The 1,112,934-nt window shown below is 48.0% G+C and overlaps 1 protein-coding gene across 6 annotated transcripts; it reads left to right on the plus strand.

Moving 5' to 3' along the window:
* Window positions 1-187,720: 187,720 nt before the first annotated feature.
* HBP1 (HMG-box transcription factor 1) lies at window positions 187,721-923,067 on the plus strand. 6 transcript variants are annotated; one of them, XM_069629135.1, is made up of 13 exons: window positions 187,721-187,819; window positions 201,729-201,835; window positions 292,046-292,159; window positions 350,474-350,666; window positions 376,004-376,238; window positions 414,232-414,367; window positions 414,570-414,681; window positions 414,772-414,881; window positions 469,442-469,598; window positions 593,471-593,615; window positions 662,053-662,376; window positions 766,971-767,112; window positions 921,319-923,067. In XM_069629135.1, exons 3-13 carry the CDS (start codon window positions 292,136-292,138, stop codon window positions 921,334-921,336), a joined length of 1,596 nt encoding a protein of 531 aa, XP_069485236.1. In that variant the 5' UTR covers window positions 187,721-187,819; window positions 201,729-201,835; window positions 292,046-292,135; the 3' UTR covers window positions 921,337-923,067. The 6 variants fall into 6 exon arrangements, with proteins under 6 accessions (XP_069485236.1, XP_069485239.1, XP_069485237.1 ...); XM_069629138.1 differs by lacking the exon at window positions 350,474-350,666 and having other exon boundaries at window positions 187,755-187,819; XM_069629136.1 differs by lacking the exon at window positions 201,729-201,835 and having other exon boundaries at window positions 187,764-187,819.
* Window positions 923,068-1,112,934: the final 189,867 nt, after the last annotated feature.

Here is a 1,112,934-nt window from a genome sequence, read left to right on the forward strand (position 1 = left end):
TAGTGACCGTCACCAACAGGTAATGACTTGGGAATCGTGGATGCGGGCAGCGTTATGCACTCTCCTAATTCAGTGACCCAGAGGAGCTAGGCCTGCGGAATTCGGCGGGAGAATGCACGGGACCACATGCAAGCGATGTCCCAAGTTTGGGTTTGCCCTTGAGATGGCGGCGGTGCTGCGGGTTACCTTGAGGTAGAGCTGGACAGTTCGCGGTATGGCCCAGGAACACTTCCGAAGGGGCACGTTTGGTGGGTAAGCAGAGGGCATTGATAGTAGTTGTTCCCACTACTCCAAAGGAGCGAAGAAGGCCTTCTTGATCGAAGAAGAATGCAGAATGCAGGGGTCCAACGGGACAGCAGAGGGTGAAGGGTGCCAAAACCTTCCAAAGTGTCTCCAGCGGTTTCACAAGTCTGTTTCTTCATGCAGGAGACTTGGCTCCATCTGTAGTTCGGTGAGAACACAGGTGATTGACCAGGAGGGTGCAGTTGTGCCGTAAGGGAGTGCGGGGGCACCTCTCGTAGTCCCATTATCTGGAGGAGGCCCGGACGGGGGACCCAGGGTCATATCGTGACCATCTGGAAGTGGGGGGGCCTATGTGACTGCCTCCCCGGTCCTGGACATTTGGAAATTATGCTCCTGGCGTGTGGGGCATCGGCTGGGTCGGAAATGGAGGTGGGTGGCCCTTGGCCCGGGGTGTGAGCCACCTCGGCTGCATGAGGCCTGCCAGCGGGGAGTTGCGCCTCGAGGAGGTGCGGTGTGGACGCCAAGGGAGTGGTGACAAGCAACCAGGGAGTCGCCTGATGCAACACAGGCAGGAAAGTCAAGAGGAGCCAGTCGGGGAACAGGATAGAGGCCTGCCTACCTCCAACCCTGAGCCAGAAGGAGCCTTCACTGTCCGTGTCCTCTCGTGGCCCCTGTCATGATGCCTACCCCCAGGCATCCGGACCAAGCCCATCAGCCCCGGGAGCAGGCATCTAGACATTTAGTAAAACCTCAGCAGCCCCGGCTATGGGTTACCTGGGTTCAGTCCTGGCACCTAAGGCGCCAGGCTCATAGTAGGAATCAGTCCTGGTGCCTAAGGCGCCAGGCTCATAGTCATTACTTACCTCAGGCAGACCATGCTGCAAATGACTCCAATCCAACATGAAGCCTGAAAGGGACTATTTTTCTACAGTGACTATTTTTTACTCGGGTGTGGTTCTAGGGACTTCTTACCTGGGACTACTTTTGAGGCTATTTAAACCACGCCCGACCAGCAACACACGCTTCGCGTTATTCTGCATCCAGCAGCGTAAACCTCACCGTGCCTGCAGCCTGCATCGTCTTCTGCCACGCCCGCCTCGAAACCGGAGTACCTAAAACAAAGAGGAAAGAAAGGGACAAGGTTAGAAAACAAACTTATTTCGATTCCACACCTGATTCTGGATCCATCTTGTCTCCGGACCTGTAAAGAACATCATTTCTGCACGCGCCGCACCTCCAGCTGCAGCCCCGCGCCATACTCACCAGTCTTCACAGCATCCTTCGGGTCGGCGCTGCCTCCATCATTTCTTCGCCGAACTTTGGCACCTAGGAGACAAAAGAAAACCACAAGGTGAGCCGAGGGAACCAACAAATATAATTTTTACCACCATAGACTTACCTGATTTACCACCGGAGGCATCCTTTTGTGACTCTCCATATTTTCACGTGCCGCATCTGTAAAGAGAGACAAAACAACACGTTTTCCTCATGCAACATTTACCTGACAGCGCCGGGCAACCAGACTCTTACCTGAGCGCCAACAGCTGCCAAAAGAGCATCTGTTCACGAGCCAGCTGCAAGACAAGAAAGGAAGGGGGGAACAAGAGTGAACATCGGACATATTGAACTCTATGAACTTAATACTTACTGGTCCTCACCAGGAACCTCAGAGTCAATACTCTCCGGAACTCTCCGGAGCCTTCAAACCAGTGAAGTAACTGGAATCGACGCGCCCCTGGAAATCCACACAGGATGGAGAGCTCATCTTTCAAGAATATAAGGTGAGATTGCTGTGAGGGCATTTCGGAGGTGATTAGTTGGGGAGGACTGTGGGGGTGCCATCACTTGAATCCACAAGTGGCTAAATCCATCTCTCCACTTGCAGGAGAATATTTCTACGGGTTAAGCAGACAAGATTAGGAGGGCAGATCCAGTCAGTCATCGCTGCAGTACACATCACGTGGGTGGAGACCGCAGCTGTCCGGGTCCGACCGACGCCCCTGTGGGAGCCAGGTGAGCGTAACAGAATGTGAAGCCTATCTACAAATCCCCACTCGGGCCTTATGGAAACCTCAGAAACCGACCAACTAGCCCTATTGTTAGGGGAACTTAGGGCAGAAGTGCACCCCACGCTCCAAGAGACTAATGCCCTCAGGAGAGAACTGATTGTGTCAAAGGAGCGCACTGATGATCTTGCTAGACAATTACTGCAAAACCAAGCTGGGCAAAAACCATTACCTGGACTCGGGGGGAATCCAACTCCTGTTTCATCGAGCAATCCTGTGCAAGTGGTTCTACCAGGGAGCATTCCTTTAGCTCCACCCGAACGTTTTGCTGGGGACCCAAAAAATTGCCGTGTTTATGAACCAATGCCGCTTGCACTTTTTATGCAGACCTGGAGCTTTTCCGAACGACCAAACCAAAGTAGCCTTTGTACTATCATATCTTAATGGCAGCGCAGCGGATTGGTCAATTCCATTAGTTAACCAGGAGGACCCTCTTCTTCGGGATTTTCAAGGTTTTCAATTGAGCATGGAAAGACTATTTGCCAGACATTCACAGGGACAGGCCCTGGATAACAAACTTTTATCATTACGACAAGGTAACCAGGATCTACTAACTTATATCGCCACTTTCAATAGGTTAGTGGTGGAAACCGGATGACCAGAGGTAAAATGAACTACATTATTTTATTGTGGACTTCAGGGTGAACTCAAAGACGTTTTGGCCCAAGTTGTGAACCCACCTCAGGATTGTGCAGAATATATAGACTTAGTGGTCCAGTTAGACCACCGACTTCAGAAGAGAAAGGCTGATCGAGCTAAGTTCGAGAATCGGGTATTGGTTAAACCCAATGTTACCCTCAAAGGAACAGATGTATCAGAACTGATGCAGATCGGGGGGGGGTCAAGGGACCCTTAACTCAAAAGGAAAGAGAAAGAAGACGGCAGATGCAATTGTGTCTGTACTGTGGGGCCTCAGGATATTTTCTACGGGATTGCCCTATAAAACATCTAAAAAAGTAGTCAGAGTTGCTGATAAAAGTCGAACAGAGCCTGATTCGGGAAACAACCACGCCCGACAAGCGTAGAGGTCTGCTTGCCGAGCTTGAAGAATGATACTCAGACCTCGCACTTCATCATACCAATGGTCCTTATAGATCCAAGGCAGCCATCACGTATGCACGCAGTGAGGGCATACATTGATAGCGGGGCCATAGGAAACTATGTGGACCACGAGTTGGCTTCTAGGATGAATCTATCTCTCTGCAAAAAGACCACTTCGGATGTCATCACCACAGTCGATGGAAATGAAATTGCCTCTGGGCCTGTAACTCATTCCACCGCAGAGATGACACTATTGGGTCAGGATGGGCATCGAGAGACTATTGTGTTTGATTTAATCAAAGCCCCGCAGTTCCAAATAATACTGGGGATACCTTGGTTGGAAACACATAATCCTTGTATTGATTGGCGAGAGAAGAAAATAACCTTCCCGGATTGTGCACATACTTGTTACCCAAAAAAACCCTTGAACCAAGGCCTGGCCACAGTCGCTACTCCAGTCGTGCAGTTACCTCAGGAATATCAAGAATTCCAGGATGTTTTCCAAAAGGAACAGGCAAACACCCTACCACCTCACAGATCATACGATTGTCAAATCATTCCCGGTGCACAACCTCCATTTAGTAGAATCTATGCCCTTACGGAACCCGAAAACCTTCACCTACGACAATACTTGGACCAATACCTTGCTAATGGCTTCATTTGTCCATCCAAGTCCCATGCATCTTCAGCTTTGTTCTTCGTGCCTAAAAAGGAAGGTGACCTCAGAACGTGCATAGACTACCGCGCATTAAATCAGATCACGGTTAAGAACCGATACCCATTGCCTGTGATCCCCGAATTACTAGACCAAGTAAAGGACACTTGCATCTACACTAAATTAGATCTCTGAGGGGCATATCATCTGGTACGTGTAAAGAAAGGCGACGAATGGAAGACTGCTTTTCGCACTAAGTACGGGTTATTCGAATACCAGGTGATGCCCTTTGGGTTGTGCAATGCACCAGCAGCCTTCCAGTATTTTATGAATGATGTCGTTCGTGAACTCATTGACGTCTGTGTTGTTGTATACATAGACGATATTCTAGTGTACTCCTCTTCAGAATCAGACCATGTGAAGCACGTTCGTGCAGTCCTTGAGAAACTACGCCAGGACAAGTTATATGCAAAATTGGAAAAATGTGTTTTTCATGCTACGCAAGTTGAATTCATTGGATTTATCCTGACTCCAAAAGGAGTCCGAATGGACTCTCGAAAGGTGGACGCAATCCTCAAGTGGCCATCACCCAGTTCAGTTAAAGGGGTACAAAGCATGCTCGGATTTGCTAATTTCTACCACAGATTCATTCCGGATTTCTCACATGTTGTACACCCTATCACAGCACTTTTGCGAAAAAACAAACGCTTCTTGTGGACCGAAGAAGCTGAGAAGGCCTTCCAAGAGCTGAAAGCGAAATTCACGTCTGCACCTGTCTTAAAGCATCCACGCCCCGAACTTCCATACATAGTTGAAACTGATGCATCCAGTTTAGCCATGGGAGCTGTCCTGTCCCAGAAGGATCCTGAAACCGGTCAACTTCACCCAGTGGCATGTTGGTCCTGAAAGTTCTCAGCACCCGGGTTAAACTATGCGGTTACCGATAAAGAATTATTAGCCATCAAATCCGCCTTCAAGGCTTGGCGGCATTATCTTCTCGGTGCCAGGCATACAATTACGGTAATCACCGATCACTGGAACTTGCAGTATTTAAAAACAGCCAAGGCCCAATCGTCGCGTCAACTTCGATGGGCATTGTTCTTTGCCGAGTTCGATTTCGTGATCATTTATCAACCAGGTTGTAAAAATGGCAAGGCAGATGCCTTATCCCGAATAGGGATGGGAGAAGCATACGCGAACCCGGAACCGGTGCCTATAATTTCAGAACAAAGAATTCTTGGCATAACCACTCTACAGACACTAGAGGATATTCAAGTAAAGATCCAAAAACTCTTCGATCCAACAGCCCTGCAGGACTGGGTGAAGAAAGGCCCGGACTACTCAGTCATCAATGACCTACCTTATTATCAACGGCGACTATTTCTACCACACAAGGAACTACTAGAACTAGTCATCGCCAATTATCATGACACCCTGATGGAAGGACACCCAGGTATCGCAAAAACTGAAGCTAAAATTAAGAGACAATTCTGGTGGCCCACCTGGCGAAAAGACGTAAAGTCATTTGTAATGTCTTGTGGCATTTGCGCCCAAAACAAAAGTCAGAAGAAAAAACCAGCTGGCCTCTTACAACCTTTGGATATTCCACCTACACCATGGCACACTGTATTGTTAGACTTTATTACAGATCTACCTCCATGTAATGGATTTAACACCATTCTAGTTATTGTGGATCTTTTTTCCAAGATGGCCCACTTTATTCCTCTAAAGGGATTACCTTCTGCTTCAATTCTGGCCAAGGAGTTCCTCGAAAACATTGTTCGAATACACGGATTTCCTTCCGTATTGGTCTCTGACCGAGGTAGTCAATTCATTTCACATTTTTGGAAGAAATGTTGTCAACTGGCACAAATCGACAAGAGGTTATCAACCAGTCACCATCCCCAGACCGATGGTCAGACGGAGAGGACCAACCGGACCCTTGAACAGTACCTACGTTGCATGCTACACCAGACCGAAAGTAATTGGAAAGATATTTTATGGATTTCCGAGTATGCATACAATAACTCTGTACATTCAGGAACCGGACAAAGCCCCTTTTATACCATATATGGACATCACCCTCGAACCTCAGAACTAGATTCGCCTCAGCATTTAGAAATGCCTGCAGTTAGTCATTTGCATTCTACTATTACACAAGCCTTTAAAGAGGCAACAGAACATTTGAAACAAGCAAAAGAGAAATATAAGAAACATGCTGATCAACATAGAAGTGAAACTCCACAATACCAGATTGGGGATCAAGTTTGGCTGGCTACAAAACACATACCTCTGCAGGGAACTCGGACTTTTAACCCTAGATATTTGGGACCTTACACTATTAAGGCCATTATCAACCCCGTAGCCGTCAAATTGGAATTACCCTCTAATATGCGCATTCATCCTGTCTTTCACGTTTCACTTTTAAAACCAGTTCAACCAGGAACAAGATTAACCAAACCACCCGACCCCATCTTGATAGATGGAGAACCTGAATTCGAGGTAAAAAATATCCTGGACTCCAAGATGGTTAAATCAAAACCTTTTTATTTAATCGATTGGAAGGGCTACGGACCACAAGAAAGGTCATGGGAACCTAGTGACCACGTCCATGCACCTCGGTTGGTAAAAAGATTCCATCGGAACTTCCCAGACAAACCAGGGCCCAGGGGAAGAACGACTTTAGATGGGGCCTTGGGGGGGTGCTGTCATGATGCCTACCCCCAGGCATCCGGACCAAGCCCATCAGCCCCGGGAGCAGGCATCTAGACATTTAGTAAAACCTCAGCAGCCCCGGCTAAGGGCTATCTGGGTTCAGTCCTGGCGCCTTAGGCGCCAGGCTCATAGTAGGAATCAGTCCTGGCACCTAAGGCGCTAGGCTCATAGTCATTACTTACCTCAGGCAGACCATGCTGCAAATGACTCCAATCCAACATGAAGCCTGAAAGGGACTATTTTTCTACAGGGACTATTTTTTACTCGGGTGTGGTTCTAGGGACTTCTTACCTGGGACTACTTTTGAGGCTATTTAAACCACGCCCGACCAGCAACACACGCTTCGCGTTATTCTGCATCCAGCAGCGTAACACTCACTGTGCCTGCAGCCTGCATCCAGTCTTCTGCCACGCCCGCCTCAACGCCGGAGCTCTTAAAACAAAGAGGAAAGAAAGGGACAAGGTTAGAAAACAAACTTATTTCTATTCCACACCTGATTCTGGATCCATCTTGTCTCCGGACCTGTAAAGAACATCATTTCTGCACGCGCCGCACCTCCAGCTGCAGCGCTGCGCCATTCTCACCAGTCTTCACAGCATCCTTCGGGTCGGCGCTGCCTCCATAATTTCTTCGCCGAACTTCGGCACCTAGGAGACAAAAGAAAACCACAAGGTGAGCCGAGGGAACCAACAAATATAATTCTTACCACCATAGACTTACCTGATTTACCACCGGAGGCATCCTTTTGTGACTCTCCATATTTTCACGTGCTGCATCTGTAAAGAGAGACAAAACAACACGTTTTCCTCGTGCAACATTTACCGGACAGCGCCGGGTAATACAGACTCTTACCTGAGCGCCACCAGCTGCCACAAGAGCATCTTTTCACGAGCCAGCTGCAAGACAAGAAAGGAAGGGGGGAACAAGAGTGAACATCGGACATATTGAACTCTATGAACTTAATACTTATTGGTCCTCACCAGGAACCTCAGAGTCAATACTCTCCGGAACTCTCCGGAGCCTTCAAACCAGTGAAGTAACTGGAATCAACACGCCCCTGCAAATCCACGCAGGATGGAGAGCTCATCTTTCAAGAATATAAGGTGAGATTGCTGTGAGGGCATTTCGGAGGTGATTAGTTGGGGAGGACTGTGGGGGTGCCATCACTTGAATCCACAAGTGGCTAAATCCATCTCTCCACTTGCAGGAGAATATTTCTACGGGTTAAGCAGACAAGATTAGGAGGGCAGATCCAGTCAGTCATCGCTGCACTACACATCACGTGGGTGGAGACCGCAGCTGTCCGGGTCCGACCGACGCTAAAGGGAGGTCTGAACCCAGGGGTGCTTCACCTAGGTGCCACAAAGAAAGACATTGCATTATTGCTAGAGGAAATCAGGGGCATGAGAGCCGACATAGGGGGCAAAGTCTGCAAGAGGTGGAGCATAATCAGTCCTCCCTGGACACTCTCGAAACTGATATGGTCCTGAAGATAGATGATTTCGAGAATCGTGAGAGGATGAACAACCTCTGGTTCTTCGGGATCCCCAGAGAAGGAGGGGGAGACGGAAAGAGATCTCAGGTAAGCTATACATGAGATTACGAAACTCCTCTTCCAAGACGACTCAATTGATGAGACAAACATTGAGAGGGTCCACAGAGCCAGTGGCCATCCCGGAGGCCCATAATCAGTGCTGGCACGATTCCACAATAACCCAGTTAGGCTTAAAATTCTTCACAAGGCTAAGAGCAGGGGCGCAGTGATGATGGGTAGGGCAAGAGTCACCATCTTCCAAGACCTGTACTCTCTGACCCTCTCGAAGAAGCGAGTGTGCCTACCCCTGACGAATTGGCTAACTGCAAAGGGGGTGCAATATCGATGGGGATTCCTGTTCTCCATCTCCTTTGAGCTTGATGGGCAGAAAGACAGGAGCGTGACTGAAGAGGAGAAACATAGAGCCACAAAGGAGATGCCATCAGATGAAGGAACGGCCTCAGGTCCACAGGGAGAGAATGATAGCGACAGAAGCTGGTGCATCAAGGGACCGAGGAGAAAAAGGATCCTCTAGGAAATTCATGAAGTTGAACACATTTTGGTTTGGAAAGGGCTACATATGGAAGTAACAAAGGTTTAGTCTGATGCAGAAGGGAGATCAGTGTGGAATTTTGGTTTGATTGATAAAATAAGGGTCACCTTCAAATCAAGGCCAGAAGAGATTTTTGCAGAGAACGTTAGAGAAAATAATAAGTGAAGGCCAGGGACACCTCATCCTGGGAGGGGACTTAAATGTGTGGCTGGACGCAAGTTCTTTTCCATCAATGACAATGGTGAAATGGGAAAGGGGACGGTATGGGACGCAGCTAAGGCCACATGGAGGGGTTTGCTGATCAGGAAGGGGGCCTGCAGGAAGAGGGAACATACACTAATTGAGAAAGAACTCAGGGGCAAAATAGGTACTCTTGAGAGACATGCTTAGCCTTCCCCCGTGGATAGGGAGGACCATATTCAGGAGGTGAGGGATGTGAGGGAAGAGTTCAAATTGATAGAGGAAGGGATGGTGGTTCGTAATCTGCAGTTCCTTAAGCAAAAAGGTTACGAGAAGGAAGATAAGGCGGATGCACTCCTCGACGCAAAGCTATGGGGACAGTGGGCAGACAGATGGGTCACAGAGGTCAAAGGAAGGGGAGGCCAGTGAGAATACAGAGGAAGGGATTCAGGAGACATTTGCCACGTTCTATGAGTCCCTATGTGAAAGTGGAAGGAAGGCCACAACTGGTGAGATCAATGCATACCTTGGGAGCCTCCCTTCGTCTCTATCTGGGGCTGACTCGGGGAACATGGATGCCTGAATTCTGGGTGAGGAAATTCCGAACGCCACAGGATGCCTCCAGTTGGGAAAAGCACCTGGGGATGACGGGTTCACACCGGGCTTCTATAAGACCTTCTCACCGGTCCTCATTCCTTTTCTGACACTACTTTTCAATGATATCCTGGACACAGGGAGAGCACAGACTTATTTGCCCAGGCCGCTATTTCGGTGAAACCAAAGGAAGGCAGGGTCCCTAGTTCATACCGCCCAATCTCACTCTTAAAAATAGATGCCAAGATCTATGCTAGGGTCCTGGCAGTCAGACTGGAGGGGCACCTTCTGAATCTGGTACATTCAGACCAGGTGGGGTTTGTGGCTGGGCATCAGATACTATGAGGAAAACACTCCATTTGATCAACGAGCCCCAGACACTGCAAGGTGACCCCACACTTCTGTTTGTTGATGCAGAAAAGGCCTTTGACAGGGTTGAGTGGGACTTCTTGGAGGCGGTACTTACTAAAATAGGGTTGGACAGAGATTTTTAAAAGGTATCAGGGCAATCTATTCCTCCACAAGGGCCTGCATAGCGGTGAATGGAGGATTCTCGAGGTGGGGAGGGGAACGAGACAGGGTTGCTTGCTTTCCCCCGCGCTCTTTGTGCTTTTGCTGGAGCCCCTGGCTCAGAGACAGAGACAGGACCCACGAATTGAGGGGTTTACTGTGGGAGGTATGGCCTATAAATTGGGTCTCTATGCGGATGACATTCGACTACATGTAGTGAACCCAATGACCGCAGTCCCATCAGCAGTGGAGTTGATTGAAGGGTACAACCAGTTGGCAGTGTTCAAAATAAATACTGGCAAGTCAGTCCTCTTCCCTTTGGATAGAAACAGGGATTGTGAGGGGGGCGATTCTCCCCACCTGGGCATGAAGGTGAGCTTGGGAACATTGAGGTACCTGGGGATTAACGTCACGAGAGAGCTAAAAAGCCTCTATGAGGCAAATTTCCCCCCTCTGACAACAAAAGTGGAGAGAGACCTAAAGAAATGGAACAAGTTGACTGTATCATGGATGGGCAGGCTGAATGTAATTAAAATGGTTGTACTCCATGTTCCTATATTTATTTCAAATGCTCCGATACAGATCCCGACGCCTTCTTTAGAATGACCAAGGGTACTCTCACATGGTTCCTCTGGCAAGGGAAGCAACCAAGGGTCTGTAGCATGACACTGAGGGCCTCATTACAAGTCCGGCGGTAACTGTGCTGGTAAAACCGGCAGTTTGCCGCTGGACTTGCAATATTTACCGGCATCTGGCTTGCAGGAAACACTGGGGGATTACAACCCTGGCGTTCCGGGAAGTCAGCCACTGGCAATTGTAAGTCTCCATTCCCATTGAGTCCCACAGGACTCAGTGGGAATGGGGTCCACAGAAGCAACGGCACCCTTAATAAGGGTGCTGGTGATTCCGTGAAACTCTGCAGGCAGGTGCCATTCCACCCGACTGCAGAGTCATACTGTGTCGGTCCGGTAATAACGGTGCCAGTAGACTTACTGGCACTGTTGTTACCGGACCGACAGAGCATAATGAGGCCCTTAGTCTCTCTAAGGATAGGGAGGGAGTGGGTCTCCCAGACCTTCAACTATACTACAAGGCCTCCCAGTTTATGATCCTGATTCCACACCTCAGAAGAGTGGACAATTTGCAATGGGGGGCCTAGATAACTATCACTTAAGGCCGGTGATGGTGGGGGAATGGTTGTGGGTCCCCAGTGGTAAGTTATTGAGGAAGATTAGAGAACACCCCATTTTGGACACTATATGGAGTGTCTGGCACCCAGGAACACGCCATTCGAGAAGATTCTAGATACCACCACAGGCTCAAAGGGATTGATTGGTTCTCTATACAGGGCCCTGGTGGACGCGAGAATAGGATCCTCCGACAGGTTGAGACAAAGATGGGAGGGAGACCTTGAGGTGGTTGTTTCCCCCAGATGGAGCAGAGAACATGCCGGGGAGCCTCACAGGCTTCAATCTCCTAGCAGTACAAATTGAATGGCATTAAATTATTACACAGGTGGCAGTACGACCCGGTCAGGCTGGCCAACATTTTCCAAAGTGTGAGCCCTATTTGTTGGCATGAGTGTGTTAAGAGAGACGATTATTGGCATACGTGATGGGGTTGTGAAGTGGTCCAGTCCTAGGGGGATGAAGTCCTTAGCTGGATCAGACACCTGGATGGGATCACGAGATGTAAAACTCTGCCTCTGATATTGTTTGGGCTAGAAGAGCAGGAGGGGGAGTATATATGATTACCGAAAATGGTGCACGGTCTGCTTCTTGCGGGGAGGGCATGCCTGACCACACAGTGGAAGAGAGAGCTACCTCCTTCTAAGAAAGAATGGGTCAACACGGCTAAGAATTTATATCTGATGAAGCGCCTAACGGCTACAATACATAGTGACTCGAGGTCTCTGCAAACTGAATTAGCTGACTTCTGTGAAAAGTGCCTGCAATAGGTGAACCCGGGTATTGTCCGGCTCACGGGGGAGAGTGCAGTCAGGACTGTGCACCATGCCGATTAATGGGTCACCACGCACAAACTGAACGCCACACTAATCATAGAGACTGTGGACCCCCTCAGGAAAGGATTTGAGGTTTAAGTGAACATGGTAGAGCCATTATATTGTTAAGCAGGTTACGGTGGGGGAGTGTGAATAGTTTGGGGTGGGGACGGGGGGAGGCTAAAGTATGTTTTGATGATATTTATGTTGTAACCTTTTTCTGTTGTCCTTACTGAAAATTCAATAAAAACTGAAGTTTTAAAAAAAAGAAAAGAAAAGGGACCCCAGCGCGCAGTACCGGTAGGGACATTGTGCACTGTTAAAAAGTTAACAAGATAGGGGGGGCGCTGTTGCGCACATCATGAATGGCTGCCTGAAAGGAGAGCTCTGGCCTGAAAAAAATCCTGAGCCAAACTGATCCTACCAGAGCCGATCCGTACATACCATCCGGTAGAGGAAGACTCGTCGAACAAGTTTTCCAAAATCTGGGCACACACATTGTGGGGCCGCAGAGAAATCCTGCCCGAAACCTGCAGCGACCCAGAAGCTGAGACGCGGCTGCCCGACGACTCCATGAGACATCCGTGGTGAGCCGGGGAGGCGGAGACCAGCAGCAGGGCGAGTTGGGGGAGGGGCGCCACAGCTGCAGTGAGTGGCTGCCCCCCCAGTGAGGAATACCAGCAACCGGCGACTCAAAAGAGGTAAGGTGGCCGCAGGGAGCTGCAACAACAAGGGCAGCGCAACAACAACAACCTGGAAAACAGTTTCGGAGAGGGGAGCCCCGTGGAGTGGATGGGTGACGGCACACCTCTCCGGGCCGGGACGCGATTGTGGGTGTTGCATGCGCCTCGTGCGCCTGGCTTCCCCCCCCTTACACGGTGGCACACGACACTGATCTGTGAGGCCCAGAGCGCCGGAACACAGCACGGCCATCGTGCCGCTGCAGCGGACCAGGAACAGAGGCACGTGGGAGGAGCAGTCATCACCCCCCCTCCCCGCCAAGTAAGTGGTACGCGACGGGGGGGGCTCCTGCCAGTGCATGCACACTTGGAATAAATACTCTTCATACGATCCTTAGAGGGGGGTCGTTTGGGAGGCCCACGTGGTTGAGGTTATAAACAAGGACTGGGGACCCACAACGGCGCGGTGATCAGAGCCCACATAGATGCTGGCAAGATAAGCAACCAGAAATGTTGTAATTGCCTCAGCATAAGCTGTAAAGATTGGGGCAGCTGTCTGCACCTACAGTTTATTCAAATACTGTGAATATATTCAGATAGCCCCCCCAGGCGACACTTCCACCAGTACTTCTGTGGGGCCAACCACATAACCAAGAAGTGCGCAGAAGTGTGCTCTATTAAAGCCTCAACAAGGTAACAACTTGCACGGACATGGGAGTGCACCGAGGGAGATTCAGGTGTCCTGAGCTAGGTGGGGATACAGGGGGACCCCCCCTTTTTTCTGGACAATATCATGTCTGACACAGATACGTGGGAGAAAACAGTCCACCCTCAAACGGATAGCTGCAACACATGGGCCGCAACGAGAAGAAGGGAACAGGAGGGAAAAGAACCGGCCCAATGGACTCCTTTGCCAGTGCATGGAGCGGCCGGGGTGGCGCCACAAACGCCTGACCGACAAAAGGAAGGCCCTTTAGACCCCAGAGAAGACCGCCTGGCACACTGGTGCAAAACGGATTGTTGGTGGTTAATGTCAAGTTGGATGACATAGTAGCGACAATCGGATCTTTGAAGGCACGGGTGGTGAAGGAGAGCACGCGTATCATGGAGGCAGCGAACAGGTTAATTATGAACGAAGACGCAATTTCACCTCACGGCCGCGACATAGCCCAACTCAGAACTGAACTACATAAAACTCAGAACAAGTGCGAAGATCTCCAATCGAGATCTCGGAGCAATAACATCCAGATTGTCGGGGTCTCGGAAAACCATTGGCAAGGGACCCATGGAGAGACAAGTGGAAAACCTTTTGAAAACCGTCCTGGGAGCGGAATCCTTTTTGGACCAGTTCCTTGTCGAGAGGGCCCACCGCACCCTCGCACCCCCTCCGAGGCCAGGTGCTCCACCCTGCACCATAATAGCACGACTCCTTAACTATAGGGACAGAGATACAATACTCTGATTATCCAGTGAAAAAGGAACCCTACATTATGAGGAAAACAGAATACAGATATACCCAGATTTTTCAGCCAATATACAAACACAGAGAAGGTCCTTTAAGTTGGTCAAGGAACCACTACGGATGCGCAATGTACCCTATGCCCTCATCTTCCCGGCAAAAATGAGAATCCAACATGGGGGAAGAGCTCACTTCTTCGAGAATCCTGCGGAAGTCATGGCGTATGTGGAAGCCTCCATCCCACTCCCTCCCAGAGATCGAGTGATCGATCAAAACGCTAGACCAAGACCGGGAGAGGAGAGACGAGATTCCGCAGACTGAAAAAGGCACGCCATGGACCCTACATAACAATGGTAGAGAAATGCTAACAAGGATGGCCTGGACAAAAGATCATTGATAATCGGGCCATGAGCCTCTGACAAGGTCAGCCAGATGGCTACAATGGTCGACCCTCAGGAAAGTTCCACTAATTCAAGGGAATGCCCAAGGGAAAGGTTTCGAGAGTTACTGGGCAGCATGGTCAAGTTGGGGGAGATGATGCGGGTGGGGGTCAGAATACCAAAGAATTATTAGCTACGTTGAGCTATATGGGAGTGGGGGGGAGTGGTGTTTTGGGACCCAGTTGGAAGGGTCCTGCAGGTTAAAACTTGTGGTTACGCTACTGCACATGATACATTCCTAAGAAACATGGAGATGAGAGACATAATAATTGTACGCAAACATGGCACACGGAAGGGTGATGGTTAAGGGGCAGAGGCTAAAACTCCTTACATGGAACGTCCGAGGCCTCAACAATCGAATAAGTCAAGTAAGGTGGGGGCCTATGTCACCAGACACCACCCCCAGGTGATTATGTTACAAGATACACATGCACTCCGGAAGGTGAAAACTGAGCTCTTGAGGGGTTGGGGGCAACAAAGGTACTATACTGAGTACTCATCACAGGCAAGGGGAGTCGTCACCCTGATACACCACTCCCTCGGTTTCCGATTTGGAAAAAGCAAAATAGACCCTCAGGGTCGATTTGTCAGAGTATGGGGTAGCATTGCTGGGAAAGAGATGGTGCTTGTAAATACGTAGGGACCAAATGTTGATGACCCCGACTTCTATATGAATGTGGTGCACGAAATAGGCCCCATAGAGAAGGAGCAGATAATGTGGGGGGGGGGTGATTTTAACATCATTTTGGATATCGCCTTGGACAGCTCTACCACCAAACATCGAACTCCCAAAAAACATCCACCATGATACGGCGAATCCTATCGCAACTGACTATGGTGGACGCCTGGAGAACGCTGCATCCACAAAAAAGGCAATACTCATTCTACTCCTCAGTGCATGATACCGAGTCCCGCATAGATTACTGGCTGGTATCTGCGTCCCACATAAACCAGATTAATAATTGTGAGATACTCCCCCGCACCCTCTCAGACCACTCCTCTATCATTATGGACATAACCCTAGAAGATGTAAAACCCCCTGCCAGGAGATGGAGGATGCCACCTGAGATCCTTAAAGACCCAGTAGTAGCAGATGCTTTACACATAGAGGTGGAGCACATCCTTGAAACTAATAGGTGGTCGGTTAACAAGAACGCAATCCTATGGGAAACCTTTAAGGTCTGGGTGAGGGGGATCCTAATCTCCAAGTCCACAGGACTGTTGAAGTCAGTCAGGGCAGAACTGGCAGAAGTGGAGAAATGTCAATACAATTAGAGTCACATGGGTATCTGGATTCTGTCTCCCCCAGTATATTCCAACACATCACAAACAGAATCTATTTTGTTAAAATAATTCAAACCTATAGCTTAAGTTCTTAGCTCAAACTAAATGTCCCTATGGAGGAAAGGAATATGTTCCTGGATGCATCCAGAGAACAGCCAAAGGGGCACTTGCCCTGTCCTGGCTCACTACCTTCATACAATTGCTAAAATGAGGTGCACGCTTTTGGGAGTCAACAAACTTCTTTTAATCATGTCGCTAACCCTCGGTGTGACTTATGTATAAAAATCACAGCGATCATTGGTCCAGAATCTATAGGTCCAATCACTGCTGCGTACTAAAAATGCAATGGATATTATTTTCAGGCTCATATATTACTTTCTTATGAGACAAGTGGTACAGGTCATCACCCTGAACCTATATTTGTCAACCGGTTTCAGCGGGGAAATATAGTTTGCCGCCTTCTTCAGGACTATAGAGATATTTTTTGGAACTCTATACATTCACAAATAGACAGTGAAAATTCTCTGTCTTTCAATTTCTTGATCTGGATCCAGCGTGTTCCATTTCTAGATGGGACATCTCATCTGCGTTTCAGCTCCCTGTAAGGGAAAATGCACACATCAGAGGCCTCGAGGTATATGACTACTATACATTCTATGGTACTCTTATTCGTCTAGTTTCTTACCACTATCTTTTGTCTGTTATGATAGGTCTTCAATTCAGGTCTTCTTTTCCTCTCAGGAGTTGTAATCTCTAGTGAGTAAAGAATCCCTGATCAGCTGTGTTTCAAAACCCCCCTGCATTAATCCAGTGTAAGATCTAATACTTCAATTTTATCTCACTTACCGTCACTTAGTTTCCAGTGCACGGTAAGGCGTCTATTTTTGTTTTATTCTTTTTTTCTTTTCCTCTTTCTCTCACAGGTCTCATGTGGCAGTGCAGTTATTCCTGCAGAGTTTTAGAGAGATAACATTGTTGCAGGTACACATCCTACATATCTTTCCCCAAACCACAGTCATCATTTCCATAACTAATTACAGTGTATCAAGTATTTCGTTTCCCCGACCAATGTTCGGTCGCGAGTTATGCCAAATCTCTCGTTGTTTAGGCTACTGTTGGGTTTCACTATTCCCTGTCTACAGCCGAAACGGCCGGATCTGTTCGCCGCGGCGCTTCCCTGTGTTAAGAGAGAGGAGCCGCGTGTGTTGCGCGTTGCTTACGTGTAACTCTAACGCTTTTACAGATGAGTGCACAAGTAGCGCACCTATAATGCTGGTGCGTATTTTTAAAAGACGCAAAGAGCTTTCTCAGATCAGGATGCAACAATTGTGTTTCTTACCTGGTACTTCTTATTCGAGCTCTTATCTGGATCCGTTCCCTCGTTTTAAACGCGGCCGCCATCTTGGGGAGGATTATTTATATTATGGCCGGGTCCCCTGGTCCTTCCTTTATTTTTAGCATTATTATCTTTTGTCATTGTGGCAATCTCTTACGTTACACATTATTGCCTGGTGTGTATATCTCAGCTATATTAATGGTGGCTATACCAAGGCAGTCAGAGTACTGCTATCATTGTGGCATATCAGTTTTACATTATTCTGCCATGCTTAATGGGCCGGGATACGGGCCATCTATATTTAATCCTGTGTAAATGCTGGAAACAAAGGGGGATTTATTTTTGAACTGCTAAAGTTTGCCAACATATACCTTCATTGAGGCCAGTAATATGGCTTTTTAATCTGAAAATCCACAATTGTTCTCGTTTCAATAACATGGCTGCTAGATCTCCACCCCTCCGTGGGATATTAACTTTCTCAAGGATAGTCCAGTGTATGTCGTTCTCAGAATGTTTATGCAACATATAGTGTTCCACTAGTGGTGCAGTAATTCTTTTTGTCCTGATGTTCGATCGATGTTCGCCTATTCTCGTTTTTATTTTCCTAGTTGTCATCCCGATATAGATCTTATTACAGGGACACTTAATGAGATACACTACATTAGAGGTGTTGCAATTCGTCAGCGTCCTTTGATTCCACGGCGTATTCCAGCCAATGTCCACAGTTGTGGATCGATCTGTGAAAGGACAAGCAGCACAGGTTCCACATGGTGTATGTCCCGTGGGCTTCGTTGTATTCCATACCCTTAGTTGGTTATCATTTTCTTCCTTATAAGTGTGTACTAATAGATCCCTTATATTCCGTCTCCTCTTGATGGCAAAGGTAGGTGGGTCCAAGATTCCGTCGCCCACATTCAGAATGGGCCAGAGTCTTTTGATTTCTTTTTTTATTCGATTTATTATAGGAGAATGGCTAAAGACCGCCGTGATCTGATTGTCATCTTTATCTTTTCTAGGGTGCTGTTCCAATGTTGTTTCCCTTGGAATATTGCGTGCCCTTTTCTTCGCATATCTGATGATCTTTCGGGGATAATTTCTTTCTTGCAATTTCTTAGCCAAATTCTCTGCTTGGATGTCATACTCCATTCTTGTGGAGCAATTACGCCGAAAGCGTAAAAACTGTCCAAACGGTAAGTTTTCTTTTAGGGATCTCTGATGGAAACTACTAAATTCCAGTCAACCATTCTATAAATTCTTTCAGTGAAACTTCATTTCCTTCAAAGAGCAACAAAACGTCATCAATATATATGTTGCATAAACATTCTGAGAACGACATACACTGGACTATCCTTGAGAAAGTTAATATCCCACGGAGGGGTGGAGATCTAGCAGCCATGTTATTGAAACGAGAACAATTGTGGATTTTCAGATTAAAAAGCCATATTACTGGCCTCAATGAAGGTATATGTTGGCAAACTTTAGCAGTTCAAAAATAAATCCCCCTTTGTTTCCAGCATTTACACAGGATTAAATATAGATGGCCCGTATCCCGGCCCATTAAGCATGGCAGAATAATGTAAAACTGATATGCCACAATGATAGCAGTACTCTGACTGCCTTGGTATAGCCACCATTAATATAGCTGAGATATACACACCAGGCAATAATGTGTAACGTAAGAGATTGCCACAATGACAAAAGATAATAATGCTAAAAATAAAGGAAGGACCAGGGGACCCGGCCATAATATAAATAATCCTCCCCAAGATGGCGGCCGCGTTTAAAACGAGGGAACGGATCCAGATAAGAGCTCGAATAAGAAGTACCAGGTAAGAAACACAATTGTTGCATCCTGATCTGAGAAAGCTCTTTGCGTCTTTTAAAAATACGCACCAGCATTATAGGTGCGCTACTTGTGCACTCATCTGTAAAAGCGTTAGAGTTACACGTAAGCAACGCGCAACACACGCGGCTCCTCTCTCTTAACACAGGGAAGCGCCGCGGCGAACAGATCCGGCCGTTTCGGCTGTAGACAGGGAATAGTGAAACCCAACAGTAGCCTAAACAACGAGAGATTTGGCATAACTCGCGACCGAACATTGGTCGGGGAAACGAAATACTTGATACACTGTAATTAGTTATGGAAATGATGACTGTGGTTTGGGGAAAGATATGTAGGATGTGTACCTGCAACAATGTTATCTCTCTAAAACTCTGCAGGAATAACTGCACTGCCACATGAGACCTGTGAGAGAAAGAGGAAAAGAAAAAAAGAATAAAACAAAAATAGACGCCTTACCGTGCACTGGAAACTAAGTGACGGTAAGTGAGATAAAATTGAAGTATTAGATCTTACACTGGATTAATGCAGGGGGGTTTTGAAACACAGCTGATCAGGGATTCTTTACTCACTAGAGATTACAACTCCTGAGAGGAAAAGAAGACCTGAATTGAAGACCTATCATAACAGACAAAAGATAGTGGTAAGAAACTAGACGAATAAGAGTACCATAGAATGTATAGTAGTCATATACCTCGAGGCCTCTGATGTGTGCATTTTCCCTTACAGGGAGCTGAAACGCAGATGAGATGTCCCATCTAGAAATGGAACACGCTGGATCCAGATCAAGAAATTGAAAGACAGAGAATTTTCACTGTCTATTTGTGAATGTATAGAGTTCCAAAAAATATCTCTATAGTCCTGAAGAAGGCGGCAAACTATATTTCCCCGCTGAAACCGGTTGACAAATATAGGTTCAGGGTGATGACCTGTACCACTTGTCTCATAAGAAAGTAATATATGAGCCTGAAAATAATATCCATTGCATTTTTAGTACGCAGCAGTGATTGGACCTATAGATTCTGGACCAATGATCGCTGTGATTTTTATACATAAGTCACACCGAGGGTTAGCGACATGATTAAAAGAAGTTTGTTGACTCCCAAGGGCGTGCACCTCATTTTAGCAATTGTATGAAGGTAGTGAGCCAGGACAGGGCAAGTGCCCCTTTGGCTGTTCTCTGGATGCATCCAGGAACATATTCCTTTCCTCCATAGGGACATTTAGTTTGAGCTAAGAACTTAAGCTATAGGTTTGAATTATTTTAACAAAATAGATTCTGTTTGTGATGTGTTGGAAGAAGTGGAGAAATGCCTGGGAGAACTAGAAACACGGTACTCAGCCGCACATGAGGATAAAACCCTGGCGGACACTAATAGTAACTTACAAGAGTTCAATAAACTAGCAACCAGGGAACTACTATACATGGTAGCCCCGCTCAGAGCATGCGGCTATGGTGAAGGGAACAGAGCAGGCCGCTTCTTGGCGAACCTGCTAAAGGCCGAGAGACAACATACACCAATTTCCAGCATATTAGCGGGAGATGGCACAGTAACCACCAGCGAGGAAGGCATTAATAGAAAATTTACACATTTTTATTCTGAACTATATTCTAACCATGACTTGAAATCAGCCACCAAAATAAGTGATTACCTACGCAATATTACACTCCCGAAATTGTCCATAGAGAATAAACTAGCGTTTGACCAACCCCTAACAATAGAAGATATTACTGAAGCAATGAAGTCACTGGCTAATGGAAAAGCACCAGGATCAGACGGACTGGGAGCAGAGCTGTACAAAGAGCTCAACGCTGAGCTGGCCCCAGTACTGCTGTCGGTGTGGGAAGAAGCAATATAACTGGGAACCCTGCCAATATCTATGGGAGAGGCCATAATACCAGTGCTTCCGAAGCACAGACGACCGGCCAATAAGATGTCCTCATACCGGCCCCTGTCTTTAATAAATTGCGATGCAAAAATATTCGATAAAATCTTAGCCACGAGACTCTTACCCAATATGCCCATGCTGGTACACCCGGACCAGTGCGGCTTTATTCCAACCGTGTCGACGGCACTGAATCTTCAGTGATTGTTTGGAGTCATGGCCCAGATAAAACCTGAAGCCCAAGCAGTGGCCATATCCCTGGACGCTGAAAAGGCATTTGATTCAGTGTCATGGGTGTACCTGTTTATAGTACTCGAGAAATTTGGAATAGGCCCATACTTTCTAAAATGCGTCAGGCTACTATACTCTAACCCAGGAGCTAGGGTATTGAATAACCGCGCCATGTCCGACTGGTTTAGGTTGGGCAGGGGTACGAGACAGTGCTGCCCGTTCTCCCCCATACTGTTTGCCCTTACGATAGAACCAGTCGCAGCAGCCATAAGGGAACATCAAGGGCAGAGGGGTATTAGGATGGCCGGCCTGACCCAGTCAATATCACTATACGCGGATGACACATTGCTGTATATCCGAGAACCCGACGTACACCTGGGGCCAGCAATGGAAACCATACATGTATTTGCAGAATACTCAGGCTATAACACTAACAGCTCTAAATCTGAAATTTTTCCCCTAAGCCCTGCCACTAGATGCCCGAACAGCACATATGGCCTGCAGTGGTCACCCACTAAAATAAGATACCTGGGAATCATCGTGTCTGGTGACAGGACCTCTCTATACTCAGACAACCATGAACTATTACTAAACACAATCTCGACCAAACTCTGCCTATGGGCTAAACTCACTATCTCACTTATGGCCCGGGTTGCAATACTGAAAATGGATATCCTACCAAAGCTACTATATATATTCACTAACATCCCTATATGGCCAGGCGGGACAGTTCTTCAATACCCTCAAATCCAAAGCTGCAGAGTTTGTCTGGTGTGGGGTGGGCAGCCAGAAAGAAATGGGAAAAAATGGTAGAGCCCTATGACAAAAGGGGCATAGCAGCATCTGACTTCGAACTATACTATCTGATGGCACAGGCTCAGTTTGTCAGATACTGGTATGATACCCTAGATACTGCACCACATATCTGTATAGAGAAACACTCAGCACACCCAACCGATTTACGGTCCGTTAACTTTAAAACAAAACATAAAGATGAATGTCCGTTCGACCCAGTCAGTACAACGGTACAGGCGTAGTCCAAGGTCTACCATAGACTTAAATTGGAGACACTGTACTATTCGGAAGCCCCTCTCTGGAACTTTCCCGGCATAGCACACTCATATGATACCGATGTCCAGAAGACATGGGACCCAGATGGGGAATTTAAAATAAAGGAAATATTCCCCAACGGCAAATGTATTACCCTGGAAGAATTCAAAACTGGGATGAGGGGGACCAGCTGAAGATACTACAGTATCATAGGATGCGAATGGCCTTGAAGGCTAGATGGCCACTGTTTCCGGACGAACCCCCACCACACGCATGCCTCATATCTCTATGCACCCGATCAGGCACCAGTGTCTCTGGTCTCTACACCAGTGTACAGGCATACACGCCGACAATAAACATGATCAAAGCTTCCTGGGAGACCGACCTGGGACAACTATAACAGATAAGAAGGTATCCATCAACGCAGGCCTCCGGCTAATTCAATTCAAAGTATTGAACAAGCTCCACTATACACCAGCAAAAGTTGCTAAATTTACACAAAACTGCCCCAGTAGCTGTCAGAAATGCGGGTGTGATCACGCTGACTCATTCCACATGTACTAGAACTGCCCACTCATCTATGGGTTCTGGGGGGAGGTGGCGAGAATTCTGTTAGTAATCACACAAGTCCCAATAGACCTTACACCCCAAAATTACCTGTTTGGAGATATAGGAAAGATGGCTGAAGAGACAAGAAGACTCTTTAATGTTACATGTGCAGTGCCCAAGAAGTGTATAATACAGAACTGGAAAAGCACACATGCGCCATGCATAAACCACTTCCTTAAAGAACTGACATATGTTAATGAGTGTGAGGAACAGTGTGTAATGACACTCCCGAGGACAAGCAAACCAAAGGACATCTGGGCCCCGTTCAGGGTGTATTTGTGTGAGCTGGGATCGGCCGGTAACAGCCCGACAAGGCCCAGAAGTGTACCAGCTCTGTAATGTCATAAGTTATGTTAAAAGATTGAATTAGATATCTCAGTCAAGGAAATGTATGGAATGTTGTGTTGTTGCAGTGACGTGTATCACAATCAATAAATAAAGTTTTTTTTTTAAGTTACCAAGATATGGCAACATAATCAAAGACTAAGGGAAACATAGTTTCCCAGTACTGATAGTCTGAAGGACGTGTCAGTTTCCCTATAACAAGTGAGCAAATGCCCAGGGGAGATGAGCTGAAAGCTGGGCTTCACTGGAAAAAGTCAGGTTAGGATAGCCAAACAAAAACAAAAAGTTTGGGGAGTCCATAAATGGAGGGCTAATTGCACATAAAGGAAATCTTTCCTAACAGATTTCTTGTTACATTGCCTTCAGCCAAAATTGAAGTAGCCATGGTATTCTTCATAGAAGACAGTCCCATATGTTATGTTGGCAGGGGTGTGACAGGGGCCCCCGCCGTCATTCACACGTGCGCTCACACACTCGCACAATGAGCCACGCCGGAGACATGTGACTTGCTTGTGTCCCCGGCGGTAACTGCCAGCGGACCGTCTTTATTCTCAACTGCGCATGGTGAGCCTCGATCCCGCCCGTGCATGCGTACATTGGCGTATTCACTACGCAACATCCCTCCCTTTTCCCTTGAACAACAAACATTATCAAACATTAGAATCAACAGTGTTCTGTTCAAACTGCAACTGACAGTGTGTCACGGGTTACGAGGCAGGGTCCATGATAAAGTCTTGGAACATCTGCGGCGGCTTGCGCCCCGCCCGGCTCGGGTACCTGCGTGCCTCAACATTGGGCGTCTCTGGTGTGCCAGGAGTCTCTGGCGGTCCATCGTTTCCCTGTGGCACTTCTGTGTCCGGACCTGGGCCTTGCGTGACGACTTCTTCCAGGTTCGCCGCTCCTATTCGCTTGAAGAACAATACGTTCCTGGTAACTGTCCCTCATGTATTGGCAGCTGTAACCATAGTCCCCTTGACGTGCGTCACTCCCAATGGTTGTGTTTCGTAGGGCAGCGACAGCTTTCGTTCAGGTCTCCGATTTCGCACCAGCACGATGTCGCCCACCGCAATCTCTTTCTCTGGTAATCCTCGCCGTATTGTCTCTCTTTCGTTCTGAGCGGCCCTCTCCGTTCGCACGTGGTTGTTGTCGATCTTTCCTGGACATCGCCCTTCCACTTCCGGTAACAGTCCCCTTGGTACCCGGTTGAAATGGGCCTCCTCAGGAGCGACTCCCGTGGACTGGTGCGGCGTTGTGCGGTATTCTCAGAGAAAGTCAAACAAGTTGCGTCGGAGCTCTTCCCCCCCCGTTCATCGATATGCGGAACACTTTGTTGAGCGTTCGCATGAAGCATTTGACTTCTCCGTTCGCTCTTGGCCAAAGGGGAGTGAATTTGCGATGTTTTATCCCCCTTTTCTCACAGTAGCGAGCAAATTGCTGTCCTTTGAATGGTGCCTCATTGTCGGAGCATATCTCAAGGGGAAAACCATGGGTGGCGAACATCTTCTCCATGGCTAAAATGGTGTGGTCACTGGCCGTGGATTCGACCAGCTCCACCTCTGGATATCGCGACCACTTGTCTGTCACCACCAGGAAGTGTGTTCCTCTGATGGTCTGCCTGCATGAGGACTGCACCCAGCCCCACCGGGCTGGCATCGACCACGATCTCCGACTCGCGGTCTGGGTTGAAATAGGCCATGGTCTCTTGTCCGGACAGGGCATTCTTGATGACTGTGAACTCCCTCTGTTCATTTCCCGTCCAGGTCCACGCTACGTCGTTTCTGGTCAGAGCCCTCAGGGGTTCCGACAAGGAGGCTAGGTCACGAATGAATCGTCCGCAATAGTTGACCATCCCCAGGAAGCTCCTTATTTCTGCTGGGGACGCTGGCGGCGCTGCCTCTCGAATGTCTTTCACCTTTTCGGGATCTGGGGAGATGCCGCCAGCGTGAAATATGAATCCAAAAAATTCCAGCCTGTCCTTCAAGAATTCGCACTTTTCTTTGTGCACAGTCAGACCGAGGCTGCAAAGTTTCTCGAGGGTGTTTTCCAGGCGCTTTAGATGTTCTGCCTCCGAGCGTGCAAAGACCAGGATGTCGTCTGACATATTTATAACCCCCTTGAGTCATGACAGGGCCCCCCTGATGGCATTTTGGAAGACCTCTGCTGCGGACGAGACCCCGAAACTGAGCCTTTTGTACTGGTATAGCCCCTCGTGAGTTGTAAAAGTGGTAATATACCTCGACTCGGGGTGAAGCTCTAACTGGTGATAACCAGATCTCAAGTCCAGCTTCGAGAAGACCTTCGCTCCCTGAAGTTCGCCAACAATGTTGTCTAGGGTGGGCGTACGGTGGTGTTCTCTCTTGATTGCTACATTGGGCAGCCTCATATCCACACAGATGTGTACTGCGCCCGGCTGTTTGGGCTTTGGGGCCACCACAATTGGGGAGACCCACAGGGTAGATCCTTCCACTCTTTCAATAATGTCTAAGTCAACCAGTGACTGTAGTTCTTTTTCGACCTGAGCCCGCAGATGGAATGGGATGCGGCGATGTTTGAGCGCTGTCGGTCTCACTGACCCATCGATGTGCAAACGTATGGGGTCGCCTTTAGTTTCCCTATGCCGACGAAAATCATCTCAAAGCGTCGCAGCAGACGTTCCAGATCGGCATGATATACCGCCAAAGTGAAGTGCACAATGTTCAGCGCTTCTGACGCGGCACAACTTAAAAGGGAATGTGGGCTTATGCTGGTGACGAAGAACCTCGCTTTAATTCTGTTCTGCCCATGAGATACTGGAGCTACGAACACTCCTTGGATGGGAAGGGGTGCATCTCCTCCAAATGCGTATATCCGTGCTGTGGACTCAGTCAAACTTGGCGGGCCTGGGAGTGCATTGTAGCGTTCGGTAGCTAGCACACAGACAGATGCTCCGGTGTCTATGAGGACCGGAGTAGGGACTTCTCAGATGAGTACTGTACATTTTGGTTGTCGGCTTTCGCCAGGGCCTTTGGCAATGCTGGAGATGAAGAAAATGTCCTCTTCTTCCTCTTCCTCTTCTGCGATGTTGAGGTCTTGCATACCCTGTTCGACAGCTGATACACCCCTCACTCTCCGAGCGTTGCTTCTGCCAGCTCTCTCTGGCCCCCTCGAGGCCGCTACTGGTGTTGCTGCCCTCAACACCCTCGCATAGTGTCCTGGTGTGCCACACCGGCCACATACTCTTGATTTAGCTGGGCACTCACCCACGTGCGGCAGGTCATACCCACAGTAGGAGCACGACGGAGCAGTGCTTGGTGTCGTGGAGCCGTCCCCACTCTTTGGTGTCCACCTCGCTCTCCCTGGACCAGAACGTCCGATCGCAAATGCCTCTTCCTCCTTTCTCGAGTGCGTGGCTGCATCCATCTTCGCCCCCCTGGCCTCAGCCAGTTCGTAGGCTCTCCCCGTGTCCAAAATCTGCTGCAGCGTCAGCCCAGGTTCTCTCAGGACTTGTCTCCTCAGTTTCCCGGAACTGCACCCTTGCAGCAGCTGGTTACGAACCATTTCTTCTTCATTCGCCCACCGGCAGGAGCTTGCTAGGTGCCTTAGCCGCGCACAAAACTGGTCTAGCGAATCTTTTTCCAGTTGCTTTTCGGCGCTCATGACAAACCTGTCAAAGTCTACGTTTGCCCTGGGAAGAAAATGGTCTCTGAGCGCTTGTTTTACTGCGTCATATGTGACTACTGGGATGTTGAGCGAGTCATATATTCTGTGGACCTCCGTCCCTGCCGAGTATACCATGATGGCTATCTTCGCCTCATCCTCCGTTTCCCCCGAGGCGCTCAAGAACATTTCTAATTTCTTGACCCACAGGAACCATTTCGGTCCTAATTTGGATGGAGGGCCCGTGGTATCGAATTCGGGCATGGGAGCCAAAGTACTGTGCATCCTGCGTGGGACCGGGACCATGGCACCCTCTTGCTCTCCCTCCTCACCCATTGTGATGTATGGTACTCACAGGGGAAAGTAGTCCTTCGTGGGTGTCGAGGTGGTCTGGCTAGGTGGGCCCACTTGCGACACAGTGTCCTCCTCCGGCACTCCTTCCCGACTGGTTCACTATTCTTTAATGCCACAGCTCTATGGCAGCACAGGATGTGTAAGTTCCACAACTTGGTCTCAAAAGACAGACGAAATGCAGCTGGCGCACGAGCACCCTCACGGGCCGCAACCACTGCGATCTGCGTGTGAAGCAAAATGGCGGCCGGCCGTGCGCGTGGATCCGTGCCAACACGGAGCAACGTTTTTCCCTCCAGCGCCGTCTGAGTGGAGAACTGCTCCGGAGTCGTCCTCGTCGCCAATGTTATGTTGGCAGGGTTGTGACAGGGGCCCCCGCCGTCATTCACACGTGTGCTCACACACTCGCACAATGAGCCACGCCGGAGACGTGTGACTTGCTCGGGTCCCCGACGGTAACTGCCAGCGGACCGTCTTTATTCTGAACTGCGCATGCGCGAGCCTCAATCCCGCCCGCGCATGCGTACATTGGCGTATTCACTATGCAACACCATATATGCGGCTATTGTAGTTGCCTTAGGGAGTTCCTCACAGGAACGGAAGTCCTTATCACCAAAGTGGAAGTCTCTCCTGGTGAGGTTCCACTTGCCTCGAACCCTTGTGGGGGTTTTTGCTGAGTGGGCTCCCCTGCCCAGCTTCATAGGGGGTGTATCCCCCTAAGGAAGAAGGGATGCATTTTTACGATTCATCACACTTTACAATGAGCTAATCTAAATATAAAAGGAATATCCCTGAGTCAGATTCCTTGATCCAAACCCTGGATGACCAATTACCCTTTCAATAGGAAGATTCTTCATTAGACTATCCAAGAGTGCATCTTTACAGAAGGTGCCTCGATCTTTTCCACGATAATATATAACTATTGTTTAAGCACCTTCCAATTGAATTAAAAAGGTGGGCTCCTCATGATATTTCTTTTTTTACTCAACGTGTTGTTTTTTGGGCATTTGTAAAGCATGTAAGAACATGAGAACAAAAGAAGAAACAAAAAAGTAAATTATGGGCAAGTTTGCTGGAATAGCCTGATGCAACAATTAGGGCAATAAACAGAAAAGAGAAAAGACATCAGCAAATCGGGCAAAGCTAACTATGATTTATAACAATTTCAGGGGGCGTGGCTAGTGCACATGGCGTGAGGAGGTTGCTCTGCTGAGCTCCCGTCCGAGACCTTAATTTGATCCTTTATTTGCAGTGCAAGATCAAATTGTCTGCAACTAAATGTAGCTTCAGGTGGGAGAACCTCTTCCCCACCACCCGGAGTGCCTTTGGGGGTGAATCGGACTTGGCTTCTACGGGACCCCCCTGGGTCCCAAAAAATGGCACCGCCGGAGATCTGAGAACGCTGAGTGACGGACTGGCTTGTTGGCACCAGCTGGGCCTCTGAGGACGGGGCGCTGAATGGAGCTTCCACACCTTGGCCCCTGTGGCTCCTTGACTTGATCCACGCCGCCCTGCATCCCGGCCCCCTTGATACCTGCTCTGTGATATGACGTGGGAATCCACCTGCGACTGCCCTACCTTCGTGGGAGTCACTGCGGGATATGCTGAGCTCAGCCCGAGCCTGCACCAAGCGGACAACAGGACCCGGCACCGACCAGCAAGCCTGCGAGCCGGAGGGCACCTTCATACGCCAGGTCGCATACTGAGCGCTCAGAGACAACCAGAACATCAGACAGCAGGACGCCAGAAGCCAGAGCTCGCACTGAGGTACGTGGGCCCCAGCTACGTCTCCCGACTCTCGATGGTGCGGCCCGCCATGACTCCTCGCCCCTAGACTACTCTTGAATCATGGCGGGCAGACCTCTCTCGCTCAGCGAGCCCAGCCCCAGTTTCACCGGACCCCCAGGGCATTTAAATATTTTAACCACCAGCAGCGTTGGGGCTGCTCATACAGACACGACCTTTGGGGGCCTCCTGAACCTGTCAACACTCCAGGGAATCATCTCGTGCTCTGGGCTCTGGGAGTTCACCCCCACTGATGACTACCTACCTCCCCCCTGATCCTGTGCCCTATGTGGCGGATACCATGAAGAGTGGCCCTTCGTTCCCGGTGACCAGCGAGCCTCTACCCTGGAGCTGAGGGCTCAATCTGATGCCACAGGCGACAAGGTGAAGACTCCTGGGGGGCTGAGGCAGTTGGCTGCACCCTGATCCAGGTGGGCTACCACTAACACATTGGCACACCCCGCTCAACAGTCAGCAAGCCACCTTGGCAGCTGGGGAGCGTCCAAGATGCCTGCACCCCCTAAATCCACTGCCTTAGACCACCCACTTGACTCAACTACATCTGTGACCACCGATCATCGCCTCATAAGTGCCCAAACATCTTGCTCACATTTCTACCAAAGCACTGGCGCACACCATAGGCACAGCCGGTATCGAGTTGGGTGAGCATGCACTTCCACGAGATCGGGGGCCTGCTGCACAACCCTGCACGTAATGCAGCGACATACCTGGCAGACGCCATTGAAGTGACCCAAGTGATCCAAATAGGAATGTCCCCTTCCAAGAACAAACCTAAGTCATCAATAATGGATTCCTTCACAGTGGCCAGGCCCAAGCAGCAACGGCAACACAAGACCACCAAACAACAGGAATCACCCACCTCCGATGACAATCCTAAGGACACGCAAGTACTGCAGCCATCACAGCGCTCAGATCGTTTATTGACACCAAAATAGACAAGGTCAAATCAGACATGCAATTAATGTGACAAGATGTTCGCAATTTGACCGAGAGAGTGACCACGGCGCAAGCAGGTCTGCAAGACACTGTTGAGACCACCTTGGATCTGAAAGCTAGGGTCCAAGAGTTGTAGATGAAGGTGGCACGACTCGAGGCACGATCACAATATGCGGAGGGGCGAGCCTGCCGCAACAATATACACATACTAGGAATTCTAGAAGATATGGAAGGATCAAACCCGACTGAATTTGTGGAGACCATGTTACAGCAAGAAATTGGGGCCGGAAAACTCTCCCAAGGATTCTCAGTGGAGAGGGCTCATAGATCTATGCAAAAAAGGCCCCCACCAGGATCATACCCACGCCCAATGATCGCGAAAATCCTACATTTTCAAGACAGAGAAATGATACTTAAATTCTCGAGGGAAGGAGGAGAGATTAAATGAAATGATTCCAAGATCGTCATGTATCTGGATTATACCCCTACTGTGCAGTGTGCAAGGAATTCATTTGTGCCAGTGAAGGCTAGGCTTCGGAAACTCAACATCAAGTACATGCTACTATACCCATTACGCCTCAAGGTGCTCTAGAAGGGAAAAGCGATATTCCTGGAAACCGCAGCTGCGGTCAATATGTGGCTGGAGCACAACAATGTGGCCGGAGACGAGGAGCCCATTACATGAGCTAAAGGTAGATGTGGGGACTGCTGGTTCCACATAACTAGCGGCTACACGACGTGGCCGCAAGACATAGAACTATTATGACCACCTACCACTGCAATGCCATTAACTGCTACTGTGGACGGGAGTCCACGGAACCACACATGCAATCTGCTACAACCCACCCTACCGGAAATCGTGCGGGCCTGTTGCCGGCACACCACCCCCACCAAATGACCTGGACAGGCCTAAATGGCGCGGGAGCTCCCGAGCGTTGCCTCTTCGATGCAACTGCTGGGGGTAGTTCTATGTTGTTATGGTTTGTTCTCTCATTCACTGGAATTAATGTTAAAATAGTTCAAAAGTCTCCAAAAAATGATGCAATGGTCTGAGGGAGGCCGCAGAGGGGAGGATGGGCAGGCCGGAACCGGGTGTCAGGGACGCAAGGCGCCCGTACTCCTTGAACACCACGAGACACGTGAATGGCAGAGGGAAGGTAACCCTAGAACTCTCCCCAGAATCACTATGGCAGCACGCTTTAATGTAGTAACTTGGAACGTGCAGGGATTAGGCACTTATCTTCGCAGAAATAGGATTAAATCTTACCTGCACAGGAAGAACATTGGAATAGCCCTATTGCAAGAAACTCTCTTAACGAGGGAATCAATGACCAAGTTGCAGGGACACTGGGGCAGGCAGGGGTTCGGGGCGGCCTACTCCAAGTATTCTAGGGGGGTGTTCACCTGGATCAGTCCCCAACTCCCCTTCCAACTAACCAAGACAGAGACGGACCCAGAGGGCAGGTATGTGATACTATGGGGTTGTATCGAACAAACTGAAGTATGCATTGTGAACTCATATCTCCCCAATAACAATATCCCAGCTCACCTGAACCTAATGTACGCCAAGATTACACAATACAGGAATGGGTTTTTTATCTGGGGGGGAGACTTTAGTTGTGTAGGTAACCCAGAGTTGGATAGATCCACAACCCTTCTTAATGGCCCGACAGCGGCCACTACCACACTGAACACCATGTTAGAACGCCTAGATCTAGTAGATGTCTGGCGAGAGTTACACCCTGGGGAAAGAGGCTACTCCTATTTCTCATCCCCGCACAACCTCTACACAAGGATATATTATGTTTTTACTGGCAGGGAACACCTACCCCAGATGGAAATGGTGCAATATTTGGGCAGCTCCATTTCAGAACACTCGCCCCTACTGGTGGAAAGGAGCATCACTGGTCCCAGATCCCACATAGCGACATGGAGAATGCCCACAGAAGCATTGAAAGACCTGGCATTTAGAAATGACCTTAAGGACTCCCTAGAGAATTATATTGAGGCAAACATGAGAAGTGTAGACCACCTAAGCACAGTGTGGGACGCCCTGAAAGTAGTAATGTGAGGAGAAATCATAGCTAAAAGCAGGTGGTATCAGGAGGCTATTACGAACTGAACTAGAACAACAGGAAAAAGACGAGAGACTAGAATCCACCACCCAGGGCACTCAGCGGGAGGAAGACAAGCTTAGAAAGATCAGAATCAAATGCAAAGAAGCCTGGGGCAGGCTTGCTAAGTTCGACCACACCACTAGAACCACAAGGGCACACATAGAAGCAGATAAACCCAGCCGCCTACTAGCCTGGCTCTGTAAGAAAGAACATCCTAGGCATTTAACCACCGCACTGAAAGGCGACAATGATACCCTGCACCAAACGCAACAAAGCATTAATGAAACCTTTAAACATTTCTACTCCCAGTTATATTCACATGATTCCCAGGTCCCCCCAGACGAGATTACAGACACACTAGATGAAATAGGGCTACCCAGGTTATCGCCTACACAAAGCGAAGCCTTAGACGCAGACATCACCATAGAAGACATATCGGAGGCAATTAAATCCTTGGCTACATGTAAGGCCCCTAGCAGTGATGGGCTACCCCCAGAATTTTATAAAGCCTATGAATCATCCCTGACAAAGCTTCTACACAAAGTCTTTCAAGAAGCATATGATCAAGGGGTCCTACCAGAGAGCATGCGTGAGAAACTTGTGGTCCCGATGCTTAAACTCAATAAACCTGCAGACGATTGTGACTCCTACCGCCCACTCGCAATGCTCAATTTTGATGAAAAATATTGACCACGATCCTAGCAAAGAGGCTCTCCAGATTGATAGGCGGGATAGTACACACAGATCAAAACGGCTTCGTGCCAGGCCGCAACACCACTGCGAACCTTTGCAGGCTCCAGCGCGTTATATCCCAAACCAAACTAAATGGAGGTTATTATGCACTTAGACGCCATAAAAGTATTTGATTCCATCTATTGGGAATGGCTACTGGCGGTCCTTAAGAGTTTCGGTTTTGGGGGGAAATTTATCAGATGGGTGGAAGTACTTTACACCAAGCCAAGGGCACGAGTGAAATCCGGGAGGTTTGTTTCTGCGGCATGGGACATACGCAGGGCACTAGACAAGGCTGCCGGTTGTCCCCCATGCTTTACATGCTGGGATTAGAACCCATTGCCATCTACTTTAGGAAACAGTTTTTTGATGCAGGCATACAATTAGGTGGGGTAAGCCATGTCCTCCTACACGTTAGGGACCCACACCTGAATGTACCAACCATATTAGAGGTCCTGGATAACTACGCCAAGGTTTCTGGAATACAGTTCAGCAAACAAAAATCCTGCCTCTTCCCATTGGTGGACTTGAGAGACAAAAACATTGAATACCTAACTTCAGTGGGCGTACAATGGCAACTGACCACATTCCAATACCTTGGGGTCAACATAATGCACACTCCTGAACTAATGCATGAATATAACACTATGGCTGCGCTACCTGCCCTACGCAAATCGATAGGCTTCTGGTCTAAGCTTCCCTTGTCTATGATGGGTAGAGCATCCATCATCAAAATGATTGTCCTTCCCAGGTTTCTCTATGGGTTTCAGAACGTACATTGCTACATCAATGCCCCCTTTTTTCGCCTGCTTGAGACGTTATTCCGGGAGTTTTTATGGGGGAAGGGCAGGCACAGGATGGCGCTATCCACACTAACCCTCCCATATAGACAAGGCGGAATTCAACTCCCAGATCTAGAGAGATACTACTTGGCAGCCCAACTCAGCTTCGTAGCCAAGTGGTTGGCGGACAAAGTCACGTCCGAAACTGCTTTACTGCAACACTTAATCACCCCGGTACGGCTGAAGGAACTCATCTGGGCGCCCCAACACCTCTTGAGTGTAGCACCTCTACTAGCTACCCTAGGAAGGAAAATATGGCATATGGCCAAGACACTTTTGCACCTAGAACATTCATACTCCCCTGAAATACCAATGATCTCAGATCTATGCAAAACCAACGTCGACCTAGCGACCATTAGACTCTGGGAAAGAAAAGGAGTTAACACATGGGGCGATTTACACGTAGGTGTCACTTTCCGTGATTTCACCTCACTGCAGTCCGAAGATGACATACCTAGCAGTCAATTTCTATGGTACCAGAGGATCCATAGGGTGGCACGGGCCAAGTGGGACGTATGGCCTGAGGAACCAGAAGCAGACCCCTTTGTGACATTACTATACAACCTTGGAGAGGGCTGGAAACCGGTGTCCCAAATATATGGCCACCTAATGTACAATCCTAACCCCCGCAGCTCTGAATCAAAATTTAAATGGGAGAAAGATCTAGGGCTGGAAATGACTGATAAGGAGTGGGGCAGGGCTCTTGCGTTCCCTAAAGAGGTGTCCACGAATTTCAGGTTTTGATTAATTCAACTGTATGTATTATATCGCTCATACCTAACTCCACATAGAATGGTGAAGTTCAACAAACAAGCTCATCCTAACTGCACTTGGTGTAACGCTGACAAGGCAGATCTCTTACATATGTTCTGGGAATGCACCAAGGTGTGGCATCTTTGGGCTGAGGTGGAGCAGACTTGCAGGAGGGCAGGCATGTCCCGATACGAATGGTCCCCCAGTGAATGCCTCTTAGGAACTTACCCCAGACTAGCTAAAATTAAGCACACTGTAAAACTCATGTACATGGCGTGTGTACTAACCAAAAGGACCATTGCAATGGCATGGAAGCGACCTAATGGCCCACAATACAACACATGTTATGGAGAGTTGGAGCGCTGGGTGGGAGCTGAAACCAAAGCTTGGGAGGACAGTGTTGCTAGATCGCCTGATGATGCAAGTATTGCGCTAGACGCCTGGAAATCCCTAGCGTGGACTATGTTTCATCCCTCTGATGATAAACCCCCTTGAACAATTTGCTCCACCGTTATTGGAACTCATCACCTACAAATGCACCCAAAAACAGGTTATTCCCTGAACCCAAATTTGTCCACATCCTTCCCCCCCCCCTTACCCTTACTCCTCACGCCTTGCTCCCTCACTGGTCCCATTCATACCGAACTGCATCATCAATCACACAGAGACAGTTAATGTTGGTTTAATGAAGTTGTACTGTTATTTAACATCTGCAATACTCAATGTTGTAGCATGCTGGCCTAGACATGCTACTGCTGTAACCTTAAGAAATGGCAATAAAGAAATTTCAAAATAAATATAACAATTTCACCACATTTAATCAGGGAGGGAGAGGAAAGACAACAAAGGAGATCGGGTACTACAAACGATACACCTCCTTGCCATGTGCCACCCGCCCGACCCAGGACCAGGCCCAACATCTGGCCGCACGCAGGAACCACACAGTTTCCCCTTTGTGAGAAAGATCATGACTCCCTCTCAAATTGGACCCACTTAGGTCTAAAGTGATGAGAGATGCCGATGTGTAGTTGTCTTGGAGGGATGTCTAATGTGTTCTGGCATTATTCGAGCCAAGAGAGACATATTTTAGAACATTTGGGCAGAAATTTGTTCAAGGTGAACTTGAGTTTTCCAGCTGCCCAATTTTCACATATCACACTCCACCACATGCTGATTATGGGAACATTGGGGGATTTCCGTGAGTGGGCGAGGGTCAGCCGAGCTGCATTGAGAATTTGAGTTATCACAATGTAAGGTACAGCACGTAGGCGTAGGTACCTTCTTGGTCCGTATTGCCCAAGATGAGGATGAGAGGGTTCATGGAGAGCCTAAAAGCAGTGATAACCCTTTTCCTGGAGAGAATCTCCTTCCAATAGTATGTACTTCTAATGTGCCTATCACACCACAATCTCTCCAGCAGATGGATGAATTGCCAGGGGAGATTATGAGGAGACTCTGTGAAGACGATGCAGAGAATAATGTCAGTGCAACATTCTTTTATAGGAGTTTTCCTTGATTAGTGTTCATTTGTGAATGTTCTGTGCCCCTATCCGTGACCTTGAATCTGGTAATATCCACCCGGAAGCCCTTTTCCCAGGCCACCATGCATGGTAGTTTTCTTCTGGGTAGAATCTGTGAAGTATTTTGTAAGTCTATGAGATTTCGCACTTGCCTGTTAAGGCAGAGATGAGCAGTTCTATGGTGGTTCCCAAGTTCCAGCTAAGCGTATTTCAGGGTTTGGGATCTATTGGTGGATCTAACAGTAGCATAGTCTTTCCCCTTCTGGCATGGGAAATGTGTTTTTTAAATCCTCAAAGGAGCATGGGCACCCCTGTGATTAGCAATCATAGAGGTTTCAAATCACTCCACCAAGCATAGATGCAAGGTTCTAAGCACGGGCCCGGTTGCGCAGTCTGCATTCCCGAGGACTGTTGAGAGTGGGCTAAAGCCTGGTTTGGTTTGATACCCCAGGACTTTTTTGCCATATCCTAGTAGGATAAATTCACTCTTGGTGACTCAAGGGAGCCTCCTGAATTTCATTTCTGCTTCCCCATGGGTATCAGCAAGAGTAAAGGGAAGGCTGTAGTGGGGGTGGTACTCAGCAGGTGGATCTCATGGGGAGGGATTCCCCCTCTTGGATACAGGTAGGACATCAGGCGCCAACGCAGTACAACACACCTTCACCTACCTTTCTTTCCTCATCTTCTTTGCCTTCCCCTGATCCCATAGGTTCATCTGTGTATGTCTGTTATAGCAGTGGTATTACTACTGGGACGAGGAAGATTAGGGCTGACTCCACTGAGCTGTCCCCTCAAAGCACTGAGATGAGGAAGATCAGGACCAACTCCAATGAGCTGTCCCCACAAAGTACTGAGAGAAGGGAGATCAGAACCAACTCGACTAAGTCATCCTCTCAAAGCACTGTGATGAAGAAGATACACAGAGCCCTAACCAACCTCTCAGAAAACCAGACTGAACGGTCTAGTTATCCAGTCTCAAGTAGCTTAAAGATGGAAGCGTGACTAACACTGTGGTCAGTCCCTCCTGGGAGGCACCACAAGCAGAGGTCCTTGCCTACACCAGGAAGAGCTCAGATGACAGCTGCTGACTGGTATAAAACGGGGAGAGCTCCAGATTCACTACCTGCTTTGCCACAGTGTGACGGACAGAGACCGGGCAAGACTGAAGGGCCGGGCGCAAGAGAGCGCTGCACTATACAGGCGAGCAGGTATGCTCTGCACGGCTCCACCGGAGTGTGGTGGAGCTGCTGAATCCAAACACGAGAACAGGAAACAGCCAAGCAGAGCTGCACAAAAGCATGCCTCTTGTGTGTCCGTCTCCTCCTTCCACACCCTCACAGTATCGAGTTGGGTAAGCTGCTAAGAGACAGAGTAGTCTTGGGATTGTATTCATTGTTATATATCCTACCCAGGATATAACAAGGGGTAGCCATTTGGACAGATCTGTAGTGAGTTTTCTTAAGGGAGGTGGTGCATTTTGTTTAAATCAATCTTTCCTAAAGGGAGTGAGAGTAACGCCCAGGTAGTCGAGCAGTGTGTTCGACCATTTTAGGGGACATTTATCTTCCAACTGCTGAATCACTCCATCTGCTTCTGATAGGGGAAGGTCTTGGGATTTTGTGGAATTTATTGTGGATCCAGCTGTCATACAAAATTGATTGAGTTCCTGCAACACTGCGGGAGGGATCTTTCAGTGTGTTTGAGAAATAAGAGGATATCATCGGCATACAGGACCATTTATGGTTGGTGGATTCCCAGTGATTCCCCGGATTTTGCTAGTGAGGATCTCAATTGCAAGCGTAAATAAGGGGAGCTAAGTGGCAACTCTGACGTGTGCCCTTGGTCATACATATAGGGTGCAAGACCTGGTTGCTAATTCTTATTCTCATGAAAGGTAACTACATAGTAGCTAAAACCCAGGCTCTGAAGTTGTGGCCAAACCCAAAAGCTAAGAGAGTTTCTTCAACAAAACCCCAGTCCAACCTGTCAGAAGCCTTGTTGGCGTGCAGCACCAGCAGGGAGAATTTTTGATTGTTCTTAAAAAATACATCAAATAGATTGATTTCCAATCTAATATTCTCCTGGGTTGATCTATCGGTAATGAAGCCAGATTGCTCCGGGTTTATGATGGAAGGGAGGACCTTCGTATGTCTGTTGGCTAATATTTTCCCATTTGTTTTAGCGTCCAAGTTTGGGAAGACGATGGGACGGTAGGAGTCGCAATCCGCCTCCAGTTTCCCGGGCTTGAGAAGTAAGACAGTAAACAATTTCACAACTGTCTGGGACACTGCAGTAGAGGACAGAAAGGAGTTGAACAGGTTGGTTATAGGCACAATTAACTGGTTTTTAAATTGCGTATAAAACATAGTTGTGAAGCAGTCTGGGTCAGGGACTTTATTGGGAGGGAGCAAGGTTATTGCTTCATCTACTTCCTCTTTGGGTGTAGGGTGGTACAATAGATCTCTATCAGAATCGGATGTTAAAGGGAGGTTGACGTTGAGTGTGTAATTTTTCTGGGCCTAACTCTCCAGCAGTGCCCCAGTCGTGAGTTGGGGAAAGTACTGGAAAACAATATTTGCATTTCTCATCTTCCCCATATTGCAGCGTATTGGTCACGTCCTGAAGCTTGGGAATTCTGTTTCTTGTTTTTAGGCACTTCAGTTTGGATGCCAGTAACATGTTAGCCTTGTTGCCTTGGGAGTAACATTTTTGTTTGGTCAGCGAGATAGCGTGCGTAGTGAGGACAACTAGGTGTTCCTCTAATTTTGTTTGTACCCCCGTTAGGTTTCAATGAATTGGATGATTTGTGAGTTGTCTCAAATTTCTTGACTTCACCTTCCAACTGGTACCTAACAGTCTCTTTAGATTTGACAAATGTGGATGTCAGCGATATGAATTTTCTCTTTAGAGTGGCTTTGAGAGCATCCCAGATAGTTCTCCAGGGCATTTCCGGTGTTGTATTGGTCAAAATGAATGGACCAATGAGGACAGCAAGTTCAGTGCGATGGTTGGGGTCCCACAAAAGTGCTTCCTTCATGTGCCCTGGGGGCTCGAAAGCAGGTGTTAGCCGGCATATTTGTAAACCCCTGTAACTGGAGAATGGTCTGTTAAGCATCTGATTCAGATTTCTACCCCTGACAGGCAGGCGACCAGAGTTGGGGACATCAGCAGCAGGTCGAGACGAGAGTGGCCTCTACAAACGTGGGATGAATAGGTAAATCTTTCTTCTCCGTGTGTGGCACTCTTCAGATATCCGCTGTGTTCAATTCATGTAACAGGCATAGTAGGGCTAGGGCATTCAGAAAATCTGAATGGTAGGTGTTAGAGTTTTGTCTTCTATGGGGTTAGGTGTAGCATTGAAACCTCCGCCTACAATGGTGAGGCTCAAGAATAACTGGAAATGATGGTGCAGAGCTTGCTAAAAAAAAAAGCTTCTTGAGGTTCGTCAGGAGCATAGATTGATGCACGGGTCACCAAATGTCACCATAGAAGCCCCTTGATTGAAAGAAAGTGGCCTTCGGGGTCTCTGCAGATTGCCTGCACTGAAAACGGTAGGTCAATGGCTATGAGGGTCCCCACCTTCCTCTTTTTGGAGCTATGTGATGTGAAGTATTGCCTTGGAAAGAAAGGGTGTCTGAGACGATGTTCGTCTAACTGTACCAGGTGTGTTTCTAGGATGAAGATGAGACTTCCCTCTATGTGGCATAGGAGTGAGAGAATTCTTCCCTTTTCCTCTGAGAATTCAGCCCCTGTACATTTAAGGTGACAATAGGGTTGGAGGATTGAGGCCCTATAAGCCTCAAAATCAGGTATGGGTGAATGTGAGAGACTTGGACATGTGTGCTATGCCTAGTGAAGCCTTTCCATAGCCTTTGAGTGGCGCAGAAATGAGTAAGAATAAAGCTGGTACAGATACAACATGAATTATGAATCACTTGAAGTTGTGATGATGATCTATGAACATATATTAGTGGCATAATAAACCGGACAAACAGCTGGGGCATTTGTAAAGTTACGCCCAATATAACAGAAGAAGCATGAAATAAAGAGCCGAATTAGAACAATTGGGAACCAGCAGATGAGCACTGCAGACTTCTGAATATGACCAGCATTTTGCAAACAGATCTCAGGTTGGCAATGGGTTATAGGCAGTTCGCTTCGGCTGGGAGTCCGGTAGACCTGGATGTGAGCCTTTACCCTGAGCAGAGTGAGGTTTCTTGGATGCCGTGGACCATGATCAGGTTTCGGGAGGAATTCGGGGCATGCGATGGTGATGGGCCTGTTTGGAACTGTGGCCTGCTGCCTCATGGGCAGCTGCGGTGTCTGGGATCAATAAAGGTTCTGTATGTTTGAGGGAGGAAAAGTTCCAGGACTTGTTCTTGAGTGTGAATTGACGTGAACATGAGAAGCTCCACCAGTTTTTAATATTTTTGTTTTTCAGCCAAGGGACCACATTTTTGCAAGCAATGTGTTTCACTATTGTGGATGGGGCCACATCTTGGAATAATTGTAGCTAAACGTCTTTGTAACATAGCTCAACCTTGGATCATGACATTTTTAGAATCTCTTCCTTGACCTTGTATTAGTGGATTCTTGTAAGGACAATGGGGGTTGAATTATTGGATATTCAGAGGGTTGAGTACACCATAAGTGTGCAATCCAGGACTGTCTGTTTCTTGTCTGGAACCATAGGGTTATTGTTAAAGAGGACCTGAACAAAATCCTCTAGCTCAGAGACAGGGGTCACTTCATCCTGGGTCTGGATGGAGTGCTCACAGATCCGACATGCCTCAGGGCTCCTCCTCCCCTTCTCGCCCGAGCCCGGCCACTGTTCAACGCTCGCTCACTATTTGCTTGCTAGGCCCTCATTATCTGAACCTCCTTGCAACTCGGGCCATGATCCAAGCCCTCTCCTCCACCTTGGAATGAGTTCCTCAAGCACCAGCTGGATGGCAGAGTAACTGCTGGGAAATGTTACGCTGGTTTACTTCAGCATCCGTAATTGTAAAGGGCACACGCTTCAGAGCCTTACAGGAGAATGGCTGTCATGTTCATCGTTCGACCATCCCCCTCCTCAGGATATTTCATGGGTTGGCCAAAATGAATCACTAAACATGAACATAGTCAGGAGACTCCTCTATGCCTTCTGCAGCCATCCCATTGTAATACGTGACCATTTACTCACAAGATTACAATTGAACATTTTTTCACTTAATATGGGCCGGAAAAGCTCCCTGAATCCCTCGTAAGTTGCTTTTTTGCTCTTCATCAGTGGGTGACTTTGGAGCTCCCTCCATTCGATGACACCTCTGGGCAGCCCAGATTTCACATATTTTTGACTGGCTTTACCCTTCAGGCGAGTCCAAATAGATGATGCAAATAGAACAAGCAGCAATCCTGAAAAAGTTGGGTGATCTGCAATTTTTGGGCGGTTGTTCCCCTTGACAATGGCTTCTGCCAATGATTCATGGGAGCCCTTCCCTATGAGGCTAGGGAGGTGAGCCAGCTATGGAGCAATTCCCCTGGGATGGTGGATTGTGGGATCTCACAGGGAGAGACTCCCCTCATGGGGACAAGGACTCCCTTTCTGTGATGGAACTCCCTAACCCTCTTACATTTGACAACATGCAATCCTCAAGATCATCCAAGAACCAACCTGAGAAGACTACTGTCTGTTATTGTAATACTCCCTCCTTTCCTTATATAAAACACAACAATACCAACACAAGGAGGAATACACAAGGTGGTCATGAGTCATATCTCAAAAGTACTGAGAAGAGGAAGATTGAAGGAGTGATGCAAACTACTCCTTTTCTAAGTATCAGCAGTAATGAGAATAGGTGGCCCCAAGGAAGCATGAATAATGTCTCATCGACACAAAAGAGAGACTATGGCAGTCCGCTGGGGAGGACCCAGCTACAGACCATAAAAAGCAAGAAGGGACTTACTGAAACGAGAACCTGGCGTGAAGCATGTCAAACCCGGAATGTTCAAACCTGAGAATGAGGAAGCGAGCAGAAGAAGCTGGTCCTTGGACTTGAGGACATTGTGGAAGGCCCGGAAGAACTCCCCATCATGAAGTGGAGAACCAATCTAGGCAGAAGCTGGAACCAGGCTAACGGTGGCGTGACCTCTGGGAGGTGGACTCTGCCGTCCTTCAACTACGCCGACAACGAAATGCCTGGTAAGCCGCAGAGCCAACGCGGAACAGCAGGGACCGGAGAGAGAGACGCTGAGAACCTTCAGAAAGAAGATGCAAGACCAACACCCCAAGAAGAGCCGGTGACGTGGCCCCATGAGAAAGAAGGTTACAAGAGTCATGGGAGACTTGGTAGGGGTTTGGACAATGCTAAAGAGTACCTCAGGAGTAATCTCCTTCATCACAGTAATTAAAGAGAAGGTATTAAGGTTGAAGAACACCTCAGGAGTAATCTCCCTCATCACAGTAATTACTGAGAATGCATCAACATTGAAAAACATCTTGGGAGTAATCTCCCTCTGCAAAGTAACAGTGATAAAGACCTCAGAAGGGAAGAGTGCATCAGGAGTGATCTCCCTCATCACAGTAGGAGTGTCAAAATTACCAAGAGTGAGGATGGCATCAACAGAAAGCTTCCTCATCAAGATAATCGAAAGGAAGATTGCGATAGCGAAGGGTGCTTCGGGAGAAATCTACCCCATCACAATAATCATAAAAGAGACATTGAGAGCCAAGGAAGTTACAAGAGCGGTCTCTTTAACAATTGTGCTGTTGAAAATAGTGGAAGAAGCCAAGGGTACTTTGGGAGTGATCTTCCTTGTTTCGTTGCTAAAGGAGAAGATCAGAGAAATCTGAGACTGTACATTATATTGAAAAGGAAGAACTGTTGGACATTTGGTCATGCCAAGAGAAGTCTGTGGAAGGAACTACAGAGACTCTTGAAGGCTGTCACCAGAGACTATCCAAAAACAGCCTTTTAGACTGATACAGTTTGACCAGGAGAAGGGAGTAATTCTCCTGGTCTCACCTTTCGTTGAATCAGAAGCTATTTCAAAAGATTGTTAGGGGGGCGTGGCTTGGAGCGCCAACGATGTGGCTGCTCCCCTGAGGCCCGCCGTGCGAAGCCCGCCGTTTCTGGGCCCCTAATGCGGCTCCGCGCCTCGATACCGGAGCCCAGCTGATCCCAAGGACGTCGGAGGACCTGGGGCCCATGCAGGCCGAAGCGGAGACCATGACGCCCGACGGGGACGAAGTTATCCGCCCCGGTTCCCCGAGCCATCCTCAGCAACGACCCCCTAAGATGGCGGCCGGGCTCGTTTCTCGACCCAGAAGGGCGGGGAGAGCCTCCTGAAGCCGCTTCCGGACGCGGCTTAGCTCCTCGAGCGCCCGGGGCGCGGCGGAGCGACATCAGCCCCCCCGGACTTCTCCTCCGGTGGTCTCCCCGAAGCAACCCTTGCACAGCTGCGCCGCCCGCGGGGGGCCCCCGCTTCCCGCACTACCGCTCCAGGCCTGCACACGACTGCCTGACGAAGAACGGCACGGACGGTGCCCATCAGGTAGGGGTTGCTGGAGGTGAGGACCCCTCTGAGGCCACACGGGTGAAGCCCTCCGGATCTGCCACAGCGCCTGAGGTGGGGGCCGCGCCATCACCACCCTCCCCCCCTCCGCCCTCCGGCGGGCTCCTGCCTCCACTCCTCTCTGCCCAAGACCTAGAGATCCAGACCCCATACGCCGCACTCCTGGGGCGCCCCGGCCCATACCATCATCTGGGGCCTCCGCTCAGGCCCGGGACCTGGAGGTCCCCTCCCACTACCATCCCCACTCACAGCTGCAAGCCCCGAGCCATCCTCAGCAACAACTCCCTAAGATGGCGGCCGGGCTCGTCTCTCGACCCAGAAGGGCGGGGAGAGCCTCCTGAAGCCGCTTCCGGACGCGGCTTAGCTCCTCGAGCGCCCGGGGCGCGGCGGAGCGACATCAGCCCCCCCGGACTTCTCCTCCGGTGGTCTCCCCGAAGCGACCCTTGCACAGCTGCGCCGCCCGCGGGGGGCCCCCGCTTCCCGCACTACCGCTCCAGGCCTGCACACGACTGCCTGACGAAGAACGGCACGGACGATGCCCATCAGGTAGGGGTTGCTGGAGGTGAGGACCCCTCTGAGGCCACACGGGTGAAGCCCTCCGGATCTGCCACAGCGCCTGAGGTGGGGGCCGCGCCATCACCACCCTCCCCCCCTCCGCCCTCCGGCGGGCTCCTGCCTCCACTCCTCTCTGCCCAAGACCTTGAGATCCAGAGCCCATACGCCGCACTCCTGGGGCGCCCCGGCCCATACCATCATCTGGGGCCTCCGCTCAGGCCCGGGACCTGGAGGTCCCCTCCCACTACCATCCCCACTCACAGCTGCAAGCCCCGAGGAGGGCCTGACCAACGCCGCCCACCTGGAGCCCTAGCCCGGGGCTCTCTCTGACGCCTCCCGAAGCGCCTAGGCTAACCCCCGGGCCTGGCCACACTTCCAGCCCGGGCTATCCCTGACTCCGGAGGGGTAGCCCCCTTCAGCCTCGGAAGCGACCCGACGGCGTATTTCCTGGGGCGCCCCGGCCCACTGCTTTACCCGCTCTGTTCTCTCTGGCCCAGTCCCAAATAGGCGCACATCAATCTATCTGCCTACCGGATCCTTCGCCCCACTCATTTGCCTACCACCAAGACTTGAAGAGCTCACCCCCTTGTCTGAAGCCACTGTGCACCGGCCAAGCTTGGAACCAGCATTCCCTCTCCGCAATCAAGAGCCTTGACACTCATCCACAGGGTGGGCCTTCCAAACCATCTCCCCACCCACGATTCGCCAACATGTCGAGACAGTCGAAAGTTATTAAAAACGTGGACATTGCTACCATGCTCACCGCTCCTGACAAGGGAAAGAAACCGGACTCAGTTACCCCCACCCCAATGATCTCCCAGGAGGTGGGTGACACCCCAGCTACCAGAGGTGATCTACTGGCGTTTATGGCAGACATCAAAGCCGAGTTTCGGTCCTGCATGTCGGAACTCACCTCCAAATTGGAACAAACGGACCACAGGGTGACCGAAGTGGAGCAGAGACTGAGTGAGATCGAGGATCGCTCCCAAGACCAAACAGCTGCCATGGGAGATATTCAGCAGACAGTAAGAGCCCTCCAAGACAGGTGCGAAATCCTCGAATACAAACAAGAGGACCTGGAAAACAGAGCTCGTCGGAATAACCTCCGAATCCGGGGAGTTCCGTCCTCAGTCCCCGACCAAGATCTTGCAGGCTACATAGGAGACCTCTTCCAAACCCTCCTCCCACAACTAGATAAATCCCAACTGCTGCTGGACCGGACTCACAGACTGCGTCCGCGTCGGGGAGTAGACTCCGACCAGTCCCCGGATGTCATTACGAGAGTTCACTATTTCTCCACAAAAGAAGCTATCTCCGCTATCAGTCGGTCCGGAGATGAACTCTCCTTTCAAGGTCACCCTCTTCAAATTTATCAGGATCTCTCCCTCTCAACCCTTCAGAAAAGAAGGGCTCTCCGACCTTTAACCCTCTTCCTTCAGGAGCGTAAAGTCAAATACAGATGGCTCTTCCCCACAGCATTGCAATTCTCGTATAATGGCTCCCTCCGGAGAATATCCCACTTAGAAGATGCCGCTAAAATCATGCAGACGTCCTCCTCCCCTGAAGGAACTACCTCCCCGGACTTGGAAGCCTCGGGGAGCCCTACGTCAGCCCTCCCTCCCCAACCCAGGCGTCCTCCATGGTCCAAGGCCTCCCGAAGCAGGAGAAGATAGCCCGAGTCCGAGCGGCCCTGGGTGTCCTCCGCTCCTCCGGCGTCCCGGACGCCCAACGCCCTTTCAGCTAAATTCAGAAACAGTAACTCCGGCCCAACACAGTCCTACGTTCGCCCAGCGCGGCGGGCTTCCTTCACGGCCTATGCCCCCCCTCCAAGGTCCGCTCCATCTTAGAGTCCTTGGATGCAAACGTTACTTTGCCAGATACGATTGGCCCTGTTGGCCTGGGGTGGGGTTACACCCACAATGTTTCCCACCCCGCTAGTTAAAAAGTTGGCCTCCCGTTGGGGGCCTCTGTTAAAACTGCAAGTGCGGTACAGATCACCTCTACACCCTCTACACGATGGCAGCTAATGGACAACCTGGAGTCCCCCCTCCGTCCCCCAAGCAAGGAACCTCTGGCTCCCCGATCCCGGAACACCAGACGCTGAGATGCCTTTACTGGAATGTTAACGGACTCAACTCTCCCCCCAAGCGCAAATCGATTCTCCAGAAGCTACAAGATGAGGAGGCCGGTGTGGTGTTCCTTCAAGAGACTCATCTCCTCCCGGCAGACTTTGGCCGGCTCCGATCTAGCATGTATCCACGCCAGTTCTTCGCCTCAGGGAACTCTAAAAAGGGGGGCACAGCAATTATATTTCGGAAAGACCTGCACCCCCAGATCTTGGACTCCATGATGTGCCCGGAGGGCCGCTTCGTGGCCATCAAGTGCCTCCTGCTGGGGGATCTCTACACCTTGGTATCGGCATATGCACCCAACTCGGGACAGGCAACTTTCTATGATTCCCTGGGCTCCTCCCTCTCAAGCTTTGCGGAAGGCCAGACAATAATCGGAGGGGACTTCAACGGGGTTCCAGACCCCACTAAAGACAAATCCAACCCCCCTGCTCTTGGCGAGTTCGGTCAGGCCCTCAGTCTGCTACGGCTCTTCAGAACCCTGGAGGTGGTGGATACATGGCGGGTGCTTCACCCCACCGAGAAAGACTACTCTTTCTTCTCGGGCGTTCACCGAACTCACTCCAGAATTGACCTCATTCTATCTTCCCCCAAACTCTCGCCCTCGCTAATGAAGTGTCTATAGGCCAGCGAATTCTATCAGACCATGCTCCGATAATAATGGAACTAAGCATTCAGAACACCCACGCTAAGGCGACACGCAGATGGGCGCTCTATGACCCAATCCTCAATGATATGTCAATCAGAGACAATATAGCCACCACCATCAAGAACTTCTTTGAGGAGAACCCAGCCGCGGACACCTCCCTAGCCAATAACTGGGATGCAATGAAAGCTGTAGTTAGGGGATCCTTGATAGCCCAAGGCGTAGCATACCATCGAAACCGGAAACAGATCCGCCTATCCCTGGAGGAGGACTTGCGAGCAGCTGAGGAAGCCCAGAAAAAGAGTGGCTGGTCTCCCAGAACACAGAGAGCGCTCCGCTCGGCCAGGAAGAAATTGGAGGCCCACTATGCAGAACACACTGCGCAACTCTTGGCGAAGACCAAACAATTTTACTATGCCAAAAGCAACAAGGCCAACAAGTTACTGGTGGCCAAGCTAGCTAAAACGAGACGGACCAACACAATTATAGGGCTCCGAGACCCACAGGGGGTGATACACCACTCCGAACAGACGAAACTACAACTAGCTTCGGACCACTTAACCCAGGTCATGACAGCACCCCCCCCGAGATCGGTCCAGGCAGGAGGCATACCTGCGGAACGCAGCCTTGACACGTCTCTCAGATTCCACACGAGAGCAGTTGGAAGCCCCGATAACAGATGAAGAAGTTGACGAAGCCATCAAGGCCCTCAAATCGCGGGCCCCGGGCCCAGACGGATTCTCCCCGAGGTTCTATAAGATATTTAAGCTCCAACTTATCCCCCATATGGTGGCCCTTTTCAACTCTTTCCAGGTCTCGGGATCTGTGACCCCCACGATGCAAGAGTCGGTGACGGTCCTCCTTCCTAAGCCGGGGAAAGACCCGAGAGATCCGGCGTCATACAGACCCATCGCCTTACTGAATATCGACGCCAACCTGTACTCGAAGATTTTGGCTAACCGCCTGGCACTTATCCTCCCGGAAATAATCCACCCCGACCAAACAGGCTTCATTCTTCACCGAGCAGCAGGGGATAACATCCGGCGGACTCTGAACCTAGTGAACATCGCCCACCGCAACTCCCAAGGCCTCGCCTTAATGGCCCTGGACGCAACCAAAGCCTTTGACAGAGTCGATTGGTCCTATCTGGAATGCACCCTGGAAGCATTTGGGTTCGGCCCCACAGCCCAAGCCATGATCCTGGCGAACTACAAGCAGCCCAAAACCATCCTCAGGATCAATGGCGCCCACTCAGCCCCGATACCTCTGTCTTGTGGGACAAGGCAGGGCTGCCCGCTGTCACCCCTACTCTTCGCCCTCACAATGGAGCCCTTCGCCCAGAAGATCAGGCGGAATGAATCCATTAAGGGACTTCAGGTGGGCCCGTCCCACCACAAAATCGCTCTCTACGCGGACGATGTACTATTGACACTTACGGAAGCCAGTACCTCAGCGAAGCACGCCCTGGCCGAAATAAAGGAATTGGGGGAGGTCACCGGCTTTACTATCAACTTCGCCAAATCAGTGGCCCTAGGAATCGGCCTCCGCCCAGAAGAAAAAGAGGCGTTAACGGATCTGTGCCCGATCGAATGGAGGGACCACTCAATCCCCTACCTAGGAGTTCTCATCCCAGCGAACCCAAAGGAGACCTATCAGGCGAACTTTCCCAAACTGATCAAGGAGCTGGAGGGGGACCTGAAGCGCTGGACCACGCAAGAGATCTCACTAATGGGCCGGATCACAGCCGTCAAAATGAACCTGCTCCCTAGGTTCCTCTATGCCTGCTCATCCCTATCGGTGCCCTTCCTGGCCCAGACCCTCCACGACTTACAGAGGAAGATATCGAAATTCATATGGAAAGGCAAAAAGGCCAGGATCCCCCACAAGACCCTGATTGGTAATGCCAGGCTAGGAGGCCTAGGGGTCCCGGACCTGCAGGCCTATAGGACAGCGGCGCAACTGTCACACCTACACGCCTGGCAGTCGAACACGGCCCGCCCCAGATGGGTGGAACTGGAGCAAGCCCAGCTTCCGCTCCCCCTCCGGTTCCTCCCTCACATCCAACCTTCTCTCAGGGCGCGCTGGAAGGACATCCTACTGACAACGAAGCAGACCCTAAGCTCCTGGGACTGGGCTCTAAAGCAGAAGGGAATCCCGAGGGGCCGGGGCCCCCTTTCGCCGATCTTTCACAACCCCGACTTCTCCCCGGGATCTCTCCCCCGCAACTTCCAGAATTGGATAGACGGGGGCCTTGAAACCCTGGGGCAGATGTACTCCGAAAACAGACCCCGGACCTTCGAACAGTGCAAGGAGACTTTTCGGCTTCAAGAGAGGGACAGATTCACATACTGCCAGCTCCGCCACTGGTGTTCACACCCCCAGACCCTCCAGGCGGCAACTCGCCCCCCGACTCCACTGGAGCTAACTCTCGCGGATCTGCCGGCTAGAGGAAGAACTTCAGCCATATATAGATGCTTCTCGAGGGACTTTCTGGCGGCAAAAACTCGATCCATGGCTCAGTGGGAGGCGGACCTAGGCCATCCGATTGATGACCAAACCTGGGTAGACATATGGTCCCGCACCCACTCCTCCTCCACCTGCGTCACCAACAAAGAATGTGCATACAAACTCACCCTGCGCTGGTATTACCCCCCTCTCAGACTCCACCACATGAATCCACAAGTGGACCCCGCCTGCTGGAGAGGCTGCAGTCAACCAGGCTCTTACTTTCACATGTGGTGGACGTGCCCCAAGATCCAGCAATTCTGGACCAGGTGTCTCTCAACCATTGAACAAATCACCGGCTCCGCCCTCCCACTGGACCCTGAGACAATTCTACTGGGGATCCCGATCCCCGGAATCTACCCCCGCTCCGGCAATAGGGCTAAGCTCCTCACACAATGCCTCTTGGCGGGCAAGACAGTTCTGGCCCGTTTCTGGAAGTCACAAGACGGCCCCTGCCTAGCCCACTGGTGGGGAAAATTGTGGGACATCTTAATAGCGGAAAAGGTCACCGCAGCGAGAGCAGGGACTCTGCACCGCTTCCAGAATATATGGGCCCCAGTGCTGGACTATGATCAGCGATTTCCCGCAATGACGTTCAAACCAATCAACGCCCGTTGGGCCCTGAGGGACCAGGAGAGTACGCACCAGGCGGGGGTGATAGACTGAATCTCTGGCCCGGGAAAACCGGAATGATGGGGGGAAAGGGACACAAAGCCAAAATCTTTTCTTTGCTATATTATACTGCCATCCGATACTGTATGTAACCTATACTGCCTTGCTATAAATAAACATATTTAAAAAAAAAAAAAAGATTGTTAGAAAACAGCGCTAAAGCGGAACCAGCTGACCCATGAGAAGGGAGTTATTCTTCTGATGATCTTCTGTTGTTTAGAGTTTCTTTTGTTAGTGGTAGGGTCAGAGTAGGAGATTTTTGGACAGAGGACAGACACTTTAGTAGACAACCACGCTGACGACGAGCACCCAAGTTAGAATTCAGTTAGGTAGGGAAAGCCCTTCCCACAGTGATCATAACGGATCGGTTCTCTCAGTTCACCTCCCACTTCTGGAATGCTCTCATGCATCCAATTGGGATAGATGGACATTATTCATCTGCCTATCACCCACAGACGGGCAAAGGGCACGCACCAATGAAACAGTTGAATAATGTTTCCATTGTATGTGTCTCCAGTACAAATAAACTTTGGTTTCTATGTTGGTCTTTTCCGAGTTTGCTTATAACAACTCTGTCCGCTCCCCTGTGGGTTGTTCACCTTTTTATGTGATGTATGGGTTACCTCAATAGTGTCTACTGATACTTCCACTTGCACCCTCCAACATTCCTGCGGCATCTCACTGCATACAACATCTTGAACAAACACAGGCTTCAGTAAAGGCACATGCCAATTCAGCCCAAGAAAACCACTGTCGATGAGCCAAACGTATACGTTGACCTTCCCCCTATACGCAGTAGGGGACCAAGTGTGGTTGTCAACATTGAATTTGCCATCCCTACACCATCACTCGCGCAATTAACCCAGTAGCAGTCAGGGTCAATCTTCCCCTGTCTTGGAAGATTCATCTCACAATCTACATATCCCTGCTAAAACCCTGCTCACATCACAACGATTTACCCCAAATCTGCCACTGGTAACTGTGCAGAATGAGTATGAAGTCCACGAGATCCTAGAATCCCCAGGTCGTAAGGGGGTTCTTCAGTATCTCATTGAATAAATAGGTAATGGACCAGAGGACAGAATGTGGGACCCTGCTGATCACATACATGCTCCTCGTTTGCTGTCTTGATTCCATTGTCTACATCCTGGTCCCTCATGTGGTACCCATACCTTGCAGAGGGGGCCTGTCAGGCTTCTTCCCCTCAGTGGAAGCACACGTTGGCCATATAAGCTCCCATGGCGGCTCTGTGAGTGAACACCACCCTGGGAATTTCATTACCCTGGTCGCCATACGGTAGCGACATCAACGCGCATGCCCAAGCACTCAGATGTTGGACGTGTATGGCTGCGATGGAGGCACAAATATTCACGTTCATCCCTCTGCCATGCTTCTCAAGGTCTCTTCGGTAGGGCGAGTAGCTTTTGACACGACTCCTGCATTTGGCTCGATTTCTTCTGCATTCCGACCTTTGCTTCTGTACCCGTATTCTGCTCCCTTTACGTGATTCTGCCATGACGCCTGGTGACCTTTTGAATATTGAACCTACGCTTCTATTTTTTGGAATGCTGCTTCTGCTGTCTGATTCTGCTGAAATGCCTGGATTCTTCTGGTACCTTTTGTTTATGGATTGTGTTGCATTCCCTGCAGGCCTTTCTTTGGATTAGATTGCTGCTAGTTTGGGATTTTCCGTTTTTTTCTTTTGGTTGCTTTTAAGACTGGATCCTGGAACTTTGTGAATTTGCTTCCATGGTATTGTGATTCTGGGGCTTTTCAAGGACATTGGGACTCTTTTCTGAACGTCCAGTGACTGAGTATGTCACTGTCGCAGAAGGAACCAGGAGAAGACTGTCAGACCTTTTTCTTGCCTTCCCTTAGGTACACCCTCTTGCGGGTGGGTTAGCTCCTTTGAATTGTTGTTTTTCTTTTATCTCTTCTTAGGGAACGGATTTTGAACAGGTTTTCCTTCATCTTCATCTTCCTTTTTTCCTTTGCACATATCCTTGAAGAGACAGGTAACATAGGAAACCTATGGCTGGTAAGGGGGAATTTATGACCTGATCGATATCACTATTATAATATATTTCGGTCTTCTTTTTCAGCACCAAGAAAAGTGCCTTTGGGCACTCTATGCCTTTCCGTCCTATCCCATTCCACAGGCATATATATAAGGTCTATGTAGTATGGACAGGACAAAGTTATGTTCCCTCCCACCAGACCCAAAGACCTCAGATCTTGACAAATATGTCACAGATTGGCCATTTGGGACCAAGGGGTACCCCAATACCAGATTCTCACAAAGTTTACACATCCTGTAGGAAGGCCTTCTTCTGCAAATATTTCTCACAACGGCCTTCCCAATCTCAGGATGAGTGATCAGGCTTCCGTGTCTCAGCCACCACAGTTCCAAAGTTCAAGAGGAGTTGCCTCACTCCTCCCTAATGAAAGATGCTTAAGGATGAACCAAGACCTTCTTCTGCCTTTGAGACTAGGTGTGGGCTTTCCGGGGACCCGTACCCCAAGACTAAGCCAGTCCTTGATGTTCTGCAGGACCCTCGTGGTTCTCTTAAAGATGGCATTTGGGTCAGCTAGAAGCGAGGCAGAAGGTACTACCTCCAATACCCCTCTTCCTGATTCTGTTCTTCCCACATCATCTCTGAACTAACGCTAAGCTCCCTGACCCCCCTGGAGCCTACTACCACCTGATAGAACTGTCATGAGCCTGAGCGTGCCCTCCGGAACAACCTATCACTAACTCACTAACCTGCTCTGGCTCTTCGCATCACTTTTTCAAGACATTCTTAAACACCTGATGGTTTTTCTCTATTGCTATATTTTTTCTCTTCCACTACTCATCAACCATTGGCCAATCTTCTTCACTATCCTTATCTGAAAACATATCGGTCTCAGTCTCCTAACTCTCACCTATCCCTTCTTTTGCTGATCCGTCACTGCTTCCTTACTATTACCTTGGGCGGTTCCTACCATCTCTTCCTTTTCTTTTCAACTTACAGCCTTCTTCACTCACAGTCCAACCACCCCCTCTACCACATGCTCCTGGTCACCTCTTACCTCTACTTCTTTTGTTACTGTTTCCACCTTCCACTCCGCTCAGTTCTTTCTTGCTCCCTCCAGCCTTCTAATATTACTCATTCCCTCAAATCTGCTCCAGGTTTTATTTCCTCCCTCCTTCCCTCTGCTCTGGTCTCCTCCTGTCAATCCACTCTGGGTTTTACTTTCTCCCTCCTTTCTTTGTTCCTATTGCTGCCTTACACTGCACCCCAGGTCTTCCTCCCTCCCTTGCGCTTTTCCTACATCCACTCCACTCCTTGTTTTACTTCCTCCCTCTTTCCCTCATTTTTACCCCCTTTAACTGTCACCACTTTATTGTCTTCTGTAGAGATCGCCTCTTCCTCTCTTCTGCTGCCACCTCGCTAGCTCTCCTCTGCAGCAGTCTCCAGTTCCTTACTTCTGTGCAGCACCTCTCTTCTTCAGCAATCTTCCATTTCCAGCCTTTTCTAAACAGGCACCGCCTGCTCCTGTCAGCACCACCCTGGCCTAGGCCACCTCTGCCCCTGATTGGAACCAAGGCCAATGGTATACAGATGTGAGCCTAAAGGGTGTTAGGGTTAGTGAAGCCTTTCCATAACCTTTGAGTGCCCCAGAAATGAGTAAGAATAAAGCTGGCACAGATACAACATGAATTATGAATCACTTGAACTTGTGATGATGATCTATAAACATATATTAGTGGCATAATAAACCGGAGAAACAGCTGGGGCATTTGTAAAGTTACGCCCAATATAACAGAAGAAGCATGAAATAAAGAGCCGAATTAGAACGATTGGGCACCAGCAGATAAGCACTGCAGACTTCTGAATATGACCAGCATTTTTCAAACAGGCCTCAGGTTGGCGATGGGTTATAGGCAGTTCACTTCGGCTGGGAGTCCGGTAGACCTGGATGTGAGCCTTTACCCTGAGCAGAGTGAGGTTTCTTGGATGCCGTGGACCATGATCAGGTTTCGGGAGGAATTTGGGACCTGCGATGGTGATGGGCCTATTTGGAACTTTGGCCTGCTGCCTCATGGTCAGCTGGGGTGTCTGGGATCAATAAAGGTTCAGTATGTTTTAGGGAGGAAAAGTTCCAGGACTTGTTCTTGAGTGTGAATTGGCGTGAACATAAGAAGCCCCACCAGTTTTTAATATTTTTGTTTTTCAGCCAAGGGACCACATTTTTGCAAGCGATGTGTTTCACTATTGTGGATGGGTCCAAATCTTGGAATAATTGTAGCTAAACGTCTTTCTAACATAGCTCACCCTTGGATCATGACATTTTTAGAATCTCTTCGTTGACCTTGTATTAGTGGATTCTTGTAAGGACAATGGGGGTTGAATTATTGGATATTCGGACGGTTGAGTACACCATAAGTGTGCAATCCAGGACTGTCTGTTTCTTGTCTGGAACCATAGGGTTATTGTTAAAGAGGACCTGAACAAAATCCTCTAGCTCAGAGACAAGGGTCACTTCATCCTGAGTCTGGATGGAGTGCTCGGACATCCGACATGCCTCAGGGCGCCTCCACCCCTTCTCGCCCGAGCCCGGCCACTGTTCAACGCTCGCTCTCTGTTTGCTTGCTAGGCCCTCATCATATGAACCACCTTGCCGCTCGGGCCATGATCCAAGCCTCTCCTCCACCTTGGAATGAGTTCCTCAAGCACCAGCTGGATGGCAGAGTAACTGCTGGGAAATGTTACACTGGTTTACTTCAGCATTCGTAATTGTAAAGGGCACACGCTTCAGAGCCTTACAGAAGAATGGCTGCCATGTTCACCGTTCGACCATGCCCCTCCTCAGGACATTTCATGGGTTGGCCAAAATTAATCCCTAAACATGAACATAGTCAGGAGACTTCTCTATGCCTTCTGCAGCCATCCCATTGTAATACGTGACCATTTACTCACAAGATTACAATTGAACATTTTTTCACTTAATATGGGCCGGAAAAGCTCCCTGAATCCCTCGTAAGTTGCTTTTTTGCTCTTCATCAGTGGGTGACTTTGGAGCTCCCTCCATTCGATGATACCTCTGGGCAGCCCAGATTTCACATATGTTTGACTGGCTTTATCCTTCAGGCGAGTCCAAATGGATTCAAATAGAACAAGCAGCAATCCCGAAAAAGTTGGGTGATGTGCAATTTTTGGGCAGTTGCTCTCCTTGACAATGGCTTCTGCCAATGATTCATGGGATCTCGCCATTTCTCCCCAGAGGGGAGCCCTTCCCTATGAGGCTAGGGAGGTGAGCCAGCTATGAAGCAATTCCCCTGGGGGGTGGATTGCGGGATCTCACAGGGAGAGACTCCTCTCATGGGGACAAGGACTCCCTTTCTGTGATGGAACTCCCTAACCCTCTTACATTTGACAACATGCAATCCTCAAGAGCATCCAAGAACCAACCTGAGAAGACTACTGTCTGTTATTGTAATACTGTGTCCTTTTCTTATATAAAACACGACAATACCAACACAAGGAGGAATACACAAGGTAGTCATGAGTCATATCTCAAAAGTACTGAGAAGAGGAAGATTGAAGGAGTGATGCAAACTACTCCTTTTCTAAGTATCAGCAGTAATGAGAATAGGTGGCCCCAAGGAAGCATGAATAATGTATCATCGACATAAAAGAGAGACTATGGCAGTCCGCTGGGGAGGACCCAGCTACAGACCATAAAAAGCAAGAAGGGATTTACTGAAACTAGAACCTGGCGTGAAGCATGTCAAACCCGGGATGTTCAAACCTGAGAACGAGGAAGTGAGCAGAAGAAGCTGGTTCTTGGACTTGAGGACATTGTGGAAGGCTCAGAAGAACTCCCCATCATGATGTGGAGAACCGATCTAGGCAGAAGCTGGAACCAGGCAAACGGTGGCGTGACTTCTGGGAGGTGGACTCTGCCGTCCTTCAACTACGCCGACAACGAAATGCCTGGTAAGCCGCAGAGCCAACGCGGAACAGCAGGGACCGGAGAGAGAGACGCTGAGAGCCTTCAGAAAGAAGATACAAGACCAATACCCCAAGAAGAGCCGGTGACGTGGCCCCATGAGAAAGAAGGTTACAAGAGTCATGGGAGACTTGGTAGGGGTTTGGACAATACTAAAGAGTACCTCAGGAGTAATCTGCTTCGTCACAGTAATTAAAGAGAAGGTATTAAGGGTGAGGAACACCTCAGGAGTAATCTCCCTCGTCACAGTAATTACTGAGAATGTATCAACATTGAAAAACATCTTGGGAGTAATCTCCCCCTGCAAAGTAACAGTGATAAAGACCTCAGAAGGGAAGAGAGCATCAGGAGTGATCACCCTCTTCACAGTAGGAGTGTCAAAATTACCAAGAGTGAGGAGGGCATCAACAGAAAGCTTCCTCATCAAGATAATCGAAAGGAAGATTGCGATAGCGAAGGGTGCTTCGGGAGAAATCTACCCCATCACAATAATCATAAAAGAGACATTGAGAGCCAAGGAAGTTACAAGAGCGGTCTCTTTAACAATTGTGCTGTTGAAAATAGTGGAAGAAGCCAAGGATACTTTGGGAGTGATCTTCCTTGTTTCGTTGCTCAAGGAGAAGATCAGGGAAGGCACATCCCGATTCAGCCCAAGAAAACCACTGTCGATGTGCCAAACGTATACGTTGACCTTCCCCCTATACGCAGTAGGGGACCAAGTGTGGTTGTCAACATTGAATTTGCCATCCCTACACCATCACTCGCGCAATTAACCCAGTAGCAGTCAGGGTCAATCTTCCCCTGTCTTGGAAGATTCATCTCACAATCTACATATCCCTGCTAAAACCCTGCTCACATCACAACGATTTACCCCAAATCTGCCACTGGTAACTCTGCAGGATGAGTATGAAGTCCACGAGATCCTAGAATCCCCAGGTCGTAAGGGGGTTCTTCAGTATCTCATTGAATAAATAGGTAATGGACCAGAGGACAGAATGTGGGACCCTGCTGATCACATACAAGCTCCTCATTTGCTGTCTTGATTCCATCGTCTACATCCTGGTCCCTCATGTGGTACCCATGCTTGCAGAGGGGGCCTGTCAGGCTTCTTCCCCTCAGTGGAAGCACACGTTGGTCATATAAGCTCCCATGGCGGCTCTGTGAGTGAACACCACCCTGGGAATTTCATTACCCTGGTCGCCATACGGTAGCGACATCAACGCGCATGCCCAAGCATGCAGATGTTGGACGTGTATGGCTGCGATGGAGGCGCAAATATTCACGTTCATCCCTCTGCCATGCTTCTCAAGTTCTCTTCGGTAGGGTGAGTAGCTTTTGACACGACTCCTGCATTTGGCTTGATTTCTTCTGCATTCCGACCTTTGCTTCTGTACCCGTATTCTGCTCCCGCTACCTGATTCTGCCATGACGCCTGGTGACCTTTTGAATATTGAACCTCCGCTTCTATTTTTTGGAATGCTGCTTCTGCTGTCTGATTCTGCTGAAATGCCTGGATTCTTCTGGTCCCTTTTGTTTATGGATTGTGTTGCATTCCCTGCAGGCCTTTCTTTGGATTAGATTGCTGCTAGTTTTGGATTTTCCGTTATTTTCTTTTGATTGCTTTTAAGACTGGATCCTGGAACTTTGTGAATTAGCTTCCATGGTATTGTGATTCTGGGGCTTTTCAAGGACATTGGGACTCTTTTCTGAACGTCCAGTGACTGAGTATGTCACTGTCCCAGAAGGAATCAGGAGAAGACTGTCAGACCTTTTTCTTGCCTTCCCTTAGGTACACCCTCTTGCGGGTGGGTTAGCTCCTTTGAATTGTTGTTTTTCTTTTATCTCTTCTTAGGGAACGGATTTTGAACAGGTTTTCCTTCATCTTCATCTTCCTTTTTTCCTTTGCACATATCCTTGAAGAGACAGGTAACATAGGAAACCTAGGGATGGTAAGGGGGAATTTATTACCTGATTGATATCACTATTATATTATATTTCTCTCTTCTTTTTCAGCACCAAGAAAAGTGCCTTTGGGCACTCTATGCCTTTCCGTCCTATCCCATTCCACAGGCATATATATAAGGTCTATGTAGTATGGACAGGACAAAGTTATGTTCCCTCCCACCAGACCCATAGACCTCAGATCTTGACAAATATGTCACAGATTGGCCATTTGGGACCAAGGGGTACCCCAATACCAGATGCTCACAAAGTTTACACATCCCGTAGGAAGGCCTTCTTCTGCAAATATTTCTCACAACGGCCTTCCCAATCTCAGGATGAGTGATCAGGCTTCCGTGTCTCAGCCACCACAGTTCCAAAGTTCAAGAGGAGTTGCCTCACTCCTCCCTAATGAAAGATGCTTAAGGATGAACCAAGACCTTCTTCTGCCTTTGAGACTAGGTGTGAGCTTTCCGGGGACCTGTACCCCAAGACTAAGCCAGTCCTTGATATTCTGCAGGACCCTCGTGGTTTTCTTAGAGATGGCATTGGGGTCAGCTAGAAGCGAGGCAGAAGGTACTACCTCCACTACCCCTCCTTCCTGATTCTGTTCTTCCCACATCCTCTCTGAACTAACGCTAAACTCCCTGACCCCCCTGGAACCTACTCCCACCTGTTAGAACTGTCATGAGCCTGAGCGTGCGCTCCGGAACAACCTATCTCTAACTCACTAACCTGCTTCTGTCTCTTTGCATCACTTTTCAAGACATTCTTAAACACCTGATGGTTTTTCTCTATTGCTATATTTTTTCTCTTACACTACTCATCAACCATTGGCCAATCTTCTTCACTATCCTTATATGAAAACATATCAGTCTCAGTCTCCTAACTCTCACCTACCTCTTCTCCTGCTGATCCGCCACTGCCTCCTTACTATTATCTTGGGCGGTTCCTACCATCTCTTCCTTTTCTTTTCATCTTACAGCCTTCTTCACTCCCAGTCCAACCACCCCCTCAACCGCATGCTCTTGGTCACCTCTTACCTCTACTTCTTTAGTTACTGTTTCAACCTTCCACTCCGCTCGGTTCTTTCTTTCTCCCTCCAGCCTTCTAATATTACTCATTCCTTCAAATCTACTCCAGATTTTATTTCCTCCCTCCTTCCCTCTGCTCTGGTATCCTCCTGTCACTCCTCTCTGGGTTTTACTTTCTCCCTCCTTTCTTTGTTCCTACTGCTGCCTTCTACTCCACTCCAGGTCTTCCTCCCTCCCTTCCGCTTTTCCTACATCCACTCCACTCCTTGTTTTACTTCCTCCCTCTTTCTTTCATTTCTACCCCTTTTAACTGTCACCACTTTATTGTCTTCTATAGAGATCACTTCTTCCTCTCTCCTGCTGCCACCTCGCTAGCTCTCCTCTGCAGCAGTCTCCAGTTCCCTAATTCTGTGCAGCACCTCTCTTCTTCAGCAATTTTCCATTTCCAGCCTTTTCTAAACAGGCACCACCTGCTCCTGTCAGCACCACACTGGTCTAGGCCACCTCTGCCCCTGATTGGAACCAAGGCTAATGGTATACAGCTGTGAGCCTAATGGGTGTTTGGGTTGGGATCGGCTAGGCCAGGGATCTGCAACCTGTACCTCTCTAGATGTTTTGGACTGTAATTCTCATGATCCCTCACCATTGATTATTCTGGCTGGGGCTAATGTGAGTTGTAGTCCAAATCATCTGGAGAGCTACAGGTTGCAGATTCTTGGGCTAGGCTCTCTCACTTAATGATGGTCAGAATGAAGCTGAAAGAGCTGAGCTAAATCTATAAAAATCTGTGTGCATGAAGAGGCTGGACATGTTGCTTGTGTGGAGGCTATGCTGCTGCACTGCTGTTGTGAATGCAAGTGTGTTAGGGGCGCTCTATGGTTGTTCAGGTTTCCATTGGGGTCTGACTGTCCTTGAAGGGTTCTTCTATGGTCTCCCTCTCCACGAATGGAACATTTAATTTCCCTGATCCATTTCAGGTTGTCTGGTTAGGAGAGAGGGGCATTTTGGGAGATGTAGTCCATCTGAGGATGGTGTGCCTGTGACAGGTTTCCTAATGTCTTCCCTGGCTTAAGTGACCTGACTGGGTATTTTGCCAGGCTTACCCTCTACCCAGCCCCTAATTCTGCTTCCCTGATCCAGTCTGGGTTTTGTTTCAGTTCCTGTGGGGCATTATGGGAAGTACATTTTTCTCTAACTTGCTTGGCTAAGTCCCCGGCTCCCTGAGTCACCTGGCCCTGGTCACCAGATGAAGTTCCAGCCAGGGAACATTGTCACAACAGTGAATGAGGAGAAAGCAAGGGCACTGGTTGCGTGACACCTTGCTGTGGAATCCTCCAGTGTGTCCTGCTTACCTCTCTCTCAAACTTCTCTCCTTTCGGGCTCTTCGTGTGTGCCCCTCGTTCTCTCTCTGTGTCATGTGAATGAAACACCCTCACAAGAAGTATAGAGCGAAAGAGGACTGCACTTCACATTCTATAGACTTCATAGTTACTTACCTTCACTGGAGCTGTCCTGTTCCTTTGTGATCTTCGGGCACTTTGCTGTTCCACAGGAAAATACTCTGCTTCTCCTAAGTGGAGACATGGTGTCACTTCCATCATGAGTCTCACACTCTTGCATGAGTTGCTGCTCATCTGGTGCATTGTCATTTAGTCTCATTCTTGTACTGGATAATCTTGTTCTTCACCCTCTTGACTGTCATCTTATCTGTTTGTTTCTGTCTTGTATCTTCTTTTGAACACTGCCACTCATTCGACATTCCAATGCCTTCTGTATTCTGTAAACACATACGGGCCGATTCATAGAATAAATGTGCGCCGAAAAAGGGAGCGCAAGCGTGAAAATCGCAGCGCAAGTGTGAAAATTGCAGCGCACACGTGCCAAAGCCACGCACATCGATTCATGGAATTCAGTTTGCATGTAAATCCTGGGATGTGCGCTAAATTTGTGGGTGGCACACGCGGGCGCACACGTCACTAAACGGCGTGCGCTACTCGCACAGGGAAACCGCACACAATAAAAGTGGGCGTAACACGCAGAATGGGGAACAACGCGTGAAAATGTGGGCGTTACGGGGAAGTACAGGAGGTAAATGCTCGCAACGCCCACACGTGCGCTAACAACATGTATTCATGGAATCGAACAGGGAAAGGCGTGCGCCAAAAAAGACGCGCTAATCCGGAAACACGTACGCCAGCAGGAAGCAGGCGTAAGCAGCCCCGTGCAGCATAAAAGTGCGCGCAAACAACAAACAAGCTCAGACACTACGATGAATATACCGTTTCTCGCAGCAGTGGTCGTGGGACACCTCAGGACCAGCCTTTTTGGGATGCCTGATGACCAGGTGTATGGGAGGTACAGGTTTCCACCACACATAATCCTAGACCTGGTGAGGGAGTGGAAGGATGACCTCACATCACCCACCCTGTGCTCGCAAGCACTGAGCCCTTTGGAAAAGGTGCTCAATGTACTGCACTTCTTGGCTACTGGTTCATTTCCAGTGCCATAGTGGGGGGTGTGTCACAGGCCACGCAGTCACGCTGCCTACACCAGGTGTTGGCCATCATGACTGCATACCCCTCGGTCCGCAGGCACATATACATGCCCAGAACACCTGCAGAAAGGCAGGCTGTGGTCCAGGACTTTTACGGGATGGCACACTTCCCCAAAGTGGTAGGTGCCATTGATTGCACCCACGTGGCTCTACGTCCTCCCAGGGCCACTGAGCACATATATCAAAACCGCAAGCACTGGCATTCAATCATCGTGCAGGTAGTATGTGATGCCAAGGGAATCATCACTTCAGTATATGCCAACTATGCAGGGTCAAGCCATGATAGTTTCATATTCAGAATGTCAGCCCTCAACCGGAACCTGGAAGCTGGGCGGCATAGCGACACATGGCTGATTGGTGAGTATAAATGCCTCTGCACATGCATGCATGTCAGACACTGAGTAATGTGAAAACCCCACTAATGATAGCCATTATCACCTCCCCAGGGGACAGTGCCTACCCTCTGAGCACCTACATGATGACTCCAATTCGGAACCCCACCACACCATCCGAGGTAAAATACAACACAGCCCATATTGCAACCCGGGGCATAGTGGAGCGCACATTTGGAGTGCTCAAGTCACGCTTTCGCTCCCTTGACCGCTCTGGTGGGCAGCTGCTATATGCACCCCCAGTAGTGTGCAGGAACATAGAGCCCGCTGCGCATGGGAGGTGAAAGGGCACGTGGCGAGGCAGCCAGTACCCAGTTTATGGCAAATTACTTCACCTAAAATCCCACCCCTGCGGAGTGCACACAGCCCTGGCACATACCAGCTGACAATCAATGATGATGACAAAAGGGACAGTCAACTGTCACAACCATACCAGCCTGAGATTGTTCACCTGGAAGTGTTACATTGTGTGCATCCCTAGCTACTTAAAGACACCCAATGCTGTGTCACAAAAAGACACACATTCATGCAGCATGAACAACTACCCCCTTGCTAAATACCACATCAAAATAGTGCCATGTCACCCAATCCCTCCCCATCTCAGCTACCCAACACACCATGGCATGGCATGCAATGTGAAAGCAACCAAATGAATGCAAAACACATGACACAAGTGTCACAAAGTGCACTGTCCCTAATGGAAACAGGCCACAGACAATATGCTCACAGTAATCAATAAGAAACAGCACACATGAACAAATACTTACCAGCAACACAAAATATCCGTACAGGATGAAACAGTGGCAATATATGACAGTAAAAAATTAAAGTAGTGCAAGTGTCACAACCTGACTAAGCCAGCACATCGACCCCTTCCAACTGCAGAGTGTTGCTGTCAGGCAAATGTGTCAGTGTATACTGCATACAACATGAACTGCATCTGCAAAGGAGATGGGCTTGTTGAGACATGAAGATGGTACATGTATATAAGGATAAAGACATGGATGCACAAACAAATATCAATCTACCATGCAGTGGAGAATCAGGGATGTACACACAGTTTTGACTACAGACTGGCCACACAACTCATGGGAGCCCAATGTCACTGTGTAAGTTACCGTCACTTGGTCACACCCTTTGCAAGCCAATGGAAAGGGGAAGCCGGAGGGGTGTGTGTGTCAGGAACCCAAGCATCTAACCCAAAGACAGGATAAGCCTGCATGTGCCCAGCTGGAATACACAGAGGATGCCTACAGGAGCCACACAAAGCAACACAATGTAAAAGAAAAAAAATAATAAATTAAAAATCAAAAATGGCCATGTGTGGACCAGGGGGGGGGGAGGCCACCCAGGAAGAATGAGGTACAGGGTGCACCCTAACACCCACATGCGTGGATGTTGAGAGAAAAAAAAAAAACTTCCATGGGCTCATGGCCTGCACGGCTACGCTACAGTGGGAGAACTGTCATTGCTGTCATCACCCTCTGCTGCTACATCAGGAGGTGGCCGTGATATGGGAGGCAGACCACACAAAGCCCTGGTATGGTCCTCCATGGCTGCAAGCATGCAGGTCTGGAAGGTTTGGTTCTGGGGGATAATGGTACGGAGATCCCCAAGCAGCACCTCACTGGTAGTACGCATTTCTGCCTGCATGGCCTCGTGTGATGCCCGGATCTCCTGACGGGTTGTCTGGAGCTCAGCTGACAGTGTACGTGTCAGCTGCTCCAGCTGCTGTTCTGCCCTTGTACTCTGGGACACCTCAAGTTCACCCAGAGTATCTCTGAGGGACCTGTGTTCTAACCTGAGGGCTTCCCTGTGGGCCTGTGACTCTACAGATATGGTTGTGTGCAAAGGCGCCAGTCCAGCCCGTTGGTCCCTGTCAGACGCCAACATGTCCTCCCTGTGTGAGTGGCAAGTGGAGTCTGTTGCCTGCTATTGGAGCTCCATCTGCCTTTCAGGGGGGAGAATGGAAGTGGCCGCCCTATCCATTGCCTGAGCCATCATTTCACACGATGCCCCCTGTTGTGCTGCTATACTGTACATGGAGTTCTCCCACACAGTATTGCCTGGTGGCGCACGGCCACCGTGTTGGCGGGCACCACACCTGTTTGGGGCAGCAAGGCGATGTGCACCTTGTTGTGCTGGCACTGCCTGAGGCTGCAGGACTGCATTCCTCCTTTGATCTGCTGGCCCAGGAACAGGAGCAAATATTGTGGAGTGTGACCCTGCAGCCGTAACCGCCACAGGCGGACTTTCCAACACTGAAATCCCCAAAGAGGGGTCCACCCCTGGTGCAGGTGGGTTGGACAGAACAGCATCCCTGCCAGAAACACTCACCTGCGACGGCACATATGTCTCAATGTCCGATTCAGCACCTGATTCATAGAGGTCTCCGGAGGTGTACCCAGAGACACCCGTGGACAGCTTGGTCTGTAGGAGAAATGGGTTTTCACCCACCACCACCCCACGTCCTCCACTGGTACCCGGTTGTGGCTGTGATTCCTCCTGGGTCTGCACCATCTCCTCCTCCTCAACAGCATCAAGTGCCTCATCACCTGCAAAAACATGAAAGATAACAAATGGAAACAGGCATGAGCACCATATCACACACACATAGGCCTGACGAGGCAGAGATCCAGTACATAAATGACACATGTCCCACATGACAATAACCCTGGTATGCATGCACTGTCAATGAGTTGGAAGGGGAGGCAAAAAGCAGACACTGAGGACTCCAAGATGGAAAAGCAACACATGTGCTGCATGCTGGATAGCACTGGCATCACACATTAGCCTGTGAGCGGCATGTCCAATACACATACATGACACATGCCAGCACACAGATGGCACGTAGCATAGCCATGGTACATTTGACAAGTACAGCCATATGGTAGGAAATAAGTACTGTCCATCCATGTGAGATGGACATCATGAGATAAAACATGCAAAATAGTGTGACAAAACACGCATGTGCCACATGCTGCAACAAATCCAGTGTTCACTGATGCAGTGATGGCAGGCACATGGATACATCAATGGTTGGTCACTTCAACATGACAGAAGACAACAGTCATGTTGAACATTCAAACAGGGCCCAAAAATGATTGTGTGCAGGCCATGTGTAGGTGCACATTACTCAATCAGCCTGAATGGTGAAATTATTCCCATAACAAGGTAATAAATGTGGTCCATTGTGGGGTGTAATGTATAACTGAAGTATGTTACATTTGTGGCAGTACAGCAAAAAAATGTGTGGTAAAAATGGCAAGGATTAAAACAATCAGGCTGAATGAACAGGAAAACATTTTGAACAATGTTGTTGCAAGATGACAGTTGAAGGGCAACTGCAGTAATCAGGTGCAAATTGGCAACTGTGGTCAGAAGGGATACTGTCATACCCAAACCCAAGGCCGGGGAATGGTTTGGATGGACCACATGGGTGACCCATACCAGTCATGGCTACACAGCCTCACCTGGCACTCAGGTAGAACACATCACCCAAGCAACATACACATGGATTGCACACACATGCATGGGGACTCACCGGACAATGCTTCAAGATCTGGTAGGTCTCCCACCCCTCGGATCTGATCCTCTGTGATGAAGCCTCCAGCGACAGACTCATGTTCAGTGAGTTGGTCGTCCCTTGTGGAGACCCACCGCCAGTCACCAGAGTAGAGGCATGATTGGAAGCCAGCTTGTTCTTTGCTCTGCGTTTCAGGTCATTCCACCGCTTAGAGCAATCATCAGCTGTGCGCTTCACAAATCCAAGGGAACTAATGCGGTCCGCGATGGTCTGCCATTGGGCCCTACCTTGAGCAGGCGTAGTCTTGCACCCTGCAGTCATCACCATTTCGCGGCTATGTGCCAACACATAGGCCACAAGTGTATCTAGTTCGGCATCATTGAAACTAGGCTTCCTTGATGTGCCGGAGTATGTAGCCGTGTCTGGGGTTCCAGCCTGTACTGCAAGAGCACCCTTCTTCTTCTTGGAAGGTGGTGTGGACCCTGAGTTTGGTAGGGGCAGAAGCGCAGGTGGACTGGACCCTGGAAGTTTCCAAAGGCACAATGACCAAAGGTCTCACTGCAGGCATTGGCTGCAGGGTGATGTTAGCAGGACCAACCGCGGTGTGATGGACTTGGACCGACACTGTCCCGGCTAGGAGACTCGGAGCTGGGGTGGATTGAGCTGTAGCTGCCCCTGCAGCCTCCTCACCCTGGCTACTTGGGGCAGCAGATGACATTGCTGCCCCAGATCCACGTGGCCTGGTGACAGCAACTTTCACCGCCACACGTGGCTTATACTTGTTGACACGGAAGTCAGCCTGGGAGTCATCCTGTGCCGGTTCTGTTGACAATATGGGCCGGTTTAACAAGGGCTGAGCTGGGATGGTGTCAGCTACATTTCCCCGAACCATTGGTGGGGGGGCATAGGTGTCCCTGATTGGTCCTTCACACATTGGCCTCTTTGGCCACCCTGCACTTCCTGGCCATGTCCCCTACCGCGTCCACCTCTTTCACCTCGACCACCTTTGCCTCCCTTACTGCTTGGTCGCCTCCCAACCATGGCACTGATGTTGTTGTGCGTATGGGAGTTGCAGTAAACAATTGTCCTGGGCAATTGGGGCGAAAGGGGTAGGGTACTAGATGGAATTCGTACCCTAGTGCTCTAGCAAGGCTGTCTGTGACCCCTGGGGGAAGATGACGGGTCACGCAACACACAGGCACCCCGAAAACAATATTTAACATGCACGCAACCGCTGGAAGACCATGTGCGTGGAAAAATGACCCCGCAGTATGCTGTGGCACCCAGAAACATAAAAATAAGCGTACGCTTGATACATGCAGCCTACAATGACCTCTGAAGAGGTACGCGACACACGGGGGCACCCACAGTTCGAATATACGTGCGCGACTCACCGTCTGCCTGGAAAAAAAACGTGAAAAAGACATGCGTGTGTGCGTTGGCAACACCCCTGCCAAAAGAAGAATTGAACGCTGTCTGAGTAAACAAGGAGTACGAACTGGAACCGTTGTGAAGTAATCGCGTGTGAACTGACAAGAAGTACAAGAATCACCCGCTCGCTCTCCACAAAAAGCACATACAAGAAAATGGCGTCCTACGCATACCTTTTGAGGCAGCCCACACGTGCAACGTCACTTATGCATGTACGCGCTAAGGCCCTTTCCTCCAATTGCACGCAGTGACACACTGACATGCAGTTTTTGCACGTGTACAATGAACATGCACTCGTGTTGAGGGAAATGCCCTTGCGCGTCACGTCACAGACGTGCTTACGGGCTAAGGGCCTTTCCTCGAATTACACGCTGACGTGCAGATTTTTCACGTGCCAAATCACTCCGTATCAAGCTGGCCACGGGACAACACACGGAAGACCACACTCCTGCCCAAAAGGCCATTTACCTGCCCCCCAGAGCCCCGAGCACACTCCCACCTACCATCTGCTGCTGCCTGCCTGCCTGCCTGCCGCCCACGTGCCCTCTGCAGGGGTCCAGTTGCTGTGTCCACCCCTGCTGGAACAGAAGACTCCCAACTGGGATACCATCGCTCCACAGCCTAGCCCCAGGACCCAGTTGCCCACCCACACCTGCCTCGGGGGTCACCATGTCGGGGCAAACACCATCCGAGACCACTGGTGACCCCCAGCCAGAGAGGCAGAGGGCTACCAGCTTCACCAATAAGGAAGTTGGTATGCTGGTGGAGCAAGTTCTGGGGCATTATGATGCCCTCTTCACACCATCGCGTGCCAACAAGGAAGGACGGGAGAGGATCTGGGAGGACGTAGTGGTTGCCATCAACGAGGAGGGGGTGGCAACCCGCGACATCAAGCACGTCCGGAAGCGCTGGGAGGACTTCAGGTCCAGGACCCTCAACAAGGCCCAGCGCCTCTTGAAGGCCGAGGATGCAGAGGGGTGCCGGGTCAGCCTGAGCAACATCCAGATGAGGGTCCTGGAGCGCATAAGCCCAGCGCTCCACGTCCAGATCCTTGAGAGGCAGACCCGTCTGGAGTTGAGCGGTAAGTGGTCATGCATTGCTGTGTGAAACAGAGCATGTTGCAGTGTGCTGGTAGTCAGCTACTTGGCTGTATGTGTGACATAGGCCATGTATGGATGTGTGTGTGCAGGGACATCATGGTAATGCATGTGAGACCAGTCATGCGTGAACCACATGGATGGTGCATGTGTTCCAATGCGACATGGGGAGCTGCATGCGGAATGCACACATGAATGCATGCCTGTCTCTGTTCTTGGACATGGATGGGGTGTTAGAGATGGGTGCTGCTCTCATGTACATGTATGGTGTACATGTCTGTGTGTCTGAGTAGCGTGTGTGAGACTTTGAAACGCCATGGATGCATGACACATGTCCGTGATGATGTGTTGATTCACTTATGCAGTCTAAGCATCCTTGTATCCACTGTGTCTGTGGTGTACGAGCCTTGATGCATGACCCTCCGGTGATGTGTGTGCATGGGATCAGTATGAGCCATGATGCATGTGAGTTTGAAGCCAACATTTATGTCAATAGAGGCCCCTTGTACATGGATGCTGATGTTGATTGCATGCGCCGTGCCTGTTTCTGCATGTGTGTTGCCTGCATTGACCCATGTGTTGTGGAGGGACAGGATGGAAGTAACGTTTGACAGTGCCACTAATGTGTTATTGCTTCCTAATGTTTGTGTTCTATGTCTCCCTCTACGCAGCGTCGAGTGAAGAAGAGGGCGGAGACGGCGCTGTGGAGCCAAGCGGCGAGCATGCCTCCACCGGGCGGCGACGCAAAGCCCAGCCACCCTCCCAGGAATTGCCATCATCTGGGAGCGAGGGGACTGGTGCCGCGTCTGCCACTACGGCTGTAGCGGAAGGGCCGGGTGAGCCCCCACAGGGGCTTGCGATGGCAGAAGACAGTGCGGAGACATCCAGGTTGGTGGTCTCCACAGAGGAGGAGGAGGCCGCTGTTACACTCACCTGGCTCCCACAGAGGCGTCGATCTGAACTGGACAGCTGCGGTCTCCACCAAAGTGACGCGTAGGGCCGAGATGACGGACTGGACTGGCCCACCTAGCTTCGTTCGCTTGGCCCATAGGAATATTCTTCTGCAAATGGAGAAAGGGAATTAACCACCCGTGGAGTTGAGCGTAACTCCCCCCACCCTCCCTGTTCTCCCCACAGATCACCTTTGATGTCCCCTCTTATAGTCTCACCTGATGGTTTGAAAAGATGAGCTCTCCAACCTGCATTGAGTGCAGGGGCGCGTTGATAACCAGTTGCTTCGCTGGCTCGAAGGAATTGGTGAGTTGCAGAACAATATTGACTCCGAAAAGTATGTAGTTTGTAAGAGTTCATATGTCTGACTTTCACTCTTGTCCGATTCCTTGCAGTTTGCAGCTTGACTCCAGCGAAGAGTTCCTTGTGGTAGCTGACGAAGTTCAGGTAAGGATTTGGCTTATCCTACACAGTTCAATAAAATAAAGGCCAGAATGTAACCTGTTGCTTGCTCCCTTATTCAGGTGTGGAGAGAAAATATGAAGTTAGGGGAATAATGCCTCAGGCGGTAAATTAGGTAAGTCTATTGCGGCGAGAAGAGTTCCTCTTGTTTGTCCCTTTGTCTCACCTTGTTGTCCTTAGGGGCCGGGGTACGGCAAGGATGCAATGGAGACTGCGCCGACCCATGAAGAGGAATAGTACCCCCGGCGGTAATCAGGTAAGTCTATGGGGTAGTTACTATTGCCTCTGTTTATTCCCTTGGCTCACCTTTGCTGTTCTTGTGTTCCCCTTAGGTGCCAGAGTGCGGCGGGAATGTGCAGAAGGATGCTGTGGATCGTGAGGATGCTGCGAAGGCCGGTGAATGCAGCGCGGCGCTGCAGCAGGCGAGGCAGCGCGCGTAAAATGCTTCTTTCTTCCAGCTCGAAGGTGCGGGGGGTCCGGAATTCAGGTAAGGATCGAAGGTTTTGCTCTTATTCTAACCTTTTCTCCTTCTGTTCCTCCCTTTTTCTAGGAGCTGCAGACTCGAGGGGGCGTGGCAGAAGACTGGATGCAGGCTTGCAGACACGGTGAGCGTTACGCTGCTGGATGCAGAATAACGCGAAGCGTGTGCTGCTCTTCGGCCGTGGTCTCAATAGCCTTCAAAGTAGTCCCAGGTAAGTATTCCTCCCCAGCCCCACCCGAATAAAAAATAGTCCCTAGGTAAAATAGTCCCTTCCAAGCCTCATTTGGCTTGGAGTTCTGCAGCATGGTCTGCATCAGGTAAGCTTGCAGCATGGTCTGCATCAGGTAAGTTCTACTCTATGAGCCTGGCGCCTATGGCGCCAGGACTGACTCTCCATATGAGCCTGGCGCCATAGGCGCCAGGACCGCACACAAACAGCCCCTAGCAGCGGTTTTTGGGCTTGCTCAAAATAACTTGATGCCTGCTTCCGGGGTTGCTGGACCTGGTCTGGTTCCCCCGGGGGCAGGCATCATGACAGCCGCTACTGAGCCGCACATGGGGCCTAGTGGGGGTAGTACCACTGGTGCAAGTGGTGCAGTCCAGGGCCAGGGGCAGGAGGCAGCACAGGTCGCCGCGGAAGGGCCTGTGCATGTCACTGTCCCTGACTCTGTGACTGCACCACCATGCACCAGCAGGGATGCTCTGTCCCAGGCCCGTCCGCAGGTAGGGGGGAGGCCCACGTCATCTGGCACTCCACTACCTGCGGCCGAGGAGACCCATGACCATATAGGGTCCGTCCTGGTTGGTGTCGCGTTGCGCACGCGTGTCATTCGTGATGATGTGCGTGCTTCCTGGGGGGACCACACACACCATCACGAAGAGCTGTGTGGCAAAGTGGCACAGTTGGGAGGGGCCCTGGTCGGAGGGTTCCTACATGTGTCGAGCACTCTGGCGGCCCTCTCCTCCTCTGTGGAGACTATGCGCCAGTCGTTCTCCCTGCCGTCTTCCGGCCAGATTCCACCAGGGCCCCCTGTGGACCTGGCCCAACCAACACAGCCAGCTTGGTGGAGATCATATCCCTGCCACAGTCGGGAGTCAGAGGTCCAGCAGGGGTGGACACCCCACCAACTGGAGACCAGCAGATGGAGGATGTGCCGGCATCATCGGGCAGGGCACATGGACAGCAGCAGCAGGCTCAAGGTGGGAGCGATGATGGCTCGGGGCCATCTACATCAGAGGGGCAGGCATCGGCCGGAGGGCAAGAGGACCATGGAATGGGAGTGTCTTCCGTGTGGCAGTGGTTGGGCCAGTGGATAGACGCGGAGCGGAGGCGGGCGGAAGAGGTACGGCTCACCATGGTCAAGGCGGAGTTCTCCATGCGCAGGGCGTTGAGGCGGGCTGAGTGCCTCGAGGCAACTCGCAGGGAGTTGGAACAGGCCATGACTGCATCCCTGCGAGACCTCGGGGCCAGGGCAGATGCCCGCCTCTGGGACATCGACATGGAGTTTGCTGATGCCCTGGCACGGGACATCACAGAGTGAGCCGTAGGACTTGCCTGCCGCCATTGTAAAGAGTTAGTTAGTGTTAGGTTTCCTTTCTGTTTTTATTTCTGTTGGGGCGCTTGGAAAATGCCCCACCTTTTTGTATATAGTTCTTCATTACGTAGTGTTTTTGTAGGTTTCATTTGAATGGTTGGGCTCATGGACCCTGGATTTGTACTTTGTAAATAGTTCTTCACTGGATTTGCCTTTTTATTTTTCCATGGAGCAATGGTTTTATCTTCTTTTTTCACTTTGCATTTCTTTTGCGGGACTGACACTTTGGACACGTGCTTTTGGATTGATTTGGATTCTGCTTTCCTACATTTTTATTTTTTATTTTGGACATGCAGCTTTTTATTCATTATTTGCATTCTTGTGTGTTTCATTTAATTCCCTTGCTTTTGTGTTTAATACATTTTTATTTCCTACTTTAATGTGTGGTATTCTCTCTTTGGTTTCATGCATGTCACAATGTGTGTTTTCTCAATCACATGCACCCATTGTGTGGGTGTGACGGAAATATGTTGATGTGCATACTTGCCATTTGGGATGTATCATGTGATGGGGATTTCATTGTAGGGTGGATGTAATCCCTGGTTGTGTGTTTGGACTGGGGTGGCGTGGGGTGTGATAAGGCCCATGATTGTGGATCCTCATGAGGTGTTGGGGCGGTGGACATGAGTCAGGGCCTGCTGGCAGGTGCCTGTCACTGCTGGGTGGGTGAGTGGGTGGGGGGACATGAGTCAGGGCCTGCTGGTAGGTGCCTGTCACTGCTGGGTGGGTGAGTGGGTGGGGGGACATGAGTCGAGGCCTGCTGGCAGGTGCCTGTCACTGCCGGGTAGGTGAGTGGGTGGGGGGACATGAGTCGGGGCCTACTGGCAGGTGCCTGTCACTGCCGGGTGGGTGAGTGGGTGGGGGGACATGATCACTGCTGGGTGGGTGGGTGAGTGGGTGGGGAACATGAGTCAGGCTCTGCTGGCAGGTGCCTGTCACTGCTGGGTGGGTGGGGGTTCAGGGAGACATGTGTCGGTGCTCACTTGTGCATGGTGACATGTGGGCTGGCTGGGGGCCATGGCCAGGTTGGATGGACTGCCTGCGGGGCATGGCCATGGGTGCAGGGTGGTCCCCTGTGTTGTGGACTGCCTGCAGGGCCTGGGTAGGGGGGAGAGAGCACACCTGGGAGGACACACACTGCCAATTTGTGTTGGAGCAAAGCAGGAATACATGCACCCTTCCTGCGGCAGCGAAAACACGCGTAAAACTCCCCGCGCAGCCCTCGGAATACACGTACCCCGCTCGCCCAAGGCCTATCGCATGTGATTCTCCCGACGCACCCCCGAAATACACGTACCCCGCTCGCACAAGGCCTATCACGTGTGATTCTCCCCGCGCACCCCTGAAATACACGTACCCCGCTAGCAAAAGGCCTATCGCGTGTGATACTTCGCGCGCACCCCCAAAATACACGTACCCCGCTTGCATAAGGCCTATCGCGTGTTATTCTCCCCGCCCACCCCCGAAATACACGTACCCCGCTCACACAAGGCCTATCACGTGTGATTCTCCCCGCGCAGCTCTCGGAATACACGTACCCCGCTCTCCAAGGCCTATCGCATGTGATTCTCCCTGCGCACCCCTCGGAATACACGTACCCCGCTAGCCCAAGCCCTATAGCGTGTGTTACTTCACGCACACCCCCGAAATACACGTACCCCGCTCGCACAAGGCCTATCGCATGTGATTCTCCCCACCCACCCCCGAAATACACGTATCCCGCTCCCCAAGGCCTATCGCGTGTGATTCTCCCCGCACACCCCTCAGAATACACGTACCCCGCTAGCCCAAGCCCTATCGCGTGTGTTACTTCACGCACACCCCCGAAATACACATACCCCGCTAGCACAAGGCATATCGCGTGTGATTCTCCCCGCGCACCCCTCGGAATACACGTACCCTGCTCCCCAAGGCCTATCGCGTGTGATTCTCCCTGCGCACCCCTCAGAATACACGTACCCCGATAGCCCAAGCCCTATCGCGTGAGTTACTTCACGCGCACCCCCGAAATACACGTACCCTGCTCGCACAAGGCCTATCGCATGTGATTCTCCCCGCGCACCCCTCGAAATACACGTACCCTGCTAGCCCAAGCCCTATCACGTGTGTTACTTCACGCGCACCCCCGAAATACATGTACACCGCTAGTACAAGGCCTATCGCGTGCGATTCTCCCCGTGCACCCCTCGGAATACACGTACCCCGCTCCCCAAGGCCTATTGCCTGTGATTCTCCCCGTGCACCCCTCGGAATACACGTACCCCGCTAGCCCAAGCCCTATCGCGTGAGATACTTCACGCGCACCCCCGAAATACACGTACCCCGCTCGCCCAACACCTCTCGCGTGTGAAACTTCCCGCGCACCCCCCAAATGAACTGTGAACTGGTGCAGGGTTAGCGCGGCCCTTTGCGCTGCATTGGGGATTTCAATGCCTTATCCTTGAGCAAGGGGCGTTCTTGGGGCGTAACTGGCGCTGTGGGATGTTCTCTGCGCCAGCCCTCAAAATGGCTTTGATATTCCATGAATACGCGGTGCGCCAGAATGCTATTTAGTGCACACGGCTGGCGCACACTGGCGCACACTAGCTTTCTGCGCTGCTCGCGTGCGCTACCTCTGCACTGAAATATATGAATTACCCTGATAGTCATTGCCAGCCTTCTCCATGCATACTGGTCTGGTGTATGTGGTGAGAGTCTGTTTGTTCTTGTTCAATTTGATTTTAACCACATCTTAACCGGTATCCAGTGATGTTACCGAAATGATAATAACAAATTAATTACCGAAAAAAATAACGAAAGGTAAATATAAAGGGGGTGGGGGTAATGGGTTAAAAGGTGTGGGGAGGGGTTGAGGGTGGGGTAACAAACATGGGGAAATTGAGGTTTGGGGGGGCAATATTAAAAAATAAATATTCGATAATTAGTTAAAAATAAGAATGTATTTATTGATATTGCTCTAATATTCTTATTGTGTCAGTTCCTTATTTTGGTTTTTTATTGTATTTATTTGTTTCTCCTTGCACATTTTAATAAAGTGATTTACAAAAAAAAGAAACAAAAAAAAGAAATCCTTTCGGTAAGATCACATGGAACCATCTTAACCACATCCCCAGGTTGTATGGTGGGAGCAACTGTGAATGTGGGCATCATTCCTTTCTTTCCTCTTGGCGCGTTTTTTATTTCCAGTGTATCAAATCTCTTGATATAGTCAGTGAGTTCTGTCTTTGAAGTTCTACTGCCATTTTGGGACTAACCTTCTATTCTTTCTTCTGCCCCCTTATTCTCTCGAAAGGAGGTACTCCTGTGATGGAGTTGGTAGTGCTCCTGTCTGCAGCTAGAGCCTCCTGGACCATCTACCTTTCATCTATTCCTGAGGTGGCACCTAACTGCCGCCATTCTTTGATTAACTGGTTTCGCCCTCTCCACCTGGCCACTGGCCTGTTGGTGGTAGAATGCAGCCCGGCATGGCTTGACATTGTTAGCTGTGGTGACCTGAAATGAGGAGTCTGACCAGGTGCCGGCATGGTTTTGATTATAGACTTTTAGTAAACAGCAAATGTGTAATCTAGCTATCCCTAACTAGAAGTGGTTTCCCTACCTCAAAAGAACTAAAACTTGGGCCTGTCAGGAAGTCCGTAATTTCCAAAATAAAGGTACTGTCCTAGTCAAAACTCCTACTCTATCCCTGTCACTTAAACCCAAATCACTTAACTAAGGGAAGAGTTATTATCCCATCCCAGGAGAATGCCTCCATTCTTCTGTGTGGAAGCCTCTCAAAGTTCTTTTTTCTTTAACAGTTCCACAAATACGCCAGGACTAGAAGAATGGCTCCCGTCTCCTAGTTTACATCCATTCTTTAGCAGCGTGTTCTTGAGTTACTTCAACTTTCGATCCTTCATCAACTCTTTTAGTTTTTTACACAGAGTTTGTATTATCACTGTTTGAACATTGTCCTTCAACTTGCCCACACCAGGACGAGGGAGCCACTCCCAGAGCTCTTGTTGATTCAATACCACTGTCTTATAGAACCGACATGGGAATTGCCTCACAAAATGATCTATCTCTTGTCTTTGTGTTTCACCCTCTCAAGTGTTCCCGGCCTCCTCCCAGACTTATTATTGTTCCTGTTACCTTCTCTCAGGGAACTCTTCACCAGTTTCACCACGGGTCGTGGGTTTGTTACTTCTCTTTCTTCGACTGCTTTTATTCAGGCTCCTTGACTTCATGCCCCATTACTGTTGGCGGTCAGGGCGCAAGTTTTGGACCGGCCGATCAACCCGTTACAAGTCGTGCAACCACCACAGTTCCTCATACTTCCCATGCAACTGCCTACATAGCGCACAATAAGCTAGTGTTGGTGGTATCAGTATTGTTCTTTACCACCCATCACAGATCATGCCACCACCACATTGACTCTCAGCTTCAAGGTTGTTGACCCGCCTTCTTACTGATGAGACACTTTCCAGGCTTCCCTCGGTTCATTCTCTCGACTACACACTGCTGCATTACTGCAGCCTTCCAAAGCCCTGTTACAAACTCGCAGGCTTTTTGGTGGCCTCATAGCTAGTTGACTTCCCCTTCCAGATGTTGCTTCCTCTCCAGAGGTTGCTGTTCTTGTCCTTCTTTGCTGTTTAGCTTAAGTAGCTGGGACTGCCCCAGCGTAACATCAGTTATCAGTTTCATTGATAACAGCTGGTCTAACACTCTTCATGCTTGATGGTAGCGTTCTTTGGTTTTTCTACGTCCCAGTACCTAGCACAGTGAGACTTTCTGACACATTAAAGTAACACGTCTCAGATTTTAACATGGGTGAGGAAGGGTTGGATATTGATTTTATACTGTGGGTCGGGAGATAAAGGGGATGTGTCCCAGATGTACATCCCTGTCCCCAGGAGGTAGGCCCTCCCCATGAGATCCTCACAAATGTTACCACCCACTAGGGGGACTATTGATTAACATCCTCACCTCCCTAGCCTCATGTAAAGGGGCTCCCCAATGGCGAGAAGTGACATCATCTGGAGGATCCTCACATAGCCCCGAGAAATTTCTGCATGTCATACAAAGTGTGTTGCACCTCATTGTAGCCAATTTGGCTGGGAAACCCTCTCTCCTGAATATCTCTTCCAGAAACTCAATAGTGGACTTATGATTGATATCTGGGACACACCTCAGCTTCCTCCACTTGGACTTACAATCCACAGCCGCAATGCCGTACCTGCTTCCCTCTTCCATCTGATCCAGTGGGCCTATAAAGTCCAGCCTTGCTTTCTTCCAAGCTTGCTCTGGAAATTCAATACTTCTCAGTGGTGCCTTCCTAATGTGCAGTCAGTAGTCGCTGTTGGCACAGGCACAGGCATTGTATTGTATTGTATTTTTCATTTATATAGCACCCTTTCCCCATTTGTATGGCCTCAATGCGCTTTGTGGTTGGAACACCCTTGGGGACCGTAATCCGTGTGTGGGAGATTCTAAGAGTTAATTTATAAGATGTGTGTGTGTATTTCGCCAGGTTAGGACTTAGGTGGCCTGGTTAAGCTGCAATAAGCTGTCCGGAGGTCAGGCATGTGAGCAGGTGCTGTCAGTGGTTTAGGATAAAGCGCTAGTGCTGAGCTAGACCGACATTTTTCATAGGTTGTCGCTGTATACTTATGGCAGAGATGTTGAGGTACGTCAGGGGTTTCAGCGTTAACCGATATGCAAGCTGCTAGACCGGAATAGCATAGCCATAGCTGCATTCTAAAGTGCATGGATGGGCAGCCGGGCCTGCGGCCTGTGTCCACAGACGTGGTGCAAGGTATACATACCATAAACTCAGATGGAGTTCATCTTCAATGTCGTTTTTCTAGGTCCAATGCGGTTGGTTGTTCTCCCCAGTTGTGGTCTCCCTAGATTGAGAGCCTGAGCACACATGCATGGACGGTGCAGCTGGGATCAGGTGTGGGAGTAGGGGGGTGGGTCTGGGTGGTAAGTGTCGAAACATAACACCTAGATAGAGACACCTGACCAGAGGGAGTCACATCCAATTGGCGGCACAACATTAAAAGTAGAACCAAGATTTGAGATAGCTGGGTAGAGGGAGAAACGCCCAAAATGGGGGCACAACAGTAAATGCAGTAACACCTAGATTTGAGATACCTGGGTAGGGGGTGAAATGCCTAAAATGGGGGCACAACATTTTATCTAGTTGTCTATGCAGTAACACCTAGATTTGAGATACCGGGGTAGAGGGTGAAACACCTAAAATGGGGGCACAACAGTAAACGCAGTAACACTAGATTTGGGATACCTGGGTAAAGGGAGAAACGCCTAAAATGGTGGCACAACAGTAGATACAGTAACACCTAGATTTGGGATAACTGGATAGAGGAAGAAACACCCAAAATGGGGGCACAAAAGAAATGCAGTAACAACTACATTTGGGATACCTGAATAGAGGAAGAAATGCCTAAAATGGGGGCACAACAGTAAATGCAGTAACACTTAGATTTGGGATACCTGGATAGAAGGAGAAACACCCAAAATGAGGGTACAACAGTAAATTCAGTAACAGCTAGATTTGGGATACCTGGAAAAAAAGGGAGAAACGCCTAAAATGGTGACACAAGAGTAAATGAAGTAACAGCTAGAATGGGGATAACTGGCTAGAGGAAGAAAAGCCAAAAATGGGGGCACAACAGTAAATGAAGTTACACCTAGATTTGGGATACCTGTATAGAGGGAGAAATGACTAAAATAGGAGGCACAACAGTAAATACAGAAACACCTAGATTTCAGATACCTTGATAGAGGGTGAAATGCCTAAAATGGAGGCAAAATAGTAAAAGCAGCAGACAGAAGTGTAGACAGAAGAGAGGGGTCAAAAATATTTAAATATATCCACCTGCTGATCAAAAGCTTGAAAATGTTCAATTGGTTATTTGTCTTAGTTTATTCAAACAACGAGTGGTACACTATTAGCTTTACAGACCATGCCCTCGGTCCGCACCGGGAGTTATGTCCAGGCAGTTTTTGGATTAACTATTATATATGTGACATACCAGGGATCTACCATCTGCCTCTCTCCATATGTTTTGGACCATGATTCCTTTCCAGAGTCGTTAATGGATAGGGGTGATGGAGTCCAAAACAACTTGAAAGTCAAAGGTAGTGGACCACTGTTATATGCTATCACTAGTGATGCAGTACAATAGCTTATTGGCCACTAACTCGGGCCGTACTGGGAGTTATGGGCCTGTAAACCTCATTAAACGCCCTTGCTGAGTTCAGGACTTCAGGTGGGGTCCAGAAAGCTTAGTTGAGGAATTTGAGTATTTATTTTGTATAATTATATTTTGAGAGAATGAGCTTAGAACAAAAACACTTACAAAATAATCATACTGCAGTGGGGGCAATCCTGACCCCCAGGTGCCTTACATTTGGGAGAGGAGGGTTGGTAAAGAAAGTACTGGTGGGTGAGGGCGGTTAGTGGGGAGCTCAATCTGGAAAGGGAGGGTGAAATGTCAAGGTGGAGATGTCATTTACGTGACGAATATTGGTGATATTTGCAAGTATCAGGCGGTAGGCAGCTGTCAACTACTAATTGTATTTCTGTGTCTATCTCTGCCCACCAATAGCTCTCGATGATTCTCTCTTTAGTCAGTATGGTTCCCTGATGGCTTTCATGGGCGTTGTCCATTATGCACTTTCTCATGCCCCTCAGTTGGATGAATATATGTCGGTAAATCGAACTATTTCCATTGGTCTGTGATCTGGTCTGCTACCTTTCAGCATGGCTGGATTGAATGTGGTAGTTTCATTTTATTATTGAGAGCTTGAGAAAGTTTGGATCCTTTCCATCACTGCATTGTCCTCGTCATAATGCATACATGCGCTTGGACTGATGTTCATGTCCCATTCTTCCCTGAGGTTCTGGAGTTCTACTATGCATTTATCATTAAGGAAGCCTTAATTGCAGACTGTGGTTGTAATGGGCAGCCTTGACATGCAATCTACCATTTTACGTTTTCACACTGGGATATGTTCTATTTCATAAGAGTGTTCTTGCATCTTGGCCGCAAGCCTAGCTAATCTCGGGGTTGAGGGCTTATGTGCTCCTGGATGCAAGATGCTGACAAGAGGCTTGTGGTTGGTAGGTAACCAAAATGTCCTCCACCCACAGGTAGTGTCTAATATGCTGCCCTTCGCATGTGCAGGCCAGCATCTCTTTCTCAATGATGAATAGTTAGATTCAGACCTTGTGAGGGACTTGGAGACATAACCACGATAGGCCTCATTACAAGGATGTCAGGCTGGTAAAATCGATGCCGGTATGTTAATACCGGCATCGTTTACCGGACCAGAGTACTACGAGCTGCAATGCCGGTGACACCAGCATTGGCAGGGACCCGCTGTGACCGGGCTCTCCCTTGCCGGCTTGTGCGTGGACACGCGGCAGCCGTGCCGGTAACACCGGCATGCCGCAGTGAAGTGCACATTAAGAGTTGCACAGACATGCAATTACTGGCATGAAGATGCCGGTAATAACGGATACCATGATGCGTTACCACCGGCATCGTGGAGCAGGCGTTAATAGGAATCTGCTGTGCAGAAACTTGCCACAGGTGCACACAATCAGTACAGGTGGAGGCAATGGATTCTGCCACAGCACAAAAGGAGCACTCCCACACAACACACCCCTCCCAAATCCACAATGCTACCATTAGCATTTGCAATACTGGGGCTTCAGGACATATCTGCACTGCTACTCCTTGAGCAGGCAGTGAACCAGAGAATGCAGCGGAGGCACAGGAGGTGAAGGAGGGCGAGACTGGGCCAGCACATACCAAGAGTGATGGCAGTTGTACCCCACAGGCATCTACCAATCCCTTGCCTAAGGGTCAGTCCATTTTACCTAACCCCTGCACAGATCCACACCCTGTACCACCTGGACAGGGGCACCATCATCACAATAGTGGACCTCATTCATGATGACCTGGTGAGCCTCATCACAATCCGGACAGCCATCCCCCCTTGCTGAAGGTAGTGTCTGTGCTACACTTCCTTGCCACAGGCACCTATCAGCACACAGTGGGGCAGCTGCATGGAATCTCACAACCCTGTCACTCCTGTGTGCTCAACCAGGTGGTAGATGCACTCCTGAAACACGCAAGGGGCCACATCAAGTTACCACGGACTGGGGAGGAGGTGAATGCAACCAAAATAGCATTCTATGCACTGGCAGGCATGCCAAATGTAATTGGTGCCCTCGACTGCACCCATGTTGAGCTGGTAGTCCGGCATGCTGTGGAGGTAGTGTACTGCAACAGGAAGCTCTACCATTCCCTGAATGTCCAGATGGTGGGCGATGCATGCAAAATCATAATGCATTCCTGTGCAAGATTCCCAGGCTCCACACATGATGCCATGGTGCTGCGCAACTCCACGCTTCCCGCTACATGGCATGACACGCTGCACAGCGTACCTGGCTGCTGGGTGATTCTAACCCCATGACGGGTGTTGATTGGGGGGAGGGGGCACAAGCATAGGCAACCTGTCTGCTGGCTGGGCCATAAGGGGTGTTGATTTGGGGGGGGCAGACCACAAGCATAGGCAACCTGTCTGCTGGCTGGCCCATGCAGGGTGTAGGAACATAGCACCGGATGGCATGCATGAGCAGCAAAAGTGCACACCACATGCATGAATCCATAATCACCCCTGAAAATAGGCATAAGCATTACCATGGATGCAATGAAGTGCAGATAGACTGTGTTGGGCAATAGAAGTCAAAGTCGCATGGGGAACCAGACCTACATCCCTAACCTGCACAACAACAAATCACACACATGGAACAAGACCACACACAGCATCAGGGGTGCCTAATACCGTGACCCTAGTTAATTCAACAGAATGTGGGACACAGCCAGTGGATGCAGATGTGGCATGCCTACACATATGTGCGTACATGCAAGCAACATACGCAGTGCCCACACCAGTTCATGCATCAGGTACATCATATGACATGACCCACAGGTACCACAATGTATCACCCTGCAGTCACAATGCATGAAATATATGAGCACAGCAAAGGAAATAACGAGGCATGATGCCATGGCAAAGCAAATTTCAACTGCCACACAGAGAAATCTCAGTCACTGCACTCACCCCAGAGGTACACCGCAGACCAGTATACATGTCCAGTCACCTTAAGGGACAACTCCAAGTACAATGGGTGAAGCCTGGAGACTATTGCAATCATCAAGCAGTTACCACCACTAACATATGATTGAGAGGTGCAGGACTCATCCAAAGTACTTCATTTCTACTATGGCAGTACCCACCCAGCCTTGTCACAGAAATGGAACCCTTCACCGGCAGCCCATACCACCAATATGAATGTGCCTTAGTCATATGGGGGAAGGCGTTGATGGACATGTACATGGTGACATCAAGTAGTCGAATGCATGATTTGTAAACCACTGTGTTTCATGAAGCACATCAGGCAAATGTGTCATTATGCACTGTACATCCATATTCCATTCTCATTGCTAACACATCCATCAGATTTGAGGACATCATGGCCTTTTGACTGCATTTGTGAGAGTGCTGTTTCTGATTGAAAGGTCCTTGAGACGTGGACAGCACCCATCCCCCCACAATCATGCATCATCCATGAGTAAACTTACCTGTGTCTTTGAATACGGAACATGTCATGTGCAGTCATGAATATTCTGTTGCATGTAATTATGAACACTGTACTGGCAGTGCTTACAAGGAATAACCAAATTAATCATAAGTACACTTTCTATTGCTCCCATGCAGGTGATGCTGGGTGTCCCCTGAAGCCGTGGCTCCTGACCCCCATCAGGCCACCAGTCAACAGGCACGAAGAGGACTGCAATCGTGCACATGCACGCACTCATGTCACAATTGAGCAGACCTTTGGGCTGTTGAAGGCCCGTTTTCACTGCCTCAGCAGGTCGTGTGGGGCACTCGTTTATCGGAGAAGGTGGGCAAGATTGTGTTAGTATGGGCCATGCTACACAACATGTGCATCCGGCGCAAAGTACCCTCTGACATGCACATGATGCCACCTGAGGATGAAGATGATGATGGGGAAGATGCTGGAAATCTTTCGCGGCACAATGTGAATGGGCCTCATTCCGAGTATGGCGGTAAGGGATAGCGGCCACCGCTAACGAGAGCGGTGGCGGTAATCCCTTACCGCCATACTCCGAGTTCCCTTTGCGCCATGGAGGTTTTAACACCTGCTTTTAGCAGGTGTTAAAAACCATGGCGCTAAGGGACCTTGATGTTAATTACGCCACCGTAATTTACGGTGGCGTAATTAACGCCTTCCCCACTCCCATTATGCCCTATGGGGCAAAAATGGGAATGGGGAAGGGTAAATGGGGATTGGGGAATTACCGCCCCGCCACCCTTGGAATGGGGCGGTAATTCCGCCATCCACCAAGGCGCTGCCGGTCCGGGTACGGCGTCAACCAAGGCATTAATAGCGCCATTGGTTAGCGCCGTACTCAGAATGAGGCCCAATGAAGGATGTGCGGCACGCCAAGATTTGATTGCCCAATACTTCTGATGGACTGGAGTACACAAGGCACTGGAAATGGGGCACACTGGGCACTGCACATAATTAAATTGACACAAACTCAAGAAGCAATGTCCACTCATGTGTTTTTCTTACTCACACCAGCTGTATTGTTCAAATATTAACTATGTACATATTACCAATACTTAACGTGCACCACTATCCCAACAAATTGACCACACAACCCCTACACCCACTGCTCCCACCCCCACTACTCCCACACCCACTACCCCCCTATGCTCTGACACCCAATACCCCAATACCCGAACACCCCCACCCCCAACACAACTACCCCCACTTCAACTTCACTAATACTCCCTCCCAACATGCACTTGTGAGTATGACTACTCACGCGCCCTTTTTGGAAGAGGGGGTTGAGCGTCAGTGTGGCGCAAAACTCGCTGTGAGCGACGCACCGGACTTGTCTGTGTAGAACTGGCTGGCCGGTGTCATGCTCGATGATGGAGCGGGTTGGGGGGTAGTTTTGACATTTCTCTGCTCTGCCATAGCGGTCGCCAATTGCGTGATGGCCTGGGCCATGGCTGCCATCCCTGTGTTCCCTTCCCGCACGTGCCTGGCCACACGGTACATGGCCCGGCTGACAACCCTTGCATTCTCCTGTAGGGCTTCCTGCAAGGCCTGCCGTGTTGCTTCTGCATCGGCTACGTAGTGCCTCACCATGGCCTGCTGCCGCCCCTCCATGCGTGCCAGCCACCCCTCGAGATCCCTCATGCTTGGTGCAGCAGGTGCTCGCACGGGAGGTGGGGTGTGTGGGCTTCCAGGGCTGGACACAGCTTCCCCGATGTCGCTGTCAGGGCCAATGGGCTCCACTGTGCTGTGGCCACCTGAGCCATGTACTGGTGAAGCACGTGGGGTTGCCTGCCTGGGTGGAGATGTTTCGAGGCCCTCATGCTGGCTGTGGCCTGGGGTGTCAGCCTCCTCCTCACTGTGTAGGGCAGATTGAGCCGTCTCCCGCTGCTCACTCTGCTCTGCAGATTGTGGCTCCTCTAGGTCACTGGTCACAGGTGATTCAGGCTGTTCCACTTGAAGTGGCTCCTGTGCCACAGATGCAGATGTTTTGCGGGGGCATGGGTGCCAGGAGTGGATCTTAGCTGGATGTCCTTGCTGGCAGCAGTGGATCTTGGCTGGGTGTCCTTGCTGGCAGCAGTGGGTCTTGGCTGGGGGGCCTTTCTGGCAGCAGTGGGTCATGGCTGGGTGTCCTTGCTGGCAGCAGTGGTAAGTGGTGGTAAGTGGTGGTAAGTGGTCCCTGCTCGGCCTGCTGGGCAGCCTGTGTGTCCTCTTGGCAAGGTGGCTGTGGCGTGGAAGCTGTGGTATGCTTCAATCCTGCCCTGGAAGTGGAAGGCTCCTGGCTGGAGGCGTTGTGTTCTCCACTGGGCCGAAGTGCAGCGGCTCTATGGGGTGTTGGGGCGTGTTCACCCTCGCTGTCTGTTCCTGTGCGGGACAGTGAGGCAGGGCATTAGTCATGAGTCATCATACATCCTACGTACATTGATGCTAGTACATTCAGATTAATGCGCATTCTCATGGACATGTTTGAGGGCCAGCCATGATGCACACAGGAATGGGGGCGGGGATGCAGTGCCGGAGTATCCTTCTGGTGCGTCCATGTTGTGCATGGTGTCTGTTGGGTGTCCTACAGGTGTCTAGTAGTTTGTGTGTTGTGGCCATACCACATGGGCTGTGTGCCATGTGGTGTTTAAATGTGGGACTGATGTGCTCCCATTCTGTACGTAGATGCATTGAGGTTTACACTGCGTGTATGGACATGGTGGGTGTGTCAGGTGTGCACGTGGCGGTGGTGATGTGTGCATCGTGTCATGAGATGGCATGGTGGTGAGGCCTGCATCTGTACAGTGGTGTGTGTGTGCGTATGCAGATGGTGCTTGTGTTGGCAATTAAGGGCTCATGCGGGTTGTGTCAGTGGGGTTTGTTGGGTGTGTTCGTGGCAGGGACATTGTGGTTATGTCAGAGGTGGCTTTAGGTGGGAGTAGATGCGGCATGAATTTGCTCCCATCTACTTGCCATTTGGACTTCGCCATTGACGCTGGGGTTGAAGGTGTGTGGTGTGACTTTGGTATTACAGAAAGGGACACTCACCATCATCGTCCGAGGTTGCAACTCCCATCTTGGCATCCCCAACGCCCTTGATGCCCTCTATGTTCATCACAGTGCTGCATGTCTCCTCCCATGTGGCAAGTTTTATGGGGATGGCGGTCCGCCACCTGTGCCCATCCCCTCGCTGCGCCCAGCAGAAAGTAGGTTGCGGACCCGCAGACGGAGATCGTCCTATCGCTTGTGACAATCGCGGACAGTCCGGGGTGTTGTCTCCACCACTGATACCTTGCAGGCAACCTCCTACCATACGGCTTTCTTCTGCAGTTGGGCTGCCTGCCACAGGTCGGGACTGACCACAACGTCTGCATGTTCAACTAAGGTGTCGGCCAACATGTTCAGCTCTATGTCGCTGAACCTTGGCTTATGGTGGCAGACGGTGCCTTGTTTGGTTGCCATCTTCCTCAGCTTTCTTCCTGACTGCTCTGTTCTCCTGTTCAGATGCTGTAGACTGAGGATTGCAATGGATTGCGTTTTTAAAGATGGCCGCTGGTGCATTTCCCGTTCCGGCACAATGACGTAGTTTCCGGTGCCGGCATTACCGGCATCGGGGTGCCGGTAATTACAGCATCGTCGGTGCTGGTGCCTGCAGCATCGAGGATGCAGTATCAAGGGTTTGGGGGACATTACCGGCATGCCGGTGCTACCGTTACCAGCATGGCGGAATGCGCGTGCACGCTGACTCAGAATCTACCGTAGATTGCGGCAGCAGTGCTACATGGACACGGTAGCACCGACATGCCAGTAATTTTGTTTTTTTTACCGGAAACCTTGTTCTTCATGAACTTTCTGTTGTGTAAGAGTTGGCCCGATGCCATAGGAGCTGGCATCCACTGTTACACTTGTTTTCAGGTCATTATTCAAAGGTTTAATGCATGGGACATGAGCTATTTCACGCTTGAGCAGTTCGGATGAGTTCAAACAACTGTCAATAAAGTTGAATGGCACTCCTTTTTTGAGTAACCACCTCATCAATTCCGTTTTGCTGGAGACGTTTCTCATAAATGTAGAATAATATTCTGATAGCCCCACAAATCATTTAAGATGATCCTTGTCGCTGGGAACTGGTGCTTGTCTGATGGCGGATACCTACCAGGTGTTCTTTTGGTCTTATGCCCTCCTTGGATATGGTATGCCCTAAATACTTAACCTTTGATAAACCAAAACACTACACGACTGCACTCTTGCTCTCACTGTTCAATCTGCTCAGAACCACATTTAGGGTTCTGGTGTGGGTATCCGTGTTATCTTCAAACAGCAAGGCATCATCTTGAAAATGAATTATGTTGTTGACATTCTTGAGAAGATGATCCATAAGGTGTTAAAATACTGAGGATGCCGATGAGAGACCGAAGGGCATCCTGGTATGCCTTATTAGAGCAGATCTTTTTAATAAAAAAATAAATAAATACATATCTGAATAAAGAATGAGGGGCAGGAATTTGTCTTGCAGGTGGACTCTGAAGATATAAGTTAAAATAATTTGTATCCCCCACGTATTACATCATATTGCCCATATGCCCTAGAGTTTTTTCCTTTTAGCTGACATTATACATTTCCACCTTCCCCTTTTAAGCTTTGCCATAGTTTGCTCTCTCAGTGGACAATAAATGAGCATGTTCCAATTCATGGACTGAAAAGTGATGTTTGACAGAAACTGGTTCCAAATTTGCAGATGCCCATGTGATCAGGAGAACTGGTTAAAACAGATATGGACAATGGAACTGCACATTCCTGACTAGAAGTGGTCATGGAAAGCATCAGGTAACATCATAACCTTAATCGGACAATGAAGAAGGACAGTTTATTTATGAATGGAATCATTGTTTTGGCGGGAGGCATGATGAGAGTGCTGGAAGGCCTAGTCATAGTACTCTCAAACATTCCCTAGTGAGGTGGCCAGTAATCTACAAAGGTTAGGGGTCTGGAAAGCGTGACAGGTCAGTTAAGTTAAGCAGGGTCACGGTTAGGTGCAGGATGCTGTTTTCCTTAATGTGCAAGCCAATGAATAAATCACCTATGTTTACCATTGCTCAAAAGTGATGTAACAATGTAATTTCTGTAAGGGTGCAGAAGAAGGCAACTGACCAGAAGGTGTCATTGTTGTTAGCAAAGACCGTTATTGAATTCAAAAACCTAACTATCTCTAACTCTAAGAGGGGTTGCCCTGCCTCAAACTAAAAACTAAAGGGTCTGTCAGATTATCCATAACTAAAGAAAGCACTGTCCTAGTCAAAACCTTATCACTTACCCTTACACTATAACCAAAAGAGTCTTAATCAAAAGTAAAGTTCTCTCACCAGGATAATGACTCCCTTCCCCTGGTCTTGGTTTACACAGTTCCAGACGTTGCCAGGCAGGATGACTCCTTTCCCCTGGATAATGGTTTCACCAAAGATCCTAGTGGGTCCAGGGGGAATGACTCCCTTTCCTTGGAAGTTAGTAGCAAAAACGTTCCAATTATGTCCAGGGGGAAGGACTCCCTTCCCTGGATGTCAGTAACAACAAAGTTCCAATTGTGTCCAGGGGGATGTCTCCATTACCCTGAATGTCTAGTTCCAACAAAGTTCCAGTTAAATGAGCTGGAATGGCTCCCTTCCCCTGTCTTCTTAGGTAACTTCTTCAACAGTTCCAGGCTCCCCTTAAACCCTCAGGGGTGTTTTCCTTACCACTCTTTAGAGGATTCCTTCCTCTGATATTTCTCTTGTGTTTATTTGGGTTCCAGGCCCTGTTCGCTCGCCCCTTATTGTCAGGTCCATTGGTTCACTCTGCTGATATCAGTTACTTTGATTTGGGTCCCAGACTCCAGTTTCTATTCTTCTTTCATCAGGCCCACTTGGTTCACTCCCCTGCCAAGTACTGCCTCGGAGATGACTCGGATCAACATAGGCTTCACCTCTGTTCAGGTCCCAGACCCTTGGTTCTCTATGCTTATTGTTAGGCCCACTTGGGTGACTCTCTTTCCAAGTACTGCCACAAGCAAGATGCTTCTTATCGTTAGAGATTTCACCTTGGTTTGGGTCCCAGACCCTTCATTCTCTTCCCTTCTCACTAGGCCCACTTGGGTGACTCTCTTCCCAAGTACTGCCACAAGGAAGATGCTTTGTAACTTTATCCCCATGTGGTTTGTCTCTCTCCCGCACCTCCAAGCCCCTTCCGGTCCCTGTAACATGCTTGTTACCTTTGTTGGCTCAGAGACTGGGACAGTTCTTACTGGGTGCTTTCATCTTCTTGCCAGGATACAGAGCCGTCTCTGGCTTCTGCTGCTCTCGCTCCACGCACCTTCTTCCTCGTCCCTTATCCTGACAGTATGGAGGGCGTTACTGGACTACTTTGTCCACCTCCCCAAGGTCGTGCCATCATCTGCCAAGCTCCAGACACAACCATGACCTGCTCCACAACACAGGGTGAAGGACACCTGTTGTCAGCCTCTTGCCTTTGTGAGCAGACTGCTCCTGGCTTTCCCACCACGTTCTCCGTGTCTCCTTTGAACTTCGCTGGCTGGACTGTCCTTCGTGCTGGTCTGGGGCTTCCTTTCTCTAAGTCCTTTATCAGTCATTATGTCATTTTCATGATGACTCTCCTGCAGAAGTCTATACCATTCCTGTATATTCTCTGAGTCATTCTTCATGGCTCTTGGTGGCCACTTGGTCTCAGTACTGTCCTTGCTGGTAATCATCATGCTTTGGATGATCTTTTTCATGCCAGAACTAGAGTTAGTCATACTATCTGTATTGTTAGCAATCGTCTTCGTCTCTGTAGAAATAACTGGTACAATAACAAATAGAAGTGCTATCAACGGGGTGGGGGATTGGTGGAAAGGTTGCAACGAGCTTGAGAGGGTTAGGTTCGGGGTGTTGTGCCGACTTTTACCGACAAAGTCATCCTTACTCCCAGAAGGGGAGTCCCTCCCCATGAGGTCTTCCCATATTAAACCACCCCTAGGGGGAATATTGGGTAGCGGCCTAACCTACCTAGCCTCATAAGAAGGGGCACCCACCTGGGGAGAAGTGGCGACACCTAGTGAATTGTCACATTTCACATTCATGATTTTCAATAAAGGTCTACATGTTTTGAGTTTAAAGTTCACCAATTTCGCTGACTGGCATCACTGCCTTCTTCAGGACCCAAATGTTCAAATATTTAGTTTGTGTCATAACCAATTTCCTTTTGAGGTTCACATTTATGTGTAGCACATTAATTTGTTTGTAGGTAAAATAACGTAATAGGCACTCTTATTCTTTCAATTCATAATTACCTAACAAATACATTTAATAACATTCTAATTATTCAATATTTAACTAAGTGGTTCGTAAATTAAAGAAATTGATTATTCGAACTACACTACCTAGCTGTTACCATGTCGCTAATAAGACATAAATAACTACATTTCTATGATCATGGCTTTGTTTTTCCACTTATTTAAAAGGACTCTCCCGCATGGCAGTTATCTGTCTCTATTCCATTTATTTGTCAGTTTAGACAGTGGACATGTTCCTATCCCTGTGTAGTTAAAAAACATTATTCATAAAACTTAAATACACGCTATATGTTTAATGTTAATTATATTGGGAGATCTTTCATCTCTGTGTTTACCTCAGAAACTGATCATTTCTACGTTTTTGTTGATTCTCAATCTTTCTATGACATCTGTGATGAACCAGAAGTACGACTCGGACCAGAGGACATGGTTCACTGTGCTTTTATTTAAAATAAAAGGAATAATGCCTAACTTGTCCTGTGCTAAAAGCGGATTCCCTTCCTACAAAACTAAAACTATGGTGCTTGTTAAATTGTCAGGATAACTAAGAAAACTGTCCTCCGTCCTATCCTGTCAAACTATCTGGCCCTGCCACTAAAGGAAACAAAACAAAACAAAGATACAGGCTTTCACCCTGGGTTTGGGTCAACCACTCTAGCTGACCCCACCTCTTCTTCAAACAGTCTCTTAATGATTGTTCTCCCCAGGCCACTCCTAGGCTTGGTTCATGGTAACAGTTCTAATGAAGCCAATCTTGATCCCTCTCAGTTCCTCATCACAGTTCACAGTTCTTATAATGGCAAATGTAGATTCCTCTAGGTTCCTCATAAATAATAACAAAGGTACAAAGACCCTCACTGACTCAGCTCATCCAATCTTGTATTGCTTGTACCCAGAGGAGTATTTGGCTAATTCTCAAGCCAACCTCGTTCCCTTGAGATTTCCCACTCTGAGGTAGCGCAGACTTTACACTTTGTAAATTAACTGTCTCAAAATGTCAACATTCTAGTGTCAGTATCACGCCTTACCTTAGTGTTGGAAGAGGTTAGGCATGGACGAGGGTAGCTAGCCACCATGACCTAGGATTGGAACTAGGCCTTGGCTCTACCTAAGGGGTGCAGAGCAAAAGAAGCAGGAAAATACCCCTATTCAGGGCAAAGACTTGCCAAGTTTCAAGAGCAGAGATCCCTGAAGAGGACGAGGAGCAGCCAGTAGGAGGAAGAAATATGACCAATCACAGATGACCAAGGAAGCAGGCAGGGTACTGAGAAGGAAGGCAGCCAGCGGGGTGGGCAGGTAGAAGGAAGAAGCAGGAATAACAAGGAAAGGAGGAACATGGCAGCGTCCTTGCAACCGAGAAAGGTTGCATAGTGCCGGCTTACTAAGAGAGCCAGTATATGCAGCAAGGTCTACCGTTCCAAAATTCGGTTCTGGGTAACGTGTGACATTGTGAACACGCAAAAACCTACATACACAGCCTAGCGTATCGCAGCCCTCTATTTTGTCTTGGGCATTGGAAGTGCCAGCATCTCCATAGCGACCAGGCCGTCAGGTCGCGGCTGTGGCAGTGATTCCTAACATCATGCCCCTTCCAAAGCCGAGTACCTCAGGATTTCCAAGGGCAGAAGCGATTACATTTCCGTAGTAATAAGGGGGCATGTATATGGCTGGCAGGTTCCCAAGATCTTTCATTTGCCAGACAACCTTTCCAATTGACAAGTGTGGCGAATCAAGGTTTTTCTTTGACTCACATAGATAACATATCTCTGCAACCCTGTGGTGGCGAAAGGAGAGGAGCTGCTGATCAAGCTGGCAACATGCAGCGAGACACACTGCCAGCATGGAAACGGAAAATCACTTCTCAGCTGCAGGGAAAATAGTTCAGCCTCCTTCACCAACCCATAACAGTACAGCTAAAATAGCACAGTGGTAGAATGGTTACCTCCCCTGCAGAAGACCCAGGTTCAATTCCCCATTGACCGTGGCAAACTGACTCTAAATTGATTGATTGATATTTTATTTCTATCGCACTCGAGAGATAGACAATTGTAAGGGCACAACCTGTGCAATTGATTTAATATTCATTTTAACTTGTTTTAACCTCGCCGTGCTTTGATTTTAAAACTGCTGCTTAGCTTTGTTTGATCCCGTGTAATTTTATGTAATTGGCCTCACTTCCTTGCCGGTAACTAGTTGTGCTCAGCTGCCTTGGTGTGTGTTATATCCGCCCTCCGCCCCGCTACGCGGTGACGTAGGGCGTCTTATTAAAAGCCCCGCCCCCGCGCAAGGGAGGCAGTTCTGGGCACAGACTACAACAACGTGTGTCGTGTCTTTCTTTCGCTCCGGCTGGAGCTGCGTCACTGAGGCCTACCTCCGAGGCCTACCACGTTCTGCCTCCGCGCGGGGCCGGAACATAACACTGGTGACGAGGGAAACGGGACCCAGCACGAGCGCTCGGCGCCCAACCATCTCATTCCTCCTGCATCGCACGACTAGCCAGTTTTTCCTGCGAGCCGATGGCACCGCGACGCGTGGGCCTACCGCACATGCTAGGCGCACGTACGTTCACGGCTGTAGACAATTGAAGAGAGGCAGCGGCCCTATCAGCCAACGGTTCCATAGGTTGGCCTCAAAAGGGACCTTCAGGGGACGACGTCACACGACATGGCGACCGGCACGTCCACCCCTGGGCCTAGTACGCCATCCAGAATCGCGGCAAATCTGTCGGTCTCGCCACCGCCAGCTCACCCACAAAGCTACTCGACCACGATGATTCAGCCATTTGTTCCGTTCACGTATCCATCCTCGGTTGGCCCCCGCTGGCAGCTATGGCTCCAAAAATTTGAGATGGCTATGGAGTGCAAGGACGTAACCTCGTCTAGGAAGATAAGATCGCACCTACTTTTGAACGTGGGGGACAAGGTGCTACTCATTTTCAACGCATTAACCATCGCGGATGGCCTGGACATCTACCAACGATCGAAGGACGCTCTGACGGCTCACTTTCTCCCACAACTCAACCCTGACTATGATACATTTATATTCTGCACCACGTTTCAGGTGGAAGAGGAGACCTTGGATGCCTATCACACCCGGCTCAGGAAACTAGCAATGTCATGTGAGTTCACGGATGTGGAGAAAGAGATCCGGAGACAACTCATCAATGGCATCCATTCTGAGAAACTAAGGAGGTTGGTGCTGGGTGAGAGGGGCATCTCTTTGACGCGCATTCTGGAGCTGGGTCGTCAGAGGGAGCTAGTGCATGCAAGGGCCGCTAACATGGGTTTGACTCTGCATAAATTACAGCCGGCCCTCGCGCCATCCATGGTGGCCCAGGTCACGAACAGACAATCCACAAGGGATGAATCCGGTGGTAATTACGCACCACCCAGATGGCAGCCACGGATCCCGGGGCCCATGGAGTGTGGATGGTGTGGTGGACCGCGTCACGGATGGCGAAATTGCCCGGCACAAGGCACAACGTGCGGGGCATGTGGCAGGAAGGACCACTATGCAAAGGTGTGCCGTTCTTCAGGCGCTCCACTACCGCCTCCGCCGAACCCTCAGGAGAGGAGTGGAACAAAGAAGAAGAAACAGGGAGTCTCGAGGCGCTTCGAAGCGAACAACTCGTCGACTGAGGAAGACGGAGATGACATCACAGGAATTCCACTAAACCCCGGCAGAGAGCAGTGGACCAAAGGAAGAAAAGTCTACCTAGTGTCAGCCCTGGATCGAGGGTGTGACACGCAGATGAAAGGGCTCCGGAGGCGAAAATGCCAGGTCACCCTCCAAAACCAGCAGATATGGATGACCATTGACACGGGAGCCTCGGTGAATGTCATGCCCACATCCACGTTCAAGACATTGCAGCCGCAACCATCCCTCAAGAACACTGACACTCTCCTGTCCGCGTATGGCTGCAAGAAGCCGCTACCGGTAGTTGGCAGATTCTGCACGACCCTCAGCCATGGTGAGAACAGGCTACCGTCCAAAGTGTACGTAGTGAATGCGGGGATTGAATGCCTTCTGAGCGGTGATGCGGCTGAGGACTTAGGGCTTGTACAGTTTGTCAATCAAATCGGGGAAGCCCAAGAGGTCGAGAAACTCCTGGCGCAACATCCCAACCTGCTGAACGGGATTGGGTGCCTGAAGGGAAAGACGATTAAACTCCACATTGACAAGTTGGTCCAGCCAAGGGCCGTCAGACATCGGAGGACCCCATTCCACATGCGCGAGCAGGTGGAGATTGAACTAAAAGCGCTGGAAGAAGCAGGTATCATCGAGGAGGTGACGGGGCCGACACCATGGGTGTCCCCCCCGATGGTGGTCAAAAGAAAACCCAAACAACCGGGCAAGGTCTGCATTTGCATAGACATGCGCCTCCCGAACACTGCCATCAAGAGGGAACGCCATATCACGCCAACCCTCAACGAGATTGTGGCTGACCTCACAGGATCGAGGGTCTTCTTGAAAGTTGACCTGAAAGCAGGGTAGCATCAGCTGAAGCTACACAAGGACTCTCGGTAGATAATGCCTTTTTCCACACACTTGGGTCTGCGAAGATACAAGCGCCTAAGTTTTGGCATATCTTCGACAGCCAAAGTCTTCCAACAGACCATCCAAGAAGTCATCCGGGACATCCCAGGTGTCCTCAATGTCAGTGACGACATCCTGATCCACGCCCAGGACAAAGGAGAACACTCGAGAAGGCTAAAGATGCTCTTGGACCGTTTGGAGGCTGCGGGCCTAACCGTCCACAAGGAGAAATGCGAGTTTTTCAAGACAGAGATATCCTTCTTTGGCTACTAGTTCAGCAGCTCTGGCATCTTGCCGGACCCCCAGAAGGTCGCTGACATACAGGCCGCAAATCCGCCCAAGACACCCACCGACGTCCGCAGCTTCCTGGGGATGGCCACGTACTGTGGAAGATTCATCCGTAACCTGGCCACATTGTCGGAACCCCTTCGTGAACTCACAAAGCTCAACGCGAAGTGGCAGTGGGGAAAAGCTTGCCAAGATGCCTTCGAGAGCATCGAAGAGTCGCTGTCCGTAAGGACGAGAATGGCGTACTATGACACCGCTCTTCCGACTGAACTCTACGTGGACGCCAGCCCTGTTGGCCTGGGGGCGATCCTCATGCAGGTCACCAACGAAGGCGAGAAGAGACCCATCGCCTATGCGTCGCGTGCCCTCACAGCGACGGAGCAGAGGTACTCTCACATCGAGAAAGAGGCGATCGCCGTACTGTGGGGGTGCCGCCACTTCCACCTGTATCTGTATGGCCGCAAGTTCACAGCGATTACGGACCACAAACCCCTCTTACCCATCTTCATGGGCACTTCCTCGCACCCACCGGCCAGAATAGCCAAATGGCTGCTACACCTTCAGCAGTACAATTTTGAGATGCTTTATCAACCGGGATGTGGCAACCCGGCAGACTTCCTCTCTAGGCACCCGAGAGCGGCAACGCCACAGGAAGTCCAGGTGGCCGAAGAGACCGAAGAGCACATCTGCCAGATGGTGCGGGCAATGAGACCGAAGGCGGTCAGCATTGAGGACATCGCGGAGGAAACATGCAAAGACCCCTGCTGCGATTTGGTGAAAGATGCCATCATTTCGGGCGACTGGAAGTCATTTATGAAAAACACGCACAACAGGACGGAAGAGGCAAAGGCGTTCCTCACGGGAACATTCACCGTCCCCCAAGCCTTGTCGATAACAGACCAGGGGCTGCTGCTCCGCGGAAATCGCATCGTCATTCCGCCAGGCCTGCACGACCGGATAGTGGCACTCGCCCATGAGGGCCACCAAGGGATGGCTCGAACGAAGGCTCGCATTCGACACCGAGTGTGGTTTCCACGGATTGACGAAAAAGTGGAAAAACTTGTCAACACCTGCCTGCCGTGCCTCATAACCGGAGCCCCACCTGATCCGGAACCCATCCTATCGGCGGAACGAGGCTCTGGCAGGTGGGTAGCAATAAGCATTGACTTCTGCAAACTACGAGAGGGCCTGTACCTCCTGGTGGCAATCGATGACCACTCCCGATAACCTGAAGTCGAGGTGGTCGAGTGCACGGCAGCGGAAGTGGTCATCCTGGCCATTGAGAAGATGTTCGCGACACATGGACTCCCAACCATGATCAAAAGTGACAATGGAGCACCTTTCCAAGGGGTGGAGTTCAAACAGTACTTGCAAGATCTGAACATCCGGTATCACCACATCACGCCCAGGTGGCCCCAGGCTAATGGGTATGTGGAACAATTCATGAGAACAATTAACAAAGTGTTGAGGCTATCGAAGGCAAATGCCAGCCCGTGGAAGGTCGACCTCTATCGGTTCCTGAGGAACTACAGGGTCACCCCGCACTACACAACTGGCGTTCCCCCAGCGGATCTCATGTTCGGCACCGTCATTAGATCGTCCATCCCACATCACCCCAGCAGAGGACCGGACGAGCTGGACGAGGGGCGCACTGATAGAAGGCGAAGGGACGCGAATGCCAACATGAGTGCCAAGAGGAGGTTGCGACCATCCAACCACCAGGTGGGGGACCAGGTGGTCATGTTACGGAACCCGACGAAGTCCAAAATGGATTCCCGCTACAAGACTCTCCCATGGACCGTCCGTGAGACACGAGGGACCATGATAACTGCACAATAGAGGCATCGTCAGGTGACGCGCAACGCGTCGTGGTTCAAGGCGGTGCCGCGCAACCTCTGGACTGATGGGGACTGTCCCCAAGAAGATGAGGATTCGCCGCTGATCGAGGACGGACCCGAGGATCACCAGGGCGAAAAAAATGCAGGTGACAGAACATGGGAGCAGTGGAGCGAACAGGACCTGGGTGAGCCGGAGGCGGAAGGTGAGAGATCTGATGAGACTGTAGAAACCACCTCACGGGGTGGAAGATATGGCCTGAGAACTACCACTCAGTCGCCATCTCGGCTCAAGGACTATGTGTGGTAGTGTGGACTTTGAAATTTGTAAAAAGGGAATTGCGTTTGTATTTTGTTATACTCATAAGTAGAAGCCCACTCGTGTGGGTGTGTTCCGTTGTTGTGTTTTGTTTATAATAAAGGAGAAATGTTATATCCGCCCTCTGCCCCGCTATGCGGTGAAGTAGGGTGTCTTAATAAAAGCCCCGCCCCCGCGCAAGGGAGGCAGTTCCGGGCACAGACTCCAACAACGTGTGTTGTGTCTTTCGCTCCGCTGGAGCTGCGTCACTGAGGCCTACCTCTGAGGCCTACCACGTTCTGCCTCCGCGCGGGGCCGGAACATAATAGTGTGCTTGAAGATAGACTGTAAGCACAAGGCAGCTTTGTACGGACAGGCACCTGAAAAACATCAGAAGCCTGCGACTTAAATCAGACTCCACGATTGGACGTCTGCACGCACGCTCCGAACTACAATTCCCTAGGGGATTGTAGTCCGGAAGGGTTTTTTCCCTTGAAACCCGGCACGAACGCACCGGCGCGGATGGGTTGGGGCCAGTCTGAAGCAGTATTTAAGGCAGCTGGTGCCCTCTCTCCCCCAAAGATAGCCAACTGTAAGGGCACAACCTGTGCAATTTATTTAATATTCGTTTTAACTTGTTTTAACCTCGCCCTGCTTTGATTCTAAAACTGCTGCTTAGCTTTATTTGATCCTGTGTAATTTTATGTAATTGACCACACTTCCTTGCCGGTAACTAGTTGTGCGCAGCTGCCTTGGTGTGCTTGAAGATAGACTGTAAGCACAAGGCAGCTTTAAATGGACCAGCACCTGAAAAACAGAAGCCTGCGACTTGAATCAGACTCCACGATTGGACGTCTGCACGCACGCTCCGAACTACAATTCCCTAAGGGATTGTAGTCCAGAAGGTTTTTTTTCACTTAAAACCCAGCAGCAAACGCGCTGGTGCGGACGAGTTGGGGCCAGTCTGCAGCAGTCCGTGGCAGAACGCGGCTATACCCCCAAAACGCTGCGCTCCGGATCAGGCTCGGTGCTGTTGGGCACTGTCAGAGCATACCAGAAACATACATCGGCTCAGTTGAGACGCCCTACTTAGGTAGTGTTACGGCTCTCTGGCTAAATACTAGAAACAGGCTACAAGGTAGTATAGAGGGGAAGAGATGGGGATTACCAAGGTAAAAAAAACACGAAACTGCCCCCAGTAAGACACCAATAATAAGGGAACAGACAGGGGCCCAGGAGTCTACGCCCACCCAATATAGGACCTCTGCCGATAGACCACAGGGCCCCCACAACATTAGCTATTCCCAACAAAAAAGATACCATAAAGCAGATTAACCTACAACTGCAGGTCCTTAGGACCCTTAAAGTCTGCTTACTGAACACCTGGTCCCTCAGTAAACACTCAGAGAATATCCACAATTTCATTATGGGGGAAAAGCTAGACATGCTATTCCTGACAGAAACTTGGCTCAAGGAGCCAACTGGACCTGTATGTAATAAAGCGGTCCCAGAAGGATATACTATCTACCACCAGAACAGGGATAAAGGGGAGGTAGGTGGGGTAGCCATAATTGCAAGAGAGTCATTTAGTCTTTTTAAAGCCTCAATGTCCTCCACTGGCTGTGAAACCCTTCACCTCAAATACTCCCCAACCCCTAGAGTATGCATCAATTTTATTGTGCTTTACAGACCTCCCTCCCTCATTTCAGACTTTAGTTGCGAGATCACCCAGCAGCTTATTGCACGGAAATCTACTAACTCCTCTTCAATCCTGGTTGGCGATCTCAATAGATGGTTAGAAACCCTCTGGATACAGAAGCCACCAGCCTTGAAAAGTCTTTAAGAAATATTGACTTTTCCATCCAGAATAATGAACCCACCACTGTGAAAGGTAATCAGTAAGATTGGGTTGTAACACACAATCTCACTATTCAGAACATAATAACCCAGCCGTGTATCTGGTCCGACCATATCAAAGTCATGTTTGAAATGTGTTTACAAGATGCACCCAGACATAAACACAGCCTCCACATTAGGACTAAGAGTAGAAATTTCAAAGGCATAGGCCCATAACAATTTCGAACCCTGCCTTCGCCAAATAGGAGAGTGCTTCCAAACCGGGGAGTCCTGCGAGCAATTGCTGAAACCCTACACCAATGGAGATGGTAGATCAACATGCCCCGCTTAAATCTAAAATGGTTAGAAAAACTAGTAACCACCAAAGCTGGTTCATTAGTACATTTCACGATCTTAAGATCGACAAAAGACAGCTGGAAAGAATCTGGCAAAAAGATCTCTCACCTGAGTCTAAGGAACAATGGAACCAGGCTAATGTCAAATACAGAAAGGGCATTAGAAATGGTAAAGTAGAACATTATAATAAGTTGATCGAAGCCGCACCTAATTCGGCAAGTAAGCTCTTTGACATTCTCAAACTGCATAAGAAACCAAAATCCATGTCCCCTCCCATACACACCTACGAAGGAGAACTGTGAAATAGTAAAAAAAGGCCTTCGCAGACAAAACCCAAAAAGCCAGAGAAGCTATCATCCAGGCTAGAGAAACCGGCAAGGAGATTAATCTTCCTAATGCGGCTAAACTACAATCCTACGAACTAGACAACTTTAATTCCAACCCATCTCAGAAGCTGAGATGGTGAAGATGACTATCCTCTTGCGCCGAAAATCTAATCCCTCCTAAAATAATCGTGGAAAATAAAGAACTGTTTGCCCCAGTGCTGTCCAAGATAATTAATGCATCTTTTCACGAATGCATGATTCCCCAAACCATAAAGAAGGTGACCATTACACCACTGTTAAAAAACCAGGTCTGGATCCTAAAGATCCCAGTAATATGCGCCCAATCACTAACACTAATTTTGTCCTGAAAATCATGGACAAAATTGCCACAGAACAATTGCAGGCACATGTAGAAGCCAATAACATCCTGCATGAGCAGCAGTCGGGCTTCCGTGCTGCTCAAAGCACACAAACTGCAATGTTAGATCTTCAAATGTGAATGCTCTCCATAGTGGACAAGGGCAAGACAGGGATACTAATGCTCTTAGAGCTAAGTGCTGCTTTTGATCTTGTTGACCATATACTGCTACAACAAGTACTGGAGAAAACAGCGGGATGCTCCAAGGGAGCTCTGGCGTGGTTGGCATCTTTTCTTACAGACTGTGTAGCCAGAGTACACTGGGAAAGAAGTTCTCAACACCAACCCCTATAAGTGCAGAGGTACCACAGGGAGCTAGCATATCCCCTCTTCTTTTCAACCTATTTATGAAATATCTATGTGTACTCTTTGAATCCATCGGTGTACATTTTACTAACTATGCCGATGACACACAGCTAGTGCTTGAACTGGAGGGTGACTATCACTTATATAAGGAGAAGATCATGAGCGTCTATAATCTGATAGGCGAATGGATGGAAGACAACTGGATGTGCTTGAACAGCAAAATAAATGAGCTTATGATTTTTGGCTCTGATCAAGCAAGGGGTAAGCTCGGTAAAGAATTTGAAGAGTTTACAATCAAAGACTCACGTATCAAGGTAGTCCCCTATGTAAAAACACTTGGGATGATGATGGAGTCCACTTTGGGATCGGAAGCTCAAACAAACTACCTCCACAAAAATAATGCCTATTATATTAGGCTCCTGAGAGCTATCCACCCTCTTCTTAAAGAGAACAATGCGGCCACAATAGCCAGGGTCATTATACTAGCACGCCTTGACTACGGCAATTCACTTTTGTTGGGAGCATCAAAAAAACGCACCAACAAATGTCAGAATTATGGAAAATAACGCGGTCTGGGTTATAAAAGGGATCAATATAAGAGACCATGTGACAGAGGCCAGAATATCCCTCCATTGGCTTAGAGTTGAGGAGCGAATCCTCTTTAAATCTATGACATTAGTGCATAGATGCTTGTATGGAGCGGCCCCGTCATACCTCAGATCCAAGGTCAAACGATACATCCTGGACAGGACCCTAAGATCACAAACATCAGGCAAGCTACAGGTACCCCAGGCAAACCGAGCCATGGGTGCTGGGAAATCTTTTCCGGTTTAGGCTGCTTGGCAGTGGAATAACCTTCCAGTAGCAATGAGAGTAGAACCAAATTATACAATTTTCAGGAAAAATCTGAAGGCCCACCTCTTCAAATAACTTCCCGTCTTCCTAGCCATCCCTTCTGCACCTTTACTGCCTAGTATGAATCTGTCTCCCTGCGCCCTGATGCCCGCGGTTTACCAGCGCATTACAAATAAACATAAACATAAAACACAAGTGTTTCAAAGCGCGACAAAAGAACAGGGGAGAAGAAAACAACGATCTTACTAGGCCCAGTGACATTGAAAACATGCAAGTCCATGGGAGGGTGAGAAGTGGAAAGTGCGGAGCAAAGGAGAAACAGATAAATTATGATTAATAAATCAATAATAAAGGCACCAAACAGTGGTAGTGCAGCCAGCAAGTGGCAAGTGCTGGGTTTAAGGCAGCAGACCTGGTAGGTCTGATAAGTGCAAGAAGAAAAAGGTGGGGGGACTGTATAGGTACAGATACAGACCCCAATGCAAGGGGTGGCCCGTAGGCAGTGGGGGAGGGTGGCAGGGTGAGCAGGTACGTGGGCCCAGAGGACAGAGGGTGGCCAGGTACATGGTGCCAAGAGAGAACAGATCAGCAGGGGAGAGGGGGAGCGAAGGCAGAAGCAAAGAGGAAGGTCTTGAGGTGCTTCCAGAACCGGAGATGGTTGTCCTCAAGTTTTAGAGTGTGTTCCAGAGGGAGGTCCAGCGGAAGACAGGGATCTACCCCCAGCTTGTTTATTTGAAAAACGACTGACCCTGAGGGAGTTAGAGGTAGAGGAGCGAAGAGCTCGATAGGGGAGGTATTTGCAGAGGGATAGCTGAAGGTATTTTGGACCCAGGCCTCAGAAAGCCTTGTAGACAATGCAGAGGGTTTTGAATTTAAATCCTTGCACCCACTGGGAACCAATGGAGAGATTTCAGAGCTGGAGAGATACGATCCCAGGGCTTGAGGCCAAGCACAAGTCCCGTAGTCCTGTTCTGGATAAGTTGCAGAGGGCAGAGAGTAGAGGCAGGTAGATTTAGAAAGAAGCTGTTACAATAGTCCAACCTAGAGAGAACCAGAGCTTGGGAGACAGTGAGCTTTTTGGGAAGGAGAGGAAAGGCAGAGTACCTCTGAGGAGGTGCAGTAGGAAGTGTGACTTTTCAGAGACATCAGAGATGTGGGCGGAGAAGGAAAGTTTGGAGTCAAAGATGACCCTGAGGTTCTTAGCTTCGCAGGTGGGGGTAGGAGGAGGGCCAAGGGATGCCGACCAGAGAGTGAGGGGAAAGGATGGTGAAGGTGTGCCGATGAGGAGGATCTCTGTCTTGCTGGCATCCAGACAAAGATCATTGGCGGCACACCACTCCTGAATGGCAGTTAGGCAATCAGAGATGAGAGAGGGAGAGGAGGTAGCCGAGGGCAGCCTGAAAATGAGTTGAGTTTCGTCAGCGTAGCACTGGAAAGTTGAGCAGAAAATGGCAATGCAGTGGGCGAGAGTTGCCAGGTATTGGTTGAAAAGCAAGGGCGAGAGGTTAGACCCCTGAGGAACACCACAGGTAGAGAGGGAGATAGAGGATAGGAAGGACCCAAGTTGGACCTGGGAGGGCCGATCAGAGAGGAAAGAGGTCAGCCAGGCCAGAACCTGGCTGACAAAATAACATCTACAGCACCACAAAGGCATGGGGAAATAAAGTAAAACCTTCTTTCATGGAGCAATAGGAACACAGAGAACCATATCCAGAGTCTACCCGGGAGGAGAAAACCAGATAAACTGGAGCAGAGCTCTTAAATAGGAGAGTTAATTGGAACTCCTAATTGATCTAACTGTCATTCAAACTGACCAATAGGGCATGATCTACGCTGGGAAAATATGCCGTAAGCACTACTTCTAACAATGGTGAAGCAGACAGTTCAACCAATCAGTAGTCAGCTATGGGGAGAAAGGACTGAATAAAAGGAGAACCTGTTCAGTTGCATGCTGTCGGAACTGGGGACTAGTTCCCTGTCTCGCTGGTTAAGGGAAAGCAGGGGAGAAGAAGCCTGAAGCAGGGGAAGGAAGGTTGCCTTGTGCCTGGTAGCTGCCCTGCTATGCTGAAGAGGGATAGCACAGATGAACCCAGAGGGGGAGAAGAGGCCTGCACCCTTCTGATCCAGGAGCCCAGAGAAGCTTGAAGAAAGGCAGTCTATGCAAGCCTATGGAAGGGGCTAGGCAACGCAAAGTTACCCAGTGAAGAAGGGTCTGTGGCCAGCCTGACTACTCCTGCAGGGGTAGGGGTGAGCCAGTGTGAAGGAGTCATGTAAGAGACTCATCCCCTTTGTTAACCTAAGAGAGTGAAGATAAGAGAGGGGGCGTGAGAGCGAGGATACTCTGAGAGAAGGGAACGAGAGTGAAGTGACCTCAAGAGGAGAGGAGAAAAAGTGAGAAGGGCAGCCCAGTTTGAAAGAGTTGCATAATAGACTCAACCCTGAGCGGGCACGCAGGGATGGCAGCGAATGCCGCTTTGCTTCCGAAACAACTGCCCCTAAGGGGATTTGAGCGTCCCCACCCCGTTGGAACCCATGAATCTGAGCCCCCAAACCCAGAAGTAAAGCTCTGGGGCACATCTGATCAAAATGTTGTCCCTGTTGGTGACCGGGAGCTAGAGATCTAGGGGTCTGAAGGGGGCCTGGCCAGATGAGCAGTTTTGAGCTGCAAAGCAGCTCCATCGAAGTTCACGCGGCTTGGAGTCCACAAAGTGTGAAGTGCAGGTTGTTCTCCACCACCACCCCTGGAGTCCTCACTGGTGTGGATTCTGGTCTGCGAGCTCATCACCACAGGGACACATCCTCTCACCCCTATGCACTTACTCTATCAGAATTGTCCCTGGACCTAGTATGATAGCAACCTCATCTGTCTCCTCCCCCTTCCCCTTACTTGTTTCCCGTTTCCCCCTCCAGCACTATCTGAAATGTTGTCAGGCCTAGTACGATAGTCGCTTGTTTTGTTCCTCCACTCCCTTTTTGCACCCCTCTCCCTCACCTTTTGTTTTCTCTGGCTCTACCAGAAATGTCATCAGGCCTAGTACGGTAGTCGCCTGTCTGTTTCCATTTCCTTCCCACTCTCCCCCTCCCTTCCTTCTCTATGTCTTAGCTCTTGCACTATCTGAAATGTCATCAGGCCGAGTAGAATAGTTAATTTCACATCATTATTGTTCATGGCCTGTAATAATGTCATTGAATTTTCCCTTGATCCCTCCCTTGCCTTGAAGCGCTTTGAAACACATTGTGTATAGGCACTATATAAATAAACTATCATATCATATATTGAGAAAACGACAACTTTGTGTCCCTCTCTCATTTCCGACGCCTCACAAGACACACTGGATGACAGACTGCAAGGGCTGTAGGCCGACCAATCATCGGTCGACATCCTAGAATCCCAAATGGATATGAGACTTTCGGAACGTGATAGAAGAGAAGGTCAGATGACGCTGAAAATGGACGACTTCGAAAAAACAAAGAGCGTCGCTACAAGCTTAGGTTCTTTGGATTCCCGGAGAGGGACAGTGAGACTGAGAGAGATATAAAAAGGGCCATATGAGATGTAATCAAACCCGTATTCGGGGAGGACACAAGGGCTGTTTGTCTTCCCTCTCTTCCCCATCCCTTGCCTCGTTGCTCCTTGAAAGACTTGTGTATAGGCGCGTTATAAATGCCATATCATATCATACCATAGATCAGGCCCATCAAGCGGGCGGAAGCAACATAGGGCCCAGAACTGTTATTGCCTGATTTCACTATTACTCGGAAAAGGCTAGGATCCTCGATAAGACGAGAAAAGTGGGCCCTGCAGGATATGTGAATGCCCAGATATCCATCTTCCAGGATCTATCTACCTTCACCCTGACTAGTTGACGGATATGTGCTCCTCTCATGCAGTGGTTGAAGGATAAAGGCGTACAGTACTGTTGGGGGCTCCCCTTTTCCTTATCCTTTGAGTATGTGGGCCTCAAAAACAAATTGGCGATGGAAGATGACAGACAATGGGTCATGGGTATACTCCTGGGGAACCCAGATCAGCGAGATCGGCCCTCGGACATGTACCAGGCACCCAGACATTTAAAAATGGAACACGCCCCCTTAACGGTAGATTTAAAGCTGGTTGTTCTCTAGAGGGAAGTTCCATAGTGTCCACGGTCAAGTTGTTTGTGTTCTTCGATGATGCTCGGGGAATCTCGATCCATGTTTCCATTTGCGGGTTGAGGGGGTCATTGATGGGAGAAGTGGGGACTGCATGATGTTGTTGAAGGGGGGCTCAAAACAGATTGTACAATGTAACTTCAGACTGTTGCGGTACCCACTGGCGGTCTAGTCCTATTCAGAGTTTTGGTAATGTTCGGGACTAGACGCTCAGGGTTGGGGGAAGAGGGAGATCTATGGGGGAAATGTCAGGGAAGGAATTTTTGGAACAAAGGTTCTGCCTTTCTTGGTTTGTTTTTCTTTATCACTCAGTCTCAACATATGGTCAAGTCCTGGTGTAGAAATGGAGGCACAGAGTTTGTACAGTGTCAGTGATACAATCCCGATCCAATGTTAGCTGTGGGTTTTGATTTCACTAGAAGCTCCCTAAATGCAAGGGGTATCAACTCTCCAGCCAAGAGATCAATTGTTGTTAGGGAATTTCAGAGATCCGACCTTGATATCCTGTTACTGCAAGAAACTCACTGGCAGAAGGCCAGGGAACCTAGCTTAAGAGCAAACTCAGTAGGGGACATGTTCAAGTCATCAGCCTAGACCAAGAAAAGGGGTGTGGCTATCATCCTCTCTAACAGATTGAGGTTTAAGGTGGAAAATGAGCCCCACATTTGTGAAGAGGAGGGTTAAGGATAGTTTAGTCTCAATTGGCTCAGTGTACTGCCCAAACGTACAACAAATCCTGTTCTGGGTGAGTGGGAGGGATACATTGATATTGTTTGTGGAGGGCAATCTGCTAGTGTCAGGGTACTTCAATATGGTCCTAGACCAGTGGTCTTCAAACTTGTTTGACCTGGGCCCTGCTGAGCAAAATGTGTGCAGGCCGGGCCCCCCAAAAATGTGAAATGGGCAGTAAGTCCAAATGGCTACAAAGTATCGAGTGCCGCCACCGCACCCTACTCCCAGTATAGTTCCCGGGCTACCCCACCTGCTCCCATCACAGTCTCTTGGCTCCCTCATCCTACTCCCACCAATGTCCTTGGGCTCACGCCACCCTGCTCCCACCACTATGCCCTGGCTCCCCCCATCCTGCTCCCACCACAGTCTCTGGGCTTGCCCCACCCCACTCCCAGCATAGTCCCAGGGCCAGTGGCGGCTGGTTAATTTTTTAAGTGCAGGAGCAAGATATGCCATAGCAACCGAGCATAGTACGGGAGCCCGAGCCAATCAAGTAGGGATTGGGGGCGGGGAGGTTCTCCCCCAGGGATAAAAAAGAAAGAATGGGTTAAAATGTGCCTTTTAGAGCATGCTTTTAAAAAACATTGGGGAAAAGCCAAACAGTTTGCAATTGGCGCTGGGGGGCACAGGGAGCAGGCATGGTATTTTTTTTAAAAGATGCCATCCTGTCCCCAGGGCCTCACAGCGCCTAACACACTCACACAATCAACGTGATAATGCGTGTATGCGAGGCACTCAGAGGTACAGGGGGGAGGCATGGTATTCTTCACTGGACATCTATGATAGATGTCTACTAAAAAGATATCATCCCTGTAGTCTGGGCCTCATAGCGCCTAACACACACACACACAATCAAAGTGATTATGTGTGTATGCAAGGCGCTGGGGGGCCCAGGACGAAAGCATGGTATTTTTACTGCACATCTATCATAGATATCCAGTAAATAAATACCATCCATGTCTCCTGGGCTCCACAGCGCCTCAGAAGGAGAGCTGATTTTGGCAGGTGGGTAGGGGGATTGTGCAACAAAGGCATTTTTTGTACAACCCTCCCCCCACTTGCCAAAATCAGCTCCAAGGACCAACACAAACCCACACACACATTCACACAGCAAGCACTCTGTCGTTCACATGAGCACCCATCATCATACACTCACTTATAACACAAGCATGTACGCATCCTTACATATAAATAAATAAAATATAAATGAACATAAACGTACCTTCTGCTCCGGTCCTAAAGTTTCCTCTGCAGCGCTCCATCTCCTGCATCATAAACAGGGCGCAGGAAGCAGGAGCTTCCTAGTTCCTGCATGCAGGGGCCAGAGTGTGGGCTCTGAAAAGCCCAGCTCCAGCCTGCTCTGTCTGTATGAGCGAGAAGGCGCAGGAGTTCCCTGTCGCACATAAAGACATGCAGTTCCCCAGCCAGCATTTCCAATGAGCTATGCAAGGCTGGCGAAGCAAAGCGCCCCCAGCCTTACATGGCTCATTGAGCATGTGCGGCTGGGGAACTGAACTGCCAAAGGGAAACAGTGTTTCCCTCTGACAGTTCAGTCAGTCCAGCAGCACTCCCGCAGCTGGAAAAAGTAGGTGAGTGAGCGCTCAGTGTTTCACTGGGCTGGCTCCTTGGTTCCTCCATAATGGGTGAGGGGCCACTGGGTCGATGCCCCCCACCCATTATGGATGATTGACACCTGCCCAGGGCTCTCCCAGCCCTGTTTTTTTCTTTCCTCCCTAAAAAAGGTTCCAATTTTTTTTAGATTTCAGGCTGGGGTGCCCCCCTACTGGGAATGTGACTGCGCCCGCCTGGGGTTGGGGGGGCACCCCACGAGTAAACACCTCTGTCCTGACCCCGTACGAGACTGAAAAAGACTAGGGGAGGCAACTAAGGCTGAGCTGAGAGATAGTGATCCCAAATGATTCCAGGGAGTGAACCGGGATTTAGGACTCACAGACTCCCTCATTGAACCCGCTGTAGGGGATAGACCAATTCATACTCTAGAATAGACCTTATACTGGTGGACGATTCCATAAAGGGGCTAATTACCGACTCCCAGGAAGTTCCAATTCCGTGGTCAGACTACGATTTGGTGAGGATAGGGTAGGTAGCTGGGAGAGTCTCGCAAAAAGGGGTAGGTGAAGGTGCAACAATTTCCTGCTAAAAGATGGGGAGAAAGCCTGAACTATCCTCTCAGACATCAAAGAATACTTCAAACACAACAATAATAGTGAAGTTGGTGTTCACACCCAGTGGGAGGGATTTAAGACAACAGGTAGGGATATTCTAATACGTTTGGGCTCCTAGAAAAAGAGGAAAAGAATGAAAGAAGAGGGGGAACTTAAAAACCAAATATCAGAGATACAACCGGGAGGAGCGCCTGGGAAGTGTCTCACCCCAACTGGTGCTAGCAAACTAAAACTTTACAAAGCTAAGCTCAGGACCCTTCTCATTCAGGACACAGAGAAAAAACTGTCCCTTCTTAAACAGAAACATCACAAAAAAGGGGACAAAGCTGACAGTCCTTTGATTTATGATTCTGAAAAAATCAGGAAGGAATTGTCCATATATTATCAGACCCTTGTTTTCTCAGAATTTTCTGGGGACCAGTCTCTAATAACGTCTTTTCTTGATCGATTGCCAATCCCATGTTTCCCTCATGACTTGGCCTCCACCCTAGATTTGCCCATCACACCCGAAGTCATTCACACAATCAAGAATATGAAGTCAAGCGTGACCCCTGGTAGCAATGGATTCTCTATGAAATTTTATAAAATGTACCGATCGACCCTTAGCACCCTATTTGGTGATAGCCTTCAACACGGCCCTAGCAGGCGACAACCTCCCCGATACAATGAAGGAAGCTATAATTGTGGTTATCCACAAGGAGGGTAGGAATCCATCACTCTGCTCCTCCTATAGACCAATCTCTTCGTTAATTAACGATGTAAAAATACTAGCAAATATCCGGGGGAATAGACTTGAATTTCTGCTCCCTTCTCTTATCCACAGACATCAGTTCGGCTAAATCCAGGGAAGGCAGGGCTCTGATAACATTAGAAAAACTATCAATCTTATGCAACACGCAAGATCGGTAGGCCTGGATGCCGGTCTTGTAGCGATAGACTTGGAGAAAGCCTTTGATCGGGTTGAGCGGCTTCATATGATGAAATCTCTTGACAAAATGGGTTTAGGGGATAACTTTGGAATTGTGATTGAGCATAATACAGATCCCTGACTGCAAGGGTACAGGTCAATGGAGTAATTTCTGATTCGTTCCATTTATCGCGAGAGACGCAACAGGGGTGTCCTTTATCGCCTCTGCTGTACGCCCTATCTATGAAACCATACGCTATCTCTAATATCACGGACATCCGTTCTTCTCGCCCTAAATTTCTTCTCCAAATTGAGAGGTTTGGACAATTCTCTGGCCTAAAAATAAACATTGGCAAATCCTGTCTTATGCCTATGGGAGAGGGTGCTTCTCAGTTGTAATTCTAATTGGTTATTTATAACGCACTTAATACCCAGAGGTTTCTAAGCGCGTACCCGGGCATCAAACTGTGTTGCTCCATGTCGTCTTGCTTCCAAGGCAAGCGCGTTACCCCTGAGCTATCCTCCTGAGACAAGAGTTGGATTGCAGAACATGATTTTGGGTATGAGGGTGGAAAAATCATCCATTAAATATTTAGGGGTCTGCCTCACAAGAGATCTAACGAATTTAAGACAGGCCAACGTTACCCCCTTCTGGAAGTCATACAATCTGACCTGAAAAGTTGGGACCCAATGATACTTTCCTGGTACGGTCGTATGATCTCCGTCAAGATGAACGTTCTCCAGCGCCTTCTTTAACTGTTACAGCTCTTCCGACCATACTCCTGCAAAGCTTCTTGAATGAGCTGAAGAACTCGGTTAGTAGGCTAATATTGCGGAACAAACAACCCAGGGTGAAAACAGCCACTTGCACACTCCCAAGGGACTATGGAGGCTTTGGTTTTCCTGACTTCCTCCTTTAGTACCAATCCTCCCAACCATGGGTGCTACTAGAACACACGAGGGAAGACCTTAGATCTTATTGGACATATTTAGAAGATTTAGAAACTCATTCTCATAAAGTGAGGGATCCACTATGGGCACCCCATCACAAAACATCTAGCTGGCTAAGGAAACACCCCACCCTGGGAGTGCTCTGGACAGTTTAGAAAAAGAACTCCTCAGTTAATAGAAAGGGGATCCTCTCTAAATTATGAAAAAGCCCTTATCACTGCAGACATTACAGGTAGACAGACTTTTAAGAGATATTGAATGGATCTGGCTGGGGGAGACATTTTAGATGAAGATTGGGCAAAGATCTTTAAGATTACTTTTCACAGGAATCTCATCACACACTCACATCTTACATAACTTTAAAATACTGTAAAGCTGGCACTGGGATCCCTCACATTATCTATGATGTTCCAAGGAGTCTCCCCACTTTGTTCCCAAGGTTGTGGTCAGGTAGGGCCGCTTTCCCATATGTGGTGGCAGTGCCCGTGAATGCACATTTTTTGGGACAAACTCTAACTGGATAAGGGAGATAACAGGGGAACAGCTGACTCTAGACCCAATCCAGAGGTTGCTGGGCATTCCGTGAGCGACACAGAGGAATACATATTTCCCAGGATGTGGGAGGTGATGCTCAGGGCGGGGAGGCTTGTGATTAACCAAAGCTGGAGAAATGAGCGGGTCCCCTCCAATCAGAATGGGAGAAAAAACTCCAAGAGATTATGGTAATGGAAAAACTAACTGCAACAGTGAACGATCACATGGGATCTTTTCAAGTAGAATGGGGCCCCTTGATTACCTAGTGCGATGAGAAAGCAGGTGGATGCCTGGCATGAGGCAGGCACTCTGGGTAGGAACCGGGTGGGTGGTTGTGAAGTCACGCACGGTGACCCCACCTTTGTTCGGGTGTTACCTGGATAAGGGGCATGTATTTTGGAATAGGTTCAAGAGTTGGGGTGGTTGGGAACAGCCCATCCTGTGGGACGCAAACCCTCTTACCATTGGTGTGCAATATGGGAGCCTATGTGCCCTATTAGAATTGGAACCTAATGGTCTACCCTAAATGCTTTGCGATTGTTGTTGACCATAATATTCATGATTAAACTTGGATGAGTGTTAAGAGGGGCCGGGGGAGGGATGGGAAGGGGAAGAGTTTCACTAAAGTATTTTTGGTGACTTAATGATGTTTATACCAAGAAGAAAATGGCAATAAAAATGTATGTTTTAAAAAAAAGAGACATAACCCCTTGCTCAGCGTGAAGAAACCCTGAGAGAAGGAGTGAGAGTGAAGATACCCTAAGAGAAGGGGACGAGAGTCAAGAGAAGGAGAGAAAGTAAAGTTACCCCAAGAGAGGAGAATCAAGAGACCCCAGAAGAGAGGAAGAGAGAAAAGATATATTGGAACAGGGATGAAAGAGAGAAACAAGTGAGAAACCATGAGTGGAGTCAAAGAGTTTGTGAAGCCCTGGAAGGGAACTGAAACATTCCGGAGTGGGATAAACAAGGGAAAATGGCACCCTGAGGTGTCAGAAGAAAGAGAGGCTGAAATACCTCAAGTAAGATTTTATTTGGAACTAAATTTGGATTAGTTCTTTCAGTCAGTCCATTGGTCTCAGGATGATACATGTAGGAGAGCGACCTACGGATCCCTAAGGCTTTGCATAATGCTTTCCAGAATTTAGAGGTGCACTGTGGGCCCCAATCAGATATGATATTGTGAGGTAGGCCATGTAGACGAATTATTTCCTTTAGAAAAACGTAACTCATTTTGTCTGCTGTTGGTAGTTTCTTCATGGGAACAAAGTGATCCATCTTAATGACTACGTCTATGGTGACCATGATAACAGTACATCCGTTGGGTGGGGGAAGATCCACGATAACATCTGTAATCATTACAGTGGCACCTAAATAACTTTATATCCAGGAGAGAATCCCTGAAACAGAAGCAACAGTCAAGCATCTTTAAAGCATTTAGATTCACGTGTGCTCGTTTTTCTATAAATCTCTGGTTAGTATAGGATTTGGGATAGGGACTTTATGTTTTGGATTCATCCTAGCAATAATATCCTTTGCTTGGGCTTTTGAGTTTTACAATAGGAAATATATCTCTCAGAGTTACTTTTCAAAAGGTCAGATTAGTTGCAAAAGAAGATAATAAAAATCCTGTCCTACTTCTGGTTCGCCACGTATGGTATTAAAGCACTTCTCAATGGAAGCGAGAGTCACAAATGTAATCGATTTCATATTCAAGCGAGGAGCCATTGAGTATGGGTGGAGGGGGAGGTTTAGCCTGCAGGAGCGTGGGAGCAGCGATGTATGATTTGAGTAAAGAGGCATGGAAGAACAAATGTATCCTCTTTCAACTAACAGGTAACTTCAACTTGAAGGCTACTGGATTGATCACCTTTAGAATCCTGAATGGTCCATAGTATCTTGGTGAAAACATTGTTGATTTCAGTCATGTAGGTAAATGCCAGGAGGCTAACCACACTTGATCACTGATTTTGAACCCAGGAACTTCACCGCATTTACAAAGAGCATATTTCTTGATATACTCCTGAGCTTTCCTTAGATTCTCTAAAGCCGTCTTTTGCATTTGATGTGTTGTCGTTTCCACTGACAGTGCATTGGTACCGTGGGACGGAGGTGTAGGTTACCATCGGGACGGAGCCTGTGTGAGCAAAAGAAAGGACTCATATATAAGTGGTATGAATTAATGTAGGAGAATTCAGCTGTTGGTAACAAGGTAGCTCAATTGTCGGAGGTAGCTGCGGCAAAACAGCAGAGGTATTGCTCTAAGGTGTGCTTAGTTCTTTCAGTCAGTCCATTGGTCTCAGGATGATACATGGAGGAGAGCGACCTACGGATCCCTAAGGCTTTGCATAATGCTACCCAGAATTTAGAGGTGCACTGTGGGCCTCAATCAGATATGATATTGTGAGGTAGCCTATGTAGACAAATTATCTCCTTTAGAAAAACGTAACTCATTTCGTCTGCTGTTGGTAGTTTCTTCATGGGAACAAAGTGATTCATCTTAATGACTACGTCTATGGTGACCATGATAACAGTACATCCGTTGGGTGGGGGAAGATCCACGATAACATCTGTAGAGATAGTGTGCCACAGGCTTGTTGGTAGTTCTGCTTGGGTTAGTTTCCCGATAGGTCGTTTATAGGAAGAATTGGCTTAAGCACAGATTTTGCATGAATGGACATAGAGTTCTGTGTCCTTGTGCAAAGTAGGCCACAAAAGGGACACTTGAGTAGTTATTTTGTGGCGAGTATAATGTGATTTCCTGCAATGTAAGAATTGTGACATCGTTCTAGGTGTTCGCATTGTAGTTCTGTGATGGGAAGAAATAATTGATTGCCGTGAAACAGTAGATCCAACTTCTCTATTAAGACATCAGGTATGGTATAAAGCATGGGTCTACTAGATGGTCGAGTAAGGCCTTTCGAATGCAATGAAGGAATGTGTCTATTACTGAGACGAATGAACTCCATGGAAACATGGCTCAGTTTCTGAGAGTGTTATCAATAGGTGTCCACTCGCTCCGAAGCAAAAAATCAGCTATAACATTTTGTAATCCTGGAATATGTGCAAGTAAATCATAATGATGAAAAGAATTAGCCCATCGGGCATGTTGACTATTTCTGCATTTCAAATCCTGAAGAAATTTAAGATTTCAATGATCTGGGTGGACCAGAGTAGAAAATCTCACTCCCATCAAAAGATGTCGGCACTCCTGACAGGCAAATTTAACCGCAGGAAGTTCCTTTTCCAAAACTGAGTAGTTCTTCTCTGCTGGAGATAGGGACTTGGGAAAAAATGCACTGGGGTGTTCTTGTTCATTTTCTTGTGTTTCATTCAATACAGCACTGACGGCATAGTCGGAAGCATCGGATTCCATGGTGAAGGCACAATCCATTCTGGATTGACAAAGTATGGGATCAGATGTAAACCTTTCTTTTAATTTGTTGAAAAAAAGAACATAACATTCTTTTTGACAAGAAAGGTAATGGGAAAAACATTGCATGAGAACCGAAGTATACATTTGCAGTCAAGCTTTGCTAGGCCCAGAATCCTCTGGACACCTTTAGCAGATCGGGGGGCTTTCCATTCCAAAACAGCCTTAACTTTTCTGGGGTACATGGAAATACCTTTATCTGACAGTATATATCACAGGTAGGTGACCCCAAACACACATTTCTCCATTTTAGTTTTAAGATGATGGTTCTGTCAACATCGGAGAACCACAGACGTGTCTGTGGTGTTCTTCCTGATTTTGCGACAAAATCAAGATATCATCAAGACAGACGATTACGATGTGGAGAAGTAGGTCTGTGACGATGTGGTCCACAAATCTCTGAACTACTGCAGGAGCACTGGGCAGCCCAAATGGCATCATGCGATATTCATAGTGGCCAAAGGGTGCGCAGAAGGCTGTTTTCCATTCATCACCTTTTCTAATCCTTATCTAATGTTAGGCGCCTCTTAGGTCCAGTTTAGTAAAGATTTTGTCTGTCTGTATGGCGTGAAGTATATCTTGAATAAGAGGAAGAGCAGATTTATCATTCTTGGTACAATCTGCGGTAGTGAATACAGGGTCTTAATTCAGATGTCTCCTTTTTGGAGACGAAGAAGAGAGATGCTCCTGCGGACAACTTGGATTCCATTATCAGTCCATTAGTTAGGTTTTCTTGAAGGTATTTCTTAAGTACTTCCTTTTCAGATGGAGATAAGATGAACATCCAGTTGAACGGAACCTCAGTATTGGGCAATAGATCCAGGGCACAATCCTCTAGCACCTTGAAGCGTCTGTTGTGCTAGATGGAATTACCAATAAAGATCTCACATTAAATAACCAGTGACTAATGGAATATGGCAAAGTACTACTTTATTCTCAATTTAATAAAGCAGGGTAAACTGGCAGACATCGGACTGATGCTCGCACATTTACAAAAAACTTGATTACACAGAGGTCTTATACCCCAATATGTGTCATCCATGATGTCATCCTACACGGCGGGAGGTATTGGTTAGGGGAACACATCTACTTACAGAATACATATCGGTTAGTACTTCATTAGCTGTCCCTTATCTGTAGGACAAGCCTTGAACTACCTCTAAATACGTATAATATTGATAATAGCAGACAAAATGACAGTGGATTGGTCTATGCAACATTGTACAGCAGGTAGCCCCATTTATCCACTGATTGGTTGGCATTCCCACCCAACCTTGGACTTTCGGCTCGGCTAGCAGCATGTAAGGAAACTGAAACCCAGGTGCTTGAGTCACGTCAAATTAGTCCCCACTTTCCCAATTAATCCATCATCTCTCATCAGTCTGACCATATGCCAAGTTTTCCTTCTGTAGTTGACCTTGTAGTCTTCTCTCTATTCTGGGACATTCAAGGGATTATGAGAATATCACAATCTTCAACCAAGGCTTAATGAATAGCCCAGGTTTTCGACTTCTACATCACATGCCAGGAGATCGCAAATTTGTCAATTCCGACCTCCTATTTGTTACTTGATTCAATTATGCTGGGCGTCATTGCCCCTTTTTGGCCTCTAGAGACTTGCTCACTCCATTTTATAGGAGCCTTATTCATTGTTAATTGTCCAATACTTGGCTCTTGCAAATGTTTTCTTCTTCTTTAATCTAAGAGAAATATGTCTCACGTGCATGGCTTATCCGTCTGCCGCCCTTTGTGCTTTTCCGCTTTTCCCTGAAATAGCATCCCTGATCCCAGGCCAACATAAGACTCCTTTTTGTTTGCACACAAAGCTGTTTTCTAGTGTCTCCTGACTCTGCAACCCTGGTCTGTTTTTGAGGTAGCTAGAATGAATCTTTGCACGAGCCAACGCCCATTTTCCGATCATGGCCGTCCTTGCCACATTATATTTTCCTCTATAGCAAGCTTTTATATGTCTCATCTAGCTTGCATTACTGCTTATTTACACTTATTAGTCATCAAGTTACTTTATCTTCTTTTTGCATACATGATTACTTTCTCATTGCGTACATGTTTCTCTTGTCACTTCAGTTACATCTTTACTCTAGTATTTTCACCTCGCTTCAGTATGTCCTTGTATATCTTCTATGTGACATCACACTGCCCTCGTCAGAGTTCACTCATTGTTACATAATGTCCAAAGGTTTGTGCACACTGTCATGATGCCTACCCCCGGGGAACCAGACCAGGTCCAGCAACCCTGGAAGCAGGCATCAAGTTATTTTGAGCAAGCCCAAAAACCCCTGCTAGAGGCTGTTCGGGTGTGGCCCTGGCGCCTATGGCGCCAGGCTCATATGGAGAGTCAGTCCTGGCGCCATAGGCGCCAGGCTCATAGAGTAGAACTTACCTGATGCAGACCATGCTGCAAGCTTACCTGATGCAGACCATGCTGCAGAGCTCCAAGCCAAATGAGGCTTGGAAGGGACTATTTTACCTAGGGACTATTTTTTACTCGGGTGGGGCTGGGGAGGAATACTTACCTGGGACTACTTTGAAGGCTATTTAAACCACGCCCGAAGAGCAGCACACGCTTTGCGTTATTCTGTATCCAGCAGCGTAACGCTCACCGTGTCTGCAAGCCTGCATCCAGTCTTCTGCCACGCCCGCCTCGAGTCTGCAGCTCCTAGAAAAAGGGAGGAACAGAAAGAGAAAAGGTTAGAATAAGAGCAAAACCTTCGATCCTTACCCGAATTCCGGATCCACCACGCCTTCGAGCTGGAAGAAAGAAGCATTTTACGTGCGCCGACCCGCCTGTGGCTGCGCCTCGCTGATTTCACCGGCCTTCGCAGCATCCTCACGATCCACAACATCCTTCTGCACGTTCCCGCCGCACTCTGGCACCTAAGGGGAACACTAGAACAGCAAAGGTGAGACAAGGGAATAAACAGAGGCAATAGTAACTACCCCCCATAGACTTACCTGATTACCGCCGGGGGTACTATTCCTCCTCACGGGTCGGTGCAGTCTCCATTGCATCCTCGCCGTACCCCGGCCCCTAAGGGGAACAAAAGGACAACAAGGTGAGACAAAGGGACAAACAAGAGGAACTCTTCTTGCCGCAATAGACTTACCTAATTTACCACCAGAGGCATTATTCCCCGAACTTCATATTTTCTCTCCACACCTGAATAAGGGAGCAAGCAACAGGTTACATTCTGGCCTTTATTTTATTGAACTGTGCAGGATAAGCCAAATCCTTACCTGAACTTCGTCAGCTACAACAAGGAACTCTTTGCTGGGGTCAAGCTGCAAACTGCAAGGAATCGGACAAGAGTGAAAGTCAGACATATGAACTCTTACGAACTACATACTTTTTGGAGTCAATATTGTTCTGGAACTCACCAATTCCTTTGAGCCAGTGAAGCAACTGGTTATCAACGCGCCCCTGGGCTCAATGCAGGATGGAGAGCTCATCTTTTCAAACCATCAGGTGAGACTATAAGAGGGGACATCAAAGGTGATCTGTGGGGAGAACAGCGGGGGTGGGGGGATTTACGCTCAACTCCACGGGTGGTTAATTCCCTTTCTCCATTTGCAGAAGAATATTCCTACGGGCCAAGCAAACGAAGCTAGGTGGGCCAGTCCAGTCCGTCATCTCGGCCCTACGCGTTACTTTGGTGGAGACCGCAGCTGTCCAGTTCAGATCGACGCCTCTGTGGGAGCCAGGTGAGCGTAACACACACATCCTACCACTCTCTTGGTATGAGGGTACCTGTGATACAGTTGTCTGAGTGCATATCCTCTCTCATACACTCGATGCGGAAAATTCATCGATATTGAGATCACTTTGAGGAATCACCAATGCTTGAATATGTATTAATACAATGGAACATATTCCTCCCCAATTTTTAGGCAACTGCATATAAACTCTCGATCCACGGGCCCAATATCGGTCCATCAATACTGCAGTTCCTCCATTCATTCCTAGGACTTCGAGCACCTGTTTACATCCTTTATTCTCTCCAACCAGAACCAAACTTCCATTCCTGAAGCATGTTGTTTGTTGCATTCTTCAATGTTATTATGGATACTGGTCCTGCTTCATTGTCAACCCATGTTAGTAACTTGGAATACTTGGCCCATGATTCTAGGCATCTGTCATTCACTATTTGCACTATGCCTACTGTTTCTTTCTTCAATAAGTGTGCAGGGCAAGATAATAGTCCTTCTTCCCATCTGGTACTGATGGCAAAATGCCCATAGACCAATTGCTGAGGTCTCTCCCACCATCCTGGCTCTTCTGATCTTTCAGTCATATCTGAGCAACCCATCCTCTTCATCCCAACAGTCTTCATTCACTCTCCAATCTGAGATGGATACATTCTTTTTTGCTTGTCCACCCCACCCTACTTTCCATCCTTTTTCTCTTCACATAAGTGTCTTCATATGGAAATGTTCCTCTTGATCGCCATAGTAGTCACCCATTTTCCTTCGAATTGCCCTTTGGTTGTACACGCTACTAAATGACTGAGACATATTGCATCATGTGCGGGCATCTCTTTGGCAATAAATGTCCTTGCTGCATTCATGGCATACAGTATTAAGGAACAGACATAGTAGCTTTCATCTGACGTTCTCTCTCCCATCGCCTTCATGTGCTGATACCATAGGTTATTTTTTAAATGAGCCACATTATCGAGATATGTGTTTATATCTTCATGGTCTTCCCCAACATCCCTTTTAAATCAAAATAAATGCCCAGTTAGATTATAAAGGATACTTTTTGTGCTTTCATCAGGGACAACAGCAACTGTCTCATTGTCCCCCACCATATCAGCATTGTTTTTTATAACATGTCTGAATGCCATAATAATCAGAAGAAAAACACAAATCATAATACAGAATGATATCACAATTATTATTCCATGAAAACTCATCGATTTTCTTGATGGCAATGAGCCTCTTATATTCTGGAGCCTCTTCATCTTGTTTCATGCTGAATATATATGTTTCATTCTGAATATATATGTAAGTCTGTAATTTTAGATCAAAAACTGCAAGATGATTGCTATAATTATTCAGAAAATAATATAATTATTCTTAGAATTGCCAAAAAACGTTACTATATTCACATGTCTTCTTACGTAAACTGGATAGGACTGCAATATATTAGTTAAGACAGGAAATGTTTGTATCATTATTATAATGGGTAACATAAAATAAAATGTGCTCCTCGTTTTTCAGCTTTGATACGTTAGAACCATTGTTCCTTGAGCCTATCTAAAATGTTCCAGGATAACTGCAAGTATATTTATTCCTTATCGAATGTTGAAAGATATACATTTTTATTTTAAAATGCTGCATTGCATTTTATTTTCCTTGTCCTTGCTCTTTGCCATTGAATGTGTCTGCATGTACGGAACTTCTTATCTTGCTTCATTGTCCATGCTTAGAAACCTCTGGGTATTAAGCACGTTATAAATAACCCATTACATGACAATTACAATTACTGTCAGTATTTGCCGGAAGGGTCTGGTGTTCTCCTTTATATGGCTTGATGTCGTGCAAATGCAGCCACGTTCTTCTTCCTTTCAGCCTGGCAGCTGTAGGGGTAACCTCTTCCACCTTATTTGGTCCTTCAAAGCGGCACGTGTTCCAAGTGCGTACAAACCTTCGTAGCAGCACCTGGTCCTCTGGGAATAGGCTGGGTTGTTTTAACAAATCTTCTGCTTCAATGGATTGATCGTCTTTGTCGCTTCTCTTTGACTCCTCCCTTCGATTCTTGACCTGTTGAGACATGAAAGAAACATCTGGAGTCATTGCTGTTAGGTAATCATGCATCTCGTCAGTTAGTGTCTTCGCTACACTATGGGCATCAGTTTTTAACGTAGTTGGAGGAGCAAAGGTGGGTTCTCATACGGCGTCCAGTCACCAACTCATGAGGAGTTAGATGGTAATCTGAGCCAGGCTGGTTTCTTAGGGTGTATAAGGCTAGAGGTAGGCAATGTAGCCAACTCTTCTTTAGAGTCATCTTGATTTTTGCAATCCTTTCCTTCAATAATCCATTTAATCGTTCACAGACTCCATTCACCTATTGGCGATACGCAGAGGAAAATAAATGCATAATGCCTAATAGGAGAGCTATTTTTTCGAACAGTTAATTTACAAAATGTGGTCCATTGTCAGACGGCAAAACCTCACACAAACCCCATCTTGGAAACACTTCACGCAGAAGGAACTTGGCAATTCATGTGGCGTCAGGGTGTGTGCATCGACTTGCCTCGATCCATCTTGAAAAAGGACATACCACGACCGGCATAGATCTGTAACCGTTGCATGTCTGCAGCATATCCACATAATCTATTTGTAGGTGCTGAAATGGGCCATTGGGTCTAGGAATTGCTCATCTCACTGTTCGCAAAGTGTGCCCTACAGTACATTTCTGGCACATAATGCAATTTACAATTAACTGTGCCACATGCTCTAACAGATTTGGCGAGAAGCACTCTTCTGCAATTGTAGCAGGTAGACTCTCTCGAGTCGTATGCGTGGGGTAGTGGAGTTGCTCAATGCTACCCTCAATAATGCTAGAGGCATAACTGGCTTTGCAGTGCTATCCTGTCTCCAAATTGCCTCAGTGGGGATAAAGAACTCACCCGCTTTTTCCATAAATCCTTTTCTTCATGTGGTGTTTGACCTTGTATCTCGAATTACTGGGCAATAGAAAGCATGTTAAAGCCCTCCTTTAACAACATGCATCGTCCTGTTATCTGTTTAATGTTTCCTGTTTCGAAATTAGAAACTGTTGGGAAATAGGCTTCCTTTTTTACTTCTAGGTCTGTGGTTTCGTTTCCACAGGAAATTATGTCTTCTCTTTTAGAATAGGCTGCACATGTTATGACTGCTAGAGTCAATGGGAGTGCTAATACTTCAAGAAGTGTATCCAATGGGGCTGCATGTTGCAACAGAGTGCCATCTGCAAGGCGGAAGCCCCTCCTTTTCCAGCATGACAAACCTGCGTATACAGTTGATGTCACATAGGTGGAGTCAGAGAACACTGTCACTTCCTTATCTTTTTAAAAAAAACATTCTTTATTGAGACACTTGACAATACACAACACACCGCCAAGTACAAATCAAGTACTGTTTGCTGGGTTTGCTGCCTGCCTTTATCATTGACTGTGGACCGATCTGTGAGGAATACGGGCGAGCACTTTGAAGAATCGAACGTGTGAGAGGATCCTGCCGACTGGAGGACGTCTTAGGCGGATACACCAGGATTCTGCCTGACTTCCTAAGAATCAGGCTTCTTCCGGAGCGGAGGCTCCGCCTCCTACAAAGGAACGCCCCTCTCTGCCTCTACAAGTGGACCGCTCCCAGCGCACCGCGCGCGCACCGCCAAGTACAAATCAAGTACTGTTTGCTGGGTTTGCTGCCTGCCTTTATCATTGACTGTGGACCGATCTGTGAGGAATACGGGCGAGCACTTTGAAGAATCGAACGTGTGAGAGGATCCTGCCGACTGGAGGACGTCTTAGGCGGATACACCAGGATTCTGCCTGACTTCCTAAGAATCAGGTGACTTCCTTAAATATATATCCTATTCCGGAGGCACGACCCCTACCACCTCCGACTAGCAAAAAAAGGTGGCATAGGGAGTAGGTGTGCACAGTGCACACAGTGCCCACAGTGCGCACAGGGAGCGCACTGCTTACCAACCTGTGGAGTTGTGTTGTTAGTACAGAGCGTGGACTTACATGGACTTGAAGTGTGTTGCTCGTAATCATCTAACACAAAGTTGTCTGCTTCTCACTTAGGCTTCTTCCGGAGCGGAGGCTCCGCCTCCTACAAAGGAACGCCCCTCTCTGCCTCTACAAGTGGACCGCTCCCAGCGCACCGCGCGCGCACCGCCAAGTACAAATCAAGTACTGTTTGCTGTTCGCGGTGCGCGGGGACTGGCGAACTGGGAGGCCGGAGGGGTACGTTCCAGAGTTTTGTGGCCCAAACACCCCTCCTTGAATGAGATGCGCCTGTAGGTAAGGGGGGTCGCGATATTATGAGTAAATTGTGAAATTCAATCAATATTGCACGTGGCACTAATCTACCTGGTTTGGGAAGATAACCCCTTTTCAGAGGCTAACACGCCTGAATAGCTATAAAATATATCTAGGATAATATTCTGGCTTGTGATCTATCATTATTTTGAATAACATCTGGGTTTCTTGCTGCATACAAATGATGTCTTCTCGACTACGGAGTGGGCTAAAGGAAACGATTAGCAATCCGAAAATACGTACCAATGAGGCCACTATAAAAAAATTGGATGATATGCACGAAAATACAAACCTTGTTGTATTGAATAGCGATAATACGAATGACAATATAATGCATGAAACTAGTGCTAATCACAAACACGAGAACCCTATTAATACAAATACAACAAGGAGAAGTTTCTTAAGTGTTCCTGAGATAGAATCGGTGAACAATCAAGCCTTGGCTAGTATGGAAGACACTAATATAGGGCCACCATCCGATATCTCGATCCTGGCTCCCGCTGTACTAATGGAATTAGAAAAGCGGATCGTAATGTCAGATGGCCCGTCAACACCAGTGACAGCACGGCTAATTGGCAAACACCAAGTACATCTTCATTGTGATATCCCATGTAACTTGGTATCAGAACCTTCCAACTCTTATAATCTCGAAAATTCAGCCTCTGAGCAGGTCCCTATAGATCTGCATAACGATGGCCCTTCACAACTAAAAGGGGGAGTGGTATGCTCTTCACCTGATATGCGAGAATCCACCCATAATAGATCACTAAAGACGGAAATACACGAGAATTTTCAAGCTAAATCTAATTCTGATGTGGAGGATCTCCTGAGCTTTGAAGCCTCTTATCCCGTAATGTCAAGGATCCTTAACTTACTGGATAAAGGCCATGAGTATACGCATTATGAACTCCGTGACTTAAAAACAGCGTTGCTCAGCATATCCTCCAAACTCAACAAATTGGAGGGTTATATCTTTGCTGAGAACTACAAAAAGGAGAAAGGCTGTTATTCACCTAATATTCCGTGTAGATGCACCGCTACTACGGCATCTCAAACAGAGAATTACAGTAGACCATCACAGGACCTTTCCAAAGAGAATGGGGGGGAACCAGTTTATAGCTTTCACTCGACTTTTGCCCAGATAGCGAATGTACCAAAAAACACGGAGTCGATACAAATTTATTCGCACGTGCAGCTTTGCCAAATGGTAAAGCAGAACTCAGAGAAAATTGATCAACTGATGTTCTTTAACCAGCCTAACGATGTGATAAAAGACCCAAATGTACAGACCCAGTTGATTGAATCGAATACTGTCTCAGAGCAATCACCTGACAGTCCATCTGACCTAATAGAACTAATAAAAGAGGAAAAGATGCAGGAGGGTGAAAAATTGATACCTCCGCCGCAAGAGGCAGATATTGAGCCGCTAGGGCCAAAACAATTCCTATCACGCAAACAAAAAAGATTGCATATTCGTGCAATAAATAGATTAAATATAAAAAATAAGAAAATATTGGAAAAACAAAATCTCAACCAAAAACAAAAAAAAATAATACAAATTGAACAAAATGCTAACCTGGATCCAAAATGGAATGTTAAGGAGAAAGGAATTGAGGGGAACATTGATGCCTCTACTGGCAATATAGTTCTAGATGCAACGATTGATGTAGACGAACTTACCATTGCAAGTCGTCTTGCATTACAACTTCAAGCAAATGCTGATTCCAACAATGAAATGAACCAAGCATCTGTGACTGACAAATCTATCTCAGCCAAACAGAAGGAATTTACGGCTTCACTGTCCTCCTCTCAGCAATCGCTGCTATCAGCATTCTATAAACCCATTCCCAATAAGAAAACAACTGAACGGACCATTATTGGAGTAGACTCATCAGAAGACAATAGGGTATCATTGGGAAAGCTCAATGACAAAGTCATACCCCCACAAATGCAAGTTGACCAAAGCTGCACACCGTACATGGAGAGATTGACAATAAATACAATAAAAAAAGGTATCTCCTGGGCAACGGGAGGAAGATGGAACAACAAAGCAGTGGAACCCACAACTCCTGACTGGGTCGGGAGAAAAAAAATATCAAATTGAGGAAGAGGTGGTGCGGAAAAAATCTGTCATTACGGAGAGCACTATTGATGAAGACATACCGGTTAAGCCGATATCAACTATTTTGGGCTGGATTAGTGCTCCTGAAATTAATGGTGACCAAGATCTGAATAGATCATTTATTTTACACACTTTTAAAAAAATTCCCGCACTAAGAACGCTGGTGTCAAACGACATTATATGGATTACTCTTCCATCCATAAAAAATCATAGGATGGTCTTAGAACTTCAATCCTCAATAATTGCTGAATTAATTTGGAATCATAGACGAGAGTTAAAAATGTTAGGATTGACAGTATTCCAAATTCCTACTATTGATGAAGCTAAAATCTTTAATGAGGTAATTCCCTTAACCAATACAAGCAAATACAGTCATGCATCTATGGGCAAGGCTGATAATTTAACGGATAAGGCACTATTGGAACAGTTAGTTGCTATTTCTGCTGTATCTAAAGATTGGTCCTGGCTACCGACTATATTGGGGAATCGAAAGGAAGAAACAACGATAGAGCACTCGTAGTAGCAAAAAACTCCTTCGAGTGATATCATGGAACTCATGCGGCTTGAAAAACTTAAGGACTTGGACAACCAGATATGCCCCGCATGAGCTTGTTGATATCGTATTATGCCAGGAAACCATGGCTTTAAAACCATTTGAAATCAGAGGTTTTACAGCATACTCGAAACCTGCAACCCGAGTACATAGAGGGCGACCGTCAGGGGGAATCTCCATTTTGGTAAACACTACCCTGATGTACTCCCTGTTTTCAACTGTTATAACTACATCCTATATTGCAATTGTAATTAAGACAGGACTATCTTCTATGGACTATGTTTTAATAGTATCACTATACTTTAACCCATTAGGTACCGCAATGGACTCATTACTGAACGATCTCGATATCCTGTTTGATGAAGTTTTTTGTAAGTGGTCTAATGTAAAAATAATCATAGGAGGAGATTTCAATTCTAACTGCACGGAAACTCCCCCAAATGAAATTCAATTGAATGTACAAAGCCAACCCCTGACCTCAAGGAGACGGGGAATATGCTTAACCCAATTCTTTAAACACTGGAATATAGACTTCTTGCCCTTTAATACAAAAGGAAAGGCGACCACATGGTCGCGAAATAATAGGGTCTCATGTATTGATTACTTTGCGGTATCTGGGGAACTAGCATCTGATTGCAAGGGAGTAGAGCTCGTAACTAATGAATTGAGTGACCATTGTATTCTATACGTGGCTTTTCAACTAATGATTCCAAAATTGCAACTAGATCCATTGAGCATATTTATAATGGAAGATCGTCCAGGTGTCTCCCTACGATGGAATACTGGAACTTGCAAAAACTTAAATGTAATCATTAAGTTGTTAATAGATAGCGCTAGAAATAATCACCCTCTACAAACAATTGTTTTGACGATCAGACAAATTTCACTAATTATGATAATAGCGCTCATATATGTGGTATTTCAAAAAACAAAAGCAATAACAAAGCCGCGGGTAGTCGACTTAATGGCTACCAGAATTGCAATTCTAAAGAAACAAAAGAATCATGAAATCTTGCAACTAACTAGAATGTGCCTGGCAAACGGTGAATATCACATACAGAAACGAAAAGTACTTAACAAATATTCCAATCGTGTAAAAAATTACAGGATTTATCTGCATAACTCAATGAATCAAACAATGATTGCCGCATTATGCAAAAATGACCGGCGTTCCATATGGGCACTCCTAAGGAGTAATGACTTACATCAAACGGTGAATCAAAGCTCTACTATAAGTGCCGAAATATGGATACAATATTATAAAAAGAAATTTGCTCTACCGGAACGATTTAAAGCACTTGCTGACAAGTTCTCCAACAAGAGGCTGAATGAACTTGAGGGTTGGTCACTTGAGGATATTACATGGGCACTTGGAAAATTGAATAAATCAAGAGCGCCTGGTCCGGATTGCATTCCACCTTGTGCCTTGAAAGAAAATATCCAGCTATGGGCCCCGATATTAAAAATTCAATTCGACGAGATTACTCGTTCTTCTATTATTCCTCCATCCTGGCTACAATCGATTATAGTCCCAATTCACAAGAAAGGTGATAAAACAAAGCCAAGTAACTTTCGACCGATTGCCTTGATGGACGCAAGTGCCAAGACCTTAGCAATCTTGTTGTTGCAACAGCTGAAGGCGGTTATTAAACAACGGAACATTTTAACGATGTTTCAAATTGGGTTTCGCGCCGGAATGGGAACAGCATTAAATGCAACTGTTTTAGCACACCTAATTGCACAGACGAATTCGATGAATACGGGTCCATTATACATGGCATCCGTGGATTTAACAGCAGCTTTCGACTGTGTAATTCGGGCTCTTCTCTGGACAAAGATGGATGAAATGGGATTTCCGCCTCAGTTAATTATAATGTTAGCCAAATTGCATGAGAACACCTCATATCTAGTCCGTATTAATAGTTCTGGTTCTACAACAATCCCGATTACGACCGAAGTGGGGGTTAAGCAGGGGTGTAATTTGGCAGCTACTCTGTTTAACTTATACATCTCTGACATTGAGACAATATGGAACTCGGAATTGAGCTATCCAGCAAGACTGGCACACTTACGTATCCAATGGATTGCATTCGCAGATGATGTTTTAATTTTTGATCGAACCCCTTATGGCCTACAAAGGAAACTTGAAATATTTGAAGCTTATCTTTTTAAAAATAATCTTACATGTAACGTCGAAAAGTCAAGCATCTTTATACTAAAAAACCTAAAAAAAAAATATCCCAAAATGCGATGGTCAATAAATTCTATTCAGATGCCCATCGCAGTAAATATGAGATACCTGGGGTATGATGTTATTGACTCTCCTTCTAGAAAATCGTGGTTCACTAACTTAAATGCAAAAAAAAATGTTCTAGCGACTCAAATGCGGATGGTATTTATAAAGCACTGCAAATTTTCAATGGAACCACTCTTTCAATTCTATATGCTGAAAGTGGAAGCAATTCTACTTTATGGATTAGATTTATGTCTTTGTAATATTGATTCAATATTAGATCAAATTCAAGGGCAATTGTGGAAAGCAACTTTGAGACTGCCAAAATCACTCCCAAATTGTATTTTACGACAAGAGCTAGGAATATCTGCCCTATCAACCAGGTTCCATTGGCGACAGCTAACGAATTATGGAAAGATGATCTTTCCGCAGAAACAGTCATTGTATGGTGAACTTTCAATCATGATTGAGAATCGAGTACCTAAATCATTGTTGAAGTTCTCGGAATGTATGATAAAAAAATTAGACGAATGTGGTTTGAAACCAATGGATTTAGAATATCGTATGGGACATGTAAAGAAACGCTTATACGAGCAAGATTGGTTACTAACAATAGAAGATATGCAAGATAAAAAATCATACTCTGAAGCTGCAAAATTTGTAACATCAAGACTGCCTCGTAAATCCTATTTGATTAAATTCCCGGCGAATAAACAGAGACATTTCTATCTGAGATTCAAACTTAATCTGTTTCACACCTATGAGAAAACCATTAAATGGGAAAAAAACTCTAATGTTGGACTTGAACCATGGTGTAGATTTTGCGAGGGCAAATACTGGATAGAAAATCTGAAACACCTTACATTATACTGTGAGCATTTTGAAACCCTGCGATATAATTTAATCGGTCCACAGGTGCTGGGTATGACTCAGGAAGCAAGGGAATGGTGTTGGAAAAAATTCATGTGGGGATACTCAACGAAAACAATTGTTTTATTATGCGCATTTCTCGAAAAACTGGAACTTGAATTAGATGCGAAAGAAAATACGAAATAAATCCTAATGTTTAACTTGGCAATAGTTTAAATGTATGGAAAAAGCACGAATAAATCTTATCTATTGGTAGCTTAATCGCATGGAAATAGTATGAATTTAGCTTATTCACTAAAATTTAATCCATAACATGCAACATGATATGTAATGATGAATTCAAACTAATATATTGTGAATGTAAAGTAATTTTCTATGTAATGATTTTAATAACTGAATTTGACGATGTTGTAAATGTTTGTTAATCAAACTTTAAATACAACTTTTTAAATAAAAAAAAAAAAAAAAAAATACACAACACAATGGAGGTCATTAAGACTATGGCGTTAGCCGTGCCGGTAAATCCCAGCACCGGAGTCATGAATTTTCCAGCACCCAGGAATGGGCAATTACTGGGGCATTACAGCCCCGGCGGACCAGGTAATTGCCCATTCCCGCGCGCCTGAAAATATTACTCCCCATTCCCATTTGAGTCCCATTGGACACAATGGGAATGGGGAGGAGGGATGCACCGGCACCATTCATGAATGGTGCCGGTGCATCCATCAAGGTCTGCGAATGGGTGCCGTTCCGCCCGCCAAGTCAGACCTGGCAGGCTGTAAGGCGCCCGATTGCAGAACTCGTAGTTTGCCGGTCCGGAAACAACAGTACCAGCAAGCTTACCAGTACCATTGTTTTCCGGACCAGCAAACCTATAATAAGGCCCAATATATTAGGATAACTCGTACAGGTTCAGTAGAGGTGAGGTGGGCACAGGAGTACAAGAACAATGCATACAGACCTTGGCAGGGTTAACATACGTATACAAAAGGCTAAATCAGAACAACCCTTGCGTGAGGGAATATTGACCTCAGAGGGAAAGCTCAAGTCGAGTCTGTGGCTGTGCGCTGAAGGTACACTCTGAGGGGGCTCCAAATATCCTTTGGTCGTGACTCGGGCGGCTGCATGGGTGCCCAGTGTTCTTCCATGTCGTTAGCCCATGTCACATCCTTCACCCAGTGATCACTGTTTGGTGGGTGAGTGCTTGCCCAACGTAAAAGAATACAGCGCTTGGCCAGAAGGAGACATAGCCGTATAAATGTATCAACAATGCCAGACAGTGAATCTGAGATGTGAAACAAGCACAGCAAGGGAACAGGGGGACATTCGAGCCTATCATTTCAGACAGCATTGCGCACAACCCTCCCCAGAAAGCCCTGGGCAACGGGCAGTCCCATGACCTGTGAAAGTATCAAGCATGAGGGAAGTTACATGCGCCATTTATCCTGAGTATAGTGAAATAGGTGCAGTATCAAATGAAAACGAGAGTTAAATGGTACTTTATGGGTCTGAGTGCACGTCAGACCAGAGTTCATCGGTTATGTCTAGCTGGAGATTCACCGCCCATTTGGCCCATATCTTGTCTTGAGCAGCCCCCAAATGAGTTTGGATTAATCGATATAAGGACGACACTCGGCTACGACTGACGACCGCTGTCACGGCGAACCCCAGCAGTGCGTTGTTATTAGGGCTGGACTGGAAAACAGCTCCACTGTTTCTTAAATTCTCTCTGCAGGCCTGCATAATGCAACCACTGGGAGGACACACTGTGTGCAAGTCCTGGGATATCAGAGAACGAAATGAAATTTTCCTCCTGATACAGCAACCCTAGCGTATGGAATCCCCGCTGCACCCAAGCCACACGCAATCCAGAATCAATCTGTGGCAGGGACGGCACACAATTCCATAGGAGAAAGTCTTCATGGAGAGGGGCGTGCACTCCAACTGCCTTCCATATTTTGCGCCAAGCCAGTGCTGTGATGCTAGCAGGATCAAAACAGCAATCGTCTATCACTCTGGTGCACATGCCTCACTGTCCAGGCTAGACTACTTCTTCCTACCGCTAAGTAACATACATGAAGCATGTGAAGCACAACTACTCCCCATATATTTTGGACCACTCCCCACTTACAATAACGATTAGAACCAACAGATCAATCCCCCCACCCATCTGGGGATTAAACAGCTACTACCTAGGATTCCCAGAACTGGTGGAGCACATACAAAAGGCCACTGACACATACCTTGAAATAAATACTGACTCTGTAGACAGCCCAACAACGCTATGGGAGACACTAAAGACAGTACTAAGCGGTGAAATCATAGCCTGGACCACAGCCCACAAGAAAAAACATCTTGAAGTGATACGTGAAGCTGCAGCAGAAGGTATAGAACGCAGAGGTTGATCACCTATTCCATAACCAACCCGAGACACAACGCGCGCTACAGCTAGCACAAAAACAACTACAACACATAGCCTTAGAAAACGCAAAACAAGCGCATGCAGCAATGCGAGCAAAGGTATACGAAACGGGGGACAAGGCAGGGAAAATACTGGCATGGTTAGAACGCAGATATTTAGGCCTCACCCAAGTCAGGAAACTAACGACGGAAGAACCAGAACCACTAGTAACAGATCAGGACATAGCAGAGGGGTTTGCAAAGTATTATGCTGAATTGTACAGAGCACCATCCTCACCGCTACCGACTGATATCTTAGAAAAAATCACCTTCCCTACCTTAGATGAGCAACAGGCTGACCTATTAGAACAGGAAATTACAGAGGAAGAAGTAACTTGGGCTATGTCAGAACTCCAATCAGGAAAAACCCCATGCCCAAATGGCTTTCCCGTCGAAATATGGAAGAAAATAGGCACAAATGTAATCTCCCCACAACTACTGTGCCTATTTCAACACTCGCACTCACAGGGTTGCATCCACCCAGACCTCAGGAAAGCCACAATAATAGTCTTGCCAAAAGCAGATAAACCACCTGACAAGTGCAGTTCCTACAGACCCATCTCCCTTATAAACTACGAGGCTAAAATACTTGCGAAGGTATTGGCCAATCGGGTGCAGCAAGTCATACACACACTGGTACACCCAGACCAATGTGGGTTCATGCCACAAAGATCCACCAGGCAAAATATATATAGACTGCACACAGCATTAGAAAAAATACCCAGGCTACAGAACCCCCTGGCCTTGCTGACCATAGACTTTGAAAAGGCTTTCGATTCTGTGCATTGGGAAGCAATTTGGGAAATTATGCGACGAATGGGTATAGGCCCATACTTCATGAGCTGGGTCAAGTTGCTATATCACCTTCCAGTAGCAGTAACAAAAGTAAACGGGTACATTTCAAAGCCCTTCCAACTAGGTAAAGGCACGAGACAAGGCTGCCCCCTATCAGCCTTGATTTTCGCATTAGCAATCGAACATTTAGCAATCCTGTTAAGATCCACACAAACATGGAGTGGCTTCAGGTAGGCGGACGGCTGGGAGGACAAGGTGTCCTTATACGCAGATGACCTGCTAATATACCAGGAGGGCCTACGAGTCTCCTGTCCTGTTGTGATGCATCTATTAGAGAGATACGGCATGTTCAGTGGCCTTCGTGTCAACTGGTCAAAATCCATACTGTTCCCAGTGAAACAGATAGATAACACGATACCAGACGAATGCCCCTACCGCGTTGAAAGGGAGCAATTCAGATACCTAGGTATACAAATTACGCATAAGCTAACAGACTATGGCCCTCATTACGACCCTTGCGGAAATCGACTGACCGGAGCGCCACAGCGTAAATAGCGTTTCCGCCATTGCACGAAGGAGCAAAGTGCGGCCTATTCCGACCCATCGGGCACGAGCACCACGGCATGGCGGAAGTGCTAAGTCCGCGATGGCGTAAAAGACCCCAAAACGGCCCACACTGCCGCCGTACGGGGCCCCAGGTGCAATACCGCCACCCCTCCTAGCGGTCACCGCAGTGTGCGCCTACCGGAAAGTACGGTGGCCGGAAATATACGGAAACGGAAGTTAAAACACGGGCCCGGAACGGGAAACATCCCGGCGTACACCTATAAATACACTAAAACCACACAACCACTAAAAACACTACCCTGAGACACACCCCACCCCGTCAACCACCCTAGCGAAACCAAGAAAAATGGGAAAAGCAGCGAAGAAAGCGTGCGACCGCAAGCGGCAGGTCCACTTCTCCCGTGAGGAACTCCCCGTGCTAACAGAGACCCTCCAGGAGAATGCTGCCGTCGTCTTCTCCACGCAAATGACCAGGACGGCACTTGCAAACAAGAAGGCCATATGGGCTCTGGTGGCACAGCGGGTAAGTGCGGTGGGGACCGCACCCCGCACCCCACAGCAATGCCGCAAGCGATGGGACGACCTGCGGATACGCGTCCGCAGCATACTCTCTGCCAACCGCAACATTGCCACAGCCACCGGGGGAGGTCCTGAATCACCCATCAAGTTGACCCCCTGGGAAGAAATCTGTGCCTCCACCATCGGAATGGAGAGCATTGAGGGAGTCGGAGGGATGGAGAAAGGAGTGCAGACATCCGAAGATTCAGGTAGGTGGGCCAGACATAACAAGCCACACAGTCCATCCATGTGAAGCACCATGCGTCCACATAGTGCAACAGAAACACATGTCCAGGATAACGTCCACACACATCGGCCTGATAGCGCACGTTAAAACCCACAATAAATACATAAATAATTAAAAACCCCTAATACACGCACTACACGTGCAGCAGGCACACCCAAACTGCAGGCTGCCAAACAACTGCACCCTCACTCCACACACAAATGAAAGCACCTCCAAGGCCCCGACCCAAATCACCCTCAGGTACCACCCCAAAGCATGTGATACAATGCCATTCCAATTCCCACAGACCCATCAATAACCCTCGCCCTCCTTTACTCCACCACAGGGTCCGATCCAAACGACGAGCCACAGGACACCCCTACCAGCACACCTGCAAAGAGGGCCAAGACCAACGGCCAGAGACCCTCCACCTCACCTGCACGCATCAAGACACGGCAGCAGCACAAATCAGGTGGTAGCACAGAGGAGGGAACATCAACAGGCACCCCAGCAGCCAGCATGGCCACAACACCACCACCACAGGTCCCCCCAATGGATGCCACAGAAGGCACTGCCTCTGGTGGCAGCAGCACCATAGGTGACACCCCATTGATGGCAGCATGCTCGGACACAGAAGACGGGGATGTCGAGGTCAGATCCATCCATGACCTGTCCCAATCCCCCTGTCTGTCCCATCCCGTACAACATGAGGATACCACGCAGGGGCAGCCACAAGACGACGACTGGCCATCCCCCCCAAGCCCTGTGGCAAGGCAACATGAGGACAACAGCCCCTCTGTGACACCCCCGCAAATGGGCATGGCCCAGCAGAGGCAACAGTCCCTCGACAAGTTAATCGTCCAACAGCAGCAAATGGCCACACTCCTCAAGGACCATGCCGATGAATGTGGGGGCACCAAGGCAGACATAGAAACATCAACAGAGACACTTAGGGCAGAAATGGAGAGATGTACAGAGACGCTAAGGGCACAAATTGAGAGTAGCACCGAGAGCCTGAGAGTCCAAATGGAGAGTAGCACCGAGAGCCTGAGAGTACAAATGGAGAGAAGCAACGAGAGCCTGAGGGGGCAACTGCATGCGACGTCCAAAGACGTATGTGCCGAACTTGCCGCAGTGCGCCGTGTGCTCACTGAGCTCTCGCAAACCCTTAGGGACATGCATGGACGTGAACAGGCAGACACATCATCCGTTGCAAGTTCCGTCCAGGGCAGCCCCCAACGTAGATCAGGGAGGAACCTGCGCTCCACAGGCAGGGGTGCCCCTGATACCCGCAGAGGGGGCTTGCAATAGCGACAGGCCACTGACAATGAGCATCTTTGGACACTGGTGTTCGGGTGGGAGGTAGGAGGGTGGAGGGGGTGTGTTGGGCTCACTTGGGTGGCGGGTCGATAGGGTGTTCAACATGATATCACATATGCCATAAAAAGTGCACGATCACCCAATGAGATGTGTGGACATTGATCTTTGTGTACTAGGCCATCATAGGCGTACAGTCCATATTGTGCATGTCCCAGACACACGCAGTGCCACGAGTCCCGTGTCCATGTATCAGCCCCCATGCGTGAGTGCTAGAAGCATACATCAATGAGATGCTGACGGATGTCACGGCCCTCCGGTGCCTCGCAGACTCCTTGAGGTGCTGCCACATCCCCACCCTCATCATGACCATCATCCGGTGCTTGCAGTTCAGCGTCAGGGGGCATGGGCACATTTCTACGTACGCACATGTTGTGGAGCATGACACATGCCATGACCATCTTTGCAACCTTCTCATGGCGGTACAGGAGTGCCCCGCCAGACCTGCTGAGGCAGCGGAAACGAGTCTTCAGTAGGCCGAATGCCTGTTCTATGACTACACGGGTACGTGAGTGGGCATGGTTGTAGTCCTCCTCATGCTGGTCCCGTGGGTTCCGGACTGGTGTGAGGAGCCATCTCTTCAGTGGATATCCAGCATCACCTGTATGTGGACGAGAAACGTAGGATGTGGAATGCCATTGATACGTACGCACACCCCCCCCCCCTTCCTGCCAGTACATTGCCAAATCACATACCCCACATCATCATGCATGCAATGAGACTCACCGAGTAGCCAGGATCTGTACCCTGCGTGTCGCTCCATGTAGCGTGGTATGGTAGAGTTCCTCAAGACCATGGAATCATGGGTTGATCCAGGGAATCGGGCACAACAATGCGTAATGATCCTGTTGGAGTCACACACCATCTGTACATTCAGGGAATGAAATTGTTTTCGGTTGCGGTACTGGGCCTCCATGGCATGTGGGACGACCAATTCAACATGGGTGCAGTCGATGGCACCAATGCAACCCGGTATGCCGGCAAGTGCATGGAATCCCACTTTTGTGTTCGTAATTTCCTGCTCCGAGCGTGGTAGGGAGATGTAGTCGTCTGCGTGTTGCAGGAGGGCATCGAGCACTTGGAATAGTGTACGTGAAAACAGTGGCTGTGATATGCCATGCAACTGTCCGACTGTGTGCTGGTAGGTGCCTGTGGCCAGGAAGTGGAGTACAGACACCACCTTCAGTAGGGGTGGGATTGCGGTTGGGCTATCTATCATGCTGACTAGGTCAGCCTGTGTCATGTCCACAATGGCGGCTATGGTGCCCCGGTCCAGACGGTAGAGGGTGTGGATCTGCTCATCAGTGAGGTTGAACGGATGTGCTCGGAGGCGTGGGATTGCGGGCTGCCTGCGTGGTGGTAGTGGCTGTGCTGCTGGGCCTTGCTGGCCCTGCCTTGGCCTCCTCCTCCTCCTGCGTCTCCTCCGTGCGGCTGGTTGTAGTTGTTGTTCGTCTTCTTCTTGGAGTCGGAGCACTTGCAGTGCTATCAGGTCCCCCAGGGCCAACATCGCGAGTCCTGCCGGTAGCATTTCGCTGTGGTTGTGGGAGGAGACTGGCTGTGCAATTTATGTGTTTTCAGGCTGTATGGCCTCCACCTGTGGTGATTGATTCCACCTGTGCAAACGGCTCTCCCCTTTGGCCGAGCACGTCCCGCGCACTACGCTGCAATTCGGGTAATGGTATCTTGCTATTGCAATCATGTATTTGTACCCGATGGGCGTGTAAGATTGGTTGATCTGTTCATTCTGCTGTGGTCCCATTGTTTCCCATACTATCTGTGCAGTCGCGAACAGACTTGTGAAGGGTCAGTGGAACGTAGTACTCGAGTAACGGTGGGCCCTCATGCATCACTGTACCGAGTTGCAACGACGGGCGGGGCGTCCCATTTGTGGGTGAAGGCAGTTGCCATTTTCACACACAGCCGCACTCGATGGAATAATTAGTGATTTCAAACGGCCACAGATGCCTTTTCGACGTGATGTTGCAAATGAGGAATTCGAAGGGCGGCGCTTTCGGTTTCCAGCTAGCGGCGAGGAGATGCCCACAGGTCTGACTGCAAATGTAACGTTCTATTGTTCTATGTCCTTGAGACAGGGCCCATGGCGAGGGAGCAATGATTGATATGAATAGTTTGGGATGCGCAATAGCTACGTGGGCGATGAGGCCGGCCATTCCCAAATACATGTTACTTCACAACACTGGATTTACGGGCTGGGGCACTGTGGATGTAGCAGGCTGCATTACGCACAGACTCAATGGACGTTTCTAATGTCATGTGAGTAATTATTCTGGCGTTTTGATCCCGGGATGAGGGAATGATGAATGGATGCATGGGCAGGTGATTTGGTGCAGAGTTTGCCATGTACAGGGCTTCTTGGGATCTATCCGCCTCCCCTACGCTATGTGATGCAGGGCTGCCATAGTGGGACCATCGTCTATCTGGCCTTGTTGAGCCCTCCCTGTCTCGACGCGCCCTCAGACACTTGTGTCCATGCACGTTAACATTCCCATCAGATGGATTCTGTTTTTGCAGACGCATGCACAGGTACACTCGTTCGTGATGGTGTTTACACCTAGGTATAGATGGTTATGAGTCGCAAGTGGCTTTGGGGTGTTGATGATCCTTTGGAGTGGGCTGGCATGCATATGGCTGTGGATTTTGTGTGCTCATTGAAGTGAGTTGTTCGAATGTAGTTCTGATGGCCATTCTGTTCTTGTTCTTTTCTTTTGGTTGACAGGTATCTCCTCCCCTTTTGCCACTGCCATCTGTATGCCACTCCTGCAGATGGATTTTACTCCCGACACCTGCTGCTTCGTGTTAATCGGTGGAGCAGCATTACGATCTTATGGGACGATCGCCAGTGGCCCACATGCCCTTACGCAGTACTGGTGGCTCGGAGCAACATTTCGGCCTTTCAGCTGGACTAGTGCCTCCCCATTGGGACGGCCCTGCGGTTGTGTGCGCTTCCTTTTTGCCTTTTCGTACGTGATTGTGGCTCTGTGTACCATGATGGGACAGGGCGTCACACAAGTAGTGGCTGGTCTTTTCTTGCGGATGCAGCCCACAATGGTGAAATGTGTTTTGGAGTTCATGGCCTGATGGCTGTATGGGCTTGGTGATTTTGTTGTGCATTAAATTTCTATTCTGATTTGGGCCGTGTAGCGTTTTTCTTTGCAAGTGATGTGGCATGTGCCTATATGTGGGGCGATGTATTGTGAGGAGATCTGCATTGGGTTCCTGCTTCGGGGTTTAGTTGCGTGGTACTGTGCTGGGCGCGTTTGCCTACTGAGCCCGTGAGGTCAGGGATGGGGGCTGCCTATATGACAGTTTGGATGTTGTCATGCTCAGGGGCGGGGGATTGGGTTTTGTGTGACAGATGGCGGTCAGCCAGGTGGACTGGTGGAATGATGTTATTTTCGGAATGTTGCTGGTCACAGGTGCCTGTGTTTGCGTGCGTTTCGGGGGGGGGGACTGTGGTCATGTCCATTGGGATGGCTTCTGTATTCGTGCCATCTGTGCCCTGCAGCTCCCATTGGCCCCTGTTGTGTTTCTTTTGTTCGTTGGCATGCATGGGTGCTTTGTACATTTCAATGGTTGCATTGTGACTTCATTGCACCTACAGGGAGTTGTACTTTGTGGGCAGGGAGCGGTGTACAGGCACTCAGTGGGGCCGTTTACGGTTGATTCGCGATGCCGTACTTCTCGCCATGGCGGAATGGTCCATTCCGCCATGCCTGATGGCGTTAGGTACATGTCCGCTAGGGTCGGAATTGGCGTACCGTTGCACCATGGTGGTGTTTGCGGTTTGGCATGGCGCGCGCGCGCGTGCTTAGTGCAGTTAGCGTTGGCGTTCACTACGGTGTCGCTAATGGCTTCGTACTTTGCGGTGACGGGTCATAGTCGCACCGAGCGCTATTCGATGGCGGTATTGCATTTCCGCCATCGTTTTCCCCTTTCCGCCAGGGTCGTAATGAGGGCCAATGTGGTAAAAAACTTACACCCAATAACGACAAGGTTCAAAGATGATGTCCGCCACTGGATGTCCTTACCATTCACACTACTGGGACGCACTGCACTTTTCAAAATTATGGCTCTTCCCCGTTTTCTTTACATATTACAAAATGCACCGCTACCCATAGCGCCCAGTGAGTTTCACAGGATAGACCAAACGCTTAGGAAATTGTTATGGAACGGGTGTCACCCACGACCAGCACTTACTACCCTACAAAGATCCATATGGGAGGGTGGAATTGGACTCCCCCGGCTACAAACCTACTACTGGGCCAGTCAAATGGCAATAGTAAATGATAAACTGCACAGGGACACCGCTCTGCCGCACAACAAAATACAAGACCCAGACACACAAGAAAGGCCCATCACGAACCACCTCTACCGGAAAACGGATCGATCTGCTACCCCATCCATGCTGTCACATATAACCCTAGTATGGACAAACACACACAAATACTTAGGTTGGGACAAAAAACTAACCCTAGCACAACCACTGTGGAACAATAGACTCCTCCCGGAAGTGAACAAACTCCCTAAATGGCAATCGTGGGCCCAACTAGGCATTACAAAAATTGGAGATGTAATAAAAGAAAACAAAATAATATCATTCGTGGATCTAGCTGCCACCTTCGCACTTCCTCCCAATGAGCAATACCATTATATGCAATTCAAACACACGCTGCAGGCCCATCTCCCCGAAATGATTGACATGCCTGACTATTCCCCGTTGGAACGTAACTTATTCCCAGAATTGATCAAACATAAAGTCACGTCCACTATGTACAAGGTCATAAATTTCTTTGCTACCAAAGAACTGGCAGGTTTGAAAGCCAAGTGGGAGAGGGAGGTAGGTGCCATACTTCCAGAGGAATGGGTAACCGCATTAATGTTCCCCAGAGAATCGCCTATCTCCTCCAGGCTTAGATTAATTCAGCTGAAGATATTGCATAGAATTTATTATCCAAGGGTGGCATTGTTCAATTGGGGGAAAACCGCTGACCCATACTGTTTGAGATGCAAGAGCGAGGAAGGCTCCTACTATCACATACTGTGGGAATGTGCCATCATTCAACAATACTGGCAGCAGTGCTGCGATGAACTGTCAAGGGTAATGGGCAAGAGGATACATGCAAGTCCAAAACAACTACTGCTGGGGATAGAAGAAGACATTGAACTAACACGGTACGAAAAGGCGTTCCTATCCACCACCACTGCGATACTCAAGAGGAATATAGCGCAACTTTGGGGCTCTGAAAGGTCACCAAACTATGCACAATGCATCACGGATGTGGACATCTGTATCGCAATGGAAAAAAGGGTTTACACTGCCTGGGGATGCCCTGAGAAAGCTCAGAAAATATGGCAAAACTGGAAAGATGCGCACTGAACAGTAATCTATAGCAACAAACCGGAGTGCCACCCAAGGATTTGCAAGTGAACCAGGTTGTGTGATATTAAAGTAGCAAAGTGTCAGGCCATATTAAAAGAAGCCTTAGTATAAGACCATGGCGGGGAATTATTGGTGGGCGGGAAAGGGAAGTTTTGCTTACCCCGTTGTACGGGGCTGTATGTTTTTCGTGTTACTAAAAACAATAAAATGTTTTATTAAATAAAAAAAAACAGCAATCGTCTGCAAATATCTCAGGGATAACTAGTGAGTGCAGGTCCCTGCCACCGGCCGAGTGTCTGTCCAGCACCACATGGGGAGGGGGACGGCTGTCGTCAAAACAAAGGGCTGAATACTGTGCTTGAGCAGCCATTCAGTAAAGGTTCATGTTGGGGGCAGCAAAACCCCCCTATCAAATGGCTGTGTCGAGAGAGGGCGCTGTTGCGCTGAGCAAAGATGGCCGCCTGAGTATAGAGCTCTGGACTGGGGGAATCCTTTAATTGAAATATTGCCCAAATTATCAAGTGTACTCTCATTGCCTGATTGCAGCCTGCGGGGAGACCCCCATACTACACCCCCGCCGTCTCCGGAGGCTGGTAGCCCTGTGTGGACAGAGAACGGACGAGGTGAAACCCGGCGCCTTGTATACCTATCCCGCGCCGTGCAGCAGCTCCGACGGCCGCGGCCCCTTCGCCCACTCTGTGCCGAGGCGCGGCAGGCCCCTGTGGGGGAGGGGTGACTCGCCCCTGAGTGTGCGCCATTCGCCGAGACACACCCGGGGGGCACCACACACCATCCTGCGCAGTGCGGGGCTGGAGGACCCTGAAGCAAACTGCTGTGGGCTCCAACCAGCGGCCCGAAGAAGATCCCCTTTCACCGCGGGTCCCTCCCGCCGGACGGACACCTCGCGGGCAGAGGCGCTGCAGAGGGACCGCAACTCTGAGCTGAACTTGCACAGCGGTGTACAACGCTGAGCCCCCCTGCCGCCTGCTGCCTGACTTCCGTTCCGCGGAACGCTGATGAAGAGGACGGTAAGAGCCCTGGGGACGGGGGGGGCCTGGTGGGTTGCGCCTGCACCGCGGCGGTGCTTGTTATCACGGCCGGGAGACCTCCTCACTCCTCACTCCCACCCGCCGGGGCTCGAGGGCCTGCAGGAGTCACCCGTGGAGTGTGGATTGGGGCATAAATAGGCATTAATTGCCCTGACTTCCTGGACAATAACCCTGTGCCTGCAGTGATACTTGGAGCTGCCCCCCCTCCTGATAACAATGCTCTGCCCCCTCAACACAGGCTGCCTGCTCCTGCCCTGATTTCAGTAGTGTGGTGGTCACGGACTGAACCCATTCCTGTGGTCCAAGTCATACATACGCCGGTACCGCAGGACTTGCGGACCACCCCCTGGGCACTGCCCCCTGCGAACAGTTCCTTGGCTGGCTCCCCCTCCGGGTGCCCCCCCCCACTACTTCGGCCTCAGGGACATCTTGATATAGCTGAAAACACTGGAGTCTGGAACAGGCCCATAAGCAAATAAGGCAGTGTTGTAATCTATACAAGGGTACCTTCATAAACCTCTAATAGCCTGGAAACACTTCCAGCCACTCCACAGGGCCCAGTCCATTGGTAGGGGGCCCAGCACTTACCGCCAGCGCCTATCCTACATACGCTTGGCTACCTGGACCGCCGACGAACAGGTCCCCCGCTCCACACTCCTTGAGGGGTACCCTGCCGCCACACCCACCGGTGCGGCGCAACTGAACCTGCAACGCCGGCATCTGGGGCGATTCTGTGGCCGTCAGGACCTGGAACACTACTGTTGCTGAGTCACGTTTGCAGGAGCCAAATACTGCTGGGTTCATAAGTACACTAGCAGAACACGATCCCGCTTTGTAAAGGACCCGTGAGACCAGCGCGCACGGATACCCCACTCCACTGGGCAACACAACGGAATTACAAGACCGCTAGCCACCCATGCATACCCGCAGTGCTGGAACCCTCCGACGTTGACACCATGACCAAAGGGGCTGGCGCAGGGAAAAAACAGAGCTCGCTGAACATGTTTAGAAAAACACCTGCCAAGTCGGCGGGCGAGGCCCTGGAGGATGCGGCCACTGCCCCTCCGGTCCCAGACAACACACAGAAGATGCTGGAGTTTATTTGTGAGGGCTTCACAACATTGCACACCAAACTCGATGACATGAATGGCACCATCTCATCCATAAAAGCTCACATCGAGAAGACTGATGGCCGGTGACCGAGATTGAAACAAGAGTGGGAGCCACCGAGAATGATCTGAGCTCCCTGCGGGCTATGGTTTCTACATTATCCAGCCGGGTAATGGCGGTTGAAAAAAAGAATGATGATCTTGAATCCCGCTCGAAAAGTAATAACCTACGCATAGTCGGGGTGCCTCAAGATAACATCAAAGAGCCCATGGAGGACTATGTGGAACGTATTCTCCTAACACTCCTTGATACGCCTAATCTGTCTCCACAATCCGCAGTAGAAAGAGCCCACTGCTCTCTAACCATGAAACCCAGACCCGGAGCGCCTCCACAGCCTATCATAGCCAGAATTTTTAATTTCCGGGACCGGGATGCCATTCTGAGGGCGGCCAGAGCCAAGGGGGAGCTACTTGTTGGAGCGGTTAAAATTCATCTCTATCCGGATTTCTCTGTTTCAGTACAGCAGGAACGCAAAACCTTCGTGGCAGTGAAAAAGAGACTCAGAGATTTAGGGGTAAAATACTGCATGCTATTCCTTGCGAAGCTGCGGATTGAACACTTAAATCAAACATTTTTCTTTCCGATACCTGAAGAAGCTTCGGAATTTATTGATGAACATTTCCCCGGCTGATCCCCCATGGTGACGCTGGCACTGTTACTGGAGCCTAATAACCCCTGCTGAAATGGTCCTGTATACTGCTGTGCGCACGGCTGCAGCTCCACCTCACAAGAACACATTAGTTGGTGGTCTTGCTCTTTTTCTGATCTGTTGATCCTCAAGTCATGTGTTATCATATCACCTATACTGGTTCACATTGGTTAGTAATGCAAATATCCTTATGTATCCCCAGTCCGAAGAGGTAACGCCAGGCCAGTTCTCAGGTGTAACGCTCACCTGACTCCCACGGAGGCGCTGGCCTGGTTCGCGCTGTTGTGACCTCGTCTAAGGTGATGCGCAGGGGTCGGGAGACGGACTGGACCGGGCCCCAAATCTGGCTTGTCTGACTCGCAGAAGTATCCTTCTGTAGGTGAAAATAGGGGGTTAACTGTCTGCGGGGTAATGCAATCGGCCTCCCACTTACCCCTCTCACCCTCCTCAAAACCCTTCTGTGCTTCCCCGTAGCGTCTCACCTTAGGGTCTGGAAGGACGAGCTCTCCATCCTGCTTCTGATGCAGGGGCGCTGGTATCCAGTTACTTCACTGGATTTTCGGATTGGTGGTTTCAGATGCGGGGGCGCGTTGGTATCCAGTTACTTCACTGGATTTTCGGATTGGTGAGAACCAAACTTGCTTGGCTTCCAGGTAAGTTTTTGATAAGTGGTTCCCCTTGAGTCCATGCATTAATGTTCTAATGCTAGTGTCTTTTTCCCCATAGGGGCCGGGGTACGGAATGCCGGGGAACAGGCACCGACCCGAGATGAGAGGTGAAATCCTTGTGGAAATCAGGTAAGTCTTTAATGAGCGTCTTGGTAATGTCTTTTCATTCGCTCATTAACGCTGATGTCTTTTTCCCCTTAGGGGCCGGGGTCCGAAAATGCCTGGATGCGGCGCGGACCCGAAACGAAAAGGGAATGACCCAGCAGGTAAGTCTTAACATGGAGATTTAGCTCCCCTTTTCCCTTCTTTCTCTCACCTTCGTTATTGTCTTTTTCTCCCTAGGCGCTGGGGCGCGACTGTGAATCCGGATGGTCGCTGCAGAACATGGAAGCGCCCTGTAAGATGAGTAGAATGAGGCGCTGCAGCGATCGATGTGATGTGCTTTTAAAAATAAATGTCTTCCTTTTCAGGATCATTGGCGAAATGTCTCCGGGATGCAGATTTAGCAGGTAAGGCCTTTTCCTTCTTCTGTTCTCTTGTTCCCTTCCTTTGCAGGTGATTCAGGATGCTGGCAGGCGTGGCAGAAGTCAGGATGCAGGAGCAGACACGGTGAGCGTCCAGCTGCTAGATGCAGAGCAACGCGAAGCACGTGTGGCTGATCGGGTGTGGTTTAAATAGCCTTGGAAGAAGTTCCTAGAATGTGTCCTTCCTCCAATCAGGTATGTATCCTTCCCCGACCACGCCCGGGTGGTAAATGAGTCCCACAGGTAAAGTAGTTCCTTTCAGGCCTCAAGGAGGCCGGGGTTCTGCAGCATGGTCTGCATCAGGTAAGTGCACCCAAACACTTTCATAATGAGCCTGGCGCCTATGGCGCCAGGACTGACGTTTTCTATGAGCCTGGCGCCATGGGCGCCAGGACGCTGTCCAAAGGGCCCCTATAAGGGGTTGCTGGGACCTTCCCCGGGGACTTGATGTCTGCTTTCGGGGACGCAGGGCCTGAGCCGGCTCCCCAGGAGTGGGCATCGTGACATCAGGCCCCCAGGCGTAGATGCCGTTGATCTGGTTGTTATTAGGGTCATTTTGGATCCATGTTGGGCTATCATTCCTCTGTTTGGGGGAGGGATGTGGGTGGGGGGATTGGGAGTTATGTAAAAAAAAGGCTTGACAACCACAAAAGATGCCACAATCACTGCTATATTACATCATGGATTTGCGGGAGGTGTGCTGTACCCACCCCAGCTAGGCTGGAATTGGCTACCACCGGTCCCGAGACCGGAAGTCCATCATCACCCCCACACAAATGGCGGATAGTATCTTAGCCTTCATGAGCTGGAATGTAAGAGGCCTAGGTAACCACAAAAAGATGAGACAGATACAATTGTATGCGGAACGCCATGGCATTAAAATCCTATGCCTTCAAGAGACCCACGCCTGCTCTGAACAATGCGAAAAGTTCACTAAACAATGGGGGCCTCAGAGGTTCTTTACCAATTACTCTACCCAAAGTCGACGTGTCCTGACTCTGATACACAAAAGTCTTAGGTTCTCCTGCTGTCACTCACGGATAGATCCACAGGGGAGGTATGCGCTAGTCCTAGGTAGTTTGCAAAATCAAGAGGTGGCCATATTAAATATCTACGGCCCGAACATTGACGACCCAGATTTCTACCTACACCTGGCCTCAGTATTGGAAAGCTACCCCCTGGTACCGATCATATGGGGTGGCGATTTTAATACGATACTACATGTCAACCTAGATAGATCAGGCTCTAGACCTCGTCAATTATCCAAGGCAGCCCACACTATTCTAACAACGCTCCCTCGTTTGGCCATAGTGGACGCCTGGCGACTCATATATCCGGAATCCCGCACTTACTCCTACTATTCTTCCGTCCATGATTTACATTCTAGAATAGATAGGTGGCTTATATCAGACATATTGGTCAGGTCCCTATCCCACCTGGCGATCCTGCCTAGAACTTTATCCGATCACTCACCGGTGATCATCTCATTGAACTGGGGTCAAGACTACGATAAAATGAGACAGTGGAGAATGAGGCCCCTTGCCCTACTCGACCAGGTCTTCGCATCTGAGATCGAGACTTCCATCGAGGAATTCTTTGAGGTTAACACTAATTCAGTGCCATCACAAGCCACCCTATGGGAATCCTTTAAAGCATACATCAGAGGTATTGCCATCTCCAAGGGGTGTGGTATCCTGAAAGAAATCCGCTCAGATATCGCCAATAGCGAATTGACACTAGCAACACTTGAAACTCAATATGCCCTGGATCAATCCCCTGAAATATTAACACAACTTGGGGCAGAACTAAACACATTCCACAGCCTAGCTGAACGGGAGGTCAAGTTCCTGGATAGCCCTCACTCGGTAAGAAAATATGGTGAGGGAGAGCGTCCAGGCAGAGTGCTTGCTAGGTTGATACGCCGTGAATTTGGAGCTCCCAACATACCAGCGATAGAGAGACCCGATGGAACACTGGCCACTTCACCACAAGACATTAACTCGGAATTTCTATCATTCTAACCTCCCTGTACTCCAGAGTTGAGGGCCCCGAGATGGCAGAAAATGATGCCTACTTAGAAAACCTCCCCCTCTCGGTCCTATCCACTGATGCCAGCACTTCTCTCGAGAGACCTTTCACTCTTGAAGAGCTTACGGAAGCCATTGAATCGTTGGCATCAGGTAAAGCCCCTGGCCCGGATGGCCTCCCAATTGACTTCTATAAACAATTAAAATCTCTCTTGGCCCCACATTTGCTTGCCCTATGGGAGGAGGCATGTGAGAAGAGTATTCTCCCCCCCCACGCTCCGAGAGGCAATGATAACAGTTCTTCTTAAACCTGGCAAAACCCCCACCCAATGCGGCTCATACCGTCCCCTCTCAATTATTAATTGCAATGTCAAAATATATGCCAAACTACTGGCCACCCGACTAGCCCCATTCATGCCCCATATCATACACCCTGATCAAGCGGGATTTTTCCCGGGTAGATCCACTTCTTTGAACCTGAGGAGACTCTTTAATGTAATCAGAAGGATCGATCCGGAGGTGCAGGCGGTAGCGGCCACCCTAGATATGCAGAAGGCATTCAACTCAGTGTCGTGGGAGTATCTGTGGCGAGTCCTAGAGAAGTGTAACTTTGGTCCCAATTTCCGCAAATGGATTAAACTACTCTACAACGGCCCATCAGCCAGGGTCCGCACTGAGGATAGGTGCTCCTCCCCCTTCCAAATAGCCAGAGGAACACGACAGGGCAGTCCTTTTTCCCCTTTAATATTCGCCATAGCCACAGAACCCTTTGCCGATATGATGCGCCAGTCACACTCTCATAGAGGCTTGTGCACAGCGGGGCAGGATGATGCCCTGCTATACATTCGCTCCCCAGAAATCAACCTTGCTCCAATCCTAAAAGACGTGATCCAATTTGGATACATATCTGGGTTAAAAGTGAATTGTTCCAAGTCTGTCCTATTCCCCCTTACGGATGGGACGCTACCCCCATTAGACCTGGGAGGATTAACATGGTCCCAATCCAATATTACATACCTTGGGGTGGTGGTCTCCCGGCAAATGGCGAAGCTATGTGAAGACAACTACCGGAACTACCTCACAAACCTAACCACTAAAACTGATAGTTGGGCTAGACTTCCCATCTCATTAGCGGGTCGGATAGGCATACTAAAAATGGTGGGACTGCCCCAACTCCTGTACCGATTTACTAATCTCCCCCTGTGGCCGGGGGATGACTTCTTCCGATCGCTACGCCGCATAACTAACACCTTTCTATGACACTCTGGCACAGTCAGACTCAAATTAACAACGCTGACCACTCCTATGGAGCTGGGCGGGTTTGGCGCCCCAGACTTTGCCAGATATTGGTTGGTTGCCCAATCCCAATTTGCTTCCCACTGGTTTAATACCACCGACCCCCACCCCATGTCCGGCTAGAGAAACTAATGGTCAGTGATCGTGTAATCGGCTCCCTTATTCTCAAACCCGTCCCGGCTGACCCGGACTCAGCAAACCCTGTTGCCAGTACGTCCTTGGCTCTCACTAAGATCTGGAGTCTGGTGAAGACACCTCACCCCTTCCACAGAGACCTACCGCTCTGGAACTTACTCCCTGATGTCCCACACGTCCCTCAATCCATTGTGGCTCGCTGGGCTGATGAAGGCTTCTTGACACTCAGGGATGTATATGAACAGGGCAACTTCCTCGAATGGGCAGACCTCCCAAGCCCCCCTCAAACGTAGGCCATCAGCGTGGCTGCAATACTCTTCTCTGCGGGAGAGTCTCAAAGCCAGATACCCCAACTTCCCTACAATACCACCTGACAAACCCATAATTGCGGAGCTGTGCTCCTTTGATTCCTTTAAAGGGGAAGTATCGCGACTTTACACTTCGCTGCAGACCAAAGCAGCCCCCTCCTTCACTAAACTAAGGCTTAGGTGGGAAGAGGACCTTGGACTTGAGATCACTGATGAACGCTGGTGCGGATGTGTGCTCGCACTCACAACGTATCATATAACTCACGGTTTAAATTGATACAATTCAAAGTGTTGCATAGATACCATCACACTCCAGACAGACTACACCATATGTTTAGTGAACTCTCGTCCAGCTGTCCCAGGTGTGGTGCGGATCAGGTCCCCTACATTCATGTGATCTGGTCCTGCCCATGGCTGTCGCAATTCTGGTCCGAAGTATGCTCCACAATTTCTGCTATATTAGACCACACCACAGACCCATCCCCAATGCGCTGTCTATTCCATGATTTTCCCCAACTGGGGCGTGACTCAAGGAAACTGGCTGTTCTTTGCATGGTACTAGCTGTGTGCTGCATTTTGATGAACTGGCTCCGGCCTGGAGTACATACATATATGCAGTGGCTCAGGACAGTCACATGGGCGCACGATACTGAGGAGAACTGGGGTGCACTGCAACATCCGCTCTCGAGACCAAGGGACATCTGGCGGAAGTTTCGTAGTTATATGTCCAACATAACCCTGAACTCAGACACTGGACCCTCTACCCCCATCCTCTCCCCCAAATAATGCCATCCCTAGAATTGTGTCTCTTAATCATATAATCAGGATGTTGCCTAATTGTCAACCTCTCAATGCACTTGTAATGCCAGCAATGTCTTGTATGTGTTGCATTGTGTAATGGTGTAATTTATTGCCACACTGTGAGCATCTTGATTTGTTTGTGCGTTGTCAAGTCAAATAAAGGTTTAAAAAAAAGGGTAAAAAAAATGGCTGTGACAATGTGTCCCACTTCTGTTGCACTGCCCCAGAATGCCACACAAATTTCGAAATTTCACTCTCCCGTTCCTGAAAAAATGACTTCCCTGGCCATAACGGAATATTAAGGAAAAGATATAAAAGTTAAGGCAAAACCGTCATTTTAAGAAGTGCAATCTTGCCTGCTATTGTGATAGGGAGGCAAGCCCACCCCGAAAGCTTGTCCCGCAATTGTGTCATATATGTATTATAGTTGCAGTCATACAGTATGGGGCCGTGTCTAACCACTGTTACTCCCAAATAGCGCATAGTTGTCGGAGCCCACTTGAATCCCTGTAGGTCGGCAGGTGGGGCTATGATATCCATGAGTGAAAAGAGCTTAGATTTACTACAATTCACTTGGAGCCCGACATTTTTCCAAAGTTTAGGATATCATCCATAATCGGCCGTAGATGTTCCTGTGGGTTCCGAATGAAAACGAATGCATCATCCTCATATAGAAAGATGATCTGCAGCTCTCCCGCCATCAGGACCCCATGATGCCCATGCTTAAGTCTTATTAAATCTGCGAAATGTACATTATAATGGCAAATATTAGGGGTGACGGGACAGCACTGACGGGTGCCACAACCTATCATAAATTGTGGAGAAAGCAGTCCATTTGTACGGACCTTGGCCACTGGAGCTGCGTAAAGGAGATGTAAGGCCTCGAGGAATCCCCGACCGACCCCACACTTAGATAATACGAGGTGCATGAACTGCCAAGAGACGGAATCAAATGCCTTTTTGATGTCCAATGTAACTGTTACCGCGACGGAGGTTAAGTGCAGTGGAACTACCCGGGATGAAACCTGATTGATCAGGATGGACGACGTACAACATTCCTGGCATCAGGCGAGTGCCCAGGATCTTCACAAATATCTTCACATCAGAGTTAATTAAGGACAGGGGGCGGTATGGGCCACATTGGTCCACAGGTTTGCCTTGTTTCAACAAGACTGTGAAGACCGCCTCACGCATGGTGTCTGGAAGAGACTGGGTCTCGAGAGACTCATGTCAGACCTGAAGGAGGTACGGAGCCAGGGTTTCTTTATAGTGCTTATAAAACTCAGTGTTTATGCCGTCCGAGCCTGGGGCTTTCCCAGTCGGCAGGTGTTCGATTGCCTGGGTGATGTCAGCTATCGAAATTGGAAGATCTAGCAGGGCCTGGTATCCTGTGAGATGTGACTAAGTGGAAGAGTGTTGAGGAACCCATCAATCTCCTCTCATGTGCGTGTATCTTTATTGGTGTAGAGGTCACAATAGAACCCTGCAAATACCTCATTGATGGCAACTGGCGTATGGACTAAGTCACCCGCTGTGTCCCATATGAGTGGAATGCATCCACTGCCATTCTCCTGCCGTGCCATCTGCGCGAGCAGTTTACCAGGTCTTTCTCCCTCACTGTATCTCCTAGCGGCCATGGGGATATTGAAACATTTTACTTTGCGTTCTGCATGGGTCCTGAAGGCGTCAACAGTTTCACTAATCTGTTCTAGTTTACGCAGCCTGCCGTCACATTGCGCTAAGCTGTGCTAAATTGCCTTAAGTACACTGAATTCCGCCGGCATATCTATCCCCCGAATATAGACCATAAAGGCTTCCCAGAGTGTGCAGGCTGAAGGCACTGAGCCCACGTTCTTTTAGAAAAACAGCTGTACGTGGTCATCAATGGTGGACGCAAACGCAACATCCTGCAAAACTAACGGTTTAAAACACCAGTTGTTACGGGGGCCTGGAAAAAGTGGGCAGAGTCAGAGAAGTGACTGGGGAGTGGTCTGAATAGGTGCAAGGGAGAATAGTAGCGTCCCGACCCCCCTCTCCAAGTAATGACTTAGAGATGACCCACATATCAATACGGGAGAGGGTGTCGTGGACAGTGGAATATAAGGTGTAGGAGTGGTCCCTGGAGTGTAGCGCCCGCCAAGCATCCACAAGTTCCAGGTTGTGAATGCCTTCCTTGATTGTAGAGGCAGCTCATGAGGGGGCTCTGTGGGCTTGGGTGGTCCTACCCAGTTACAGGATAGTGTTGAAATTCCCCCCTCCCCACAGAATAGGGACCAGCGGATACCGAGCCAGCTCATGCAAGATGTCCACATAGAATTGAGGGTCATCCACATTAGGACGGTACACATTTAACAACATTATCTCCCTACCCGCTAGAGTTCCATACACCAAAACATATCTCCCAAATGGGTCGACTTTCGAGTGATTGCTTTGAAATTGGAGAGACCCATGCACCAGGATCATAACCCCTCTAGATTGCGATGAATAGGACGCATAAAAGCAGTTCTTCCCCCAGTTTTTAGCAAATCCGTCACGAACCGCTGAGAGGGCCAGAGTCCCTTGCAAATACAGGATTTGGGGCCTATGCCTCTCGACATACAGGAGTATTTTCCATTGTTTAACTGGGTTACCCAAGCCGTGGACATTCCAGCTAAGACATGTTATGTCACCCAATCGGGCACAAGGCAATTCACGTTTCTTCCCTTCAAATAATCAAGTCCAACCGTGTCCCCACTATCGACCCTCCCCTCCCCCACCACACGCCATTAGTCATAAGCATTGTGCATGTCAAGTGCATTTTTAACAACCCCAACTGCCCCCTCCCGTACCCCCTTAGAAACCAGGATGGTGCAACCCCATGGATACCCCCAACTTAATAACGCAACCTTGCATGGGGGAAGCTGACACTCAGACCTTCTGAGCCAACTGCGGACTAAGACACTGATAGAAGGATAAGTGTTCTTATGCTTCTCACAAGGATAGCCCCCAATGGGGTGGCATGTATATTATCGGTTGAAACCAGATGAACAGAAAAGTATACCCTCGCAGCATTTCCAGGAACACCAATGCAGTGACAGAAGTATTTGACAGTCAGTCAGGCCGAACAAACGGCGGAACGTGCAAGTATAAGAAGGAGCCAGGCACATCTATAAGACACAAACGTAGGTTATGTGCACGCCAGTCAGGGCCCCGGCTGGGCTCCGGCAAGAAACTTCATAGCTTCCTCAGGCAGTGTAAAAAAGTACATTTTGCTGTTCCATTCCACATGCAGTTTTGCCGGGTATAGCATTGCATATTTCAGATTGCCATCGCAGAGCCGCTTCTTGACCGCTAGAAAGGATTTCCATTCCTGCTGGACGACCACCGAAGAGTTAGGGTAGATGTGTATCCTGTTTGAGCCCAACATCAGGTCTCCCTGCTCGCGAGCCACCTGAAGGAGTACGTCTCGGTCCCGGTAATTGAGAATGCGGGCGATGATTGGTCGCAGAAGCGCACCAGGTCTGGGTTTGGGCGCCAGGGATCTGTGGGCCCACTCTATTGTGAACTGTGGTGATAATGGTGGGTTCCCTAGGAGTTGGAGCAAAGTTTATTCGATCCACTGCTCCAGAGGTGCTTCCATGTTGCTCTCGGGGACACCAATGATGCAGATATTATTGCGGCAGGAGCGCGACTGTAGGTCTTCGTTCTTCTTCTCCACTTGAAGCACCCTACTGGTCAGAGTGACAAGCTCAGTCCTCATGGTGGACACCTCATCCTTCACTGTGCCCACTCGTGTCTCAGCATCCGCCAGTCGCTGGTCAGTCTTGTCAATGTGTGTTTTTCTAGCATCGATGTTGCTGGTTATATCGTCGAGCTTGCTGTGCACCTTCGCGAACCCTTCTTGCATGCAAGCCATCATGCGGTGGGTGTAAGTGGGTTACGTTGGCAATGCTGCCGCCTCCATATCGACAAGCGGTTTGCTAGATGAAGAGGGTTTGTGGGTAGCTTTAGCGTACTGGCTCATGGAATGCTGGTTCTTGCAGCTTCCCTTGGTCATATTGTGCAGGGGCTACAGAGTCAGCCAGCAGGTTGGCCCCCTGTGTCGAGGCGCCTGTCTGCGGGTTCTCGCGCTGCATCACTCTAGTAATGTTCAATAGACAATGTTGCCCAGAGTCCCTCAGGCCAAGCCAAATCCACACCCCCAGTTCAAGCCTCAGCAGTGGAATGGATCACTGTGTTGGTGTCGGTGACACAGAGGTTGAGGCCCCAAAGCACGGGCCGGGCCACCCAGTGTATGCCAGCAGCTCTACGGTAGCCGAAAGTTCAGTGGGGCAGTACCGGGGAAGTTTCAGCGTATCAGGCAGCACTGGTCAAAGTCTGCTACATGTCAGTGTGACCAGGTGAAGCCTGTCCCAAAGGGCACGCGCAGCACGGAAGATGCAGGTTGAAGGATGATGCCAGTTGCTTGGTACAAGTAGTGTGAAGTTTAACAGTTCACATGGATGTGGCATAGTAGATAGCCATAAAGTGGCTGCTGGAGCAACAGGGCCCGAGTTGCTCAAGGGTGCATCAGAGCAGTGGCGCAGATATCCTGCAAGAGCTCCAGGTTGGCCTTCACCGGCTCCAATTAGTAATAATTAAGGGGGCCCACACAGCTTTGCAGGTCCGAGGTGGACACACAGGGCAGCTCAGGCCGGAAGGGGCCCAGTTCCAGAGGCAAGGATGGGGACAGTAGTCAGGATGGTGGAAGTGGCCCGAACAGTTGAGCACGCCGGCAAGGCGCAGCCAGTCCCGGTGGCCTGCACTCGCCTCGCAGGGCCCAGCCGCCCATCCGGATGTGTCTGATGTCGTCCCAGAGTCATGCCGGCTCCACCCGGCAGGCAATTGAAGGTAGAGGGCAGTGCAGGAAGATCCAGCGGATGCAGCCCACCCTCAGCAGTGGGGCCGGGCAGGTGACACAGGCCCCTGTCCACGGGCCTACGAGGGCACACCCTGGAGTTCAGGGAGGATGCTGCAGCAGGCAGAGCGGGGGATCACGTGTCGGCCTCCAGGCCAGGCCCTCAGGAGTCCCAGGCAGTAACCGACCCCCACGGGAAGGAAAAGAAGGGATTGAGAGACTTGGCAGAAAAGGACAGGCACCACTGGCCACAGCATGTGTCTCGCCAACTCCCACCATCAACAAGGCACAGCAGCCGCACAGCACATGTCGTCTCCCACGCGCCGGGATAGCAGGCACCCAGTCTTTGCACTCCGGGCTTGTATTAACACCGGACTTGGACCAGAATGTAGCTGGGGGTGCCGGTAACACAGCTCAAGCGCTGAAACAGCCAAAGCCTTTGTGAAGCAGGGATGATTCAGTCCAGGTCGGCCACAAACTCGGAGTACTATCCAATAGCTGCCATCTTGGTCTTGATGCAACAGCGCCCCCCCACTTCCTCACCTTTTAATCTCTGAAGAGCGGCAATACGTGCCAGTAATTCTGCAGCATGTGCTGAGCAATGCAAAGCCAATATTGCGCTTGTCACTACCTCAAATGTACCCTCTCGGTTCAATTTTATTACCGCTGATCCAGTATGTCTTTTGCCAGTTGTTTCGTCAATTTCTGAAGAACCATTAATAAAAACAACTTCCCCCCTACTGAGAGCATTTTCTCTATCTTGGGAATTTCATTATAATTTTCAGTATAGGTTGTGCAGTCATGTACATAATCATTCTCCCCTACTGGTTCAGCTATGAACGTTGCTGGGTTTACTGTCTTTTAATTTTAATGCATGCTCAACACATAATGTTACAGAACACCCCATTGTTTTACTTGAAGCATTTTCAAACGAGTATGCAGCAGCAGCTAAAGACTGCTTCTAGGGATAGTGCCATTTCGTAACTGGATCTAAAATCCCATTATAATAGGCCAATGGTTTATGTCTGTGTCCTAATGTCGTTTTCTGTTTAAGAACTGCTCTCATGACTTCTCCATTTGAATGAGAGAATAAGTAAAACTCTTCATGATAATCTGGTATTGCCAACACAGGGGCTGTACTCATAGCATTTTATAACTCTTCAAATCCCTCAATCATCTCATCTGTCCATGTTATTTTTCTCTTGCCCACATGTGCTTCTCTAAGCCCTTTTAAAAGGGGTCAAATGTATGTACTGTAATCAAAAACCCAGGTCCTACTATAGTTACACAGGCCTATGGTTGCATTTCCCTCACTGTTCTACGCTCTGAGGTTTTCACAATTGCTTCTGCTCTCTCAAGTGCCACTTTCCTGCCCTCATGAGAAATCAACTACTATATACAAGACACCCTTCTGGCAATATTGTAGCTTCTCCTTGTCCACCTCACACCCTTTCTCTGAGAGTATGGTCATGAGATTAACTGATTCTTCTCTGCATCTTTATTCTGTCTCACTACACACCAACATGTCATCCACGTATTGAACTATTGCACTTTCTACCAGACATTACCCAGGTCTATCTGAAGGATCTGTTAAAGATTGAAGGAAACTCACAGTACCCATGGGGCAAACAAGTATGTTTCAGGCGAATATTTATATACGAAGATTAAGGCAATCCTGTGAGTCTTTGTTAAGTGGAATTAAAAAGAATGTGTTTTTTAGGTCTGTGACTATAAAATACTTGGCCTTGGATGGGATTTAACACAATATTGTCACAGGGTTTGGAACCAAAGAAACCTAGCTTCGACTATACTGTTTAGGGGGCGAAGGTCCTGTATACGTCTCCACGACCCGTACACCACTGATTTTCCCACTGGGTGTACAGCCGTGTTACATAGAGCATTGGATGGTACCAATATTCCTTGCTTCATTAGAGCAGAGATGGTCTCAAATATACCTTCATATGCCTCTCTGGACATGGGGTATTGTTTTGCATGTTGGAAAAGGGCTCCTGGTTTGAGTTTGATTTTAACTGCTCCTACTCCTTTTAATAAACCCAAAGCATATGGACTTGTGGTCCATAAAACATTTGGTACTCTTTCTAAATCTTCCTGGAAGAATTACAGTGTCTTTTTAACCATCACCATTCTCTGCGGTATTTCTCTATTCTCTACTTTAATCCAATAAGTAAGACATATGAAAAATACTAACTCATCATCTGAATATTTATCCTTATACAGCTCTTCGTCCGTCAAATCTGTCAACCTATAACCTTCACTGAGGGCTATCACTGTTCTCCAACCTCTTCCCTCATCATCTGTTGCATGAAGAACAACTCTTTCCTCTCGGACCACTGCTACTTTTAACTCCAAAAGGATAATCTGCCCTTCTTCATCATCCACAGGGATAACTGGTCTGAACAAAAACTCGTCAGGTATTCTTAATAGCGTATCTATCAATCTGAGCAAACACGATAATAAAGCAATCACTCCATACAAGAATACTTCCGTATCTAAGGGAACGCACTCTCGTTTTCATGCCCTTATTGGTATGACATCAATATATCCCAGCTTGTATATTATCCTTTTCTGCATCAGCCAGTTTGAGTCTACTTAAAGGCAGCTTTCTATGCTCATCTGTTATAAGTTCCTCTGATCTTCCTCCCATTTCCCTCTATAAAGATCCTTCTATGTGCTCTTGGTTTTTACACTCTTCTTTATCCCTCATTTGCCTATAAAAAATCCCCAAGTCATTTCTCTATGCCTTCTTTATCTCGCACATCAGCCCATGTTGGTATTCCTGGCATCCCCTGCAGCTCCCCGCAGGGCTGTTGTCACCCTCTCTCTTCCACAAGTCATTCTTGTGCTTCAATCGCACTATGCTTTTATGACATCGATACTCTATCTCCTCATTTTTTAGGCCCCTACTTCTGTTTATTTCTTCTTCCCTTCTCCTCATCTCCCTTAATTCATTTTCCTCTTGCCTTCTTTGCAATTTACGTACTTTCATTCTATGTGCTTCTACCTCCTCTTGTTTCTTCTCTTCTAGATTTTCCTTCTTTGCCTCATACCTTCTTCGTTCTTCCCTTTACTTGCATTCTCTTTCATTCTCTTCTTTATATGCTCTCTCTTCTTCCTTTTCTTTCTTTTCCCACTCTTCTCTTTCTCAAACCCAATCAATGCCCTTCTTGTCCAGCTTGAGTATTATTTGTCCTCCCATCCTTTCATTCTGTACTATTGTTATTCCCTTAGTGTTGTCCTTTATTTCCTTCTGTTTCTTTGTTTCTTCCTCTATCTCCATTTATCTTGCTTATCCTTCCTCTCATCACATTGTTTATTTTGATTGAGTGTCAATATATATTTGCGTTCTCTGCTTTTGCTCTCTTCCACATTGTCCTCACTGCTGAAAGCGGGGGGCTCATATGTCGGATTCACGTACCTTGCTGCTGCTTTCAATTCCCTTAATGGATACAATCCCTTCTCCTCTGTGTCTATGCTCTTTTTTCCATGAGGGGAAAAGGAAGCTGAAGGCATTACAGCTTCCACTTTATGCTGATTAAGCATTCACTCCTTCTAGGCTGGATCTTCTTTCTCACTCTGATACATCTTCCATAATTCTAAAATAGTCAAATGTTTCTGTTGTTTCTTTCCCCTATATGTCGCATGCAAATACGTTGACATATGTCGCAATACTGTTTTTGACAACAAACCCTCCTGAGGCCACGGAATAAGTGTCTTATTGGTTGTGCCTTGAACCCACTACTTCCTTATCTTAGCTGTATAACTTTGCAAAGTCCTGCATAGGTGTAGAATGGAGTTTCCCTCATGGTGACAAGTCGATCCGGACTGTCTATACTTACCCGACTTTTTATTCTGTTCTTTATTTTACCAAATATACCACACTAATCAATTTGAGCAGGGGCCATCAATTGCTGCTTATTTATTTGAAAATCAAGAAATTGGGCCTCATTACAAGTCTGCCGGACTTGCAATATTTACTGGCGCCTGTAAATGTTAATCCCCATTCCCATTTGAGTGCCATGGGACTCAAATGGGAATGGGGACCACAGAACCACTGGCACCGTTAATAACTGTTAAACTCTGCGGGCGGGTGCCATTCCACGCGCCAGGTCTGACACTGGCGGGCGCGACGGCACCCGCACGCAGTGTCGTACTATGCCGGTCCGGTAACAACGGTGCCAGTAGGCTTACCGGCACCATTGTTACCGGACTGGCATGGTTGTAATGAGGCCCATTTTATCCACTTTTAAAAACTCTATGCAACTGTTACGCTCAACTGGCTCCCACAGGGACGTTGATATGAACTGGACAGCTGCGGTCTCCACCAATGTGACACGTAGTGCCGAGATGACAGACTGGACTGGCCCACCTAGCTTTGTTTGCTTGGCCCGTAGGAGTATTCTTCTGCAAATGGAGAAAGGGAATTAACCACCCGTGGAGTTGAGTGTTAACCCCCACCCCCGCTGTTCTCCCCACTGATCACCTTTAGTGTCCCCTCTTATAGTCTCACCTGATGGTTTGGAAAGATGAGCTCTCCATCCTGCATTGAGCGCAGGGGCGCGTAGATAACCAGTTGCTTCACTGGTTCGAAGGAATTGGTGAGTTCCAGAATAATATTGACTCTGAGATTTCCGGCGAGACGCCGTAAGTATATAGTTCGTAAGAGTTCAAATGTCTGACTTTCACTCTTGTCCGATTCCTTGCAGGTTGCAGCTTGACCCTAGCGAAGAGTTCCTCATGGCAAAAGGTAACATTCAGGTAAGGATTTTTATTATCTAACACAGTTCGATAAAATAATGTCAGTATGTAACCTGTTGCTTTCTCCCTTATTCAGGTGCTGAGAGAAATTATGACGTCTCGGGGAATAATGCCTCCGGCGGTAAAATTAGGTAAGTCTATTGTGGTGAGAAGGATTCCCCTTGTTTGTCCCTTTGTTTCACCTTGCTGTCCTTTTGTTCCCCTTAGGAGCCGGGGTGCGGCGAAGATGCGCTGGAGGCTGCGCTGACCCGTGAAGAGGAATAGTACCCACGGCGGTAAAATCAGGTAAGTCTATGGGGGGTAACTAATATTGCCTCTGTTTATTCCCTTGGCTCACCTTGCTGTTCTTGTGTTCCCCTTAGGTGCCGGAGTGCGGCGGGAACATGCAGAAGGATGCGGTGGATAGCGAAGATGCTGCAAAGGCTGGTGAATTCAGCGCGGCGTTGCAGCAGGCGAGGCGACGCGCATAAAATAACTTCTTTCTTCCAGCTCGAAGGTGCAGTGGATCGGGAATTCAGGTAAGGATTAAAGGTATTGCTCTTGTTCTAACCTTTTCTCCTTCTTTCTCCCTCTTTCTAGGAGCTCCAGACTCGAGGCGGGCGTGGCAGAAGACTAGATGCAGACTTGCAGGCACGGTGAGCGTTACGCTGCTGGATGCAGAATAACGCGAAGCGTGTGCTGCTCTTCGGGCATGGCTTAAATAGCCTCCAAAGTAGTCCCAGGTAAGTATTCCTCCTTGACCCCACCCGAGTAAAAAAATAGTCCCTAGGTAAAGTAGTCCTTTCCAAGCCTCTTTTGGCTTGGAGCTCTTGCAGCATGGTCTGCATCAGGTATGTTTGCAGCATGGTCTGCATCAGGTACGTTTTAATCTATGAGCCTGGCGCCTATGGCGCCAGGACTGACTCTCCATATAAACCTGGCGCCATAGACGCCAGGACTGCACCCAAATAGCCCCTAGCAGGGGTTGTTGGGCTTGCTTGGAATAACTTGATGCCTGCTTCCGGGGTTGCTGGACTTGATCTGGATCCCCGGGGGTAGGCATCATGACAGCACTCCCCCTCAAGGCCCCTCCTAAAGTCGTTCTTCCCTGTGGTTTTGGTTTGTCTGGGACATTTCGGTGGATTTTTTTCACCAATCGGGGTGCATGAACGTGGTCACTAGGTTCCCATGACCTTTCCTGTGTTCCGTAACCTTTCCAGTCAATTAAATAAAAAAGCTTCAACTTCACCAGCTTGGAGTCCAAGATGTTCTTAACCTCAAATTCGGGTTCCCCATCTATAAGGATGGGGTCTGGTGGCTTGGTTAGTCTTGTCCCTGGTTGCACTAGCTTCAAAAGTGACACATGAAAGACGGGGTGAATTCGCATATTAGCAGGTAAGTCCAACTTGACGGCCACTGGGTTGATAATGGCCTTAATAGAGTAAGGTCCCAAATATCTGGGGTTAAAGGTCTGTGTTCCCTTTAGAGGTATGTGTTTTGTGGCCAACCATACTTGGTCCCCTATCTGGTATTGTGGAGTATCACTTCTATGCCGATCAGCATTTTTCTTGTATTTTTCTTTCACTTGTTTTAAATGTGCAGTTTCTTCCTTAAAGGCTTGTGTAATCGTAGCGTGCAGATGGTCCACTGCGGTCATTTCTAAGTCTTGGGGCGAGTCAAGGTCTGAGGTTCGAGGATGGTGCCCATATAAGGTATAAAAGGGGTTTTGTCCAGTTCCAGAGTGTACTGAATTATTGTATGCATATTCGACGATCCAAAGAATGTCTTTCCAATTACTCTCAGTCTGATGTAACATACAACGCAGGTATTGTTCAAGAGTCTGGTTGGTCCTCTCCGTTTGACCATCGGTTTGGGGGTGGTGACTGGTCGATAACCTCACATCGATTTGCGCCAATTGACAACATTTCTTCCAAAAATGTGAAATGAATTGACTGCCCCGGTCAGAGACCAATACGGACGGAAATCCGTGTATGCGAACAATCTTTTCGAGTAACTCCTTGGCCAGGATTGAAGCTGAAGGTAATCCCTTTAAAGGAATAAAGTGGGCCATCTTGGAAAAAAGATCCACAATAACTAGAATGGTGTTAAATCCATTGCATGGAGGTAGATCAGTAATAAAGTCTAACGATAAGGTTTGCCATGGAGTAGGCGGAATGTCTAAAGGTTGTAAGAGTCCAGCTTGTTTTCTCTTCTGACTTTTGTTTTGGGCGCAAATGCCAGAAGACATTACAAATGTTTTAATATCCTTTCACTAGGTGGGCCACCAGAATTGTTTCTTAATTTTAGCTTCAGTCTTTGCGATACCTGGGTGCCCCTCCATTAGGGTGTCATGATAATGGAAAATGACTAGCTCTTGTAGTTCCTTGTGTGGCAGAAATAGCCGCCCTTGGTAATAAGGAAGGTCATTGGTGACAGAGTAGTCCGGGCCTTTCTTTACCCAGTCCTGCAGGGCTGTAGGATCAAAGAGTTGCTGGATCTTTACCTGAATGTCCTATAGTGTCTGTAGAGTAGTCATGCCAAGAATCCTTTGTTCGGAAAATATAGGTACTGGTTCTGGGTTCACTTCTGCCTCTCCCATCCCTATTCGGGATAAGGCGTCTGCTTTACCATTCTTGCAACCTGGTCGATAGGTTATGTCGAAATCGAACTCGGCAAAGAACAATGCCCATCGGAGTTGGCTTGACGATTGGGCCTTGGCTGTCTTTAAATACTGCAAGTTCCGGTGATCGGTGATCACAGTAATGTTATGCCTGGCACCGAGAAGATAGTGCCGCCAAGCCTTGAAGGTGGATTTAATGGCTAATAACTCCTTGCCGGTAACCGCATAGTTTAACTCGGGTGTCGAGAACTTTCTGGACCAAAATGCTACTGGGTGAAGCTGGCCAGTTTCAGGGTTCTTTTGGGACAGGACAGCTCCCATGGCTAAACTGGATGCATCAGTTTCCACTGTGTATGGAAGTTCAGGGCGTGGGTGCTTTAGTACAGGTGCAGACGTGAATTTCGCTTTCAGCTCTTGGAAGGCATTTTCAGCTTCTTCAGTCCACATAAAGCATTTGTTTTTTCGCAAGAGTGCTGTGATGGGATGTACAACATGTGAGAAATCCAGGATGAATCTGCGGTAGAAATTGGCAAAGCCGAGCATGCTTTGTACTCCTTTAACTGAACTTGGTGATGGCCACTTAAGAATTGCGTCCACCTTTCGTGAGTCCATTCAGACTCCTTTTGGACTCAGGATAAACCCAAGGAATTCAACTTCCGTGGCATGAAAAACAATTTTTTTCCAGTTTTGCATATAGTTTGTGCTGGCGCAATTTCTCAAGGACTGCTCGGACGTGCTTCACATGGTCAGATTCTGAAGAGGAGCACACTAGAATATCATCGATATATATGATAACACAAACGTCAATGAGTTCACGAAGGACATTGTTCATAAAGTACTGGAAGGCTGCTGGTGCATTGCACAACCCGAAGGGCATCACCTGGTATTCGAATAACCCATACTTAGTGCGAAAAGCAGTCTTCCATTCGTCGCCCTCTTTCACACGTACCAGATGGTATGCCCCCCGGAGATCCAACTTAGTGTATATGCAAGCGTCCTTTACTTGGTCTAGTAGTTCGGGGATCAGAGGCAATGGGTATTGGTTCTTAAAGGCATGGTCTAGTAAAAATTTGTATTGTCCCTACGGGTCGGCCATGTTTTTTTAAGCCCAAGTGGCTCGATTTTAGAAAACTTTCCTATGGACCTTACCCGAGTTTTCGTCCATTAAATGCACGCGAAAACAAGCACCAGGGCGCCGCCATTTTCTGATAATCCTATCATTTCCCCCATCGCCCTGGCTGACCTGCTTTTGCGGCACTAAATCAATTCCCCCGCCCCTGAGCCTGACATTATCCAAACATTCATATTCCCCACCTCTCTCCGTGACGTTACTGTGCTGCGTAGGCAAACGCGCCCAGTCGTCTTCTACGCGACTCCACACAGAACCCGGAAACCAACACAGACCATCTCACAACACAGCGCGCCACAATTCGGAATATGAAACTGTACTTTAAAATCAAACAGCAACACGGTACATTTGGTAAAGTACATTTATTTTACATTAAATGTTTAGAGAATATTCAGCAATTGCCATATGAACTCCGAAAGCCATTTATTTTCTTTTATCTGTATCCGCCATTGTACACAGGGTGTTGCTTTTCGTTAAAAGAAGCACTTTGGAAGCACGGTGAACCGCAAGGCTGTTCCATCAACTAGGCACTAGTCCATCGTAAAGGTTGATATGTTGCTTCTAGCCACTAGTACAGCGTAAGGGCATGTGGGCCCTTGGCGATCGTCCCATAAAATTGGCAGTGGGCTCCAGTTGTTCACACGAAGCTGCAGGTGTCTACTGTAAAAGCCATCTTTTGGTGTCTCAAACCGATGGCAGTAGCAGAAGGGGAGCAAATACCTGTTATGAAAACAAAAAAATTATAATTAGTCTCGCCAGCCGATCTTCATTAATATTACTTATTTTATTTATTACAGTCGATCAGAAACTATTTGCTTGCAAGGATAGTTCAATGGAGTATGTTCGGCTCTAAAATCAATGCGAAAAGTAACAAAATAAATCGAGGCCAACACACAATGATAAACGACAATTAGTCTACATGCGTGAGGAATGATATGATATATGATATGGCATTTGTAACGCGCCTATACTCAAGTGTTTCTAGGCGCGACGAGGCAGGTTGGGAACAAGGGCAGACAGACAACGATCCTACTAGGCCAGGTGTCTTTCTGATCGCGCATGGGGAAGGGGGCAGGGGGGGAAGTGCTGTACATGGTTAGTTGAATACAAATTAAATAATAGGGCCAGCTGGTGGCAAGTGCAAGGTAAATGCCGGGAGATGGGGCTGAAGGATACAGAGACAGTCCCGTAGTGCAGGTAGGCAGTGCAGGGAAAAGTGGCTGGGCCAAGGACCGAGATTGGTGAGACCAGTGGACCTGCATGCCCCTGTGCCCACTACGAACACGTTTTCCTTGCTTTTCCTAGCTCTTCATTCATTCATTTATTCATGCATCCATTCATTAAATCTTCATTCCGGTATAAAAGCGTGTAAACATTTACTTACATTATATTTGAAATTTCCATTGTGTCTCTTCGTAATGCAGTCTGTAAAACGGACCGTGCTCTTGACAACGATTTTTCGAATATTGAACTAAAATGAAACTCGGTCTAGTTTCACAGATTTCACAGAGGATATTGGGACCATATCTAAATTCAATTTCCCACAGAGAGGCTACTGGGCGCACTATTAAAATCCATTTTCCAGCAAGGCCATTGGGAATACTTCTAAATTCAATTTTCCAGCGAGGTTATTGGGAACACTTCTAAATTCAATTTCACAGAGGGTTATTGGGCACACTTCTAAATGCTACTTTCACAGAGTGGTTATTGGGAACACTACTAAATTCACAGCAAGGTTATTGGGCACACTTCTAAATGCAACTTTCCAGAGTGTCTATTGGGTACATTTCAAATGCAACTTTCCAGAGTGTCTATAGGGCACACTTCTAAATGCAATTTTCAAAGAGTGGCTATTGGGCACACTTCTAAATGTAACTCTCACAGAGGCTAATGGGTACACTTCTAAATTTCACAGAGGGGTTATTGGGCACACTTCTAAATGCAACTTTCACAGAGTGGTTATTGGGAACACTACTAAATTCGCAGCGAGGTTATTGGGCACACTTCTAAATGCAGCTTTCCAGAGTGTCTATTGGGTACATATCTAAATGCAACTTTCCAGAGTGTCTATTGGGCACACTTCTAAATGCAATTTTCACAGAGTGGCTATTGGGCACACTTCTAAATGCAACTTTCGCAGAGGATCTTGGGCACACTTCTAAATTCCATTTACCAGAGAGGCTATTGGGCACATTTCTAAAATTCACAGAGAGGCTATTGGGCACACTTCTAAATGCAACTTTCACTTCCATTTGCCAGAGAGGCTATTGGGCACATTTCTAAACTTGACGGAGAGGCTGTAGGGCACACTTTCTAAATGCAACTTTCACATGCTAATATTCACAGTTCCATCTAGATGCGACGCAGGCCAATATTCACAATTCCATCTAAGAGTGGACATGCTAACTTTCACAGTTCCATCTAAGAGTGGACATGCTAACTTTCACAATTCCATCTAAGAGTGGACATGCTAACTTTCACAGTTCTATCTAAGTGTGGGCATGCTAACTTTCACAATTCCATCTAAGAGTGGACATGCTAACTTTCACAGTTCTATCTAAGTGTGGGCATGCTAACTTTCACAATTCCGTCTAAGAGTGGACATGCTAACTTTCACAATTACGTCTAAGAGTGGACATGCTAATTTTCACAGTTCCATCTAAGTGTGGACATGCTAACTTTCACAATTCCGTCTAAGAGTGGACATGTTAACTTTCACAATTCCGTCTAAGAGTGGACATGCTAGCTTTCACAATTCCGTCTAAGAGTGGACATGCTAACTTTCACAATTCCATCTAAGAGTGGACATGCTAATTTTCACAGTTCCATCTAAGTGTGGACATGCTAACTTTCACAATTCCGTCTAAGAGTGGACGTGCTAACATTATGGCAGTCTATGTTATTTGGAGGTAAGATAGAGTGGCATGGGCTTTCTGGAGTGGAGTGATTGCTCTACTCCCCCACCCATACCACACTCACGGTTTTGGTGGTGTCTGTTAGTTGCTGGCTTCATTGACTTCCCCTGCGGACACCTGCAGACACATCTTGGAGCCGCCTCTGTTGGAGCCGCCCTTGGCCTTGGGGCCCTTAGCCGCTCGGGCGTGCCGGGCAGAAGGCTGCCCTGGGAGGACCAGTGATAAAGGTCGAGGGGCCTATCAGAGGGGGGGTGGACGGGAGGGATGGAATCAGGAAGAGGTTTTAGAGGAGGGGAAGTGGGGACCGACTCCTAGGATGGGAAATAGGAGCAGGTGCAGGAGGCGGGTCGGTACACCGACGCTGCCTCGGTCGCAACAACCAATCAGGGGCGGGGGGGCGGGGGGGCGGGATGGGAGGCGGAAGGGAGAGGGGAAGAACCAGCAAGCGGGGCTGAGGAGCTCGGGGCACGCGGAGGCCTGGGGCGCTTTTTGGGCTTAAAGAACGCATGGAAAGGGTCGCGCAAGGGGAACTGACTCACCTGCTCCTAGGATGGGAAATAGGAGCAGGTGCAGGAAGCGGGTCGGTACACTGACGCTGCCTCGGCCGCAACAACCAATCAGGGGCGGGGGGGCGGGATGGGAGGCGGGATGGGAGGCGGGAGGGAGAGGGGAAGAACCAGGAAGCGGGGCTGGGGAGCTCGGGCACGCGGGGGCCTGGGGACACTTTTTGGGCTCAAAAAACGCATGGAAAGGGTCGTGCAAGGGGGACCGACTCACCTGCTCCTAGGATGGGAAATAGGAGCAGGTGCAGGAAGCGGGTCGGTACACTGACGCTGCCTCGGCCGCAACAACCAATCAGGGGGGGCGGGATGGGAGGCGGGAGGGAGAGGGGAAGAACCAGCAAGCGGGGCTGGGGAGCTCGGGGCACGCAAGGGCCTGGGGGCACTTTTTGGGCTTAAAAAAATGCATGGAAAGGGTCGCGCAGGGGGGACCGACTCACCTGCTCCTAGGATGGGAAATAGGAGCAGGTGCAGGAAGCGGGTCGGTACACTGACGCTGCCTCGGCCGCAACAACCAATCAGGGGCGGGGGGGCGGGATGGGAGGCGGGAGGGAGAGGGGAAGAACCAGGAAGCGGGGCTGGGGAGCTCGGGCACGCGGGTGACTGGGGGCGCTTTTTGGGCTTAAAAAATGCATGGAAAGGGTCGCACAAGGAGGCCCGACTCACCTGCTCCTGGGATGGGAAATAGGAGCAGGTGCAGGAAGCGGGTCGGTACAACGACGCTGCCTCGGCCGCAACAACCAATCAGGGGGGGCGGGATGGGAGGCGGGAGGGAGAGGGGAAGAACCAGGAAGCGGGGCTGGGGAGCTCGGGCACGCGGGGGCCTGGGGACACTTTTTGGGCTCAAAAAACGCATGGAAAGGGTCGTGCAAGGGGGACCGACTCACCTGCTCCTAGGATGGGAAATAGGAGCAGGTGCAGGAAGCGGGTCGGTACACTGACGCTGCCTCGGCCGCAACAACCAATCAGGGGGGGCGGGATGGGAGGCGGGAGGGAGAGGGGAAGAACCAGCAAGCGGGGCTGGGGAGCTCGGGGCACGCAAGGGCCTGGGGGCACTTTTTGGGCTTAAAAAAATGCATGGAAAGGGTCGCGCAGGGGGGACCGACTCACCTGCTCCTAGGATGGGAAATAGGAGCAGGTGCAGGAAGCGGGTCGGTACACTGACGCTGCCTCGGCCGCAACAACCAATCAGGGGGGGCGGGATGGGAGGCGGGAGGGAGAGGGGAAGAACCAGCAAGCGGGGCTGGGGAGCTCGGGGCACGCAAGGGCCTGGGGGCACTTTTTGGGCTTAAAAAAATGCATGGAAAGGGTCGCGCAGGGGGGACCGACTCACCTGCTCCTAGGATGGGAAATAGGAGCAGGTGCAGGAAGCGGGTCGGTACACTGACGCTGCCTCGGCCGCAACAACCAATCAGGGGCGGGGGGGCGGGATGGGAGGCGGGAGGGAGAGGGGAAGAACCAGGAAGCGGGGCTGGGGAGCTCGGGCACGCGGGTGACTGGGGGCGCTTTTTGGGCTTAAAAAATGCATGGAAAGGGTCGCACAAGGAGGCCCGACTCACCTGCTCCTGGGATGGGAAATAGGAGCAGGTGCAGGAAGCGGGTCGGTACAACGACGCTGCCTCGGCCGCAACAACCAATCAGGGGGGGCGGGATGGGAGGCGGGAGGGAGAGGGGAAGAACCAGCAAGCGGGGCTGGGGAGCTCGGGGCACGCAAGGGCCTGGGGGCACTTTTTGGGCTTAAAAAAACGCATGGAAAGGGTCGCGCAGGGGGAACCGACTCACCTGCTCCTAGGATGGGAAATAGGAGCAGGTGCAGGAAGTGGGTCGGTACACTGACGCTGCCTCGGCCGCAACAACCAATCAGGGGCGGGGGGGCGGGATGGGAGGCGGGAGGGAGAGGGGAAGAACCAGGAAGCGGGGCTGGGGAGCTCGGGCACGCGGGTGACTGGGGGCGCTTTTTGGGCTTAAAAAATGCATGGAAAGGGTCGCACAAGGAGGCCCGACTCACCTGCTCCTGGGATGGGAAATAGGAGCAGGTGCAGGAAGCGGGTCGGTACAACGACGCTGCCTCGGCCGCAACAACCAATCAGGGGCGGGGGCGGGATGGGAGGCGGGAAGGAGAGGGGAAGAACCAGGAAGCAGGGCTGGGGAGCTCGGGCACGTGGGGGCCTGTGGGCGCTTTTTGGGCTTAAAAAAACGCATGGAAAGGGTCGCGCAAGGGGGACCGACTCACCTGCTCCTAGGATGGGAAATAGGAGCAGGTGCAGGAAGCGGGTCGGTACACCGACGCCGCCTCGGCCGCAACAACCAATCAGGGGCGGGGGGCGGGATGGGAGGCGGGAGGGAGAGGGGAAGAACCAGCAAGCGGGGCTGGGGAGCTCGGGGCACGCAGGGGCCTAGGGGCTCTTTTTGGGCTTAAAAAACGCATGGAAAGGGTCACGCAAGGGGCACCGACTCACCTGCTCCTAGGATGGGAAATAGGAATTTCCTATGTAATCGTCTGTACGCCCCTGGTACCTATCAGAATGGTTTAATACTATACATTCGATATGGTTTGTGCTGTCTGGTCACATTGTATCAGATGCTAGTGCATGGTGCCGGTCTGGCCACATAGTAGCCAGCGCTAGTGTATAATGCAGAACTGGATGCATTGTATCAGATTCTAGTGCATGGTGCAGGTCTGACCGCAATGTCTCAGATTCTAGTGCATGGTGCCGGTCTGGCCACATTGTATCAGACGCTAGTGCATGGTGTAGGTCTGGTCACATTGTATCAGATGCTAGTGCATGGTGCAGGTCTGGCCACATTGTATCAGACGCTAGTGCAGGGTTCCGGTCTGGCCACATTGTATCAGACGCTAGTGTATGGTGTAGATCTGGCCGCATTATATCAGATTCTAGTGCATGGTGCAGGTCTGGCCACATTGTATCAGATGCTAGTGCATGATGCCAGTCTGGCCAGATTGTATCAGACACTAGTACAGGGTTCCGGTCTGAACACATTGTATCAGACACTAATACATGGTGCTGGTCTGGCCACATTGTATCAGACGCTAGTGCATGGTGCAGGTCTGGCCACATAGTATGAGATGCTCGTGCATATTGCAGGTCTAGCCGCATATTATCAGATCATAGTTCATAGTGAAGGTCTGGCCGCACAGTAGCAAGTGGGCAGGAGCATCGGGTGGGCAGGAGCCCAGCATGCATCAATCCAGCCAGCTGATCTGCAACGACCGAGCCGCTGCAGAAACTAACGCCGCATCCGCATCCAGGAACGCATATCAGAACAATCCACTGCTGTTTTACTACACGATCCCAGGAGGGTTCAGGTATCCATTGCCACGTTATTTCTACTGCCCCAAATTACCAGAATCCACCTTATCTGGGCTGCATCTTTATTTACAGGCCACGAGGAGCCACCAAATGGCCACCACTGATTTTGTTTGTTAGGTTGCCTAGCAACCACACCGCAATCCCATTGGCGCGTCAACACCTTTTGTTGGGGAGGCCTGCCGGAAGGCGCGAGCTGGTGTAACATCACTTTTTGCTATGTGTCAAAAAATCCTACCCTTCTGTCAGTCATTACTTAACGGATAGTATTATTTGACACCAGGAATGTGGTGTGCCTGTCTTTCTGGGGTCCCGAGGGTGCAATACGTTTAACTTTATGAGATCCAGGCTCACTCAAATAACAGAACATGGTGAAGCAGTGTCACTACCAACTCCAAAACGGACGTAAAAAGCACGAACCCAGCGGACGAAAGAACCTGAACCCAGTGGACACTTTGTTTTATAAGCTCCCAGGATTCTAGTAAGCAGTAAATGTGCAAAACATATTAAAGAATCCATAAAAAAATGTATATCTATGTGTATGTGAACAAAGTGCATTATTAACGTGATAATAATGCATTTAGTTCGCATACACATACATATTCGTGATAAGTCCTGCTGACTGCGCATGCATACTCATCCTCAGCGTGTGCAGGAAGCCTGAATGCACAGTGCGCTCTGCGTGCATCTCTCAATAAGCCTCAAGGATACAGGTCTCTGTGTACAGCTCTGAACTTGCGCTCTCAAGCCTTCACAATAAACACAATGTTCAGTGAACATGAGCAGCCTTCATAATACACACACACCACTGAGTATACAGTCTTGACCATGCACCGTGTACACACTGGCAAACTTCACAACATAGTCACACATAACTCTACACCAGCCTTATGTATGCATTCCTCCTCACTGTAGTGTGTAACAGCAACATTCATAATACACAAATCATTCCGTGTACAGCTCTGACAGTGCACACAGTGCTCAGGAGCCACCAGCAGCTTGCACCATACAGACAGTCTTTACTGCCTCAGGACAGAACAGTTTTCACAGTACACACAACCCTTGACGTACAACAGTAGAACGCACAGTGTTTGCCGTTGCCAACTATGGGCACGATTCATTGAATTTTTTGCATGCTTCAAACTGACTTTGCACTGCTGAAAGTGACTTTGCAGTAGTGCAAAGTCACTTTGAATCATGTAAAATAGAAGAGACTCCAGGACTCAGCGCCATCAAAAATGGGTGTATGTTATTATATCACATATTCACACTTCTTGAACAAAAGCCCATAAACGATAACATGTTTCGGCTCTGCTGAGCCTTTTTCAAATCTGGGCCTTAATGGCTTGTAATAAATCCATAGGACTGTTGTCCCCGTAGTAATAACTGGGTATAATCCCCAATAGGAAGTCTGATTCCTACGGACTGAAAAATAACACGCGTCGGCATCCCTGCCGATGCAGGGGATGCAGGCACAACAATGGGAAGAACACGGGCAGGGCGTGGAGAGGGAGGACGAGACTAGGAAGAGGGTGGACAACACTGGGACGAGGAGTCTAGGCAGGACGTGGATAGGGAGGACAGCAATGAAAGGATTTAGGCAGGGCGTGGAGAGGGAGGACAACAATGGAAGGACATAGGCACGGTGTGGAGAGGGAGGACCACAATGGAAGGACAAAGGCATGGTGTGGAGAGGAAGAATGAGACTAGGAAGAGGAGGAGGGGATGGACAACACTGGGACGAGGAGCCTAGGCAGGGGGCGTGGAGTGGGAGGACAGCAATGGAAGGACATAGGCAGGGTGTGGAGAGGGAGAACAACAATGGAAGGACAAAGGCAGGGCGTGGAGAGGGAGGACGAGACTAGGAAGAGCAGGAGAGGGTGAACAACACTGGGACGAGAAGCCTAGGCAAGGCGTGGAGTGGGAGGACGGCAATGTAAGGACATAGGCAGGGCGTGGAGAAAGAGGACCACAATGGAAGGACAAAGGTAGGGTGTGGAGAGGAAGGACGAGAATAGGAAGAGGAGGAGAGGGTGGACAACACTGGGACGAGGAGACTAGTGAGGGCGTGCAGTGGGAGGACAGCAATGGAAGGACATAGGCAGGGCGTGGAGAGGGAGAACAACAATGGAAGGACAAAGGCAGGGCGTGGAGAGGGAGTACGAGACTAGGAAGAGGAGGAGAGGGTGGACAACACTGGGATGAGGAGCCTAGGCAAGGCGTGGAGAGGGAGGACAACAATGGAAGGACATATGCAGGGCATGGAAAGGGAGGACAACAATGGGAAGAGGAGCATAGCCAGGACATGGAGGGGGAGACCACCCTGATAAGAGGAGCATAGGCAGGGTATGGAAAGGGAGACCACCCTGATAAGAGGAGCATAGACAGGGCATGGAGAGGGAGACCACCCTGATAAGAGGAGCATAGGCAGGGCATGGAAAGGGGGAACAACCCGGACGAGAGGAGTAGGGTGTGAAAACGGAGGACAATGCTGGCAAGTGGAGTATGAGCTGGGTGAGGAGAGGAAAGACAACACTGGGAAGAGTAGGATAGGCAAGGTGTGGAGAGATGACGTCCACAATCGTAGAAGCATTTCCGGGGCATGGAGAGGGAGCACAACAATGGGAAGCGGGCATATATAGGGCACAGAGAGCAAGGACAACACTGGTAAGAGATGTATAGACAAGGCACAAAGAGGAAAGACAGTGCACAGAAGGACATAAGCAGGCAGCAGTACGGGGGCAGACGCGCATAGAGAAGAAGCATAAGTAGGGAAATGTGGTGGAAGGCAACATAGGACAGCACATAGGCAGGGTGTGGCAAGGACAATACTGGTGTTCAGGAGGAGAGGAATTCACTGACGGGCCCATTGGTCAGTGCTCACCCTCTAGAACTTGTAAGACAATATAGCTGCACCATGTGAGGACTGGGGTCACTGACTCCGACACGACTCAATAACAGGGACTCAGTAGTTTGGCAAAGGGAAGTCCGTTTAATGACAAGTACAGCAAATATAGAAAGAAATGGAAATCTGCAGTAGTGCGATCACCTGTCTCGCTCCGACTTCCTCGAACTTCAGTTGAACAGCAATTCTTATAGGCAATATTCATCATCATTGACGTCTAACTCTACAAAAACGCGACATGCAATATAATTGGTTAAGAAAGGTAACTTAAGTATAGGTGCTATATCTGTATATGATAAATGGTCATGCGGATTGGATAACTCTAATCTGGTGGCCGTCTACGCCCATCCCACTACATCACACGTGATTGACGTCACTATAAGTACAAAGTCTCATTGGTTCTACTATCTATAGGACTCCAGATAACTTGGTCCATTGTGATTGGGCAGGTTACACCCCTAGACATTAATCCCCATTTTAATTAGCAGCATGCAGAATGGACACCCAAGGACCTGGTGTACCAGGTTTCACCCTGCATCCCTTTCAGCAATCAGTTTCTTAGGGCTATGTGTCAATTAGCTGGCTGGTTTTGTCCTCGGGACTGTAGCCTCTTATCGGGAAAAGTTATGGCATTCTGGGTTCTGGATGACATCAGGCGATGGTACCTCTTTGCGCCTGGCTGGTCATGTGTCTGTTCACCATGAATTTGCTTCAGTTTCCACCTTTTATTGTATTTACTTCTGCTTCGGCCCTGCCACCTGTTTGGGCCTCTCTTATCTTCACCTTCACGGGCGAGCTGGTATGCTCTGAAGTTTGGTTCTTGCGAGCTGACGCTCTCCTCCCTTTCTCTGGGTGACCTCGATTTCCCAGGCATGAGCCGCTCTCTGTCGAGTTTCGATTCCGCTCTTCCTCTCTGTTCTGGCTGGGTTGTGAAACTTGGCCTGTCAGGCTTCTGGTAGCCTGGGTACATTTCTGCTTTTACAAAATGGAGTCGCACTTGTATACTGTGCCTTATCGAGGTAGATATATGGTTGGCGCTGGCCGTTCTATCTTCTACTAAGCATTGCAAGCAGTATCGATTACTTAGCATCTTGCGTTCCAAGCCTATTTACACACGGTTAACAGGTCGGTTGCTTCCATCTTGTCTTGTAGCACCTTTTTCTCACGTTTTAACATTGTCTCTTCTTTGTATCCATTACATTTATTTTCGAATCACTTACACTGGCGTGTTATATTCGATAGTGGCTTTTGTTCATTCACGAGTCTGTTCAGGCCCTTGTGTCATTTCCACTGGCCTTCCATTAGGGCTCTTGGGGTCTCTTCGTGGACCGTATGTAGGCACTCCTCATTGCGTATCAGCGGCTGGTATGGCTGTCTGATAGGGTACCGTGCCGCCCAGGGTTGTCTGGTTATGGGTGCTTCAACAGGTACGGATCTTCTAATGTACACTGGCCAGAGTCCTAGTGCAGCTCTCTATTGGTTCATTTGCTCTTTATACGTCACGTGCCTTGGCGAGTACCTTCCTGGTAGCTCGAAATGAGGGGCAGGGGTGCAGGTCATGTCTGGGACCTCCTTTACACTGGGATACTGTCATGATGCCTACCCCCGGGCCTCAGGACCAAGCCCATCAGCTCCGGGAGCAGGCATCTGGGTATTTATCAAAACCCCAGCAGCCCCGGATTGGAGCTGTCGGGGTTCAGTCCTGGCGCCTTAGGCACCAGGCTCATAATAAAAAACAGTCCTGGCGCCATAGGCGCCAGGCTCATAGACATTACTTACCTCATTCAGACCATGCTGCAAATGAAGCCACAGTACGTGAGGCCTGGAGGGAACTACTTTACTACAGGGACTATTTTTTACTCGGGTGTGGTTCTGAGGAACTTCTTACCTGGGACTACTTTGGAGGCTATTTAAACCACGCCCGAACAGCAGCACAGGCTTTGCGTTATTCTGCATCCAGCAGCGTAACGCTCACCGTGCCTGCAAGTCGGCTTCCAGTCTTCTGCCATGCTCGTCCTGAATCCGGAGCTCCTGGAATAAGAAGAGAGAATAGAAAAGGTTAGAAAAACGAACATTATTTTATTTCTCACCTGATTCCGGATCCATCACGTCTCCGAACCTGGAAAGGACATTATTTCTGCACGCGTCGCATCGCAAGCTGCAGCGCCGCGCCATACTCACCAGTCCTCACAGCATCTTTCGATCCGGCGCTGCCGCCATCATTTCTTCGCTGAACTCGGCATCTAAGGGACAAAAGAAACAACAAGGTGAGCCGAGAGAGCCAACAAATACAATCTCTTTTACCATCATAGACTTACCTGATTTACCACCGGAGGCATTATCCTTAACACGCCACATTCTCTTACGCCGCGCCTGTAAAGAGAGAGGAAAACAACAAGTTATATTCATGCATCATTTACCGGACAGCGTTGGGTAATACAGACTCTTACCTGAATGCCATCAGCTGCCACAAAACCATCTTCTCCCTTGACTCAACTGCAATGCAAGAAAGGAAATGAGACAAGAGTGAACAACGGACATATTGAACTCTTTGAACTTTATTTTAACGGTTCACGCCTGGAACCGCAGAGTCAATACTCTTCCGGAACTCTTCCAACGCCGTCGAACCAGTGAAGTAACTGGAGTCTACGTGCCCCTGCATCCCACGCAGGATGGAGAGCTCATCTTTCAAGAATATAAAGAGAATACTCCTACGGGTCAAGCAGACGAGATTAGGAGGGCCAGTCCAGTCTGTCATCTCTGCACTATGCATCACGTTGGTGGAGACTGCAGCTGTCCGGGTCCGATTGACGCCCCTGTGGGAGCCAGGTGAGCGTAACAGATACAAAGTATAAGAAGAGTGTGAGTAGTTAGGACCACAAGAGGAAAAGGAGTATAGGCAGGGTGTGGAAAGGGAGGGGAATATAGGGAAGAGACTAGCCAGTGTGTGGAGAGGCAGGATAGAAGGAAGTGCATAGTGGGGAACACAGGCAGTGCTTGAAGAGATGTGGACAGTATTGGCCCGCACCACAGCCTGGTTTGGTCCATCGTAGGGAGAGGGCTGCAGGCAGTGCTTGGTAGGGGTCAGAATATGGGGAGGAGCACAGTCAAGTCTTGGAGATACATTAGCATAATTAATTTAGCGCATCCAGTACTATGGAGGCGTGCTTATTGGCAGAGGAGCACATCTAGAGCTTGAAGGGGTGGGATTATTGCTAGAAGAGAACATGCAGTGCTATGAGAGGCACTGTTATTGGTGGGGTACAGTGTTGTTTGGAAGGAACCTCACTGTACTGCTCCTGAAACGGTGTGATTGATAATGTAAATGCATCTGTCAGATAGCTCAGTGAGTTCAGTGCTCTCTGCTGAAAACTGTGCTCATCCTCAGATCTGCCAAGTCTGGCCAAGCCAAGATCAGTCAGAGTCTTCAAGACAAGCCCCTGCTGGGTTGCTACAAACCAAATGTCCTTACACTTCCCCTGTGAAGGCGTGGGGTGGAGTGCGCTGAAAGCTGATGCCTTGCTTTCCACTGCAAGCAGCGCTTAAAGGACATGCCCACCCTAATAATCATGCACACCTCACCCTAGCATCTTCTAGCACCCCATCTAAACACCTATGATATGATATGATATGGCATTTATAAAGCGCCTATACACAAGTGTTTCAAGGCGTGACAAGGCAGGGAGTGGGGGCATGGGGAAGACAGACAACGATCTTACTAGGCCAGGTGTCATTCAGATCGCGCAAGTGCATGGGAAGGGGGAAAGGGAAAGTGCTAGGGGCAAGGGAGAGGGGAAAGTGCAGTACATAGGATAGTGGAAAATAAGATAAATAAATAAGGGGCCAGCTGGTGGCAAGTGCAAGGTAAGTGCAGAACAAATGCTCGGAGGGGGGCTGTTGGGATACAGAGACAGTCCCGCGGTGCAGTGGTTGCCAGGGAAGAAGTGCCAGGGGCAGGTGGCTGGGCAGGGGACCGAGATCAGTGAGAGTGGCCCGGTGCCGATTCAGTGCAGTTTCAATCCGGAGTTTAGCAGGGGAGAGGGGGAGAGAAAGCAGAAGCAAAGAGGAAGGTTTTGAGGTGCTTCCGGAACCGGAGATGGTTCTCCTCAAGTTTCAGGGAGGCAGGAAGGCTGTTCCAGAGGGAGGCCCCTGCCGCGGAGAGAGATCTACCCCCAACTCGTTGCTTGGAGAAGCGGCTGACCCTGAGGGTGTTGGAGGCGGATGAGCGAAGAGCTTGGAAGGAAGATATTTAGGAAGGGAGAGTTGAAGGTATTTCGGCCCCAGGCCCCAGAAGGCCTTGTGGACAATGCAGAGGGTTTTGAACTTAATCCTCGCAGCCAGTGGGAGCCACTGCAGAGATTTCAGTCCTGGAGATATACGGTCCCTGGGCTTGAGGCCAAGAACAAGTCTCGCAGTCCTGTTCTTGATGAGTTGCAGAGGGCGGAGAGTAGAGGCAGGCAGATTTAGATAGAGGCTGTTACAGTAGTCCAGCTTAGAGAGAACAGGGGCTCTGGAGACAGTGAGCTTCTGGGGGAAGGAGAGGAAAGGAAGAATACCTCTAAGGAGGTGCAGCTGGTAGTGTGACTTCTTAGAGACGTCAGAAATGTGAGGAGATATGGAGAGTGTGGAGTTGAAGATGACCCAGAGGTTTTTTGCCTTGTAGGTAGGAGCAGGGAGAGGGCCTAGAGAGGCCGGCCAGAGAGCTGCAGGAAAGGAGGGAGTGGGAGTGCCGATGAGTAGAATCTCAGTCTTACTGACATTAAGGCAGAGGTCATTGGCGGCACACCACTCCTGGATAGCTGTCATGATGCCTACCTCCAAGGAGCCAGGTCCGACCCAGCGACCCCAGAGGCAGGCATCATTTCCCCCAGGGGAGTGCCAGCGGGCCCAAGCTGGGGCCCTTTGGACGCAGTCCTGGCGCCTTTGGCGCCAAGCTCATGTTGGACCTCTGTCCTGGCGCCTAAGGCGCCAGGCTCATAAAGCTAGACATGTGTTCAAGTGTTTTAATGTGCACTTACCTGATGCAGACCATGCTGCTACATCCAGGCCCTCTTGAGGCCTGAATGGAACTACTTTACCTGTGGGACTACTTTCCACCCGGGTGTGGTCGTGGAAGGATACATACCTGATCGGAGGAAGGATACACACTTGGGACTTCTTCCAAAGCTATTTAAACCACACCCGATCAGCAACTCACGCTTCGCGTTGTTCTGCTCCTCGCAGCTGGACGCTCACCATGCCAGCTCCTGCATCTGGACTTCAGCCACGCCTGTCAGCATCCTGGGTCAACTGCAAAGGGAGACAAGAGACCTTACCAGCTAAATCTGCACCACAGAGACATCACAGACGATCCTGAAAGGGAAGACAATATTGTTAAAAGCATTTCGTTACGATCGCTGCAGCGCTGCATTTCACTCACCTTTCCTGGGTTTCTCCATTTTCAGCAGCGATCATCCGGATACACAGCCACTTCCCAGAGCCTAGAGAAAAAGACAAGAATAAGAGGTGAGAGAAGGAAGGGAAAAGGACTTACCTGTTGGGTCATTCCCATTTCATTTCGGGTCTTGCCGCTTCCAGGCATTTTCCGGACCCCGGCCCCTATGGGGAAAAAAGACAAAGACATTGAATGAGCGTATGCAAAGACAGTTCCCGAGCGCTCATCCAGAACTAACCTGCCATTTACTGGAACTGGAACTGCACGTTTCACTTCGGGTCGGTGCCATATCTCCGGCATTCCGAACCCCGGCCCCTAAGGGGAAAAAAGACATAAGCATTAGCGCTTGCTGCAAAAAGACAATGAACATTATTATTAAGCTTGGACTTTTGAACTTGCAACAGAACTTTTACAGAGCCTTACCTGAATAGTCAAGCTTACCTGAACTCCCATCAATCCTCAATCCAGTGAAGTAACTGGGTTTCAACGCGCCCCTGCATCAGAAGCAGGATGGAGAGCTCATCCTTCCTGACCCTAAGGTGAGACTTCACGGGGAATCGTGGAAGGTTGGAAGAGAGTGGGAGGCTTGAGCATAACTCAGTCAGTAGGTAATACTCCCTTTTCACGCACAGGGGAATATTCCTGCGAGCCGGAGAAGCCAGAGTAGAGGGCCCTTCCTGTCCATCTTCAGAGTCCTGCGCTTCACCATTGAAGAAGCATCAGCACTCGAAGCCAGACCTGCGCCTCCGTGGGAATCAGGTGAGCGTTACAATAGCAGACAGACAGTCAGAGATGAGGGAAGGAGAGGAGGCCGAGGGTAGCCTGAAAATGAGTTGGGTCTCATCCGCATAGCACTGAAAGTTGGGGCAGAGAGCGGCGATGCGGTGGGCAAGGAGTGCCAGATATTGGTTGAACAGCCAGGGAGAGAGGTTAGACCCCTGGGGGACACCACAGGTAGAGAAAAAGTTGTCAGAGAGGAAGGACCCAAGTTGGACCTGGGAGGGTCGATTGGAGAGGAAAGAAGTCAGCCATGCCAGAGCCTGACCAGTGATACCCAGGTTATCACAGAGACGGTTGAGCAGGATGGCATGGTTGACAGTGTCAAAGGCAGAAGAGAGATCAAGCAAGATGAGAACACACGGAGTGTTAGTCAAGGTTGGAGAGCAGGTCTTCACGGATGTTCAGGAGAGCAGTTTCCGTGCTTCTGGCTGCTCTGAAGCCAGACTGATGGTCATGAAGACAACCCACAGATTCAGTGTGGCGATTAAGCTGGGAGATGGCCAGTTTCTCCAGGAGCTTGCCCAGGAAGGCAGTGATGGAGATGTGGCGATAGTTAGCTGGGCAGGAGGGGTCGGAAGAGGGTTTCTTAAGAAGAGGGTGCACAAGGGAGTGCTTAAGGGGGGATGGGAAGACTCCAGTGGCAAAGGAGGGATTGCAGAAGTCAGCCAGGGCAGGAGCCAGGGAGTCGATGTGGTCCTTGATAGTTTTGGAGGAACAGGGGTGAACCAGTTTTGATGAGACCTTCATAGATCGGACTTGTCTGGAAACCTCGTCAGCAGAGAAAAGGGGAAAGGCAGAGAAGGAGGGAGGGGGGTGGCTGCAGAAGAGCCGGCGGAAGAGCAGGGAATAGGGGGAGGGAGGCGGTAGGAGAAAAGTGAGGACAGGATGACCTGAGTTTTTTTAATGAAGTGAGAAGCCAGTGCCGTGCAGAGGGCCTGGGAGGGGACAGGAGAGGTAGAGACTGTGGCAGGATTGGCCAGTTCCTTGCAGATTTTAAAGAGTTCAGCCGAGTTGTTAGATGCCGCAGAGATGCAGGCTTGGATGTGAGTTCTCTTCTTGGTGAGGACAGAGAGCCAGTATTGTCTTTGCAGCAGGCGGCAGGCCAGTTTGTCAGAGGATGAACTTGAAGCACGCCATTTCCTCTCGGCCGCCCTACACTTGCATTTTAGGGAGACGAGGTCTGTGTCAAACCAGGAATTACACTTGGCTTTGGGCTTTGGGCTGATTCTCATGGCAGGGGCAAGGATATCAAGAGTATCAGATATAGAAGAGTGGAGCGAGGAGAGGGCTGTGTCAGGGTAAGAGTCAGCCAAAGGGGGAGGAGAGGGTGAGTAGGTGGTGGCGAAAGCCTCAACTGACACGCGCTTCATGGGTCGGATGACGGAGAAGGTGGGCGGCAGTGATGGAGGAGGCTTGGCCTGAGCGGTAGGGAGGGTGAGGTGGGAGGATAGGAGAAAGTGGTCCCTCGAGGAGAGAGGACTGGAGAGAGGGGCAGAGAGGGGAAGGTCTGAAGAGATCAGAGCATCGAGAGTGTGCCCTGCAGAATGAGTCGGGCCAGAGGGGAGAATGGTTAGTGAGAGAGAGTCGCAGAGGTCACAAAAGTGTCCAGAGGGGGGACAGGAGGCATCCAGGTGGATGTTGAAGTCTCCAAGAAGGAGGAGTTGAGTGGTAGAGGCAAGGAGTGAGGAGGAGAGGTCCGCCCACTCAGAGAGGAAGGGAGAAATCTGACCAGGTGGCCGATAGATAGTAGCCACAGTAAGGGAATGGCTAGGGGAGAGAGAGTGCCTGCAGACGAGGCATTCAAAAGAGGAGTAGGCCTGTGTAGGTGTGACAGAGGCAGGAATCCACTCGGGGAATATAAGGGCTACACCCCAACCGGAGCCCCACCGGAGCGGTTGGGCCTGGGTGCGGAAAGGATCTTGTAGCCGTCAGGAAGGAGCGTGTCGAAGCTGGTGACAGAGCTGGCAGTGAACCATGTCTCGGGAACACCGAGGACATCGAGGTCAAGTTCTTCGAGAAGACGGCAGATGTCGGAGGAATGCTTGATAGCGGAGCAAGAGTTAAGAGTGGCAATGTGGAGAAGGTTTGCCTCCTTGAAGGACTTCCGGGGAGGGGTACAGATCAGAGGTACGCCCTGCGGAGGTGTCGATGGAGCCCGAGAGGGAGGGGGAAGGCAAGGTAGCCAAGGAAGAGGGAGGGGGAACAGCAGGAGAAGAGAGGAAGTTGATGAGGCGCGGGAAGCGTCTATTAAAAAGGTGCAGGTTGGCCTGAGGGCCTTGGACCAGGACGGTCCCATTAGAGTAAACATTAATGATGACTTTGGAGGAGAGGAAGGAGGCCAGGAGGGCGTCCCAACGGGTGCCACCATTAATGGGAGAAGAGGCGAAAGGTGAAAGCACAGAGACCATATGAAGGATCCATAGGTCCGGCGAAGGCACGACAAAGAGGATGTCGGTGAGAGTTTCCTTGGAGGAGGCACTGGTGTAGGTGTCAGCGATAGGGAGGCCTGGGTTGGATACCAGGATGTCCTTTTTAAACTTCTTCCTACCAGATTTAGTGAGGAGAGCAGGATGGTCAATAGAGAAGCAGTTAGAGAAGATAGGAGAGACAGAGAGCACCATAGGTGGGGCAGGAGAGGAGAGAGGTGAAAGGGAGAGGGGGAGGCACTGGTGAGGATGAAGAGTAGGCAGGCAAGGCAGCGAGAGGTAGGCAAGGGCCAAGGTGGCAGCACTCAGGATAAGGAGCTAACAAAAGCACATTATTGCTAAAACAGGTGGGGCACAACTAGGGTTGAGATTCCTGAATGGGAGACAAAAGGCCTAGTATTCACAGCGCAGATGTTAAGTTTTTAAATACTGGTACAGTGCAAGTTATAGCAATAAGTAGAGAAAGTACAACTAAGTTTGAGATTCCTGAATGGGAGAGAAAAGGCCTAGTATTCACAGCGCAGATGTTACTTTTTTAAATACTGGTACAGTGCAAGTTATAGCAATAAGGAGAGAAAGTACACCTATCGTGCACCTCAGCACAGAACCCCACCCACTCTGGTTTGCTCCAGCTCTACAATCCACACCTTCAAGCTCACCTCAGCAATGAACTATCCAAGCGCTCTTGCCACCCACTACAACCCTAACTCACTGAAGCACAACAGCTAACGCCACCCAACCTCCCCACACCACCCACATAACCCACCCAAGATACCTCAGCCTGCTTCCTGACCACCTCACCAACATCACCCCAGCCACCCTTAACCCACCACCTTCCCCACTCCATCCACTCACCAAAGCTAAACGCTCTCTTGCCTCATCCCACACATCCTTACCACACCACTTTGCCCAACATGCACAGACCCTAACTCACCACAGTCCACCACCCATTCACCTTACCTCACACAAACACACCCACACCATGTCGTCCCAGCATGCTACCCACCCTGGTTTGGCGCAACACACCAACCTGCACACCCAACAAAACTTACCCCAGAACACCTCAAACGACCCATCCTACCTCATCCCCAGCACGGTATAGTCATTCCATCTCACTGCCTCCCACCGTAGCTTGACACAGCATACCTCCCAGCAACCCTTGATCGCCCCAGCACAACATCAACCATTCTAGATAACCCCAGCAGCTCATCCTTCCACACTAGATCACCCCAGCAGCTCATCCTTCCACACTAGATCACCCCAGTAGCCCAACCTCCAGTATACACTCACCCTACCGCCCACCCTTTCATCCTACCTCACCAGAGCACTCCAAATGGCCGTGAAACCTAACAGCACCCCCTTTACTCACCCACCCTAGCATGCCCTGGCCTGCCACTCATTAACCCAGCCGAGCCCCACCCAAAATCCCAAACTTTCACTAGCCCCTCAACCACCAACCAACCCTTGTTGACCCCAGCTAACCTACTTCAACCTAGCACCCCATCTTAGATCGTCTCGTCACCCTGCCTACTCCCGAAACACACCTAGCCTAGTTTACCTTAGCACTGAAGTCCACTCGCTCTAGATCACCCCAGTAGTGAATCCCAACCATCCGAGCACACCCCAGTCCTATGTTATGTTATGTTACTTGGCATTTATATAGCGCTCTATATATCATTGGTATGACCTCAAAGCGCCAGTAGGTTTGCCCTTTCTCCACCCATGCACCCTAGCACATACCAGCCTAAAGCTCACCACACCCAACCCCACCCGACTTCACTTCATCCACCCAGCCTGTCCCAACGACCTAACCTCACCCTAAACCCTCACCCAGAAATCTCAGACCACCCACAATCACCCCACTAATACACCTAATTCCACCCAACCACTGCCTCAACAAAGCAAACCCCCACTACCTCACATCACCCCATCAACAGCACCCACCCAACTATGTCACCTGCTCACCCAACCTCATCACATTAGCTCGCCTCATCCACCATAATATCACCCCACCACCTTACTGACCCCAAGACCCCTCCCACCTAGGCTAACAATAGCACATACGCTTGAGGACCCTAGCTTACTCTAGCACGATACCCACCTACCCTAGCTCATCTAGGCACAACAACCCATTTTTCATAACTAGCCCCAGAACACCATAGCTGACCCCAACACCCCACTCACACACGTTAGGTCACCTCAAAATAACACACCACCCACCCAACCCAGCGTGCCCCAGCAACCCACCCAAGCATCTCAACAGCTCACCCACACTTGCTACCCAAGGATCACACCTAACCATCTACCCACCGTTCCTCACCTAGAATCCCCCCTGCTGGTTGCAGCATCACACCAACACACACACACCCGAAGAACCCAGCCAAGCTCACTCCCAAACCCTAGCCCACCCCATGCCCTATGACTCCCTGATCACTCCCAGCCCGGCTACATCACTGCAACACATGCGGCTCACCCCAGCACCCCAACCACCCTTGCGCACCTTAGCAAACCCTAGCTCACCCCAGCAAACCTACCTCACCCCAGCACAGCAAAAAAGCAAAAAGTGACGTTACAGCGGCTTCTTTATTATGGACTCTGCCCCGTAAAAGTATGAGAACCGGTTGGGAAGTCCCAAGTTGTATTTGTTGTGTGCCAATGTTACAGTTGTTTCTTGTTTGGGGAAAAAGGAGGGATGTTGCGTAGTGATTACGCACATGCGCAAGATAAATAAAGACGGTCCCGGTAGCCAGTTGCCGCCGGGTCCTGAGCAGGCAACACGCGTCCCGTGTGGGTCCTTAATGCATAGCTCTCAACTCACACGCTTTTGGCGGGTGTCACCCGACTTATAAAGGGCTGACTCACCCGCCAAGCCTCCTGAACGCCCATTCATTTCAATGGGCGTCTGTCGTATCCCCGGCCTAGGGATAAGCGCGCATGCAGGTCGCGGCAATAACAAGGCCGACACGGAGAGACGCTAGTAAACTTCCTTCTTTATTCGTGCCTCAACTGTAACTAACTTGCCCCCGCCCCTCCCACGTCACTTCCCCTCTTTCCCCCCCCCGGGTCCCTCCCGCCCCCGTCGTCCAGGATACGTCAACATGACATCTCCCCCCTTTTTAAACCATTACCACACTCATCGCAACAGGCGATGATCTGGCAAGTCACTATTCCATTTCCTCGATCCACCGGCGAGGTCTGGTCCGAGCTCGCTGTGGTCGGGTCAGCTCGGCCCGGGGTGACGATCTACTCACGGTCGTCTCGGTATCTGGATCTTGATCCGATTCGTCGGCATCCCACGGATCCTCTCCTTGTTGATCACTGTATTCTTCCTCCGGTGGAGCCTGTACCCTTCCACTCAGGCGTCTTGTTGCGGGCGGTGGGAGTTCCTTGAAATGGAACGAGTTCCGGGTTATAGCTCCCGTGGAGCCTTGTGCAGTGATCATCGACCCCTTCTTCTGCGTAACGAGAAGGGGCTCTTCCCGAAAGGCAGGCGTGTGCTTGTGGGTCGAGGGTTGTCGAACGGCCACCACATCCCCTATGTTTATTTGGGATGTCTGGGCTCTTCGGCGGGCGTCGGCATATTCTTTCATTCTGTCCTTTGCCGCTTCATCCCGCTCTCGGACTTCCGCATCCATCGCTGGACGTGGTGCACTTGTCTCTGCTTGGGGAAGTCGGGTTTGAGGGTTGCGCCCAAACATGAGTTCGGCAGGGGTCTTCCCTGTGGTGCTATGGGGCGTTCCCCGGTAGTCCCGCAGCAGTTGGTTAAGCACCTGTTCATATGGTTGTTCCGTGATGCGGGCAATTTGCAAGGCCCGCTTGAGATTTGCCATGAATCGTTCGATCATTCCGTTTGCTTGTGGCCACAGCGGGGTCACCTTCCGATGTCGGAACCCCAAGTATTCCGCAAACCTGGCAAACTGATGTCCACAGAACGGGGCCCCGTTGTCGGTCTTGAGTACCTTGGGCACTCCGTAGGCAGAGAATATGTGGTCCAGTGCTGGGACGATATGATGTGCGGCCGTGGACGAGATCATCTGGACTTCTGGATATCGGGAGTATTCATCCATCACTGCAAGGACATACTTCCCCCCTTCGATGGGTCCAAAGAAGTCGGCGGCCACCGCTTCCCATATGTTCTGCGGAAGTTCGGACATTTGCAATGGCTCCGGATTTCGGTTTGGGGTAATGATGCAGCAGGTGGGGCAAGTTCTCAGGGCGGCCTCCACTCGGGCATCCATTCGTGGGAACCACACCTTTTGGCGCAGCATGCGCTGTGTGGAGACGATGCCTCGATGGGTCTCGTGAGCCAGGTTGATGACCTTCTCACGCAGGGTTGTTGGGATCACCAGCTTGCAGTCTTTGAGTAGTAGTTGGTCTTCTGATACTGCCAACTCTTCTTTCACAAGGAGAAGCCGTTCCACGTCTTCCCATGTCTGGCCCCCTGCCGCTTTACCTCTCTCTTTAGCCCTTCTCCATTGTCCGGACGTGAGGCCTTCACATATGATGCGGCATGCAGGGTCGTTTTCAGTTTCTCTTGCCAGTTCTTCTATGTTAACCCCCTCCGGCGTGGTTTGGTGAATCAGGTATCTGAGGTAGCGGTCCGCCACCGACGGCTCAGGTCTGCTCTCGTCTCTCGGTCTCCTCGACAGGAAGTCAGCCGGGTTTTCACCCTTCCCTGGTCTGTGAATAATGTCGAAGGCGTAATCTTGCAGGCGCAGCCCCCACCGGGCGATCCTCGGGGGCATTTTGGCTTGGGGATTTCCATAGAGAAACAGGAGCGCCTGGTGATCGGTGACCACCTGAAATGGCTTTCCATACAGGAATAAGTGGAAATGTTCACATGCCCACACCACCGCTAGTCCTTCTTTCTCAGCCTGGGAGTAGGCTCGTTCAGTGGCAGTTAAACTGCGGCTGGCATAGGCAACCACGTGTCTCTGTTGTGGGTCTTTGGGATCAACTTGAGCCAGGATGGCCCCTAATCCCACTGGACTCGCGTCCACTGTTAGTTCTGTTCTCCGGTTGGGGTCGTAGTAGGCCATGTTTTCTGCTTTAGCAACCCTCTCCCTGATGGTTTCGAAAGCTACTTGACATGCACTGGTCCACTCGAATTTCTCGTTCTGGTGCGTAAGTTTCCACAACGGTTCACTGACCGAGGCAAAATCCTTGATGTACCTGCTGCAGTAGCTGGCTAGGCCTAAGAACGAGCGAAGTTCTGACACGTTGAGTGGTGCAGCTGTGTCATTCAGGGCATAGACTTTGTCTGGATCTGGAGTCATCCCCACCTCCGAGAACACGTGGCCAAAGAATTTTAGTGTGCTCTTCCGGAACTCGCACTTGTCCTTGTTGAGTGTGAGGTTTGCATCATGCAGGGCTTTACACACCTTCATGAGGGTTTCATCATGGTTCTTCACGTCGGTCCCAAACACCAGAATGTCGTCCGAGTAGTTGAGGCAGTTGGGGATGTGCTTTATGATGTTATGCACCTCAGCTTGGAAAATCTCGGCGGCCGACGACACCCCAAAGCTTAGCCTTTTGTATCTGAATAGTCCAACGTGGGTGACAAATGTGGTTATGTTGCGACTCTCGGGGTGTAAGACCAGCTGATGGTATCCCTTCTGGAGGTCTAGTTTCGAGAAGACCTTGGCTCCGTTTAGTAGATGTATCATGTCCGTTATGCGTGGCGCAGGGTATCTTTCCCTGCGGATTGCTTGGTTGGGACGTCTCATGTCGACGCACAACCTGATGGTTTCAGATCCCTTCTTCGGGACAGGGACGATCGGAGAAACCCAGGTAGTTGCTCCCGAGGCCTTCTCAATAATGTCCTGTTCCAGCAATTTCTGTAGCTCATCCTCCACCTTTTGTTGGATGTTGACAGGGATCCCTCGGTAGGGCTGGGCTACTGGGCGTATGGAGTCGTCTATGTGTAACTTTACTTGTCGGTTCTTGAGTCTTCCAACCCCTCTGAATATTTTTGGGTACAAGTTATTGATCATGTCACTCGGGTCGATGTACTTATGAACCATGATGTTGTATAGGACGTGTATCAGGCCCATATCTGCAGCGGCCTTGAAACTCAGGACACATCCACTGTCCGTTTCGGTGGCCAGGACGTGGATTGGGACCTTCATCTCTTGGCCCTTGTATCGGCATAGCCCGCTGAACCTTCCTACGCACTTGAGAGGAGCTTTCGCGCCATAGGCGTAGATGTCAATGGCGGCTGGCTGGAGCTTTGGTTTCGGGTTTAGTTCGGCATATACCTGTTCACTCACCACGTTGACGGTGGCGCCAGTATCGATGAGGAATTCCGTTGGTCTTTCCTGCAGCTTGATGATGAGGGTGGGGCTATGAGCGGTGGCTGTGGGATTTCCTAGCGCGTAGACGTACGCCTTCTTTTTGTGATCACTCCCGGAAGAGCTAGGGTCTGATTCTGTGAGGGATTGTTCGACTAGATAGCGAACATGGCGTCTTGACCTTCTTTCGGGTTTGGCCCGTGTCACAAATCTTCTTCTTTCTCTCCGCTTTTGGCGGTCGTCGCCGGAGTCCTTCTCTCTCTGGTCACTTCCGAGTTGACTTGGAGGGTTGGAGGTGTTACTTTGGGTCGGGCGAGTGCTCTGTGTTCCCCCATATCGACTCCTCGAGCGAGTGGTACTATCTCGTGGCCTCTCTCTCTCTCGATCCCTGAACAGTCTGCACACCGCTTTGAAATGGCCTTCTTCACCGCATGTGGTGCAGCGTTGTCCTATAGCCGGGCATGTCCCTTCGTGTGGATATTCGAATCCACACTTGTAGCAGAACAGTTCCTCTGTCCTTTTCTCTAGATGTAGTTTGTTCAAGCTTTCGCCCAACGGCGTGCTCCCGAAACTTTCCACTTGACAGTCAATGGCTCTTTCGACCCTGGCCAGTGCCAGTATTTCCTCGAGCGTGCGGGACTTTTGGAGCAATTTCCTGCGGAATGTTTGGGACTCACACCCTGATATTATTTGCGATCTGAGGGCTTCAGTGTTCGAATAGTTTGCGAAGTCGCAATGTTTGAGTTTTGTGCGGAGTCGCATTACATATGCGTCCATGGTCTCCCCTTTTGCCTGCTTTGTGATGTGGAACAGGTGCCTTTCATAGTCAACATTGGTGTGAGGTGCGAAGTATACTGCTAGAGCGTCCTTTAATTTTTGTATGGAGTCTATGGAGTCCTGGGGCATCTCGTCTATGATATCTCGGGTGGCGGAGCCAACCGCTAGCTTTAGGAGGCACACTTGCCTTGCATCCGCTACTGGCCCCGTGGCCCCCATGTACAGGTCAAAGTCTCGAATCCATTTGGTCCACCTGGGGCCCATGTTGCTCGTGTCCGTCACGTCGAAGGCTCCAGGCATCTGGGCGGCCAGTGTGTCCGGCAGTTGGTAGGGCACGTGACCTGGCATTTGGTCTACGGGTGCTGGGGGCCCATTTCCGGCCGCTCCCGCGCCCTGGTTTGCATCCTGATTAGACATGGCGCTGGGAGCGTGGCTTCCTTATGCAGGCTTCCGCTGTCGTGGTGCGATGGCCGCCTTGGAAGGCACGAGCACCATCGATGAGCACCACGCCTGTTGAAGACGCTCCGGCGTGAGCCTGGCCCTTCGCTTGAGCCGGCACCGTCGCTGACGCGTATTACCACGCGCACGTGCGCTCGCCTGCTCCTCCGTGCTCACCGTCGCGGCCCAGATCTTCTCTCCGTCCTGTCTGCCAGGTTCCTGTCCGGTTCCGCGACGCCCCCACGCTGCGGCGACACCCTTCGCTTCTGGGTTGCTGTGGGCGTCGGTCAGCGGGCGTTCTCATCGCTGTTGCGTGTCGATGCACGGCGCTCGTCTCCAGGGACCTGCCTCTCAGAATCCCATCCTCGTCGCCATTGTCGTATCCCCGGCCTAGGGATAAGCGCGCATGCAGGTCGCGACAATAACAAGGCCGACACGGAGAGACGCTACTAAACTTCCTTCTATATTCGTGCCTCAACTGTAACTAACTTGCCCCCGCCCCTCCCACGTCACTTCCCCTCTTTTCCCGCCCCGGGTCCCTCCCGCCCCCGTCGTCCAGGATACGTCAACATGACAGCGTCTCACCCAAAACAAAATCGGGTGATTTCACCCACCTTTGCAACAGAAATGGTTGAGAGCGATGCCTTAATGAGAGTGTGTATGCGCGTGTGACTGCAGGCGGGGGCCCAGGAGGTCCCTCGCCTCACAACAGTGGGTGAGAGCCCATTGAAATGAATGCACGTGTAGGAGGCATTCCTTCCAACCCCACCTAAAGCGAGTGAGTTGAGAGCTATGGGTCGAGGAAGAGAGGACGTGAAGGTAATGAAAGAGGCTACACGTTATCCACAGCTATAACTGTACTAAATATTAGTCTAAATTTGGCCCGCCACCTCTTTGTATACCCGAAACAACACTTTAATACACGTGCCGCATCTACTCTTGTTTACAATCAATAGCTTTAACTGCACATCATTCTGGGGAATGTAGTACTGCAGGCTAGACTCCCCTACAAGGCGCCATTTACCTGTGACCCCACAGAACCACAATTCCCAAGATACAAGGCTCCTCGAAATGTGCTCTATAACTCACTGTATCGTGAATAGGCAACGAATTGAGGAGTGCGCTGGGCTATGATTGTCGGCTCGGCCAATCAATCGAAGCTGTCGTCACAGCTCCTCCACCTCTGTCTTTTTGTAACGGGCTCTCACAAGTCTCTGCCCAATTGAAAGTTGTAGCTGAATGACTGACATACAGCTTAGCCAATAGGAATGCTGATTTACATTTAACCAACCCCCCCTAAGGGAAAGAAACAAACAAGTCAGGCAAAGAGTTGGTAATGGCGACGGGTTTGGTGAGTGGCAAAAACTTTTTGTCAGGGGATGGAAATAACATAAAAGTGCATTGAGAGGGGTGGTAAGGTAGGGTCCGGAGCTGCGATGGGTGGGCATGGAACTACCTGGTAAAATTGACCGGTGACGCAGTTTGTTTTGCCTTTGCGGCTATTCTTGTTTGTGGGGCTTCAGCTTCCTGCTCTTCATTCATTTCTAAAGGTCGCATCGCAACTGCACAAACTGTCCATCTAACCTTTCTCTTTGGAGTACACCGTAGAATGGGGGCGGGTAGAGAAGGTTACACAGCGTTGTTTTAATTCAATTACATTACATTTTATGAGATAGAGCCAGATTGCGGTCGAGTGCTTCCTTTGCATATCTGGGGAGACGTGAAATAACTCTATCTTGGCCGCGGAAATACATTCCCACGAAACCCTGTTTTGTGATACAAACGTTAGATGAGCCATCTGCTCGTTCTTTCCATTAGGACCTGGTGCAGAGCAGGGAACGTAAGCTGCACAATAGTTCCTTACAGGCGTACATATGTAGATGCTCAACCTCCCCCTATGTAGGCATGTCTTTTTGACATTTCGGAAATATGCTTTTGTTACGCAGCTGGGAATGAATGGATTAGTGTGCGCATGAGCAGTGTCTCGGGAAGCGGGGCACAACTGGTTCTGTCTAAAGGAGATTGTCACGTGACGTATATCTTTAAATGACAGCGAAAGAAGGCGGTGCTTCCAAGGCTTGCTGCTGACTGACTTGCTTTGGGTTAATCGTCAGAAAGGCAAATGCGTACCTTCCAAACAGCTGTTACACTAGCAGTTCTTTTTAATTGTTTAGTTCAGTACTTGGTCGTGGTAGGCAGATTAGAAATGGGGTTTTAAAAAGTGAATTGGGTACATACTCTTCGTCCCAAGCAGAAACACCCCGCATCAGTGCTTTAAGTGGGGTCTGAAATCGAGGGGGGCTGTAATGCATCCTGTGCCATATATGGGGGCGTAGCAAAAAACGGTCTTGGCGCAGCCTCAAATATCAACCTTTAAAAGTGGTAGTGCCTGAGCAATTAATAGTGCCAATTGAGTTTTGATATGTGCAGTGAACATTAATACATAAAGATGCATTCAAATATAATGAATGTGTGTACAATATTGACAAAAATAATTATATTCATATATATATATAACTAAAACATCTGTAGGGAGCTCGCGAGAGGCGGCATGGCTGAAGTCTCGTGAGACTTCCCCCCGGAATTGCTGACCGCTGTTTGAAGCGGCGTGCTCCCAGCACTCCTCCTGAATAGGGATAAAAGACTGCCATAGAATCATCAGAGAAACCCAAGACACCCAGGTCCTCCACTATCCCCACCCAATAGCCCATGGACATTATATGGACTTGATTCAATGTTACATACCTGTTCTTATGCTGCAGCAAATAAAGTTGGCACTTCAAGTAAGCAGAAGAGTTCTCACCAAATTACAGGATGCTGGAGATATGCTGAGATATGAAAAGTGTGTCCTGAGGGCACAAGAAGTCGAATATCTGGGGTATAAGATTTTTGCCCGTGGCATAAGCCCTAAACAAAAACCTGGTGCAAGCCATTGTCAAGGCTCCAGAGCCGGCCAGCAAGGATGAAGTAAGGTTGTTTCTTTGACTGGCAGAATATTACGGCAAATTTATTCCGAATCTTTTTTGGAAGTTGCTACACTGTTGAGGGACCTGCTTAAAAAGGGTGCATAGTTCACATGGTCCGAGACCCAGAAGGAGGCTGTAGAGAGCCTAAACGGACGTATAGTGGAAGCACTGTGCCTACAGCCGTTCAATCCAGTGTGGGATACAGTCATCACCACGTATGACAGTGTGTGTGGATTAGGTGCCGTACTCACCCAGAGGAAAGGAGATACAGAACACATGGAACGAGCGGACCTACTCTACAGTGGAGAAAGAGATGATAGCCTGTGCATGGGCTGTAGAGCGTTTCAGGACCTATGTATGGGGCACTAAGTTTTTAAATTGGTTACCGACCATAAGCACCTCATCAATATGCTCAGTCCAGGAGGGACAAAATCACAGACACACCATTTGGCACGCATCACAGACAAACTTTAGGAATACACGTTTGAGATAACCCACATAGCCGGTTGGAGGTAGGAGGTATGAAACCCATATACCCGGTTGGAGGAATGCCCAGGCAGATTGTATGTCAGGATTACCAAAAAAACAAAGAGAGAGCCACCACATTTCTGAAAGACGAATGCATCGTTGCGCCCATCCAAGACCTCGGGGGTCCAGAGTTCCTAGAGTTGAGTGAAGGACACTGGAACGAGGAGGACAGTAAAGACCCCATCATGGTGAGACTTAGGGAGTGGGTCACGCTTGAAGACCAGACAGGCCCCGATGATTCCTTTGGAAATCCCCGAAGCAGTGTGGGGCTGGATTTCATTGGGAGCCTTTGCCTCCAATGGTCTAAGTATCGGTACGGCATAGTGATGGTAGACTACCTGTCAAAATGGGTAGAAGCAAAATTTGTCCCCAACAAATACGACTGCCACGATCATAGGTCATAGAAGTCCTCGCATCCATTTCTCAGAGGGAAGGCCTCCCCAAAGACCTACCCACAGACAATGGGGTGCAACTAATATCACAGGAATTTGAATCTTTCCTGCAGAGACATAACATAAGGCAGAGAAAGCCTGCTTTATACCCCAGCTCACAGGGAGTGTGCAATCAGTGCTCCAATGTGCCTCCCAGCGCAGTGCTTTTTAAAAGTCAAACCGTTGCATCATTTAATAATGCTGGGTACATTTACATGAAGCTCCTGTAAACTTCAAAGGACCCTCCAACGTGAGCGCATACAATGCGTGCCGGGCCTCTAGCTCTCCGCTGTGACTCTCTATACGCCAGTGAACACGCCGCTCAATGCCGGCACCCCCAGGCAAATGGACCAGTTGAGAGGGCAAATCCTGTTAGCAACAGCTTCTGGTATGGATCCCCTTAAAACCGTCAAGGAGGCCGCCGTAGCGGCCCACAGATTAACTCCCAATGGCATCACACAAGTGTCACCGTTCCTCATGCTGAGGGGGATGGTTGAACAGAGTAATAGAAGATGATGAATTGAACGTGGCAGAGTTATTTGGAGGTTGGAAAACAGCAAAGCATGCATGAATAAATGGAGTGATTGGAGAAGAGCGACCCTAAGTCGTGAAGTCATGGAAGGCGACTGGATCAAAATACGCCTACCGTGTAAAGATCAAACGACAGGGTCAAAGTTCAGCCAACCCATAAAAGTCATACACAGAGGGACAAATCATGTTCGCACAGAATGGCAGCACGTGGAACATGGAACGTGTAGCAATGTTTGAGAAGCATCGAACAACGGCGAGAACGCAAGATGAGTTCACTCCTTGCAAAAGCCCAGACAAGGATGCCACGAGAGAGCAAGAACTAAAGGCTTCAGCAAGAGCGGTCATGGAAAGAGATGTCGGAAGAGTCCCAAGAAGCAATGCAAGTATCGGACGCTGGCTGTACAAAGGAAGGTCGTCTGAGTAGAGAGCACAGAAGACCTGTGAAGTACTTTATTATGGAATAAACTTTGTTGTGTTACCAAAGAGAGGTGTGCAGGGAGCTCACGAGACACGGAATGGCCGAAGTCTCGCAAGACTTCCCCCGGAAGTGCTGAAAGCCGTGCAAAGCAGGAAAGAGGAGTTTTACGGCACCAACGTCACTGAGCAAGTTGTGCTCCGGGCGCTCCTCCTGAATAGGGATAAAAGACTGCCATAGAACCACCAGAGCAGCCCAGGACAACTCATGGCCTCCACTATTCCTACCCAATAGACCATGGACATTATATGGACTTGATTCAACGTTCTTTACCTGTTCTTATGCTGCAGCAAATAAAGTTGTCACTTCAAGTAAGGTGAAGACTCATTAATTATACTACAGCATCAAATCCAACTAGGTCAGTGCACCCTGCAATTCCACAGTCCTTTTGAAAGAAATCCATGATTCTTTTCTACTAATTGAATCATTCTAATAACAATACTTTAATACAATGTTTATCAAAAACTCAAACAATGTGTTTTCTTATAATTACCCCTTTGTGTTTAAAAACCACCTAATTTAAAATTTCTGTAAGCAGGGATTGAAGGCCTGATAAAAGCAGCTTCTGAGTATCCAGCATTTTTTTTTATTTTTATTTATTGAATTTAGCTGAGAAACTCAACTTTTATCAAATGCAAAGCTTAATTCATTATATCTTCATTTCAAAGAACAGTACAGTTAAGAAAGAAATTTTACAAATTACTAAATCAAAGACTACATAAGCACATATTAAAAAGAGGACGACATGTCCAAGCTTTGGATATTAACATAACATAAAACATCAATACGTTAAAAGTAAGATAAAATGCAGGTGGACTAACACATTTCCCCTTCTCTTGACCCTATATAGATTCTGCGCATCAAAGTTTAAAGACACCGCAACCAACATATTTTCGCTGTACAGTTCACAACCTTACATTTAGGTCAGTATTCAATTTTAAGGCATTCAAAAAATTCTATGTGGCAATGCGGATACTAATGATTCTTGTAGCTAGAATAGTAGTCCATCTGTGCTCTTCTGCCATCCAGCCAAAAAGGGTTAGATGTTTCCAAAAACACTTGGCTCTGAGATCTATTAAAGCTGGACATTCTACTATTAGATGTTCTAATGATTCTTTAATGTTTTTATTTGTGCAGAATCTACAAAAATTCAGCTCATTCTCAATTTGTCGCCTCCTTAGCAACACATCTCTTGTTGGAAACAAATTAAAGCGGAGACGTAAGATGCAAGATCGCACTTGCGGCGTTGGAGACCTGAATAAATAACTTTCCAGTTCTCCCAACTTTTTATTAGAAAAGGCACTGCTATTGAAGTCCTTATATCTAAGGCAGAGATTTTGGGTCTCAATCCAATCCCTCTTATGGATTTTGTCTTTAGCCTTGGTTGGATTCATAACAAGGAGCTCTATGCTTATGTCAGCATTGGCCAAGATTCGCAAAATGTATTTTGTCCAGGTAGTCGCAAATTTGTGTGACGATGTTAACATATACTTGGACAAAATGGTTAGATTATCCGTATGTGTATGTACCAAACATTTGCGAAATAGGGCACATAATCGCCACTCATATTCCGCTAACAGCGACGTGAGGCCCAGCTCGTGTCTCACCCACGGGCCTGGAACACATGGAGGTAAACTTAACACGGCTCTCCAAAATTTAGATTCCAATGTTGTTAGGAAGGCAGATTTAATTATGTTCAACGTTTCCAGACCATACAATAGTTTGGGCAACACTTTTTGTCTCCAGAAAATAATTACACAACTGATTGAGAATTTACCATATTTATATAGTAGAATTCTGGACTGAGAAATTGCTGACACCAATTTATTCTCAAGAGCTCTCATCTGGGAATCCATTTGTGTGGTTCCATCAACCAAAATGCCCAAGTATGGATAGTTCACAGCCACCTCAACACTGATACCCTTAATCATCCAGTTCATTCTCGTTCTTTTAGTCACTCTGGGTGCATAGTACACAATTTGTGTTTTTTTCATATTTATAATCAATTCATTATCATCCAAATATGAACCCACAGCGGTTAACAGACGTTGTAGACCTATCAGTGTTTTAGAAATTAAGACTAAATCGTCAGCATACCATAAGGCCCTAAAAGCAAAGCCATTCAACTTCGGTGAATCAGATGCGACATGATTAATAGTGTGCATCACATCATGTATAAAAAAGTTGAAAAGGGCCGATGCAAGAATACAACCTTGCTTTAAGCCTCTGAAGGTATTGATGGCAGCTGACAACAAGCCTAATACCGATAGCCTCACCTTAACCAGCATTAACCTGTGACCAGGAGCTAACCCTGGGAACCAAGGAGCTAGCACACAGCCTTCTGCAAATCTAACTTCCACATAAGATGCAAACATAGCAGTCTGTATGTTATTTATGACCCTGTATGCTTTAAAAGTTGAATAGAGGTGACCTAATGCTTATTTATAGATTGTCCCAAATGCACATGCAACATACGTGTGTTTGGTTATCATTTGGCCTTGTGAGCCAAAAGTAGCTCTTGGTACCTGTTGGTTTCAAGCTAACCATGCTCTTCTATGCCATAAGCAGGCGCTAAATAGCTTGCAGCTCCACTCATTTTCGAACAGTGACATCTGTTGGTTAAGAGCAGTATTGCCACTCATTTTATTTGCATTACTGTGGTGAAGAAATTGGGTCAGGTAAGTCAGTTTGGAGAGCCCCAGCAGAGCCCTAGCACAAGGGCCTTATTTGGAGCTTGCACACTTAAAACCCTGGCTCACGTTGCCTGTGGTGATGCAACAATGTTCAGTGTGGGGGTGCTGGCTTGATTATTTTTTCCCAGAATCAAGGAGGTTGCCATCCAGTCTGATGTTATTTGAATGTGGACAAGTGGAGTGCGGACACAAGTGCAGGTGGCTGCAGCTTCCCAGGTATTTTTTTTTCTGCTTTTTTGGCGTTCGAGCACAGCAGTGCTGCCATTGGTGTTTACTTGGAGAAGGGGCTCACCGTTTAAAATACCTGTCCCTTCGCGGTGCGGACACAAGTGTAGTCGGCTGCAATCTGCGACTGTTACGGTGGGCAGCAAGAGATGGACTGTGTTCTAGATCATCTTTAGTTCTATAACTAGCCTGAATGATCCGTTATTGACACAGAGAACAAAGTGGTGGAAATGTGCGGGTGCTTTTTTTCATTATATCTGTGTCGTGGGCTTTACTCGGCTATAGTACAATCAACGCTTACTAAGGGGAGTCATTTACCTCTATGTATTGTTTTTACAATGTACAACCTTACAGTAAGCCACGTGAATGTTGTAGCAAATTTTCTCCGTCCCACATCATCATTATTCAAACTCTGATTCTCTTTACAAGGAAAGCCGAGCTAAATTTACAGATTGTTTTCATCATGAAGGTCCCTCAGTGGAGAGATCATGTGACTCAGTAAATGATGCGCTCAAACTTAGAACCAGCACAACCCCTGAACCACTTCAATTAGCCGGTGCATCTGGTTCTCCTAAAGCCTCCAAATTGTCAGATCATTTACGCAGCTCTATTTTCTCTTCTCCCTCTATTATGCAAATTGTAGAGGAGGTACATTTGACGAAAGAGGTAAACGAAGCCTCAGTTCAACTTCCTTCCCTCGATTGTTCTCCGTCTCTGTTTCCTGAGCATCAGGAATCGGTTAATAACTCTACCTTTGCAGGATATTTCACTGTGTGAAATGTTGGAATCCTTAAGTGATTCCCTGGAACAGGGCCCTAATTCGTTTGCAGCTCTGATTTTGTCCTCATTGGTCAAATTGTATGACATTATTTTCTCTGAGGTTAGAGGACACTCAATAATGTTGATCCGGATTGAAGATAGCCTTGGGGAAAATGAAGACCCTGCCTGAACCATCACTGTCTGTATAACTCTCAGCCTTGGAGCTCAAACCTCTGAAGTGTGTGTTACTGGGTGTAGTACTCAACTCCCTTCTGCTCGTGTTATACTAGATTTTTTAGACACTGGCCCAAGTTGTGACTCACCTATTGAGTTTGATATTAGATGCCCTGACTGTCGGTGCTGTAAAACAAAAAATTGGTCTAAAACAAATCTAAACAATTGTAAAATCTACAATCAAGGCAGCAGAAATCTTCAAGACCATTTTTATGTACTATTATTGACAATTTTTATGTACTATTGTTAACAGAATGGCTTCTGAAGATTGTCTCCATCGGGACTCGAATATAAATGATGACCGTGAAAATACATCTGCTATTAATACCAAGCCTAAGAAACGAAAAGAAAGAAGAACTTGGTTCTTTCTGTAAAGTCTACTGTTGATGTGGGAAGAATTACGCATTACATCTAGTAAATCTATGGTTGCTCCACTTGGTAGGTCAATCCTATCTGTACATTCCAACTTAGCACAGGATGTGTTGTTTGCTGAGGAGCCATTTGTGGGTCAGGATATTACGCATCCTAGTGAAACTCCGGTTATGGTAGTAGATTCTCACAAAATGACTAATTTTGAACAACCAGGTGCTGCTCAACCTCTAATCCCTTTAAGACTAGGTTTACAATCGCTGCTTCCAGCATCTGAATCTGTGCTTCTCGGTAGATCTAACATATCTTTATTTTATGAAATCCCAGCCCTGCTGTGAAATCTTGATTCTAAGCATATTGATGTATTTCAGTTTGTTGATGAACGTACTGCTTGCATTTGTTTACATTTGAAGTCCTTAATAGTTTGTTCTCTACTGTTGGAGGAAGGGGAACGACTTTTAATATTGGGTTATGATTTATTTTACCTCAATGAGAGAATGTCTTTTGAGGGGAAACTCAAAGAAACAAACTGTTACCCTAGCTCAATCAAAACAGTCTAATCTGCAAATCTCTTGTCCTATTATGTCGACGAAGCGTACAGTCCATTTCGAGCGGGACTTCAAGGCAGGAGTAGAATCCTGCTGCACTTCATGCGCTTGAGATTACGAATCCGAGATGCGTTGTCCTGCTTCTCCCACTCTCTAAGAGTTTGCGAAAATCATGCCATAAGAAGGACTGCCAATTGTTTCTTCAATGCAGGATCTAGACTCTCCTATGGCACTCATGATGTCTGTGAGCGAAATTTGTAAATTCTGCAATCCCAACCCCGTACACACCGTCGCTGGGGTGTGAGATGTGGAGGACGGGGGCCCGCTCACAGTGTATTGGTCCATTTTATTTTGGAGACCCGCTTTCTGTAATTTATCCTTGACCATGGCGCAACACCTGCTAGACTCAGGGAGCAGATCTTGCTCACAACAGCCTTTTCATGCCTGTCTGATCCTGACGTGCATGCTCCTGGGATTTTAGCAACAGAGGGTCCAGTGAGGTTTGTCTATTGCAACCAGTCAATCACCATCAATTTATGTCGCAGTCGTGCAAAAAAGTGCTCCATTGTGATGTTTTCCACTCTGCTCCTGATCAACAATGCAGCGCCACGGTGTGGATATTTCACCTACGCTGGTGGGGGTCCAAATGTGGGGCCCCAAACACTTAAGACGTGCCATCTGCCGATGCTCCAGTATATATGACTGACCCGTAGGGACTGCGCCCCAGCTCACAAACTGTGACTTTTGATATCACTGTTCACATGTGCCTTCCAGCAGTATGCTTAAAAGTCAACCTGGTGCAGCCATCACTCACACTAGGTATATTTTCATGAGGCTCTTGTATATAGGACTGACCTAGGGGGTAGAAGTACACCCCAGCTCACAGGGAGTGTGCAATCAGTGCTCCAATGTGCCTCCCAGCGCAGTGCTTTTTAAAAGTCAAACCGTTGCATCATTTAATAATGCTGGGTACATTTACATGAAGCTCCTGTAAACTTCAAAGGGCCCTCCAACGTGAGCGCATACAATGCGTGCCGGGCCTCTAGCTCTCCGCTGTGACTCTCTATACACCAGTGAACACGCCGCTCAATGCCGGCAGGCCCGGTGTTTGCTTACCTTGCTGTCACTTCGGAGACCACACTCTGGTGCTCCCAGCGAGTTCTGGGCTGCTCCACAGCTCTCCGCCTCATGTTGCCGGCACCGCTCCTTCTCTTGAGCGTACAAGTGGGCTTTCTGTCACAGGGCTCGCCCCACTGCTACCACGCCAGCTGCCTCACCAAGATGGTGCTCTCCGAATTATGTGTTGTCCCGGAGTTCCCCGGTGTAGATTTTGCTAAAAAAATAAAGAGGGATGCAGCAGATACCTTCCACTTTTGAACGTTGTTTAAATAGCTGCAGGATGTATACTTAAAGCATGATTTATACTGCAGGGTATCGGCGGAGCGACAGAGGCCCATGTCTCGCCGCCCCTTCAAACACGTGATTTATTGTTAACATCTTGGAATTCACGAAGGCACAATGAGCTATTTTTCCCATTAATATGTTAGGAGCTTACTTCTTATATCATTATTGCTACAAGAGGTGTGGATTACTATCTGTCCTGTGTTGGATGGCTTCTCTTCCTTTCTCCAATCTGCTAAAATAGGTTTGAATGGTAGACTGGCCAGTGGCAGCCTGATCTCGTGTAAAAACGCTTTAATAGTTTTGAAAGATTGCCATCCAGTAATCCTGTAATTTTGGCAATAAGTGCAAAGTCTGTTAGTTTAGGTCCCTTCCAAATTTGTTTAATAATAAACTTATATTGGAACCCTGCTTGACAGGAACTGGATGACATTTTGGACGATCTTTCTGATATACTCTCATTATGGTTTGAATGCAGGAATCCAGACAATATCTTTGTTGGAGGAGATCTCAATAGTTACTGTTTAGAACTAGAGACGAAAATGTGATTGGGGATATCTAAGCCACTAACTAGGAACTCGAAGGCTCTAATGTGAAACGGTTGCAAGTGGGTCAATTTCTTCCAAACCTGAGGACTGATAAAAATAAATGGAAATATGCCAGGAAACATACCTTCCGCTCTTACGTGCCACAATCGTCCTATTCACATATGTAATAGCCATACTGTTCTGAGTGATTATAATTTCTTTCAGAGCCAAATTAAACATGTTCATTTGGCTATACTATGTCCCATTATGGCATCCAATACCTTTCAGGTTTCTGCTCGGGGTAACCGGTTGTTTTGGAATTTTAGAAATATCCCCGATCTCAAAATCGGAGTTCTTCCCTGAATGTGGAAAATTAGACAGCAGCTAATGACTTCTTACATCCCACAGACACAATGGATACACGTTTTTAAAACCTTTATTCAATGTTTTGGGATGGTAGAATTCCTAAGTGCCCCTAACTCTAAAGTGGGAGTAATCTTGACCATTAAACAATAACCAATACACCCAAGTCGGTCTGGTCAAGATAAAAAGGCCTATACTATGAAATCCTAATCTTGCCCTCCTTCTTAAAATAACAAAAGGTGGTAAGGAAATATAAAAGGAAAACGGTGTCTCAAAAAGAAATGTCAGCATGGCTTCAGTGCTAGCTCCCGTCCCCAGGTTCAACTCCACGGGGTCTAGAGAGTCTTTTAAGAAAGACAAAAGATAGGTGGATGGCACAGTTCTCTCAGTCTTGCACACTTTGGCTTACTGGCACAATTCAACAGTTCGCTTTTAGGCTTTACATTTCTTTGTTTAGTCTTTGCCCGCTTTACCATCAATACTCAGTTCATATTTTTCTCAACATCTCACAGTTCTGCACAGGCTTGCCTCTGCCGGGCTCGAGCCTGTCTTGTTTCACTTTGTTACACAATTTCTTAAAGTTGTGGGATTTCCATTCCCCAGTTTTATCTTCGATATTTTCCACTTTCGAAACTGCAAGGAATCTCCACAGACCTCTGCATGACGACTTCGACCTCTCTTTAAACAATCTTTCAATTTACAATCTTCTCTTGCAGCACCAATACCTCTTGGTACTTGTTGTTATTATTCTCGTTCACTTGCCTTTGTAGTTCTAATATTTTGCTTTTGCCTTCTTGGGATATTCGCAGTACACATTTAAATATTTGCCTTCTTGGCATGTTCACATATTTCAAACTTTGCTTTCTTGGCATATTCACAATTCACATTTTTCGTTTTGCACTTGTTTACCTTTCTTTCCTTTGATCTCTACTGTAATATCTTTCACAATTCTTCTCATTTCACAGAGACTTTCGAATGTGCGATTTCACCTCGCAGGACCACTCTGCTACTTTGTATCTTCAATTTTAACAATGGTTCTCTTCATTCGTGTTTTATCGGTACACGCGCAACCTTCAACTTGCAAAATTAGTCCCTTTCTCTTTAACATCAACCAGACTTTTGTTCCCCTTGATAATACACCGGCCGTGTTAATAGAATGTCTTTAATCTTTTCTTGCTGCTCAAGGCCGTTTACCAACACCTCCTCTGCTCCTCCTCAACTCTGTCTTCACCTGGGATGGGCGCGTGCCGCTTCCCAGCAATCTGAAGGTTTCTTTCCTTCGCTCGCTAGGCTTTACGTTTTCGAACACTCGCGGCTTCCTGAAAGCATGGAAATCTTGCCTGGCCTCCACTTGGTCCTGTCAACTGTAGATCAGCCCGCTGGTCTTCCAGCTTCCACCGTCCGGTCCGCATCAGCCTTGGAAGAGCTGTTCCTTCTCGCGCCCAGCCTCGCTCAAAATGTACTCGTGCGCGCCACCTTTATTTTCATAGGGAGTGCTAATAAGTGGCAGGTGTCAATTGTTAAAGCTACGTGCCTGACTCTGCCTGGCCATATTACAGGGACAGGGCCAATGCAAGTCAGGGGAGATAATCTCTCCAGCCTTATTCCTCATCTTCTTTTGTGCAGTATTTTTGTCAAGACAAAATGGGGTGGAATTATGGGAGTTGTAGCTTCCTGCAAACTATGCCGGTATAGGAGTTAGATGAGTTGTGGAAAAAGGGGGGATACCATGTCTCACCATTGTGTTTCTCCCCCACTCCCTGAGGACCCCCTACCCAGGTGATCTTCCCTCGCTTTTCCACCCCCAGGGTCGGGATCCAAAAGTGATGGCCTTTCCCTGGCCACCTGAGTATGGGATCCCCGGGGACTAGGTTGTGAAACACACTCTGGTTTTTCACACTGCCCAATTCCATTGCCTTATTAAAAGTAATGCTCAACCATTGATATCATCAAATAGGGGTGGCTCAGTTTTATCTGTGACACAAAAGAGACGGCACCTATATGATGCTGCTATATAGAGCATAACAGAATAATTCTACAGGCCTCTCTGAGGAGACTGAGCGCCTCTGCTGGTGTGGGTGAGCTGGTGTTGGTGATTCTTGGTATCTAAACTCTGCATTATGCAGCATTATAGGAACTGGCTAAAACATCATGGATCTTATCTTTATAATAAAGCTAGCCAATGTATGCTCTATTAGTTGCCATGCAAAAATCCTGCAGAATTCTGGAAACGTACAAATCTTGAAACTGTAATGCAACAGACAATGCAGGTTGATCCCATTTCTGAAGATTCTTGATGCAGTCACTTTTCCCAATTGTACGGCCCCCTCTTGAGATAATGTGGCTACTGCACATGTACCAATGTCAAAGAAGTGGTCTTTTCTGGTAGATGTAGAATTGTTTGAGATGTTCATTACTAAATCAAAAGATTCTAGGGCGGCTGGAGCTGATGCAATAGCCAATTTGGTTATGAAGGCTGACCTCTGAGTGTGGTCTAAGATTCTTGGCACTTTATTCTCTAATATAATACAATCAAAACAGATTCCACCTTCTTGGCCAGAAGCCTTTATAATACCTTAATCAAAAAAGGCAATCGACTCCTGCCTTCGAACTACCGTCCGATTGCGTTGTTGGATTTTTGTAGTAAGTATTTTACCTCATTACTCTTGCGTGAATTGGAAGCTTAGGTGTTTAACACTGGCAGAATTGAGACATTTCAAACAGGATTAAAAAAAAAAGCTATAGGGACTTGGCTCCATGGCTATATTCTGCTATGGCTCCAAAATAAAGCATGGCAGAAAAAGGCAAACGTCATATTTGTGGCAACTATAGACCTGACCTCGCTTTCGATTTCGTAAATGGGGAAAGACTGTGGAATACATTGGCTGTCTGGGGCCTTCCCTTAAATTTGTTGGATATAATAATAAAGCTACACACCAACTCATCTATAAAGGTAAGGTTAGATAAATTAGGGAGGTTAACTGACTCGATTCCAACACTACGGGGTGTGAGACAGGGTGGCATACTTGCTCCCTCCCTATTCAGTTTTATAAATCTCTGACTTGAGATTTTTGATAATCGGAACATTTCCCCTGAAGTTAGCTGTCCAGCATATCTAGTGCATTGCCTACTCTGATGATATTCTGTTTTACGATCAAACTGCGGTGAGTCTACAGCGAGCCCTAATTACCTTACTTGCTTATCTCTTAGAAAATGAATTGGTGATCAATGTAGAGAAAAGGAAAATAATCCATTTTCGCAACACTCGAAGGCATGTGAGCTTCAAATGGTCGCTGGAAGGAAGAACTGTTGAAAAGGTGAATCATTTAAAATATCTGGGTTCACATATTTTTGGTAAGCCGTGTGGTTATTCATTATTCCCTTTGTTTAAAAAAAAACGTATTTGCTTCTCAACTGCGTAGACTCCAGTTTAGGTACTATCGCTTCTCATTTTTACCTTTGGTTAAATACTGTAAGGGAAACATTGTACCTAGTATTACCTTTTTGGATTGGAGCTTTGGCATTTGGTAGAATGGCCCTATTTGGCAAGCTTAAGGCCTGTTATGGAGGAAGTCATTATTGCTTCCCAAATTGGTTCCAATAGCTGTCATTGGGTACGATTTTGGGCACAAGTTCATTAAGCTCTCAAATTCAGTGAAATATGTTATCCCTATATCGTAAAATCATTGCCTATGTCTATGTTTGTGATCCTACCAGTGCTCCAGATAGGATTTTGGAGTGAGAGAATTTTACTCCCAATATTTAGAATTGGAGGGGAAATCCAATTTCAAGAGAGTAAAAATGTGTTTCCATCTTCGCAAGAGAGTAACAAGTGTCTGACAACTATCCAATTTTTGCGTACAATTAAAACTGTTTGAAAACATTAGTGACAAAACAGCTGTATTTCAAAGGTGTTCTAAATAATGTATTGCACCTGATGTGGAAAACATTTTCCCCACACATGAACTTTGTTGATGCATACTACCCAGCTTCATCCTCATGATACTTGGACACAAACTCTGTTAATGGCTACTACTGATGCCAACTAGTTACATCGGCTGATTCATAAATTAAGTCCCTCACTCTACCAGCATCACTTCCCTGCCTCTTGGGCCTACTGTTGCTGCCTGGCACTACCTGCTTGACAGCCGCTCCATGTTTGTGCTCCATCTCTCCTTCCCTTTGCTACTCTGATTCCCCTGTCTCTCACTTTCTGACGCTCTGCCTCTCACCCTTAAGTGTTGCGATGCCATGTTTTGCGGTCTGTTTCTCTCTGACTCTGCCTCTTTCATCTCTGCATTCTATTGTTGCTGTTTTCCGCCTATATCTCGCTGTATCGGTTAATATAGCTCCTCTTCCTCTCTCATGTCATTACTCTGGCTATATCTGTTCTTTCTTTTGGTTGTGCTTGCTACTTTTTTTGATTATCTTTCTTGCACTGTCTCTTATGCTATTGTCCTGCCCTTCTCTAGTCTTGCTTTACTATGTCTATCTCCCACCCACCAGCTGTTGATCTGTGTTTTATTTTACTGTCTCTACATGTCTCTTTTGCTCTGCTTCTATCCCTCACTCCTATTGTGTGTTTGTCCTATTATTAACAGTGTATCCTTTCTCACTTTCGCTTTTGCCCTATCATGTAGCTCATTGCTCTCTCTTCCTGTTGCTAAAATTCCTGTTTTGGATTGTCTAGTATGTTCTGTCCCTTCGCAAACCCCCCCGCCCCACACCTTTGTTCTGTATTTCTTAGGAACAGAGTTGCTCTTCCTCTCCTGTATTTGTTTGTCTTTTAACATAGCACCAATACATATCCAAAAAGATGAAAATGTCTTTTCTATTTAGAAATCTAGTGCAGTTTTACCATTGGGTGCTCCTTTTAGATGTGTGCAAACCTTCATTTAGCCATTAGGCTGGGAATTATAGAGGTAGAGGTTTGTCTGACCAGATACAGCACTTGCTTGAATGCAGATGCGTTACCAACACTGCATGCCATTACAAGTATAACAGCCCACATGGGATGTGTCTGTTCTGAGCCATTACAAGTATAGGGTAATGACCCAAAATGTCGCCCTCATAATTGCGATGGCCGAAATGTCTGACTTTTTTTTAACACCACCCCCCTTACACCACATATATATGTGGGGAGTATGTGATATTATAGTAACTTGTGGGATTGGGGGGGGGCGGAGGGGGTTTCCCCCCGCATATGTATGTGGTATAAAGGGGGTTGAAAGTTTTTAAAAGTCAGCATTTTCGGCCTTCGCAATTATGGTGGTCGCAGTGATCACATAGATCCCAAGTATAGCAGCCCTGGAGAGCTGAATATTCTGAGACATCGGGCCCTGATGAGGTGTGTGTTGTGAGCCATTGCAAGCATAGCAGCCCTGGAGAGTTGTGTTCTGAGCAATTGCAGGTATAGCAGCACTGATGAGTTGGTATCGGGTAATAATGTCGCCATGAAAAAAGTCATCAGGTTGGCGACTTTAAAAAAAAATGTTCATTTTGTTCATGTGGGCAACCTACAGATTTGGGCCTAGGGTGTCGAAGCCAGCAGGGAAAACAGGGAACCCCATGCATTTCCCAAAAGAGGACACCTGTGGGAATGCACAGAGGTCTGACTTGCGCGAAGCAGCCCAGAATTTATTACCCAGACCTCCGGACAAAGTGAACATTGTGTTTTTTCCCCACCAAATATCACACTTTGTCGGGGATTGTGGCTGATAAAAACTGGGGCAATTTGCGCAAGGCAGACCTCTGTGTATTCCCACGGGTGTGCTCTTTTTGGAGATGCATGGGTTTCCCTGTTTTCCCTGCTGGATTCGACACCCTGGGCCCAAATCTGTAGGTTGCCCACATGAACAAAATGTGCTGTGCCGAAAGGCTTAGGGTTACCAGTGGGTTACCTTTTTCCTTTTGCGCCCCGGTAGGTGCACCCACACATGTGAGGTACCGTTTTCATCGGGAGACGTGTGGGGACGCGGGAAGGTAGGCCATGTGTTGTTGGCGGTGTGTTTCTGTGGGTGGCCAGAGCGAAATGTCTGAGAATTGTCTTTATTTCCAGCCACTTTCAGAGACATTTCCCTCTGTCCACTCACCGAAAAAGCTCTGAACCGGTGTTCAGTGCAAGGGTTTGTGCACATGGATGCAGTTGGTGTTGCACAGGGTAGTGTCCCATATATTGTATGCTTGACCCATCGTTTGCTGTCTAATGAGACGTTCTGAAGATTCATTAATCAAAAAGTGCCCAATGTTAAAGCCTGACAGAAGTACGCATTATGCTGTTGCAGCAGGCAGGATAATTGTCAGCTTCAGGTGGACAAGATGACCGTTGCGGTCACTGAAATGAACTGTTTTCAATGTAGTGTTAAATACCACTTTCGAGGGAGGGCAGTGCCCCTAAAGGTTCTCCTGCGCAAGCACAGCATTTTAGCCCAAGCACCCATGAAAGCAGTATTTATCTCTATTAGCATTCGGACCCCAACCTCTGTGCTGCAAATACTCTATTCTTTTTTTGTTTTTAAGGGAACTAGGCTTTGCACAATTCATGCTTCCCTTGCAAACATATAACACACATGTCTGCGATTGGAAAACAATATTTCCAGGACCTGGAGGTGCCCATGTGAGTGAGTGGGTGGTGGGAGGGGGTAATCTAGGTGTGGCATACCAGTGGAGATTTCACCTGGGGCATTACCTCCAAGGACCGAGTGAAGGCTAGGCAGAGACCCGGCATGAAATACGGGTGGCTACTTGCAAATTCTGCTTGTTTTCCCGATCTCCGGATAGGCCAACTCTGTATCGCAGGTGGTAATATATAATGCAATCATAATTGTTGAGCAAAGCAAGCTCTGGGGTGAGGAACATCTAGAAGAAGAACCTATAGAAAGACCCGATAAGTGCTTGGGGGACCCTAATGCACCTGTTAGCTGGCTGACTATGAAAGAACACTTGCTGCGGGACCTTGCAGCATGTTCACACGCCGAAGATCTCCAGTCATGGTTGGTATCTGTGGGCCCAAATAAATCCATGCTACATCAGTCAGCTCTGCAGAAGCCTAGTCTAAAGGCTCCTAAAGGGATTGAACAGGCCTCCCAGACTCTCATCCCTCAGAACGGGCCACATCAGGGCTGCCAAACAGACCCCATAGATCTGTCACAAAAAGATCTGTTCTTGCAGATGAAAATTGCTCGTCCTGCCGCCTGCCCAGAGGGTGAACTCCACTGGAGGGCTTGCGGCCCCTCTTTAAACCGGTTATTTCATCGACTATCACCCTCTCTAAAGACATTTGTTTAAAAAAAGGATCAATGGCTGAGATTATGGACCCCAACCTACGGAGCTTTGTTCTGGATTCGAGAAATATTATTATTACTAATGTCGCCAAGCCCAGTTACCCTGAATCAAGGGAGGAAGTAAAGAACACAATTTTAACTTGGCTTAATCAGAAGGTAGGATATAACTGCATTAGAACTCGGGACCTGAAAGTTCTCCATAGAACTCAGATTGATAACTGGTGTTCCACCGATAACACTGATTGTATTATTATAAGTTGTGGTTTCAGCAGCTTACCCATGTTTCTGAAGAAAATCACAAAACTACAGGATTCGCCTTCGTCCACTAAGCTAAGGATTGTCCTGAATTGACTTTTTATTTGTTTATGTTTTTCTTATAATATTTGCTGTTTGGTTGATGACCGGTGATGTTGCTTAACATGTTTTTGTTTTTGGATTTTATGTTAATTTCCTGCTCTCCTGATTTTATTCTGTACTTGTTTGTATGTCGGCGCCCTTAAGCCTCTGGGTCAGTGGTGCGCGGTATAAATAAAATTAAATAAAATATGGTATTGCAGTAGATGTATAGACTGGATGGAACTGTTGGTCACTACTTTGCAAACACATCTAGCTAGCTTTGTGTATTCATTTTGTAGGAGGAAAGAAAGTAAGAGACTAAGCAGAGTGAATGGCACTGCAGGTAGAGAACTGTTCAAACTAGATGGAATGTTGTATTTTGTGACATCGCCCTTTTAGAGTAATTGGTATAAAACAACAGAGTGATAAGATAGAATGTCAAGGAGTTTGGGGTTGGCTCATGGGTTCAGCACCGGTTGCATAGATGTATGCAACCAGCGGGTCACAACTAGGTTTGTCATCAACAACATTTGGCTGTGTGATCATGTACGTTTTCAAAAGTGTTCACTCGTCAGTAGGATGCACCCCACCCCCAACCAAATATAATATAGTTGACACTAGGACATTTACATACACTAACCTAAACAAAGACCATGCAGTGTTTTACAGTAGAAACTACGTAACGACTGTGAGGAACTCATGGTGACAACAGTAAAGACAGACACAAGTGATCACAGTTCAAAGGTGTTTATTTAAATTGTATGTAGGTTGAAAAAAACGCCTAATCTAAACCTAAATCTAAGATGGGGGCAAGTGTCAACCATCAAATGAAAAATAAAGTAGTCCTAGTGGCGTTGTCAAATAATAAGGGCTTATACTAAAAAAAAAAACCTATTGCCAAACCTCACAACTAATACAAAAAGGGTGTGGGATAGTTTTCAGGAAAAGAAAGAAGTGTTCGCAAATAATATGTCAGGATGCGGTAGCCTGGGACTCCCTTCCCAATGTTTTGTGCATGGGGTAAGATGGGAGCTTGGAGCTCAGCACACACTCCAGCTTTCCCAGCATGAGTTAACAGTTCCAATGACAGCAATCAGGACCGTCGATGGCCAAGTCCTGTTCCTCTTCAAAGTCTCTTGCCTTTGAGGGCCTGATGTATTCGCTAACGAAACACACACACAAGGGTTTTTTTCTGCAGTTCACGTCGGGTGATTCACCCCTCAGCCCCGCTCTTCTGGGCGCTGACCCCTTAACTATTTCCTATCGATATCAAGTACGTTGGGGCAGCGGGCTCCTGATCCTGGGGGCCTGATAGGTTTACTGAGAAAAAACACCAACCAAACATAAAAATTCTGCTTCATGTATTTTCATGGTGTTAGCTTTCCACCCCTGGATCTCCCTCGGCCAGGCTCGGACCCTAAATGACAAGCAGGACAATGTACTTCTCCTGTCTTACAGTGTCTCTTGGTTTCTCCCTCGGGTAGGCTTGGATTCCTGGCGACCAGCGGGACGGTGTACTTCTCCTGCCTTCTCTTTAGCGGGATTCACTCCCCTTGGCTTCTCAATGTCTTTTCAAACAGTTCATAGTGGACATCCCTTGCCTTTGTCAACATACTGAACCTCTGCACTTTAGATTTTGCCCCCTCTTCTTTAGTACCCCTCTTTTGGGTTCACTCTTGCCAACATCACGTTCATAGTTGCTTTCACTGTTTACAGGATTCATTTCCCTTACTTTCTCTTGTTTGTAGATCAGTCTTTCGATTGTACAGGGATTTTGCTAGATCTCCTATATAACCACTTTGACCTCTTCCGGCGGCTCTCCTACGGCCTTCTGGTTTGACACTGTAGTTTTACTCAAACGGTGATCGATAAGAGTCTCTTGGAGTAACATCCATGTGGTGTTGGTTCCCTGTTTGGCTTGTCTCCCCTCAACACTTTTACTGTTCCTTGAACTTAGTTTAACTTGCCACTTTGTGACTTTCACCACAGCCCGGCTCTTATCGGTTCTTCCCTCGACTCCCCGGCTGTGATGAACCGCTTGGCTTTCTTCGTAGCTGGAGTCAAGGCGGGTACCACGGTAGCAGGAGTTTCCCTCGCTCCCACTCATCGGTGTCGATCAGTGTCGACACGCTCTCTGTACCGTTGACATCTGCTGGAAGACACTTGGGCTATTGTTCGCAGTCTTAGGCTCTCTTCCACGAAGGTTCTGCAGGCCTGGGACAAAAGGGGCAAGCTCACTTCTCTCCTCGCCGCCTGCTTGCTTCCTGCCGCTTTACTCCTTCTCTTGAAATTGCCACACCTGGTTATCCGTCTCGTCCTGCTGTCTGCCGTGCTCATACTTTCCTTGCTTGCTTCAGCTTTTATCCCTGTACGGAGAAAGAAGGGACGTCGGGTGTGTGCAATTTAAGTTAATTGCCTGACTTTGCCTGACCCCTGTGTCGATCCATGTCAGTAAAACAGATTGTCCTAAGGGATAGGATATGGCAACAGTGCTATATGGGATTACAACCCTCGTTTGAGAGGGGTTTTTGGAAATCTCAGAGTGAGCTGTGCTTTCATTGAATAGGGTAATTTAAATAGCTAGTTGTGTTACATAGGTGTCAATTTAATTAGCAAACATACAAAAAATTGCTTAGCAAATTGCCATACGACACTGCTTATTTTATGCCTTGACATATCTCGTCTGTTTGTTTCCTGTATCGATTGACGTGATCGCTTGATTTTGAGACTACGTGTGCTTTTCTGGCCACGTGCTCTCGGGAACTGGTCAGTGATTTGTAGCACATCGCTGGTTGTGAAATCACTTTCTCACTAAACTGCTGCCTTTCTTCGAGCTAGAACTGTGAAAGAATTTTTATTTTTCCTGTGTGAAAACTGCTTAGCTACCTATGTATATTCGAACGGGTTCTGCAAGCTGCTCTCAGCAACAATAATCATCGCACAGGAGAAGGAACGCGTTACAGCTTTTGACAAAGCGGTCTGAGGTTAACATGAGTGAGCCAAAGTGCCCACTGGTGGCATTACTTCGCTTGATCCCTCATTACTTGAGGAGGTGAACACTGGATCTACTTTGACAACAATTCTCTGTTGAATCGGTGTTATTCCCTTCAAAATGAAGTTGGAGCAGTGACTGAGGCTGTTCCATCGCAACCATGTTGTTGGTAAAACACCAGAAGAAGATAATTCAAAATTGTGTCAGATACACACACCTCGCTTATCCACAATTCTGAACCTGGTTGTGGCACAGGAGATATTTGCGCAATCTGCTCCTGAGCATCTGGTGTGGAGGAAATTCAGTCTCTCCACCCTCCATTTTGCGGTAGGACACATGAGTTGGTAAACTTGATAACTTGATAAATCTCAGCCTGAATGGAAATCGGCCTTTACAGAATATGGCTGAGGTTGATCCCCTGATGGGGGTTGTGGATAAAGTCCCTCCTATAGAAGATTTGAACCCCGTGGCCTTCCAAGATATTGCTGACATCCACCTTTCTCAGAAGCAATGTCAGAGACGGAAACCTTGAATCAAGAAAATAAAACCATTTAAGTATTGAGTGATGCTGAAATATCAATCTTTCCTTGCCTGTTGTGGAAAATAGTCACACAAAGAAGGGTAAAAAGAAAGTAAAGCAAAGGCAAACTAGCTGGCTGGTTAAAGAGCCTGAATCTAAAGAGTTGGCAGTGTTGGAACTTTTTGTACCGATGAATCTAACAAGTGATGAGGTCCTTAATGGTTGAACCTCGCTGTAACGACAAAGAATCCTCTGGGATGCTATACTGTAATTCTTTTACAATAAGAAGCCTTTTCCCATAAAGTAAAGCTAAACCCCTCAACCGTTCTGATCTTTTAAATCTTTTTAAATTAATTCCTCCTTTAAGCATTTTTAACTCTGGTGATTTCAGCTTTGTGGAACCTCCTTGGACTATGACAACGAGACCATCTCACATGTCCATTGTTATAGGATGGAAACAGTAAGGACAGTTAGAGATCAGTTACAGAGCTTTTTGCAGTTGGCTTATGATCTGGACTCGCCTCTTTTCCATTATGTAAGACCTGTAATGGCTAACCATAAATTATCTCTTTTGTCTGTTAAAAATTAAATATTGGAAAAAACAACCGCCAAGCCCAAATCCGGAGATGGTTGAACAGGTTTTGAACTGGCTCACAAGTTTCCTTCCATCTAAGATGACGGGACCTTTAATTTATACTATAGTGACATGGAATTCGAGAGGCTGCTCACGTTGATTGGCTCCCGATGGTTCTCTGGGTCTTCTCTGTAGTGATGACATTATATTTCTGCAAGAGACTTGATCTTCTGCCAATATATACTTGGACGTCTGAGATTTACCAAATATTTGCCAGGCAGGGTTTGATAGGGAGACCAGTGGGGGCTCGTTGATTGAGGTGAAACATGATATTCCCTCTTCCATAATCACCAGTGGTAACGAATGTCATAATGTTATGATGGTGGAGGTTTGGCTAAATATGAAAGGTAAACGTTGTTGTTTGCTGATTCATATTTGCGATTCCACCCCATGCCCCCCCAGGTGGTCTATATACCAAAGAAATTATGGACACGATTGTTGAATCTATCACCAACTGGCATGTTGAGGATAATGACATGCTATGGGTTATGGGAGATTTTAATGCACAATCCACTGGCTGTCCTCTTGATATTGTATGGAGAAATTAGAAGTGAGAACTGTGTTGAGGCAAAAAAAAACGAACTCCCAGGATAGCAGGTAGTCATTTTAATTTTTTTAAGAGGACTGAAAATGGATAATGTTAAAGGGGAGAACTAAAGGCCATCTGCTGGGCTAATATACCTGGAGAAGTGGAAATCAACTGTAGATTATATTTATTGTGATTACGGGTTGGCACTGATAGTGGAGAGTATGAAGATCAGTCATAATCAATATAGTGATCATGCCATGTTGCGCATTCTTTGTAACTGGGGCTAATTTGACTGAAAGCCTGCCCCTTATTGGAGCTGTGACTGAAAATGCTCTGGGGAATAGAATTGTATGGATGGATACAAACATTGCCATGATTAAGTCACATGTTTCTCGATTGGGCAAGCTTAATTTTTATATTTTATATGGTTTGAGCTGTAATGAGATGGTGGACAGAACTATTTACACTTAGGTTTAATCCCCAGAAAGCAGTGTGTATATATATATATATATATATATATATATATATATATATAAAACATTTGAGGACGAAAGTGCTGGTAAACCATTGACTGTAAAATAAGAAATGAAAAAAGAAGAATGCATAGAGTTGTAAGACAGATTGTGTACTGATCGTGTAGCAGGTGTGAAAAGGCTGAAAGTAAAACTGGTCAAGAAAAGATACCGTAATTGGGTACATTGGTGGAGGGTATCCAAGAAAAATATGATTTGTACCCTGCCTGAGAGCGATTCCAGGTCTATATGGAGACTGTTGGGAATGTTTAGAAACACCAGGGGGAAAAATGAATTCACCCTATTAGCGAGCCTATCTGGAAGGAATTTATTTTAGCTCAATTTGGAGGTGGTTCCTTTGTGAATGAGGGGAAGGTGTGTTGCAGATCCCAGTGGGCTGGGGCTTCTATTATGATTGATAAGGTGACAATATTCTCGCTTATTAAAAAAACGGTCATCTAGAGCTCCGGGGCCCAATGGTCTGACAAATGTCGTACTAAAAGCGGATCCAGAAACTTGGGCCTCCCTTATCAAACTTCTTTTTGTCTTTTTGAACAGGCTCTTGTGAAAAAAAATATTACCAATATTTAAAAAGGAGACCGCTTATGTCTGCCTAACTATAGACTTTTTTTCTAGGTTAGATGTGACGAGCAACAAGAGGTGAATCGTCCACTTGAATAACCACTTGTAATTCCACTGGTGGTAATTCCACCACAAATCGCCAATGGAGTCTTATGGACTTCAGAAAATTGAGATTTACAACGCCTACCCCACTTGTAATCCCGTGGTAAAGCCACAGGATCAAGTGGTGGTAACTGTAAATCTATTTGGTGCTATCTCAGAGGATTTACCTCAAATACCTCCAAACTTGTAATGAGGCCGTGGTGTTCTAGCTGATAGGAGGCATTGTCGGATATGTAAGCTGAGGCCAGGCCTCCAGATAAGGTCCGTACTAGGCCTTTTTACGCATGAAAATCTTGTAAATACGACAACTTTATTATTTTACTGTGTACATTTACACACAGGTTTAGAGCAGAGGGCAGTGCAAAGATCAGGTTACTTGACAGAAACCAGAAGGCTGCTTTTGATTTTTATCTACATGGATGTAATTGCAAGCCACCTCTGAAACAGAATGTATTTCTCAAGTCTTTCAAAAAAAGAAACTGCAGACTGTGATAAAATGAATGGTTGGAGCAAACAGAAGCACTGTGCATATTTACTTTCCTAGAATTTTAGGATTGCATAATTAATAAGATGGAAAACTAAGTTCCAATTGAGAATTAATATTTTGGAACAAATGATGCTTTTTTTCCCAGTGAAAGCAAACCAGTATTGCACAATAGTATTTTTCAGAGTTCCGGTGCTGTGTGCATAATCATACAGAGGCACATCATTTTGACTTTTACAATCAATTTACACTCTAATTATGAAAACAGTGTGTATAAAGATGACCATGCATAGTCCAGTTTACATCCATTCAACCTTGCAGTCAATGGGGTGCATTACTATAAATGGTCAGTAGCAGCAGAGTCTTTGCTCAAGGATGAGTGATTGGTGTAATGACAATCACAGTGTTCTAGCCTCTCAAATCTTCAAGACTACAATTAAAACATCCACCTGACTCTCCAGGAAGTGCAAGCTCTGTTCAAAAACAAACAAATTAAAGTTTCATTGTTAATTGAAATAGACACTCTGCAAAACCTGTCCCTGTGATAATCCAGATAGTCAACTTTATGTAGCGCTTCATGAATGGTTCGTCCAACATCTAGGTACTGTGATTATTATACCTCAGTCGATACTCAGTTAACCGACCTCTGAAGGATGTTAGCCAATAAGATAACTCAGCCGGTTGAGCACTCGTTGCTGCAATCTGTGCGTGATCTGTAGTTTGCTGGTTCGAATACCGGCAAGGCCAATTCAGCCTTTCATCCTTTCGAGGTCGATAAAGGAGTACTGACTTTGGTTTAGTGATAATTGTGATAAATATGTTCCATGTACAGCGCTTTGCCAAACGCGCTATATAAATAACCATTTGACCATTAGATTAGATATAGAATTTAGCATGGAGTCCTTGCCTCTAAGCACTGTTGTATCATAACATTGGCATACCATTAGGTAGTAATAGCTCCAGGAAATGAGGACTTTCATGAAACATCAAAAGACAATTCTGCTATTGAACCTCAAAACACACAATACAATTCATGTTTGCTTTACTATGTAATTGGCTAGGTTTTTGTCATTTCAACATTTAAATACATACAGTAGAGATCAAATGGCCAGACTTTACAGAAATAATGAAAGGTATATTCTGTCAAAATGCAGAAAGCTGCTGCATGATTTCCATACAGTTTTTGCACACGTCGGCTGGATGTCGCACACATTTTACTCTCTTGCAAAGGAGAAAAGTAATTTTTACTCTCTTAAAATCACATTTACTCTAGAGAGTAAAATACTCCCCACCTCAAACTCTTATCTGGAGCACTGGCTGAGGCATTTTTCTAAAACTCAAAAGCAGGTTATAACCGGATGTCCTAAAATGGGAGTGATTTATATGTTAATATTAAAGGTATTTGTACCACGCACCGTCGCCACCAAAGTGGTCCCCAGGTGCTCTGGCAGATCTAAAAGAACAGTGTGGAAAAAGGTAGCTTGGTGGAGGGTTAGTAGGGTGTAGTTGTGTATAGGAAAGTGAGAGTTGATGTTGTGTTGGCAGCTTCAGTTTGGTTTGCACGGTTCGCTGATCTTAAGTGCGGTTAATGGGTCTGTGCGAACTCCCATGTGCTGTTAGTCTGTTATTGCAATGTGGTGACGTACGTGTGGATTGCTGTGCAGAGAAGTGGTTGTCTGGTTTTCTGTATGAGACTTCTATGAAGAAAGTTGAGAGTTGGGTAGCAGGTCTTTTATTTCTGTTATATTTTTATTTTATTATTTTTTTCCATGTCTCTCCCTCTCTTACCTCTTTGTCTTTGCTTTTCTGCGCTCCCTCATCCTGGGTCGGTGATTAGGTTAGATGACTCCAGTTCCTCCCTACCCGTCCCGTGTGGTGATCTTGCCTACCTAGGCTTCATCTGTGCGTTAGCGTTGTGGGGCATGGGTTGTCAGGGCGTCCCCTCCGTCTTATGCTTCGGATGAGAAGTTTTGGGGTTATGATTTTCTCCCTCGGAATCTTGTTTCCCGATGGGTCTATGTTTCCTAGATGTCCACTTGTTTCTGGAGCAAAGAGCCAGGTTTTGAATCATTTTCTGAATTCCAGGCGATCCTTTTGGTTGCAAATGTTTTTTGCTAGATGATTCCAGGATTTTGCTGCCAGATGAGAGAACGATGATCCTCCGAATTTTCTTTTCTTGTATGGTTTTGGTTCTAATGTTGTTGCTTGATGTGATTGGTCTTGTCGGATGGTAGACGGTTATTTTCTCCTTTAGGAACTCTGCTCCTTGGCTGTGAATTTCCCTGTGTGTTATGCACATCGTTTTTAACATTATTTGCAGTTTCATTGGTCGCCAGTCTAGCAGTTTCAGCGCTAGGGTAATGTGTTCTCTTTGCGGTAGTTTGAGCAGCAGTCTGGCTGCAGCGTTTTGGATGATTTTTTAATAGTCGTTAATAGTCGTTCTGGCATTCGTAGGTATGGGCTGTTGGCGTAGTCTATTCTAGACATGATGTGAGTGTGTTGTAGGTGAAAGAGAGGAATGGTAAGATCCTTTTTACTGTGTGTAGCATGAAGAAACTTTTCTTGATTATAGCGTTTACTTGTGGCTCCAGTGTTAGTTTGTTGTCCATTAAAACTCCCAAGTTCTTTACTGACGTTGTAGGAGTTGGTGCAGTTGCCAGTTGCGTCGACCATGGGATGTAGTGATTGTTTTCCCCATTTTTGGATAGGATTATTTCCGTTTTGTCTTTGTTGAGTTTGAGGCAGTTAGTGTTCATCCAGCTGTTGAGCTCTGGTAGGCATTCTTCCAGTGTTTCCTTCCTGTGCGTCTTGTATTTTGTAAACTATCTGTGTATCATCAGCATAATTGTAGCCAGAGAGGCTATGTTTTTTAATGAACTTCTTTAGAGGCATGAGGTATATGGTGAAGAGCAGTGGGGAGAAGGGATCCTTGTGGTACTCCACAGGTGTATTCCCTTGTAGTGGATTTGGAAGGCTTGATCCATACGGTTTCTGTCCTGGTTGTTAAGAAGGATTTAATCCATAGTAGGGCTAGGTCAGTGATTCCTATTTCTTCCAATCTCCTGATGAGGATTTCATGGTTGACTCTGTCAAATGCTGCTGAGAGTTCCAGGAGTATTAGAGCTGTGTTTTTGGCAACGTCTTCGTTAGTCTTAAGATCGTCCCCGATTGAAAGCAACGCTGTTTCCATTGCTCTCAACGGTCTGAAGCCTACTTGTGCCTTGTCCAGCAGTTGGTGCTCTTCTATGAATTCTTGTGTTATTCTATAAACTTATGTTTCGAGTATTTTCGCTGGGTAGAGGATGTTGGAGATGGCTCTATAGTTGGCAATGTCCTCCACATTGCCTGCTGTGTCCGTGAGAAGAGGTTTGATGTATGCCGATTTAAATGATTGTGGTACTTACCCTGTTTAAGTGATTTGTTGAAGAGGTTTCTGTAGTATTCCATTGGCATTCCTTGTTTGAGGATTGACTTGTGTATGTCCGGGGGGTATGGATCCATGGGGGAGCCTGATTTGTTGCATTGCTTACAAGCTTGACAAATGTCTCCACTGATATTTGGGGGAGTTTGTTCTGGCGTTCCTTAGGTGGCTGGATGGGGTGGCATGTTGTATTTGCTTGGTCTGCTTTGTATGATCTGTTGTATGGTGCAGTTTTAGTTAGTGGTCTGCAAGGTCATAACATAGTGTCATTGAGGGTATTGGTGTGTTTTTTCATCCAGGTGGGTTTCTCATTTCGTTTATGATTTTAAATAGTTATTTTTGGGTGTTGGCGGCTTTGGTGATTCTGTTATCATAGTATTTATTTTTGGCCTTATGGATTTCCTTTTTGTATCAGCGGGTTTGCCGTTGGAGTTGTAATTTCTTTGCCTAATTGTTATTTTTCCTCCAGTCTAGTTCAAGTTTTCGGTTCTGTTCTTTCTTTTCATGGTGTTGAGTATCCGGGCAAACCATTTTGGTGTAGCTCTTTTGTGTGATGGGGTGAACGGTTTTTCCTTGGAGATTTTGTTGATTGTTCCGGCGATCCAGTTATGAAGTAGTTCTGTTTTGCTGTCGACGTCAGCTTCGTCCAGGGTCGTTGTAGGAGGTTTGTTGATTTCTAGTTGTTCTGCTAAATTGCTGTCTTTGATGGCCCTTCAGTTCCTTTTCAAGGTAGTCGGCAGTTTGTCGGGTTGTCTGTCGTCGTGTGTAGCGTGATTACGAAGGGGATGACGAGATGGTTGCTTCAAAGGATTTGTAGTGGTGGCGTCATGGTGATGAGGTTTTTGTTGGCAAAGATTGCATCTAGCGTATGTCCCGTCATGCGAGTTGCTCCTTTTGACTAGCTGGTGTAGTTTCATTGTTGTCAGTTGTTTGGCTAGTGATTTTTGTGAGTTAGCTGATACTTCATCAAACCAGATGGTTGGGATTGTTTCTTTTTTGTTTTGTCTTGTGGTTGTTCTGTTGAAGTACTTCTGTGATGATGTCACAAATTGGGCGGTAATCCTTGCAGTCAACTCACTCCCTTGCTGAAGCGATCTGTTGGATTGATTCTTGGGTTGATAAGTTCTTCTGATTCTTCATCTTCTGTGTTTTGATGCGGTTGCAGTCGCTACCCTTGTATTTTTGTGATATTTGGGGTTGAGGGCGTTAGTTTAGTTCCTTTCTCTTCTCTGGAATTATCTTTTTTTTTTGGGGGGTTCTACTGCGTTCTTGGCGTGCCTGGACAAGTTGTTGGTGTTGAGGTGTCGAGGCGGTGAGGCATTTTAAAGGTACAGGGTCTCGTATGGGGAGTTTTCTCTTCTTGTGGCGTTTGTTCTGTTTGCTGGATTGTTTTTAGGGGTGTGTTCTGTATTTGTGGCCGTTTCTGCTGGTAGAGGGAGGGTGTGTATCCGCTTGGGTTGTTCCTTGTTCCGTTTCTCTTTGTCGGCGTCCAGCTCTGTGTCGGGGCATCTTGCAGTTCTTTGTGGTTGGACGGTTTTGAAATTTGGGGTACAGGGGCTGTAGCCCGCCTGTAGGACCTTGTATGTTTTAGATGGTGTTGTATCCCCTTCTTTCTTATCTGTTGGTTATGATCCAGGGGTGGTGGTGAATGTTGACCTTGTATGCTTTGGGTGGTATTGATTCTTATCCTCTTGCGCTGTGATAGTGGAGTGAACTTCTGCGGGCTTCTGTCTTGTACGTTGGTTATGATCCAGAGGCGGTGGTGAATATTGAGGCTGCTGATGTGGGTTGGCTGAGGTGTCTGCGTAAGAATGAGATGCAGATGTTGGAGTGGTTCCGGGTTGGGTTGTTCTATGCTGCACATAGTTAGCTCAGGGTTCCGTGTGGTAGGGCAATCAGTGGATTATGTTCCTAGCTTTCTTTCTTCCGTGGGTGGAGGGTGTAAGCAGGGCGGTGTCCGTGTACTAATCGTTGATTGAGTGTAGTGCAGTAAGTATGAACTGGGTTTCCCGAGTTGTAGGACGGGTTTGACTTGGCTCTAGGTAGTTGTTTCCAGCAACTGTTAGCTGGGTGAACCAGGACAGTTAGACGGACTAGGGCTTCATGGTGGCACACAGGAGTGGCTACACCTTGATTTGAGATTCCTGTAAGCGGTATAACGATATGAGTGGAGAAACCTAGGTTTGAGATTCTGTATACTGGGGGGAGGTCTAGGTATCCAGGACAATCCAATAGGCTGATATGGGAGGAATGCCTGGATTTGAGCTTCTTGTTTAGCTGTAAAGGTGCCTAGGTTTCACCCCACAATACAATAGGCGCTTAAGGGTTTGACACCTGGATTTGAGATTTATGTATAGTGTGGGAGAAGCTTAGGTTTCACAATACAATGCCATAGGCGATTGGAGGGGAGCCAATAAGATTTGAGGTTCCTGTATAGTGGGAGAGGGGCCTAGGTTTCACAATAAAATACAATAGGCTGATAATGGGGGGGGGAGCTAGATTTGACGCTTCTATATAGTGGGCTGAAGGCCTGGGTTTCACCCTAGATGTGACGCAGGCCAATCCCCCCCAACTGTCTCAATATGACACACGCCAGTACCACAATTATGTCTAGATGCAGCACAATGCTAACCCTCACAATTCTGTCCAGCTGTGACGCAAGCCCACCTCCACAATCCTATCTAGGTGTGACGTAAGTCGACCTTGACCATTTTGTCTAGATGCGATGCAAGCCAGTACCACCACTCTGTCTACATGTGACATAATGTCATCTTCACAATTCTGTCTTAGTATGACGTGAGCTAGTATTACAATTTTGACTGGCTGTTACGGTATTCTAATTTTCTGAATTTTGTCTAGATGGCACGCAATGCTAATTTGTACAGTTCTATCTAGATGTGATGAAAGCTGACCTTCACAATTCTGTCCAGATGGTACGCAAGCCAGAATCACAACTTTTTCTACATGTGATGCAAGCTAATCTTCACATTTCTGTCTTATGACGCAAGTCGGTATTACAATTCTGATTGGCTGTAACGTAATGCAAATTTTCACAATTCTGACTAGATGTGATGAAAGCTGACCTTCGCTGTTCCGTCTAGATGTGAGGCAGGCTAATCCTACAGTTGATATGACGCAGGCTAGTCTTACAATTCGGTCTAGATGTGACGCCGTGCTAATCTTCACAATTCTGTCTAGATATGACGCCAGCTATTCTTCCATTTCAGGTCTTGTGTGAAATGGGGCTATCTGGCGTAGTCTGCTAGAGTGTGAAGTGGGTTATCTAGAAGCAATATATGGCTCAGAGGCTCAATCTATCTAGATGCAATATATTACTACGGGGCACAGTCCATCTAGATACAATATATGGCTAAGGGGCACAGTCTATATAAATGCAATATATGGATATGGGGCACAGTCTATCTAGAAGCAATATATGGCTATGGGGCCCATACTATCTAGATGCAATATATGGCTAATGGGCAACGTCTACCTAGAAGCAATATATGGCTAAGGGGCAAAAACTATTTAGATGCAATATATGGCAAAGGGACAGTATTGTCAATACAGTCAGACTCAAATTGAAAATAGTATAATTTAGATGTGTTGGTCAGTTTGGTGGGGAGAAGTAATTCAGTAATTGCTGGTCCCCCTCTGTTCAGACCACACCTACTTCTCTGGTCGCTGCTGGATGACGGCTGCAGGCGTCACAGGCTAACACGGGCCAACACGGTCTGGAGTTGTCTCTGCAGGCGCCGTCCTTTGCCTTTTGTCCTTTGCCGCAGGGGCTGCAACAGGCAGTGGGCTGCCCTAGCATGATGATTATTAGGAGGGTTCTGGGCCAATCACGACTGGGGGTGGGATTAAGCCTTGGTAACCAATCAAGGCTCAGGTGAGTGATGGAAGGTGGGAAGAGGTCAGGAAGTGGCAACAGGGCTCGGGAGAGGGTCAGGGGTTGGGTCGAGCGTCCTGCATAAAGGAGCAATAGGAAGGTGCTGAGGACTCTAAAGGAAGCAAAATTGCCAATTACGGTAACTTTGTCCACTATTAAATCGATAAAAAGTGATTTGTGATTGCATTGTTTACATTCAAACAGTGGAGCTCTGCACCTTGCACTTTATAGAGTATTAATGAATTTTTATTTGAAATCTATTTTTACATTTGTATAGCGCACAGGCAGCCCTTGGGCATTGCAGCGCTGTTACTTAGTTACATGGGAATAGTTGCAGGGTTACAGGGGATTAGAGTACACATAGCAGCAACATGTCATACAATATACATTTTCCTACAGGTATAATTCCAGGCTAGAGGGGGTGTAGTGAGAGGTGATCAAGCGAAGAGCCACGTTTTTACAGCTTTTGGGAATGCTAGATGAGTTTTCAGCACGTACTGGTGGTGGAAGGGCATTCCAGTGTTGGGCTGCTAGGTAAGGGAAGCTGACCCCTCCCTCTCGGGCTCTCTTGATTTTGGGTAATTGAGAAATTGGGAGAGATTACTTCTAATTTGTGAATTCTTTGATTATTCTGTACTCTGTGTATTTATAAATGCCACATCATGTATCATATGTCATGTCATCCACATCAAAGTTTAATAAACCTTTCAATAAGGGGCGAGAAATAGGAATAATGTTATTATATTGTTCATTGTAGTATAGAGTTTCTATGGCAGCTACCCAACATGACTCAGAGATGACCTCCTACAGTGGAGTGCCAGCAGTGTATGTTCTAATCATAGACCAGAACCTCTTATTATCATTGGTGCGCAACAGGTTGAAGAGCAGCATCCAGTTGGCACTGTGCAGAGAAGTCTTATGAGCCTTTAACCATTTTTTGTTGCAAGTGAGAATATTCCTTTTCAATCTGTCCTTCTCAATATTAGACAGCATAACGTTCTTCTTCACCTGCACACAGGCCAAACAACGCTCCCTTTTCCTGTTATTTACCAACACAAAAAATAAGGAGGGCCCACCACAGGCAAAGCATCCTGGCGTCCCACTAGTGAGATGAAACGTATGCTTCAGAGAGCCTAGCATCTGTTTGAAATCCCAGTTGTTACTGGGTAACCACAGCGATATGCTCCTTTCATTGTTTAGAATAAAGCTGGTCATAATGTTAATGTTCATCTCTGTCCAAATAAGGCGGGTACCCTGGAACTTCTAGAATTGACAGGTCCTTCGGGGGATCTAGTGTTAGAGACCACTTCAATATGGCATGGTCGCTAAGGCCAGTATGTTTTAGAAACGGTTCCCCACGCTTCATTTTTGTCCCTTGGTCAGTGAAAACATAATCCAAATGAGAGAAGGATATTCCAATGGTCCAAGTAGGCCCAACTTGCTCACCAACCAAGCTTCCTAAATTGAAACATTGGAAATCATATGTATCAATCAATGCTCTCCACTTCGAACGTCTAAGAGTATGCTTATTATGCATACTAGATGCCACCCGATTATACTAGTTTTCATTGACCAAAGTGAAATAGTCCATTCGCGTTGGTCAGTTAAAATCGCCAGCAAGGGTTACTTTCCTATGGGGGTTTGATTCCAACCATGCACAAGATTTCTTCAACTGTACGCTGCACATTATGGGGACCAGTATCTTCTGGGGGGTCATGAACATTAATTATTAAGATCAGGACTTGAAGACGTTTTGGACCGCTGACAATTGCCGAAAGTACATAGGTGGAATAACAGCCAATGTCATAGATAATTCGATTGTATTGCACCTGTAAACCAATAGCCAGGCCCCCCCATTGGCCTACCCCCCCAGTCCACTAGTCTTGTGATGACATAGGATTTGATAACTGTCCATATTCAACCAGGTTTCTTGCAGCATGAAGACTTCACTGCCCTTGATATGTGAGACACCCAAGGGCTGGTCAAGAAATGAACGGTAGCCCCTGGTGTTCCAACACAGCCAGGACAGGTCATACCGAATGTGTGCTTGTCACATAATCTGTTTACACTCATTTCAGACGCCCAGTTTACCACAGCCTTTGTTCCCTCATACGAGGCCTGTTACCATCTATCACAGCTCGCAAACTAGCTCTCTCATAGACGGATATCCCCAAAAGAGTGGCAGGATCATCTGACAATATTCTGGTCTCTAGCCCGTTTCCCATGGCACAAGCCATGACATGTTTTCTGCAAACCGTGAGCACAAAACCTAATCTGCAGAGCTCCAATGTGCATGTACTCAGAAGTGCAACTACTGCTTGAGGGATACATTCAACAAGGGCCCAGTTTGTGGAGCTATCAACCGTAGGTAACTTTATATGGGTCATGTCTTTTGAGCACAGGTTGATTAAACAAAGTATTCTAGGCCACAATTCAAGTAAGAAAGTACGATTCATGATAGGGCTGGCCCTACCCGGATTGAGTTCCGCACTTTTGGTCCATTTCCCTAAAGAGAGCAGCCCTCCTTGCTCACTATGATACTGAATATTCAGAGGAGTGATGGTAACATTGGATGCTACATTACTGACAAAGTGAGCTTAATTTACAGTAGTATCAGGGTACAAACTATGTCCCTTGAGGAGTCAGAAGCCGTATTCAGCTTACATGAATTAGCCTGGATATTCTGATGTTCATAAAGGGGCCAAGGTGCCTGCTAAACCAGACTTGAGGGCTCCTCGATTAGAGTGGGCACCTCCCAAAGAGGGGCTGCAACCTCTTGTTGCGACTGAATATCTGTTTGATACAGAACACTGAGAATAGGAATTCAATAGAGCCAGGTACATCTGGCATAAAAGTATACAGTATGGCTGCAGGAGGGGGGTCGCGGGGTAAAGATTCTGTAAACCAGAGACAAGAACATTAGTATTACCACCATCATCACTATAATGAACCTGTCTCCTATGCCAGCCACTGAGGGCCCAAGATGCACAGCAGAATGTACCCCAGCACACGCTGTGCTCTGAGCATCAGGGCGAATCTAGGCAACAAGGGGGCCCTGAAAATGCACCCTTATTATAGTGCCATCTCCTTGTTCTCTAGAGACCCTACTAGGTGCCTCAGTGATGGAATTAAAAGTAAACAAAGTGCAATCCTGTTGGTCAACAGCATGGGTGGTATTAATTTCAGAAATGCATGCCCCCTGTGTGGGAAGATCTTTCCTTGGGCGTTTGATTTGCTTAAGTCTGAGGGGACGTGTGAATACCTCTGACGGGTTTTCCGTCCTTGTTGCACAGGACAGAACCTCCACCAGAGCTGGGTGGAGAATCGGGTGGAGGGGAAAAGGATGAACTAATCTGCTGCAGCCATGTAATTCTAGAGCAGGGAGACAAGAGGCCAGCAGGGGCGGGGAAGGGGAAACGATTTCAATGGGATCAGAAAAGGTTAGTAAAACATTATCAGAATCGGTACTGTTCATCAGAATCACATCTACAACTTTCCTCAAAATAAACTCGAGCTCTCGCTGCTCTCCTGCAGTGGTAGAGCATAGAGATATTAAAGACTGAATTTGAGCCAAAATAGTGTTCAATGATGCAGATGGCGTTGAGATCTCGACATTTTCTGCAGGAGGACAAACGCCTGGGACAAGGTTCATTGGTCGAATTGGGGTAGGAGGAATCAGAGGAGTATAAGTCTTTTGAAGATCAGGGGTGGCAGCTAATTGGGTACCAGTCATGTTGTCCAAGCCCAAGGCTGCTGAAATGTGTTGCTGCGTGCCTCCCAAAGAAAGTTTCTGCAGTCCAATACACATTTTAAGCAATGAATTGTAATTGTCAATGGGAGGCAAACTGGTAAATGATTTCTCATCAAGAGAGACCTGTGTGATAGATTGACGAGCGGGTGTGTTTGCTCCCATTTCTGCCACAATTTCTGGTGTAATGGCAGCAAAAAAAACAGGGATCTTAGACTGCCTCTCTAATTCCAGGTCGTGCTTATCTTTTTTCAAAAGGGGGTGAAGGGGCCGTGGGTTCTTTCACCCAAGTTGGACTACGGATTCTTTTGCCCACCTGCTGTGCCACACTTCGCAGAGCATACTCCGATGTCAAGTCGTTTTCATTATTGGAGAATATAAGCCATACATGCCAACATTCTGTGACCAAAAATCTATAGGAATCTTAAAGTTTTCAAAAATAGTAACTAGCGTAATGATGATATCCCATGAAATGATGTCATATGAACTTTGGCCTTCAGTCATCACAGAAAATGACCTGAAGTGACACATGGCCTTGAAGAGATCACAGGAAAAGACTGCCTGGTGTGGCCAAGCCAAAAATCCTCTGACCCATCATTAGAATGAGCTGTGAGCAGTGTGACTAGCTTCTTCCTCAGTAACACATATTTTTCTCTTCAAACATACCCGCTGATGATCACGAGATGGCCAGCCAGCATGGAGCTGAAACACAAAATACCCACTGAAAAGCTATAAATCCTTCTATTTTGAAAAAGTGCCTGCTGTGGAGGATCTGGTGTGAAAAGATAACAAGGTGATAACACTTCTGTATACCCGAAGGGAAGTGACGGACGCAAGGACTCCTGCAAATGCAGCTTGCAAGGCAAGCCCCAGAACAAAAGTAACATAGAGAAAAATATATTGCTGTGTAATACAATGGCTGTGTGTGTGTGTGTCCGTGTGTCCCCCCTGACTACACATGGTAATTTTCGCAAGTGCTATCCTTTGATCTGCCACCCTCATTTTTGCCTGAACACTTACAAAGTAATAATTCACAAATGTTACCTGCAGAAATTTGGGAGAAAACAGGTTTGCAGCTCAGCTGAGCCGAGACCAGCGAAGAATTTCTAGTGAGAGACGCCAGCTCAGAGCTCACAGCACGACGATGAGGCAGAGAGCAGCCTCTGCCCAGAGAATGTCACGGCATGCCAATGGCAGGTGTCTCACGCTGACAGTGACTGCATGGACTATGGGGTGCACAGGGCAGTGTAGAGCAGTGGTCTTCAAACTTTTTTGGCCGGGGCCCCCCTGAGCAAAATCTGGGCAGGTCGGGACCCCCCAGAAATGCCAAATGGACAGTATACATTGCGCGCCGTCACCTGCTCCCATCACAGTCGCTGGGCTCCCTCATCCCACTCCTACCCAGTCCCTGGTCTCTCCCCATCCCATTACACACCCTGGGCTCTCCCCACTCTGCTCCCACCACTATCCCATGTTTCCTGACCATTGTGCTCCCACCATAGTCCCTGGGTTCCCCCCATCGCGTTCCCAACACAGTCTGAGGGCCAGTGGCGGCTGGTGATTTGTTTAAGTGGAGGGGCATAACTATTTCCCCCAAAAATGCCATAGTGACCGAGCATAGTGAGGGAGCCCGAACCAAAATGGAGGAATCGGGGGGCGGTTAAACCCCTGTGAATTCTTTTAAAATAAGGGGTTAAAATGTTGCATTGTAGAGCATACTTTTAACAAAAAAATGGGTAAATAGCCAAAAAGTTTGCAAATGGTGCTGGGGGGCCCAGGGGGCAGGCATGACATTTTTTACTGGACATCTATGATAGATGTCCAGTAAAAAGATACCATCCCTGTCCCCTGGGCCCCACTGGACCTAACACAATCAACATGATTATGTGTGTATGCAAGGTGCTGCACATTCATACAGCAATCACTCTATCATTCACACGAGCATCCATCACCATACACTCACTCATAACATAAGCATACACGCATCCATACACATGTTTAAATTAAAACAATTAGCATAAACGTATCTTCTGCATTGGCCTGCGTGTGGGTGCTGAAACGCCCTGCTCCAGGCTGCTCTGTCCGTATGTGCGAGGAGGCGCAGGAGCTCCCCCTCGGACATACAGACATGCAGTGCCCCAGCCAGCATTTCCAATGAGCTATGCAATGCTGGCAAAGCAAAACGCCCCAGCACTTGCATGGCTCATTGAGCATGTGCGGCTGGGGAACTAAACTGAACTGTCACAGGGAAACAGTGTTTCCCTTTGACAGTTCAGCCAGCCCAGGAGCACTCCATCAGCTGGAAAAAGCAGCTGAGGGAGTGCTCACTGTTTCACTGGGCTGGCTCCTTAGCTCCTCCATAATGGGTGAGGGGCCACTGGGTGGCGCCCCCTCGCCATTATGGATGGCTTGCCAGCCTATACCAAAAATGTAAAATGCTAGAGTGGGCCAGTCAAAATGGGCCACCATTTTGGCTAATGTGGGCTAGTTTGATGAGTTACTTAACTATGCAGTTAGTAATTTTGACCATTGTTGCTGAATATATCACAATTTACTTACATTTTAACACAAAGCACCCCCTTGGGTACTATTGAAACAGTGGGCCTCATTACAACCCTGGCGGTAGCTGTGCCGGTATAACCGGCACGGCTGCCGCCTGAGTTGCATCCGGGTCCGGCACCCGCGAATGGGCAATTACCGGGTCATGCAGTTAGGCGGACCTGATAATTGCCCTTTCGCGGTGCCGCTACCGGTAGATCCCATTCCCATTGAGCCCCATAAGCTCAATGGGAATGTTAATAACATTAATAACGGTGCCGGTGCATCCGACGAGCTGTGCTCGCAGGTGCTGCATGGCCTGCCAGGTCAGACCTGGCGGGCTGTCAGGCACCCGCAAGCGCAACTCTTACTATGGCGGTACGGTAGCAACGGTGCTGGTAGCTTACCGGCACCATTGTTACCGTACCACCATAGTTGTAATGAGGCCCAGTCTGTGACTAAAGGAATGAATATCCATTTACAACTGTGGGCCACTTTTTAATTGTTGCCTGAGACAGTTTCATGCTTCAGCCCGACCATGTGAGCCACCCCTGCCCATTTCTTCCAATCTAAAAAAAAGAAGAAAAAAACAAAAATGTCTTTTATATCTCATGCTGAGGTCTCAGGGCCCCCCAGGGATGCACCCACGGACCCCTTGGGGGTCGCGCCCCACAGTTTGAATACCGCTGATGTAGAGTGTCTTTCACACTGGCCAGGCATGCAATGATCAATCAAAATGATGGGCCATTAACACGCCCACCAGAGGATGCTGATCATGCTGTGCCGGGCCTCAGGCAGCCAGGGCAAAATAAATAAATACAAATCGGTATTTGCGGTATTTGTTGCCACTAAATCGGTAGATGGTAGGACTTCTTAAAAAGCGGTATCCTACTGCCTAAATCGTTAGGGTTGGCAAGTATGTACAAGGTACGTGAAGTTGACACACAGTCGGCAAAGACAATTTGTGAACAACCTGCAACAAGGCGAGGCACTCTAGTCGGCGGCAGAAGAAATAATTAAATATGTAAGTTTAGACAGACTTAAAGGGCTACGAGCCTGCTGTCAGGGCACACACTCCTGATAACTCATCAGCAAATGGTAGGCAGAAACGGGGTAAGTTCATACTCGCCAGGAGAACGCGTTACACAGCAAATAGGGTATTCCCCACCAGGACAGAGAAAAATGAGGGTAATGGGGTAATGTCTCCAGCCACCAATCACTGCACACTAAAATATCTAAAAACACTGCTTCACACACTGTGCAGCGGTTTTAAGCAGAAAGTCCTCCTGAGATGAGTTGCAGGAAATAGAAGTAGGACTGCGAAATCCAAAATCACTCAGAAAGACCAAAGTTTGCTGCCGATTCCGCCGCCACCTAAACACAATGCTTCACACACCAGTGATTTGTGTAAAGTTCATTTCGAACTGAATCACAATAAATACAATATTATGGAAAATCTTTAAAATGTTCTCTTTATTTGTGAGTGTTAAATGTTAACTTGTAAACTATAACCCACTATAATGTGCTTTTTTTTTTTAATGGGCGGGAGTAGCAAATACCCTAATCCCTTCTGTGGAAATGTGTTTGGGTAGGGATTTTTATTTCTGAAGCACATTTCCCCAATACATGGGTGAAATATAATCGGATATGGTCTGGACTTTTTACAGAGGAAACTGAAATGCTCTTTTGGTGCTGAGAAATCACCAGAAACAACTGGGCAGCTGACTAAGTCTTACTATAGGTTTGGGAGACAGTAGTGCCCTCTCCCTTAAGAAAATGTAATGCAATAAATACAGTGAATTCTGGAGAAGTAGAGCAGAAAAGCATATAACAAGACAGTGGATCGTCTTCCTTTTATGTGGCCCTGTTTATTTTTAGGATTATTTGTAAGAATATTTCTCTTCTTTTTTTTTCGTTTGGATTTTTTTTTTTTAATTCTCTTTATTAAATTTTCCAACAACTGTAACAAGCCCCAAATACCTCCCTCCTCCCTACCCTCCCCCCCTCGATGCTGATGCAAGGATCGTGTGGTTAATTGTCCCATCTAAGCGTTCATTCAGAGTCAATCCAGGTCCAGGAGTCTCAAGCGCTTGTGCCTTTCCATCTTTGCACGATGATTGTCATTGCCGCCAAAGTAAGCATCACCTTCGCCCTCTCCCTACCCCTTGGGCCGCCTGTCGCTGTTGCTGGCTTTAATCCTAATAGAGACCATTCTGGGGGTATGCCTCCCTCTGCCCCAAACGCTTGTTCCATTGCCTGTTTGATGTCTTCCCAGAACGGGGCAATTTTCGGGCATCTCCACCAGATGTGTTCCGCAGTCCCCTCCTGACCGCATCCCCTCCAGCAAGTTCTTGATGACCCTGGATAAATCCTATGCAGGTGAGCTGGAGTGTAGTGCCACCCGTACAGTATCTTGTACCATGTTTCCCGGGTTTGTGAGGCTCTCGCCAATTTGGGGATTTTCCTCCATAGCTTTTCCCACTCCGTTTTCTCTATTTCCCTGCCCAGTATGCTTTCCCACCTTCCCATATACGCCCATTGCGGCCTAGGGGTTGCGTCATCCAGGATCTTGTAGAGCTGCGAGATGAGGCCCTTCGAGCCATCACTGGTCATCAAGAATTTCTCAAAAGGAGTCGGCGGTCTGATGGCCGCTTCCCTGTTCGTGGGGTGTAGGAGCCAGTGCCGCAATTGAGAGTATCTCAGCCTTTCGCCCTCCCCCACTGTGAAGTCCCTTTTGCACTCCACAAAAGTGCTAATTTCCCCTCCTATGAACATGTCTCGCACCCACCGGCAGCCTCCCTCTCGCCATTTCCTGAATGCCCCTCCCTCCAGCCCGGGGGTAAAGTTCTTATTATTAAAGATAGGAGTAAATGGGGATGGATAAGTTGTGATTTCCTTACGTTGGACCAGTCTGTCCCAATTGTCCGCAACCAACCTGGTGATAGATCTCAAGTACATATGGCCTGGCCGATGGTGTTTGGGTAGCCACAGGACCTCCCCAAATGCATGCTGCGTGACTGCTCTGTCCATCTTGACCCAGTGTTTTCCCTCCCCTTCCCGAAGCCATTCCCTAATTACGCTTAGCTGGGCCGCCTCGTAGTATTGACGGAAGTTGGGAAGTGCCAGTCCTCCACCCCTTCTTGGAGCCATAAGCAGCTGTCTGCTGACCCTTGCCCTTTTCCCCTCCCATACAAACTCGTTCGTTATCGACCGGAGCTCCTTAAAGAAGCTGGCCGGAACCGCCTGGGGGATAGCCTGGAAAAAGTAAAGGAGTCTCGGGAGAGTGACCATTTTTATTGCCTCCAGCCTCCCCAGCCAGGAAATTCAGAGGTTCCTCCACTTAATGAGATCCTTTTTGATTCTCTGCAAAAGAGGGGGATAGTTCGCCCCATACCACCCCTTAAGAGCCGGAGTGATTCTCACCCCCAGGTACGTGATTCCGCCCGGGCGCCAGGCAAAGGGCGTTGACATTCTTAATTCCTCCCTCTCCTCCCTTGCCAGCGTCAGGTCCATTAATTCGGACTTGTGCATGTTAATGCGCAGACCGGATGCTTCGCCAAAGTCCTCTAACAATAGCCTGCATCGCTGACTCGATTCTATGGGGTTGGTCAGGGCGAGCAGCATATCGTCTGCGAAGGCCGCTACCTTGTGCTGTCTCCCCCCAAACGGTATCCCCTGAATCCCTTCCGATTCCCGAATTGCCTGTAGGAGGGGTTCTAGGTAGATCACATAGAGCAGGGGCGATAAGGGACAACCCTGCTTTGTACCCCGTTGGAGTTGGAACGCTCTAGATAGGGTTCCGTTGACCACCACCCTCGTCCGAGGCCCCTCATAGTTCGCCTTAACCATCTGAAGATAAGCGCCTCCCAGCCCCAATTTTTCCATGACCTTGAAGAGGAAGGACCACTCTACCCAGTCGAACGCTTTTTCCGCGTCTAGGGAAAGCAGCACTGCAGGGGTACCAGTCTTTTCTGCTTTTTCCACTAGATGGGCCACCCTTCTGATATTATCCGCAGTCTGCCTCCCCTTCACAAATCCCGCCTGATCCTGGTGGATCAGGTCCGGGAGGAGCCCCTCAAGCCTATTCGCTAGAGTTTTAGTGTATATTTTTGAGTCCACATTAATAAGTGCTATTGGCCTGTAGGAGGATCTCTCGAGAGGGTCCTTGCCCGCCTTCAGAATCAGAGAGATCTTGGCTTCTTTCATAGATGGAGTGATATGCCCGCTACCTTTAAAGGAGTTGAAGAGGTAGGTCAACTGTGGTACCAACACCCCCGCAAAGGTCTTGTAGAAAGACGCGGAGTACCCATCCGGGCTTTCCCTGCGGGTAGCTTCCGCATGACCCCCCTCACTTCCTCCTCCGTTATGTCTTGCTGAAGACTGGACTGGGCATCCTCCTCTAGTGTGCACAAGTTAACGTCTTGCAAGAATTTTTCCTGGGCCTGGTCGCAGGGGTGCTGCGATGTATATAAGGTCTCGTAAAATTCAGCCATGGCTTCTCGAACGTCTTCTGTTCGAGTGACCCTGCCCCCCATATCTGAATTCAACGCTGTGATTGTATTCCTTGAGGCGGCTCCCCGAAGGAGCCGGGCCAGCAGTGCATCGGCCTTGTTCCCGTTAGCCTAGAATTTTTGCCGCACAAAGAGTAGGGCCCCCTCTGCTTTTTTAGTACGGAGGACCCCTAGCTGTCCCACCGCCCTTCTATAGTCCCTCTGATTGGACCTACTGGGATTCGTTGCCACCCTACCCCTCGTCTCCTCGACCTCTGCCTCCAGCCGGGACTCCAGTGCCTGGAGCTGTTTCTGTCTTTGTGCCTTGGCTGCTATGATTTCTCCCCTCATCGCATTTGGATTTTTTATGTGGCTAAAGGTTGTCTTTTTGTATAAACATTTACAAGTCACTGAAAATAAAAGAAAATAATTAAAAAAAAATGCAATACATAGGATCATTGAGGGCCATGTTTGTTAAGTCCATCATATGCTGTAAACACTATTAATTATGTTTGTCCTATAGAGCTCTTAACTAATATAGCAGGCTCCAATTAGGGGTTTCCTCTGATACTATTGTAAAGGAAGACGTGACCACCCATACGATAAAAATAATCAAAGAGACCAAATAATCACTGCACCTCTTTGCAAGTAGAACCGTACTGACAGGGAGCTTGTCCCGCCACAAGAAGTTACAGGTTATCTAGTGGAAAACCACAAATTAGCTTAAATAGGTTGTCTCCCGTTGTTTCAACAAAGTAAATCACTTTGTGGTAATTTACTTTATTGCAAACACTTCAAATTACTTTCGAAATGTGTTTTTAAGGGGTAGGGCAGAGGTTTGGGGACTTGGGTGTAGGGGTTGGGTGTGTAGGGGGAAATGGCAGGGAGGGAGCACCCAAAATACAAAAAAATTAAAAATGTCAAAAACATTCTAAGTGATTGCAATGAAGTAAATTACCACAAAGTAATATACTTTGTTGTAATAACTTAGAACCACATAGGTTACAATGTCATCCCACCACCCTCATTGGCTACCACCTAAAGAACATGCTAATACCCCCGTATAGCACCTGGACCAATTGGCCACACCTTATCTAAACCTAGTCTCCTATCCACTTGGCCCACTACATCATCACTATTGATTCCAGGTATGGGATTGACTAATTGATACAGTAAAACATTGTGATGTGCACCCCTCCGACCTAGACACGTTCAAAGTAAGACTGGCGAGGTCAATACTACTTTACTAGGACAATGGGCCTTCTCATTGTTACAGATGCCGAGGCTCACAAAGCTGCCCCCCGACCTTGTACTGGATTTACTGGCATCACCTCTGCTCCTCCTATCCCAAATCATCCCAGACATGGCTCCCCATGATCTCCTTCAAACCCCTGGTGCCCAGTAATGACTTGATCAGGGTACCGCTCCCGAATCTGAATTTCAGGCATGTATTCCCTTTGGTTATGCATCTACTTGTGTTCTAAACCTTCGCCTGGTGTATTGGCATCACAAAACCTTGTGCCCTATTCTCATGAAATTGTCCTTCAAAGGGCGCATCCCTACCTGTCCTCCCCACAGCTAACATTCTTTTCCCACCGCATTCAGGCTCTGCAGGTGGATACAATTAGTGTTTATCTGTGTACCGCGGGAGCCTCTGACCTCAGCTTCTATCTTCGGGAATGAAAAACTGATTTGTCTTGGGACCAAGCTAAACAGAGCTGCAGCTCCACATCAGGGCCTACATTCTATTCTGTTCATTGTGTAATAGGCCTTAAAATCCAATATGGCGGCACTGCCATGTTAACACACTGACCTCGCTCATACCACAGTACTGTTCTGCCTCCATCTTCCACTTAATTCAGCTCTCTTGTAATAACTCACTGGAAACTGTGTACTACTTCTAAAAACAGGGCCTATACCACACTGCCCTATCTATAACCTCTGCAGCCACAGCATTAATATATGTGATGCTCCTTCTGTGTTGCTATGGGTATCTAATATGTGTCAAAACAAACTACAAGTGATATGTGCGCCTTCTGCCGCGAGAAACTCACCCTGCTCAGACTATGGTAAATGCTAAAAGGTTTTTCTCAGCCTGAACCTTTTTGTTTGCCTGGGACGCTGCAAGTGCATCACAGCACTATCAAAGGGAGAGTTATGTGCCGGACAGCATTTTTCTTTTATCTGTCTGACCACATTGGCACTAGTGTGGCAGCACTGTGTCATGGTGACAGTGACTGCATTCCTGCATGCACATTTCTGGTCATCGCCCTAAGTTGACATTGACAGGATGGAGGTGATTCTAGGCACTTGTATGTTTATATGATAAGGTAAGTATGCAAAAGCATAAAAGAAGATCCAGGACATTGCGCCTTATTTAAGGTGATTGTAAATATATTTTATTCTCCTTTCTCAAAAAAGTTGCCCTTGTAATTACACGTGTTTCGTCCCCTGACGGCCTTTTTCAAATTGGGGCTAATGTCTCGAGCTAAATAAAAAACAAGATTAAATATATAAAACAATTAACTGCGTCATACATATTCAAGGTAAAACTAAAAACAAGAAACAATAAATGCATTGAAAAAACCCATAATGCGAAAGTCATATATGGTCAGAGCAGGATCATCTAAACGTCAGGCTTGGGAGATGAGGTTTTGTGAAGATACGTTGAGCACTGAACCAGTGTTCATCATACCTGCTTACAAGTAGAACAGACTAGATTGCACTACATGCCCATTTAATTATTAGCCTCTCCACTTAGACTGACAATTAGTGTCACAAACTAAAGTAAAGCATTCCTGCTGAGAAGTCATTTTATGTTCTAATAAGAGTATTAGGAATCCTACTGAAAAGTACTGGATTTTTCCATAAAATGTGTAGCAGCCCTGCTAAGAAATTGTGATGCTGTTCCTTCACTGAAGTAACAGCCCTGCTAAAAAGTGGCATGATGTTCAACTAAATGCATAGTAGCCCTAATGACCAATGCTGTTATCGCCTGTATAAAGGTATAGTAGCCCTGTGGGGAAGTGCTAGTATTGTCGAAATATATCTGCACAGTTCCGAAGTGCTTGTAATGCTCCATTAAACAAATTGCAACTCTTCTTCTGAAAGGTACTTTTACAGAGCTACAAAGGGAAACATTGAGATCATGGAGTATTATATCAGAACAGTCAACAATACTACATACAGACCAGTGTTCATCATGCCTGTACAGACCAGTGTTCATCATGCCTGATCAGGGGGGCTAGAAAAGAATTCTGCCAAAAGACCCATTCTGATCTTTAACTTGCTGCTGACATTGCAAACATGTCATGGTATTGTGCCATTGAAAGTGCAGCAGCTCTTTTGAAAAGTGATTGTGTTCATCAACTAAAAAGTGTGTCAAACATGTGTTATTAACTTTACAGCAACTGTTCTGAGAAATGCTGGATTCATTTAATCCGCGGTGGACTGCAGGGCAGGCAGGCTGTTCCCCGGCTGGGCGCCAGTGGCTTTGGTGACCTCTTTTGATTGGAGACCTAGAGGCTGCTGTGTGCTTTGCAGTTTTACCTCCATGGCTAAGGAGACCAATTGAGGCCAAAGGAACCTGCTAAAACGAAATCTAACCATTTGTCCTGGAAACTAATACCAGACTCTGCATCCGACTTTTATAAATAGCACTCCAGGAGCGGGTGACCGCAGACTACAGATGGGCTGGAAGAATGGGAGTAAGAAGGCACAAGTAATACTGCCGGGTCGTTTTTGCTCAATCTTATTGATATGGCTGACAATGACATTAATGTCTAACATCACTAATAACATCTATAGATATTCATAATGCCCACTAGGCGCTGTCACTGTACTGGAAACTGACCTGCTTCTGTGGTTTTTGTTTTAATATGGCTTCGGGAGTCTGTTACTTTCCTGCTCGATTGACAACGCCGATTTATTCTAAATTCTCCTTTTTTTTCGTTGGGCGACATGTGAGGTGACCGGAGCAATCTGGCGCGTTTGAAGCACGTACATTCCTGGAATAAACCTGGAGTGGAATTGAATCTAAACTTGCACTTGCAAACATGAGTTGTTTTTTTGTAATTGTTATTAAAATGTACACCTGCGTTGTTTCACTGTTTTTTTTTTTTGTTTTTTTTTTTGCACATAGTACCAGCCTGACATTAATATTTGATAACGGATGGCTAATTGTTGCCGCGAGGGGAGGAAACGGACTTGTGCAAGCCTCCGCATAGCAGTATTTTAGCAGCATTTTTTTTTTAACCCTCCTGTATCACGTTTTGTGGTGGACAGGGGAGTCTCGAGCAAACCACCTGTGCCAGTCGCAGGTTCCCCCTTCCACTTGTGCCAACACACGTTTTTAAGCCGTATGGCTTGGATCACTCTGTGATGTTTTTATGAAGGTCGGTTAGAGATTTTCATATTTCTACCTTGAATTGTAAGGCATTTTTGCAAAATGTTTGTATTTTACAATGATCTTTAGTTAAGTTCGGCAAAGAACATACACAGCAACCGGGACAAACCGTGTCTACATGTCATCACAATTCATACAACACAAGTCATGCTATCATGTTGTAGCATTCCCCCCGCCCACCTGCGGGTTCCCACTCTTCAGCCAGCAATGCTCTAAATTCACACCATATGTCTCTAGGACGTGACCTTGTTGGCTGCGTTAGGCATAAGCGTCTTCACACTTGTTGACCCATACCAGTTCTTTTAGCCATTTCCGTGTGCTCAGAGGCTGATGATCTTTCCATTGCACTAGAATGCCCCGCTTTGCAACCATGCAGCCCACATTCAACAGGAACCGCAGTCGTCTCTGTGGAATATCACCTCACATCCCGAACAGTTGTTCTCTCCAGTTGCTTCCCAACTACCCCATACTGTGTTATGTAGATATTCCCAGTAGTGTAGCAGCTCTGGGCAGCTGCACAACATATGCACATACCCAGCGTTTGCACTCCCACAGCGCGGGCACCGGCCTTCGTTCTCAGGGTATATTTTGTTAAGTCTCTGTGGTGTGTATGTGTAGTGTGTTATGTGCAGGATCTTGTATTGGATTAATTCCATCCTCATATTCATGGATACTGACTTGTTGAACAAGCACATTGCCGCCCACTGCCCATCAGTGATCCCCAGCCTGAGTTCTGCTGCCCATATCTCCCGAGAGGTATCCCGTATGGGCAAGATCCCAGCTAATATTTAGCTATACAAGGTGACCAGTATTTTCCGGCATCATACGAGTTACAGGTAAGGACCAACAGTCTATTTTTGAGGGCTCGAACAGGTTGCACGCCTGCCTTTTTTGCACCTCTATCCTCAGTCTATATAGTTTTAGCATCTCAGTAGATGTGTCCCTCTTTCCATGTCTGTAGTGTCGGGCACTGACCTTCTGGCAACAAGTCCCTATGACTCGCTATTCTGTGCTACCCAGTGTGACTTCAGCGCAGAGTCCCACGTAGGGGAAAAGTTCTACAGTGACAGCCACCAGTAATATGGGTTCTTCACTCCAATGTTCGTGAAAATTGCTCTCCAGGCTACCCCTGTTGCCTGCACAGGGTAAAATGGACACTCCTCTTTATAGGCTCTGCCAAGCATCAACGTTCTCATATCCGAACTACCCGCCACTGCCCCCTCCAGTTTAACATGCGGTGGAGTCCCCTCTATCCCATACCATTATGTTGCAAACAGCGCCTGGGCCGCCAGCCAGTACACCTCCATGTTTGGATTGGTAAATCCTCCCCTACTAAACGTTTGCACCATAGCCTTCAATTCTTTCCATACTGTGCTCACGTGCCATGTGCCACAGGAAGCAGGATATGTCATAATGGAAGGTCGCAAAGTATTGTTTGCCCGACCACACTGGTACATTCACCAAATATATACAAGAATTTAGGTGCCAGAATAATTTTAATCAACGCAAGACTGTCAGCCAGCAACATCGGGACGTGTGTCCATTGCAACATCTTTGCACGTGCATAATCTGCATGGGACATATAGTTGTCGGTCAGTAGTGAACTTTCTGATTGGAGAATAATCTCTCTGCCCAGGCAAAAATGCCAAAAAGCTTTTGCTAATATGCATGAGCGGGGGTCCCCCCTCCATCCTGTTGCTATAGTGTAATACTGAAATGTTGTCCGTTCTCAGAAGAATGCAACACTTCACTTTGTTTTTCACTAGGCTCTTCAGAGCAAAGGAGTTATTTTATCACTGTGAAGCTCGCTTTGCCATTCCATGCCTGTATGTGATGTAACCGCAAATGTAACTCCATCCTGGCTTCTGACGAGAGTTTCATCTTGTCCGTATAACTGAGACCCTTTCTGAGGTGTACAGTTTTCAATTTCTGCACAGTCCGATAATGAAGAGGGCCTGGAAATATTGCTTGAATCGATGCTGATTTCAGGCCCACAAAAAAACATGTTCTAATGATCGTAGGGATATTATGTGAGCTTTCAGAATTGATTTGATATCTTTTTTTGATGGACTTGATTTTGGAGAGGGTACGTTGTAGTGAGGTTTGTATCGTCTATCTGAAAACCCAAGAACTCTATTATCTGACAGGGTCTATCTATCATGAGATTTCTTCAAATTTTTAGACAAACCACATTTGTTGAATGAGATTTATGGGGATTTACAGGTGTTGGGATGCTAGTATTTGGATTAAGACATCATTAAAATTTCATCCAGGTAAATAATGAGGCCATCCCCCTTGCTTTCAAAGCTGTTACCACCGGTTTCATCATCTTTGGAACACCACGGAGCTGATGACAGACCAAATGCAAGCCCCACAAATCTCCATTTCTTGTTGCCCCAGAGAAATCGAAGATAGGTGAATAGTATGGTCAGATAAGCATCTTTGAGATCTAATCTGGACATCCAATCCCCTGGAAGCAGAGTATCGCTTAACAGGTGAATGTCGTCCATTTTGAAGTGATTGTACTGTAGGAAACTGTTGCACTCCATTAGGTTGATCACCGGACAAAACCCTTCCAACTTTTTTTTGACTAGCAAGTTGTTGCTGAGAAACCCTGGAGTGTGTATGGGTACCTGTTCAATGGTGCCTTTTACTAAAAGGCCTTTATCTCCTGATTTAGGAAATATGTACTTTCTCTGGAAAAAACAATTGGATTGGGATGACCAGTCTAAATTGGTGTTGTGTAGAATAGAATGTGAAAACCGTGGATGGTCTGCAGAATTCATGGGTCTCGAGTGATATTCCACCAAGAATGGAAAAGATTTGGGAACGTGCTCCCTATCTTTCCCTGGAAAGAACATTGACAGGACAGAAGAGGACTTGCCTCTATTAAACCTTTGTTGTTGGTAACCCCTGTTGTTCCTGGATCTGGTGCGCCAGACTCTTCAATGCTGGGGGTAAAACGTGGATGATAGGATGTCATCCTGGATATGTTGAGCAGGACGTATTTCTCTTTGAGCACCTCAGCCTTTTCCGACCCATCCAAAACACAAACTCCAAAAACTCCTTTCAGAGAGGCTTGGGCCTTATCTAATGAAGTATACATGCCCACATACTTGGAAATATCTTTAATCAAACGATCTCCAAATAGCATAGAACCTGCATCCATGCAAGGTTCCTTGGAGGCGAGATCTGCAAGTTTGGGATCAAGTGCTAGTAGGATCCCTTTCCTATGTTAAGCCGCAATTGCCATTGCCCAGGAAACCTATTGTTCTTTGGACCCATTCAGCAGGACCGGATCCACCGATTCCCTCAGTTGCCATAGCTTCTTTGGCTAATTCAAAATGTTTTAACAATGGACCTGACATGTCTAACAGTTTCCCATATATGGTAAAAATGCCAGTAAAATTGCTGGGAAATTCGGCACCGGCATTTTACCGTACCGGGGAGGCACACGTTTGCTGGTGGAGGGCACAGATCTACCGCCAGGCCTGACCTGCTGGTGAATCAGGCCCCCACGGGCAATAAAATGCTGCAATTAACAGCACCAGTATTACTGGTGCCGGTAATAGCAGCAATCCCCTTCATGGAATGGGGATTTCCTGCTGTTGCCGGTATCTGGAGTATCCTGGTAATACCGGGATATCAGGAAATGGTAACAGTAGGGGCAGTTTGCCAGTATCCTGACGGAATTACCGGTTGGATGCTGGCAAACTTGTAATGAACCCCCTTGTCTTGAAATAATTTAAGGGCTCAATCTAAACCTTTTTTTGTGGTTTCTGCTAGATTTTGCCATGAAAGTGACTGGATCTAACTATGGGGTAACAGTGACTTTCTTTTACTAGTAGACTGTTCGGGGCACTCTGACATGAGTTTATTCTTTTGCTCTCTAGATATTTTCTCAAATATACATCCAAATACTTTGCCACAAGGGGCATAGGAGTCCATTCTCTGGACCATTGGTGATTTCTTTCAGAAGGATTAAATGAGGGTTTGCCTCTGAGGTCTAACGTTTCCTGTGTAACTTCAGATACTTCAACATTAGGGGAAGCATGACCCTCACCCATGAGAGGTGCAGAGATATATTTACACCGCTTTTGGTTCTCTGAAACCAAAACGAGGTTGGAGGAATCTGCTGCAGATCCTGAGGTAGATGAAAAAGTTACTTCACGTTTCCTTTTAGCTGAAACACCTTTCTTCTTAATGGTTGCAGTAAAACCTTTTGTGTTAGTATGCTGAGGGTACACTGCTTAATATGTTGTCTTTCGCACCTTTTGAGGGACTTGTGTTGTGAAACTGCCTCTGCAGACTTTGTAGTAGGTGCTTCAAGTAAAGATTGCTCCGTTTCGGAAACAGCCGACCAAAACTGCTTCTCACCTTCAGGAGATGTAATAACTTTTTTTTTTTTTGGTAGAGGTTCTGACATAGAATTCTTTGTCATGTTATTAGATAATGATTGCACTGCCCCTAAAAGGGATGAGTGCAGCTGAGCTAAATCATTAATTGTATTTGTATTTATTAGGTTTATATAGCGCTTTACGCCAAAGCCCTTTACAATACAACAACAAGAATACATAGTAAACAAAAAGCATAAAGTTACAAAGACATGAAACAAGCCATCAAAAACAGTATGTAGATCGATTGACCAGTTCTAAAGGAGGAATGGATAAGAGGAAGAAGAAAGGGAAGTAGAAAGGGAGGTCAGAGCGGGGGAAGAATACAGAGATAACAGGAGGAGTGAAGGAGGTAGGAGAAAGAAAGGGAAGAAGAGGGGAAGTAGGAAGGAGGGTAGAGATAAAGGAGGGAGATAATAGGAGAAAGAGGGGAGTTAGGGCGGGGGGTGAAGAAGGAAAGATTTCAAGGAGGCACGGAAATTGGTCTTGAGTAGTGGCACAGGTTCCCTCTTCGGGGTCTGACTCTATCCCCAACTCCATTATATCTAAATAAATATGAAAGAGAAACAAATGAATATTCTAAGGAGTTAATTTGCCTGTCGTTAAAAGCTAAAGTTAAGCGTTGAACAGAACACTGAGTGACACAAAGTATCGCTGTATGCTGGGAAGGAATAGAGGACGTGGAGAAGAAAATGGGACTTGAGAAGCCGTGCATCTGAATCTGCACGCATTACAGAAAACCTTTACACGAGTCCTGAATTACTGGTCTAGTTGTTATAAGCAGCTCGTTCGCACTTGTTAGCCCCCCGAGTGCGCTAATATGAAAGTATAGGAGAACCGCTAAGAGGCGGAACACACCTCTCTGCATTCAAGAAATGCAGCAACCCGAAGCTGCTGCGTGAATGAAACACAAGCGCTTGGTCGTAATTGATTATCCCACTTTGACAATATGAAACATTAATAACATGCTGAATGAACTATGTCGACCGCCTTACATGCCAGTCGGCTGCAACTTTGAGACACCAGTTAATACAAGGCACTAAACTCGATGCTGGCAGCAGCAAAGAAAAGGTAGTGTTATGGCTGCACAAACTATTTAGGGTTTGAAATTAAGATTGGATAAACAGGAGATAAAAGTGGCTCTTGGGTATCCCTCATTAACCAGTGACCAGGCACGATCACTGGGGAACTAGGAGCCAGTACATAATATTCTCAAAATTTAACTGTCTGCGTTTGTTCAGCATCAGTTGGTCTGTGAAGCCAAAAGTAGCTCCCGGTAGCTGTTGGTGCTAAGTTAACTAGGCTCTACTAGGCTCCAAGCAGGAGCTAAATAGCTCCCAGCTCTCTGATACTCTGCTAATTATACTGTGATGCACCTGGGACCATGTTGGCCACGTTCAGAGTGCATTACTCTGTTTTTTCCTATTTACATTTATAGCAGTGCACCAAGCCCTCAGGCATATGGGCGCTTGTTACATTGGGAGGTATGGTCCAGTTGGGAGATACGTGAGTGGAATTAGGCGAAGAGATGAGTCTTTAGGCTTTTTCTGAATCGTTGGTAGGATGTCTCAAAGTGCAAGTGGGGTGCTAGGTTGTTCCAGAGGTTGGCCACGATTGTAGGGAAGCTGGAACAAACTGCTTGTTTACGTCTGAATCTGACGGTCAGTAAGTGCTGGCTGTTGGATGATCTAAGTGGTTTGGCTGGTGAGATTTTTTTATCCTCTGGACAAGGTAAGAGGGGACTTTGTTGGTCAGGCAGCGGTGTGCAATCGTGAGGATTTTAAATTTGATTCTTTCCCGGATGGGGAGCCCAGTGGACTGATCGCCTTACCTTTGAGATGTGATCATTTTTGTTCAAGTCTAGGGCTGCAAGGAGAGCATTGACCATATTTGTATTACATGCAGTCTGTGTCTGTAACCAAGAGACCACTGGTCGCCCATTAACACGTGAATCAAAATATCTTACAATTTCTTGTAACAGCGCCTCGATGCCTCTCGGCTGCAAGTGCGCTATACAAATGCAACTAAATAAATTGTTTTAGATGACCTGAAGTCTACTCACGTTCTTGTCTGAGATGCAGCAGAGAAGGGCGTTGCAATAGTCAAGTATGGACAGCACAAGAGCACAGGAAACTGTAAGGTGGTTGGTGGTAGAAAGGGTCTGCTTGCTCGGAGTTTTGTGGTGTAGGCTGTTCCAGAAGTGATGTTGATTTGGCGGGTCAGGTTGATTGAGGCATCCTGGTAAATTCCCAATGTTTTGACTGAGGTAGAGACAGTCACTTTGTGACCATCTATAGTGAAAAGGTGGTATGCAGGGTTGAGGTTTTCAAGACTGTTTGACGGACCGAATAGGAGTAGGAGGCGATGTTTGGCCATCCAGGTTTGGATTGTCTTATAAATGGTGTTTATACAGTTATGCACTCCTGGTCATAGGATCCTATCGATGTGGTCAAATAGTGGCTTAGTGTAAATATTTTACAGGGTTGGGGGGAGGCAGGATCCTTGTGGAGCCCCACAAGACATAGGGGTGAGCGTGGCTGCTGCTTCACCAACGAAGACTCAAGATGTTTTGTGGTCCACCAGATCGACTGTGGTGGACAGGTCGAGTAAGCTCAGGAGGGAAAGTTTCCCTGCATCGTTGGCATTGTCTAGTTGATTCTTTGGGTGGAGAAGGGCTGTTCCTGGACGGAAGCCGGATTGGCGGGGGCTGAGGATGGAGTGTTCTTTCAAGAATGCTTGAATTTGGATATAGGCGATTCTATCCAGGATCTTCAGTAGGAATTGCATGGCAGGGATGGCTTGATAGTTGCTGTAAGTGGTTGGCACAAGCAGGGTATTTTTTTTTTAACGAGTTCTAATCCAAGATTTTTAAAGGCAGGACCGGACAGTGTTGGAGGTGAAGGAGGCATTGATAACAGGGGTGAGTGGCTCCAGGCATTGTTTAACCGGGCAGGTGTCTCCTTTGCACCTGGCGGGCTTTAGGCCCTTCACTTTATTGGCTAAGTCTGATTCCATGATAGGTTTGAACTCGAAGGTCTGTATTTGGGCGGGAGGTACATTAGTTAGGCTCTGTGGTAGGCCGAGGGCCAAGTTGCGTGATTTGGGTGTGATTTTGCTTTGCAATTTTGCCAGTAAGGCTATTTTGAATGTTGCTGCACCAGGTATTATCTGGTGGGTGTTTCTAATTCCCAGAGGATGATGAACAGTTCATGAGAGTTTGAGGCTACTTCTAATTGTATGAGGCTGCCTTGATGGTCAGGATGATGTGTTTGTAAATGCTAGACTGTTCTGAGAAGAGTGATTTGTTGGAGGTGCTTGGCTCCTTCTACCAGGCTGCTTCGGCAGCTCTTTTCTTTTTTTAGCTCGTAGAGACTGGAGTTGTGTGGTAAACCAAGTGTTTTTGTGGTTAGTATTCCTTTCTTTGCACAACTTGAGCGGAGCTAAGGATTCCACTGCGTTCAAGAGTAAGGAGTTGTACTGTTCCACTAGGTGGTTCATGTTGTGGAGCATAGGTAGCTTGGTTGAGAGTGGGGGTAGTGGTCGATCACTCGTGAGGTTCTGTGTGCTACATACTACTGTTGGAGATGGTCGTGGGGTCAGGTTGTTGCATTTCTGAGGCATGGGAAGGGCGAAGGTTACACAATGGTGGTCTGTCCAGGGGCATGCAGCATTAGACATTTATTGAGGTATTACATTTATGGTCTAGTAGCCAGTCTAGTGTGCCGCCTTGGGTGTGAGTGGGGTGTAGGATCTGTTGGGTGCAGCCTAAGGCAGTGGTGGCTAAGGGCTGAGGCATACGTGTCCAGAGGGTTGTTGAAATAGAGATTGAAGTCTCCTAGGACTAAGAGCTGGGTGTGAGGCTTGATGCAGGCATGTATGTGTTGGAGAAGGTCCTCTTTGAAAGTACCAGGGGGGCCAGGAGACCAGTACAGTAGGTGGAGTGATCGGGAACAATTAGGGGAGCAGCTGAGTTTCGTGGCTATGGTTTCACAGTTAGGGGTGGGGGTGATAGTGATCTGATGGAGTGGTATGTAGTCCTTGTAAATGAAGGTTACCCCTCCTCCTTTGCTGGTTGTTCTGCCTTCTCTGAGATTAGTTTAGCCTGTGGGGATGGTGATAAGCCGGGCTGGCAGAGGAGTTAAGCCACGTTTCAGTAATGGCTAGAATGTCAATATCATTTGATGTTATAAGCTTCTGAATATCAGGTGCGTGAGTAGTGACTGATCTGGCATTGATCAAAGTACATTTCAAGGTTGGGGGAGACATGGTGTTTTTCTTTGAGTGCTGTGATAGATGCTTGGAGGGTGTCCTAAACTTGGGGTGAGGACAGTATGCTTGGGTTTCGGAGGCACAATCTTTGCTGCTGGCAATCCATTAAAGAAGTTTAATGCAAAATCACACCCTATGTGTTTTGACCTAAACCTCTGCTTTAATCTACTGCCCCACCAGCTCCCCTGGTAGTATTACTAATGGATGTCCCCAAACTCGAACCCTGCCGCACAGAAGATAATTAATCTTTGACGAATAAAGTGACCCATTGCATTCGTAAAATCTGTGGGATAACTTACTTTAGGGGGAGGAATCTCCTAATAGCAAAACACTCCCAATCGGTAGGTCACCGGGTCAAGGACATAAAGGGGTATTGTGTCACCATTACTTTAAATCGCCCATCAAAGGGGACAGATCTACTGTGGTGGACGTTACATGCTCAACAAGTCAGACATTTGCTTTTTCTGCCTCCCCGTTTTTATTTTTGTATATATGACTGTGTGGCCACTCTGAGCGCCGTTTGGTTTACAATCCCTTTTAGTAGGCCTTATCAAGGAACAGGGTTTCCCAGAGCCTAGGCCTGGAAGGATGGCCTGATAGAGCTGAGAATGGGGTCTCAGACATCACACTCACAAATAGATTTCAGTGCTTGGCTGGGATGGAAGAAATTGACTGACTGGAGGCAAATACCAGGATTCCTAGTGTTATGGTGGCTATAGAATCGCAGAATACGGCAAACCAGAACATTGGGTGTAGAAAGAGGGTTGAAGTGGAAATGGCTCCCAAGTTGATGGATGCAGAAGGGGGAAAACTGGGACTCAAGATTGTGGTTTGGAATATAGCTGTTATAAAGAATAATCTAAACGATCCCACTTTGTGTGATTTTATCAAAGACTGCCAGGTTATACTAGGAAACCTGGTTGACTGAGGTAATACTTACTTGGCTACCTTGTATGCCACAACCCAGCTATCAAACTGTGGAAAAAGGGATTCCCATTGGGGGCGTTTAGCAGCTTCTATAGCATTCGACCTGGGGTGGGATCTCAAACCGACCAGGGCATCCAAAGCAATCTAATATTGTATATCTAATGCTAAAACTACAAGGAGCAACTACATTGGTTTTATTCATTTTTACAATAACACAATGGGAATGTGTTTAGCATAATTCAGGACACTGAAACATCTTCTGATGAATAATAGCAACCCATTGGGCTGTGAATAATTGTGGGAGGGAGGAGGGTTTTCAACCTTCAGATTCGGTACTGGTGGAGAATTGAGTGATAACGAGGAAGACATGACCCTCTGTGCTAAAACCGATTTCGGTTGATCCCTTAACCAATGACTGTGCACTTATTTTATGGGATATATTGGTGGTAAGTGGATACAGAGCAATAAATGACAGATTTCATTCAAATACAGCAGGGAACTATATGTTTGACAATGGAAGATGCTGCAGGATCATTGATTATATAATAATCCCAATGAAATGGTGGGGCTGCATACACAACTTGAAAATACTGATGAAATGAGAGATTGATCACATTCCCCTTTCACTCACTTTGGCTGATGATGGGCGGCCAAGTGGAAACTGGCATATCCATAATTCAGCATTGACAAAGGGGAAGGGTGTGAGATTGCTACGTTGGAATGAACAGAGGGGATACTGCGTTACTGACCAAGTGGTCAGCAGAAATGGAGAAGTCCTCATCTATTCAACTACCATCCCCGTGGAGATTATTGGTGCTTTTAATATTTTTACAGCAAACCGCAAGAATATTTTACTACTATCAAGTCAGCTGAGAATTTCATCTTTGTTATTTGACAGTTGCAAAAGGAAAAAAGAATGCTCTTGGAAGCCTTAAAAGAAGTCTGTCCCGATATAAATGTTACCAGGCAGAGGCGCTGGGACTATAACAATGAATTGACCAAGAGGAAGGCAGATATTGCCTTGGATAACTGGGAGGTTCTAGGTGAGGCTGCTAATGCCATGCACTCCATATTATTCTGACGAACAGTAGCAGTACACTTTTCAGTTCAGTTACTGGAAAAAGTGCTAAGTAGACAGAATCACTTCAAACTATCAGGATTTGCCGGGGTACCAAATGATCCTGCCCCATGTACCTCTGGACCTCCTTTCTGACTCGATTTGTCTGTGCGATTATTGTAACTGGACTGGTCCCCCAGAGCTGAAAAACTAGGATTATTGTACCTATTTATAAAAGGGGATTATGTCCTTTCCTTCGTTTTATTGTTCAGTAACTTTACTGGATGGTACATCCAAACTTTTCTTGGGGATTGTACTAAGAGGATTAGAAGACACAGAACATGACATCCTCTCTGATTCCCAACTGGCTTTCAGCGCAGGTATGGGGACTGTAGATCAGTGTCTGAATCTGTAGTTCATTTTAGCACATTACATTTTAAGACTGGGAGCTCTTGTCATCGTGGCCCTTATGGACCTTAGTACGGCCTTTGACTACGTGTACCAGAGTTTCCTCTGTCGTACCTACGATATGGGACTTCCAAATCCTCTTTTGCAAATGCTAGAATTACTCAATGCTAACACACAGGTTCGGGTACCATATGGCAAGGGAGTGAGCTAAGTGATCCCATTGAGGTACAGAATGGGGTATGACGGGGGTGCATACTTGCACCCCTTCTGTTCAACCATTAGGTGAATTCTCTGGAAGCCTTCCTGGTATCCTCATGGGTCGGTTTGCTTCTGTGAAAGCAGGCTGCTTCTGGTATTGAGCTATACAAATGATGCAGTATTGCTGGCCAGGACCCTGAGATATCTCCCTCTGTTGGTGAGCAAATCTGAAGAATATTTGTGGCCTTAACGTTCATGCAACCAAATGCCATGTAATGTGTTTTTCCAGTAAAAAGTTTTATGCAGATTACTATGGCATGTCATGGGTTAAGTGCATGTAATCACTTACACTACCTAGAGGTAAGATTAAACGAGAGTAACATGTAAGGACACAATTGGGAAACAAGGAATAAAGATGAGGTAGGTCATAGGCGGTCTTTTTAGATTTGCCAGAACCATTGACCATATGCTGACAATTTATTAGAGCAAGGGAATTGCTGTTGACGCTTATCAGAGTGAGTTGTGGGGCTCTGGCAATTTGGCGCCATTACAAGCAGCTGAAAATCACTTTCTCGCTCGACTCATGGGCGTTCCATTATCTATATCGTCCTATGTTATGCATTTGGAGACAGGCTCTCTCTAGCTCACTGGTTTACTTTCCACTAAGGCCCGTTTTACTATGGCATACCCTATGGTCGAGGGAGGATGTGTAACTGACCAAAATCCTATTTGGAAATAGGCTATCATTGGGAAATCAAAGCAAATTAGGCTGGCTATGGCATATCGATAATGCCCTGCAGAATGTCGTTCTGGGTACTTGTTTTGAGATGTCTGAAAATATTGCAAAAGCCCCAAAGCATGTGCTGAAATTGAAACTCAGGAATTTATAGGTGCATACCAGTGAAGAAGCAAATATTTCTGTTCAGTTTTTTTGTTATAAATTGTTTACATCCTTTTATATATGTTTTTCTTATCACATATATCCTGTGACAATTTTCAACAACAAAAGTAACAATAAAGGAATGGGTACAACAAAGGAATAAACAATTGGGGTCTCTGCTGATTTGGAATACAAGTTTGTTACTCTAGTTCTGGTATCTATTAAGTCCCTGCTCACTCTGCTCAGAGAGGTGCAGCTTCACCTCCCTGATGAGGCCCAACAAGGCTGAAACACGTGTATGGGGTTGCTGTTGGTACTCTTGTTCAGAGAGGAATAGCCATTTCGGTGCTGGACTGCCCCAGTGGGCGGGACAAAGACTGATATGCAAATAGTTATTTCCCATCTGTGAAAGGTACAGTGAGCAAAAAGCGTGTGCTGCAAACTCTCATCTCAGAACAGGTTATCATGCTTTCTGGAGAGGTCGCCTGCTACCTTTTTTGAAATAACTGCAAGGAACGTGGGGTTGGTCACCCTAAGTTACCTGGGGGCAACCAGACGTGGACTCCCTGCTCACTGTGCTCAGAGAGGCGCAACTTCACCTCACTGATGAGGCCCAACAAGGCTGAAACACGTGTATGGGGTTGCTGTTGGTACTCTTGTTCAGAGAGGAATTGCCATAGCATTTCGGTGCTGGACTGCCCCTGTGGGCGGGACAAAGACTGATATGCAAATGGATATTTCCCATCTGTGAAAGGTACAGTGAGCAAAAAGCGTGTGCTGCTAACTCTGATCTCAGAACAGGTTATCATGCCTTGTTCTTTCTGGAGAAGAGCGCCTGCTACCTTTTTTGAAATCAAGTCCATAATGTTATAGTGCACAGAAGGTGGGCTCCCAAAAGTATTCCACCTCACAGCAATGAAAAGTTCTCAGCATGGAAGGCTGAAAAAATATGCTTGCCTATCTTTCACATAATCTACGAACGAAGACCAGATATTGCTGATACTGTCATGATGCCTACCCTCTGGCATCCGGACCCAGCCCAGCAGCCTCGGGAGCAGGCATCCAGACATTTATTGAGACCCAGCAGCCCCAGCTGGGAGCTATCTGGGTTCAGTACTGGCGCCTTAGGGACCAGGCTCATAATAGACATCAGTCCTGGCGCCATAGGCGCCGGGCTCATAAACATTACTTACCTCCTGCAGACCGTGCTGCAAATGAATCAAAGATCACGTGAGGCCTGGATGGGACTATTTTATTACAGGGACTATTTTTTACTCGGGTGTGGTTCTGGGGTACTTCTTACCTAGGACTACTTTGCAGGCTATTTAAACCCACCCGAACAGCAGCCCATGCCTTGCGTTATTCTGCACTTCAGCAGCGTGACGCTCACCGTGCCTGCAGCATCCAGTTCTCTGCCACGCCCACCTCGGACCTGGACACCATCCTAGAAGAAAGAGAAATAAGAACAAGAACTTACCTTTTAATCTTCATCTGTTCCCGAATTCGCCGCACTTCAGAATTGGAAAAGACACGTCGAAAAATAGAAGAATCGTATCGCTACCAGGCGCGCCGCACCATACTTACCAGTCTGCATCTCCCCGGTTCAGCGCTGCAGCCATCATTTCATCACGGCATCCGTGGAACCTGGAAGGGACAAAGAGAACAAGGTGAGCCGGGTGCTAACAAGGACAATCAAAACAACCCTATTATACACACCAGAGTTACTGCTCCCCTAGGCATCTTTCATTGGCGTTCCACCTCTTTAACGCCGCATCTGTGGGAGGAAAGAACACTTGTTAATGACATTTATTTTGCTTTTAGCGGACAACGCTGGGCAATACAGACTCTTACCCAGGCGCAACCTGCAGCATTCAGGTGAACTCTTCTCGGATTAAGCTGCAATACAAAATGGATAAAAACGAGTGAATAACAGACAATTGAACTCTGTAGACATTATACTTACGGCTCCTAGCCATTTACCACGGAGTCCAACACGTCTGGAACTTGCCCAAAATCTTCAAACCAGTGAAGCAACTGGGATTCTACGCGCCCCTGCGCTCAGTGCAGGATGGAGACCTCATCATTACAAACAATAAGGTCAGACAACAAAAGGGGAATATCGGGGTGCTTAGAGGAAACAAATTAAACCAGTGTTTCCTTGTATCCACTGGGTGGCTAATTCCCCTCCTGCTTTTAGGAAACTACTTTTACAAATCAAGCAGACGAAGCTAGGAAGGCCGGTCCAGTCAGCTGTCTCTGCACTACGAATAACGCTGGTGGAGACCTTAGCAGTCCAGTTCCGATCGACGCCCCCGTGGGAATCAGGTGAGCGTTACAGATACTTGTTGGCTGCCAGAGAGGAGGTTTTCTCCATTACTAGAATCCCCCAAGTTTTTACCCACCATATTGCTACAGAGGGCACTGCCACATCGTTCCACTGTTGTGCCACTGCAGTACTGCTGCTTGAAGCAGATGAGTTGGTCGGAAGCGCTTGGGTTCTCACATCGGATATACATTCTCAGAATCTGTTTCCTAATATTACCACTGCTCGGTCTAGCGGGATCAGCCATCGCGTTATTGATTTAATGTGTGACAGGACCTCCCTCTTCCCTTTGTCCAAATAAGTCTTGTTTCAGGGAATTCCATGCAAGTAACTTAAGTCCACTCTCTCCTTCCCCACTCTGCAGCGCCCTTTTCCACACTGCCGTTTCCGCTTCCGCTACCGACCACTTCCTCAGGTCGGCCCACCATGAGTCTATACTTGGTCCTTGTGAAGAGGAAGGACCTCTAGCTCACAACAACCGGCAGCCGGTTGGCGAAAGCGGTCACGAGTCGGTACCCAAATGTGGCCGCGGCTGCGAGTTGCTTGAACGAGACCGCCAGACAAGCAAACCTGGCCACGACTCAGAAAGGAAAGGCGTCCGCGGTTCAGAAATTGACCGCGTGTCAGAACTTGGCAAGGAAGCAAACGGCTCCCGCGGTACAAAATTCGACCGCGGGTCGCACTTAGACAACGTGTTGGATGAAACCGATAAGAAACATAACACACCCAATACGGCCACAAGGACTTGGGGTTGGTCGGATTGCACGGTTCCCGACCATGAGGCAGCAATAATACCCTCTCCCCGGGCCTGTTACTTACTACACTCACCTGAAGTTCTCCCCAGCAACAATCAGAACCAGACAGGAGGGACATGGGAGAATGTAGCGGAGCAACCCTCGACCAGAGAGAAAGGGGGCGGGGCTTGGGGAATATTTATAGACATGACAGCATAGATGCCTCTGATTGGTTGATTAGTGTTTTTATATATGAAGGACAGTGTGTGTTTTTTCCACGCTCTTTCAGAACATTCGACCTGAGGGAGAGAGAGTCACACCAGAGAGGCTCTGGGCCTATGAAGATTGAAAGGAGGAATTTGAAGACTCATCCATACCGAAGAAAACTGAATTAGTTTTTTTTTATTTTTATCTTCTTCCACCTGAATAAAGGATTTTAATTTTCTTCATCCCTGCCTTCCTGCCTCATCCTTACAAATTTGGTGGCAGCGGTGGGATAAGGCAACGCAATGGAGGCTATTATAAAAGCGCTGGCGGAAGGACAACAACAACTGCAGCAGGCAATACAAGTGCACTCTCACCAAGCCCAAACTGATCGCCAGGCGTTGCAGCAGGCTTTGCAATTACAAGTCGCCAATCAAGATGCCTTAAAAAAAGTGACGGAAGCGGTGGATGCTAGAGGAAACCCCACTGCGCCAACAGCAGTCTTACAAAAATTCCAACCTGGCGAGGACCCCTGCTATTTTTTTACTAACTTTTAGAGGGTTGCCAGGAATGCTCAGTGGCCAGTGGAGAAGTGGGGACACTTCATAGCGCCATTGCTAACCGGAAGCATACAAGGGACCTATCAGGCAGCCAACCCATCAGGAGATACATCCTACAGAGAGATAAAAAGGACAATGCTAGAAAGGATGGGAATGGATGATGAAGCTTATCGGATAAAACTATGGGAGACCGAGCTTAAGCACAAATCCCAATTAAATGTGAACATGGGGATATTAAGACCTACCCCTCGAAAGAGGTAGTCATAGAGGTAAAAGGGGTTGAAAACAAGATAAAGGTTACCACCATGCCCCACTTACCCACCCCAGTTTTATTAGGAACAGACCTCGTTTCTTTCCAAGAGTGTTTTCAAGAAGTTGAATGGTTACAAAATGCTCCCTTCTCCCATGTAGACATCAGGGGTAATCCCACTTACAGACCCAAGAAAAGCAGGAGTGAAGTCAGACGAGGGAAAAGGCAGTGGGCTGGAGGAACCAAATATACAGGGTTCATAGATTGGATGCCAGAGGCCAAGTGTCCCACATACCACAGTGAATTAAGAACCGACCCTACCTTGAAGGTGGCATGGGAGCAATCTATTCCCTATCCCGAGAAGGGACTAACCTATCCCTGGTTCAAATCCGCAAAGGGTTTATTATATCGAGTGACTAAGGATCAACCGGATAGCGAATTTGAACAATTATTAGTGCCCCTGAGTTACCGAAAGACCGTAATAAAACTGGCCCATGACTACACTATGGGAGGCCATCTGGCCAGAGAAAAAACCTTGGAGAAAGTGTTAAAAAGGTTTTACTGGCCAGGACTCTATAGGGACATTGGGCGGTATTGTGAAGAATGTGCAGTATGTCAGAAGGCCAATCCCAGGCTACCTCGTAAGGTCCCGTTACAACCTATGCCGTTGATAAAGGAACCCTTCTATAGGATTGGGATTGATATCGTGGGACCTCTGGAACCTAACGGTCACGGCCACAAGTACGTCCTCGTCCTTGTAGACTATGCCACGAGGTACCCCGAAGCCTTCCCAATGAGAGGCATCAGTGCAACTAATGTGTGCAACGTCTTGGTACCTTTCTTTGCCCGGGTTGGGTTACCGGCGGAAATTATCACTGACCAGGGAAGGAATTTCGTCTCTGGAGTCATGCAGGCCGTATGTAAACAACTGAAAATACGGCAATTCAAGAACGTCGGTATACCATCCTCAAACAGATGGTCTTGTAGAGAGATATAACAAAACTATTAAAAATATGTTAAAGAATATCACTGAACCAACAAGTGCAAATTGGGATAGAGTTCTACCATGGGTACTCATGGTGCTCAGAGACACTCCTCAATCCTCCACAGGGTTTTCTCCGTTCGAACTGTTATTTGGACACAAACCCAGAACAGTGTTGGACATAGCAAGGAGTGAGTGGGAAGACCAGGAAGAGGAAATACCACTTACCGATTATGTCTTAGAATTGCGAGAAAACCTGTCCAAATTAAGGGACCTGGCACAAGATAATCTGGGTAAAGCCCAGCTAACCCAGGAGAAATACTACAACCGTAACTCCAGAGTACGATCTTTTAAAAAGGGGGACAAGGTGTTGGTGTTGTTACCTACATCCTACAACAAAATGTTGGCCCAATGGAGAGGACCTTATAAAGTATTAGATGTTTTGGGCCCAGTGAACTACCTGATCGAACAACCTGACAGAAAGGAGAACTAAAAAAACTACCACATAAATCTGTTAAAGGAGTGGAAAGAAGGCTCGGACAACCCTAGTGGCGTCAAAACCATGAAGTTGACGCAGGCCAGTAATATGCACAATCAAACAGCACTTCAGTCAGTTCAATGGGGACTGAATTGACAGAAAAGGAAAAGAAAGAACTGCTGGAGGTACTTGCCCCGGTAGAAAATGTATTTTCCTTTGTACCTGGAAAAACCCACCTAATAGAACATAAAATAGAGACCCTCTCAAACCAGTTTGTGAAGGTACGACCATATAGGTTACCCGAAAGCAAAAGAGAGGCGGTCCAGAAGGAGGTGGACGAAATGTTGAAAATGGGAGTCATTGAACGATCCACAAGTCACTGGTCATCCCCAATCGTTCTAGTTCCAAAACCGGACAGATCCACTCGGTTTTGTATGGACTACAGAAAATTGAACGGCATATCAACATACCAAGCCTACCCTATGCCCCGCGTAGACAAGTTGTTGAAAAAGCTGGGCGCTGCACACTATCTGACTACAATAGACCTTACCAAAGGTTACTGGCAGATCCCTTTAAGACCGGAGGACAAAGTCAAAACAGCCTTTTCAACACCATCAGGGTTGTATCAGTTCACGGTCTTGCCGTTTGGACTGCATGGAGCGCCGGCTACGTTCCAATCCCTTATGAATCAAATATTAGCACCACATGGTGAATATTGTTCAGCCTACTTGGATGATATAATTGTATATAGCACTTGTTGGAACGACCATCTCGTACACCTTCAAAAAGTAATAACGGACCTCGAGGTGGCAGGGTTGAAAATCAATCCCAAGAAAACAACTATAGGGGCACAACATACTAGGTATCTCAGGGTACCTGGTAGGGGGAGGAAAAATTAGACTAAAGTTGGACAAAGTGGATGCCATCCTAAAACTTCCTGTACCGAACAATCGCAAACAGATACATGCCTTTCTAGGGTTCGTAGGCTATTACCGGAGGTTTATTCCCATGTTCATCAATAGCAACGCCCTTGACAGAAGCCTTGAAATCATCCTACAAACGGGATATTCACTCCGATCCTAAAGCGCTCCAAGCTTTTCAACTATTGAAACAAGCCATTTCGGTGTTACCGGTTCTCAGATGCCCCAACTTTAAAGAGGAGTTCTTTTTACAAACAGATGCCTCAGGTTCCGATCTAGGAGTAGTACTTTCCCAGGGCACTGAGGAGGACTTCTGTCCCATTGCTTTCATAAGCCGAAAACTCCTGAGACATGAGGAGACTTATTCTACAATCGAGAAAGAGTGTCTAGCCATCAAATGGGCAGTGGAGACTTTGAGATATTATCTGCTGGGCCGAACATTCACAGTTTTTACGGACCACGCACCCTTATAGTAGCTAGCAGTTCAAAAAGATTCAAATCAGCGTTTTCTGCGGTGGTTCTTGACTCTACAAGCGTTTTGTTTCAAAACCATTCATAAGCTCGCTACCTTCCAAGTGGTCCCAGACTATCTGTCCAGAAGCGTTGATCGTCCCTACCAGCTCGATTCTTCGGGGAGGGTTTGTGAAGAGGAAGGACCTCTAGCTCACAACAACCGGCAGCCGGTTGGCGAGAGCGGTCACGAGTCAGTACCCAAATGCGGCCGCGAGTTGCTTGAACGAGACCGCCAGACAAGCAAACCTGGCCGCGACTCGGAAAGGAAAGGCGTCCGCGGTTCAGAAATTGAACACATGTCAGAACTTGGCAAGGAAGCAAACGGCGCCCGCGGTACAGAATTCGACCGCGGGTCGCACTCAGACAACGTGTCGGATGAAACCGATAAGAAACATAACACACCCAATATGGCCACAAGGACTTGGGGTTGGTTGGATAGCACGGTCCCCGACCATGAGGCAGCAATAATACCCGCTCCCCGGGCCTGTTACTTACTACACTCACCTGAAGTTCTCCCCAGCAACAATCAGAACCAGACAGGAGGGGCATGGGAGAATGTAGCGGAGCAACCCTCGACCAGAGAGAAAGGGGGCGGAGCTTCGGGGAATATTTATAGACATGACAAAATAGATGCCTCTGATTGGTTGATTAGTGTTTTTTCCCTATATAAGAGTGAAAATGACAAAGGACGGTGTGTGTTTTTTCCACGCTCTTTCAGAACATTCGACCTGAGGGAGAGTCACACCAGAGAGGCACTGGGCCTATGAAGATTGAAAGGAGGAATTTGAAGACTCATCCGTACCGAAGAAAACTGAATTAGTTTATTATTATTTTTATCTTCTTCCACCTGAATAAAGGATTTTAATTTTCTTCATCCCTGCCTTCCTGCCTCATCCTTACAGTCCCGAACCAGAGTTCCACGCCATGGCTATTCGGCGCTTTGACAGAATGCATACCAAGTCCTTCATCTTGGCCAGATGTGTCCTCTGTCAGTCTCCTCTAGGAAAAAGGCCCAATAGGTAAGACTCTGGTGTCCATGCCTGCATGCGGATTCCACCCCTTGCCACCCTCTCCTTGATTCCCTCCCAAAAGATCTTTATCATTGGGCAGGTCCAAAACATGTGCAGTATGTCCGCTTCCTCTGCGGCGCACCGTGGGCAGTTCTGGGGTTCCCTATCACCCCTCGTAGACATTCTCCTGGGTGTGCGGTATGCTCTGTGCATGCGGTAAAGCTGTGCTTGTCTAAATCTTGCATTTCTAGACACTTTCTTAGGGTATCGCAGGACTCTGGACCTTTCCTGGTCAGTGAAGGGTCTCTGTAGCTCCTCTTTCCATCGTTCTCTCATTCGCAGTTTCCCCTCATTGTTGGTTTTCAGTAACTGTTCATATAGTCTGGAGACCGAATGTCCCCCTTCCGACACATCGTACAACGCATCCAGCATCCTCTTTGGATCATCGTCATCTGGCAGTTCTGGCCATCTCTTCTCAATTGTCTGGACCATGCGTTTGTGCAGTATAAATTGGCCACTGTGTATATCGTGCTCCTCATCAAAGTCTGGAATTCCACCCATTGTCCTTCTTTCCACAAGTCTCCAATTTGAGCTACACCTTTGGCTTCCCAGTGGGTCAGGTACATTGCGAGGGTCCCAGTGCCCGTGCCAGCAAATCTTGTGAGGGGGATCAGCGCGGCTACGGGTCCTGCACCCCCTCAATTTTCCATGCCTTTTTCCACAGGATCAGGCCCAGTTTAACCATATTGGGTAGGGTTCTGGTCAGGGACTTGTCTATCCATATCACTTCTATCAGATAGTACTGTTTCTTTGCCGGCTGGAAGAGCAGCAAGTCTATTGTTGTTTCATCCCCAAGCCATCGCACCACAAATTGAACGATATTACCTTGCAGGACAATTGCAAAGTCCGGCAATCTGATGGCTCCCGCTTTGTAGTCTCTTTGCAGAGTTTTCAGGGCAATCCTGTCCCCCCCTCCCCCCCACAGCCCCCCCACAGGAATTCTCGTGCCATTGTGTTCAACTATGCAAAGAATGCCTTGGGTATGTCATATGGGATGTTTGTGAAGTAGTATAGCATGCGTGGCAATACCGTCATCTTAAGCAGGGCCACCCTCCCTATCATTCCTAGCGGAAGCATCTTCCAGAAGGCCATGGCTTTCTGTGTCTTATCGAGGGCTACCCGTGTGTTGAATTTGTGTGTATCAGTGATGTCGTGATGCACCTCTATCCCCAGATAGCGGAACGAGCGCAATGCCCATGTGAGTTCCAGATCTGGCAGTTGGTTCGGGGGGACCCATCTCAGATCGGCCAAAGGGAATAGGGAGGATGTATCCTTGTTAATAGCTATTCCTTATGGTGCAGGCATCTATTACTTCTAGTAGGCATAGCAGATTCACCCATGGGTTCCCCACAAAAAGGAGCATGTCGTCTGCGTATAATGAAGTTTGGTGTAGAACACCATCTACGTCTATCCCAGTGTCCCTATATTTGGCCCTGAGGAAGACTGCCAGCGGCTCGAGGGCCAATATGTACAACATCGGTGATAGTGGGCACCCCTGCTTTGTGCCTATGTAAATCCTCCAGACCTCCGAGATGTGCCTTGCAGTTTTCACTCTTGCTCTGGGATCTTTTATAAAGCAGCGTAATCCAGCGGAGGAACCCCCCCCCAATCCCAAAGTGGGTGAGGACAATCGGCAGCCACTCCCGATTCACAGAATTAAAAGCTTTAACAGCGTCCAGTGATGCTAAGGCGCATTCGCATCCTCTGTGATTCATCTGGTCCACCACAGTGGAGTCTCCTCAGATTCCACGTCGTGTTCCGTCCCGGGACATAGCCTGTTTAGTCCGGATGGACCAGCGTGGGTATCACCCGTTTAAGCCGATTGACGAGCACTGCCGTCAGGATTTTGGAGTCTTGGTTAAACTGGGAGATCAGCCTAGCACAATCTAGTGGTGATTTCCCTGGTTTAAGGATAGGTATTATGACAGATTCCGAAATGCTGTCCGGCAACTGTCCTTTGTCGTACGCCTCTTCATAAGTTTCCAACAGTCTAGGTGCTAGGGTGCCCTTATACTTTTTGTAAAACTCGCCTGGGAGCGAATCGGGTCCCGTGGATTTGCCAGATGGGAGTTCAGCAATTACGGTCTCCAGTTCCTCTACTGTGAGGCCCCGAGTATTTGGGCCTGCTCTTCCGTTAACTTTGGTAGACTGATCTCGGCCAAAGCGTCGGCTATATCGCCCGTTTCCACCGCTGGGTTGGGGGCGTACAGTCGCTCATAGAATTGTGAGAATATTTCATGAATACACTCTTGGGTCCTGATCTCTTCCCCCGCTTTGTTTCTTATTGCATTAATAGGGTATCTCCTACTTTCTTGCTTGGTAAGCCAGGCCCGGAGCCTGCCAGGCTTATCTCCCTATGCATGCAATCTCTGTATGTACTTCCCGTAGTCCAGTCTCCCCAGTTTCTCTCAGATTTCGGCGCATCTGTCTCATCGTTGTAAGATCCCCCGATTCCTCTCCGGTTATACCTGCTCGGCATTCCGCTAGTTCTATCTTCCTTTCTACTTCCCCAAGATCCGCCAGGGTGCTCCCTCTTAGTCCCCCCGTCTTCCCTATCGCCGTCCCCCTGATCATCACTTTAAAGGCATCCCAAATCATGCCGCTGCTCTCTACACTTCCCATATTTTGCTCAAAGTAATCCTCTATCGTATCTTGCAGATATGCTTCAAACCCGCCCTCCATCAATGCCTCTGCCCTCAACTGCCACGTTGGTATAGGGTCCTTCCTATATGTATGTGCCCATGTTGCTAGTAATGGTGTGTGATCTGATAGTGTTCGTGCTTTGATGTTGATCCTTGTGAACTCCCTCAGAGATTCAGTGCCCGTGAATAAATAGTCTATCCGTGTGAAAATCCCATGGGGGGCGCTATAATGTGTGTACCCCCTCCCTTTTCCATGTACCTTCCTCCAGACGTCCGCCAAATGCAGTTGATCCAGGATCTTTTGTTAAGCCTAGGCTCGCGGTGCCGGTTCCCTATGCTTGTCATCCGATCTGTCCAGAAGCGGGTCCCGGGTGCTGTTGAAGTTGCCTGCCTAGATGAACGTTGCCCCTCTGTATGGGGCTAGTTTGGGTGCTATTTTCCTGAAGAACTCTGTTGCGTCGTGATTCGGGGCATATGTATTTATCAAGCATATTTCCTTGTTCTCCAACATTCCGTGTACTATCACAAGTCTGCCCTCCGGCTCCCCTTCATGTTTTATCGGCTGGAATGGGACCCCCGGGGTGATCCATATCAGCAAGCCCCCAGCGTAGTTGGAGTATGTTGAGCTGTTCATTTGGCCGCCCCATTTCTTGGCCACTTTGGTTTGTTTCTCCGACGTTAAGTGAGTCTCTTGCAACATAGCGATTTTCACTTTCATCCTGTTCAACCAGACATATATTGAGTCTCTTGACATAGGCGTTGAGACCCCTAACATTGCAGGTTGCAGTAATTATTTCTTCCTGACCGATTTGTCTGGTGTGCCCTGGGGCCCGTCCTCTGCCATGGCCTTATGCGGGCCCGTTTGCCTGACTTTTGTTGCTATGGCCCTGGTCCGTGCTGTCTTTCCCCCCCATAGGCATATCTCCTTTTACCCCCTATTAATGGTGTTCTGTACCAATGTCACCTGGGACCTCGGAATGGGGATACTTTTCTGGCCTCTCCTCATTTTGATCATTGTCGATTTCATCGCCACTTGCGTCTTGCCATCTTCTACTTTGTATGCTGCTTTTTCCACTTCTCGTGCCTTTCACCAACCAAACAAACAACTGACTAACTACAACTATTAAACAAACGCCCAGCCACCCTCCCCTGCCCGGGCCTCGCTGCTTCTCTTGCACTGCAAAATGGAAGGGGCCGGCCCGCCGCAGCGTGATGCCTTGAAACTGTCATCTGATTATTTAAAGTACATTGCTTTTGCTACTGTAGTTCGTGATGAATGTCACTACTTGCTTCTTGGGACATTGTTTTCCCTTCACATTACGTCTGTCTGTATGAGTTTATCCCTAGTCCTTCTCTGCAACTTCCTGGTAGCTTCCGTTATATAAACATCACTGCACCCTTGTTTAACCACAGTTAGTTCTTGTCTAAAGACTACATCCTCACTACAGTTCCATCTAATTGCTAGTCTGCTCAAATAACATGTATAGAGACTAGACGTCAAAAGTCTCAAGTAATAGCTGGATTCCCATTCTACTGCATCAATTATCTGTATAATGTTCTTTGAATCTCGGACATATGATTTCAGTTTGGTTACGAGTGGTTGTAAGAATTGATCAATGTATTTGGATACATTCTCAGAAATCCAACCATTTCCACTAAGGATCGGTCTAACCTCTGGTAAATTCTGAATTAATATTTTATGTATTGTGGGAAGAAAATACATTGTGAACATAACCGGATTCTCCTGCCATAGATATGTTCGCCCCTGCTCTAATAGGATACCTTGTCCATGCCATCGTAAAACTAAGCTGTTGTATTCCAATAGACTTGGAGCAGTTAGATTGCCATTCAATTTAATGTAACAACCAGGTGGGTTCCGATGTTTAGTTCCCATCGTAGTATAATCTTTCCTATTGAGAATAACAATATTACCTCTTTGTCTGCCTCCTTAATAAAATTGAGAAACATCAGTTGATTATAATTAAGTGCTTTAAGTGCTTTTCGTTCTAATAGGGATACGTTATTAAAAAGCCAATTTGGGATCTGCCACCAGGGGGTGCACGGATAGGTTTATTTTCTGTGTAGGCTCCGCGCAAGGGTTCCGAAAAGTGGATTGAGCCCCCACCACGAGACCCCCCCCGGCTACAATATCGACGGAAATTAGTGTCGGAAGTGTTCAGGACACACTGGGAGAAAACCCAGACTGAAACAGAGCTTATTTCGTGGAGAAACCCCCTCTGCATGATTGGGTGCGCAAAGGCAGAGCAGGCCTGCGAGTTCCTGTCGCGCCCTCCAGCGATCGCAGAGCCGTGATACGCGCGGAACCAGGGAGAATTCAGCGACGCACACCGCTGCCAGGGCCCGCTGACAAGTACGAGCACACAGGTACGCACACCCCCACCTCCGAGAGCCGGGGACCCGGAGAGGGCCCGCTCGAGCACCGGGTGCGCCCGTGGGGGGACTGCTGTGGAGCAGGCCCAGTTGACGCGGTCTCCGCTGTCGTTTCATATACGAGCACGTACCCCGGTCACGTTAGACGGAGACGACCGGCTCCATCCGCTCGAGTTGTCCCGGCGGCTCTTCACGTCTGGATTCTCCTCCTGCATCACGAACAGAGAGGGCGGCGGACCCTCTCCCGAGTCGCAACCTGGCTGGAGGGCTGCACGGAGCACCTGGACCCCAGAGAGATTGAGCAAGCCACTCCGCCTTGGGTTCTATTAAGGGCGCTAGAAGATCTTAACCAGGCTACAAAGGTCTGAGGGTTGGGCCCCTGTCTGTCAGGGTGTGTGCCCTCCTCGGATCCCACGCATACTCCTAAGCTTACCAGACCCAGGAACAGTACCCCGGCACCTCGCCTGGTGTGGGCTGCGCAGGCCTCAAACTGATCTCTCTCTTCCTTGGGAACCTTCCCGGAGCCTTTTGATGTCCTACACCACCGGAAGCTCCCCATTTGGATAAAGCAGGAAGAAGAAGAACCGAAGGGCACTTAGTCACATAAGAGAGGCTATCTGTTATCGGAGCTTTTAACAACATCCCCCCGTCATGCTTCGCCACCGGAGGACAAAGTCTGTATATACAGGCGTATACTTCTCAATAGGCCATTCTGGCGGGGATAGCTGGGACCCACACACCTCGCCACTGAGGTCCCGCCACCCATGGACCTTAGGGGCAAATTGGCGAAATATAGGTTTACACCAACCCACGAATCCCTGAGGCCACCCGCCGAGTCCAAGATGTCGACTGCACGGTCTGATGCTGCTGCCACCAAGGCGGATGTTGCTGACCTGCTTACCGAGATGAAAAGCATGAGAGCAGATATAGGCAGCAAAATTGACAAAATTGCACAAAGAATGGACAAAATGGATGACAGGCTGGAACAAGTCGAGCACAACCAAACCTCCCTGAACACGTTGGAGGCCCAAATGGACCACTGCATTGCAGAAATAAAACACAGGGAAGTGGAAATACGCCTAAAGGTTGATGATCTCGAAAACGGGGAGCGCCGTAACAACATACGTGTGTTCGGCGTTCCCGAAAAGGAAGGCGAAACCGACCTTGACCTAAAACAAACCCTGCACACCATTCTGAAGCTCCTCTTTAGGGATGAATCAGTGGATGAACCCAAAATTGACTGCATCCATAGGGCTGGAGGCAGACCAGGAGGCCCGAGATCAGTACTGGCTCGTTTTCACAATTATGCGGACAGAGCTAGGATCCTAGAAAAGGCCAGACATGCTCCACAACTTTCACTGGGCGAAGCGAACATTTCAATCTACCAAGACTTATCATCACTCACGTTGGCAATGAGGAAGAAATGCTCCCCAATTACAAGGATGCTGAAGGACAAAGGTATCGGGTACCGGTGGGGTTATCCGTTCTCACTCACCTTTGAGTGGGAGGCCTCGACAATTAAACTTGTTTCGGAAAAGGACATTGCGAACTGAATAGCGGACCTGTTGGGTCCCCAGGGAGAAGGATCCTCCCATGCTAAGTTGAAAGGAGGGGAGGGTGAGTGGCGCACTAAGGGCCTGCGGCGCAGGAGGATTCAGGGATCCAGAAAATTCCAGAGAATGAACAATTCACAGGACATGGAGCATTAACCCGGATTCCAGGCTGTCACGTTAAGCTGCACGAGGCAAAGTAACAATGGGGTGAGTGGTATGGCTGAAGCTGAGGGCTCGGGCGCCGCCCAGGAGAAAGTGGAGGGTTTTCGGTTATGACGGATGGGGGAACTCAAGCTCAGCAGGCGCCAACGGTGCACCCAACCCCAGGGTCAGACTTTAGATCGAATTGTTTAATTTCTGTTACACAAACGACAACTGGGGCCTGCATGTTTAGGATGCCTTGGTGGAAATGTGGGGTAAAACGGACACTGGAACGATGCCTAAGAAGGGGGTCAGAATTAATACTTGTAAGTTGCTTTTGCAGGGTTATGAATACACGGTTGGGGGCTCACTGTTAAATATGTTTACATTAGGATAGGACCGCTTGTTTCGCGGTTTCCATTGGTGGTCCGAGACCGACTGGGTGATGTCAACCTGGACGGGTCGGACGCTGAACGTTGGGGGTGAAGGGGAGGGAGGAGAGGGCGGGCTGGGATGAAGACATATAATCCATCAGAAGATAGACCTGGGGGGCGGAAGAACACAAAATGGGACTATGAAGGGTCAAAGCGCGAACTGGAAGGGTCATCCCTTGGCCTCTTCAGGACTCGCGGAGACCCGATTCACAAGAAATTAACCATACATTGCATTATCAAACACGACATGGACCATGATGCAGATGACATGGTCGCTTAAACACTCACACGACGCTCAAGATGTCACCTATACTCTCTAATGACACACTACGCATATGCACACTTAATGTGAAGGGATTGAACTCCCCCACGAAACGATCCATGGTGGCCAGAGAATTCAAGAGGTCAAACGTAGATATTCTTTTTCCGCAGGAGACACAATACCAAAAGGGGGAGGAGAGGGTGATTCCATCACATGAGGTAGGCCCTTCCTACTGGACCTCTGGTTTCTCAAAAAAGGTGGGAGTGGGGATTCTAATTCGCAGCGGCCTCCGGATGACGACTCTTGAGACTTGGTCAGACAAGGAAGGAAGTGCTCTTGTGGTTGTGGGAAACATTCGAGGCACAATTGTCACCCTTGCCATGCTCTGTGCACCTAACCAAGGGCAGAATAGGTTCCTCCACAAAATCACTGAGAAGGTTTTTAGCATGGCCAAGGGACACATAGCTCTAGGTGGAGATTTTAATACATGGATGGACAGCTCTGTGGATAGACAGACTATATCCGATGCACATGACCTCACACGTATTGACTACATTTTCCTCTCCGATGGCCTCCTGCGAATATACACCCCACGGCATGGTCGGATCACGACATGGTTACGGTGGATATATGCTGGAACGACCTGGCCCCCCGGAATACTAAATGGAGGTGTAATGACTCCTTATGGGCTGACTCGGTTTTCAAAGAAACTCTTGAAACTGAGATCGAGCAATTCTTTGCTACTAATGACACAGGAGAGATTGGGAAGACGTCCGTATGGGAAGCAGCCAAGGCCACTTGGAGGGGGGTGCTCATTAGGGAATGGGCCCTAAAAAAAAATAGAACATGCCCTGATAGAAAAGAATATTGGGGAGAAGCTCTCTACAGCCCAAACATTGGCACAGTCCTCCCCATGTGAGAGACCCAAGTATATTGCCGATGCTAAACAGCTCAGAGAGGAGCTGAAAATACTTATCGTGGGCAAAACAGCTCAAACCCTACAATACCTCAAACAAAAATATTTTGAAAAGGGCGACAAGGCAGATGCCCTCCTTGCGGCTCGTCTCTGTACACAGAAGGCAGAGAGATGGGTCGATCTCATCGAGAGGACTGACGGCACCCTCACAGACACGATAGTAACAACCCCCAAAGGCATACAAGAAGCATTTGCCTTCTTTTATGAAGACTTATATACATGTGACCCCCCCTCTCCTCCCGAGAGTATTGACACATACCTCAAAGAAGTGCAGATCCCCACGCTCACATCTATGGAGGCCGAATCCTTAGATACACCAGTCACAGAAGAGGAAGTCACGGAAGCCATAAAACGCCTAAAGACGGGAAAGGCCCCTGGGGATGATGGTTTCACGCCTGGTTTTTATAAGACATAAGACATTCTCCGCATTCATCGCCCCCTTCCTTGCATCCTTGTTCAATCACATCTTTGACACAGGCCAAGCCCCCCTGTCCTTCTCTCAGGCCCTTCTCGCTGTCATTCCAAAGGAAGGTAGAGACCCCAAATATTGTAGCTCCTATTGCCCCGTCTCTTTTCTCAACATTGATGCTAAAGTATATGCTAGAGTCATTGCGGCCCGGCTTGAAATGCACTTACCTCGACTAATACACTCCGATCAAGTTGGCTTTGTTATTGGGAGACAGAGCGCGGATACCATGAGGAAAACACTTCATTTAATTCATGAGGCACAGGGAATGGGAGGGGATCTGTCTCTTCTGTCATTGGATGCCGAGAAGGCCTTTGATAGGGTGTCGTGGGACTTCCTAGAGAGGGTTTTGGTCCGGAACGGGCTCGGGCCGAAGCTCCGCCGCGCCATCAAAGCACTGTACACATCCTCCACAACGTCAGTGGCAGTGAACGGAGGCTATTCACGTTGGTTTCCCTTGGAAAGGGGAACGAGGCAAGGCTGCCCACTATCGGCAATACTATTTGTGCTGTCCCTTGAGCAGCTGGCGCAGAGGTTAAGCAATGATGGTAAAGTTAAGGGAATCACAGTGGGTGATCGTGAGTATAAACTAGGCCTCTAGGCTGACGATATCTTACTACATCTAACTGATCCCCTAAATTCTGTCCCAGCTGCCATCAATATAATCGAAGAATATAGCGAACTGGCCGGCCTGAAAATCAACACTGGAAAGTCTATCCTCCTCCCAATTGATAAAAGTAGAGACTCCGAGGCGGAACGCTTTGCTCCTCTAGGAGTAAAGGCGAGCCTCTCCACACTCCGATACCTCGGCATCAATGTTACTCATGACTTGGATTCCCTATACGAGGCTAATTTCCCCCCTCTATCACTTGCCCTTCAAAACGATATCCAAAGGTGGTCCGGACTCACCATCTCCTGGCTGGGCCGTTTAAATGCAATAAAAATGGTGATTCTCTCCAAAATACTTTATTTGTTCCAAATGCTCCCCATCAGAATGCCCCAAGAATACTTTATGGATACTAGAAAGTCCCTTTTAACCTTCCTGCGGCAAAATCAAAAGCCTAGAGTCCCCAGATCTTTGCTCCAGCTTTGAAAAGACAATGCAGGGGTAGGCCTCCCGGACATAGAAACATATTATAGGGCAGCCCAGCTGCGTGTCCTTGTTCCGCATGTTAGGCAGCAGTCAGATCCACAATGGATAGCCTTGGACAATTACCATCTCCGCCCTTTCATTTTGGGTGAATGGCTATGGGTTCCGGGTCCCCAGCTACGTAATAGTGTCAAAAATCACCCCATTATTGGAACAATATGGGCAATATGAAAGCCAGGCAAGAGAATGGTGGGAGTTATGACATGGCCCTCCCCGTTGGGACACCTCTGATCCAGGGATCCGGGATGCAATCCCAGACCCAGGAAGCTTTGAGACCCGGTATGACGCGGGATTGGAAAGGGCTGGTCAAGTCTGGAGAAATGGCACCTTCATCACTATCCAGGAGCTTCAGGAGGCACTCGGCATAGGCCCGCTATCGGTCTTACTCTACCTGAGACTCAAGGGGGTGATGACAAGGGCGATATGGAAAGATCAGCTACAAAGGGACCTCACCCCATTCAAGAGAATTCTTGACACCTGTACGAACTCTAGAGGTTTAATAAGTGCAATGTACTCGGCGTTGATTGAGATCGATATTACACCATCCCTCACACTCAAGAGCAGATGGGAATCCGATATGGGCAGGCAGATCTCACAAAACTTATGGCTACAAATTTGTAGACGAATGGCGAAATCATCTATATCTTGCCAATACAAATTACATGCCGTCAAGTTGATGTATAGATGGCAGTATGATCCGATCCGGCTGGCTAAAATGTATCAAGGGGTAAACCCACACTGCTGGAGGGGTTGTGGGAAGCGAGCAGACTATGTGGGGATGTGAGGTGGTCGAAGCTTATTGGTCAGAGTTTCACAGATGTATCAAGGAATTAGATGATGATGTATGGGAGAAACAACCACTGCTGATTCTGTTCGGCCTGGTTGAAACGGACGACACGACCTTGAAAGCACCCAAAATGATACAAAGCCTTCTTATGGCCGCAAGAGCCTGTCTCACCATGGCATGGAATCTGACTGCGGCCCTAAATGGGGAACGCACCACAGTTGAGAATGCATGGTCTGAATTTTGTGCCAAATATGTCACATAAACAGAATGTGTGCAAAGTGTTACTACACTCAGAGACAATCTACGCGACGGTTCACGTTGTCTGCTATATCGAATTCACAGGTCATTTTGTGCTCATGTGTCCTATGTTATAAATATGAGAATGGTTCTAATGTAACATCTGGTTTCTTCTAGCCCGTCAGACGGCAATATGGGAATAAGGGGGAGGGGGGCGGGGTGTAGGCAATTGGTTTGGATGTTGCTGTTGGAAATTTATGTGATCTGCAAAGACTTTATATGTTCTATACACGGTTGCTCTTTTTGTGATAATTTTTTATCTGTCTTGTTGGTAGAAAATGCTTGTAAATGATTACCAAACTTCTACTTTTTGAAAACTAATAAAACTGAAATTTCAACAAAAAAAAAGCCAGTTTGGATATTTACATTTCTTTCTATCTATTGCTCGGTGTAGGTCCATTGGTGTAGCTTTCTAAAAAGTCTCAATCATACTGTCGGGGGCTGTAGGTGGTAAATATTTAAATTTGCATGTCAGATTTGAGTCGAATATAGTGTCTGATTCAATCTCCAAATCCCGAATAATCTGTAATTTGAAACATTGGTCTCATCATCCAATAAAGGTAACAATAATCTAGTATCTTCTATATCTCCTTTGAGGGGGGAGCGGTGCTCTTCCATCTTTGCGCTATTGCCACCCGCGTTGCCCTCAGCACCGTCTCGTATACTCTTGGAAGGCGACTTTCCTCTCTCTCAGCTTCAGGGACTCCCAATAGCATTTGTAATGTATCCAAGGATAGGGATATTCCCTCCCATTTCTTTCATCCAGCTAAGGACTTCAGACCAATACACCAGGATTTTGGGGGAAAGTCCACCCATGTGGTATGATGTACCTATCATGCCACATTCCCTGGTAGAGAGGGGGGAGGCCCAGCTAAACATTCTAAACAGTTTCTGGGGGGCTAGGTGCGAGCCATGAAGCCTTTTAAAGTTATGTTCTATTGTTGCTGTAAATGGGTTCCCATGAAACCATAATCTGATAAACCTGGTCCCAAGTCTCCTCAGAGATCTCCCTCCCAATTTCCCCCTCCCACCTTTTGTTTGAACTTTTGCCGCCCTTCTAAGTCTGTTGTAATCATAACTCTATACATTTTGGACACAATCTCTTTCCTGGTGGTGGCCTCGCTAAACACGCGTTCAAAGGGTGTTAATGGATGGTAGAGATTCAAAAGGACCCCGGGGGCCGTACACACACCCTTTAACCGTAGGTAGTCGAACACTGTTACATCCTCCTCTCCCAGCACTTCCATCACCTGATCTATATCCTTGAACTGTTCCTTTTGGAAGAGTTGCCCCGCCCTCTCTAGGCCTTTGTCAGACCATAGCTGTGCCTTTTAAAATCCCCTTTTACCTCAGTCTTTGGGAGGCCCCACAATGAGCTCAGTGGTCAGAGTCGGACGCACTTGCATCACAGGAAATATTTTTCTTTTTGTTCCCTTGTCCTTCATTCCTGCTCCGGTTCCATGGTCATCTCTTCTTCCATCTATGCCGGAGCATCAGGGATTCGTGTCCTGTTCATCCTGTGAACGTTGCTTCGCGAGGGCGGAGCCCCACTCTCTTTGCCTGGAGTGCTTAGGCCCGGGAACACCGTTGGGACTCGTGCTTCTAGTGCGACTCCCTCTCTGTACGGGCACTCCAGCGTCGGCTTGTCAGGTGGGAGGAAGTGTTTCAACGCGTTCCTCCAGCATATTTACAGCAGTTCATTTAAGAAAAAAGGAAACGACTGGCAAGTTGGTTCCTTTTCAGGGCACCCCAGCCAGGAGACTCCTTCCTGGGGTCTTTTGGGTCCGGGAGGGGCTTAAGTGGCTCTAGCGGCTCAAGCGGCTCATCCCTGCACCTGCCTAGGAGGGCAGGCGCCCCCACCAACCCAGTGCCAGCTTCAGGAGAAGCATGATGCCTTTTGCATCTGCTGAGGAGGGCAGGACCCCTACCAACCCAGTGCCGGCTTTAGGAGAAGCGCGCCGACTCTTTGCATTTGCTGAGGAGGGCAGGAGCCCCCACTAACCAAGCACCGGCTTCAGGAGAAGCGCACTGTACCTCTTCATCTACCGAGGAAGGCATGAGTCGCCACCGACACCAGTGAAGTGCGCCCTGGTAGATCCCAGCTGACTGCTCTGCTTCGTTATTTGTGGGCTAGCTCATCACCAAAGAGCCATCCCCCTGCTTTCCTTATCTTGCCCATCCGTGGTGAAAAATCACTCGCTTACTTCCACTCACCGTGTGGATTCCATTCCACTTACTGTCTTCACCGTTCAGAACATGAGGAGCCTTACAAAATGGCAGCCCGTGTAATGCTTTGGCGTTACTAAGCAACCCACCCTGCGGCGGATTTGCTGCTGATCTGCATATTGTGGACACGGCACCACCAGAAGGCGAGAGCCCGTCCACCCTCCTAAGGGCCACCTCTTAAGTGTGACTCTCGTCTGTGTCTGTCCGTGCCGGAACGGCCGGAGGGCGCGCTGCTCCTCCTACCCCGGTCAGCCCCTACTAGGTCTGCTTGCTAGCACAAACTCCTGCTACATATTGCCTATTATATCTTATCAAGCCTGTATCACTACAGTACTTGCGGCTGTAAGTGTGCCTCTCCTATCTGGCACTGAAATGGTCTGGCATCGTCACTCGCCGCCCAATCTAAACAATACACACCATGCCGGACCCTGATTCGCGGTACCGACTCAATCCTGTAGTCCTACCACCAATGGTATGTAACATAGTACTGCCAGCCTAATTACCTTGACATTATAGCATAATTTGTCAGAAATGCTAGAAGTCACAAATAAGTTTGCCTAAACCTGCATATTGTATTTTAGCATGCCCTAACTTCTTGAGTATTACAGTACTGTCTGCCTGTACCTTGTGCAACACACTATATATATATATATACTCTGCTTATATGTGCAGCCATTGTATGCCAACACTAAACTGCTGTGTCACTCCGATTCATAGCCATCCTGCTTGCCTTACGCCATGTACTACTCCACTCTGCTTTTAGCCTGCCGACACTGATACTGTGCTGTCACCGATTGCCATACATAGATTGCCGATTTATTGCACTGTTAGTGATATAGTAATGCCTGTCCGACGATATTCGCAGAACCCATGCATTCAGCCACTGAAACGTACTATTTGCGTCAGATTGCCCAGATATTGTACTGATTGCCCATCCTGACCAGCTTTCGTACTGCGCGTGACTGCCTCCACTATTCCGACATCAAGTGCTCCGATCTTGAGTGCCATGCATGAATGCTCCACTATTTGTACCAGTGTCACAAAATGTTCCTATTAGCCTACTGTCAGTACCAATCTGTCCATTACTGTGATCACTGGCCTAACTCGCATCTTGGACTGACCTTTTGACATGATCACCTCTGACATGATCACTTGCTGTTGAACCACACCACTGCTGTGTCCACAAGCCTAATTACTATTTGTGTTAGCCTACTATTACACCGACATGCTTGATTGGCTGTTTATACCTGAACTGGCTCTCGCCAGTGCTTACTGACCTATTATACGTAATAATAGTCCATTAGACTAACTACACCTGATTATTGTGCCCATGGGCCATTTGCCTGCAAAGCCTGCACCTGAACTAGCACACTGTTGGGTCACCGGCCCAACGGCACCCTTACCAGCCTTCTTGTTGTGATTACTGTGCGTTATTGCACATTATACCAACCTATGGTTGTGCTCACTACCCTTACTTGCACTATTAAACGGCCAAGTACACTATGTCCGACAGCACCTGCCTACACATCCTTGACATTAGGACAGCTGTCCTGCACAAGAGTACACAACCTCACCATCTCACTTTACTCTATAATGGTAAACCTGAGCATACCTAACATGGGGACTATACCCAGCGCCCTACCTCAGTTAAACTATGGTGCCCAACCTAGTACTCCCACCAGTCACCCTATATGCCCCCACTATACCACGCCCAACCTACATCCACCCACACACCACACATCGCATCAGGGCCTAACCACAACCAACCTCCCATGCCATACTCAATTACATAATATCAGGATCCGCTCTAGACTGACCAGACTTCACAAGCCCCCAACCAGATCCTTAACAGACTATTCATACCCCCAGAAAGAATGCCTACTTAAGAAACATGACACTAAGGAAACTAAATACACTGTTTGTACCCCTACCACCACCATTCCTAATGATCACTCCCTCAGAACACACCTGCTGAAGGAATCCATTACTCTGCAACCTGCCAAAGTAGCCAGCCAGCGCAAACCTGCAATCCTTCCGACTAACAATAATATTCCCAAAATCAAAGGCGCACTAATCCACGCCAGATTCCTAGTAGCACACACTATTGAGATAGCTGATATAATACGGGCAGAAGACTACGACTTCCTAGCCATAACAGAGTCATGGCTTCATGCGACTGCAGGTCTTGCCATTATTCTCCCAGTACCAGACAATTATGCTATTCTCAGAGTAGATAGGACAGACTCCAGAGGAGGAGGAATAGCGCTTATAGCTAAATCTAACCTAGACATAAGACTAGCCCCCACTCTGGACATCAAATCATGTGAATTGCTTACTGCCAAACTCCCTATATCTGACTCCCAAACGGTCACTATCCATCTTATTTATAGACCTCTGGGCCCCATCAGTGCTTTTGAGGAGGATACCGCCATAATATTATCTGACAATATGAAGACCACCTCTCAAATACTTCTACTAGGGGATCTAAACCTGGGCTTTAATGACCTAAGTGACCAGCAAGCCACAGCTATTGCAAATATGATCACAGAACTCGGCTTCACCCAAAGGGTGACCCTGCCCACCCACAACAAAGGTAGATCGCTCGATTGGGTAGTAGAACTGAACTGCAATGCTTTAATCAAATCCATAACTCCCCAACTATGAACAGACCACCACCTCCTACCTTCAATCTTGCAGTGAAAAATCCTACCCCTATAAACAACCCAGTAGCTCCCCCCCACCCTCACCAGGAATAAAAAGAATATCACGGCAGATAAACTCATACCACTCATAATTCCTATCCTTAACGCATTACCGGATACCAATGACCCAGCTAGTGTAGTTGATGATTACAACAAAACTATGACTAAAGCTCTTAACAAGATTGCCCCTTTAAAAGCAAGGAGAAGCAAACCTAGAGCCCATCTAAACTCCTGGTTTACCCTACACCTCAAAACCCTTCGAGCGGAAAGAAGAAAACGTGAAGTCGCCTGGAGACAGTTATCTAACAACGAAAACAAAATCAACCTCCTCAACATCTCCGCTTTATATAAGAAAGAAAAAAATCATACAAAAAAGGAAACCTATAATAACAGGATCCTCCAAGCGAATTTCAGCACAAAGGAATTGTTCATAATTTTAAAAGAGTTGGAAGCTCCCACTCCACCAATCGACAACTGTTTGAAGGACAAACTCTGGTGTTCCAATATACAGCATTCTCTAACTAACAAAATTTCCCTTCTTCAGAACAAGATAGCGGAGAGAAAAAAGCAAACATCCCAAACCTAGACACACCTTCTAATACCTCTCTGAATACCAAGCATACCACCAAACCTCCCCAACGCTTCAGCTTCTCTGCATTCTCAATCCTTGAGGTCGAAAAAATCATCTTATCACTAAAACCTTCTAACTGCCAGGGAGACAACTGCTCAGCCCAAATCATGAAAGAGGCAGCAAGAGACCTCTCACCCTACATTACCAAATTAATAAATGCCTCCTTCGATACGGTACGATCCCAAGTAACCTAAAAGAATATTGGGTTCTTCCCCCTCCTCAAAAAACAATCACTTGACCCATCCATACCGACCAACTACAGGCCCATCACTACGGTGCCTTTCTTACTCAAAATCTTAGATCAAGTGGCTTACTTGCAGATCCAGGATTACCTAGAATCTAATCAACTCTTGGGAATCCGACAATCCGGTTTCAGGACTCAACACGGCACTTAAACGGCTCTGATTGATCTAAAAACACAGATCGATGAACTGAAGGACAAGGGGCAAACAGCCCTGTTACTGACCTTTCGGTTGCCTTCGATCTGGTAGACCACAAAGTACTTTGCAATCACCTGGACTCATCGTCCCATTTCAAGCATGATGCCATAGTATGGGTCCAGTCGTTCTTGAGCAACAGGACTATTAGAGTTTTCTCTCCCTCTGCGGCGGCGGATCTTATCCCTTTTACTTGCGGTGTGCCACAGGGCTTGTGCGTCTCGCCTACCATGTATAATATATTTACTAAGCCCCTATTTGATGGTCTGTATAGTCTGGGCATCACCTGCACCAATTATGCAGATGATACTCCGATTCTCATACCACTTACTGGGGATTATGACAAGGATATGGCCTTAGTAAATAGAATATATCTCATTATTTAAGCATGGATGGCTGCCCATGGACTATGCTTGAATGATGACAAAACGGAGATCCTCATTCTAGGAACAGCTCACAACCTCAATAAACTTGGACCAAATTATGCCTCATTTAATATCGACGGTAATATTATCAAAGTTGCCAAAGAGGTAGGTTTTTACCTGGATTCCACCCTCACCTTCGCTAAACAGGTCAATAATATGCCTTCGGCCTTGGCATACACTTGTAAGCTGATTAGATCCGGCAAACCTTTTCTATCCAAAGACAGTTGTACCACTTTGGCCAGAGCATTCATTCTTTCTAAGGTGGACTACTGTAACTCACTGTACCTGGGCACCAGAAAACGTACCATCAATAAGATCCAAATTCTCCAGACCAATGCCTTGAGAGCAGCACAAGGCATTGCTAGAAAAGATCATATCTCTGCAGTTAGGCAAAATAACTGGCTGTCCATCAAAGATTAAATCTAGCTTAAAACTGCCTCCTTGACTCATAAATGCCTCAATAATGCAGCCCCCCGCTATCTCATGGAGAGAATCAATAGAAGAACTTCTAGCCGTCCCACCAGGTCTACTAACTCAGATTGCCTTCTAGTGCCAAGGTTTAAACGTACAAAAGCAGGGGGATTAGCTTCTCAGTCAAAGCAGCGCAGTTATGGAACTCCCTCCCCCCATCAATCAGGGTGGATCAAACCTTTCCTAACTTCAGAAGCAAAACTATTAAATGGCTCAGAGATAACAACCACTAATATCTTCTACTTCTTGTCCGTCACATGCTTACACTTTCACATCACCCACGGTTCTGTCTGTATTACTTGCCCACCAATATTAGATTAGGCCAGTATCTAACACTGTAAAATGTGTACTGTCCTACATCTACATTCATTTTGAGTCCAATTGTAATATAAGGCAAATGAATATTTGACCTCCTTGTATGTATATAATGTTATGTAAAATCATATGTAATTTGTAATATTGGACTCCAATGTCCTTTCCGTGTATATATACACTGTTAAATATGCTTACACTCATCCTATCTCCCCCAATGCTACCTCACTGGTGGGAACCTTTTTGCACATTTACTACTGTAACCTATGCAACCATAATCTGAAAGTATTCTTGTATCTTCTTGCATTCTGCGCCCTGATACCTCCGGGTCTGGCGCGCATTACAAATAAATAAATAAACAAACAATTACCAGGGATCTCCCAGACCTAACAGGCGCACCAGAGGTTCCTCCAAGGACCCCTGTAAAGGGGCTTTCAAGACCGGATCTTCATCCGAGGTTCCCCTTTTGGGGGCTAAAGTTAGGCCCAGTTCTTCTGGCGCTGTTTTCACCAGGGTCAGCCCTGAGGTTTCCACGTCTGGAACTAACTGTACTGAGTCTCGGCACCAGGCCCCTCTCAAGGTGCCTAAACATACCAGGATTGTCCCCGAAGTTCCCCTTCTTGGGGCTATATCTAAGACCAGCAGGATTGAGGAGCCCTTTGGGGGTTTTAGCTTCAGGGCTGACTCTAAGCCTTCCCACACTCAGACATGTGGTAGAACCGATCCTGCTGAGGGGGCAGAGGAGCCTGCTAAGCACCGTAGTTCTTCCAGTACCGGCTCCGCCGAGGTTCCCCTTCTTGAGGCTAATTCATCAGCAGTCGTTAAGGTGTCTCATAAACACTCTAGTGCTGCTAGCACCGGCTCTGCCGAGGTTCCTTGTCACAAGGTTAAAATGGAACATAAGACCCCTGACTCCCCTGTGATTACTACGGCCTCACACCTGTGACAGTTTGCCTCAGGCGTTGACAAAATGGTGGTCCAACCCCCGCATCCACGGCAGCCATTTTGACAACCTCTCTTAAACCAACGTTCGGCACGCCTCCTGCTGAGGGGCCTGTTTTTGGGGCAGAACAGCCTTTTTCTGTGCTTTGCGGATAATAACGTGTTCCACCCTCCAATGGATTGGCGTGATCGGACTCTGCTGCTGCATACAGTCTTGCTTTCTCCTACGTGCATGCCTTTGATCTACGTAGATCCAGTTGGTGGGGGACCATCCTGGATCCTCTTTGCGATCCTGTGGTTATGCCCCTTCCGAGCGGCCTCTGCCCACTCCCGCACCTAGACCTTCGTCTGAGAATGTGTTTTTTTGAAAGTTTTAGATGCTTATGCGTTCTTCCCATGAAGGCGTATGTTAAGGATTTGTTTAAGGAAATGTACCCTATACCGCCTGAACCGGAACCTGCTCGGGCCATCCCTGTGCAGGTTCCGGTAGTACCACTTCCGCCTTCACTCCATGTGGGGCCTCCACCTCCAGTGCCTCCTCTTTCCCCTGTGGAATAGACTCTGGTTGCTCTTGTCAACCACACCTTCGGGCCCTGAGGCTCCTCGTGCGGTGGATCATACTTCTGCTCCTGCCTCATTGGATGAGGACCAGGCGGACCAGGATGACCCGCCCCGCTCTATTCGAGCCTACACGACTGGGTGCTGGATATGATGGCATTGCTAGACATCCCAATACCCAAGCCCCCAGCTCCACATGAGGGGTTACTTTCTGGTGCCTTCACTCTCCCGACACAGGAGCGCACCGGCCTGTTCCTTCAGATGGACGTTCTGGCCAAGGCCTGAAAGGTCTGGGAAAAACCTCATTCTGGGCAGCACCTAAACAAGGAAATTGACGCTTGTTGCAAGCTTCACGCATCTGAGGATGTACCCTTGTCGGCATGCCTGCTCCCCTCTTCGACAGCGGTGGCAGCAGCTATGCTCCAGTCGAAGCCTCCTTCTACATCATCTTGGATCCTTTCCAAGGAGGGGTAAGCTTCTTGATGCCATTGGGAAAACGGCTCTTCAGCTGCGTCAGACTAATACCGAGCTTATCCCGGCGGCTACTAATGTCAAGCTGTGCAAGGAGCTCTGAGTTCCAGGAATGTATTCCTCCTGATGAGCTCGAACTAGGGGCTATATTTAAAACTGGCAAGATCGAGGGGCCTCCTCCGAGGGCTCTGTCTACCGGTGTGACCCTAAGCTTTTCCACAAACAGTCTTGTGGTCGAACCAATCCTGCTGAGGAGGCAAAGAAGGAGGGCAAAGGCCCTAAGTCTTCAAGTACCGGCCGCGCCGAGGTTCCCTCACCAAGTTCTAATTCTTCTGCAGAATTCAAAGGAGCTCAAAAGCGCTCTAGTTCTGCCAGTACCGGTTCTGCCAAGGTTCCCTGTCACAAGGATAGAATGGATGGATAAATAAATAAATACAAATAAAACAATAAAAAGCTCCTGAAACAAGTTCTTTCCTTTTTAGTGTACCCCTGCCAGGGGACTCCTTCCCAGGGTCTTCTGGTTCTGGGAGGGGCCCAAGTGGCTCTGGCACCAGGCTTCTCCATGACGTGTCCCGAAGAGGATCTAACTTGTATTCCGGAGTTCGCTCGGAGGGCCCCTGTCAAGGGGCTGTCAAGACTGGATATTCACCCGGGATTCCCCATCTGTGGCTAAGGTTAAGCCCAACATTTCTGGGGCTGTTTTGATCGGGGTTATATTTAAGGTTTCCAAGCCTGGAACTACTCTAAACATACCAAACCTAGTCTCGAGGTTTCCTGTACAGTGACTAAAGGCACCGGGGTTACCCCTGAGGATCTCCAACTAGGGGCTATATTTAAAACCGGCAAGTTCGAGGGGCCTCCTCCAAGGGCTCTGGTTTCGGGGGGTGACCCTAAGCCTTCCCACAGACAGTCTTGTGGTCGAACCGATCCTGCTGAAGGGGCAAAGGAGGGCAAAGTCCCTAAGTCTTCAAGTACCGGCTGTCATATATGCTGGAGAACAGGCTGGGGCAAGATGGGTTAGAGCCTGGCAGACTAAACGCCCCTTGCAGGCATCCAACATCCTTTTACCACACTCTTGCAATCCGGTGCATTTCACAGTTAGTCCCTGACCCCTTTGGGGAATCTGATTGGCTCAAGCATACTTCCTATACACTCAAGATGGCCCCTTGCAGACTTCCTGTGAATCCTGAGTATGCAAGGGCACGTTCTTGCCCTTGGGCGTGGTTGGCTATATAAACCACGCCCAAAGGCAGACCTGTGCTTCGTGTTGCAACTGTGGCTTCGAGCAACACGCTTACCGCGATCCTCGACTTGTTCCTTTCTCGCTTCATCCGCGCGCCTGTCCTGGATCTCTGCATCAGCATCTGGAAGTGAAAGAAGGCATAAGAAAACCAGTCACTGTAAGCGCCTTCGCTGCAATCTAACTTCTTCAGCAAGTGCGCGCGCAGTTAACAGCATCACTTACCCGCATCTTCTTGGCGGTAGCAGTCAGAGTTCTTGCACACGTCTTTTTCGGCGGATCTCTCCAAGAATCACCTGTGAAGAAAGAAAGAACAGGATTAGAACTGGCAATCACAGTTGTCTACAGCGCGCAGAACTCGCTGCATAGCATGGTCCCTTAGTTACGCACAGAATAATCAGAACCACACCGCAAACGGGGACTAGAAACTTACCTGCAAATATATCCGATCCGGTGAAGTAACTGGAACTAGAACCTACCTGCAAACTGGAACTAGAACTCACCTGTAAGTAATACGAACCAGTGAAGCAACTGGAACTAGAACTTACCTGGCACTAGAGCACACCTGCAAGTTAATTCGAACCAGTGAAGCAACTGGAACTAGAACTCATCACTGGGTGAAGAAACACAGTGAGTGGCGGAACAGAGACTTAATCAGGACCTAAGGAAGTTCCAAGGGTCTCAGAGATACAGCGCCCCTGCCTGGTCCAGGACGGAGAGTTCGCCCAATCTATCTTAAAGGTGAGCCATACTCCTACACTTCCATCACAGCACACACACGGGGAGGAGGGAGAAAGGGGGATTGGGGCCCATATCCAGGTAAACTAAGCAGCTCCCATCTTTCTCAACAGATACCTGTAGTACCACTCGACTACTCCTGGGAAGGGGTCTGGAAGACTTCATTGCTCCTGCAGAGACCCAGGTGAGTGTGACAGAACACAAAGCCATTTTGAAACACTCTGCCTGAGTGATGGAGACTTCCGAGGTTGACTAGTTGGGGCAATTGTTAGGTGAATTGCAGGCCGAAGTGCATGCGGCTCGTTTGGAGACCAACTCATTGCGACGAGAGTTGGTGGTGAATCGAGATAAGACTGAGGATTTGGCTAGGCAGTTATTGCAGACACAGGCAGGTTTGTCCCCTCTTCCCGGTGGGGTTCCTCAAGGGCCGAGCCCAGTACCATCATCCCGGGGAATATACCCTTGGCCCCCCCAAAGAGGTTCACAGGGGATCCCAGACGGTTTGGAGCTTTTATGAATCAGTGTCGACTACACTTTTTGTGCAAGCCCGGACTCTTTCCTACAGATCAGTCAAAGTAGCCTTTGTGCTCTCGTATTTAGGGAGTCATGCAGCAGATTGGTCAGTCCCATTGGTCAGTAGAGACGACCCTTTACTACGGAACTATGCTGGTTTCCAATGAGAATTGGAGAAACTCTTTGCCCGCCGCACACAGGGTCAAGCACTTGATGAGGAATTATTGTCCCTCCGGTAAGGTAGCCAGGAACTTATCAATCGCCTGATTGCTGAATCGAACTGGCCTGATGAAAAGTGTATTACGCTGTTTTACCGGGTTTTACGAGGAGAAATCAAAGACGTCCTTGCCCAAGTAGTTAATCCTCCGGATGACTGTGCTGAGTATATAGATTTGGCTATACAACTAGACCACCACCTACAGAATCGTAAGGCAGATCGGGCCCATACGGAAAGTCGGACCATTTACGTGCGGCCTAAAGAAAACTCGACCCGGCAACACACGGAATCACATTCTGAACCCATGCAACTGGGGGTTCTTCGCAGACCTCTTACTAAGGCTGAACGTGAGCGAAGACGCCAGGAACAACTATTTTTGTATTGCGGCCAATCAGGTCACTTTCTTCGAAACTGTCCCGCAAAGCCTCCACGGAAGGCAGTAGGTGCTACGGACAGTACCAAAGGGAAAGGTGAGGAGGCGGGAAACGCTGATGTCTGGCAGACTTAAGGGCGGTTTGTCGGGCACCAGAAAGATTAATCTGACCTCCCACTTTGCAATTCCAATGGTCTTGGCATCCCAGCAACAACTAAACAAGATGCATGCACTCAAAGCGTTTGACAGTGGCGCTATCGGGAATTACATGGACCTGGAGACTGCAGGCAGGATAGGGTTGCCCATTTGCACGAAGAGGAACGCTTAGAATGTGACAGCAGTGGACAGAACTCAATTGCTTTCTGGCCCAGTAAGTCAATGTACCGCCGATATTACGTTAATTTGCCAAGACGGTCATAGGGAAAGCATCCCGGCATACCCTGGTTGGAACTGCACAATTCACTTATAGATTGGCGCGGCAGAACTTTAACCTTCTCCAGGGAATGTACTTGCTGTTATCACCAGGACCAGGAAGTGTGACGCCCACTGCCAGCATCCTTTAAGGAAATCTCAGGCTTAGGTATGATTGGAACTTACCTACGGAGTATCAAGAATTCCAGGATGTTTTTGCCAAGGAGCAAGCCAACACCCTACCTCCTCACAGGGTTTATGACTGCCAAATTGATCTGATTCCCGGGGCACAGATACCCTGTAGTCAGATTTACTCCTTGACCAAAAAGGAAAACGCTCATCTAAAGACCTATTTAGACCAATACCTGGCAAACGGTTTCATCAGGCCCTCTAAGTCCCCAGCAGCCTCGCCGCTTTTCTTCGTTCCCAAGAAAGAGGGCGACCTACGCACGTGCATCGACTACAGGGCTCTGAACCAAGTAACGATGAAGAACAGGTACCCATTACCATTGATCCCAGTACTACTCGACCAGGTGCGACGAGCCAAGAATTTCACGAAATTAGATCTTTACGGCGCCTACCATTTAGTACGCGTCAAAGAGGGCGATGAATGGAAGACCGCTTTCCGGACCAGATACGGTCTATTTGAATACCAAGTGATGGCCTTTGGGCTTTGCAACGCACCAGCAGCATTCCAACACTTCATGAACGATGTTCTCAGAGAACTGCTGCAAGTTTGCGCAGTTGTATACATCGACAACACCCTTATATATTCAACCAGTGTGCAAGAACACGTGACACACGTAAGAGCTGTGCTTCAAAAGCTAAGGGAAAACCATCTCTACGCCAAACTCGAGGAATGTTCGTTTCACATCACCGAAGTAGAGTTCCTTGGTTTGGTATTATCACCAGGTGGAATTAAAATGGACAACCGAAAAGTGGAGGCAATCGTCACGTGGCCGTCACCGACATCATTAAAGGGAGTGCAAAGCTTTCTTGGTTTTGCAAACTTTTATTGATGGTTTATACCTGAATTTTCACATCTTGTTGATCCAATCACCTCCCTGCTATGCAAATATCGAAAATTTGAATTGACACTAGAAGCAGAAGAAGCTTTCTGAGCCTTGAAGGACAAGTTTATCTCGGCACCGGTGCTTCAACACCCACAACCAGACCTTCCGTATATCGTGGAAACAGATGCCTCCAGTCTAGCTATGGGGGCTGTCCTATCTCAACAAAATCCGAAAATGGGGTGCTTACACCCCGTAGCTTTCTGGTCCAGGAAGTTTACTTCAGCAGAACTTAATTATGCAGTTACAGACAAAGAACTACTGGCCATTAAAGACGCCCGTCTGAATGGAGACACTACTTACTCGGGGCCAAGAACACCAACACCATCACCATCATAACGGATCACCGAAACCTACAGTATGTATGCTCTGCAAAAGCACAGTCATCCCGGCAGCTCCGATGGGCCATATTCCTGTCCGAATACGACTTTGTGATTACATATTGACCCGGAGTTAAGAACGGCAAGGCTGATGCCCTCTCTCGCATAGGCAAGGGCGAAGACGCTTACATCACCCCCGATCCGGTGGATATCATTCCCGGTCATAAAATTCTGGGGCTTTGTGGAGGATCTCCCACGTCGTTAGAACTCCTCTAACAAACCGCTGGAGATACCTTCCCAGAAGACGAAAAGATGGCCCTGGACAAAAGAGGAGAACAGTTCACTATACACAATGGTCTACCTTACTACCAAGGTCGTCTTTTTCTCCCAACTTGTGCTCTTCGAGAGAAAATTATAACCAACTACCATAACTCACCTCTGGAAGCCCATCCAGGAATTACAAAGACCCTTGAGAAGGTCAAGAAACATTACTGGTGGCCAACATGGCGGGAAGATATGACTAAGTTCGTAAACTCTTGTGAGATCTGCGCTCAATACAAAACATCAAGACAGAAACCAGCTGGTCTGTTACTACCCATGGCGATACCACCGGCACCTTCGCATACAATCTCAATGGACTTCATTACGGATCTACCTTCGAGCTCTGGATATAATACTATACTAGTAGTCGTCGATCTCTTCTCTAAAATGGCCCATTTCCTAGCGTTAAAAGGAATCCCTTAAGCAGCAACCTTAGCACAGGTTTTTCTTGAGAACATCGTAAGGGCACATTGATTCCCCTCGGAGATTATTTCAGACAGGGGAAGTCAATTTGTGTCTTCCTTCTGGAAAAAATGCTGTGCTCTGGCTGGGACCGAAATCCAATTGTCAACCAGTCACCATCCCCAAACCGATGACCAGACTGAACGCACTAACCAGACCCTCAAACAGTATCTTCGCTGCCTCTTACATCAGACCGATCTAGCTTGGACCGAACTCCTATGGATGGCTGAATATGCCTAACTCAATCCATACTTCAACACAGCAGACTCCCTTTTATACTTTGTATGTCCGTAATCCACGAACCTCAGTGTACGACCCACCAGAAATAAATAAAATGCCAGCGGTAAAAAAGTTACATGAGCGAATATCTCAAGCAGCACAAGAAGCAACCAGACATTTACTGGCTGCCAAGGCACAGACTAGATATGCAGACCAACATCGGAGGAAAGCTCCAGATTACCAAGCAGGGGATTCTGTGTGGTTGGCGACTAAATTTATGGCCCTGAAAGGATCCAGGAAATTTCAGCAAAAATACATCGGCCTGTTTACCATTGCAAAAGTAATCATTCCCAGAGCCATGAAACTAACCCTACCATCTAATGTGCGAATACACCCAGTATTTCACCTTTCGTTATTAAAACCTGTACATCCAGGCAGTAAAGTGCAGGTTCCCCAGACACCAATGGTGGTCGAAGGAGAAGAACCCGAATGTGAGGTAAATGTATCCTGGACTCCAAAATTGTCAAGAAAACCCTACATTATTTGGTAGATTGGAAGGGGTATGGACCCCAGGATAGGCCATGGGAACCCACAGAGAACATTCACGCCCCTCGTTTACTCTGCAAATTCCACAGGGACAATCCCACCAAACCCGGGGCAGGGGGTACACTGTTAGGGGGGCCTTGAGGGGGAAGACTGTCATATATGCTGGAGAACAGGCAGGGGCAAGATGGGTTAGAGCCTGGCAGACTAAACACGCCTTGTAGGCATCCAACATCCATTTACCACACTCTTGCAATCAAGTGCATTTCACAGTTAGTCCCGGCCCCCTTTGGGGAATCTGATTGGCTTCGGCATACTTCCTATACACTCAAGATGGCCCCTGGCAGACTTCCTGTGAATCCTGAGTATGCAAGGGCACGTTCTAGCCCTTGGGCGTGGTTGGCTATATAAGCCACACCTAAAGGCAGACCCGTGCTTCGTGTTGCAACTGTAGCTTCGAGCAACACGCTTACCGCGATCCTCGACTTGTTCCTTCCTCGGCTTCATCCGCACGCCTGTCCTGGATCTCCGCATCAGCATTTGGAAGTGAAAGAAGGCATAAGAAAAGCAGTACCTGTAAGCGCTTTCGCTGCAATCCAACTTCTTCAGCAAGCGCGTGCACAGTTAACTGCATCACTTAGCCGCATCTTCTTGGAGATAGCGTTCAGAGGTCTTGCGCACGTCTTGTTCGGCGGATCTCTCCAAGAATCGCCTGTGAAGAAAGAAAGAACAGGATTAGAACTGGTAATCACAGTTGTCTACCGCGCACAGAACTCGCCGCATAGCAATGTCCCTTAGTGACGCGCAGAATAATCAGAACCACACCGCAAACGGGGACTAGAAACTTACCTGCAAATATATCCGATCCGGTGAAGTAACTGGAACTAGAACCTACCTGCAAACTGGAACTAGAACTCACCTGCAAGTTAATTCGAACCAGTGAAGCAACGGGAACTAGAACTCATCTCTGGGTGAAGAAACACAGTGAGTGGCAGAACAGAGACTTAAACAGGACTTAAGGAAGTTCCAAGGGTCTCAGAGATACAGCGCCCCTGCCTAGTTCAGGATGGAGAGTTCACCCAATCTATCTTAAAGGTGAGCCATACTTCTACAGTTCCATCACAGCACACACACGGGGAGGAGGGAGAAAGGGGGATTTGGGCTCATATCCAGGTAAACTAAGCAGCGTCCATCTCTCTCAACAGATACCTGTAGAACCACTCCACTACTCCTGGGGAGGGGTCCGGAAGACTTCACCGCTCCCGCAGAGACCCAGGTGAGTGTGACACCGGCCCTGCCGAGGTCCCCTCACTGAGGACTAATTCTTCTGCAGAATCCAAAGGAGCTCAATAGAAAGCGCTCTGTCTGCCAGTACTGGCTCTGCCAAGGTTCCCTTTCACAAGGCTAAAATTGATTTAAAAAGCCCCTGAAACTCCTGTGGGGACATTGGCCTCACTGATACATGTGACGCAGTTCACCTTGGGCAGTTACAAAATGGTGGTTCAACCCACACGGTCTAAGGCGGCCATTTTGATGAGATCTTTCGCACCAACGTTCTCAACGGCTGGTGCAGAGGGACCTATATTTGGGGCCGAGCTACACTTTCCACAGATTTTGAACAATAGGAATCCTTTCCGCCCTCCCAATGGATTGGTGTGCTCGTTTTCCTCCGCCACACAGTCTAGCTCGCTCCTGCGTGTCATTCTTCCAGCGGCAAATCTCAAGCTGTTGAAGGAGCTCCCAAGTTCAGGAATGTATCCCTCAGGACAGGCTGGAAGATTTTAAAGAGGTCCTATTCGATGTCAGAGTTCTGGCCAGGAACTGCTGGATTCCGCGGCCCATCATGTAGACACTTCTGCTCGGGGCCTTATGGTTGGAGTAGACATCTCCCGCCAAGCGTGATTGCATGGAAGGAGGTTCGGGATTAAGTAGTTGAACTTCCCTTAGAAAGTACAGAGCTGTTCCACTCCTCCACCAATGAGCAACTCAATAAAACAAAGGCAAGCCCGCAAACGGCCAAATCTTTGTTGGTCCTTGCCAAACCCCCAGTTAAGGCGGCCTATACGCAGAGGCTGGGGACCCAGACAAGGTCCTTCCCAGGTTTCAGAGGGTCGCAGGAGCGTCCAGCACGCCAGGCAGGAGGCTCCTCTGGTGCACCCCTGCTCAAGCAGCAAAGGAAAAGTGGCTGCTTTTTTCTCTCGGTCATTAGCCTCCTTTTTCGGCAAAAGGTGGTCCCGCCCCCAATAAGTCACCAAGACTCCGGTGGGAGGACGTATATCATTTAATCAGGAGGTGTGTCAGACCATCACAGAAGATCAAATGGGACCACAAACACCGGTTTTCCTCTGAGGTTCCCCATCTGGGGGCTAAGACTAAGCCCAACGCTTCTGGGGCTGCTTCAATCGGGGTGATTCCCGGGGTTCTCAGTCTGGGACTAAACATACCAAGCCTAGTCTTGAGTTTTCCTCTTAAGTGACTAAAGGTAATGGGGTAAAACCCTGGGGATCCCCATTCAAGGGCTCTTTCAAAGACCAGTGGGATTGAGGAGCTCCATTTAGGGGGCTCTGGCTACCGGGCGTGCCCCTAAGCTTTACAACACAAAATCTTGTGGTCGTACTGGTCCTGCTGAAGAGGCAAAGAAAGGGTGCAAAGGCCCCAAGTCTTCAAGCACCGGCCTTGCCGAGGTTCCCTCACTGAGGGCTAATACTTCTGCAGAAACCAAAAGGGCTGAAAGGTGCTCCAGGTCTGCTAGTATCGGCTCTGCCAAGGTTCCTGTCAAAGGGTTAAAACCGATCCAAAAGCCCCTACAATCACTGTAGGGACAATGGCCTCACTAAAACCTGTTACACAGATCTTTCAGGCAGTGACAAAATGGCATTTCAACCCACATGGTCTGAAGCGGCCATTTTGACAAGCTCCTCTACACCAACGATGCCGAGAGGGTTTTGCACAATCTAGACGTCAGACGTGCTGAAGTTTTTCCTCGACAGAACAGGCGAACTTAGCTCTCCACAACTTTGTTACGTTTGATAACCCAAAAGTGAAACCAGCCTTGAATGCGTCCCTCTCTCGTTGGATAGCTCATGAATTTCCGAGGCATACAAAATTCAAGGCCTTCAGCCCCAAAGGGCATTCATGCACATCTGGTCCGTGGAAAAGCAGCTGCTATTGCCTTCCAAAAATACATCCCTTGGGAGTCCATAGCCAAGACTGCTATGTGGGCTTCACCATCGGCTTTTTGCAGACATTATTGTCCTGACCTGAGCCCTGCGCTTATGCCCAATTTGGCCAGGCAGTTCTTAAGAATTTGTTTTAATAAAGGAATTCCCATCCACCTGTATTTCCTATGGTCAGTATGGAGGAAAGGGGACGGGATGTAGGAGTATGACAAAGTTACTCACCGTAGTGACTACCTTACTCCTAGTCCATAATCCCCTTTTCTCCCTACTCCCGCCCGCTGTAACCTCTAGTAAGTATCCTCAATTGTTGCTATATGGTCCTGGATGTGGCTGTAGAAAAGGACTGAAGGGCGATGCGTGGAGCGGAGCTTCCGTAAACAGGGCTACGATCACGTGCAGTGGCCTTGTGTAACAAAAAAAGGACAAAAAGTAAAAATGTATGCTTAAAAAGTGCTCCGGTCCCATCATGATGGATGGAATGTCCCACAAGTATGGAGGAAAGGTTACTATGGACTAGGAGTTAGGTAGTCACTATGGTGAGTATCTTTGTCAATCTATCCTTGTGAAGTTATTATGGACCTTTGAGTGAAATGTGTACACTGATTCAGGTTTTCCCTCCTGGGCCATTGCATCTGTCTATTTGGGCAAAGTGTCGGGCCATTTTCCGCTGTGTGTTTGAACCTGTTATTAGTGTTGCTCCCTTTCTATCTGTTGCCGGGTCAGGGACCATGTCCCCCAATGAGTAGATGCCCTTCTACAAAGGTTTGAATTTTCCCCTTTACTTTCTCCCAGAACTGGGCGTGTCTCTCATTTGGGCAGTAGATTGAAGCTAGGGATACTTTATGCCCTTTTATCATTCCCTTCACCAGTATGAAATGCCCCTCTGGGTCTTTGAGGGAGTCGAGTTCTGTTAAGTCCAACCTGCTGGCAATAACCACCGCTACCCCTCTCTTTTTGGATTCTCCCGAGGCATGCTTTATTTTATCAATCAATCTCACATTCATGGCTGGTTCCTCCCTCCCTCTTCCAATGGGTCTCTTGTAAGAACATAACATTGAGTTTTAGGCGGTTGAATTCTCAAACTGTCAAGGTTCTTTTTGTTGGGGAATTTAGGCCTCTGGTGTACAGTGAGCCCAAGGATATTTCTGTGGTCAAGTCAGCCATACTGGCATTTGCTTCAGTATCGGATTTAATTGCCGCCCCTATGGGTCTCTGTATCTAGAGCCGACTGACTCCTATCTCTACTTTTCCTGATGTTTATCCTGTGTTGTGTTGTATTAAAAAGCTTAATGTACTCCCGCCCCCGTCCCGTGGACAAACTGCCAAACTTTAATCATAACTTTCCCCCTTAACCACCTATTTTCATCACGTCTGAGCCTCTGATGAGATGACCACCATCATTGGTCCAGACAATCAGTCCCCCCCCCCTTTTCCAGGCATAGCTTTAGCCCTTAATAGCGCTCCATTGAGCCCCCCTTCATTACTTGCACATTATATTAGATATTTTGTGTGTTTTGTGTATCACCCTTCCCCATCCCCCTTCGTTCCCCCCCAGACCTCCGATTGGTTTATGGTCCCTTTCTTCGAAGGTTTCGTTGTTTCCCCCTCCGGAGGCGGGTCTCCCTCCCCTTTTCGCTGCAAGTACTGTGTGTCAGGCGATCTCGCTTAGATCATTTTCCTGCTTCCTTTTTCAAGATTGTGCTGGGAGGGAGGATTCAACTTCTTGAATTTACGGAATCCCCTAATCAGTTGCCTGTTGTTGGTCCTGTCAGCCTTTAGGTTTCTTGCTCGTCCCTCCTGCGCTTCCGAGGAGCCTACGGTCTGTGTAGGGTCTCCCATTAAGTCTTGTGAGACCCTAGCAATGTCATCTTAAGTAGTCAAACTATACTTGTACCCCACATGAAATTAATCGAGAATGGGAAACCCCATCTGTAGAGGGTGCCTTTCGAGTTGAGCCATTTTGTCAATGGGGCAGAAAGTCGACATCTAGACAGCGTGAATGAGGACAGATCCTAGTAGATGGTGATCCTGGATTCTCCCCAGTCTATTGGGCCCATTGCCCTGGCATTTTCCAGAATTTTTTTTTTTTTTTTTCGGGGTAGTAGTGGAACCTTGCTAAAACGGCCTTGGGTTCCTCCCCCTGCTCTGTGGGCTCTGTCTATGGTGGGTTCTGTGGTGTTCTCATCGTTCAAGTTTTTTAATGATTCCGTTGATTGCTTGCACAATGCCTCTTTGTGTTTCTTCCTCCTTCTCGGGAAGTCCAAAAAAGCAGAGGTTAATGCGGAGCTCCCTAGTCTCAAAATCAACAATTTTTAGGGCACTTTCTGCTTCCCTTCTTTCTAACTCTGAGATCCTCATATCAAGCTGGGTTTCCAGGACATCAACTGATGACTGGTTGGCCTTTAACCCCTGAAGTCTCTCCTCCAAATCCTCTACTTTTTTATCTAATCTAGTCTGTCCAGCCTATGGGTGATGTCAGACCTGAAGCCTTTTAGTTCTTCCAGTATTGCTGCCATGTCCCTTTTCATTGATGACACGTCGTCCACCATGGCCGACTTCCCCGGGGGCGACTGGGCTTGCAGAGGTTTGGAGGTTGGAGTGATCTTAAACTCCTGGAGCGTGGCCGCCCAGCTCATGGGATGAGAAAGGGATTTGCTTCTTGGATTAACTTCTTGGTTCACTGAGCCTTCACTGGCCGAGGGGAGCTTACCCCCCCTCCCCGACGCTCCGCACAATTGTGTTCTTCCTTAGGTTCTTCGTTGTGTTCTTAGCTCCTTAGATGGATGTGTTAGGGTAGGGAAGGTCTGGTCACTCAGACTGCGCCTTTGCTGTCGTGGGGGGGCCTGTGCCTCCTCGTTTTTTATTGTGTGGTTCACACCTCAAATAGGTGTATTAGGTTAGAGGACATCAGGCCTCTCTCTTGCCGTGGGTTTCTCTCTTCACTGCATGAAGCTGGTGTTGTCGTGGGCTTTGAAAACAAGGGGGTGCCCAATCCCCTCTGTCCGGGTGGGCCCCACTCTTCCTGGGTTATAGAGGTCGCACATGAGCAGCGACTGCGAGGGTTTGGTTTTTTTCTTGTTCTGGTTATTAAATATTTATTTCCTTGATTTTGGGGCACTTTGGGGCCTGTTGCTTGCTGTCCTTAAACTGCTGGTTCATCAAATGGAGCCTGAGGGTGGGTGTATCCTATGCGGCTGTATAAGGCCTTTCTGTGTCTTTGCTGCGCTCCCTGGACCAGGACACTGGCGGAAGAACGGGACTCTGCTCCGCGGAGTCTTCCCGGCGTGGCTCGCACTCTCCCCCCTACCACTCCTTGGTGTGTGCTGGGATTTCGATGGGCCTCCCAACGGAAGGGCGTTGGTGGGTTCTGGCAGCTGCTGAATCTGGCTTATGCTGGTTAGTGGGGAAGTGCTCACCCCTCCATAGGATGTGTAGATGACAGGGGGGGGGGCACATGTCTCCCAGGCCTCTCCCTGGGCCTCTGCCACCCTTGGAGCTGTTTGGGCAGGGTGGGGTCAATGTACTCACCTCTGCCACCGGTGCCAATGCTCCTTGTATGTGTCCTCTGGCTTCCCGCTCTCCCTGTTTCCTAACATGGGACGGATGGATAACGAGTCACGAGATCCCTTCATAGACAAGTCTCCCTCTGTGTGATGCTCTCCAAGTGGTTCTGTGGTTCCACAGCGGCTCTACCTTGTTGCTGGCTGGAGCCGTGGCATGGCACGGAGAAGTCTCCTTCACCGCTGCAGCTTCTCAACGAATTTTCCTCGGTTTTCTGGGGATCTCACAGTACGTTTTTGCACCTCCACGTTACCTAATATTTCAGCCGGGTCGAGGTAGGGTCAGCGTTGTCTTCTGTGGGCTAAATGGGATGGCTTATCTCCCGTTTGTGCCCTGCCGGAGGGAAGGAACACAGGAGTGTCTGCACATCTCTATGCCCCCTGGTGGCCGATCTGAATAATCCATTCTATCATGTTCCTTGAACTAGTGCCCAGATTGCATTCCCATTCATCAGCAAGTTCTGTATCTGCTGTATTACCAAAATATGGCATAATACATATCCGAACACCTCTAGATATTTTATGTTGTTCATATTTCCTCATGGCACCCCGTCACGAGTATTGGGACACATTTGTTAAATTGCAGAGTCTAAGTGTTTCCTGTGCTCCTAAATGCATGCTCTGTACTCCCTATGGGAGCATATAGAGCCTCAAAGTCCTCATCCATGTTTATTCAGGAAGGCAGTGACCCCCCTATCTGCTTACATTTATATAAAAAGACCGAATTTGTCAGATTAAATGGGTGTCAGATTTAATATGGGATGCACCAATTTACCAATGGTAGAATATGCTATTTTATTACAAGAGAGGGCTGCTGCCTTCACAGAGTTAACCTACAACTGCAGGCTAAGTACATTGTAAACGATTAATAAAAATGTCACAGACAAGCACTCCTCAATTGAAAGTCAAAATCATAGTTAATGATGATATTTATAGCTTTAATTTGAGAAATTACTCAGCAACAAAAAGACAAATTCAAATGAAAGTATTGTCTCTTTATAACGTTAATTGTGTATCTTAGTAAAATCGAACGCATAAGCTAAAGCATGATATGCTAGAAACCACATACTTGGAGCATAAAATATACGAAATCACAAAATATAAGTCACCTAAAGCATACGATATGCTATATCACAAGTAGCCCAAATGTTGAAAGCATTGGATATGCTAGAATGAAAGTTGCCCCAAAATATGTCACATAAAGCATACGATATGCTATATCACAAGTAGCCCAAATTTTGAAAGCATTAGATATGCCAAAGTGAAAGTTGGCAACTGCATGGCCATCAGTTTCGTCCCGCTGGGGGTTTTCTCAAGGCATATGCTCAGTCTCAGTCTCTAATTTCCATTCAGAGTTAACTTGAGGGTGGTGAGGGATCGGGATATGCACATAACAAATTAGTTGTCTATCCAATGCACCAATATTTAAAAAACAGGGAAAGAAAAAAAGAAAATGAGACATAAAAATCATTAGTAACATTGACACAATGGTACGAGGAACATGAACAAGTGACAGTAAAATGTGCCATGACTAACCTCTGTATAAATCTTAATCAGTTTGTCCCATTTAAAGCATTGTGGGTATTCTTTTGAATCCAACAGTTGCCTAAAGACAATGCTTATATGCATAACGACAAAATCAAACAAAAATCGTGTCCACAGCCAATCCACATTTATTACCTCCAAAATTCTCCTTACTGAATACTATAGTTGTATCCTGGGAGAAACATTACTTCAGTTTGATTGCCATCAAAAGTCCATCCATCATCTCTATCCATCATCCCTAACTAAGGTACTATTCGCTAATGAGCTTCATACTCCCAGTGTCACCAATATATTCCTAAATCCCATGATTTTCTTGCCTTTTATGTAACTGTACATGTGTCCGCTGTATCGGCTTACCTAGTATCAAAGATAGATCCCCACAAGAACTTCAAAAAGTCGGTCGGTGTTCAGCGTGGTGGCGCCATTTTGTTTAGAAAAAATAAATAGCTTGTGACCTCATCACATACTAACGTGATGGAAAAGTGACGTCCACTGTAAGCAGCCGGGTACAAAATGAGCAACTACATACCTATCCAAAGTGCTGTCCGATATAAACCACAGATATCTAGATATGATCAGAATGCTTCTGTGCATACAGTACTTGTATTAATCAAATGTGCATAGAGCACATTGCAGCATTGCATGTTCCCGTTATGGTGACATGACCGCATCACGTAATGAGCATTTGACATACTCTGTAACAGCCTGTGTATGAAATAAGCAACACTTCCTAACTTGACAAGTGCCGTCCAATATGAACCACATGTGTCTAAATGGGAATCATACTGATTATGTGCCTACTAAATGCGTGTATAAAATAACCAAGCACTTCTGTTCTCAACTCACAACTCACAGTCCAATCAAATCCATTAGTCTGTTCGTTTAAAAACCCTCTTCATAATTAATGTGTGATACTAGTGCAACCCCTCTTAGTGGTGATGCCAGACTGCCTACTACTTTGCCTTTGGGACCGGTTTGATTCCCTTGGTAGACAACCTTTTAATTCACTAATGAAGCTTTTCTTACACTGCTTAATGGATGAATCTCCCTAATGCACACTCCTTCGAAAGCGGCTCTATGTGCATGCACAACTCTCTTAAGCAGCATCTCTGGCTTTAACTTTTTGATGTGATCTGCAAATCTGCTATTTGGTCATCCCCTTCTGTGTTCTACAGATACTTCACCCTGAATTTCAGTTCCAGCGCAGATACTCTGTTTAGGCAGGTAGTTTTGAAAAATCCTTTCAATTAAGAGAGGGTTAGGACCACCACCCATGATATTATGTCTGCATTCCGTATGGAAAAAGACAGGTAGATCGTAGGGGGGCATGTCAGGTGGTGCCTCGTTTGCGGTTACCGCAAATGCATCCTCGCTTTACTTTTATGAGACACTTTTGCATGAAAACAACTCTGGTGTCATTTGGGCCCTTCATACAACAAGTATGGAAGTATCAGGAAAAGGGGATGAGGAAGGGGTATGTTTGTCGCATGACTAACATTTCATTATTGGAGCAGTGATGCTCTTCAGCATCCCTGCTTCATTGCTCTTAGCTGTCTGCCTATAGAACCACATCTAACTACAAATGTACCCAATCTTTTAATATTCACAATCTTTAATATATGTAAGGGCTGTCTAATTTACTCAAACATAACTATTCAATGATTCAAATGCTGAACTGTGATCTAAAATCTGGGAACTAAAATTTCCTGTTTTTATTTTAGTATACGTTTTCAACAAAAGCTCAAGGACTTGATATGGGACTAAATAAGCAGCTAGATTTTCAAGGAGTGACTGCTGTTGCACAATCCCCCAGTGATGTAATATTCACTTAGTGCAGATCTCTGTTACCTTTTAAATTCTAAGCAGCCAAACCCTCAGTTTATTAGGGTCTCCGTTTTTGTATGCAGGCACTGATGCAACCTGATGGCAGGAAACGGGACTGGATCCGGTTAAAATTATGGCCTTTGTCACCAATCTTCTAATCTGTGCCCACCAAAATGGATCAGCAGAACAATTTGAAGGTAGGACATTTGGTCTAGCTGTCTTACCTATTTATCTATATTTTATAATACATGGCAGCCTGCAATATATGTATAAATGCCTGTCACTATTTTTGTAACACCATTATGTACCTGTAATATGAAAATGACATCACTATTGTAACAGTAATACCTTATTACATTTAAGATATGGGGTTACTATAGGTGATAGCTGCCAGTGTAGCCCTTAACAGCGTCTAGCATTTCAGATTCCTTCCTTCTAAAATGTCTTTCTGTGGCACTTTACAGCCATTCATTGTGTAGAACCGTTTATGGTAGTATGTTTATTTTGTGCACTGCTTGAGTTTAGCACAGCAGAGTAAGACTATCTGCATCTGATTTGGTTATTTTATGCTACAAATGGACTTTTAAATGCATTCCATTAAACTGCTTAATGTTTTTGTAAGCTATTTCAGGTTTCATGTTACTATGTTTTTAATCCATATAAATTCCACATTGATGGTGTGTCAAGAAGAGCTCTTGCATAAGACCATGCAAGAGACCGTTTCTAAACAGGATGACAGTGCGGCTATGTATTATAAGGAGGAAAGTACCCTCTAGTGTATGCGAAAGGGATATTGCATGTCACCTCAGAGTTTAAGAAACTCCCATGTCATCGTCAGTCTCTTTATAACACACAGAGGGTGTTCAGCGACCAGTGAGAGCTCCAGCAATGCCACCCTCATGCAGATGGGGCCCTTGGAGCTTTGGAAGTGAATTTACTTCAGATTAGGAGATTCTAGAGGATCAGAAACGAGAGACTGGCTGCCGTTGCTTGGGATGTAGGATTCCCAAGTCATCTTCGGCACAGAATCTGGCTTCTGAGGAACCCAAAGTAGAACGGATAATGAAGAATAGCCAAAGAAAGTACTTTAAAGAGGAGTGATCTAGTTGACATTTGGAGGATAACACACCCAACAGGGAGGGCATTTACATTTTACTTGCCTGTGTACAATTTGTATTCATGTATCAACTATTTGTTAGTTTCAGATAGGCTAATTAGTCAAACTGTTTGTAATGAAATAAGGGAGAGTGAGATTTCAGGTAATGTGCTGATTGATTTACAGTTGCATCTTGTAGATATGGGAACTTTTATTGAAATGTATTTAAATGAGAATAACGATGCAACTGATATACTTGTGGTTTGGGATTGTTTTGTTTTAAAGCAGTAGTGAGAGAGGAATTGATTAGCAGATCATTTCATACAGGAAGGTAGGGCTGAAGGAGTTGAAATTGTTAGAAGATAGTCTCAAACATCTGCAACAGAGATATGCTGTATCGAACTCAAAACATGTCTGATTAGAATTGAAGAGAGTCAAAGATACTTCAGAAAATAAGATGGATATACTGGCTGAGAAAGGGATTTTCTTAGTGAAACAAACATTCAGGGAGGCTGGTGACAAATGTGGGAGGTTATTGGCTAACAAATTTAGAGGGATTGTTGAAAGAGCTTGTATTAGATGTATAGAGGCTCCAGATGGAAACATGTTGATATTTGTGACTGTTTTTGATCATTCTATGCACTATTGTATAAAGAAGATAATTTTCCGAGCCATATAGATCTGGACACCTTTTTCAACAAAATTGAACTCCTAATCCCATCTGCTGAAGGAAAGATTGATGCAGCAATTGACATTACTGAGGTCCTCGCTGCTATTAAGCAACTTAATGCTGGGAAATTGCCGGTTCATGACGGTCTATCGACCGAATTTTGTAAATATTTTGCAGTCCAATTGTTTTATGTGACCTGTTTAATCACTTTATTTAACTGGACCAATGTGCTAGACAATGAAGGAAGCCTTAATCACACGGATTCCAAAACTGGGTAAGGACAATAGACAATGTGGTAACTACAGGCCAATTTCGTTTTTAAATGCAGATGTTAAACTCTTTACTAAAAGATTGGCTAATAGACTTATTAATTATATCGGCGGGGCTGACTGAGAATTTCAGGTGGGCTTTATGTCAGGTATGTATGGTTATGATAACATTAGGGCATTTCTGGATGTACTGTGGGTTTATGTCAAAGTGATGTCGATCTGCGTTGGCTTTTATTGATGCAGAGAAGGCATTTGATCAAGTGAATTGGAGGGATTGGAGGGTTTGGAATATACATTACGTAGAATGGGATTGGGCCCGGTGTTTATGAAGGCCGTAAACTGCTTACATTGGAATATATCGGCAAAAGTCCAAGCCAATGGTATAATATCGGATTCGTTCCCGCTGTCGTGAGGCATAAGGCAGGGATGACCATTATCACCATATTTGTTTAATTTAGCCTTACAACCATTAGCAGCTTAGGTTCGGCAGAACAGGAGAATACGTGGGATTCATGTGGGTGATCAAGAGATTAAGATATTAAAATATGCTGCTAATATAATGGCGCTCCTCTCTAATACAGGAGATTGCATCTCACTACTCAAGTCTGTTTGAGGATGTAGGGAAATTGTCAGGACATAAAATCAATTGGGGTTAGGCTGAATATTCCCTCTCTCAATCACATGTGATAGGTGAATTTTGTTGTCATGGAATTGCAGATGGTCGCCAGTTGTGGTGAGAGATGTAGGGGTACACATCCGTGAATTATTGAATTTAATGTAGATAAGGTGGTTGAGAGAATTCAATAAACACTATACAACTACAATAATAAAGGCAGTCTGACTTGCATATGAAGAGTACCGTTTAGGGCAGGCTATGTCTGAGCATGCGACTTGGTTGAATACTTAGGGAATACAATGTGTGAGGTGTCCGATTTGTAACTATTACTGTTCTCTTGCACATCCATTTTGCAAATTCTGCTTGATTGCCTTATTCCTAATCTAGTGTAACAGTGATTTTTGCAAAACCTGTCTGATTTTATTTTACGTGAAGGGCAGTGATATAGATCTTTTTGGTTGATTTGCTCTAGACCCCTGCACATTTGTCTTTCCCCTAGTCAGGCATAATATTAAGCCTGGCAAAGTGTAGCTCTGTACTTTTGTGCTCTGTCTTCAAAATCCATATTACTCTTAAGTCGTGGGGACCGCAAAGGTAAGGCAAAGTCTTCAAGAAAGAGTTCCCTCTCTGTATTGGTCAAGGTGTCAGGCTAGTGGTGGCTTCTTTGTCTGTGTAAAATAGTCACACTGTGTCAATTCTATTTTACCTGGCTGGGTCCTTTTGGTCACCCTCCTAGATTCATCAAAATGGAGATTGCATTTGTTTGCCTCATGACCATCATGTGCTCCTCTGTGCGTGTCCGAGGAGGCCACTCACATTACGGCTGGAACGCCGAGCCTGCACTCTGTAAGGCCTGCTACGTGAAGGACTAAAGCTGTGCACCAGGACCCTTTGACATTCCTTAGAATCTACCAGCTCTGTCTGTCCAACGAAGACCAGAATGAACCCTCTGCAGGACTTGTTTCTCCAGATCCGGTGGGGCTAACTGGCTCATAGCTCCTGCTACAAGGCCTTTTCTCTATGAAGCTCCCGACCATGACTGTATCGCCAGATCCCGAAGTAGGTGCCCCTTTGCGGCCAGGAATCTGAAGAGTCTTGGAGCTCAACTGACAGGAGACTCTTCACAACAGTATCACAGGCAAGTGCTCTCGTTCAGTTTCCATTCACCTGGGAAGCTCTGGCGTGCGTGCTGCTTCCCATTCTGTGACCGCACCACCAAACCTAGGTTACCGGTCCCTCTTCCGTGGATAACTTTTTTTTTTTTTTTTACATTTATTTATTTATAACAATGTATCCATTCAGTATATTTCAGGGCTCGAAATTAATATTGGATAAGCGCTATCCGGCATTGACCAGGAGCTACCACTGTGGAACAAAGAGCTAGTGCATAGGGTTCCCCAAGTGTAACTTCCACATACAATGCAAACATATCATTTTGTCCATGATTTATGACCCCTTATGATTTAAATGGTAGGGTCTGGGGGTCCTCTCCTACACCCCACACCCCCATTGCGTTTGGCCTACTGGCCTGCTTTGCACCATGCTCTCCTCTGTTCGATCTGGAGATGCAGGTGAGTGTACCCCCTCACCCCCCCGACCCTCTTGGGCCCTGGTTAGCAGAATTCGGTAAAGTATTCTGGCCCCAAGCCCTGTTTGCTGTCCTCGCCTTCCCCAGACCCATCCCGCTTCCTTATCCCTTCTCCCGCCTCCCAGCCCACCCTGTCCCCTGACTGGCTCTATTGATGATCTTAACCGACCTTCCCAGGGCAGCTCTCTGCCTGTGCAGCCCCTGTGGCTAAGGGCCCCAAGGCATAGGGCGGCTCGTACATTGGCGGCTCCAAACTGTGTCTGCAGGTGTCAGCAGGGGAAGCCAGTGGCCTGCCGTCAACCAGCAGCTACAATCAAGGTAGGAGTGGTCAGGATGAAGTATAGAGCATTCACTCTACCCTGGAACCCCTACCACTTAGCAAACTTACCTACATTGTGATAGTATGGTGATTGCTAGCATGTGCCTTACCAATTGTTCGGATTGACCCGATTCATATCTAGAAGGCTCCACACTGTGATGGTACTGTTAATGTTAGCCTGCACCACACTTTTTAGCATTATGATTACTAGCCTCCATCTCTGTTTAGCATATGGTGAACCTACTGCGTTGTGAAACCTAGGCCTCAAATCTCAAAACTAGGGGTAGCTTCCATCATTGTTTAGTATATAGTGAAAGCCAGGCCTCTCTCCCGCTATACAGGACTATCAAATCTAGGGGTAGCTTCCATCTGAAAATTGTATTTTATTTTGAACTATATACAAAGTGCTATACATTAAACAAACATATACATTCAATACAATTTATCCATAATACAATAAAATCAAATCCATCCCCCCCAAAGTTCACATCTGTATTCTTTCAGCTCATATAAAGTAAGAAATTTACCCCAAATCTTTTCAAACAGTGTCACCTTCTTTTTCCTGCGGTAGAGAACTCTTTCAATATCAGCCAGATTATGCATCTCTCCAAGCCACACTGCAATGTCAACATCGTCTGCTGTCTTCCACCCTCTCAAAATTGTTTTTTTGCCTATCATTGCACTTCTGAAAATCCATTTTTTCTGACTTGTAGTTAGCTCGTCTAACATCAAATCACTACCCAATATCAGAGTTTTGAAATCATATTGTAGTCCCTCTCCTATAACCTTCACACAGATGCCATCATATTCTGACCAAAAACCTTGAACACAGGTGCAGTCCCATAACATATGTTCTAGGCTCCCGGGTTTCTGTACACAGGCCCAACTGTCTGAATTATCACTCATACCTCTCTTTTGCAATCGCTCTGGCGTCCAAAAAACACGGTTCAAGATCTTAATCTGACTCAATCTCTCTGTTAACCCCAGCGAACACAGTTTGATGTTTTCACACATGCGAGACAATTCACTCTCATCGATCTCACTTCCGATTCCTCTGCTCCATTCTTCTCTTAATAAATCATTTCCTTTGTATGCAGCCACAACCATTCCATACACACGGCTGGCCAATCCACCCTCCTCCCTTTTTTGAGTATTCTTGAATAGGGGTAGCTTCCATCATTGTGTGGTATATGGTAAAAATACTGCATTGTGAAACCTAGGTCCCTCTCCAACTATACAGGACTCCTCAATTTAGGGGTAGCCTCTATCTTTGTTTAGCATATGGTGAACCTACTGCATTGTGAAACCTAGGCCACTCTCCCACTATACAGGACTCTCAAATCTAGGGGTAGTTTCTATCATTGTTTAGTATATGGTGAAACTACTGCATTGTGAAACCTAGGCCTCTCTCCCACTATACAGGACTCTCAAATCTAGGGGTAGCTTCCATCATTTAGTGTATGGTGAAAAATTCTGCATTGTGAAACCTAGGCCTCTCTCCCACTATACAGGATTCTCAAATCTAGGGGTAGCTTCCATCTTTGTTTCAGTATATGATAAAACCTACTGCATTGTGAAACCTAGGCCTCTCTCTCACTATACAGGATTCTCAAATCTAGGGGTAGCCTCCATCTTTGTTTAGTGTATGATAAAACCTACTGCATTATGAAACCTAGGCCTCAATGGTAATGGACTCTCAAAGCTAGGCCAATTTCCTCTGCTGCACTGGACAAAGATCGCCCCCCACCAGAACACCTCGAAGCTTACGGTACGTATATCTCACACCACCAGTGTGGACACAGGCCATAGGCATAGCCAAGCCTCCATGCACAATAGAATGCTGCTATGGCTAAGCACATCCGGTCTAGGATCGCATATAGCTGTACAGACTGAAACACCTGACATACCTCAACACCTCTGCCACTAGCATACAGCGACTACCATCCGAAAGGAACTCAGTACAGCTGGCCACACATCAACTCTCAACAAAAGCAATGTTATTATTATTATTTTGTTTTTATTGTATTAGCTGAAATTAATCAGCTTTTCAACACAAAAATGTACATCAAAGAAGAAGAAACAAAAAAACCCGAATAAAATACAAGAAAATGTGTAAAATAAGCATATACATATACTTAACATTTCATTCTGTGTTATCATCACCATATTATAAAAACAGTCCATTATTAGTATCCTCTATAGCACCAAAAAGAACATACATAGCAATTTATAGGGTGTTATCATTAACTGGAAATACAGCAGTCCGTTATTTGCATTAACTACCAACATTTACACTATACTTGTTATTTTACTAGGACTGTTATAGTTTTCTAAATTCAATGATTCCAGAAACTTTACCAACGCTATCTGTATTATGTTTTTATCAGAACATAAGAAAAAAGACCAACGTAACTCCTGTTCGACATGTTCTAAAATTGAAATTGCATTTGCGAAATGTATTACTCTTACATCATTTAATGCTGGAAAATGGCATACTAGATGGTCCAATGATTCCACTACATCCGGATTGATGCAAAATCTACAGAAAGTTGCATTGTGGGGTATCTGATTCCTTCTGGCTTGTACTGACTAGTGGCCCATAAGTCAAAGCGCACTCTTAAGAATGCTGATCTGAATGCTACAGATGGAGACTTCAAGAGCTATGATTCTGTCATTTTGACTTTTTTATGCCAAAATCTGAACTTACATATCTGGCGATACTTTAAGCACAGCGTTCTCGTAGTTATCAAATCATACTGATAGATTAAAGCTTTAGATTTATCCAGGTTTGTCACCAGCATGTCAATGTATACACTCGCATTAGCCAGACTTATAAGAGTTTTCTCTACCCATCTTTTCGCAAATTTGCGCTTGAAGAGAACATATAGTTAGCAATCACTTGTAACATATTTGTCTGATGGCTTACAACCAAGCACTTGCGAAATAAGGCACAAAGTCGCCACAGGTGAAGAGCATGAAGGGAAATCAAACCCAATTCATAGCGCAGACACCCCCCGGTACGCACTGTGGCAAATACAGCACTGACCTCCAAAATTTAGCTTCCATTCTGTCCAATTTTGGTATTTGCCAACTCAGTAGAGTTTCCGTGCCATATAAAATTGTTGGAATAGCTTTCATATTCCAGAAGATGATAGCTGGTTTTATCGTAAATTTGCCATATCAATGCAATAGAATTTTTGTTTGTGATATAGCTGTGTTAAATTTCTGCTGCATGCTTTCCACTTGGCCCTTTGGATTGCTTACACCCTCGAAGATCATGCCCAAATAAGTATATTTATTGACTACCTCAAGTATAGATTGATTTATAGTCCAAATATATGTGTTCCGCTTATTCTTATTAGCTAAGTATGTCACTATTTGGGTTTGTTTGTATTGATATTTAATTGATTCGACTCCAAATATGAGTTGAATGGACAAAGCAAATTTTGCAAACCCACCAGGGTTTTGGAGATAAGAACTGTATCATCCGCATAATTTAGATTGGTGATTTTTTTCCCCATTAAAAAGGAATATCGGAGATCTTGTTTGAAGTAGTCAAAAATTACTGATGCTAATAAACAGCCTTGCTTAAGCCCACGACCTGTCGTAATTGGGGCGGATAATAATCCTTCCAATGTGAGACGAATGTGGATAGAATTGATATGAAATGCATGAATAATGTCCTGTAGGGCTGATGGACACCTGTCTCTTTTCAACTTGGCCATGAGGAGGACACAGGAGACGGAATCAAAAGCTGCGTGTAAATCCACAAAGGCAAAGAATACTGATTGCTTGGTAATGTGACAGTGTGCTTTTATAGCATTAAGTGATAAAAGATTAACATTTGTTCCTAATCCTGCCACAAACCCAGTTTGTTCTGGGTTCCTCAGGCCAAGTGATTTTGTCCAAGCATCAAATTCACATAGAATTAATTTAGCAAAAAGCTTACCTGGCGCATCTGATAGCGCAATTGGGCAATAGTTTTTCGGGTCAGTGCGATCGCCTTTTTTATATATGGGCACAATAATCAATGTTTTCCAAGATGCTGGTAGCATACATCTTACCATAATTTCTTTGAAGATTACAGAGGAGATATTTGCCCAAAATCTCGGGTCCTCTTTAAACAAAGCATTATGTAACCCATCAGGGCCCGCCGCTCTTGAAGAGCTTAGCTTTTTTATTAGCTCTTCCAGAATCGCTGGCGAGCATTCAATTGACCATTTTGATGTTTTGTTTTATGTACTCATCTGCTTTAAATTCAGTATCCTTATACAAGGCTGTGTAGTGAGCTATCCACATCTCTTCCAGTACTGCACTCGTTTGGACATATGCTTGGTTTAAATCCACTCGATGGTTAAGGAGTCTCCAAATCTCCGCAGAGTTTTTGGTGCCTAAGACATTTAACATTTGTTCACTGTCACGTTGGAAGAACAGAGAACGTCGGCCACGTATCCAATTAAGATATTTACATTTGGCTGTTCTCAAAGCTTGAATGGGGTTGTTTAAATTTGTAGCCAATATTGACCTTCTTTCTTGCGATACTCAGTTTTACGCAGCTTAATTCCGGGGTCAAAGCAGTGAGTATGAACTCTCTTACTTTGTTCTGGGACAATCGTGTTCTTAAAAGGTTCTTAAAAGGTTCCAATAGATCTGTATAGTGAATTAACATATATGAATTTGAAAACATGTTAACTGATTGTGAGAGTTTCAGCAGGTTATTTTGTGACCATTTAAATCGAGTTTTTGTATTATTAGTAACTACCTGTTGCCTCATCCACTCGCAATTCAATTTCTCTGTTGGCCAATGGATATGCAGCGATAGTAAATGGTGGTCACTTTGTGTTTGAGGGATTACTTCAAATAGGCAAATTTTATCAAACAATTGTTGATCTACATACATGTAGTCAATCGTACTTCTACTCGAATTACGGTGCCACGTGTGTTTTGGTGGCATATCACCCTCTACTGCTCCATTTAATATACAAAAGTTTGTCACTCATAAAATTGGACCAAGTAGATACATCTTTAACATTTTGTTTATAAATGGTGGATAGGCAATCTAGATTTAAATCCCCAACCAAAATAGTGTCCGTGATTCCCACAGTCATGGTTATCAAATCCAATAGTTTTGTCAAACCCTGGTAAAAGGCTTCATCTGTCAACCCCCCCCCCCCCCCCCCGACTTACGATATAAGTTTACAAATGCAATAACGTCTTGTGGACATGTTATTTTTACCAGTTGTATATAAATACTGACATTCCCCCATGCTTCAATTTTAAGGCCATGATTTAAATGTAAAGCTACTAAAAGCCCCGAGGAGGGGCGGCCTCTCAGGCCCGCTCTTGCAGGCAGAAGGGCCACCTCATAATTGTCCCATGTTGGAATCTCAGTATACCATGTCTCTTGTAAGGCAATTATGTCATATTGTTCTGCAAATTGTTAATGGAGGCTTGCAGATGACGATGTCCTCGTGAGTTCCAACTAGCCACCCTAAATGGGGGAGGTGGGCTGAGGGGCTATTAATGGTTATACTTTTGATGCCCAATCCAACCCAGAATGGTCCTCATTACGAGAGCCCACATAGATCTTGTCTTGTGACTTATGTGTCTCTGCTCTCAATGCCACACGCTCTAGGTCCTGAGCAATTAAAAATCCCTTTTCAAACAAAGACATTTTTGCTTTCCATATAGCGTTTAACACTACTCCCGAGGGTATCCACAATCTCACTATTGAGGTGACAGTGTCTGATAGGTATTCTACCTGAGCAATGTCGTGAGACACTAAATCTTCAAGATCCACAACGTCACCAAAGATGTTAAGAACACTTTGTCTGTTTAGATTATCGAGTCATATGGACCCGCCCGTCATTTTAGAATTGGAGAATGACAGTCCGACTGTAGAGAGAGGGAATGTCGTGACACACTGGAGCTCAATTTTGGTATGTTGCTGTTAATAGTGTGGTTAATAAATTCCTTAGGCCTATGCTTTAAACTTTCAACATTCTGAGAGGCAATGTTCTGCATTGATCTTTGGGGGATGTTGTCTATTCTACTTGGTGAACTCAAACGCTCAGCTACTATACTAGGCCAAGATACCGATTTAGACTGCATTCTAGGCCCATTCTTGTTTTGTTTAACATTCACACCTTGCATGCGTTCGTCCAAATAGGAATCAACTGCTTCACGCAGTTCAGTCAACATTACTGATCTTTCATTAATTAACTCCCTTGCGCATAGCGCCTCATTAGGTCTTATGTCGGCCACCGGTGCTTTCTGATGGTGTAAGGCCATATGAGCACTCAAATTGGCAGCACGTTTAAGCTTGCATACCAAATCGTCCAGTGACGCATGAGCCGGCCGGGAGATGGTATCATCTGTATCCAGGCACTTAGCTGCCTGCGGAGCAACGATCACTTGTTCTATTATTGGATTGTTGCAAATTAAGGCATCACTCGTTTTAGTTTTGATTAGAGTCATTTTTTTAATGAAGGAATTTAGAAAGCTTTGGCGTTTCTTACAGACGGCATGTTCTTTGACTTTTTTCACCGTAATTCGGACACCCTTCTTTTTTTTGTTAATTGAGTGTCACCAATGTGTCTTGGTCCGTCCCCCATCGGTGGACGCGGTGGGCCAGAGTCCATCTCTTCACATTTTGCTGGTGAATCCAGCACACTGGTCCAAGATGCATTAGCCACCTGAGAGAACGATAAGTTTATGCCGTCCATTGGCGGCATGATTATATGCTTAATCACCGGCAATGCAGTCAGAATCACCTTATCTATCGCACCTGATCCCAAATCAGTTTGCACCGCTGAAGGCGCATTTACCTTAATGCTTTCAACTTGAAAAGGGATTTTGTCAGAACATTTAGGTCAGTTATTCTTATTTTGAAGCCAATTCGATAAAAAATCTACTTTTGATGCTTGTTTCGAAATGTTTACATCAATAGTTTCGAACAATTTAAAAAGTGTCAATGAAGTGGTATTGATAGCAGTTAACGCTGTTTGAATCATCGGGGTCTGTGTTTCTATACTCTCACCCAAAGTTCTCACTATTGCGCGTCGCGGTTTAGGCTGCATAAAGGATACCGAAGATATAGATTGATCTTGAAAAGAAGAATCTATTACAGACACATTTCTGTGATTGTTTTGTGAGCTGAGAATAGAAATAGGAGATTCACATTGACTTGCATACAATAAAACCTCCTGTTTATACTTTCAATTGATGAGGCTGTTGTATGTAGACTGGTGGACTGATGTCCCCATTTACGGGTCGGGATGGGACAGGGAGAAGCTAAGATAGTGTTATCAGATAATACTTGGGGAACCCTAGGCCCTCCCGCGCTCCCCAGTATGCACTGATATTTTGATGAATCAGCATTTAGGTCGCTTTGTGGCTACATTGGCAATTGGCATCCTACCCGTATTTGTAGATTTTGGGGTAGACAGCCCTTGAGGTTTAAAGACAGCACCACCACTACCATGAAGCGAAACAGGTGAAGGATTGAGAACAATCGATTTATGAGTCACATGTAATTTCTTATTTGCCATTTTTTCCAAGGTGTTACATAATCCGACTGCCTTTGGCATGTCGGATTTTAATGAATATAATCTTCCACGTACATTCATTCTGGCACACACAACAAGTATATCAGTCTTCACCTGATCAAAATTGGTTTTGCAGCCCGCCGACTGCCGGCCACTCGGCTAAGCGGTACTTAGTGCGAGTACTTGTTTGCGAGTGCGCGCACGCGGTGCGCGTGCATACTCATATATATGGGAAAAGAATTTGGTTGGTGGACAAAAACGAAGACAGGACCTAGGAAAGTGAAAAAGAAAAAAAAACTGTTGGATCACGGCCAAATAATCAAGTTGCCATCGAGTTGCCACAGAGTTGCCAACGGACAACCGCCTCTTGCTTACTTCTTGCTCAATCCAATGTGAGTCTCTTAAAGAAGCCACAGTGTTCATCATGGCACTGGAAACGGCCTCAAGCAATCGACACACTCCAGGCACCAACGAACGGCGCCAAGTCCACAAGTTCACAATCCACAAGCGGCCAAGCGGTACTGAGTGTGAGTACTCGTTTGCGAGTGCGTGTGCCTACTCGTATATATGGGGAAAGAATTTGGTTGGTGGACAAAAAAAAACGAAGGCAGGACTTCTTGCTCAATCCAATGTGAGTCTCTTAAAGGAGCCACAGTGTTTATCACGGCACTGGAAACGGCTCCAAGCAATCCACACACTCCAGGCACCAACGAACTCCGCCAAGTTCACAATCCACAGAATATCACTCATCCCCAAGGTACCCCTCACAATCCAGCTACGCCAATGCAAACATCTGTTCTCAATTTGGAACACTGGTTTATGCCACATTGACGTATCATAATGTAGCCATAGAGGCTGATCATTCTTCACAAACCATGTCACTAAAGCCGCTCTTGTGGCAATCTAAGGTAGCAGTCTCATTTTCATTCCTCAGTTTTTCCATTGAGCATAGATTATCCAGTGCATAAAGCTTACATATTTCTCTTTCCAATTACAACCAGAGTGGTTGCGTAGCACCACATAATTAAAAATAGTGAGCTGCCTTCTTAAGTAGGAATCCTCTGTGATATTTCACAAGATCCGGGTAGCCAAAAACCTTCTCCTTGATGCTACGTAATAAAATACATCTAGGATTTTTTGCACGTTTATCAATCCCCACAAAAGATTTTTGAAAACCTTATTAATTCTCTGCAACAACATTTTGGAGAATTGTAGCGGAAGCTATTGGATTATATATAAAACCTTTGGCAACAGCATCATCTTTATATCGTTCGCTTTGGCCCCCACACTCGAGGTCAGTCTCTCCCATTTTCTAACATCATTCAAGATTCTCTGCAAAACTTTGGAAATTACAATACCATATTTTTGACTTTAGTAGTTGAGTGATTGGGTCCATCACAATCGCAGTTTCTAAGCATGCTGTAGCATCAGCTTCCAAATATACTTTGTTAAATGTATGCTGGCCCTTGATCAGGTGAATTATTATTTGATCTTTTCTTGTCATTGAGAGGTAGGGTTTTGTGTTGTCACTTACGCAACGCCTATGATTTATGCGTGGTAATGACTGGTTCTAACCCGAGTTCTCCCACCTGTCTGAGATTGAGTAGTCTTGAGTAGTCTTCCTGCATCCCCTCCCCCAACTTCAGTTTTCTTATTTGACAAATGTGGAAATGCTTAGAAATGAACTGAACACCTGTTGGAATGGGCAATGCTAGGATAGGCAGGACATATGGGTAAGGTACACATTACTAACTTTGGAATCAGAATATCTGGACCCTAGTCCTACTTTCTATTCTTGAGCAAATGGTTTGATCTTGGTTTCAACACTATCCCCTTGTGCTTCAGCTACCCTTTTCTGCCATGGTTTCCACCCTCCTGCGTACAGTCATGTCTTCAGTGCTCATAAATGAGCAACTTTGATCTCTCTATTTTAAATGTTAGTCTGAGATAAGCTAACATTATCATTTGCCACTGCCTTTGAGCAGAGCAGACTGTCATGAAGATCTTGCGGAATATCACCAGGCATGCAAGTGAGGTTCAAGGATACTGCCCTTATCAGGGGCTTAGAACAAATCGGTACAGGGAAAACATTGGAGCACTTAGAATGGGGGTAGAATGCCACAATTATGCATATGGATCATTATAGTCCCTTCATGTGTGTTTAAATTAGTTTGAACTGGCATTTACTGGTTCCAAACTAAACTGGCCAGCGATTCTCTTCTTCTTCAGAGTGTTTATCTGTGATTAGAAATATCGGTGGTTATAACAACCTTCCACAATCTGAGGCTTGTTTTCTGTATAATGTATTGATATAACATTTTATATGAACCCATTTTACTGATTATTGCAACGAAAGTCATAGAATTGGTAGTTGAAATCAAGACCACAATCAAGACCACAAAGGGACCTTAGTTTTCATTATTTTGCATAACCTATGAACTTCTTGAAAAGACTCCAGGAACGGCCTTTGTTAAGCGTGGGGCTGGGTGCGCATGGCAGATATTTGCGAGCATGGTCAGAGCCATTTACATGCCACTATCCCTATTATCATTATCAAAAATTGTCACTCACTAATGAGCTTCAGAACCGAATCCTACCAGAGGTGAGACTAAGATGGTCCTCGAACAAGAATTTCATTTACGCGATCATCATTCGTATCACATAGTGAATGCTTATAGATCAAATGTGACCATTACATTACGCACAATGCGCAGGGACGTAGAGCAGTCTGCCGAACATGGTTACACGCAAATAAAAAAACAAATTTCCTTTTTAACCACAGTTTTTAAATCCCGTAATTGACTGTCAAACCTTTTTTTCCTTTTACAATATTTAGAACAAAACAATAAATATAACCTTATTCCTTATTTACATATCCAAGTAATGATCGTTCTTACTAACCGAGTTGGCTTTAACACACTTTTACTATACAGACCGCACGCACCATAATAGGAAATCAGTACTTTTTCTATTTTCATGATAGGTATGCAGCCGACGTAGTTTCTATGGAGTTTATATCAACACGCTTCTCTGCTTTCGCCAGCAATCACGGACGAAAGTCTGTTTCACAACATTTTGAACCAAAGGGTAAGAGCGCTCTCCCTTTTGATATTTTCAAAAATAACAGATCGTTTAAAACAGTGGATCATGACCGATTCACTTGGTGTTTTTATCCTGTTTGACCTACCTAGTTACATTGTGCAGTGCGTTAACATGCGCACGTCCTTATCTTCATCTTTTGATTTTATATCCGATTCTCGTGCCTCTAAGGGGCAGCTATATAGGATAAAACTGCATTTTAGTGTACACACTTGTCCAACACAATACAGTAAGAATGTTACTTTGGTTCGGCATGCAAGATAACTTTCTATAAATAGTGGTTTATTTGACAGCCAACTTCTTTTTGATCTGTATTGAAGGTAGAGGGGAGAGCATAGAGGAAAAAACGGACCCCTGCGCTGATCTTTGTAGAGTTCTGTTGAGGTACAGGTAAGAAGGGGAACTCAGTTTTGGTTGGCACTGGGTGCCGATGGAATTCACTGGGTGTGTTGATGCGTCTAGCACAGGCAATTGGTGAGTCTTGAAACTGGGTTGTACGCGTATTGGTGTTTTAATAGGCATTTTTTCGAGGATCGCTGTGACCGCTCATCTTGCTTCCTGAGGCCTTGGTGGCCTGAAACTTTCTAATCAGCTTCCTTAACCAAGGAACATCAACCTAGAATACTTATCTGCCTTGATAAAGAGCCGTTGGTCAAAATGCATGTTGGCTTTTTCCATTTAAATGGCACCACAGGTGCTTCTCAGACTGTGGTAACTGAATGCCTATTAAAACACCAATACGCGTACAACCCAGTTTCAAGACTCATCAATTGCTTGTGCTAGACGCATGAACACACCCAGTTAGTACCTTTGGCACTCAGCGCCAACCAAAACACTTGTGTACGAGCGCAATAGAAATAAAATATCAAAATCAAAACGGGGTTGCCCCTTCTTACTACTTTCGGATCTGCTTTATTTTCATATTTTAAACTGCAAAAGCAGAGGACCACAACACCCAGAAAGTAAGACATCTAATAGAAAAGCTCTGCCCCTTCTCCTCACTGATGGCACACGTGCACAACTTTTCACTGATTAGCCAAACTAACACATTGCATGGTCCTCGCATGCCGGACACATATTTTTGACCCAGACATACATATATTTGTTGTATATTTCTGATTCTCCTCTCTTGATTAGTATTCTTTAAATAGCAATTGGCAGTACAGAAACCGATTTTTGAAAATGAAAAGATTAGTGACTCTAGCAGCAAATGGTATCCGGCTCCTCTCTTTGCTCTGCAATGCTCTCACTCGAGCCCGGTGCTTGCACAGTTTGTTTTTTGGGTTGCATGTAGTATACACAGTTTTTGGAAATTTCACCGGCGATCAAGGCTTAACTGGAATAAGATGTATCAGTTTTTTATCAGCTTATTGATGATGTTAAATTGAACCAATTGTTCTGACCAACATTTTGAATTTTAACGCCTTTTGTTGATCTGTTTTTGTTTCTCTATGTGCATTCTCCTCCTTAAAAATCTCCTATTGTACTCTTAGCATGGGGTTTTCCTTTGTTCCCCTCAATTTTTGACTTTTGTCACATGTGATCACATTTCCGTTTGGTTTGTTTTACCAACATATTTATTCATGATTTGTCAAGAAGGAAATGTAATTTGTTATTTCAGAAACTGATTTTGTTATGAATTTGTTTCAAATTAATGTAACCTTTGGAGCTGAGGAAGAACCCTTAGACTCGAAACATGTGCTGGCTTTGCTCTTTTGTGACAGGCTTATCCTTCTGTGACACGTTTCTATTTCTATTTGCCAGTGTTTCGGTTTGAATCATTTCTGAATATATCATAATATTTACAAACACAAAGTTTATGATTTACCTGTGTCAGAATTCTTTATCCAGAGATACTTCTCAAACCCAGCTTCTGTATAGTGTTGGGATGCACGTTCAGATCCCAAACGCCCCCAAACGATTTTGACTGTGGAAAGTATGCTGAAATGTGGGAAATACACGTGAGCGGGTCTAGGGGACTGGGAGGGTGGAGGGGATTCGCATGTATAGGTTAATGGCACAGGGTATGCTTATCATAGTACTTTATAAGGCAAACCACCAACCAGCTGCATAGAATGGTAGGTGAATACATTGCATGTGCTCAACATACATATAGAATGATCTTTGACACCATATTCAAAGTTAAGTCTGAATTCTTGCATGCTTTGATGGAAGCACGAAACCATAAAACCTTGTGGTTGAATATTCCTTCCCCACCCCAGGCGAAATAGGGAGCACAAACACACACATATGCATCCTGTTTGAGCTTTGCGAAATTAGAATGCAATTTGAGCGGCCCAACACGAGTAAAGGCTTTCGGCCGGGTGTGAAGGACAACTCCATGGGAGCCAGGGCAGAGGTCTTTAGCTGCCAAAACGGTGCCCCCCAGGATAATGGTCAGCCCATTTGAACTACCAGATCCATGAGCAAAACTCCGGAATCCTTCACTATTTAGATTGATTAGTGGGACGTACAGGAAACCCACGCCTGTCCCTTGGGAGGGGTAGTTAAGGGGGGAGCAAAGGACAACAAAGCCTGTGATTTGTATCTGGGAGAGCAAAGGATGATGCCAACTCTTATACAACGGGGATGCATGATGGGGGTGCTTGCGTGTCTGGGAGAAAAGGGATGCTTTATTTGCAAGGACTAAACTGACCTCAAAGTTATCCACTGAGCTCATGTTGATGGCGAGGTGCACATCACGTGATTAGGTTTTAGGGCAGTGTTTTCAGAAACCTAACCAATCTCTTTACAGTGATCCAAGGTGAAGAGATCATCACCCATCTATGAAGACGTGGAGTCAGAGGACGTGACCAATGAACTAGGGGTCTATATGTGATTTGTAGTATGTAAATAGGCAGCGGCCAATGAGAGTGGGGAATGAACACTGTATACGTAACAAATGACGATTCTCGCAGTAATAACGTGCTGTTTGCTTTGAAGAAGAGAAAGAGAGCTCTATGGCAGTGGACTTGTAATACTCTGTCTCCTTTTCCTTTTTATATCAAATAAAGCTCTTGTTCTTCCCACAAGGGTGCACCAAACCTTTTTTCCTAGAGGGTTGTTATTTCTTTATCTGGTTGTCGAGAGTTTACTTTACAAATTGGTGACCCCAACGTGATTTCAGACTCCCCGATGAGGATGGAGGATTCTTGGCAGTACATCTGGAGGGGCCGTGCCCACCTGCAGCGACCCGTCCCTTGTGCGCACCTTGGAGAGGTGTACAAGAGCCATGCTATCCGAATTCCTGTCTGTTCTTTATGTCCCCAGATTGTGCAGGACGTTGATAAGACCCTGTGACAAGATTTTGGGAGCGCATGTAGATGTAAGTGCATCTTTTGCGGAGAAAAACAAGTGGGGTAAAAGAGGGGAGTGTGAGTGTTTGAGGGCATGAGGAATGGTGTGAGCGCAGTGAGTGATGAGCGAGTGGAAAGTGTGAAGACCCTGTGGCATTGTATATAGGTTGGTTTGATTATAATATAGAGGATTGTGGTGAAAACAGGACCCTTTTCTGTTTTACTAGGGAAGAAGGCAGCGCTGTGTAACAAAGAAAAAAAGATATGGATAAAGGCTCTGTATATTCAGTGAGCCTGGGATCCCTCCGTCCAGTATAAGGGGGGCGTGAGGACGAGCAGTAGTTGTGCAAGAGGCCCCTTCTGGACATGGGATCTCCTCACCCGATATAAAGGGGGTGTTGTAACCACATTTTATTGTGATTTCATTGTTAGCTTTATTGTGACAAAGAGAGGCCAAGAGAATGCCAGACTTTGCTGTGTTAGAGAAGATTTGCGGGCAGTGTCAAGATATGTGTTAGCGTAGTGCAGGAGGTTTTGAGTGAGGGTAAGTGTGGAGCGTTGGTAGAAGGGAATTGTAAGAAGGGGTAACGGATGAGTACTTCCCCGCTGGTTTGGGGCGTGGCAAACAGAAGTATTGTATAACAGTGATAGAGGGGCGGCTACAATGGAGCCGGTAACTGCATGGAGCACGTCTGTAAAGCTCTTTGTACTGAGGAAAACATTCTTAAATACCCAAAAGAATGGCTAGCAGTGACTAAAGGGGGGGGTGGGGATATACAAACCATGGCCGGAACAGGGAACAAACAATAAAGGTATTTTGAGTCATATGTATACCTTCTTGGTAGCTGAGAACCCATGGAAAAAGTTGAAAAACAGTAAAAGTATTGGCGTCGTGGAAGATGTCCCTATTGATCCCCCCCTAAAACAGTTAACGTGCCGCCAACAACCTGTGTCCCGACGCAACTATGTCTACTGTCCTGAATGCTCCAGTAACGTCTGCCCCAGTATTCCCTGCAGGAACATATCAGCCTTCTTGTTTGTGGAGGCGAATACTTTTGGAATGGTGGGTACCAGCCTCGGTACCAAGGGGGATTTCCAGCCAGGTGTCAGCAAGGAAGAGGGGGATTTTCAGCAGCACAGGGAGGACAAGGTGGGTTTGGAGGAATGGGGCCACAACAAGAAGGAGGGGACAGTGTTGGACATGGGGACGGATGGGCCATTTTTCCAGGGAGTACAGGAGTAGACAAATAGTTGCATAACAGCAGCGGCAGCCATACCCATATCCGCAGGGTGGCACGGCCCCATGCCCCCGCCTTATATGCAAGCACCCCCAGCAGTCGCATATGGTGTGCCACTGTCCACAGCCCTGCCTGCTTTCCCACCACAATTTCTGTAGGTGTGAGCTCCAGGCTCTGGTGGTGCACCAACATATGTTGTACACCCGGGCCAGCAGCAATGCCAAGTGCAGAATTGTAACGCAGTACCCAGTGGCACAGTGACACATTACCAAGGGGCCACTGTTGGAGGAAACACATTCATTTTTTCAGAAACAAACACATATCCAGACTAGGGCAGCCCACAGAGAGCTAGTTCTATCGGTCCCTGCCAGCCCAGAAGAGGACTGTTGGTAGGCATGGCGATAGGCAACAACCCATACATTTTCATGGTGGATACAGGGTCAGTGAAATCGTGCATTAATAAGGGAGCATTTCCTTTGTCAGGTGTGGTAATGGACACAGAGGGCTTCTCTAGGGCAGTACAATCGGTTCCTTTTACAAACTAAATACCCATTCAAATAGGCGACAGTGATACAGGCCCGATTGTTGTTCTCCACCGCGACCCCCATCAATCTGCTGGGCAGAGACATCTTAAGTAAGCTCAACATGACCATCTCGTTCACTGAGATGAGTGTGGTGTTTTCTTTCCCCGGTATTTGTTATGTGAGGGTCATGTTGGTCGTACATGCTTTTGGAAATGAAGTGGTGGTAAGAGGAATACCAGTGGCCCCATTATGGGATCACAGTACTTCTTAGTGCAGTATTGCAGGTGGCCAATCATTATTGGTGGGTGCCCTCAGAATTTTTGTTCAGACCTGCTCAGCCCCAAGAACTTGTTGCAGGGACCATCATCATGCTTGACATAAGAGTGTTGGTGTCAAAAGAAAGGATTGTGTTTATTGACACAGGAACAAACGGGGGAGAGTGGCATACAATTTTGTGTAATTTCCCAACCCAGACCTTGAGACCTAACTGATGAGGAACTTTTTGAGAACAAAGATAACGATTGGGAGATAATATTGGAATTTGGTGTCCCTTGTGAAATAATGATACAGTATCAACACGTTCCATGTCCAATATTATTGATAGGGAGTGCCCCTTCATTTGCCCAAGGAGATTTCTCTTGGGTACCTGACAAATTATGCACAAGTAACCCTCATGATGTAGGTCTCGTGCGGAATGTTGCACCAACTCGTATTATATGGAAGCCAGGCGTGGTGTTATCCAGAGTTAAACAGTACCCCCTATCCAAGGCAGCTGAAGAGGGAATTTATGACACCAGTTTGGCCCTTTTACACCAGGGCATTATAGTTAAATAGCTATTTATCCTGTGAAGAAAGCGAAGGGGGAAGTTGGAGATAGATCCAGGATTTACCCCACCGTAATGATGTGGTACAGGCAGAATTTCCTGTGGTTCCTAATCCTCTCACGATATTGTGTAACATACCCATGGCGGCCACACGCTTCACGGTCTTGGACCTGAAGAACGCCTTCCTCTTGGTCCCATTACATCCTGATTCTCAATATTCACTGCATTTATTTTTGCCAGGAGGCGATGCCAACAAGCTAGACTCCCACAGGTGTACTGCGAGTCCCCCAATATTTTTAACAGGGTTCTGCTTGAAGATTTGGGAAATGTTCAAGTGCCCAGTACCATCATTCAGTATGTGGATGACTTATTGGGGTGTAGTGACATTGAGCAACAGTGTAGGGAAGATTCCCTCATATTATTGCAGTTGTTGGCCGACAAAGGATACATGGTGGATAGCGCGAAATTGCAGTATTGTCAGCAGGAGGTGTTGCATTTAGGGCAATTGATGTCAGTCAACAGTAAGAGAGTGACTCCAGACTACGCAGCAGCGGTGTGTGGCACGCTCCAGCCAGTAACTGTCAAGGATATGCAATAATGCCTGGCGTTGTGTAACTATTGTAGGGCGTGGATTTTCGACTATTCATTATAGACTAGACCACTGCTGCAGGCCCTTACAGAAGCCCAACAAAAAAAAAAAAATATTTGGACTGATGAGATGCTCACCAGTTTTCAGGAATTGAATTTCTACCACACCTATTTTAGCAACCCCTGATTATAGTAAAGAGTTTTACCTTTTTTCACACACTGACGGCCAAATGATGACTGCAGTCCTGACACAACACAGCTCTATGCGCCATACACCTCTGGCGTACTATAGTGGTACATTAGATTCTGTCATGCAAGGACAGTTCCCCTGTGAACAAGTGTTAGCCGCAGCTACTTTCGCTATTGGGAAGTTTGGCACCATTGTCAAGGGGTGCTCAGTAACTCTGTATGTAGAACATGCAATATTTGCGATACTCGAATTCCAAGTCCACATTAACCACACAGAGGGCCTGAGCATATGAAGTTATCCTGTCTGGTCCATCTATTCACATTGTTCGCTATAAGACCATGAACCATGCCACCTTTTTGACAGAACCCATTACTGAAGATAATGATAAACAATTTCGGTGTTGTTTGTTCAAAACATACTTATACATCACAATTTCTTAACATCAGTCTATACTCACACACAATTTCACACATACAAAGAATATCTCATCTATTTCAGCAAACTGTGAAACATGAATGTTCACACATGAACATAAACAATCCCATCAATTTCCAGTATTGCTCTTCTGTATGTAAGTGTACATCTGGTGTTCACAGAATAGCTACAATTGCTTTCTATCAGATCTACATATGTTTTGGTCGTGCTTGGACCCAACTAGGCCCATTGATTCTCTGTCCTTCCTCAGGATCAGGGAGCCACAGCTATGGATTCCCAATATAACATAATGAGTGATGTCTTCTGGGATATATCTATAAAATCAAACAAACAAAACACATCTATTAATCTCTAACCTCTTCACTAATTCAGGACACAGCTAACTTGTCTGTATCCATCTATTTGATGGTACTCATCCACACTCGCCTCTAACCTAGACCGTGTCAGGGGTAGTGTTGATGCCGGAAAATGTATCCGCCAGGTATCTTCCGTTAATTACAAGCACCTGAAAGTCAATATTCAAAAAAGAGGATCTAAATGTATCCATAACCGGGTCTCTGTATATGATTACTGAGACCTATTGAGTATTGTGTGCCCCAGAGTATATACATGACTTACATTAGTCCTTTAATCCTCATGGCCCATGGGTCGCATGCCTCTATGGGACTTCACTTTGAATAGGTTCTTTCGGTCCACTCGCGCGTGGTATCCAGTATCAAATCCACTACAGAAAAACCAAAAAACCGCAAATCACTTGTGCGTGACAATAATGCTGCATCATAAATTAACTATTCCCCACAGTTGCAGAACACACATTTAAAACTACATTGTTGCTTGTCCCATTTTTACTCACCCTATGTGTGGCTTGAATCATGCGAAGATACGGAGCAGTAATCAGAATTTTATTTTTGGATATGAATTTATAAAAACGGTATTTTTTAAAGCATTTTCTCTAGCCTCATTTGTGCCTAGGTCCATTGTCTTCTTTTTTACATACATATTTACCCGGAGGACCTATGGTATTTACAAGTACCCTTCTATTTAACCTGAAGATAATGATATTCATGGCTGTGTCACGTATGAAGGACCGGACAATGGCATTCTTAAAGGGCGAGAATATACCTTAGATGATGGAGAGGTGTTTTTTTGTTGACGGTTCATCAACTATTGCTCAGGAGACTGGCCAGCGACATACTGGGACAGCAGTGGTCCGATTGGTTGGTGGAGAGTACAAGGTTTGTATCCAACAGAGGCTACCAGACCATTACTCTGACCAGACAGCAGAACTGAATGCTCTTAATGAAGCGCTAGAGGCAGCACATGAATGCCAAGTAAGGATCTATTTGGCGTATGTGACGACAGCCGGGATTGTCGAGGTGGATGAGAGGAGGGTTTCGGAGAGCTGATGGATCCCCAGTACAGCATGCAGCCCTCAGACTGATTAATACTTTCTCGCAGCCAACACTTGCAGCAATCGTCCAGTGTGCCGCCCATACCATGGCAGGGACTTTTTCTCTTGGCAACGAAGCAGTGGACACGGCCGCAAAATTGACTGCCTATTTGCCAGTGCCAGGTATCCCTGAACATTAGCACTTGTTGGTATGCAATTACAAATACAGGTTCTGTATACTGCGTTACCCATTACTGAAGTTATTGAATTACAGGCCCAAGGACTCCAGAGTGAAAGGTTGCTGTGGGAAAGAAGGGGGTGTGCACAGTTTCCTACGGACCTAGTTTTGAGACCGGTTTGTACAGGGAATGTGGTCATGCCCCAAGAATTGGTTATCGTAGCATTTGTTCAGTTGCACTGCCACTCACATGTGTCCAAGCAGCATATTGCTGCTGATATACAGGACGACTGGTATGTGCCAAATATACAGGAACTCCTAAATCTGTTTATATGCGATATATTTGATTTAGTGTTTCAGAGCGCAGAGCTTACATCCAACTGTACGATTTGTCAGCCATGCACCACTGGACACACCCTAAGGACATTGAGGGGCAAATTGCCCCATCCAATTGGCCTGTTTCGGGACCTCCACATCGATTTTGCAGATCTCGGATAGCGGTGCAATTCCTTTTGCTATCACATAGTTGTGGTTTGTCCCTTCTCCCGTTGGATTGAGGCTGGTACATGCGAACATCCTGATGCCAGGCCGGCAGCTAAATCTTTGGTTAGAGAAGTCTTTCCCTGTCTTAAAATTGACAATGTTTCCCTCTCTTAAATGGCTCGCTTTTTTTATCATCCCCACGCCAACGGCATTGTTGAAAGGATGAACGGCCTCTTGAAGGCTAAGCTGTCCAAGTTGTGTATTACACTTAGAAAAAATGGGTCCATTGTTTACCTTTTGGCTCTTTTCAGTTTAAGGACCCAGCCCTGCAAGGACCTTCACCTCTCCGATATAGTGACAGAAGACGTATGCACATGCCACTACCCCCTGTGCATAGCGCGTCTGATGCTCACAGGACAGTGTCCATTCTAGGAGACCAATTAAAATCCTACTTCACGGAATTAACAAAATGTATAAAATGTCTTTTTTGACAGAATGTGCCACGATGAGTGGAAGAGGACAACAGCACTGCAACAGATTATGCGAACTCGCCACCATTCCGGTGGACGTGGTCTGTCAGAAATGTCCTCAGGTGGAGTGAGCCTCATCTATAACGGACCTTATACGTTAGTGTATGCCACTCCACTTGCGATCAAGGTGAAGGGACTACAATATTGGGTACATCTTTCTGATGTCCGGAAGGCGCCTCATACATCACCTGCTTCCATGAGTATATTGTCTGAGTGTTTTTTGTAAATACTGATACGAAGACGGAAACCAAATTTGTGGTGACTACTTCATTGTTATAGTTTTTTTACCCTTCTAACACAGTTGTTGATTCAAAATATATGTATATCTGTGTAGAATGGTACTGATACATTGTTCTTTTCAGTCATTGTGTTAGTTCTAGCACAAAAATGGCTTTTTCCATTGATGGTACACGGTTTAATTTGTCTGCTTCCAGTACACTCAAGTTGTTTTTTAGGTCTTGCTCTGGTACAGTTCTTTTTTATCTTGGCTGTGGGTTTCTGTCTGGTATATTTTTGTATTTGCTAAGTGAGTTTATATAGGTAAGGCATATAAATGGTAGGGTGAGTGTATAATGCAGGGGGATGTGGAAATAGGGTATTTTCTGATGTCACAACACCTACTAATGATTCTATGACCACTGTAGTGAATTTATTTTAAAAGACCACACACACAGGACACAGTATTATGGTAATTAAAGTTGTGGTTTAAAAGGGGATTTGATGATGAAAATTTGTATGCTTAGTATAAAGGATTAGTTCTTGGTACAGTGTCTGATGTGCACCATCCAGAATTTAGTAACCTGTGGTACAGCCACATGAACTCGATGGTGAAACCGAGGTATAACGGGAGCTGTTATTTGAGCTCCCTCATTCCCCACGCGTCGGGGGCGGCCAAAATGTTAGTACCCCACGAAATGTCCTTGGAAGCCCAGTATTTAGTTCATCTGGCACTGTCAGGTTCGCCGTCTATTCCAGAGGCACAAGGTGCAAGTTATACTAATGGACAAGCATGAAGAACATTTTTCCACAGAAGATAGTACCCCTCAATGTGAGCCACGACCCAGATGCCCCCTGTTTTGCATAAATTAACTTTGGGTCTCACCCTAAGTTACCAGGGCGATCCAGAAATGGACCCCTTGCTCACCATTCTTAGAGAGGGACAGCTTCACCTCACTGATGATGCCCAACAATGCTGAAACACATGTATGGGGTTGCTGTTGGTACTCTTGTTCAGAGGAGAATTGCCTAGTATTTCGGTGCTGCACTGCTCCTGGGCAGGACAAAGACTGATATGCAGGGAAATTTCTTCTCTGTGAAAGGGACAGTGAGCTAAAGACTTGGTAGAGTCTCATACAGGGGTTATTCACCCAAGAACAGGTCATTGGGCTGTGTTCATGCTGGTAGAGAGATTCCCAGACCCCCCTTGTTTTTCTCGGCGCCGATGCCGGTTCTCTCAGCGCCGATTCGCTAGACGCCATCGACGCCTTTCGTGTCGGAGGTACCCCGTGGCACGGGAGAACCCCCTAGGAAGGCTCTGGTTAAGAGCAAGCACTCTCGGGTGCCTTCTTTTCGCCACCTGGACTATATTTCAGAGGCGGATGAGGATTCTGATGGCCTGGTTCCTAGTCAGGTTCCAGATGAAATTGTCTCGGGCCATAGTCAGTTTGACGATTTGAGACAGTCCCTGCATGATGCCAGTGGACTGGACACCTCTCCGGAGGTGGAGTTTTGTAGGCCTGAGCCTGGCTCTCATGCCGATTCCTCTTACCGGCGCCTTATGGCTAGGGTTGCTGAGTACTTGGGATGGTCTGCTCCCCCAGGGGAGTTTGTGCAGGATGATCTGACGGACATCCTTGTTGTTGGTCCCCCAACTGACCCGGTACTGCCGTTCCATATGGCTTTACAGAGAAGGGTGGCGGCGGCTTGGACTGCTCCGGAGAGTCTCCCGGCGGTGGGCAGTTCCTTGTCGCGAAAATACCGTCCAGCCAGTAGCGACCCCTGCTACTTGACCAGGCACCCCACTCCGGAGAGTCTGGTGGTGCAGGCGGCCACGGCCCCGGCAAAGCAGGCGTCGTACCCTACCATCCCTCCTGATAGGGACGACAAACGTTTTGATGGCTGGGCGAAGAAAGTGTTTTCTTCTGGTGGTATGGCGCTTCAGGCGGCCAACTCCATTTGTGCCTTGTCTCGTTTCACACACACTCTGTGGAACTGTGTTGCGTTGGCGGCTGAACATATTCCCGAAGGGGACGAACGGGATGGTTTCCTTGCTATGGTCCAGGATGGTAAGGATGCCATGTGAGAGTCCGTTCAGTCGGGTTTGGATTTAGCTGAATGCGTCAGTAGGTCCATGGCGGCGAGCACCGTGATACGCAGGTTTGCGTGGTTGCGGAAGTCGGGGTTTGCTCCTGATGTGCAGTCCCGGCTCCTCAACATGCCCTTTGACGGTGAACACCTTTTTGGCAGCAAGGCTGACGAGAGCCTTGAGAGGTTGCAGACCTCAAAAGCTGCAGCGAAGTCGTTGGGCGCTGCAGTTCGCCAACCTCCGCCTTTTCGTCCTAGGGGACAGCAGTGGAGGGGTGGTTCCTTTCGCTATTACTCATCCTTCAGTAAAGCGAGAGGAGCTGGCAGTCAAAGAGGCCATCGCAGGGGTACCAGATGTGGACGACAGGGTACCCGTGGTGCCAAGGCCGCTCGGGCAGTTGCCTCTTTGCCCTCAGGTAACGCCGCAGCCGCTCCCACTCAGTCGTGAGGCCATGTCCCATGGTTCGCCGGTTGGGGGAAGGCTGGCGCAGCATCTTGTAGAGTGGCAAGCCATTACTTCAGATGTGTGGGTTCTGGAGATCATAACCCACGGCTACTGTCTTCCCTTTCGACACAGGCCTCGCGACAATCCACCGGGGAACCTCTCTTTGCAGAGCCCGGATCCGCTCCTTGCGCAGGAAATTCAAGCCCTGCTGGAGAAAGGCGCCATAGAACTGGTGCCTGTAGCGGAGAGGAACAAGGGATGGTATTCGCCTTATTTTTTGATTTCGAAGAAAGACGGGGGATTGAGACCCATCATGGACTTGCGCGGTTTGAACAAACTCCTCAGGAAGGACAAGTTCAAGATGGTTACTCTCAAGTCCTCCAGGCCCTTCAGCTTCAGGACTGGTTGGTGTCACTCGACCTCAAGGATGCTTACTTCCATGTGCCGATCCATCCCAAGCACAGGAAGTACCTGAGGTTCGCGGTTGGCGACTCGCACTTTCAGTTTCGGGTCCTGCCGTTCGGATTGACCTCCACCCCGAGGGTTTTCACCAAGCTCATGGTGGTGGTGGCAGCGCATCCCAGGCAAAGGGGGATTCACGTCTACCCTTACCTGGACGATTGGTTGATCAGGGGAAGCTCTCCCGAGCAGATCCTGGATCATCTGTCCGTCACCTGCCGCTCCCGTCACAGGCTGGGCTTCTCCCTCAATTTAAAGAAGTCCCATTTGACGCCAACACAGCGGCTCCAGTACATCGGAGCAGTGCTCGACACTTCCCTGGGGCAGTGTTTTCCTCCCCAGGTGAGGGCTCTTCACATTCAGCAGATGGTGCACAAGTTTCAGCATGCCCAGACGCTCCCTGCGTTCGAGTTCTTGAGGTTGCTCGGCCTCATGGCATCCTGCATTCTTCTGGTGCCAGAGGCTCGCCTGCGGATGAGATCTTTGCAGTGGGCACTCAAGACGCAATGGTCGCAGTCCTCCGGCAGGATGTCGGACCCGGTTCAGGTGCCGCCCTCGGTCGCCCGGGATCTTCTGTGGTGGGCCGTCGAAGGCAACTTGATGAAGGGGGCTCCATTTTGGCTTCCCTGGCCGGAGGTGACGATCGTGACGGATGCATCCCTCACGGGATGGGGAGCTCATGCCAACGGGCTGACAGTCAGCGGTCATTGGTCTCCGTCGGAGTCCAGACTCCATATCAATCTTTTGGAGCTGAGGGCCATCAGGCTAGCCCTGAAGGCTTTTCTGCCGACTGTGCGAGGAAAGAGTGTCCTGATCCTGACGGACAATACAGTGGCCATGCACTACCTCAACAAAAAGGGGGGGGCAGGGTCACTTCCTCTGTGCAGGAAGGCGATGCAGCTCGAGTTCTGGGCCATCCAGCAGGAAGTTTCGATCTCGGCAGTTCATCTGGCCGGAGACGAGAACGTGACGGCGGACGCTCTGAGCAGGCAGAGCGCAATCTCTCACGAGTGGGAGCTGGCTCAGGAGATTCTCCTGGAGATCTTTGCCCTTTGGGGGACCCCTCAAGTGGATCTCTTCGCCTCCAGTGTCAACCGGAAGTGCGAAAGGTTTTGCTCGCGGGAATTTCCTCCAAAAGGAGCCTTAGGAGACGCGTTCGTGGTGGAGTGGTCATTCCCGCTGCTGTACGCGTTTCCTCCAGTCCCCGTCATCCCGCAAGTGCTGCGGAGGTTACGCAAGTTCGGTTCCCGGATGATCCTCATTGCCCCGGCGTGGGCTTGGAGGACGTGGTACCCGGACCTTCTCGACTTATCCATCTGCCCTCCACGTCGTCTTCCCTACCGAGACGATCTTCTCTCACGGGAGGGGGGTCAGGTTCTCCATCCAGAGGTCAGATCCCTCAACCTTCACGCTTGGCTTCTGAAAGGTTGAGGTATAAGGATTGGGACCTCCCTGAGGACGTGATGGAGGTGTTGCTTTCGGCCCGAAGGCCAGCAACAAAGTCTCTGTACCGTTGCCGTTGGCGTAAGTTCTGCGACTGGTGCAGAGTTCAGAATGTGGATCCTTTTGCATGTGACATCCCCATGGTTCTGTCCTTTTTGCTTTCTTTGGCCCACAGGGGCTTGTAAGTGGGTACCGTTAAAGGTTACCTGGCGGCGCTGTCCATCTTTAAGCGCTCGTCTGAAGAGTGTTCTTACTTTAAAATCCCTTTGATTTCACAGTTTCTGAAAGGGCTCACTAATGTGTTCCCTCCGTCACCTTTCCTGGTGCCCGGTTGGGATTTAAACCTTGTTCTTAGGTTTCTTATGGGTGCTCCGTTTGAGCCTTTACATTCTTGCCCTTTGAGACTGTTAACTCTGAAAACTGTGTTTTTAGTTGCGGTTACTTCCGCTCGCAGAGTGAGTGAGTTACAGGCACTTTCAGTTAAGCCTCCCTTCACTGTATTTCACAAGGACAGGGTTGTCCTTAGAGTTCGTCCTTCTTTTCTTCCGAAGGTAGTGACGGAATTTCATTTGGCCCAGAAGGTTGTTCTTCCGGCATTCTATCCTCCTCCGCATCCTGGTAAGGAAGAGGAGAGGCTCCATAGGCTTGTTCCTAGGAGAGCTTTAAGCTTTTATGTTTCACGCATGTCCCGGGTCAGAGTGGACGATCAACTCTTTATTGGTTACGCTGGAAAGCGTTTGGGGCAAGCTGTGACGAAACAGACTTTGTCTCGCTGGATTATTTTGGCCATCTCGGAGTACTAACGCTTGGAGGGTAAGGACCCACCGGCTGGCTTGCGGGCCCATTCTACCAGGGGTATGGCTGCATCTACTGCCCTGCAGAGGGGTGTTCCTATTCGCAACATCTGTGATGCAGCCACCTGGGCTTCAGTACATACATTTGTACGTCACTATTCCCTCGATTCCATCCGAGCACAGGATCGGGCCTTTGGCAAGGCGGTCCTTTGCTCTGCTATTTGATTGGCTATTCTAAATCTTGGTTCTAAATTCTTTCCCTCCTCCTTGCTCTGGTACTGCTTTGGGAGTCTGTCATAGATATGGAATACGTCGGAGGACCCAATCCCCTCGAAGAACAAGTTACTTTCTTACCTGGTAACGTTCTTTCGATGGGATGGTCCGACGACGTATTCCATATCGCTCCCGCCCTGCCTTCCCCGCTGCAGAATTTCTTTTGCGATTGCAGCTTACGTTCCGCAAGGCTTTGTGTCTGACTGGCAGTTGACTAGTGTCACACGTTCTGGGGGAAAAAACTACAACTGAGGCTACGGGCGTCGTGCGTCCTACTTATCACATCGGATGACGTCGGACGTCGGAGGAGGCCCTCGACGACGGCGCATCGACGTCATCGACGCAGGACGCAGACGCCGAAAAAAGTTTCCGAAGCAGCACAGCTGTGGTGATTACATGTCATAGATATGGAATACGTCGTCGGACCATCCCATCGAAAGAACGTTACCAGGTAAGAAAGTAACTTGTTCATCTCTTTTTATTTTATAATTCCTCAGCATTATCAACTTTATCACAATAAACAGCGTTCCTCTTCAAAATCTGTTCTATGGCTGGAGCATTATTAGCCACCTCTATTAGAAATTTCCATCTTAGTTAAACATTACCACGCATTGTTCTGTAGATCGTCTAAAAATACATTTTTTGGGGCTTTTCCAAAGTTCTTCACCAGTAAGTTTCGTAATTTATTTTCCTTGCCACTTGACTTCACTATCTTTCGGTACAAAAGGGTTCTTTGTATCATCCATCTGGATGTCAGTGATTGCACTCCAAACTCCAACCTTAGTGCCTCCACCGGCACTGAAGTTGAAGATTGATAATTTAGCGTAGCATTCTTCCCTCTTGTTTCTCAAACCATTTAGTGTGTTGCTGAGAAAGTGCAGACAAGGCATAGAGAATAGTGGGAATAATGCTCACTTGATAGATCTCCAAGGGACATATAGTGTTTAGCTGCTTGCCATTTCTTTCAAACCTTAGATTTGACGATTTCTTCGTAATAATCGCTAGGGGGTTTTACTTATGTTAAATCCAAAGTAGACGTAGTCTTCCACTACCGTGAGCATGGTTTGATTTCAATTCCAGGAAGGCATACCTTTTTTTGATGTACACCCCACCCCCAGGCATAATACCTTTGTTTTGGATATGCTGATAACTGTTTGTTTTCATCCCACATAGTCAGTGCGTCTATGGAGCATTGAAGGCCAATAAGGGGTCTTGTCGAACAGAAAAGAATTATCGGCATAAGTCAAAGACGGGACTAACTGACCACATTTTTTTGGAGGAAAATTACGAACTGCTCCAATAAAATCTACCATATGCGCTACATACAGATTCTAGAGCATGGGTGCCAATGCACATCCCTGCTTCAGCCATGGTTTATTCTTTCATAATCTGTATTTCGAAGGGATTGTGTCCTCCGACGTATTCCTCATCTTAGATATATATCCTTCCAGCTCTGCTGGCCTCGGAACATTTTTTCTCCAGAGGGCGCTGCGCGTCGACGTCCCTCGAGTCGATGACCCTCGACAGCCGCCGTATCGACGCTCGACGTCATCCTGCCTATAAAGGCCGCGCGCAGCGTCCGTTGCTCAGTTCTGTTTTTCCGCGCTACTCGGTGCCTCGGAATACCGTTGCTCAGTTCTTAGTACTATTTACTTCAAGTTATTCGAATCGTACTCGATGGCTTCCTCGTCGGAACCGACAACCCCTCGATCCGGCTTCAAAAAATGTCGAGATTGTGGGAAAAAGATGTCGTTGACCGATCCTCACAGAAATTGTCTGTGGTGCTTGGGAGCCGAACACCATTGTTCGGAGTGCGAGGACTGTATGTCCATGACAGCTAAGGCCCTGAAGGAGCGTAGGGGGAAGCTGGAGAAAGGTAAGACTTTTAAAGCTTCTTCTTCTTCGACGAAGTCGAGACATTCGTCTCCTTGTCACCATTCACGCTCCAGATCTCGGAGTGGGTCTCATCACTCCTCGAGATCGAAACACTCGAAGAGGAAACGTCGAAGATCCCCTTCTCCGGCTTCCTCTTCCTCTGTTTCGCCAAAAAGAATCCCTTGCCCCACGAAACATAGTTCCCGGGCTGAATGGGAGGAATTCAGAAAAAACATGATGAGCGTCTTCGAGAAAGCGGCCTCGACCCCCTCGAAGACTGCCGAGAGCGATGCTCTGGTCGAAAGACCCAAAGGTCAAAAACGCCGCGAGTCGCAGTGCCCGGCGAAAGAAACCTCTCGAGCGCGTCTCGAACCCTCGAGTAGGACTATGACCTCCAAACCTTCCTCGAAGGTTCCGTCGACGAAGGTTCCGTCGACGTCGAGGTCTTCGACGCCGTTGTCGAAGGGACCTTCGACTCGCAGGTCTGTCGACTCGACGCCGGCCTCGACACCGGCGTCGACGCCGAGAAAAGTCACGATGACCACACATCCAGTGACGATTCCCAGGCCCTCGACGTCGATGGCGTCGATATTGTCGAGTAAAATTCCAATTCTGTCGAGGTCCTCGAGGCCTCCACCTCTGTTTTCGACGCCACGCTCGAAGCCTTCGGCGTCGACGACATCGACGCTTTCGAGGCCAATAATGACAAGTTCAGCACCCTCTGCCTTGGAAATGGGATTTACTCCCTTTATTAGTTCAGAACAATTGAGAACTATATCCTCAATTTTAGAAGAGGGTGATTTGTCAGAACAAGATGAGTTACAGGGACCTGTAACCCCAGTTAGAGAGGAATTTTCCTCTGAAGAGCGCAGATTAAAGGATATTCATGATTCTTTACATGAGGCAAGTGGTTTAGACACTTCCCCTGAGGTGGATTTTGCTAAACCAGACCCGGGGGAGCATGCTGAAACCCCCTACAGAGCCTTAATGGCCAGAATTACAGAGTTCATGGGGTGGTCTACACCTTCACAATCTTTCCAGCAAGATGACCTCACGGATATTCTTGACAAAGGCCCACAAGAGGATCCAGTGGTGCCCTTTCATAAAGCTCTTCAGAGAAAGATCATGACAAACTGGGAAACCCCAGATGTAATACCAGCAGTAAATAAAAAACTGTCTGCAAAGTATAGGGTATCTTCCACAGACCCAGAGTTCTTGTCTAAACATCCATCCCCAGAAAGTCTGGTGGTACAAGCAGCATCCTCTACCGACGTCAAGACGGCTTATCCTACTGTCCCACAGGACAGGGACGATAAAAAATATGATGCTATGGCTAAGAAAGTCTTTTCAGCATGTAGCATGGCGTTAAAGTCTGTTAATGCTACTTGCACCCTTGCTAGGTTCAGCCATACACTTTGGGAGTGTGCTTCTACAGCGGCTGACTGCATCCCGGAGGGAGAAGAAAGGGATGCGTTCCTGAATATTATACAGGACGGTAAAGACGCTATGTGCGAATCCCTCCAGACGGGCATTGATTCGGCTGACAGTATCAGCAGAGCAATGGCGGCAAGTACATCAACCAGGCGGTTCGCTTGGTTGAGAAAGTCGGGTTTTGCCCCAGATGTGCAAGCCAGGCTCTTGAACATGCCATTTGATGGCTCTTCTTTTTTCGGGGAAAAGGCGGATGACAGTTTAGAGAAACTGCAAACTTCAAAAGCAGCAGCAAAATCCCTAGGAGCTGCAATCCGTCAGACTCCTTTTCGTCCCACAGGAACCTCTGCGAGGGGCAAGTCCTTTCGCTTCTACTCCTCATTTGGAAGAGGTAGAGGACGACCGGCTCAAAGGGGTCAAAGAAGAACTACCCGAGGTGGACGGGGTAGATATTCTAAAGCCGCAGCAACAGCAGGTGCCTCTTTACCATCGGCATCTGCATCAGCCGCCCCAAAACCACTCTGAGGACTTCCCTCACAGGACACCTGTAGGAGGCAGGTTGACTCAACATCTGGCGGAATGGCAGGCTATCACGTCAGATGCTTGGGCATTGGAAACAGTTGCCCAAGGTTACTGCCTGCCTTTCCTACGTATACCTCGGAGTCATCCACCGGGGATCAGCTCTCAGAAAGCTCCAGATCCGCTCCTCTTGCAGGAAATTATAGACCTGCTAGAGAAAGGTGCCATAGAACCGGTACCTGTAGCGGAGAGGAACAAGGGCTGGTACTCTCCTTACTTTCTCATTCCAAAGAAAGACGGAGGACTGAGACCCATCTTGGACTTGCGAGAATTGAACAAATTCCTCAGGAAAGACAAATTCAAGATGGTCACTCTTTCTCAGATCCTCCAGGCCCTTCAGTTTCAGGACTGGTTGGTATCTCTGGACCTTCAGGACGCTTATTTCCATGTGCCTATCCATCTCAAACACAGGAAATACCTGAGGTTCGCAATTGGCAACTCTCACTATCAATTTCGAGTACTGCCTTTTGGGCTGACCTCCGCCCCGAGGGTCTTCACCAAGTTAATGTCGGTAGTGGCGGCAAGTCTAAGGAGGGAAGGGATTCACGTCTACCCCTACCTGGACGATTGGCTGATCAGGGCTGTTTCTCCGGAGCAAGCTCAGATCCAGCTAAATCACGTATGCTACTCCCTTCACAAGCTGGGCTTCTCCCTCAACTTAAAGAAGTCTCAAATGATACCATCGCAGAGACTCCAGTTCATAGGAGCGATCCTGGATACTTCCCTGGGAAAAGCCTCGCCACCAGAGGTGAGGGCTCAAGATATTCTACAGATGGTTACCAAGTTCCAACTTGCCCAACGTCTCCCAGCTTTTGACTTTTTGAGGTTGCTAGGCCTCATGGCATCCTGCATTTTCCTTGTGCCAGAGGCTCGCCTGAGAATGAGATCCCTCCAGTGGACACTGAGGACTCAGTGGTCACAATTCTCAGGGAGAATGACAGATCTTCTTCAGGTTCCCGGCAGGGTGGCTCGAGACCTTCAGTGGTGGGCCTGTCAGGAGAACATTCTGAAAGGAGAACAGTTTTGGCAACCCTGGCCGGAGATAACAGTAGTCACGGATGCCTCACTCACGGGGTGGGGAGCCCACGCCAACGACTTGACCATCAGCGGTCGTTGGTCTCCATCGGAGTCCAGACTACACATCAACCTGTTAGAGCTGAGAGCCATCAAACTTGCGTTGAAGGCTTTCCTGCCAGTTGTACAAGGGAAGAACGTCCTGATAATGACGGACAACACGGTGGCCATGCATTACCTCAACAAAAGAGGAGGCGTAGGATCACTACCCCTGTGCAGAGAGGCGATGCAGCTCTGGTTTTGGGCAATCCAAGAAGGAATCTCTCTATCGGCAGTTCACCTAGCCGGAGAGAAGAACTTGACAGCGGACGCTCTGAGCAGGCAGAACACAGTCTCCCACGAGTGGGAGCTAGCTCAGGAAGTCCTTCAAGAGATCTTCCCCCTTTGGGGAACCCCTCAGGTAGATCTGTTCGCCACCAGCCTAAACAGGAAATGCGACCTGTTCTGCTCAAGGGAATTCCCTCCGAGAGGAGCTCTGGGAGACGCGTTCATAGTGGACTGGGAGTTTCCGCTTCTGTACGCGTTCCCACCGGTCCCTGTCATTCCTCAAATGATCAGGAGGTTGAGAAGATTCCGGCGAACCATGATCCTAATTGCCCCGGATTGGGCCAGGAGAACGTGGTACCCGGACCTTCTAGACTTGTCCATCTGCCCTCCATTTCGACTTCCTCTCAGAGAGAACCTACTCTCACAGAAGGGAGGTCAGGTTCTCCATCCAGACATCAAAACCCTCAACCTTCACGCTTGGCTTCTGAACGGCTGAGGTACAAGGATTGGGACCTCCCTGATGATGTTATGGAGGTGTTGCTTTCGGCAAGGAGGCCAGCAACAAAGTCTTTATACCGCTGCCGTTGGAACAGATTTTGCAGCTGGTGTAGAGAACAGAATATCGCCCCTTTTTCATGTGGTACACCAATGGTTTTGTCCTTCCTACTATAGTTGGCTAATTCAGGCCTTCAAGTTGGCACAATTAAGGGCTATCTCGCAGCGCTATCTATCTTTAAGCGTACTGCGGAGGAACCATCTTATTTCAAATTACCCTTGGTAATACAGTTTCTAAAGGGGTTAACCAATGTTTATCCCCCAAGACCATTCCAAGTTCCCCTATGGGATTTAAACTTAGTATTAACTTTCCTGATGGGGACACCTTTCGAACCTCTCCATTCTTGTTCGTTAAGATTCCTTACCCTTAAGACTGTTTTATTAATAGCACTTACATCTGCTAGAAGGGTGAGCGAATTACAAGCTCTTTCTTGTAAACCCCCTCATACAATCTTTCACAAAGACAAAGTTGTCCTGCAAGTGAAGCCTAATTTCCTCCCAAAAGTAGTCTCTGAATTCCATATCTCTCAGAAGATTATCCTACCATCTTTCTATCCTCCTCCTCACCCGGGGAAAGAGGAAGAGAGGTTACACAGACTAGACCCTAGGAGGGTTATAAGTTTTTACATTAGTAGACTAGGCAGGATAAGACAGGCAGACCAGCTGTTTGTAGGCTACGCAGGTAACAAGCTGGGGTTACCAATAACTAAGCAGACCATTTCCAGATGGATCATTCTAGCCATTCTGGAATGTTATAAACTGGCCGGGAAAGAGCTCCCTCAAAACCTTAGGGCTCATTCGACCAGAGGTATTGCAGCTTCATCGGCCCTCAAAAGAGGCGTGCCGATTAAAGACATATGTGCGGCCGCTACATGGTCGTCTGTCCATACCTTTACACGTTTTTACAATCTGGATTCCTCCTCTAGTCAAGAGACTAGGTTTGGAAGGGCTGTACTGCATTCTATTCACCAATAGAAGACAGCGTGAAGTCAGTACTCCCTCCTCCGAATATAGAATACTGCTATGGGAGCCTATCTAAGATGAGGAATACGTCGGAGGACACAATCCCTTCGAAGAACAAGTTACTTCTTACCTTGTAACGTTCTTTCGACGGGATGTTCCTCCGACGTATTCCTCATCGACCCTCCCATCCATCCCCGCAGTTTTACTTCCCTTGTTGTTGCAGCTTACGCTCCTTCAGGGTGATTAGTCTAGTCCAAACAGTAATACTGTGGGCTACAAAACGGAACTGAGCAACGGACGCTGCGCGCGGCCTTTATAGGCAGGATGACGTCGAGCGTCGATACGGCGGCTGTCGAGGGTCATCGACTCGAGGGACGTCGACGCGCAGCGCCCTCTGGAGAAAAAATTTTCCGAGGCCAGCAGAGCTGGAAGGATATATATCTAAGATGAGGAATACGTCGGAGGAACATCCCGTCGAAAGAACGTTACAAGGTAAGAAGTAACTTGTTCATTTACCTTCTTGACCCAGTCTAATTGAAACTGTTTTATGTGTGTACAGAGATTGGATTTGGTATAATAATGTTGATCAATCCCCCAACGCTCTAACATTTCCCAAAGCAATGGGGGCGAAAAATTAAATCAAACGCTTAACTGTAATCTACGTAACAGTATAAATTGTTTTTTCGTCCACTGTCTACTTCGGCCATTAGATAACGTATTGCACAAAGGTTATCTATTGTGCTGTGCATTTTCCTAAATCCTGTCTGGAATATACTTAGAAAATTGCATTGCTGGGCCCATCAAGTGAGCTTTCTGAGAATGATGGAGGCAAATATTTTCTGGGAAGAGTCCATCATAGCCAATAGGCGATATTTGGCTGGGTTAATCCTTTCGCCTTTTTTAAAAACTGGAATTAAGATGGACTTGAGCCAGCTATTGTGGCTATTTCTGGTATACTCTAGTTCCCTATATATGTTATACAAGACTCTAGCCCATAACTGAGGGTTGGACTTAGAGAGCAGAAACGTCCAAAAAGACTGTGTTAAAAATCTTGAATGGGATATTTGGCCGAATTTCAGCCGCTTGAAAATTTCGAACGGCCGCAAAGTTGTAGTAAATCCCCCATTCAGGGGCAAGGGCTGCGAGAGCTGCAGGGGTGCCCCCCGCACCCTTGGTCACTATTTGTTCACTATACTGTGAGTGGGGGTCGCAGGGGTGTCCCCCGCAGCCGGTTCCCGTAAAAAGTTTTTTAAAAAAAATTAATAAATAAGGAAAGGACCCTGCGGCGCTGGTTCCCGATCACGGAAGTGAAAGGGAACAGAAATCAAGTTCATCAATATCATAATCCAACTGGGTGGCCCTCCATCTGTAAATTGAACAGGTCGACTGAGGATTTTCCCTTTCCGGTACTGTATATAATTCGTATATGTACGAGCTCCATGTTTGTTCAGAAACCTGGTTGAGCTCTGCGAAGGCTGGGGAAATGTGGAATTCATTAAAACGTGCCCAAAACGTATCGCTATTTTTTTATTCAACCAGCCAGCAATAACCAATCCGATATCGTGTGGCTACCTTTTGTTAACTTTTTGTATTTTTCCTTCTATGTCCAGTTTATCTGCCTTCTAATCTCTGGCCTAGCTTTTCGGTAAATCAGTTTTTGCTGATGTATTATTATATCAAATACACCCGGTTGATTTATTCCATGTTTCCCCAATCTGGGCATTTTCTCTACTTGTATGTTGCTGACAATATTTCTCAGTAATTCACCTGTATTCCACCCCTCCCTTGCGCACCTCTGCTCTAGTTCTATATAAATGTCCTCCAATATATTGTTGATCTCTTTGATCATATTCCCGTTCCATAGTATACCATTTCCCTGTTTGTTGACCCCCACTTTTTCTTTCCTAAAAATTGCAGGGCACTGGAACATGTTGTCGATAGTCCAGTTTAGGGTACAGGCGTGTTATAAATGTCATATATCATACTGGTGATCATATTTCTGAATTGTTAAATAATGGGAGTTGGCATGGCATTATACTTTGAACACTTTCGTTCTCTTACAGTTAAATTGTTGACATGAAACTAAGGAATTCAGAGTGTATTTTTGCCAAGTTGGCAATATCTACCACTCACATTTTGTCAGTAATGCTTGATCTGTGAGGATGGTAACTCCAAATATTGCCCCATCCCAGGACAGTTTGCCTAGACCACTCACTCTTGACATGTTTTCTCCACATTTGCACATGTAGAATTCAGAAATAATTGCTTGCTATTTTAGTTACTTTTTAAAAAATGTTTATTGTTGAATATATATTTTACAAGAAACCTTACACAACATGATTCATTAGAAAAGAAAACAAAAAAAAACTGATGCAGAGTAATATTGAAACAAAAACAATCAATATTCCCATAAAAGCATATACAAAAGAGGAAAATACATAAATCACATATCAATTCAACATATACAGATTATTTACATAATATAATTCATCTTTCAGAAATAAAAAAAGGTTAAATGAAATGATTGAGAAAACCCAGGCTAGAACACAGACTCTTCAACAAAATCAATTCAGATAAAAATACCAATTTTTAGGTTTTTCTTATCCAGCTCAGAACTAAGAAAGTAAGTAAGAAAGAAATTCAGAGGTAGGACTAAAGAAATACTAGTGCCCCACATACAACACCAAAACAGGTTCCTGAACACTTCTGAACAATCAAGGATATCTTGGAAGGACTTGGCATGTTCCTTAACAAAAAACAAGCAGACAACAACCAAATGCTTCAGGGTCTCTCGTGAGTCAGTAACTCTGCAGAACCTGCAATTGCTCTCAGATGCATTCAGAACAACCATGGTGTACGTTTTACTCCCATGTTTGATCTTCTCATAAACAAGCAGTTGATTTAACCTGAAACGCATTTAATTCATGCGTATATTGAACAGGGAAATTGCTGAAAATACATCGGTAAACATTCCCTTGCATGCACAAACTGAGAATATTCCTCGTAACTGACATATGTTGAAATGCGATCCACTGTCTCACCAGTCAAACCTAAACAAGAGCTTTTTAATGTGCCCCGGTCTTAATCCCAGATCTTCATGGGAGCCATTAATACAAGACAGTACTGCATCCGATCTCTAAACTCTCCAATGGATGGAACAGTACCGTCAAGCATAGCAGAATTCAAATTCTCATATAGGGAATTCTTGGTGGGGGCAATCATTCTACGAAAGAAAGAAAGCTGTCTCCATACGTACCTGGCCTTCAATGACACCAGGCACTACTCGTGTCTAATGATAGCATTAGGTATAGCCATTGAAAGGCCTAGAACGTCCTTCTAAATCATTCCCTGGAGAATGTTTAAGATGTCGCCCATATTGTCAGGCCTCCAGATAAGGTCGGTACTAGGCCTTTTTATGCATGAAAATCTTGTAAATACGACAACTTTATTATTTTACTGTGTACATTTACACACAGGTTTAGAGCAGAGGGCAGTGCAAAGATCAGGTTACTTGACAGAAACCAGAAGGCTGCTTTTGATTTTTATCTACATGGATGTAATTGCAAGCCACCTCTGAAACAGAATGTATTTCTCCCAAGTCTTTCAAAAAAAGAAACTGCAGACTGATAAAATGAATGGTTGGAGCAAACAGAAGCACTGTGCATATTTACTTTCCTAGAATTTTAGGATTGCATAATTAATAAGATGGAAAACTAAGTTCCAATTGAGAATTAATATTTTGGAACAAATTATGCTTTTTTTCCCCAGTGAAAGCAAACCAGTATTGCACAATAGTATTTTTCAGAGTTCCGGTGCTGTGTGCATAATCATGCGGAGGCACATCATTTTGACTTTTACAATTCAAGTTACACTCTAATTATGAAAACAGTGTGTAAAAAGATGACCATTCATAGTCCAGTTTACATCCATTCAACCTTGCAGCCAATGGGATGCATTACCATAAATGGTCAGTAGCAGCAGAGTCTTTGCTCAAGGGTGAGTGATTGGTGTAATGACAATCACAGGTGTTCTAGCCTCTCAAATCTTCAAGACTACAATTAAAACATCCACCTGACTCTCCAGGAAGTGCAAGCTCTGTTCAAAAACAAACAAATGAAAGTTTCATTGTTAATTGAAATAGAAACTGAGCAAAACCTGTCCCTGTGATAATCCAGATAGTCAACTTTATGTAGCGCTTCATAAATGGTTCGTCCAACATCTAGGTACTGTGATTATTATACCTCAGTCGATACTCAGTTAACCGACCTCTGAAGGATGTTAGCCAATAAGATAGCTCAGCCGGTTGAGCACTCGTTGCTGCAATCTGTGCGTGATCTGTAGTTTGCTGGTACGGATACCGGCAAGGCCAATTCAGCCTTTCATCCTTTCGAGGTCGATAAAGGAGTACTGACTTTGGTTTAGTGATAATTGTGATAAATATGTTCCATGTACAGCGCTTTGCCAAACGCGCTATATAAATAACCATTTGACCATTAGATTAGATATAGAATTTAGCATGGAGTCCTTGCCTCTAAGCACTGTTGTATCATAACATTGGCATACCATTAGGTAGTAATAGCTCCAGGAAATGAGGACTTTCATGAAACATCAAAAGACAATTCTGCTATCGAACCTCAAAACACACAATACAATTCATGTTTGCTTTACTATGTAATTGGCTAGGTTTTTGTGATTGCAACATTTAAATATATACAGTAGAGATCAAATGGCCAGACTTTACAGAAATAATTAAAGGTATATACTGTCAAAATGCAGAAAGCTGCCGCATGATTTCCATACAGTTTTTGCACACGTCGGCTGGGTGTCGCACACATTTTACTCTCTTGCAAAGGAGAAAAGTAATTTTTACTCTCTTAAAATCACATTTACTCTAGAGAGTAAAATACTCCCACCTCAAACTCTTATCTGGAGCACTGCATATTGTGGGAGCAGAGGTCAAGTCCGTACAGACTGATAGATTCAAATTTGGCCAGACAATAACGCCTCAAGGGCAGCAAAAGAAAATTTACAGACCACCTGCTTTAGAAACTGTAAAGACTGGAGGGGGGGGGTCTGTACCTCTACTCTCTATATGGCAGAGGAGAGGCACAGAGGACCCCAGCCAAGATTCTCTATTATTGGTACGTGGTTGAGCAATCAAGGCCTAGCTTCTCAGGAGGTGATGCGGGCTGGTTCTTAAGTACAGTGTAGTCCCCAAGCACCCACAAAGGAATGTCCACACACTGTATTAGTTAAAACCAGTCTTTATATAATTAATATTCAAGGTTATGTACACTATCACAATAACTCACTTTGTGCTCAGAAAATCTACAATGGCAAATATATAGAGTTCTAAAGTGGTACCACAATTATTATCAGATCTCATTAAAGTGCATCAACTATACTCTGGTTAAATGTCACACAGATCATTTAATAAAGGAAACCAACAATAGAGTTAGGTGGAAAGCCGTTGGTTAGAACAATTGGCATAATACTGGCCCCTACCACTAGACACAGTTCTGTGTGGAGATCCCCCCATCTGGGCAACCTGTAAATAAAGATATCATACAAGCCCAGTCCATATATTGTTCACAAGAGTCTTATTTCATTCTAAAATAGTCCTACCACCCCAATGTACCTGGAATAGCAGAGTTCGTCGTCAGGTCGTCAACGGATCCTTCTTGAGCGGCTCCCTTTAAGGCAGGAGCCACTGATCGTTGAGATCCCACGAGGAAAAGGGTTGAACGACGACGGTGAGGTGGCAGCTTCGTTCCTGGGGGGTGCTCGTCAACGACAGAGCGTTGGCGTCCTGACAATTGTTCAGGACCACAAAGAGTTTGAAGAACTGTGGCCCAGCAAGGGGGTCGAGTCGTCGGTGTCTCTGTGGTCTTTAGGTGGTGGGAAACCCACCGGCGGATGTTCCTGGGCGTGTCGGCGGCCTCGACTTTCTCCAGCGGGACAAAGCGGTTGACGGTGCAGGCAAGAGCGTCCTTGGATCAAATGTTAATTAAGCAAAGGGAGCACAGCGGCTCCAGTCGTTGATGGCGGTCGTCGACGGTGATGGACAACAGTGTCTGGGCGCTTCTCCTTGTGATTCCGCGGCGGTCCCCATCTCCGGTCGCTGCCCGTCATAGGTCTGTCTACCAGGGAGTGCTGGCAAAGATTAGCAGTGCACGGTGGTCCCTCGTAGCTCGGGAAGAGGGCGCCTAACCAGGTCCTCTCTGGGTCAGTCCTTGGGAGACACAGCAGCTTTCAGATCGATGAAGTAGAGCAGCAGCAAAACTTCTCTTCCAGCAGGGCTTCAAGGTTAAGCTTCAGGTTTACTCCAGTTACTCGTCATAGTGGACTTCAGCTTCTGAACACAAATTCCAGCAGTGAGAGGCTGTCATGATCTCTGCTTCCAAAAGGTCAGGACTTACCCAACTCCCTTGGAAGCAGACCCATAACCCAGCTTCCGAGTGCCAACCAGTCCCAATTGGGACCTTTTGGACCCTGTCCTGGCGCCAGTGGCACCAGGCTCATAAATATGCCCAGTCCCAGCGCTGGAAGCGCCGGGCTCATAATGCTTGGGTGGACTTACCTGCAGCAGACCATGCTGCTTACTTACCTGCCAGTTGAGCCTCTAATCCTCTTCTGTTTGGGACTACTTTTCCTGTTGGGTGGGGCAGGAGCCACTCCCTAGGTTCAGAACACTGGAACTCTTCTGGAAAGCAGGAACTCTTTTCTTACCTAGGCGAGGCTGTGGAAGGAGACACCTAAGCACCACAGGAGGCTATTTAAACCACACCCGATGGATGAATCTTGCTTTGCGTTATTCTGCATCCTCTGCAGCAGAACGCTCATCGTGTCTTCTGCATCTGATCCTGGGCCTAAGGGAAAAAGGCTAAGGGAAATCCTGAATCCAGTCTTCAGCAACACCTATAAAGACAAGAAAGAACAGGTTAGCATTACGGTCTTCAGTGACAGCGCTTCTCTTACCTGGTCCATCGGCTGTCACCAACGCCTCGCGCTGCATTCCGGCATCTGAAAGACAAAGGCTTACCTACTCTTCGCGTGCTCCGGAGGTCTTCGCACTGCATTCCGGCATCTGAAAGACAAAAGCTTACCAACTCTTCGCACGCTCCGGAGGCCTTCGGCGCTGCATCCCGCATCTGAAAGACAAAAGAAGGTGCGTTTAAAGACATTGGGTAACTTTATTACTCACGTGCCATTACTCCTTCCCACGCTGAACCCAGTGGGTATTCCGGCACCCTTCAGCAGCTCCGAACTTGTACCTGCAAGATAAAAGGACAGTTAGTGCGCATCGTGAAGCAGGCAACAAGCGCTTACTTACGTGCTTCCAGGCGCTTCTATTCCTCACACGGGTTCCATCCTCAACTCACTTCAGCCCGTCATCTGCCATCGCCGGAACCCTGCAAAACAAGAGACATCATTACAAAAGACTTTTAAAGACATTTGAAATACTCGGAACTTACAGTTCGTGCAGTAAACGACGGACAGCAGTCCTCTGAGGTCAAGAGGCCTGCACCCTTATCCAGTGAAGAAACTGGTTACGGCACCCTGCCCCGAGGCAGATGGAGAGCTCGGCGTTCACTTACCTAAGACATCTTACTCTTCGAGTCAGACATACAGTGCACAGAGGTCCAGCCCAAAGAGCCAACCGTGTGTTACACATCACCTTTGAAGATACGGTATTCGCCCAGTCAAGACCGGCGCCTCTGCGGGAATCAGGTGAGCGTTACAGAGGCCCCCAGATATACTAGTTGATCTCCCATTAATTCTGCTGGGTCACACTCAGGCAACCAAGCGGTCAGAAGGGCATTCATGCAGGCAGGCAACCAATCAGGTGCATAGTGCATTCAGGCCATTCACTTCTCTCCAGACACTGACAACAAGTTATGTGTATTGGGACAAGTACCCAGCCATTCGACACTCCACACTGCATTCATACCAGTTTCGGGCAGGGCTGTCTCAGTCATTGTGTCAAACACCAGAAACTAGACATCCACAACAAGAGTGCATATTGGTCACACACTCCATTCACCCAGGTCCCACCCACAGGGTGTGCCCACACCATACAGTCACTGGGAAGGATCCAGCCAGTCTGGCCTGGACTTCACAACAGCACCATATATGGAACTTTCACCCAACAGCCGGTCAGGGGGAAGGGACAGAGTTTGGGCTTCCCAGGACTTTGGGAAAACATGGTAACGGGCAATAGAAAGCAAGATGCCACAGGGGCCATCTTGTTTCCTATCAGGAATCAACTGATTCCAACGCCAGGGCCTGGGTATCCCAGAATGGAGGATACTCCGAGCACCTGTCAAATTCAGCATGGAGCTGCCACCAGCCCATACCCTGCTCTGTGGGCCGCACAAAGGTGCCCAAAAACATACACTAGGGGTACAGGGTTGTACCCCCACCCTGGGTGCCATAAGGGTATCTCATGGGTCTGTACACCAAACCAAAAGAGAGAGCTGCACCACATGAAATCCTGCATGGAAACCACGACAGAACACACGATAAAAAGCAGTAAATGACAAGGATATGGAGGCCCTGTCCCTCCGATGCATTTCCAGTATCACAGAAACTTCCTTTGAGCAGAACGTTTTTTTAGCTTTATCAGCCAAAATGATTTTCCAATAATCAATACTGACCCTATTCGCCAAATGGTAGCCCAAATAAATGACAGTCTTGACCTGCTCCACATTATCGGGTCCCAGAGTCCAAACCAAATGTTGACCCTTAGTTCTATGAGACAGAACCAAGACCTAAGACTTTGAGGCATTTGGAAAGAAGTTGTTATCCAGGGCATATTTAAAAAAGGGTTGCATTTTCACTCTGAGACCATGCAGTGTTATGTCAAAAAGTAGAAAATCATCCTCGAAGGCCATCCACTCCAGCCTCACACTCCCCAACCTAGCCGGAGCGATGGAGGGACCCTGCCACAGTCCCTCAACATCGCAAACGTATAGGTTGAAGAGCGTCAGTGCCAGGGTGCACCCCTGTTTGACTCCCGTATAGGTATCTATTTAAGGTGACAAGACACCATCCTCGGACAGGCAAACTCGTACGGTTGTGTCTGTATGTAATAGAGCGTTCAATTGAACCAGTTTACGGGGGAAGTTTAAAGAAAGCTTTTTATACCAAAGCCTGGACCTAATAACGCCATCAAAAGCACTAATCGTATCCAGAGAGGCTATGTAAACTTCCCCCCACCTGAGAATGATGAATATAATCACTCAGATGTGACAAGATGGAAGCGTTGAGTTAGGTACCCAGCTCTTCTCGAAACCCCACCTGCTCTTCTCGAAACTCCACCTGAAACCGACTAAGACGATTAAGTTCTCTGATGGCACAATTAAGGTCCCATAATAGGAGAATGGAAAAGACCTTACTTGTGGCATCGGTCAATGCGATAGTTCGATAGTTGGACAGGTCCACTTTATCACCCCTTTTATAAATTGGTGCAATGATGGATTTAACCCAAGAAGCAGGCACAGTATGAGATAGAAAAATATGGTCAAATATTGGTTTTAGAAGTTCAGCTCAGAGGTCCGGATCCTGTTTAAGAACAAAAGGAGGAATACCGTCTGGACCCGGGGCCGGCTTGAGCCGACCAATAGCCCACACGATATCCTCCCTATTCCAAGTACATAAACCCATGACAGGAGCGGCCAAAACGGAACCCTCGGAAAACCTGAAATCATCAGGTAAGGCAAATTTCTCAGTATGGAATGACACCCAGCTAGCGGAGTCTATGGGGCAGTCCATACTCCCTTTTACGTTCCCCATAACCTGTTAACAGACGACCAAAATTGGCCGTCTTTGCCCTTACACAAGTACTCCAGCATATGCTGATGACACAAAAGGTGAGCGTCCATCCTGAGAGACTATACATAGTTCTTGGTGTATAGTCAAAAAGTCGAAAACATAATGTCGAATAGCAAAAATGTCGAAAAAAAAATGTCGAATGTAAAAAAGTCGAAAAAACATACATATAATAGGAAAAGTCATAAATTCGAAAAAAAAATGTCGAAAAAAAAATTGAAAACCCAAAACACTCTTTTTTTTTTTTAACCCAGATAGTAACATTTATTATGGGGGGGGGTCCCCCCCAACCCCCCATCCCAAACCCCTACCCCAACCCCCCCCCTCCTCCCCATCCCCCCCACCCCCCATAGATATACCTTTAATTATTTTAAAAAAATCTTTAATATAATATTAAATAATTAATTAATTATTTAAAAAACCATCCCAAACCCCTATCCCCAACCCCCCCCATCCTCCCCATCACCCCCACCCCCCATGGAAATACCTTTAATTATTTTTAAAAAAAAGTTTAATCAAAAATTTATTATTAACACATAAAATCGAAAAAAGTCGAAAAAAAGTCGACATTTTTGTTTTTCCACATTTTTGTTTTTCGACTAAATATTTTCGACATTTTTACTTTCGAATATATTGTATTCGAAATTATGACTGGATACCATAGTTCTTGTATCTCAGAAGGAGTCTGCGCTTGCGCGTAGCATACTCGGAGGCTGACAGCCCCAATCTCTTCAGCTCAACCAGTTCCCTTCTTTTGCGAGACTTAGACTGAGAGATTCCGTCATCGCTCACTTAAACTCTCTTACTCAAATTCCCCAAGCTGGGATGGGCTCGAACTTGACGAATACAAGAGAGAATAGAATTTTATATGCAGAGGCCATACCTCCATCCATTAAGTCACCACCAGGGGTGGCAAGGACTGCTTACTTCAGAGACACAAGCAGTAGCTGGTTAAATTTGTAGACCGTTTTCCTATTTCACACCACAGTAGTTCCCTTGTTGGAGTACAGACCCGCCATATCCGGTTGTATACAGGGGATAGAAATGGAAATAGACAAGGAAAAGGATAATGGTAAATGGTCCCCCAAATCAGATGGAAGGTGGCTCAGGTGACTGCAGTGATTCCTAATACCGTTTGAAACATAAATGAAATCTATCCTGGAAGACGACTCCCCTCTATGCCAAGTGAATTTGGGTGCAAAAGAGGCTGGCGGGTGATCTAATAAGGACATATCCCAATTCCCCAAAAGGAAATCCCACCAAATACCTCTTCCTATATTCACATGCTGCTTAGTGGGTAGAGCCCCATGGATTTCCATTGGGCCCCATCTGCACAGAACAAATTAAAGTCACCTCCCAAAATCACTTGATTACCACATCCCCTCTGAATACAATCAAACATAATTTCCCCCAGGCCATCCTCTATAGTGTGAAATTTAGTAACAAGATTGGCGTAAGGCCAGGCCCTGAGTTCAGCCCAATAGCCAAAAGCTGCTCTGCACTAAATAAGATCTCCCATGAAAGCCCCAAACTAGAATCTATAGCAATTGAGAGGCCCCCTCTCGGACGCCCCTCCTCACCTCTTGTAGCAGGACAAGAGATAGTATGAAATCCTTCAAAAAAAAGGATTAATCATAAGCATTGTTTCTTGAAACAAATCTTTGGAAATCTATTGCCTGCGGGTTGAGCATAACTTTGTATAGATTAGAGCTGCCACAGGTATTCCAGGAGATGACTTCAATATCAATTCTGACATGCATGTCCCGGATCATGCCTCAAACTCTCTAAGGTCTTGAGAGCCAGCTGAATCCAAGACCAGTCATGGCCATTCCCCAGAAGGTTAGAAACCAGGGACAACACTATACCAGAATCACACGGCAGTGCGGCAGGAGACCTTAACGTTGAGACAGGAGTCAATGCTACAGGTTCCTTAAAACTGAGAAATGTCTTAGCATCGGCCAAACTTTGCAGTTTCACAAGGTCAAACCCCATGGCCTGCAGATGAATCTGTTGGTCCCACACCATGGTAGCAGCCCTGACCGAGTGAATATCACTAACAATTCTCATTTCTAGATAGAGATATAGCATCTAGATCGTCTGTAGTTATTGTTCTCAAAAGTGTGACCACCTTAAATATGGTCAGTAGCCCTGACCTGTTAAGTGTTGTCCCTTTCACAACATTTTCATTGGGTAACTAGCCTATGATTTTGCTACTAGATCGCCTTGCTATTTTAGTTACTCATTTTTAATTTTAGCTATAAAATCGGGCTTACCACCCTATTAGCCGAGAGATGGCATATTAGGAGGGAAATAATGCTTTTAGGTGTTTGGTTATTTTTTATCCACCCATTGACTTCCCATGGCCATGATAATCCCTGTGGCCATTCCTACCTGCTTCCTGCCCATCCCCACCTAAAACACACCCTTCTGGGATCTTTTTGTGCTAACTTTACAAGCCTTAAAATCAAACTTTGCACTCGATATTCCTCCCAGGGTTTTTTTCAAAGCAGTCTTCTAAAAGCTAATGGTTTAATTGGTGCTCTACTGTGTAAAACAAATGTCTTTAACAGGTCTTACTTTAGCCACTACATTTATAAGCAGTATGTGTGTCCTTCACTGAAGAACTGTTAAAAACCAGCATTAGAAAAGTCGCCTTGTGTATATGTATTAGATGGGCATTTGCCAGACACTGCTATCATACGCCCAGGTACGTGCACCATTTTCAAGCTGTTACCGTTAATGACCATTTAATACCATGACAGCAGTGTCTGGCAAATACCTTTCCCATAGCTACACAAAAGCCCAAACTGTTGGCATTGCCAATGTTCGTCTTCTTTGGGGTCGCAAAATGCTCAATGTGCACGTGTACGTCTGTGCCATGGGTTGTTTCTGTTTTTATACAAATGCAACAATTACATATTTTTCCACTTTGTCTTTGAAGTCAAGAAAAAGCTCAAGTAGTGTATTTTCTGAGGGACCTAAACACATTGCCCATAGAGTGAGCGCCTCATCTCCATTTCCTCTTACATTGCCCATAGCTGCAGTGTATGCGTTATTCGGTATTTACTATCCAGTATGATCGCATAAACCTTAGCTACTGCGGATCTCGCATTTTGTGTACTGGAAAACCACATTCATAGTAGCTCTCACTTCTCCAAGATTAAACAAGCTTGATGTGCTATATTCAGAAGAGACTTGCGCGCACCGTAGCAAGTACCTCCAAGTACTGCTTGGCCGCTCAACATTTGTCTCCCGAATTGAAAAAAGACTTTGAATCCGAGCTCAAGGACTTTTATATATCAAGGACTGCGTTTACCAGCAGGCTTTGTGTGCTCTACTGCTGCCACGCCCTTTTGAAGGCGTGTATATAATCAGTAGGGCGCGCTGACCGCACGCGTGCTCTGTAGCAAGTACCTTCAAGTACCGTTTGGCCGCTCAACTTTTGTCTCCTGAATTGAAAGACTTTGAATCTGAGCTCAAGGACTTTTATATATCAAGGACTGCATTTACCAGCAGGTGAACACCCCATTATCCAGCCTTAAGGAGTAACTAACGTTGACCTGATATAATTTTATAACCGCTTTTTTTGTTTGTTTAGGCTTTGTGTGCTCTACTGCTGCCACGCCCTTTTGAAGGTGTGTATATAATCAGGAGGGCATGCGCACCGTACCAAGTACCTTCAAGTACCGCTTAGCCGCTTAGACGCAGAGCTGCGGAGCTACGGTCTGTTACTACGGTTTAATAGTCCCATATGAGCAAGTAGTGATCATTGTATTTTACCAAATCCTATGTATAGTATTACAGGAGAAATAATTATTGATTGCGGTTTTTAATTACTTCATTACTTAATATTTATTTTATTATTTTACTTAGTTTTCCTTTTACTACTTTGTCCATTTTTGTTAAGTGGAGGATCAGAGTAAAAATTATGTCAATCAGTCAAATATCTTTTATGCAAGTATACACGCTTAAATCCAATATGCCGGCCTTACCGGAGCTCCCACTGACTCCATCGGCAAACTCATCCAAAACCTCAGCAAAACCGAAGCGTGCATCTTCACGCAAATCGATAACGCTCACGCCAATAGCACGGGCGCCGAGTCTCAATAAAGACATACGGTTGTTCTGCGCCCTGCCGAAGAGCATTGCCAACGCATTGAATGCTGTCCAGAACAATGTTGATATCGAATCGAATGCTGACAAATGTAACGCTGAAACAAGCGTCAAAGTTAAAACAGATGTAGGAAAAGAACTTCAAGGCGAAAAGCAACTCATTTCAAATAACACAATTTTGCAAATAATGAAATCACCCATCAATAAGAAAACGCAAAGGCCGCAATTAAAATGTGTGGAAGAAATTACAGAAAGTATTGAGGTGGTCTCAGACTTTTCAATCCAGGCTAGTGTTAGAAACATAACCACTTCTTCAATCACAATATCCCCAGATTACAACGCGCGATGTTCCATTGACTCCAGTATTTCATCTACTGCCTCCTATATACAACCGACCCTGAGGCGTCGTTTGCTATCCATGGAGCAAATTACAGAACAAACTAGCGATGGATTGATTGAAATTACTCTTACTGCAGTGAACACAAATATTAAAAGCTTATTTAAGTTGTTTGAATCTCTCAAGTTTAAACTCAAACTTCAATCATGCCAAATTCAAAAAATTGTAGACTGGATTGAAAAAAAAAAATCGTTTGCCCAGTCCCTCAAAGCCAGTCCTCCAACCTATGGAAGGTAGAGATGTGCTAATAAAGAGCGTACAAAACACTATAAAATGTGCTGCAGTGTCTGCTTTACCGACATTTACACGACTAATTTGTCTGGTGGAATGTGGAGAGGTTGTAGCTGTCGAATCGAACTCGTCCTGTATTAGTATAGAAAACCAACCTACTGACCTTCAACCACCACCTAGTCAAGAAATCTATGACGTTTTTAATAAACGTTCCCGTGCCAAAGGACGTCCGAGACATTTAATTTCAAAACCCTATAAAAATATCTCCAAGCCAAATAGAACCATGAAGGCCAAAACTCAAACACCAATGATAGATCTTACGAAACCCGTTTAATTTTGCCACAAACCCGACTCAATCCCAAATGCGGCTCTAAAAGTTGATACGCCTTCGAAAAGACCTCCAGATGAGCTCATAATGAATCAACAACCTCCAATAAAGATGCCACCTTCAGTTAACTCACCACTGGACCAATTAGTTGCAATCACTGAGAGATCAGTGGCCGAGCGAGTAAACGTGCTAAAGGAGAATGTGTTGCCGAAGAAAGCCGCTACTACACAGTTGGCGGCGCCAACAATAAAAGCCTCAAAGGAACCACAAGAACACCTAAATATAGATGATCGTACAGGACTCATCAAAGCAGCGGTAGATACCTATCTCTTACAACGGTTAAATGACATAACCTCAACTGCCACTATGAAGACTGCTGCCATAGAAAAACCTCAACAAAATTTCAGAGTTGATCATCATTTAAATATAAACCAACTAAAGACCACGGCGCAAGATCATAATGCAGCCATACATTAATCAATTCCTCCCAAGATACAAGAGCGATCCAGTACAATGGAGACAGGCAGTCACGATCAAACAAAAAGAGATGGCTATGAAAAAGTATCCAATACAATGGAGAAACTTACGCACAATCAAATAAGAAGAGATGGCAATGAAAAAATAACTAGGAACGAGCATAAAAAAAACAACTTCTTAAATTATCCTACACTGATACTTAAGTGTCGCAGTGCTCCGTATGAAAAATATGACCTATGTAGAAGTAGCATTTTGAACATATTCAATGAGATAGATGAATTGGAGGATTTCACGTCTGTTGACATTGATCAGGTCGAATTCGTATGCGACAGCAACTTATCGATCGTGCGTTGTGGATCAAGTCAGGACTAGTTTTGAACACCCTCTGGAGGGCCAAAATGGTACTCTTCGGGATGGGATTCCTGTTGGCACAAGATCCGGAACGACTAGTCCATGAGCCTAAGGATCTGACATCTACAAGAGACCAACCACAATCATCACAGACAACGCAACCAGACTGCCAGTGTGCATTTTGTGAACTCGAACCAAAAGCATAACCATTGCCTGATGCGCCGATGAAAATTGTGTCCCTACTTAGTTGGAATTCCAGAGGAACCGACCACCTGCAATTGGACCAAAACAAAGGCATAAATGATTTCGAGATAGTCGCCCTTCAGGAGACGTGGATGACAACACCGCCGATTTGGGATGACCATGAAATAACTTTATTACCTGCGATACCTGCTGTGAATGGATGATCGATGGCAGGCCTTTTAGTTGCTGTCAAAATCAGTGCAGGTTTCACACTGCAACCTTGGGCGTCTCCGAACAATTTTACCCAATTGGTTAAAATATCAAATGGTAGTCAAGATATAGCTTTGATCAATCTATATAGAAATCCAGTTGCCATCTCTGATAACATCTTCTACAAAGATTTATCCACATTGCTTGAAACTATAGCCAAAACAAATAATATCATGGGGACCATAGTTGTAGGTGATTTCAATCTTAATAGCGTGGATCCAGACAAAAGAAATAACCTACAAGGAATTATGAGACTGCATAACTTTATGCAAGATGGATGCCTCAGAAAGGCGAATGGCTCTCTGCCGGGAGAAATACTGGCTCAGCCCACATGGCAAAGAGGATCCGCGAAAAGTATCATTGATTATATATTCCTCCCAGAAGATCTGTTTATGAGGGTAACGAATTTCGCAATTATGAATCAGACTACAAGTGACCATCATATTTTAACTCTAACCTTGTCTTGCGATGATGATTCTAATATACAACAACAACAATGGATGACAAAGAATCTCATCATTAACAACGCCAAATCTCGCTTTAGGTGGACACATGACAAACTAAAGATGCTGAATGCTGCACTACAAATTTATCAATCGGGACCCGATTTTGAGTCGTATGTGGGCACATTAGAGCCGTTCAAAAATCTGAATAACCTTCAAGACCTCAGGACAAAGAAACATAGTCATACTTATGACTATCATCTTCAACAAATAAAGACAACTTATAGAAAGGCTTTAAGATCTGTCTGCAAACTTCCATATGACGAAAGACAACAAGCTAAAAAATCTATCAAATGCAGATATAGAAATTGGATTCGTTCGTACAAGGTTAATATGTTTAAAAAAGACAGCAGAACTTTGATGTCTTCAATCTCCAGTAAAAATGCCTCACAAATATGGATGCTGCTAAATGAAAGAACAGGGCAAAAGCAAGTGGACACTCGGCTGAATGGTGTATCGGAAGCTCAATGGGTAGCACATTTTTCTGCATTATATCTAGATGAAAAATGTGATAATTATCAATACATAAGGCAATCTGACTCATCGTGGAGCCTGGAATGCTCGGAGGAAATCATAGAAGGGTTAATAATAAAATCCTCAAGCTCACGTGCAGCAGGCCCTGATGGCCTCACAAATTATATGTTAAAAGAACATCCGAAACAGTGGACCATCATCCTCAACAACATTTTTAAACATATACTTCAAACACAAAAGATCCCAAATTCATGGTGTACATCTCTCATTGTCCCCATTTCCAAGAAAGGCGATCGAGGAGTGCCGTCAAATTATCGCCCGATAGCACTCCTTGACACTCCTGGGAAAATCTTTACACGCCTAGTATTGTGCGATTTCTATCTTTGGTTAGATGAAGCCAAACAACGGGATCCAAACCAAACAGGATTTGTCGCAGGTATGGGGACCGCGATAAACCTACTTGCATTGAATGCACTAAAAAAAGGCCCATAATTCTAAAGTTCCTATTTACTTTGCTTTCATTGATCTGCAATCCGCTTTCGATTCTGTATCGAGAGTAAAATTAATTGAGAAACTTATCAAAGCACAATGTCCACCAAGTCTAACAGATATCATTTATAAATTGCACTCTGCTACATTGGTGCAGATTAGACTATCAATAATGGGCCTTCTGTCATCAGCAATTCGAACTGCAAGAGGGCTGAAGCAAGGTTGCATACTTGCCTCAGCCCTATTTAATTTTTTTTATCCACAATGTAAAAGCAATCTTTGCGAGTATTGATTCTGATTCTCTGAAGATGCACAAGGTTGTGATACAAACTCTTTGTATGCAAATGATCTTGTCTTAATATCAAAGACCCCGACGGGGCTTCAGAGATTACTGATAGCTCTTACTCAATACTTTGACAACAATGAACTTGTCATCAATTTAAAAAAATCTCAAATTGTTAATTATGCACCTAAATGCTCATCTCGAAACAGGATGGAATGGAAAGGCAAAAATGTGAATTAAGAAATTGTACCTAATTATACTTATTTAGGACTTGCCTTTGATGGCATCCCAACTGCTAATTCACAGAGGATCATTATTGAAAACAAGGTGACCTCAGCCATATCTCAAACCAAGCTAACCCTATACAAGTTTGGCAAATTTTCCATCAGTCCAGCAATTCTATTTTGGCGTCAGAAAATCACTCCAACATTGCTGTATGGCCTTGAATCAAGTAGTATCATTAAAGGTAACTACTTTAACAAACTTGACACCAAATATTGGTGACAAATTTTAGGTGTCCCCCAAAGTATTCCGGGACCTCGACTGAGATATGAGCTGGGTCTCACGTCGTTACAAGCCAAATACCATTGGCAACTATGTGCCCTCTTTCGGAAATGCCTGGTATATTCTAAAACTGATACACTATTAACAACACTTGCAAATTACATGTTTTCATCTAAGCATCAATTTGTACAAGAATGGACAAGAAATGTTATGGAAATCATGGCGATTGCCGATGTGTCTTTGGAAACTTTGATTACCGACCATGATAGAGCCAAAAAGAAGATCTTTCTACAAGACTGGATAATCACACAATCAATTTGTCTAACCTATAAACATTTTATTCAACAATGTTTTGGTGAAAAGAAACTTGGCACTATAGAGCCCTATTTGTGCAAGGCTCCAAATGCTCAAATACGTTCTGCCATCTTGAGATTACGTGAATCTATGGCCCACCCGTGATATCATGGCACAACGGAAACAGATTAGTCAAGAGGAAAATTATTGTCGATTCTGTGCCAATGCATCAAAGAGACTCTTGAACATCTGGTTACAGTTTGCATAGCACTGTCTGATTTGAGATGTAAGCATTTTGTAAAACACATGGTTCAGATCGCAAATGTGCCCCCTGAATATAGATGGGCCATGATAGTAGCAACAGGAAATATGAGCATTCGTATAGCCACAATCAATTTCCTTAATGCATTGCATTTGTATGATGAGAATAACACTGCAGAAATGTAAAAACCACTAGGTAAAGACATTAATATCATATGTATAATGTAATCATTATACATCTATACAAACAATAAATGTGATGAAGAACCTGTTCTAATAGCCCTGAGTGATTTTAGTGATGAGAAATATATAGCACCAAGTAAACTTAGCTTGAAGGATCCTATAACTTTAATGTTATAATAATTAACATCATTCTTATTAATCATTCATTTACCATTTGGATATGCTGCTGTATTTTTGTCATCGGGATGATCACGACATCATTGTAAGATAACAAGTGCGATTTCTTTTAATTTTTATTGTAGTGCATCTTTTGTATAAATTGAAAAGTTGAGAGATCAGCAAAATCAATAAAAAATATTTTAAAAAAAAAATAAAGAGTCTTGCCGTTTTTCACAAGTTCAAGCTGGCTCCAACAATACACCCGTTTTTCTTTTTTTTGGTGAAGGTTCTGTTGGACTTTCATATTAATCAGGAGCTTTTTCTCCCTTACCTTTATCCTGGTAACATCGGAAGGAATGTTGAACATGTATATAGAGCACTTCCTGTTTCTGTTGGAACTAAAGTAACTTTTGGGAGGCTGATTGCGGCTGCTTCAGCATCTAAGTCAACTTAATAAACTGGGCTGTGTCTTACCTATTTCATTGCTATTTTGTTAATGTTTGTTCACCTCCACAAGGCATCCATGCTCATTTGGTTAGATCTTAGGTGCCTTCACAGTTCCTTTTTAAAGGCATATTCTTTTAAATTACAAGATGTACATGTCAGCATTAAATTGCACCCATGTTATAGCCATCGCTCTCTAGATTTCAGTTTGGAGGCAGGGTGTAACGTTTAGTCATTCTATTATGTAGAACCTGTGTTGCTCTGCGTTGTCTTGCTTTTAAGACGAGCATGTTGCCACTGAGTTGTACTTCTTGTGCTATACGGCTGATTTCTTTTTCTTGCAAGTTATTTTAAGCATGTTTCTTACAAAATAGTTTTAAGTGGTTAGGGAGCTTGCAATTATTTTATTTTTTTAATCATTTTGAACCAGGAGCCACAATGTTGTTTTGAGCGTTGCAGGTTTTCTGTTGCAGGCAACTGTCAGGACTTCTGCTGAGGACTTAAGAATTTGGTACCAGAATGCGATTTTCATAACGTGTTGGAGACTTTGTCGTATTAATGGCTAAACTTTTTCATTATTGCGAGGTTAAATTCATTCTTGAACAGTTTTTTTTTTTTAAGGTGTTTGAGGACCTCTAAAATCATGTGTGATGTACATGGGAAATTCGTTTAGTTTAGTTTTACAATTTTTAGCTATGTTTGTTTATTATGATACGTTTTGAGTGCCATACAATTCGAACACTAGCGCCCATATTATGGAAATGTGTCCATTTGCGTGGATGCAAATTTCTTCAACCAATAGGACTATTTTTCGCTCTGTGTTGTACTTTTCAGATGAATTCATTGTGGAAATGAGATTGTGGGAAGATAGAGGGGAGACCATTGCAGTCCCCTCAACCCCTCTGTGAATGGTGGCTCTTTGGCCCTCACGGCCACCCCTTGTCCCATAAACCACCTGGTGTTTGGGAGTACTGGGGGAAAGACCCTTCACTGCCACCTAATTAGTAAAGAGTTTTTAAACCGATCTTAATTTGGCTGGGGTTTCTCCTTTCCCACAGGCTACTGTCATGCTATAATGACTTGCAGTACTGCTCATAAGCAAATGTGTTTCAGCAGGGTAAAGGGCAGGTATCCACTGGTTGGAATATATTGACCAGCATAGACCTACGTTCTGTTCTGCCTATCAGATCATCATGGGGATATAGTCTACGCATGGTGAAGTTGTACCACTCATTCGTGAATTTTTGGCTTTAAGCTGTATGGTAAAATGGTTTTATCCTTAAGTACTTCTTTTTTTTTGTTGTAAAAAGAAACTGTTTGCGTATGATATATGGTAAAACATGGAAAGGAACTGAAACATATTTGGCCTTTTTATTGTATTTATTTTCTTTTAGTCCAGTCTTTTGAAATATTACAACATGGTGTGGGAAGTTAAAACAGATGAAATTCCCAGCTTAGTACAAAAAGTGCAGTTATTGGTGGATAAGACCTCATCAGGACTAAATAGCTCACTAGAGATGCTGAAGTGTAATGAAAATCTTCCATCTTCACCCGGCTATGAATCTTGTGATGATCAAATGGAACTTGGTAAGTAATATTGTGTCTAGACATGACAATGATGTGAAATGGTATTGTGCTCTAGGCGTTAATATTTGAAATCCTAATTATAAATCATCCCTTCCATAAATCTATCTGCAACAAAATCACTGTACCTATGCTAGTAATGAGAATCTAATCGCAAACCACTTTTACTCTCCTTCAGGCTACAGTAGTAATGTCTTATTTGGAATCACCCAAGATTATCACATGGAACCAAAGTAGACGGAGCATTCTAGTTGGTTACTTCTTTTTCTGTTTGTATCAGGGGTTGTCTCACTGCATCCTGACAACTTTTGGGCTTGGGTGAAGGTTTCGATTTCCAGTGTTAAAACTATGTGTAGTCAACAGGTAACTCTCTTAACGGGAAATTAAACACCCCCACCCATGTTTAAAAAAAAGCATAAGAAATTTAATTTGTACTGCGCAGTTGAATTCTTGTTCAATGATGACAAATATATTTCCCTTTTCATGTTTTTTTTCCAAACTTTACTTTTATTATTGACTTCTATTCCATAACAATAGAAAGACTCAAGGGATTTACTCAGCCCACAGTAGACTGATATGCTTGGTAAATACATTATACACTGTGCTTGGAGACCACTGTTTATTGTAAACCCATCTGTTAACTCATACAGAGAAGAGTCCATTTGGGCCAAAAATCCTCTTTTACCGAGGATTCACAGCCTGACGATGGGGATAATGTTAATCCATGCCAGACCCAAGCTGGAGAACACTAACAGGTAAGTAACTTGTTCCTTCTTCTACACAGGCCTTTTCGGCTTTAATAGTCTTATCTTGAGGAGGCCACCAGGGGGTGCTCTCATGATAGCAGCCTGAGCACGTAGCTCCTGTGTTGCTGGGCCGTTGGGGGTAAAGAGCCCCACCTAACCCCCCCCCCCCCCGACCCCAGGCTGACACCGGCGGCACCACTGGGGTGTGAAGCCTTGAGGCGTGTCCTCCCAAAGTTTCAACGAGTTTAAGTGCTTCCAGACGGAGGTGCAACGGACAGAAGCCAGCCACGGGAAAGTGAAAGTAACTTTACCGATGCAGCGTTAGCCCGCCTGAGCAGCGAGGTTGCAGGAACAACATGGGGCCTGTGTGTAGTGACCCGGGCCATGGAGAGGTGCGTACTCACCAGCAGAGGTGTGAACCTGGGACCGGAGGGGTTGCTGGCATATATCCGGCTGGCCCCAGAGGTGAGGAACCTGTGAAAATGTGGTGCAACTGAGAAGATGGGGCCTGCCTGGAGATACAGAGGCCCGGCAGGGGATGGAGGCCCGCAGCAAGAACTGGCTCCCGGAGAGGTGAGACCGCAGTGAGAGTGGAGTGGGGCAACGGCTGGACCAGAAAGGAGTCGGGTGGGGGGGGCAATTGGGGGGGATCCTCCTCCCATCACCCCGGAGAGTCAGGGTAGAGCCTGAGAGACAGGGCTCTGCCCCAATCTAGGGAGGTGTGGGCCCTCAAGCTGCGGCCAGGGGAGGCCCCAAAGTAGGGACGACAGGCAGGTGAGCAGCAGGCGAAGGCCTATCGGAAGAGTGGAGGGTGCTGCCCCAGGGTGCAGTGTACTCTGTGAGAGGGGCTTCATGTGAGGAGGAGCTGGCTCGGGAGAAGCTTGCATAGAAGTGCACCGACAGCCCAGGCCCCGGACTGAGCAAACACCTGCAAAAGGGGCCCTGGAAAGGACATTGGGACCAGTGGGTGACGGGAAGCCTGCAAAATCGGGAGGCACAAGGGTGGACCTGGTGGCTGACGGGAACCCGGCAGAATCAGAAGGCACGGAGGTACAAGGGTAGACCGCAGTGTTTGGGAAAGGCTGGTGGCCAGCACCTCCCCCCGCCCCCGACTCTTGTCAGGAGGCACCCCCGCAGAAGAGTGAAGACTGGTGGGGATTCCTACTCGAAAGGGGGGGGGGGGATATGGTTGGAGAGGGGAGCAAAGAGTTTGTTTTTTTGTCCTGGGAGGTAAATGCTGAGTACTGGATGCGATCTGTCCAGAGGTTGGGAATTGATGTAAGAGAATGGTATTATATGATATGGCATTTATAACACCTATACACAAGTGTTTCAACCTGAATAGGGTAGAAAGGTATGATAGTCTCTGAATTTCCACACTGAATATTTAAAGGGCTGAATTCACCAACTAAACGGGCCTTAGTGGCCAGGGTGTTTACTAGAATGGGGATGCATGTTCTCTTCCTTCAAGAAACGAGGTTCACCATTCCATTCCATGCAGATTGACCGGTCAGATATTCTGGGGCTTGGGGAATGCGAAGAAGGGGGGGGGGGGCATTCTGATAAATTAGCGGCTAAAAATGGAGGTTGAAAGGGTGTGGTCTGGTGATGTGGGGAGGACGATATTGCTGGTGGGTTAACTGAGGGGAGTCTGATTCACCTTTGTGGTACTGTACGCCCCCAACCAAGGGCAGTTGCACTTCCTTAAGCCCATGTTGGCCAAAGCCTTGAATTATGGAGTAGGACATTTGGTGCTGGGTGGAGATTTCAACATGTGGGCGACCTGCAGTGGGATAGGAGTTTGATGGGACAGACAGGAATGGTGGTTCCCTCATGTGCGAAGGGAGGCTTGCAGGACTGTATGGATACGCATGGCCCACGGGATTTGTGGCAATTTTTTCACCCACAAGAGAGGGGCACTGGGTTCTGAGATCCACCAAGTTGCCTGGTCCTACCATGACATGGTATCCTTAGACCTGTCTTGGATGGACCTAGGCCCCAACAACTCAAAATGGAGATGTCATGAGTCCCTGTGGAAGGATCCAGTGTTCGGAGAGGAATTTGAGGGGGAGATAAGGGACTATTTCCTGCAGAAAATGCGGGCGAGGTGGATCAGGGGACGGTATGGGATGCTGGGAAAGTGACTCGGAGGGGCCCGCTCTTTAAAGAGGGAGCACGCAGGAAGCGAGAGGACGCTATAGGAGATTAGGGACCTGGAAAGACAAATACAGGCAGCAGAGGAAGGAACGGGGGAGCTGATAGAAGAGCTGAGAGGGAAAAGAGAGGAACTGCGGCTGCTGGAGGTGGGCAGGATAACCCGGAAGCTTCAGTTTCTGAAGCAGACATACTTTGAAAAAGGCGACAAAGCAGATGCTCTCCTAGTGGCGAGGCTACAAGGTCCACATGCAGATGGATGGATAGTGGCGGTTGAGAGTCCAGGGGTTACGCTGGAGACGCCTACAGGAGGAGTGGTTGAGACTTTTGCAGATTTTTATTAGGGTTTATAAAGGGGGGGGAAGACCACTTGGAGGGGGATGCTCTGGGAGCCTATCTGGAGGAGGTGTCCCTACCGAAACAGATCCCCGGAAGAGTCAAGCGAATTGGATGCTCTCATCACAGGAGATGAGATTACAACAGCAATCCGTGGGTTGCAACTGGGAAAGGCGCCAGGGAAAGATTGGTATACCGCCAGCTTCTACAAAACATTTGCAGGCATCCTTGTTCCACAATTGGTCAAAGTATTCAACCATATCCTGGAAACTGGAAGGGCCCCAAAGACATTTGTGAGGGCTCTCATAACGGTGATACACAAAGAGGGTAGGGACCCCAGGGTGAGTGGGTAGTATCACCCAAACTCACTCCTTGATGTGGATGCATAAATATTCACCAGTGTCCTAGCGACGTGAGTCGACTTGCATATGCTGAGACTGGTCCACTCCGATCAGGTGGTTTTCACAAGGGGGAGACAAGGGGCCGACACGATGCGCAAATCCTTGCAGAAGAAGCCCGGAGCGGAGGGGGTAAGCCCACGCTCTTATCTGTGGATGCAGAAAAGGCATTCAACAGGGTGAACTGGGACTTTGTGTAGGCAACGCTGGTCAAGTTTGGATTGGGATTGGGTTTTTTATGGGGTTTATTGTCTTTATACTCAGACCTGAAGGCATGTGTCGCTGCCAATGGGAATTTCTCACGTTGGTTCAGACTGGGTCGGGGCACGAGACCGGGCTGCCCCCTCTGGCCACTACTCTTTGCCCTCTCGCTGGAACCCTTAGCCCAGAAACTACGGGACGACCCTCGAGTAGAAGGGATTCATGTGGGGGTGGAACGTGAATTATATCTTGCTGCACCTCAGAAATCTGGGTTCCTGGGTCTCTATGGTGGTTCAGATAATTGAGGAATACTGGGCACTTTCAGGTTTCCTAATCAACAGGGGGAAATCAATCCTATTCCCGTTGGGCCAGATGGAATCGAGCGACAGGCAGGGTCTAGATACATTGGGGATGAGTGTAGAGGAGGAAAGTGTTAATGTTACAAAGGACATACAGGACTAAGCAAACTTCCCGTCACTCCTAGCGAAACTGTTCGAGGACTTGGAGAAATGGGGGAAATTGACGAATTCCTGGATGGGCCGGTTAAACACCATGAAAATGAACTTCCTCCCAAGAATCCTCTACTTATTTCAAATGCTCCCGATCCAAATTCCCCCGGCTAGGTTCTGAGAAATGAAGAGCTGTCTCCTGAAATTCATGTGGCAGGGTAAGAAAGCGAGGGTCGCTTACAAGGTCCTCGTGCTTCCAAAAGAAAAGGGAGGGGTGGTATTACTGGACATCTTCTGCTATAACAAGCCAACGCCGCTGAGGTTCTGGTCCTGCACTTGCAGGAACAGAGGGATTGTCGGTGGCTGGAGTTGGAGAACTCTCATCTCAGACCGGCGAGTGTAGGAGAATAATTCTGGATGCCGAGAGACAAACCTCCGAGGAGGATAAGGGAACATCCATTGCTAGGGGTCATCGGGTATCTATGGCGGAAGGGAGATGAAAGAGGTCACGACATGGCCCTTCCCTTTGAGTCATTTGTGGGCCCCATGGGTAAGGGACCGCATCCCAAACCCAGAGAGGTTCCAGACTTGGTTTGATGCCAGCCTCACAAGGATTGGTCAGTTATGGAGAGCGGGCCAGTTTATCTCACTGGTTGTTTTGGCGGGGGAACTTGCAATAGGAAACTTATCAGTCTTTTCTCACTTGCAGTTGGGGGTTCTCACGGCCAACGATTAGAAAGACAGAGTAGAGAGGGACTTAACGCTCTGGGAGAAGGTCCTGGACTTGGATGTGTCATGAAAGGACTGATCTCTGCCTTATATGGGGCCTTGGTGGAGGCGGGCAGGGGAAGTACAGAGAAATTTAGGAGTAGGTGGGAGAAAGACCTGGATGGGGGAGTGGACGAAGCGGTATGGCAGAGAATGTGCTGTTGGGGTGTACAAGACCTCTAATGCTTGTCTGTATAAACTTCATGTGATTAAATTGCTCCATAGGTGGCAGTCCAACCCAGTGCGATGTTCCCAGGGACGAGTCCTCTATTTCGGTAAGATTGTGGGGAACGGGCGGATTACTGGCATATGTGGTGGGGGTGTGTCAAGGTCCAGATGTATTGTGATGAAGTCCTTGGGTCAATCAAAGAGGTGAAGGGGATCCCCAGATTGAAAACACAGTTCCTGGTTCTATTTGGTTTGGAAGGAAAAGAGGGGGAATACAGCGGCCTACCTCACTTGTCGCACACACTGTTGCTGGCAAGAAGGGCCTTCCTGGCGATGCATTCGAAAAGACCTGCCCTCCCGAGTAAAAGGGAATGGATAAAAACGGGAAAGAATATATACGTGAGGGAAAGGATCACGGCAGCCATACATGGTAGGGGGATGAACTGCTTGACGGAATGGTCGCAATTCCGGAATAGAGCCCACGGAGGCATAAGCCGTGTAACTTGGAGGTTGATCACGTGGGGCAGGGGAGGAGAGGAAGGTGTGCAGGGACATAGAGGATATTGTGCAAAGGTTTGGGACATTCATATTTTTTTAAATAAGCGAGACATTAAAGTGGTCAAGTGTGACAGATGGCATGGAACAGCAGTGGTTCTCCTCAGGCCAAGTGGTGAATTGAGATGGGGTGTGGGTGGGGGGGGGGGAGGGGCACAGAATAACAATTATGAGTAAGGTTTTCGTTGGCTAGTAGAATGTTGATTTTTTTTCTGTTCATGTTCTGTGATGGGCCGTATTGTATTGCATTATAATGTAAAATCTCAATAAAGCAGAATTTACAATAGTCTATCTTGAGATAGTGCCTTGTAACGTAGTTAATCAGTTCCTTTAATTCCTCAAGGGCACTCTTCCACCTTCTCTAAAGCCCTGTCTAGACAGTTCCTTGTTTCCCTCCTCTAGGCTCTTGACCTTCATTACATTAATATCTCCATTTGTACCCGTTTCAGTCTCTCACTCCCCAGAGACCAGTGTCCCAGGTTTGTTTTACCACTTTGATGTCATGTAAGTACTTTCCTTTTTGGGAACCACTAAGTTCTTCTGTTCCTCTTTGCTGTTGTCTTGGTCTTCCCAGCCAGTGACTCAGTATTACCAGTCTTTTGACTTTCTTACCCATCTTAACTGCTTTTGTAATCACTGGGACGACTGTGATCAGTCCCTCTGGATTCGATATATACTCTCCTGCTTTTGCATTTACTGGGACGTGTATGAATAGCCGCTTTGCATCCGTTATTCTCTTAGCTGTTTTCACAGTTACTGGGATGAGTATGATGAGTCTCTGTGTTCGTTATACTCTTTGCTACTTTTGCAGGTACTGGGGTGAGTATGATTAATCATTTGATATCCCTGACACTCTCTGCTGTTTAGCGTCTGCCCATGGCCCCTCCCGAGTCTCCCGTCGTTCCCTTCACCTCTAGCTTGCCAGGTTGGCGTCACTGTGAGGTCAGGATCACACTGTTTCGAGGAACGCTTTCAGTGTCTTTCTGTCTTTCTTTCCTTCTCTGCTTTGGTCTCTACCGCTCCGTAGAGTAACTTCCTGGATTGTCTCAGCAGTGTTGCGAGACTACGCGGTCCACCTCCTTGAGGTCACTCCACCAACTGGCAATGCTTGAAGCCCCCCCCCCCCTCCCCAGGTTCCTGCACTGCTTTGCTTCTTCGTTCTCCATCATGTCCTCTTGACAGAAAACCTCCCGGAAAGCCCTGGCGCTCCCTCTCCCCGATTTGAACTTCCCAGGCATCACCTTCTCGGTGAACACGCCTATCTAATGTAAGTCCTTCTTTGGTTTTTATGTGTTTTAGCTGGGTCCTCCCTTCTCTTTCTCTGGAGTATTCTTTCTTACTTCATAGTTACCACTCTTCACAGTAGTTTCTATTTCTCATAGAGGAGCAATCAGCATTACTCCTCCACTCTTCTTCTCATTGGATTTGTGTTGGGTTTCTAATATTGGAAGTGGTATCACAATAGCACACAGTGAATACTCTGTTCAGGTTGTGTCTTCTGAGGAAGTGATGGTCTGAGGGGTTCATACGAAAGTGGGGCAGGTATTTACTTCACGGAACGGAGTCCTTGTCCCCAAAAGGGGAGTCTCTCCCTGTGAGGTCCCGCTGACCGCCACCCATAGGGGGAATGTTGCATAGCAGGCTCAACTCCTAGCCTCATACGTAAGTGCTCTCTCTGGGGAGAAGTGACAAGATCCTGTGAATCGTCACAATAGCCACTGGACACCACATCTGCCCGGCAACAGACATTCATGCACCAGAGATGTGGATTGGGACTAGGCAGTCCCTGAACACTTTTCTGGCACACACAAACTGCTGGTTAGCCCCTGAAAGCCACAGCTTTCCCTGTGAAAGGATTTTCATGAGACATTTTCTGACCTAAGGAAACGGGAAGAAAGCCAAAGAAATATATGACCAAAGAACAATCAAAAAACCTCATGGCATTGCCTTCTTAGGGTACTACCTACCTTTAGTAGCCATTTGTAGTAAATGTGAAAGTGTACGAGTAAAATGTAACAGAAAACAGTAAAAATATCACAACTGCCACCAGCTCTTCTATCTCATTGTAATATCAATCAAAAATCCATTATAACAAAAGATGCAAGGATACAAAGTATCCTAATGTAAGCTGATGTGTGCAATTGTAACAATACAAGAATTCACAAAGACATAGGCCCTCATTACAGTTTTGCCAGTATTACTGGCGGGATACCCCTGAAACTGCCTTACCATCTTCGCCGTCCGATATCCCGGTATTACCGGGATATTACGGACAGCGGAGACGATGTTAAGTTCCCATTTCATCGAGTCCCCTAGGATTTAATGGGATGGGATTGCATGAATCACCAGCACCGGTATTACCGGTGCCAATGATTCAGACATTTCTTTGCCGGTAGTGGCCTGATCTACTGGCAGGACAGGCCTGACTGGAGATCCGTGGCCCCCACAGGAAAACTTGTTTTGCCAGTATGGAAAAAATGGCAGTGCTGTAATTACTGTCATTTTTTCCACACTGGCAAAACACATGTTTTGTTAAATTGGGAGGCCGCCAGGGGGCACGCAGTTGATGGCTGCCTAAACCTTACTGCTCCTTGGGCGTTGGACACAAAGGGGAACTGACCCCATGACCCCTCCACCCTTTGACCTCCCCATTTGCAGATCTGACGTTTGTTCCGGGACACTCTGGCTCCAAATTTGGAGACTTTTGGCGGGCAGAAGCCGGAGTTAGTTGTGTGCGTAGTTGGCCCGGCTGTACGTGCAGTTCCGGCTCGAGATGGAGCTCTGTTGTGTTTCATGCGATGTTGCGGCTTGAAGGCTGCCCCTATGGGAAGGTTGGACCCACTCAAGGCACTTGAAGGGAAGCCACAGCCCATAAAATCATGGCAGACGTGGATCCCATATAGCCCCACTCTAGAAGTGTTCAACTAAAGCAGCCCTGAGAGCAGCGCAATGGCACCGAAGAATTGAGGTGGTGAGCGTGTTGAATGGCCTACTCGGCTACCTAATAAGAACCCCCGAGACGGGGCTAGGCGTTTTTGTCCGCACAACAATGGCGTCCAACACATTTGCCTGTGAGGGGTTAACATGGAGTGAGACATTTCGGACTCTAACATATTGGATTTATCTAACTGGAGCACACACAAAGAAAAAGGGGTCTAAAGTGGGTGTTCTCCCTGCAATTGGGCTCCCTGGAATTTTTACGTAAATGAACAAGCCATTGCGTCGGGTCATAGAAAGAGGAAGATACAGCCGGCTGATCCAGCAGTACCGTAAGTGTGTTCATATTTGAGAGGCTTCCCCTCTAGCAGCACAGGGGCTCATTAGACAAGGCGCCACTGGATCATGATTAATCTGGGCTACTTGTACTCTTCAGTCTAACAGGCCTTGGGCGCACCTATCCAAAAACGTAGCTAGAGGGACTGAGTTCTGACACCCCCAATGAACTGGCTTTCGCCTTTCACGGCCCTGTCTGCGTTTGGGCCCGCTTCGCAAGCACAACTGCACTTCCCATGTTCCCGGGGGTGCTACGGCCCTGAATAGCTATTTTTCGAGACAGCAAACACTCTTGTGTCACTCGGGGCCACCCCTTCCTCCGAATACCCCTTTGCTGCTTGACTGCTGATTCCGGTGTTTGGGTGTTCGGCCCATACCGTTCGCATGTTCCCGGGGGTGCTACGGCCCTGAATAGCTATTTTTCGAGACAGCAAACACTCTTGTGTCACTCGGGGCCACCCCTTCCTCCGAATACCCCTTTGCTGCTTGACTGCTGATTCCGGTGTTTGGGTGTTCGGCCCATACCGTTCGCCCAGGCCTAACGCTTGTGCGCCCATAGGGAGCCTTTCCCCAAGGTTCGAGAAACGTTTTTGACACACAAAAGCCTTTTATTGCAATTGGGGAATATTCTACAACATTGCCTTTTCTACTGCTGTGCCTTACCTACTTTACCTTTAATCTGACCCAAGATAGGGATGGACTGCTAAAGCCTTAAGGCATATGTATTCACTGAGTTCCCTCCTCCCCCACTCAGCACTTCTCCCCTCCCACTTCCGTGCACTTGCGCAATCTGAATGACACAAGAGTTAGTAAGATCGTTGTTTTGTCCTCCCTCTGTTTCGCCCTCCTTGTCTTGTCGCACCTAGAAACACTTGTGTACAGGCGCGTTATAAATGCCATATCATATCGTATCATTGCACTTACAGCTCACATCTCCCTCCTAAAATAAGCCTGGCTGCTCTGCCCTACTTCCAAAACCTTGAGTAGTACAGACTTATTTGTTTATTTTAATTTTTCGAACGTGCCAACTCGCCACAGGGCGCACAAATAACAGACAAGACAGTAACCGGAGAGATCTACAACAGACAATGAAACTAGATCAGGATAGCATTGAAGAGGAAAGTTTTCAGCTTTTCTTGAATTCTGAGAGAGAAACAATCTTTTTCATTTCAAGCGGGATAGCGTTCCAGGTGGCAGGGGCCAGTACAACAAAATTCACCTTCACATAATTGGCCAGGCTGAATCAGGGCTGGCTAAGCTTAGCCTGGTCTAGTGACCTGAGAGAGCGCAATGCACGGTATTTCTGGCTTCGGTAATGGACGGTCGCCTGGGGGTACCCAGCACTGCTCTGACAGCACCATTCTGTGTGACCTGGAGGGCAGCGAAGTTGGACTGGGTTGTGCCGGCCAACAGACTATTGCAATAGTCGAGGCGGGAGTTAACCAGGGCAGCTGCTAAAATGGACAGATTTCTTTGTCGTAAGAAAAGGCTGCATGTGGCCAAGAAGTTTATTTATATGGCCACATGGGGCACGGGTCTTGGCAACATGCTGCTTCATAGAAAGTTCGGGGTCCAGGGTGACACCTAGCATTTTCACATTCTTCGCCACTGGGATTATGGTATTGGCTATAGTAAAGCTGGCGTATTCCAGGGCTAGGCTTTTCAGCATATGGCTGGAGGCAGTGATAAGAATCTCTGTCTTCTCCGCATTGAGGGCCATGGAGTTTGCAACCATCCAAGCATGTATGGTTGAGTAAACCGAATAGATAGATAAAGAATCCTGGGCAAAGATGCCTGAAAGCTGAAAGACAACCTGGGTGTCATCTGCATAATTCGTATACCTGACACCCAGGACATCAAGAACTTAAGAAGAGGGAAAATGTAGATATTAAACAGTGTAGGAGAAAGTGAAGAACCCTGGGGAACACCATGTGTGAGCAAGACTGGGGAGGAACGGGCATTGTCAATGGCAACCCTGGCAGTGCGGGGACCTAGGAAAGAGGCGAGCCATTGCGTGGCTGTGCTGGAACAGCCCACCAATGTTTGCAACCAGGCCATCTATATTCCATGGTCGACCAGGTCGAAGACGGCCGACGGTTCGAGCAACATAAGAAGGGCTGGGTGCCCCTGATCGATGATGGCAGAGAGATTGGACTTGATGTCAAGCATGGCGGTCTCCGTGCCATGTTGTGCCCGAAAGCCGGATTGCCGCTGACCCAAGAGGGTGTTTTCCTCAATGAATCGCTGCATTTGTAGGTACGCAACCCGATCCATCACCTTGAGGAGGAGCGGCACATTAATGATGGGGCGATATTTTTTTGCTGTCTAGGATCGAGGTTGTCTTTTTTTTTTGAGGAGAGTAGAAAACCAGGCCTCTTTAAGATCCCTCGGAACTAAACCCTCAAGGAAGGATTGATTGACGAGTTTAGTGATCTAGGGGCCGAGAATATCAAGACAACCAACCAGGAACCTTGAGGGACAGGAATCACCCTTGCAGGTGGTAGGCCTCATATTAACAATGATCTGGGTGATTTCTGATTTTCCGCCTACGTATATGGAGTGAAGGAGAAAGCAGGTTTGGTAGAGCCGGGAGAGTTAGTAGGGGGGCTGTATGATGGAAAAGATGTGGGAGTGGGGGTGTTAGGCAAGATTGTGTGCAGTACCCTTTGGGAGACTACAGCAACCTTGACCTCCTGGCAATAGGAACCCGATCTATGGTATACTTCTGTACTACACAGGTTGGTAGTGTGGCTGAGCAGCCAGTTATCTCAAGAGGGGTCAATGTGAGCAGTAGGGTTTCTACACAGAGATTCACAGTGACAAGTATTCAAATAAACTCTTACACTCAAGGTTTCTTGATTAAACAATTATTAATGTATTTAAGTCATTTGAATAAGCCTTCTTCAGAAGGGCGCAATATACAAGTAACACAAAATACACTTCAAAATACACACTCTTAGTTTCTCTAAATCAGAAAGTACCCATTTGGGATGGCACACATATGGTTCCTACACCCTGAGGTGACTTAAATAACTAGGACAATGTGTACATTATTATGTCACTGGTACATTTAGAGCATTACTGAGTTTGTTGTCAAAAAAGGGTTTGGAAATAAGACAATAAACAAATATTCTGAAGCAGGTATGTACTTTATGAACCCCCAATGCAAAGTAAATTAACCCTTTCCTGGAGGAAAGGTCAAGCACAAAGTCAGAGGTAAGAAGAGTCTTTCAAGGAGCGAGGCCAGCCAATGTTAATTGAGCAGAAGTCTAAGTGAGCTGAAGCACTTCTTGCAGGTAATCAAAAGTCTTGCACAATTTTTTATAAGTCTTTGTAGAAAAAATAGAATCACTGTATGGACACAAGTTGGGAGGCTTGTGAGGGGCAAAGCTGCAAGCAAATCTGCAAAATCAACCAAGACAAGTCTCAACTGAGAACAAGCAAGACTACACAACAAGTGGAAAGTCCCCTTAGTTTTACAGTACCTTTGGTTATAAGAAATTGGTTCCAGCTGGCTTCTGTTCCTGTGTAGGTCTGCAGGTCCTGTTGTTCCTGGGCTTCAGACTCCTGCACTACAAATTGAAGGTCAGCGGCAAACTTCAAATCAGCTGCACTTTGCGGTTTCAGCTCCTCATGTCTCTCGCAAATAGCAACACTGCGGTTCGGATACCACTTTGGACTTTCTTCGCATCTGGGGTCCAGCACTCTGTTGAGGTGGCTCAGGCTTGGGCAGTCCTGCTTCCTGGGAGTCCGGAGGATCTTCCTGGAGCTCGGGTCCGACTTAAAGACACTCACTCAATTCTGGTGTTCCTCTTCCTGGCACTTCAGTTCCTGCAGCAGCAAGGGAAGTACAGCCAGCTTCGAGAGGATTTCCAGATGAGCTCATCTTGGGATCGATTGGTCCCACCAACCCAAGGGGAGAAGTTGTCCTTTGCAGGTCTTCTCTAGTCGAGACAAATTTGGAGCTTCAGCACTGCAGAAGGGCTTCACCGGGCAAACCAACGGTCCAGGAGTTGCAGCAGGCGTCTCTTCCAAGTTCTTCTTTGGATTCCTTCGTCCAGTGAACGGCTCTGCCTTCCAAGCAAAAAGCCTTGCCCTTTTATGCAGGTTTCTCCCATTCATTCGCAGCCTAGCTGTCACTCACACAGCAGGGAGGACAGCCCTCCAGCCAGTCACCCTTGGGTGCATTCCTGTAATCAAGGAGACTAAGCACAGGAAGTTTCGAGCACCTCCTTCGCTTCCTGCCCTGTTGGACACGCTGGAGCCAGAGGCAGGCTTCCCTCGTGAATCCCGCCAAAGACAAAATGAACAAAGGGACCAAACCTGGTTCGGCGTGCAGAGTAAATCTCAAGAAGGACCTTTCCAACAAGAAATGGTGAGAAAAGAAGACTGGGGCTATTTTGACAAAATGGGCACCCATGGGTGTCTTACTGCAGCTGCAATTGTAGCCTGCGGTAAAAACAAACAATGGTGGTAAAAAGTAAACCACTGCCACCAGCCATTAATTGTAGAAAAGGCAACATTAAAATGTTACATGAGAAACTAGACAAAGGGGATACTAAGTAATCCCTCCAGCACCCTATTGTAAGATAGTGTGTGCTGGGTCTAGAAAGTTACAAAATGTAAGTAAAGTCAGTTTCACTTCACTGCTCTAGGAAACAGTAGTTTAACCAAGAGAAGGTATTTAAACCTTTGGGAAATCTAAAACACGTCCCTGTGCCACTGCACTGAAAGTACTGTGTGTCACAATGAAAATATATTGCCTATGGAGTTTGTCAGACTCCAAATTCAAAAGAAACACATAGATGCGAAAGTGGGAGAAAGGTCTCACTTTCTCTAGGTTAGAAATTGAAAGTCCTGAAGTCCAGCAAAAAGAGCTGGGGGTGTCTAAGGTAGAAGGGAATTAGCACATTTCTGAAAATCCTCCCTAATAGGGGGATGGGGGGCATTATGGGAGATGCTGGACTGCAGTTGGGAGACAACTTTGCCAATAAAGGTGTCGTGAAGGGTTTGACACCAGGCATTGTCGTGGAATGGTCCAATTGTGGTGTGCGGTTTGTTGTTGAAGTCCCTTAGAATGGCAAAGAGTTCATTGGAACTAGACTGGGCCTGTAGGATTCTTTTATTATAAGAAGAAGATTTACCATGGGTCACGGCGGTCTTTAAGTTTTCATCGCCAATATATAGGAGGCTAAGGTAACTGGTGTAGGCTGTTTACACCAGGCACGTTCTGCTGCTCTCCTAAGATGTCTAAGGGCAAGAATGTCTTCGCTGAGCCAATGGTGGGAAAGGGTTTCAGATTTTAAGCACCTAATGGTAATAGGGACCAGTTCATTGATGACTTTGTCCAATGTTCTAATACTAGAAGTTGGGGCCTGTATTCCAAGGGATAGTTTTATAAAGTCTTCCCACCAGGAAGACTTTAGGAAAACTCCCCTAACAGGGTTCCCCGAGAGAGAATGGGAGTGTGAGAGAGACATAGAGATATCTACAATGTGATCAAAACCTTGTTGGGGATGACACAACAGATGAACCCACTATAGACCGAGCCCATCACGCTATTGGGGGCACTAGAGTCCCAAGAACAATTCTCACCCGATTTCACTACTACTCAGAGACGGCTAAAATCCTCGACAAGGCATGGAGAGAGAGGGCCCCATAGGATACGGCAATTCACAGATAACAATTTTCCAAGAGCTTTCTACTTTTATGCTGGCAAGAAGAAGGTTGTGTGCTACCCTCTGAGTGGCTGAAAGAGAAGGGAGTGGATATTGATGGCAGTTCCTCTTCTCTATCTCCTTCGAAAACAAGGCCCGCAAATCCCCACAAATCTAAATTGGTATCTGAAGACGCTGTACAAAGGATTAAAGATGATTTATTGGGGAAATCAGAACAACGAGAACGTGTCTCAGATGACAGTAACAGGGATGTGCCAAGGAAAGGGAAATTGGGGAACAGAAGACGTATGCCCGGCTCGCGAAGGTTTAAAAAATTTAGTACTTCCCCTTTGGGGAAGAAGTGAACACTAACCTTATCCTTTGGGGAGAGGTAAAGTAATTATGGAGAGTATGTCGTTATGGTTTTTGTGATTCCTCTCAGAGACCTAAAGTCACTTTCCTTTGGTGGAGGGTAAGAGGAAAAGGGGCTCAGAAGAGGTCCTATTTAAGACATATTGGTCCAAAGTTCTGGGGACCAAAGGCGGTGCGGTCCTGGGCGGAATATGGATATCATTCATAATTGGACGCTTAGTGGAGGGGGAGGGAGGGTGTGGTTTTGTTGGGGGGACATGATTGCGAATGAAAGTTACAAGTTTGTTCAAATGTTTCTGTTAATACGGTTTTATTCGTACAATGGCACAGTTGCAACATATGAGCCTTGCTCATCAGAGGTGGAGGCGCAGGGATGATGAACCTATTAGGAAGTGTACACAAATAGTTAATCGGTACAGGCTATGATTTTATGATGGGCTCCCTAAATGCAAGTGGTGTCAACTCTCCAGCCAAGGGATCCATAGTCCTTTGAGAATTTCGGAGATCTAAATTGGACATCCTTCTACTACAAAAAACACATTGATAGCGGGGCAAAGAACCCTGATTGAGAAAATCAGTGGGCGGAGTATACATGTCGTCAGGCCAAACCAAAAAAAGAGGGGTGGGTATACTTTTCTCAACTCGTTTGGGACAGAAGGTGGAAAAAGAACCACTTGACCCGAACGGTCGATATGTGTTCGTAAAGGGGTGTATGAATGGCAGGAGGGACACAATTTTATCAGTTTACTGCCCAAACTCAGAATGAATGCCATTCTGGGAGGGGGTAAAGGAAAAAGGAGTTCTGTTTGTTGAAGCGAACCTGATAGTGGGAGGAGATTTTAACATGGTGTTGGGTCCTTTTAAAGATTGGAAAAGGTTGGGGGAAGCTCCAATGGCCCTGCCGAGGGACAGCAAATCCAAACCTGTTTAGGAGGGTGAACCGAGATCTGGGACTCAGACATCGAACCCACCGAGGGAGACCGGCCTTACACGTATTATTCACAACTCGTACTCGAGAATATAGACCTGCCTTTTAGTGGACAAAGATCTAAAGGGTCTGATCTCGGAATCTCAGGTGATCACTGTGCCCGTGGTTGGACCACAACTTGATTAAGATTGAAGTAGGGAACTGGTTGAGATAAACAACGAAGGGCTGGTGGAGGTGTAATGATTTCCTGCAAAAAATTCATCTCGCCCAGGTCCTTCTTACAGAGATTAAAGAGTACTTAGAACAAAACAACAACAGGGAGGTTGGGGTGCAAACCCTGTGGGAGGACTTTAAGGCTACCGTAAGAGGGGTCCTCATACGAATGGGTTCTCAGAAAAAGAAATATAGGTCGAAACAAGAGCATCTGCTCAGGAAGAGAATAGCTGAAATACAGCCGGGAGGGGCTTCTGGTAGCTATCTCGCCTTGTCGAAGGCCAGCAAATTTAGATTATAAAGCAAAGCTCTAGACAATCTTGATTCAGGACACAGAAAGTAAAACTGTTATTCCTGAAGCAGAAATATCACGAAAAAGGGGACATATGTGGCAAAATTCTGGCGTTGAGACTAAGGGAGGAGAGGAAAAGAAAAATGGTAGCCCCCATAAGATCATCAGAGGGACCCATGATATGACATTGAAAATATTGGGAAGGAATTTACCAAAGATTACGAGGGATACATTGCTACAATTCCCGACCAATTACCCATCCCGGGTATTTCTCGAGATGCAGCCTCCACCCTAAATTTGCCCATTACGCCAGAAGAAGTTACACAAACTATTAAAACAGGCACTGCTTCAGGAAGTGATGGTGTCTCAATGAAATTTTACAAAATGCATGATCAATACTGGCTCCCCACTTAGTGAGAGTGTTCAACGCGATTTTAGCAGGGGGCGATCTGCCTGACACACTGATGGAGGCCATTATTGTGGTTATCCACAAAGAGGGTAAGAATCAGTCATCCTGTTGTTCTTATAGACCAATCTCATTATTGAACAGTGATGTAAAGAGATTAGCAAATAGTTTAGGAACTAGACTTGAAATCCTGCTTCCTTCCATCGTCCACAGAGTTCAGGTGGGCTTCCTCTGGGCTAGGTGTCCCAATAATAATAGTAAGACCATCTACTTTATGCATCACGCCAGGTCTGTCGACATTGATGCTTGCCTTGTAGCGATAGATTCAGACAAGGCTTTCGATAGGGTGGAGTGGCTATACATTACAAACGTCTTTGAAAAAATGGGTTTGGGGTCAACTTCCTGAAATGGGTTTTTGTCTTATATAGTGCTCCCACTGCAAAGGTACAGGTGAAGGGAGCATTGACTGACCCTTTTAGATTATCGAGTGGGACATGGCAGGGATGCCCTCGGTCACTGCTGTTGTGCACGCTTAAAATGGAGCCTCTGTCCACACCCATTAGATCGAACCAGTCAATCAAAGGGATCAAGTGTGGAGATGTGGACTTTAAGTTGTCCCTCTTCGCCGATGACATTTTGGGCCATCTGACCGACGTCTATTCCTCCCTCCCAGAATTGCTATCTCAAATCTCAAGCGTTGGTCGCTTCTCAGGCCTACACATAGATGCATCTTGTGGAATGCCAATAAGGGATGAAACATCCATCAATGACTCTAGAACAAGAATCATGGGAATGAGGGTAGAAATGTTGAGTATTAAATACCTAGGAGTTCACCTTACCAGGGATTTAATGACCTTGATGCCTGTAACCTTCAATCCACTGTTGAAAACAATAGATTTCAAGCGATCACACCCGTTGATTCTATCCTGGTATTGGCATATGACTTCAGTTAACGTTGTACCCCCGATTTCTTTCTTTTCACAGCGTTAGACCGCCCATGCGCCTGGAAATGGGGTTTAACAAATGGGGAGCTACAAGGCTAAACACATATGGGGGTAGACTATCATAGTTGAAATTATCATTAGGCCACTAGAGCAGAGGGCGGACTGCAAAGAACCGCTGGATTGACTCACATATGCACCCATTCAACTTGCACGGAGGGAGTGCATCCAAGGACGCAGTATTGTACTCTTTAGGAGAACCCGGATGCCCTCACGATTTCTGTATTTGACAAAGTTAAAAACTGAAATATTTGTACTGTTATTAGGGGGAGGGTGACGGGACAGGACGCAACTTACTTGTGTTGATGTGAATGTGGTTGATTTTTATTTGCATTTTATTCTCCTTAAAAAGTAAAAAAAAAATGTTACATTGAATAAATTCTAATGTTTAATTGTTGAGCAAGAGGTTTTTTGAATGACCGAAAACTCATCAGTTCTATTTTGATATTTTTTTCCAGTTATAACCAGGTGGAGTAATTTACTGAAACCTCAACTTGTCCTTAGAATCTGGCCCAAGAGGACTGAAGTACCATTACAGTCCTGTAAGACAGAGGGGTCCTTGCGTTTCCAGATAAGGAGCTTTATTATTTAGTAGCACAACACATTTATGATTCTGGTGCTGTCAGGCTCCTGATCGACTGAATATTCATAAAGGGGCGATTGGTGCTCCTCCTGCCTGATAATGTTAGGGAGTTAGGTAGGACTTTAGAAGACTCACACTTGGGACACAGGGCTCCAACCCTTAGTATAGGCCTGAACCACACACATTTTATTGATGGCAATGACTGAGCTGCTATGCTTATCTTAGAAGGGCGAGAGGGCTGTAGGAAGTGTGAGAGACCTGAGGGCATCCTCACACCTACTCCCCTTGGATCCTCTTCCTGGGTGGCCAGGGAACGGCCATCGCTTTTGGATCCTGACCCTGTGGGTGTTGAAGCGAGATAGGATCACCTTGTGGAGGCTCCTTGGGGGATTGGGAAGAGGATATCCACAGGCGAGACATGGTATCCCCTTTTCTTTTATGGCAACCAAACTAACCCTCCCCTGGACTTTAAAGGCTGTTGCTGAACATTTCCCCTCATTCAACCCACTATAGTACTGGGACGAGGAAGAGGCGACAAGGAGTAGTGAACACTAGTAAGCCATTTCACCACTCTAGTACTGAGACAAGGAAGAGGCCTGCAGAGTGTTGTAAAGGTCAGGCTTTTTTCAAGAGCCCCACTAATTGCAAGCATGCAATTACAATTTGCAACTCACACTGTCAATTGGTTGCAGGTGTGTAAAACGGGAAGAGACTAGCAACAGAGAGATCAGCATGGACTGCTGTGTATGAGGAGGCAGCAAAGGTGGGTCCTGCAGGAGAGCCAGGATGCTAGCAGGCGACACCAAGAAACTGTGGAGCCAAGGGACATGCGGTTGCGAGGCGGCCACAGATGTGGGAACCTCATTGCATGGAGGAATGCAGCCAGAGTTGCGGACACAGAAGAAAGACGCAAAGTGACCAACAGTGTCCACAGAGAGAAAGCAGAGATGCCGGTGGTATACGGAGAGAAACTGAAGTGCAAGCGGGGCTCCCGGTCGCAGGGAACTGTGTCTGTGGAGCTGAAAGCACAGCTGCCTGGAGGAGACGCAAGTGACCGTTGAGTGAAGAGGGAAGATCACTTGAACCGGGGTGCTCCTGAGAGCTGTGGGGAAACCGAAATGAATGCTGAATGAATGAAAAAGCATGCGCACAATGAAATGAACCCAAAGCAGCAGGTTGAAAGAAAAAAAAGGACAATATAACATGCACAGAGTGAAAGATCACAAACATTGAATACTGAACTAAATGAAATTCTTTGGCAAAGCGATAACCTGATGACAATTGTGTATGAAATTCATATACTGCCTATTTGAAAGCAAAACACGAGCCATATGGAAGATTGCGAGAGAGCATGAAAGCAAGGTGGTGAAGGAGCAAAATCACTACAAAGTGAACTATATTCGGAAATACAGCGTGCCAAGGCCTGGCAAAGGAAAGAACACATTATGGCAAAGCCAAGAGGCTGACCACGAGAAGCCAAGAGAGTGTGAACCAACACACAGGTGCAGAAGAACCTGTGTGGGCTAGAGAGCCTAGGGTTACTGGTTGTGCGACCTGTAATGGGTGGACCATAGGGTCTGACAAATGCCCCTAGACCTGTGGAACCCCAATTGTGAAAGCCAAAGAGGTTGCTGAAGTGACACAGGAGAAAGCAATCTGATTGAACTGTTAAGAAACCAAAAGGAGTGTAAAGCTGGTCAGGAGCTGTTTTTGAACATTGAAATATTGAGAATAAGTACAAGTCGAGTGTCTTGACCATGTGGAAGGGAACCCTGGGGTTTTGTGGAACTGTCTTGACCTTGGGCAACGGAACCCTGAGGTTTTGTGGAACTGTCTGGGTGGGGGGTGGGGTGGGGTGGTGGAGGTGGAGGTGGAGAGAGAGAGAAAAAGAGAGAGAGAGAGAGAGAGAGAGAAAAAACAAAAAACAAACTGCGGTTGCAACGCGCTGACCGCCGGGAGCAGAGTAAATAAAAAGCTCCTGCCGGCGGCCATGTTGCCCAACCACTAGACGGCAGCACAGGAAGCGTAAGTGCCGTGACGGCACATTCAATGGCGGCTGAGCCTCCATTGGTGCACCAGGCTACCTGGCGCATGACAGTAACACTCTTTGTTGGGGAAAAGGTTCAGGGACCTTGGGAAAGGCTCCCTGAAGACACACAGGCTTTGGGCCTGGGCGAACTACCAACAAATCAACACTCCAGCAACACAAGAGCAGTGAAACAACTCTAGGTAAGTTCTACCAAGAGTCTCACAGTACCTTGGAAATGAAGAAGAGGATGCAGCAGGATGACCTTTGATGCAGTAACGGCAGACCCGGACACCGGATTTTTGGTCAGGCAGCCGAAAGAAGGGACACTGTAATGGATCTCGCAGCAGCAGACAAGTGAAGATGCTACAGGAAAAGGATTCTTCGTGGTTCTGTGATTTTGGCACCCTTTTCAAAGCACCAGTGAAGAACGGTTACCACCCGGTGGATTTGTCGCGCTTTCTCAGTCCATCCCTCTGGTTAGGAGACTTCAAGGAGTGTAATCTTACCTCTGGAGGTCTGGAAAGAGTCCACCAATGTTTCAGGAGGATTAGATCTTTAGAAGTTGACCACAGTTCCCAGAGTATTGGTGGTTTGCAGCCGTTGAAGATCCCAGGTCATCGTGGGATGTCTCGAAATGCAGTCTGTCTTGAGACGGATTGCTCCCACCAGTCTAAGGGAAGGAGTCCTCCTTTTCTGGGCTCTCCTGATACTTGGAAAGATGGGTCACACAGCAGCAGTTACCCAGAAGGCATCTCTGGTCGTCTGGTCTGGCAGTGGCTGCCAGCATCTCTCTCCTCTTCTTCGTCATCGGTTCTTCAGTTCCAGCGGTCAGCTCTCCTTCAGCCGCAGGACCCATGCCTCTTATGCAAGAACCCAGCGAATCAGCACTCGTGCACCATTCAAACTTTCAGAACAGCTAGCCTCCTAATTGGAACTGGTTCCAGGAAGGCACAGCAGAAGACAAAGAACAGCAGAGTTTCTCTGTCCTCCCTTGTTGCCTGTCCTCACAGACACACTGGCGCCTTGGCGGGCTTTCATATGGAAACCTGCTGAAGACAAGTCAAAAAAGGCCTACCCAACCCTGCACGGTAGAAGGACCAAGAAAAGGACAAGCCATCTTGAATTGGTGACAAAAGAACACTGTTGCCATTTTGGGTCAATGGTGATCCTTCTGTGTATTACCGTGGCTGTGAGCACAGTCTGTGAGTAAATTACACAAGTCGGTAGGATATAACCACGGCCACCAGCCATTCAGATTAGCTTGTCACTGTAAACAGAAAATTACAGGAGCAGTGAGAAAAGGGATACAGAGTAACCACTCAGCACTCCACATAAGGTGGAGTGTGCTGATCTCACAATAGAAAATATAGGAAGGATACAAAATATCCCACTGCCCTTGGGAACATATGTTCTCACAAGGATAATAACTCGGGAAGCCCAAGGTTCTGCCAGCAACACTGCGCAGAGAGCGCTGTGTGCTGCAAAAGTCAATGACAAATGCCACAAAACTTGGAGGAAAGCATGACTCCAAGAAAAGGGTATTAAAAGAAAAATAAAAGGTTTCCATAGATAGAGTAAAAGAATGAGTGAGTGTGGAAAAAGGTTCCCATTCACTCAGGAGAACTGACCAAAAAATCCTGTAGTATGGCAAAAAGTGCTCGGGGGGGACTTGCATGTGAAGGGGATTTCACATAAAAATGAAAGATCTACTTAACGGATATCTCATACTCCATGCAGATACCAGTCAGCATGATGAGGTGTCTCATCATTTCCTTAGAACAAGGTATGCTTTTCAGCCATGGAAAAAGTGGGGACTGTGTGCAAGTTATGGCTCTTGGTCATTGCAAAGGAGTTTTGAAACTTCATGTGTCAATCCTGACTCTAGTTTTTTCTGAACTATAGACTGAAGACTGAACTTTGGTCCCTATTCCACAGCTTCCCTACTCAACCCACTCCTTAACCTCCCCTTGACTATGCAATTTCCGGAGCACTGGGAGGGCAGATTGGTTTCCATCTTACATGCAACATCACTAGCCAGTGCAGGAAATCCCATAGGGAAAATACGAGGTTAACGTTGCCATGTCGAGAGATTGTGGAAAAAATTGATAGAATGGATGGCATGGATACATGCGGAATGAATGGAATGTATGTATATGGAATGGAGGAAATGGATGGAATGGATGAGATGGGATGGGATTGGATGGAGGGGAGGGGAGGGGAGGGGATGGATTGGATGGATGGATCCATTGGATGGATGGATGGATGGATGAATGGATGGAGTGGACGGAATGGATAGATGAAATAGATGGAACGCTTGAATTGAATGGCATGGATGAAGTGGATGGAGTCCTTGGAATGGATGGAATAGATGAAGTGGATGGAGTCAATGGAATGGATGGAATAGATGAAATGGATGGAATAGATTAAATGGATGGAATAGATGAAATGGATGGAATAAATGAAATAGATGGAATAGATGAAATAGATGGAATGGAGGAAATTGATGGAATGGATGAGATGGAATTGGATGGAGGGGATGAATTCGATCGATTGGATGGAGTTGACGGAATGGATGGATGGAATGATGGAAAGGGTGGAATAAATAAAATGGATGGCCACAGGCGGAAAAATCGATAGAATGGATGGCATGGATACATGCAGAAAGAATAAAATGTATGTATATGGAATTGATGGATGGAATGTATGTATATGGAATTGATGGATGAATGGACGGAATGGATAAATGGAATGATTGGATGAAGAAATGGAAGCAATAGAATTATTCATCGATGAAATGGATAATCCCCATATGTGACCACCCTACACGTGCCTCTGTATACCCTGCCTTCTTGTCCCCCATGCGGTTGCTGTATATCCCTATGTCCCATCCTAACGCTGTAAACCCAGCCCTTGTCACTGTGTGTCCGTGTGTCGCTGTGCTCCCTGCCATCCCGTTCCTGTGATGTCGCTATGTATCCCAATGTATTACCCAACCCTCTCGTGCCCATGTGTCTCTGTGTCCTCTGCTTTCAGAAGTATACTTGTCCCCCATGCTGTTACTATATATGCCCATGTGTCACTGTTGTCATCTGCTTTCCTGGGTTCCATGTGTAATATACCCACTAAAATATCGGCATACAAAAATATCACCATATTTTTGCGGTGATATTAAGGCATGGAACCTGCGGGGGACACCCCCACACCCCCTGTATTATTTTAAAAGGAGCGGAGGACACCCCGCAAATCCCGCTCTCAAAAAACCCATATATTATCCTCACTAAAAATATCACCTATGGCCGTTCCCGACGACCATATATATGGTGATATTTTTGGTGGGGATAATATTACCCAATACCCTTCCCTGTCCCCCATGCTATTGCTATATATCCATATGCCCCTCCTGTCACCGTAACACCAACCTACTGTCGCTGTGCGTCAGTATGTCGATGTGTTCTCTACCATCATGTGCACTTGCCTGGTCACGGGCGCTTTAAAGATGAACCATCATACCATATCACATCACTACGCCTACTCTCGACTGCACCATCACACAACTAGAACACAGCTATACCCCTGATAAATTCGGCCTAGCTGTTCACATACGAACACTACCCCATGAACACCTCATCACCTAATAAAACGCAGCTTTCCCATGACATTCCGGCCTAGCTGCTCACATAAGCGTCCTTCAGGCCTAACGCAGCCAAACCCAGTCTGGATGTCCACCCACCAGACTGCAAACACATTCAACTAATATGCTCAACACCACACCGAACGCTAGGATGCAGCTACCATCCGACAATTACATCAGCTGCCCACATAACAGGTGCACCCACGCACCCTTTGACACCTTCTCTTTCTACTAAGCTGAATTACGGTTCCTGGGGGCGTTCAACCTACCAGCGCTTTGAGGTTATACAAATGATATATAGAGCGCTATATAAATGCCAAATAACATAACATAGAGCAAAGATGTGTCAGCAGACAAACACAATGACTTTAATTTACAGTTTAAAGTGTATTCATCAAGTCTATCAGACTCCACACTTTATCTACAGTGGCTTCACTGATGTTCTAGCAAGTGTGGCCATCAGGATGTTCACCTCTCTTACCTGGTGTGGACGTGGGGTTTAGAAATAATAGGTTCAATGATTTTTACGTCCTTGGAGATGCAACACTCACTAGGCCTAGGGTACAACAAGAAAGTGCATTTGACACAGAAAGTTTGAGCGTCTACTAATGGGGCTTGTCAGGCAATGTGTTGCTGTTTCTTGGATAAAGGGTTTGCCACCCTCTAGTTGGGCAATGGCTACGGGATATAGCCTTCTGTAAAGATCAAGATGAGGCATTTGGCAATCTGGTGGCTCTGGCTTCTAGGCCCAGAGACACATGTATATACTATAAATATACCTGTTGGGCTCACCTGTGAGGCAAACTTAAAGCTGCTTTTTGGTAAGGCAGGTGGTTCTGCAAGAGGAAGAGAAGCCCTGGGACTGGTGTAAGCTGCCTTTTTACGAACTGATTTTATTGCCCAGTACCCTTTTAGCAAAATTACAGAAATTGCTTGATATTGTTGTAAGTGTACTTTACTCGATGTGCCATTGGATCTTAAAATGCCTTTCGTACATCTCCTTACTAGAATGAAAAGTAAACTTTAGAAAACACTGTTGGCTTACTGTAGTCTTTAAACAAAATTAATTGAACCACTTAAAAGTATTTATTGTGCATCATTTAACAATCCAGTTTTTCTAATGTATTGACGTGTTTCTATTATGTGACCTTCACTCAAACAGTACTTTTTTTTTTAATAGATGATCTTCCTGAATTGCAAACCGTCCAGACTGATGACAACCCATCTTCTATGTACCACCTGAGTGCAGATATTTCACATCAGGAGTATAGCAGCAGAACTTCATGGAGCAAAAATACCTCAAATAAGGCTGAAAGTGCCTATTTACATGACGGTGGATTGAATTGGCTTACTGAGCTAGCAAATATAGCCACTAGCCCCCAGAGTCCCCTTATGCAATGCTCATTTAATAACCGGTAGGGATTAATGCAAATGTATTTATTTTAAAGAAGAGATTAACCTTTTATATGCTGTTAAATACATTTGTTATAGTAGTAGTCGATGGTTAGGTTAAAGCATGTACAAAATATAGCAAATAACTAGACAAAGTATAAAAATGTCACCAATTCTTGGCTATGATGGTCCGGTCTAACATGGCAACATGTTAATTCAACTTGGTTTTTTAGTTCAGCTTATTTCCCAAAAAATGTCTCCCTAAGGTTGCATCTCACTCGGTTTGTTGTTTAGCCAAGAGAAGACCACATGTAAGCAATAATAAGAAATGAGAGACCCAGGATGAGACTGCACCCAGTTTTACAAAGGTGGTTTAATATATGGAAATGCCCCTTATGATCACACGTGTTTCGGTCCCTTTATAGACCTTTCTCAAATCAGGACTAGTTAAATTCTATAATCAAAAAGTAAGTTTCAACATCAACAGAAACATTATGTTAAATCACATAATTTACATTGAGAGATGCATGTGATACAATGAAACATATTTGGTTGATAGAAATCATAAGACAAAAAACCCAAAACATAAAAAAGCATAAAAAAAGCAAAAGAGCCAGACAAAAATAGGGTGGGGAGTGGGAGGGACAGAGAGGGTCAAGAGAGAAGTACAAAAATCCTAGTTATTAAGTGCTTCATAGATGGCCACATTTTTTATTTCACGAATGTATATTAAGTATTTCTGTTTTTACCTTGGTTTCTCTGAATGCCCCTTAATTATGTTTTAGCAGAGAAAATCTGCTCTTCCAATGTCGGGTTAGAATAAATGTATCATTTAGCGGTAATACTGCCTAAAATGCAAGCTTATTATTCATGTCGGGGTAGGCAGGTTCCACCATCAATCCATAATTCATTGTTATGATTACTTGGCGTGTGTTAAGACACTCGCATTAAGAACCATACTACTGATTTGGTCCATTGTTCTAAAATTCAGTGCCCAATGGTGTTTCCAAAGATTACATACCAAAATCTATGTTGGCATCTAAATATTCACGTGACTTATATTAACTCATTCTATATATTGGCCTTATAGTTTAAAAGGTTAGTGCTCGCATGCCTTCCATCAAGCGTGTGCTGTTCTTTAACGCACAGTTGAGCTCGCGGCATTGAGATACAAATGAAGTAAATCCGCCGCACTTCTGAGACGGTCTCTTACCTTGAACTATCCGTCTCGCGTTCAATCGCGTGCAGCTGGGTGTCCGGAGGGGGCGTCTGATGGCGCCCCCTTCCTTGTTGTTCTATGGCTCGGTCGCCATGACAGCGTACTCGAGAGTAAGTCTGTTTACAATGGTGAGGGCCAGTGTTTGAATGTGTGATATGGCGGTCATTTTGAAACGATGTGTTTTACCATACTTATTGCTTCCTAACATATCCAAATCTCAGTTCTTATTCATTAAGATGCTGCTAAAGTTTACCTATTAATTAGCTTTACAAATAACAAAGAAAAACAAATATAAGACCAATTAAAGTCACTTGCTTGTGGTGAAACCTCCTACTAAAAACACAAATGGCTGAGTATCTTAAGAACAAGCAGGAAGAAACTGCCAATCTATTTACACTGAAGGGGAATATGAAGCATGCCTTCTTCAATCCCATACAAAAACAGGATGATCTTAGATCTTTATTCTACAAACTGGAGAGACTTTTGAAGAAGGAAATAGACAAATACTGGGAAATAGTATCCCTGGAGAATTACCTTAAAAATGAATTAATTCCCAGAGGTTTACGTATTCTGATCTTCCCGAACTTTAATAATCATTCAGACAACGATTTGGCGGAGATGTGGGAGAAGAACCTCAATGGTAGCTCTAACAAAAGCTTAGCAACAACCCATGATCAAACACTAACATCCAGGAAGAAAGTGACATAAGAACCCAAGATTGGCTTTATCACTAAATATAGCAGTGATCATAGAACTCTATACAAAATCTTAGCCAAACATTGGCATCTTCTCAAGCTTGACGAAAACATTGCCAAGAATGTGGATGAGAAACCAAGGATCATCTACAGAAAGGCACAGACTTTGAAGAATAAACTAAATCCCTCAAACCGACCAGACCCACCTAGGGAGGAACCATCGACCTGGTTAAAAGCACCAACGAATGGATTTAGGAAATGTGGGTCATGCACAATGTGCAAATATGCACACAACAAAACTGACTCGTTCACTGGCACCAACAATAGAACGCTAAAAATTCTACAATCTATAAACTGCAGGTCAAAACATGTAGTTTATGGAATTATATGCGTATGTAATTTGGTATATATCGGCAGCACGATCAGGGAACTAAGGATTCGGGTCAGAGAACATCTAGCAAAAATTGTCAGTCAAGACCCAAGATTACCACTGGCATGCCACTGGCAAGAGAAACATCAAATGGATAATAAGACGGACGTAAAATTCATTGGTCTCCAGAAAGTCTTTTTGGGTAAAAGAGGTGGCAACAAGGAAAAGAAACTGAGACAAGCAGAGGCGAGAATAATTTGTAAACTGAGTTCTCGGCTTAATACAGACAATGAAATGGTGTCTTTTCTTTAAAGGGACCTGATTGGATTTGAATTTAGATTTTATTGTGGTGCACTTTAGGACCGTACTATTTAACTGAATCGTCATGACAAAATGTCTTTTCTCTTTCTCTTTTATCTTAACGGAATGTAATAACTCATAGTCTGGCTAGGATACAGGATTAAACTTTTTGGGATTTAATGAATTTAATACAATAGAAAATATAATGTTTAGGGCCATTAGATTGGCGTTATGATGGCACGCCACACTAACTATGCGTACATTTGCAGCACAACCATACCCGACAGTTGTCGGGATCCTAATTTGGCAACAGGGACTATGTAAGTTCGCAAAATATACTATATGCTGCTTATATTAGGGGGCAGTGCCATGTCACAACCTATGAATAAGATAATATACATCGTTTTCAGTAGGAGGTTTCACCACAAGCAAGTGACTTTAATTGGTCTTATATTTGTTTCTTGTTATTTGCAAAGCTAATTAATCGGTAAACTTTAGTAGCATCTTAATGAATAAGAACTGAGATTCGGATATGTTAGGAAGCAATAAGTATGGTAAAACACATTGTTTCAAAATGGCCGCCGTATCACACATTCAAACACTGGCCCTCACCATGGAAAACTGACTTACTCTCGAGTCCGTTGTCATGGCGACCGAGCCATAGAATAACAAGGAAGGGGACGCCATCAGACGCCCCTTCCGGACACTCGGCTGCACTCAGTGCGGCGGATTTACTTCATTTGTATCTCAATGCCGCAAGCTCGAGTGCACGTTAAAGAACAGCACACGCTTGATGGAAGGCGGTGTGTATGCGATCACTAACCTTTTAAACTATAAGGCCAATATATAGAATGAGTAAATATAAGTCACACGCGAATATTTAGATGCCAACATAGATTTTAGTATGTAATCTTTGGAAACACCATTGGGCACTGAATTTTAGAACAATGGACCAAATCAGTAGTATGGTTCTTAATACGAGTATCTTAACACGCACCAAGTACTGTAATCATAACAATGAATTATGGGTTGATGGTGGAACCTGCCTACCCCGACATGAATAATAAGCTTGCATTTTAGGCAGTTTCACCGCTAAATGATACATTTATTCTCTTAAAGGGATTTAACCCAACATTGGAAGAGCGGATTTTCTCTGCTAAAACATTATTAAGGGGCATTCAGAGAAACCAAGGTAAAAACAGAAATGCTTAATATACATTCGTAAAATAAAAAATGTAGCCATATATGAAGCACTCAATAACTAGGATTTTTGTACTTCTCTCTTGACCCTCTCTGTCCCTCCCACTCCCCACCCTACTTTTGTCTGGCTCTTTTGCTTTTTTATGCTTTTTTATGTTTTGGGTTTTTTGTCTTATGATTTCTATCAACCAAATATGTTTCATTGTATCACATGCATCTCTCAATGTAAATTATGTGATTTAACATAATGTTTCTGTTGATGTTGAAACTTACTTTTTGATTATAGAATTTAACTAGCCCTGAATTGAGAAAGGTCCGAAACACTTGTCGTCATAAGGGGCATTTCCATACATTAAACCACCTTTGTAAAACTAGACAAAGTAATCCTACTTTGGAACGAGAAATGAAACATTGAAACATTGAGGCATTGTCAACTGATCTTGTTCTTCTTTACACCTTTGATGTCATGGCATGGAGGGCCCCACTGGTGCCATCACCTCTTTCTCCAGACTTTAATCATTCTTTACGGTTCGATGCAAAGCAAGTAAAGATATCTGGTCAAACCCTCTAATTTTATTTACTGTATTCCATTTCGGTCCAGTATACACTTCAAAATTCTCTGCCTTAGCCTTTTAAGGTCAAGAGGGCAAAAGGCATGTCTTGTGTTGTATCACTATATTTGCAAACAGCGCGCTGGGCAGGATCAAAATATGTTTATTGAAGTATTTGTATTAGCACGTAACAGAGATCCCTACGATTATAAGAGAATTGGTCAAAATCCAACTGACATTTCCCAGTTTTACATGGCTACCTTACGCTGATGTCATCCAGTGGAATCGGAATACATCTGCTTGAGATCCCATGGCCACCGAAAGGATTCAGAATCATGAAACGTGCAAATGAAAGCAATAAACACACAACCCAACACATCTCCTTCATGAAGGAAAAGAAACACAAAGGACCCGGTTAGTAAGGTCTACTGGGAGGAATCTGAGGGCATCCTTCCATCTACTCCCCTATTTCCGCACAGGTGGCCAGGGAAGGGCCATCCCTCTAAGATCCCCAGGTAGGATCACCTGGTCAGAATACACCCTAACCTTCCTTTTGTAGGTTATTGTTAATCTTCCCCACTGTCGCACGCACCAACTGACCCATGTTCATATCCCTTTAAGACTGGGACGAGGAAGATGCAGCTAAGAGTATGCACACTTCTCTCTGTGCACAGCGCTCTGGTACTGGGATGAGGAAGAGGACTGTGGAACACTACTAGTCAGGCATGTCCCATTGACAGAAATAATTATCGTCAGACAAAGGACTTGCACCTGCAGCCAATTGAGCGGCAACACGTGCATAAATGGAAGAAAGCGGTGTGGAAGGGGAGATCTTCATGGGAAGGAGGACAAAGCAACCCGATGCGGAGCAGGCGGTAGAGGGGCCAGTGAAAAGGATGCTGGCAACTGCAGGAGAGCAAGAAAGATGATGTGGCCAGCGCGGGCCTCAAGAGGGTCAGGAGCGCTGCAGAGCCCTGAGCAGTGTGTCCCCTGCTGGAGCTGGGGGACACAGGTCTCCGGGAAGGTTCGGAAGAGGTGAGCGCTGCTCGCCGGAGCTCCCGACGAGAGCGAGCGAGAGCCAGAGAGGAAAGCAAAAGCACCCGGCGGAGCGGCCGTACACCGGTGAGTGATAGACCACTCATGCTGGGGTGCTCCAGTGGCTTAACATGGGCAAAGGAAGATACTGATCGAGTGAAAGCATATAGTGAATGGGTCTGGAGACCAAATGTACAATATTGAATACCAAACAAGCTGCAAAGTACATAATGAGTACTCCTACATCCTGTCCCCTTTCCTCCATACTGCATGGGCGTCCCTCACTAGGGACGGGAGACAGAAACTTTTTTCACCAGAAAAAAAATACTTCCTCTTTAAATTTAGAGGCGCACAGGGGTGCAGCCCTGGTAACATGCGCTCCCCTGACTTCGCTCACTGGCGCCACATTTCCCAGTCCCCTTTTCCGCATCGACAGGAGCAGGCCGCTTTCACCAGCACTCATGGGTTTGGCTTCGGCCTTGTAATACCACACGCTCTTCCCCCGATACTTTCTTCTGTCTTTTGTCTTCGGTTTTTTGGTCTTAATCAGGTACTCGGTCCTCTTGCGCCATGCTCCTCCCAGGCGCATGTCGACATTGGCAGGCTTCAGCAGGTGTCCAGCCTGCGAAGGGCTCTTCCCTATGTCCGACCCCCCCACGCTCTTTGCCACCGCTGCCTTGCCCCGATCACGGCTGAGAGGGTTGTACCGCGTGTGACGCGCTTACACCGCGCGCTCTGAAGAACAGGTTAGCTTGTTCGAGGGAGCTCTTCGAGAAGTCGTCTCCAGATGACTTGAAGGACTTCGTCAGATGCAAGGCAAGGCCCAAAGTACGGCCGCCTTTTTCCATCGTACCTCGCAAGGGTGACTCCTTCCCAAGGAAACGTCTGAGCGGGAGGGACCGGTCCGGTTCTTGCACCAACACAGGTACCGAGGCTGCTTCAGCTACTGGCCGCCAGACCGAGGGGTCGTTAGATCCTTCCAGGGACGGTGCTGAGGGACCGCAAGGTTCTTTTACCGGGTGTCCACACAAGGGACTACGCCCTTGTACCGGACAAATGCATGAGGGGTCACCTATACGCAGAATTACCGGCGACTCAGCCGAGGGCAATATGCCTACCAGGCCCCATCCTGAGGTGCAGGGTAGTTCTCATGCTCCACCGCCAAGAGTCCTGGAGGAGGCCGGGCCCAGTGAGGCAAGCACCACGATTTTGGCACGTAGCACGTTGCCCGAAAAAATGGCCGCCGCGCCAGACAAAATGGCTGCTCGTCCGATACGCCCCTTGGTGCGGAGCAGGTGGTAGAACGAGTTTCAAAGTGGGGCAGGTCTCAACCAGGTATGTGGCATACAGCTTATCCATCAGCATCGCAGGGCAGATTTACCCTGCAACCGGCAAGAAAGAGTATGCTCCGGCCACAGCAGCCGTCTGCTACCCAGTTAATACCACGTGCCACCCCACTGGCCTGTGAGGATAGGTTTATTTAAAAGTTCCTCTAACCCCTGAGGTTTCGGGATGTGATCAGGGACATGCTCCCTCCGGCCCCTGTGCCTATAGTCATTCCTCCTATGGCTCCAGCACCGCAGGCCCCCGTGCAGCCCCTGCTGCCTTTGCCGGGTCCTTCAATTCCGGCTCCCCTGCCTCCCACAGTTCAGGCGGTTCTACACCAGCCTCTGCAGCAGCCACCGGCTCCGGTTCCTACACCGCAGCCCTGGGCGCCCAGCACTCCTCCACCTGCTCCAGACGAAGTGGATGTCCTAGTGGACACAGACGAGGAGGATTACCCCGACACGCCGTCTTCAGCCAAGGCCTTCCATGAACGGCTCTCAGGTTTGGCAGAATATTTGGGGCTTCCTCAACCCGAGGCCGAACAACCAGAGGCGGGGGTCCTGGCCGAGGTCCTCAGTCTACGCCCCGCGGCTAGAGCGGGGATCCCGATGCAAAAGGACGTTGTCGCCTTGGCCAAAAAGGGATGGATTAAACACCATTCGGCCTAGCCTGTCAATCGGCGCCTCAAGGTCAGGTATAGGCAATTGGAAGGGGATCCACTCTTGCTGTCGGCACACCCTCAACCGTACTCTTCGGTGATCGCTGCTGCGTCACTCTACTCCAAGCCTCAGTCGTCCTCAGCCACCTGCTTCTAGGCAAGGAGGAGAAGATCTTGGAGGCTCTCGCAGGCTAATCTGGAAATCATTCAGGGCACATGGGACAAGGCTACCAGGGCCCAGTATAAAAGCAAATGGACCAGATTCTGCCACTGGGCATCGATCCACTGGCATGTACTTTGGACTATGTGCTCTTCTTCTCGGCGCACCTCGCCCACTCTGGCGTGCAGGTTGACACTTGCCGTAAATATGGAAGGAGGGGATCTTCTTCTCCAATCCTATCGTCAAGAAACATTTGACGTGGCTCGCGAGGCTCTACCCGCCCATCAAGAGGCCGCACCCGGTGTGGGACCTCAACATAGTCTTGGGCGCCCTAGCGCACAAACCGTTCGAGCTAATGGCGTCCGCGAACATCAGGCTGGTCACCATCAAGACGGCCTTGTTAGTCGGACTCGGCTCGTTGAGTCAGCGACATCCAGGCGCTGGTCACCTCGGAACCATATACTACCTTTCAGAAGGACAAGGTAGTCCTGCGGACACACCCAGCATTCCTGCCCAAGGTGCTGGCTGATTTCCATTTGAACAAGGAAATAGTCCTTTCTATGTTTTTTGCCGATCCCAATGATGAAGCACAGAGAGTGTTGCACTGCCTGGATGTCAGGCGTGTCCTGATATTTTACTTGGACAGGACCAAGGGCTTCCGCAATTCAGACACCATGTTCGTCACTTTCGGAAGCCAGGCTATCAGGCCTCTAAGGCTTCCATATCCCGCTGGACGGTCTCTGCCATCAAAGAGGCATACGAGGGCCAGCACAAGCCGCTTCCGGCAAACATGCATGCCCACGCAGCCAGGGCCAAGGCAACAGCCATCGCATTCCAGCTCAATGTGGTACTTACTAGGCTCATGGGAGCTCTGTTCGAGCCTAAGCATTCTGTTCCACTCAAGTTTCTGTCATGGAAAACAGCTTTTCTCGTGCCCATCACCTCTGCACGACGAGTGGGGGAGATCCAGGCCCTATCCTGTAAACCACCTTACTTGACGTTCCACGAGACGAGGTTGGTGCTGCGGACGCACCCCTCCTTCATGCCCAAAGTCCCATTGGACTTTCATCTAAACAGGTCCTTGGTTACAAGAGCCTTACCCAGAGTCTTTAGCTCACTATCTTTCACAGAGAAGAAATATCCCAAACATATCAGTCTTTGTCCTGCCCTTGGGCAGTCCAGCACCGAACTGCTAGGCAATTCTCCTCTGAACAAGAGTACCAACAGCAACCCCAGACACGCGTTTCGGTCTGGTTGATCTTCATCAGTAGGGTATAGCTGTGCCTCTCTAAAAATAGTGAGCAAGGGGTCCACGTCTGGATTCCCCTAGTAACCTAGGGTGAGACCCAAAGTTACTTGAAATGTGCAAATAACAAGGGGGGTCCTGGTTAGTCCTCTGGATAAGGCTCTTGTAACCAGGACTCGTGTCTGGCAGAGAGTCTCCCAGGACCCCCCTTGTTATTTGTCTTGGTGTGACCTGTATTTTTTGCGACGCCTTCGTTGCCGGCTGAAAGGACTTTGCACTCACTGGATGTGTCAAGACTGCTGCAGTTTTATGTGGCTCGCACGAAGAGTTTCCGGAAAACCTCCCAACTTTTTTTGAACTTTGGTCCTGTGAACCATGGGAAGGTCCTGTCCAAGGCTTCCATTTCCAGGTGGCTCTCCGGCTGTATCACTCCCTGTCACCGGTTAGCCAACCGATCACTGCCTGGCCGCCCAAGAGCCCATTCCACCAGAGCGATCGCAGCTACCACGGCGTTCCTATCTGGTGTGCCCTTGCTGGACATCTGCAGGGCTGCTACGTGGAGGTCGACGCACACCTTCACGAAATTCTACTGCGTCGATCGGGATTCCAGGGAGGAGTCCAGGGTCGGCCAAGCAGTGCTGCGCAACCTGTTCGCCTAAGGTGAGCCTGGTGAGGAGGTAAGATTCGCTTAATGTTGAGTTTGATGCAATGCTTAATGTTGAGCCTTTGCCACCTCCCGTGGTTGTGCATGTGTGTACTGCTATGTATTCTTTATTCATGAGCATGTGAATCCATGCCAGACCCCATGCTGGAGAAGGAACAAGTTTCTTACCTGTAACTGTTGTTCTCCAGTATGGGTCTGGCATGGATTCACATGCGAACCCTCCCGCCTACCCCTCTGCGGCTCTTCACTTGGTCATACTGCCACTTCACGTGCTACCAAATCTGAAGATGGCTGCCAGAGGCGGGGCTTAGGTAGAGGGCAGTCATTGGCTGTGGTCAGTATGACGCAGAGATCAGTGATTGGTTACTACTACGAAAGACAGATCAGAAACGAAACTGATACTGGTTTTTTCTTTACCGAGGATTCCCAGCCTGTCGACGGGCAATATTCATGAGCATGTGAATCCATGCCAGACCCATGCTGGAGAACAACAGTTACAGGTAAGTAACTTGTTCCTTATGCAGGAACCCAGCTAATTAAACAGACATGCAACATTCATGCAGGGGGCTTTGGCAGTCCTTTCAGGACAGCCAGCCTCCCAGTTTGAACTGGATTCTCACAGACAGGCTGGAAGACAAAGGGCTACAGAGCTTTGGACTCCTCCCTCACTTCAGGCCTTCACAGACACTCTGGAGCCTGGGCGGGCTTGACCAAGGTCTTTCGCCCGAAAGATAACAATCACACAGAGTAATTTCCCGCCCTGGAGGGCAGGGGAAAGGCCAAGAAAGGCACAAGAACGGCGAAAATAGCAAAAAAAAGAAGACTGGGCCATTTTGGTAAAATGGGTGCCTTTACCGCAGCTGTGACAACAGCCTGTGGTAAAGGTGCACCAAATTTGTAGAAAGGTTCACTGCCACCAGCCATTTAAGGAAAGCATGTCCCTGTAACAGAATTGCTACATTTCTAGTGAGAAAGGGGTTACACTGTATCTCCTCAGTACTCCACACAAGATGGGGTATGCTGGTTTCACCTAACAAAATACATAAGGGGTAGAAATATCCTTTCAAATGGATTGTGTCCTCCAACGTATTCCTCATCTTTGACATGTCATGTCCAGCTTCAGCTGCTTCGGAATTTGTTTCGGCAGAGGGCGCCCTGCGACGATCGAGTCGTTGTCCCTCGAAGGCCTCAGTCGAGGGTGACGCCATCCGATGTTATAAGTAGCATGCACGGTGCCCGTTGGCCTCAATTACATTTTTCTGCAAAGGTGTTTGCTACGTGAAACACAGCGCGCCTCGTACTTCTGAAGTACTGCTGTTATCTCTTTACGAAACAATGTCTTCATCTTCTACCCCTACAACTCCTTGTTCTGGGTTTAAGAAATGTAAGGAGTGCGGCGCCAAGATGTCGATTACGGATCCGCATTGGGTCTGTCTGTGGTGCCTGGGCAAGGGCCACGAGACAATACCTGCTCAAAATGTCAGTCCATGACGGGATAGGCCTTACAAGAATGACCGGGGAAGTTAAAGGTAGGCAAGGTGTCCAAGCCCCGAAAATCCCGACTGACTGGGCTTTCGACTGACAACTTGAGGGGCGACTCTCCTAGTTGGAAGAAAGCAAAGCGCTCACGGTCCCGTAGTGGTTCCCGCCACTCTTCTTCCTCCTCATCGAGGCGTAGGCACCGCCGGTCGTCTTCCTCGTCATCTTCGTCGAGAAGTACCCCCAAGAGGGTGACCTGCTCGTCCAAAACGTCTACACCGGCAGAGTGGGAAGCTTGCCGGTTGGAGATGGTTAAGCTTTTTGAAAAGCAAGGCAAGGCTCCCGTCTGCGCCTACTGAGGAAGCCAACAAGGAGCGGTCTCAGCCTGATACTCGTGCGCCCTCGAGCCTAGGTTCATGACGTGATCCACATCGAGAGCCCTCGAGGCTGTTAGGGACAATTCTCATTTATGGCTAATTTCCCTCACCTAGTGAGTCCCCCAGCAACTTTGCTGGACTTCTGGAGTTTATTTTTTCCAACCTGGTAAGAGTGAGAGCTTTTCCCCCACTCTTACCTGTGTTTTGCTATATGTTTCCATCTGTTTTTGTGATTGTGGACTCTGAAGTACATCACTTCAGTAGCCCCCTTATTTGTGTGTGTCACACAGCACCTTCAGTGCCGTGGCATAGGGTTGTCTTTGAGAATTCCCTCGACTCCATTTCTGAGGCGACTACTGTCCCCCAGAAAAGGGTAAAGTTACCATTAACTTTACTTAGTCAATCTATCACAGATCCAGTACACCCCATCTTCCATGGAGTACTGGAAAGGGTTAACTCGTATCCCTTTTTTATCTGTACCTCCTAGAGCATTGTTTAGCTCTTTTAACATTTAGACTTTGCTGGTGGCAGTGATATCTACCCTAACTTTTCTACCAAGATTATATTAGATAAACATGGTACTGTTCTTGGCTATTATATTAGCCTCAAACATAAACCCGCTTGACCAAATCGTCTTTCTTTTGGCTCCAGTTGGGTTTATTCGCCATTTCTTTTTGTTAAAGTCCTTCTTGTGTTTTACTTTGCGCGGCAAATTAGGTTCGCCTTCTTTGTTCACTGTCTTTTGGCGGGCTTCTGCCCAGAAGCCCCCCTCAAGGCGCCTGGGTGTCTAGGTGGGCTGAATGCGAGGGAGGGGTGTAGTCAACCCCTGCACAGGGTATCCTAGGAAACCCAAGTCGCACTTTGTCATGATTGGCCAGGGTAGTTGTCCGGGCTGGTCAACCCCCCTGCTGGGTGATTGACAGCCAGGCTGTGTGAATGGGGGTTTTTCGCATAAAAGGCAGGTCTCTTGGGCTAGAAGTCAGAGAGTCGCCACTGGAACTACAAGGAACCGAAGAGAAGCGGAGAGAACGGCGGCTGCTGCAACTACCCCGTCCCGGTGAAGCCCTGCTGCAGTCCTGAGCCATCTGCCCTTCAACGACTCAGAGAAGATCCAGTCCAGAGTCTTCTTCCTTTGAGCTTGGTGGGGTTAACCAGCTCATCTTCTAAAGCCAGAGGATCCTCTTCCGTGGTCGAAATCGCTGCACACTGCTGTAGTGGTCCGGATAGCCACCTGAAGAGCCTCTCCTGTTTTTAAGGAGCGCACCTTTTATTCCGTGTCGCTGCTGCCGGCCTCATCTTTGTGTGGTGCAGACCCCCTTCAGATGTCCTCCTTCTCGACGAAGCTCCAGGAATTGTGGGTCTGTGGGAAACCAACAGGAACAACTGCCAGGTCACCAGCTGCACCATTTGAACAAGGTACTGTGTTCTGTTGAGGAAACTGGGTGAATCCCTTTTTCTTTATTTTGAAGGCCTGACCATGTCTTCCCTCCTTCTTATAACTTTTGCTTCCGAACATTGACAATATCCAAGTACTTTTGGCTCCGTTGAATCGTGAACTGTTAGACTGTGTGATCTTCGGCAACTGGCCCCGGTGTCTTCGACCCTGGCTCCGGCCCTTTGACTTTTGAACTCCTGTCTCTGAGCGGTTCTTGATTCTGCCTGCCTAACCAAAATATTGCCTGTGATTTTTGCCTCCAACTCCCTCTGGGTATCTCAGGTGCTAAGTGTGTTTTTGCCCCAGTAACATTTCATGTCACAGATACGCGTTTGTTTAGTAGACCGAACTGTCAAAAAGTGATCGCATTCGTATTCGCGGTAACGTGTTTTTGTGCCTAATACCGGTCCATTCCAACGTGAATTGGTTAGTTGTAGTATATTTAACGTGTGGTTTTTATTGAAGTTTAATAGAAGTGTTGTGTTTAGAATTAATGGTTTAAAAATAAATGTACTTATATTTTTCTACCTGAAACCTTGAGTCAGTGTTTGCTTGAGTCACAGTAATTGTGGTCCCTTTGTGTAATCTCTGCTACTGCTCATATACTCTTGAGATAAGCCTGGCTGCTCCGCCACTGCTACCACTATGACATAGTAATACAGGCTTGTACCAAAGGTAAAACTTGTATCACCACCGGTAGTCTTAATTGTGTGTAGTGTTCCCTAAGGGCACTGCACAGGATTCTGCCTAACAGGCCTCCAGAGAAAGTGTCAAAGAATCACTCGAGGCGGAGGGAGAGATCAAGATCTGTCGTCATCGAAGTCTTCAACGCCATTAGCGTTGTCGTTGGTGCGCATTGGGTTTTCGACGCCAGTCAAGCCATAGGTGCCTTCGGCACAGTAGCTGTCGACGCCGGTGGAGCCTAGTTTACCAGTTCAGCCCTCCGGTCCAGTTGGCCTGCCAACGAAGGCTCTGGCTAAGTCTAAGTCGCATCTTCAATGCCTTCTAAGCCTCTGGGCTCTATGCCAGAAAGGTCTTTTTTTTTTATTTATAGCTCAGCACACAGGAGAATATGTACAATAACAACTGTTTATCCCCTCTCAGCATACGTCCGGCCTATAGTCCCACCACCCCTCCCCCAGAAATCTCAATCGGCTTTGTTCTTGGCCCTCATTCGGTTGAGCCCGGCGGTGAGTGTTCACTGGTGGCTTGGAGGGCTCTCGCAATCAAGCGTGGTTTGTAGGTCAGGGCCGGGTAGTTCAGGTCATATTCTATAACTGGTGCCCAAATGTTTGTAAATCGGTGGAGCAGGCCCGCTTTTGCTGCTGTGACCTTTTCGGCTATTAAAATGTCCCAAAGTTTGACCCACCAGAGGGTCATCACGGGCCCCTACACAGACTTCCAGGTGCGGGCCACCGTGATTTTGGCAGCCAACAGAAATTGAGATATTAGCCTTGCCCTCCTTCCCGATCTTGGGTACGAGTCTGGGAGCGGGATCCCCAAGAGGATTTGTTTGGGCGCTAGCGGTAATGCCACTTGGGTAATGTCTTTTATTGTGGTCGAGACATTGGGTCCAGAACTCCCTTACTTTGGGGCATGTCCACCATATGTGGAAGTAGGATCCTGTGTGTCCGCAGAGTCGCCAGCAGTGGGGGTCTAAGGCCTGCTGAAAGTGATGAAGACGGGGGAAGGGGTAGTACCAGCGCAGGAGCAATTTGTGGGCGCATTCCCGGTTGGTAATGCAGCGGGATGCCGTGCGCGTTCTTCTCCAGATGTCCACCCATGTCTGGTCCTCTATCACGTGGCCCAGTTGGGGCATATAGGAAGGCTTAGTGTGGAGGGGGTCCTCTTGCAGCAGTTTATAGAGGGCTGAGATCTTACCTTGAGCTGGCAGGTCATTTACTGTAAGCTCCAGTGGTGTAGGGGGTTGGGTTGCGGCCGCTCGGGTCTGAAGGTGGGAGCACCAGTGCCTTAATTGGGCGTAGGTAAATCCGTCTGTCTCCTCTAGGTGGAATATCGTTTTACATTGGTTGAAGGAAAGGGGGGAGTCCCCTTCGTAGAGCTGCCTCAGCGATTCGAGGCCTCCTGCTACCCAGTTCCTGAAGTTCATTGGGTGGGCTCCCGGGGAGAAGGCAGGGTTAAGGAAGACTGGGGAGAATGCGCTCAGGTCTCCTGGGATGCCTCTATGTCTGCGGGCCCACAATTGTTTTGTAGAGGTCAACAGTTCTGGCCAGCTCCGGCCTAGTGCGACAGGGATAAACGGCAGGAAGCGAAGGGGGAGCGGAAGACGAGATTGATCGATCCCAACCCATTTTGGGTGTCCTCTGGCGACACCCCATGCTTGAAAGTGGGCCAGCTGCACTGCTATTTGCTATTTGCTAAGGTCCGGCACCCCCAGTCCTCCCAGTCTCGTGCTGGCCATCATGGTTCTCCGAGGAATCCGCGCTTTCTTGCCTCTCCAAATAAAGTAAATAATTTTCCTCTGGAGCTGCTGTAGGGGGCAAGGGGAATTAATGTTGGGAGGGAGGAGCAGGCGTAGAGGAATCTGGGGAGGAGTTTCATTTTGCATGTCGTGGTTCGGCCCAACAGAGAGATCTCCTGTGTCTGCCAACGAGTAAGGTCCTTTTCCAACTCCTCAAAGAGAGGGGTGGAAGTTTGCCTGGTAGACCTTTGCGGGGTGGGCGGGGATCTGAACCCCCAGATATGAGATAAATTGAGTGCTCCATTGGAGCTGGCTTTGCTTCTCCAGGGCTTCCCTCTCGCCTGGGCCCGGGCCCACTCCGAGGGCCATCAATTTTTGGAAATTAATGGTGAATCCCTGCTACATCCCCGAAACCACGGATTTCGGTCAGAGCTGCGGTCATGGAAGCCTTGATGTCCGTGATGGTTAATAACATGTAATCCGCGTAGAGAGCAATTTTATGTTGAGTAGTGCCAATCTGCAGGCCGCTGATCCGAGGGTGTCGACGGATTCGTTGAGCTAACGGTTCCATGGCCAAGGCGAAGAGCAGAGGGGATAGTGTGCATCCCTGTCTCGTTCCGCAAGAGAGATGGATCGGGTCCGATAGGCGGCTGTTGCCCCTCAGCCAGGTTTTAGGGGCTTGGTAGTTTGCTAGGACCATTTTCTTGAAGGTCGGACCAAAGCCGAAAGCCTCGAGGGTGAGGCGCAAGTAAGCCCAGTCCACTTTGTCAAAAGCTTTGGTTGTGTCTAGCGCCACTAGGGCCAGTTGTTGGGAATCCTGATTGGCGACCTCTATTAGGTCTAGTGCTCTGCGGATGTTGTCTTTTGTTGACCTATGGTTTATAAACCCTGTTTGGTCTGGATCTCTGATGCTCGGCAGGATAGGAGCCAAGCGATTGGCCAGAATCTTGGAGCAGATATTGGCATCCAGGTTCAATAGAGAGACAGGTCTGTATGAGCTATTGCCTTTGGGATCCTTTGCAGGCTTGAGAATGAGGACTGTGGTGGACTCCTGCTGGAGTGACCGTGCCCGAGGCCGCGAACGAGTTGAAGAGACGAGTTAGGGGGGCCACCAGTTGGGGCCGGAAGAGTTTATAGAATCGGGTGGAAAACCCATCCGGGCCTGGGGCTCTAGGTTTCAAGCTTTTTATGGCTCCCTCCACCCCCTCAATTGTGATGGGCGATTCAAGTGCTTCTCTCTCCGCGGGTGTCAGGCGTGGGAGAGCTGCCTCTTGGATGTATGCCCGCTGTTCATTTAGGTCCCTCAGGACTGCCGTCATTATATCTGAACGGTGGGCTGCCGCTAGGCGTAACTTCTCACGATCCGCATAATGGACCACCCCCTGTGGGTCGCGGAGGCCTAGGATGGTGTTTCTTTTCTTCTCTTTGGCCAGCTTGTTTACCAGCAGCTTGTTGGCTTTGTTATTATGAACATAGTACCATTGTTTGGTTTGTGTTAGTAGGTTTGCCGTGGCATCGGCATGGTTTGCCTCAAGCCTTTTCCTTGCCATCTGTAAGACCCTATAAGACTTTGGGGACCAGCCCTTCCGTTTATGAGTGGCCTCGGCGTCACAGACTTCTGCTTCCAGCATAGCACGGGTTGACTTATTTTGTTTGTGAAAGGCTGCGCCTTGGGCAATCAATTCCCCTCTGAGGACCGCTTTCATGGCGTCCCAGGTGTTGGCTGGCGAGGAGTCCCCGTTGCGGTTTACGGCAAAGAAGTTTCTAATAGTTCTGGCCACCGAGTCTCTTACTGCCATGTCACTCAGGATAGGGTCGTATAAGTTCCACTGGCGGCGAGGGGGAGGGTGGGAGGGAGGAGCGTGGTCCGAGAGGATTCGGGGGCCAATAGTAACGTCGTCTGTAAAGGTCAAGATCTGTGGGGAGGCCAGCAGCAAATCACTTTTGGAGAAGGAGCGGTGCACATACGAGTAGAAAGTAAAGTCTTTCTCATCCGGCGATAGCACTCTCCATGTGTCGACAACATTCAGCGTACGGAACAGATGGAGCAGGGCTTTTGCCAACTTCAGGTCCCTGGCTGTTGGAGGGTGGGATCTATCTTGGAGGGGGTCCGGAACCCTGTTAAAGTCTCCTCGAATGACGAACCCTATGAGGGGTTGGCTGCCTTCGGTTCTCCTGTGGCTGAGGGTTTTTAACTAATCTCCAACAGGAGATGCAAACTTCCAACGTCGGCCTCCAACGGGAGGTCCAAATGGGGGCCAGGGGGACCCAATTTGAACTGTCGGTGACGCCCCTAACCGCCCAGGCTGTCATCAGGCAACACTGTCGAGATACACTCCAAGGGTAAAGTGGTGACATCCGCCTCGGAGGAGGGTATGGGCCGCATGGGTACCGCGGCAGGTGTTGGTAAGCATGGTTCCGATGCTATGTGTTCTTCGGGTGTTTCCCTGGACTTCATGAAGCAGTGACATCCCCCTTAGGGTTGGGTGCGGACCCCGTTAGGCCCGCGGCAGGGTAAGGCAGTCAGGGTTCCGATGCCATGTGTTCCCTGCACTTTATTTTAGCCATCATTTGTGTTTGCGGGTTTTCTGCACTCTTGTCCAGGGTGTACGCCTTGGCTTGGGGGAGCCGGTGCTCGGGTCAAGAGATCTCCATCTGGGGGCGGAGGACCCCGCTGTCCCCGGGGAACATGTGCGCAGGATTGATGCTGCGTCGTCGAGATGACTGATGGTCCGCGGGGTGCCATTATGAGTGAACTGGAGAGCCGCCGGGAACAACCATCGATAGCGGATCTGCTGGTCTCGGAGGAAAAGAGTGAGAGGGCGCTTCTGTAGGGTCAGGGGGGAAAGATCTTGAAATATTTGGAGAGGAGAGCCCTGGAATGATAGTTCATCGCGTGAGCGACCAATTGCCGAGATAGCTTCTTTGGTGGTGAAGAAGTGGACTCTCGTGATCACATCCGGGGGGGGGGGTCCAAATCCGTGCCTCGGCGTGGGCACAATCTGTGCGTGCGATCAAGCAAGAGCTGGGCGTCATCCAGATCTGGTAGTAATGACCGGAAGAAATTGCTCACGTATTGGGGCAGGGCTTTGTCAGGGATGGAGGAGGAAACATCTCGGATAAGCAGGTTATTGCGACGGGCGCGGTTTTCTAAGTCTTCCTGCTTAAATTGGAGGATTTCAGTTCTGTCCATGAGGGTCTGAATTGTGTGTTGCACCTCCACCAATGTGTTGGAATGTTCTTGAGCTAGGTCTTTCGATTCCCCCATCCTGTGTTCGATGTCACTGACTCTTTGCTCTGTTTGTTCCATTTTTCTGGTGAGTTCTAGCATGCAGGATCTAAATTCCGCTTTGATGTCAGACATGAAGGCTTGGAGGTCCTCTTTGGTTGCGTGGGGTCTTTTCTCCTCAGGTGCTTTTCGGGGCGTGAGTTTAGGAGGGTCTACTTTCTTCCCTTTCTCCGTTGACAAAAGCAAGGTGGAAATATCTGCGGATTTGGGGGGTTTCAGGGATTTAGCCATGGTTCCAAGGCGGAAAACAGTTCCCACCGGGAATGTGTCAGGTTGCAGTTGTCGGGCTGTGGGTGGGATGCTGATTGACCAATAGATAGTCCCAGGATGCCAACCTAGGGTCCCTGCAGATTTTCTCTGGTGGCCACAGGTAAGTGACGTGGGCAGGGGCACCCCAGGAAGTGGCCGGACCAAGTAGCGCTTGTAGGCCCTTTGCTGCGGTAGGGTAGTGGGAGGCGCACGATGGAAGGGGCTTAAAGTGGTCCAAGGTTTTGATAGCAGTACGCGTTCAACTCACCGCTTGTTGGGAGCTTCTGAGAGGAAGGCGGGAGGGGGGAAACAATCCTCTGCGTTCTAGTGGTGGTAGGAGGTGGGCAGGGGTGCCCCAGGAAGCTGTATTAGTAGATACTGTCAGCCAGGACCGTCCAGGGGGCACCTGGAGAGTCCAAGATTCCATAGAGGATGAAGGTTAGGCCCTGGGGGGAGCAAGAGGTCTGTCCTGGGGGCCTAAAGGATCCGGGCAGCGTCCCTCAGTGGTGGGGAGCTCTTATGATAGGCTGTGGCCCAGGCGGGCTTGGCTGTAGCTGGAGGTCTCCGGGCTGGAGGGGGCCGATAAAGCTCCTCGTGGTCCTCTCCCCAACGTTGGCCCCTGAGTCAGGGCCGCCGTCTTGAAGCGTATGGGGGCAAGAGTCTTAGTGAAGTGGGGGCCGCGGTTGTGGAGTGCCATCCCAAGCTGTTACACTGGCAGGAGAGTAGGAGCGGGTGCTATTTCCAGCATCCAGATGGGGAATCCAGTAAGAGGGCCTCAACTGGTTCCCACCCCGCAGGGGGAGGGCCCCTGCTCCGGGGCCACAGCTCGGGCACAAACAGTGGGATGCCGCAGAGGCCGAGGAGAGTCTTCCACCGCCTCCCAGGCCAGCGGGGGGCAGATCAGCTGCCCCGGAGCGCGGGCGTCCGTCGAGGCCCCTCAACTCCGTCACGGGTAGCCAGCGGCTCAAGGCCCCCCCAGGAGTGGTCCCGCGGCTATGTCTCGGACCACTCCGGATCTGGGGAGGGGCCAGCAGCCCCGCCGGCAAGGCCGCCGGATTCAGGTAGGTCGGTGGCAGCCCACCAAGGGTAGTAGCTCTGCTCTCGGCGGGGGGGGGACCAGCTCCTCCCGGGGGTGGCTGTTGGAGAAGCCGGGAACCCTAAGAACATGAGCTGGTTACAGGTGCTGGGGAGGAGGCACCCCGCCGGGTCACGATCAACGTTGCATCCGTGACTCGGCCCCGCAGCACGGGGTGGTGCCGGCGAGCCCCGCTGGAGGGCAACAGAGGGTGTCAGGGGTCAGCGGCTCCCCAGCATGGATCCGGAGTCCGCAAGAGCTGGTGCCTTGTCGCAGGAGCTGAGCCAGCTAGTTGGACCGCCATCTTGGTTTTGCCCAGCGGGCACCGCCGGCCGAACCCTCACCGCGTTTACAGGGTTCCCGGCTGCGTTTCCAGTCAGGATCTCTGCTAGTAGGGCCCCCTGCCCTCGCCACCCGAATCAAGCTTCTAGAAGGTTGGGTCATAGCTGGAGCATGGAGTTTTTGGTGTTCGCCACGGCTCCCATGCGGAGGCGATTAGAGGAGCTGCCTCATCGCTGGCGCTCCAGGCCACGCCCCCCAGAAAGGTCTTTTGTTACCCTTCCTAAAAAGGATTTTTTTAGGAACCTCACTTTAATTTTTGAGGAGGAGGAACTTTCGGAGGCGGAGGATGCCCCCTTTGGGTTCCAGTATGGGACTCCAAATGTACCAGAGTGCCTCATTTCAGAGGAGAGCAGGATGCAGGACCTGTGCGACACTTGGCATAACGCAAGTGGTATTGATACATCTCCGGAGTTGGAGTTCGGCAAGACGGAACCTGGGGAGCATGGCGACTCTTCATATAGGCACCTTATGTCTAAAGTGGTGGAGTACTAGGGCTGGTCCAGGCCTTCAGCGCATTATGATCAGGATGATCCTAAGAATATTTTGTACAAGGGTCCGTCTACGGATCCTGTGTTACCGTTCCATGTGGCTCTTCAAAAGAGGGTGGCCAGAAATTGGGAGACCCTGGAGACCAACCCGGCGGTGAACACGTCTTTTACAAGAAAATACTGCCACTCCAGTAGCTACCTCAGCTATCTGTCCCAACACCCCACTCCCTAGAGTCTGGTGGTCCAGGCAGCTACGGCTACCTCGAAGCAGGCCGCATACCCTACCATCCCTCCAGATAGGGACGATAAGCACGTAGATGGATGGGCGCCGAAGGTATTTTCGGCGGGGAGTATGTCGTTGAAATCGGCCAACTCCACCTGTGCGCTTGCAAAAGTTTAGTACACTCTGTGGGAGTGCATCTCCATGGCGGCAGAGCACATTCCAGAAGGGGATGAGAGGGACGGCTTTCCGGCTATTATTAAGGACGGAAAGGAAACCATGTGTGAGTCCCTCCAGTCTGGATTGGATTCTGCGGATAGTATCAGCAGGTCCATGGCTACGAGCACCACAATACGCAGGTGTGCGTGGTTGCGGAAGTCGGGTTTTGCACCCGATGTGCAGGCTCATCTTCTCAACATGCCATTTGATGGGTCTCATTTTTTTGGCAGCAAGGCTGACTAGAGCCTTGAGAAGTTACAAACCTCCAAGGCGGCTGCCAAATCTTTAGGTGCTGCTGTTAGGCAACCTCAGCCTTTTCGTTCCAGCAGACAAAGTGGAAGGGTAGATCTTTTCGCTACTACACCTCATTTGGAGGGGAGAGAGGAATGGCCAGTCAAAGAGGCCAGCAAATGTTCCCTTGTGGTGGACGAGGTAGAGGTGCCAAGTCTGCTCCAGCAGCAACCTCTTTACCATCGGCCGCTGCAACAGCCGCTTCAAAACCGCTCTGAAGGCTTCAGTCACAGTTCTCCAGTGGGGGGCAGACTGTCTCAGCATCTCATACTTCAGATGCATGGGCTCTGGAAACAATAGCCCACGGAGACTGCCTTCCCCTTCTAAGGAATCCTCGGACTGCTAATGAAAATGCAGTAGAAACTCTGATAGCCCCGTCATAGACTTTCCAGTACTACATTTTACACTTGCTTTACCTACGCAAAGAGTAGAACCGAGTTATGAAGCCATCCCGAGTCCTTCTGTACAGAAACAACTGGCAAGTTGTTCCGCACCGTGACCTTGTGTCTCGGAACCAAAATAGTGTTCCCAAGTACACCTAATTTGAATATTTGGATTTTTCAGCGGAATACAGAGATGACATGCTTACAGCAAAGGCCAGCTCTACGCTTATGACCTACATATGCAAATGGAGGCAATTTTGTGTTTGGTGGAGAAGAAAAGAGCATATGGCTGTTAACAAATATTCCTGTACCTGTTGCTACCATACCAGCTGCATTTGGTGAAAGCAGGCCCGTCGTATACTTCCTTATGATTCACCTTGACTTCAATTTCAAGGTTTGCAAGGAAAACGGACAAACCTGTACCCACAGCGTAGTCAAGGAATTCATTAAATGGCTTTTCAATTTGTTCCTACCTGTGACAGTAATCACCACAGCTGTGCTGCTTTGGAAAATCTTTCGGCGTCTGCGTCCTGTATCGATGACGTCGATACGCTGTCCTCAAAGACCTCCTCCGACGGCTGACGTCACCAGATGTTGTAAGTAGGACGCACGACGCCCGTAGCCTCAGTTCCGTTTTTCCGCGAACGTGTTCGCTTCGGAGATCTCAGCGCTTCGACGATCTCAGCGCTTCGACTCTTTGGAGTTTCTGTTCTTTTGGTTCTTCAAACCTGTTCGTTTTGTGAAGTATTCTCGGGATGTCTTTCTCTTCTTCCACCTCGCGTCCGGGCTTCAAGAAGTGTGGGGACCGCGGGTCCAAGATGTCGGTGACAGACTCGTACGACGCCTGCCTCTGGTGCCTTGGGGAGGCCCACGACACAGATGATTACCTCCAAGGCCTTGCGGGAACGTAAGAAGAAGCTGTCGGTCGGTAAGGTGTCCAAGCTCCGGAAGGTGAGGTCCACTGGGCTTTAGACGGATGATTCGAGGGGCGACTCTCCGCATTGTAGTCATAAGTCTAGGGGGTCTCGGTGCTGGAGTGGGTCCCGCCACTCTTCTGCCTCTTCGAGGCACTTCCGGAAGCGCCGGCATCGGTCGCCTTCCTCGTCCGAGGACTCCGCCCGTCGGCGGGTTTCTTATCCGACCAAGCGTTCCTCTCCGGAGGAATGGGCTTCCTTCGGGAAGAACATTTTGGCGATTCTTGAATCGCAGGGCTCCGGTCCGTCCGCGCCTCTGAGAGGGGTCGGTCGTGACCGTACTGGAGACACCGCTCGTACGCCTTCAGGCTCTGGTGGTCGGCACGATTCGCGGGAGAGGTCCCGCTCGGACAAGGGGAATCTTTCCAGTCATGCCCGTTCCAGGTCCCGGCCCTCAACGCGTGCGAGCCCATGTGCACCTGTGAAGTCTTTGAAGAAGACGTCGACGCCAGTGGCGCCGAGGTCATCGACGGACTCTCTCTCGGCTCCGTCTCCGAGGAAGTCGTCGACGGCATCAGCGCCCAGGCTATCGAAGGACACGCTCAGGGCTCCGCCCTCGAGGCCTGTGTCGAAGCCGTCGATGCTGTCGGCGCCGCGCTCGACGTCGACGCCGTTTCACTCGACGACCTCGACGCCTTTCAAGGCTGTGGTGTCGAAGGTACTCCGTGGCACGGGGGAACCCCCTAGAAAGGCTCTGGCCAAGGCAAAACATGTCTTTCCCTTATTCATTGCCCACTTTCCAGCCTATGGAGTATATTTCTGAGGTGGAAGAGGGTTCTAAAGATGGGTTGGTTCCGGACACGGTACCAGATGAGATTCTTTCTGGTCATAGCCAGATTGAGGACTTGCGTCAGTCACTGCATGACGCCAGTGGTCTGGACACCTCTCCGGAGGTGGAGTTCTGTAGGCCTGAGCCTGGCACCCATGCCGAGTCATCGTACCGGCACCTTATGTCGAGGGTCACGGACTACTTGGGGTGGTCGGCGCCCCAGTTGATTTTGTGCAGGATGACCTGACAGATATCCTCGACCAAGGTCCACCCACTGACTCGGTACTGCCATTCCATGTGGCTCTGCAAAGAAGGGTGGCAGCGGCTTTGACTGCTCCGGAGAGTCTCCCGACAGTGGGCAAGTCTTTGCCGCCAAAATACCGCCCAGCCAGTAGTGACCCCTGCTACTTGACCACGCACCCCACTCCGGAGAGTTTGGTGTTGCAGGCGGCTACGGCCGCAGCAAAGCAGGCGTCGTATCCTACCATCTCTCCTGATAGGGACGACAAGCGTTTTGATGGTTGGGCAAAGAAAGTGTTTTCTTCATGGGGTATGGCTCTTCAGGCGGCCAACTCCGTATGTGCCTTGTCACGTTTCACGCACACTCCGTGGAATTGTATTGCCTTAGAAACTGAACATATTCCCGAAGGGGACGGACAGGATGGTTTTCTTGCTATTATTCAGGATGGCAAGGATGCCATGTGTGAGTCCGTTCAGTCGGGTTTGGCCATGGCAGACTGTGTCAGCCGGTCCATGGCGTCGAGCACCGTGATGCGCAGGTTTGCGTGGTTGAGGAAGTCGGGGTTTGCTCCTGATGTGCAAACCAGGATCCTCAACATGCCCTTTGATGGTGAACAATTTTTTGGCAGCAAGTCTGACGAGAGCCTTGAGAGGTTGCAGACCTCCAAAGCTGCAGCGAAGTCGTTGGGTGCTGCAGTCTGCCAACCTCTGCCTTTTCGTCCTAGGTGACAGCAATGGAGGGGAGGTTCCTTTCGTTATTACTCATCCTTTAGTAAAGTGAGAGGAGCTGCAAGTCAAAGGGGCAACCGTAGGAGTGCCAGAGATGGAAAACAAGGTACTCGAGGTACCAAGGCCGCGCAAGCAGTTGCCTCTTTGCCCTCAGGCAACGCTGCAGCCGCTTCTGCTCAGTCATGAGGCCCATGCTTCGCCGGTTGGGGGAAGGCGGCGCAGCATCTTGTAGAATGGCGTGCCATTACTTCAGATGTGTGGGTTCTGGAGATCATAGCCCACAGCTACTGTCTTCCTTTCCGGCAGAGGCCTCACGACATTCCACCAGGGAATCTCTTTGAAGAGTCCGGATCCGCTCCTTGCGCAGGAAATTCAATCCCTGCTGGAGAAAGGCGCCATAGAACTGGTGCCTGTAGCGGAGAGGAACAAGGGATGGTATTCCCTTTATTTTTTGATTTCGAAGAAAGATGGGGGATTGAGACCCATCATGGACTTGCTCGTTTGAACAAACTCCTTAGGAAGTACAAGTTCAAGATGGTTACTCTCTCTCTCAAGTCCTCCAGGCCCTTCAACTTCAGGACTGGTTGGTGTCTCTCGACCTCAAGGACGCTTATTTTCATGTGCCGATCCATCCCAAGCACAAGAAGTACCTGAGGTTCGCGGTTGGCGACTCGCACTTTCAGTTTCGGGTCCTGCCGTTCGGATTGACCTCCACCATGAGGCTTTTCACCAAGCTCATGGTGGTGGTGGCAGCGTATCTCAGGAAAGGGGGGATTCACGTCTACCCCTACCTGGACGATTGGTTGATCAGGACGCGCTCTCCCGAGCAAGTCCTGGATCATCTGTCTGTCACCTGCCACTCCCTTCACAGGCTGGGCTTCTCCCTCAACTTAAAGAAGTCCCACTTGACGCCAACTCAGCGGCTCCAGTACATCGGAGCAGTGCTGGACACGTCCCTGGGGCAGTGTTTTCCTCCCCAGGTGAGGGCTCACCACATTCAGCAGATGGTGCACAAGTTTCAACATGCCCAGAGACTCCCAGCGTTCGAGTTCTTGAGGTTGCTTGGCCTCATGGCATCCTGCATTCTTCTGGTGCCAGAGGCCAGGTTGCGGATGAGATCTCTGCAATGGGCTCTCAAGCTCCAGTGGTTACAGTCCTCCGGCAGGATGTCGGACCCCTGTTCAGGTGCCGCCCTCGGTCGCCCAGCACCTTCTGTGGTGGGCCGTGGAAGGCAATCTGATGAGGGGGTCTCCGTTTTGGCTACCCTGGCCGGAGGTGACGATCGTGACGGACGCATCCCTCACGGGATGGGGAGCGCATGCCAACGAGTTAACAGTCAGCTGTCGTTGGTCTCCGTCGGAGTCCAGACTCCATATCAATCTGTTGGAGCTGAGGGTTGTCAGGCTTGCCCTAAAGGCTTTTCTGCCGACTGTGCGAGGAAAGAATGTCCTGATTCTGACAGACAACACGGTGGCCATGCACTACCTCAACAAAAAGGGGGGGGGGGCAGGGTCACTTCCTCTGTGCAGGGAGGCAATGCAGATCTGGTTCTGGGCCATCCATCAGGAAATTTCGATCTCGGCAGTTCATCTGGCCGGAGACGAAAACGAGACGGTGGACGCTCTGAGCAGGCAGAGCACGATCTCTCATGAGTGGGAGCTGGCTCAGGAGATTCTCCTGGAGATCTTTGCCCTTTGGGGGACCCTTCAAGTAGATCTCTTTGCCTCCAGTGTCACCCGGAAGTGCGAAAGGTTCTGCTCGCGGGAATTTCCTCCAAGAGGAGCCTTAGGAGACGCGTTCGTGGTGGAGTGGTCATTCCCACTGCTGTACGCGTTTCCTCCAGTCCCTGTCATCCCGCAAGTGCTGCGGAGGTTACGGAGGTTCGGTTCCCGGATGATCCTCATTGCTCCGGCATGGGCCCGGAGGACGTGGTACCCGGACCTTCTAGACTTGTCCATCTGCCCTCCACATCGTCTTCCCTACCGAGGCGATCTGCTCTCACGGGAGGCGGGTCAGGTTCTCCATCCAGAGGTCAGTTCCCTCAACCTTCTCTCTTGGCTTCTGAAAGGTTGAGGTATAAGGATTGGGACCTCCCTGAAGACGTGATGGAGGTGTTGCTTTTGGCCAGACGGCCGGCAACAAAGTCCCTGTACCGTTGCCGTTGGAGAAAGTTCTGCGACTGGTGCAGGGTTCAGAATGTGGATCCTTTTTCATGTGACATGCCTGTCGTTTTGTCTTTTTTGCTTTCTTTGGCCCACAAGGGCCTGCAAGTGGGTACCGTTAAAGGTTACCTGGCGGTGCTGTCTATATTTAAGCGCTCGTCTGAGGAGTGTTCTTATTTTAAAATCCTTTTAATTTCTCAGTTTCTGAAAGGGCTCACTAATGTGTTCCCTCGTCACCTTTCCAGGTGCCCGGTTGGGATGTGAACCTTATTCTCACGTTTCTAATGGGTGCTCCGTTTGAGCCTTTGCATTCCTGCCCTTTGAGCCTGTTAACTCTGTATTTTTAGTTGCGGTCACTTGCACAGGGTGTCCTTAGAGTTTGTCCTTCCTTTCTTCCGAAGGTGGTGTCGGAATTTCATTTAAGCCAGAAGGTTATTCTTCCGGCATTTTATCCTCCTCCGCATCCTGGTAAGGACGAGGAGAGGCTCCGTAGGCTGGATCCTAGGAGAGCTTTAAGCTTTTATATTTCACGCATGTCCCGGGTCAGATGGACGATCAACTCTTTATTGGTTACGCTGGAAGGCGTTTGGGACAAGCTGTTACTAAGCAGACTTTGTCTCGATGGATCATCTTGGCAATTTCTGAATGTTACCGCTTGGCGGGTAAGGACCCTACGGTAGGCTTGCGGGCCCATTCTACCACGGGAATGGCTGCCTCTACTGCCCTGCAGAGGGGTGTTCCTATTCTTAACATCTGTGATGCAGCCACCTGGGCTTCGGTCCATACTTTTGTACGTCACTACTCCCTCGATTCTATCCGGGGGCTGGATTTGGCCTTTGGCAAGGCGGTCCTTTACTCTGCAATTTGATTGCGCATTCTAAATTTGTATATTCTAAATTCTTTTCCCACCTCCTTACGTTGGTACTGCTTTGGGAGTCTGTCATAGATATGGAATATGTCAGAGGACCCAATCCTCTCGAAGAACAAGTTACTTTCTTACCTGGTAACGTTCTTTCGATGGGATGGTCTGACGACATATTCCATATCGCTCCCTCCCTGCCTACCCCGCTACAGAATTTCTTATGCGATTGAGGCTTACGTTTCCGCAAGGCTTTCTGTGGTCATACTGGCAGAAGAATGGTGCCACACGTTCTGAGGAAAAAACTACAACTGAGGCTACGGGCGTCGTGCGTCCTACTTATAATATCTGGTGACGTCGTCCGTCGGAGGAGGTCCTCGACGATGGCGTATCGACGTCAGCGACGCAGGACGCAGACGGCGAAAGATTTTCTGAAGCAGCACAGCTGTGGTGATTACTGTCATAGATATGGAATACGTCGTCGGACCATCCCATCGAAAGAACGTTACCACGTAAGAATGTAACTTGTTCTACTATTGGTAACACCTCACCACAAAAGATGGAGGAATACCTCTTTGCTGTATTTGCATTTATACGAGAATCAGTTTCAAGTTGAAGAGAAATGCTTTGCGAAATGAGCAATAACCGAGAGCAGAGGCAGGCCTAGCAGTAAGGTGTCTTTACATATGCAAAGTCCAAGATAAGTCAGGCCAGGCCAGGCTGTACTGCGCCTGAGGTTCTAAAAATGATATTTCTGATGCTTGTTAATCTGCTTAGAATCACATGCTGTGCATATAGTCCGACATCCAGTGGTCACTGCGGAGTATTGCATCCTGTCTTTCGAGAATCAAAAGGGTACGTTGACATGGGCATGCCTGTAACACTATCCCTACGTGATGTGTAGTGTACCCAAAATCCCTCATGCATTGAGGTCTCTTAGATTATTTTTTTCCGCCCAGCAAACTGGTCGCCTTATGCAGAGCTCGTTCAGAGACATTGCTATTGTTATCCTCGACCTTTGTTCGTATATTATTTTAATTATTTAATACTATCCTACCGTCCCTTCCATCGACGGCTGTTTCCAGGCTCCGCCGAAGACGGTTCCACAGACGTTCGACAGTCAGTGTTCCGGTCGGCACTACCTACCACGTGGCCAGGCCTTCTGTCCGGGCTACATAATATGGAGAGTGGGGTCAGGGTGGACATTTCCTTTTCTAAGAATGCCTTTCCCTTTCCTTTCTCTTTGTTCCCTGGATCTTTTTGTCACTGTTTATTTCCTCTGCTATGGAGAGGACCCCGTTTAGGTTTTGTCCTTCTTTTAAGGCCAAATTCCCTTGGAAGGATAAACACTGCAAGTGTAATCAGCGTTTGCCCCTTAATCACGACGAGACGGTTTGTGCGGCTTGCAAGCTCCTGCGTCCGAAGACACTGAAGGAGCGCCGTGTTAAGCGGTGTGCGGCCTATGGAATGTCACAGGCTGAGTCTAGTTCTCCCGCTGCCACAACCGCTGATTGTGACGAGGGGCTGAGTGATGAACAAGCCTCCGATTCGGAGGCGATTGACCTCTCGGCAGAGCACTCTCGCTCCGCGTCGTCTGTCCCCGACCCCACTAGGCAAGATTCACGTCCTGCTATGGGGGCTGTACACCTCGGCGACAAAGACGCACACGTTTCACACATTAAGAACTCAACCTCAGGGACGTCTTCGACGAAACAGTCGAAGCAGTCCATAGCACCAACGGGCACACCGATAACTTCGGCCTTGTGTCGATCGTCAGCCCTCCCCGCAAACACAGGTGCGCCTTGCGACTAGGCTCTCTAAATCGAAGGGCGCTGCCCCCAATATTCAGGAGTCCTTTGAGGCGCATCGGAAGAAAGTGTCCACGGCTGAGAATGTCCCGGTTCCGCCAAAAGCAACCGCACAACCGCAGGCCCGAACTTTAGAACTTCTCGATTCTGAAGTGATTACCGAAAGCATTGCTAGGATAATTTCTGCGGATTGTCCGAAGCAACGGTCCATGGATTCATCCAAACCCAAGGACAAAAGGATCCGTCTAAATCCAGGGATAGGCCGAAGGATTCATCGGAACTCACGGAAAGGACCACAGACAAACAGGAGGACACGCGTCAACTGTCGTTCCCACAAAAACACTCTTCGGAAGGCACTGGAGGGATTCCTTCGACGTTAAAGTAGAAATCTCAACATTTGGCGAAGATCCATCACAAGATCCCTTTCGACCCCTGGACCGCTCTGGTACATCTGTTTGGACCAGAGAGAAATTTGAGGGATGTATGGATAGGCTAAAGAGGTTTGTGGACTTCTTGGAGAAATCCACACCCAAAAGACCTAGAGAGGGAAATCCTCTCCCTGTGACTAAGCTTCAGAAAGTCTTTGACCCTTCTCAAGATGAAGAAGAAGAATATATTTATGACCTCACTGAGGAGGAGGTTCAAGATGAAGATCCCTTTGCTGACATTGAGAATGTTCATTTGGACCCCACAGAGGGTTGGGGAGACAACCCCGACCTCATTGATGCTCGCCCTTGGCAGTCACCTACTCCAACACCGGAACCTGATGCCTTGTGCTTGGACTTCCCCACAACCACCCCCACTCGGCAAACGTCCCCGCTTGACGACCAAATGGCGTTCAACGCCATATTGAGGAAAGCAGCCTAGCATTTCCATATTGCTACCCAGGAGGCTGTTCCAGAAGCTGATTTTGTGGAGGACATTTTGAAAGAAAAACCACCGGCCAGCCAGGCTTTCCTCTGTTAAATTCGATCAAGAAGCTGTTGACCCCTTCTTTATTGATGCCTTCCCTTACTAGAGCAGTAAATCCTAAGGTAGAAAAACTGTTTCGACCCTCCTCCTCTGACACCCTTTACATCAAGGGGTCATGCTACTCCGGATTCACTGGTAGTATCAACTGGGGAGGCACCCCCTGACAAGGAGTGTAAAATGCTATACGCTCTGGGAAAAAGGGTCACAGCGGCTGCATCTTATTCCACTTGCATCGCAAATAATACAACCTTGTTGGTCAGCTATGTTGATGCACAATGGGCCATGCTACAGGAGGACCTTCAAGAAGTCCCTGAACCGCTGCAAGCCTGTCTGCTCTCCACAGTAACAGAAGGCAGACAAGTTAACCAGAGTATCCTAAAAAAATAATTTGGATGCAGCAGAGACAGCCGACAGGTCCCTGGCTCAGGGTACTCTCCTGAAGGAGCACGCATGGATAAGGAACTCTGGTTTCAAACCAGAGACCCAAGCTTCACTTACAAATAAACCGGTGGAAGACGCTAATTTATTTGGGAAGGCAGTTGATGAAGCCCTCGAAACTGCAAAAAAGGAGCAGGACACCTTTAAAACTCTGGATCAAATCCCCCAGAGACGTTCACAAAGGAGGCAGAGTGGGAATAGACGTTCCTTTTGTGGCCAACGTTTCCCTCAAAATCAAAACGGTTCGGGAAATAATTGGTCCTCTCCCCAAGGAACCAGCAGCTACACCACCCCATATCCCACAAGAGTTCAACAATGTGGTAAAGGAATGGGCCGGAATTCTACCCCTCGAGGCTCCCCGGCCTCAGGCCAAAAATGACCTCCAGATCCGTGTCCCCTCCCATGCATCCCCCGGTCAGGGGCTGGCTAACATCATTTCTTCAAGCATGGGAGGGAATAACTACAGACCAGTGGGTACTCAAGACTGTTGCCCACGGGACTGTATAGAATTCTGCCGGACCCCCCAATTCAGACCGCCACGATCAAGACTCCTGATGCCAGAACATCTGCGCATCCTGCTACAAGAAGTCGAGACCCTGCAGGAAAAGGGCGCCATAGAAGTCGTACCTCTTCTACAGGTAAACAAGGGTATTTATTCAGTGTACTTCCTTGTACCCAAAAAGGATCTCACCATGCGCACTGTACTATATTTGCGCCCAGCGAACACATTTGTCAACCCCAAAGGTTTCGTATGGTCACTCTGCAGGAAGTAATTCCCCTGCTCACACAGGTGGATTACATGGTAATATTGGACATGAAAGATGCATACTTTCATATTTCAGTGTTGCCCTAGCACAGAAAAAAACTCAGATTCATGATACAGGACAATTACTATCAGTTCAATGTACTACCCTTCGGTATATAGCCTCTGCACCAAGGGTATTTACAAAGGTATTGGCAGCAGCACACCTGTGCAGGGTATCCATCCTGGTTAATCCTTACCTCGACGACTGGCTCATAACAGGGGACTCCTACGAGACGTGCCTGTCAAATACCCAAAAGACAATAGACCTTTTGTTTAGCCTGGGATTCTCCATCAACGAGAAGAAATCCAGCTTCGACCCCAGTCAGGTCAAGCAGTTCCTAGGGGCTCTAATTCGAACAAAGGACGTTCTCCTCTTCCCCTCCGAGAGGGTCCAAAACATGTTGTTTCAAATCCCTCAATATGTAGCCAGTCAAGAGGTGACGGTACGCAAAGCTATGCGACTGTTAGGAATGATGGTGCCATGCATTTATTTGGTTCCTCACGCGCGCTAGCGCCTGCTTCCAATGCAGGAGTGGCTCAATAGCCAGTGGTGTCAGGCCAGTGGACAATGGGACGATCTAATAGTTGTCTCACCAGCCCTCGTTCTTTCGCTGTGGTGGTGGTTGAGGGAGAACTTCTTAAAGGGAAAATCCTTCAGCACTCCCGCAGTGGAAGCCACTCTCACTACAGATGCATCTCTCACAGGGTGGGGGGCTCACCTTCTTCAACAAACAGCGCACAGAGTTTGGTCGTCAGACATGGTGTCCAACCACATAAATCTGTTGGAACTGTTAGCAGTGTTCAAAGCACTGAAAGCCTTACAGACACAACTGCAAGGGAAGACGGTCTTGATCCTCACAGATACCACCACGGCCATGTACTATCTGAACAAGCAAGGTGCACTCACTCTCCAGGGCTGTCCAAACTGTCCCAGAACATTTGGAAGTGGGCTCTCAAACACAACATGTTCCTGTTGTCACAACATGTTCCAGGGGAACTCAATCTTCTGGCAGACGTACTCCGCAGAGATTTCCAGCTACCCATGGAGTACGAAAGGCGATTACACAAAGACATTGTCTCCAACATTTTCGCAGAATGGGGCTTCCCAGAGATCAACCTGTTCGCAACTCTGGAGAACGCTCAATGCCAAGATTACGCCTCCAGGTACCCCCAGACCCGTTCCAAGGGCAACGGGCTCTCGATCACATCGTCAGGGAAATTTGTTTACGCTTTTCCCCTGACTCCCCTACTCAACAAGATAGTGCACAAGATGCACCAGGAACCAGTCACCCTGATATTGGTGGGCTCCCATGTGGGCCTGCCAACCCTGGTTCGCTCATCTGATGGTGATGTCTCTATCTCTCCCAGTGAAACTCCCTTGCCCGTACAACATGTTGTCTCAGGACAAAGGGAAGATACTTCACCCAGACCCACAAACTCTGAACTTAACGGCCTGGCTCCTGAGGTCATAGAGTTTGGACACCTTCAACTCCCTCAGAGATGTATGGACATACTCGGAGAAGCAAGAAAACCCAACACCAGATACTGCTATTGCAGTAAATGGAAACACTTTGTTATCTGGTGTAATGCCAAGGGCGTCAATCCCATTGACTGCTCTCCTACTCACATTGTGTTGTACCCGACCCACTTACTGGATTCAGGATTGGTTTTGAATTCACTGAAGGTTCACTTAGCTGCCCTCTCAGCCTACACTACGTCACAGCAGAAGGTGTCATGGTGGAAAATACCAGTTATTAAGGCTTTCATGTAAGGGGTTAAAAGGATTCATCCCCCCATTTCTAACCCAGCTCCTGGATGGGACTTAAATGTGGTTCTAACTAGACTTATGGGATCCCCCTTTGAGCCTATGCACAAGGCTAGTCTAAAAGACCTCACCTATAAAACAGCCTTCCTAGTGGCTATCATTTCTATAATAAGGGTGACTGAACTACAGGTTCTTTCAGTACTAGCCCCTTTTGTTACTGTTCACAGAGACAAGGTGGTTCTGTGCACTCATCCTAGATTTGCGCCCACATTTATCTCCAAGTTCCATGTGAATCAATCAATTGAACTGCCTACTTTCTTCCAGAACCCCATTAACATGGCAGAAAGAAGCCTACACACACAAGATGTGCGTAGAGCAGTCATGTTTTACCTGGACACAACTAAACCACTGAAGAAAACAAACCAATTTCTCGTTTCAATGGCAGCGGGTAGAGAAGGGGATCCTGTCTCTAAATCAGCAATCTCTAGATGGATTGTCAAATGCATCACACTCTGTTACACTCTTGCTAAGAGAGAACTGCCCTTCAAGCCTAGAGCACATTCTACTCGAGGCACTGGGGCTTCCATAGCATTCATTGCAAACGCTCCCCTAGAGTCCATTTGCAAAGCGGCAACGTGGAGTTCTGTACACACCTTTACAAAACACTATTGCCTAGACACTCATTTTAGGTCTGATTCTCAGGTGGGACAAGCAGTACTAAGACATCTTTTCACTACTGTTCCTTCTCACAACCCACCTCCAACTCCAGGTACTGCTCGCCAGTCTATGGACAGAATGTGATTCTAAGCAGATTAACAGGCATCAGAAGACATGCATTATTTACCATAAAAGCATTTCTGAGGATTGCATCTGCTTAGATTCACATGCGCGCCCACCCTTCCTCCCTGCTCGGCTGGAAGAAACATAGACGTCTTACTACTTTCGCTCTTTTCTGTACTCACTCACGTTTGTCATAGGCTCCCTCGCGGCAGAAAAAATACAATCGGAGGGACCTCGACGCGTGAGGAATTTTGGGTACACTACACGTGACATAGGGATAGTGTTACAGGCACGCACATGTCAACGTCCTCTTTTGATTCTCGAAAGACAAGATGCAATGCTCCGCGGTGAGCACTGGATGTCGGACTAGACGCACAGCATTTTAATCTAAGCAGATACAATAATCAGAAATGCTTTTACGGTAAGTAATGCATGTCATACCTGAATAAATAATCAATATGCAGAAAGGCTGCTGGATGTTCATTATTTATTCAGGTATGACATGCTTTACTTAACGTAAAATCATTTCTGAGGATTGTATTGTGATGCTGGAAATGCATCAGAGTGACAGGGCCTCCGTATCCTTGTTCTTTGCTGCTTTTTATCGTGTGTTCTGTCTTGTTTTCCGCGCAGGAGTTCATGTGGGACTCCTGGCGGTGCAGCTCTCTTTTGGTTTGGTGAACGGACTTGTGGGATACCCTTATGGCACCCATGGGCGGGGGTACAACCCTGTGCCCCTAGTGTATGTTTTTGGGCACCTGTGGGTGGCCCGCAGAGCAGGGTATGGGCTGGTGGCAGCTCCATGCTGAATTTGACAGGTGCGCGGAGTATCCTCCATTTTGGGATACCCCGGCCCTGCCATTGGGATCAGTTGATTCCTGATGGAAAACAATATGGCCCCGGTGGCCTCTTGCTTTCTACTACCCATTACCTTGTTTTCCCAAAGTCCTGGGAAGCCCTGACTCTGTCCCTTCCTCCTGACTGGCTGTTGGGTGGAAATGCCACATATGGTGGTGTTGTGAAGGCCCGGCCAGACTAGCTGGAGCCTTCCCGGTGATGTATGTTGTGGGTACCTCCTTGTGGGTGGGACCTGGGTGAATAGAGTGTGTGACGAATATGCATTCTGTGTTGTGGGTGTTTAGTATCTTGTGGTTGACACAATGACTGAGACAACCCTGCCCGAAACCGGTATGAATGCAGCTTGGTGTGTTGAATGGCTCGGTACTTTTCCAAATACACATAACTTGTTGTGAGTGTCTGGAGAGAAGTGAATGGCCTGAATACCTCGTGTGCCTGATTGGCTGCCTGCATGCATGAATGCCCGTAGTTGTGATTGGATGCTGGAGTGTGACCCAGCGGAATGAATGGGAGATCAACAGTATATCTGGGGACCTCTCACTGCTAGGAATCGTGTTCAGAAGCTGAAGTCCACTACGACGAGTAACTGGAGTAACTGACGCTTGACCTTGAAGCCCCGCTGGACGAGAAGAATTGCTGTTGCTCTCCTTCACAATCTGAAAGCTGCTGTGTTTCCAAGGACTGACCCAGAGAGGATCTGGTAAGGCGACCTCTTCCCGAGCTACGAGGGACCATCGTGCACAGCTGATCTTTGCCAACGCTCCCTGGTAGACAGACCTTCGACAGGCTGCCGACCCGATACGGGGACTGCTGCGGAACTCCAAGGAGAAGCACTCGGACTATTGTCCGCCACTGTCGACGACCGTCGTCTCCGGTCGGATCCGCCGTGCTCCCGTTTGCCTAAGAACTTCCATTGATCATCGGACGCTCTCGTCTGCATCGTCACCCGCTTGTCTCCCGCTGGAGAAGGCCTGACCGTCGACGCGCCGAGGAGCATCCACCGGTGGGTTTCCCGCCACCTAAGGACCACAGAGACGCAGACGACTCTACGCCCTTTCTGGGCCACAGTTCTTCAACATTTCTTTGCGGTCCAGAACTATCGTCACCGAGGTGCCCCGCATGCCTCTCTCTTGCAGGACGCCAACACCCTGTCGTCGACAAGCACCGCTAGGAACGAAGCTGCCACTTCCCTGCCGTAGTTCACCCTGTTCACTGTCGGACGTTCGACGACCCGTGACTCCCGCCTTAAAGGGAGGGCACTCAAGAAGGGCCGTCGATTCCCCGACACCGAACGCCAAGTTCCCCGACACCTATCGACGATCCGTGGCTCCCGCCTGAAAGGGAGGCACTCAAGAAGGATCGGTCGACACATCGTCTGAGAACTCTACTCCACCAGGTACATTGGGAGGGTAAAACCTCAATAGGAAGAAGTGAGACTATTGAACATATGGACTGGGCTTGTGCGATATATCCTTATTTTACAGGTTGCCCAGGTGGGGGGTCTCCACACAGAACTGTGCCTAGGGGTAGGGGTCAGCATTCTGCCTATTGTTTCAACCATCTTACGTCCTGCCTATCTCTATTGCTGGTTTCCTCGTTATTAATCTGTGTGACATTTTAACCGTACAGTTGATGCACTTTAATGAGATTCGATAACATTAGTGGTTTCCACTTTAGAATTGTATATATTTATCATTATTGACTTCCTTGTACAAAGTGCGTTATTGTGATCGTGTACATACCTTTGAATATTAATTATATAAAGACTGTGTTTTCAGTAATACAGTGTGTGGACATTCAGTTGTGGGGGTTCGGGGACTACACTGTACTTAAGAACCAGCCCGCATCACCTCCTGAGAAGCTAGGCCTTGATTGCTCGACCACGTACCAATAATAGAGAATCTTTGCTGGGGTCCTCTGTGCCTCTCCTCTACCATATAGAGAGCGTAAGTACAGACATCCCCTACCAGTCTTTACATGTATCTGCTTAGATTCAATGTGTAGTAGGCTGTGCCCAGCGCCTACTCAGTAATGCTCAAAGCGTACACACTGTTAACTGTGTGCATGCCCAACTAATATTCAAACACAAATAATGAGTACAATCTTGATTTAATGAAAGAAAAATAACAGCAAAACAGATTCTTGCCCCAGACAACACGTGTTTTAACCATTAATGACAAGTGTATCTTTTACATTTTTGGTTTACACACAGCTCAATAAAGTTGTTTGCACAGAAATGTCTAACAATCTCTTATTGGTCATTAACTCATACGTGTAAAGCTTGATTCCAGTGACACAGTAAAAGATATGCAATTTCATAATTGGACATTTAATGATAATATATATACATTTTCTCTGAAAAGTGCATGAACCCTAATAAAAAAATGAACCAAAGCAATACTGAGTGAGTACAAATTCTCACTCGGTCACTCCCAGAAGCTCTGAGCCAAGATATCCTCATCCATGTTAACAAAATTCAGAAACTATTGCAATTGCAAAGACTAGGTAGCTGGACAATATGAAATGGTATTTATTTATAACAATCGATCAGTAAATGCTTTAGCGTTTGACCAAACCCCTTGTTTTTACAAAGATGACCGTGAATGGATTCAGTAGGGAGGCCCCTAATGGGACCCCATAGTTGCAAAGTGCCTAATAAATTAGATCTAAATCGCACGAAAACCTTTCGCAAAAAACGGTCAGGTATACTATGTATTTTGAAAGAGTACCCAGAAGTCTATGCAGGCTAACAAACGCCTCATACAAGGAGTACCTGGAGATTTGAGTCTTGATACAGACTCCATTCAGTCATCCTAATATATAAGTTCTTGTAGGGTTATCTACTAAAGTTTGACTCCGAGAGCTGATATCGTTCAAGAAATTGTCGCACCATGATGGAAAAAGCTCTAGTCGTTTGAATGATACTCAAAGCAGAGTGTAAGGTGATGTATGAATCATTTCATGCTTTGTGGCTCAGTAAGAATGTTTACTACACACAGACATTGTATTGGAAAATGTATACAGCTTGTAGACACCAAGCATGCAAGTAATTGAGTATTCTTTTCTGTGTTTTCTTTGCTTATGTTGCAAAATAGTTTTTTGCAAATGTGTTCTTGTTTTAAAAATGTCACTTTAATATTGCTTTTTGTTTGTTTTTGTTTCAGATCATCTCCTGTTAACATAATTGCTACTAGCAATAGTTTACATTCCTATGCTCGTCCTCCCCCAGTTACTTCCGAGTCTGAGCCAAACTTTTCTAAGCATCATTGGAAGGTGGAAACCCCAATAAAGCATGAGCGGGTGAGGTTTTGTGTGTCATCCACATCAGTACCAAAACTTTATTTAAACATTTTCTAAAATGCACATGAAATTATATATTTTTTTAAATAATTACCAAAAATTCAGATTCTAAAATGAAAACGTAGAAACATATAAGGATAGAATAGGTTTGTGTTCATTCACATTCAATTTTATAAAAAAATTATTTTTATTTTTTTAATAGGCAAGCAGTGAATCAGAATCTGGTATTTTTTCGTTGTCTTCACTATCCGATGATGATGATCTGGGATGGTGCCATTCTTGGCCTCCGACAATTTGGCACTGTTTTCTAAAAGGTAAAATGGTTGCAGTATAATGCAGATTACCTTTAAGATCATATGGACATGGAAAGCTTTTAACTTCTGTTTGTATTGTTTTAATATTAGGCACCCGTTTGCACTTTCATAAAGGATATAAAGAATGGCAGGATATTGAAGAATATGCTGCATTTGACAGCTGTGAGAATGAAGAGGATGTTGCAATTGGCACCTATAGGGTAACTATTTAACATCAATCTATTTTTTGGCCTTTGACCTGTTCTTTTTTAAACACAAATTCAACTTTCCTGGAAAGTATTAGTTTGTGTTCCATATAAAAGTAGTAAAGTCATCAAAGGTTCGAAACTGCAGAAACTTGGAGTGATTTCTTTCTTTTGCTTAATCTAAAATGCAATGCATCATGAGTAACCATCCATGGTTTAAAATGTTTGACAACACTGTGTCTGACAACCAACATTGTTTAGACAGACTCACATTTAAAATGTAATTTATTGCATGTTCTCTAGCATTGACTCTTTTATAGATTCATATTTCAGTTTTTTCCATTGTCGGGCTAGATATCTTCAAACTAGATTTACGTATAACAAATCTTTAGAGAAATGTTTCCTTTCTTCTCGACCATAGGATATTTGTTTCCTTCAACAAAGTACATCAATAACTCACTGTATGGATTAATACATTGGAGGGTTTGCAAATTCCGAAAAACAAGTATTTTCTGCTGAGAACTGGTTTACTTATTAGTCGACCTGGCCAAGCTTATTGTCTCACGGCCAAACCACAGTGGGAATTGTTGGTGAATAGAACTGCAGCCTCCTTAGATATGCAAGTGCTGAGGTTGAGCTGGAAATTTGTGAATATGCCGACCTCTCTTGAGACAGTCTAGTGGCGCGTCCTTTTTCTCCCACCTTGAGTTAGAGACATAGTTCACATCACTGGCATAAGCCAGCATACTAAAGGAATTTAGGGGCTGCGATTACATAAGTTGACGGGATTCAAAAAGAATAGATGTCCCCAGCCTTGTAGCTGACATTGGAATATTCAGCTTAAGTAGTGGCTCTTTTCTGAACTTCAGCAAACGTCAGAATGTCAACCATCAGGGACATCTGTCGAGGAAAAATAACTGCAGATTTTGGTGAGCAATCAAGGGGTGGATTCTGCCCAGTAGGAGTAAAACACCTTTGCAGTATCAATGGTCTCAAGTAGGTGAGTCAAGGTTTATCTTTACTTGGTGTATGTTTCTTGGGGCTGACCTTGTTCTCAGAGGTTCTTGATGGCCGTAATAGGTACATTTTTGTTCGGGGCTTCAAAAATGTGTGCATCAACGTCCAAAATCTTGACGTTGTCATCCCTAATGCCCAGTGGTCTTATGTCATGACATTGACAATGATATGAAGCTACTAACAGTGGTGGTCTCGACGTTGATGGCGAGCTGTTCACAGATATGATCTTCAACATCAAGCACTCGATACCAAGTGATGCTAGGAGTGCTTACACGGACACTGTGTTGCTAGAGGGCACTCCCTTGGAGCTAGAAATATAAAGAAAATATGTTTCTGATGCTTGTTAATCTGCTTAGAATCACATGCTGTGCATAGGTCCGACATCCAGTGGTCACTGCGGAGTATTGCATTTTGTTTTTCGTAGTCGAAAAGGGACGTCGACGAGGCGTGTCTGAAATACTATCCCTATTGTGACGTGTGTTGTACCCACAATCCCTCACACGTCGAGGTCCCTCAGATTGTTTTTTTCCGCCCAGCTACTGGTCGCCTTTACGCGGAGCTCCTCGAGAGACATTGCAGATTCCTTCTCCTCGACCTTTGGTCGTTTTTTCCTGTTTAAAGATTTAATATATCGATCCCTCCCTCGACGCAGTTGTGAAGCTGTCTCCGCCGAGCAAGATCTTCGACGGAGGGGACGAGCGGAGGAGATTTTTCGGCGTTGCCGAACACGTGGCCTGGCCTCGCAGGCCAAATACAGTAGGGAGAGTGGGGTCGTGGGACATCTCTGATTCTTTTTCTGAGAATGCCTTTCCTTTTCCCCTTCCTTTCCCTTGGGGTAGTTATCACGGTTTATTGCCTCGGCTATAGAGAGGACACCCTTTAGGTTTTGCCCACTTTGTAAGGGCAAGTTTACTTGGAAGGACAAGCATTCACGGTGTAACCGCTGCTTGCCCCTCGATCACAAAGAGGAGGGTTGCTCGGCTTGTCGGCTTCTAAAGCCAAAGACTCTAAAAGACCGTAGGGTCAAGAGGTGGGCGGCCTACGCTATGTCGAAGGCCGGGTCTTCACCCGCCGCTGCGATCACCGACAGTGACGAGGAACGTGATAACACGACCTCCGCTACGGAAGTCGTACACCCCTCTAAAGAGCGCTCGCGCTCTTCGTCGTCTGTCCCCGGCCCCGACGGGCTCGGCTCACGCCCTGCTTATGGGGATGAACACCCCGGCGACACTGACGCACACGAGACGACACATAAACACACAACCCATAGCTCTTCTTCGTCGAAGACGAAGAGAGCATCAGCGCCCAAGGAGACGCAGGTTACACCGGCGGCCTCCTCGGACCGTTCAGGTTCGAAGCCCCTCTCGCAACCGCAGCCGCGACCAGCGACTGGGCTTTCGGCAAATAAGGGTGCCGCCCCCAAAACCATCGGCCGGCGCGCACCAGCAGAGAGCGCACGCCGCCGTAGAACGATCGACACCCATAACGTCGAAACCCCAGCCCTCCGCTGACAAACGGGTCACAGAGAGCTTGTCGAGGATCGTGGCAGCCGACGCCCAGAAGCGTACGCCGAAGGACACGTCGAGCGCTACGCAGAGGTCGAAAGACACGAAAAAGCCCGAAGACAGACAGGGACTACCCCCTTCAGTCGGGGGGACCCCCAGCACTCCGGAAGGCTTTTCGGAGGGCAACGGGACACTTTCCCTGACGTTATGGGAGAGGTCGAGCCGTTTTCAGCTAGATGACACTAATTTTCCCCCGCTAGACCACTCAGGGGTACCCCATGAAACCATGGAAAGGCTCCATCTCTGCATGGAGAGAATGGAGAGGTTTATGAACACCCAGAACCCTCCCACTCCCAAGAGAACAAGAGAAGGACCTCAGGAGGACCCCAGGGCCAAATACCCGAGGCAGGACACAGCCTTAGACTTCCATAATGTGTATGACCTCACGGGTGAGGAATACTTAGAAGAGGAGGATGATTTTGTGGACAATGAAGATGGACAGAACCAAGAGGAAGGTCTGGAAGACAGCCCAGACATGGTAGGAGAAGGCTTCGGAGAAAATCCAGAAGAAGGACCTTCTCATCCCTGGCAATCCCCTTCAGTATATTCGGACACTGATGTCCTGAACCTAAATCCTCCTGACAATTCACCTGTTAGAAACACATCTCCCATTGACGATCAGCCCACATTCAATGCCCTGTTGCGCAGAGCAGCAGCACATTTCACACTGGACACTGGGGAGATCTCTCCGGAAATAGACTTTGTGGAGAGAGTAATTAAGGAGAAACCCCCAGTCAGCCAGACCATTCCCCTCCTCGCTTCAGTGAAGAGAAGAATCATCCCTTCGCTATCCACACCCGCACTAATCAGAGGAGTTTATCCAAGGATTGAAAAACTTTTCACTCCTTCACCCTCAGACCCGCTGTACATCAGGGGACATTCCATTCCGGATTCCCTTGTAGTAACCAATACAAGGAAGAGGGCAGGGGTGCCGCTGTCCACCAGTGAGGCACCACCTGACAAGGAGGGCAAGAGATTATATGCCCTTGCTAAAAGAGTCACATCCTCGGCTGCCTTTTCGGCAAGAATTGCGAACAACAATTCTTTGCTAGCTAGCTACGCGGACGCGCAGTGGGCCAAACTGCGCAAGGACGCCGAAGAAGCGCCGGAACCACTACGTACACGCCTGCTATCTACTATTGGCGAAGGAACCCAGGTCAACCAGAGTATTGAAAAGAACTCTCTGGATGCTGCTGAGACAGCGGGACGTTCCCTGGTTCAGGGAATACTCCTAAAACGCCATGTATGGCTGCGCAACTCGGGGTTCAAACCGGAGACACAGGCGTCTTTAATAAATAAACCTGTTGAAGACTCAAACCTCTTCGGGAAAGCAGTGGATGAGGCTCTGGAAATGGCTAAAAAAGAGTTCGATACTATCAAAACTCTTGACCAAATCTCTAAGCCCACTACCAGACGCGGCTATGGCAACAAACGCTTTTTTCGTGGCCAACGCCAACAGCAGAGTCAGCAGCAACAGTACCCTGCCACCAGTTACCAGGCCAATAGTGGGCAGTACAGCCAAAGAAGCCAGCGCAGGGGCAAAGGGAGAGGTCGGGGGTCCACCCCCAGAGGCTCCCAAGCCCCCAACAATACCAAGTGACGCGAAGATTCGCGTCCCCTCCCATGCAACACCGGTCGGGGGCCGGATAACATCCTTTCTTCCAGCATGGGAGGGAATAACGTCAGACCGCTGGGTACTTTCCACCGTAGCCCACGGATACTGCATCGAATTCAACAGTTCCCCAACATACAGACCCCCGAGGGGACGACGCATGACACCGGAACACCTTGCTATCCTTCTCCAAGAAGTACAACAGCTGCTGGAAAAAGGAGCCATAGAGGTCGTGCCTCTATCTCAGGTAACGGAAGGTATTTATTCAGTGTACTTCCTTGTACCCAAAAAGGATCTAACCATGCGCCCTGTATTAGATCTGCGCCCAGCGAACAAGTTTATCAAACCCCAGAAGTTTCATATGGTGACCTTACAGGAAGTGATTCCACTGCTAAATCAGGGAGATTACATGACAACATTGGACATGAAAGATGCATACTTTCATATTTTAATGTTGCCAGCGCACAGAAGATACCTCAGGTTCATGATAGAGGGCAAACACTACCAGTTCAGAGTGCTACCCTTCGGCATAGCATCAGCACCAAGGGTATTCACGAAAGTACTGGCAGCGGCCCACCTGCGCAGGTTGTCCATCCCAGTTTACCCTTACCTCGACGACTGGCTCATAACAGGGGATTCTTACGAAACATGCTTCTCCAATACCCAAAAGACGGTAGACCTTTTATTCCAGTTGGGCTTCTCCATCAACGAAAAGAGGTCCAGCTTAGACCCCAGCCAAGTCAAACAATTCCTAGGGGCTCTAATTCAAACAAAGGACGGCCTCGTCTTCCCCTCCAACGAGAGGGTCCAAAACATGCTGTTTCAGATCCCTCAATATGTGACCGGTCGAGAGGTGACGGTACGCAAAGCAATGCGCTTGCTAGGCATGATGGCGTCGTGTATTTATTTGGTACCTCACGCGCGCCTGCGCATGCGCCCTATGCAAGAGTGGCTCAACAGCCAGTGGTGTCAGGCCAGCGGATTATGGGACGATCCAGTGGTGGTCTCGCAGGCCTTGGTTCTCTCGCTACGATGGTGGACAAAGGAAAACCTGGAAAAAGGGAAACCCTTTGCTACACCCGCGGCGGAAGCCACTCTAACCACAGACGCATCCCTAACCGGATGGGGGGCTCACCTATCCCATCAGACTGCTCACGGAGTGTGGACTCCGAACGTAGCATCCAAACACATAAATCTCCTGGAGCTACTAGCTGTGTTCAAGGCGCTAAAAGCCTTCCAGGAACACCTACAAGGCAAAACTGTGTTGGTCCTTACAGACAGCACCACAGCCATGTACTACATCAACAAGCAGGGGGGCACCCACTCTCCAGGGCTGTCCAAACTGGCCCAGAATATATGGAAGTGGGCTCTCAAACAAAACATGTTCCTACTGTCAGAACATGTACCAGGGGAACTCAATCTGCTGGCAGACAAACTCAGCAGAGATTTCCCCCTGCCCGAAGAGTACGAATGGCGACTGCACGAAGACATCGTCTTCGACGTCTTCACACAATGGGGATTCCCAGAAATAGACCTATTCGCAACCCTGGAGAACTCACAATGCCTAAGTTACGCCTCCAGGTACCCCCAGAACCAATCCAAGGGGAACGGTCTGTCGATGCAATGGTCAGGGAAATTTGTTTACGCTTTTCCCCCGACTCCCCTTCTCAACAAGGTTGTGCACAAGATGCACCAGGAACAAGTAACCATGATACTGGTGGCCCCAATGTGGGCCCGACAGCCATGGTTCGCTCACTTGATGGAGATGTCCCTATCTCCCCCAGTGAAACTCCCCTGCCCGTACAACATGCTGTCACAAGACAAGGGCAGGACTCTGCATCCATGCCCCCAGAACATGAACTTAGCAGCTTGGCTCCTGAGATCATAGAGTTCGGACATCTACTGCTCCCGCAGAGATGTATGGACATTCTCAGGGAAGCCAGAAAACCTAACACTCGCCACTGCTACTCTAGCAAGTGGAGGAGATTTGTCATCTGGTGCAGAGGGAAAGGCATCAACCCAATTGACTGCTCTCCCACACATATTGTTCTATACCTGACCCACTTATTGGATTCAGGTCTAGTGTTCAATTCCATTAAAGTCCATCTAGCGGCACTTTCTGCATACACCACTTACCAACTCAAAGTGTCGTGGTGGAAGATCCCTGTTATAAAGGCCTTCATGGAGGGAATAAAGAGAATACACCCCCCGATAGCTGACCCAGCTCCCGGATGGGACCTTAACGTGGTACTTACCAGACTCATGGGCTCACCTTTCGAACCCATGCACAAAGCATCTCTTAAAGACCTCACTCTTAAGACTGCTTTTTTAATAGCTATCACCTCCATCAGGAGGGTAAGTGAACTACAGGCTCTTTCTGTTCTAGACCCCTTCGTTACAGTTCACAGAGATAAGGTGGTTCTACGCACACACCCAAGGTTTGCTCCGAAGTTCATATCGAAATTCCATGTAAACCAATCTATAGAACTGCCAACGTTCTTTCAAAATCCTTCCAACTTGGGAGAAAAAACTCTGCACACACTAGATGTGCGCAGAGCGGTCATGTTCTACATGGAAAGAACCAGACCACTGAGGAAGACTAATCAGTTCTTCGTCTCGGTGGCAGCAGGAAGAGAAGGGGATGCAGTTTCAAAGTCCACTATTTCTAGATGGATTGTTCAATGCATCACTCTCTGCTATACTCATGCTAAGCGAGAACTGCCCTTTAAGCCTAGAGCACACTCTACTCGAGGCATGGGGGCATCCATAGCATTCATTGCAAATGTTCCCCTTGAGTCCATTTGCAAAGCGGCTACCTGGAGTTCTGTGCACACCTTTACAAAACACCACTGTCTAGATGCACACTCGAGATCTGACTCCCAGGTGGGTCAGGCAGTATTAAGACATCTTTTCTCTACTGTTCCTTCTCATAACCCACCGCCAACTCCGGGTACTGCTCGCTAGTCTATGCACAGCATGTGATTCTAAGCAGATTAACAAGCATCAGAAGACAATGCATTACTTACCGTAAAAGCATTTCTGATGATTGTATCTGCTTAGATTCACATGCGCTCACCCTTCCTCCCCGCTCGGATGGAAGGAACATAGACTTCCTTTTATATCTCTCTCTTTTTTCTGTACTCACTCACGTCTAGAAGGCTCCCTGAGGGCAGAAAAATACAAACAGAGGGACCTCGACGCGTGAGGGATTGTGGGTACAACACACGTCATTATAGGGATAGTATTTCAGACACGCCTCGTCAGTTATGGCGAACAGGAAGCTCTGAGAGTTTAGCCAAAACCCAATCACAGTAGCAATGGAGAGCCGTCAAGGCCTAGTCTTTGGAGAGTGAGCCTGGTCAGAGCCCCTCAAAGAGTCCACACAGGATAGTGCACACAAATTCAGCTTAGACAGCTATAAAAGTCCAGTTATTTATTTAGGCCTTTAGAACACACTGAAAAATGAAATTAGCAGGTAGTATTATCACACAACACTATAATACAAATATATACAATCGCCAGTAAGTCATTCCCTATACATCGTCAAATAACTTTCAAGGTAAAACGGGTAAGTAATGCAGATGCAGTTCAAAAGATGAGAACCAGAAGATGGATGGGGCCTAATGCTCAAACCTCAAAAGTTCCAACACAAGATTTCTCACAGGTATGTGCTCTTTAGAAGTTATTTTATTTATTAGTACTGCGCTGTAAACCCATAGGCATCTGGGCGCCACAGAAACACAATAGAACATAACAAAAAACAGGACACATTGATAACCATTTTTCTGATGTTTGTTAATCTGCTTAGAATCACATGCTGTGCATAGGTCCGACATCCAGTGGTCACTGCGGAGTATTGCATTTTGTTTTTCGTAGTCGAAAAGGGGACGTCGACAAGGCGTGTCTGTAACACTATCCCTATAGTGACGTGCGTTCTACCCACAATCCCTCACGCGTCGAGGTCCCTCAGATTGTTTTTTTACGCCCAGCTACTGGTCGCCTTTATGCGGAGCTCCTCGAGAGACATTGCCAAATAGTTTCTTCGACCTTTGGTCGTTTGTTATTAATATCAATAACGATAGATCCCTCCCTTGACGCAGAGCCGTTTCTCCGCCGAGCAAGATCTTCGACGGAAGGACGAGCGGAGGAGATCCTTCGGTGCTGCCGAACACGTTGCCTGGCCTCGCCGGCCATACACAGTAGGGAGAGTGGGGCTTTGTGGTCTTTCTTTCTTTTCTTTAAGAATGCCTTTCTCTTTCCCCTCCCTCTCTTTCTAGGTCGTAGTCACACCTATTACCCTCAGCTATGGAGAGGACGCCATTTAGGTTTTGCCCGCTTTGCAAGGGTAAATATACCTGGAAGGATAAGCATAAACGGTGCAACCGTTGCTTACCCCTCGATCACCAGGAGGACGGCTGTGCGGCCTGCAAATTACTAGAGCCCAAAACTCTAAAGGACCGCAGGGTCAAAAGGTGGGCGGCCTATGCTATGTCTAGGCCTGACTCCTTGCCCACTGCCGCCGCCGCCGAGTGTGACGAGGATAGTGACTACACGGCCCCCGTAACGGAGGCTGTAGACCTCTCAAAGGAGCGTTCACGCTCCTCGTCGTCCGTCCCCGGCCCCGACAAGCCCGGCTCACGCCCAGTTTATGGGGATGAACACCCCGGCGACAAGGACGCACACAGAAAAACACCAAAGCACATACCCCCAGGCACACATTCGTCGAAGACGAAGACAGCCATAGCGCCAACGGGGACGCCGGGCCCACCGACGTCTTCCACCGACCGTAAGGGTCGTCAGCCCTCCCCGCCACCGCTTCCGCGACAGGCGACTGGGCACTCTAAAAATAAGGGCGCTAACACCAAAATTTCCGGCGACACGCATCGCAAGAGCGCTCACGTTGCCAACAAGGACTCGACGACCAATGACTCGACGACCAAGGACTCGACGAGCAAAGGCTCGACGCTCCATAGCTCGACGGCGATCGATCCCTCGGAAGGGAGAATGATCGCTGAAAGCCTCGCGCGCATAGCATCTAAGGACGGCCAATGATGTACGGCGAGTGAAACGCCGAAAACCGCGCACAAGGCTAAAGATACGCCGAAGGCGCCGGTAAACAGATCAGGTCAGTTCCCGACGCCGTCGGAAGGCCCTAGCCAGCAAGAAGGATACTCAGAAGGCGAAGGCTCTCTTTCTTCGACGTTATGGGACAGAACCAGACAAATACAGGAGGAAGAAACCCCCTTTTCTTTCCCAGACCGTCCTGGCTGACCTCAGTGGACCTTTGAAAGGTTCCAGACCTGTATGGACAAACTAGATAGGTTCATGTCCATCCCAGAAGACAGGGCGCCCAAGAGAGGCACCCCTTGAGAGTCCAAGGGCTAAATACCAGAAGTTTTATAACCCCATACAAGAGGACATAAACTCTTACAATCCCACTGAGGAAGACACCTTCTTCCAAGAGGAAGATGAGTTCACCTATGTTGAGGACCAACAAGAAGAGGAATGTTTTCACGAGGAAACTAACCTATGTGAGGAAGGATTCTAGGAAGACACAGGCGAGGGCGACCAAAATCCCTGGCAGTCACCGGCTAGGTCGACTGACACAGACAGTAGCAGTATAGTCATCAGGTCTACTGAAACTACACCAGTCAGGAACCCTTCGCCTGTCGATGATCAACCCACCTTCAATGCACTGCTGAAGAAGGCAGCAGTGCATTTCGAAATCGAAACTGGAGACGTCACGCCAGACACCGATTTTGTGGAGAGGATTATCAAGGAAAAACCCCCCACTAGCCAGGTTATACCTATCCTCGCCTCAGTTAAGAGACGTATTACACCTTCTCTTTCCACTCCTGCATTGGTGAGAGGGGTCAATCCGAGGATTGAGAAACTGTTCTCTCCCTCTGTCAGACCCATTATATATTAAGGGACACTCAATCCCGGACTCCCTGGTCGTGACCAACACCAGAAAAAGGGCAGGAGTCCCACTATCTACTAGCGAGGCACCCCCAGATAAAGAGGGGAGAAAGCTGTATGCCCTAGCCAAGAGAATCACCACCTCTGCAGCATTCTCTACCAGAATCGCCAATAATAATACCCTATTGGCAAGCTACGCCGATGCTCAATGGGCTAAGCTCAGACAGGACATCGAAGAAGCTCCCGAACCCCTAAGGACTCGTTTACTGGCTACAGTTAACGAGGGCTCTCTGGTCAATCAAAGCATCGTCAAGAATACCCTCGATGCAGCAAAGACGGCTGGCCGCACTTTGGTACAAGGAATTTTACTGAAGCGTCACGTCTGGCTTCGCAATTCCGGATTTAAGGCGGAAACACAAGCATCCCTTATTAATAAACCCATAGAGGAATCCAACCTCTTTGGGAGAGCAGTGGATGACGCGCTGGAGAACGCGAAAAAAGAATTTGATACTATAAAGACCTTAGACCAAATTTCTAAACCTCCTAATAGGCGGGGATTTGGTAATAAGCGCTTTTTTCGTGGACAACGCCAGCAACAAAACCAACAACAAGAGTACTCTGCCAGCAACTACCAGAGTAATAGCGGCCAGTACAATCAGAGGGGTCAACGTTGTGGCAAGGGAAGAGGCCGGGTTTCCACCCCCAGAGGCTCCCAAGCCAACAACACCACCAAGTGACGCGAAGATTCGCGTCCCCTCCCATGCAACGCCGGTCAACATCCTTTCTTCCAGCATGGGAGGGAAAAACATCAGACCGCTGGGTACTTTCCACCGTAGCCCGCGGCTACTGTAAAGTGTTCAACAGTTCCCCAATGTACAGACCCCCGAGGGGACGCCGCATGACACCAGAACACCTCGCCATCCTTCTCCAAGAAGTGGACCAACTGCTGGAAAAAGGAGCCATAGAGGTTGTGCCTCTATCTCAGGTAATGGAAGGTATTTATTCAGGGTACTTCCTTGTACCCAAAAAGGATCTAACCATGCGCCCTGTATTAGATCTGCGCCCAGCGAACAAGTTTGTCAAACCCCAGAAGTTTCGTATGGTGACCTTACAGGAAGTGATCCCACTGCTATCACAGGGAGATTACATGACAACACTGGACATGAGAGAATGCATACTTTCATATTTTAATGTTGCCAGCGCACAGAAAATACCTCAGGTTCATGATAGAGGGCAAACACTACCAGTTCAGAGTGCTACCCTTCGGCATAGCATCTGCACCAATGGTATTCACGAAGGTACTGGCAGTGGCAGCGGCACACCTGCGCAGGTTATCCATCCCAGTATACCCTTACCTCGACGACTGGCTCATAACAGGGGATTCTTACGAGACATGCTTCTCAAACACCCAAAAGACTAGACCTTTTGTTCCAACTGGGCTTCTCCATCAACGAGAAGAAGTCCAGCTTAGACCCCAGCCAAGTCAAACAATTCCTAGGGGCTCTAATTCGAACAAAGGACGGCCTCGTCTTCCCCTCCAACGAGAGGGTCCAAAACATGCTGTTTCAGATCCCCCAATATGTGGCAGGTCGAGAGGTGACAGTGCGCAAAGCGATGCGTTTGCTAGGTATGATGGCGTCGTGTATTTATTTGGTACCTCACGCGTGCCCAATGCAAGAGTGGCTCAACAGCCAGTGGTGTCAGGCCAGCGGACAATGGGACGATCTAGTGGTGGCCTCGCAGGCCTTGGTTCTCTCGCTACGGTGGTGGACAAAGGAAAACCTGATAATAGGGAAACCCTTTGCCACACCCGCGGTAGAGGCCACTCTAACCACGGACGCATCCCTCACAGGATGGGGGGCTCACCTATCCCATCAAACTGCTCACGGAGTCTGGACTCCGAACGTAGCATCCAAGCATATAAACCTTCTGGAGCTACTAGCGGTGTTCAAAGCACTAAAAGCCTTCCATGAACACCTACAAGGGAAGACCGTGATGGTCCTTACAGACAGCACCACAGCCATGTACTACATCAACAAGCAGGGGGGAACCCACTCTCCAGGACTGTCCAAACTGTCACAGAATATATGGAAGTGGGCTCTCAAACACAACATGTTCCTACTGTCACAACACGTACCAGGGGAACTCAATCTGCTAGCAGACGAACTCAGCAGAGACTTCCCCCCTGCCCGAAGAGTACGAATGGCAATTGCACAAAGACATCGTCTTAGACGTCTTCACGCAATGGGGATTCCCGGAAATAGACCTGTTCGCAACACTGGAGAACTCACAATGCCAAAATTACGCCTCCAGGTACCCCCAAAACCAGTCCAAGGGGAACGGTCTGTCGATTCAATGGTCATGGAAATTTGTTTACGCCTTTCCCCCGACTCCCCTTCTCAACAAGGTGGTGCACAAGATGCACCAGGAACAGGTTACCATGATACTAGTGGCCCCAATGTGGGCCCAGCAGCCATGGTTCGCTCACTTGATGGAGATGTCCCTATCTCCCCAAGTGAGACTTCCCTGCCCGTACAACATGCTGTCACAGGACAAGGGCAGGACACTGCATCCATGCCCTCAGACCATGAACTTAGCAGCCTGGCTCCTGAGATCATAGAGTTCGGACATCTACTGCTCCCGCAGAGATGTATGGACATTCTCAGGGAGATCATAGAATTTGGACATCTACAACTCCCGCAGAGATGTATGGACATCCTCGGGGACGCCAGAAAACCTAATACTCGCCACTGCTATTCTAGTAAGTGGAAAAGATTTGTCATCTGGTGTAGAGGTAAGAGCATCAACCCGGTTGACTGCTCTCCCACGAACATTGTTCTGTACTTGACCCATTTACTGGATTCAGGTCTAGTGTTCAATTCCATTAAAGTCCACCTAGCGGCACTTTCTGCATAAACCACTTCCCAACTTAAAGTGTCGTGGTGGAAGATACCAGTTATCAAAGCCTTCATGGAGGGGGTAAAGAGAATACACCCTCCGATAGCTAACCCAGCTCCCGGATGGGACTTAAATGTGGTAATTTCTAGACTCATGGGCCCTCCCTTTGAACCCATGCACAAGGCAACTCTTAAGGACCTCACTCTTAAGACTTCTTTCCTAATAGCTATCACCTCCATTAGGAGAGTAAGCGAACTACAGGCTCTTTCTGTTCTAGACCCCTTCGTAACAGTTCACAAGGATAAGGTGGTTCTATGCGCACACCTAAGGTTTGCACCAAAATTCATCTCGAAATTTCATGTAAACCAGTCAATAGAACTACCAACGTTCTTTCAAAACCCTTCCAGCTTGGGAGAAAAAAGTCTGCATGCACTAGATGTACGCAGAGCTGTCGTGTTCTACATGGAAAGAACCAGACCACTGAGAAAGACTAACCAGTTCTTTGTCTCGGTGGCAGCAGGAAGAGAAGGAGATGCAGTCTCAAAGTCCACTATATCTAGATGGATTGTTCAATGCATCACTCTCTGTTACACTCTTGCTAAGAGAGAACTACCCTTCAAGCCAAGAGCACATTCCACTCGAGGCACTGGGGCTTCCATAGCGTTCATTGCAAATGTTCCCCTGGAGTCCATCTGCAAAGCGGCTACCTGGAGTTCTGTGCACACCTTTACAAAACACTACTGTCTAGATGCACACTCTAGATCTGACTCCCAGGTGGGACAGGCAGTATTAAGACATCTTTTGTCTACTGTTCCTTCTCATAACCCACCGCCAACTCCGGGTACTGCTCGCTAGTCTATGCACAGCATGTGATTCTAAGCAGATTAACAAACATCAGAAGACAATGCATTACTTACCGTAAAAGCATTTCTGATGGTTGTATCTGCTTAGATTCACATGCGCCCACCCTTCCTCCCCGCTCGGATGGAAGGAACATAGACATCTTTCTACATCTCTCTCTTTTCTGTACTCACTCACGTATAGAAGGCTCCCTCAGGGCAGAAAAAATACAAACAGAGGGACCTCGACGCGTGAGGGATTGTGGGTACAACGCACGTCACTATAGGGATAGTGTTACAGACACGCCTTGTCGACGTCCCCTTTTCGACTACGAAAAACAAAATGCAATACTCCGCAGTGACCACTGGATGTCGGACCTATGCACAGCATGTGAATCTAACAGATACAACCATCAGAAATGCTTTTACGGTAAGTAATGCATTGTCATATCAAGAGCTGCGTCATCCCTGACTATGAACCAGCAACTTATTTAAAGAGAATCGTTTTTAGTGACGGCCATAAAGGTTTTCACATTGCTGTCCAACCTGAGAGTGCTAGGGAGAGAGTTACATATCAGTGCAGCTTGGTTGGGGAACGCCTTCCCTAGACCAACCACCATTTTGAGTCTGTCTGTTAATTGTTCCCGAATTTGCGGAACTGAGTGCGCGAGTGGGTAGCTATTGAGTGATGCAGCTTTTCAGGTACGCTGGTGCCTTTCCGTATAAACACTTGTGCACTAACGTTGCAACTTTAAAGTGGATATGGGCCGAAATAGGGAGCCAGTGTAGTGATTTCATCCCAGATGAAATATGATCCTGTTTGGGGCTGCCCTTGATGATACGAACGGCATCATTTTGAACGATTTGCAGACACTTTTTACTGGCCCCTATCAGCAATGAGTTGCAGTAGTCTAGGCGGGAGTGAATGATGGCTCGATTGATTTAGGCACAGTTGTCTTCTGAAATAAAGGGCTTAATATTTCTGAGAAGTCTTAGGTAGTAGTTAATTTTTAGAGATGTAACTAGTCTAGGTCTCAGAAACCCAGTGTCAAGTTTAGGAAGACCCACAGAGTCTTTTTTGAATTTTTTTTTGTTTAAACACTTTATTTATAATTTCCACAAAATATATTACAACCATGCATTGATTCCGAAGAATGAATGATTACAGTAAAAATACAAAAACAAAACAAAACACATGCAACAACAAAGCAAAGTAAAGATCCAACATATCAATTTGAAATCACGTGTGAGTTAGATTCACTAAAGTGTCATCGAACATTACAGATCAACAAGAGAACAAGACAAATCAGGACAAAGGACAATACATAAAACACACTCCCCCATCCCAACCCCCCTTACTTAAAAGAAAAAATAAAGCCATTCATCTCATACTATGACATAAAATCATCTACTCCCATAAAAATCATTGAAGTGTCCCCAAATTTCTTCATATACTCGAAATTTTTGCTTCCTAGAAAATAAGCATTTCTCATACCTTGAAAGTATCTTCATTATCACACAACCAACCCTCCACAAGAGGTTTCTTCCTCGTTTTCCAGACCCTTAACACCTGTTTGACAGCTACAAGTAAGCATTTGTTAATCCAATTTCTAGTCCCATAAGCAATACTGCGCCCACATCTTGGAGATCAGTTTTTGCTCTGTTCAAACGGAGACAATTTTCCCTCATCCACTGTTCGATGAGTCCATAGATGGCGTTCAGAGTCTTGGTGTCCTCTTTATAATCCCCAATGATTTCCAAAATCAGCTGGCTGTCATCAGCGTAATTTGTAAAAGAGGCCCCATAAGTCTCTAACAGGTGGCAGGGAGCTCTGATGTATAGATTAAAAAGTGTGAATGAAATACAGGCACCTTTGGGGACTACGCAGGAGATGGGCGCAAGTGTAGAGGAGGCACCTTCCCAGCAGACCGACGATAGTCTGCCCACCAGGAAAGATTTAACCCAACTAGAGACTGGTGGGGAACAGTTCCCTATGTCTGAGAGGGTGTGGATCAACCGGTCATGATCAAGCAAATCGAAAGCCGCAGACAAGGCGAGCAGTTCCAGGAGGCCGGTTTTCCCTTCATTCACCATCTCAAGCATATTAGTCTGCAGGTCAAGGAGTGCAGTCTCTGTATTATGATCCGCTCTGAAACCCGATTGTTTGCTCTGGAAGATAGAGGCTGATTCAAAGTGAGCTTTAAGTTGGTTAGTGGTCACTTTGTCCAACACCTTCGGCAGGAAGTTGCTGTTAGTGATTGGTCTAACATTTTTCTGCATCTTTTGGGTCCAGGCCTGCCTTCTTCAGAAAGGGAGTAACAGGAACTTCAATGTAGTCGAAAGACACATTTACCAGTCTAGAGAGAAAAAGGCGCGAAAATACCTTTGTTGTCCAGAATTAATTTTACCGGGATGATGTTTTCTCTGCAAGATGTCGGGTGCATGAAGGACAGGTTTGAATCCATCTCCAAATTGGTTACATGTCTGAAATGACGTAGGTCTTCATGTTGCTTGCGCATAGACGCAGGCAGGTCTTGATTGATTGTGCCTTTTTCCAATTCTTTTGTTACGAGCTATGGTGATTTTATTAGCAAATACTTTCTGAATGTTGTCACAATCTTGATTTGTTGGGTGAACAGGATGTGCTAAAGCTTTCGGTTTTTCTAGGAGTTTCAGAATCTTTCTTAGAGTTGTTTTTTGCCCCAGCAATTTCTGCATTGGCAGCTATGCTTTTAGATTGATATGATGCTTCGAGGGACTTCCAGTTGTTTTTTTATTAAAGGCTGAGGGGTGTTTTAACCACATTTGTTCAGCACTTCTTTTAAGTTTCTTTAAGATTGAGAGGTCAGGTGAAAACCATTTCTTATGGTTGGAACACTCTCGTACAGATTTCTTAGTCATGGGAGCAACTTCGTCCAGCAATTGCTCAAAGCGTAGTTGTACGTTTCCACCAATCGTTCAGGTGAGTCTGTGAGGTTGGGGTAGGACATAATGTATGTGAGACAATTCTGAAGACGGTGGGGTATTACCTTTTTAAAGTTGCGGTTGTATACAACTATGGAGGTTTTGTGTACTTTTCTTGGGACTCCTTGTAAATGAACAGTAACATTGATTAAGCAGTGATCGTACCTGATGCGTGGGGAGGTGTTTTTCATAACCACATTCAGATACCTTGAGATCACCTAGTCAAGGATGTCTCCGGATAATGCTGTGGGTTCACTGTTCTCTAATTTATAGTCATTTTCAAGGATAGCTGCTTCTAGGGACACTGCCTCTTTGTCTCTCGGATTGGGAAGCCATCTATTGAGGTCGCCCACCACCAAGGTAGAGCAGTTTGGACCAGAAGGGTTTTTAAGGTTTGCAGCAAGTCCTCGTTAATGTTCCCCATTTCATGTGGCGGACGGTACATCACTATAACACTGAAACTGCTACAGGGAGTGGGTGTGAGTTTTAGATGTAAAATTTCACAATTGTCGCATGTACAGGGGCTTTCAAAGAAAGGAAATCGTTTTTTGCAATGACTGCTAGCTGCTGCCCTCCCATCCCACCCCGGCTACTCAGTTCTTACAAATAATAAAGTATCCTTCTGGGATCGCCATGTCCAGGGATGGGCCCTTGCCTCTGTTAACCAAGTTTCAGTCAAACAGAAAATGTCGACATTGTGTAGGGTGAGATAATCATGTGTATCTAAGGCATGTTTTCTTAACGATCTTGTATTTAGTACTGCAGTTTTTATGTCATGTCCGCCAGTCAAGTTGGCAATGTACATAGGTGGTTTGGAGTTGTTACATGTAGCTATAGAATTAGCACTCTGCACGCTGGTGAGTACTTGTGATTCCTCCAATGTTTGAGGCGTAGTAAGTGATATCTCTAACTCAACTGGGCTGCTAGGGACGGATGCAGCGGATTTGTGGTGGTGATTCAGAATTGTTTTGAACTATATAAAATTTCTACAATTTATCAGAAGACCGGTATGTTCTACTTTCTCTTCCAGACTCAAGGCTTGTCCATGTTCGACAACCAAAAGAGAGATGGGAGACAAAGGGACATGTTCCCAATGTTATCCTATGGAGGGCGGGGGGGGTAGGGCGAAAAGGCACAGTTCTCCAGCATGGGGTCTGGCATGGATTCACATGCTCATGAATATTCCCCGTTGTCAGGCCGGGAATCCTCTGTAAAGAAAAAATCAGTATCAGTTTCATTTCTGATCTGTCTTTCTCAGTAGTAACCAATCACTGGTCTCTGGGTCATACTGCCCCCAGCCAATGACTGCCCTCTCCCTAAGCCCCGCCTCTGGCAGCCATCCTCAGATTTTTAGCGCACGCTCAAGTGTTGGGAGTCCTCGTGTTTAGATCTCAAGCTTTTGCTGCGTTTTCGCGCTTTTTTCAAAGAGAGTTTCTCATTTTTCAGTCAAATAGAACCTCAAGCTCCCGTCTCTACATCCGATTAACGGGGATCCGTGTCGGATTTTTCAACGCCCCTCCAGGGTGAAGATTTCGGCGAGTTACGCTTGGCCCAGGAGAAGGGAAGCTCGACGCCCGGAAAGCTGTTCAGGGTTTGCCCTGGATGCCAGCTGCAGAATGTGTTCAAGGAGGACGAACACTCGAAATGTCTCTACTGCCTTCATGAGGACAAAACGCACGTGGAGAAGGATTGTGCGTTTTGCAGGAACATGTCAGAACGGACCATCAAGGACCGACACCTTCGTCTCTCCAACTGGCTGGAAGGAAAGAGCCCGTCAGGTGAGAAGAAGAAGAAGTCGCCGAGCGGTCTTCTAAGTCCTGTGAGGGCACCCCGGCGACGGGGTTCCAACAGAAGGCAAAGCACCGCGAGTCCACGGGCACCGGGAGCGCCGAACGGTCGGGCTCCTCGGCTGCCAGGCAGGGCGCATCCTCTCCAGCGCCATCAACCACAAGCCAATGCTCTGGCTCAGGGAAGATGAAGGCGGTTAACCCGGCAAAGCTTCTGGAGAGGCCCCGGTCAAGCTCGAAGGATCCAGCCGAGGGGGAGCGAGGCGGTGACCCTCCGCCCAAGGTGAAGGCCACAGGCCCACAGAAGGTGGTAAAGGCCTTGATTCACCCGGCCAAGGCCTCTATCGAGGAAGTCGCGGTGGCCCTGGCGCAGCCTGTGGAGGCTACACCAGTGGAGGTGACCTCGGGGCCCAGAGTCTCCCTGCCTCCACGGAGGGAAGCCTCTTTCAGACCCATCGAAAAGACCCCCGTGAAGACCCTGCTGGAAAAAGAGGGGGGGCGGTGGCCATTGTGGACACGGACACAGCATCCGAGGAGGAGCTGGTAGAAGTCTTAGAGGGCCTCGGCAAGGGCGTCGAAGAGGCCCATTCCCACGGAAGGGATCCTGATGAAGGGGACGACGAGAGCGACGGCGGCACCGGCGAGGGTCCTAGTCACTCCCGTCGCTTCCGGAGCCGCAGGACTAGGCGGCCATTTTGTTGGCAATACAATCCTTATGTTCGGAGATAAGGACGAGATTGCCCTTACCACCGACGGAGGAACCGGAACCAGGCTCGAAGGAGGAGCCAGAGCCAGGCCCAGCGGGAAGAACCCCAAACAAGAGAAGACGGATCCATCCAGCCCCGCCTTTTCAGCCCTCGCGGCCTACTCAACCTTTGCCCACGTCCCCCGTCCCTGGGGATGACATAGGAACAGTAGGAACAGACACGGCCACGACGGGTACCGACGACGGCGGTGACGACGGGCCAGAGCTCCCATCGCCACCAGCCCGGGCCTCCCCGCCCGACGAGATTGGATCTTTCCATGCAATGATCACCAGGGCATCCAAGCTTTTCCAGCTCAGCCCCGAAGAGAAGAAGGAAGGTTTCCTTTACCAACGGCGCGAGGCCAAGAGGAAAACAGTCCTCGGCGTGCCTCTGCTGGATGACATCTGGGACGAGGGTCTCACCCTTCTCAAGAACCTATCTACGACGCCTGCCAAGAGGGATCGGTACGAGAAGAAGTACCGGGTCCCCGACGCGGCCCCTTTGTGCCTTAGGGCACAACCGACCCCCGACTCAGTCGTCTCAGTGGCGGCCAAGAAGAAAGCGGGGGGGGGTCATCGGCCTCAATGTCAACTTCCCCGCCGGATGGCGAAGGAAAGAAGCTGGACGCAATGGGACGACGAGTTATCTCGTCGGCGGCAACAACGATTAAGGCGGCCAACACCCTTGCGATCGTGGCCCGCTACGACAGGGAGTTATGGTACAAGATCGCCCTCCTGTTGGACTTCCTACCGGACGACAAGAGGGCCGAGGCCCTGGAGATCTTGCAAGAAGGCGAGGTGGCGTCGGACCACGCCATAACGGTGGCAACGGACATTGCCGACACCGGTTTCCGCCAGCTAGGCAACAGCGTTTGCCTTAGACGAGGGTGGCTCAAGGCGACGGATTTCCGCCAGGACGTACAAGCCAAGGTCTTGGACATGCGGTTCGACGGGAACAATCTGTTTGGGAAAACAGTGATGAGTCCCTCCAAGCCATCAAGGCGGACACAGAGACAGCTAAGGCGCTAGGCGTTCTCCGGCAACGAAGGCTGTCCTTTCGGAGCACCGGAGGTAAGCAGGGTGCCTCCAAGGGATTCGGTGGTGGCTCCTCTACGTACCACCAAGGGCAAGTCAGGTGGACCCCGCCGCCGCCGCCGTCGTCGCCAGGATGGCCAGGGCGGCAAGGCTTCCTCCAAGCAAGATTGAACCGACCGTGGTTTCGGGGCCCCCACCGAAGCACCCCGGTGGGAGGCCGGCTGGCAAAGTTAGTCAGCGTATGGGAGTCCATCTCCACCGACCGTTGGGTGCTGGACGCCCTGGCCCAGGGGCACGCCCTCGAATTCCTAAAAAAGTGCCCCCGCATTCCACCCGTGGTCAGGAAGGAAAATCACGTCCCTCAACTGTATTGGAGGTAAGGGCGATGCTCAAAAAAGGTGCCATCGAGCTCGTCCCGAAGAGGCTCCGGAGTATACTCCAGGTACTTCCTCGTGAGAAAGAAGACAGGAGGATGGCGACCCATCCTGGACCTGCGACGACTGAACAAGTACATCAAGGCACAGAAGTTCCGGATGGTCACCCTCCAGCACGTGCTGGGACAGCTGGAGGAGGGCGATTTCCTGTCGTCGTTGGATTTGGAGGATGCATACTTTCACATCCCCATTTTAAAAGGACACCGAAAGTTCCTCAGGTTCGTGGTCAAAGGGCGGCACTACCAGTTCAAGGCCCTCCCGTACGGTCTGAAATCGGCACCCAGGGTTTTCACCAAGTGCCTCACTCCAGTGGCGGCGCGGCTGCGCCTACAGGGGATCCACGTCTACCCCTACCTGGACGATAGGCTCATCCGCGCAAGAACAAGGGAGCTCGCCGTGGAACACACAGCGAAGACCGTCCAGCTACTCACGGACCTGGGGTTCTCCATCAACTTCTCCAAGTCCCACCTGGTCCCCTCGCAAGTCGCACTGTTTCTGGGAGCCAAGCTCGACACAGTGGCGCGTCTGGCCTCACCGTCGGAGGAAAGGACAAAGGCCATTCTAGGCAAGGTACAGCGTCTGCTGGCCACGGACGTGGCCTAGGTGAGGTCCATCAAGTCCCTCCTCGGGATGATGTCCTCTTGCATATATCCCGTGCGCCTGTGCAGGCATCGGATGCGCCCTCTACAGGAGTTCCTCGACGCCCGCTGGATACAAGCAACGGGCAGCATCGAAGACAGGATCCCTGTCAACGAGACCTTCCGTCGAGCGATCCAGTGGTGGGGCACCTGCGCTCATCTGGCGGCAGGAACAGATTTTCAGACCCCCGCCCACCAGGTGACTGTGACGACGGATGCCTCCCTGGAGGGGTGGGGAGCGCACACCGGAGATCTCCACGGGAGAGGCCTTTGGCTCCCGGAGGAGAAGCCGCTCCACATCAACATCCTGGAGCTCTGGGCAATGTTCTGGGCCCTCAGGTCCTTTCTCCCGTCCCTCAAGGGCAAAGTAGTGAGGATCTTCACTGACAACACCACCACAATGTTTCACATCCGGAAGCAGGGCGGAACCAGGTCCCCAGCCCTATCCAAGAAAGCCCAGGATCTGTGGCATTGGGCCGTTGCTCAAGGGATGTTTCTGGTGCAGTTTCATCTGGCAGGGATAAAAAAACACCATCGCCGACTCACTCAGCAGAGAGCTGCGCTCGTGCCACGAGTGGGAACTACGTCAGGACCAAGTGGACCGACTCTTTCAGCGATGGGGCAAACCCCAGATCGACCTGTTCGCGACGGCGACGAACTCCAAGTGCCAGAGGTTCGCCAGCAGGTTTCCCCAACCGAGGAGCATGGGCGATGCTTTCTCGTTCCCCTTGGACAGCCTGTTCCTATATGCGTTCCCTCCGTTGCCGTTGCTGCTCAGACTCATCAACCAGCTCAAGAAGTCCCGGTGCAGAATGATCTTCATTGCACCGGCGTGGCCGAGACAGATCTGGTTCCCGGACCTTCTGGACTTGTCAGCGTCCCCATCAGTCAAGCTGTCGACGGACGCAGATCTTCTCTCCAGAGAAGGAGGAACCATTCTTCATCGCGACCCAGAGTCGCTGAACCTGCAGGCCTGGCTCCTGCATCACTAGTGTTTGGAGGGTACGATATCCTGGCTGACTGCAGAGAGGTTCTTGCGAAGGCCAGGGCGTCCTCAACTCTCAAGTGCTACGGACATAAGTGGAAGAGGTTCTCTATCTGGTGCCGGGCACAGAAGATTAACCCTCTGCGGATTACGGCCCCTCAAGTGTTGCCGTACCTACTGTCGCTAGCCAAAGCTGGACTATCTCACGCTTCAATAAAGATACACATCTGGCAGTGATTTCCCGATACACCAGGACTACAGGGCGGTCATCCCTGTGGTCTCATCGCCTGGTTAAGGAATTTATGAAAGGACTGTTTCGATCATTCCCGCTGGTGAAGGCACCAGCCCCGGCGTGGGAGCTCAACGTGGTGCTGACCAGGTGTAACGCTCACCTGATTCCCGTAGAGGCGCCGGTCTTGACTGGGCGTATACCGTATCTTCAAAGGTGATGTGTAACACACGGCTGGCTCTTTGGGCTGGACCTCTGTGCACTGTATGTCTGCCTCGAAGGGTAAGATGTCTGCAGATAGAAAATATGGGATTAAGGAACTGGGTTATTGAATGTCTCTCTCTTCTTCCCTTTCTCTTCTCCTGTAGAACCCCAAAGGTTAACGCTCTCACCTTAGGTAAGTGAACGCCGTGCTCTCCATCTGCCTCGGGGCAGGGTGCTGTAACCAGTTTCTTCACTGGATAAGGGGAGCAGGCCTCTTGACTTCAGAGGACTGCTGTCCGTCGTTTACTGCACGAACGGTAAGTTTCGAGTAATTCTAATGTCTTTAAAGTCTTTAGTAATGATGTTTCTTGTTTTGCAGGGTTCCGGCGATGGCGGATGACGGGCTGAAGTGAGTTGAAGATGGAGCCCGTGTGATGAATAGAAGCGCCTGGAAGCACGTAAGTAAGCGCTTGTTGCCTGCTTCACGATGCGCTCTAACTGTCTTTTTATTTTGCAGGTACAAGTTCGGAGCGGCTGCTGGGTCCCGGAATACCCACTGGGTTAGATGTGGAAACGAGTAATGGCACTTGAGTATTAAAGTTCCCCAATGTCTTTAAACGCACCTTGTTTTGTCTTTCAGATGCGGGATGCAGCGCCGAAGGTCTCCGGAGCGTGCGAAGAGTTGGTAAGCTTTTGTCTTTCAGATGCCGGAATGCAGTGTGAAGACCTCCGGAGCGCACGAAGAGTAGGTAAGCCTTTGTCTTTCAGATGCCGGAATGCGGCGCGAGGCGTTGGTGACAGCCGATGGACCAGGTAAGTGAAGAGCTGTCACTGAAGACCGTAATGCTAACCTGTTCTTTCTTGTCTTTATAGGTGTTGCTGAAGACTGGATTCAGGATGGTAAGCCTTTTTCCTTAGGCCCAGGATCAGATGCAGAAGACACGATGAGCGTTCTGCTGCAGAGGATGCAGAATAACGCAAAGCAAGATTCATCCATCGGGTGTGGTTTAAATAGCCTCCTGTAGTGCTTAGGTGTCTCCTTCCACAGCCACGCCTAGGTAAGAAAAGAGTTCCTGCTTTCCAGAAGAGTTCCAGTGTTCTGAATCTAGGGAGTGGCTCCTGCCCCACCCAACAGGAAAAGTAGTTCCAAACAGAAGAGGATCAGAGGCTCAACTGGCAGGCAAGTAAGCAGCATGGTCTGCTGCAGGTAAGTCCACCCAAGCATTATGAGCCCGGCGCTTCCAGCGCTGGGACTGGGCATATTTATGAGCCTGGTGCCACTGGCGCCAGGACTGGGTCCAAAAGGTCCCAATTGGGACTGGTTGGCACTCGGAACCTGGGTTATGGATCTGCTTCCAAGGGAGTTGGGAAAACCCTGACCTTTTGGAAGCAGAGATCATGACAGTACCCCCCCTCAAGGCCCCTCCCAAACCGGGCTTCTCCGGGGGTTTTGGCTTGTCAGGAAATGTTCGGTGAAATCTTTTGATTAGGCGAGGAGCGTGGACATATTCAGCAGGTTCCCAGGATCTCTCTTGGGGGCCGTAGCCTTTCCAGTCAATTAGGTAAAATAGTTTAGATTTGGAGATCTTGGAGTCCAGAATGCTTTTGACTTCAAACTCGAGTTCTCCATCAACTAGGATAGGTTTTGGAGATTTAGTTAGTCGGGTTTGAGGTTGCACGGGTTTTAATAGAGAGACGTGGAAGACCGGATGTATCTTCATGTGCGGGGGCAAGTCCAACTTGACCGCTACTGGGTTTACTATGGTAGTGATGGAATAGGGACCAAGGTATCTTGGGTTGAATGTGCGTGGCCCTTTTAGAGGTAGATATTTGGTGGATAACCAGACTTGATCCCCTACTTGATATTGAGGGGCTTCCTTCCGATGTTGATCTGCTCCTTTCTTGTATTGTTCTTTAGCCCTTTGAAGGTGAGAAACAGCTTCCTTAAAGGCTTGGGTGATTGTAGAATGCAGGTAGTCTACTGCTGGTGTTTCAAGATCTTGGAGGGGATCCAACTCCGAGGTTCGAGGGTGACTGCCGTACAAAAGAAAAAACGGGGTGTTCCCAGTTCCCGAATGGACAGAGTTATTGTAGGCATATTCGGCTATCCAAAGGATGTCTTTCCAAGTTTTTTCAGTTTGTTGCAGCATGCAGCGCAAATACTGTTCCAGAGTTTGATTGGTCCTCTCGGTTTGTCCGTCGGTCTGAGGGTGGTGACTGGTCGATAGTCTCACATCAATTTGAGCCGACCGACAGCAACTTTGCCAAAAATGAGAAATAAATTGACTACCTCAATCCGAAATTAGAACCGAAGGAAAACCGTGCAGTCGGACGATGTTTTCGAGAAATTCTCGGGCCAGAGTTGCTGCTGTTGGCAAGCCTTTGAGCGGAATGAAATGCGCCATCTTGGAGAATAAGTCCACGATTACTAGAATCGTATTGTATCCGGAGCATGGAGGTAGATCGGTGATGAAGTCCATAGAAAGCGTATGCCAAGGGCGAAGTGGGATGTCAATAGGGCGTAAGAGGCCTGCTGGTCTTTCCTTCTGACTCTTGTTTTGGGCGCATACTCCACAGGACATTATAAAGTCTCTGATATCTTTTTTCCAAGACGGCCACCAGAAGTAGCGCTTGATCTTTTCTGAGGTCTTGGCCATACCGGGATGTCCTTCCATTAAAGAATCGTGATAACAAGAGATTACTTTTTTCTGTAAATCTGTGCTGGGTAGGTGTAATCGTTCTTGGAAATACAATAAGTTGTCCTTTACTGCAAAGTCCTTTCCCTGCAGATGCCAATTCTGTATGTCTGCTGGAGTTACAAGTTGCCTGGCTTTATCCTTAACTTCCTCTATGGATTCTGTGGCGATTACACCCAGAATTCTTTGTTCGGGAATGATTGGTACAGGTTTAGGGTTGATCAAGTGTTCTTCCACTCCCATCCGAGAAAGGGCATCAGCTTTACCGTTCTTTGTACCAGGTCGATAGGTAATTATGAAGTCAAACTCGGCAAAGAATAATGCCCAACGGAGTTGTCTAGAGGATTGGGCTTTTGCGGTTTTCAAATATTGCAGGTTTCGGTGATCCGTAATCACAGTAACGGTGTGTCGGGCCCCCAGCAGATAATGCCGCCAAGCCTTAAAGGCAGACTTGTGATAGCCAGAAGTTCCTTGTCAGTTATCGTGTAATTGATTTCAGGAGGTGAGAATTTGCGGGACCAAAATGCCACGGGATGCAACTGATTGGTTACCGGGTCCTTTAGTGATAGAACTGCCCCCATGGCAAGGCTTGAAGCATCAGTTTCCACGATGTAGGGGAGTTCGGGGCGAGGGTGTTTTAAGATTGGTGCAGAGATAAATTTAGTCTTCAAATCCTGGAAAGCTTGTTCCGCCTCGATAGACCATTCAAAACGTTTGTTTTTCTTTAACAAGGCAGTGATGGGCTGGACTATTCGAGAGAATTCGGGGATAAACCTGCGGTAAAAGTTAGCGAAGCCTAACATGCTTTGCACACCTTTTACGGAGGATGGTGATGGCCATTTGAGAACTGCATCGACCTTCTTTGAATCCATACGCACTCCGCCAGGTGATAATATGAATCCCAAGAATTCAACTTCAGTCACGTTGAAAACACATTTTTCCAACTTAGCGAAAAGTTTGTGTTGACGCAATCTTTCGAGGACCATTTTCACGTGTTTCCGATGTTCAGATTCCGATGAAGAATAAACGAGGATGTCGTCAATGTAAACAACAACACACACATCTATGAGCTCTCTGAGGACATTGTTCATAAAATATTGAAAGGCGGCCGGGGCATTGCAAAGTCCGAAGCGCATGACCTGATATTCAAATAGCCCATACTTGGTGCGGAAGGCCGTCTTCCATTCATCGCCCTCTTTTACTCGTACCAAGTGGTAAGCTCCTCTAAGATCCAGCTTTGTATATATGCATGCTTTTCTGACTTGGTCCAGGAGTTCAGGGATCAAAGGTAACGGATATCTATTCTTAACGGTGATCTGGTTCAGGGAGCGATAATCTATACAAGTTCTAAGGTCTCCTTCCTTTTTTGGAACGAAGAACAAAGCTGAAGAAGCAGGGGACTTGGAAGGACGAATAAACCCATTTGCCAGGTATTGATCCAGGTATTGTCGAAGGTGAAGATTCTCAGGCTCGGTGAGGGCATAAATTCTACTACAAGGAGGAGTAGATCCAGGTATCAGGTCTATCTGGCAGTCATAAGACCTATGAGGAGGTAGAGAGTTAGCCTGATCCTTCCGGAAAACATCTTGGTATTCTAGGTATTCGGGAGGTAACTGGGGAGTCTCTGAAGAAATTGCTGCCAGTGCAACACCAGGTGGAGGGTGACAAGTAGAGACACATTCTGGAAACTGGACCGTTCTTGCTCACCAATCGATCTGAGGATTGTGTTTCTCTAACCAAGGTATTCCTAGAATAATCTGAAACTGAGGGGCCTTGATCACATCGAACACGATCTTCTCATGGTGTCCATCTTGACTTACTAGCGTCACTTCTTGAGTGGTATGCGTTACTGGCCCGGAGGCTATCTCCGTACCATCCACCGTAGTAATGACGTCCTTTACAGCCTTGGGACAAAGAGTTAGATTCATCCTCAAAACCATTTCATGATCCACATAATTGCTGATGGCACCGCTGTCGACGTAAGCTTCAATTGCATGTAATCGATCCGGATTATCAGGGCTAATGAGGACCATAGGTATCACGAAATGCGAGGTCACGGAACTGGTTTTCACGCTCGGCAAGAGGACCTCTATTCTTGTCGGGCGAGGTCGTTTCCCTGCTCAGAGTTTGTAACTTTGGTAACTGCAGCTCCTACTGCCTTCTTGGCAGGTTTCACCGGACAGTCTCGAAGAAAGTGCCCTGAGTTTCCGCAATAGAGGCATAATTGCAACTGTTTTCTCCTTTCCCGCTCCTTTTGTGTTAGAGGACCTTTCAGACCCCCTATTTGCATGGGTTCCCCGGAGTCTACTCCTTTGGAAGGAGTTGGCGGTTTGGAAAATACTCGAGCATCAAACTTGGAACGATCGGCCTTCCTGTTCTGCAGTCTGTGATCTATTTGAACGACTAAGTCTATATAGTCCGAACAATCTTGTGGGGGATTCACTACTTGGGCTAACACATCTTTGAGCTCTCCACGTAGACCTCTATAAAACAGCGTAGTCCTTTTGTCCTCAGGCCATTGAGTTTCCACTAACAGTCTGTTGAAAGACGCAATATAAGCCAAAAGGTCTTGATTACCTTGTCGCAACGAAAGAAGCTCATTGTCCAAGGCCTGCCCCTGTGAATGTCTTGCGAACAGTTTTTCCATACTGAGCTGAAAAGCTTGAAAATCATGGAGGACCGGATCATCTTGATTTACTAGAGGGATCGACCAGTCTGCCGCATTGCCACTAAGGTACGAAAGCACGAAAGCTACTTTAGCTTGATCAGTTGGAAAGGCTGCTGGCCGGCATTAGAAATGCAACCGGCACTGATTGATAAATACTGCAAACCTCTTTGGGTCACCAGAAAATCGTTCGGGCGGAGCCAGAGGTACATTCCCAGGTAGGTTGATCTGCACTGGATTCATAGAGGATGTAGAAGGAAGATTTCCCCCAGATGCGGGTAACGGGGTCTGTCCGGCTTGTGACTGTAGCAATTGTCTAGCGAGATCATCTGTTCGCTCCTTGGAAATAATCAGTTCCCTTCTTAGAGCGTTCGTTTCCTGACGGGCTGCATGCACTTCTGCCCTTAGTTCCCCAAGTAACTGGGCTAGCTGGTCGGTATCCGAGGTTTCCATAGCGCCTGGACGGGAGTTTTGTGGTAGGCTTTGCGTTCTGTAACGCTCACCTGATTCCCGTAGAGGCGCCGGTCTTGACTGGGCGTATACCGTATCTTCAAAGGTGATGTGTAACACACGGCTGGCTCTTTGGGCTGGACCTCTGTGCACTGTATGTCTGCCTCGAAGGGTAAGATGTCTGCAGATAGAAAATATGGGATTAAGGAACTGGGTTATTGAATGTCTCTCTCTTCTTCCCTTTCTCTTCTCCTGTAGAACCCCAAAGGTTAATGCTCTCACCTTAGGTAAGTGAACGCCATGCTCTCCATCTGCCTCGGGGCAGGGTGCTGTAACCAGTTTCTTCACTGGATAAGGGGAGCAGGCCTCTTGACTTCAGAGGACTGCTGTCCGTCGTTTACTGCACGAACGGTAAGTTTCGAGTAATTCTAATGTCTTTAAAGTCTTTAGTAATGATGTTTCTTGTTTTGCAGGGTTCCGGCGATGGCGGATGACGGGCTGAAGTGAGTTGAAGATGGAGCCCGTGTGATGAATAGAAGCGCCTGGAAGCATGTAAGTAAGCACTTGTTGCCTGCTTCACGATGCGCTCTAACTGTCTTTTTATTTTGCAGGTACAAGTTCGGAGCGGCTGCAGGGTGCCGGAATACCCACTGGGTTAGATGTGGAAAGGAGTAATGGCACGTGAGTATTAAAGTTCCCCAATGTCTTTAAACGCACCTTGTTTTGTCTTTCAGATGCGGGATGCAGTGCCGAAGGCCTCCGGAGCGTGCGAAGAGTTGGTAAGCTTTTGTCTTTCAGATGCCGGAATGCAGTGTGAAGACCTCCGGAGCGCACGAAGAGTAGGTAAGCCTTTGTCTTTCAGATGCCGGAATGCAGCGCGAGGCGTTGGTGACAGCCGATGGACCAGGTAATTGAAGAGCTGTCACTGAAGACCGTAATGCTAACCTGTTCTTTCTTGTCTTTATAGGTGTTGCTGAAGACTGGATTCAGGATGGTAAGCCTTTTTCCTTAGGCCCAGGATCAGATGCAGAAGACACGATGAGCGTTCTGCTGCAGAGGATGCAGAATAACGCAAAGCAAGATTCATCCATCGGGTGTGGTTTAAATAGCCTCCTGTAGTGCTTAGGTGTCTCCTTCCACAGCCACGCCTAGGTAAGAAAAGAGTTCCTGCTTTCCAGAAGAGTTCCAGTGTTCTGAATCTAGGGAGTGGCTCCTGCCCCACCCAACAGGAAAAGTAGTTCCAAACAGAAGAGGATCAGAGGCTCAACTGGCAGGCAAGTAAGCAGCATGGTCTGCTGCAGGTAAGTCCACCCAAGCATTATGAGCCCGGCGCTTCCAGCGCTGGGACTGGGCATATTTATGAGCCTGGTGCCACTGGCGCCAGGACTGGGTCCAAAAGGTCCCAATTGGGACTGGTTGGCACTCGGAACCTGGGTTATGGATCTGCTTCCAAGGGAGTTGGGAAAACCCTGACCTTTTGGAAGCAGAGATCATGACACCAGGCTCATGGGTCCGCCATTCGAGCTGTCGCATTCGGCCCTGTTGAAGTTTCTGTTGTGGAAAACAGTGTTCCTGGTGGCCATCACCTCCGCACGACGTGTGGGAGAGATCCAGGCGCTATCCTGCAAGCCTCCATACCTGACCTTTCACGATACGAGGGTAGTGCTGAGGACGCACCCCCTCCTTCATGCCCAAGGTGCCGTCGGACTTCCATCTCAACGAGCCCTTGGTGTTACCAGTCTTTTTCCCGTCGCCTTCGTCACCGGCCGAGAGGACTTTGCACTCGCTGGATGTAGCTAGAGCGCTGAAGTTCTACGTGGACCGAACAAAGAGTTTTCGGAGGACATCACAGCTGTTTGTGAACTTTGGACCTGTGAACCAAGAGAAGGCTCTCTCGAAGGCTTCCATTTCCAGATAGCTCTCCGGCTGCATCATGCACTGTCATCGGTTGGCAAACTGACCGTTGCCCGGCCGTCCGAGAGCCCATTCGACCAGAGCTATCGCTGCTACCACGGCGTTCTTGTCTGGTGTGCCCCTGCTGGACATCTTGTCTGGTGTGCCCCTGCTGGACATCTGCAGGGCTGCTACGTGGAGGTCGACGCACACCTTCATGAGATTCTACTGCATCGATTGGGATTCCAGGGAGGAGTCCAGGGTCGGCAAAGCAGTGCTGCGCAACCTTTTCGCTTAAGGTGAGCCTGGTGAGGAGGTAAGAAATGCTTAATGTTGAGTTTTGATGTAATGCTTAATGTTGAGCCTTTGCCACCTCCCGTGGTTGTGCATGTGTGTACTGCTATGTATTCTTATATTCATGAGCATGTGAATCCATGCCAGACTCCATTCTGGAGAAGGAACAAGTTACTTACATGTAACTGTTGTTCTCCATCATGGGTCTGGCTTGGATTCACATGCAAACCCTCCCTCCTACCCCTCTGCGGCTCTTCACTTGGTCATACTGCCACTTTACGTGCTACCAAATCTGAGGATGGCTCCCAGAGGCGGGGCTTAGGGAGAGGGCAGTCATTGGCTGGGGCCAGTATGACCCAGAGACCAGTGATTGGTTACTACTGAGAAAGACAGATCAGAAACAAAACTGATACTGATTTTTTCTTTACCAAGGATTCCCGGCCTGACGACAGGGAATATTCATGAGCATGTGAATCCATGCCAGACCCCATTCTGGAGAACTGTGCCTTTTCGCCCTACCCCCCGCCCTCCATAGGATAACATTGGGAACATGTCCCTTTGTCTCCCATCTCCCTTTTGGTTGTCGTACCTGGTCAAGCCTTGGGTCTGGAAGAGAAAGTAGAACATACCGGTCTTCTGATAAATTGTAGAAATTTTAAATAGTTCAAAACAATTCTGAATCACCACCACAAATCCGCTGCATCCGTCCCTAGCAGCCAGTTGAGTTAGAGATATCACTTACTACGCCTCAAACATTGGAAGAATCACAAGTACTCACCAGCGTGCAGAGTGCTAATTCTATAGCTACATGTAACAACTCCAAACCACCTATGTACATTGCCAACTTGACTGGCGGACATGACAAATGCTGGAGAACAACAGTTACAGGTAAGTAACTTGTTCCTTATGCTTACTTACCAGCCTAACACTGATTTTCCAAAGGATCCAGATGTGTTGACTAGGGGTTGCTGGGAGCTCATTCTTCCGTCCTTTATTCCATTGAGAGGTGGGCAGGGGTTGCAGGTTCGATGATTCTTCAGGTGGGGGGGCAACTGCAAGATCCAATCCCTGTCGATCTAAGGAATGCAGATTTCAACGATGCAGACTTCTTCAGGACACTTCAGAGGATGGAGGAAGGTGATGATTACCGTTTGCAGGTGATGACGGGCGTCCTTCCAGTTGCAGTCCCAGGAAATGCTCCAGGACAGGCTCCCTTGAAGATAGGAAGCTGACATTCGGGGAGAAAGCGACTAGTGGCACAAGCTGGTGAATGCGGAACGGCGACGGTTCTGACGAGGTAGCCTAAGAGGGCGCTAGTCTGTCCAGGGGCACTTCTGAAGACTATGAGGGGCTGGACCCTCAAGAAGGCGCCTCAAGGCTAGTTGGTCCCACTAGTGCAAGAGCTGAAGCACTGACTAGGGGCTTTGCGGATCGGGCAGAGGAGCAGGGCTTCACCGGGCAGGTCACTGGAGAGGTTTCTGGACCACTGTAGAAGTTGTCCTCCGGTCATCAACGGGCTGCTCTTCTTCGAAGGATTCTTGGCCTTCAACGTGGATCTGAAGAAGGGCTGCAGGAGTCCTCACCTTATCCAAAATCCGAACTGACAGCAAGTCCAAGCCCACTGAATGGTTAGGATCTGCATCATTCAAACAGCCAGTAGTTGTCAATTCAGGGACAACTACTGGTTTCACACTTGCTCCAGTAGCAGACTTTCTGGCACCTTTGATGTGGACTGGGACTAGACAGTCCTAGCCAAATTCCTGAGCCACACACACAAAGGCTCACCAGCCCGCAAAAGCAGCAGTTTCCCTGGGGCAAGTGCATGACCATAATAAGGACTTTTCTGACCTGAGAGGACAGGAAGAAGGCCAAACTACAATATGGCCAAAGAACAAACGAAAATGTCATGGCACTAGCCATATTTAGTAGCCATACATGGTAAACGCAACTGTGCACACCCAAATTAATAATGCAAAAACTGTCCAAATGTATCTGCTGCCACCAGCTTGTCTGTAGGAAAAATGTAAAAGTAACAAAAAATCCAATGTGTAAAAAGCTAGGGTGATACAAACGTATCCCTGTTGCACTACACTGTAAGGTGCTGTGTGCAATGTAAAAATACAAGAATTCAAAAAGGGGAACAAAGTTTCCCTTTACTGATGGCGTAGATGGCCACTGCACATACTGAGACCACCATGCTTCAGTGAGCTGGCAGAGAATCGCACGGCCATGATCCTTTGGGCATGACTGAGCAAAAGACAGACACGTTTCTGTCTATAGGCTGCACTGTTCAGTCTTCAGATGCCGATCCTCCGGCCTCAACCATCCCTTCCAAGGTGTTGACGGACGTTGGTGACTCTAGAATTCTTCGGGACTATGCCCCACTCCTTAGAGGTACATTCATGTACTGCTTGGAGGACATTTATGAGGAAGGGGTGTTTATTCCTTTTGGTTTGGAACCCCTTCACCCCAGGGAAGTCTAGGGAGGTTGGGGACTTCCTGGAGGAGCTTTATGCAGAGGATGGTGACTCCTCCTAGCCTTCCGCAAAGCACTGAAAACCACCCTCTTCTCATAAGGTCCCTCGCAGCTGCATAATACCAACCATATGACCCACTGCCTAAATTGTATTGACCAACCGCATAAGCTGTAATGATAACCTTGCTTGTTCCTATCTGTATTATGCCTCTTACTTATACCATGTCTGTAACTAAGCTCATGCAAGTAACAGCGCCTCAATGCCCCTGGGCTGCTTGCGCGCTATACAAATTTAAATAAATAAATAAATTGAACCTTTGTGCGGACTTGCAGGACACCAGTGTCCTGGACACCTTGCAAGATAGATATTCTCCCTGCTCCTAACCCAGACAAGCCTTTGGCTGCTTTTCAGCACCTCATAACCAAGCTGGTGGATACCCAAGGCTTATCAGCCCTCTCCCGGCTCAAGGTGCAGTATGAACTAACCGACATCTTATACTAAGGACCCTACTGTTGTTCAACCAAGCAGTTAGAGGTTCCTCTCCTTAAGCTATGCTCCAAAGGGGCCTCCATTCTGTGGACTGGGATCTGGCCAAAGAGCACAGGCCAGCAACCTCAGACATCCTGTCCCCGTCTACTCATGCTTCTCTGAGAAGTTTGGCTGCTCAGGTGGCCACGGCTAACCTGAAAACCATGTATTTCTCCTCTCAGCCCCCTGACAGGCTGAGCCAGAGATTAGATGCATGGGGAGGAAGGTTTTTTCTTTTGCAAGCCTTGGCCGTGGATGTATAAACACATTTCTATTTGCGATTTGGTCCCTCATCTCGCAGGCAGCCGAACACATCCGGACTGTGAAGTGTTAGATGGTTTTGAAAACATAGTGAAGGATGGCAAAGCGTGCTCCCACCAGATCCATCAATCAGGCTGGATACAGCGGACTGTGTAGCCAGAACGATGGCCACCAGTACTATGGTTAGGAGATACTCGTGGCTGACAATCTTGTTTTGCGCTGAATGTCCAGGAAAGGTTCTTGGACATGCCAATTGACGACAACAACCTGTTTGGAACAAAGGCAGACAAATCCCTGCAAACATTCCAGTCTCCAAAGGCAACTGCAAAATCACTGGGACTGCCGGTCCAAAAGCAACAACCGGCTAACCCAGCATGCAGGGGTTTTCACCCCTTCACCTCATATGTCCACAGAGGAAGTAGTCCCCTCAGGCAAATGTGGGCACCAGGGTAGAGATGCCCCCAGAGGAGCTGTGTACGCCTCCATTGTGCCCTCCACTGACTTTGGTGCAAAGGCTGTTTGAATCATACTTCCATCTTCCCCTGTGAGAGGCAGAATATTCTAATTCTGCAAGGAGTGAATTTTTACCATGTCTCATGCCTGGACCTTACAGACCATTCACCAGGGATACTGTCTCCCTTTTGCTCATTGCACTCCAGACCATCCACTGAACAACTAGTGCTTGCCTCCAGATCCTCTCGTATTGGAGGAGATCTAGGGCCGTAGACCATGTACCCTGATCGGAGCAAGGCAAGGGCTGGTATTTGACCTTTTGTCTGGTGCTGAATGAGGACAAGGGCCACCGTCCCATCATGGGTCTGAGGCTTTTCAATTTCTACTTAAACAAAGGACAAGGTAAAACTGGTCACTCAGGCACAGATCCTTCAGGCTTTGGACCCTCAGTATTGGCTGGTCTCCTTGGATCGCCAGGATGCATACGTCCATGTGGTGTTCCACAGGAAGCACAGGAAGTGAGATTAAAAGTGAGAAACGGCCACTACCAATTCAGGGTCCTTCCGTTCAGCCTTTCTTCGCCACCTAGGGTCTTCAAGCTGCTGGTAGTTGTTTCAGCTCACCTGAGAAGGGAGGTGTGACAAATCCTGGGAATGTGTCCCTTCTCCCCAAGAATGACCCTCCCCCCCCCTGTAAGACTAGGGAGTTGAGCCCGCTCCACAATGCTCTCTAGGGTTAGAGGCAAGTGGGACCTCACCGGAAGAGACTCCCCTGTGGGTACAAGGACTCCCGTTCTCATGAGAAACACCCTAGAAGACCTTACAAAATAACATCTTCAAACCTTTTCTGGTAAAAATATATTTGAAGAAACAACCAGTATATGTTTTTGCCAACAAGAAATAGAAGAGTTTCCTTTAAGTCCCCATATCACTGGGACGAAGAAGAGGAGGTATGGAGGAGAAGAGATCCGCAAGAGAAATAGAAGGAACACAGGCTTACCCAGAGGAAGCCCGATGGCTGCACAAGCCTAAAAAGGGGAGGAGCCTGGAGAAGCATAGAGCGATCCCTTGAGTTTCAAAAGGGTTTAAGCCTTAGCTCCAGGGAAGATGAGCAGAGGCAAGACGCACCGCGTCCTGCAATTGTAGGATAACAAGAAGTACCAGATGCGCTACAGTCGGTAGCAGGAGAACCTGGAGAAGTGTAGCTGCACACGTTACATCCTAAGAGAAAAAGAGCCCAGGAGGTTCATGGTGGACCGAGGGTCCTCGCAAAAACGCCAAATCCATTCTACCACGGCAGACACGGGACAAGCCGATATACAATATACCGTCCAGCCATCCAGGACAACCCAACAGAAGAGAAGCTGGCGAAAAGCTATGAGACGCCAAGTTAGTGGGAGAAGGAGCCGCCCTCAAGAACCAAAAATCCCAGTGACGTTAACCCTGCGAACGGAAGGTAATAGGGACAACAGCAGACCCGGGTGTGTGAATGAGAATCATTATTGAAATGCTCATACTTGTCACAGACAAGAGAAAGATAATATAACAATACCCGAAAGGAGAGTAAATGAGAATCAGTATTTGAATACCCCTACTTATCTCAGTCAACAGAAAAGTCTTGTCAAACCAGTACAAATAGAAGTGGATGAGAAACATTGTGGGAGTGACCCAATTCATACCAGTCTGTATCAAGAAGGCATATTGCAAATAAAGGATCAAGTTATAAAAAGGAAACCTGAGAACCAGGTAAACCTAGTAAATATATTTCGAAGGGATTGTGTCCTCCGACGTATTCCTTATCTTAGATATCTCCTTCCAGCTCTGCTGGCCTCGGAAATTTTTTCTCTAGAGGGCGCTGCGCGTCGACGTCCACCGAGTCGATGTCCCTCGACAGCCGCCGTATCGACGTCGACGACATCCTGCCTATAAAGGCCGCGCGCAGCGTCCGTTGCTCAGTTCCGTTTTTCCGCGCTTACTTAGTGCCTCGTAATACTGTTGCGCAGTTTTGTCAGGTTAATCCTATTTACCTCGAGATATTCGATCCGTACTCGATGGCTTCTTCGTCGGAACCGACAACTCCTCGGTCCGGCTTCAAAAAATGCTGAGATTGTGGGAAAAAGATGTTGCTGACTGACCCTCACAGAGTTTTTCTGTGGTGTTTGGGAGCTGGACACCATTGTTCGGAGTGCGAGGACTGTATGTCCATGACAGCTAAGGCCCTGAAGGAGCGTAGGGGGAAGCTGGAGAAAGGTAAGACTTTTAAAGCTTCTTCTTCCTCGACGAAGTCGAGACATTCGTCTCCTCGTCACCATTCGCGCTCCAGGTCTCGGAGTGGGTCCCATCACTCCTCGAGATCGAAGCACTCGAAGAGGAGACGTCGAAGATCCCCTTCTCCGTCTTCCTCTTCCTCTGTTTCTCCAAAGAGAATCCCTTTCCCCACGAAACATAGTTCCCGGGCTGAATGGGAGGAATTCTGCAAAAATATGATGTGCGTCTTCGAGAAAGCGGCCTCGACCACCTCGAAGACTGCCGAGAGCGATGCTCTGGTCGAAAGACCCGAAGTTCAAAAACGCAGCGAGTCGCAGTACCCGGCGAAGGAAGCTTCTCGAGCGCGTCTCGAACCCTCGACTAAGGCTATGACCTCAAAACCTTCTTCGAAGGTTCCGTCGACGCCATCGACGAAGGTTCCGTCGACGCCGAGGTCGGTGTCTTCGACGCCGTTGTCGAAGGGACCTTCGACACACGGGTCTGTCGTCTCGACGCCATCTTCGACACCGGCGTCGACGCCAAGAAAAGTCACGGTTACGACGCACCCAGTGGCTATCCCCAGGTCCTCGATGACGATGGCGTCAAGGTCGTCGACTTCCTCGAGCAGAATCCCAATTCTGTCGAGGTCATCGAGGCCTCCGCCTTTGTTTTCGACGCCACGCCCGAAGCCTTCGGCGTCGACGACATCAATGTTTTCGAGGCCGATTATGACAAGTTTGGCACCCTCTGCCTTGGAGATGGGGTTTACACCCTTTATGAGTTCAGAACAATTGAGAACTATGTCCTCAATTATGGAAGAGGGTGAATTGTCTGAACAGGAAGACACATTTGAGTTGCAGGGACCTGCAACCCCAGTTAGAGAGGAGTTATCCTCTGAAGAACACAGGTTAAAGGATCTTCATGATTCCTTACATGAGGCAAGTGGGTTAGACACTTCCCCTGAGGTGGAGTTTGCTAGGCCAGACCCGGGGGAGCATGCTGAAACCCCCTATAGAGCCTTAATGGCCAGGATCACAGAATTTATGGGGTGGTCTGCACCTTCAGTCTTTCCAACAAGATGACCTCACGGATATTCTTGACAAAGGCCCACAGGAGGATCCTGTAGTGCCCTTTCATAAAGCTCTTCAGAGGAAGATTATGACGAACTGGGAAACCCCAGATGTCGTCCCGGCAGTAAATAAAAAACTGTCTACAAAATACAGGGTATCTTCTGCAGACCCGGAGTTTTTGTCAAAACACCCATCCCCAGAAAGTCTGGTGGTACAGGCAGCATCTTCTACTGACGTCAAGACTGCTTACCCTACCGTCCCACAGGACAGGGACGATAAGAAATATGATGCTATGGCAAAGAAAGATTTTTCGGCATGTAGCATGGCGTTAAAATCTGTTAATGCTACTTGCACCCTTGCTAGATTCAGCCATACGCTTGTGGGAGTGTGCTTCTACAGCGGCTGACTGCATCGCAGAGGGAGAAGAAAGGGAGGCGTTCCTGAATATTATACAGGACGGTAAAGACGCTATGTGCGAATCCCTCCAGACGGGCATTGATTCGGCTGACAGTATCAGCAGAGCAATGGCGGCAAGTACAACAACCAGGAGATTCGCTTGGTTGAGAAAGTCTGGTTTTGCCCCAGATGTGCAAGCCAGGCTCTTGAACATGCCATTCGATGGCTCTTCTTTGTTCGGGAAAAAGGCGGATGACAGTTTAGAGAAACTGCAAACATCAAAAGTAGCAGCAAAATCCCTAGGCGCTGCAATCCGTCAGACACCTTTTCGTACCACAGGAACCTCTGCGAGGGGCAAGTCCTTTCGCTTCTACTCCGCATTCGGAAGAGGTAGAGGACGACCGGCTCAAAGGGGACAAAGAAGAACTACCCGAGGTGGACGGGGTAGATATTCAAAAGCCGCAGCAACAGCAGGTGCCTCTTTACCATCGGCATCTGCATCAGCCGCCCCAAAACCACTCTGAGGACTTCCCTCACAGGACACCTGTAGGAGGCAGGTTAACTCAACATCTGGCGGAATGGCAGGCTATCACGTCAGATGCTTGGGCATTGGGAACAGTTGCCCAAGGTTACTGCCTGCCTCTCCTACGCATACCTCAGTCATCCACCGGGGATCAGCTCTCAGAAAGCTCCAGATCCGCTCCTCTTGCAGGAAATTTTGGACCTGCTAGAGAAAGGTGCCATAGAACTAGTACCTGTAGCGGAGAGGAACAAGGGCTGGTACTCCCCTTACTTTCTCATTCCAAAGAAAGACGCAGGACTGAGACCCATCTTGGACTTGCGAGAATTGAACAAATTCCTCAGGAAAGACAAATTCAAGATGGTCACTCTTTCTCAGATCCTTCAGGCCCTTCAGTTCCAGGACTGGTTGGTATCTCTGGACCTTCAGGACGCTTATTTCCATGTGCCTATCCATCTCAAACACAGGAAATACCTGAGTTTCGCAATTGGCAACTCTCATTATCAATTTTGAGTGCTGCCATTTGGGCTGACCTCCGCCCCGAGGGTCTTCACCAAGTTAATGTCGGTAGTGGCGGCAAGTCTAAGGAGGGAAGGGATTCACTTCTACCCCTACCTAGACGATTGGTTGATCAGGGCTGTATCTTCGGAACAAGCTCAGATCCAGCTAAATCACGTTTGCCACTCCCTTCACAGACTGGGCTTCTCCCTCAATTTAAAGAAGTCACAAATGATACCATCGCAGAGACTCCAGTTCATAGGAGCGATCCTGGACACTTCCCTCGGAAAAGCCTCGCCACCAGAGGTGAGGGCTCAAGATATTCTACAGATGGTTACCAAGTTCCAAGATGCCCAACGTCTCCCAGCCTTCGACTTTTTGAGGTTGCTAGGCCTCATGGCATCCTGCATTTTCCTAGTGCCAGAGGCTCGCCTGAGAATGAGATCCCTCCAGTGGGCACTGAGGACTCAGTGGTCACAATTCTCAGGGAGAATGACAGATCTTCTTCAGGTTCCCGACAGGGTGGCTCGAGACCTTCAGTGGTGGGCCTGTCAGGAGAACATTCTGAAAGGAGAACAGTTTTGGCAACCCTGGCCGGAGATAACAGTAGTCACGGATGCCTCACTCACGGGGTGGGGAGCCCACGCCAACGACTTGACTATCAGCGGTCGTTGGTCTCCATCGGAGTCCAGACTACATATCAACCTGTTAGAGCTGAGGGCCATCAGACCTGCGCTGAAGGCGTTCCTGCCAGCTGTACAAGGGACAAATGTCCTGATAATGATGGACAACACGGTGGCCATGCATTACCTCAACAAAAGAGGAGGGTAGGATCACTACCCCTGTGCAGAGAGGCGATGCAGCTCTGGTTTTGGGCAATCCAAGAAGGAATCTCTCTATCGGCAGTTCACCTAGCCGGAGAGAAGAACTTGACAGCGGACGCACTGAGCAGGCAGAGCACAGTCTCCCACGAGTGGGAGCTAGCTCAGGAAGTCCTTCAAGAGATCTTCGCCCTTTGGGGAACCCCTCAGGTAGATCTGTTCGCCACCAGTCTCAACAGGAAATGCGATCTGTTCTGCTCAAGGGAATTTCCCCCGAGAGGAGCTCTGGGAGACGCGTTCATAGTGGACTGGGAGTTTCCGCTTCTGTACGCGTTCCCACCGGTCCCTGTCATTCCTCAAATGATCAGGAGGTTGAGAAGATTCCGGAGAACCATGATCCTAATTGCCCCGGATTGGGCCAGGAGAACGTGGTACCCGGACCTTCTAGACTTGTCCATCTGCCCTCCAATTCGACTTCCACTCAGAGAGAACCTACTCTCACAGAAGGGAGGTCAGGTTCTCCATCCAGACATCAAAACCCTCAACCTTCACGCTTGGCTTCTGAAAGGCTGAGGTACAAGGATTGGGACCTCCCTGATGATGTTATGGAGGTGTTGCTTTCGGCAAGGAGGCCAGCAACAAAGTCTTTATACCGCTGCCGTTGGAACAGATTTTGCAGCTGGTGTAGAGAACAGAATATCGACCCTTTTTCATGTGGTACACCAATGGTTTTGTCCTTCCTACTATATTTGGCAAATTCAGGCCTTCAAGTTGGCACCATTAAGGGCTATCTCGCAGCGCTATCCATCTTTAAGCGCACTGCGGAAGAACCATCCTATTTCAAGTTACCCTTGGTAATACAGTTTCTAAAGGGGTTAACCAACGTTTATCCCCCAAGACCATTCCAGGTTCCCCTATGGGATTTAAACTTAGTCCTAACTTTCCTGATGGGCACACCTTTCGAACCACTCCATTCTTGTTCGTTAAGATTCCTTACCCTTAAAACTGTTTTATTAATAGCACTTACATCTGCTAGAAGGGTGAGCGAATTACAAGCTCTTTCTTGTAAACCCCCTCATACAATCTTTCACAAAGACAAAGTTGTCCTGCAAGTGAAGCCTAATTTCCTCCCAAAGGTGGTTTCTGAATTCCATATCACTCAGAAGATTACCCTACCATCTTTCTATCCTCCTCCTCATCCGGGGAAAGAGGAAGAGAGGTTACACAGGCTGGACCCTAGAAGGGCTTTCAGTTTTTACATCAGAAGACTAGCCAGGATAAGACAAGCAGACCAGCTGTTTGTAGGTTACACAGGTCACAAGCTGGGGTTACCAATAACTAAGCAGACCATTTCCAGAAGGATCATTCTAGCCATTTTGGAATGTTATAAACTGGCAGGGAAAGAGCCCCCTCAAAACCTTAGGGCTCATTCGACCAGAGGTATTGCAGCTTCATCGGCCCTCAAAAGAGGTGTGCCGGTTAAAGACATTTGTGCGGCCGCCACATGGTCGTCTGTTCATACCTTTACACGATTTTACAACTTGGATTCCTCCTCCAGTCAAGAGACTAGGTTTGGAAGGGCTGTACTGCATTCTATTCATCAATAGAAGACAGCGTGAAGGTAGTACTCCCACCTCCATTAATAGAATACTGCTATGGGAGCCTATCTAAGATGAGGAATACGTCGGAGGACCCAATCCCTACGAAGAACAAGTTACTTCTTACCTTGTAACGTTCTTTCGATGGGATGTTCCTCCGACGTATTCCTTATTGACCCTCCCATCCATCCCCGCAGTTCTACTTCCCTTGTTGTTGCAGCTTACGCTCCTTCAGGGTGATTAGTCTAGTCCAGACAGAAATACTGTGGGCTACAAAACGGAACTGAGCAACGGACGCTGCGCGCGGCCTTTATAGGCAGGATGATGTCGACGTCAATACGGCGGCTGTCGAGGGACATCGACTCGGCAGACGTCGACGCGCAGCGCCCTCTAGAGAAAAAATTTCCGCGTCCAGCAGAGCTGGAAGGAGATATCTAAGATAAGGAATACGTCGGAGGAACATCCCATCGAAAGAACGTTACAAGGTAAGAAGTAACTTGTTCTTCTGGAGCTTGTGATCTGCTTAGATCACATGCTCTGCAAATTCTGACATCCAGTGGTAGTCGCGGAGTATTACAAGATTTGTTTTCAAAACTCGAAAACCGACGTCGACAGGGCGTGTTAGTAATACTATCCCTAGTGTGACGTGTACTGTACTCCTGGTCCTTCACGCGTCGAGCCTCCTATTTTATTTTTCCGCCACTGAAGTCGTTCACAAATGCAGAGTTTTCTTCCAGGCTGATGCCTTTTAATTAGCTGAAAATTTACTTGTAAACTCTTTCTTTACTTATTGTTCGCTTTGACGCACGGCCAACAGACTGCTCGACGAACAACCTCAACAACTTGACTGATCGACGACCAGAGGCTGCCTACAACGCGCCTCTTCGGGCTTCGGCCCCTTACAGTAGGGAGAAAGGGGGGAGGTTCTTCATACTGATCTCTTTAAAGAATGCATATTCTGTCATCCCCGTCCCCTTTACTAACCAAACTGCCCTTGTAATAAATAATAGCCAAAATTCCCTTTACATTTTGCCCTACCTACCACTGAAAATTCCTGTGGAAGGACGCGCTCGAGCTCAGCGCAGTGGACCTGGCCCTCAGGGCGTTTTTTGCCGCTCATCAGGGACAAGTTGGTTCTGGTCAGGACAGAAAATTCTACTACAATGTTTTACCTGAACAGGCAGAATTCCCCATCCCCCTTCCTCTGCATGAAGGCGATATCGATCTGGACATGGCCCTGACGGAGGGAGTTTGAATTTTAGTAGTCCACCTCCCGGGTGACAGCAGTGCAGAAGCGGACCACCTGAGCTGAGTGGGAACTGGACACAGGCTCATTGTGGCCCCTGTTCCAGCATTGAGGGTTTTGTGGACTCGGATTTGTTTGCATCCCCTCTGAATTCCAAGGGCCTCTAGTTTGCTTCATGGGCAGGACTTGGTCAGGGGGCTCTGGGAGATGCCTTCCAGATCTGCTGGAACAGCGGCAGGTGTTATGCGTTCCGCCCACCCCTCTGCTCCAACGGACCCTCTGCAGGTTTCAGGCTTCGGTGGGTTGCAGCCTCATCCTGATTGCCTCACACTGGCCTTCGAGACCCTTGTTTTTTGGATCTGCTGCAGTTGTGCTTCCAGGGTCCCATCCACCTTCCGATCTTCAAAAGGGGATTCCTGACGCAGCAGGGCGTGGCAGTGGAGCATCCAAACCCACACAAGGTGGCGCTGGCAGCCTGGTTCCTGACCACCTGATGCTTCAACATGCTCAATTTTTGGATGACAGCTGGGACATCATTCAGCAGGCAAGGAGGCTCTCGACTCGGTCCCAATATAAAAGTAAATGGACTAGGTTTTGCCTTTGGGCTCGGGACAGGGTCTGTACCCCGTCACCTGGCCTCTGAATGACACACTGGCTTTTTCAGCACACCTGGCTCGTTCTGGAGTTTAGGTGGGTACTTGCTGCACTTATTTGGCGGGCATCGGGGCTTACAAGAATTTCCCTGTGCATGTGTTTTCTGCCAACAACCCGGTGGTTAAGGTCCACCTTAAGGGGTTGTCTGGGCTTTTTCCTCCAGTGCATAGGCCGCACCCGGTTTGGGACCTCAGTGTAGTTCTTGCAGCACAAGCCTTTTGAGCCAATGACCTCTGTGGACATCCGCTTGGTAACACTAAAGACAGTTTTACTTGTGGCTCTCACCTCTGCGGGCAGGGTTAGTGAGCTGCTGGCGTTGTCCTCGTGCAAGTCCGTCACCACGTTTCACAACGACAAGGTCATCTTGCGCACCACCCAAACTTCTTGCCCAAGGTGGTCTCTCCATTTCATCTGAATCAAGAGATTTGCCTGCCAGTGTTCTTCCCGACCCCACTGCCCGAGGCAGAGAGGGCCCTGCATTCCCTGGTCCTCAAGGGTCCTCAAGTTTTATCTTTCTTGGATGAAATCCTTCAGGAAGTCTGAGGTATTGTTGGTGACTTTTGGGGGCTCCTCCTCCAGCTCTCAAGCTACAAAGTTTTCCATCGCCCGTTGGATGCTTCAGGCCATTTCAGAGGTGTACACGGCCATGGATAGACCTGTTCCTGAGGGGATTCATGCACTGCACAGTCCTGGCCGTTACTTCATAAGCTGCCCAGTAGTTAAAGCGGCAACTGACACAATGCAGAGCAATTGGTGGGGTGCAGGATTCAATTATAAAAGGATCACAGTGCAGTGCACAAAATGGATGCAAGATGAAAAGCACACCCACCTAGATACAATTTTAAGAAGGATCACAATGCAGGGAACAAAATGGATGCAAGAGGAAAAAGCTCACAATGCAGTGCAGAAAATGGATGCAAGATGAAGCGCCTACCCACCTAGATGCAATTTTTGAAAAGGATCACATTGCAGTGAACAAAATGGATGCAAAATGAAATGCACCCCCACGTAAATATGATTTTAAAAAGCTCACAATGCAGTGCACAAAATGGATGCAAGATGAAGAGCACACCCACCTAGATACGATTTTAAAAAGGATCACAGATGAATGCGGTGCACACAGGGATGCGAGATGGAGAAGAAAGAAGCACAACCTGAATGGTAATGTTTGGTTTATAGTGATAAAACCGAATTTAGAAATCTCGAGAAAAAAAAGGTCGAAAATAAAAGGCCGGAAAAAAAAATCTTGAATTTTTTTTGACGTTTTTTTTTTCGAAACCCCCCTTTTTTTTTACCCATTTTTTTTTATTCCCGGACCCCAAAATAAATATATAATTAAAAAAGAGGGAATTCGAGATTTTTTTTTCGGCCTTTTTTTTCGAGATTTTTTTTTTCGAGATTTCTAAGTTCGGGATTATGACTGACCACCGAATTTACCTTTGTAGTACACAGAATGGAGTGAAAGAAAATAGGTGTTTGAGGGCGGAAGGCAGAATAGGATTGGCACAGTTATGGTTTTTTTTAAATTAGGAGATAGGTGGAGGAGGCAATAGGACAGTTCAGCCATCACTCACAATTGAGCAGAAGGGAGCCTGGAGGTGCTCTGGTCTATGTTCGTGCTAGAGCAGGACGTGCACAAGAGGCTGCAGCATTGTTTGTAGAGGTGCACAGAGATTGGGGCCCTTCCGAGCCCTTCCAGGCTCACACAGGTGCCTGAGGAGTGAGGCCTTTGGTGTATGGACCGGCTGAAGCCTGCCTGCTTCTTGGCTCAGATGAGGAGGAAAGAGCTAATCAATGCAGGAACTGGCTGCAAATGACAATCCAGACCAGTTCTGTTCCCTGGGACGGCCATATTGAAATGGCAAGGAGGTGAGCAGGAAGGACAGGAAGAATGGGTACTTACTTAGGCAGTCGATAGAACCTTCAGAGTAGTGACTAGCCGTCGAGCCCGGCGCTGACCGGCGAAGAACGGGATTGTCTCAGGTGCGCCAGCGCTGGTGCGCCTGGCCACCCATGTCTCTCCCCAAGCAGCAGATGTCGTGTGTTGCCAGCCCCAATGCTGGCAATGAACGAGAAGGAGAAATTATGAAACACAGGGGAGGGCTTTGTTGTATGGGCTGGCTGCAGCCTGTCGGCTTCGGGATTGGCTCAGAGGAGGAGAAAAGAGCCAGTGAGTGCAGGAACTGGCTGCAAATTGAAATCCAAACCAGTGCTGTTCCCTGGGACAGCCATATTGAAATGGCCAGTGAGGAAGCACAAGAGTGAGGCGCCATGAAGGAAAATCAAAATCTTCAGAGTGAAATAGCCTTTTCAAGGTTTAAATTCAATTAATTGGCTATGTCGCGGTATTGCGCTAATCATGGTGCAATAATTCCCCCTGAGTTCTGGAATCCCCGTAAGGCCTACCTTTGCTTTGAGAATGTCGTGGTAGTCCCAGGAAGAACTGGGGAGCCTTGTGGTGAGGAGAGGCTCTCTCTCCAAGCAGCAGATTTGACACCCTCAATGCCGGCAATGAGAGAGAAGGAGAAAAGTTTCAGCTCCTCCAAATTGCCTGCACCTGGGGGGGTCTTTTATGCTTCCCAGGTTCCTTCAGCTGTGTCTGTTAGGCTTTATTGCCTGGCTACTGCTACAGCATGCCTCTTCAGTCATCTTCCTCGTCTCAGTACTCATGGGATTATGGGACTCTTAACAACAAAATTAGTTCTTTTAAGATAGATTTATTTCTCTTAGAATCATTAAAAGATGAACCGTTAGAATTGGTTGTTACAGAGGAAGACAATTGACATGAGCAATATTGCTAGATCCTTTTACCATATACATTTGGGGAGTAAGGAGGGTTATTATCTTGAGGTGCTTTGAAAGATCTTTGTTATTAAGGTTTGTTCGGGTTTCATGGTACTTGTGCCCAGAGCAACATATTTTATGTGTGCTTCAAATACATCATAATGGCAATACGCCATTATCTTCTTTGGCAATCTTGAAAGGTGTTCTCTTTCAAAGGACACATACTGCGTCTCATCCCACGGAATCTCCTCCCCACCCTGGACTGTGTCTCCTCCCAGGTGATCCTCCCACAGTACACCACCCCTAGGCCAGGTTCAGGAAGCGTCTGCCTTTCCCTGGCCACCTGGGAGGAGACTTTAGGCAGGGGTTCAGTCAGGGATCCGTAGGATTCTTCACAGTAAAGGAAACAAGAGAAGGGACAAAAGCTCAAGACAATAGTGAATGAACAGTACGAAATGATAAAAGTAGCTACTAGAAACCATGTAAAGATCATCTATTGAAAAGCAGTTGGTGGAAAACCAGCAGATACCAGGAGACATTCTCCTGACTTTGAGGTATAGGGTCATATAGGCTTAGAGTTGGACGACGGACAATTTCTAGACATTCACCGACAAGCACATTAGCTAGTTTTGTTAGGTAGGAAAACCCTGCAGTATAGGCTTCATTAATTTTCTTTAATACATTTACCAGTGAAATGTCTAAGCAGAGTCTGTGTCCTTCTTTTGACCTATCAGAGAGATCATTCATTTTTTTCTCTATCTGGACGACTGGCTCATCCATGCTCGTTCACCAGACCAGGCCTTGTGCAGAACTGTACCATATGTGCAGCCTGTTGCACAGTTTGGGCTTCTCCCTGAAATTAAGGAAGCCCCAGGTTTTGCCGTCCCAATGCCTCTGGTGCAATCGGGTGGTCTTGGACACTTGCCTGGGCCGGGCCTTCCCACCTGAATGGTGAGCATCTTGAAGATGGTACATGTCTTCTAACCACTGGGAAAAGTTCCTTCCTCTGCTTTTCTGCGCTTGCTGGGACTCATGGCCTTCTACATGCTTGGAGTGCCAGAGACTCGGCTACGCATGAGGTTGCTCTTGTCACTTATCAGTTGCCAGTGGTCTCAGTTTCAGCGACGTACCTCAGATCTTCTTCAGGTCTCAACAAAAGTGCCCAAAGACTTGAAATGGTGGTCCCAGAGACAAAATCTACTCAACTGTGTTGTTTCGACAACCTTGGCACCAACTGACTGTAGTCACTGACTCATTCCTGAAAGTCTGGTGCACTCACCTAAAAGACCTGACAGTATTTTAGGTGAGTGCGTCTGTGGTATCCATCGAGTCTCAGAAACACATTAAGTTGCTGGGGTTAGGACCGATCCGACTGGCCCTGCTCCTTTTTCTACCTGCAGTATGAGGCAAGACTTTATTAGTCCTTATTGACAACATGGTCGCCATGCACTACCTCAACTAATAGGGTAGTGTGGGCTCCTTGCTTCTATGCAGAGAAGCGATGCGTTGTACTTTGGCTTTGGTGAAAGTTTCTTTGCCGGCAGCTCATTTGGCCGGCAACGAGAATGTGGTAGCTAATGCCCTGAGCAGACATTAATCTGTCAGAGTCTTGGAAAAGGTGTTCGCCCGTTGGGGAATTTTTCAGATATGTTAAATTCCAGATTTCGAATGGATTGTGTCCTCCCACGTATTCCTCATCTTAGATAGATTTGTCAGCTTGCTGCTTCTTTTGGAGAAAAAAAATCACCAGAGGGTGCTGTGCTCGAGGCCGCGTAGCTGGGTCCCTCGAAGGCTGCCGTCGAGCGTCAACGTCATCTGTCGTATAAAGGGCTTGAGCCGCGCCCGTTGGTTCAGTTCCCTTTTTCCGAGCTTCTGCTTCGTGTATCGAAACGGCGCGTCAGTTGTTCTCATCGTGAAATGTCTTCTTCCTCAACCCCGACAACACCCAAGACGGGTTTTAAAAAGTGTCTCAAATGTGGAAGAAAGATGTCCATTATGGATCCTCACCGCAATTGTCTTTGGTGCCTTAGTCCTGATCACCAAGTCGACGAGTGTGGGTCGTGTTAGGCGATGTCGAACAAGGCTCTTAAGGAACACCAAGGTAAGCCACCGGTTGGGGAAGGGTCTTTAAAGTCTGCAAAAAGGCTAAAAGACTCGAGAATCGAGAACTAAGTCGGGGCGATCGAGGTTGAAAAGTCACTCGAGGAAGCCCTCTTCCTCGTCATCGAAAAAATCAAAAAGCGACGTCATAGATCTTCGTCGTCTTCTTCCTCACCCGACAGAAGGTTAATTTCTTGTCCTTCGAAGCATGATTCTCCAAAGAAATGGGAGGCCTTTAGGGCTTCAATGCTAAACATTTTTGAGAAGGCGGCCCGACCCCCTCAAAAAAGTTGCGTTAAGAGCATGCCCCTGCCCACTCTAAGGGTGACAGAGGGAAATCTAAAACGTCTCATGCTAAATCCGACAAAAAGTCGAGGGCGTCCTCGTACAATGATTCTCCAGCGCCTCATGAGTCTATACAGAAACCTTTGGTGCATAAATCGAGGTTGCCTGAGGATAAAATGGCGTCCTCATCGTCGAAGTCAGCTATCGACCCGATGCGCCCTTCGACGACGCTTTCGAAGCCAAAAATGGCGTCGATACCTTCGGCCTCGGCATCAAAGCCTTACTCGACATTGAAGCCCTCCTCGATAACCTTGGGGTTTCCTTCGAGAGTGTCGAAGCCGGTATCGATTCTGTCGACGCCTTTGTCTGGGAAATCTTTCATACCGGTTCCCAGGACGACAACTATGGCTAAGGCTAGGTCTGTTCCACCTTTACCAGAAAAATGTTTCCACCCTCCGCCCAGGCAAGAATTTTTTAAGTCTATGTCTATTTTTGAGGAACAAACCTCAGATGAGGAAATTACATCAGCTGGTGTTCGATTTGGGACAAGAGAAGTCCCTGAGGAACTGGTAGATCCTAATTCAAAAATGTCAGACCTTTATGACTGCCTACAATCGGCCAGTGGCCTAGATACCTCATCTGAGGCCTGACCCCACAGACCATGCTGAACCGGGGTATAGGAACCTCATGGGAAGAGTGATAGATTTTATGGGGTGGGAGTCAGTGTCCCCAAGATATGACCAGGATGGCTTAACGGATATTATTGATGAAGGGCCTCAAAGACTCAGTCCTTCCCTTCCACAAAGCTCATCAAAAGAGAGTTATGACAAATTGGGAGACACCTGAATCTCTACCAGCTGTAAATACGAAATATGTAGGAAAGAATAGACCTGCTCCCTCGGATCCAGAATATTTATCTAAGCACCCTTCGCCTGAAAGCTTGGTGATTCAAGCTGCAACTGCGAGCAGACAGTCGGCTTATCCCTCTATGCCCCCTGACAGGGACGACAAAAAGATTGATGCCTAGGCGAGGAAGGCTTTTACTTCTGGTAGTATGGCCCTTAAATCTACTAATGTGACTTGTACATTAGCTAGGTTCACTTACACCCTGTGGAGCTGTTTAGATGTAGCGGCTGATTACATCCCGGAGGGTGAGGAACGGGATGCTTTCCTAGCGATAGTAAAGGATGGGAAGGAGGCTATGGACGAGTGCCTGAAGTCAGGACTGGATATTGCAGAGAGTATAAGCAGATCCATGGCATCTAGCACAGTCTTTCATAGGTTCGCATGGGTAAGAAAATCTGGTTTTGCATCTGATGTACAATCCAGATTACTCAATATTCCCTTTGACGACTTGAGGTTGTTTGGCAGCAAGGCGGACGAGAGCTTGGAGCAGCTGCAGACCTCGAAAGCAGCAGCAAAATCACTCCGCGCCGCTATAAAGTAACCTCAACAGCACTCTTACGCAGGGTCATCTTCCTGGAAGAGTCGCCCTTTTCGCTTCTATTCCTCTTTTGGAAAAGGGAGAGGGCAGGCCAGTCAGAGGGGACAACAAAGAAAACCCTTTTGTGGTGGAAAAGGGAGAGGTGCTAGATCAGCCACAGCAGCGGCTACTACCTCCTCAGCCACTGCTACAGCCACTGCAAAGCTACTTTGAGGCCTTAACCCACAAGACCCCGGTCGGAGGCAGAATCACTCAGTATCTGGACGAATGGTGGGGCATTAAGTTGGATACCTGGGCACTAGAGATAGTGACCCATGGTTACTGCCTTCCTTTTCATCAAAGGCCTCAAGATCATCCACCAGGAGCCAACTCTGTAAAAATTCTAGATTTTAACCCTGCTAGAGAAGTGTGCAATAGAACATGTACATGTAGCGGAGAGGAACAAGGGTTGGTACTCCCCTTATTTTCTCATTCCCAAAAAGGACGGAGGATTGAGACCCATCTTGGACTTGAGAAATTTGAACACATTCCTCAGGAAGGACAAGTTCAAGATGGTGACCCTTTTTTAGATCCTTCAGGCTCTTCAGCTCTTCAGCTCAGGACTGGCTGGTTTCATTGAACCTTCAGGATGCTTACTTTCATGTGCCAATCCATCTCAAACACAGAAAGTACCTGAGGTTCGCAATTGGCGGATATCATTATCAGTTTCGAGTTATGCCATTTGGGCTGACCTCCGCCACAAGGGTCTTCATCAAACTAATGGCGGTAGTGGCAGCGAGTCTCAGGAGGGAGGGGATTCACATCTACCCTTATCTGGACAATTGGCTACTCAGGGCAAGTTCACCCGAACTGGCCCAAGAACATCTGGCCATGACCTGTCACTTCTACACAAATTGGGCTTCTCCCTCAATTACAAGAAGTCACAAATGATTCCGAGCCAAAGATTCCAATTCATCGGAGCGGCCCTGGACACCACCTCAGGCAAAGCCTCACCTCCCGTGGAAAGAGCTCACCACATTCTGCAGATGGTAACAACATTTCAGAATGCCCAACATCTACCGGCGTTCGACTTCCTAAGGTTGCTAGTCCTCATGGCATCCTGCATTTTTCTGGTGCCAGAGGCTCGACTGAGGATGAGATCCCTTCTATGGGCCCTCAGGATTCAATGGTCCCAGTTTTCAGGAGAGATGTCAGATCTTCTACAAGTCCCGTCCGAGGTGGCTCAAGATCTCCTATGATGGGCTCACAAGGAAAATATCCTCAGAGGGGAACCTTTTTGGCAACCATGGCCGGAGATAACTGTAGTGACGGACGCCTCACTCACAGGGTGGGGAGCCCACACCAAGGATCTGACAATCAGCGGTTGTTGGTCTCCATCGGAGTCCAAATTACACATCAACCTTTTGGAGCTGAGGGCAATCAGACTAGCTCTGAAGGCCTTTCTGCCCTCTGTACAGGGAAAGAATGTCCTGATAATGACGGACAATACAGTGGCCATGTACTACCTCAACAAACGAGAAGGCGTAGGATCACTCCCACTGTGCAGAGAGGCAATGCAGCTCTGGTTCTGGGCAATGCAAGAAGGAATCTCTCTGTCGGCAGTTCACCTAGCCGGAGAGTTGAACACGGCCGCGGACGCTCTGAGCAGGCAGAGCACAGTCTCCCACGAGTGGCGACTAGCTCAGGAAGTCCTTCAAGAGATCTTCGCCCTTTGGGGAACCCCTCAAGTGGAACCGTTTGTGACCGGGGCCAACCGGAAGTGCGATCTGTATTGCTCAAGGGAATTTCCCCAGAGAGGAGCTCTAGGGGACGCGTTTGTAGTGGACTGGGTATATCCACTCCTTTACGCGTTTCCTCCAGTCCCTGTGATTCCTCATGTAATCGGGAGGTTGAGAAAGTTCAGGAGAACCATGATCCTAATTGCCTCGGACTGGGTCAGGAGGACATGGTACCCGGACCTTCTGGACATGTCCATCTGCCCTCCAATACATCTTCCACAAAGAGAGGATCTTCTCTCGCAAGAGGAAGGTCAGGTTCTCCATCCAGAGGTCAAGACACTCAACCTTCACGTCTGGCTTCTGAGAGGTTGAGATATAAGGATTGGGACCTCCCGGCTGACGTTATGGAGATTTTGTTTTCGGCCAGAAGGCCAGCAACAAAATCCTTACCGGTGTTGTTGGAAGAAATTCAGTAACTGGTGCAGGGATAGGAATGTGGATGCTTTTCAATGTACCACTCCCATGGTGCTTTCCTTTTTATTACATTTAGCCAACTCGGGGCTCCAAGTTGGAACTATTAAAGGATATTTTGCAGCGCTATCTATCTTCAAGCACTACTCAGAAGAAGTTTCATATTTCAAAATGCCATTAGTTATCCAATTTCTTAAAGGGTTAACAAATATGTTCCCTCCTACAACATTCCAAGTTCCCATTTGGGATTTAAATGTAGTCTTTCTTATGTGTGCCCCTTTTGAGCCTTTACATTCTTGTCCTTTAAGGCTCCTAACTTTAAAAACGGTTCTACTAGTGGCTCTAACTTCAGCCCGAAGGGTGAGTGAGTTGCAGGCGCTCTCTTGCAAGCCTCCTCACACGGTTTTCCACAAGGATAAAGTTGTTTTAAAGGTCAAGCCTTTTTTCCTACCTAAAATAGTTTTGGATTTCCATCTGTCACAGAAAATCATTTTACCATCCTTTTATCCTCCTCCGCATGCTAGTAAAGAGGAGGAGAGATTCCACAGACTAGACCCTAAAAGGGCTCTCCGTTTCTACATATCTAGGCTGGAAAGATTTAGACAAACAGATCAGTTGTTTGTCGGTTATACTGGACACAAATTGGGCCTTGGTGTGTCCAAGCAAACTATATCCAGATGGATTATCCTAGCAATATCTGAATGTTACAAATTGGCTGGGAAGGAGCCTCCAGATGGTTTAAGGGCTCATTCAACCAGGGGCATAGCATCTTCCACGGCTCTTCAGAGGAGTGTCCCAGTGCAAGACATTTGTGCTGTGGCCACTTGGTCATCAATGCACACTTTTACAAAACATTATTGTTTAGACACCACTTCTTACCAAGGATGCCTTTTTGCAAAAGCCGTCCTTCATTCTGTGCATAATTGAAGAACTATGGTACTCCCTCCACCTCTAAATTACAACTGCTATGTATGGGAGTCTATCTAAGATCGGGAATACGTGGGAGGACACAATCCATTCGAAGAACAAGTTACTTACCAACTGTAACGTTCTTTCGACTGGATGTTCCTCCCACGTATTCCTCATCGACCCTCCCAACGTACCCCTCCGTACAGTTCTTTCGCTTGTTGCACTTGTACTTCCTTAAGAGCCTGACATCTGCCGACACAGAATACAACTGATGCGACCATTAACATCGAAAAAACAGAACTGAACCAACGGGCTTGGCTCGAGCCCTTTATACGACGGATGACGTTGACGCTCGACGGCGGCCTTCGAGGGACTAAGCTACGCGGCCTCGAGCACAACGCCCTGTGGCGGATTTTTTTCTCCAAAAGAAGCAGCAAGCTGACGGATAGATCTAAGATGAGGAATACGTGGGAGGAACATCCAGTCAAAAAATGTTACATTTGGTAAGTAACTTGTTCTTCTCTTTGACTCCTGATAGCGTGTTTCCAAAATGCATATATACACTGCTGAAAACAAACCCTCATCACATAGATGAGAATCTAAGACTCTCTCAAAATGCAAAAGCTGTCTAGAAATATAAGACTTTCATTTCTCTTGGGAAAGAAATCCCTTGAGTTATAAATGTCTAAAGACAGGTAGCTTGCCTATATTAAGACACACATCTAACGTAAACAAAACATGCCCTTTAAGGACATGCTGAGATCAGGTACATTGGCTACACCACACACCTTTTACAGGTATTATGTTTTTGGATGTATATTCTTGAAGCTGGGTAATTTGTGGCTTGGATTTCTGACAAGCGTCTGGCTTTTCTAGGCTGAGCTAGGACACAAGACCGAAATAAAGTACATTTGATTAGTCTTAAGCGCTACCCTACTACCAAAACCTATCCTTTGCACGATTGGTCATGTTTGTCCACCTTGAAGGGAACAAAGCTGAGTGCACGGAAGCATGTGGGAGTGAAAATGGTCTTGTGTGCTGCACGCATTTGTTGTGCTGGGTGTAATAAAATACCAATCTATGTATAAGAAAGAGCTATTGGCCCATCTCTTCAGTGTCGCTAGATCATATATGCCGGCTACAATCACAAAGCTTTGCCTTGGTAGTAAAGTGCGAGAGATGTCATATAGATAACCTTTTCTTTTTCTTGCACATTTACTTTTTCAGCGGTATGGCTCTGATGGTCTAAAGTTGATGTTGCATGAAGAAAGTGTTTCATTTGGTGAGTCAATGTTGAAGCTGACGTTTGATCCCGGAACATCAGAAGATGACTTGCTTACAGTCCAGTGCAGATTAGACCACCCATTCTACGTTAAAAATAAAGGTACGGTAACACTGTGCATCCAGATAAAATTATTGATTGATCACAATGACTAAATGACATTTAAGTAAATAAAATGACTTGGTCCCAAACCCCACGCCTAATTCGTTTTTATTGAAAATTGGGGGGGGGGGAGGGGAAAGAAACGTGACAAATAATCTATTTTTATAAATAACCCTATTCTGTATATAATAAAAGATCAGATGTAGGTTTGTCTGATGCCGGCATGTGCAGTAGAGGCTGCCCGACTGCTCAGAATGCTATGCTAGAGGGAGCTGTTGCCTTAGGAAATACAGTGGTCCAATTTGCATAGCTTCGCCTGTTCTCACCACTAGAGGGAGCGGTAGGCTTATGATATATTGTTGTCCTACTGTGTTTATGAAAACCTGCACTTTGGCCCATGTACACAACTGGCCTGTACACTAGTAAGTTCATAAATCACTAACAGAAGTAATTGTATTCCTCCTGAAGTGGGCTCACAGTAACATGTGGGTCCTTATGAAACACTTTTTTTGTTTAAACATTTGGTTGTGTTTTGTTTGCCCATTGGGCTTGCTTGCAGTGTCTTTTGACTGTCCTTTGTTTTTCTGTGATCGGTCCCTCTTATTTTAATTCGATGTTGCTCCTACGTATGGACATGGTACTCTTTCGACCGCAGATCCAAATGTTCCTTTGCCAATGTTATCAGATGGCACTAGTCAAATGCATGCCCAGTTCTAGTGTACAGAATTTGTGAGGGAACTAGTGTAGTACAGTGCAGCGCAGCAAAATTATCATTGTTAGGTTACATTTTCATTTCTATGCTAAATCTCTCTCCACTGTGAGACCCCCAGCACTTTTTGGCCTGTGGTTGGCCTCCTTCCTGGTCTCCTTGGAGAGTGGTTGGCCTCCTTTCTCCTGCACCGACCCTCCCAGGTCCAACTTGGGTCCTTTCTCTCCACCACCTCTCTCTCCACATGTGGTGTTCCCAGGGCTCTATCTTTTCACCCTGGCTCTTCATTGTCTACTTGGCCCCTTTGGCCCACCTGATCTCTACCATCTCCTCTAACTTTCAGTGTTATGTGGATGACACCCCGCTTTCTTTCAGGATCCCTACAGCCTCCTCTCCTCTCTTGCTCCTTCCTGACTGTCTATCCATGATTCAGGATTGGTGCGCCTCCAGCGGTCTCTGCCTTAATGCCAGTTAGACTGAGATCCTTCTCATTGGGACCCCTGCTTCCGCTTTCCCTCTCTCACTCTGGCCGCCCTCCTTGGGCCCTCTTCCTTCGCCTTCCTGTGAGGCAAAAAACATTGGTGTCCTCTTCGATTCCACTCTCTCTTTCTCTCTTCACATCACAGACCTTGCCAAGAAGGCCCACTACCAGCTGCACCTTCTCAAAAGTATTCTTCCCTTTCTTACTTTCCCCCAGAATCTCACTGTCTACAGAGCCCTGATTCTGTCTAGGCTGGACTACTGCAACAGCCACGTTCTCAATCTGCCTTCCGCTACTCTCCGCCCTCTGCAACTAATTGTAAGGAATTCATGGGGGTAACAGTAAAGACAGACACAAGTGATCACAGTTCAAGGGTGTTTATTGAACTTTATAATGGGTGAGATAAATGCCTAATCTAAACCTAAATCTAAGATGGGAGCAAGCTACGACCATCAAGTAATAATAAGGCAGTCCTAGTGGTATCTTGTGAAATAAGTCCTATACCAAAAATAACGATTGCCAATCCTTACTAATAAGTTACAAAAAGAGCGTGGGATAATGTTCACCAGAAAAGAAAGAAGGGTTCTCGGGATGGTACGGCTGGGTCTCCGTTCCCCATGTTTGAGGCACGGGGACCAGGCAGAACTCTCGAGCACAGCACACTCCTGGGCCTCGACATCACAAGGTTCACAGTACAGTTCAACGGTATTAAAAACCCTTCGGATGCTCAGTCTCTTTCCTGCAAAAGTCTCTTGTCTTAGAAAATTTGCTGATGTAAAGTAACAAACGTACGTTCTGTGTTCTTGCACCTTGGGCGATTGTTCTTCGCCCCGATTTCACAATGACAAACTTACCAGCTCGCCCTTTGGATCTCCCTATGCCGGGCTCGGATCCTTCTTACTCAAACTGGCCTCCCTCAGTCTGGTTCACTATGGCCTTTCTTCAACACAGTTCATGGATTCTTAATACAGTTCATGTTATTGCTCAGTTTGATCAGAAACAAGGGTTTTCCTTTCTCTTAGCTTTCTTTCGGCATCCCTCTGCTGGGTTCACATTTGCCAATTATCACAGTTCACAATCGTAGTGGAAAGTGGGGTTCCTTTCCCCTAGCTTTCCCTTGGCAACGGGTCAGAGACTTTCAATTGTACAACGGATTGGACGTGACCCTTGGAGGACCACTCTGACGCCTCACGCCACTCTTTCCTAGGGCCTTCTGGTTACTTTAGTTTCAAAAACAGGTCCCAGTCTTTCTAATGAGGCCCACGTGGCCCCGGCCCCCTCTGCACCTGGACCACGCACACACATTCGTTCTTCTTGCGTTCAAAATGTTGCTACTCACAACCTTGGGCATGACATTCCTCCGACTTACCGGTTGTGCTGAACCCGTTGGCTTCTTTGTTGTCTGAGTCAAGGAGAGTATCAAGGTTGCCAGCTTGCCTCTTCGCCTGCGTTATCTATGCGGTAGGCCTCCCATGTACCATTGACGTCTGCTGCTTTGCATGCCAGCTGTATCTCCCGGTCTTATGATTTCCCTTCTGGAGGCTTTGCAGGACTGAGTTGAAAAGAGCAAGGGCAATTCACCCCTTCGTCGTCCTTTCACGTCTCACCGCTTTTCTTCTTCATTTGTACTGCCGGTTTGGTGTAATTGTCTTCTCGTGCGTTCGGCCTTGCTCGAAGTGTGCGTTCGTGCTCTGCCTTTTATCCCTTTGGGAAAGGTAAAGAGCCGTCAGGTGTGCGTGGTTATTGTCAATTGCCTGACTGTGCCTGGCCAGAGTGTTCGGCCATGTCAGGTAAACGGCTCTGGTGTTAGTCTGTTGTCTCTTACCGGGTAAGAAAGTGTTTGTGTGAGAAAAGGGGTGGGGGGTTAGAGTTTCTAAATATCCTACAGGGTAGGATGGGGGAAAAGCTGTTAAAGGGAAGGGGATACCGCATCTCAACCCTCGGTGTCCCACCTCTACTCCCCGCCGAAGACCCCTTGTCCAGGTGATCCTTCCCCACTAGTCCACCCCAGGAACTGGATCCAATAGCGATGGCTGTGTCCTGGCCACGTGGACGACAGATATCCGGGTACTTGCGGGTGAGACACCTTCAGGTTTCTCACATAATCCAGAATAGGACTGCAAGACGTATCCTTGGCCTCAAGCTCATTAACTGTATCTCTCCAGCCCTGACATCTCTACACTGGCTCTGGGTGGCTGCAAGGAACAAGTTCAAGACCATCTGCATTGTCCACAAGTGTTTCTTGAGCCGTGGCCCGTGCTACTTCCAACTCTCTTCCAAAATACCTGCCTTTGCGAGCCCTTCACCCAGCTACCTCCAACTCTCTGAGTGTCAGACGCTTCTCCAAGCAGAGAGTGGGGGTGGATCTCTCTCCTCTGCAGGTGCCTCCCTCTGGAATGTCCCTGTCCCTCTCAAACCTGAGCTGGACCACCTGAAGTTCAGGAAGCTGCTCAAGACTTTCCTCTTCTCTGCTTTCTCACTCTCTCTCCCCCGCTAACCTACCTGTCGGCTGCTCCGACTGATTGCTTGGTGTCCCAATGGGTACCGGGCACCTCCATGATCAGTCTCCCCTGCACTGCCTCTGGGCCTAGCGCGCACTTGGGGGCTGTAACTGTAACCTCTACAGCCCCTGCCTCCTTGCACTTACCCAGAGCTGCCCTTACTGAGCTCACTCAGAGCAAAGCTGCCCTGATTGCACTCTCCCCTCTTCCATCCCCCTGCACTTTTTGCACTGTCGCTCTTGCATGATCTAAATGACACCAGGCCTAGTAAGATTGTTTGTCGTGTTCTTCCCATGCCCCCCACCACCCCCATTGTCTTGTCGCACCTAGAAACACTTGTGTACAGGTGTGTATAAATGACTTATCATATCTTTACTCTCTGGAACTCTGACTTTCCTGCATCTGAGCCCTATCTTGACTACTGTTGACCACTAGTGCCCCTCTTCATGCCTTAGAATAGGGAAGGACTCTTAAGTATATGGACTCTGACTAGAAAATATAACAAGTGTTGCAAAGTACTTACTTGTAAAAGTGTTGGTGTGTCACTTTGATTACTGAAAGTGTTACTATGTTCTTACTTACCTTTGAATTGTTTGTTGCCCCTCTGAAAAGTATGTTATTTACTTGGAATGAATTAATGAACATATACATATACAATCGCACTGCGCCGAACAATCTTGAGTTTGCGTGCAAAGTTGCACACATTTTTTATTCCATTCAAAAATCAGCCTGACACGTGTTTCGAGCTTGAGCTCTTCCTCTGAGGCTGAAAAAGTTCATCCCATACAATTTGAGAATTGAAACACATTTACAAAGGTAAGCCAATATAAATTAGACAGGCGAAAAACACCAAGGTTACACAAAAAAGGTTTGTAACAAACATAATACAGATAACCAAATGACCAGGTATTAATATACATACCATAAAAGGTAAATAATGAGTCATAATAAAGACAAGAAAGAAAAAACAAGAAACAGAAAATCACACAGAGAAAAACACAATTAGTGAATATTGATTGTTATATTAATGACATACAAAATTTATAAAAATAGTCATTTGGGCGGTGGGTCACATCACCTATGCCTCTTAAACAGTAATTACCTTGCGTTACTCGTGAATTCACTAAATAAAAGGAAACCAAAATATAAAAAAAGAAAATGAATAAACAAATGATATTCTTGTTTGCTAAAAGTGCATATATCGCCAACTCAATATTACCACTAACCATAAGCGTATTGCCTTACTAGTCAATTTGAATCAAATAAAGCACCTGCAGGTGAGAATCAGGATATATTACACCGTCTCCATATGATGAATTATAGTTATTAATTGTGTAATCACCCATAATAAGAAATCAAATAAATACCTTACTATCGCAACGCTGTTGTATCTCACGAATTTTAATTGCTCTGTTCTGACCAAAAAATCCAGTTATGCGTTTATTATTTTGGTCAAAGTAGTCCCACATCATGGTAATAGAGAAAAAAAGATTTGTGGATCCAAAAGAGGGAAAAGACAAAGAAAAAGAAAAGCCAACACAATTGATTTAATGTGTATTTCCACTCAACCTCAGTGTCGGTCTGAAAAAACCAAACCCCTAACCGTTGTGTTGCCCCCCCTTTTTGGGCAAGCACGCTCTCCGGTCTTCAGACAATCTTTGACAATCTCCTATTGGGGGTTATGGATCACTATACCCCCCCCCCCCCTTGACTGCATTCGTATCAGGCCCTATGTGCACTGTGATACTTACACAAATAACAAATAACATTAAGACACAAAGAAAACACAAAGAATCTATTCCATTTATAACAATAGGATACATTTATTTATATACACACAGCTAAGCATAATACATAACAATGCAGGCAGTTCTAATGCTATGTCTAATTTGCACCTTTTATACTTCTGGTGCAACGCTACCATGCAGTAACTATGTAAGCCTGTGCTGCAAGTGTGTGGTTCTAATGCAAGCGCAAGCATCCATCACCTTCATGGGTAAATCCACACCATCAATCCACACTCTCCTCTCCCAAAGGGGGATTGTGTGTGTGTGTGTGTGTGTGTGTGTGTCCCCTTGTGTCCCCTTATCAATCAATTTAAGCCTAGGCCAAACCCATACTTCCCATTCGGCTGTCTTTCCTGGCAGGCCTCAAGACTGCCAAGCTCTCTCTCTGCCTCATCGATCTCATTAAGGCCCATCAGTCTGCTGCACCATCTCCAGCCAAGCTCTCTCTCTGTGGCTCTCCCGATCTCTCTGGCCAACTCTCGATCTCTCGTGCAGACTCCCACAACTCTTCAGTCCTTTCTCTTCAGCCCTCCTGGTTATAGTCTCCAATGACGCACAGAATGTCTAAGAATGTCTCTCCCTCAGCGTTTAGCAAAATGCCTGCCTGTCTCCTTGCGTGTTACGTCTCGGCATGTCCTGTTACTTCCTGTCAATGTGACATTGGAACATCATATCTTTCTTTCATTACTTTCCGAGTATGTTGCGAAATACATCATCTATTCCCTGTTTCTCCATTCTCTCGACTGTAGGCTTCACTCTGTATTACAAAATGCACTCTTAGGCCCCGTCCCTCTCATACAAAAGCACTCTCTCCATCTCTCCATGTCACTCCCTTCATGGCCCCAACACTTGTGGTTCTCTCCGCGAAGCACACCAACTAAGCTGATAAGCTTCCTAGGCCGTCTCTACTAGGACAAGGGTCCATGTTATCTGTACTCTCTGCCAATGTTCACAAAACAATTCTCCGCACTGCGCCCAGTGTCTTCTGTCTCTCTCCATCAGAAATTGGATTCAAATGCCAGCCTAATGCTTTCTAGCGTTTACGATTTCTCTCACAATACAAGCACTACATAATGCTGACTCATTCTAAGTGACTCAACATACATACATGACATACCAAACATATCTCTAAATGTGTCTCTACGTGCATTTCCAATATGACAGTGTGTGTGTGGTGCAAGCAATGCATTTTCTCTCTCAGCCTAAGTGCTATTTCTAATGCAAACATAGATGAACAGCAAATCATGGTGAGTATATGTTGTGTCTCTAAAACACTACATGTCACTTCAAATATGGGCAAGTGCAAGTGTCATTCTATTTCAAATGGCAAAGTGCAAAGTGGCAGCATGTTTCTCTCCTAATGGCAAGCACTATATGCATACAGTATCATTCTATAAGCAAATCTGCAAATGCATACAAAGGTGGCAGTCTTATATTGGATAGTGTCTACTTGAGCAATGTACTAATTAGAACTAAACAGAATGCAATAATGGAATGATTCCATAGCAAAGATTCTAATGATTGTGTAATGGTGTCTCTTCTACAAATAATACTATGATTTCTTCTAATGGGTGTTATGATTTCTAATGATAACAATTCCATGCTTCTCATTTTATCCAATTCCACATCAGAACCAATTCGATAAGTCCAAAGAAGAAATGGGGTCAAACAGCATTAGATGCGTTTTAATTTTTGAACAACGACCCTCAATTGGATCAATTATAGCCCCCCTCCCAGGGACCATGCCAATCAACCTTAATTAACAAAAAGCTATTCACCTCCCAGGAACCATGACAAAGTCTGCAGAACTACTGCCTACCTGGTCTTTCGGCATCCGTCTGACAAGGTTACGCTTCCGTGTACAACCTAACTTGATACATATGCGGTTGTCTGTCTCTTGAGGCACCGTCAACTAGACCGGTCCCCAACTTCCTATGTCCACCATCTTGAATGTGTTTGACACTGCTATACCTCGGGTTAATAGGGCCGCTCACCTGTACATTAAACTGACCTAAGAATGTGTTATGATGCCACTGGACATATACGTTCAAATCCATATTTCTAATCTCAACGCCGTAATTGCATTGGGCACGTATTACTGCCGTATTTGCAGGCGATATCTGCTTGTGTCGAAAATTGCCAATTAAAGCTAGTACTGCCGTAAATGTATATTTCATTAATAGTAACAGTGCTCAATCCAATGTGCAGGTATAGCTACCAAATATACATGCAGTTATTAATTACGTTGAATATTGCCACTTGTAACGTCTGCTGTTATTATTATTTTTCTTTTCAAAAATAGTTTTTATTGTTTTTGGCACAACAAGCTTTGCAAATATTCAAGTGTTACATGATTTTGAGGCTTGTAATGGCACAAAAGAAAAGAAAACTGCAGTTAATAAAACTGAATCATAACAAATCATACATTTTCTTAAGAACAGAACATATAATAACTAGAGGGGGGCAGGGGGCAAGGTTCAAGGTAGGAACAGGAAGACTGCTTCTTTCACAGTTGGCGTATTGTGAAGCTGCCGGTATGTCTCGGTGCTTGGGCTCAGGATGGGTTCTTCCGGGAAAGTTTCTGTGGATTTGTGCAACCTAGTCTACACAGTATTTAGCGACTCGGTTGTAAACAGGAGTCTTTCGATTCACCGGCTGTTTGTTATGCCCCTTTCCTTTCAGTCCTGGGTTTCCATCCAACGCAGCGCGGGGGTCCGTCTTGCCATGTCAGGGGATTGTTGTGCATATTCCAGGAAGGGGGCCCAGATACGCTCGAATTTGGTTCTGTTGTCGAGTCTGATGGCCATGACTTTTTCGGCTGCTACGATTTCCCAACATTTGGACCACCACATTTGCTTAGATGGACCTTATGGGTTTTTCCATAGTCTCGGGATGGAAATTTTGGCGGCTGTCAGGAGGTGAGAGCAGAGGTCCGCCATGCAGCCTGTTAAGTGGAATTGACCATCCCCCGTCGCCCCCAGCAACACGATTCCTGGGTCCCAGGGGATAGTAAGCCCACGTATTGTTTTGATCTGTTCAAGGGTGTTTCGGGCAAGTCCAAAAGAGGTGGAACAGGGTTCCTCGGTCCGGGCAGCCCCTCCAGCAGTGAGCAGGGATGTCCGGATTGCACTTGTTCCGGATCTCAGGGGAGCGGTACCACCTGTAGCAAACTTTGAACGCCCCTTCTTTGTTTGTCACACATTTTGAGCTTTTGTGCGCCCGGGTCCAGATATGATTCCATTCCTCCGGTTCGATCATTCTTCCTATGCCGTCTTCCTATTTTAGCATGTATGGCTCTTTTTGGGTTGGGTCTGTTCTGTCCAGTAATTTGTATAATGTGGCGATTTTCCCCCTCGGAGGGTTGGCAGTGAGAGTGTGTTCTAGCGCTGTCAGTTCTCTGCTGCCATGCTTCTTGGCTAGTTCACTCGAGAGCCAGTGCATCAGTTGCGTGTAGCGGAACCTTTCTGTTCCAGGGACCTTAAATTTGGCTTTGCACTCCTTGAAGTTTAGTGGGCGTCCATTCTCAAAGAAGTCTGTCATGGTCTCCAAGCCCCCGTCTCTCCATTTCGCGAAATTATTTGGTGCAATTCCCGGGGAAAAGTCTGGGTTGTCCCAGATTGGTGTGAGGGGTCCCATTGTGCTTCTGCACTTCATAGGGGCCGGCTGCCTTTTTCTAGCTAGCGATTGTATTTCTCGTTGAGGACAGAGGGCCCGAGTCTTGGGTCCCCTTGGGTTCTTTGATGTGGGGCAACATCTCAATTGGTGTCTTGCTCCAATCTACTTCCATTTGTAGCCACCGGGGTCGATTAGCGAAAAGTTTCCATGTGAAGGCCGGGGCTAGCTGAGCTGCGAGGCAGTACCTGGCCACATCCGGGACCCCTAAGCCGCCCATCTCGGCACTCCGGATCATGATGCGCTTCGGGATGCGTGACTTCTTTCCTTCCCAGACAAGATTCAGTATGTCCCCTTGCAGCTTTTGGAGGGCTTTTTTCCGGATAGCCACTGGAAGGGCGTGTGCGAAGTATAGCAACCGTGGGATTAAATTAATTTTTATCGCCGTGATCCGACCAAACCATGAGATTTCTTGTTTTCTCCAGCGTCTAATGTCGTTTTTTAACTCTTTAAAGAGTGCGGGAAAGTTTATCTTGTACAGCTTCTCCGTTTTGCTGGGTATCTGGACTCCTAGGTAATTGATACTCCCCTTTGCCCATGGGATCCACTACTCAGCTTCCAGCACCGTTTTGAGCTTTTTTGGTACGTTGATGCCCATCGCTACAGATTTTGAGATATTTATTGTGAACCCAGAGGCTGTTCAGAACTCTTCCAAGGTTTGCCATAGGGCCCCTATGGACTCTTTCGTTTGGGTGAGTGTTAGCAGCACATCGCCCGCGTATAGGGCCACTTTGTAGGATTCCCTCTCGATAGTGAGACCTTGTATTTTTGAGTTAAGGCGGACTCTTGTCAGCAAATGGCTCCATAGACAAGGCAAAAATGAGTGGGGAAAGGGGAAACCCTGCCTTGTGCCTCTGGTTATGTTGATTCTGTCGGATTTGGCACCATTTAAGCATAGTCTCGTGGAGGGACTTTGGTAATTGGCTAGGACCCATTTTTACAAAGTTCGGGCCAAAGCCGTAATGCAGCAGGGTTTCCTTTATGTATCCCCAGTCGAATGCCTTATGCGCATCTATGGAGAGGACTGTCAGCTTCGAGCCCATCCTGTTTGCAGATTCTATTATGTTGATAGTTCTGTGGATGTTGTCTTGAGTACCCCGCCCTGGAATGAAGCCTGCTTGATCTGAATGGATGATGTCTGGGAGGAGTGGGGCCAGCATATTTGCCAATATTTTAGCAAATATTTTAGCACTCATTGTTTAGAAGAGTTATTGGCCTATATGATGCGCATTGCGTCTGGTCTTTCCCCGGTTTTGGGATTAGCACCGTTAGAGATTCGTTCATGGCCGCAGTAGTGGAACCAGTAGAGAGAAATGAGTTGTATAGGTTTGCCAGTAGGGGTGCTGGAAGGTGACCACATTTCTTGTAAAAATTTGAGGTCAGCCCGTCTGGTCCGGGAGTAGTGTTTTTTAGGAGGCGGATCGTCTCGATTACTTCATCCACTGAGATTGGGCGCTCTAGGTCAGGCATTAGGGGGTGTGGTTGCTTCTTTGGGATCGGGGCCAGGAATTGGTGTCGGGGGCCCTGCCATGATTTCCTCGTGATGCTGAACCATTGTCTTGAGCTTTTCTATTTCCATGTGGTGCGGGGTGCCATTTTTGTCGACCAGGCATTGGATGTAGTTCCTTGTTTGCAGTTTTTTCAACTTATGCGCTAGGAGGCGGTTAGCTTTGTTGCTATTGAGGTAGTAGAATTGCTTAGTGTAGGTTAGTGCTCTGGCAGCCAGGTCTGCTAGGTGTATTTCCAGCTCCCTTTTCACTCTTTTTAGGTCTCGGTTTGTTGTTTTCATGTGGCGCTTCTTGAGCTTGTTTTCCAGTTTTACAACCCTCTCCTCCAGCTTTCGTTGCTTCAGCAGATTTTGTCACCTGAGTCTAGCTGTTGTCCATTGCCCCCCCCCCCCGAATTACAGGTTTCATAGCGTCCCACACAGTTGCCATTGGAGAGTCTGGGGTTGTGTTTTTTATTAAATAATTCTGAAGCGCCTCAGCGAGGTCAGAGCTGGCGGCTGGGTCAGACAAGATATGATCCTGCATTTTCCATTGCCGTTGGGCAGGTTCTGGAACTCCTTGCAGAAGCAGATTCATTGTGACCGGCGCATGGTCAGAGATTGCTATGTGCCCAATTTGGATTTCCTCCACATAGGGGGCCATCGTGTTTGCGACGAGCAAGTGTTTGATCCTCGAGTACCCTCTGTGGACATGGGAGAAGAATATATAGTCCCTTTCTCCCTGGTTGCGCAGTCTCCATATGTCAATCATCTCGGTTTCCCGTAGGAATTCGGCCATGGCCAGGGCTTTGCTAAAGTCTTCCCTTGAAGGTGGTAGGGTCTTGTCGAAGCTCGGGTTTGGGGGGAGATTGAAGTCTCCTCCGATTAGTAAGTGGCCGGCGGTGAAAGCAGCGATAATCGGGAGGAGGTTGCGAAGAAACTGGTCTTGCTCTTTGTTTGGACCATATATTGCCACTAGGGTGATTGGGAGTTCAACTAGTAAGCCTTTTAGGAGCAAGTATCTCCCCTCCGGGTCTCCTTTGGTAGTAATCTGAGTTAATGGCAGATTTTGACTCACCAGTATCGCAACTCCTCTTTTTTTCTGTGCGGCAGAGGCGGAGTAGCATTTAGGGTAACGTCGGAAGCGTATCTGTTTTTCATTCTCTGCTACCAGGTGAGTTTCCTGAAGGTAGACTATGTCGGCTGCTAATTGATCCAATCTATGTTCCACCGATTTCCGCTTTCTTGGGGCATTAAGGCCCTGTACATTCCACGTTGTGATGTAGAGTGTTTTATCTAGCGAACCCATCCTTTGAGCACATGATAGTTCAGTTTGTTGTCTTCCCTGGAGGTTACTTGTTCTCAACTTGTCGGTTCCTTTTTCCGCAATGCCCCCCTCCGCATGGGCCCCCTTCCCTCTACGAACCCCTCCCACCCCCCCCCCCCAAAAATAACAGGTTTTCTGGACCAGCCTTCAACCAACGGGGCAACTGGCCGGACTGGTGTGTTAACGCTGATGGAGGCGACTGCGCGTCTTCTGCTACACAAGTTTGAGAATATTCAGCTTTCTGATCTTAGGCGGAACAGTTACAAATTTTCTGAAGGTGTTCAGGCCTTCTTCCCCGGGCCAGGCGTCCTTTTGGATCGATTGATCATACTGGCCTGAGGGTCCAAGAAGATAGAGTCCGTGGTTTAGGTCAAGCGGCAGCTGTCTCGGACTCACTCCCCGCCAGGTTGGCGTTCGGAGGCCTAGAGGGGGACCTGTTGACTCCCCCAAATTGAGGTTGTAGTTGGAGGGGCTTCTTTCTTAGAGGTTGTTATTCCTCCTATGTTTGTCGGGGGGGGGGGGCCTGTAGTCTGCGGCGACCCTCTACCCTAGTCCAGAGCCTGGAGTAGTCCCTTTGGGTCTTTCTGTGTCTTCTGCGGGCCCCCCAAAATCCCCCACCTCATTGTCCGGGTTCATGAAGCGCTCGGCTTCCTTGGGTGAGGGGATTAGTCGTGGCTTGCCATCCCATGTGAAAATGAGAGCTGTGGGGAACCCCCCATCGATAGGTCGTCTTCCTCTCCCGCAGCCATTCGGTCAGTGGTTTAAGGGCTTTTCTTTTTGCAAGGGTGGCCGCTGCTAGGTCTTGGTAGAGGGATACTGAGGCATCTCTGAAGCCAATTCGAGCCGAACTTCTGGCTTTGCGCATGATTACTTCCATGACTCTATAGAAGTGGACTCTCGCTAGGACATCTGGTGGGGAGATTGCATTCTGTTTGGCTCTGACCCTATGGACTCTGTCCAGTTCTAGGGGGGCTTCATCTGGGAGCGTTAGAATGAAGCGGAATAAGTCATTGACAAATGCATTTAGTTCTTCCTCGGGGACAGAACTCGGGATTCCTCTTAGGCGGATGCTGTTGCGCCTTGACCTGTTTTCTGCTTCTTCCTGATTGTTTTCGAGGGCATCACATCTGGCCTCCAGCACAGTGAGCCTGTTGACCCCTTCCCCAATCTCGAAGTTTTGCTCATACAGAGTTGTTTCAATTTCTTCTGTTCTGGCTTCAATTTCGCCAACTCTCTTTTCTAGGGACGAGATTTTGCTTTTTAGTTCTTCTGTGCCTTTTTGGTATTCCATGGTTATTGCAGAGAGGAGCGCTTGGAGATCTGCTTTTGTGACTGCTTGGGTTGGCAAATCGGAATTGGGTTCAGGGGGTGTGTATTGTCATTGCGTTCCCCTTTCTTTGACTTCTCCCCCATGGTATTAGACAGCAGGATAGATATATCGGCCTGTTTGGAAGGTTTAGGGTTTCTGGACATTGTTCTGTGTTATTGTAGCGGGGATCTGGTTCAGCCCTTCACGTCCAATGGGCAGATTTGGTTCTAGCTCAGACTCCAAATTTCGCACCCTGGAGGCTTCCCAGGGTTGTTGTGTGCTGTTTGGCAGCTCTGCCGTGCGGCACTGAATCATGGCGGTCCTCGGTGCTCTACTGTTGTGCTGGGGCCCAAGGGGGGTCCTTTGCTGGAGAGGAAGGCCTCCGGCTCCACCCGGGGAGTGATAAGGACGCAATAGGCGCCCAGCTGAGTTCTCTCCTGCAGGGAGCTGGATGGAGTTGTTGGGGGAGGCATGTCCCCTGGCGGCCCTCGAGCTGCCCGCTCCCGGCCCCCCACTGGGTCCGCAGCTAGCAGGCCAGGACAAGGAGCACCGGCCCGACTTTGGTCCCCCCCCCCGGACGGAGCTGAGTGGGAGGGACGCAGTTGCCTTTCTTGGGTCCAGATGGCCTGTTGATTAATTTCGGGATGCCATCCTAATGTGATCCGGGGCACGCCGGACCCTCCTTGCCGTCAACGGAGAGATGGAGGCTGTAGAGCCAGCGTGTGGGGCTACGAGGGCCTGGGTGGTGCAGCAGGTGCCGCCCTACCTTTGTCCGGGTGCGGGTGCAGTAATCAGGATGTAGGGCCGCTGGAAGTCCGCCTCCCACGTCGGACGAGTGCTGGGAACAAGCCGGTGCAGCGGGACGTGCTGAATCACCGAAGCTGCTCGGGGCGCTGGTTGCACTGGACTGTCAGCAGAGGCCAGCAGGGGGCCTCCGGCCCAGAGATGTGGGCAGAGGAAGGTTGGTTGGTTGGAGGGACCAAAAGGAGCCTTCGCTGTGTTGCTTTGTGGTGGCACCCCCTGCGCTGCAGTTGGCCGCCTTCGGTCTTGTTTAACTGGCGTTTTGTTAGCCGGAGCGGCTTGGTCCGCTGGGTCTCGGTGGGTGTTGGGTCCGTGCTACACCCGTACACGCCGGCTGCTGCCCATGGTTGAGCGCACCCCCCGGAAGTTGCTCACAGATTTGTCCAGTGTCGTAACAGGGGATTCACCGCCGCAGTCCTCTAGGTTATCTCTTATTCCCCTGCCAGGGCTGATCGGGCTGAGGGGATCAGTTTAGGCGCCGCTGCTGTCCCTGCTGTCCGCCATGTTGGGATCCTGTCAGAGGCGCCAAGCCGCCTCGTTAGGAAGCCCGGCCAAAACTCTGTCTCTGCCGGGCCAGGAACGTTGAGATTGTAGCATGAGCTGCCTGAGCCTTCCGGCTCTTCAGGGCGCCGAGTTTTTTGTTTTTTTAAACTTTATTTATTCGACTTGACAACACACAGAACAATACATCAGAGAAGAGCACATCATGCCATCAAATTACAATTAAAACAAGAATTATCAACAGTACAATAGGAATTAGAATGCAAACCACAGGGGATAGATGGCTAGGGATGGATGCATTGCGAGCGGGGCTAGCTAGAGTGTTAAAAAGTGGGAGGGATCATTGAGGGGATTGGGAGGGAGGAGGGGACTGGGTTCGAGGACAAGGCAGACATGTAATTACGGAAGGGACGCCAAAGGTCCCTTGGCCTCGAATGTGAATGCTGTAGAGTCCCCCAGGTCTCCTCAGTGTCATGCGCCCAGGCGACTGCCCTAAGCCACTGCGTGTGCGTGGGAGCATTGGGACAGAGCCAGCACAATAGTATACAGCGCACTGCAGGCACAAAACATAGACCTGCCAGTTTTTTAGAATCCTGTTTCAATCCGTTTAGATCATGAAATAGGCAGCGCATAGGAGAGGGGTCAATGGTGTGGTCTAGTATGACAGATATAGTAGAGCATATGTCACGCCAGTATTGCTCCAGGCTTGAGCAGTGCCAGATCATATGAATATAGGTAGCTTTGTCCGTTCCACATCTGGGGCAATTAGGCGACTTTTCATGAAACATATGATGCAGGTTAGTGGGCGTTTAGTGGTATCTGTGCAGAACCTTGAATTGCAGTAACTAAAACCTTGAAATATAGGACAACTCCTGGGTACGCACGCACATTCGGGACCAGCGCTCATCAGTGATCTCGGCACCGAGATCTTCCTCCCATTTAAGTCTAAGTTTAGAAAAGGAGGGGGCGGCTCTGGTTTGTAGTAGGTTAAAGAGTCTTGATACCTTACCTCTGAAGGAATCGGAGGAGCATAGTTCTGTGATTATGGGATCGTCTGGTGGGAGTGTGGGGAAATCGGGGTATCTGGCCTTCAGATTCTTGCGAAGTGAGGAGTATTGCAGCCAGGTAGATGGTTTACGCTTGAGGGAGAGAGGAAGGTCCGACTACTCAAGGAAGTTGCCTTGTACAAAGGCATCACGAAGCGTCAAGAGACCTGCCTCCGCCCAACGGGCTACAATGGGCTGAGGGATGTATGGAACATCTGGGACGAAGTTCCAGAGTGGGAGGTCCCTGTGAAATGGGTGAGGTGTGGCAACCATTGCCCATATTTTGGTAAGTGGTAGGGATGTGCTAACTACGGGGTCTGCTGAGTCCAGATCAGGCGGGACGGGCTTTAAAATAATGGATCCAATTGCACGTTCACTAACCTTCCGCTTCTCAAGTCGGACATGGGGAGGGGGGGTCAGTGGTGTTGAACCAATAGGATGCAAATTGGGATTGGGCTACCGCCCAGTACCTGAGAAAGTCAGGGGCGCTGAACCCACCTAGTTCCTTGGGGGTAGTAAGAGTAGCCAGTTTGAGACGGACCGCGCCGGAATGCCAGAGAAAGGTGTTTGTGATACTGCGTAGCTCCTTAAAGAATTTGTTGCCCGGCCATAGCGGGAGGCTGGTGAAGCGGTATAAAAGTTGAGGCAGCACTACCATTTTAAGTATACCGATTCTACCGGCTAGGGAGATGGGGAGTCTAGTCCAACTAGCGGTTTTAGTGGCCAGGTTGGTTAGGTAATTTTGATGGTTATCAATACACAGCTTCTCCGTGTGTCGAGAGACCAACACCCCCAGGTAAGTAATATTGGATTGAGACCAAGTGAAACGCATCAGGTCAGAGGGGGGGTAGCTTGGTATTCGTCAGCGGAAATCGGGCCGATTTAGAGCAGTTAACTCTCAGTCCAGATATGTGCCGAATCGGGCTACATCTTGGAGGATTGGGGCCAGGTTGGTTTCGGGGGAGCGGATGTACAGGAGGGCATCTTCGGCGTAATAGGAAACTATGTCGGCCTGCCCTGCCGTGCGTAAGCCTCTGTGAGAGTGTGACTGACGCATCATGTCTGCAAAGGGTTCCATAGCAATTGCAAAAATTAGCGGTGAAAAGGATTCTCTCAGAAAACGCTTAAGGACCGCAATTGGCGGTTGGAGTGCTGGCTGAATGAAGGTATTTACCCTTCATCTGAGGTTGGATCGGTTTCGTAGCCTGGCGTCTGAGAGACCCGTTCAAACAGTTCCTCGCCGGTCGGTGTCAGCTGAACCACCGGCTAAGAAGTCTCGACCTTCTGGTACATAGAAGAGTGGTCGCGCCTCTTTGGGCAAACACCTGCCGAAGGGGGTGCCGTCGTCTTCCAAACATGGTTGTTTGGACCAGTCCCATGGGTCGGAGGGAAGGCCCGAAAAAACAACTTCATTGATGAAAGACAAGAAGGACTCTTCCAAACGCCCCTCGTCAGTAGACCTTCGTAGGTCATCCTCAAGTAGAGAGTCGTCGAAGCATCGAACCAGTGGGACCAAACGGGCGGGATCGCCTGAAAAAAACTACGCCACAGGTGGCGGTTCCAGCTACGTCATCGTTGACGGGAGTCCCGTCGTCGACGGTTTCGCTGCCAGCTACAGTGCCTGCCTCCACGATTGTGTCTTCAGCTCCGTCGGCTGCGATTGAACAAGGCCAGAGGTTCTCGTCGTCGACGGACAACTTGTTGCCGACAAGTGGGGCGTGGCAGCCTCCTGCTTTTGACGCCCTTCTGCCTGACACGCTTCTACAGCATGAGGCGGCCCTTTCAGTGTCATTGGGGGAGGATGAACAGGAGCCGGTGGTCAATCCGACGGGCCTTGGCTTGCAGTGTGTTGGCCCTTTGACGTCGATGGGAGTGGGATCTGGTCCATCCAGTTACCCTCTGGTGAACCCGCAGGCGATTGTGTTGCTCCAGGTCCTGTCTACACTACAGTTCTTGTTGGGTCAACTAGATTCAAGATTGCCTCCTCTGAGTGTGGCCCCGATGGCCCCTATCGTTGATGCGGCAGGTGTCCCTCTGCGTTTGACGGCTGCAACTGAGTTGCCGACACCTCGGCCGATGAGCGAAGAATGCCCTCGTTCCCATCCTGAAGAGGGTGAGCTGCCGGACTCTGATTCGGACTGTGTGCCTGTCTAATGTCTCTTTGTCGCCGTCGAGAGATCCTACATGGGTTTCGGATGTGGAAATGGAAACGCCTCGTAGTCCAACACAACCGTCTCCTCCTGATGATGTGGGGGCGTTCCATGCCATGATGGCAAAGGCTTGTATTGAATTTGGTCTGACTCCGGAGGAGGAACGAAAGAAATGTTTCCTGTTTGACCACATGGACAAAAGACGGAAGGCGGTGTTCGCCGTTCCAATCCTGGACCATGTATGGCAGGAGGGCCTACGCACAATGCGCCCAGAACCAGCAGTTAAAGGGAGGCTGGAGAAGAAATGTAAGGCCCCGGAGTCTACGACGAAGTGCTTGATTTCACAGCCCACCCATGAATCGGTGGTGTCGGCGGCGGCTAGCGGAAAAGCCAGAACCCAGTATAAGTGTGCTACACCTCCTGATAGTGACGCCAGACGACAGGATGCCTTCAGAAAGAAGGTCTTGACTGTGGGAGCGACACCGGTGAAGGCGGCCAACTCGTTGGCAATCATGGGTCGCTACGATCGCGAGATGTGGCAACGGCTGGCCCCTCTGTTGGAACACCTACCTGAGGAACACCGAAAAGCTGCCATGCTGTTGGTGCGTGAAGGTGAGGAGGCGCCGAATCACAGTATTAACATCGCTGTGGATTTAGCAGAATCTGGTTTTAAACAGATTAAAAATGGTGTGGTACTACGTCGACAAGCCTGGCTTAAGTGCACAGACTTTTGGCCAGAGGTGCATTACAAGGTTTTGGACATGCCCTGTGAGGGGGAGCAGTTGTTTGGGCAGAAAATGTATGAGGCCCTCAAGGGTATGAAGGAGGACTCCGATACAGCAAAATCATTGGGGGCTTTGCAGAGTGGACGCTCGTTTCGCCCCTTTCGTCCCTTCTGTGGACCACCAGGAGCTGCCCGATTTGCTGCCTCCAGAGACCGGGGTTACGGTTGGTCTGGATACTCCTCACAGGGATATAGACGGGCAGTGCAATTGACGCGAAAGAGCCAAGACTTTAAAACATCCAGAAGAAGAGGGGGACAGGCCTCTTCCTCCAAAGGAAGACAAACTAAATCACAGCAATGACTGTCTTCGAAGAAATGTGCCGGGGGGCACAGTGGCACTACACGTGGACGAATGGGGCAAAATTACATCAGACCGCTGGTTATTAGAGACAGTCTGGTTGGGCCATTCTCTGGAATTCAAGGGCTCACCGGTTCCCATTCCTCCCGTATATACCGTGCAACCTCGTCTTCACATCTTACAGCAGGAAGTTGTACTTATGCCACAGAAAGAGGCTATAGAATTGGTTCCAGTGGCCGAAAAAGGCCAGTGGGTTTACTCATGTTACTTCGTGGTGAAGAAACCCAACGGCAAGGGCTGACCCATTCTGGACCTTCGTGTGTTGAACAAGACTCTGCAACGCCTGACGTTCAAGATGCTCACATTTCAAGAAGTCATTCGGTCGGTACAGCCGGGTGAATTTCTGGCCTTGTTGGATTTACAGGACGCATATTTCCACATCCCCATGCGTCGACGACACCGCAAGTTCCTGCATTTTGTAGTAGGTCAAGATCATTACCAGTTTCGAGTGCTTCCGTTTGGTTTAAAATCGTCCCCCAGGACGTTTACGAAATGCTTGGCACCGGTGGCGGCGTGGCACCGGCAAGAAGGTCATCACGTCTACCCTTACATGGACGACTGGCTGGTACGGGGCTCATCTCCGGGAGCGACGCAGGCAAGTCTCAGCGCTACCATGCAGCTGTTGCAACGACTGGGCTTCGCAGTCAACTTCGAGAAGTCATTTCTATCTCCTTCCAAGAACTTGGTGTTTCTAGGGGAAGAATTTCAGACTCAACTGGGCCTGGTGAGGCTCTCTGTCGAGAGAGTTCAAAAGCTCAAGCAGAAAGCGGCACAGTGGAAGGTTGGTACAAGAGTGTCCGTCAGGACATACATGTCACTGCTGGGAGTCATGGCGTCCTGCATTCCGTTGGTGAAGAACTGTCATCTCATCATGAGGTCGGTGCTGAATTCCTTGCAGACCGGTGGGCTCAGAGTCAAGGATCGTGGTCCGACAAGGTGGTGGTCAACAGCGACTTAGTGGAAGCTCTTTGATGGTGGCAGTGCTCGGACCATCTGGATCGGGGCATGCCGTTGCTGGAGCCGGAGATTCAGGTTACACTTGTGATGGATGCCTCTCAAACAGGATGGGGAGCGCATCTCGAGGACTCCCAGGTCCAGGGTCTGTGGTCTCAGCTGGAGTCAAGGCTTCACATCAATGTGCTCGAGCTGAGAGCCGTACATTGGGTCCTAAAATCGTTTCTGCTGCGCATATGCAGCTCTGTGGTAAGGGTGTTGACAGAAATACCACCACAATGTTTTACCTCAGAAAACAGGGGGGCACTCACTCCTGAGTGCTTTCGAAAGAAGCTCAAGAACTTTGGCATTGGGCCCTGTTAGACGACATCAGTATTGTAGCGTTTCACCTGCCAGGAGCGATGAATGTGCAGGCAGACTCGCTCAGCAGGGAGGTAAGCCAGCTTCACAAATGGCAGCTGAAGGACCAAGTGTCCATGATCTTCCGGAAATGGGGTCGTCCTTCGTTGGATCTCTTCGCAACGCGGGAGAACAAGAAGTGCAAGGAGTTTGCCAGCAGGTGGGCTCACCCCGGGTCGCTGGGGGATGCGTTCTCGTTCCCGTGGACAGACTGATTCGCTTACACTTTTCCTCCCTTTGGACCCTCCAGTGGATTCGGAGATACCCAAGCTGTGTGATTCTGATGGCCCCGTACTGGGCCAGGCAGCCGTGGTTCTCGGACCTGCTTCATCTATCAATGACGGCGCCGGTTCGGTTGCAAGCGACGCCGCACCGTCTGTCTCAGGACAAAGGCGCTGTCTGGAACCACGATCCAGGGTATCTCAGCCAGACGGCTTGGCTCCTGTTTTCTGCGAGTTTGGCCTGCTGAACATTTCTGGTGACTGTCGATGCATTTTGGAGGCAGCTAGAGCTCCGTCCACAAATGTCTCCAATGCGTGTAAATGGAAAAGGTTTTGTGTGTGGCGTAAGGGCCAGCCTGGTGTGGAACCATTGAACATTTCACCGGAACAAGTTCTACCCTACTTATTGCACTTGGCGAATAAAGGTTTGGCGTTTTCCTCCATAAAAGTACACTTGGCAGCAATTTCTAGATTCACTCGGAAGCGGCATGCTATGCCTCTGTTTAGTGATCGTCTCATCAAGCATTTTCTGAAGGGGTTATTTCGAACTTTTCCTCCAGTCAAGAAGTTCCCTCCGGGGTGGAGTCTCAATGTAGTGCAAGTGCCAACCCCTTTTCATACATTTTCTTCGATGGTGTTACCATTGTTCTTCGCCTCTGCTTCCACGTCAGCCGAGAGAGCGTTGCATACGCTGGATGTGAAGAGAGCATTGAAATTTTACCTGAGTCGTACTCGGGAGTTCAGACTTTCTAGACAGCTGTTTGTGGCTTATGGACCCTCCGTCAAGGGACGGGCAATATCCAAGCAGGGACTGGCTCGCTGGGTGTCATCGGCTATCTCACTCTGCCACACTAAGGCGGGAAAGCCGCTGGAGAGAAGTCCCAAGGCACACTCGACGAGGTCTACGGTTTAGTCGGCGGCATTATGGTCAGGGATTCCACTAGTGGACATTTGGCAGGCGGCCTCCTGTTCTGGAGCCGCATACCTTTACTCGACATTACTGTCTGGAACAGCAGCATGGTGCGGATGTACAGGTTAGACGTGCAGTCCTACAACGCCTGTTTCAATAAGGTAAGCCCCGCAGCTTCGGGGTATCTATTTGAACGTTATCACTGCTGGGTTTTTCTGGTCTCATGTATGTAATCCTGTGATGTATTGGTTTGCATTGCACACCTCCATGCATGATTGATACTGCTATGTAATCTATTCACAGCATGTGAATCCATGAAAGATCCAATGCTGGAGAAGGGAGTAGTTTCTTACCTGTAACTCCATTTCTCCAGCGTTGGTATCTTTCATGGATTCACATGCGCCCGACGGCCGCCCCTACTTGCAAACCTGGTTCGGGTTTCCTCTACTTTGGAGGTTAAAATCTGAAGGTAAGCCGCGGGGCGGGGCTATTTATACCTTACGTCCTATTGGTGGTGGCTAAAGCACCCAAAAATACGTTGATAGGACACTAAAGTATCGAAGTTTTCCAGGGGAAAATGCTATTTAAAAAATGACTGAGGTTCCCAGCCTGACGACGGGGAATATTCACAGCATGTGAATCCATGAAAGATACCAACGCTGGAGAAATGGAGTTACAGGTAAGAAACTACTCCCTTATCTATCATTCAGGTACTTGGTCCTCAGGCGTCACGCTCCTCCCCGGCGCATGTCGACTTCTACAGGGTTCAGCAGGTGTCAATCCTGCAACGGGCTCTTCCCAACGTCAGACCCCCACACCCTCTGCCTATGTTGCCTTGGCCCAGACCACGGTTGGCAATCATGTTCGGCTTGTGACTCGCTGTCCTCGAAGGCGCTGAAGAACAGTCTAGCCAGGTGGAGGGAGCTCTTCCAGAGGTCGCCTCCAGAGGATCTCAAGAACTTCGTGAAGCAAGGCCCAAGCTAGAGCCGATATTTTCCAGCGCACCCCGCAAACGAGACTCCTTCCCAGGGACTCTCCCGCGTGAGAGGGACTGCTCAGGTCCTTCTACCGGCACGTGCACTGAGGCTGCTTCAGCTACCGGCCTTCGGGTCGAGGGACCCTCGGATCCTCCCGGGCGCAGTGTTGAGGGACCGGAAAGGTTCTTTTACCGAGTCTACACGCGAAGGGCTCCGCCCTCTTACCGGCACCATGGCCGAAGGGCTATGCCCTAATACCGGCAATTGCTGCACCCTAATATCGGCAATACGTCCGAGTGGGTGCCTAAACGCAGCTCTACCGACCCCCGGGTCGAGGATGTCCCACCTAACGGCCCGAGGAGCAGGGTATGCCTCGTGATCCACATGCAAGAGTCTTGGATGAGGCCGGGCCCAGCGGTCTGAGCACCACATGGCAGGCACGTCGCAGGCAGCTCAACAAAATGGCTGCCACGCCAGAAAGAGGCTTAAACAGACCCGACAAAAGGGAACTCACGCTGTGGACAGTCCTAAATTCTGTCGAGTATTTAAGTCAAATCTCCATAATAATTCAAGGATAATGCTTGCAAAAAAACTCACTAAGGGTAAACCAAAGAAGAAGTCTAGAGTACTGGAATAGATTTATTGTTAAGAGCACAGTATTAAGTTATTCAGAATTGTTTACAAAGATTAAATAAAGCAATTGAAAAAAACAAAGGAAGACATAAAACAACATTCATCATATATACATAAAATGCAAAAGAGCAACATGTTCATCAAATAACAAAGTGGATTGTTGGGGAACACTTAGAGAGATAGAACAATCCTTGCAGGATACCAATTATTCCTACAACATAGAGGCTACCAGGGTGTATTAATAATTGCCCTGGTAGGTATAGAGAAGGAGTATTTAATTAGCTAAATTTGCATGGTTGTCTGCCAACGTGTATGAAAAAATCATAGACTTGTTCCCGGAGGGAACAACACACATTGATATCACGTTTCGGCGTGCCAGACTGGCATCAATAGTAGAGGCCTTCCTCAGGGCAGGATTGAAGTGATTTAGTAGCATCACCCTTGGGTATCCTCTGGCGGATGTGAATTCATACAAATCCTGCAAGGGGTATCTTTTGAGTTTTTGTATTGTGATGAAATGGCAGGAGAAGACACTCCACACGATGTTGCTCAGAGGGGTACTGTGTTCAAAGTGATGACAATTTCATCTGATGATTCGAGGAAACGTCAGCTGCAGGGATAGAATCCTCTGCTCTTGATCTCCTGGCTGTCACACACGAGAATGGGGAAAGAGACACCTGTCCGACGCCATTCCATGATTTCGGCAAAGAACAAGTGTCAAGGTGAGACTGGCCTCAACCAGGTACGTAGCATACAGTCTACTCCTTATTTGCAGAGCAGCTTTCCTTTGCGTCCATATGGACAGGGTATGCAGTGGCTTCAGCAGCTCCCTGCTACCCCGTCGGCACCCACTGCCACCTCTTTGGCCAGTGAGGAGGTTCTCTTCGAGAAGTTTCTCGGCCTCGTGAAGTCCGCTCAAATGGGGTGTATCATCAAAGACGCCATCAGGGAAGTCCTCCCCGCAATGCTAGAGGCACCACAGATGCCTCTGCCGACGCCACAGGACCCGGCGCAGCCACCTCCTCTGGCTCCCCAGCCGACTCCACCGCCGCCTCCGGCCGCGGGCTCTGTACCCCAGCCTCCGGCGCCAACTACTACTCCTCCTCCACAGGATCCTCCAGATCCACAGGGTACAGATGAGGAGGAAGATCCGGACATGCCATCCTCAGCCAGGGCCTTCAACGAACTTCATGCTGGTCTGGCAGAATACCTGGGCCTCTCCCAACCAAAGGTCGAGCAGCCGGCAGAGGGGGGTTCTGGCTGAAGTCCTCACCCAATGCCCCTCTGCCAAATTGGGGATTCCTATACAGACTGATGTAGTCTCCCTGGCAAAGAAGGGCTTGCTCAAACCCCACTCGGCCCAGCCAGTCAATCGACGCCTGGCCGCCAAGTACAGGCAGATGGAGGGGGATACACTCTTGCTCTCTGCCCATCCTCAGCCACTCCTCGGTGATCGCAGCGGCATCACTATACTCAAAGCCTTAGTCGTCCTCAGCCTCCTCCTCTGCGGCACTGCTAGGCAAGGAGGAGTAGATCTTGGAGGCGTACGGCAAGAAACTCTATTCCAACGCATCCTTGCATCTTCGTCAGGCTAACGCAGATGCCATGCTGGCTGCTGCCAACCAAAGATTATGGCGGGAAATTGCGGACTTCTCCAGCATGGGGTCTGGCATGGATTCACATGCTCATGAATATTCCCCGTCGTCAGGCTGGGAATCGTCGGTAAAGAAAAAACCAGTATCAGTTTCGTTTCTGATCTGTCTTTCGTAGTAGTAACCAATCACTGGTCTCTGCGTCATACTGACCACAGCCAATGACTACCCTCTACCTAAGCCCCGCCTCTGGCAGCCATCTTCAGATTTTTACCGCAGGTTCAAGTGTTGGGATCCTCGTGCTATTGCTCTCGAGCGTTAGTGCTATTTTTTCACGTTTTTTCTCAAAAACTTCGATTTTTTCGGTCAAAAAGAGCCTCAAGCTCCACCGTTTCTTCATCCGATCAACGGGGACCCGTGTCGGATTCGTCTACGCCCCTCAAGGGTGAAGATTTCGTCGAGCCACGCTTTTGGAGGACTCCAGAAGTTTCTCAGGCCCATCTCGGACATGGCCCAGGAGAATGGAAGCTCGACGCCCGGAAAGCTGTTCAGGGTCTGCCCTGGATGCCAGCTTCAGAATGTCTTTAAGGAGGACGAACACTCCTTTTGTCTTTACTGCCTACATGAGGACAAGACGCACGTGGAGAAGGACTGTGCGTTCTGCGGCAATATGTCGGAGCGGACCATGAAGGACCGCCATCAACGTCTCGCCAACTGGCTGGAAGGGAAGAGCCCGTCAGGCGAGAAGAAGAAGAAGAAATCCGAGCGGTCTTCTAAGACCTTTGAGGACGCCCCGGCGACAGGGGTCCAACACAAGGCCAAGCACTGCGAGTCCGCTGGCACCGGGAGCGCCGAACGGTCGGGCTCTACGGGCGCCAGGCAGGGCGCATCCTCCCCGGCACCATCAACCACGAGCCAACGCTCTGGTTTGGGTAAGAGGAAGGCCGAGCACCCGGCGAAGCTCCTGGAGAGGCCCCGGTCGAGCTCGAAGGCCCCATCGGAGGGAGAGCGAGGCAGTGTCCCTCCCCCCAAGGAGAAGGCGGTGAGCGCACCTAAGGTGGTGAAAGCCTTAATCCATCCGGCCAAGGCCTCTATCGAGACAGTCGCGGCGGCCCTGGCTCAGCCTGTGGAGGCTACACCAGTGGTGGCGACCTCGGGGCTCAGAGTCTCCCTGCCACCGCGGAGGGAGTCCTCTTTTATGCCCATCGACAGGACCCCCGTGAAACCTCCCACGGAGAAGAAAAAGGGGGGGCAGGAGGTCGTCGTGGATTCGGCCTCAACCTCTGAGGAAGAGCTGATTGAAATCTTAAGCCACGGCATTGGCGTGGAAGAAGACCAGCCTGTCGGGAGGGATCCCGACGAAGGAGACGACGATAACGTCGAGGGTGCCAACGGGGCCCCTGACCGCCCGTCGGACTCCCCTCAACCAGCGCCGCAAGACAACTCGGCGGCCATTTTGTTGGCTATACAGTCATTATGCTCGGAGATAAGGATGAGACTGCCGTTACCACCAGCGGAGGAACCGCTCCCGACGGGGGACCCGGAGCCAGGCCCTTCTGGGAGCCCTCCCCCTAAGAGAAGAAGGATTCATCCTCCACCTCCTTTTCAGCCATCGCGCCCTGTTCAGCCCTCCTCCCCGTCCACGACTCGTGGGGATGATACGGGGACTGACACGGCCGCGACGGGTACGGACGACGAGGTTTACGACGAGGATCTGCCGTCGTCACCTCCCACCCGGGTTTCCCCGCCCGACGAGATTGGATCGTTTCACTCCATGATCGCCAGGGCATCCGAGCTCTTCCAACTCTGCCCGGAAGAGAAGAAGAAGGAAGGTTTCCTTTATCAACGGCGTGAGGCCAAGAGGAAGACGGTCCTCTCCGTGCCTCTACTGGACGATCTTTGGGATGAGGGCCTCGCCCTCCTCAAGAACCCATCCACGACGCCGGCTAGAAGGGATCGGTACGAGAAGAAGTACCGGGTCCCGGACGCGGCCCCCTTGTGCCTCCGGGCACAGCCGACCCCGGACTCCGTCGTCTCCGCGGCGGCCGGGAAGAAAGCGTGGGGGGGGGGTGCGGCCTCTACGTCGACTTCCCCGCCGGGCGGCGAGGGAAAGAAATTGGATACGATGGGACGCAGGGTCATCTTGTCTGCAGCGACGACGATTAAGGCGGCCAACGCCTTGGCTATCGTAGCCCGCTACGACAGGGAGCTGTGGTACAAACTGGCCCCCCTGCTGGACTTCCTACCGGACGACAAGAGGGCGGATGCCCTAGAGATCTTGCAGGAAGGAGAGGTGGCGTCGGACCACGCCATTACGATTGCGACGGACATCGCTGACATTGGATTTCGCCAGTTGGGCAACGGCGTGTGCCTTAGGCGGCGTGAATGGCTCAAGGCTACTGACTTCCGTCAAGACGTGCAGACCAGAGTCTTGGACATGCCGTTCGATGGAAACAACCTGTTTGGGAAAACAGTGGACGATTCCCTACAAGCCATCAAGACGGACACGGAGACGGCCCGGGCTCTTGGGGTTCTCCAGCAATGGCGGCCGCCCTTTCGGAGCGGTGGAGGCAAACAGGGTGCCTCCAAAGGTTCCGGCGGCGGATTTTCCACCTACCGTCAAGCGGCCCGTTCGTCGTCGCAGGAAGCTTACAGGGGACGAGGCAAGTCAGGCGGACCCCGCCGTCGTCGCCAAGGAGGTCAAGGCGGCAAAGCCTCGTCGAAGCAGGACTGAACCGGCCATGGGGTCGGGCCCCCACCGAAGCACCCCGGTGGGAGGCCGGCTGGCGAGCTTCGTCAGCGTGTGGGAGTCCCTACCCCGGGGTCACGCGCTCGAGTTTCAAAAAAGGTGCCCGCGCGTCCCCCCTGTGGCCAGGAAAGAACATCACGTCCCTCAACTTCTCTTGGAGGTAAAGGCGATGCTCAGGAAGGGCGCCATCGAGCTCGTCCCAAAGAGGCTTCGGGGCTCCGGAGTTTACTCAAGATACTTCCTCGTGAAGAAGAAGACGGGAGGATGGCGTCCCATCCTGGACCTACGACGACTGAACAAATTCATCAAGGCACAGAAGTTCCGGATGGTCACCCTCCAACACGTCCTGGGTCAGCTGGAGGAGGGCGATTTCCTGTCGTCGTTGGACTTGGAGGATGCCTACTTCCATATTCCCATCCTAAAGGGACACCGAAAGTTTCTCAGGTTCTTGGTCCAAGGGCGTTCACTATCAGTTCAGAGCCCTTCCCTTCGGACTAAGGTCGGCACCCAGGGTGTTCACCAAGTGCATCGCACCGGTGGCGGCGCAGCTGCGCCGAGAGGGGATCCACGTCTACCCCTACCTGGACGACTGGCTCATCCGAGCCAAGACGAGGAAGCTCGCCGTGGCGCACACGGCAAGGACCGTCCAACTCCTCACGGACCTGGGATTCTCCATAAACTACGCCAAGTCCCACCTGGTGCCCGCGCAAGACGCACTGTTTCTGGGAGCGAAGCTCGACACAGTGTCGCTTCTGGCCTCTCTGTCGGAGGAAAGGACGAGGGCCATTGTGGGCAAGGTGCAGCGGATGCTGGTTGCGGACGCGGCCAGAGTGAGGTCCATCAAGTCCCTCCTCGGAATGATGTCTTCTTGCATTTACCTCATCCCCCTGTGCAGGCTCCGGATGCGCCCGTTGCAGGAGTTCCTGGACGCGCGCTGGATCCAGACGACGGGCAGCTTCGAGGAGAGGATCACACTCGACGAGAGTTTCCGACGAGCGATCCGGTGGTGGGGCACCCGTGCACATCTGACGGCGGGCATGGACTTCCAGACCCCCGGCCACCAGGAGACAGTGACCACGGATGCCTCCCTGGAAGGGTGGGGAGCGCACACCGAAAATCTGCACGCGAGAAGCCTTTGGCTCCCGACGGAGAAGTCCCTCCATATCAACGTCCTGGAGCTCCGTGTAGTGTTTTGGGCCCTCAGGTCCTTCCTTCCGTCCCTCAAGGGCAAGGTGGTCAGGATCTTCACCGACAACACCACCACCATGTTCTACATCAGGAAACCGGGTGGAACCAGGACCCCTACCCTGTCCAGGTAAGCGCAGGATCTGTGGCATTGGGCCGTCGCCCAAAGGATGTTTCTGGTGCCGTTTCATCTGGCAGGGATAAAAAACACCATCGCCCACTCACTCAGCAGGGAGCTTTGCTCGTGCCACGTGTGGGAACTACGACAGGATCACGTGACCGCCTCTTCCGACGGTGGGGCACACCCCAGATCGATCTGTTCGCGACGGCGACGAACTCCAAGTGCCGGAGGTTCGCCAGCAGGTTTCCCCAGCCGAGGAGCATGGGCGATGCTTTCTCATTCCCCTGGGAGGGCCTGTTTCTATACGCGTTCCCTCCATTGCCATTGCTGATCCGGCTCATCAACCAGCTCAAGAGGTCACGGTGCAGGATGATCCTCGTCGCACCTGCGTGGCCGAGGCAGATATGGTTCCCGGACCTTCTGGACTTGTCAGCGTCCCCGTCAATCAAGCTGCCAGTGGACGCGGATCTTCTCTCCAGGGAAGGAGGCGCCATCCTCCATCACGACCCGAAGTCGCTGAACTTGCAGGCCTGGCTCCTGCAGCGTTAGAGTTTGGAGGATATGACATACCGGCCGACTGCAGAGAGGTTCTTGCAAAGGCCAGGGCGTCCTCAACTCTTAAATGCTACGGACACAAATGGAAGAGGTTCTCTGTCTGGTGCCACGCACAGAAGATTAACCCTCTGCGGATTAGGGCTCCCCAAGTACTGCCGTACCTACCGACGCTGGCCAAAGCTGGACTGGCGCACGCGTCCATCAAGATTCATCTTGCTGCGATCTCCCGATACACCAGAACCACGGGGCGGACGTCTTTGTGGTCTCATCGTCTGGTGAAAGAGTTCATGAAGGGACTGTTCAGATCATTCCCGCCGGTGAAGGCTCCGGCCCCGGCGTGGGAGCTCAACGTGGTGCTGACCAAGCTCATGGGACCTCCGTTCGAGCCTCTGCACTCGGCTCCGTTGAAGTTCTTGTCGTGGAAAACAGCGTTTCTTGTGGCCATCACCTCCGCACGACGGGTGGGAGAGATCCAGGCCCTTTCCTGCAAGGCCCCGTACTTGACTTTTCACGACACGAGGGTAGTGCTCAGGACGCACCCCTCCTTCATGCCCAAGGTGCCGTCGGACTTCCATCTCAACGAACCCTTGGTGTTGCCTGTTTTCTTCCCGTCGCCTTCGTCGCCGGCTGAAAGGACTTTGCACTCGCTGGATGTGGCTAGAGCGCTACGTGGACCGCACGAAGGGTTTTAGGAAGACGTCACAACTCTTTGTGAACTTTGGACCTGTCAATCAGGGGAAGGCTCTCTCGAAGGCTTCCATTTCCAGATGGCTCTCCGGCTGTATCATGTACTGTCATCGGTTGGCAAACCGACCGCTGCCTGGCCGTCCGAGAGCCCATTCCACCAGAGCGATCGCAGCTACCACGGCGTTCCTATCTGGTGTGCCCTTGCTGGACATCTGCAGGGCTGCTACGTGGAGGTCGACGCACACCTTCACGAAATTCTACTGCGTCGATCGGGATTCCAGGGAGGAGTCCAGGGTCGGCCAAGCAGTGCTGCGCAACCTGTTCGCCTAAGGTGAGCCTGGTGAGGAGGTAAGAATTGCTTAATGTTGAGTTTGATGTGATGCTTAATGTTGAGCCTTTGCCACCTCCCGTGGTTGTGCATGTGTGTACTGCTATGTATTCTTTATTCATGAGCATGTGAATCCATGCCAGACCCATGCTGGAGAACAACAGTTACAGGTAAGTAACTTGTTCCTTCCTCCTGGAACTCCCCACCCAGAGCCAATCACGCTTTAAGGCGGGGCTAGCTGAAGCCAAGCTCATATCGATACCTCAGGCCGGGCCATCTGTATTACCATGGACATGAGAAGAACAGCCTGGCTCCGTGCAACAAAATTCAACCCAGATGTCCAGGGGCGCATTCTAGATCTACCGTTTGAGGGGGGGGGCCTCTTCCACTCCTTTACAGATGAGGAACTGGACAAAAAGAAAAACAGCTCACAAACAGCAAAGTCTTTACCCACCTCACAAAGACCACGCCGAAGTCGTACACCCTATCTCAGCAGCGCTCGGAAAGAGGTTGTACATATGGAGGGTTCCGCGGCTTCCAGGAATGCAGATCCAGGCAGCCGGACCGCTTGCCGTCTCAGAGCCGGCACAAGCAACAAAAAGGGGGCAGGGGGGCAAGGGCTTTTTCCAATCCTTCTCTTCAGCGTCAGCCTCTGAGGGAAAGAAGGCATGACACGCCCCTTCGGGTCCATGTATCTCTGGTGGGGGCCAGGCTTGCTCTCCATGCACAGTTCTGGTGCCAGAATTTTGTGGACCCCTGGATCCTATCCGTAGTATCCACGGGGTACCGCCTTCCTATCCCAGCCTCTCGTCCCTCCTCCCCTCCCACAGGTTGGGACAGCAACTCATTTGGCGAAGATCCGGTCGCTCGTAGAGAGCCAGGCAGTGGAGGAAGTCCCAGCCTCCCATCAAGGCTTTGGCTTTTACTCCAGGATTTTCGCCATTCAGAAGAAGAACCAGGCGGGCCTGAGAGTTGTGCTGGACCTTTCCACCCTCAACCTCTCCTTACCCCTACAAAAATTCAAGATGTTTACGCCAGCTTTTATAGCGGAGACATTGGACAAGGGAGACTGGATGTGCTCCCTGGACCTGAAGGACGCGTACCTACACGTCCCGATTTGGCAGCCTCATCGTTCTTTCCTACGGTTCAGGATCATGGGCTACCATTTTCAATACAAGGTCCTTCCTTTTGTCCTCAACTCGGCCCCAGGGTCTTTACCAGACTCATGAATGCCGTGAGGGCCCTCCTCAGAGTGCAGGGTCTCCACATCTACCCATATCTCGACAGAAGCGGTTCACCTCTCTTCCCATGCACTTACGAACACACTACACGATCTGGGCTTCTCGCTCCATCTCAAGAAGTCACAGCTGCAGCCCACGCAGACTCCGACCTTCCTGGGCTTCATCTAGGACATGTGTTCAGAGAAGGTTTTCCCGTCGGAGGACAAAATCTCGGCCATCAAGAGGGCCACCGCCCGCTTCCTCAGCAGAGAGGTGACCTCGGCATGCTAGTGCCAACATCTCCTGGGTCTACTTGCAGCGGTCCAATTAGCCGTTCCGCACACAAGACTAAGGAAGAGGAGGATCCAGCTGCACCGCGGCCTCATGGAACCAGGAGAGGGGCTCTCCATCCGAGATCATCAACGTCCCTCCATCTCTCCACCCGGGCCCAACATGGTGGTCCAGGGACTGCAACCTACGGACAGACAAGCCCTTTCGGCCGCCCTCCCCGCAGACCACCATCACCACATTCTCCTTGATTGAGGGCTGGAGAACCACCCTAGACGGCTTCTCAGTCCACGGCATCTGGACTCGACAGGAGCAGGAGTACCACTTCAATTGGTGGTGGCTAGCGCTCAGAGCATTCCTACTGCTTCTCAGGGGCAAGGTTGTCCTTATCCAGACAGACAACTCGACCAGCATGTACTACGTCAACAAGCAGGGCGGCACCATATTCGCTCCTCTGTTCAGACTGGCGATCAGCATGTGGGAATGGGCCCTAGAAAACGTCATTATCCTCACGGCAGTCCACCTCCTGGGGGAATCCAACCTGGAAGCGGACAGGCTCAGCAGGCTGGGAGCAGACAATTATGAGTGGCAGCTAAACAACCTTGTTCTTCAGGAGATCTTCAACAGGTGGGGTCACCCCCACGTGGATCTCTTTGCCACCTGGCACAACAAGTGTCCCCAGTTCGCATCCTGGCAAGGTCAGGGCCCCGGCTCTCTGGGGGGCAGGTGGAGAGACCCTGACCTCCAATTACCATCCCCCTTTAGCTCCTGCAGCTCACAAGGCCAGAAAATGCCATTTCGGAGAGCTGTAAAGTGGGAGAGAAATGAGTCCAGTGCATTTTGGGACTAAAGTCCCAAAACCTTTTTATTGCCAATTGTGAACTTGGAAAGAATGCTCGAGACCGGCTGAGGGAAGTCTTTTTAGGGAACTGTTGCATGAGGGAAGGCTCGAGCCTGGCTGAAAGAAGCCTTAATTTATGAACCTTGAGCGCTGGAAAAGAGGTGAACCACGCCTTACTGAAAACAGTGCCCAACAAAGCGGCGGCTGAGGAGACGGCACAGCCGGTGAGTCGGTGGCAGATCAGTTTATGTTTGAACCAAGGTTACAAGCAGCAATTTTGTATGAAGAAATCCTCAAAGGACAGTGTTTGAAGCGCATGTAATGAGAGGCGCGAACAAGTGGAAACCAAAGGAATGATGTACTTTTGCGTGGGTGCTCATTCAAAGGTCTCTGTTAGGTATCCAACTGAATGGCTCAAGTTTGTAAAAAGGAACTTTATTTCTAATGGTTGTTATTCTGCTTAGAATCACATGCTGTGCATATGGTCCGACATCCAGTGGTAACCGGGGAGTATTGGATCTGGTCTTTCGGGGACCGAAAGGGGACGTCGGCATAGGCGTGTTTGTAACACTATCCCTATCGTGGCGTGTAGTGTACCCAAAATCCCTCACGCGCTGAGGTCCCTCAGATTGTTTTTTCCGCCCAGATAACTGGTCGCCCTATAGCAGAGCTCTTACATAAGAGACATTGTTTATCTTTATACCGACTTTGTCGGTTATTCCCTTATAAGTCATTTCGACGGCTATTAAGAACTTCGACGAAGACTGCAGGAAATTTCTACGGGGGTGGATTTCGGTTCCTAAGATCTGGCGACTGAGGGATCCATGTGGCCAGGCCCTCTGGCTGGCCTACACAGTAGGGAGAGTGGGCTCGGGGTGGCCATATCTTTCGTTATGTCTTTCCCCCTCTTTGCCCTCTAGGTCTGGTCCTCTTTGTTTATACCTTTTGCTATGGAAAGGACTCCATTTAGGTTCTGCCCTAAGTGTAGGGTCAAATACCCGTGGAAAGACGAGCACAGAACGTGTAATTCTTGTCTCCCCTTAGATCATGACGAGAAGCGGTGTGCGGCTTGTAAGCTCCTTCGGCTTAAGACCCTTAAGGAGCGCCGTGTAAAGCGGTGGGACGCGGACAGTATGTCGTGGGCTGCGTACGGTATGTCTCGGGCTGAACCCTCTTCCCCATCCGCCACACCAGCCGAAAGTGACGGGAGCACCTCTGATGACCAAACAGCCGTATCGGAAGTCATAGACCTTGATGCGGACACTTCTAGGTCCGCCACGCCCGTCCCCGACCCTTCAAGGCCTGACGCAAGTCTCGCTTCAGGGACAACACCTGGCGACAGGGGCGTACAAAAACCACAACACACTAAGCACACAACCCCAACACCGATTGCGACGGTTCAGTCGAAAAAGGTGAAAGCACCAACAGGGCCGTCGAAAATTTCGGCGGATTCCTCTGATCGGGCAGATCAGCAACCTTCCCGCATCTGCAGCAGCGTCTTGCGTCTGGACACTCCAAAAACAAGGGCGCTACCCCTAAATCAGGTTTACACGTCGAAGCGCGGTCATTCGACGCTCCGACGGTCCATGAAGGCCTGTTAGGCCCAAAACCTACTACTAGGCCTCCAGGCGCAAAATCTACTGCTAGGCCCTCTAACGCCACGGTAGGCGGTAAATCTTCCGATAAGAATTCGAACCCGTTAACTCACGCCAATTCGGCAGAGATTGAAGACAGTATCGCGAGAATTACTTCGGCAGTTGGGCTGGTACCTACATCGTCGAAACGCATGGGGCAGGCCGCGGGCAAGTCTAAAGACAAGCCATGGTGCCCCAATACTTGCGAAACCTACGAGGACAGTCAGGAGCCTCTGTTCAACACCCTTGGAGACACATTTCGAGGCCAAAGGGCGGAAAATGACGTTTTTCCACCTTTAGGCCCTTATGGTTCCTCTAAGTGGACAATGGAGAAATTGGAAGGGTGCATGGATCGTCTTGAAAGGATTGTCTCGCTTTCTGAGCATCCTTCCCCTAAGAGATCTCATGAGGACCCTCTTTTAAGATCAGCTTCACATTTCCAAGAAAATCTTGACTCAGCCCTCGGTTTCTGTCCACCATGAAGATGTGGTCCAGATGGACACTTACCAGGACATATACAGCGAAGAAGAAGACCCTTCCTTTCTGCAGGACTACACTGAGGACCAGGCGGATGCCATGGACAACTGGGAGATAACCCAGCAAGTGGAAACAGAGCCATGGATGCTCACCACGCAAGATCAGGACACTGATGTTCTATGCCTGGATTCTCCTCAACCACTCCAGCTCGCCAGGCCTCGTCTGTAGACAGCCAAATGGCCTTCAATGCCATATTAAGGAAGGCAGTAGATCACTTTCAGATCACTAGTCAGGAGGCGGTACCCTAACAAGACTTTGTGGAGGACATTCTCAAGGAGAAACCCCCCTCAAGCCAAGCCATTCCCCTCCTAAATTTGGTTAAAAGAAGATTGGCCCCCTCCCTGGTCATGGTCACGCCAGTTTAGACCCAGGCAGTGAACCCAAGAGTGGCAAAACTATTTCGGCTTGCTCCTTCGGACCCTCAGTATATTAAAGGCCACGCCACCCCCGACTCCTTGGTAGTCACTACCACCTGGAAACAGGCAGGAGTACCCCTTTCTACAGGGGAGGCCCCTCCGGATAAGGAATCCAAGAGGTTGTACGCCCTAGGTAAGCGTGTTACCTCGGTAGCTGCATACACCACACGCATAGCGAATAACACCATGCTGCTGGCCAGTTATGCAGACACATAATGGAACCTGGTACAAGAGGGTCTCCAGGATGTTCCTGAACCCGTTAGGTCGAGGCTTCTCACCATTGTGGCCGAGGGCAGGCAGGTAAATCAAAATATAACCAAGAACACTCTGGACACTGCTTAGACAGCAGGCAGGTCTCTGGCCCAGGGCATTCTACTCAAGTGTCACGCTTGGCTTCGCAATTCGGGGTTCAAGCCTGAAACACAGGCAGCTCTTATCAACAAACCCATTGAAGAGACCAATCTCTTCGGGAAAGCGGTCGACGATGCCCTGGAGACAGCCAAGAAAAAGCATGAGACTCTTAAGTCCTTGCAACAAATAACTCAGAATCCTTCCACCCCCCCCCAAAGGGGAGGTGGTTCTCGTCGGTCCTTTCGAGGGCAGTCCTGTGCAAGTCAGAACAACTACAGCACGGGTAACTATAGCTCTGGACAAACATCAGGAAGCCCCGCCTACTACCCACATATGGGTCAGCAACACAGCAAAGTAGAGGTAGAGGCCCCAATCCCAGAGGAGCCACAGCCTCTGGTCAGAAATGACCAACAGATCCAGGTCCCCTCCCATCTCACCCCTGTCGGGGGGCGTTTAACATCTTTCCTCACGGCATGGGAGGGGATAACTTCAGACCAGTGGGTTATAAAGATGGTCGCTCACGGGTACTGCGTGGAATTCACTGGACCACCACAGTTCAGACCGCCACGTTCACGACGCCTTTCACCGGACCATCTACAGATCCTGAATCAAGCGCTGCTGGGAAAGGACGCCAAAGAAGCTGTCCCTATTCTTCAGGTAAACAAGGGTATTTATTCAGTGTACTTCCTTGTACCCAAAAAGGACCTCACCATGCGCCCCGTTCTAGACCTGTGCCCAGCGAACAAATTCATAAAATCTCAAACGTTTCGTATGGGAAACGCTACAGGAAGTGATCCCACTGTTGAAACAGGGGGGACCACATGGCAACATCGGACATGAAAGATGCATACTTTCATATTTCAATCTTGCCAGCGCACAGGAAATATCTAAGGTTCATGATAGAGGACAGGCATTACCAATTCAAAGTGCTCCCATTCGGCATCGCCTCAGCGCCAAGGGTGTTTACAAAAGTCCTGGCAGTAGCTGCAGCACACCTGCGCAGACTGTCTGTCCCGGTTTACCCTTACCGCGACGACTGGCTCATAACAGGGGACTCTTACAACACATGCTTTTTTAACACCCAGAAGATCGTAGACCTCCTGTTCAGTCTGGGATTCTCCATCAACGAGAAACAATCCAGTCTAGTCCCCAGTCAAGTAAAACAATTTCTGGGGGCTCTAATCTGGACGAAGGATGGCCTCCTCTTCCCCCTCCAACGAGAGAGTTCAGAACATGCTTTTTCAGATCCCTCAATACGTAGCCAGTCGAGAGGTGACGGTACGCAAAGCCATGCGCTTGCTATGTATGATGGCGTCATGCATATACTTGGTTCCCCATGCGCGGCTGCGCATGCATCCCATGCAAGAGTGGCTCAACAGCCAGTGGTGCCAGGCCAGCGGACAATGGGAAGATCTGGTAGTTGTCTCGCCAGCCCTCGTTCTCTCTCTGCAGTGGTGGTCGAGGGGAAACCTCTTAAAAGGGAAAACCTTCACCACCCCTGCAGTGGAAGCCACTCTCAAGACAGATGCATCTCTCACGGGGTGGGGGGCTCACCTGCTTCAGCAGACAGTGCATAGAGTGTGGTCCCCACAGGTAGCATCCAACCATATACATCTACTGGAGCTATTAGCGGTGTTCAAAGCACTGAAAGCCTTTCAAACGCAGCTACAGGTGAAGACAGTCCTGGTCCTGACAGACAGCACCACAGTCATGTATTACCTGAACAAACAAGGGGGCACACACTCTCCAGGGCTATCCAAGCTGTCCCAAAACATTTGGATGTGGGCTCTCAAACACAAGATGTTTCTGTTGTCCCAACACGTTCCAGGGGAAATCAATCTTCTGGCAGACGTGCTCAGCAGAGATTTCCCATTGCCCATAGAATACGAATGTCGTCTGCACAACGACATTGTGTCCAACGTCTTCGCAGAATGGGGCTTCCCAGAGATGAACCTGTTCGCAACTCAGGAGACCGCCCAATGCCAAGACTACGCCCACAAGTACCCCCAGAACCGCTCCAAGGGGAACGGTCTCTGGATAATAATGTCTGGGAAATTTGTTTACGCTCCCCCCTCCCCAAAACTCCCCCTGACTCCCCTACTCAACAAGATAGTGCACAAGATGCATCAGGAACCAGTCGCCATGATATTGGTAGCCCCCATGTGGGCCCGCCATCCCTGGTTCGCTCATCTAATGGAAATGTCCCTCTCCCCACCAGTAAAACTACCCTGCCCGTACATGTTGTCTCAGGACAGGGGGAAGACCCTACACCCATGCCCTTAAACTCTGAATTTAGCAGACTGGCTCCTGAGGTCATAGAGTTTGGACACCTTCAGCTCCCTCAGAGATACATGGACGTTCTCAGGGAAGCTAGGAAACCTAACACCCGCTATTGCTATTCCAGCAAATTGAAACTGTTTGTCATCTGGTGTAATACCAAGGGCGTCAATCCCTTAGATTGCTCACCCCCACACATTGTGCTCTACCTAACCCATATGTTGGACACAGGATTGGTCTTCAATTCCCTAAAAGTTCATCTTGCTGCTCTCTCAGCCTACACCACGTCACAACAGAAGGTGTCGTGTTGGAAAATACCGGTGATTAAAGCTTTTATGGAAGGGGTTAAGAGGATTCATCCTCCCATTTCTTGGATGGGATCTAAATGTGGTTTTAACCAGACTCATGGGACCTCCCTTTGAGCCTATGCATAAAGCAAGTCTAAAAGACCTTACTTACAAGACTGCCTTCCTAGTGGCTATCACTTCTATTAGAAGGGTTAGCGAAGTACAGGCCCTTTCTGTTCTAGACCCCTTTGTTACAGTCCACAGGGATAAGGTAATTCTGCGCACTCATCGCAGATTTGCGCCTAAATTCATCTCAAAGTTCCATGTGAACCAATCGATCGAACTACCTACCTTTTTCCACAATCCCACTAGCATGGCCGAAAGAAGCCTACACACACTAGATGTGTGCAGGGCACTCATGTTCTACCTGGAAAGAACGAAACCACTGAGGAAAACAAACCAATTTTTCATTTCAGTGGCAGCTGGTAGAGAAGGGGATCCTGTCTCTAAATCAACTATCTCAAGGTGGATTGTCAAATGCATCACACTGTGTTACGCTCTTGCTAAGAGAGAACTGCCCTTCAAGCCTAGAGCACACTCTACTTGGGGCACTGGGGCTTCAATAGCATTCGTTACAAATGTTCCCCTAGAGTCCATTTGCAAAGAGGCAACCTGGAGTTCTGTGCACACCTTTACAAAACACTATTGCCTAGACACTCATTCTAGGTCTGATTCTTAGGTGGGACAAGCAGTACTAAGACATATTTTCTCTACTGTTCCTTCTCACAGCCCACCTCCAACTCCGGGTACTGCTTGCTAGACTATGCACAGCATGTGATTCTAAGCAGATTAACAAGCATCAGAAGACCTGCATTACCCACCGTAATAGCATTTCTGATGATTGTATCTGCCTAGATTCACATGCGCCCTCCCTGCCTCCCCGCTCGGGGTGGAAGGAACATAGATGTCTTACTACTTCTCCAGCATGGAGTCTGGCATGGATTCACATGCTCATGAATATTCCCCGTCTCGGAGACGGCCCGGGCCCTAGGGGTACTTCAACAAAGACGGCCCTTTCGGAGCTTGAGGCGAGGGGGATGAGGGGTCCACAGGCCTTGTGGGCACGAAGGGCGGAGTGGGATGGACTCTCCTCCGCTTGTTCGGGCGGCTTCCCGACGGTCCTGGCTCAGGATCCTCCGTCGGGGTCCGTGGTAACCTCGTCCTTATCTCAGTACATAAGGATTGGATTGCCAACAAAATTTCCGCTGAGCTATCCTTAGGCTCTGGCAATGGATGCGACGGGAGGGATGGTTGCCCCACCGGGCCTTTGTCGTCGTCGCCATCTTCGATCTCCTCAGCAGGAACCTTCCCCTGGGATCGAACTTTCTCAAACCTCTTGTTGAGGCCCTTCACGGTATCCACCAGATCCTCCTCAGAGGCTGATTCCGAGTCTGTAATGGCCACCGCCCCCCACCCCTCTTTTTCCGCCGGGGTCTTAACGATGGGCTGGAAAGAGGATTCCCTCCGCGGTGGCAGGGATACTCTGGGCCCAGAGGCCGTCTCCACTGGCGTAGTCTCAGCCGGCTTTGCCAGGGCCGCAGCGACCACTTCGATAGAGGCCTTTGCCGGCTGGATCAAAGCCCTCACCACCTTAGGTACATCCTGGGCCTTCGCCTTGGGGGGAGGGTCAGCACCTCGCTCCCCCTTGGGTCCCTTCGAGATCGACCGGGGCCGCTCCAGCAGCTTACCCGGGTTCTCAGACTTCCTCTTCCCCGAACCAGAGCGCTGGCTCGTGGTTGAACGTGCCCGGGAAGTTGCGCCCTGCCTGGCAGCCGAAGAGCCCGACCTTTCGGCGCTCCCGGTGCCTGCAGACTCGCAGTGCTTGGCCTTCTGTTGGGCCCCCGTCGCCGGGGCGCCCTCACAGGACTTAGAAGCCCGCTCAGACTTTTTCTTCGCCTTCTCACCTGCTGTGCCCTTCTCCAGCCAGGCGGCGAGGCGGGAACAACGATCTTGCTTGGTCCGTTCCGAAAGGTTCTTGCAGAACGCACAGTCCTTCTCCACGTGCGTCTTGTCCTCATGAAGGCAGTAGAGACATTGCGAATGCTCGTCCTCCTTGAAAACATTTTGTAATCCGCATCCAGGGCAGCACCTGAACAGCTTGGATCCGGGCGTCGAGCTTCCCTTTTCCTGGGCCATGTCCGTTGAGGTAGGCCGCAGATCTTCCGGAATCCTCCAAGAAGCATAAACTCGACGAAAACTTCACCATTGAGGGGCGTAGAAGAATTCCGAAACGGGTCCCCGTTATCGGAAGTAGAAACGGTGGAGCTTGAGGCAAGATTAAACAGAAAAAAAGAGAAAATCTCCTGAAAAAGCGTGAAAACGCAGCAAAAACTCGAGAGCTAAAGCACGAGGACTCCCAACACTTGAACGTGCAGTAAAAATCTGAGAGGGCAGTCATTGGCTGGGGGCAGTATGACCCAGAGATCAGTGTTTGGTTACTACTAAGAAAGACAGATCAGGAACAAAACTGATACTGATTTTTTCTTTACCAAGGGTTCCCAGCCTGGCGGCGGGGAATATTCATGAGCATGTGAATCCATGCCAGACCCATGCTGGAGAACAACAGTTACAGGTAAGTAACTTGTTCCTTTCTCTCTTCATGTACTCACTCACAATAGCCTTGGTCTCCCTCATGGCATAAAAAATACAATCGGATGGACCTCGGCGCGTGAGGGATTTTAGGTACACTAAACGTCACGATAGGGATAGTGTTACAGGCACGCCTATGCCGACGTCCCCTTTCGGTCCACGAAAGACAAGATGCAATACTCCGGGGTTACCACTGGATGTCGGACCATATGCACAGCATGTGATTCTAAGCAGATTAACAAGCATCAGAAGACCTGCATTACCCACCGTAATAGCATTTCTGATGATTGTATCTGCCTAGATTCACATGCGCCCTCCCTGCCTCCCCGCTCGGGGTGGAAGGAACATAGATGTCTTACTACTTCTCCAGCATGGAGTCTGGCATGGATTCACATGCTCATGAATATTCCCCGTCTCGGAGACGGCCCGGGCCCTAGGGGTACTTCAACAAAGACGGCCCTTTCGGAGCTTGAGGCGAGGGGGATGAGGGGTCCACAGGCCTTGTGGGCACGAAGGGCGGAGTGGGATGGACTCTCCTCCGCTTGTTCGGGCGGCTTCCCGACGGTCCTGGCTCAGGATCCTCCGTCGGGGTCCGTGGTAACCTCGTCCTTATCTCAGTACATAAGGATTGGATTGCCAACAAAATTTCCGCTGAGCTATCCTTAGGCTCTGGCAATGGATGCGACGGGAGGGATGGTTGCCCCACCGGGCCTTTGTCGTCGTCGCCATCTTCGATCTCCTCAGCAGGAACCTTCCCCTGGGATCGAACTTTCTCAAACCTCTTGTTGAGGCCCTTCACGGTATCCACCAGATCCTCCTCAGAGGCTGATTCCGAGTCTGTAATGGCCACCGCCCCCCACCCCTCTTTTTCCGCCGGGGTCTTAACGATGGGCTGGAAAGAGGATTCCCTCCGCGGTGGCAGGGATACTCTGGGCCCAGAGGCCGTCTCCACTGGCGTAGTCTCAGCCGGCTTTGCCAGGGCCGCAGCGACCACTTCGATAGAGGCCTTTGCCGGCTGGATCAAAGCCCTCACCACCTTAGGTACATCCTGGGCCTTCGCCTTGGGGGGAGGGTCAGCACCTCGCTCCCCCTTGGGTCCCTTCGAGATCGACCGGGGCCGCTCCAGCAGCTTACCCGGGTTCTCAGACTTCCTCTTCCCCGAACCAGAGCGCTGGCTCGTGGTTGAACGTGCCCGGGAAGTTGCGCCCTGCCTGGCAGCCGAAGAGCCCGACCTTTCGGCGCTCCCGGTGCCTGCAGACTCGCAGTGCTTGGCCTTCTGTTGGGCCCCCGTCGCCGGGGCGCCCTCACAGGACTTAGAAGCCCGCTCAGACTTTTTCTTCGCCTTCTCACCTGCTGTGCCCTTCTCCAGCCAGGCGGCGAGGCGGGAACAACGATCTTGCTTGGTCCGTTCCGAAAGGTTCTTGCAGAACGCACAGTCCTTCTCCACGTGCGTCTTGTCCTCATGAAGGCAGTAGAGACATTGCGAATGCTCGTCCTCCTTGAAAACATTTTGTAATCCGCATCCAGGGCAGCACCTGAACAGCTTGGATCCGGGCGTCGAGCTTCCCTTTTCCTGGGCCATGTCCGTTGAGGTAGGCCGCAGATCTTCCGGAATCCTCCAAGAAGCATAAACTCGACGAAAACTTCACCATTGAGGGGCGTAGAAGAATTCCGAAACGGGTCCCCGTTATCGGAAGTAGAAACGGTGGAGCTTGAGGCAAGATTAAACAGAAAAAAAGAGAAAATCTCCTGAAAAAGCGTGAAAACGCAGCAAAAACTCGAGAGCTAAAGCACGAGGACTCCCAACACTTGAACGTGCAGTAAAAATCTGAGAGGGCAGTCATTGGCTGGGGGCAGTATGACCCAGAGATCAGTGTTTGGTTACTACTAAGAAAGACAGATCAGGAACAAAACTGATACTGATTTTTTCTTTACCAAGGGTTCCCAGCCTGGCGGCGGGGAATATTCATGAGCATGTGAATCCATGCCAGACCCATGCTGGAGAACAACAGTTACAGGTAAGTAACTTGTTCCTTTCTCTCTTCATGTACTCACTCACAATAGCCTTGGTCTCCCTCATGGCATAAAAAATACAATCGGATGGACCTCGGCGCGTGAGGGATTTTAGGTACACTAAACGTCACGATAGGGATAGTGTTACAGGCACGCCTATGCCGACGTCCCCTTTCGGTCCACGAAAGACAAGATGCAATACTCCGGGGTTACCACTGGATGTCGGACCATATGCACAGCATGTGCATCTAAGCAGATACAATCCTCAGAAATGCTGTTACGGTGAGTAATGCATGTCATCAAAGTGGTCCTGCGACGGATCAAGCTTAAACCGTGTGCACATTCGAAAGTCTTCAATAACTGTAAAGTGTACTGCAATTGGTTCGATCCCGGCTGAGGGAGATTAATTGAATACAGAGAAGGGAGCTGAGCGCAGCTGAATGGGATCCAGGTTGACCCGTCAGTCACCCGAGAAAGAATATTGTCGGAACTTTAAAATTAGGGGATCTGATCCCAGAAGAAGGGGAAACACAGTAGCGGAAAAGGGATCTGAGCCTGTGTTAGGCAAGATTGGGTGCAGTACCCTTTGGGAGACTACAGCAACCTTGCCCTCCTGGCAATAGGGAACCCAACCTTTGTTATAAGTCTGTACTACACAGGTTGGTAATGTGGGTGGCTGAGCAGCCAGGCGTTAGGCAGAATCCTGTGCAGTTCCCTCGGGGACCACTGCAAGAAGATTAAGACTACAGGAGTAAGCAGTAAACCCAATTGGTAGCAGTCTGTACCACCCAGATTTACCTGGTAGCTGTGGCTGAGCAGTCAGACTTCTCTCAAGAAGAGTAGGGCAGCATACAGAGGATACACAATAGGGCTAAAGACACAGTAGAGCACGCAAACACTGACCAGAGCTTGGTATCAAAAGTATATAATTATTTATTTAATACACACTTAAGGAAATACACTAGCACTATAAATCAAAGCAAGTTCAAACACAATCAGAAAAGTATACACACTTCCCTTGAGAATGATTAGACAAGTCTAAGTCAAAACACCACTATTTGTAAAAACAGATGCGAGCGCGTAACTTAGATGGCAATCCAATAATTAAGTTAAAGGGAGAGAAAAGGGCAGGTCATGAAAAAAAAACAGTTCCCAACACTTTTCTAAGACCAAAACAAGTTAGTGAAGGCAGAATCTACTGTAGAGCCAAAGTTCATAGGCCAGGTCCACTTTAAATGGAGCAAGGTGAAATGTGCCCAAGATCACACAGTTTAGAAATGCATTCAAGTCTTTGTAAAAATGTTCAAAAGAGGTTGGGTTGATTCAGAAGGTAAAGTTAGAAGGTCTGGGAGCCAACCCAGTTGGAAAGCCAAGGATTTAAGGGTCACCTTTAGCAAACCGTAGAAAGGGAGGCCAGGTGGAACACAGTACCTTTAAAGTTGCGGAAGCTCCAGCGGTGGCATTTGTTCCTGGCAGCGGGTGCAGTTCGTGGTTTCGACCAGTTGAAGAGAAGATCTCGTCGAGGAGGAAACTTGAGTCGTTGCACTGCCCAGGGAAGAGACCAGCCGCGGAGTTCATCGGTTAAAAGGTGTGTTCCTTTTATTCGCAGTCACAGTGGTGAAGCTTGGCTATCCGGCCGCCGGGGTGCTTGGCACGGGCGATTCGACCAAGAGACGTCCTGGAAGGCGAAATGGCGAACTGGTTGATCCCACCAGCTTAGAGGAAGAAGACTCTTTCAGCAGAAGATCTTCTCTTGTCGGGAAAGTGGTGAGGTCGTTGCAGCAGGGCTCCACCGGTGGTGTCGTCGTTGCAGATGGCTCAGCTTCTCCCCTCTTCGTTTTTCTTAGGTCCTGTGGCGACTTCTGAAGTTCCAGTCCCAAAAGCCCTGCTTTTATGCAGAAAAACCTCCATTCAACAGCCTAGCTGTCACTCATACATGCCAAGTGGTGAGCCGGGAGGCTCACCACTGGGCCAATCAGAACAGAGTGCGACTTGAATTTCTAAGGCAATGCAGTCCAGGGTGCCCATTCCCCCACCCACACATCCTGTGGAACCCAGACAGAGTGGCACCAGTTGGAGGGCTTCTGTGGAGAAGCCCGCCAAAAAGTAGGACAAAGGGCCCGACCTTGGTTGGAGTTACAGAGACGGACACAAACGCCATTTTAGAAAAGAGTTCTGGAGAAAAGACCCAACCGGTGATTTTATATTAAATAAATAAACCGGCGGTATCTTTAACATTGCACCAAAAAGTGGTGCGTTTAAAATCAATGGGAAAATCCCATAGGAAATATTCTGGTGGAATATTTTGCGTGGTAACCACTGCCACCAGCCAGAAACTCGACAAGGGGGGACTGGACAGTGCCCCCTTGAAAACAGACCCAGGGGCAATCGAATTAACCCCTTCCAGTACTTCCACAATATGATGGTTTGTACTGGTTCTGTTCACAATTTTGGACTAGTAAAGTCAATGGCGACTTTACATACCCTGGGAGACAGTAGTCAGTCCAAGGGTATGGAGTCTATGTTTGGGGGTCACTATGACACCCCTGTGTTACTGCACTGAGGGTGCTGTGTAACACATACACTAAAATAGATGATACCTTATGGAGTAAAAGACCCCATAGCCCATAAGCAGACAATAAGTCAAAGACATACCTCAAATCAGAGTGGGAGCAAAAGAGTCTCACACTTAGCAGGAGAAAAAAACAAACCCCAAAAATCCAGCAAAGCTGCTGGGGGACTCACTAGTTTCTGAAAATTAGCCTTATAAGAGAATTCTCCCTATCACCAGGCGTATCTCAAGAGGGGTCAATGTGAGCAGTAGGGTTATTACACAGATATTCACAGTGACCAGTATTCAAATAAACTCTTGCACTCAAGGTTTCTTGATTAAACAATTATTAATTTATTTAGCAGTCAGTTGAATAAGACTTCTTCAGGAGGGAGCAGTATATATATAAGTAACACAAAAATGCACTTCAAAATACAAACACTTTCTCAAAATCAGCAACGACCCATTTGGGCCTGGCACACAGATGGATCCTACACCATGAAGTGACTTAACTAAGTAGGACACTGTGGACATTGATCTATCACTGGTACATTTAGAGCAATACTGATTTTGGTGTCAAAGAAAAGGGGTTGGGAATAAAACAAAGGTTAAACAAATCTTCTGAAGCAGGTAAGTACTTTTGAACCCCACAATGTAATGTAAATTAACCCTTTCCTGGAGGAAAAGGTAAAGCCCAAAGTTGGAGGTAAGAAGAGTCTTTCAGGGAGCCAAACCAGCCAATGTTAATTGAACATAAGTGTAGGTGAGCTGAAGCACTTCCTGCAGGTAAGTAAAGGTTCTGCACAATGTTTCAGAAGTCTTTGTAGAAAAATAGAACCATCTGTAGGGCCTCAAGCTGGGATGCTGTAAAGACTGGAAGTGGGTGTCTGTACTCCTGCTCTCTGTATGGCAGAGGAGAGGCACAGAGGACCCCAGCCAAGATTCTCTATTATTGGTAACGTAGTCGAGCAATCAAGGGTTAAGCTCTCAGGAGGTGATACAGGCTGCTTAAGTACAGTGTAGTCCCCACCCCCCACACAGGAATGTCCACACACTGTTAGTGGAAACACAGTTCTTTACATAAATAGGTTCAAGTTATGTACACAATCACAATAACACACTTTATGCTTAAGATAATCTAAAATGGCAAACATACAGTTTCTATGTGGTGCCACAATTATACTTTGATTCCTTTAAAATGCACCAACTGTACTCAGTTCAAATGTCATACAAATCAGTTAATAAAGTGAACCAACAATAGACATAGGAGGAAAGCAGGTTGGTTAAAACTAGGCACAGTTCTTTATGAGTACCCCCCCCCCACCTGGGCAACCTGTAAATAAAGATATCTTTTTTATTGTATTTGTTTCTTACAAAACTTTGTACAATGTTCCACTCTTCATATCATAGCATTTATCATTTAAAAGAAAGAATGAAGAAAAAAGAACTCTTTCAATCTTTGAGAGCATCACGTCACTTTTAAAAGTCTGTCTAAAAAGTTAACAGTAGCACATGTCAGCATATGATTGGTTCCTGAGAGTAATGTTGACCACCAATTGTCCATATTATCGGATAGAGGAGCAAACTTCCCCAAGATCAGCGTTCTTTCATCTTTTAGGAAATGGCACTGTCACTAGATGGTGTAAGGATTCCACTTGTTGTGTACAAAATCGACACCAGTTGTCAGTAGTGCTCTTGTCATGTTTTAGAAATAACAGGTCCTTTGTCGGTAGTAGATTCAGGCATAGCCTCAAAAACTGGTTGCGATGTAATCTTGAGGGGAATTGTTTTAGGTATTTAGGTACCTGGTTTACAGCACGGGCATCTCCAGTGTGCGATAAGCTCGATTTTACCTTTTGTCTGTTATTCATAGTTGTAATCCAGTCTGTCGTGCTCACCTTTTTTTTTTTTACAGCACAGGGATTGTCTATTAACAGTTGGGGAGTGGCTCCAAATTGGTCAAGATTTTCCAAAATTTTAGATGACCCTTCGTCCAGTAGGCCTTGAGGTGACTTATCACTGTTTTTTTTTCAGAATCGTATATGGCGTTGTCAATCCGGGAACAATCATTTTTCGATAAAGGGAGAACGATTTCCAAAGAACGGATGCAGCGAGAGATCAAGTCCCAGCTCATAACGTATTGCCGTGATTGAGATGTTATTTGGACGCCGTAGCACCTTTCTCCAATATCGACCTTCTAGTAATTTCCATATGTCAGGGTCGATATTGAAACCTGCCTCACTGCCAAACGTGATTGTCGCAACTACTAGCCGGTCAAGTGGCACAGCGAGTAGAGCGCTCGCTTTGACATCCGTGCAGAGCTTGCCAACGCAGGTTTGAATCCCGGCAGGGCTATACTCGGCCTTCCATCCTTCCGAGGTCGATAAATGAGCACCACACATCGTGGGTAATAATAAGCAGCGCTCAGATACCTGAGGGTTCGTAGCGCTATATAAATGCAAAATTATTATTATTATTATTATTACTTTTTAGCGATAAAACAAAATGGCCGGTATCAGTGTAAATTTGCCGAACTCCCGATTTAGTTTTGCCCCTTGTAAGGCATGAAGATATAAAACAAGCCCAGTCCATATATTGTTTCTATTAGTCTTATTTCCTTCTAAAATAGTTCTACCACACCAACGTCCGGCGTCTCTGCGGTCTTTGGGTGGCAGGAAACCCACCGGCGGATGCTCCTCGGCACGTCAGCGGCCGCAATTTTTTCTACGGCGGGACAAAGCGGTCGGCGGTGCTGGCGAGAGAGTCCTTGGATTCGGCAGCTCAGCATCAAGTGGTTCCCGCGTCTGGGCAACACCACTTCGACAGGCCTCCACCGGTTATAGCAAACCTGTGAACCCTGGACAACTACGGTGGACGGCTGTCCGGTGCTTCTCTTCGCTCTCCTCGGCGGTCCCTGTCTCCGGTTGACAGTCTTACAAAGGCTGGCTTCCAGGGCGCTTCGGTGAAGGTTAGCGGTGCACGATGGTCCCTCGTAGCTCGGGAAGAGTCTCATAACCAGGTCTTCTCTTGGATCAGTCTCGATGTCACGGCGGTTTTCAGATTGCATTGAAGGTAACAGCAGTCAACCTTCTTCTGAGGGCTTGGCGGTCGAGATCAAGCATCCGTTTCGACTTCTGCTTCTGAACGATTTCGACCAGTGAGAGGCCCCCAGATATACTGTTTGGACTCTCATTCATTCTGCTGGGTCACACTCAGGCAACCAATCACTCAGAAGGGCATTCAGCAGGCAAGCTGCCAATCAGGCTCACAGGGCATTCAGGCAATTCTCCTCCCTCTCAGACACTCACAACAAGGAATGTGTATTGGGACAAGTACCCAGCCATTCAGCACTCCACACTGCATTCATACTAGCTTCGGGCAGGGCTGTCTCAGTCTTTGTGTCACTTACCAGAAACTAGACACCCATAACAAGAAGTGCATATTGGTCACCCACTCCATTCAGCCAGGTCTCACCCAAAGGGTATACCCACAACATACAGTCACTGGGAAGGCTCCAGCTAGTCTGGCCTGGACTTCCCCACAATACCATATATGGGACTTCCACCAAACAGCCAGTCAGGGGAAGGAACAGAGTCAGGGCTTCCCAGGACTTTGGGAAAAACAAGTTAACAGGCAATAGAAAGCAAGAGGCCACAGGGGCCATTTTGCCTTCTATCAGGAATCAACTGATTCCAATGGCAGTGCCTGGGTATCCTAAAATGGAGGGTACTCAGAGCACCTGTTAAATTCTGCATGAAGTGCCACCAGCCCATATCTTGTTCTGTGGGCCACACACAGGTGCCCAAACACATACACAAGGGGTACAGGGTGGTACCCCCACCCATCATTCCCATAAAGGTATCCCAAGGGTCTGTACACTAAACCAAAAAGAGGAAGAGCTGCACTGCCAGGAGTCCCACATGGACTCCTGTGCAGAAAATAACACAGAACATACACAAAAAAGGACTACAGAACAAGGACAGGGAGGCCCTGTCCCTCCAATGCATTTCCAGCATCACAGAGGCTTGTGAAGGGCAAAGCTGCAAGCAACTCTGCAAAAGCAAACAAGACAATTCTCAACTGAGAACTAGCAAGGCTACACACCAAGTAAGTCCTCTTAGTTTTACAGTACATTTGGTTAGAAGAAATTGGTTCCTGCTGGCTTCTGTTCCTGTGTAGGTTTGCAGATCCTGTTGTTCCTGGGCCTCTGTCAGGGTGAATTCTCAGAAATGTGCTAGTTCCCTTCTACCTTATAGACCCCCAGCTCTTTTTGCTGGACTGGAGGACTTTTATTTTATAACCTGGAGAGATTGAGACCTTTTTCTCCACGCTTGCATGTATTTTTCTGTGATTTGGTCTCTGTGTTTCTCTTGACTTTGGAGTCTGACAAACTCCATAGGCATCATCTTAACATTGTGACACACATCACCTTCAGTGCAGAGGCACAGGGAAGTCTCTTAGATTTCCCAAAGGTTTAAATACCTTCTCTTGGTAAATCTTCTGTTTCCAAGAGCAGTAAAGTGAAATAACTTTACTTAAATTTTGTAACTTTCTAGACCCAGCACACATTATCTTTGACTAGGGTGCTGGAGGGGTTACTTAGTATCCCCTTTGTCTAGTTTCTCATGTAACATTCTTATGTTACCCTTTCTACAATTAATAGCTGGTGGCAGTGGTTTACTTTTTACTACCATTGTGCGTTTTTACCGCGGGATGCAATTGTAGCTGTTGTAAGACACCCATGGGTGCCCATTTTGTCAAAATGGCCCGGTCTTCTTTTTTCAACATTTCTTGTTGGAAAGGTCATTCTTTAGCTTTACTCTACGCACCAAAACAGGTTTGATCCCTTTGTTTATTTGGTCTTTGGCGGGATTCAGGAGTGAAGCCCGCCTCTGGCTCAAGCATGTCTGGCAGGGGCAGGAAGTGAGGGAGGTACCCGAAACTCCCTCTGCTTAATCCCCTTGGTTACAGGAATGCACCCAAAAGTGATTGACCGGCTGGCTTTCCTTGGAGGACAGCCACCCTGCTGTGTGATTGACAGCTAGGCTGGAATGAATGGGAGAAACCTGCATAAAAGGTGAGGCTTTTTGGCTTGGAAGGCAGAGTCGACTGGACGAAGGAATCCGAAGAAGAACTTGGAAGAAACCCTAGCTGCAACTCCTGGGCCGTTGGTTTGGCCGGTGAAGCCCTGCTGCTGTGCTGAAGTTCTGAATTTGCTTCAACTAGAGAAGACCTGCAAAGGACGACTTCTCCCCTTGGGTTGGTGGGATCAATTGACCCAGGACAACCTCATCTGGGAATCCTCTCTGAGCTGGTTGTACTTCCATTGCTCCTGCAGGAACCGAAGTGCCAGGGAGAGGAACACCAGAATCGAGTGAGTGTCTTTAAGTCAGACCCCAGCTCCAGGAAGATCCTCCGGACTCCCAGAAAGCAGGACTGACCAAGCCTGAGCCACCTCAACAGGGTGCTGGACCCCAGATGCAAGGAAAGTCTGAGGGTCCAGCTCGCCTTCGTTCTTCTCTTCTCCACGGCGGTGCCAGCATGCAAACCGGTCTGTGCTGTTTACTTTCTAGGGGGGGGCTCCCTGCCCAAGCTCAAGGAGCCCACCAGCGTTGCCCAACGTACACTCCTCTCCTCGCTGTTGAACTCGCTCCGGTCCGGAGGCTGCGCCTCCAATGTCGTTCTCCCTCAGGCAACTGCCCACTGCCTCCACGGGCACCTTCGAGCCCCTGCAATGCTCCACAGGATTTCCGCGATCCAGCTCCTGCCTCATGCAGCTGGGGGGTGGTGGGGTCTCCAGGTAAGAAGCCTCAGAGCCCGGAAGCAGCCGTCGGCACGTCTACTCAGTGCCGGTGGCCAGCTTGGAATCTTTTTTCCCCTTTTTAACTAGCATGCTCTGCTTTCCCAAATCAGCCCATTATGTAGAACTGCAATAGTGATCGAGTAATTCGGGCAACCGTGTTGTTTAAATTAATGGCAGAACTAGCAGTTGTGCCAGAGTACAAACTACCCTTAGTGCAAGAGCCCAAATGCTTTTACTTCAACAGCAAAAGTAAAGATATTCAAGGTTCTCTAACGCACTCACGACTATGAAGCTGCGCAGTACAGCGACAATAGACAAGGCAAAGGGCGCAGAGGGAGATGGGTCTTATTTAGTTGATGGAACAACTGGAACCCCCTCTTCTTCCATTGCAGAGGTAGCCCTCTTGGCTAAAAATTGCCTTCAATCAATTCAGGCTCAACTTTGCGCTCCATCGCAGAAGAGCCACTTTGGGGCAGGAGAAATAAGGCAGAATGCTGACTCTGAACTAGTACAGCATTGGAAACGGGGGTTGGAATACACGGTGACCACAACAAAAAACCATAGGAAAATTAAAGAATACTTTGGAAAGAAGAGAAACAAAAGCTTAGACGATGTGGAGAGTGAAAGTGAAACTCCATGGGTAGTGCCGAGCACCCCAATAGACTGCTCAGAGGGCCAGTTATCAGCAGTGACACCATAGAGGGCTCAATCTTTGGCACTCACTGGAGCCAGAAATCTGTCCTGATCCAGTAGCCCTCCACATTGAAGCTGCGTTATGAAAACATGGGTCATTGGAAGGCTGTGTTAATAAAGGGTCCCCAGTAGGCAAAGATGATTTGAAAGGGGGGATCCTTAAGGCTTTGCACTTCGTACTTAACGCTTTAGTATCAGTGTTCGAACTCTTATAGTGCAGGCTCAAGCAGGAATAATGTTGGAGCTCACAAATGAGACAGCTGAATGTGAGTCTTCTTTAGAGGGGTTGGGCTCAGCGATTAACAACAATGTATCCTCCTCCCACAGAGAAATGAATCTCGAGTTAGTCAAGCAAGGTCTTGACATCTCCTCTCTTCAACTGAGGTCAGCCCCCTCAGCAAGGGCAGAAGCGGAAAGGAATGGTCTCTTAGAGGAAATAATTCAACTTCTGAAATGCAGGCAGCTACGGGATGAAGAGAAAGAAGAGGGAGTCAATGTCCCAAATCAATGTTTTGATGATACTCCTCTTTCGGAATCTACACTGGAGGAGTTCCGAAGACTTGCGAACATAGGGGAAGATGGGATGAAAGTCCAAGCAGAAATCCCTTCTAAGGATTTAGAGACAATTTCAGAAAAGCAGTTGGCCCCTTGGAAACCAGCTATCTCGCAGAGTTACAGAGGCCGCAGGAAGTTAAGAAAACATCAAGCAGAAAGGAAAAAAAAATCTAAAACCCCTCATTCAAGGTCAAAGAGAAACCACAAAAGACGGGGAAAAAACAAAAACTGGGAGCATCGCCTCGAGTAGAAGAGATTGTAGTACGAGAGGATTTGAGCTCCAAAGGTTCTGAAGGGAGAACTCTGGTGCTTGTATGTAGCTCACCGAAGCTTCCTACGCTGCCCTTGAAAACAAAGGTTATGGGTAAAGTGGGAAAATCTTCAAAACCAACACGGACCACCTCTAATCGCCCTTCAGAGGACAATAGTATTGAAGCAACAAGAGTGAGCATAGGCCTACAAACGGAGCTGGAGGATCTCCATGGAAATGATTCTCAAAGGAGCAACTTGTTGCCATTGATTCCAGCTCTCAATAACAGAGTACTGAATGCAGGCCCAGCTGTCGGTAAACAATCTACGAGAAATAACTCGGACAGTGTAAAATGGGCTCCTATATTCTTACAAAAGAAATCTTCGGTATCCAAGCGACCTCAGGAGAGCTCCAAGATTGGGGCTAAACAGACTGGAGCAGTTTTGAAGCTTGCCCCTATCTTCCTAGCAGCAGGTGGAAAAATTAAAATGAGAACGCGGGCTGGACCAGAAAGTCGAGGTCCTTCACCAAATACCTCCTCAATCCAGGGCAGTGTTTTAAAAACACCTAGCATCCAGAATGGTCAGAGGAAATCATCTACGATAATATTACAATCTGCCAAATCGGATTGTGCGACGGAGCTATATGCAAGTGCAAGTCAAGTCGCAACGTCTGCTTCAGAGAACATTAAGGAACATTAAGGACTTTGCTATTCAAAGGGTCTGGTTAAGACATATTACAAATACCAGGCAGCATAAGTCCTTGAATAGAACATCGATTTTGGGGATTTGTAAGAAAGTAGACGATTTGAACCACCTTTCTTCTAAAGATATTGAGAATGTTTCCTTTCCTATAGCACAAGATCCTTATTTTGTAGAAATCTCACTCACCTTAGCGATTCTGAATGCTTCAAGGGAGTTGGAAACACATGGCCTCCAAGTCTCAGTCAATGAGTCTGGGGGCAGCGGTAATACTTTCCATCAAGACAGGGGGGCAACAAGATTGGGTCTACAAATGGGGGGGGGCTCAGCAAACGAGGGAGCCAGGGTGCGATGGGAGGGATCTCCTGGGTCTAAGGCTCAGGAGGATGCGTTAACTTTACTTTCAGAAATACTCTCCCAGGTTCTAGTGAAGTTTGGTATGGGTCCCCAGCAGCTTTAGGCAAAAAGTACTAAATGTAGTAAGTTGGAACACGCGGGGTCCCAGTGCTTTTAAGGCTAGAGGAATGAGAGACTACCTTTTGATTTTGGCGACATCATTTTATTACAAGAAACCTGGTTAGTAAATCCTATAAGTATAGAGGGTTTCTCAATGTTCTGCCTACCAGCTCTGCATAAGGCAAAGGGTAGATATTTAAGAACTAAATTGGAATCCAGGCCTGCAGAATACTCCCAAAAGGAGATACCTCGGGCTTACCGTGGACGATAGTAGTCATATACTGGAACCCCGCCTGTTCAGAACTTCGAGCCTTTCTAGCAATTTTGGATTATTTGCTGGAAAGAATTAAATTGGTACCAGGTGGGACTAATATTATATTAGCGGGGGACCTAAACACAGAATGTGTAGATATAGGCCGAGCCCTGGAGCAAGCTCCTATTCGTAAAATCTCAAAAAATAAGAAAATCTGGCCTTTTCTGAAATCTTGGGACCTGAGTATGGTAAATGGGAAGGCAGAGGGTGAGGTGGGCCCCTCTATGACCTGGCATAGAGGAAACTCATCGGTTTCGGATTATATCTTCCTATCTTAATCCCTCTTTTCGATCGCTTCTTCCCTAGTGATAAAACAGGGAGGTGGGAGTGACCACTGCAGATTGGAACTATCATTCCCTAACCTCCCGACTTCACTATTGGGTACAGGTCAACATGACCTTGTAGGACTCAAGGGGAAAATAAGGCTTGTGATGTACCAGGAGTGTGCTCTAAACTGAATGCCCAGTTGAAAAAGGTCCCTAGGTTTATTTGGGAGACGCAATGTCAACCGGCAAACTTTACTCACTTTTTGTGGACTACCGCGGCTACAGGTTCTCCAAGGGGTAGATTTACACAAAAGCACCTGCATTGTTTTGATGAGGAGACCCAGAAAAGGAAAAGAGAACTGAGAAGTTCTCTACGTAAGTTAAAATTAGCTGGGTTGGATCTAGCTAAGTTTACAGCAGAAGCTAAAAGCTTTAAGATCAATTACAATTCATGGTCGAGAAATCATAGAGCCGCCAGGATGAAAAGAGACGGGGAACACATGCTAGAACTCCTAAGGGAAAAGAACTCCAGGAATTTATGGTCAATAGTTGGCCAGTTAGAATCGGGTGACAATAGTTCTCTTTGTAATTTAATGCCGGAGGCAGGGTGGGTGGAGCACCTGACCAAAACCTTCAGAAATTCGGGGCGTACGATCTCCAGCTATAGGTCAAGTGGGCCTTGGACACTATACTTTGAAGAGGAGGACATTAAAGACTTAATTCTTAAATCCTCCACATCAAGGGCAGCGGGCCCTAATGGTCTCACATACCAAATTCTTAAAAGTGAGCCAGAATTATGGTCCCGATAGCTTTTTTGCCTCTTCGAAGAGATTTTGGAAAGCCAAACTTTTCTGACATCCTGGAAAACAGCTTTGGTCATACCTCTCTTTAAGGGAGGGGATCGTTGAGCAGCAATAAACTACCGCCCAATTGCTTTGCTCGACATTGAGAGCAAAATATTCATGAAGCTGTTTTTAAATGAAATCTCAGCTTGGGTTGACCGCCATACGATTCTGTCCCACCTCCAGACTGGCTTCAGAAGAGGCCTGTCAACGGCTCTAAATGGATTAGTATTGAACCTGGCAAGTGAGCATACAATGACCAAGGGGTCCCTTCCGTTGTATGGGGCCTGGGTCGATTTATCCAAAGCTTTCGACCAGGTTAATGGAAACCTGCTTTGGAACAAACTTAAGAGTTGGGGCATGCCGGCTTTGTATTTAGCCATGCTGGACGAATTGCATAAAGATACCTCTATTAGAGTCAGGTTGGAAGAATATGGCCATTTGTCAGAGTCCATCAGGGTTGAGAGGGGGGTCAGGCAGGGCTGTTTGGGGGCCCCTCTATTTTTCAACCTCTTCTTAGCAGACATGGGGTCTTTTTGGAGCCGTCTGCATTGGCCACCCTGGATTTAAATGGAAAGAAGGTCCATTGGCTGGCTTATGCGGACGGCATTGTGCTGTTAGACAGAATAGCCATAGGGCTGCAGCGACTCCAGACAAAGTTAGGGGATTATGCAGAGATTAAATGATCTCACTATCAATCTCTTAAATCAAGAGTCGTGGTCTTTAGGCACCCGCAGAAGAAGATACATTTTTCAAATTGGTTTCTTGGGGGCCAACTGATCCAAAGAGTTGAGGTTGTAAAGTATTTGGGCTATAACATATATGCCTCCCCAGCGCGCCATAAACTGGAAGCGGATGTGGCCTTAAAAGCATCTCAGTTGGCCTCACAAATGCTAAAACTAAATGCTAAATTTTCAGTTTTACCGCTAATAAAATTCTAATTAGCAAACGCAGTCCCTGTAATCCTGTACGGTTTGGAGACAAAGCTGCTTCTTTGGTCTTCAGAATGGAGTGCAATCGAGAGCCGAATATGGAAGAAGTCGCTGGGCCTGCCTTCATGCTCTCCGGGGTGGAGCCTCAGATTTGAGCTTGGTCTCAAATCGTTAGATTGCATGGCAAACTGGAAGCTAGCTTCACTTTATAGGGAGGTTATTACTGGAAAGGGCTCTACGTTATATGCGGACATTAGATTCCATCTGTAACAAAAAGTCACCTATGCTGCTTGACCTGGAAAAAAGGGTGAAAGTATTGCTGGAAATCTAGAATTTGACACCCTTATCGCAAACCTGCTAAAAGTAAAACATAAGCTTGAATTAAGCGATTGGATAGAGACCACCATAAGAGAAACACCATATGCAAACCCATTCCTCTTGGGGGGAAAATAAACTTGGTTGCCTATCTTTTGAAGTTCCCTGACAGGATAGTAAGGAATGACTTCCTTAGGATTAGGCTAAATTTGGTACATTGTGGAGAAGTTCTGGCAAGGCGTCAACAGGGAGATGAGGCTGTAAGATTGTGCAATATCTGTGCTATTCCATCTAACCAAACACTAAGGCACCTATTGATGGAGTGTGAGGGAACATGGGCATCCCGATAGCTGTTGTTCAGCAAATTTGTATCTCGTAAGGAAGGGATTGGTGCAGAATATTTTTGGGATTATTTGGTCTCTGGATTTAATGTAGCTTTAACAGCATCGATAGTTCCGGTTTTAAAAATGTGCAATATATTAGAATGTTTTTTTGGAGCAGTAGACGCAATTCATTGGAATTTTAGGTTAGTTCTTTCTGATCAATGTATTTATGGTGGAAATGTGTGTTTTTGTATTTTTTTAATTTGCGTTTAGTAGGTCAACGTTTTTTCTTTTACTTCTGTAAATATAATTTGGTTTTAATGTTATAGGTTTTTTGTGGTTCTCTTCTTTGTAAAGGTTCATGCTAGAACCATATACAAAAAAATTAAAATAAATAACCTTTCACTGTGGACATCCCTCGGCCGAGTTCACTCTTGTCGACACTATGTTCACAGTTCTATTACTGTTCACCTCAATTTGCAGGCATCCCTCAGCCGGGTTCACATTTGCCAGATCTACAGTTCACTTTGCTTCATCACAATGCAGAATTCACTCTTCTTAGCTTTCCCCTTGGCATGTCTGTCTGGTTCACATAGCCATTTTTTTTTTCATATTCAATTTTATTGATTTTTAACATCAGAAGTGAACAGCTGGGTGGGTACATAGTCAATCATACATAGTTACTTCACAGGATCCCTGCATCCCACCTTAACAACATTTTAACAATAAGATACACGTCCCTTTCTGATGGACGAATAGTATAACTCCCTTTTCCCCCCTTGTCCTTGCTCATAGAACTTCCAGGTCGTGGCTTTTGTTATAGTGATCTAAAGTGGGCGGTGTGACGTTGATCGATGGTCGTTGTTGGTGTCTTGAGTTACAGGTGTAGTTAGAGAAAGGCTTGATTAGTAGGCGGTATGATGTTCAGTTCCTGGTAGGGCAGAGTGGTTGGCATTTTCAATGTCGTGGTGAGTCGCTTGCGAGCAGACCTGTAATGTAATGCCCCGTGAAGTCACTCCAGGCTTCCTTGTGTTGCGCTGCTTTGTCATGGAGGGCCGCGGTTATTTTCTCCATTGTGTATATGTTCATGGCAATTTTCAGCCAGTCCTTTTCGTCTGGCAGTTTTGAGGATTTCCACTTGATAACTAGGCCTGCTCTTGCTGCCAGTAGCAGTGGGGGACACTAGTCCTTTCACCCGCACCAATTCGTCGTCCATTTCCTCAAGGCCAAATAGCATCAAAAGGGGGGATGGTTCTCTTTCTATGCCGTCTATTTGCTTAATCCATCCCAGGACCTCTTGCCAGTAGATGCGCACTTTAGGGCACTTCCACCACATGTGCCAATAATTGGCGTCCATAGCACATTGTTGCCAGCATCTCGGCGCGGGATTTGGAACATCTTAGACAACCTGTGTGGATCGTACTGCCAACGATGGAGTAATTTCACAGCATGCAATTTGTATTGGGTGGCAATTGATATTTTGGCTGGCGTTTCGCAAATCCTATCCCAGGTTTTTTGGTCAAAGTCTCTGTTAAAATCTCTTTCCCATTTTTCTTTGAGGTGGAGGCTCAGAGTTTGGTCTTTAGTGATTAAGGCCTTGTACATGTGGGTTATTAAGCTTTTAGTTGTGTTGGTTGTGTCCCAAGATTGTCTCAAAGGGTTTAAGCTCTCTTCGCGTGGTGGCCTTCCATTCTCCCCTCGATAGCACCCCTTTCAATAGTAGGCACAAGAAGATCCGAATCGGGTGAATTTGGAGGGCTTCTTCTAGTTCCGAGATTGAGATGAATTTCCCTTTTCTCCACAGTTGGTCAACTCTCTCCAGTCCAGCATCGAACCAGGCTTGATATCTGGCGTGTTCAGGGATTTCTTCTCGGATCCCGGGGGACCAGAGATGGCTTAGGGAGGAATGCCACGTCGTGACTCCAGTCATCCCTTTCCCTTTCTTCCAGATGCTCCACATAGTACCCAGTATTGGGTGGTCGCGCAGGCGTCTCGTAAGCTTCGATCTGGGGACCCATAGCCACTCTGCGAGGGTTATATGGACCAAATTATCGTTATCTAGCTGGACCCATTGAAGGTCCTTTCTATCACGCACGTGTGAGATCAGGATTCTAAGTTAAGTTGCCTGGTAGTATCGTTCTATATCCGGGAGGCCTACTCCTCCCAGTTCTTTCGGAAGTATCAGCATATCGTACGATATTGAGGGTTTCTTTCCCTCCCACAAGAATTCCAACATGACCTTCTTGACCTGTCTAAAAAAGTGTTCTGGGATTGTTATGGGCAAGACCTGGAAGGGATATAGGAGGCGTGGGAGGCTCACCATCTTGATCGCGTTTAGGCACCCCATACAGGAGATTGTGGGTGATTTCCATTTTGAAAGATCAGCCTTGAGGGCATGTAGGAGTTGTGGGAAGTTTGCCTCGTAGAGCTGTGCTAGGTCTCTTGTTATGTTGATCCCTAGGTATCTCAGTGTGGGGCCCGCAATAGTGAGGCCAAGGCGTTCAAGCTCTGCCTGCTGTTCTGGGGAAGGTTTGTGGAGTGGGAAGAGGATAGATTTGGTCTTGTTGATTTTGAAACCGGAGAGTGTCCCGGATTCCTCTGAGGCGTATCGCCCGTGGGATTGATGACAGTGGATTCAATACATGGAGCAGGATGTCGTCTGCATACAAGGCCAATTTATATTCTCTATCATTTACTCGCATTCCTTCCACGGTGATGTCCGCTCGGAGGGCTCGGGCGAGTGGTTCTAGGGACAGTGCAAAGAGTATTGCCGAAAGGGGGCAGCCTTGTCTCGTTCCTCTACTGAGCGGGAACCAGCGGGAGAACTCGGAGTTCACCATTACAGAGGCTCTCGGGGTCGAATAAACAGCTTTGATTGCTCATCGAAGGGTGGTGCCGAGGCCTATTTGCTTCAATGTAGCCTCTAGGAAGTGCCATTAAACTCTATCAAACGGCTTCTCGGCATCAATCGAAAACAATGCTGGCATGTTCGGTGATGTTCTATACTCGTGTATTAGGTGGACGGTCTTGCGGGTGGAGTCTGCACCTTGCCTGCCTAGGATGAAGCCTACTTGGTCGTTATGGATTATTGCAGGCATGTGTGACCCTAGGCGTGCAGTGAGAACTCTTGTGTAGATTTTGGCGTCAATGTTCAGGAGAGATCTTGTGCGGTAGGAGGCACACTGCTGAGTGTCCTTTCCCTCTTTGGGGATGACTGTTATTAGCACCTTTGAGAAAGATTCGGGCGCCACACCAGATTGGAGGATGTTGTTGAAGAGGTCAACCATGAAAGGGAGTAGGGCATTCTGGAAGGTCTTGTAGAAGCCTGCCATGTATCCGTCGTTCCCGGCAGCCTTCCCAGCTCGAAGTCTTTTGATAGCATCCTGATTTCCTCTGCTGTGATGGGAGCGTCCATGGCTTGTGCAATTTCCAAAGGGAGGGTCGGCATGGATACTTTGGACAGATAGTCTGTAATCGCCTCTGCGTGCAGTGCGGCCTGCGAGGTGTATAATTTCTCGTAAAAGTTGGCGAAGGCTTTGGGGATATTGGGGGGGCGATGATCATGGGGTGTTTCTGCGTCATGGACCGCAGACACCCATCGCTCTCGACGTTGGTCGCGGAGTCTTGCGGCAAGTAGAGCCCCGGCCTTGTTCCCATGTTCATAGTGTTTTTTGTTTCAAATATTGGAGTTTGTGCACAATGTCCCCTGTTTCTAGTTGCCGTAATTCTTCCCTTTTGACGTTGGCTTGTTTGATCCTGTGTAATCTGTCGGAGCCCGCAGATTGGGCCATGAGATCGAGTTGGGTGATTTCATTTCGAAGTCTACTTTCTATGAGTTGGCGCTCTCTTTTCTTTGCCGCTCCCTCCCTGATAAGAACTCCCCTCCAAGTGGCCTTGCCTGCTTCCCAGACAATGTTCGTAGAAACGTCACCTGTATTGTTTTGCTCAAAATAGTGGGTGATGTCCTGCTCTAGTTGTTCCCGGAAGATTAGATATTTGAAGAGCGTCTCATTGCATCGCCATTTGGAGCTCTTCCGGGGTAGAGCCATCTGGTCGAGGGTGACCGTGACCATGTCATGGTCCGACCATGTAACGGGTGATATGCTAGATTCTGTCGTTGCTGCAGTGAGTGCCGGGGTTAAGTATACATAATCAATTCTGGAGTATGTGGCATGTGGAGTAGAGTAGAAGCTGAAGCCTGTTCGGTTCGGATTTACGTGTCTCCATGCATCCGTAAGATTGTAGGTGTCCATCATGTCTGCAATCTGCGCACGTCCAACGCCAGATGGGAGGGGTGTGGGCGGATTGCCTGTCCATGTCTGGATCCATCCATGTGTTGAGATCGCCTCCTAGGATCACTTCCCCTTCCGCCTCGTTCATAACCTTGGGGATTGTTTGTTGGAGGAACCGGGACTGTCCGGCGTTGAGTGCATATACGGATGCAAGTGTAATGTTGGTGTCCTGTATCTTGCCAACCAATACAAGTGCCCTGCCGCTCATGTCTGACCAGAACCTCAGAAGCTCAAATCAGATTGTTTTGTTGACCAAAATGCCAACTCCAGCTTTCTTTAGGGGGCCAGAGCCCCAGTATTGTGTGCTGAGTCTGGCATACAGTACCTTCCGTTGTTCGCCTTTGCTGTATCGGGTTTCTTGTAAGAAAAGTACATCTAGATTTGCTCTCTTGAATTCTCGGGATACTAGCGACCTTTTGGTGGGGGAATTGAGCCCCTTGACGTTGAGCGTGCCAATTTTTTTTTTTTTTTGCAACTTGTATTTATTAGTTTTACATATATAAAGCAGGGTATACAACATTAAAACATTATAACTTTCCCTTCTCCCTCCCTCCCTTCGGATCGGATGAGTCATATTGTCCCGTTTTCTTATTATGCGTTGAAAAGGTCTGATACTTTGATATTATGGGGGCACCATTGTTCCATAAAGTCTGACTGGAGATATTGCAAAGTCCCTTCCCACTCTTTTACAAATTTATCTCCAGTGCCTTGAATTTTGTGGGTGATTTTCTCCATTGTTATATGGGTCCAAACCCTCTGTAGCCATGTATAGATCAGGGGGGTATTCTTATTTTTCCAATTTTGTGCTATGGTGGTCCATGCAGCTATAAGTAGTCCCATAAAGCTTCTCCATTGTGATTTGCTGTATAGCCTTGCAGTATCATCTCTTATTCCGCAGAGCCACACCTCCTCCCCCATCAACCCCACCTCCGGGAACATTTTGCCCATTTCGCTTTTCACTTCTTCCCAAAAGGGTATTATGCCTTTGCAGTCCCACCATATGTGTCTCCATGTTCCCACTTCGTTACAACCTCTCCAGCATTGGTTTGTTGTGTTTGGGTACATTGAGTGGAGCCTCTCTGGAGTGTAATGCCACTGAGTCATAATTTTGATCCACATCTCCCTGGTTTGTGCCGAGCGGGTCATTCTGGGGATCTGTTTCCATAGGTCTTCCCATTGTCCCTTCGTTGGTTCCTCCCCTAAAGTTTTGCCCCATTTAATTCTGTATGACCATTTAATGCTTTCCCCTTGCGAGTTTATGTATTTGTACAGAGTTGAGACCCACTTTTTTCCCCCGGTGTTGGAGATGATGTATGTCTCGAATCCTGTAAGATCCCTGGTTGCTGCCTCAGTGATGACTGGGTGTTTAGCCAGTGTTTTAGCTGCTCGTATCTATATCTGTCACTTTTGGGGATATTCATGCCTCCAAAGCAGGATTCAAGGGAAATGATTTCCTTATCTGTGAACATCTCACCTATTTTAGTAATGCACACCTTTTCCCAGTTATCATATGCCCCTTTTTCCATCCCCGGTGGAAATTGTGGATTTCTGCAGATGGGCGTAAAGGGTCCTAATGCCGTGGTCATTATGCCTTTTCGTGTTTGGTGGTCCCATGCTTCCAAGGTGGTCGTCATAATTTCACTTATTCCTAAGTTTTCATGTCTGTGCTGCCTCTGTTTCCAGAGGAGTTCTACCAGTGGGGTCCTCGCTACTGCTCGGTCTTGTTTGGCCCATATCTGCTGCGGATTCTCCCCCACCCATTCCCTCAGGACTTTAAGCTGTGCTGCGTGGTAGAATTTTTTTAAATGGGGGAGCGCCATCCCTCCTTCTCTGGTTGGGGCTGTGAGAACCATCCTGGCTATTCTAGGCATTTTCCCCTTCCATACAAAGGACGATACTACTTTTGTTAATGTTTTGAAGAACGTGTCTGGGACACCTACCGGGAGAGCCTGAAAATAATAGAGAACCTTTGGGAGAATGGTCATCTTGACAGATTGAATTCTACCCCACCAGGAAATCTGTAGTGGGTTCCATCTGCCTAATTCCCTCCGGATGTTTGTAATTAGTGGCGGGTAGTTTTCCCCATAGAATTGCCCTATTTTTTGGGGTACAATTATTCCCAGATACTTTATACCTCTCTGTACGATCTTAAGGTCCAGTAGTTTTGCTTCCCTTTCTATGTTTGCTCTATCCCCAGCCAGAATCAGGATCTCTGATTTTTTCCTATTAATTTTTAGGCCAGAGATGGCCCCGTAATTTTCCAGTTCTCTCACTGCAGCTCATAATGAGGATTCTGGGTCCTCTAGGGTTATTAACATATCATCCGCATACGCGATCACTTTGTGTTGCTGACCTGCCATATCTATCCCTTTTATGCGTATTGATTCCCGTATTTTAATTAGGAGGGGTTCTAAGAACAGGGCTTCTCCAGCATGGGGTCTGGCATGGATTCACATGCTCATGAATATTCCCCGTCGTCAGGCTGGGAATCCTCGGTAAAGAAAAAACCAGTATCAGTTTTGTTTCTGATCTGTCTTTCGTAGTAATAACCAATCACTGGTCTCTGCGTCATACTGACCACAGCCAATGACTGCCCTCTACCTAAGCACCGCCTCTGGCAGCCATCTTCAGATTTTTACCGCACGTTCATGTGTTGGGATCCTCGTGCTATTGCTCTCGAGCGTTAGTGCTATTTTTCGCGCTTTTTTCACAAAAACTCGATTCTTTCGGTCAAAAGAGCCTCAAGCTCCACCGATCCTACATCCGATCAACGGGGACCCGTGTCGGATTCGTCTGCGCCCCTCAAGGGTGAAGATTTCGTCGAGCTACACTTCGGAGGACTCCAGAAGCTTCTCAGGCCCGGTCTCGGAGATGGCCCAGGAGAAGGGAAGCTCGACGCCCGGAAAGCTGTTCAGGGTCTGCCCTGGATGCCAGCTGCAGAACGTCTTTAAGGAGGACGAACACTCTTTCTGCCTTTACTGCCTTCATGAGGACAAGACGCACGTGGAGAAGGACTGTGCGTTTTGCGGCAACATGTCGGAACGGACCATGAAGGACCGCCATCAACGTCTCGCCAACTGGCTGGAGGGTAAGAGCCCGTCTGGCGAGAAGAAGAAGAAATCCGAGCGGTCTTCTAAGACCTTTGAGGGCGCCCCGGCGACGGGGGCCCAACATAAGGCTAAGCACTGCGAGTCCGCTGGCACCGGGAGCGCCGAACGGTCGGGCTCTACGGGCGCCAGGCAGGGCGCACCCTCCCCGGCACCATCAACCACGAGCCAACGCTCTGGGTCGGGTAAGAGGAAGGCCGAGCACCCGGCGAAACTCCTGGAGAGGCCCCGGTCGAGCTCTAAGACAGAGGAGGAGCGTGGCAGTGCCCCCTCCCTCAAGGATAAGGCGGTGAGCGCACCTAAGGTGGTGAAGGCCTTGATCCATCCGACCAAGCCCTCTATCGAAACGGTCGCGGCGGCCCTGGCTCAGCCTGTGGAGGCTGCGCCAGTGGTGGCGACCTCGGGGCCCAGAATCTCCCTGCCTCCTCGGAGGGAGTCTTCTTTTGTGCCCATCGATAGGACCCCCGTGAAACCCTCCGTGGGGAAGAAGAAGGGGGGGCAGGGCGTCGTCGTAGATTCGGCCTCAACCTCAGAAGAGGAGCTGATCGAGGTCTTAAGCCACGGCCTAGGCGTGGAAGAAGGCCAGCCCGTCGGAATGGACCCCGACGCAGGTGACGACGACGACGACATCGTCGAGGATACCGACGTGGCCCCTGCTCGCCCGTCAGATTCCCCTCTGCCAGCGCCGCAAGACAACTCGGCGGCCATTTTGTTGGCCATACAGTCCTTATGCTCCGAGATAAGGACGAGACTACCGTTACCGACGGAGGAACCTCTCCCGTCGGGGGATCCAGAACCGGGACCTTCTGGTGTTCCCCCTACCAAGAAAAGAAGGATCCATCCTCCACCTCCTTTTCAACCGTCGCGCCCCGCCCAGCCCTCCTCCCCGTCCACCCGAGGGGATGATACGGGGACTGACACGGCAGCGACGGGTACGGACGACGAGGCATACGACGAGGATATTCCGTCGTCGCCTCCCGCCAGGGCTTCTCCGCCCGACGAGATCGGATCTTTCCACTCCATGATCTCCAGGGCTTCCGAGCTTTTCCAACTCTGCCCTGAGGAGAAGAAAAAGGAAGGCTTCCTTTATCAGCGGCGCGAGGCCAAGAGGAAGACGGTCCTCGCAGTGCCTCTGTTGGACGACATTTGGGATGAGGGCCTTTCCCTCCTCAAGAACCCTTCCACGACGCCAGCTAGAAGAGACCGGTACGAGAAAAAGTACCGGGTCCCGGACACGGCCCCCCTGTGCCTCCGGGCGCAGCCTACCCCGGATTCCGTCGTCTCCGCGGCAGCCAGGAAGAAAGCGGGGGGGGGGGTGCGGCCTCCACATCGACTTCCCCGCCGGACGGCGAGGGAAAGAAATTGGATGCTATGGGACGTAGAGTCATCTCGTCGGCAGCGACGACGATTAAAGCGGCCAACGCCTTGGCTATCGTGGCTCGCTACGACAGGGAGCTCTGGTACAAGATAGCTCCCCTGCTGGATTTTCTGCCGGACGACAAGAGGGCGGAGGCCCTGGAGATCCTGCAGGAAGGTGAGGTGGCCTCGGACCACGCCATCACCGTGGCGACGGACATCGCCGACACTGGGTTCCGCCAGCTGGGCAACGGCGTTTGCCTTCGACGTCATGGATGGCTCAAAGCTACGGACCTCCGGCAGGACGTCCAGACCAGAGTCCTGGACATGCCCTTCGACGGGAACAACCTGTTTGGGAAGACAGTGGACGATTCCCTTCAGGCCATCAAGGCGGATACTGAGACGGCCCGGGCCCTCGGAGTTCTGCTACAACGTCGGACGCCCTTTCGGAGCAGCGGAGGCAAGGGCGCCTCCAGAGGTTCCGGCGGCGGTTTCGCTTCCTACCGTCAAGCGGCCCGCTCGTCGTCGCAAGAGGCCTACAGAGGACGAGGCAAGTCTAGCGGACCCCGCCGTCGTCGCCCAGGAGGTCAAGGCGGCAAGGCCGCGTCCAAGCAGGATTGAACCGGCTGTGGGGTCGGGCCCCCACCGGAGCACCCCGGTGGGAGGCCGGCTGGCGGGCTTCGTCAGCGTGTGGGAGTCCATCTCCACCGACCGTTGGGTGCTGGACGCCCTGGCCCGGGGCCACGCGCTCGAGTTTCAAAGAAGGTGCCCGCGCGTCCCCCCCGTGGCCAGGAAAGAACTTCACGTCCCTCAACTTCTCCTGGAGGTAAAGGCGATGCTCAGGAAGGGCGCCATCGAAATCGTCCCAAAGAGGCTTCGGGGCTCCGGAGTTTACTCGAGATACTTCCTCGTGAAGAAGAAGACGGGAGGATGGCGCCCCATCCTAGACCTCCGACGTCTGAACAAGTTCATCAAGGCGCAGAAGTTCCGGATGGTCACCCTCCAGCACGTCCTGGGCCAGCTGGAGGAAGGGGATTTCCTATCGTCGTTGGATTTGGAGGATGCCTACTTCCACGTTCCCATCCTAAAGGGGCACCGAAAATTCCTCAGGTTCGTGGTCCAAGGGCGTCATTACCAGTTCAGAGCCCTCCCCTTCGGACTACGGTCGGCACCCAGGGTATTCACCAAGTGCCTCGCACCGGTGGCGGCGCAGCTGCGCCGCGAGGGGATCCACGTCTACCCCTACCTGGACGACTGGCTCATCCGCGCCAAGACGAGGGAGCTCGCCGTGGTTCACACGGCAAGGACCGTCCAACTCCTCACGGACCTGGGATTCTCCGTGAACTACGCCAAATCCCACCTGGTGCCCGCGCAAGTCGCACTGTTTCTGGGAGCGAGGCTCGACACAGTGTCCCTTCTGGCCTCCCCGTCGGAGGAGAGGACCAGGACCATCTTGGGCAAGGTGCAACGGATGTTGGTGGCCGACGCGGCCAAAGTGAGGTCCATCAAGTCCCTCCTCGGGATGATGTCTTCCTGCATCTACCTCATTCCCATGTGCAGGCTCCGGATGCGCCCGTTGCAAGAATTCCTGGATGCGCGCTGGATCCAGACGACGGGCAGCTTCGAGGAAAGGATCAAGCTCGACGAGAACTTCCGACGAGCGATACGGTGGTGGGGCACCCGCGCGCATCTGACGGCGGGCATGGACTTCCAGACCCCAGCCCACCAGGAGACTGTGACTACGGATGCCTCCCTGGAAGGGTGGGGAGCGCACACCGAAAATCTGCACGCAAAGGGACTCTGGCTCCCGACGGAGAAGTCCCTGCATATCAACGTCCTGGAGCTCCGTGCAGTGTTTTGGGCCCTCAGGTCCTTCCTTCCGTCCCTCAAGGGCAAGGTGGTGAGGATCTTCACCGACAACACCACCACCATGTTTTACATCAGGAAACAGGGCGGAACCAGGTCCCCAGCGCTGTCCAAGGAGGCGCAGGACCTGTGGCATTGGGCCGTCGCCCAAAGGATTTTTCTGGTGCCGTTTCATCTGGCAGGGATAAAAAACACCATCGCCGACTCACTCAGCAGGGAGCTGTGCTCGTGCCACGAGTGGGAACTACGGCAGGATCTGGTGGATCGCCTCTTCCGACGGTGGGGCACACCCCAGATCGACCTGTTCGCGACGGCGACGAACACCAAGTGCTGGAGGTTCGCCAGCAGGTTTCCCCAGACGAGGAGCATGGGCGATGCTTTCTCGTTCCCCTGGGAGGGCCTGTTCCTCTATGCGTTCCCTCCCTTGCCTCTGCTAATCCGGCTAGTCAACCTGCTCAAGAGGTCACGGTGCAGGATGATCCTCGTCGCACCCTCGTGGCCGAGGCAGATATGGTTCCCGGACCTTCTGGACTTGTCAGCGTCCCCGCCGATCAAGCTGCCGGCGGACGCGGATCTACTCTCCAGGGAAGGAGGGGCCATCCTCCACCACGACCCGAAGTCGCTGAACTTGCAGGCCTGGCTCCTGCAGCGCTAGAGTTTGGAGGATACGACATACCGGCCGACTGCAGAGAGGTTCTTGCAAAGGCCAGGGCGTCCTCGACTCTTAAATGCTACGGACACAAATGGAAGAGGTTCTCTGTCTGGTGCCAGGCACAGAAGATTAACCCTCTACGGATTACGGCTCCCCAAGTACTGCCGTACCTGCTGACGCTGGCCAAAGCTGGCCTGGCACACGCGTCCATCAAGATTCATCTTGCTGCGATCTCCCGATACACCAGAACCACGGGGCGGACGTCCTTGTGGTCTCATCGCCTGGTGAAAGAGTTCATGAAGGGACTGTTCAGATCGTTCCCGCCGGTGAAGGCTCCGGCCCCGGCGTGGGAGCTCAACGTGGTGCTGACCAAGCTCATGGGACCTCCGTTCGAGCCTCTGCACTCGGCTCCGTTGAAGTTTCTATCGTGGAAAACTGCTTTTCTTGTGGCCATCACCTCCGCACGACGAGTGGGAGAGATCCAGGCCCTTTCCTGCAAGGCCCCGTACTTGACTTTCCACGACACGAGGGTAGTGCTCAGGACGCACCCCTCCTTCATGCCCAAGGTACCGTCGGACTTCCATCTCAACGAACCCTTGGTGTTGCCTGTATTCTTCCCGTCGCCTTCGTCGCCGGCTGAGAGGACTTTGCACTCGCTGGATGTAGCTAGAGCGCTGAAGTTCTACGTGGACCGCACGAAGTGTTTTCGGAAGACGTCACAACTCTTTGTGAACTTTGGACCTGTCAATCAGGGGAAGGCTCTCTCGAAGGCTTCCATTTCCAGATGGCTCTCCGGCTGTATCATGTACTGTCATCGGTTGGCAAACCGACCTCTGCCCGGCCGTCCGAGAGCCCATTCCACCAGAGCGATCGCAGCTACCACGGCGTTCCTTTCTGGTGTGCCCCTGCTGGACATATGCAGGGCTGCTACGTGGAGGTCGACGCACACCTTCACGAAGTTCTACTGCGTCGATCGGGATTCCAGGGAGGAGTCCAGGGTCGGCCAAGCAGTGCTGCGCAACCTGTTCGCCTGAGGTGAGCCTGGTGAGGAGGTAAGATGCTTAATGTTGAGTTTGATGCTATGCTTAATGTTGAGCCTTTGCCACCTCCCGTGGTTGTGCATGTGTATACTGCTATGTATTCTTTATTCATGAGCATGTGAATCCATGCCAGACCCCATGCTGGAGAAGGAACAAGTTACTTACCTGTAACTGTTGTTCTCCAGCATGGGTCTGGCATGGATTCACATGCGAACCCTCCCGCCTACCCCTCTGCGGCTCTTCACTTGGTCATACTGCCACTTCACGTGCTTCCAAATCTGAAGATGGCTGCCAGAGGCGGTGCTTAGGTAGAGGGCAGTCATTGGCTGTGGTCAGTATGACGCAGAGACCAGTGATTGGTTATTACTACGAAAGACAGATCAGAAACGAAACTGATACTGGTTTTTTCTTTACCGAGGATTCCCAGCCTGACGACGGGGAATATTCATGAGCATGTGAATCCATGCCAGACCCATGCTGGAGAACAACAGTTACAGGTAAGTAACTTGTTCCATACAGCAGTGGTGAAAGGGGGCATCCCTGTTTCATTCCTCTCGATATCTTCACCGTGTTCGTAACCTCTCCGTTAATGACTATTCTACTGGATGGGGTATTGTAAATCGCTCTAATGTATGCAATATATTGGTCCCCGAACCCCATTTGCTCCAGAATTTTGAAAAGAATTGACCACTCCACCCTGTCAAAAGCTTTCTCGGCATCTACCGTCAGTAGTATCGCTGGGGTGTGGGTTATACCTATTTTTTCCACTAAATGGGCTAGCCTCCTTGTGTTATCGTGGGTCTGTCTGCCGGGAATAAAGCCTGATTGATCTTCACTAATCAGTTTTTGGAGGAGCGGGGATAATCTTGTTGCCAGAATTTTTGTATATATTTTTGCATCTAGATTAATTAGGCAGATTGGTCTATATGATGCTGGGCTATTTGGGTCTTTAGCTGGTTTGTGGAACAGCAGTACCTTCGCTTCATTCATGGTGGGGGTCACATTACCGCAATTCTTGAAGGAGTTCAGGAGCCTCGTTAGGATGGGGGTCAGGATGTCTGCATATTTTTTATAAAATGGAGCCGTAAACCCATCTGGGCCTGGGGCTTTATTACTCGGAAGTCCTTTTATGGCTTTACTGACTTCCTCTTCACTGATTGGGGTCTCTAGCGATTGTTTGTCCTCTTCTGAAATTTTTGGGAGCTTAAGGGCTTCTAGGTATGAGACTTGGGCGTTTGCATCAGGGAATTCTGTGGAGTAGAGAGTTTGATAGTATTGCCTCAATGCTTCCCCCATGTCGCGTGTGCGTGTTTGGAGATCACCCTTCGCATCATATATGGCCTTAATCGTTGTTTCTTTCTGCTTTGCCCTTAATTGTCTCGCCAGGAGTCTGTCTGCTTTGTTCGCTCTCATGTAATATCTCTGTTTCAGAAAGAGTAGGTTCTTCTCTGCGCCCTTCGTGCGTAGCATCTCTAGTTGACCCTGTGTATGTTTCAGTGTTTTTTTCAGTGTCTTAGTGGGGTGTGTCAGTAATTTCGCTTGGATATCTTCAATTGTATTTTCCAGCTCTTTTTTCCCATTGAAACCTTTGTTTATCTCTTGTGATTTTCAACGCTATGATTTTCCCCCTCAGGAATGCTTTAAATGCGTCCCATACTGCGCTCATTGCGACCTCCCCGGTGTCGTTTTGTATGAAGTATTCATCTATCATTTCCCTTATGGACTCCCCTGTAGTTGGGTCCAAGAGCAAGTCCTGCGGAAGCTTCCACCTCCAGAGCCCATTCTTCCTCCCTGGGAGAGTCACTTCTAACCATAGCGGGGTATGGTCCGAGAGAGCTATTGTGCCTTTATCAAGCCCGTGAATCTTTCCCAGTAGGCCCACCGAGACCCAGAAGTAGTCAATCCTGGACATGGTCTTGTGGACATGTGAGAAGTATGTGTACCCCCTCTGTTCACCCTTCAGTTCCCTCCAGACATCATTCAGGGCCAACTGGTCCATTTGTTATCTCAGACGTTTTGATGGTGCCCCCTGGCCATGTGTGTTCCCTGTACTCCTGTCTAGATGTGGGTTCCACGCCATATTAAGATCTCCTCCCAAAATCACTTCCCCTTTAGCATATTCTTCTAATTTCGATAGCACCTCTCTGAGAAAGCCATCCTGTCCCTGATTGGGTGCATATATTGAGGCGAGTGTTATGCGATATCCTTCGATTATTACATTGGCGAAGGCATATCTCCCTTCTTTATCTATGCTTGTATCTAGCAGTTTAGTGTCCTTTCCTGCTTTCGCCGCAATCAGCACCCCAGCTTTTTTCTCGGTTGTCGTCGCCAGTGCCCAAATATTGTATCCTTTTATCCGTATTTTCTGTTTATCCCTTGTTCTAATATGGGTTTCCTGGAGAAGTAGTATATCCGCATTCCCCCTATTGAACTGTTTCTCCAGCTTCGCCCTTTTTGTTGGATGATTCATGCCTCTAATATTGTAGGACAATACGTGTATCCCCATTGCGTTATGATTAAGTGCCGTTGCATCGGGTCCCCTTCTGTTCTTGTTTCATTCCTTTGGTCCCACTGATCCCTCCCCCTCCCTTGAACTACCCCAACCCCCCAACTTTGAACATTAAACCAACCGAACTGTCCCCCGAGTAGGGCGAGGGTTCCCATTGATGCCAGGGCGTTGCGCCCTTTGCTCCCTGCCCTCCATACCCTCGGGGGGTCTGTTATGGGGAGTCCTAAACACCATTGACCCATTGGTCTTCGCTGAGTCCCAGACCGTCGGTTCTAAACCCGACCGCCATCTGTGATTTGTCCGTTCCGCTCTGCCCTCCCCCCTCACCCCGACCGTGTTTCAACCGCTACCTTTCCGTGTCCGTTCCCCAACATTGTGTCTTCCTGGGTTCTTCATGTTACTTTTCTCTGGGTCTCCCTCCCTGCGTTTGCCTTCTTTTGCGTGTTTGTTTCCCAGCCCATTGGTCTTCTCGTTCGATCTCTCTTGTTTGAGGTCTCCCCCGTTCCATCTCTTCATCCTGGAGGCCCATAATGCTAAGGCCTTCTTCCACCGTAGTTACTCTTCTCTGTTTTCCTCCCCACGTAAATAGCAGGCCAAATGGGAAGGTCCATTTGTAACTGATTTGTTTTTCTACCAATACTTTCACCAGTGGGGACATTGCTCTTCTTTTTTAGAGGGTTATTAGAGCAAGGTCCTGATACAATTGGATGTCTTGCCCATTCATTTTGATATGCTCCATTTCCCTGGCTCTTCTGAGGATCTGTTCTTTCTGCGGGTAAGAGGAGAGAGCCACCAGGACATCGCGTGGTCTTTCTCCTGGGGCCCCACATCTTTTTGGTCCTACCCTGTGGATTCTGTCTACTCCGATTTCATCCGTGTCTTGTGTTCCCAGTATGTCTCGGAAAACCTCCTTTACCGCTTCTTTCAGGTCTTTGTCTAGCACTGTTTCTGCCATGTTCTTGATTCGAATGTTGGAGCGTCTAGAGCGGTTCTCCAAATCCTCACATTGTATCTCTAAGTTGTGAGTGAGTGTCACCAGGTGCTCTTGCGTTTCGCTTGTTTGTCTCGTGTCTTCTTCAAGACTTTGCACAGTTCTTTCCACTCTGTCAGTTCTTTCTTCTAGGTTGTTAATATCTATTCTCATGTCTTGAACCACTTGTTTCATTTCATTCTTCATGGTTGCAAATTGTTCTTGAACTGGAGACATGAATTTTTCTTGCAGGTCCATGAACCAGGTTTGCATGTCCTCCCTGGTCAAAGGTTGTTGTTGCTGGGATAATGATTCTGCCTCCCCCACGGGTTCTCCCTGGGTTCTCCCTCTCGGTTGCGATGTCCCCTCTGTTAACCACATTTGCATTATATCCGCGCCTTGTTTTGCAGGTTGGGGGGTCTGTTGGATGGGGTTCCCTTTTCCTTTTGCTCTAGATATGGTAGAGTGTTCCGTTCGCTTGTCTATGGGGGCTTCTGCGCCCTCGTGCAGCCCTCAGGTGGGCCCTCTACCCGTTCCTGTCCTCTGAAATGTTCTTGTGCACGTGGGGTTCTTGCTTTAGGAGGTCGCGCTGTCTGTCTTTCTGCTTCTCCCCCCTTCGTCTCTCTGTGCCAATATGCTGAAGGCCGTTGCGTGTTTTCCCTTAATCGGATTCCCCCACGGTTGCGGGGAGGGAGGCCTCTCCTTGAATCCGACCTGCGTGGGGGGGGGGTCTTGCGTAGTGTATTTTTTTTTTCTTCCCCTTTTTCTTTCTCCCCCTTTTATTTTTTATATGTCCAAATTGCTTATGTGCTTTTTGGGTCTCCCCCCCTCTGGGGTAACTGAGCGTGGGTGGGTGTTTAATTTTCTCCCCCCCGGCGGTTGGCTCACCTTCACTTCTTCATGCGCATGTTTCAGGACGGCCCCCGCTTCTCCTCTCCAGCGGTCTACCCTGATCGCACTGTCTTCTCTTGGAGCCTCGCCACTTCCCTGGCCGCAGCTACTGTGCTCTCCACCGCCCCCGATCTCCCGATGCCAGGTGGGATGGGGGGGGGCTATCCCTCCACTCGGGGTTCTACTGAGCCCCCGATCCAGCCTCCTCGCTGGCCGCCGCCTCACGGGAGAATCTCCTTCGGCTCTGATGGGGGAGGGGCCGGGCTGCTTTTTCCTCGTACTGACCCTGCGCCCGCTCCGCTGCGGCGCCGGTTCTTTGCTGGGGGGGATGTGGAGGGGGACTATTGGCGGTCGGGGGGGGGTGGAGGAACGGTCCGTCGCGGCTTCGGTCGTGCTAAATTTTGGCGGCCCGGGCGGAGCACGGTTTAGCTGCGTCTCCTCACCCCGGCGGCCATCTTGGATCTGAGCGTGCCAATTTTAAGAGTGCCATGTCTGTCACCTGGTTTGTCATGACCGTTTATCAGTGGTGAGTCCTGTGGATTTGCTAAACCCGTCACATCGTCTTTCGCCGAGAGTCGCCGCCATGGGAAGTATTCGGATAAGCGTTTCGAGGCATATGAGGCCTCAGGGTTTTGTGTATCCCCCCTCCCTCCCCCCCTTTTAGGGTATTAAGCGTAATACCCATTGTTCTCAGTTCTAGATTTTTGCCCACCATTTTCCTCTTGAGGAACTGAGTCCCGGTTTGACTGTTATTATGAGATGGAAATTGTAAAGATACATGCGGTTTCCAGATTCACTGTTCGCCTGCCGGTCATGCGTTATAGCTCTGATGGTAAGCTCGTCGTAGGCTGGGTCTGGTGGGTGTGTTGTGCTGTATTCCCGCAAGCTACAGAGTCTCCACACCGTAAGTACTGGGTGGACATCTCCAGGGTGAACATTCTGTGTGTACCACCTCATTTATTACTGTCTGGGGTATCGTTGGGTCGTCTGTATTTCCTGGCTCCTCTGACGAAATCTGGCCGGGACAGATCTCGGACCTCCTGGTGGGCCCCCAGCTCTATGTATCCTTTCTATTGTGGGCTTGTCAATGTTTTCATCTGCGACTAGGATCCTGATGGTGTCATATATAGTTTGCTTGAGGTCCTCTTCAGTTTCGCCCTCTCTTTCTGCAATTCCGAAAAATCGCAGGTTGTTACGCCTTTCTCTATTTTCTAAATCATCTATCTTCAAACCGATGTCTTCCCCCCCTTTCCTCTATATTGTGCATTCTGAGGTCCAATTGGGTTTCTAGTGTGTCGATCGAGGCTTGATTATTCTCAACGCCCCCATATTTCTGATTTCACTCAGGAGGGCGGCTATGTCTCCCTTGGTGGCCGACGCTCCCGTCTCTGAGGGCTCCAGCGACATTTTGGAATTGATGACTGGATCGGAATGCAGTGGGGTGTAGGCGTATCCGCCAAGCTTGCTTTTTATGCTCATACGATGTGTGGGTGCGAGGAGGCACACGCCCCTGGAGTGGGGGCCCTACCCTCTGCACCAGTGCTTTAAACCAATCCTGGAGTGGGTTGTGGAGCAGTGTCCAAGGTGCCCCGAGGATCAGTGGTGTTATGTTAAGAGGCGGCACACGCCCTGGAATCAGGGGCCCTACCCTCCGTTTACATCACCCTCTATTTGCGTCGACTCCAGCCCTTAGTTCTGGTGCGATGTCTGGGGCGTTCCAATGCTATGTAGGTCGATGTGTAGGCCTTGGTAGAGCTGCGTGAGAGTGGGCTCAGGGGTAGAGGGCCTGGGCCCTAGCGAAGGCTCAGGGAGGAGCATACAGAGGAGGGCACACGCCCCACACGCCCCACAGGTGGGGGCCCAACCCTCTGTGTTGGCTTCGGTGCGGGGGGTGAGTTCTCTGCCTCGGTTGCTGGAATCTTGATAGAAAGGTTCATTCAGGGTAATATGTGTGATGCCCCAGGCACGAGTAATGTGTGTTAGGGAGAATACTCTGTTAAGGCTAATTTCCCACACCTAGTGAGTCCCCCAGCAGCTTTGCTGGGGTTTATTTTTTCCTGCTAAGAGTGAGACTCTTTTTCTCCCACTCTTAGACATGATTTGAGATATCCTTTGACTTTGTAATGTGTTTTATGGGCTATGGGGTCTTTTACTCCATAGAGTTTCATGTGGTTTTTGGTAAGTGTGTTACACAGCACCCTCCGTGCAGTAACACAGGGGTGTCATAGTGACCCCCAAACGTAGACTCCATACCCCGGGACTGACTACTGACTCCCAGGGCATGTAAAGTCACCATTAACTTTACTAGTCTTAAATTGGGAACAGAACCAGTACAAACCATCATATTGTGGAAGTACTGGTAGGGGGATAATTAGATTGCCCCTGGGTCTGTTTTTCGAGGGGGCACTGTGCAGTCCCCCCCCCTCGTCGAGTTTCTGGCTGGTGGCAGTGGTTACCACGCGAAATTTTCAACGGGGATATTTTCTATGGGATTTTCCCATTCATTTTAAACGCACCACTTTTTGGTGCAATGTTAAAGATACCGCCGGGTTATTTATTTAATATTCATACCCTGGTTGGGTCTTTTTGCCAGAACTCGGTTTTAAAATGGCGTTTGTGTTCGCCTCTGTAACTCCAACCCAAGTCGAGCCCTTTGTTCCACTTTTTGGCGGGCTTCTACACAGAAGCCTCCAAAAGTGGTGCCACTCTGTCTGGGTCTACAGGATGTGTGGGAGGGGGGTTTAGGCACCCTGGACTGAGTTGCCTCGGCAACTCAAGTTGCACTCTTGTATGATTGGCCCAGTGGTGAGCTGCCCGGCTCACCACTTAGCATGTTTGAGTGACAGCTAGGACTGATGAATGGGGGTTTTCTGCATAAAAGCAGGGCTTTGGGGACTGGAACTTCAGACGTTGCCACAGGACCTAAAGAATCCAAGGAGGGAGAAGCCGAGCCGACCTGCAAAGACGACACCACCGGTGGAGCCCTGCTGAACCGTCTCACCACTTTTCCTGACGACAGAGAAGATCTTCATTCCGAGGAGTCTTCTTCCTTTGACTGGTGGGGATAACCAGTTTGCCCGTCTTTTCGCCTTCCCGGATCATCTCCTGGCCGCGTTGCCTGTGCCAAGCACCCCGGCAACCGGGATACCATGATTTACCACTACCGCGAATAAAAGGGTAGTACCTTTTAACCGGAGAACTCCGCGGCTGGTTTCTTCCCTGGCAGTGCAACGACCTTCAGCTTTCCTCCACGTCGAGATCTTCTCTTCCTCTGGACGACGCCGCGACTTGCACCCGCTGCCAGGAACAACTGCCCCCGCTAGAGGATCCTCTCCATTTTAAAGGAACTGTGTCCGCCTAGCCTCCCTTGCAATGGTCTGTACGGGGTGTCTATTAAATCCTCGACTTACTACCTGGGCTGACTCTAGGCTGGCTAACTGAACTTTTCTGAGCTGAACTAATTCCTTTTTGAACTCCCTGCAAGACTTTTTCGAGCCTCTTAAACTGTGTGATGTTGGGCGCATTGGTGTTCTGCTCTCTCTAAGAGGGTGCCTGGCCTTTGAACTTTTTACTCACAAGTATACTTTGACTTTCCTGCCTTGCTGGGTGTTTCTAAAGTATTAGTGTTGTGTGCTTTTCTAATTTCTGCCTTTTCCCTCCCTTTTTTGATAACTTATTGGATGCCATCTTCAGTTAAGCACTCACCTCTGTCTGAAAATAAGTGGTGTTAACTAAGACTTGTCTAATAAGTAATAAGGCATGTATATATATTAATAGTGACTGTGTTTTGAACTTGCTTACAATAATAGTGCTGGAGTGTTTCTATAAGTGTGTCTTTTAATAAATAATTATATACTTTGATACCAAAGCTCTGGTCAGTGTTTGCTTGTGCTACTGTATTTTGGTATCTATCTTGTATAGTCTATATACTGTCTAACTCTTCTTGAGAGAAGTCTGGCTGCTCAGCCACAGCTACCAGGTAAATCTGGGTGGTACAGACTGCTACCAATTGGGTTTACTGCCAACACCTGTAGTCTTAAGCCTTTTGCAGTGGTCCCTAAGGGAACTGCACAGGTTTCTGCCTAACAATGTGCCCAGAGGCGCCAGGAATGACGCATTTAGTTGGGGGGTTAAGTCCGTGCCCCACCCAGCAGATGCAATGGGGCCTTATGACACAGTGTAGTGCCTCGGGGCGTGAGTCAGCAGGTCCTCCTCAGGAGATTGTGGGGTCAACCCCCGTGGGCGGATAGATGGCGTTGCACAAAGTGGGCTACCGGAGCCCAGTAATTAATAGGAACATAAGAGTCTTAAGGCTCAGTGGTGCCAGGGGGGAGGGTCTGGGGTGCCGCAATGTACATCCACAGTGGAGATTCGTATATACTGCAGTTTGATGATGTGTCTGCTTCATGGACCGCGGGGCTATGGCTGCGGGGGTACACGGGAGCCTCTCGGTGGAGGAAGAAGGCAAGGGCCAGGTAGCCCGGGTCGCTCGTATGGGGCGAGCGGTAGGCCGCTGGGAGCCGGGCCCACACAATCTGCGTTGTCTACTGGCTAGGGTGGGGGGGCGTGGGGGAAGAGAGTCCCAACCTCGCGGGCGGATTAGTGCTACTCGGGTATGGAATCGGGCCGGGAGCGCCTCCGAATCACAGAGCACAGGGTTTGCAGGAGAGCCCTGTGTGTTACGGGCAGGAGGAGGGCACTCACCCGCGTGATCGCTGTTCTCTGCTCAATGCCGCGTCTGGGGCTGCCGCCGTGTATGTCCCGGCAGGGAGAGAGCAGACCCCGCCTCACGCTCTGGGTCCTCTCGATCCGCGGGGGTCTCGGGATACAGGGGGGAGGCAGCAGTCAGCGGGGGAACCGCAGCGCAGTATGATGACTCTGCGGGGGATGGTGGGCGGGGCCGGCAGTCACAGGCTTCCGCCGGCTGCGGGCTTCGGTCGAAGTGCTGCTCAGAAGGCCTGGGGGGAGAGGCACGGGTCGGGATACTTTTCTGGGGGTAGACTGCTCCGATCTTCTCCGGGTTTTCACCCGATGGGTGGAGACCAGGTTCATACAGCTCAGGCCGTTGTTGTTGCGCGGGTGGGGGGGTCAAAAGTGGGGGCTCAGGGCACTTTTGAGGTCCATGGAGCGGAGCTCACACAGAGAGGATCCACATCCGTGCCCCCCTTGGCGGCCAGTTCACACAGCCATTTTTAACACAGTTCATGATTTTATAACACAGTTCATTATTTGCTCCTCTTATCAGAAAGCAGGGTTTCCGGCGGGCGCTGTTGAGCAGCCACCCAAAATGAGAGCTCCATACTACGGCCAAAGAACCGATTAACTGGTGGCAGCCTCGTCTGCTAAAAATTGCCATAAATGCTGGCGAATCAAGAGGAGGCCTTGGTGCAGTTGGCGCTCCATTACTGAGAGCCGTGGAGCGCTGGGCGCAGCGAAAATGTACCTCGTTAAAATCGGAGCTTGGTGTGCGATCCAAGGCCTCGTCGAAGATACGTGCCGATGAGAGGCGGCCGCGGGGATCCAAGCAGGAAACCCTGCACCCATCGCTGCCCCCGACTACAACGGAGATCGCCCGACGGGACCAACATCATTGCCAACACGACAGATGACAGAGGGTGGCTCCCATCTGTAAAAGTCGCTATTGGTGCTCTGTTGGGAGTGCCCCTTGCAGTGGGCACCGACGCGTGTGCGGTCCACCATTTGCCTGCATGTCCCCTGTGCCTCGCTTGCGGCGCAGGTGGGTATCCGATCCAGCCGTGGTACAATATCGAGGTGGGTCGCAGAAGTGAACATCAGGTCGAGGACTGCAGGATCGTGAGATTCGGATGGGCTTTCCCGCCGTTGGAGATAACTGAGCGAACACTCAGAAGCTGATACTACGCTGCGTCATGAAACGGCGCGGATCCCACTGAGTCAGACGTACCAGCCCGTCGGAGTCCTCCCTGCTGCTTACGGCGACACGGGAGGAATATGCCGGCCGGCTGGTGAAGGTGAGCCCTCCGAACCAGCCCGTCATTTAGCCCCCTTCCTCTCTAATAACTGGCCCGGCAGCGCGCCCTGCATTGCTCCGCTCTGATCACTGAGCCTGGCCCCGGGCCATTGGACTCCTGCAGTTGCCCTGTGCACACCTGGTCTCTGGAGCAATTCCACTTCAGGCCCCTACACAGAGGTAGCAGTCGAAGAGGCTGGAGTCCGCGAGATCTGGCACCTTGGCTACTGGGGGCACAGAAAGCCTGCGCACCGTCCCCACTAGCTGGGGCCCGGCCTGTGTCCCCTGGGGGAGCCCTGCCCCTGATTTAGGGAAGTTGTGTCCCCGAGGACCCTGTGCTACCACCAGACCCCCCCCTTGTGGCCCGGTGCGACTTCTGGGGGGCCACCCCTGACTCCGGTCGGAGTCCTGGTGTTGCAGCGGCACTGCAGAGGCTCGTTTGGCCTTCTCGCCGCTGTTGCAGCTCCCTGGGCGAGTGGAGCTGTGACGTGTGGCGGAGGGCTACTGGGGGTACAAAATCCTAACGTGGCTGCGAGCATATCCTCACCCAGGATCTAGCAGCATGATTCCCCCCCCCCCATCTCTGAGATATACTTTCTCCCCTACCAGCAGAACTGGGACGCTTTCCTTTTCCATACAGGCAGGCAGTGAACACAAATATAAGCAACAGTGAGCCTATCTGCCAAGAGACCCATAACAAAATAGCTTCAAACCACTGTAGGTGATTTTACTGACGTCTTACGCCAAGGAGATGTGGTGGTCTAGTGCATCTCACAAATCATAATGGCCCCCTCAGGGAAGTGATTAAGCAGCAATCATCGATCCATGCCATGGGCCAAAAACCACACCCTACCCCTGAAGGTCTACCACCGGACGGCCCAACCTGACACTCTTGACCAAGCTGAACACTCCGGGCTGCATCTGACAGTGCTGGTCCTACCTCTTCTCTCGGGACAGTCACTTGGCAGCTACATACCAACAGAACCTCTCCAGGCAGGCCGTGCATCGATCTGCCCTCCCCCGGGTTCACTTCATCGATAACAATAACTATGACTAAGGACTCAGGCGGCGGAAAGAAGACCGGTGCAATGGATACATTTGCAAAATCAACACCACGCAATGAAACAAGAAAGCAAGAACTATAACTACTGGGACCATCCATCGGCACCCCAGACCCCCACCCCATCTACCCGACTTGTCGGGCATCATGGAGGCTATGGCAAAAGGCTTTGCTGCCGTACACGAAAAGCTAGACGACATTAACGCGACAGAGGCCTCGATCAAAATCCAGCTGACCCAGGAAGGTGCCCGCATAACGGAATCTGAAAATAGAATAAGCACCAATGAGGACAATATCCGCTCACTTCAGGACACAGTGGCCACACTCTCGAATGAGATGAAATTGGCAAAGAACAAATTTGACATTCTAGAATCGCGCTCTTGCAGGAATAACATTCGCATTGTGGGAGTTCCCGAAAAAGCACTTAAAGGCAAGATGGAACTGTCTATTGAAAATCTTCTTAAAGACCTCCTGGATCAGCCTGATCTGGCTCTGTTCTTTGCCATCGAGCGGGCCCACAGTGCACTTTCACCCAAACCTAAACCGGGTGACTTTCCTAGACCCATAATCGCTAAAATTCTAAGTTACAGAGACCAGGATGCGATCCTGCGACTAGCCCGCAAGAAGAAAGAATTACGGCTGGGCTCCCAAATAATCCGCATTTTCCCAGACTTCTCTGTCCCAGTACAGCTTGAGCGCCGCCAATTCATCGGGGTGAAGAAATGACTCTGGGAAAGGAATGTTTAATATGCTATGCTGTTCCCCGTGAGACTGAAACTGCAGTTTCAGGGCAATCTATACTTCTTTACCGTCCCGAGTGAGGCCATCAAATTCATAGAGGCACAAGTACTAAAACGAACCCGGCTGAGGTCCCAGTTGACGGGAATGACTGACATCCTTCGCCACAGAAACTTTCTAGCTGGTCCAGTGATATACTCGGATATATGAGCAGATAGTATCTTAGGACGGCTACTTACCTTGATGCTAGTTTTAGAAAAGGGGCAAAGGCCGTAAAGTATTCATGTTATGGTTCCCCACGCCTGGTTGGCTTAATGGGGTAGTTAAGGAAGGAAACGGGTGAGTGTTTACACTGCTGGGTTGGGCGTGGCAGTGGGGGAGGTGGGTGGTCAAACAATTACCAGATCACTTTCTGAGCGGGGAAGCAATGGGAGCTCGAGTTGCGCTATACAGAGGGGGAGTTTGGTACAAACCACTATACTTCCCTTCTTACCAAGTCTGGCAAGAAGAAACCACTAAAAAACTGATGGGCAGAGGCAGGTACAGAGCACACGTAACTAAGGAAATGGTACTCATTACGGGATACTAGCCCCACACTACTGGGATGCCACAACAGGTGAATATTAGGGAACTAGGGACTAGGGAACTTCACTAAATCCAGGAAAATAAGCGCCTATGCACAGAGGCAGAAAGCCAATATCCTGTTTCTTCAGGCGACACATGCAATGGAGAGCACATGCTGGAACATAGCCACCACTTGGGAAGCAAACAGATACTCCACTTGATACTCTACTCAATCAAGAGGGGTCGCCATACTCATACATAAATCCTTACAACTAACAGTGAAACGTGCCCATATTGATCCTGAAGGTCGTTATATAATAATACACTGTGTCTTGGAAGGTCTAGAGACCATACTAATAAACACATATTGTCTGAACATAGATACCCCTGAATTCTTCATGCACCTACAAAACATCTTGGCAGGATATTATGGGGTCCCCCAAATTTGGGGAGGAGGCATGAACCGAATACTAGACCGTACTTTAGACGGAACTAATGAAGCCCCCCAGCCCCAAACCCACGCGGCCGGTCACCTACTCTCCGTTATGCAGACGAACGATCTCTGAGACGCATGGAGAACTATTCACCCCTCAGCCAAAGAATATACTTTGTACTCCTCGGTTCACGACATGGCTCCGTATTGACCTCTTCTTAATCTCCAACCCACTAATGGGGAGGTTATTAGATGTGGAAATTAGACCCTGCATATTGTCCGACCACTCCCCGGTTCTATGATCCCTGAATTACAGGGGTGACCCTGAAACTCACTCCTGGAGATTTTAATCCAAAGCCCTACGAGACATTGTGTTCCGGGCAGACATTAAAAATGGCATAGACACCTTCTTTGCCACCAATACATCAGAGGCCACATCCCAGGACGTGAGATGGCAGGCCTTCAAGGTATTTATCTTCGGAATGTCAAATCTAGGGAGGCCAGGGTGCTTAAGAGTATCAGGGGAGACCTAGACCAGTCGGAAAGTAAACTTAAACACTTGCAACAGGAACACTCCCGGTGCACTGACCCCACATTATTGGCCCACGCCACCAGAGAAATCCAAGACTTTGCCTTTGCCACGGCAGCTAGGAGATACGGCAAAGGAGATAGACCAGGTAGGACCCAGGTAGGACCCTGTCGAAAGTGGTTCGTTCTGAGAGGGGCGAGGAACAGATAGACTGTATAATAGATGCACAGGGTAACACCAGATGGGCCGATTCTGAGGTGGTGGTGTTCGGGGAGTTCTACCAAAGTCTATAAACAGCCCCTCCATCCAAAGAAGCCGCAAACATTTGAGCTCGACTCCAGAAAATCACATTGCCATCATGGAACCCTCTGGCCAGGGAAAAGCTCGAACTCTCATTTACACTAGAGGAGATAGATGTCATTTCGGCACACCCTAAAAGTAAGGCACCTGGCCCCGACGGCCTAACAGCCGAATTTTACCAGGAATATGCTGTGACATTAGCCCCGATCCTCTAACAAGTATGGAAGGATTCCCTGCAGCGCTGCATCCTCCTGGAATCCCTACGGGAAGCCGTAATCGTGGTACTGCCAAAGCCAGACAAGCCTAAAAACGAATGCGGATCATATAGGCCCCTCTTCCTAATAAATTGTGACACCAAAATATATGCTAAAATCCTGGCCAATAGACTCCTCCATACAGCATTGAAGTAGCCATCGATAAACTCCAAGATGGCTGCATGCTTTCTCAGTGTATCTCTGAAGCCGGGCCTGGTCCACTACTCATTGGCTGGTCTCTCATTTATCCTCTGATTGGCTGGACCAGGAGGCGGGAGCCGGCCCTTTGTTAAAAGGCCCATTTCTAAGGCCCCTGTCTGCTACCTGGACGATACTAGAGGCTACTCCCACATCCTGACCCTCCCTTGGCGTGGCCAGGTCACTCGATCATGATTCTGGACTACCAAGACTCTTGAATCTCCCTCTCTTGGGTTAGCTTGCCCCCCCTCTGCCTATCCCTTTCCTTTTTTTCACCTCATTTACCCTTTCTCTTCCCTCTGCCTTTTCCAACCGCCCCCATAGTTGCTCTCAAACGCCCTCGTCTCAGCACCTGCCTCTAATTCAATGCCTCATTTTCTTCACCTATGTTCCCCTAGTACTGCCTTTGAAAGTCCAATTTGGGTTGTCTCTGTAACTGAAACTATGGGTTTGTTTTGAAAGTCCAATTTGGGTTGTCTCTGTAACTGAAACTTTGGGTGTGTTTTGAAAGTCAAATTTGGGTTATCTCTGTAACTGAAACTTTGGGTGTGTTTTGAAAGTCAAATTTGGATTGTTGTTCTTATTACCTAGGCCCTCATTTGTACCTGCTAGCCCAGTGACTGTTCCAGACCGCTGTACTTGCATATTTTCTTCTACTGCCTCCTCTCTTTACTTGCTCATGGCGCTATCTGTTTCTCCTATCTACTCTAACTGCTTCTCTATTAACTATACTTCCCTTCTTACCAAGTCTGGCAAGAAGAAATTCAGAAAGGATATTTTGGCTTCCAACCCAGGCCTCCCCATTGCTGATACCTATTCCAGCATAACTGCCAGACAAACCCTCACTGACATTCTCTTTTTCGTTCCTTCGCCCGATCTATGGACCCCTCATATGATCTCTGCGCTCTGTCCAGTCGCCTCCTCTCCCATTAATGGTGTCAAATTCTGGAAATTCCTCATGGCTTTCTTTGACTCCTCCAGAGTCATCATTAATGTCTACCTGAATGGCACTGACATGGTGCAAGGCCCTCAGGCAAATCTCCTCCTCTTTGACAGACAGTTCCCCTGTCTCATCAACTTCCTCTCATCTCCAGCTGTCCCCTACCCTCCTTCTTTGGCTACCTTGCACTCCTCTGCTTCCACCTCTGTCCCATCTCAAGCTCCCTCCACGCCTCTGCAGGGCGTACCACTGATTTGTACCCATCCCCGGAAGGTTTTTAAGGCTGGTAACCTTCGTGATCTTGCCACTCTCAACTCTTGCTCTGCTGTCAAACACTCTGCTGACATCTGCCACCTCCTTGAAGAACTTGACCTTGACGTCCTCGGACTTACCAAGACTTGGTTCACGGCCAGCTCTGTCACGAGTTTTGACAGTCTCCTCCCTGACGGCTACAAGATCCTCTCTGCCCCTAGATCCAACAGGGCTGGCGGGGTGTAGCCCTGATTTTCCCTGAGTGGATTCCTCTCTCTATCATACCCACTCTGACTTACTCTTCTTTTGAATGCCTCGTCTGCAGGCTCTCCCTCTCACCTAGTCACTCTCTCACTATGGCTAATTTCTACCTCTTTTCTCTCTGAGTGTTCAGACCTCTCATCCCTCCTGGCCTCAACCACTTGACTCATCCTCCTTGGTGACCTCAACATCCATCTTGATTCTCCCTGTTCCTCATCTGCGCTTTTTCGTGACCTTTGCGATTCACTTTCCCTCTCCCTCTTCTCATCGGGCTGACTCATTCTGCCGTTCTCCAGCATGGGGTCTGGCATGGATTCACATGCTCATGAATATTCCCCGTCGTCAGGCTGGGAATCCTCGGTAAAGAAAAAACCAGTATCAGTTTAGTTTCTGATCTGTCTTTCGTAGTAATAACCAATCACTGGTATCTGCGTCATACTGACCACAGCCAATGACTGCCCTCTACCTAAGCACCGCCTCTGGCAGCCATCTTCAGATTTTTACCGCACGTTCATGTGTTGGGATCCTCGTGCTATTGCTCTCGAGCGTTAGTGCTATTTTTCGCGCTTTTTCACAAAAAACTTCGATTCTTTCGGTCAAAAGAGCCTCGAGCTCCACCGATCCTACATCCGATCAACGGGGACCCGTGTCGGATTCGTCTGTGCCCCTCAAGGGTGAAGATTTCGTCGAGCTACACTTCGGAGGACTCCAGAAGCTTCTCAGGCCCGGTCTCGGAGATGGCCCAGGAGAAGGGAAGCTCGACGCCCGGAAAGCTGTTCAGGGTCTGCCCTGGATGCCAGCTGCAGAACGTCTTTAAGGAGGACGAACACTCTTTCTGCCTTTACTGCCTTCATGAGGACAAGACGCAGGTGGAGAAGGACTGTGCGTTTTGCGGCAACATGTCGGAACGGACCATGAAGGACCGCCATCAACGTCTCGCCAACTGGCTGGAGGGTAAGAGCCCGTCTGGCGAGAAGAAGAAGAAATCCGAGCGGTCTTCTAAGACCTTTGAGGGCGCCCCGGCGACGGGGGCCCAACATAAGGCCAAGCACCGCGAGTCCGCTGGCACCGGGAGCGCCGAACGGTCGGGCTCTACGGGCGCCAGGCAGGGCGCACCCTCCCCGGCACCATCAACCACGAGCCAACGCTCTGGGTCGGGTAAGAGGAAGGCCGAGCACCCGGCGAAGCTCCTGGAGAGGCCCCGGTCGAGCTCTAAGGCAGAGGAGGAGCGTGGCAGTGCCCCCTCCCTCAAGGATAAGGCGGTGAGCGCACCTAAGGTGGTGAAGGCCTTGATCCATCCGACCAAGCCCTCTATCGAAACGGTCGCGGCGGCCCTGGCTCAGCCTGTGGAGGCTGCACCAGTGGTGGCGACCTCAGGGCCCAGAATCTCCCTGCCTCCTCGGAGGGAGTCTTCTTTTGTGCCCATCGATAGGACCCCCGTGAAACCCTCCGTGGGGAAGAAGAAGGGGGGGCAGGGCGTCGTCGTAGATTCGGCCTCAACCTCAGAAGAGGAGCTGATCGAGGTCTTAAGCCACGGCCTAGGCGTGGAAGAAGGCCAGCCCGTCGGAATGGACCCCGACGCAGGTGACGACGACGACATCGTCGAGGATACCGACGGGGCCCCTGCTCGCCCATCGGATTCCCCTCTGCCAGCGCCGCAAGACAACTCGGCGGCCATTTTGTTGGCCATACAGTCCTTATGCTCCGAGATAAGGACGAGGCTACCGTTACCGACGGAGGAACCTCTCCCGTCGGGGGATCCAGAACCGGGACCTTCTGGTGTTCCCCCTACCAAGAAAAGAAGGATCCATCCACCACCTCCTTTTCAACCGTCGCGCCCCGTCCAGCCCTCCTCCCCGTCCACCCGAGGGGATGATACGGGGACTGACACGGCAGCGACGGGTACGGACGACGAGGCATACGACGAGGATATTCCGTCGTCGCCTCCCACCAGGGCTTCTCCGCCCGACGAGATCGGATTTTTCCACTCCATGATCTCCAGGGCTTCCGAGCTTTTCCAACTCTGCCCTGAGGAGAAGAAAAAGGAAGGCTTCCTTTATCAGCGGCGCGAGGCCAAGAGGAAGACGGTCCTCGCAGTGCCTCTGTTGGACGACATTTGGGATGAGGGCCTTTCCCTCCTCAAGAACCCTTCCACGACGCCAGCTAGAAGACACCGGTACGAGAAAAAGTACCGGGTCCCGGACACGGCCCCCCTATGCCTCCGGGCGCAGCCTACCCCGGATTCCGTCGTCTCCGCGGCAGCCAGGAAGAAAGCGGGGGGGGGTGCGGCCTCCACATCGACTTCCCCGCCGGACGGCGAGGGAAAGAAATTGGATGCTATGGGACGTAGAGTCATCTCGTCGGCAGCGACGACGATTAAAGCGGCCAACGCCTTGGCTATCGTGGCCCGCTACGACAGGGAGCTCTGGTACAAGATAGCTCCCCTGCTGGATTTTCTGCCGGACGACAAGAGGGCGGAGGCCCTGGAGATCCTGCAGGAAGGTGAGGTGGCCTCGGACCACGCCATCACCGTGGCGACGGACATCGCCGACACTGGGTTCCGCCAGCTGGGCAACGGCGTTTGCCTTCGACGTCGTGGATGGCTCAAAGCTACGGACTTCCGGCAGGACGTCCAGACCAGAGTCCTGGACATGCCCTTCGACGGGAACAACCTGTTTGGGAAGACAGTGGACGATTCCCTTCAGGCCATCAAGGCGGATACTGAGACGGCCCGGGCCCTTGGAGTCCTGCAGCAACGACGGACGCCCTTTCGGAGCGGCGGAGGCAAGGGCGCCTCCAAAGGTTCCGGCGGCGGTTTCGCTTCCTACCGTCAAGCGGCCCGCTCGTCGTCGCAAGAGGCCTACAGAGGACGAGGCAAGTCTAGCGGACCCCGCCGTCGTCACCAAGGAGGTCAAGGCGGCAAGGCCGCGTCCAAGCAGGATTGAACCGGCCAGTTCAAAGCCCTTCCCTTCGGACTACGGTCGGCACCCAGGGTATTCACCAAGTGCCTCGCACCGGTGGCGGCGCAGCTGCGCCGCGAGGGGATTCACGTCTACCCCTACCTGGACGACTGGCTCATCCGCGCCAAGACGAGGGAGCTCGCCGTGGTCCACACGGCAAGGACCGTCCAACTCCTCACGGACCTGGGATTCTCCGTGAACTACGCCAAATACCACCTGGTGCCCGCGCAAGTCGCACTGTTTCTGGGAGCGAGGCTCGACACAGTGTCCCTTCTGGCCTCCCCGTCGGAGGAGAGGACCAGGACCATCTTGGGCAAGGTGCAACGGATGTTGGTGGCCGACGCGGCCAAAGTGAGGTCCATCAAGTCCCTCCTCGGGATGATGTCTTCCTGCATCTACCTCATTCCCATGTGCAGGCTCCGGATGCGCCCGTTGCAAGAATTCCTGGATGCGCGCTGGATCCAGACGACGGGCAGCTTCGAGGAAAGGATCAAGCTCGACGAGAGTTTCCGACGAGCGATACGGTGGTGGGGCACCCGCGCGCATCTCACGGCGGGCATGGACTTCCAGACCCCAGCCCATCAGGAGACTGTGACCACGGATGCCTCCCTGGAAGGGTGGGGAGCGCACACCGAAAATCTGCACGCAAGGGGACTCTGGCTCCCGACGGAGAAGTCCCTGCATATCAACGTCCTGGAGCTCCGTGCAGTGTTTTGGGCCCTCAGGTCCTTCCTTCCGTCCCTCAAGGGTAAGGTGGTGAGGATCTTCACCGACAACACCACCACCATGTTTTACATCAGGAAACAGGGCGGAACCAGGTCCCCAGCGCTGTCCAAGGAGGCGCAGGACCTGTGGCATTGGGCCGTCGCCCAAGGGATTTTTCTGGTGCCGTTTCATCTGGCAGGGATAAAAAACACCATCGCCGACTCACTCAGCAGGGAGCTGCGCTCGTGCCACGAGTGGGAACTACGGCAGGATCTGGTGGATCGCCTCTTCCGACGGTGGGGCACACCCCAGATCGACCTGTTCGCGACGGCGACGAACACCAAGTGCCGGAGGTTCGACAGCAGGTTTCCCCAGACGAGGAGCATGGGCGATGCTTTCTCGTTCCCCTGGGAGGGCCTGTTCCTCTACGCGTTCCCTCCCTTGCCTCTGCTAATCCGGCTCATCAACCAGCTCAAGAGGTCACGGTGCAGGATGATCCTCGTCGCACCTGCGTGGCCGAGGCAGATATGGTTCCCGGACCTTCTGGACTTGTCAGCGTCCCCGCCGATCAAGCTGCCGGCGGACGCGGATCTACTCTCCAGGGAAGGAGGCGCCATCCTCCACCACGACCCGAAGTCGCTGAACTTGCAGGCCTGGCTCCTGCAGCGCTAGAGTTTGGAGGATACGACATACCGGCCGATTGCAGAGAGGTTCTTGCAAAGGCCAGGGCGTCCTCGACTGTTAAATGCTAAGGACACAAATGGAAGAGGTTCTCTGTCTGGTGCCACGCACAGAAGATTAACCCTCTACGGATTACGGCTCCCCAAGTACTGCCGTACCTGCTGACGCTGGCCAAAGCTGGTCTGGCACACGCGTCCATCAAGATTCATCTTGCTGCGATCTCCCGATACACCAGAACCACGGGGCGGGCGTCCTTGTGGTCTCATCGTCTGGTGAAAGAGTTCATGAAGGGACTGTTCAGATCGTTCCCGCCGGTGAAGGCTCCGGCCCCGGCGTGGGAGCTCAACGTGGTGCTGACCAAGCTCATGGGGCCTCCGTTCGAGCCTCTGCACTCGGCCCCGTTGAAGTTTCTATCGTGGAAAACAGCTTTTCTTGTGGCCATCACCTCCGCACGACGAGTGGGAGAGATCCAGGCCCTTTCCTGCAAGGCCCCGTACTTGACTTTCCACGACACGAGGGTAGTGCTCAGGACGCACCCCTCCTTCATGCCCAAGGTACCGTCGGACTTCCATCTCAACGAACCCTTGGTGTTACCTGTGTTCTTCCCGTCGCCGGCTGAGAGGACTTTGCACTCGCTGGATGTAGCTAGAGCGCTGAAGTTCTACGTGGACCGCACGAAGGGTTTTCGGAAGACGTCACAACTCTTTGTGAACTTTGGACCTGTCAATCAGGGGAAGGCTCTCTCGAAGGCTTCCATCTCCAGATGGCTCTCCGGCTGTATCATGTGCTGTCACCGGTTGGCAAACCGACCGCTGCCTGGCCGTCCGAGAGCCCATTCCACCAGAGCGATCGCAGCTACCACGGCGTTCCTATCTGGTGTGCCCCTGCTGGACATATGCAGGGCTGCTACGTGGAGGTCGACGCACACCTTCACGAAATTCTACTGCGTCGACCGGGATTCCAGGGAGGAGTCCAGGGTCGGCCAAGCAGTGCTGCGCAACCTGTTCGCCTGAGGTGAGCCTGGTGAGGAGGTAAGATGCTTAATGTTGAGTTGATGTGATGCTTAATGTTGAGCCTTTGCCACCTCCCGTGGTTGTGCATGTGTGTACTGCTATGTATTCTTTATTCATGAGCATGTGAATCCATGCCAGACCCCATGCTGGAGAAGGAACAAGTTACTTACCTGTAACTGTTGTTCTCCAGCATGGGTCTGGCATGGATTCACATGCGAACCCTCCCGCCTACCCCTCTGCGGCTCTTCACTTGGTCATACTGCCACTTCACGTGCTTCCAAATCTGAAGATGGCTGCCAGAGGCGGTGCTTAGGTAGAGGGCAGTCATTGGCTGTGGTCAGTATGACGCAGAGACCAGTGATTGGTTATTACTACGAAAGACCAGGTTATTACTACGAGGCCAGATCCCTCAACCTTCACGCTTGGCTTCTGAAAGGTTGAGGTATAAGGATTGGGACCTCCCTGAAGACGTGATGGAGGTGTTGCTTTCGGCCAGACGGCCGGCAACAAAGTCCCTGTACCGTTGCCGTTGGAGAAAGTTCTGCGACTGTTGCAGGGTTCAGAATGTGGATCCTATCCTTTTTCATGTGACATTCCTGTCGTTCTGTCTTTTTTGCTTTCTTTGGCCCACAAGGGCCTGCAAGTGGGTACCGTTAAAGGTTACTTGGCGGCGCTGTCTATATTTAAGCGCTCGTCTGAGGAGTGTTCTTATTTTAAAATCCCTTTAATTTCTCAGTTTCTAAAAGGGCTCACTAATGTGTTCCCTCCGTCACCTTTCCAGGTGCCCGGTTGGGATCTGAACCTTGTTCTCAGGTTTCTAATGGGTGCTCCCTTTGAGCCTTTGCATTCTTGTCCTTTGAGACTGTTAACCCTTAAAACTGTGTTTTTAGTTGCGGTCACTTCGCTCGCAGAGTGAGGTAGTTACAGGCACTTTCAGTTAAGCCACCCTTCACTGTGTTTCATAAGGACAGGGTTGTCCTTCTTCCGAAGGTGGTGTCGGAATTTCATTTAGGCCAAAAGGTTATTCTTCTGCATTTTAAACTCCTCTGCATCCTGGTAAGGAAGAGGAGAGGCTCCATTGGCTGGATCCTAGGAGAGCTTTAATCTTTTATATTTGCCGCATGTCCCGGGTCAGAGTGGATGATTGTTAGGAAAGATTTCTTAATTGTGGGTAATTTTCCTTCCATGTGGCAACCCCTAAACTTTTTGCGCTTGTTTTCACCATGATCTAGACTTTGTCAGAGAAGTGCAGTCTTCTGCCGCACTCCTCTGGGCTTTCGCTCCATTCTTACGGGGAAACTGACATGCCCTTAAAAGTCAGTACCGGGAAACACTGTTTTCCGTAGTTTCTTTATCATGTTGCAGCTTTCGTGCAACATGACACAAGAGGGCACTGTAAGCTAAGTTACTGCTCTCTTGGGTCTCTAGTCTTCTACAGGCCCTAGATACTCTGTTTGATTGTAAATGATCGGTGCAAGTGAATCACGGACGGGAATGGTGGCAGCGATCGTTTCTTGTGTTTTTGAGCTCCTTTTGGCGTTTTAAGTGCGTTTCTCGTGCTTAGCCCAAAATGGTGGCCTGGCTCCCAAAATGGCCAGACCACGAGGCTCCTTTGTTCTGTCCGCTGACCGTCTTGCCCCCTTCACCTTCCCCAGGTCTGCCGACCCGGAGCCTTCCTTATTTGGGCATGTACTTTCCCGCGAAACACAGATGCTTTCGCAGGCTTCTACAGGCCTTGTGTGTGCCTCCAGGATGTGGGCTGGGATGTCTGGTCCCAATACACATCCTGGGTGCCAGAGAGTCTAGTGTGGTGTGAATGCCTGGGACCACCGTGGTCCGTGATAGGTCCACGTATGGTGTGAGTGTTTGATGAGCGGATCTCCCATTGGGTCTCCTCCGTTTTGGCGCGAAGGGAACCGTGGATAAGAGGGGGCTGGAAACGCCACTATCATGTCGATCTCCTGAGTTCTCACGAACAAGGGAATACAGGAGCCAAGTATCCTGCAACCACGAGGGTGAACCGAGGAATCGCTGGTGACCCGCTGAAGGAATGCTCCTCTGCACTGCTGTCGTTTTGTGAAACCCTTTCTACCTCTGATCGAACCAGAACGCCTGTACTGGTACTTCGACCCTTGGAATAGCGGGGACAGCTATTCTCGGCATCTTCACCATCTCCTGCACGTAAGCCTTCGGAAGTGTCTCTGGGCCATCCAGCAGACTGACCAGCCTACCCAGGAGTCTTGCTCTGTAACCGCCGCCAGGTTGTGTCTCCCAAGCTCTGGTTCTCTCTAGGTAGGACTATTGTAACAGCCTCTTTCTAAATCTACCTGCCTCCACTCTCTGCACTCTTTACAACTAATCCAGAACAGGACTGCAAGACTTGTCCTCTGCCTCAAGCCCTGGGATTGTATCTTTCCAGCTATGAAATCCCTTCATTGGCTCCCAGCGGATGCAAGGATTAAATTTAAAACCCTCTGTATTGTCCACAAGGCTTTCCGGTGCCTGGGTCCAAAATACCTTCAACTATCCCTCCGTAAATACCTCCCCTCTCGACCCCTTTGCTCCTCTACTTCTATCTCCCTCAGGGTCATTCGTTTTTCAAAGAGACGAGCTGTGGGTAGATCTCTGTCTTCGGCGGGGGCTCCCTTTGGAACAGCCTCCCTGCCACCTTGAAACTTCGGTTCCGGAAGCACCTCAAGACCTTCCTCTTCGCCTCTGCCTTTGCCCCTCCTCTCCCCTGCTGATATGCTTTCTATCGGCATCCTGCTCTTGGCCACCCTTTGTCCTTCGGGCCCAGGTACCACCTGCTCATCCTCCTGCATGGCCTCCTGAGCCATCCCTTGCACTGGGGTCTGTATCTGTACCCACACAGTTACCCCACTTTTCTTCTGCACTTATTCAGATACACCCTATCTGACAAATTACACATTTGCCTCTGCCAGTATTTATTTTATTTATTTATTGTATTTGTTTATTTACTGCACTTATTTATTGTGTTCTCTACTTTGTGCCGCACTTTCCACTCCTCCCCCTTCTTCGCACTTTCCCCCTTTTTCCTTTTCCTTGCACTTGCACGTTCTTAATGTCACTGGGCTTAGTAAAATCGTTGTTACTCTCCCTTGTTCCCTTCCCTTTGCTTGGTCGCGCTCTGAAACACTTGTGTATTGAGCTCTGTATAAATAAAATATCATATATCAATCCCCCACTTGGTCCTCTGCGACCAGGCGGGATTCATACCCTGGAGATCCACCTCTCTTAACATTAGACGTTTCTTTAATATAATAACCAGATTGGACCCGGACACCCAGGCAGTGGCGGTCACATTTGATGCCCAAAAGGCCTTTGACATGGTCGCCTGGGACTACATGTTCCTAACTCTGGAAGTGATGGGTATAGGTCCCAACATGCGCCAATAGATCAAATTATTATACACACAACCACTGGCCAGGATCCTGGTCAACTTGCACACATCCTTCCAATTCCAGTTAGAAAGAGGAACCTGATGGGTTGTCCATTCTCCCCTATCCTCTTCACCCTGGCCATAGAACCTATGGCAGAGTACATCCAGGAACAACATGGCCACCGAGGGGTCCACCTATCGGGACCCCTCGAAATCATTTCTTTATATGCTGACGATGTTGTGCTTTTCGTTAAAGACCCTCTAACCAACCTCACCCCGATCATATAGGACATTACCCTCATTGGGGAACTGTGGGGCTTTGCGATCAACACCTCAAAATCAGAGGTATTCCCTATCACTGGCAGCACTACCAACTGTCAGGGTTTGTTCTCCCTCCGCCGGGTTCCCGACCATATTAAATACCTGCGGGTAACAGTCTTGGGGTCCCATGACATGCTACTGCAGGATAATTACGACACACTAAAGACATATGTAGAGACCAAAATGAACAAGTGAAAGCAATTCCATTATCCCCTGCCGCCAAACTTTCACTAACCAAAATGATACTGCTCCCTAAAATGCTATATGTAAACTCTAATGTCCCGATTTGGCCTGGGAAATATTATTTCACCCAACTCCATGGACAGTTCGCTCAATTCCTTTGGCATTCTGGAGCGGTCCGTAAAAAATGGCTGGACATGACATAGACAAATGAGAAAGGGGGAATCACTGCACCAAACTGGAATTATACTGGATAGCATTCCAAGCCCAGTACGCAATATATTGGTACCCGAAGGCCTGCCCCCCGACCCCCCACGCACCAAACTCGAGGCTCTAGCTGCAGGCGAACCAAACCTCAAAACCTTAATACTAAACCAGCAATACCACGACAACTGCCCATTCGACCCGATTATGTCCACGCTATGATGAGCATGGAGGATGATATTCTCTCTCACAGGTAACGCGAAACCTTACTATGGTTGGCTCCCACTATGGAAATTCCATGAGCTCAGACCCACATGGGACAAAGCGATACAGATAAAATGGGAACACCTAGGTTATAAGAACCTTAAAGATTTCTTCCCGGGGGGCAAATGTATCACTCCCGCTACTTGCCAACCGGGTCACAGGCACACAAGTGGGAAACACCTGCAATACTATAGACTGCGTGCAGCCATATCTACTAGATGGCCTTCCTATCCAAACAAATCATCGGAAACCCCCAGCGTGGCCAACATCGCCAATTATGACAATTGTAAGCACACCCTATCTACACTTTACAAGATGGTACAGAACTTCTCCCAGACCCAGATACGCAAAGCTAGACTTGGCTGGTCCCGAGAACTCGATCTGGAGTTGTTGGCTGAGCAGTGGACCCACATGTGCACCAACACCAAGAAAGTCTCCATTAACTTCAGATTCAAGTTTATACAATTCAAACTCTTACATAGGCTCTATTACACACCAACTAGACTCTCTAAAATGCCCAACTCACAACCCCATTGTTGCCCGAAATGTATGCTTGGCGCGGCTGGCCACTTACACATGCTCCGGGAATGCCCTCGTTGGGGAGATCCTGGGCCCGAGTCATAGTTTCAATATCCGAAATTATAGACACCCCACTAGAACTTGAACCCCTAGGCCCACTCTTTGGCATATGGCTGACGATTTGTGGCAGAGACCCCTGAACATTTCCCAATATCTCCTGTATGATTGCCAAAAGAACCATTCTTTTACACTGGAAAGATAAACTCCCCTCTGACGGCAAGGAATGGTTGAATGCAATAACTTGGTCTCAGATAAGCGAGGACATGTATGCATCTACTCTGTCAGCAAAATCCAGACCGCGGCACTCATGGGCTTGTTTCCATTCTTACCTCTACGACAAAAATGCAGGTTGTTAACCAAAGAAAGGCTATATGTGTATCCCCGCAGAAAAGCATGTGTTAAATATGGTGATCCCAGTATTTAAATATGTTATTGTATGTACCAATGAATGTATTTTGGGACGGTCTCCCAACACGTATCCTGCTCTGTTCTGTCAGAATTAAATAAAGGTTTAAAAAAGAAAAGAAGCAGGGTTTCCCTTCTAGCTTCTTTTCGGCAAATGTCCTTCGGGTTCACACCTGCCTTATTTTACAATATTCACAATCTGATCAGAAACCGGGCGGGGGGGTGAGGTGGGAGGTTCCCTTCCCCTAGCTTTCTCTCGGCGTCCCTCCGTAGGGTTCACAATTGCCACAGTTCACAAGACAGTCTCTTTAGACCCTTTATGTTCTTCACTTTACCTAAGTCTGGGTCTCAGCCTTAGTCAGACTACATGCAGTTCTTGTTTCCGACAATTCACTTTGATTCAATGTGTCAAAGACTTTCGATTGTATGAGGGGTTTTGATCGACTTTTGTATTACCCCTTTGACACCTCACACCGGCCTTCCCCAAGGCCTCTTGGTATATGCAGTTTCAACAAACAGGTCCCGATCAGTGTCTTTTGAATGAAGGCCCAAGTGTCGTCGGACCACTCTGCATCTGGACCTCAACTAGGCTTTCTTTAAAGTTCAACTCACACACGTTCTTCGTTCAAATGTTGCCACTTGCAACCTTGGGCTGAACACAGTCCGGACCGCTACCAGCTCTCCCCGATTCACCTGCTGTGCTGAATCTGTTAGAGTTACTTGCCTCTGGAGTCAAGGACGGTAGCTAGCGTGCTTCCCCGCCTGCGATACCAGTGCAGGAGGGCCCTGTGCACCGTTGACATCTGCTATGGCACACGCCAGCTGTAAATCCCGGTCTTATTATTTATTTTCCAGAGGCTTCGCGGGTTTGAGTTGAAAAGGGCAAGGGCATTTCTCTCCTAGCCATCCTTTCAGGTCTCGCCGCCTTTCTGCTTCATTTGAACTGCCGGATCGTACCAGCTACTTCCTTGTGCCTTTGGCCTTGCTCATAGTGTGCTTTTGTGCTTTTCCTTTTATCCCTGTGGGGAAGAGAAAGGGCCGTCAGGTGAGTGTAGTTGTTGTCAATTGCTTGACTTTGCATGACCCTTTCGTTGGGACATGTCGGGTAAACGGCTCTGGTGTTAGTCCATTGTTTGTCACAGTGTAGGAAAGTGTTTGTGTTGGAAAAGGGGGGGTAGAGTTTGTAGATATCCTACGGGGTAAGATAGGTAAAAGGTGTTACAAGGATCGGGGGACCGTGTCTCACCCGCCTGCATCCCACTTCCACTCCCCAAAGACCTCTCAACCAGGTGATCCTCCCCCACTGGTCCACCCCCAGGAACTGGATTCAGTTGCAATGGCCGTGTCCTGGCCACCTGGATGACAGATCCCCGGGGACTAGAAACTGAGACACCTTCAGGTTTCTCACACTTGACAATGCAGGATTGCACATAAACGCAAAGAAAATAGTACTTGGGATCAACCAGAAGAAGTTCCTTGGTTATACAGCGGGACGCAGGATTATCACACGAAGATTCAAGCTATACAAGAATTCCCACTTCCTATTACAAAAAAGGAACAAGGGCGTTAGTGGGTTTCATCGAATACTATCGACGGTTCATACCTCACTTCTCGTCGATTGCTGCACTTCCAACAAACTCTCTCAAGGCCAATCACAGTGGAACACTTCAGGAAGACAAACAAGCAATAGCAACATTTCAATGGCTTGTGGCAATGATATCAACATGGCCGGTCCTGCACTGTCGAGACTACAGTCAACCTTTTTTTTCTACAGCCGGATGCCTCAGGAAGTGACATAGGGGCTGTACTGTCACAGGGTGAAGTGGAAGACGTGCGCCCTGTAGCCTTCATCAGTAGAAGCTTCTACCACATAAGATACCATACTCAACCACTGAGAGAGAATGTTTGGCTATTAAGTGGGCGATTGAATCAGTATTACCTCCTTGGTCGACCCTTTACTTCGTTTACTGACCATGGTCCTCTTCAGTGGTTAGCTGTCCAAAAGGACTCCAACCACAGAGTATTCTGGTAGTTTCTTACTCTTCAACCCTTAGATTTTGTGACGGCACACAAACCAGCCCGTTTCCCAGTGATTGCGGACTATCTGTTCCGTATTCGCCCAACCAACTTTATCCCTCGGTGATGTTTGTGATGCAGAGGTCTACATGTCCCCACGTGCTGACGACCTGGCTAATGGACCAAAGGAGCAGAATCCAGAGGGGGCTACACCAACTAGAGTACCCAGAGAGATGTCTGTATTCTGTGGGGCAAACTTCGCGAGAACATGAAGCCTAAACTATGTAACCACCCCGGAACAGCGTTAAGACACCAGCAGTAATGCTACTACCGTGGGTGACTGTGCAGAACCGGTACCATTATACGAAAAACTGAAGGGGTACATGACAAAGAAATGGATACTTACAAGTTCAGTCACGGATCCGTGGCCGCTCCATGGTTGATACGAGACAGGAACAGTACAGGTACGAAGCAGGGTGGGATAAAAGGCGACGGGTTCGATACTTTGTGTCTTTTGTGTTCCTCTCATCAAAGGAACCCGACTATGAAGATCCTTACCCGTAGAAGTACCCTTGGGCTTACTAAACTCTAGAGAATCAAGAGCTAGCGAGACCATCCTTACTGAAGAGACTGCCATGTGGAAACCACCACAGCGTCCCGTTGCTTTGTGTTTTTCCACAGAATGTGTTGCTTCGGAGACTCAGCGTGCCTCGTTAGTATTTCTAACTAAGTAGTTTGTTCTTTGACAAGAAAATCATCAAAGATGTCGTCATCATCAACCCCGACTACCCCTCACCCGGGTTTCAAGAAGTGCAAAGAATGCAGTTCGAAATGTCGATCACAGACCTGCATTGATCGTGCCTATGGTGTTTGGGAGAAGGCCACAACACAGAGGCCTGCTCGAAGTGTCTGGCGATGACTGGTAAAGCCCTGCAAGAGAGGAAGGGGAAATTACAGGTGGGTCCTAAAACCAAATCAAACCGATCCTCTACCGTTGAATCTGGAGTTCATTCTCCACGGCGCAAGAGTGAAGAAAACAGGTCGAGATCCCGAACTGGCTCCAGCCACTCATCGTTTTCGACAAAGAGATCGAAGAAGCGACACCACTGGTCACCATCTTCATCGTCGTCGGACAAATCCCCCAGAAAATGGAGGTGTCCCACCAAGCATTCTTCTTCTGCAAAGTGCGAGGCATTTCGCTTAAAAATGCTTGAAGTGTTTGAAAAGGCCAAGCCTCTGTCCGCGCCTTCTTGGGATGTCGGCCGAGAGCGTTCCCGTTCCAACACCCACGCACCCTCGAACCCAAGTGATCGAAGAAAGACCTATCGAGAGCATTCGAGGTCTCCGATAAAAAGAGTCACTCGAGTCGTGACGAGCACTCGAGGTCTTCGATGCCGTCCAAGGCTCCACATACTCCGAAGGTGAAATCTTCGAAGGTGGTCGTCGAGCCCTCGCGCCAGTTATATCGATGCCATCGACCCCCTTGTCGACACCGAAAGCATCGGGCCGAAGATTTCTAAGGTTTCAGCTCAGCCCTCTGAGCATGTTGCAGCAAAAGAAAAAGCTGCTTAGCCAAAACCTTCCACAAAATTGACTCCACCTCCTGAAAAAAGTACACTCCTTTACCCAGGAAGGAGTATTTTAAATCCTTGTCTTCAATATTTGAAGAAGAGGAAAGGTCTGAGGAAGAGGACGTGCCTTTTGGTGTGGAGTATGGTACTCCTAATGTGCCAGAATGTTTAATCTCTGAAGAAAGTAGAATGAAAGACCTTATTGACACACTGCACAATGCTAGTGGTGTGGATACATCGCCAGAGACTGAGTTTGGCAAACCAGATCCAGGCGGACACGCTGACTCTTCTTATCAAAACCTAATGTCCAAAGTGGTAGACTACTTAGGTTGGGCCAAACCACCAGCTCAGTTCATTCAAGATGATCTTCCAGACATTCTAGACCATGGTCCACCTAGAGACCCAGTTTTACCCTTCCATGTGGCTTTGCAAAATAGGGTGGCCAAGAATTGGGAGTCCACGGATTCTATCCCTGTTGTGGATAAATCCCTCACTAGAAAACGCCGCCCTTCCATTAGTGACCCTGGCTATCTGTCTAAACACCCCACTCCTGAGAGTCTGGTGGTCCAGGCAGCCACAGCTACATCTCAAAAAGCGGCGTACCCTACCATCCCTCTGGATAGGGACAACAAGTGTGTGGCTGGATGGGCACGCAAGTATAGTATAGCCTTAAAGTCGGCCAACTCCACTTGTGCCTTAGCCAAATGTTCATACACTCTGTGGGAGTGCATCTCCATGGCGTAGCACATACCAGAATGGGAGGAAAGGGAGGGTTTCCTAGCTATCGTTAGAGATGGCAAAGAAGCCATGCAGGAATCCCTTCAATCTGGATTAGACAGTGCAGATAGCATCAGCAGGTCCATGGCTGCTAGCACGGTTATGCGCAGGTTTGCGTGGCTGTGGAAGTCGGGTTTCGCACCAGATGTGCAGTCCCGTCTTCTGAACATTCCATTTGACGGGTGTCACCTTTTTGGCAAAAAGTCCGACGAGAGTCTTGAGAGGTTGCAGACCTCGAAAGCAGCTGCCAAATCTTTATGGGCAGCCTTTTCGTTCATCAGGACAATCTTGGAGGGGACAATCCTATCGTTACTATTCCTCATTTGGAAATGCGAGAGGAATGGCCAGTCAAAGAGGACAAAGAAGAATCCCTTGTGGTGGACGAGGTAAAAGTGCAAAGCCAGCTCCAGCTTCTTTGCCATCAGCAGCTGCAGCAACTGCCTAAAAACAGCTTTGAGAGCTTGCATCACGAAGCACCGGTGGGGGGCAGACTGTCTCAACATCAGCAAGAATGGTCAGATATTACTTCAGATGCCTGGGCTCTGGAAACAATAGCCCAAGGTTACTGCCTTCCATTCTTAACGCAGCCTCACAACAATCCACCGGGGAAACACTCTTTGAGGATGCCAGATCCGCTCCTTGTCCAGGAAATATTAACCCTGCTAGAGAAAGGTGCTATAGAAACATTTCCTGTAGCGGAGAGGAACAAGGGTTGGTATTCCCCATATTTTTTTATCCCCAAGAAAGACGGAGGACTTAGACCCATCTTAGACTTGAGATACTTGAACAAGTTGCTCAGGAAGGACAAGTTCAAGATGTTACTCTTTCTCAGATCCTTCAGGCCCTCCAACTTCAGGATTGGTTGGTGTCATTGGACCTTCAGGATGCTTATTTTCATGTGCCGATCCATCTCAAGCACAGAATATACCTGAGGTTCGCGGTTGGCGACTCGCACTATCAGTTTCTAGTCCTGTCATTCGGGTTGACCGGGCTGGAGGAGCCCGGAAAACCTAGAAATAAAACCGCAGCTTTGAAAACGTTGTTTACCGCAAACATAAATACGTTATTGCGTTTGAAAATGCTGCGGTTTTTCTTTCTAAGTTTCTCAGGCTCCTCCGAGAGCGTCAAAAGCTACCGCATACATAAATACAATGTTTTTAAAGCAGCTAGTGCTTATTTTTTTAAAAATAAATAGCACTTACCGAGATGCAGTTGCAGCTTTTCTGCCTGTAATCTCCGGTCTGCGTCCTCCGAGTCCCGGCACCAATGAAGGAAAAGCCACCCAGTGGTAGCTTTTCTTTACTACAGCTGGCTGGCTTTTCCTTCATTAGTGCCGCAAAAGCAAAAGCAAGCACAGGCGGGCATCGATTTCACAAAATAGATGCCCCCATGTGCTTCCTTTTGTACATTTTGAGCTTCATTTGCTCAAAATTTTACATAGGGACTTAAATAAAAAGTGGCAATCTATTTTTTTTATTATTGCCCATCTTTTTGTGCAAAAAAAAATGTGGGCGAACCATTCCTTTAAGTACTACCCTGTCCTTTCTTTCACTAGATAAGAGGCTTCCTTGGTCGCAGCGTCTGCTGCCACGTTTCCCAAAGAGATAACATCTGTGTTAGTGGTGTGGGCCTGGCACTTCACTATGGATACCATGGTGGGCTCCTTCAGTGCCTCAATGAGGTCCTTCAGGAGCTCTGCATGTTGTACAGGTGATCCATCGGCCCTGTGGAACCCCCTCCGTCCCCATCTTGCCAACCCACCATGTACAGTAGTGGTCATATAAGCTGAGTCCGTGTAGATTGTGACTGCACACCCTTTTGCTGCATGCGATGCTTCAATTAGTGCTATGAGTTCTGCTGCTTGAGCTGAGTAATGGGCAGGTAGGTGCTGCTGTATTATCACCTCATACTCGCCTTCTTCAAGCCTTACAACCGCTATCCCTACGTGCTTTTCACCTATGTCTGGGTTTATTGATGCTGACCCGTCTATAAAGAATACTTCTCCTTCATTTAATGCATTTTCACTCACCACAATGCTTTCTCCCTCCTCCCCCTTGTATGTTGCACAATCGTGTGCCTGCATGTCTTCCAATGTGCATGGTTCTGTGATGAATCTTGCAGGGTTCACTGTTTTACATCTTACTATGTGTATGTTTGCACTAGACAGAATAATTTCATATGCAGTGGCTCTTTGTGTTGTGAGTGTGCTCTTTGATCTTTCCAAGATTGCAAATAGAGAGTACTCCACAAACAGAGTCACGGAGCAACCCATCACCAATGTTCCCTCTAAGCTGTGCGCATGTGCGCTTGCTTGCCCAGCTTCCTTCTGGGTGCCGCTCAGAAGATTTTTAGCAGCGCACACAGACAATTCTCACCCATTCAAAAGATTTAATAAGGCACAAGCCACAGTAATTACCTGAAATGTTCTTCTCTTAAAATAAGCAACTAGTCTTGATATTCTGCTCATTTGCATTACACTACTATGCAAGGGTGACCGTAAACACCTAAAATCCCTAACAGCAAAATACACACAAAAGAGGTTAAAAACTAATATGAAAAATGGCTCCAAGAACAGAAGAATCTAACCAAGATATGCCTGCGCACATCAACTAATGTTCCCTCGCCACCCATGACTCTACCACACTTTTACCTTATGATTCTAACTTCTGCCCCAGAACACATTAAGATACTACCAAACAACCTTGACTCTTCCTTTCTTGGCTCTGCGAAAGGTTAGCAGATGTGTCCCTTCATCCACTTGTTTTATGTTTGTTGTAATATGAATAATGGACACATGTTACTCATTCTGCCTTACCAAAAGGGTCACCCACACTATACAATCAAACAACTAGCTCAAATATCGGATAATGACTAAGTAACCAGGCTACTTGGATGTGTAACGTTATCCCATACTTCCTCTTCTTTGTACATATGTCACGCAAGTGCTTTGAAGCGGCCCCCTTGCAAGTTAACGCATTATAAAACTCAAATATTAATTTTCCCTCTAAGGATTTTAAGAAGACAAATGTAATGCTCAGCGTCTCCTACTTTAGCATCACTAACATTACCCTATAAGTGGAGAGTAACATTGCAATATCATTTACTTTCCCTACAATGGATAATGGGTATGCACTATGCCTGGGAATACTCGTCCATAGTATCACGGCATCGGATATTCAGACAAGAGAAAGCTTTTCACACAATCTGCATCGTTTTCAAGTGTACAGAGTTCCTTTGGTCATAGACCTTCTTACATTATATGGTAAATCACTGCTATACAAAAACGGTTTCACTGAGCACTGCATAATCCTACACAATGATATGAGCGTGGGGTATGCTGCAAACAATCTTGTATGCACTGCAAAATAATTATGTACATGCAGAGTCATGACATTCTTAAAATGCACATAATATGTTGAGGCATTAAATATGCCTTGTTTACAAAGTATTGTGGGTCTACAAATATCCCAGCGAGTGTTTACTGCTACAATCCCTCACGTTTTACAGTGCTCTATAAACTAGTATTGGAGGATAGCACAGGGGCCAGGGAAGGGTATGGGTGGAAGAGCACAGGTCATCACTCCTTGTGGGTGATGAACAAAGCAGCAAATTTTAAAAAACAAGTCATACGTTTTGCAAGTACACTGAAGGAAATGTGTTGCTTGTTTGCTAAAGGATAGGAAAGTCTAGCACCCATCTAGACAGCAGCACCTTCTTTTTCTTTCTATGCTCAGCTGCTGAGGGCTTTTCAATGTAACCATGTGTTCTGTGTGCATCGTTTCTAGCATCCCCCCAATCCCATTTCACTGATAACAAAGAATTACAGAAGAGGCATCCATGTTACTGAAGAAGGCACTCAATCACATGTATATGTTATTTTCTTCACCAGGGCTCCATAATAAACCTCAGTAAGGCTCTTGTTTAATTTTGTCTAGGCTGTGGTGCGCAAGGGTGGTCAAAACTATAGACTTTATTATGTGCCCTGTTATTTCACTTCCTATGTCGGGGATCTAATCAGATTTTGCTCCCTACTTGGAATCAAATGATTTTTATGGGAGTAAAAAAGTAATTAGCTTTGCCAATAGGGATACTTTCTATTTATTAAAAGATGTTCTTCCCCTTAAAATTCCTCTTGAGATCTGGCATTATAATTAGAGTGCTTTACTGGTCACTAATTCGAAAAAATATCAGTGGAGCTTTGGGGGTTGAAAACGATATGTTCATTGTTTCCCGTTTTTGTTCGGCACATTTTCATTTTTTAGGGAGTAAAAATTGATGGTGCATATCTATCTTAGCTGTAGGCTGGTATTATAACTACCCACAGGAGAACGTAATGTGGATAGTAAGCAGAGGCACAGGAATTTTTGATCTTCATATTCTGAGGTGCAGTTATTCTGATGTAGTTATCATCTGTATACAAATTATTAGAAGCATGTTCTCCTGGCCCTTGAATTACTTAATTAAAGTGGCGCTTAAACTTCTATCAGCATGTTTGACACATTTCTTATAATTGCCATTAATACATCAGCAAATGTTTTCTGTCTGAATTTCTTGACAGCACATCAGTTATGACAAGAGATATTTGTGTTTTGTAGTACACGAGTGATTCTCCAGTGGCTTAAAACTTTTACGAGGTACTGTGGCAGATGTTGTAGTCTTGGACTGGTTGATGAGTTTTCTGTATAATCACATATACCATATTTTATTTTAGCCTATGTGTTTGGAAAAAGTGTTGTAAGATTTGTCAAGAATTGCAGTGGCTGGGAAGAGGAAATCCCTTTCCAAACTCTCTTCTGCGACGGTAGTTCAATAAATACACATGCTCACAAAGTGGTTTATATCTTTAGTCAGTTGCGCACATGAAAAATAATGTGCGCACAACAGCCTACCAGTTCCGCACACAGAGAAAAATAATTAGAGGGAACATTGCCCATCACTATGGTTGCACTTTTTTCAATGGCAAACCTGCGGCTGTGAGAGATTGCTCGCAAGCGAAGTGTCCTTGCATTACTGCGTCCAGCGTGTCACTGTAATAGGCTAGGTGCTTGTGTCCCAGGGATGTCTTTTGTGCAAGTACTGCTTTTAAGGGTCCCTTTACAGTGGGAGAACAGGTAGAACTCGCGCTCGTAATCTGGGTTTGCGAGCACTGGTGCACTTAGTCCCTGCAATAATGGTCTTGTATATGCTGCGTGATCTAATATCCATGTTCGGCAGTAATTACACATGGCGAGAAATGTTTGCGTATCTTTTACTGTTTTTAGTCTTCCTACTGCTGTAATGGCAGCCACTCTGTCTGCTATTATTTTCTTGCCATCTTGTGAGATTAGTTGTCCCAGATACAACACCTCTCGTTGGCAGTACTGCAATTTCTCTCAGTCAACTTTGTAGCCTTTGTGGGCCAAAAATGTCAAGAGAGCAATGGAGTCTTTTCTGCATTCTTCCTCATTTTTTGCGCAGATGAGTAAATCATCTACGTTTTGAATAATTACACTATCTGCTGTCATATTCCCTAAATCTTCATGTAGGATGTGGTTGAATATGCTGGGGCTTTCGAAGTATCCCTGGGGTAACCTGCAGTGCTCGTATCTTTTTCCCCCCAATGTAAATGCTGTTAAGTATCTGCATTCTTCTGCAAGTGGTATTTAGAAGAAAGCATTTTTTAAATCCACTACTGTGAAATGTGACGCATTTTATGGGATGCTGCACAGGATGGATGCCGGATTAGGGACCAAAGGGAATTCTTTTTGGATGATGTCATTGAGGGGGCGTCGATCTTGGATCATCCGCCACGCCCTGCCTTTCGTTTTTTTAATCGGGTAAATCCAAGTATTACATGACGAGTTTGAGGGCACTATTATTCCTTGGGCCATTAATGCACTTATTGTCTCTTTTATCCCTTCTTCTGCTTCCCGGGACAGGGGGTACTGTTTTACCCTGCGTAATATGGCTCCTGGTTTGAGTTTTATTTTAACTGGTGTGACCCCATGCAGTAGTCCTACTTCGTGGGGACCTGTGGTCCACAAGTTAGTGGGCACTGATTTCATATCATCAAAAAAGGAAGGAGGGGCTCCTACCACTGGCATTAGTTATTCTGGCACTTGCCTTTCCTGTATCATGATATCACATGGTATTGCTATTTCGTTTATTATTTCCCCATCACTTTCTGAATCTGTAAAAAGGTCTTCATCTGATAGATCTCGCAATGCAATGTCGGCATTGATGCACAATACCGTGTGCCATTCACAGCGGTGTATGTCCATTGCAATGACGGCTATTCTTTTGGCTGAGATCTGAACCGCATGCAAATCTAATAACATCACTGTCCCGGCACAATCTCTGGGCATGCTATGGGTCGGAAGATGAACTCAGCAGGCAATCTCCATTCTAGATTTTTCAATTCTGGGACCACCCGTGCCAATGTTTTTAACCCTTGAATGAACATGTCAGGGTCCACCGGTATGCCGTGCACTTCGGGTGCTGTTGCTCGTGCGTGCACCACCAGCATTACGTGCATAGGGCAGATTCCTGGAGTCGAACAAACTATACCTCTTTCCGTGAATGATATAGTCATATTAAGCTTACTGAGAAGGTCCCTTCCCAATAAGTTAATTGGGGACTGTTCGTAGTACAATAGGGGTGCCCTTACTGTCTTTCCCCCTACAGTGACATCTAAATCTTCTGTATAAGGAACTTCGACAACAGCCCCAGAGAACCCCTGCATCTCCAATTTACGATTAGATAGCAGAAACCGGCCTTCACGCAAACATGATTTCTCAACTCCCGAATCCACCATGAAGATGAACTGTTTATTCCCTATCTGCGCCCCTTTCAATGGTTCCTCTGCTGCATTGAATGTCGTAGATTGTACAGGACACACAAGTGCTCTCTGTGGGCTGTCCTATGCTGGGTGTCTCGTGGTCCCCCCTTGGCTGAACACATTACCTGATGCTATTGCCACTCCACCGTACGGTGCAGGTGCACCGTTAGCCGTTGTAGTGAAAGGGTTGGCCTGTGTGTATGGCATATGCTCGCTACTCTGCGGGTGCTGTTGTACATTATGGGGTTGTTCTCTTTGTTGTTCTAGGTACCTTTGCTCTTGTTTCCCTTGTCCCCCTCCCATGGGTAATCCGTATGGGCTTGCCGGGTGTGGGTGACTGTAAGGTTGATCATCTTGGTACATGTTGTTTGGCCTGCTTCTGCATTCTTGCGAGAAGTGTCCCCACCTACCACAATTCCAACAGTTGCCATGCCCCCCTCTAGGACCTTGCACCCCATATCCGCCGTTTGCCCCATACTCTTGACCACCCCCCCTGCGTCCTCTGTACCCACCTCGTCCTCTGCGGGGAGCCCACACTTGCCACTGCGGTCCACCGTACTGCTCCTGTCCATGCCACTGTGTCTGCCCATTGCCTGCCCAATTCGCTGCCATCCTCCCCTGTATCACTACCACTCCCTCCTCCTCCTCTCCTTCCCTATCTTGGGTGAGTGCTGCTATGGCTGCGGCGACCTTCACCAGTTTAGTTTGTACAAGCTTTGCCTCGTCTGCCAACCTTTTTTGTGAAATTTCCTTCTCTCTTTCCTTTATTCTTTTGCAGTGGCGAACTATTATGCTTTGAATTTCTGGCCAACCCTTTGCTTCAATCCCCTCGATTTTATCGAGTGCTTTCTGTACTTCCTTTTGGGAGCCCTCTTTATTATGAAGTAGAATAGAGATGTTGATTGGTCCCAGGCCGTACCCGTCTCGGCTCTCCACATCTCCTGCACTCGAAAAATGAAATCCATAGTATCTTCCCCATCATTCATGGTACATTGCATCACTGACTGTAAATCTGGTGTGTCTGGGAAAGTTTCTCTCAAAGCATTCCATACTCTTGCACATACTGTATTAAAAGAAGCTCCATCATGGCGGTCACAATCCAGTGTTACCCCCGGGAAACCAGCCTTTGCCCACACTCTATCTGCTTGGTCACCTACTGCCGATACCAGCAAACTCTTAACATCACCTACCGCTAATGGCACTCCCGTGGTATGCTTCTCAAAGCATATATCCACTTGCTTGCTCTTCCCGATAACGGGGGCAGGGTTTTTAATAAATTTGCCTTGTCCATCTGAGCCCAGGGTATGTAATTTGGCTTCACTCCTCCTCTATGTATCAATGGGAGCTGTAGTTTGCTCTTGGCTCCTTTTGCTCTACTCACCTTCAACCCTTTCCTTCCCAATGCAGCCATTCTTCCCATCCTATTCCTTAACCTCCCCGTCCATCCCTCTTCCATGGCTCTTCCCAGGGGTGTCTCATCCAATCTTTCTAACTTACCTCCTGCTGCTGCTCCCAGCCTTCCATTTTCCTGCTCATCATCTTTGATGTCACACCACAATTCTTCCATTCCCCCAGTGGCCATCCCTTCCTCTCCTGTGTTTTCTTCGAGATCATGTGGTCCCAGTTATTATTTGAGTTGGTTATTCCTGAATTCTAAATAGTATTTCCCCCTTCTTCCACCCTTCCTCAGAAGACCTGTCGAGTGTTTGCGCCCTATTAGTTTGTTCTGTTCTTGCAACGCTCGTTCCACTTTGTTCACATATATTTCTTATCCTAGAAAACTCCTCTGTGGCCATTGAGCGCCTAGAGTCTAAATCTTCTGTTAGTTTTTCAATGTCCACTGCAGGGGTACTTACCTGCCCACTCTGTCTGGGGCACTCATATGGTGGCGGTGCAGTTGGTCGTGGGGCAGCTGTGGGGGCAGTGGTGGGCACATAGATGGGAGCACTGTACCCCTTGGCAGGCACTGGTTTGTTTAGGAGGGGATACATTCGTGTTAACTCTATTGACCCTTCTTTTCCCCTCCCCTCACCTTCACCTTCATTTGCCGCCAAGGGAGTGGTAGTAGTGGTGGGCTGATCGGGCGCTATGTACTTCTTTTGGAGTGGAGGTACTTCTTCAAACAACCTCCACAGATCTAGTATCTCTCTCCTATTATGAAACTGCTTACCCTTGTATTTTATGAATATACATGTGGCTACCATGTCCAGGACACTTTTATCAAAAGACCCCCCTTGTGGCCATACCTGGGGTAACCCTTCTCCTTTTAATTCAGTGATCCACTGATCATGGTATTTGTTTATACGTTCTGCATAACCCGGTAGATTTTTACAAATATGGGCCAGGGGTGTTTCTGCCCCATGTTATATTCTCGTTGTTCACCTTCCTGTGTTATTTGTAACTGTCACTGTTACTCACGTGCGTGTGTGTCTCTTATCACTGACAATTCGTAAATGTAAAAACGCTTGTTCACAATACTACTATCTTAACTCTTACTGGGTCACACTTACAATGACCATACCACAGAACCTTCTCGTACCATTAATTCAACATCATTTTCTTACAGTAAAACTTTCTGAAACATGAATAGCTTAGCATATGCAACACGGAATAGACATTCAACAAACTTTTAACATACAACACTTAACAATGACCCTCCCTTTTCTTGCCCTGCGTTTTTGTCCTTGACAAGGCTCTCTGACCCTCACCCACTTCTCCCCCCCTTTACCCTTAGACGTTATAGTACTTTCTCTAATATCGATTCACCCTGACTAAAGAAGAAAAAGCAGTTTCTAATATATACACCGTGTCTCCCTTTTCACAGACACCTTTTACTTTTATTTTTCACTATTCAACTTATTCCCAGTACTAGTCAAGATAGCACTATGCGGCGCCGCCTTTTACCCCTTTGCAGAGCTAGGTTACCGTCTTTATATCTTCCCTTTCTTCACCTTATTATCCTAATGGCCATATGCAGAAAAGGAAAATAGTATTAATAGTTGAAAGTACCAATTAGCTGACCTCGTATAATCTGGCTCCCTTCCCCTTCTCCTTTTATTATCACTCGCACTTAATACTCACGTGCCCGTCTTGATCCGAGAGTCTCCGGACTGGGTCCGTCCAGGCGGCGCTGCCTTACACTCAATGGCCACTTCCCGGCTCCAACGAGTGGTACTAAAAGGTTTTTTGGAGAGGGACCGTACCCTTTCGGCCTACTGCCTACGCACGTCTAAGCGTACCAGTTGCCGTAGTCGGGCAGCTCTCTTGAGCGGGCTCACCGTGCGTCTCCACTGCTGCCTGGAACTTCTCGTGCCAAAAGGGGACAATAAAAAACAAATCACGCCTTTGGGGTCACCACTGAAAGCAAGCGTCCCCCATAAGGCAGTAACCCCCCTTAATGAGAGGCAATAAAGGACACACCACAGAAGGGAAAAAGACCAGGACCAAGTGCGGGTCAAGTAATAAGGTTTTAAATAAATTGGTATAGGGCATGCAAAGGACTCTGCAAGCTCCGAGAGCGCTCTGTCTGACAATAGCAAAGACAGTCATATTTATTACAAAAATACGTCATGCATCCTGTAAGCTATAGGGGGCACATAGTCTCAGGGATTGGGTGGAGTTGACTAAACTATAGGCGATGTATGGAAGAGCTGCTCCAGGATTGGTGGACATCTGTGTGGTGCCAACGTGGGGTGGATGGGTCAGCTGGGCTCGTCGGGGTGGAGCTGCCAGGCCAGATGCGGTCTGTGTCGATGATTAGTGGCTGCACTAACTCTTTGCCCTTGTGGCCGCACATACCCACACACATCACTCTATACAATTCCAGTTGTCCTGCAAATCCTACAGTGCGTTAATCTAAGGTCCAATGGGAGACAGGAGAGACAGCATGCAATGTGAAGCTTCACCAATACATCAGTGTACAATTACTCTTGACCTAATGACCCAGTTTCATAAGTCCAGGTGTCTTGTCAGAGGGCACGGGGCAAGCTGCCTTGTCATTCTATTCTGTTATTTACGATATGTTAGTACAGGGGTGAATAACTGTCTCTATGGCCCGTTAACTTGGGGGTGAACTGGAGTACTATTGGATCAGTAAGGGCACATATCTGGCCCCTCAAGGCGGTGGGATTTAGGACCAGGTAGCACATAATTCACTTGGCCAAGCCATGGCGGCCTCTGACATGGGGGAGGTAAATACTTGAAGCGGGTCCAACAGAAATGTGGGGAGGCGAGGCTGTGCTGTTCGAACACCAGCAAGCCCTGGCGGGCCTTTGCAGGAGGAGGGGGAGATGGCCTTGTAACTCCAAGCGGTTCTCTATTTATTGGGCTTCACAATATACCCTAGAAGGGTTCGGATGCTAAAGTTAGTAGCATTAAGATGATTACATATTTCTATCGTTTACAGATTCGTATACTTTTTCATTCGTAGCAATGGAGGTTGGCAGTAGCACATGCGATACATAACGTTAGTTGAACACATACTGATAATTCATAGGACAGACAGATGAATAACAAACGTGAGGTAGCGTCAGGTTGGGTCGTGTACTCAGGAGCATGGAAGCAATATGTTCATTTACATTTTCGTTTATAGCAGAAACTAGCTCAACACCCTTGAAGGCCATCACACTTTTAAAACGTGTTTCACTACATTATACACAAGTATTCTATGTATTGTTTTTCGCTTTATCCTTTGTACATTAGCAGCAATCATTAGTTAGCACAAGGTGGGGTCAATTGAGAGCTTTCATTAAACCTACAGGGCACACAGTGTCTGGCTTCGGGCGGGGGTCATCCTCGCTTTAATCACTTTATAAGTTTCATCCCTTCCCAACACCCATTGTATTATTTACAAACAACCCTGTGGACCGTTGGGGTTTGGTATCTGCAGTTAGCACTTCATCTGGGGATCTGGGCAGGGGTTCATGGAGGGAGGTCATGGACATCATATATTTTAAATGTTGGGGGTTAGGTGCAGGATCGAGGCTTGTTTGATTGGGATGGTTCTTGTTATTTTCCAGACTCTATCTTCAAGTCAGGTCACTTCTAGGGCGGTGATGTACTGCGGAAGGTAAACAATACAGTGTTTGTTCTGATACTTGTTCGTGTCTGGTTGCTCGTGACAACTGGCCTTCAGCGGATCTGCCATGGGGTGGATGCGCGGGGGAAGTGCATGGCTCCCTGTGCGCGGTGAGCGGGGGCCAAGCTACAGCTTAGCATGCAGGCTATTTTCGCTTGGGCTTTGGTCAGTACATCTAAAATGGAGTCTTGGTGTTTTCAAAATGGCGTCTATGATACGTTGCACTACGGGTCGTGTGGCCTTATGTGTCGATCAGCAGCCATCCTGCCTCCTGGGCCCAGGTGCATTGGGGGCCGCTGACGAGCCACGAGCCTCAAGAAGGTGGGCAATACAGTGTCGCTCGGGATCTCCTGTGGTGGGCCTGCGAGGACAATATTCTGAAAGGAGAACATTTTTGGCATCCATGGCCGGAGATTAAAGTAGTAACAGACTCCTCACTCACTGGGTGGGGAGCCCACGCCAACGATCTGACAGTCAGCGAGATTTGGTCTCCATCGGAGTCCAAATTACACATCAACCTTTTGGAGCTCAGGGCAATCAGACTAGCACTGAAGGCCTTCCTACCCTCTGTACGGGGAAGGAATGTCCTGATAATGACGGACAACACAGTGGCCATACATTTCTCCAGCATGGGGTCTGGCATGGATTCACATGCTCATGAATATTCCCCGTCGTCAGGCCGGGAATCCTCGGTATAGAAAAAATCAGTATCAGTTTCGTTTCTGATCTGTCTTTCTCAGTAGTAACCAATCACTGGTCTCTGGGTCATACTGCCCCCAGCCAATGACTGCCCTCTCCCTAAGCCCCGCCCCTGGCAGCCATCCTCGGATTTTTACCGCATGTTCAAGTGTTGGGAGTCCTGGTGCTGTAGCTCTCGAGCTTTTGCTGCATTTTCGCGCTTTTTTCAGGAGATTTTCTCATTTTTTCGGTCAAATAGAGCCTCAAGCTCCGCCGTTTCTACATCCGATCAACGGGGATCCGTTTCATAGTGTCTACGCCCCTCAAGGCTGAAGATTTCGTCGAGTTACGCTTTTGGAGGATTCCAGAAGTTCCAAGGCCTACCCGGACATGGCCCAGGAGAAAGGGAGCTCGACGCCCGGGAAGCTGTTCAGGACCTGCCCTGGATGCCAGCTTCAGAACGTTTTCAAGGAGGACGAGCATTCGTTATGCCTCTACTGTCTCCATGAGGACAAGACGCACAAGGAAAAGGACTGCGCGTGTTGTGGGAACATGTCGGAGCGGACCATGAAGGATCGCCACCTTCGTCTCGCCAACTGGCTGGAAGGTAAGAGCCCGCCAGGCGAGAAGAAGAAGAAGAAGTCTGAGCGGTCTTCTAAGTCCTGTGAGGGTGCCCCGGCGACGGGGGCCCAACAAAAGGCTAAGCACTGCAAGTCCGTGGGCACCGGGAGCGCCGAACGGTCGGGCTCCTTGGCTGCCAGGCAGGGCGCATCCTCCCCGGCACCATCAACCACGAGCCAACGCTCTGGCTCAGGTAAGAGGAAGTCCGAGAACCCGGCAAAGCTTCTGGAGAGGCCCCGGTCGATCTCGAAGATTCCGGCAGAGGGGGAGCGAGGCTCGGACCCTCCCCCCAAGGTGAAGGCCCCAGGCGTACAGTAGGTGACGTTGGCCTTAATTCACCCTGCTGGGACCTCGATTGAGGATGTCGCCACGGCCCTGGCTCAGCCTGTGGAGGCTACACCAGTGGAGGCGCCCTCAGGTACCAGAGTCTCCCTGCCACCACGGAGGGAGTCGTCTTTCAGGCCCATCGAGAAGACCCCCACAAAGTCCTCGTTGGAAAGGATGGGGGAGGGGCTGGTGGCTCTCGTGGATACGGACACGACCTCTGAAGAGGAGCTCATCCAAGTCGTGGACGAGGCCCAGCCCATCGGGAGGGATCCCGACGAGGGCGACGATGAGGACGACGGTGTCGCAGACGAGGCTCCTCAAGAGCCCTCGCTCCCATCGTTTCCGGCGCCGCAGGACACCTCGGCAGCCATTTTGTCAGCCATCCAGTCCTTATGCTCGGAAATAAGGACTAGGTTGCCCCTTCCCCCGACGGAGGTACCTGAGCCAGACCCGACGGGGGAACCGGAGCCAGGACCTTCGGAGAGCCCACCACTTAAGAGGAGGAGGACGCATCCTAGGCCTCCTCTCCCGCCTCTGCAGCCTTCTCTGCCTTCCCCCCGGTGCACTACCCACAGGGATGATACAGGCATGGACACGACTACGACGGGTACGGATGACGACGGAGGCCCGACGAGATTGGATCCTTCCATGCTATGATTTCCAGGGCATCCAAGCTCTTCCAACTCTGCCCCGAAGAAAAGAAGAAGGAAGGGTTCCTTTACCAACGGCGCAAGGCTAAAAGGAAGACGGTCCTCGCCGTACCGCTTCTTGATGACATCTGGGATGAGGGGCTCGCCCTCCTCAACAACCCTGCCACGGCTCCTGCGAAGAGGGACTGGTACGAGAAGAAGTACCGGGTCCCCGACGCTGCCCCCTTGTGCCTTAGGGCGCAACCTACTCCGGATTCGGTCGTTTCGGCGGCGGCCAAGAAGAAAGCGGGGAGGGGCATTGGCCTCGACTTCAACCTCCCCGCCGGACGGCGAGGGTAGGAAGCTGGATGCGATGGGACGACGGGTCATCTCATCTGCAGCGACGACCATCAATGCGGCCAACGCCCTGGCCATCGTAGCCCGCTACGACAGGGAGTTGTGGTTCAAGATCGCCCCTCTGTTGGACTTCCTTCCGGACGTCAAGAGGGCTGAGGCCATGGAAATCTTACAGGAAGGTGAGATTGCCTCGGACCACACCATTATGGTGGCTACGGACATCGCCGACACCGATTTCCGTCAGTTGGGCAACGGCGTTTGCCTGAGACGACGAGAATGGCTCAAGGCGACAGATTTCCGCCAGGACGTACAGACCAAAGTTTTGGACATGCCTTTCGATCGGAACAACCTTTTTCGCAAGGCGGTTGATGAGTCCCTTCAGGCGATCAAGACGGACACGGAGACGGCCCATGCACTGGGTGTGCTCCAACAGCGGCAGCCGTCCTTTCGGAGCTCCGGAGGCAGACAGAGTGCCTCCAAGGGAGCCGGCAGCAGCTCCTCTACGTACCGTCAAGCGGCAAGATCTTTGTCGCAGGAGGCCTACAGGGGACACGGCAAGTCAGGTAGATCCCGCCGTCATCGCCAAGGTGGTCAGGGAGGCAAAGCGGCCTCCAAGCAAGATTGAACCGACCGTTGGGTCGGGCCCCTGCCGAAGCACCCCAGTGGGAGGCCGGCTGACGAAGTTCCTCGGCGTGTGGGAGTCCATCTCCACCGACCGTTGGGTGCTGGACGCCCTGGCCCTGGGGCACGCCCTTGAGTTGCAGAAGAGGTGCCGCCGCATTCCTCCCGTGGCCAGGAAGGAAAATCACGTCCCTCAACTGCTGTTGGAAGTAAGGGCGATGCTCAGGAAAGGTGCCATCGAGCTCGTCCCGAAGAGGCTTCGGGGCTCCGGAGTATACTCAAGATACTTCCTCGTAAAGAAGAAGACAGGAGGATGGCGTCCCATCCTGGACCTGCGACGACTAAACAAATACATCAAGGCACAGAAGTTCCGGATGGTCACCCTCCAGCACGTGCTGGGACAGCTGGAGGAGGGCGATTTCCTGTCGTCGTTGGACTTGGAGGATGCATACTTCCACATCCCTATTCTAAAGAGACACCGAAAGTTCCTCAGGTTCGTGGTCAAAGGACGGCACTACCAGTTCAAGGCCCTCCCGTTCGTATTAAAATCGGCGCCCAGGGTGTTCACCAAGTGCCTAGCACCGGTGGCGGCGCGGCTGCGCCTGCAGGGGATCCACGTCTACCCCTACCTGGATGACTGGCTCATACGGGCAAGGACAAGGGAGCTCGCCGTGGAACACGCTGCGAAGACCGTCCAGCTGCTCACGGACCTGGGGTTCTCCATCAACTTTCCAAAATCCCACCTGGTCCCGTCGCAAGTCGCCCTGTTTCTGGGAGCACAGCGCGACACAGTGGCGCGGCGGTCACCGTCGGAGGAAAGGATAAGGACCATCCTAGGAAAGGTGCAACGTCTGCTGGCCATAGACGTGGCCAGAGTGAGGACTATCAAGTCCCTCCTCGGAATGATGTCCTCCTGCATTTATCTGGTGCGCCACTGCAGACTTCGGATGCGGCCCTTGCAAGAATTCCTCGACGCCCACTGGATCCAGACGACGGGCAGCTTCGAGGACAGGATCCCGCTCGACAAAGCGTTCCGTCAGGCGATACAATGGTGGGGTGTCCGCTCTCATCTGACGGCGGGAACAGGTTTCCTAGCCCCGGCCCACCAGGTGACGGTGACGACGGATGCCTCCCTGGAAGGTTGGGGAGCGCACACCGGGGGTCTCCACGCAAGAGGCCTTTGGCTCCCGGAGGAGAAGACTATCCACATCAACATCTTGGAGCTCCGTGCAGTGTTCTGTGCCCTCAGGTCCTTCCTTCTGTCCCTCAAGGGCAAGGTGGTGAGGATCTTCACCGACAACACCACCACGATGTTTTACATTCGGAAGCAGGGCGGAACCAGATCCCCTGCCCTATCCAAGGAAGCCCAGGATCTGTGGCATTGGGCCGTCGCCCAAGGGATGTTTCTGGTACCCTTTCATCTGGCAGGGATAAAAAACACCATCGCCGACTCACTCAGCAGAGAGCAAACCCCAAATCGATCTCTTCGCGACGGCGGCGAACTCCAAGTGCCGGAGGTTCGCCAGCAGGTTTCCCCAACCGAGGAGTTTGGGCGATGCTTTCTCGTTCCCCTGGGACGGCCTGTTCCTTTATGCTTTCCCGCCGTTGCCATTGCTACTCCGGCTTGTCAACCAGCTCAAGAGGTCCCGGTGCAGGATGATCCTCGTCGCACCGGCGTGGCCGAGGCATATCTGGTTCCCGGACCTTCTGGACTTGTCAGTGTCCACACCAGTCAAGCTGCCGACGGACGCGGATCTTCTCTCCAGAGAAGGAGGCGCCATTCTTCATCACGAACCAGAGTCGCTGAACTTGCAGGCCTGGCTCCTGCAGCACTAGAGTTTGGAGGATACGACATCCCGGCTGACTGCAGAGAGGTTCTCGCGAAGGCCAGGGCATCCTCAACTCTCAAGTGCTACGGACACAAATGGAAGAGGTTCTCTGTCTGGTGCCGTGCACAGAAGATTAACCCTCTGCGGATTACGGCCCTTCAAGTATTGCCGTACCTATTGTCCTTGGCCAAGGCTGGCCTATCTCACGCTTCCATCAAGGTACATCTGGCTGCGATCTCCTGATACACCAGAACCACGGGGCGGACGTCTTTGTGGTCTCATCGTCTGGTGAAAGAGTTCATGAAGGGACTGTTCAGATCGTTCCCGCCGGTGAAGGCTCCGGCCCCGGCGTGGGAGCTCAACGTGGTGCTGACCAAGCTCATGGGACCTCCGTTCGAGTCTCTGCACTCGGCTCCGTTGAAGTTCTTGTCGTGGAAAACAGCGTTTCTTGTGGCCATCACCTCCGCACGACGGGTGGGAGAGATCCAGGCCCTTTCCTGCAAGGCCCCGTACTTGACTTTTCACGACACGAGGGTAGTGCTCAGGACGCACCCCTCCTTCATGCCCAAGGTGCCGTCGGACTTCCACCTCAACGACCTCTTGGTGTTGCCAGTTTTCTTCCCGTCGCCTTCGTCGCCGGCTGAGAGGACTCTGCACTCGCTGGATGTAGCTAGAGCGCTGAAGTTCTACTTGGACCGCACGAAGAGTTTTCGGAAGACATCACAGCTGTTTGTGAACTTTGGACCTGTGAATCAAGGGAAGGCTCTCTCGAAGACTTCCATTTCCAGATGGTTCTCCGGCTGCATCATGCACTGTCACCGGTTGGCAAACCGACCGTTGCCAGGCCGTCCGAGGGCCCATTCGACCAGAGCGATCGCTGCTACTACGGCGTTCCTGTCTGGTGTGCCCCTGCTCGACATCTGCAGGGCTGCTACGTGGAAGTCAACGCACACCTTCACGAGATTCTACTGCGTCGACCGGGATTCCAAGGAGGAGTCCAGAGTCGGCCAGGCAGTGCTGCGCAACCTGTTCGCCTAAGGTGAGCCTGATGAGGAGGTAAGAGTTGCTTAATGTTGAGTTGTTGTATTGCTTGATATTGAGCCTTTTGCCACCTCCCGTGGTTGTGCATGTGTATACTGCTATGTATTCTTATATTCATGAGCATGTGAATCCATGTCGGACCCCATGCTGGAGAAGGAACAAGTTGCTTACCTGTAACTGTTGTTCTCCAGCATGGGTCTGGCATGGATTCACATGCGAACCCTCCCGCCTACCCCTCTGCGGCTCTTCACTTGGTCATACTGCCACTTCACGTGCTGCCAAATCTGAGGATGGCTGCCAGGGGCGGGGCTTAGGGAGAGGGCAGTCATTGGCTGGGGGCAGTATGACCCAGAGAGCAGTGATTGGTTACTACTGAGAAAGACAGATCAGAAACGAAACTGATACTGATTTTTTCTATACCGAGGATTCCCGGCCTGATGACGGGGAATATTCATGAGCATGTGAATCCATGCCAGACACATGCTGGAGAACAACAGTTACAGGTAAGTAACTTGTTCCTACCTAAACAAAAGAGGAGGTGTAGGGTCACTACCACTGTGCAGAGAGGCAATGCTGCTCTGGTACTGGGCAATTCGGAAAGGAATCTCCTTATCGGCAGTTCACCTGGCCGGGGAGGAAAACACGACGGCGGAAGCTCTGAGCAGGCAGGGTGCAGTTCCCATGAGTGGGAACTAGCTCAGGAAGTCCTTAAAGAGATCTTCGCCCTTTGGGGAACCCATCAAGTAGACCTGTTTGCGACCGGGGTCAACCGGAAGTGCAAAAGATGCTTCCCACTACTATACGCGTTCCCTCTGATCCCTGTCATTCCTCAAATAATCAGGAGGGTGAGACGATTCGGAAGCTGCATGATCCTAATTGCCCTGGATTGGGCCAGGAGAACGTGGTACCCTGACCTTTTAGACATGTCCATCTGTCCTCCGATTCGTCTTCCACAGAGAGAATATTCTCTCACAAAGGGAGGGACAGGTTCTCCATCCAGAGGTCAACACTCTCAGCCTTCCCGCTTGGTTTCTGAAAGGCTGAGATACAAAGATTTGGACCTACCGGATGACATCATGGAGATGTTGCATTCGGCAAGAAGGCCAGCAACAAAGTCTCTGTGCCGTTGGAACAAGTTTTGTGACTGGTTCAGGGAAAGGAATGTTGATCCTTTTCTATGTACAATTCCAGAGGTGTTATCTTTCCTCTTATCATTGGCACTTAAAGGTCTCAATGTTGGGACCATTAAAGGTTACCTGGCAGCGCTTTCCATGTTCAAGCGCTCTTCTGAAGAATGCTCCTATTTTAAAATTCCCTTAAGTGATTCAATTCTTAAAAGTGCTCACAAATGTGTTCCCACCTTCTTCTTTTCAAGTCCCAGTTTGGGACCCTAATCTGGTTCTAAAGTTTTTAATGTGTGCCCTATTCGAACCCTTGCACACATGCCAATTGAGGTTGTTAACCTTTAAAACCCTATTATTGGTTGCATTGAGATCTGCACGTAGAGTGAGCGAGTTGCAGGCACTTTCTTCCAGGCCACCCTATACCCTGTTCCACAAGGACAAGGTTGTGTTGAGGGTAATACCCTCCTTCCTACCTAAAGTTGTATCTGATTTCCATCTGAATCAGAAAATTATTCTGCCAGCGTTCTACCCCCCTGCCGCATCCCGGTAAAGAGGAAGAAAGGCTCCATAGGTTGGACCCTAAAAGAGCTTTCAGCTTTTCATTTCTAGGTTCTCCAAGCTCAGAATGGATGACCAACTCTTTATTGGGTATACCGGAAGAAAATTGTGTCAAGCTGTTTCAAAACAGACCTTATCAAGGTGGATTATACTTGGCATCTCGGAATGTTACAAATTGGCAGGCAAAGACCCGCCAGAAGGCTTGAGGGCTCATTCCACCAGAGGTATAGCCTCTTCAGCAGCCCTTCTTGTTCCTATTAAATCAATCTGTGATGCAGCAACATGGTCTTCACTGCACACATTCACAAAGTATTACTGTCTAGGTGCTTCCCACTCTCAGGATGTTGCCTTTGGTAAGGCAGTACTGTATTCGGCCTTATAAAATGCCGACAATCTCAAATTCTGCTCCCTCCACCAAAATATGCATACTGCTTTGGGAATCTATCAAAGATGAGGAATACATTGGAGGACACAATCCATTCAAAGGACAAGTTACTAACTAACTGGTAACGTTCTTTCGATTGGATGTTCCTCCAATGTATTCCTCATCGCCCTCCCACCCTTCCACGCTGTAGAATTTCCTATGCGGTTACAACTTCAGCTCTTGCAGGGCTGTCTACTGCCTGCCTGCACTGACAACCAACACGAACAAGGGGGAAAGACAGAACTGAGGCCAACAGGCGCTGCACGTGCTACTTGTGCACCCAATGACGTCACCCTCGACAGAGGCCTTCGAGGGACATCGACTTGACGGCATCGACACACGGTGCCCTCTGCCGAGAATTCTTTTTCCGAAGCAGCCGAAGCTGGCCGTGATTATCAAAGAAGGGGAATACATTGGAGGAACATCCAATCGAAAGAACGTTACCAGTTGGTAAGTAACTTGTTCTATCTATTCAATATACTTCCTTGTATCCAACAAGGATCTAACCATGTGCACTATGTTAGACATGCGGCCTGCAAACAAGTATGTCAAGCCTCAAAAGTTTCAGGATGACATCTCTGCAGGAGGGAATTCCACTGCTGAAGCTCAGGGATTAATGGCCACCTTGGATATGAAAGATGCATACTTTCATGTTTCAGTGTTGCCAGCGCACAAAAAGTACCTAAGGTTCTAAAGATAGAGAACACTCAATATCAGTTCAAAGTATTCCCATTCGGCATTACCGCAGCACAAAGTGTTTTTACCAAGGTTCTAGCAGTGGCAGCTGCTGACTTGCGCAGACAGTCCGTTCTGGTGTACCCTTAGCTAGACGACTGGCTCATAACAGGAGACGCACACCAGGTGTGTCTAGAGAACACCCAAAAGACTTTAGACCTACTTTTTCAAGTAGTTTTCTCTATCAACGAAAATAAATCAAGTCTTGTCCCCAGCTAAGTGAAACCATTTCTGGGAGCCCTAATTTTGACAGAAGACAGACTTATCTTCCCCTCCAGCGAGAAGGTCCAAAACATGTTGATCGAGATCCCTCAATATGTAGCTGGTCATCAGATAACCGTACGCTGCTATTGAGAATGATGGCATCCTGCATTTTCCTGGTTCCACATGCCCATCTGCGCATGCGTCCTATGAAAGACTGCCTCTCAAGCCAATGGTGTCAAGCAGTCAGTGGGATGATCTAGTGGTTGCCTCGAAAGCCCTTGTTCTATCACTGCAGTGGTGGACGAAGGACAACGTTCTGAAGGGGAAATCATTCACCACCCCCTCAGTAGAGGCCACTCTCACCACAGATGCATCCCTGTCAGGGTGGGGAGCTCACCTTCTCCCACAGACAGGGCACAGCACGTGGTCACACTCAGTAGCGAACAAACACATCAACCTGTTAGAGCTACTAGCAGTGTTCAAGTCCCTGAAAGCTTTTCAACAACAAAAATAAATAAATAAATAAAAAATACTGCAAGGAAAGAAGGTTCTAGTCCTAACAGACAGCACCATGGCCATGTTTTACATAAACAAGCAAGGAGGTACTTACACCCAGGACTGTCCAAACTGTCACAAAGCATCTGGAAGTGGGCACTCAAACACATGTTACTTCTGTCACAACACATTCCAGGGGAACACATTTTCTTGCAGAGACTTCAGCTACCTGTAGAACATGAGTGGCGTTTTCACAAACATATTTTGCACAACGTTTTTGTAGAATGGGGGCATCCAGACATCGACCTTGCTAAAACACTGGAAGAACGCACAATGCTCAGACTACGCCTGTAGGTATGCCCAAAAGATGTCCAAGGGGAACAGTCTCTGGATCAACTGGTCAGGGAGATTTGTTTACACCCCCCCCCAACTCTTCTCCTCAACAGGATTCTTCACAAGATGCACCAAGAACAAGTTACACTAATCCTGATAGCACCAATGTGGGCTTGTTAACCGTGGTTCTTGCATCTCATGAGAATGTTGCTTTGCCCTCGGGTGAAACTGCCTTCCCCACTACAAGATGCTGTCCCAGAATCGGGACAACACTGCACCCATGCCCTCAAACTCTCAATTTAGCAGCCTGGCTCCTGAAGTAGAGTTTGGGCATCTCCAACTGCCTCAAGGATTTATGGACATTCTTAAAGAGGCACATAAACCAAATACCAGACACTGTTATTCCAGTAAATGGAGATGCTTTGCCATTTTGTGTGGTACTCGTAACATCAACCTAATTGATTGATCACCCACACACAGTCCTTTTTCTAACTCACCTCTTAGACTCAGGATTCGTTTTTAACTCACTTAAATTCCACCTTGCTGTCCTCTTTGCTTACACCACCACTCGGAAACAGATTTCCTGGTGGAAAGTCCCGGTATTCAAGGATTTAATGGAAGGAGTGAAAAGACTTCACCCACCTATCTTTAATCCAACTCCCGGATGGGACTTGAATGTTGTCCGTACTAAACTTATGGACTCTCCTTTTCAGCCAATGCACAAAGCTAGTCTTAAGGCTCTCGCCTATAAGACTACTTTTCTGGTGGCTATTACTTCCATTCGTAGAGTTTGTGAACTGCAAGCGCTCTCAGTCCAAGACCCATTTGTTACTATTCATAAGGACATGTGGTTTTGCGTACACATCCACGCTTTGCATCTAAATTTATCTCCAAGTTCCATGTTAACCAGTCCATTAAACTTCCATCTTTCTTTCAGAATTATACTAACTCGGCTAAAAGAAGCCTCCTTACACTAGATGTTAGTAGAGCAGTGATGTATTACCTCAATAAGATGAAACCACTTTGAAAGACAGATCCATTATTTGTCCCTGTTGCCACTGGTAGAGAAGGTGATCCTGTCTCTAAATGGATTGTTAAATGTATCCGAATGTGTTACTCTCTATCAAAGAGAATCTTACCTTTTACGCTTAGAGCACATTCTACTCGAGGCACAGGGGCTACTATACCTTTCATTGCAAATATTCCTCTCTAGATTCTTTTTGCAAAGCGACTACTTGGAGTTCTGTTCACACCTTTACACAACATTACTGTTTACATACAGATTCTAAGACTGATTCTCAGGTGTGTCAGGTAGTGTTAAGACATTGCTTTGTTGCCGTTCCTTCAAATATCCCACCACCATCTCCTGGTACTGCTCGCTAGTCTATGCACAGCATGTGATTCTATGCAGATTCACAGGCATTAGAAAACATACATTATTCACCGTAATCTTATTTCTGGTGCTTGTATCTGCTTAGATTCAAATGTGCCCACCATTCTTCCCCTCTTGGAGTTGAAGGAACATAAACATCTTACACCTTTTTTTCTTCTGTACTCACTCAAGCATTCTCTTCAGGTTCCCTCATGGCAGAACTAAAACAACCGGGGGACCTCGATGCGCGAGGGATCATGAGTACACTACACGTCACAGTGGAGATAGTTTTACGGACATGCCCAGGTCAAACGTCCCTTTTCGATCTTCGAAAAAAAGATGCAGTACTCCGCGATTACCACTTGATGTCTGACTATATTGTGAGCATTTGAATCTAAGCAGATACAAGCACCAAAAACATGATTACAGTGTGTGATGTATGTCTTACCTCCTCTTCTTCACAGATGATCGATCTCCTAAAAGACACCTCTGTACTAAGCAGAGACACCTCTGTACTAAGCAGTTTTTCAAGTATATTGTATTTGTTCTTTTTCAAGTTTAACAGATTTATATGTGTATGGTACATGTTCATTAAGTGTTGTCCTTTATGCTTACAGGTTGGTCCTCTTTTTATCCAAGTCTAACTGTGGTCCAGCACGGCATTCCTTGTTGTGAAATGCACATAGGTGATATCTGTCTACCTCCTGGACATCCTGATGCCATGAAGTTTGATGATTCTGGGGTTTTTGACACTTTTAAAAGGTATGTCTTTTTCAATGTTAATCTTAGTGTGAAAATATTTTAATTAAAGAGCTGCTAGCTTGCACGCCACACATTTCATGAGGTAGAAATCGAAATGTAGTCACAATAAAAAGAAAATGAAACTCATTATTGAACAATCAGTATTGGGAAAACATTTTAGTTACAGCATGCTAGTAATAGGAAATGGGTGCCCTGACTGGGGGTTCAACAGACAATTGATTTGTTACTTTAGTAAAGATTTTAGTCACATTCCGTAGGTTTGGGTTTGATTAAAGCGTAGTCTTTACTTTTACTCGGATGGCCAAACAAAACCTATAAAAAAGAGTTATTGAAGGAAGGGATAAAATTAACAAATTATTGGGATTTTTCTTCCAGTTTTCACTTTCCAAGTGACCCTAAATGTAGTCTTTCTTTGCTAGGGTCAGGGTTAAATGTCAGGGCTGCTTCAGCTTGTGCCTCGCGTGCAGTCTTTTATAGAATCTGGGGTGCCTAGTTTTCCCCACACTTCTTTCTTGTGATGTTATTCCATTTTTCAGTGACTTTTCCTGAATGTTGTAGAAAGGGAATTACTGGCAGCTCAAACGTGGTTAACCTCCTGGGCCCAGGAATGAGCCCTAGGATGTGTTTGGTGGTGAAGTTTGCAGGATTTGACCATGTATACACTCTTCGAGCACTGCAGCAAAGGTTTATTGTTGTGTTTGGTAGGGACAGGGTTCCGTACCATGTTATTGCTGCATTCTTGTCCAAGGATCAGACTTTGGGGGACCTCTTACATGCTTGATTCCTAGGAATAACATTGTGTGTTTTTCCCAAGTATGTAGTCTTTTAGCTATTCATAGGCTCCTTAACATGCTTGCCCAACAGGGCTTAACTGCATACTGTGTCATGCCTCTCGCTTTGCTTTTCAGTTTTCCCTGTTCCCCAGGTGCTCTTTGTACTGGCAGACAGGACATTATCTCCCCCTCTGTATGAGCTAGCCCTGATACCTAACTCGATAGAAGCCTTTCTTCTCCTACGCCATGGACTGTAAGTGATTTCAATCCAGCACTCCAACTAAGTCAATGCCTAGTATGGGATGCCCAATGGAAACCCTTATTTATATATTTTTATGTCAAAGTTCGTTTAATTCTGGATGATGTACCCTTATATAACGCCCCTCTCTTTGAATCTCCCCGACCTTACTGAGCCAAGAAGTAGGTTTGTTTTGCAAAGTAAAAGATTTATTTGAAGAATTGAACAATATATAGATTACACTTTTATGAATATTAATATCTGAATAGCACACTTATGAATATGAACAATGATCAGCAATGGGTAATATTACAATATCAACAATCTCTTTAATCAGTTAGGAGTAGGAATGGAAAAATAATGTAGCAGAGAATACTTTGTATGGGTTCAAGGAAATGTGATGATAGAAAAGAATGCAACACAGAAATAAACTTGATATGATTTCAATCAAAAGACAATATAATCACTTTTTCCCCGTTATTACTCACTCCCCCCAGTATGCAATATGAAGAGATGGAATGAGGGCACACAGGTTTCAGGAATATTAATCAACAATGCAGTTCAATCCCAGTTCCCCCAGCAAGCTTAGAGAGAACAGGTTTGATTTTAAAACGGGTCAATTGCTTTTATATGTGATGTATGGAAAAATGCTAAAAATTAATTTTAATTCACTAAGTGGATTCAGAACTAGTGAGAGTGGCTTTGGATTGGTTCAGGTCAACTCTAGCAATGATTATAGAAGGATTAGCAGATGGAAAACGAAATTCAGAAGTTGAAAGCAAGAAATAGCTATTTTTACATGTGGTGAAATTAAGCCAAATGCGAAATCGCGGCAAAGTTCCGGAATTGGAATGTTATCTCGGGTGCGTTAGAAAGCTGAGGATGTTAGCTTCAAAATGACATTTAGATTTCGTTTCTAGGACGTACGGTTCAAAAGTTAGAGGTTTTTGTGAAGGTCGATTTTTCAGAAACGGGAGTCAAGATTTCAAAATGAAAGATTGCGCTTTAAAGATTCCGAACCAATATGGACTTATACTAAGGGGCTATGAAAGTACAAGAGACCCAACGGGACAACCATCATAACAGGGCGCCTTCCACTCTGATTGTTGTGCGCCAGGACACTTGACTTTCTTCAGAAAATATCAGCGCACAAGTGATTATCACTACAATTATCACAGACTATATAATGAGATATATAATGAGAAGAATTCAGGATGGACACAAGATTCTATAATGCAGTTCTGGATAGGTTGAAATGGATTGAATAAGATTACTTTAAACTAAGAGGTGACTATGGACAGTTCTATACTAAATACTCACTCCTATGGCTGGGAATGGGATGGGCCTGTCAAAGATCTGGTCAAGGGTTTGGCTGGGATTCTCTCGCCACCGGACAGGTCTCAGGCAGTGGGTTCTGCTCTCAGCAAGGCCCTCTGGTCTGCACGGCCTCTTGGACTGGGTCTGACGTGTTCTGTGTTACAGCTCTGCTGGACGGATCTGGATCTTGGGTTCTAGCATGGGGTTCTTAGCTAGAACAGCAAAACAGCTCAGCCAGGCTGTTGGATTTTGTTTTGCCCCTTGGAGGTTTAGGGGTTAGAATCAGGTTGCTTAAGATTCTGAAGGCCAGCTGAAAAGTGTTCAGCTTTTTGGATTAGGCCTCTCTGCTTCAAAGTTCTAGAGTCTTGATTCTGGGTCTGGTTCTAGAGTCTGGAGCCTGGATCTTTCTGCAGGGTGCTTCGCCAAGGAATCGGTTGAGGAGTGGAAAGTGTGTCTTGTCTGTAGTCAGCAGACCCTATTTATCAATTTCCAAAGGGGGTGGGAAGGCTGATTATCGATGCCCAACCCTCTAAGGTTCTGATAGGTCAGAGAATTTCCCCTCTCCTGATTTGAGAAAGGAGCAGTGTGTCATAAGTCAGAGTGATGCTGTGTTTATGGTCCAAAAGAAATCCCTCCCCTTTGCTTTTACATAGAAAATCTATTTTTCCCAAAAAACATATTTCCAAGATACACAAGTTGTTCATAATACATAATTACATGACAGATTGCCTAAGGTACATTCTTGTCCAAATCACATTTTCCTACGGGCTCTGGTTCCTAAATGACAACTTTTTCACGCTTTTGGTGGTTTTCCCAATGTTAGTTCTGCACCAATTTTTATACATGCATGCATATCCTATCTGGGCATATTTCTGTAATTTTTCATGTTCCTAACATAATCACGCTGGCTAAAATATGAATAAATTCTGGGGTTCAGTCTCAGAATGTCACACCGATTCCAGCTTATTCTTAAACTGTGAGTGAATTTTCCATTTTAACAATCTCTAAGTTTCATATTTTTGTCAATTCAGTACACTTTGCTATAAACATTTTTATAAAACATATATTTACTTCCACTTCAATCCACATTTTCAGTCTGGCCCGCCTCCAGAGCTGGGCTGAGTCAGAAGGTCACATGGCTTGCCTTCCTGCCAGAGCAGTTGTCAGTTACACCCGAATTAGCATTTTCTATTCAGTTCAAGGAACTCATTGTTTGTAGCTCAGGGCAGCAGTGGAAATCTCCTCCCCTTCTGATTAACATGCCAATGCGAAATTCTCTCCTTTTGGTGGGAAGGGACAAGGTGTGAGTTTCTCAGGGGAAGAAAGCCTCTTGGAAGTTTTAACTGAATCAGGTTACCTTCTGGTCAATTGTAACATAGTTCCTTGTGAAAAAAAAGTACATTTATAAATTTACAATAAGCAAACATATTCTTTAATTCCAGTCTTTTTCAACGTGAAATCAATGTGTGGCACTCTTATATGGCATTCTGATGGAATTCTCTTCTTTGGCATATTTAACTTCTGAAACACCAGTTCTCCTGTCAGAATTAGAGATCGCCAGCACCTGACAGAGGCGAGTAATGGTACTACACCCATTTTTGACAGCTTTCTTTCCATCAAATATCTTGAAAAGTGGATTTTGTTCTGATAACCTATGATTCTTGCTGACATTGTAGTTATGTGGATTCTTGCAGTAGAATCATGTGGAACACCCAACAAGGAAGTTGGATCTTTTAGGTGGTTTGTGAGCCATGATTTTTGCACATTTTTGACAATCAAGAAAATGGATTTCCAAACAGCTCTGTGTTTCTTTTTGGCAATCAGCATTGCTTTTTCCAGTGATTTCAGGCTACTTTGTGGGTAGCCCATTGGTGGGTTTTGGCAGTGATCTCCTGTGCTCACTGAGATAACAAAAGTGGATGGCGGCCTATTTTTCAGATTTTTACTGCGCAATTTTGGGTGATTTTTAGCAAGCAGCATGCATTCCAGTGGCCATTTCTGATGTTTCTGCTGCCAGCAATGCACAGTAATGTTGCATGGCCCGGACCCGTGGGTGGAAACATCCCACAGGACTTCCTTTTGATTCTCTACACTTTCGATTTCATCTGCTTCTGTGACTTTACTGTTGTCTCTCTTGATATTGTATGGTATCTTCTTCTCGATCTGCATCCTCAGTTTTCTCAGGACGCTTAGTTTTTCCTTGTCTCTTGTTTTGCCCATCTCATTCTGAGGCCTTCTCTGAACCTCTGTTTGTCGTCCCCTTCTTTGGCTACACTTTTCCACCCTTTGTGGGGCGGTGTTTTGCCTGGGTGTTTTTATCCAACCTCTTTTGCCTCCACTGTCAATACTCAGGTGCCTCCTTTCCCCCTAGCCCCTCTGTGATTCTTAAATCCCTTTGCTTTTTTGTGTGTCTACCGATTTCTTCAGGATGCTTGCTTTTACCTTGCTCTCTTTTCTTCCCCCCCCCCCTGTTCTCTGTATTCAGTGGACAGGCTTGCATGCACCATGCTGTTTTGTTCATGATGCATTCTATTTTGCCTCTCTTCCCTTCCTTCTCCACTCTATTTCCCTTTTCTGGTCATAATGCCTCAGAGTCTGTTAAGTCTTTTTTCCTCTCCTTTTTTTTCTACTTGGCACACACCCTCCTTGCTGTCCTGCAACACACACTTTTCGAATGGATTGTGTCCTCCCACGTATTCCTTATCTTTGATAAATCCATTTCCAGCTTGCTGGCCTCGGAAACATTTTTCCCAGTGGAGGGCGTTGCGCGTCAACATCCCTTGAGTCGGTGTCCCTCGAAGGCCTCTGTATCGGCGCCGACATCACCATAGGTATAAATAGTCTCGTGCAGCGTGTTGCTCAGTTCTGATTTTCGGTGCTTCGTAAGCCTCGGAGACGCAACGCACGGTTCCTCAGTGAATCTTTTCAAAACTTTGATTTTCTTGAAGAAAACTTCAAATCTGCGATGGAATCTTCGTACGCTTCATCGACGCCACGATCCGGTTTCAAAAAATGCCGGGATTGTGGGAAAAAGATGTCGTTGACCGGTCCTCCGAGTCTGCCTGTTGTGCCTGGACCCAGAGCACCCGTGCTCAGAGTGTGAAGAATGTATGTTCATGATGGCGAAAGCCTTGAGGGAGCGTAAGGGGAAGCTGGAAAAAGGTAAGACCATTAAACGTTCTACCCTTTCGAAATTGTCCTCGGCCGAGTGGAGACATTCGTTGGCTCGTCATCGGAGTAAAGATTCACGCTCGAGATCTCGAAGTGGTTCTCACCACTCATCCAGATCGAGACATACTAAGAAGAGGCGCTATAGATCACCTTCATCTTCGTCTACCAATTCACCAGAAAGGGTCACCTAACCCACGAAACACAGCTCTCTAGCTAAGTGGAAAGAATCTTGCAAAAAAATGCTAAGGGTCTTCGAGAATGCAGCCTTGTCCCCCTCAGAGATGCCCAGAGGTGATACCCCAGGTGAAAGATCCGAAAAAGAGAAACGCTGTGAGTCGTCGACCTCAGCAAATAAAAATCCTTGAGTAGAGACAAGAGCCCTTCGCACAAAACTGCGTCATTGACGCCGTCATCGACGGCGCTTTCGATGCACAAAACTACGCCATCAACGCCGTTGTTGGCCCAGATGAAAGGGAAGTCATTGAAACCTCATGGCCGACCGCGCCATCTGCGGCCGAGGCTTCGAGGGATCCTTCGAAGGAGTGCTAAAGGACTTTGAGTCCATCGACGACATCGAGCAGAATTCCAATTCTCTCAACGACATCAAGGCCATACTTGAGTATTTCGACGGAGTTTGTGAGTTTGTCGAGACCTATGACGTCTACATCGACGACTACAACCCTATCTCAAGCAGTGTCGACCAATTTGGCTCCCTCATCACTTGAAAAGGGTTTTACTCCTTACCCACGCTCTGACTACCTCCGAGCTTTGTCCTCTATTTATGAGGAAGGGGAAGACTCTGATAATGAAAGGCCTTTTGGCTTACATCTACAAGAATTCCTATTCCAGAGGCGCTAATATCAGAGGAAGTCAGATTGAAAGATCTTCAGGAGTCTTTACAGGATGCCAGTGGCATAGATACCTCCCCAGAGGCAGACTTCGGCAGACCAGAACCTGGGGAGCATGCAGAGAGGTCTTATAGATCTCTCATGGCTAAAATTATGGAGTTTATGGGGTGGTCAACACCTGCACCCTCTTTTCACCAAGATGACTTAACAGACATCTTACATAAGGGACCTCAAGAAGACCCTACAGTTCCTTTTCATGCAGCATTACAGAGAAAGATGACTGTAAATTGGGAAACACTGGAGGTTACCCCTGCAGTAAACAATAAGCTCTCTACGAAATACAGAACGTCTGCCTCAGATCCTCTGTACCTAACTAAGCATCTGACCCCAGAGAGCTTAGTAGTACAGGCTGCCACATCATCAGGAAGGTAATCGGCGTACCCCACAATACCACAAGATGGGGACGACAAGAAATTTGACACCATGGCCAAAAAGGTCTTCTCGGCATGCAGCATGGCACTTAAGTCAGTTAACACCACTTGCACGCTAGCGAGATTCAGCCACACCCTTTGGGAGTGTGCTTCATCAGCTGCTGATCGTCTCCCAGAAGGGGAGGAAAGAGACGCATTCTTGAATATCATCAAGGACGGGAAGGATGCGATGTATGAGTCCCTCCAAATAGGTCTCGACTCTGCTGACAGCATCAGCAGAGCCATGGCGGCCATTACCACAATCCACAGATTTGGGTGGTTGCGGAAATCTGGTTTTGCTCCTGATGTACAAGCCAGACTTCTAAATATGCCCTTTGACGGCACCTCTCTATTTGGGAAGAAAGCTGATGACAGTTTGGAGAAATTGCAAACTTCAAAAGCTGCAGCCAAATCCCTTGGGGCTGCAATTCGTCAAACTCCAAACCGCCCCACAGGTACGTCCTGGAGGGGAAAGCCCTTTTGTTTTGACTCCGCATTCGGAAAAGGCAGAGGGCAGCCAGCTAAAAGGGGCCAGAGATGATTTACCCGTGGTGGACGGGTCAAAGGTACCAGGTCCGCATCAGCAGGTGCTGCCTTACCCTCAGCATCTGCGCCAGCCACTCCAAAACCCCTCTGAGGTCTCTCCACACAAAACACCAGTAGGAGGCAAGTTAACTCAACATCTGACAGAATGGCAGGCTATTATGTCAGATGCTTGGGCATTGGAGACAATTGCCCAGGGTTACTGCCTGCCTTTCCTACACACTCCTCAGTCATCCACCGGGGAGCAACACTTTGAAGTTTCCAGACCTGCTTCTTATGCAGGAGATTTTAGACTTGCTAGAGAAAGGTGCCATAGAACCCGTACCTGTAGCGGAGAGGAACAAGGGTTGGTACTCCCCATACTTCCCAGTACCAAAAAAGGATGGCAGATTGAGACCCATCTTGGACTTAAGAGAATTGAACAAATTCCTCAGGAAGGGCAAGTTCAAGATGGTAACCCTTTCTCAGATCTTTCAGGCCCTCCAGTTTCAGGATTGAAGAAAAAGTGGCAGAAAAGGCCAGCAGGATACAGCGCATAGAACGGTAACTTATGTGGCTGTGATAGGGCTGCGGCTGAGAGCTTGAGTAGGAGCCTGCCAAATTCCCACTGGAAATTGGAATTAGAGAAAGAAAGGGTTTGCTCTCAAACTGCGCACACACATAGAATAATAAGCAATTGCAAATTAAATGAGTGGTTTTAATCAGAATTGGTTGGTATCTCTGGACCGTCAGGATGCTTACTTTCATGTGCCTATCCATCTCAAGGACAGAAAGTACCTGAAGTTCGCCATTGGCAGCTCTCACTATCAATTTTGGGTTCTGCCATTTGGGCTGACCTCCGCCCGAGGGTCTTCACCAAGTTAATGGCAGTTGTGGCAGCAAGTCTAAGGAGGGGAGGGATTCATGTCTACCCCTACCTGGACGACTGGTTGATCAGAGCAGTGTCCCCGGATCAAGCTCAGATCCATCTAGACTATGTTTGCCACTTCCTCCACAAGCTGGGCTTCTCCCTCAACTTAAAGAAGTCACATGATACCATCACGGAGACTCCAGTTCATTGGAGCAGTCCTGGACATCCATGGGAAAAGCCTCGTCACCAGAGGTGAGGGCTTGGGATATTCTACAGATGGTGACCAGATTTTAAAATGCCCAGCGTCTACCAGCCTTCGTTTTTTTTTTGTTTTTTTTTTGTTTTTTTTTTTGTTTTTTTTTTGACGTTGCTCGGCCTCATGGCATCCTGCATTCTTCTAGTGCCAGAGGCTCCCCTGAGAATGAGATCTCTCCAGTGGGCGCTAAGGACCCAGTGGTCGCAATTCTCAGGAAGGATGTCAGATCTCCTACAAATCCCGAACGGAGTACCACGAGACCTCCAGTGGGTGGGCCTGTCAGGAGAACATCTTGAAAGGAGAACCGTTTTGGCAACCATGGCCGAGATAACAGTAGTCACGGATGCCTCACTCACGGGGTGGGGAGCCCATACCAACGACTTAACCATCAGCGGTCATTGGTATCCATCGGAGTCCAGACTACATATCAACCTTTAGAGCTGAGAGCAATCAGGCTAGAACTGAAAGCTTTTCTGTCCTCAGTACAGGGAAAACATGTTCTGATAATGACGGACAAAACAGTGGCCATGCACTACCTCAACAAAAAAGGAGGCGTTGGGTCACTGCCACTGTGCAGAGAGGCAATGCAGCTCTGGTTTTGGGCAATTCAAGAAGGAATCTCTCTATCGGCAGTTCACCTAGCCAGATAGAAGAACACTGCGGCGGATGCTCTGAGCAGGCAGACCACAGTCTCCCACGAATGGGAACTAGCACAGGAAGTCCTTCAAAAGATCTTCACCCTTTGGGGAACCCCTCAGATAGATCTGTTTGCAAAGAGTTTCAACAAGAAATGCGAACGATACCGCTCAAGGGAATTTCCCCCGAGAGGAGCTCTAAGAGATGCATTTGTGGTGGACTGGGAGTTTCCACTTCTATACGCGTTTCCTCCAGTCCCCATCATTCCTCACGTAATAAGGAGGCCCTGAAGATTCCGGAAACCCATGATTCTAATTACCACGGATTGGGCCAGGAGAACGTGGTACATCTTCTAGATATGTCCATCTGTCCTCCGATTAGTCTTCCACAACGAGAGGATCTTCTCTCGCAAGAGGAAGGTCAGGTTCTCCATCCGGATATCAGGACTCTCAACCTCCACGCTTGGTTTCTGAAAGGTTGAGATACAAATTTTGGGACCTCCCGGATGACGTAGTGGAGGTGTTGCTTTCGACCAGAAGGCCAGCAACTAAATCTTTATACCACTGCCGTTGGAACACATTCTGCAGCTGGTGTAGAGATAAGCATATTGACCCTTTTTCATGCAGTACAACGATGGTGTTATATTTCCTGCTATACTTGGAAAATTAGGACTTCAAGTTGGCACAATCAAGGGTTACCTCGCCGCACCATCAATCTTTAAACGCACGGCTGAGGAACCTTCATATTTCAAATTGCCTCTAGTCATTCAGTTTCTGAAAGGGTTGACTAATGTCTTCCCCCTCAACTCCTTTTCAGGTTCCCCTGTGGGATTTAAATCTAGTCTAAATATTTCTAATGGGCACTCCTTTTGAACCTCTTCATTCCTGCCCATTAAGATTTCTCACTCTAAAAACAGTTCTCCTAGTGGCTTTAACTTCTGCCAGAAGAGTGAGCGAACCACAAGCTTTATCTTGCAAACCTCCACATACTATTTTTCACAAACATAAAGTAGTTCCTCAGGTGAAGCCGAATTTCCTACCAAAGGTTGTCTCAGAATTCCATATCACACAAAAAATAACCTTGCCTTCATTTTACCCTCCTCCTCCTCACCCAGGGAAAGAGGAAGAGAGATTGCACAGGCTGGATCCAAAGCGTGCCTTGAGTTTTTACATCAACAGACGCGCAAGGATTAGGCAAGCAGAGCCTAATCTGTTTGTGGGGTATGCATGACATAAACTAGGTTTAACCATCACGAAACAATTCTACCTATCATATAGTGCTTTAAATTGGAAAGAAAGGACCCTCCTCAACACCTCAGGGCTCATTCAACCATGGGTATCGCAGCCTCATCCGCTCTCCAAAGAGGCGTTCTAATAAAAGACATCTGTGCGGCTGCCACATGGTCGACTGCACATACTTTCACCAAATTTTACAGTCTAGATTCCTCCACTAACCAGGAGACTAGATTTGGGAAAGCTGTATTGCACTCTGTGCACTCTTAAAACCTTTCTAAATTGTACTACCGCCTCCTGTACGCATTACTGCTTTGGGAGTCTATCAAATATAAAGAATACGTGGGAGGACACAATCCATTCGAAGAACAAGTTACTTACCAACTGTAACGTTCTTTCGACTGGATGTTCCTCCGACATATTCCTTATTACCCCTCCCATCTTTCCCCTTAGTAGAACTTCCTGTGCCTCCGCTCCTTCAAGGGAACTAACCATCTCATACTGGACAGAGCCCCTCAAAACAGAACTGAGTAACGGACGCTGGGCAAGACTATTTATACCTATGCTGACGTCAGCGGCGATACAGAGGCCTTCGAGGGATGTCGACGCGCAGCGCACTCTATTGGGAAAGAAAATTCTGAGGCCAGCAAGCTGGAAGTAGATTTATCAAAGATAAGGAATACATGGGAGGAACATCCAGTCGAAAGAACGTTCGAGTTGGGAAGTAATCTTTCCCTTGTTACCAATACCTGGCAACTCTCGCCTACTGCATCTCCATTTTCTGCTCAACTTTCCAGTGCTATGCTGATGACAGCTAACTCATTTTCAGGCTTCCTACAGCCTCCTCCTTTCCTTCATTCATCTCTGATTGTCTAAGCGCCATTCAAAATTGGTGCGATGCCAGCGATCTATGTCTAAATGCCAACAAGACCGAGATCCTCCTTATTGGTACACCATCTCCATCCTTTCCTATCACTCTCTGGCCAGCCTGCCTTGGTCCTCCTACCCCCACCTGTGCGGCCAAGAACCTCTGTTTTATCTTTGACTCTACACTCTGCTTCTCCACACACATCTCTGACATCTCCAAAAAGTCAAACTTTTTATTGCACCTCCTTAAATGTACTCTGCCTTTCCTTTCCTTCCCTCAAAATCTCACTGTCTCCCAAGCTTGGGTTCTCTCCAGACTGGATTACTCTAACAGCCTCTTCCTGCCTCCACTCTCCACCCTTTACAACTAATCCAGAACAGGACTGCAAGACTGTTCCTTCGCCTCAAGCCCTGGGATTGTATATCCAGCCCTGAAATCCCTTCATTGGCTCCCAGTGGATGCAAGGATTACATTTAAAACCCTCTGCATTGTCCCCAAGTCTTTCTGGGGCCTGGGCCCAAAATACCTTCAACTATCCCTATGTAAATACCTCCCTTCTCGAGCCCTTCGCTCTTCTACTTCTAACACCCTCAGGGTTAGTCATTTTGCAAAGAAACAAGCTGGGGGTAGATCTTTCTTCTGCAGGTGCCTCCCTATGGAACAGCCTCCAGGCCACCCTGAAACTAGAGGAAAACCATTCCGGAAGTATCTCAAGACCTTCCTCTTTGGCTCTGCCTTTGCCCCCCTCTTCCCCTGTTGATCTGTTTCTTCTCTTGGCATCGTGCACCTGGCCACCCTCTTGTCATTCGGGCCCAGGTACCTGCTCACCTTGCCACCCTCCTGCACTGCCTCCAGTCCACCCTCTGCACTAGGGTTCTGTATCTGTACCCCTCCCACTTTTCTTCTGCACTTACCAGATATACTTTATCTGACCAACTTTCACCTGCCACTTTCTGGCTGCACTGCCTTTATTTATTTAATTTATTTAATATTTATTCTGTTTTTCTCTCCTGCTCCGCACTCCCCTCCCCACCCGCCCTACATGCACTTTCCCCTTTCTCCTTTTACATGCACTTCCGCTTTCTTAGATGTCACTGGGCCTAGTAAGATCGCTGTTTTATTTTTGTTCTCCATTGTTCCCCTCCCTTTTTGCCTGGTTGCTCTCTAAAACACTTGTGTACGAGCGCGATATAAATAAAATATTTTGTTTCATTTCATTGTTTCTCCCTTCTTTCTTTCATCCTTTTTCTGTCCCCATTATGTTCTCTTTCTCATTCCCTTCTCTACTCCTTGTGGTTTCTCTGCACCTCTCTTGAGTTTTGCCCTCTGCCCAGTCTCTCACCATCTCTTTTTCAGTCTTTTTCTCTCCAGTCTACCCTCCCACTTTTGTCCTCTCCCTATCTTTCTCTACTTAACCCGCTTTCTGCTTTCTCAACTTTGCCCCTTTCAACATCTACTGCTTCTTTGGGCCTTCCTCTGTTCTGTTACCTCCTCCACTCCTTCTCGGTTTATGTTCTTCAGCCTTACACTGAATCTCTCCCTTTTAACTATAGTCTGTTCTTATTCTACATTCCTCCCATGCCCACCCATAAGCCAATCCAACCGTACCCCACTCAGGCTATGGCGTGCTTTATTTTGCAAAACTAGTGACAGTGGTAGTCCTCCCACAACTCTGCGGCACTCTGGCATCACTTTTGGCCTGATCATCTTGAGATTAGACAGCATTTCTAGAGATGCTGCTTGACTTCTTGCAGGGTCAGTAAGCAGAAATGTGACTCCAGATTTCCCCAGTTCTCCAGCATGGGGTCTGGCATGGATTCACATGCTCATGAATATTCCCCGTCGTCAGGCTGGGAATCCTCGGTAAAGAAAAATCAGTATCAGTTTCGTTTCTGATCTGTCTTTCGTAGTAGTAAACCAATCACTGATCTCTGCGTCATACTGACCACAGCCAATGACTGCCATCTCCCTAAGCCCCGCCTCTGGCAGCCATCTTCAGATTTTTACCGCACGTTCAAGTGTTGGGATCCTCGTGCTATTGCTCTCGAGCTTTAGTGCTTTTTTCGCGCTTTTTCTTAGGAAAATGTTCTCTTTTTCGGTCAAAAGAGCCTCAAGCTCCACCGTTTCTTTATCCGATCAACGGGGACCTGTGTCGGATTCTTCTACGCCCCTCAAGGGTGAAGATTTCGTCGAGCCACGCTTTTGGAGGACTCCAGAAGTTTCTCAGGCCCATCTCGATCATGGCCCAGGAGAAGGGAAGCTCGACGCCCGGAAAGCTGTTCAGGGTCTGCCCTGGATGCCAGCTTCAGAATGTCTTTAAGGAGGACGAACACTCCCTTTGCCTCTACTGCCTGCATGAGGACAAGACGCACGTGGAGAAGGACTGTGCGTTTTGTGGCAATATGTCAGAGCGGACCATGAAGGACCGTCATCTGCGTCTCGCCGAATGGCTGGAAGGGAAGAGCCTGTCAGGCGAGAAGAATAAGAAGTCAGAGCGGTCTTCTAAGACCTTTGAGGGCGCCCCGGCGACGGGGGTCCAACAGAAGGCCAAGCACCGCAAGTCCGCTGGCACCGGGAGCGCCCAACGGTCGGGCTCTATGGGCGCCAGGCAGGGCGCATCCTCCCCGGCGCCATCAACCAATAGCCACGCTCTGGCTCGGGTAAGAGGAAGGCCGAGCACCCGGCGAAGCTCCTGGAGAGACCCCGATGGAGCTCGAAGGCCCCATCGGAGGGGGAGCGAGGCAGTGACCCTCCCCCCCAAGGAGAAGGCGGTGAGCGCACAGAAGGTGGTGAAAGCCTTAATCCACCCGGCCAAGGCCTCTATCGAGACAGTCGCGGCGGCCCTGGCTCAGCCTGTGGAGGCTACACCAATGGTGGCGACCTCGGGGCCCAGAGTCTCCCTGCCACCGCTGAGGGAGTCCTCTTTCATGCCCATCGACAGGACCCCCGTGAAACCTCCGACGGAGAAGAAAAAGGTGTGCAGGAGGTCGTCGTGGATTCGGCCTCAACCTCTGAGGAGGAGCTAATCGAAGTCTTAAGCCACGGCGTTGGCGTGGAAGAAGACCAGCCCGTCGGGAGGGACCCCGACGTAGGAGACGACGAGAACGTCGAGGGTGCCGACGGGGCTCCTGACCGCCCGTCGGACTCCCCTCAACCAGTGCCGCAAGACAACTCGGCGGCCATTTTGTTGGCTATACAGTCCTTATGCTCGGAGATAAGGACGAGATTGCCGTTACCACCAACGGAGGAACCTCTCCCGACGGGGGACCCGGAGCCAGGCCCTTCTGGAAGCCCCCCTTTTAAGAGAAGGATTCATCCTCCACCTCCTTTTCAACCATCGCGCCCTGCTCAGCCCTCCTCCCCGTCCACGACCCGTGGGGATGATACGGGGACTGACACGGCCGCGACGGGCACAGACAACGAGGTTTACGACGAGAATCTCCCGTCATCACCTCCTCCCCGGGCTTCCCCGCCCGACAAGATTGGATCGTTTCATGCCATGATCGCCAGGGCATCCAAGCTTTTACAGCTCTGCCCGGAAGAGAAGAAGGAAGGTTTCCTTTATCAACGGCGCGAGACTAAGAGGAAGACGGTCCTCGCTGTACCTCTACTGGACGATATCTCGGATGAGAGTCTCGCCCTCCTCAAGAACCCATCCACAACGCCTGCGAGAAGGGACCGGTACGAGAAGAAGTACCGGGTCCCGGACACGGCCCCCTTGTGCCTTCAGGCACAGCCGACCCCGGACTCGGTCGTCTCTGCGGCGGCCAGGAAGAAAGCGGGGGGGCCTCGGCCTCTACATCAACCTCCCCGCTGGACGGCGAGGGAAAGAAATTGGACACGATGGGCCGCAGAGTCATCTCATCGGCAGCGACGACGATTAAGGCTGCCAACGCCTTGGCTATCGTAGCCCGCTACGACAGGGAGTTGTGGTACAAGATCGCCCCCCTGCTGGACTTCTTACCAGACGAGAAGAGGGCGGAGGCCCTAGAGATCTTGCAGGAAGGAGAAGTGGCGTCGGACCATGCCATTACGATAGCGACGGACATTGCTGACACTGGATTTCGCCAGTTGGGCAACTGCGTGTGCCTAAGGTGGCGTGGATAGCTCAAGGCAACTGACTTCCGTCAGGACGTGCAGACCAGAGTCTTGGACATGCCGTTCGACGGGAACAACCTGTTTGGGAAAGCAGTGGACGATTCCCTACAAGCCATCAAGACGGACACGGAGACGGCCCGGGCTCTTGGTGTTCTCCAGCAACGACGGCCGCCCTTTCGGAGCGGCGGAGGCAAGCAGGGTGCCTCCAAAGGTTCCGGCGGCGGATTTTCCACCTATCGTCAAGCGGCTGTTCGTCGTCGCAAGAAGCCTACAGGGGACGATGCAAGTCGGGCGGACCCCGCCGTCGTCGCCAAGGAGGGCAAGGCGGCAAAGCCTCGTCGAAGCAGGACTGAACCGGCCGTGGGGTCGGGCCCCCACCGAAGCACCCCGGTGGGAGGCCGGCTGGCGAACTTTGTCAGCGTGTGGGAGTCCATCTCCACCGACCGTTGGGTGCTGGACGCCCTGGCCCAGGGTCACGCGCTCGAGTTTCTAAAGAAGTGCTCGCGCGTCCCCCCCCCCGTGGCCAGGAAGGAACATCACGTCCCTCAACTTCTCTTGGAGGTAAAGGCGATGCTCAAGAAAGGCGCCATCGAGCTCGTCCCAAAGAGGCTTCGGGGCTCCGGAGTTTACTCAAGATACTTCGTCATGAAGAAGAAGACGGGAGGATGGCGTCCCATCCTGGACCTACGACGACTGAACAAATTCATCAAGGCACAGAAGTTCCAGATGGTCACCCTCCAGCACGTCCTGGGTCAACTGGAATAGGGCGATTTCCTGTCGTCGTTGGATTTGGAGGATGCCTACTTCCATATCCCCATCCTAAAGGGACACCGAAAGTTTCTCAGATTCGTGGTCCAAGGGCGTCACTACCAGTTCAGAGCCCTTCCCTTCGGATTGAGGTCGGCACCCAGGGTGTTCACCAAGTGCCTCGCACCGGTGGCGGCGTGGCTGCGCCTGGAGGGGATCCAAGTCTACCCCTACCTGGACGACTGGCTCATCCGAGCAAAGACAAAGGAGCTCGCCGCGGAGCACACCGCGAGGACCGTCCAACTACTCGCGGACCTGGGATTCTCCATAAACTACGCCAAGTCCCACCTGGTGCCGGCTCAAGACGCACTGTTTCTGGGAGCAAAGCTCGACACAGTGGCGCGTCTGGCCTCTCCGTTGGAGTAAAGGACGAGGGCCATCTTGGGCAAGGTGCAGCAGATGCTGGTTGCGGACGCAGCCAGGGTGAGGTCCATCAAGTCCCTCCTCGGAATGATGTCTTCTTGCATTTATCTCATTCGCCTGTGCAGGCTTCGGATGCGCCCGTTACAGGAGTTCCTGGACGCTCGCTGGATCCAGACGACGGGCAGCTTCGAGGAGAGGATCACACTCGACGAGAGCTTCCGACGAACGATCCGGTGGTGGGGCACCCGCGCGCATCGGACGGCGGGCATGGACTTCCAGACCCCGGGCCATCAGAAGACAGTGACCACAGATGCCTCCCTGGAAGGGTGGGGAGCGCACACCGAACTTCTGCACGCGAGGGGCCTTTGGCTGCCGACAGAGAAGTCCCTCCATATCAACGTCCTGGAACTCCGTGCAGTGTTTTGGGCCCTCAGGTCCTTTCTTCCGTCCCTCAAGGGCAAGGTGGTGAGGATCTTCACCGACAACACCACCACCATGTTCTACATCAGGAAGCAGGGCGGTACCAGATCCCCAGCCCTGTCCAAGGAGGCGCAGGATCTGTGGCATTGGGCCGTCGCCCAAGGGATGTTTCTGGTGCCGTTCCATCTGGCGGGGATAAAAAACACCATCGCCGACTCGCTCAGCAGAGAGCTGCGCTCGTGCCACAAGTGGGAACTACGACAGGATCTAGTGGACCGCCTCTTCCGACGGTGGGGCACACCCCAGATCGATCTGTTCGCGACGGCAACGAACTCCAAGTGCCAGAGGTTCGCCAGCAGGTTTCCCCAGCCGAGGAGCATGGGCGATGCTTTCTCGTTCCCCTGGGAAGGGCCTGTTCCTATATGCGTTCCCTCCATTGCCGCTCCTGATCCGGCTCATCAACCAGCTCAAGAGGTCACGGTGCAGGATGATCCTCGTCGCACCTGCGTGGCCGAGGCAGATATGGTTCCCGGGCCTTCTGGACTTGTCAGCATCCCCGTCAATCAAGCTGCCAGTGGACGAGGATTTTCTCTCCAGAGAAGGAGGCGCCATCCTCCATCACGACCCGAAGTCGCTGAACTTGCAGGCCTGGCTCCTGCAGCGTTAGAGTTTGGAGGTTACGACATACCGGCCGACTGCAGAGAGGTTCTTGCAAAGGCCAGGGCGTCCTCAACTCTTAAATGCTACGGACACAAATGGAAGAGGTTCTCTGTCTGGTGCCACGCACAGAAGATTAACCCTCTACGGATTACGGCTCCTCAAGTTCTGCCGTACCTACTGACGCTGGCCAAGGCTGGACTGGCGCACGCTTCCATCAAGATTCATCTTGCTGCGATCTCCCGATACACCAGAACCACGGGACGGACGTCTTTGTGGTCTCATCGTCTGGTGAAAGAATTCATGATGGGACTGTTCAGATCGTTCCCGCCGGTGAAGGCCCCGGCCCCGCGTGGGAGCTCAACGTGGTGCTGACCAAGCTCATGGGACCTCCGTTCGAGCCTCTGCACTCAGCTCCGTTGAAGTTCTTGTTGTGGAAAACAGCGTTTCTTGTGGCCATCACCTCTGCACGACGGGTGGGTGAGATCCAGGCCCTTTCCTGCAAGACCCCGTACTTGACTTTTCACGACACGAGGGTAGTGCTCAGGACGCACCCCTCCTTCATGCCCAAGGTGCCGTCGGACTTCCACCTCAACGAACCCTTGGTGTTGCCTGTTTTCTTCCCGTCGCCTTCGTCGCCGGCTGAAAGGACTTTGCACTCGCTGGATGTGGCTAGAGCGCTGAAGTTCTACGTGGACCGCACAAAGAGTTTTCGGAAGACGTCACAACTTTTTGTGAACTTTGGACCTGTCAATCAGGGAAAGGCTCTCTCAAAGGCTTCCATTTCCAGATGGCTCTCCGGCTGTATCATGTACTGTCATCGGTTGGCAAACCGACCGCTGCCTGGCCGTCCGAGAGCCAATTCCACCAGAGCGATCGCAGTTACCACGGCGTTCCTATCTGGTGTGCCCTTGCTGGACATCTGCAGGGCTGCAACGTGGAGGTCGACGCACACCTTCACGAAATTCTACTGCGTCGATCGGGATTCCAGGGAGGAGTCCAGGGTCGGCCAAGCAGTGCTGCGCAACCTGTTCGCCTAAGGTGAGCCTGGTGAGGAGGTAAGAATTGCTTAATGTTGAGTTTTGGATGTAATGCTTAATGTTGAGCCTTTGCCACCTCCCGTGGTTGTGCATGTGTGTACTGCTATGTATTCTTTTATTCATGAGCATGTGAATCCATGCCAGACCCCATGCTGGAGAAGGAACAAGTTACTTACCTGTAACTGTTGTTCTCCAGCATGGGTCTGGCATGGATTCACATGCGAACCCTCCCGCCTACCCCTCTGCGGATCTTCACTTGGTCATACTGCCACTTCACATGCTACCAAATCTGAAGATGGTTGCCAGAGGCGGGGCTTAGGGAGATGGCAGTCATTGGCTGTGGTCAGTATGACGCAGAGATCATTGATTGGTTTACTACTACGAAAGACAGATCAGAAACGAAACTGATACCGATTTTTCTTTACCGAAGATTCCCAGCCTGACGACGGGGAATATTCATGAGCATGTGAATCCATGCCAGACCCCATGCTGGAGAACAACAGTTACAGGTAAGTAACTTGTTCCTTTTCATAAGCCTGATCTCTCCCTCTTTTTCCTGTGGGACACCCTCCCCCATAGCGCAAGCAAAATAATTTGAGCCTCGCAAACATCAAGTCTCAACCCCCTGCATACCCTCTCTGCACCCATCAATAGGGGCTAGGATCCCTGATATTTCTTCCCCCCTGGGCTTTTAACCACTTTCCCAAAAGTTCCCTTCTCTCGACCTTAGGACAACCCAGTGAAAGTAGGAGGCTAGTAAGAGGAGTGTAATCCAATGTTTCATATATTACATTTGAGTGATTTGTTCACTTATCCCTCTAGTCCTTTAGGACCAAGGGTGCTGCTAGCCACATCCTTATTTATGACTTACACCTATCTATCAACTATGCAAAATAATCTTATTCAAACTGAAAATGCTTCTCATTGGCCTTAAAACATGAATCTTTGGCTACAAGTATTTGACTATGTCCCCCATAATACTGCAAATGTGTCAAAAATGAACGCAAATACTGAAAATTACTTCTCCGGCATGAGGTCTGGCATAGATTCACATGCTCATGAATATTCCCCATCGTCAGGCTGAGAATCCTCGGTAAAAGAAAAATCAGTTTGTTTCATTTCTGAACTGTCTTTCTCCTAACAACCAATCACTGAGCTCTGGGTCCTACTGGCCCCAGCAAATGACTACCCTCTACCTAAGCCCCTCCTCTGGCAGCCATCTTCAGATTTTTACCGCACATTTAAGTGTTGGGAGTCCTCGTCTTTAGCTCTTGAGCTTTCACTGCCTTTTTTTCGCTTTTTGGGAGAGATGCTCTATTTTTCGGTCAATTGAGCCTTGTGATCCATCGATCAACCTTCCAATTAACGGGGACCCGTTTTTCTGATTCTTCAGTGCCCCTCAAGGGTGAATTTTGTCGAGTTTCTTCGTGGACACTTCCAGAAGATTCTTCAGGCCTACGCCGCGTCGACCATGTCAGAGGAGAAGGAGGATTCAGCCTCCCTGTTCAGACTTTTATCCGACTGCGGCTTGCGGAATGTCTGTTTGGATGACACGCATTTCCAGTGTCTTTACTGCCTATACCCAGCGCGCGTGGAGGAAGACTGTGCTTTTTGCCGAGTGATGCCGCCTCGTACGCTGAAGGATCGGCATAGGTGACTGAAGGAGTGGCTGCAGGCCAACGTCCCTGTTCTGGGTGGGTCCCAGCAGCATGCCTCTCCCGGTTCCAAGAAAGCTCAGTGGGCTTCTAAGACCTTTGAGCGCGCCCCTTCTGTTGGGGTCCAACAGAAGGCTAAGCACTGCAGGTCCACAGCCACCGGGAGCGCTGTTGCGACGGGCTCCTCAGCGGCCAGGGCGCGTTCAATGTCTCCAGCTTCAGTGACCAGTCAACGCTCAGGATCTTCGGCCAAGAGGAAGTCGGACCATCCAGGCAAACTCAAGGAGAAGCCCAAGACCGACCTGCCGGAGAAGGCCAAGGGGGATCAGGGCTCGGACCCTCCCCCTAAGGAGAAGGCCTCTGGGACGACCAGGGCCAAGCAGGACAAGGGACCGGTCCTGACCGTGGAGGCCCAGGTACATCCGATGAAGGCCCAACCTTCCATCGAGGGAGTGGTGGCGTCCCTCGTGAAGGCCGCTGTGGCAGATCTGCAGGGTCACCCCTGAATACAAGAGTGTCCCTCCCAGCCAGGAGGGAGTCCTCTTTCCAGCCCATAGAGAAGACCCCTGAGAAGAGGATGCGAGTCATCTCCCCGAAACCATCCCCTCTGGTCGAGAAGAAGGGGGGGAGGCGCGGCGGTCCTCCAGGGTGCGGATATCTCCTCAGAGGAGGAGCTCACCTACCTTCAAACCATCCAGGATGAGGAGAGCGTCGGGAGCAGGCCCTACGACGAGGGCACAGATGAAGGCTACTATGAAGGCGACGACGAGGATACTGTCGATGAAGGCGACGGGGGCCTGGGCTCATAGCCTGCGTCCCAGGCGCCGATTCTACCTACACCTCAGTTGCCACCTCCGCCGCCACCTTGAGACCTCTCAGTGGACATTCTCTCGGCACTGCATACCCTGGACTCACCTCCTTGCCATCCTTCGCCCCCGCCAACCCCCCCCCGCCCCCCCCGAGGGATAAGATAGATCCTGACACAGCGACCATAGGCACGGACGATGACGGTGGTATGGGGGACCTTCCGTCGCCACCTCCCAGATCTTCCCCGCCGGGCGAGATATTTTCGTTCCACAAGATGATCGTCACAGCTTCAGAAGTCTTCCACCTCCCTCCAGAGGAGAAGAGAGAGGACTTCTTATAACTGCGCCGCGAGGCGAAGAGAAAGACCATCCTCTCTGTCCCACTCCTGGATGACATTTGGGACGAGGGCTTGTCTCATGAAGAACCCTTTTACGGCCCCGGCAAAGAGGGATCGCTTTGAGAAGAAGTACAGGGTGCCGGACTCAAGAAATGTGACTCCTTAGGGAAGAGGATGTTTTCAGCAAGCAGCATGGGTTTGAAGTAAATTAATGTCATGTGCTTTAGCAAACTACATATTTACTTTGTGGGAGGTGTTAGGGAGAATTGTCATAAATGTGCTAATTCCCTTCACCTTAGAGACCCCCAGCAACTTTGCTGGATTTTGAGGACTTACCTGGAGAGAGTGAGAGCCTTTTTTCCCCACTCTCTAATGTATTTTGATGTGTTTTTTACTCTTGTGTTCTTTGATTATGGATTTTTAGACAACTCCATAGGCATCTTTTCATGTGTGTCACACAGCACCCTCAGTGCAGTGACAACGGGAAGCCTTTTAGGCTGTCCCATGGTTAAACACCACACTGTTTCCCAGAGAATGTAAAGTTAAATTGTCTTTACTAGTCTTTTTAAATTCCTAGACCCAGCACACACTATCTTCAAATAGAGTGCTGGAGGGCTTACCTAGTATCCCCTAGGTCTAGAAATTCATGTAGCAGTCAAATGCTACCCTTTCATATCAAAATGGCTGGTGGCAGTGGTTTTGCAGCGAACTATCATGATTTTTCCTGACCGCGAACACCAGTAGCTAAAAATCACGGGAGCCATGTTTTTCAAGATGGCATCTGGGCCCCCTTTGTTTAAACAGGTTCCGGTGGTCTTTTTTCGCCATTTCATTTTGGAAAGGTCCTTCTAGAGTGTGTCTCTGCGCGCCAAACAAGGTTTGGTCCCTTTGTTCCTACGCCTTTGGCGGGCTTCAGGACTGAAGACCGCCTCTGGCGCCCGAGTGTCTGGGGTGGGCAATAAGTGAGGGAGGTGCCCAAATCTCCCTGTGCTTAGTCTTCTAGGAAACCCAAATGTATTCTGGCGTGATTGGCTGGCTGACTGTCCGGCAAGGACAGCCACCCTTCTGGGTGAGTGGCAACTAGGCTGGAATGAATGGGGTAAAACTGTTTAAAAGACGAGTCTCTTGGATTGAAAGGCAGAGTCGACCACTGGAACGAAAGAACCGAAGATGAGCTGGAAGAGGAAGGCTGCTACAACTCCTGGACCGTTGGTTTGCCCGGCGAAGCCCTGCTGCAGGTCCGAATCGCCAAGTTCATCTCAACAGGGAAGCCCTTCAAGGACGACTTCTACCTTTGGAGTTGGTGGGACCAATCAACTCATAAGCCACCTGGACACCATTCTCGGAGCTGGTTGTATTTTCCTCTGCGTGCTGCAGGAAACCAAGTAGCCAGGGAGAAGGACACCAGTTTGTGTGCTTGACGACAGCTACCGGAATCGAAGAATTGCCGAATTGCCACCATTGCGTCCAGTCCCTGTGCAGTGCAGGAGTCCCCTGACGTCACGTCCTCCCTGTTGTCCCCACGACTGAGGCTCAGGAACAGCGAGATCTGCAGGAACTGCCAGTAACAGAAGTCTTCAGCTGCATCTTTTTCTTTAATCTAAGGTACTGTGAAAGCCCGACCGAGAGAACTTACCTCTCACTGCGAAAGTGCGTGAAACTTTGGCAACTTACAGGCCTAGTCACCTTTCTTCTATGAACTACTTCTGAGAACCGTGGCAAAGACCTTTCAGTTTAAACTACCAGAACAATTTTTTCTTATACAAGCCTCTATCCCATTGACTTTGGCCTATCTATTGCATTGGAACCACTCCTCCGGTGAACTCAAACTATTGCACTGTTTAAGAGTAACTCTATTATTCGTTTTATTAATGTATGCCTTTTTGCTCCTACTTCAAATGCTCTGAATGTCATTTTGCTCCTCCTTCAAAGTAGTTTAAATGCCTCAGAACCTGATAGTGTGAAGTACTGTAGTATATTTTCGTGTGATATTGATTGCTTCCATTTAGTGAATGTTTTCTAACTGACTGTAATAAATTAATAAGTGTTTTACCAAGAAACCTTGAGTATAAGAGTCTATTTGAATACTCGGGATTGTAGACCTCTGTGTAACCTCATTACAAGCTCGCATTCCCTCTTGAGATAAGCCTGGCTGCTCAGCTCGCTTCCAAAAACTGTGTGGTACAGACTTATACCAAAAAGTTGGTTTTGCTTACACCTGTAGTCCTAGTTGTGTGTAGTGGTCCCAGAGGGTACTGCATACAAACTTTGCCTAACAGGAGGCAGCAGCGATGGCTTCAGATCACCTTCCTGAAGGTGAAGAAAGGGAAGGTTTCCTAAACCTCATCAACGATGCGATGTGCCAGTCATTACAGTCTGGTTTGGACTCAGCAGATGGTGTTAGACGGCGATGACAGCAAGCACTCTCACGAAGATTTGCTTAGTTGCATAGGTCTGGATTTGCTCCAGATGTCCAAGCAAGACTTCTAGATATGCCCTTTGATACCTCCCAGCTATTTGGCTCCCAGGTTGATGGGAGCTTGGAGAAGCTTCAGTACTCTAAGGCAGCAGCTAAGTCGCTGAGTGCAGTGATATGTAAACTGCAGCAGATGCATGCGACCTCAGAGAGTTGGAGAGGTTGTTATTTTTGTTACTATTCCCCTGTTGTAAAGATAAGAGGCCAAAGCTCACAAAGGCACCAGAGGAGATTTCCTTGTAGTCGACGAGGACTTGGGATTAAGCCCACTGTGAGAAACTTGAAGGTGTCTCCCTAGCTAGTCCCCGGGGATCTGTCATCCAGGTGGCCAGGACACGGCCATTGCTATTGGATCCAGTTCCTGGGTGTGGACCTGTGAGGGCGGATCACCTGGATGGGGTGTCCTCGGGGAGTGGGACACCGACGGGTGAGACGCAGTATCCCTCTTCTTTTGACACCTTTTCCCCATCCTACCACTTAGGACATTCAAAACCACTGCCCCCCTGCCTCCTTTTCCGATACAAACACTTTTGCACGACACACCAGAGAAAGGACCAACACCAGTACCGCTTACGTGACATGTCCCAATGCAAGGGTCAGGTAAAGTCAGGCAATTGATCAGAATCACACACACCCAGCTGCCCTTTCCCTTCTTCACAGGGATAAAAGGTGGAGCAAGAGAGCACAGTATGAGCACGGCAGACAGCAGTACGAGATGGCTAACCAGGTGCTGCAGTTCAAGAGAAGGAGAAAGACAGCTTGAAACGAGAGGGCAGCAAGGAGAGAACTGACCTTTCCCCTTTCGTTCCAGGCCCGTGGAACCTTTGTGGAAAAGAGCCTAAGACTACGAACAATAGCACAAGTGTCTTGCAGCAGATGTCATCGGTACACGGAGTGCGTCGACGCTGATAAGCGGGAGTGAGGGAGACTCCCGCTACCGTGGTACTGGCCTTGACTCAAGTTACAAAGAAAGCCAAGCGTTTCATCAAAGCCGGTGAGTCGAGGGGAGAGCCGATAAGAGCCGGGCTGTGGTGAATGAAAGTAGTAAAGTGGCAAGTTGAACTAAGTTCATTGAACTGTAAAAGTGTTGAGGGGAGACCAGCTGCAGAGGGAACCAACACCACGTGGGTGTCACTCCAAGAGACCCTCTGGTCGGTCCCTGTTTGAGTGAAACTACAGAAACCAGAAGGCTGTGGGAGTGCCTCCAGAAGAGGTCAAAGTGGTCATACAGGAGGTCTAGCAAAATCCCTGTACAATCGAAAGACTTCGATCTACAAATATGAGAAAGTAAATGAGTGAATCCCGCATGGTAAAAATAAGGGAAGTGAATCCCGCGAACAGTGAAAGCAACTGTGAATGTGATATCGGCAAGAGTGAATCCAGAAGAGGGATGCTAACGAAGGGGCAAAGTCAGTGTTGACACATTTAATTTATTTATTTAATTTATTTTAATTCTTGTTACGTGCCACATGCCCATGGACCTCAGGACAAGGGATGTCCACTATGAACTGTTTAAAAAGATATCGAGTAGCCAAGGGGAGTGAATCCCGCTAAAGAGAATACAGGAGAAGTACACTCTCCCACTGGTCGTTTGGATTTCGAGCCCGACCGTGGGAGAAACCAAGAGAGACCGTGATACAGGAGAAGTACACTGTCCCGCTTGTCATTTAGTGTCCGAGCCCTGCCGAGGGAGATCCAGGGGTGGAAAGCTTAACACCCTGAACATACGTGAAGCAGAACTTTTATGTGAATTTGTTATTTTTCTAGTAAACCTATCAGGACCTCGGGGTCAGGAACCTGCAGCCCAAAAGGCCTTGATATTGATTGGAACTGTTTAAAGGGTCAGCGCCCAGAGACCATCACCCGAAGAAGAACTTTGTGTTTGTTTTGTGAATACATCAGGCCCTCGAAGACGAGAGACTTTCAAGAGAAACAAGACTTGGCCAACAACAGTCCTGATTGCTGCCATTGGAACTGTTAACTTTTGCTGGGAAAGCTCGAGTGTGTGCTGTGCTCCAGACTCCCATTTTAGCACGTGCACAAAATGTGGGGAAGGTAGTCTCAGGCTACTGCATCCTGACCTACCATTTACAAACCCTTCTTTCTTTTCCTGAAAACTATCCCACAGCCTTATTGTTGTGAGGTTTGGCAAAAGGTTTCTTAGTATAGGCCCTTATTATTTGACACAACGCCACTAGGACTGCCTTATTTTTCATTTGATGGTTGACCCTTGCTCCCATCTTAGATTTAGGTTTAGATTAGGCATTTTTCCAATCTGCATACAATTTAAATAAACACCCTTGAACTGTGATCACGTGTGTCTGTCTTTACTGTTGTCACCATCAGTTCGTCACACCACTCCCACAGCCACAACCTCTTTGATATCTGCGGCACCAAAACCTCTCGGGGGGCCTTGGTCACAGTAGTGGGGGTAGATTGACACGACATGTGGGAGAATGGCGAAGCATTACTTCCGATGCTTGGGCACTACAAACTGTAGACCAGGGTTACTGCCTCCCATTCATAAAAAGGCCTCTGGATCACCTGCGAGGGAGTCAATCCTTTAGGGAATCTGGATCCGCTCCTAATGTGCCTATACATCCCAAGCACAGAAAATACCTGAGGTTCGCCCTTGGCAGTTCTCATTTTCAATTTCGGCTCCTGCCATTTGCACTCCCCTCCGCTCGAGGGTCTTCACCAAGTTGCTGGTGGTAGTGGCAGCAAGTATGAGGAGGGGAGGGATTCACATCTACCCATACCTGGACGATTGGCTGATCAGAGCTTGTTCTTCCGAACAGGTCTTGTAACATCTCTGCGTCATTTGCCACTCCCTCCACAAGCTGGGCTTCTCCCTCAATTTTAAGGCGTCCCACATGATACCTTCCCAAAAGCTTCAGTTTATTCGAGCCGTCCTGGACACTTCCTCGGGGAAAGCTTCGCCACCCAAGGTGAGGGCTCAGCACATTATGCAAATGGTCACGAAGTTTCAGAATGACCAACATCTACCAGCCTTTCTGAGGTTTCTCAGTCTCATGGCATCCTGCATTTTCCTGGTGCCAGATTCCCCTCTGAGGATCAGATCCCTTCAGTGGGCCCTCAGATCCCAATGGTCACAATTCGCAGGCAGGATGACAGACCTCCTTCAGGACGCGAACAAGGTCGTGCAGGATCTTTTGTGGTGGGCCTGCAAGGAGAGTGTGCTGAAGGGGAGAGCCTTTTTGGCAGTCATGACTGGAGATAACAATAGTTAGACTCCCCCCTCACAGGTTGTTTAGCTCATACAAACGATCTGACAATCAGCGGTCGTTGGTCTCTGTTAGGGAGAATTGTCATTTCTTGTGCCAATTCCCCTCAACCTGAGCCACCACCAGCACTTTTGCTGGACTTCTGGGATTTGTTTTGCTTTACTCTTGAGTGAGTGGGACTATTTACCACACTCATTCTTTTGCTCTGAGATGGGAACCCTTTTTCTCTGCTACTATGGATTTTGTACTTTTAATGGAGTCATGCTTTCCTCCATGTATTTCACTACACTTTGAGACGGGCATGGTATCAAGAGAAAGACAGACTCAAAAGGGTTTAGTTCGAAAACCTTTATTCACTGAAGCTTTTGGATTGGTGTAATGCCTAACCGGCCCTAACACTAAAGGGACAGTTCCCGTAACCAGTGCTCCAGATAAGATTTTGGAGGTGGGAGTATTTTACTCTCTATTTTTAAACTTTGAGAGTAAATGTGATTTTAAGAGAGTAAAAATGACTTTTCTCCTTTGCAAGAAAATAAAATGTATGCAACATCCAGCCGATGTGTGCAAAAACTATGGAAATCATTACTATGCGTCAGCTTTCTGCATTGTGACAGAATACACCTTTCATTATTTCTAGCCATTTGATCTCTCATGTATATATTTAAATGTTGAAATCACAAAAACCTAGCCAATTATATAGTAAAGCAAACATGAATTGTATTGTGTGTTTTGAGATTCGATAGCAGAATTGTCTTTTGATGTTTAATGAAAATCCTAATTTCCGGGAGCTATTACTACCTAATGGTATGCCAGTGTTATGATACAACAGTGCAGAGAGGCGAGGACTCCATGCTAAATTCTATATCTAATCTAGTGGTCAAATGGTTATTTATATAGCTCTTTTGGCAAAGTGCTTTGCATAGAACATATTTATCACAATTACCACCAAACCAAAGTCGGTACTCCTTTATCGACCTCGAAAGTATGAAAGGCTGAGTTGGACTTGCTGGGATTCAAACCTGCAACAAACAGATCACGCACAGATTGCAGCAATGAGTGCTCAATCGGCTGAGATATCTTATTGGCTAACATCCTTCAGAGGTTGGTTAACTGGATATTGACTGAGGTATAATAATCACAGTACCTAGATGTATGACGAGCCATTTATGAAGCACTACATATAGTTAAATACCTTTCGAGTGGATTGTGTCCTCCAACGTATTCCTCATCTTAGATGTATTCCATCCAGCTCTGCTGCTCTTCGGAATTTTTTTTCGGCAGAGGGCACTGTGCGTCGATGTCGCCGAGTTGATGGTCCCTCGAAGGCCTCCGTCGAGGGTGACGTCATCGGGTGTATAAGTAGCATGCGCGGTGCCCGTTGGCCTCAGTTCCGTTTTTCCTCAGTTACGTTGCTTCGGACATTCGGCGCGCCTCGAGTTCTGTGAAAATATAATATACAAGAAGAAATTATGTCCTCGTCATCGACGCCGACCACGACCCCAAGATAGGGTTTTAAGAAATGCAAGTCGTGCGGCTCAAAAATGTCGATCACAGACCCGCATCACGAGTGTTTGTGGTACCTCGGAGAAGGCCACGACATGGAGGCCTGTTCGAAGTGTCAGGCGATGACGGGGAAGGCCTTGCGAGAAAGGAGAGGAAAGCTACAGGTAGGTTGGAAGGATCGAAAAGCCTCTAGCGTCGTGTGAAGACCCCATGAGGAAAATCTCCTCGATGCAAAAGGCATCGATCTGGATCCCGAAGCGATTCTCATCGCTCGTCTTCGTCAAAAAAGTCGAAGAAACAACGCCATAGGTCTCCCTCTAACTCGTCGTAAGACGAGTCTCAGAAAAAAATGAAATGCCCCACGAAACATTCGTCTTCCGAAGAGTGGGAAGCATTCAGGGTCAAAATGATGGAGGCGTTTGAGAAGGCAAAGCCTTGGTCCGCGCCTTCTTCGGAAGCCGGCCGGGATCGTCATCGCTCCGACACTCGCACGCCCTCGAGCCCGGGTGATCGTAAAAGGAAGGATAGGGAACCTTCCAGGACGCCGAGCGATAAACGCTAGAGTCGAGTCGACCGCTCGAGGTCACCGACGCTGTCCGAGACCTGTCACACCTCGAAGGGAAAATCGTCGAAGACTGCCTCGACGCCCTCGAAGCAGACCCTGTCGACGACCACTATGTCGTCGACGCCGTCGACACCTTTATCGATGTCGACACCGAAACCTTCGGCGCCAAAGGCTCCAACCAAGCAGGGCAGCCAGAAAAAGACAAGGAGAAAGTTACAAAACATGTATTTTCTTCAGAACCTGGTACTACACCTCTTCCTCCTCCTATCCCAGAGAAGATTTTCAAGCCTCTCCCTAGGAAGGAGTTGTTCAAATCCTTGACTTCAATTTTTGAGGAACAGGAGAGATCCGAGGAGGAAGATGTACCTTTTGGACTGGAATATGGCACCCCAAATGTCCCAGAATGCTTGATCTCAGAGGAAAGCAGAATGAGGGATTTGGTGAAGTCTTTACATAATGCAAGTGGCATTGACACTTCTCCTGAGAATGACTTTGGTAGACCAGATCCAGGAGAGCATGCCAGTCCATCTTAGTGTCAGTTAATGACCAAGGTGGTAGATTACTTGAGATGGGCTAGACCACCAGCCCAATTTGTCGATTTAACAGACATATTGGACCATGGTCACACTGAAGACCCAGTACTACCTTTTCATGTAGCCTTACAAAACAGGGTGGCCAAGAATTGGGAAACTCCGGATTCTATTCCTCCGGTAAATAAGTCCCTCGCATCAAAATACCGCCCAGCCAGTAGCGACCCCGGCTATCTGTCAAAACATCTAACTCCCGAGAGTCTGGTCATACAAGCAGCCACAGCTTCCAACAAACTTGCGTACCCGTCTATCCCTTCAGACAGGGACCATAAGCGTGTGGAAGGTTTGGCACGGAAGGTATTTTCAGCAGGGAGCATGGCATTTAAATCTGCCAACTCCACATGTGCCTTGGCAACATTTTCGTACACTCTGTGGGAGTGCATCGCAATGGCGACGGAGCACATACCAGAAGGGGAAGAAAGGGAAGGTTTCCCAGCCATCGTTAGAGATGGAAAGGAGGCCATGCAGGAATCCCTTCAATCTGGATTGGACACTGCGGATAGTGTAAGCAGGTCCATGGGCACTAGCACGGTAATGCGCAGGTTTGCGTTGTTACAAAAGTCTGGTTTTGCACCGGACGTACAGAACCGCCTTCTGAACATGCCTTTTGACGGGTCTCACCTTTTTGGCAACAAGGCTGACGAGAGCCTTGAGAGGTTGCAGACCTCAAAAGCAGCGGCCAAATCTTTAGGAGCTGCTATTAGGCAACCTCAGCCTTTTCGTGCGCAAGGGCAATCATGGACGGGACGATCCTATCGTTATTACACCTCATATGGAAGGACGAGAGGAATGGCCAGTCAAAGGGGCCAAAGAAAGGCCACTCGTGGTGGACGAGGAAATCATGCTAAGCCAGCTCCAGCTGCAGCCTCTTTGCCATTGGCAGCTGCAACATCCGCCACAAAACCACTTTGAGGACTTGCACCACAGAACACCTGTAGGAGGCAGGCTGTCGCAGCATCTGCAAGAATGGCGAGCCATTACTTGAGATGTTTGGGCTCTAGAAATAATAGCCCATGGCTACTGTCTTCCTTTTCTAAAGCAACCTCAAAGCAATCCACCAGGGAGACACCCGTGGAAGTTTTGAAACCTGCTCCTACAGCAGGAAGTTCTAACCCTGCTGGAGAAAGGTGCTATAGAACCAGTACCTGCAGCGGAGAGGAACAAGGGTTGGTACTCCCCGTATTTTTTGATCCCCAAAAAGGACGGAGGACTGAGACCCATTTTGGATTTAAGAAACTTGAACAAGTTCCTCAGGAAAGACAAATTCAAGATGGTTCCCCTTTCTCAGATCCTTCAGGCCCTTCAACTCCAGGACTGGTTGGTGTCATTGGACCTCCAGGATGCTTATTTTCATGTGCTGATTCATCTCAAACACAGAAAATACCTGAGGTTCGTAGTTGGCGACTCACACTATCAGTTTCGAGTCCTGCCATTCGGGTTGACCTCCGCCCGAGGGTCTTCACCAAGTTAATGGTAGTGGTGGCAGCGCACCTCAGGAGAGGGGGGATTCATGTCTACCCCTACCTGGACGATTGGTTGATCCGAGCGTGCTCTGCCGAGCAAGCACTGGATCATCTGAAAGTCACCTGCCACTTCCTCCACAAACTGGGCTTCTCCCACAATTTAAAGAAGTCTCAAATGATACCTTCCCAACAGCTTCAGTACATAGGAGCTGTACTAGACACATCCTTGGGAAAGAGCTCGCCTCCCAAGACGAGGGCTCAAGACATTCTTCAGATGGTTTCCAAATTCCAAAATGCCCAAACCAAAATCTCCAGGCTTACGACTTTTTAAGGTTGCTCGGCCTCATGGCATCCTGCATCTTTCTGGTGCCAGAAGCACGCTTGAGGATGAGATCCCTTCAATGGGGCCTAAAGACTCAGTGGTCCCTGTTCTCGGGTCAAATGATGGATCTTCTTCAGATTCCGAACAAGGTCAGACAAGACCTTCTATGGTGGACCTGTACAGAGAACATCCTAAAAGGAGAACCTTTTTGGCAACCATGGCCGGAGATCACAGTAGTGAGGGACGCCTCACTCCTGGGGTGTTGAGCACATGCCAACGATTTGACAATCAACGGTCATTGGTCTCCATCGTAGTCCAAACTACATATCAACCTTTTAGAGCTGAGGGCAATCAGACTAGTGCTGAAGGCCTTCCTGCCATCTGTCAGGGGAAAGAATGTCCTGATAATGACAGACAACACAGTGGGCATGCACTACCTAAACAAAAGAGATGTGGGGTCACTACCCCTGTGCAGAGAGGCAATGCAGCTCTGGTATTGAGCGATTCAGGGGGGAATCTCTTTCTCCAGCATGGGGTCTGGCATGGATTCACATGCTCATGAATATTCCCCGTCGTCAGGCTGGGAATCCTCGGTAAAGAAAAAATCAGTATCAGTTTCGTTTCTGATCTGTCTTTCTTAGTAGTAACCAATCACTGATCTCTGGGTCATACTGCCCCCAGCCAATGACTGCCCTCTCCCTAACCCCCGCCTCTGGCAGCCATCCTCAGATTTTTACTGCACGCTCAAGTGTTGGGAGTCCTCATGTTTAGCTCTCGAGTTTTTTGCTTTTTTCAGGAGATTTTTCATTTTTTTCAATTTAATCGAGCCTCAAGCTCCACCGCTTCTACTTCCGATAACGGGGACCCGTTTCGGAATTCTTCTACGCCCCTCAAGGGTGAAGTTTTCGTCGAGTTTACACTTCTTAGAGAATTCCGGAAGATCTGCGGCCTACCTCAACGGACATGGCCCAGGACAAGGGGAGCTCGACGCCCGGATCCAAGCTGTTCAGGAACTGCCCTGGATGCGGATTATATAACGTTTTCAAGGAGGACGAGCATTTGTGATGCCTCTACTGCCTCCATGGGGACAAGACGCACGTGGAGAAGGACTGTGCGTTCTGCAAGAACCTTTCGGAATGGACCAAACAAGATCGTCGTTCCCGCCTCGCCACCTGGCTGGAGAAGGGCACAGCAAGTGAGAAGGCGAAGAAGTCGTCTGAGCGGGCTTCTAAGTCCTTTGAGGGCGCCCCGGCGACGGGGGCCCAACAGAAGTCCAAGCACCGCGAGTCCACGGGGTCCGGGAGCGCCGAAAGGTCAGGCTCTTCGGTTGCCAAGCAGGGCGCTACTTCCCCGGCATGTTCGACCACGAGCCAGCGCTCTGGTTCAGGGAAGAGGAAGTCCGAGAACCCGGGTAGGCCGCTGCAGCGGACCCGGTCGTTCTCGAAGGGGGAGCGAGGCGCTGATCCTCCCCCCAAGGCGAAGGCCCAGGACGCACCTAAGGTGGTGAGGGCTTTGATCCACCCGGCTAAGGCCTCTACCGAAGTGGTCACTGTGACCCTGGCGGAGCCGGCTGAGACTACGCCAATGGAAACGGCCTCTGGGCCCAGAGTATCCCTGCCACCTCAGAGGGAATCCTCTTTGCAGCCCATCGCTAAGACCCCCGTGAAGCCCCCGGCTGAAAAAGAGGGGGGGGGGTTGGTGACCATTACAGACTCGGAATCAGCCTCTGAGGAGGAACTGGTGGAGACCGAGGAGGGCCTCAACGAAAGGTCCATAGGCCTCAACGAGAGGTTCAGAAACCTCAACGAGAGTTTCGAGAAGGTTCGATCCCAGGGGACGGTCCCTGCTGACGTGATCGAAGATGGCAACGATGAACAGGGCCCAATGGAGCGGCCATCCCGTCCGTTGCAGCCGTTGCCGAGCCCCAGGATAGCTCGGCGGCCATTTTGTTGGCAATCCAATCCTTATTTACCGAGATAAGGACGAGATTACCACGCACGCCGACGGAGGAGCCAGAACCAGGCCCGTTGGGAAGCCCTCCGAACAAGCGCAGGAGAGTCCACCCCGCTCCGCCCTTCGTGCCTGCAAGACCGGTGGACCCCTCATCCCCCTGCCGGGAGAGGATACGGCGACGGATACGGCGACGGGGACGGACGATGACGGTGGCGATGACACAGCAGACATCCCGTTGTCAGCCCCACCTCCGTCTCCCCCCCCCCCCCCTGCGGGCATCCCGAATCGACGAGGTTGGCTCTTTCCACGCCATGATAACCAGGGCATCCAAGCTCTTCCAGCTCTGCCCTGAAGAACAGAAAAAGGAGGGGTTTCTGTACCAACGACGAGAGGCTAAGAGGAAGACGGCCCTCGCGGTGCCTTTACTCGACGACATCTGGGACGAGGGGCTTGCGGTCCTCAAGAACCCTGGCACGACACCCGCCAAGAGGGACAGGTACGAGAAGAAGTACCGAGTCCCCGATGCCTCCCCCCTGTGCCTCAGGGCCCAGCCCACGCCGGACTCGGTCGTCTCGGCAGCGGCTAAGAAGAAGGCAGCGGGCACGGCGGCTTCAACTTCCACTTCCCTGCCGGACAGTGAGGGCAAGAAGTTGGACTCTATGGGACGATGAGTCATCTCGTCGGCGGCGACGACGATTAAGGCGGCCAATGCCTTAGCGATCGTGGCCCGCTACGACAGGGAGCTCTGGTTCAAAATAACTCCCCTGCTAGATTTCCTGTCTGATGACAAAAGGGTGGAGGCCCTAGAAATTCTGCAGGAGGGCGAGGTGGCGTCGGATCACGCCATAACGGTGGCGACGGACATCGCCGATACCGGATTTCGCCAACGGAGTTTGCCTCCGACGACGGGGATGGCTCAAGGCGACCCACTTTCGCCAGGACGTCCAGACCAGGGTGTTGGACATGCCGTTCGACGGCAACAACCTCTTTGATAAGGCGGTGGATGAGTCTCTATAGGCCATCAAGACCGACTCGGAGATGGCCCGGGCCCTTGGGGTGCTTCAGCAGCGACGGCCCTTTCGGAGCCTTAGAGGCAGACGATCCAGCGGTGGCTCCTCCACTTACCGCCAGGCGGCCCGCTCCTCTTCCCAGGAGGCTTACAGAGGTCGCGGCAAGCAAGGGGGATCCCGCCGTCGTCGTCAAGGAGGCCAAGGCGGCAAGGCCTCCTCCAAACAAGATTGACCCGGCCGTGTCGTCGGGCCCCCACCGAAGCACTCCGGTGGAGGCCGGCTGACGAAGTTCGTCAGTGTGTGGGAGTCCATCTCCACCGACCGTTGGGTGCTGGACACCCTGGCCAACGGGCACTCGCTGGAATTCCAAAAGAAGTACCCTCTCATTCCTCCCGTGGCCAGGAAGGAGAATCACGTCCCTCAACTGCTGTTGGAAGTAAAGGCGATGCTCAAAAAAGGTGCCATCGAGCTCGTCCCCAGGAGGCTCCGGGGCTCCGGAGTGTACTTGAGGTACTTTCTCGTCAGAAAGAAGACCGGCGGTTGGTGCCCCATCCTAGACCTGCTTCAGTTAAACAAATACATCAAGGCGCAGAAATTCAGGATGGTCGCCCTCCAGCACGTGCTGGGACAGCTGGAGGAAGGCGACTTCCTATCGGCGTTGGACCTGGAGGATGCTTACTTCCACATCCCCATTCTAAAAAGGCACAGGAAGTTCCTCAGGTTCGTGGTTCAGGGACGCCACTACCAATTCAGAGCCCTACCGTTCTGATTAAAGTCGGCACCCAGGGTTTTCACCAAGTGCCTGGCACCAGTGGCGGCGCGGCTGCGCCTGCAGGGGATCCACGTCTACCCCTACCTGGACGACGGGATAATCCTGGCAAGGTCAAGGGAACTCGCCGTAGCTCTGTTTTTGGGGGCGAAGCTCGATATTGTGGAGCAATTGGCCTCCCCTTCAGAGGAGAGGACCAAGACCATCCTGGGCAAGGTGCGGCGCCTGTTAGCCACCGACGTGGCCAGGGTGAGGTCTATCAAGTCCCTTCTCGGGATGATGTCCTCATGCATCTACCTTGTGCCCCTGTGCAGACTTCGGATGCGTCCGCTAGAGGAGTTCCTCGACGCCCGCTGGTTCAGGCGAGGGGTTGCTTCGAGGACAGGATCCCCGTCGACGAGGAGTTCCGTCGTGCGATCCTATGGTGGGGCACCCGGGCTCACCTCACGACGGGCATGGACTTTCAAACCCCGGCGTTTCAAGAGACGGTGACTACGGACGCCTCTCTGGAGGGTTGGGGGGCCCACACCGGAGATCTCCACGCAAGAGGCCTTTGGCTCCCGGAGGAGAGGTCTCTTCACATCAACATCTTGGAGCTCCGAGCAGTGTTCTGGGCACTCAAGTCATTCCTCCCGTCCCTCAAGGACAAAGTGGTTAGGATCTTCACAGACAACACCACCACGATGTTCTACATACGGAAGCAGGGGGGCACCAGATCCCCAGCCCTATCCAAGGAGGCCCAGGATCTGTGGCACTGGGCCGTCGCCCAGGGGATGTTTCTGGTTCCCTTCCACCTGGCAGGAATAAAAGAACACCATCGCCGACTCACTCAGCAGGGAGCTGCGCTCGTGCCACGACTGGGAACTGCGCCAGGATCAAGTGGATCGACTCTTCCAACGATGGGGCAAACCCCAGATCGACCTGTTCGCGACGGCGACGAAGTCCAAGTGCCAGAGGTTCGCCAGCAGGTTCCCACAGCCGAGGGGCATGGGCGATGCTTTCTCGTTCCCTTGGGGCAGCCTGTTTCTGTACGCGTTCCCTCCATTGCCGTTGCTGCTCTGCCTCATCAACCAGCTCAAGAAGTCCAGGTGCAGGATGATCCTCGTCGCACCAGCGTGGCCGAGGCAAATCTGGTTCCAGGACCTTCTGGACTTGTCAACGTCCCCGCCAGTCAGGCTGCGGGCGGACGCGGATCTTCTCTCCAGAGAAGGAGGCGCCATTCTCCATCACGACCCACAGTCGCTGAACTTGCAGGCCTGGCTCCTGCAGCACTAGAGTTTGGAGGGTACGATATCCCGGCTGATTGCAGAGAGGTTCTTGCAAAGGCCAGGGCGTCCTCAACTCTCAAGTGTTACGGTCATAAATGAAAGAGGTTCTCTGTCTGGTGCCGTGCACAGAAGATTAACCCTCTGCGGATTACGGCCCCTCAAGTGCTGCCGTACCTACTGTCGCTGGTCTGGCTCACGCCTCCATAAAAATACATCTGGCTGCCATCTCCCGATATACCAGGACTACGGGACGGGCGTCCTTGTGGTCTCATCGCTTGGTGAAGGAATTTATGAAGGGACTATTCCGATCATTCCCGCCGGTGAAGGCTCCTGCCCCGGCTTGGGAGCTTAATGTGGTGCTGACCAGGCTCATAGGACCCCCATTCGAGCCTATGCATTCGGCGCCTTTGAAGTTCCTGTCATGGAAGACAGCGTTCCTCGTGGCCATCACCTCTGCACGACGAGTGGGAGAGATTCAGGCCCTATCTTGCAAGCCTCCATACTTGACTTTTCATGACATGAGGGTGGTACTAAGGACGCACCCCTCCTTCATGCCCAAGGTGCCGTCGGACTTCCACCTCAACAAGCCCTTGGTGTTACCAGTTTTCTTCCCGTCACCTTCTACGCCGGCCGAGAGGACTTTGCTCTCGCTGGATGTAGCTAGAGTGCTGAAGTTCTACGTGGACCGCACAAAGAGTTTTCGGAAGACGTCACAACTGTGAACTTTGGGTCTGTGAACCAAGGGAAGGCTCTATCGAAGACTTCCATTTCCAGATGGCTCTCCGGCTGCATCATGCATTGTCACCGGTTGGCAAACCGACCGCAGCCCAGCCGTCCGAGCCCATTCGACCAGAGCGATCGCTGCTACCACGGCGTTCCTGTCTGGTGTGCCCCTGCTGGACATCTGCAGGGCTGCTATGTGGAGGTCGACGCACACCTTCACAAGATTCTACTGCGTCGATCGGGACTCCAGGGTCGGCCAAGCAGTGCTGCGCAACCTGTTTGCTTAAAGTGAGCCTGGTGAGGAGGTCAGAGATGCTTAATGTTGAGTTGTTGTATTGCTTAATGTTGAGCCTGTTGCCACCTCCCGTGGTTGTGCATGTGTATACTGCTATGTATTCTTTTATTCATGTGAATCCATGCCAGACCCCATGCTGGAGAAGGAACAAGTTACTTACCTGTAACTGTTGTTCTCCAGCATGGGTCTGGCATGGATTCACATGCGAACCCTCCCGCCTACCCCTCTGCGGCTCTTCACTTGGTCATACTGCCACTTGGCGTGCTACCAAATCTGAGGATGGCTGCCAGAGGCGGGGCTTAGGGAGAGGGCAGTCCTTGGCTGGGGGCAGTATGACCCAGAGATCAGTGATTGGTTACTACTAAGAAAGACAGATCAGAAACTAAACTGATACTGATTTTTTCTTTACCAAGGATTCCCAGCCTGACGACGGGGATTATTCATGAGCATGTGAATCCATGCCAGACCCATGCTGGAGAGCAACAGTTACAGGTAAGTAACTTGTTCCTTAACAGCAATTCATCTAGCCGGGGAAGAGAATATGACGGCAGATGCTCTGAGCAGGCAGAGCACGGTGTCCCACGAATAGGAATTGGCTCAGGAAGTCATTCAAGAGATCTTCGCCCTTTGGGGAACCCCTCAGGTAGACCTATTCGCAACCAGTACTAACCGAATAGGAATTGGCTCAGGAAGTCATTCAAGAGATCTTCGCCCTTTGGGGAACCCCTCAGGTAGACCTATTCGCAACCAGTACCAACTGAAAATGCGAAAGGTATTGCTCAAGGGAATTTCCCCCGGGAGAAGCCCTGGGGGACGCGTTTGTGGTGGATTGGAATTTCCCACTATTGTACGCGTTCTCTCCGATTCCCGTCATTCCTCAGGTCATCAGGAGGCTGAGACGCTTCGGGAACCGCATGATCCTAATTGCTCCAGATTGGGCCAGGAGAACGTGGTATCCGGACCTTCTAGATATGTCCATCTGTCCTCCAGTACGTCTTCCTCAGAGAGAGAACCTTCTCTCTCAAACGGAAGTTCAGGTTCTCCACCCAGAGGTCAGAACACTCAACCTTCATGCTTGGTATCTGAAAGGCTGAGATACAGGGATTGGAACCTTCCAGATGATGTTATGGAGGTGTTGCTTTCGGCAAGAAGGCCAGCAACAAAGTCTCTATACCGTTGCCGTTGGAAAACGTTTTGCAACTGGTGCAGGGAAAAGAATGTCGATCCTTTTCTATGTTCTAATCCGGAAGTAGTATCTTTCCTTCTGACCCTAGCACATAGAGGTCTGAATATTGGAACAATAAAAGGTTACCTTGCGGCGCTTTCCATTTTCAAGTGCTCATCGGAAGAATGCTCCTCCTCACCCATTTCAATTACCAATTTGGGATCTAAATGTAGTCCTAAAATTCTTAATGTGTGCCCCTTTTGAGCCAATGCACGGTGGTCGGTCAAAATGTCGAAAATAAAATGTAGAATGACAATAATGTCGAAAAAAAAAATGTCGAATTCCCTTTTTTTAACTATATATTTATTTTGGGGTCCGGGAATAAAAAAAAAATGGGTAAAACAAAAAAAAAGAAAAAAAGGGGGGGTTGGGGGGGACTCCCCCCTTTTCTAATAAAAAAAGTCATAAAATAAAATTCGACATTTTTTTTCGACATTTATTTTTCTACATTTTGTCTTTCTACATTTTCACTATAAACCCCTATGCACACGTGTCCATTAACATTACTAACATGGAAAACGGCCTTGTTAGTTGCTCTAACATCAGCAAGAAGAGTGAGCGAATTGCAGGCACTGTCTTCTGGGCCACTCTATACTGTGTTCCATAAGGACAGAGTTGTATTGAGAGTTAAACCATCATTTTTACCAAAGGAATATCTGATTTTCAGAAAACTGTTTTACCCTCATTCTATCCTCCACCTCATCCTTCTAAGGAGGAAGAAAGATTACACAGACTGGATCCAAAAAGAGCTTTAAGTTTTTACATCTCTAAACTTTCTAGACTTGTAGTGGACAACCAGTTGTTTATAGGCTACACAGGAAGGAAACTGGGTCAATCGGTAACAAAACAGACAATTTCACGCTGGATCGTGCTTTGCATTTCAGAATGCTACAGACTAGCACAAAAAGATCCACCAGAAGGGTTAAGGGCTCATTCCACCAGAGGCATCGCCTCTTCCACGGCCCTTCAAAGAGGTGTCCCAATAAGGTCCATTTGCGAAGCAGCAACTTGGTCTTCACTTCACACCTTCTCAAAATTCTATAGCCTGGATGCTTACCAGTCTAGGGAGCTGACTTTTGGGAAAGCATGCTTTATTCCGCCATCTAAGGGCATTGGTTGGGAAAAAATCTGACCCCTCCACCCGAGAAAGTATGCAAAATACTGCTTTGGGAGTCTATCTAAGATGAGGAATACGTTGGAGGACACAATCCACACGAAGAACAAGTTACTTACCAACTGGAATTCTTTTGATTGGATGTTCCGCCAACGTATTCCTCATCGCCCTCCCAGCCTACCCCTCTGTAGATTTCTTCCGGGTTATTGCCATCTCAAATCTCGCAAGGCTGATACCTGTCTGCTGGCACAATCTACACAGTACAAGATCACAGATCAAAAAGAGGGGAAAAACAGAACTGAGGCCAACGGGCGCAGCGCATGCTACTTATACACCCAATGACGTCACCCTCGACGGAGGCCTTCGAGGGACCATCGACTCGACGACATCGGCGCCCTCTGCCAAAAAAAATTCCGAAGAGCAGCAAAGCTGGATGGAATACATCGAAGATGAGGAATACGTTGGAGGAACATCCAATCGAAAGAACGTTACCAGTTGGTAAGTAACTTGTTCATCTGGATTATCACAGGGACAGCTTTTGCTGAGTTTCTATTTCAATTACCAATGTAACTTTCATTTGTTTGTTTTTGAACAGTGCTTGCACTTCCTTGAGAGTCAGGTTGTGGATGTTTTAATTGTAGTCCTGAAGATTTGAGAGGCTAGAACACCTGTGATTAGTGTAATGACAATCACTCACCCTTGAGCAAAGACTCTGCTGCCACTGACCATTTATAGTAATGTACCCCATTGACTGCAAGGTTGAATGGATATAAAATAGACTGTGCATAGTCATCATTTTACACACTGTTTTTATAATTAGAGTGTAAATTAAATTATAAGTGTAAAAATGATCTGCCTCCGCATGATTATGCACACAGCACCAGAACTTTGAAAAATACAATTATGCAATACTGGTTTGCTTTCACTGGAAAAAAGCATAACTTGTTAAAAAATATGAATTCTCAATTGCAATTTAGTTTTCCATCTTATTAGTTATACAATCCTAAAATTCTAGGAAAACATGCACAGTGCTTCTGAAACTGATTGGAAAAAAAACATTCCTTTTATCACAGTGTGCAGTTTATTTTTTTGAAAGGCTTCAGAGAAATACATTCTGTTTCAGAGGTGGCTTGCAATTACATCCATGTAGATAAACATCAAAAGAAGCCTTCTGGTTTTTGTCAAGTAACCTGACCTTTGCACTGCCCTCTGTTCTAAACCTGTGTGTAAAGTACCTAGGAAAATAGTAAAGCTGTCGTATTTACAAGATTTTCATGCGTAAAAAGGCCTGGTACCCACCTTATCTGGAGGCCTGCACGTAACTGATGTTTCTAATGGCCGTCGTTGTCTAGCAGTCCAAATACAAGGTCTGTTTCTGTCTGAACCTATGCTTGCCCTCACCCTATGCAAAAATGTGATGGGTAGTCTTTCAAAAATAAGGAAATGGTGGTTCCGTAAAAATAGGAACCAAGGTTGGTTACAAATGGACTTCTTACCAGGTGCTGCTTGGTCGATGTCAAACAATGGAGCGGTTCATAGGACCTTCTTCTTAGCCCCTTGTAGTTAACAAAGTTCTTAAGCTCTCTGGAGTTCCCATCCACATGTTTCAGTATGCTCAAACTCCAAAATGCCATAAAAGAAAACTAAATCACTATTCCCTCTGTAAGCTTCTTATAGTTCCCTTCCCCAAGCTTCAAGTCTCTTAATAACACAACAGAAATGTCAAGTCTTCAGGCCACATGAGGTTTCCTTCCCCAAGCTCAGGCCCCTTTCAACTCTTGAACACAGTCACTCTTTATCCGGTTGTAATCTGATTTCTTAAAGTTTCAATTGTTAAGCATACATCACTCTTAAAATACATTTTACACAACAGTTCTTTCATGCACCGTTTCTTTTGTGGTAGGGCCAGAGGCTTTCGAGAACACCAGGCTTTTGACTTTTACTAGGCGCAAGCAATATGACCCTGTTGCCCCTCTCTCGGCTTTTGTTTCTCTCTCTTTATCTTCGTGCCTCTTGCACCTTATTGCTTTGCTTGTGTGCCTGTTTAGTAAGAACTGATGTAGTAACACTGTGTGAGAGTACACAACACTTATCTGCTTGGTATTAGGTAACCCACCTTTTGGTATTGGCCTGTACTAGACAAGTTGGTAGTGTGACTGAGCAGCCAGGCTTATCTCAAGAAGGGTAAATGTGAGCTGTAGAGCTGTAGCAATGAAATTCGCCAATACAAGTAGGCAAGTAATACTTACACTCAAGGTTTCAGTTATAAATAGTTATTTATGTAACATCAATTTTTGAATACGTGTTCTTTAAAAAGGGCACTATAGGTAACACTCAAATGTAGTTTTAAATACTTTTCCAGAATCAGCACAAGTTCAGTGGATACTCTTTAGAGATGCTTTTTACACACTTGCTACACCCGGCAGTGACTTCATTCACAAGGACAGTAATGGCATTTATATATCACTAGTTGTACTTTGCAGATTCTGAGGTTGCACAAAGGAAAGGTTAAAGGAAGGAAAAATGTTAAACAGGTTCTCAGGGCATGTGAGTATGCTTAAATCTTCCAATGAAGTCTTGGCAAATCTTTCCCAGCAGTAACAGTCTAAAAACAAGGTACCACCTATGAGGGACAGAAATATCAAAGTCACTAGAAGAGTCTGCAGGGAGCCAGGACAGCCAAAGTCAATTGGAGCACTGTCTATGGAGCATAGTCACTTCTTAGATAATAAAAGTCGTGCACAAAGTTAGAGAGTTTTGTAGAAATCACTTGTAGGTCACAAGCTGTTAAACTTGTGAAAAGCAGAGTTGGAATCAACTCTAAGGTAAGCCAATGCAAGTCTCTAACGAGGTAAGTAGCCCAAGTCTAAACAGTCCCTCTGGTTTGAAGAAGAGTGGTCCAGCTAGATTCTGTCCTGTTGCAGCGATGCAGATCCTGTGTTCCTGAGCCTCAGTCATGGGGACAAGAGGGAGGACGTGTCCTGCGGCACAAATTTGGAGGTCGTCGGCAGATCAGCAGCACTTTGCAGTTTCACTGCGCGGTAAACAGCACCACTGCGGATCTCGGATACAGGTTGGGCTTCCTTCACTCCTTGAGTCCTGCACTCTGGTGAGGGGACTCGAGTTTTGGTCGTCCTGCTTCTAGAGGGTCCTTGGGAGACTCCTGGAGCTTCTGGACGGATTGCAGACGTTGTACTCGACTACGGATTTCTCGACCCCTGGCACTCGGTTCTTGCAGCAGCGAAGAAGTACAGCCGGAAGATGGTCCAATGGAGTTCGTTTCAGGGTTAGTTGGTTCCACTAACGCAAGGAAGAAGTCGTCCCTTTCGGCGCGTCTCTTGTCGATCAGAAAAAGGAGTTTCAGCACAGCAGCAGGGCTTCACCGGGCAAATCAAAGGTCCAGGAGGATGAGGCAAGCTTTGTTCACTGTTTCTTCTTCGGGTGTTCATCCCAGTGTTCGACTCTGCCTCTAGTCCCAAAACCCTTGCCTTTTAAGCAGGTTTCTCCCATGCATGCACAGCCTAGGTTGTCACTCAAACAGCAGGATGGCTGTCCTTAAAGCACAGCCAGACAGCCAATCGGGACTGGTTGCATTTATGCACACCTGGAGACAAAGGACATGGGGAGTTTCGGGAACATACCATCACATCCTGCCTTTCCAGACACACTTGGAGCCAGAGGCGGGTTTCAGGATTGAAGCCTGACAAAGGCAAAACGATCAAAGGGCTCAAACCTGGTTTGCCGCACAGTAAAACCCAAGAAAGACCTCACAAAAGAAAATGGCGAAAGAAGACCGGGCCCGTTTTGGCAAAATGGTCACCCATGAGTGCTATACTCCAGCTTGCGATAGAAAAGTACAATGGTAGGAAAATTAATCCACTGCCACTAGCCATTTAAAGTAGTGAGGGTAACATAAAAATATTTACATGAGAATGTAGGATACAGGGCTATTAGGTAACCCCACAGCACTCCACATAAGATGGTGTGTGCTGGAACTACAAAGAGAAAAGGTAAGTAAAGTCAGTTTCACTTTACTATTCTTGCGAACAGTAGTTCACACAACAAAAGTTATTTAAACTTTATGAGAAAGCTAAAGGATTTCTCTGCGACACTGCACTGAGGGTGCTGTGTGTCATCATACAAAAAGTAGATGCCTATGGAGTTTGTCAGACTCCACAAAACAGAGGAAACGTACAATCCAAATCAGGTCAAAACACATGAGAGAGTGAGCAATAGGTCTCACTCACCCCAGGGTTAAAATGAAAAAGTCCTAAAGTCCAGCAAAAGAGCTAGGGGGGATCTCTAAGGTTGAAGGGAATTAGCACAAAAAGGAGAATTCTCCCTAACAGCGCCTGCACCTTTTGTTTAATTCAATCCTCTATTCCCGAATCACCCTTCCTCTCGTGACTCTCTTGTGCACTCACACTTTCCTTTCTTTCACTTTGCTTCGTTCTTTCTGTGTTGCTCCTTTTTGTTCCACTTGCCCAGCGTTACTGTGAACTTGCGTTTCACTTTTATTTCGGGCTGCTTGCCCGCTTTTAGCTCTGCTTGCTTTCTGTCCTCTTTGTTTTTGCGCCGCTCTCTTGCATCTTTACCTTTGCATTGCTTTCTTCCTTTTACTTCCTTACTTATTATTTCTGCTTTTCGATACATCTTTCCTTTCTTTCTTTACTTGTCTTTCTGTGTGTGCCACCTGGCACTTTCACAATATGGTTATCCCGCTTCAGTCACACACATGCCACTGGGTCTCTGTTTCTTACCCCATGTAGCGTAGTGCTGGCGGGCTGTTCCTCTGGGATGCGGCCGAGGTCGAACCTTTTTCATTTGCACCTTTAACCGGACACTGGTCTCACCACCTGCCCCTCAGACACCTCTGGGACCTACCAGCGTCCCAGAAGAACGAGCACTCGCACAGCCTGCCAGCAGGGACTCGGCTGCCTTCCTCCGACTTGCAGGAGGCATGGTTCCTTCCACACGCTGCGGCCTGCTCTGCACACAGGGTCAGCGTTCGAGCACGTTGCGCTCCTCCGAATCCTTCTTCCTGCAGCTCCCAGCTTCTCGAGTCCTCTGTGCTTCCTCAGCTCGCTCATTCACCTGATCATGACCGCACTTTATATACGGAACCAGCTTGTTCAGTTGAGTCAGGTGGAAACAGTCAGTATTAGGTGCCTGACTCTATCAACGGGACAGTATGGGTATTTTATACAGTTGGTCGCCCCTGTTTCCCCATGTTCTCCAGCATGGGGTCTGGCATGGATTCACATGCTCATGAATATTCCCCCTTGTCAGGCTGTGAATCCTCTGTAAAAGAAAATATCAGCTTCAGTTTCATTTCTGAACTGCGTTTCTCCTAATAACCAATCACTGAGCTCTGGGTGATACTGCCCCCAGCCAATGACTGCCCTCTACCTAAACCCCTCCTCTGGCAGTCATCTTCAGATCAGATTTTTACCGCACTTTGGGAGTCCTCGTGCTTAGCTCTCAAGCTTTTACTGCGTATTTCGCTTTTTGGACAAGGTTTACTATATTTTTCGGTCAATTGAGCCTGGTGCTCAATCGATCTACCTTCCGATTAACGGGGACCCGTTTCTCTGATTCTTCAGCACCCCTCAAGGGCGGAATTCTTCGAATTTCTTCGTGGAAGCTTGCAGAAGATTTTTTCAGGCCTACACTGCGTGGAACATTCCCAGTGCCTGTACGGCCTGTACCCAACGAATAAGGAGGAGGATTGTGCGTTTTGACGTGAACTCTTGAAACGCACGTTGAAGGATTGTAATTAACGACTGGAAGAGTGGCTGCAGGCCAAGGTCTCTGCACCGGGTGGTTCCCAGGAGCATGCCTCTCCCAGATCGGGGAAAGCTGAGCGGGCTTCTAAGTCCTTTGAGGGCGCGCCTCCCGCAGGGGGTCCAACAAAAGGCCAAGCACCGCAAGTCCGCTACCGTCGAGAGCACTGTTGCGGCAGGCTCCTCAGCGGACAGGACACGTTCGACATCTGCTGCATCTGTCTCCAGTCAACGCTCTGGATTTTCATCCAAGAGGAAGTCGGATCACCCGGGCAAGCTAAAGGTGGCCCCGGAGACGACCAAGGAAAAGTCTGAACAGGGTACGGCGTCTGGCCCACCCGCGATGGTTAAGGCCAAAGGGGAGCGAGGCCCCAACCCGGCCCCTAAGTAGAAGGCCAAGCAGGAAAACTTGACTGGGGTGTCTATAAAGGCCAAGCAGGACAAAGGACCCGGCCTGAGAGTGAAGGCCCAGGTACACCAGACGAAGGTGGCGCCTTCCATCAAGGTGGTGGTAGCATGCCTTTCGAAGGCCGCAGGTGCCCCTCCCACGGCAAGGGCGTCCCTTCCTCCCAGTCTTTGTAGCAGAGGAGGGAGACTTTGCTGGTTCCGTATATAAAGTGCGGTCATGATCAGGTGAATGAGTGAGCTGAGGAAGCACAGAGGACACAAGAAGCTGGGAGCTGCAGGAAGAAGGATTCGGAGGAGCGCATAGTCTCCCGCTCCTCAGCCCAAGAAACCAACAAGGGCTGTTCTAAGGCCTTCAAAAGGAGGACGCCGTTGTCGTCAGGGGCCGCAAGGCGGCCCGTCTTTCTCCAAGCAAGAATGAATCAGTCAGGACGTCGAGCCCCCACTTGTGCACCCCGGAAGGTTGGCTGGCAAACTTAGTCAGCGTGTGAAATACCATCTCCGCCGACCGTGGTGCTGGATGCTCTCGCCCACGGACACACTCTAGACTTCCAACAAAAGTGTCCCCAAATACCACCGGTGACCTGGCAGGAAAACCACGTCCCTCCGCTGCTGCTGGAAGTTTGGGCCATGTTAAAGAAAGGGGCGATAGAGCTGGTTCCAAAGCGGCTGTGAGGCTCCAGAGTTTACTCAAGGTAATTCCTCGTTCGAAAGAAGACCGGGGACTGAATGCCCATTCTCGACCTGCGACGACTGAACAAATACATAAGGTCCCAGAAGTTCTGAATGGTCACTCTTCAACACGTGCTCGGGCAGCTGGAAGAGGGAGACTTTCTGTCGTCGTTGGACCAGGAGGATGCATACTTCCACATCCCCATTCACAAAGGACACCACGTTTCTGCGCTTCGTCGTTCATGGGAAGCATTACCAATTGAATGGCCCTTTCCTTCGGACTGAATTCTTCACCAAGTGCCTGGCGCTGGTGGCGGCCCATCTATGACTGCAAGGGATCCACGTCTACCCTTACTTGTACGACTGGCTCATCCGGGACAGATCAAGAGAAGTCGCTGTTGATGGCCGTTCCGTCTTCTGACGGATCTGGTGTTCTCAGTGAACTATGCAAAGTCCTGCTTGACTCCATCGCAGTAAGCACTGTTCCTGGGATCCCCACTCAAAACGGTGTCATGCCTGCCGCCACCGTCGGAAGAGAGGATAGCAGCCACCCTGGGCAAGGTGCAGCGGCTGCTAGCACTGAAGATCGCGACAGTGAAGGCCATCAAGTCTCTGATCGACATGATGTCGTCATGCTTTTACCTCATCCGACTATGCAGGCTACGGATGCGCCCATTGCAGGTGTTCTTCGACGCCCGTTGAGTCCAGGTGTCTGAATGTTTCCAAGACAGGATCGCGCTCGACAAGGATTTCCGTCGAGCGATAAGGTGGTCGGGCGTGCGCTCATCTGACCGGAGGCGTGGATTTCCAGCTCCCACTGCACCAGGAGATGGTCACGCTGGACACTTCCCTGGAAGAATGGGGAGCCCACACCGGAAGACTTCACGCCAGAGGCCTGTTGCTACCAGAGGAAAAGACATTGCACATGAATGTTCTGGAACTACAGGTGGTGTTTTGGGCCCTCAAATCGTTCCTGCCGTCCCTCAAAGGCAAGGTGGTGCCGGTCTTCACAGACAATATGACCACAATGTTTTACATCAGGAAACAGGCGGGCACCAGATCCCCACCGCTCTCCAAAGAGGCGTAGGACTTATGGCACTGGGCCGTCGCCCATGGGATGTTCCTCATTCCGTTTCATCTGGCAGGAGTAAAGAACACGGTTGCTGACTCTCTGAGCAGGAAGCTTTGCTCTTACCACGAGTGGGAATTTCGGCAGGATCTAGTGGAGAACCTTTTTGTCGAATGTGCCAGTCCCCAGATCGACTTGTTTACGACGAACACCAAGTGCCAGAGGTTTGCCAGCCAGGAGAGCATGGGGGACGCATTCTCATTCCCTTGGGAAGGCCTCTTTCTGTATGTGTTCCCTCCGTTGCCGTTGTTACTCCGAGTCTTCAGTCAACTCAGCTGGTGCCGGATGATCCTTGTCGCTTCGGCTAGGCAGATCCGGAACCCAGACCTTCTCAGCATGTCAGCGTCCCCACCAGTCAAGCTGACAGTGGTCGTGGATCTTCTCACCAGGGAAGGAGGCGCCATTCTTTACCATGATCCAGGGTCTTTGAACCTGAAGGCCTGGCTCCTGCAGCGCTAGAATTCGGTGGCTACGATCTCCCAGCAGACTGCAAGGAAGTTCTTGCCAAGGTTAGAGCATTGTCTACTTTGAAGTGGAAGAGATTGGCTATTTGGTGCCTTTCCCAGAGGATCGACTCTCTGAGGGTCACAGCCCCTCGGGTACTTCCATATTTCCTGTCGTTTTCTAAATTGGGGCTGGCTCACGTCTCCAAGGTTCATCTGGCGGCTATCTCCCGCTACACCAGATCCCCAGGACGATCCTCCTTGTGGTTGCACCGGTTGGTCAAGGAATTCATCAAGGGACTATTCCACTTGTTCCCGCTGGTGAAGGCCCCAGCGTGGGAGCTCAATGTGGTACTTAGTAGGCTCATGGGACCCCCGTTGGAACCTGTGCATTCTGTTGCACTTAAGTTTCTGTCGTGGAAAACATCTTTTCTCATGGCCATCCCCTCTGCACGACGAGTGGGTGAGATCCAGGCCCTATCCTGTAACCCCCCTTACTTGACTTTCCACGAGACGAGGGTGCTGCTGCGGATGCACCCCTCCTTCATGCCCAAGGTGCCATTGGACTTTCATCTAAACAAGCCTTTTGTGTTACCTGTATTTTTTCCGATGCCTTTGCCGCCGGCTGAAAGGACTTTGCACTCGCTGGATGTGGCTAGAGCGCTGAAGTTTTATGTGGCCTGCATGAAGAGTTTCCGGAAAACCTCTCAACTTTTTGTGAACTTTGGTCCTGTGAACCATGGGAAGGCCCTGTCCAAGGCTTACATTTCCAGGTGGCTCTCTGGCTGTATCACTCACTCTCACTGGTTGGCCATCCAACCGCTGCCTGGCCGTCCGAGAGCTCAGTCCACCAGGACGATCGCTGCTACAACGGCGTTCCTGTCTGGTGTGCCCCTGCTTTACATCTGCAGGGCTGCTACGTGGAGGTCGATGCACACCTTCATGAAATTTTACTGCGTCGACAGGGAGTCCAGAGTCGGCCAAGCAGTGCTGCTCAACTTGTTCGCTTGAAGGTGAGCCTGGTGAGGACGTAAGAGATGCTTATGTTGAGCCTTGTCACTTCCCGTGGATGTGTATGTGTGTTACTGCTGTGTATTCTTTATTCATGAGTATGTGAATCCATGCAAGACCCCATGCTGGAGAAGGAACACATTACTTACCCTCCCGCCTACCCCTCTGCAGCTCTTCTCTTGGTCCTGCTGCCACTTTACGTGCTACCAATTCTGAAGATGGCTGGCAGAAAATGGGTTTAGGTAGAGGGCAGTCATTGGCTGCGTGCAGTATGACCCAGAGCTCAGTGATTGGTTATTAGGAGAAACACAGTTCAGAAATGAAACTGAAACTGATTTTTATTTTACCAAGGATTCCCAGCCTGACGACGGGGAATATTCATGAGCATGTGAATCCATGCCAGACCCATGCTGGAGAACAACAGTTACAAGTAATTCGTTCCTTATCCCTATGGGTAATCTTCATACATTTCAATGGCCTCCTCCTTGTCTCAGTATTTCTCGAGATTGCAGTTACACCTCATCTCCTTGTCCCCAAACACCCCAAAAAGGCGGACGGAGAGTAGGTTAAAGTGTCTTTTGAACTGGGAAAATACCATGTCAGTGACCCTTCAACCAGGTGATCCTCCCTTGCTTGTCCACCCCCAGAGTCAGGATCCAAAGGTGATGGCCCTTCCCTGGCCATCTGAATCAAAGATCCTGAGGGAGTGGTTGGGAGAACACTGTCAGGTTTTTCACAACAGACGTCTGTAATAAATTGTTGCAGCACACAGCACCCTATGTGCAGTGTTGCTGGGGAGTCCCTTGAGCTTTCCTTCCTGTTTTTTACGTTTTCCTCAGAACTACTGTTCTCAAGGTGTTGGGAAGGAGCAAGCGCCTTCCTGCACCCCCAAGCGCTTGACAATTAGGCAAGTCTTCTCTAAGTACTAGAGCACTGAGAAAGCTTTTTTCATGCAAACATAATCAGGATAGCCTTAGCAGGAGGAGATTTTAAGAGTTTACTGGTCACTATAGTTTGGGACCAGGCTAGGGACATATGGGCAAGGGCTTGATACTCTGGGGTAAGTCTTGCAGATAATGAACATGATGGAGCAGCCTTTCAAGAGGTAAGGGCAAGAGTATCGGATGCCCTACGAAGGATGTACCCCGATACCCCTGACTTACATTCTTCAATGCAGTGCACAATGGGTGATGATGAGAACCCAGTTAGGTTTATTCTTAAGTTACAGGAAACGTGGAGAGTTGAGACAGTACAATTTTTCTATTTTTTCGTAAAAAGTGGATTACCAAAAAAAGTCCAAAAGGCACTAGATAAAATTGTGGGAATTGAAGCCAAAGGGTGGGCAGAGATACAAAGTATAATAGTCCACCATTGTAAGAGAATCAAGGAGCAGGACAGGGAGACCGCCCAGAAGCGGCAAATGGAAGAGGCAAAACTAGTGGAAAAGAAACTAAATAAGGTTGACGTCCAAGCACCAGTGAAGGCACCGGCTCGGGGGGAAAGTACAGGAAGCACTCAACAAATTGTGAATTCCACAATTGCAGCACAATGGGGTGAAGGAGGACAGGGACAATGGGGTGGGGGGACAGTACCCCAACCCACAGTGGCAGTATGAAGGAGCACCAAGGGGAAGAGGGGGATTTCGAGGAACAAGAGTAGGAGGCTTTGGGAGGATAGGGCCCCGGGGAGGAGGATTGGGAACATCAGAGTGCTGGTATTGCGGGAAATAGGGGCATTTTGCAAGGGAATATAGGAACAGGCCTGGGATGAGATTTGATTATGGGCCATCACCTCCAGCTCAGGGATTCCAAGGGCCTCAAGGAATGGGACAACAGCAGTTTGGGCGAGGGGGGCAAAATCTGTTCCCTTAAGGGACTGACAGGCAAGGGCAACGTGGGCAACAACCACAGCAGGGTGAGGGAACACAGTTTAACAGGATGGCAGGGGGAACAGGCGCCCCATTCCAAGGAGTTACAATGACGGGGCGGTCCTTTTTCATTCCCCGGGACAAATACATATTCTGATTAGAACAGCCCACAGAGAGCACTCGCATATCCATTCCTATTGATAGCTGCACACCCTAAAGAGGAGCCCTTAGTGGAGGAAGAAATAGGACACAGGCAATTTATATTTATGGTAAATTCAGGTGCAACCAAATCATGCACTTTGGTGGGGAACCTTCCATTATCAGGTAAAACTCTTTATATGCAGGGATTCTCTGGGGCTATTTATACGGTTCCATACACTGAGGAGCTGCATATAAAAGTGGGAGGGTAGGTAGTACGAGCCCCCTTGTTATATTCAGAGAGTTCTTCTGTGAACTTATTGGGTAGGGATCTGCTCAGTAAACTAAATATAACTATATAATTCACAGATCAAGGGGTAGTAGTGTGTTACACTCCAGGGATGTGTGTATTTCGAGCAATGGTTATAATTAATGCAATGACAAGGGAGTCAGTAGTCCATGCCGTTCCTGTGGTCCTGATATACTTTTTATAGTATTAAGGTATCAGTAAATGCAGTGCCTCCAATTGTGACGAAGTGTTGGCAAGTGCCCACAGATTTTATTTTCCAACCCATGGTGCCACCCGAGATGGTGGCAGGGACAATCTTGGGGCTCGTCCTTGTTCAACTGCTGTTTATGTAGTCATTCAAAGCAGTGTTCTTTAATAACCCTCACATTCCTTTGCTAAATTCAAGAACATGTGTCTTTTATCTGCATGAACCATGATTTTTTATTTTTTTTGTTTATTGCATATGCACATCACTTTTCTTTATTATTCAGCATGGGGTCTTACCTGGATTCACATGCTCATGAATATTCCCTGTTATCAGGCTGGGAATCCTCTGTAATATTAAAGCAGTTTCGTGTTTAAGCTATAACTGCTTGTCGCTTTTATTGCCTAATGCTGGCACTTTGGGTCATACTGCCCCAGCCAATGGTGTTCGTCCTCCCAAGCTTCACCCCTGGTGATCTTCAGATTTTTACCACACGTTGCGTGTTTGGAGTTCGCATGTTTCGTTCCACAAAATATTGTAAATTCTTTTCTATTTTTCTGAGAAATCGTCTCAATTTTGTCTTCATCCTCAGTCACGTTGTGACTACTGAGGGCGGGAACTGTTGCTAGACGAGATCCTTCATTGTCAGATCTCCGGACCATGGGCGGCTGCAGGCTTCACTCCATGGTGGACGCCACGAGAAAAAGCCTCTTCAAGGCATGTGCAAATTGCGGCCTGAAAATCATCTTTATTGAAGATCGGCACCTCAAGTGCATCTACTGCTTACATCCCGACCACGATGTGGCTGGATGCTCCATATGCCAGACCTTCTCCTCCAAGACTCAGAAGGATCACTGTAGAAGGTTAGTGGCATGTATTGAGGAAGGGAAGGCCTCTGACTTGGCCTCCATATGCACTCATGCCTCTTACAGGTTTGCAGACCCAAAGAGCATGCTCCCTCTGACAAGAATAAATTGAGATCATTTGAGACCACTTCCTGGGCAAAGATACCAAAAAAAGCTAAGTCGTCTCATTCTCCAATGGGTTCTAGGGCACAGGTCTGATAGACACTGGTTGTCGTCACCCTGCCCGTCGATGGGTATTCTACCATCTAGCAGCCAGGTTCTGTCTGCGAGGAAATCGCTGATGCCAGCTGCCAAGCCTAAGACCTTTGTCGACATGGACCACGTCAAGGGACCCGTCATCGACCCTACCGTTGCCAACCGGGTCCCTCCACGGCCTACTCTACCAAGGCTGTTACCCCATCGACGACTTCCACGAAGACTAGTCTTCCGTCGACGACTTCACTCCCGTCGCGGGGCTCGTCCACTACAATCACCGTTTACACTATGACGATTGTCACTCCCCTTCTGTGGTGCTGACAATGTCCCCATCAACGACGGCATTCACCCGCTTTCCGAGGAGCTCGAATTTTGAAAGCGATGCCTCCAGCTCTTGCATTTCTCTCTAGCCCCACCAAGGCTGCACCACTCTTCACCCTGTCTCCTTTGGTACCTCCCGAGTGTCATCCCCAGTTCCACTAATTCACTCCTCAGGTCATTCTGAGGAGAACCTACCAACAGGTTTTTAGTCCGACCAAGAAAGCTGTCAGGGGGAGCCTGATCCCATTTTGGCAGTGCCTCGACAGGCGGCTCAAACATCTCTCCAGCCATCTCAACCTCTTAGCCCTTCGCTTCATGAACCAGCATGGGCTCCTGCAGCACCAAGTGATATGTCAATGGACATTTTGACCACTCTCCACACGCTAGTGTCAGAAATCCAGCAGCGTCTACTGGGTGTGCCCATACCTGCTCCATCAAGGAGCCCTCCAATACCTTCCCGAGCCCGGCTGACACCGTCTCATCTAGCCGCTACCCCTCGACAACTGCCAGTTGCTCCTTCTGTCGTGGAAGAGGCAGCCCAGACGGACACTTATACCGATACTATCACAGCCCAGGATACACAGAGGACTGATGAGTACGATGCCTCTGAGGTGGCTAGAAAAAGGTTCTCTAATCCATCTTCCTTTTCTATGGTTCCTGTGGATCAGAAGGGTAAGAAGTTTGATGCGAATGGGAAGTGCATCATCGCGACGGTGACGTCTACTATCTAGGCTGCAAGTGTTTTAGCCATTCTCTCAAGGTATGACATAGAGCTTTGGTATAAGTTGGGACCCATCCTCGACTTCCTCCCAGAGGACAAGAAGGCAGAATTCCCTAGATTTGTTCCACGAGTGAGAGGGTGCCTCCGACCATGTGATTACTGTTGTCCTGGACATCGCAGATCTAGGATTTCGGCAGATGGGCCATTGAGTGGCCCTCCACCGCCAAGGTTGTCTCAAGGTCACCAACGTCTGTGCAGATGTACAGACAAAGTTGGTAGACATGCCATTCGATGGTGACAACCTTTTCGGAAAGGCAATTGACTCCCTGCAGGCCATAAAAACGGGCACCAAGACAGCAAGTTCATTGGGCACTCTCAAACAAAGGAGGCCATCCTTTTGCTCCTCTAAAGGTAAAGTGTCGGTCCACCAAAGGGTTCACCTCACCCTATCACCAGCCCTCCCGTTCAACCACCCTGGAGACATATAGGGGACATTCACAGGCTTACATAAGTGGCAACCAGCGTTGTGGCGCTCCACCATCCAGAATGCAGATGCCAAAGCAAGCCTGACGCGGCACAGAGCCACACCCTCACTTCCGCACCCCAGAGGGAGGCTGGCTATTCCAATCTGTTGATCAGTGGTACTCTCTGGAGTTCGATATATGATGTGTATATATATATATATGATAGTTTATTTATAACGCGATTAATATTTCTAAGTGCAGACCCATGACCAATGCCCTCACATTCCTCCCGTTACCAGACAAGAACATCACGTAGCACAGCTACTAATGGAGGTCCAAGCCATGCTAAATAAAGGGGCAATAGAGCGTGTCCCTCAACGGCTCCGGAGTGTACTCCGATACTTTCTGGTACGAAAGACGTTAAGAAGGTGGAGACCCATTGTAAAGTGCAACTCCTCAACAAATTCCTCAAGTCCCAAACATTCAGGATGGGTAATTTTGCAGCATGTGCTCGACCAACTGGAGGAAGCAGATTTTCTGGTGCCCCTCGACTTGGAAGATGCCTACTTCCACATCCGTTGTTTGCGATGAATGGGGAAGTTCCTGTGCTTTGTTGTTCAGAGAAGACATTACCAATTCAAAGCCCTGCCGTTCAGGCCCCTTCCGTTCAGCCTGAAGTCTGCCCCAAAGGTGTTCACCCAGCATTGCAAGGGAATCTATATCTATCCTTGCCTAGACGATTGGCTGATGCGATCCTGCTTTTCACATGCTGGCAATCCAGCACACCACAGACACCATCCAGACCGTGACTGGTCTGGCATTCTCGATTTAAATGATCAGAAATCCTGCATAGCGCCATCTCAGAACGCGCTATTCCTGGGATCCCACCTCAACATTCTCTTGTGTCTAGCAGCTTCTTCGGAAGAGAGAGTGTAGGCCATCCTGGGAAAGGTCTAAAGGCTATTGACCGCTTCCGTTGCAATAGTCCGGTCCGGTGCTGTTAGGGAGAATTCTCATTTCTGTGCTAATTCCCTTTAACCTTAGAGACCCCCAGCTCTTTTGCTGGACTTTAGGACTTTTTAATTTTAACACTGCAGTGAGTGAGATCTTTTTCTCCCTCTCTCATGTGTTTGGACCTGATTTGGATTATGTGTTTTTACTGTTTTTGGAGTCTGACAAACTCGATAGGCATCTACTTTGTGTATGGTGACACACAGCCCCCTCAGTGCAGTGTCACACAGAAATCCTTTAGATTTCTCATAAGGTTTAAATACCTTTTCTTGTGTGAACTACCGTACCCAGGAATAGTAAAGTGAAATTGACTTTACTTACCTTTTCTCTTTGCAGGTCATGCACACACTATCTTATGTGCAGTGCTGGGGGTTACCTAGTAGCCCCTTATCCTACATTCTCATGTAACATTTTTATGTTAACCCTCACTACTTTAAATGGCTGGTGGAATTGGTTTAATGTTCCTACCATTGTGCTTTTCTACCGCAGGCTGAATCCTCAGCTGCAGAATAGCACCCATGGGTGTCCATTTTTGTCAAAATGGCTTGGTCTTTTTTCGCCATTTTCTTTTTGTGAGGTCTTTCTTGGGTTTTAATCTGTGCGTGGAGCCAGGTTTGAGCCCTTTGTTCGTTTTGCCTTTGTTGGGCTTCAGCCCATTTGTCCCGATTGGCTGGCTGTCCTTTAATTTGTGATTGACAGCCTAGGCTGTGCATGAATGGGAGAAACCTGCTTAAAAGCTGAGGGTTTTAGGGCTAGAGTCAGAGTCGACCACTGGGAGAAACACTCGACGAAGAAACTGTGAACGAAGCTTGCTGCATCCTCTTGGACCTTTGAAATGCCCAGTGAAATCCTGCTGCTGGGCTGAAACTCCTTTTTTACTTCGACATATAAGGCCGGGAAGGGATGACTTCTTCCCTTGGGTTAGTGGGACCAACTAACCCCAAGACAAACTCCACTGGACCATCTTCCCCGACTGGCTGTACTTCTTCGCTGCTGCAAGAACCGAGAGCCAGGGGTTCGAGAAATCCGTAGCCGAGTGCAACGTCTGAAATCCGGCCAGAAGTTCCAGGAGTCTCCTAAGGACCTTCCAGAAGTAGGACGTCAAGATCTCGAGTCCCCTCACCAGAGTGCAGGACTCGAGGAGTGAAGGAAGCACAACCGGTCTCTGAGATCCTCACCGGTGCTGTTTACCGAGCGCTGAAACCGCAAAGTGCAGCTGAACCAAAAAGAGCCCGTAGCTGCCGACGACCTCCAAATTGTTGCCGCAGGAGCCCTCCAGATGTCCTCCCTCTTGTCCCCACAACTGAGGCTCAGGAACCCAAGAATTTCTTCGCTGCAACAGGGCAGAATCCATCTGGACCACTCTTCTTCAAACTAGAGGTACTGTTTAGACTTGGGGTACTTACCCCAGTGTCTTTGAGCTGTGCTTTTCTCAGTTGAGACTTGAAGTGGCTTACCTTTTAGACTTGATTCAGACCCTGCTTTTCACAGGCTTAACAGCTTGTGACCCTAAAAGTGATTCCTCCACAAACTCTCTAACTTTGTGCAAGACTTTTCATCTAAGAAATGTCTCAGCTCCATAGACTGTGCTCAGACTTTGGCGGTCTTTCAAGCCCATTGACTTGGATGTTGTTTGTCCCTGATAGCTGGTAATTTGTTTTAGACTGTTATTGCTGGGAAAGGCTTGTCTAGATTTCATTGAAAGATTTAGTTGTCCTCACACATACTGAGAACCTGCTTAACCCATTTCCTTCTTTAAAAATGTCCTTTCTGCAACCTCAGAATCTGAAAAGTATAAAGTGTGATATATATATATATATATTTCTGAGGCTTGTGGAATCTGCTTAGATCACATGCTGTGCATAGGCCGACATCTAGTGGAAGCTGCAGAGTATTACAGTTTGTTTTTCGAAACTCGAAAATGGGCGTCGACACAGGCGTGCCAGTAATACTATCCCTAGTGTGACGTCCACTGTACCCAAGGTCCCTCACGCGTCTGGGATCCTCAGATTGTTTTTTTCCGCCATACTGGTCGGAAGCATCTTGCGGAGTCCCCTGGCCTTAGCCATACTTTTGCTAATTATAAAAGATTAAAATTATTTATTGACATCCTTCCCCACCCCAACGTCGACCCTCGACGACGGCTGGAGAAGACATCGACCGTCGGCTGCTGCACGACGGATCTGGGCCTCGGAAGGCCGCTGGCCTCGGCCCGGGCCTAGTAGGCCGCTGGCCTCGGCCCGGGCCTAGTAGGCCGCTGGCCTCCGCCCTGCAAGTAGGGAGAGTGGGGGGTGGTACATACTCTTCACTCTTGGTATATAGGTACACCTTATATATTTCCTACACTTACCAGCCCGCTGCCTCAAGGTGCGTATGGAGGGTACCCCTTTCCAATTCTGCCCCAAGTGCAACCGCAAATACCCTTGGGTCGACGGGCACGCCACGTGCAATCTCTGCTTGCCGAGGGACCACCCCGAAGCGACCTGCAGAGCGTGTAGTAGGTTTAAGCCTAAGACACTTAAGGACCGTTCGACAAAGCGTTGGGCCCACCACGCCAGGCAGACGGCCATGGCAGCGGAGGGCGCCTTCAGCGATGGCAGCGACGCCGTACTTTCGGACGGCGAGGGCATTACGGCGTCGAAAGACTGCCGAGCGCAGGTCCCTGACCTCGGAAGGTTGTCCGGCAGGGCGGCTATGGGGAAGACCCCCGGCGACGCAAGCGCTACACACCCTACACACACTAAGCACACTAAGTCCAACCGAACTTCGACGACGTCGACTTCTCGGAAAGAGGCACAGATAGAACGGTCCGACTCGGTGTCCTCTGGGCGCTCTCGATCGAGATCGCCTCATGACGCAAGGCAATCATCCACTCTTGCCAAGAGTGCCTCGCTCCCTAGATTAACGGAAGTTCGATCGTCGGAAGACGAAGACGACTTCCACCCCCAGGCCGCGCTCCAGGAGACCGAGGCCGCAGTTAACACCAGCGAGGCCCCACGCTCGAAACAAGATACCTCTCCAGACCCTCGACGCCAGGCGTCGAAAGTCTCTGGGGCCTCCAAGGGGCAGGGAAAACATTTTTCCACGCACGGGGAGGGGGGGAAACAGCGGAAAGCACAGCCTTCCACTCCTGTAAGACCATCCTTCCACCCTAAGCAGACAGACAAACATAAATCTACTGGGACATCAACATCCAGCAAGGGTACCCTTGATAAGTCCTCTAAGTTGCCTACTAAAGTCATACCCTGTTCCAAAGAATGGTCCAGTGAAGACATAGACAGGGTCATGTCAAGGATGTCTTCCTTAGCTGATTTTTATGACAAAAACCCAGAACATTTCCTTTCGTATGACCCTCAAGGGGCCACACCCTCAGGCTCCTCTGATCCTATCCCCCTAAGTAAAAAGGCCTGGTTCGAAAGACCTGAACCCTTCGAGGTGCAGCCTTACTCTACTCCATACTCTACTCCACACCCCAGATACCAAGGACAGCCTTTCCCTGAAGGGGACCAGGAGTTTACAATTATGGAGGAACAAACCGGGACTGAATACTATGCGGATGATGAGGACCTGGAGGAGGTAGAAGATGAACAGGAAATTTACAGAGTAGATTCCCCGGTAGAAAGCGAAGCCCGAGTTACCGACTCGCCAGTTGATAACCAGCCCCTCCTTAATGAAGTTCTCGCTCGCGCAGCAGAACATTTTCACATCGACACCCACGGTGTACAGGAGGAAAGGGACTTTGCAGAAGAGTTGGTGGGAGAGAGGAGGCCGGTCGCTCAGACCATCCCTATCCTTAAATCCATCCAACGTAGAATAGATCCATCCCTGGTGAATCCTAACCTCACCAGAGCCGTCAACCCCAGAGTCGAAAAACTTTTTCGGGCAGCCCAGTCTGACCCTCTTTATATAAGAGGACATCTTAAACCAGACTCCCTAGTGGTTACCAACACTCGGAAAAGAGGGCTGGGACACCCTTATCGTCGTCAGAAGCTCCTCCCGACAAGGAGAGCAAAAGACTGTACGGGTTTGGCAGGAAGATAGCCTCAACGTCCGCCTACCAAGCAAGGATTGCAAACTCCACCACCCTGTTGGCAAGTTACAACTGCCATCAATGGGAAGAGGTCGCGGCGCTCATAGCCTCTGCTCCTGAACCGTTAAAGGGCCAGTTGGCTCGGATCTCGGCAGAAGGGAGAGCCGTGTCTGGTTGCATATTAAAAGCAACTTTCGACGCCGCAGACAACGCAGGAAGATTGATAGCAGAAGGTAGTGTTATCAAAAGACATGCGTGGTTACGGCAGTCGGGGTTCAAAACAGAAACCCAGGCTTCATTAATAGACAAGCCGGTGGAACCCGATCTATTGTTTGGGAAAGCGGTCGAAGACGCACTTAAAAATGCCAAGTACGAGACTCTCAAATCCCTTGGCCAGCTTACCAACAAACCCCCTAACCAGAGGGGGAACAGTAATTTTCGTCGCCCACGCGGCCAAAATTCACAAAGAGGCAACTATGCCCAAGGACAGGGTACACAATGGAACAACAACCAGCAGTCTACCCAAAGTTACGGCAGGGGTAACAAGAGAGGTCGTGGAAGAGGCAGAGGCAGCCCCAACAAGGGAGGTGGCACGCCTCCACCAAAGCAGTGATGCTCAGTTCAGGGTCCCTTCTCACGCAACCCCAGTAGGGGGACGCATTTCCAACTTCACCCAGGCTTGGGAAGGGATCACCTCAGACAGATGGGTGCTGTCAACAGTGTCCACAGGATATTGTATAGAATTACTGCAGCGTCCCCGGAACCACCCTCCACGACAAAGAATACACTCCTTAGAACATCAGAAGATCCTTCTCGAGGAGATCGCCATTCTGCTAGAAAAGGACGCGATAGAACTCGTCCCAGGACACCAGGTAAACAAGGGTATCTATTCAACTTACTTCCTTGTGCCAAAGAAAGATTTGACAATGCGCCCAGTATTGGACTTACGGCCTGCCAACAAGTATGTCTACCCCTACCTGGACGACTGGCTCATCCGCGCCAAGACGAGGGAGCTCGCCGTGGTCCACACGGCAAGGACCGTCCAACTCCTCACGGACCTGGGATTCTCCGTGAACTACGCCAAATCCCACCTGGTGCCCGCGCAAGTCGCACTGTTTCTGGGAGCGAGGCTCGACACAGTGTCCCTTCTGGCCTCCCCGTCGGAGGAGAGGACCAGGACCATCTTGGGCAAGGTGCAACGGATGTTGGTGGCCGACGCGGCCAAAGTGAGGTCCATCAAGTCCCTCCTCGGGATGATGTCTTCCTGCATCTACCTCATTCCCATGTGCAGGCTCCGGATGCGCCCGTTGCAAGAATTCCTGGATGCGCGCTGGATCCAGACGACGGGCAGCTTCGAGGAAAGGATCAAGCTCGACGAGAGTTTCCGACGAGCGATACGGTGGTGGGGCACCCGCGCGCATCTGACGGCGGGCATGGACTTCCAGACCCCAGCCCACCAGGAGACTGTGACCACGGATGCCTCCCTGGAAGGGTGGGGAGCGCACACCGAAAATCTGCACGCAAGGGGACTCTGGCTCCCGACGGAGAAGTCCCTGCATATCAACGTCCTGGAGCTCCGTGCAGTGTTTTGGGCCCTCAGGTCCTTCCTTCCGTCCCTCAAGGGCAAGGTGGTGAGGATCTTCACCGACAACACCACCACCATGTTTTACATCAGGAAACAGGGCGGAACCAGGTCCCCAGCGCTGTCCAAGGAGGCGCAGGACCTGTGGCATTGGGCCGTCGCCCAAGGGATTTTTCTGGTGCCGTTTCATCTGGCAGGGATAAAAAACACCATCGCCGACTCACTCAGCAGGGAGCTGCGCTCGTGCCACGAGTGGGAACTACGGCAGGATCTGGTGGATCGCCTCTTCCGACGGTGGGGCACACCCCAGATCGACCTGTTCGCGACGGCGACGAACACCAAGTGCCGGAGGTTCGCCAGCAGGTTTCCCCAGACGAGGAGCATGGGCGATGCTTTCTCGTTCCCCTGGGAGGGCCTGTTCCTCTACGCGTTCCCTCCCTTGCCTCTGCTAATCCGGCTCGCCAACCAGCTCAAGAGGTCACGGTGCAGGATGATCCTCGTCGCACCTGCGTGGCCGAGGCAGATATGGTTCCCGGACCTTCTGGACTTGTCAGCGTCCCCGCCGATCAAGCTGCCGGCGGACGCGGATCTACTCTCCAGGGAAGGAGGCGCCATCCTCCACCACGACCCGAAGTCGCTGAACTTGCAGGCCTGGCTCCTGCAGCGCTAGAGTTTGGAGGATACGACATACCGGCCGATTGCAGAGAGGTTCTTGCAAAGGCCAGGGCGTCCTCGACTCTTAAATGCTACGGACACAAATGGAAGAGGTTCTCTGTCTGGTGCCACGCACAGAAGATTAACCCTCTACGGATTACGGCTCCCCAAGTACTGCCGTACCTGCTGACGCTGGCCAAAGCTGGTCTGGCACACGCGTCCATCAAGATTCATCTTGCTGCGATCTCCCGATACACCAGAACCACGGGGCGGGCGTCCTTGTGGTCTCATCGTCTGGTGAAAGAGTTCATGAAGGGACTGTTCAGATCGTTCCCGCCGGTGAAGGCTCCGGCCCCGGCGTGGGAGCTCAACGTGGTGCTGACCAAGCTCATGGGGCCTCCGTTCGAGCCTCTGCACTCGGCCCCGTTGAAGTTTCTATCGTGGAAAACAGCTTTTCTTGTGGCCATCACCTCCGCACGACGAGTGGGAGAGATCCAGGCCCTTTCCTGCAAGGCCCCGTACTTGACTTTCCACGACACGAGGGTAGTGCTCAGGACGCACCCCTCCTTCATGCCCAAGGTACCGTCGGACTTCCATCTCAACGAACCCTTGGTGTTACCTGTGTTCTTCCCGTCGCCTTCGTCGCCGGCTGAGAGGACTTTGCACTCGCTGGATGTAGCTAGAGCGCTGAAGTTCTACGTGGACCGCACGAAGGGTTTTCGGAAGACGTCACAACTCTTTGTGAACTTTGGACCTGTCAATCAGGGGAAGGCTCTCTCGAAGGCTTCCATCTCCAGATGGCTCTCCGGCTGTATCATGTGCTGTCACCGGTTGGCAAACCGACCGCTGCCTGGCCGTCCGAGAGCCCATTCCACCAGAGCGATCGCAGCTACCACGGCGTTCCTATCTGGTGTGCCCCTGCTGGACATATGCAGGGCTGCTACGTGGAGGTCGACGCACACCTTCACGAAATTCTACTGCGTCGACCGGGATTCCAGGGAGGAGTCCAGGGTCGGCCAAGCAGTGCTGCGCAACCTGTTCGCCTGAGGTGAGCCTGGTGAGGAGGTAAGATGCTTAATGTTGAGTTGATGTGATGCTTAATGTTGAGCCTTTGCCACCTCCCGTGGTTGTGCATGTGTGTACTGCTATGTATTCTTTATTCATGAGCATGTGAATCCATGCCAGACCCCATGCTGGAGAAGGAACAAGTTACTTACCTGTAACTGTTGTTCTCCAGCATGGGTCTGGCATGGATTCACATGCGAACCCTCCCGCCTACCCCTCTGCGGCTCTTCACTTGGTCATACTGCCACTTCACGTGCTTCCAAATCTGAAGATGGCTGCCAGAGGTGGTGCTTAGGTAGAGGGCAGCCATTGGCTGTGGTCAGTATGACGCAGAGACCAGTGATTGGTTATTACTACGAAAGACAGATCAGAAACGAAACTGATACTGGTTTTTTCTTTACCGAGGATTCCCAGCCTGACGACGGGGAATATTCATGAGCATGTGAATCCATGCCAGACCCATGCTGGAGAACAACAGTTACAGGTAAGTAACTTGTTCCTTATGGCTCTTATACAGTGAGCCAATGGCTAGAGGGAAAACTAACAGCTGGGTGTCACAGCGATGGACACTAAGTAGAGGGACGGGGCAAGGGTGCTCGGTCTCCCCAATATTGTTTGCGATGATAGTGGAACCCTTGGTGAGATATCTCAGGAAGGAGATGGTAGGGGGCAGGTATCTTGGTGGGCGGGGTGCGACATGTGATCTCCTTATATGCCTTATATGCCGACGACCTGTTATATGTTGGCAACCCAGTGGATAACTTCCCAATCCTCCTAGAGGTGCTAGGTAACTTCCTGACTGGTTTAGATATCTGGGCCTCCAGATTTTCCATAGCATTGAGGAGACATTTCATATAATACGGGCAGGGCTCTCTCGGGGATAGAGGATTGAGTTCAATTTTGGAAAGGACTGCTGTTTTCACTGATAGGTAGAGCAGCCTTATGCAAAATGGTCCTCCTCCCGAGACTCCTCTATTACTTTACTAACATACCATACGCAATCAAGAAGGTTTTCTTTAAAATGCTGGATGAGCAAGTGTGGGAATTGCTGTGGAATCAGGGAAGGAGGAGGGTTTCTAGGCGCCAACGCCAAGGTTAAATCTGCCCAATTATGAGCGCTACTTTATGGCGGCCCAGTTACAGGCAGTGTTTTGCTGTGGGCTGACCCCGGGGGGAGCTACTGAAGGGACTATTGGGGAATCTACCGACTCAATGAAGGGCAGTGGAGCTATTGTGGGGAGTGGTTGGGGGGAAGGGGACCACCAACGTTTTCCTTTGGTGGAGGATATACTCAAGGGAAAACCTCCGGCAAGGCAGGCCGTCCCTTTGTTAAACTCTGTTAAGAGGAGATTGGCACTTTCCATGTTGACGCCAGTCCAAACCAGGGTGGTGAACCCTAGGGTTGAAAAGTTGTTTCGTCCTTCTCCGACCGACCCTGCCTACATCAAGGGACATGCCACTCTGGATTCTTTAGTGGTTACCACTACTAGAAAACGGGCTGGTGTTCCCCTGTTTACAGGACAGGCACCACCCGATAAGGAGTCCAAGAGACTATATGCACTGGGAAAGAGAGTTACAACTGCTGCTGCTGCTGCGTTTTCCACACGAATAGCTAATAACACCACACTATTGGCTAGCTATGCAGACGCCCAGTGCAACCTTCTGCAAGAAGGCCTTCATGAAGTGCCAGAACCTACACGGACCAAGTTGCTCGCCATCGTTTCGGAAGGCAGGCAAGTCAACCAGAATGTGCTCAAGAACACTCTGGATGCTGCAGAGACAGCGGGAAGAACCCTGGCACAAGGTACCTTGCTCAATTGACATGCATGGCTGAGGAACTCCGGTTTCAAGCCGGAGACCCAAGCAGCCCTGATTAACAAACCCGTTGAGGAGACCAACCTGTTTGGCAAGGCAGTAGATGATGCACTGGAAACAGCCAAGAAAGAACATGAAACACCCAAATCCCTTCAACAAATTACCCAGAAACCCTCTCCTCAGCGAGGAAGCGGCTCCCGCTGGTCCTTTCGTGGGCAATCTCATTTTCCCCAGAACCAGTATAATGCAGGAAACATCTGGAATTCTGGACAAGGGTCTAATATCTCCACCATTTATCCACCCAGAGGGCAGCGGCGTGGTAATGGTAGAGGACGAGGTTCCAACCCCAGAGGCGCCTCGGCCTCTGGTCTGAAATGATCTTCGGATCCCCCTCCCATGCCACCCCGGTCGGGGGGGGGGTATAACATCTTTCCTTTCTGCATGGGAGGGATAACAACAGACCAGTGGGTAGTCAAGACGGTCGCTCACGGGTACTGTATAGAATTTGCCCAACAGCCCCAATTCAGACTGCTAAAATCAAGACCCCTGACGCCGGACCACCTGCGGATCCTGCTACAAGAGGTGGAGACCCTTCTAGGAAAGGACGCTAAAGAAGTCGTCCCTATTCTACAGGTAAACTAAGGTATTTATTCAGTGTACTTCCTTGTACCCAAAAAGGATCTCACCATGCGCCCTGTGCTAGACTTGCGCCTAGCGAACAAGTTGGTCAAACCTCAAAAGTTTCGTATGGTCACTTTACAGGAAGCAATCCCGCTGTTGAAACAGGGGGATTACATGGCAACACTGGACATGAAAGATGCATACTTTTCATATTTCAATGTTTCCAGCGCACAGAAAATACTGAAGGTTCATGATAGAGGACAGGCACTATCAGTTCAGGGTACTCCCCTTCGGCATTGCCTCGGCACCGAGTGTATTTACAAAGGTACTGGCAGTAGCGGCAGCACACTTGCGCAGATTATCCGTCCCAGTTTACCCTTACCTTGACGACTGGCTCATAACAGGGGAGTCATACGAAACATGCCTATTGAACACGCAGAAGACAATAGACCTCTTATTCAGTCTGGGATTCTCCATCAACGAGAAGAAATCCAGCCTAGACGCCAGTCAAGTCAAACAGTCTAGGGGCCCTAATTCGGACGAAAGACGGCCTTGTCTTCCCCTCCAACGAGACGGTTCAAAACATGCTGTTTTAGATCCCTCAGTATGTAGCCAGTCGGGAAGTGATGGTACGCAAAGCCTTGCGACTGTTAGGAATGATGGCATCCTGCATTTATTTAGTTCCTCAGGCGCGTCTGCCTATGCATCCCATGCAAGAGTGGCTCAACAACCAGTGGTGTTAGGCCACCGGACAATGGGAAGATCTGGTAGGTGTCTCGCCAGCCCTCATTCTCTCTCTGCAGTGGTGATCGAGGGAAAACCTCTTGAAGGGGAAGACCTTCACCACCCCCGCAATAGAAGCCACTCTCACGATCAACGCATCTCTCACGGGGTGGGGGAGGGGGGGTCACCTGCTTCAGCAGACGGCGCACGTCCCCACAAGTAGCATCCAACCATATAAATCTGTTGAAGCTACTAGCAGTATTCAAAGCACTGAATGCCTTTCAAACACAGTTACAGGGGATGACAGTCCTGATCTTGACAGACAGCACCACAGCCATGTACTACCTGAAAAAACAGGGAGGCACACACTCTCCAGGGCTATCCAAACTGTCCCAAAACATTTGGATATGGGCTCTCAAACATAGGATGTTCCTGTTGTCCCAACTCGTTCCAGGGGAACTCAATCTTCTGGCAGATGTACTCAGCAGAGATTTCCCACTGCCCGTAGAGTACGAATGGCGACTACACGCAGACATCGTCTCCAATGTTTTCGTAGAATGGGGCTTCCCAGAGATCGATTTATTCGCAACTCCGGAGAATGCTCAATGCCAAGATTACATCTCCAGGTACCCACAGACCCGCTGCAAGGGGAACGGGCTCTGGATAGCATGGTCAGGGAGATTTGTTTACAATCCCCCCCGCCCCCCCCCCCCCCGACTCCCTTACTCAACAAGGCCCGCCAACCCTGGTTCTCTCATCTGATGATGGAGATGTCCCTCTCTCCTCCTATGAAACTGCCCTGCCCATACAACATGTTATCTCAGGACAGGGGAGAAACACTGCACCCATGCCCGCAAACTCTCAATTTAGCGGCCAGGCTCCTGAGGTCATAGAGTTCGAACACCTTCTGCTCCCTCAGAGATGTATGGACCTACTCAGAGAAGCGAGGAAACCCAACACCCAATATTGCTATTCCAGTAAATGGAAACGTTTCGTTATCTGGTTTAAGGCCAAGGGCGTCAATCCCATTTACTTGTCTCCTACTCACATTGTATTGTACCTAACTCACTTACTAGATTCAGGCCTGGTTTTTAATTACCTGAAGGTGCACCTAGCTGCTCTCTCAGCCTACACTACGTCACAACAAAAGGTCTTGTGGTGGAAAATACCAGTTATCAAGGCTTTCATGGAAGGTTTTAAGAGGATTCATCCCCCCATTTCAAACCCAGCTCCCGGATGGGACTTAAATGTGGTTTTGACTAGACTCATGGGGGTACCCCTTTGAGCCTGTGCACAAGGCAAGTCTTAAAGACCTTACCTATAAAACAGCCTTCCTAGTGGCTATGACTTCTATAAGAAGGGTTAGTGAACTACAGGCCCTTTTAGTACTTGACCACATTGTTACTGTTCAGAGATAAGGTGGTTCTGCGCACTCGCCCTCGATTTGCTCCTACATTTATTTCCAGGCTCCACGTGAACCAGTCAATAGAACTGCCCACTTTCTTCCAGAACCCCTCTAACATCGCCGAAAGAAGCCTACACACGTTAGATGTGTGCACAGCAGTTATGTTTTATCTGGAAAGAACTAAACCACTGAGAAAGACAAAACCAATTTTTTGTTTTAGTGGCGGCTAGCAGAGAAGGGGATCCTGTCTCCAAGTCAGCAATCTCAAAATGGATAGACAAATGCATCACACTCTGTTACACTCTTGCTAAGAGAGAACTGCCCTTCAAGCCTAGAGCACATTCTACTCGAGGCACTGGGGTTTCCATAGCATTCATTGCAAATGTTCCCCTAGAGTCCATTTGCAAAGCGGCAACCTAGAGTTCTATACACACCTTTACAAAACACTATTGCCTAGACACTCATTCTAGGTCTGATTCTCCGGTAGGACAAGCAGTACGAAGACATCTTTTCACTACTGTTACGTCTCACAACCCACCTCCAACTCCAGGTACTGCTTGCAAGTCTATGCACAGCATGTGATTCTAAGCAGATTAACAAGCATCAGAAGACATGCATTACTCACTGTAATAGCATTTGTGATGATTGTATCTGCTTAGATTCACATGTGCCCACCCTTCATCCCCGCTCGAGTGGAAGGAACATAGACGTCTTACTACTTTCTCTCTTTTATGTACTCACTCACGTTAGCCTTGGGCTCCCTCATGGCAGAAAAAATACAATCCGAGAGACATCAGCGTGTGAGGGATTTTGGGTATACTACATGTCACGTTAGGGATAGTGTTACAGACACGCCTATGCCGACGTCCCCTTTCAATCCTCGAAAGACAAGATGCAATTCTCTGCGGTTACCACTGGATGTCGGACCATATGCACAGCATGCGAATCTGAGCAGATACAATCATCAGAAATGCTATTACGGTGAGTAATGCATGTCATACCCGCTTCCATACCTTTGCATATTTAGAACATGCCTGGCAGTGCCATTAGTTTAAGGTTAAATATTGCTTATAAACTTAACCTTTAGTTAGAATTGTGTTCTCTTGTCGTTTCAGCTATGATTTTACACCAATGGATTCTTCTGCAGTGTATGTGTTAAGCAGCATGGCACGCCAACGTCGCGCTTCTGTGTCTAGGGGAGCAGTTATCGGCCCAGACTTTGAGAGATCCGACTACACCCAAGAATGCATGTCTGCAAGTACTCAGCTGTCTTACAATTATTTCTGTAGTAAAGCTGCAAAAAGCAACAGCTCAGGGACTCCAGTTGCTGCAAGTGCCATGTCACCCATCAAGTGCAAAAGACCAATGAATGCCTTCATGCTTTTTGCCAAAAAGTACAGAGTGGAGTATACTCAAATGTACCCAGGGAAAGATAACCGGTAAGAAATTGTATTTTATATTTGACCTCGATTTCTTAAGTTATAATCGCTAATTCATTACTCCTACTTCAGATTTCAATCCTTTGCACTAAAAAACATGCAGAGCTAATCATGAATTGGTCTATTGGGGGAAAAAGGGAACCAGTGTGAGACGCAAGTGTATCATCTAAGTTCCACTTGGGTACTGATGCAGAGCACAATTATTTCAATTATTCTTGTGACTATTGACCATTCTTAAACATGTGTTATTGAAAAATACAGATGCTTATGACAAACGTATATCAGTAATGTACTGTTAATGCAAGTAGGTGCTTTGGGTTGGGGACTCGAAATGTGTATGTTATAGTATTTTATGCTGGCTCCTTGTTAGGGAGAGTTTTAATTTCTGTGCCAATTCCTTTTAAAATACTTTTGCTGGACTCAGGGCTTTTGAATGTTTAATCCTGAGTGAGTGTGACTTTTTCCCCCACTCGCTTATGTGTTTTTCTGACTAGGATATTTGTTTTCTTACTGTTTAGTGGAGTCTGGTAAACTCCATAGGCACATGCTTTTTGTATGGTGACACACTGCACCTTCTGTGCAGTGACACTGAGAGTAATGTTTAAATACATTTTCTTGGGTGAACTACTGTTCCCAGGAATAGTAAGGTAACTTTTCCCTTAATTACTTTTCTTTTGTGGGTCCAGCACACACCACCCTATGTGGAGTTCTGGGGGTTTACATAGTAACTCCTTATCCCATTTCTCATGGAACATTTTGTTACACTAACTAACTTGAATGGCTGGTGACAGTGGTTTCTTTTACTAGCTTTGTGCCATGTATCTGCAGGCTTATTTCTCAGCTGCAGTACAGCGCCCAAGGGTGACAATTTTCCCAAAATGGCCCCTTTCTTCTTTTTTCACCATTTCTTGTCAGTTAGTTCTTTCTGGGCTTTTACTCTGTTGTTTGAATCAGGGTTGAGTCCTTTGTGCATTTTGCCTTTGGCGAGCTGCAGCCCTGAAGCCCGCCCAGGTTCCAGTGAGTCTGGAAAGGCAGGAAGTGAGGGAGGGTCCCGAAAACCCCCCTGTCCTTTGTCTCTAGGTGTGCCTCAGTGAAACCAGTTCGTATTGACCGGCTGGCTGTGAATGAATGGGAACTTGCTTTAAAGGCAAGGTTTTTGTGACTAGAGGCAGAGTCGACCACTGGAGGATGAAGAAGACGTGAAGAGATGCCAGCAGCACCCTCCTGCACCGCAAAGTGCTTGGTGATGCCCTGCAGCTGTGCGGACCACTTTTCCGTTTCGACTGGAAAGACCTGCAAGGGGCGACTTCCTCCCTTGTGTTGGTGGGACTGTTAGGGAAAATTCTCATAAATGGCTAATTTCCCTTACATACTGAGTCCCTCAGCAGCTTTGCTGGACTTCTAGGATTTACTTTTTTCACCTGGTAAGAGTGTGAGCCTTTTTCCCACTCTTACATGTGTTTTGCCATGTGTGTTTTTACCATTTTGTGCGTTCTTGGGCTCTGGAGCCTCACCTACTCCAGGAGCACCAATTTTTGTGTGTTACACTGCACCTTCATTGCAGTGACACAGGGTTGTCTTTCAGACTTCGTACTGGCTCCATTTTTCTGGGGCTGACTACTGTCCCCCAGAAACATGTAAAGTTGCCATTAACTTTATATAGTCACTTTAAACCACAGACCCAGTGCAACCCATCTTACATGGAGTATTGGAAAGGGTTAACTCTTATCCCTTTTTGTCTGTGCCTCTTGGAGCCTTGTTTCGCTCTCTTAACCTTAAGACTTGGCTGGTGGCAGTGGTATCTACCCTAACCTTTCTACCGCGATTAGGTTATATAAACGTGGTAATGTTTAAGGCTATTATAGTAGCCTCGAACATAAACCCGCTTGACCAAATACATTTTATTTTGGTTCTGGCTGGGTTTAATTGCCATTTCTTTTTGTTAAAGTCTTTCACGTTTACTCTGGGCGCCAAACCTTGCCAGGCCAGCCACCCTGCTGTGTGATTGACAGCCAGGCTGTATGAATGGGGGAAAACTGCATAAAAACCAGGTCTCTGGAACTGGAAAGGCAGAGTCGCTACTTTAACGAAAGAACCAACGAGGAACTGGAAGAAGAGGACCCCTACAAAGACTGAACTGCCCGGTGAAGCCCTGCTGCAGGTCCGAATCTTCAAATCCGACGACAGAGAAGATCCTCCAGGAAACTTCTTCCCTTGAGCTGGTGGGACCAAGCAGTTCACCCAAACTACAAGCCAGGACCCCTCCTCTGGTCGAATGCGCTGTACAGAGCTACAGTGGGCTGGATAACCAGGAAGGTCGGACCCTGCTTGGCTTTTAAGGAGCGCACCTTTTATTCGTTTTTTGGCACAGCTGCTGGTTTCTTCCCTGGGTAGTGCAGGACCCTCCAGCCTTCCTACTTCTGATCAGTCCGACAGTTGCTTCAGGAACCGTGTGCCTGCAGGAACGTCTGCCTCAGCTACAGCCCCCTCTCCGTTTTAAGGTACTGTGCAAATCCGGTTGTGCGTTTCGCCCAGCCGTGGTGAAAGTGTTTGAAATCTTTCTCCAAACCGAGGGCTTGTCCTTCTCTTCTCTTTGAACTAACTTTTCAACCAACCAACCCCGTCCGGAATATGTGCCACAAACTTTACGCAAACTATCCTGAACTGTGTGAACTTGTGCAAAAGGCTTTTGACCCATTCACTTTGGCCCTAAGCCTTTTCTAGATGATCTCCTCACTGTAGTCTCTCTTGTTCAATTGCCCTGAGTACTTACCTGTTGGTTTTGCCTAATTTCTAATACCTTTGTCTTTCCCTCCCTTTTAAATTGCTGGAGTGCCATTTTGCTCCCACTTCATTTTGTGAGCTTAACTTGTCTGGAATTTAAGGGAAGTGGTGTGGTCTATTTATGATTGTGATTTTGAATTTGCTTAGAATAGTGAAATGTTATACAACTGTTGAGTAAATAAATATATATTCTTTTACTTAGAAACCTTGAGTCAGTGTTTGCCTGAATCATAGTAATTGCTGTCCTTTGTGTAACTATTTGTACTGCTCACTTACTCTTGAGATAGGTCTGGCTGCTCCGCTACTGCTACCACTATAACTGTGTAGTACAGGCTTGTACCAAAGGTGAAATTGTACTGTCACTTGTAGTCTTAATTGTGTGTAGTGTTCCCAAAGGGTACTGCATATAATTCTGCCTAACAGGGACCAACTAGCCTTGAGACAAACTTCATTTTGTTGTGACCCCCGACTTTACTTTCCAAGGCTGCAGAATCACAATGCCCAGGGACCCCTGGCCATCATAGAGTGCATTATATTCGGAAGTGTGAATCCGGCCAAAACCTTGACTCAATCCAGAGGACCCTATAGAAGCGGGACATCTTCATCCAGAGTCCCCTCACCATAGTCCACGACGGAGGGATCAAGTAACCTCCAACCAGAGTTGTTTGTTCTATTTGTCGCAGAGTAAAAGGGGCCAAAACCACAAAAGGCCGCTGAATCACAGAGAATCCATTGCTGCAGAGTACCTCTCTCTCGAGTGCTGCCGCAGTAGCGCACCAGACGTCTTCCCTTTGGTCACCATGACCAAGGGCCAGGAACAAGGGTCTGCTACAATGCAACAGGAAGGCATCCAGCTGGAACCAATTCTTCAATTCTCAGGTACTGTGGGGCTTGGGGTACATCTAACTTTTGCCATTTGTGAACTTCCTAGCTTGTGGAGTAGTATTTTAAACCCTTTTGAGTTGATCTCAACTCATCTGCACTGGCCTCCCAGCTTGTGCTTCTTCAAGGTGGCTCCATTTGAGCTTCTGTGAGCTTGAGCTTCTGTGATTTTTCTACTGACTATTTTAAAAACATTGCTCTAAGAAGAGTGCATCAGAACATTGAACTAGCACATTGACTTTGGCTATTTTAGCTCCCTAAAGGCGTCTCTTCTGAACCTATTGGCTATGACAGTGCTTGTTCCATTTCAGGTTTTAATTGTTGAGCGCTATTATTGCTAGGATAAAAGACTGCCTGCATCCCTCTGGGAGAATCATAAACTATTACTTACCAAGTATGTTGAGATCTGACTTTAACTTTTCTTTCCTTGAAACTCAATATTGTAATGGTGATTACAAATAAGTGCTAATACTGACTTCAAATGACATCACTCAGTGTGCTGGAATATGTTTAGCATAAGCAAAGGTTTACTCACCTACTTTATTGCTCTTGTTGAACTGAATCCTAACTTTTATATTAATGTTCTCCAGCATGGGGTCTGGCATGGATTCACATGCTCATGAATATTCCCTGTCGTCAGGCTGGGAATCCTCGGTAAAGAAAAAATCAGTTTCACTTTTGAACTGTCTTTCTCCTAACAACCAATCACTGATCAATGGTGCTTACTGCCCCCAGCCAATGATTGTCCTCTACCTAAGCCCCTCCTCTGGCAGCCATCTTCAGATTTTTACCGCACGTTCAAGTGTTGGAAGTCTACATGCTAGCTCTCAAGCCTTTACTGCGTTTAGCGATTTTTCTAAGAGTTTTGCTCTATTTTTTTGGTCAATCGAGCCTCAAGCTCCATCGATCTACCTTCCGATTAACGGGGATCCATTTTCGGATTCTTCAGTGCCCCTCGAGTTTCTTCCTGGAAGATTCCAGAAGCTTCTTCAAGGCCTACGCCGCCTGGGCATGGCGGATGAGAAGGACTCAGCGCCTCCCTTCAAGATTTGCCTCGGCTGCAACCTACGGAATGTCTTTTCGGACAAGGAACATTCCCTGTGCCTTTACTGCCGGCACTCTGACCCGACGCACGTGGAGGAGGACTGTGCGTCTTGTCAGGAGATGGAGCCCCTCATGCTGAACGACTGATGCAGGCATCCAAACGAGTGGCTGCAGGCCAAGGCACCTGCTCTGGGTGAGTCCCGGCAGCATGCCTCCCCTGCCCAGAAGAAGGTTGAGTGGTCTTCTAAGACCTTTGAGGGCGCCCCTCCCACGGGGGCCAAACATAAGGCTAAGCACCGCGAGTCCACTGCCAAAGGGAGAATCGTTGCTATGGGCTCCGCGGCGGCCAGGGCTAGTACAGCATCTCTGGCGCCTTCGACCACAAGCCAATGCTCAGGTTCCTCTAAGAAGAGGAAGTTGGACCATCTGGGTAAGCTCCTGGGGAAGAGCCAGACAGGCCCTACTGAGAAGGCCAAGGGGGAGCGGGACTCAGACCCTCCACCTAAGGTGAAGGCCTCAGACTCGACCAAGGCCGTGAAGGCCCAGGTACATCTGACGAAGCCCCTTCCATCGAAGGAGTGGTGGCGTCCCTCACGAAGGCCGCCGAGGCGGATCCACAGGGCACGGCCCCAAAGGCAAGAGTATCCCTGCCTGCCAGGAGGGAGTCCTCTTTTCAACTCATCGAAAAGACGCCAGAGAACATGATGCCTATCATACTCTTACGTCCTGTCCCCTTTCGTCCATACTGGATGGGCGTCCGTTCGAAGGGACGGGAGACGGAACCTTTTTCACCAGAAAAAACCTTCTTCCCCTTTAAATTTAGAGGCACGCGGGGGTACGGCCCAGGGAGCATATGCTGCCCTGACTCCGCCCTCCGGCGCCACGTCTCAGTCCCCTTTTCTGCACTGACGGGAACGGGTCGAATTCACAAGCACTCCTGGGTTTGGCTTCGGCCATGTAATTCCACACGCGGATACTTCTTTTTTGTCTTTTCTATCATTCAGGTACTCGGTCCTCAGGCGTCACACTCCTCCCCAGTGCATGTCGACTTCTACAGGGTTCAGCAGGTGTGCATCCTGCGACGGGCTCTTCCCAACTTCAGAACCCCATGCCCTCTGCCTAGGTTGCCTTGGCCCAGACCACGTTCGGCGTGTGACTCGCTGTCCTCGAAGGCGCTGAAGAACAGATTAGCCAGGTGGATGGAGCTCTTCCAGAAGTCACCTCCAGAGGATCTCAAGAACTTCGTGAAGCATCGAACCAGGCCCAAGGTAGGGCCGATATTTTCTAGCGCACCCCGCAAGGGAGACTCCTTCCTGGGGACTCTCCCACGCGGAAGGGACCGGCCAGGTTGTTCTACCGGCTTGTGCACCGAGGCTGCTACAGCTACCGGCCTTCGGGTTGAGGGATCCTCAGATCCTCCCGGGCGCAGTGTTGAGGGACCGGAAGGTTCTTGTACCGGGTCTACACCCGAGGGGCTAAGCCATAACACCGACACAATGGCCGAGGGGCTACGCCCTAACACCAGCAATAAGTCCAAGGGGGCGCCAACCGACCCCCGGGTCGAGGGTGTGTCACCTACCGGGACGAGGCCCGCGGAGCAGGGCAGGCCTCGTGATCCACACGCAAGAGTCTTGGATGAGGCCGGGCCCAGTGGGCGGAACAACACGCCACAGGCACATGGCAGGCAGCTCAACAAAATGGCTGCCACGCCAGAAATGCGCCCCCGTCCGACACCATTCCACGAATTCGGCGAACAATGAGTGTCAAGGTGGGACTGGCCTCAACCAGGTACGTGGTCTACAGTCTACCCTTCATTTGCGCAGGGCAAAACATTTATATGGACAGGGTACGCAGCGACTCCAGCAGCCCCCCGCTACTCTGTCAGTACCCCCTGCCACCTCTTTGGCCAGTGAGGAGGTGCTCTTCGAGAAGTTTCTCGGCCTCATGAGGTCTCCTCAGATGGGGGTTATCATCAAAGAGGCAGTCGGGGAAGTCCTCCCTGCCATGCTAACGGCACCACAGATGCCTCCATCGGGCCCCCAGGCCCTTATGCAGCTGGCTCCACAGCCAACTCTGCAACCTCTGCCGCCTCCTCAGCCTCAGGCTGCGGTCCCTGTACCCCAGCCTCCAGCGCCATCTACTACTCCTCCTCCACAAGATCCTCCAGATCCGCAGGATACGGACGAGAAGGAGGATCCGGACACGCCATCCTCAGCCAGGGCCTTCCATGAACGTCTTGCTGGCCTGGCGGAGTACCTGGGCCTTATCCAACCCGAGGTCGAGTAGCCGGCAGAGGGGGTTCTGGCTGAAGTCCTCCTGAGACGCCCCACTGCCAACACAGGGATTCCTCTGCAAACTGATGTAGTCTCCCTGGCCAAGAAGGGTTGGTTCAAGCCCCACTTGGTCCAGCCGGTCAACTGACGCCTGGACGCCACAGGCAGATGGAGGGGGATACACTCTTGCTCTCGACCTATCCTCAGCCACACTCCTCAGTGATTGCTGCGGCCTCACTATACTCCAAGCCTCAGTCGTCCTCAGCCTCCTCCTCTGCGGCGCTGCTAGGCAAGGAGGAGAAGATCTTGGAGGCATACGGCAAGATCATCTACTCCAACGCCCCCTTGCACCTGCGTCAAGCCAACGCAGATGCCATGCTGGCTGCCACCAACCAACTGTTATGGCGGGAAATTGCGGACTTCCTCTTGGAACTCCCCACCCAGTGCCAATCACGCTTTAAGGGGGGGCTAGCAGAAGCCAAGCTCGTGGTGCATGACCTCATGGAATCCACAGTGGCTCATATCAATACCTCAGGCTGTGCCATCTGTATTGCCACGGACAAGAGGTGAAAAGCCTGGCTACGGGCAACAAAATTCAACCCGGATGCCCAGGAGCGCATTCTAGATCTACCGTTCGAGGGAGGGACCTCTTCCACTCCTCTACGGACGAAGAGCTGGACAAGAAGAAGAAGAGCTCACAAACCGCAAAGTCTTTATCCATTCTTACAAAGACCATGCCCAAATCGTACACCCAATCTCAGCAGCACTCGGAAAAGGGTCGTACATATGGAGGGTTCCGCGGCTTCCAGGAATGCAGATCCATGCAGCCGGACTGCTCGCCGTCTCTGAACCGGCGCAAACAACAAAAGGGGGGCGGGTAATGGCTTGTTCCACTCCCCCTCCTCAGCGTCAGCCTCCGCGGGAAAGCAGGCATGATGCGCCCCTCTGGGTCCACGTGTCTCCGGTTTGGGGGGAGGCTTGCTCTTCGCCCCAGAATTTCGTGGACCCCTGGATCCTCTCCGTAGTATTCACGGGGTACCGTCTTCCTATCCCAGCCTCTCCTCCATCCTCCACTCCCATAGGTTGGTACAGCAACTCTTTTGGCGGAGATCCGGTCGGTCGTAGAGAGCCAGGCAGTGGAGGAAGTCCGAGCCTCCCAGCAAGGCTTTGGCTTCTCCAGGATTTTCGCCATTCAGAAGAAAAACCAGGTGGGCCTGAGAGTTGTGCTGGACCTTTCCACCCTCAACCTCTCCCTACCCCTGCAAAAATTCAAGATGGTTACGCCAGCTTTTATAGCTGAGGCATTGGACAGGGGGGACTGGATGTGCTCCTTGGACCTGAACACGTCCCGATTTGGCAGCCCCATCGTTGTTTCCTACAGTCAGGATCATGGACTACCATTTCCAATACAAAGTCCTTCCATTTGGCCTCAACTCGGCCCCCATGGTCTTTACCAGGCTCATGAACGCTGTGGCGGCCCTCCTCAGAGCACAGGGCCTCCGCATCTACCCATACTTCTCCAGCATGGGTTCTGGGATTCAAATGCTCATGAATTCCCCGTCGTCAGGCTGGGAATCCTCGGTAAAGAAAAAATCAGTATCAGTTTCGTTTCTGATCTGTCTTTCTTAGTAGTAACCAATTACTGATCTCTGGGTCATACTGCCCCAGCCAATGACTGCCCTCTCCCTAAGCCCCACCTCTGGCAGCCATCCTCAGATTTTTACCGCACGCTCAAGTGTTGGGAGTCCTCGTGTTTAGCTCTCAAGTTTTTTACTGCGTTTTCACGCTTTTTCAGGAGATTTTCTCATTTTTCGGTTTAATTGAGCCTTAAGCTCCACCGTTTCTACTTCCGATAACGGGGACCCGTTTCGGAATTCTTCTACGCCCCTCAAGGGTGAAGTTTTCGTCGAGTTTATACTTCTTGGAGGATTCTGCGGCCTACCTCAACAGACATGGCCCAGGACAAGGGGAGCTCGACGCCCGGATCCAAGCTGTTCAGGAACTGCCCTGGATGCGGATTATATAACGTTTTCAAGGAGGACGAGCATTCGCGATGCCTCTACTGCCTCCATCGGGAAAAGACGCACGTGGAGAAGGACTGTGCGTTCTGCAAGAACCTTTCGGAACGGACCACACAAGATCGTCGTTCCCGCAGCGCCTCCTGGCTGGAGAAGGGCACAGCAAGTGAGAAGGCGAAGAAGTCGTCTGAGCGGGCTTCTAAGTCCTTTGAGGGCGCCCCAGCGACGGGGGGCCCAACAGAAGGCCAAGCACTGCGAGTCCGCGGGCTCCGGGAGCGCCGAAAGGTCGGGCTCTTTGGTTGCCAAGCAGGGCGCTACTTCCCTGGCACGTTCGGCCACGAGCCAGCGCTCTGGTTCGGGGAAGAGGAAGTCCGAGAACCCGGGTAGGCCGCTGGAGCGGACCCGTTCGATCTCGAAGGAGGAGCGAGGCGTTGACCCTCCCCGCAAGGCGAAGGTCCAGGACGCACCGAAGGTGATGAGGGCCTTGATCCACCCGGCTAAGGCCTCTACCGAAGTGGTCTCTGTGACCATGGCGGAGCCGGCTGAGACTACGCCGATGGAAACGGCCTCTGGGCCCAGAGTATCCCTGCCGCCACGGAGGGAATCCTCTTTACAGCCCACCACTAAGACCCCCACGGAGCCCCGGGCTGAAAAAGAGTGGGGGCGGTGGCCGTTACAGACTCAGATTCAGCCTCTGAGGAGGAACTGGTGGAGACCGAGAGGGGCCTCAAAGAAAGGTCCATAGGCCTCAACGAGAGGTTCATAAACCTCAACGAGAGGTTCGAGAAGGTTCGATCCCAGGGGACGGTCCCTGCTGACGTGATTGAAGATAGCGACGAGGACGACGAACAGGGCCCAGTGGAGCGGCCATCCCGTCTGTCGCAGCCATTGCCCGAGCCCCAGGATAGCTCAGCGGCCATTTTGTTGGCAATCCAATACTTATGTTCCGAGATAAGGACGAGATTACCACGGACCCCGACGGAGCATCCAGAAACAGGCCCGTCGGGAACGAGCGTCCACCCCTCTCCGCCCTTCGTGCCCGCGAGGCCGGTGGACCCCTCATCCCCCTCGCCGGGAGAGGATACGACGACGGATATGGCAACGGGGACGGACGACGACGGCGGCGATGACACAGCAGACATCCCGTCGTACCCCCCCACTCCCCTGGGGGGGGGGCTCTTTCCACGCCATGATAACCAGGGCATCCAAGCTCTTCCAAGCTATGCCCTGAAGAACAGAAAAAGGATGGGTTTCTGTACCAACGACGAGAGGCTATGAGGAAGACAGTCCTTGCGGTGCCTTTACTCGACATCTGGGATGAGGGGCTTGCTGTCCTCAAGAACCCTGCCACGACACCTGCCAAGAGGGACAGGTACGAGAAGAAGTACCAAGTCCCCGATGCCGCCCCCTTGTGCCTCAGGGCCCGGCCCACGCCGGACTCGGACATCTCGGCAGCGGCTAAGAAGAAGGCAGCGGGCGCGGCAGCTTCCACTTCCCCGCCGGACAGCGAAGGTAAGAAGTTGGACTCTATGGGACGACGAGTCATCTCGTCGGCGGTGACGACGATTAAGGCGGCCAATGCCTTAGCGATCGTGGCCCGCTACGACAGGGAGCTCTGGTTCAAGATAGCTCCCCTGCTAGATTTCCTGCCTGATGACAAAAGGGCGGAGGCCCTAGAAATTCTGCAAGAGGGCGAGGTGGCGTCGGATCACGCCATTACGGTGGCAACGGACATTGCCGATACCGGATTTCGCCAACTGGGCAACGGAGTTTGCCTCTGACGACGAGGATGGCTCAAGGCGACAGACTTTCGCCAGGACGTCCAGACCAGAGTGTTGGACATGCCGTTCGACGGCAACAACCTCTTTGGTAAGGCGGTGGATGAGTCTCTACAGGCCATCAAGACCGACTTGGAGACGGCCCGGGCCCTTTCGGAACTCTGGAGGCAGACAGGGTGCCTCCAAAGGTTCCAGCGGTGGCTCCTCCACCTACCGCCAGGCGGCCCGCTCCTCTTCCCAGGAGGCCTACAGAGGTCGCGGCAAGCAAGGGGGTTCCCGCCGTCGTCGCCAAGTAGGCCAAGGCGGCAAGGCCCCTTCCAAGCAAGACTGACCCAGCCGGGTGGTCGGGCCCCCACCGAAGCACCCCAGTGGGAGGCCGACTGACGAAGTTCGTCAGGGTGTGGGAGTCCATCTCCACCGATCGTTGGGTGTTGGACACCCTGGCCAACGGGCACTCGCTGGAATTCCTAAAGAAGTGCCCTTGCATTCCTCCCGTGGCCAGGAAGGAGAATCACATCCCTCAACTGCCGTTGGAGGTAAAGGCGATGCTCAAGAAAGGTGCCATCGAGCTTGTCCCCAGGAGGCTCTGGGGCTCCGGAGTATACTCAAGGTACTTCCTCGTCAGGAAGAAGACAGGCGGTTGGCGCCCCATCTTAGATCTGCGTCGGTTAAACAAATACATCAAGGCGCAGAAATTCAGGATGGTCACCCTCTAGCACTTACTGGGACAGCTGGAGGAAGGCGACTTCCTATCGTCGCTGGACCTGGAGGATGCTTACTTCCACATCCCCATTCTAAAAAGGCACAGGAAGTTCCTCGGGTTCGTGGTTCAAGGACGCCACTACCAATTCAGAGCCCTACCGTTCCTATTAAAGTCGGCACCCAGGGTTTTCACCAAGTGCCTCGCACCAGTGGCGGCGCGGCTGCGCCTGCAGGGGATCCACGTCTACCCCTACCTGGACGACTGGCTAATCAGGGCAAGGTCAAGGGAACTCGCCGTCGATCATACGGCGAGGACCGTCCGGTTTCTCACGGAGCTGGGGTTCTCCATCTACCCCAAATCCCACCTGCTTCCGTCGCAAGTAGCACTGTTTTTGGGGACGAAGCTTGATACAGTGAATTGGCCTCCCCTTCAGAGGAGAGGACCAAAACCATCTTGGGCAAGGTACGGCGACTGCTAGCCACGGACGTGGCCAGGGTGAGGTCCATCAAGTCCCTTCTCGGGATGATGTCCTCATGCATCTACCTTGTGCCCCTTTGCAGACTTAGGATGCGTCCGCTACAGGAGTTCCTCGACGCCCGCTGGTTTCAGGCAGGGGGCTGCTTCGAGGACAGGATTCTCCTCGACGAGGAGTTCCGTCAGGCACAGACTTTCAAACCCCAGCGTTTCAGGAGACAGTGACTACGGACGCCTCTCTGGAGGGTTGGGGGGCCCACACCGGAGATCTCCACGCAAGAGGCCTATGGCTCCCTGAGGAGAGGTCTCTTCACATCAACATCTTGGAGCTCTGTGCAGTGTTCTGGGTGCTCAAGTCGTTCCTCCCGTCCCTCAAGGACAAAGTGGTGAGGATCTTCACCGACAACACCACCACGATGTTCTACATACGGAAGCAGGGCGGCACCAGATCCCCAGCCCTATCCAAGGAGGCCCAGGATCTGTGGCACTGGGCCGTCGCCCAGGGGATGTTTCTGTATCCCTTCCACCTGGCAGGAATAAAAAACATCATCGCAGACTCACTCAGCAGGGAGCTGCGCTCGTGCCACGAGTGGGAACTGCGCCAGGATCAAGTGGATAGACTCTTCCAACGATGGGGCAAACCCCAGATCGACCTGTTCGCGACGGCGACAAACTCCAAGTGCCAGAGGTTCGCCAGCAGGTTCCCACAGCCGATTAGCATGGGCGATGCTTTCTCGTTCCCTTCGGACGGCCTGTTTCTATACGCGTTCCCTCCATTGCCGTTGCTGCTCCGCCTCATCAGCCAGCTCAAGAAGTCCAGGTGCAGGATGATCCTCATCGCACCGGAGTGGCCGAGGCAGGTCTGGTTCCCGGACCTTCTGGACTTGTCAACGTCCCTGCCAGTCAGGCTGCCGGCGGACGCGGATCTTCTCTCCAGAGAAGGAGGCGCCATTCTACACCACGACCCACAGTCGCTGAACTTGCAGGCCTGGCTCCTGCAGCGCTAGAGTTTGGGGGGTACGATATCCCGGCTGATTGCAGAGAGGTTCTTGCAAAGGCCAGGGTGTCCTCAACTCTCAAGTGTTACGGTCATAAATGGAAGAGGTTCTCTGTCTGGTGCCGTGCACAGAAGATTAACCCTCTGCGGATTACGGCCCCTCAAGTGCTGCCATACTTGCTGTCGCTGGCCAAAGCTGGACTGGCTCACGCCTCCATAAAAATACATCTGGCTGCCATCTCCCGATATACCAGGACTACGGGACGGGCGGCCTTGTGGTCTCATCGCCTGGTAAAGGAATTTATGCAGGGACTATTCCGTTCATTCCCGCCAGTGAAGGCTCCTGCCCCGGCGTGGGATCTTAATGTGATGCTGACCAGGCTCATGGGAGCCCCATTCGAGCCTATGCATTCGCCGCCCTTGAAGTTCCTGTCATGGAAGACAGCGTTCCTCGTGGCCATCACCTCTGCACGACGAGTGGGAGAGATTCAGGCCCTATCTTGCAAGCCTCCATACTTGACTTTTCATGACACAGTGGTAATGCTTAGGACGCACCCCTCCTTCATGCCCAAGGTGCCGTCGGACTTCCACCTCAACGAGCCCTTGGTGTTACCAGTTTTCTTCCCGTCACCTTCAACGCCGGCCGAGAGGACTTTGCACTCGCTGGATGTAGCTAGAGCGCTGAAGTTCTATGTGGACCGCACAAAGAGTTTTCGGAAGACGTCACAGCTATTTGTGAACTTTGGGTCTGTGAATCACTTCCATTTCTAGATGGCTCTCCGGCTGCATCATGCATTGTGACCGGTTGGCAAACCGACTGCTGCCCGGCCGTCCGAGAGCCCATTCGACCAGAGCGATCGCTGCTACCACAGCGTTCCTGTCTGGTGTGCCCCTGCTGGACATCTGCCGGGCTGCTATGTGGAGGTCGACGCACACCTTCACAAGATTCTACTGCGTCGATCGGGACTCCAGGGAGGAGTCCAGGGTCGTCCAAGCAGTGCTGCGCAACCTGTTCGCTTAAGGTGAGCCTGGTGAGGAGGTAAGAGATGCTTAATGTTGAGTTGTTGTATTGCTTAATGTTGAGCCTCTTGCCACTTCCCGTGGTTGTGCATGTGTATACACTGCTATGTATTCTTTTATTCATGAACATGTGAATCCATGCCAGACCCCATGCTGGAGAAGGAACAGGTTACTTACCTGTAACTGTTGTTCTCCAGCAGGGGTCTGGCATGGATTCACATGCGAAGCCTCCCACCTACCCCTCTGCGGCTCTTCACTTGGTCATACTGCCACTTGGCGTGCTACCAAATCTAGGATGGCTGCCAGAGGCGGGGCTTAGGGAGAGGGCAGTCATTGGCTGGGGGCAGTATGACCCAGAGATCAGTGATTGGTTACTACTAAGAAAGACAGATCAGAAACGAAACTGATACTGATTTTTTTCTTTACCGAGGATTCCCAGCTTGACAACGGGGAATTCATGAGCATGTGAATCCATGCCAAACCCATGCTGGAGAACAACAGTTACAGGTAAGTAACTTGTTCCTTCGACGACTGGCTCGTCAGGGCTACATCTCCGGAAGCGGTTCGCCACTCTTCTCATGCCCTTATGAATACACTACACAACCTGGGCTTCTTGCTCAACCTCAAGAAGTCGCAGCTGCACCCTACACAGACTCTGACATTCCTGGGACTCATTTGGGACACGTGCTCCAATAGGGTTTTCCCGTCGGAAGACAAAATCTCGGCCATCAAGAGGGCCACCCCCCACTTCCTAGAGCAGTGAATCCAAGGATAGAGAAGCTTTTTCGACCTCTGATCCCCTCTACATCAGGAGTCATTCTACTCCAGAATAAATGGTTGTTACAACTACCAGGAAAAGAACAGGGGCTCCCCTATCCACTGGGGAGGCACCCCCTGACAAAGAAATGTAGTAGATTTTACGCTTTGGGGAAAAGGATCACTGCGGCGGCGGCTTACTCCACTCACATCGCCAGCAATATAATGTTGTTAGCCAGCTATGCTGATGCGCAATGGGCCAAGCTAGAGGAAGGCCTTCAAGAAGTCCCTGAGCCACTGCGAGCCTGTCTGCTCTCAACAGTGACAGAGGGCAGGCAAGTTAACAAGAGTATGCTTAAAAAATACTTTGGATCTAGCAGAAACAGCTGGAAGGTCTTTGGCTCAAGTTACCCTCCTGAAAAGGCACGCATGGCTAAGAAACTCTGGGTTCAAGTCAGAGACACAAGCTTCACTTATAAATAAACCAGTGAAGGATACTAATTTATTCGGAAAGGCAGTGGATGAAGCCCTCGAAACTCAAAAAAGGAGCATGACACACTTAAGATTCTGGATCAGATCAGCCAGAGACCTTCACAAAGAAGGGGGAGCGGGAATAGACATTCCTTTTGCGGGGCAACGATTCCCTCAAAATCAATACAGCTCGGGGAATAACTGGTCCTCTCCCCAGGGAACCAGCAGCTACAACACCCCATACCCTACAACGGGGTAACGACGCGGTAAAGGAAGGGGTCAGAACTCTACCCCTCGCGGCTCCCCTGCCTCACGCCAGAAATGACCCACAGTTTTGAATCCCCTCCCATGAATCCCTGGTCGGTGGCCAGCTAACATTGTTTTTTTCCGTTCTGGGGGGGAATAACTACAGACCAGTGGTTGCTAAAGACCGTCGCCCACGGGTACTGTATAGAATTCAGCTAGACCCCACAGTTCAGACCCATGAGTAAGATGCCTGAGACCAGAACATCTGCAAATTCTGCCACAAGAAGTCGAGACCCTGCAGGAAAACGGCGCCATAGAGGTGGTACCTCATCTACGGGTAAACGAGGTCCTGATGCTTGTTAATCTGCTTAGAATCACATGCTGTGTACATGGTCCGACATCCAGTGGTAACCGCAGAGTATTGCATCTTGTCTTTCGGGGACCGAAAGGGGACGTCAGCATAGGCGTGGCTGTAACACTATCCCTATTGTGACGTGTAGTGTACCCAAAATCCCTCACGCGCCGAGGTCCCTCAGATTGTTTTTTTCCGCCCAGATAACTGGTCGCCCTAAAGTGGAGCTCTTACGTAAGAGCCATTGTTTCGTAAGCTGACTTGTTGGTTATTCCCTGTTAAGTCACTTCGGTCACAAGAACAACTTCGACGAAGACTGCAGGGGATTTGTCTATGGCGGTGGATTTCGGCGCCTAAGATCCGGTGGCCGGAGCTTCCACGTGGTTGGGCCCTCTGGCCGACCTTTACAGTAGGGAGAGTCGGGTCGGGGTGGCCATATTTTCGGTATGTCTTTCCTCTTTCCCCCTCTTCACCCTTTAAGTCTGGTCATCTTCGCCTTTTGCTATGGAAAGGACTCCTTTTAGGTTCTGCCCTAAGTGTAGGGTCAGATATCCTTGGAAGGACGAACACAGGACGTGCAACGCCTGTCTCCCCTTAGATCACGACGAAAAGCGGTGTGTGGCTTGTAAGCTCCTTCGGCCTAAGACCTTAAGGATTGCTGTGTAAAGCGGTGGGCTGCGTATGTTATGTCACGGGTGGAATCCGCTTCCTCCACCGCCAAACCCGCTGAGAGTGACGGGGGCACCTCAGATGACCAAACATCCGTTGCGGATGTGATAGACCTCGAGGCGGACACTTTTAGGTCCGCCACGCCCGTCCCCGACCCTTTAAGGCCTGACTCTGGTCTCGCTTCAGGGACAACACCCGGCGACAGGGGCTTACAAACGCATTTCACTAAGCACACAACCCCTACACCTATTTCGACGGGTATGTCGAAAAAGGTGAAGGCCGCCGTCGAAAATGTCAGCAAATTCCTCAGACTGTACAGATCCAAAGCCTTCCCCGCATCCACAGCAGCGTCTTGCGACTGGGCATTTAAAAACAAATAAGGGTGCTACCCCTAAATCGGGTTTAAACGTCGAAGTGCGGAAATTCGACGCTACAGCGGTCCCGAAGGCCGCGGTAGGCCCAAAAATCACGACTAGGCCTCAAGTCGAAAAACTGACCGGTAGGCCCTCTAATGCCGCGGAAGACAACAAACCTACCGATAGACCATCGGAACCACTATCTCACGCCGATTCGGCCATAATCGAAGTCGGCATCGAGAGAATTACTTTGGTGTTCGGCTTATTTCTGTTCCGCTGAAAAGCATGGGGCAGGCTGCGGACAGATCTTTGGATACGCCATGGCGCCCCGATTCTCACGATACCTATGAGGACAGTCAAGAGCCTCTTTCCAACACCCTGAGAGACAATTTTCAGCACCATACGGCGGAAGATGACGTTTTTCCCCCCGTAGGCCCTTCTGGGTCCTCTAAATGGACAAGGGAAAAATTTGAAGGGTGTATGGACCGTCTGGAAAGAATTATCAGTTTTTCTAAACATCCTTCCCCGAAAACGTCTCGTGGAGAGTCTAATCTTCAATCCACTTCACATTTCCAAGAAGATCAGCCTTCTGTCTCCGTCCAGCAGGAAGACATAGAGAATTACGAAGAGGAACAGGCAGATGCCACAGACAATTGGAAAGAAACCCAGCAAGGGGGCACGGACCCATGGACGCTTCTCCATCTAGATCAGGACACTGATGTATTGTGCTTGTATTCCCCTCTGTCCACCCCGGCTCGCCAGGCCTCGCTTGTAGACGACCAGATGGCTTTCAACTCCTTGTTAAAGAAGGCAGCTGAGCATTTTCAAATCTCTACTCAAGAGGCAGTGCCTGAGCAGGACTTTCTAGAGGATATTCTTAAGGAGAAACCTCCATCTAGCCATGCCATTCTCCTTAATTCCATCAAGAGAAGATTGGCTCCCTCCCTGGTATCACCAGCTCAAACCCGGCAGTTAACCCAAGAGTTGAAAAGTTATTTCGAGGGGATTGGGTCCTCCAACGTATTCCATATCTATGACAGTAATCACCACAGCAGTGCTGCTTCGGAAAATCTTTCGGCGTCTGCATCCTGCGTCGATGACGTCGATACGCCGTCCTCGAGGGCCTCCGTCGAGTTGACGTCACCGGATGTTATAAGTAGGACGCACGACGCCCGTAGCCTCAGTTCCGTTTTTTCTGTGAACGTGTTCGCTTCGGAGATCTCGGCGCGCCTCGATTCTACTGAATCCTGTTCTTTCCATTCTTCGAACCTGTTTCTTCATTGCAATATCGAATATGATGTCTTTGGCTTCTTCCACCCCGCGGTCCGGGTTTAAGAAGTGTCGGGTGTGCGGGTCCAAGATGTCGCTGACGGATACGCACAACGCTTGCCTCTGGTGCCTCGGGGAGGACCATGATATGGACAACTGTGTCGACTGCCAATTGCTCACATCAAAGGCCTTGCGGGAGCGTAAGAAGAAGCTGTCGGTCCGTAAGGTGGCCAAGCCCCAGAAGTCACGTTCCACTGGTCTTTAAACGGACGATTCGAGGGGCGACTCTCCGCATCGTTGTCGGGAGTCCGGGGGTTCTCGGTCTTGGAGTCGGTCCCGCCATTCCTCTGCCTCTTCGAGGCACTCCAGGAAGCGCCGTCACTGGTCGCCTTCCCCGTCCTCTTCCGAGGACTCCGCCCGTCGGCGGGTTGCTTGTCCCAACAAGCATTCCACTCCTGAGGAATGCGATTCCTTCCGAAAGGAGATGTTGGTGATTTTTCAATCTCAGGGCTCCGGTCCGTCCGCGCTGTCTGAGGACGCCGGTCGTGGCCGTGCTAGAGACACCGCTCGTCCTCCTTCGGGCTCGAGCAGTCGTCGAGACCACCGGGTGCCTTCGAGGTCCCGGTCGGACAAGGATGGTCGCTCTAGACATGCCCGTTCCAGGTACTGGTCCTCGACGCCATCGAGACCGTGTGAACCTGTGAAGTCTTCGAGGAAGACATCGACGCCGGCGGCACCGAGGTCGTGGACGGACTCTCTCGAGGCCCCGCCTCCGAGGAAGTCGTCAACGCCATCGGCGCCCAGGCTGTCGAGAGACGCGCTCGGAGCTCTGCCCTCGAGGCCTGTGTCGACGCTGTCGAAGCTGTCGGCACCACGCTCGACGTCAACACCGATTCCATCAACACCCTCGACGCCTTTCGAGGCGGTTTTGTCGGGGATGCCTCGTGGTACGCGGGAACCCCCTAGAAAAGCTCTGGCTAAGGCAAAACATGTCTTTGTTACTTTTTCGGTTCCCTCATTCCAGCCTCTGGATTATATTTCTGAGGTGGATGAGGGGTCTGAGGGAAGGGGTGGCTCCTGCAGAGGTCCCTGATGACATTGTTTCTGGTCATAGCCAGTCATTGCATGATGCCAGTGGGCTCGACACCTCTCCGGAGGTGGAATTTGGTAGGCCTGAGCCTGGCACGCATGCCGACTCCTCTTATCGGCGCCTGATGTCGAGGGTCACGGATTACCTGGGGTGGTCTACCCCTCCTGGGGATTTTCAGCAGGATGACCTGACTGATATCCTGGATCAGGGTCCACCAACTGACCCGGTGCTGCCATTCCATATGGCCTTGCAGAGAAGGGTGGCTGCGGCTTGGACTTCTCCGGAGAGTCTCCCGGCAGTGAGCAAGTCCTTGCTGACGAAATATCGCCCAGCCAGTGGCGACCCCTACTATTTCACCACGCACCCCACTCCGGAAAGTTTGGTGGTGCAGGTGGCTACGGCCCCCGCAAAGCAGGCTTCGTACCCTACCATCCCTCCTCATAGGGACGACAAACGTTTTGACCCGCTGGGCGAAGAAGGTATTTTCTTCTGGGGGTATGGCGCTTCAGGCTGCCAACTCTGTTTGTGCCTTGTCTCATTTCACGCACACTCTGTGGAACTGTATTTCCCTAGCGGCTGATCCTATTCCCGAAGGGGAGGAACGGGATGGTTTCCTTGCTATCGTGCAGGATGGCAAGGATGCCATGTGTGAATCCGTTCAGTCGGGTCTGGACATGGTTGATTGCGTCAGCCGGTCCATGGCGGCAAGCACCATAATACGCAGGTTTGCGTGGTTGCGGTAGTCGGGTTTTTCTCCTGATGTGCAGGCCCGCCTCCTCAACATGCCCTTTGATGGTGAACATCTTTTTGGCAGCAAGGCTGACTAGAGTCTTGAGAGGTTGCAGACCTCCACAGCTGCAGCGAAGTCGTTGGGCGCTGCAGTCCGCCAACCTCCGCCTTTTCGTCCTAGGAGACTGCAATGGAAGGGAAGTTCCTTTCGATATTACTCGTCCTTTAGTAAATCGAGAGGAGCTGCTAGTCAAAGGGGCAACCGTAGGAGTGCCAGAGGTGGAAAACAAGGTACTCGAGGTGCCAAGGCCGCGCAAGCAGTTACCTCTTTGCCCTCAGGCACTGCCGCAGCCACTTCAACTCAGTCATGAGGCCCATGCTTCTCCGGTTGGGGGAAGGCTGGCACAGCATCTTGTAGAATGGTGTGCCATTACTTCAGATGTGTGCGTTCTGGAGATCATAGCCCATGGCTACTGTCTTCCTTTCCGGCAGTGGCCTCACGACAATCCACCAGGGAACCTCTCTTTGAAGAGTCCGGATCCGCTCCTTGCGCAGGAAATACAATCCCTGCTGGAGAAAGGCACCATAGAACTGGTGCCTGTAGCGGAGAGGAACAAGGGTTGGTATTCCCCTTATTTCTTGATTTCGAAGAAAGACGGAGGATTGAGACCCATCATGGACTTGCACGGTTTGAACAAGCTCCTCAGGAAGGACAAGTTCAAGATGGTTACTCTTTCTCAAGTCCTCCAGGCCCTTCAACTTCAGGACTGGTTGGTGTCTCTCGACCTCAAGGACGCTTATTGTCATGTGCCGATCCATCCCAAGCACAAGAAGTACCTGAGGTTCGCGGTTGGCGACTCGCACGTTCAGTTTCGGGTCCTGCCGTTCGGATTGACCTCCGCCCGAGGCTCATGGTGGTGGTGGCAGCGTAGCTCAGGAAAGGGGGGACTCACGTCTACCCCTACCTGGACGATTGGTTGATCAGGGCGTGCTCTCCCAAGCACGTCCTGGATCATCTGTCCGTCACCAGCCACTCCCTTCACAACCTGGGCTTCTCCCTCAACTTAAAGAAGTCCCACTTGACGCCAACACAGCAGCTCCAGTACATCGGAGCAGTGCTTGACACATCCCTGGGGCAGTGTTTCCCTCCCCAGGTGAGGGCTCACCACATTCAGCAGATGGTGCACAAGTTTCAACATGCCCAGAGTCTCCCAGCGGATGAGATCTCTGCAATGGACTCTCAAGATGCAGTGGTCACAGTCCTCCGGCAGGATGTCGGACCCCGTTCAGGTGCCGCCCTCGGTCGGCCAGGATCTTCTGTGGTGGGCCGTCGAAGGCAATCTGATGAGGGGGGCTCCATTTTGGCTACCCTGGCCGGAGGTGACGATCGTGACGGACGCATTCCCACACGGGATGGGGACCTCATGCCAACGAGTTGACAGTCGGCGGTCGTTGGTCTCCGTCAGAGTCCAGACTCCATATCAATCTGTTAGAGCTGAGGGGCGTCTGGCTTGCCCTGAAGGCTTTTCTGCCGACTGTGCGAGGAAAGAATGTCCTGATTCTGACGGACAACACAGTGGCCATGCACTACCTCAACAAAAAGGGAGGGGCAGGGTCACTTCCTCTGTGCAGGGAGGCGATGCAGCTCTGGTTCTGGGCCATCCAGCAGGGAATTTCGATCTCGGCAGTTCATCTGGCCGGAGATGAAAACGAGACAGTGGATGCTGTGAGCAGGCAGAGCGCGATCTCTCACGAGTGGGAGTTGGCTCAGGAGATTCTCCTGGAGATCTTTGCCCTTTGGGGGACCCCTCAAGTGGATCACTTCGCCTCCAGTGTCAACCGGAAGTGCAAAAGGTTCTGCTCGCGGGAATTTACTCCAAGAGGAGCCTTAGGAGACGCGTTCGTGGTGGAGCGGTCATTCCCACTGCTGTACGCGTTTCCTCCAGTCCCCGTCATCCCGCAAGTGCTGCGGAGGTTACGGAGGTTCGGTTCCCGGATGATCCTCATTGCTCCGCCATGGGCCAGGAGGACGTGGTACCTGGACCTTCTCGACTTGTCCATCTGCCCTCCAAGTCGTCTTCCCTACCAAGACGTTCTGCTATCACGGGAGAGGGGTCAGGTTCTCCATCCAGAGGTCGGATCCCTCAACCTTCACGCTTGGCTTCTGAAAGGTTGAGGTATAAGGATTGGGACCTCCCTGAAGACGTGATGGAGGTGTTGCTTTCGGCCAGACAGCCGGCAACTAAGTCCCTGTACCGTTGTCGTTGGAGAAAGTTCTGCGACTGGTGCAGGGTTAAGAATGTGTATCCTTTTTCTTGTGACATTCCTGTAGTTCTGTCTTTTTTGCTTTCTTTAGCCCACAGGGGTTTGCAACTGGGTACCATTAAAGGTTACCTGGCAGCGCTGTCCATATTTAAGCGCTCGTCTGAGGAGTGTTCTTATTTTAAAATTCCTTTAATTTCTCCATTTTTGAAAGTGCTCACTAATGTGTTCCCTCCGTCACCTTTCCAGGTGCCCGGTTGGGATTTGAACCTTGTTCTCAAGTTTCTAATGGGTGCTCCATTTGAGCCTTTACATTCTTGTCCTTTGAGACTGTTAACCCTTAAAACTGTATTTTTAGTTGCGATTTTTAGTTGCGGTCACTTCCACTCGCCGAGTGAGTGAGTTACAGGCACTTTCAGTTAAGCCACCCTTCACTGTGTTTCATAAGGACAGGGTTGTCCTTCGAGTTTGTCCTTCCTTTCTTCCGAAGGTGGTGTCGGAATTTCATTTAAGCCAGAAGGTTGTTCTTCCGGCATTTTATCCTCCTCCACATCCTGGTGAGGACGAGGAGAGGCTCCATAGGTTAGATCCTAGGAGAACTTTAAGTTTCTACATTTCACGTATGTCGTGGGTCAGAGTGGACAATCAGGTCTTTATTGGTTACGCTGGAAGACGTTTGGGACAGGCTGTGACTAAGCAGACTTTGTCTAGATGAATTATCTTGGCAATTTCTGAATGTTACCGCCTAGCGGGTAAGGACCCTCCTGTAGGCTTACGGGCCCATTCGACTAGTGATATGGCTGCCTCTACTGCCCTGCAGAGGGGTGTTCCGATTCGTAACATCTGTGATGCAGCCACTTGGGCTTCGGTCCATACTTTTGTACATCACTACTCCCTAGATTCTATTCATGGGGAGGATCTGTCCTTTGGCAAGGCGGTCCTTTACTCTGCAATTTGATTGGTCATTCTAAATTTGTATATCTAAATTCTTTTCCCACCTCCTTACGTTGGTACTGCTTTGCGAGTCTGTCATAGACATGGAATACGTCGGAGGACCCAATCCCCTCGAAGAACAAGTTACTCTCTTACCTGGTAACGTTCTTTCGATGGGATGGTCCGACGACGTATTCCCTATCGCTCCCTCCCTGCCTTCCCCGCTACAGAATTTCTTATGCGTTTGCAGCTTACGTTTCCGCAAGGCTTTCTGTGGTCCTACTGGCAGAAGATTGGTGCCACACGTTCTGGGAAAAAACTACAACTGAGGCTACAGGCGTCGTGCGTCCTACTTATAACATCCGGTGACGTCGGCTCGACGGAGGCCCTCGAGGACAGCATATCGACGTCACCGACGCAGGACGTAGACGCCGAAAGATTTTCCGAAGCAGCACAGCTGTGCTGATTACTGTCATAGATATGAAATATGTCTTCGGACCATCCCATCGAAAGAGCGTTACCAGGTAAGAGAGTAACTCGTTCTTTGGCCAGCTCCTTCGGACCCACAATACATTAAAGGACATGCCACCCCCGAATCTCTGGTAGTGACTACCACCCGAAAAAAGGCAGGAGTACCCTTTGCCACGGGGGAGGCACCTGTGGATAAGGAATCTGAGAGGCTGTATGCCTTAGGCAAACGAGTCACCTCGGCTGCCGCATATACCACACTTATAGCAAATAATACTACGCTGCTGGCGAGTTATGCTGAAGCTCAGTGGAACCTACTTCAGGAAGGCCTCCAGGAGGTCCCAGAACCCGTCAAATCCAAGCTTCTCGCTATTGTGGCCAAAGGAAGGCAGGTGAACCAGAATGTGATAAAGAACACTCTGGACACGGCTGAAACAGCAGGCAGGTCCCTTGCCCAAGGGACACTACTCAAAAGGCACGCTTGGCTGTGCACCTCATGGTTTAAGCCCGAAACACAGGCCTCGCTCATCAATAAACCGATTGAAGAAACTAACCTCTTTGGAAAGGCGGTCGATGAGGCCTTAGAAACAGCCAAAAAAGAGCATGAGACTCTTAAGTCTCTGCAACAAATCAAGCAAAGACCTTCCCCCCAGAGAGGAAGTAACTCTCTGCGGTCCTTTCGAGGGCAGTCCCGTGCAAGTCAGAACTATGGCACAGGAAATTTCAATACCGGACAAACATCAGGAAGCTCTGCATACTACCCTCCAAGGGGTCAGTGACGCGGCAAAGCCAGAGGTAGAGGCCCCAATCCTAGAGGAGCCGCAGCCTCCGGTCAGAAATGACCATCAGTTCCAGGTCCCCTCCCATGTCACCCCGGTCGGGGGGCGCTTAACATCTTTCCTCACGGCATGGGAGGGGATAACTTCAGACCAGTGGGTCATAAAGACGGTCGTTCATGGGCACTGCGTGCAATTCGCCCGACCTCCACAATTCAGACCACCACGCTCACGGCACCTTTCACCGGACCATCTGGAGATCCTGAATCAAGAGGTGGAAGCCATAGAAGCCGTCCCTATTCTTCAGGTAAACGAGGGTATTTATTCAGTGTACTTCCTTGTACCCAAAAAGGACCTCACCATGCACCCTGTTCTAGACCTGCGTCCAGCGAACAAGTTCATAAAACCTCAGAAGTTTCGCATGGTAACGCTACAGGAGGTGATCCCACTGTTGAAACAGGGGGATTACATGGCAACATTGGACATGAAAGATGCATTCTTTCATATTTCAATGTTGCCAGCGCACAGAAAATATCTAAGGTTCATGAGAGAGGACAGGCATTACCAATTCAAGGTACTCCCCTTCGGCATTGCCTCGGCGCCAAGGGTGTTTACGAAGGTCCTGGCAGTAGCTGCAGCACACCTGCGTAGGTTATCCGTCCCGGTTTACCCTTACCTCAACGACTGGCTCATAACGGGGGACTACAACACATGTTTTTTGAACACCCAAAAAACCGTAGAACTTCTCTTCAGTCTGGGGTTCTCCATCAATGAGAAGAAATCCAGTTTAGTCCCCAGTCAAACAAACCAATTCCTGGGAGCTCTAATCCGGACGAAAGACAGCCTAGTCTTCCCCCTCCAACAAGAGGGTTCAGAACATGCTTTTCCAGATCCCTCCAGTATCTAGCAAGTCGGGAGGTGACGGTGCGCAAAGCCATGCGCTTGCTAGGAATTATGGCGTCTACAGCTGGTAGAGAAGGGGATCCTGTCTCTAAATCAGCTGTCTCAAGGTGGATTGTCAAATGCATCACACTATGTTACACTCTTGCTAAGAGAGAACTGCCCTTAAAGCCTCGAGCACATTCTACTCGGGGCACTGGGGTTCCCCTTGAGTCCATTTGCAAAGCGGCAACCTGGAGTTCTATACACACCTTTACATAACACTATTGCCTAGAGACTCATTCTAGGTCTGATTCTCAGGTGGGACAAGCAGTACTAAGACATCTTTTCTCTACTGTTCCTTCTCACAACCCACCTCCAACTCTGCTCGCTAGTCTATGCACAGCATGTGATTCGAAGCAGATTAACAAGCATCAGAAGACATGCACGCATACTCATTCGCAAGTACTTTCTAAAGTATGCTTGTCCGCTTGGAAGTGCTGCTCTTCTCCGCTGCTGCTCCTGGATTCAGCAGTGACTGTCTCTCGTGAACCCAAGTCCCGCCCTCTTTGTGGACTAATTGTTGAGTTCCTTTAAGAACAAGCCCACTCGCGCACACGCACTCGTTCGCAAGTACTTTCTAAAGTACGCTTGACCGCTTAGCCGCGCAGCCACGGCTCCGCGGTAGGGCCTGGTAAAACTTTGTTATCTTGTTTTGCTAAGCTGGTAAGGGCTCGGATATATTTCTGAATAAGAACATATTGGAAGCATATATTCTTGGTGAGCGTGCAATTTCAGCTTGTTGCTTTGTTATTACTTTGTTATTGTCTGCTTTTTCTGTGCTATTTTACTGTGTGACTCATGTTTATGATTGACGGCTTTCGCTACTTACAAGCTAACCACCAGCATGCCACCTATTGTGCCATTGTCACTTGCAATCCCTTCTTGTCCAATGTTAAATGGTAATTTGGGCTCTGGCTCAGTACCACAAACCTTTTTTTCTGCCACATCAATCACACCCAATGCATGCTCCGCTAGCATGCAAACAAGATTTCCCTTCAATACACAAATTAATAGACCGGGTGTGCCCTCCTATTCCCCCGTTTCCATTTCATCATCTGGGGTACACACGCCACCTCCCCTGACCATTGGAAAAGTTCATGCGTCATATTGCACGCCTTAAAGGCGTGTAAATCCTCAACATATTTCTGACATTACCATGATGGAATCCACAAAAAATTTCCAAGCACTGTCCAATTCGAATATGTCCATTTCTCCGATTGCATTTCCTCATTTATCACCAGAATATTCAGCCCTTTCAATTCATGCAAGCTTACGTGAGTCTGACAACTCTATGGGAGGGGACCAATGCACGTCTAGCTCGGCTTCAGTGATATGTGAACCTTCTATTCTGAACATGCAACCAATGTTAAAGTCTTTTGCTTTACCCACGCTGCGTCCCAGCAGACTGGTTCCCATTGATAATTCTGCACAAACCCTACTAATGATACAACCAGCCCTTACAGCCATTAATACTGCCATCTTTAGTTTGTGCAAACTTTTTGAATCATTGGACTCTAAAGTAGCCCCTCAAGCAACGCAATTCAAAGAATTGATGAAATGGCTTTCCCTGCAACATTTATCCAAAACCCACCAAAGTAATGGAAGTCCGGATGAATACATAGTTATGGTTTCAAGCCCCTCGGCTTGATGCAATGGGAAGTCAACCGCTGCAGCACTGTCTACTCAAGCCCCAGATTCTGTGGCTGCAGCGGTCATGGTTCCTTGCCCATTTCCTCCAATTTCGGGCATAATAGGTCCTATGGACACTCATCCTGAAAGGGCTCGATCTCCACAATCAAATAAAACCGTGTCTGATGTCAGCGAAGTTCCATCTATCCTGCCAGTCACGGAAGCGACAAGTGCGAAAATCGCATTAACCTCCGGGCAAGGTCACTTACAACAGTTAAAATCTAGAAATCCCAAGTTCAATAAAAAAGAAATTGCCAATTTCAGTCAAGAAAACCAAAAACATGATTGGTACAAAACACCCAAAAAGCACTCTAAATACCTTTTTTAAAGCACTTAGTAAAAGGTCAAGTACGATATTACCACAACAAACTGAGGCTGCTCTAATAGTAATAGAAGCTGAACAACCTAAAGAGACAGGAGTAAATAGTCAGCCCGTACTACCAAGGAGCACCACCAGTCAATTGCAAGGGACGAATGAGATTCTTTCACCACTCTCGCAACTGGTCCAATCAATCCAACATGCACAGAAAGTTCCACCTTGTGAGTTGAATCCACTGCCTAATTCTCCTACATCTGTCAAGTCTCTTTTGATTCCACATCTGCAAAAGCATGTAGGTCCCTGGAGTCAGGGAGCACCGGTACAACCACAATCTTTATCGGTTGCCTTTATACAGCCTAAATCAGTGTCCTTTGCCCTACCATCTCAGCCTCTTCACTCAGTTGAAACCGCCGTGCCTCAGGTTGCTGTTGATGAACTTAAAAAACGAATTGACTAATACCTAGCCGTAAACTTGGCAAAGGCTTTCTCTCAAGCGGTTGAACATCAACATCTCCTGACTACTGTATCTAGTTGTCCAACTGATGAGCCCGGTCCCCAAAAAATAAATCCTCCTGCTGAATTTCATGATACACGTCGGCCAGAGAGTTAATGGACACCAAAAACCTTTGACTGGGCTGCTGCTGAGAAATGGACCCCTCGAGACGCACTCACGTTATTTACATCCCCAACGTGCACATTTCCACACATTGATTCTAAAATGTAGAGAGGGCAACCATCCAGTTTATGACTTAAACCGGCAAAGTGTCTTAAACATATTTGGAGAAATTGAAGATTTGCGTAACATTTCTACCTTAGACATCGATCAGGTTGAATTTCTTACTGACTCTGTAACCTTGTACAAATTGCGCCCTGATGCCTCCGGGCCTGTTGGTTCGCGCGTTATAAATAAATAAAATACAAATACAAATACAAATACTCCCCTCTCTTTCCATAGTTAGACTCTGGATTCCTTCTGGTGTGGTTTGGCAGTCTATATGACGTAGTAAAATTCTCCTTTTTGACATGGGATTTTTGCTAACGGAAGACCCTGAAAGTGCATCAATAAGATTTAAAACATCCACCACAAAACCCAACATTTATCGGAGTACTACTCGAGAGAATCGAGAACTTCTGGGAGCCAAGAGCTTACAGCAATAACCATTACAATGTACCACTATAACAAAGTCAAGCATTGTTAGTTGGAACTCTAGAGGCCATGTTCATTTAAATTCTTCATTTAAAGCCATGTCCGAACTTTATCATATTATAGCTCTCCAGGAGACATGGCTAATTAAACCACCAATATGGGACAATTATGAATTGGCCCTGATTTCGGCTGTTCAGTGGAGGAAGACCGTCATCGGTCCTTCTCGTATCAGTAAACATCAAAGCAGGTTTTTCTATAATATCGTGGGCCTCTGTTGGGGCTTATATACAGCTTGTAAAAATCACGAATAATGAGAAGGCCTTTGCTCTAATTAACATATATCGAAATGTTATTGCAATGTCTGATGAGATTTTCTATGCAGGTCTCCTCGATATGTTTCATCACATTGCACCAGATCCCATGATCGCACACACCATTGTTCTGGGAGACCTAAATCTAGACTGTTGGAAAGATAAGCCTCAAAGTCAAACGGTATGCAAGTGGATGTCACTTATGCATGAGCAAAACTTTTATATGGTGAATGGTGCAGTTCAGGGAGATGTGCCAGCGCATTACACGTGGCATCGTGGCCCGTGCACTAGCACAATTGACTATATTTATGTTGATCACAAGCTTTTTCAAACTATTAAGTCCTTAACCATAAAAGATCACTCAAAGAGCAACCATAGTCTTGTGATTCTCCATCTCGATTGGAACTTGACACTAAAACGAAACGAGGAGTATTATCGTGGCAATATAGTAGTTAACAGTTCCGGCTCCCGAGTGAGATAGAACTTGAGGACATTAACCCAATTTGAGCATGCGATTGCAGATAATTCGAAATCCATACCCCGAAAACCAGTACACAGATCTACTGCAACCTTTTGCACAAACAGTTATGATTCCCCACCGTAACATCATTCGACATCCTCATGCATTTGACCACGAAACCCACCTAAGAAGGGCCGAATTTAGAAAGATCAAAAGACAAATTTTAGCTTCAGCATCATCGACTAAGTGGCAAGATCTAAAATCTGCCAAATGCAAATATAAAAATTGGCTACGTGGTCGGAAGGCCACATTATACCAGCAAGACAGTGAAGCTATGGCTCATGCAATGCGCAACAAAAACTCCTCTGGAATGTGGTGTCTTTTAAACAATCATACCTGTCATCAGCAAGCAGATGCTCAAATTAATGGTGTGTCTGAACGAGTTTGGGTTTCCCATTTTTCAGCCTTATATGCTGACCCTCAGTATGCTGTTCTGCCCTATGAGCCGGTCTCAACATCGGTCTGGCAGTTGGACTCCTCTTATGAAACAATATATATATACCATCATACAGATCATACAGAAGATTAGCTCTTCTAGAGCAGATGGCACTGATGGGCTTTCTAATCAGATGTTCAAAGCAAACCCTCATGAATGGGCCCACATGCTTGCAACCATTTTCAAAGATATACTGTACACACGATATATACCGTTATCATGGAAGTCTTCTATTATTATTCTCATATTTAAAAAAGGTGACCGGTCTGTCCCCTCGAACTATCGCCCAATAACGCTTTTGGACTCTCCGGGCAAGATCTTTACTAGATTGGTACTTCGAGAGTTTAATAATTGGACAGGGACTTGCAATTTGCGCGTTTCCAATTAGACTGGGTTCATGGTGGGAATGGGAACTAACATCAATGTATTGACCCTTAATGCCATCAAAGCCCAATGTCATGAGCAAAAGCAACAAGTTTTGTTTGCGTTTATTTATCTCAACGCTGCTTTTGACTCAGTTAGTCGCTCTATACTAATGAACAAATTACAAAGAGATTGTTGTCCCCCTGCCTTATATGATATTGTACATTCTTTACATCATGACACATCCGTCCAGATTCGTATCACCTTGGACGGACTTCTCTCGATGGAAATCTTTACCTACCGAGGATTGAAGCAAGGGTGTTCATTGGCCTCTGCTATCTTTAACTATTTCATACATGTTAGAGTTCCTCTGTCAAATGTTATCTCAGATTCCCCTAAACTAAATAATCTTCAGATTCAATCTCTCATGTATGCCGATGACCTTGTTTTAATTTATAGGACCCAGGTCGGGCTCCAGCGCTTATTTGATGCCTTTCAGGGGTACATACAAGCAAATGAATTGACAATCAATTTAACTAAAACTCAAATTGTTCAGTGTACACCCTGGCGTCAGGGTCCTCTGACGTTTGTCTGGACTTTTAATCATGTACTGGTCACAGTTACACAAAATTATTGTTATCTGGGAATGCATTTTGAAGGCAAACCAAGGGCACAGGGCCAGCTGGAGCGGGTGGAGACCAAGTTATCCTCAGCCATATCTCAAGCCCGCATCATCATGTATAAATATGGCAAATTTTCTATTTTGCCTGTGTGGCGTTTTTGGACCAAGAAAATCATACCAGTATTGTTACATGGTCTGGAAACCATGCCGAGCGATTCACCTTTTAAATTTATCCAATGGGAAGCTAAACTCTGGCGCTCTGTTTTACATCTGCCTCAATGTACACTGATGGCGTGGATAAGATGAGTTGGGGCTGCTTTCGCTCCATGCGCACTATAACTGGCGTCTCTGTTCCTTATTTAAGAAATGTTTGATATCAACCAAGCTAAATGTGTTGCTGAAAATACTATCACAGTATATGTTCTCGGCTAATCATGTTTTTGTAAACAACTGGCTTGATCGAATCTATCACATATTGGCAAAAGCCGAGATCACTCTTGAACTTCTGCTTTCCAATCCTGACAAAGCAAAACTCAACATCTACCAGACTGATTGTATAACTACCTTTGCTTTACCTTTCATGACAGTGATACACTGCGCTTTCCCCTGAAGAAAGTTGGCATCTTACCACCATACTTGATACGCTGTCCTTCGCTCAAGTATCGCAATGGTATACTCCGCCTTCACTTTAACCTATGGGCCACTAATGACATCAAGGCAAGGCGCAGGCTTGTGAGTGCAGATAAAAATGTATGTTGCTTTTGTGATGACGGTATCACTCCAGAGACTGACACACGTGATCACAGAGTGCCAAATATTACGACCTAAAAGAGAAATGTTTTTTGCACGACATTGTAAACATCTGGGGAGTATATCTCCATACGAAAGTGGGGCGCTACTTTTGGGCTGTTGCAACATGTCAATTCAAATTACCGCTATCAACTTTCTACATAGTTTAAATCTGGAAGAAAACATAGTGTCTTTAGAACTGACTTCTTAAGTGCTAATAAGCAACACCGTGTCACGATTTGTAAAAGTATTGCTTAGGGTTGTCAATTTAGTACTCAATCACTTAATTGATTTAATTGATTGTATGATGGAGCTTCTGGGGAAATATTTGTATTTTTCTACTTCTGCTCTTTGTTGTACTTTTACTGATGTTTAGATTTGATAACTAGAGTTCCTTGAAAAGGGTGTCTTTTATGAATTGTTTTATGAATTATTGTTTAGTGATGTGTTTATTTTGTATATTGAAAGGTTGATTTATTTCAGCCAATACAAATAATTAAAAAAAAAGACATACATTACTTAATGTAATAGCATTTCTGATGATTGTATCTGCTTAGGTTCACATGCACCCTCCCTACCTCCCCGCTCGGGGTGGAAGGAACATAGACATCTTACTACTTCTCTCTTCTTAATGTACTTACTCACAATAGCCCCGGGCTCCCTCATGGCAGAAGAAATATAATCAGAGGGATTTCGGCGCGTGAGGGATTTTGGGTACACTGCACGTCACGATAGGGATAGTGTTAGACACGACTATGCCGACGTCCCCTTTCGGTCCCCGAAAGACAAGATGCAATACTACGCAGTTACCACTGGATGTCGGACCATATGCACAGCATGTGAATCTAAGCAGATACAATCATCAGAAATGCTATTACGGTAAGTAATGCATGTCGTATGTATGCAGTATACTTCCTTGTACCCAAAAAGGATCTCACCATGTGCCCTATACTAGATCTGCGCCCAGCAAACAAATTTGTGAAGCCCCAAAAGTTTCATATGGTCACTCTGCAAGAAGTAATTCCCCTGCTCACACAGGGGGATTACATGGCAACATTGGACATGAAAGATGCATACTTTCATATTTCAATGTTGCTGGCGCATGGAAAATACCTCTGATTCATGATTCAAGACAAGCACTATCAGTTCAGAGTACTACCCTTCGGCATAGCTTCTGCAACAAGGGTATTTACAAAGGTACTGTCAGTGGCAGCAGCACACCTGTGCAGGAAATCCATCCCAGTTTATCCTTACCTCGACGACTGGCTCATAACAGAGGATTCCTACGAAACCTGCCTGTCAAATACCCAAAGAACTATGGATCTTTTATTCAGTCTAGGATTCTCTATCAGCGAAAAAAGAAATCCAGCCTAGACCCCAGCCAGGACAAACAGTTCCTAGGGGCTCTAATTTGAACAAAGGACGGCCTCGTCTTCCCCTCCAACGAGAGGGTCAAAAACATGCTGTTTCAAATCCCTCAATATGTAGCCAGTCGAGAGATGATGGTGCACAAAGCTATGCAACTGTTGGGAATGATGGCGCCATGCATTTATTTGGTTCCTCACGTGCGCTTGCGTATGCGTCCAATGCAGGAGTGGCTCATCAACCAGTGGTGTCAGGCCAGCGGACATTGGGACAATCTAGTGGTTGTCTTGCCAGCCTTCGTTCTCTCACTACAGTGGTGGTGGAGGGAGAATCTCTTGAAAGGGGAAATCCTTCACCACCCCCGCAGTGGAGGCCACACTAACTTCAGACACATCTCTCACAGGGCTCAACTGTTTCAACAGACAGCGCACAGAGTTTGGTCGTCAGTCATAGCATCCAACCACATAAACCTGTTGGAACTATTAGCAGTATTCAAAGCACTAAAAGCTTTCCAGACACAACTGCAGGGAAAGACGGTCCTGATCCTCACAGACAGCACCACGGCCATGTACTATCTGAACAAACAACGGCGCACTCACTGTCCAGGGCTGTCCAAACTGTCCCAAAACATTTGGAAGTGGGCTCTCAAACACATGTTCCTGTTGTCACAACATGTTCCAGGGGAACTCAATCTTCTGGCAGACATACTCAGCCGAGATTTCCCACTACCCATGGGGTACGAATGGCGATAACACGAAGACATCGTCTCCAACTTTTTCGCATATGGGGCTTCCCAGAGATCGACTTGTTCGCAACTCTGGAGAAGGCTCAATGCCAAGAGTTCGCCTCCAGGTATCCAAAGAACCGTTCCAAGGGGAACGGACTCAGGATAACATGGTCAGGGAAATTTGTTTATGCTTTTCCCCCACGACTCCCCTACTCAACAAGATAGTGCACAAGATGCACCAGGAATCAGTCACAATGATATTGGTGGCTCCCATGTGGGCCCGCCAACCCTGGTTCGCTCATCTGATGGAGGTGTCCCTATCTCCTCCAATGAAACTGCCTTGCCCGTACAACATGTCGCAAGACAAAGGGGAGACACTTAATCCATGCCCGCAAACATTGAATTTAGCGTCTTGGCTTCCGAGGTCATAGAGTTCAGGCACCTGCAAATCCCTCAGAGATGTATGGACATACTCAGGTAGGCAAGAAAACCTAACACACGATATTGCTATTCCAGTAAGTGGAAACGTTTTGTCATCTGGTGCAACTCTAAGAGCATCAACCCCATTGACTGCTCTCCTATACATATCGTTTTGTACTTAACTCATTTACTTGACTCAAGCCTAGTCTTTAACTCGATAAAAGTTAACTTAGCTGCTCTTTCAGCCTACACTACATCACAACGAAAGGTGTCGTGGTGGAAGATACTTATTATTAAGGCTTTCATGGAGGGTGTTAAAAGAATTCACCCTCTCATTTCTAGCTCAGCTCCCGGGTGGGACCTAAACGTGGTATTGACTAGATTTATTGGGTCTCCTTTCGAGCCCATGCATAAAGCAAGTCTCAAAGATCTTACTGTGGAATTGACTAGACTTATGGGGTCTCCTTTCGAGCCCATGCATAAAGCAAGTCTCAAAGATCTTACCTACAAAACTGCCTTTTTAATAGCCATTACTTCCATTAGGAGAGTCAGTGAACTACAAGCGCTCTCAGTTCTAGACCCCTTTGTAACAGTTCACAGAGATAAGGTGCTTCTGCGCACTCACCCTAGGTTTGCACCTAAATTAATTTCAAAGTTCCATGTGAACCAATCCATAGAACTGCCAACGTTCTTTCAGAACCCCTCAAACATGGGAGAAAGAAGCCTGCACACCCTGGATGTATGCAGAGCAGTCATGTTTTACATGGAAAGAACTCGACCACTAAGAAAAACAAATCAGTTTTTTTTTCTCTGAGCCAGCAGGTAGAGAGGGAGACCCTGTCTCCAAATCTACCATCTCTGAATGGATTGTCAAGTGCATCACACTGTTAAACTCTTGTTAAGAGAGAACTGCCCTTCAAGCCTAGAGCACATTCTACTCGAGGCACTGGGGCTTCCATAGCATTCATTGCAAATGTTCACCTAGAGTCCATTTGCAAAGCGGCAACCTGGAGTTCTCTACACACCTTTACAAAACACTATTTCCTAGTCACTCATTCTAGGTCTGATTCTCAGGTGGGACAAGCAGTACTAAGACATCTTTTCTCTACTATTCCTTCTCACAACCCACCTCCAACTCTGGGTACTGCTTGCTAGTCTATGCACAGCATGTGATTCTAAGCAGATTAACAAGCATCAGAAGACATGCATTACTTACCGTTAAAGCATTTCTGATGATTGTATCTGCTTAGATTCACATGCGCACACCCTTCCTCCCCGCTCAGATGGAAGGAACATAGACGTCTTACTACTTTCTCTCTTTTCTGTACTCACGCTAGTCATAGGCTCCCTCACGGCAGACAAAATTCAATCAGAGAGACCTCGACACAAGAGGGATTTTGGGTTCATTACACGTCACGTTAGGGATAGTGTTACAGGCACGCCCATATCGATGTCACCTTTCGATTCTCGAAAGACAGAATGCAATACTCTGCGGTGACCACTGGATGTCGGACTATATGCACAGCATGTGAATCTAAGCAGATAAAATCATCAGAAATGCTTTTACGGTAAGTAATGCATGTCATATTGTTTGCCCCTTCCCTAGGGGTCGATGGGCAGATTGTTCTGCCCATCTGTCCACAGGGTGGGCAAAACGAAATGCTCCTTGCTTTCTGGGCCTGAGGGGGAGAGGGCCACTTATATACTAAGCAACCCCCTCACCCTGAACCCCCCCAACCCCTCCCACTTCAAAAAAGCATCCCTGGTATTCTAGTGGTGTTGCTGGGTGTGGATCAAGCAAACCGCGCCCAGCAATGCTTGAAGGTAGGTGTAATTAGAAAGGGGAGAGTATCTCCTTTTCAACGATACCTCCCTCGATGAAAACAGCATAGAAATGCCAGATATCGAGGGAGAAACCTACCTTCTCTTTCAATGGTGAGTGAAATTACATTCAGTCTCACGTCAACCCACATTACGCATGCTGCCGTGAAACTGAATGAAATCCAACCCCCGTGACCTGAGAAGGAACCTCCTCACATAACCCGGAATTTGGATTTAGAGTTTGTTCGATTGCTGTGCTGCAGCGATTGCACAAACTGGAGTGCTAAACTGCAGTGCTAAAAAGGACGAGCTATCTCGTCCTGTGCACTCCAAACGCAGTGCTGAGGATGAGATGGCTTGTCCTCGGCACTGCAAATGTAGTGCTGAGGATGAGATATCTCGTCCTGATCACTTAAGGGGTTAATCCATTAATTGAATTAATTGATATTCAGATTGTCACCCAGCGCACTATGTAAGTATCTTCTATTTATAATTCAGGTTATTTTATATTTTTTAAACACTTTTTTCCTTGGCACTTTGTTGCAGTTTTCGCTATTGCTCTGTTTTACTGTTTATTAGTGTAAACGTGTTGTGGGGCTACCTACTGTGTATTTATATTTCATAAACTTGTGAATCTGCTTAGATTCAGATGCTTTGCATAGGCTGCCATCTAGTGGTTGGTATAGAGAAAAACGTAGTTTTTTTCTAAATCTAAAAAAGGGTGTTGACTGTCATTCTTGTCAAACTAATCTACTTTGTTAGCAGTGTGACAGGGTGTCCTCTACAAATAACCACATTTATGCCATCTGATAGTCTGAGGGCGTTTATTAGACTTAATGCAGCAGTTGGAATGGCTCTAGGTTCCTAAAAATTGATCTTTAGGGTCTACCAGGTTCACGGGGGCCTTGGTGCTAGGACTGTCCCTCTTTCTCAACTTCCCCGGTCTTTCCCGCCTTCCTAACCCAAGCGTCCTTAATGGTAGGTTAGTAGTTAGCGCCAGATGACCCTTACTGTCTCTTATTCTTTTTAAGTCTAAGTGTGAGTTCCTTAAGGCGTTGGCTGCCTGACTCTCTTCTAACTCTTCCTCTCCTAGCCCTGCTTAGTGTTTTGGGGGAATTGGGGATGGTGCCTCCTTCCGCTCAGCATCACTCTTTCTATCCCTCTTACACAATCTCTCCTGGCCCTCTTTTACACTGGAACTCAAGCTGTTCTCCTCTTACTACTCTGTTATCCCTTGCGTCTCACACTCAGTCTCCCTAACTCAACCCTTTGATGTTACATCTTTACCTGCTACCCGATTCCAAACCTGTAGCTATGTCCTACTACCTCCATTGTTATACTCCCCTACCTCCTTCCTCCTACGCTACCTCCTTGCCCCTACTACTCCTCCTCCTCTGCTACTACCACTTTCCTTCTCCTACTCCAATACTACTTCCCACCACTACCACCTCCCTACCAGACCACTACCTCCTTTTTTGTAAAATTACAGCACCTATTTACTACTGCTGCTCCCCGTCCCTACTACCCCCTCTCACTCCCACCACTACTCTACTCCACTCACTCCTTACTTCAGTGCACAAATACTCCACTGACCCCTCTCTCCTCCGCACTCCTGTCAAGCTCTCCTCCTCTGGTCTCTTGGACGTCCGCTTCAACTCCTGACCTCACCCGAATAAACCCACACTCGACCATTCACACACACCTTCGTACATGCCCCACCGCTTCCCAGGATTGGTTACTTACCGCATCCAATGAGTCGACTTACCTGTCTCCCGGGGGTGTGTCAGGTGAAGGGCTGGGGGGGCTTCTTAAGGGCTTGTAAGCCCCAACGCCTTTCTCAAGCAGTCTGAATGCGTTTTCGGTTTGGAGCCTGTAATGCCCTTTGTCCATTTGAAACCCTGGTGGTTCAGTGGATTGCGCTCCTCGTGGCAACGGCGTTCGTGCTTCCTGCGACAAGCCTGCCATGGCCTTTGCAGGTAAGTAGGAGCAGGAAGGGGCCCTGCCCACACTAATTCGAGCAACCATTTGGCTTGTCCGGAACGGGTTCCCTTTCCCTCCTGGGGCAGTCCTTGCGGCCCTGTCACAGCAGGTACCATGATCCCTTGCGCGTCCACATCATTAGACTGTTGTTTTCTGCCATCGGTTGGATGCATGTGAGCGGAACGAAGAACTTGCAATTCAACAAAATACAATCCACTTTCTTAGGCTCTGGAATTCGCCTCCACCATTGAACTCGAGTAAGCCGCCGCTGAGTTGCCACATCGGCACTGCTTGCACATGCAAAAGGCATACAGTAGGGAGCGAGGGGACACACACTGTACTTATTGTTTTCTAAGACACGAATTGGGTCTAATCTCACTATCATCTCGAAGGAAATGGTGACAACTGACTAATTATGCAAGAATGTCTACCCCTTCAACCAATTCTCTATATATTGATCTAAAAACAAATCTTCTGTTGAATAATACTCCATCAATTACCAAATTCCATCGCGAAATGCAGGCCATCTTGGTTGAGCTAAATGTCACAATAGATGATTTGTGTTTGAGACCAGGATATGCAAAGAAAAAACTCTACGAGCATGATTGGTGCAAAACCCTCACTGAAATACAAAAACATAAAATGTGCACTGAATATTTCAACCATACCAAAAAACGTGTTCCTAGATATAACTATATTGAGTCCTTTCCTTGTAATCGCGTGAGAAAGAGCTTCATGTGGTTCAAATTCAACTTACTCCATACTCGTGAAAGGACCAAACATTAGAACAAACCAAAAGATGCTATAATGGATGAAAAATGTCGTTTTCATTTATGTGTTGAGCCAGTAGAAACGCTTAAACATTTAATTTTATACTGCCCTTATTTTAAAATCAAGAGAACCAATATCTTGATGAAATTTGTAAATATAGAATATGAAGATTGTCTTGAGTGTCTATGGGCAAGAATGATGCATGGGAATCATAGGCTTCTGATGTATGCCTTAGTTAGATTTTCTCAACATATAGAAAATGAACTAATGCACTATGGTATGCAATGAGGCCTTATCTGTAATTATCTCTTAACTATTGGTTTTCTTGTTTTAAGATTTCTTGTTTTTAGGATTTTTGATGTTTAATCATTATGATGATTTTCAATTGAGATACGTGAATTGATTGTGTTATAATATATTTTGTAAAGTTTCAATTTTTGAATCAAGGACAAATAAAAAAATACATTTAGAAAAAACACACACTGTACTATATTCCCATATTCTCCAGCATTGGATCTTTCATGGATTCACATGCTTAGAATATTCCCCGTCGTCAGGCTGGGAATCCCCGGTACATTATATAGACCCTTTCCCGTAGGAAAACTTTTTCGACGCTTATGCGTCCTATCCACCTCGTTTTGTATCATGCGTGCCCGCGCCGTCAGGACGCCATGATATAAATACAGGACCCGCCCCCGCGCTCCCTCAGATTTCAACCGTCTTTCAAAGTAGTGGGATCCTCGTGGTTACTGCTAGTCGAAATTAGGTTGTATTTTCGCTTCGGCGACGTTACATTCTGGAAAAGATATGTCCGGAAAAGCCTTATTTCGCCCTTGTGCGACATGTGGACTCAAAAAAGTCTATGAAGGTGATGCCCACATGATGCCCACATGGATTGTATCTACTGTCTCCACCCGCACCACACGGCGGATACATGCGAGATATGCCAGGGTTTCTCCCAAAAAACCCTTAAAGACCGGAAAAGAAGGCTGGTCGACTGGCTTAACGACGGAGCGGGTGCCTATCCGGCATCAGAAGTTGGCTCCACGGCCTCCAGGAGCAAGTCGGAACCTCCCTCGAAGAAGGTGCGGCCTGTCGAAAAACGCCCTGCGGACAAGCATACGGAGAAGCATGCTGGGTCTTCCTCATCACACAAAAAGTCCTCCTCATCCTCTAAGACGGAGAGGCAAGCGGCATCAAAATCCTCCTCAGGGGACCGTCCTAGGTCTTCCGTGAGTCGAGACTCTTCAGCAGGGAAGTCGGCAACGAAATCAGCTACGAAGTCTAAAGGCTCAGTGCCGGCTACATGCTCATCGACCCCGGTGTCGCTGACGATGCCTATTACTATTCAGGCAGCAGCGGTGGGGATTCCTTCGTCGACGGTGACTCAATCTATGGCCTGGCAGCCAGAGGTTTGTGACCCGGCCCCCCCTGAGGTCCTGCTGCAGCCAGACACGGCCTTGTCGGCGTCGTCGGTGGAAGGAGAATGTGGCATGGTTATGCAGCCGTCGGACTTGGGCTTACGGCCTTCCAATACGTCGACGACGAGTGCGAGTGGGGGTGTGGCCCCTCTATCCTCGATGTTGCTGACCCCCCAGACGGTTTTGTCTCTGGATGTGCTTAATACACTTCAGAAGCTCCTGCAGCGTCTGGATACGCAGATCCCTCAGCCTGGCACTTCATCGTTGATATTTTCTGCACCTTCCGTCGACGAACAAGCTCAAGCAGCTCGCTCGACGACCAGAAGCCCGTCGGCCTCCCAGGTGGTGAAGGATCGTCCTCGAGCGCAGGAGGAGGGTGAGCTATCAGAGTCCGATTCTATACGAGGTGACTCAGGGTCGGACATTTCCCTGTCACCGTCGAGAGACCCAACATGGAATTCGGATGTAGAGGTAGAGTCTACGAGGAGCCAGGCACAACCATCTCCTCCGGATGATGTGGGAGCCTTCCATGCAATGATGGGAAAAGCGTGTTCCGAGTTCGGCTTAATTCCTGAGGAGCAAAAGAAAGACTGTTTTCTTTTTGATCACATGGGTCAAAGGAGGAAATCGGTATTTGCCATCCCAATCCTGGACCACGTGTGGCAAGAAGGCCTCAAGACGATGCGTCATCCGTTCTCGGAACCGGCTATTAAGGGGCGTATTAAGAAAAAGTTTAAAGCTCCGGAGTCCACTCCAAAATGTCTAACATCACAGCCTCTGTCAGACTCTGTGGTATCGGCGGCAGCGGCTAGGAAGGCCAGAGTACAGCAAAAATGTTCAACCCCACCAGAAAGCGAGGCCAGGAGGCAGGACGCCTTTGGAAAAAAGGTGCTCTCAGTCGGCGCCACGACGGTAAGAGCAGCCAACTCCTTGGCGATTGTATCACGATACGATAGGGAGATGTGGCATGAACTAGCCCCTATCCTAGAACATCTGCCGGAAGAACATCGAAAAGCAGCCATGTTGCTAGTACGAGATGGTGAGGAGGCCTCGAACCACGCAATTAATATTGCGGTGGACCTAGCAGAGTCTGGTTTCAAACAAATCAATCATGGCGTAGTACTACGTCGACAAGCGTGGCTCAAATGTACTACTTTCAGACCCGAAGTCCAATACAAAGTCCTAGACATGCCATGTGAAGGAGAACATCTGTTTGGAGACAAGGTAGATGAAGCCTTGAAGGGGATGAAAGAAGACACGGATACCGCTAGGTCTCTCGGCGCCCTCCAGACAGGTAGAAGTTTTCGCTCTTTTCGCCCCTTCAGGGGTGCTTCCGGAAACTCCCGCTTTGGAGCCTCTAGGGACCGTGGATTTAACAGGCCCTCATACTCCTCACAAGGTTACAGACGTGCATCCCAGTCGGCACGTAGAGGTAGAGATTATCAAGCCTCCAGACGACGCGGCTCGGGTCCCTCGTCGACGAAGGACAAGCAAACCAGCAACCAATGACGGCCTTCGGAACGTCCTGGGGGGTCGAGTCTCTCATCATATCGACCAATGGAAATGCATCACCACAGATCGATGGGTTCTGGACACGATTCGCATGGGTCATGCGCTGCAATTCAAAAACAAGCCTCCAAGTCTTCCGCCAGTGTTTTCGGCCCAGCCCCACCTTCGAGTTCTAAGACAAGAGGTGGCGCTTATGCTGCAAAAAGGAGCGGTAGAACGGGTTCCTGTGGCACAGGAAGGACAAGGGGTTTATTCCCGGTTCTTCGTTGTCAAGAAGCCAAATGGAAAATGGAGGCCCATTCTCGACCTGAGGGTACTCAACAAATGGCTAAAGAGCTCAAAATTCAAAATGCTAAAGCTCCAGGAGGTTATCAGGTCAGTGCAACCCATGGATTATCTGTCGTCGCTAGACCTTCAGGACGCATATTTTCATATCCCAATACGTCCACGACACAGGAGATATTTAAGGTTCATCGTCGGGCGAAAGCATTTTCAGTTCAAGGTCCTCCCGTTCGGTCTCGAGTCCTCCCCCAGGACGTTCACCAAGTGTTTGGCCCCTATAGCGGCCCATTTAAGGAAGGACGGTCACCATGTCTATCCCTATCTAGACGACTGGCTGGTCAGAGGTTCGTCCATGGAACAAACACGAAACAGTCTGGGGGCCACGATGTCCCTCTTACAGGAACTGGGCTTCGCGATAAACTTCAGCAAGTCCTCCGTAGAGCCTTCGAGGACCTTGGTCTTTCTAGGAGCGGAGTTTCATACGCACACAAGCCTTGTAAGACCATCCAGCGAAAGGATACAGAAGCTACAAAGCAAGGCGTCGGAATGGAGATGCGGTACCAGGGTGTCGGTGCGCAAATACATGTCCCTGCTAGGGACCATGTCATCCTGCATTCCGTTGATAAACAACTGCCGTCTGTTTATGAGGCCTTGCCAGGAATTTCTAGCGGACCGTTGGGCGCAGAGCCAAGGTCGCTGGTCCGACAGACTGGTCATCGACGAACAACTTGTACAAGCACTCTGTTGGTGGAGAGTTTCTACTCATTTAACGAAAGGAATGCCTCTGGTGGAACCGGAGTTCCAGAAGACGGTGGTGACGGATGCATCGCTGAGCGGATGGGGAGCTCATCTGGATACGTTACAGGTACAAGGCCGGTGGTCGTTACAAGAGTCCTCCCTGCATATCAACCTGCTAGAACTGAGAGCAGTGCGGTGGGCTCTAAAATCTTTTCTTCCTCAATTGAGAGACTCTGTGGTGCGTGTCATGACGGACAACACGACTACAATGTTTTACCTACGGAAACAAGGAGGAACACGTTCCAGGTCCCTGTCGATGGAGGCACAGAAAATCTGTCATTGGGCCCTGCAACACAACATGCTAATCTTGGCGTTCCACCTGCCAGGTGTGAGAAATGTGGAGGCCGATGCCCTCAGCAGGGAAATGAACGAAGTTCACGAATGGGTGCTGAACGACCAGCAACTACAACATGTATTCAAGAAGTGGCGACATCCTTCCATCGATCTGTTCGCGACGAAGGACAACAGGAAATGCCCGCAGTATGCAAGCAGATGGCCTCAGCAGGGCTCACTGGGGGATGCGTTCTCCTTCCCATGGACGAACAAATTCCTGTACGCATTCCCTCCATTTCCTCTTATCCGGAGGACGTTGCAATGGATCCTCAAGTACCCATGTCGGGTGATTCTGGTGGCCCCGTATTGGGCCAGACAGGTGTGGTTTTCAGACCTGCTGCACATGGCGGCGGAGCCAATGAGGTTCAGGAAGATCCCCAACCTTCTGTCTCGACAGGAGGGTATCGTTTGGCATCACGACCCGGACAGCCTCAAGTTGACGGCCTGGCTCCTGACTTCGCCGAATTTGGTCAGCTAACGATTCCGGAGGAGTGTCGTCGTATTCTGCAAGCGGCAAGAGCACCTTCCACAAACACTTCATACTCGTACAAATGGAGGAGTTTCTGTCAGTGGTGTGTGGATCAACCAGGTTTGGTTCCGCAGTCGATTACACCGGAACAGCTCCTTCCATACTTGCTGTTCTTAGCTCAAAAGGGCTTATCGGTGTCGTCGATAAAAGTACACCTGGCCGCCATCTCCAGGTCTACACGTCAACGACATTCCGCACCATTATTCAGCGACCGCCTGATTAAGCACTTCCTTAAAGGTTTGTTTAGGAGTTTCCCTCCCGAGAAGAGATTTCCTCCGGTGTGGAGCCTCAATCTGGTGTTAGCGTCTCTTATGAAACCTCCTTTTGAACCAATGTCATCATCGTCTCTAAAGTTTTTGTCGTGGAAATTGGCCTTCCTGGTGGCCATCACTTCAGCCCGACGTATTTCGGAAATCCAAGCTCTAATGGTAGACCCACCATACTCAAGATTTTTCAAGAACAAGGTGGTCCTTGCCACTAACCCACAGTTCATACCGAAAGCTCCTTCAGTGTTCCATAAACATTCCTCTATTGTCTTACCTACGTTTTTTCCAGAGCCATGCTCGGGAGCGGAGCACACGTTACACACATTAGACGTGAAAAGGGCTCTCAAGTTTTATCTTCATCGCACGCAACCTTTCAGGAAAACGAGGCAATTGTTCGTGGCCTATGGTTTGGGTGCTAAAGGCAAAGCCATTTCAAAGCAAGGACTGTCAAGATGGGTATCGTCTACCATTTCGTACTGCCATTCCAAGGCTGGGAAGCCTCTTCTGCGACGCCCAAGAGCTCATTCAACTAGAGCGGCGGCATCGTCGACGGCGCTGTGGTCTGGAGTCCCTCTGGGGGACATCTGCATGGCGGCTACCTGGGCGGCTACACACACTTTTACCCGCCATTACTGCCTGTCACAACAACATGCCGAAGATACTCGGATCGGACAGGCGGTGCTTCGACACCTATTCCAATAAGGTACGCCCCGTTTGAGGGGTTAGATCTTGTTGCAATTATGATTGAATATTGTTCGTTTTCTATGTTACCAATTGCTGATGGGTACACGACCATAGGGAACGGGCATTGTGAGGAAAGTATGTGAGTTTGCATGCACGCCTCCTCTTTTCGGGATGGCACTGCTATGTAATCTATTCTAAGCATGTGAATCCATGAAAGATCCAATGCTGGAGAAGGGAATAGTTTCTTACCTGTAACTCCATTTCTCCAGCATTGGTATCTTTCATGGATTCACATGCGCCCGCCTGCCTCCCCTGGGCATGCAAACTGGTTCCCCCACTACTTTGGGGGCCGAAATCTGAGGGAGCGCGGGGGCGGGTCCTGTATTTATATCATGGCGTCCTGACGGCGTGGGCACGCATGATACAAAACGAGGTGGATAGGACGCATAAGCGTCGAAAAAGTTTTCCTACGGGAAAGGGTCTATATAATGTACCAGGGATTCCCAGCCTGACGACAGGGAATATTCTAAGCATGTGAATCCATGAAAGATACCAATGCTGGAGAAATGGAGTTACAGGTAAGAAACTATTCCCTTCCCCATGTGGCATTAACATGCCTTGTGTTCCTCCTACATTTGTATTCGACTCTGCCCTAAATGTTCAGCTTACTCATGGCGCACACTCCATTTAATTGTTGCCCAGAGTGCAATACAAAGTTGCCTTGGAAAGACACATGTAGGTTGTGTAAAAATGGCCTTTCCTAGGGACCATGCTGAAGACCAGTGCTCAGTGTGTAAGCGGACATTAAAAATGTGCAGAGTTCAGCGCTGGGCACCAAACGCTATGCATGTTGAGTTGGAGAAGGCTGCTGCCTGCACCTCAAAAGGATATCGAGGGCAAAGGTTGAGATTGGACAACCCGCACTCTTGAACAGCCATGAACTGAGGTGCCGACCTTAGTCAGTTTATGGAGAAAGCACCTGGCGACCTTGAGAAATCGAGATTAACTCTGAGAATTGGTAAAAAGAGTTGAGGAGTGGCGAAGCAGCACAAATAACCAAACCTATAGCCTCCCGGCAAGCAGACTCCCAGAAGGGCAGACATAGTACATATTTAAAGGGGGCAGGTACAACTACAACTGTACTCTCAACACCACAGCAAAGAGCTTCTAGAATTCTTCACATCAGAGAAGTACACCCATATTCAGGATGAAGGCACTGTCCATTAATCTTGAGTATGTGTGGGTGCTGGGTAGAATTTCAATCATGTGTGAAATTCTCCTCACCTGTTGAGTCCCCCAGTACTTTTTGCTGTACTATTGGATTTTTTCAGACTCTCATGAGTGAGTGGAAATCTTTTTCCTCACTCACTCGTTCTGATTTTGTACTCTGGAAGCCGCTTTTTGGGTTTATTTGGATGGAGTTTACGTTCCTCTATGTTTTTGATGGCATCTCTAATTTCCTACTGTAGAACTCGGCACGGATGTGCAGTGTTACTGGAAGTTCCTTGAGCTTTCTGTGTTTGGTTTTATTTTAATTCCTTGTGAGTGAGAACTACTGTTCCCAAGGATAGGGGTATTCTTTTTATTCTACCTACAGTTTTCGTGTGAGACCAGCACACCCCACCTTATGTGGAGTGCTGAGGGGACACTTTGTGTCCCTTTTGCACTTCTCCTGTAACTAGAAGGTTACAGTTACAAATCTATCAGAGTGACTGGTGGCAGTGGATACTTTTTTTACCAATTTTGTGAAACTTAGCAAGCAGGCTTCATTCGCAGCTGCGGTAACGGACACATGGGACACCATTGATCCAAAATGATTCTGGTCTTCTTTTTTCCCCAGCTCACCATGGTTTGTTCTTCCTTGGCCCTGCCGTGCTGGATGGGGGAGGTCCTTGTTTGTCTTTTGTCTTTGCTGGGATCCCTTTGTAATGCCTGTCTGAAGGTTGCTAGTGTGTCTCCACAGGTCTTTGTCCTTCAGGGTGCCTGCTTAGAACCAGTTCTAACTGGGAGGCTGGCTGTCCTGAAATGTTCCTGCATAAAAGGCAAGAGACTTGTTGCTGAAGCGAGAGAAGACCACTGGAAGATCCATTCTGAAGAGGAGGAGGACGTCTGCAGCAACCTCCAGGGACCGCCAGAGCTACCTGGGTGACAGCTGCTGCTCCAGCCCTCTTTTCTAAGCGACAGGGAAGCTCTGGTCCAGACGACTTCCTCCCTTAGACTGCTGGGACCAACCAGTCTGAAGACCACCTGCCTTTCGAGCCATCCCACGACGAGCTGTGACCTTCACTGTCTGCAAATCACCAATACCCTGTGTAAAGACTGGAGGGGTGGGGTCTGTACTTCTGCTCTCTATATGGTAGAGCAAAGGCACAGAGGACCCCAGCCAAGATTCTCTATTACGGTAGCGATGGACGAGCAATCAAGGCCTAGCTTCTCAGGAGGTGATGCAGGCTGGTTCTTAAGTACAGTGTAGTCCCCAAGCCCCCACAAAGGAATGTCCACACACTGTATTAGTTAAAACACAGTCTTTATATAATTAAGGTTCAAGGTTATATACACAATCACAATAACTCACTTTGTGCTCAGTAAATCTAAAATGGCAAATATATACAGTTCTAAGTGGTACCACAATTATTATCAGATTTCATTAAAGTGCATCAACTGTACTCTGGTTAAATGCCACACAAATCACTTAATAAAGGTAACCAACAATAGATATAGGAGGGAAAGCAGTTGGTTAGAACAATTGGCAGGATACTGGCCCCTACCACTAGACACAGTTCTGTGTGGAGATCCCCCTCCACCTGAGCAACTTGTAAAATGAAGATATATCACAAGCCCAGTCCATATATTGTTCTATAAGTCTTATTTCCTTCTATAATGTTTCTACCACTCCAATATACCTGAAATAGCAGAGTTCGACGACGAGTCGTCGACAGATCCTTCTTGAGCGGCTCCCTTTAAAGCGGGAGCCACGGATCATCGAGATCCCTCGAAGAAAGTGAACTCGGCGTCGAGGTGGCAGCTTCGGTCCCAGCGGTGCTCGTTGATGACGATTCGAAGATGTCCTGCATGGAAGAGGCGTGCGAGGCACCTCGATGTCGATAGTTCAGGATTGAAAAGAGATTGTGAAGAACTGTAGCCCAGCAAGGGCGTTGAGTTCGTCCGGTGTCCCTACGGTCGCTGGGTGGCGAGGAAGCCACTGTCGGATGCTCCTCAGCGCGTCAACGGTCTGGCCTTCTCCGGCGGGATAAGGGGGGGTCGGCGGTGCGGACGAGCGCGTCCATGAAGCAAAAGTCTTAGGCAAAGGAGTGTACGGTTCCGGTCGTCGATGGCACGGCGTCAAGCGGTCCTCTCTTCTGGGCAACACGAATTCGACGGGCCTCCAGCGGTTACAGCAAACTTGCAAGCCCTGGTCGATGACGGTGGACGGAATGTCCGGTGCTTATCTCCGTTCTCCTTGGCGGTCCCAGTCTCCGGTCGGAAGCCTGTCGAGGGTCTGACTTCCACGGCGCTTGGGCGAAGGTTAGCGGTGCTCGATGGTCCCTCTGAGCACGGGACGAGGGCGCCTAACCAGGTCCTCTTTTGGATCAGTCTCGACGGCTTTTGGCTTTTGGATTTCGGCGAAGGGAGACAGCAGTCAACCTTCTTCTTCAGGCTCGGCTTTGAGATTCAGCTTCAGTTTCAAGGTCAGTTTCAACTCCAGCTTCTGAATGATTTCTAGGAGTGAGAGGCCCCCATATATACTAGTTGATCTCCCATTCATTCTGCTGGGTCACACTCAGGCAACCAATCGCTCAGAAGGGCATTCCGCAGTCAGTCAGCCAATCAGGCATACAGTGCACTCAGGCAATTCTACTCCCTCTCAGACACTCACAACAAGGAATGTGTATTGGGACAAGTACCCAGCCATTCAACACTACACACTGCATTCATACCAGTTTAGGGCAGAGCTGTCTCAGTCATTCTGTCAACCACCAGAAACTAGACATCCACAACAAGAAGTGCATATTGGCCACACACTCCATTCACCCAGTTCCCACCCACAGGATGTACCCACAACATACAGTCACTGGGAAGGCTCCAGCCAGTCTGGCCTGGACTTCACAACAACACCATATATGGAACTTCCACCCAACAGCCAGTCAGGGGGAAGGGACAGAGTCAGGGCTTCCCAGGACTTTTGGAAAACAAGGTAACGGGCAATAGAAAGCAAGAGGCCACAGGGGCCATCTTGTTTCCTATCAGGAATCAACTGATTCCAATGGCAGGGCCTAGGTATCCCAAAATGGAGGATACTCAGAGCACCTGTCAAATTCACCATGGAGCTGCCACCAGCCCATACCCTGCTCTGTGGGCCACGCACAGGTGCCCAAAAACATACACTAGGGGCAAAGGGTTGTACTCCCACCCATGGGTGCCATAAGGGTATCGCATGGGTCTGTACACCAAACCAAAAACAGGAAGAGCTGCACTGCCAGGAGTCCCACATGGACTACTGGGCATAAAACAATACAGAACACAAATGAAAAAGGACTACAGGACAAGGACGGGGAGGCCCTGTCCCTTCAATGCATTTCCAGCATCACACCCTGGGACCTGTGGACTCCTTCCAATCCTCCAGAGGCAAGATCCCGTTCCTTGAAGTCCCCTCTCCAGAACGCTGGGCCGAGATAGCAAGCTGAATCGACCGGGTGAAAACCGTTCTTCAATGGTGCTTTGAAAAGGGTGCCAAAACCACAGAACCGCAAAGAATCCTTTGCTGAGAGCCTCTCCACTGACTGCTGCTGCAAGATCCATCCAGTGTCCCATCTTCAGTCTGCCTGGCCAAGAATCCGGTGACCGGGTCTTCTGCTGCTTCATCGTGGAGGCATTGTGCTGCTTTGTGTTGAGGCTAAGAACCTCAGGGTCATCTTCGACTCCACACTCTCCTTTTCTCCTCACATCTCTGACGTCTGTCTGAAGTCACACTACCAACTGCACCTCCCCGGAGGTTAACTTCCTTTCCTCTCCTTCCCCCAGAAGCTCACTGTCTCCAGATCTCTGGTTATCTCTAGGCTGGACTACTGCAACAGCCTCTTTCTAAATCTGCCTGCTTCTACTCTCCGCTCTGTGCAAATCATCCAGAACAGGACTGCAAGACTTGTCTTTGGCCTCAAGCCCAGGGATCGTATCTTTCCAGCACTGACAAGCTCTTCGCTCCTCCACCTCCACCTCCCTCAGGGTCAGTCGCTTCTCCAAGCAGCGAGTTGGTGGTAGATCTCTTTCTTTGGCTGGGGCCTCCCTCTGGAACAGCCTCTCTGAAACTTGAGGAGAACCATCTCCGGTTCCGGAAGCACCTCAAGACTTTCCTCTTTGCTTCTGCCTTCTCTCTTCCTCTCCCCTGCTGAATTCCTGGCTGAAACTGCACTGGTCACCTGTCTACCCTCTGATCTCGGGCCCAGGAGCCCTCCCCGCCAGTTGCACACCTGCACTGCCCCCTTGGCAATCCTTGCACTTGGTGATTCGTGTGTTTGGGAGTTCACCCATACATGTGTGCCCAGGCTTAATGCCTGTGCGCCTACCGGGAGCCTTCTCCGAAGCCCCTGAACCTTTTTCCCAACAAAGAAAATGTACATACTTGCTGCACGTCTTCTTCTGGAACTCTTGACTTTCTACAACCTGTGCCTTATCTGTTTTGATCTCCTAATCTTACACTGACCCTCTCATAGCTAGATGGGTAAGGACTACTAAAGCCTAAGGCCACTGTTTCATGCAAATCTTACCTGCTCTGTGCTGGTTTTGATTCAATCATTCTTTCCCGATACCAGTGATTCCAAGTATTAATTACCAAATGCTTTACTTAACTTGAATTGCTTTCATGTATTCTGCAAATGTGTACAGAGTCATTTTGCTTACCAGTATTGTCATTCTGTGATTTTTGGTTGATGAATACTTTTGCAAACCTGAAGAAACTCTTTCCCTTACCTGAATTCCAACTTAAGGTTTACCATTGAATTGAGTTACAACTGCAAAAGTCCTACTGTATATATGTATGAAAGTTTCTGTTACTTACTTCAATTGAAAAGTAAACTTAACAGTGCCTAGTTAGTTATATACAACTACAAGTGTGTAAGTGTGTTCTTGACTGTGTGCTGAAAGGTCTTTGTGCTCTACTACAGCCCTTCTCCCTCCTAGACTAGGCCTGGGTTCTCAGCCATAGCTACCAAATCTTTTAGGTAGTTCAGGCCTAAACTAAGAGTTGGAGCCCTGTACACTAAAAGGAGTCTTCTATAGTCCCATATTAGGTGGACTTTATTAAAACTCCCTAACAGTGGGACATGAAGAAATTTCCATTTCTGTGTCAAAGATCTCAAGCTTTCTGAAGGACCTAGGGCATGCTAAATAAAACGCAGCATAGAATAGCCGTTTGCAGTGACTGGTCCAGACAAGACAAAAAAAGCCTAAACCTAGAGCCCCCAAACACCACCAAGATGAGGTAGAGTATCACAATGATAACTGGGGATCAATAAAATGAGGGCATCCGTAATACAGAGGATTTACCCCATGGATTCTCCACAGGACATTGAACCACTGATTAGCACTTCCCCTACGGAGGACCATTTTAAATATACTGCGCTGCTCAAGAGGGCAGAAGGCAAATTTGGATGAGGATATAGACTTCATTGAAGAAATCTTAGAAGAGCAACAACCTGTGTCATTGCATTCAGTTAATGCAATCAGTGACCATGCTTAACACCTTGTCTGTTAAGACCTGTAGTCACTAAAGCTGTTCATGCGCACACCTAGAAAAAATATAAGCCATCACCATCAGACACACTCTTTATCCAGGGTACCTAACACTAGATTCCCGGGTTGTGACAACCGCTAGAACATCCACCGGAGAAAGAGCTAAAAAAATGTTCTTCCTGGCTAGGAAAATTGAAATAGCAGCTACTTACTGTGTTCGCATTGCAAACACAACACCACTAATGGTGCAATGCAATAGAGCACAATGGAATAAACCCCATGACTTAATTAAAGAGGTTCCTGACACTGTACAATCCGCTTTCCATAAGATCCAGCAGGAGGGGGAAAAGAAACTGCAAACCGTTATTAAGAAAACATTAGGTGCAGCAGAGACCACAGGAAGTCTTGATTGTGTAAGCCTCATCAAGTGTCATGCATGGTTACATGCCACAGGTTTTATGGTGGAGACTCGAGCAATCCTGCTGGATAAGTCACTCTAATACCCCTGCTCTTTGGCAAAGCAGTGGATGATGGTCTAAGGAAAGCAAACAAAGTGCATGACTCCCTGAAAATGGTGGTTTAGATCACCAGTGTGCCTTACCAATATACCAGGACGTGCCTTAATAGGCACACTTTTCAAGGCCAAACTTTGGAAAATCCTCACAGTAAGTACAACCTTCCTACAGTGCACGGAATGCACACTAAGGTAGCCACTCATTCGAGGGGATTGGGTCCTCCGACGTATTCCATATCTATGACAGTAATCACCGCAATCTTTCGGGTCCTGCGTCGATGACGTCGATACGCCGTCCTCGAGGGCCTCCGTCGGGCCAACGTCACCAGATGTTATAAGTAGGACGCACGACGCCCGTAGCCTCAGTTCTGTTTTTTCTGCGAACGTGTTCGCTTCGGAGATCTCGGCGCACCTCGATTCTACTGAATCCTGTTCTTTCGGTTCTAATCCTGTTCTTTCGGTTCTTCAAACCTGTTTCTTCATTGCTATCGAATATGATGTCTTCGGCTTCTTCCACCCCGCGGTCCGGGTTTAAGAAGTGGCGGGTGTGCGGGTCCAAGATGTCGCTGACAGATACGCATGACGCTTGCCTCTGGTAGCCTCGGGGAGGACCATGATACGGACGACTGTGTCGACTGCTAGTCGCTCACATCGAAGGCCTTGCGGGAGCGTAAGAAGAAGCTGTCGGTCGGTAAGGTGGCCAAGCCCCAGAAGTCGCGTTCCACTGGTCTTTTGACGGACGATTCGAGGGGCGACTCTCCGCATTGTCGTCGGGAGTCCGGGGGTTCTCGGTCTGGGAGTCGGTCCCGCCATTCCTCTGCCTCTTCACGGCACTCCAGGAAGCGCCGTCACCGGTCGCCTTCCCCGTCCTCTTCCGAGGACTCTGCACGTCGGCGGGTTGCTTGTCCCAACAAGTATTCCACTCCTGAGGAATGGGATTCCTTCTGAAAGGAGATGTTGGCTATTTTTTAATCGCAGGGCTCCGGTCCGTCCGCACCGTCTGAGGATGCCGGTCGTGGCCGTGCTAGAAACACTGCTCGTCCGCCTTCGGGCTCGAGCAGTCGTCGCGACCACCGGGCGCCTTCAAGGTCCCAGTCGGACAAGGATGGTCGCTCTAGACATGCCCGTTCCAGGTTCCAATCCTCGACACCATCGAGGCCCTGTGAACCTGTGAAGTCTTCGAGGAAGACATCGACGCCGGCGGCGCCGAGGTCGTCGACAGACTCTCTCGAGGCCCCGCCTCCGAGGAAGTCGTCAATGCCATTGGCGCCCAGGCTGTCGAGAGACACGCTCGGGGCTCAGCCCTCGAGGCCTGTGTCGACGCTGTCGAAGCTGTCAGCGCTGCGCTCGACGTTGATGCTGATTCCATTGACGCCTTTCGAGGCGGCTTTGTCGGGGATGCCTCGTGGTACAGGGGAAACCCCTAGAAAAGCTCTGACTAAGGCAAAACATGTCTTTGTTCCTTTTTCGGTTCCCTCTTTCCAGCCTCTGGATTATATTCCTGAGGTGGATGAGGGGTCTGAGGAATGGGTGGTTCCTACAGAGGTCCCTGATGACATTGTTTCTGGTCATAGCCAGCTTGAGGAGCTAGGTCAGTCATTGCATGACGCCAGTGGGCTCGACACCTCTCCGGAGGTGGAATTTGGTAGGCCTGAGCCTGGCACGCATGCCGACTCCTCTTATCGGCGCCTGATGTCGAGGGTCACGGATTACCTGGGGTGGTCTGCCCCTCCTGGGGATTTTCGGCAGGATGACCTGACTGAAATCCTGGATCAGGGTCCACCAACTGACGCGGTGCTGCCATTCCATATGGCCTTGCAGAGAAGGGTGGCTGCGGCTTGGACTTCTCCGGAGAGTCTCCCGGCAGTGAGCAAGTCCTTGCCGAAGAAATATCGCTCAGCCAGTGGCGACCCATGCTACTTGACCACGCACCCCACTCCGAAAAGTTTGGTTGTGCCGGCGGCTACAGCCCCCGCAAAGCTAGCGTCGTACCCTACCATCCCTCCTGATAGGGAGTACAAACGTTTTGATGGCTGGGCGAAGAAGGTATTTTCTTCTGGGGGTATGGCGCTTCAGGCTGCCAACTCCATTTGTGCCTTACTGTATTTCCCTAGCGGCTGATCATATTTCTGAAGGGGGGGAACCGGGTGGTGTCCTTGCTATCGTGCAGGATGGCAAGGATGCCATGTGTGAATCCGTTCAGTCGGGTCTGGACATGGTTGATTGCGTCAGCCGGTCCATGGAGGCGAGCACCGTGATACCCAGGTTTGCGTGGTTGCGGAAGTCAGGTTTTGCTCCTGATGTGCAAAGCCGGCTCCTCAACATGCCCTTTGATGGTGACCATCTTTTTGGCAGCAAGGCTGACGAGAGTCTTGAGAGGTTGCAGACCTCCAAAGCTGCAGCGAAGTCGTTGGGCGCTGCAGTTTGCCAACCTCCGTCTTTTCGTCCTAGGGGACAGCAATGGAGGGGAGGTTCCTTTTGGTATTACTCGTCCTTTAGTAAATCGAGAGGAGCTGCAAGTCAAAGGGGCAACCGTAGGAGTGCCAGAGGTGGAAAACAAGGTACTCGAGGTGCCAAGCCCGCGCATTCAGTTGCCTCTTTGCCCTCAGGCACTGCCGCAGCTGCTTCAGCTCAGTTATGAGGCCCATGCTTCTCTGGTTGGGGGAAGGCTGGCGCAGCATCTGGTAGAATGGAGTGGCATTACTTCAGATATGTGGGTTCTGGAGATCATAGCCCACGGCTACTGTCTTCCTTTTCCGGCAGAGGCCTCACGACAATCCACCAGGAAACCTCTCTTTGAAGAGTCTGGATCCGCTCCTTGCGCAGGAAATTCAATCCTTGCTGGAGAAAGGCGCCATAGAACTGGTGCCTGTAGCAGAGAGGAACAAGGGTTGGTATTCCCCTTATTTTTTTTGATTGCGAAGAAAGGCAGAGGATTGAGACCCATCATGGTCTTGCACGGTTTGAACAAGCTCCTCAGGAAGGACAAGTTCAAGATGGTTACTCTTTCTCAAGTCCTCCAGGCCCTTCAACTTCAGGACTGGTTGGTGTCTCTCGACCTCAAGGATGCTTATTTTCATGTGCCGATCCATCCAAACCACAAGAAGTACCTGAGGTTCGCGGTTGACCACTCGCACTTTCAGTTTCGGGTCCTGCCGTTCGGATTGACCTCCGTCCCGAGGGTCTTCACCAAGCTCATGGTGGTTGTGGCAGCGCATCTCAGGAAAGGGGGGATTCAAGTCTACCCCTACCTGGACGATTGGTTGATCAGGGCGCGCTCTCCCAAGCAAGTCCTGGATCATCTGTCCGTCACCTGCCACTCCCTTCACAAGCTGGGCTTCTCCCTCAACTTAAAGAAGTCCCACTTGACGCCAACACAGCGGCTCCAGTACATCTGAGCGGTGCTCGACACATCCCTGGGGCAGTGTTTCCCTCCCCAGGTGAGGGCTCACCACATTCAGCAGATGGTGCAGAAGTTTCAACATGCCCAGAGTTTCCCAGCGTTTGAGTTCTTGAGGCTGCTCAGCCTCATGGCATCCTGCATTCTTCTGGTGCCAGAGGCCAGGTTGCGCTTGAGATCTCTGCAATGGGCTCTCAAGATGCAGTGGTCACATTCCTCCGGCAGGATGTCGGACCCCGTTCAGGTGCCGCCCTCGGTCGCCCTTGATCTTCTGTGGTGGGCCGTCGAAGGCATTCTGATGAGGGGGGCTCCATTTTGGCTACCCTGGCCAGAGGTGACGATCGTGACGGACGCATCCCTCACGGGATGGAGAGCTCATGCCAACTAGTTGCCAGTCAGCGGTCGTTGGTCTCCGTCTGAGTCCAGACTCCATATCAATCTGTTGGAGCTGAGGGCCGTCAGGCTTGCCCTGAAGGCTTTTCTGCCGACTGTGCGAGGAAAGAATGTCCCGATTCTGACGGACAACACAGTGGCCATGCACTACCTCAACAAAGGGGTTTGGGGGCAGGGTCACTTCCTCTGTGCACGGAGATGATGCAGCTCTGGTTCTGGGCTATCCAGCAGGGAATTTCGATCTCAGCAGTTCATCTGGCCGGAGACGAAAACGAGACAGACGCTCTGGGCAGGCAGAGCGCGATCTCTCACGAGTGGGAGTTGGCTCAGGAGATTTTCCTGGAGATCTTCGCCCTTTGGGTGACCCCTCAAGTGGATCTCTTCGCCTCCACTGTCAACCGGAAGTGCGAAAGGTTCTGCTCGTGGGAATTTCCTCCAAGAGGAGCCTTAGGAGACGCGTTTGTGGTGGAGTAGTCATTCCCACTGCTGTACGCGTTTCCCCCAGTCCCCGTCATCCCGCAAGTGCTACGGAGGTTCGGTTCCCGGATGATCCTCATTGCGCCGGCATGGGCCAGGGGGACGTGGTACCCGGACCTTCTCGACATGTCCATCTGCCCTCCACGTCGTCTTCCCTACCGAGACGATCTGCTCTCACGGGAGGGGGGGGGTCAGGTTCTCCATCCAGAGACCAAATCCCTCAACCTTCACGCTTGGCTTCTGAAAGGTTGAGGTATAAGGATTGGGACCTCCCTGAAGACGTGATGGAGGTGTTGCTTTCGGCTAGAAGGCCGGCAAATAAGTCCCTGTTCCGTTGACGTTGGAGAAAGTTCTGCGACTGGTGCAGGGTTCAGAATGTGGATACTTTTTCATGTGACATTCCGGTAGTTCTGTCTTTTTTGCTTTCTTTAGCCCACAGGGGCTTGCAAGTGGATACCATTAAAGGTTACCTGGCAGCGCTGGCCATATTTAAGCGCTCGTCTGAGGAGTGTTCTTATTTTAAAATTCCTTTAATTTGTCAGTTTCTGAAAGGGCTCACTAATGTGTTCCCTCCGTCACCTTTCCGGGTGCCCGGTTGAGATTTGAACCTTGTTCTCAAGTTTCTAATGGGTGCTCCTTTTGAGCCTTTACATTCTTGTCCTTTGAGACTGTTAACCCTTAAAACTGTATTTTTAGTTGCGGTCACTTACGCTCGCAGAGTGAGTGAGTTACAGGCACTTTCAGTTAAGCCACCCTTCACTGTGTTTCATAAGGACAGGGTTGTCCTTCCTTTCTTCCGAAGGTGGTGTCGGGATTTCATTTAAGCCAGAAGGTTGTTCTTCCGGCATTTTATCCTCTTCCGCATCCTGGTAAGGACGAGGAGAGGCTCCATAGGTTAGATCCTAGGAGAGCTTTGAGTTTCTACATTTCACGCATATCCCGGGTCAGAGTGGACGATCAGCTCTTTATTGGTTACGCTGGAAGGCGTTTGGGACAAGCTGTGACTAAGCAGACTTTGTCTAGATGGATTATTTTGGCAATTTCTGAATGTTACCGCCTGGCGGGTAAGGACCCTCCTGTAGGCTTACGGGCCCATTCGACTAGGGGTATGGCTGCCTCTACTGCCCTGCAGAGGGGTGTTCCTATTCGCAACATCTGTGATGCAGCCACTTGGGCTTCGGTCCATACTTTTGTACGTCATTACTCCCTAGATTCTGTCCATGGGCAGGATCTGGCCTTTGGCAAGGCGGTCCTTTACTCTGCAATTTTATTGGGCATTCTAAATTTGTATATTCTAAATTCTTTTCCCACCTCCTTACGTTGGTACTGCTTTGGGAGTCTGTCATAGATATGGAATACGGAATACGTCGGAGGACTCAATCCCCTCGAAGAACAAGTTACTCTCCTACCTGGTAACCTTCTTTCGATGGGATGGTCCAACGATGTATTCCATATCGCTCCCTCCCTGCCTTCCCAGCTACAGATTTTCTTATGCGATTGCAGCTTACGTTTCCGCAAGGCTTTCTGTGGTCCTACTGGCAGAAGATTGGTGCCACAAGTTCTGGGAAAAAACTACAACTGAGGCTACGGGCGTCATGCGTCCTACTTATAACATCCGGTGAAGTCGGCTCGACTGAGGCCCTCGAGGACGGCGTATCGACGTCATCAACGCAGGACGCAGATGCCGAAAAAGTTTACGAAGCAGCACAGCTGTGGTGATTACTGTCATAGATATGGAATACGTCGTCGGACCATCCCATCGAAAGAACGTTACAAGGTAAGAGAGTAACTTGTTCTTCTCTTACTCCACATTGAAATGACAGCAGCAGGGTTGATGGGCTAGAGGCTGAACCCCTACAATTTCAGGCTCTTCCTCAAAACAGTGTTTTTAACATGCATGTTACTCTAGAAGTAGGAAGATTAACATCCATCCATCCATGCACAGACAAGTGGGTGATATGTACCATAATGGAGGGATACTGCATTGTGCTTGTTGTGGGGAAACACACACAAACTCCAACCGTTCAAGAGAAGAATGCCCAGAGATCATTTACAACTTCTACAGAACAAAGTTCAAATGGTTTTGCAAAAGGGAGCAATCCAACGTGTCCCAAAAGGACAGAAAAACACAGGTGTCTGTTCCCTAGGTTTCCTAGTACCAATAAAAGAAAAAAAAACAAGAACGCAGTGCTAGATCTATGCCGTGCAAGCACATTCTTCCAGATCTGTGCCCTTTGAGAAAATTTGTTTTTCCAACTACAAAAGTTCATAATGACCACATTACAAGAGGTAACTCCCCTCTTAAAAAAGGGAGACTATATGGCAACACTGGGCATGAAAGATGTACACTTTCATATTTCAGTATTCCCATGGCACTGCAAGTACCTAAGATTCAAAGTGAACACAAGCCATTTTCAATTCAATATGCACCCTTTTGGTTTTGCATTAGAACACCCTCTTTAAGAGAAGACATGCCCTACCTATGTTTCAGATCTATCCTCATCCATTGGATTAAGGAGCATGACTTTTGACTCTCCACCTTACCGCCACACTACTGTCCACCATCGTGTATAACTGTGTGTATATATATATATATATATATATATGTGTGTGTGTGTCAGTATCTGTTTAAGTGTATATACTGTACATAACTGTTGTTTGACTCTCTGTGCTATCTTCTGCTCTTTTGTATGATATATGCTAACACTGTTTACTATTATTTTGTACTGCAACGCACAGCAATGTAACCTAAGCTGAACAATCCTCTTTTTTTCTTCCTCTGCGCCCTAATACCCTTGGGTCTGGTGCGCATTATAAGTTAATAAACAAACAAACAAACAAACAAAAATGTGTGTTCACATAGGTACTAGCAGGAGTGGCCACACATCTGTGGTTGTTAAAATATCCCAGTGTAACCTTGCATAGGCAATTGGCTCATAACAAGAGAGCGTTGCTTGTCGCTTCTGAAAACGAGCAAAAGACCGTCAATCTACTTGACTAGTTGGGTTTTTCAATCAACAAACAAAAAATCCAACCGCATTCCAAGCCAATCCCAAAAGTTGCCACGAGCGATCCTGGTTACAAGAAGAATAGCAATATCCATCTCAGGAAAGGGTACAGACTGAAGGCAGATGAGAGGTAGGTCATTAAGACTGCTGCATGTGGGATATGACCAGCTATATTTCATTTCTTTGCTACATATGGCAAAGAAACAAGTACCAGGTCACAAGTAGTGCAGGTCAGAAGAATATGCAAGTTTCAAGTAAAATTCATGAGCCCTGAGCCCTCTTGCCTGTTCCCAGTAATGCCTCCTCAGTAACATGATTCCAGAATCCTGATCATGCTCATCAGTGCTTACTCTGCAGTAGTAAATGCAGTAGACTATGCTGACCTCCACCCACAACCTAAATGCACTCTTTATCAAAGATACCTTCCCCCCCCCACACTTTCTCCACCCTCATCCTCACAAACTACATAATCCAACATAAGGACTGCAAACGGAAGTCTGACGGAGAGGGCTCATAGTGCTCCTCAAGACCACATGGACATACACACTCCAGGGGCACACCACATCTCATCCATGGAACTCCTGAAATGCCACTTCCCACTCAAACACCACCTACCTGATCTACAGACTACACCAAACCAACAAGGTCTTTCTATACGAAATTACAGAACCTGTCAAAATAACATCCGTGCACAACACAAAATCTTTCTCTGAGACCTCAACCTACTCAGAAGCCAAGGCCCCAAGAAAAAGCCAACACTCTACTAGAACTGCTCAACACCATGCAACTTGTCACGAAAAAGACGACACACTCGACCTACTATACACAACCTCTCCAGCCATGTAAGGTATTCCTACCCTAACTTTGGACTGGACAGACACGGCCTTACCCATACTGCTCCACCACACACCTCTTCCCCTACCTGGGCCAATCCAAATGAAACAAGACATTTTACCGCTCCTTCAATGTTCCCAAGATGCACTGGAAGGAACCTCATCACTTTGGCCTCCTAGACTGATCCTTGAGAGACTGTGGATGTGCAATTTAGCAAACTCCATCACACCCTGGGGCCACGAGCGCTCATGCCCCTCTGAAATATAAACATAAGCCCTCCGCATCTTAGTACACACATGAGCTCATTGACAACAAGCATGGCATTTGTAGAAATAGGTTCTGTAGGAAATCTCATTAACAAAAGACCTCATCACCTTGAAAAGCCTCTGTTCAGCATGCAGGTATTTAAATCAACATAGTCAAAACAAACCACTACATAACGACCATCATGGAAGCATCCAACAAGAGCAGTGTCATTTTCCAAGCCATGAAGCACTGCTTCATGTCAAGTCATCTAGCGAGTGGAATGTAATGGACTGGAAGGGGAATGTAATGGACCCTGAGAGGACAGAGTCTGAAGGGACTCCTACATTTAAAAAGAAAGCACAAGGTTTGTGTGCAGTCACCGTCTGTCTCTGCAGGGAACTCCAAAAAAGTGAGCCAGGGAACAAAACCTGGTGGGCAAAAAGCTGGAGCAGAGGCACCCAGAGTAAAAAATTGATGCCAAAAGCTCCAGAACGCCTGCTTAGATCACATGCTGTGCATAGGCCGACATCTAGTGGAAGCTGCAGAGTATTACAGTTTGTTTTTTGAAACTCAAAATGGGCGTCGACATAGGGCGTGCCAGTAATACTATCCCTAGTGTGACGTCCACTGTACCCATGATACCTCACGCGTGTAGGACCCTCAGATTGTTTTTTTCCGCCATACTTGTTGGAAGCATTGTTGCGGAGTTCCCTGGCTTTCAGCCATTTTGCAAAAAATCATATATATTTCCTCGTTCTTTCACTCCCACGTCGAGATCCGAAGATCGACGCCGGTCCGAAGAACAAACAACCGTCGAGACTGCACGACGGACTTTGGGCCTCGGCCCTGCAAGTAGGGAGAGTGGGGGGTGGAAACATACTCACACTCGCTATTATTTTGCTATTATTTCCTACACACACTAGCACGCTGCCATAAGGTGACATATGGAGACTACTCCATTTAAATTTTGCCCCAAGTGCAACCGCAAGTACCCTTGGGTTGACAAACATGCCACCTGTAATCTCTGTTTGCCTAGGGACCACCCCGGAGCTAACTGCAGAGCGTGTAACCTTTTTAAGGCGAAAACACTAAAGGACCGCTCCACTAAAGGTTGGGCCCACCACGCCAGGCAGCTCAAGGCCATGGAAGCGGTGGGTGCCTTCAGTGATGGCAGCAACGCCGCACTTTCGACGCCCCTATGCCCTCGCCGTCTGAAAGACACCCAAGCGCTAGTCCCCGACCTCGGAGGATTGTCCGGCGGGGCCGTTATGGGGACCACACCCGGCGACACGAACGCTACCCAAACTTCTACACATAAACACACTAAGGCCAACCAAGACTCGACACGCGTGTCGAGTTCTCGGAAGAAAGAGGCACGTAGAGAGCGGTCCCCAGAATCGGTGCCGTCTGGGCGTTCCAGGTCGAGATCGCCGCATGACACAAGGCAACAGTCCACTGTTGCCAAAGGTGCCTCGCTCCCCAAAGTCACAGAGGTATATTCGTCAGATGACGAATCCGACCACAACCCCCAAGCTGCACGCTTAGAGTCTGCTCCGGTAGCCCGTTCAGCGTCTGCCTCCGATAGTCGACGTGCACACTCGAAAGATTCAGAGAGTACCCTACACACCCCCGAAAGGTTCAGAGAAGGTCAAAACATCAGGAAAACACTCTTCTACTGATGGGGAAGGGGACAAACAGCAGAAAAAGTCATCACACTCAACTTCTGCACCCCAGGTACACAAGGACAAGCGCAAGTCTTCAGATAAGGATACATCCAAGACCCCTGTCCCTGTCACTAAACCTAAAGTCATCCCTACCACTCTAAAAGATATGGGAATAGGAGAGAATCCTCAGCAGGAGGTGGTCATCCCCAGCTCCAGGGAATGGAGCTCTGAAGACATTGACAGGGTGATGAGGAGAATGTCTTTTATGGCTGACTTCTACAAAAAAAAACCTGATTATTTTCTTAGTTATCAAAGTACCCCTGACAACTCTACTCCTTCAGGATCCAGGGACCCTAAGCCTCCTAACAAGAGACCTCGGTTTGACACTGCAAATTAGTGCCTGATTTCAGACCCTTACTACATCCAATCTTACCAGCAGCATGGTGAGGTTCCAGACATAGAAATATTGGACGACCAAGCAGTAGTCGATTATTATGGAGATGACGAGGGCAAAGATGGGGAGGGGGAAGACGAGGCAGAAGTCTACAACATAGACTCTCCTGTTCGCAAAGAACCACAGGTTACTGACTCTCCAGTAGATAACCAGCCCCCTTTAAATTAGGTCTTAGCTAGAGCTGCAGAGCATTTCCACATAGACACTCAAGGGGCGTAAGAAGAGAGGGACTTTGCAGAGGAGATCATGGGGGACAAGCAACCCATTGCCCAAGCCATTCCAATTCTGAAGTCCATCCAACGCAGAATTGATCCTTCCCTCCTCACCCCTAATTTCACCAGGGCTGTAAACCCCAGAATTGAAAAGATGTTCAGGGCCGCCTAGTCAGACCCACTTTACATAAGAGGTCAACTTAAGCCCGACTCGTTGGTAGTCGCTAACACCAGAAAAAGAGCGGGGACACCTCTATCAGCATCTGAAGCTCCCCCAGACAAGGAGAGCAAGAGGATTTATGGGTTAGGAAGGAAGGTGGCCTCCACTTCCGCTTACCAAGCTAGAATCGCCAGTACCACCACTCTGCTGGCAAGCTATAATTGCAACCAGTGGGAGCAGGTAGCTGCTCTCATTGACTCCGCACCGGAACCACTAAAGGGCCAGTTAGCTCAGATCGCATCGGAGGGTAGAGCCGTGTCCGGATGAATTCTAAAGACGACCTTTGACGCCGCAGATAATGCAGGCCGGCTCATAGCAGGGAGCACCGTCATTAAGAGGCACGCTTGGCTTAGACAGTGAGGGCTTAAACCCAAGACCCAAGCTACCCTTATTGACATGCTGGTGGAACCGAATGTGTTTTTTGGCAAAGCAGTAGAGGACGCACTCAAAACTGCCAAAGATGAGTACGATACCCTTAAATCCCTGGGACAATTGACTAATAAGCCCACCTACCAAAGAGGGAATAGGGATTTTCGTCGCTCACGCGGCCAAAATTACCAGAGGGGCTCCAATTACACACAGGGGCAGCGTACATCGTGGGGTGGCAACCAACAGACTACCCAAAGTTACGGCAGAGGTAATAAAAGGAGCCGTGGTAGAGGAAGAGGCAGCCCAGCCAGAGGCGGTACACCTCCCGGCAAACAGTGACTGTCATGATCACTGCTTCCAAGGAGCCAGGACCAGCCCAACGTCCTTGGAAGCGGGCCCCTAACCCTAATCCTAGGCACCAGCCGGTCCCCACTGGGACCTTTTGGACCATGTCCTGGCGCCGGTGGCACCAGGCTCATCAAAACCATTGGTCCCGGCACTGGAAGCGCCGGGCTCATAATAGGTGTGAGGATGCTTGGGTGGACTTACCTGCAGCAGACCATGCTGCTTACTTACCAGCCACTTAGAAGCTATCTAAGAACAGGAACTACTTTCCTACCTGGGTGGGGCAGCTCCACTCCCTGGATACAGCACTGGAACTCTTCTGGAAACTGGAACTCTTTTCTTACCTAGGCGGGGCCGTGGAAGAAGACGCCTCATCACTCCAAGGCTATTTAAACCACACCCGATAGATGAAGCGTGCTTCGCGTTATTCTGCATCTGCAGCAGAACGCTCACCGAGTCTGCTCCGGCTTTTCTTCTTCTGATCCTGGACCTGCAAGAATCATACTTACCATTTCAGTATCCAGACATCATCAGCACCTGCAAAGAACAGAAACAACAGGTTAGCAAGGCGAACTTTACACGCAGTACTTACTCACCTGATCCATCGGCTGCGGCCGCTTCGTCGCACCGCATCTCCACCTGCAAAGGCAAAAGCATTGCCATACTTACCGGCACGCTGTGGATTCCGGATTTCTTTGTTCTGCATCGCCGCCTGTAAAGACAAAGCATCATTAACAACTTACTGGCATTCCGCGGACTCCGGCGCTGCAAACCAACATCTGAAAGGCAAAAGAAAAGACATTAAGCAGGTATTTACTTACGTCCATCCCGCTCGTCGCAATAAAACGGCTGCAAATACTCCGGCGTCTCTTTAACACGAACTAAGCTGCAAGGAAAGAGACAATTAGAGCGCTTGCCATACTTACAAACTTCCAGGCGCTTTACTTCATCTTCCATCTCAAGAGCCCTGCAATACATAAGGGAAAAGCATTATATAGAGTCTGCATATACACGTGCCACGCATTTAAAGACTATAAAGACAAAAGGTGTCCAGAAACTCACCGCTCGTGCAGACAACGACGGTAACCATCCTCTGAATTCAAGAGGCCTATGTTTCACCAGTGAAGGAACTGGCAACGGCACCCTGCACCAGACGCAGATGGAGAGCCCAGCATTCACCTATATAAGGTGAGCACATTGACCTGGGTGCTCTACGAAAAAGCTGGGAAGAGAGAGGGAGAGAGGGACATTCAACTACCCAGACCATTAACCCCCATATTCTTTCACCTGCAGAAACCTCACTCTTCGAGTCCGACACACAGTGCGAAGAGGTTCGACCCCAGAAGCCAATCGAGTCCTGCACATCACTTTTCGAACAGTTTCCTGCCAAGACCCGCGCCTCTGTGGGAATCAGGTGAGCGTTACAGTGACGTTCCGCTCAGGGTCCCTTCCCACGCATCCTCAGCAGGGGGGCGCATTTCCAACTTCACCCTGTTAGGGAGAATTCTCTTATAAGGCTAATTTCCCAAACCTAGTGAGTCCCCCGGGAGCTTTGCTGGATTTTTGGGGTTTGTTTTTTTCTCCTGCTAAGAGTGATACTCTCTTACTCCCACTCTTAGGCATGATTTGAGGTATGTCTTTGACTTATGGGCTATGGGGTTTCTTTTACTCCATAGGGTATCATCTGTTTTTCTGTATGTGTGGTACACAGCACCCTCAGTGCATACCACAGGGGTGTCACAGTGACCCCCAAACATAGACTCCATACCCTAGGACTGACTACTGTCTCCCAGGGCATGTAAAGTCACCATTGGCTTTACTAGTCCAAAATTGTGAACAGAACCAGTACAAACCATCATATTGTGGAGGTACTGGTAAGGGTTAATTCAATTGCCCTTGGGTCTATTTTCGAGGGGGCACTGTCCCGTCCCCCCTCATCGAGTTTCTGGCTGGTGGCAGTGGTTACCACACAAAATATTCCACCGGAATATTCTCTATGGGATTTTCCCATTCATTTTAAACGCACCACTTTTTGGTGCAATGTTAAAGATACCGCCCGGTTTATCTATTTCATATTAAATTACCGGTTGGGTCTTTTTGCCAGAACTCGATTCTAAAATGATGTTTGTGTCCGTCTCTGTAAAACTGACCAAGGTCGAGCCCTTTGTTCCACTATTTTGGCAGGCTTCTCCACAGAAGCCCTCCAAATGGTGCCACTCTGGGTTCCACAGGAAGGGTGGAGGGGGGAATTGGCACCCTGGACTGCGTTGCCGTAGCAACCCAAGTCGCACTCTACTCTGATTGACCCAGTGATGAGCCGCCCGGCTCACCACTTAGCATGTGTGATTGGCACATAGGCTGATGAATGGGGGTTTTTCTGCATAAAAGCAGGGCCTTTGGGACGGGAACTTCAGAAGTCGCCACAGGACCTAAGAATCCGAAGAGGGATGAAGCTGAGCCATCTGCAACGACGACACCACCGGTGAAGCCCTGCTGCAGCTACCTCACCACTTTCCCGACGACAAGAGAAGATCTTCCGCTGGACGAATGAATCTTCTTCCTCTGAGCTGGTGGGACCAACCAGTTCACTCTTTTTGCCTTCCAAAGACGGCCCTTGGTCGAATCGCCCGTGCCAAGCACCCCGGCGGCCGTATAGCCAAGCTCACCACTTTTGACCGCGAATAAAAGGAATGCACCTTTTAATCGGGAACTCCGTGGCTGGTTTCATTCCTGTGTAGTGCAACGACTCCAAGTTTCCTCCTCGACGAGATCCTCTCTTCCCCTGGTCGGAACAACATACTTCAACCACTGCCAGGAACAACTGCCCCCGCTGGAGCTTCCTTTCTCTTTAAGGTATTGTGTCCTGCCTGGCCTCCCTTTCTACAGATTGCTAAAGGCGACCCTTAAATCCTTGGCTTCTATACTGGGTTGGCTCCAGACCTCTAACTATATCTTTTGAATCACCGCAACCTCTTTTGAACACTCTGCAAAGACTTTCAGTGCACTTTAAACCGTGTGATCCTGGGCACATTTTGCTTTGCTCCATTTAAAGTGGGCCTGGCCTATGAACTTTGGCTCTACAGTATAACCTGCCTTTCTCCCCTTGCTCTGAACTCTTAAGTGTTGGGAATTGTTTTATTTTATGCTCTGCTTTTTCTCTCCCTTTTTAACCTAAACTATTGGAGTGCCATCTAGGTAAAGCGCTCACTTCTGTCTTACTTTTCATTGAGAGTGCTAGTGTATTACCTAAAGTGTGTTTTAAATAAATAACTATATACTTTTTATACAAAGCTCTGGTCAGTGTTTGTTTGCTCTACTGTGTTTTGACCCTATTGTGTATACTCTTCATACTGCCCTACTCTTCTTGAGAGATGTCTGACTGCTCAGCCACAGCTACCAGGTAAATCTGGGTGGTACAGACTGCTACCAATTGGGTTTACTGCTGCTCCTGTAGTCTTAATCTTTTTGCAGTGTTCCCCAAGGGAACTGCACAGGATTCTGCCTAACACACCCAGGCATTTGAAAGGATCACATCGGACAGATGGGTGCTGTCCACAGTGTCGCAGGATACTGCATCGAACTACTGGAGCGCCCCTGTAACCACCCTCCAATACAAAAGATACATTCCCTGGACCACCAAAAGATCCTCCTCGAGGAAATCGTCAATCTTCTCGCAAAGGACGTGATAGAACTCGTCCCGGGCAACCAGGTAAACAAGGGTATTTCTTCAACTTACTTCCTTGTGCCAAAAAAAAGATTTGACAATGCGCCCAGTGTTAGACATACGCCCTGCAAACAAGTATGTCAAGCCCCAAAAATTTTGCATGACTACTCTCCAAGAGGTAATCCCCTCCTAAAAAGAGGGTATTGCATGGCAATATTGGACATGAAAGATGCCTATTTTCATATTTCCATGTTCCCAGCGCACAGAAGATTCTTGCACTTCAAGGTGGACAGTCAGCACTACCAGTTGAAGGTGCTACCCTTTGGTATAGCCTCGGCTCCAAGGGTATTCACCAAGGTACTGGCAGTGGCGGCAGCAGACCTACGCAGGGAGGCAATCCCAGTGTACCCTTACCTGGACGACTGGCTCATCACGGGGGAAACCCCAGTAATTTGCAGATCAAACATCCAAAGAACTATCGACCTCCTCTTCGAATTGGGTTTCTCTATCAACGAGAAAAAATCAAGCCTGGTGCCAAGCACCTCCAAACAGTTCCTAGGAGCTAACCTAAACACTCAAGAGGGGTTGGCCTTTCCATCAGAGGAAAGAATTCTGAATATACTGCTGCAAATTCCTCAATATCAGCCCGGTCTTCAGATAAGGGTGCGCAAAGCGATGCGTTTGCTAGGCATGATGGCGGCATGTATTTACCTGGTTCCCCACGCGCACCTGCGCATGCGACCCATGCAGGAATGGTTGGCGTAACAATGGTCTCAGGCAAGTGGTCAGTGGGACGATCTAGTGGTTGTTTCGCCAACACTTGTACAAAGTCTTCACTGGTGGACGAGAGAGAACCTGTGAAAGGGAAACCCTTTTTCGATCCGGAGATACAGGCGGTAGTCACTACAGAATCGTCTCTATCATGGTGGGGAGCACATAGAAGTCATAGAAGACCTCTTCTCACAGTGGGGTTTCCCCACTATAGACATATTCGCCACAAGCGAAAACAGACAATGCCCAGGATTCGCATCCAGGTTCCCATAGCCAGACTCCAACGGGAACGCCCTGTGGATGGACTGGTCAGAAATGTTTGCCTACCCTTTTCCACCAACACCTCTCATGAGGAAGGTGGTCAACAAGATGCAGAGAGAATCGATGACGCTCATCCTAGTTGCTCCCATGTGGGCAAGACAACCGTGGTTCCCACACCTGCGCAGACTAGCAGTGTGCAAACCCATCAGTCTCCCATGCTGGCATAACCTACTATCCCAGCACCAAGGTCAAACAGAGCATCCTCAACCCAGCTCAATGAACTTGGCAGCATGGCTCCTGAAGTCATAGAGTTTGGACATCTCAACCTGCCACAGAGATGCATGGATATCCTAAAAGAATCTAGGAAACCAAACACGAGACACTGTTACTTTGATAAATGGAAAAGATTTGTTATCTGGTGCCAGAATAAACAAATCAACCCGGTTGATTGCACTCCTTCCAATATTGTCACCTACATGCTCCACCTGCTGGACGCAGGATTGGTATTTAATTCACTCAAGGTACGCCTGGCGGCGCTGTCAGCCTACACCACCTCCCATAACAAGGTGTCGTGGTGAAAAGAACCAGTGGTTAAAGCCTTCTTGGAAGGGGTAAAGAGACTCCACCCTCCAATTTCAAACCCACCTCCAGGATGGGACCTTAATGTGGTGCTTGCTAAACTCATGGGCCCACCCTTTGAACCCATGCATAAGGCTGGTCTCAAACACCTGACCTATAAATCTGCCTTCTTAGTAGCCATTACATCCATAAGAAGGATCAGTGAAATTCAGGCTCTGTTAGTGCAGGATCCTTTCTTTACTGTTCATAAGGATAAACTGGTTCTACAAACACACCCTAGGTTCTCACCTAAGTTCATTTCAAAATTCCACGTTAACCAGTCCATTGAGCTACCGGCCTTCTTCCAAGAACCCAAAAGCTCTGCTGAGGTGAAACTACGCACGCTAGATGTGCAAAAAGCGGTCCTCTACTATGTAGACAAGACCAGACCGCTGAGAAAGACAGACCAACTGTTCGTCTCCGTAGCTACAGGCAGAGAGGGAGATCGCGTCTCTAAAAGTGCCATCTCAAAATGGATAGTAAACTGTATCCAGCTGTGCTACTCCCTTTCTGAGAAAACTCTGCCTTTTACGCCAAGTGCCCACTTGACAAGAGGCACTGGGGCCACTCTGGCTTTCATTGCAAATGTACCCCTTAACACCATTTGCAAAGCTGCTAAATGGAGCTCTATTCACACTTTTACTCAGCACTACTGTATTGACACTCATTTCAAGACAGATACTCAAGTGGGACAAGCGGTTCTAAGAAATCTGTTCGCGCATGACCCTTCTCACATCCCACCTCCTTCTTCTAACACTGCTCGCTAATCTATGCACAGCATGTGATCTAAGCAGATTCCACAAGCCTCAGAAGGGATACTTTACTCACCGTAATCGTATTTCTGATGCTTGTATCTGCTTATATTCACATGTGCCCGCCCTTCCTCCCCTCTGAGAGAAGGCACATGGATGCTTGTAGTCTTATCTATCTGCTTGGATAATCTGTACTCGCGCTACTCCTCATGCTACCTCATGTCAGAAAAAATACAATCTGAGGGTCCTACACGTGTGAGGGATCATGGGTACAGTGGACGTCACACTAGGGATAGTATTACTGGCACGACCTATATCGACGCCCATTTTCGAGTTTCGAAAAACAAACTAATACTCTGCAGCTTCCACTAGATGTCAGTTTATGCACAGCATGTGAATCTAAGCAGAGACAAGCATCAGAAATACGATTACGTTGAGTAATGTATCCCATATATTTCTGATGCTTGTTAATCTTCTTAGAATCACATGTTGTGCATATAGTCCGACATCCAGTGGTAACCGCAGAGTATTGCATCTTGTCCTTCGAGGATCGATAGGGGACGTCGACATGGGCGTGCCTGTAACACTATCCCTAACGTGACGTGTGGTGTACCCAAAATCCCTCACGCGTCGAGGTCCCTCAGATTGTTTTTTTCCGCCCAGTATACTGGTCGCCCTAATGCAGAGCTCTTGAAAAAGAGATTGCGTTATTCTTATAATTATCGACTTTGGTCGTTTATTCCCCTAAGTCACTTCGACGATTGAATCTTGTGCATCGCCGAAGACTGCTGCAGAATTTCAATTGCATGTTGATCCGGCGGCGCGGCCGTCCACGTGCCCGGGCCCTCTGGCCGGCCCTCACAGTAGGGAGAGGGGGTTGAGGTGGCCATATTCTTTCAAGTATGCCTTTCCTCTGTCACCCTCTTTGTTCCCTGGATTTTGTCATCGTTGTACCTGTCTTGCGCTATGGACAAGACTCCATTTAGGTTTTGCCCCTCGTGTAGGGCCAAATACCTGTGGAAAGACTAGCACCGTCTATGCAACAACGGTCTTCCTCTCAAACACAACGAAGTGGCTTGTAAGCTCCTGCGGCCTAAGACAAGCAAGGAGCACCGCTTAAAGCGGTGGGCGGCCTACGGCATGTCGCAGGCCGAAAGTTCTTCTCCCGCCACTGCAGCCGCCGAAAGTGATGGGGGGACTAGCGATGACCAGGCCTCCGTATCGGAAGCCATTGACCTAACGGCAGAGACCTCTCGATCCTCAGCGTCCGTTCCCGACCCCGCCAGGCACGACGCGAGTCATGCTATGGGGGAAAAACCTGGCGACAGGGACGCACAAGTTGTATACACCAAACGCACAACCCAAGGTTCTGCTTCGGCGTCAGTTGAAGCGCGCCAATGGACCCGTCAAAATCTCTGACGAGATCCACTGATCTTGATGATCGGCAGCCTTCTCTGCAATCGCAGCACGGCCTGCGACTGAGCATTCTAAGACGCTAGCACTTAAACACACACGGCGGTCGAGACGCTCCAGGAGGACTCCGGAACACCTGCACATCCTTCTGCAAGAATTCCACCTTATTGACTAGTTATGCAGATATCCAGTGGAACCTGCTGCAAGAAGGCCATCAAGAAGTACCAGAACCCTTGCGGGGGCTAAGTTGCTCGCCATCGTATCAGAAGGCAAGCAGGTGAATCAAAATGTGCTTAAGAACACTTTAGGCCCTGCTAAAACAGTGGGAAGAACCTTGGCACAAGGTACATTGCTCAAGAGACATGCCTGGCTGAGGAACTCCGGGTTTAAACCAGAGACCCAGGCTACCTTGTTAAACAATCCCATTGAGGAAACCAACTTGTTTGGCAAAGCAGTTGATGACGCACTGGAAATGGCTAAGAAAGAACATGAAACACGCTAGTCCCTTCAGCAGATTACAAAGAAACCTTCTCAACAGAGAGGGGGTGGCTCCCACCGGTCCTTTTGTGGGCAATCCCGCTCCCCTCAGAACCAGTACAGTTCTGGAAATAACTGGAACTCGGCACAAGGATCTAATACCACCACCTTTAGGATAGCGGCGTGGAAAGGGTAGAGGCTGTGGTTCCACCCCCAGAGGCTCCTCGGCCTCAGGTCAGAAATGACCATCGGATCCGAGTCCCCGCCCATGCCACCCTGGTCGGGGGGCGTCTAACATCTTTCCTTCAAGCATGAGAGGGGATAACGACAGACCAGTGGGTACTCAAGACCGTGGCCCACGGGTACTGCATAGAATGTTGCCGACCACCTCAGTTCAGACCACCAAAATCACAACGCCTGACTCCGGAACACCTGCACATCCTTCCGCAAGAGGTGGAGATCTTCAAGAAAAGGGCGCCATAGAAGTCGTCCCGATTCTACAGGTAAGCAAGGGTATTTATTCAGTATACTTCCTTGTACCCAAAAAGGATCCCACCATGCGCCCTGTACTGGACTTGCACCCAGCAAACAAATTTGTCAAACCTCAAAAGTTTTGTATGGTCACTTTACAAGAAGTAATCCCGCTGCTGAAACAGGGGGATTACATGGCAACATTGGACATGAAAGATGCATACTTTCATATTTCAATGTTGCCGGCGCAGGAAATACCTAAGGTTCATGATAGAGGACAAGCACTATCAGTTAAAAATGCTCCCCTTCGGCATTGCCTCGGTGCCAAGGGTGTTTACGAAAGTACTGACAGTTGCAGCACCTCACCTGCGCAGACAATCCGTCCCAGTTTACCTTTACCTCGACGACTGACTCATAACAGGGGAATCCTACAAAACATGCCTATTGAACACTCGGAAAACAATAGACCTCTTATTCAGTCTGGGTTTCTCCATCAACGAAAAGAAATCCAGCTTAGATAGGGGCTCTAATTTCGAACAAGGGACGGCCTAGTCTTCCCCTCCAACGAGAGGGTTCAAAACATGCTGTTTCAGATCCCTCAATATGTAGCCAGTCGGGAAGTTACAGTATTTATTTTATTTTATTTATTTTATTTATTTGCACTTATAAAGCGCGCTTGCAGCCCATAAGGCATCAAGGCGCTGTTACAGAAAATGCGAAGATTCAATTTACAGGGGTGCCCAATGGGCTCTTGGTTGCAGGTAAAGGAACAAACATGCAAAGCATTGTTAAACGGAACAAAATGCAAGGAACTGTTGAACCACCTCATGATGGATATACTTTCAGACAAAGAGTTTAGTTTTAATAGCCTTGCGGAAGGCTAGGTGTGATTCAAGGTGATTCAAGGTACACAAGGGAAGATCTGGTATGTCTTGCCAGCCCTCGTTCTCTCTCTGCAATGGTGGTCGAAGGAAAACCGCTTGAATGGGAAGACATTCACCACCCCCGCAGTAGAAGCCACTCTAACGACTGACACATCACTCACAGGGAGGGGGGCTCATCTGCTTCAGCAGATGGCCCACAGCGTGTGATCCCCATAAGTAGCGTCCAACCACATCAATTTGTTGGAGCTATTAGCGGTATTCAAAGCACTGAAAGCCTTTCAGACACAGTTACAGGGGAGGACAGTCCTGATCTTGACAGACAGCACCACAGCCATGTACTACCTGAACAAACAAGTGGGCACACACTCCCCAGAGCTATCCAAGCTGTCCCAAAACATTTGGATATGGGCTCTCAAACACAGGATGTTCCTGTTGTCCCAACATGTTCCAGGGGAACTCAATCTTCTAGCAGACGTGCTCAGTAGAGATTTCCCACTGCCCGTAGAGTACGAATTGCGACTACACAAAGACATCGTCTCCAACGTTTTCGCAGAATGGGGTTTCCCAGAGATCGACTTGTTCGCAACTCTGGAGAACGCTCAATGCCAAGATTACGCCTCCAGGTACCCACAAAACGCTCCAAGGGGAACAGGCTCTGGATAACTTGGTCAGGGAAATTTGTTTACGCTTCCCCCCCTCCCTCCGACTCCCTTACTTAACAAGATGCACCAGGAGCCAGTCACCATGATATTGGTGGCCCCTATGCGGGCCTGCCAACCCTGGTTCTCCCATCTGATGGAGATGTCCCTCTCCCCTCTGATGAAACTGCCCTGCCCGTACAATATGTTATCTCAGGACAAGGGAGAGACACTGCACCCATGCCCGCAAACTCTGAACTTAGCCGCCTGACTCCTGTAGTCCTAGAGTTCGGACACCTTCAACTCCCTCAGAGATGCATGGACATACTCAGTGAGGCAAGAAAACCAAACACCTGATATTGATACTCCAGTAAATGGAAGCGCTTTGTTATCTGGTGCAATGCCAAGGGCGTCAATCCCATTGACTGCTCCCCTACTCGCATTGTATTGTACATGAATCACTTACTAGACTCAGGCCTGGCTTTTAATTCCCTGAACGTTCACTTAGCTGCTCTTTCAGCCTACACTACGTCACAACAAAAGGTGTTGTGGTGGAAATTACCAGTTGTTAAGGCTTTCATGGAAGGGGTTAAAAGGATTCATCCCTCCATTTCTAACCTGGCTCCCGGATGGGACCCGAATGTGGTATTGACTAGGCTCATGGGGTCCCCCTTTGAGCCTATGCATAAGGCAAGCCTCAAGGATCTTACCTATAAGACAGCCTTCCTAGTGGCTATAACTTCCATCAGAAGGGTTAGTGAACTACAGGCCCTTTCAGTTCTAGACCCTTTCGTTACAGTTCACAGAGATAAGGTGGTTCTGCGCACTCAACCTAGATTTGCGCCTACATTTATTTCCAAGTTCCATGTGAACCAATCAATAGAACTGCCTACCTCCTTCCAGAACCCCACTAACGTGGCCGAAAGAAGCCTAAACACATTAGATGTGCACAGAGCAGTCATGTTTTACCTGGAAAAGACTAAACCACTGAGAAAGACTAACTAGTTTTTCCTTTCAGTGGCAGCTGGTAGAGAAGGGGATCCTATCTCTAAATCGGCCATCTCAAGGTGGATTGTCAAATGCATCACACTCTGTTGCACTCTTGCTAAGAGAGAACTGCCCTTTAAGCCTAGAGCATATTCTACTGGAGGCACTGGGGCTTCCATAGCTCTCATTGAAAATGTTCCCCTAGACTCCATTTGCAAAGCGGCAACCTGGAGTTCTGTACACACCTTTACAAAACACTATTGCCTAGACACTCATTTTAGGTCTGAGTCTCAAGTGGGACAAGCTGTACTAAGACATCTTTTCACTAATGTTCCTTCTCACACTCTGCCTCCAAATCTAGGTACTGCTCGCTAGTCCTGTCACAGCATGTGATTCTAAGCAGATAAACAAGCATCAGAAGACATGCATTACTCACCGTAATAGCATTTCTGATGATTGTATCTGCTTAGATACACATGCGCCCACCCTTCCTCCCCGCTCGGGTGGAAGGAACATAGACGTCTTACTGCTTTCTCTCTTTTATGTACTCAGTCACAATAGTCATTAGGCTCCCTCATGGCAGAAAAAATACAATCGGAAGGACCTCAACGCGTGAGGGAATTTGGGTACACTACATGTCACGTTAGGGATAGTGTTACAGGCACGCCCATGTCGACGTCCCCTTTCGATCCTCGAAAGACAAGATGAAATACTCTGTAGGTTACCACTGGATGTCAGACTATATGCACAGCATGTGAATCTAAACAGATACAATCATCAGAAATGATATTACGGGGAGTAATGCATGTCATATGGCACCTAAACATAGGCTGGAAAAAAGGGCACTGAGTTGTTTGGCACCAAAAGACTATCCGTGCAGAAGTGCTTATTTAAATACCCCAGGAACAGACATGGCGCCAAGCCGCAAGATGCGCAGTGCTGAAAAACGATTAAGGAAGGAGGATGTAGCTCCTACCTTTGACACTAAAGAAGGTGAAAATCGTGTCGAGGTCCACCACGTACACTACTGCTGTCCAGGCCATAGAACACATGCTATGAGATTCAACAAAAGGAGGAGATGCATGGACTAGCTCCTCCCGTTTGGGATGCCATGACTAATTCCCCTCCGCCACACTTCCTGGCCTGTACAGAGGTGGCCCCGGAACCCTATTCACCTGATGGACACACAGAGATGAGTGGGGCCTGCAGCCATGATAGTTCTACTATGCAACCCCCCTAAGTTGCTGATGGTGGCTAATCAACTTTGCAGCTCCTGGCGACCCTTACACTGTGGAGGAGCTGTTAACTGTGACGGCATATATCTCCTGCTTGGGTCAGTGGTGGAGGCAATGTTGGGTGGTGTTTGAGCAGGCCTGCAGCCTACACTGGTGGTAGGTCTGGACCCTTCAGACTTTATTGTAATCTAACGACAATGTGATGGCTGCAAAAACACTGAAGGGGGGCAAGTGCAGAGACATGCTAGCCCTGATGCAGAATCAAGACAACTCCAGCAGAAAGGAACTACTGGTGGAAGCCCAGGTCCACCCAGGCTCTGAGCTGGAAAAGGATGTCTTGGCGCTTGCCACTAAGTCTGACCTCTTGCAGATCTTCACAGATCTCAAAAAGTGAATACAGGTCATGGTGGGAGAACTCGCGTTACAGATGGACTCTATTGATAAACGAGTGAGCTCGACAGAGGCTCGCATTGATGATCTGTAAAACACCACGTGCCAAGCTTCATATGAGGTATCTCAATTAACATCATGGGTGAAGGAGCCAGAGGCCCAGCAAGCTATGGTACTTTTGAGGCAGGAGGATTTTGGATAACAGGTCACAGAGGAATAATATTAGTCTTTGAGGCAACCCTTCGCAGATCCTGGACTCAAACCTGAAAGCTTCTGTCGAGGACTTGTGCAAATCCTTGCTTCAGTGGCCGGCAGACAAGGCTTCACGATGTGCTCACCTGAGTCCATTATTACCATGTGAAGGAGGATATAATGGTCGGATGCTAGGGCAAGCCAGGAAGTTATCTTCAGGGGATCAAAACTACTCTTGTTGCAGGACCTTGCACCATCGACGCTGGCGAAGAGGAGGCCCCTCCGTGACTTTACATTGTGACTAAGCGAGGACGACGTTCACCATCATTTGGGCTTTCCTTGTGCAGTGATTTGTGAACTTAATGATGAACGGAAGACTGTTACATCCATGCAGTAGGCTACGTTCCTTAGGAACCCTTCCTCCAAGCCTTCCTTGCCTACTGGATCAGTGGGGGACCGATCTGAAGATCGCTTTTCCCGGCAGGGGGCTTGGACTAAGTTCACAAGGTCTCAGGGGTGCAGGAAGCTGGAATGGGTGGGCCTGGTATCTACCCTACCTGTGTGACGGGTCCTTGATGCCGGGTTTTTTGCTTTTGTTTGGTTAAGTTTGAGTGGGTGGGGCGGGGTGATGTGGAGGTCGGGCAGTGTAAACCTTTGTACTATTGTTTCTTTTTATCTGTGCTTTTAGGGGAATGGGGGGGGTCATTTGATGGGAACTTGATAACTTAAAATTGGCGGGGAGGAGGATTGTGCTTATGAGTGAGTGTGGGGTGGTTGCGGGTGGAGCCCATCCCACCGGTGTAGCCAGAGTTGGTGGAAAGAAGTTGCTGGATTGGTTGGTTGGGAATGGGGTCTGGGGATTGGGTGGGGTGGCTTTTTGGATTGTTTGGGGATTTTGGTTTGATTTATTTTGAAGGTTTTTCAAAGTTATGCAGGGTGTATGTCTTTTGCAGCAGTGCTGTTATCTTGTACAGGAGAGGGGGCCTTCTCGGCCTGCGGGTGGCAATTTGTTGCGCCCTTTGTTCTCTGAGCCTTGAGTCTGCATGATGGCTGTGGAATATTATAAGCTAGTGACCCTGAATGTTTAGGATTAGAACTCCAATGTCAAGAGGAGATAATTACTGAGAACTCTTCAGGGAACCGAAGAAGGCATAGCCTTGATTCAAGAAACTCATTTGTTGTCACAGCATCAACACAGTTTGAAGAGTAGGGCCTAGCCTGTGCAATATTTTGCTCTAAAAAAAAAAAACCAGGGGACTACGATTTTAATAGTGCGAGGCATTCCTTTTGTTCAAATGGCGTGTTCTGAGGGATCCTGGTGGGCGGTACCTCCTAGTGAAGGGGAAATTGGTGGGTCATGCTTTACGCTGGCCTCCCTGTATTCTCCGAATGATAACCAACATGATTTCTTAGCAGCGCTCCTCCCGACGCTTGCAGCATTTGGTAAGATCGCGCTTGGATGCTGTGAGAAACCAAAGGGTGTCTCACCTGCTAGTCCCGGGGGATCTCTCTCAGGTGGCCAGGGTACGGCCATCGCCTTTGGATCCAGACCCTGGGGAGGGATCAGTGCGGGTGGATGACCTGTGTGAGGGGTCTTCGTGGAGTGGGGCGAGGCAGCCGGTGGCGAGACGCGGTATTCCTCCCTTTCCCGTACCTATGATCCCTCCTATTTCATAGGAATCTCCAATGTCCCAAATGCCCCCCTCCCGCTTTTCAGCACAAACAATGGGCCGAGGAAAAGGACGACTGAGAGTAACAACACTAACTCTTATACATCGCATTGGACATGTCCCCCTAATTGGGTCAGGCATAGTCAGACACTTCACTATAAGTGCATACACCTGATGTCAATTAGCTCTCCTCACACAGATAAAAGGCGGAACGTACAATCCCACACTAAGCAAGGTGGAACCGAGTACCAGCAGAACTTCTGGGGCAAAGGCGAACCTACTGGAGCAGATCAACAGACCTAGGGACGAGAGCCACGGGTGGAGAATCCCAGGAGTACCCTTCACGAGGTTGTTGCCTCCAAAAGGGTGCAAAAGGCACGTGGAGAAGGCCAAGTCCCAAACAAGAAAGCTGCGTTGTGTTTCAAGTACGCCAGCGACCCTTCGGGGTGAACTGCAGACTTGGGGGAGGCGAGGTCAAGCCTGTGGTACTAACCTTGACTCTAGAATCAAAGTAGCACAGAACAGAAAAGAAACGCACACAGCCGGTGAGTTGCCACGCGACGTGAGAGACCGCTTTGTGCTGAAGAAAGATTGAAGTAGCAACATATTATCGCACAATTGAAGGTTGCATGCATGTGGATGAGACACAAAGAAAGGAAGGTCTGTGAGTGAACTTTAAAATAACGATAGCTGGAAAGTCAGTGATACTGAGCAACAGAGTGGTCCGGTTAAAGGAAGTAGCCACTATAAGGTCTCTGTGAAAGGTGAAAGGTTTGTAGCGATAAAGTGAAAGGACTGTAAAAGCGAAGTGATAGAAATTGACGCTGAGAAAAGGAGAGCATAAAAAGGTGAACGTTGAATTTTGGTACATAGTACAGTGAACTACCCAAATCAGGAAGCACTGGGGCAAAGGATATAGAAGTGTGAGTTGCAAGTTGGAAAGTCGAAGTGGTCCTTCAGAGGTCTGAAGAAAGGCCACGCACATTTGAAAGTCTCTGACATCAGGAAACGGTCTGAGCCTGACCGAGGGAGACTGGAGGTGTAATAAGTTAGGGGAAGGGACTTGGGGAAGGAAACCCCCCCAGCAAGTGATTTGTTTTGCTGTGAAAGAGCCGAGCCTGACAGAGGGAGACGGACAAACCTTTGGATGTGAACATTTGCTTTAAAAGGTCTGAGCCCGGCTGAGGAAGACCCATGAGAATTTTGCTTTAAGAGGTCTGAGCCTGACAGAGGGGCACCGACATGAATTGTTTGGGGAACCGTGTTTGAAAATTTGAAAGAGAGACTTTAACACTCGTCCATGTATTGAACTGCCTTTGTGTTAAAAGCCTGAGCCAGAGTGTGTCATCTTGCCTACAGGGACTGCCTTACTCCGTGCTGTCCAACGTGGGGAAGAGAGCCACATTTATTCTTTATATTTGAGCACTGACTTTCTTTTACATACATATTCTCCCTTTCACACTTTTTATACAAGATATAGGGCAGGCATTAGGTTTTGTTAGTGTAGGCCTTTTTGATTTGACAGACTCAACTAGGACTGTTTTGTTTATTAGTACCCGGCGAGAGTCAAGCAGAATGCAACACGCATTCTGATTGGCTCTCGCCGGGTCCTTACCCGGTCGAGAATCCTTCGATTCTCAGCCGGACTCCAGCTGCCTTGTCCTCGGCGGGGGGGGGGGGCATGGCAGCCCCTCAGCCAATGAGGAGGCTCGAAGCGAGGCCCGCTGCGAGCGTCCCCACGGCTGAGAGGCTGCTTCCGCCCCCTGCTGGGGACTCGGGTAAGCTTTTTTTTTTTTTTTTTTTTTCTTTTCCTCCCTCCTCCCTACCCCACCCCACTTACCTTCTTGCTCCTGCATCCCTGCCAGGGGACAATGGCAGCCTCCAGCAGTGTGGAGACTCTGCGCCTCCACATAGCTGGAGGCTTCCATCGTCCCCTGGCAGGGACGAAGGTACGTATTTTTTTTTTCTCCCACCCTCCCAACCCCACTTACCTTCTGCTTCTTTTTTTCGGGAGCGGACGCGCTGGGAACACTTGTGTTCCCAGCGCGTCCGCTATAAAGGTTTTATAAATTGTACCTTCTGTGTCAGTGTCATACTTGTGATACCATGCCTCCCTTACAATGCATTGTACAGCGCTTTGGATTAAGGTGCTATATAAATAACACATCATTATCATTACTATGTGCACGGTTATCAGGCCAATAAGTTGTTGGTGTATAAATTGAGGAAGCTGAGATCCAGGAACCATGTTGCAGGTATTCCTGAGGAGCCTTACAGTTCAAAACACTGGAAACTGGAGGGGTTTTCGGCATTCCATAAGTGCAGGATGGCCTCTGAGAATCTGGAATCTGGGGAGCAGGATTCTTATCTGGAGTTCGCTGGCTTTCCCAGGTGCTCTGTGACCAGTTGAAGCTCCCTATTATGGTGCAGGCGATTGATAAAGCTATCAGTTAGCTCCTTAATCAGAAGCCCCCCAGGCCCTGACTGATTTACCCCACTGTTCTATAAAACCTTTAAGGCCCAGTTGTTAGCTCCCCTGATGGCACTCCTTAATTCCTTCTTCCATTCAGGGGTCGTAACAGACACGATGGGTGACTCTTTCCTGTCTTTGATTTTTAAACCAGGTAAAGATGCTACAGTGTGTGATTCCTAACAGCCAATTTCCCTCCTTAACACAGATGCCAGGTTCTACTCTAAGGTATTGGCCTTTTCGAGTGATGGGGCGGCCTACCTTCTTTTTTGATTCACCTGGATCGAGCAGGATTTAAAGTGGGTCTCAGTACGCATTACAATATCCATTGAGCTATAGATGTTGTGGAAGCGGTGTGTTGGGGGATAATACCAATGCTGCTACTGGCCCTTGATGCTAACAACATGATCCCCCTTGGACTCGCAATACAAAATGAACCAGCCCTCTTTCTCGACGATCAAGAATACCTACAAGGCTTCAGCAAGATAGCCACTAAATGCAGCCGTGACCTGATGGCTCTGACCATCAACACTGCACAGATGATCCATTCTCTCATCCTCAAAGACCTCAAAACAGAAGAAACAAAATTTTTCAATGACAATACATTAACTAACGCTTGTGAGAAACTCAGAGATTGATAAGGAATTGGACTTTCATGGCTTCCACTCTCGAAAAAAAGCATTAAAAACTTGATAAAGATATCAAGAACTTTAAGATAGAACACGTCTACCCCGTCTCGCTGCAGATTACAAGGATACCAAAGACAAAGAAAGGATGGCGAAACAAGGTGGCGTTTCAAGAAACAGACGCAGGGGTGTGTCCTTCTCTGATACTACCAGCTCAGATTCATCTACAGCGGACCAATCACAAACCAGAGGCAGACAAACTAATTTTGGCCAATTCCAACCATTCCAACAACCACCCATAATGCCTTTTTTAGGCCGGGGGGTTCCCAGAGGAGGATACTGGGGTCCACCCCAACAACCTCAGTTCCCCTACTACAACTTCCCTCAGTGGGGCTATCCGAACAGACGCCGCAGGAACAACCGGAGGCGCTAACCAGGACCCCTATTTTCAATCTCTCAGGGTCCCCTCTTACAAAAGATGAAATATCTTTACTAGCCAAAGGACTCTCATTCGTTCCCACCAATCATACTGATTGGTTTCAACTGGACCTTGAACTCGCCAATTTCTTTAGAACTATCAGGAGGAAGACCTACTTTCTTGACAAGGACCTCCCGACGTTAACAGATGACACAGGCCTTAGGCCTAAATCTGATTTCCTCCCCAGAGACTCTGAAACACCTGCCTCCATTCTTACCTTTGAAAAATGCATTCGGCAAGAGGTCCTGAAACTCCAGTCTACGCCTGAGCAACACAGACAGAACTTGACCTCAGGTGAAAGAAAAGCTCTCAAAACCGTAGGTGAGAATAAACTACTGGTGATTAAACCAGCCAACAAAGGTGGAGGTATTGTGGTACAAAATACCACCCAGTACAACAAAATGGTGTTGTCTCTCCTCAACGAAGAGGGTAACTATAAGAAACTCAAAAAGGACCCAACAGTGGAAATAAAACCAAGATCCAAGAAGCCACCAGCTATGCACTGGAGCGAAACTGGATTACCTACAAAGAAGAGGCTTTTATGAACACTTCAGAAGGAAGAACCCCTGCACTATATGCTCTCCCCAAAATTCACAAGAACAGTAATCTACCTCCAGGAAGACCCATTGTCTCAAGTTGTGGCTCCATTTTGGAACCCATCGGAAAATTAATCAATTATTTCCTCAAACCTCTAGCCAGCGCACACCTACCTACCTGAGAGATACCATGGACACGATCTCCAAATTTGAAAACCAACCTTTCAATCCACTAGAAGATTTCCTAGTGACCCTTGACATCAAGAGCCTTTACACTTGCATTCCACAACACCAAGCATTGGAGTGCATAAGAAACCACCTCATGCAGCACATGACACAAAGAAGGGTGCCCATCAACTTTATTATCAAATTACTCAAAATAGCACTCACCAACAACTTCTTTGAGTTTAACGACACCTTCTATCTGCAAACGTGTGGGACGGCCATGGGACCCGCTTTGCACCCAGCATGGCCATTATCTTTATGGCCGAATACGAATTGGCACATGTTCTCAACACCTCCATCCCGTACCTTGACTCGGTCACCTCTTGGTTCAGGTACATTGATGATATTATCTTCCTTTGGAAAGGAGACAGCAGTACCCTTGAGCAGTTCTTTTAGTGGCTTAACACATGCACGATGGAGATGCAATTTACCATCAGCAAAAGCAATCTGAAAATTAATTTTCTGGACCTCACTATAACACCCAAAAACAACAAACTTGAATGCTCAATTTAAAAAAAATCAACAGACAGAAATACGGTTCTTCATTACAGCAGTCACTACTCCAAAAGCTTACGGGATAACCTCCCGTACAGGCAGTTTCTCAGGATACGCCGCAACTGTACCAAGCTTGAAGAATTTCATAAACACTCCAATGCTGTACAGCTTAAACTGGCCTCTAGCGGATAACCCAAAAAAAGTATTAAAAATACCCAAAGAAGAGCCCGCTTCACACCCAGAGAAGCCCTCTTGACACCCAAACTACATACCCATACTTCGGACAAGACCATGGCCTGTGTCACCACCTTTGGCCCGACCACTTTTAAACTTAAGTCGTTGTTCAGGAAGTTTTGGCCATTAGTTCAACTAAATCTATCCACGGAGCCCAGGCCCAGGATGGCACTAAAGAGGTCTAAAAACCTTAGACCTGCTCACCAATGCCAAAACCAGTAAAAATACAGCACGCTCCACCTTGTGGAATATGAGGGAGATCCGCCCCTGCGGACAATGCACGGCGTGTAGACAAACACAGAAAATCAATTCCTTCACTATTGCAGGTAAAGAGTGGCAAATCAGGCACTTTTTGAACTGTAAGTCTGCTAACGTCATCTATGTGATCCAATGCCCCTGCGGTCTATGATACGTAGGGCAAACTTCAAGACCCATTTATAAACGCATTGGGGAACACAGATCCAGAATACGTTGTAAAAATTCCACCGCTCCCTTGGTCGACCACTTTAACGAATTCCACTATGGCCCAGACTCCTTCACCTGGTGGGTGGTGGACAAAGTCCAAAACAGGACCAACATTCTAAACGCTTTGAACTTCAAGGAAGCATGGTGGATGTACAAACTCAAATCCACCACTAAAGGCCTCAATGAGGCCCAACCAGGACAATTCAGCACTTAGCCCCTTGTGCTACCTATACCCGGTCTGATGCAGGCCCTTTTCCAGCCTCCATTCACAACCCTACCAGTCAACTATCACTCATCCCTCACGCCACCTTAGCCCGTCCTCTCCTTGGCTGTGCTCCCTAGCTCTGTACGCCCCCTCCCAACTTGATACTCTTAGCACCAAATGACCAGTATCCGTGATATTTGTGTCTCCAATGACGATGCTCTCCACAGTCACAATCACTGTCTCATATCTATAGATGCTTACCTACTACCTGCTGATCTGTATTTCTCAAAATCTGGTGCTGTTTATTATGTGCTTTTGATTCTGTAAACGATGTGCTATATCTTATGTCTTTGGTACATGTGGTGTGTTTTGTCCACCTTGGCCTACAGCGCCTTGGCCTCTTGGTAGTGTCCACTGCACCGTACACTACCAGCTGGCCCGTATGCAAGTTTTAAACGGGTCCATTCACAGCCTCTTAGGCATTTACCCAATGTAACTACATGCATACCTTCTGCCCTGAGTACCATGCACATAGCAGGATCACGCCTCTTGCTGATGCCTCACAATGCCCTCTGCAGTATCGTTCAATGTATTGTGATTGTGAACAATATATATAAATAGAAGGTCTTCACTGTGAGAATGTTAACTGTGTAATAACAATACACTGTTTAGACTGTCACTAAATATACTAACCCACTACTGTGCAGACTATACATGCACTTTTATATGTACTTGTATTGTGCCACGGCACAAAGAAAACATCTTTTCAAAAAGTTGTCTTCTTGTTAAAAATAAATCCTCATTGTTTTCTATGTACCCATCTGTGAATCTTTTTCTTCAGAGCTATTAATTATATAGCTCCCTTGCAAGGTCTTGCTGACCCCCAACCACGCATCTGGCTAGGGAAGCCTTTGACTCCACTTCCCCTAGAATTTTGCTATTATCTACCCTCAAGAGTCAGGCCCCCCCAAAAAATAGGGTTTCGCCCATACATACTTTCCTCTGCAGTATCTCGACACTGATCATGTACAGTGTCCCTCAGCCCACATGATGCGAGACCTAGGCGCTGACCACTCTTTACACGGTATTTACGCTATGTAGACAGGCCCATACGAGAGCCTCCCATTGTCGCCAGATCCCTGCACTGGCCCACTGCTGGGACGCTTTCCCCACGCGCACATGCGCGTTGGTTACCTGAGACACTATTCATGCGCTGCCACTGCCCGACCGAGAGACACTACCTCCGGGAGCATGCGCAATGGCCTTGCCCACCTTCGGCAGCACATATACACAGCTCCTTTATGCCTGAGACAGCACAGGCATCACCCTCAGACGCTGGTCCACAACCACAGCACCGAGACTCTGCAGGTAATCCCTGCCTCTCCCACCATTACTGGCCTCTCCCCCCGTGAGGCCCAGCAGACTCAGAGACACTTTGTGGGTCTTCTGCCTTTCCTCACTCTGCCTTTCTTTACTTTATGTCGCACACAGGGCGTGCTCTACGGTTACTCTGTCCGCCATTCAATGTGATGGCTTCCACTTGGGTTGATCACTTTTGAGCCCTTCTCCAGCACCTGACCCTATCCAGATGGGCCTTTAAGGTAAACTGTGCTTTTTTCTTTTACCTAGCCTGGCACCCAGCGTACCCTCCCCCTGATAACTCAGCATTTATGTGTCCCTCCATTTGTTCTAGGGTTCCAGTCCTAAAAGCTCCTCCCAGACCTTGATTAAACAACCAGGAGGGCCCACGCCTCTACCAGGCCGTTCCGCCTCCCTCTCTCCGACGACCACCCAGCTATTTGTCCCAATCTGGACTCTCTATTCTTCATCTGCCCAGCCTTATACTCAGATCAGCATTGATTCATGCTCTCAGCACTACTAGTGGTGAGTGGTGTATGCATCTGGAACTATACTGGACTTGTCAACATGATGACTCTCATTTTTTACCCACTCAAGCACCCAGCTGCCTTTTAAATACATTTACCTATTCTTTTACTTGTCTTCCACATAGAGTGCCCTGACTCTCTTGGCCCCAGAAGAAGGCTTTCATCTCTTCAGCCGAAACGTCAGCAGCACACATGCCCAGACTTTTCCAGGCTCTTGCTAATTGCTGCACTGTGTAGGGGAGGAGTGGTCCAAAAGACCCCCTTGCCTACATCTCCACCCCAGGTGAGGGCCATGGCTCATCGGGCGTCCCCTCCTTACCACCAGGGCCCAGGTGGTGGATGGCTCACCTGCTGAAGACATTGCCCACACGTATCGAATTCAGCTAGGCCTCAGAAACCATTTTGTCTAATAAAGATGGTGTGAGCGTAGCGCACTGTAGCGCGGCCCCCACCCTCGGAGAGTTTCAATTATCCCTGTCGCCGCAGCACCCTGGCATATCCGCTGTGAGCCCGTTCCCACGAACAGGACGGACATGAGTTAGCATAAGATACTAACACTGTAACATTTCACTGTCCACAGTGTATCACTGCTCCCAGAGTGACCCGGTCAGCGAGGCCTGGGTGATGGGAAGATCTGTAGAATGGTCATCCGATGAAAGCAGAAAAATACCCAAATACGAATGTCAAAAACTACTTTTAATACGTGTATCCTTTCCATAAAACTACTTCTACTAAAGAAACCTGTAAAATTGTGTAATTATTGTAAGAAACGCATGTTTACATGACACTAGCAATGAAGGACCCACACCCCTGCAAAGGTGTGCAAAGGATAAAAGCATTCCGGGGATTATTCTTTATATGTATCATTGAAAACCGTACACCCCGCGGTCCCGCGCCATAACTGAACTAATGCTGCTAGAGTACACAAGAAAACGAATGTAACCATACAGAGGGCTCATGTGAAGGATGTGCGAGAATGCACTCGTCACGCGTGGGTCATTTTCTATGTACTCCACCAACCTCAATACTACCACACTTACTGCAAATGTATATGCATATAACTGAATACTGTAATTGTTAAAACATAGTGTACGAATAAGGTGCTCAGACTGGATATAATTGAGACACCTCCAGCAAAGTGAAATGTATGTTTTCAAGTGATTCAAACAAATATTATAAAGTGTTCTAATGATTGTGATGTTTTCACCTCTAAAAGCCGGCAACACGCGAGGAAGATACCTTTGTGAATATGTGCAAGGCCATTTCCCCTCCCACCCTGCGGAGACTGCCAAACATGAGAGCAGAGGCCCGCGCCGCGCTGCCCCACCTCCCCCAACCAGACTGGAGCCGCTTCAAAGATGTGTAGCCCCCTCCGCAGCACCCAAGGCCACGGCCCACCACCTGCATTATTTACAGCACAGCAGTAAACCTCTGCCTGAATACACACTTCCAAAGGCGCCCCCTCGTAAACCCCACAACCCACCGGAGCATCTTAGACTTATGGCCCTGTGCAATCAGGACACCCAATACTGTGGCAACACACAGCGGCACATTCATAACCACATCTAACAAGACAGGAAGGCATGTACCGCCCGTCCCATGCCCTGAAGCTTAGCCCCTCAACCTATGGCTCCGGTCAACAGGACACTGGTAACCATGCCCTGACGAATGACCATCAGACCCATCACAAGGTGCATTCCTCCTGTGTTGCATTAACCTGTAGAATAACCTATTGGAAGATTTACTAAAGAAGATAATATTGCAATGACTGAATGACTGCGGTGTGCATGGACTAGGGCAAATAAGTCAGGAAAAGAGATTCATCTCTGACACTGGCCACGATGGCACAACACCACCGCCCGGATGAACTCAGCCAACCTGCCAGGCCCAGCCCAACCCACGAGGCTGACCAGTGACGTTCTCCAGCCACGGCCAACCACATCGCAGCAGCACCTATAGCTAGTCATCGCCACCCAATCCCATCAAACTTGTGCCCCCTATAGTATGTAGGTTCTTATGACGTTTTTTGTAAATATATACGCCTGTCTTTGCTATTGTCAGACAGAGCGCTCTCGGAGTTTGCAGAGTTCTTTGCATGCCCTATTCTGATTGATAAACTCCCATTTAAGCTCACCCGCACTCTGTCTTGGCTTTATTCCCGAATTGGGAGAGTCCTTCATTGTCTCTCATTGCGGGGAGGATCGTGCTGGTTGGGGACGCTCGCCTTCAGTGGTGACCCCGAAAGCGTGATTATTACCACTATTATTATTTTTTCCCGACCTAACATTACCGTCCCCTTTTGGCACGAGAATCTCCGGTCGAAAAGGGATACGCACGGTGAGCCGGCTCCGGGAGGCTGCCCGCCAACGGCGACCGGTACACTAAGAAGTGCGCACTCAAAAAGAGAGAGGGTACGGGATCCCGGTTGAAAAATCCCCTTTGAGTACCGCTCGCCGGAGCCGGGGCTGACTGTTGAGCGGACGGCAACACTGCCTGGACGGACCCAGTTTCGGAGACTATCGGTTCAAGACGGGCACGTGAGTATTGAGTGCGAGCGATCGTAAAGGGAGTGGGGGAAGAAGTCTAGGACAGAGAACGAAGAGGGGGTACGCAGATCTACTAAGGATCATCCTAAAATTTCCTTGCTTTTTCTTTGCATATGGCCATTAGGATTAAGAGGTGAATAAGAGATAAAAGTGACGGGAACCTAGCTCCGAAAGGGGGTGGAAGGCGGCGCCGCATAGTGCTATCTTGACTAGTACTGGGAATATATGAAGAAGTGGATTATAAGATAAAAGTGTCTGGCAAAGGGGGACACGGAGAATATATTAGTGACCGCTATTACTTCTTTCTTTTCTTTTCATTAAGGGTTGGGGGGAAAATAAAAGTGAGATTAGTACAAAACGTTAGGGATAAAGTAAAAGAGAGAGAGTCCTACTCGAAGAGGGAAGAGCAGACCAATATATATATATATATATGCGCATCCATATATCCGAATAAGACGGACAGGGACAGCCGGCTAGGGAGGAAAGGGAGGGCAGCTTGAATTGTGGATAGAGTGTTACAGAGAGGTGTGTGCACCTCGTATGTGTCAAACGACAATTTGGTGCTGTGAGTGTGTAAAATGGCTATAAATGTATAGTAATTGAATGGTCATGGTAAGTGTGGCCGGATAGAGCTTTTTGAAGACAAAAACGACAAGGTGAAGTGGGTGTGTACCTTTTTGATTTCTGGGTTAATGTTGTCGAAATAACTGATGGTTTGCTCTTGTATGTGCCCCCCAAAGAGAATAGAATAGAGATTGTGTACAGCCAGTTTTGTATTGCGCAGGCAGGGGGAAGAGCACAAAGGAGCCCATTATTGAATGTGAAGTAGAAGACGAAACCCATATTGGTAATAGGTTTACATTGTAATTGTGGACACACAGAGAGACACAAGTACTAGGAAAACACAAAGATGGGGGCCGAAACACCCTTATCACATATTTGTAAGAACCTACCAGGGTACGCGGAGCGAATTCAGAAATATCATGACCAATGGATAACAGAGTTGAAGGGAGAGGGGTTACCCCAGATATGGCACGAGGGGGGGTCATTTGATAAAAGTGTTCTGGATATGGTGGCCACATGCATTTGCTTGAAATACAAGGGGAAGCAGTTGCACAATAGGAGGGAAATATTAGATTTCTGGAGGTTATTTGAAGAGATACCACCGCCTAAAGCACCAGCATTAAATCCTGACCTCCAGTCCACCACTGACAATCCACTGATGATACAGAAAGATGTTAAAGAATCGTCAAATGTAGCGCCACCAATAGAGGTAATAAGCTTGTACCCGATATTAAACAAGCCTGTGCCCGCAGAAGGGTACAGTGACCCCACTTATGTGCCTCCCCCGACAACTACTACACCCCACCGGCCCACGGCACCCCCGCCATATGAAAGTACAAGGGAGCGAGCCCAGGCAAGTACACAAAGGGTGGACATAGAGAAGCTAACAGATGATTTACAATCAAGACTCTCAATAGCGAAAGATGAGCTCTCAAGGATAAAAGACATATGTGAACAAACAGCACTTAATGCAGCAAGATCAGGGCGCACGTCTAGAGCGCCAAGTGAGAATAGAACACTTGAAGACGGGTGGAAAAAAGGTGAGATACTGTTCAGAATTGAAGAAGAACCGACACGAATAATCGAAGTAGGGACACGAGAGGGAGGTATTGATAATGAAGAAAGGCCTATAGGGGACAGAGAGGAATTACTATGTGATATAAGGGACGATTTAGAAGAAAGCGACAGGTTGAGCATGGCAATGGAAGGGGGAAGTGAAGGGGTGGATGGTACATGTTCAATGAGAACACTGGATGATGAGTGGACGGGGCGATTAAGGAACAGGGTGGGGAAAATGGCATCACTGGGAACATCAGCAGCCAAAACGGGTCCAGATGCAACGACAAAAGGAAGGCTACAGCTCCCATTGATACATAGGGGAGGAGGGAGGCCGAATTATATCCCATGGGCTCAGATGGATAAAGCCAATTTATTAAAGCTATTGCCCCCGTTATCGGGAGGGGCAAGTAAGTGGATATACGCCTTTGAGAAACACACTGCCGGGGTACCCCTAGCAATAGGAGATGTGAAGAGCTTGCTTGTATCAGCAGTGGGGGATCAGGCTGAGAGAGTATGGGTCAAGGCCGGTTTCCCGGGAGTAACATTAGACTGCGACCGCCATGACGGAGCCTCCTTTAACACAGTGCGTGCGAGGGTGTGGGATGCCTTGCGCGAAACGTTTCCAGATACGCCAGACTTACAGTCAGTAATGCAGTGTACAATGAATGACGGGGAGGAGGCTATGGATTATATTTTTCGGGTCCAAGAGATGTGGAGAGCAGAAACGGGCACGCCCTGGTATCAATCGACATCTTTATTTTACTTGATTATAAAAAGAGGGCTCCCAAAAGAGGTGCAAAAGGCGCTTGACAAAATAGCGGGCATTGAAGCGAAGGGATGGCCTGAGATTCAGAGCATAATAGTGCACCATTGTAAGAGAATAAAGGAAAGGGAGAAGGAGGTGGCGCAGAAGAGATTGGCAGACGAAGCAAAACTAGTGCAGACAAAGTTGGTGAAGGTTGCAGCGGCTGTAGCCGCACTCCCCCACAGCAGGGAGGGAGATGAGGAGGAGGAGGGGCTGATAGCAATACAAGGAAGGGTGGCAACTAATTGGGTTGGAGCAGGACAGCGGCAGTGGAACGAGCAGGAACAAGGTGGAGGTCCGCAGTGGCAAGAGTGGACCCCTCGAGGGGGACAAGGTGGGTACAGGGGCCGAAGGGGTGGACCGGGGTACGGAGGAATGGGAGGAAATGGATGGCAGGGCCCTAGAGGTGCACAAGGGAGTTGCTGGAACTGCGGAAGATGGGGGCATTACTCTAGGGAGTGCAGAGCCAGACCCAACAACGGGTTCCAAGAGGTAGAGCAGTATGGCCATCCCCACCCGGGGAGCCCATATGGTCTTCCAATGGGACAACAACAACCGAGAAACCCGGCCAAGGCAATAATGAGCAGCAACAGGGGCACCAGTATAGAACACAGAACCACCCACAAAACAATGACAATATGCAGTACACGCCAGGCAACCCTTTTGCGACAACAGCAAACGGGGCACCAGCACCCTACAACGGCGTGTCAGTAGTTTCAGAAAGTGTCTTTAATCAAGGAGGGGCGATGAGACACCCCGCATAGGACAGCCCACAGAGAACACTTGCGTGTCCAGTTCTATCTACCACCTACGATGCAGCAGAGGAACCATTGGTAGGGGCGCAGATAGGAGACAAGCAGTTCATATTCATGGTGGATTCGGGAGCGGAGAAATCATGTATCCGGGAGGGCCGGTTCCCGTTATCTAACAGGAAGTTAGAGACGCAGGGGTTCTCTGGGGCTGTAATTGAAGTTCCTTACACAGAAGCATTGGATGTAACAGTGGGGGGTAAGACTGTAAAGACACCCTTACTGTATTATGAACACTCACCAATAAATTTATTACGGAGGGATCTCCTGAGTAAACTTAACATGACCATATCATTTACCGAGAGCGGAATAGTGTGTTCAACACCCGGAATATGCCCCTTGCGTGCGATGTTGGTAGTGCAAGCCTACACAACCACACAAGAAGTACGAGGGTTGCCGGAAAATTAGGAAATGTTTATTGAAGGGCTAAAGACATTGGCCCTCATAATTCCAGAGCTGAGAAGAATGGACTGGAGGATTCCAGCGGAGTTCCTCTTCCGCCCCATAGTGTGCCCCGACACAGCACCAGGATCAGTGGTATCATTAGACTTGCACGCTGTACAGGTATCAGCGAAAAGGATTGCTGTGATTGGAGTAGATAGGGAAGGATGTGAGTGGCGTACAGTGCTGTGTACAAATGCCAACATCGCCCTAAGAGAGTTAACAGATGAGGATCTCTTTTCAGATACAGAAGGGGATGGTGAAATAGTAATGGAAATAGCGATGCCCTGTGACATTTTGATTCAAGCCAGGGAAATCCCCGTCCAACTGATGGCAGTGGTGGGAGCACCGCCGTCATTTTTTGATGACGACATGAGGCTCGTACCAAATAATTTGCGGACAACAGGCCCCCATGATGTAGGGCTGTTGCATGGAGTACAACCTGTGGTAATAAAGCTAAAGCAAGGAGCAATTTTACCCCGAGTGAAACAGTATCCATTGTCCCGTGAGGCTGAAGAAGGGATAAAAGAGACAATAAATGCACTACTAGCACAAGGGATAATAGTGCCTTCAAACTCCCCATGTAACACATGTATTTATCCAATCAAAAAAGCAAAAGGAGGGTCTTGGAGGATGATACAGGATTTACGCCCCCTAAATGATGTAATTCAGAAAGAGTTCCCTTTGGTCCCGAACCCTGCATCAATATTATGCAGCATCCCAAAAACGGCATCACACTTCACAGTAGTAGACTTGAAAAACGCATTTTTCTCAATCCCCCTAGCTGAAGAGGGTAGATACCTGACAGCATTTACACTGGGGGGAAAGAGATATGAACACTGCAGATTACCACAGGGATACTGTGAGAGCCCAAGCATATTCAACCGCATATTGCATGAAGACTTGGGAAACCTATCAGTTGTGAGTACGATCATTCAGTACGTAGACGATTTACTAGTGTGTGCACAAGACGAAGAAACATGTAGAAAGGATTCAACAACGCTCCTGACTCTATTGGCCAATAAGGGGTACAAGGTAGACAAGGAGAAGCTACAGTACTGCCTGACAGAGGTCTTATACTTGGGACAGCTGATATCAAAAGATGGAAAAAGAATAATCCCCGACAGGGTAGAAGCGATAAGATCAGTAGCAGAACCCACAACAGTGAAAGAGATGCAGAAATTCTTGGGAATGTGCAACTATTGCCGAGCATGGATATTAGACTATGCAGCATACACGAGACCCCTACTACAAGCACTCAAAGAAGCACAACAGGAAAATAAAAAAATCGAATGGTCAGAAGAAATGAGCGCGTCATTCAAATCATTAAAAGAGTTAATTTCAAGCGCTCAAGTGCTAGCAAATCCTGATTATGGACGCAAATTTTACCTATTCTCACACTGCAAGGGAACACTCATGACAGCTGTTCTGACACAAAAGACGTCCCTAGGACACAAGCCTTTGGCTTACTATAGTGGTACTTTAGATGGCGTGATGCAAGGCCATTTCGCGTGCGAGCAATCACTCGCTGCAGCCGCGTTCGCGATTGAAAAGTGCCACAATAGTAATGGGTTGCCCTGTAACATTGTTTGTGGAACATTCATTATTTGCAATCCTTGAGAGGTCAAAAAGCACACTGACAACACAGCGGGCAACAGCTTATGAAATCATATTGTCCAGCGCCAACATCCATGTGGTGAGATGCGAGACAGTAAACCCTGCAACATTCATTACAGAAGCATGCACATTAGAGGACATGCAGGACCACGATTGTGCAACCTACACAGGAGAAAGAGGGGAGGACACAGTGGTGTGTGAGAATGCTCTGAGTGAGGGGGAAGTGTACTTCGTGGATGGGTCTGCATCAATTGATGTGGACACGGGAGAAAAGCATGTTGGTATGGCGGTGGTGAGGTTAGAAGACGGTGCGTATGAAACACTAGTACAGTACCGCCTCCCATCACATTACTCCGCACAAGCAGCAGAACCGATTGCGCTCATAGAAGCACTACATGCAGCAAAGGGTTGCGCAGTGACAATATACACAGACTCAGCTTACATGACGACGACAGTACATGGAGGTCTAGCGAGATGGGTGCGGAGGGGATTTCGACGGGCAGACGGAACACCAGTACAGCATGCAGAATTGTTGAAAGAGTTAATTGAGGCCCTACAAAACCCTACTGCAGTAGCAATAGTTAAGTGCCAAGCACATACATCCAACACAGACGTTGTGTCTTTGGGAAACGCAGCAGCGGACGCTGCCGCCAAGGAGGCTTCCTATTTGCAGAAATATGAAGCAGGTGAGTACATGCTGCAGCACAAGACAAACAAAGAGCTCCCAGAAGGCTACAACATGATGCCTATATCACAAATACTAGAATTACAGGAAGGAGCTAGTGCAGACGAAAAATTGATGTGGACAAAACGAGGGTGCAGCAAGTCGGCAACAGACTTACTGTGGCGACAAAACAACTCAGGAAAAGTGGTAATGCCAATAAAGTTATTGGAAATTGGTTTCAGCAACTACACTTCCCTGCACACAATACCAAACAGCACATTGCAGCAGAAATACAGGAAGAATGGTTCGTGCCCTGTCTCCAGGAGCACGTATCTCGATTAGCAATGGAATGCACAACATGTCAGATCTACAATTCAGGAATGACATTACGCACGCTCCGGGGAACAATTCCGAAACCCATTGGCCCATTCAGAGAGCTGCATATTGATTACGCGGACATGGGGGAAAGGTGTAATGGCGCACGGTACATGATCGTGGTTGTATGCCCATTCTCAAGGTGGGTGGAAGCAGGACCATGTGCACGACCTGATGCCAAAAGCGCTGCAAAGTTCCTAGTGAGGGAAGTGTTCCCTCGCTGGGGAATTTGTGACGTGATTCGCTCAGATAATGGCACTTATTTTGTAAATGAGCTTTTCAAGGAAGTTACTACATTATTGGGAATAAAGCATAAATTATGTTCGATTTATCATCCTCAAAGTAATGGCGTAGTGGAAAAGATGAACGGACTGTTAAAAGGCAGGTTATCAAAACTATGCTTTTCATTGAAAAAGAATTGGATTTACTGTCTGCCCCTGGCGCTATTTGAGCTGAGGAATCAGCCAAGCAAAGACCACCATTTGTCCCCGCACAAGATCGTGACTGGGAGACGAATGTGCACAGCACACTCTCCACTGCGCGAACACTCAGATGCACACAGAAGCGCCGCGATATTGGGAGATGAGTTCACAGACTATTTGAAGAAATTGACAAGAGCAGCGCGCGCAATATCGAAGCAGCTCTCTCCACCCTTTACTAGGGAGGAGGGAAACATAACAGGGTCTGTCACGGAGCGTGAGCAACAGCTACAGATGATGCCGGGCAAATTCATTTATGTCAGGAGTTTTGTGCGTCGATGGAATGCTCCACGGTTCCATGGCCCATACGAGGTAGTGTTCTGCACGCCCACGGCAGTAAAAGTAAAGGGCCTGAAGTACTGGGTACACTTGACAGATGTACGAAAAGCATATAGTAATGTGCAAGAGGAGGTAGATGAGGAGGCACAGACAACAGCAAACGATGCAACTGAACAGAATGTCTGAATATGAACTTGTGTATGTGTGTCAGTAATGAACCTGAATGGGAAAATGACTGATAAAGTATACCTGCATTCTTTTTAAAATGTTACTGGGAAAAAAAAAAAGTTTTTTTTCTTTTTTGGACTTATATGTAATTAATGAAGTGATCAAATTATGACGTGTTTACACCCTTGTCTGTGAATACCCTTCCCTGCAACCCTACCCGCTTCCATTACCCGTCAATATATATTGGCACTAATAGTGCCAACAAAATGTTTACATGCATGTACTTAATGCACTTTTATATCTCGAACAGGAACTACCATGGCATCTAACGGGCAGCCTGCAACGGATAGAATTAGTAGAATGAGAGAATTATTAAATGAGAGATGCAGATATTCGTATGAGTGCGGATTATCTGTGTGCATTACGTTGTTTTTGATAATAATGTTTGGTCTGGTTACATATTGGTTTGTAGCGTTCATCTCTATCGAGATGAACGAGGGGGGAGGGATTAACAGCACTGGGATTAACAGCACTACTGGGACCAATGTAACTGCAAGTGTCAATATGAGGGAAGGTGATTTTCTGGTATGGGACGGAACTAAACTTGTATGGGGTTACTATACTTCACCATCCAATGCTGTCATCTCAGGAAAGAAAGAGCCGCAGGGTGGAATGCAAAACAACACAGTGTCTCCACCAAAGATATCTAATTATAATGCTCGCAGTTTAAATGACCGAAACCCGTCTGCCATATCGTGGTTGTATGATACCCCCACCAGCCAACCTGCCCCATCTTAAAAAACAACCTGCAAGATAACATCAGGGACGAGAAGGAAAAGATGCTAGCAGCACACGATATCCTATATGATGAATGGGCCAAGGGGGGCGGGAATGAGAAAGGGGGGTCTATTTTGTCCCTCGCCCAGGAGGCTGGGAAGTACATGAGGAACAAGAATAACAGACGGAAAAGGGAAGCAGGGAGGAGGAAGTATGATGAGTACTATGGGTTAGGACTAGATAAAATGGAAGACCCACGACACCCCCACCAGACAAATAAGTGGTATGCAGATATGAGTGCCACAGCGAAACAAACTACAAATGAGAGCTGTTATGTCTGCTCCCTCATTCCTCATGCTTCAGGTACACCCAAAGTATTGCTACCCAAAGAGTTGCCAATTATAGATGCCCAATGTCTCCTTCATCTCACGTTATGCAGGATTAAGAACACCTTCCAGGCACATGAAGTTACTTTTAGAATGCTGCAGAACGAGAAAACTTGCTATCCAAGGACGGCAGGGGTGGTATGTCTGGAAGAACCATTTTTTGTAATACAAGGGACACTTTTTTCGGACAACAAGTGGAAGGATGAAGAAGTAATGTGTAAAGCTGAAGCCCTGAGAGGTGTGGCACCAGAGAAATTGCAGTGGATATAAGAAACATGCACACCAGTGTGGAAGGAACACATTTCAAAACTAACTTGGGTAACCGCCATTGAAAAACCCTTCAAACTACAGAGCGAAATAGACTATGAACTATGTTTCAAAGGAGAGGGGAAAACCTCCATGGGAACAAACAAGAACTGTAACAAGACCCTCACCATCCCAGATCTGAGAAAAGGGACAGCGGCCCTGATGGACACATACTTGGTATGCGGCAACCAGGCATACCTGCACCTTCCCCCTTCATGGAGTGGCAGCTGCTCAATGGCCACTCTGCACTCAGCCCTAATGGTAATACCAGAAAGCCACATCGATGGGAGCAAAAAGACACAGGAACGCATACAACAGAGTGCAGCCCAGCCGACTGCGGAGTCACAAATGTATGTCCTGTCTTCCGGGAGCAAGGGAGAGGTGCTGACCCGCAACAGACGAGCATCAAACTACATATCAAAGGCATCATCAGAACTGTTGGCTCAGATCCCAGACAGATATCGATTATTCAGCTCAGCAGAAACATTCTTTGCCTCACTCATCTCAAGTGTCCAAGCAAGGGCAAACGCAAAATGGCTCCAGATAACACGTTGGGAACTGATTCAGCTGGCCAATGACACTGAGGAAGGGTTCAACGTAATAAAAGTGGAACTAAGGGCTTTACGGCTGATGACAATGCAAAACAGGTATGTCTTGGACCTGTTGAAGGCGATGGATGGAGGTGTTTGCCGAAAAATTGGAAGTGCCTGTTGCACTTTCGTACCTTCCGAAGACGCAGAAAACGGCTCCCTGTCCCATGTGATCGAAGCAGTCCACAACCTAGGAGAAAAAATGAAAATGGAAGGTGGAGCAGAAGACAGTACGTGGTTCGATAACATCTTCTCCTGGGTCCCCTCATGGCTTGGAACAACTGTGAAATTTTTGATGCCAGCTGTGGTGCTCCTCCTTTTAATTTTTTGCCTGTGCCAGGTGGGTCTTCGATGTTGTGCTAACGCAGTACCTAATGGTGCAATGATGATGGTGACAATGGGCAACACCCGTGGGACAATGCAAAACATGCAGGAAGTGCAGGTACAAACAGGAACAGATGACACACCAAGATATCAGCTGGTGCCTATCTATCACGACAAGAATATCGTAGATAAAGCATGGCACACCACCATTAGAGAGCCCCGTGTACTAGAATGGTACCAGAAGGTGTGGGTAGATTTGGCGGGAGATGGCGGATGTATATACCTGACTTGTACCCCAGATGAATATGCCAGAAGAGGGGAAAGCTTACGGGGGGTGTGCAGAGCATGGATGCCCATAAAAGGCACACCTGCATGGGATGAGGCAGTGATGGACGAAGCAGAATGTAGCAGGCTGGAGGACTTAAAGTATTCGTTACTTAAGTAACGAAAGGGGGGAAATGTAGGGGAGGAGTGGTCCAAAAGACCCCCTTGCCTACATCTCCACCCCAGGTGAGGGCCATGGCTCATCGGGCGTCCCCTCCTTACCACCAGGGCGCAGGTGGTGGATGGCTCACCTGCTGAAGACATTGCCCACACGTATCGAATTCAGCTAGGCCTCAGAAACCATTTTGTCTAATAAAGATGGTGTGAGCGTAGCGCACTGTAGCGCGGCCCCCACCCTCGGAGAGTTTCAATTATCCCTGTCGCCGCAGCACCCTGGCATATCCGCTGTGAGCCCGTTCCCACGAACAGGACGGACATGAGTTAGCATAAGATACTAACACTGTAACATTTCACCGTCCACAGTGTATCACTGCTCCCAGAGTGACCCGGTCAGCGAGGCCTGGGTGATGGGAAGATCTGTAGAATGGTCATCCGATGAAAGCAGAAAAATACCCAAATACGAATCTCAAAAACTACTTTTAATACGTGTATCCTTTCCATAAAACTACTTCTACTAAAGAAACCTGTAAAATTGTGTAATTATTGTAAGAAACGCATGTTTACATGACACCAGCAATGAAGGACCCACACCCCTGCAGGGGTGTGCAAATGATAAAAGCATTCCGGGGGATTATTCTTTATATGTATCATTGAAAACCGTACACCCCGCGGTCCCGCGCCATAACTGAACTAATGCTGCTAGAGTACACAAGAAAACGAAAGTAACCATACAGAGGGCTCATGTGAAGGATGTGCGAGAATGCACTCGTCACGCGTGTATGTCTAAGCCCCTTATATGCCACCACCGTCACATACGGTAGCGGGTCATTTTCTATGTACTCCACCAACCTCAATACTACCTCACTTACTGCAAATGTATATGCATATAACTGAATACTGTAATTGTTAAAACATAGTGTACAAATAAGGTGCTCAGACTGGATATAATTGAGACACCTCCAGCAAAGTGAAATGTATGTTTTCAAGTGATTCAAACAAATATTATAAAGTGTTCTAATGATTGTGATGTTTTCACCTCTAAAAGCCGGCAACACGCGAGGAAGATACCTTTGTGAATATGTGCAAGGCCTCCCACCCTGCGGAGACTGCCAAACCCCTCCCACTCCCACCCTGCGGAGACTGCCAAACATGAGAGCAGAGGCCCGCGCCGCGCTGCCCCACCTCCCCCAACCAGACTGGAGCCGCTTCAAAGATGTGTAGCCCCCTCCGCAGCACCCAAGGCCACGGCCCACCACCTGCATTATTTACAGCACAGCAGTCAACCTCTGCCTGAAAACACACTTCCAAATGCGCCCCCTCGTAAACCCCACAACCCACCGGAGCATCTTAGACTTATGGCCCTGTGCAATCAGGACACCCAATACTGTGGCAACACACAGCGGCACATTCATAACCACATCTAACAAGACAGGAAGGCATGTACCGCCCGTCCCATGCCCTGAAGCTTAGCCCCTCAACCTATGGCTCCGGTCAACAGGACACTGGTAACATGCCCTGACGAATGACCATCAGACCCATCACAAGGTGCATTCCTCCTGTGTTGCATTAACCTGTAGAATAACCTATTGGAAGATTTACTAAAGAAGATAATATTGCAATGACTGAATGACTGCGGTGTGCATGGCCTAGGGCAAATAAGTCAGGAAAAGACATTCATCTCTGACACTGGCCACGATGGCACAACAACACCGCCCGGATGAACTCAGCCAACCTGCCAGGCCCAGCCCAACCCACGAGGCTGACCAGTGACGTTCTCCAGCCACGGCCAACCACATCGCAGCAGCACCTATAGCTAGTCATCGCCACCCAATCCCATCGAACTTGTGCCGCCTATAGTATGTAGGTTCTTATGACGTTTTTTGTAAATATATACGCCTGTCTTTGCTATTGTCAGACAGAGCGCTCTCGGAGTTTGCAGAGTTCTTTGCATGCCCTATTCTGATTGATAAACTCCCATTTAAGCTCACCCGCACTCTGTCTTGGCTTTATTCCCGAATTGGGAGAGTCCTTCATTGTCTCTCATTGCGGGGAGGATCGTGCTGGTTGGGGACGCTCGCCTTCAACTGATATCTCTAACATTTCACTTAGACGTAGACCAACTATGAGGTCAGACTCTAGCCGGGCATATGAGACCTTCAGCTAATGTCTCCCTCCTTCTACTTTCACTCACACTGTGTGTTCTTTGAATTTAACTACATGTTGGTTTTCACCTATTGATGAGTTGTTTTCCAAATGTGTTAGCGTATCCATCACGCTGTTTAAACTTTTAGGTTTGTGTACTGTATTTTACACACACATATGTTCAACATCAATTGTTTTTCACTACCATGTTTATCACCTATTGTTCTCCACAAAAGAATACTCTAAAAAATATGCAAAGTAAAACCATAGTATTAGCTAATTAATAAAAAGCTGGTCTACCAAATATGAATGATATATGTGTTCATTAGCAGTTTGCGTTTGTTACAAATGGTGAATGCCCCATCCAATTGGTTGTTCACAAGGGTTCAAACTATTTTGCATTTAAATTGTATTGCATGCCTTTGAATTCTAGAGGGTAGGACCACCCCCCATTTATAACTTGATGCTAACAAAGCAGTTGACTGTGATTGGGGCTTCATTCAGGCGACTCTTCAGAAGTTGGGGTCGGCCCCACGTGTATTCCCAGAGTCTTGGCTCATTAAAAATTCCTGAAAACAAGGATACATCGTAATGGGTTTTATTCCCTTTATCTCTAGAAGCACCCAGCAGGGATGTCTGTTATCCCCCCTGGCCACCCGAATTAGAAGCAACTCTGGAATTAGGGGTATCCCGATTGGGCGGACTGACCATAACTCAGCACTGTATGCGTTATACTTACTCATCATTATTGGCTTTGATGCTGGAACTAGACCATTTTGAAAAAGCCTCAGGCTTTCTTGTGAATTTGAGCAAATCCATGCGAGTTTTTACTTTACTTGGAGTGATGAGTGATGTTGAGTTAAACTATCTGGTTGTTAGGTAAACACCTACGTGTGTGGGTTTGTACCAGGCCAATATCCCCTCCTTGCTCAAAGATCTGGCTGAGGACTTGTTACGGTGGGGAAATCTTGATCTCTTGTATTGGTCGGATCACGGCAGTCAAAATGAATGTAGTTCCCAGACCTTCGTATTCTGCAACGGCTCTGCGGATCTTGATTCCGAGCTCCACCATTCAATCCCGTCACCAAATGATGATGATATTTGTCTGGTCGGATCATATGCTGACAAATATGGCAGAGGCTTGGGCCTTCCGGTTCTTTATCGCTAGGTGATGGCAGCCAATCTATCGCACCTGTTGGAGTAGCAGGGGTATGCAAATGGAGCCCAGGTGGTGGATATTGAGCAGTTCGTTTTCTGCACAACCCTACATTTGGAGCATGCACTTCTGGCTGGTGCCAGGACCCTCCGTCCCTCCTCATTGGCATTGCTCAGTAATTCGGATAATACCATCAGGCTATATAGGGTACCTGGGGGATGGGCCTGCTGTTGCCCGTCTTTGGCAATCCATATTTTTTGCCCCAAATTGGTCAGATGGGACAAGGTGGATTTAACCGTTTGAGGTAGCTGTATCAAAGGAACACTGCGTTGACATTTGAGGAGTGTAAATTGAGTTTGGGATTTCGGAGTCCGAGCGGTTTAGGTACTACCAACTAAGGCACTGGGTGACTAGTGGGAGTTAGAGCATGGGCGTCCACTGCTTTGGAGCTTACTACATGGAAGGGTGGCCTACAAAAAAATATGACTGAATTGTACAAACTATTGGACAAATCAGACTTGGCTTTGCAGCTTTTGTATATGTCAGAGTAGTAGAGGGATTTGGATCGGCTGATATTTGACAAGTCCTGGGGCGGAATCTGGGAAAGGCCGCTGTGGCGTCCCGATGCTTGACAAACAAGGAAAATGCATATGACGTTTTGGTGGTACTTGTGCCAGTCCTGTTGGAATAAGGTTGACCTTTCCATTTCCCCTGTGTGCTGCAGAGATTGTGGGTTGGAGGGCAACGTTTTACACCTTTGGTGGCCTGTGGGAGGGCCCGAGTATTTTGCAAGGAGGTTCTGGAATTGATAAAGGGCATAACTGGGTTACAGTTGCAAAAGCACCCCTTGGTGTATTTTTTGGGTGAAGACGGTAGTCTCTATCACCTGCATGGACACATGGTGTCAATGATTAGCCACTTACTACTGTTGGTCCGGATTACATTGGCCAAGTGCTGGAAATCTATGGACGGCCTGCAAGTAAATATCTGGTGAGACAAAATCTGGGTAATGGCTAAGTGTGAAAAGATTTGTGTACCACTTGGGGTTGTCTAATTAGCCACATTGGGGTGTGGCTTCCTTTCCATGAGTTTTGTGCAGGTATCCTCTTCATTTGGTTAAACCGCTGCTGCCTAAATATTTCTCTCTGATTTAATCCTCAACTGTCTCGATGTTGCAGGTGGAGGCGGGCTGGGATGGTGATGTTGAGCGGCTGTCTCTTGTTGCCGGTACTAAGAGTAGGAATTGACTAGACTGCTAGTTTTCCTGCTGGTACATTATCTTCTCATTGTACTATACCCTGCAAATTGTATTTACTTTTGTTTCTGTCTATATGTGTTTTTATTTGTGTGCTGAATTTGTTGCATTTTTATTTGAAAAATGTGACAAAATAAACTGTTTAAAAAAAAACGGCAAACACCCCATTTCTCAACTTGAAGAAAGAAACTATTAGAATCTCAGTACGACGTGCTGGTTGCTAATAAACCCCTCCGGGTGGGGGCTTTACCAGGACAGGTAATGCCCCAGGGCTAGCGTTACCTGGCCCGGTAAATCCCCCACCCGCTGGGGTTTTTTGCTTAAATCAAACACTAGCATTATACCCTTAGAAATATGTATGCATTAGCAAAGTCAGAAGCAACACTGTAAATAACTGTGTGCTTTAATGAGAAAAACAGTAGGATTTAAAACCAATAAAGACCGGTAAGTAAAAATAAGCAGAACACCTTACAGTTCATTCTAGGACTAGGTCCCTATTACTTAAAACGTCCAGACCGTATGGGGAATGAGACGTAGAGCCCACAATTCACCAGTTATGGAAGTCACACTGTTCAGTGGGGTTATTGGGACAACAGCTAACACAAAACCATGGGCTGCAGTGAAGTGTTCCAAAAGCTAAGTAAAGTTCAGAAAGATTTGTCTCCCAGTCCCACCACCACTCTAAGCAAGGCCCAGGGGAAGGGGGGGCGATCCTTGACCAGACCTCCACCGATCTTAGTCAGGCAGGGGAGATATAGGGCAGGGACTTTACGCCCATGCAGCTCTATGCTGGCAGAGGGGGGAGGAATAGTTATGCTAACTTACCCGCCCCGCTCCCCACACCCTCTTTAATTTCTCCATGGACCACTTCATGGGTTCCTGAATACACTGGGCCCACTTAATTCTGTGCTGTCTGGTCAAGGGAGAGCCAGGGACCACTGGTGTGAAGGTCACTTACTGCACCCGGAACTGGTCCAACTAGTAGTTCTGCACAGCGTTGTCACAATAGGATGCACATGTCTCCTGGATAGACTAACACAGAGGACCTCAGGATACGAAGAATACTGAATTCATCACAGCCAGGTTGCGACAAGCGATCTTTGTAGTGCAAACAAAGGAACAGGTCCTGCACAGCGTCTTTTTGGTCAGGAAGGCGGAAACTGCAGGAGCAGGTGTCTTTTTAAACGAGCGGAGGATCCCCAAAGTTCCAAGGTTGCACTTGGAACAACGACGGCTACAGCCAGGAGAGAGCTTATCAGTCCACTTGGTTAGTCCAGGCACAATTCCAAAAGCTCAGCAGGCACCGATTCTCAAACAGGGTTCAGGACAGGTTGTTCCCATCAGTGCATGGGTCGAAGCTACATCAAATGCCTTCTTGAGATCGTGACAGAAGCAGGGCTTCACCTGGACTTGGCTGGTGGCAACGTTGGTTAGGCTTACCACCTTCATAGTGGTTTTGGCTCCAAAGATGATCTGTTGAATTACTGCAGCAGTCCTCTTTTTGCTGTCGCTGTTGCTGTTGCCTGAACGAGCTGTGTGCTGCAGTCACTTGGCAGTGCAGCGCATTCCTTGCAACAGTGCAGATCCTCCACTTTCATCGGATTACCAGTTCGCTCTCATGCGGCACAGTGCTCAGCTGACCGAAATGCTAGTTATGGAGGCTCTGATGGGTTAGGCTCTTGCGGGTGACTCTCCCAGATTTCCATGACGTGTGGTTGCCTGCAATGGTACAAAGAAAACTGACAAGCATGTGGCTTTCGTGGTATGGGGTGATAAAAACAAGGTCTTGGGGACGGTATAGGAATTTGGGCCCTCTCAACTGCCACCATACCCCTCTGGGACAGGACTGGCTCAGGATTCCACCCTGGTAAGCCTCCCACCCCAGGCCGAGAGGGCTTGCCATCCCCTCGTAATACGGTCAGGTCACGAACCTTGTCACATACACAGACTTGATTAAACCTGTATTGCGCATAGTTTACTGCCAAATTTCATTTTTGGTAGCATGTTTTCACTTGTGATGACAGTTTATAAAGTGCTGTTGAAACCAATGGAACATCTGATAAAGAAATACATCCTGTCTAATCTCTAAAAATATTTATTCCACAGAGCCATAAGTGTGATACTGGGTGACAGGTGGAAGAAAATGAAAAATGAAGATAGGAGAATGTACACACTAGAGGCCAAGGCACTGGCTGAAGAACAGAAACGGTTGAATCCTGACTGTTGGAAACGAAAAAGAACTAACTCGGTATATTTTTTGTTTTTATAAAGACATTTGTATAAAACTCAAATTCGGACCTGTAAAATGTTTCATGGAAATGTTCTATCCACAGTGACTATTTTGATACAGAGCCACATGATCCTAAATGTGGACGCTACTGCATGTCACCTTTGCTGTTCTTCCACTAGTATCAAAGCTATACTATTTGCTTCACTGTTTTGTTTATTGTACTAAAAAGACAGATGCTAGTCACCTTTAAAAAGCACATTTGTCTTGTGTTTCCATAATCTCATTTGCAAGATTATGGATTCATGTTATATATACATACTAATTCTTATATTTGAAAAGTAGCGATAACGTATGTTGGGGAGAATTCTCAGAAATGTACTAATTCCTCTCTAACTTAGAGACTCCCAGCAACTTTGCTGGATTTTGAGGACTTGAATTTTTAACCTGGAGAGAGTGAGGCCCTTTTTCCCACTCTCTCGTATATATTTTAATGTGATTTTGAACAGTGTTTCTTTTGGTTTTGGAGTCTGACAAACTCCATAGGCATCATCTTTCACTTTGTGTCACACAGCACCTTCAGTGCAGTGCCACAGGGAAGACTTTTAGATTTCCCATAGGTTTAAATAGCTTCTCTTGGAAAAACTACATTTGTAACTTTCTAGACCCAGCACACACTATCTTACAATAGGGTGCTGGAGGGGTTACTTAATATCCCCTTTGTCTAGTTTCTCATGTAACATATTTATGTTACCCTTTCCTCGATGACTGGCTGTGGCAGTGGTTTACTTTTAACTACCGTGGTGTGCTTTTACCGCGGGCTCCGTTCGCAGCTGCAGTAAAGCACCCAAGGGTGGCATTTTTGTCAAAATGGCGCGATCTTCTTTTTTCACCATTTCTTTGTGGAAAGGTCCTTCTTGAGATTTACTCTGCTCGCTAAACCAGGTTTGGTCCCATTGTTCGTTTTGCCTTTGGCGGGATTCACAAGCGAAGCCCACCTCTGGCTCCAGGGTGTCTGGCGGGGGCAGGAAGCGAGGGAGGTGCCCGAAACACCCTGTGCTTAGTCTCCTAGGAGACAGCAATGCACTCTTAGGTGATTGGCCGGCTGACTGTCAGGCAAGGACAACCACCCTGCTGGGTGACTTACAGCTAGGCTGGAATGAATGGGAGAAACCTGCATAAAAGGCAAGGATTTTTGGCTTGGAAGGCAGAATCGACCACTGGACGAAGGAATCCGAAGAAGAACTTGGAAGAGACGCCTGCTGCAACTTCTGGACCGTTGGATTGCCCAGTGAAGCCCTGCTGCTGTGCTGAAGCTCCAAATTCATCTCGTCTAGAGAAGCCCTGCAAGGACGACTTCTCCCCTTGAGTTGGTGGGACCAATCAACTCCAAAGTAAGCCACCTGGACATCCTCTTGAAGCTAGTTGAATTGCCAAGAGCTCCAAGAAGATCCTCTACACTCCCAGGAAGCAGGACTGACCAAGCCTGAGCCACCTCAATAGAATGCTGGACCCCAGATGCAAGGAAAGCCTATCTCGACAGCCAGGAAACCGCGGTGTTGCTATTTGTGGTAGACGCGAGGAGCCGAAACACTGAAGTGCCATTTGTTTGAAGATTGACGGTTGCGGTCTGTGACCGTCCCATTGCAGTGCAGGAGTCCCCAGAAGTCCTCCCTCTTGTCCCCACGACTGAGGCCCAGGAACACCAGGATCTGCAGAACTGCACAGGAACAGGAACCATCTGCTGCACTTTTCTTCTACCTAAAGGTACTGTACAGTCTAAGAGAACTTATCTCTTGTTGTGTAACCTCACTTTTCCTCGTTGGAGACTTGTCTTGGTTGCTTCTGTAGAGCTGCTAACAGCTTCTTTACCTCACAAGCCTAATCAATTGTGGCTCTACTTTGATTTCTTCTTATTCTACAAAGACTTCTAAAACATTATGCAAGACTTTTACTTACCTGCAAGAAGTGCTTCAGTTCACCTTGACTTTTGCTAAATTAATATTGGCTGGCCTGGCTCCCTGAATGACTCCTCTCTCCTCTGCTTATGTGTTGTGCCTTCCTTAAAGGAAAGAGTTAACTGACTTTGCATTGTGGGGTTTTTAAAAGTACTTAACTAATTAAGAATAATTTTGTGAACACTTGTCTTATTCTGAAACGTCTTTTGTTGACACTCCTTTCAATAATATTCTAAATGCAACAGTGATATATTAAAGGAATGGTTCGCCCAAAATTTTTTATTGCCCAAAAAGATGGGCAATAATAAAACAAATTTCTGAGGCTTGTGGAATCTGCTTAGATCACATGCTGTGCATAGGCCGACATCTAGTGGAAGCTGCGGAGTATTACAGTTTGTTTTTCGAAACTCGAAAATGGGCGTCGACACAGGCGTGCCAGTAATACTATCCCTAGTGTGACGTCCACTGTACCCAAGATCCCTCACGCGTCTGGGATCCTCAGATTGTTTTTTTCCGCCATACTGGTCGGAAGCATCTTGCGGAGTCCCCTGGCCTTAGCCATACTTTTGCTATTATATTGCAATTTAAAATTATTTATTGACATCCTTCCCCGCCCCAACGTCGACCATCGATCTCGACGACGGCTGGAGAAGACATCGACCGTCGGCTGCTGCACGACGGATCTGGGCCTAGGAAGGCCGCTGGCCTCGGCCCGGGCCTAGTAGGCCGCTGGCCTCGGCCCTGCAAGTAGGGAGAGTGGGGGGTGGTACATACTCTTCACTCTTGGTGTATAGGTACACCTTATATATTTCCTACACTTATCAGCCCGCTGCCTCAAGGTGCGTATGGAGGGTACCCCTTTCCAATTCTGCCCCAAGTGCAATCGCAAATACCCTTGGGTCGACAGGCACGCCACGTGCAATCTCTGCTTGCCGAGGGACCACCCCGAAGCGAACTGCAGAGCGTGTAGTAGGTTTAAACCTAAGACACTTAAGGACCGTTCGACAAAGCGTTGGGCCCACCACGCCAGGCAGGCAGCCATGGCAGCGGAGGGCGCCTTCAGCGATGGCAGCGACGCCGTACTTTCGGACGGCGAGGGCATTACGGCGTCGAAAGACTGCCGAGCGCAGGTCCCCGACCTCGGAAGGTTGCCCGGCAGGGTGGCTATGGGGAAGACCCCCGGCGACGCAAGCGCTACACCTACACACACTAAGCACACTAAGTCCAACCGAACCTCGACGACGTCGACTTCTCGGAAAGAGGCACAGATAGAACGGTCCGACTCGGTGTCCTCTGGGCGCTCTCGATCGAGATCGCCTCATGACGCAAGGCAATCATCCACTCTTGCCAAGAGTGCCTCGCTCCCTAGATTAACGGAAGTTCCATCGTCGGAAGACGAAGACGACTTCCACCCCCAGGCCGCGCTCCAAGAGACCGAGAGCGCAGTTAACACCAGCGAGGCCCCACGCTCGAAACAAAATACCTCTCCAGACCCTCGGCGCCAGGCGTCGAAGGTCTCTGGGGCCTCTAAGGGGCAGGGAAAACATTTTTCCACGCACGGGGAGGGAGGGAAACAGAGGAAAGCTCAGCCTTCCACTCCTGTAAGACCATCCTTCCACCCCAAGCAGACAGATAAACATAAATCTACTGGGACAGCAACATCCAGCAAGGGTACCCTTGATAAGTCCTCTAAGTTGCCTACTAAACTCATACACTGTTCCAAAGAATGGTCCAGTGAGGACATAGACAGGGTCATGTCAAGAATGTCTTCCTTAGCGGATTTTTATGACAAAAACCCAGAGCATTTCCTTTCGTATGACCCTCAAGGGGCCACACCCTCAGGCTCCTCTGATCCTATCCCCCTAAGTAAAAAGGCCCGGGTCGAAAGACCTGACCCCTTCGAGGTGCAGCCTTACTCTACTCCATACTCTACTCCTCACCCCAGATACCAAGGACAACCTTTCCCTGAAGGGGACCAGGAGTTTTCAATTATGGAGGAACGAACCGGGTCGGAATACTATGCGGAGGATAAGGACCTGGAGGAGGTAGAAGATGAGGAAATTTACAGAGTAGATTCCCCGGTAGAGAGCGAAGCCCCAGTTACCGACTCGCCAGTTGATAACCAACCCCTCCTTAATGAAGTTCTCGCTCGCGCAGCAGAACATTTTCACATCGACACCCACGGTGTACAGGAGGAAAGGGACTTCGCAGAAGAGTTGGTGGGAGAGAGGAGGCCGGTCGCTCAGACCATCCCTATCCTTAAATCCATCCAACGTAGAATAGATCCATCCCTGGTGAATCCTAACCTCACCAGAGCCGTCAACCCCAGAGTTGAAAAACTTTTTCGGGCAGCCCAGTCTGACCCTCTTTATATAAGAGGTCATCTTAAACCAGACTCCCTAGTGGTCACCAACACTCGGAAGAGGGCTGGGACACCCTTATCGTCGTCAGAAGCTCCTCCCGACAAGGAGAGCAAAAGACTGTACGGGTTTGGCAGGAAGGTAGCCTCAACGTCCGCCTACCAAGCAAGGATTGCTAACTCCACCACCCTGTTGGCAAGTTACAACTGCCATCAATGGGAAGAGGTCGCGGCACTCATAGCCTCTGCTCCTGAACCGTTAAAGGGCCAGTTGGCTCGGATCTCGGCAGAAGGAAGAGCCGTGTCTGGTTGCATATTAAAAGCAACTTTCGACGCCGCGGACAACGCAGGAAGATTGATAGCAGAAGGTACTGTCATCAAGAGACATGCGTGGTTACGGCAGTCGGGGTTCAAGACAGAAACACAGGCGTCATTAATAGACAAGCCGGTGGAACCCGATCTATTGTTTGGGAAAGCGGTCGAAGACGCACTTAAAAATGCCAAGGACGAGTACGAGACTCTCAAATCCCTTGGCCAGCTTACCAACAAACCCCCGAACCAGAGGGGGAACAGTAATTTTCGTCGCCCACGCGGCCAAAATTCACAAAGAGGCAACTATGCCCAAGGACAGGGTACACAATGGAACAACAACCAGCAGTCTACCCAAAGTTACAGTAAAGGTAACAAGAGAGGTCGTGGAAGAGGCAGAGGCAGCCCCAACAAGGGAGGTGGCACGCCTCCGCCAAAGCAGTGACGCTCAGTTCAGGGTCCCTTCTCACGCAACCCCAGTAGGGGGACGCATTTCCAACTTCACCCAGGCTTGGGAAGGGATCACCTCAGACAGATGGGTGCTGTCAACAGTGTCCGCAGGATATTGTATAGAATTACTGCAGCGTCCCCGGAACCACCCTCCACGACAAAGAATACACTCCTTAGAACTTCAGAAGATCCTTCTCGAGGAGATCGCCATTCTGCTAGAAAAGGACGCGATAGCACTCGTCCCAGGACACCAGGTAAACAAGGGTATCTATTCAACTTACTTCCTTGTGCCAAAGAAAGATTTGACAATGCGCCCAGTATTGGACTTACGGCCTGCCAACAAGTATGTCAAGCCCCAAAAATTCCGTATGACCACGCTACAAGAAGTAATCCCCCTCCTAAAAAAGGGGGATTACATGGCAACCTTGGATATGGAAGATGCTTATTTTCATATTTCCATGCTCCCAGCGCACAGAAAGTACTTGCGCTTCAAGGTGGACAGTCGCCACTACCAATTCAAGGTACTGCCCTTCGGGATAGCTTCAGCACCAAGGGTATTCACCAAGGTACTGGCGGTGGCAGCTGCACACCTACGCAGGGAGGCAATCCCAGTGTACCCTTATCTGGACGACTGGCTCATAACGGGGGAAACCCCAGGAATTTGCAGGTCAAACATTCAGAGGACTATCGACCTCCTCCACGAATTAGGCTTCTCTATCAACGAGAAGAAGTCAAGTCTGGTGCCAAGCACCTCAAAACAGTTCCTAGGAGCAATCCTAGATACTCAGAAAGGGTTGACCCTCCCTTCGGAAGAGAGAATTCGGAATATACTACTGCAAATTCCACATTATCAGTCAGGTCAACAAATAACGGTACGCAAAGCAATGCGGTTACTGGGCATGATGGCGTCATGCATTTACCTGGTCCCCCACGCGCGTCTGCGCATGCGTCCCATGCAGGAATGGTTGGCGAAACAGTGGTCTCAGGCAAGTGGTCAGTGGGACGATCTAGTGGTCGTTTCGCCAACACTCGTACAGAGCTTACACTGGTGGACAAGAGAGAATCTCGCAAGGGGAAAACCCTTTTACGATCCCGAAGTACAAGCAGTGGTGACTACAGATGCATGCCTGACTGGGTGGGGAGCTCACCATCTCCACCACACAGCTCAGGGTCTCTGGTCTCACTCAGTAGCCAAGAACCACATCAACCTGCTAGAGCTTCTGGCAGTATTCCGAGCGCTTCGGGCGTTCGAGCCCCATCTGCTAAACTTGTCGGTGCAGATCCAGACGGACAGCACGACAGCCATGTTCTATCTGAACAAACAAGGAGGGACTCGTTCGCCAAATCTGTCCAAGCTTGCCCAGAAAATCTGGATATGGGCACTCAGACGGAACATCTTCCTGTCATCACAACATGTTCCAGGGGAGCTCAATTCCCTAGCGGATGCCCTAAGCAGAGACTCCCTCCCAAAAGAACACGAATGGGTCCTTCACAGAGATATCGTAGAAGATCTCTTCTCTCAGTGGGGTTCCCCCACTATAGACCTATTCGCCACAAGCGAAAACAAACAATGCCCAGGATTTGCATCCAGGTTCCCCCAGCCACACTCCCAGGGGAACGCCCTGTGGATGAACTGGTCAGGGATGTTTGCGTACGCTTTTCCACCAACCCCTCTCATCAGGAAGGTGGTGTACAAGATGAACAAAGAATCAATGACGCTCATCCTAGTTGCTCCCATGTGGGCGAGACAACCATGGTTTCCACACCTACGCAGGATGGCGCTGTGCGAGCCCATCAAACTCCCAGCCTGGTACAACCTACTGTCCCAGCAACAAGGTCTAACAGTGCACCAGGAACCCAACTCAATGAACCTAGCAGCATGGCTCCTGAGGTCATAGAGTTTGGCCATCTCAATTTACCACAGAGGTGTATGGACATCCTAAAAGAATCCAGGAAACCAAACACAAGGCACTGTTACTTTGACAAGTGGAAAAGATTTGTTATTTGGTGCCAGAATAAACAAATCAACCCTGTTGATTGCACTCCTTCCAACGTGGTAACATACATGCTCCACCTGCTGGATGCAGGGTTGGTTTTTAACTCTCTGAAAGTACACCTGGCAGCCCTCTCGGCTTACACCACATCCCATAACAAGGTATCGTGGTGGAAAGTACCAGTAGTTAAAGCCTTTATGGAAGGAGTAAAGAGACTTCACCCTCCTATTTCGAACCCACCGCCAGGATGGGACCTCAATGTGGTGCTAGCTAAGCTCATGGGGCCCCCTTTCGAACCCATGCATAAAAGTAGTCTCAAACACCTGACTTATAAAACTGCCTTCTTAGTAGCCATTACCTCCATAAGAAGGGTCAGTGAAATTCAGGCTCTGTCAGTGCAAGATCCTTTCTTTATTATCCACAAAGACAAACTGGTTTTACGCACACACCCTAGGTTCTCACCTAAAGTTATATCTAAATTCCATGTAAACCAGTCCATCGAGCTTCCGGCTTTCTTCCAGAACCCGCAAAGCTCGGCTGAGGTGAAACTACACACCCTTGATGTGCGTAGGGCGGTCCTCTACTATGTAAATAAGACCAGACCGCTAAGAAAAACAGATCAACTGTTTGTCTCCGTAGCTACAGGCAGAGAGGGGGATCGCGTCTCTAAAGGCGCGATCTCGAAGTGGATTATCAACTGTATACAGCTGTGTTACTCTCTTTCTGAAAGAACTCTGCCTTTTACGCCAAGGGCCCATTCTACTAGAGGCATTGGTGCCACTCTGGCTTTCATTGCAAATGTTCCCCTCGACACCATTTGCAAAGCAGCTACTTGGAGCTCCATTCACACTTTTACTCAGCATTACTGCATTGACACTCATTCCAAGACAGATACACAAGTGGGACAAGCGGTTCTAAGACACCTGTTTGCTCATGACCCTTCTCACATCCCACCTCCTTCTTCGGGTACTGCTCGCTAATCTATGCACAGCATGTGATCTAAGCAGATTCCACAAGCCTCAGAAGGGATACATTACTCACCGTAATCGTATTTCTGATGCTTGTATCTGCTTAGATTCACATGCGACCCACCCTTCCTCCCCTCCGAGAGAAGGCGCATGATTGCTTGTAGTCTTACCTTTCTGTCTATCTGCTTGGATTATCTGTACTCACGCTACTCCTCATGCTTCCTCATGTCAGAAAAAATACAATCTGAGGATCCCAGACGCGTGAGGGATCTTGGGTACAGTGGACGTCACACTAGGGATAGTATTACTGGCACGCCTGTGTCGACGCCCATTTTCGAGTTTCGAAAAACAAACTGTAATACTCCGCAGCTTCCACTAGATGTCGGCCTATGCACAGCATGTGAATCTAAGCAGATACAAGCATCAGAAATACGATTACGGTGAGTAATGTATCCCATACTTGCAATTTTTTTTTAAGTTCCTATGTAAAATTTTTAGCAATTTAAGCTCAAAAATTGAAAAAGCAAGCACATGGGCGCATCCATTTTGTGAAATGGATGCCCACCTGTGCTGGCTTTTGCTTTTGCGGCACTAATGAAGGAAAAGCCAGCCAGCTGTAGTAAACAAAAGCTACCACTGGGTGGCTTTTCCTTCATTGGTGCCGGGACTCGGAGGACGCGGACCGGAGACTACAGGCACAAAATCTGCAGCTGCATCTCGGTAAGTGCTATTTATTTTAAAAAAATAAAAGCACTAGCTGGGTTTTTTTTTCTAAGTTTTCCGGGCTAGAGGAGCTTAAAACCGCAGCTTTAAAAACGTTGTATTTATGTTTGCGGCAGCTTTTGAAGCGACCGCAATAATAAATACAACGTTTATGTGTTTGAAAACGCTGTGGTTTTTCTTTCTAAGTTTTTCAGGCTCCTCCGAGCCGGAGGAGCCTGAGAAACTTAGAAAGAAAAACTGCAGCGTTTTCAAACACAACCGCGTTGTGTTTCTGCCTGCCGTGGCTATCACTTTGGGTCTCCGGTGCTCCCTCAGGGGAGCACCGGAGACCCAAAGTGAAAGCCAAGACAGGCAGAAACACAACGCGGTTGTGTTTACATGCCGCAGTGTTTCTTCCTACAGCTGATTTCCCATTTGGGGCTCTCGGGCTCCCCACGGGGGGCCCGAGAGCCCCAAATTGGAAATGCTAAATGCTGCAGTGTTTCTGCCTAAATCTGCTTTCCCATTTGGGGCTCTCGGGCTCCCCGGAGCCCGAGAGCCCCAAATGGGAAAGCAGATTTAGGCAGAAACACTACGCGGTTGTTTTCTGCAATGCTAAATGCTGCAGTGTTTCTGCCTAAATCTGCTTTCCCATAAGCAGATTTAGGCAGAAACACAACGCGGTTGTGTTTTAAAACGCTGTGTTTTTTCTTTATAAGTTTCTCAGGCTCCGAGGAGCCTGAGAAACTTAGAAAGAAAAACCGCAGCGTTTTCAAACACAATAACGTTGTACTTATGTTTGCGCTAGCTTCAAAAGCTACCGCAAACATAAATACAACGTTTTGAAAGCTGCGGTTTTATTTCTAAGTTTTCCGGGCTCCTCCAGCCCGGAAAACTTAGAAAAAAAACCCACCGCTAGTGCTTATTTAAAAAAATAAAATAAATATCACTTACCGAGATTCAGCTGCAGCTTTTCTGCCTGTAGTCTCCGGCCTGCGTCCTCCGAGTCCCGGCACAATGAAGGAAAAGCCACCCAGTGGTAGCTGTTGTTTACTACAGCTGGCTGGCTTTTCCTTCATTAGTGCCGCAAAAGCAAAAGCTAGCACAGGCGGGCATCCATTTCACAAAATGGATGTGCCCATGTGCTTGCTTTTCCAATTTTTGAGCTTGAATTGCTCAAAATTTTACATAGGAACTTAAAAAAAAAAAGTGCGAGTATATTTGTTTTATTATTGCCCATCTTTTTGGGCTATAAAATGTTTTGGGCGAACCATTCCTTTAATGTCCCCAGCATCCTAACTATTGAAATCACCTTAGGGTGTAGGTAGTGTCTGTGGGCCATCCCAAATGGGTATTTGCTGATTTAGAAAACTAAGAGTGTGCATTTTGAAGTATATTTTGTGTTGCTTTATATTGCCCTTCTGAAGAAGGCTTATACAAACTGACCGTTAAATAAATTAATAATCTTTTAATCAAGAAACCTTGTGTGTAAGAGTTTATTTGAATACTTGTCACAATGAACCTCTGTGTAACTCCCCTACATCTCACATTGTCCCTCTTGAGATAAGCCTGGCTGCTCAACACGCTACCAACCTGTGTAGTACAGACTTATACCAAAGGTTGGGTTCCTATTGCCAGCAGGTCAGGGTTATTGTAGTGCACCCAAGATTGTACTACATACAATCTTGCTTAACAACGTAACAAAATGTCTGAGGCTTGAACGACTTTTTGTGTCCATCCCATTGCCTGTCGTTTAATAACTGAACAGATTTCTGTACATAGCGAACCGGGCCAATATAACTCATTCCCTGCACTACTTGTGACTCTTTTTCCCTGGAGATCAACTTATTAGAAATGTAAGGTTGAAGTACGATCTGATGTGAATGCTACTAAAAATATACGTCTGTATATGTAGGTTTTCTCACAAAACAGTAGATGTTGCCAAGTTTTAAAAGTATTGGGATTTTTACAGATATGACAGCCCTTGTCTTTTTTTGGCTTTCCCCCTGCGCAGGCCCATAGTATCTATAGTACCCAGTATATTAAACCAAAATCACATAAACAAACCCCCCAATATCTGGTCTGGGAATTAATTAAATTAGAAGGCTAAACCATCATAATTTCTCATTAGCTCTGCATAATGTTTGTGAAGTGTATAGCTATTAAATCATATTGACGGCACCAATCCCATAGCCCATAAGCACACCTCAATAGGATTATTTAAAAAGGACATCCAAATTAATTCCTATTTCGTAAAATGAGTGGATTCAGTTATGAAGTAATCCACGTGGGTTGACATACCATTTAAAACTGTATGATTTAAATATTTGCACAGTGTTTTTTTTTATCACAGCTAAGATCTTTCTAACCAACATCTTCTTAAGACAGACAGTAGAATACATTCAATAGACACCCCATTCAAGACAAGTAATAGTGTTTGTTATGGATAGGGGTAAGCTTAAAATTATTTTCCCAAAAATGTATCAGGTTGTTAATCTGCAGTGCTGGAAATGTGGTGAACGAAAGGCGGATTATTGGCATATGTGGGGGCGGGGGTAAAGATACAGAAATATTGACTCTGCCAGGGGTCGAAGAGGAAGAAAAGGGGGGGGGTCTGGGCTTGGAACATATTACTCACATCTTGGTGGTGGCAGCTTGAAGTTGTGTGGCACAACAATGGAAGAGACCTGCAATACCCACAACACAGGAATGGCTACGGAGGGTTAGAAAAATGTACTCTATAGAATACCTCACTCATTTGTTGGACGAAACAAAAGGTAATATAGAGGTGTGGTGGCTCCCTTTCGTTGATAAATACTGAAGATAGAAATATTTGCATGTGGAGGTTTGATAGGATGGAGCTTGGGTGTTTTTGTTATAAATGCTGGGCCTGGAAAAGGGATGGAAGAGGAGGGGGGAGGACGGAGGGGGATGTGCAGGCATTACTGTATAAGGTTTTGACTTCTTGTTTGGAGGCCCTGGTGTAAACTTGCAGTAAAAAGTTTGATTTTGAAAAATAAATATGATTTTCCCCTCTAATGAAGCGGCAAGCGTTATGCTTGAACATCTTTAATGCTACTCTCCAGCAGCCCTTTAAATTTTACAATTTCACATGTAAAAATTTCATTTTCCTCTTTCTTTTTAAATATCCACTTGAAAACTGGCCAAGGAAGAACTCCATTTCTCATGAGTCCCTTGCTGAACCATCAGCTTTCTTTTGTGAAAGCTGGTCAATGAGGACCTCCCCTCTCCTAGATGTCATGTCCTCACTGGGTACTTTCCTCTTCTTTTGAATGAACCTGAACAGAAATGTCCAACTGGTAACCTCTCTGCCATAACGGAAGCTAACCGCCTGGTCCGGACAAACTGAAGACGATGCTAGCCACTCGTACTACGACAGCCTCACTGGATGACTCGGCAAAACACCATTGATGCACTTGACCCCTGCCGACCCCAGGCTCATGGGGTCTTCTGGTCATCTCCTGTCAAAGAGAATGCATAGTTAGGAAGGGAAATACGCCATCACGGCCAGCAAATATGAAACAGACATCCTTCTATCGGCTCTAACGCCCCTGTCTGTCAGCGTATTTCTATTTGGGGGGGGGAGAATGCTTGACTCTTTGTCTTTAATAGAATAAAGACTCCCTTTGCTGTAAGCCTGGGTAATCTTCATTTTATAAAGAGCCAGCAAATGTCCACACTCTTGTGGAACCCTGCTGTCCCTCGCACACCCAATGTATGTTAGAAAAACCAATAACTTTACCGTTTATTATAAAGAAATATTACTCCAACCATGTACCTTTAAAAAAGTACATTTACTCTTTTTGTCTATCAGATTTCATATAGATAATATTACTTCATATCACATATGTCAAGTTACATTTGTTCCTTTAGAATAGGTAAATGAAAAATTCCAAAAAGCAAACGAAATTTCCATTGTTGTATCTTCAAAGTGTAAGAAACACAGTAGATGGTCCAGTCATTTCCAAATTAATCCTAATTGACAGATTCAATGTAACTGTAGTTTCCCAATTTCTTGCACTATTGCTCTATGCGTTTCGGGAAAACATTCGCTTCTTCAGGAGCTGCTAATTCACTGTGATCCTAGTTCTAGTTTCTTTCATGTTCTAGAATTAATCATATAAAATCATATATTAGTATTCAATCTTTTACAAAATTATCAACAAGCGATCTGTCTATCATATATACTTAGAGATCAATAATCATCTGCATGATGCTGTGTTAACCAGGAGTGTTATTAAAATATTAATAACTTTCTTGTGTTCAAATTTCCTTGGGTAAATCTGCTTTCTACTATGGGTAGGAGAGGTGTAATCATTATAAGGAAGGGGCTATATCGTGCCTATTTAAAAATCAATAGAAGCTAAATGCTGATAAGGTAAAATTAGCTCAAAGCTAAATAGAAAGTTTGATCAAATTTGAGTGTACCTGTCAATTGCGGCAAAAGATCCCGCTGTATGTTGGCCAAGAATGGCTTAATCTGTTACTGTGGATCTTCCACTCTCACATCCCTTAAGTTTACTTCCAGTTTCTTCCTGTAAATAAGGTGGTGAAACCGTGTCGTTGATTTTTCTCAGCCAGTAACGGTGAAACAAATGCAGGAGTTTGTGTGACTCTGCAACTATTGTAGATGATTTTTGAATACTCTACACGAGTCCCTTACTGCAGGCGCTTATGGGAGCGCAAAAAGTAAAAGGTCTGATAGTATGGTCTGAGGAGATGACTTGCTTTCGGGAACTCAAGGCTGCGATCAACAATGCTCCGATTTGGCAACCCTGAATCACAAGAAACCATTTTATCTGTTTTCTCACTCAAACGGGCAAGTAATGACAGCAGTCCTGGCCCAGCAAACATCGCTAGGCCATAAACATTTAGTTTTCAGTGAAATCCAATAAACACCGGAAAAACACCCCCGGAAGAGAAATTGCTGCATATGTTTAAACTGAAAAACACTAGTTCCCCCTATCCCAGTGGTGCCTTAGTATGAGCAGGGATGGGAGGAAGTTTGGGGTTGAAAGGGTGGCTGGAGAGGGGGCTTGTCAGACAATAGGAAAAAGGGCCCTACTCAACCCCACCCCACCCCCATGTATGCTTGCTTGCTTACTCCCCTTGCTTTCCCTCCTGTCCCCGGACCTTATTCAAAAACACGCTGTGGGGAGAAATGTTCCCACACAAAGTGAAGCGATGGAGCCATGCTCATCCCCAGACAAAACCACACATTTTACAGCACATGTTGCAGCAGGAATAGGAAAAAAGCCATATGATTTACAGGAAGGTATAAACATATAACATCTCAGCAACAATCCTCTAACCTGCTGAGTTGCCTATACAGCATTCTGCTATAGTATCCCCCAATATTCCCACACCCGGCAAACAGTTTGGCTTGCTTACCCCCTCCAATGAAGCCTCAGGGGGTACATTCATGAGACTCCCTTCTCATTTTGCAGTGAGCAGCACTTGATAAACAGTTATCTGCTTGGAGTTTATTTCTTTTGACAGTCAAAATAATCCTTATCTCCACCAAAGTGATTGCTTCCAGGCAAATGCCTTATCTGCTAAAATTAGAAGTCTCTTCAATGAGGAAAGGTCCTTTTCCCAAATAAAGTCTTCATGGGAAGAAAAGAAAGGGCAAGGATGGGCAAAGAGTGCCTGAAAAAGTATTGCATAATTTACTACAATAATTTTGACTACAAATCTTAGATATTACTGGATTAGCACATTCATCTTTATTCTCCAGAAAGTGTTTATAACATCTTGCTCTAAGAGACATTACCCTACTTATACACAAATCAAACAATAAAAGATTATGTGTGTGCTTACACTGGAAAAAAACAGTTGTCCATGATTTTTTGAAGTTGGCAAATGGGAAAACATGGATAAACACAGATTCTGGAGCTTTTTGAAAACACTGAAAAAACACCCTTGGAAGTAAAAAAATAATAAACCGCTAAGCATACTATAGTGGACTCCTAGACCCAGTGATGCAAGGTCCGTTGCCTTATGAACACGCTTTAGCGGCAGCATCTTTTGCAATTCAAAAGTCTTCAACCATTTCTATAGGTTGCCCATTGGCATTGGGCAACCTATAGAAATGGAGTATGTAGTCTTTGCGATCTTGGAAAAATCCATGTCGACTTTGACAACCCAAAGAGTCTTGGGGTGTGAGGTTGTTCTGTCAAATGCGTCCATACATCCCGCACAGTGTCACCTAGTCAAACCTGCAACATTTGTAGCCAAACCCATTGAAACCTGATGATATTGTCCACAATTGTGCAACGTATGAGCGAGAAGAGGAAGAGAGGGAGGATGCCTTGGAGGCAGGGGAGGTACCTTACCTTTTGTTGACTGGTCTGCGACAATCAATCAGGACACTGGTGAGAGGCATACAGGTGCGTGCAGCCGTTATGGGCCTTGGAGATGGGGAGTACCAGGTCAGACTGAAGAAACAGTTGCCTTCGCATTACTCTGCGCAAGCAGCAGAAAGTAGCACTTATGGAGGTGCTAGAAATAAGTAAGGGGAAGGCAGTCACTATTTATTCTGACTCTGCCTATGTAACATCCACTGTGCATTCAGCCTTGCCAAGGTGGCAGAGAAGAGGGTTCAGGAGATCTGACAGGACCACTGTCCAGCATGCTGCGCATCTGTCCAGATTAATCAAAGCGTTAACACCATCCACAGAGGTAGGGGTTGTTAAATGCGCTACCCATACTAATCGTACTAATAAAAATAGCACTTGGAAATGATGCCGCAGACAGGGCAGCCGCATATTTGCCATTCCCAGATCCTCTGAAAATTGAAACCATGTCCCAGCAGGTACAATTGCCAGCTCCATACACTGCAGTCCCTTTCCTTCAAATTATAGAAATACATGGAAAAGCACCTAAGGAAGAACAGGAGCTCTGGGAAAAGAGAAGCTGTTCCCTCGAGCCCACAGATTTGCTGTGGAGACAGGAGTTTACGGGGAAGGTAGTAATGTCTGTAGAACTGCTTCTTGTGGCTCTACAGCAAACACATTACCCATCATACACTTCTCAGCGACAAATCGCGGCAGAGTTCCAGGAGGAATGGTTCTTACCAAACCTCCAAGAACAGGTAAGTAGTTTCGTAGGGAATTGTATAGTCTGCAGAGAATATAATCCTGGTAATACCATAAGGACGATAAGAAGAGTTTTGCCCAGGCCCCCTGGGCCATTACAAGAACTCCACATCGACTTTGTGGACATGATCAAGTAACTTCTTTAATGCCTTATTCGCAGAGATCACTTCACTCTTGGGGATTAAGCACAAGTTATGTTCAGTGTGCCACCCTAAGGCAATCGCAATAGTGGGTTAGCTAAATAGTGTTCTTAAGTCTCGATTATCGAAAATATGTAGTGATTTGCATGAGAATTGGCATTATTGCCTACCAATTGTTCTGTTTTATTTGAGGAATCAGCCAGGGAAAGATCACCAACTTTAGCCGTCATGCTATTGTGACATGGCGTAGGATACACACACCACTCAACTGCACGCACAGCATCCAATGCACAGAGAGGTCCTGGGTGAGGAATTTAGGGGAATACCCTAGGGCTTTAACCAAAAGTGTGAGAATGATACCTTCACAGGTTGTCTCTTTTCACCAACAGCCTACAGGAGAAAGCGGCAAAGAGCTTGAGTATCTGCGCCAGCAACAACTGTTCTCTGGGGACCTCGTTTTTATCCACTCCTTTGTGTGACGCTGGAATGAGCAGTGTTTCCATGGGCCACACTATTGTGATTTTCGCAACTCTGTCTGCTGTCCAGTTGGAGATCAGCAAGAGCTGGGTCCTCCTCACCGACGTACAAAGGGATACAGGCGCCCCCTCCCCACCGGCACAGCGGCATGCTCAAAGTTAATTATGCCCTAAGAATTTACAGTTCATTTTAGTAGTAAAGGGTAGAGTGAACGAAAACCAGTAATTGTTCTATTTTAAAATAAGAAGAAACTTTGGATTTGCAATGTATATCAGAATGATGGATTATGTATCTTTCTTGTTTTTCTTATTATATTCAAAGATGGCAAACTGTAGGTGAATGGTTTAAATGCATCTAGTATTATAGAATTTGATGATATACTACTGAGGTCACAAAGGAATGTTGATGCTGATTTCCTGGCCAGTTAGGACCATGTAAATTTAAACCCGATAGTCGATACGTATGGTTTTGCAGCAGATAATGGGCCTTATTACAAGGTTGCCGGTCCGGTAACAACGGTACCAGTAAGCTTGCTGGTACCGTTGTTACTGGACCGGCAAACTACGAGGTCTGCTAGCAGGTGCCTGTCAGCCTGGCAGGTCCAGCGTGGCGGGCGGAACGGCACCCACGAGCAAACCTACACGGTAGTGCCGGCACCGCTTATTAACGGTGCTGGCGCTACCGGCCTCCTCATTCTCATTGAGTCCTATGATGATAATGACCCCCAATGTATGGTATTGCCATATGAGGAGAGTCGGGAGAGGGAGAGCTGTAAGATTTTGCTAGATCTGCTCTCACCCAACATGCTTCTGGTGTCCCTAGGGTGTTTGTCCTGTATGAAAAAGAGTTTGCATAGGCACTGTCTAGTGCACCTAGCTCTGTGCAGGGTCAGAGGGTAGTTTAAAGGGAAATTAGTCACAGCATCTATTCTGGCTGTTGACGAAGAATGTTCAGGTACAGATCATAAAGAGAAGATGAATGTTCGTTGTACACAGAGAGTCAAGTTGAGTTTAAAAGGGGCCATTATCATGAATAACCGATGAATAACCGATGGGAGCAAGGGGTGAAGAGTTGCAGAGCTGGAGGAATGAGGGGATTCTCCGAAGAAGGGGGTGGCAAGCGCAAGCCAAGAATATGGAAATGTGTGGCAAAAGTATTCAAATTATCTGACATGGCTTACAGAGTCAGAAAAAACCTGTTAAAATACAGACACACATTTTTCTCTGTGTATTAAAGGCAATGGCACCGTGCCTGTTGGCACAAATGGGAATTGCACCTGCACGCTTTGCATCACTGATCTGGCTGAAGGTACAGCTGCACTTCTTGATGTGTTTTGGACTTGTGGACTACAGACAATTGCCTCCAGCCTGGTGAGGTTTGTGCAATGTCACCACGTTACATGTGCCTGTCCTTGTTATTCCTGAGGAACACTTAATCCTTGCCCACCTGATGCTCAAAGCTTTGCCCGCTGTGCCCCTTGCGTCCCCTGTATTATCACACATGGGCACCCCAATAACTTTGCCCGTTTGTGGAAAGGAGTGTCCATTTACGACGGACCAAGCATTCAGACTTCATTTTGGCGGCATCTTCAAAAGCTCTGATGGACATTCCTGAGCAATATCGTTTATTCAGTCAGACTGAGGCATTTTTCTGCTCCCTCGTGGCACCTGGTGTCCAAGCGGCTGCAAACTCAGTGGCTCCAGGTGACCCGGTGCAAACATCTGTTATTTTTTAATTCCTCCGATTCAGCTTTCAGTACAATCAAGGAAGAACTACAGATCCTGGGGCTCTCATTGCCTTTCAGAATAGGAATATCCTCAACTTCCTAACAGCTATGGAGGGAGGGGTCTGTCAGAAGATGGGGAGTACCTGCTGTATATTTGAACCTCCTAATCATTCGGAGAATGGGACCATGAAAGTAACAATCACCACTTTGCACAAGCTTGGGGTTGTCATGAAGAATGAGGCAGGAATAGCAAATAACCCTTGGTTGGACTCTTTATTTTAATTTAATTTTTTTAATTATTTTTTTCTTTATTCTTAGGTGCTGTCTTGGATGAGCCTAGCTGACAAGATCTTAATCGCAATTTTTTTCTTTTTCGTTATCTTTTGTTTTTTGCCAAATGCTCTTATGATGTTGTTCTGCCCAGGTACTGAAAGTAGTTGCCATGATGACGGTAGCCCTGTCCAAAGCTACAACCACTACCATTTAATATCACATGGGTACTCCGAATGAAGTTGTCTTGTGTCCTCCACCAAAATGGGATGGTTGTGTGGAGCAGCGGGTAGATTGTGGAAATGGTGGGGGTACGAATTGGGGTTGTTCAGCGGAGGAGTTTGCGAAAGATGAGTGAGATGGTTGTAGTGTTTTATTTCCCAGAGAAGATGATTTAAAAGGACAAGAAATTGGTTGATTAGTTAAAATATTAACTAAAGGGGGGAATGTTAGGGTGGTTAATATAGGTCCCAATGGGAAAGAGGGGTTCACGTTGCACGCGCCATATTGGTGACTGTGGGAGCGACAATATTGATGCGATTTTGTAACTTCACATGTATTTAGCATAGTTAATAAGAATGGAGATGTGTTACTTTGTGTTTTAGTAGATATATTTTAGATTTACATGCGCGCAGAAAGATAAATGTCAGAACCGCTTATGAAATATGAATGCAATATGGGTATGGTGTGCCACGAAGTGCCTAGAAACTGGGCAACAATGAGCTTCATAATGGGCATATGAGAAAGAAGATTTGTCATGAAGAAACCACTGTGAAGATGACGCAGTAGTTTTAAAACCTGCTTGCCCCGTCATAGATACATGGGGGTCTCAGGAGACACCTGTTTGAGGACAGTTTGCGGTACATGGTGAATGTACAGATCTGTATGCCATGTGCTTTGTCATAGTTTGGCCAGACCCTGCAGCCAGAGTTTGCGAGGTAAACTCTGTATGACTGGGAAAACTGGTTTTGCAGGGTTGGAAGCCGAGCGGAAGGCAATGTGTAGCCGCAATATTATCAGGTGATCATTACAGCCAGGTTTTTATGGCTTCGCACTACTGCAGAAAGGAGATACAACCTTTTTAAGTGCATTGGAGATTATTTATTATTAATATGGCAATCTGTTCGCGGCTGAGTAATAATCCTGGGGTGAAGAGACACCCATGGGCAGAGTTGACCGATACTTTATCGATTTCGATAATATTCTCAAATTGTGTCTGGAGGCCATGCGTGATGTATTAGTAGTAGTTTAGATTAGAGTGAAACAAGAATGCCAGCAAGTCAGGGTGGGTGAGAGAACTATCGTCAGTTCAAAGGGAACCTGTTTATTCTTCCCCCTCATATTGAATTGAATTGATTTTTTATTTATATAGCGTCTATACACAATGTGTTTCAAAGCGCTATTGTTTAAAGTGTCCTTGCAGACCACGTGAATTATGTCCGGGGTTAGAAGGTCTCGGGCCAGCTGGAACTTGTAATGAATTAGGTTTGTATGTGAATGTGCAACTATGTGATGTCATGATCTACCACAAACAAATCCCAAAAAGAGATATGCTACGAATATGATCTGATGATAGTAGTTGGATAAAAGTGACCAATGCGAACGTGGGAGTTAGAGAAGATTGGATTTTTTTGTATAGGTTTGGCTAATCGTGTTGGGGGGTGATTTGTAATACAATATGTGGGAGTGTTTTAACTGTTGCAAAATGTATATAATGTGAATTGTTTGTGTGGTTCAGGGAGACTCAGGTCAGTTTGACTCTGCAACATCATCTAGCTCCTCCCCGACTGATTGCACAATAAACTTGCTTTATGGACAAACGTGCACTCGCTTCTTAAGTAGTTTGGCCTATTTTGGGTTAAGGTGATTAGAGGTCCATTCGCAACTGCCCTGGGAAAATCACCTGTATTGAGTAAGGTAATCTAGCTAGATTCCGAAGTGATATAACCTTTTTGAGAACCACTTTTAACTCCTTCCCGATTGCTCTCATCTTGGGACCTGGAAGCTCCAGCGCTGCGTCCTGGTGTCTGACAAACCCTAGGAACTTCATGTGCCTGCACAGAATGAGATTTGGTTTCTCCCTGTTCACAAGAAAACTCAGGGACATGAGCAGACTGCTCCCCCACTGCACCTGCTTGAAGAGCTGACTTCTGTCTTGTGCTAGGAATAGCATGTTGTCCAAGTACACCATCATTCTCCCGTCATTCTCTCGAATCGCTACTGCTACTGGCTTAATTTATTTACTAAAGGCCCATGGAGCTAAAGGCAGCCGAAAGGCAGGTACTTTGCCATGTCTGTCCTTTCCAGAGAAACTCTAGCAACGAACCTCGGTTCGAGCAGACCGTACTGGCTGAAGGAGCTGCGTCTGCGTTGGATTCCCTATGAACCATAACTTGAATCCTCTCACGGTCTGTAATACCCAAGCATCGCATGATAGCTGCTGCCAGTTTGCTACAAACTGCTGAGTCCTCCCCCTACTCGAGGGTACTCGTGATAGACTGTGCTCAGCTGCTGCAGCTCCTTGATGGCAGTAGTGTCCTCCGACCCTTGGTTCCTCTGCCACCGGTTGGGAAGAAGGTGTCTTGCTGTCTGGTTTCCCAATACTAGGTCTTTGGCCCCTAAGGTCGTCTTTGCAAGTTAAACTGGCCAGTCACACGACCCCTGTAGCGAGAAGCCCCGGCAAAAACTGGACTTGGAAATATTTTACGTATGGTAGACTGCGACTTTGAGAGCTGTGCAGATCCCGACGAACGTATTAATTTCCTTTGCGAAGGTCTCATCAAATAAAGACCCTGTGCCATGTCACCTGCTTCGTACAATGCCAAGTCACCCAATTTATCGATCTTCAGCAGCATGCTCCTTTTGCGCTCTGCAGACAATGCACAGTTACCATTGCCTAGCATGCATACCGCTCTCTGTGCCCAGTTGGCGAGCTTCTGGGTGTCGATGGGGTCACCTGTGTCCTTTCCCCTCTCTTCAAGGTCCATAATTTTTGCAATGGGCCCGCTATGTCCAGGACTTTATCCTGGAATCCTTTCCATGCCCTTGCGGACATCTTTGGCTGTCTTCTTAAGGAAAGTGAGCATCCTGGGGCCCAGTTCTGGCTTGTCTGCCACTTTCCCTGGCAACTCTGGCCTCGGGCATTCTGCCCTCCTGAAGGCTCAGTCTTCTTTATCTGAATGGTTAGTCAATCTGTGCACCATGTATGTAGTAACCTTGGGGGAGGGCAACTATTCGGTGGATCTAGGATGCCTGATTGCTTCCGGAGATCGCTTCAGGCTCCACATTCTTCTGTTTCTTGTATGTGTCTGTGTCCCCTATGTTTTGCATCCCTCGGGCACGGGGTAGGAGGATGGGCTTCGCCAAGCTCGGCTGGAACGTGCCCCTAAGCTTTTCAAACGCATTGGCTGCCTCTTGGGGCTTTATTCTGACCCCCTTCTCTTGAAACGGGGGAGTAGAAGAGGTTTTCCTCTTCTGGGTCGGTAAGCTCCCTGCTGTTTTAACCCTTCCCTGAGGTTGTACATGTGATGAGCCTTCATCTGGGCTGGCCTCTCCCCTCTCTTTGCCCATCTTGCTTTTGTCCTGGTTTTACTGCTCATAAGAGTTTCCAGGGCCTCCAGTCTGTACTGTAGGGGTTTAACCCACTGTGACACAGCTTGCTCCAGAGACTCACCCAAAACTCTTTTAAAGCTGAGGGTAAGATCCTTGTCTTTCTCAGTTACCATGTCCTCCTGGTATTCTTGGTCTACCAGATTGAGCTCAAACTTCTCTTGGTCCTCTGAAATGATAGCTTGCTGGTTATTCTTGCTTCAGGAATCTTCCATCTCTTGGGTGATGTAAATGCTGAGCAAATATAACTACGGGATATCTCCTTACCTTTATATTCTGTTCTTTCTTATTGACATATTTGTATTATATTATATTATTATACTCTTTGTTTCTCAATTAGAATTCTGCTCGGCTGCTTAATCGTGCCTCTACACTGTGTTCGCTGACCGCGCTCCGTGTGAAAGCTTCCTGCTGCGAGAAGGGGCCTCCTAATGCAAATGTGAAAGTATGGGGCCTTTCCTCTAATGATGCGTAGTTGCGACGAGCCGCATCATCTTTGTGATGCACACTATGCCTTTGCACTGAGTCCCATAGACGTGAGCCGAAGTCCTGGGGTTGGTCGCGTTCGCTCACGGACCCGGCTCGTGTCTCCATGCTGTATGAAGATTGGAGCACCTTATACTGGTGAATGAATACCACGCGTGCACGCGGCCGCTGTAAATGAACCTTGTTGCGCTCTGGTGTGGCTCGAAGCCTCGAGGAGCTCCAGATCTAAATAAAGCAATAAACCCTGGAAACAGTGTCACAGGTGTGCTACCCACATAGAAATATACATGAATCACATATATTACAATCCTCATATGTCGCCATTCACAGAATATTAACTCTCCCTAAGGAGCAAAGACGAAACAGTGCATATCTGCTTGTGAGCAGCAAATAGAAGAGGAAAGGGCCTTGTGAGGACATGACATGTAGGAGAGGGGATGTTCCCATTGGTCAACTTTAGCAAAAGAAAACTGATGGTTCAAGAAGGCACTCATGGGAAATGGAGTTCTTCCTTGGACAGTTTTCAAGTTGCTTCAGAACATCCACTTCAGGACATGTACAATTTGTCACCAGCTATGATAATGCAATCTGACCATGTGGAAATATTATACCATTCTGAAAGTAATTGCAGGAAAGAGAGTATCCCTTGCCATCACTATATAGTAACAATCAAAAGATGAATGTCACCCCAACTCCTACTCATTGCGATTAATGCATCTATGGAAGTCTGCCATTCCTGGACAGCCCATCAGGAGACCACCAGAAGGATGTCCCAATGTTCCACTGCAAGATTCCTTTAATAACCGGTTATAACCATGAGGATTTTGCTTAACCAAACCTCTTGAAGTACAAATACATGAACGTCGTTAAGATACAAACTGCATCAAAATCCATAAAACTATTGTGGCCCGTTGTGTACAAAGATATTAATTATCCTTAACTCTGTTTTGTTAAAGATTGAGATTTTATAGACACTCCTTCCTTAGATGATAATAGTGTATAACCATGACCAGTCAGCAGGATTAATGGGACTCTTCTTTTAATCAATATCTTGGGGTCCTAATTGCACATGTCTATGAACCCTATCGGTCAAAGTGCACCAAAGTTGGACTTTTGCTTGGCTCATTCCCCGAATGCCCCAACCCTGGTCAATAGGTCTTTAAGCTGCTCACCGTATGAAACGGGAATATATCAATACCTAGCATTTAAAAGGCTTCTGTCTCATTCACAATCAAATTATAGAGGAGTCTAGTGTTTAGATGGACACCTCTAAAATCAACCCGCATATTTTCAACAAATTCTATTTGAGCAATGTCGTGTGAGTTCAATAGACGCAAGGAGAGAATCATACAGAACATTGATAGAACTGCTGTCCTCTTAAGAAGAGTGATGTCAGGATCTTTGAAGAAGTATTTAAATAACCAATGATCAAGGACTTGAAATCTAGATGTATTGGAGCATTTTGCGCTAAGAAGACCATTTTTGATTAAGGATATTCCATTCCTCACAATGACAAGTCCTTATCTGGAAAAGAGACAGACAAGTCCACTGCCTTGTGTTGAATGTAATCCACTGTTTCATTATTTGTCATCTGTGTTAAATCAATGGCATTGTGATTAGCAACACTTTTTTTGTTTTTTAATTTTGTTATTGTTATGTCTGAATTAACAACCTTTCACTAACTTGAATACACACATTACACCATTTATCTTCCCCCTCCTCTTAAAAACGTGACTAAAAAGCTAAAGAGAGTTGTGATTACCTAATAAAATACAATAGAATTAAAAATACTTTCTAAATGAAGATCATTTCCCCAGAAGTATTGAGTGTTTATATTTCCATACATTAATGGTTTGTTAGGGGAGCACAATTCCTGCCCTGGTTTGGCAGACAAACATAGATGCATTTCCATGTCAAGAGAATGTCTATTCTGAGGCCACAAGGTATTTTGTCGTGTTCAAGTTATGTTTGTAAAGAACTCCCAAAATGTGTTAATCTCCTTAGTACAACATCGCTCTAGTTTGATATATTTCTATCGCAGGGTCTCCGGTGCATTAGGTCTCAGTGGGAAAGCGTGGTCTGTTGATCCTGTAGGGGTAAAGAGGTTTTTCACGTCGTCTTTGCCGCATAGTAGGTAATCCGCCATTCTGGCCTGGTAGGGTTTCAGAAACGGCTACAGGAAGAACAATATTCAATTACTCAGTGAGAAGATCTGCACGGAGGTCCCCTTTTCCTACAAGCTCCTACCTTCTCTTGTACCTCACCCCGGAACTGGACCGCTGCTACTACGGATCCATTAAAACCAACCAGCTTTAACATCTGTGTCCAGCAGTGTTTGAACTTTTTCTTGGGTATAACGTTACCCCATGGCAACTGCCATATCCAGCACCACTTAAGCCAGAGTTCCAACCCCAACTTTTCAATTTTCAAGAACATTGGGACTTCAGGAGCTCTGTCCCACTGGAACCCTAGAAACGGCTGCAGAAAGAACAACATTCAATTACTCAGTGAGCAGATCAGTGCAGGGGTACCCTTTTCTGATAAACTCGTCCTACCTTCTCTTATATTTCCATACCTGTGGAAAGACTTGGTTTCCCACAACTGTGATTTTTTTTCAGAGACGGGAGGATGGATGGATTGTTGTTTTTTGCATTCTAATAACTTTTCTTGACTTTTCTTGTTGCACTCAGTCAACAAACTTACCTTGTGGCATTTTTCTTCTTGGCCCTCTTTGGGTTTTTTTCTTACATTTTGAGCAAGGTTTCTCTGGTGGAATATCATCAGGCCTCATTTTTCCAGGTATGACCATTATTGCATTCAAGTCAATATTTAGAGAGCTCAAAAACCTCATGCAATTGGAATCTTAAATTCCATTTTCTTCTGTTTATGATATAGCGATGAATAGGTTCCTGTGCAATGTGAGAGCTGCAGAACCTCGCCGCCTTGGATTTATGGAGGTAAAGTTAAGGAATTCACATCAGTCTGGTTCTCAATCACTAAGCATTTGTCATTTTGGGTTGAGCTCTGGATAAACTAATTTGTCTTCACTTCTGGCGCAGCAGGTTAACTCATGAAAGTAGAGTGAATCATAGATTCCCAGTCTCTTAAAGCCCCACCCGTTTTAGGACATGTGTGAATTATTGTGTACAGCGTTTGTTTGGGAACAAGCCCTTCAGGTAATCGAGGTGAAAATGTTTAACAAATAGCAAGAATTAATTGTTTGACTCGTGTTGAATATTATCGTAAAAGTGCATCACAGATTGAAGCACATGATGTAGGGCAGCCATGGAGTTTATGCCTAGTGCAGCATTTGGAAGAGGAGTCTGAAGTTAGAGTCCGAGGTGATACAAGTGGAAGTCCATTTTCCCCTATGCCTGCAAGGACCTATAGTGTTTAGAGAAGAAGCCGTAATGGAGGGAGATGAGCATAAAATATCTGATGTTTTCGAGAGATGACTTTCTCAGTTTGGGGCCACTTCTTTCTCCAGGCTTTTACATAATTGTAAGGTGGAGTCCTCATCAAAGTCAAACTGCATGTCCTCTGCCTTTTTCTAAATTATCCATCCCAATGTCCTTGTTAGAAGTCAGTTCCAAAGCTTTGGCAGAGGCTGTGGACCACAGAATTAAACGTTGCAATAGGATTTAGGGATTGCACAAGGCCACAACTGAGTTAGTTTGGTTTTGCGGTTGTGGGAATAACCAGTAAGAACTTTGTGCGTGGCATATTTGTTGAAAAAAAGGCAAGCTCTCATGAGTTACTCAAAATTACAGTTTTTTAATAATTGTGTAGCTCTCACCAAGTGACGTGAACCCTACTGGATTTCCCAGTCCTCTTTGCAAATTGTGATAGGTGGTCTTCTGGTCCGGGATGTTATGTTGATTTAAATGAAAATTCTTTTAACAATGCAGTGTCTTCTCGCTCCTCAGGGTTTGGTGGGGTTTACTTCCTGATGGTTCCATGCACCATTGCACTTGCAGCGTCCCCAGTTACGTGCTCTGCGCCTCCTGGGGACCCCTCGCTCGAAGTTCAAACCTCCTCTGCAGTCATAATTATGTCAAAAGTTGCAGGATTTGTTGCACGCAGACTTGGGGTAAGGTTGATCCACTTGGGGCCCATAAGGACTTTGCCCAGAGCCACAAACCTATGGCTTGGTCAATAATGAAATCCTTGACATAAATGAGGAAACGAAAGGAAATGTTGTTTTGGTCACTTTTCAGTGTTTTCTTGGGCATAGCTTTATATGCCCACTCTCACCATGACACCGTGGATGGCTCAAAAGGCTCACCACTGCTTAGCCAAAGACAGACTTTGCGTCCTTAAGCACTTTGCACAGAAGCACAAGCCTAGGGCTTGGTCAAGTATAAAAGCATTGTGGTAACCATGACATCAAATGCAGGCATGATTCATAATCTGGAATGCTAGTGGATGGCATTTTCATTAGTAAGGTAATCTTGTTTTTCCATGCGATTCTTCCTCTCATCTTGCTGGTGAGGTTTACTAAATTAATCAGTTAGAACAAAGAGCAGGTGTGTGCTGCCCTAAAGGAGTAGTTAATAGATTGTGATGTAAGGCCGGGAGGATAGCTCTGTGGTCTTCGCGTTTGTCTTGGAAGCAAGACAATGCATAGCAACACAGGTTTGAATCCCGGGCTTATGCTTAGAAACTGGTCCCTGTTATTAAGCGTGTTATAAAAGAACAGTTATAATTATAATTTGAACACGGAATGAGCATTAATCAGAAGGCAACTCGTCCTGCCTTTGCTTTCGGTCTGATCTGGAGGAAGGTGCAGTCGAGTATCTAGTCTGTATTGGAACTCACAGTGCAAGAAGCTATACAATTTATGCTTAGGATTGTAATGGCCTTCTTAGCTTGAGTAGCTAGTCACTTAAGCTATTTTGTTATGAATGTTATTTTATTAAGTGAATTATACATAGCTCCTAGGATTTGGCTTTACAAACTAATCTGATGAAAGCCTCCACACAACTAGGGCCCACTTGAGCACCTTGCAAGCCCCTCGCACAACCACTCACAAAATAACTACATCTAGTACCATGCTTCATGGGTACTAGATATTGCCATCACACTAAAACTCTGCTCTAAACTGAGGTTAATCTCCAGAGGTCTTCACTCATGCTTACTGATAACTAATCACATTTAAGAAACACACAGCCCTGCTTTGACAGCCAAGTTAACTCCCACTCATCCTAATTTCCTATCTGATTTTGGTCATCATTCTAATGTTTTAGTTCTCTTTCCTGTTGCCTCCTCCTCTTCCTTTCCACAGACTAAGGTCATGCGACACCCTGACAGGGTCACAATATGCTACCTTTCGGGCAAGGTCTGGTGCCGTAAAACCACTACAGTGGTGATGGGCGTAGTATAAATATTGGATGACCTAACTTTGAGACCCATTTGTGTATCTAGGGAACTAGCCAAGCTTCAAAAGGGGTGGGGAGGAAAAGAGTTTGGGACAAATTTTTACTGATATTCTAGATGTTTGTTCGCATGGGTTCCCCATGGTGTACACTTTGCATTGGAGAATGTTCAACTAAGCAATTCTGATCGCTATGTGATTCTCTGTGACCGTCTTAGTGACCAGCAAATATTTGCCATAGGTATAGATTTCTGAGGCTTTTGGATCTGCTTAGAATCACATGCTTTGCATAGGGCGACATCTAGTGGTTAGTGCAGAGTATTACATTATTTGTCGATCCGATATTATTTTTTCTGCCATTGGGTTGCCCACTATAAGCAGAGTTTATGATAAATAGCATCTCGAATTCAGAGGATCGACGGTTGACGACATGTCCAGGCCTTTAAGGATGCACAAGGAGTAGGGGAAAGACATTACACATTATACTATGGACTAATGTAGAATGCCTTATCATATATTCCCCTAATTTACGTTTTGCCCCTGCTGTAGGAATACATTTCCCTTGAAGGATACCCACAAAGTGTGCAATATCCGGAGGAGAGGTGTTCCATGTGTAAGCTCTTTAATACTAAAACACTTAAAGATTTTAGTTTGAAGCGTTGGACGGACTATGTGATGCAAGTTAGGACACCCACCCGTCAAGCCTTCTGCAGTCGCAGAAAACCTCAGGGACGACCAGGACACAGCATTGGTTTCAAGAGCGAAACAAAACAGCGTTAAGGAAGCTTCGAGCTCCCATCAGCCTGTCCTCAGCAGATCAAGCCTATCTATGAAGACTACCCCTGGCGACAAGAAGGCAGAAACACTGCATACACAAGGCCATATGCAATCTGTGATCAAGGTATCAATTAAGTAAAAACATGGGGACACACAAACGTGCAACACCCGTCTCTGCATCCGCACAAAAGCACAAATCGTAACAAAGAAGCTTTTCCTCGAGTTGTTCGGCAGTTAAGCGCTGTATCGAGAAGTGGTTTAAGCCTGCGCCAAGAGACCCAATATTTATAAGGGATCATCTTACACCAGACTCACTGGTGGTACTACAACTCGCAAACGTGCTGGGACACCATTGGCGTCTGAGTTCCCACCTGATGATGAGAGCAAAAAGATTTATGCTTTAGGGAGAAAGGTGGTTATCTCCACCACATATGAAACGCGCATTGCTAATTCCACATCACACATATCCCGTTATAATAAAGCCCAATGGGACCAGATGGAAGACCTAGTCAAGGAAGTCCACTAACCGCTTAGATCCCAAATGCTAACGGTCTTACAGGAGGGCAAATAATCTGCAAATCTAGCATTGTATCTTACATAGATTCACACCCTGTATAAATATTCCCTGTCAGGCTTGCAATCCCCGGTATCATAGAGCAGTTGAATTTTTAAACTGAAAATTCAGTCACTTTAGTGCTCAAGAATAGTAATGGAAAGAGCTATGTTAGCTCCACCCCTGGAGGCCATCTTAAGATTTCTTACTGCACATTAAGTGTTGGGAGTCCTTAAAATCTTTTGATTATAAAAGCAAAGTTTTCTTTGTTGAGTTTTTCTCATTTAGCAACCATTTTTGGAATCCTTAACTGCGGCTACGTCTGGGGTTTGTTCCTGTTCTGTTGGACGACGCCCCTTGGAGCAGATTCTCATTTTCGACCGTGAAGCCCACATCCAGCTTGGCAGAGACCAAGAGGAAAAGCCTCTTCAAGGTTGTGCACAATACAGCCTAAAGAATGTGTACATGGGAGACCTGCACAACAACTGCCTCTACTGTTTACACACACAACATGCAAGGATGTTCCATCTGCCAGACATTTTCAAATAAAACGCTCTGAGAACGGCACTGCAGGTTAGTGGCATGGCCCGATGTCTCTGGGGGTGGGAGGGCACCTCTGACTCGGCCTTGGAGTGCAGTCCTGTATCTCACAGGCGGACCGGACAGATCCAGTGCACTCCATCCACCAAGAGGTCGAGGTTGCAAGAAGCTCCTCCTCTGTGTCCCGAAAAAAAAGCACTAGTTGTTGCCAGCGCAAGGCACCCCAACATCTCATGGTAAATCGTCGTCGACATCGTCAAAAGCATTCCAGGGTGCCAGGTCTTCACATACGGCTCCATTGACAGGTCAGACCAAATCCTAGTCAGCGAAGCAAGATAAAGCCCTGTCGACGACGAAGCATAAGACTTCGACCACGACCTCGTCGGCGGCAGTCTGCAAATCATCAACCATGAAATAGTTGACGGCGACACTCAAGTCTTCGATCCATGCCTAAAGTGAAACCTGCTATAGCGTCAACACCTGCAATTGCTCAACCATCTGCCCTGGCTGCCTTACCCATGCCTCTGCATCCTTTCCCCCTAACCTTAGGGGTCATCCCGGCTAAACTGAGCTCATCAGCTATTCCGCCAGAGGAAATTCTTCAATCCAACATCGACTCAGATCTATTGGGTCCCTTGGTAGTCTTCTCTGACAAAGACATGGAGATGAACCACTCTAGCCTCATGTTGACCATGGCCCCTTCAAAAGCAGTTCCAGTGCCGGTTGTGGTTTTTCTTTCCATTCCTGCAGCCCTACCTCCTACAGTGGAGACGTCTCCATGGACATTCTTTCCACCTGCTACTTCAAACTGCACCTCAGGCCCAAGTGATGCACCTGCTGCCCCTCCTCAGCCGCTCAGAGACCACCTACCACCTATCTCAGTACACAACCAGGCAGACGCAGAATCAGATGACGTTGCAGGTGATAATGCCTCCACAGGTACAGATGAATTTCCATACTCTAATGTCAAGGGTCACAAACATTTTTTATTTAGTCCCAGAGGAGCAGAAGAAAGACAGTTTGCTCTACCAACTGCTTCAGCAACCCAGAAAGTCGATTTTGGTAGTCCCTTTGCTTGACCATATATGGGAAGACTGTGTGTTGACCATGACCAACCCATCCTCTGAACCTCCCAAGAAGGCGAGGTTTGATAAGAAGTATAGGGTGTCAGACTCTGCTCCAAAATGTCTCTGGACGCAACCCAGCCCGGACTCTGTGGTGTCCGATACAGCCCGCAAATGTTCCTCTAACCCCTCCTCCACTTGCTCCATTCCCCCGACAAAAAAAAGCAAGCATCTGGATGCCTTTGGGAATCCAGTCCTCTCAACAGCCGCAACACCCATTATGGAGGCTAATGCAATGGCTGTTCTCTCCGGGTACGACTGGGACTTTGGTTCAAGAAAGGCCCTATTCTGGGATTCCTGCCTGAAGACCAAAAGGAGGCGGCATTCGCCCTTCTTTGCCAGGGTGAGGCTGCATCGGATCACGCGATCTGCCTCCGTTGACATTGTGGACACAGGTTTCCGACACCTTGGAAATGGCACTGTCCTGCGCAGGCAGTGCTGGTTCAGGCCACCATTTTACGAGCAGAAATGTAGGCTAAGGTGGTAGACATGCCTTTTTAAGTTGATTGACCTCTTTCAGGAAGAAGGTAGGTGAGACCTTGCAGAACATCAAAGCTGTTGCAGACAGCACACTCTCTCGGTAAGCTGCTGCAATGGCGCCAATAGTTTCGTTTGGGGAAAATCCAGTTTCTCCGGGACGACAAAGGAATATCGGCCGTCATACCAATCACCTTCATACAGGTCCCCACTTTCTCAACTACGGACGCTTACAAAACAAAGTCACAGTCTTACTGGGGTAACCAGCGCACCTGCGGTTCCTTACATACCAGGAGACAGACATCCAAACAAACCTGACCCTTCTCTGGTTAAGCATAGGTTCACGCACTGAAGTTTGTTGAACGACCACCCACCATTCCTCTCTTGCAAAAGGTAGAGAAGCACGTCCATCTACTACTACAAGAAGTTCAGTCACGTCTACCGAAGGTAGCCATCGAAAGACCCCCATCCAGTGCCAGATTGGCCCACCTGGACACCAGGACTTTCCCTGGTAGGCCTCGGGGCCTAGGGCCTCTTTTCTTGCTTGGGGTGGAAGGATACATATTTACGAGCGAACATGATCCAGGTCAGTCTCGTGGTTCGTTTTTCACACTGGCTGTAGCTGGTGCATTTCTTTTCTGCCTGGGGCCACCTGGCTTGCTCAGCCTGCCCATTTGTGAGGGGCAACCAAACCGCACGTGCCTTGCAACCCTAGGCTGCTGACTATTGCCCTTGCATCACATGATGCGCATTGCGCAGCTGCAGCGCAGTCCAAGCGACTCAGTGGTGGTGCTGACTCTTCTGCTGGTGACATGAGGCGAGCAGCGTGCTCAGGCCGGCACTGCCATTTGATTTCTGGTGAGAAAGTGAGAATGATTGCTAAATATGTCTTTTTTTTATTTTGGGCTATATAATCTACATGCAGAGTCCGTCCCCATGGAGGTAATGTTTGCTGCTGCTCGACCCGTCTCCAGTGTGGTGACAGTAGACTAGCTTGCCTTTTGAACTCTGATGTGGGGGAATACATGTCATGTCACACGTGATCCGTTGGGGTGTAACTTTGACTCTTCTGCAGTCTGTGGCTAGCTGTGGTCCCCAAGAAGTGTGCATCTATATTTTCAAGTGCATTATGGCAAAGTCGCTTTTGTTGTTGGACGCCAACTCCTCCTGTCATGTTCATAGATTTGTCTTGTGGAAGTGCGCAAATGCGATCTCCTTTCCAGTATGTGCTACATGTCTACCCATCAGTTCTAACCATACACCCGTATGTCCAGCTGTCCAACCGTCCAAGCCCATCCATTTGCCAGTCCCAACCATCTACCTTTCTGTCTGTCCACCCCCGAAATCAATCAATCCATATAAGTAAAATTGTAGGAGTATGACCGACCCTTGGTGGGCTTAGGTCCTAAAGTTAGGGTGTATGGCGTCCATCCATATAGGCACAAAGCAGTGAGCTGCAAGATACATTGCTGCAAGTGTTGCAATCTTTCCAGTTGCGTGGAAGGTTTCCTGGTACCTCCTCTTGTTGCTTCAGTGGAATGACCGGCGGATGTCAGTGTGACAGTCAGTGTGAAAATATGGAGGTGGCGAACGACAGGGGATGATCCCCACCCCAGCCCCATCTCTCCCATGTCTTCTCGCTGTTCGGTCTGGGCCCTGAGTTGCTATCAGGAGTGTTTTTCTCGGGTGACCTGGTTTGCTGCCGGAGGGTGAGTGGTTTTGCAGATAGCCTGTGCATCTTTTCTATCTGTACTGCCGTTTGGATCATTTTGTGCACCAAGAATGTGCCGAGGACCCAGGCAGTGCTGTTTGCGGATTGTTTACCCATTCAGTGTTGTACACCAGGAAAATAAAGAGGACCAGTCAATGCTGTTTGCCGGTAGTGTGCCCAATCAGTGCTGTGCATCAAGAAAGTACAGAGAACTCAGGAAGTGCTGTGCACAGGTAGTGTACCCATGCAGTGATGTACACCAATAAGGTGCCATGGACTAACGCAATCCTGTATATGGGTAGTCTACTCATGCAGTGCTGTACACCCGTACATTACTGAGAACCCAGGCAGTGCTTTGTGCAGGTTGTGTACCCATGCAGTGCTGTACCCCAAAATAGTTCTTAGGACCCTTGCTTTACTGTGTGCTGGTAGTGTATCCTCGAAGTGCTATAAACCAATAAATTGCAAAGGACTCAGGCAGTTCCGTGTGCTTGTAGAGTACATGTGCAGTGCTGTATGCCAAGCAAAGACTGAGGACCCAGGCGGTGCTGCATAAGATCAGTGCACCAAAACAGTGTTGTGCACCAAGAAAGTATTGAGGACTCATGCAGCAGTGCTGTGTGGGTAGTGTACCCATGCAGTGTTGTACCCCAAGATAGTGATGAAGGCCTATACAATGCTGCGTGCAGGTAGAGCACCAATGCAGTGATGCAGTAAACCAAGAAAGTACAGAGGACACAGGCAGCCCTGAGTGCATGTAGTTTACTTGTGCAGTGCTTTACAGTTAGCAAACACTGAGGACCCAGACATTGCTGCATCAGAGCAGTGTACTCATGCAGTGCTGTGCACCAAGAAAGTACCAAGTACTTTCCAAGTACCAAGACAGTGCTGTGTGTGAGCAGTGCACCCATGCAATGATGTACACCAAAAACATACCGAGGACCCAGCCAATAGTGCTTGAGGGTAGTGTACCCATGCATTGCTCTAAACCAGGGCGGTTCCGGACCCAGCTAGTGCTGTGTGAGGATAGTGTACCCATGCAGTGTTGTGCAGGGTGATCTGGGCACACAGGTGGTGTGTCGCGAGTCCATGCAGTATGGTTAGGGATAAATTAAGGCACGCCCATCCAAGACAGTGATCCGCAGGGAGAGTCATGGTGCCCTATTTGCAGTGCCATTGCAGGGACAGGGTGCTGCAAGACAGCAGGAATCAACATTGCTGGTGGACATGAGGGGGCGTTATTTCTCCAGCATGGGGTCTGGCATGGATTCACATGCTCATGAATATTCCCCATCGTCAGGCTGGGAATCCTCGGTAAAGAAAAAATCAGTATCAGTTTCGTTTCTGATCTGTCTTTCTTAGTAGTAACCAATCACTTATCTCTGGGTCATACTGCCCCCAGCCAATGACTGCCCTGTGCAGACCCAATCCCAACACATATTAAGATTTGATTTTGGGATTCCCTCACAATTGTATAACAAAACTGGTTACTTGCTTCACCTGTGTAATTTCAGCAGGAACACAGTCATTATCAATATAATTGTTTTTTCAATTCAAAATTTATAAATGCATACCTTCTCTGTTCTGGTTCAAACTGTACACCAAAGTGACAAACAACTAATTTATGTTAATGCTCAGATTTGATTCATGTTTCACTTGGTTTAAATTGAACTTCAAAGTGACTAACTACCAATTAATACTAATGCTTAGATTTGATTTATGTTTTTCTTTTATGCACAGTTCTTCGTTTTTTATTGTCTGAAGTACTTTATACCTAATATTTGTATGTGCCAATTATATTATTGATTACATATGTTCTTACATGTTGGATTTTACCATGCGCTTTACTTTCTTGACATAAAAGTTTCATTTCGATTCCAACAATTCTTCTTGTTTGTTTTGAAGGAGTGTCTGAATACACACAAACGCATGCAACCTCTATAATCAGAATAGTTACATGGGTTTGGACCAAGTGAATGACTTTAATTCATTTACAGTTCACATTGACCAACCTCTGACGTACCAGGACCTTTGCTTTGTTGTTTAAATAGGTTCTTTTTGGCCCCCCACTGGTATGTCACCCTTGGGCCAGACCACTGCCGCCACATAGTGGCTCTCTCTTCTGTACATATGCCCTCTCCCTAAACCCCGCCCCTGGCAGCCATCCTCAGATTTTTACCGCACGCTCAAGTGTTGGGAGTCCTCGTGTTTAGCTCTCGAGTTTTTTACTGCGTTTTCATGTTTTTTCAGGAGATTTTCACATTTTTTCGGTTTAATCGAGCCTCAAGTTCCACCGTTTCTACTTCCGATAACGGGGACCCGTTTTGGAATTCTTCTACGCCCCTCAAGGGTGAAGTTTTCATCGAGTTTACACTTCTTGGAGGATTCCGGAAGATCTGCGGCCTACCTCAAGACATGGCCCAGGACAAAGGGAGCTCGACGCCCGGATACAAGCTGTTCAGGAACTGCCCTGGATGCGGATTATAGAACGTTTTCAAGGAGGACGAGCATTCGCGATGTCTCTACTGCCTCCATGGGGACAAGACGCACGTGGAGAAGGACTGTGCGTTCTGCAAGAACCTTTCGGAACGGACCAAACAAGATCGTCGTTCCCGCCTCGCCACCTGGCTGGAGAATGGCACAGCAAGTGAGAAGGCGAAGAAGAAGTCTGAGCGGGCTTCTAAGTCCTTTGAGGGTGCCCTGGCGACGGGGGCCCAACAGAAGGCCAAGCAACACGAGTCCGCGGGCTCCGGGAGCGCCGAAAGGTCAGGCTCTTCGGTTGCCAAGCAGGGCGCTACTTCCCCGGCACGTTCGACCACGAGCTAGCGCTCTGGGTCGGGGAAGAGGAAGTCCGAGAACCTGGGTAGGCCGCTGGAGCGGACCTGGTCGATCTCGAAGGGGGAGCGAGGTGTTGACCCTCCCCCCAAGGCGAAGGCCCAGGACGCACCTAAGGTGGTGAGGGCCTTGATCCACCCAGCTAAGGCCTCTACCGAAGTGGTCTCTGTGACCCCGGCGGAGCCGGCTGAGACTTCGCCAATGGAAACGGCCTCTGGGCCCAGAGTATCCCTGCCGCCGCGGAGGGAATCCTCTTTCCAGCCCATTGCTAAAACCCCCGTGAAGCCCCCGGCTGAAAAAGAGGGGGGCGTGGCCGTTACAGACTCGGAATCAGCCTCTGAGGAGGAACTGGTGGAGACCGAGAGGGGCCTCAACAAAAGGTTAATAGGCCTCAACGAGAGATTCATGAACCTCAACGAGAGGTTCGAGAAGGTTCGATCCCAGGGGACGGTCCCAACTGATGTGATCGATGAGAGCGACGAGGACGACGAACTGGGCCCACGGGAACGGCCATCCCGTCCGTCACAGCCATTGCCCGAGCCCCAGGATAGCTCGGCGGCCATTTTGTTGGCAGTCCAATCCTTATGTACCGAGATAAGGACGAGATTACCATGCACCCTGACGCAGGAGCCAGAACCAGGCCCGTCGGGAAGCCCTCCGAACAAGCGGAGGAGAGTCCACCCTGCTCTGCCCTTCGTGCCTGCGAGACAGGCGGACCCCTCATCCCCCTCGCCGGGAGAGGATACGACGACGGCGGCGGCGATGACACAGCGGACATCCCGTCGTCGCCTCCCCCGTGGGCGTCCCCAGCCGACGAGGTTGGCTCTTTCCACGCCATGATAACCAGGGCATCCGAGCTCTTCCAGCTCTGCCCTGAAGAACAGAAAAAGGAGGGGTTTCTGTACCAGCGACGAGAGGCTAAGAGGAAGACGGTCCTCGCGGTGCCTTTACTTGACGACATCTGGGACGAGGGGCTTGCTGTCCTCAAGAACCCTGCCACGACACCCGCCAAGAGGGACAGGTACGAGAAGAAGTACATAGTCCCCGATGCCGCCCCCTTGTGCCTCAGGGCCCAGCCCACGCCAGACTCGGTCGTCTCGGCAGCGGCTAAGAAGAAGGCAGCGGGTGCCGCGGCTTCAACTTCCACCTCCCCGCCGAAGTTGGACTGTATGGGATGACGAGTCATCTCGTCAGCGGCGACGACGATTAAGGCGGCCAATGCCTTAGCGATCATGGCCCGCTACGACAGGGAGCTCTGGTTCAAGATAGCTCCCCTGCTAGATTTCCTGGCGGATGACAAAAGGGCAGAGGCCCTAGAGATTCTGCAGGAGGGCGAGGTGGCGTCAGATCACGCCATTACGGTGGCAACGGACATTGCCGATACTGGATTTCGCTAACCGGGCAACAGAGTTTGCCTCCGACGACGAGGATGGCTCAAGGTGACAGACTTTCGCCAGGACGTCCAGACCAGAGTGTTGGACATGCCGTTCGACAGCAACAACCTCTTTGGTAAGGCAGTGGATGAGTCTCTACAGGCCATCAAGACCGACTCGGAGACGGCCCGGGCCCTTGAGGTGCTTCAGCAGCGACAGCCCTTTTGGAGCTCTGGAGGCAGACAGGGTGCCTCCAAAGGATCCAGCGGTGGCTCCTCCACCTACCGCCAGGCGGCCTGCTCCTCTTCCCAGGAGGCCGACAGAGGTCGCGGCAAACAAGGGGGTTCCCGCCGTCGTCGCCAAGGAGGCCAAGGCAGCAAGGCCGCCTCCAAGCAAGAATGACCCGGCCGTGTTGTCGGGCCCCCACCGAAGCACCCCGGTGGGAGGCCGGCTGACGAAGTTCGTCAGCGTGTGGGAGTCCATCTCCACCGACCGTTGGGTGTTGGACACCCTGGTCAACGGGCACTCGCTGGAATTCCAAAAGAAGTGCCCTCGCATTCCTCCCGTGGCCAGGAAGGAAAATTACGTCCCTCAACTGCTGTTGGAGGTAAGGGCGATGCTCAAGAAAGGTGCAATTGAGCTCGTCCCCAGAAGGCTCCGGGGCTCCGGAGTGTACTCAAGGTACTTCCTCGTCAGGAAGAAGACAGGCGGTTGGCGCCCCATCCTGGACCTGCGCCGCTTAAACAGATACATCAAGGCACAGAAATTCAGGATGGTCGCCCTCCAGCACGTGCTGGGACAGCTGGAGGAAGGCGACTTCCTATTGTCGCTGGTCCTGGAGGATGCTTACTTTTACATCCCCATTCTTAGAAGGCACAGGAAGTTCCTCAGGTTCGTGGTTCAAAGACGCCACTACCAATTCAGAGCCCTACCGTTCGGATTAAAGTCGACACCCAGGGTTTTCACCAAGTGCCTGGCACCAGTGGCGGCGCGGCTGCGCCTGCAGGGGATCCACGTCTAGCCCTACCTGGACGACTGGCTAATCCGGGCAAGGTCAAGGGAACTCGCCGTCGATCATACGGCGAGGACCGTCCGGTTGCTCACGGAGCTGGGGTTCTCCATCAACTGCCCCAAATCCCACCTGGTTCCGTCGCAAGTAGCACTGTTTTTGGGGGCGAAGCTCGATACAGTGGAGCAATTGGCCTCCCCTTCAGAGGAGAGGACCAATACCATCCTGGGCAAGGTACGGCGACTGTTAGCCACGGACGTGGTAAGGGTGAGGTCCATCAAGTCCCTTCTCGGGATGATGTCCTCATGCATCTACCTTGTACCCCTCTGCAGACTTCGGATGCGACCGCTGCAGGAGTTCCTCGATGCCCGCTGGTTTCAGGCGGGGGCTGCTTCGAGGACAGGATCCCCCTCGACGAGGAGTTCCGTCTGGCGATCCTATGGTGGGGCACCCGGGCTCACCTCACGACGGGCACAGACTTTCAAACCCTGGCGTTTCAGGAGACGGTGACTATGGACGCCTCTCTGGAGGGTTGGGGGGCCCACACCGGAGATCTCCATGCAAGGGGCCTTTGGCTCCCGGAGGAGAGGTCTCTTCACATCAACATCTTGGAGCTCCGTGCAGTGTTCTGGGCGCTCAAGTCGTTCCTCGCGTCCCTCAAGGACAAAGTGGTGAGGATCTTCACCAACAACACCACCACGATGTTCTACATACGGAAGCAGGGGGGCACCAGATCCCCAGCCCTATTCAATGAGGCCCAGGATCTTTGGCACTGGGCCATCGCCCAGGGGATGTTTCTGGTTCCCTTCCACCTGGCAGGAATAAAAAACACCATTGCCGACTCACTCAGCAGGGAGCTAAGCTCATGCCACGACTGGGAACTGCGCCAGGATTAAGTGGATCGACTCTTCCGACGATGGGGCAAACCCCAGATCGACTTGTTCGCGACGGCGATGAACTCCAAGTGCCAGAGGTTTGCCAGCAGGTTCCCCCAGCCGAGGAGCATGGGCGATGCTTTCTCGTTCCCTTGGGACGGCCTGTTTCTATACGCGTTCCCTCCATTGCCGTTGCTGCTCCGCCTCATCAACCAGCTCAAGAAGTCCAGGTGCAGGATGATCCTCGTCGCACCGGCGTGGCCGAGGCAGATCTGGTTCCCAGACCTTCTGGACTTGTCAACGTCCCCGCCAGTCAGGCTGCCGGCGGACGCGGATCTTCTCTCCAGAGAAGGAGGCGCCATTCTACACCACGACCCTCAGTCACTGAACTTGCAGGCCTGGCTCCTGCAGCACTAGAGTTTGGGGAAACGATATCCCGGCTGATTGCAGAGAGGTAAAGGCCAGGGCGTCCTCAACTCTCAAGTGTTACGGTCATAAATGGAAGAGGTTCTGGTGCCGTGCACAGAAGATTAACCCTCTGCGGATTACGGCCCCTCAAGTGCTGCCGTACTTACTGTCGCAGGCCAAAGCTGGACTGGCTCACGCCTCCATAAAAATACATCTGGCTGCTATCTCCCGATATACCAGGACTATGGGACGGGCGTCCTTGTGGTCTCATCGCCTGGTAAAGGAATTATTGAAGGGACTATTCCGATCATTCCCGCCGGTGAAGGCCCCTGCCCCGGCGTGGGAACTTAATGTGGTGCTGACCAGGCTCATGGGGGCCCCATTCGAGCCTATGCATTCGGCGCCTTTGAAGTTCCTGTCATGGAAGACAGCGTTCCTCGTGGCTATCACCTCTGCACGACGAGTGGGAGAGATTCAGGCCCTATCTTGCAAGCCTCCATACTTGACTTTTCATGACACGAGGGTGGTGCTGAGGACACACCCCTCCTTCATGCCCAAGGTGCCGTCGGACTTCCACCTCAACGAGCCCTTGGTGTTACCAGTTTTCTTTCCGTCGCCTTCGACGCCGGCCGAGAGGACTTTGCACTCGCTGAATGTAGCTAGAGCGCTGAAGTTCTACGTGGACCGCACGAAGAGTTTTCGGCAGACGTCACAACTGTTTGTGAACTTTGGGTCTGTGAATCAAGGGAAGGCTCTCTCGAAGACTTCCATTTCCAGATGGCTCTCCGGCTGCATTATGCATTGTCACCAGTTGGCAAACCGACCGCTGCCCGGCCGTCCGAGAGCCCATTCGACCAGAGCGATCGCTGCTACCACGGCGTTCCTGTCTGGTGTGCCCCTGCTGGACATCTGCAGGGCTGCTACGTGGAGGTCGACGCACACCTTCACAAGATTCTACTGCGTCGATCGGGACTCCAGGGAGGAGTCCAGGGTCGGCCAAGCAGTGCTGCGCAACCTGTTAGCCTAAGGTGAGCCTGGTGAGGAGGTAAGAGATGCTTAATGTTAGTTGTTGTATTGCTTAATGTTGAGTCTGTTGCTACCTCCCGTGGTTGTGCTTGTGTATACACTGCTATGTATCCTTTTATTCATGAGCATGTGAATCCATGCCAGACCCCATGCTGGAGAAGGAACAAGTTACTTACCTGTAACTGTTGTTCTCCAGCATGGGTCTGGCATGGATTCACATGCAAACCCTCCCACCTACCCCTCTGCGGCTCTTCACTTGGTCATACTGCCTCTTGGCGTGCTACCAAATCTGAGGATGGCTGCCAGGGGCGGGGCTTAGGGAGAGGGCAGTCATTGGCTGGGGGCAGTATGACCCAGAGATCAGTGATTGGTTACTACTAAGAAAGACAGATCAGAAGCGAAACTGATACTGATTTTCTCTTTACCGAGGATTCCCAGCCTGACGACGGGGAATATTCATGAGCATGTGAATCCATGCCAGACCCATGCTGGAGAACAATAGTTACAGGTAAGTAACTTGTTCCTTAGCCCCTGTCTGAAGCACAGTATATCCTGGTTAGCCTGACACCAACAGCTGCCAAGCACTACTTTTGACTCACCTGAACAACTGGTGCCATACCGACACATACATTTAGCATTCACAGTGTGAGTAAATGTGAATAAAGGAGCATTAGAAAATCCCACCTAGAAAACATCCAAAGCATAATGGGTCATATATAAAGGATGCAAAGTTATAGTTTGCATCTCAGGTGGAGGCCAGGTTTGGTTTCACTGTGCACGAGCCCACAACAGACCTTTCTCTCAGGTCCTGCTCATCAGATCTTTATTCTGATCCCTGCTGTGAGGTTGATGTTCGTGGATGGGTTAATATTCAGTGTGAGCGGGTGCATGTGCACTCAGGCAGTGCTCTGCATGATAAGGATACTGTGCACACTAGTACTGGTATTCAGTGTGAAGCTATTGGGAGAGTGTATAGTTCTCTCAATCAGTGCTGTACAGGGGAGAGTCTGCACTGCACCAGAGCAGCGTTGTACTCATCCAAGGCTACAAGGACCTAGACAGTGTTGTGCAGCAGGGACAGGCAGTTGTGTACGCAGGCAGTGTTGTTCATCACCAGTGTACTGTGACCGAGCCATTGTTCTACGTGAATAGTGATGTGAATAGTGATCCGTTTAGCCACGTGTTAGGCAGAATCCTCTGCAGTACCCTTAGGGAACACTACAGACAATTAAGTGTACAAGTGGTAGTACAATTTCACCTTTGGTACAAGCCTGTACTACACAGTTATAGTGGTATCAGTAGCGGAGCAGCCAGACTTATCTCAAGAGCAAATGAGCAGTGATGGGGGTTACACAAAGGACTACAATCACTGTGACTCAAACAAACACTGACTCAAGGTTTCTGGTTAAAAAATATAAGTACATTTATTTTTAAACCATCTGTTCACAAAACACTTCACTTCTATTAAGCAAAACCACACACTAAATATACCACACACAACCAATTACTTTGGTTCAGCTCAATTCAAGGTAAGTACATTGGGATTTGACAGACCGGTGTTGTGAAACAAAAGACGTTACCAGCGGTTAAGCAGCGCTCACTTTTTGACAGTAATGACAGTTCGGTCTTACTAAAGGAAAGCTTGCCCGCAGGAAGAATTGTAACCCTAGTCAACACACATTTAGCACATTGAATAAAAACCAAGGAATAGGGGATAAAAATCACAGGCAATAGTTTTGTCAAGGCACTCGAATCAGAGGACGTGTTCTAAGAGACAGATAAAGTCAATAGGCCTGCACCAGTGTCAAATGGAGCAGGGCTCTGTTGTCGAGGATCATACAATTAGAACAGTTCGAGATTAACGTTGACAGGAGTACTTGGATATTGTCAAAGGGAGGCAAAAGTTATAAGCGGGAAGGAAGAAAGGACAAGCCTTCGGCAAGGAAAAGGGTTCACCCCGATTCCTCAAGTTCGGACGGAGAGAGCAACCAAATGGACAAAAGTACCTTATTCGAATGAAGAAAAGCTGGTGCCAATGCAGTTGTTTCTGGTAGTTCCTGCAGACTCACGGTTCCTGAAGCTTCAGTCATGGGGACAAGGAGGACGTCTGGAGCGATCTGCACTACCCAGGGATGAGGCCAGCAGCAGCAAAGCAACGGTGAATAAAAGGTTTTTCTGTTTTAAAGTAACCTTTGACTAATTGTATTCAACATTTTCGTGAGGGATACTCCCAATTCCTATCATAGAAGTGTTGGGCTCATGCGCTGTACTCACTCATTCAGAGAAATATGGGGCCACTTTGAAAAATATTTCCAGGGCCTCTTTTGGTTCCCAGTCCAGCCCTGCATGGCATCCACGATGGGTGGGCAACCGAGCTGTGACTTGAGCTGTCCCTTCCATTCTCTGGCCTCTGTGCATGTCTGGCAGCGCCGGAGCCTCTTCCCCTCTGCCTCGCCTGTGTGCTCTGCACCACAAGCACAGCACAGGCCAGGCTAAGTAAACATGAACCCTCCTAGAAATCATTTCGCAGTTTGTGCGACATGATTATTGTCGCAAAAAATCGGGAGTATTGTATTGCAAAATGCGATGCGATACCGCTTATTTTATGCCCTGCCAACCAACATGTTCACACATGATCAAGGGGCAACATTCCACCAGTTCCCTCAAACATTGAACTTAGCGCCTGGCTCCTCAGGTCATAGAATTTTTTTCACTGAAGTCTGGGCCAAAGATGTATAGAAAGAAATTCTTAGAGGCACGGAAACCAAACACACAGCATTGTTATTTTAACAAATGAAAGCGTTTTGTGTTATGGTGTAAAACACATTCAATAATCCAATTGAATGCTCACCGTCAGATATAGTTCACAATCTACAATTATCTACTAGACTCAGGCTTGGTATTTAACTTATTTAAAGTACACTTAGCGGCTCTCTCAGCATACATTTGTCATTTATTTATTTGTAAAGCGCAGCCAGGCCCGTGGGCATAAGGGCGCGTAAGTTAGATCTGGTTACAGTTACAATAAAAGCAGTCAACAGTGGTTACGTTACAATTACAGAAGGTACAATCATAGTGTTGCAAATGCATACAAATATACATAAATTACATGGTGTGCAGGCATCAGTGTAGCGTGCTAGGATCCGGGGGATAGGCTGTCGAGGAGTCCAAATTGTGAAGCCAACACCTCGTGTTATGTTTGAACAGGTTGAATGAGGATTCTGCACGCAAAGGCGCGGGGATAGTGTTCCATAATTTGGAAGCTTGAACAGGGAAGCTAGCTCCACCTGAGTTATGAAGTTTGAATCGCGGTATGGTCATGGTATTAGTTTGTGCTGCCCTGAGTGGTCTTGAGGAGGTGTGGGGTGTAAGTTGGTTTGTGAGGTATGCTGGGGCGAGGTTGGCCCTGACTTTGTGTATGAGGGACAATGATTTAAGAGCTATCCTGTGCTCGACAGGGAGCCAGCGTAGTTTACGTCTGGTCTCGGATATGTGTGCTTTTTTGGGGATGTTGAGGGCAGCCCTAATGGCATTGTTTTGGACTACTTGCAATTTGTTGATGTTTTTGTGACTAGTGCCCAGGTAGAGGGCGTTGCAGTAGTCTAATTTGGAAAGGACTAGTGCTCTAGCAAGAGTAATGCAGTTGGGTGTGGAGATGAACGGTCTACATGCCGTGATCAGCTTGCAGGTGTATGCGGCTGAGGAAGCTACTGCATTGGTTTGTTTGTAGAAGGATAAGGTGGCATCAATGTAGATACCAAGAGTTTTAGTGTTATTTGACACAGGGATGAGGTTACCATCTATGGTAAAGGCTTTGAATGAGGGGTTGAGATTTTTAAGTTTGGCATGAGTACCCACTTAGCAGGTCCCACCCACCTGGTACCTTCCTGCTTGCCGCTCTTTTCCCTACTTAAGGAGCCCTCCAGCCTATTTTCCTTTGCAGCATACACCATTTCAAAAAGTATTTGTGGTGGAAAGTACCAGTAGTTTAAGAAATTATACCCTCCAATTTCTAATCCTACTCCTGGCTGGGATCTATATATTGTACTTTCGAAAATCATGCATGCCCCCTTCGAGCCTATGCACAAAGCTAGTCTAACACCTCACATATAAGATAGATTTTCTTATAGCTATTACATCTATTCGAAGGGTCAGTGAACTGCAAGCACTATCCGTACAGGACCCCTTTGTTATCCACAAAGACAAGGTAGTACTACACACTCACCCACAATTTTCACCGAACTTCATCAACCAGTTCATAGAGCCTCCTATATTTTTCCAACACCCATAAAATGCAGCAGACAGAAGCCTTCATATACTAGATGTACGAATGGCTGTCATGTACTACCTACAATGGACTAAAACAATTTTTTTAAAAAATACTTTTTTGTATCCATAGCTACAGGATAAGAAGGTGATCCTATCTCTAAATAAGCAATTTCATAATGGGTTGTCAGCTACATCCAACTTTGCTATTCTCTTGCTAAAAGAAAAGTGCCATTCAAGCCTAGAGCACAATCATCTCGAGGCACAGGGGAAACTCTAGCTTTTATAGCAAATTTGTGTGCAATACTCAGCAGCTACAACTAGATGTTGATCTATGCAAAGCATGTGAATCTAAGCAGATACAAGCATCAGAAATACAGTTACGGTAAGTAATGTATGCCATACACCATGTGAATCTATGAAAGATCCAATGCTGGGAAGCAATACGTTACTTACCTGTAACCCCTGTTCTCCAGCATTTGTATCTTTCATAGATTCACATGCAACCCTCCCGCCTACCCTGCATGGCTCTATCTTAGCTCATACTGCCACTTTACAAACGCTATGCAAAATCTGAAGATGTCTTCCAGTGGTGGAGCTAAGGGATCCCTTTCTATTGGCTGTGAGCAATATGAATCAACTAAACCCGCCCACCTGGTGCCTTCCTGGTTGCCGCCCTTTTTCACCACTTAGCAGGTCCCACCCACCTGGTACCTTCCTGCTTGCCGCTCTTTTCCCTACTTAAGGAGCCCTCCAGCCTATTTTCCTTTGCAGCTGGGGAGCAGGTGTAAGTGGATCTAGGTCACCTGGCCTAAGCCCCGCCCACCTGGTGCCTTCCTGGTTGCTGCCCTTTTTCACCACTTAGCAAGCCCCGCACACCGGGTGCCTTCCTGCTTGCCGCTCTTTTCCCTACTTAAGGAGCCCTCCAGCCTCTTTTCCTTTGCAGCTGGGGAGCAGCCCTGCCTCTTCCTTCATGCTCTTAACTCTTAGATCAAGGGCGTCTCTCGCCCGGGCTTCCAAAGGGAAAGGCAATTCCTGTTTGGACCTGTTCGGACCAGGAGGATCCAGGATCCGAACCCCTGCTAAGTCAGCAGGTAAGCATCCAACATGTGTTTACACCCTCTGTCCCCACAGGTCATCCCCACCCTCTTTGGACCCCTCGTGTTGTTCCCTGTGCCCACCAATCCCACACACAGGAGTCTGTCCTGCTACATTCTGCTTTCACCATCACCTTCTTGTGGCCAATGCTGGATTTTACTTTTATCGACTTCATTGATTCACGATGCGTTACCCTTTCTCAACTCTCATGCTGGACTTCCTTTGCATCTTGTACTCATGGTAGCCCTGAATCATGCTGTTCCCATCTTCATCTTGTATCCTGGCTTGCAACATTATGGGTTACTACTGACTTCTGCAGTTGTATTCGCTCTCCCCTCTTGCTTCTCCACTCTTTTTGACTGCTTACTCTCTGTTCTCTCCTCCTCCTTCCTTTCTCCCTTTTCCCATCTCCTCCCCTTACTTTCTTCTCTGCACTTACTCTATCAGAATTGTCCTTGGACCTTGTATGATAGCAACCTCATCTGTTGCTTCCCCATCTCCTTACTGTCCCCCCTGCTCCCTCCAGCACTATCTGAAACATTGTCAGGCCTAGTACGATAGTTGCTTGTTTTGTTCCTCCCCTCCCTTTCTGCACTCCTCTCCCTCACCTTTTGTTTTCCTCCGGCTCTACCAGAAATGTCATCAGGCCTAGTACGGTAGTCGCCTGCCTGTTTCCATTTCCTTCCCACTCTCCCCTTCTCTCCCCTTCTCTTCCTTATCTATGTCGTAGCTCTTGCACTATCTGAAATGTCGTCAGGCCGAGTACGATAGGTAATTTGACATCCTTACTGTTCATGCCCTGTAAGAATGTCATTGTATTTTCCCTTGTTCCCTCCCTTGCTTTAAAGCGCTTTGAAAGACTTTGTGTATAGACGCTATATAAATAAACGATCATATCATATCATAATGAAGTGACCTGAATGTGCAGTTTAATAATTAAACTGCTCTGACGGAACACCAGGGGGCGCAGAAGGCGAATGCCGCTTGAAGATTGGCTCTGCAATCCAAGGGGACTAGAGAGATGAATAAGAGCTTATCCTGACCTCCAAAGTGGACAGAAATAATGTTAATTCACCTCAGAACCGTAGGGGAAGAAGAGAAGCTGTTTTTCAATTGAAGACAGAGCGGTGGAAGGAGGCAAACCCGAGGTCGGCCCTTCCCCTGGAAAATGGCGGGCGAGAGCAACGGATCCCGCAGGGGGCGAGGAACAACGGCGACCTTCTGAAGCACCATCGGAAGGGACAGCCATTCAGCGGGATGCTGCACCGGGATGCGAGTTGTGACACCCTGACACCAGTGCAGACAGCAACACAGCAACTATGCAGCGGAAGACGGCGAGCAACTGAAGCTGACGGTGCGGGTGAAAAGAGCGCCTCCGAAATCACAGCGGGGGTCGGCTTGCGCAGCATACACAAGAACCTTGGACAGAACCAAGCCTGCCTTCAGCTTTGCCTCTAGGGCAACAGGGCTACAGGCGATATACGCCTTACAGCAGGAAAGTACATCTCCCACCGGCCAGCCAAGGGCAGAAGCGTTTCTCACGCTCCGGAACGGGCAGAGGTGCTTCCAATGGCCAACAAGCAGCAGGGGGGTGACCAAGCATCCTAAGCCGCTTTGATTTCCCCTCCCACAACTTTCCAGTGGGTGGACGGTTGACAGAGCACTGCCCACAGTGGCAGTGAATGACTTCCGATGTCTGGGCTCTACAGCTCGTTTGGTGGGGTTATTGATCTTAAGAAAACCACCGGACATAGCCCCATCAACTCTGAATCAACCGGGTTAGCAGCTCCATGAAGAACCGCGAGCCCTGTTGTTGAAGGGAGCAATGAAAGAGGTACCTCCCGGACAGAGAGGATCAGGTTGGTATTTCCTGGTACCCAAGAAGGGAGGACGTCTCCGTCCCATTCTGGACCTCAGGGCCTTGAACAAGTTCCTGAGAAAAGACACATTCAGGATGGTGACGTTGATATAAAGTCTCCACACTCTCGAGCTACAGGACTGGCTGGTGTCAATAGAGCTACAGGACGCTTATTTCCATGTGCCGATTCATCAAAAGTACAGTAAGGTCCTGAGGTTTGTCATAGGAGACCAGCACTATCAGTTCAAGGTGCTCACTTTTGGTCTGACCTCCTCTCCAAGGGTCTTCACCAAGCTCATGACAATAGTCACAGCTCACCTCAGGAGATCCGGGGTTCCATGTATTCCCATACCTGGACGACTGGCTGATCAGTCAGCAGGACAGGTTTTGTCCCACTTGGAGGACACTTGTCTGCTACTGCGCTGGCTGGGCTTCTCCCTGAACTTGAAGAAGTCCCAGGTGACACCAGTCTAGATGCTTCAGTTCATCCAGGCAGTCCTAGACACCCAGGTTGGGAAGGACTACCCTCCCGAGGAGAGAGTCAACAGCTTGGCACAGATGGTCGACTTGTTCCAGAACATTTGGTCAGCAACGCAAGCCAGGTGGCACATCAACAGGCTGGAGTTGTGAGCTATCAGGTTATCCCTGAGGGCGTTCGCTGCGTCTCTGGAGCGGAAGCAAGTCCTGATTCTGACGGACAACACAGTGGCCATGCACTTCCTGAACATGCGGGTGACGCGCACTCACTCCCCCTCTGCAGAGAGGCGATGCATCTGCGGTTCTGGCTATTGGAGAACTGGATCTCAGTCTTGGCTGTTCATCCGGCGGGGACAGAGAACAGTTTGGCGGATGCTCTGAGCAGGCAGAGCACGGTCTCACACAAGTGGGAAGTGTGCCAGGAAGTCCTAGAGTAGGTCTTCTCTCGCTGGAGTACCCCAGCGGTGGACCTGTTTGCCACAGAGTCCAACAGGAAGTACAGACAGTTTTGCTCAAGGGAATTCCCAGCACAGGTTGCACTAGGGAGCACGTTTCTGGTAGATTGGAACTTCCCGCTCCACTACGCCTTGCCTCTGATTCCCGTCATCCCTTGAGTTCTCAGGAGGCTTAAGAGGTTTCGAGCAACCATGATCCTAATAGCCCCAGACTGGGCGAGGAGGATGTGGTACCTGGGCCTTCTGGATCTAACCATCTGCCCACCTCTTCGAGATTTCCTAACCCAGTCAGAAGGCTGGGTGCTTCATTCGAGTCCGGAGTCCATCAATCTACATGCGTGGCTCTTGGGAGGATGAGATATGACTGGGACTTCTCTGAGGACGTGCTCAAGGTGTTGCTTAATGCACACAGACCATCTATAATATCTTTATACATGTGCAGGTGGGAAAGATTTGAGGCGTGGTACAGAGAGCGCAAGATTGACCTCATCTCTTGCCCCACCACTACAGTGATGGAGTTCATTCTGTCAGTGGCCTCCGCAAGCCTTCAGGTCACCACAGTCAAATGATATTTGGCGGCCTTGTCTGTCTTTAAGAGCTCCCTGCATCAAGGTTCATATTTTACGATCCGGTGATTGCACAATTCCTGAAGGACCTTGTAGATAAGTTTCCGCCATCTCCCTTTGTTGTCCCAGATTGGGATCTTAATCTGGTATTGACAAATCTGATGGCGGCTCCCTTTGAGCTTATGCACACTTGTTCTTTGCAGCTTCTTTCCTTAAAGACAGCCTTCCTTGTGGCAATTACATCTGCTAGGCGGGTGAAGGAATTGCAAGCCTTATGCTGCAAACCGCCTTTTCTGCGTTTTTTTCTAATGAGAAAGTCTTGCTCAGGGTGAGATCTGGATATCTGCCAAAGTTGTCTCTGAATTCCACCTATCTCAGTCCATAGACCTCCCAGTCTTCTACCCACCACTGTACCCTTCTAAGGAAGAGGAGCATTTCCATTGCCTGGATCCTGATGTCTGAGTTCAGAAGAACTGACCAGCTCTTTGTGGCCTTCTCATTAGCTCCTAAAGGCCTAGCGATAACAAAACAAACATGGTCCTGTTGGATCATCTTCTGCATAGCGGAGTGTTACCCGTCTGTAGGCAGGGAATTACAGTCCGGCAACAGGGCACATTCGACTAGGGGGTATCTGCGTCAACTGCATTACAAAGGGGGGGGGTCCCTGTTGGGGATTTTGTCGTGTGGCAACATGGTCCTCTGACCATACGTTCACTAAACACTATAGTTGAGATGTTGCTCACATAACTGATGTGAGTTTTTGCAGGGCAGTGCTACAAAAGCTATTAGTCTAACTTTCTGCCCACCTCCTTCACCTCCTGCTTTGGGAGTCTATCAGATGAGGAATCTGCAGGATAAAAGCAATCCAGTGAAAGAGAACTTACTTACTGTAATATTCTATCTATGGATTCTTCCCTCGTCCATCCCTTCTCCCGTCCATCCCTGCTCAGAGAGTCGATGGTTGGTGCGCATCTGCTCTTTTGATGATGACTTGGCGATGATCCTTAGAGACCACTTTCTGTCTTTTTGCTGCATGCTGTTTCTAAAAAAAACTTTTCTGATGCTACGCGTTGTGGAGTTTTACACAAGTTCTTCCTTCCTTTGGAAGCTTGCAGTTATTTTACTTTTTGTGGGCTTATTAGCCCATTGTTATCTCTGTTTTCTTATGCAGTGTGGTGAACTCGGTAGGGCAAGGGGGAAACTGAGGTATGGGTTGTAGTGATGGAGTTTATATACAATGCCGGACGTCATGCCGGTGATAGAGTACCGAGCAAGACGGATTGACTGCTGAGTAGAGGACGAGCGCCCCACTGGTGATAAAATGTCCGAAGCAGCGAACGTCGATGGAATATCTATCGGATAAGGAATCTGCGCAAGAAGAATCCATAGAAAGAACATTACGGTAAGTCATTGCAATGGATTGCTTTTCTCCCACAGATTCCTCATCTGATAGATAATCATTCGCTGCTTCAGAACATTTTCGACAGGGGGCTGTAAGGAACTCATGGTGGCAATAGCAAGAAAGACGACACAAGTGATCACAGTTCAAGGGTGTTTATTAAACTGTAACAGTGGGTGAGATAAACACGTAATCTAAACCTAAATCTAAGATGGGGGCAAGCTACGCCATCAAATATTAATACGGCAGTCCGAGTGGTATCTTGTCAAATAAAAATGGCCTATACTAAAAAAAAAAAATGATTGCCAATCCTTACCGCTAAGTTACAAAATAGTGTGGGGTAATGTTCACCAGAAAAGAAAGAAGTGTTCACAAAATGACAAGTCAGGATGGTATGGCTGGAGTCTCCCTTCCCCACGTTTTAAGCACGGGACAAGGCGGAACTTCACAGCACACTCATGGGCCTCTCCAGCATGAGGTTCACAATTCCATGCAACGATACCAGGACCTTCAGGGGCCAAGTCTCTTTTCTGCAAAGTCTCTTGCCTTAGAAGGCCTGCTGTATCAAAACAACAAACAAACAAACAAAAGTTCCTTCTGTGATCCTGCACATTGGGTGATTGCTCTTCGCCCCTTGGCTCTCCCTCCGCCGGGCTCGGATCCTTCTTGCAACGTGGGCCTCCCTCCGTTGGGTTCTCTACAACCTTTCACTTTTAATATCAACACAATGTTCTTGGGTGTATCATGCTTCTCTGATTCGCAGGCATCCCTCAACCGGGTTCAATTTTGCCAATTTCACAGTTGACTTTGCTTTTCACAATGCAGAAGTTACTTCTCCTCACTTTTCCCTTGGCATCCCTGCGTCAGTGTCACATAGCCATCTTTAACAAAGTTCATGAGTTTCTAACACAATTCATGATTTGCTTCATCTCATCAGAAAGTGGGGTTTCCCTTCCCCTAGCTTTCTCTTTGCAATGGGTCAAAAATTTCGATTGTACAAGGGATTTGACGTGACCCCCTGTAGGACCACTCTGACATCTCACGCCGCCCTTTCCTAGGGTCTTCTGGTACTCGTAGTTTTAAAACAAAACAAAGGGGCCAGCCAGAGTCCTTCGAATGAGCACTCCTGCGGCGCTTGACCACTCTGCAGCTAGCCCTTCTCTGGGCTTTCTTAATAGTTCAAACACACACAGGTTCTTTGTTCTAATGTTGCCGATTGCAACCTTGGGCTCAGCAGAGTTAGCTTTGCTATCGGCTTTCTCCGACTTACCGGTTCTGCTGAACCTGTTAGCTTCACTTGCTTCTGGAGTCAAGGACAGTACCACTGTAGCCAGCTTGCTTCCCCACCTGTGTTATCAACATGGGAGGCCCCTGTGCACCAGTGACACCTGTCACACCACACACCAGCTGTACTTCCCGGTCTTGTGATTCCCTTTTCTGAGGCTTTGCAGGTCTGAGTTGAAAAGGGCAAGGGCAATTCCCTCCCTGTCGTCCTTTCAGGTCTCGCCGCCTTTCTCCTCCGCTTGAACTGCTGGTCTAGTATTGCTACTTCCTTGTGTGTTTGGCCTTGCCCGTAGTGTGCTCGCGTGCTCTGCCCCCTGTGTGGAAGGTTACAGACCATCTGGTGTGTGTGATTGTCAATTGCCTGACTCTGCCTGACCCTTGTGTTGGGACATGTCCGGTAAACGGCTCTGGTGTTAGTCCGTTGTTGGTTACGGTTAAGAAAGTGTTTGTGTTGGAAAGGAGGGGAGGGGGGCTGGTAGAGCTTTTGAATATCCTACGGGGCAGGATGAGGAATAGGTGTTACAAGGAAGGGTGTACCTCGTCTCCACCTTCGGTGTCCCACTTCCTATCCCCGAAGATCCCTCATCCAGGTGATCCTCCCCACTGGTCCACCCCCCAATAGCGATGGCCGTGTCCTGGCCACCTGGATGACAGATCTAGTGCTCTGTACACTTCGCCTGACCTCGAGTTTCAGCAGTCTCAGCCATATCTTCACAATACATCTAAATACAGGGCTCTGGTAGAAAGGGTTATTGACACCCTGGGATTGCACTCCTCAGTGGCGCCTACACAAGGTTTTGACCTTAACGACGAAGGCCTTGCCACTGAACGTAATATGCCTCTGAACCAGCCATTGCTGATCCTTTGGCAGCTCTGTGGCAAACCCCATGTTCCATTCCTCCCGTCGGCTCCACCATTTCTGGCAAGTACAGGCCGGCTAGAGGAGACCCCTCATACATATCCTCTCATCCTTCCCGGAGGGGCTTGTTATGCAGGCTGCTACGCTCTCTTCTAGGCCTGCAACTTCAACATCTACTCTGCTCCCAGAGAAGCAAAAAAAGTAGATGCCTTCACTTCAGGCAGCATGGTCCTCAAAGCTACAAATGTGGCAAGCAGTTTTTCCAAATACTCCTTCGGTCTATGGACAGCAGTGGAAAATTCTGCTCATTATGTCCCGGAAAGAGAAATGTGCCAGGGCTTCCTACAGCTAGTGGAGGATAGGAAGGAGGTGGCCAAGCAGTTGCTGTGAACGGGCCTGGACATTGCCGACTTTGTGGGCCGATCTATGGCTTCGGCCATAACACTAAGAAGGCAGGCCTACTTGAAAACCTCTGTTTTTTCACCTAACGTACAAGTAAAACTTCTGGACATGCCCTTTGAGGGCGATCTTCTTTTCAGCCACAAAGCCGACGATTCCTTAGAAAAATTCAAGGAATCCAAACTTGTTGCCAAATCCTTAGGCCTAGCTGTGCAACCAGCCAAACCTGCATTTAGCTCCGCCTCTAGAGCATGCGGCTACAGGAGATATGCTAATTATGGCAGGAAAGCACAACACCTACTGGCCAGGCAAGGGCAGAAGCATTCTCGTGCTCCGGAAGGGGCAGAGGGGCTTCCAGAGGCCGACAGGCAGCGTCAGCGGCTTCAGAGGCTGGATCGCCCCCACCGCTTACCTTTTCACAGCGCACCGGTTGGAGGACGGTTAACGGAGCATTTGCTCCAGTGACAGGGAATTACCCCCGATGCCTGGGCTCTATAGCTCATTCAATGGGGTTATTGCCTGCCATTTCTGGAAAAACACTGGACAGCCCGCCCCCAGCTCCAATCCAACCCGGGACAGGAGCTCCAGGAAGAACTGAGAGCCCTGTTGCTGAAGGGTGCCGTTGAAGAGGTACCTTCCGAACAGAGAGGATCCGGTTGGTATTCCCGGTATTTCCTGGTGCCCAAGAAAGGAGGCGGTCTCTGTCCCATTCTGGACCTCAGGGCCTTGAACAAGTCCTTGAGGAAAGACAAATTCAGGATGGTGACGTTGAGAGAGATTCTTCACGCTCTCGAACTTCAGGACTGGTTGGTGTCCATAACCTACAGGACTCCTATTTCCATGTGCCAATCCATCGAAAGCACAGAAAGTTCCCATGGTTCACCATAGGAGATATGCACTATCAGTTCAAGGTGCTTCCCTTTGGTCTTACCTCCGCCCCAAGGGACTTCACCAAGCGATCCCTGCAATGGTTACTGAGGGATTGGTGGTCTGAGTACCTTTCACTCTCTCAGATCTCTTCAGAGTGTCCGCATCAGTGGTCAACGACCTGTCCAGGTGGGCGGACCGCAACAGTCTTTTGGCGGGGGAACCCTTCTGGCCTCCTTGGCCTCAGACCTGAGTGGTCACGGATGCGTCCTTGAAGGGTTGGCATGCTCACTGCGAGGATTTGCAGGTGAGCGGCCTCTGGTCAACGACGGAAACCAGGTGGCACATCAGCTGGCTGAAGTTTCAAGCTATCAGGCTAGCCCTGAAAGCATTTGTCCTGTCTCGACAGGAAAAGCATGTCCTCATTCTGACGCAAACCAGGTGGTGTGCACTCCCGCCCCCTCTGCACGGAGGCGATGATGCTTTGGTCCTGCTAGCTGGAGAACAGGATCTCGGTCTCGGCAGTTTATCTGGCGGGCACAGAGAACAACTTGGCGGATGCTCTGAGCAGGCAGAGCACGGTCTCACACAAGTGTGAAGTGTGCCATGAAGTCCTAGAGGAGGTCTTTGCTCTCTGTGATTCCCCAGTAGTGGATCTCTTCGCAAAAGGAGTCCAACAGGAAATGTAAACTGTTCTGCTCGAGAGAATTCCCAGCGAACGCTGCACTGGGGGATGCGTTTCTGGTGGATTGGACCTTCCCTCTCCTTTAAGCGTTCCCTCCGATTCCTGTCATTCCATAGGTTCTCCGGAGGTTGAAGAGGTTTCAAGCAACCATACTCTTGATCGCCCAGGACTCGGCGAGGAGAACGTGGTACTTTGACCTCTTTGATCTGTCCATCTGTCCACCTCACCGGTTGCCTCAGCGTCCGGATCTCCTAACCCAGTTGGAAGGCCAGATACTCCATCCGACCCCGGAATCCCTCAACCTACATGCGTGGCTCTTGAGAGGATGAGATATGATTACTGGAACCTCTCTGATGAAGTACTTGAGGTGTTGCTGGCTGCACGCAGACCATCTACAACATCTTTGTACGTGTGCAGATGGAAAAGATTTTTTGGCATGATCCAGGGAATGCAAGATTGCCCCCATCTCTTGCCCCACCTCTACAGTGATAGAGTTCCTTCTGTCACTGACCTCTGCAGGCCTTCAGGTCACCACAGTCAAAGGATATTTGGCGGCCTTGTCTGTGTTCAAGAGATCCCTGTATCAAGGTTTGTTTTTTACGATACCGGTATTGGCACAATTCCTGAAAGGTCTTGTAAATAAGTTTCCGCCAAATCCCTTTGTTGTTCCAGATTGGGACTTTCATCTGATTCTTACATTTCCAATGGCGGCTGCCTTTTAGCCTATGCACTCTTGTCCTTTACGGCTACTCTAGTTGAAAACAGCCTTCTTGGTGGCTAGTACATCCGCTAGGCAGATGAGTGAACTACAGGCTTTATGCTGTAAGCCTCCCTTCCTGCGCTTTTCCGGGAGGACGTTTCACTCAGGATAAGGCCTGGCTTAGTCCCCAAGATTGTATCAGAATTTCTCTTGTTACAGTCCATCGACCTTTCCAGTCTTCTATCCTCCTCCTCATCCTTCTAAGCAGGAGGAACGGTTACATCGTCTAGACCCTAAGAGGGCATTGTGTTACTATATAACCAGGACAGCTAATTTCAGGAGAGCTGACCAGCTTTTTGTGGCTTTTCCTTAGCCCGTAAGGGCTTACCCATAACCAAGCAGACTTTATCCCATTGGACAATTCTCTGAATAGATTAATGTTACCAGGCTGCTGGGAAGGAATTACCAGCAGGCATCTGGGCCCATTCCACAAGGGGGGGTCTCTGCATCCACCGCATGGTAGAGGGGGGGGTCCCTGTCCGGGAGATTTGTTGTGCTGCAATATGGTCCTATTTACATGCCTTAGCACTATAGCCTAGATGTGACTTGTACCTCTGATGCGCATTTTGGCAGGGCAGTGCTGCAAACATTTTTGATATACCTTTCTGCCCGCCTCCTTCGTTACTGCTTTTGGAGTTTATCAGATGAGAAATCTGCAGGAGAAAATCCATTGAAGGAGAAATTACCTTACCATAATGTTCTTTCTATGGATTCTTCTCCTGCAAATTCCTCATCTCCGCTCCCATCCATCCCCGCTCAGAAAGTTGGTGGTTGGTGCGCATCTTTCAATTTCACGTTGACTTTGTGATGGTCCTCTGTATCAGTTTTCTGTCTTCCTGCCACAGTCTTAAAACAAAGATTTTCCTAACGCTACTTGTAGTGTTCTTTTTCAATTGTTCCTCCTTCGGAGGTCTATAATTACTTTATTTTTAAAGGGCTCATTAGCCTGTTTGTTCTCTGTTTTCTATGCAGTGTGTGGTGCTCTGGAAAAAAGGGGGAACTGATCTTGGGGCTTAGTGATGTGATACTTATACGACACCTGACCTCACGTCTGAGCCGACGACCAGACGCTGAGCAAGACGGATCGACGGTCGACGTCCACTACACCCCCTGTTGAAAATGTTCCGAAGCAGCAAAGCTGGAGGGAATACCTATCAGGTGAGGAATCTGCGGGAGAAGAATCCATAGAAAGAATATTAAGGTAAGGTAATTTCTCCATCTTCTTCCAAACCAAGCAATCTACCCCCAGAGACAAGAAAATGCTGCCAGAGCACCAACTGCTTCTACAGGTAGAAATCCAGGTGCTGCTAGAGAAGGGAGCACGACAGAACAAGTCCCTCAATCGCAGGTAAACCAGGGTATTTATTCTCTGTGCTTTATTATACCAAATAAAGACAAAACAAAAAGAACGGTGTTGGATTTAAGACCAGCAAACAAATATGCAGAGCCGCAGCAGTTCAGAATGACAGCATTACAAGAAGCATTCTTCTACTCACAAAAGGCAGTTATCTGGCAAATCTGGATATGAAAAATAAAATGCATTCTTGCATTTTATGATGTTCCCAGGTCATCCAAAATGACTGTGGTTCAGACTGAATCAGGTACATTACCAATTGAAAGTACTCCCTTTTCGAATTGCCTCAGTATCTTGGGTGTTCACAAAAGTGCTAGCAGTGGTTGCGGCATACCTTTGCTGAGAAGGCATTCCATTGTACCCTGAACTGGACGGCTGGTTAATAACGGTGGAAAAACCAGAAGTATGTTGCATGAATACTCAGGCTACAGTCAATCTTTTGCACAGACTAGGGTTTTCAATCAAAGAGAAAAAAATCCTGTTTAGTCCCAAGCCAAGAAAAACTATTTCTGGGGGCCACTATTGACACAAGTAACACTAGTCTTCCCACTCCAACGAGAAGGTACAAAATCTACTAAGCCTAATAGCTTATTACATGGCCAATCTGCAGATTAGTCAAATAGGTCATGGGCCTGCTCGGCATGATGGCATCTTCATCGTGCCACATACCAGGCCAAATATGTATCCAGTACAGCAATGGTTAGCAAGTCCGTGGGCTCAAGCAGAAGAGGAATAGGATGATCTAGTGAAGGTTTCGCACATACTGGTCTTGGCACTAAGACGGTGGACAAAAATGAAAACATGTTAAAATGAAAACCTTTTTCCAACCACCATTGCTTACGCCTCACAGCTCATGGGGCATGGTCAGTTCAACCAAAGAGCCTGCATATTAACGTGCTGGAACATATAGCTGTCAAGATGGCACTACACGCTTTCCAGGGTCAGTCAAAGGGGAAAAACATTCTCATTGCAACTGACAGTACAACAGCCATGTTTTACATAAACAGGCGGTACACACTCCACAAACTCGCTCAAAATATTTGAAGGTGTGTTTTCAAATGAAAATACACCTCCAAGCTCAACACAATTTCGGTGAAGCACAATCGCTGACAGACAGTTTAAGCCGAACACAAGCGCTATAGCATGAGTGGGAGTTGAACATAAATGTAATCAAGTACATTTTTGCTCAATGAGGTATAGACCAATAGACCTATTTGCAACTGCACAAAATGCGTAAGGTACGTCTCCAGGTACCCACAGAGTAGATTCCTGGGGAATGCGCAATGGATCAATTGGTCAGTGATATTTGCTTGCGCTTTTACCCCGGGCACCCCTCTTACTCTGGGTGATCCACAAGATGCACCAAGGGCATTTGACAATGATTCTCATTGCACTACTATGGGTACGTCAAACATGGTACTCCCAACTTCTAAAAATATCTGTTAAGTGAAGCGGTTTGCGGTCTGGAAGGCTGTGTTTCTTGTGGCTCCTGATTCTTTACTGATTGCTCTCTGTTACCTGGTCATACTAGTGACTCCACCCCCTCCTGCCGAACCTGTCCTCAAAATCACGCGATATCCAAAAAGCGGTCGCAAAGTGACCGTTAAGTGAAGTGGTCGCGGGCCGCGAATTGAGGGCTGAGATGATCTTGAGAAGACTCTGGTAAACCCAGGTAGACTTTTCCTTTTTCTTCTTTGTTTCGGTTGAAACACAGCAATAACCATGGGACTGGCTGGTCTGAGGAGTCAGGTGGGCTCTTAGCAGATCACAAGAAAGTTAAAACCAGTACTAGTAAATAAAGCAAACAAGTACGTTGTTAAAACGGATTTCTGAACTCTGACCTGGAGGGGCAGAGGTTCAGGAGGCCAGCCTAGTGTCTTGGAACAGGGTAACCTCTGGACAAGCCAGACCAATCAGGGTAGCTATGGCGGCAGTCAAGACTAAGTCTCAAGAGGGGTGAGGGTGACTGAAAGACCTCAATGAGCACACAAAGCAAGGACACTTATGAATTACTCCACACAGGTGTTATATTAAAAATATAGACACATTTATTACAAGGCCTTTGTAACGTAGACCATAGCACAGAATCACAGTAACATTAAAGTAAACCAATACATCACAATCAATACAATATATATACAAGACCGAGGGGTCTAAGGAGTTAACAGCATGGAATATGTCGACCACCTGGATGGGGAGGAAAACAGGCAGCGCGAGTAATCTTTAGACCCAGTTCAACATCAGGAATACACCTAACTAAGAGGCAGTCCAAGCCCTACGAAGAGAGGAGCCTTATGCTCAATAGTACCTGCACGCGCTGGTGCCAATGAACAATATCGTGTCTCTTCAAGTGTCACTAGCAGCTCAGGAAGGTGGATGCGGTCGCTGAAGAACGAGTCCCCACTATTCAAGCGGGACCTCCACTTGCAGGCAGAGGCAGGTTGAGAGTGCGGGATAGAGTCGCTATTCCGCAACAGCGGTAGAAAAAGAGATGGGCTCCTGCGCTAGGGGCCACCGGTTGGGGTATGGACTACTCACCGGTCCCCGACGCAGGCAGACCCAGACTTCGCCAGTTCAGTTCACTTTGCTGGCAGGTTAGAATGCGACAATCAGGATGTCTCGACACCGTGTAGTTTCCGCAGTGCAGGATTCAGGGTCAAGGGGGTCACAAATGCATCGAACGTGCACAGGTCGTTGCCACAGCAAGGCAACATGGCAACCGCGTTTACTCTGATCCGGGTGCACTCGTCTCACTTCAGACCTGGGAATGTCAAGTGTACGGTGTGAGGGTGCCGTGGACACAGAGCTAGCAGTATGCCAAGTTTTGAGGGCTTCCTCGAAACGGCAGCGGTGACAGAGCAAACGTCCCGTGTAAGCTGGTCAGCCCACTGGTTGGCCCAGGGACACTTCCGAAGAGGCTTACTTGCAGGGTTTGATGAAGGTGCCGAGAATAGTTGGTCCCAATATTCCAGGGGGTCGAAGCATCTTCGCAGACCTTCTAGGACGATCAGAGGCAGAGGGGTCCCACAGGACGACAGCAGGCTCAAGGTGCCAAACCTTCCAGCAGATCACCAGCAGTTCCTCGACTTGGCTTCTTGTTGCAGGATACTTGGCTCCTTATCCTTTGTTCGTGTGAACTCAGGAGATCAGCCTCCTCTTATCAAAAGTTCCCTTTGCGCCAAAACGGAGAGGACCCAATGGGAGATCTGCTCACAAACACTCACTCCATATGTGGACCAATCACGGACCACAGTGGTCCCAGGCATTCAGGACACTCCATACTCTCTGGCACCCAGGATGTGTATTGGGAAAAGACCACATCCTGGAGGCACACACAAAAGGCATGCAGAAGCCCGCAAAAGCATTGGGTTTCGCGGGAAAGTGCATGACCAAATAAGGACTGGCCCGGGTCGGCTCGACCTGGGGAAGGTGAAGGGGCAAGATGGCCAAAGGACAGGACAAAGAACCTTGTGGCATGGCCATTTTGGAGCCAGGCCACCTATTCGTGCCAAAACGATAGCTGCCACCAGTCCTGTCCGTGACACACCTGCACAGTTCATAATAAGTCCAGCGAGAGTTTCTAGGGCCTTTGGAATGACTAGAGACCCAAGTGTACTGTAAGGTAAGTTACATTGTAGACCTGTTACATGTTGCACAAAAGTTGCAACATGAGGAAAGGACTAAGGGAAACAAAGTCTCCCAGTACTGACTGTCTTAAGGGCATGTCAGTTTCCCCATAAAAAGTGAGCGAAAGCCCAGAGGAGTGCAGCTGAGAGCTGTGCTTCTCTGGCAAAGTCTAGATCAGGGTATAAAACAGCAGGAAAAAGTTTAGGGGTTGACACATGGAGGGAAAATTAAATTCAAATATCAAATCTGCCCTAACACTCGCCCACCCCAGACTAAGGGCAGGGGGAACTAATCCACCCCTGGATGAGTTTCTTGTCCAGGTCGGTTAAACATACTGGACAACCCATCAGCATTGCTATGTTGGACACCTGGCCTATGCTCAATAGTGAAGTCAAAGCCTTGCAGACTTATGGACCACCTAAGCAACTTTGGATTCTCTCTCTTCATGTTCATTAGCCACTTTAAGGGCTTATGGTCAGTTTGCACAGTGAAGTGGGTCCCATAGAGGTAGGGCCTCAGCTTCCGAAGGGCCCACACAACAGAGAAACATTCTTTCTCTACTGTGGACCATCTGTGCTCTCTGTCCTTAAACTGGCGACTAATGAAGCCAATAGGGTGTTCCTTACCCTTCTCATCTACTTGTGATAGTACAGCTCCTATCCCAGTTTCAGAGGCATCTGTCTGCACAATAAAAGGTCTTTGGTAATTAGGGGGCCTGAGAACAGGGGCCTGGCACAAGGAGTCTTTTAAGCCATTGAAGGCCTTCTCACACTCTTCAGACCAAGTTACCTTCTTGGGTTTCTTTGAAGTAGTGAGAGCAGTCAGAGGGGCAGCTATGGTACCATAGTCTGCCATGAAATTCCAGTAGAACCCAGTGAGTCCTAATAAGGCTCTCACTTGGGTCTGTGAACCGGGGTAGGCCAGTCTTGGACTGCGTGTACTTTACTGGGTAGAGGCTGTATCCTCCCTCCACCTACTTCATGTCCAAGGGAAACCACTGAGCCTTGTCCAATCTGGCATTTACTGGCCTTTATGGTCAAGTGGGCCTTCTGAAGAGCATGTAACACAATCCCAAGGAGTTTCACGTGGTCTTCCTAGGTGGCACTGAAAACTGCTATATCATCCAGATATGCAAGACAGAATTCTGTCCAACCCATTCAACACATGATTCACAAGCCTCTGGAATGTGGCAGGTGCATTCTTCAACCCAAAAGGCATTAAAGGCCCTCTAGAGTTGAGAAAGCTGTCTTCTCCTTGGCATGTTCTGCAAGGGCTATTTGCCAATAGCCTGCAGTGAGGTCAAACGTGCTGAGGTACTTGGAAGCACCCAAGGTATCAACCAGCTCATCTGTTCTAGGCAAGGGGTGTGCATCTGTCTTGGTGACAGCATTCAGAGCCCTGTAATCCACACAGAACCTCAATTCAGAAGTACCTGCTTTTGGAACCAAAACCACAGGGCTGGACCAAGGACTACTAGAGGGTTCAATCACCCCAAGATCCAACATTTTGTTGACCTCTGTCTTTATGTAAGACCTTACTTTGTCTGACATTCTGTATCCCCTACTTTTGGTAGGTACACTGTCTCTATGTTATGTTTGCACCAAGGTGTCAAAACAGGGGGGAAAATTGCCTAAGCAAACTTTTCACCTCAGCCTGTTGATCAGAAGTCAGATGAGGGGCCACTCGGACACCCTCAATGGAGCTATCTGAAGGACTGCTTTGGAATAGGTCAGGAAGAGGTTCAGACTCCTCTTCCTCAACATCTGAAGCCAATAGCAGCGCTGCGATTTCAACTCTTGGGATGAAAGCCTTCTGCCTATTTACATGGAACACTTTTGGAGCCTGGCCTGACCTTCCAAGGTCCACTAAATAGTTGTCATGATGCCTACCCCCGGGCATCTGGATCAAGCCCATCAGCCCTGGGAGCAGGCATCCAGACATTTACAAAAACCCCAGCAGCCCCAGCTAGGGGCTGTCTGGGTTCAGTCCTGGCACCGTAGGCACCAGGCTCATAATAAAAACCAGTCCTGGCGCCATAGGCGCCAGGCTCATAGACATTACTTACCTCATGCAGACCATGCTGCAAATAAATCCAAGCCAACGTGAGGCCTGGATGGGACTATTTTACTACAGGGACTATTTTTTACTCGGGTGTGGTCCTGGGGAACTTCTTTCCTGGGACTACTTTGGAGGCTATTTAAACCACGCCCGAACAGCAGCACATGCTTCGTGTTATTCTGCATCCAGCAGCGTGACTCTCACCGTGCCTGCAGCCAGCATCCAGTCTTCTGCCACGCCCGCCTCGAATCCAGAACTCCTAGAATAAAGAGGAAGAAAAGAACAAGGTTAGAAAACGAACTTATTTCAATTCCTCACCTGATTCCGGATCCATTTCATCTCCCGACCTGGAAAGTACATCAGTCCTGCACGCGTCGCTTCGCCAGCTCCAGCACGGCGCCATACTCACCAGTTCTCACAGCATCTTTCGATCTGGTACTGTCTCTATCATTTCTTCGCCGTACTCCGGCACCTAGGGGCACAAGAATAACAAGGTGAGCCAAGGGAATCAACAAATACCTCTTACCACCATAGACTTACCTGATTTACCACCGGCGGTATTATTCTCCATATCTTCATATGCCGCATCTGTAAAGAGGGAGAAAAACAGCACGTTAACGCTTGCAATAGTTACCGGACAGCGTTGGGTAACACAGACTCTTACCTGAACGCCAGCAGCAGCTACGAGACCTTCTTCTCACGAACTCAGTTGCAACTTAAGGAAGGAAGGGGACAAGAGTGAACATTGGGCACATTGAACTCTTTGAACTTGATACTTACCAATCCCGCCTGGGACTTCAGAGTCAATGCTTACCGGAACTCTCCCAACGCCTTCAAACCAGTGAAGTAACTGGTATCTACGCGCCCCTGCAAGACACGCAGGATGGAGAGCTCATCTTTTACAAACATAAGGTGAGGTTACTAAGGGGATATCGGAGGTGATTAGTGGGGGAGAGCGAGAACAGTTGGGAGGCCATCACTAAAACCCACAGGTGGCTAATCCCTGTCTCCACTTGCAGGAAAATACTTCTTCGGGTCCAGCAGACAAGACTAGGCGGGCCAGTCCAGACAGTCATCTCTGCACTACGCATCACGTTGACGGTAACCGGAGCTGTCTGGGTCCGATCGACACCCCTGGGGGGTCCAGGTGAGCGTAACAATAGTTGACCTCACCAAGTGACTCCACCACTGTGTAAGGGCCTGACCATTTATCCTGTAAAGCCCTAGGCCTTATGGGATTCATGATCAGGACTTTCTGACCAGGTGTAAAGTTAATGAGGGAAGCCTTCTGGTCATACCAATGTTTCACCAGAGCTTGTCCTGCCTTCAACTTCTCACTAGCCAGACCCATCAGGGGTACCATCCATTTTCTGAGCCCTAACACATAGTCTACTACGTTGGTAGTAATGGGGGGAGTGGGCATCTCCCATCCCTTCTTGACTATGGCTAAGGGTCCCCGTAATGGGTGACCGAACAGAAGTTCAAAGGGGCTGAAGCCAACACCCTCTTGTGGTACCTCTCTGTAGGCAAACAGGAAGCATGGTAAAAGAAGATCCCATTTTCTTCTTTGAGGTTCTTCCAGAGCCCCAATCATACTTTTCAAGGTCCTGTTAAACCTTTCCACCAGACCATTGGTCTGGGGGTGGTATGCGGAAGAGAACTTATAGATGACCCCACATTCCTTCCATATAGCCTGCATAAACTTAGACATAAAGTTACTGCCTCGGTCAGACACAACTTCTTTAGGGAAGCCAACCCTAGTAAAGATGCCAAGTAACGCTTTTGTAACTGACTTGGCAGTCACAGTTTTCAATGGGATGGCCTCAGGATACCTGGTGGCATGGTCGACCAGGATAAACCTATTGCCTGAGGATGTTTGGGGGTCAAGGGGACCAACAATGTCGATCCGTACCCTCTCAAATGGTACCCCCACAACTGGGAGTGGTACCAATGGAGCTTGGATTTTTGAGCCACTTTTACCAGATAACTGGCAGGAGGCACAACTCCTGCTGTGACTTTCTACTTGCACCCCCATCTTGGGCCAGTAGAAGTGCATGGATAACCTTTGCTTGGTCCTCTTAATACCAAGGTGACCAGCAAGGGGCACTTCATGCGCCAGCTGCAGATGGAAGGGTCTTACAGCAAGGGGAACCACCAACCTCCTATGGTCTCCTTCTGTAGACTCTGTGGGCTCAGTATACAGGAGCCCACCTTCCCAATAAATCTGATGCTTCCCAGGAGGTTCACCCTCCAGCTGGGAGCAGGCCTGTCTCCTTAGGCCTTCCAGAGATGGGCACTCACGTTGGCCTCTACTGATTCTTCCCTGTCAGGACCACCTTCTACTAACAAATCGTTTAGTTCAGGATGGTCATTGGGGTCAAACGCTTCAGGTATCACCACCTCCTCGTCAGGTCCTGGTGATGGACCAACTACCTCTACCTCAGTGGTAGGTGAGTTGGGGGGAATATTCTCTTTCCCTCTTTTTGGTTTTCTGGCTCCTTTAGCCTTGGGTTTCCCCTTTGGCTGGGGCAGTGCATTGGTCTTGGCTGGTGCTGCCCTGGTTTGAGACCTTGTGCAGGGTCTATCAGCAGTATCTCCCACAAGCCCTAAAGCTCTGAGATCATTGCCCAACAAGACCTTTCCTGGGACACTCCTCTGAATGCTCACTGGAATCCTGACTGCTGTACCATTGATAGTAAGATTTACAGGTATTACTGGCAACATGAGAGGTGGGCCATCAGCCAACTTAGTGGCCATCAGAGTAGCTCTGGCAACTTCCTCTGGGTCTACCAAAGTAGAATCCACTACAGTTTGACTGCACCCACTATCCCTCAGAGCTGGAGTATCTACTCCATTGATCAGCACACTGTCTTTAAAGTAGTGCTTGGTGTTATCTGGAATCCTAGCATAAGCCTCTGAGACTTTAGGCTCCCAGTAACCCAGGGAAACTAAAACGACCTCAGCTTCTATCCCACTGGGAAATGAGTCTGAGGAGAAGGATGCTCCAGTAATCTCTTTTTCGTCATAGGAGGAGAAGGCCAGATTAGCAGAGTGGACCCCCAAGGTTTTGACCTTACATCTGGGATCCCCCTTCATGTGGTCAGTTGCTCCACAAGATCCATTGGGTCTGTTTACATAGCGAGGCTTACTATAACCAGAGTTCTGTTTTGGAGGCTGACCTCCACTACCCTGTGAGTTCTCTTGTGTCTTACCCTTATTTTTCGTTTTGTGGCCCTTTTGGAAGGAAGATTTATCAGTTTCCCCACCCTCCTTATCTTTGGACTTTTTCCCTTCCTCCTGCTTACCAGGATGAGTCTTGTCCTTATGGGACACTCGATGTGACGCCCACAAATCTGCTGCAATGGCTAGCTTCTTAGGATCTATCTCCTTGGAATCTGCCAAGTGCTGCTTAAGCTCAGGGGAAGAAGATGCAAACATATGTTCCAGCATGACAAGACTTATCATGCCTTCAAAGGTAGAAACCTTATAACCTTCAACCCAGCCAGTCAAGTTTTTTTTATGGATTCGGTTACATAAGATACCCAAGTACCACCTTCTTTTTTCTTATACTCTCTGAATCTTTTTAAGTATTGGGCAGAAGTCTTTCCAAACTTTAAGATGAGAGTCTGCTTCAACATTGCAAAATCTGCTCTCTCAGCATTTGACATTTCCATAATGGCACTGCAGCCAGAATGGGACAGTCTGCTAAGTAACCAGGCAATTTTATCAGCATTGTCAACTTGTTGAACTTCACATGCATACTCAAATGTATTCAGCCAGTCCATAATGTAATTCTTTTCCTCATACACACTGAGCAGATCTTTTGGAAACCTTGGATGAAAGGGGGCCCCAGACCCATGTCCAGGACCCTTGGATGCATTGGCAACTTGAAGCTTGGCCAGTTCCAACTGGTGATCCCTGTCTTTCTGTTTTTCTGCCTGCTCTATCTTTAGTTTGGCCATATTGAACTCAAGCTCCTTCTGCCTAAACAGCAGTTCTTGCTTCTTGAATTCAAGTATGGCCTCCCCGTCAGCACTGGCAGAGGAAACATTAGACATTACATCCCCCATGTCCTCACGGTTGCTGTGGATCAGTGCAGCGGCAGAACCATCAGTTCTACTAGTGAGAGCAGCCCCACCTCCTTTTGCACTTTCCTCAGAAGCTATAGCTCTAAGCTGAGCTTCTTGCCAGTGCATGATTCTTTGGATCATTTCTACTTTTGTGCCTTGAGAGGAGACACCTCTCTCAGCACACATCTTTCTTAATGTGTCGGATCTAGAAGCATTTAAAGTTAACAAGGTACTTGTTTCCATACTGTTAGGACTATGGCCTTTAAAAAGTTATACTACAACCATTCGCTATGTGTCCTGGTAGAAATAACGCAAAATGCCTTCACTAGTGTGCAACACCAGATACCTTCAGTCCTATTCCACCGCTGTACACCAATTTGTTAAGACGGATTTCTGAACTCTGACCTGGAGGGGCAGAGGTTCAGGAGGCCAGCCTAGTTTCTTGGAACAGGGTAACCTCTGGACAAGCCAGACCAATCAGGGTAGCTATGGCGGCGGTCAAGACTAAGTCTCAAGAGGGGTGAGGGTGACTGAAAGACCTTAATGAGCACACAAAGCAAGGACACTTATGAATTACTCCACACAGGTGTTACTTTGTAACATAGACCATAGCAAAGAATCACAGTAACACTTAAGTAAACCAATACATCACAATCAATACAATATATATATTTCTGATGTTTGTTAATCTGCTTAGAATCACATGCTGTGCTTAGAATCACATGCTGTGCATAGGTCCGACATCCAGTGGTCACTGCGGAGTATTGCATTTTGTTTTTCGTAGTCGAAAAGGGACGTCGACAAGGCGTGTCTGAAACACTATCCCTATAGTGACGTGCGTTGTACCCACAATCCCTCACGCGTCGAGGTCCCTCAGATTGTTTTTTTCCGCCCAGCTACTGGTCGCCTTTACGCGGAGCTCCTCGAGAGACATTGCAGATTTCATCTCCTCGACCTTTGGTCGTTTTCCTATATTAATATAGAACTTATCGATCCCCCCCCCTCGACGCTGTTGTGAAGCTGTCTCCGCCGAGCAAGATCTTCGACGGAGGGGACGAGCGGAGGAGATCCTTCGGCGTTGCCGAACACGTGGCCTGGCCTCGCAGGCCATATACAGTAGGGAGAGTGGGGGTCGTGGGACATCTCTGGTTCTTTTCTGAGAATGCCTTTCCTTTTCCCCTTCCTTTCCCTTGGGGTGGTTATCACAATTTATTGCCTCGGCTATGGAGAGGACACCCTTTAGGTTTTGCCCGCTTTGCAAGGGCAAGTTTACTTGGAAGGACAAGCATTCACGGTGTAACCGCTGCTTGCCCCTCGATCACAAAGAGGAGGGTTGCACGGCTTGTCGGCTTCTTAAGCCTAAGACTCTAAAAGACCGTAGGGTCAAGAGGTGGGCGGCCTACGCTATGTCGAAGGCCGATGCTGCACCCACCGTTGCTACCTCCGACAGTGACGAGGAACGTGATACCACGACCTCCGCTACGGAAGTCGAAAACCCCCCTAGAGAGCGCACACGCGCTTCGTCGTCTGTCCCCGGCCCCGACGGGCTCGGCTCACGCCCTGCTTATGGGGATGAACACCCCGGCGACATTGACGCACACAAGACCACACATAAGCACACAACCCATGGCTCTTCTTCGTCGAAGGCGAAGAGAGCATCAGCGCCCAAGGAGACGCAGGTTCCACCGGCGGCCTCCTCGGACCGTTCGGGTTCGAAGCCCCTCTCGCAACCGCAGCCGCGACCAGCGACTGGGCTTTCGGCAAATAAGGGCGCCGCCCCCAAATCATCGGCCGGCGCGCATCAGCAGAAAGCGCATGCCGCCGTAGAGCGATCGACACCCATAACGTCGAAACCACAGCCCTCCGCTGACAAACGAGTCGCTGAGAGCTTGGCGAGGATCGTGGTAGCCGACACCCACAAGCGTACGCCGAAAGACACGTCGAGCGCTACGCAGAGGTCGAAAGACACGCCGAAAAAGCCCGAAGAAAGGCAGGGACTATCTCCTTCAGTCGAGGGGATTCCCAACACACCTGAAGGCTTTTCGGAGGGCGACGGGACACTTTCCTCGACGTTATGGGAGAGGTCGAGCCGTTTTCAGCTACAAGACACTATTTTTCCCCCGCTAGACCGCTCAGGGGTACCCCATGAAACCATGGAAAGGCTCCATCTCTGCATGGAAAGAATGGAGAGGTTTATGAATACCCAGAACCCTCCCACTCCCAAGAGAATAAGAGAAGGGCCTCAGGAGGACCCCAGGGCCAAAATTCCGAGACTAGTCAATCCCCAACAGGACACAGCCTCAGACTTCCATAGTGTGTATGACCTCACTCGGGAAGAACATTATTGTGAGGAAGAGGATGATTTTATGGATGAGGAAGAGGGACGGAACCAGGACGAAGTTCTGGAAGACAGCCCAGACTTGGTAGGAGAAGGCTTCGGAGAAAATCCAGAAGAAGGACCTTCTCACCCCTGGCAATCGCCTTCAATATATTCCGACACTGATGTCCTGAACCTAAATCCTCCAGACAATTCACCTATTAGAAACACGTCTCCCATTGACGATCAGCCCACATTTAATGCCCTGTTGCGCAGAGCAGCAGCACATTTTGAACTGGACACTGGGGAGCTCTCTCCTGAATTAGACTTTGTGGAAAGAGTAATTAAGGAGAAACCCCCGGTCAGTCAGACCATTCCCCTCCTCGCTTCGGTGAAGAGAAGAATCATCCCTTCGCTGTCCACACCCGCATTAATCAGAGGGGTCAATCCTAGAATTGAAAAACTTTTCACTCCTTCACCCTCAGACCCGCTGTACATCAGGGGACATTCCATTCCGGATTCCCTGGTAGTAACCAATACAAGAAAGAGGGCAGGGGTACCACTTTCCACCAGTGAGGCACCACCTGACAAGGAGGGCAAGCGGTTATATGCCCTTGCAAAAAGAGTTACATCCTCGGCTGCCTTTTCGGCAAGAATTGCGAACAATTCTTTGCTCGCTAGCTATGCGGACGCGCAGTGGGCCAAACTGCGCAAAGACGCCGAAGAAGCGCCGGAACCTTTACGTACACGCCTGCTTACAACTATTGGCGAAGGAACCCAGGTCAACCAGAGTATTGTAAAAAACTCTCTAGATGCTGCAGAAACAGCGGGACGTTCCCTGGTTCAAGGAATACTCCTAAAACGCCACGTATGGCTGCGCAACTCAGGGTTCAAACCGGAGACACAGGCGTCTTTAATAAATAAACCTGTTGAAGACTCAAACCTCTTCGGGAAAGCGGTGGATGAGGCTCTGGAGATGGCTAAAAAAGAGTTTGATACTATCAAAACTCTTGACCAAATCTCTAAGCCCTCTACCATGCGCGGCTATGGCAACAAACGCTTTTTTCGTGGCCAACGCCAACAACAAAACCAGCAGCAACAGTACCCTGCCACCAATTTCCAGACCAATAGTGGGCAGTACAGCCAAAGAGGCCAGCGTCGGGGCAAAGGAAGAGTCCGGGGGTCCACCCCCAGAGGCTCCCAAGCCCCCAACAACACCAAGTGACGCGAAGATTCGCGTCCCCTCCCATGCAACACCGGTCGGGGGCCGGATAACATCCTTTCTTCCAGCATGGGAGGGTATAACGTCAGACCGCTGGGTACTTTCCACCGTAGCCCACGGATACTGCATCGAATTCAACAGTTCCCCAACATACAAACCCCCGAGGGGACGTCCCATGACACCGGAACATCTTGCCATCCTTCTCCAAGAAGTACAACAACTGCTGGAAAAAGGAGCCATAGAGGTCGTACCTCTATCTCAGGTAACGGAAGGTATTTATTCAGTGTACTTCCTTGTACCCAAAAAGGATCTAACCATGCGCCCTGTATTAGATCTGCGCCCAGCGAACAAGTTTATCAAACCCCAAAAGTTTTGTATGGTGACCTTACAAGAAGTGATCCCACTGCTATCACAGGGAGATTACATGACAACATTGGACATGAAAGATGCATACTTTCATATTTTAATGTTGCCAGCGCACAGAAAATACCTCCGGCTCATGATAGAGGGCAAACACTACCAGTTCAGAGTGCTACCCTTCGGCATAGCATCAGCACCAAGGGTATTCACAAAGGTGCTGGCAGTGGCAGCGGCCCACCTGCGCAGGTTGTCCATCCCAGTTTACCCTTACCTCGACGACTGGCTCATAACAGGGGATTCTTACGAAACATGCTTCTCCAATACCCAAAAGACTGTAGACCTTTTGTTCCAGTTGGGCTTCTCCATCAACGAAAAGAAGTCCAGCCTAGACCCCAGCCAAATCAAACAATTCCTAGGGGCTCTAATTCAAACAAAGGACGGCCTCGTCTTCCCCTCCAAAGAGAGGGTCCAAAACATGCTGTTTCAGATCCCTCAATATGTGACCGATCGAGAGGTGACGGTACGCAAAGCAATGCGCTTGCTAGGCATGATGGCGTCGTGTATTTATTTGGTACCTCACGCGTGCCTGCGCATGCGCCCAATGCAAGAGTGGCTCAACAGCCAGTGGTGTCAGGCCAGCGGACTATGGGACGATCTAGTGGTGGTCTCGCAGGCCTTAGTTCTCTCGCTACGGTGGTGGACAAAAGAAAACCTGGGAAAAGGGAAACCTTTTGCCACACCCGCGGCGGAAGCCACTCTAACCACAGACGCATCCCTCACAGGATGGGGGGCTCACCTATCCCATCAGACTGCTCACGGAGTGTGGACTCCGAACGTAGCATCCAAACACATCAATCTTCTGGAGCTACTAGCGGTGTTCAAGGCGCTAAAAGCCTTCCAGGAACACCTACAAGGCAGGACAGTGATGGTCCTTACAGACAGCACCACAGAAGACATAGTCTTCGACGTCTTCACGCAATGGGGATTCCCAGAAATAGACCTGTTCGCAACCCTGGAGAACTCACAATGCCAAAGTTACGCCTCCAGGTACCCCCAAAACCAATCCAAGGGGAACGGTCTGTCGATTCAATGGTCAGGGAAATTTGTTTACGCTTTTCCCCCCGACACCCCTTCTCAACAAGGTGGTGCACAAGATGCACCAGGAACAAGTAACCATGATACTGGTGGCCCCAATGTGGGCCCGACAGCCATGGTTCGCTCACTTGATGGAGATGTCTCTATCTCCCCCAGTGAAACTCCCCTGCCCGTACAACATGCTGTCACAAGACAAGGGCAGGACTCTGCATCCATGCCCCCAAAACATGAACTTAGCAGCCTGGCTCCTGAGATCATAGAATTTTGACATCTACAGCTCCCGCAGAGATGCATGGACATCCTCAGGGAAGCCAGAAAACCTAACACTCGCCACTGCTATTCTAGCAAGTGGAAGAGATTTGTCATCTGGTGCAGAGGAAAGAGCATCAACCCGATTGACTGCTCTCCCACACATATTGTTCTATACCTGAACCATTTATTGGATTCAGGTCTAGTGTTCAATTCCATTAAAGTCCACCTAGCGGCACTTTCTGCATACACCACTTCCCAACTCAAAGTATCGTGGTGGAAGATCCCTGTTATAAAGGCCTTCATGGAGGGAGTAAAGAGAATACACCCCCCGATAGCTGACCCAGCTCCCGGATGGGACCTTAACGTGGTACTTACCAGACTCATGGGCTCACCATTTGAACCCATGCACAAAGCATCTCTTAAAGACCTCACTCTTAAGACTGCTTTTCTAATAGCTATCACCTCCATCAGGAGAGTAAGTGAACTACAGGCTCTTTCTGTTCTAGACCCCTTTGTTACAGTTCACAGAGATAAGGTGGTTCTACGCACTCACCCAAGGTTTGCTCCGAAATTTATCTCAAAATTCCACGTAAACCAGTCTATAGAACTACCAGCGTTCTTTCAAAATCCCTCCAACTTGGGGGAAAGAACTCTGCACACACTAGATGTCCGCAGAGCGGTCATGTTCTACATGGAAAGAACCAGACCACTGAGGAAGACTAATCAGTTCTTCGTCTCGGTGGCAGCAGGAAGAGAAGGGGATGCAGTTTCAAAGTCCACTATTTCTAGATGGATTGTTCAATGCATTACTCTCTGCTATACTCTTGCTAAGAGAGAACTGCCCTTTAGGCCAAGAGCACATTCTACTCGAGGCACGGGGGCGTCCATAGCATTCATTGCAAATGTTCCCCTTGAGTCCATCTGCAAAGCGGCTACCTGGAGTTCTGTGCACACCTTTACAAAACACTACTGTCTAGATGCACACTCTAGATCTGACTCCCAGGTGGGACAGGCAGTATTAAGACATCTTTTCTCTACTGTTCCTTCTCATAACCCACCGCCAACTCCGGGTACTGCTCGCTAGTCTATGCACAGCATGTGATTCTAAGCAGATTAACAAACATCAGAAGAGAATGCATTACTTACCGTAAAAGCATTTCTGATGGTTGTATCTGCTTAGATTCACATGCGCCCACCCTTCCTCCCCGCTCGGATGGAAGGAACATAGACTTCCTTTATATCTCTCTCTTTTCTGTACTCACTCACGTCTAGAAGGCTCCCTCAGGGCAGAAAAATACAAACCGAGGGACCTCGACGCGTGAGGGATTGTGGGTACAACGCACGTCACTATAGGGATAGTGTTTCAGACACGCCTTGTCGACGTCCCTTTTCGACTACGAAAAACAAAATGCAATACTCCGCAGTGACCACAGGATGTCGGACCTATGCACAGCATGTGATTCTAAGCACAGCATGTGAATCTAAGCAGATACAACCATCAGAAATGCTTTTACGGTAAGTAATGCATTCTCATATATATATACAAGACCGAGGGGTCTAAGGAGTTAACAGCACAGAATTTGTCGACCACCTGAATGGGGAGGAAAACAGGCAGTGCAAGTAATCTTTAGACCCAGTTCAACATCAGGAATACACATAACTAAGAGGCAGTCCAAGCCCTACGAAGAGAGGAGCCTTATGCTCAATAGTACCTGCACGCGCTGGTGCCAATGGACAATATCGGGTCTCTTCAAAGGTCACTAGCAGCTCAGGAAGGTGGATGCGGTCGATGAAGAACGAGTCCCCACTCTTCAAGCAGGACCTCCACTTGCAGGCATAGGCAGGTTGCGAGTGCAGGAAAGAGTCGCTATTTCGCAACAGCGGTAGAAAAAGAGATGGGCTCCTGTGCTAGGGGCCACCGGTTGGGGTATGGACTACTCACCGGTCCCCGATGCAGGCAGACCCAGACTTCGCCAGTTCAGTTCACTTTGCTGGCAGGTTCGAATGCGACAATTAGGACGTCCCGACACCGTGTAGTTTCCGCGGTAGCAGGATTTAGGGTCAAGGGGGTCACAAATGCAGCAAACGTGCACAGGTCGTTGCCACAGCAGGGCAACACGGCAACCGCGTTTACTCTGATCCGGGCACACTCGTCTCACTTCAGACCTGGGAATGCCAAGTGTACCAAATTCGGTGTGAGGGTGCCGTGGACACAGAGCTAGCAGTATGCCAGGTTTCGAGGGCTTCCTCGAAACGGCAGCGGTGACAGAGCAAACGTCCTGTGTAAGCTGGTCAGCCCACTGGTTGGCCCAGGGACACTTCCGAAGAGGCTTACTTGCAGGGTTTGATGAAGGTGCCGAGAATAGTTGGTCCCACTATTCCAAGGGGTCGAAGCGTCTTCGCAGACCTTCTAGGACGATCAGAGGCAGAGGGGTACCACAGGATGACAGCAAGCTCAGGGTGCCAAACCTTCCAGCGGATCACCAGCGGTTCCCCGACTCGGCTTCTTGTTGCAGGATACTTGGCTCCTTATCCTTTGTTCGTGTGAACTCAGGAGATTGACATGGTAGTGGTACCTCTCTGTAGGCAAACAGGAAGCATGGTAAAAGAAGATCCCATTTTCTTCTTTGAGGTTCTTCCAGAGCCCCAATCATACTTTTCAAGGTCCTGTTAAACCTTTCCACCAGACCATTGGTCTGGGAGTGGTATGCGGAAGTAGGTGACCCCACATTCCTTCCATATAGCCTGCATAAACCTAGACATAAAGTTGCTGCCTCGGTTAGACACAACTTCATTAGGGAAGCCAACCCTAGTAAAGATGCCAAGTAACGCTTTTGTAACTGACTTGGCAGTCACAGTTTTCAATGGGATGGCCTCAGGATACCTGGTGGCATGGTCGACCAGGATAAATATTGCCTGAGGATGTTTGGGGGTCAAGGGGACCAACAATGTCGATCCGTACCCTCTCAAATGGTACCCCCACAACTGGGAGTGGTACCAGTGGAGCTTGGATTTTTGAGCCACTTTTACCAGATATCTGGCAGGAGGCACAACTCCTGCTGTGACTTTCTACTTGCACCCCCATCTTGGGCCAGTAGAAGTGCATGGATAACCTTTGCTTGGTCCTCTTAATACCAAGGTGACCAGCAAGGGGCACTTCATGCGCCAGCTGCAGGTGGAAGGGTCTTACAGCAAGGGGAACCACCAACCTCCTATGGTCTCCTTCTGTAGACTCTGTGGGCTCACTATACAGGAGCCCACCTTCCCAATAAATCCGATGCTTCCCAGGAGGTTCACCCTCCAGCTGGGAGCAGGCCTGTCTCCTTAGGCCTTCCAGAGATGGGCACTCAAGTTGGCCTCTACTGATTCTTCCCTGTCAGGACCACCTTCTACTAACAAATCGTTTAGTTCAGGATGGTCATTGGGGTCAAACACTTCAGGTATCACCACCTCCTCGTCAGGTCCTGGTGATGGACCAACTACCTCTACCTCAGTGGTAGGTGAGTTGGGGGGAATATTCTCTTTCCCTCTTTTTGGTTTTCTGGCTCCTTTAGCCTTGGGTTTCCCCTTTGGCTGGGGCAGTGCATTGGTCTTGGCTGGTGCTGCCCTGGTTTGAGACCTTGTGCAGGGTCTGTCAGCAGTACCTCCCACAAGCCCTAAAGCTTTGAGATCATTGCCCAACAAGACCTTTCCTGGGACACTCCTCTGAATGCTCACTGGAATCCTGACTGCTGTACCATTGATAGTAAGATTTACAGGTATTACTGGCAACATGAGAGGTGGGCCATCAGCCAACTTAGTGGCCATCAGAGTAGCTCTGGCAACTTCCTCTGGGTCTACCAAAGTAGAATCCACTACAGTTCGACTGCACCCACTATCTCTAAGAGCTGGAGTATCTACTCCATTGATCAGCACACTGTCTTTAAAGTAGTGCTTGGTGTTATCTGGAATCCTAGCATAAGCCTTTGAGACTTTAGGCTCCCAGGAACCCAGGGAAACTAAAACGACCTCAGCTTCTCTCCCACTGGGAAATGAGTCTGAGGAGAAGGATGCTCCAGTAATCTCTTTTTCGTCATATGAGGAGAAGGCCAGATTAGCAGAGTGGACCCCCAAGGTTTTGACCTTACATCTGGGATCCCCCTTCATGTGGTCAGTTGCTCCACAAGATCCATTGGGTCTGTTTACATAGCGAGGCTTACTATAACCAGAGTTCTGTTTTGGAGGCTGACCTCCACTACCCTGTGAGTTCTCTTGTGTCTTACCCTTATTTTTCTTTTTGTGGCCCTTTTGGGAGGACGATTTATCAGTTTCCCCACCCTCCTTATCTTTGGACTTTTTCCCTTCCTCCTGCTTACCAGGATGAGTTTTGTCCTTATGGGACACTCGATGTGACGCCCACAAATCTGCTGCAATGGCTAGCTTCTTAGGATCTATCTCCTTGGAATCTGCCGAGTGCTGCTTAAGCTCAGGGGAAGAAGATGCAAACATATGTTCCAGCATGACAAGACTTATCATGCCTTCAAAGGTAGAAGCCTTATAACCTTCAACCCAGCCAGTCAAGTTTTTTTTATGGATTCGGTTACATAAAATACCCAAGTACCACCTTCTTTTTTCTTATACTCTCTGAATCTTTTTAAGTATTGGGCAGGAGTCTTTCCAAACTTTAAGATGAGAGTCTGCTTCAACATTGCAAAATCTGCTCTCTCGGCATTTGGCATTTCCATAATGGCACTGCAGCCAGAATGGGGCAGTCTGCTAAGTAACCAGGCAATTTTATCAGCATTGTCAACTTGTTGAACTTCACATGCATACTCAAATGTATTCAGCCAGTCCATAATGTAATTCTTTTCCTCATACACATTGAGCAGATCTTTTGGAAACCTTGGATGAGAGGAGGCCCCAGACCCATGTCCAGGACCCTAGGATCCATTGGCAACTTGAAGCTTGGCCAGTTCCAACTGGTGATCCCTGTCTTTCTGTTTTTCTGCCTGCTCTATCTTTAGTTTGGCCATATTGAACTCAAGCTCCTTCTGCCTAAACAGCAGTTCTTGCTTCTTGAATTCAAGTATGGCCTCCCCGTCAGCACTGGCAGAGGAAACATTAGACATTACATCCCCCATGTCCTCACGGTTGCTGTGGATCAGTGCAGCGGCAGAACCATCAGTTCTACCAGTGAGAGCAGCCCCACCTCCTTTTGCACTTTCCTCAGAAGCTATAGCTCTAAGCTGAGCTTCTTGCCAGTGCATGATTCTTTGGATCATTTCTACTTTTGTGCCTTGAGAGGAGACACCTCTCTCAGCACACATCTTTCTTAATGTGTCGGATCTAGAAGCATTTAAAGTTAACAAGGTACTTGTTTCCATACTGTTAGATAGGTCTATGGCCTTTAAAAAGTTATACTACAACCATTCACTATGTGTCTTGGTAGAAATAACTCAAAATGCCTTCACTAGTGCGCAACACCGGATACCTTCAGTCCTATACCAACGCTGTACACTAATTTGTTAAGACGGATTTCTGAACTCTGACCTGGAGGGGCAGAGGTTCAGGAGGCCAGCCTAGTTTCTTGGAACAGGGTAACCTCTGGACAAGCCAGACCAATCAGGGTAGCTGTGGCGGCGGTCAAGACTAAGTCTCAAGAGGGGTGAGGGTGACTGAAAGACCTTAATGAGCACACAAAGCAAGGACACTTATGAATTACTCCACACAGGTGTTACTTTGTAACATAGACCATAGCAAAGAATCACAGTAACACTTAAGTAAACCAATACATCAGAATCAATACAATATATATATATATATATATATATATATATATATATATATATATATATATATATATATATATACAAGACCGAGGGGTCTAAGGAGTTAACAGCACAGAATTTGTCGACCACCTGGATGGGGAGGAAAACAGGCAGTGCAAGTAATCTTTAAACCCAGTTCAACATCAGGAATACACCTAACTAAGAGGCAGTCCAAGCCCTACGAAGAGAGGAGCCTTATGCTCAATAGTACCTGCACGCGCTGGTGCCAATGGACAATATCGGGTCTCTTCAAAGGTCACTAGCAGCTCAGGAAGGTGGATGCGGTCGATGAAGAACGAGTCCCCACTCTTCAAGCAGGACCTCCACTTGCAGGCATAGGCAGGTTGCGAGTGCGGGAAAGAGTCGCTATTTCGCAACAGCGGTAGAAAAAGAGATGGGCTCCTGTGCTAGGGGCCACCGGTTGGGGTATGGACTACTCACCGGTCCCCGATGCAGGCAGACCCAGACTTCGCCAGTTCAGTTCACTTTGCTGGCAGGTTCGAATGCGACAATTAGGACGTCCCGACACCGTGTAGTTTCCGCGGTAGCAGGATTCAGGGTCGAGGGGGTCACAAATGCAGCAAACGTGCACAGGTCGTTGCCACAGCAGGGCAACACGGCAACCGCGTTTACTCTGATCCGGGCGCACTCGTCTCACTTCGGACCTGGGAATGCCAAGTGTACGAAATTCGGTGTGAGGGTGCCGTGGACACAGAGCTAGCAGTATGCCAGGTTTCGAGGGCTTCCTCGAAACAGCAGCGGTGACAGAGCAAACGTCCTGTGTAAGCTGGTCAGCCCACTGGTTGGCCCAGGGACACTTCCGAAGAGGCTTACTTGCAGGGTTTGATGAAGGTGTCGAGAATAGTTGGTCCCACTATTCCAAGGGGTCGAAGCGTCTTCGCAGACCTTCTAGGACGATCAGAGGCAGAGGGGTCACACAGGACGACAGCAAGCTCAGGGTGCCAAACCTTCCAGCGGATCACCAGCGGTTCCCCGACTCGGCTTCTTGTTGCAGGATACTTGGCTCCTTATCCTTTGTTCGTGTGAACTCAGGAGATCGACATGGTAGTGGTGTTTCCAGCCTCCTCTTATCCAAAGTTCCCTTCGCGCCAAAACGGAGAGGACCCAATGGGAGATCTGCTCACAAACACTCACTCCATACTTGGACCAATCCCGGACCACAGTGGTCCCAGGCATTCAGGACACTCCAGACTCTCTGGCACCCAGGATGTGTATTGGGAATAGACATCCCAGCCCACATCCTGGAGGCACACACACAAGGCATTCAGAAGCCACGCGAAAGCATTGGGTTTCGCGGGAAAGTGCATGACCAAATAAGGACTGGCCCGGGTCGGCTCAACCTGGGGAAGTTGAAGGGGCAAGATGGCCAAAGGACAGGACAAAAAACCTCATGGCATTGCCATTTTGGAGCCAGGCCACCTATTTGTGCCAAACGCGGTAAGCGCGGATAACATGGCAAAAAAGCGTTCAAACCATAAGATAAACGATAGCTGCCAGTGTTAGGCAGAAACCTGTGCAGTTCCCTTAGGGACCACTGCAAAAGATTTAAGACTACAGGTGTTGGCAGTAAACCCACTTGGTAGCAGTCCGTACCACCCAGATTTACCTGGTAGCTGTGGCTGAGCAGTCAGACTTCCCTCAAGAAGAGTTAGGCAGTATGCAAAGTATACTCAATAGGCACTCAGATACAATAATACAAACAAACACTGACCAGAACTTTGGTATCAAAGTATATAATTATTTATTTAAAAACACACAGTTGAAACACTCCAGCACTCTTATTGAAAAATATTCTAAATACGGTCACTATTGTAATATATACACTCCTGTTTCTCTATCAGATGAATCACAGTAAAACACCACTTATTTTCATACAGAGGTGACCGCTTAACTAGATTGCACTCTAATAAGTTTGTGAGAAAGGGAGGGAAAAAGACAGAATATGAAAAGGTACACCACTATACGATTCAGGAACACTGTTAGCAAGGCAGAGAGCAAAAAGTCACTAGTGAGCCAAAGTCCAAAGGCTGGGCCCACTCTTAGAGAGAGCAGAGCACAAATGCGCCCAAGATCACACAGTTACACTAGGTTTAGAAAGTCTTGCAGAGGGTTCGAAAAGAGTTTAGAGAGGCTTAGAAAAGTTTAGCCAGGGTGTCCCAGGCTAACCCAGGTTCGAAAGCCAGGGGCTAAATCTACCCCGTACAGTCGGTAGCAAGGGAAGCCAGGTGGGACACGGTAGCTTAACTCCAGCGGTGGCAGTTGTTCCTGGTAGTGGTTGCAAGTTGCGTCGTCGTCCAGGGGAAGAGAAGATCTCGACTTGGAGGAAAGATGAAGGTCGTTGCACTACCAGGGAAGAAACCAGCCGTGGAGTTTTCCGGTTAAAGGTGGTACCTTTGTTTTGCGGTCGTGGTAAAACGTGTTTTCCCGGTTGCCGGGTTGCTTGGCACGGGCAAGGCGGCCACGAGGTACGTCGGGAAAGCGAAAAGACGGTGAAACTGGTTATCCCCACCAGTCAAAGGAAGAAGACTCTCCGGCGGGAGATCTCCTCTGTCGTTGGGAAAAGTGGTGAGGCAGTCCAGCAGGGCTCCACCGGTGGTGGTGTCGTGGCAGGTCGGCTCAGCTTCTCCCTCGTCGGATTCTTAGGTCCTGTGGCGACTTCTGAAGTTCCAGTCCCCAAAGCCCTGCTTTTATGCAGCAACCCCCCATTCACTCAGCCTAGCTGTCACTCAAACATGCTAAGTGGTGAGCCGGCCGGCTCACCACTTGGGCCAATCAGGATGGAGTGCGACTTGAGTTGCCTAGGCAACTCAGTCCAGGGTGCCTAAATTCCCCTCCACCCCTCCTAAGTACCCCAGACAGAGTGGCACCACTTTGGAGGGCTTCTGTGGAGAAGCCCGCCAAAAAGTGGAACAAAGGGCTCCACTTGGGTTGGAGTCACAGAAGAGAACACAAACGCCATTTTAGAATCAAGTTTTGGCAAAAAATACCAACTGTAGAATTAATATGAATTAAATAAACCGGCGGTATGTTCGAGGCTACCGTAAATAATTAAATAAAGATAGTAGCCTAAAACAATGGGAAATCCCATAGGAAAATATTCGCGGTTGAATATAAAAAGTAGTATCCACTGCCACCAGCCAAAACTCGATCAGGGGGGACGGAGACGTGCCCCCTCGACTAACAGACCCCGGGGCAATTGAATTGCCCCAGCCAGTATGTCCACAATATGATGGTTTGTACTGGTTCTGTTCAGAATTTGAGACTAGTAAAGTCAATGGTGACTTTACATGCCCTGGGAGACAGTAGTCAGTCCCAGGGTATGGAGTCTATACTGGGGGGTCACTAAGACACCCCTGTGTCACTGCACTGATGGTGCTGTGTAACACACATCACAAAAACACATGAAACCCTATGGAGTAAAAGACCCCATAGCCCATTAAACACTTCTAGATTCAAAGAAACACACTCAAATCATGTCCAGGAGCGAGGGTAAAAGAGTCTCACTCTTGGCAGGAGAAAAAAAATAAACCCCAAAAATCCAGCAAAGCTGCTGGGGGACTCACTAGGTTAGGAAATTCAGCCTAAACAGAGAATTCTCCCTAACAGCCACCAGTCCTGTCCGTGACACACCTGCACAGTTCATAATAAGTCCAGCAAGAGTTTCTAGGGCCTTTTGAATGACTAGAGACCCAAGTGTACTGTCAAGTAAATTACATTGTACACCTGTTACATGTTGCACAAACGTTGCAACATGAGGAAAGGACTAAGGGAAACAAAGTCTCCCAGTACTGACTGTCTTAAGGGCATGTCAGTTTCCCCATAAAAAGTGAGCGAAAGCCCAGAGGGAGTGCAGCTGAGGGCTGTGCTTCTCTGGCAAAGTCTAGTTCAGGGTGTAAAACAGCAGCAAAAAGTTTAGGGGTTGACACATGGAGGGAAAATTACATTCAAATTTGAAATCTTTCCTAACAAACGTCAACACGCTAAAAGGGCCGCCTCTACTCCAAGAGCAATTTAAAGCGAAATCGAACTGTGTCTCTTTTCAGGAAGACGTCATTATTGCCGAACCTTTAACAAATTTAGGGCATGATGCACCCCCACTCACAATCCACGAACCTCTCCTGAGAAAACCTAGGAGTCCGTTGGCTCCTATATTTCACATCACTGATCACGAAAAACTGTCCTCTTGGACGGAATCTAATTACTAATTTATTTCAGAAATCAGTGTCCAGTACAGAAATTAAACCTCCAGATCGATTGAGGAACCCTAAAGAGGTGCACCATTCCCACATTAATGATCTCAGCATGATAAACCTGTCAGAATCCATGGTTTTCAAACCACCTAGCACTGCATCAGTCTTGGCTCCTTTCCCTGCTTTGGCGAGCCTCTCACTGCAACACTCTAATTATAGCTTGGATTCCGTTTCTCCAACTGCTTTGACAAACCTACTAGAAGAAAAGAATGGCAAACTATTTGCAACCGAGGGCGAGCACAGTAGTCCTTTTCAGGACAGAGCCGGCCTACATCACACATTATTGGAGCTAGATGACAGAATTCGCCTGACTTCACCCACGATTTCGACGTTAAATATGGTAATCAGTTCCTTTGTTGCGCTATATGAAAACATCCATGAAGAAGTGAGGGACCACACGAATTACCTAGATGCGATTGCACAAAAGCTGGACTTAATGGGTGAAATGCTGTGCCCCCTTCCGTTACTGTCGCCGGTTTGGTTTCTTGAAAAGCAGGAAGATGGTCCTGACCTAATGATCCTAAACGACTCTGTATTAGTCGAATCAAAGGACCGGAAATTTAGCATCTTGCCTTTGTTTCTTTCAGCAATGTTGAAAAATTTAGACACAAGAGAACTTTCACCAGAAATCAGCAAACTAGATAATAAGTGAGCCATTTTACGCAAGAGGTGCCAAGCACGAGTAACGAAAAATAACCAAATGAGCATAAAGCACCTAACCAGGAAGAAAACCTTGAGCAAATCAATTAAAGTCTTGCCTTCAGTTACCTCCTTTTTTGAGAAACGGCAAAGGAGTCTGATGCAAATTGCGGACAACGCCATCCCTCGAATAATAGCAATGGAAGCTGAAGGAAATACTTTACCGAAGGCTATGTCAACATAGCCCCTTAATGAAGATTTTTGTTAATGGTGTTACCAAATGAGCTACCCCAAGTGCGCGATTCGCAAGCAAATGAAAACAGATACAGCTCACATCATCCCAGCCACCTCTATTTCAGCTGGTGTTCAGACAGAAGCGAAAGTTGATCCTCACTTTAAAGCCACAGACAAGCATCCCCTACTACAAGTAGGAAAACACTATCACTACCCTTGTGACAACATGTAACATCAAGGATGAGGTCCACACCGTACAATCTGAGAGATCAATCCATACTTTCGAATGGATTGTGTCCTCCCACGTATTCCTCATCTTTGATATTCGATATCCAGCTTCAGCTGCTTTGGAAAAAATAAAATTTTGCAGAGAGCACTCTACGTCGATGGCGTTGACTCGATGTTCCTCGAGGGCCTCCATCTCGAGCCTGATGTCAACGAAGGCATATATAGCACGCGCAGCGCCCGTTGGCTTCAGTTCCATTTTGCCGCAAATGCTTTTGCTTCTTTCTCCAGCATGGAGTCTGACATGGATTCACATGCTCATGAATATTCCCTGTCAGGCTGGAAATCCTCGGTAAAAGAAAAACTTTCAGTTTCGTTTCTAAACTGTCTTTCTCCTATAAACCAATCACTGAGCTCTGGGTCATACTGCCCCAGCGAATGACTGTCCTCTACTTAAGACCCTCCTCTGGCAGCTATCTTCAGATTTTAACTGCACGTTCAAGTGCTGGGAGTCTTCGCATTTCGCTCTTCGAACTGTCTGCGTTTTGTCGTGTTTTTGGTAGGAAAACTGTTTTCGGTTCAATCGAGCTTGTGTGCTCCATCGCTTATCCTTCTGATTAACGGGGATCCGTTTTTCAGCATCTTTCACTGCCCCTCCAGGGCAGAAAACATTTGTTTCTTCTTGGAAGACTCCAGAAGTTCTCAGGCCTACACCGCGCCGGGTCATGTCGGAGGAAAAAGACGGCACTTCCCTCTTCAAGCTGTGCACCAGCTGCGGTTTGAGGAATGTTTTCTCGGACGATAAGCATTCCCAGTGCCTTTATTGTCTACACCCGACACATATAGAAGAAGATTGTGAGATCTTCCGTGGCTTCACCAAGCGCACGATGAAGGATCAACACGTCCGGTTGGCGGCGTGGCTAGAAACCAGGGCCTCTACCCCGGATGATTCACAGGGGCATGCCTCTTCCAGATCCAGCCAACCTGAGCAGCCTTCTGAGTCCTTTGAGGGTGCTCCATCCATGGGGGCCCAAAACAAGGCCAAGCACTGCAAGCCCGCTTCCCTCAGGGTTGCCGCGTCAGCAGGTTCTGCGACGGTCAGGGCATTTTCATCGTCTGTCTGCCTCCATCTCCAGCCACCGGTCCAGCTCTTTGTCCAAGAGAAAGTCAGCTACCCCGGGGAAGCTGCGGGAGAAACTGGAGGAGGCCAAGCAGGACAAGGTGTCCGTCTTTTCAACTAAGGCCCAAGCGGTCCTGACCAAGATGTCATATTCCATCGAGATGGTTGCTGCCACCCTCTCGAAGGTGAGGGGGGCTGACCCGGTCCAGGGTGCCCCGGCAGCGGCCAGTGTGGCCCTTCCTACCAGGCGGGAGCTTCGGCCAAACCAGTGGAGAAGACTGGAGAAAAGGATGCCAGAGCTTAGCCTGGTACCGACCCCTCAGGACCTGAAGGGGGAGGTGTTTAAGAACTCCAAGGCACAGACACTTCTTTATCCGACGAGGAGGAGATACTTTCCGTCCACACCATCCAGGGTGGTGACGAGGACGAAGATGGAAATGTTAGGGGGGCACCCGCCGGAGGCGACGACATGAGCGCTGGTCCCAGTGACCCTGTCCCCGAGGTGCCTCGGAGAAACATATCGCAGGACATCCTCTCAACTCTCCACACGCTACTGTCGGAGATCCAGAGGCGGATGCCGACAGCGCCACCAGCGGTGACCCTGTTGACACCGGGGCAACGACCGGCAAAGAAGAGGAGGAGGAGGAGGAGGCATCCTACACCTCCATTCCAACTGTCGCTGCGCCCTCCCTCCCCCTCCAGGGAAACCGGAACGCACACAGCAACGACTGACACGGGCGCCGACGCAGGGATGGGAGATCCTGCATCACTGCAGCCGAGAGCTTCTCCACCAGACAAAGTGGGATCCTTTAATTCCATGATCGCCTGTGCGTCAGAGCTTTTCCAGCTCACCCCAGAAGAGAAAAAGGAGGGGTTCCTGTACCAGCACTCGGAAGCGAAAAGGAAGATCATCCTCTCAGTCCTGCTCCTGGATGACGTCTGCGATGAAGGGCTGGCTCTGCTGAGGAACCCCGCCTCAGCCCCAGCAAAGAGAAACCGGCTTGAAAAGAAGTACCGGGTGCCGGAGTCTGCACCCAAGTGTCTACGGTCTCAGCTGTCGCCGGATTCGGTGGTCTCGGAGGCCGCCAGGAAGAAGTAGAGTTCATCTTCTTCATCTGCACCTCTGGATAACGAGGGAAAGAAATTGGATTCCATGGGGAGAAAGGTCATCTACTCGGCGGCGACTATGGTCAAGGCGGCCAATGCCATAGCGATCGTGGCCAGATACGTCCGGGAACTTTGGTACAAAATGTCTCCACTTCTATATTTCCTCCCTGATGACAAACGGGTCGATACTTTGGAGATCCTCCAGGAAGACGAGGTGGAGTCGGGCCACGCTATCACGGTGGCCCTGTACATTGCGGACACAGGCTTCCGCCAGATGGGAAACAGGGTTTGCCTTTGCCTTGAGCCGCCGTGGCTGGCTCAAGGCTACCAACTTTAGACAGAAGGTCCAGACGAGGGTTTGGGACATGCCGTTCGATGGAGACAACCTGTTCGGGAAGGGCGTTGATGAATCCATTCAGGCCAACAAGACCGACACAGAGACGGCCCGTGCAACAACACCGGCTGTCCTTTCGTTCCTCAGGAAGGAAGTTAGCAGGTCTTCGAAGGGTTTCGGCGGGGCTCATCTGCCCACCAACCCTCCTGTTCCTCGGGCCAGGAAACCAACAGGGTTCACTCCAAGGCCTTCAGAGGTGGTCATCGTCATGGCACTGAGGGCGGCGAGCCGACCGCCAAGCAGGACTGAACCGGCCAAGACGTCGGCCCCCACCCCTGTGCCCCAGTGGGAGTCCGGCTGGCGAACTACATCAGCATGTGGGAGACCATCTCCACCGATTGATGGGTGCTGGACGCTCTCGCCCACAGACAGACTTTAGAGTTTCAAAAGAAGTGTCCGCAAATACCACTGGTGGCCCAGCAGGAACAACACCTCCCTCAGCTGCTGCTGGAAGTTCAGGCCATGTAAAAAAAAAAAAATGGACGATAGAGCTGGTTCCCCAGCGACTCCGGGGCTCCAGAGTTTATATTCTCGACCTACGACGACTCAACAAGTCCATAAATTCCCAGAAGTTCAGGATGGTCCCGCTGCAGCACATACTCGGCCAGCTGGAGGAGGGAGACTTTCTGTTGTCGTTGAATCTAGACGCGTACTTCCACATACACAAAGGAAATCGCAAATTTCTCTGCTTTGTCGTTCAAGGGAAGCATTACCAGTTCAAGGCTCTCCCCTTCGGACTGAAGTCGGCGCCCACAATCTTCACCAAGTGCCTGGCTTTGGTGGCGGCCCATCTACGACTGCAACTGATCCATGTGTATCCTTACCTGTACGACTGGCTCATCCGGCCCAAGTCAAGGGACATCGCCATCGACCACACGCCGAAGACCGTCTGACTGCTGACGGACCTGTGGTTATTTGTGAATTATGCAAAGTCCTGCTTGACTCCATCGCAGGACATGCTGTTCCTGGGATCCAGGCTCAACACAGTGTCCTTCCTGAAGTCACCGTCGGAGGAGAGGATAGCAGCCATGTTGGGCAAAGTGCAACGGCTGTTCGCACCGAGGGTCGCCATGGTGAGGACCATCAAGTCGCTGCTCGGCATGATGTCATCGTGCATATTCCTGATTCAGGACAAAATTGCGATCGCACTCGACGAGTTCCGTCGAGGGATAAGGTGGTGGGGCATGCACTCCAACATCGCCGGAGGCACGGACTTCCAGAGCCCCCCCGTACGAGGAGACGGTCAACACGGACGCTTCCCTGGAAGGATGGGGAGCCCACACCAGACATCTTCACGCCAGAGGTCTATGGCTGCAAGAAGAGAAGACGCTACACATCAACGTCCTGGCATCCCTCAAGGGCAAAGTGGTGAGGGTCTTCACGGACAATACCACCACGATGTTTTACATCCGGAAGCAGGGGGGCACCAGATCCCCAGCAATCTCCAAAGAGGCGTAGGACTTGTGGCGCTGGGCCATCGCCCAGGGGATGTTCTTCATCCCGTTTCACCAGGCAGGAGTGAAGAACATAGTCACTGATTCTCTCAGCAGGGAGCTTTGCTCTTGCCACAAGTGGGAGCTTTGGGTTGATCAAGCGGACAACATTTTCCTCAAATGGGGCAGTCCCCATTTCGATCTGTTTGTGACGGCGACGAACACCAAGTGCTGGAGGTTCGTCAGCAGTTTCCCCCAGCTGGAGAGCATGGGGGATGCATTCTCATTCCCTTGGGAAGGCCTGTTTCTGTATGTGTTCCCTCAGTTGCTGCTACTACTTTGAGTCATCAATCAACTCAGACGGTACCGGTGCAGGATGATCCTCGTCACACCAGCGTGGCCGAGCTGCCAGTGCTCTTGGATATTCTCGACAGGGAAGGAAGCACAATTCTGCACCACGACCCAGGGTCTCTGAAGACTGGCTCCTGCAGCATTAGAGTTTGGTGGCTAGGATCTTCCGACGGACTGCGGCGAGGTACTCGCCAAGGCCAGGGCGTCGTCTACTTTGAAGTGCTACGGACACAAATGGAAGCGTTTTGCGACTTGGTGCCGTTCACAGATCAACCCTCTGAGGGTCACAGCCCTTCAGGTACTTCCGTATTTACTGTCATTGGCTAAATAGGGGCTGGCGCACGCCTCCATCAAGGTACATCTGGCGGCTATTTCCTGCTACAACAGGTCTCCGGGACGGTCTTCACTGTGGACGCACCATCTAGTCCATCAAGGGACTGTTCTGCTCGTTGCCGCTGGTAAAGGCTCCGGCCCCGGCGCGGGAACTCAACGTGGTGCTGACTAGGCTCATGGGGCCCCCATTCGAACCTATGCATTCAGCCCTACCCAAGTTTCTGTCGTGGAAGACTGCTTTCCTCATGACCATCACCTCTGCGAGACGAGTAGGTGAGATCCAAGCCCTGTCCTGCAAACAGACTTATTTGACTTTCCACGAGACGAGGGTGGTGCTGCGGACGCACCCCTCCTTCATGCCCAAGGTTCCGTCGAAATTTCATCTGAACGAGCCCTTGGTGTGAACTGTGTTTTTTCTGACGCCTTCGTCGCCAGCTGAAAGGACTTTGCACTCGCTGGATGTGGCCCGAGCGCTGAATTTTTATGTGGCCTGCACAAAGAGTTTCCGGAAAACTTCTCAGCTTTTTGTGAATTTTGTTCCTGTGAACCATGGGACGGCCCTGTCCAAGACTTCCATTTCCAGGTGGCTCTCTGGCTGTATCACTCATTGTCACTGGTTGGCAAACTGACCGCTGCCTGGCCATCCGAGAGCCAATTCTACCAGAACGATCGCTGCTATGACAGCGTTCCTGTCTGGTGTGTCCCTGCTGGACATCTGCAGGGCTGCTACGTGGAGGCTGACGCACACCTTCACGAAATTCTACTGCGTCGACAGGGATTTCAGGGACGAGTCCAGAGTCGGCCAAGCAGTGATGCGCAACCTGTTCGATTGAAGGTGAGCCTAGTGAGGAGGAAAGAGATTGCTTCTGTTGAGCCTTGCCACCTCCCGTGGTCGTGTAGTCTTTATTCATGAGCATTTGAATCCATGCCAGACCCCATGCTGGAGAAGGAACCAGTTACTTATCTGTAACCGTTGTTCTCCAGCATGGGTCTGGCATGGATTCACATGCAAACCTTCCCGCCTGCCCCTCTGCACTCTTCTCTTGGTCCTACTGCCACTTTACGTGCTACCAAATCTGAAGATGGCTGCCATAGGAGTGGCTTAGGTAGAGGGCAGTCATTGGCTGAGGCAGTATGACCCAGAGCTCAGTGATTGGTTTATAGGAGAAAGACAGTTTAGAAATTAAACTGAAACTGTTTTTTCTTTTACTGAGGATTCCCAGCCTGACGACAGGGAATATTCATGAGCATGTGAATCCATGCCAGACCCATGCTGGAGAACAACAGTTACAGGTAAGTAACTTGTTCCTTACTTCATATGAAACTTCATTACTTCGAGAAAACGAGTATGTCTTCTTCGTCGACACCGACTACCCCGAAGACCGGGTTCAAGAAGTGTTGAGATTGTGGGTCGAAAATGTAATTGACCGATCCACACTGTATAGGTTTATGGTGCCCCAGGGTGGAGCATAACACCTGGGACTGCTCTGATTGCCAGTCGATGACAGGAAAGGCATTGAAAAACAAAAGGGGAAATTGACAGTAGGCCGAAACCCCAAATCATCTACCCAGACCAAAAAACCGACGAGTCGAGAGGCGATGCTCCTTGGAGGAAGAAAGTTAAGAGATAGAGCAGTGGCTCCCACCACTAATCGTCGTCGAAGGAGTCCATGAAGAGGCACCATAGGTCGCCTTCTTCGACTTCATTGTCAAACGCTTCCCCTAAGAGGGTATCTTGCCCAACAAAGAAATCCACTCTGACCGAGTGGGAGGCTTTCAGAGCAGAGATGCTAAAAATATTTGATAAGCAAAAAACTCCAAGCCATTTTCCTAATGCCCCTTGCAAAGAAGCCGGGAAGAAAAGGGCTTGACCAAAATCCTGCGCGCCCTCGAGTTCGGCCGAAGGCCTGATCCTCATCGGGAGCAGTCGAGGCCTCGATTCGATGACGTGTCATTGAAGGATCCGTCGAGCTGAAAGCATAAGTGGAGGTCGACACCATCGACGTCGGCTGTGCCTTCGACGCCAGCCAAGCCCTCGACGTCGCCTTCGACGCCGAAGGCATCGACGCCTGCTGCACCATCAAAACCTATGACGTTAGTGGAAAAAAGTTTTGACGACTCTTCGAGCGTCAAATACATTATTCATTAAACCCTTGATGCCTGAAGACTTATGTGCCTTTACCAAGGAAGGACTATTTTAAGTCCCTTACCTCAATAATGAGGAGAATGAACCCTCAAACAACGAGGCACCATTTGGCCTCCAGTTTGGTATGCCAAAAGTACCAGAATGTTTTATCTCTGAGGAATCAAGGTTGAATGACCTTTATGACAACCTGCAGACGGCCAGTGGGATGGACAACTCACCTGAGCTAGAGTATGGAAGGCCAGAGCCAGGGGAGCATGCTGATGCATCATATAGACAGCTCAAAGTTAGTGGAAAATATGGGGTGGAGAAGGCCTCTGTTACCATTCGAACCGGATGATCTGACGAACATCCTGGATAAGGGTCCTTAGTCAGATCCAATATTACCTTTTCACATTGCTCTGCAAAAAAGGGTGGCAGCGAATTTGGAAACGCCAGAAACCAATCCGGCTGTGAATAATTTGACCAAGAAGTACTGCCCTTCCAGTTGTGACCCTGACTACCTTTCTAAACACCTAAAAAAGTAGATGGATGGGCAAGGAAGGTATTTTCTGCAGGGAGTATGGCGCTTAAATCAGCCGACTCCACATGTGCCCTTGCAAAATTGACATTCACTCTTATCGGACTGCATTTCCATGGCGGCAGAGCACATTCCCGAGAGGGATGAAAGAGACGGGTTCTTAGCAATAATTAGAGACGGCAAAGAAGCCATGTGTGAGTCTCTTCAGTCAGGTTTGGATTCTGACAGCATCAGCAGAGTCATGGCTAATAGCACTGTTATACAGAGATTTGCCTGGTTGAGGAAGTGGGACTTTGCACCGGATGTGCAATCCAGACTCCTCAGCATGCCCTTTGACAGGTCTCACCTTTTTGACAACAAGGCTGACGAGAGCCTTGAGAAGTTGCAGACTTCAAAGGAGGCAGCCACATCTTTAGATGCTGATATTAGGAAAGATGTCAGACCAACTTCAGGTTCCAAACAGGGTCGCACAGGATCTTCTGTGGTGGACCTGCGGGGACAACATTCTGAAGGGAGAACTTGTTCGTCAACCATGGCCGGAGATAACAGTAGTGATTGGCGCCTCACTCACGGGGTGGCAAGCCCACACCAAAGATCCGACAGTCAGTGGTCATTGGTCTCCATTGGGGTCCAAACTCCATATCAATCTTTTGGAGCTGAAGGCAATCAGACTAACGCTGAAGGCCATCCTGCCCTCTGTGCACGGAAAGAATGTCCTGATAATGAGGGAAAACATAGTGGTCATGTACTACCTCAATAAGAGAGGAGGTGTAGGGTCGCTACCACTGTGCAGAGAGGCAATGCAGCTCTGTTACTGGGCAATTCACAAAGGAATCTCCCTATCAGCAGTTCACCTAGCCGGAGAGGAAAACACGGCGGCAGACGCTCTGAGCAGGCAGAGCAGTCTCCCACGAGTGGGAACTAGCTCTGGAAGTCCTTCAAGAGATCTTCACCCTTTGGGGAACCCCTCAAGTGGATCTGTTCGCGTACAGTGTCAACCGGAAGTGCAAACTGTACTGCTCCAGGAATTTTCCCCCAAGCGGAGCTCTAGGAGATGTGTTTGTGGTAGACTGTGAATTTCCACTCCTGTACGTGTTTCCTCCAGTCCCCATCGTTCCTTACGTGATCAGGAGGTTGAGAATGTTTGGGAAACGTATGATCCTAATTGCCCCGGATTGGGCCAGGACGACGTGGTACCCGGACCTTCTGGACATGTCCATCTGTCCTCCAATGCGTCTTCCACAAAGAGAGGACCTTCTTTCGCAAGAGGAGTGTCTGGTTCTCCATCCAGAGGTCAAGACACTCAGCCTTCACGCTTGGTTTCTGAGAAGCTGAGATACAAGGATTGGGACATCCAGGATGACGTAATGGAGAATCTGCTTTCGGCCAGAAGGCCAGCAAAAAAGTCCTTGTACTGCTGCCGTTGGAACAAATTCTGCAACTGGTGCAAAGACAAGAATGTAGATCCTTTTCTGTGTAAAACACCAGATGTTTTATCCTTTCTACTATCTTTGGCCAATCTGGGGCTCCAGATTGGTACTATTAAAGGCTATTTGGCGGCGCTGTCGTTCTTTAATCACTCGTCAGAGGAATATTCATATTTCAAAATTCCACTGGTGACACAATTTCTAAAGAGGCTCACAATGTGTTCCCCCCCCCCCCCTTCTCCTTTCCAGGTTCCAACTTGGGACCTTAATCTGGTATTAAAATGTTTTATGTGTGCACCCTTTGAACCTTTGCACTCATGTCCTTTAAGGTTGTTAACCTTTAAAACCATTCTCTTGGTAGCCCTAACTTCAGTCCGTAGAATGAGTGAGTTGCAGGCACTTTCATCCAAGCCACCCTTTACTATCTTCCATAAGGATAGGGTTGTTCTGAGGGTTAAGCCTTCATTCTTACCCAAAATCATTTCTGACTTTCATGTAGGACAGAACATTGTTTTACCTTCCTTCTATCCCCCGCCTCATCCTGGCATGCGGAGGAGAGATTACACAGGTTGGACCCTCGCAGAGCATTGAGCTTTTATACATCTAGGCTGTCAAAACTTTGCATTGATGATCGGCTTTTCATTGGCTATACAGGCTGTTACGAAACAGACCTTATCCAGGTGGATTATTCTGGCTATTTCGGAGTGTTACAGACTGGCAGGCAAGTGTCCTCCTGAAGGGATAAGAACCCATTCCACCAGGGACATGGCTACCTCCATAGCCCTGTAAAGGGGTGTGCCGATAAAAAGCAACATGGTCTACGATTCACACTTTCACAAAACATTACTGCCTAAAGTCTTACCTCTGTCAGGATGGGGGCTTTGTAAAAGCAGTCCTGCATTCGGTTCATGAAAACCTTTAAAAAACTGAAATTCTTACTCCCTCCGCCAAATCTAATACTGCTTTGGGAATCTATCAAAGATGAGGAATACGTGGACACAATCCATTCAAAGAACAAGTTACTTACCCCTGGTAACGTTCTTTCGATTGGATTTTCCTCCCATGTATTCCTCATTGCCCTCCCAACCTACCACACAGTAGTATTTCCCATGCTATTACAGCTTTCGTACCTTCAAGGCGGAGTACGGTCATTCCTGTGGTTATGCGGGTATTTCTACTGTAAAGAAAAAACAGAACTGAAGCCAACGTGCGCTGCGCATGCTATATATGCCTTTGTGGACATCATCCTCGAGGCGGAAGGTCTCATCGAGCCGACGCACAACGTCCTGTGCCGGAAACAAAATCCGAAGCAGCTGAAGCTGGATATGGAATATCAAAGATGAAGAATATGTGGGAGGAACATCCAGTCGAAAGAACGTTACCAGGGTAAGTAACATTCATCTCTGTGAATGCGGAACACTACTTCATATCCTCACGGTGAATCTGTGAAGAAATGTGAAACCAGAGATTTTGGCCTGCCTTTAAACCTAGGACGTGGCAACTCCCCATCGACTGTTAAAATCAATGTTGACATGCAGTCTCTTTTTGGCAAAGTATACTGGCCTGGAGCTGATTAAGACCGCAAGCATCTATCTTCTGCTTCGGAGGACCCAAGTCCTGCAGTCGGGTGTGCAAAGCATTAAATTAGTGGGCCTAAAGACTCAGAAGACGAATCATCAATATGATTCTAGTTCCACTTCAAGAGAGCCCATCAGGTGTATATTTTCGACCCCGCTGCTTGGTGCCCGAGGACCGGATTTGATTGAGAATGAACACACTAATTAAACTACCACCATAAATCTTAATCACGCCCGACATGACAAACCTTTCTATCAACAAGAAGAATTGAAGACTTTGATGCCTAATAACCTGCCCCCACATCAATCTGCTCACTTACCACCTTGTCAAGACAAAAGGGACTCTAAGAAGCTGTAAATAACTAGCCAGCCCTTTGGGGAAGTTGAAGGCTGTTTGAATAGATCCAATGTATTAAGCATTTTTGCAGAAATTCCCACTTTGCAATCCATTTCTTCCTCTGACATTCAACAAATTCATTTCCCAAATCGTCTGCAAACAAATAAATGCGTCATTCATTTTTTTCCCCCTCTAGTAATGCTTTTGTCTTTTGATCGGAAGAGCTAAACTTGAAGGCTTGGGTTTCAATATTGAAAAAAGCAATGGCCAAAAAAGGATCCACTATGATACTGGACAGTCAGGGTCTCATTTACATTTTTCCAATTAGGGATTTCCACACAAGGAGGACATTTCAGCGAAGTGACCACAGTGGACGCAGCAGGAGTAATTATTCTGATCTAACCTCAGCTTTGCGGGACAGAAATAGCAGATGATGAACGTCCTGAAGCAGATCTTAATAGATCTTTAAGTATTAAATTTGTCATCTGGAATACCCAAGGGTCTGCAAACTTGAATGAGACCACAAGCGCCTAGTCTTACTTGAAAATGAATACATTAATGTTGAAAATGAATACATTAATGTTCTTTCAAGAGACATGGTTAACTGTCCACTATTGGATGGTTTTGAGCTTGTACATCAAGCTGCCTCTTCAGTTGTGCTGGGCAGACCATCGGGAGAGTTACTTATAGCAATTCGAACTGAGCATGGGTTGACCTTTAAGACGATTACAGACCTACGATTTGGCACTCTGTTGAGCTATATATATCTATACTTCTTGTTACATCTACTGGCACAAAGGGATAGCAGTTTTTGACAATTTCTTAACAACCCTGCGAGCCTATATAACATGATGGAAAATGTTAAATAAGGTGGGCTTTATCCTAGTTGCCGGTGATTTAAATGCTGATTGTCCTGACAATTCTTTTGATGATGATACTCATAGAGTGACTGCTGATTATTGTCCCAATAGTGCTAAAGCACAGCAGGGCTAAAATAGGCAATCATCATGAGAGGGTTAGACCTGCATATGGTTAATAGGGCTGATCGTCTGACAGGTAAAGATTACCCCCATGGCATAGAGGGTTAAGCTATTCGACATTGGACTACATATTTGTAGATTGTTTGTTAATTGATGCTTGTTTAGACTTTACTGTCTAGGAAAACACCTGGTGTGACTATAATATGGTAATGACAAAATATGATGTGATATATGTGTCATCCGCCAGGCCGGCCGCAGCCGAGATTGGCGGTTGCTTCCCCGTTGGAGCTGGAGACGCGGCGGTAGGATTTAGTCCCTTCTTTGTTTCCACGTCTCCAGCGATACAGCGCAACGCGGCCGGTCGTATTTAAGGCCCCGCCTTCCGGCACGACGCTGCGTTGCAACCCTCCTTTGGATGTTTTCTTGCTTCCGGGTTAACCCGCTGTGTTGTTTCTGTCCTCCGGCTTCGGCTTTCTTACGGAAACTTTCCTTACCTGTGCTGGTCTGTGTTTCTGCTTCCCACTCTTCTCTCTGGGTTCTCGCAGTTGGCACCTTCCTTCCCCGCTAGGCGGAGCAGGGCTCTGTAGGTCTCCCTCTCTCCATCTCTGCTGCGGCACCTGCCGCTTGTTTCCTCTTTTCTCCTCCTCACTCCATTCTCCTTCCCTCTCCTTTCCTGGCCTCTCAGCTTTTCCTGGAGGCTTCTGCCTCTTCCAGCGGTACCATTTCCAGGTCCAGCCTTCCTTCCTGCCTCGCATTGGTCGTATCTCCCCGGACTCTGCTACTCCTGCACTCCTGGCATCTGGTCTATCCCTTCGCTACAGACACTGTGCTCTGCCTCGGATTCAACCTTTGCCAACGGTCCACACTGACATCCGGCTCTACTGCAGGGTTTTTTCCCCTTCTGGGGTTTTTCCCTGATTTCTGGCTTGGTTCAGGAACGGAGTCACGGGACAGCTGTCTAAACAGCCGTCACTGTGGCTTCCCTCCGTGACAAGCACCATCTTCCCAAGAAACAGAAGGACTATCTCGCGAGACGGCACCTGCAAGAGCTCGTCACTTCTAGCAGCTCAGGTGAGGAGTGTGTGTGTACTGGGGAGGCCGAGGTCGGGGTGCATACTAGGTCACAATATGCCAAGGTTGATGTACATGGACCACGTAACTTGATATTGAAAAAATGGAGGGATTAGAGTGAGATGGAACTACAAGGCTTCAATGAAACTAAACAAAAATCTTATGGATCTGTTGCAAAAGTCATCATATGAAAGAAAAATGGTTTACTTTAGAGTAGATAATTATGCTGAGACTCTATCCTCATGTATGTCTAAGATTCCACTAAATGACCCTGAGAAAACCAGAGACACACAGGAAGTGCCCTCACATTTTTAGACCGAACATCTAGATCTAAAAAAAACGAGCATTTTGGGAGTGTGTAGGCTAATAAAGAATTCCTTATGTGAACAGGATGTCAAGAACCAAACATTACAATTCTTGAAACAAGAATACAGACATTTCTGAAAAAGAAATAAAGCAGTGCTACTGCAGCGAGATTCTGAAATCTTGTTAAAAATTCTAGCAAGGAAAGACACTTGCCCTCTTTTGGGAAAGGGTAAACGCAGCGACAAACTCCCAAGTTCGCTCCCAGGTAAATGCTGTATCAGAATCATCCTGGGTGTCCCACTTAAAAAATGTGTGTACAAGTGATAATCCTGTGATGACGGATAAGTATGAGGGGCAAAGTGACCACGTGCCATGCCTGTCTATCATAAAACCAGATCCGGAAGACATCTTTGTATTAATTAAGAAGGCCAAACCATCTGGGGCTTCTGGCCCAAACAGCCTCTCTATAAATCTTTTGAAAAGCCACCAAATGTTTGGTCAATTATTCCATCCATTCTATTTGGAAGTATTATAGAAATTGAAGTGGTTCCTGAGTAATGGAGTTTGTTGCACGTTGTGCCCATCTACAAGAGGGCCAGGAGGTTGGACCCTCTGAGTTATAGACCGACCGCTCTCTTAGATGTAGAAAACAAGATTTTTACAGGGGTCCTGCTGGTCACTTGGAAACATGGGCGAAGAATATGGGCCGATTAGATCGCTTCCAAACAGGCTTTCGACGTGGTCCTTCGACTAACATAAGTCGAGTTGTCTTATGCGAACTACAAGAATCAGTTTGGTTCTCCCCGAATACAAGAACATATGTCAAGTCAATAGATCAATGTGCAGCCTTAGACAAGGTGGATAGCAGAAGACTGTGGCTTAAATTAGCAAAATGGGAGGTCCCTCAAGGACTCCTACGCTTGATTATTTGCTTATATTCTAACACAGGAATATGTATTCGACTAAATCAAGTCGGAAACTTGTCACACAGAATTGCAACAGGGAAAGGCCATAGACAGGGATGTGTGTTAGCTGCCTGTTTGTTTAACTTATAGGTCTCGGACATAGGCGAGAACCTTGATCTAGTTGCGTTAATCCCTCCAAAGTTTGGTTTGATAAGAACATCATGGATGGCCTATGCAGACGATTTTTTGCTATTCGATCAAGCTATGTGAAGTTTGCTGATCGCATTTACCAACTATGCAAAAGAGAACGCATTAGAGATAAACCCACAAAATATCTAAATGTTGGTCCTGTCAAGGGACATAAGCAACGCTTTGGCAAATGGTGGTTACACTCCAAAAGAACTGGAAATCGTCACTAGTCTGATATATTTCGGCTTCCACTTTTCTTCTGGACCCAATTTTGCAGGTATATAAACCACTGTATCTTGGAAGGCAAAAGACCTAACCAATCAATTGAGTTTGATTGATCGGAAATTTGGAGGCTATTCCATCAAAGCAACCCTGCAATTTTGCGAGGGGAAGGTCATTCCAAAACTGATCTACGGTTTGGAGCTGTGGCCAAAAAAAGCGCATTCTTGGCTGGATACATTTGGAGACACATTCTGCGGGTCCCTAATGAGGTCCGCGTAGTAGCCATAAGATATGAATTAGGGCTTGCCTCACTTGATGTTCGTGTTCAATGGCAGATTCTCCTTTTATATCATAAAATATTTACATACGATCACAGCACCTTATACTCTGCAGCTAGAGACGTTTATGAGTGAGAGACTGGGCCATGCTCGGTGGGATTATTAGGTAAACTGAAATCCCACTGTGAACTAATCCTTTCTGATCTATGCATGGACGTGGAGTTTTTGAAATCTACTGTAGGGAAGAAATCACCCTCTACGAGCAAGACTGGATTGGGACGACTGATGCGTTTAATGGCTTCGCCTCATTACCTCATCTGTCTCATGAATATCAGATTAGAGGGTTGGTAGCTCCATACTTTATGATCTTTCCGAATAGACACTATTGCTCCATGAAATGACATCTCTAGTGGAATTTATTCCACACAAAGGAGATTTTTAAGCGCTTTGGATTAAGGCGCTTTATACATAACACATCATTATTATTATTAATAAGAAGGGGCCTTATCGATTCCTTGGATCCAGCTTGTCGACACTGTAATGACGACGAGGTGTTAGAGAACATTAAACACCTGTTTATGGATTGTCTTGCTTTACATTTCGGAAGGATCACCTATTTCAATAAAATAGTCAGTGCAAGCAATAAATGGGACCTAACAGAATTATGGAAAATAAATGTTGAACCCAACCTCGACAGCCGAATGGGTAGCGGCTGACGCATTTGTCAAATCATGGGAAATACCAATCCATAAAGAATTATCTTAAACATTTCAATTTTAGTGAAATTTTAAGAAATAGAAGTTTGATCTGATTCTTTTAGTTTGTGTTTAACCAGTTTATGATGATATTAATATATGCATTTTAGCATTGTAATATGTGTAATCCTTGTCACCTCTATATAATACATTTTTTGTATGTTGAAGTTATCTTCTCTTTTGTAAAGGTTTTGATAAACCACATCTAAATAAATACAATAAATTCTGCGCCTGCCAATAAAGAGGACACCCACTCAAAACACATTGTCACAGTGTCAGAGGTAGGTCCTACAGGCGCACCCTTTAACAACCAACTTGGCAGCTTGGCTCCTTTGGTCATAGAATTTGATTTTGAAAGGATTGTGTCCTCCCACGTATTCCTTATCTTTGATATTTTCAACATCCAGCTTGCTGCTTCGGAAATCTTTTTTCAGTACAGGGCGCTGTGCCCCGAAGCTTGGTCGAGTCGGTGTCCCTCGGAGGCCTCCGCCTTGACGACGACGTCACCACAGGTAGAAGTAGCATGCGCAGCGCCCGTTGGCCTTAGTTCAATGTTTCTGCGCTTCACAGCTTCGGTAACGTAACGCCTTAGTTCCTAGTCAGAAAATTCTTCTATATTCTTAAAAAATTCTTTGAGTTTTTGATGCAATATTACATCTTCATCAGCGTCGTCTACTCCTCGGTCCGGATTTAAAAAGTGCCGGGACTGTGGTGCTAAAATGTCAGTGACGGACCCACACAGGATCTGCCTGTGGTGTTTAGGATCAAACCATCCGTCTTCAGAATGTGAGGACTGCTTGTCGATGACGGCCAAGGCCTTGAGAGAACGTAGAGGGAAGTTGGAGAAAGGTAAGCCGTAAAATCTCCTCTACCCCATCTAAACGTAAATAATCAGATGAGTCGAGACCGACGTTTCCTCCTCAAAAAAGATCAAGACGTTCCTGTTCCAGAAGTGGTTCGCACCAATCCTCGTCTTCGAGGCATGGTAATAAGAGGCACCATAGGTCGCCGTCTACTTTGTCATCCAGTTCACCCGAGCGGGTCACTTACCCTTCAAAATCTAGTACTCCAGCTCAGTGGGAGGAATTTAGACTTCGTATGATGAAGGTGTTCGAGAACGCGGCCTTGCCCCCCTCGACAACACCTAGAGGTGATGCTCCAATCGAAAGTCCAAAGAAGCATAAGAGCCGTACGTCTTCGGACCCGGCCATTGAAACTCCTCGAGAGCGATCTCATCCCTCGAGTCCAGAGAAAGCCTCCTCGAAACATAAAAAATCAACGTCATCGACGCCAAAGGAAACCCATACGGCAAGCCCGACAAGCGCATCTTCTATGCCATCGGCGCTGAGATCGAAGGAGAACCTATCGACGTCTCGAGCGTAGACCTCCTCGACATGTATGTCAATACCTTTGGCACTATAGTCGAAGACCTCGACGCTAACGTCGAAACCTTCGAAGCCGTCGACAATTGTGTCCAGGCCATCAACGTCAACTTTGACATTTTCAGCATTGTCGGCTACCATCATGACTTCCATAGCGCTGTCTTCATTTTAGAAGACATATACACCACAGCCTCGCTCAGAGTACTTCAAAACACTCTCTTAAATTCATGAAGACGCAGAGGAGTCCTCTGAAGAAGAAAGGCCATTTGGGCTCCAATATGGGACACCTTCTCTACCGGATGAACTTGTATTCGAAGAGTCTCGCATAAAGAACTTGTAGGAATGTCTTCATTAGGCGAGTGGTATTGACACTTCTCTTGAAATTGATCCTTGAAATTAATTTTGGTAAGGCAGATCCAGGAGATCATGCTGAAGTGGCGTATAGATAACTCATGACAAGGGTCATGGAATATACGGGATGGTCCAGACCCACGCCTGTTTTCGAACAGGATGTTTTAACATACATATTGAACAAAGGGCCACAGGAGGACCCAATTGTCCCATTTCATCAGGCTTTGCAGAGAAGGGTGACTTCCAATTGATTGGGAAACACCCGAGTTTGTCCCTGCTGTAAATAAGAGGCTTACAGCCAAATGCAGAGCTTCTAGTTCTGATCTTCTGTACCTATCAAAGCATCCTACACCAGAAAGCCTGGTAGTTTAGGCGGCCACTTCTTCAGGAAGACAGAATACCTATCCCACCTTACCACAGGACAGGGATGATAAATGCTATGATGTCATGGCTAAGAAGGATTTCCCGGCCGGCAGTAGGGCTTTAAAATCTGCCAATGCCACGTGCACGCTAGCGAGATTTACCCACACCCTTTGGGAATGTATTTCTATGGTGGCTGACCATATCCCGAAGGGGAGGAGCGAGGCGGGTTCCTTAACGTTGTCAAGGATTGGAAGGGCGCTATGTGCGAGTCCCTCCAGACTGGTCTCGACTCTGTTGACAGCATATGCAGGGCCATGGCGGCTATTACACTAATCTGCAGATTTGCTTGGTTGCAGAAGTCAGGATTTGCCTCAGACGTACAGTCCAGGCTTCTCAACATGCCCTTTGACGACACGCATCTATTTGGGAATAAAGCTGATGAAAGTTTGGAGAAGCTGCAAACTTCCAAGGCGGCTTCCAAATACCTTATAGCTGCAATAAGGCAAACTCCAAACCGCCCCACAGTTGCACCCTGGAGGAGTAGGTCCTTTCGGTATTATTCCACATTCGGAAGGGGCAGAGGACAGCCAGCTCAAAGAGGACATAGAAAATTCCCCCGTGGTGGACTGGGGAGAGGTACTTTGTACACAAGACTGCAGTAGGAGACAGATTATCGCAGCATCTGACAGAATGGCAGGCTATTACTTCAGATGCTTGGGCATTGGAAACAGTTGCCAAAGGTTACTGTCTACCTTTCCTGCAAAAACCTCAGTCATCCACCGGGGAACAACTCTTTGAAAGTTCCAGATCCGCTCCTTATGCAGGAGATTTTAACACTGCTAGAGAAAGGTGCTATAGAACCAATACCTGTAGCGGAGAGGAACAAGGGTTGGTGTTCCCCATATTTTCTAATCCCAAAGAAGGGCAGTGGATTGAGACCCATCTTGGACTTAAGAGACTTGAACATGTTCCTCAGGAAGGACAAGTTCAAGATGGTAACTCTCAGATCCTTCAGGCCCTCCAGCTTCAGGATTGGTTGGTATCATTGGACCTTCAGGATGCTTACTTTCGTGTGCCGATCCATCACAAGCACAGAAAGTACCTGAGTTCCGCTGTTGGCGGGGCTCATTATCAGTGTCGGGTTCTGCCATTTGGGCTGACCTCCACCCGAGGGTTTTCACCAAGCTAATGGCAGTAGTGGCAGCGAGTCTCAGGAGAGGGGGATTCACGTCTACCCCTACCTGGACAATTGGTTGATCAGGGCCAGTTCCCCAGAACAGGCCCTGGAACATCTCAACTCTACCTGTCACTCCCTTCACAGACTGGGCTTCTCCCACAACTTCAAGAAGTCCCACATGATACCATCACAAAGACTCCAATTTATCAGCGCAGTCCTAGATGCACCCCTCGGAAAAGCCTCGCCTCCAGAGGTGAAGACATTCTACAGATGGTGACAAAATTCCAGAATGACCAGCATCTTTGATTTTCTGAGGTTGCTCGGCCTCATGGCATCCTGCCTTTTTCTGGTGCCAGAGGCTCAACTGAGAATGCGATCTCACCAGTGGGCTCTCAGGGCCCAGTGGTTACAATTCTCAGGAAGGATATCAGATCTCCTACCAGTTCCAACCAGAATCGCACTGGATCTTCAGTGGTGGGCCTGTCGGGAGTACATCTTGAAAGGAGAACTGTTTTGGCAACCATGGCTGGAGATAACAGTAGTGACGGACGCCTCACTCACGGGGTGGGATGCCCATACCAACATTTTGACCATCAGCGGTCGTTGGTCTCCATCAGAGTCCAAACTACATTTCGACCTTTTAGAGCTGAGGGCATTCTGTCATGATGCCTACCTCTAAGGAGCCAGGCCGGGCCCAGCAACCCCAGAGGCAGACATCATTTTCCCCAGGGAAGTCTCAGCGGGCCCAAGTCGGGGCCCTTTGGACTCAGTCCTGGCGCCTTAGGCGCCAGGCTCATAGCGGACCCCAGTCCTGGCGCCTTAGGCGCCAGGCTCATAGAAGAGGATATGTGTTTAAGTGCTTGGGTGCACACTTACCTGATGCAGACCTTGCTGCTTCATCCAGGCCCTCTTGAGGCCTGAATGGGACTACTTAACCTGTAGGACTACTTCACCACCCGGGTGTGGTCGGGGAAGGATACATACCTGATTGGTGGAAGGATACATACCAGGAACTTCTTCCAAGGCTATTTAAACCCCACCCGAACAGCCACACATGCTTCGCGTTGTTCTGCACCTAGCAGCTGGACGCTCACCGTGTCAGCTCCTGCATCCTGACTTCAGCCACGCCTGCCAGCACCCTGGAACACCTGCAAGGGGAAAAAGGAAGAGAATAGGAGAAGAAAAGCCCTTACCTGCTAAATCTGCATCCCGGAGTCATTTCTCCAACGGCCCTGAAAAGGAAGACATCATTTTAAAGGCCTTTCGTTTCGATCGCTGCAGCGCTGCATTTTACTCACCTTTGCAAGGCGCTTCCATCTTCTGCAGCGATCTTCCGGATTCAGCTACGCCCCGGCGCCTAGAGGAAAAAAGACAAGAACAAAGGTGAGAGGGAGAAAAGGAATAAGGAAAGCTCAGTTTCCTTTTAAGTCTTACCTGTTGGATTATTCCCACTGCATTTCGGGTCCTGCCGCTTCCTGGCATCTCCGGACCCCGGCCCCTATGGGGAAAAAAGACAAAGACATTGAATGAGCGAATGCAAAGACATTACCTGAGCGCTCATCCAGAACTGTTTCACTTCGAGTCGGCGCCATATCTCCGGCACTCCGAACCCCGGCCCCTAAGGGGAAAAAGACATAAGTATTAGCGCTTGCTGCAATTAGACAACAAACATTATTATTAAGCTTGAACTTTTGAACAGAACTTTTACAGCGCCTTACCTGAACAGTCAAGCTTACCTGAACTCCCATCAATCCTCAATCCAGTGAAGTAACTGGGTTTCAAAGCGCCCCTGCATCAGAAGCAGGATGGAGAGCTCATCCTTCCAAACCCTAAGGTGAGGCTTCACAGGGAATCGTGGAGGAGGTATCGTGGAGGGTTGGAAGGGAGTGGGAGGCTTGAGCATTGTTCCACAGTTGGTAATACTCCCTTTTCACGCACAGGAGGGTATCCAACGAGCCAGGGAAGCCAGAATAGAGGGGCCCTTCCTGTCCATCTTCAGAGTTCTGCGCCTTCGACGCCGCGCCTCCGTGGGAACCAGGTGAGCGTTACACATTCTGACTACCGCTGAGGGTCTTTCTGCCCTCTGTAGGGAAAAACAATGTCCCGATAATGACGGACAACACAGTGGCCATGTAATACCTCAATAAGAGAGCAGGTGTAGGGTCACTGCCACTGTGCAGAAAAGCAATGCAGCTCTGGTTCGGGGAAATAAAAGAAGGAATCTCTGTCGGCAGTTCACCTAGCCGGAGAGAGCAAAACGACGGCGGATGCTCTGTGCAGGCAGAGCACAGTCTCCCACGAGTGGGAACTAGCTCAGGAAGTCCTTCTGGAGATCTTCACCCTTTGGTGAACCCCTCAAGTAGCTCTGGTCGCGACCAGTTCCAACAGGAAGTGCGAACTGTAATGCTCAAGGGAATTTCCCCCGAGAGCTGCTCTAGGGGATGCTTTTGTCATGGACTGGGAGTTTCCACTCCTGTATGCTTTTCCTCCAGTTCCCGTCATTCCTCATGTGATCAGGGGATTGATGAGGTTCAGGAAATCCATGATCCTAATTGCCCCGGACTGGGCCAGGAGGACGTGGTACTCAAACCTTCTGGACATGTCCATCTGCACTCCGATTAGTCTTCCACAATGAGAGAATATTCTCTCGCGAGAGGAGGGTCGGGTTCTCCATCCGGATATCTGGACTCTCAGCCTTCACGCATGGTTTCTGAAAGGCTGAGATACAAGGATTGGGACCTCCCGGACAACGTAATGGAGGTGTTGCTTTCATCCAGAAGACCTGCAATCAAATCTTTATGCCGCTGGAATAAGTTCTGCAGCTGGTGTAGAGATAAGAATGTTGGTCCTTTCTTATGCAATGCACCAATGGTTTTATCTTTTCTATTACATCTAGCAAATCTAGGGCTCCAGGTTGGTACCATCAAGGGATACCTAGCCGCGCTCTCTATTTTTAAGCGCACTTAAGATTATATCTCCTATTTTAAAATTCCTCGGGTAGTAAAGTTCTTAAAGAGTTAAACTAACGTTTACCCTCCTACCCCATTCCAAGTCCAACTCTGGGATCTCAACTTGTTTTTGAACTTTTTTTTTTTTCATTCGACCATGGGTGTTGCAACTTCGTCTGCTTTGCAGAGGGGAGTACCGATAAAGGACATATGTGCAGCTGCCACATGGTCGTCTGTGCACACCTTTGCTAAATACTACAGTCTAGATTCCTCCACGAGCCATGATTCTGCTTTTGGGAAAGCAGTATTGCACTCTGTGCATATGTGATCATGTTAATGTTTACTCCCTCCTTCAAATTAAGTAAACTGCCTTGGGAGTGTATCAAAGATAAGGAATACGTGGAGGACACAATCCATTTGAATAACTAGTTACTTACCCATGGTAACATTCTTTCGACTGGATGTTCCTCCCACGTGTTACTTATCGCCCCTCCAAACCTTCCCCGCAGTAAAACCTCTCTTGCGATTGCAGTCTACGTTCTCTCAAGGGAAGTAACCGTCAGACACAAGGCAGTACTCTTCTCGTCAAAATGGAACTGAGGCCAACGGGTGCTGCACATGCTACTTATACCTGTGGTGACTTCCTCGTCGAGATGGAGGGCTCTGAGGAACATCGACTCCACCAGGCTTTGACGCACAGCGCCCTCTACTGAAAAAAGAATTCGGAGGCAGCAAGCTGGATATTGGAAATATCAAAGATAAGGAATACGTGGGAGGAACATCCAGTATAAAGAACGTTACCATGGGTAAGTAACTTGATCTTCTTTAATTTACCAGAAAAATGCCTAGAGATCTTGAAAGAAGCAGGATAACCCAACTCTAGACACTGCTACTTTAATAAGTGGAAGGGGTTTGTCATATGGTGGAAGACCTCTAACATCAATCCTATTGATTGCTTGCCATCACGTATTCTGTTATACCTCCATCATTTACCCGACTCAGGTCTAGTATTTAATTCCTTAATGGTTCATCTGGCAGCACTGGCAGCTTACACAATCTCTCAAAAGTCTTGTGGTGGAGAATCCCAGTTATCGGAGCTTTCCTGGAAGGAGTTAAACCTTTGCACCCACTGGTACTAATATGCCACCAGGCTGGGATCTTAATATTGTGCTAGGAAAACTCATGGGTCCATCTTTTAAACCAATGCATAAAGCTTCCTTGAAAGAACTTGCATGTAAAGTGGCTTCCCTTGTAATCCTAGCAAAACAAAATGGTCATGGCTGGAAGGCTTAGAATAAATCTTAACCTCTGGCATTGCTCTGGGCAATCCTCCAGACCATCGTGTTTTGCCTGCCAAGCCATTACAAAAGGGGAAAACCTATATGCAAATCAGGCTTCGTCCCACCCCAAAAGGGGCAGTCCAGCCCAAACTGCTTGGTCACATCCCTTCTGCCCAAGACCACAAGCATTCCCACACATGTTTCGACCTCGTTGGACCTCATCAGTGAGGAGTAGCTTGTGTCTCTACGCTCAGCAGGCACGGGACCTACGTCTGGGCATACCCCTTGCACTCTGGGTGACTATAGCAAAACCAAAGGGTGATGGCTGGAAGGTTTAGAATAAATCTTAGCCTCTGGCATTGCTCTGGGCAACCCTCCAGACCATCGTTCTTTGCCTGCCAAGCCATTCCAAAAGTGGTAAAACCATATGCAAATCGGGCTTGGTCCCATCCCAAAAGTGTTACATCCCCTCTGCACGAGACCACAAGCATCCCCAAACATGTTTCGGCCTTGTTGGGCCTCATCAGTGAGGATTCCCTTGTAATCCTTAGATCAAATTGTTGAATTAGTGAGCATCAAGCTTTCAGTATCAAAACCTTTTGTCACAGTGCATAAAAACAAGGTTCTCTTAAGAACAAATCCACATTTCTCTCTAAAATACATATCAAAATGTCATGTCAATCAGTCAATTGATCTACCAACTTGTACGCAGAGCAGTCATGTAGTACCTTAACAAGACAAAGCCACTTAGTAAAACAGAACAGTTGTGTCCCTGTCAGCCGGAAGGGGAGGTGACCCAGTCTCTAAGGCTACTATCACCAGACGGATTGTAAAGATGCATTCAACAGTGTTACAGCCTCTCAAGCAAAACACTTCTTTGTACTCCCAGAGCACATTCACAGAAGCTACATTGGCTTTCATTGCTAATGTACCACTTGAAGCTATTTGTAAGGCAGGAACATGGAGTTCAGTGCGCTCCTTTACACAACACGATTGTGTTGTCACTCAGGCAAGAAATGATTCACAAGTGAGACAGGCATTGTTAAAACATTTGTTACTGTTCCTTCGCTTTACAAACCTCCTGCATCAGGTGCTGCTTGATAGTCTATGCAAAGCATGTGATTCTAATCAGATCCACAAGCCTCAGAAGACCAACATTACCTCCAGTAATGGTATTTCTGTTGCTTGTATCTGCTTAGATTCACATGCGCCCACCCATTCTCGACTTTACTGGAGTTGAAGGTATAACAAACGGCATGGAAATATAACATAATAAATGAAATGTAATTTATTTAATTTCTGGTAATAAAAGACGGAAATATATTTCAAAATGGATTCCTTCCTCCCACGGATTCCCCATCTGTTATCCCAGTGCCGCTGTTTTTTCAGAAACCTTTCTGCCACCAGGGGGCGGGGCGTGTCTCAGTGTCGGCTCCGCCCGACGCCTCTTTGCGCTCCGCACCAGAAATGACATTGGGGTCCAGTATACATTGAGGCCTCCGTTCCTTTTTTTCCGTGCACTCTATACGCTAATCTGGAACACGCTTGTCGAGTGTTCAGGAGTTTAAGTCCACCTTTGGTAGGAGTATAGAAACTCACAGGTCTCCAATTAGGTTTGTCCTGAACTACCCAAAAGATTTGGTAGCTATGGCTGAGCAGACAGGCTTGGTCTAGGAGGGGGAAGGGCTGTAGGTAAGTGCAAAGAACTCAGGGCACACCTATAGTCAAGAATACACTTAACCACATTTTTATAAATATACTGTGTATATTTATTATAAATACTAAGGCAACTAATACAATATTAGAAGCACAGGTAAGTAAACTTATTCACATTTATACAGTAAGACATTTAAACATTACTCAAGGCCATAGTAGATTTGAGATGAAATACAGGTAATTAGTCAGATTAGTAAATCAATTCTTGTAACCAACATTAGTAAACCAGCACAGATACTGGTAAGTACTTTTAGGCACCCTATACTTTTAAGAAGTTCAACCCTATCTAGGGATAACAGTCTCAGAGTCGGAGGAGACACTGGAGAACCAAGTCCCCTGAATGTCAAAACAAGTAAGCCAGACACTGTAAAAGTTGTCACAAATAGCAGGTTTCTTCTGTGTTTCATTTAATGCAAATTTTTAGTTAAAAGGTTTTTTAGGGAGGTCAGGTAGACCTCCTGATGGATTGTAAACCAAAGGACCAATGACCATAGGATTGGGAGAACACAGTTGGGTTGTCCACCGCAATGTGTCTCAGAAACTCAGGAGGATTCCGATTCAACAAAGCAAGCACCCCGTTGAGTACCTAGGAGTGGGACAGTACCTTTTCTTGAAGAAAGAAGACATGCCACCGGCAGGTCCCCAGGTGAGACGACAGTAGCTCCTGTTCGAATTATTGTCCTGGAAGCTGAAGAAGGAACTTTTGGCAGGAACATACGGTCAGCTTCCTTGGATGGGACGCCCAGCAGATGATCTTCGCGATACTGGCTTGTTGGGACTCGGCACAAGTTTCTGTTCAGTGACGGTTGTCACACAGCAGACTTCTCTCCGTTTCTCAGCCCCCGACTTTGAAGGGGAGACGTCACGGAGCAGGAAATAGTCAGTGGAAGTCCAGTAGGATGCCCACAAAGTTCCAGCCAAAACCATGCTTCAGAAGACGATTCCCAGCAAATTGGCCCAGGTCCCAGGGTATTGGGCTATTGCAGTCCAGGACAGTCACAGCTCTTCGAGGGACGGCTCAAAATGCAGGTTGTCTCCAGACTGGTTGGTCCCACCAGTCCAGGGCAGGAAGTAATCTGGTCTGGATCTTCCCTGTCGATCAGAATAGGAGGCTGGAGCTATAGCGACCACTCAGCAGTCCTTTGGTGGTTGCTGGCAGTGGCTGAAGACATCCTTCTTCGTTCCATGGTTTGACTCTCTTGCTGCTCCAGGACCCTCGCCTTTATGCAGGAAAAACAGCTGGAACACCACCATCACCATTCAAGCCATACATGCACATTTGTGTCTGGCTTGTCCAAATGGACAACCAGCCTCCCAGTTCGAACTCGATCCAGGCAGCCAATCTGCATGACAAAGACCAGGGGAGTTTCGGTCTCCTCCCTCAATTTCTATCCTTTCAGACTCTCATAGAGCCTTGGCAGGCTTTCACAAGGATCCCTGCTAAAAGACAAAAGAACTCTGAAGACCTCGCCCACCCGCACAGCAGAAGGTTGCTGAAGAAAGGACAAGTCATCAAGAGTTAGCAAAAAAAAGGAGACAGGCACCATTTTAGTACAATGGTGGCCCATGTGTCACTTACCACAGCTGCGACAGGAGCCTGCGTGTATGTTTCACAAAAAATTGGTAGAAAATGGAGCATGGTGGCCGGACGATGCAGCATGGAGACGATGCAGCATGGAGACGTGCTCCTGGTGAGCTCTGTGCCTCAACCACAGCTGCCTTCCCCTTTACCACTGCTTCTCTGGATGGGCCGACTGAATCCCTGAAGATGGGGGGCAGCCAGTGACAAAGTGGCAGCCACCACCAACGACCACAACAGCAGCGCCCCCGGGCTGCACTGAATGCTGCGAGGAAGAGGCAAGATGGTGGTCCGACGCTGATGCCGGGGTCTGCAGTCACGGCCCATGGCGGCGTCATCTGGCACTATAGAAACCTTGTGAGCCTGGACCCTCGGGCCAGACCCGAGCACTTGCTGCTGCTTTGCTCCCTCCCGCCCCCCAACACTCCCCCAGCATCCTGAAGCTGTCACCACTGCAGCAGTACGGTAAAGAGGAGCTCCGTAGGAGGCCTGCGGACGAACAGCATTGGTGAAGGCGGTTCTCCGGCAGGGTCTGAACCAGCATTGCACTGCAGAGCGGCCCGTTCGTAGCAGGCAGCAGCAGCGGAGCGGGCCCCCTGCAGGTGAATAGAAGCCGGAAGATCCCTTTTAGCAGCGGATGGCCCTGTGCGGCACAGCACGCCGAATGAAGTATGGGCATTGATATTGATTATGCAATGTGAATATTGCAGGAGCAGCTCAGAAAGAACGGGAAACCCAACTAAAGATATCATCCCGCTGGTAATGCTTAAATAAGCAGCGGTCCGTGTTAGGAAAGATATCTCTTACTGCACCTTTCCTTCCATTTTAATGGACCCGCAAACTTTTTGCTTTTATTTTTGATCCTGACCTGTGCTTTTTAGAGTGCAGTGAAGCCTTAAGCTTCACTACACTGTCTGTTGCTCATCTGTTATGGGGAACTGATATGTCCTTCAGACTGTCTAGTCTAGTTACTTTGTTACTACTTTTAGTAACTTGTTATCACTTGTAAGACTTTTATCATTGTACAGTGCATCTTACAATGCAGTACAACGGGGTACACTTTTGTTGTTGCCCTAGACTAACACTGAAAGGATATTTGGTTACTCTAGGTGTGCTAAATGGACAAGCTGGTGGCAGCAGTGACTTTTTACCATTTTCTGGTGCTTTTTGTTTTAGCCTTACCGCGTGTGGCTACTAACTGTGGCTAGTGACCAAGCATGTCCATGCCACAAGGCTTTTTGCTTGTCCTTTGTTGATCTTGTTCTTTAGCCTTCTTCCTGGCCTGTGAGGCCAGGAAAATCCTTATATGGACTTCTAGTCTCCAGTAAAGCAGAGGCCTTTGGTGGGCTATTGGAGGACTATATGCGTTTTCTGGCAGGATGTGGGCTTCTGGAGTCGAGTGGAGACGCATCTTGATACCTTTTTGGAGGCTCGAGGATAGGCGCAGCGGTTTCTGAGACATCGAGAACAGGCAATAGGAAGTAAAGAACAAACGGCTTTGATGACCTATAGTGACTGAAGGAAGTCACATTTGAAAGCATCATCCACCGGGCTGAGACTCGCTTGAAAGAAGACAGAGACAAAGATTGCATGTCTGTTATGAGTGGTGACTAAAAGACACCAATCCAGAGACGACTTGGTGGTTACTCTGGAGTTGACCTAGTTAAACAGGCTACTAGGCACCAGAGAAGGATTTATTCCATTACATCTATCTGCCCCAGAGTTACTACATGGGAATTTAAAATGGCTTACTCCGGTCCATGAGAGGCGGGACTATTAGATTTTGTCTCACGTTCTGAGGAAGGTCTTGAGAAGAAAAGGACATCATTGGTGTCCATTTGACCGAAACACGTGTCGACAACCACACAAACTGTTACTGTATATGACATTTGTAATAAGGACAGGGTCAGAGAAAATAGATGATGAAATGACAATATCTGTGTAACATTTGGTACTGTTTCACTATGAAAAATAGGCTGTTAGGGTTTTATGTACGTATGCATGAATGATGGATGGAGAATGTTGCGTTGTGAAAGAATTATGACTGTTTTGTATTAAATGAATTTGTTGTTTTTTAAGGAGACATACAGATTGATGTTTATATGTGAATTATTTAATAAAATGTGTATTAATTGAGAATAGAAAGTTGTGTCACCCTGATCTACTGGTCCATGCTTTGTTTTCAGGATGTGGGATATGACTGTCTGGTCCCAATCCAAAAACTGGTTTCAGTGTGTCCGAGTGTTATGCATGAGTGTTGCCGCCAGTCGTCCTGATTGGCCAGTGGGAGTTTCGGCTCGTACCTGGCTTTTAGGATCGGAGGAGGACCCCTGCACCCACTCTGAAGAGATCCTGGAATAATCTGAAGGAGCCATGACTCCTGTCCAGCTGTGAGATCCGTGAGGAGCCAGGAGACCTGTCTGAAGGAGGCCTGGCAACCAACTTCTGCTGCTGTCCTGGAAGAGCCCTGTTTTGCTATTGATCTTCAGCAGTCCTGCGAGGGGGCCGCAACCTGTGGAGTGGAGAGAACATCAATTCCTGATGTCTGCTCGGTACACTGCGAAGAAAAGCCTTCAGAAGTGTCCCGGGACTATACTGTGATGACCAGCTCTGAGTTTGGGCTACCGTGCTGCCGACGACACCGTTCCGCGTTGAGGCCTGTGGATCCTTAGCTTTCCTACCAGACTTACCTCAGCGAAATCTCTGAGTCCTAGCATCAAGGGGACCCGAGATAGGAGGCAAAGTCTGACCACGAGAAGTGAGTCCTTTGCTTCACCGTGCTGCGGTGCCCACCGTCCGAAACAATTTATCTGAGTCGAGTCCAGTCCTGAGAGGGCGGTGTCCTGCATCTTGTTTTTCTGCATTCTTCATCCGAGAGTCCTTGCACCAGCTATAGACACCGACAGGAGAGCTGTTCGAACCTGCAACCCCTGCAAATCAAGGACTGAGACTGACGCCGGGAAAAGTCACCTCAGATCTTCTTCCATTGACCTGCCAAGTCCTGTGAAGAATATGAGAATGGGGGGGTGGGTTACAGTGGTTCTTATCTGCCCCTAAACCCCCTTTAAAAGTTTGGTTAACTTTTCTAAAACTTTTACAATACTTTGGCTTTGCCATTGCTTGCTAGCGCAAGCCTTCCGAAAGTTGGGGACACTTTGGTTAGTTAATATAACGTGTCCTCTAACCCTTTGAATCGTTCATTTGGCACCAGAGGCCCTACCTTAATTTTTTCCAGCGTTACAGACTGTGTCGGAACTTTTCCTGAACGTTTGGGCATAAGGCCCCAGACAATTTAGGGAAGGACTTTTGAAGTTAGGGTTAATTCTCTGTGGACCTGTAGTTCATAAACTAATCTAAACTTTCGTTTACAGGGGTTTGATCTGTATTATGCCCTACTCTAGTGACTATATATGTATTCTATTGTTAGTATTGTGTGATACTTCTACTTGTTAGTAGTCATTTTTCATAGTGTTGTTTGCCCATAAATAAATAACTATTTTTATACATAGTGTCTTGAGTGTAATTTGTGATTCCCATTTTGTATACTCATTGTGGACCCTTTACAAGCTCGCCACCTCTTGAAACTTAGCCTAGACCTCTCGTCGCAGCTACCGTGAACTGGTTTGGCTACAGTTCCCAGAGTTGTCCCTGTCACAATATAGGTTGGCCTTCTATACATCTGTCCACCAGGCCAGAGTATAGAAAAGCAGTCCTAACAGTCCACTGAAGGCCTGCATTCCGGTGACTAGGGGATCCGGTGTGCCCCAAAGCAACACACCCTGGAGAAGGATGGCGGGAACTATCCCACGCTTAAGCAAGCTGCGGTTCGGGTATATCTGCTCCATGGCTGAGGCGCTACGAGGTCCTGCTGTGCACTGAACCTAACTGGTGATGGAGGCATCACAGAGCCTCCCTGGGGCAGCTTGAAACCGAGCCCTGGTGGGGGCTGGTCCAGGGGTGTAGTAGCAGAGAACATAGAACCATGGCCAAGCCGGCAGCAAAGAGCAATGGGTCCTCTGGCAGGGGACATTAAGGTGCTACTATAAGGGCAGGAGGAGCCCACGAAAGCGCAGGTGGAGGCCGGGGTGCACCCTCCAGTGGAACAGCAGCCTGATCTGGAGGACCCCCCCTACGAGGCAGTCAGATCTGCAGGCGCTACTGGACGAAATTAAACGAGAAATTAAAGACATCACACTGACGTTATCCAAATCTATTGTGGAGCTGAGCAAGCAGGTGGTCTCTGTCAAAAAGGCGAGTTGAGGAGCTAGAGATTGCGTTAAGCGAATAGGGCTATGATCCGGATCAGACCTCTAAGCGGCTAGGAGACCAGGAACAACAAATGGAGCTGGTGCTGAATAAGCATGTGGATGCCGAAAACGGATCAAGGCGCAAAAATATACAGCTGCAGGGAATGTCACACCTTTATTAGGGATCATCAGTGGAGAAAAAGGTTTGCATTTGAGTTAATTTGCATACCCACAGTGTCTTGCTGTTGTGGCTTGGAACTAGAGGTGAACTTCCATCAATGGCTACTAGATGGCGTTGTGGAATGTGTGATTTGCTCAAATGAACTTTCCTACCTTCACATTTCAGGTGAAAGTTTTTTTTTCAAGCCTTTTTAAACCTACCACTACTTTCTTGGCATTGTGAAAACATGGCTAAATGCTCCAACCACAAAAGCTGTCGGTATTATACTGCACTGATGATCCCTAATAAGGGTGAAACCAGGTATGTATTTGTCCTAACAGCCTTGCAAAATGTCTGTTTTGGCTTCATAAAGCTATGTATAAAATACCACTGCCCTCATAGATGAAGCCAATTTCCTGGAGAAAAAGGTTTTCATTTGAGTTCATTTGCATGCCCACAATGCCTTGCTGTTGTGGCTCAGAACTGGAGGTGAACTTCCAGCGAAGGCTACTAGGTGGCGTTGTGGAATGTGTGACGGCTCAAATGAACTTTCCTATATATGTATTTGTGTGTATGTATATATATATATATATATATATATATATATATTTCTGAGGCTTGTGGAATCTGCTTAGATCACATGCTGTGCACAGGCCGACATCTAGTGGAAGCTGCGGAGTATTACAGTTTGTTTTTCGAAACTCGAAAATGGGCGTCGACACGGCGTGCCAGTAATACTATCCCTAGTGTGACGTCCACTGTACCCAAGATCCCTCACGCGTCTAGGATCTTCAGATTGTTTTTTTCCGCCATACTGGTCGGAAGCATTTTGCGGAGTCCCATGGCCTTAGCCATACTTTTGCTAAAATATTGATAAATGTACATCCCTTCCCCACCCCAACGTCGAACTACGACATTCGACGCTGGCTTGGAGAAGAATTCGACCGTCGGCTGCTGCACGACGGATTTGGGCCTTGGAAGGCCTCGGCCCAGGCCTTTGAAGGCCTCTGGCATCGGCCCTGCAAGTAGGGAGAGTGGGGGGTTGGACATACTCTACACTCTTGGTATATAGGTACTTCTTATACATTTCCTACACTTACCAGCCCGCTGCCTCAAGGTGCGTATGGAGGGTACCCCTTTTCAATTCTGCCACAAGTGCAATCGCAAATACCATTGGGTCGACAGGCACACCACGTGCAATCTCTGCTTGCCGAGGGACCACCCCGAGGCGAACTGCAGAGCGTGTAGTGGGTTTAAACCTAAGACACTTAAGGACCGTTCGACGAAGCGTTGGGCCCACCACGCCAGGCAGGCGGCCATGGCAGCGGAGGGCGCCTTCAGCGATGGCAGCGACGCTGTGCTTTCGGACAGCGAGGACATTATGGCGTCTAAAGACAGCCGAGTGCAAGTCCCCGACCTCGGAAGGTCGTCCGACAGGGCGGCTATGGGGAAGACCCCCGACGACACAAGCGCTTTACACACACACACACCACTCACACAAAACACGACGACGTTGAGTTCTCGGAAAGAGGCACATAGAGAACGGTCCGAAACGGTGTCCTCTGGGCGTTCTCGATCGAGATCGCCGCATGACTCCAGGCAATCATCCACTCTTGCCAAGAGTGCCTTGCTCCCTAAGCTAACGGAAGTTCGATCGTCGGAGGACGAAGACGACTTCCACCCCCAGGCCGCTCTCCAGGAGTCTGAGCCCGCAGACAAGATCAGCGCGGCCCCACGTTTGAAGGACAGGGACTCTACCCCCGATCCTCGACGCCAGGCGTTGAAAACCTCCGGAACCACAAAGGGACAGGGAAAACACTCTTCCACTCACGGGGAGGGGGGAAAGCAGCAGAAGAAGCAGCCACTGCACTCTTCCACACCTGTAAAACACTCCACTCCACTTAAACAGACAGACAAGCCCAGGTCTGCTGCTATTTCTAAAACCAGCAAGTCTACTCAGGATAAGTCTCCGAGACTTTCTGAGAGAGTCATTCCCAGTTCCAAAGAATGGTCCAGTGATGACATAGATAGGGTCATGTCAAGGATGTCTTCTTTGGCAGACTTTTATGATAAAAATCCAGACCATTTCCTTTCATATAATCCACAAGGGGCTCTAATGATCCTATCACCCCGAGTAAGAAGCCCCGGTTTGAGACACCTATGAGGTCTTTGGACCCCTTCGATGTACAACCATACTCACGGCCATACTCACTGTATCAAGGAAAGACTTCCTTTGGTGAGGACCAAGAATTTGGCATGGTAGAAGAGCAAACCGGGACGGGCTACTATGGGGATGATGAGGACCAAGAAGAGGAAGAGGAAGACCCTGAAACCTACAGAGTAGATTCCCCGGTAGAGAAGGAAGCCCCGGTTACCGACTCCCCTGTCGATAACCAACCCCTCATGAACAAGGTTCTCACACGAGCAGCAGAACATTTCCATATTGACACCCACGGTGTCCAGGAGGAAAGGGACTTCGCCGAGGAGTTAGTGGGAGAAAGGAGGCCTGTTGCCCAGACCATCCCTATCCTTAAGTCTATTCAGCGAAGAATAGACCCGTCCCTGGTGAACCCGAACCTCACCAGAGCAGTCAATCCCAGAGTTGAAAAACTTTTCAGGGCAGCCCAGTCTGACCCTCTCTATATAAGGGGACATCTGAAGCCAGACTCCCTGGTTGTCACTAACACTCGTAAGAGGGCTGGAACACCCTTGTCATCCTCCGAAGCTCCTCCAGACAAGGAGAGCAAAAAACTATATGGTTTTGGCAGGAAAGTAGCCTCAACGTCAGCCTATCAGGCAAGGATTGCAAACTCCACCACCCTGTTGGCTAGCTACAACTGCCATCAGTGGGAAGAGGTCGCGGCACTCATAGCCTCTGCACCAGAACGCTTAAAGGGCCAGTTAGCACGAATTTCAGCAGAGGGTAGAGCCGTGTCTGGTTGCATTTTAAAAGCAACTTTTGACGCCGCGGACAACGCAGGCAGATTGATAGCAGAAGGTACTGTTATCAAGAGACATGCGTGGTTACGGCAGTCTGGTTTTAAGGCAGAAACCCAGGCATCTTTGTTGGACAAACCGGTAGAAGCCGATCTGTTGTTTGGTAAGGCGGTCGAGGACGCGCTGAAGAATGCCAAGGACGAATATGAGACACTCAAGTCCCTTGGCCAACTAACCAATAAACCCCCTAACCAGAGAGGGAAGGGAAATTTTCGTCGCCCACGCGGCCAAAATTCCCAGAGAGGATCAAACTATTCCCAGGTGCAGGGTACACAGTGGAACAACAACAGCCAACAGTCTACCCAGGGTTACGGCAGGGGTAATAGGAGAGGACGTGGTAAAGGCAGATGCAGCCCCAGTAGAGGAGGCGGCACGCTTCCACCAAAGCAGTGACGCTCAGTTCAGGGTCCCTTCTCACGCAACCCCAGTAGGGGGACGCATTCCCAACTTCACCCAGGCTTGGGAAGGGATCACATCAGACAGATGGGTGCTGTCAACAGTATCTGCAGGGTACTGTATAGAACTACTGCAGCGTCCCCGGAACCATCCTCCAAGACAAAGAGTACACTCTTTAGAACATCAGAAGATTCGCCTCGAGGAGATCGCCAATCTGCTAGCAAAGGACGCAATAGAACTCGTCCCGGGACACCAGGTAAACAAGGGTATTTATTCAACTTACTTCCTTGTGCCAAAAAAAGATTTGACAATGCGCCCAGTATTGGACTTGCGGCCTGCCAACAAGTATGTAAACCCCAAAAGTTTCGAATGACTACGCTACAAGAGGTAATCCCCCTCCTAAAAAAGGGGGATTACATGGCAACCTTGGATATGAAAGATGCATATGTTCATATTTCCATGTTCCCAGCGCACAGAAGGTACTTGCGCTTCAAGGTGGACAGTCGGCACTACCAGTTCAAGGTACTGCCCTTCGGGATAGCTTCGGCATCAAGGGTATTCACCAAGGTACTGGCGGCTGCACACCTACGCAGGGAGGCAATCCCGGTGTACCCTTATCTGGACGACTGGCTCATAACGGGGGAAACCCCAGTAATTTGCAGGACAAACATTCAAAGGACTATCGACCTCCTCCACGAATTAGGCTTCTCAATCAACGAGAAAAAGTCAAGCCTGGTGCCAAGCACCTCCAAACAGTTCCTAGGAGCCATCCTAGATACTCAAGAGGGGTTGACATTTCCTTCAGAGGAAAGAATTCGGAATATACTACTGCAAATTCCGCAATATCAGTCCGGTCACCAAATAACGGTACGCAAAGCAATGCTTTTGCTGGGCATGATGGCGTCATGTATTTACCTGGTCCCCCACGCGCGCCTGCGCATGCTTCCCATGCAGGAATGGTTGGCGAAACAGTGTTCTCAGGCAAGTGGTCAGTGGGACGATCTAGTGGTCGTTTCGCCAACACTGGTACAAAGCCTTCACTGGTGGACAAGAGAGAATCTTGCACAGGGGAAACCCTTTTACGATCCCAAAGTACAGGCAGTAGTCACTACCGATGCATGCCTGACGGGGTGGGGAGCTAACCATCTCCACCACACAGCGCAGGGTCTCTGGTCTCACTCAGTGGCCAAGAACCACATCAACCTGCTAGAGCTTCTGGCAGTATTCAGAGCGCTCCAAGCGTTCAAGCCCCACCTACTAAACCTGTCAGTGCAAATCCGGACGGACGGCACGACAGCCATGTTCTACCTGAACAAGCAAGGAGGGACTTGTTCGCTAAATCTGTCCAAGCTTGCCCAGAAAATCTGGATATGGGCACTCAGACGGAACATCTTACTGTCATCACAACATGTTCCAGGGGAGCTCAATTCCCTAGCGGATGCTCTGAGCAGAGACTTCCTCCCAGAGGAACACGAATGGGTTCTACACAGAGAGGTCGTAGAAGATATATTCTCTCAGTGGGGTTTCCCCACTATAGACTTATTCGCCACAAGCGAAAACAGACAATGCCCAGGATTTGCATCCAGGTTCCCCCAACCAGACTCCATGGGGAACGCCATGTGGATGAACTGGTCAGGGATGTTTGCGTACACTTTTCCACCAACTCCTCTCATCAGGAAGGTGGTCAACAAGATGAAAAGAGAGCCGATGACGCTCGTCCTAGTTGCTCCCATGTGGGCAAGACAACCGTGGTTCCCTTACTTACGCAGGATGGCGGTGTGCGAGCCCATCAAACTTCCGGCCTGGTAGAACCTACTGTCCCAGCACCAAGGTCAAACAGTGCATCAGCAACCCAACTCAATGAACCTGGCAGCATGGCTCCTGAGGTCATAGAGTTTGGACATCTCAATTTACCACAGAGGTGTATGGACATCCTAAAGGAATCTAGGAAACCAAACACAAGGCACTGCTACTTTGACAAATGGAAGAGATTTGTTATCTGGTGCCAGAGTAAACAAATCAACCCGGTTGATTGCACTCCTTCCACTATTGTTACATACATGCTCCACCTGCTGGATGCAGGACTGGTTTTTAACTCACTGAAGGTACACCTGGCAGCCCTGTCCGCATACACCACTTCCCATAACAAAGTCTTGTGGTGGAAAGTACCAGTAGTTAAAGCCTTCATGTAAGGAGTAAAGAGACTTCACCCTCCTATTTCAAACCCACCACCAGGGTGGGACCTTAATGTGGTGCTATCTAAGCTCATGGGCCCCCCTTTCGAGCCCATGCATAAAAGCAGTCTCAAACCACCTGACTTATAAAACGGCCTTCTTAGTAGCTATTACTTCTATAAGAAGGGTCAGTGAAATTCAGGCTCTGTCAGTGCAGGATCCCTTCTTTACTGACCATAAAGACAAACTGGTTTTACACACACACCCTAGGTTCTCACCTAAGTTTATATCTAAATTCCACGTAAACCAGTCCATCGAGTTTCCGGCTTTCTTCCAGGACCCTCAAAGCTCGGCTGAGGTGAAACTACACACCCTAGATGTGCGTAGGGCGGTCCTCTACTATGTAAATAAAACCAGACCGCTAAGGAAAACAGATCAGCTGTTTGTCTCCGTAGCTACAGGCAGAGAGGGGGGATCGCGTCTCTAAAGGTGCCATCTCAAAGTGGATTATTAACTGTATCCAGCTGGGTTACTCACTCTCTGAAAAGACTCTGCCTTTCACGCCAAGAGCCCACTCTACAAGAGGCATTGGGGCCACTCTGGCTTTCATTGCAAATGTACCCCTTGACACCATTTGCAAAGCAGCTACTTGGAGCTCTATTCACACTTTTACTCAGCATTACTGCATTGACACCCATTCCAAGGCAGATACACAAGTGGGACAAGCGGTTCTAAGACACTTATTTGCTCATGACCCTTCTCACATCCCACCTCCTTCTTCAGGTACTGCTCGCTAATCTATGCACAGCATGTGATCTAAGCAGATTCCACAAGCCTCAGAAGGGATACATTACTCACCGTAATCGTATTTCTGATGCTTGTATCTGCTTAGATTCACATGCGACCCACCCTTCCTCCCCTCTGAGAGAAGGCGCATGGTTGCTTGTAGTCTTACCTTTCTATCTATCTGCTTGGATTATCTGTACTCACGCTACTCCTCATGCTACCTCATGTCAGAAAAAATGCAATCTGAGGATCCTAGACGCGTGAGGGATCTTGGGTACAGTGGACGTCACACTAGGGATAGTATTACTGGCACGCCCTGTGTCGACGCCCATTTTCGAGTTTCGAAAAACAAACTGTAATACTCTGCAGCTTCCACTAGATGTCGGCCTATGCACAGCATGTGAATCTAAGCAGATACAAGCATCAGAAATACGATTACGGTGAGTAATGTATCCCATATATATATATATATATATATATATATATATATATATATATATATATATATATATATATATATATATATATATATATATATATATATATACTTTCAAAGTTAAAAAAAAAAGGATATCAACGGGGTGTTCCCGTAATACTATCCCTGCTGAGACGTACCCATGACCCTTCACGCGTCGAGGGCCTCAGATTGACTTGTTACCGCCATCTGGTTGGTCGCATTAGGAAGAGTTAATACCTAATCGAGGAAGACTTACATACTTATTTATTTGTGACTGTCTTCATCACCGGAGATCAATTGACGGAGCTTACTATTGCACAAGACTATCCATCGGTAGTGGGCCACATGCTTCCGGAGGATCGACGGTCTACGAAGTCTTCAGGGAGAGTCGGGAGAAAGACATATACACCTTAGTTTTATATTGGAGAATGTCTCCACTTAATTGCACCATCATTTACAAAATCCACGTCCTCCAGCTTTTACAATGGAAAATACTCCATTTAAATCTTGGTCTATGTGCAATAAAAAATTCCCCTGGAAACATACACACAGGGTGTCTATTGGCTCCATAGAGATCACCAGTAGGATAAGTGCTGGGCCTGCAAGCTCTTCAAACCAAAGGCCCTTAAAGATCGGCGGTTAAAATACCAGGCAACCTATGTGATGCAGGTGGATGCTTTTGCCACAATCTCCGCAGCAGCAGAGGACTACGAAGCAGAATAGGACAGCCCCAGTTTCATTAGCGAAACCAAAGAGAGATTCAGTGGGTAACCTTTACATTCCCATAAGCCACTCCCCAGCTCCGAAAGATAGGCTTCAAGCGCTGTAATGGATGCTTCCTCTGTGACGAGGCAAAAAAATATGAAACAGGGACCGGCTAGGATCGGTGTCCAACACAGGTATGCCAAGTAAGTCCAAACCCACTGACACACAAAAACACTCCACTCCTGTTTTGGGGCATATGTCAAAGAGTTTCTGAAACTAAATCCTCAGCCCCTAGTGGTTCTCACTTGACTCACGTTTCAAAGCAGTCACAGCCTCCAAAAATAACTTCTTCTGCTCCAAAAATTAGCTATTTGGATTATAAAACAGAAAACCCAAGCACCAAAATAAACTATTTCGGCACCAGTTGCTAAAATTCATAAGTCCAGTCCCACTACCATTACTCAGTCTTTAAATATGAAAAAGCCCGCTTAAAGTGAGGAACAGGAGGATCAGGGAAAAGAGGTGGTCTTTCCGCCCTTATCTCCCACTTCGTACACAAAGGACAGGATTGAACAAACCATGAACAAAATGCCATCCTTAATGGAGTTTTTGCATAAACATCTAATTAAGAGAAAGCACATTATTTCTGAGCACGTAATGCCACAGATAAAGACAAAATAAGAGTCCACTCCTGCATAGGAGGACACCATTGAGGTGGCGGAATTTAAAGATGACATATTTGAGGAATATCCAGGGAACTGACCCTGATGACTTCCTTGTTTCGTCCCCTGACATTGATCCTGTTTAATCCTCCCCCCATAGTAAACTAAATACTCCTACGTCCCGTCTCCTCCATACTGCATGGGTGTCCCTCGCTAGGGATGGGAGATACAACCTTTTTCACCAGAAAAAAACTAATTTAGAGGTGCGCGGCGGTGCGGCCCTGGGAGCACACGCTCCCCTGACTCCCACCGACTGCACTCCTCAGTCCCCCTTTCTGCGTCGATGTGAACGGACCGCTTTCACCAGCGCTCCTGGGTTGGGCTTTGGCCTTGTAATACCACGTGCTCTTCCCCGGGTACTTTCTTCTGTCTTTTGACTTCTGTTTTTTGGTCTTAATCATGTACTCGGTCCTCAAGCGCCACGCTCCTCCCCGCCGCATGTCGACATTAGGGGCTTTAGCAGGTGTCCAGCCTGCCAATGGCTCTTCCCTATGTCTGACCCCCATGCTCTTTGCCTCTGCTGCATTTGCCCCGATCACGGCTGGGAGGGTTGTACCGCATGTGACGTGCTTACACCTCATGCTCTGAAGAACAGGTTAGCTCGGTGGAGGGAGCTCTTTGAGAATCCGCCTCCAGAGGACTTGAAGGAATTCGTCAGACACAAGTCAAGGCCCAAGGTAGGGCCGCTTTTTCCATCGCACCGCACAGTGGCGCCTCCTTCGCAAGGAAAGGTCAGAGCGGGAGGGACCGGTCAGGTTCTCGCGCCAGCACAGGTACCGAGGCTGCTTCAGCTACCGGCCGAGGGGTTGTTGGATCCTTCTGGAGACAGTGCTGAGGGACCGCAAGGTTCTTTTACTGGGTGTCCACCCGAAGAGCTATGCCCTTACACCAGACAAATGTCTGAGGGGGGCGCCTATACGCAGCACTACTGGCGACTCAGCCGAGGACAATACGCCTATCAGGCCCCATCCTGAGGTGCAGGGTAGGTCTCATGCTCCACCGGCCAAGAGTCCCGGAGGAGGCCAGGCCCAGTGAGGCAAGCACCACAACTTTGGCACGTAGACCAACAAAATGGCCACTGTGCCAGACAAAATGGCCTCTCGTCCGATACCGCCCCTTGGTGCGGAGCAGGTGGGAGAACGAGTTTCAAGGTGGGACTGGTCTCAACCAGGTACGTGGCCTACAGCTTGACCATCAGCATTGCAGGGCATATTTACCCAGCAACCAGCAAGACAGAGTACGGACGGACCCCAGCAGCCGTCCGCTACCCTGTCAATACCACCTGCCACCCCACCGGCCTGTGAGGACAGGTTTTTTTAAAAGTTCCTCAGGCTCAAGAGGTCTCCTCAGATGGGGGCCATCCTTCGGGATGTGATCAGGGACATGCTGCCTCCGGCCCCGCCGCCTGCGCCTATAGTCATTTCTCCTAAGGCTCCAGCGCCGCAGGCCCACCTGCTGCCCTTGCCGGGTCCTTCGATTCCGACTCCCCTGCCTCCCACAGTTCCGGCGGTATGACACCAGCCTCCGCAGCAGGCTCCGGTTCCTACACCGCAGCCCTTGGTGCCCAGCACCGGACCAACCGGACACCCTGGTGGACACAGACGAGGAGGAGGATCCCGACATGCCATCTTCAGCCAAGGCCTTCCACGAACGGCTCTCAGGTTTGGCAGAATATTTGGGCTTCCTCAACCCAAGGTCAAACAACCGGAGGCAGGGGTCCTGGCCGAGGCCCTCACTCTACGGCCCGCGGCTAAAATTGGATCCCGACGCAAAAGGACGTTGTTGCCTTGGCCAAAAAGGGATGGCTCAAACCCCAATAGGCCCAGCATGTTAATCGGCGCCTCAACGCCAAGTATAGGCAATTGGAGGGGGATACACTCTTGCTGTCGGCACACCCTCAACCTCACTCTTCGGTGATCGCTGCAGCATCAACTCTACTCCAAGCCTCAGTCGTCCTCAGCCACCTCGTCCTAGGTGCTTCTAGGCAAGGAGGAGAAGATCTTGGAGGCTTACGGAAAGAAGGTTTATTCCAACGCCTCACTGCACCTTTGTCAATCCAATGCACATGCCATGCTGGCAGCTGTTAACCAGGGGCTTTGGTGGGAAATAGCGGACTTCCTCCCGGAACTTCCGGTGCAGAGCCAGGCACATGTCAAGGCGGGCCTCGCAGAAGCTAAATTGGTGGTGCAGGACATCATGGAGTCTACTGTTGCGCACATTGACACTGCAGGCCGTGCCATCTGCATTGCCACGGACATGAGAAGGACTGCCTGGCTACGGGCTACCAAGTTCAACCCGGACGTCCAGGAGCGCATATTGGACCTGCCATTGGAGGGTGGCGACCTTTTTAATTCCACCAAAGATGAGGAGCTAGATAAAAAGAAAAACATTTCCCAAACTGCAATGTCTTTATCCTCATGAAGGCCACGTCCAAGGCATACACCCAGTCACAGCAACGCTTCCAAGAACGGAGGTTGAGACAGCCTTACCATTCTCTGAGTCAGCACCGGCGCAAACAGCAGAAGGGGGGTGGGGGGAAAGGGCTTTTTTCAGTCCCCCTCCTCCGCACCAGCCTCAGAGGGAAAGAAGGTATGATGCGCCCCTTCAGGTCCACGTGTCTCCTGTGGGGGGCAGGCTTGCTCTTCACGCGCATTCTTGGTGTCAGTTCGCAGATCCCTGAATCCTATCCGTAGTGTCCACAGGTTATCGCCTACCGATTCCTTTCTCTCCTCCCTCCACTCCTGGAAATTCGTTAGAGAGCCAGGCAGTGAAGTCCCAGTCTCCCAGCGAGGCTTGGGCTTCTACTCTGGGATTTTTACCATACAAAAGAAGAACCAGGCTGGCCTGAGAGTTGTGGTGGACCTTTCTACCCTGAACCTCTCCCTCCCTCCCTCCTCAAAAATTCAAGGTGGTTACGCCAGCGCTTATTGCGGAGACACTGTGCAGAGGAGAATGGATGTGCTCCCTGGATCTGAAGGACTCGTATCTACACGTCCCAATTGGGCAGCCTCATTGGTCCTTTCTGCGGTTCAGGTTCATGGGCTTCCATTTCCAGTACAATGTTCCACCCTTCGGACTAAACTCAGCCCCCAGGGTCTTTACTAGGCTTATGAATGTGGTGGCAGCCCTTCTCAAGGCCCAGGATCATCATGTCTACCCATACCTGGACGACTAGCTCGTCAGGGCGAGATGCCCGGAGGCGGTTCACCACGCTTCCTCCGCCCTTATGATCACACTCCACGAACTGTGATTTTCGATCAACCTCAAGAAGTCTCAGCTGCAGCCTACACAGAGCTTGACATTTCTGGACCTCATCTGGGACACAAGCTCCGGGTGAGATTTCCCCTCGGAGGACAAGATCACGGCCATCAAGAGTGCCACAGGTCATTTTCTCAGCAGAGAGGTGACCTCAGCCTGGTGGTACCAGCATCTATTGGGTATCATGGCAGCGTTCCTACTGGCTGTACCTCACACAAGACTCAAGATGAGGAGATACAGCTGCACTTCGCAGCCTCATGGAATCAGGAGCGGGGCTCCCAAGCAGAGCTTGTCAGCATTCCTCCCTTTGTCCACCAGGATCTTGTCTGGTGGTCCACGGACTGCAACCTGGGGACGACAAGCCCTTACGGCAGGCAGCACCTCAAGTCACTGTCATCACGGATTCCTCACTGGAAGGCTGGGGCGCTAACCTGGACAACCACAGCGTCCATGGAGTCTGGTCCCTCCAGGAGCAGGAGTTCCATATCAACTGCTTGGAGCTGAAAGCTCTCTGGCTCGCTCTCAAGGCCTTCCTGACGCTTATCTGCGGCAAGATGGCCCTCATTCAAACGGACAACTCCACCAGCATGTATTACATCAACAAGCTGGGTGGCACTAGGTCCCCCACTCTGTGCAGTCTAGCTGTCAGCATGGGGGAGTGGGCCCTGGAGAACAGCATCTACTTGACTGCAATCCACCTCCCGGGGAGTCCAACTTGGAGGCGGACAGGCTCAGCAGACAGGGAGCGGACAGTTACGAATGGCATTTGAACAATCAGGTCCTGGTGGGGATCTTCAGCAGATGGGGGCATCCTCAGGTGGATCTATTTGCCACTTGGTTCGACAGGAAGTGCCTGCAGTTTGCATCTTGGCAGGCCCAGGGCCCTGGCTCCCTGGGCAACGCTTTCCAGATACAGTGGAACAGCATGACGGCATATGCATTTCCTCCCACTCCCATGGTCCACAAGGTGATCTGCAAGATAAGAGAATCGTGTCACCTCAGCATCATTCTGATTGTTCAGTGGTGGCCGGCGAGACCATGGTTCTCTGAGCTGCTCAGCCTCTCGGACAGGCCTCCCATTCACCTGCCGGTGGGCCCGGCTCATCGTCTATCGCAGCAGGGGGGCAGGGTCATTAGCCCCGCTCCACAGAAGTTAGCCCTCTCAGCGTGGTTCCTGAGCAGGTCACACTAAAACATCTGGGGCTGTCACAAGCTAACCTAGACATCATTCAGGGCGCTAGGAGCGATGCTACTAGGAGCCAGTACAAAAGTAAATGGACTAGGTTCTGTCACTGGGCGGATTGGAAGGCGATTGACCCTCTTACTCGCACACACAGGGGTGGAAATAGACTCATGCTGCACCTACCTGGCAGCCATAGGAGCATACCGGAACTCGGAGGAGGAAGTCTTCTCTTCCTTCAACCCGGTGGTTAAGCGACATCTGTAGGGCCTCACCAGGCTCTACCTGCCCATCAAGAAACCACACCCTGTGTGGGACTGCAATGTAGTGTTGGGAGCCCTGGCGCACAAACCTTTCAAACCCATGGCGTCCACGGACATCAGGCTGGTCACCATTAAAACAGCTCTCTTGGTGGGTCTTACGTCCACACGCAGAGTCAGCGAGATCCAGGTGCTAGTGGCTTCAGAACCATGCACTGCCTTTCACAGAGATAAGGTGATCCTGAGAACACATCCAGCGTTCTTGCCTAAAGTAGTCTCTTCTTTCCATCTAAACAAGGAGATAGTCTTAGCTACGTTCTTTGCTGATCCTAAGCACGACGCTCAGAGGGTCCTGCACTGTCTGGATGTCAGGCGCACTCTGAAATTTTATCTGGACAGGACCAAGAGCTTCCGCAAGTCGGATGCTCTCTTTGTCACCTTCGGGGGGGTCAAGGCCAAGTTATCAGGCTTCCAAGGCCTCTATAGCAAGGTGGATGGTTTCGGCCATCAAGGAGGCCTATGAAGGGCAGCACAAACCGCTTGCAGCTATTGTGCATGCCCACACCATCAGAGCCAAGGCCACAGTGGTCGCATTCCAGAGACACATCCCGTGGCATGTCATCAGCAGGGCGGGCACATGGGCCACTCCTTCAGCCTTATTGTCTGGGTGCTGGCTCTAGGTCAGATGCGGCTTTCAGACAGGCAGTATTAAGGAACTTGTTTTCTTAAGGAGACACCTCTCCACCCTGGGGCTACATTCAGTTGTAATCGCCCATGCAGTATGGAGGAAAGGGGACGGGACGTAGGAGTAATTATAAGTTACTCACCGTAGTGACTAACATACTCCTAGTCCATAGTCCCCTTTCCTCCATTCGTCCCACCATCCTCCCCCCCCCTAATAAAATTGGTGTCAGTAGGCAGTGATAGTATTGTCGACGCATCAATGGGGACTGAGGAGTGGCGAAAGTGGTCGGAGTCAGGGGAGCGCATGCTCCCAGGGCCGCACCCCTGCGCGCCTCTAAATTCAAAGGGGACTTTCTTTTCTGGTGAAAAAGGTTCTGTCTCCTGTCCCTAGCGACAGATGCCCATGCAGTATGGAGGAAAGGGGACCATGGACTAGGAGTATGTTAGTCAATACAGTGAGTAATGTATAATTTCTGTATAATGATCTTTTTAAAAAGGCAGCAGACTACTTAAAAATAGAAACACATGAGTCTGAGGGAGACGAGATTTCATGGACAAAATCTTGAATGAAAAGAAGAAAATGAGGCAAATATACCCCTTTTGCAGTTAGGTAACAGAAGGCTTATTCCCTCACACCACTCCTACACTCATAACATGTATTAATCCCTGCATAGAGAAGAGGTTTAAACCCACTCCAACAGACCCCCTTTACATCAGAGGCATCTAAAACCAGACCCATTTGTAGTCCCCACTACCTGCAAGAGGGCAGGAACACCTTTATCCTCTTCTGAAGCACCACCAGACCAGGAGAGCAGAAAGATGTATGCTAGAGATAAAAAGGTAGCTACATCAACAACACACCAAAATAGATTAGCCAATAACACTGTACCTATGGCTAGCTTTAATAGGGCACAGTCGGACCACATGGAGGAGCTGGCTAATGATGCACATGCGCCCTTAAAATCTCAGATGTTAAAGCTTTTAGCAGAGGGTAGACAGTTGGCTAGTTCAGTGATTAAGAACACACTAGATGCTGCCGAAACAGCTGGCAGAATTGTACCTGAGGCAACCCTAGTCAAGAAGCATGCCTGTTTAAGAGGTTCTGGTTCCTGAAGTGATACTCAAGCCACCCTTTTATTAAACATGACGATTGAGGACAATGTCTTATTTGGCAAGGCATTGGACAATGCCTTAGAAACAGCTAAGAAACAAGCATGAAACTCGCAAAACGATTGCTAGTAAATCTTACCAACAAAGGGGTTGAGATTCTAACTACCGTGGGTTTCGTTCCCAAAGCTTCCCCAGGACATCTACTCAGTCAGGCTACACATCAGGTGCAGGTTCAAGCTCTTGGTTTACCCAAGGTCAACAGGGTGTCTCACAGTCTACCTTTCAATGGCAATTCTACCTCCAAAACACAGACGCATACCTCTGAAATACCTGTGAATTCTACTAGCAAAAATTCACACCCCATTATTAAAGAAAGACATAGAATAAGTCCCGCCATCGCAGGCAAAGAAGGCTCTTTAGTCTGTGTACTTCCTTGTTCCAAAGAAAGACAAAACAGAGACTGGTGCTCGATTTTAGGCCGGCAAATACAAATACATATGTGAAATCCTAAAAGTTCAGAATGACGTTAGAAGAATTAATTTCTCTGCTCAAAAAGGGAAATACATATGTCAAATCCCAAAAGTTCAGAATGACCTTAGAAGAGGTAATTTCTATGCTCAAAACGGGACACTTTATGGCAATACTGGATATGAAAGATGCATACTTTCATATTTAAATGCTGCAGCACATCAAAAGTAAATAAGGTTTAAGGTAGTTTCTGCTCATTATCGGTTCAGGGAACTCTCTTTTGGGATTGCATCAAGCCCCCTGAGTATTCAGAAAGGTGGTAGCAATGGTAGCAGTGCACCTTCGCAGAGACAGCATTCCAGTGTACCCTTATCTGGACGACTGGCTAATAACAGGAGAAACACTGGAGTTCTTTCGCAAAAATACCCATCAGCAGGGATTTTCCATCATTGAAAAAAAATCCAGTTTAGTACCCAGTCAGCAAAAACAGCTCTTAAGAGCAGTAATACACCGAAGGGAAACTTTGGTGTTCTCCCCCAACGAGAGGGTGCAAAACAAATCCCTTGTTAAATTGCTGGTCGCCAGATAGCAGTCAGAAAGATCATGCGGCTGCTCAGCATGAGGGCATCCTGCATCTTCATTGTGCTACACGCCAGAATAAACATGCGTCCAGTGCACAAGTTTTTGGCGAAACAGTAGTCTTGGGCAGAAGGGAATTGGGACGATGTGGAACATTTGCAAACAGTGTTGGCGCTAAAATGGTTGACAAAAGAAAATATGTTAAGTCAAACTATTTGTCAACCCCGCAAACCACCTCACAATCAGAACAGATGGATCACTATCAGGGTGGGGAGCCCATTGCCTACACTTTAGAGCACAGGGAACATGGTCTCTCCCACTTTCAAGTGCTCACATACATGTTCTGGGACTACTAGCAGTTTACAAAGCACTTCAAGCATTCCAACAACACTTGAAGAAGAAGGTGCTAATAACAGACAGTGCAACAGCCATGTTTTACATCCACAATCAAGGCGGGGCACACTAACATTATACAAACTGGCACCAAAGATTTGCAGATGGTTTCTTCAAAGAGTAATATATCTCCAGGCACAGCATGTTCCAGGGGAATACAATTAGCAGGCACACTAAGCAGAAATCAACCTCTAGAGCACAAATGGGCAATATGTTTGGACATTCTAGAAATAATGTTTACTCAGAGGACAACCTGAGATAGATAGATCTTTGCCACAGGAAAAAATGCAAAATTCCATCTTATGCCAGGTTCACACATAAGAGGTCCCTGGGGAATTCACTCTGGATCAATTGGTCAGGGATATTTGCTTATGCTTTTCCTCTAACCCCTCTCTTGAACAGAGTAATCCACAAAATGCACCAGGAGCACTTGACAATGACACTGATAACCCCAATGTGGACCCACCAAACATGGTACTCCCATCTCCTGAAACTGTCCATTTGTCCACCAATAAAGCTGACACCCTTTCTCAACATGTCACAGAATCAAGGGCATATTCTACACCCTCATCTCCTACAACCAACTTAGCAGCTTGACTCCGGAGGTCAGAGAACTCACACACCCCAATTTACCTGACGGATGCATGGAAATATTTCTCTAGCCGTCAGAAGAGAAGGGGATCCTGTCTCCAGGGCTACCATTGTTGGGTGCATCTAGCAGTGTTACACCCTGCCAAACAAGTCACTTCCATTTACACCAAATGCACACACTACATATAGCACAGGGGCTACCCTAGATTTTATTGTAAATGTGCCACTGCAGAATATCTGCGTAGCAGCTACATTCAGTTCAGTCCTCACTTTTGCACAACATAATTGTGTTGATGCACAAACCTCTGTTTGTTTCTCTACCTTCAATTATCCCTTTACCTTCATCGGGTACTGCTTGGTAGTCTCTGCAAAGCATGTGATTCTAAGCAGATCCACAAGCCTCTGTAAGGACGGCATGTTATCACACAGTAAGACAGACACAAGTGATTTCACCAGTGCTCCTGGGTTAGGCCTCTGGCCTTGTAATTCCACATGCTCTTCCCCGGAGAAGTGTTTTCTTTTTGTCTTCTTCTTGTCTTTATTCAGATACCTCTGTCCTCTGGCGACCATGCTCCTCCCCGGCACAAGTCCATGTCAGCGGGCTCCAGCAGGTGTTCAGCCTGCAAAGGGCTCTTCCCTACGTTTGACCCCCACGCTCTCTGCCTCGGCCCCAACCACGGCTGGGAGTCCTTTATTGCGTGCAACGTGCTTACACCACGCGCTCTAAAGATAGGCCGGTGGAGGGAGCTCTTCACAAGTTTGCCTCTAGAGGACTCGAAGAAATTCGTCAAGGTAGGGTCACTGTTTTCATCCGCACCTAGAGTGAGAAGGACCTTTCAGGTTCTTGTACCAGTGCAGGTAACGAAGCTACTACAGCTACCGGCCGCCAGGCCGAGGGGTCCCTAGATCCTACCGGTGACTGCGCTGAAGGGCCACAAGGCTCTATTACCAGGTCTACACCCGAGGGGCTACGGCCGAATACCGGACAGAGATCCGAGGGGACGCCTGTATGCACCACGCACCCCGCAAGGGTGACTCCCCGCAGGAGGCGCAAGAGCAGGAGGGACCTTTCAGGCCCTAGTACCAAGGCTGCTACAGCTACCGCCCTTCAGGCCGAGGGGTCGCCAGATCCTACCGGACACTCTATTACCGGGCCGAGGGGCTACCACCTAGCTCCGGACAGATGTCAGATGGGGCGCATGTATGCACTGCGTACCCCGCAAAGGCGACTCCTTTCCCAGGAAGCGTAGGAGCGGGAGAGACCTTTCAGGTCCTGGTACCAGTGCAGGTACCAAAGCTGCTCCAGCTACCGGCCGTCAGGCTGAGGGGTCGCCAGATCCTACCGGCCACTGCGCTGAGGGGCCGCAAGGTCCTATTACTGGGTCTACGCCTGAAGGGCTATGCCCTAGTACCGGACAGATATCCGAGGGGGCGCCTGTACGCACCACGTACCCTGCAAAAGCAACTCCTTCACCAGTAAGCATAGGAGCGGGAGGGACCTTTCAGGTCCGGGTACAAGGGCAGGTACCAAGGCTGCTACAGCTACCAGCCGTCAGGCCGAGGGGTACGGAGATCCGACCGGGAACTGCGCTGAAGAGCCGCAAGGTTCAATTACCGGGTCTATGTGATGCTGGAAATGCGTTGGAGGGACAGGGCATCCCTGTCCTTGTTCTTTAGTCCTTTTTCGTTCATGTTCTGTGTTATTTTCTGCCCAGGAGTCCCATGTGTGTGTCCTGGCAGTGCAGCTCTTTCGAGGGGATTGGGTCCTCCGACGTATTCCATATCTATGACAGTAATCACCACAGCTGTGCTGCTTCGGAAAATCTTCCTGCGTCGATGACGTTGATACGCCGTCCTCAAGGACCTCCTCCGACGGCCGACGTCACCAGATGTTATAAGTAGGACGCACGACGCCCATAGCCTCAGTTCCGTTTTTTCTGCGAACGTGTTCGCTTCGGAAATCTCGGCGCGCCTCGACTCTTTGGAGTTTCTGTTCTTTCGGTTCTTCGAACCTGTTCGTTTGTGAAGTATTATCGAGATGTCATCCTCTTCTTCCACCCCGCGTCTGAGCTTCAAGAAGTGTGGGAACTGCGGGTCCAAGATGTCGGTGACGGACTCGCACGACGCCTGCCTCTGGTGCCTCGGGAAGGCGCACAACACGGATGATTGTGTCGACTGCCGGTCGCTTATGTCCAAAGCCTTGCGGGAACATAAGAAGAAGCTGTCGGTCGGTAAGGTGCCCAAGCCCCGGAAGGCGAGGTCCACTGGGCTTTCGACGGATGATTCGAAGGGCGACTCTCCACATCGTAGTCGTAAGTCTAGGGGGTCTCGGTCCCGGAGTGGGTCCCGCCACTCCTCTGCCTCTTCGAGTCACTCCCAGAAGTGCTGTCATCGATCGCCTTCCCCGTCCTCATCCGAGGACTCCGCCCGTCGGCGGGTTTCTTATCCTACCAAGCGTTCCTCTCCGGAGGAATGGGCCTCCTTCGGAAAGAAAATGTTGGCGATTCTTGAATCACAGGGCACTGGTCCGTCCGTGCCTCTGAGTGGGGGTCGGCCGTGACCGTACTAGAGACACCGCTCGTACGCCTTCGGGCTCGGGTGGTCGGCACGATTTGCGGGAAAGGTCCCGCTCGGACAAGGGGAATCGTTCTAGTCATGCCCGTTCCAGGTCCCGGTCGACGCCGTTTCGCTCGACGCCCTCAATCCCATTCGAGGCTGTGGTGTCGGAGGTACCCCGTGACACGGGGAAACCCCCTAGAAAGGCTCTGGCCAAGGCAAAACATGTCTTTCTCCCTTATTCAGTGCCCACTTTCCAGCCTATGGATTATATTTCCGAGATGGAAGAGGGTTCTGAAGGTGGGTTGGTTCCTGACACGGTACCAGATGAGATTCTTTCTGGTCATAGCCAGATTGAGGACCTGCGTCAGTCGCTGCATGACGCCAGAGGTCTGGACACCTCTCCGGAGGTGGAGTTCTGTAGGCCTGAGCCTGGCACCCATGCCGAGTCATCGTACCGGCGCTTTATGTCGAGGGTCACAGACTACTTGGGGTGGTCGGTGCCCCCAGTTGATTTTGTGCAGGATGACCTGACGGATATCCTCGACCAAGGTCCACCCACTTACCTGGTACTGCCATTCCATATGGCTCTGCAAAGAAAGGTGGCAGCGGCTTGGACTACTCCGGAGAGTCTCCCGGCAGTGGGCAAGTCTTTGCCGTGAAAATACTGCCCAGCCAGTAGTGACGCCTGCTACTTGACCACGCACCCCGCTCTGGAGAGTTTGGTGGTGCAGGCGGCTACGGCCCCAGCTAAGCTTGTATGTCGTATCCTACCATCCCTCCTGATAGGGACGACAGGCGTTTTGATGGCTGGGCGAAGAAAGTGTTTTCTTCAGGGGGTATGGCTCTTCAGGCGGCCAACTCCGTATGTGCCTTGTCACGTTTCATGCACACTCTGTGGAACTGTATTTCCTTAGCGGCTGAACATATTCCCGAAGGGGATGAACAGGATGGTTTTCTTGCTATTATTCAGGATGGCAAGGATGGCCATGTGTGAGTCCGTTCAGTCGGGTTTGGACATGGCCGACTGTGTCAGCCGGTCCATGGCGGCGAGCACCGTAATACGCAGGTTTGCGTGGTTGAGGAAGTCGGGGTTTGCTCCTGATGTGCGAACCAGGCTCCTCAACATGCCCTTTGATGATGAACATCTCTTTGGCAGCAAGGCTGACAAAAGCCTTGAGAGGTTGCAGACCTCCAAAGCTGCAGCAAAGTCGTTGGGCGCTGCAGTCTGCCAACCTCTGCCTTTTCGTCCTATGGGACAGCATTGGAGGGGAGGTTCCTTTCATTATTACTCATCCTTTAGTAAAGCGAGAGGAGCTGCAAGTCAGAGGGGCAACCGTTGGAGTGCCAGAGGTGGAAAACAAGGTACTCGAGGTGCCAAGGCCACGTGAGCAGTTACCTCTTTGCCCTCAGGCAACGCCGCAGCTGCTTCTGCTCAGTCATGAGGCCCATGTTTCACCGGTTGGGGGAAGGCTGGCGCAACATCTTGTAGAATGGCGTGCCATTGCTTCAGATGTGTGGGTTCTGGAGATCATAGCCCATGGCTACTGTCCTTTCCGGCAGAGGCCTCACGGCAATCCACCAGGGAATCTCTCTTTGAAGAGTCCAGATCCGATTTCAGTTCAATTCCTGCTGGAGAAAGGTGCCATAGAACTGAAGCCTGTAGCGTAGAGGATCAAGGGATGGTATTCCCCTCATTTTTTGATTTCGAAGAAAGACGGGGGATTGAGTCCCATTATGGACTGGCACGGTTTGAACAAACTCCTCAGGAAGGACAAGTTCAAGATGGTTACTCTCTCTCAAGTCCTCCAGGCTATTCAACTTCAGGACTGGTTGGTGTCTCTCGACCTCAAGGACACTTATTTTCATGTGCCGATCCACCACAAGCACAAGAAGTATCTGAGGTTCGCGGTTGGCGACTCGCACTTTCAGTTTCAGGTCCTGCCGTTCGGATTGACCTCCGCCCTGAGTGTTTTCACCAAGCTTATGGTGGTGGTGGCAGCGTATCTCAGGAAAGGGGGGATTCACGTCTACCCCTACCTGGACGATTGATTGATCAGGGCACGCTCTCCCGAGCAAGTCCTGGATCATCTGTCCGTCACCTGCCACTCCCTTCACAGGCTGGGCTTCTCCCTCAACTTAAAGAAGTCCCACTTGACGCCAACTCAGCGGCTCCAGTACATCGGAGCAGTGCTCGACACGTCCCTGGGGCAGTGTTTTCCTCCCCAGGTGAGGGCTCATCACATTCAGCGGATGGTGCACACGTTTCAACATGCCCAGAGTCTCCCAAGGTTCGAGTTCTTGAGGTTGCTCGGCCTCATGGCATCCTGCATTCTTCTGGTGCCAGAGTCTCGACTGTGGAGGAGATCTTTGCAGTGGGCACTCAAGATGCAGTGGTCACAATCCTCCGGCAGGATGTCGGACCCCTTTCAGGTGCCACCCTCGGTCGCCCAGGGCCTTCTGTTGTGGGCCGTCGAAGGCAATCTGATGAGGGGGGCTCCGTTTTGGCTACCCTGGCTGGAGGTGACGATCGTGACGGACGCATCCCTCACGGGATGGGGAGCTCATGCCAACGAGTTGACAGTCAGCGGTCGTTGATCTCTGTCGGAGTACAGACTCCATATCAATCTGTTGGAGCTGAGGGCCGTCAGGCTTTCCCTGAAAGCTTTTCTGCCGACTGTGCGAGGAAAGACTGTCCTGATTCTGACGGACAACACAGTGGCCATGCACTACCTCAACAAAAAGGGGGGAGGCAGGGTCACTTCCTCTGTGCAGGTAGGCGATGCAGCTCTGGTTCTGGGCCATCCATCAGGAAGTTTCGATCTCGGCAGTCCATCTGGCCGGAGACGAAAACGAGACAGCGGATGCTGTGAGCAGGCAGAGAGCGATCTTTCACGAGTGGGAGCTGACTCAGGAGATTCTCCTGGAGATCTTCGCCCTTTGGGGGACCCCTCAAGTGGATCTCTTCGGCTCCAGTGTCAACCGGAAGTGCGAAAGGTTCTGCTCGCGAGAATTTCCTCCAAGAGGAGCCTTAGGAGACGCGTTCGTGGTGGAGTGGTCCTTCCCACTGCTGTATGCGTTTCCTCCAGTCCCAGTCATCCTGCAAGTGCTGCGGAGGTTACACAGGTTCGGTTCCCGGATGATCCTCATTGCTCTGGCATGGGCCCGGAGGACGTGGTACCCGGACCTTCTCGACTTGTCCATCTGCCCTCCACGTCGTCTTCCCTACCGAGACAATCTGCTCTCACGGGAGGGGGGTCAGGTTCTCCATCCGGAGGTCAGATCCCTCAACCTTCACGCTTGGCTTCTGAAAGGGTGAAGTATAAGGATTGGGACCTCCCTGAAGACGTGATGGAGGTGTTGCTTTCGGCCAGACGGCCTGCAACAAAGTCCCTGTACCGTTGCCGTTGGAGAAAGTTCTGCGACTGGTGCAGGGTTAAGAATGTGGATCCTTTTTCATGTGACATTCCTGTAGTTCTGTCTTTTTTGCTTTCCTTGGCCCACAGGGGCCTGCAAGTGGGTACTGTTAAAGGGTTACCTGGTTACCTGACGGCGCTGTCCATATTTAAGCGCTCGTCTAAAGGAATTTTAAAATAAGAACACTCCTCAGTTTCTGAAAGGGCTCAGTAATGTGTTCCCTCCGTCACCTTTCCAGGTGCCCGGTTGGGATTTGAACCTTGTTCTCAAGTTTCTGATGGGTGCTCCATTTGAGCCTTTACATTCTTGCCCTTTGAGACTGTTAACTCTTAAAACTGTATTTTTAGTCGCGGTCACTTCCGCTCGCAGAGTGAGTGAGTTACAGGCACTTTCAGTTAAGCCACCCTTCACTGTATTTCATAAGGACAGGGTTGTCCTTACAGTTCGTCCTTCTTTTCTTCTGAAGGTGGTGTTGGAATTTCATTTAAGCCAGAAGGTTATTCTTCCGGCATTTTATCCTCCTCCACATCCTGGGAAGGAAGAGGAGAGGCTCCATAGGCTGGATCCTAGGAGAGCTTTAAGCTTCTACATTTCACGCATGTCCCGGGTCAGAGTGGACGATCAACTCTTTATTGGTTACGCTGGTAGGCGTTTGGGACAAGCTATTACTAAGCAGACTTTGTCTCGATGGATCATCTTGGCAATTTCCGAATGTTACCGCTTGGCGGGTAAGGACCCTCCGGTAGGCTTACTGGCCCATTCTACTCGGGGGTATTGCTGCCTCTGCTGCCCTGCAGAGGGGTGTTCCTATTCGTAACCTCTGTGAAGCAGCCACTTGGGCTTCGGTCCATACTTTTGTACGTCACTACTCCCTAGATTCCATCCATGGGCAGGATCTGGCCTTTGGCAAGGCGTCCTTTACTCTGCGATTTGATTGGGCACTCTAAATTTCTATATTCTAAATTATTTTCCCACCTCCTTACGTTGGTACTGCTTTGGGAGTCTGTCATAGATATGGAATATGTCGGAGGACCCAATCCCCTCGAAGAACAAGTTACTCTCTTACCTGGTAACGTTCTTTCGATGGGATGGTCTGACAACGTATTCCATATCGCTCCCTCCCTGCCTTCCCCGCTACAGAATTTCTTATGCGATTGCAGCTTACGTTTCCGCAAGGCTTTCTGTGGTCAGACTGGCAGAAGATTGGTACCACACGTTCTGGGAAAAAACTAGAACTGCGGCTACGGGCGCCGTGCGTCCTACTTATAACATCTGGTGACGTTGGCCGACGGAGGAGGTCCTCGAGGACGGCGTATCGACGTCTTCGACGCAGGACTCAGACGCCGAAAGATTTTCCGAAGCAGCACAGCTGTGGTGATTACTGTCATAGGGCCTCATTACGACCCTGGCGCTAATGGGTTAACGGCACCGTAAAAGGCTGCGGCGCCATTAACCCATTAGCGCCTGATTACGAGGTCCCTTTGCGGGACCCGACCTTAACGGCTGGTCTACACCAGCCATTAAAGTAGGGACCCGCAAAGGGACCTTGGTGCTAAGTACAGTACCAGACAGAGTGGCACCATTTGGAGGGATTCTGTGGAGAAGCCCGCCAAAAAGTGGAACAAAGGGCTTGACTTGGGTTAGAGTTTCAGAGGTGAACACAAACGCCATTTTAAAACCGAGTCCTGGCAAAAAGACCCAACCGGGGAATAAATATTAAATAAATAACCCGGCGGTATCTTTAACATTGCACCAAAAAATGGTGCGTTTAAAATGAATGGGAAAATCCCATAGGAAATATTCCGGTGGAATATTTCGCATGGTATCCACTGCCACTAGCCAGAAACTCGACAAGGGGGGACTGGACAGTGCCCCCTTGGAGAACAGACCCAGGGGCAATCGAATTACCCCTACCAGTACTTCCACAATATGATGGTTTGTACTGGTTCTGTTCACAATTTAAGACTAGTAAAGCCAATGGTGACTTTACATGCCCTGGGAGACAGTAGTCAGTCCCAGGGTATGGAGTCTATTTTTGGGGGTCACTATGACACCCCTGTGTTACTGCACTGAGGGTGCTGTGTAACACACATACCAAAAACACATGAAGCCCTATGGAGTAAAAGACCCCATAGTCCATAAAACACATTACATAGTCAAAGGACATTCTCAAATCATGCCTAAGAGTGGGAGAAAAAGAGTCTTACTCTTAGCAGGAGAAAAAAATAAACCCCAAAAATCCAGCAAAGTTGCTGGGGGACTCACTAGGTTTGGGGAATTAGCCTTAACAGAGAATTCTCCCTAACAATCACCTCCTGAGAACTTAAGCCTTGGTTGCTCGTCCAACGTTCCCAAATAGAGAATCTTGGCTGGGATGCTCTGTGCCTCTACTCTGCCATATAGGGATTAGAAGTACAGACACCCCCTCCAGTCTTTACAGTCTACACCCGAGGGGCTACGCCCTAGTAACTGACAGATGTCCGAGGGGGCGCCTGTACGCATCACACACTCCGCAAAGTTGTCTCCGTTCAGGAGGCACAAGCGCGGGAGGGACCTTCCAGGTTCTTGTACTAGTGCAGGTCCCGAGGCTGCTACTACAGCTACTGGACGAGAGGTCACGAGATCCTGCCAGTGACTGAGCGGAGGGGCCGCAAGGTTCTATTACCAGGGTTAGGCCCAAAGGGCTATGCCCTAGTACCAGACAGATGTGTGAGGGGGCGCCTGTACGCAGCACTACCAGCGACATCGCCGAGGGCAATCTGCCTACCAGGCCCCATCCTGAGGTGCAGAGTAGGCCTCATCCTCCACCGCCAGGAGTCTTGAAAGAGGTGGGGCCCAACGCGGCATGCAGCCCGACAAAATGGCCTCCAAGCCAGAAAAAATGTCAGCTTGTCCGACACCATCGCCGTTTGCGTAACAGGTAGAGGAACGAGTTTCCAGGTGGGACTGGTCTTCACTAAGTACGGGGTCCACGGCATACCCTTCGTCATCGCAGGGCCAACACACCCCGCAGACAGAAGACAGAGTGGGTCCAGGCCGCAGCACCCTCAACTCCCTGCGCCTCCAAGTGCTCCACCGGCCGGTGAAGACTGGTTTTCTTGAAAGTCCATGACCCTCATGAAGTCTCCGCAGAGGGGTAGCATCCTCCAAGGAGAGGTGATCAGGGACATAACTCCCTTCGGTTCTGTTGCTAGCACCCATGGCCACACCGCCCTTGGTTCCAGTGCCTCCGGCTCCTGTGCAGCCCCAGCGGCCCATGCCAGTACCCACATCACCGGCTCCCATGCCTCCAGCGGTCTTGGCAGCCCCACAGCCTCCTTCTCAGCGGCCGGCTCGGGTCAGCACGTTGCAGCTTAAACCCCATTCGGCGCAGCCTACCACCAGTTACTTTAGGCAGCTGGAAGGGACTTCCTCTTGCTGTTGGCACTCTCACAGCCACACGCCTCGGCCACTTCCGGTGCAGCGACAGGCATGCTTCAAGGTAGGGCTGGCGGAGGCCAAAATTAGTGGCGCAGGACATAATGGAGTACACTCTGGTGCACATTGACACCTCAGGCCGTGCCATTTGCACCGCTATGGGCAGGAGGACGTCTGGTGGGCTACGGGCGACCAAATTCAACCCGGATGCCCAGGAACGCAGACTAGACCTTTCCTTGTGGAGAGGGCGTCCTGCTCCGTTCCACTACGGATTAGGAACTTGATAAGAGGAGGAACAGTCCCCAGACTGCTTAATCCTTATCCATCATCACTAAGGACACCCCTAAGGCATATAGCAGACGCACGCCCATGCTGGGGCACAAGGTTCGCAGACCCTTGGATCTTCTCCTCTGTGTCCTCGGGCTACCGCCTACCGATCCTTCCTTCGCCTCTCGCCTCTCCTCCCCCACAGATTGGGACAATAACTCTGTGGGTAGACATTTGCTCACACAAAGAGAGGCAGGCAGTGGAAGAAGTCCCAGCCTCTCAGCGTGGTCTGGGCTCCTATTGACAGAATTTCACCATACATTGGTTACCCCAGCGCGTATGGCGGAGACATTGTGCATGGGAGACTGGAGGTGCTCACTGGATCTGAAGGATACTTACCTTCACGTACCGACCTGCAGCCCCTTCGGTCCATAAAGAAGGTCAGGATCAGGGGCTTCTATTTCCTATGCAAGTTCTACCCTTTGGCCTCAATACTGACCCCAGGGTCTGTACAGGTTGTATGTTCGCGTCGCAGCCCTACTTGGGCCCCAGGGTCAGCACGCCTATCCATGCCTAGACTGGCTCATCAGGACGAGGTCTCCGGGGGCAGACCCCCACACCGCCTCCGCCCTTTTGCTTCCACTACACGAGTTGGGATTTTCCATCAATCTCAAGAAGTCACAGCTGGAACCTAGGCAGACTCTAACGTTCATGGGCCTCATCTGGGATACGATCTCTGAGAAAATTTCTTCTCAAAGGACAAGATCACAGCCATCAGAGGCCCTTGGGGTGTTTTTTTCAGTGGAGCAGTGACCTTGGCATGGTGGTACGAATGCCTAAATTGTAGTTGCACTGCACAGCCTCCTGGAGTCAGGAGAAGGGTTCCCAGGCAGAGCCGGCCAGCATTCCACTGTGTCTCTGTCACAACCTAGTCTGGTAGAGCACGGACAGCAATTTACGGATGGGCAGGCCCTTTTGTCAGCCAGCTCCGCAGGTTACCATCACCACGGTCTCATCTTTAGCAGGATGGGAAGCTACCTTGGACAGCCACAGTGTCCATGAGGAGGGTGCTGTCAGGAGCAGGCAGCGCACATCGACTGGCTTGCCCTCAAAGCCTATCTGGCGGCTATCGGAGCATGCTGGATCTCAGAGGAGGAAGTTGTTTCTTATCCTCCAATCTGGTGGTTAAAAGACATTTGGCGGGCCTCACCAGGCTCTACCCGCCAAACAAGAAGCCACACCTCGTGTGGGACCCCAACATCGTGTTTGGCATCTGGGCGCATAAACCCTTTGGGCCAATGGCATCCACAGACTTCAGGCTAGTAACCATTAGGACAGCCCTCTTGGTGGGTCTTAGGTCTGCACGCTGTGTCAGCGAAATCCAAGCTCGGATGGCATCCGAGCCATACATTACCTTTCACAGGGACAGGGTGATCCTCAGAACGCTCCTGCGTACTTACCTGTGGTAGTCTCTGCGTTCCATCTAAATGAGGAGATAGTGCTCCCTACTTTTCTTCGCAAACCCTAAGGGCCATGCTTAGAAAGTTCTGCACTGTCTTCATGTTGGTCTAGTGCCAGAGTTCTATCTGGACAGAACCAAGAGCTTCTGCAAGTCTGAGGCTCTATTTATCACCTTCGGTGGGTCAGGGCCAGGATATCAGGCTTCCAATGCCTCCATAGCAAGGTGGATGGTGGCTTCCTCAAGGAGGACTAGGAGCGGCAACACAAGCCACTTCCGGCAAACATGTATGCCCTCGCAGTCAGAGTCAAGGCCACTACGGTCGCCTTCCAGAGACACATACTGTGGCAGGTCATCACCAGGGCGGCCACTGTGGCTACTCCCCCGGCTTTCTTCAAGCATTACTGTTGGGATGCCGGCTCTAGGTCAGACGCGGCATTCTGGCAGGTAGTATTAAGGAACTTGTTTTCTTAAGGAGGACACCTCTCCACCCTGGGGCTACATTCAGTTGTAATCGCCCATACAGTATGGAGGAAAGGGGATGGGACGTAAGAGTAATTACAAGTTACTCACCATAGTGACTAATGTACTCTTAGTCCATAGTCCCATTTCCTCCATACATCCCACCGTCCTCCCCACTAACAAAACTGGTGTCACTTAGGCAATTGTAATATTGTCAATGCCTCAATGGAGAGGAGTGGCCCCGGTGGGCGGAGTCAGGGGAGCCCATGCTCCCAGGGCCGCACCCCAGCACGCCTCTAAATTTAAAGGGGAAGAAGGTTTTTTTTGGTGAAAAGGGTTCCGTCTCCTGTCCATAGCGAGGGACGCCCATGCAGTATGGAGGAAAGGGGACTATGAACTAAGAGTAGGTTAGTCACTACGGTGAGTAACTAATTTATGGGATATGGTAATATGGGCTGGAGATTGCATACTTGATGGACACATGGAAAGATCTCAATCAGCATGAGGACATTGCGAACAGTAATCAAACTGTCTGAGAAAGACACTACGTCATCTATGGATAGCTGATATTTGGCTTGAGCACCACCAAGATGATTGCACTTTCATATCCCTGTTTTGTATCCATATACGTATTGTTTCTTTCTCCCTGGAGATCATTTTCACAGGTTTTATGAATGACTGTACTCAAAGCAAGAGACATTGCTGATCACTGCCTGATTCGGGGAGCATACATTGAGGACAGGTCCAGTACAGTCCAGTGATTCCACAGTGGCCGTTGAGGGTGGTGGCTCTGAAGTTATAGCATATAGGGAAGTCATTAGGAGTGAGATTGAATTATATTTCAGGAAAACGTAACTTTATTCTATAAGGTTTTCATTTCGGAAGCTTTAAAGATGAGTGCTAATTTTATCTCAGAGTTCAAGGACCAGGAAGACTTTTCAAGAAATAATGAGGCATTAAGACACAATCCACTGACTTGAGAATTCTTCTTCACTCGCAGTGAGGATCAGTAGGTTAGCGGATGCCGTAAATCTCATGTTAGTGTACTTGACACACTGTAGTGTATTGAACACAGATCTTGTCAAAAGTAAACACAACAGGGACATGTCTGGGGGACTTTATCTGTCAGGTAAAAACAACACTTACCACACACACCCCAATAGCCATCAGGCATAGTTATCAGGCAAGAGGTAATCAATGAAGCTTTTGTAAGATATTTCTCTCTGTACTGTCAGCCCCCGCTAGGATACCGAAAACAAAAAAGAAGCCATTTGTGAATTCACCCTACCCAGACCAAAGAACACAGGTAATCCTAGAGTCCCATATTTCATCATAAGAGATTAAATAAGCCATTAGATTATGCTTAGGGGTTAGTGCTCCTTTCCCTACGAATCCAATCAAATTTTATTCCACATTTGAGGATGTACTTGTCCGCATGGCAACAGAGATACAAGAGGAGGTGTTAGAAATGGCTGGGGTTGTTATATTGCTCGTGCTTAAGCCTGGTACAGAGACTCCTCTTTGTTCCTCTAATAGGCCCCTTCCATTGTTGAACATAAATATTATAATAGTAAGATAGTCTGCAGCCTTGTCCACAAGGATCAGTCTAAATGTGTACCAGACAGGAGCAGGAGGTTAGTGCCTGGTTGGACGACAGTGCTGTGGCTTCTGACTCGGTCTCTGCTCAAAGTTATGCTTCTGCCAGGCACGGCAGACCCCTGGAGCGCACTACCTCATTGAAGAAGCTGAGGTCCCATGAAGAATCTTCTTGTGGGAAGAGGGCAAAGATGGGACATGAGTCACATGCTCTGGCTGCTCCTTCGTCAATGGTTTCGTTAACGTCTTTATCCGCACCCACGGTACCTCGGTGACCACTATGGCAAAAAGAACACCACCACCATCATCATCATCCCTTCAGAAAAAGCACTGCTAATCCACAACTATGGCTCCTCCGTCTAGGCCATCCTCGTCGATGGCCCAAATCCTCTTCGATGACGGTCGGCCACCTCGCTGATGACCAAATCAACTACGTCGGCGACCAAATGAACTAAGTCTGTTCCATCGACTACCTCGTCAATGACCAAGCAACCTTGTTTACATCCAAGTCAACTATGCCAACTACCTCGTTGTCTGCTAGACCCACTCCTTCGACAAGCATGTCCTCGTCATTGACGAAGCCTATTCACAGGCCCTTGGATTCATCCTTTCAAAGGGAGTTGCAGTGGATCGGGAGGCCCCATCAGCGCCGTCTCACCTTCCCAGGCCATTGTTCTCACTGTCACCATATGCACCATCTGCTGACCAACTGCTACAGCAGGGTGCTGATTCTGACATGGACGTACCAGAAGGGGTATTTTCTGACGATGACAAGGGTAGTGTGCCTCCTCCTACTAGTAGGCCAGCACCAGCTCCACCTAAGCAAGGCCCTGCTCAACCTTCTCCAAGTACAAGATCTACATAGACTCCTGTACACGTTAACACGCCTTCCAGACCTCACCAGGCCCCCGCGTGCCCTCAGGCTCAACGGACGTGTCTATGGATATCTTGTTGACACTACAGACGCTGGTTTCAGAGCTTCTGCAATGGCTACCATCTCCACTGATGCCTTCTTTCTCACAGCCCCTTGCTTTTCCTGGTACAAAAGGTTTGGTTCCTTTACCACCCTATGGACCCGGGCCCCCGCTTTTATCACTAGCCACCCTCACGGATACGGACACAGACTCTACTGACTGTCCGTCAGACGGTTCTCCATGCACTAACTCTGCAGACGAGTTTGAGGATCTGGTGCCATGTGACGGCAAGCCAGCTGATCGATTCCCATCCAGACAAAATTGGCTCCTTCTCCAACATTGGGTCTTTCATAGATTCTCATGCTGTGAATATTCCCTGTCGTTAGGCTGGGAATACTCAGTAACATAGAGCAGTTTAAACTTATACTGAATTTCAGTCACTTTTGTGCTCTAATATAGTCACTTTTGGGTCATACTGCCCACAGCTAATTGGAAAGGCTCCCTTAGTTCCACCCCTGGTGGCCATCTTCATATTTTGTTTACTGTTCGTGTTGGGAGTCCGTAAAAATCTCTCTCACTGCATTACTTTGAAAATCTATAACGCTTGGGTATGTTTCCGTACTAAGCTGATGCAATTCATCAGTGTTAGGTTTCCCTCTGCTGTCCAAATGGCAAAGTGCGCACCCACTTCAACAACAGCTACCATTTCAACAAACGGAATGAGCATGGTTCTATGCGGTCACCTTCACCTTCCACTATCTCAAACAGTTACTTCTTTCCACCCCCACTCCAGTTTCAATTAACAGTTAATTACCAGATCAACGTTTGTCTCTAAAGAGCGAAACACTGTAGGACGAATGCCTCCTCACGAGCTAAAACTGAAAGCAGGTGCTGTAATTATGCTACTACGCAATCTTATGCCATGGAACAAGATTGACAATTACACATCTACAAAGACACATCATAGACCCATGTGATCGATGGAACTTGGATACTGTTCTTATACCACGCATACCTCTCATTCTATCTGATATGTTTAGCCTTCTCAATGACCATTAATTAGTCACAGGGATCTACGCTCCCTTCCTGGAAGCGATCAGTGGTAATTCCGATATTTAAGAAGGGGGACAGAAGTGACCCTATGAATTAACAACCGATATTGACCTTTAACATATGCTAGAATGTCATATATTACGCCAGGAATAGCTAGTTACTATATAATATTCTACTTCAACTTTTAGAAATCGTCTTTCGACGTGTGTCATCATCCCTGACAGCAAGAACGGTATCCTACAGATTCACGTTCTCTAGCGTGTCTCTGCATCTTTGGCCAACGCCATGGCTGAGACCAAGCGAAAGAGCCTATTGAAGGCCTAGCCCCGTTGTGGCCTAAAGAACGTCTTTGTCGATGATCTACACGACGACTGCCTGCCCCCGCACCATGTCATTAAGGATTGTGACATTTGTCAATCCTTCTCTAATAAAACCCTATGGCATCATCACCGAAGGTTGGTTGCATTGCTTGATGAGGCCTATGGCTCTGCTTCAGTTCAGAGTCATGCCTCCATCCAGCAGGGTAGGCCTACCGTGTGAACCACCTCTAGTAAGAGGTCAAGATCGCACAACAAGCCTTCCAGTATCAGTAAAAAGGCACACATGCAACAATACAAGGACAGACCAAGGACATCATCGAATTGTTTTCCGTAAACGTCTTCATTGCTGTCTACGGCACCCAGGGTCGGTGACCCCTCCTCGCTGCCTTCCAAACATCAGGGTATGTGCATCCAATCAATGTGACCCCATCAACACCCTCTTCAATGACCCCAACATTTTTGATACCGTCGACATCCACGTAAATGTCGTTGTCGACAGCTGCCTCGTCCACAGCTACCTCGTCAATGATGGTCACCCCGTTGACGACCACAAAAATGTCACTGTTTACGTCCGTGCCCGTGTCTGTAGGTGACATACGTTCACCTCCAGGTGCGCAGCCTTCTGCACTATCACATCCTTCACCCCCGCCGCCCCTGGTTGGGGGGGGTGGGCACCACACAACTTCAATCACCAAGGTTAGTGATTCCAGTTAGTCCCAGCCTTTTGTTGCCTACAGTGGATCCACAACCTATTTCCTCAGAGGATGAGGCAGAAGGTGATCAGGCGCAGGGTGTGGATGCGGTGGGTGTCATGTCGCCTGCAGGTACTCCTGCTCAGGATGCACCCCCACCCAGGGTCATGCTACCTTCACGGCCCCAGGAGAAGCTGCACGCACTACAACTAAAGTCAGTCCCAGACGGGACCCTCGCCGGCACCACCCACTCCTGCTCCTAGAGATACAGATCACTCTTTAGACATTCTAAATATGCTAACCACCTTGGTGTCCAGTCTATGACAACAGTTGCCAGTGCCATTGCTGCAGCCAAGGCACCCGCTAGCTGGGTCCAGTGGTATCCCTGCCCCTCCCCTTTGCCCCCTGCTAGGGGAGCGGCAGCTGCTAATGCCTGTACAACTAACTGACACAACGAATCAGGATCCGCAAGAGGATGCAGCTTCAGTTCACACAATTGATATAGATGAATATGAGGACATGATTCTGGCAGATGGCGAACCGGAAGAGATACCTGCCAGGGGCCCACCCCCATATAAACTAAGGTCTTTCCACGCCCTGATGGGCAAAGCTACAAAAATGTTTGGCCTTGTTCCAGAGGAAAGAGAGTCTTCTGTACCAGCGGAGGGAACCGCATAGAAAATCCATTATGTCTATACCACTCCTGGATGATATTTGGAAAGACAGTCTTATCACCATAGCCCATCCCTCCAAAGCGCCAGCAAGGACAGATTAGATGGAAAATACAGGGTCTCAGACTCTGCTTCTGTCTGCCTAGGCACGCAGCCCACGTCAGATTCTGTTGTTTCTACAGTGGCCCGTAAGTGGTTGGCTAACCCGTCCTCATCGTGTTCCGTCCCTCCAGACAAGGAGGGCAAATGCTTGGACGCCTTTGGTCAGAAAAAAAGTCATCAGCCCAGCCTCAACCCACCATTAAGGCGGCTAACGCCATGGACATTCTCGCCAGATATGATTGAGAGGTATGGTTAAAACTGGGCTTGCTTCTAGAGTTTCTCCCTGAAGACAAGCCTCATGAAACGACAAACCTTTTCCGCCAGGGTAAAGCGACGTCAAACTACACCGTCACAGTGTCGGTCGATATTGCTGACACAGGATTCTGTCAGCTCGGAAACAGAGCTGTGCTAAGAAGGCAGGGTTGGCTCAAAGCAACAAACTTCAGACCAGGAGTACAGTACACAGTGGTTGACATGCCTTTCAATGGCATAGACCTTTTCGGAAAAAAAGGTCGATGAAACGCTGCAATCCATTAAAACAGATACTGACACCACACGCTCCCTGGGCACACTCCAGCGCCAGTCCTTTCGGACAGGGAAAGCCAATTTTACCAGGACATCAAGGGACTACTATCTCATCTATCAGTCTTCCTCATACAAGACCCCAGCGTACCCGTCGGTGGACTAGTACAGGGAGAAAACCCAGTTGTACAGAGATATGCAGCGCCGTCGTGGCTCCTCTCAATCCAGGGCTCAATCTACTTAACAGCACTGACCCATCCAGAGTCCCCATTTCAGCACCCCAGTGGGAGGAAGGCTATCGCAGTTCGGGAAGGAGTGGACAAACATTACCTCAGACAAATGGATGCTCTCCCTACTCCAGCAGGAACATTCACTGGAATTCATAAATACACCACCAGACATTCCTCCTGTGGGCAAGACAGAGAAGCTTCACCATCTGCTGCAAAGGGAGGTGCAAGCTTTGTTATTCAAGGGAGCAGTGAAGGAAGTCCCAGCCGCACAGTGAGGATCAGGAGTCTACTCAGGATACTTCCTGGAAGGAAAAAAAATCAGCAGGTTGGAGGCCCATCCTAGACACTTGCAAGTTCCTCAAGGCACATATCTTTCAAATGGTTACTCTGCGGCAAATCCTCGCTCAGTTACAGAATGAAGACTTCCCGGCATTCCTCCATCTAGAGGACACATTCCTATTTGTCACTTAAACCGCCGCTACCATCAGTTTGTGGTGGCCAGAGTACATTATCAGTTCAAAGCTCTACCCTTTGGTCTCCAGTCTGCCCCCACGGGTGTTTACCAAATGCCTTGCTTCAGTGGTGGCACATCTATACCGAGCGGGCAACCCCATCTACCCTTATCTCGATGACTGGTTGGTACGAGCACCGTCTTACACCTTGGGCGACAAAGAGCACGTCATCTGCCATTCACTGTCTGAAATCCCTCGGTTTACCCTAAGTCTTGCCTCATTCCAGCACAGCAAGTGTTATACCTCAGCTAGTGTTCTACCTGGGGGTGAAGCTTGACACGGGTATCCACCCTCCTATGGAATATGTATCAACTCAACACATCAGCGACGGCCACAGTCTTAGTACGCAGCTACAAATTCCTGTTGGGTATGATGCTGTCGTGCATTCCTCTAATCAATCACTGCAGACTACGCATGCGCCCTCTGCAAGAGTTTCTGGGCGCTGAGTGGGTGGAAGTCTCTGGGTTATGGGAGGACTGCATCCCGCTCACTCAACAATTCAAAGCTGACCTTCACAGTGGGACATCAAAGCCCACCTGATCCAGGGCCCTCCCTTTCAACTGCCCTTTCACCAGATAACCGTCACCACAGACGCTTCTCTGGAGGGATGGGGAGCTCACTCACAAGACCTGCATGTCAGGGGTCTATGGACGGAGGAGATGCTTCCCCACATCAACCTCCTGAAACTGCAGGCAGTTTTCTGGGCCCTCAAATCCTTCCTGCCACTACTCTGTGGAAAGGTGGTGCAAATCTTTACAGACATCACCAGCACAATTTTCTACATCCGCAAGCAAGGAGGGACGAGATCCCTGCAACTATCAGCAGAAGCTCAATCCCTGTGGCACTGGGCATTACAACACCAAATGTTTCTACTTCCTTTTCACCTTCCAGGGATCCAAAACACCATAACGGATTCTCTCAGCAGGGAACTCCATTTCTGCCACGAGTGGGAACTGCACAGCAATCAACTGCACCAAATGTTCTAGTGTTGGGGCACACCGGAAATGGACCTCTTTGCCACCTATACCAACAAAGGGTGCAAGTCCTTCGCCAGCAGAATTCCTCATCCCAGGAGCCTAGAGGACTCCTTTGCTTCCCCTGGGAGGGGGAAGTTTCTGTATGTGTTCCCACCCATCTCTCTGGTGTCACGAGTAATCAGCGTTTTCAGTTTGCACTGATATAGTCTGATCTTGGTGGCTCCTGCGTGGCTGAGACTCAGACCTCCTTGCTTTTTCCTCAGCGACTCCAATCAGGATGTACCTGCATCAGAATCTACTATCCAGGAATCGGGAGTCGTGCTCCATCACGACCCACCCTCACTCCATCTGATGGCCTGGATCCTGTGTTCCTAGAATTTAGAGCGATCCCACTACCAAAAGACTGGCAGGACGTCCTGGCTGATGCCAGGGCTCCATCCACATTGGCATGTTATAGCAGCAAATGGAAGCAGTTTCAAGTCTGGTGCAGAGCCCACAGATTGCAACCCTGGCCTGTCCAGCCACAAGACATTCTTCCATATTTGTTATTTCTGGCGCAGGCAGGGTTTGCTCACTTCTCCATTAAAGTGTACTTAGCCCCCATCTCCAGGTACAACTGCTTGCCTGGCGCTCCTTCCCTCTGGTCTCGCAGATTAGTGAAAGAATGTTTGCGTGGCCTCTTCAGGTCTTTTCCGCCTGTCAAAAGACCTAGGTTCATGAGAGCACACTTGAAGCCTATGCACAAATCCTCTGTCAAGCATTTTTTTTGGAAGACTGCTTTTTTAGTGGTCATAACATCTGGCCAGAGAGTTGATGAAATCCAAGCTTTTTTCACTAAAGCACATTACATGACATTTCACAGTTCAAAGTCATTGTGCACACTAACCCGATGTTTATGCCTAAGGGGCCATCTACTTTTCATCTCGTGAGCCGGTGGCATTGCCAGTGTTTTTCGTCTCTCCTACGTCACCGGCAGAATGTTCATTACACCCGTTAGAGGTAGCGCGGGCTCTCAAGTATTACATCACCCGTACAAAATCCTTCTGTCAGACCTCCCAGCTCTTCATTACATTTGGCTCAGCTGGCGCAGGAAAGGCACTCTCCAAGCCTTCCATTTCCAGGTGGATTGCTAGATGCATCTCTTTCTACCACTAACAAGCTGGCAGGCCTCTTCTTGGCAGACCCAGAGCATACTCCACCAGAGCAGTAGCAACCACAGCGTCTTTTCTCTCTGGGATCTCGCTGCTAGACATTTGCAGGGCTGCTACGTGGAGGTCGATGCACACGTTCACCAAGTTCTACTGTGTCGAAAGGGGATCCAAAGTTGGCCATTATGCTCCTCGTTACCTGTTTGCGTGAGATTAGTAGGTCTCCAGTGGTAAGTTACTACAAGGAGCTTGCTGCCACCCGTGTATATGGTTATATACTGCTTTGTAATCTATTCATAGCATGTGAATCTATGAAGAATCCAAGCTGGAGAAGGAATGTTACTTACCTGTAACTCCTGTTCTCCAGCATTGGTATCTTTCATAGACTCGCATGCGACCCTCCCGCTTGCCTCGCTTGTTTCATACTGCCACTCACATTTGCTATGTCAAAATCTGAAGATTGTTGCCAGGGGTGGAGCTAAGCAAACCTTTCCATTTGGTTATGGACAGTATAACCCAAACGTGACTATACTAGAGCACAAAGTGACTGAAATTTAGTTCAAGTTTAAACTTCTGTTACAGAGGATTTCCAGCCTAACAACAGGGAATATTCATAGAATGTGAATCTCTGAAAGATACCAAGGCCTGGAGAACAGGAGTTGCAGGTAATTAACTTATTCCATTCATGCTCTCATGTCACGAGCAGCAAAGCTATTTGATCTTCTCCCAGAGGAGCATAAAAAGAAGGGTTTCATTAATCAAAGGCAAGAATCTACTAGGAAATCAGTGGCCATCCCTGTGCTGAATGATATTTGGGAGGACGGCCTTCTAGTTATGAGAAATCCATTCTCTGTCTTTCTCAAGAAAGATAACTTTGAGAAAAAGTACAAGGTCAAGGATTCAGCACCCAAATGCCTCCACACACAACCCTGTCTGCACTCCGGATTCTGCCAGATCGGTGTTTGAGTGGTGTTAAGCCACCAAGGTTGGCTGAAGGCCACCAACTTCCTTCCTGAAGTCCAGTCTAGGGTAGCCTGCATGCCATTTGATGGCATTGATTTATTTGCCAAACAGGTGGATGAAACCCTGCAGACCCCACCCTGCATCCCTCCTGTCCCAAAGACAGAAAAACCTGTCTGGAAAAGCAAAGGTGCAGGAAATTAAAACATAAACGGTAGAAAATTATCCGCTGCCACCACCCTTTTCTGTACACATCATGTTAGTAACCGCAAAGTTACAATTAAAAAAGATACAGACATGTAAGGTAATGTGTGCAGGAAAAAAAACGGTTCAAAACAAACAAATGTTGGGTGCCCAATTGAAGTCTTTTGCTGTAAAGCAGCAAAACGAAAGTCTTACTACATAGAGATTTTCTGGCTCGGAATGGGCTCCGATATATATGTCTACATGTTAAGGTGGCTTACCAAAAGCTCACTTTAAACGGCTGCAATTCAGAATGTATCCGACTTGTGTGATCAAGCCCTGCATATACCGAGCAAAGGGCCCAGAATACCATAGCTGCAAAACTCCAGAACGAACCTTTAGGCCTCTCCTCTGGAATTGCCTCAGAGGTCTCATGTTTTGTTTCAAAGTGATTGGAGCAAGAGAGACATTGAAAGAGAAAATCGGTTTGGGGAGAACCCAAGCTCTCTGAATTTGAGGATAAATGGTTTGTTTTTCCTGGATATTCATCCCCTTGGAACCCATGCTAGCAATCCAACTTTGCCTTTTTTGAGAAGTGTACTTATCTCCTATTTGGGGCTTCTCCCATTCGCTGTGTGAGATGGCAGCTCATATTGATATCTCCTTAATTTCATATTTTGGGGATTCCTGCTGTGCTGACGAAGGACTTTCAAAGCAAAATGAGTTGCTGCTCATTTCTTTAGATATCATACCTTTGTGACCTAGCAACTTTTTTTTCCTGGGATGAATATGCAAAAGCATGTTTTCCAGAGGTTTTAGATTAAACATGTTGCAGAATACAGAACGTACAACACTTCTTATGCATCTTTAGAATAACTGTCAGCATGCCCCTAGTTACAACAAACTGTGATTTTTACCTCTGCAGACTATGTGTTTGCGAATTTTGTTGCAAAATCACTCCTGCACTTCTCCCTCTGCACTTCTCCCTCTACCCCCTCCCCCTTGCACCTCACCTTGTCATGCACTTACACGGTAGGATTGTCACAAGGCCAATATAACCGTTTTTGTTCTACTTTTTTGATTCCCATGTCTGCCCCCCTTCTTGTGGCATCTGGAAACACCTGTGTATTGGCGCCATACAAATGTCCCAAAAAAGAAATGTGTGAAACGGATTACTAAATGTTACCCTCCAATCCCAAGGACTTTGCCTCTCTGGAGCAGACACTCAAGTCGGTCAAACAATTGTTAATAAACGTGTTTGGTTCGAGAGTGTAGGGATATTTTAGTCTATCCTTGTGGCAGGGCTCAAAATTATCACTAGCCATTGGCTAGTGATAATTGACATTTGGCGAATAAGAAATGATGTGCTCGGTATGTGTAGAATTGAGGTGCAGAGTGACTTCTCATGATTGGCTAGTAGCTTGCAACTTGAAATGTTGCCCCCTGCCTTATGGCACTTGTTTTTTCTCTTCTTTTATTTAACTATTTTCTGATTTTCCATCTGCCCTTTATTGTGGATTGGTTTGTTCCTCTTTTCGGTGTGTATGAACATCAAAGAAGAGTCCATAATTGAGCAGGAAAGGTTGCCCATCTGTAATGCTATTTCTCGACATGGATATCCTCATAGGAGAGGCAGGCAGACTGTTCATAGTTCAATCAAAAGTTGAAAAGAGAAGGGATTTAAAGAGAATCAGGTTTTACATAAAATTGAAATGGCTCGAATTGTCAGTTTAGTGCATGATGAGAGGTAGCCCTAAATTGCTGCTTTATAATATCAGTGTAATTTTCTCATGTTTTGTGTGCTTGCCTGGCTGTTTTCTCGTTACTTCCGGTCTACTATGCTAATAGAGTAAGAAACTGCAGAAATGTCACTGACGTGCTTTTTATCTGAACGTTTTTTATGTTAATGAGCAAGTTCTTGATCTGTTATTTCAAAGTTCTGAGATGCCGCACATGGTTGGTGATATTTATTGTTCATGAATTCTGTAAAGAGAACCACCATGGAGAACTAGGACTACAAGTCACGTTTTCTTTCTTTTATCATGCTTTTTTAAATAGTGCTGTGATGATCCTCTCCACCTGTCAGGGGATTTGCAACTATTAACATGGTGGACATGACCATAATAGATCACTTTGTTTTCTAGTTTGTAACTTTTCCGATTTCTTCTTAAACAATGACTCAACGTACTGTTTTTTTCCCCCACAGGGCTCACAGCAGCATTAGAAGATAGTTTTACTCTTCATACGTCTATTTTAAAAATGTCTGAAACGCTTGATGGAGAAAAGATTTAAGAAAACGTTTGTCAAGAGCTCAACATACATTTTGAATTTCTTTGACCATGATGCTGGTAGCAATGTCATAAAATGCACTGGTATCGAAGAGTTTTCTTTCTACAGCGAGTTTCATCTATCAAAATGTAAAACCGAATTGCCTTATTCTTCTTCCAAACTTCATATTTGTCTGTCAGGTAATATAGGCTTGAAATTGATATTCTGTGGTGCTATATAAGAGGAGTGTATACATGTTTTATTTCTAATAAACATATCAAAAAGGGTAATACACGTATGTAACTGCTGATTATACATTGATCCCTCTAGCTTGTTAATTATGTATTGCACAAGCTCATTTAACTGAAGCTGGAAGTGGGCATTTTTCGATATAATAGTTAAAGAAGAGTGATTGATGTTGTCGCGTTGGGATTTCCAAACTTGATGGTAAAGACAAAACACTGACGCTGAGGTGAAATGCTAAACTGTTGTACATGAATACAGGGCACAACGATCATTTGCGATTGTTCATTTGGAATCTGAGAACCTATAATACTGGCACCTCCATTTGTCTGTGTTCTATTTGCTCTGAATTTCTCACCCTAGTTATTGCTAAGATTCAGAGCCTTGTGTTCATTTCAGCTAATAAGTGTTCCATTCCATTAGCAACAGAAGCATTTTATTTCCAGAATATACGTACAATCTTTTTTTCCGACGAGTGGGAAAAACCTAAACTATCTTTGCACAGTGATCTTGAAGGAATAGCAACCAGGTGGATACTGTTCTGTATAAAATGTAAGATGTAGCATCGGAGTTTGCCTACTTTAAGTTGTGATGTTCCATTTACTCAGCCACTTACAAATATACTTTATTTTTTACATAGAATACATACATCTTTATTTTGGGGCATAATTTGCACTTGCTCTGGGTGCAACAATTGCACTTTAATTTTCTTGCAACAATCTTTACAATTAAAACAGATGCATTAGCTTTACAGCTACTTGACTGTGTACCTATACAATCATTGCTTTGTATGTTGTTAAGCAAACCATGTTAATGCTGTAAATTAATTTCACTTCATGCCTCATGTCCACGTAATGTTGCCCCTAAGATTTTGCACACTATATGCTTGTATATTATTGGAAATACATTTTTAAAATGTGTTAATGTATATTTTATAAATGGAAAGGTATCTGCAATGATAGAGATATTTGCTGTGTCAGTGTTTTAAGTTGTAAAACTGTTAGGAACAAGATGTAATCAGAACTGGGATTCATCTAAAACCTTCAGTGCTGGATTGTCTTAAAATAGAATGACATTAAAAGCACCTGACAGCACAGTTTGTTATTCTATTCCATGATTCTTTGTTTTTTTCTGTTCGGAATGCAATAAAAACAAATGAAGCCCAACATCCTCCACAGTTTTCCATGGATTTTAAAGGTGTGTCTATGATTGCGTGCTTCAGTACTTAATTCGTATCATCCAGGTTGGAATGATTAAACGACAACCATTTCCGCACCATTCTTTAAATGTGGCTAAGTGTATTGGTGTGAAATTTGCAATGCACCTTTGAGGTAATGCGACCAATTGGCAATGAACTATACACATCAGTTTCCTGTCTATATCACCAAGCTACCCCTGTTGAATTCAATGTGCGCTTTGCAAATAAACCTTTTTTATTATGCTACATTAATTGCATATTCCTTATTGACCTGCTAACCAACTGGTAATAAACCCTTAATGTGATGTATATACATTTTACAAATATATTTTTTACAGATTTAACAGACGGAACAGGGCCTTATTAAAGTTTGCTTAGGTAAAACCCTCAAGTTTTAGTTATAGTGACATGTTTTTCTAAAGTCTTTGATTTTCCAATCCAAATTGTCCTTCTTTGCACATGTTGGATATTTTGGTACTTTCCAGAAATATTTTTTAAATGTTTGTTCTTGTTTAAACCACTTTTTACGCCCCTGTCATGTTATGTGTGCCTTCATTATGCTCTGTGACTATTTCCTTTCAGAGCATTCTGGTCTTTTGTTTTTTTCCTTGTTGTTTTACTCCTTCTGTGCACTGGTTAAAAAACCGCATCAGGATTCCAAGATGGCCACCGTGGAGTGAGGGTGCACTCCTGTGAGCTCCGGGCTGGGCCTTTAAAAAAAAGGAGGAAAATAAGCAGGATCTAAGCAACTGTAAACTCGTGTCTCAAGCTGGTGAGGAGGAAGACATCTAGTGCGTGCCCAGAATACCCATAGAAGGCGGCGAAACGCAGGAAGAATGCTAAAAATGCTCCGGAGAGGAGCCGATCCAGGCAGCACCGAGATTGGCGGCTGTGTGCACCGAACGCGAGTGAGTAGGGAGAAGCAGCGGCTGATACGCTGAGCCCTTTGGGGAAATACAACAAAGCCGCCCACCCCTGTGCCTCCTTAGCAGGTGGAAAGAGAGAACAGAACGGCCCAAAATTCCCATGGAGAACAGTAAAACGCTCGACTGGCGTAGAAAGACCCCCAGAGAGGAACGGATCCAAGCCGCATGGAGACTGGTAGCCGAGAGCAGAGGAGGTGAGCCCGGCTCAGCAGGAAGCCACGGGGAGTGCAAACCCCCATGGGGGGTCGGGGGGCCAGAACAGAGCCACCAAGCTCCGCTGTTCAAGAGCCGGGAAAACAGGAGGCAGACCACCAGCACGACACAGAGGTAGCCGAGAGGAGGAGCCCAGCCAATGGTGCTGCCCCACAGAGAAGCCAACGGAGAATCCCCGCACTGATGTGGTAAAGGGACCTGGAGAAGGGAAGCCCGCCAACGGAGAAACATACAGGAAAGTGGGAAAAGGGGCAGACAAAGTGAAGCGCCCCCCCCCCCCCGAAGGATTGGACAGATACAAACTCGGAGGTGACAGAGAGAGAGGAGCCCGCCCAACGCAGAGGCCCGGGATCTCTCCTCACCGAGGGGAAGCATATGCAGATTGTATAGGCCGCTCTAACAACAAGCGCCGGCAAACAACAAGTGCCTAGCAGCAAGGGAAAGTGAAGGGAAAACGATGAGAGGGCCATGAGGAGCACCAGCAAAGAAAACACGTGCCGTGTGACCCCCCCACGGATAGCAACCCACAATAAGGAGTACATATGACATTGGGAGGTTAGGGGCACGGAAGGCACTGCACAGGGGCTGCAAGACCTAACCAGCGTGTGCTGGAGTGGGGAGACCTCCACAGGTCTGGCAACAAAAACTATATGGAGAATAACACAAAGGCTGTGAACTGCCCAGGGATAAAAAGGCTGGGGGACCCCTGAGAAGGTGCAACTAGAAGGCGTAGACAAGAAGGATCAGAGGACTGCAGCCAGGTGGGCAGTGACAAAACTTCAAGTAGAGAGAGGGAAGAAGTGATAAACAACGGGCTAACGAGGTAGGAAAACTCCAATCTCTCAAGGAAGGACGCATCAGGGGAGGGAGGAAGGAGCGCAGATTTGGGAAGTGTCCACGGATACAGACTAGGGGGTGGGGGCCAAGAGGAACCGCACTCATGCAGGCATATTGACAAAAAGGGAAGGACACATAAGGCGATCAATGATTAGGGGAGGAGGAGCATAACATACCAATGGGGAAGTCACTATTGATTCTCTCCCATAACGTGAGGGGCCTGAATATGCCGGTAAAACAGAAGGTCCAAACGTAGATAAAGAAAGATAACTCAGACATATTCCTACTACAGGAGACACACATGAGGAAAGAAGACAAACAAAATACAATTTCAGCAATATTCACACTTGTACCAGGCAAATGCTAGCATTAAGACAGCAGGAGTAATGATAGGCCTCAAGAATACACTGAGCTCAAAAATAACAAATATGCTAGTAGACCAGAACGGGAGATACATATTCATTCAGGCGCAGATAGGACAGAGAGCTATCACCATAGGGACCATTTACGCCCCGAACACAGGTCAAGACTCATTTCTAAAGCAAGTCCTGGGGAAACTACAGCAATTTGTAGTTGGGAACTAATAATCACAGGGGACTTCAATATGACCGGGGACCCAGAGATCGATAGGAGTGGGCAGAATATTCATAAGGGCGTACAACCTTCGGAGGCGGTTCGAGATAGAATGGATGGAATGGCACTAAAGGGCCTATGGAGGGTTAAAAAGGGACAGGAGACAGGGTATACGTGCTTCTCGCATGTGCATCGCACATATTCAAGAATAGACTACGCATCGGGGACCCCCGGGATAGTGAGCTCACTAAAAGACATAGAACTCGGCCCAATAGAATGGTCAGACCATGCCTCGACGAGGATATCTCTAGGGGAGCTCATACCAAATAGTCCACTCTGGTCATGGAGGCTCCCAAGTGACCTATTGAAGGATTCGGTAATGCGAGAAAAGGTGAGGGGTAAAATACTGGAATATTTCACTCTGAACTATATTGCTGGTGCCCCAATGAGGAGTGTATGGTATGCCTTAAAGCAGTGCTGAGGACAAAGTTCATCACTTTAAAAGCCCAAAGGCAAAATGAAAGAAACAGATTAGAGAAAGAATTAGAGGATGCACTGAAACAGGCACAAAGTTTATTAGTAGGCCAGAAGTCTAGGGAGAACTGCAATAAAGTTAAGAAGCAGAGACAGCTAATGCTCCTAAAAACATCAAAAGCGGAAAGCGCCCTATTAAGGCTTAAAGAAAGGTACTACGCGAGTGCATACAAGGCAGACCAAATGCTAGCCAGGCTCCTGAAACAACAGAAGGGTCAGCGGCATATAGAAGGAATAAAGCTAGCAGGCGGCGGGCTAACAACGGAATCAAAATGGATAACCTAGGCCTTCATGGCATATTATAAGAAGCTGTACTCTACGGGGAAACCAGACGGACAAAGGATACAGGCATTCCTGGAAAGTATAGAATTGCCAAAGATGACGGTAGAAGAGAGGGAGAGCCTTGACCAGGAAATAAAAGAAGAGAAGGTGGAAAGGGTGGTTAAAAAAAACCTGCCGAGCAATAAAGCACCGGGGCCAGACGGCTTTACTGGCAGATTCTATAAGGTCTAATGTAAAGAGGTTAGAGGATTCTTAGCAAAGCTGTTCAATTCATTTCGGGAGGGCGAAGGGGTGATGAACTCCATGACAGAAGTGAAAGTAGTCCTTTTCGGGGAAGCCAAATAAAGACCCCACAAATTGTGGGTCATATAGGCCCATTGCGCTATTGAATATCGATGCAAAAATCTACACTGGGATATTAGCCGAGAAAGTAAAGGAGGTACTCACAGGGATCATAGGACAAGACCAGTCAGGTTTTATTAAAGGGAGGCAAACGTGGAATAACACCAGAAGGGTGATTCATATCCTAGAAAAACTAGAAATGAAACGGATACCGGCCACAATCATCTCGTTGAACGCTGAGAAAGCTTTTGATAGGGTGGCATGGCCGTATCCGTTTCAGACGATGGTCCAAATGGGCTTTCGGCCTAAATATATACAAATGGTCGGAGCAAGCTATAGCACCCCTTTGATCCGCCTGGCAGTAAACAAACAAATCTTGGAAGCAGTCCACATAGAACGAGGGACGAGACAGGGGTGCCCCCTATCCCCTCATCTATATGCTATTTACCTAGAACGCCTGTTAGCGGTAATAAGGCAGAACCAGGCCATTAAGGGGGTCCCATTTGGGGGGGAAATACACAAAACAGCAGCATATGCAGATGACGTGCTAATAACACTAGTAGAGCCAGAGCAGTCGATACCCGCCCTAGTAACCACCCTTAAAGAACAAGAAGGGCTATCAGGCTTAAAAATAAATATGGGGAAGCCTGTGATGTTAGAAATAGGACTCTCAAAGGAAATGGCCTGTCAAGTACAGAGATACTCCCCATTCCGGGTAGCGGATGCCAGTTTAGCATACTTAGGCATTAAACTGATGAGCAGGGTGGCCGCACTACATAAAGCAACCATACCTGACCTAATCCAACAGACACAGACTGACTTTGCAAAGTGGTACCCAATGCGGATCTCCCAGATGGGACGTATAAACACTGTGAAGATGGTGACTCTCCCGAGGATATTGTACAGATTCCACACATTGCTGATAGCTATCCCGAACGCCTTTTTTAAAAGTCTGAACACACTGATCTCCAGATTTATTTGGCAGAATAAACGTCAGAGAGTAGCTATGGGCGTAGTGAGGTCCCCTAGACATAGGGGTGGAATAGGGCTCCCCAACATATATCAGTATTATGAAGCGACCCAACTCAGGGTGGTCAAGGAATGGTTCTCAGGATGTACCGACAAAATATGGGCTCGCATTGACAGGGCGGTAGCCGGAATGCCCCTGATAGGCCTGCTCTGGCTGCAGGGGAGTGAGAGACCTCTGAATGTTTGTCAGAGCAGGGTCCTTCGCACGACATGTGACGTTTGGGACAAGAGACTCAATAAAGGGCATCTAAGTCAATACCATCTCCCTTTACCCCAATGTTCGGCAACCCCAACTTTACTCCGGGGACGACAAAAGGATCATTTAAAAGGTGGAGGGAAAGGGTTTGTGAAAAGATGGGAGACATGATATGGGAAGGGGAAGTAATGTCATTTTTAGACTGCAAAACACAAGTGGGAGTGAGAGAAGATCGATTTGAATATACCCAGCTCAGACATTGGTTAAGGCAGAAGGAGATTCAGCAAGCTGAATTGAGCCACTAAGAAAATTTGAGACATTCATCACCTCACACTCTGGGGACAAACACCTAGTGGCGGATATATATATAAACTGTTATAAGAATGCCCAGACCTAAGACCATAGCTGTACCAAGTAGCATGGGAAAACTCCCTAAGGAAAGCAATACCGATGAGACACTTGGAAGAGCTGTTGAGGAACATTACAGAATTGACCAGGTAACTTCAATTGCGCAAGGCGTGGTACAAAATGATGCTCCAGTGGCATTACACAGGCAGCAAACTGCACAAGATGTTTCGAGCTACATCCAAGGAGTGTTGGAAGGGGATGCAGGGGAGTAGGGGATTGGGTGCACATCTGGTGGGGCTGCCCCAAGATCAAAAGATTCTGGGAGGAGATGAACAGCCTACAGGACATAGTCCCGGAAGCCCTACCCCTGACATTAGCAGAGACCATGACGTGGGCCCTGAACCCGGAGCTAATTATTATCTCGAAATCTCAGAAAAGGGCCCTGACAACTGCACTACTAGCCGCATGGATGGTAATAGGCAAAAACTGGAACCAAAGCTCTCCCCGTCAATGATCAGTTGCTCCAAGGAGACGCAGACAGATTCCAGAAGGAATGGGGAGAGATGTTAAATTTCCTGAAAAGCAACTTTGTGCAACAATGGTGCTCCCAAAACATCTGGGTGCTGGACATGAGCTGAAAAAAATATATATATATATATATATGTATATATATATTTGCTGTTTCCATAGGAAGAGCACTTTTTGGGCAGCCTATAACTCTGCTCCCCCTAGACGAATCCTGACCAAACTTTGCAAAAAAAAAGTATATGGGCCACTCTGAATTTTTTTGCAAAGTTTGGTGATGTTTAGTCCAGAGGGGGAAAAGTTATAGGGCGGGGTCCCAAAACGTCTTTTTTTCCCCATAGACTGAATGGGGGAAAAACTTTGCGCACGGCTACAGGCCAAACCGCTGGACGGATTCTCACCACATTTGCGGCAGGGGCTTGGTCCCGAAAGCGAGCTTTTGTAAATTTGGTGACAATCCGTGCAGTACTTTTCTTTAAAACGACCAAAAAGTAGGTCTAAAAAAATTAGTGATATCTAGGGCCGCTCCGCAGTCACACTTCTCTGTTCGCTCGGCGGACAAGATACCGATTAGCTAAGGGGCTGCCGTCATGACCGCAGACACGCAACGTCTCTGTCGATTGGCTGCAGTGAGACGTGTTGTGCGTCAGATTGTTTGGATGCGCCCAACATCTTGGATCCGCCGACAGCGCAGCGGCGACCAGCGGCAACATGCTATTTCGAAACCTATTTTGCTGTGTCATAGTGCTTGGGGTGGTTCACACAGTAAGAGATGGGTGAAAAAATGTATTTGTTCAGGCAGTAGGTGTTAATATTGTATTCTCTATGCACGCCTTGTTCGGAATGTTTGTGCGTACAGAAAATGTGGGTTTTAATAGGGGTATTATTTCAGTCCGTGGTGCGCACAGGCACCTTGAAACTGTTGTAAGGACACGCGTGGTGTTAGCGAACATCGCAATTAAGTACATGTCGTTATTACATTATTTGTTCCTATGGGTGTGCTATTGATTAGTACGCCGCCATGGGTGTGACATGCGGTGGTTGTGGCCAGGGCCTAGAGTCTTGGATGCATGGCCGTAGGCCGAAGGCCATACTTTCAAGACTGTAGGCCCTGGCCAAAACCACTGCAGCATGTCACACCCATGGATACACCTGTAGTATTGATTATCGATTAGATGGTTGTGGTGAGTGTGTACAGTCTTGGCTGCATGGCCGCAGGCCATGCACCTAAGAACAAGGTTAGAAGCACTGGAGGTATAAGCCACTGCACACTCATAGATTGTAATATCTATGGGTATACAGGTAGGAGTCTCTGGCCAGAACCACTGAAGCATACCACAACTATCGCTGCACCCCTACTACCGCACATCATTCAGGTGGTTGTGGGGAGGATCTGCAGTCTTTGGTGCATGGCCGAACACACTTGTCAACTCTAAAGTTATAAGCCAACATGCGGTAGTTGTGGCCAGGACGTTCAGTTTTGGGTGCATGGCTGCAGGCTGTAGGCCATACACGGAAGAGTGCAGACCCTGCCCACAAGCAGTGCAGGATATCTCATTCATACATCACACCCACATATTCGATTATGTATCTGGTAGGTGTGGTCAGGGCCTAGAGTCCTGGGTGCAAAATGAGTGCATGCTATGGTTATCTTTCATTGCATGTGTGTGTCACTCATTTATAAGCGACCATGGGTGTAATATGCTGCGGTGGTTGTGGCCAGGGCCTAGAGTCTTGGGAGCATGGCTGTAGGCCATACTTCCAAGCTCTAGGCCCTGGCTACAACCACCGCAGCATATTACAGAAATTGATAGAACTGTAGTATTGCTTATGGGTCAAATGGTTGTGAAGAGTGTATAGAGACTTGGCTGCATGGCCGAAGGCCATGCACCCAAGAACAAAGTTATACGCACTGGAGCTATAAGCCACTTCATACCCATACATTGAAATATGTATGGACATACATCTAAGACTTTAGGCCCTAGCCACAACCACTGCTGCATATCACAGCTATAGATACGCCTATAGCATTGCACATCACTCACAGAAAATGAGGGTTTTAATAGGGGTACTATTTCAGTCCATGCTGCGCACAGGCACCTTGAAACTGTTGTAGGAACACGTGTGGTGTTAGCAAACATTGAAATTGAGTACATGTCGTTCTTACATTATTTTTTCCTATGGGTGTGCTATTGATTAGTACGCCGCTATGGGTGTGACATGCTGCGTTGGTTGTGGCCAGGGCCTAGAGTCTTGGATGCATGGCCGTAGGCCGAAGGCCATACTTCCAAGACTCTAGGCCCTGGCCACAATCACCACAGCATATTACAGAAATTGATACAATTGTAGTATTGCTTATGGGTCAAATGGTTGTGGAGAGTGTGTGGAGACTTGGCTGCATGGCCGAAGTGTTGTTACAAGCCACGCTGGGTGTGATATGGTGTGGTAGTTGTGGCGAGGACTTAGAGGCCATGCACCCAAGCACTGCAGTTGTAAGACACTATGGATTTCATACACTGCATACCCATACATTAAAAAATCTATGGCCTTACACCCAAGTCTGTAGCTTGTGGCCACAACTACTGCAGCATATAACAGGCATAGGTACACTCGTACTATGAAACATCAGTCAGGTGGTTGTGGGGAGGTCGTAGTGTTTTCGGAGCATGGCCGAAGGTCATGCTCCCAAAACCAACTTTATAAGTAGTGAAATTAGAAGCCACAATGGTTGCGATATGCTTTGCTGTTTCTGACCAGGACCCAGAGTCTTGGGTGCATGGCCAAAGGCCATGCACCCAAGACTGCAGTGATGAGGAGTGAGGTTATAAGTGAACATGGGCGTGTTGTGGTGCTGTGTTTGTGTGCATGTTCTAGTGTCTTGGTTGCATGGCTGCAGACCACGCACGCAAAACTAACCTTAAAAGTAGTGAAATTAGAAGCACCATGGTTTTGATATGTAGCAATGTTTGTGGGTAGGACCTATAGTGTGGGTTGCTTGCCCCGTAGGGCGTAGGTGGTGGGTTATACATCATAGATGCTAGGTCCAGCCTATAGTCACTGTACCATATTACTGCTATAGATTAGCCGTGTTGATTCGCATATGTATGAAATGACTATAATTATACTTACTGTTTAATTTGTGCAGAATCCACATATGTTTTACATGACTGGAGTACTTGGTGCACATAGCCTTTTTTAATTTCTGTGATAAAAGAAAAAAGCATGTTAGTGTTTGCATTTTATGAAGACTTCTTACATTGTATAATAGACAGTTTAGCTTTTTCTTTTTTACCCTCATACTTAGTTTACAAACCAGTGTACTGTGCATTGTGCTCAGTTTCTGTGTTTGTTTTTGAAATCCTTGGGTCTGGGAGAAAAAAATCCTTCATTTGCTATGCTACAAACTATTTCTTTGCTTTCGTTGAGTGTTTCCTTGTTCTTTCTGATTTATGTTATGCTTGTAGCCTTGTTACTATTTTTAACAGCAGTTAGATACCTGTTGGCGTATTAAAACTGTGCATTTGTTGTTATGCTACTGTGGTATTCATTTATCTGTGTTGTTGTTATACACTCTTGGGCAGTTAGATACCTCTTGGCGTATTCTAACTGTATGTAGGCTTTCACTTCATTTTTTGGTAATGTTGAAGTACACATTAGTCATTACATTTTTGCTTTAAGAAGATTAAATATGCATTTGTAAGATTAGCAGGCAATCTCTGCTTCAGACTAATGGTGCTATCATTACATTCCACCCATCTGCATTTCTTTTTAATGTATGCAGTGTAGTGACCTGCATTGGTTGTAGCTCCTGCATGGTAGATTATACCTACTGTTGTAAAGGTTTTCTTTCCCAGTGACACTTGACCATGTGTGAATCCGGTCAGCTTGCAGTTGTTTTTCGTACCATCTGCATTATAACGTAGCAGCATAAGTATTATGTTCTTAAAATGAGTTTGTATCAGTAAGGTGGAGCGATGGTCTGAATTGCACATACATAATCTGGCATGGTTTGCATTCTGTACCAGTTGCTGAAATGGAATCGATTCACAATTAGGTATGGATACGTACACAAAACGCTCATTTGGGATTTGTTACTGTATAACATTGCTACAGAGAGTGCATGTATGTTTCCACATGTATGAAATCTGGAAGATTTTATTTATAGGTATGCTTTTGTTTTCCAGTACTTGTAGTAAGTACATTAGAAATTCTTGTGGATCTTCCTGTGTGTTTATAGTGAATCTCACCATTCCAGCACAGTAGTCCAATTCTTGTCTTATTCCATGAACACTGTACGTGTTGTCAGGATTGTTTGTTGCGTTTCTATGAAGGACTAACAGTTGCGAACACAATTGGTCTGCACTGTGTACGTAAATATTGTTAACCATTGGTGGCAATTGAAATAGAATATTCATTGCTATATTTGCATAGCAACTTACACCACTTTCATTTGAAAATTTGAATGCACCAGCTAGTTCCGTATCATAGTGCTTTTTTCGGAGTTTCTCTTCCTTCTTTGAAGAAGTACCTGGTTTACTTTCCCTAATAGGTTCTTCTTTGCTTGTGGTAATTGATGAACCTTTTCCTTCTTTTGTTTCCTTTGAAGGATTTGCTGTCAGATTCTGTTGCATTTCTGATTGAATTACTTTTCTTTTACCATGTTTTAATTTTTCTGGAACAGGATATTGTTTCAGATGGGGGATGTACAGTGAACGCAGTCTATTGTATTCCAAGATGCAAGGAATATCAGCGGTCACTTTATTTGCATCAAAGTTGATTAGAAATAGACCGTCAATTGTACGTAAGCGTGATAGTGCTACGTAGCTCATGCCTTCTTTAAAGACTGTGTTTCCTATATCTATTAATGCTTTGTCTAGGGTAAGACCATGGGATTTATGAATGGTGACTGCATATGCAAGAGTTAGAGGAAATTGTTCTCTACGTACATACATGTCTTTGAACAGAAGGAATCGAGCAGTTGAGCACCCTATCCTTTTAACTTCTGAAAGTTTGTCAAAGCAAATATTGACAAACTGAATATTGCTGTCACGTGGGTATGATTGAAAGCCAACAACTGTACCCAGTGCCCCATTAACTAGCCCTTGCTCCACGTCAAGGTTACGTTTCAGCATTACTCTACAATTTAAGGATAATTTTAATATTTTTTCCAACCCAGCTGTGTTGGATATTGAATTTTCTAAACTACTTAGTCTTGTTGTGGCTTGCTCACACATGGGTAGTGTCATACCATGTACGTCTAGTTTGTCTGTAGTGCAAATTTCAATTATTGTTTGCATTTCTTTATTTAACATTGTTTTATTGAATTTGACACAGCTTGCAAGAGTTGGCATTAAGGCCATACAAATGACATTTTTGTGCGCTAATTGTTCCATAACATCAGTAGCACATGCATTATCGCCGTAAAGTGCATGAATGTGCCGGTTTTTCAATATTGCTTGTGCTTCCTGAGATAGTACACCAACTCTAATACTTTTTAGGATGTTCGCATAAGTGAGATCTGCAGATTGCTGCATGTTTTCTGTTAATTCTCTGTATTGGAAATGTTGCCAAAGGTTGATATTTCCTATGCTGCCAACAGTTTTACGGCAGAGTTTGTGTCCTACGATTTTAAAAATAGTTCACCCTTCACTGGTGTCAATTGTAGAAGATCTCCGAAAACGATAATGTGTTTACCTGCAAATAGTTCTTCGTAGTTTGTTTTAAGCACTTCTTGCAATCTGAGGTGAATCAAAGCCAACATTAGGATGGAGACCATGCTCACTTCATCTATTAGTAGCGTTTTCATTTGCTTTAATACTCTGCGTAGTTCCATTGCAGCTTCTGCAGAAAGTTTGTAGTAGTCTAATTTGTTTTGGTGTTCTACTGGAAGAAGTAGTAATCAGCGTAAAGTGACACCGCCTATTTTGTAGGCAGCTAAACTTGTGGGGGCAGTTACAGCAGCTGATAGTTTGTTGTTTGTCAATTGCTGAAGGAACTTGCTGATGATTTTGATTAAGAATGTTTTTCCTGACCCAGCTTCACCACTGACGTACAGCAGTATTGGTTTGTAATTTTGGCAGGTACATTCTTTATTTTCGTGTTGTACACCATGTGCAATCAGTTTTGTTACGTCTTCAAAAATGGTGCGCTGATCTTTAAGTTTTGCTTGTTTTACAGTTAAGTCTTCTATATTTTCTTGATAGTGACACATGGTGTTTTCCACTTCTGTCATAGCTAATTCTGCCCCATTTGCTATTAGTGGCTGTCCTAGTGGTTCTTGACTTCCTGTTACAGAAGGTTGACTACTGTCGGAAGAGTCCTTATCTAGTTGGGCCTGCAGTTCTTCTTCGTGTTGCTGTTCATTGTGCAACATTGCTTTGTACTGCGTGAAGTTCACATCGGTGATAGTGCTTTAATTTGCTTTGAAAGCATCTTCATAACAGTCATAGTTATCTAGTATCTCTTCCTCTTTTCTCCATGGTTTAAAAAGTTGTAATAGAGACATGTAATATAGTTCTTTCTGTTGAGGAGTTTTTAATGACAATTTAACATGATTAATTAAGCTTTGTTTTGTAAGTTTCACTAAGCTGCCTTCACAATCTGTGACTGTATATCTGCCTTTGCTTTCATCGGGTTTTATATTATTTTTGTATGCAAAGTTTTGAGCTATGTGGTATAGGCACATGCTTTCCAAAGTGCTACTCCTGTTCGGATAGTATGTGTCCAGTAAATTGTTTTTAAAAATGTATTAGCTGTTGGGATCATTTTTGGCAATTGTTTCTATGTCCTCATATGATTTCAGAACTCTTTTTCTAGATTTAGCAGGACCAAGACTTAGCCATACTATGTTGTCTGATTTTCCGTACAAAGCAGTACCACTTAAAGGATCTGCCGCTTCATAGGCGCCACATTCTCTATGAGAGAGCATTTTTATGCCTAGGCTGTACAATTTCTGAGATAGTGTTTTGTCTGATAAATCATCCGAGAGGTCTTGAAACTCTGTTTTTTCAGCTTTTGTTAAGTATGCTGTAACATATCGTGCAACAGCAGTGGAATTGTCTGCAATGTACTGCACATCTTTGCATTCCATAAGAGGGAAATGATTGCATTGTAATCATTGATATATTTACATTCTTCGGTTCTTTTATGTAGTACGTGTTCTTAGGTGATTTACCTTTCACACTATGTCGAACTGAAGACATGAAGTTGTTCACTTCACCTGTTTCTGTAAATGGTCTAGGGAAACCAAACCGGCATTTGGTGTAGTATTTCCCTTTGTTTTTGTATTTGCGGCAACAATATTTGCCACATTTGTGTCTTTGAAATTGTAAAATCTGCCCGTGCAGGTCACTATGTGTCCGTTGTGAAGGGATTTCACAAGTGACATATTTTTGGATGAACTGCAAAACAGTGGCATCAGTTTCGTGACCAAATTTAGGTGCACCTTTGATCCATAAAAGCATGTGAATATGCAGTGCTCCTCTCGCTTGGTATTCTTTTCTCCAAAAGAAGTCCTGCACTTCTCCGAGCGGAGGAACAGTTTTATTGCAAATAAAGTGTAGCATAGCAATGAAACGATGATCGAAATATCTTGACACATTAACTGGATCTAGAGAGCAAAGTTCTCCAGGTGTTAATAAATGTATGTTGGTTTTGTTGTTGTTTGATATGCGTAGGAACTCATGTAAATCTTCCCATGCATATTCTGCACAACTTAGTGTAACAAACCAAGTCGGTGGTCCAAGATTTCTGATCATACAACGTACGTCTCCGTGCTGTCGGAACTTGTATTCTTTTGTATCACGCATGTTTGCAAACAAATTTGTTATACTTGACTGTAACTCTGTAACATAGGTTTGCTAGTTCACTTTCAAAGAGTAGGTGGAATATGTATTCCCAGGTTTAGACAAAATGTGGATCTTGCGAATACATTCATAATGAGCGGTATTCTGATGCCATAATCTGAGTGGGTCTATCATCGTACCTTCCACCTTTGCCAGTAGGAAATAGCAGTGGAAAAGCATGTGCTTCTATATTTTTTTTCCCATATGCTCATTGGTGAACCCTTGGTTTGTCGCATTTGGTAAGTTTCTAGTGCATCATCTATGCTTTCATTGGAATGCAATGGATGAATTGTGTACTGGTCCAAAAGAGTGGAGACTGCAGCAGGATCCAGAGGTTCAAATTGTCCAGTTTCTGATGACTGTTCAATTATTTCAGTTGTTTCCCTTGAGCTTTCTTCAATGTTTATTTCCTTGTAGTATTCGTTATTGTCTTTTAGATATTGCAAGGCTTGTCTAACTTTATGTAAATCCACCAGTTGTTGCCAAATGTTTTTGTCTTTGGTGGGTACACCATTTACCAACACAATTAAAGAATGCTCTATTGAACGTTACACTCCTAGAGTGTGTACATTTTCTGTAAGATCTAATCGCAAATAAACTACTTTGCCACGAATGCCTTTCGCCGATTCAGAGGGAGGTCATTTTGCTGTTTTTGGGTGAAGGCATATAATTGCTTGAAATGGATGAACTGTTTGAATTATGATGCTCTCGTACAAATTGAGTTGTTGCAAGGTTTTTGGTAGTGGGAACAATTCCAAATTATTTGTGATAGCACGTGAAGGACTTTGGTTTTTGTCTAGTTTTGTAGTGCAGTAACTACAACATATTAGGGGTTCACCTATTTCATATTTGTTTTCGGCTAAAAGGTAGAGAGCTAATTCAAACCATTTGGAATCTTCATTGTCTTCTATTTTGTATGCTATGTCTACATTTTTTGTGTTCCTTTTGTAAAACTTTCTGCGGCAACACACACATACATGGTTTGGTATTTCAGCCGATGCAATTTTACATTTTAGTATTTCTTTTTTGTATGTGTGTAATAGAAGGTTGCAATGTGCAGAAATGTTGGTAGTCTGTTCTAAAACTATTGCATTTTGTAAGTGACTTTCACTTCCAAAATATTTTCTCTGGATACGGTCAATTTCGTCTTGTAGATACTTGGGTGTACCATGCAGAAGAGTTTTATTTAAATTGGCTAATTCTGAAGCTGGACTTTTAGCATAGTATATTTTATACACTAGATTTCTTACATTTGAATGATGTATTGATATCCTTTTGATATCATGGAAGGTGCTTTTGCAAATAGGTCCAGAAATGCAGGCTAAGGAATGTCCTTGTAGTCCTGTGTATTTGCGCACTGGTAAGGCATCCATATTTTGCAGCACTTTCATTTTAATTTTGTCTTTACCTTTCACATACTGATTGAGGAACTGACATAAAGATTTGAAAGATTTGTTAGGAATGGCACACATTGACGTGCATGGCCATTTGTATACTGGACGGTCTGGTTCAGTCGAATCAAGAGGTAATTCTGAGTTTTCAGGGGATACTTTTCTAATCAGTGTTTCTTGTTCCATGATGATATTATTGATTTTTTCATATCCTCGTCCACTGCTATGGATGGCAATTTTGTTTGTTTGATTTTGTCTGTAGGCTTCTTCATTAAAATATGGTTGTGTGGTTGTTGTGTGACTCCATTCACCTCCACAAATATGTAAGAAGTTATTTTTGTTCACATTACGTTTATTGATGTTTCTTTTGCAGTTTGGTACTTAGTTTTGTTAGTGGTTTCATTCCATTTAACACCTATATAAACAACTTCCTTTTGAGAATGATTGCACCGTCCACGAGAGCTTGTAGGATTATTTTTCTACGGTAGGTTTTAAGGGGTGAGGATGATTTTGGTCCTCTTCTTATTAGATTCTGAAGGACTCTGTGGCGAAACATTTTTGCAAAATTATTTTTTTACTATAGGTTCTTGTTACTATATCAGGAATAATAGTTGCATTGTTAGCAGTACTGGTAGCCGATTTTTTGTGAAGAGTTTTGTGCTTTGTGCCACATTTCGTTGGAGGAGGTAAAGTTTCGGTAGTTGAGGCTTTGGTAAACGAATGTATTAGCCATTTGTTCCATCGTTCTCTACAAATTCTGCTACAGATGGATGCTTAGGTTGGAAACTTTTATTTTGATTTGCTCTACTTCTGCGTTCCTTTCTACGAACTTTTTTTTTGGTAGGCATTTTTTGGGGTCTGTTGGAAAAAAAGAAGGCATGGTTTGGTCTGTTGTACAATGTATGTGTGCTGTGTGCTTGTGTGCATGAGTTTGATGGGCAAGCACTTTGTGGTGGTGTGTGAATGTGCATTGGCCTCTTACAATGATTTGGGAAGTCTACTTTTCTGTTTGCATACTACTACAATGTGCTACAGATGAGAGTAGAAAGTGGGCTAGTGGTGAGGAGAAGGATTAATAGTGAACGTACTGCCATAAAATTGAAACAGCTATTTGTTTTCTAGTACTAACATTCTAAGGGATCTGTATGTAATTTGAGTTCCAAACATACAGGGATTTCTGAGTCATTCTGCCTGTTATTCTTTGTTTAGTAAATGGCGATTTGTGGGTAGAATGGTTCAGAAATCACTGTTGGCTTTGGTGCTCAAATTAAATACATAACCCACACAGTCTGTTTGAGCAATAGTTAGAATATAAAGGTCGTACTGTACTTACTTTTTTTGCAGAATGACCAGGTTTCTTCGGATATGTCGTTTGCAGTGTAGATGCTGTTGATTTTCAGGAGAGTAGTCTTCACTGCGATGGTAAAAAGAAGTTAGTAACTTTGTGTGTTTAAAGCTGTGATATTACATTACACGTTAATTTTGTATTTTTTGTCAGAGTATTCTTCTTTGATATTTCAACAGTGCATGTGTGCATTTCACTTCACTATGTGCTGCATTTCTATGTAACTAGCAGTATGTCAGTTGCACGTGCTTCAGAAATGCATACACTTTTTAGGTTACGACAATGGCCCTCATTACGACCCAGGCGGTAAGGGGTTTACGCCGGCGTAAACATCGCCGACCCTTACCGCCTGAGTACGAGTTCCCTTAGCGCCATGGCGGATCTAACACCTGCTTTTAGCAGGCGTTAAAATCCATGGCGCTAAGGGACCTTGATGTTAATTACGCCACCGTAATTTACGGTGGCGTAATTAACGCCTTCCCCACTCCCATTATGCCCTATGGGGCAAAAATGGGAATGGGGAAGGGTAAATGGGGATTGGGGACTTACCGCCCCGCCAAGGTCGGAATGGGGCGGTAAGTCCGCAATCCGCCATGGCGGAGTTGGCAATTTAGCGCCATGGACCATGGTGCTAATAGCGCCATGGTCCTCCGCCAAGGTCCTAATGAGGGCCAATGTCTTGTTTCTTTTAAGCTGTGTTATCTATAGCAGAGAGGTTTGTAAGCGATAAGTCACTATAGTAAATGGGGAAAAATTCTGTACTTTCACATTATAAGTACGATTTCGAAAAAATCGGGAGACCCTCGAAGGGAGATGTCACCACAGCAATCGGGAGCGTTTACTTTTTCTCATACGATCGTATTGGAGGTAGCATTTATGTAGACGGTACACAGTAAAAAATGGTGCCATTTTCTAATGGAAAATCGTGTTTCCCACTAAATAGGGAGGGTTCTAACGTATGTATAGATTATGCGGGAGACAGTAAGAAGTAGTGTGGTTTGTCAAAGAAAAATCAGACATCTTGTACTTAAAGGACGACCGTTGGTATGTATTGCCTATGCAGATTTAGTGGTATTAATTTGTTTAAATGAAATCATAAGGGTTGCACATGTTCTCTGAGTAAAATATGCATACCTGTAGTTTATACGCATGGATGGAGCTGTACGTAGAAATCCGAGACACTTGCACAGTAGTTTTTGAAGTAGGTGCTTTGCAATGATATGCGACTTGCATTCACAGTGATCAATAGTACATTTGAAGTGCAAAATTTTGATGGTTGTGTGACTGCTTAGCTGTGTCCAATGAGGAAATTAAATCGTGAGTGATGTGGAAAGGGTAGAAGAACTGGCTAAGAGTTACGTGCTGCACGTAGACCCCGCTTGTCCGCGGGTAGGGTGTGTCACATACGGGTATCTACAGCAAATGGAGCATGGAAAGGGGACTGTGGGCATCAGCCAATCAGATGTTCACATTGTTCCTTTGTGGCGAAAGACGGTGCGTATACTGAAGATGGCAGAGGTGCAGAGGGTCAGGGTTTTGGCCCTTGGAGATATTTTTGTCCAAGGTTTACAGCTGTATGCTGAAAGTAGGCATGTGGCACATCATTTTGATGTGAGAGGAGTGGAGGTGGTGTGGAGTGCTAAGACTGATCCCAATGTTGCGGCACTTCTCCAAGTTTGCACCGAGATGCGAACGATGACCACTCCTCATGTGGTACTTTTGCACTACGGTTATTGCCATTTGGGCTACGTGAGTTCAGGTATTTTGTTGACAGATTTGGAACAGTTGGTTGAAGCAGTCATGAACACCTTTCCAACTGCGAAATTAATTTTTTCTGGGACTGCCTAGAGGAAAATGGGACAATAGTTCTGTTTTCTGTCCTGATCAACGTATTGGGAGGTGTAACATTAATCGCGGTATGCATACTTTTATGTTACGTGCTGGTATGTTTTTCTGCAGCCACGAGAACATTGTTCCCAGTAATGCGGATTATTTTGAAGCAGATGGTGTTGCGTTATCTTCTTTGGGAAATGCCATGTTCTTTTGGAATGTGAGGCTTGCTTTGGAGAAGGTTCTGTAATGGTTGTAGGAGCAAAGTAAGAACAAAAAATATAACAAAGAAAAATAACAGGTGTCTGTAAGGCATCCGCCCCAAAAAAAACGGCTCTTTTCAGAACCCACCTTCAAGGGGAAAAGGGGAATAATATTTAAATGTACAGTTGTCACGCTCTGCTCCTGTACGTGTCCGCGAACATAACGGTAGTTTGCAGGTGGCACCTTTTACCAACGGGGATTTTGGGGTGGAGACGCATGCAAATGAGAATGTGCGAAGGTAGGGATTGGTCAGTGGGTGTGTTCTGTACGGAGAAATTTAGTCAGAACGTCTTTTCCCTGACAGGAGACCAGACAGCCATGGCTCTGTGTGCTCGAAAACAGATTATCTGGATTTTGGGAGACTCATGGATACATTGACTTAAGGTGCATGCAGAAAGTTGCGGTCTATCTGCAGATCTTGGATTTCCTCATGTGGAAGTGCACTGGCATGGCGTGCGCATAATGAGGTGGTTGGACTTGGTACCTCTCTGCACTACTTTACAGACAGAGCCTCATCCTGATATTCTTATCATTCATTGTGGAGGAAATAGTTTAGGCCATGTTTCTGGCATTTCTTTGCAATTTGCAATGAAGGAAGGACTTGCGAAAGTCATGGACATGTTTCCAAATTGCCAAATAGTTTTTTCCTGTATTGCACAAAGACAAAAGTGGCTGGGTTCATCTGCATTTGGCCCACAAATGGAGAAAGCGAGGCGCAATGTGAATAAGGCTGTTTGTGCCTTTCTAAGAGATGTTGGCATGTCCTCATTCCACAATGAAAACATTTTGTTTCGCAGCTCTTTCATATTTCGCAGAGATGGAGTCCATCTCACATATGCTGGCAATCACATTTTTCTTCGCAATGTACAACATGCATTGCAACTTTTTTTGGAATCATAGTCACCTATTTGGCAATCCGTTTTTTCCACCCTACAGTTTTTGAAGCATACACAACACCACCGAAAGGCTCTTTTCAGAGCCACCACTTACTCCTAGCAAAAAGTACATTGGTTTTGCTTTGCTTGCACCCTCCATTTTTGTGTGTCCCATGACTGTCCGTGAACTTTTAAAAAAAAGCGAGGGGGCCTACAACAGTCACTTCATAGCTCTATTGTTAAACTGAGAAAGACGGCTCTGAAAAGAGCCTTTTTTGTAATTTGTATAATTTTGCAGTTTACTGCTTTAATGGACACGACACACTAGGAGAGGAGGGCAAGGGGGGGTAAGGAAGGGACACCAACCACGGGGATAAGAAGGGCCAGGTGGAGAGAGAAAGATATAGGGTGGCCTTCACTTAGGTAGGGGGCAGATCTTCTCGTGCTCACCGTAGCCTCAAAAGCACTTCGAAGACTCTCCCCCCTGCAGAGTACTGCATCACAGTACACACACAATACTGTGACCCTCAAAAGGTAAGGTTCAACAGCATCGCGAATGGCTTGTGAGGCAGATGGAGGAATGCGCTCCCCCACAGTAGTGTCTCTTGTGGTGAGAGGATCGGACACGGAGGATGCTGTGGAGGAACTCAATCTACTAAGTTCTTCACATGGCACCACCTTGCGAATGCCCGCACTGTGGAACGCCGTTAGGTGTCGCTTCATGGTTGTCGTACCAATGCTGTATGCACCAGGTCTCCCGCGACTCAGCACACACTGGCACTGGTTGCATTTGACCAGGTTCGCACGTGCTTTCGGTACGTTCCCACAAATGGAAAACAACCGCCACACCCATGACTCCCGCTGAGTGTTTGTAGTGCGGAGTTCCTCCACCTCATTCTCTTCTTCCTCTATCTCTACATCCTCACCCGTATCGACCCTCTGCAGGCCCTTGGGGAGGTGGTGGAGGGTTTGGGGTGGTGCTTAGGGTAATGCAGCAACAGTAGCCATGGATGCCATAAGGATTATTTGCCAAATGGTCGCTACAGTAGTAAAGGCAGCACAACTCTAACTGCTATAGCCAGAAGCACAATGAAGATGAGCTCAGGGGTGTGGCCATTTATAGTAGTCGAAGGATGCGGCTCGTGACCATATTGCGCGCTGAAAAGCACTGCAAAAATTGTAAACAACACATTCACAGGTGGAGCTATTGTATGGGAAATGTCAAATGGTGATTCGAAGGGATTGTGTCCTCCGACGTATTCCTCATCTTAGATATCTCCTTCCAGCTCTGCTGGCCTCGTAACATTTTTTCTCTCTAGAGGGCGCTGCGCGTCGACGTCCTTCGAATCGATGTCCCTCGACAGCCGCCGTATCGACGCCGACGTCATCCTGGCTATAAAGGCCGTGCGCAGCGCCCGTTGCTCAGTTCCGTTTTTCCGCGCGTACTCAGTGCCTCGGAATACCGTTGCTCAGTTTTTGTCAGGTTAAACCTATTTACCTCGAGTTATTCGATCCGTACTCAATGGCTTCATCGTCGGAACCGACAACATCTCGATCCGGCTTCAAAAAATGCCGAGATTGTGGGAAAAAGATGTCGCTGACTGACCCTCACAGAGTTTGTCTGTGGTGTTTGGGAGCTGAACACCATTGTTCGGAGTGCGAGGACTGTATGTCCATGACAGCTAAGGCCCTGAAGGAGCGTAGGGGGAAGCTGGAGAAAGGTAAGACTTTTAAAGCTTCTTCTTCGTCGACGAAGTCGAGACATTCGTCTCCTCGTCACCATTCGCGCTCCAGATCTAGGAGACGTCGAAGATCCCCTTCTCCGTCTTCCTCTTCCTCTGTTTTCGCCAAAGAGAATCCCGTGCCCCATGAAACATAGTTCCCGGGCTGAATGGGAGGAATTCCGCAAAAATATGATGAGCGTCTTCGAGAAAGCGGCCTCGAACCCCTCGAAGACTGCCGAGAGCGATGCTCTGGTCGAAAGACCCGAAGGTCAAAAACGCAGCGAGTCGCAGTACCCGGCAAAGGAAACCTCTCGAGCGCGTCACGAACCCTCGAGCAGGACTATGACCTCCAAACCTTCCTCGAAGGTTCCGTCAACGCCGTCGACGAAAGTTCCGTCGAGGTCGATGTCTTCGACGCCGTTGTCGAAGGGACCTTCGACGCACGAGTCTGTCGACTCGACGCCAGCTTCGACGCTGGTGTCGACGCCAAGAAAAGTCACGGTTACGACACACCCAGTGTCTATCCCCAGGACCTCGACGTCGATGGCTTCGAGATTGTCGAGTAGAATCCCAATTTTGTCGAGGTCTTCGAGGCCTCCGCCTTTGTTTTCGACGCCACGCTCGAAGCCTTCCACGTCGGCGTCGGCGACACCGACGTTTTCGAGGCCGATTATGACAAGTCCGGCACCCTCTGCCTTGGAAATGGGGTTTGCACCCTTTATGAGTTCAGAACAATTGAGAACTATGTCCTCAATATTGGAAGAGGGTGAATTGTCTGAACAGGAAGACACATTTGAGTTTCAGGGACCTGTAACCCCAATTAGAGAGGAATTTTCCTCTGAAGAACGCAGATTAAAGGATCTTCATGATTCCTTACATGAGGCAAGTGGGTTAGACACCTCCCCTGAGGTGGAGTTTGCTAGGCCAGACCCGGGGGAGCATGCTGAAACCCCCTATAGAGCCTTAATGGCCAGGATCACAGAGTTTATGGGGTGGTCTGCACCTTCACAATCTTTCCAACAAGATGACCTCACGGATATTCTTGACAAAGGCCCACAGGAGGATCCTGTGGTGCCTTTTCATAAAGCACTTCAGAGGAAGATCATGACAAACTGGGAAACCCCAGATGTCATACCAGCAGTAAATAAAAAACTGTCTACAAAGTACAGGGTATCCTCTACAGACCCGGAGTTTTTGTCTAAACACCCATCCCCAGAAAGTCTGGTGGTACAGGCAGCATCCTCTACCGATGTTAAGACGGCTTATCCTACCGTCCCACAGGACAGGGACGATAAAAAATATGATGCTATGGCAAAGAAAGTCTTTTCGGCATGTAGCATGGCGTTAAAATCTGTTAATGCTACTTGCACCCTTGCTAGATTCAGCCATACACTTTGGGAGTGTGCTTCTACAGCGGCTGACTGCATCCCGGAGGGAGAAGAAAGGGATGCGTTCCTGAATATTATACAGGACGGTAAAGACGCTATGTGCGAATCCCTCCAGACGGGCATTGATTCGGCTGACAGTATCAGCAGAGCAATGGCGGCAAGTACAACAACCAGGAGATTCGCTTGGTTGAGAAAGTCTGGTTTTGCCCCAGATGTGCAAGCCAGGCTCTTGAACATGCCATTCGATGGCTCTTCTTTGTTCGGGAAAAAGGCGGATGACAGTTTAGAGAAACTGCAAACTTCAAAAGCAGCAGCAAAATCCCTAGGAGCTGCAATCCGTCAGACACCTTTTCGTTCCACAGGAACCTCTGCGAGGGGCAAGTCCTTTCGCTTCTACTCCGCATTCGGAAGAGGTAGAGGACGACCGGCTCAAAGGGGACAAAGAAGAACTACCCGAGGTGGACGAGGTAGATATTCAAAAGCCGCAGCAACAGCAGGTGCCTCTTTACCATCGGCATCTGCATCAGCTGCCCCAAAACCACTCTGAGGACTTCCCTCACAGGACACCTGTAGGAGGCAGGTTGACTCAACATCTGGCGGTATGGCAGGCTATCACGTCAGATGCTTGGGCATTGGAAACAGTTGCCCAAGGTTACTGCCTACCTTTCCTACGTATACCTCAGAGTCATCCACCGGGGATCAGCTCTCAGAAAGCTCCAGATCCGCTCCTCTTGCAGGAAATTTTAGACCTGCTAGAGAAAGGTGCCATAGAACCGGTACCTGTAGCGGAGAGGAACAAGGGCTGGTACTCCCCTTTCTCATTCCGAAGAAAGACGGAGGACTGAGACCCATCTTGGACTTGCGAGAATTGAACAAATTCCTCAGGAAAGACAAATTCAAGATGGTCACTCTTTCTCAGATCCTCCAGGCCCTTCAGTTCCAGGACTGGTTGGTATCTCTGGACCTTCAGGACGCCTATTTCCATGTGCCTATCCATCTCAAACACAGGAAATACCTGAGGTTCGCAATTGGCAACTCTCACTATCAATTTCGAGTGCTGCCATTTGGGCTGACCTCCGCCCGAGGGTCTTCACCAAGTTAATGTCGGTAGTGGCGGCAAGTCTAAGGAGGGAAGGGATTCACGTCTACCCCTACCTGGACGATTGGTTGATCAGGGCTGTTTCTTCGGAACAAGCTCAGATCCAGCTAAATCACGTGTGCCACTCCCTTCACAGACTGGGCTTCTCCCTCAATTTAAAGAAGTCACAAATGATACCATCGCAGAGACTCCAGTTCATAGGAGCGATCCTGGATACTTCCCTGGGAAAAGCCTCGCCACCAGAGGTGAGGGCTCAAGATATTCTACAGTTCCAACATCCCCAACGTCTCCCAGCCTTCGACTTTTTTGACGTTGCTAGGCCTCATGGCAGCCTGCATTTTCCTAGTGCCAGAGGCTCGCCTGAGAATGAGATCCCTCCAGTGGGCACTGAGGACTCAGTGGTCACAATTCTCAGGGAGAATGACAGATCTTCTTCAGGTTCCCGACAGAGTAGCTCAAGACCTTCAGTGGTGGGCCTGTCAGGAGAACATTCTGAAAGGAGAACAGTTTTGGCAACCCTGGCCGGAGATAACAGTAGTCACGGATGCCTCACTCACGGGGTGGAGAGCCCACGCCAACGACTTGACTATCAGCGGTCGTTGGTCTCCATCGGAGTCCAGACTACATATCAACCTGTTAGAGCTGAGAGCCATCAGACTTGCGCTGAAGGCGTTCCTGCCAGCTGTACAAGGGAAAAACGTCTTGATAATGATGGACAACACGGTGGCCATGCATTACCTCAACAAAAGAGGAGGCGTAGGATCACTGCCCCTGTGCAGAGAGGCGATGCAGCTCTGGTTTTGGGCAATCCAAGAAGGAATCTCTCTATCGGCAGTTCACCTAGCCGGAGAGAAGAACTTGACAGCGGACGCTCTGAGCAGGCAGAGCACAGTCTCCCACGAGTGGGAGCTAGCTCAGCAAGTCCTTCAAGAGATCTTCGCCCTTTGGGGAACCCCTCAGGTAGATCTGTTCGCCACCAGTCTCAACAGGAAATGCGATCTGTTCTGCTCAAGGGAATTTCCTCCGAGAGGAGCTCTGGGAGACGCGTTCATAGTGGACTGAGAGTTTCCGCTTCTGTACGCGTTCCCACCGGTCCCTGTCATTCCTCAAATGATCAGGAGGTTGAGAAGATTCCAGAGAACCATGATCCTAATTGCCCCGGATTGGGCCAGGAGAACGTGGTACCCGGACCTTCTAGACTTGTCCATCTGCCCTCCAATTCGACTTCCACTCAGAGAGAACCTACTCTCACAGAAGGGAGGTCAGGTTCTCCATCCAGACATCAAAACCCTCAACCTTCACGCTTGGCTTCTGAAAGGCTGAGGTACAAGGATTGGGACCTCCCTGATGATGTTATGGAGGTGTTGCTTTCGGCAAGGAGGCCAGCAACAAAGTCTTTATACCGCTGCCGTTGGAACAGATTTTGCAGCTGGTGTAGAGAACAGAATATCAACCCTTTTTCATGTGGTACACCAATGGTTTTGTCCTTCCTACTATATTTGGCAAATTCAGGCCTTCAAGTTGGCACCATTAAGGGCTATCTCGCAGCGCTATCCATCTTTAAGCGCACTGCGGAAGAACCATCCTATTTCAAGTTACCCTTGGTAATACAATTTCTTAAGGGGTTAACCAATGTTTATCCCCCAAGACCATTCCAAGTTCCCCTATGGGATTTAAACTTAGTCCTAACTTTCCTGATGGGCACACCTTTCGAACCACTCCATTCTTGTTCGTTAAGATTCCTTACCCTTAAAACTGTTTTATTAATAGCACTTACATCTGCTAGATGGGTGAGCGAATTACAAGCTCTTTCTTGTAAACCCCCTCACACTATCTTTCACAAAGACAAAGTTGTCCTGCAAGTGAAGCCTAATTTCCTCCCAAAGGTGGTTTCTGAATTCCATATCACTCAGAAGATTACCCTACCATCTTTCTATCCTCCTCCTCACCCGGGGAAAGAGGAAGAGAGGTTACACAGGCTAGACCCTAGAAGGGCTTTAAGTTTTTACATCAGTAGACTAGCCAGGATAAGACAGGCAGACCAGCTGTTTGTAGGTTACACAGGTCACAAGCTGGGGTTACCAATAACTAAGCAGACCATTTCCAGATGGATCATTCTAGCCATTCTGGAATGTTATAAATTGGCAGGAAAAGAGCCCCCTCAAAACCTTAGGGCTCATTCGACCAGAGGTATTGCAGCTTCATCGGCCCTCAAAAGAGGTGTGCCGCTTAAAGACATCTGTGCGGCCGCTGCTACATGGTCGTCTGTCCATACCTTTACACGATTTTACAATTTGGATTCCTCCTCCAGTCAAGAGACTAGGTTTGGAAGGGCTGTACTGCATTCTATTCATCAATAGAAGACAGCATGAAGTCAGTACTCCCTCCTCCAATAATAGAATACTGCTATGGGAGCATATCTAAGATGAGGAATACGTCGGAGGACACAATCCCTTCGAAGAACAAGTTACTTCTTACCTTGTAACGTTCTTTCGATGGGATGTTCCTCCGACGTATTCCTCATCGACCCTCCCATCCATCCCCGCAGTTCTACTTCCCTTGTTGTTGCAGCTTACGCTCCTTCAGGGTGATTAGTTTAGTCCAGAAAGCATTATTGTGGGCTACAAAACGGAACTGAGCAACGGGCGCTGCGCGCGGCCTTTATAGCCAGGATGACGTCGGCGTCGATACGGCGGCTGTCGAGGGACATCGACTCGAAGGACGTCGACGCGCAGCGCCATCTAGAGAGAAAACATTTTCCGAGGCCAGCAGAGCTGGAAGGAGATATCTAAGATGAGGAATACGTCGGAGGAACATCCCGTCGAAAGAACGTTACAAGGTAAGAAGTAACTTGTTCTTTTATACAGAAAAATAATTTCCCATGTATGTGTCAGTTATTTTGCAATGTTGCGGAAGCAGACAAAGTGCGCAAATTAGTCGACACGCTCAGCGTGGGTGCGGTCACATGATGATGTCCTGAACACATCCGTGAGGGAAAAGCATGCCCGCACGACAGCAAATGCAGACTAACAAACGTGTGCATGCGCGCCAGTGTTCTACGGACAGTGTTCGGGTCCTGCAACTAATTAAAAGTGCGACACAAGTGAGATGGACAGTTAGGGACAGGCGGGATGTTCGCAGTACTTATGGGTGTACTGCGCATGTGCGTACCTGATCTGATGACTGTAAGGACAGGTCCAGTGTCCTTAGGACACCTCCATTTTGTTTGCTAACGAACATGCTGGCCACCGCGCCTGTTCTATGGACGGTTCCATCTTGCTGAGGACGATACGGACAGATATAGTGTCCTTAGGACACTTCCAATTTGCCTCATTTATATACATCCTGCCCACCTCGTATGTTCTAGGAACATATTTTATCTCGTTTGTGAGCCGTACGGAGAGGTATAATGTCCTTAGCACACCCCATTCTGTTCCTTTACACACAACTTGCACAGATGGTGAAGATCAGTTCCACCTTGGTTGGCACTTGTACGGGTAGGTGTATTGCCATTAGAACATCCACATTGTATTGCTTACGGCTAGCTCGAACAGGCGCGCTGTTCGCGAACATTTTAAGCCTTTTTTTTTAAAAAAAACTACCCCATATTCAACAACAACTATACAACAACTTTCAAAAAATGTACACACACTTTAATCAACAGAAACACAGGTGGATGCAGACACTGACATGAATATAGGGGAATTAGGGTTCAACACGGGCTGATTGTGAGGAGATGATTTGTGTGGGAAGAAGGGATGGATGTTTCATCAAAACATCTATTTTCTTCTTGAAGGTTTGGGGACGGTTCACTGGGGAATGGAGAAGGGGGGGCAGGTACAGGTGGGACAGTGATAACGTAGTTTGCCTCTAACAAACTCTTCCACAAATTCCCTTAAACTATTAAAATTCTCATTCAGTGTCTCCATTTTAAGTTCTATCCTTTTCAGCCTGTCTTCCTCTTTGTCCTTTGATGGCTTTTCTTCTTTTTGGTATGCTACAAATAAATGTAACAAACAGGGTAAGCTAATGTAGGTACAAAAAACAAAAGTCACGGGCAAGCCGTTGACATCCTTTTAACCGTTAACAGGATGAATGGGGTATCACAAAAACAACGGTTTTGTAGGGTAAAAAGTGAATCAAATCTACTATAGATGAAAGAGCAGATTTCTGGATCACTCGATACAGAATGGAGGGTTGGAAGGGGAAGAGGGAGGGTTGGGCGGGGGATGGTTGGTTGCCCAACTTGGCGTGTCTGTCTGAAGGGAAAAACACGCTGTCCTTAACTGAAGTGCCTGTCCCTAGGTAGCGTGTGTGGTGGCACCCATCTAGCAGAGAATAAAAAGGAGGGCTGCCCCTGGACTATTCTACTGGTGACCCACATATTCAATTTGAAGGACCACTCAACGCACGAAAAGCAAAGATTTTTATTATATCTTCAATCTTGTAGACAGTCTTTGATACTATGGGCAGATCCAATTTTGTTATTTCAGCAAAGTCCAGAACTTGTATTGGATTCTGTGGCTGGCTGGGTGTAATTGAAAAGACCTGAGAGCAGGTCAACTGTGTGTCTTCCTTTTTCTGTGTTCAATAATTTATTCTTGCCCATAGGTCACATAGGAAGGAGCATCTAGCAGTTCGATAATTGGAAAAGCCTGGGAACAGGTGAAAGTAAAAAGGCCAGGGGGCCTGAGAGTGTAAAAAGGCTCTTATAAAAGAGTACGCACTTTCACCATAAGTGCGCATAAGAGCAATTATGTGGAACAATATCCATCTCCTTGTATTGGGGATATTTTTATTGGGTCATGAGAGCCCTCATGACCTCTGTGGTCGACCGGTTTCAATGGCCAGTATGATTGCAGCCATCTTCTTCAGGACCGTGAATGCATGAACGGACAAAATCCGGGAGTTCAGAGTGACTGAACTGGATCAAACTTCTCCTGCAGGGACACAGAAGGGGAAAGGGAAAAAGAGCAGGAGCTAATTAGGGGAGCGTAGGCACAAACAGTTGGCCCTTACGGCATGAGGGAACTCTAACTACTCTGTGAGAGTGGGGCATAGAAAACCAATATGGTACATGCATTGCAGGAAAATAGAGGTGCCTGGTCACCGGTGCTGTTTAACTCATCAAGTGAGGGTGGGGGTGATAGGGGCTGGGAGAGCATTGGAGGTGCTGGGTCCCCGCTCCCTGGTGGTATCATGCTGGTAGAGGTGAGGTGTGGGCAGAACCAAGAAAGGTACCTCTGGGCCTTGTGGGGCGCTGGAGGAGGTCAGCTCCGGTAATGGCAGTCAATGCTGGTAAAGAGAAAGGGAGGGTAAGCACACTGATGTGCCAGCAGGCACAAGAAACTGGGACAACGACGCCACAGAATGTGGCTGTACAATGGCTTGCCCTTACCTGATGGATGGAGTATGCAGGAGCACCCATCGGCGTCTCCAGGAGCTCAGTAGGGGAGAACTGCTTCAAATCGCATTTGAACACAAATAGTGCCCTATCGCCTATATAGGCTAGCAACGCGTATGTATGGCGTGGGCGGCCGTCAAGGCAAAGCCCGTGGGATGCGGTGTGTACTGAGGACTGCAATGAGCCGAACTGCCTCTCAAAACAGCGAGAGAGCGCGTGATCCTCTTGATGTGCTGTGAACAAACAGATGTGCCCAATCACCTCTCGAAAGATCGGGAGAGCGCGTGATGTCAAGAAGAGCTGTAAGGGATCAGGGGACTGCCAAGAAGTGTATGAACCGCAGTATACACATAAGGGGGGCGGGGAGTTGGGGGGGTTTGGTGTGGGGGGGTTGGGGAAGGAAAATAAAGGGGTGGGGGAGGACAAAGTGGCAAAGGGACCCAAAAGGGGGAAGGACCCTGGGGGTCAGGACAGCACTTGGTGCCCACAGATGAAAAAGCCCCTCCAACTGGGTGGAGGGGAGGGCGCAGTGACTGGGATCAGGGTGAAGCCTGACAGACAGGACATGACAAGGGTTTAGGAGGCAGATCCATAGGGGTCCAATGGATATATATAATTAGAGCCAGAGAGTTGCCAAAAAAACACACATCTGAAGGGAGGAACAGGTCAAAAAAAGAGGGAGAAAGATCAACGAGGTTCAAAAGACGGGCCAAAAAGGGATCAGAAGGATCAAAAGGGATCACAAAGTGATCAAAAAGGAATCAACCAAGGAAGGACAAAAGTGGACAAAAATGGTCAGCAATGTTAGGCCAGAGGGGACCTAAGTAAGCACGACTAGATCGTGCCACTGGATGTTTTCATTGAGTCCTTTGGAACAGGTGCTCAGTCTGAAAATCCATTGCTGTTCTCGTCTAAAGAGGATGCTGTTGAAGTTGCCCCCTCTGGGAGGCGGTGTGATTTTCTCTATGATGGTCCATTTGAAAGTGTCTGCCGTGTGTCCTTCGGCTGAAAAGTGTTGTACTAACGGGGCTGTCAGCTTGTTGGTGCGTATGCACAAGCGATGCTCGATCATCCGTATGCGGACTGCCCTCATTGTCATGCCTACGTATCGCAGGTTGCACGGGCATGTGATCATGTAGATGACTCCCTTAGAGTTACAGTTAGTAAATGTGGTCTGTCTCCACGGGGTCTGCCATCCGATGTCCATCCCAGTGGTTCTTGCTGTCTGGCCACACATGGAACAATTGCCACAAGGGGCATGGGCTATGGCAGGTGTTGAATTCCACAGGGTCCGTTGGGTAGGTCCCGTTGTGGGTGTGCTCTGTGTCAAGGTTTTGACGACTTTGTCTCTTATGTTGGATCATCTTTTGAGGGCGAACCGTGGGACCGGTATATCCGTGTCTCCTGTGTTGAGGATTGGCCATAGTCTTTTCACTTCTCTTTTTATTTTATTCAGAAGGGGCGAATAGCTGAATACTGCTGTAAGCCCTGTGCTGTTGTCTTGTTTCATGTTCTGTTGCAGGGTGACAGACCTGGGGATGTTCCTAGCTCTTTTGTAAGTGTCTTCGATGATCCTGGTAGGGTAGCCTCTGTCTGTCAGTTGTGCTTGCAAAAGTCTGGATTATGTGGTGTAGGCTGGAGTCTTGGTACACAGCCTCTGATACCGCAAGAACTGACCAAAGGGTAAATTGTCTCTTAATGCTTTGGGGTGATAGCTGGAATAGCAGAGGCGAGAGTTTCTATCTGTACTTTTCTTGTAGACGCATGAGACCAATTTCCCATCATCGGCCGAGATGGCGAGGTCAAGGAAGTATGTATTACGCTTATCTTTATCCAACGTGAACTGTAGGTGGGGGTTGAGAGAATTGAGCCAAGCATGGAATGCGATTAGGTCTTCTTCCGTCCCTTTAAAAATCACAAAAATGTCATCTATATATCTTCGCCGTACGACCAAACTGGTAAGGTATGGGTTGGTGTTGGATGTGTTTTCTTCAAACAGATCGACATAGAGGTTAGCAAGGCTGGGGGCAAAAGTTGCCCCCATCGCAGTGCCAGCAGTTTGTTGGTAAAAGGTGTTTTCATACAGAAAATAGTTTCTGGTGAGCGCAATTTCTGCCAGTTGGTGGATGAAAGCAGGAGGTACTCCGTGTAGTGGGATACCTGAATGGAGTAGGCTGTTCAGCATTTCTAATGTGTCTTGTTGAGGGATCCGAGTGTACAATGACTCTTGTTACTAGCCATTCTGTTTCCGGAGTGTATGAGAGTGTCGAGGAGGATAAGCATGTTGGTGGAGTCCTTGATGTAACTGGTCATTTTGGGTATTTGGTCCTTGATAAAAAAAAGTCTACAAACTGGGATAGGGGCTCCAGGATGGAACCAATACCGGACACTATAGGTTGCCCTGGTGGGGCAACAATGCCCTTATGGATTTTAGGCAGGGCGAACATAGCCGGGATCAGAGGATGTGGGGGGGATAGAAAAGCTGCCTCACAGGCGCGAATGTATCCCTCAGCCTCCGCCTCGTGGATAATGGGAGATATAATCTCCTGGATGATGTTGTGGGGTCTGCACAAAGTACTTTGTAGCTGATGTTATCACTCAGGCGAATGTTGACCATGGTTATATAGTTTTCTGTGTCCATGATGACGATGGCCCCCCCCTTGTCAGCTGGTTTGATGGTAATAGCTGAGTTTTTTGAAAGATTAGTCAATGCGTCAAGTTGAGGTTTGGTGCAGTTGTTGATGAATGGGATGCTGGTTTCAAATTCTGAGATCTTTTTGAGTAATGCCTGTTCGAAAGTTACTGATTTGGGAGTGTTAGTGCAATGTGGAGCTTAGGCCTGTCGCATCCTTCTTCTGAATTGTTTTGTTGGCAAAATATTGTTTGTCTTATTTTGCGCATCAATTGTGTGCATTCGACCCTTGTTTGGAAGGGGTCGTACCGTGCTGTGGGGATGAAGGAAAGTCCCTTTTGTAGAATCTCTTGTTCAGCTTTAGTTAGGAGATGTACTGACTGGTTGACAATTAGTGAGGGAGGAGTGCTGGTATGGTTCCCTGTCCTCTGCTGTGGGTAACCACCGTTGGTTGCGGGTGGTTCCGCCATCGTGCCCGGTTTTGGCCTCTCCCGCGTTGGCGGGAGGGGTGCCTAGGTTCGAACCGCTGAATTGGACTCGTCTTTTTTGCCAGTTGTTATTGCCTGAGCTGTTGCTGGAGTTACTGCTAGAGCTATTCCATGAACGCTTGCTGTTGCTTCGTTGGAGGTTCTGGAAGCATAACTGGGCCGCGTCCCGTCTGGACTGTTTTGCATCTTCTGTGAAGTACTCCTCACCCACGTACGGATATACTTTCACATGGGTGAAAGCTGTAAGGTCTTTTTTGAACTTAATGATCTTTCTACTGAGGTTGTTGTCCTTGAACTCTTTCAGAGTGGTATCTAGGAGGCTGAGTTTTGGTGTGTAGATGTCAACGGCTATTTTAGTTTTAAGGCCTCGCTCTTCTCGTTCAGTTCTTTTACTAGATCATCTGTGACTGTTTTGCGGTGTTGATAATGAGTACTAACCAATCACGTGTGCATTTGTTGGCGATGAAGGACCAATCTTTTCTGAATTTGAGATTGTCCAAAAAGATGTGTGGTTCTATTCAAATTATAAGACCATTGGGTGCTGCATGTGCCCTTAGGTACTCGGTCATAAGAGCTCCATGAAGTTCTCTGCGAATGATTTTCTTCCTTAGAATTTCGATCTCATTCCATTCGTCATTGTTACTGATATTCTGTGAGGTGAGGTCAAGCCCTAGTAATGAGGGGTTGGCTAGGATCCCATCAACCAGATCTTCAGCAAAGGTGAGAAAGTGGCCATCAGCCATTGAGCCAGGTGAGTGGAAAAAGGGGGAGGAGGGGGGAAAAAGGGGAGGAGATGAGAGAGAACACCTAAAGTTCTGTAAACAAGTGTTAAGAGGTAGGGGGATCCTTCCTCTAGGTAATACTCTTACCCTGTTTGTTGTTAGATTATCTTCGCACAACCGTCCCAGTTACCGGGTTAGATTTACTCATAAGTACCTAGAGGACAGAGCACTGTGTACCATTACTGTCGCTATCTTCGGACATTTCTCCATGCGGAAAATTCTCCTCCAGTCACTCCAAAGTACTGCACATTTCTGTATGAAAAGAACAGAAAGAAATTATTTTTTCTGCCCCTTATACCAATTTAAGTACACACTCGTATAACAAAAATGAAGTAAACTTACTTTTTTGCTGTAATTTGTCTTCGTTGAAGTGCGTGCGTCTACTGTCGGTCCTGCCTACAGAGTTTCTGTGAGGTACTTACGTTGGAGTCATACTTTCTTTTTTTATGGTACAATCCATTTCATTCTACATGGTCATTACATGCATGGTTTTTGTTTCAGACGTTTAGGTTTCCCTATTTATTTACTAGTAATTATAATGTCTTTATGTGTCCTTTCTCACAGTTGAGTATTTTTTGTGTAACACAATAGTACAATTTCAGACGGCCCCTGACTGTTTTGGTAGTGATGACCTCGTCCGCGTCTGTTCGCAGACAGGTGCTCAGTCCGTGCCTTCACAATATCGATAGCGAGGAGGTTCTGTATGGTCTACGTTATATGTTTGTAAAGTAGTCAAACTATACTACATATCTCCCAACATCACATGCTGATAGTGTATATTCAGTCTAAAAACTTTATTAACGCAATGTTATGATTAGGTTCCCCTTCAGAAAATCTGTGAAATTCAGTTACAATAAAAACTTTGTTAAAGTGACGTTATGGTTAACTTGCTCTACTAAAAACCTGTACAATTCACTAAAAAAAAACTTTGTTAAGGGGACGTTATGATTAAGTTGCCCTACCAAAAACCAGTGCACTTCAATAAAAAATCTATTCAAATGTGCCATTATGGTTCAAAGTAAAACGGAAAAAACCCTGAAATTCGCCAGTTATGGTAAGCTAAGCAACCATAACTCGCGCCACCACCGTGCACTGCTAAGACTAACACCCAGGACATTAAAGATGACATCACAAATGTCATTGATGACATCACTGATAACATCAAATGTACATTTGCTTTTCATGAAAACTCTGTACAAGGGATTCTTATTATAATGTTGACAGAAAAAGTGTCAAGGATAATTGGAATAGATATCTTGAGCTATGTAGTGCATTAGGCAATGCATTGATATAAATAGTATTTTATTATGAAGTTCTTTACAGTATACTAAGCTCATCAAGTGTACATTTAAGCATTGTGTGCAGCATACATGATGGAGGTACAATATTCATAATCTTACCATGTTGAATAGTGAAATGATAAATGCTTTTTATTTTTTTATTTTCATTTAGTTTTTACAAACTTTTGAAAAAAGAGGTTTTGTCTTACATCATCATAAAAAGGCAGAGAAGAAATAACAGCAAAAAGGAAAAGAAGAAAAAACCAACCCACACAGCAGAAAAACATAGAGGGAGTCAAACCACTTATCTCAGTTAACGTCTGTATACCAAAACCATCCCAGTTCCAATCAGTTTAACAATTATCCAATACTTCTCGTATTTTGGGGGTTCCTCCGAACAGTGCCTATTCGTTTCAATTCTCCACTTGCTTATTGACAACAACGCTAACTCAAGTAATCTCCATTCTTTGAGTTAGCGTTGTTTAATCTCAGATAGTCGGCTTCTGTTCAAGTTCTTGCAGAAAATTTGTCAGACCAAAGACATCTTTTTCTCTAGGGTTGGCAAATTTAAGGCACATCGCTTCTGCAGATAAGGTGTCATATTGGTTGACTACTTGACCCAAGTGCACAGTTCTCAGGTCCTTTAAATTAGGACAAAACAATGTGAGATGTTTCAACGTCTCAGGCTGTTGGTTACAAAATCGACAATTATCTGTCTTATTTGATTTCCAAAATCTCAAAGTTAAACTTCTTTTTGTATCAAACATGTTGAGTCAAAATTTTAGAAGCATTCTTCGATGCCTGGCATTCACTGTTTTCACCAAGTATTGCCTCTGTTGTTTACGATTTTTCTCTTCAATTGCGGCATCCTCCATCAACTTATAACTGTTTCTGTTATCAACCGTGGCGCACCAATCTCGTATCCATAGCTTATTTTTAACCTGATTTGGGTTAGCTTTTAAAGTTTCAAGATCTGTACCTATCTCGGCAAGATGTTTGTTGCATTCATTTGCCCATTTTATCAGAAGTGATTCCTGGTTTCCTTTCATAGCTTCCTGTAATATGGGGAATTGAGGTGTGCCGTCATTGATGATTATTTTCCTGTACACAGATAGCATATTCCACATTACCCGCGCGTTCATGGATATTAAGTTCAGTTCGTAGCGCAGGCACGCACTGGGAATAGCCTTTTGGAGCCGTAAGACTCTTCTCCAATACTGGTTTTCAAGTTGGTTCCAAAGATCCGAGGTTACTCCCAGAGCGCATTCTGCCCCATAGATTATTGTTGGGACTGCTTTTTGGTTATAGTGGGCCAAGGCAGGTAGCAGGAAAAACTTTCCATACTTTTTGTTTATGAACATTCCCTGACATGCTAACTGTTTGCATTTTAATTTGGCATTCTCAGCCCACGGTGCATCATTTCTGTTGCTGTTGATCCACATGCCGAGATATTTGAGCTTTTTAACACAGGTCAAATTTTCATCATTCAATCTCCATGTGAGCTTATTTTTTTAGCTTGATTTTTGTTCCGGGTGAGATCTTGGAGGATTATTACTTCTGATTTTGTCTGATTTATTCTCAGATTGTTTTTTAGCACATATCCTTCTAAGGCTTTAAGCTTTCTTGCTAAACCGATTGGTGTTAGGTCGAGTAAGGCGATGTCATCGGCATATATCAGCCATCTTACACTCATGCCATTAATTTGTGGAGGGTGAGAGTTCACTACTTCCATAGATTCCCCAAAATCGGATAAGAAGAGGCCAAATAGGGTGGCTACGAGTGGACAGCCCTGCTTTACACCTTGATTGGTCTTAATCGACTCGCTGAGGGTTCCTCTGCCGTCCAGTCTAATCTTGATCTCAGTATCTGTGTAGAGTTCTTTGATGGGCTCTAATAAGCTTTCCGGACAATTCCATCTCTTCAGTTTGGCCCAGAGCATCTCGCGGTCAACTGAATCGAATGCACTTGATAAATCTACAAATGCAATGTAGATTTTTTTGTTCAGCCGTATAGCTTCCATTTTTAGAAAATGTGTGATAGTGAGATTAAGACTACAACCGACGCCCTTAACAAATCCTGCTTGTTGAGGATCATATCGACCTGTTTCTTGAATCCATTTCAGCAGTTTTTTTTTAAGCTGGGTGGCAAAGATTTTACCCATCACATCGAGTAGGGCTATAGGGCGATAGTTCTTAGGATTAGCCCGTTTACCCTTTTTAAAGATCGGTACAATGATAGCACTTCGCCAAGTGGAGGGGATCTTCTTCTCTTGTAGAATCGCAGAAAATAAAGAGTGGCAGAAGGCCGTCAATTGCTCTGGCTGTTGATTTGTTAGACCATCTGGTCCAGGAGCTCTCGACGTGCTACGTTTTATGATGTTATGGCATATGTCTTCTTTTTCGATTGTTATCGACCACTCATTTTTTGGATTCGTAGAATCACTAGATTTTGCATTTTTATTATAGAAGGTATCTGAGTAATGTTCCACCCAAGCTGATTCTGGAACCATGTTTTTTTATCACGGCCCGTTGCGGTGTCGATACATTATTTGAAAAGGTCCAAAATGCACTGGTGTTCCGTGTTTCCATCATTGCTTCCGCGTCTCGTTGTAGCTTTACGTGTTTATGACTAATCAGCCAGTTTTTGTATTTTTGTTTTAGTAATTTTTTCTCTTTATCACAATTGCTATGGGTTTTTTTCCTCAAAATTCGTAATGCTTTGTTCAGTTCTTTTTTCCTAGCCGTAATCTCAATATCCCATGCATGTATTTTAGAGAAATCCGGCCTCGATCTTGCAGTTTGCTTTTCTCGATATGTTTCTAGAAGGGTTATGTAGTCAATTTTCCCATTAACTGAGCTTTCTTCCAGTGATGTTAGCAAAGAATTGACCTTGTTTAGGTTTAACCGTAGCCGATTACAACCTGGTGTTACGACTAAATTGTTACATGTAGTAAGTGATTTCGTTGTTACTGAATGTAAGTTCAAATACATTTTTAGTATGCAGTGGTCACTTGCATTTGTTTCAATAATTTTTAGGCATGCAACCTCTTGTTTCATTTTTTCTGTTACAAACATGTAGTCAATAATGGATCATTGATCGTTTCTTTTCCAGGTGAAGTGTGCGGGGATATCACCGGGGGTATCACCATTCAATATTTTTAGGTTCCACACTTTCATTTCATTCATCCATGTTGTAATTGCTTGGATATTGCTACTTTCCCCATAATCAAGGCAATTTGTGTTGAGATCGCCATAGATCAGAATCTTAGCCTCTTTCTCATTTTCTTTAATATCACAGATTGTTTCTGAGATTAGTGCCATAAAAATATCAAATTGTGTTGCAGTATGATGCCAATAGATGTTAATCAGCATTAATAAGTTCTCCACTTTAGACGACATTGTTGGGAGTTTAATCTTCACAACTTGTATGTATGGCGAAATGTTTTTTGATGTTAAAATTCGCATGCCACTTACACTTTTTACAAAGGTCAACAGACCAGACATGGGGCGTCCCTTCATTCCTTTGAAAGCTTTATTAAAGGCAATTTCATAGCCATCTGCTATTGGTGGATTCATAAGCCATGTTTCCTGTAGACATAGAACGTCTACATCTTCTAAGTCAGATGGGATGTTGCCAAACAGGTGCATATGACCTCTAGTATTCCACGAGGTAATGCATCTCTTTCCTGGTTCATATGTCTTTGAACATTAACTTTCTTTGTGACTGTTGATGGTTTGGGCGACCCAGGTCCAATCCTGGATATCTCGAGCGATGAAATTGCACTTCTTAGCTGCACGGTCAGCCTTTGCAATTGTTATTTTAATCAGTTCAGTTTCGCAGGCCTGGTCTTTGGTATACGGCCGGTTGTCCTGTATACTTGTATTACGGGTAGCCTTGTTTTCTTCCGCTTGCTTATCAGTATCATTAGAAACTGAAAATTCAGAATCTGCTGATAAATACCGTCCCTTAGACATTACATGCTGCTTCATTTCGCAAGTTTCATTGATGTCGAATCCTAAGGAATTCAGGATTGTGCCACTATTCATTAGTGAGTCACGAATGATTTTTCAAAGCTATGTGCAAAATTACACAGTCATTTTTAAGTTTGTTTTTTTCGAATTCTACAGTTTGTATGTCTTCGGAAACCACAGTTCTTAATTGGGGTATATGATGTAAAAGCATCATCACATTCTTCATGTTTAATATCAAGCCATCTCTTTCTTTCGCAATACGTTCTAACCGTAGTAGATATTTCCCAGATCTTTTTTTCATGTCAACCTGATGTCGGTGACTAATTGTTTGGCCAGAAGAAGTATCAAACTTTCCATTTTTTTGGCTGTCCTCAGTTCTAGGTTTGTAAGAGTCAAAATGTATTTTTCTTGTCAGAGGTGACCGTTTGTTTGGATAGTGAGGGTTTCCTTCTTGTTTTGTATCCTTGTTATTCCGGTTCTCTGGAATAATGGTCATATTTTCTTGTATCTTTCCATTATTGGTTAGAGCTAATTTAGACTCGAGGGTCTGGAATTTCAGTTCATATCTTGTCAGATCGTGGTTATACACTGCCTCTTCAGGTTCAGCAGTTGTGTGTTTTTTGCCTATAACAATTTTGTTTCTTTTGTCTTCCAGCGTGAGAAAGCTGACTGATAAGTCAGCTAAATGCTTTTGGATGGTTTCATTCGTTTTTTTGGCTTCAATGGTAACCAGTCTCTGTTCACATAAAGATGATTCCTTTTTATTAGTGGCGTCAGAATTCTCCATGATGGGCTTGTTTTTTTTGTCATTAGGCAATTCTTTTCCCCTCTTTCTTGGGTGCCCCAGGGTCGCTGTTTATGTTTATAATAGCAGCCTCCGGTGTAAGGATCTCCTTTGTGTTGTCAGCCCCAGCTTTTAATTGATCACATACATCATCTTCGTCATTCTCATATACAGAGAGATCCAACAACTCTCCTATATGGCAATCCTCTTCAGGAATTATAATTTCTTCTGTAGCAGTACATTTTTCCCCTTCAACGTTTGGGAGTTATGCCACTAGATGGAGTGGTCTTTTTTGATTCTTGGTGTATTTTGTTGCAGGTTGTTGTAATACTAAACCCTTTGATGTTTCTTAAAAATGATCGAACATGCGATCTTTGTTGGGTCCTCCTTTTCTCCATGTTTTTTGTCTTCTTTCTCGCATTAAAATTATTTGAGCAATCTTCTTTTGTTGCTACTTTGTTGTGGTTGAAGATTGCAAACACTTTATCAGTCACAGGAGAGTCGCTGCCAGATAATTGATCTTCCGCACATGTGAGTTCTGTGACTGTTTCTAAATTAAGTAGATCACAGCTCAGTGTATGCCTCTTGATTTTGAGTAGAGCTTTGCGATAATGATAGAACCTTTGCGGTTGTGTCTAATAGAGGTAGCTTCACGGTGGTGTCACTGATCGTGGTCTCAGGATGGCAGATGGAGACAGCCTGCTTTGGTCCTTCAGTTGTCAGAGCTGCCTTCTCACCAATGTATGAAGCTTTATTCTCTTTTCCAACGGTATCATAAACCGGTAAGGATCCGGTTCTTTCATTTACACTTAGATGCTTCATTTTATGTTTACATTTTTGCGGGTATAATGAGTTTGACTGATCCGTGGATTGAGTGACAGTACAAGATTCTTCCGTAATATTTTGTGCCGCATCATTTGTCACACAAAGTGCGATTGTTCGATCTTTCAAGTTAGGCTGGTTCTCGACGATTGGCAAACCATTATCATCTCTCGCTTTGTTAGACCGATCTGATGTTTCTATATTTTGCTGTTTCAGCAAGGCAATTGCTTCTCGCACAACTTCTGCGAACAAGCGCTTGTCCATTGCACTGTTCTTTGTTTGTTCCATTATCACTTTTACATTTTCCTCAGATCTTGCATATTCATTTGTCATAAGTTGTTTATTCATTGTCAGCTCCTGTTCGACCATTACCATTTTGGTATTCAACATAGCTAGTAGAGTTGTCTGATATTTAGCATTGTCATTTAGGTGCTCGTACAATTTCATATATGGCGCTAAAGAGACTGTATGGGCTGCCATTATCAGGGTATTCAAATCTTGGGATATTAGTTTAGCAAGTTCTTGCGCCAATGTTGGGTATCATACGTTTTTTTGGAGTTGTTTCGTGTGGAGTGATATTTTTTGCCTTGAGAAGACTTCTTCTTTTTCGGTGATTCATCTGTATGATTATCATCCCTATAAAAAGTCGAATATTGGACCACTGATTTGTTGCTTAGAGAATCAAGTTCAGGTTGTATTTCTTCCATAGATCTTTTTTGAGAGCTAGGTATATAATCTACCATTGAAGATTCTAATCTCTTTCTTTTAGCCATTGGTTGAGGCCATGACTGAAGTTCGTCATTGCGTGCAGATTCAAAGCTGGAAATCTGGGGCCAGTTAGTTTGCATAGGTCCAAATGCCCACACAGGCGGCCTTTGTCGATCTCTGTTCTTTGGAATTTCAACCAGATTTGTCGGATCAGATTGGTGACAAAATCTTGCATTCAGTTCTCTTAGATCTTTTAGAACTTTGTCTACAACCACGATTGAACCATGTCTGTCTTTGCTTTCTTCACTGACAGTTGAATTAGTTAACAGGGTATTAGGACTAACCCGGTTAGTCATTACTGTAACATTTGTTTCAATTATCAGTGGATTACTCCTCGTAATGCATTTGTCATTAGTGTCTCTCAATTCGGAGTCATCAATAAATTCAGGGCTTATGTCAACAACTGGATCAGCTGTTTTCCAGTCATTACGGGCTAGAGAAGCTTTTGCACATGTTGGAGTAAGCCCAAGTACTTCTGGGGTCTTAGAACTTTCTTGACGGTCATTGATGTGGATCAAATTAAGGGAATCTTGTACCACTATAGATTGCAATGACTTGGCAATAAGGATGTCATCCTCCAAATTATTTGAGAACATACAGTTTGTCAAAGTAATTACTTGTGACTCTTCATGAACATTTTCAGTCAGTTCAGAACCATTGGTCAAGTTGGGCTCAGAGATTTCTGTGTCCCTTACATTAGAAACAGTATTGGTACTTGGTCACCTCGTTATTTTTTTCCCAAGCAGTGAGACTTGATTATTCACCTCGACAGCCCCTCTGTCCAACCCAGTCATAACAGCAGATGGAGATTGTGTTTGCATTATTGGCGAAGGGCAGTCAAAAAGATGTCAGAATTTGTGGATATGGTAGACGTAATAGATTGTTTTCGGGCAACACAGACATTTACAAGAGGAGCAGGTTGTGCCTCTAACAACTCTCTGCCCCCTGCAGTCAAAAATCTCCGCTGTTGCCGTGTAAGCGGACGGACACCTCCATCATCTCCTGTTTGATTGAGATGGAAGACTTCGTCGCTAATGTCGAGGCCCGAGGTGCTGGGGCTATTGGTGACCATGGAGCCTGTTAAGGACCTGATTTCACCCACAGATGGTAACTGTTGAGCCTGCATACCACTTGGGGGTCTGGGGTGATTTGGCTACCTCACTCTGCACACAGCACAAACAGCACCCACACAGCAAGTGTATCCAAATAAAAATGTACCTTTGGGCACCTCCAGCGCCAAACAGCCGCACAACAGCCGGCGCCCTTTACCCCGTCGGGCTTAACGCCACAAGGGTGGATTGAGCAGTGCTTTATGCCGAGGGAAATTCACGTGATGAGTCACGTGATTGCAGCTCCGCCTCCTCCTGGAAGCGAGCGTTGTTCGGCGGAGTTCTTAGTGACTCCAAGCGCTGGTTTGCATGCAGCAGCAGCAGGCTGGAAGACGCTCCTTCCACAAGAAATGTTCCTTTCACAAAGCGATTTTTCACTAGGAATAAAGGCACACACCTCTCGGCTGGGTTGAGCAGTGCTTTATGCTGAGGTAAATTCACGTGATGAGTCACGTGACTGCAGCTCCGCCTCCTCCTGGAAGCGAGCATTGTTCGGCGCGAGTTCTTATTGACTCCAAGCGCTGGTTTGCATGCAGCAGCAGGCTGGAAGATGCTCCTTCCACAAGAAATGTTCCTTTCACAAAGCGATTTTTCACTAGGAATAAAGGCACACCATATACATGCTTTTTATTAGAGTTTGTGTACTCTGCAACATGTAATAAATAGCTAATAAAACCACTTACTACATAATTTCATTATTACATACAAAACACAAAGCCACAACAACACATACAAATATGAGTACATATAGAGAAAGTGAAGTATGCAAAAAAGCAGCAGTAGAAGCAGAAAGTGTTCACAACCTAACTGATTATCTTTATGCACAGAAAGGGTTTCTCTGCTTCAAACCTACTACTCCCCTGTGCACAAATATCACATGATGTGACTGCACCCTAAAGAAACTAATGCAAATACAAATATGAGCACATCCAGAAAAAGTACAGTAATAAAAAAACAGCAAAACAATAAGAAAGTGTTGATAACCTTACTGATTGTGTATTTTTCCTATGTATATGTTTTATATGCTGTGAGTGGACCCTAAGTGAATTATTGTAAGAACATATTTAAAGTATAAGTCTACAAATATAGTACTTTTTGATTTTTTTTGTTCCTAACTATTACTGTCTAAGATATATCACTAAAGGAAAAAAGAGCCAGTCAGACATGTGATGCTATCAGTGATGTCATCAATGACATTTGTGATGTCATCTTTGATGTCCTGGGTGTTAGTTTTAGCAGTGCACAGTGGTGGCGCGAGTTATGGTTGCTTAGCTTACCATAACTGGTGAATTTCAGGGGGTTTTCGGTTTTACTTTGAACCATAATGGCACATTTGAATAGGTTTTTTAGGGAAGTGCACAGGTTTTTGGTAGGGCAACTTAACCATAACGTCCCCTTAAAGTTTTTTTAGTGAATATTTATATTCGTCAGAAAACCAGTATCACCAAGCAGAACCTCACTGCTGCACAGCGTTTGGCCATCAGTGAATTCCAGCAGCTACCCAATATCGTCATCAAACCAGCCGATACAGGCTCTAATATCGTCATTCAAGATGGAACAAAATATGTGGCAGAGGCCAATCGGCAATTACATGATCGTCTGTGCTACATCAAGCTTTCTAAAGACCCTTTCGAAGAAATCAGAACAGACTTGACTGCTCTATGTACCAAGTGGGCGAGTGAAGACCTATTGGAGGACGACTTGATCAAATTCCTCATTCCTGCATGTCACACCATACCCACTATCTATTTTCTTCCCAAAACACATAAATCCCTTAACTTTCCCCAAGGTAGGCCAATTGTTACCTTGTGTGGCTCACTATTGGAACATCTGGCCCAATTTATTGATTAAACACTTTTTCCATTCGTTTCAGTGTTACCATCCTACCCTGAGGGATACTAAGGATTTTTTACAACATATTACTAATACACCTTGGGAGGAAGGTCTGATTTTGGCCACACTAGATGTGGTTTCTCTATATACTTCTATCAATCACACTGTTGGTGTTAATGCATGCACATTTTATTTGGACACTCGCTCTCTTAATTATCTTGGACATAGTTCTATGATTTTGGATGTGCTTCTGTTCTGCCTACATAACAATGTTTTTCTTTTTGAGGGGTCCTTCTTTCGGCAAGTTAGGGGGACTGCGATGGGAAGTACCTTTGCACCATCTTATGCTAATCTTACGATGGGGTGGTGGGAGGCTACTTTTCTGTCTGACTTACTATTAACTTGTTTTCCAACACAGATTGTTTCTTGGTGGCGGTATATCGATGATGTTTTTGTTATTTGGAAGGGTACGGAAAGCGATTGGCCATCTTTTGTCAAAAGCATTAATGGCAATCAGGCCAATCTGAGCTTTACCGAATGTCATAGCCGGTCTGAGATTGTCTATCTGGATGTCATTGTTATGTTGGATAATTCAGGTATTCACACGGCACTCCATAAGAAACCCACTAATACTGGTCTGCCTCTTCATGCTAACAGCTGTAACCCTGTATCATGCAAAAAATCCATTCCATACGGTGAATTCATTCGGTATCGCCGTAACTGTACTAATATTGCCTCGTTCAATCATCACTGTGCATTGACAGCTAGGGATTTTTTGAAACGAGGGTACGACAAGAGAACTCTTGAAATGGCCTATATTTGGGCATGCGGAATGTCACGAGACAAACTATTATATGACATCAATCCCAAAATGATCACCAATGATGAACCCAGACTTATCATTTAGTTCAATACCGCCTCAAACAACATTCGGAAAATTGTTGAAAAACACTGGCGTGTTCTTACCATAGACAATTATCTCAGGCCTATTCTGGTCAACCGTCCTACCATGACCTACAAACGTGTGCCCTCTTTGAGAGATAAACTTGTGTCCAGCTTCTTATCTCCAGGTGGCAAAAATCCGTCCTCAACTACCTGGCTCTCAGCTTCTCCCATGGGATTCACAAAATGTATGAAGTGCAAAGTGTGCGCCCACGCCACTGCACAGAAATCATTTGTGCATCCAGTCACGAAAATTCAGCAGAAGATAACATTTTCTATCAACTGTGACACCACTTTTGTCGTGCATGTTCTCTCATGCCCTTGCATGAGATGGTACGTTGGGAGTACGACATGCAAACTGAAACTCAGAATTTTACAACATCTCAGAGCTATTAAGAATTCTGATCCGGCGTACCCCCTGGCGAAACACTTTAAACTAGAACTTGACAATGATTAAAAACTGTTAACTTTCTTTGTAGTGGCTCATGGGCCTGCCCACCCCAGGGGGGGGGTGACCGTGTCTTGAAATTGAGACAACTCGAAACCAGATTCATTCTTGATTTCGATACCAAGTACCCTAATGGCCACAATGTAGATGAGGAGCTGTACACTTTCATGGGCACTTGATTTCCTGTTTTCTGAATATACATATTTTTTGCCACACTGGTTTTGTTTTCCTTCTCTGTTGTTTTTCGTTCCTTGATTTGCATGTCCATTTGGACTTCTACTTGATGTTCCTGCATAGTTTCTCTAGTTCTGGGATGACTATTTTTTCTTTCATCCTTTTATCTAATTTTGATTTACTTTTTGATTTAGCTGCAATCTATGGGGAGTGGTACTAATATAATTCTTACTATACGGTGGGGCTTATATGCGGTCCCTTTATGTCTGTGGCTTTTGCTTATTGGTCTTTTTTCACTGTCCTTGGGTAATTGGTCCTACTAGTTCCAGCTTTCGGTTTAGTTATGCTACGTTATCTTGGGCCTTTAGTTTTATGTGCCCACTTCTATTGCCTATTGTGGCCTCTGACCATTAGGAATGTTCCTGCTGCTCATGCACTTGCACTTTAATATAACCTTGCCATTATGAGGCTTGAGACACATTGTTGTCCTGCTGCTATTGATGCACTTTATTTAGGAACATCTTCTGCACTAGCACTTTATATAACACATAATACATGCCCTCTTTTACCATTATAGCAGTGACTATTTTTTATTTTAGCAATCTACGCTGGTTTTCCAATTTTGGATTTAAGGGTGTATTATTATTAATTCTTGTATAGGATGAGGTGTGCCTGAGCTTTATTAGTACTTTTGCGGTTTTACTGTTCATTCTTGTTACAACTGCTCAAATTATATGTCTTCCTTTTAGCTCTGCTATATACAGGACTTGCTATTGTTTGTATTTTGGGATTAATTTTCGATTACAACCCTCCCCTTTTTTTGATGATGACCTTATCCTTAATTCTGTAATTGGCACTTTAGTTCTGTGTCCATCTTATATTCCATAGCTTCATTGTAATTATTACATCAATTTTGTTGTATAAATGGGTTGGGTTGTCTTGTCAGTATCCACACTTTGCTGTGTACATACTTGTTATAGTTTCGGACATGCCTCTCCTATATTTTGATGGTTTTAATATTGTATGATTGTCAGTTTATTTTCCAACTAATTGCCAATATGGGGTATTGTTTTTTATTATACGCATGTATATTGCAATCTATGAACTGTTTGTTCTATTTGATGATACATCTGCCCTCTTCAATGACCATGTATATTTACTTGTATATTTGGTATTTATTTGGGTCTGTTGATCTTAACTCCATATAGATTTTGTTTTATCATAACATGTTGCTGCACTGTTACACATGTACAGACTTTTTGTGCACTACACACCTAGTCTGGGACTTTATTCTTCATTTCTAAATTTAATGGGGGTGTGTTTCAGTGCCTTTACCATCTGGGCAATATCTCTGCATGCATGTTCACCCCTTTCCATCATGGCCGCCCTTATTTCCTTACACAGCTATGGTTCATTTAAGTTACAGGCATAGTAAAAGGACTGCTCTCTCCATGTGTATTTGTACCAGTTAACTTTTCCTCCCCTCACGTGATCAAGCGCTCAGTGTAGCGCGAAATGCGTTGTCTACAGGCTGTGCACCACGGCGTCCTGCCTCTGTCTGTTTCTATGTTGCTGCTTTTGAACTGTATATTGTTTTGTACAATACTTTTTTCTTTTTAAAAAACATTAAAGGCATCCAGATTCTTAACACAGTGTCTTTTCGTGTTTTGTCCGGAATCTTGGAGTCTGCTACTAATGCCTGGCCTGCGGGAGTGTGGTTCGCCATTTCCTCCTTTTTTTCGATATATATATATATATATATTACGTGGCCGCAGTAGCGCCATGTAGTTATGGTTAAGTTGCTAAACACATAGGACGAGCACTTTTTGGGCGTCTTATAACTTCGCTCCCCCTGGACGAATCCTCACCAAACTTTGCAGATACAGTAGATGGCCCACTCTGAATTCGTTTGCAAAGTTTGGTGAGGTTTGTTCGGGGGGGGCAAAGTTATAAAGGGGGTCCCAACATTTCTTTTTTTCCCCATAGACTGAATGGAGAAAAAACTTTGCTCACACCTGCAGCCCAAACCGCTGGATGGATTTTCACCAAATTTGCGGCACAAGTGGTGGTGTGGTCCCAAAAGCACGCTTTTGTAAATTTGGTGGAAATCCGTCCAGTAGTTTCTTTTACAACGACCAAAAAATTGGTGATATCTTTGTCCTCTCTGCCGACAAACTTTCCCTGTTCGCTTCGCGGACAGGACACCGATTGGCTAGTGGGGCTACGTCATGTCCGCGGACAATCAACGTGTTCGCTGATTGGTTGGAGTGAAGCATGAGGTGCGTCACATTTTCTCGATGCGGTCGCCGACATCGCCCGGTGTCCACGGACAACACGGTAAAAACATATTAAAAAACACAACATTGCACTTGTCAAACTTATCAAATAATCTCTGAGGAGGTGATGAGGATGGGATGGGATATGGCTGCAAGAAACAAAAAAAGGGCAGTTTTCACCACGAAAGTCTGCGAACAGTCCAGATGTTCGCCAACAGTCCTGTGAAGTTCGCGGGCACCTCTGCATTACAGGGTTGGTGAAAAGCAGTTCTTGGATGGCTTATAACTTTGGCGCCACTTGATGATACTGCATGAAATGTATATTCTTAACCCGATTCTGAATGGGTCTGCAAAGTTTGGTGGGATTCTGTCAAGAGGGGCAAATTTAGAAGGGGGAGTCCCAAAATAATGTAAAGCCTTATAAATGACGTGCCATTTGACAAATCTACACTTAAATTGGCAAACTGATAATAGATATAGATATAAATGTTTTTGCAACGTTTGGTGGGATTCTGTCAAGAGGGGCAAAATTAGAGCGGCATCCCAAAATAATGTAAAGGCTTATAAATGTGGTGCCATTTGACAAACCTACACAAAGGTTTGGAAAATGAATATAGATCTAGATATCAATGTTTTTGCAAAGTTTGGTGGGATTTTTCTCAAGAGGAGGCAAAATTAAGAGGGGGGTCCCAAAATATTGCAAAGGCTTATAAATGTGGTGTCATTTGACGAATCGACACGAAGGTTTGCAAAAAGATTATAGATCTAGATATAAATGTTTTTGCAAAGTCTGGTGGGATTCTGTCAAGAGGGGGCAAAATTAGAGGGGTGGCAAAATATTGTAAAGGCTTATAAATGTGGTGCAATTTGACGAATCTACACAAAGGTTTGCAAAAAGATTTGAAATCTAGATATAAATGTTTTGTAAAGTCTGAATGGATTTTGTCAAGTGGGGGCTAAGTTATGTGACTATTTATTGTATGTGCATACATTTGACACTTTTGAAAAAAGAAAACATGGGTGGATTTCCAGGAAACTTGTGTAAGGAGCATTGGCAAGGACCTTAAAGCATGGTTTTGCAAATGTGTTCGTGTTTTATTTTTTGACAAGTGTCATAATGTAGGTACATACAATAGTGATGTACCTTTGGTGACTGAAGTGTAGCCTGTGGCCACATTGTGTGGGTCATGGAATAAGGTCTTGATCCGGGCAATCTGGCTACTGGCCATGACCACGAGGGACAACACATGGGGATAAAGTGGCCATGTCCACCTGGGACTGGCTTTGTGGTAAAGTTATTCGAAATTGTGATAGGTTTGAAAGGGAAGAAAAACGTGCTTGTGTTAGTATGGTCATTGGGTTCTCTTTTCCTCTTCTACAGGCTGCCATGAAAAGCAAAGATGGGCCCTGTATGGAACCCCGCCTTCCCTTTCCATGGTTGCCATCTTGGAAAAGAATCTTCCTTCCTACACGTGGACGCCACAGGCCTTCATCCCCCATTATAGGGGCTGGAATGGGGGGATAATGGTCCGGAGACCACGTTATCCACCCTCGCTTCGCTTGGGCTGATAACTTGGACTGCTGGGCTGGTATCCACTGTTCCAGTCCCTGGAACGGGGGATGAACGCCACAATATTACCATTAGCATAACACAAAATGCAAATGGCAATATAGGAAAATCTTATTGAGTCTATGTACTTCACTGAGAAATGTAAAGTAGATGGAGTCTATATGGTTTTTTTTTTGTTCTATTTTTTAACTGTGAAAGGTGGTTCCTAAAGGAACATTTCTTTTGTTGATTTCGGATGTATTTTTTTTTTGGCAAAAGAGCTTAAAACGAAAGGTGGGGAGGGAAATGAGGGAAGAGGCACCAAACACTAATATGGAGGGGCAGGTGGACAGGGGCAAATGTTGCGTGTTTGTTATTTCTAAGGTAGGGGGCAGTGTTTCTCATGCTCCTTGATTTACAGCAGTGGTGGTGGCTCTTGGGGAGGAGGGATGGCATTATCTGATGCCATTTTAAGATGAATAGCAGTTTTGCTAAAGGTATGTACTGTGTACTAGATTGTTAATGGATAATGAGTAGGACTAGGTCTAGTAGATGTGCAAGGGAAATTTTGAAGTTGAAAGTTCCTAGATCAATAGAAAATGCAGTTCCGAACTGTCCGCGAAGCACGGATCGTATCGTGAAGTGCTGACGGACACGTCATCATGCCGCGTGCCAGCGTATGGTTATGTGGGACTGTCCGGAAGGTTCACAATGAAGTCAGATGTTCATAGACGTCTACGGATGCAAAACCAGTTGTAATAGTTGCAAAATGTGTATAGAAGTGTTAAAAATGATTCTAGAAGGTGGGAAATGGCAGAGTTTTAAGGTGAATTGGACACAAATATTGCTATATTTGGTAAGAATGATATTAGTAAGTTGTAGGAAAATAGCATGCACTGGTAGAAACCCATCAAATTCAATGAAAAAACTTTGTTAAAGGGACGTTATGGTTAAGTTGCACTAATAAAAACCTATGAAATTCAATGAAAAAACTTTGTTAAAGGGATGTTATGGTTACAAGTAAAACCGAAAACCCCCAGAAATTCGTAAATTATGGTAAGCTAAGCAACCATAACCCGTGCCACCACCGTGCTCTGCTAAGACTAACACCCAGGACATCAAAGATGACATCACAAATGTCATTGATGACATCACATACCTGTGCCACTTGTTTTTGTTCACTGACATATATAGGCCAGGTGGTTTTGTTCACTGACAGTCAGAATATTAAAAGCGAAAAGCTGCTGTATATCTAGGCGTTAACCTTGTCATACGTTCTTAAAGTACTTTCCTTATGGTTTGGTCTCAGCTCATGGTGCACATGCATGTGGAAATGAGCAGGCCTCACACACAATTCATTTGTATACATGAAGATAAACTTTAATGTTATTAACATTTTCTGATGATGCTGTTTCTTTCTTCCTTACTTTAGTTTCCCTGTATGTGCCTCTGATTTGTATGCATTGTGGTTCTTCATATGTATTGTTTCTAGTAGCACAAGTGTTGTAAGTCTTGAATTGTTAGCTAGTTATTACATGTTTAACATTACTCAAAAGTCTGATAAGGTAACATTCATTATTGTACTATCCAAATTTACAAGATTATAAATAGTGTACTTCTATGGTGCATGCTGCAGTCATTGCCTATGTTTATATATGATTAGGTGTCTGTATTAACAACAACACTCGAATACAATGATTTTAGATGAGTACAGCAAGTAGTTCATGAGAGGTCTCCCGATCAACCCTGACATGTTGTTACCAACAATATAAACACAGCCCCTTGTATGGACTTTTCATCAAAATTGATTTCACATGTGATGTCATCAGTGATATTTGTGATGTCATCTTTGATGTCCTGGGTGTTAGTCTTAGCAGTGCACACGGTGGTGGCGCGAGCTATGGTTGCTTAGCTTACCATAACTGGCGAATTTTGGGAGTTTTTCGGTTTTACTTGTAACCATAACGTCCCTTTAACAAAGTTTTTTCATTGAATATATATATTGTGTTCCTCTCTGTGCCTGTCTTTGATCTTTCCTTCTCTTTATCTCATTCCTTTGTGATTATGTCTATTTATGACATTTACTTTGTTCCTCAATGGGTCTTTTTGACCTTGGCTATTATTTTATATCTCACTTTTTAATATAATTTGTTCTTGCTTGTGATCTGGCTGCTTACTTTCGCAATCTGTGGGGGAGTGGTATGTATCTCTTTCTTCATTTAGGGGTTTAATTTGGCTTCCTTATTTTTGTGGCCTTGGCCTGCAGTCCTTTATCCTCTATCTCCTGGTGGTCTGTCCTGTCTGCTTCACGTAATGGACCTCTGTATTTGTTTGATGTAATTCTATCCTGGTCTCCATCTCCATATTCCTATGTGTTTATATGACTACAGGGTTTTGATAACTGCCATTGTGGCATTTTATTGTTAGTACTGTTCCAGCTGTTCTGCACTTGCACTTTATTCTGGCCTCGATAATTTGAGGCCTCGATGACATACTGTCGTTTTGCTGCTATTCATGCACTTTACCTTTGGAACATTACCTGTACTTGTATTATGCATTACATACTATATGCCTTGGTTCCATTTTGTGAGCAGCGGCCCCTGCCATATCAGCTGCCTTGATTGTATATTTACATTGGAATTAACTATTGATTTATTTTATACTACGAGGAATGTATTAGTTTTACCATTACTACTTGTTTTTTATTTAAATGTTCCTTACAACCGTCTTTTTAATCAACTGTGTAGATGTGTAGTATATTTCTATAGGACTTGTTATGTTTTTCTCGTCCTATGCTCAGGTATGGTTGGTCTCTATTGTGATTCTGCACTTTGGATCATTATTGTATTGCCCCTAATGGCAGTGATTTCATCTCCATTCCTGCACTAGCACTTTAGTCCTTTGCATATTTTTATAATCTTTGTGACCATTATACTTACCTGTTCTTGTATTTTTATTCGGTTGCTTTGGTTTGCCCTCATTAATTGTTCACCCTGTATGTTTTTTTTATATTGCTGCACATTGTTGCGCCAATTTTAATATTGAATATCTGCAATTCTTCCACTTAGCCATTTTTAACAGGTAGCATTTCTTTTACTGTGTGCATGCTTGTTGGAAACCTGGGGATTACACTGTCGTATTTTATTTTATACTTGCTGTCATTGATCACAATGTATATATGGTATTGTGATGTTCATTCTGAACTTAACATTATGCGGATTCGTTTATGCCGTGTTTTATCCATATTTAGCAGTATATTCACACTATGCGCTTTGATTGTGTTTCTGTCCCCTGATTCCATGTTTGTCCAGGCTGGACTTCAGTCTCCTCTGCACTCCATGCTCCTGCCCCCATGCTAACATGGCTGCCATTGTTTCCATCCACTGCTATGGCAGATTGAGAGAATGACTGACAGAGTTGTAGGACTGTTTGTTTTTGTTCACATTTATGCCAGGCAACCCATTTCCCCTCACGTGATCAAGCGCTCAGTGTAGCGCAAAACACGTTGTGTTGCAGGTCATGCACCACGGCGTCCTGCCTCTGTCTGTTTGTGTTGCTGCTCGTTGTTAATTGTGCTATATTTTTGCATCTTATATTATTAAAAACATTCATATTCATTACACAGTGTTATTTTGCTTTTATCCGCATTTTGGAGTTCACCTCTGGCCCACGGGAGTGCGGTTCCCTTTTTCCTCCTTTCTTTTGGATATATATGAACAACGGAGAAAGGGCTCAAAGACTCAAACATGTCAGAAGATATGGGAATTGGGAAGCGGTTTCTTTCGGGGGAGGGGTGTGAGAGGGGGAGGGAAGGTGTTCCTGTTGTGAAATGTTTACTAAATGCCAATAAAAATACTTTATAAAAAAAAACAGCATTAGAATCCTATTTCTCCTTATAAGGATTTATCACAGCTTCAGCAATGCCCTGAGGCCTACTTCACAAGAGGAAAGAGAACTATAGTCTTGTTATTGGAAAGATGGTGTCAGAGAAACAAAGCAAACGTCAGTTTAGGGCCCTTTACTGATTAAAAAGGTTCACAATTTCTGACCTGATTCTTAATGTATGTCTAACCATTTCCCTCTGACCAGATCCCTGTCACAGATGGCCTTAGAAATCCACAAAAATAGTAGATTGAAGGTGTTTTATTGAAGCTTAACAGAACTGTTCTGGGAAGACTGGGAAGATTGAAACTAAGGGGGGCCCCTATGGCTCTCAACCTCTCCATAGGCACCCCCCACCCATGGCCCGGTGTCCCAAATCACCCCGAATCTCCCCAACATACTCTAAAGAAACGTAACCCCCTACTGTCAGTCAGTCAATAAAGTTTATTTCAGAAATAAATGTAATTTCCATAAACACATACAATCATAAAACATGGTACATGACAATACAAATATGCAAATAAAGAGGAAATTACAAAATGATAAGAAACCTTCTCCGAGAGGACCTAAGCTAATCTTAACTTCTTCAGCGGTATAAGTGGCAGACTTATAAGCAATATAAAAATAAACATGCCACTAATGGGAGCATTAAAAATGGAAAAACTTCCCTTTTTAAAGGGAACCCTACAAACCTGTCGATTACCATCTGTTCAGATAAATGATATCCGTGAGGGCAAATACATCAACAACAATAAGACTCACGTAACATTTTAGAGATCTGTCATAACCGTTATAAACAAGATCAAGCAAAGTCAAACATCAAGCACAGGTTCGGTATTCAACACTCTATATCATTGTCCTATAAAAATCTCTCTTCTTGAGTGCTCATGGGAAATAAGTACAGATTCCATCCTCCTCAACTTGATGTTTCCAGGATAAAATACGTAACATTGGGTAAAGTGCTTGGTGCATGAATATATTACGACAAATTGTAATCATGCCGAAAGACATCGCTTCCTGCAAAACACACATACATAATACATCTCCATTCAAATTACAACAAATCATAAGACCTAAAGGAAATACAGATACTAATTTCTTTTGGGAAGCAAGGCTGATCGCTCCATGCTCCTAGGAGGTCCAGGTGGAGCAGAGGCCTCAAAGTGTGTGGTAGAGACTTGGGGAGGCCAAGGTGGCAGAGGGGTGGTGCCAGAAACAGCATTATGGATAGGTTAACGGATGTTTGGGTGTAGATTACATCAGGACTGAAATGCCATTTTAGAAAACATCAGCCATATTGAAATCAAGGCCTAACGCTGCACTGCAGCCACGGCAGTAGGCCCAAGCCATGAACGTGCAAATAAACGTGTGTGCAAGTGGGTTGCAACATGGGCGACAATAAGAACAACCAGGGCCGCAGAGATTCATAAACCTTTCATTGTCTCTCACTGCCAGCATTCGTATCCCAGAAAGAATGTGCCCTGCAAGCCCATGTGGGGGCTGAGAGCTCCCTGCGAAGAGTTATCCCACGAGAAGGAGGGCACAAGCCTCCGACCTTCCCCAATCCTAATTCTAAATTATAGTCCCCAGATGATCCTGTCCCAAGAATCTAGCATTCTAAGGTACCAGCTAGCCCCAGACCACCGACCATAAAGCTGTTATATTGTCCATCAATCAGAAAAGACAAGAGACCAGGGGCAGGATGCCGCCACAATCAGGTCATGTTATTTTTGCTGGGAGGTGCCCGGAGGGGAGAAAAGCAAGAAACCTAAAACCAGGTGCATGAGATTTGGAAAGGCACCAATGCGTCTGGGATCGCGGTGAGTTTTTAAGTTATAGTGACTTCCAGAGTATCCGCTGCGCCCATGTCTGCAGTACCATGTGCACATTAGGTTACAGACAGAGAATGTAATGTTTTTGTATTTCTAATTGCCAACTAAGCAGCTTGACGTCCAATGACTTGCGAACAAGAAACCTGTGTGGAAGATGGACAAGAAAAGCTGGGATCAATGGCCTGGCATCCCTTATGGAGCAGGCTGTATATGAACAGCGTTGCACCAACCAGCTACTTGGATTTGTAACCCGTGTAAATTACATCACTGATGATGCTGTGGGTCCTTATAATCTGTTGCTTTGTGGCAGCACAGTTCTTTGCTGGCATGCATTTACCTTTTTGTGGAAATAAACCTTGTTCCCCCTTCAAGAGGTGCTGGGCCTTTTTTTCCTAGTGGATTGTATTTTTTTCTGATGTGAGTGTTGAGGGTGTTTCTCTATATTTTTGGTGACCCTGATGTAATCCCTGCGAAGATGGAGGCTTCCAGACCACACCTCTGGAGGGGGGGGGGGACCTACATGCAGGGACACGTTCCAAGCGTGCAACCCATAGTGGTGTACAGGAGTCGTACTCACCTAATTCCTGTCTGCTCTTTGGAGTGGGGCGCGGCTCCTAGGAGGGTGCAGGCCGTTATTGGGACCGTGTGACGGAGGAGCTCGGGTGAACACGCAGATGATAGTACACCTCTTGCTGCAACAGCTAGGGTTGACACTAAGTGGGGGGTGAGAGAACAGGGTAGCGGTATACGGATTTGTGTGTGGGAAAGGGGAATGTGAGAGTGTATGGTGGATAGGTGTGTGTTGGTTGAAGAGGGTACAAAGACCATGTGCTGTTTTTTTCTATTATTGTTATAAGGATATGAGAAGAGAAACAGAGGTTTGGGATCCTTTCAAAGCTAGGAGAGATGATGGTGCAATTTCTTGAATTGTGATAAGAGAACAAAGAAGTAGTGGTTCTGTATGATTAGAGAACTCGGATTCCTGTGCTCAATATATTCCAGGTGGAGGAATAAAATGAAGTAGTGTTTGTTATTTTAGTTAATTGTTTTAGCTTGTTTTTTTTTGTGTTCTATATTTTCTCCAGCACGGGGTCTGGTATGGATTCACATGCTCAGGAATATTCCCTGTCGTCAGGCTGGGAATCCTTGGTAAAAGAAAAAACAGTTTCACTTTCATTTATAAACTGTATTTCTTCTATAAACCAATTACTGAGCTGTGGGTCATACTGCCCCAGCCAATGACTGCCCTCTCCCTCAGCCCCTCCTCTGGCAGCCATCTTCAGATTTTTACAGCACGTTCAATTGCTGGGAGTCCTTGTGTTTCGCTCTTAGTGCTTTCTGTGTTTTTTGTGCTTTTTTGGCTAGGAAAACCCTATTTTTGTTCAGTCGAGCCCGAGTGCTCCGTCTATTCATCCAATTAACGGGGATCAGTTTTTCGGTATCTTTCATCGCCCCTCAAGGACAAAATCGTAGAGTGTTTTCTTCTTGGAAGTTTCCAGAAGGCCTTCAGGCCTACACCGCACCAGATCATGTCGGAGGAGGAGGAGGAGGAGGACGGGAGTTCCCTCTTCAAGCTCTGTATCAACTGCGGTTTGTGGAAGGTTTTCAAAAGACGACAAGCATTCCCAGTGGCTGTATTGTCTTCACCCGATGCACAAAGAAGAAGATTGCGAGATCTGCTGTGTCTTCTCCAAACGCACAATGAAGGATCGGCACGTCCGACTGTTGACGTGGCTCAAGGCCAGTGCCTCTACCCCATGTGGTCCACAGGGGCATGCCTCATCTGGATCCGGCTAGCAAGAGCGGCCTTTTAAGTCCTTTGAGGGTGCTCAATGCATGGGGCCCAAGACAAGGCCAAGCACCGCAAATCCGTTTCTGTCGGGGTCGCCACGCAAGCGGGTCCCGCGATGGTCAGGGTGCATTCATTGTCTCCACCAGCCTCAATCTCCAGCCATCGCTCCAACTCTTCGTCAAGGAGAAAGTCAGATACCCCAGGGAAGCTGCAAGAGAAGCCGGAGAAGGCCAAGCAGGAAAAGGTGTCCAACCTGCCAGTTAAGGCCCAGATGATTGAGGCCAAATCATCCTCTTTGATCAAGCTGGTTGCTGCCGCCCTCTCGAAGGCTAAAGGGGCTGACCCAGTCCATTGTACCCCGGTGGTGGTCAGGGTGGCTCTTCCTCCCAGGCGGGAGGCTTCGGCCAAACCAATGGAGAAGACTCTCGAAAAGAGGATCCCAGATCTCAGCCCAAAGCCGACCCCTCTGGATCCAAAGAAGGGGCGCGGGCGGGGAAGAGCTCAAGGACATGGATATTTCTTCATCTGATGAGGAAGAGATAGTTTCCGTCCACACCTAGTTTCCATCCACATGATCCCCGGATAGGGTGGTGACGATGAGAACATCGAGGTGATGCCCTCTGGAGGTGACAGTGACGTTAGCGGGGACGACGACATAGGCGCTGGGCCCAGCGACCCTGTACCCCAGGGACCTCCCAGAAATCTGTTGCATGATATTCTCTCGACCCTCCACACACTGGTGTCGGAGATTCAGAAGAGGATGCCGACGGCACCACCAGCGACGACCCCGTTGACACCAGGACCATTACGGCCAAACAAAAGGAGGTGACACCCTACGCCTCCACTCCAACCGTCACTGGCCTCCCCCCTAGGGACACCGACAACGGTGGAATCTCTCTGCCACCAAGGGCTTCTCCGCTGGATGAATTGGGATCCTTCCACTCCATGATTGCCCGTGTGTCGGAACTCTTCCAGCTTACTCTGGAAGAGAAGGAGGATTTCCTGTATCAGCGCCGGAAGGTGAAAGGAAGACTATTCTGTTGGTACCGCTCCTGGACGAGGTCTGGTATGAGAGGCTGGCGCTACTGAAGAACCCTGTCTCAGCCCCGGCGAAGAGGGACCGGCTAGAAAAGAAATTCCGGGTGCCGGACTCTGCACCCAAATGTCTTCAGTCACAACCATCGCCGGACTCAGCGGTCTTGGCTGCGGCTAGATAGAAGTCATCCAACCCATCGTCAACCTCAGTCCCTTCGGATGGTGAGGGGAAGAAATTGGACGCTGTGGGATGGAAGGTCATTTACTCAGAGGCGACAATGGTCAAGGCAGCCAACGCCTTAGTGCTCTTTGCCAGGTACGACCGGGAGCTATGGTACAAGATGGTTTAGATTCTGGATTTCCTCCCCGAGGACAAGCGGGTAGAGACAATGGAGATCCTTCAGGAAGGCGAGGTGGCGTCGGACCACGCCATCACCGTGGCCCTGGACATTGCGGGCACGGGATTCCGCCAGATGGGAAACAGGATTTGCCTTAGTCGTCGTGGCTGGCCACCAACTTCAGACAACAGGTCCAGGCGAGGGTCCTGGACATGCGGTTCGACAGGGACAATATTTTTGGCAAGGCCATTGATGAATCTCTTCAGTCCATCAAAACCGACACGGAGACGGCCCGTTGCCTGGGTACGCTGCAACAGGACTGTCTGTCCTTTCGTCCCTCAGGAACGAAGTCTGGTAGGTCTTCGAAGAGTTTTGGCGGTGGATCGGCCTCTTACTGCCAACCCTCCCATTCCATGACCTAGGAAGCCTCTAGGGGTCATTCCAAGGTCTTTGGAGGTGCCTGCCGTTGTTGTCAAGGCTCCCAGGGTGGCGCGCCGACCTCCAAGCAGGACTGAACAGGCCTGGACGTCGGGCCTACACCCCGGTGGAGGCCGGCTGGCGAACTTCGTCAGTGTGTGGGAAAACATCTCCACCGATCGATGGGTGCTGGACACTCATGCCCACGGACACACTTCGGAGTTTCAGCGAAAGTGTCTGCAAATACCACCGGTGGCCAGGCAGGAACTACACATCCCTCAGCTGCTGCTGGAGGTTCGGACCATGTTAAGAAAAGGGGTGATAGAGCTGGTTTCGAAGCGACTCCCAGGCTCCTCCAGAGTTTACTTAAGATACTTTCTAGTAAGAAAGAAGACCGGGGGCTGGAGGCCCATTCTCGATCTACGACGACTCAAGTCCCAGAAATTCAGGATGGTCACGTTTCAACACGTGCTCGGCCAACTGGAGGAGGGAGACTTTCTGTCGTTGTTGGATCTGGAGGATGCGTACTTCCATGTCCACATTCATGTAAAACATTGCTAGTTCCTGCGCTTCATCGTGCAAGGGAAGTACTAACAGACTGAAGTCGGCACCCAGAGTCTTTACAAAGTGCCTTGCTCCGGTGGCCGCCCATCTGCAACTAAAGGGAATTAATTCGTACCCATACCTCAATGACTGGCTCCTCTGGGCCAACTCAAAGGACATCGCAGTCGATCACATGGAGAGGACCGTCCAGCTGCTGACCGATCTGGGGTTCTCGGTGAACTATGCAAAATACTGCTGGACTCCATTGCAGAAAGCGCTGTTCCTGGGGCCCAGGCTCAACACAGTATCCTGCCTGGCAGCTCCGTCGGGGAGAGGATAGTGGCCATTTTGGGCAAGGTGCAACGGCTGTTAGCACTGAAGATCGCCACGGTGAGAACCATCAAGTCGCTGCTCGGCGTCATGTATCTCGGCGTCATGTATCTACCTGGTCCAGCTCTGCAGGTTGTGGATGTGACCGCTCCAGAAATTCCTGGGCTTCCGTTGGATCCACGTGTCCGGAAGTGTCAAAGACAGTATCGTGCTCGACAAGGAGTTCCGTTGAGCGATAAGGTGGTGGGGCGTGTGCTCCAACATCGCTGGGGGCACAGATGTCTAGAGCCCTCCGTACCAAGAGACGGTCACGACGGATGTTTCCCTGGAAGGGTGGGGAGCACACACCGGACATCTTCACGCAAAAGGCATGTGGCTGCCAGAGGAGAAGGCGCTACACATCAACGTCCTGGAACCTACGGGCTGTGTTTTCGGCCAGCAAGTCATTTCTTCCGTCCCTCAAGGGCAAAGTGGTGAGGGTCAATCCCACCACAATGTTTTACATCTGGAAGCAAGGAGGCACCAGATCCCCGGCGCTCTCCAGAGAGATGCAGGAGTTGTGGCACGGGGCGTTGCCCAGTGGATGTTCCTCATTCCTTTCCACCTGGTGGAGTCAAAAACACTGTCGCCGACTCCCTTAGCAGGGGGCTGTGCTCTTGCCACGAGTGGGAGCTTTGGCAGGATTAAGTGGACAACCTCTTCCTAAGGTGGGACAGTCCCCAGATCGATCTGTTTGTGATGGCGATGAACACAAGTGCAGGAGGTTCACCGCAGGTTTCCCCAGCTGGGTAGCACGGGGGGACGCATTCTCCTTCCCTTGGGAAGGCCTGTTCCTGTACGCCTTCCCTCCATTGCCGCTGCTACTACGAGTCATCAGTCAACTCAGACCGTGCCGGTGCAGGATGATCCTCGTCGTGCCAGAGTGGCCAAGACAAATCTGGTACCTGGACCTTCTGAGCATGTCAGCATCCCCTCCTGTCAAGCTACCAGTGGATCTTCTTGCCAGGGAAGGAGGCGCAATCCTGCACCACAAACCAGGATCGCTGAACCTGAAGGCCTGGCTCCTGCGGCATTAGAGTTTGGTTGTCACGAGCTGCCAGCGGACTGCAGGGAGGTCCTCGCCAAGGCCAGAGCGTCGACTTTGAAGTGCTATGGACACAAATGGAAGAGTTTTGTGCCGGTCGCAGAAGATTAAGCGTCTGAGGGTCACGGCCCCCCAGGTCCTTCCATACTTGTTGTCGTTGGTTAAGTCGGGGCTGTCACACGCCTCCATCAAGGTGCATCTGGCAGCTATCTCCCGCTACACCAGGTCTCCGGGACGGTCTTCTCTTTGGTCGCACTGTCTAGTGAAGGAGTTCATCAAAGGTTTGTTCCCACCTGTGAAGGCACCTGTCCGGGCGTGGAAACTCAACTTGGTGCTGACTAGGCTCATGGGGGCCCCATTCGAGCCCATGCATCAAGTTCCGCTCAAGTTCCTGTCTTGCAAGACAGCTTTCCTCGTGGCCATCACCTCTGCCAGGAGAGTAGGTAAAATACAGGCCCTGTCCTGCATGCAGCCGTACTTGACTTTCCACGAGACAAGGGTGGTGCTGCGGACGCACACCTCATTCATGCAAAAGGTTCCGTCAGAATTTTATCTCAACAAGCCCTTGGTGTTACCTATGTTTTTTCCGACGTCTTCGTCACCGGCTGAAAGGACTTTGCACTCGCTGGATGTGGCTCGAGCGCTGAAGTTTTATGTGACCCGCACAATGAGTTTTCGGAAGACTTCTCAGCTTTTTGTGAACTTTGGTCTTGTGAACCATGTGAAGGCCTTGTCCAAGGCTTGCATCTCCAGGTGGCTCTCCGGCTGCATCACTCATCGTCACTGGTTGGCACACTGACCGCTGCCTGGCCATCCGAGAGCCCATTCTACCAGAGCGATCGCCGCTACGACGGCGTTCCTGTCTGGTGTGCCCCTTCTGGACATATGCACGGCTACTACGTGGAGGTCTACGCACACCTTCATGAAATTCTACTGCATCGACAGGGATTCCAGGGAGGAGTCCAGAGTCGGCCAAGCACTGCTACGCAATCTGTTCGCTTGAAGGTGAGCCTGGTGAGGAGGTTAGAGTAATTGCTTCTAATGAGCCTTGCCACCTCCCGTGGTTGTGTATGTATGTACTGCTATGTATTCTTTATTCATGAGCATGTGAATCCATGCCAGACCCCATGCTGGAGAAGGAACAACTTACTTACCTGTAACTGTTGTTCTCCAGCATGGACCTGGCATGGATTCACATGCGGACCCTCCCTCCAGCCCCTCTGCGGCTCTTCTTGGTCATACTGCCACTTTACGTGCTACCAAATCTGAAGATGGCTGCCAGAGGAGGGGCTTAGGGAGAGGGCAGTCAATGGCTGGGGTAGTATGACCCAGAGCTCAGTGATTGGTTTATAGGAGAAAAACAGTTTATAAACTAAAGTGAAACTGTTTGGTTTATAGTAGAAAAACAGTTTATAAACGAAAGTGAAACTTTTTTCTTTTACAGAGGATTCCCGGCTTGACGGGGAATATTCATGAGCATGTGAAGCCAACTTCCCTAGAAGGAGCACAGCCACCCCCACCCCAAGCAGGGCTGTACCCGCTCGCTGCCCTTCTCGCTACAGGATACACCAATCCAACATATGTAGCTTCACCCGCCACAGCACCACCCCCATATCAAACAAACACCAACACTACAATACCCCCAAATACCAACTCTCAGAAAGAATTAGAAGATGTTTTGCAGGCAACACAAGCGGAATTGGCACAGTTGAGGGCCCTCTGCGAAGAAGGGGGTAAATCAGGGTGTGGCCTAAATGAGTGGAGGGCTGGAGATATTTTGTTTATGTTGGACAGTACTGTGATTAAGGATGTACATATTGAGAAGGCGAAAAGTGACGGGTGAGGTGCGGAAAGTGTAGGTTATAGAACTGTGAGGTCCGAGGTAGATGCAAACAGAGAGTTACAGGAAGAGGAATGGACTAATATGGACGACTCCGAGGGAGAAGAGGAGAGACCAGAAATGACCCTGTTAGAAAGTTTGTGGTGCCCATGATTGAGGAGTAGATTTGGGTGGGCGGCGAGGGCACGCAATTACCACTATTGCATAAAGGCCCTCGGATGGCACAGTATGTAACTTGGGCTCAGATGGATAAGAACAACTTGATTAAAGCGCTCCCGCCCCTTACTGTGGGGGCTGGGGAATGGATCTACGTGGTTGAGAAGCAGACCGCCGGGATCCCTTTAGCTTTGGAAGACATACAAAGTTTGCTTCTAGCCTTTGTGGCAGACCAGGCTGGGAACGTGTGGGTTAAGGCGGGATATCCAGGAGTTAAGCTAGATGATGATACATGTGACGTGGCCCCTTTTAATAATATCAGAGCACAGGTGTGGGATGCATTGCAGCGGACCTACCCCGACGCGCTGGACTTGCAGTCCATAATGCAAAACACAATGGGGGATGATGAAGATCCCACTCAGTACATTTTAAAAGTGCAGGAGATGTGGAGACGGGAGACCAATGGGACCGATCAGTTCCTCTTTTCTATTTTGTAATTCAAAGGGGATTGTCCAAAGAGGTACAGAAGGCACTCAAGAAGATAGTGGATATTGAAGCAAAGGGTGGCCCGAAATACAGACTATAATTATACATCATTGTAAGCGGATCAACGGAAGAGAAAAGGAAACGGCACAGGGGACATAGGCTGAGGAAGCGAAACAGATACGGAAAAAGTTGTCGAGAATAGCAGTTGAAGGGCTGGGAACTACCATTACTCAGAGCACACAGCGAAGGCAGTGGCATGAGCAGATGCGGTAATAGCAGCACTGTGGCAAGGCGGAGGACAGGGGCAGTGGAACAGTGGACCTCAGCCACAGTACTCTGAGTGGTATCAAGGAGGTCAGCAAAGGGGCAGAGGTGTATTTGGTGGGTGGGGGACCCGCTCAGTGTTGGAGCTGCAGTAAGTGGGGGCATTTTACAAGGGAATGTAGAAGCGGACGGGATACAATTTATACAACCACTCTGGCACCAACCAGCCACAGCAACACCTCTTCCCGCCTCCTATGTCCACACCATACAAAATACACCAAGCACACAGACGGTTGCCGCAGCGTTCCCCCTCAGGCGCAAGTACCTGCCCCGCCTAACACCCAAATTCAAGCAGCACAGCCAAACCAATCATACAGCAATTGAATGATACTAATAATGCAGTTTCAAATGGAATTGTCACCTTACAAGGCGGTCAGTGTCATGGGAGGTAATACTTTCATGTTCTCAGGTACAAACACATACCCTGAATAGGACAGCCCACAGAAGGCTCTTGTGTGCCCAGTCCTGTCCATGACTACCCAGCCTGATGAGAGACCCTTGGTGGCGCTGAAATAGGAAACAAGCAATTCATCTTTATCCTTGACACTGGTGCCACTACATGCACCAGTGAGGAAAACTTCCCACTATCTGGTAAAACTCGACACGCAAGGCTTCTCTGGGGCTGTCGCAACGGTTCCATACACAGAAGAGGTAGCAATCAAAATAGGAGAAAAGGTGGTGCATGCGCCCTTATTGTATTCAAAAACCTCCCCAGTAAAAATGCACTGGGGGCTTGCAAGATCTAAAAGGAGAGGGTTTAGGAGGGCTGACTGGACCCCAGTCCAACATGCAGTATTACTAGATAAATTGATTGAAGCACTAGCACAGCCCTGCCTGGTGGCGGTGGTGAAATGCCCCGCCCATACCAATGACACAGACAAAGTTTCATTCGGTAACGCCGCCACGGACACAGCGGCAATGCAAGCAGCATATCTCCCTGTGCTGAGTGTTTCCAAATATCTAGTGGTAGCATAGGGCCAAGAGCAATTGGCAGCGTCCTACAATGGCTAATCCCCCACACTAACGTGAGATGGGGGTTTTGATTCTATTAAAGACAAGGAGGCGATTATTATGCATAACAATATTTACTCTGAAACCACAGCAGCAAAGAAAAAACCTTTACAAACAAAAATGTTGTAAAGAACAGAATTAAATAGAGTTCAATGTAAATGTAAGGGAGCTCCCCAATCCATCATGGAGGACAGGTCATGCCCTGCAGGAGACCAATGAGCAGGGAAACTTCCTTATATAAGTCCATTACTCTAAACCCAACTCCTCTTTCTGTAGCTGTCTTGAAGCAGAAGTCCACTGCACAGATCAGATGATAAACGATGAAGGCAAATCCAGCGAAGCTCTCGTACCACGTACTCCACATCTTGTAACTGTGAGCCACACTCCTGATCAGAACCTCAACTTGTAGCTGTAAGAACAACAAGAAAGAAGGGTGGGTGGATGGGAAGAACAACAAACCAAAGAATGTTCTCTCTTGAAACACCTGTGTATATGCGTGTCATAACTGCCATATCATATCGTGGGTGGGTGGGATATTACTTGCCTCCTTGTCTTTAATAGAATCTAAACCCCCATCTCACATTAGTGTGGGGGATTAGCCATTCTATGACAAGAGAGGAGGCTCATATTATGCAAGTTTGAATCCCTTGCATCCCATTAGTACAACATAATCAATACAATAGTGACAATATAATAAAAATAATAGGAGAAGAAAATGTTTTAAATGTTTTCACTTGATCAATCAGCTGACCTCAAGAGTATTGCCCAAGGCTAGGCTGCCCGAATAACTGTTCTATAAGGCATAGCCAAATCAACTGCAAGAAAAACAACTGGAAGATGTGCCAACTCCAGCGTTCGTTGCAGGCCACCAAAACCAACTGGTTACAAAGAGGGATGGAAAACACTGAACAAAGTTTTCCTATAATAAGAGGTTAGGAAAAGACCCATTGGATTAATAAACTCCTCTGTTGTCCAATCAAACATTTAAAACTCTTAATATGCATACCCTCTTTGGGGACCTAGATAGCAAACAAAAGAAGATAAAAACTTAACTCTCCTGGAGATAAAGAAAAATACCCCTTAGGGGTGAAAGTTTTGTAGGTTCCATTCCAATGCGTTAAAGGAAGATAGCGTATTAGAAACAGGACATGTCACATAACTACACTGGGGACCAAGTGGGAAAGACAAATCTTCATAAAAGGTAAAATGGGAGTAAAAGGTCATTTTATTAATCTGTAATAGGACGACCTATCCTGAGCGGGGTTGAAAAGCAATAGACTTAACACACAATTGTCCCCAGACATATGTGTATACTAAGAAAGGTATGTCTTCTGGAGGCAGAAGCAGAATGGAAGAGAGGGACCCCACCTGAAAAGTTAAACCTGCCAAACCGCCAAGACGGAGACCTTCAGACCTCCCGAGCTCTTGAAGAAGGACTCTGCTACCATGACAAAAGGAAGATATTTACAAAACCTGACCCTTAATAAAGCAAACTTGGCAAGGAGAAAAAATGTATCTTACATCCAATCGCTACCATTATAGTGATATCTGAACCTCTTTGTAGATGTGCCAGGTGCTTGGACCTTGTTCCCTCCTCCATGGTTGATAAATCCCCTAGAGGATCCTAAACTAACCGAAGGAGGACCACTAAATTCCATAGTCTTAGCAAAGACTCTAAACTGCAAAGAACTGATCACTAAACAGTTAAAATGAAGTTGCTCACCAGAAGAGGACTAACCTCTAACTTAGTCAATCCCAAGAACCTTGAAGCCCCCAGCACCCTGTGCTGGTACCTTATTGCACAACAATCTCATGTGAAAAACCCAAAAGGTCTACCGGCCATGCAGGTGAGTAGGAGAACCAAGTAATTAACTAAAAATATATATATCCCAGCCCTCCGGAAATCGCACTGACAGGCATCTTCTGAGATAGTTAATGCAGAGACGTTGCAACGCCTTGTGATAAAGGACCGTAAGAACTTGGATGGAAGATGAGTAGCACTCGCAGACCCCTCTATCCCACCAAGGGATATTGTGCCTTCCCAAAGGAGGAGAAACCTCCCCCACTTATCTAAGGAAAACCTTGCAACCCAGAAGAAGGCTACCCTGAGAACCACACTAAATCCCCGCTTTACACACTTAAAATAAATACACTCTTGCACTTCTAACCAACCCCCTGACCGTGGAAGGGGGCTCCGCTTAACTTAGTGAAATACCAGGAAATTTGTGCAAAGGAAAGTAAACTGACGGGAGAGAAATGCTCAGTGCCAGTTTGCACTGGTCATGAGCCAGAACTCCTGTAAAAGGAAAACGGAAACCATCAGATGTTACTCCAAGAGGAGTAATATTATGATGCAATCTCCCCCAAGGATGGAGGGAAGGGGAATGAGGGGGGAAAGGACTTTGGGATGATTATCATGCCCCGAAAATGAAAGGTTGTGAAAGAATACTAGGACCACTGTCCCTTCAAACACTGAGGTCTGAGCCTCTGTATGCATGTAAGGCTGACTGGCCTCTATGGGGATCAGGGGAAGGAAAAAGATTAAGCACATTGGCCATAGCAAAATAGCACTTATATAGTGTTACGAACCCTCATGTATATGAGTGTGGCTCATCACTACTACCAAAGGTGTGTGATGTGAGGTGTTCACTTATCGATCGCAGCAGGATGAAAGACTGACTTAGACCCTTCCAAATTAGGAACCTGCATCAATAGGCTCTGCTCATATTAGAAAGCCAACACTCTATTCGCTGCACTGTAGAAAAAATATATAATGAAAGAAACTAAACTACTCTCTTGAGGGCACAGAAGCCTGCTTGTACTCCTCGAGCAGAGGAGAAATTGCAACACACTGCTAGACGGTTAGCTGAAAACAGGCCAAGCCGTGGGAGGAAAACCATGGGGCGGGCGCCAGAAAGTTATTATTTGGTAACACGTCCCTCTGATACCAGCAGGTGTTTCCAAACACTCCATCCAATTAGAACATGGTTGCTCAACTTGCCTTGCAACAAAACTGAACAGATACCCTCGAGCTGACCTTGTCTCCACCAATAATCCAAATAGTATAATGAATGTCATAATGGGACAAATAGTAAGGGAAACACACCACCCTCTAAAGAGAGCATCAACCCCTGCAGACTTCAATAGGGACATAACGTGTCATTTTCTCTTCTTCATATGGAGAAAAAATTCTGCAAGTTAATCAGCACAGGTACTGAGTGGAGCAATTGTTATTGGGGAAAGAAAAAAACCTAAGGAACGGACTGAGTTGTCCTGAAACTAGCTAAGGTAAAGGGCGACAGAATTTAACTAAAAGACGAAGGTTAACACCTGAGTAATGGCTAGAGAGGAAGGTACAACCCCCCACATGGGTCTGTTTACAACCACCTCCACACACTCTTTTCTTTAAAGTACTTAATGAATAAATAAATAAAATAATATAAAATGCCCAAGGAAGTGGGGATATGCCCCCACAGGGGTCTGAACCCCGGTCCCTTATAGAAACTGATGCTTACTGAGCTATCCGGGCCACTGACAATCCTGACAATGTAAATGTGCTCCAGGTACCGCTTAAATATATTGCTTAGCAAAAGCGTACAATAAGCAAGTGCACCTCCACTGCTCACCCCAGCAGGGTGTGGAACCAGCAGTACACGAGGAGTTCACCTCGCAGAAGAACACAGGCAATTCTGCCACCGAGCAGGTTATGGCACCCATACCGGGAAGGTAATCTCCAATGCCATATGCAGCACACAAAGTGGTCGACTTTAAGCGAGGAATACACTGAAGAAGTGTACCTCAAACTGCGCACCCTACCAGGGTGTGACAACCAACAGTACCCGAAGGACCACCTCACACAAGAACACAGGCAAAGCCAGCCACCGAGCAGGTGATGGCACACTTACAGGGAAGGTAATGACAACTGCCATATGCAGCACTTAAACAAAGCTGGCGCCTTTAAGGGAGGAATACACTGAGCAAGTGCACCTCAACTGTTCACCCGAGCAGGGTGTGGTAATCAGCAGTACACGAGGGGTAACCTCGCATTAGAACTCAGGCAGAGCCTGAAACCGAGCAGGTTATAGCACCTACAGTGAAGGCAAATCCCCTATGCCCAGCACAGTGCTTAAATAAATAAATAAATAAATAAATAAAGCTGCAGACCGGCAGCGTATGAGGCTCTTCAGTAGGTGCATTAGTGTCCAATATAAGGTGAAACATACCAATTTACAACAAAATTAAAATTTCAATCTTTTTAAATATATATAGAATTTGATGATCTCTAAATCAGTGAGTGTCATTTGAGGCTTTAAAACGGGTGCATTATGTACTTTTGAAGTTGACTGCTTTTAACATTCATACTAGCTCTATTAGATAGTATGATACTATTGTTAGTGGCAACACTATGCACTTTATTAACAGGCTGCTAAATAATTACGCACTTTAGTTCTGAAAAATAACAGTGGAATCCGAGTAGCACTATGCACATCAATGATGGTTACATCTTCCAACTGCGCTCCACAAATAGTATATGCATTAGCATATTCAGTACGTTACATCTATATGTATACAATGGCGGCGAGCACTATGCGTAAAGAATATATCAACTTTATATTTATTGATGACAACACATTGTTGTTGCTGTCAGTACACACTATTATCAGTAATTTGCTGATTAGGATACATTTCAGTAATGACACACTATATTATGTGGGAGCATAGATCTAATATAATGTTATAACACACTAACCCGTTCCATAATGGCCGACACCGTTGGGACATAGACATTAAGAGCAGTCCCCTTTCTGTTGATAGTTAGTCACATGGGGTATTTTAACCCACAGCAATGTTTGGGTTACTTGTTGTGAAGAAGCGGACGGAAGCCCGCGAAACCCGTTAACCCCATCTAGCATGCGCCAGGCACTTTGGGAGAACCACTATGTGTGTGGTTTTTGACACTATTTTGCCATGAAAATGTGCGAGGATTTTATGCAATTAAAATAAAGTGGAAGATTTTTGTAACTTGGTTTCCTGAATTTCTGTTTGGACTGAGGAGTGCTCCTCCAACGACTGTTGATATAACAGTATAAAGGACATATATATATATATACACGCATGTAAATACATACACCTAAATATAATACACACATATCCATATGTGTACAGTGGGCATGGTGGGAAGCGAACCCAGGTCCTTGTGCATGGAAACCCTGCAGCTCTATCATCGAGCTATTCTGCCTGTGGGAGCAACACAAATCAGGCTGGCAAAAGCATAGCCGAGCAGGCTATACATTTCTGCACACCCTATCAGGGTGAATGGGAAGCAGCAATGCAAGGATGCTAACCTTGCCAAAGGAACAGGCTTTGCTGAAGCTGAGCCAGCAACTGTACGCGAGCAGTGTGAGCATTTATAAGGCCATAAATCACCCCTTAAATGAAAACATTCATGATGCGCTGTACGCGAGCAGCGTAAGCATTTATAAGGCCATAAATCACCCTTACAATGAAAACATTCATGAAGTGCTGTACGCGAGCAGCGTAAGCATTTATAAGGCCATAAATCACCCTTTAAACAAAAACATTCATGACACGCTGTACGCGAGCAGCGTAAGCATTTATAAGGCCACAAATCAACCTTTAAACAAAAACATTCCTGACGCGATGTATGCCAGCAGCGTAAGCATTTTATAAGGACATATTCAAATGAAAACATTTGTGACGTGTGGAAGGCCTGGAGCGAGCAAAGCTTCTTCCCAGGCCGCGCGCGCCATTGTAATGAAAGTACCTTCAAGGTGCGGCACTCCAACGGAGTTGCGTACCTCAGGAAAGAAATTCCAGACAGGCATACGCTTGTGCGTCGGTGGCCTGAAGCCAAGCTTCACACGATGCGCAAGCGAGCCCATAAAACATCAAAGGAAAGAAAGGGAAAGCGCCGCTACTGCAGGCCTTTCCTTTATACCTTTCCACAACAATGAAAAATAAAAATGTAATATTGGGAACATCCATTCTCAGCATTCCAACAAAATTCATAATTTAACTGATAAAAATCCGGACGGCACTCGTCCAAATGTGGCCCTGCACATACTATACACGAGAAGAAACTCCAAAGAGGGACCAACAGAATTCTAAAAGCCCAGACACGTCTGAAACGCACGTAATATCACAATAGAAAGCCATGAACTCCATTTCCCAAAACGAATGCTGAGGTGAGCCAATTCATACTGTGAAACATAACACAACATTGGCAACCTAATTATACAACTGCAACACAGACTAGCATTTCTAAGGAAACACAATAAGGTGTGACTTAGCTGTGGCATCAGCAGCAAAGAAAGAGGAGTTGGGTTTAGAGTAATGGACTTATATAAGGAAGGGTCCCTGCTCATTGGTCTCCTGCAGGGCATGACCTGTCCTCCATGATGGATTGGGGAGCACCCTTACATTGACATTGAACTCTATTTAGTTCTGTTCTTTACAACTTTTTTGTTTGTAAAAGTTTTTTCTTTGCTGCTGTGGTTTCAGAGTAAAGCTTGTTATGCATAATATGAGCCTCCTGTCTTGTCATAGAATTCATTGCCAATTGCACAACTAATTGAATTGCAGGGATGTGCCCCACAGGAAAAGAAGGATCTGTAGCAAAAGAGAGGGTGTACGCAGTCCCCCACAGACGTATTGTGAAAACAGGAAACCACAGGCAGAGTAGTTATGCTGTACACATTGCTGCTGGTCTTATTCAACCAGCTGCATCACCCATCCCACTTGTCAAAACAACATATTGCCACAGATCTACAGGAGGACTGGTTTATGTTATAGTTCATTTGTATAGCGCTTTATGTACCATTGGTATGATCTCAAAGCGCTGTGGGTTGAACGCCCTTGGGGACCGTGGTCTGTATCAGTTGAAGGAGTAGTGTGGCATATAGTTGCTGGGTGCACTTGGAATGTGATCGAGAAGCCCACTGCTGCGAGAAGGGCAACTGCATTGGACTGTTTACTGCTGGCAGATTTACAAACGTTATTTTTTTTTCTTCGTTATCCTACGCTGTTCCTGTGTGCTGTGCTGTGCTGTGCATTCCTGGGCATTGTTGCTTTAACAACACAGCGTAAGTGCCGAGGCTGGAGAGGCACGCCTCCTGCACACCTGAAATAAAATCACGGAAGCTGAGCCCTTGCGGTGAGAAGCCCACTGCTGCAAGAAGGGCAACTGCATTGCACTGTTTACTGCTGAACGTGGAATATCGTCTGCCAATTACAGTCCAGATAGGGATATTCCATTATTGTTCTGTCTAGGGACTGAAGGCCTGTACTACGGTCTCTCCCTTTGACCTAGTATGTTCTCTGACTGGGGCTGTAAACAAGATTTCTTCATTCTGATTTGTGCATGGTACTCAGGGCAGCTAAGTCTACACAATTGTGCCAGCAAGGCGCCACGAAAATACTTTGATCAGTTCACTCCATTGCGGACAAGAATCTATCACGTGTCTAGCAGCTCCAGATCATGACCTACCAATTCTGAATGGTTCATTATTTGATTCAACTTGTTTTATCGGGCGCTGCGCCTGCGGAGTTAAGTCTCTTTGAGCAGCTGACCGTATTACAGTAACTGATTGGCTGGGCAATTGACAAAAGTGCAAGCACCCTTTGAGGAACCTACCGCTAGTCGCTGCAAGCACGAACGTCTTAGGCTGAGTAGTGTGGGTTCACTTTGCTTCTCTAACCAGATCACTACCTAAGTAATAAATCACAGACAACTTATGTGGATGGAGAAGTTGTAGGCCGTAGACATTTTATATTCTTACAGAAAATACAACACAACAAAATAAATACACTTCCATATGCTTTTGGGCACCTTGTGTCTAGTCCCGAAGTTGCCCAAGGCTTCTCCTGAGTCCTTGTTATCCCTGGGCCTTCGTTCCTGGGCACATGCCGCCTACGACATGTCTTGGACTGCGTACCGAAAGAGTACTCGGCGTTCCTTCTTCTGCCTGCTCCTTCTTTTCTTGGACCGTGTACCGAAAGAGTACTCAGCGTTCTTACTTCTGCTTGCTGCTCCTTTTTTTGGACCATGTACCGAGAGAGTACTCGGCGTACCGGCTCCTGCCTACACCCCTCTTCTTCCGTTATTATTGTAGGGTGGGTTGGGTGGCAAACGTTTTTCCTTCCCCTTATCCAGGCACTAAGAGCCTACCCGAGAGAGGCCCCACCAGGATGTAATTGTGTTCCTGAAATGTAGTCCTTGCTTCTCCTCTTCCAGCCACCTGCCTGCCCGGGTCACGAAAGAGTGCCCCACTATCCATGCCGATTTGTAGGGTCCGGCCTCTATGGAAACGGGGGAGATAAGTGTCATATCAGTTCCTCCCTTATGTATTTTTTAAAACATTGCGACTTTCATCCCCCAATTCTTCTCACCCCCTTTGCTCCCAGGCCCCCCGCCCATGCAGAGGTCGCTGCTCCTATCCTGAAAGAGTGTGTCCCAAATTCGGCTGGATCCCATCCTGCTTTTGCCACCGCCTGTTTCAATACTGCCTGAAACTGGTACCTGCTGAGTGCGCTGCCGCCCCTATGTATTAATAAATGTCCGTCGACCTCTGGTCGCAGATCTAGGAATTCTTGGGTGATGCATCTGGGACAGTGGTCCTTCTCTCTGATGCAATTGAGATCTATTGCTCTCCCCTTCCCCGTTTGGTCTGTTTTAGATTTCTTTAGCATTATAGACATCCCCTTGTTTCCCATACTAATTTCTTTCCTTGCCAGGCCGTCTCCTGCCACCATATTCCTGGCCACCAGTTCCCCTAGTCTGAAAGCCCATAGTATGCTAGCGCAAATGCTGCCCTGAACAGCGCAGTTTCGTACGTGCTGCTGCATGTGTCTCGCAGCACTTTTAACAGAATTATCAGCTTCCCAAAATTTACCGGCCTTCTGTTATCTGGTTTCTTCCCCTCTAACTTCGCCCATCCTCTCATAGCGTATTTTATTTTAGCGCTGTCTGTCGGGTCCGGTATGCCCGCCACTTTTGTGGTATATGCCACCGCCGCTAGGTGCGCTGCTGGCCAGCTTTTCTTTTTCCACCTCTTTTCCACCTGTTTCCACCAACACATCTTTTACATGCTTTTCGTACTGCTTACCCGTTTTGTACGTTAGGGCGTTCCTGGTCAGCTTGTCGATGACCCTTTCTTTTCTCCGTTCTTCTCCCACTTCTTTTGAGTCGACCTTGTGGCCAACCGTGCTTTCCTTTCTAGTGCCTCCAATGGGACCCATGCCTTCCGCGGCGTGGGTGTTCTTTTCTTGTCGGCGTCCGGTCTCAGCTCCCTGAATTTCTCCCACTGAAAGCGAGAGATTGCATCAGCCACCACATTTTCTTCCCCAGTGATATGCCTCGCCTTTATGCATGTATTCATTTTTAGGCTTTCCAGTGTGATTGCCCTAATTAATTCCAACACTATCATGCATGACGCACTTCCTTTGTTTAACATGTGCACCACCGCCATGTTATCTGACCATACTGCCAACTCCTTGTTTCCTAGCTCATCCCTCCATGCGCATAACGCGACCCATATCGGGAAGAGCTCCAGCAGCGTTATGTTTTTTGTCCATTCCGCCACTTGCCATGTTTTTGGCCACTTGCCTGCACACCATTCTTTCCCCAGTATTGCGCCAAGAACCAAGGCCACCTGCTGCATCGGTGAACAACACCCTTTTACCTTCCTCGTTCACCGGTGAGCGCCATATCACCGACCCCTTGAAGTATTTCAGAAATTCTGCCCACACTTCCAGATCTCTCTTGATTCCTCCCCCTAGCCTGACTCTGTGGTGCCCCTTGGTAGCACCTCTTGTTTTCAGCTCAATACTTCTCTGGAACACCCTCCCCTGTGTTATGACTCTTCCTGCGAAGTTCAGCTTTCCTGCCAGCGCTTGCAATTCTCTCACTGTCGCTTTGTTTTTTCCCTGTAGTTTCTTTATTGTCTTCAGCAGATCCATCAATTTGTCCTCTGGGATCTGACACCTTCCTTTGTTTGAGTCAATATACCTAGGAATTGGATAATCTGCGTTGGGCCCATCGTTTTCTCCTCTGCCAGAGGAAAACCCCACTCGCTTGTTATTTCCACGAATTTGTCCAGGGTTGCCCTGCATAGCTCCGAACCTTTGGGCTCGACGAATAATAAATTCTCCAGGTAATGTACCATCATGGACTCCCTCATCTCTTGTGTTACTGCCCATTGTAAAAATGAACTTACCCTCTCAAAATATGCGCATGAGATGGCGCACCCCATCGGGAGGCATTTGTCGACGACGTATTCCCCCTCCCAATGCATACATAACCATCTTTGTGATCCGCTGTTGACTGGCAACATGCGGAATGCCCATTTAATGTCTGCTTTCGCCATCCATGCCCCTTTCCTGCTTTCCTGACCAGTTCTACTGCCTCCTCGAAGTCTGAATATGATACTGTTGCATCGCTCTGGGCGATGCCGTCGTTCACTGAGGCCCCCGGGGTTGTAGGATAGGTGGTGTATCAGCCTGTATTCCCCTTCGTCTTTTTTCGGCACCAGCCCTAGTGGAGAGCATATAAATTCTTCGAATGGTAAGGCCGTAAAGGGGCCCTCCACTCTCCCCAGTTCTACTTCTTTCCTGATCTTACTGGTCACTATATCTCTGTTTTCGGTTGCCGACTTTAGATTCCTAGAAATGTCTTGCGCTCCCTGCCCGGTAAACGGGATGTTAAAACCTTCTCTAGAGCCTTTTCTGATCTGTTCTGCCGTTTCTTGGTCTGGGTATTTCTGGAGCCACCTTTCCATCCTCTCGATTTTTACCGGCGTGGCCCCTTTCCCGCCCCAGTTCTTATTTCCGCGTCTCATCGCTTCTGCCGCTTGGAGCTGCGGCCCTTGTGCACTTGGAGCTGCTGTGGTCACCCTTACATCTCTCGCACTTGTGGCTGAACTTGCACTTCCATCCCCAGCTACAGGGTACCCCCTTTTCAAAACTCCTGCATTGTCCTGGTTCTGCTCGTGTTGTCCCCGTGCTCCCACTGCCCCCCCCCCCCTGTGTTGTCGGGGTCAGGCTGCTCTGCCACCCTCTCTGTGACCCATAATTTCTGCTCCGAAAACTCTGGTCTCTATTTCTGTCATAGCTGGATTTGTACTTTCTGCTATTGTATCTATAATCCGCTTTGTAATCATTCTGCTAATACTGCCTTCTCTGCTGTCCCCCTGTGCTCCGCTCCTTGGAATCCCATTTCTCCTTTAGCACATTAAATATGTAGAGATTAAAGTTTTCTTCATCCCAACCCATATCCGGAACGCAGTCCATCTCCTTTCTGAACTCGTGGTCATACTCCAGCCATGCGTCCCCTCCAAATGCTGCGTTTACCTTCAGCACCCTCTGTTGATACGCAACTAATGCTACCCCGTCTTCCGGGAATTTTTGTAATATAATTGTAGACATTCATCTCCCTCTTTTGACAATCTAACAATGTAAAGATATTGATCAATTCCTTCCTCCATATTTTTTCCTTTGCTTTGTCATTGATGTTCCAAGCCATCGCTTTCATTGACCTGCCCTGTGCATCTTTACCCATGGTTGGCCTGCCATATTTCGTCATGAGTGGCCCCCCATTTTCTGCCACTGCCACCGTCGGTGCTGCCCCCGGTGGTGTGTCCCCTGCCACTACGTTTGGCCCTGCTGGTTCACCTTGCGGTGCCGGGATTATTGGTGCCCCTTGCGGCACCGGGACTACCGGTGCCCCTTGTGGTGCCAGGACCGGGGTTTCCCTGGGTTCTACTGGAGCCCCTTGTGGTGCCGGGACCGGGGTTTCCCTGGGTTCTGCCCCTGTCCCCCCTGCCCCTCTCTGTTTTTCCCTGCTCACCACTCCTCTCCATTTTACCCAAGCCCTTAGGTGATCCCTTTCTTCGTCATCACTGCTTGCTTCAGTTGAGGAACTCCCCTGCTGCTCCTCCCTGGATCCCTTCCCCCGTCTGCTCTTCTTGTCATTGGTTCTGGGCGTCTTAGCCGAAACCGTGACGCAATTTTTTAACATTTTTACGATTTTATTCCCCACATTATTATTCACAGTACCTTTCTTTTTATCCTTTTTCTTTCTCTTGGACGGTGCGCCTCTGTCTGTTCCTCTGATCTCTTTGACTCCGCTCTTCCCCTTTTCTGACCTTGCGGTAGCTCGTCTTCTCCTTCACTGCTGCTGTGCTCTATGAACAGCAGAGGTGACGTTGCCTTCGCCCTTTCTTCCTTCTGCATTATCTCCAGCACCCATTGTGCCCCATATTCCTTCTATGCCTTTCTCGCCCGTGCTGAGAATTCTTGGGCTCTTTTTGCTGTTCCTTCTGCCATCCTTCTCGTCTGAATTCTGTCAGCCACGCTTCTCGCTTTACCGCGGCGAAAGTCCTTTGTCCGTTCGCAGCTGGTACCTCTGGGTCGCTCCTGCTCCGTCACTGTTTGGGCGACTCGTAGCCACTGCGTTTAGATGAAATCAACGAGGTAGAAAAATGCGTGAGCCCGCAAGAGCAAACGTTTTTCCTTCCCCTTATCCAGGCACTAAGAGCCTACCCGAGAGAGGTGAGCTCTTACCTGGTTTGTGCCGCCTCTCCTTGTCCAGGCTTACTTATACCCCCCCGGCCTTTTGTTCCTTCTTGGGGGCGGCCGGGTTACCCCCCTGCCTTGCTGTTACATTTCGCACCTTCCCAGGTGCTGTTTCCTGCCCTTCCTGGGCTTTTGTTTCTTGTGGTGCCGTTCGGACGCCCCTCCCTACGCTTTTGCACCGTTTCCCTCCCCCCCCGCGCCTAAACTCCCAGACCCTCTATCGTCCCGCATTTCATGAGGACCGGGGCCTGGGTCAGTTGTGCTGTCTGGTTACTGGCTCAGCTGCACACCGGGACATCTATATACAGACGGAGAGGGGTGTCTCTTTAAAACTTTAACTCCCCTTGTTAAGAACGTGCAGTCTTACCTTCTGTGTGCATTTCGATTCATGACCAATGCATCAGGTTATTCCTTGAAAACGGATATGTTCTTAAATCTACGCCTGTAAGATTGAGGATAGTAACCACACTTAAACGCAAAATGGCTGATCATGGCTGTTCAGCACGGGGGAAAAACTGTGTGATGATCTTCGGCATATATGTACGACAACGGAACTTGATATATGCAGCCCCCACGTTGCTGTCCCAGTTCAACAACAAAATGGAACCACTAGTCCGGAGGCTGGAATTCCAGCATCTACAAACATTTCTATCACTGACACGCAAATGATGGCATTAGATGTAGGTCAGCAGCGGAAGACTTCCAGTAGTACTATAACTCCTGGCAATTCTCACCAGCTGTCCAAACGAAATGATTCACACATGGCACGGTCTACTTCTAAGCTAGCACGACTTATATCTGTATATGTATCTCCACATATGTCTTCATCGTCTAATGACATACAATTTCCTGTTGAGAGCGATGTGGGTTCCGTTGGGAACATTTCCATAGTTGCATCTTCTTCGCTCTTAGTTTCAGAGGTGAATAGTTTGTACCACTCTCCCAGTCTCTTGCAAAACTTGATTGTAACTATTCCATCATTATCAGCAAGTTCATGTAGAAAGAGGCTGAGTTCTGGAAGTATTTGTGATGGCCATCCAACAAATTTGGGTGAATCAAAGCAATCCCAAATGGTATTACTGGGAATAATGTTAAATGCGATGAATATGACCATAGTCACACTCACCAAACTATTTGAAACTTTAGATTTAAAACTTACCCAGCAAAATGATCAAATTAACCAGATTGTTAATTGGATGAATGATGTGATGAATGATAAGGCAAGGTTTAAATCAGATGGTAAGGCATGTAACGTGTTTACAAACGTGCCCACTCTGTTGCCGAAGTTCCATCATTGAACTCTAATTGTAGGTTGAGTAAACCTGAATGGAGGGTGAGTGCCGTACCAGAATTTGTGAACATTATTTCCTCATGTGCGCAGCCCAGCACATTGAGCATGATTGCTTATTCTGCAGTGGTTGGTGGTGTACGCGCATCTGGTAAAGAGGTGCACAACACACCTGATGTGGCATCTGTATCTGACAAGGCAGTCCACGAGATACGTAATTTCGCGACTCTGTCATGTACAGTTGGGCCCAGTCAATCCATTAATCAGGTGTCAGATCCACCGAACTCTATTATTTCTAATTGTGGCTCTTTGAAGACATACAAATTGTTTGGCACGAAAGCTGGGTCTGTAACACAAGAAGCCTCTAGGGAGCAAACTAAGAAAACTAAAAACCAAAAGTGTTTGCCACCCAGAGCTCGAGCCAGCATCAAGCAATTTGTGAAGAGACTTGTTCCAAAGAACAAAACAGTTTCATTCATGCGTAAGGCGACAACTAAACTTAAATCATTATCTGCTAATCAGAGGGAGGAGACTGAATCACTTCCATCCAAAGTACAGGATTATTCTCCCTTAAATGATTTAGTAGCTGCCATCGCTCTATCAACTGACCATGTACCCTCTGGCCATAACAAATCACCAGCTACCTTAGTAAGCAGTTGCCCTGTGATAATTTCGAACCAACAGAAGGTTCTAACACCGGTACCACGTCCCAATGAGCAAGAGTTAATTTTGTCCGACATCAGGGTGCTTGTTGAGAATTCAGTAGAGAAATATGTAGACATGCAACAGAAGATATCATGTTCTAAGATTGCAACTCACACTGCTCACAACCCTGTTGTCGGCCCCTATTCACAGGGCCTTACTCCAAAGTTAGCAGTAGATAATCCATGGTTGTCCTCTATGTTGAATCCATCTATGACAACTCAGACACATGATGTTAATTGTAACCAGACCAAGGATGTGATGATATCCTATTTAGAAGTTGAGAAACCCTTGACTAACAAAGATTAATTGTCCGCAAATTTGGGTGGGCCCCTGGTGAGTGCACACAATGTGTCTCTAACATAAACAGTGAATTAACACAGGCATAGTTGTTTGAGCCAGCAAGATACTCGAACTATTCTTGCCCAAGAGGTCAAGCCATCGCAAGCATGTACATCAGCAATGGTCCCTGCCCAAGCACAACAAAATGGCGAGGGGGCGGCTACACTTACACAAGATCAAATGAATTCTCACATCACACAAGCGATTGAGCATTATATGAGTAATAATGTTAGAACCAGTGATCTCAATGGGGACACACATCTACGTCTATGTGAACGGCTCGATAAGGAACAATTTACTTCTAATGTAGTCAAACCTGTCCTACATGACATGTCACTTCAAACACAAATACCCATCACACCCCCTGTTCCAGTAATTACTAATAGTAGAGGGGCCTTAACATCTGCTGGAAATCTTACGAGCTCTCAAATTACTGAAGCAATAGAGAATTATTTAAAACAAATCCCAAGAGCACGAGTAACTGTGGCAATACGTCCCAGTCTCTAGGTGGGTGCTCGGTTGCACCAAATACACTCTAATCTGGACAGTCGTCCTTTCATCAACAGTGTTTCACAGACCAAGATGACTAATTTCTCGGCACCTGGGTCACAAATACATCGACTAATAATCAAGTGCCGCCCTGCACCCTTTGAGACTTATGTTCTAAATAGAGCAAGCATAATGGCCATTTGTGAAGATGTAGATTCCCTGTCAGACATCACCTCAGGAGATATTCGCAGGTGGAATTTGTAAATGACAATGACACGTCAATCGTGCGATTGTGGGTACAGTCCAATGTGGTGAGGAATGCCCTGTGGCAGGCTCTCATGGACATGTTTGCCCTAGGTTTTGTTCTCGCATCGGACCCCACACTTGCATCCACTCTTGATGAACCTTAACAGGAAGGCACTTGAGTTCCTTCATCCACCAGTGGCCACAAATCCATCCAAGGTCAAGGTGATATTGTAAAGAGGTATAATCCATCCGATTTGGCATTATCTAGAAGAGTGGGTACACCATGCTCATAACTTGCTGATCCCCCTCTGAAATGCCCCATATGATATTATATGATATGATATTTTATCATACATATGTGTTTCAGAGCGCGACAAGGCAAGGGAGGGGAACAGTGGAGAACACAACAAAAAACTTACTAGGCCCAGTGACATTGAGAACGCGCAAGTGCATGGGAAAGGGGAAAAGTGCATGGAAGGGGGAGAGTGGAGAGTGCGGGGCAGAGGAGAAACAGATAAATAATAATAAATAAAAATAAATAGATAGATAATTGAGGCAATAAACAGTTGTAGTGCAGCCAGCAAGTGGCAAGTGCTGTGTTTACGGCATCAGACTGGGTAAGTCTGATAAGTGCAGAAAAAGAAGAAATGGGGTGTGGGAGACTTTATGGGTACAGATACAGACCCCAGTGCGAGGGGTGGCCAGGTGGCAGGGTGAGCAGGTACCTGGGCCCAGGGTACAGAGGGTGGCCTTGTGCACAGTGCCAAGAGAACAGAGCAGCAGGGGAGAAGGGGAGCAAAGGCAGAAGCAAAGAGTAGAGTTTTGAGGTGATTCCGGAACCAGAGATCGTTCTCCTCAAATTTTAGAGTGGCAGGGAGGCTATTCCAGAGGGAGGCTGCAGCCTCCGTCTGGAATAGCCTCCCTAATAAATTGGAAGACATGTAGATTCTCACATTTACTGGGTTCTACTGCAGACTTCCTAACTGAATAAGATATAGTAATATTACAGGAGACCTGGTTAACTGAGAAACACACTTGGGAGGATAACACTATAATTTTGCATCCAGCCAAACTGTCCTCCCGCGGGAGACCATCTTCAAGGTTAATGATCACAATAAAGAATCACAAAGATTGGCGTATTATACCATGGGCAGCACCAAATCGGTTTTTGGCAAAAGTGGCCCACCCTGGAGGTGTAATAGCTGTCATCAACATGTATCATAATCCTGTGGGAATTTCTGATGATGACTTTTTTGCTGATTTGGAACAGTTAATGAATACCATCCTGCTCTCACCGCTAATTACCAACACCATATTGGCTTGTGATCTAAACATGAAACTGCTACCTCTAGAGAACTCTAATGCAACTGAGTCATCAAGAAGGAGGTTGGCACTAATGATTGAAAGAAACTTTTTCATATGCAACGGATCCTTTACCAATGACATACCCGCCAAACATACATGGTGTTGAGGATCAAGTGCCTCGATAATTGATTACATTTACACTGACCTACATACGTTGACTGTGGCCACAGATTTTAAGGTACTTAAACAACATCACAGTGACTATGAGCTTCTAAGGCTCAAATGGCTGGTTAATCGTCCTGTAGCTGTTGATAACGATAAGAAATTCATGCAGCACGTGATAGTTAATAATGCAAGGACACATTTTTCCTGGAACACATATGTCCTTACTTCCTTTAATTCTAACATTGAGGGCTCCTATCTAGATAGCCATACAGTTAATTCTTCTTATACAACGTACTTGCATCTATACCAGATTAAAAGCACAAAATACACATATGTCAAACCAAGACATGAATTTGATGCTCAAGTACAGGCCAGAAAAGCTTTACTGCGGAAACAGCGCAAGGAAATTGTAAAGTCGTCAATCTTGAATAAGCGAGAAGTAATTGCTGTACTCAAATGTAAATACAGAAATTGGGCACTTGATACAGAAATTGGCTACGTTTACATAAAATTCAAATGTTTCAAACTGACGGAGAAGCGATGCTTCAAAGCATCGAAAAAAAGAATACGGCACAAATATGGGCCTTAATAAACATTGCCAACTGCATGGCACAGAAACCAGCATAAATGGTGTTAATGAGAATGATTGGGTGGAATATTATACAACCTTGTATGCCTGCCCCGTTCCCACCATAGACCAATCAGTTATCGAATGTTCCGATTATAGTGGTCTGCAAATCCTAGAGGAGGACATATTGCTCTATATTGACAGACTGAATAACTTGCATGCTACTGGCCCAGACGGCCTAAATAATTTCAAGTTTAAGCAACATCCTTCTTTATGGGTCAGAATTTTGCATAATATCTTTTCCCAAATATTAACAACAAACAGTATTCCTCAATCATGGAGAACTTCGGTGATAGTGCCCATTTTCAAGAGGGGCAATCGGTCTTGCGCTAGCAATTATAAGCCGATCACCGTTCTTGACGCTCCAGGAAAGCTATTCTCCAAATTTATTCTGAGAGACTTTAACAAATGGACCCTGGCACATCATCAACAGGATCCATTACAAACTGGCTTTATTCCTGGAATGGGCACTAGGTCTGAATTTGCTAACACTAACATCTACCATGTCACATCATGCAACTCTCAAACAGCCTTTATATATGGTCTTTGTAGATCTAAGAGCTGCATTCGATTCGGTGTCACAACAGCTTTTGTTTAGCAAACTCGTACAGCGAGACTGTCCTTCATATCTCATTTCTCTCATTAAAGATCTGCACACTAGCAACACCATCCAGGTGAGGCTAACAGGAGATGGAAAATTGACTGCTCCAATTGAAACTTATCGAGGGCTGAGGCAGGGATGTACTCTTGCCTCAGCCCTCTTTAACTTTTTCATTTCAGACATGGGAGAAGCTTTTTTGGACATAATCTGTGATGCTCCCAAGTTAGCCAACAAGCCAGTGTTATCCTTTTTATACGCGGATGACCTGGTTTTAATCTCAAAGACTCCAAAAGGTCTACAAAGAGCATTAGATGCACTAGCGATTTATGTTGATGAGAACCTTTTAACCATAAATTTGGCAAAGACCAAGGTTATGCAGTGTAATAAAAACTGAGTTGGTCATTACACGGCACTCAATTAGAATGTGTTCAACGATATACATACTTGGGCTCGATCATAACAAACAAGGGAGAGGCAGAGATTTACAGGCACACCTTAAGAGCCAAAATAACAACCTCAATACATCAAACCAAGCTCATTCAATCCAAATATGGCAAATGTATTCTTGCTCCCGTTATCACTTATTTTTTGCAGAAGGTTACACCGATTCTTATGTATGCCTCTGAAACAAAAGTAATTCTGGGTGAGAATGAATGGATAAAATTTGAAGGGATCTATTGGCGAGGTGTTTTACATCTCCCCACATGTGTTCCAGTCTCATGGATTCTGAATAAATTTGGTTTGATTTCACTTCACGTTCGTAATTTGTGGCAGCTAGTGGCCCTTTTCAGGAAGTGTATTTTATCACTTCAAGAGAAATCTGTTCTAGGGATATTGGCGAGTTATGATTTTTCCTCCAAAGATGTATTCATTTCCAAATGGCGGAGGCTTGTTATACACTCTTTGGCTCGGGCTGATGCATCGCTCATGCTTCTTTTAGAGAACGCAATGCAAGTGAAAACAAAACCTTTTCAAAAGGACTGGCCGACAACCAGAGCCAAATGCGAACTGTATCGAGATTTCAACTAACATCCTTTTGCATTAAACAAATACTGTATTGCAAAGAAATACCTATTGAAATCACCTTCTCAGTCACACATAAGGGATTTCATGAGACTGAGATTCAATCTATGGCCTGTCAAGGATGTTTTAGCCTGACGTAAAAAAATTAATCATAGTGAGAACTTTAGCCGTTTTTGTCAGCAACCTAACCAGAAGGAAACATTAAGGCATCTATTTGTTGAATGCATCATGTTGATTGATCATCGTAAAAAAAATCTCAAAACAGCAACAGATGCATATCGAATGGTCTCACATGAGTTTTTATGGCAGATGATTCACTCTGGTTTTCTTACGCAAATCAGACTTAGAGCTATTAGGTTTCTACATGAACTCAAATTGACTGATGTACTTTGTTAAGTCAACCAGTGTCCGATGAATTTTGTTACAGTGTTAGCTTTATTAATTTGTTTAGACTTTCATTTTACCTCTGTTTGTAATTTTGTATTGTGTTTAAATTGATTGTTTTAAAAAAAGAAAATGATTGGTTTTATATATTTTAAAGTTGATTTATATCGGCTAATTCAATAAAAAAAAAACATTTCCTTTGTCAGGTAAGATAATAGACATGCAGGGATTCTCTGAGGCAATTATGCCAGTTTATTTCACTGAAGATGTATTCATCACAGTAGAGACACAGGAGGTGTCCACTCCATTATTGTATTCAACGATAATTTTTGGGCAGGGACCTCTTAAATAAACTAAATATGACCATTGCATTTACTGTGGAATGCATGGTGTGCTAAACACCAGCCATATACCATGCTATGGCTGCCACGATAACACAAGCGTGTCACAGCAACAGTATCGGAGGAGCGCCCTTAAATTTGTTTCTTTATGCGGTGACAGTCTTATTAGGATGGCATTGAGGCCGCCAGGACGAAGGACGTTTGTTTTCCAAATGCACCCGCAATTTACACTCGATCTTGCTACAATGCAGTGTAACTGGAATATATACTCTGCTTATGAGCGTCAGTCCAGGCTTGTACAGTTGCCCATTCAGCACTTATGAGAACACTTGTTGCAGCACCATTAATTTTGAGCGAGATATGTTGCCTCTTTACTCGTGAGTTTTAGATTCATGATTGCAGACAATATACTGCAGGCATAGTTCCTTTTGTGCATGGAAACGGTGGCTGGACAATTAGTATACAATTTGGATTCCCAATAATTCCAACACGTCGAAACTGTTTGGAAATTGAAATGTGTGGCAGATGTGATCAAGCAAATTGCAATTATTATCACGATGCATTTAAAAATTTGACGACATTTTCCCAATTTGTTAAAATATGACATTTTTCTCATGTCGCCATTTGAATGTCTTTCAAAAACGAATGTATGTGTCTGTGTGTATGAGGATGTATGCTGAATAAATGATTGAATTATTCAGTGCAGAAATTAGTTTGGTAATTTGCACTGTTTTAAATGTTATTTTACCTGCAATCTAAATGTGAATTATAGTGGTGATTTAAACATGATTGGCATTTTTCAAATTTTGTGTCAAGTGAAATAAATATTTGTGATACACAATACTTGAATAGAGTCCTCGAGATAATGTTTCCGTATACATTGTTATGGTAATACCCTGGGCCAGAATGTAGGGTCTTCCAGTGACTTCAGCATAGTAGTTATTAGGATGGGTGCCAGGAATAAAGGATAGGACACTGTGCACTCCTGCAGAGTTTCTGTTAAGGCCAGCTGTCCCCCACGAAAATGCCCCAGGCTAGATCATTACATTAAAACTGGAAGCAGTGATCATGAAAAAGGATAAAGTAATTGTTAGGTGCAGATGAAGAAGAGGACGAATGGCACAGTTTTATGCATTGATCCCACAAAGGCACTGAGAGACGTATCTGATGAGCAGCTGTTTGCGGATGCCGAAGATACAGGAGAAATGAATTTTGAAATTTGCATGCACTGTCTAATCATGATTCAACACAGAGTGGTACCCCATACTATGCTCATTGCCACAACAGTGCCCTCACACTTACAGGAGATATGGAGAAGGTAGAGAGGAACCTATGGGCCAGTACACCCACAATGTAGGATTATTGAAAAGCATGGGGGCCATTTGCATCAAGCTGAAGCAAGGTGCAGTGTTACCTAGAGTACAACAGTATCCCCTGTCATGCGAGGCTGATGAAGGGATTTAGTACACCATTGTAGCATTATGGCAACATGGGCATATACTCTAAAAAAAAACAGTGAAGGGTTCAAGTTGGAGGATGAATCAGGACTTCCGTCCGTTGAATAAAATTGTAGAGGCAGAATTCCTGGTGGTGCATAATCCCGCCATGATTCTTTGTAACACACCCACTGAAGCGACACACTTTACTGTCATTGATCTCAAGAATGCATTCTTCTCCATTCCACTACACCCAGATTCCCAATATCTTGCACCATTTCCTTATCACAGCAGAGATTCCAGCACACAAGATTACCTCAAGGGTACTGTCCACGAGTATTTACAACAGAGTACTACAAATGGATTTAGATAACATACAGGTACTGAGCACAATCACTCAATATGTAGATGACCTTTTGGTCTGCAGCCCTACAGAAGAAAAGTATAGGACAGATTCAGTAACACTTTTAACATTACTTGTAGAAAAGGGGTACAAAGTAGACAAAAACAAAATGCAGTATTGCCAGAAGGAGGTAGTACAACACACACCGCAGCCGGCCACAGTTAAGGAGATGCAACATTTCATTAGGACTATGTAATTATTGTAGGTCATGGATTTTTGATTATTTGAGTTACAGCAAGCCCTTGTTGCAAGGGCTCAAAGAAGTGCAGAAAGTTAAGGGAACGATTACCTGGACAAGAGAAAGGGTCACACGCTTTCACAAACTAAAAAATGCCATTTACAATGACCCAGTGTTAGCAACACCAGATTGCGCAAAACAATTATTCCTGTTCTCACATTCTAGCAGCCAAGTAATGATGGTCGTTCTCACACAGCAGACATCCATGGGTCAGAAACCCCTGGCTTACAACAGTGGACTTCTAGATCCAGTAATGGAGGGTCATTTCCCATGCAAGTAAGATCTAGCAGCAGCAGCCTTTGCAATACAAAAATCCTCTACAATCACAATGGTTTGCCCAGTGACTATAAAAATCCACCACACAGAGAGCGCCAGGCTATGAGGTCATATTGTCCAACTCTTCTTTGGTATTGTCAGGTGCCGCACAGTGAACCCAGCCACCTTCGTTGCAGTACCCGTACAGCCGGATGAGGAAGTGCATGATTGCGTAATATAGGAAAGTCCTGAAGATGACACAACCCAGGTCAGGGAGGATGCACTTGAGGAGGGGCAAGTGCTCTTCATTGATGGGTCAACGACGACTGATCAGGGAACAGGACAAAGACACACAGGTGCAGCAGTAGGTAGCCTTGTAGATGGGGGGTAGGAGGTCATGATAAAAAAAGAGATTGTCTGCACATTATTGAGCACAGGCAGCTGAACTCATAGCACTTACAGAGGCATTAGAAATGTCACAAGGTACTTGAGTTACCATTAAATCTGACTGAGCATGCGCTACTTTCACCTTGCATTCGGGATTGCCAGATGGCGTAGATGTGGGTTAAAATAAATCAGACAGAACACCCGTGCAACATGCAGCATTATTAGCAAGATGAATTCATGCATTGACGCATCCCTCAGTGGTTGCTGTGGTACAATGTGCAGCACATACAAGTAATATAGACCCAATTTATTATGATAATGACTCAGCAGACAAAGCAGCGTACCTAGAAGTACCAAATCTCACAGCATCCCATGACATAGCATTCCAGCAGGTGCTGCTGTCAGTTCCTTACAATGCAGTTCCCTTGACAGGGATTACTGAACTATAGGCACAAGCTTCATAATAGGAGAATGATTTGTGAGTCAAAAGAGGATGTTTAGAACAAAAAGTTGTGAGAAACCAGAAGGTGTCTCAACCACTAATTCCTGGGGATCTGCCATCAAGGTGGCCAGGACACGGCCATCTCTTTTGGATCCAGTTCCTGGGGGTGAACCGGTGCGGGAGGATCACCTGGGTGAGGGGTGTTTGGGGAGTGGGCACCGAATGGTGAGACGCGGTATCCCCTTCCCTGTAACACCTTCCCCATCCTCACAGGTAGGATATTTAGGAAGTCTACCCCCCCTTACAAATCACTTTTTCTAACAGACAGCCGCTATGAGAGAAAACAGATCAACAACTGAACAGTATTCCTGACGTGTCCCAATACAATGGGCAGGCGAGGTCAGGCAATTACTGACCATCACACCACACGGTGTCCAGGCAAAGTTTCAAAAAATAGTTTCGGATGACAAAAGTTCCGACATAAAGGTTTTAAAAAAAAGTGTTTATTTTAATTTTGTATAGTTAAATAAGTGTTTTTAATTAAAAAAACAGAGGTTTGGGGGGGACCCCCCATAAAAAAGTAATAATAAAATAAATGCATTCAACTCTTTTTTTTTTAAACTTTTGAGTCAGAACTTTTGTTATTCAAACCTTTGACTGTCGAAACAGTCACTATGAACCACACACACCTGACTTCCACTAAGCTTCCCCACATGGAAAAAAGGCAGAGCACGAGGGCACACACTGAGCGAGGCAAAGCACACAAGTAAACAACAGTTTCGAGGTGGCAGCTGATCGAGAGAAGAAAGACAGCAAAACAGGAGGGGATCGCAAGGAGGAAAGTTTCCTGGACCTTTTCGACAAGGAATCGTTAATTTCCAGAAACCTTGAGAATAGAGAGCGTAAGACCAGGAAACCAGGCTGAAGAATCCTGCATTGTGTGTTGGAGATACCCGGGGCTCTCCTGCATCAATAATCAAGGCAGGGAGACGCACCAGCCGCTGTGGTACCGTCCTTGGCTCCAAGAACGAAGCAGCATCAGTGAAAGCAACACAGCCAGTGAGTTGGGGAGACCGATACAAGACTGGTCTGTGTTGAAGCCAAGGTTGCAAGCAGCAACATTGTATGGCGAGCGCTGGAACGAACATTGTTAAAACGCGTGTTATAAGAGATGCAAGTAAAGTTGAACTGCTGATGAATGATTGAACTTTAAAGTAAGATACAATACCTTTGACAGAGTGGTCCGGCACCATGTGAGTGCTCAGTCGAAGGTCTCTGTAAGGTATCCAGCTGAGAAGTGGCAAAAGTGAGAAAAAATTTTTATGAAGAAGAGAATGAGTAATTGTGAATTGAAGTGCTCCTGCAATGGGTCAAGCAAAATCCTGCGCACAGTTGAAGATTTTCGATTTTGATGAAGTAGAGAAAGTTTCAAAAAGTAGATAAATTTGGTCCGAGCCCGGCGGAGGGAGACCAATTAAAGGTTTTGTGTTAAAGTGGGTCTAAGCACAGCAGCAGGGGACCCGGGGTGAACAGTAAATCACCTGAGAAGTTGTATAGTGAAATCCTAAGAGGAAAGGAACTTTAATGTTTGTCGTGCTGCATCCGGCTCTTTGAAATAAGAGACTTTGAATGGCAAAGAGACTTTCGCACAGAAGGCTCCGATATTGAGGTTTTGAACTGTATCCTCGTGCTAGAGAAGCCAGAGAGTGTGCTAAACTCTGGTGTGCCGCCTTGTCCCGTCCTGAAAACGTGGGGAAGGGAAGCCAACGGCTTGTATATTCTGACATATCATTTTTTGAACACTTTTCTTTTGCATAACATTGTTTCCCACACTATTTGTATTTAGAAGTAAGGATTGGAAATAGGTTTAATAGTATAGGCCCTTTTATTTTGACAGACTCGACTAGGACTGCGTTATTATTATTTGATGGTCGTAGCTTGCGTCCATCTGTACATTTAGGATTAAATGGGTGTTTATCAAACCCAATTGAAGTTCAATAAACACCCTTGAACTGCGATCACTTGTGTCTGTGTTACTGTTTGATACCATGCCTTCCTTAGAGAGTGCTTAGTGAAACATTCACTAGACCTGTGGACGCCAGGAGCGTAGTAAATATTATTGCATGTTAAAACATATAATCAGTCATTTTACAGTAAAACATATGAAATAAATGTGAGGATCTCATAGTTCTTTTGGTTGTATTATTCTCTTTTATTTTAATTATTTGCGTGCATAGACCCTACATTAAATCAGGCATTCCTGAAAGAGAAAGTATACTCTCAGCACTTGAGTGCATTTCATTTTAGCTACAAAAAAACTGTATACTAAAATGTATCGATCCCTATGTTACCTTAAAAAATTTTCATGCTTTGCAGTATTCCCTGGTATTAATGGAAGTGCTCTGAATAAAGAAGAACACAAGCGCATGTTACCCAGTGAGCCACATACAACAGGCTTGTGTTTTTGTATGACATGAAATTATTAAGCATTGCACTGTGAGGATAGTGTCTTACCTTCACTATATGGTGTAACAAGTATGTAATGACAGATATGGATGCGGGCGGCTTCAGAGCAATGCCTGTCAATGCTATTACTGAAGATCAGCGCGACTTCCTGGGCCGTGGAATGCTGCAGTTACCATGGTAGCAGATGCGCAAATCTTCAGACTGTTTAAAACAACTTCATCACGTGGCAGCACGACGACGTACATTTGAACAAAAGACGGCTGTGCAGCAGATGTAACCACACAGACTGCTGGTAGCGGTAGTGTATGTAATTTATCTTGTGAAAACCTGAGTAAAGCATTTGAACTAACTCTCTGTTCTATCGGTCAATAGCGTGATCACTGGACTCCCCATTGAAAAATCTACCTGATGTGTAACATCAAAACTGGATATGATAATTACGTTCCAATAAGTTATAAATAAACATTTGGACCATTTATGCATCATGCTCAATAGTGATGCAGTCCTTACTAAAAGTCCATTTTCATAGGTGATATATTTCACAAAACAATTGACAACAGAAAATCCCCAACTCCTATTTTCCTAACAATCTCAGCTTAGTGTGATGAAGAGTTACATGTATGGTCAATATCTGTACATACAGAGCTCATAATTGCGTTTAATATCATAAGTATTCATATTGACATGTCAGTAAATGTCATCTTGCAGGTAACAGCCTTTTAGGTGACAAGGAAGGCCAGTCTTCCTTTTCTATCTCGCAAAGCAGGTACAACATAGTTTTTGGAACATGGTATTGATGTTATTAACTAGAAGTGTAAACTAAGAGGTCGAACCTTAAAAATATGTGCAATGTTGTGTATTTATAGAACCTGCCCTGAAGATGGACGCTCAGTCCGAAATACATCAGCATGGGTCAAATAATGAAAATTAAAGAGAAGAATACAACCTAAAGAACCTCACATTTATTTCTTCTCATTTACTTTAAAACGATTGATTGAATATATGTTTTAATATGCAGTAGTATTTATTACATCCCAAGTCCAGTGAATATTCCACTATACACTCTTCATTCTATTTTTATTTCCTAATTTAGTGTAGATCAGGTTTTCTGTAGGACGCCTATAAGTTGAAGATAACTTTCAATCAACAATTATTAATAAGAATTACTTTAGTGGTGTCCATCCCATCCCTGTATTTCAAAAGAGGATGTCCCCTTTCGCCAACAGACCTAATTTGTTGACAAAACATTACAGGTAAAGTAGTAATGCCTCAGGAATAACGTACAGTTGCCTTCAAGCAATTGCACTATCCTACATATATGTCTAAGCAATACATTGCAGCAGACATTCGGGAGGACTGGTTTGTTCCCAATCTTCAGGAACATGTGGACAAGTTTGTGGCAAACTGTACCACCTGTCACCTTTACAGTACAGGTCATACCCTCCGAATATAACAGGCAAAATTGCCCTGCCCCGCAGGGCCCTTTTGAGAGCTCCACATCGACAAGGTTAACAGGTGCAGTAGCTATCGTTATTTCATCGTTGTAGTATGCCCATTCTCTCATGGGATTGAAGTAGGACACTGTGCCCACCCTGATGCCAAATCAGCAGCTATCTTATTGGTGCACAAGGTATTTTCTCACTGGGGAATATGCAAGGTCCTGAAATCAGACAATGAGATGCACTTTAACAACCTATTTAAAGAGGTGACCTCCCTTTTAGGAATGAAGCGCAAACTATGCTCAGTTTACCTTAAAACCATGCTTCTAAAAAAAGTCACACTTTAGAGAAGAAATAGCTCCACTGTCTTGCATTTGCACTGTTTAGTCTCAGAAATCCCCCTGGGAAAGAGCATAATTTGAGCCCTCATGAAATAGTGGTGGGTAGGTGACTGCACACACCACTCACACCTGCACGCAAAGCCTCCGATACTCACAGAACAGCTAATATATTACAGGAGGAATTCCAGGGCTATCTTACAAAGTTAACCAAATGTGTTAAAGTTATATCTCAACAGTTTGTACCCTGTTCACAACAGCCGGCTGCAACGGATACGGTCGACCCAGCATCTCTGCAACAGCCTCAGTTCTTCCCAGGAGATTCCTTGTTCATCTGCACATTCATCACGAAGTGGAACAACACTCGTTTCCATGGGCCCTACAAGGTTATCTATTCTATGCCATCTGCAGTAAAGGTTTAAGGACTAAAGTACTGGATCCACCTTAAAGACATTAGAAAAGACACCAGTACTGGTCCTCCTCCCGCACGGCCATGGAGGAGGGCATCTGCTAGGAAATAGGGTGCTCATGTTGCACCTATATATCCCACAAATGACACAGACTATGGGTTCCTGACTCATGCCATAGGAGTGCTCCACAATTTGCGTGTTGCCCTGGAGAAGCAAGCTGGGGTGTGAGAGCAAGATTGGCTAGATTCAATATTTTGTGTGGGGTCCTTCCTGGTTGGGCCTAGCCATACAAGTGCTAGTTCCCATTGTTGTCCTTTTACTTGTTGTATTTTGCTCCTGCCATCTTGTCCTGCGATGCTGCTGCAAGACGGTACCCAAAGGAGCTATGATGATGTCCCTGACCCTCACAACAGGTAAAGCTGCTCCCCTCTTAAAACAGGTGCACACACAGACAGAACAATAGAATGGTGAAATGGAGAACAAGATGGTATGGGTAGAACATCCAATTGGTCCCATGGATCACTTTCATACCCCCACCTGACTCAGAGAACTTTGTAGAGCACTGGGTAGATCTTGTAGGGGATGGCAGATTGTTTATGACCTGTACTCCAGAAAAATATGCCCAGCGCAGAGAAAGCTTATGTCATGTTTGTAAGGTGTGGTTGCCCAAAGATGATTCCTATGGGGAGAGGGAAGCAATATTAGTTAATTAAATAAAGGGGGAGTGTTGGGATGGAAGTGCAATGTCCCAACCCTGGAAAGAGGTTTAGACTGAGCAAATTGTATTAGTATGAAGCACTGATCATTTAGTGTCTGTATTTTGCTGTTTGGTTTGGCAGTTCTGCTGCAACCTTTGACCGGGTGAGACCCATGCGACCCTGATAGTGTAGCAAGGCAGCATTATTTACATTCATTAAGGCCTGCTTCTCAGCCCCTGCATCCCGCTCCCTCATTGTTTCCCTCCCAGCCCAGCTCACGCCCTCCCTCCTCTGTGATTGGTGGAATGTACTAAGGAAGCGCCATACTCTCATAGATTCTCCTGGGAACTCTCGGGTACTTTGAGCTTCTTGAGGCCTGCGGGTCACTTCTGCTGCAACCTCTGACCAGGTGAGACCCACGCGACCCTAATAGTATAGCAAGGTGGCATTATTTAACCTTTTAAGGCTCGCTTCTCGGCCCCTGCAGCTTGCTCCCCTTGTTGCTTCCTTTTCATTTCCCTTCCTGACCAGCTCTTGCCCTCCCTCCTCCATGATTGGTGGACTGTACTAAGGAAGTGCCATACTCTTGTAGAGTCTCTTCGTAACTCTCTAGTCCTTTGAGCTTCTCGAGGTAAGTGGGTCACTTCTGCTGCAACCTTAGGCCAGGTGTGACCCATGCGGCCCTAATAGTGTAGCAAGGCAGCATTATTTTAATGTTGTAAGGCTTGCTTCATGGCCCCTGCAGCCCGCTCCCCTCATTGCTTCCCTTTCCCTCCCCTCCCCGCTCAACTCCCACCCTCCCTGCTCTGTGATTGGTGGACTGTACTAAGGAAGCGCCCCTCAGCTGGAAGACCCAGGGCAGCCTTGCCCATGCAGCCATTAGGCAAAGGGCAGCTCCCATCCCTGTTTGCCCATGTTAGCCATTGGAAGCCTGAAGATACACCCAACAGCGACAACCAGTTAAGGTGGTACAGGCAGGGAGCACAGCCAGTACTGGGCTCCAGAAAAACCTCATCACTATTACATTACTACTACACTAATATTTTGCACACAGTGTAAGTTTAAGCCTAAATATACAATAAACACAGTGTATGTTTTGAATCCAGGTGTACTTTTCCCACACTATATGCTTTGAATCTAGGTGTACTTTGCTCACAGTGTATGTTTTGAATCCAGGTGTACTTTGCTTACAGTATATGCTTTGACTCTAGATGTATTTTGCTAACAGTGTTTGTTTTGAATCCAGGTGTACTTTGCTTACAGTATATGTTTTGAATCTAGGTGTAGTTTGCTCACAGTGTATGTTTTTATATTCAAGTGTACTTTGCTCACAGTACATGCTTTGAATCTATGGGCCTCATTACGACCCTGGCGGAACGAGTTAACAGGACCCGCTAAAGGAGGCGGACCCGCTAAACCCGTTCCGCCACATTACGAGGTCCCCTCGCTGGACCCGGTAAGGACGCCTGGTAAACCCAAGAGTCGTTACCGGGACCCGCGAGGGGAAGAGGGAGCAAACAACGGGCCACTCGTAATTGGCCCATTGTTTGCTCCCTCTCCCATTCAGCCCTATCGGGGCTGAAATGGGAATGGGGAAGGTCCGGGCCCAAGTTCCTGGAGGGAGGAATTACCGGGCCCTCTGAACTCGGAATGGCCCGGTAATTCCCCATTCTGGGAACGCGGACGCGATTTCGGCAGAAGTCATGCCGCCAATAGCGCCATGGCTACCGCTGAGGTTGTAATAAGGCCCTATGTGTACTTTGTTCAAAGTGTATATTTTGAAACCAGGTTTACTTTGCTCACAGTGTATGGTTTTGAATTCCAGTGTACTTTGCTCACAGTATATGCTTTGAATCTAGGTGTACTTTGCTCACACTATATTTTTTCAATTTAGGTGTACTCTGCTCACAGTGTATGTTTTGAATCTAGGTGTACTTTGCTCACAGTGTTTGTTTGAATCTAGGTGTACCTTGCCCAAAGTATATGCTTTGAATCTAGCAGCATTTTAAGCACTGTCCTCACCTTCTTCTTCGAATCACAGCGAAGGTTGTGCACTCTTTTGCACCAAGCAACATTCTAAGTACAATCTTGCTTTTCGAACATAGCTGCATTTTAGGCACTTTCTACTGTCTTGGTATAGTTACAGCTCTGAGGCGAGCAACATTTCATAAACTGTTTAACATTCCATTCTTAGCTACAGTTAAGGTTTATTTACCCACTCTACACTTAGAGCTTCCCAATTAGCAATTGTGTTGAACATGGCTACATTTTCCAGTTAGCCACTACGTTGAACCTTGCTGCGCTTTCCAGTTAGCCATTGCGTTGAACCTGGTGTACTTTCCAGTTCGTCATTGTAGTAAACTTCACTGCACCTTCCATTTAGCCATTGGGTTGAACCTTGCTGTGTTTTCCAGTTAATCATTGAGTTACTGCACTTTCTGGTTAGTCCTATGTAGAATCTTGCTGTACTTTGCAGTTAGCCACTGTCTTAAACCTTACTGCACGTTCCAGTTAGCCATTGTGTTGAACCTTGCTGTACTTTCTGTTCAACCATTGTGTTAAACCTCACTACACTTTCCAGTTAGCAATTGTATTGAACCTTGCAGTACCTTCTAGTCAGCCACTGTATTATACCTTACTGCGCTTTCCAGTTAGCCATAGTGTTTAACCCTGCTGTACTTTCTAGTCAGCCACTGTGTTAAACCATACCTCTCTTCCCAGTTAGCCAATGGGTTGAACCCTACTGCGTGATCCAGTTAGCCAATGTGCTGAACCTCGCTGTACTTTCTCGTTAGCCATTGTAGTAAACCTTACTGCACCTTCCAGTTAGCCATTGTGCTGAACCTTGCTGTGTTTTCCAATCACCATTGTGTTACTGCGCTTTCTAGTTAACCACTACACTGAACCATGCTGTACTCACTAGTTAGCCACTGTGTTAAACCTTACCGCGTGTTCCAATTAGCCACTGTGTTAAACCTTACCGCGTGCTCCAGTTAGCCATTGTGTTGAACCTTGCTGTACTTTATAGTCCACCATTGTGTTAAACCTCACTACGTTTTCCAGTTAGCCATTGTGTTAAACCTTGCTGTACTTTGTAGTTAGCCACTGTATTAAACCTTACTGTGATTCCCAGTTAGTTTAGTTTAACCCGGATGTACTTTGCAGTTATCCACTGTGTTAAACCCTACTGTGCTCTCCAGTCAGCCTTGTGTTTAACATCACTGTACTTTCTAGTGAGCAATTGTATCAAAGCCTTACTGCACCTTCCAGTTAGCCACTGCGTTGAACCTTGCTGTACTTTCTAGTCAGCCACTGTGTTAAACCTTACAGCGCTTTCCACTTATCCATTGTGTTGACCATGCAGTACTCTTGAGTCAGCCACTGTGTTAAACCTTACTGTGCTTTCCACTTAACCATTGTTTTGACCATGCAGTACTCTCTTGTCAGCCACGTGTTAAACTTACTGTGCTTTCCAGCCATTATGTTGAACCTTACGGTACTCTCTAGTTAGCCACTGTGTTAAACCTTGGCGTGTTCTCCAGTTAGCCATTGTCTTTTTAAAATGTTTGTAAAACTTTATTTTAACTTGCACAGAAATTACATCTTATGTTGTATACAGTCACATTTCTTAATAATAGAGTCGTACAAAAAGGTATATATTCCACATTAATCCTACATACTTTATCATAATTCTTCTTGGTCGTTCTCATTTGCACCCTTCACAAATAGGTATCGTCTGAAATCGCCCCAGATATCTTTCGGTTTTTTTTTCATTGGTAGTAGGCTTGAATACACCTCTTCATTATCGTTGGCCCATGCCATGGCTTCCATCCATACCTCTTTCACAGGTGGGTTTTTACTCTTCCAGCATAATAACAATGCCAGTTTAGCTAGGAGTAGGCCAATGATTAACAGTCTACGTTTAGTAAAGTTCATCTTTTACACAAAGCCCAATATACATATTCTAGGGTTCCAGTCCATCGGTTGACCTATCATTTCCTCCAGAGCTGCGCACACTTTAGACCAATATTCATCCAGCCTTTGACACGACCACAACATGTGCAGTATTCCTTCATATTCACTATCACATCTGGGGCATTTCCCTGTTGCTGTGTTATATATACTTATTAGACGGGCTGGTGTGAGGTGTATTCTGTTTATTATTTTATAGTGTATAAGGCGATATCTTGAATTACAGGATATTTGTTTCGATAGTTTACATATTTGTGCCCAGTGTGTGTCTGTTAAAGGCTCCCCAAGGTCTTCCTCCCATTCCTTTTTTACATCAGATGTTTTAACTTCCCTGGTGGATAATGTGATTTTATATAATGCAGAGGTTGACTTCCTTGTTTCGGTGTGTGTAAGTATGTATCCCAAGGATGGAAGTGTAGGGGGTTCTTTCGGGAAACCCTCCCATACCGCTGCCACTGCCGATCGCAGTCTTAAGTAATGCAGCTTTTGTAATGGAGTATCGCCTATGATTCCCTTGATGTTGTCCCAGTTCATAAAAGTATGGTCTTGGTATAGGTCCCGGAACTGTTGTACTCCCTTTTCCTGCCAGTGTACTGCCAGAGCTGTATCTTGCTTTGGGGGTAAGTAGGGTGCATCCCATATAGGCATATGTGGGTCATACATCACAGTATTGCTGGGTTGGTCTGTCAGCCTCGTCCATGCTCTGCATGTGACCAGGGAGGGGTCTATATGGTTATAACCAGATACTTTCCCTTCTTCTAGTCTGTGTAGGAGGCATGCTCGGTTTTCCCCCTGCGTCTCAAGTGTCACATGTGCTGAATCATGGGCTCCCTCTGCCCAGTACATGTCGTAGTGGGCCTGGCCAGACAAGAAGTATATTTCAAAGTCAGAGGGTGACAGCCACCCTTTCTCGAATGGCATAGTTAGATGTTTCCAACTGGCCCGCACTTGTCCCTTCCATACGAACGTTGAACACGCTCCTTGTATTTTTGTAAGGTTGGCTTTGTCTGGCCAGGCCGGCACCTTGCTAAACAAATAAAACAACTTGGGGAGTATTATCATTTTGATCAGTGCCAGCCGCCCCATTAGAGATCGGTAGGTCGTACCACCAATTCAATTTAGTGTAAAGTGTGCCTATTCCTTTGCCATAGTTGAGGGCTAGCACCTTTTGTGCTGTGTGTGTTATTTCTACCCCTACGTATTTGATACTGTTGTGAGCCCACTGAAGTCTGTACAATTCCACGGGTTCTGCGGTTGCCCCAGTCAGCAGAAATATCTCGGATATGGCTGTATTGAGCCGGAGACCAGAAAAGTCACTGAATGTGTGTACCGCTTTTAACACCCCTTGAAGATGGTGATCAGGGTTCTGAACATATAACATAATGTTGTCTGCATGGAGGGTTATCAGCTCCGTCCTGCCCGCTATGTTTATCCCGGCCCGACTGTGTCGTGCCCTTAGTAGGTCTGCTAGCGGCTCTATTACTAGGGCAAACAGCAATGGGGACAGAGGGCAGCCCTGTCTTGTACCTCCCACCAATTCCAGAATATCCCATTGACACATAGCCTAGTGTATGGTCGAGTGTATGGTATGCGGACTCATTTGATGAAGTTTTGGGCAAAACCATAATTGTGCAAAACTCTGAATAAAAAGGGCTAGTATACATAGTCAAATGCTTTTTGCATATCTAGTGCAACTGCCACTCCCTATCTTCGTTCAAGATTTTAGCTATTATGTTGTAACACCGTCTAATATTAGATGCTGTGGATCTGCCTAGTACAAACCCGGCCTGGTCTTCATGTACCATGTGGGGCATTAAGGGGTTCAATCGGGTGGCTAGTATTTTTGCGAATATTTCACGTCCGTATTTATAACTGATAGAGGGTGGTATGAGCCACACTCTTCTGGAGGTTTCCCAGGTTTGAGGAGCAGTGTTATGACCGCTTCACGTGTGGTGTGTGGGAGTTCACTAGTTTCTAAAGCCTCAGTCCAGATTGAGTGGAGACGGGGAGCGAGTATTTCCACAAACTCTTTGTAGAATTCGGCTCCCAATCCATCCGAGCCCAGAGCCTTCCCCCCTGGCAAGGCTTTTATAGCTGTGTTTATCTCCTCTGTTGTCAGTGGTGTATCTAGAGCACCGCGTGCCTCTTCGGAAAGGAGAGTGGTGGGTATCTTTTTTAGCTAGTCATCGATTTCCCCATTCATGGCTTTGCTTTGGAGGGAATATAGTTTAACATAAAACTCAAAGAACACTTTGCCAATCTCTTCCTGCTTAGTGACCACTGTCCCGTCTTCCTTGGTTATACATGGGATATTCGTGTTCCCTCTTTCTCCCCGTACCATATGCACTAACAATTTCCCGAGCCTTTCTTATTCCCCGTACCTCTGTGCTGCTGCAGGCCTGTCAAAGTAGCGTAATTCCCTGTCCGCCGCCCCCGGTATTCGTCTAAGTGTGCAATAATATCTGCTGCTGTCTGTGCCGTAGGATTGGATGTGTATTGCATCTGTAGATTGGCTATCGGTGTCTCTTTCCTCCTCAGTTTGACCTTTATATACCAGAGTACCCCAAATTCTGTGGACATAGCTACCCCCCTGATGTATTTTAACTGAAGGGGAAATCCTAGAGGCGGAACCTTGGGCTGGATTATAGAGTGTATCACAGGGGGGTTGGTAGCCGCTGGTATAAGTTAGAACATTCTGTTAATTCTGTATGTTTTTGTTTGAAGCAGGGTTATAATGGTGTTATCTGAGTCACCTATGACCCATACCTTTCATTAGGTATTGAAATACATAGAGCATAAAAACTATTTGTAGACCAATTGTGCACTTATTCATAGTCTTATTTGGAAAGGCTTATACATGGGTTTTATTTCATGGTGCTCAGTACACTGGTTGTGAAACAATCAAGGTAATACATACCAGTTTATCTGATAAAGAAATCAGAGCATGAATCTCAAATTTATGCTAAGCCAAACATTTAAAAGAAAAACAAAAGTGACATTGCTTCACATTGGATTCACGATATAGTGTGGATTAAAAAGCAACTGCATTGTATTGTTGGAGATACAGACAAATACCGGTAATCAAGCAACATAATGGTGCAGATATATTAGAATTACACAAATTGGTGGTGCAATAAGGTAGAGTGTAGGGGGTAAAAAAAAAGATTGTCTTTCTTATGTAAAGGCAACCCCGTTTGCTGTGGGTTTTATTGTGATATGTTGGTGACCAACCCCCCTGAGGTATAACTTGAATGCTTGCCGCAACGTTGCTTGTTTGAACACCGAACCGTCGTTATTCTCAAAGAACTCACTTATATGTTTAGCCATACTGGTGCAGAATAATGGGTCTGCCAGGGGGGCTGCTTTAAATGTCCAAGGGGCTTTCCTGGGGTGCCCTCTGGGATACCCAGGGTGAGTGTTATTGGTGAATGGTCCAATAGGGTCCTGGGGAGTATTTTGGTGTTTGTGGCCCATCCTAGTGCCTTCTGAGAGATCAGCCAGAAGTCTATTCTAGAGTGCATATCGTGCACCGTTGAATAATGAGTATATGCCTTCTGTGTGCCATGCAGTGTTCACCAGGCGTCTTTCAGTCCCAGGTCCACCATGTGGGTATGTATTGTACGCGCGGCTCCTGTTAGGGCTCTGGCAGTGACGTAGGACCTGTCTAGGTCTACATCCAGTATGGTGTTAAAGTCGCCTCTGCATATGATTTGAGCGGTCAGATATCTGGCTAATTTCTGAAATACTTCCTGATAATATTCTAGGTTATCTATATTAGGGCCGTATATTCTAAGTAAAAGAATTTCAGCGCTCCCCAGCTTACTGTGTACCACCATGTATCTACCTTCCGGGTCACTTTCTGTACTATAATGAGTGAATGGTACTGATCTATGTATTAATATCATTACTCCCCAAGCTCTGGTGGAATAAATTGTATAATAACGATGTTCCGCCCATCCGAGCGCAGATTTACGTGCTTGCTGTTCTAATAGATGCGTTTCTTGTAGGAACAGGATCTGGGCCCCCTGCCTATTGACATATGTCGTTATTTTCCTCATCTTCATGGGGATGCCCAGCCCTCTAACATTCCAGCTCAGTAATTGTATCTCAGCCAGTTTTCCATCAGCCATCGTTTACCAGATTCTTATGTATCCCTTCCACATATCTTGTGTTCTTATCAATAGTGAGGTGACTTATAGCTTGTTGTCTGTGCAGTGTTTTAACATTAACTCCCCAACTTCCCCCCCCATACTCATCCCCCCTCCCTCATATTTCCTGGAACTGTAACTATGCTTATTCCAACATTTCCCTCTCCTCCACCTCCCTCCCTATCCCCATATAGCAAACTATGCACTTGCATTGGGAGGTCGCTTCAGTGGTGGTCCGGGTCCGGGCAACAGTCAGTATCTTATCTGTCCCTGCTTCCATCCACATGTTACATTACTGGTTTACATAATGAATTCCACCTGCATTCTTCGTTCCAGTCATCCTTAACGAAATGTATGTCATTGGCGGTGTTGTCCAGGGTCTATCTCTTCCTTTGCCAAGTGGAATACGGTGCCAGCAGCACGATCTATGCAGCCTTGCATGTGGTCAAATATCTGAGGTGTTATTCATTCGCACCGCTGCTTCCTGATGCTTGTTTGTCAGGTAGTGGTATATTGGTCTCGACAAAAGTGGGTGCTTCTTCTGGGAATGTGAAGAAGTATGTTTTATTATTATACTGCATCCGTAATTTGGCCGGGTAGAGCATGGCGTAGGGGATTTCCCATTCTCTCAGCATCTTTTTTATTCTAGTGAATATTCTCTGTTCCTGTTGTACTACCATGGTGTAGTCGGGGAATATTCGTATGATGCTGGACCCTTTCTTTAGTTCTTGTTTGTCTCTCGCCGCCCTCAGTGCTAGGTCTCTCTCCCTGTAGTTCATGACACGTCCGATAATTGGACGAGGATTGGCACCTAGTTTAGGGCGTGGGGCCAACGATCTATGCGCACGTTCGACCACAAACATTGCGGAACCAGCCCGGGTCTCCTAGTAGTTCCTTCAGGAGTTCTTCCACTGCGAGTTCCATTGGTCCTTTCCATGTGTCTTCGGGCAATCCCACAATTCATATATTGTTTCGGCGCGATCTGGCTTCCAAATCTTCACATTTAAGTTTGACCATGCCCAGATCCTTGCCCATGTTGGTAACCGTGGTCTGCAATGCTTCAAGGGTGTCCTTGGTCGTGCTGATCCTTGTCTCTGCTTCTGTTATCCGTTTCGTGGCTTTCTCTAGTTGATTACGGATTGTTGTGACGTTGGTGGTGATGTCGTTTAGTTTGTCGTTGATGGCTGCGAAGCCTTGTTGTATCGAGTTGAAAACCCCCAATAAATCCATGGGCGGGGTTGTCGTCGGTGTTGGAGGTTCCTCTGAGCAGGCCACGTTTTTCTTTGCACATGCGCCCCCTCTAGGAGTTGATTTTGTAAATGTATCCATGTCTCCACTGTTCTTTTTTGAGTGTGCTCCTTTAGGCATACTACAATGTGCCGGCGATATGCCTCATGAACCGTGGCTTGAATTTCAGGGCCGTGACATCATCCTGATGTTTGGTAACGTATCTCTTGTGTAGGTCGTGTCCAAGAGGAATCTATGTTCTATCTCTGTATCACACTAGGAGGGTGCCTTTGAGCCGTGAGTGCCTATTCATTAGGACCCAGCCAGCCTGTTATCCTTGTTCGCTGCACCCTAGTCGTTCGGGAGGTGTGATATCTTAGCAATCTTACAAGATGTCATGATCACTGCTTCCAAGGAGCTAGGACCAGCCCAACGTCCTTGGAAGCAGGCCCCTAACCTTCATCCTAGGCACCAGCCGGTCCCCACTGGGACCTTTTGGACCTTGTCCTGGCGCCGGTGGCACCAGGCTCATCAAAGTCACTGGTCCCGGCACTGGAAGCGCCGGGCTCTTAATTTGTATGAAGATGCTTGGGTGGACTTACCTGCAGCAGACCATGCTGCTTACTTACCAGCCACATAGGAATCCTCTGTGAGCCGGGACTACTTTCTTACCTGGGTGGGGCAAGCTCCACTCCCTGGATACAACACTGGAACTCTTCTGGAACAGGAACTCTTTTCTTACCTAGGCGAGGCCGTGGAGGAAGATGCCTCATCACTCCAAGGCTATTTAAACCACACCCGATTGATGAAACGTGCTTCGCGTTATTCTGCATCTGCAGCAGAACGCTCACCGTGTCTGTTCCAGTTTTCTTCTTTCCGATCCTGAACCTGCAAGAACAAACGCTTACCATTCCTGTATCCAGCCTTCAGTAGCACCTGCAAAGACAAGAAACAACAGGTTAGCACGGCAACCTTCACGCGCAGCGCTTTCCTCACCTGATCCATCGGCAGCTACCATCTCTTCACGCTGCTCCTCCGCCTGTGAAGACAAAAGCATAGTTATTCCTGTGTGGAATTACTTACCGGCACTCCGCGAATTCCGGTTTTCTTCAACGCTGCAATCCTGCACCTGAAAGACAAAAGAAGAGACATTAGACAGGTATTTTACTTACGCGCCATCGCGCCCGCCACAATAGGGCGCCTGCAAATACTCCGGCGTTTCCAGCGTCTCTTCAACACCCAAACTCACAACTGCAAGGGAAAAGAGACAGCTAGAGAGCTTTTGAAAAGCAAGCAACCGGCATTTACTTACGCATTTCCAAGCGCGTCATTCCAAGACTCTGGCTCGAACTTCGGCTTTCTTCACACCATCTTCTACCTCAAGAGCCCTGCAAGACAAATAGAAAAAGCATTATACAGAGCCCTGTTCCACATTAACGTCCCCACGCACCTAAAGACTGTAAGGACTTAAAAGGTGTCCGGAAACTCACCGTTCGTGCAGTTAACGACTGTAGCAATCCTCTGAGGTCAAGAGGCCTACGTTTCACCCAGTGAAGGAACTGGCAACGGCACCCTGCACCAGACGCAGATGGAGAGTCCAGCATTCACCTATCTAAGATATCTCACTCTTCCAGTTAGACACACAGTGCGAAGAGGCTCAGCCCCGGAAGCCAATCGAGTCCTGCACTTTTCGAGTCACAGACACCATCCTGCCAAGACCGGCGCCTCCGTGGGAATCAGGTGAGCGTTACACAAGAGTCGCTTGATGCTATGTTTGTCAGGATGACTCAATCCCTCCTTGATAGATGCGGCTATGGTGTGGCACCTCACAGTTGCTTGTTGACTTTATATGTTTCCTCCTGTTCCAGGGGGTCCTACGCACCCCTTTAGTATGCAATATTTGTGGGTGGCGGGATTGTGTACCTCTGGCACGGTGAGATGACTGGATGACAAGAAGCTGCGCGCCTCAGTGCACCCACTAGAGAGCTGCTTGCAATCCTTTGTTCTGCTTCCCCTATCTCATATGGTATTGGCCCCTTGCCTATGACCCGAGTGGGGAAATTGTATTTAGATCACAGGGCTACTGTTGAGTTCATCTTTTTGTCGTGGCCACACTTGCTCATAAGTCTAGCAGTGGTGACACGTCATCTGTGGCCCCTTATGTGAGCCTGTGGTGCCCCGTTGTCTGTGTAGTTGGCCTCCCGGCTGGGTCCGATATTGTGATTCAATCAGCGAGAGAGTTCGATTTGCTGAAGTCCAATTGAGGGAGATTCCAAGCTGTGTAAGTGGTCACGTACTACAGCTCACCCACTGGAGAGCTGCTCCGCGGCCCTTCATTTTGACTGGTTGGTTCCGACTATAGCACCCGTAGTGTGCTCTTGTCTACGATTTGAGTAGCGTTATGAATTAGGCAACTAGTGTTTAATCCAAAGAATATAATACGTTCCCACTGGTATCGTGGACATGCTCACTTGTGGATCTAGTAGCTGTTCAATGCGTTCTGTGGACCATTCTATATGGCTGTGCTTGTGCTGTCTCGCTATCTATGTAGACAGCCACTGGATTGAGTACAGTACGTTGTTTCGACTCTGCGTGGCATGTCCCAAAAATGTAACTATTATGCCACGCTACGGGGTGCGACCAGCAGCTAGGTGTATTTCCCGGAATACGGACACTCTCTGCATTCTTCCGGAGGCCTTGCCCGCTCGGGTTATATGGTGCCTCTTACAGCAGGAGGTTCGTCGTGGCCCACAGTGGGGGAACAGTTAGCATCCAGTGGTGATGCCTCTGAGTGGGCACGCATGGGGTTGAAGCCTGCCGGTGTGATCGTTCTGAGCCAATATCAGTGCTGGTTACTCTTGGGGCACCACCTACCAAGTATGTTGTGTCCTGGTGTGGCATCGTCCCCCCTCTCCACTGCCGTGCTGGCGGTCCAATGCCGATCGTAAGGCTTGGGCCCATGGTTGTCTGTGTTTCCCATGGGAGAGTAGCATTGATCCACATGTATTCCGGACATGCCCGCTGGTGCTGAAGGTTCGCTTCGCAGCACTCACTCTCCGCCACTTGCTGAATATTCGATTCCGGGTCTGCTGTTGAGTGGAGGGCCGGTGAGCGTATTGCGGGCAGAAGTGTCCGATTACTGTACGCTGGTGCTTCGTTGTGTGCCCCTCCCTCAGCGGACCGGCTGCCTCTTGTTATCTCTGTCCCGTACTGTATATTCTGGCACCTGCCATGACCCAGCGGTGGATCTTGCACATGGATGCAGGGTGGCTGAATGGGACGTGGCCCTCGTATCAAGCTGGTAATTTCAGGCAGTCCTCCAGCAGGAGCATCCTATGTGGGCCCAGCGTGCTCTTCTCGAAGGCCTCACCACGTCGCAGGGAATTCAGCCCCTAACTGGGGTTCCCTCGGGTCAATCTTCGCAGGATTTGGACACCGCAATTATTGGATCTTCACATGCTTGTGTGCATATTATGAGCGGGAATCGGGCGTTATAAAGCTAGTATTGCGCCCTAGACCCTGGATCTCCACCGGAGCTCACGCACAAAGCAGCATTCGGCGTGGTGCGCAACAGTGCCCCCAGTTAGCCATTGTCTTACTGTTGTGCTCTCCAGCTAGCCACTTTGCTGCACTTTCTATCTAGCCAATGCGTGGCCTGTCCCAAAAATGTAACTATTATGCCACGCTCCGGGGGGCGACCAGCAGCTGGGTGTATGTCCCAGAATATGGACACTCTCTGCGTTCTTCCGGAGGCCTTGCCCGCTCGGGTTATATGGCGCCTCTTACAGCAGGAGGTTCGTCGTGGCCCACAATGGGAGAACAGTTAGCATCCAGTGGTGATGCCTCCGAGTGGGCACGCAGGGGGTTGAAAGACTGCCAGCGTGATTGTTCTGAGCCAGTATCAGTGCTGGTTACTCTTGGGACACCACCTACCAAGTAGTTTGTGTCCTGGTGTGGCATCGATCCCCCTCTCCACTGCCGGCGGTCCAATGCTGATCATAAGGCTTGGGCCCATGGTTATCTGTGTTTCCCATGGGAGGGTAGCATTGAATCACATGTATTCCGGACATGCCCTATGGTGCTGAAGGTTCGTTTTGCAGCACTCACTCTCCGCCACTTGCTGGATATTCAATTCCGGGTCTGCCGTTGAGTGGAGGGCCGGTGAGCGTATTGTGGGCAGAGGCGTTCGATTACTGTACGCTGGTGCTTCGTTGTGTGCTCCTCCCTCAGCGTACCGGCTGCCTCTTGTTATCTCTGTCCCGTACTGTAGCGGGGGTTCTCGCACATGGATGCAGGGTGGCTGAATGTGACGGCGGTCCTCGTATCACGCTGGTAATTTCACGTGGTCCTCCAGCAGGAGCAGCCTATGTGGGCCCAGTGTGCTCTTCTCGAAGGCCTCACCACACCGCGGGGAAATCAGCCCCTAACTGGGGTTCCCTCAGGTCAATCTTCGCAGGATTTGGACACCGCAATTATTGGATCTTCACACGCTTGTGTGCATATTATGAGAGGGAATCGGGCGTTATAAAGCTAGTATTGTGCCCTAGACCCTGGATCTCCACCAGAGCTCATCCACGAAGCAGCATTCGGCGTTGTGAGCAACAGCGCCCCCAGTTAGCCATTGTTTTACTGTTGTGCTCCCCAGCTAGCCACTTTGCTGCACTTTCTAGCTAGCCAATGTATTGAACTGTGCTGTACCTTGTAGCTAGCCAGTGTGTTAAACATTACTGCGCTTCCAATTGGCCCTTGTGCTGAACCTTGCTGAACTTTCTAGTGAGCCATTGTATCAAACCATACTCCGCTTTCAAGTTAGCAATTGTGTTGAACCTTCATGTCATTTCTAGTTAGCCAATGTGTCAGGGAAACAAGCATACAAGAACCCACAAGAAACCAATTCACTCATCACCACGGAGAGGCTAATGCCTCTGTGAACCGGATACAAGACCTAACCAAGAGAACCCACAAGGAAAGACAAGTAAACAAGACTGCACATGAGAAAATCTGATGACCGGAGGTGCTCACAGTCAGCACCCACAAAAACTAAAATCCTAAACAGGACCTCTAATAGACATCTGCAAACCACTAATCACCACAGATGAAGGCCTCTCGCTACTGCGAGCCCCCTACTACAATTATAAAACCGCAGGCACACGCATATTAAGACCAAAACCAGGGAACTGCAGGAATGCTTCTGCAACTGTAAATCCTAACTACAATTACATAACTGCAAGCCCCCTCCAGAGAAAGTCAAAACTAGGTAATCACAGGAAGGCTTTCGCAACTGTGAATCGATATATACATAGGTCATCAAAGGGAGAACGGCTTAGCTGACAACTCATTACAGCTACCTCTATGCATTATCTGCCCAATATGCCACACACCAGGAGAGATTGACGCACAAGAAACATCCAAAACAGAACAAATTAAATGGAGCATTCTGAGAATACCACACCAGGAAATAGACACACTCCATGGGACCACAGACAAACATGCTCAATGTAATTAAGTCAACTTGCAGAAACAAGACCAAAATCGCTCTACCTCACACTATATAGGTCAACCCTTCACCCACTCGAGCAACCACCGACAATCAAATACAGCAAACACATCAGCAGAACAACTAGAGAAAAGAGGTGAAAGACACCAAAACAAGACAAAAGAAAGCAAAATGACCACACTGTTTATCAACAAGAATGGGCACAACCGAAGGCAATATCAACCACACCAAGGAGAAGACCACGAAGAAGACATCAGCCCAATCCAGAACCTAACCAAACTACTCAATGAAGAAACTGACTCTGCAGACCAAAACATGAAAACCGGCAGCACCAACGAACACCAACATGAACACCAAAGGACTCAGCCAGAGACCAGACAGATCACAAAAGATAAAAAGATTCACTCTAGCCTGATCACCACCAGATCGATGACAAATCACACAACTGAAATCTTTGATCTTCTATGCGACGGAGGGCTAGACAACCTATTCATCACCGAAACCTGGCTGACTCAAAACTACAAGGTCATAGTGCACAACTGCCTACCCGACATCTTCAAAATCAAGCAAGCCAACATAGAAGGAAAAAGAAGAGGAGGACTTGCTATGGCTTACAAGGACCACCTAAAAATATCAACTTGGCCATTAAACATTCCTTCCAAACTGTGAATCACTCATCGTAAAACTAGCCTCCCTCAAACCAATCACACATTTGTACTCATTTACAGACCACCGACCTAGAACGCTACATTCGTAGATACCTTTGTGGAAGCAGTCACCAACATGGTCATTCAGCATGACCTCCTAATCATCCTTGGAACGTCAACATATGGTTCGAAGAAGAGAAAATCAACTCACCCAAAACTCTAACCAGCAATACAACTACAGCAAATGGTAAAAGGAGCAAACTCTCACGTGCCTAAGCCAGGGTATGTTATGGTTTCGAATGATTGATCAAGACCAGGAGTTGTTGGTGGCTTTAATACACTAGAAAGGGAGCCACTAGTTGATCTTGGTGCCTCTGGTCTATGCTTTAGTGGCACAGTGACTGTTGCTACAATGTTACTACTTTGCCGGGGATCCCCTAAAGAGGATTTGGGCTTCCTTTTCAAATCATCATCTTTATACAACATTGTCACTAACTCGTATAGTGAATTAGTTGTAGTTTTCCTGTGCATTAGCCCAAGTTCCAAACAATCCCAGGACTTGCATACGTGCTGGTTACACACTAGCTAATAATATTATTAGCTAATTTGTCAGGTGATATGGTCATTGAGTCCATCTGCAGTGTAGGTAAACTGCTAAGTGATGTAATTCCCTTATCTATAGTGGCTTCAGTAACATGTAATAATGGGTTGAACCTATTAGAGCATGAAAATAAGGAACCAACTGAATAATCGTCAGGTTAAGATCAACACAAATTCTCAGGTGCATCCACTTCCACAGGAACACAATAGCAGCTAGACTGGTGAATAGCAGCTATAGATGAATGCAGCTTCCCTCCTCCCTGCTGTTGTGTGCATTGGATTTCAGATAACTATTCCTCACTGTCTGAGAAAGGTGGCAACCCTCATTATAACGGTTTATAGGGGAGTGTAGAGTGCACTAGACTAGCTTCCGTGCTGGTAGACTCATGTGGTAGTGCCAAACCACCTTTTGGGCAAATCAAAGTGGTAAGTAAGGGGTGTTGGTATATTCCCATTCATATTACCCTGAGGATTAGCACCACATTTTAAGTGTCCTTTTCTCCCAATTCACTATTAGGGAGAACCTCCTATCTTATTAATCAATATGTTTGCATCATTGATCGGAGCCATATACGTTTGGCAGATTTACAGGCTTTATCAGGTGGAGAAATGTGTGTGGTTGCTTACCTTTTGTCCATGTTCAAAAAACTGTTATGCAAAAAGCTCATAAAAACAGGCACAATACAATTAAGATAACTATCGTTCAAGTTTGATATACAATAAATACTGATATTGACCGCCCTATGTAAAGGTAAGTTGACTAAATAGACTAACATAATGCAATACTAGGGTAACACAATCTACCCCAAAAGTAAACAAATTAATAGAATGTGTGATTACCTAAAAGAGCAAAGAAATGCAATTATATGAAGTGAAAGTGCACAAGATAGTGCCAAATGGCGCAATGTTTGTGCTTCAAATTCACTGTACTGTAAAAGGGCATGCCCAATAGGCTTACAGGGCGAGCATAGCACAACCTCCTGCCACCAGTAGCTGCCAATATCTAATAGTCCAAAAGACCAAAAAAGGTTTGGGTATAAGATCGTCACATATAAAATTGCCGTCAGTACAGCCCCTTCCAAACTATGTCCGCCATAAGCAATCGAAGTCTCGGTCAGCTCCTTGACTGCTTGCAGGGTGCGAAATATGCCAGTGGTTGAATGAGTTCATAATTTGACAGTAACTGATCATCATAGTTGTTCGTCAAGATCAGTTTTGATGATTCAAATTGTGGGTGATGGTTGTACCAGAAGAGCCATCAATGCTTCCTTAGTAGCCAGATTGCAGGTAAATCGAACCAGCACATAAAAGGAAAACAACTCAGATAAATAATTTGCAGTAGCGGGGCTACAGTTTATTTGGTACAGTGCCTAGTGCAGAAGCTCAGATTTTGTGGCTGTGTGAACTTCCAGGTTCGGTCCTGTGTGATCAGACCAGCAGTAGCAAGTTTAAGAATCTCAATGTACCTGGGCCAGAGATCACTGCATCTGCTTTTCATATCCTCCAGACACTGAATTTGCAAGTCCTTGGAGCTTTAGAAACCTAAAAAGGATCAGGGCGGCAGTAGAAGATCTATAACAATAGCAGATCTGAACAGCAGGACAGCCTGCTCCACTAGGTTCCCAGGCCCCTTACCTGCGAGGCATGGAGTAACCGCTATTGCAGCAGGAACAGCCTGCCTACTCACTCCTCCTCGCAAGCTTTTGAGTCTCCAAGGAAGGTAAGACTTATGTTTTGTAGGATGATCCCATTGAGGTCAATGGCGAATGGTGTTGGACATTTTTCTGAGGCTAACCCAGGTTATCCTGGTAGGGTGATCCCACTGAAGTCTATTGAGTCAAGGAGCTTTCTATCCACTCTCACAGCAGCTACTTTATCAACCCAGCTGTCCTGTGCCTCATGGGGCGTGGCCCAATTCCAATACTCACTCTCTCTGGTCCAACGGGAGGCACTCGGTCGCTGAAACCAAAGTGCCCCTGTGATCTTTTACTAAAAAAACACTAGTACCAATAAATATGCTGTAGGGCAAATGCACGATCTTAAAACAGTTTACTTTTAAAAAAAGGAAAAAAGTGACAAGGCAAGACTTTGAGGAATTCTACTTTTATAAAGCGAGTCATTTTTAGCTGCTACATTCCAACACCATGTGGGTCTCTTCCTAAGGTGGATGCAATATTCAGGAGTGGTGGTTTGTATCAATCATGTTTTAGATACTTATGCATGTTCATTGGCTTGCATATACTACTCTGTGAAGAATCACAATGCTCCCTTCATTCTACCCCGCTGCAAAGCATACAGAGACATTCCACAACGACCTCCATTTCCTCAGCAAATTCACGTTAAGTAAAACAATCCCAGTAAGTCTATTTTCATTCATTGTTGACCCCAGGTAGGTCTTGCATTCTGCCTTCCTCCTCCAACAGCACAAGCCCCATACCTGGCATCCTGCCCTCTCACCACCCAGAGGCCTAAGCGCACAAGCCCCCTTACCTTGCATTCTGCCCCCCATCATCCAGAGCATAGACCTCATACCTGAATTCCTGCCTCACCACCACCCAGAGGACAATCCCCAGGCCTGGCATCCCCTCTGACACAGAGGCCAGAGTAGAAGCCCCTTATCTGACATCCTGCCCCTTCACCGCCCAAAGGTCTGTGCGTAAGCCTCATTCTGAGCATTGTGCCCCCACAACCCAAAGCCCAAGTCCCATACCTGCCATTCTGCCCTCCCCCCGCCACCAAAGCACAAGCCTCATAACTGCCATCCTGCCCTCACCTCCCACAACAGAAGCCTCATACCAGCCAGGCCCTGGCATCCTACACACGCCTCCCCACCACCAACCAAGTATTTTACCTGGGCAAGTCCCACTCCTTGACGAGGGAGTGTTGGCAAGGAGGACCATAGCAAACCCTGGAACCAGTGGCAAATGTGACGTGGCCTCACAAGAAAGGAAGGATGGCTGCAGTGCAGGTAGGTGCTTGCCTCAAGCCGGTGAGGCCAATGCAAAAAGCAGCAGAGCATACAAAAGCCCCTGCAATTCTAATGCAAGGGCACTGTGACAAACAGAAAAGGGCAAGCCAGAGACGCCCCTCTGATCAAAAGGCACACAAAAGGCACAGTGGCACTCGTGCCTGCTGGCCCCAAATTGCTTTGTGTGGGGGATGTGCTTCCAGGCTGCGCCGCTCAAACGTCTTCATGACGTTGGTCCCAAGGCATTAGCCTGGAAATGTATTCCACTTCTGGTTTGTCCTGGCTGGCCACAAAGAGGCAGCAACTGAGGCCTCTATAGGCCACATGCGGGTGGAGGAGGGTGAACAAACCTTTGGAGGGGAGGCCCTTCCTGGCCCTATCCTAGAGATGCCACTTGGTGCAGCCATCTTGAACTGCGTTTGAAACTCACTGTTTTTTGATCCGCTATTGAGCTACTACCTATCGCCTGGATGCGCTCCTGCTGTCTTCAGGCCAATCACCACCAAAGAACTGCATTGTGTCGTTGGACCTGTTCTGCACCAACTCAACCCATCAACCTGCTTCTTTTTCACCTGATTCAAGCTGATCACCACCACAGTATTGAACTATATCTCTGGATCGTCTTGGGCCGCCTTGACTATCTCGATGACTGTGATCCATTGGAAACTGTCGTATCCTGGCAAGGACGTGGTTAAAGTTGAACCAACGCTGCTTCGTCATCTAAGACAGTGTCCAATAAAAACGTGTTAGGACGCAAATGCGCGAGAGAATAAAGAAGACTCTAATCCACATCGGATCCATGCATTAATTCCCTCGTTCTGTCAGTGAATGTGTGCAGGCCATTCCCTCCTTCAGTGACTTGCCTGGGGAGACTATAATGGCGATGAGGATATAATTCTTAAAATAAATCCCTTTACACCAATGTTAAGATGGATTTCTGAACTCTGCCCTAGTGGGCAGTGTTCAGAAGGCCAGCCTAGTTTCTTGTAACAGGGTAACCTTCTGGACAAGTCAAACCAATCAAGGTAGCATTTGCGGTGAGCAAGACTAGGTCTCAGGAGGGGTGAAGGTGATCGAAAGCCCAAAATGACACACACAGTAAACAACACTAAAAATTACTCTCAGTCAGGTGTATATATTAAAAATACATATACATGTATTAAAGGCCTTTTAAGTCGAACACAAAGTAATTATTCAGCAGTATTAACAAAACCAACACAATACTAACTATGAAACATATATACAGTAACCAATGGCCTAAAGGGATATTACACAGTACAGATCCACAACCTACAAAGAAAGGGGTCACACAGTGTGAATATCTTTTAGGCAGTCCTTCACATTTCAAACCCTAGCTAAGAGGCAGTCCAGTGCCTAAGATAAGTGGAGCTTTGAGCTCAAAAGTACATTTGGTGCGGGTGCACGCGGTCGTGCTGTTAAGTTCAAAACGGGGTCTCTTCAAGGGGCTGTAGCGACTGAGGAAGGTGGGTGAGGCAGTGAAAAATAAGTTCCCACTATTCTAGGAGGGTCTACCCAAGAGAGCAGAACAGGATCCAAGAGTTGGAAATAGCTCGGTAGCGCAGGCTACCTCGATAAAGAAGAGTTGCCCTCAGGGGACACTCGTGCGTAAAAGTCTATGGATGCACAAGGGGCCCCCGGTAAGGGATGCAAGTACTTACCGACCCTCGGTGCACTCCGGACCAAACTTCACCAGTCCAGCCCAGATCAGTTGCAGGTTCAAATCCTGCAGTTGCGCGGCTCTGCGGCTTTCAGGGACTGTGTTCCAGAGTTGATTCAGTGGCGGGACAATGGCAATTTCTTCTGCTCTTTGTGAAGGGATCAGGCCAGTGTTCCAATGCAGCAAGTCTGAGGGCACACGGGGGCACAGCAGCAAGACACCCACGAAGTTCGTCACCACAGCTGGGCGACACAGTGACCGCATATGCTCGGGTTCAGGCGTACTCGCCTAACTCCAAACCTAGGAATGCTAGGTGTACGAAACTCGCCAGGAGAGTGCCTTATACCCAGAGCTTACAAACTCCAAAGGCTCAAGTCGAAACTCCAGACAGCAGCGGTTCCTGGGCAAAGGTCCTGTACGAGCTGGTCAGTTCACTGGGCGGACCAGGAACACTTCTAAAACAGCTTATTTAAAGGATAAGCAGGAGGTGCCGAGAATAGTTGGTCCCACTATTCCAATGGGTCGAAGCGCCCTTGCAGGCCTTCTAGGTTCGATCAGAAACAGGGGGTCCGTGGGACAACAGCGGGGTCAGGATGCCAAACCTTCAAGCGGGTCACCAGCGGTTCCACAGAGCTGCTTATTCATTTCAGGATACATGGCTCCTTTATTAAGTTCGGTGTGGAAGATCGACCTGGAATGGGTGTAAGATGCCTTCTCTTATCCAAAATCGCCTTTGCGCCAAAATGAAGAGAAGCCAACAGGAGATCTGCTCACATACAGCCATACCAGACATGGACCAATCACGGACCACAGTAGTCCCAGTCATCCCAGTACACCAGACATCCTGGCACTCAGGATGTGTATTGGAACTAGACAGCTCCAGCCCACATCCTGGACGCACACACATACACACACACGGCATGCAGAAGCCTGCGAAAGCTTCGTTTGCGCAGGGGTCTGCATGACCAAATAAGGAATTTCCCAGATCTGCTCAACCTGGGGGAAGGGACATGGACAGGGACAAGATGGCCAAAGGACAGATCAAAGGATCTCATTGCAAGGCCATTTTAGGCACTGGCCACTGTCCTGGGCCAAACGCGGTAAACGTGGTATGGACCATAGAAAAGAGTTAAACATACATAAAAAGTAACAGCTGCCACCAACTTTGCCGAGGGCACACTTGTACATTCACCAAAAATCCTTCGAGGGTGTCTAAGGCCTTAAAAATGAAAAAGGGACCTCAGCGCACTGTACTGTAAGGTACTTTGTGCACTGATAAAATGTTACTAAAGAATAGCAACAAAGTGAAAGAATAAGGGAAGCAAAGTCTCCCAGTACTGACAGTCTTAAGGGCATGTCAGTTTCCCCATAACAAAATGACCAAAAGCCCAGCGGAGTACAGCAGAAGGCTGGCACTCCACTGGCAAAAGTCAGGCTAGGATGGTCAGACAACAGCAAAAAGTTGGGGGTTCACTACTCGAGGGAAAATTACTGATAAATGGAAATCTTTCCCAACAACCAAAAGTCATGAACTCAGCTTCAAAATTAGTACACATCCAGATTGTCTGAGGGGCACAACAAAAACAGTAGAGCTGCACGAACCTTGATGACTGTTACCCTCTTCACCTGGACAGCCTCACACAGAAAGGTATTTAAAAATGTCGGAAACCAAATAGGCTGAGGAAGATGTCTCCAATGTAGCTGCCTTTTGCCATCCCATATCATTCGACATGAAGGACCCACGCTGAGAGTGATGGCTCAGACAATTTCACAATTACCTTGTGGTCTTACGATGAAAACGTATCTGACAAGTTTGCCAGGAGATTGCTCATCAATCTGGTAGGAGATGTAAAGATCTCATTATAAGGTATATTTCTAAACAGGACTTATAGAAGCACTAGGTGCAAACTTTTACCCCCAGAGAAACGTTGATCACGAGTGCCACACATTTAACACTGCCTGTCAGATAGCAGGTACATCCGTGGATGCCTTTGCAACCCGTCTTCGCAAACTCTTAGCCCACTGCGACTTCCACAAATTCACGAATGAAGAGGCAATTTGACTAAGTATCATTGTAGGACGTCTATCCTTGTAATTCATTAAGAAATTACTCAGAGAACCCCTTCCTCTTCCCACAATATTGATGATGGCCAGAACATAAGCCAGAGCAGTGACCCAGGTGACCCAGGTAGAGACTGGTAAAGAATCCAGAAAGGAACAAGTATACCAGGTCTCCCACATGGTTAAGAACAAACACTCCAGCAACCTGACATCGAGAAGATACTTATCGACTCGGTGATCCTATCGCTGTGCTCTACCATTTCCTCATGAAGAAAGAGTAAGATGCCCTGCACTGGAACAAAAATGCAGCAACTGTGATAAGGAAAATCATCTGGCCACAGTCAGAAACTTGGTACCCAATTGAACACATGGATAATACCCTACTCCGGCTATGCCAATGAGAAGGGACGCACATGCAAGAAGAGACGCCGTAAGCCAAGTTAATAAAAGTGACGGGGAGATCCCCTTTACCCCCGCCTCACAGATATGGTGATGAAAATGACTATGCATACATGATGACTGATTTGGTGACATCACCTGCAAGTGATGCTGATCTACTCCTAGGAGAACACCAAGTGAAGTTCATCATAGACACAGGAGTAACCCTAAACATAATGTACATGTCAGTCAGAATTTCGCAAAATGATACGTCCACCATGACTGGTGCCCTGGGAAATGAAGGTATTTCAGTGGGCTGCAAAAAGCCCAGTGATAAATCACAGAAATTCTTCACGACATTCCACTACAAAGGATAACAAGCATTCTCTAACATCCACGTTCTCCAAGGAGAAGTACCAGGGAGCAATCTACTAGGTCGTTCCACTGCCATTGAAATGAAAATGGTGGCTGTAATGTACACCATGAAACATACTCCTCCGATGGTGCAGCAATTTCCCTCTCTATTTAAAGGGGTAGGATGCCTCAATGGAAAACCAGTGGCATTGATTACGCCAGTGGCACATCCTCTGAGAATACCCATTCACCTCCAGCCACAAGTCGAGAAGAAAATGCACTGTTTACTAGCTGACAACATCATCAAACCAGCAGTTGGCCCTACGCCATGGGTCACACATATAGTAACGATTCCAAAATAGGGCATGCTCAACAAATCTCACATATATGTGGATATGAGGCAAGCCAACAAGGTGATTAGGCGTTAGAGAAACCCAGGAATGCAGCTGGACCACATTATTGTTATGCTAAATAGGGAAAACGTTTTCTCAGAACTTGACCTAAATAAGGGTTACCACCAGATTGAGTTCGATGTTCACTCCAGGTATATCCCCACCTTCATCACACACATCGGATTCTTCCGCTACAAAAGACTTTGTTTTAAAATATTGTCAGCAGCAGAGATATTTCAAGAAACCGTCCAAATAATGATACACCACATAGAGAACTGTTTTATAGTGATGACATTCTAGTCTTCGGTGACACTGTCGAACGACATGATCAAGTGCTAATGCAACTGTGCACCACACTGATGAAGGCAGGGCTCACCCTCAATCCCGCAAACAAGTCACATCTCAAATTCTTCGGTCATGTCTTCTTCCAAAAGGGGATGCGTCCTGATCCCGGAAAAGTGGCAGCCATCTCATAGATTGCGCCCCCTGAAGATGTCAGTGACGTCCGGTCGTTCCTGGGGATGGCCAGCTAGTGTTGCAGTTACATTAGTGATTTTGCCACCACAAGTGCTCCACTTAGAGAACTTACAAAACAGTGGACAACATTTCAGTGGTCCTGTGAATGTGAGAAATCATTCATCCAGATCAAGAGGGACAATGCATTGTCAGAACACATGGCATACTTCAACCCATCCATCTGCACAAAACTGATGGTAGATGCCAGCCCCGTGGGACTGGGAGCAATACTGGTTCAACATCATCCTGAAAGTGCTGCCCCAAGGACATTAATAGCATATGCCAGCAAAAGCTCATCAGATACAGAAAGACAATACTCTCAACCTGGGCAGGAAGGATTAGCTGTAGTGTGGGCTTTCGAGCACTTTCAAATGTTCCTTCTTGTATTGTGTTGTTGTTTTTTCATTTATATGGTGCTCCAAAACCTGAGGTATCTGGGTGCAGTATATTTTAAAGGTTACAAACATTATTCAATAAAACAAATTTACATTTCCAATTACAATATTAACAAGAAATGTACAACAGTAGTTCTATACACAGAGGCAGAAACATCACAGACATACAGAATTCATACATAATTGTCAAGGGAGCATAGCCACGCTTTTACATCATTCTTGAAGGGTAGAAAGGACGGTGTAGCTCTCAGGGAGTCAGGCATTGAGTTCCATAATTGGGCGGCCATGACTGGGAAGCTGGACCTTCCTGTTTTTTAAGCTTAAATTTAGGGATCCTGAAGCTGTTGGTTTGCGCCGTTCTGATGGGGCGTTCTGACGTGTGTCTGGTAAATCTCTCCACTTGTATTGAGGAGCCATGTTGGCAAGATATTTGAAGGTGAGGTTGTTGGCAAACCTTTCACAGTAGTTACAGATCATCAAGCTCTAGTCACCAACCTTCAGTGCAAGATGCCACCAAAATAGAAAGGTGAGTACTAAGGCTGCAAGACTTCAACTTCACCATTATACAGAAACCCAGGAAAGAATACAATCCGCAGATTTCATGTCACGACAGCAGCTCCCAAACCTGTCTGCCAATACATCCATGTTGAAAGAATACGTCAACTTCCTCACTCAAAGTGGCCCGTCCAAATCCATAATGCCAACCCTCCTCAATGGACATACTCTATGGTATAACACAATGGATTACAAGACTGAGATGTTTCCATGAGAGAACTGTGCACATTTAAACAGGTCAAGGACAAGCTATCCATATCAGCCGGACTTGTCATGAGATGTAGCATACTAGTCATTCCATCGGAATTACGACAGCAAGTCTTAGATCTAGCTCATGAAGGTCATCGAGGCATGGTGGCCATGAAATGACAGATCAGAGATATCATGTGGTTTCTGGGAATTGACGTACTCATAGAGCGCACCATCAGGGCATGTCATCTGTGCCATAGCACAGCACGACAGAACAACCCAGAACCTCTCCGCATTTCAGAGATACTAGGTAACGCATGGAGTCAGATTTCTGTTGATTTCTTTGGACCCTTTCGAAACAGCAAATACTGTCTGGTAGCCATGGAGAAATATTCTTGATTTCCCCATTGCTCAAATAGTTTCCTCGACGGGAGCAAGCACTGTCATTATGGAATTAGATAGCATTTTCTGAACAATGGGAATACCGGATGCACTCAAATCGGACAATGGACCACTGTTCAGTGGACTGGAATTCACCTGATTCATGCAATACATGGGAGTCTAACACAGGAAAATCACCCCTCTGCGGCTGCAAACCAACAGAACGGTTGAGAAGTTCATGGGCAGTCTAAAAAAGGTGCTCCAACAAAACGAGCTATGCTCCATGTCACTCAAGAGGGGGGTTTGCAACATGCTACAAGACTATAGAACTATAGAAATCCGCCCCAGAGGACCACAGGGAGATGTCCCTCAGGGCTGATGTTTGGAAGAAACGTGAATGCGAGTCTCTCCCACATCCCAGGGCCACCTGCCAAGGATGATTGAGAGCTGTCTGTCAGGGACGGCATGAGAAACAACGTATCCAGGAGTATGCAGATCGGCAGAGACATGCCAAAGCATTGCCAGTGCAGACAGGAGACAAAGTGCTTGTCTATTGCAGATAAAAACAGAAAACAGACTCACAATTTCCAGTACCGCTAATGGTGTTTCATGTGAAAGTGACATGAGTCAAGAGAAGAAAATGAACAAATGGAAGTACGTGTAAAACTGTACGCCTCATTGAAGAAATGTGAGTGAGGGTCCACGTGAATGCTCTTTTTCTGCCCGAGGGAGGAGATGTGTCCCGGCAAGGAACAGTTGATTGATTGATTGATTGTTTATTTATATAGCACCTATACACAATGTGTTTCAAAGCGCTTCAAGGAGGGAGGGAACATAGGAAAATAAAGTTACAGTCAGTTAAAGTCCTTGAAACAATACAGAATGTGAAAAATAACTATCAGAATAGGCATGTCGACATTTCTGATAGTGCAAGTGCATAGAACAAGTAAGGCAAGAGGAAAGGGAAAAGAAGGAGAACAAAGCAAGCAGTAACATTACTATGTCTGACGACAATTGATGTAGTGCAGGAGGTATACAAGGGTTAAAGTTGAACCGATGCTGCCTCGTCATCTGAGACAGCGTCCAATAGAAGCACGTTAGGACATGCATGCGCAAGAGGGTTTTACCGCACATAGCACTTGATGCGCGATATAATAAAGAAGAGACTAATCCACATCGACTCTATGCATTCATTCCCTCATTCTGTCAGTGAAGGTGTGCAGGCCATTCCCTCCGTCAGTCACCTGCCTAGGGACACCAAAGGAACCATTGACTCGAAAAATCCTGACACCGACTCAACCGATTAAAGGTGCCTAGAAGCCTGTCTTTATGGTGTTAAAGCCCATCACCAAGCATTACATGTATTTGAAGCGGTTCTGCCCCCCCTGGCCTCCCTGAAAGTGCCCCAGTGACTAGTAAGACCCCACTTCATGCGTCATTCATAGGCATTTTCAGTGAACTTGACATTGGTTGCTGAAATGTATTGCTTGTGTACCCCTGTCCTCAACCCCAGAATGCTCTTTATTCTAAATCTGCATTCTCTTTGCATTTTCTTAGAAGGGTGGGTTGTAGTGTTTTTGATTAGTTGTATGCCTGGTTTAACACATGTACCTTTTTTATTTTTAAATAGACCCTTGGTTGGACATTCTTTTCTTTTAGTACCACAGTACTATTGATGCTTTGTATGCTTCTTTGCTAGCTCATGCCCCTCCGGAAGCGTATAGCCCCCCCTCGGGCGTGCTGTGCCTGTGTCACCTCCTGGAAGAACTAGTGCAGGATGTGGAACTCACGTCCCTTTCTCTACTACTCAGTGTTCTTACCTATGACTGTGAATGCACCTTACTACCCTCCATGCCCATGGTATCACACTCAAAGATAGTAATACCACAGCTACACACCACTGCCTGCTATCCAAGGTTCCAGGCTGCGCGTCACACGCACGCGCTCTGTCACAAGCACATTGCTAGTGTCATCATTTACCTCTCAGTGGCTGCAGGGAAACGCCCTCTCTTTTGCACCTCTGTATAACAGGCCTCTTAGGTCTCTGCCTGTGAAGGACCACCAGGCTGAATTGGAGCCATGGGGAGACATCCAACTTGCCTGTTTCCTGGCCCAATGTATTGTGCTTGGGAAACTCAAACTGTTGTCCTTGTATCCTGTGGGACTGTTTGGAGCTCTGTCATTTTTCTTAATCATGCTGTGACTCTATTCAATTGCCTACATACTTTATATAGTTTCTAAATGTATGTCTTGCATGATCTGGCTTTACTATATTCCCACTCAACATCTTCAGTCCATCACCCTGATAGCTCTTAGTAAGTTAAAGAGTGCTCTATCCAAAAACATACCATACATTGCCAAAAAACGACCTTAACATTGCAGGTGCATCTGGCTAAAGGAAGGACTTCAGGTGGCTAACCAGTGTTGATACTTTGGTGACCCTCAGGATCCCTGCCAGACATATGCCAGAGGTTACCTTTAGTGAGGCTATCACTACCCTAAAGGCAACGTGTTTTTCAAGGTCTCTTACTGGACCTAGCTCCAAGGTGACCCATCGTCTGAAGCCTAATCTAGGGGCTAATGCCAGGATCACTAGCTTTGAGGGTTTATCCTCTGGCACTGGGCTTGTGCCCTAGGTTCCCCAATATGATTCTACTAGGTTTCATACGGAGGGCAGCCACAGGTGTCCAAAACGATGATTCTCGTTTGTACTTCACAACACCTCAGTCAGATCATTCTTTGCTAGTGATTAGTATGCAAAATGGCCACTCATGCTTCTGCCTCTCTCAGGTCTCTTTGGGAGGCGCAATATCTGCCTGAAGCAGCATTAAACGAGGTCCTGTGTCTTCCTCTCAAGCAGATTGAAATGAATCTACAGAGGCGTGGATGCCATTACACTTCCTGCCAGCTCCTCCTCACTCTCACTTTTTATTCAGAGGCCTGCCTGGTCTTCAGGAACTAGAGATTCTACTCGACTCCCACAGACCAGTACCTCATTGGGGATGGCGTGACCAACCCCAGCCTTCTGGTTGTTAGGGCAGAATACATTTCTAGAGGTCGTGCAGTCTCATTTTATGGAACCCATACTATTATCAATGTCCTATAAAAAAAGTCACTTGTCAGTCTTGGAGATAGATGGCCAAGGGTTGTAGGTTAAAGGGTCGACTGCAATTGATTTGAATGCAATAGGTTTGAGTCAAAAGTTATTTTTTTGGGGAGGATCCCCCCTAACCCCTGTTTTTTGTGTAAAAAACACTTTTTTTCCTATGCGGAAGCCAAAAAATTAAAATAAATTTAAAGAAAAGCATTTGACCTTTTTTTTCGGTCCTTTTGTTTTGAAACTATTGTAATTCAAAACAATGTATTCGATCCTTTGACTGGACACCATGGCCAAGCAGGCTCAGTTTACTGACAAGAAATTAGACAATATAGCGGGTTCAACCCGCAACCCAAACCCCAGCCCTCCAAATCAGCTCCCCATATACCTCCACCCCGTCAATCATGATGTTATCTCCACCCCGTCAATCATGATGTTATCTCTGATTGCTTATTCGCAAGCAAAAATAACATCCCTCGATAAAATAAATGTGTCTGTCACTGCTGTTCATTAACCTCCGCCCCATTACGTGTTCTTGCGCTTCCAGTTCATCCAAATCCCATTGCGGGTTTCCAGTCGCATTTTGCTCAGGTGAGGGGTGTAGGTACACTGCCCCTTGATGCACTACTGCCTAAAATATAAGTTCATTGTCCACGCCAGCTACAGCCAGCTTAAACCAAAGATGGCGGGTGAGTGGCCTTCAACCAGTTACCTCAGCTGGCTAAACAAAATGCCGAGCCGGGGGTTTTTACTGCACATGGTGAAAGCATTAAACACAAACATCACACATATTTAAACACATTACGCCAGATTAACTCCTATATAAAGCAGTAAAACCAAGTACACTTAAAATCAATGAGTTATCACTGAATTACATATACTTCGAAAATCCTAAAAAGTCACATACAGTTCATATAATCACTAAACAGCCAAACATGTTAGGTTATACACATACATTTCACAAAGGCAGACATTTTAAATTAGAGGTGTTCCTACCAGTGATAATTTAACATCTGTTTAGCAATTTCTTCATATGAAACTAATTCAATACATAATGGCATCTAATTCACAAAATTGAGATTGTTAGGTGTCACTTTTGTTTTTGTAATCTTTTGTTCGGCTACTAGGCCATAAAAGACCATCCTCACATTACATCATTACAGTACATTTAGTTTAAAACAGAAAGGTTAAAAAGAAATTCATATATCAAAATAGGCAGCCGCATGCGGGCTGGAGGAAGTGCGCTGAGAGCTGGGGAGTCGGATCAAGTGCCCCTTGAGTTGGAAGCAGCTGGAACCCTGCATATCACACGGCCGGCAAGCGGCTGCAAGCAGACCCAAGTTCAGTACATAAGGTAACATTGTACTACGATCGTTGCAGGAAGCCATCAGCATTTAAATAGAAGCTTGAAGATAGGCCAATATAGTAAGGAGTGAGGAACGGTCACTGGGAGATAGGGCTGGTCAGCAGCGGACCCTTCTCTCCCCCTGAAGTCGATTAGCATGGAGCTGTCCAGAAAGGGATGCTGCACATTGCCCCCCTGAGATGCCGCACACTGCGAAGTGACCGAGCACAATATTTTTGAAACAAGTGAGACGGACATTAGAACTAAGAAGCCCATAAATAACACGCACCAGGAATGACTGGATAAACAGGCAAGCTGAAGTGCAGGCAGACATTAAATGCAGCCACAATACGGGGAAGGTACAGCTGCAGACAAGACGCTAAGCCACGACCTGGGAAAACAATCACTGGGGAGCATTGATACCCATAATAACGGATGAAAACACATGAGAAGCAGGAGTTGCTAGCCCCTGGTGAGAACGGGCCCTGGGGCATAAACAGGGCGGAGCAATGTCTGGAAGGGGCGGTAAAGTCAAGGGCAAGCAGCCCATGATAGACATCTTTGCCAAGTCACAGCAGTCTCTCACCACCCCGACGCAAGGTACGGTGACTGCACCGGCAGATGTGGCCTCTCCATGAGAGGACAGTGCAATCTTGACAGCCATAACGGAACTAAAAACCTCATGGGGCGCAGCAATGACAGACCTGAGAACTGCACTAGAAAATAAAATAGATGCAGTGGGAATTAAAGTCAACCTGTTGAGACAAGATGTGAGAGCTCTGGCGGAACGAACGAGCAGCCTGGAAAGTGCGGTGAAGACTAACACGGACACTAGCACAAACAATGCTAGGGACGTCCACGTATTGAAGCAACAGGTGGCTAACCTGGAGAATCGAGCAGAGGAGGCCGAAGGACGGACGAGACGCAACAATATACAGGTGGTGGGTCCCCCGGAAGGGGAGGAAGGGCAAGACCCCACGAACTATGTGGAGAGCATGATACTGCAGGAGGTGTGAGCAGGTGAGCTCTCCCAAGGGTTTGCAATTGAGCGTGCACACAGGGCTCTGATGAGGATACCGCAACCTGGAGCCCCTACTAGAGAAATTAAAGCAAAAATTTTGAACTACAGAGATAGAGAGAAGATATTGGAATTCTTCCGGAAAGGAGGGACGATAACAAGGGCGTCTGCGACCATCAATGCATATCCTGCCTACACCATGCAGGTGCAAAGACAGCGGTACAGCTATGTGGCGATAAAGAGGAGACTGCACGTAGCGGGATACAAATATATGCTCCTATACCCTGCAAAGCTCAAGGTATTCCACAAAGGTAGAGCACACTTTTTTGACAGCCCGGAGGAGGCGGAGATGTGGCTGGATGCAAACGGCTGTCCGGAGCGAGATGAGGAGCAAGGCCAGCAAGAACACGATAAGTGACTTTGATGCCATGTATGATGGTAGGGGGGAGGAGGGAGCCAGGGACAGTGGCTACAGAACTGGTAAACAGAAAAGTTTCAGGAGATGTTAAACATGGGACATTTGGACAGATGGGACTAGAATATAATTTGCAAAACGCAAAATGGACAGCGATGAGTGCGCTTAGCCTGATGCATAAATTAGGAGCTATAAATTGGAGAAGGCCTACCACCGAGCAATAGAAAAGTTGGACCGCCATTAAGGCGATATCTCTCTGCTGAGCCGTGAGTACGGCGTTTGCTGGAAAAGGGCTAGATGCGGGGGTGCCTGAGATCCAGGGATGGAGCTGGGTATCAGTTGGGGAAGGGTAGTGAGGGGAGGGTATTGCAGTGGAAGTTGGGGCAGGGCGGGAAGGGGGCGAGGGTCGGGGCTGGGGAAGTTGAGTGTTTGTAGTTGGGGAGAGTTTGGGAGGGGGGAAGTTGGAGGAAAAGTTGGGGTACGAGCCTACACCCTGAAAAGACGAGATTTGAACTGTATTTGGGGGGGGAGAAGGAGCCTAACACGTCATGGGAGACCTTAAAGTAGTCTCCTGGAATGTCAGGGGGCTCAATAGCTATCTAAAAAGAAATAAGGTTATGCTGTACCTGCGCAGGCAGAAAATAGACATAGCCTTGCTGCAAGAAACTCACCTAACGCAAGAGAAGCTGGAGGTGGTCCGAAGGAAGTGGAGGGGTACAGTTGTGGGCGCAGCCTATTCAGCCTTTGCTAGAGGGGTGATTACCTGGGTGGCACTACATGTTCCGTTTCACTCTAGTTGCTACACTCTACGGTCGAGCCAGATGAAAGGATGGTAATAATAAGGGGGTTGGTGGAGAACAAAGAAGTATGTATTATTATCACATATGCTCCGAATCAGGACACAGCGGCATACTTTAAAACTCTATATAGCAAGCTCAGTGTGAACCTCGGGGGGGCGGTGATCTGGGGAGGAGACTTCAATTGTGTACTAGACCCGAAAATGGACAGATCAGATGCCAAAATAGATAGACCCACGGCAGCTGCCAGGGTGTTGCAGTCTCTATTAACAGATTTCGGGTTGGAGGATGCATGGAGGTCACACCATCTACAGGACAGACAATATTCACACTATTCAGCCCCCCAGAACCTACACACTAGACTGGACTATGTGTTTGTCACACATGAAATAATTATAGAAATAGCGCAGGCAGAATACAAAGCGGGGGTCCTCTTGGACCATTCGCCGTTGATACTAGCATGGCAATACCGACCCCCAAGAGCTAAGTTACCGACATGGCGCCTCCGAGCGGAAGCGCTGAAAGATGATGTTTTTAGGGAGGACATGAAAGCTATTTCGAGATTAATACTGGCAGTGTGGAGACAGCGGGTATGCTCTGGGAAGCGTTTAAAGTAGTAGTGAGAGGGATAGCCATAGCCAAGTCCAAGGGGTTACAAGGAGGGATTTTGGTTGAACTACAGGAAGCAGAAACGGAGCTAGAAGCAGCACTAAAAAGGGGAGGTAACACTAAGGAAAGTAACAAAGCAATACTTAAGCTACAACATAAATGGGCGGGATGCTGGGAGAAGTTGTGCAACCTCAACTATAAAAAATGTATAGAGAGGCAGCATGCAGGGGGGGATAAACAAGGGAGAGTCCTGGCATGGTTATTCAAAAGCGAGACTCCCAGACCCACAATCAGAATGATAGCGAAAGAAGATGGGAGTATAGTAGACACCCAAGAAGGAGTTAATCAGGAATTTGCAGATTATTACCGTATCCTGTACAGAGATGCAGAGGACAGCGACAACAAGGGAATAAGGGAAACGCTGGAAGATATTGGATTGCCGCAGATTAGTGCAGAAGAACGAGAGGAACTAGATGCACCGATCAATCTAGAGGTACTGGAAGAAGTAGTAAGGCAATTACCCACTAGTAAGACCCCAGGATCTGACGGACACCCCAGCAAATTTTATAAGATGTACAAAAAAGAGATACTCCCCCTGCTCCTAAAGATGCTGAATGAGGCATATGAAGTCGGGAAACTGCCAGAGTCCCTAAGAAAGGTGATTATCATACCACTCCCCAAACCCAATAAGCCAGGTCGTGAGTGCGGCTCCTACAGACCCCTGTCGATGTTGAATCAGGACAGTAAAATACTGACGGCGGTCCTGGCAAACAGAATGAGGAGAGTCATTAATAAACTACTAGACCCTGACCAGACAGGCTATGTCCCCAACAGAAACATATCAAACAACCTTAGGCGACTACACCGAGTCATTGAACATGCAAACGGGGAGGCGGGGGAGATGGCAATAGTTTCATTGGATGCAATAAAGGCCTTTGACTCGGTCAAATGGCCATGGCTGATTGCGGCCCTGACCAATTATGGAATAGGACCGGGTTATCTCAGATGGGCCAAGCTATTATATAGCGAGCCGCTGGCCAGAGTTAAGACAGGAGCAGTAATATCAGAGAGGTGGCAACTCAGCAGAGGTACTAGGCAGGGATGCCCGTGGTCCCCCATGTTGTACATTTTGGCCTTAGAGCCCCTGGCGATATACCTGAGGCAGCAGTATGACATAATAGGTATTACCATAAAGGGGGAACCACATTTAATTTCTTTGTACGCAGATGATATGTTGTTATATCTATGCTACCCGGAAGAAAACCTCCAGTATGTCCTGGAGGTGATGGAGCGATTTTCAAGGCTTTCAGGCATAGCTGTGAACCCCAAGAAATCTTGTGTATTTCCACCGGGCAGGTACAAAGGGATCCCGTTATAGCAGCTACCGATCCTGCAGATACCATGGGAGGTTAACACGTTTAGATATCTCGGGATAGAAATATATCATACGGTGGAAGCAGAGCATAAATGCAACACTGAGAAAGCTATTAAGAATATTGGCAACAGTATGAAGTTCTGGGCAAAGCTCCCCTTGGCGATGATGGGGCGGGGGGCAATGCTGAAAATGGTGGTCCTGCCAAGACTGTTGCATTACTTTGGGAACATCCCATATTTGATATCTAGACGATTCTTTGTTAGAATAAACAGCATATGCAGGGTATTCCTCTGGCATGGGACAAGAAACAGAGTGGCCCTTTGGAAGCTACAAAACACACATGAGAAAGGGGGTATAAAATTACCAAACTACGAGATCTATTATATAGCAAGTCAACTGCAATATGTAGCTAAATGGCTCTCTGAGGAGCAGACTTCGGAATCCAGGCTGTTCCGCTTGGACTGTGCCCCATTCTTCCTAAAAGAAATGATGTGGTTGCCCAGATCGGATATGGAAGGTCGTCCAAAGATGATGTTGCTTGGGTGGGAGATATGGGGCAGAGCCTGTCAGATCATGGGGAATCCATCCCACAAGAAGAACGTTAAAGAAAGATTGGGAGGAAAAGAATGTCTATCCAATAGTGGTCGACTGGAAACTGGATGAGGGTGGTGACAGTTTTCGCATGGCTCAAGAACTAGATCCGTTATTAGCAAATGCAAGAGCAAGAGTACGAGATGAAGTATCAGGAAAAGGACCTTTTTTCTTCAAAGAAAAGGGTTTGTACTATCGGTACAACGAGGATGAGAATGGAACTATCACTAAACAATTATTGATCCCCAGAAAATACTACCAAACAGTTATGGAAGTGGCACATCTGCAATTGGGCGAAGAACATTTAGGAACGGAGAAAACCATACAGAAAATTTTAGGGAGATTTTACTGGCCCGGGATATATGCCCAAGTAGCTCGATTTTGCCAGAGTTGCCCTGAATGTCAGAAGAAAAATCGAGCCAATGTGAAAAAGGCGCCACTTCAACCCATGCCCATCATGTTGGAGCCTTTTAGTAGAATAGGGTTGGATGTTGTTGGCCCTTTAGAACCATCCTCCAGAGGGCATAAATACATCCTAGTGGTAGTTGACTACGCTACTAGGTATCCCGAGGCTTTCCCTTTCAGAGCAACCAGCGCTGCAAGCATTTGCGATGTATTGATACCTTTTTTCAGTCGAGTAGGTATACCAAAAGAAATCATCACGGACCGGGGGACCAATTTTATGTCGGCAGTCATGGAACAAGTTTGTGGGATATTAAAGATACAACATCTAAAAACGGCCATGTACCAACCCCAAACTGATGGCCTCGTCGAGAGGTATAATCAGACAATCAAACAAATGTTGTGCAAATCTATGGAACCCGGAGAAAGAAGCTGGGACCGGGTTTTACCATGGATATTACTCACACTACGCAACACACCCCAATCTTCTACTGGATTCTCCCCATTCGAATTGATGTTTGGAAGACCCGTGAGAACGTTACTCGACATTTTAAAAGAAAGTTGGGAAGAGAATCCAGGTCAGGAGATTTCTTTAACAGAGTATGCCTTTCAGCTTAAAGAGAGGGTGGAGATCTTACAGAAAATTGCATGAGAGAATTTACTGAAGAATCAAATCAAGCAATAATATTATTACAATCGGATCTCTCAGTTGAGAACCTTCCAGAAAGGAGATAAGGTGTTGGTACTATTACCGAAAACAAAATGTTGGCTACCTGGAGAGGACCATATGTAATCGAAGAAGTCTTGGGGCCTTTGACGTATAGGGTAAAACAAGATGATCGAAGATATCCAACTCAAACATACCATGTGAACCTGCTAATAAAATGGTCCGAACCAACAACGACTGTAGCAATGATAAACACTAAGGAAATACCTATGGAGCAGTTCCCATAATTGAAAGGAAACCTGGGACTGGAAGCAGTGAATATAAATGAAAGCTTGTCAGAGAAACAGAAGATGGAACTCTTAGAGCTTAACCAGAAATATGCAGAAACCTTTTCTAGTTTACCAGGAAGGACGAAGTTGGCCTTCCATCGCATTGAGACTCGACCTGGAGAGATAGTCAGACTCTGACCTTATAGGATTCTGGAGGCGAAGCTAGATGCAATCAATAAAGAGATCCAAGAGATGTTGGAGTTCGGGGTCATAGAGCCCTCCAGGAGCGAGTGGTCTTCACCTGTAGTTCTGGTCCCTAAAACAGATGGATCTACTCGATTTTACCTAGACTTCAGGAAATTGAATGAGATCTCAAAATTCGACGCATATCCTATGCCTAGGATTGAGGATTTATTGGATAAACTCAGAAAGGCCAAATTTTTAACGACCATAGACTTGCCGAAAGGATATTGGCAAATACTGCTTCATCCTGATGATAAAGAAAAAAACGCTTTTGCCACTCCCTTGGGTTTATTTCAATTCACGGTCTTACCTTTTGGGTTGCATGGAGCACCTGCAACGTTCCAAAGACTGATGTACTCCATAATAAGGGGGCACAAAGCTTATGTTGGAGCATATCTGGACGATATTATCATCTTTAGCCAAACATGGAATGATCACCTGGCTTATCTAGAAACAGTACTGCAACTGTTACGAAGTTCAGGACTCCATGTGAATCCTAAGAAGACCTTTATGGCCAATTTCCATACAAAGTATTTGGGTTATTATGTTGGGCAAGGAGTCATAAAACCCCAAGAAGAAAAATTAGTAGCTATTAAAGACCAACCATTTCCAGAGAGTCCTAGGCAGGTGAGAGCCTTCCTAGGCTTTATCGGCTAGTACAGGAGATTCATTCCTCATTTTTCCACTATGGCGACACCCTTAACTAATCTTTTGAAGACCTCAGCACCGCCACGGAAAGAGTGGCGGACATCTGAAACGGAGAGAGCTTTTAGCAACCTGAAGGAGGCACTTTCTGAAAAAGCAATACTTCACTGTCCAGATTTCACCGCTCCCTTTTATCTACATACAGACGCATTGGGTACCGGCCTTGGGGCAGTACTCTACCAAAACCAAGGGGAGGCAGAAAGGCCGGTGGTGTTTATAAGTAGGAAGTTATTCCCTCACGAGATGCATTATGCTACAATAGAAAAGGAATGCCTGGCAGTAAATCGAGGCATTGCGATATTATCTGTTGGGCAGAGAATTCACTTTAGTGACTGACCATGCCCCACTGGTGTGGCTATCTCGTAATAAGGACACGAATCCTAGGGTACTTAGGTGGTTCCTTGCCCTTCAGCCTTTCATCTTCAAAACAGTACATCTACCCGGAAAGCTATTGGCGCAGGCTGATTTTCTGTCCCGTAACACCACCCTTCCCGAGCGTAAAGGCGTAGAAGAGGGGGTATGTGAGGAATCCATTCGGAATGGCACGAATCACCTATCAGGCACCGGCTCTGGTGAAACTAGCTGGAGTAGGCTAAACAGTGCAACAAGGGGTTAAGTAATCCATGTCAACCCGGGTGGGTAGAGTGACAGCTTTTGTGACCAATCACAGACAAAGCTCAAGTGTTGTGTTTTTCTCTTCCTTTTTTTTCTGGTTGCTAGGAGACGGGGGAAGGAGAACTGGAAGGTGAAGGTTATGAATGGGCGTATTAAGAAGCCCGGCTGTGACATAACGAAAAACAAGGTTATTTTATTAGATTTAAGTATTGAAGAAGGCGAAGCGCTGTTGCGCTTTATTATCGTTATTGGTGGCGAAGCATTGTGAGACTGTCATCCCTGTGAGAGCGAGCACAGGAGACACCGATCCAAGAAGAGGAGAACAACGTCCGATGAAGGTAGGGAGGCAGCTAAAATGCCTATGTAAATTTCCAAATCCCGGGGATCGGCCGACGGGGAAGCCTCAACGCGAACCAGTCCCGGCGTCGTCACGTGAAGAAATCAGCTGAGAAGAGGGGGCGGAGAGACTCGACGCGAACCCGTCTCGGCATCGCTGGTTGAAGAAGTCAGCTGAGGAGAGGGGGCGGAGAGACTCAACGGTCATCCGAAAAGAGACGGAGGCAGAGGGATTTCGACGACAGAAGCAAATCACAGGGAGCAGCTGTGTAAAGGTATGAAAAGACTTTCATACGAAAGGGGGAAAAGAGGGAAAGAACTGTATGTTGACAAGAGACACTGAATGTGCTGTAATCTAACCGGCGGAGCAGAGTAATACTAGCAAGGGACTTGTTTATTTTCCCCAGAACATTGACATTTGCATAAGGGGCGTATGAAACTCCTACGAAAGTGAAAGGATGTACATTAAAGAGGTGAGCCAAGTGAATAAAAGCCTGAGAAGGTGAAGGAGAAGTCAAATTAGACATCACAAAGAGGAGAAGTGATTCAAGATAGAAATAAGAAAGTACTGATATTGAGTGGGAAGTCATATACACTGAAAAAAAGAACAACAGAGACAAAGATATAGAAAATGCTGAGGGAAACCAGCTGAGAACCCAAAGACAGTAAAGAGAAGAAGTTAGAAGAGCGGCAGTCCTGAGGAGTCCAACTATAAGAAGTCTTGAGATAGTTTGGACTATGAGAAAAGAACTTTAGTATTAAAGAGAGTAATACGTGAGAGACTTACCTGAAGTTACTTCTTGTCAAGGCAGCCGAGTAAAAATTCAAGACGTATCCTTTTTCCTATAAAAAAAGAAAAGTTAACGTTTAAAGTTAATAAAAGACACTGGTTTTACTTGAAACAGAATACCCTACTTACAGTCTCCGAGTAGTCTTTTCAATAATCAGAGAACACAAGTTTACAAACCCACGTATGATGGAGCAAGTGATCGGGACCCAACAGAACACATTGAAAAGGAATCCCTACTGCAAGACGGATAAACAAATATGAGGGAAAGTAGACTCGGGAGGGGGGGAGGGAATGGGTGAAACAGTGGACACAGATAAAGGGATGTATATTCAAATGTCATAATGTACACTATAAGTTTGGTTTGTGTTGATTATTGAAATAAAATCAATAAAAATTGTTTAAAAAAATATATATATATATCAAAATAGTTGGTATCTTTCAATTCATAATTCATCCTAATTTTAAAATAAGTCATTTATAAAATCATATCTTGGGGGGGGGATTCTACTTACATGTCATATATTTTAAAACTCACAGCCACCCAATAGATCAGGTAGAATTCTTCAATATGTCTGAGAGAAATCATAAGAGCAACATCTCACACTTTAGGCCTCAACACCCAATTCTAATAAAACCATGACTTAAGGGCGGAGAGATTCTACTTGCATATCGTACATTTTAGAAGCTTTCAGCCCCCCTGGGCACAAAATAGAATTCATCAGTATTGCCAAAAGAGATCATGGAAACAACATCTTCCATTTTCAGCCTCAGCACCCAAGCCCTGTGTATACATTTGGATACCTTATAAACCATACCTGGGCCGTCAGTTGTCTTGCATAACTCCAGTGCTTCAGTCACTGTGTGTATCTCAGCTTGTCTCATTAGGGGATTAAGGTATAATTTGTTCAATTCCTGTGTGACAGAGCAGAAAAACAAATGTATAACAGTTTCCTCACTTGTATTACACAGGAGGTACTCGCTCGTATTCCCTGGCCTCCATGAAGGGGTGAATTTTCCACCTTCAGTGAACCCAATCGAACATTGATGAAAAGTGCATGGGCAAGCGGAGGAGTAATCCAGTCCAAGTATTTTTCTAACCCAAAGTCTGACTTGACCCGTATAAAGTCAGGTGCAGACTTTAGGTTCCTACATGCTATGACCATGCCTCCTCTATATGATCCTTCAAAAATCTTTGGCTTGGTACATTTGGACTTTTGTTTGTTGATTAGTTGTGGTTGAGTTCATGCTTCCTGCTCATTTAGGTCATAAAGGCTTTTTCTGACATGCGCCAACCATGGCAGTTTACTTGCTCACTCCAGGCTCATCAGGTGAGTCATGTTTGTCCTATAGGAATCAAGTTCAGGCATCCCCCAAAACCAGAGCCATTAGAGAATTGGTTTGGCTGCGGCAATTGTATCAAATGGGCATAAATCCAATTCGAGGTGCAGTAGCGCATTAGGCGTGGATAGAGGGAGACACAATAATCTCTTAAACGTATTTTCCACTGTTCTCAGTGACTTCAGGTTTGCACAACCGCATAATTCCGGCCCAAAGAGGGCTGCTGCCATGACATGCTTTTTATATAAATCTAAGGCAGGTGAAACAGCATCTCTGCCATGCATGTTGAAGAAAGCGTGGGTACCCCCTCTATATTTTTGAAGCATGGCAGTGGCTCTGGCTATTTGGCTTAACCAGTTGCCACTGTCACTAAAGCATGTGCCCAAATAATCATAGTGTCTTACTTGTTCTAGGGGCAGCACCCCTGCACTGATTTCAAGGTTCAGTTTTTTGGGCTTCAAGACCATTGTTGTTGTCCTCTGTATTCAATGCTAGTTTTAGCTCTTTGCATTTTCTCAAGTAGGCTGACAGTGACTGTTTTTTTTAACCAACTTTATTTTCATTTTAATTAAGACAATATTGGTCTTTAATTACAACATATGTAACAAACTTTGTTATCCTAATAAACCCCTTATTCATCACTCTTGAACCTTATCGTCAAATCGAGTATTGTCTTCATACTTTTCCCATCCCGTCCCACCCTCACCTACCCTACCCACCCCTCTTCCATTATTGTTTAACCCAACAAAACCATGGTTTGTAACCAGAACAGTTCCATGAGCCTACCCCTCGGTCGTAGCTTCTGCCATCTTTATCTGATGTGGATGTTTCTGAGAATCCGGGGTTTAAAGTATTGGGTCTCCCTCTCCCCCACATAGTCCTGAAGGGGTTCCCATATGGCCAAGAATTTCAAATATGTCCCTGATTTTGTGGCGCAGATGTTCTCCATTGCCATGATTCCCCACACTTTCACCCACCACCATGGGGCTGTAGGGCCCTCCACTGTCTTCCATCGTTGGGCCACTGTCATCCTTGCTGCAGCTAGTAGGTGGGTTATGAGGGCCACTCTGTTCCCTGAAGCAGCATATGGCTCTTCTGCTACTGCCCCCAGCAGAATGATTTTTGGGGACCATGGCAGGTCTGCGCCCGTTATGTCCCTGATAAGGCTCAGTATTTCTTTCCAGTACACTTTTATCCTTGGGCACGACCACCACATATGAAACATATCTCCCCTTTCTCCACACTGACGCCAACATTCTGGAGGATACGTGGGGATCATTTTGTGTATTCTACTTGGGGGCAAATACCAGCGATAACAGAGTTTGTATGCCGATTCTTTAATTGCTGTGGATTTGGATAGTTTTTGAGCCCTCCTCCAGATTTGACTCCATTCTTCCCATGTGATCTCCTCCCCAATGTCCCACTCCCAGTCCTTCATGTATTGGAGGGTGTCTTCTATTTGCGCCTTGTCCAGTAGCTTGTATAGTCTAGTGATCCCTTTTTCGGGTGTCCCCTCCCGTATTGTTAGTTATAAGCCTATTGGGGGTCGTAACCCAGCCTTTTAAACCTCAGGATGTGAGATCAAGTGACGCAGTTGTATATATTTAAATCTGTGATTTTCGGTTATGCCAAATCTTTGTTTGCATGCTTCGAAGGTGAGTGGGGCATCATCCTGATACATATCTTGTAGGGACAGTGTGTCTGCTTCCCTCCAACCTTCTCATAACCTTTTATGAAGCCCAGGCGAGAAGTCTGCATTATGCACGATAGGGCATAGTGGGCCCAGACCCTGTTTGACCCCGCTGCACCGGATAGCCTTATCCCAGCAGTGCAGCGTTGTTTTAGTGGCCTCTAATAGGATACCCCCGTATCTCAGGCTTTTGGCTTTAGGAATGGCAGCATACCCAATGGGATATCTGTCGCGGTCTGTTCTATTTTCCCCCACCCAGGTCTCTGCCTGCCCATTTCAATGCTGGAGTCAGCTGAGCAGCTAAAATATATCTCCCCATATCTGGAACTCCCAGCCCAACAAAGAAGCGTGGGGTGCAGCAGGATCCCTTTTTGGATCCTCTGTTTCTTGTTTCCCCATACGAACTTAAACACTGCCTTCTGGAGTTCCTGAATCAGTTTTGGGGGGGGGATCACCACCGGGGTTGAACTGACTACATACAGTAATTTGGGAAGCAAGGTCATCTTTATCGCCGCTATTCTAGCGAACCATGATAGTTCCTGGGCGTCCCATCTCTGCACGTCTTCCTGCAGGCTCTTCCATAGAGGTGTGATGTTTGCCTTGAGCAAATTCTTTATGGTTCTAGTGATATGGATTCCTAAATATTCCAGGGACTGCTTTTCCCATTTTAAGGGGTAATGTTCCTTCAAGCGTGCTATGTCCCCACTACTTTCGGTTATATTCAGCGCTTTGCATTATGAGTAATTTATTGTAAACCCTGATGTTTTTTCAAACTTATGCAATTCTGTGATTATTCTGGGTAATATGTGTTTTGAGTCTGCCATGTAGAGCATAATCTCATCTGCATAGAGGGCTATCTTGTTTTGGAGCTCCCCGGTGCGCACCCCTTTAATTCCCGGGTCTTCCCTTATTCTGCATGCAAATGGCTCCATTGCCATGGTAAATATGAGTGGGAAGAGAGGGCATCCCTGCCGAGTACCTCTCCGGATGTTGATTCTTTCTGAGGTGTGGCCATTCACTATGAGTTGCATAGATGGATGCTCGTAGTTTGCTAAAACCATCTTGGTGAATGTCGGCCCACAACCGAAACCCTCCAGTACCAATCTTAAATACCCCCAGTCTATGCTATCGAATGCCTGTGTGGCGGATAGTGACTGTTTTAATCCCTGGGGAGTGGTCGATAGGATTACAGCATCATTTACAAAGAACACACCAGGATATCTTGAGTTGCCTAGTTTTGGCAGGGTCTTTACCATCAGCCAGCAGCTTTTTCAACACTTCCTCTATGTAAATACAGAATGGAAAAGGGGCTAGCGGGCAGCCCTGCCTTACTCCTCTGTTGACAATAAATGTATCTGTGACCTCAACCCCAAGACCCACTCTGACTGCTGCCTTGTTGTCTTTGGAGAGGGATTTGATAGTCCCTAATAGTCCCTTTGGCATACCATTGTTGTGTAAAACTGCCCATAACAGATGCCGTTGGATGCCGTCGAAGGCCGCCCTGAGGTCCACAAAAGTGGCGTAAAGTCTCATCTTACTAAGGACGGTGTATTTCTTGATGATGTTATAAAGGCAAAAGCTCTAGTCCACTGTATCCTTCCCACTCTGGAAACCCGCCTGGAGCATGCCAATAACGTGATTCTCTGAGACCAATTCCTGTACTTGTCCCAATATTACTTTTACAAAAATCTTACCCGCACTTTCTAGCAAAGATATTGGGTGATAGTTTGCAAGGGACAGAGTCAGTAATAACGCATGCTTCAAAAAGTTTCCAGAGGATCAGGGCCCAAATAACTGGTTCTTCTATGTATACGTCTATTGCGACTTCATTAGGGCCTGCCACCTTGCCAGCCTTTTGTGACTTAATGGCGTTTGCCACATCATTAATACTAAATTAGAGTCCCTCAGAACCCTCTCGGATGGCCATCACAGGCCTTGTTGGTTCATCCTCCCTTTCCCCCTGTACAACAGGGAGAAATCGTCAAACCATGTCTCTGCTGTTATCCTGCACTGGATCTCACATATACTCTCACCTCAGCACCCGACACCAATTTCCAAAATGTGACATAATCCCTCGAGCTGAGTGCAGATGCCACTTATTCCTGTGGTAAAAGTCCTTTTTAGCCTTAAACATTGCCTTGTCCTCAGCCCTTTTTTTCCAGATTATAGTTATGTCCGTTGCTGTGGCCTTGACCAGGGCTCTAACCATCTCTTGCTTTGCCAGTTCACAGTCCTGGATCCAAAGGGGGCTCTTTAAGAGCAGGTGGCACTCTTATGGGAAGGATGGGGATGCAGAAATTACTCAAACATCAATAATAAGGTTGACTCAGGAAGTTGGCAAAAGGTACACTGTTTTATAAACAATGATCTAAAACAGGGAGTACAACGGACATCTACGGATGTCAACAGTATCATGCTCAAAGATTTTCATAAAAACACTCTTTTATACTAAAAATTCGTCATCGTTGACGTCATACTACGTGGCAAATTGTAAAAACTTATGTGGGGCTGTGGTTGGGTAACGGGAAACATCTACATATACTTTCTATGGGGTTTAGGTTTATGATTCGATCTCTACTGTTAGGTGGGCAACTAAGCCCTCCACTAGTGCAAGTCATCGTCATCGTCACAAAATACACGACAATCTATTGGTTCACGAACTATAGGGCTCTTTGCTACGTGGCCCTCTATCATTGGTTGGCACACTTGTACCCTTCTGGAATATTCCACGCACTAGCAGCGCACAAGCCGGTACCCCAGGTGCGGGTGGGTTGGTCTTGACCATACCTCCCCTCCCAATTAGACCACCATCTAACATCACTCAAGCCTTCTGCCATTCAATTAGCCTTTGAACATGGCCTTGCTGGCCCCATAAACTCCTGAGAATAATAGGGAGTGAGTATGCTCTTATCTTCTGGTCTCTTGCATAATTCTGCTCAAGTCTATTTACATCTAGGTCACGTGACTGAACACCACGATTCGAGATTCAATTCAATATTAAATGGTATTAAAAAGAATAAAACTTGGCACTCATTGTCTCTCAGCTGTACCATGGCAGGAGCTTGGCTCATCTCTTGTATTAATTGCATCCTTTGAATAGACAACCAGTTCTCAGCTGCACTGGCCTTCTTGACACTGTGCCAGACACGCCTCCTTGATTCTTTCTTGCTCATCAGCTACTGTTTGTTAACTGCGACACACTTCAGGCTTCCTGCTCATGGGATCCCAGTTTGTTAAAACACGAAGTGGAACCTCCAGATTTCTTACGCTTATATATACCTTGGCGGCACTGCCTGCAGCCTATTATGCTACATATAGATATCTTCTATGATCACTTAGTCTACTTGCATTGCTGGCTCTGTACAATTATAAAACGATTTTCATTTTCTTCTGTGCTCTTCACACATGTAATCTTCATTTTGCACATACACGGTTATTCGATTCTTTACTTTGTCATCAGATTCTATATGTTTGAATAGTGAGAAAGGAAACTGCAAGGAAACAGACGTCGGAAGCGGCCACTGCGTACACTGTGTCTCTACCAGTGACAGCAAACGTTGGTGCGGCTTCACGTTCTGAGGTTCTAGATGCTTTCCTCTAAACAGACGTGCGCCCAGATGCCGGACGCGCACTCGGAGCTGAGGCAAGCGTTTGTTCGGGGAGCGAGAGCAAAGTTCCCTGGATCCGGACCCAGAGCTGGAGCCATAGCTGCCCCGGAGCACTGGACTCGCATTGGACTCGCGCCGGCTAGTCAAACGAGTCAAATGAGTTGGCAAGGAGGCGGCAAGGAGGTGAAGAGAGGCAAAGCGAGCTGAGACTAGGGGTAGCAGTATTATTCTACCACATGCCTTGTCTCCCTGGCCGAGGAGTCGGCCGGGGCCGAGCAGCCGGCAGTGCCGCAATCCAACCAATAGAGACACGGACACCTCGGTAAATAGAGAGCAAACACCCCCTGTGCGGTGAAATATCGTATCTCTCGTCTACGCCACACCCGCTCCACAGACCCGTCTTGAGTCCACCCCCACTCCCAATATTACCTTTTTTTTTTCTTTTCCTTTTAATCTTTGCGCCCCCCTGGCTCCAATAAGAGCACGAGAGTACTGTCAGCTATAGCGCTGCAGCAGCTAGAGCAGCCCTATGCTGAAGTGGTTAGTGGGCTGCTAAGAGTGCAAAAGGAGGGAGTGGTCTATAAGCATTGGCTTTATTTATTCTTACTTCTGCTGTGTCTGGGAGACTGCGGGCAACGCCTTTGATCCAGGCACATAAGGCAAACCTATTGTGACACGAGCATTATATAGACTGTAAGCGCCATTTTTGTCTCTGAACCAACTGTTTCAACCACAAGAGAATTCACGTCCAGGTCCATACTAATAAAATCTGATCTTTGCCTCTGACGCCTGGCAGTTTGGAGTGATTAAACTAGAGCGTCAGTGACAGGCAACTCAGTTGTGTGGGCTGTTTACAGCGATAGAAGTGAACAGACTCCCACTGCTGATACTGTTACTGACTAACTGCACGGATCCCACTAACTAACTGATTAACTAACTAATTGACCGCAAGATTTTCCTCCAATCTTGCACCCTCTATTTCCTTAAGATCTTCTGCAGAGGTGAGGGATAAGATACATTATGCTCACAGTCAAGAAGTGTTCTGCCACGAGGTACAACCTTCGAAATCAGAAGGGCAGGACTTCTACAACAGGGATGAATAAGTGTATGGGTACTAAACCTGCACCGATGGAAAAAGGCACCATTACTGACTTCTTTCCACTTCCGGACACCCCTAACCCAATTATCTCAATACCATCTGTGGAGAAGGAGTCTGGCAGTCATAGCATGATTAACAACTCAGAGGGACTAGGGGGAAGTGCAACTGATAACTCATTGCTAGATCTCTGCTTATCTATGCAGAGAGCCATGACTCCGCTACCAGGAAGCAACGCTGGTAATCTGATCAATAGCTATCAACATCAGGCTATTGATACGCAACGTGAAGTATACAACAGACTATCTGCTTCCCCTAATTTGGACGTACACTTGGATTCTTTGGAACCAGAAAACAGCAGTGATCAAGCAGAACGTTGTACGACTCTGGGTGACTTGCAAGCCTCGGTTGCATCCTTACAATTTGCATTAAACATTCTGCTAAAGATGTGTGGGAAGATATTGGATGTCACCCTCACCTTGTCGATAGGAGATACAGAGAAAAACAGTCATAAGGAGTGTGAGCCGGAAGAAAGTAACATTACTATTCCAGACAGCTCTGAACCTGTGGTTCAGGACTCAAACGTCACAAATAACTCTGAAATCTATTTCTCACATAAACAGCGACGTTTAACGAGAAGAGCGATCGGAAGGAGAAAGCATCAAGTTGTAACTATAACATTACCTGAGAGAGCAGAGCCGGAGGATGAAATCTCCAGACCGACGGAAGGCAGTACACCCAAAAAGGGGCAGAGAAAAGCTAAACGGAAAGCGGCATGCGCCCACAAACGCACTGCAGGAAAAGAGGGTAAGCTGACCAGCTGGCTCATTTCGGACAAGAGCAATACCTCTCGTCCAGCAGTGGCGGGGGACTCAGAGCCATCTCTCTGCTTAGACGTGCAGGTTACGAACTCAGTTCAGAATAACACAAACAACGTATCAGTTATCTCATTGCCACTGAATAACGAACCTCCACCATCAATACTAGTACCAGCTGAGGATAATGACAATACTATAGTGCCCCAAGGTGGAAGAACTTTCCTTATTAAAAACTTGTATCAAACCAGCGATCATGACTGGATCACCACAGCTGAGAGTATTACGATCTGAGGACTTCGAATTTGTACACTGTACATTTTTAGCTACAGCCAATCTGATACGTAATTTTAAAACCAGCCTGAGGGAAGCAGACATGGAAATAGATGTTGACCCTAACATGACTGACCCACAATGGCCAACACAGATGTCAAGTCCAAAAACGGAAGAAAGTATAACACCACAGTTACCAAAAGGCAATTCAGTACAGATGGCAGATGTACAGAAGGTTCTCAAGTGGCTTGCGGATTCTCTACCGGCATTAACATTAAGACAATGAGATCAAACCGTAATATCATGGAACTGTCAGGGATTTAGCCACCTACTAACGCCTGATGGCTCCATCCCTCTACTAACAGGACCTACCTGCATATGCCTTCAGGAGACGTGGCTTACATCTCGAGCCCTGCTAAATGGTTACACTATACATCAGGAACTGGCCAAAAAGGGGCAGAAGGGAAGACCATATGGAGGCCTACTCATTGGAATTTTACATCCACTAAGATCCACCCGTATCCACACGAATATGGATGAATTTGTATTAGCAGTGGAATTGGAACTTCCTGGAAAAGACATAGTGGAGCAAATACTGCTGGTTAACATATATAATCCTCCTGAATCTGCCCACAGAGATCATATCCAGGAAGCCTGTCATGATCTGTTGATCGACTGGATGACATGTAAAGAAAAATCTGGTAATATTTGCTGGTGACTTTAACTGCCATTTAATTGGAGATGTGAGCACAAGCAATAATCCCCTGCTGAAGAGTATAGGCAAGGTGAGACATGCTGGTGCAAACTCTGAGGGATTACTATGGCTCAACTTTTTCAAGTCATGGAACTTTGAAATCCTAAATGGTAGAACCACCAGTGATTACCCGGGACAACCAACATGGGGTAATACCAAATCCAGAAGCACATTGGATTACATTTATGTCAGCCTCTCTATGGCCACTTGGGTCACGGATATGAAAATTAATGACAATGACTGGAGTGATCATGCAACACTCACACTCATATTCAATTACATGGTACAGCACGTACAGAACAGACCCTTGGGAGAGCTGAAGACGAACCATGCCTCCTCTAATATTCGCTGGTCCGATAAAAACATCAAAAAAGCTGCAGAATATACAATTGATAAGCCAAATATGGGTCGTGCTGAGCTTCTTACTATGACTAGCAATGAGATTGAAGAATGGATTACATCATTCTCGTATTGCTACGCAACTGTTAAAACAAATATGCTTGCCCCTGAAGTTAAGTCTACTAACGCATTTGACATTGAAATCAGAGACGCCAAACGAATCCTTAGCGCAGATCTGAGAAAGCTGCGTAAAGCATCCATTACATGGATCAATTATCTGAATCTAAGCAAGAAGCTGAAAAACGCCTACAGAGTATGGCTTAGGCAGAAACGTTACACAACTACACTACTCAAATGGCAAAAAACAGTTCAAACTCTCTGCACAGGGAATTCCCGATCTTTATGGGGATTGCTGAGCATGGCACGGGGAGACACCAACAATTCTTTGTCTAACCCAATTGGTATAGTCCAGTGGGAGGTATTCCTGAAAACCCACAATCTCACTGCCCATGACAAGTCCCAGGAGAGGAACATTCTGGGCCGACCAATTCCTCCTTTTAAGGTGACAGTTGAATCACTGATTGCCAGGATAAAAAAGCTCAAAACCTCGAGAGCTCCTGGGCCCAATGGACTAGCAAATGTTATCCTAAAGAGTAACCCGGAGTACTGGGCAGAAGTACTTGAGATACTATTTGAAAAGATCCAGAACGAGGGGTGCATCCCAGAATCCTGGAGGCAGCAACCTTGGTCCCTGTCTATAAGAGGGGAGACCGTACGGACCCTGGTAACTACCGTCTATTATCCATGTTGGATTGTACGGGCAAATTATTCGCAGCGTACCTATTACATGAGTTACAAACATGGGCAAACAGCGAAAAGAACTTAGACCGATTTCAATGCGGTTTTAGGGGCGGATATTCCACTACACACAACCTGGTTGTAATGGATATCCTTTGTAACAAGGCCAGAACACCAGGTAATCTGCCCCTATATGCTCTGTTTATTGACTTTAAGGCTGCTTTCGACCTATTCCCTAGGGAGTTACTGTGGTCCAAACTCGAGAATTTGGGTTGCCCCAAAGGAATACTACACTACCTTAGACTACTACACCTTAATACTACAGTCTCCCTGAAGTTAGACTCCAAGGGGAATATGACCAATAAGATTAGACAAAATCGTGGAGTAAAACAAGGCTGTTTTGCGGCACCAATATTATATAATCTGTTTGTCCACGGTATACCCAAAATACTAGCATTGGAACACAACTGCCCCCCTAAGATTGGAACCGCTCACTGTCTGGTCCTAGCATACGCTGACGACTTAGTCATCATGGACCATACTATCAGCGTTATCCGGAGGTCAGCAGAGGCACTATGGTCCTACACACAAACCAACGGCCTGGCAATCAATTTGAATAAAACCCAGATGGTAGTATTTAGTTCCAACAAGATACCACGAGTGAGTGTCAAAATACATGGGACTGCAATTCACTACACCCTTTACTACAGATATTTGGGCATTGAGATCGAGCCCAAAGGGCAATACACTATGTGTAAACAGGCCAGAATCACGAGAGTGGCCCAAGTTACAGCCCTGATATATCGCTTTTCTACATCTCACTGTGGGTACACCATCTGGGCAGCACGACAACTATACCTTCAGGTGTTAGCACCAATGATAACTTATGGCCTAGAGGCATTACAACTGATGGACATGGAGTTGCTGCAGATCCTTGAAGGAAAATACTGGACTTCCGGCTTGCATACCCATGTCCATCCTCAGATTAGAACTGGGCCTCATCTCTTGGAAATCCCAGCTACTCAGAAAAAGAGCTGAATTGTATTTAAAAATGACACCTCATACAGACAATCTCTTGCAGCAATGCACTGCGAAATTAATAAATCCTCCTCATATCTACTTATGAAAAAACATATGGACTGTTATCTTGAAATGATTGGTTGGACCCAAAAACAACAAGCGGATACAGCTTCTTCGCTCAGAGCGCTATCAAAGATCTCTGAGCTACATGACTGGATTAATAATTTCACGCATTTGGAAGATCTGAAGCGCTACAAATTTGTGCAAAATATGAATTATACTTTCAAGAAACCATCACCATACTTGAATCTCTGCCCTTCACCGCGCTTGAAACGATTTGTTCTCCTGCTAAGGATTGATCAGCTCCCGGTACTGGCCATAAGTGGGATTAAGAATAACCTCACCAAATCCGAACGCTCCTGCCGATTGTGTAGGGACAGATCAGAGACTGAAACCAGCCAACACATCCTTACCAGATGTCCGGCTATGCTAAAAGTCTGTACAACATGTTATGCAGACTTTGTCCACAGATTGGACCATGTTAGTAGCAATGACTTCTGGTTAAGGGAAATCAATGCAAGGGGATTGAAACTTTACATTGCAATGTATAACGTATGGTTGAATATAGAGAAATCATTGGACATAAGTTTATAGTCATCTTGCTGTCTATGTATGCTAACTTTTGCTAGAGCTGTATCTATGAATTAATAAGTCTCTGCACTAGTAATTGTTGTTCATCAGAATTGTTTTTTTTTTCCTTCTTTTAATTTTGATTATGGTGTGCTTATTTGAAATTTTCTCTCCATTCCTTTTCTTTTTGATATTACTGTTAATTTTTCTCATTTTAAAAAATAATTTTCTTTTTATATACTGTTACATAATGTAATAAGAATATTTATTCTATGTAATTTATGAAATGTGAAAATCTTATGTTAAGCTATAACACATTAATAATAAATTAAACTATATGTTCTCTTTACTTCTTCTTCTGTTGTTTCTTCTCGGTGTGTCACTTTACGTCATGTGATGTCACCAGTCTGCTCTTTCATTCATCTTCTCCCGCTCCTCAGGGATCTTCCCTAAGAGGCTGTCAGCTCTTCGTTTATACATAAAGAATGGCTTTCTTAATGGGTATTTTGCTTCAAAGGCTGCTTGTGTTATTGGCATCATTACAGGTGTCGTCTTTGTCACAATCTCTGGTTCCCAACATATAGGCAGGTTAGGGGTGGGACCTCCGGTAGAGGGTTTTGGCTCCTCCTCTACACTACCACTCTACCCTAGTCAGAGCTTTCCATTTTATTTGTCTGCTGGTGCTAGTTACAAAAGGGGAAATTCCTTTGATAATTTCCCCAAAGGTAGTTATCACCTCGGGAGCCTCCAAATCAAGTGAACAAATCTTCTCAAGTTCTGGAGTAATGTAATTATAGAGGCATGGGTTGAAGTCCCCCAAATTCAGTTTTGCCCAATTGACAGCCCTGCGGCCATGACCAGTGACTAGAATGGCCTGATCTCGTGCATCCTTACATCCTTATATGCTGGTAAAAAAACTGGACTTTATATGATCAATTAATGTGGATCCCATTGGCCCTACATATATCATATTGGCAGGGCAGTCCTTGGCAAAACGCCTGTTGCATTCTCTTGTATTCATCTCAGATAATACCCTAATGGTATCAATAACAAGTTAGTGGGTTTTCTTCAGAAATGGGGCTACCAGCGGGATGACCCATGCCTCATCCTGGTCACCCCATATACCTTCCAGGTCAATGAGTGGTTTCAACTGCATGCTGAAGTCCCCTGTTGTTATTTTAGGTCCACCCTCCTGGCCCCCATTCTGTATAACCAATTCATGCAATTCCTGAAGAACAACCAGAGTATTGGGCCTATTGTACACATTAAAGATTTAAATTTCCTGCCCTAACTGGGTCCTTGCGACAAGGAATTGTAGGTCTACTGTGTGGCAGGTACGATGATTTATCTTCCAGTTTAATTTTACATCCCGCCAAATTAGCAGTACACCACAGGGGCCGCCTCTTAGACCTTTGGTAGAGGGGATAGAATAAGTCTGATACCCTTGGATGTCCACTGGGCTCATGGCCCAGGTTCCCTGCAAAAGCACCAACTGGAATTTCCTAATAAAGGAAATCCAGTCGGGCAAAGACAAATGCCTGATCAGCCCAGCTATGTTCCAAGATATTATTCTTAGAGGTTTGCATTTACTTGCTTCCCTGGTGTTGGCTAATGGTCAATCAACATCTTCCAACCCATCGCCCCTGTTGGGGGACCCCTTAGGCCGGGCGCCCCTTGGTAACCTTTCTGTTGCGTCCATACCTCTTCAGTGGAGGTCTAGTTGCATTGGTGTTTGCTGTCTTTAACATGCTCATTTGGATACTACCTGGACTGAGGTTTAGTTCATAAAATTGTTGGGAACGTACCAAGATCGTCACATCCCTGGGGGGTATTACCCGTAGGTCAATACTTAGGATTCCCTCCACAAGTGCCCAAGAGTTCAGGTGGATCTTAATTTAATCAAACTTTGAATTAGATAGCTGGCTTTGCACACAGTTGACAAAGTCACTCCTAATAACCGATAGGCACCCCCTTGTCACCCCGAACCAATGTACACACTTGTTTGTTATGCCCTCGACATCCTCAAATGCACCTCTTGGTAATCAGGGCATGTTTGTTACATAAATCAGTGGGGTCCTGGGTTCCCAGGCCCCAGACTCCCTCCCTTCTGCCCCCCCAGGGGCTGGAAATTCAACTCTGATGAAGGGAGCGCAACCCCCCGGACATTTGGTGGTGGGGCTAACCGGAGTAGTTACGCTCTTGGTTAGAGTTCTGTAGGTCATGCGCTCGTGAGAGCCATGTAAATCTGTGTCCCTCGGAGGGCCTATCAGTTGCCCCACTACTTTCTGTATCCCTCAGCACATGGTCCACCTGTGCACTCTTGTTTCCATTATTTCTTTCCCTCTTTCCCCTCCCCTTGCATACAGATTGGTGTCTTCCCCCAAATGATGTCCCCCACAGGGCTTCGGGGGGCATACTAGCTGGTTAGGAGCCCCTGCTTTAGTTAGTCTGCAAAGCCCCGGTTTTCCTGTTGACCGTCTCCACCAATGTTAATGTTAATGTTAAAGGACATTTATACCGCGCACTATCACCACCAAAGTGGTCCCCTGGTGCTCTGGCGGCTCTGAAAAAGGGGAAGAGAGGGGGTGGGTTAGTGGGAATAAGCTGGAAAAGTGCAAGAGAGCAGTGATGTGCTGTTGGCAGCCTCTGCTCGGTGGGTCCGTTGGCTGGGCTTGGGGTGTTTTATGGTCCATAGTCGTCGTGGGCTGTTGTGCAAGTCTATGTGTGGTTTGTTTTGTTGTTGCATTGTTGTGAAGTTTGTGCGGATTGCTGCGTTTTAGGCTTGTGGTTGTGTTTGGTTATAGTTTGAGAGGTGTATGCAGAGGGATGGAATTGTTAGTTGGTTGGTTAGTTGCCATTGCCGTCCTTGCAATTGTGAGATTCCATCTAGGTGCGGTACATGCTAACAGTCACATTTCTGTCTAGATGCGACGCAAGTTAGGGTTCAGAATCCTGAGTGTGGTGCATGCTAACAGTCACATTTCTATCTAGATTTGACGCAAGCTAGGTTCATAATTCTAAGTGTGGCATATGCTAACAACCATATTTCTATCTAGATGCAACGCGGGCTAAGCTTGAGAATTCCATCTAGATGTGGCATATGCTAACAGTCATATTTCTGTCTAGATTGGCGCAGATTAAACTTGAGAAATTCCATCTAAGTGTGGCATATGCTAACAATCACATTTCTATCTAGATGCGACGCAGGCTAAGCTTGGGTATTCCATCTAAGTGTGGCATATGCTAACAATCAAATTTCTGTCTAGATTTGGCGCAGACTAAACTTGAGAAATTCCATCCAAGTGTGGCATATGCTAACAATCACATTTCTATCTAGATGCGACGCAGGCTAAGCTTGGGTATTCCATCTAAGTGTGGCATATGCTAACAATCAAATTTCTGTCTAGATTTGGCGCAGACTAAACTTGAGAAATTCCATCTAAGTGTGACATATGCTAACAATCACATTTCTATCTAGATGCGACGCGGGCTAAGCTTGGGTAATCTAAGTGTGGCATATGCTAAAAATCACATTTCTGTCTAGATTTGGCGCAGACTAAACTTGAGAATTCATCTAGGTGTGGCATATGCTAACAATCACATTTCTGTCTAGATGCGACGCATACTAAACTTGAGAATTCCATCTAAGTGTGGCATATGCTAACAGTCATATTTCTGTCTAGATTGGCGCAGACTAAACTTGAGAAATTCCATCTAAGTGTGACATATGCTAACAATCACATTTCTATCTAGATGCGACGCAGGCTAAGCTTGGGTATTCCATCTAAGTGTGGCATATGCTACCAATCAAATTTCTGTCTAGATTTGGCGCAGACTAAACTTGAGAAATTCCATCTAAGTGTGGCATATGCTAACAATCACATTTATATCTAGATGCGACGCAGGCTAAACTTGGGTATTCCATCTAAGTGTGGCATATGCTAACAATCAAATTTCTGTCTAGATTTGGCGCAAACTAAACTTGAGAAATTCCATCTAAGTGTGGCATATGCTAAAAATCACATTGCTGTCTAGATTTGGCGCAGACTAAACTTGAGAATTCATCTAGGTGTGGCATATGCTAACAATCACATTTCTGTCTAGATGCGACGCATACTAAACTTGAGAATTCATCTAGGTGTGGCATATGCTAACAATCACATTTCTGTCTAGATGCGACGCATACTAAACTTGAGAATTCCATCTAAGTGTGGCATATGCTAACAATCACATTTCTGTCTAGATTTGGCACAGACTAAACTTGAGAATTCCATATAAGTGTGGCATATGCTAACAGTCATATTTCCATCTAGATGCGACGCGAGCTAAAGTTCAGAATTCCATAATAGTGTGGCACATGCTAACAATCACATTTCTATCTAGATGTGACGCAAACTAGGTTCAGAATTCTAAGTGTGGTGCATGCTAAGAATCACATATGCTAACAATCACATTTCTGAAATTCCATCTAAGTGTGGCATATGCTAACAATCATATTTCTATCTAGATGCGACGCGGGCTAAGCTGGAGAATTCCATCAAGGTGTGGCATATGCTAACAATCACATTTCTGTCTAGATTTGGCGCAGGCTAATCTTTGTGGTTCTCTCGGGGTATGGTACTAGTTAACATTTTACTGCAGGCAGTGTTTGCTGTCCAGCCATGAATAGGCTTAGGTTGGTAATCACATATCTCTCTAATAATGCATGGTGTAGGTCTGTAGCAGTCTAGGCCATTGAAAGGTAAGTTAGAGTGGCAGGAGCTTTCTGGAGTAGAGCGATTGCTCTACCCCCCACCCATGCCAGCATTTACAGTTTTGTCGGTGTCTGGTGGCTTAATTGGCTTTCCCTGCTGACACCTGCAGACACATCGTGGAACCGCCAATGTGGGAGCTGCCCTTGTCCTTGGGCCCTTTGCCGTAGGGGCTGCCCAGGGGGGAACAGGTAAGGCCAGGGAGGCAACCTATCATGGGAGGGGGAGGGCTGGGAGGCAGGCTTAAGGTCGGGGAGAAAAGGAGAGCCAGGGATGCAAGACAGCACGCGGGGCCTGGGGCATCAAAAGGCAAGGCCCAAGATTTTGGAGGGCCAGGGGTACTCGAGGGGCTCACCTGCTCACCCGGGGACACAGGATGTTGAATGGGCGATCCCCGGGAGCAGCAAGCGAAGTCATCTGTGCCTGGTAGGGGGAGGGCTAGGAGGCGGGTTTAAGGCCGGGGAGGAACAGAGAGCCAGGGCTGCAAGGCAGCACGCGGGGCCTAGGGGCATCAAAAAGGCAAGGCCCAAGATTTTGGAGGGCCAGGAGTGCTCGAGGGGCTCACCTGCTGACCCAGGGACGCAGGATGTTGAATGTGCAATCCCTGGGTGCAGCAAGCGAGGTCATCTGTGCCTGGGAGGGGGAGGGCTGGGAGGCAGGCTTAAGGCCGGGGACGAACAGAGAGCCGGGGCTGCAAGGCGGCACGCAGGGCCTGGGGGCATCAAAAAGGCAAGGCCCAAGATTTGGAGGGCCAGGGGTGCTCGAGAGGCTCACCTGCTCACCCGGGGACGCAGGATGTTCAATGTGCGATTGTGCGATCCCCGGTTGCAGCAAGCAAGGTCATCTGTGCCTGGGAGGGGGAGGGCTGGGAGGCGGGTTTAAGGCCGGGGAGGAACGGAGAGCCGGGGCTGCAAGGCAGCACGCAGGGCCTGGGGGCATCAAAAAGGCAAGGCCCAAGATTTTGGAGGGCCAGGGATGCTCGAGGGGCTCACTTGCTCACCCGGGGACGCAGGATGTTGAATGTTAAATGTCAAAAGGAAAAGAGGAGGGAATGAAACAATCGTTAACAAATATTCTTAAACAGGCAAGTACTTTTTGAACCCTCCAATGCAAAGTAAGGTAACCCTTTCCTGGGGAATAGTTAAAGCATAAAGTCAGAGGTGAGAAGAGACTTTTAGGCAGCCAGGCCAGCCAATGTCAATTGAGGAAAGGTCTAAGTGAACTGAGCACTTCTGGTAGGCAAGTAAAAGTCCTGCACAACATTTCCAGAAGTCCCCGAAGAAAATGAAATCACTGCAGGGCCACAAGCTGGGATGCCCGTGAGGGGCAAAGCTGCAAGCAATTTTGCAAAGCAACCAAGACAAGTCTAAACCAATCCCTTAAGGTACTTTAAATGATCCAGAAGGGGGCACATGTATCCCTCACAAATTGCTGCAATTTCTTCCTTAATGTGGGAAATGCTTTTACTAACCATGTTTGCGATTTCATTTGCTTGGTATTTGGTTACCTCCATGCCTCCCTCTGGTATCTCTGTCTGAGAGCTCATTTCCGGGACCCCAGCGATGAACGCCCAATGGTCTTTGCCAGAGCCTCCGCTCTCCCATAAGAGTCCCTTGTTAGCTTGCTTCTTTTGCCACAGGATCTATCTTCCGCAGGGCCCCCTTTCCCTGGCCCCTTGTTGGATTAGATGGGGCAAACCTATTAGCTAACTCAATTGTGACAGTCCCCCTGAGGCGGGTCATGGTCCCTCTCACCCTCCCCTCCACCCACGGGCACTTTTTGTGCTTTGGAGGAACAGTACATAAAAGTAAGCATCGTGAAGATTGAGTGACACCAACCAGTCCTTGAGTTGAAGGGCCTTGAGGATCTGTGATAGGGTGACCAATCCTGAATTTGTCTTTACTGTGGTACTTGTTCAAGTGCCTCAGGTGAAAGTAGTGTTGCAGTCGTCCATCTTTCTTGGGTACTAGGAAGTAAGTAGAATACCAACCGTGGTTCAGTACCTTTTATACAGCATCTTTCTCCAGCAGGGAGAGAATCTCCAGCTGAAGAATTGAATCTGGAGCCAGAAAAGATATGTGCTTGAAGGGTAATCTGGGTGCCTCTTTAGGAAGGGAAGGAAGTAGGCCTGGGATCCTATTTGAAGGACCTATGCATCCAAAGTAATAGCGAACCATTCTTCCCAATGCTGGGACAACCTTCTTACCACTGGATTTATGTGGACAAAGTGTTCATAGTTTTTTAGGGGCTTCCCTTTCCAACCCTGTGAGGGTGCCTGTTGTTGGTGTTGCCAAATCGCTGCTGCTAGGGACTTGGCAGCGACTCTGGAAGCTTGAGATTTTTTCAAGCGCTTTAGGGCCAGACAAATGTTCTCCATCAAACGGCATATCTTTTTTTTTTCCAATGTATTCTTTTTTATTGTAAAACAATAAAGGAACTGTTGGGAAATTGGAAAAGTTTGAACTCTGTGTGCCATACCACTGACTCGGGGTGGACACGTTATCAGCGTAATTGCTGTCACTTTTTTGCAAATTGCTGCGAATATTGCAATATTTATGGTAAATAGGATAAGTGTTACATTTAGGTTACTTTGTGCTATTTTGTGTAGCAGCGATACATTTGTAGATTTGCATGTGCGCAGAAACATAAAGATGAAACATTGTCACACAGAGGGCCCCTGCCCATTCAGGTGAAGCCGGTGAACAATTACGTGCATTTGGAGTTTAGCTGTAAGAATGGTGGTCATGAGAGATCATAATAGGTGAAAAATGTACACATAATGCTATACAAGCAAGAGAAGTATTTTTCAAATTTAGTAAAAGATATTAAAATTAAATATATAAGGTGTGGTTGTTCTGTGGATCATGGGTCTCCGTATTGTGGATTGGAAAAGGCCCATCAGCAGTTAGGGAATAGGTTTTGTAAGCTGGTCAACGGGGTGGTTGCGGTCAATTTTCAGATGGCTCAGGTGCAGGAGAGCTCATTGTTTTAAGGGATAGGCATTTGTGAAACTCGCTGGGTTGTTTGAACAGATGGCTTCTCCCACGACACTTAGAGAGATCAGTAGTAAACATTTCAGGAGTGCGATTGTGTTGTCAGAGAGTGGGCGGAACTCATGTGAATAGGAAAGGTCAGTAGTCATAAAAATCAGACACCGGACAGGTTTAGGCAATGCGGTTAGCAAACACAAATAGGTCAAAAGGGAATCTACGTGCCTTTCTCTCATCTTCATGTGCTTAGGTATTTTTAGGGCAGGTCCGTGTGCGTCATTAATAGGAATTCTGTTATTGTGTAACTAAGAGGCAAGGCTACCAACAAATATGGAGAGATTTTTGGGAAGGCATGTATTGAAAATGTAAACCTTGTAATTATACGTTTTTAGGGGTTTGTGATATAATGTCTCTGTCCAATGAACTGTATGGGTTTTAGATTTCCCTGTACAGGGCACCACTCATGTTTGGGGGATAGATACCTTTGTAACAGCATCTGGGGAGTATATTAACTGTTGCAAACTGTACATACTATGTGTTCCTTGTGTGGTTCAGGGAGACCAGGGTTAGTGTGGCTGTTAGATGTCATCTAAGACCCCTCACGGCTGTTTGTATAATAAACTTACTTTATGGACACAAGGTGCACTTACTAATTCTAGAGGTGGGCCTAATTTTGGTAAAGGGGCGGAGCTAAAGGTATACACCTACAGAACATAGAAAAAAGAACCAAAACATAGAGGAGTCAGTAAACCGCATAAGGTACAATCACATTGCCAACCAAGTTCAGTAGACAACCTTATTATTTGCATATTGACAGATCTCACTCTTAGTCCCTGTCCATTCTGGCATAACCCGAGGCACCAGGATCGTGGTCCCATCCCTCCGCCCCAGAATGTAGTACTTTTTGCACCACCTGAGAGTTGGCAGCTTGCGCACCATCCCTGGGAACTGTTATGCCTGCTCAAAAAAGGGGGACCAAGTGCGGTGGAACTTTACCTGGTTCCCCTGGTGCATTGCTGTGATTTTCTCTGCAACCACTGTATCCCAGCATTTCATCCCGCCACATGGTGGTCGCGGGGCCTTCAGGGTCCTTCAAGAAGCGTGCTATGGTAATCTTTGCTGCAGTGAGGAGGTTGTGATTAATTCGGCAATAGGGCATGTCAGGGGGAACACTGGGTCTCCTGTGTCACCCAGCAGTACTACCCCTTGATCCCAGGGGATCGTCAACCCAGTTTTGTGTTCGATCTGCGCCAGTACCTCCTTCCAGAATCAGACAGATTTCTCGCAGGACCACAGGAGGTGGAAGAGCAAGCCTGTTGTCATGCACCCTCTCCAGCACACTGGTGACAGCGAGGGGTTACTCTTATGCAAAGTTTCTGGCATGATGTACCACCTGTAGCACACCTTTGCTGCCCTCTCCCTGTTTGTGATGCACTTGGAGTTTCTAAATGTGTGGGCCCAGATCCAGTTGCATTCCTCCACCCTGCTGCCTCTGTGGAATGTTTACTCCCATAGCACTGGATTTCGAATAGTTCACCCTAAAACCTGACACTCTGCCGAACATAGATATTTTGTGCCATAGCATCTCGAGCAAGGAGTCCAATTGTGTGAGGGACAGTAGCCCGTCATCAGCACATAAGGAAATTTTGTAGCAGTGTCCCCCTACCTGCATTCCCTGCATTCATGGGTTGGTCCATATCCGGGCGGCAAATGGCTCAATCGATATTGCAAATATTAGGTGCGATAGGGGGGCAACCCTGGCGGGTTTCCCCGACAACATTTCTAATTTTGGGGACCTGAGCCCATTGATTCTCAGCAACTTAGTAGGTTGCCGATAGTTGGCTAGGACCCATTATTTAAAATTCGGGCCAAACCCGTAGTGGGCAAAAACCCTACTTATGTATCCCCAATCCACCAGTTCAAACGCTTTGTGGGCATTCCGTGAGATGGCGACCAGTTCCTGCCCTGCCCTGGAGAACCTCTCAAAGAGGTTGAGAATGCGCCTGGTATTGTCGTGGGTGGTGCAGCCGTGATAAGCCCCGACTGGTCAGGATGCAACAAATGGCACAGGACTCCAGAGAGTCTAGATGCCAGGATCTTGGTAAAGATCTTCGCATCATTGTTCTTCAGTGTAATGGGCATGTAGGAACCACAGTCCTCTGGGTCGTTCCCAGGCTTAGGTATGAGCACAGTTAGAGATTGGTCTATTGATGGTGAGATGCGCCCTGTGACTAGGAAGAACTTAAAGAGTCCAGGAAGGCGGGGCTTAAGGCATGCGCATATACTTTATAGAATCATGCTGTGAAGCCGTCAGGCCCCAGGGCTGCGTGTTTCAGGGACTTAATTGGTGCCGTTACCAACTCAGGGGAGATGGGATGTTCGAGGGGGTCCAGAAAGCCCAGGGGGTGGATGGTGGCTAAGTAGTTTGCTTGTATAGCGCTCCCCGTTGGGGCACCCACCATAACGCCTCTGTGATGCTTTAGCATTGTGCTCAACTTGTCCTCCTCCAAGACCATCAAGGATCCGTCTCCGCCCCTCAGCTTTTGGATGTTGTTGCATGTGTGTATTTTATTCAGTTTATACACCAGCAGCCAAATTGCTTTGTTGCTATTTATGTAGTAAAACTGCTTGGTTTATGAGAGGGCTCGAGCAGATTTATTGGCCAAGTGCATCTCCATCACAGACTTTGCTTTTTTGAGGTCCCTCCATGCCTTAATGGACCGATCAGTCCTGTGTGTCTAGATCCGCGACTCTGCCCTCTAGCTGTGCTTGTTGCAGCTGACTAGTTTGTCAAAGTGCTGCCGCCCACGTGATAAACTCCCCCCGTATCACTGCTTTCATGGTGTCCCAGACTGTTGTGAGCGACCATGCTGTGGAGCTTTCCACAAAGTAGTTGGCTTAGGTGGTGGATATTTCCCACTGAATTGTTGCATCCTGCTGTAAGGGGTTCTGCAGCTCCCACCTGAATATGGGCCATCACTGGGGCATGGTCCGTTATCACCACTGGCAGAATGCTAAACCCTCCCCTGGACATGAGGATCAGATCTATACTTGAGAGGCCCTTATGAACGAGGGATTAGTACGTGTAATAGTGCAGTACTGCATTGGATATCCTCCAGACATCCACTATTCCCATCACCCTTAGGAATCAGGGAAACCCCACAGCCTTTGAGTAATCTTTTCTAGTGGGCAGGATTGTCTTATCGGCCACAGGGTCAGGAACCAAATTGAAGTCTCACCCCATGAGGATCCGGCGCTCTGCAAAGGAGATGTCTTGGGAGATTGTGTGCATTAACTGATCCTGTGCATTGTTCAGACAGTAAAGTGATGCAAATGTGAGGGTTTGCTCAAGTAGGCGCCCTTTAACCAGTATATATCTCTCCATTAGGCGCCGCTTAACTGTGACCTCAGTTAGAGGTACCTCTCCGTGAAGAGCAGCGCCACCTCCTCTACTTTTCCCCTTGAATGACTAAGTACACCCTAGTGAATCGCGCAATCTTAACCCGCCGCTCGTCAGCGGCTAGGAGGTGCGTCTCCTGTAGACAGACTATGTCCACTCATATCTCTAACAGCCTGCAAGATACTGACTTCCGCTTCAATGGGAATTTGAGGCCCTGCACGTTCCATGTCACCATCAATAGCTCTCTAGTGGTGCCGTCAGCCATGGCTTGCTACAAGAGGGGTGCATGCAAACACTGACGCAAGCCTCAAGCTGTGGTAAATTGCAGCTGTGTGGTCATTTACCTGCACTTTAACAAAGTACTGCACTGGCGGCAATGTGATGCAGCAAAATCCCCTAAGAGTCTTTCTTGTTCTCGCGGGCTAGGCCACTGGGTCTCCTCTGCCTGCTCAATCGGGCTCAGGGCTGTCGCTCCCCTCAACCGGGTCATCCTGGTTGAGGAGCTTTTCCTCCTCATCGAGCGCACCTTCCACAGCTTGCCGTGTGAAGCCCCAAGTGGTACGCAATCTTCCTCTCCCGCAACCATTCTTTCAGTGGTCTTGGGTCCTTCCTTTTTGCTAGTGTAGAGGCAGCTAGTTCCTGGTACTGCATAACTGTGCTATCCCTGAACTAGTCCCTGGCCACTTTCATAATTTCCTCCTTGACCTTATAGAAATGGATACTTGCCAAGACGTCTGGGGGGTGGGGGTGAGGGGAGGCCTGCGCCTGTCGCGGCTGGGTGTTGTGCACTATATCCAGTTCCAGTGAGGCATTATCAGGGAGAGTCAGGATGAAACGAAAGAGGTCACGCGCAAACTCTTCAAAACTGTGTCAGGGACCGCAGGCGCTACGGCCAACAGGCAAATATTATTTTGCGTCTAAGGCTTCACACCTGGCCTCGAACAGGGAGAGCTTGCTGGCTCCTTGACTTATTTCGTAGTTCGGCTCGCATAGGACGGTCTGTACTGCAGCTGTTCTGCTCTCGATCTCCTCAGCGCGCCTGTCCAGGCTGGTGATCATCTTCAGGAGCTCGTCAGTGCCTTTTTGGTATTCCTTTGTCATGGCGGAAAGGAGATCTTGCAGGTCGGTGTTCATAACTGTCTGGGCAGGAGGCAAGGGGCTCAGCACCGGGTCCTCCGCATGGATCATGGCCTCAACCCGTTCTCCTTTTTTCTGTGATGCTCGCTAACAGGGTGGTGATGTCTGCTTGCTTCGTCACCTTGAGGGCTTTTTTTGCATGTCGCTTTGTGGGACTGCCACATGCACCCCACGAGGGGTAGTGATGTTTCACCCCCCAGGCTGCAGCCTCTGTGTCCTGTGGCTGCCTCTCAAGGACCCCCTGTGCCGACCTGCCTGCCCTGCTCTGATGAATAAGCACTTAGCAGAGACCTTCAAATCGAAGCACCTGCTTCACTGGTTCCGTAGAAGTCAGGGCTCCCCCAGCGACCTACAAACAGTGAGGAGACTAGACCCCATTTCTACTCCTCGGGATCAGGATGGCCCCTGCAGTTGACCGGGCTCTGGATCAGGGCAAGAGGCCACCTCAGATAGAGATGTGCCACATACTGACAACCAGCGCCACTCCCAGGTGGTGGTGCCCAGCACTGCTGATACTTCTTCCCAATGCTCAGCGTTGGAGACACCTTCCCTGCTGGCGATAGCACCTCTCCACAATCCAATCAGGAATGTCAGGTGCACAGGCTCGCGCAGTTGCTGTAGGACGACGCAGCCAGTGAATACTTCATTCACGCAGTGAAGTTGCTAGCGCCCAGTGATCTAGAAGGCCTTGCTGAGTGTCGGTGGGCATACCAAGCGCATCATGCAAGCTGCATTAGGTGCAATACAGACAACATAGGAGATTGCCCCAGTCCTCTCTGTGGGTGGCGCACTCCATGCGCTTCCTTGATTCCGCTTCAGATCTGGCCAGTCAGGCTGTTCCCAGAAGCCATCCAGCGCTTAAGTCACCATACTGCAGCAGGGCTCCAATGCAGCAGACCACCCCGCGGCACTCCTGTGCATTGGCCAGCACCTGATTCAGGAGCCTCCTCACATATTCTTCACCCTGCACAGGACTAGCCGCAGGGAATCACTGGATTCCCCACCAGGCGCCACAACTTGGAGACTCCTCGTCACTATGAGTGGCCCCCTCAGCCCAGTTGGGCACAGCAAATATTCCACATACTCTGCACACTGAGATTGTGTGTGGAGTCAGTCACCTGACGTTGGCTGCGGGTGGCGAGGGAGCACCCCTGCAGGGACCAAAGGGCGAGGTAGAGCCACCAGGGCCAGAATGCTGCTACTTCAGGCCCACCAGGCCAGCTGCGTGTCACCTCATGTGGCTCACTCCACTGCACACCAAGCTGCAGAGGCATGGGCGGCATGTTGGAATTCGGCCCGTCGGGGCAAAAGAGATTAGAGCTCTGGAATGGGTTGACATGTGTACCTCTGAACTTCACCAACAACCCCCGACAGGACCTTCTGTTCCGACCAGCATTTTCAGTGCAGGCTGTGAACTTGCTCGCTGTTCAGGGCATGGTGGTTAGGATCAGGCCAAGAGCTGTCAGAGAGCCATGCTTCACACTCTGGCTCCACGCCATGCCCCATTAAATTGCATATCTAAAAGACTGGTCTGACCTTCAGAGGCAAAACATGATTTTCTTAGTCATGCAAAACGTGTCCCAAAGGTTAGATATCAAGCCCTCTATCCTTTCCTCCTCGAAAATTAATTCCTCTGGGAGTTTTGATGATGCAGGGTGTTTCAGGCGAAAAGGGACTTCCTTGTCCTCGTATATGGACCTAGATGAATTGAAAACGTCAGTGCGAGATTGAGGTGTGTATATCGACGTCAAAGTTGGAGGTCTCCTCGAAAATTAGGTCTCCTTCGAGGAAGATGAGAGTGCAGCTTTGTTGGGCAGAATCCTGTGCAGTTCCCTTAGGGAGCACTACAGAAGATTAAGACTACAGGAATGAGCAATAAATCCCCTTTGGTATCAGTCTATACCACAAAGATTTAATTGGTAGCTGTGGCTTAGCAGTCAGACTTATCTCAAGAGGGAGATGAGCAGTATTCAGGGTTTACACAATAGGACTACAGTGCTATGGTACAGGGAAACACTGACCAAAGCTTTGTATTAAAAAGAATATATATATTTATTTTACACACTTCTAGTCCAATACATTAATCACAGTTAATAAAGCAAGTTAAAATCAGTCAAGAAAAGTATACACAACTCCCTAGTTAAATTGTAGACAAGTTTGAGCAAGAGTGAAAACTGAGAAAAACGGCACAGTGAAAACCAAACGCAAATGGCACTCTAGCAATTTCTCACAAGGGAGGGAAAGGACAAGTTATACCGGAATATCTTCTTAGGCACCTTAGCAACACTTCCCAATAATGTTGTGAACAAGTTAGGCAAGGCAGTACTTTAGCATAGAGTATACTTAAATGAAAACCGAGCAAAATGGCACTTCACAAGTTTTAGAAGTGGGAAGAAAAAGGTGGTTATAAGAAATAGGTGCACCAACACAGTTCTAGTTGAGAAGCAATCTAGAGACGGCAGTTCTAACAAATTTAGCCAGAGTCAATAGGCCTGTGCCAGAGTCAATGGAACAGGGTAAGGGCCCAGAAGCAAAATGTTCTTGTAGCTGCAGTCAAGTCTTTGGTTAAAGATTCGAAAAGGTGGGTGCAGAAGGCGAAAGACAATGTTAGATGATAGGGGCGGCCAACCCAACAGATAGGTAAAGGATTTAAAACACCTTTAGAGTTACCGCACGAAAAGGGAAGCCTGGCGGAACAAAGTACCTTAAAATGAAGAAGAGGCTCAGCGGTGGCGGTTGTTCCTGGTAGTTCCTGCAGTTCAGGTGATCCAGCAGAGGAAGAGGGAATCTCGTCATAGAGGAAGGTTCGAGTGATTACACTACCCAGGGATGAAACCAGCCGCGGGTGCTGCCCAACGAATAAAAAGGTACACTCCTTTAAATCTTGGTCCGGGAGGATAGCTGCCTGGCTATCCGGCCTCCAAGTGCTGGGCACTGGCAATTCGACCAAGGCAGGTCCAAGAAGGCGATTGGCAAACTGGTTGGCCCCACCAGCTCAAGGGAAGAAGGCTCTTTCAGATGAAGATCTCCTCTCGTTGTGTGGAGAAAAGTGGTGAGGCGCTGCAGCAGGGCTTCACCGGTGGTTCAGTCGTTGCAGATGTCTTTGGCTTCTCCCCTCGTTGGGTCTGTAGTTCCAGTGGCGACGTCTTGCTTTTCCAGTCCTCAGGACCCTGCTTTTATGCAAAAAGATGCCCATTCATACAGCCTAGCTGTCACTCACACAGTGGAGTGGTCATCTTGGCGGGAGACCCTCCAGCCTATCGGGTTAGAGTAAGACATGGGTTGCTGCGGCAACCCTGTCCAGGGATCCTACTCCCCCCTCCCACACAATGAACCCACCCCAGACTCAGTGGTGCCGAAAGGAGGGCTTCTTGGCAGAAGCCCGCCAAAAGGACGAACAAAGGATCCCCAACCTGGGTTAGGAGTTTAGAGAAAGACACGAGAAAGAATTTATGTTAAAGTTCTGGCAAATAAAACCTACCGGAGTAAAGTTAATAATAAAATAAACCGGCGGTATGTTAGAGGCTGTCAGAAAAAGTGGTAGCCTCGAACAATGGGAAAATCCCATAGGGAAATATTTGAGGTTGAATATTTTCGGTAGTAACCACTGTCACCAGCCAGAAACGTTTGAGAGAGGGACTGTACGGTACCCTCTCGTAAATGAACCACAGTGAAAAACTATTAACCCTTCCCAGTACCTCCATAGTAAGATGGGTTGCACTGGTTTAGTTCATAAAAATTGACTGGTAAAGTCAATGGGGACTTTACATGCCCTGGGAGACAACAGTCAGTCCCAGGGTATGGAGTCTATGTTTGGGGGTCGCTACGATACCCCTGCGTCACTGCACTAAAGGTGCTGTGTAGCACATGTGTATAAAGATGGTTCCTATGAGGGTGAGATAACCCCCATAGACATTAAACACAAAAAATAGCCTAGAACACACATAGCAAATATGCCAGAGCAGTAAATGCCGACCCAATCCCCGTTGGTGACCAACATTTCAATCCAAAATTCACGATGAATCAACGAAATCAACGTGTACATTTCAAATCTAGGGTTGAGATCAAAACCAGTAAAAGCGTGTCTCAATGTCGCAAAATACGCTTGCAAAACATCCAAAGTGATGACAACGATGTCAATCTAAATCGAACGAACGTAATGAAACTGTTCAAGTGCATTCCTTTGCTTCGTACGATTGAATCGGATGACGTAAAGATTGTTGAATATGCCACTGAGATGTCCTCAGATCAAGTGTTTTACATATTGAATCTGCCGGAGTACTTTACTAAGAGCGAGTGATGATCTGCTGTTTTTTGATTTTGAGATCTTGGTTGAACCGGATTGTGAAAGTTTGCCGTTACCAGAAAAGGTATCAGAGGCAAAACAAAACCAATTGGCTCAGGTCGATTCAGCATTCTTAAGGAAAACTATGAGTAACACGCAGAAGCCAAGGCAAGAACGGAATCATCATAGTTTAGCATCAGACAAAAAAGCAAATTCAAACAGGTTTCGCGCTCAACACTAGCCATGACAGGAGGTCTATGAATGCCAACACACCTTCCTAACCTGGAATACACGCGGATTCAAACATTTATTTAATGACTTTGAGGTTTCTCTGGAAAACGTGTTTGTAATCTGTTTACAGGAAACATGGCTACGTGAAGGTCCGATGTGTGACGGTTTTCCATCTCTGTTAAACCCGGCTGAAAAAAATGCTAAAGGCCGTCTACTTTCAGGTCTATTAAGAATGGTAAGAATTACTCAAAGATGGTCGGCTCCGGTCTCGATGAATCCAAATCCGTTTGCGCAAGGCACAATTATTCATACCATGGAAGAAAGCATTTATTCTCGGAAATATCTTTTGATCATTAATGGATAATGGAATCCGGCAAAAATTAGCACTAAAGCTTTCGTAAATACCATCACTCATCTAATTGATGAAACAATGTTGGCCTATAATAACTTGTCAGCCATCTGCTGCAGAGACCTAAATTGTACCTGGTTCCAATATGTTCAAAATTTGCAGTCCTACAAGTGCTTGCCTGTGGATGCTATAGATGCTAGAGGTCAGATATGGCAAAATGCCATGAGTACATGTGACCTCTCAATGCTAAATGGAACTGCAAAAGGGGGCGTCCCGGCACAACCGATGTGGCATCGTGAAAAGTCTCACAGTATTCTTGATTACATATGGGTTTCCAGATGTTTTGAGTCAAATGTCATAGACTTGGAAATACGAGCGATGAAATATAGTGACCATAATCTGCTGAAAGTTCGTTGCCTGATGGACTCGATGCCTTTTGCTGCCTCATATAAGAAGTCTGTGGAAGTCAATTCTGGGGGAAACCTTCTCAGAATAAATGGAAAACAGATCCAAAACCTTAGTAGTAGGCACATGAATATTCCTGCCATGCATGGAATCGATTACATTCCACTGTTGACCGATTACATCTTTGATGTAAAGCAGACTACGCTTTATGGGCGGTCTCACAAACATCTATATAGCAAGGTTATGCATGAAGCAAAAAAGGCCACGCAGAGAGATCTGAGAGCCATAAAAAAATATCTGCCCAGAAAAGATGTGCATGATGCAGTAAGGACCTGAAGAGCTCTTTATCAAAATTGGGCAAAATCACAGGCCATCATTGTTGATCAAGATCGTGCCGAACTAATGATGATCTTAATAGTGACAAAAAACTCATGAGAAATTTGGTGAATCTTGAACATGGAGCATACCAAATGTACACCTATACCCACAAATACAATCTCAGGTGATGTATGGGAAACACATTTTTCCATGATCTTTAAGAAACCTTCAATTGAGCCAGTGATAAAGATCGGCTTAGCAGAGACTCATTGGGCCGTCAAAATGTTGCACGAGGAGATTATAAGAGCCAGCAAGACACTAAAAAATTCACGTGCCGCAGGGCCCGATCTGATCTCAAATGTGATGCTCAAAAATCATGCGAACGAGTGGGCCCCCTTAATTGAAAAGCTGTTTTCAAACATCGCAACGTCTAAACAACTGCCGGAATCATGGACCACTGCAGTTGTGGTTCCCATCCACAAGAAGGGCAATTGGGACGATCCTAACAACTATCGCCGAATTGCCCTTCTCAACACTATTGGCAAGATCTTTGGGTTAAATTTGCGAGAAAAACTCGCAAAATGGGTTGAGGTGTCCCTGATCAAAGTCATACGCCAAACCGGCTTCAGGAAAGGTGTTGGGGTTGATGTCAATTTGTTAATTCTTACCATACTGAAATTGGAAACTGTAAAAACAAACACCAACATTCATTTTGCATTCATTGACATGAAGCAGGCATTTGACAGTGTAAATCGAGGACTCCTTTGGGCGAAACTGTCAAAGTGGCGATGCCCGGCAAATATTCTTGACCCCATAATGGCACTTCGTGACCAAACTTCGATTCGGGTGAGACTTAACGATGGTGGTGATCTATCAGATATCATTCCAACGTTAAAGAGCGTAAAACAAGGGTGCCCTCTCGCTGCTGAGCTTTTCAAATTGTTTCTGGCGGATCTGCCTAAACATCTGGAACAAGTGCATAGTTTTTCGCTGATGATAAATCGGATACCGCTCAAATGTATCATCTATGCAGATGAGTTGGTGCTGATGGACAGAACACAAATAGGACTTGAGTGTTTACTTACAAGCCTGTATGAATACATGGTCATTAACGAGCTTATGATAAATACATCAGAAACAAAAATGTTGTCAATTGGCAACCTAAATATTAAAAAGGACAAATCATTTAGGTGGTCTGTGGCTGGAGAATGCCTTGCTTCCGTCAACACCATAAGCTATCTAGGAATCCACTTTAATAATTCCATCTGTGAAAATAACTGGGTCATAGAATTAGATGATGAAGCTTGCCCTTCAAGGAGCAAAGATTAATAAAAATTATGGGAAGTTTTCAATTGAACCTGTTCTCAGATTCTACCTGCAAAAAGTTGTTTCGGTAATTGTCTTTGGTGCAGAGGCAGGGTGGAATATCAGTGAGCAAATATGGCATATGTTGGAAGGGCGCATTCGGCATTATGCGTTAAAAATGCCACAATCTGTATCCATGATGTTATTGAGACATGAATTGTCAATAAACTTGCTGCACAGTAGAGTTGTGTGGAATTCCATCGCGTCAATGCGAAAGATGTCTCTTGAATCACCGACTCCGGTGTACCAAATATTTAGTAATGAGTTTGACCCAAATAGTCGAAATCTACTAAATTCATGGTTTCGCAGACTATTTTCATTTTTGTCTGTGGCAGATATCAACAACCAAGAAATATTAAAATGACCGCAATGTGCCAAAAAGAAATTTGAGTCTTGGGCCTGGATCATAAACCAAAAAAAACAAAAAAACGATGCAATCAGGAAACTTTGTAGGCTGCGAACAGAAAAAACTAAATGTGCAGCCCTGTTACTTACATTGCCCATCTCGTCATCACCGAGAACAATTTCTCAGGTTTCGGACAAATACACTGAGAACAAAAGAAATTCTCTGGCAAAGAAAGGACAAAGCAATAAATGATAATATCTGCCGATTTTGTGGACTAGCCATCGAATCTTTAAAACATCTGTTAATTGAGTGCAAACAGACAGTAAAGCAACGCATGTTACATCTTGGAAATTTTGCACCTATAGACGACGATATAAATGTGTGGTGGACCAGGAATATTTCTGGAAACAACATAAAACTTGTCTGTGGGATTGTAAATTATATGGACATGCTACTGAAAGCTGATACTTAGCAAAATTGCTTGGCATTAGGGTGCTGTAAACCTGCGCACTCTGGAATGGTTGATTGACTGCGTTATGAATGGATGCAGTGAAATGTGAACCAAAAACATTACGGAAATTGAGAGTGAATGGTTGGAACTTTTCTTTGCTTTTTTTTCTTCTTTTTCTTTTTAAGGATGTGAAAGGAATTTGAAACCAAAGTTTGACCCTTGTGTTTAAACTGTAGTGTTTTTTCAAATAAAAAAAAAAAAAAAAAAAAATATGCCTAAGAGTGGGAAACAGAGTCACACTCTTAGCAGGAGAAAAAAAACCCTTCAAATCCAGCAAAGCTGCTTGGGGACTCTATAGGTAAGGGAAATTAGCCCTAGAATGAGAATTCTCCCTAACAAGCTTTGAGCATCAAAGAAGCTACGGTGGCTGACTAAGTCAACACTTCGCAGGAAGCTTTTACTGAAGCCTTTTGGCTCGGACTGCTGGGAGTATGGGCCGAGGACTTTTCAGAATCCCTACCAGTCTTGGAAGCCGTGGTGGGATCCAGTTTCTTCACAGTCTGTTTCGAAGGGGAATAAGGTGCTGCCTTTTAAAAAAAAAACATTTGCAGTCTAAACTCTTCCCACTTTTCCAAAGGAGCGGAGTTAGGGGGGAAATTGGTCTTTTTGACAAATGTTTAATAAGCTGTCTGTAACCTCGCCATGATACCTTAGGGTTTGGGCCTGTAACAAATGCAATAAATAAATAATTAAAAACATATCTGGCAACTGTCGGGTGAGGAATCCATCAAAAAAGAGTGGTTATGTCTATTCTTTTTGTACTTAAAGGATAAAGAATGAGGGGAGTCGCTCCTAGACCAAGATTTCTTAGAGTGTTTATTAGATCGCTTCTTGGGTTTCTCAGGGGATGTTTGACCCGTGGAACTCCAACCATCGGAGGATTTTCTCTTCAAAAGCATATTACTAAGATATTTAGATGCAGAGGGACCCAGAGCGAGCTTCGAACTTCTCTACTTCAAGGCCTTAGAAGGTCTTGGCCAATGCAACACATACACATCCTGTGAGGATCTGCGATCAACATTTTTGAATCACGGTCCTCATACCTTTTGAAGCCTGTCGGCTTTGGGGTAGACATTTAAAAAGTCTAAAAGATAACAGTCGAGGTATGTCGAATAAATTCTGAGGCAATCGAAAACACTCGGAGCATGCTGAGCATACAGAAAAGAGGAACTGAGGCAGCGCAGCACGGTGCAAGCTATTCATACCATCATCGTCATTTGTTTGAGCATGAGAATGGACAGCGTTGCGGGACCTGGATGTCAAAGTCGCAAAGCGCCCCCTGCTATCGAGAAAAAACTTTTCAGAGACCTGCAAGCAGGAATCAACATATCAAAGATGAGGAATCCATGCAAGGATACAATCCATTAGGAGTAGGTATTTGAAGATCTACGGGGATTGGTATGATTTTCATCATGTCCCCATTTACCATAGAATGCTGCCTCATCAGGTATGACTGTAGTGACCAGCTCAGCAGTCTTGTTTCTACTACTATGAAGATATAGTGTGCCATGAGCCCTAGCCTACTACTCAAGAAAACCACAAGTGGGAGTTCCCAATTCGTTTGGAAGAGGGCAACCATGGTCTGAATGCTTGTCACTCTCTCTGGGGGAGAAAAAGCCATGCCTTACTAGACATCTGGCAGCATTTGTAGAGGTTCAGGGGATCAGAAGGAACTTATTTAGTTGATGGAGAAACCTAACCGACGGAAGAGGCTGAACATCACTCTGAAGTCCTCCAGGGTCGCAGTGTTCAGTCTTCTCGGCTTCAGAATCCAGACTTTGACGTAGAGAAAGACATGTACCTTCCTCCTGCGGATATGGGCAGCTACCATTGTAATGACTTTTGTGTAAACACTTGAGTCGGAACTGAAGACAAATGGAAGTAGTGAAAACTGGTAGTGAGTGCTGTGATGAATCCTGCGGAGTCATCACTCAACCCCAGCCTAAAGTCTCCTCTCATGTGGCCAGGGGAAGGCAGCCGCTACCTGATCATAACCCTGGGGGTGGTAACATGAGGGAGGATCACATGGGACGAGACAGCTGTCAGGCCGAAGTGGTGACTCTGGTAGGAGAGACGCAGTATTCATTCTCTTCGGAGGATGAGATTCCCCTAATACCTAAATATCTAATGGCATGCTGTCAATGTAAGATCCCCTCTCCCAGAACTACCCAAAGTACAGAACATGAAAGTTCTTTTAACCAGCATAAAAGTGGTACAATGGGAGTTCAGGAAGTTAATTTCACAACTTCTCATTGTTATGTTTCTGCATTATAGCAAGGTCTAAAACCCAAGGGTAAGCCATCAGCTCCTTTACTAACTTCCCATGAGTTTGAACACTCTCAGTTAACCAATCAGATTAAGTTAACTGAGTATAAAATAACCCAGAATATTATGGACTCCAAGTCCCATAATGCCCATAGCACTTGGATGAGGAAGAGAGGCTCAGAGTTGATGAAGTGTCATGAGTGGTCTAGTTGTTGGTAGAGAATGCACCTGAGGGGGACTTCTAAAATTGTAAATGTACTTCAGGTGCAGAGGCAGGAGGAAGCTGATGGTGTAGTCGTGGAGGTAGCAGAACACTGTCAGAGATGCGGTAGATGCTGGGGAAACATGGCCATGCAGAGAATGCGCAGCGGGAAGCAGTGCTAAAGCAAGCCACGCCATGTGGGAGAGGAGCTGCCGACATGCAGTGAACTGCTCCAGTACCAAATCTGCGCCTGAGATCACACAGAGCTACCAGAGCTCCAGTGAAGGAGTGTGCGTGTGGCAGAGTTACCAGAGCTCCGGTGAAGGACTATGCATGCGGCAGAAGTTAAACTGGAGCTGGCCGGAGCAGAGGAGGCCCCAAAGAGACCTGCAGCAACAGCAGTGAGTCAGAAGGAGACACCAAGGCATACCATCGAGTTTGCCTGAAGCAGGCAACCCTGTGACGCTCCTAAGTAGTCCGCTATGTGAAAGTAATTATTTTGAATACCGGACGAATTAACTGATGCCAACTGGGCACAACTCTCCTAATAAGGGATACCAATTATAAGACCATTGTAATCCGCATTGCGAAAGTCAAAAATTAGTGCTGTTAAGGCAAACTGGGCGCAACTCTCCTAACCTGGGATACCAATTAGACAAATATAACACGCATTCCAAAATCAGCAGAAGAGTGATACAAGGGCAAACAGGGATGGATGCCAATCGGGAGATAATTGTAACCTGCATATTACAAGAAGCCAAGTGGTTGCGTAACCAGAAACCAAAGACTGCAGGAGAAAAGCCACTCTTGTATTAGAGACCAACACAGAGAGAACTGTAACCTGCATTACCTACACCCAAAAGGCAAGCAAGAGAGCCATTATTCTTTCACGGAATACTTATTTGTGAAGAATTTTAACCCACTATGTTAAGAGATAAGAGACTAGAGACTATAAAGAGAAGCAGTTGTTGGTTCAAACCACCTCATTTTTATTCTGATGTGGAGAGTTTTGGAATTAGCATTACTACGATAGAGTACACTTGTAGAAGTAGTAGGAGTTTTATCCTGGCAGGCGAGTACACCAGGAACAGGACCAATTGTACTTAGTCCTGGCAGGCGAGTATACAGGAAAGAAGAAGATGATTTAAAGTACTGTGGTTGTGGTAAAAAGGTGTGATGGAAGAGGAAGTGTTAATTCCATCTCCTTGTCTTGATAAACTGTTACATTGCAGAAAGTGATTATTGAGCCATCTTGACTAAAGTGTTTCTTTTGAAAAAGTAGTATGATGTGCTAACTAATGCTTGGCCTTTGAAGAATATTTGCATTGATTAATACATTTGTGTTTTGGAGGACAATATTTTTTTGTTTTGCCAAGCAGGAGATGGTGGCAAGATTAACATTTACTTTGATTTATGAACAAGCCTCTGTAAGAGGGATATTCCCTTTGCCAAGTGAAAAGATATATTGAATTGCAGCTTGTGAGAAAACTATACCTTTGTGTCCGTCTCGCATTTCTGACCCCTCACATTGCCTTCCACCACAAAACAAACGTATTTATGTTGTATGATGTGAATAGGGACGTGAGAGTTTGCGGTCTGCTGATCTAAAGATTCAAGTCAATCATGCAACTCAAGAGCTTGGAGGAGCTGCACCCAGGTGACCATTTTGAATTTTTGCTTTCAAAGGACCTTAGAGTCTGTGATGTAAGATTGGTGCAAGTCTTCCATCCTTCTTTAGAAGCATGAAATAACTGGGATACTAGCCTATTGCAACTTCCTCTGCTGGAACAAACTCCACTGCTCCCTGTAGCACAGGCAAAGATATTTTCTGAAGCACAATATTCTTGGTACACTATATGCGATACCAATCCGTCTGTGGTTATCTACTGTCATAACAGTGTTGGAGACGCCGAACTGGAAGGCATTGAGACATAGGCTTGTGTCTTAGGTGCATCCCAATCACTTGTGAAGCAGAATGTTTGCTTTCCTTGTGGTGGTGACTGTTGTAAAATAAAACCCAACCCCCAGGAGGTAAATAAGGCATGTAACATCCTCTCGAGAGGAGAAGGGAAAAGGAGTCAATAGGCTGATGATGAGAAGCCTTCAATTTCTGCAAGCTTTTGTCAGATTTAGTGACAGGTCTGAACCATCAAACGGCATGTCACATAGTTTGGTTTGCACATCCTGCATAAAGTTGTTCATCCTAGACCACGTGTGGTGTGTAAGCACAGCTCCTGCTAACCCCCCAGCCTTCCAAAGGGCATGAGAAAAATATGGTCAAATACATTAAGCATTCAGAGACCCGAAAGCCAAGCAGCCCAAGGCAAAGAGCTTGTGGCCTCATGCATCCAGCTTCTTCAATTCCCAGTCAGGGTGGGTGGTAGTAAAAGCTAGAACACTGGTAATGCTATTCACAGGTCCTATTGCTGACAAGCCTCTACTGTGGTCTGCAGATGCCGGCGCAAACCCAAAGACTCAAACAAGAAATCCCTGATGGCAGACCAGCTTCTTAAAGCCACAGCTGTCTATAGGACCTGCAAAAACATGTAATGGTGGTGAGAATGCGACCACCTCCAGAGACAAAACAGAGACCTGTCAAGAGAGAGACTCCCAGAGAGTGATGGGAGGTGCCCCTAAATCTTATGAACCTTATAAAGGAGAACTGTGGGATTGTGAATCTTTCCTGTTAAAATAGTAATTTGGGACTGCAGAGAAGTACTCCCTAAAACAGTACTGTGTTGGATTAAATGCGAATGGATTAGGGAAGGTAAACTATCCTGACCAGTTCATAGAAGACGTACACATTTTGAAGGACTTTTGGTAAAAGGTTGAGAGGAGAGTCTAGGCCAACGTTTTGCAAAAGTCACTGGATTATTTGTTTTTTCTGTACAATTATTAAGAGATGAATAAGGATCCCTAAACCTGTATTCCAGCAAGGTCTTGTCTGTTGATCCCTGGCAACGATATGGCATCTTGTGCTTTGTTTTAGAGGACTACTCATGTGTAATGTGATGGTGGCATTTGGGTGCTGCATGGTTTCTGCTTCCATGAAGCTCTGAAAGCATATGTGTAACTGCATAGTCCCTGTATGGGCGCAACAGAAGGCTTCTGACTAAGGAAACAAGTTCAAAACCTTTAGTCTCACCTCAAACGAACAGGTTGCGTAGCACTGCTTGGCCGACTCTGCCCTCCTCCCTGGAATCCCTGTCGATGCAGCTGAACTTCGTGAAGGTGTGCCTGGACCTCCACGTAGCAGCCGTGAATATGTCCAGCAGGGGCACACCAGAGAGGAACGCTGTCGTCGCAGTGATCGCTTTGGTGGAGTGGGCTCTCGGACGGCCGGGCAGCTGTCGGTTCGCCAACCGATGACAGTGCGTGATGCATCCGGAGAGCCACCTTGAAATGAAAGCCTTCGACAAGGCCTTCCCATTGTTCACAGGACCAAAGTTCCCAAACAGTTGTGAGGTTTTCAAAAAACTCTTTGTGCATGTCACGTAGAACTTCAGGACCCGAGCAACGTCCATCGAGTGCAAGGTCCAATCCGCAGGCGACAAAGGTTTCAGGAAAAAAAACAGGTAACACCAAAGGCTTGTTGAGGTGGAATTCTGACAGAACCTTTGGCATGAAAGAGGGGTGCGTACGCAGCACCACCCTTCTGGCAGAGGTGATGGCCTCAAGGAAAGCCATCTTTCAGGAGAGGAACTTGAGTGTGGCCTGATGCATAGGCTCGGAGGGGGCCCCCATAATCCTTGTCAGAACCACGTTGAGTTCCCATGCTGGGGCAGGAGCCTTCACCAGTGGGAAATATCGAAAATGTCCTTTGAGAAATTCCTTGACGAGTTGGTGGGACCAAAGCAACGATATTCCTGGAGACCTGGTGGTGCGGGAGATAACCACCAGATGTACCTTGATGGAGGCGTGCGCCAGTCTGGCCATGTCCACGGATACCATGTATGGAAGGATCTGCGGGGCCGTGGCACAGAGGGGTAATCTTCTGAGACCGGCACCACTTAGTGAAGAGCTTCCACTTGTGTCCGTAGCACTTTAAAGGTGACGACGCCCTTGCCTTGGCGTGAACCTCCCTGCAGTCCGCAGGCAACCCATATCCTCCAAACCCTAGGGCTGCGGGAGCCAAGCCCTCAGGGTTCAGCGATCCTGGGTCGTGATGAAGGATTGTGCCTCCGTCTCAGGTGAGAAGATCCAGAACAACTGGCAGCTTGAGGCAACGCTGACAGGCTGAGAAGGTCCAGATAAATCTGCCTCGGCCATGCTGGGGCGATGAGTATCATCTTGCATGGACACGGTCTGAGTGTGTTGATGACTCCTAGAAGGACAGGGAATAGGGGAAACACGTATAGAACAGCCCTTCCCACAGGAAGAAGAACATGTCGACCTGGCTCCTCGGCTGGTAGAATCTGCTGGAAAACATCTAGCACTTGAGTTCGCTGCCGTCGCAAACAGATGTATCTGGGGCCTGCACTGTTTGATAAATCAGCGGTCCACCTGATCCTGACGAAGCTCCCACTCATGGCAGGAGTGCAGTTCCCTGCTGAGGGAGTCTGCAATGGTGTACTTAACTCCCGCCAGGTGGAGAGGGATGAGGAACATCCCCTGTTCAACAGCCCAGCGCCGGGGATCAAGTGCCCCCATGCTTCCTGATGTAGAACATGATGGTGGTGTTGTCCGTGAAGATCCTCACCACTTTGCCTTTCAGAGATGGTAGGAACGACTTGAGGGCCCAGGACACTGCCCTTAGCTCCAGGATGTTGATATGAAGATCTTTCTCCTCCGGCAGCCACAGACTCTGGCGTGCAGACGTCCAGTGTGCGCACTGCATCCTTCCAGGGAGGTGTCCGTGGTGACCGTCTCCTGGTATGAGAGCCCTGAAGTCCTGTGCTCTGGGCGATGTTGGAGAGGACGCCCCAACATCCTATCGCCCAACAGAACTTGTTGAGAGAGATCTTGTCCGTAAAGATTCTGGTTACCTGTATCCAGCGGGCATCCGGGAATTCCTGAAGGGGTCGCATTTGCAACCTGTAGCGCTGGATGAGGTAGATGCAGGAAGACACAATGCCCAGTAATGACTTGATGGCCCGCATCATGGCTGTCTTTGTCAACGACAGTTGGTGCACCTTTCCTTGTTACCCTCTCCTCCGAGGGTGACGGCAGGCAAGACACTGTATTGAGTCAGGCACCTAGGAACAGTGCGTTGTGTGATGGCATCAAGCAGGACTTTGGCTAGTTGATGAAGAATGCCAGATCGTCAGTAGCTGGGTTGATTGTCCCTGTGTGTCCATCGGCCATCTCCAGCGAGCAGGCGCAAATCAGTTAGTCTTCCAGGTAAGGGTATACGTGTATGCCCTGTAGACGTAGATGGCTGCCACTGGTGCCAGGCATTTTGTGAACACTCTGGGTGCAGACTTCAAGCCGAAAGGTAGAACTTAGAACTGGTAGTGCTGTCCCAGCACCACGAAATGTAGAAACTTCTGATGTTTCTTATGAATGGGGGCGTGCAAGGCGTCCTCCAGGTCCAAAGATGTCAATAAGTCTCCTTTTTCCAGTTGGCCGAGCAACTGAAATTTTGTGACTTTAGGTATTTGTTCAGACGTCATAGGTCCAGGATGGGCCTCCAGCTCCAGGTCTTCTTTCTGACCAGAAAGTATCTGGAATAGACTGCAGAGCCATTGGGGAACTAGCTCTATCACCCCTTTTCATAGCTTGGCCCGTACCGCCTGCCGGAGCTGAGGGATATCCTGCTCCTGACGGTTAAACGGAGGGATCCGCGGACACCTGCGTTGAAACCCCAGGGTGTGTTCTTGGGCGAGAACGTCCAGCACCCATCTGTCAGTGGTGATCTTTTTCCACTCGCTGATGAACTACCTCAGCCGGCCTCCCACCGGAATGCACTAGTGGGGGCTTGGCATCCCGGTCGGGTCAGCCTTGCTTCAGCGCCGGCGTCCTGCCCTGCGGGTGACGGTGACGCTGTCCTCTGCTACCGTAGGCCTGGCAACAGCCTCTGTAGGCTTCCTGAGTTGTGGATCTGGAAGACTGATGGTATGATGTGGAGAAACCTTTGGAAGACCTGCTCGACTAGGAGGAGCAAAAAGAAGAGCAGTGCTGCTGGAGAGGGCCCAAGGAACAGGCCGTCTCTGTATCCACTTTGATGGCCTGGATGGATTTGACGACTTTTCCAAATAGATTCTCTCCGTCGAAGGGCATGTCCAGCACCTTCGCTTGGACCTCATGATGGAAATTCGTGGCCTTCATCCAGCCTTAGCGACAAAGGCAGACACCATTCCCCATTTGCTGGGACCCCATGTCAGCAACGTCCAATGCCACTGTGATGGCACGATCAGACGCTACACCCCCTTCCTGGAAGAGAGGGGTTGCCTCCATCTTCTTATCGTCGGGGAAGAACTCCAGAATAGGCCCCAGAATGTACCACAACTCCCTGTCGTACCTAGCTAGGATCACCATTACGTTGACCGCCTTGATAGTGGATGCCGTGGTGTAAATCACCTTCTTTCCCATGGCGTCCATCCTCTTCCCCTCGCTGTCTGGAGGGACCGAAGACGATGAGGACGGGTTGGCTGACCGTTTCCTTGCTGCCGAAATGACCGAATCCAGTGATGGCTGCAACCTCAGGCATCTGGGTGCGGAATGCAGATCCTGATATTTCTTCGCCAGCCTATCCCGTTTGGCTGTAGCCGTGCAAGTATTCTTCATGAGGGCCAGGCCCTCTTCCCAAATGTCATCTAGAAGGGGGACCGCCATGATCGTCTTCCTCTTGGCCTCGCGCCTCTGGTACAAGAATTCCTCCTTCTTGGTTTCTTCGGACACTAGCTGGAATAGCTCGTAGGCTCTGGAGATCATGGACTGGAATGATCCCACCTCCTCCGGTGGGGACACCCTATGTGGAGCATCCAAATGCGGAGATTCGCCATCTGCATCCATCCCTGTACCCGTGTCTGGGGCTGCTGGGGGAGAAGGGGCCTGACGTGGTGGCAGAGGTTGAAATGGGGGGTATCGGATGACGCTGTCTCTTTGCTGGATGCTGTTTGGGGACCTGGGGGACCACAGGTGCCAGAGGCATCCTTATCTGGACCTCTGACACCAAGTGTACAGGGTTGACAGAATATCCAAGGAATTGTCCCTCGGCTGAGATGGCAGAACAGGAAAACTGGGCCCTGCGCCATCGTTGTAATCTTCAACGTCCTCGTGGACCGTGGATGAAACCTTGATGGCTTGGGCAACGGCCTGGGAGGGGGGCCCTGCCCCGTTTTTCCCCCTGAGGGTATTGAACAGGTCTGAGCCAGTTACCCCCCTTCTGGCATGCCAGCAGACTTTGCCAAAGTCACTGCAGTGGTGTTGCGCCTTGGGGGTAGGAACACCTTCTGAGCTGTGGGGGCTACCTTCGCAGGATCAGCGTCCTTAGCTGTCGCGGCAGTAGCAGTCGTTGACTCCATCACCAACGGGGTCTTACCGTGTGCCTGCTGAGCCTGCTAGGCTGTTCAGCCTTCTTCTCCTTCTCCCGTGGCTTCTTTTATTTCTCACGTAGTTTAGCCGGGGTAGATGACTTCCTCTTCGAGGAGGAGCTTGATTGCTGGCTGGCAATGGAGGCGGTAGGTGATGTTGATCATGCCCTATCCACCTTGGGACCCGCTTCCGCCATGTACCCGGAGTTTGCGGCTCTTGGCCTTATCTTGGGCCACTAAGGACTTCCTAGGACTGTCCGGTCCTGGGTGAGGCATGACCCTGCTTGGAGCATGGGTCAGATGCCTTGGCGTAAAGCCACGCCCCAAGTCTACTGTGCCTGTCCTTCGTCGTCTTGGAGAGCCTGAAGCATATCTCGCACTTCACCACCTTGTGGTCCAGGTGGAGGCAGTGGGGGCATTGCAGGTGCTCGTCTTCCACAAACACATTCCGTAGCCCACATTTGGTGCAGGGCCCAAAGAGGGACCTTCCTTGCTTGTCCTGTGTCATGGTCGGAGGGCGCGAAGTAGGCCCGATGGCCTTCTAGAATCTTCGACGATCTTCGCCCTTGAGGGGCGCAGAACTTCACCGACAAGGGTCCCCGATGTCGGTAGGAGAAGCAAAGAGCACACAAGCTTCTTTGAAACAAAGAGAACTTTTTTCTGTCAAAAACACAAAAAAATGTCAGAGGAGGGGCTTATGGAGAGGAGTGTCATTGGATGGGGGCAGTATGACCCAGAGGACAGTGATTGGTTTAGAGGAGGGATACAGTTTTTAAGGATTCCCAGCACGACAACGGGGAATATTCATGAGCATGTGAATCCATGCCAGACCCTATGCTGGAGAAAGTGTCTCTTCCAGAGCGCTAACCTATTGCTCCTTACTGTGTCTGTGGCCCCTGGAAGAGAGACCATGAACCCAGTATGGGGAGGGGGGGTTGCCCAACAAAATAATGCTCCAAAAATGCAGTGAAATGTCCCATATGGGGACATGTCATAGGTTCTCAGCCCGAGTGCAGATAACAAACATATTAAGATACATTATTTGTTAGTGTAGAAGGCTCTAGTGTACATTCATCACCCAGAGGTGAGTATTTTGATGGTGTGTACAAGGCTTTTTTCATGAGATGCGAGTATCATATCCAAAGTGTGAGACTTGAAGCATCTGTGGATCAGTGACAATGTTCAGTCATTCAGGGGAGATTCAGTAACTGGAGCAAGGTGCACAGTGAGTAATAGAGTGCACTAGCGTGGCCACATCGAGACCAGGTGAGCTGATTAAAAGGCTGAAAAAAGAACCTGCTCTGAATGCAGGTCAAAACGGGGCAAATAGCCTAAGAGAAACAGGCCAGTGATGATGATCACAGAACTGTTGCTGGCTGGATAATTTGAGACACTGTGTTGGGTGTGCTTTATGCAAAAATATTACAGGGCCTGCGGTAGCGGCCTTTAGTTATGTTTAAGTTACTCAACTCATAGAACACCACATTTTGGGCAGCTTATAACTTGGCCACCTTGGACGAATCCCTGCGAAACTTGGCAGAATAAGTATATAGCCCCCTCAGAATTATTCTGCAAGGTTTGGTGCGGTTTCGTCCAGGGGGGCAAAGTTATAGGGAGGGGTCCCAAAATGTGTGGAAATTCTCATTGACGCAATGGAAATAAGATGTTGCTCATGCCTACAGCCCAAACCTCTGGTGAGATTTTCATCAAATGTACGGCAGAAGCAGGGGCTTGGTCCCGAAAGCGTGCTTTTCTAAATCTGTTGTAAATCTAACCAGTATTTTTTTTAAACTACCAAAAAGTAGGTCCAATTAGTGTTATGAGGGTTCGGTCCGCGGACTCACTTACCAAGTCGGTCCACGGGCACCCCCTGGACCAATCAGGGTCCGGCGTGATGTCCGCAGACATTGGACAAGCCCACTGATTGGATGGTGAAAAGCACGAGGTGCGTCTTATTTTTGGAAACGACCGCCATGTTGTATCCGCAGACAGCCGTAGGTGTCTGTGGATAGTGCAGTGGGGGGAAAAGTCTGGAAAACATATTTTGGGTCATTTAGTGGCCGAAAGAGGGGCTGGAAAGGGTGGGAGTGGAATAAAGATGATTTGGAGCTGTTTCTGTAGGTGGAAAAAAGTAGGTGCAGGTGCCGTACGATCTGCAGACAGAATGGTAGTCTGCGGACAACACCGTAAACGAGCGGCTTGGAAAACACATTTAGGTTTATTTGATGGCTGAAAGAGGGCGTAGAAGAGGGTAAGGCAGTGGAATAAAGATGGTTTGGAGCTGTTTTTATATGTGAAAAAGGGTAATGCAGTGGGAGTATACAGTATTTGTAATATGGTGAAATAATATAAAGTATGAATGCTATATACAATTGTAGTCAGTGGTCGAAGTGTACAAAAGATGTAGTAGAACTAGGTTTCCTGCTGGTCTGCATCCACTCCTCAGAAACCCCATCACCACGTCCCCTCCCACACCCAATACAAACCCCCAAAGAGATGTACCTGCTGTTTAAGGGAACATTTAGTGTAGTGTACTGAAAGTGTACGTTTGAACTTCTAACAGTTTTAGTTTTAAACTAAACTATTCCCATTAACAGTTTCTTTAAAATAAAAATATAGGAACAGTACAAATTAATTTAACAAAAAAGCAGAGGAGCACCACTCCGAATCACCCCCGTTTACTTTGACCACTAATTGTAGTACAATTGAGGACAGTGCTTTCTGATGTGTCCTTCACCTGTAGAGTACCTCAGGGTTTTATCCTATAATTGTGGTTCTTGCATATGTATTTTGTTGCTCAGGCTCACCTGATGTACTTGCTCTTTTCATATTTCTTGTATTATGTTAATGACACAAAGGTTTCCTTAAAATTCCTTGAACTCATTTGTAGTCCTGTTTTTTATCTCTGATTGTCTAAATGCGATTAAGGCATTGTGTGCAGCTAACAATCTGTGTGTCAATGCTAGTAAGATAGAGATATTTTTTACTGTGATACCTGTGCCCTGTTTTTTTCTGACGTTCTTGCTACTGTTTTTGGGCCGTCTACTTTGACCATTCTATGAGGCCAAAAACCTTGAGGTTATCTTTAAGTCTTGTCTGTGCTTTATATTTTACATTTTGGAGCATGTAAACAAAGCCCATGCTTCGAGATCCACCTCCTTACAGGCACTGTACCACTTCTCAACTTCACCCAAAAGCTGAACTTCTGTAGAGCCCTGGTTTGTGTAAACTGGACTACTGCAAGAGCGTGTTCATTAACCTCCCTCTTTGTTGTGTATGCCTCCTTTAGCTAATAAATAATAGGGCTGCAAGACTTATCCTTGGCCTCAAGCTAAAATGTGTACATTAGCTACTTCTACTTGCAAGTACTGCAATATGTGCAACTTTATTTCCCTACATACTTCCTTGCTAGAGTCCTCTGCTGCTGAAACTAATACTCTGCTTGTCAAACGCTTTTTGAAACGGAGTGGGAGGAATGTGTCTGTCTTTGGCCGAGCAGGCTTCCTGCTCCTATTACACTTGAGGTGGACTTCCTTAAGTTCCTGTAATTTATCAACACACTATTTTTCTGTTCCTGTTTTACTCAATCTTCTCTCTATTAACTTAGGCCACTGCCATTGAGACTGGAGACCCATGAACATTACAGGTTCCAGGCTGTATATGTAGTCGCAACTAGTAACCCCCACCTCCTTCAGCACTGCCCTTGCGGGTCTACCGTTTGGTGGATGTGTACCACACTCTTGGGACTCCTGTGCCCCAGTAGGTAGCTAGAGGCCTTCTAGTTTGGTATGTCTTGGCACTTTCCTACTGGGCTTCGATGAGCACTTGGTAATGTCTACTAATTGTTCCATTCATGCACTTGTTTTACTGCACAATGCATATGTGCATTTAAATCAGCAGTGTGTACAATTCTTTTAAATAAGCAAGTGAAATGGAAGTTTAATATGTTGATAGGGTACATGTACCGTTTTTTTTTTACTGATTGCTGGATATATGTATGAATGGCTTAAAGCAGGCCATGAGAGTGTTACAAACATAACAGTAAAAAGAGTAGAAGGGCTGGCATGGGCTAGAGAGGGGAATGCAGAGTCTGTGGATAGTGATGAAGGGCAATAGATTACGCTATTTATTGCATAGTAGAGAGAAGAATATTGCACAAAAAACTGTCTGTGCTTTTTTCTTTTTTTGTAGTATACAATTGTCCATTATTTCCATTAGCATAGTTGAAAATGCTAATGCTGAAAAATGTTAAGTAGATGGAGTCGATAAGCTTATTTTTTTACTTCGATTTTTTTTACAAAATGTATTTTAAATAAAGGCAGGTTGACATTACATATAACATGAACAATAACAGTGGCACGTTGATCCCCAAACATTCCCTTCAAGTCTCGTCCCCTCCTCCCCGCCGTTCCCGAGCCGGGATTACCACCCCCTGGACCGTCCGCTTTGCAACCCCGTTGACTATGTGTTCCTTCCGGGGTCTTCCTGGTCCCTCAGGGTCCACCGGGCCTTGATGGGTTGGTAGGTCAGGACGGGAAATCGCTGATCATATTCCAGTACCGAGGCCCAAATGTTCTGGAATCGGTGGAGGAGTCCATCTTTTGCCGCCGTCACCTTCTCCGCGATCAGGATGTCCCATAGTTTTGTCCACCACTGGGCCATGAGAGGGCCGTCCGGGGATTTCCAACAGCGGGCCAGCACCGTTTTCCCAGCTAGCAGACATTGGGTCAGTAGTTTTGCTCTGTTCCCGGAGTGTGGGTAGACCGCGGGGACCGGGACTCCTAACAGGATGGGCTCCGGTTCCAGCGGAATCGCTGTCCCGTTGATTTGTGCAATGGTTCCCAAACATAATTTCCAGAATTGCTAGATCTTCAGGCATGTCCACCACATGTGGAAGAAGGAGCCTGGATGGCCACATCCTCTCCAGCAAGAGTAGTCCACCTGGGGGTTCATGTGATGGAGTCCGGTAGTACCACTGCAGCATGATTTTATATGCACATTCCCTGTTGGTGACGCAGGTGGATGAGGTGTGTGCTCGGGTCCAGATGTCCACCCAGGTCTGGTCCTCTATTGGGTGTCCCAAATCGGCCTCCCACGGGTCCATGTAGCGAGTTCTCGTTGCCAGGAAGCCACCCAAAAAGCGCCTATATAAGGTGGATACCCAGCCTCGAGTCGGAGGGTCCTTGAGTATTAGTTCAAGGGCGGTGAGAGGTCGCGTTGCCGCCTGTAAGGTTTGGGGGTGCGAGCACCATTAGCACAGTTGAATGTATGTGAATCTGTCTTTTTCCTGGAGTTGGAACTTTTCTTTGCACTGTTCAAATGTGTGGGGTACCTTTCCCACATACAGATGATCTATGGTCTCAAGGCCGCCGTTTATCCAGTTTTGGAAGTTGCAGGGGTTCGATCCGGGCGAGAAAGCTGGATTATGGAAGATCGCAGATTGTGGACTCAGGCCTCTCAGGAATCCCTTTCATTTTATTGCCCAGTCCCAGGAACTCAGGGTGTGTTCGGTTGCCAAAAGAAGGCCTCCCCAGTGTATTCTGAGGGGAGGTTGGATGTGTGGCAGGAATCGTAGGGGTAGGGGCACCTGTGACTGCTCCAGTTCTACCCATCTGGGGCGGTTGGTGATTGTTTGCCATGAGTGGATATGTGCTAATTGGGCCACCACTCCGTAGGCCTGTAGGTCCGGGACCCCCAGCCCTCCCAGTTTGGAGCCCCCCAGTAGTGTCTTGTGGGGGATTCTAGCCTTCTTACCTCTCCAGATAAATTTCAACATCTTCCTCTGTAGGTCCCGAAGGGTTGGCGCAGGGATTGCCACTGGGAGGGAGGAGCAGGCGTAAAGAAACCTCAGGAGGAGATTCATCTTGCAAGCTGTTATGCGTCCCATTAGCGAGATCTCTTGGGTCGGCCAACGTTTCAGGTCTCCTTCTAGTTCCTTGAGCAACTGGGGAAACTTGGCTTGGTATGTATCTTTTGGGTTCGCCAGGATGTAGTCCCCCAGGAAGGGGATAGCCCTTTTTTCCATGCAATTGGGCACATCTTGGTCGACTTGGTGAAGTAAACTGAAAAGCCGGACACCTCTCCGTAGCTGGCTATTTCCATTAGGGCGTGCTTCAAAGAAGAGCGAGCCTCCAAGATCATGAGCAGGACATCATCAGCATATAGAGCGATTTTGTGTTGCGATGGGCCGACATGTGGGCCTTTAATCTGGTTGTTTCGCCTGATTCTCGGGGCAAAGGGCTTCATAGTGAGTGCAAAAAGCAGAGGCGACAGCGGGAAGCCCTTTCTGGTTCCACAGGACAGAGGGATTGGGGCCGAGATGGCTCCACTGCTCCTCAGGAGTATTTTTGGGCCTTTGTAGTTGGCCAGGACCATTGTCTGGAATGCTGTCCCAAAGCCAAAGGCCCCTAGAGTGTGTTTCATGAGCGACCAATCCACCCTATCAAATGCCTTGGTAGCATCCAGGGCCATTAATACTAGTCTCTGGAAGCTTCGGGTGGCGAGGTCCACCAGGTTCAAGGTTCTCCGGATATTATCTCCGGATAATATGAAACCTGCCTGGTCCGGCTGGATGATCTCCGGCAGGACGCGACCCAGGCAATTTGCCAGGATTTTGGAATATAGGTTTGCATCTATGTTCAGTAGTGCTATCGGTCTGTATGAGGCCAGGTCTCTCGGGTCTTTCCCTGGTTTGGGCAGGAGGATGGTGGTTGATTCCTGCATCGAGGGGGTCACCGACCCAGTTTCCCTAAAGAAGTTGAAGAGTGTTACCAAGGGGGGAACCAGCTGGGGTCTAAATAGTTTGTAAAACCTGGCCGAGAATCCGTCTGAGCCCGGGGCTTGTGTTTTGAGCGACTTAATGGCTTCCTCGACCTCCTCCTCCGTGATGGGCGCCTCCAGATTCTCTCTTGCTGTGTTGGAGAGTCGGGGCAGCGCCACACTTTGCAGGTATTCCCTTTGTTTAGGCTGATCTCGTGGGGTAGCCGTCATGACCTGGATCAGGTGGTCCACTGCCAGTTGCTGTTTTTTAGGTTCTGAGTATTGGATGACTCCTTGGGGGTCGCGCAAGCCGGAAATTGTGTTAGTTTGTCTTATTTTGGCTAGTTTGGCTACCAGGATTTTGTTTGCCTTATTTTTCTTTGCATAATACGATTGTTTGGCCTTGGCCATAAGTAGTGCAATCTGTTCCGCGTAGTGGGCTTCTAGTTTCTTCCTGGCTGTGCGTATGGCTCGCTGTGTCCTGGGGGACCAGCCTTTTTTCTTGTGGGCTTCTTCTGCCGCTCCAAGTTCTTCCTCCAAGGCTATCCAGGTCTGCCGCCTGTTCAGGTGGTAGGCCACTCCCTGTGCAATCAGGACGCTTCTAATCACTGCCTTCATGGCATCCCAGTTGTTCGCCGGGGAGGTGTCTGAGGCTGGATTTTCTTCGAGGAAGTTCTTGATTGCGGTTGCGATCCTGTCCCTTGTCGCCATGTCGTTGACAAGGTGTACACTGAGACAAAGGTGTACGGATCTCCCAGCAGAAGGCATTTGACTGCTACGAATCGGCCTTCTGGGCATGTTTTCGTGTCCAGGACCTGCGGGTTTAGGTCCTTCCTAAAGAGGATTGCAGTGCCTCCTTTTTTGGACCCTCCTGCGGCAAAAAATTGGAGTGGGTACAGCCGGGAGCGGAGCCGGCCAACATCCGCCAGTAGTAGGTGAGTCTCCTGCAGCATCGCTACCGCGGCCTCTTCGTCCTGGAGTTTTAGCAGGATTGCTTTTCGTTTGGTGGGAGAGTTCAGCCCATTGACATTTACAGAGAGTAGTCTTAGGTTTTGGTGATCCGAGGCCAGGTCCATCTCCGTCTTTCGGTTCGGGGGGAGGGAGGTTGATGGAGAGTGGGTCAACCGCCATCTCTGGTGTGAGCTAAGAATGTGTCATGCTGCACTTGGAGTTTTAACACGCACCCCCAACGGGAGGCCGTAACTTTAACCAGCGGGTGGGCCGACATTGTGTGTGCGGTCGCACCCGTGGCCAACTGGGCCAACAAGTAAATCGAAGTACTGTGTACTGTGGGTTTCCAAGGATTCAGAGTTGGAACTTTCCTTGGAATGGGCATGAGCCATGGGTATGTCCCTCCGCCATAGTTGTCGGCGTTCGTTTATTTAGAACTAAGATGATGGTTCCCTGTGGGGCAGAGCCAGGTGATCGGTGAGCAAGTGTGATGTGGGTCTTCCGGGCGCGGACCCGCCCCTGGCTATCTCCTCCTATTGCTCCGCTGTACCTTTGACCATGACGACCGCCTAGGCTTTGTGGAGGGGCTGGCTCAGGGTCCCCAGCCAACTCTGGGTACGGAGAGGAGGTCTCTCTGGGTGAGGTCGGATGCATGATTTTGCTCGCGTCCTCCAGGTGACTAATTTGTTGCACAGTGCCTTTGTATGAGAATTGCAGGGCCGTAGGGAATAGCCACCTGTATCGCACCTGTTGGTCTTGGGGAAAGAGTGCAAGGGGTCGGAGTGCTCTTCTTTTCTGGAGGGTGAGCATTGAGAGATCTTGGTAAATCTGGAGCGGAGAGCCCTGAAAAGGGAGTTCGTCTTCACTACGGCTAATAGCTGAAATGGCCTCTTTGGTGGTGAAGAAGTGGACCCTGGTGATGACATCCGGGGGGAGGTCCAAATCCACTCCCCGGCGTGGGTGCAGTCTGTGGGTGCGGTCCAGTAACAGCTGGGATTTGTCCAGTTCAGGGAGCAAGGCCTGGAAAAATTTCCCTACGTATTCCGCTAGGTTTTTATCGGGGATGGAATGCCTCGGATCCGGAGGTTGTTGCGGCGTGCCCTATTTTCGAGGTCCTCTTGTTTGAACTCTAAGATCTCGTACTTGTCTTCTAGGGCTCTGATTGAATGCTGGACTTCCCCTAGTGTGGCTGTGTGGTCCTGTGAGCGATCCTCAATCTCTCCTAGCCTCTGCTCCACCTCTGTCACCCTTTGGTCCGTCTGTTCTACTTTGGTGGTGAGTTCTGACAGGCAGGAGTGGAATTCAGTCTTAATGTCAGCCATGAAGGCCACTAAGTCCCCTTTGGTAGCGAGGGCTTCTCTATCTTCTTGATGTTTCTGCAGGGTGAGTATAGGAAGGTCCTGCTTCTTACCCTTGTCTGATGTTGTGAACATAGTGGCTATATCCCAGTTTTTGCTGGCCTTCGCTTATTTAGACATGGCGGCTGTGCGGGGTGACCGCGTCGGGAGGTTTCCCCAAGGGGGCTCTAGGACCGTGAGGGAGGACTCGTGGGGAGCAACCGCTGTGATCGTCCCACGGAGTTGGACTCTGCAGGTTCGGGATGGAGCTCGTACGTTTTGCTGGACCGGTCAATTGTGTTCTTCCAGTATTAGGCAGAGCGGTGCTCCTTTTGTGCTGAGGGGAGGGTCAGAGGTGTATTCCATTTTCTTGAGAGGGGCAACACAGCCGAGTGGGGATGTGGGCCGGAGCACCCTAGGAAGCATATGGGGGTGAGAATTAGAGGGGGCTCCTGTTGGACCCGGTGGGCTCTCTTTTGGGGCAGCAGAGGCCGTCTGGTGGCTTAAGCAGTTGTAATGTGCCGTGATGGGCTCTGGTGGGCGGGATCCTTTGTCTGCCGTGCTAGCCGGAGTGAGCGTGGTCTTGTTGCTTGTGTGATCTGTCCCGCTTATGGGGGGCACACAGCCAGGAGGTCTCCTGCCCCGCCGGTGCTCGGCCCGGGCATCAGTTATGCAGGGTGTCAGGGGCTACCCCTGGTATCTTCAAACTGGGAGGGCCTGAACCTGTTGTGGGGGGCAAGCACAGTCAGCGGCGGTGAGCGAGGCAGGGGGGGCTGCAGTGCAGACTACGGGGCCCGCATTCGCGCCTTTGTGGGAGCAGGCAGAGAACTTTCCTTCTGCGTCCCTCATCCCAGGTGCTGATCCAGCTGTGAGGGGCTTCCAGCCACAGTCCCAATGCGGCCTCCCGCACGGCTGTAGTTTCTGTTGCCCGGCACTATCAGGAGCCGGGGACTGCTTTGCGCTCTTATTGGGGCGGGCGGGGGGATCTTCCTTCAGTGCCGCCTGCCTCAGCTGCTACTCGACTGTAAGGGAACCCCGGCCAGGGTCCCGCCTTAGTCGCCCTCGCTGCGCCTCCTCCTCTGGGGTCTGGATCACATTTGGCGGGGAGGGGGTTCTCCTTCACCACACCGCCTGCCCGAGCTGGTGCTCTGAACGCGGGAGGCCTTCGGCTGTCCCCTCACCGCAGCTGCCCGGCTGCCGTGTGTCACGCCTGGGAGCCGGGGCCAGTCCTCCTGACTAGAGCCCTGCAGGCCTTCTCCCCGTTCTGGTACGCCCGCTGCTGGGTCCGGATACGTTCCTCAGTTGTGGGGTGCTAATCCGCATCTCCCATCTGGACCCTCAGCTCCTCCAGCATGCGTGTCGCTGTGAGGTCCGCCTCCCTCTCCAGGCATTGTATTCGCCCGCCATCTTGCTTTTCCCTGGATGACGCTGGGTGCTGGGCTTCGGTCGCCGAATTGGGTTATAATGCTCTTGCGTTAGCCTTCCATCTTTGGATCAGCTGTGCTCTGGTGGTTCCGATCACCTTGGCTGGTGTCGGCGGCCCGATTTCTCTATGGGAACCGCATGATTTTTGCGGCGGCGGCGGGCATCCCACGGGCGGCTTCAGAGGAACGACCACATCGATGGCGCTCCAAGCCACGCCCTCCCTAACTTCGATTTTTTAACTGTGAAAGGTGGTTCCTAAAGAAAACAATTTATTTTTTTTGCTGGTGAGGCCAGGTAGCAAGGTGGGGAGGGAAAGATGGGAATGGGCACTAACCACAGATATGGAAGGGCAGGTGAACAGGGGAAAATGTTGCGCATGCGTTAAATCTAAGGTAGGGGGCAGTGTTTCTGATGCTCTCCGATTACAGCTTCAAAAGCACTTTGAAACTGCTCCCCCCTGAAGAGTAGTGTGTTGCAGTATATACAGAGTACTGTTGTCTTCAAAAGATATGGATCAACAGCCTAATTTATGGCTTGCAAGGTAGCTGGTGGAATTGTGTGTCCCACAGGAGTAAGCTGTGTGGTTACAGCATTTGTTGAGGAAGCTGAGGTAGAAGGAAGACAGCCTACTACTACCTAAGAAAGCAACAGCCTTTCTAAGAGCATCACAGTGGTTGGATTTGGTGTGGCTGCATCTGGAGGTGGTCCCATAGGAGTACTGCCCAGGTCGTCCGCGACTGAGTACAACGTTGCACTCAGTGCATTTCACTTTGGTAGCTTTAGCCTTTGGTACATTCCAAATAATGGTAAAGAACTGCCACACCCATGATTCTCTCTGGCTGCTAGAGGTAGGCACTTCCTCTACCTCATCTTCCTGGTCCCCTTCATTGTTTTTTCAAGTATTGCACTTCTTTTGTTGTGTAGGTCCACCAGTTGGTGGCAGTGGCTCTTGGGGAGAATGGATGGCAATAGCTGGTGCCATTTTCGAAGATAAATAGCAGTTTTGCTAATATTTTTCTAAGTATGTGCTGTGTGCTAGATTGTTAATGGATTATTATTATTATAATGAGTAAGAATAGGTGTAGTGGCTCTGTGCAAGGGTACAGTTTGAGCTTCAGACTTGCTAGATCAGCCGAAAATGCAGTTTCAAACTGTTCGGAAAGTGCAGATGTTTTTGTGAACACCTCATCATGCCGCACATGCGCTTGGTCATGTGACACAGTCTGGAAAGTCTGCTGTGACGTCAGACGTTCGAGAACGTCGGCGAACACAAAAACAGTGGGAAAAGTGTTTAGAAGTGTTAACAATGTTGCTAGAAGGTGAGGAATTGCAGAGTTTTAAGGCAAAACTTTCTAAATTGGACAAAAATGCTGCTATATTTAGGGTAAGTATGAAATTAGGAAGTTGTAGCAAATTAGGGTGCCCTGGTAAAAACCCATGAAATTCAGTGAAACAACTTTGTTAAAGAGACGTTATGGTTAAGTTGCACTAATAAAAACCTATGAAACTCAATGAAAAAACCTTGTTGAAGGATTTTATGGTTACAAGTAAAACCGAAAACCCCCAGAAATATGCCAGTTATGGTAAGCTAAGCAACTATAACTCGTGCCACCACTGTGCACTGCGAAGACTAACCCCCAGGACATGAAAGATGACATCACAAATGTCATTGATGACATCACATATTAAATTAATGTTAATAAACGGTCCTTTGAGAAACCTGAAGGTGTCTCACCCACTAGTACCTGGGGATCTGTCATCCAGGTGGTCAGGACACGGCCATCGCTATTGGATCCAGTTCCTGGGGATGGACCAGTGCGGGAGGATCTGCTGGATGGGGGGTCCTCGGGGAGTAGAAGTGGGACACCAATGGGTGAGGCGCGGTACCCCCTTATAACACCTTTTCCCCACCCTACCGCATAGGATATTCAGAAGTTCTGCCTCCCCACCTCCTTTCCAACAAACACTTTCCCCAACACAAAGATCAGGCAGAGTCAGCCAAATGACAATAACTATGCACACCTGACAGCTCTTTCCCTTCCCCACAGGGATAAAAGGCGGAGCAAGAGAGCACACTTCGAGCAAAGCCGAATGCATGAGGAAGCAGCTATTCCAGACTGGCAGTTCAAACAGAGGAGAAAGGCAGCAAGACCTGGAGGGATGACTAGGAGGGAATTGCCCTTGCCCTTTTCAACTTAGACCAGTGAAGCCTCTGAAAGGGAAATCATAAGACCGGGAAGTCCAGCTGGCGTGTGGTGTGACAGGTGTCAATGGCACACGGGCCCTCCCACTCCAATAGCCAAAGTGGGGAGAAGCGCTTGCCACCGTGGTGCCGTCCTTGACTCCAGAGACAAGAAACTCAAACAGTTCAGCACAGCCGGTGAGTCGGAGAAGACTGATAGTAAACCGAACTTTGCTGGGCCCAAGGTTGCAGGCAGCAACATTGTTTTAACAAAGAACTTGTGTATTTGAACTTTAAAGAAACCCCAATAAAGGTACAGAGGCAGAGTGGTCTGGCGCCATAAGGGAGCTCATTCGAAGGACTCTGACTGGAGCCTCTTTGTATTGTTTTGTTGAAACTACGAGAACCAAGAGGCTTTATGAGAGGCCGGCGTGAAGTGTCAAAGTGGTCCTACGAGGGTCGAGCAAAACCCCTCGTACACTCTAAAGTCTTTGACACATTGAGAAAAACTGAGTGAACTATGAAATTGGCAAATGTGAACACAACTGAGGGATGCCTGCCGAATTGGGGGTTTACTGTGATATACCAGTGAACATTGTGGCAGCAAGTGTGAACCCGGCTGAGGGATGTCCACAATGAATAGTTGTTTAAGAAGATATTAAGACTTTTGAATGTTACGTTTTGAGTGAAATGCCGCAGTGAACCCAGCCGAGGGAGACTAACACTGAGAGAAGGATCGAAGCCCGGCTGAGGCGGTCCAAAGGTGAAGAGTAATCACCCAACGTGAAGAGTTATGGAAGACAATTTTTTTTTTGTTATGTTCAATCAGGCCTTCTAAGGCAAGAGACTTTGCACAAAAGAGACTTGGCCCCAGAAGGTCCTGGTATCGTTGAAAGGAACTGTAACCTCGTGCTGGCGACGCCCAGGAGTGTGCTTTGCTGAAGAGTCCCGCCTTGTCCCGTGCTAAAAACATGGGGAAGGGAGACCCCAGCCATACCATGCTGACTTATCATTTGGTGAACACTTCTTTCTTTTTTTGCAAACATTATCCCACACTATTTTGTAACTTGGTGGTAAGAACTGGTAATAGCTTTTTTAGTATAGGCACTTTTTATTTGACTATACACCATTAAGACTGCCTTAATATTATTAGATGGTCGTAGCTTGCTCCCATTTTAGATTTTTTTTAGATTAGGCTTTTCTCTCACCCATTATACAGTTTAATAAACACCCTTGAACTGTGATCACTTGTGCCCGTCTTTACTATTGCCACCATGAGTTCCTTACAGTCCCTACAATGTATTCATGTAAACAAAACATTATATTTGAGTGTTGTTAATAGAGGAACCTAATCATACACACATATAGGCAATGGTTGCAGCATGCACCACAGAAGTACAATAGTTTTAATCTGGTAATTTCTAATAGTAAAATAATACATGCTACCTTATGAGACTTGCGAAGCCCGGGGAAAAGAAAAAGCCAGAAGACACAACCTGGATTGATGCAGAGTATAGGGATGCAAAATGGAGACTAAATCAGGCTGTAGGTGGGGGAAAATGAGAAGGGGGATAGTGGCTCTATTCCTGCACAAAGATGGGTTGCACATTTTGAGGGTGTACTTAAAGATCCAAAGGTAGATAAAAGTGTTGGAAACTATGTAGGGCAAAGTCCAGCTGAAAAATTAACATTTGGTCAAATGGAAATCCAAGTCTATATCACACAGTTAAAAAGAAATAATGCGGCCGGCCCGGATGGGTTGACACCAGAAGTTTTTCTGTGGAAATCGGAATGGTGGGCTCAAGCCCTGACAAAAGTCTTTAATGCAATAGTGGTCGCACAGAAATGCCCAAGTTCATGGAACAGAAGCCTCATGGTACCAATCTTCAAAAAGGGTAAAGTAACGGACCCCCACTGCTACCGGCCGAACTCCCTTCTTGATAGCACAAGCAAAATCTTTACAGGATGCCTGGCAGCTCACCTATTAGAGTGAGGCCCTAGAGCAGGGGAAAATGCCACATAACCAAGCGGGATTGAGGAAGGGATATTCAGCATTTGACCACTGCTTTGTGCTGCAGACCATTATAGAAAAATATACAAGGGTTGGGGGGTATATGTAGCATTCCTTGATCTGGCTAAAGCTGTTGACTCAGTCGATAAGAGTATCCTATGGGAAAAACTAGCCAAAATAGCGGTACTGGGGGGACTGCTGCAGATGATCCAGTTGGTGTATGGTAATACCTCGGCAGACATGCGGTGTGTGGGTGGGAACAAATACTCAAGGAACATTGTTACAAACCTGGAGTCCGACACGGTTGCCCGCTGGCCCCACTCGTATTTGCCCTGTTTCTATACGGCTTTAATCCGCATGAGTCGTCTGCTAAGGTCATTCCAGCAAAGATAAATGGAGTGTCCTATAGCGCGTTGGTTGCTCTAAGCTGATGATACGGCATTGATTGATCTCACAGAGGGGGGTCTGCAGCAAATCAAACAGTATGCTGAGCAGTTTAAAAAAAAACAAAGTGTCACTAAACCTGTCGAAAACAAACATTGTAACCTTTGGTAGAGGCAAACGACGGGGGAAGTGGAGCATCAATCAGGAAAGAATAGAGGAGGTGACCTCCTACAGATACCTTGGGATAATCTTTCCAAAGAATGGCGGGTGGACTGCCCATATAAATCAGGCAGTCAAGCAGTTGGAATTTCTTTTTTTAAACTTTTTATAACGTGTATTTTTTTTTCGTTATTATTTTTATAATATGTTTTCAATTGTTTATCTATGATGGAAGTTAATGGTTTATACCGAATAAACATTGATTGACTGAGTTATGAGAGTTTTGAGTAATGTTAAACATGGAATAAATAGGTAACAATTGGAAAAATGCCACACACTTGTGTTAGTAGAAAAAATACATATAATAACCCAGAATTCATTCAAATTAGAGGCACATACAGGGAAACTTAAGGAAGAAAGAAACAACCGACAGCACCATAAAATGACAATAACATTAGAGTTAATCATCATGTACACAAATGGTATTTGAGGCCTGCTTATTGCCCCATGTATGTACCCAATGAGCTCAGATTAAACTCTAAGAAAAGTACTTTAAGAACATGTAAAAAGGTTAATGTGTAACTTTATACCACCTTTTCAATTTTTGAAATTCTCATTGTCAGTAAAAACAAAAAACTAACCTAATCAAAAACAAGTGGCCCCGATATGTGATGCCATCAGTGATGTCATCAATGACATTTGTGATGTCATCTTTCATGTCCTGGGTGTTAGTCTTAGCCGTGCACGGTGGTGGAGCGAGTTGTGGTT

The sequence above is a fragment of the Ambystoma mexicanum genome, chromosome 12 (assembly GCF_040938575.1).
Source record: "Ambystoma mexicanum isolate Mex_15411 chromosome 12, UKY_AmexF1_1, whole genome shotgun sequence".
Classification (NCBI taxonomy): Eukaryota; Metazoa; Chordata; class Amphibia; order Caudata; family Ambystomatidae; genus Ambystoma; species Ambystoma mexicanum.

Excerpts from the sequence above, each read along its gene's own strand:
- HBP1 (XM_069629135.1), top strand. The coding sequence starts at position 292,136 with ATGGATCAGCAGAACAATTTGAAG. Across the intron at positions 350,667-376,003 it reads TGATGATCAAATGGAACTTG|ATGATCTTCCTGAATTGCAA; the intron begins GTAAGTAATATT and ends TTTTTTTAATAG. Across the intron at positions 376,239-414,231 it reads CAATGCTCATTTAATAACCG|ATCATCTCCTGTTAACATAA; the intron begins GTAGGGATTAAT and ends TTTTTGTTTCAG.